This window comes from Erythrolamprus reginae, chromosome Z (genome assembly GCF_031021105.1).
Source record: "Erythrolamprus reginae isolate rEryReg1 chromosome Z, rEryReg1.hap1, whole genome shotgun sequence".
NCBI classification, from domain to species: domain Eukaryota; kingdom Metazoa; phylum Chordata; class Lepidosauria; order Squamata; family Dipsadidae; genus Erythrolamprus; species Erythrolamprus reginae.
The window spans coordinates 118,611,656-119,765,088 of record NC_091963.1 but is presented as its reverse complement, the minus strand read 5'-3'; the positions used below and the strand labels follow the sequence as shown (position 1 = coordinate 119,765,088).

Below are 1,153,433 nucleotides of genomic sequence, written 5' to 3'. Positions count from 1 at the left end.
AATGTGTATAATTTTAGATAATACAAATGCAGTTTATATACAAGATAATGTATATTTTTGTATGCCTGTGTGTAATATGTATGTACATATCACACACAGGCATATATACATAGAATTAAATAGTATATTTTGGATGTTCAGTAATAATAAATAGGGAAATTATATCTAGGCCATTGATGTCAAGTTGGCCGCCTTTAAGCCAGTCACATGACCTTTAGGCCACCACCCCCAGTCAAATGATCATCAAGCCACTCCTACCTTGTCACATGGCTGGCTAGCCACACCCATAAAATAAGCCATGTCCACAGTGTGGTAGTAAAACAATTTGCAGCCCTCACTGCACTGGATGACATAGTGACTAGTGAGAGCTTATATAGGAGGAAAAGCAGACTCTCCAGCTAGGAGAAAGCACTGTTCTTAATTAGATAATGGCCTAGATATTCATATATATAGAACAGTTATTCTATTCTTATGAACCAATGTATTTCAAAATGCAATCTGTAACTAATATATGATTTCTTGAATTTCTCAAACCTTACAAAATTTACTGCATATTTCTGTTAATTGTATATCATAATATTAGGTGCTATTTCTATCTAATTTTATTGCTGTTATTCGTGTGCTTTACACCATACTCTAAATAAATAGAAGGGGGCATATGAAGGAAAGATATGGAGGAAGGGTACAGGGATATAAAATGTGAAGTTGTCGTCTGTGACTGGATGTTTAAAGCCCCGCCATTTTTTGCATGAACAGTCTTCAGTCCTGCAGTCCAATCACAATACTGATACCTGCCTTCCTAGTGAATACTCTGGTATGGAGTATCCTAGAAAAGGGCATTCCTAGGCCTAGAACGGTGATGGCCATACTTTTTTTGGTTGTATGCCAAAAAGGTGTGAGCACACCCATAATGTAATGCCCTGTCCCCATGCACATGTGCACAATCCCCATACACATTCCCCACGCATGCATGTAGACCTCACTGAAACCTCTGGACTTCAGGTAGCCCATTGGGCCATTTTTTGCCATCCACAGACTCTGGAGGCTTTTCCAAAGCTTGTGGAGGGCATAGGCAGCCTCTTCCCACCCACTGGAAGGCCGCAAATCAGCTGGCCAGCGCACAAATACACACTGGAACTGTGGCATGGATACCATAGGTTTGCCATCATGGGCCTAGAATATTTTGCAGCACAAAACTGCACACCACACAATCTATCCAGCATGCTGAACTGTATTTTATTCATTCCTAAAATATTTGCATTAATTCCTAAAATTATTTTCTAAACAAATCCATTGAGATTGGCATACAGTATATCTCTGGATGTAATTAAATGGCAACCGAAGATTGGACTAGAACCCTCTTCTTGAAGATTTGAGGTAAGCAGTGTCTGCTCAACTTGCTGGTAAAGTCGCTTCTTGTCTCCCTATAGCTCAGAGCACCCACCAAATCAGATTTAGCAAAATGTGTTGTTAACTGGTGTGCAAAGGTCTAGTTTGGGTTTATATTTTAAACAACCTGACAAAGAGCTGATCCCAAACCCTCTGGTTGGATCTAAAATATCATTAACAGAGCATTGGCCTTAAAATAATCCAGAACAGCAGTTGTTTAAAATATCCTGCTGCGATGTGTCTCATTGCCTCCCCCATTCTATTCTTACATTGTCCAAATTTGCACAGTGTTCTTGACTTCACTACCAAGATATTCATGAAAGTTGAATCACTAGTGAAGCAAATAGGCTGGGTTCTTCCAAAGTGCTAAGTAATGTAAAATTAAACAAAGATTAATGCTAATGAAGCTTAGCATGTTTTGCAAATTCAGTTGCACCATTTTTTATTGACTTGGTTTAACCATGTGGTTTGAAGTCAACCTCAATGATGTTCTTGTTTGAAGTCAGATATTATACTTCAAATGGCCATGGAAACTGGAATTCATTCCTTTGATCCCTGAGAATCAAGGGATCTGGGGCCAAAGATACTCTGAAGAATATATTGGCTAGGTTCATACGATATGAGCAGGACCCAAGACTACAGGTTCTCCAAGGAAGGTCCAGCAGGCATCTTTTTAATCCTTTTAGCTGACACAAAGAAAGCTATCATCCACATATGCCCATTTCCTGGATTTCTTCCACTTTCTAAAAGAGGAGAAAGTAATTGGGGGTTTCACCATTCCAAGAGAAAGGAAATCCTACCTTTTATTTCTGCCCTTTTTTCCAACCTTCCATGTACAACCAACAGAGGATTGAAAAAACTAAGGGCACAAAGATAGGGATTCTTAGAGACAGACCTCATTTTTATAGGGCCACTTTGTGATCATGTAATTCATATAATTCAGGATAGTCAATTGCAGAAATTTACATTGACCATTAGGAGGTACCAAGAGACTGGTTTTACTCTTTAAACATGAATGAAATTAATCATGGGATACCTCTTTGGTAGTAAAACTGAAGATATCATGTAAGATATATACTCCATAAAAACAAATAAATGCCTCCACACTTTCCAGAGATTCGTGTAAGTCATGTAATGCTCCATGCATGGGAACATGAAAGAAAAAGAATATTTATATCTCTCTTCTCTGAAAGCTGAAAGGGAAGAACATCAATCAGCTCTTTCCGTAGTCTAAAAAGACCTACACTTACTGCTGCCCTTACTTAATAACTGCAAGCCACATTTAGAAAATAGGTAATCCAGTGTTGTTTTCTCTTCCATCCATCAGAAAAACAATCACTGGTGACTCTAATTTGGCATAGGGCAGGGTTGAAGTAGGTAGAGTGGAGGAGGGGCATAGGTTGCCTAATTCAGGGCAAGAACTAAAAGTTAGTGCAGGGTGAAGACAGAGGGGGCTCTTGCCCCTGACCTTCTTGCTCAAAGCAACATTTCTGCACCTCTACATTTGTCATTCCAACTGTTTAGACAGAGTATAATAAGTAGAGTGCTCTTCTAAAAGAGTGCTAAACCCAAATTCAAAAATAGCATAGCTGATGGCTTAAGGGCACAAAAGAGAGTGCAGGTTAAAGTGGGAGGGATGATTGATAATAAACAAGTTCCATTTCAGGCTATGTTTCAAAGAGCTGGTAGTTCTGGCAGAAAGTTAACCAAGAATCCAATTCTGATTTTAGGGCTCGAAGCATCCAGATTATGTAGCCAGGGCCCATCAAATTAATTTATAATTTATTTTGTGCACCTACCACGGATATTTTATGATATGGTTACTGTCTTTGTTGTGAACTGCTGAGGGTTCTGTGGGCACAATTTGAACGAAAATGTATGCCAGCGTTGATTTTCAAAGTTGCACGATTGTGATTGGCTCCCGCATAATAAGAGTCATCACCATGACATGTAGCATTTCTAAAGCCCCCACAAATTAGGCAAAATGACACCTGTCCCCCCACTAACAGCAGCAACGTGAGTAATCATGGGGTACTGTATAAGGAGCCATGGGAACTGCAGCTGTGTGAGACTGGCCCTGGGAGTGTGGATATGTCAGGGTGATAAGGATAGCATTCTCGTGCTCCAAAATAACAAAAATAGTAAAAACAAAAATTAAAAATGGGGGAGAGAGGGGGACAAAAGCCCTATTGCCAATAGAAGCAGCAGAAAACCTGTGATGTACAATAATATGACATATACCTGGAACTAATTGGTTCTCTGTCTTTTATTACTAGCCTGGGTAAGACCTGAAAGCCCCAATCACTTGGGCAAATGCCTTTGTAAAAACCAGGTGTATCTCTTTCCAACATACCAAGCCTAAATGTCCCTAGAGCAGTGTTTCCCAACCTTGGCAACTTGAAGATATTTGGACTTCAACTCCCAGAATTCCCCTGCCAGCGAATGCTGGCTGAGGAATTCTGGGAGTTGAAGTCCAGATATCTTCAAGTTGCCAAGGTTGGGAAACGCAGCCCTAGAGAACAAAACCCAGAAGCAGACTGGATGGGCAGGTTGGCAATAGCCTGAAGTATTCAATAGATTCTAATCCCTCACTGCACTAGCATCAAGATGGACAGGATGGCATGCCAGATTGTAACCATTGTGGTTAAGGCATTGGACTCAAGACCCAGTTTCTAGTCCTTTCTCAGCCATGGAAGTCTTTTATAGAGCCTCGGTGGCTCAGTGGTTAGAGTACAGTAGTGCAAACTACTTCTGCTGATCACTGGCTGCCCGCAGTTTGGCAGATCAAATCTCAGTATGCTCAAGGTTGACTCAGCCTTCCATCCTTCCAAAGTTGGTAAATGAGGACCCAGATTGTTGGGGGCAATATGCAATCTGTAAACCACTTAGAGAGGGCTATAAAGCACTGTGAAGTGGTATATAAGTCTAAATGCTATTTCTATTATAAAAGTAAGCAGATAACCAGCCACGAGATTTTGCCCTGGAGACAATTTGACATAATTCACCAACTATTCAGATGCATCATAATTTATTAGATTTGTATTCTGCCCCTCTCATAGTTAGGGTAAGGCCAGCCTGGCATTTATTGGCTACTTTAAGTTGGTTTAGGCACACTTCCTCCTTCTAATCGCAAGACATATTTTTCTTGGGCAATTATCCTTTGGCAATGGAGTCTCTGAGCTATCTCTGGATTTGACAATTAGAGAATTTGACAATTAGGCCTCTGCTGAAGTGGTAGATGATTTGATCTCTGTTATTTTAGAGCATACCATGTTTGGGCTGCTTTTAAAGAGGGGTTACTACTGTTCTAAAGTAACTCTGTAAACCATTTAGAGAGGACTGTAAAGCATTGTAAAATGGTATATAGGTCTAAGTGCTATGGCTATTACTAATCTAATTATCTTTAAATGCATCCACACAAAATATTCCTTAACAAATCAAACAAGATTTCTGAGATGGCTAAATCCAATAATCTAGAGATCTGTGAAAACTTGTGTTCCTAGCTCTTTCCCCACTTCACATTAAAATATCCCCACTTCACATTAGGTGATTAGGAGCATTTGGTAGGATATAAGGGAAACAAAGCTAAAAAAATGCACAAATCATTATTTTTAACATGACAGCACCATAGCTGTGGAAAGACAAGAATCACAAGCTTTGGAGTTCACAAGATTTTTATCTATATGATTTTCTGATGGAAAGTGGACTGGAGTGAGCAGGAGTGGGCCATGGTGTGTTTCTTACTGTAACTTTTACTGTACTTGGGAAACAGCTTTGCAGCTTTCTAGAGCAATCAAGTATCCAAAGGCCTTGGTCTGAGAATTGTTCAAAATTAGTTCCTGAAGAGCAATATGAAAATGGGTAGTTCTAAACACAGTGACATTTGACAATTCCACCCACCAACAATATAACATGTCCCATGCTACATCCTATCCCCGAGTTAAGAGTTCACTTTGGCCAAAAAGATTCTTAGAGAAAGGAAGAGGATTCATGAAAGTAAAATTAATTGCACAATCTTTCAGTACATTCTGTCCCAGGAAGTTTCACAGAGGCAAAACATTGATTTCACGTGGAATAGATGATCAACAGGTTAGAGACAGAGGTGGGTTCCTCCAAGTTCATCCAAACTGATAGTGATGCGCTGATGACATCATGATGATGTCACAAAACCGGATTGGTCAATGTTGGTCCATGGGTGCCACCATCTTTTTTTTTTTAATTATTTTTTCTTCTGAACATGCACAGAAGCCGAGTTTCATTTTGATTTCAGCTTTTTTTTTGTCATCTTGTTTTCAGCTTTTTTAAAATTACTTTTTGGGATTTTTTAGCACTACGCTTGCATGCAGCATGGGAGGAAGCGAACTGGCAGTGAGGTAAGTTAGAATCCACCCTGGTTAGAGGTAACTCTCCAAGTCATTCTACTGACATTTGCTTTATTCAAAGGAATATTGCTTTTGCAACTAATTAATATTTCAATTCTATTTTGTTTAAGCTTCTCATAAAGCCATGGACCCCACAAAATTGCCTTCTCCAACTACAGGTTTATGAGGCTCATGGTATTTCTTTTCTTTGCTGCTGGCTCCTACTCTTCCTGAGCATTACTATTCAACTATTCAACTCTTCATGGAAAATAACCTGGCTTTAGATAATATTGGGTCAAAGGCAAAATAAAATTTGTGTAGACACCATTCAAAATGCCTTTGAGCAAAAGAGAGCTATTTGTAATTCAAAACAGCCTTGGAATTTTTCTGGACCCTCCATCATCCAATAATGATGTGTGAACAAGCAACATAGCCAACTATGCAATAGTTGCCCAGTTAGTCCTCCAAGGAAATGAGATATGAGACAGTGGTGGAGAGCAGGAAAAGTTCAAAACATTCTCTACAGAACTTTCTGCCAAGGTCTAGCAGCACAGAACGTGTCTTCCAAAGATGACTGACTACAAAGCATAAACCATGCCCCTTCCAAAGAGCTAGCAAATGAGAAAGGGAGCATCTAATGAAGAGTTACCAATATTCCCATAGCATAAAAACACATAGAAGGCAGGGAGGCTTTGTACTCCCCAAAATAGCAGACCTTGGAGCTATCATTGAATTAGTGATGACTGGGCTATGTTGTATGAATTGAAACACAGAATTGGCTAGTAACCTCATGCTTGTACCCACTGTTGTTTCAAGGGATCAGGTAAGAGAACAATCAAAATTGAGGCAACAAAATGAGAAGAGCAAAGCTTCTTCCATAGGGCTTTGGATGGGTTTCTGAAGATGCAGATATTATGGTTGTCCTTTTCCTCTTCATTTCTTCTCTAGTCTCAACTCTTTGGCTTTAATTTCTGCATGTTATATTCCGGATCATGCTAATTAGAACAGGCAGAGGAATGAGGAGAGAATTGAATTTTCAAGAGAAGCTTTCGTTGTTCCTTCATCCTATTATGTGAGATAATGTCAAATAACAGATCTCTGGGTTAAACTTTTTTTTAATGTATTGGCATGGCAGGCTGGCTAATAAACTGAACTATAAACTCTATGGATTTGAATTTCGCTTCTGTCATTGTCTTCCCAGGTGTCTTTATTAGACTATTTCTGAGTCTCAGACTCCCACTTACAATATGGCGGGCTAATAATGATGATTGACCTTTCAAAGTTTGTTGTAAGAAATACAGTGAGAATCTGAGAAAGTAAGATTATGCATATAGAGTGGTCCCTTGACTTTCGCAGGTCCGACTTTCGCGGAAGGGCTATACCACGGGTTTTCTAAAAATATTAATGGAAAAAAATACTCCACAGTTTTTTTTGTACACCATGGGTTTTTCCCACGGCTGCCCAATGTACTGTGCGTTTTAACTCTCTCTCCCCCCCAACCATCCTGCTTCTTTAGATAAAAGCTCCGCTTCCGCCCCAGCCTCCTGATCTTTCCCCTTTAATTCTCGGAGTGTTGGTATGCTCCACTTGAAACCGAGCCTTGCAGGTGGACAAGACCACCCTAACTCACCTGAGGGGGGAGGAACTGAGGGCATTGTTGGGTCAGGGGGGCCGCACGCTAATCACAGGGATGGCTTGCGGTGGGCCCATCACAACCCTCTGGTAGCCTCTGCCCGCAGCTCAGTGTCACCTCAAGCACCAAAGGGTGTGGCTGCCTCTTTTTCCACCGCCGTCGCTTACTGCCTCCCGCCACTGCGCCTCTTCTCCCCCACCCACCTAAGCCATCCCCCTTAGTGGTAGGGTCCGACCTCTTGGCTAACCAGCCTGGAATCCTGGCTTTGAGTCCTGGCCTGCATCCCTCTTGAGCTTCCCCTTCCCCTGCCCTGACCCTGAGCAACTGGTGCTTCCACCACAGCCATGGGAGACCTTGGCAGTGAGCTCAGCAAAGCCCCCTAACTTGCCGCCCCATTGCCCCTGCGAGTTCTGGGGGTAATTAAAAACCAGGGAATGGAGGAGGGACGGGGGAGGAAGGAAGGAAAGAAAGACGGGAGCATCTCCACTTTGCGGAAATTTGACTTTTGCGGGCGGTCTTGGAACATATCCCCCGTGAAAGTGAAAGGAATACTGTAGATAGATAGATAGAGAGAGAGAGAGAGAGAGAGAGAGTATTGTCTGTATTGAATTGGTTGTTTCTGAATTAATCTAACAATATTGTAGCCTTTTCTGGATCTGTAGAAAGGCTTTTGGAGCCAATCCTCTTGCCAGTTTGAATCAATTGGATTTAATGGTTTTATATATCCAACCTGAACCAATATGGAAATTTGATTCAATCATTCAGGTTGGACCTAACCTTATCCATACATACTTAGCTAAAAAGCCATAAACTTTCCCAGTACAAAATTGAAGACTAAAATTACATTTCTAATTGTGAGAATATATATAATGGACACATCAGAAATGTTGTTAAGGGAGATTAGTTTGCTCACCAAATGGAGGTCAATGCCCATCAAAAAAACCATGATGCAAATAAGTTGAATACTATTACTAGTGGCTGCAGGTCTATATTGCCTTTTCCATTAATGAAGATTCTTTAAATAAAGTGATGGCAGTGATGCCGAGTGAAAACATAAATTGGTAGCAAAACTTTCATTGGTTCCTATGAACACTACTACCTATCTTTGTCCTGAACAAGTGCCAACTATTGTTAACAAAACTGGCATTGTTAGTCCATCAGGCGAATTAGGTTGGATTGACTATCAAGAATAGGAACATTACACTGGCACATTTGTCATTCTCTCTTAAAAGAATATAAACCAACACAAAGTTCATTTCTTAGATTATAAGGGGGGGGGGGTTGAGAGAGAGAGAGCTTAAACTAGATTTAAACTAAGTAACTGCAACAAAAACCATGTGAGACACTGGAAGGAGATCTCCAGATCCAGGCATCCACAAGCATAAGAGCAAATGGAAAGAGGAGAAGCATTTCTAAGAGGAGTGATGGTTTGGCAGATAATTTTCAGGCTGAAACTATTCAAAGTATTCCTTTCCTCCCCCTTGCCTGCTGACTTCCTATTTTCTAGGCCATTTGGACAAATCAGGTTAAATTGTACCTGATTTCATAAATATGTGTGCTGTGAAAAATGTTAATCACAGAAACCCACAAACTACAGTCACACTCTCAAAAATAAGCCTTTGGCACTTCAATTTCAGTGGCAAGCAGCCAGAATTTGCTTGCAAATGTTCTGCCCATCTCAAATGGTTAAAAATGCAGGTGGCCGTAGAAGATGAAGCCCTCTTGTCATCCTTCAAAGTATATATGCATTAAGTGGGGGACATGCTTTGTGCTTGATTGAATGCACCGCAAAATTGAAGAACCTGCCATCTGCTTTGGACTCTTGTATGCTAATAACCATAGCTGGGGTTTTTTTTAAGAGAAGGGGGTTAAAATTTACAGTTGCTGGAAAGATGGCCATTATTTGCAATGCTTAAATTCATTTGCAAAGCTTTACTGTAATTCATCTTTCCGTGACTAAATTATTTGGGGGAATATGTATCAAAGAATATATTTGCTTCCTCACTGTATTAAACTAAAGTTTATCTTGTCTAACCCTGACAACAAGGAATTCTGTCCCCAGTTCCTAGGAATGAATCCACCACTTCTAAACTTAAGCCTCAGATACAACATTCCAAATCATAATTCATTCTAAAATAAGGTAAATCGGGTGATAATAGATTCCATATGATTCCTGAAAACCCATTTTTCTGAGTTTGTGCAATACTTACCAACTTCCAAAGTGGGGGAAGGGGCAATGTTAAAAGCAGGTTTGTGTTTCTGTCAAACACCTTCTTTTCCCACCTGTTTCATGGCATCACAAACTTACTCCAAAGAGGTGCAGCCTGTGGCACATTGCTACTTCTGTCACAATAATGGAAATAGTGCGGTCCCTGGATGCTGCTGACAAGATCTTGAAGGGTATATTAATGGGGGGGGGAAGGCTGGGTTCACATAGTACATTACTCCACCAACAAAAATCTGATAAAGGTTAATCCTGCACTTAACATTGTGTTAAGTGGAGAGAGGTAGAAAGCAAGCGTCAGAAGGCAAATACTGGATACACCCACGGAGCAAGAGATTGATTTAGTCACACTAACTTCTTTCCGCTCTCAGGGAGAGGGCTTTAACACTTAGCACACACACGAAACCCAAAAACGTTAACCTCAGATTGTCTATACTCAACCTCTTCCTGTTTCTAAGAGGTCTCTGTAAGGGGTGTGCATAAACTCATCGCTGTGCCTACTATCCTATTGTCCTTATTTATCAAAACGTTTTTACTTATCTTCTGTTTATACAAACCACTATAATCCTCTACATGTTTGACAAACAGATAAATAAAATAAGTAAATATGAATGCAGACTAAGCATAGCTCAGGTTATGCTGGAAACACAACATCAGTGTTATCCCCTTTTCTTTTTAAACAAGACTGCTGAGCATCTGATTACCGTCAATCAAACAGGAAATCAATAGATGAAGTCCTTCCCCCATATACATACACACTGCATCTATAAAATTCCCAAGACCTGCTATTTTGCTTCAACTCTCAAAGCTACATCTATCTATCAAAAGACTGAGGTGACCAGGCAATCAAAACCTCACCCCTTTTTATGTGCACCAATGCATACAGCTCACATTGTTTTTTAAAAAAGAACAGAACTGCTGTTGTCTGATTAATCCCTTCATATCAATGCTGTTGCCCACCCTACTCCAGATGCTACTATCCCACTGGCAAGCAGGCGGGTCTAGCAGCTACTTAGAAGTGTGACATGGGGGAGATGACCTTGGCATGGACATAGCGTCAAATGATGCTGAGATGGTAAGTCCAGTAAAATTGCAAATTTTATGAGGATAATTTTTCCAAGTCTGATTTTTAAAGTGGGTTATATGGCAGATGTGCCAGAAGATATTTGATAAATGGAAGTCCACCCCCACCCCAGCCCCACTCTTAGATTTCTGAGTTGGTAGCTGCAACAACTGCCCACACATTTACAAGGTTCATTTTCAAATTTCAACTGCTACTGTCAGTGCAAGACAATTTAGGTTGTGACAATGGGGGAGGAAAGAATTTGATATTATTAAAAAATATCCCTTTGAATCTGTTGTTCAGAAGCAAATTTTTGTGAGGGTATATATTACTGAGAATCCCATACTTTCTGGGAATGTCTAGAGAAAAAAAGTAATTATCTTTTTTTATTATTAATTTTTATTTACAAATATACAAAACATAAAAAGAATAATCAAAACAGATAACAGTTAAATCTTAGTATAGTTTAATATATAACAGTTTATAAACATATAGATTTATAGAGAGGGGGGTAGAAGAGGGATAAAGAATAAATAGGGAAAGAGTGAGAAAGGAGGAGGGGAAAGATAGGAAGACAAAGGAAAGAAAAAAGAGAAAGAAAGTAAAGGGGTGGCCGAGTGTACGGTGAAGCTGTGTTGAAAACGAGAACTAATTTCTAATTTGTTAGCTCATTACCTTGGTTCGGATTGGTCGTATAGATAGGTAAATGCAAGCGTTGAGTTAATCAAAGTATAGAGATTTTTAAAAATAGAAGTAAATATTCTATCTTTCTATATCTGAGATCTCTAATTACTATTAAAGGAATAGAAAGGAACTATATACTGGATTTGTGTCTGGTCAAATTTATATCAATCATTTCAATATTACAACATAATATTCTCTCTTTTTTTTTAGCCACCTGTAGAAGGGATTCCAACAATTATTAAATGAGGACACAGTTTCATTTCTGACTAGCATGGTTAATTTAGTCATCTCTGCACAATATTTAATTTTTTAAATTATTGCGTCTTTAGGAGGTATGTCTTCGTTTTTCCACCACTGTGCAAATGTTAATCTGGCTGCTGTAGTTAGATGGATGATTAGGTGTACAGTATTTGGGTTTTAGGCAGGTTTTGTCTAAGAATGCCCAGAAGGAAGCATTCCGGAGTTTTTTCTGTTTTCAAACTTAGTATTTCATCAATCCAGAGTCCAATTATATTCCAATAATTCTGTGCTTTTTTTTTTTAAAGCACAGAAAAAAAGTAATTATCTAATGCCAACCTAGCATGTGGCATTTCCAGACAATCACTTGAACCCAAGTCTTTGGCTGCAGCTCGGAAAGTGCCTGCTTAGTTCATTTTGATTTTTACACAAATTAACTGTAAAGGCCACTCAGCTGTCCAGTAATTGACAATTTTTTTGTAGCATCTGTTAGCTTCATATTCTGCTTTCCAAAGTGTTAGCAATTTCCCCACAGCTTGGTTTCATCCATGAATTTGATGATCCCTTCAAACCCCTCAACTAAATCATTTATGATGATGTTGAAGAGCACTGGACTCAAGACTGAATTTTGAGATAGCCCACTGCATGCTTCCCTCCGTGTAAATGTAGTTCTATTGAAGAGCACATGGTAACTGAGGTTAGTCAGCCAACTGCAAATCCATCTGGTGGCGGTACTAGCTATCTCACACTGCTATGTGTTGCAAGTCTTAATTCATTCTGAATCTTAGCCTTCTTGACTCCATCGTTGCAGATTGGACTATTTGCTGGTATTCTAATCTAGTCCATTTTTTTTATACCTGTCCTTTGTTCAGTGGTGAAATCCAAAAAACTTTATTACCCGTTCTCTGGTGGGTGTGGTGTGGCATGGTTTGGTGGGCGTGGCAGGGGAAGGATACTGCAAATTCTCCATTCCTTCCCCAATCCAGGGGAAAGATATTGCAAAATCCCATTCCCTTCTCCACTCCAGGGGAAGGATATTGCAAAATTTCCATTCTCGCCCCACTCTAGGGCCAGCCAGAGTTGTATTTGCTGGTATTTTTCGGAATATAAGATGCACCTTTTCTCCCCTAAAACAGGCTTAAGATCCAGGTGCATCTTATATTCTGAATGTAGCTTTTTTCGAAGTTTTTCCCTCCCAGCCCTGACTAGGTGCTAACAACCTGTCTTGCAGGTTCCTTCATTGTTATTCGCGCCAAGCTGCCTTTTTTAGGGTGACTTGCTCCCTCCTTCAGGTAGCTCAGGGCAGATGCTGAGCACAGGAATTTGCACAGATTCTGTTGGATAAAGTCGCTCAGTTTCAGATGGACCTGATTGGGCAATGCAGGCAGAAATGAGTGGGAAGAGTTTGAGCCTGTGACTCCTGAGGAAGTGGACAAGGCTATGGGAAGTCTCTTCTCTTCGAGGCTGATTCCAGGTTTTGGTTAATGTCTCCTTGAGAGAGGGGTTTGTCCCACAACCAGTGAAGGTGGTGGTTGTGAGGCCCCTCCTCAAGAAGCCTTCCCTGGAGCCAGCAGAACTAAAGAACTTTCATCCAGTCTCCAACCTTCCCTTTGTGTGAAAGCTTGTAGAAAAAGTAGTGATGCTCCAGCTCCTATGGTTGTTGGAAGAAATGGATTATCTAGAACATTTCCAATCTGGTTTTAGGCCTGGCTACAGCACGGAAACTGCTTTGATCTCTCTGATGGATGATCTCTGGCGAGCCTGAGATAGGGGTCATTCCTCTATCTTGGTGCTACTTGACCTCTCAGCTGCTTTTGATACCATTGACCATGGTATCTTTCTTCACCGACTAAGGGAGCTAAAATTGGGAGGGACTATATTACCATGGTTTTCCTCCCATCTCTCGTGTCAATCACAGTCAGTATTGGTGGGAGGACAGAGGTCAACCCCTAGACCCTTCGTCTTCAGGGTGCCTCAAGGCTCGGTCCTCTCTACCCTACTATTTAACATCTACATGAAACCACTGGGTGAGATCATCCAATGACATGGGCTGTGGTTTCAGCAATATGCTGATGACACCCAGCTATATATCTCCATCCCATATCAATTCAGTGTAGCAGGGGATGTGATGTGCCAGTGCCTGGATGAGGTGAGGGTCCGGATGGGAGTCAACAGGCTCAAACATAACCTTGACAAGACTGAGTGGCTATGGATATTGCCTTTGAAGGACTGTGTCGACTCGGGAGGCGCAAGGCATTAACTTCTCAAAATGGGTTTGCAATTTGGGGGTCCTCCTAAATTCACAGCTAAGATTGAATCAATACCTGACAGCTATAGTAGAGGTACCTTGGCACAGGTTCAACTAGTACACCAATTGCAATCCTACTTGGATTGAGAGGCTCTTCTCATGGTCACTCATGCTCTTATGACCTCACTGCTTGATTATTGTAATGCGCTCTACATAAGGCTACCCTTGAAGAGTGTTTGAAGACTACAGCTGATCCAGAATGGAGCTGCACAAGCTGTGGTGGGTGCACCCAGATACACCCATACTTCACCAATCCTTCGCGAACTGCACTGGCTGTTGATTGGTCTCTGGTGTTGATTATTACCTTTAAAGGTGTTCAAGGTGTGGACTATTACCTTTAAAACCATACATGGCTCAGAGCCAGGGTATCTTTGAGTCTACCTTCTACCATATACCTCCTAGTCACCAGTTAGATCCCATATGGTGGGTCTTCTTTGGGTTCTGCCAGTTAAACAGTGTTGGCTGGCGGGTCCACTGGGGAAAGCCTTTTTTGCAGTTGCCCCGACTCTCTGGAATCAGCTACCTCTGGAGATCCACACTGCCTCCAACTTATTGGCATTCTTGAAAGCCATAAAGACCTGGCTTTTCTGACAGGCCTGGAACCATTAACCTCAGGGGTACTACTAGCGAGATCAGCCCACGAATGTATGGATCGGTATAATTATTTTAAATTGTACTATTTTTATATTGATCCATATTTATTTTGCTGTGAGCCGCCCTGAGTCCCTAGGTAGTTGGGCAGCATAGAAACAAACAAACAAATAAATAAACAAACAAATAAATATACCTCTCTGAAAACATCTTTGATCTTTGCCTCTGGGAGATAACATATCTACCTCAATATGTTATCCGGCCTGCAAATTGCTGATTCTGTTCCTCTGAGAAGTAAGTCACCAATAACCACCACAGGCCTATTTCTCTTTGGGGAATCCAGCAGAATCTTCTCTGTGACCGTCTGAGCTACCTTTTTTCCCTATCACTGGAACACCTGATGAAAACCTTCCTTCAGAATTCTCCATGGCTGGCTGGGGAATTCTGAAAATTGAAGCCCACACATCCTAAAGCTGCCAAGGTTGAGAAATACTGGGCTATAAAATTGGTCTGCCTTTTATAGACCAGTGTCATATACAATCACTTAAAATTAAAATCCCTTGGGGTGTTTGGGTGTTAGTTTACATACAGTTAGAGGAAAACAACATATCAAACCTATTATCAAAACAAGAGTTAGATGGAATTTAGGCTTATCTCCCAAAAGAGGGAGTGCACAGCCTATCACGTATAGCTCAAGTGGGAGAAACAGGTGCAAGAACTGGAATTGTAATTTCAACAGAAATACGACTCATATCTGAATCACCAGTTTCTAGAGGTTTTTTCATGACTTCTTTGCTTTTGTACAAGAAAGATTCTTAAAAGGCCTTAGGGTCTTCTATGCCCATTATAATGGGTTCCAGTGTAACTTTAAAGCCAACAGTAAGCTAAATGGCTGAGGTTGGTAGTATTTTAGTATATTAAAAGTAACCCAGATCAGGAAAAGGTGATGGTTTGTAAGCTAATATCCTAACCATTCCAATACTTCTTCAAACCTACCTTCAAGGTCTTTCTTGCAAGGTCTGCAGATTTTCCTGAACTTAATCATTTCCTCTTGGTTATTACCTGATTGATCCCACCTGCAGACATTGCTGTTTCAAAGGACATCCTGTCTTTCTCAGTTGGGGAAGCAGGTTGTCCTTCTCGGTTATTCTGATCTGACAGCTAATCACCCTTTGTTATTCACCAAATTTATGCATTATAGAAATTGCAGTTTGGCCAGCATTCACATCCAGCTGTCAATTCTTATTTCTAGAAGGTGCAAGACTTAGAAGGGGAGTATAGGAATATAAGAAGATCCAATTCATAGAACACATTAAATAATGATGCGATTTTTTTTCAGCTTTGACATAAAGTGTATTGTATGAACCTAGGCATTTGTGATTAACGGCTTCATAGATGTTTTATGACTCTAGCTGAAGTTGCTTAACAATTGTGCCATGACTACAGAAACCATATCTTAGTGTAGGGGTGTCAAATTCGATTTCATTGAGAATCACATCAGGGTTGCTTGATGTCACTAGTGTCAGGGATCCTATGGAGGCCCAAGCACTCTGCCAGCAAAAACAGGCTCCTGAACTCCATTTCCAGCTGTAATGTCCTCCTGGAACCTTCTGCCAGCAAAAATGGACCTTGGGAGGCCTCCTGAGTTCTATTTTCACTGGCAGAGGCACCACAGGCCAACTCTTCTCTGTTTCCAGGGTGGCACCACAGACCAGATTCAAGCACCCCATGAGCCGGATTCAGCCCACGGGCCTCGAGTTTGACACCTATCTTAGTGTCTTGTGTAAACCCAATCAAATCTACTATTTGATCACTTTAAAATACTTCTAATCCAATATCCTGTTTTGAGTTGCAGCCGTCCAAAAGCAGTACCTCCAGAAAATCCGCAAGAAGGTAATAATTCTTGCAACTGATCCCATTCTGCCCCCACACTTGCATTCCCGTTTAGCCCTTATAATTGCAATATTGGTTTATCTTCCAATAATTTGTGGCACCACCACCAGATTGATTGATTGATTGATTGATTGATTGATTGATTGATTGATTGATTGATTGATTGATTGATTTATTTATTTATTTATTTATTTATTTATTTATTTATTTATTTATTTATTTTTTTATTTATTTATTTATTTATTTATTTATTTATTTATTTATTTATTTATTTATTTATTTCTTAGATTTGTTTGCCGCCCCTCTCCGAAGACTCGGGGCGGCTCACAACATGTAGGAACAAATCATAAGCAATCAGACAAATTTAAAATATTTAACTATTTAAAAACCCCGTATGCTAACAGACACACACACAGACATACCATGCATAAATTAAACGTGCCCAGGGGGAGATGTTTCAGTTCCCCCATGCCTGACGGCAAAGGTGGGTTTTAAGGAGTTTACGGATGGCAGGAAGAGTAGGGGCAGTTCTAATCTCCGGGGGGAGTTGGTTCCAGAGGGCCGGTGCCGCCACAGAGAAGGCTCTTCCCCTGGGGCCCGCCAACCGACATTGTTTAGTTGACGGGACCCGGAGAAGGCCCACTCTGTGGGACCTAATCGGTCGCTGGGATTCGTGCGGCAGGAGGCGGTCTCGGAGATATTCTGGTCCGATGGTAGCAAATCCCTTACATTTTTATGTGAAGAGTATTTCCATTCACCACCCTTGACTGTTTGGAAATCAATTTCTTTTACAGATAAAACTGGAGCCTGATATTTTTTTTACATATTAACGCATTTTGCCTAAAGCTTATGCTTTTCCTTCATCTTGCACATTCTATGTAAGGATGTTAAATCTGTGAAAGGGATGTAATTAAATGACTTGAGGTCTGGACAGTACAAAAAAAAGGTATGAGTTTCTGAAAAAGTGGCATTGAGTAAATTTTATTAAGACCATGTTATTTGCATTGACCTGTTTAACATACTGTTGACTGAGTCAATAACTGATAGGAATGTCTAACAAATCCTAAACTTTATTATATACAGACTTGCATGTGTGGGTGTGTTTTGGATTTATTAAATCAGCTATAGGATTTCGAATTGGGCAAATAAAATAAATGTCTTCCATTTGTCTGCTTGCTTTTTAGGGTCATTTTAGGGTCACTAGATCTTTAAACAAGTAGTCATATGAACCTTCTAGGAAGTACTGCAGTTTTGAAGGGGTTTTTTTTAAGAGAAGGCAAATACAAGTTGAACATCCTTCATAGAATCACTCACCTCACCATGGAACTGCCAAAAGCACAACATCTAAAGTACAAGAACATTTTATTAAAGAAAAGACACCAGATCAAAATATCCCTTCAAGAAAGGGATATTTCCTTTTCCAGCTCCTAGATGAAATAACAAAGCGAAAAGTTCTTCAAAATGAAGAGATCACTGTTGCCTGTAACAATTACAGTGATCCCTCGAGTATCGTGAGGGTTACGTTCCGAGACCCCTCGCGATACTCGATTTTTCACGATATAGTGGTGCGGAAGTAAAAACACCATCTGCGCATGCGCACCACTTTTCCATGGTGTTTTTACTTCCGCTACATACAGCTCGCCGCCCGCCTGCCCGCCGCTTGTCCGCCACCTGCCCGCCCGCCGCTTGTCCGCCGCCCGCCCGCCCACCACTTGTCCGCCCGCTGCTTGTCCGCTGCCTGCCCGCCCGCCGCTTGTCCGCCCGCCACTTGTCCGCCCGCCGCTTGTCCGCCGCCCACCCGCCCGCCGCTACTGCCTCTCTCACCGCCGAGTCCTCCTGCACCAGCGCTGGCGGCCACCGTTCCCCGTAAGCACCCGCCCGCCCGCCACTCGCCCCGCTCGCCCGCTCACTCGCCGCTACCGCCCCTCTCACCACCGAGTCCAGCGCTGGCGGCCACCATCCCCCGTAGGCACCCGCCCGCCCACCGCCCCCCTGAAAGAGATGAGAGAGGGAGGAAGAGAGTGTGAGAGAGGAAGAAAGAGAGAGAGAAGAGTGGAAGGAAGAGGGAGAGAAATGATAGAAAAAAAGACGTCATCGGGTGAGAAAAACCATGGTTCAGTATAGCAAAAAAAACGGGGAGTATTTTTAATTTATTATTTTTTGAAAAATCGCGATATAGCGTTTCGCGAAGATCGAGATCGCGAAAATCGAGGGATCACTGTATCTCCAAGCCATCAAGCAACAATCCTGAATTTACTAATCCCCATACAGCATCTTATTACAATTTACAGAACAATCTCAGGTAATTCAGGAACAGTATTCCTAATTTGCAAAATAAAGGAGCTAAGGGACTAAAAATGCACCCTATGTTTAAAGACATTTTAGGAGGTTTGAACATTTCAGACAGGAATGTTTCAGATTTAGTTTTTGCAGAGACCCAATTTGAGGGTTTAGCAATTTGGGGAGAAAGTCACTTGAAAGTTTGAGGGAAAGGTCGTTTTTGAGATTGTTCTCTTGTTGTCAAAAGAAACTCAAAATGGAGCTGACATAAGGGATGCTACTGGCATCCCCAGAGGTCTATTGAGTGGTTTTGTCCATTGCAAATGTAAGTTAGAGAAGAGAGGAATTAGAGGTTTGCACCTAGACAGGCCGAGAAGACTAGTGATTGGCATATAGTACAGATAGTCCTCATTTAGAGACCACAATGATGAGCAGTAACTCATTAAGTCAACTGGATTACTAAATAAAACTGCAACTTGCTTATGATCTTTGATTCTTGACAAATGTATCTTTTCCTTTTATGTACACTGAGAGCATATGCACCAAGACAGATTCCTTGTGTGTCCAATCACATTTGGCCAATAGAATTCTATTCTATTCTATTCTATCTTACTTCAGCTTTCCTTTGCTTCACAGACCTACAATGGTGATCATAAATGCAAAGATTTGTCCTGAAGTTACTTTTTCATCACTGTAGTGACTGCAGCTGGTTGCTAAACAAAGTCATTAAGCAAGAACTGGGCCCCATAAGATTCAATCTAGTGGCATCATCAGGCGAAGGTAATCCACATGGCACACAGCTTGTTCTTTAAAACTTTAATGCTTTGAACAGAGATCCTGTCTACACTGCCTGAGCTTGAAAATTATTTTAAAAGTTAAGATAAAGAGATAAAGCAGATATATCAATGTCATTGCTTGCAAAGGCATTGCAAGAGAAGGTGTTTAAAAAGAGTTGAGGTGAAAAATCAAGAAAAGATCCAGATATGAGTAGGGCAGTGTTTTTCAACCAGTGTGCCGTGGCACACTAGTGTGTCGTGAGACATGGTCAGGTGTGCCGCGAAGCTCAGAGAGAGAAAGAAAGCAAGAGAGAAAGAAAGAGAAAGAAATCAAGAGAGAGAGAGAAAGAAAGCAAAAGAGAGAAAGAGCGAGCGAGAGAGAAAGAGAACAAGAGAGAGAGAAAGAGAACAAGAGAAAGAAAGCAAGAGAGAGAAAGGGAGAGAAAGAGAGGGAGAAAGAGAGGGAGGGAAGGAGAGAGAGAGAAAGACATAGAGGGAGGTAGGGAGGGAGAGAAAAAGAGAGCAAAAAAGAGAGGAAGGAAGGAAGAGAAAGAAAGAGGGATGGAGAGAGAGAAAGAAAGAGGAAGGAAGGGAGATAAAGTGGGAGAGAGAAATAGAGCGAAAGGGAGGAAGAGAGAGAATTTTTTTGTCCAAACTTTTTTAGCCCCCCCCCCCCCGCCCCGCCCCACTCAATGTGCCCCAGGGTTTCGTAAATGTAAAAAATGTGCCGCGGCTCAAAAAAGGTTGAAAATCACTGGAGTAGGGGAAGGAGAAGCATCGCCATCAATACCGGTAATAGCAAAGGGGTATATACCTGGGGCATATCCCTAATGCCTTCACCTTAGTTTCTTCTAAGAAGGATGCCCCTCCCCAACTTTCCTCTCTAGAGAAACACAAATGCTGCAGAGGGTTGGATCAGTGGGGCAAAGTGGGGGGAACGCCTCTCTGTCTTTACACTGCATTTCTCATCTCTCACAGATAATAGATTTCAATGGGAGACAAGGAGGGCACAGGGGTGACAGGCCATCGATAGGGGTCAGAGAGAGAAGATGAATCCAGCCCCAGGAATCAATTTCCTATCTCACTTTCTCGTCAGCACTAATTTTGCCTGATGTGCAGCGGTATCTTTGAGGAGGGAAAGTGGGGAGGGGATGCTACCTTTTATTATGGATAAGTTACAAAGGCGGCATCAGCATTTGGCAATGTCATTCCTTTCTTCCCTAGGAAGGTTCCCGGTCATGCCATTTTCAAAGAAAGCCAGCCCTCTTGGCTCTTACCCCAAGATGGGAGGAAGCAGTTAAAAACAGGTACATGAAATCCATATGTAAAATATCAAGCTACTAGCAATTCATTAGACATCACTGTTCTATTATATTAATTTAAAGAATGCAAAAAATCATGGCTCCTCCTACGCATGTCTGAGGTCCCCTCCTTTCCAATAAAAACCATGCCATACTGTTATGTGTGCTTGTAAATAAAGAAATTGTTTAATTTTAAAAAACTGTATCATACTTTCTTCTAATTATACCATCAAAGCAAGACTTGGGGCAAATGTCCAGGATCTCACACAATGCTCACCTGCCCCTATTATCTAAGAGGACACCCCCACCCAGTGAAGGGCTATCAAAATTTTTACTACCACACTGTTGGCGTGGCTTATGCAGGACGCCCTGCATTTTCTTTCAACATCTTTCAGTGCAAATTGGGTGCTCTGGGGTGGAGCTCCATTTTCACTACCCCACTGCGTTCCCCCTGTCTGGGCAATAGCCCACCCCCTGCCCCCACCCCAATTCCTGTCTATGCCATTATTCTTTTTGACCTCCACCACATCACTCTACGCCATCCATGGGAAGCCTCTTGCCACTCCGAGAATCCATACTCTTACTGTGCAATCACTCCACACCTCTGCAAGGATTTAGATGGTTTTTCACTTGGAATCATTCCAGGTTTTCTCCCTGTTGTATCTTCTTTTCCTTCACAAATAATCCATAAGGAGAGAAAGATAAATTGTTCTATAATGCTTCCTTATTGTTAATTTTTGGAGCTCTCTATCTACAAGCACATAGAAGATTTTTCTTTTTTAAAAAACTTATACTGCTGTCTCCTGATCCTAGGCTGTGGTGCATGGCTAGTGATTCTATTAAATCAGAGATAAGAAAAGTTGAATCTGCCAGATTTTGCCTCTGTCAAGGAATATGGAAATCATATAGTGGTCAGAATTCTGACTTTTACCCAAGAAAGGCAAGAATTACTCTTAATATCCATCTCCTAAATCAATTTGATATCCTTTTACAATACTTTACAAGTATTTTCATTTTGTCCGGATTTACACACCAAGAACCCTGGATTCTAATTCTCTCTTCTTCAGATGTCCAAAAGTTCCTTTTTTATATATGTCTGCTTTTGAATCTCAGCCATGTCCACATAAGATGCTAAACAATGTGTTCCCAACATGCTAAGCCAAAGTTAACAAAGCACATTTAAGCAAAGCAAGTTTAACTAGTGAATGAAAATGGCATGTGCTATATTTGTGTTTGGAGTGTTCATTTTAGCATAGTGTGGGAAACAGATCATCGCCTAAACCAGTGATTTTCAACCTTTTTTGAGCCGCGGCACATTTTTTATATTTAAAAAACCATGGGGCACCTTGGGGGGGGGGGGGCGGCTAAAAAAGATTTGGACAAAAAAAATGTCTCCCTCACTTTCGCTCTATTTCTCCCCCTTTCTCTCCCTCTTTTTTTCTCTCTCCATCCCTCTTTCTCTCTTCCTTCTTTCCTCTTTTTTGCTCTCTTTCTCTCTCCCTACTTACCTCTGTCTTTCTCTCCCACCTTCCCTCCCTTTCTTTCTCTCTCTTGCTTTCTTTCTCTCTCTCTTGCTTGCTTTCTCTTGCTTGCTTTCTCTCTTGTTTTCTTTCTCTCTCTTTCTCTTTCTTTCTTTCTCTCTCTGAGCTTCGCGGCACACCTGACCATGTCTCGCGGCACACTAGTGTGCCACGGCACACTGGTTGAAAAACACTGGCCTAAACCATATGTATTTCAATTGTTCTCTCTTAACATGCAAAGGGAACACAGCAATTTTCTTTATAAATTTGGTTTATGTATTGTGTGAACATAGTCAGTCTGGCTGCTTGATTTTAGCTTAGTGCATTGTATCATTCTTTGACCTTCAAAGCCTCTCTTTTAATTCTAGACGTTTAAGGGAATGAAGCAAACACATTCATTTTCATGACGGGGGACTCTTCCCCTTTAAAACACACACACACACACACACACACACACCAGATGTCCCGGGATTTGTTCTTTCATAACAAGCACACTGGAAAAACTCTCAAAGTCCTTGTCCAGATTTTATCTTCCTTCTCCCATCCACTTTGATTAGTCCATGCTCTCTTTTCAAAGGAGTCTTGATCATCCCATTCATCCTCTTCAGATACACGTAAACACGCACACACACACACACACTTCCATCCTCATCTGCAATCCTGCCTCCCTCTCTCAATGTCAGTGGCTGGAGGCAACCAACGGCTGCTGGCTGGGCTGGGCTGGGCCAGGCAAGCACAGATGTGAGGTGCATGGAAATGAACTGATGCAAAGGAGGAGCCCACCGCAGAGGTCTGCCCAGTTCCCTCCAGCTGAACAGAGTGAAAGAGAGAGAGAGAGACTAGAAGGAAGCAGGAGGAGGGAGGGAGGAAAGGGGCTGTCGCTGCCAGCTAGGAAATGGTCTTCCCTAGTGATGATATTCTCCCCACAATAAGGGAAAGAGGAGGAGAAATTGAGAAACGTTGACGAGGGACTGCCCTTCTCCCCTACCATATGGGAACACCAGGAAAAGGACACCCGTAGCAATAGAATCCCAGGAGTGTGTTTGTGTGTTTGTGTGTGTAGAGGGAGGGAGGGATGGAGAGAGAGGGGAGAAATATGACTGGCTTTGAGGGGAGGAGAATTTTGCAAAGAGTGTGATCAGCTTTTTTTTTCTTTCATTGTTCAGATATTTTAATACTCACCTGCTCCAAAATCTCTGGTCGGAGAACTAATTCCTCCTCATCCTGATTTGGATTTTTTGCCTGTGTGTCTTTGCCTAAATTTCCCATTACTTTTAATATCACAGTAAAGGGTGTATTCTTTTGCAAGCTCCCTTCAAAAGCACCTTTTAATGACATATACACAGCCTGGAGGATTGTAGCTACCTGTTTCCTAAAGGGTTTCCCTACTCTTCAAAAGCACCACATCACTTAAGCCATTTTCCCCCAACCTTGAAGTCTCTCACACACACACATACAGTCCCTAGACAAGTGTCCCAAATTTGTGCCACCAAAATCCAATATCAATTGCAATATTTTAGCAGTGTCTTCATTTTTTAAAACAAATAATCAGTAACATAGATGTTCTAAATATGCAGTATATTTAAATTTATGAAGGAAAAAAGTTAAAATGCAGAACAAATTCTACCCTTCTCTTTGTGTGTGTGTGTGTGTGTACTGTATTTTTCGGAGTAAAAAAGGGTTGAAATGTTGATGCGTCTTATATATCAAATACAGCCATCTTGGCTGTCCTGGAGCCCCCCCCCCCCCATGTCCCATTTTTGGACAGAAGGTCTGGGAAGCCTACAGAAAGTTCCTAAGTGCTGAAGGATGGTGAATATGGCCCAGGGGTTTTTTTTTGGGGGGGGGGAGGGAAATAGGTGAAAAGTAGCCTGTTTTTCACAAAAATGAGGGCATTTTTGCCATTCCCTAGCACCTAGGAGTTCTTTACAGGCTACCCAGACCATTCCCCCCCTCCTTTTTTTAAAAAGTGAAAAACGGCCCATTTCTTTACAAAAATTGGGTGTTTTTGCCTTCTAATAACCCCATCTAGCATGATTGGAGGAGGAATTCTAGGAGTTGAAGTCCACTAGTTTTAAAGCTGTCAAATTTGAAGACCTCTGGGTTAGAGAACATAAGAACATAAGAAGAGTCATGATGGCCAAAGCCCATCGAGTCCAGCATTCTGTGTCACACAGTGCCCCAACAATTGTCCATGGGGATCTTGAGCAGAAAGAGAAGGTAAGAACCTCCCTTTCCCCTGACCCCCAACAAATAGTACTAGAGACTAGAGGTGCAAGGGTATTCAAACTTGGCAAGTTTAAGACTGATGGACATCAACTCCCATTCCTGAGCTAGCGTGACTGGAGGAGGAATTCTGGGAGTTGAAGTCCACAAGTCTTAAACCTGTCAAGTTTGAAGTTTGTAAAATATACATGTTTGTAAAAAATATTCTGCTACACTGGTATTTTATTAAATGATATATTATTACACCATTTGGTTCAGAATACTTTTTTCTTTGATTTCCACTTCTAAAATCTATGCGCATCTTATACTCCGGTGCATCTTATAGTCTGAAAAATACGGTATACAGTGTGTGTGTTTGTGTGTGTGTGTGTGTGCTTGCTCACATCTGCAACAGATGTGCAGGCTGAGCGGTGTGCTGGTGTTGTGGCCACAAGACAATTTTTTGTGTTGGAGGGCCCTGAGGTAAGCCAATGCAGGGCAAGTGGGGCAGCTCCACCATCTTCTGCCGCACAGCTTCCTACACCACCATGAACAAGTCGAAGTGGGCCTCCCATACATGGAAAAAATAAGAAACCCCCTAGTGCTTATTTTGGGGGGCCAAAGAAAATAAGACCCCATCTTGTCTTGGGTGGTTATCCTTGCCATTGGGTAGGGTATATTTATCTGTGTAATTCTTTTGTGTTAACTCAGATAAGTCACTGTTTTGACTAAACCAAGAAAATCAGTTAATTCAATAACATGATTAAATTATTGTATAAACCTAGATAGTATTTGTCCAAACAAGCTCATGATCTGATGCCAGATAAGGCATCTCTTTTCCACAAGACAATTAATCATTGTACTTCCAAAATCATATAATCAAGGATGGCAGGATCCATGTTAATGCCTCGGTGGTACAGTGGTTGGAATCAGTGAAGGGCTATCAAAAATTTTACTACCACATTTTACCAAATTTTACGCCCTGCATTTTCTTTCAACGTCTTTCATTGCAAATTGGGTGCTCTGGGGTGGAGCTCCCTTTTTGCTACCCCACTGCATTCCCCCCCCCAATCCGGGCAGCAGTCCACCCCTGGTTAGAGTGTAATACAGTGTCCCCTCGATTTCCGCTGGGGATGCATTCCGAGACCGCCCGCGAAAGTCGAATTTCCGCGAAGTAGAGATGCAGAAGTAAATACACCATTTATGGCTATGGACAGTATCACAAGCCATCCCTTAACACTTTAAACCCCTAAATTACCATTTCCCATTCCCTTAACAACCATTTACTCACCATTATTACTGGTACTCACCATTGAATAAGACACTTAGTGATACTGATATTTATAAACATAATTATTTATTAACAATAATTATTTTTTTGTTATTTATTTGCAAAAATTATTAGTTTGGTGATGACATATGATGTCATTGGGTGGGAAAAACCGTGGTATAGGGGGGAAAAACGTGAAGTATTTTTTAATTAATATTTTTTTTAAAACCGTGGTATAGGCTATTGGCGAAGTTCGAACCCGCGAAAATCGAGGGAACACTGTACTGCAAACCACTTCTGCTGCTACACTGACTGCCAGCAGGCTGGCAGATCAATCCTCAGTAGGCTCAAGGTTGACTCTGCCTTCCATCCTTCCAAGGTCGGTAAAATGAGGAGCCAGATTGTTGGGGGCAATAGGCTTACTCTCTGTAAACCACTTAAAGAGGGCTGTAAAGCACTGGGGAATGGTAGATAAGTCTAAATGCTATTGCTAAGTTTCATCAGCTACATTTGTAGTCTTCCAGATGTTGCAAAGAGGTCACATTTCCCCACTTTTCTCTTCTTACTTTGCTTCCTATGCATGTTCCTCAAAATCCACAGGGCAGAATTGGGGTTAATGCCATTGTGGACAAGTTCAGGAGAAGAGATGTTACCACTTCCCACTCATTTTCTGCCTGTTTTTCACCTCTTCATGTGGCTGCAAGGGATTAAAATTAACACAGCCATAGACACCTCAATGGCCCTCATTTTTCACACCACTAATCTAAGACTTCTTGGATAACCCTCATTTTTCACACAACTAATCTAAAACTTCTTGATCTCAGAAGAGACAAAATTTAATTAACCGCACAATCTGTAGTGTTTACAGAACATGGCTGATTTGGGGAGATAGTTTAACCCTGTGCAAGGAGGGGTCGGTTAAGAGCCAAGTCTTCAAAGTTAACTAGGGCACTTTGGAATTCACCCAATCAATCCCTCCTCTAAACTGAGCAAGCATATTGGGGAACAGAGCTCCTGAATGTCCAATTGGTGAGTTACAGCTACAACTGAAATGGCCTTTACTATTTAGTCATTTTAATAATTAAGGAGTCAGAATGCAAACCATGACACCAACTTACTAATAACAGAATCAGATTACATCTGGATGGTGGCTTCCCCCAACACTCTTCCCTACCCCACCTCTCTCTCTCTCACACACACACACTCCACAATGGTGCCAATGAATCCCTATTATGTTGCTTTAAGTCAGTGCAAACTACAAAAGGATACCTACCTTTGTGACCTTTGGAGAACATGAGATGGAACTGCAGTAAAACAAGTGTCATAAATGTCGTGAGCATTTTAGATATCCACACCTTAAAACTCTCCCTTCGTGCATAAATTGTAATGTTGCCCAATCATGGAATGTTCTTCCTGTGATACCACACAACCCTCGCTTCAGTTCTTAGATCAACAAAAGTTGTTTTTAATTATTGTGTTGAAGATTAATGAAAAAAATGCATCTTTATTTTCACCTCTGTGAATGTTCCTGTTAAAATTTCATATCTGTTCTGAGCAAGTATTAGAAAGATAAGAACCTGCATTCATTTGCACTTGGTCATCCTGAAAAAAAACAACAACAAGACTAATGCTGTGTTTTGTTTTAATGTGAAAGGGGTCTTGTTAAATTCTGTTACAGATATTAAAAGTGCGTATGCAAGCTGACGATTTCTAAACTGCTCACCTTTGTTTCCAAAGCTGAGCTGCCCAGGTGTTAAACATCCTGCAAAATTATAAGCTACATTTATCATTGTCTAGTTAGGGTAAGATTTGACCTCTATCAGTCATTTGCTCCCTGCATCTATGCTTGATTTGTCTAAATCTGTTATGAAGTCAACTAGGCCAGTGAGGAGGAACACAACTACAGCTCTCAACTCAACCATATGCCTCCTGTTGTCTCATTTTCTTACCTTTTCTAGCCAGCATTCTGCTGCCAAAATCATTCTGTTCTATTGACATCTGGATTCCCGGTTTACTGCTTTCAAATTTTTACAGCTGTTTTCCCAGCTAATCAAGGGGGCACCAAATAGCTTGCGGAAACTGCATAGGTTTATTTTCCAATTTACAATGGTACCTCTACTTGCGAATTTAATTCTACCAGTGACCAGGTTCTTAAGTAGAAAAGTTTGTAAGAAGCAATTTTTCCCATAGGAATCAATGCAAAAGCAAATAATGCGTGCAATTAGGGAAACCACAGGAAGGTGGAGGTCCTGTTTCCTCCCAGGAGATTCCTAGAGAGGCCCCATTTAGGCTTCTCTCTACCATTTCCGGTTACAGTTTTGGAGGCTCGGGTTTGTAAGTAGAAAAATGGTTCTTGAGAAGAGGCAAAAAATCTTGAAGACCCGGTTCTTATTTAGAAAAGTTTGTAAGTAGAGGAGTTCTTAGGTAGAGGTGCCACTGTATCCTGTATTTCAATGTATTCAAATCTATGGGGGGGGGTTTCCTTCACTTCCACCTGCCACATGCAGTCATCTGAAGAACATTCAATTCTTTTGCTACCATTGTAGAATGTCTTGTATTCACATCATCTGCTGTTTTAGGCATTTTCTTTCTAGACCTATGCCAGTTGAGTAGGATTTTTTTTTTATTTCTTGTCCAGTATTATAGTTTTCCATGCAGTAATAATAAGAATAGCTCTGACCCTGGACTTATAATGTATGATTAATGTTTTTGGATTCAAACTTTACTCAAAGCCACATTTGCAACAAAGACATTTCTTTCATCAAACTGTGGTATCCATTTGGATTTAGATTTACATGCTGGGTGCTATTATTTCAAATTTTTCTCATGTATAGTTTTAGTTTATAAATATGTATAACCTGCCCTTCCTTGAGAAATCAGGTCAGCTTCTAACAATTAAGATGTTTTGAGGATTTTTGAAAGAATAATAATGAAGAAGCACTAATGGAAAACAATAAATAATATGTAGGGGGGGAACAATATGAATTGATTTATCATGTATAACTCCAGGGAAAAATTAAAACCTTGTTTAAATAGACATGAACGAAGCAGCTATCTAGCTGCAAGCAAAGATAAGTTGTAAAAAACTTCATCACGAAGTTTAATAAAACTAGAGCCACCATTGAAAAGATCCTGATTTACTTGTGTGTGTGTGTGCGTGTGTGCGTGTGTGCGTGTGCATATATTGTTGCAATTTCAATTCCTGTTTTGTATAAAATTTTAAGTCAAAATTTAGTTTAATTTTGCTTTAGTACATTTTATGATTTTTGGTTATTCGGTAAATTAATTAACCCATAGCTTAGCTCAATGAGCAAACCCAATCTGAACATACTGAAAACCCAGGAAAGATACTGTCTCAATGACTCCATTTCTACTGTATTTTGTTCTAAGATAGAAATCCTGACTTTAAACTATAAACTGTGTTACCTTTACTTAATTATGAAAGTACAGTTTATGTGTTACCTACCCATAAGTGCAGCCTGCCTCTTAGCCACATAGTAAAGTAAACAAACACCCTCAGTTAGTGAATCTGGAAATACAGTAGTACCTCTAATTTAGAACTTAATTTGTTCCATGACCAGATTCTTAAGTAGAAAGGTTTGTAAGTAGAAGCAATTTTTCCCATAGGAATCAATGTAAAAGCAAATAGTGGGCTGCCAGAGTCCTGGCAGCCCTTGGAGAGGGGCGGCATACAATCTAATAAATATTATTATTATTATTATTATTATTATTATTATTATTATTATTATTATTATTATTATTATTATTATGTCAGTACAACACAGCAAACGAGATCACTATGCTGGATTTCGTATTTCATCACCAATCGGGCACTTCCCAAGCACCTAGGACTGCGTGATGTAGCGGTGAATTATGTATGCTGATCCCAGTAAAGCTTTTGCAATTGACAGATGGAGATTTTGTCAATTCCAATGGTTTTCAAATGTCCACTGAGATCCTTTGGTACTGCCCGGACATTTGAAAACCATTGGAATTATTATTATTATTATTATTATTATTATTATTATTATTATCATTATCATTATCATTATCATTATCATTATCATTATCATTATCATTATCATTATTATTATTATTATTATTATTATTATGCATGCAAACCCATTAGGAAAGAAATAAAAGCTCAGAATTTGGGTGGGAGGAGGAGGAGAAGAATAGGAGGAGGACAGTCGCTGCTGAAGGAAGAAGGTGAGGTGAAGGAAATTTTAAAAATCCAAAACTTTAAGGCTTAAAAAAGGGGGGGGGGACTCTGAGGCGGCAAGGAGGAGCATATGCCGCCCATACACCCGGAGCGAGGCTGCCTCCCATATAATGTGCCAGAGAGAGAAACCCAGACGGGCGAGAGGGGAGAACCTCCTGTTTCTTTGACTGAAAGGCGGTGGCTGCTGCTGCTGCTTCCTCTTCCTTGCCATGCTGAAGGGCTCCCCTCTCCTTTCGCTCGCTCACTTTGTAGCCGCCGCCTTTCCTTTGCTGTGGTGACTCCTCAGTTTGGCTGAAGCTGAGTTGACCTGGCCGGGGTGAAGCGCCCACTTTTGCCTTTGCCCAGACGCTCTGGGATGCAACCTCGCACCGGGTGTTGGGAGGCAGCGCGAGGGAGTCACCACAGCGAAGTGGTTTATTCTCTCTACCAGCACCCAGAGAAAGGAAAACGCTCCACTCGCTCTGGGCTGCCCAGAGTGAAGGGAGTGTTTCTTTTATCTGGGCACTGGCAGAGGTATATTTCCTCTCCAAGCGCCCAGAGAAAGGAAAATGCTTTGTTCGTTCTGGACTGCCAAAGCCTCCTTAAGCGCCACGGAAAGGCTCCTCTGGCAGCCCAGAAAAGCCCGAGATGGCCAGGATTAAAGGGGAAATGGCAGGAAACTGTACAGGCCTGTGTGACGCTCTCATATTTCCTGAGAAATTTTTCCGGGCTCAGGTTCTTAAGTAGAAGATGGTTCTTTAGAAGAGGCAAAATAATCTTGAACACCCGGTTCTTATCTAGAAAAGTTCAGGTAGAGGCATTCTTAGGTTGAGGTACCACTGTAGTTTATAATTTTCAAAGAAAGCCTTGAACTTCTTAAGGTGCAATATACCTTAACCCTGGGTTTAAATACTAGGATAAACCATTAGCACTTGATTTGTTTCCCTGGTCAGGCAATGATTTATATGGATGGTGGCATATGAAACCAGGTGTTCTGGTTTAGAGTGACATGTAATTGCAGTCACTTTTAAATGGAAGTTTCAGGAGACTGGAAAGAGGGAAAATGCAGCTTTTTTCCCTTTCTCTCTCCCACTTTCTTAAAATTATCTGTCGATTGTAAAATATAGCTTAAATAAGCTCAGGTGCAGGTCTATCTGCCAGTCTGAAAATAGTTCCACGCAGAAAAATTCTTCTGACTTTTTCTTTCAAGGATTTCTCAACTAATTTGATGAGAGGGCATTTCTTTCTGAAGCTTAGTTTGAAAAAGAATATTGGAGTGAAATTGCTGTGGTTAGTGTATTATTGTGTTATTTTAAAGGATTCCAGGTGTGGGTATGCAAATATATTCATTCCTTATATAACCATCTTCCTAGTACAGTGATACCTTGTCTTACAAACTTAATTGGTTCCGGGACGAGGTTCTTAAGATGAAACATTTGTAAGACAAAACAATCTTTCCCATAGCAATCAATGGAAAAGCGATTAATGCATACAAGCCCAAAATTCACCCCTTTTGCCAGTTGAAGTGCCCATTGTTGTGCTGCTGGGATTCCCCTAAGGTTCCCCTCCATAGGAAACCCCACCTCCGGACTTCTGTGTTTTCTGCAGGGGAATCCCAGCATGGGAATCCCAGCATCGCAAAAACGAGCGCTTCGCTGGCAACGGAAGTCCGGAGGTGGGGTTTCCCAGCGAAGGGAGCCTCAGTGAAATCACAGCATCGCAAAAACACTGAAGTCCTTGAAACCCCATCTCCGGACCTCTGTGTTTTTGCGATGCTGCGATTTCTCTGAGGCTCCCCTCGCTGGGAAACCCCACCTCCGGACTTCCATTGCCAGCGAAGCGCCCGTTTTTGCACTGCTGGGATTCCCCTGCTGGGATTCCCCTGCAGCATCACAAAAACACGGAAGTCCAGAGGTGGAGTTTCTCATGGAGGGGAGCCTCAGGGGAACCCCAGCAGCACAAAAACAGGTGCTTCGCTGGCAATGGAAGTCCAGAGGCGGGGCATCCCAGCAGCGGTGGTGGGTTTCTAAGGTGAAAATAGTTTGTAAGAACAGGCAAAAAAATCTTAAACCCCGGGTTTGTATCTCAAAAAGTTTGTATGACGAGGCGTTTGTAAGACGAGGTATCACTGTATATGCAACTTCCTTGACTTCTGATATAGTATTTCAATTCAATCCCAAAATAAAACATCTCATGCTAGATTTCCTCCCACAGCCTTTTTCAGATTGAAAATATTGAAAAGTTAAGGAAGATTCGGAGTGGTGGAAAGATGTAGAAAATAACAGCAACCACAGTGACAGCTTTCCACTAGGTTTTTTTTTTCAAGCAGTGCAAAGAGAATATCTCATCCTGCAAAGGTCTGTAATATTACAAAGCAAATTTCAGCACAGCGCTATCTCAAATTGAATACTTTGTGCTTACATATAGAATGTGAATTGGGTTGTGCAAAATTGGGAAGGGGAAATCTACTGTTTATTCCACGTTCCCTTCTAAAATTATTTCTATGTAGGGTGTGGAGCTGTTTGATAGCTGGAAGCTATCTTTGCAGGAAGGATACAGGAAGCTGCAGTGGATGGAGACCTGATCCAAAGGATGGCATAAAAAAAATCCTCAAATAGTGATCATTTGCAGTTACAACAATGATGACCATCACAGATCTATAAAGCAAAGGAAAGCTGAAGAAAGATTATAAGAACAGTTGCAGTTTACTTAGCAACCACGCAGCTTAACACCTGAATTGCTCTGCCAATTGCTGCCACTAAACAAGGACTGCCTGTACAAAAAAAAGTCATTACTTTGGAACCTAGAACCTTCTTTAGGATGTGCTGGAGCATAGATGGAAAAATTGTAGATACTGAAAAAAAGTATAGCTGCCATTCTTTTCCTATCATATAAAATTATCCATTCAACATAAAGGGATGTGCATTTTAACTTCACGGTCTGTATGTATCCTACTGAACCCTACTCACTCAATGTTATTATAAAATACGGGGGACCACGCAGTCCCATTTTTCACCTCTCCATTGGGAATGGGACAACTCACCACATGGACAATTCCATGCAGGATAACTCAACATGATAAATGTTAAGTACCACTTTTTCTTTGCGATCACTTCCATTTTTGTCAATGGAAACGATGTAAAAGAAACAGAAGTAGATAACATTTATCACATTGACTTATCCCTCATGGAATGCCATGGCAAACTGGCATTACAAGATGGCCAAGGTGGACTGGCCAAGGTGAATTGGCAGTGGTAAATTGGCCACAATAACATGACTATGTTGAATGGCTACAACGATTGGCAAGTTGTCCTAGTCCTATATTCTATATTTACACTAAAGCATCTCTCCCTGATTTTTCATAAACTATGGGAAACAGCTTGCAGGACATTTATTTGTATTTTAGTTCCTAATCTCTGTGAAATAAATGCTTCTTTCCAGGAAAATACAATATGGATCTAATAATGCAGTAAGAAGTCAAAATGTTATATAGGAAATTATTTCATTAGATACCATAAAATAAAATAATCTCCATTCAAAATCTAGCAAAATGGTTTTGTCAACAAGGACAAATTGGGGGAAGGACAAGTGCAGTAAACACATTTATTTACAAATTGATTGGTGTAGGGCATTCCATGTTCATTGAACATAAATACCTTTTATTTTTTTCAACTAATCATCCGTTTTGATGAATATTTTTGATTGCTTAAAATTGGTCCCGTTTGTTGATTTCTATTACTTGTTTTCTTTCTCATTTGCCCTTATTGGTGCTCTTCCTGTCTAAACATATAAAGTGCCCTGATTGTCTAATTGTACAAATAGATTTTGACTGTACAGTGGTACCTCAAGATACGAACCCCTCGTCTTACGAACAACTCGTGATACGAACCCAGGGTTCAGAAAAATTTTGCCTCTTCTTACAAACTTTTTTCGAGTTACGAACCGGCGTTTGGAGACTGCTGGGAAGCCGCGCGGCTGTTTTAAAAGGTGACAGCCGGGCGGCGGGGCTTCCCAGAAGCCTCCCGAACGCCGGTTCGTAACTCGAACAAAGTTCGTAAGAAGAGGCAAAATTTTGCTGAACCCCGGGTTCGGTTCAGGAGGTTACTGGGAAGCCCCCCAGGCCAGCTGCGACCTTTTAAAACACCCACGCCGCTTCGCAGCTGTCTCCCGAAGCCGAACGCGGAAGTTCGGCTTAGCGTTTGGCTTCAGGAGACAGCTGGGAAGCGGCGCGGGTGTTTTAAAAGGTCGCAGCCGGCCTGGGGGGCTTGCCAGCACCCCCCGAACCCCGAACCCGTGTTCAGGGGGATGCTGGGAAGCCCCCCAGGCCGGCTGTCACCTTTTAAAACAGCCGTGCGGCTTCCCAGCAGTCGCCGAAAGCCGGTTTTTTGCGGGGGGGTTTTTGGTTGCACGAATTAATTGACTTTACATTGTTTCCTATGGGAAACAATGTTTCGTCTTACGAACCTTTCGTCTTACGAACCTCCTCCTTGCACCAATTAAGTTCGTATCATGAGGTATTACTGTATATGGCTTTTTTAATGATTGACAGTTACTATGAAACAATCCCATCAGATGTAGCAAGATATCCATCCTATTCACTCTATGATCTCTGATTGGATAGGATGTCCAATATCTAAGTCAGCAAATCGGGAGGGAGGTGGGCATAGAATGAAACCATTGGGGGGAGGAGAAGATGGATAAATATTTTCATATTATCCATATTTGCTTTCCAGAATAGATGTCTACTCTGTCAAAGCATCAGTTTGATCATAACAATCAAGGATAGGGGTAAGATCAGAAAGCCACTGGACTGCTCTAATTTCCACTTTTGGAACTCCCTTCCAACTCTGAAAATGGACCAAAAATGTGTCTGAAAAAATTTAGCCATCAATCAAATATATAAAACAAACCAAAATCCAGGTCAAAAATGCTCAGTCCCATCACTTTCACAGATATTATCATAAACAAAAGACTGTTGATAGGGTTACAGGTCAGGAAATATAATTGTAACTCATGATCTAATAGAAATTGCCCACTTTTGCCATAAAACGACTAACAGCTAATTGACAGCCTCTAGACAGCCACAGAGATAGAGGGATAGGGATACGGATGGATGTGGAGGTGTGGATAGAGGGGGTGATGGAGATAGATGGATGGATGGATGGATGGATGGATGGATGGATGGGTGGGTGGGTGGATGAGCCCAGGGGAAGAGCCTTCTCTGTGGGGGCTTCAGCCCTCTGGAACCAACTCCCCTCCGGAGATTAGAATTGCCCCCAACCTCCCTGTCTTTCGTAAACTACTCAAGACTCATTTATACCGCCAGGCATGGGGGAGTTGAGATATTCCTTCCCCCTGGGCCATTACAAGTTATGCATGGTATGTTTGTGTGTATGTTTGGTTTTTATAAATAAGGGTTTTTAGCTGTTTTATTATTGGATTGTCACATGCTGTTTTTATCATTGTTGTTAGCCGCCCCGAGTCTACAGAGAGAGGTGGCACACAAATCCAATTAATAATAATAATAATAATAATTATTATTATTATTATTATTATTATTATTATTATTATGATATTACCTCTTTTATTGCCTATCAACTTCTTCATTTTATAACAATTTGCTAATACAAAATAGAGAGACATAGATTTTTTAAAAATGTAATCATATCATGGCAAGCTTTGATTTATATTTTCTCAAGTTTCTGTTTACATCTTGTATCTTGTATTTTAATTATTTGTCTAATAATCTGAACTTCAGTTTCCTTTTAGCTGATTGCTTTGCTTGGTTGGAAGTTTCATTACCCCTGTAGTTATATAGATTGCATATGGGCACAATTTCAACATTCTACTAGATAGGCATGATCGGCACTTTTGTTTTTACAGAAAGAAAATAAGACTGCAAATGATTAGCCCATGTCAAGGCAAAACCTTCATGTATCCATTTCGCCCCAGAATAAATCCCAAACTCACATCATGGAATGGCACAAGGGAAACATGAGTCAGGTGTTGCAACATCTGAAATCTCAAGCTGGCCAAGCAAAGGATGAAAAGGAAAGAATTTTAAGAGTCAAACCAGCAGCAAAATTCTTAAGGAATTTTAAGAGACAGAAGTGACATATTGGAAAATTGTCTCTTAATCTTCTAATTCTAGCTTTAATTTGAGCAATGAAGCAAATAAAATATTTGCATAAGTTTTGAAGCTATAAAAACCTATAAAATTATTTAACAGTGAGAGTTAGTGGGAGTTTGTGTGTTCCGAATAAACAGTAAGTTTCTCAGAATATGCTTTTTTTTCCCCTTGGCAAGCTTTGGGATTTCCATGCTCTCTTCCATGTTTCCCAGTCTAAAAATGAAGCTAACTTGCTACCCACTGCACTACGTGCTAGAGAGGAAGGGAAACAAATGTGGGTCAAACCTGCAGGTTATATTTCCAGTAGCTTTAGGTTACAACCTTCTGGAGAAATTCCACATCATCCCCATTTTTCTGAACTTTTCCCTACTCTCCCATTCTTTATATTGCTTGCCAAAATCCATCTATCAGAATAAACTGTTCTGCCCACATCATATCAATGCGCTCCACTGAAGTTACATGCAGAGGAGTACCATAAAGAATTTTGAGCGAAGAATCTCATGCTGTTTTCAAATCCCAGTCAAGATTTTTCTAGCATAATTTTCCACTGCTTTTTTTCCAGGACAGAACAGCTAATTTTTTTTAAAGCTTTTTTTTCTTATAGAACGTATCAGAGAAACTTCCTGTACGTGTGTGTAGGTGCATATGTGAGATCATATAAGGGTTTGGGGTGGTGGTGTTGCAATATATATCAGCGGTAAAATATGCTTACCTTCCCTACTGCTTCGGAGGCAAGCACATGCCATCATCACACACACTTTTTCACCTTCTGCACATGCATAGGAGGCTTTGCGCATGTGCAGGTTAAAAACAAAATGGTGACATCTGGGTGGGTGGGCAGAGTCTCATGCTTCCAGTCAGCGAAGCAGTGGAAGTGATGTGCCGGTGCCTGGAGGCTGTTAGGGCCTGGATGGGTGTCAACAAACTCAAACTCAACCCAGATAAGACGGAGTGGCTGTGGGTCTTGCCTCCCAAGGACAATTCCATCTGTCCGTCCATTACCCTAATCACCTCGAGGTTCGATTACTGCACCGCTCTCTACATGGGGCTACCTCTGAAAAGTGTTCGGAAACTTCAGATCATGCAGAACGCGGCCACAAGAGCCATCGTGGGGCTTCTTAGATTTGCCTTCGTTTCTGCAACACTCCGTGGCCTGCATTGGCTACCGATCAGTTTCCGGTCACAATTCAAACTGTTGGTTATGACCTTTAAAGCCCTGCATGGCATTGGACCAGAGGACCTCCGGAACTGCCTGCTATCGCATGAATCCCAGCGACCGATAAGGTCCCACAGATTTGGCCTTCTCCAGGTCCCATCGACCAAACAATGTCGTTTGGCGGGCCCCAGGGGAAGAACCTTCTCTGTGGCAGCCCCGCCCCTCTGGAATCAACTCCCCCCGGAGATTAGAACTGCCCCCACACTCCTTGTCTTTCGTAAATTACTCAAGACCCATCTATACCTCCAGGCATTGGGGAGTTGAGACACCTTTTCCCCAGGCTTTTTTATATTTATGTTTGGGTATGTATATGTTGTTTGCTTTTTAAAATATGATAGGGTTTTATGTGCTTTTTAATACTAGATTTGTTTTCACTGGAATATTGTTTTTATTATTGTTGTGAGCCGCCCCAAGTCTTCGGAGAAGGGCGGCATACAAATCTAATAAATTGAATTGAATTGAATTGAATTCCGCCCCTACCAGTTCTCCAAACCACCAGTGGCCACTGCTACCTGCACGCACAAGCCAGGTTGAACCCATAGCATTTCACCTTGACATATATGTTCTCCTTGCAGTCACAAGGGGATTATAATTCAAATTTTTCAGAATATTTCCATATCCTTCATGGCAATATACCCCAACCATTTTGTTTTTAAATTTCCACTTCCTACAAAGAGCATTAGCAATGTAAAAGGGAAAGCAACTTTTTATCCTTGCATCTACTGATTCAATTTGTCCCCTCCTTCTGCCAAACCACCCGTTCTGCCCACTACTTAAAGAGTTGTGGGCAGAACTGTATCAGTGCCCACCTCCCTCCCTCCCTCTCTTTCTTGCCAAATTGCTGCCTGTAATTAATACTCTCAAATTCTTAACCTGGCAGTGCAACATATCAGCGGGTGTGGAAATTGCTCACTGATAGAACTGACTTCTTTAATCAAAGAAAAGTCTCTAAGTTTATTGCTGATTGGAAAGCCCTTACAGATTTTTTTTCCATAAAAGAGAAAAAAATGAATTTATGATTAATGGTTTAGATGAATAGACGGGATAGATTATAGAAAGAAGAGAGTTATGTTATAACCATGGACTAAGAAATAAGTCTATAATTATAACTGCTGTTAAGAAGATTGGAAGGTACTTCTTTGTATCATTTTTTCTATTTTACTTTGATTTTTTTTCTTTCTTACACTTTTTCTATTTGATTGTTTTTGCTTTTTCTCACTTTATATTAGTTTCTCTAGGAAAGAAAAGGAAACTTGTATCTTCTTTTGTAAACAAATGTTTTATTTTTTTGAAGGTGCTTGAGCTCAGCTAAGAATCACACATATATATTCAGGAATTTCTTTTTCTTATTTATTCATAACCAATCATGTGTATTTAAAGAGACACCCAAGGATCTATCCAGGTACTAGAGATCCATCATGTATACCCCTGGTTCCCAATGGGGGCCTATGCCCCACAGGGGGGCAATTTCATTTTTATTGGGGGCAACTGCAACCTTTTTAAACCTAGTTAATGGCCTGTTAGACTTCCTCTGTGTAAGTAGTTCACTTTTTGAACAATAAGAATTATATGTTATGGGTGGGGAGGCCTCAGGATTTTAGAGATGCTTAGGTGGGGCAGGGCCAAAAAAAGATTAGAAACTGATCTACAACCATGACAGCCATTTGCAGACTGGGCTGCCAACAATCTCCTGGTGTGGGTGGGAGTAAAATTGCATCTCATTATTTGGAGTTGGAATCCTTTCTCAGTACAAATTCATACCCAGATTCTGTGAAAATTCATACCCAGGCCTGGTTTGCTAACCAGTAACACCAGCAAAAGAAAATAGTTGATAAGAAATCATGCACTGTTTGCAGGCTTTTCAGAAACACCTGCCTCTACATAGTAGGAAACAAATCAGAAAATAATGGATACAGATGTCCTACTAACCTAGTGATGGACACCTACTTTTCCTGGCCAGCTGCAGACCAATGTTCCAATGGAAAAGTAGTAACAGAAAGGAAAGGCCCGAGGTTTTTTTCTACCTATTCTCAGGTATAAGAGGTAGATTTTAAATGTGGCAATGAAACAACAAATCTTTCGGAAACAAACTAACCACATTTCCATGCTTTAAAAAGAAAGCCAGGTCCTTCAATAACAACATGGTGCATAATGGTATGATTTGGGGACCATTCCAGGAATGGGGAGCAGAAGTTAGGAAAATCAAAAAATCTTTGACACCCCAAATAGACTTTTGTTGACAAATTTCAGAAGCACTGTCTGAGGATGCTAAGGAATATAAATGAAATGTTTCATGTCTACATGTATTCTATTGTTATGGGTGACTCACCCTATAATGCCCCATTCAAGATAATCTCTAATGGAGTTACAGTTCTCAGTAACATGACAATCAAAGGTTGTTAGTAGTGCTGGGCAAACCCAACAAAGTTCAGGTTCGGTGAACTCACCCAAACTTTGCCGTGAAGTTTGGGTGAGTTCGCCAAACCCGAACTTTTGCTTGCGGCAAGCTGCTGCGGCGTCCTTTTTTGTAAAAATAAACAAGGAGGTGGGGAATTCCCCACCTCCTTTTGCTTCCTTTTATTTTTACAGAAAAGGATGCCGCAGTGGTGCTGCAAGCAAAAGGAGGTGGGAAATCCCACGAAGGGATTCCGGGGGCGGGGCTTTGACGTCACGGAGACTCCTTCCTCCACGTTTCGGCCAGTCAGGAAGTAGTCTCTGTGATGTCAAAGCCCCGCCCCTGGAATCCCTTTGTTGGATTTCCCACCTCCTTTTGCTTGCAGCACCGCAAGCAAAAGGAGGTGGGAAATCCCACGATGGGATTCCCCACTCTCCTCCTGGGCGGCGGCATTTCGTGGTGTTCTGCCAAACCTGAACCCGAACTTTAACCAAACTTTTTAAAAAGTTTGGGTTCGGGTTCGGCATGCCGAACACTGCAAAGTTCAGCACGAACCCGAACTTTGCAGGTTCGGTTTGCCCAACACTAGTTGTTAGCTATTTTAACAAAATAGATCCCCAGGTTTCAGGTGCACTATGGCTTTGAAGAAACAAAGACTATGGAGAAACAGTTGATAGGAAATCATGCCTTGTTTTGGGGCTTCTCAGCAGCATCTGCCAGACAGGGTGGGGAAAACAAAAGAACAGGATAGGCTGGATTTAACCTAGTCAATGACATTTTTCACATAGGAGCAGAACATTCAAAGTTGCAGGCTGTGCATAGCATGGACAAATCTGACTTTTACCAGAAGTATGAAAAAGGGCCAATTGCTTTGCTTGTAAAGAAAAAAAAATTAACTATTTATTTGTTTGTTTGATGTCTATGCTACCCTTCTCAACGACCTCAGGCCAGCGTACAACATAATAAATGCAGTTCAAATGTGTAGAAATCTAATATTAAAATACTAAAATAACTAAAAAGTTCTAAAAAACCCATTTATTCTAACACAACCATCCACATTCATCCCAACTGGATCAAGCCACTCATAACACTAACCGGCTTTAGGTCTCAGCACTCATGCCCACCCACCATGCCCACCAGCAGAGATCAGTCTTCAAGGCTTTGCGAAAAGTCAGGAGGGAGGGTTCAGTACGTATCTCCAGAGGGAGTTCTTTCAAAGGCCCAGGCTGCCACAGAGAAGGCTCTTCCCCTAGGTCCCGTCAGACGACATTGCTGGCCGATGGGACCTGGAGAAGGCCGACTCTGTGGGACCTAACTGACCACTGGGATACATGAGGCAGAAGACGGTCCCGTAGGTAATCTGGTCCTAAGCCATATAGGGCTTTACAGGTCATAACCAACACTTTAAATTGTGCCCGGAGACCAATCGGCAACCAATGCAGTTCACGGAATAATGTTGAAATATGGGCAAATCTTGGAAGACCCACAATAGCTCACATTGCTGCATTTTGCACTATTTGAACACTCTTCAAAGGTAGCCCCATGTAGAAAATCCCAGAATTAATCACAGGTCTTTTTTTAAAAAAAGCATTATATAGCAAGAGAGGGGAAAGCATCTGTATTCTTGCAAGACAATTGTACTTAATAGACCTAGATTCATGGTTACATTCACACAACACACTGACCTAGCCTATTTTCTGGCTTCAGACCCTACACTGAATCATAAATTAATTGCAGAGATCAAGTTTGCACAACACCCTAAACACGTCTCTCAGAATCAAACAAGGTTAACAATAATGTAGCGTATTTTGCAAATGCATTTCTTACTCATCTGATATAGCTAAGCACGCTTGGTGAGCAGAACTATTGTAGAATATTATGGCTGTTTTGTGATCTGAGTCTGCATCTCAACAATGCTAGTCTATCATGCAGACTACTGTACCACTCTTGAGACTGCTGACTGATGGGTCTTAATTGTCTTATACTATAGAGCCTTTTCCATAAAGTAACAAATGCAAAAAGAACTTTTTGCCTTAGGCCAGTTATCTGGCACTATCAAATTTATATGAACAAATTTGAAATAATGCTATGCTAGTCTGAGCTAAAAACGTCTCCATTCACTTTTTAGTTCCCGCTAATTCAGCATCTCTCTTCTCTTTTAATCTCCCCAAAATATCTCTAGAGAATAAACAACACCTCACTATTAAATGATATAGGATGGGGAATTTTTATTTAGAATTCCATTTTCCTTTTTATTTATTTCTCACTCATACACTCACAGATACTGTAGACCAGCCAATCACTACAGCTGGTCCTGGATTTACAACCAGTCACTTAGCAATTGTCAAAATTACAACAGATTTCCCTGGGTACTTACGACTCAGTTGCGAAGTGTTCATGGCTGCACCCTTGGTCACATGACTGCATTTCAGGCACTCGGTAACTGGCTTGCATTTAGAGCCACTTGCAGTGTTTTTGGCTTATGTCTTAGCAATAGCACTTACCGTGTTTCCTCAAAAATACGACCTATCCCGAAAATAAGCCCAAGTCTGTCTTTATGTGTGCGCCTATTATAAGTCCTCCCCTAAAAATAAGATCTAGTGAACAGGAGTGGGCATGGCCAAAATAGGAGGTGGCGAGCACTCGCAGGCCGACAATGTCTGGCAGCACCTGCAGCCCGTGCAGCATAGATGAGCTGAATACCTGTGGAAGCAGCAGACAGAGGCAGAGATCTGAGGGAAGGCAATCCAGACACACCACATGGGACATGGGAAATCCCATAGTGGGCTACAGCAGTAGTTGGCTGCAGGAGGCTCATTTTTGCACAGCGAAACTAGCGGCAGACAGTGGCAGAGGTGCAGGGGGGAGGCAAGTGATCTGGATACCTATTGCTCCCAACAATCTGGGTCCTCATTTTACCCACCTCAGAACAATGGAAGGCTGAGTCAACTTCGAGCGGGTGAGAATTGAACCGCCAAACTCTGGCAGCAAGCAACCAGCAGAGGTAGCCTGCAGTACTGCATTCTAACCACTATACCACCACCACAGCTATTAATAATAATAATGTTTTACAATGTTTTTGCCAAAAACTGATACTGACTTCTGGTTTTCAGAAAAAAAGTCCATAAAGTAAAATTACTAATATACGACAAAATCAATTCACTTTTAATGACTATTGCATTCACTTAACAAGTGAAAATCAGTCAGGTGGGTGATCCTTTTTATGATCATCATAACTTACCATCATAATCAGCAGCCTCTATTAAGTTGAGGACCATAGTCCATGGATGTGACCCATTCTTACTGCATTGTTTGGGTTTTGCTTCATTTTTGTTAACTCAATTTTCTCCTGCCCCAATATTTGTTATCCTGAAGTTTTTTCCACTTGTCCATAAGAAACAGAACTCAACTCTAAATGAGAACATTATTGTCCTAACTCAAGGGTTCTGAATATTACAGAGTAACAAGAGAAAGCACTCAGGAAGAGCACTACACAATTGCCTTGTTAATAAAAGTATTCATTCCTTGTTAATAAAAAATGGGGGAGCAAAAGCTATCTCCAAGACTTTTCATGATCTCCCTATGCCAAAAATTGCACCAACAATTACTCAGGTTCAATTAAATTCAATTAAAAATATTTACTTAAAGGACACTGGGTCTGGGCTGCAGAAATCCAGTTAGCCACAAGGAGTTAAAGTTTTCTGGATCACATAATTGCCATCTGCTGGTCTTCTGGATTACTGTGGCCCAGAACTGGTTGTTTTTTGTTGTTTTTTTGTATTGAGCATCCATGAACACCATTCAGCCACATTCAAAAATGTTTGTACCTTAAAAGCAGCTGTTCAAGAATTAACATTATTTTAAGTCCTGTGCACGTGGTCAGAAAAGATCATTTCTTTTTAGGAACAGAGTGGAAAATGTCAGGATAATGAAATAGGATCAATGATAATAATTTGCTTCTCTCTTAAATTTTGCTGAAATGTAATGGATATTAATGTGATTCTGCAGCTATTTTGAAGGACAACTCATTTCCGGACACTTGGGAGATCTTTTGCTAAAATTACTTGGTAGTTCACCAATCACCTTTGGTTTAATGCATTCTGAGGAATCCTGGAAATTCAATATATTTCTGTAAGGAATAAATGTATTCCAATGGCCCTGATGCTACCTTCTTTTCTTTCTTTCTTTTTCTTTAGGTTGCCTCTCTGAAGTACTTATAGGCACATACATAAATCAATGCCTCCCAAATGGTATAAAATTAGCCCCTTAGGAAAGTCAAGAGAACTGATTGATTCCCAAATAACAGATCCAATTTATATTGTGCATGAACTGTGATCAAAAGAAAAAGTTAGTCCACAGCTTTGTTCTTTCAGAGGAAAGAAAAAGTCACCTAAGTTTTCTTATAAATTGCCACTTATAATTCCTTACCTGACAGTCTTGGCGTTTTGTGTAATATCAGCTATAAGTCAGTAATACTGAGAATAAATGTTTCAAATATCTAGCCGAAGTTGAGGAAAATAAGAGAAAATAAAACTGAGATCCAAGAAAAAATGGTGTCGTTTTAATTGATTACAAAGTGATTTCTGTAGATACAATACTTACAATGACCTAGTCAGGAAACAACAGTCTCCCAATTATATGTTGCCTTGTTTGGAGTCTGACTTGGTATTTAAGGAAGATAGCTAGACATACAAATGAGAGTTTTCAGATCTGACAGTCGTCTACTACTAGTTAGCGAAAAGCAAAAATAAAATTCCATTTTTCTTGATCAAGTTCTCATTCTATTTAATAAAAGATAACTTCTACAACTAGTCCTCAATTTAAAACCACGATTGGGATTAGAATTTTCATTGTTAAGGAAGGCAATTGTTAAATGAATTGCACCCAATTTTATGACCTTTTTTGATAAGTAAATTTACTACAGTTGGTAAGTTGATTGCAGCTTCCTCCATTGATTTTGCATGTCGGAAGCCACTGAGGAAGATCACAAATGATGATCACACAATCTTTGGGTTCTGCAACTCTCCTAAATACAAGCCAGCCGCCGAGCACCCAAATTTTGATCACATGACAGTGGGGATGCTAAAACGTTGTAAGTGTGAAGACAAGTAGTAAGTCACTTTTTGCAGAGTCATTATAACTTTGAATGAATGCTAAACAAATAGTTGCAAATCAAGGACTAAGTCTATCAGTACTTATAAAAAATTAAAATTAGAAAAAATTCTCATTGACAATTTTTGGTGCTTACTAGATGGCTGAATGTCTTAATATCCTTTTTTAGTTATATAATCCTATACCCTCTTTGGCTTCCAGTACTTGCTGCCAGTTGCTCCAGTTGCTGCCAAGGAAGACTTGAGAATCTTTCTTAATCAACTCACCTGATAAATGTCTTCTTAATGCATATCTCCTAAAACGTTATGTGTAAGAGCTTAGCTAAACATGTAAAATGATTACTGCTAGAAGACTGCATTTTCCTAGACTGGCAATATCCTAACTGGGCATAGAATTATAAATTTATGCTGAATTCAAAATATAATTATTGTATTCACATAACTTGAATGCCCAACAAAGAATCATATTATGGTTAAATATGAGAATATGGTTTCCAGAACAAATTGAGCCACGAACTATTTAAACCCCACGTTAGCTTACTTTATAATGTGAACCTATCCATGTAGTTGGTGATTTAATCCACTGAGTGTAATCTACTATTCCATGTAGAAAGGCAGATAGACACTTTCATCCGCTACAAGATGATTCAAATGCCACACCGTCCTTTATAACATATTTATTGTAGTTTCCTTCCCTGCACTTAATACAGTATGAGGCAATTTCTTCCAGATCAACCAGATATATAATGAAAAAGATAGAGATTATTTATGGAGAAGAAGGAGAATCAAAATTCTCTCCTCCCTTGTCCCTAAAATTGAGCCAGCTGCCACTGGTACCTTGCAGAAGCATTGAGTTACATTTCCCATCATATGCAGAGGATAATGGGATTGAAGCCCAACACTCTGGGTGACCCATGTTAGAAAATACATTTTTGACTCTGCTGTAGTGACTAATATATACTGTCTTGTATCTTATTGGCAAAATGTTGAGAAATGGAGCGAAAGGAAGAAGCAGCAACCAAGGAAACATCTACTTTGGGTTCTCACTCTTTTCTTTTTATCCCTATTCTTCTATCTCCCATTGCCATGGCAACTGTTTCTAGCACATGCTCTTGGCCACTTTTTCTAGTAGCTGTAGCAATGTAGAGTTTTATATTTTATACATATCATATGCAGAGGTCAAGCAAACACGCTTTAAAAAATGCCCCAAATTTATGTATACAGGCCAAAGCCTTCACGGTTAACAGTTTGACTGTTTGCAATGCTAATTAATCCCGAAAGCATCACCAGGCCTCTATCTGGGCCTCCCCTGACATTAAGCAGCAAAACAGGCCTCCACCTCAGCCCCCCTCCATTCCCCTTTGAGCCACAGCAGCACTCACGGTTGTAAATGTGTGCCACAGAGAGATGTTCACACACCCACTGCATGCTCCATACTAAATGGCTACACAATATTCCATTTTCATAAAGTATCATAATCTATACATTCTGGAATACATCTCCCTTTCCTTCATAGGATTGTTGAGCCTCTGGGAGGTGGGGGGAGAAACAAACCCTAACTTTGGATAATCCAGCAGAACCCATCCTCACCCCCCAAAATAAACATGCAAGAAAGACAAAAGTAACTCTTGGTTGGGCCAGAATAGCCCAGTCCAGTGCTTCTTTCCCAAAGGCGTTGGACCACATCCCCCTTTATCTTTAGCCAGTTTGTCCATGGATGCTGGGAGCTGTTATTCAATTCACTGACTAATTTCTAATAAATATGCTAAATCTAAGCTAACAAGATAAAATGGCTTGGTCCACATTACGTGCTGCACCCAAACAAACACACCACACCATGGCTTGCTGGAAGGGGCTCATGCATATATCATGCCCAGACAATCATTGGCTTTCCACAATACAATACAGTGAAGCCAGCTAGCCAACTCAATTGTAGCTTACACTACAATTGTGGAGAATGAATCCCGCATAAGATGCCAATATTGGAAAATAGCCTAAATTTATCAGTAGTCTGTTCCTAAATAACCGCCTCCTTCTTTTATCAGTAGTTCAATTCTGTTATCTCCTTTTTCATCACTCTATGTAAAAAAAACCCCTTCACCCTGTTCCACTGCAAAACAATTGCCTTTAAGTAGCGTGTAGCCCTTAATTCTTGAATATCGTCCCCATCTTTCACTTCCACATAACTTCTATGAGCATGGACCCCCTACAGGAAACTAATATGAATAGAAAGGCATGGTGGAGCATCTTTGAATCAGAATCCTATGGATTCTGATTCAAAGATGCTCCACCTTGGCTTTCTATTCATATTGATTTCTTGTAGAGGGTCCATGCTCTTCCTCAAGTGGTATCCCACAAAAGTGTCCCAAGCATTACAATTTCCTAGCCAAGTAGTGACCAAGCCCAATCCTGCTTAGTTTCAGCCAAGGATCAGCATTTGCACCTTCACCTTATTATTCTCATTAAGTTCTTCTTTTGTGTCTGAGGTTCTGCTGCTGCTTATGGCAGCCACACAAAGCAGATGCAAGAGGAGCAATCACTCATCATTCATATATACAAGTTTGTGTTATTAACATTGAGAAACTGACTAAAAAGAAAAAGAAGCCTGCAGATCAGCCTTCTTCGTTTTTAAGAAGAGATTGAACAACCATTGCCTGAAATGTACAGGGTTTCCTTCTTGAGCAGGAGATTGGACTAGAAGACCTCCAAAGTCCTGTCCAACTATGTTATTCTGGCTATTCTTCTGGGCTGTAACTCCAAGAATTCTCAACAACTACCATATTAAATTGAGATTGTGGGGGGTTCTCATATCTAGAGGGCAGCTGGCTTGGGAAAACATTCTTCAGATGAATATTTTTCTACAGGGCCTCCCGGAGAGTTCAGAAAGATCCTTCTGTAAATCCCATAAATCTTCGGACCATATTTATTTTTAAGTCCCACCATTCTTCCCAACCCAAACATATCTTTCAATCTTTGCAAGTTAAGGAAGTCACATATGCACATGAGCTGCATTCACACATTACACACTTGAATAATGTCACATTCATTTTTATGTTTGTTGATTTTGTGGCTTAGATTGTTGTTTGAATCTAACATGTTTGGTTATTGTACTTTACAGTTCAACAAGTTGCACAATTTGAAAAATGGCTGAATTTAGTAAACCCTGGTTAAGGATTAGAAGTTTCTGGCATAAATTTACCAGTGCAATGTAGCCATTCCCTTCAAATCCATTATAGAAATATCCCACCAAAAATCTTTCCAAGAATGTTTCTCAACCTTGCCAATTTGAAGATGCTGGCTGGGGAATTCTGGGATTTGATATCTATTCATCTTCAAATTATCAAATTTGAGAAACTCTAGAGTTGGGAAACTCTAAAGTAGATTAATGTGATAACATAAATCTGATTAACTTTTAAGTTATCCCAACTCTCTTTGGATTTTTTTAAAACTGTAAAACATTAGCATGGCTACCACTGCACTTCACCTAACCTCTCAAATGGTATCAAATGATACCTTGAAAAGGTGCCAAGATTGCAAATCATAGTTTTCACAGCCATGCTAGTAGTTTTGTGTACTCAGATTAGCCTTTAGCTATACTGACTTTCTGGGAGTTGCAACCCAAACACAAAGAAAACTTCATTTCATGTAAATGTGCAATCATTTCAAATTGTAGGTGTAGGCTTGCATAATTTAATGCCTCTCCATTTAAGACCCTGTATCCAAAAAAGAACATATTATGGTGAAAAGTTGTGGTTAACTTTCTCTGTTACACAGAAATTGAACTTGCACAATACATTTGATCCAATCAAATAAAATGTTATCTTTGATTCTTGTTAATCTCGATCAGTTACCTAATATGTTGGTGGCTTTGCATAGAAAAATCCAGTTTCTTTGATGGAATGTATGTTATATTGTATTGTGTGAAGCCAGAAATGGGTTAGTTCAGTAATCAGGTTAAGCATGTGCAGGTTAATGTAGCCTGCTTGCTTGCATGGAAGAACATTCAGTCATCTGTTTTCCCATCTGCAGTATTAAGCAATAGGATCCAGGCACTGCTTTAGCCCTTCATCAGCTGTGAATTAGGCCCTATGAAATTTCATGTTAATTACCCATAATGCACAATGATTAGAAAAATTAAAATAATTACAAGGAAAGGGTAAAATGAAGAAAGTGTGGGAGAAAAACCAACAGACAAGGACTCAGAGTTAGATAGACAAACAACCAGTATATAACAATGAATGGAGTTTTGGCATTACTTTTTTTTTAAAAAAAAATCTGGTAAATATTCCAAGGCAGCTAGCAAAATTTGAAAATTGGGAATTTTTAATGGCTAGTGTATGAAAAATGGGAGATGGCTAAATTAAAAATAGCTGCTTTTATGACCTCTATTTTTCAAATTACTGGGATACGATAAAATGCCAATCAAGTGTAAACAGGACGAGTCTTGAAGCCTTGAAGTAGTCAAATCCAAATAGTGGAAGTGAGCTATTAAAGGCATTGAATTTTAGATCTGGAGAAGGGTGAAAATTGGCAATATCAATATTTAGATGAGGGGGGAAATGGGGTTCAGGGTAAATGGAGAAAAAGAAAATTCCAAAATTCAAAGAGGATTAAGAGACTTTAGCTCATGGAAGATGAGTCAGATGAACATTTATGATAGTTTCATATCCCAACTTAGTATCCTCTCTCATCATCTTATAATCTTACTAATTGGGAGGGATCAGAATTGTTTATATGGGGGATATCATCCAAATTCCACAATGCAGGTAGGGAGGGTGGGATAGATACTTCCCTGAACTTACTTTTTGGTATATTTATTCACGGGACCTAACAATCTCGGGAATGTCATTGGGATCCAAGCAGAAGTTTCTTACTCCTGGAGTGAGATTTAGACCCATTGGCAGACAGGCAATAAGGGAAGGCTTGTAGTAAGACAGGAAGCAGCCAGCCCAGAGATGCTTGCTGGAACCAGGCCTAGATAGGGATATATGGGGCTCCTCAACAGGCATTCTCCTCCCATTGAGGGGGTGTGGTATCAGACCTGAGTATTAAGCACAGCTTGATGGGAAAGCAACGTGTGTTGCTATGGGAGCCAGCAATGAAGGGGAGGGGGCTGAGCTAGTAGAGAGCTCTGTAGAGGACATAGTGGCCGAATTCTGGCTAGGAAGATTTTTGGGGTGGGGTAAATTAAGTGGAAAATAGTGGATTGGGAATATTTGCCTGCAGCATCAGGAAGGACAGAAGGGGGTTGGGTTGCCAAGTATGGGGGGAGGGGGGAGAAGGAGGTAGAAGAGCAGCATCTTTCAGCCACTGAGCAGGGTATAGATGGTGCAGTTTCCATAGCAACTTCCATCCATCATCCTACTTCTCCATTCCTATTAATTCCAGCTTGCCCTATTCCCCCCTCCAAAAAAAACCACTGTCCCAGTCTAACCTTTTCAACTCCCTACTTCACCCGTATTCTTTCATGGTAAGGCATCCATCCTGCTGCATATACCGTCTCCCATCCTTTTGCTGGGCTGGATCATGACCCTTTCCACCCTCCAACCCCCCCCCCGACCAAAAAAAAATATCCCACCCCAACCATCTAACCTCACCCTTTCGTCCCCACACTCACCAAAGTGGGGGGGCGTCGCGGAGACAGCATCCCCTGCTCCCCCTCTTTTCCTGATAAGGTTGGCGAAGACCGCTGTACCCTCCTCCGCGTGCCCAGCTGGGGGGCAGAGAGGGGCGAGGCTGCGGGCTCTCCCGGTCCCCTTAATGCTTGGGCTCCATAGAGATCCCGGAGCAGACCCAACTGGAGCCTCGCCAAAGCCCTCAGGAGTGGGCGATGGAGAAGGAGGGAAGCAAGCGAAGTGGAGACCTGGAAGAACCCACTGGTCCTGGCGGCTCCGACCCGACCCGGCTGCCAAGGAAGAAGCCGACACAAGCAGGCAACCAACCAACGACGTCGGGAGCGCTGCAGCAAAAGCGCTCCTGCGAGCAGCAGAGACGGGAGTGGAATACTAATAGTGGAGGGGGGGCGGGGGGAGGAAGCGGGGAGGGGGAGGAGAGGGGAGGAGGGCAGAGCGGGCGGGGCGACAGCGGCTGAGCCAAGGAAGAGAGCGAGGCATCCAGAGCGAGATAGCGCTCCCCGAAGGGGAAATGGGCGCAAAGGGGAGCTGGGGAGACGAGATGGCATTTGGGGAAGATTTCTGGGTGGTCCGGAAGGGGGGGGGAGGCTGGTAAGTGCTCGTGAGAAGCTAGAAGCCGGGTTCCTCCTTCCTGATTGGTTTTACTCCCCAAAAGAGAGAGCTTGTTAGCTTCTTCATTGGAGAAAATGGTAAAAATCTCTGGAGTCCTTCCAACCGAGATTATGGGGACCAGGTCTCTTCATGTCAGCCACCCTCTGCAAATGCAGATTGAAACGGTGAATTTACTGCTGGCACCTTTTGGGCTAGGATGGCCTCTCCAAAAAAGGGGGGGCTTCCTTGTCAAGAGCTCTTAGCTCTCATCTCTTTCACTTCCCCAGAGATTAACTGGATAATAATCTGTAACTAAGTAAGAATATAGTAGAATCAAAACCCAGAGAAAGGACTCTCGGGGTTTTGTAGGGTCTGCCCATTGTTTGACCTTAGAAGCTTCCCTGAAAATCAAAACTGAAGTGAGAACTAAAGAAGCTTCTTGGATGAAAAGGGAAACATTTTCAGGGGGGAGGGTGAATTTAAAAGAGAGAAAAAGCCAAGAAAACCTAGTTGCCTTTTGCAAAGTACCTTTGAGACTACCATGACATGGATGATGGAGAACCGCCGTAGACCTTCAATGAAAATGTATGATAGGTTAGAAAGAAATACGTGATATTGATGAATATCTGTATCTCAGGTGTAAGATGAGCCTAGGGATCCCTTCTCCGGGCTTGTGGATCGTTTTCCAAACATGTTATCCAGCCTGGTAACGAAACATTTGGAAACCAACCCACAAGCTCCGAGAATGAACCTCTGCCCTCATCTGGAAAGAAGTGCTGCTTTCTAAAGCTTTCATCATAGTGTAGGTTTGCCATCACCATCCTCACAACCACTGTTATTCCCTGTATCAAATAAGTGTTTCTCATGAGTTGTTGCTGCTGTAAAAAAAACTTGAAGATAATAGCTTTACATTTTATATTATATGCTTTACAAATCAATTAAATCAAATCAGAGAATTCCACCATCACAAAAAGAACTTCCTGGAGAATTTCACCACCCCTTTGCAATTAGGTTATATTGTTATGAAGCTTCTTCCTTCTATAATCAGAATGATTAAGGTTCTCCATTAAACCTATTCCAAAGAGTTTTCTTTGGAAACAACAAAGTGCTGAAAGAGAAAGGATCTGCTGTGAGAAGAACAAGGCTTGTTTGTAATGAAAAAACAGGAAGATGGCACAGAAAAGACTATGAAGATATCATAAAGCAGCCGAAGCTACTACCTCCGATGTAGCAACAGCCAATGCCAGTGCTCGCTTTGTTGCTGAAAGGTTTTGGAAAAACAAAGAAAAAAAACTGAAATAAATTGTTCTGACAAAGTTGGCTCAAGGCTGAATCACAATATATCTGTCAAGACAGCAGTCTTGTACTGTACCAACTTATTTGTGAGTGAATCAGTGGGAATTCAATGGCCATGTTCACGCTACACACTTGACCATTCACTTGCTCCCTGGCTAAATTTGTACCATTGTGTGTAGCAGGATAAGATCACTTTTGTGAAGACACCATGCCCTGACAGCTCCCAACCCCAAAAAGCTAACATTAGCACCACTGTAGAGGGAATTGGAGGTGGGGAAGGGATTGCTTCCTGCTGATTTTTGTCCCTTGTCCAACCTTCATGTGGCCAGGAGATGGGGGAGAAAATGGGAGTAAAAGTGAAATATATACTGATGCCTAAAGAAGCTGTTTGGAAATACTGAGCAATGAAGTCCATAGTTCTCGTGTTTTTTCAAAGACTGTTATAGAATATATCTCTGAGGCTCTTATCATTAGTTTTATTCAGTGGTTTCATTAAAGGTGAAAAGCCCCTATGCTGAAGAGACCACCAGGTCATGACCCCTTGTCAGAACAATGTGGTCAATCCTAACCTTTCCAGAATATTTGTATGTTTAATTATTAAAATTTTCTACCCCACAATAGAGTGGTCTTTGTAAATGGTAACCCCAACCTTAATAATATCAAACCTCTGCCTGTTTTGATTGTGAAAATCTGTTTGATTTCCCCTCCCCCAGGGGTTTTTATATCTATTCCTTAAATTAGTATAGTAAGCAGCTCCTATTTTTGTATGTTTCTGAAATAAAGTGATCCCGTGTGTGTGTGTGTGTGTGTGTGTGTAAGAATGTGTGTGTGTGAAAGAGAGAGGGGGGAAGGAGAGAGAGAAAGAGATTTGCTTTCCAGCGTAGGAGAATTTAAGTCCTTTTAATATTATTAAGTGTTTTAAGCAAAGAGATGCTGAGATCTGGAGATATTCATCCCTATTATTCTGGGCATGTGCAGAGTGTATTCTGCAAGATAAATGCTTATCACAGTCCCCAGTTTTATGTCCAAGTGCATCTGTTGCAGAAGAACGAGTCCTTTTTTTCAAAAAGCACAGAGGGCAATGTATTTGAGGCTAAATAGTGCCTGGAACCATCTAAGTAAAGAAAAGGGGAAAAGCAGCACTGCCATTGCAAAACTGCAATTGCTGATTCTATAACCCTGAAAGTGGTAACAAAATAATAATATGTTTTTGATTGTAAAGTTTTAATGAATCCCTCCACTTTTCTTTTCCCTGAAACTCTGAGATCTCAACATGTTTATATGATGCTATTTTTGAAAGCAGTCACCATATGCAGTGATGGACTGCCAGTTGCCAACACTCATGGTGCACTTTTTGTGCGGTCACATGCATTGGCGCGTGCGTAGCAATTAAAATCTCACGTGAACGTTGCTTTTTGCACAAATCTTGCTCGCGCGAGGACGCTCACGTGAGATTTCAGCAATTTTTAATGCTTTTTTGCTTCCGCACATGTATAGAAGCAAAAAAGTAGCGATTTCCACCCACATCTCACTTGCTTGAGGATGCTCGTGTACCCAAGATTTGGGTGATTTCCCCCTATTTCTTTGTTTCCACGCATGCGCAGAAGCAAAAAATGGCAGATATCACCAGTATCTCACTGGTTGCACATGTGCACAGCTCCAGATGTACTGGAGCTGCACACTTGGGTTCACCAGACCTACCAGAGCTGCGTACCTGGGCACACCAGCTGCTTCCCACCACTGATCATATGAATCCTGCATCATCTGACAGGATATCTAAAAAACAAATCAACAGTGACACCAAACCAGGCCTTATTAAAAATGGTTGCCTCAGACTTGAAGCCCCTTAAACCAGACTTGAGTTCTCGGAGAGGGGCGGCATACAAATCTAATTAATATTATTATTATTATTATTATTATTATTATTATTATTATTATTATGTCAATACAACACAGCAAACGAGATCACTATGCTGGATTTTGTATTTCATCACCAGTCGGGCACTTCCCAAGCACCTAAGACTGCGTGATGTAGCAGCGAATTATGTTTGCCGATCCCAGTAAAGCGGCCGTTTGCAATTGACAGATGGAGATTTTGACAATTCCGATGGTTTTCAAATGTCCGCTGAGATCCTTTGGCACTGCGCCCAGCATGCCAAGTACCACTGGGACCACTTTCACTGGCTTATGCCAGAGTCGTTGCAGCTCAATTTTTAGATCTTCGTATTTCACTAATTTCTCTAGCTCCTTCTCCTCAATTCTGCTGTCCCCTGGGACTGCGATGTCAATGATCCATACTTTCTTTTTCTCCACAATCAGGATGTCTGGTGTATTATGCTTCAAAATTCGGTCAGTCTGAAGTCAGAAGTCCCACAGTAGTCTTGCTTGCTCATTTTCGACCACTTTTTCGGGCTTATGATCTCACCAGTTCTTTGCCACTGGTAGATGGTAGTTCTGGCACAAGTTCCAGTGGATCATCTGTGCCACAGCATCGTGTTTATGCTTGTAGTCAGTCTGTGCAATCCTTTTGCAGCAGCTGAGTATGTGATCGATTGTTTCATCTGTTTCTTTACAGAGTCTGCACTTTGGATCGTCTGTTGATTTTTCAATTCTGGCTTTGACAGCATTTGTTCTAATGGCCTATTCTTGTGCCGCCAGTATTAGTCCTTCTGTCTCCTTTTTGAGTGTTCCACTTGTAAGCCATGTATTATTATTATTATTATTATTATTATTATTATTATTATTATTATTATTTCATCCCCATATTTTTCTCTGATACTTAATCAATCATATTCTCCGGGGAATTGAAATATACGTTGAAATGATTATCTTCATATATCACTCAGGGGAAGCTGCTGATTCATGTTTAATAATGTCAGAAATTGGGGACAAAGTGCTCCTGATCTGAAAAGGCTGGCATGCCAGACTATTAGAGGTAGGCTTCACTTAACGACTTCGCTTTTGAAGTTACGACCATGCTTAAAAAGTAATTTTAGACTAGACCTCACATTTATAATTGCTGCAGTCATATGACCATATGATTGACATTTGTGTGCTTTGCCACTTAATGACCACACCAGGATCATATGCTCACGTGGCTGCAGTTGCGTTTCGCCGAGGTGCTAAAAGTTTAGGGTCAGAGCAATTAGTTCAGAGCAACACAAACATTATGCAAGACATTATGCAGGTATCATCAAGAGGTGTCTCAGTATAGATTTCTACTTTTATTTAGCCATTGAACTATCTCCCAGCAGATATGAACTTTTTGAACATCAGCTACTATTAATGTAAGCAATTTTTATCATTACAATTTAAGAAGTAGATTTGTTAGAGGTAAAATAGTATTTGATTTTTTCCCCTTTAACTGAATGAAACATTAGATTCACAATATTTGAGAGTCTGTGAATTATTTTAATGGAAATCATTATTTTAATGGAAATAGTCAGCTAAAGTTCAAAATCCTTTCAAGCTTTCCTGCATAAGCGTGTCCTCTGATATTATTTCTCTTTTCTATATCGTTAAAATGGGAGTGAGAGCCAGTTTGGTTTAGTGGTTAAAATTATAGGCTAGAAATCTGATAACTGAGTTTTAATCCCACTTTAGCCATGAAAGTTGGGTGGGTGACTTTGAACCAGTTCTCCATCAGTCCACAACATCAGGCTTAAACCACAAGATGGTGGGTGAAATCCTGTTGATTGTAGCAGATCAACATTTGATTGTTCTTTAAAAGCAAGTCCTGCACCTGCATAAAAACTCTAGGGAAGGAGTCTAATGAAAAGTTTGCTGCCTACTTATGCTTAATGGAATTAGATTGTTACACAAAACCCCCAGTCTTTCATATCCTACTGTGTGATCAAAGCCCAAGTTTCATGGCTAAAACAAAATTATCTGCTGACTAAAATGTCTACTGGATTATCCCCTCAGAGGTATCTTAGGCAGCAGTAAGTACTTTCTGGAACAAGCGTACAGATGCTGTATATTGTGAATTTTCCTGAGGTTCTACCAATTTCAGCCCATTTTCCAAGTTCTACCCAAAAGGGCTTTTAGATGCTCCATGTAAAAAAACTGAAAAGGTAAAGTAGGAAATTTCCTTAGGTTTCCTCATGTAAAGGAGACTATCATAATAAACAGAGATCACAAACAATCCTTTTATACAAACTGAAGCAGGGAATCCCAATGATTCCCTGCCTCAATCAATGATCCTATAATCATTGTTTGAGGAAGACCTGAAAAGAATAGAATGGAATGAATGAGCTGGAAGGGACCTTGGAGTCTTTTGGTCCATCCCTCTCCTTAAGATCTGTAGGTCAGTGGTTCAAATCTTATCACTGGCTCAAGGTTGACTCAGCATTGTGGGGGCAATATGCTGGCTCTGTTAAAAAGTGCTATTGCTAATATGTAGTGATGGGCAAAGTTTGGCCGAACCTGAACCCGAACCCGAACGGTCCGTGGCACCAAAGCTCCGCCCCCAGAATCCCATCGTTTTTTATTTTAACAGATTTTTAATTTTTATTTATTTTTATTTTTACGAAAAAGGACGCCGCAGCGGTGCCGCAAGCAATGGGAGGTCCTTTGAAAGAGTTGGGGAATCCCTCCCACAAAGAGATTCTGGGGGCAGAGCTTTGACATCACGTATACCGGCAGGTTGCTAAGGAAGCCAAGGTGATCACTTCCTGGATTTCATGGAATCCAAGAAATGATCGTCTTGGCATCCTTAGCAACCTGCCAATATACGTGACGTCAAAGCTCCGCCACCAGAATCTCTTTGTGGGATTCCCCAGCTCCTTTTGTGCCTCCGTCCCAGCCTCCCGACCAGTCAACAGCTCATTGGAGTTCGCCTTCCTCCGCCACCATCAGTGCCCGGCTCCTCCCCCTCTTCTCAGCAGAGGACAGCCGGGCAGTGGCTTTCGCGAGGTTCGGCACGAATGCCGAACCAAAGCATGAATTTTTTAAAAAATTCAGGTTCGGGTCCGGCATGCCAAACACCACAAAATTCAGTACAGACCCGAATTGTGCGGGTTCGGTTCACCCAACATTACTAATATATTGTAAGCCGCCCTGAGTCTAAGGAGAAGGGCAGCATAAAAATTGAATGAATGAATGAATGAATGAATAAATGAATGAATGAATGAATGAATGAATGAATTGCGCAATTTGCACGAAACAGCTCTGTTGCTGTTTTTTCTGGTCCGTGCGTGGTGCCTTTTTAAAAAACCTATTTTTGCTTCTGCGCATTCAAAATCTTGCAAGAAGATGTGCGCACAAACTTCCGAAACATTGCAATGTGCGTGTACAGCACCAGTATGGTCAAAAGAGGAACCTACCTCTGAGGAACACCTATACTATTTCAGGTGTGACTGTCTAGTCTCTTCTTTAAAACCTCCAGTGATGGCACCCATGATTTCTGAAGGCAATCTATTCCACTGGTTAATTGTTCGCACGGTTAGAAAGTTTCTCCTTAATGACAGATTGCTTATCTCTTTAATTAGTTTCCAACCATTGTTTCTTGTCCTGCCCTCTGATGCTTTGGAGATTAATTTGACCCCCTGTTTTTGGTAGCAGCCCATCCAGTACTAGATTACTGCTATCATGTCATCCCTAATTCTTCTCTCTTTTTTAGACTAGCCCAACCCAAATCATGGGGTCATTCTTCATATGTTTTAGTCTCCAGACATTTGATCATCTTAGTTGTTCTTGCCTGATTTTTTTTCCCCAAAGTCTCAACATCTCTTTTGTAGTATGATGACTAAAATTGGTGGCAGTATTCCAGATGTGGTCTTCCTAGGGTTTTATAAAGCGGTGCTAATACAATAATAAAGGATACAAATATGGGATCAATAAATTCATCATTACTGTGATGCGAATGTAATTTGCTATGGAACACTATTTGAGCTTTACATTTACATCATATCCACATACATTGGGATGCATAATATGATACATAATCTTTGGGATTATGTTTCTGAGTTACACTGGAGCAAATGATTTTGTACTACTCAGGTAAGATATGGATGAATTGAACCACCCACATCCTCTTTACTTAGGCAATAAGTATTGACTATTGCATACACTGATGCATTCCTGAATCATAGTGAAAATGTATTTCAGAACAATGTGGAGGTGTTTTGGAATATTAATTTACAGTTACGGATCATTGCTGTTAAGAATATAGAAGACAATGGCCATCGGAAGTTAAACATAATGCTAGTCAGGTGATGTCTTCAAGGGAAAAAAAGTTAGCATGTGATAGATCTCAACAATCAGGATGAATTTCAGTATTTTGTAGGTGTCTGTTATATATGCAGGATTGCAGGATTGTATTTATGAAACAAGAGCCACACACTTCTACTCCAGAGGGAGTATTTCCATAGACATAAAAATTAATCTTTTACAAGTAACGCTTTAAATGTAAATGGAGAAGACTAGGTAGAGCCTGAAGATGGAGTCAAGAGAGGAATTAACCTGAAGTCATTATGTTCCCACAAGTGATCCCCTCCCCTTTAATTCAGTACTACTTATTCTTATCTAGCACAATTTAGTGCTGACAGTTAGTTTACTAGATTCTTATGTACAGTGGAACCTCGACATACGAGCAGCTCTACTTACGAGCTACTCGAGATAAGAGCTGGGAGGGGAGCGACATTTTTGTTCGCCTCCCGAGCTCACATTCGGGATACGAGCACCAAGGAGCTGTCTCCTGAAGCCGAACGCTAACTTCCGCGTTCGGCTTCAGGAGACAGCTGCAAAGCGGCGCGGGTGTTTTAAAACATTGCAAGCCCCCGAGCCCCCCAGGCCGGCTGCGACGTTTTAAAACACCCGCGCCGCTTCGCAGCTGTCTCCTGAAGCCGAATGCTAACTTCCGCGTTCGGCGGCAGCGGGGGTTTTTTTTTGTTGCACGGATTAATTGACTTTACATTGTTTCCTATGGGAAACAATGTTTCGTCATACGAGCGTTCCGACTTACGAGCCTCCTTCCGGAACCAATTAGTCATTTAAACTGAATGATTTATTTTTTTAATACTATTCCAACATACTATTTCAAAATAATGTTGGCAGCTGTGAATGACAGAATTGTCATCACTCTTTCCTTTACCGTTAATCTCATGTTATTTTTAAATTGTCTCTTAAGCAAAAAGATATTTTAATCTGAACATATAAATTCATTTAGGAACTTTTTTGTCTCTCTGCCATTATTAAAGCATATACTATATTTTTCACAGTATAAGACGCACCCTTTTCCCTTCTAAAAGAGGTGAAAATTTGGATGTGTCTTATACTCAGAATGAAGCTTGTTGTAAGTTTTTTGTTTTGCTAGCTAAGCAATCTTTCCTTTCATTGCTGCTCCCTCCAACAATCAGCTGAGCCTTTTTTCAGCCCTAATGAGATGTTAACAGTGAAGCAATCTTCCCTGCTTTGCTAGCAAGCAATATTCAACCTTTTTTTCAGCCCTAATGAGGTGCTAACGAATGAAGCAAATGTCTGTGCTTTGCTACTGAAGCAATCATCCTTTTGCCTGATTTTCTCATAGTTTCTCTCTGGAGAGAGAGAAGTGAACTGTTTTAGAAACTGTTTTTTTATCCCCAACCAGGGGATAAAAAACAAGCATGTGGGTTCAAAACCAGCAAAGGAATGTGCTGAAGCTGACCAGACTAAAGGCTAGCCAGACAGATTATTTTTCCCTGTTTTCCTCCCCCAAAACTAAGGAGCATCTTATACCCCAATGCATCTTATACTCCGACAGATATGGTATTTTATAGTCAGTGTTCAGTAAAGAGATGGGTCTGTAATTTTTATCTACATTAAATCTGATTTTTTTTTTCTGAGAATCAAAGTAATATTTGCTTCTATCCACAGATTTGGCACCTTTCCATCAATCAATGCTTCATTATAAACTTCCAACATTGATGAGCCTTAAGTATCTTGCAAACCTTTGTAAAAATCTGCCAGTGGCCCATCTGGTCCTGGTGTTTTGTTGTTCTTTTGTCTCTTGATCACTTCTGATAATTCCATCATTGATATATATTCATTTAACATAGCTTTTTTTAACTTTTTCTAGTACTTTAGGCAATTCCGCTTTAAAAAAAAAATATTTTAATTGGTTTTTTCAAATATAAACATACACACACACACACACACACACACACACGACGTAAAACAGGTGTTTTGTGATTCGTGCCCACCACCAGACAAACATTCACACCTCACTACCAAATCGGGGGTGTTTCTTGTATAAACCATTTTAACCCAAGAGCGAAGTATCTATTTACATATTATAAAGTGATTCCAATTTGTTTCTTGTAGCTTGGTCTCGGATTCTACTCGCCATATATCATCTTACCTTGTCCCATCGTCCCATCAGTTGTTGCAAATCAGTTTCATTAACCAAAATTCATCCTTTTATCCATAATCTCAAATTGAATGTGATCCACCCAAATTGAATGTGATCCAATCAAATTGAATGTGATCCACTCAAATTGAATGTGATCCACTGCAATTCCGCTTTTTCCAAATATTCTTTAATTTTCTTTTCTGAAATTTTTCTTTCTCTTATAGCTTTCCATAATCTTGAATTATTTTTGTTTATCCTCATTTTGATAGTATAGAGTTTCTTTCTCATCTACCAACCTATGTCTCAATGTCTTTTCTTTCTCTCTTTTTGATATGTGTGCAGACCATCTTCTTGGCCTATTTGAAAAAAAAAGAGTTATGTTTAGCATTTTCAGGAAACAGGACCTTTTTAGGGAAGGAGGAAGTATGTGTGTGCGTGTGTGATTGGTGGATGGGAAAGCAAATTTTGTAGTTGGGGTTTTTTAAAATTCTGTGAACATCCCAAAAGCAAACCTCAATATTTTTCCTTTCTAAATTGTGAAGTTGTCAAGTGTGACTAGGAATAAGGATGTCCAATTATTCGCCGTGAGAGGCAGCACGTCCTCACAGATCCTCTTTTTGGATTTGAAAAACCTTGGAGTTCCCTACAGAAAGGTGCTCATACTCTGTAAGGGGAATAGAATCCTTCCCAGATGTTTTTTTAGAGTAGAGTAGAGTAGAGTAGAATATTGTGCAGAAATGTCAAAATTAACTATGGAAATTTAAAACATTGATGAATCGGATTTCTACAAAGCTTTGGTACCATTGGCTAAATCAAAGGAAATACCTGAATATTATTTAAAAAAAGACAACTAAACAACTACATTTCCCATTGTCAACTCAAGATGAAATGAAAATAACCTTCACTTTTAATCATATTAGCTATCGAACAAGACATCCTGAAGACATTTTTTTTCAAACTGAATAAAGTAATCCCCAAAGCACTGTTTACTTACACAAACCTACAATAACCATTAAAAATTATACCTCTACATTCAACTTGAATAACAACACTATATGAATAATCAACATTGAGGGGCAATCTATAACCATTATAGAAATTGATACTATAGGTCGCTTTCAATCGAAATGCCAACTAGATAGTTGACATAACTGTTTTCTGTAATCTTTCTTAATCTTTTCTTTTCATTTACTCTTTGATTCTATTCTTATCTTTATTTTCTCTTTTTTTGTTTAACTTTCATTATTGAGATACTTTTTAATGATATTCTCTTTTTAATATATATATTTAATAAAGATTATTTTAGAATAGAATAGAATAGAATAGAATTTTATTGGCCAAGTGTGATTGGAAATACATATGCATATGCTCCCAGTGTACATAAAAGAAAAGAAACGTTTGTCAAGAATCACAAGGTACAACACTTAATGATAGTCTGGATACAAATAAGCAATCAAATCATATTAGGAACCAGTCAATATAAATTGTAAGGATACAAGCCATACAGTCATTTGTGTGAGGAGATGGGTAATGGGAATGATGAGAAGATTAATTGAACTTCAGACTTAGTAAATGTTGTGATTCCGTCTGAGGCTCCTCAGGGAACGGCTGAACCTCTGCCGGCTCCATGCTCAGAGGGGGAGGATGAGGAACAGGAGGAGGAGGAGGAGGCCCAGGCAGACGGGGAGGAGGAATATCAGGCCGAGGGAGAGGGAGAACAGCCTGAGTTCCCCGGGGTGGAGCTCTCCCCAGCAAGCAGCCTGGAGTCCTTAGATGAAAATGCACAAGCCATCATCGATCTCAGGCAGAGAAGAGCAGCACAACGAAGGGGACAATTAGCCAGGTATTTCCAGCCCTAAATAGGCAACAGCTGGGTTTGGGTGTGGTTCTCCCCAGAAAGGCTGAAAAGGCAGACCCACCCTTCCTGTATTGTGGAGTATTATCTTTGGGAGTCCTGGGACCTGGCTGTGATCTTTGGCGTCTCTGATTCTGGCTTGTGGCCTTGAAGGCTGAAACCTTGGGGGGAAAGGCGTGGGTCTTATTCTCTACAGTGGTGTGTGTGCCAGCAAGAAGTCTGCTGTATTGTCTGGCTGTCAGGACTCTGCTGTGAAGCCTCATAGCCTGCCTGTTGGGAAGAACAGGTTTTTCTCTGTGTTTATTTTTCAAACTATAAAGTGCCTTTGCTTTTACCAGCGTGTCTGGCTGTTTTTTCCAGTTGGTGTTGAAGTCTGGGGGCACCCAGACAGAACAGTAAATAGTTTGACAGTGTTGTGGGAATTATTTGTTTAGCAGAGTGATAGCATTCCAGAAAGAACTGTTCTTGTGTCTAGTTGTCTTGGTGTGCAGTGCCCTATAGCAGTGATGGCGAACCTATGGCACGGGTGCCACAGGTGGCACTTGGAGATATATTTGCTGGCACATGAGCTGTTACCCTAGCTCAGCTCTAATGTGCATGTGCATGGCGGCCAGCTGATTTTCGGGTTGCCTGAAGGCTCTGGGAGGGCATTTTTGGCTTCCATAGAGTCTCCAGGGGGATGGGAAAGGGCATTTTTGCCTCTGGAACCTGGAGAGGGTGAAAAACAGCCTACCAGGACCACCAGTATTTGGGAAATGGGCTGTATCAGGCCTCCAGAGGGCCTCTGGGGAGGGGAGGCCAGGGGTCATTTTCACCATCTTCAGACATTAAATTATGGGTGTGGGCATCAGACATGCACAATAGCACATGCACATGTGCTTTAGGCACCCTAGGAAAAGAAAGTTCGCCATCACTGCTCTATTTTGAAGGTAGGAGTTGAAACAGTTTGTGTCTAGAATGTGAGGTATCTGTAAATATTTTCAGAACCATCTTTTTGACTCGGGCAATATATAGATCTCAATGGAAGGGAGGTTGGCAGCAATTTTTTTTTCTGCAGTTCTGATTATCCTCTTCTTCTTCTTCTTCTCCTCTTCTTCTTCTCCTCCTCCTCCTCTTCTTCTTCTTCTCTTCTTCTTCTTCTTCTTCTTCTCTCTTCTTCTTCTTCTTCTTCTCTTCTTCTCTTCTTCTTCTTCTTCTCCTCCTCCTCCTCCTCCTCCTCCCCCCCCTCCTCCTCCTCCTCCTCCTCCTCCTCCTCCTCCTCCTCCTCCTCTTCTTCTTCTTCTTCTTCTTCTTCTTCTTCTTCTTCTTCTTCTCTCCCCTATGTAACCATGTGGTTTGTTTGTTAAGATTTGTGCCTTCCCTAATTTAACTGAGATTTATGGCGGGAACGGCTTGTGTGTGTGTAAACCTCAGAGACCTGTTATTCCCTTTGTCCCTGTTTTTGTGTATGTGTATGTCTAAGTCCTTGTGCCCCCTTGAGGTAATTACAAACTGTTAGATGTCTCTGATCCCAAGAGATATGAATTTTAAATTGCTAGAAAAGAGTTAAAAGCAATGAAAAGAAAAGAAAATGTCTTCGCCCAGTTCAGTCTGGCCAGCTAGACCGGGTGAGGAACAGAGTTCAATTTTCTTTCCTTTCTGTACATTACAGAAAAGCCCAAGTTTAAGAGGGAATGTTTTAAGTTAATTTACAGGAAAATCTCATTCTTACATTTACTGTATATAAATGCAGGTTTTTTTAATATTGCTCTTTTGTGATGTTTAAGGGATGCCAATTTTCTACTGAGATGGAAATATATGTCCATCTTTTTCCTGAGGCGTGGGAATCCATTTTTCTTCTGTGTTGTTTGTTTTCCTCAAACCCTACCTGCAAGCCAGGGGACAGGTTCCTCCTGCTGCTGTTACCAGTGCACTGCCTGCGCAGCTTCAGGTGTCTTCTGTATGCGTGCATGCATCAGTGAGATTTTGCCTCTGTGCAGGAAGCAAAATCTCACGAGGGGATGGGCATGCGCGAGATAGATTTTGGTGGTTTTTTCCTTCCGTGCATGCACAGAAGCAAAAAGTCATCGAGATCTTGCACACACTTCCCCTTGCGAGATTTTGCTTTCTGCACATGCGCAGAAGCAAAATCTCACTGGGACATATGCACGTGCATGGAAGATATCAGAAGCTATGTGCATAGCTCGATTTTTGCTACTGGTGCAGTGTCCCTTACCATTCCAGTAGCAACCCAATAATGCTGCAAGCTATCTCACCACCACCACCACCCAAAAAACTCTATCCTTTTACAATGTCTTTTCTATGGGGAATGTTCTCATGTCTTTCACCCCTGCATAAATGACTCTACAATGTTCTTTCTGTGCCAAATCAGGAAGCTCAAACTGCCCAAAGAGCTGCTGATACAGTTCTACAGAAGAATCATTGAGTCTGTCATCTGCACCTCTATAACTGTCTGGTTTGGTGCTGCAACCCATCAGGACCGACACAGACTTCAGAGGACAATCAGAACTGCAGAAAAAACAATTGCTGCTAACCTGCCTTCCATTGAGGACCTGTATACTGCACGAGTCAAAAAGAGGGCGGTGAAAATATTTACTGACCCCTCGCATCCTGGACACAAACTGTTTCAACTCCTACCTTCAAAATGTCGCTACAGAGCACAGCACACCAAGACAACTAGACACATGGAGTTTTTTCCCGAATGCCATCACTCTGCTAAACAAATAATTCCCTCAACACTGTCAAATTATTTACTAAGTCTGCACTACTATTACTATTAGTTTTTCCCATCATTCCTATCACCATTGCCTCCCACTTATGACTGTATGATTGCAACTTGTTGCTTGTATCCTTAAGATTTTTATTAATATTAATTGTTTCCTCGTTGCTTATTTGACCCCTATGACAATCATTAAGTGTTGTACCTCATGGTTCTTGACAAATTATCTTTTCTTTCATGTACCCTGAGAGCATATGCAACAAAGACAAATTCCTTTAGTGTGTAATCACACTTGGCCAATAAAGAATTGTATTCTATTCTATTCTATATGTTGAACTGGTGATCTCATGAGTAGAACTCCCAGGATTTATTGCGTGTAATTTTGAAAAAAAAAAGAGAGAAAGAAGCCTGGATTGCACACTGGTTAATGTCAATATGGACTCACAAATCTTGGATGCACTAAAGTAAGAGTTAGGGCAGGTTTAAGAACCATCCGTTGGAAATGGACAGCCTGTAAGCTAAAGGAAAGCCATGGCCATGGGGCTGGGGGGTGGGGGGGTGGGACTTGTGCTTGCTTGAAACCTGTGTGGAAGCTCATAGAAACTGATATCAAACATCTGAAAATAATTGGCATGGGAAACTGGATACCATAAATTTCTTTCCAGAACTTTTGCCCTGGCTGCTAGACCTTCAAGGTTGAAAGTTCTCTTTTTGGGAGCCACTGAAAGAATCCTTCTGCTGTCTCTATCAATGCCTTCCCTTTGCATCAGAAAATTAAAAGCACCAATCAAGTCTCCCTGACTTGATCAATTTTAATCTTTTGTCCAAACATGTGTGTCACATTCGCATGTTTTTGAAAAAAAAAGAGAGGGATTGTAGGAAATTAGCACCCACCCCTCTCCTAGAAAAATGAAATATTCTAGGAAATATTAAAAAGACAGAATTATTATGTAGGATATCCCTGGCTGAGAAATGGAGACACATGCTTTTAGGCAGGAAAAATAGTCACTCCTAGTATTCCCCACTTGTTTTGTCAATGTGCCATCAAGGAATGGCCCAGCTCACTCATCCCCCATCTATTTTTGTTAATATCCTGAAACTGTGTATTCTACATAACAAAGACCTACCCCTTCAGGAAGACCCATCTAATAAACAGAAACTCAGCAATGGCATCAGGGAAGATTACTTTTTTGGCCTACACCCACCACCCACCACCACCAATTTTTGGTCTAGCAGGCTTAAGGAGGGGAGTTATGAAGATCAGCTGTGCAACATGCAATCATTGTAACTTTTTTTTTTACTTTTTAAAATATTTTTTACTCCCGTTTTGAGCCAACTGGTAACATTTCACCCCGATATGAAACCTTATTATAAGATAAACATTGATATGTCCAGGGGCAGATTGCTCTTACCTGCCACTACCAGTGCTCTGCACATGCAGCATGTACAGGAAGCAAAAATACACTAAAATCACATGTGTGCAAGATTTTGGCAATTTTTTGCTTCCATGCATGTGCAGAAGCAAAAAAATTGCTGAAACCTCATGTGTGCGAGTGTCCCTTTATGAGATTTCGCTTCTGCGCATGCGCACAAAGCAAAAATTTCAAAAAATTAAAGTAAAAAGATGGTGCCACCCGAAGTACTGGCACTGGTACAATCACGTGCAAATTGCATAATCTGGCAGCCACTATCGGGGCGCAGTCACCTATCACACTGGTGGCAACCCATCCCTGGATATGTCACATGTAAAACATGCAAGCAACATTATAAAAATATTGAAATCATGGAAGGATATTTATGTTTTTAGAAACCACCAGAAAAAAATATGTGTAAGAAACATTGCTAATAACTTAATGGTCTCAAGAAATAGTGAGGAAAGTGTCCACCTACCAAATGATGAGTGTGCCAGGGACTTTCCGAAGATAAAGGATGACAGTACCATAACGGGATGGGAATAACAGTATGATGTAAAAATATTTACAAATCCAAAGTTTACAGGATCTGCTTTCATTCAGCACAGTTTATTTTTATTTTATTTTATTTTATTATTTATTTATTTATTTATTTATTTATTTATTTATTTATTTATTTATTTATTTATTTATTTATTTTGTCCAATACAAATTGAAAGTTAAAGAGAATAAAAACATGTAGTAGTAAATATCAGGGAAGGGATAGAAGAAGAGATATGAGAATAGAATACACCAATGAAGAGTAGAGGAAGGGATATATGGATGGGAGAAAAGATATATAAAATATAGGAGAGACAATTGGACAGGGGACGGAAGGCACACTAGTGCACTTATGCTCACCCCTTACTGACCTCTAAGGAATCTGGAGTGGTCAACCGTGGAAAGTCTAAGGGAAAAATGTTGGGGGTTGGGGGTTGACACCACGGAGTCTGGTAATAAGTTCCACGCTTCAACAACTCGATTGCTAAAGTCATATTTTTTACAGTGAAGTTTGGAGTGGTTGATATTAAGTTTGAACCTGTTGCATGCTCTTGTGTAATTGCGGTTGAAGCTGAAGTAGTCATTGACAGGTAGGATGTTGCAGCATATATGGGCAATACTTAGATCATGTTTAAGGCGTCATAGTTCTAAGCTTTCTAGACCCAGGATTGTAAGTCTAGTTTCGTAGGGTATTCTGTTTCGAGTGGTGGCGTGAAGAGCTCTTCTGGTGAAGTATCGTTGGACATTTTCTAGAGTATTGATGTCCGAAATTCGGTGTGGGTTCCAGACAGTTACAGGAGATAATGCTGGATATCTCGTGCTGAGATATGTGATGCATGAAAGGTCCAATTTTCATGCTAGGTAGAACTTTAGGATTTGATTTATTGACAACCTTTTTTTTTATGCCGTAATTTAAACAGACTGTCCTACAGCTTTGGGTTTTCAGGAAATTGAAGGGTGTTTCCTACTTTCTCAATAGAGGCCAATCAAAATTACGAAGGACCAATCTTTGACATTATGATGCCTGGGTGTCTTGAAGTGGCAGTCTGCTAAATTAGGATACCATTTAAACTGAAAGGAGCCTTAGCTCATGTTGCACACAAGACATAAGTATTGAGGGGGGCTTGTATATGCTTTAGGAAGCAGGTAATGTAAATGACAAAGCGTGAATTTCTCATGGGGATGTTGTTGTGGAGTTTGAAATGCATTGTATTGAGCCCTTTCAGTGTATTACACTGGTATCTATCTGCATGGCCTAGTTCCATTTCATGTATCTGAGAAAAAAATACAATTGCATTAGCACCTTTAGATGGCTACCACTGAACCGAGAAAAGGTATTCTGCAGCATCTATGCCATAGTTGACGTATACGATGCACAGTGAGAATGTGAATATTCAGCATGGCCTGCGGGGCAGTACAAAGCGAAGAGGAGCTCTCCCTCCCTCCCTCTCCCCACAGCCTTTGAATATAATGGTTTTTCTGTTGTGGATGCCCTATCTGCTTCTGTGCAAAGGGTTTAGGAAATCCTCATTTAATGATTGCCTCATTTAATGATTGTTAAATAGGGTGAATGGAAGAGGCAGACAGAAGTGGCTTCAAAACAACAGCTCTTTATTTGGCAACTATTTACAGTCCAGCAAAAGCTCAGACTGACAGCCGTCCCTTTTATAGGGAGCTGGCAGATCAGCAGTCAGTATATTCCCTCCAGAATGGAGGACCTGACTGAAGCCTATGTGCTTGTTTGTTTGTTTGTTTGATTGTTTGTTTGATTGTTTTGTCCAATACACAATGAGGCTTTTAGTGGGTATATATCTATATACACATAGTAAAATACATGATGAAGGTTATAGAGGAGATACTCATAGTAAAATATGTCTATGAAAGAATAGAAAATAAGATATAGTAATAGAACATATCAATGAAAGAATAGAAGAAGAGATATAGGAATAGAAGAAAGGTATAGGAGATATAGGAGAGCAATAGGACAGGGGACGGAAGGCACTCTAGTGCACTTGTACTCGCCCCTTACTGACCTCTTAGGAATCTGGATAGGTCAACTGTGGATAATCTAAGAGTAAAGTGTTAGGGGTTTGGGGATGACACTATGGAGTCCGGTAATGAGTTCCATGCTTCAACAACTCGGTTACTTCCGTCTGAGAATGTAACACCCTCCCCACTTAGTTGGACTAACCCCACTTAGTCACACAGATAGGCAGAGCGTTTAATTGGTTTTTCAGACCTGGGCAGCTCAATTGGAGCTGGGTGAGCGGTCAAGTCAAATGAGCTTCTGTTGCTCCAACCAATGGAAGCTTCTGGATTTCAGTCCAGGGCATGGCTGGAGTTTTGAGGACGCGTTCGCTCAGAGCGGGAACTCCAATTTCATTCAATTTGGACCCAAACATCCGCTTAAACCCCAGAGGCCTCCTCTCACCCTCCAACTTAAAATACTTAAGGAATTGGACAATCTAATTGGCTAAGAGATCCAAGAGCAGTGATGGCGAACCTATGGCACAGGTGCCACAGGTGTCACACGGATCCATATCTGCCCACATATGAGCCGTTGCCCTATTTCAGCTCCAGCGTGCCTGTGCACACTGGACAGCTGATTTCTGGTTTGCACAGAGGCTCTGGGAAGGCATTTTCAGCTTCCAGAGGGCCTCTGGGGGATGGCGAAGGGCGTTTTTGCCCTATCCAGGCTCTTGGGGCCTGCAGAGAGTGAAAAACGGATCTATCAGGCCCACCAGAAGTTGGGAAACAGGCTGTTTCTGTCCTCCAGAGGGCCTCCGGTGGGGCAGGGGAGACAATTTTTGCCCTCCCCAGACATTAAATTATGGATGTGGGCACGTGCGCAGGTGTAGTAGTGTGTGTGCATGCGGTTTTGGCACCCAAGGGAAAAAAGGTTTGGCATCACTATCCTAGAGCCTGTCGACCATGCAGGCTGGGAAACCCTATAGTGGCATTTACAATTATCACTCATCTCACAGCCACATTTTTGCCATTTGTTTGTGTGTCACAACTGGCTTCCAACAAACAGAGTTAATGGAGAACATGGAAGTAAAATTACAAATCATGGTGACATGATGTTTCACTTAATGACAGGAAAAGTATTACAGAATGCAAAAAACGAAAGCTATGTTATGAGTAGTGATGGGCGAACCCAACGGTGTTCGGGTTCGGCAAGTTCGGATGAACTTTACGCAAAATTCGGCCAAACTGGAACCGAACCCGAACTTGAACTCGAACGGGAAATCCCTCCCACGAAGAGATTCCGGGGGCGGACCTTTGATGTCACCGGCAGGTTGCTAAGGACACCAAGGTGATCACTTCCTGGATTCCATGGAATCCAGGAAGTGATCACCTTGGCGTCCTTAGCAACCTGCCGGGTGACGTCAAAGCTCCGCCCCCAGAATCTCTTTGTGGAGGGATTCCCCAGCTCCTTCAAAGGGAGGTCTTCACGTAAAAATAAACATTGTTATTTTTACAAAAAAGGACACCGCAGCGGCGCTGCAAGCAAAGGGCTGTCCTTTCACGTAAAAATAAACATGTTTAGGGTTCGTGTTCGGCATACCGAACACCGCAAAATTCGGTACGGACCCGAATTGTGCGGGTTCAGTTCGCCAATCACTAGTTATGAGCATATTGAAATGAATTCAGCTAACCTGCTAAATTCTTTTAAAACTTTATATGAGGAAGATTTGGGCTTACCTACTACCAACCTCACTTATCATATTGATAGGTACAAAATCCGAAGAATAATTAAAATATCCATTCAATTCTTCAGCATGATGATAGTACTTTATTGTGGTTTGAAAACTGTTAGAAATATATATTTTTTATATAGCATCTGTCAACTAGATGCTCTCTTCTACAGTAAACAGCAAGCTTTCCCATGAAGGCTTGCTGGATTTAATTACTGTATTTTTGTTCAAATTTATACTAAAGTGTTTTCATCAAAAGTAAATATGGTAAAAATAAAAAGTAAAAATACTCTTATCCGTTTTAAAACTTTCTTTAAAATTTTTTGATAAGCTTTTTGCAAAAAAAACCATTGAACTTTTAAATCAAAGATCCCCTTTATTGCTTTTTTGTAATCCCCAAATAAACTTTGATTTACCATAAGGAATCTTATATTTGTCATTAAAATATTTTTATATATCTGTAAATTAATTACTTCCCAAAGTTATTAAGAAATGGGAAGAGACATACTGCAGTTAGGACTGTAGTTGGAATCCTGGAACTTTTACTAGCTGAACTTTTAAGATGACTACAAAACTGTAATTTCTGCAGTTTCTTCACAGAAGCTGTTGTCGGGGTTATAATGAGTTATCTCCCAATCTCCCTTTGATCCAGGGAATTTACATTTGCCACAACTCACCTTCTAGCCAAAGTTCTCGGCTACAGCTTGCCCATGGTTTTGCCATAGGAAGCCAGAAAACACAGACTATTTTGGATGACATAAAGAGAAAAGAAAATTAAATAAATTCCGGATAAAATAAATATTTGTCAAAAATTAAGATTTAACAGTGATAAGAATCTATGTTAACACTAAGAGAAATTAAAAATGAATTACCGGTATATAAAGCAAAAAAATGGGAGATTGCAAATAAACAAAACAGGTTAACATAAATTATGAAAAGAAAAAGAAAAAAAATTATGTTGGAATTACAAAATAGATACATTATTACCATAATAGACAATATGGGCATAAAAAAAGCATTCTATCAATATTATTTACATATGTATAAATGAAGAGAAATCTCTCTAGAGAAAATAGATTTTCTGAAATGCAGAGAAGGCAGCTGACAATCTGAACAAGCTTTTTCATTCAAGGTTTTGGAAGATATGGATTTTGGAGTGCATTTTATATACTGGGCAAATTGATTTTACACTTTATAGAAAGAACAAATAATTGTTAAAGATGATCTAACAAAACTCTGTGAGATTAAAAAAAGGAACAAGACAGATTTCTACTGCTTCCTCTGTAATTTTGGTTCTTGAAATACTGAATCTATATATATAAAAGCCAAATACCACTCACTTATCATGAAGTGTCCAGAACTGTAAAACCTACAAAGTTGAAACCTGGCGTGTATATACCTTTTGGCTTCTAGGTGCTTGCCAAGAAAAAAAATTCAAAATGACCCTCATATCATTAGTATTTCTTATACAATATTACATACTCTGATGCTAAACAATTAGACGTTCTACTCCCCCTCCCCACCTGATAAAAACTGTTGCAACTGCCAGTTACCTTATGTTAATATGCTCTGATGCTACCCCTTCACTAAACTGGATGTAGACATGGCCAGCATGTGAATCATCCGGCCTGCAGGCTACAAGTTTAGACATTCTACTCCCCTCTCCACACCTGAAAAAAACTCTGTTCCAACTACCAGTTTGCCTTATATTAACATGCTCTGATGCTAAGGAATTATACAGTCTACACAAATTGTCAAGCTTTAAGTGTCAATGTATCAAGCCCAATCATAACTATTCATTAATTTTCAAGCTTCAACTGTCAATTTATCAACACTGATCACATAGTTTCATAGTGAAGCATGGGTATCCAGCTACTAGTATAGATATAACACAAGATGAGAGATGTAAGACAAGAAGAGTAGGAGTAAAGATTAAAATAGAAACTTGTAAGCTAAGGACTTTTGCAGATGATTTGGCATTGGTTCTGGAAGATCCTTCAAGGTATTAAAATTGAAATAATATCATGAAATAATATTATCCATAGGCAAATTAAAAGTTAGCAGGTTTCATGATTAATAAATAGAAACTGAAGACATTAACAAAATATGAAAATAGAAGCTTAACAGAATTGATTAATAAAGCAGATTTTGAGAAGAAGGCAGAATATTTGGATATTATTATAACAAATATGAATTGTATATTATTTCCAAAATGTGCAATTTTTACTTTAATTATTTTCTCTGCTGAATGGATCATTCATTTTCAAGAAAAAAAACTAATGATGTATTACTAACAAATAGTGATCATGGTGGTACTATGTTGTCTCAAAATATTTACAATTGTTGGCAACTTTTATATATAAACATGCTTAATAAATTTCCATACATTAAGTTTATGGAAGCTGTCCCATCTGCTTTTGAAGATAATGTGTTCTTTTCACCAAATAAAATTAATTTAGCAATAATAAATGATCTACCAGTAACTAAATTTAGAATTAATACATTCTATCTTCGGTCTGTAAAACTAAGATAGAGAAGATAGACAATCCATGTATTGCAGACATATGAGCATTACAGTATTCTCTTTTCTCTTTTTCCAAAACCTTTCAGTCATTGTCTATCCCAAGTATCTAGTTTATTCCTCTGACACTGTGACTAGATATAGATTGTCACATTAGCTTAGCAGATCTAGTCTTCTAAGACACAGTAGTTCAAGTTTCTCAAGATGCTGCCCACAAATCTATGGTTATCTTTTGGGAGACTTGGCAGTTGCAACTCCCCAAAGCCTATAGGCAGCTCTACTCCCTGTTTCTCCTATTGGCTGACTATTTGCACTGGGGGGAAAAAAGTTGAATAGAAAATAAAACATTTAGCCACCTAACACTCCTTTTGCCATGATATTAAGAATGGTATACAGCAACTGGGGGTTGTCAAAGGTGCTATAAAGGCCAGACCAAAATAGAGGAAATTTATCTTATGCAGTGCTAATAATGACCTGGTAGGAGCAAAAGCAGAAATAGCCCAGAATATTTTAAAAATCTTCTTCTGAACAATTCCAGACTTTGAAGCAAAGCATTGCTACCGGTAAAAAGTTGAAAAAAAGAAAACTAACTTTTTAAAAAAAGAAGATAATTAAATGGTCAAAAGGCTTTATCAGACCCTAACTAGATGATGATATTCTAATGCTGACAAGTCCATTTGCTGCACAGATTTGTGCATTTTGTTGAGAGCATTCATCTGATACCACATTGTCAGAGATTTTAAAAAATTGAACTGTGCAACATCTGCTATTGAAAGTATGGCTGCTAACAGGTCAGAGGTTCTTAAAAGAGCAGATTTGTTTGGGGAAGAAAAAGAAAAAAAAAGCTCTGCAATTCTACAATTCCTAAGAGTAACTAGATAAAACAAATATGAAAAGGATAAATTAAATATCTTTTATCACTTAAAAGTGGTATCTTCAACTAGCATCATCACTGCTACAACATTACCACTAAACATCAATCCAAGAGTTCCTAATTGTCATAAGCACACATTACAGGAGAAATGTCAGATATTTGTGGGACAAAATTAAAAAACAACATAGCATTTTAGCTTGAGACTATCACAACACTAAGATTTGGACTTGGTGAATATTTAAATGTGGCATATCATGATTCCTTTGCTGAGAAGAGAGAACCTAAAAGTTGTAATGAATTTATGAATGCCCATAAATGAAATTAAAGCTCCAAAGACCAACCAAATTGTGTCTGTAACTCTTACAGCTGATGCCATGTTTGGACCATTTAATTACATATCTTTCTAATCTAAACCCATAAGCTTGTCAAGTTTGATGACTGGCCCAAAACCCAAGTATTTTTATTTGGCAATAAGACATACATTGATAGGTTATCTGAGTTTACAGTCATTCATGTAGAGTAGTAATACTTTTTATATACTTCCTTATTATTTAGTCATGGTTCCAATAAAGGAGACTATGTATAGCTCAGAGTTGAAATTACGGGGTCATTAGTGTTCTCTGACTTAGTTTTCTTGCAGTTATTTCATTGCTCAAACTAGACATCATTATGAGTGGTAGTCAAGAATGAAAACATCTACAACGAAACAATCAAGCTCAGAGAGCTTTAATGACCCCTCTTAGTCATGCTTATCTTCATAGTACAACTTCAAGTATCTCTTGATAAGGCATCTTGATTAGATAGATCCTGCAGAAAAAAATACCACTTCAGTTCTGGCCATAAGCCTTCTTATGGTTGCCATTGGTGAAATGGCTTCACAATCTGTTGTTCTAAAATAGTGTTTCCCGACCTTGGCCACATTAGGATGTTGGGACTTCAAATCCCAGAATTCCCCAGACAGCACAATGGCTAGGGAATTCTGAGAATTGAAACCCAGAGATCCTAAAATTGACAGTCTAATAAATAAATCCTTTGCTATGTTTCCAGGAAACACATTGCTTTCAAAAAGTCATTCAATAGAATTGTCCATATCTTGGAGTATATTTGCATTTGAGGATGTACATTTGCAGCTAAATCAACATTTTTTAAAGAGATTAACTTCTTGGAACATATAGAACAAATTGGAATTCTAAAGAACAAGAAGAGCTGCAGCATGTCCATGTCCTGGTATAATCAAAACATATATTCCTTGTTTGACTGATTTCAATTTGGTTTTTAAAGATAATTTTTTTTTTAAAGACTGTATTTGGGGAGAGGTTGTGCAAACCTAATCTTAGCTCAGAGATTGCCATTTCTAAGCAGGAAATAATGCTCAGAGACCCTTGATAAAAGCTCAAGAAAGCAATACAGAGTGCAGCCACGATGGATCTCCTCTTGATTCATTAATAGCAATCTGACTTACATATCTTCACCCAACACTTGTACTGCCTGTATGCATTTTTGTTACAAAAGGCCTTGCTCATAATTAAGCTGAATGGGCCTTGCTGGGATATGTTTGCTATCACAGTTCAGGGCTCAAAAATTAACACTGAAGTGCTTGAAATTGGAAAGGTTTTTCCCCATAATTGTCACTAATGGCTGCATTGTCCATAAATTTAGGCAACTGATCCAGAAATAGGTTTTCTTCATTGTACTCAAAACTGACTGCTGGAATACTATTGTTGTGGTTAGCTCTGGCCCTGCTCCTGCCCCAAGGACTGTGGATGTGGGGGAGACATCCACATGCTGCAGGCCTGTTTTGCCCCCTGGTGGACTCTGCTGATGAAGGCTCCTCTGACCAAGAAGACATGAGTGACAGGGAGGAGGAGAGTGTAGCAGACAGCTCAGAAGGAGATCAATTATCTAGCTCCTCCTTGGATTCAGAACAAGAGTTAATGATACAGCCATGCATGCGGAGAGCGATGCATAGGCAACAACAACTGAGAGATTATTATCAAACAAAAGGAGGCCACCTGTGGTTGGGTAGGGCTGTGGTAATTAGTGAAGCTGCTATAAATAGCAGCCTGTGGGTTTGGCCATTGTGGAGGATTATCTGATCGTGGTGTTTCGTGACTGCTTTACTGACTTCGACTTTTTGTGTGCTGATTTTTCCCCACTTTGAAACTAAACCAGAGCAAAGTGTGTTTCACTTTGTGAAAGAAGAAGGACTGTGAATTGCCTCACAGCTGCAAGCTAAGTATCACAGAACTGATAAGGGACTTGTACAAATTACCAGTTTGTTTGGAGACGAGTGCTCTTTGCTATACCAAAAGAGGGCTTAGTTTAAGTGAATTTTCATTATAAAGAACATTGTTTTGAATTTTCAAATGTGTGTGTGTCTGAAATTTGTACCTGTGAATTTTTGGGAGGATTCTACCAGAGAGCCCGACAGAACAACTATAGACTAGTGTTCTGCGGAGAGGGGCGGCATACAAATCCAATAAATAAATAAATAAATAAATAAACTTCCACAAATTTAAGGTGGGAAAATTTCAACTCCCAGAATTCCTCCAACCAGGATGCTGACTTGGGTAATCCTGGGTGTTGATGTCTGCCCAGCGTCTCAACTGCAGGAGTTGAGAAACATAGCTGTAGATCTTCTCTGTAACACTGGAAAAGGGAGGCTTTGAATGTCAAGAAAGGTTTTATGTGGCCCAAGTGTACCAACGGTAGTTCTTTCGTATATTTTACAAAATGACAACTTACTAATAGCTGAAGTTCTCACTGCTTTCCTTTATGATACAAAATTCATTTTTGCTTGTATGACTTTAATTTTCACATGGAGCTTTTTAATCAGCAGCTTGTCTTGAAAATATGGATTGCAGTGCAATGGCTCTAGTAGATCCTATTTACATCTACCAGCTTTAGCTATAGTCTTGCTATAGTCTTAAAAGTGGGGTTGCCAGCCATCATCTACAAAATATATTCCCTGTGCGGAGACCCATCTTTAGAAAACTGTAAATTCTAAAAAACTGCATTACCCCCAAAATTGAGAAATGGTTCAGTCATAGCCCGATAAGAATGTTAAGGAGGAGGTTGTGTGATGAGGCAGTCCACCACCAAAATGTCCAACAGATTAAATTCCATTGAATAGTTGACCAATACTGCCCTTGAATCTTGTTCTTGGCAGTTCTGTGTTAGCAAAAACTTCAGAAGAGAAGGATTTAGGGGTAGTGATTTCCAACAGTCTCAAAATGGGTGAACAGTGCAGTCAGACGGTAGGGAAAGCAAGTAGGATGCTTGGCTGCATAGCTAGAGGTATAACAAGCAGGAAGAGGGAGATTATGATCCCGCTATATAGAGCGCTGGTGAGACCACATTTGGAATACTGTGTTCAGTTCTGGAGACCTCACCTACAAAAAGATATTGACAAAATTGACGGGCTACAAGAATGGTGGAAGGCCTTAAGCATAAAACGTATCAGGAAAGACTTAATGAACTCAATCTGTATAGTCTGGAGGACAGAAGGAAAAGAGGGGACATGATCGAAACATTTAAATATGTTAAAGAGTTAAATAAGGTCCAGGGAGGGAAGTGTTTTTAATAGGAAAGTGAACACAAGAACAAGGGGACACAATCTGAAATTACTTGGGGGAAAGATCAAAAGCAACATGAGAAAATATTATTTTACTGAAAGAGTAGTAGATCCTTGGAACAAACCTCCAACAGATGTGGTAGATAAATCCACAGTAACTGAATTTAAACATGATTGGGATAAACATATATCCATCCTAAGATAAAATACAGAAAATAGTATAAGGGCAGACTAGATGGACCATGAGGTCTTTTTCTGCCGTTGGTCTTCTATGTCTATGTCAATATTTGTACTATCAGCCTTTACAATCTTGTAATCAAAATATAATAAGGAATTGTTTAAATCCAGTGGTGGGCTGCTAGGGATTCAGAAAAACTTCTAGCTAAGATTCAGTGCAGTTCAAAGAACCCCCAAATTCCACGCCTGGCTTGCTCCACCCACCACACACCTCTCCTTCCAGGAATCTCCATGCAGCCCATTTTTAATGCAGGTAAGTGCAGGCTTAAGGAGGGCAAAAAATGAGCCTACCAGAAGTTTGGGGAGGCTGGAAACAGGCCTGTTTCCAGCCTCCAGAGGGCCTCCAGAGCCTTGGGAGGCCATTTTCTCCCTCCCAGAGGCTCAAGAAAATCCTTCTGAGCCCAGGAAGGGCAAAAACGCATCCTCTCCCTGGCATGGTATAGGAGGCTGACTAGGCCACGCCCACCATGGCCATGCCCACCCAGCAACCGGGCATTGGTAAAAATTTTGAAGCCCAGCTCTGTTTAAATCCATGTAATGTTTGCGTTGGGATGTGATGAAAATTCCAGATTGCTTTGGACAATAATCAGACAAGGTAGGAATTTCAAGATATACTATTTCCATGTTTATTTATTTGACTGCTGACTGAAAAAGATCCCTTTCGGATTCTTTAAATGCCTCCTAGATACAAACCATTATATTTAATTATGTCCTGCTTACCATAGATTCCTCTTCCAACATCCCTTTTTTTGTATTTAGGTTTCTTTTATAACCCTCCTCTCTTAAACTGGGCCTAACAAAACACATGCCTAACACTTCCTGCCTATGGTCGTTCCCAAGTTTCTCTGCACATCTTCAACTACCCAGGACGCGAAGTACCAGGGTACATTCATGGCTGCAGACTTCTCAAGCAGTTAATGATTTCTAGGCCTTTCCTCAGAGAAGTGGCTGCTTTTCTAAAAACTCCACAGAACAATCCTTTTAAGTCTGCCCTGTACAGGTTGGAGGTTCCTCCAAAACTCTTGAGACTATTACCATTTGGGCCCTTGCAGCCATTATCAGCTATTACCAGCTTGTACCAGCACGAAATGTTGAAAGCTCCCATGCTCTTGGATTATAACCATCGTTCACTTTACTGTGGCCTAAAGTACTTAACAACCACCTTTCTGTGATAACAAAAACCATATGTTTCTATTTTGATTGGTTCTGAATTCAGCAGTAATGATATCAATATAATGTTTGCTCCCTGAAATATAATTGATCACATCATACATTATATAATAAAATAGCTGTTCTGTCCTCATACAGATACACAAAATAGTAATAGTACAATAAAACTCCCACATGACGTCCTGCTATATTGCTTTGAACATATTAGTTTTTTCTAGTTTTTAAATTCTACTAGTTTTTTCTCATCATTCTTATCTTTTTCCTCCCACTTAGGACTGCATGACTGTAAATTGTTGCTTGTATCCTAAGGTTTTTATTAATATTGATTGTTTCTTTATTGCTTATTTGACCCCTATGACAATCATTAAGTGTTGTACCACATGATTCTTGACAAATGTATATTTTTATGTACACTGAGAGCATATGCACCAAGACAAATTCCTTGTTTGTCCAAGCACACTTGGCCAATAAAGAATTCTATATAATATGCCCAAGAGTGATAGGGTTCCTATGGGAGTCGTCAGGTAAGCAGAATCGGTAGTAAAATTTTGGTCAAGTACGCAGAACCAGTAGAAAAATCATGATTTTTTTTCTTTTTTTCTCTTCTGGGCTCTGGGTATGTTTTTCCTATCCCAGTAAATGAGATTGAATATGTATAATTTTAGAAGAGCTGTGTGTGTGTGTGTGTGTGTGTGCGTGCGTGCGTACACATACACATACAGTTTATATAGTAGATAATGTAGATTTTTGTGTATAATATGTATATACACATATGGCATATATACATAGAATTAAATAGTATATTTTGAATGTTCAATAACAGTAAATAGATAGGGAAATTGTATCTCTTTGAAGCGAGGAGAGGCCAGGCAACCTAACCCTAACCAAACCCTTTACGTGAGTGACGTCAAGTTGGCCATTTTTAAGCCAGTCACATAACTTTAAGTCACCACCTCCAGTCACATGATTGTCAAACCACTCCCACCTGGTCACATGGCAGCAAGCCACATCCACAAAATAAGCCACACCCACAATGTGGTAGTAAAAAGTTTTGCAGCCCTTCACTGAAGCACAGGAGTATCAACTGCAAATAACAATATTTTGCTATGGTATCTGGGGAAGAGTCTTAGAGAGGTGCATTGGCCTGGAGGTGGAGCTCTCTCCTCATAATCAGGAGGCTGTGAGTTCGATCCTAGGCAGATATTTCTTTCTTCGGGCACAATGATTATATTCCCGATGAACAAAACTGCATTGGTGACAGGAAGGCATTCAGCCAATAAACACTCTGCTAGCTCCATTCTGTTGCCCAGACTTTACCCTGCAAAGGATTATGGGGTTGTTTAAAAAAGAAAAAGATGAGTCTTAATATATAACAAATTCTTCATTCCCCCCACCCCCACCCCTCCCTTAAGTCAGCGTTGACTCCTAGCACCCGCCCTGGCCTCTTATTAGAATGGAATGTAGTTCAGTTGATTTAAGATTTCTGAATCTCTGAATCAAAGGACAGAATTACATGAGGAGCACTGTTACTATTTACTGTAATATATTGTAAGGCTACTGGTGTTTTCCAATAGCTCAGTGGCATAGTGGTGGCATAATAACCAACCCCAAATAAAAGTTCCAATGCATCTTTTTCCCCCTTATTAACAATTTCAAATCGTACATCTGAAATTACTATTCTAAATGTATGGATATTATAACTCAACAACCCCTACTTTCCATGACACTGGAACATCCAGCAATCTTGTTAAATAGTGAAAGTAGAACTTGTATTTTTTGGAGAAAGCATCTACAGATGCATCCATGCTAGGGTAATGCAAAATCCTGGCATATTAAAGGTGTTATATCCCTGTCACCTAAAGTCCAATTACTAAACTTCTCTGGACTGCCAACACAATTGACTAAAATTTGTCGGTATTTCCCTAATCTCCTTTTTTTTTTAGCATTTTTTAAAAAATTGTATGCAGGCACTACTGCTCAGAGGGCACCTTTTGCATTGTAGTTCTCTGAGATAAAATGGGTCTTTTACATCCATCATATACACCTTTAATACAATTCATCCAGTCCCTATGCCCAATTTTTTAATGATGGATATTCCATCCATTTAGGGTGTAAATCCATCCATCCATCCATCCATGTAGGATGTAAATCTATGTCTGTCTGTCTGTGCCTATCTGTCTCTCTCTCTATTTATCTACCTACCTACCTGAATATATGAATACATACGAATACATGCATACATAGATATATATATGGAGAGAGGGAGGGAGAATGTGTGTGAGAGAGGGGGGAGGGGGGAGAGAGAGAGAGAGAGAGATCACTGATAAAATGAACTTTTTTATGACTATTTTTTTAAGAAAATATATAAATAACCATGTAATCAATCTATTATTACTAGTCTATACTGGGCATTACTATTTTTATTTGCATAGGAATTGACCCCTGCAGGCTTATGAAAAGTGTAAGTCCTAAAAGACAGGTGCTAACCTCTTTCCTGAATAGCTTGCAATTATGGTCCATGCAATCTTGAAATAGGGAAAGCACAGCCCAAAGCTCTTTACATTATCAGTCATTATTTATTCATTTGTATGTCTTTCCCTAACTCTCTGAAACTATTGAGATTCTAGGCAGCTTATGGAATTTTTTTTAAAGATAAAAATAAATGATTAAATACTGTCAAAATACAGAACTAAAAATATAAAATTAAGAAGTGGCATTACTTAGACACAGAATTGCTTTAGTAAGAGATGTATTCCATATAAATTGAAATAATCAGACGTCAGTCAATCCCCAAAAGTCTTCTAGACATTTTCACCAGCTTCTGGTAAGGGTTGTATATGCTTCAAGGAAGCTATTCCAGAGGAGGGGGTCTTCAACAGAGAATGTTCTTCATCAAATCCTTTTGGCCTGTACGTCTTGCAAGGTGTATCAGGCACTTCATAGTTGTCCAGGAAGGGTGGTCAAAAATTATCTGAGAAAGATAGTCTCAAAATCATCCAGCCCCTTAGCCATATAAGGACTTCAGAGGTAGCTTTTGAATTGCACTGGTAATAAACTGGTAAACTCTGCAGCACATATGTTGCTATATTCTGGACTAACTGAAGTTTGTGGATATCTTCAAGAGAAGTCCAATATAAAATGAGTTTCAGTAATTTAATCAAGAAAACACAAGTGTATTGAGACTATAGTTTACTCCAAGGTCCGCAATTCAGGCAGGAAAATGGAGACAGTTGATTGGTTAAGCCATCTGACAGCTCCCTATAAAAGAGAGAGCTGTCAGCCTGGGTAGTTGTTGGATTTTAGTCATTGCTACAATAAAGAGCTGTTGTTCAAAGTCTGTCTCAAGCCTCTTCAGTCCCAGGATTCAACAATTAGTGACAAAGGTGAGTACAAGTGCACTAGAGTGCCTTCCGTCCCCTGTCCTATTGCTCTCCTATATCTCCTATACCTCCTTTCTTCTATTCCTATATCTCTTCTTCTATTCTTTCATTGATTTGTTCTATTACTATACCTTCTTTTCTATTATTTCTTAGATATATTTTACTATGAGTATTTCCTCTATAACCTTCATCATGTATTTTACTATGTGTATATAGATATACTGTATACCCACTAAAACCCTCATTGTGTATTGGACAAAATAAATAAACAAACAAACAAATAAAATATTGAAAGATATTCTGCGAAAAGACCTGAAAGAGACACTGAAGATGCAGCCTGGCGGAAAAAGAGACCGGCAACCATTTTGCACAGCAAAATTCACACCTCATTAATTCAAGATGTCAGCGCTCCACCCACCAACACCTTTCAACCCAGACAAGAAGAATTTGAGATCCTACATGATCCAGTTCTGCTGCTTCCTAGAGGCCAGTGACCTTCAAGGACTGGCTGACAACAGGAAAAGAACACTGTTCCTCTGTCACTGCAGCATGAGGTTTTTGACACGGCTAAGTCCCTAGCAAAGCCGACACCTGTAGAGATGGTTCCATGGCTGACATTGTAGAACATGCTCCAAACACACTATGCTCCTATGTCATCAAAGGGGGTCAGACAGCATGAATTCCAACAATGGCTACAACAGGATAGCAAGTATAATGAAAGGCATGACACTATGACTTTCAAGACCCTGATGATATACTGTTAGACCAGCTAATATGCAGGGTGAAGGACATTTGATTGCAGAGGAGATTACCACCCAATTTCACATTACAAATGGCATTGGATGAAGTGAGAGCCACAGAATCCTCTAACAAAGCTGCAGAGTTACTTCACCATTGAAATACTCAGACACCCTAGAAACAGATGACAGCGGTCCATGAAAACCAATGCTGTGATGATCTGGAGAACAATGAGAAAGAGGAAGTCTACCGAACAGAGTGGTAATGAGGGGCTGAAGCACAAAAGACAAGGCCATGCTACAGCTGTGGGGGTCAATACCTACGGGCCACCTGCAACTTCAGAGATCACTGTAGGAAGATGAGACATCTGTCACCACTGTAGGAAGATGAGACATATCCCCAAGATCTGCTGCACCAATTTCCACCCCACCCCCCAGCAAACAGCCCACCAGAGACTAACCAAACCAGAATAGAAGAGACTGAATAACAAGATACACGTGACTGTGTTCCTAGAAGGGACTCCCTATGAAATGGAGATTGACATGGGCTCATTCATTTTAATAATGTCCTGGACTGCTATAAAACAGGCCATACCAGGATTCCCACAAAAGCAACTCAAAACTCAAAGCCTCAAGATCAGCAACTACCAGAGAAATTAAATCCCTGTCCTGGGCTGGGAGAACTTCTATGTGCATTTTAGTCAATTTGAGAGGAACCTGCCATTGATAGTCATCCGAAACAGTCTTCCCAGCCAACCAGTCATTGCCCCATAGTTAGGTATGGTGGTCAAATATGGACAAACAAATAGAGGAATGGGTGGCTGACTGCACACCTTGCCAGGAATCTAGACTCACACTCCTCAAAATCCTGGTACAGGAGTGGGAAAGACCAAGAGCACCCTGGGTGAGAATACATATCGACTTTGCAGGACCATTCCATGGGCAAACATTCATGGTCATGGTTGAGGCCTACTCCAAATGATTGGAGATTATACTAATGGTATCAACCATTGCCGACTCCATGATCTGGACATTCCAGAGACTCTTTGCCACCCATGGGTTGCCAAATGTATTAGTCTCAGACAATGGGCCACAGTTCACAGCCATCCAATTCAAGGGGTTCTTAGCAGAATTGGACACCCAACATACATTGACTACTCCTTTCCACCCAGGTAGTAATGGACAAGTTGAATGCATTATCAGAACAGCCAAAGAGGCAGTAGGGCACTTAGGGCCCAGTGACTGGCAAGCAAAAGTAGATAAATCCCAACATATCACCCCCAGTACAGCCACCGGTAGAAGTCCAGCCAAGCTATTGATGACAGCTCCGTTCAGTGCTAGGCAAGCTACACCCAAGCTTTCCAACCAACAGGAATAACCCTGTACCAAAAAAAACAGGGCATTCAAAATAAATGACCAGGTATTCTCAAGGAACTTTGCTGAGGGGTCCCTATGGTTACCTAGGAAAATAATAGAGATTACCAGTCCCAACTCCTATGCAGTAGTTTTAGAGGATGGGAGAAAATGGTGACAGCACATAGATCAACTGCACAGCCACAATGCTCAAACACAGATTACCAAAATCTTCTTAATGATAATTTCCCTAGAGTTGATGGGAACCCAGGGGTGACGAAACACCTACCTGATGACATGACTTTGAACCGGTTCCAGTAGAATCCACGATTCTGTCTGAGAGCTTCCAGGAGGTTCCATGGGCAGAGCCAGAGTCAACAGGCAACAGACCCAACCTCCCTGTCCAACTGTCCCATGCAGGTCTACTAGGGTTCCTAAATGCCCCATCTACTTGTGGAATTATGTATGCTAATGATTGGACTAAACCAAGATGGGAGGGTGTTAAGTATTGAGCTGCACCAAAGCGGTCTGGGCTGTGATCTTTTTCCCCTTGCAAAGCCCTCACTCCACCCAGAGCTGAGATGAACATTCATTGTGCGGCAATAATAACCATGTAACTCTCCCTCGGCTTTACAATATTTTTAAATCCCCACCTCCCATCCTCCTCCTCCTCCTGCTCAGAAAGCGGCAGGGAGACCAGCACAGGCAGGAGTTGCAGGAGGCCCTTTTCCTCCTCCCTCTTTTCTCAACAGCTGATTGGCACTCATTCACCTAGCTACCCAGCCTGAAGCAACCCAGGAAGGAGAGTAGGGGAAACACGAAGCAAATTGTCACCCCAGCGAGCAACACTGGTGAGGTTGTAAGTCGAGGACTTAACAGTTCACTTGAACGATGATGATTGTTCAAGCCCACTCACCTGATCACATAGCTGGCAAGCCACTCCTACCCAGTCACATGACCATCAAGCCGCACCCAGAAAATAAACCACACCCACAGTGTGGCAGTAAAGATTTTGGCAGCCCATTACTGGACTCAACCATAATGGCTATGGGTAATGTTTGATTTCTTGTCACTCGCAATCATGTCCCCAGACCCACCCACTCCAAAAAAGACTGGAGCTACACTGCCAGCCTTCAACTCCTAACACTCATAATTGATCCACAGAATCAAAAGTTGCTGAAAGATGTGCCACTTCCATTAAAATGATCCATTTAATTTCTGTTCTGTGCCTACATCTTTATCCAGACTGCCTGATATCTAAATATCTTATACAGTGATACCTCGCCTTACAAATGCCTCGTCATACAAACTTTTCGAGATACAAACCCGGGGTTTAAGATTTTTTTGCCTCTTCTTACAAACTATTTTCACCTTACAAACCCATCACCGCCACTGGGATGGCCCACCTCCGGACTTCCGTTGCCAGCGAAGCACCCGTTTTTGTGCTGCTGGGATTCCCCTGAGGCTCCCCTCCATGGGAAACCCCACCTCCGGATTTCCGTTGCCAGTGAAGCACTCATTTTTGCGATGCTGGAATTCCCCTGCTGGATTCCCCTGCAGCATCGTAAAAACACAGAAGTCCGGAGGTGGCGTTTCCCATGGAGGGGAGCCTCAGGGGAATCCCAGAAGCGCAAAAACAGGCGCTTCGGCTGGCAAAAGGGGTGTATTTTGGGCTTGCATGCATTAATTGCTTTTCCATTGATTCCTATGGGAAACACTGTTTCGTCTTACAAACTTTTCACCTTAAGAACCTCATCCCAAAACCAATTAAGTTTGTAAGACAAGGTATCACTGTATTCTCTTAAGCGCTCTGCAACTGCTGTTCAACTTTTTCAGTAATTTCCCCCAAAAGGGAAGGTTATGTGTATGTGTGTGTGTATGAATGCTCTTTAGCATTTATCATGTTCCAACATCTTGACAGACCTCATAGAAATGATCATATGTCAAATAATGTTATTGATACACAGTCCAGTGAAACAATTTTGTGCCATTTGACATAAGCCCCTCATCACCTTCAGATGCAGAAATGTCATGACATTTTATGATATGTACTACTTTCTGGCTGGCTGTACCTCATGACTCACAACCCGGTCACAAGCAATCCAAGCCTTTCAATACTTAATACTTGGATTTTCTTAACTTCAGATTTTTGTGCAGACATTTCACATTGCAACCAGCCAAGAAAATTAGAAATAAGGACTGCCTTGCATGTTTTGTGTCTGTATAACATGTTTGTTTAAGGCTTAAGGAGAGAGAGAAAGAAAGCAAAAGAGAGAGGGACAGAGAGAGAGAAAAAAAGGGAGAGATAGAGAGATAGAGAGGGAGAGGGAGAGATAGAGTGAGTGAGAGAGAGGAAGAAATCAAGAGAGAGAAAGAAAGAAAGAAAGAAAGAAAGAAAGAAAGAAAGAGAAAGAGGGACAGAGAAAGAAAGCAAGAGAGAAAGAGAAAGGGAGAGGGAGAGATAGAAAGAGAATGAGTGAGAGAGAAAGAAAACAAGAGAGAGAAAGAGGGACAGAGAGAAAGAGAGAGAAAGAAATGAATAGAGAGGGGGAGAGAAAAGAAGAGGGAGATATACAAAGAAAGTGAGAGAGAGAGAGAGAAAGAAAGTGAGAGAGTGAGTGAGAGAGAGGGGGGAAAGGAGAGGAAGGAAGAGAGAGAGAAAGGAAGAGAAAACTCGGCAAGGAGTTGGGGACTTTCTCCACTTCACCTCCTCCTCCTCCCTCAAGGCGGCGGCATTAAGAAAACCACAGGGTTTTTTTAATAGTCTGGCCCTCCAACAGTCTGAGGGACAGTGAACTGGCCCCCTGTGTAAAAATTTTGGGGACCCCTGGTTTAAGCAATAGCTTCTAAAATCCCTGCAAGAAATATAGGCTTTCAAAAGCAGAAAAGTTTGATATGGTTAAAAATTAGGATTACTAAAAATGAGAATGGGTAATAGACACTATTAATAATTAACTTTAGGTTTAGCAAATCTCTTGACAAAATGGGGTTGATTGACATGCCATTTCCATTACAACAGTACATTTCCATGTCTATCAGGGACAGATAACTCTTTTCTGTTTGTGGGCCATACTTTTTAAGTAGCTTCCCTTTCAGCAGCCAGGAACAACAAAATAACTGTGGGAAATAAGCCAACATTTTCAATTTTTTAATAATACAAGAGCATTATTACATTTAAGAGGCTTAACAAATCAATTTCCTTTCTTTTCTGGATGAAAAATGGCATTTCCATAACTGAGAATTTTGTCATCAAATTACAATGGAGCAGTCTGAGAGATTTCTGAGGTTAGAATTAGGTGTCTTGTCATACTAAATTCTTTGTGTGCCCCTTATACACACAGTTGATTATTTGATTCCGTATAATCTTGATCGAGTATTATTTTTAGAAATAGAGGCCACCAAATTAAAATCAGATTTTTTTTGCTGGAATAAAGAATAATTAGAAAAGAATTGTGGAAGATTATTTTTGTACATGGTAACTGTAATAGAAACATAGAAGACTGACGGCAGAAAAAGACCTCATGGTCCATCTAGTCTGCCCTTATACTATTTCCTGTATTTTATCTTAGGACGGATATATGTTCATCCCAGGCATGTTTAAATTCAGTTACTGTGGATTTACCAACCACGTCTGCTGGAGGTTTGTTCCAAGCATCTATTACTCTTTCAGTAAAATAATATTTTCTCATGTTGCTTTTGATCTTACGATTTTTATTTATTTATTTATTTATTTAGTCCAATACACAATGGCATATTGAAGAGAATAGACATGTAGTAATATATATAAAGAAAAGGATAGAAGAAAATATATAAAAATAGAGGAGAAGATATATGAAAGGAAGAAAAGATATATGATATACGAGATAAAGGAGAGACAATTGGACAGGGGACGAAAGGCACACTAGTGCACTTATGTACGCCCCTTTCCCCCAACTAACATCAGATTGTGTCCCCTTATACTTGTGTTCACTTTCCTATTAAAAACACTTCCTTCCTGAACCTTATTTAACCCTTTAACATATTTAAATGTTTTGATCATGTCCTCCTTTTCCTTCTGTCCTCCAGACTATACAGATTGAGTTCATTAAGTCTTTCCTGATATGTTTTATGCTTAAGACCTTCCACCATTCTTGTAGCCCGTCTTTGGACCTGTTCAATTTTGTCAATATCTTTTTGTAGGTGAGGTCTCCAGAACTGAACATGTGGTCTCACCAGTGCTCTCCCTCTTCCTGTTTGTTATACCTCTAGCTATGCAGCCAAGCATCGTACTTGCTTTTCCTACCACCTGACCATACTTCTCACCAATTTTGAGACTGTTAGATATCACTACCCCTAAATCCTTCTCTTCTGAAGTTTTTGCTAACACAGAACTGCCAATACAATACTCAGATTGAGGATTCCTTTTCCCCAAATGCATTATTTTACATTTGGAAACATTAAACTGCAGTTTCCATTGCTTTGACCATTTATCTAGTAAAGCTAAATCATATCTAGTAATGAAATCATTATATGCAAAAAGGTGGAAAAACTCTAAAATACTTACATGGAGGAATGGTTGGTAAAGATGATATAATTTGTAGACAAGGCAAAATTGACTTGTTTAGTTAAGAAAAAGACATAACTATCGGTACATCTGAAAGCCCAGCCCTTTATCGATTTTTTGTTGTTGTTGAAAATGGAAAAAATGAACTTGTGATTTATGGATTTGATTATTAGAAAGAGCAGAATATGAAAAATATGATGCCACAATTGTTTCACAAATTGTTTAAACTCCTACCCTCAGAACAATGCTATAGAGCACTGCACAGCAAGACAACTAGATACAAGAACAGTTTTTTCCCTGAACACCATCTAAACAAATAATTTTCTCAACACTGTCAAACTATTCCCTAAGGCTGCATTACTATTACTATTAGACTTCTCATCATTAGACTCTATGACTGTAACTTGTTGCTTGTATCCTTACGATATATATTAACATTGGTTGTTTCCTAGTTGCTTATTTGTACACTTAATGACAATCATTAAGTGTTCCACCTCATGATTCTTGACAAAAGTATCTTTTCTTTAATGTACACTAAGAGCGTGTGGACAAATCACACTTGGCCAATAAAGAATTCTATCCTGTCCTATTCTACAATGCAACCTTAGAAAGAGAGGATAAAATATAAATGCAAATATAATGAAGATTTGAAGCTGCTTCATCTTTTTTCTTCTTTTCTTTTGTTTTCTGTCTCCTTTATTTTTTTATCACTTTTCTTTACTTAATTGTATTGTGAAAAATTCATTTAGTACACATTCATTTAAAAGGGAAGCTACTTTATTCTGAGTCAGATCATTGGTGCATCTAAGCCTATATGTACTTAACTTTCTCCTTATATTTCAAGAACAGTGTTCTTCTCTGCTCTGTTGCTTGTGGTGGTGGGGAATGAGAAACTATTGTGGAATATGCAATTTGTTAAATAGCAATGCGATGAAGTAGGAAGAGAAAGAATCTAGAACGATGTTTTTCAATTTGGCAATTTTAAGATGGATGAACTTCAACTCCCAGAATTCCCAGCCACCATGAAATTCACCCATCTTAAAGTTGCCAAGGTTGAGACACACACTCATCTAGAGAGTATGGAAGTGGCAGGGCAAGAAAGAAAGCACAAGACAGAGATGAAGCAGGTAGAGGTAGGTATTTATACAGAAGGCAGCTTGCCCGGAGTATTTATGACCATCCACAGCTGTATGTCACTTTTGAAAAATAACAGCGACAAGCAAGAAATGAAATCACAGGGCTGCAGTTCAGTCCCTCTTTCTTACTGATTCAGTTACCTTTTCTTTTAAAAGTAGTTTTTCATTGGAAGAGGAAGATGTTTTTGGCATCAAAATCAGCATTACACTCGCAATTCTTCCACCATGCAAACATATATTTTCTTATGACACATATACTGCATAAAACGCATTTAACTTGGTTAGAGGATAACGTAATACTGTATCTGTCTAAGCAAAATGCATTGAATCATAAACTAATGTGCTGAGCTCACTGAGCATGCTAATGCACGTATAAACATAGTATTCAAGGTTAAAACTAGGTTAACATGTTGCATGCATATGGCTAAGAGCCTTCGACTCATCTGGTTAAATATGTTGTGCAAATGCAACTATGGGCTGGACTTATAGAATATTTTTAACCAGTCACTCCCAATCCAGTACAACAGTATGAAATTACTGGATATTAATTGATTATGGACTACCATTGTAAAGAGTAAAGAGACCTGCTCACTTCTACCAGTCCAATCTTCTGTGAACCCTAATGTCATATTATGGCATGGCTTCATTATACCAAAGGCCTTAATTCCATTCGTCATATGGGCAACAGTAGACATGGCTTGGAAGGGGAACTATGTTGTGGTTTTAGTTGTGAATTTTGCATTGTTCCAATTTGCACTTTCTTCTTTCCCATTTTCTTGGAAGATAACTAGTGGGAGTTTGACCACTGCCCCAAAGGCAAATTTTGGGGATCATTTCACACAAAATCTGAGGATAATATTTGATTCTCAACTGCTTTGTCCACTTTGGAATTATAATTCTCCTTTTTTACTCCACTTCTGATTGGGGTAATAATTCCTAAAAGTAAGTTTCTTTAACTTACTTGGTTAACCCAGCTTTAATCTCATACTGGTCTGATCCAGGCTCACTCAGACTTCTTAGCTTATATCGCATCAAAAACTATGTCTTTTCCAGTTGAATTGGTGTGGTTTAAATTCCAGCCTCTGGTTCTTTGCTTACAGCTGTTGGTATTATAAGCAGACATGAATGAAAAAATGTGAGGATCATCAATTTAGAGCTTTTGAGTTCTAGGAACATGAAGTAGGAGCCAACCTTTTCAGAAATGTAATGACAAAGCAGAGACTATAACCAAAGGCAGACTTTTATTATATTTTAGAGTCTTAAGATCTTTTAAGACATCTGTAGATAGCAAGGAAAATATACCTCCATATTCCCTATTTGTTTATACTTACAGATGGCCACTGCAGGGGCTTCATATTGCCTGCCAACCAATCACAGAGTGTCTTTCTCCAGGAGTCAGAATAAAACTACCACGGGAATTGATCAAGGTCTATCACAGCTTCTGGTGATATTAAAAAGCATCTATTTTGAATTAAATTCTGTCCCACACTCTTAAGACCCCATTAGAATGTAATATAAAAGACACAATGAAGGAAACAGTGAAGAACTTCATTCTGTACCCTTACCAATCATGGAACTCACTGAATAACCCTTGGCAATCAACGTTTCTTGGTTCAATGTACATGATGAGATTGTTTTGAATCAAAAATGAAAGGCGTGTACTTTCTCATATGCTCTATCTTAAATGCTCAAAAAGAAAAGGAACTATACAACAACAATAATAATAATAAATAAAAATGTCTCATGACATCTCAGTTAAGGCACTGCCTAATTAAATCCTATTCTATGGCCTCAAGGCTGCCTTTGACCTTTGAATGCTAAGCACTAAATTTTGGGATCACCCTCCTCTGGCAGTTCTCGAGATAAGCACCTTTATATTCCATCTGTAAAGCTGGAATTCACACAAAATAAGGTGTGAGAATAATTCCCGCTACTTATGTACAGCATAAATTAACACTGATACTAAGGGCAAATATAAATGGGTCAAAAATTCAAGAAGTCAAAGATTTCCAATGCACAGCCAACACAGAAAGCTACAAATGAGTCCACAAGGAGAAGGGCAGTCTATAAGTCCAATAAATACATAGACATATACATAGAGTATATACTTTTCTGTATCTCCAGCTTATTAATTATCTTTATTATCATTAATTGAGGGGCTCTGAAAAATTGTGGAGGAGGAGATGAAGTCAAGGTGGCCTTCACATGGGGAAAATGCTGCGTTTCCCATAACAAAATGTTAGCAAAATGCTGTGAAAGATGAGTCAGTGTTGTACTATGCTTCCTGGCTGTGAAATTAGCAGGAGGTTTAGAAAATGATGTGGTATCAGATACATCCAGTACTCTAGATACCACTGGATGGTAATAATTGGTCTTCGAAAAGCAGATGCAGAGCACCATGATGGCTTGGAGATGTGCATTTCAAAGAATAAGTTATGTGACTCTTTCAGGGGCTGGTAATTTGGAAAGCAGTGATGGGCTACCAAAATTTTACTACCACACTGTGGGCATGGCCTAGGAAAGATACCCTGCATTTTCTTTCAACATCTTTCAGTGCAAATTGGATGCTCTGGGGTGGAGCTCCATTTTCGCTACCCTACTGCATTCCCCCATCGTCTGGGCAGTAGCCCACCCCTGAAAGCACCCATTACTCAGTGATAATAAAAAGCTGCTGCATGCAGAAGAATATAAATTCCTTGCACATTTTCAAACAGTGATAGGAAAAACGCTGTCTTCTCCAAATCCTGGAGGCCTATTGTCAGTCAATATAGTCCAGAATCTGTAGCAAGGTGTGATCCACGAGATACTATTGAACTACAACTCTTCACATCCTACACTAATGACCATTTTGTCAAGGGCTGCTGGCAAGTGAAGGACACATCTTTCCTCTGAAGGTAGAACTGGGTGAATCAATGTCCTGAGCATAAGCTGTCTTACTTGGCTGCTTGGAAGCAAGCCAAGTTGTACTAGTTTACTAGTGAAGAACATTTCTTACAAAAACTGCAGGTTTCCTCTTCAAGCAGAACTGGAAACGGACGTGCTAAAATCCTGAAAAATGACTGCTATAAATAGTGTCGTGAAAGTTGTCAAGTTAATCCAGATATCTTCCAACAAGCTCACAATTAAATTAGTTTCAGAGTATCCATGGCCCTTTAGTGTGAAAATGTGAGTGTTCTATTTAATTGTACTGTATATCGTGCCTGACATTTCAGTTCCATTCTTTTAAGATTTGGCATTGCAAGTCTCCATAACAAAAGGCAGAAATTAAATAGGATGGATAGTTGAATGCACGGATGGGTAGAGGGATAGTGATAAGTATGGTCCTAGCCTAAAAATCTGTTCCATTGATTAGCCAGACTTATTCTATGCACTCCTTTCTTGCACTCTTAACATGTTTGCTTCATTGGTATATTTAATCCATTTCAAAGAAGCACAATTCCTTTACTGTCATTTTCAATTCCTATTATTTCCTATGTCTTTTTATATTTCCAGTGCTTATTTTTGTCACTTTTTGATCCTGGTCTTCACTACCTCATTAAATGTCAGGATAAGGCGTAGATATAAGCAAGTATGCACATCACATTCCCCAACCTGTAGCCCACCAAATAGTTGTACTAAAGGATGTATAAAGCTGTATTAAGGGGCGTGCATGAGTGCACCTTTGTGCCTACCGTTCCTGTCCTAATGTCTTTTTATCTTTTCTATCTCTACTTTGTACTTATATTATGTTAAACATACTACAATACAATACTATATTTGTATGACAAACAAACAAACAAAAACAAACAAACAAAAACAAACAAACAAATAAATAAATCCCTACATGGCATGGGACCAGATTACTTACGTGAGCGCCTTCTGCCACAAGAATCCTAGCACCTGGCTAGGTCCCACAGAGTTGGCCTTCTCCAGGTCCTGTCAACTAGACAATGTCACTTGGCAGGCCCTGGGGAAGAGCCCTCTCTATGGGGGGCCCGATCCTCTAGAATCAGCTGCCCCCAGAGATTTTTACTTGTAAGGAGTTCCTCCTTGCCTTTCATAAGAATTTGAAAACGTATTTATGCCGCCAGGGTTGGTATCACTAGACCCCAGCCTCTGGCCAGTGGATGTGTAGGATGTTGTAAAGTGTATTTGAATGTTTGATTTTTAAATGTTTAGCTTTTTTAGAATATTTTAAATTTATTATTATGTTAACTGGATTTAGAAGTGCTTTATATACTGTGTTTTTTACTTAAATGTTGTGAGCCACCCCGAGTCCACAGAGAGGGATGGCATATAAGTCCAATAAATAGATAAATAAATAAAATTCCCAATCACTATGGCCACAATAATAACAACACAACAACTGTCTGAAAGACCGCTATGTGAGTTCTGAATCCATGACTCTGTTTGAGAACCTTGCAAAAGGCAAGGTGTTATCGCCTTCTATAACCAACATTGCTGTCATTGTGTATGCAGTTCTTTGCATATGGGTTCTACCTAGACCTTTGGCAAAAATACAAAGAAGGACATGCAATCAAGGGAAGCAACAGCAATTTCATCTCCTCGTGCTGTGCACCTATTTTTCATAAATTCATGGGACATGAATTCTTAAGGAGGGAAGAGTAGTTCAAAGGTGAGATTCCAAGTAAAGTCTGCACATGCCTAATGGAATCATTTGAGTGAGGAAGACCCATGATCCAACTGGGCCACAATCATGAAACTAAGCACAATTTGGTATATTCCTGTAAAAAGCTATGGAATTTGCATCTTGGTTTATATAGTGGCAGAGAGAGGCAAAGTGGAAAGGAGAGAATACAATAGACATCTCATGTGCATTTACCAGTACTTATGAGGAACCTGCCTTTTAATACAACTCAGATTTCAGCCTTCCATCGTAAACTGAATTGAACCAAGGAAACTAGTACATAAGAGTCCAGAAATTTCTCATCAGGAAAAACTGAAAATCTGTCTCAGAATAAATCCACTGACTTTTGTGTATCAAATGCAAATCCCTGTTATGAGTCCTATACAGGGTGCGTTCTAAAAGTAATGCAATTTTTTTTAAAAAAAGTAACTTATTGCACAGATTTGCAGAAACACTTAAAATTTTTCAAAGTACTCTCCTTGGGCCTCTACACATTTTTTCCAGCGACTCTGCCATAACCGGTACGTGCCCTGGAAGGTGTCTTCGAAGACCTCTCACAAGGTCTTTGTCACAGCTGATTGGATCTCTTCTATGGACAAAAAACGGGTTCCTTTCAGAGCTGCCTTAATCTGAGGGAACAAAAAGAAGTCTGCTGGGGTGACGTCAGGAATATAGGGGCGGTGGGGCAGCGTTGGCACCTGGTGTTTGGCGAGGAACTCGCAGACTTATAGTGCGTTGTGGCAAGGCGCGTTATCGTGATGGAGTTGCCAGATAGTGGAGATATCTTTTCTTGTCCTGATGACCCTTTTTCGGAGTCTTTCCAGCACATCCATGTAGTAGGCAGCGTTAACTTTCTGTCCTTGAGGAACAAGCTCCTTATGGACCACTCCTTTACTGTTGAAAAGGACAATGAGCATTGTTTTCACTTTTGATGTGCTCATTCTTGCCTTTTTGGGCTTGGGGGACTGGTCGGTGTGCCACTCAGAGCTTTGGCGTTTTGTTTCTGGGTCATATTCAAAAACCCAGGTTTCATCACCAGTGATGACGTTGCCCAAATAATCAGGTTCAATTTCTATACGTTGCAAAAGTTCACTTGAAGTTTCTGATTCCTTTTTTTTTTTGGTGACATCGTCGGCGCACAGAGGTTTACAATAACTGACATCCTGACGCTTCCACAGCTTGGAGAGCACTGAGACCGGTTTTGCGGCAAAGCTTAGCGCCCCCCCCCCCAACTACTCCAAATGCTTCGGTCCCATTCCGAGTCTCCAACCATGATCGAAACATTTAAATATGTTAAAGGGTTAAATAGGGTTCAGGAGGGAAGTGTTTTTAATAGGAAAGTGAACACAAGAACAAGGGGACACAATCTGAAGTTAGTTGGGGGAAAGATCAAAGGCAACATGAGAAAATATTATTTTACTGAAAGAGTAGTAGATCCTTGGAACAAACTTCCAGCAGACGTGGTTGGTAAATCCATAGTAACCGAATTTAAACATGCCTGGGATAAACATATATCCATTGTAAGATAAAATACAGGAAATAGTATAAGGGCAGACTAGATGGACCATGAGGTCTTTTTCTGCCGTCAGTCTTCTATGTTTCTATGTTTCTATAGCAGTGGCACGGGAAATTCAATTGCATTACTTTTGGAACGCACCCTGTATATAATAAAACCAAAGTTCACCTCTTGCCCAAACTAAGCAATGAATAATTAGGCAGAGTACGTGGTTGTCATCTATCTCTTGCTTTGGTGACAGGCAGATGTGATACCAGACTGTTGCCTCTTCACCATGTAAGATTCTTTACAACAAAAGTCCATATGCATTATCATTATTTTTGGGCCCCATTGTCATTCAGAAGCAAAAGACAACATGCATTGACTTCATCTGGTCCAGCATAACATTAACAAATTTGATTCATGGACTTATATTTATAAAAAAAAACAGTACTTCTTTGTGATTTAGGATTGTCTTTTGTGGTTTAAGAATCCTTTCCTTCTGGTTGAACTCTCATGCATTTTTTCTAATTATACCTACCTAGATCTGAGCAGCAACCTTCCGCCTCCTTATTGGAGTCGCTACACAATGCAGCTGAGTCCAACGATTTTAAAATCCACTGAACAATTCAGCCGTTTTGCCAACTGCAGGGACCAACTGACTTGACTCTGTTCTCTTGTTCTTTTACATTAAAACTGCCCACTTTGAAGCTCAGATATCCAATTATGGAAAATGCTTTATGTTAACATAGCTTCCTTCTAAACTAATGTATTATTATCGTCAAATTCTCTTAATGTAGCACTAGAAATTGGCCATTGTAGCCAAGTATTAGAGAGGGGGAAAAGGGAAAGTTCAGAAATGGTGCTGAGAGGTACAATGCATCACACACATGTTGGCAAATTGGTTAAAAAGGATAGTCTAAGAATTGTTCAGTTATCAAGAGAACCAACTTGGCTGAAGGAGAGTTTGCATGGTTCTTCGGCCTGTCTTTGCAAAGTAGGAAAAATGCCTGAGTAAATGCCTCCTTTCTTTAAAAAATGTTTCGAATGTTTCCATTCTGAACCTTAAAGAGGTATTTTTTGTTGGCCCGTTGTTTCTACAAAGCATCTCCTACCACCGTGATGGTGAACCTTTTTGGTTCACATGCTAAATGCGGGTAAGTGCTCAGAAAAAGTTAATGTATTGTCTGGGATACTTACTCTAGTTACAAATCTGATCTGAACTCATATTTATTTTATCTGCTTATCACTGTCCTAATTAGGTTCTTCCTCTTGTTCTCAAGGTAGTTTTTTCTGTCCATTAAATCTGCCCAAATTTAAAAGGAATTTCCAGATCAAATGTTTATCATTATAAAATTATCTTAATGATAGTTTCCTGTATTCATATATGCTTATTTTGGCCTTGCTTTAAAGTTTGAGTTCTGCAGAAAATTAGTCACCATTTTCTTTTCTGAAATCTGCTCTGAGGATAATTACTGAGAATGGGTCAAACAAGCAAATAAGTGAGCAAACATTGTTCATGGCCCTACATTATCTTTTTTTTTTTGTAGTACAGAATTTCCCACATGCAAAACTGAGTAGCTGCTGAGGTTTTTTTGTTTTACTACAATATTTCTTAATCTTCAGTGAAATAGGAGGAGCAGGTCAAAGATCTTTATGAACTGCATTTGTATTATCTATAAATGATGGTTTTGTGCTAAAATTAGAGCAGTTTGGGAAGACCTAGTAAAGGTAATCAAAGAGCCACTAAGATATTTAATTTCCCCAGACCCTTGAATGATTCTATTAGGGTAGTTAAAAGGCAAAGTGAAAAGACAGGGCATAAAATTAATTTCAAACCCACTGGCAGTAGCTTAAATTCATACCACTCATGTGGGAAAGATCAGAATTGTTATCAACTGATAAATAGCTTGGAATCATAACGTTAACATTGTCATGGCTCATGAATTGGGAAGATGAATATTTTCTAGAGAAATGATCGTGTTTTGGGTTTAGAATCATGAAGCATAAACAAAATGTAAATTTCAATATTGTTAGGGCAAGGTGATAGTTAATTTGGAATGACAAACATTTTCATAGTTTGCTTATGAATATCCAGATAATGTTTCCAATAGTTTTCATGTACAGTATTTGGAGCTACAGTAAATGGCTTTAGCCTCTGAAAAAGAAAACCACCCACCCACCACACACTACTTCTCTAGGGCCAGCATCACATTCTGTTGCCCTTTCAAAATGGGATTTAAAGAAAAGGACAACCCTTGATGCATAAGCATTGCCTGCTGCAGGTGACCCATCCAGGATTTTATCATTAGAAATATTTATTTTTATAACATTTCAGAAGATTCAAAGTAGTTTATATTAAGACTCATATCATTTTCTGCATGTTTTATTTATTTATTTATTATTTATTTATTTATTTATTTATCTATTTATCTATTTATCTATTTATCTATTTATCTATTTATCTATTTATCTATTTATCTATTTATCTATTTATCTATTTATCTATTTATCTATTTATCTATTTATCTATTTATCTATTTATCTATTTATCTATTTATCTATTTATTTATTTTATCCAATACATAATACATATTGAAGAGAATAGATATGTAATAATATAAATAAAGAAAAGAATAAAAGAAAAGATATAAAAGTATAGGTGAACATATTTGAAAGGAAGAAAATATAAATGAGATAAGGAGAGATAATTGGACAGGGGACAGAAGGCACACTGGTGCACTTATGCACGCTCTTTACTGACGTCTAAGGAACCTGGAGAGGTCAATCATTGCATGTTGCAGATAAAGAATCAAGAGATAATGGCCATTTGGTGAGTATGTGGCAAAAGCAAATTTCCAAGTAAGGTCCCTCCTAACATAATGCTTGGGTTATATTAGAAACTGCTTTGCATGTAAGACATAAGGGTAACCCTTGTCATCACATATAACACCTCTGCAAAACTATAAGCTCATGTGATTATGTAAAGAATGAAATAGTTACTTAGGCACCAGTCACACAGGTTAAGTACTGTATATGCAACTTGTGTGCCCAGATTGCATATATCAGCTTAGTCACACTGGAGGTACACATGTATTGTATTGTAACACAGCTGGCTGGGAATGCTGTTCCAGAACAGCCTCATGCAGAAAAGATGTGTCATCTTTAGTGGCTGCATGCACTCTATCATCTCAATAACATTACACATCATTCTTTTTACATATCATAATATAAGCACAATGGCTCAGTGGGTAAGACACCAGACTTTCTAGCTGGAAAGTTGATAACTCGGGTTCAAAATGTGAATGCTGCACAGCAGGGTGAGCTCCTGTTCCTTATCCCAGCTCCGTCCCACCTAGCAGTTCAAAAGTATACAAATACAAGTAGATAGATACAAGTAGTCCTCAAACTACGATCACAATTGAGCCCAAAATTTCTATTGTTAAGTGAAACATTTGTTAAGTGAGTTTTGCCCAGTCTTACAACTTTTCTTGGCACAGATGTTAAGTGAATCAATGCAATTGATAAGTTAACAACCTGGTCGTTAAATTAATCTGGTTTTCCCATTGACTTTGCTTGTCAAAACGGTGCAACGGTAATCACATAACTTTTGAACACAGCAATGGTCATAAGTTCAAACCAGTTGCCAAGCATCTTGAATTCTGATCACATGATCATGAGGATACTATAAAGGTTGTAACTATGAAAAATGGTCATAAGACACTTTTTTTCAGGGGCATTGTAACTTTGAACGATCACTAAATGAACTATTGTAAGTCCAGGACCACTTCAGTGGGAAGGAAGCATTTCATATGCCTCAGCACATAATAATGCTGACCAGATGACGACAGAAGCTTTTTCTGCACAAAGTTGGTCCCTCAGTTAAGAAACAGACATTGCCCCCTAGAGTTGGACATATCTGGAGAGGAGAAAACTTTACCTTATAATAAAGGTTGTTAAAGTCTAGAGAAGTTTGCTCCAAGCTACGTTGGGCCAAACCTGAAATGCTAAACAGGGTTTTATATCTGAACTGGACAATATCCAGAGGTTCAAGATAGACTGGTACTTAAGTTAACATCCTGGAAGAAGATGTAATAAACTATTTCCAAAAATTACATGGACATGAAATCACAAGGAGCCAATAGATAGATAGATAGATAGATAGATAGATAGATAGATAGATAGATAGATAGATAGATAGATAGATAGATAGATAGATAGATTGATTGATTACATGGATGGATGGATGGATGGATGGATGGATGGATGGATGGATGGATGGATGGGTAGGTAGGTAGGTAGGTAGGTAGATAGATAGATAGATAGATAGATAGATAGATAGATAGATAGATAGATAGATAGATAGATAGATAGATAGATAGATAGATAGATAGATAGAGGGACAGGTTTTATATTTATGTACAATAGTGTGCCATTTCATGGTGCATGCTCCCATCCAGTCACTTGAGGCAAAAAAAACCTTATTTGATTCCTACACTTAATAATTCTGCACAAAATTATAGATATCATATATATGTGATAAAGAATATAGGATAAAGGCTGGTTATTACATATAACACACACACACACACACACACACACACGCACACACACACACACGGTATATCCAAATATGGGAGGGAGCATACTGCTTCCTTTTTGCCTCTCAGCCCCTCCAGGGGACATATCCAAGGCTGTTAAATTCTTATAGCCAGCAAACTATATTCTATATGTGTAACATGTTTTTGAAAGAGGCAAAAAGGAAGCAGTATCTCCCTCCCTTATTTGGGTATACCAGGGTGATCTGATAGAAAAAAACAGGTACAGGTACAAGCTGAGAGGAGGAGAGCCTGTGGTCTAGAGGTTAAAGCTACTGCCTTACAGGCAGATTCCTCGGGTTCAAATCCCGGTAAAGGTATGGCTAGCTGATGAGAGCAAAATAGCTTGAAATAGATCTATACTGGTCTCTTGCCTTTTTCATTATCAACCAACCATACCCTTACTGCGATTTGAACCTGCAGCCTCTGCCTTGTAAGGCAGTGACCTTAGCCTCTAGATTACAGGCTCTCCTTCTTATCAGCTTGTACAATAGGGCTATATGTGATTTTTTGTCATCACCCTGGTTTACCAAATATGGGAGGAGCATACAGCTTCCTTTTTCCCTCTCAGTATGGCTGCTGATGAAGGCAACTAAGCTCGAAATAGATCTATACTCGTCTTTTTATTATCTGCAAAAATATCTTATACTTTTAGATTATAGTTGTTGGCTATAAAAAGTTTATCTGCCTTGGAATGGGGCCCCTGGTGGGACTGGGAGACCAAAAGGAAGTTGTATGGTCCTCTCATATTTGGGTATCAAGGTGACTCAACCAAAAACTACAGAGAGAGAGAGAGAGAGAGAGAGAGAGAGAGAGTTTTACTTATATGTAATAACCAACCTTTACACTCCAAGATATTCCCCATTGTCGTGTCCAGAGGACAGTAAGCCTTGTATCCCCCCCCCTATTCCTTGGGCGGGAAAATACTGTAATGTGATTGGTTGGCTGAGCCTGGCAGCCTGGTATATATATAGCTGCCAGGCACGGCCATGTTGTCTTTGGTTTAAGTTCTGTAACCGTTATTCAATGTTAATAAAAGAACCGTTACTCACCATAAGAGTGCAGTCCTTCTTCCAGCAAGGATTCAACACCCATCAAACTCAGTTTACTCTGCTCTTCTTGTAAAGACAGGCATTTCCAAAGAAAGCAGTGAACTGTAGATACCCATCATTTCCATTTTCTAAGAATAACTCTGCAGTCCTTATGAGGCCGGAGGCATTCTTGATACAGTAAAGACTGGCAATAGCTTCTTGTCCTAAAAATTGATCCTTTTTTAAAATAAATCACAGAGTGTATGTGACACCAAGAGAAATAGGGGTCATTAGGAATATACCATAGATGCCCATGGCTTTATTGTTGGACTCAGAATGATAGCTAGAAAAAGAGGGATTGATCAAGGTTGGTAAAAGACCTGGATTCAAAAGTATTACCTTCATCATCATCGTCAACAACAACCAACCATAGCTGAAAAGAAAAACACAGGCTAGAATGATTGCATGAATGAAGTGAATCACCCTGAGATCAACACATTATTGAACTATGATGACCCTTAGCTTAATCTGTTTTTCTGAATGGAGAAATATAGTAGGGTAAGCATTTAGTACTTGAACTACCGGAGAAGTTAAATGGCTGCTGTTGCAACCTGAACTTCTACAAGATGAAGAGTAAATAAGAAGTTTGGAAAATGACCAGATTACTCAGACCACATTACTTATGGGACCTCCTTCTGCCGCTTGAATCCCAGCATCCGGTTAGGTCCCACAGAGTTGGCCTTCTCTGGGTCCTGTCAACTAGACAATGTCTTTTGGCAGTGCCCAGGAGAAGGGCCTTCTCTGTGGGGACCCCAGCCCTCTGGAATCAGCTCCCCCTGGAGATTCATATTGCCCCCACCCTCCTTGCCTTGCGTAAGAACCTGAGAACTTATTTATGCAGTCAGGCTTGGGGGCATCAGATCCCAGCCTTTGGCCATTGAATGTTTAGTATGTTACGGTTGTAATTGTATGAATGATTTTAATGTTTAGCCTTTTTATAGTGTTTTAACTGTTTATATTAATTGAATCTAGTTGTATTATTGTATACTGTTTGGTTGTTGATATGTTGTGAGCCGCCCCGAGTCTACAGAGATAGGTGGCATACAAGTTTAATTAATAAATAAAATCCAAAGGGATCTTGGAAGATCTAAGGAAAAGAAAGAATTAGGCAAATGAAGTCACTATCTAGGAGTGTCTCTAAGTAAGGAATTGATCTCCCCTGATCTTGGCACATACTTTCCAAAACAACTTAATATGCTGTTGCATCCTTACTGGCTGAATGGTGTCCATGTTCCCAACCACAGCAACATTTCAAGTGGTCATGACCATAGCCAACACAAAGAACTTCTCAGGGACAATGGCAGGTTATGGGGCAGGTTGATTAGAACCAATTCCAGAGGATGCACTTGGCAGAAATGTTCTCAAGGAGAACAAGCCCTTCCCTTACTATCAGGTCTGTTGTTCCAGAGTGGGAGCTGGCCAGATTGTCAAATTGCCTCATTTTGCATCCTTTCACGGGCTTCATCTATTTCTCAAACTTGGCTACTTTAAGATGCATGGCTGGGGAATTCTGGGAGTTGAAGTCCACATATTTTAAAGCTGCCAAAGCATGACCTAGCAGATTGGGGAACAAAGTATTGGCAGCCTGAAAACAAATCTTTCCATGCTCCAACATTTCGAAATCTCAAAAAGAAAATACTTGCCCTCTGGCACAGTTATCTACAAACATTTAACCTTCCAGGGTTATTTGGAAAAACAGAGATTAGCCGTTTTCTAACAATCAGCAGAAATCTTAACTTTGCTGACAAGACAAAATTGCCTAGGTGGAGACTGCAGGTGGCTGATCAGGGTAACAGAGCCATTTTCTGAAACTGGGTAGGGCTACACTCACAGAAGTAGGAATGTGAAGTGAGGGGCTAAAGGTGTAGAAGGTGCTGCTCCACTTGGAGCTACATGAATATTAAATATTTCCTTAATTGCACATTGAGTCTACTCGATGTAGTGGTCAAGTCACCAAATTAGAACCTAGGAGACTGAGTTCTAATTCTGCTTTAGGTACAAGATCAAATGGGTGCTCTTGGGCCAGTCACTCTTTCTCAGTCCTAGGCAATGGCAAAGCACTTCCAAAATCTTATCATGAAAGCTAGAGAGATCTATCTAAGCAGTCACCAGGAATCAAAAACTGATTCAGTCATCAAACCCCACAGTCCCCACCAGCACCACTACAAATTTAAATATTTCACCATCTGCAGGCAGTGTTCACTTAACAACTGATTTTCTTATGACTTACGATCTGATTTAGAAATTCTGACAACCTTACAAAACCTTCTGGCCATGTGATCATATTTTTGAATCTTGGCAAGTGGCCCACTTTTATAACCATTTACCACATTATCCTAATTTTTTGATATTTTTTGCCATCTTTTAGCATTTATTTCTGGTTCCCAACAATCCCTCCCATTGGATAAAATTGATTTACTTAACAACAACAAAGAGCCGAGGTGGCACAGTGGGTAGAGTGCAGCACTGCAGGCCACTAAAGCTGACTGCTAGATCTGCAGGTCAGCGGTTCAAATCTCATCACCAGCTCAAGATTGACTATGCCTTCCATCCTTCCGAGGTGGGTAAAATGAGGACCCAGATTATTGGGGGCAATATGCTGGCTCTGTTAAAAAGTGCTATTGCTAACATCTTGTAAGCCACACTAAGTCTAAGGAGAAGAGTGGCATAAAAAAATAAAATAAAATAAATAAACTGCCCCAATAAAAGTTGTAAAATGGAGTGCCATATGGTAAACCATTTAATGGCCGCAAGAATTTATGAGCATAAACTGGGCTCGATTGCAATCATACACTGAGGACTACCTGTGGACAAACAGCAACAATAAAAAAATTCACCTGAATGCAGTGGGAAGCTAACGTCTCCAAAAAAGAGTTGAGCCAAGCATTTTTCCACCTGGGCTGCTTTTCCCCCTGAAGAGGATTTTTAACACAGGTGATTCATGCTGCAAGAGTGAATTTAGAAGTCCACTTGGTTGCCCTGTTCAGCTAGTGAGGCTCTGGGCAAACTGTTTGCAGTAACTCATTCTTATTTTTTTAATATGCATTTAACTGTACAGGGCAGCTCTCTTTAGGTTGTTTAAAACTAGCATAGCCAACCACTCCTGTCAGGGCACAGGAGATCTTAAATCAGCCCATGCTGTTCCAGAACACCAGGAAGAAAAATCCCTCGGTCCCTCAGCAATAAAAATTCTGTTTTTACAAGATGTAAAAATACATCTTTAACAGCTAACGCTATGCTTCCCTCTTCAGGACACCCCAAATCTGCAGCCCAAAGCTGTGAATTTATTCAGCCCAGTTTAAAATAGAGCAGGCATGGCTCTTATATAAATAATTATGGTTGGAAAGAAAGAGTCCTGCTGGATCAGTTTCCTGACGTCTATTACCCCCGGAGGCAGAGTAACGACGCTGAGACATGTTGTGGATTAAATACGGGTCATTTATTGAATTAACACAAATTTAAATAAATTTAAATACGTCAATTTAAATATTTAAATTCAGAACAAACTAAGGACCTGCAGAGGCCAAACTAACGGGGCGGAAATTCCTACCAGAAAATTCCTTGGCAACATTGGGCAAAATCTCCTGCTGAACCAGGTGAAGGTAACCACCTTCACCTGGATCCAAGCCACGCCCCTTCGCGTGTGGGAGGAGTTCACCCTCCAATCCCCGTAGGAAATTGGATCCGGTGATTCCCATGGACATCCTCTCTCCAATCCCCGACGTTGCTCCAACCTCTAGTTCCTGGAGAGAGGCAGTCCATCACCCTTTGAAGGATGCCCAAAGGAGCATGCGCAGTAGCTTCTAAATGCCCATTTCCACCCCTAACCTGCCAAACCCCAATGACCAGAGGGAGGCCTATACCGATATCCAAGTGCGCCGCACCCCCTAACCAATCCAGTCCGCGCCGTCAGTGTGGAATAGGCGAAAAAACGGCCGCCTCTAAAGGGGAGGCTGCAAAAAATTCCTATTCGGCCCAGAGGCGACCTCCTCAGGACACACTGTTGATAGCGGAGGGTGGGCGGGTGTTCGCTTTCAGGAAGGCCGAGGGGGAGGGGGAGGTCCTGCCTGAATCGCCCTTAAATAGGGTGGCTCAGGACCTCCCCCAACCAACAGGCAGCGCGCTACCTTGGCGCGCTGCCAAAAGCCAAACTTCCAGGTTCCAAAGGAACCCGGAAGTCCAGAGCTCGAAGGAGCTGCCGGCAGCGGTTTTTAAGCAGTTGGCCGTGCATTTCTAGGGGTCTCTTTCTGACTGGCCAATCAACTGCTCAAGAAGGCCAACTGGCTTCCCAACAGGAAAGCAGGATAGGAAAGCAGCAGTGATGGGCTCCTACGGGTACGGTCAGGTATGCAGAACCGGTAGAAAAAAATTGATTCCCCCCTCCCCTTTCTGGGCTCTGGGTATGTTTTTCCTATCCTAGTAAATGAGGTTGAATGTGTATAATTTTTAAAGAGCTGTGCATGCATGTGTGTACATACACTTTATATAGTAGATAATATATATATTTTGTGTGCCTGTGGGTAACATGTAGGTACACATATGGCTTATATACATAGAATTAAATAGTATATTTTGGATGTTCAGTAATAGTAAGGGAAATTATATCTCTTTAAGGCAAGGAGAGGCCAGGTACCCTAACCCAAACCCTTGATGTGAGTGACATCAGGTTGGCCACTTTTTAGCCAGTCACATGACCAATAAGTCACACTCCAGTCACATGATCATCAAGCCACTGCCACCTGGTCACGTGGCTGGCAAGCCACACCCACAAAATAAGCCACACCCACAGTGTGGTAGTCAAAAATTCATGAAGGCAGATAAATTAGATGGGCAACTTGCTTTTTCTTCATGGATTGCAGTCAGGTACAAGCAGCAACTCCCTATTCTGACTTTTATTGCTCCACAGGGACACCTCCAAGTGGGGGGGGGTCTTCATTACACCTAAAAATAGGACAAGGTTTGAACTATGCAATTATAGATGCCATTCTGATTTTGTTTGTGTACACCCCATTTGTGTACACACCATGTGAAATATATAAAAGGTCCATTTTAATCTGATATTTAGCAAACAATATTTATTCATTCATTCATTCAATTCCTATCCCATCTTTACATAATACTCCTTCTATTTTTTCCCCAACAACCATGTGAAGCGGATTAGGCTGAGAGAGCATATCTCATCCAAAATTACCCAGGTGTTTCTCATGACTCAGGGGAACTAAAAATCACAGTCTTCCACATTCTATTCTGGCATAGTAGCTACTACACCAAGCTTGTTTCAGATATCTTTGCATTCTCACAAATAGAAAAATGAAAAATATCCCTGTTTCACTGGTGTCATGCTTCAACTAGAGGGTTTTTTTTTTCCAATCAACAAAAATTGCCGCAATGTTAACATAGTAAAAATGTGCATTATTGCACAACAATATTGGAGCTACTTGTGTCAGATTATGGCTTTCGGACAGGTTATTTGATGGACTGCCTCCCTCCGATTACAGCTTCTCAGCCATCAGAGCAGAAAAGTAGAGCATGTGGCAAATTCCAAGTAGCAAGGAAGTACATCTGGTTGGAACCACAAAAGGGCCTTCTCTGTGGTTGCACCTTCCCTTTGGAATATTATTCCTCCAAAAATAAGATTGGCCTACCCACTTTATTATTTTTCATCAAGGCCTTAAAGACATAGTTTTGTCAGTGGGCTTGGGGACCTCTTTTAGAGCCAATGAAGTAGCTTGTATGATTCTGTTGTCACTGCCACAGGTGTTTGGGATTAAATTTTGGGTGTGGTTAAATTGGGAAGTTATATACATTTGTTAAACAAACAAATAAATACTATATAAATCATTTGCATGATTTCACCTATTTTATCTGGTGAATATCCACCCCCTTACTTGACTATAACTCAGGGGTGGGCTACTGCCCGGACGGAGGGGAATGCAGTGGGATATCGAAAATGGAGCTCCACCCTAGAGCACCCAATTTGCACTGAAAGATGTTGAAGGAAAATGCAGGGCGTCCTGAATAAGCCACGCCCACAGTGTGGTAGTAAAAATTTGGTAGCACTTCTCTGCTATAACTATAAATTTCAAGATGGACCAATGAATTTATTTTATCTTTATCTTTTTGGAAGCCACAGAAGTCATTGGCCATTACCACATCTTGTTTTATGAAATCCCACAGGTGAATTATGTACTGTGTGCAGCAATGCTCTCCTTTGTGCTTTCTCAGTCTTCTTTCAATCAGTTCCATTGGATCCCCTAGTCCTTGTGGTTTCAAAGTTAGAGAAACGTTTGTCTACTGTTGTCATGCCACATAGGTATTTTATATGCCTTGATCTTCTCTTGATCTTGTAGCATTAGAGGTATTCCCAATGAGTTTTGTGAATTTACACAAAGCTGTGGCATCATTACTCAGGATAAAAATAATAGGCTCTTGCTCCTTATTTACCCATCACCAGTGATAAAATCTCCTGTCCAAAATGTTTTTGCCAATGGCAGATAAATTTGCTCAGGCAGGTTCTGGAAATTTATTAACCCACAGCTCAGTTACATGAATATTGCAGCAAAATAAATTGATGTATTTGATGTGATTACAGCATTGCTACTCTACATGTATTCATCGTGGAAGCTCAAAATAGGCTGGCAAAATTTACTAGAAGACAAAATCTTTCTATTGCACAAAAAAGGATAATTCTATCAGATCTGTATCTCATATCTAGATATAATCATCAGGACTTTCCCATAATTTGGAATTCCCATAGTTAGGAAGAATGTAGCAAGTACAGTAATTGTCTCAAATGAAATCAATGATAAAACTATATTGATTAGACTCCATGATCAAGCTTTTTATAAGAAAATAATTCAAGTTTATGTTCCAACTATTGTTGCATGGGGAAGTTGATGACTTCTATGATTCAGTTCAATTCAAAATCAACAGAACATGCAGACAAATGACAGGAAATGGAATATCAAATTTGGAAACATAAAAGAGAGCATGCAGTTGGATGGTTTAGGAAACCAAAATGGAATAGGAGACTGATTTATCCATTTCTGCCATTCCAATGGTTCCTTCATAGTTAACACTATCTTCACACAACAATGCTTCCATACATGGACATCACCAAAAGGAATATATAATATTAATTGACTATACTAGTTGGGGCGAACCTTTCTTCTCCTAGGGTAGCACGAGCACGGGCGCTATCACATGCATGTGCGTGCCCACACATTCAATATCCCCTATGCCCCATGCCCCCTATGCATGCAAACATGCCCCCCCCGGTTCCCAACATCGAGTGGTCCTGTTAGACCAGTTTTACACCGTCCCCAGGCTCCAGAGGCATTCTTGGAGCCTACCGTGTTTCCCCGATAGTAAGACACCCCCGATTGTAAGACATATGGGGGGTTTCAGGGGGGTCGGCTAATATAAGCCATACCCCGAAAGTAAGACATATGTCTTACTTTCGGGGAAACACGGGGGTAAAGCTTCGGCTCGTTAGAGGGAGCTGTCAGCCGGAGACGGCGGGGCTTGCTGCAGCGAGCGACCTAGTTAGCCGCAGGGAAAGCACCCGAGTTAGCCGCTTCCACGGGGCTTTTGAGGGAAATAACAGTCCCTCCTGGGGGAAGCGCTTCCTTCCCATTGGCGCTCTCTTCAGATCCTCCTCCCCTCGCTCTGGGTGAGCAGTGCGGCGTGGCGGTGGTGATGGAGGAGGAGGAAGAGGAGGAGAACGAGGGCTAAAAAAGAGAAGTGCCAGAAGCTCAAACGCGGCCGGGGGGGCTCGCAGCCCCCCTTCAGAAACGGGAGTCTCTCGTCCACCCCCCGCCCACCTCCCTCCGATATTTTTGGGCTCACGGCAGCGGGAGAAGCTCGGACCGAGGAGAAGCCCCCGGTTCCCGTGCCCCGTTTGGCCATGCCGAACTGTAAAAATAATAATAATAATAATGGAGCAGGGAGCAAAATCCCGGCCGGAGCGTTGCAGCAGCTTCCTTTCGTTCAGCGATGGTCTCGGCCGCAGCTTCGGCGCCTCTGCAAAGATCCTGCACCCGCCGGGTGGGGGGGGAGGTGGGAAAAAAAGCGCCGCAGCGATAGCTCTTGGGGGGGGGAGATGCTTCGAAGCGGGGGGTTGGTGTCAGTCTGGGGAGGCGACTGGCGGTGAACGGGAGAACCCGGCGCTGCTGCTGCTTTGAAGCCGCTCACGGGCAAAGAGCGAACGAGAAACTTTCCCTTGATCTTTTTTCCCAGCGACGCGATCTGGAGGAGGAGAGATCCTGCACCCGCCGGGTGGGGGGGGAGGTGGGTGCAGGATCTCTCCTCCTCCAGATCGCGTCGCTGGGAAAAAAGATCCAGGGAAAGTTTCTCGTTCGCTCTTTGCCCGTGAGCAGCTCCAAAGCAGCAGCAGCGCCGGCTTCTCCCGTTCGCCACCGGTCACCTCCCCAGACTGACACCAACCCCCCGCTTCGAAGCGTCTCCCCCCCCAAGCGCTATCGCTGCGGCGCTTTTTTTCCCACCTCCCCCCCCACCCGGCGGGTGCAGGATCTCTCCTCCTCCAGATCGCGTCGCTGGGAAAAAAGATCTGGGGAAAGTTTCTCATTCGCTCTTTGCCCGCGAGTGGCTCCGAAGCAGCAGCAGCGCCGGCTTCTCCCGTTCGCCGCCGTTCGCCTCCCCGTTCGCCTCCAATATAACACATACCCCGAAAGTAAGACATAGTGGGGCTTTTGGGGGTAAAAAGATAGTAAGACACTGCCTTACTATCGGGGAAACACGGTAGGAAGAGCAAAATGTCCTCTCCTGCCATCTGGAGGCCCTCCGGAGGCTGAAAAAGACCTCCCAGAGCATCCAATTATCTGTAAATCAGATGGCTGGTACACACATGTATATTGGAGCTGAGCAAGGGCAAAGGCTTGTGTGCTGGCAGATATGGCTCTGTGTGCCACCTGTGGCACGCGTGCCACAGGTTCGCCATCATGAGACTATACCATTGCTAAAATGAGTCAGGGAACCTCATAGTTCCAAAGACATGGTCAGGTTCTTTCTATGGAACAGATCACAGGTTGCTTAGGTGCAAGCTCCAAGTTAAGCTAAAGTGGGGGGAAAGGCAACCAGTTTCCCTAATAAGAGCCAACATTTTTAGGAGAACCATCAAGAATCATTTCAAAGCACTGAACTTTATTGATAAACAACCAGAGGAGGGGAGAGGGGGACCTTAAAAGGTAGCTAAGAATGAATGTAAAAAGAGAGTGATATAGATGAAGAAAACAAAGAAAGCAAACTTAATGTCAGAGCTAACGGTGGAAATTGCCAAGAAAAGAGATGCCAAAGCCAAAGAAGGCAACCATCTCAGCAAGGAACTTAACACAGAGTTTCAGAGAGCTGTTAGAAGAGATAAGAAGCAGTATTACAACAACTTTTGTGAAAACATTGAAGATAGAAACAAACATGAAGAAGCATGGAAACTCTTTCAAAAGATCTCTGAACTGAGAAGGAAGTTACAGCTTTGAACTGGTGCCAATGAACAGATAGTGGCCAACTCAAAGGAGATGAAAGGATGAAAGAACAAATAAACTGAAACTCTATGCAGTACAGATGTCAACTTCCAAGATATGTTAAAAGATATTCCTTACGTAAAAGAATTTCTAATACTAGAAGATGAAGTTAACTCAGCAGTCCAGTCATCGCCAATTTTTTCTTTTTCATAGGGATTGTGTTGTTTTGGGCATCTATGATTGTATTTCTTAGGGGCTCCCAAACTTCCTGTGTGGATTTACCCATTCTTCTAGGGTATCTTTCCCAGATTATCAGATTCCCAGATTGTCTCTGAGTTTATTGAAGTCCGCTTTTCTGAAGTCTGTTGGATCCAGCAGTTAGTGATTGCAATATATATATATTCATTCATTCATTCATTCATTCATTCATTCATTCATTCATTTATTTATTTGATTTTTATTCCGCCCTTCTCCTTAGACTCAGGGCGGCTTACAACATGTTAGCAATAGCACTTTTTAACAGAGCCAGCATATTGCCCCCACAATCCGGATGGAAGGCTGAGTCAACCTTGAGCCGGTGATGAGATTTGAACTGCTGACCTTCAGATCTACAGTCAGCTTCAGTGGCCTGCAGTCTACCTGCTGCGCCACCCCGGCTCATATTGTATTTTAGGATGACGTAGTCACTTTCACCCAATGTCCTTTGTACTTCAATTCCATATATCATTTCTTCCCTGCTTGTGAGTATTAGATCTAGTGTTGCAGTCCCTCTGGTTCATGTTTCCACTTTTTGGGCCAGAAAGTGAGACTGGTTAGGAATCTATTAGACTTTCTGCTTGGTGCTGAGTTGGTTTTCCAATTGATGTTGGGGTAGTTAAAGTCCCCCATTATTATTGTGTGGTGCTGTTTGCATATTTCTGTTAGTTGGCTTGTAAAGAGATTGTTCATTGTTTCAGTTTGGTTTGGTGGTCTGTAGTATACTCCTATTGTAATGTTGTACTTTTTTTCTTTTATGTTAACCCATATGTTTGTAGGGGGTTATCTTCTTTGGTTGGATGTAGCTCTTTGACAGTGTAGTGGTCTTTTATGTACAGTGCAACTCAATCTCCTTTCTTGTGTGACCTATTTTTCTTGAAAAGTTTGTATCCCTTTATCTGTGTGTTCCAGTCATGTGTTTCGTCCCACCAGGTTTCTGTTATTCCAATTAGATCATATTCACCCTCATGCATTAGTATTTCCAGTTCGTCCTGTTTGTTTCCCAGGCTTTGTGCATTTGGGTATAGGCATTTTAGTCATTTGTGTCTGATTCTGGGTGGACATTTTTTATCCTCTAATAGAGTTGGAGGCTTGACTTGTTCCCCTTCCTTATTTTGTTCATTATTCAGTCTCTTAGTTTGGTCACCCACTCCTCTCAGTCCTAGTTTAAAACCTCCTGATAAGTTGGGCTAGTCGATTTCCAAGGAGGTTCTTCCCAGCTCTAGTGAGATTACCCCATTGCTAGAAGTCCTCCTTGGAGATATTGTAGGCCATGATCAAGGAAACCAAAGTTATTTTGATGCCACAATCTCCTTAGCCAATAGTTTATTTGTGAGATTTTGTGTTCTCTGGCTGGATTTTGTGTTCTCTGGAAAAATAGGGCACACAACAGAAGAAAAATCAATCATGGTTGTAACTGAGCTATGCCAAAAAAATCGGAGAAATGACACAATGGCCAACTGATTGGAAAAGGTCAAACTACATTCCATTACCAAAGGAAAGGAGGCTTAACAGAGTGTGCAAATAACAATATCCTTAATTTCATATGTTAGCAAAATAATGCTTAGGATCATCTAATACCGATTAGAACTCTTCATGGAAAAAGAGATGCCAGATGTTCAAGCTAGCTTTAGAAAAAAGCCATGAGACAGTATTGCTGATGTATGCTGGATAATTGAAAAAAAGAAAAGAAATACCAAAAAAGAAGTCAGTATTCATTGATTATGGAAAATCCTTTGAATAGGACAATCATGCTAAGCTGTGGAGAGTGCTCAAAAAAATAAAAATCTCAGACTATTTCATTGTCTTCACAAGGAACTTATATACAGGTCAGGAAGCCACAGTGGCTAGAGAGAACATGATAAAATAGGCTGGTTTCAGGTTGGTAAAGAAGTGTGACAAGACTGCATACTGTTGGAACCGGAAGTCGACTGGCTGGAATGAAGAGGCAGGAGGCAGCTTTGCATAAAAATAGCTGTTTATTCAAAGCAATTCAGCTCAAACATACAACAACAGAAATGGAGCTGACAGCTTCCCTATTTAGAGGGAGGCTGCCAGGGGAAGAACCAATTAGAACTGTCCAAATCTCCCACGCGCTGGCTGTTTAAGTTCAACCAATTGGGTAGCAGCCAGCGTGGTTGTAAGTCAAGGATACTCTCCACTTGTTTATTCAAGCTACAATATATGCAGAATATTTATTAAGGGAAGTTGATTTGGAAGAAGATGAGCATGCTTTTAAAACTGGAGGAAGAAGCTTCAATAACTTGCGCTAGACTGGTGGCACTTGCCTGATAGTCAAAAATGCAAAGGATCCACTAGTTCTGGTAGTGGATGTTTCACCAACACTCCGCAGTCTGCATTGGTTGCCGATCAATTTCCGGTCACAATTCAAAGTGTTGGTTATGACCTTTAAAGCCCTTCATGGCATTGGACCAGAATATCTCCGAGACCGCCTTCTGCCGCACGAATCCCAGCGACCAATTAGGTCCCACAGAGTGGGCCTTCTCCGGGTCCCGTCAACTAAACAATGTCGGTTGGCGGACCCCAGGGGAAGAGCCTTCTATGTGGCGGCCCCGACTCTCTGGAACCAACTCCCCCCAGAGATTAGAACTGCTCCTACTCTCCTTGCCTTTCGTAAGCTCCTTAAAACCCACCTTTGTCGTCAGGCATGGGGGAACTGAGACATCTTCCCCAGGCATATACAATTTATGCATGGTATGTTTGTTTGTATGTATGTTTGCTTAGTAAATGGGGTTTTTTAAATATTTTAAACTATAATTTAGATTTGTCATGAATTGTTTTATTTTGTTGTGAGCCGCCCCGAGTCTGTGGAGAGGGGCGGCATACAAATCTAAATAAATAAATAAATGAATGAATGAATAAATGAATGAATGAATGAATGAATGAATGAATGAATGAATAAATAAATAAATAAATAAATAAATAAATAAATAAATAAATAAATAAATAAATAAATAAATAAAGGGGTGTCAAACTCAAGGCATGGGGGCTGGACCAGGCCTACGGGGTGCTTAGATCTGGCCTGCAGTGCCACCCTGGAAACAATGAAGGACTGTCCCACAGTGCCTCTGCCAGTGAAAACAGAGCTTGGAAGGGCCGCAGGCAGCTCTCCCATGTGCCGTTTTCACTGGCAGATAGTTGCAGGAGGCCATCACAATCAAAAATGCAGTTCAGGAGGCCATTTTTGCTGCAGCATGCTCAGGCCACAACAGGCACTCCTGACACAAGAGACATCGAGCTGGCCCCACACACTCTAGCCACCCCGGTCCCCCAAGGTCAAAAACAACCCTCATGTGGCCCTCAATGTAATCGAGTTTGATACCCTTGCTTTAGTCCTAAAATTATTATTTTAAGCTGCCCATGCTGCCCATAGTCCAATTGGAGGTGGGCGGCATATAAATTTCACAAATAAATAAATAAAATAAATAAAAGTCAAAGTGAAAAAAATGGACTAAAACTAAATGTAAAGAAAATAGAAAGAGGATTAATGATAAAAGGTAGAACAGCCAGCTTTAGAACTGAGGATAAAAAAACATTAAATTTGTGGCTGTCTTAAAGGAACAAGCAGTCAAGAAACACACCACAGACTCGCATTCAGTAGGGTAACTATAAAGGCCTTGGAAAAGATATTCAAATGCTGTGATGTTTCTATACCTGTCCAGGTATGAAAAAGATATCAAAGTAATTTCCACATTATATCCCTGTGGCCATCATGCCAGTAACACAGTCTTTAGATTTGTTTTGTTGTTCTTTGAGTGACACAGTTCTTTGTGGAGCAGAAACTGTAAGACAGGAATTCTTAGCCTGCACCCAGCAAAAATTAATTCAGATGCTGTTTGTTCTAGGTTGCCCAAATAGATGCAAGCCTGCACAAAGCCAGGCCCAACTGAGCTTCTTCTTCCACACATAGCAGTCTTCAGATACTCAAGGGGCTATGACAAAGAGGAGGGGGTCACACACCACACTAGGAGCAATGGATAGACCAAGGAGAGATTCAGCCTGAAAATAAGGAAGAACATTCTGACGGTGAGAGTGATAAACCAGTGGAACAGCTTTCCAGTAGAGGTTGTGAACACCCCAATACTCAACATTTTCAAAAAGAGATTGTCTGGGGTGGCGTAGGTCTCCTGCTCAAGCAGGGGGTTGGACGATGACCTGCAAGGTCCCTTCTAACTCTAATAATAAACAAACAAATAAATAAATAAACAAACAAACAAGCAAGCAACCCTTGCAGTGCATTTATTTACACTTGATTTCAAATTTCTGGTGGGTGTCCTATGAGCCAGACAGGGACAATTAAAGGGCTGGATATGGCCTAGGGGCCATAAAATGCCCAGGTCTGATCTTTGTTGTCACTAGGAGTCATAAATTATTATTATTATTATTATTTATTAGATTTGTATGCCGCCCCTCTCCAAAGACTCGGGGCGGCTTACAACAATAATAAAAACAATATTCTAGCGAAAACAAATCTAATATTAAAAAAGCATATAAAAACCCTATCATACCCCTCAGAGAAGGTTTGCAACTTGGGCGTCCTCCTCAATCCACAGCTTACATTAGAGAAACATCTTTCAGCTGTGGCGAGGGGGACATTCGCCCAGGTTCGCCTTGTGCACCAGTTGTGACCCTACTTGGACCGGGAGTCACTGCTCACGGTCACTCATGCCCTCATCACCTCGAGGCTCGACTACTGTAACGCTCTCTACATGGGACTACCTTTGAAAAATGTTTGGAAACTTCAGATCGTGCAGAATGCAGCTGCGAGAGCAATCATGGGCTTTCCCAAATATGCCCATGTTACACCAACACTCTGCAGTCTGCATTGGTTGCCGATCAGTTTCCGGTAACAATTCAAAATGTTGGTTATGACCTATAAAGCCCTTCATGGCACCGGACCAGATTACCTCAGGGACCGCCTTCTGCTGCACGAATCCCAGCAACCACTTAGGTCCCACAGAGTGGATCTTCTCCGGGTCCCATCAACTAAGCCAGCGTTTCCCAACCGGTGTGCCGCGGCACACTAGTGTGCCGCGAGACACAGCCAGGTGTGCCGCGGAGCTCCTAGGGAAGCTCCAGCTGGGCGGGGCGCTGCCGGTGCTGGGGCGGGCTTTCCCAAAAAGGACGGAGAATGCCCTCTCTCGCAGCCCCCTGGCTGGGAGCGCTTTCGCTGCAAGAGAGGGCTCTCTCCGTCCGTTTCGGGAATGCCCCCCCCTCTCTCGCGTGCGCCGCTCCCGTTTTCTCTCAGCCCTCACTGGCTTCGCTTCTCAATCCCTCCCTCCTTCCGTCTTTCCTTCCCCTCAGCCGTTCTGTCTGGGGGTCTCCCGCTCTTCCCTTCCCCACCTCCCAGGCTTCGCCTTCATCACCCCCACCCCCCACCCCCTTTTTGGTTGGCAAGGAGTCCTTTGCCGCATCCTGCAGTTCGCACTCGGCTCGAGGCCGCTTTCCCTGGCTGTGCTCTTTCTTTCTCTCTCTCTCTCTCCCGTGAGCCGGGGGAAGGAAAAAACAAACAAACAAAAACTTCTTGCAACAGGCCCGCGCGCGCGCTCATGCCCACGCTCGTCCCTTCAGCAGCGAGGGAGGGAAGTCAGAGGGCGAGGCAGCGAGCGAGCACTCTTGTCCTCAGTGCCCTCTGCAGCCTGCCTTCCTTCTTTTTTGCCGTCGCTGAGGGATGGAGAGAAGGATAGAAAGGAAAGAGGGAGATATAGAAAGGAAAGAGGGAGGGAGGAAAGAGGGAGGGAGAGATAGAAAGGAAAGAGGGAGGGAGAGATACAATGGAAAGAGGGAGGGAGGAAAGAGGGAGGGAGAAATAGAGTGAAATGGAGGAAGAGATATTTTTTTTGTCCAAACTTTTCTTTAGCCCCCCCGTGCGCCCCCCCCCCCCCGTCCCCCCGTTCAGGGTTCCCCAGGATTTTGAAAATATGAATAATGTGCCGTGGCTCAAAAAAGGTTGGGAAACACTGAACTAAGCAATGTGGCCTGGCGGGACCCAGGGGAAGAGCCTTCTCTGTGGCGGCCCCGGCCCTCTGGAACCAACTCCCCCCAGAGATTAGAACTACCCCCACCCTCCTTGCCTTTCGTAAACAACTTAAAAACCACCTCTGCCGCCAGGTATGGGGGAATTGAGATCCTCTTTCCCCCTAGGCCTTTACAATTCTATGCATGGTATGTATGTATGTATGTTTGGTTTTTATATTAATGGATTTTTAATAATTTCTAATACCAAATTACTATTGTACACTGTTTTATTGTCGCTGTTAGCTGCCCCGAGTCTCTGGAGAGGGGCGGCATAAAAATTGAATAAATAAATAAATAAATAAATAAATAAATAAATAAATAAATAAATAAATAAATAAATAAATAAATAAATAAATAAATATTTAAAAAGCAAACAACACATACATACCCAAACATAAATATAAAAAAGCCTGGGGGAAAGGTGTCTCAACTCCCCCATGCCTGGCAGTATAGATGGGTCTTGAGTAATTTATGAAAGACAAGGAGGGTGGGGGCAGTTCTAATCTCCGGGGGGAGTTGATTCCAGAGGGCCGGGGCTGCCACAGAGAAGGCTCTTCCCCTGGGGCCCGCCAAATGACATTGTTTAGTCGACGGGACCCAGAGCGGGCCAACTCTGTGGGACCTTACCGGTCGCTGGGATTCGTGCGGTCGCAGGCGGTTCCGGAGGTACTCTAGTCCAATGCCATGTAGGGCTTTAAAGGTCATAACCAACACTTTGAATTGTGACCGGAAACTGATCGGCAGCCAATGCATGCCACGGAGTGTTGTAGAAACGTGGGTGAATCTAGGAAGCCCCACAATGGCTCTCGCGGCCGCGTTCTGCATGATCTGAAGTTTCCGAACACTTTTCAGAGGTAGCCCCATGTAGAGAGCGTTGCATTAATCGAACCTCAAGGTGATAAGGGCATGAGCGACTGTGAGCAATGATTCCCTGTCCAAATAGGGCCACAACTGGTGCACCAGGCGAACCTGATGTGATGATATCAATTTTTCCCACTTTTTTAATGTCTAAGAAACAGAATTTGGGATTTTCAGTGAGCAGAGAACTAATTCCACATATCAAATCAGCAGGGAAATGAATTACTCCAAAAGTTGTATAAATGCAAGTGTCCCAATTCATAATTCTCTCCTATCCCGGTATTCAGACAGAATTAGTATGTTGGATTAAATGTATAAGGACAGAGGACCCTGAGCCCGGACCCTTGTGTTTTCTAACATATATTAAATGTCAAAAAATTTTGGGGGGGAATCCAAAGCAGTCAAGCTGGTAAAAAATATTTTTTTAAACGGTTCTGATTCTTAGTGAAGTCATTCATCAGAAATGCAAGAATTATTGTTTATTGATACAAACACTATAATATATGGATGGTGGCTGTGATGATGATGATCATCATCATCACTATCATCATCATCATCATAGCACCCTTGTTGGTCAAGTGATTTGTTTATTCATTTGATTTGATTTATGGCTTGTCTTTTGTTGCTAAACCTCTCCCTAGTGGCATACAAAAGCAAAATTAAAGAAAACAATAAGGGATCATAAAATCAATAACAAACAATAGATAAAGCCACAAGAGGGGGAAGAAATGAACAGCAATTAAAGCCATTTCTGACATAGAAGATGTAAAAACCTGGGAAATTAAAACTGTCTTTGTTTAGCTTTGAAAAAGATATCCAAGTAATTTCCACAGCAAATCTCCCTGAGGCCATCATGTCATTAACACAATCTTTGGATTTGTTTTGTTGTCCTTTGAGTTACACAGAGTTCTTTCTTGTGCAGAAACAGTAAGCGTGAAATTCTCAGCTTGCACAGGGCAAAAGCTAGTTACATATGCTATTTGTTCTAGGTTGCCCAAATATATAGCTAGCTAGAGGTATAACAAGCAGGAAGAGGGAGATTGTGATCCCCTTATATAGAGCGCTGGTGAGACCACATTTGGAATACTGTGTTCAGTTCTGGAGACCTCACCTACAAAAAGATATTGACAAAATTGAACGGGTCCAAAGACGGGCTACAAGAATGGTGGAAGGTCTTAAGCATAAAACATATCAGGAAAGACTTAATGAACTCAATCTGTATAGTCTGGAGGACAGAAGGAAAAGGGGGGACATGATCGAAACATTTAAATATGTTAAAGGGTTAAATAAGGTTCAGGAGGGAAGTGTTTTTAATAGGAAAGTGAACACAAGAACAAGGGAACACAATCTGAAGTTAGTTGGGGGAAAGATCGAAAGCAATGTGAGAAAATATTATTTCACTGAAAGAGTAGTAGATCCTTGGAACAAACTTCCAGCAGACGTGGTTGGTAAATCCACAGTAACTGAATTTAAACATGCCTGGGATAAACATAGATCCATCCTAAGATAAAACACAGGAAATAGTATAAGGGCAGACTAGATGGACCATGAGGTCTTTTTCTGCCGTCAGTCTTCTATGTTTCTATGTTTCTATATGCAAGTCTGCACACACACCTACACACCTACACACACACACACATTTTTTGAATCCATAAATTGCCCAGAGTCAGATATGGTTATGGATTGCTCTAATAAACAAAGAACACAGATTTTCCTCTTCATGCCCCTAAGTCTTCTGAGGCCAGATCAATAGGGAGATTCTTATTTTAATCCAGATTTACTTATTTTTTTAATTAAAAAAATACCATTGAGATCTATTTAGTGCTGAAAGGTCCCTGTGGCAAGAAGAATTATGACAGTGAGATTTGGCAAGAAACCCAATAGAGCGTTTGAGATAATATGTCAATGAAGAAAATGTAATATAAGAAATACATTTCTAGGGGCATTTGCAATACTCTTGACTAGTTTTCAAATCGGTTGGACTTTGACTCTCATAATTCTTTACAATCATAGCCTTAGAAGCCTGGATATAATAGAGTTCCTTAAACATTTCAAGTATGCAACAGCGTAAAATGATAAATGAATCTGTGCAACTCCCCCTGGGTTAGGCTAGAAATAAATATACCATTTATTTTAATAATTAAATTGCAATGTTTATATCAAATAAAGCAATGGCCAGAGTTTTCAAACTAAAGTTGATACAAAGTCTAAACTTCAATAATGCAAAGACATACAGAAATTACAAGGAGTTATTACTATTTGGCTATGGGAGGAGATATGCTAGGGAGATAAGGTTTCCTATAAAAGCCAAACCAAGCCATTGATCTCAACCATTAGTGCTTAAGATCAATGATTGATAATAATAATAATTGTTTATTAATAAAGGAGAGTATTTGTAGCTCAGGTTTGACATGAGGGGTCCTTGGTGATCTCTGAGCTTGCTTGTTTTCTTAGAGACATTTCATTATCCAAACTAGATAATATCATCAAGGCTAATGCTAGTGACTACACTGATTATGTTAGCTAGTTTGGGTAATAAAATATCTGCAAGAAAACAAGCAAGCTCAAAGACCACCAAGGACATCTCAGTAATTGTGTGTGATCACTAAGTAACACTTTGCAGAAATCAGATTTTTTTTTCCAATTCAATTACATTATAGAGGTAGGGTTTGATTAAAACAGATTTCAAGAACTTTACCAGCAATTTAGACACAACGATCAATTTAAAACAATACATTTAAACACTGAACTCAACTGAATACTCAGTAATGCCCAATAATACTCAGTAACACTCAACTGAAAGGAGAAGCTGAAAGGGATGTATCAAAATCTTCAAGAGGTTTTGCGATTGTAGCTCTACCCTTTTCAATCTTTCTGCAAGATTGCAATTGCCATTTTGCAAAATTCCATCTGCACACACTGAAGATTTATTTTTATTTTTTATTTATTTATTTGTCAAACTAGTATAGTATTATAGTACATATTAACATGACATAACATAACATAAGTAGAACGTATTAATAGAAAGGATAATAAGACAGTAGGACAGGGACATTAGGCACAAATGTGCACTTATGCATGCCCCTTACAGACCTCTTAGAAAAGGGGAGAGGTCAATTGTAGATAATGTAAGGTTGAAGATTTTGGGGTTGGGGGAAGCAACATCAGAGTCAGGTAATGAGTTCCAGGCGGTGACCAATCTATTGCTGAAATCGTATTTTCTGCAGTCAGGTTTGGAGCGATTTACATTCAGTTTATATCTATTACGTGCTCTTGTGTTGTTGTTGTTAAAGGTGAAGTAGTCACTGACAGGGAGTACATTATGATATATGATTTTATGAACAACAGTTAAATCAGTTCGGAGACGACGTAGTGGTAAATTTTCTACATTTAGTATTTGAAGTCTGGAGGAGTAGGGTAATTTGTTACACGAGGAGGAGTGAAGGACTCTTCTTGTGAAGTATTTCTGGACTCCTTTGATTGTATTAATATCTGATATGTTTTTCGTTATGTTTAAAGCACCTTTTTAAAAGGAGGGGTTGCAATTAACCCCCTAAGTTTTATGAAATCCCTAATGTGACAACTGTTTGAGAAGTCTGGAAATATGGTGATGAAATCCAACACCAATATGGAGTATTGAAAGGGGAACCTATTACCATATATGGTGAACCTGTCCAGTGATTCAAAAATTATGGTATAAAATTTGAACATGGCTAGAAGAAATAACTAAACAAAAAAATTAAAAAGAAAACCAGAAGCATGTCTCCTAGGGATACTAGATCAAAACATAGGAAAGCAATATTATTACATTATACTACACAGTCTCACAGCAGTAAGAATCACCTAACACAATACTGGAAACAAGAAGGATACTAAATGAAAATGTTATAATGTCACCACAGTTTGAGAAGCCTGGAAATATTGTGATGAAATCCAACATCCAAACATTTTGGGATGTGCTGAATTAGATAAATTGATGTTAGAATTGAAAGAGAAAGATTTGGAATATTACAAAACTTGGAACTTATTGTATGAGTAGCTTGACAGAAGTAAATAAAACAATATACCAATTATTAGGATATTGTTATTAAGATAAATATTTTATTATATCAATATTTAGAAATATATGTTAAGCAACGGTGTTACAATTAATATCGTTAAAGGTGTACCGATGATAGTAGAAATACATAGTAGATACAATGATAGTAGAAATAGGTAAAAACAGTATAGATGTAAAATATTCATCGATATAAGTGCCACAAAATAACCCTAGAGTTATAAATGTTGTATGTATGTTTTGTTTTTGGTTTGTATTATACATTGTTTTGTTTGTTTCATGTTTTTTAAAGTTTATAAACATTTTTTTTTAAAAAAGGAAAGTGGAACCCCAACTCTATTGTATACAAAACACCAGGCTAGCTTTGAAGATTGAGCTAAGTAATGGTTATCTGAATAGTGCATAGTCAATAAGCTAAAATGGTTACAATCACACAGCATGTTATGCTATAAACAATTATGCATAAAATAATCTTAAATAGCAGAGATTACATTCCTTATTTGGCAAACCATATCAAACCACATTATGAAGCAAAGCAAGAGTTAGTGTCTTGCTTGCAAATATTGCAGTGTGTTTAATTAAATTGTATTAGTAAAAAGACATAAAAGAATGGATATTATATTCAATAGTTTACTGGTCCAGCCACACCCCTTCCACTGAAACAAAGAGGATGCATAGCACTGAAATTGTGATGGAATTCTATTTTTGTTTTGAATATATTAAGCAAAAATTAATTCCATAGAGTTATTCTAGTGCTGGGAAAAGTAGAATGAATGAGAAGATCAGCAGCAAAATGGAGGGACTTAGTTACAATGGTGATGAATGCTTCATTTGAAAACCTGAAAGAAAAGAGACATGGAGAAAATCTATTAGTGTCTAAAAGTCAACACAAACTTGATAATAGCACATAATCAGTCAGGCAGTCAGTTAATTATACCTTTTTATAAGCAGGAAGGTGATGGGATTTGTGCCCCCCACCCTTTTGGTCAGTGATACAAACTTGTATGAATTTGTTGTTTTGAATCCAGCTTAACTCCTGAGTGGTGATTTTATAGCTATGGTTCACATAATTTTCTCAGCAACAGTGCCAAAGTAATTTGCCACTACCTTCTTCTCAAATGTTTTTCCACTTCCCAAGTTAACCTGCAGTCTGATGTTTCCTGGAGAACTCCTAACCATGTACTAACTAGGTTTGACCTAGCTACATTTCCAAGGGCGGACAAGATCAGCCAATAGCTGCCACTTGCCGAGGCTCTGAAATATCCATGCATGCATTTTGTATAGGGCAATGCAAAATGTTTCTCAAGCAAAACACAAAAAACCCACCTTCAATCATTTTTCTTCCTCCAGTCTTTCACTTTGCAACACATGAATAAAGAAAAGGTTCATACTATTTTCTTTGTTCTCTGGAGTGTAACAGGGCAACAAATTGACCCTCAGTGAGGGGAAATCACAATTTCTCTCTTCAATATGCTTCCCCTTTCTTTCCTGCTTCATAGATCTCATTCCTTAACCTTTGTAAAATGGAGAGGTGGTAAATGCATTTTGATTTCCAAACCAACACAAATATCCTACATCTGCAAAATCTGTCTCTTTGGGGCACACCTTGAGAATCTTTTAAGCCATGGTAACTGTTCTGTCTGGGTTCCCCCAGACCTCAACACCAACTGGAAAAAACAGCCAGACACTCTGGTAAAAGCAAAAGTACTTTATAGCTGGAAAAAATAAACACAGAGGAAAACCTGTTCTTCTCAACAGACAGGCTATAATACTTTACAGCAGAGTCCTGATGTCCAGACAATACAGCAAGCTTCTTGCTGGCACACCCACCCCAAAGTTTCAGTAGTCAAAGGCACAAACCAGGATTCCAAGACGCCAAAGTTCACAGCCAGGTCCCAAGACTCTCAAAGATAAAACTCCACAAGCCAGGAAGGGTGGGTCTGCCTTTTAGCCTTTCCAAAGAGCACCACACCCAAACCCAGCTGTTGCCTCTTTAATGCTGAAAGTACCTAGCCAATTGGTCCCTTCGCTGTGTAGCTCTTCTCTGTCGCAGATCAATTATGGCTTGTGCATTTTCCTCTAAGGAATCCAGGCTGCTTGCTGGGGAGAGCTCCCTCTGGGGGGACCCTGGCTGTCCTCCCTCTTCTTCAGCCTGGGATTCCTCCTCCTCGTCTGCCTGCACCTCCTGTTCCTCATCCTCTCCCTCTGAGCTGGAAACCGACAGAAGATCAGCAGTTCCCTGAGGGGCCTCAGACGGAACCACAACAGTAACCTTGCACTGTCTCCATAATAGCCAGACACCAAGTTTGTTAATTAATCTCCAACTTAACCCTGCTGTTCTGTTCGAAAAAAGTTCCTAATGTTATGTTCCCGGGTCACCCTGACCCGGACCGAAAACTCTTCATTTGCAGTGCTTATGTTTGGTCTTTTTGAAAGCTTTTTTCACCTGGAAACATGTTTGAACATTTCTGCACACAATGGAATGAAAATTGAACTGAAAAAATTAATCCTTATTGGTTTATTTTGCACATAAATGTGCCTCCCCCCCCCGTTTTTGTGAAAGTTTTTTCAATTTATGGATAGTTTTGCTTGCAAAATCCATTCTATTTTACTAAAGTTGGTGTGGGATTGGTAGCTTGAACATTTCTGCACACAATGATATGAAAATTGAACTGAGAAAATTAATCCTTATTGGTTTATTTTGCACATAAATGTGCCTCCCCCCCCGTTTCTGTGACATAGTCTTCACTTTATGGATAGTTTTGCTAGCAGAATACATTCAATTTTGCTAAAGTTGGTGTGGGATTTGTAGCTTGAACATTTCTGAACATAATGATATGAAAATTGAAGTGGAAAAATTGATGCATATTGGTTTATTTTGCATATAAAGTTATTTCAATTTATATAAAATTTATGCTGTTAATTTCAAATTTACATACTTTTTTTTAGTAAAATGGATTTCTTTCATAAAATTAGTTATCTGGCTACAATGTGGTTGATTTTCAAAAGGATATTCCAAATATTTCTAGACAAATATGTATGAACAGTGACAATAATGGCACACAGCAAGGCCGGGAGGGGGTGTCCCTTTTGTGGCAAAAATAAACCAATAAGAACCATTTTTTTCAGTTCATTTATATTTTTCTTATATTCAGAAATGTTCAATTTAGTATATCAAACCTTTTGGGGGAAAATTCCTTAGGGATTTGTAGCCTTAAAAAATAGAAATTGACACGAAATTCAGAAAGGATGGGGGGAGGGGCTTTTTGATCAAAATAAAAATATAAGTCTCAATTTTTCCAGTTCAATTTTCATATCATTATGTTCATAAATGTTCAAACTAGTTTTCCAGTTGAAAAAGTTTTCAAAAATACCAAATTCAAGTACCTAAAAAAAATCATTTTGGTCCGGGTCTATATGACCCGAACAGACTAAACGTGACTTTTTTTTTGCCCAGAAAAGAAAATTTTTCCCCACCCCCACAAATATTTTTTTGATGATCAGCATTGTTAAATTGAGTAAATGAATGCCTAAGATATTAAAAATATTTTGGATTTGAAGCCTGCGTAAATATAAAGTGAAAATGGTTGCAAGCAGCCGAGGGGGGGAGGGAGGCCTTATTTCTGATGTTAAAAAACCAGTAAGAATCATTTTTTTCAGTTCCTTTATATTTTTCTTATATTCAGAAATGTTCAAGGTACCATTCCCACACCAACTCCAGTAAAATAGACTGCATTTTGCAAGCAAAACTATCCATAAATTGAAAAAACTTTCACAAAAACGGGGGGGAGGCACATTTATGGGCAAAATAAACCAATAAGGATTAATTTTTTCAGTTCAATTTTCATTCCATTGTGTGAAGAAATGTTCAGACTACTTTCCAAGTGAAAAAAGCTTTCAAAAAGACCAAACATAAGCACTGCAAATGAAGAGTTTTCGGTCCGGGTCAGGGTGACCCGGGAACATAACATTAGGGAGGTTTTTTTTTCAGCAAGAAAGAAACCTCCCACCCCCCCAAAAAAATTCTCATAGAGAGAACCCCTGAAATGATGAAAAGTCATGAAATTTCAAGTTTCAGATATGCAGGGAAAATTTTTTACAGGGTCTCAAACCTTGATTTCGGGTCTCACAGACCCGAACAGAACAGCTTAAACAGTACAAAACAAACAGGTAGAAGTGGTGGCTTCTCTTTTTCAGGGGATACGCACCATCACTCAGAACGTTCCCTTCATCATCAGGGAGGCTCCCAGGCCAAGATAGTTGCTCACACCTGGCCTAGAAGATAACATGCTGCAGGACTATGTTAGGACCCCTGCATATAAAGCTATGAAACTTTAAAAATTCAAGTCAACCCTCTATAACACATCACAAATGTAATATGTTTTAGAAAGCCTGTATGACTAGTGACTCACCAACCAAAAATATACTTCCAAATCTGGGTGGCAACTCTTCAGAACTGTTGGCTCATTGCCTGTCTGAAATGGTACAGTACAAGCAGATGCTTGCCAAGATTGTGACAGACCATCGTATGCAGAAAATGGGCTGTATTCATCTTGGTAGATCAGAAGTGCACTTTATTTATTTATAACATTCAAAAGCTGCCATTAACTTTTAAAGTTCAAGGTAGCATACATATTTAAATATATGGGGGGAAATCTAAGTAATCTAACCATTGCAGCAAATGAAAAACTAGAGTGTCCTTTGCTTGCTCTTTTCCATAGACAAATTGCTAGAGCATTGGTGGCATGAAACAGGCATGACTGACCTGAAAGGATGCCCATCCATGCATATAAAGACTGATGGAACTAAACAACTGGCATTCACAATGGATAGTTTCCATAAAGAACCACAAAATATCAATAGCAGCTTAGACTCTGTAAATCTAAAAATGGCTTGCTTTATTTATTTGTTTGTTTGTTTGTTTGTTTGTTTGTTTGTTTGTTTGTTTGTTTGTTTGTTTGGCTTTATATGCCGCCCCTCTCCGAGGACTCGGGGCAGCTCACAGCATGTATAGAAAAACAGGAAACAATAATAACAATCCAATTATATCATAAAAACAATTAAAATTCTAATTAAAAACTATCAATATCATTCATTCAATAGTCAAACTAAACATTCATCAGTCAGGGGGGAAGGTCTAAGGAACCCCAGGCCTGGTGGCAAAGATGAGTTTTTAAACTTTTTCGGAAGGCAAGGAGGGTGGGGGCAGTATGAATCTCTGGAGGGAGCTGATTCCAGAGGGCCAGGGCCCCCACAGAGAAGGCTCTTCCCCTAGGTCCCGCCAGCCGACATTGTTTGGTCGACGGGACCCTAAGGAGACCAACTCTTGGGGACCTTACCGGTGGCTGGGATTCGTGCGGCAGAAGGCGGTCTTGGAGATAATCTGGTCCTATGCCATGTAGGGCTTTATAGGTTATAACCAACACTTTGAATTGTGTCTGAAAACAAATTGGTAGCCAATGCAGTCCGCAGAGTGATGGTGAGATATGGGCATTTCTTGGAAGGCCCAAGACTGCTTGCGTGGCTGCATTTTGGACGAGCTGAAGTTTCCAAACACTCTTCAAGGGTAGCCCCATGTAGAGAGCATTGCAGTAGTTGAACCTCGAGGTGATAAGGACATGAGTGACCGTGAGCAGTGACTCCAAGTTCAGATAGAGTCGCAACTGGTGCACCAGGTGGACCCGGCCAAACGTCCCCCTCGCCACAGCCGAAATATGATGTTCTAATGTCAGCTGTGGATCGAGGAGGATGCCCAAGTTGTGGACCCTCTCTGAGGGGGTCAATAATTCCCCCCGGGTGATGGATGGACAGATGGAAGTGTCCTTGGGAGGAAGTACCCACAGCCACTCCGTTTTGTCTGGATTGAGTCTGAGCCTGTTGGCACCCCTCCAGATCCAAGCTTTGGAGTTGGGATGGTGGCATGCAGAGATTATTCTGTCCAAAGATGAAAGAATACCAAATCAGTTTATTTGATCAAGGTTAAAACAACAGGTTATTATTTAAGAGGATATTTAATAGTTTTCTGATTTCTGGAACATGATGGTTATTTCTGGTAATGCTTAATTGTTTTTTTTTTTAATTGGGACTGGACTGGAAAAAGGGAAATGGAAGACAGAGAGAAAGAGGTCTGTTTAAAAGCAAGCACAAATATAAGTATAAAAGGAAAGATTCAAACTGGAAGTAATATATAAAGCATTTTCAATACTTATATTGTTTGTTTTTATAATCTTTACCAGACATTCGCTAATAGAATAGAATAGAATAGAATAGAATAGTATAGAATAGAATTTTTATTGGCCAAGTGTGATTGGACACACAAGGAATTTGTCTTGGTGCATATGCTCTCAGCGTACATAAAATAAAATATACATATGTCAAGAATCATGTGGTACAACACTTAATGATTGTCATAGGGGTCAAATAAGTAATGAAGAAGCAATATTAATAAAAATCTTAGGATATAAGCAACAAGTTACAGTCATACAGTCAACATGGGAGGAAATGGGTGAAAGGAACGATGAGAAAAACTAGTAGAATAGAAGTGCAGATTTAGTAGAAAGTCTGACAGTGTTGAGGGAATTATTTGTTTAGTAGAGTGATGGCGTTTGGAAAAAACTGTTCTTGTGTCTAGTTGTCTTGGTGTGCAGTGCTCTGTAGCGACGTTTTGGGGGCAGGAGTTGAAACTGTTTGTGTCTAGGATGTGAGGGGTTAATTAATATCTATATGGAAAGATGAGGCTTTAGATACATGCCATAGGGCAGTGATGGTGTACCTTTTTTGATTTGGGTGCCAAAGAGTGTGCGTGCATGGGATATCGTGCACATGTGTGCCCACATCCATAATGCAATGCCCCCGTGCATGCACACAAACACCATGCTGCTCCCACACATGAGGACAACCCTCCTGCACTGCCTTCCCGCACATATGCACAAGCGTTGCTGAAGCCGGCAAATTTCCGGTATGCCCGTTGGGCTGTTTTTCACTCTCCTCAAGGTTCAGGAAAGCCTCTTGAAGCCTTCTCTTTAGACTCAGGGCGGCTTACAACATGTTAGCAATAGCACTTTTTAACAAAGCGGGTATATTGCCCCCACAATCCGGGTCCTCATTTTACCCACCTCGGAAGGATGGAAGGCTGAGTCAACCTTGACCCAGTGATGAGATTTGAACCACTGACCTTCAGATCTACAGTCAGCTTCAGTGGCCTGCAGTACAGCACTCTACCTGCTGTGCCACCCCGGCTCATCCCAAAAGGTGATGCACACTAGCACTATCACCAATGTCTTGCTAAATTGTATCAGGGATTCTTTTTCCAAGATAAGGTCCTTTACAACTTGAAATGCCCTGTCTTACTCCAGACCCCAAAACCATGTAGATAGCATGGTAGCTTTATTTTTCAGGAAAATACTGAAGTTTAGCAGTCCTAAAAAGGTTTGCAACATAGATTTTTGGTGGACACTGGAGTCTCTGTAATGGCCTAAGTTTGTCCTTAATGGGGTGCAGTCCAGATCCATCTATCTAATACCCCAAGAATTCTACCTCAGGAACTCCTATCTGACACTTGCTCACTTTAGCTCGCAGCGCTGCAGCTCGGAAACATGTTAGCACTTCTCACAGTCTCTCCCTTAGCTGGGTGACATCCTTTGCCGTTATTAATATGTCATCAAAATATGGGACGACACCTGGCAATTTATTTAACACCTGTTCCATTATTTCTTGGAAGATCCATGGGGCCATGCTCATGCCAAATTGTAACCTATTACATTTAAAACCCTGTGGTGGGTAACTATCGTTTGGGCCTCTGCAGTCTCACAATCGACAGGAAGTTGCTGATATGCCTGCACAAGGTCTAATTTTGCAAAAATGGCACCCGGGCCTAGCATGTATAATAGATGTTGGACTATAGATACCGGGTATGCTGTAAGGCCTTGTTCAATCTGCATTTATAGTCAATACATAAGCACATAGATCCATTGCTCTTTAATATTGGCACTATTGGGGTTTCTCATTTTACATGATCGATGGTTCTAAGACTCCCTGAACTGGATTTTATTTTATTTTATTTTGTTTTGTTTTTTAATTAGATATCTATGCTGCTCTATTTCTCAGACTCAGGGCGTCTCACAACAAAAGTGAATACATATCATTATTAGCTAATTCTTTGTCAATCAATGGCTTAAGTGCAAAGGGGGCTCTACAGGGCCTTAGCCTTATTGGCTGTATGCTGGGGTCTAAATTAAAGGAAACAGGGGTGCCCACATACTTGCCCAGTGCTGAATCGAAGGTATCCTGGAACTCCTGTAGCAGGTCATCACAGCTGCCCATAACCATCGCATTAATTGTCTTCTCATCTTGAGTCACCTTCATTCGGAGAGTTCTGAAACAATCTTGACCCAATAGACTTGGAATGTGGTCATGGGCAAATGTCAGCAGCAGGTTTGCTTTTGGGTCATCGTATTTTATGATCACCCTTTTGATTCTCAACCCTGGGATTCAGTTTCCTTGGCAGTCTGAGATCCTCACGAGTTGAGTTCTTAGTTGGCTCAGGGTGAAGTTAAGCATGGCCAGCTTGAGTTCCCCAGGACACAATTGTTATCGATAAGCCCATTTCTATCTGCATCTCATAGGGGGAACCTTCCACTAACATAGTAATGCAGATCGGTGCGCTGCTCAGACCCCTCACTTGGTTCACCCTAATGTAATTTACCCCTGGTTGTGGAATGTAGCTGCTGGCTCATCAGTTTGGACCTCTCTCATCCCTCCTTGGCTCAATCCGATAGTAGTTTCATCCAGAACCTCTGGACAGGAAACATGGTGCCTTGCAAACTCTCACTATGTGTCCAAATTTCCCACATCTGTGGCAAACAGCCTCATGGAACTGGCAATTTGCTGCGGGGGGGTGTTGCCCCCCCACAACTAAAACAAGAAACAAGGCCCTTGTTTCCGTGCCACTCTTCTAATATGGCAAACCTCTTTGTCGTCTTCTTCACATTTGGGTTTTCAGCAGCAACGTCCATTTCTTGAATCTCGCAAACTTCAGCACCCCCTTTAATTGGAGTGCTCCTTCAGCGCAGCACTTCAGCAGCCTTATTTAGATGTCTCAGCTGCCCTCTTGAAGCCTGGGGAGAGGAAAAATCTTTGCCAGACCCAGGCAATAGTTTGTATATACTGTGAGGGAATATACAATGTCGTTTGGTGGGCCCCAGGGGAAGAGCCTTCTCTGTGGCAGCCCCGGCCCTCTGGAATCAACTCCTCCCAGAGATTAGAACGGCCCCCACCCTCCTTGTCTTTCGCAAATTACTCAAGACCCACCTTTGTCGCCAGGCATGGGGGAGTTAAGATATTCCTTTCCCTAGGCCATTACAAGTTATGCATGGTATGTTTGTGTGTATGTTTGGTTTTTTATAATAAGGGTTTTTAGTTGTTTTATTAAATTGGATTGTTACATGTTGTTTTCACCATTGTTGTTAGCCACCCCAAGTCTGTGGAGAGGGGTGGCATACAAATCCAATAAATAATAATGATGATGATGATGATGATGATGATGATGATGATGATGATGTCCAAGTGCCGCCTCTATATTGGTTGAGGCAGGCAGGATTCCCTTGGGTACCATTTGTTGGGGGTCAGGGGAAAGGGTGGGTCTTGCCTTCTCTTTCAGCTCAAGTTCCTATGTACAATTGGTGGGCCACTGTGTGACACGGAATGCTGGACTTGATGGGCTTTGGCCTGATTCAGCATGGCTCTTCTTATGTTCTTATGATTGATAGGAAGAAGAACAACCAGGAAGGGTGATTTTTGTTCATGGTGGCTTTTAGGCATTTGCACCAGTCACACCTCAGGTCCCCGAAGGCCTTGTGAAATCCTTGGACCCTATACTGCCCTTCTATGATGTTCTAGGACACAGAGCACTGATGCAGCTTACATTAAAAAAGCGGCTGATTGTCACGTAGGAATCTCCGTTTAGGCTCTCTAGTGCTCGTTTGATGTCATGGACTATTGAAAAACATAACATCCCAGGAGAGGGGGGCTGGGCTGGGCCCCAAAAAGCTGATAATTGGAACAGCAGCTGTGATCCAAGCAAAAAGGATGAGGGTGGAGGGAAAGAGCCTTACACAATTTACCTCAGGATTGAAAGAGTTTTATTAGCAATCATCAAGGGAAACGGGAACCAATACTTAATTTAAAGGACATTTTTTTCGTGGAAGGAAGAGGCAGGTGTATCCAGAAACTCCATTGCCTAACTGATCTTCTGCAAGAGAGATCTGCCACAGCAATCTATTTATGTAAAAAAAATTAATATTTTGCCATATCAGGAGGGAAAAAGCAATCTAATGCAACAAGAGGCAGGGAAAGCACAGGAAGTTCTATAGAGAAAATGTGACATTTTCTATGCTGTTGATTCTCATTGGTGCATAGCTACAGCAGCCTCGATCTCATGAAGATGAGACATGCTAGAATCCAGTTGCAACTTCTTTGGAACACTTCTCCTTCCTGGATCTGAAATGGCAAAATTCATCTGCCATTTGCATTGTCAAGGATTCCTTCAGGGTTTAACAGCAGCAGCAGCTGCTGCTGCTGCTGCTCCTCCCCTGCGGTTTTCCAGTTGCTCAGTGAGGGAGTAGCACCCTCTGCTGGAGATCAGTTGCAACGCAGGGAAAATTAACAATCCTAAATCAGCATTAAATAGGCTTTTAAAATGGCACTCCATGTAACCATAACGTCACAAGTATCACGTTAATTTAATTCCAAGTAGAGCTAAGGACCCTTCTATAGGCAATACGGTTAATTTCTGTTGCCTAGACCAATGATTTTCAAACCTGGCAATTTGAAAAGGTGCAGAATTCAACTCCCAAGATTCTTCAGCCAATATGATGTGAAATGGGTAAGGTTAACTGTGCAAAAACAAGGTGAGGTGTGAATGTTTGGAATACAGCTGGATGTAGATTTCCCATCCTGCAGCTAAAATAAATCATAAGGACAGAAAATGAGGGTTAGGATAAGTGAAAAATAAAAGTAGCATGAACACAAAGGCAATCTCAGCTATTTATGGTTGAGGATGGGAACAAAGGGAATCATAAGACAGAACCCAGATGGAAAATGTAGCTCTTAAAGTGGGAAGAAAGGAGAGAGAGGCGTTGGCGTATTCCATTATTGATATTAAGATGGGAAAAGCTATCTCAGTTTGAGCCAGGTCTGCCAGTCACCTAAAAATAATCAGAAATGCTGTAGCATTTTAAGCTAAACATATTTTATTGTAAAATTAGGATCAAAGCTGCTTTCCCACAGGAAAAACATGTTTTCAAAATTCAGGTAGTCCTCAACTTTACAACAATTCAAGTTCAAAGTTACAAAGGCACTGGAAAAAGTGACTTATGATCTTTTTTCACACTTACAGCTGTTGCAATGTCCCCATGGTAGTGTGATCAAAATATGGATGCTTGGAAATGACTCTTATTTATGATGGTTAATGGGGAAGCCAGATTCACTTAACAACCATTATTATTATTTATTACATTTGTATGCTACCCCGAGTCTTTAGAGATGGGCAGCATACAAGTCTAATAAACAAACAAATAAACAAACAAACAAACAAATAAATAAATAAACAAACAAACAAGTGAGTAAGTAAGTAAGTAACAATATAAATATAAATATAAATATAAATATAAATATAAATATAAATATAAATATAAATATAAATATAAATATAAATATAAATATAAATATAAATATAAATATAAATATAAATATAAATATAAATATAAATATAAATATAAATATTATAAATATTATAAATATTATAAATATTATAAATATTATAAATATTATAAATATTATAAATATTATAAATATTATAAATATTATAAATATTATAAATATTATAAAAATAATAACTGTGATACTTATCAAAGAACTGCAGGGATTTGTTTAACAACTGTGGCAAGAAAGATTAAAAAATGGAGCAAAATTCATTTAATAAATGTCTCACTTAGCAACAAAAAATTTGGCTCCATAAGTCAAGGACTATGTATAATCAGGGGTGGGCTACTGCCTGGACAAGGGGGAATGCAGTGGGGTAGTTAAAATGGAGCTCCACCCCAGAGCACCCAATTTGCAATGAAAGACGTTGAAAGAAAACGCAGGGCGTCCTGCATAAGCCACATCCACAGTGTGGTAATAAAATTTTGGTAGCCCTTCACTGCGAATAATGTAGCTCCCCCTCTATCATTATCATTATCCAGCACAGTGTTTCTTAGCCCTGACCATTTTAACATATGTGGTCTATAACCCCAATTGGCTGGGGAATTCTGGGAGTTGAAGTCCAGACATCTCAAAATGGCTAAGTTTGACAAACACGTATCTAGCCACCAACTCTATTGAATCCATATCTGTATACACCACTATGACTGTAGCATCCAGCAGTGTAATTAGAGAGGACTTCAAGCCGTTCACAGCTGCAGTAAATTTGTAATATTGACTTAAATCACATAACAGTTCAATGGGGAAGTCTGGCATCCGAGCTCATGATACAATATTCAGGAAATAAGAAAGATTTTTTTAAAAAAAAAAAAACAGTACATGCAGAAAAAAGTAAGAGAAAATATAATATTGAACTTCAAATATAGGCAGTTTTTATTTTTATAAAAAGGATAATAATTTGGATGGAAGCAGAGATAAACAGGTGGGGCCCAGCTAAGTTACAGCAGTTAGCTGATTTTGGCTGAGTTTATAAAAATAAGCAGGTCTAAGCATAATTGATACTAGATGGAACAGTATTAGCCTTCCCAGGTAAACAGAGAAACACAACCAGGTGAACTAATTCTGCTTTATTATAAGGCTACAAAGTCTTGCAAGTCTAAAGCAGTGTTTTTCAACCAGTGTGCCGTGGCACACTAGTGTGCCACGAGACATGGTCAGGTGTGCCGCGAAGCTCAGCAAGAGAGAGAAAGAAAGCAAGAGAGAGAGAGAGAAAGAGAGGCAGGGAAGGAGGGAGAGATAGAAAGAGAGCAAAAAAGAGAGGAAGGAAGGAAGGAAGAGAGAAAGAAAGAGGGATGGAGAGAGAGAGAGGAAGGAAGAGAAAGAGGGAGAGAAATAGAGCGAAAGGGAGGAAGAGAGAGAGAGAATTTTTTTGTCCAAACTTTTTTAGCCCACCCTCCCCCTTGCTCAATGTGCCCCATAATTTTGTATATGTAAAAAATGTGCCGCAGCTCAAAAAAGGTTGAAAATCACTGGTCTAAAGTATAAATTTCCTGCCATCTTTTAAAATAATCTGATAAGTAATGGAATGTTATTTCTAAGTTTCTATCTTAAGCAACTGCAGGCTTCTCCCACCTTTTATCTGACTATTTCTAGGCATCATCTCTTCTCCCCTATCTCCCAAAGATGTTTCCACATACCTTTATAAAGACCATCAGTAAATTTATTTATTTATTCATTTATTCAATTTTTTAATGCCGCCCTTCTCCTTAGACTCAGGGCGGCTTACAACATGTTAGCAATAGCACTTTTTAACAAAGTCAGCCTATTGCTCCACAATCTGGGTCCTCATTTTACCCACCTCGGAAGGATGGAAGGCTGAGTCAACCTTGAGCCGGTGATGAGATTTGAACCGTTGACCTACAGATCTACAGTCAGCTTCAGTGGCCTGCAGTACAGCACTCTACCTGCTGCGCCACCCCGGCTCTAAATCCCGGGGATAAGGTGGTAAAATAGGTGGCAAAAAACCATCACAGAAGAAATTAGTGATAAATCACTTGCATTATTGCCTATTAAACTACATTACCAACAGTCACTAGAGTACATTTCAATCTGAGGGAATTTTTAACATTAAACATCAAAGAATCACCAGAAGTTTCAGATGGACAGTTCCTGCAATCCCTTATTATTATCCCTGCTCATTTGGGCTGATGGTAGTTGGGTGGGGGGGCACTCTGAAGTGCTCAAGATTGCCTATTTGGATTACAGTAAAGCTTAAAGTGAAGTGTTTCTTACAGGGTTTTCTGTAGTGAAATTAATTATAGGCTGCTCTGTAAACAAAATTGTGCATTCTCTTCCACTCTTCCAAACATTGCTTTCTTAAGACTGTACTCCACATCATGTAACTATTTGTGATCATAGATTTATTGGGACAACAATTATAATCATTCTCAATTTACTTTGGCAAAAGACTGGGATTTACAGCTTATCTGCAACACACTAGGCTGGAGAAAATGAAGGAAAGAAATTTTTATTTTTTATTTTATTTATTTGTCAAACAAGTATAGGACGGTAGCAGTTTGTAAAAACATAACTTAAGTAAAAAGTAACGATAAAAGAGGACTATTAGGAGAGGGGCAGTAGGCACAGTGGTAGGCTTATGCAAGCCCCTTACAGACGTCTTAGAAACGGGGAGAGGTTGACTGTACACAACAATCTAAGGTTGAAAATTTTAGGGTTGGGGAAGAAACAACAGAGACGGGTAGTGCATTCCAGGCATTAATCACTTTATTGCTGAAGTCATATTTTCTGCAGTTGAGTTTAGAGTGGTTTACACTTAGTTTGAATCTATTATCTGATTGTGTGTTGTTGCGATTGAAGGTGAAGTAGTCATTAACAGGAAGGACATTTTGGTATATGATTTTATGAACTACATTTAGATCAGACTGGAGGCAACATAGTTGTAAATGGTCTAATCCCAGTATTTCAAGCCTGGTGGAATAAAGTATTTTGATGCAAGCAGAGGAATGAAGGACTCCTTTAACTTCAAATGAATATTACGGTAAGTAAAATTGATTTGCATCCTAGAAAGGCAATTCTGCTTGATTTTTAAGCCACAAGTTTGGATTGTCTAGTGCAGTGTTTCCCAACCTTGGCAACTTGAAGATATCTGGACTTCAACTCCCAGAATTCCCCAGCCAACCGCATCTCAGATTAAAATTAACAAATTACAGGGAACCAAATTATGATGTTCTGTCATCTCACCACAACCAATTTCGTTTTTCTCATCAATCCAAATAAATGTTATTTATAATATAACTTTTATTTATATTTTATTATGAATAATTTTATTTTTCATTTATTTTGTGTATGTACTAAAAAAAGAAAAAATAAATATATTTTGATTGTTATTAAAATACATCCATTTTTTGTCGAGGGGTACTAAGCATTACGAAAATTATAGAAAAGGGACACATATGTCAAATGTTTGGGAAACACTGCAATGTACTGTATTTGAAAAAAAATCTAATGGACGATGACCACTAGATGGCAGGAAAGGATATGAGTTTTGTGCACCTCTGCTGTGACCATTCAGACCATAGACTAACATGATAGCAGGGCCTCAAAGATATCCAAGAAAGATGTGTTCCATTGAGCTAAAGACTGTTACTGGATCCTCGGGGGTGGGGGGGAGGCATACAAATCCAATAAATAAATGAATAAATAAATAATTAGCATGGTTAAGCACTTAACAGGCAGAGGCTCTTTTGGATGTTAGTCAAAAGTGTTTCGACTCCTTTCAAAACCCAGAGAATGAAACAACGATAGTTTGTGTCGATGGATAGTCTCAGTCACCCAGGTTGTGGCTGTGCCAAATATGTTTTTTTTAAGGCAACTGGACTTTTTTTTTCATTGCAAGCATTTTGCTTTTCATCCTAGAAGCTGAAGAAGCTGAGAAATGAAATGTCATCAAAGAAAATATAAGAACATAAGAAGAGCCATGCTAAATCAGGCCAAAGCCCATCAAGTCCAGCATTCTGTGTCACACAGTGGCCCACCAATTGTACATGGGAATCTTGAGCAGAAAGAGAAGGCAAGACCCTCCCTTTCCCCTGACCCCCAACAAATGGTACCCAAGGGAATCCTGCCTGCCTCAACCAATATAGAGGCGGCACTTGGACATCATCATCATTATTGTTATTTATTGGATTTGTATGCCACCCCTCTCCGCAGACTCGGGGCGGCTAACAACAATGGTAAAAACAACATGTAACAATCCAATTTAATAAAACAACTAAAAACCCTTAAGTCCATGGGAATGGGAATCTTGAGCAGAAAGAGAAGGCAAGACCCTCCCTTTCCCTTGAACCCCAACAAATGGTACCCAAGGGAATCCTGCCTGCCTCAACCAAAATAGAGGCGGCACATGGACATCCATTTCAATAACCATGGATACACTTAGCATCCATGAATCTGTCTAATCCTGCCTTGAAACTATCAAGGCTGACAGCTGTCACGACCTCTTCTGGAAGTGAATTCCATAAACCAATGACCTTCTGGGTGAAGAAATATTTCCCTTTATTTTTCCTTGCTTTCTTACCTATGAGCTTTAGGGAGTGCTCCCTCATCCTAGCATTGTGTGATAAAGAAAAGATTTTTTCTCTATCTACCTTTTCTATCCCATGCATGATTTTATACACTTCGACCAAGTGTCCCCTTAAACGCCGTCTTTCAAGGCTTAAGAGACCAAGGCGTTGCAACCTGGTTTCCTAAGGGAGGTATTCCATTTCCTTTTTTGCACCTTTTCCAGTTCCATTATATCCTTCTTGAGATGAAGTGACCAGAACTGTATCCAAGTACGGTCTCACCATCGATTTATACAGAGACAATACAATACTTACTGACTTATTTTCAATTCCATTCCTAATCATGCCAAATATGGAATCTGCTTTTTTTACTGCTGCTGTGACACTGGGTTGACATCTTCATTGAGCTGTCCACCACAATCCCAAGATCCCTTTCTTGGGTTGTCTCAGAAAGCTTGGTCCCCCCATCAATTGGTAGGTATAACTTTATGCATAACTTTGCACTTGTTTAGGTTAAAATGCATTTTCCACCTTGTTGCCCACTCACTCAATTTTGAGAGACCCTTCTGGAGCTCCCGACAATCAGTTTCACTTTTCACTAGCCACTAGTGTCATCAGCAAACTTTTCTACCTCACTATTTACTTCTACATACAGACCATTAATGAATAAATTAAAAAGTAAAGGTCCCCAAACTGAGCCTTAGGATACACCCCTTCTCACTTCTTTCCATCCAGAGAATTGTCCATTTATTGTCATCCTTTGCTTCCTACAATTTAGCCAGTTACCAATCCAGAACAAGACCTCTCCTCTAATTCCATTGGTTAAAGAGCTTTTTTAGGAGCCTTTGGCGAAGGACTTTGTCAAAAGCCTTTTGAAAGTCAAGATATACAATATCAACTGGATCCCCTTTATCTATGTGTTTATTTACACCCTCGAAGAATTCTAACAAATTAGTAAGACATGATTTGCCTTTGCAGAAACCATGTTGATTTTCTTTCAGCAATGCCTGTTTTTCTATGTGCCCAGTAATTTTATCTTTAATAATGGTTTCCATCACTGTGCCTGGAACTGAAGTTAAACTGACTGGTCTATAATTTCCTGGATCACTTCTGGATCCTTTCTTGAAGATCGGGGTTACATTTGCCTCCCTCCAATCCTCAGGAACAGTGCCTTATCTTAGAGAAAGATTATATATTTTAACTAGAAGTTCAGCAATTTTACACTTGAGTTCCTTGAGAACTCTAGGGTAGATGCCATCTGGACCCAGCGATATGTTGACATTTAGTTTAGAAAGGCATGCAAGAACATCTTCCTTGTTTATCTCTATCTGGTTTAATTCTTCTAATTCCCTCCCTGAGAAAACTAATTCAATGGCAGGCAAATGCTCTCTATCCTCCTCAGTGAAAACGGAGGCAAAGAAGTCATTTAGCCTCTCAGCAATCTCCTTGTCTTCTCTGATTATCCCCTTCTGACCATTGTCATCGAGTGGCCCAACTATTTTTCTGGTTGGGTTCCTGCTTCTGATGTACAGTACTTAAAAAAAGTTTTGTTATTATTTTTAATATTCTTTGCTATATGCTCCTCAAAATCTCTCTTGGCTTTCCGGACTTTCGCCTAGCATTTGGTCTGCCAGAGTTTGTGATCCTTCCTGTTCTCCTCAGAAAAAAATCAGAAAGTCCAATTGTCTCTTCAAAAGCACCTTTGGGACAATGTTTATATGCAAAACATATGCGTAATTCCAGTATAATGGATATGGAAAGATTAATTTACTGTTAGATATCAACAGTAAGTCAGAACAAAACCATGGAAAATAGTTATTTGCCAGTATTTTTTTTCTACAACATAAAATAAAAACAATACATAATTACAAACAGTAAAACAATGTTTATAATAAAACATATTTTTTTCTTTTTCTGTTAATCATTCAATGGAGGCTCTTGTCTCTCTTCCCTTAAGAAAACATTCTAAAGAACTTATACAACATTATCAATTCATAAATCTCTAAATAAAAATCTGTTCTCCACCTTACACTAAAAGATTACATTACATCAATATAAACAGTGTCAAACTCTCTTTTATACAAATCTTAATTCAAACTTTCATTTCTCCATTAAACTAATGAATCCATTATCAACTTATCATATAATTAATAGAGGCTCTATATATATCTAGGGTAGAGAGAGAGAAAATCTCACAATACATAATATAAACTATGGAATAAAATTCTATATGTTTAGATTATTATCAATAACTAAATTTTGTGTTGTATAGTGCCACCACCAATTCTTATGTTTGCCATCTGGCTAACAATATTTTACCTATGGAAAATAGTTAAGTGGAGAATTTGAGGATGGATTAGTCACAATGATATATTCATCCTTCAACTCCAGAGACAACATGTAACTGAATTCAGAGAGCTGGGGAGCAATTGCAGTGGAAGAAAGCTATATCTTCATGCAGCTTCTCAGCAGTATCTAATAGGCTTCCAAGGGACCTTCAGTCGGATCCAGTAAGACTCTCCTTCCTATTGTCATTATGTGCAGTCCCACCAATGAGCCATAAATGTATTTAAATGGGTCTGTGCAAATAAGAAAGAGTATCTGAATGGGTAGAAGGAGAGCGAGTGGGGAAAGAAAAACCAAGGGAAGAGGAAGAATGAGGGTGAAGGTTTGTCCTCTGAGCTTGTAGCTTGCTTTCCAAATGTTTCATTACCAGGCTAGGTAACATCTTCAGCAGAAAGAGGAAAAAAACAGCACCTCAACTTCTCAACTTATCCACGGTTGACCTATCCAGATTCCTAAGAGGTCAGTAAGGGGCGAGTACAAGTGCACTAGAGTGCCTTCCGTCCTCTGTCCTATTGCTCTCCTATATCTCCTATAGCTTTCTTCTATTCCTATATCTCTTCTTCTATTCTTTCATTGATATGTTCTATTCCTATATCTTCTCTTCTATTCTTTCTTAGATATATTTTACTATGAGTATCTCCTCTATAACCTTCATCATGTATTTTACTAAAACCCTCATTGTGTATTGGACAAAATCAATCAATCAATCAATAAATAAGTTTGTAGCTTGCTTTCCAAATGTTTCATTACCAGGTTAGGTAACATCTTCTGCGGAAAGAGGAAAAAAACAGCAGCTCAACTTCTCCAAACTGATGCTTTACAGACATGTAGGACCAACTATCATAATCCCTACCCTTGGTGGACAAATTTATTTGGCTGAGTTATAAATAGTCAGTACAGTGGTACCTCGAGATACGAGTTTAATTCGTTCCGGACCTGGGCTCTTAAGTCGAGCAGCTCTTATCTCGAACGACTTTTCCCCATAGGAATTAATGTAAATAATTTTAATTGGTTCCAGCCCTCAAAAAACTCACAAAGTTAGTCTAAATTATGCAGAAAGACATGTTTTTAATGAAGAAATGTACATGTACATATAAATGAATAATGAAGTTTCTTTCACTTAACTTGTAAACTTTCTTAAACTTTTAAATTTACATATGTTCAACTTCTCTGCCACCCAATCCTGTAGGACAGAGGTCCCCAACCCTTTTTGCACCAGGGACCAGCTTTAAGCGATCAAGAGAGGAATGGGTGAATGAATGGACGGAGGGTGGGAAGGAAGGAAGGAAAGAGGGAAGGGACAGGAACAGAGGAAGGAAGGAAGGAAACTTATGAAAGGGGAGAGTAAGAGAGGAATGAGTGAAGGGAGGGAGGGAGGGAAGAAGGTGGGAAGGAGAAAGAAAAGAAGAAATAAAGGAAGGGAAGGTAAAAGAGAGAAAGAAAAAGAGCAAGAAAGAAAGCTGCAAGCACCCCCCCGAGCCCCCCAGGCCGGCTGCAACCTTTTAAAACACGCGCGCCGCTTCGCAGCTGTCTCCTGAAGCCGAACGCGGAAGTTAGCGTTTGGCTTCAGGAGACAGCTCCTTGGCGCTTGTATCTCGAATTTGGGCTTGTAAGTAGAACAAAAATATCTCTCCCCTCCCAGCTCTTATCTCGAGTTGCTCTTAAGTAGAGCAGCTCTTATGTCGGGGTTCCACTGTACTTCTGTCTATATAGTACAACCTACTGTATATCAAATTGGAAGAAAGCTGAATAGACAATACATATTATGGCTGATTCTTATTCAAATAGTCTTGAAAAGTTGCTTGGTTAAGATTAATTAAACTTTCTGCTGCCTGTTATTTCTGATATGGATATTTTCATGAATGGCTACAGTTCTTCCCCTGCCAGCTTTATAAAGAGTTCCCACCAGCAGCGTGTCCATTATGGGTTAATTATTGCTGCTGCCATGCCCTTAAATAGAAGAGTTTCCAAACCAGGAAACGGGGGCTTTCCTTAATTTACAGGGAATCAGGGAAAGTTCAGTCTCACTGACTAATGATTAGCTTATCTCACCTTTGCTCCATAAAAGACAACATTTAGCAGCCTCAGCGGGTGAAGGAATGCTATTCCTTAGAGGTGCGAAGAAATAAACCAAGGAAAGACTGAAGAAAGTACAAAAACGGCAGCAAAAAAAAAATCACAATAATAGAAATAGACTAAATTATTTCCCAGCAGATTGATCTATGGAAGTATTTCTCCAACCCTAAGATGTATGGACATAGCTAACTAGGGAAATCTGGGAGTTGAAGTGTATGCATCTTAAAGTTCCCAAGTTAGAGAAACACTGTCAATAATAATAATAATAATAATAATAATAATAATAATAATAATATTTAGATTTGTGATTTTTATGCCGCCCCTCTCCGAGGATTCGAAGCGGCTCACAACAGCAACAAAATAAAATATGATACAAATCCAATATTAAAACTAATTTAAAACCCATTATTACTAAAATAATATTCAATTCTACAATCCAAATGTTAGAGTCAGAAAGACTGGGGGGGGGGAAAGGGTTAGTCCCCCCCAAGCCTGGCGGTATAGATGGGCCTTTAACATCTTGCGGAAGGCAAGGAGGGTGGGGGCAATTCGAATCTCTGGGGGGGGGGAGTTGATTCCAGACTATAGCAAACTACTCCAGCTGAAGAGATTTAAGTCACTTCCATTTGCAGGAATTATGCCACTTTGAGATCTGTACAATTTCCATGTGTCCTCACTCTGCTGTAGTGCTCCCATGAGGTTTGGGAAACTCAGGAGCACCAAAGGAAATGTTGCAAAGACAATTTTGCAGTGTCCCATCTGAAGTTGCAGTGTAGACAGTTTATTGTTTGTTTGTTTTGTTTGTTTGTTTTTATCTATATCAATTTTCCTGTTCCTATGTATTCTCTTTAAAGTCACTTCTATGCAGTGTGGTTGGTTCGTTTTTCTTCTTTTTGTCTATCCAAATATACCATTTATCCCATACTTTATAGTAGTCTACCAGCCATGATATTCTCTTCTCTTATAACAGTCTGCTGGATAGCCATCACTGCATTTGAGTTCTTGAGTTTCACTTGAGTTTCATAGTTCAACTAGTTGTGCCATATGTCAAGGAAGAAAAGGTGAAGTCACCTGCCTCCATCCCTCCAGAGGGTTTGTGGTTGGCCAAGACATATCACGGAAGGTGTCTTGAGAATTTCTGGGTCAACAATTAGGTTGTACAGTTCTAGGGTGCAAAAACAGAAAGGCCTTTAGAGCATGGAGAGCCATATAGGTACAGTGGTATCTCTACTTATGAACTTAATTCATTCCGTGACCAGGTTCTTAAGTAGAAAAGTTTGTAAGAAGAAGCAATTTTTCCCATAGGAATCAATGTAAAAGCAAATAATGCGTGCAATTGGGGAGGCCCTGTTTCCTCCCAGGAGATTCCTAGAGAGGCCCCATGGAGGCTTCTCCCCACCTCTTCCAGTCCTGTTTCCTCCCAGGAGATTCCTAGAGAGGCCCCACGGAGGCTTCTCCCTGCCTTTTCTGGTTACAGTTTTGGAGGCTCATGTTTGTAAGTGGAAAATGGTTCTTGAGAAGAGGCAAAAAAATCTTGAACACCCGGTTCTTATCTAGAAAAGTTCACAAGTAGAGGCTTTCTTAGTACGTACCACTGTAGTTCCTGTCCATATCAGCATCCTTTGTACACTTGGAGGTATTAGCATACACTCAAACGCTCACACAGGATGTACACAGAAAAAAGGCCCATCACTTCTTACTTTGTATGGAAAGAGTGAGCATCTGATCCCTTTTACAGTGTCACGTTGCTGACAAACTTTTACGATGCCTCACAAGTGACAAATGATTGAATTAATAATATATATACAAACTCTGGAGGCTGTAGCTTTTGAGTCACACTTAGGCGAAGTACAACTTGGGACAAGGACAGGATGAGTAGAAGTAAACATTTTTAGAGTGTGTTAATTATCATAATTACACAGTAGAGGAGATGGTGGCCTTTCACCATTCGCTGTTCTCCAAAATGTGGAAGGTAATTTTCAATACAAAGTGTTCTAGCTGAATTGCAAGCCCTTAAAAATCTTGCCTTTTAAACCAAGTGTTTCCTGTTTCCCAGTAAAATGAATTATAAAGTAATACTACCATCTAAAGCAGAATTCTCCGAATTGGTTAATATTCCGCCTCCCCCCCCCCAATGGCTAATGGACTATCCAATGAGTTGACAAATGTCTAAGAGCCAATAGGTAATTGCTAAATAATGGAAGGTTGAACGAGGTAAATTAATTTGGGGGGGGGGGTTTGTCTCCACAGAACTCCATGCCAGTCCTTAGTCCTGAAGTTGAGATGGCTAGCAACAAGGGAATAACAATGTCCAGGGTTGATAGCTGCCAGCAAGAGTATCCTTGAATTGTCTCCATTGCTGTTGTTGTTTGTAATGGTATTGATTAAAGCACTATTTATTATTTTCATATAATAAATGTTTAGGGCCATTGAGCAGATCCAGCCAGGATCATCTTTCATTTTAACCTACTAATGCTTTAATAGCTACATAATGATTTTTGGTTGAAGATACGATGACCAGATTACCTAAGGGAATGTCTTCTGCCTCATGTACCCCAGAGGCCGGTTAGGTCCCACAGAGTCGGTCTTATCCAGATCCTGTCGGCCAGACAATGCCATCTGGAGGGACCTGGGGAAGAGCCTTCTCCATGGAGGCCCCGGCCCTCTGGAAGGAACTCCCTCCAGAAATACATACCGCCCCCTCCCCTCCTGGCCTTTTGCAAAGTTTTGAAGACCCATCTTTGCCAGCAGGCATGGGGGCCATAAATATCAAGATCAATTCCAGCCATAGCCATAAGTAATTGATTAGGTGAACATGGATGCTTGTGTTGGGATGAATGTGCTTTTTTTTTAAAAAAAGTTTTTTTCATCGAAATTTTTATATTAGATTCCTATACATGTATATTATACTGTATTTGTTATGTTGTATGCCACCCTGAATCATCTGAGAAGGGCGGCATAGAAATCTAATAGATCGATGAATGGATGGATTGATGGATGGAGGGAGGGAGGGAGGGAGGGAGGGAGGGAGGGAGGGAGGGATAGATAGATAGATAGATAGATAGATAGATAGATAGATAGATAGATAGATAGATAGATAGATAGATAGATAGATAGATAAATAGATAGATAGATAGATAGAAAGATAGATTCATAGATTCATAGATTCATAGATTCATAGATAGATAATAAACGAACAAACAAACTCCTATTCTGATGGACATGTTCTTGACTTGGGAGAATAGGGAAAAGGAAAAACAAGAAATATTACAGAATCAATTGCTAGCTCACAGCAATTCTTCCAAAACAGTTAAACAACAAAAAATGATGAACTTTTCCTATAAAAGGAAACAGTAAGCAAGTTGGGTTTCTGACTTCTACTTATATCCATAGCTTTTTCCCTTTGTGTTGTTCCTAATCTAAAGCAACCTTTACTAACACTCCACAACTCTGAGTCTCCAGAGAGGGGTGGCATACAAATCTAATAAATTAAATTAAATTAAATTAAATTTGGAGGAAGGGTAAACTCATATAGTGTAGTACCTAAGAAACACAGATCTTGTCCACACAACCCCTTGTCCCTTGCTCCAAGGCCACCCATTTAATGTTTATTGAAGACACGTCCTTCCAGAGTGTAGGAAGCTGATCTGGAAGGACATGTGTTTTCCATGGGAAAATAGAAAAATGCTTCCCATGCAAATATTCTGAGTCTTGGGGTAGAGGGGTTTTTGGAGGTTGAAACATGCTCCCATTGGATTGCTACAAGGAGACCATCTGCCTGCACTGCTCTGGGCCTCCATGGACATTTCTGGTTTGACTGCAGAACCTCATCCAAAAAAACTTTTATCTTTTGCTGTGAGGTCATTATTCCTATTAAGAAACTGTGGTGAACAGATTGAAGCAGTAAGCACAAGCAGAGGCTGAAAGACAGAGGGCTGATTGTCTAACTCTTTTATAGCTGTAATTAGGAAACAACGCCTAATTAGCATCCAATTAGAACAACCACATGGACTGGGAAGGAGCAGAGAAAGGAAAATGCCTATGGCAGTCAGGCCATGTGAGCTGGCAGATGGATCCAAAAGGCATGGATTCTCTACCGTTTTGGGGTCCCCTTCCATCTCCCTCTGCCTGGATCCCACTTCCTCATGTGCTGGGGGCATCTCCACCATCTGCAAAAACTAACTACTATAGGGAAGCACGTCCCCTGGCCATAGTTCTAAGCTGAGCAGTGAGCAATGGCTCACTTAAAAATCATCATCAACTCAGAGTTTTTCAAACCTGCCCAGAAGCCAAGAGGGAAAGAGTGAGAGGGAAAGAGTGCCGCCCAGTCCCGAAGGGACTGCCGCTCAGACACTATACTTTTCCGCCCACCCACCCCCCAAAAATTAGAGGGAACACTGCCCCTGGCCTTATTCCGGGTATACCGTTTGTTTGTTTGTTTGTTTGTTTGTTTGTCGCAGAAAAAACAATTACTGCTAACCTGCCTTCCATTGAGGACCTGTATACTGCACGAGACAAAAAGAGGGCAGTGAAAATATTTACGGACCCCTCGCATCCCAGACATAAGCTGTTTCAACTCCTACCCTCAAAACGCCACTACAGAGCACTGCAAGACAACTAGACATAAGAACAGTTTTTCCCCAATGCCATCACTCTGCTAGACAAACAATTCCCTCAACACAGTCAAACTATTTACTAAGTTGTTGTATCATCTGCAAACTTCAGTAGTTTAACAAACGATCCATCTGTTAAACTACTGAAGTTTGCAAATGATACAACAGTGATCGGACTCATTCGAGATGATGATGAATCTGTATACAGACAGGAAGTTGAACAACTATCCTTGTGGTGTGACCAGAACAATCTAGAACTGAACATACTCAAAACCGTAGAAATGGTGATAAACTTTAGGAGAAACCCTTCCACCCTTCCACCTCTCACAATACTAGACAACACCGTATCAACAATAGAGGCCTTCAAATTTCTAGGTTCTATCATATCTCAAGACCTAAAATGGTCAACTAACATCAAAAACATCATCAAAAAAGCACAACAAAGAACGTTCTTTCTGCACCAGCTCAGGAAACTCAAACTGCCCAAGGAGCTGCTGATACAGTTCTACAGAAGAATCATTGAATCTGTCATCTGCACCTCTATAACTGTCTGGTTTGGTGCTGCAACTCAACAAGACCAACACAGACTTCAGAGGATAATCAGAACTGCAGAAAAAACAATTGCTGCTATCCTGCCTTCTATTGAGGACCTGTATACTGCACTAGTCAAAAAGAGGGCGCGGAAAATATTTACTGACCCCTCGCATCCTGGACACAAACTGTTTCAACTCCTACCCTCAAAACGTCACTACAGAGCACTGCACACCAAAACAACTAGACACAAGAACAGTTTTTTCCTGAACGCCATCACTCTACTAAACAAATAATTCCCTCAACACTGTTAGACATTTTACTAAATCTGCACTTCTATTCTACTAGTTTTTCTCATCATTCCTATTATCTTTTCCTCCCACTTAGGACTGTATGACCGTAACTTGTTGCTTGTATCCTAAGATTTTTATTAATATTGATTGTTTCTTCATTGCTTATTTGACCCCTATGACAATCATTAAGTGTTGTACCACATGATTTTTGATAAATGTATCTTTTTCTTTTATGTACGTTGAGAGCATATTTATTTATTCATATTTATTTATATGCACCAAGACAAATTCCTTGTATGTCCAATCACACTTGGGCAATAAAATTCTATTCTATTCTATTCTATTCTAAGTCTGCACTACTATTACTACTAGTTTTTTCTCATCATTCCTATCACTCATTTCCTCCCACTTATGACTGTATGACTGTAACTTGTTGCTTGTATCCTTAAGATTATAATTAATATTGATTGTGTCCTCATTGCTTATTTGGCCCCTATGACAATCATTAAATGTTGTAGCTCATGATTCTTGACAAATGTATATTTTCTTTTATGTGCATTGAGAGCATATGCACCAAAGACAAATTCCTTGTGTGTCCAATCACACTTGGCCAATAAAGAATTCTATTCTATAAAGAACACTATTCTCTTCTATTCTATTCTATTGTCTGTTTATTTATTCATTTTGTCAAGTACATATTGGGGAGTAAATTTCACAATGATTTTGGAGGATGGGAGAAAACAGGCTGTGTGGATGACCTCTGAATCACAACACCAGAGCTTTTAGAAAGTGTAAAGGAAAGGGGCGGCATACAAATCTAATAAATTATTATTATTATTATTATTATTATTATTATTATTATTATTATTATTATTATTATTATTATCTGTAAGGTGATTTAGTCCAACTCTATGTGGAACATTTATACTTTTTCCAGAGAAATGTCTGGCAAATGTCTATTGTAATACATCCCACCTAAAAACAGAGTTTTCCGGCATTGAATTCCACAGTTGAAAAATTTCACTGCAAACAAGCTCCTCAAAGGGCATAGAATGAAATCTTCCTCTCTACAATGTTCATCTGTAACTCCAGCCATAGATATTAGGACTGTAAAAATCTGACCCAACATCATCAGCAGACTCTAAGCATATTGCCGTGAGGAGTAAGAATGCCGTATGAATCCCAGAGACTGGTTAGGTCCCACAGACTCGGCCTAGGGGAAGAGCCTTCTCTGTGGGGGGGCCGACCCTCTGGAATCAGCTCCCCCCCCCAGAGATTTGCACTGTCACACCCTCCTCACCTTCCGTAAGAATCTTAACTCACTTGTACCACCAGGATTGAGGCGATTAGACCTTAGCTCTTGGCCAACAAATGTTATGTATGGTTGTTGTTTGAATGGGTATGATTGATTTTTAATATAATTAGGATTTTAGAGTAGTTTAGTTAGTTTTAATTAATTGGATTTAACCTGCTGCATTTTATTGTTTCTTTCATATGTTGTAAGCCACCCTGAGTCCTCAGAGAGGGCCAGCATATAAATCCAATAAATAAATAAAATAAGAATACTATATACTGAATATAACCAGCATATTCAATACCAAGACCTCGTCCCCATTTCTGAGATCAAAGGTTTCTTATCCATTGGTGATCCTACCATTATATCTTTATAAGATCCGGCCAGAAATGAATAATATTTATATTTATTTTATTTATTTCATTTATTTTATTTATTTTATAATAAATAAACGCCATCACTCTACTAAAAAAATAACACTGTCAACTAAGTCTGTATTTCTATTTTTATTAGTTTTTTTTCCTCATCATTCCTATCATCCTTTTCCTCCCACTTAGTGCAGCACATTTTTGAGCGAACCGGCAGTAACAGAATCCAGAACCCACTTCTGCCTCCCACCTCTGGAAGTAGCAAGTTTGAAACTACAGTGATCCCTCGATTATCGCGGGGGTTACGTTCCAAGACCTCCCGCGATAATCGATTTTCCGCGATATAGCGGCACGGAAGTAAAAACACCATCTGCGCATGCGCGCCCTTTTTCCATGGCCGCGCAAGGGCTTGCAGGTGGAGGCTGGGAGCGACGAAAGTGCAGAAGCCGACAAAGATTGCTTTGAATGTCGGCTGCCCCCGCCCCACCAGCACCCGCCCACCGTTCGCCCGCCCACCTGCCGTTCGCCTTGCCGCTCGCCCGTTCGCCCACCCGCCCGCCCGGCCGCTCGCTCGCCGCTCGCCCGTTTGCCCGCCCACCCACCCGCCCAGCCGCTCACTCGCCGCTCGCCCGCCCGCTCACTCGCTGCTCGCCCGGCCGCTCAGCTGCCGTTCGCCCGGCCGCTCGCTCGCCGCTCGAGAGCAAGAGGGGGAGAGATGGAGAAAGAGAGAGAAGGAAAGAAAGAGATGAGAGAGGGAGGAAGAGAGTGTGAGAGAGGAAGAAGCAAGATAGAGAAAGAGAGAGAGAAAGAAAGATGAGAAAGGAAGGAAGAGAGTGAGAGAGAGGAAGAAAGAGAGAGAGAGAAGAGTGGAAGGAAGAGAGAGAGAAATGATAGAAAAAAGGGGAGAAAAAAAGAGAAATGAGAAAATGATTGAAGCAGAGAATGACAGAAAAGAAAGAGAAAGAGACAGAGAAGTGACTCTTGGTGATGACGTATGACATCATCGGGTGGGAAAAACCGTGGTATAGCAAAAAAACCGTGGAGTATTTTTTAATTAATATTTTTTGAAAAACCGTGGTATAGCGTTTCGCGAAGTTTGAAGCCGCGAAAATCGAGGGATCACTGTATATACATAGCACAGAGCAGTGTTTCCCACCTTGGCAACTTGAAGATATTTGGACTTCAACTCCCAGAATTCCCCAGCCAGCGGATGCTGGCTGGGGAATTCTGGGAGTTGAAGTCCAAATATCTTCAAGTTGCCAAGGCTGGGAAACACTGGCATAGAGAGTAATATTACCATAGTTCTCTTCCCCAGATTAGGTTGATTCTGTCCTTCCTAGCTTTTTGAAAAAAAGCTGTTCTCCAAAGTGAAGGAAATAAATAAATAAATAAATAAATAAATAAATAAATAAATAAATAAATAATTTCCTTATAAACAGTGATGGGCAACCAACATTTTTACTAGCACACTGTGGATGTGGCTTATGTATTTTGTTTCAACATCTTTCAGTGCAAATTGGGTGTCCTGGGGTGGAGCTCCTATTTTTGCTACCGGAACTGCGTTCCTGGCCGTTCCCGTAGGAGCCCATCACTGCTTACAAATATAATAACAAGCATGGTGGCAAAATCAGACCTTGACTCAGAAATGTCCGAACCAACAACATTCTAACTAATTTGCATCTCATAAAAAGATATTTAAAGATCTGGTTTCTGACAGATAAGCACAACTCAAAATGCACTCAAAATCCAAATTGCCAAGCTCACAGCTCAAACAATAGCCTAACTACCAACCTGAGCACATTTAAACACATTTCATAGTAGCTATTCTCAGCTGCCATTCTTTTCCATTTTTTGTTGTGAATTGTCATTTTTATGATTACAGTGGTCCCTCAATTTTCGTGGGTTCGAACTTCGCGAAACGGCTATACCACGGTTTTTCAAAAATATTAATTAAAGAAATGCTTCACTGTTTTTTCCCTATACCACGGTTTTTCCTGCCCGATGACGTCATACGTCATCACCAAACTTTCGTCCACCTTTAATAAATATTTTTTTAAATAAACTTTAATAAATAAACATGGTGAGTAATAATCTAAATGGTTGCTAAGGGAATGAGAAATTGCAGTTTAGGGGTTTAAAGTGTTAAGGGAAGGCTTGTGATACTGTTCATAGCCAAAAATAGTGTATTTACTTCCACATCCCTACTTCGCGGAAATTCGACTTTCGCAGGCGGTCTCGGAACACATCCCCCGCGAAAATCGAGGGAACACTGTATACCGATGGTTTTTACCTCTATTTGCCCTCCAATTCACTTGGGCAAGATGGGCAGATTTCTAAATTGGATAAATAAAATGTCAAGCAGCTCCAGTGATAAACTAGGCATCTCAGTGGCCAAATCCAAAGGCAGAGACGCTGAAGGAGAGATTGCTGGATTGTAAAATAGCAAGAAGCATAGAAAGAAATTCGGCACAAGTTGTCCTAGTTTAGGAATAACAATTGGGATTGGCAATTCGATGATTAAACAAATCAGCCATTAAATCAGCCAGCAAGTGTGTTTATGACCTCACTTCAGTTTTCCTTTGCTTTGTAGATCTGAAAAAGTCATAATGCAAGGATTAGTCACAATGTTACTTTTTCATCACCATAAAAATTTTGAGCAGTCTCCAAATAAGGACTATAGTATGTATAAAACAAAACTATTTAAATTAGTATATACTAGTAATAAGATAATAGAAAGAATAAACTTAGGTTTATCAAAATAGATGGTTTAGGAGCATAGTGGAATCAACTCCCTCTGGAATCAACTCCCCCCGGAGATTAGAACTGCCCCCATCCTCCTTGTCTTTTGTAAATTACTCATGACCCATCTATACCGCCAGGCATGGGGGAGTTGAGACACCTTTCCCCCAGGCTTTTTTATATGTATGTTTGGATATGTATGTGTTGTTTGCTTTTTAAATATGATAGGGTTTTTTATGTGCTTTTTAATATTAGATTTGTTTTTGCTAGAATATTGTTTTTATTGTTGTTGTGAGCCGCCCCGAGTCTTCGGAGAGGGGCAGCATACAAATCTAATAAATTGAATTGAATTGAATAGTGATCAGGCTAATATTTGCTATTTGCTTCTGATTTGATATACTGCTAGAAATCATTTATTGGGAATTTGGCTTTAATTATTGGCTTCTGTTTATATTATTATATACTGTCAGAAATTAATTGTTAAGAACTAATTAGCTTAGTAAATTGTAACCTTATTCCCACAGCCGACTTACCGGCCGGTGGGGTTTGCGGCGATCGGCGGTGAAGGAGGCCGCCATGTTGGGGGGCGGAGTCACGGCACCCACGTTGGGGTGCTGTGACCACGTGGTGCGGTGCGTGGGCACCGATTGGCCGGGCGAGCAAGGCAGCCCTATAAAAGGGGGCTGCCTCGTGGCGCAGCAGTCTCGCCCGGAGCATCGTGAGGCGAGGCTGCTGCTGCCAGAGTCGTCCCGGATTGCTGCGTCACAGGCCCGAAGGCCTGTTGAGCAGCCGATCGTCGCCGGAGCGTCGGCCTTGAAGTCAGAAGAGCCGCGAGCGGCGGCTGGAGCCTTAGTTCGCTTCGGCGACACCCCCCCACAGGGTTTGGAGGCGCATTTGATCACTGTTGCATGGCGGGGGGTGGACGGAGTCGCTCGGGGGCACGGCGGCGGGCCTCGGGGGGGCAGGCCGGAGGGCCGGGGGGCCCCCCCATTGAGCCACGCCGCACTGGGAGGAAGCGGGCCCCCAAGCGGAATTGGGGTGACGCCCCGGGGGCTCGGCAGTCAGGGAGGCCGGTGGAGGAAGGCAGCCCCAGCGGGGAGGTGAGCCCCCGGGGGCGCGCAGTGGGCCGTAGGGGGGCCTCCTCAGCGGCGAGGGGTCGACGCCAGGGCCGGGCCCTGCCGGTGGCAGCGCCGGGGGGAGCGGGCGAGGCCACTGGGGCAGAGGAGGTGACTCTCAGTGGGTCTGAAACTGGTCTATCTGGGGCTGAGGCCCCTGCTGCAGGGCATGCCAGGAGGGGGCAGAGGGATGGGGATTCCCTTTCGGTTTCCTCACATCTACTGTCTTCCTTGCTTGAAAAACTTGATGAAAGGCCAAGGAAGCGGGGCAGGTCACGGCGGGGCCGTGCCACGGGCGTGGACAATACAGAGGGGTCTCGGAGCTCGTCGGGGTCTGCGGACAGCCCGCGGAGGGCGCGTGGTACTCGGCGCGCGAAGCAGCGCAGCAGGCGGCGGAAGGCCAGGAGAACAGTGTCCGGCTCCGAGGATGCAGACGACGACTCTTCTCACTGGGGTGAGTGCCCTGTGCCTAGGCACCGGTGGCCCCTCCCAAGAGGGCCTCGCGGCAGGCTACGGGCTACAAAACGCACGACACAGGGGGGTCAGAGGACCTGGCGCTCCCGCACAGCTGCTCAAGTTTGGAGGAGGGGGCGTAGAAGGGCAGCGGCCGGGAGGCACAAAAGGAAGAGGGATACCTCGAGGGATAGCTCAGGGTCAACCACCTCGGGGTCCACCAGTACCTCTTTTGACAGTGATAATCCTTTCGCGCCGGGCCTACCGGACACTCCGCTTAGTATGCACATGTCCCAGTCCCTCAAGCGTAAAATTTGGCGGGGCGCTTATGTGGACATGTTTCAGATTTTGCTACCTGAGAAGTCTAAGAAGGAGAAGGATAAAGAGGGTAAGAAGGCGTCGGATGACCCGAAAGGCACCAAAATGGACAAGGGAATTCTGTCGTGGGCGTATGCATTTTTGGCCTACCACTCTGTGGTGGTGGAAGATGATGTCCATAAGACACATGAGCTCATCTTGTACATGAACATGATTCTGAGAGCGTATCAGGAGTTTGGGGGGGAGGCTTGGAAGCGTTATGACGAGGACTTCCGCAGGTTCGCCGCCCACAATAGACACTGGCCTTGGGATATGAGGCATAATGATTTGTGGCTTCAGGCCACGCAGCAAGCGTCGACTCCGGCCAGTGGGCGAACGCCCACAGGTCATCTGCTATTGACAACGGGCAAGGAGGCTACTCTTCCCTGCCCGGCGGTGGGGACGGGGACCCCGGCCTCCGGCCAGCGCAGCACGACTGGGTCGTCCTTTCGAGGCCAGCCGTACTGTTACGAGTACGGCGCCAGGGGGGCCTGTTCCAGGTCATATTGTCGTTTTCGCCACGCCTGCGCCTTGTGTAGTGGTAGGCACCCGACCTCCGCTTGTTACAGGGGACGGGGAGGGGCCAGCTCCAAGGACGCCGGGACCCCCGCCAAACCCCAACCTGGGGGAGCTCAAGGTAAGGGGCCCAACCCCCGTTAGATTGGACAGGTTGCAGCATTGGCTCACCGGCTACCGCCCCAAGAAGGGTGCTGATTTTCTGCTCGCGGGGTTCTCCGCGGGCTTCAGGATCCCGTACGGGGGGCCGCGTAGGGCCTGCATGGCGGACAATTTGAGGTCGGTGGCAGGTATGGGCCACGTAGTGCGGGACAAAATTATGAAGGAGGTGCGCGAGGGCCGGGTTTTGGGCCCCTTTGCGGAGCCCCCCCTGCCCTTCCTGCAGGTGTCCCCACTCGGGGTGGTGCCCAAGAGGGCCGCGGGAGAGTTCAGGCTCATACATCACCTGTCGTTCCCCCCTGGTGAATCGGTGAACGATCACATTCCCGAGGAGCTCTGCTCGGTGCGCTACACACCATTCGAGACGGCTGTCGCGATGGTCCGGGCGTGCGGAGTGGGGGCGCTGATGGGGAAGTGTGATATCAAATCAGCCTTTCGGCTTTTGCCCATTCACCCGGGGGATTTCGACCTGTTGGGTTTTCAGTTCGAGGGCGGGTTCTTTGTTGATAGGGCCCTGCCAATGGGTTGTTCTGTATCCTGCTCGCTGTTTGAGAAGTTTAGTTCATTTTTGGAGTGGGCACATGTTAAAAGTACGGGCATTGCGTCTGTCGTGCATTATTTGGATGATTTTCTCTTCGCGGGGCCGGCGGGCTCCGACGATTGTCAGCAGGGAATGATGGGTTTCCAGGCTTTATGCTTGGATTTGGGCGTACCTTTGGCTCACGAAAAGACCGAGGGGCCTTCGACTAGACTGACATTTTTAGGCATCGAGGTGGACTCCGTTGCACAAACGTGTAGGCTACCCGATGACAAACTGACTAGACTCAAGGAAGCGGTGAGGGTTGCCCGAGCCGCAAAGAAGGTGACTCTTAGACAGGTTCAGGAGCTGGCTGGCCTGTTGAATTTTGCTTGTCGTGTGATTGCGCCGGGTAGGGCCTTTATGTTTAGACTGTATAGGGCAACGGTTGGTGTGACAAAACCGCACCACAGGATCAGGTTATCGAAGAGCGTTAGGGAGGACCTCGTGGTGTGGCAAGGGTTTCTGGACGGGTACAACGGTGTGTCATTGTGGAGACAGGATATGCTGCTGAAAGCGGACTTTCAAGTGAAGTCCGATGCGGCGGGCACGACCGGTTTTGGTGTGGTGTGGCAGGACAAATGGTTTCGTGCTGACTGGCCGCAAGAGTGGCGCAGTGAAGCCATCTGTCGGGATTTGACGTTTTTGGAGCTATTCCCAATTGTTGTGGCCATCGAGCTGTGGGCCACCAGTTTTGCCGGTAAGACAGTCCACTTCTGGTGTGACAATATGGCGGTAGTACACATAGTGAATACACTCTCCTCTAGGAACGAGCGGGTTATGGGTTTGGTCCGGCATATGGTAGCGAGATGTCTTGCCAATAATATGCTTTTCCGGGCCCATCATGTTCCAGGGGTAAGAAACGGGGTGGCTGATGCACTGTCAAGGGGGCAGTTGGCTAGGTTCCGGCTGCTTGCCCCACAGGCCGAGGAGCACCCGGAAGCAGCCCCACAGCATCTGTGGCTGATTGGAGGGCCGACGTAAGCAAGGCCATGGATTTGTCCATAGCCCCCAGCACCAGGAGAGCATACCAGCGGGCAGGTAGGGAATTTTGGGCTTTTCGTCATGATAGGAGATACGATCAGCTTTGGCCTGCCCCGGTCGAACACCTGCTCGAATTTTGCGCGCTTAACCGCCGCCGTGGGTTGTCCGCCCGGACCATTAGGGGCAAGCTGGCAGGCTTGGCCTTCGTAGCCAAGTCTCGTGGTTTTTTGGACACCACAGGGGATTTCAGGATTAGGAAGACATTGGAGGGGTGGATTAGGGAGAAAGGTCAGGCCCAGGGTGACAGCAGGCGTCCCCTAAAGCTCGCCCACTTGATGGGGCTTTACGAGCTGTGGGGTCGGCTCTGCCGCTCTGAGTATGAGGCATCACTGTACCACGCGGTTGCGGTGACCTTGTTTTTCGGGGCTTTTCGGGTTAGCGAGGTTCTAGCAGCTTCCCGAGCCGATAGCTCCGGCCAGGCATTCACCACAAGGGATATCAAGTTAGGTCGTAGCTCGGTGTCCTTGAGGCTTAGACGGTCCAAGACCGACCAGAGGGGTAGAGGTGTGACGGTCCAACTTTCCCGGGCTAACAACCGGCGGGTGTGCCTGGTGGCGGCTCTGATGGCGTATTGGGCCCATAGGGGTGAAGAGCCGGGTTTTTTGTTTTGTCATGTGTCCGGTGAACCCCTTACCAGGTACCAATTCTGGGCTGTCACGTCCAAGGCGCTGGCAAGGCTGGGCTTGGATCCCAGACGTTACGGGACTCACTCATTCAGAATAGGTGCAGCGTCGTTGGCAGCAGTCGAAGGTTTCAGCAGGCTGGATATAAAGACAGTGGGCCGCTGGAGATCTGGGGCCTTCCGGACGTACATCCGCCCCTAGGTGAGTGGGGCGGGGCGGGGGGTTGTGCTGGGCCGCCAGTCTGATGCTGCTCTGCTTCCTCCCTTTCTCTAGCACGACTACTTGACTGGCGCCGCAGAATCCTGATATGTGGCCACAGCATGGTGTACTGGGCCGAGCAGAGGGCCCGTGAGACGACGCCCGGCACGCAGTTGGAGATGGATCGAGCGGTTGTTCAGTGGCTGGGCCGTCGAGGCCTACGTTGGCGTGAGGTTCTTCCCCTGTTGTTCAACAGTGGGAAGGTGCAAGGGGTGCCGGGCTGTTTGGTTTTGCACGTTGGTGGGAACGATCTGGGAGCGATGACAGGTGTAGAGCTGCTGTGGCACATTTGGGAGAGTTTGCAAGTGATCTGGGAGCGGTGGCCAGATACGTGTGTGTGGTGGTCCAACATCCTGCCTAGGAGGAGTTGGCGGCAGGCTAGAAGCCCTATCGCAGTGGATAAGGCTAGGAAGAGGGTAAACAGAGCGGTTAAGAAGTGGGTGATTCAGGCTGGGGGTGGAGTGATAGACCATCCAGACATCAGGGCATCCCTCATAGACTTGTATAGACAGGACGGTGTACACTTGACCGATAGTGGGAACGATAAATTTATAGCCGACCTGCAGAGGTGCCTGCACATATATGTGCAGGGGGGGGAGCAGGGGGAATAAATTAAAATTTCACCCCCTGCTGTGGCCGATAGCGGGCGGAAAATAAACTAAATAGCAACTGGTGAGCTCCTTTAGGGGCACCTCTACTGAGGTGAGGGGCGAGCTCCTTCTCGGATTACAGGGCTCGACCGGCCTGGGTTCGGGGAGTGAGTCGCTCCTGTGGCTTGCTTGCTGGAGTTTAACATAGACCAGTAGCGAGCCATCCCACACGCCAGGGGTGGCGTAGTAAGGGTGCAGGGGGTAGGTGTAGTTTACCATGACCCGCACCCAGTTTCAAGGAGTTTTCGCCCGAGGGTTGCTCTGTCTGAATTGGCTTACGTTATTCCGCCCCCATTTGATTTTGCACCCTGCAGGTCATGTGGGGTTAATGGTTTAAATAAGTTAATAAGTTAAGAAGTTAAGTTGTTTGAATAAAAAGTGACCCCGTTATACCCACACCTTGTGTCCGACTATTACTCCGCCTGCGCCGCAAACACTGGTTGGCATTAGTGCAAAGTTTGTTACTTTGCTTCTGTGTCTTGCTTCTATTGTTGGCTTCAAAGCTAGGCACATCCTTGAAAATATAGATGAAACTATATATAGATTTAGATTAGATATCAGAAAAAAATCTTTCTAACAGTAAGGGTGATAAACCAGTGGAACAGTTTGCCACAGGAGGTGATGGGCTCACCTTCACTGGAGGTCTTCAAATAGAGACAGGATTAAGCAGGGGGTTGGACCTGATGACCCCACAGATACCTTCCAACTCTATGATTTTATGATTCTATAAACTGTTACCCAGGAATATCAGGCCCCATAGATAAAGGAACCAGAATAGGGAGTTTTCCTGCTTCATAAATTATGAATCCTGAAAGCATTTTGCTGGAATGCTCCATAGATAAGGTGGACAGAAACAGGAGTCTGAACAAAGAATGCTTTAAAGATCACAGTGGTAATGAACCTTTGTCTCTGATTGGATAAACTTTGTTTCTAACAGTTGAAAATGTACAAGGGTCGCCCACAAAGTAATGCACCACATTTTTTTTCTCAACCTACAACAATGGTACAAATGCAAAACTTTAGATATGCATTACATGTACAGTATTTGAATTTTCAGGAGTGCGTGCGTAAATTTTGTGTTTCTTCAGGCACATATTTATTTGTTTGTTTGTTTGTTTGTTTGTTTGTTTATTTATTTAGTCCAATACACAATGAGGGTTTTAGTGGGTATATATCTATATACACATAGTAAAATACATGATGAAGGTTATAGAGGAGATACTCATAGTAAAATATATCTAAGAAATAATAGAAAAGAAGATATAGTAATAGAACATATCAATGAAAGAATAGAAGAAGAGATATAGGAATAGAAGAAAGGTATAGGAGATATCGGAGAGCAATAGGACATGGGACGGAAGGCACTCTAGTGCACTTGTACTCACCCCTTACTGACCTCTTAGGAATCTGGATAGGTCAACCATAGATAATCTAAGGGTAAAGTGTTGGGAGTTTGGGGATGACACTATGGAGTCCGGTAATGAGTTCCACGCTTCGACAACTCGGTTACTGAAGTCATATTTTTTACAGTCAAGTTTGGAGTGGTTAATATTAAGTTTAAATCTGTTGTGTGCTCTTATGTTGTTGTGGTTGAAGCTGAAGTAGTCACCGATAGGCAGGACGTTGCAGCATATGATCTTGTGGGCAATACTTAGATGTTGTTTAAGGCGTCTTAGTTCTAAAGTTTCTAGGCCCAGGATTGAAAGTCTAGTCTCACATAGCGTAGCAGTGTTTTGAAATGGCATCTGTAAGTGACGTATGTTACAAGTAGCGTGTCGTCATTGAATTTCTCACTGCGGAGAAAGAAACTGTTGGGAACATTCACAAATGTTTGTGTACAGTTTATGGAGAATCTGCAATTGACAGAGGGTGAAGCCATTAGAGGTGATTCTCAGAGTGCAGAAATGGCTTCGTGACCAGAACAAGGAGTGGTACCGACAGGGCATACACACCCTTGTGCCTTGCTGGAGGAAGGCCATAGAACGGGATGAGATTATGTGGGAAAATAGGGAGTGTAGAAACATCCTTCTTTCTTGTATGTAAGTTTCATTATATTCAATAAATAATTGTGGAAAAAAGAAAATGTGATGCATTACTTTCTGGGCGACCCTCGTATATAATACTCTGAGCCACTCTCACAGGGCTGTGGCTCAGCTGTGAAATCTACTTACCTTCCCTGCCAGTTCAGAAGTGTGTGGTTTGTGCGCACACCACCATTGCACACGCTTTACAACCTTCTGTGCATGTGCAGAGGCTTTTAAAAAAGAATATGGCAACGTCCAGGCAGGTGGGTGGAGTCTCATGCTGCTGCCACTACCAGTTCTCCAAACCACCAGAGGGCGCTGTTACAAGTACACCCAAACCGGGCTGAACCAGTATCATTTCACCTCTGGTGTGGCTATTCCTTAAATGCATTTTGTCTGTATGTTTTGGATATAGTTTTGCCACCCAGCTTTTGCTTTGCCCATAAATAAAAGCTGATATTCTTTGCAAGCCTCGTCTTTCTTTTTGGCATCTTTTTGGCATCTCAAGGGAAATCTCTGGGACCTTACAATAAAAAAAGCAGTAGGAGTATAGTACAAGAATAAATAGGAAGAATAAGATATAAGAAGAATAAATCAAAGAGAATGGGGCTAGATGAGAATTGTTGTAATGTGTGTAGAAATGATAATCAGATAAGCCATGGAAATAACAAGATGATAGGGATTTTTTTTATATTGTACCTCTTTTTTTAAAATAACAACGGTACTTTTCACAATGGAAGTTGGCATGTGTGGATCCTGCTTGGGCTTGCTCCACCTCTCCTCTCTCAAAAAGCAGGATGAAAGAAACCAAATGTTGGTTCTCTTAAGACCAAATTTGCTGCTTCCTACTCACCTTTCTGAATCGCTGCTGAAAGTTGTTGTTTTGATGGGCTTGTCTTCTGTTTTAGGCAAGGGGAGTGGTTCTCTCGTCTGGCTTTGCTAATTTCCCCTTTCAAGCAGACACAAGCCACTAAGGAAACTATCTACTCCTCCAGCACTGAAATAGAAATGGGAAAGGTCTGCCTGACCACATGGCATTTGGGTACCAGTCAAAATGATGTGAAACCAAGAAATTTATAAGAAATCAGGACCCTTTGGAACCAACTCCCCCCAGATATCAGAGTTGCCCCCACCCTCCTAGCCTTTCGTAAGCTCCTTAAAACCCACCTCTGTCGTCAGGCATGGGGGAATTGACATGTTCCTTCCCCCTAGGCTTATAAAATTTATGCATGGTACGCTAGTGTGTATGATTGGTTTTAATTTGTGGTGTTTTTTTAAAGTAATTTAAATATTGGATTTGTCGTACATTGTATTGCTATTGCTGTGAGCCGCCCCGAGTCTGCGGAGAGGGGCGGCATACAAATCTGATTAAACTTGAAACTTGAAACTTGAAACAGAACAGGGAGAGGGAGAGGGAGGGAGGGGGAGAGAGAGCGAGAGAGAGAAATAATTTTTATTTCAGCTACCTGACAAACTGGTGATCAACCCACTACATAATAATGGGCTGCTGACCCCCTGAGGGGGGATGCAATGGGTAGTAAGTTTATGCACTATTTATTGAATACTTAATAGGTTTTTTATTGCCCTTCCTTCTCTAGTACTTTAGTATGATCCTTAATTACTTTTAAAATAGGAAATAATTAAATAGTATGTTTTTACTCATAAACACTTTAATTATTTTAATCATTATCTAGAACTGAACTTTTATAGCAATTAAAGAACGTTGAGCTACTTGCCTAATCTGTTATCATATTGTGGATTCAGTACAAAACCTTAAAATGTTACTGTGCTCATCAACAAATAATATTGTCTATCATTTGTCCTTTTTACGGCTATTCAAATAATGTGACTTAATCAACTGAAAAAGAATCCAAGCACCTATTTGAAAAATTTTCTTGATCACTAAGTCACTCCCACCCAGTCACATGACCTTTAAGCCATTCTGGCCACATGACCTTTAAGCCACTCCCACTTGGTCACATAGCCAGCACGCCATTCCTACCCAGTCACATGACACTTAATTCACACCCACAAAATAAGCTACTCCCACAGTGTGGCAGTAAAACCTTTGGCATTCATTGCTTCATTGTCACTACCATTCTTTTTTTCCCTGGAAGCATGGCATGGTTTGAAATGGACAAATAAAGATAACTGCAGTAAACAAAACAAAAATTGCCAATGGGTTGTGGTTAGAAGCTGGCTAGTAATTATAATGGAGAGAGTGATCACTTGCTTCCTAATATTCTAAAGCTATTCAATCATGGCTACTTTGAGATGTATAGATTTTAACTCCCAGAGTTCCTCAACCAAAAATGAAAAACACTATTCTGAACATATGCCTGATTTCATCTTCAAGGTAATAGTATTTAAATCTATCTAGTTTATGACCTAAGGATAAGATATGGCAGTATCATGAAGCTAAGAAGAGTCAGTGTTAAAAACAATTGGGGATCAGGCCTTAGAAGCACTATATAAATATTAAGTATTACTTTCTTTCTGGCAATGCACAAAACCTGGCTCACCTAAAGCAAGCAAATCACTTTGAAGATGCAACATAAATGTACTAGTGTGGAAAGAACTGGACAGCATGCATGGAGCTTCCAGCAAGGCACCGGCTTTTTGTCAGCAGCCCTGAGCAACAGTAGAATCACAACATACATACCTTGGACCTACAATGCTACATTCCCAGGACAATGCAAAATTAGAAAGGGTGACACCTTTTTACATAGGATGTTAGAATATTTTTGGTAATATGAGCACATCCATGTGACCTTGTCATGAGTTACGGGATCGCTATGGAAGCTACACTATTTATTTATTTATTCAATTTTTATGCCGCCCTTCTCCTTAGACTCAGGGCAGCTTACAGCATGTTAGCAATAGCACTTTGTTTTAAACAAAGTGAGCATATTGCCTCTAACAATTGGGGTGCTCATTTTACTCACCTCGGAAGGATGGAAGGCTGAGTCAACCTTGAGCCGGTGATGAGATTTGAACTGCTGACCTGCAGATCTACAGTCGGCTTTAGTGGCCTGCAGTACTGCACTCTACCTGCTGTGCCACCTCGGCTCTATATAGTCAATGAACAGGAATAATTTGGTTTACTCACCAGTTCCTCTTTGATTACTCACTCTGTCAACTCAGCTTGGTGTTAATTGTCTTATAAGGCCACTCACACATATGTAGGGGACCAAATCTTTGCCATTACACCTGCCAATTTTGGTTCAAGATTGTCCTACCTCAGATCCCTTTCAAACCCTAATTGCATTGATGAGTTTTTTAAAAAGTCAAGAGTGGAAAGATTTATTTAGTGTTTTCCCAAGTTTTACATGTAGTTCATCTTTGAGGCCACCAGAGGCTGCTCTAAGATTATTTTAGGGCCTCTAAAAATGCATTATGGTCTGAGGTGGTCTAGGAAATAAAGATCAGTCAACACAGGATCTATGGTTTGCAGTGCTCCTCTCAACCACTGTCACCCTCACTCCTCCAACCTCAGCAAATAAATTTATATTTTAAAAACAATCTTGTGCATAGGAAATCTTCAATTTGTACTGCAAACAGTTGGATCTAAAGAAAATAGTGAAAGTAGAACATGGGCAGCATTTGATAGTTGCGTGTGGTTCAATTGTTCATTATGAACAGATATTCCCAATAAATTGCTCTTCCTCTTCGCCTCATTTAAAAAGTGTGACTTTGAAGTATGGCTAGCCAGCATGGCTTCAGGGAGGAAAAGAAACACTGCTAAAGGATAACTTTCCTGATTGCCCTAAACTTGTCTTCTGACAGCCTCACTGATCCTGATGGTGCACTGGTTAAAGTGCAGTACTGCAAGCTGTTTCTGCTGACTGCTGGTTGTAGTTCACCAGTTCAAATCTCAACAGGTTCAAGGTTGACTCAGCTTTCCATCCTTCCAAAGTGGGTAAAATGAGGACCCAGATCATTGGGAGCGATATGCTGACTGTATAAAACTGCTTAGAGAGGGATGTAAAGCACTGTGAAGTGGTATGTAAGTCTAAATGATATTGCTATTGCTAAGTGGCTAAGCTTCTCTCTCATATCAAAGGATGCAGTAAGTAAAAACCAGTGCCTTAATCACATGCAATCAAACAAGCTGTTATGTCTCATTCTAAGTGCGATAATCAAGGTAAAACAAACAGAAAAGTCATGTCTCCATCTTTGGGACCTAAGAAGCTACTTTGATTGTGCAGTCCAGGTTAAACTTCTCCAATCTCTGAGGAACTCCATAAAGTACTGTAAAATTGTGTTGAAGTGATATAAAGTAATCATCTTTGCCACCAGTTGGCATCGCGACACTGCACGTGTATCCCTTCACGCAATTCTGTTTCTTCGCATGCTCAGCAGCTTTAATAAGCTTGAAACACAGCTGAGGAGCTGATCAGCTGTGCTTTGGGAGAAGGAATAAAGGTACGTATAAACATGGGGCTGGGCGGGTGGCCCCTTTTTCAAGCAACAGCAAAAGGAAAAAAAACTTCCAAATGGTAAAAAAATTGAGAAAAAAAATCCCCCCAAAAGATGCTGGTGCCCACAGAACGGCACCAACCAACTTGGATCCACCAGCAGGTCCAGTCCGAACCAGGAGAAACCCACCTGATGTCCATACTACATTAGTTAACTTACAACTTTTTCCAAAGAGTCCTAGAGAATGCATGATGTTACAAACAATTTGTTCCATCAGTAGTGGGTTGCTTCCCGTTCGGCCAGGTTCTGCGAACCAGTAGAGGCAGCGGCAGGAGGCTCCACCCAACTGCCTAGAATGCTTCTGTGCATGCGCAGAGGTGTCACATGAATGCACAGACGCGAACCTGTAGTAATGGATTTTAGAACCCCCTACTGATTCCCCTTCATTTATATCTACAGAGAAATAAATAAAAACAAATAAAGAAACACTGCAAACAATTAAGGATTCTGTAATTATTCCATAAAAAAGAAATGATATATAAATGATGTTCTATTTGATGCTAAGCTATAACTTAATATATTTCAAGATGTGGGATGCTGGCAATTGTAGTTGCCTCTTATTGGTCTCATTTTGTCCATTCCCACAGATAAGATGAAATACTCTTCATATACTATTCATCTTGAGGACTCCTTTGCAAACTAGAATCTTACTTATCTGAGTATGAAAATGCTAGCAGTAATATCTGCTGGCAACAATACTACTCAATTTTTAAACTACTGTTCTTAAGCCGTGCTCACTACACATGAGGAAATGCTAATGCTAACTCCAGTCTGGAAAACTAACCAAAATCCTTGGATTTGGAGATCAATTGCTGTTAAAAAATTAAGATGTATGAGAGACCATCTTCTATTTGCCAATAGATGACCAAATTGCTAGCTCATTAAATAATAAGCTTTTCTTTTAAAATATCAGAATGTATCCTTAAATTTACCATTTTAGCTGAATACATAAGAAAGTAAGTATTATTGGGAACAGATAAGTGATTTAAATCAGATAATTTTTAAAGCAAAAGTTCAACTGAAACCAGAAGCTTTTGTTTTAGGTTTGATGGAAAGCAGCTGTTTAAAATGAAAATAAATTATCTTGTTTTCTTATATGTGACTGGAGCAAGACTATGGTATGCATGGGAGGATCTACAGATTCCTACAATGGAAGAATGGATGGTGAAATAAAATGAAACTGTCTGGGATGGCAAAATTAACTACTTTGATTTTTAGAAAGACTGTGTCTAACTTTGTTTCTACATAGGGACCAGTTTTGATTATTATTATTATTATTATTATTATTTTGCTTGAACTGAAAAAAACAAATTAAAATTTAATTTTGAGATTGACAATCAGAATTGATTATGATTATAAAAACAGTGCATTTTATTGAATTTTGGAACCAAAGGTTAATGTATTTTTTATTTTCCTTTTCAATTCTATTTTTCTCTTGTTTTTACTTTTTAGCTTTGGTAGAAATGTATATGTTCTGTCCCAACGTCGAGCTCCCAAAATAAGATGCACATCACCGGATGTAGTACTTAAAAGTTGTACTGCTAACAAAAGTCTTAGCAGTTTGAGTCTTTAAATCTAACAAAGACTTCACCACACTGATTATAATATCTTAGAAGCTTGCCAGAGGCTCAAGAATAAGTAAACACAACAGTAATTACTAGATTGTAGCAAAGTTCTGTATCATAGACTTACAGAGTTTGGCTGAGGACATGGCCCAGTAACCACCAGTACTACTCATGAGGAAGCCTCCTCCTGAGTAACCACTCTTGCCTCCTATAGGCCCTGCAAATCCTACCATCAAAAAGAGGCTACTCTTCTCCTGAGTCATTCATCTCAGGAGGTGCAGAAAACCTTACTTGCTCTCCAGCCTCTGAAACCACATCTGGGGGTGCTCCCGTGACTGATTTGGCCTGATGACAATGATTGCAAGAAGTCAGATATGTGTGAACGTCATACTGAAGGCGAGGCCACCAAAATGTCCAGGAGACCAAGTGCAGGATTTTAAAGAGTCTTAGGTGTCCTGCCATCATGATATTCAAGATCAACTCTCGAAGCGACCCGCCTGGAATGTAGAGCTTGTTCCTGAAATGGAGCAGATCTTCAGAATGAGTCCAGAGGGCTCTGGTCCTACCACCCATTTCTGCTGCTCTGCAAACCTGTCCTACTGCTGCGCCTCCTGAATTCATCCTCGAAGATCTAGGGGAGTCTGGACAGCCAACAACTCTATGGGGAGAATGGTTCAAGATGGCAGTGGTTCCACAATGCGGGTGTATTCAGGCTTTCCCAGCCACTTGGGATATATGTGATCCAGAAATGGAATTGGGTGAAGAAAAAAGACCAGTGGATCTGGCTCTGATTCAACTTTCTCGACATTTGCAAGAATTCCAGGTTTTTATGGTTGGTGTTAATTTGGTGTCGAGCCCCTTCCAAATGATGCCTCCATGTCTCAAAAGCAATTTTTATGGCTAACAGTTCATTTTCCCAAATAGTGTAATTTTGTTTTGATGGTTTGAGTCTGCAAGAATAATATGTGCATGGGGACAACAGACCACCATCCTCTCGAGTCTGCAGCAACACTGCTCCAATTTATTTATTTATTTATTTGTTTGTTTGTTTGTTTGCTTGCTTGTTTGCTTGTTTGCTTGTTTGCTTGTTTGCTTGCTTGCTTGCTTGCTTGCTTGCTTGCTTGCTTGCTTGCTTGCTTGCTTGCTTGCTTGCTTGCTTGCTTGCTTGCTTGCTTGCTTGCTTGTTCGTTCGTTCCTTCATTCAATTAGACTCAAGGCAACATGTTAGCAATAGCACTTTTTAACAGTCAGCATATTGCCCCCACAATCCAGGTCCTCATTTTGCCCACCTCGAAAGGATGGAAGGCTGAGTCAACCTTCAGCCGGTGATAAGATTTTAACTGCTGACCTACAGATCTAAAGTCAGCTTCAGTGGCCTGCAGTGCAGCACTCTACCACCTGCCCCACACATGGCGAAATCCAAGGCGTCCACCTCCACCATGGTTGGGATCCAGGTACTTGAGTATGGGCTCCTGCATGAAGGCCTCCTGTAAGGGCCAGAACACCTGCTCTTCTGGATTGCCCCACTGGAATACAACTTATTCTTGAAGTAGCTGGATAAGGGGCATGGTCGGGGTGGCAAATCCTGGGATAAATGCCCAATAATAATTTACAAATCCTAGGAAATGCTGGATGTCTTTGACTCTGCAAGAGGGCTGCCATGTTCTCAGAGCCTCAGCCTTGCCAGGATCCATTGCTATGCCTTGTGGAGAAATGCGGTGACCCAGAACCTCGATGGTAGTCTGATAGAATTGACATCTTTCCAACCTGCATAGAGGTGGTGCTCTCACCGTCGCTGCAATACTTGATGGAGATGTTGGTTGTGGCACTTCCAGGAGGGGGAGTAAATTAAGATGTCATACAGATAAACAATAACACACTGCTCCAACAGATCACTGAAGATGTCATAGAAACATAGAAACATAGAAGATTGACGGCAGAAAAAGACCTCATGGTCCATCTAGTCTGCCCTTATACTATTTCCTGTATTTTATCTTAGGATGGATATATGTTTATCCCAGACATGTTTACATTCAGTTACTGTGGATTTACCAACCACTTCTGCTGGAAGTTTGTTCCAAGCATCTACTACTCTTTCAGTAAAATAATATTTTCTCACGTTGCATCTGATCTTTCCCTCAACTAACCTCATATTGTGTCCCCTTGTTCTTGTGTTCACTTTCCTATTAAAAACACTTCCCTCCTGAACTTCATTTAACCCTTTAACATATTTAAATGTTTCTATCATGTCCTCCCTTTGTCTTCTGTCCTCCAGACTATACAATGTCATTCATAAAATGCTGGAACACCACCGGAGCGCTGGTTAACCCAAACGGCATGCCGGTATATTTGAAATAGCCATATTGCGTACCAAACACCGTCTTCCATTCATTCCCCTCACGTATTTACACCAAATTTTAAACACCTTGCAGATCCAGTTGGTGAAGATGGTCGCTGACCAAAGCCTCTCCATCAGTTTGAATGGGCCACAACAGTATATTTCTACAAACATATATACACAGATATATGGATGTCTACACTTTATCTACAGTACTATAAGAAAAATTTTGGTAGGAGAGAATGAAAACATAGCAATAATTATTTTACAGGATACAACTCTTCTTTAACATTATCATAGCCTCTCATAGAATATAGGCATAGTCATTTGATTATTAAGACATGTAAACCATATATAGCTACATTAAATATGAAATATATATCAAGGTCTTAATGCCTGCATGCTGTCCCTAACACATAATGTCAATCATTATCTAATGTCATGTAATAATGGTAATGTGTAATATATGTTGCATATATTGTCTACGAGTCTACGGAGAGGGGCGGCATACAAATTTAATAAATAAATAAATAAATTGTGGGGAATGGAATTATATGACAAATGAAACATCTGTGCTCTTTCAAAGGCAACTAAAAAGGCAGAAAGATTCGCTAAGGAAAAATTCAGTTTATACAGCATGTGGAGAACAATGGCTCCAAAGAAAATACAACAAGGCATCAAAGATAAGGTTTTCACAACAAAAGATTGTTCCCAAAACAACAGATTGTTCCCGTGTGATTTGAATTGTTTAATGTCATTCTGGTGGAAATATACTAGGAGGTCTACAAAAAGTGCCAAGATGGATTTGGCCAAAATTTGAGTCAAGCTTATTGGAAAATATAAAAATATATGAAAACTGTAACCTCTTGCACCATCATGTAGAACAATATTCATGCACAATTCATGAATGAAATCAAACAGTGGGGGTATAAAGCTGCATTTGTTCCTATCTAGGAGCACAGGTGGTACTAAAGCTGCTTTATAGCTTTTAGTGTGACATTGACATTTCCTTGCAAGGAACCAATATTATGCAGAATAGTGAATGGCATACAACATGTAAAAACCAGTGTAAAAACAATCTGGATCAAGATGGTATCGAGTGACTCAACAGCAATGGCAAATATCCATCTGGTTCAGTTCCAAACCAGGAGAAAGACACTGGAAACATGGAGACTGATTGGAAAGATGATTTAATTATGAAGCGGAATCACGTGGAGTTGAAACTGGGTGGATTTTATACCCTCTCTTGGACTTTGCACCTGACCACCCTAGGCCATTACAAGTTATGTATGGTGTGTTTGTGTGTATGTTTGGTTTTTATAATAAGGGTTTTTAGTTGTTTTATTAAATTGGATTGTTACATGTTGTTTTTTATCATTGTTGTTAGCCGCCCCGAGTCTGCGGAGACGGGCGGCATACAAATCCAATAAATAAATAAATAAAAAACATGTATTCTATTGGCTGTGGTCAGACTCCCATAGGACCATATATGGATTATGTAGGGGTCATAGCTGGCTCTATAGGTTGTCTGAGCTCCCAGATTTGGTTGAAGTATGAACTCCTGATGAAGAGAAAGAGTGCCGGGCAATTCCTATTGTGACTGAGGCAGTGATGGGCTCCTACGGGTGCGGTCAGATACGCAGAGCCAGTAGAAAAAATTTGGTCAGGTACCCAGAACTGATAGAAAAATTTTGAATTCTTTTCCCCCTTCTGGGATATGTTTTTCCTATCGCAGTAAATGAGGCTGAATGTGTATAATTTTAGTAGAGCTGTACATGCATGTGTGTGTGTACATACACATACAGTTTATATAGTAGATAATGGATATTTTTGTGTGCCTGTGTGTAATATGTATGTACACATATGACATATATACTTAGAATTAAAGAGTATATTTTGGATGTTCAGTAATAGTAAATAGATAGGGAAATTGTATCTCTTTGAGATGAGGAGAGGCCAGGCCTAACCCTAACTCAAACCCTTGACATGAGTGACGTCATGTTTTCCACCTTTAAGCCAGTCACATGACTTTTAAGCCGCCCTCAGTCACATGTTCATCAAGCTGCTACCACCTGATCACATGGCCTGAAAGCCACACCCACAAAATAAGCCACGCCCACCGTGTGGTAGTAAAACTTTTTTCAGCCCTTCACTGGGCTGAGGGATTTGCCCTGTGTAGGATCTTGAGTGATGGTTAATCCTACCATTCTACCTAATTCTGCCTTTGTTCAAAATATCCTGTCTTGAATGGATTACCAAATCTGCATCTCCAAAAACTGGCCTCAGCCTTTTCTGGGGCTATTAAAAAAGTCTGTTTTCTATCTTTAAAAAAACACAGGTTTCTCCATTTCTCACCCAGGAAAGTATAATATTCTGCCTTTTTAAACATTTCTCAAAACATTTCATTCTTCTAGGAGAGAGGTGGGTGATAACTTTCTAGGCAGACATGGAGCATGAGAGGAGGGTGCTTGAGTTGTGGGTATCCCGTGGACAAAGCTTTGCAACTGAAAGACCTTTCTGCTGAAATGTAGGATTTTCAGCCCCCGTGTGGAAAGACTTGCTTTCCTTATATTTATTTATTTTTTATTTATTCATTTGTGCAATACACAAATACATAGGAAGAAAAATAGACATGTGATAATATAAAAGAGGGTGAAAGTGAACTTAGAGGAGAGGATATATGAAAGGAAGAGAATATATATGATAGGTGAAAGAAAGGAAAGACAATTGGACAGGGGGCGAAAGGCACACCAGTGCACTTATGTACGCCCCTTACTGGCCTCTTAGGAACCTGGAGAGGTCAATCGTGGAGAGTCTAAGGGAGAAGTGTTGGGGGTTAGGGGTTGACACAATTGAGTCCAGTAATGAGTTCCACGCTTCGATAACTCGATTGTTGAAATCATATCTTTTACAGTCAACTTTGGAGCGGTTCGTATTAAGTTTGAATCTGTTGCATGCTCTTGTGTTGTTGCGGTTGAAGCTGAAGTAGTCATTGACCGGTAGGACGTTGCAGCATATGATCTTGTGGGCAATACTCAAATCGTGTTTTAGGCGCTGTAGTTCTAGGCTTTCTAGACCCAGGATTGTTAGTCTATTTTCGTAGGATATTCTGTTTCGAGTGGAGGAGTGAAGGGCTCTTCTGGTGAAATATCTTTGGACATTTTCAAGGGTGTTGATGTCTGAGATGTGGTATGGGTTCCAGACAGATGAGCAATAGTCTAGCATGGGTCTGGCAAAAGTTTTGTAGGCTCTTGTGAGTAGTGTGAGATTGCCTGAGCAGAAGCTGCGTAGGATCAGGTTAACAACTCTAGAAGCTTTTTTGGCGATATTGTTGCAGTATTGAAATGCAATCTAAATTGCTACAACTTATACCCATTCTTTCTACTACTAGCTTCAGTAGCCGTGTGAAGAAATCATGTCTAACCTCCCTATAGTTTCCATTTATCTACCTGAACATGGCTAAAGTGTCCTCCCTCAGTATTTTCTTATATATAAGTTCTTATATACCTTGTCCTCATGAGGCATATCCTCAAGTCTTTATATCAACTTTGTTGACTTCCTCTGAGACTTGTGCAACCTGTCAGTATCTTGGAAATGAGAGGCCCAGCAAGGTTTTTTTTTAAAGAAAATCTAGAGTCTATCTTGCAAAGCAAATACTGTTCTCAATGTCTCACTAACTGTGAAGTACAAGCAGGGTGCTGACATACATTCAGGATATAGATGGCAGAACCTCATTCCTACAAATTTAATTGACCTCAGTTAAGAATCCATCCTTGGCCACCTTTAGTAAGATCTGAACTATGAATATCCAATTTCAAATTATCACTCGTCAAATTGCTATAGAAAGCCACTATAGTCTAATAGAGCTTCACAAATTAGTGTGAACTTACAATTATTTTATTATGGATTTTCCAGCCTGCTCCTCTTCAAAGAGATGTGATTCTCCTTTCCATTACTTATGGGATAAGTTACAGTCAGAGTTAATGATGGAATATCCACCTCATAAAAGCACCACAGCAGAATGAGATTTGAACCCCATTTATGTCCTTTATTTTATTTATTTGTTTGTTTGTTTTGTAGAGTACACATTGGAGCTACAGTATGTAAAGATTTAATAATATTCATATATATGATACTAGTAAGAAGAAAATAAAAATAAAAAATAAGAAGAAACATTAGATGTAATAATATTCATATGCATGGTACTAGTAAAAAATAAAAGAAACATTAGGACAGGGGACTGAAGGCACGCTGATGCAGTTATGCACGCCCCTTACTAACCTCTTAGGAATTGGGAGAGGTCAACAGTGGATAGTTTAAGGGTAAAGTTTTGGGGGTTAGGAGATGATACTACAGAGTCAGGTAGTGAATTCCATGCATCAACTACTAAAATCATATTTCCTGCAGTCACGTTTGGAGCGATTTACATTAAGTTTGTATCTGTTATGTGTTTGTGTGTTGTTATGGTTGAAGTTGAAGTAGTCATTGATAGGAAGGATGCTATAGCATATGATTTTATGGGCTATGATTAAATCGTGTTTAAAGCGACATAGTTCTAAGCTTTCTAAACCTAGGACACTTCGTAGGGTATTCTGTTGGGAGTGAGGGTAGGGTATTTTGTTTCGAGTGGAGGAGTGAAGGGCTCTTCTGATAAAGTATCTCTGGATATTTTCTAGAGTGTTTATGTCTGAAATGTGGTGTGGGTTCCAGACTGATAAGCTGTATTCAAGGATTGGTCTGGTGAAAGTTTTATATGCTCTGGTTAGTAGTGTAAGATTGCCGGAGCCGAAGCAGCGTAGGATTAAGTTAACAACTCTTAAAGCTTTTTTTTTTGGGGGGGGGGGATGTTGTTGCAGTGGGCTTTGACACTTAGATCATTTGATATGAGTATTCCAAGGTCTTTTACAGAATGAGGGTTGTCTGTATGGTCTTGTTTATTTATCTTGTATTATGATTCTTTTCACCAATGTGTAGGACAGAGCATTTGTTTGTTGAGATTTGGAGTTGCCAGATGTTTGACCATTCAGACACACAGTCAAGGTCTTTCGGGAGAGTAGCTGTTCCAATTTGGCCAGAGATATAAAAGAGGGTGGGGGCTCCTACATATTTATTTGAAATGTTCCATCCGATGGAATTTTCTCTTCTGCACAGCCATTAATAGTTCAGAACAGTAGTGGGTTGTAAATTCCATCGCTACTGGTTTGTTCATGCACGAACAAACCCGTAGCAATGGAATTTAGAACCCACTACAGAAGAGAAAATTCCATCAGATGGAACATTTCAAATAAAGGTGTAGGAGCCCCCACCCTCTTTTATATCTCTGGCTTCTGTGCATGTGCAGAAGCGTCCCAGGTGGATGGGCGGAGCCTCCCACCACTGCTATTGATTCACCCAACCAGGCCAAACCAGGAGCAATTCAATGCTTCCCATATTGTCGGTATGAGTGGTCATCCTAAACTGGATACACTGAGCAATACCTTTATTTGGCCAAACAAAATAATTGCAAACTTCCAAGAATTTGTCATTTAGGAAAATGCTTACAAATCTGGGAAATTGGGAAAGGAAAAGAGGCAACTGATGTTATAAGTCAAGTTTTCAACTGGTTAATTTCTTAGATGGAATTTTGTCAATATCTTTTTGACCTCACCTACAAAAAGATATTGACAAAATTGAACGGGTCCAAAGACGGGCTACAAGAATGGTGGAAGGTCTTAAGCATAAAACGTATCAGGAAAGACTTAATGAACTCAATCTGTATAGTCTGGAGGACAGAAGGAAAAGGGGGGACATGATCGAAACATTTAAATATATTAAAGGGTTAAATAAGGTTCAGGAGGGAAGTGTTTTTAATAGGAAAGTGAACACAAGAACAAGGGGACACAATCTGAAGTTAGTTGGGGGAAAGATCAAAAGCAACATGAGAAAATATTATTTTACTGAAAGAGTAGTAGATCCTTGGAACAAACTTCCAGCAGACGTGGTAGATAAATCCACAGTAACTGAATTTAAACATGCCTGGGATAAACATATATCCATCCTAAGATAAAATACAGAAAATAGTATAAGGGCAGACTAGATGGACCATGAGGTCTTTTTCTGCCGTCAGACTTCTATGTTTCTATGTTTCTATGAATGACTGAATGTCAACAGATGTACAGTTACAGTGATATTTCGCGGTATTAATTAATGAGGAAATAATAGGTTGCAATAATATGTCTTCCAAAAGTTGGTGAGAAGAAAGTCTTGAAAATATGTGAACCTAGGCCTCTATTAAATGAATCCTTAGGTTTCTGGTCTAAAGACAGAGGAAGTAACGAAGATTTCTGATGCAGAGTAACCAAAGAACTTTGGCTAGAAGACCTTCCGCAGCTCTATTCAAAGTGAACTTAGAAAAGGCCTGCCCAGGTCAGCCTACAGAGACAGGAGCAGCCTCTTTGATGGTACGCAGAGTATTTTTAGCTCTCTGTGCCCCCCAGCCAATGGAAGCAGGGGCTGGGATTCTTTATTTTTAGCTCCCACGTGTGGTTCCACTCTCTGCCTCCAGCTCTCATTGCATCAAAGATACATATTGGTCACGTTTTTTGGCTGCTAAAAGTGTGCCTGGCTCTCCATTCTCACACATCCATCTATCATTGCTGTTCATATATCTCACCGGTCACCCTTTTTTTCCCTTCAACATTGTTAGCCTTAACCTCAGTACAGTACTATGTTATAGGGCATGGACATTTCTCAGCCATTCAGTGGGATGTGGGGTTTGAATAAAACCCAAACTTTCCTTCTTTTCCAATCTTCAGTTTTATATCTGACATCTGTTCAAATCCCTACTTAGGATCATGTATCAGTTTATCCTCACTGTTCCTGTAGGTGTGTGGGTATAACAGGGGTAGGGAGGAAGTGAATAAATCCCCAAATAAATGAATGGAAAACATGATGCAGAGAGAAATAGGAGTGAATGGGGTGAAAGCATGAATGAATTGAAGCATGAATCGTTTGAATGAGCAGATGCATAGGGGGTAGGCTAGTTGCTGTTTTTAGAAAAGCAGAAATGTGATGAATACACATTTATAAAAAGAAATCTGAGGAAATGTCTTTTTTTCTTTGTTTTTTGTAATAAAAATTGAAGGGACATAATTTTAATGGTAGATGTTTCAGTAGAAACAGTGAGGATTTCAAGCATCTTTGAAATGAAGAGAAAAGGATAGAGAAGACAAGGAGCAATATCATCGTTCATCATCAAATGATTTATAGCATCTTCTAGTGTTACTGAATCCTCTGTGTGACAATACAAAGCCTATCTTCATGCCTTTTATATTGGCACAGCAATGACTGGATAATATTAACAGGCTATAAATCATCACCAAAGAAAGGGGTTTTCATGAGAAAAATGGCTTCAAAAAGAAAATGTGATCATTGTACTGAAGTTGACTGACTCTCACATGTTTCTTGGTATCTGATTTGCATTTGCAAAAAACCCATAATATTTTCTCATACTATGTTAGACAGGGAGATCATTCTGTTTTGAGTATTCTATGCCTCCAAACCAAAAGATCAGTTCTGATATTGCAAGATGACACAAATATCCTGTATGTTCCACTTAATTGATGGAATTTCTATCCAAATGACTTTATTTATAGCAATAACATCTGTAGGAATTGATATATAGCTTTGGCCTGATACTATTCACATTCAGTAATCCTCTCTAATTTATTTATTTATTTATTCATTCATTCATTCATTCATTGGATTTGCATGACACCCCTCTCCGGGGACTCAGGGTGGCTCACAACATATATATAAAAACATAGTATAACATCTGCTCCAATTAACATAATTAAAAATCTTTAAAAATCCTAAAACACTTTAAAACATTCATTATCATTCACTCGATAAGTCACACTAAAAACACTCGTTGGTCAGGGGGAGAGATCTAATGACCCCCCAGGCCTGGCAACAAAGATGAGTTTTTAAATTTTTTCAGAAGGCAAGGAGGGTGGGGGCAGTGCGAATCTCCGGGGGGAGCTGATTCCAGAGGGCCGGGGCCCCCACAGAGAAGGCTCTAATGGTGGAAAGGAACACTTAAAAGGCAAGATGGCAGCTGCATCCAGATGATGATGATGATGATGATCTTATTCATTCAATCGTGCCCTACTCTGGGTGATTCTTTGGGCCAGGTCTCCACATCTTCTGACCTTGCACTACTTCTTTAAGTTTCTCTATTCTGTGGTTGGTGTCATCTTGGATAGTGTTCAGCCTTCATCTTTGATAATCTGGTTTCGTTTTACCACTAAAGCTTCCACATATAACTGCTTTCTCCTGACATTTCCCCTGCATGACACATTCTCATGATCAACCCATTTCCTAATATGACTTGTATATAACAACCATAAAAAGGAGTAGCACTTTGACTGTATAGTCACAGATGCTATCTTGGCTTTTTTTTTGGCCCTCCTGTTTGTCTCTTTTGCCAAGGATGGGCAAAGCTATATAGAGATACATTCTGTTTGTTTACTTTTGGAGATGAGCAAGGTTATCTGATTCTCAGAAGTATACTGCTGGAATTAATAGAATTCAGAGGTGGATTTAAGAGATGAATTCCCTCCTCTTTCAGTACCACACCAAACTGAGTCCAAAACAAAAAAAAACCAGTTCTCAGGCTTAGTATTATTTTATGAGTACTATCAACAGGCAAAGTTCTCTGATCACTAAGGCTAAGATGTAGCAACAATTTTTAGGATAATAAAGCAGTGGCGCTGACTCTAAATTGCCTAAATTTGCTTGCTAGTTTGAATTCAATATTTTCATTATAGAAAAACATGTCTCTGACTGTCCTATTGGTTTTTATATATGGAGTGTTTGGAAGCACTGCAAAAGTGATGGCTGATGGGTCTTAAAGTTCTAATTAAAAATAAACAGATATAACCAGCCAAAAATTATGAGGCACTTTCAATCCTCTACCCTTCATTTGTTTGTGATTTGCCTGCCCTCTGAATTATAGTTGTCAAAGATGACAATTGCTAAGTGAACAGGTGTCTCTGCTTCTTGCACTACGGAGTCAGAGAGACCCAATTCACACCTCCCGTCTCTTCTTTCTCGTTATTATGTTTCCTGTGCATTCATTCTCCCACCTTCAAAGCCAAAGCTGCCACCTCTTCAGTCTTTCGGTCCTAAGCAAAGTTAATTGCTGCATCTAACTGAAGGCTGACATTTGGAGACGACTGCAGCAAGGTAAGAAGGAGGGGAGAGGAACTAAACATCAGTGACCACTTGGTGAATGGAAATTTCCCAGAAAGGAATAAAGGCTACATCTCTGCCGCAAATATAAATCAGTCTAAGGTCAGCTTCTGCCCTGTAGCAGGTTTTACAAGAATTTCTAAACTTAGTGATGGGACATCTTCTTAACATTCAGAAGGTCCAAGCTTCAATTCCTGGCAATCTCAACCAAGGTCTGGGAATAAAGTATAAAGAAAGCAATCAGTAAAAGAAAGAAAAGCTCTTAAGGCAGAATGAAGGCCAAATGTGGCATCTCGGCTTTATTGGGGTCTGATTAACAGAGATTGGCCTTTGGGAATCAATTTACAGTGCATTCAGGTGACCTAAATGTAACGTAGCTTCAATAGTGTCTTTAAAAGCTATAGATTAGCTTTCCAGAATTTCACTGGCAGGGAAACAGAGCATAATGGTGAGCACCATTAGAAATATGATGGAATCTGATTGTTGAGTGCCTGATTCACAATACATGCGTAGCTATACATTCAAAGATTAGTGATCTGATGCAATTTGTTCTCAATGTCAAACTGGGACTAATGGTTCTAATGCAGGCATAAGTACTTTCTGACTGAAGACCAGATCAGATCAGATCTCTTTAGAGTTTTCTGTATCTCAAATTGGGAAAAAAAGAAAGAGAATTCAGAAAGAGGCTGAGAAGGTCCTCACTCATTTGGACTCAGGCCCTACCACTTTAATTCTACATACAATTTAATCCCCAAAATATTACCCCGAGTAGGCCGTGACAAAACAGTGCATTGGTAACTAAGTGATGGGCAACATGACATATTCCTTCTCTCTGGTCAGCCTGTCAATCCTCTTATCTCCTTACCATGATATATTTTTCTGATGTTTTTTGGAAGAAACATAGGAATTTAATTGTGCCATTAAATCAAAGTATAGTGGCATATCTTACAGACCAAGATTACACAACATGTTGGGTTAAAGTATAATTGGTTCAATAGGTTATCCAAATTCAGCCTTTACATTTACCTTATTCTACATTGTGTCATGGGAAGCAAAGAGATTGGATTAATTGAGTAAATCCTGTTTACTGTATTCTAAAAACAGAGACATAATATGTGGGATACATGATAGTCTCTGAGCTTGGCTGTTTTTCTGTAGACAATCAAGCAGAAAGCACCAAACTTCATCACTGACTACATTTATTCTCTTCTATTGGTATTTGGAACATAGTTGTAATATATGTGCTTTGGTGGACTAATAAAATACTTTGAATTTTGTGACACAGTTTCAGAGCTGGAGTATTAATCAGGAAGGAAGGAAGGAAGGAAGGAAGGAAGGAAGGAAGGAAAGAAGGAAGGAAGGAAGGAAGGAAATTCCCACTGCTCTTTTACTTTGTGAACTTGTTTTTGTTCAGTTGTCTTTTTATATCTACATACTTTATATCTTTTTATATACTTTTATATCTACATACTCCCAAGGACAATTCCATCTGTCCGTCCATTACCCTAGGGGGAGAATCACTGGCCCCCTCAGAGAAGGTTCGCAACTTGGGCAGCCTCCTCGACCCACAGCTCACATTAGAGAAACATCTTTCAGCTGTGGCGAGGGGGGCGTTTGCCCAGGTTCGCCTTGTGCACCAGTTGCGACCCTACTTGGACTGGGAGTCACTGCTCACAGTCACTCATGCCCTCATCACCTCGAAACTCGACTACTGTAACGCTCTCTACGTGGGGCTACCTTTGAAAAATGTTCGGAAACTTCAGATCGTGCAGAATGCAGCTGCGAGAGCAATCATGGGCTTTCCCAAATATGCCCATGTTACACCAACACTCCGCAGTCTGCATTGGTTGCCGATCAGTTTACGATCACAATTCAAAGTGTTGGTTATGACCTATAAAGCCCTTCATGGCACCGGACCAGATTATCTCAGGGACTGCATTCTGCTGCACGAATCCCAGCGACCAGTTAGGTCCCACAGAGTGGATCTTCTCCGGGTCCCGTCAACTAAAGAATGTCGCTTGGCAGGACCCAGGGGAAGAGCCTTCTCTGTGGCGGCCCCGGCCCTCTGGAACCAACTCCCCCCCCAAAGATTAGAATTGCCCCCACCCTCCTTGCCTTTCGTAAGCTGCTTAAAACCCACCTCTGCCGTCAGGCATGGGGGAGTTGAGACCCTCTTCCCCCTAGGCCTTTACAATTCTATGCATGGTATGTATGTATGTATGTTTGGTTTTTTATATTAATGGGTTTTTAATTGTTTCTAACATCAGACTACTATTGTACACTGCTTTATTGTTGCTGTTAGCCACCCAGAGTCTCCGGAGAGGGGCGGCATACAAATCCAATAAATAAATAAATACTTTGCTGTATCATACACATAGATAGTACAGTTTATGTGTAAGAGTCCATTAATTACGTACTTCTCTTACTTGATTTAAATCCCACATTTTCTTCAGGAGATTAAGGATTAGTAGACAACATATTGCTACCCAAATTTTCCTCAGAAGAACTTCTGTGAGGTAGGCTGACTGAGATCTAGCACATTAGATCTCTATGGCTGGAAATGGATTTGAACCTCACTCTCCTGGCCCTGTTTGTGGTTTTTAATATGTTTATTTATTTGAGAAATGAGTTTTTTATTTGTTTGTAGAATAGCTTATTCTGTGAATCCAGCTTCAGCTTATTGAATCAGTGATGGTTACCTATAGCTTAATGTATTGTATGATCACTATGAGTTAATAGACCATGAAAACTGAACTATGGACTATATAGAAAGCATTGGATGAATCCAGGATTTTAGTACAACCATGACTGGACAGCATCATATTCTCCCAAATAATTCTCAACAAAGTCGTTCAAGTGGTTTTTTTTTAAAGAACTCTCCCTAACTTTTTGTTATCTTTTTTTCACACAAATTCACTTTTAAGGAGAATGAGGATGTTTGAACAATGTTATGCTCCCTTTCCATCCCTTTTTCCTGCAGTGTAATGACCTTTCTGAAACTGAGCATGGCTCACCAGGAAGTTCAACTTTCAGGCATCCAGTAGATTTGATCACTTCTTTCATCACTGAAGCAAGAGCTTCCCAATCACAATACAGTGTCCCGGAATCAGGCTTTTCTCTATCAATATTAAATTGAATCAGTCCAAACACAGGCAAGAATAGTAGGTTGTCAAGGAAATTCCAAGTGATATCCAGAGAGTTGTTTAAAGACTGTTTTGACTCTTATGTCTTGGGTGTGTGGTTTTTTTTAATTGCTCTGATTAATTATTATAAATGATTCAAAAATATGTCCATGAAAGATTGGACAAGAATAGATGTTCAGTTGAGGGAGAGAAATAAAGGTTTGTGTGTACAGGAAACCACAAAACACATCGCAGACTTGTCCAAAGATTTCCTCTCGTAATTTTTTCCATTAGGGAAGACTTTTTTCCTATACAGTGGCCTTGCTGATGATGACATGCAAAAAATGTGCAAGGCACAACATGCTTTGGAATATTATTGCCAAGCTAAGTGTCCACACTTAGCTTGGCTGAGTGTCCACACTAGTCCTGTGATTAGACAGAGGAAACCATTGTCTAAGAGGTTGGACAACATGAAAGGGCAGAAATTATTCATTAATTGATATGTTCTTTTTACACTTTTGTTTTCAAGAAAAAGAGATTATAAGAGTTTTTATTTCACATATTTGTGTGAGTAGAGAGATAACACTGCTAACTTGATTTGGCATGTGTAAAAAGTAACTCCTTGGTAAGAAAATTATCTTGGCCTAACCTTGAGAGTAGGGAAGCATTGATGAAAGAGGATAAAAGGAGAGATACAAATTCACAGAAAGCTTACTATACTATGGAACTGTTACAATAGCCCATATAAAGCACGTGAGACTCTCACCTCTTCTTCAAGAATGAGACATTGCAACTGTTTTGAAAGCTGGTTTGGATGATATTTTTATAACTGATAAAGAGGTATGAGCACTTCTGGTTGACCATTCCTCAAAAATTTGGGGTGACATCTGCCAGATATCAGTGTCAAAAATAGAACTAGACTAGGACATTTTGCTTCTTGACACATAAAAACCCTAACATTACAACTCTTCCTAGTCCAAGAATAAAACACTATTTGATTAGCTCTTGTATCTTTCTCATACAGTAGCACTTATAATGGTGCATGTATTTACCACTACAACTGAAAAGCACCAACTTAGCTTAGAGGGATATAGCAAGGCCCTTGACATATCTCTCTCTCCTCCCATTCTTATGAAACTGCTTCATTTTTCTCAATAGTTGAGTCTGTCTGGGCTAAATACCTGAAACCTGCTTCTTGGGTATCATATATATAAATAAAGTGTTGATCCCTAAGAGGACTAGCTATTTGGTAACCTGACCAAGTAAAATTTATAGGGATACCTCTCCACATAATAAATAGTACTGTATATTGCAAATATGGGTGATTTTGCAGTAAGACTTATTTGGATACACCAGGAACTAACTTTTTAATGGCTTGAGTTGATAATTTTATTGTGAATTATTCACCACCTCAACACAGTAATTATTTATGTATGACTCCATTTATTACGTGTAAATAATGAGTTTTCATGTAAAACAAAGATGTTACTAGTAAAAGCTATTCTAAAACCAATTTTCTGCAATGTTTTTCATGATCTTCTTCCCATGGCAAAACATGTTATATTTCAAGGACAAAAGCAATTTGGGTTTATACTTTCAATTTAGTAAAAACCAATATGATGTAAGATTGAAGTGATGAACTAGGGTTAGAAAAACTCGAATAAAGATCCAGCTCAGCCTTTAAATTCTTGGTGGCCTTTAGTAAATTGTTAAGTCTAATTAACTAAAAAAAAGTTTATAAGGAACAAATTATAATGTCCAGTATTTCAATCTTCTGGGAGGAAAGATCAGACCAATGGTTGTGTATAAATACATTTTAAAAAATAAGACAGCATTGAGCAAATTGTTAAAAATATTCTGAATTTATTAGAAAAAATGCTATTGAATAAGAACAGTTCCTTTAAAAACAGCACATTTAAAAAAATAAATTCATTATTCTTAATACAAACTAATATACGTAACAGTGAATAAAAGGCACCATCCTTAAAGAACATGGCACTTTACAAAGTTACGCATTATTTTAGAAGTTAAATATTCCACTCATGTTTTGAATTTAAATATGGAAGTGGAGAAAAGTTTTTTTGAATTTCAAATACACCAATTAGTTTTGAGAGGTTATGTCTATGAATATGTTGACATTTGTGAGGAATAAGTTCAAGGAAGTAAATTTTGAAGTTTGCACAGTTGGAAAGATAAACACTTTTTATGACTCAAGCTATTTAAAAACAGCTTTTAGAGCTTATTGATATTCTACGAATGATGAAAGAAAATTCCAGTTGATCTAAAAAGAATGTTCTTTTTTCTTCTTGAAGATATTGAATAAATTAATCATTTACATGTGCATAATCAGTTACATCTCACATATTTGATTTCAAATGTACTCACATTAAGAACCATTCCACTGAAATAAATATGAGTTATCATTGCTAACTTAAATCTCATTGATTTCATTTGGCTGATTCTAAGATGGTCTCTAATCAAGGTATTCAACCTATGAGTTTTCATACCTAAGACATATCTAGAAATCAATTATCAACCTGGGAAAACAATATTTACAGTACTAATCTTAGGTTGTTGCTTTCTATTACAACAGCTTATTCTATATATCAGTGTATTTCTAATCTTGTGAACTTTATAGAATAGAACAGAATTCTTTATTGGCCAAGTGTGATTGGACACACAAGGAATTTGTCATTGATGCATATGCTCTCATTGAATATAAAAGAAAAGATACATTTGTCAAGAATCATGAGAGACAACACTTAATGATTGTCATAGGGTAAAAATAAGCAATCAGGAAACAATCAATATTAATATAAATCATATATTAGCAATGTTACAATCATATATTCATAAGTGAGAAGAGACGGGTAATAAGAATGATGAGAAGACTAATAGTAATTGTAATGCAGTCTTAGGGAATATTTTGACAGTGTTGAGGGAATTATTTGTTTAGCCGAGTAATGCTGTTTGGGGAAAAATTGTTCCTTTTACAAAAATATTTTTATTGATTTTTTTTACAATATAAACACACACACAACATAAAACAAGTGTTTTGTGAATTGTGCACACCACCAGACAAACATTCATACCCCACCACCAAATCAGGGGCGTTTCTTGTATAAACCATTTTAACCCAAGAGCAAAGTATCTATTTACATATTATAAAGTGATTCCAATTTGTTTCTTGTAGCTTGGTCTCGGATTCTACTCGCCATATATCATCTTACCTTGTCCCATTGTCCCATCAGTTGTCGCAAGTCAGTTTCATTAACCGAATTCATCCTTTTATCCATTATCTCAAATTGAATATGGTCCACCATGTACCAGTACCAATTTTGTATTGTCCATTTTGTCACATCCTTCCAACCCAAACCCTATTTGGACCGGGAGTCACTGCTCACAGTCACTCATGCCCTTATCACCTCAAGGTTGGACTACTGTAATGCTGTCTACATGGGGCTACCTTTGAAGAGTATTTGGAAACATCAGATCGTGCAGAATGCAGCTGCGAGAGCAATTATGGGCTTTCCCAAATATGCCCATATTACTCCAACACTCCGCAGTCTGCATTGGTTGCTGATCAGTTTCTGGTAACAATTCAAAGTGTTGGTCATCACCTATAAAGCCCTTCATGGCACCGGACCGGGATACCTGCGAGACCGCCTTCTGCCGCAGGGATCCCAGTGACTAGTTAGGTCCCACAGAGTTGGTCTTCTCCGGGTCCCGTCGACTAAACCAGTGATTTTCAACCTTTTTTGAGTCACGGCAGATTTTTTACATTTACAAAACCCTGGGGCACACTGAGCGGGGGAGGGGCGGCTAAAAAAAGTTTGGACAAAAAAATTCTCTCTCTCTCTTCCTCCCTTTCGCTCTATTTCTCTCTCCCTCCCTCCTTCTCTCCCTTCCTCTTTCTTTCTCTCTCTCAATCCCTCTTTCTCTTCCTTCCCTCCTCTCTTTTTTGCTCTCTTTCTCTCTCCCTCCCTACCTCCCTCTATCTTTCTCTCTCTCTCTCCTTCCCTCCCTCTCTTTCTCTCTCTCTCTTGCTCTCTCTCTCTTTCTCTCTCTTTCTTTCTTTTTCTTGTTCTCTTTCTCTCTTGCTTTCTTTCTCTCTCTTGTTCTCTTTCTCTCTCGTTGCTCTTTCTCTCTTGCTTTCTTTCTCTCTCTCTCTCTCTCTTGCTTTCTTTCTCTCTTTCTTTCTCTCTCTGAGCTTCGTGGCACACCTGACCATGTCTCGTGGCACAATAGTGTGCCGCGGCACACTGGTTGAAAAACACTGGACTAAACAATGCCGTCTGGTGGGACCCAGGGGAAGAGCCTTCTCTATGGCGACTCTGACCCTCTGGAATCAGCTCCCTCCAGAGATTAGGACTGCCCCCACCCTTCCTGCCTTTCGTAAACTCCTCAAAACCCACCTCTGTCATCAAGTGTGGGGGAACTGAGACATCTCCCCCTGCCTATGTAGTATTTGTGTATGATAGGATTGTATGTATGTTTTTATATATTGGGCTTCCTTGTTTTTAGACTTTTAAATGTATTATTGCTATTTTTAGATTTTAATTATTAGATTTGTCATCATGTACTGTTTTTATCACTGTTGTGAGCCGCCTCAAGTCTCCCGAGAGGGGCGGCATACAAGTCTAATAAATCATAATCATAAATCATATTACCGCCTGAGTGCTTTCTATCACTGCTTGTTTTATTTCTCTAAATTCTTCCATCACATTGCTTTTAACTAATACTGCCATTTCCTTAGTAATTATCCATCATATATTTAACATCCTATTAATATCCTCTTGCACTTTTGGCAAACTGTTCTTGTGTCTAGTTGTCTTGGTGTGCAGTGCTCAATAGAGTAGTTTTGAGGGTAGGAGTTGAAACAATTTATTTCCAGGATGCAAGGAGTCAGTAAATATTTTCACAGCCTCTTTTTGATTTGTACAGTATATAGGTCCTCAGTGGAAGGCGGTTTGGCAGTAATTGTTTTTTCTGCAGTTCTGATTATCCTCTGAAGTGTGAACAAATGTGTGAACTAATGTGAATTAATGTATGATGTAATGATAATTTATGATAATGTATGATGTATGAACCAATTCCCAGCATTCACCAGCCAACCAAATGGCTGGAGAATTCAGACAGTTGAAGTCCACACACCTTAAAATTCACAAGGCTTGTATACAATGATATATATTAACAGCAAATTAATTTTCCACTTGTGGACTTTTCAAGAAGTCAAAACAACACTAGTCATACACAAGCAAGTGGCATAATGTTTTTGAGGAATCCCAAAGCTTGCAGAAATGCAAAGAATCTGAGAGGCAAAAACTAAGCAAGTAAAAATGGCCAAAGCAGCCTCACCAAGATACCAAGCAGCCTCCATGGTGTTAGAATACTAAGTGACTTTTAGGGAAGGAAATTGAAAATTATAAAGGTGGAACGAATGGGACATGGTATAATGGAAAAACTGCCAAAATTCTAAGCCGCTATCTCCTGGCATACTGCAATGGATTTCACTGCTCAAAAAAATAAAGGGAACACTTGAACAACAGAATGTAACTCCAAGTATTCAATGAGAATATTTCATTCATTCAGATCTAAGATGTGTTATTTGAGTGTTCCTTTTATTCCTTTGAGCAGTATATTTTAGGACCATTGTGTAATTCCATAACCCAGGTGTTAGATGAACATCTTCTGAAGTCAACTGGGTCTACTCATGCAAAAGATATGGTGGTGAATCATCTCATTTGATCATAAACCTTCTAGCCAAATAGCTTTCAGTTTTGTATTTGAAGTTCATAGTGGTTGCTGGATTTGTAGAATACAATGAATTTACATCTCAATTCAGTTGCTTGGAAGTCCAGATAACATATGAAGTAACTCTATAACATACTAAGGTTAAAACTAAATTTTCTGCAAATACTTTTGTTAGATCTTAGATAATATTGTTAAACCCATTATATATGTGATTGTACCCCTCATGTGATCTGAATATGGTATTTTTGTTTATTTTGTGAACATAATATACTTATGGCCATCACATGGTGAGAGTAAGTAAGATAGTAAGATAGGTAAGTACCTAAAAGGGGGGAAATTTTCCAATCAGGGAGATAACAGAACAAAGATTAAGAAATAATATGCATTAATATTCATATTATTTCATACAATCACAAAATCCCTATTCAAGTCATTCATATTTACATATTGATATTCTTTATTTTACTAATCTTTATATATCTTTTGTAATCTTTTTATTTCTATTTCTTAACTTAATCCATCTGTGCCATTTTGCCCATATTTCATGATACTCAGAATCTTTTTGGCCCCTTATTTCCATCGTCAGTTTGTCCATTTCAGAACAATTATATATTTTATTAATTACTGCATTTTCTGAGGGGTTTTCTGTATTTTTCCAATATCGGGTGAAGGTAATTCTGGCTGCAGTTGTAATATGTAATATTAGATATTTTTCAGCTTTACTATATTGCTTTTTTATTATTCCCAATAAGAACAATTCCAGTAAGAATTCTTTGTTTCTATTATCTCTTGTAACCATTTGTGGATTTTCATCCAGAATTTTTTCATCTCAGACCACAACCCCCACATATGGAAGAAAAATATGTATGTTATTATAGGACTTAATGAAATATCTGATGTAGCAATGCAGAAATACTGAAAGTTTGCTGATATTATAATTTTGTTGTTGTTTTTGTTTAATGTTTAATATGCATGACCAGAAGAACCATATCAGACTATCATTTCAACTGTATGTTGTAATTCAAATATTGCTTTTCACCAATCTCAGCCATACTGAATTATGAAGTAACTCTATAACATGCTAAGGTTAAAACTAAGTTTTCTGCAAATACTGTTGTTAGATCTTAGATAATATTGTTAAACCCATTATATATGTGATTGTACCCCTCATGTGATCTGAATATGGTATTATTGCTTATTTTGTTTTATTATAATTTTGTTGTTTTTGTTTAATGTTTAATATGCATGACCAGAAGAACCATATCAGACTATCATTTCAACTGTATGTTGTAATTCAAATATTGCTTTTCACCAATCTCAGCCAGAACAGCCAACAGCCACAGAAAAAGATATTCTTGAACAACAACATTTAGGTAACTCTCTAGGAAATACTACTTATAAAAGTATCCCAGTTCTAAAAGGGCCCAATCATCAGTGGAATAGTATACCAGATCCATCAAAACTCCAAACGGGGGTAGGGGGAACCTGGGCTGCATTTTCCCTGTCGGAAACCTTTCAGGTTAAATGGGACTAAGGGTCCTACAGCTACCATGCTAGTTAAATATTTTGGGCATTACAGCTTTAAGGCACAGGGAACTCCAGATGGTAAGCAGAAATAATCAACTTTAAGGGGCGTACATAAGCGCACTAGAGTGCCTTCCATCCCCTGTCCTATAGTCTTTCCTATATCTCGTATTTCTTCTCTACTATAACCTCTATAACCTTCATTGTGTATTATTGTGTATTGGACAAAATAAATAAAAAAAACCCTAGTTGATTAAACTGGTTGTGTTGGTTTTAGGTGCCATCTTTTCCAGTAGATAGCATGGATCTTCCTCTCAGCGATGTTCATGAGACTGAGGACTACGAGTGCCAACTTGAGGAGAGGCAGGCTGATTGTATATCAATCGGAGTTGATCCATCCGTACAGAAGAGATATAAGGATTTTTAGACTCATACGATTTGGGATTTGGTCGTGTCCATTCATGGCTCCCTTTTGGTTTCAAGCTACAATGCAAGATAACATAGCTGGGCAAAGGGCAATAGCAGCTAAAAATAATAATAATAATAATAATAATAATAATAATAATAATAATAATAATAATAATTATTATTATTATTATTATTATTATTATTATTATTATTATTATTTAGATTTGTATGCCGCCCTTCTCCGCAGATGTAAATGTGATCTTGAACTGTATCCCTAAACTATAGAATTTGACAGTTCATGATGGAATTTGGTTTTACCATGCCCAGGCAGCCGCAAAGATATTTTTATTATTTAACTCTCAGATTTATATTCTTCTATAATCCTAAATAGAGTCTCAGCAGTTTACAATAACTACAAAAGATAGTAATTCCAAAGAACCCATAAAATAAATGATGATGATGACGACGACGACAACAACAACAACCATAACAACAACAACAACAACAATGGTATCTGACAGCATGCCAAAAATATGTGTATGGAAAAGCACTGTTCTCAGCTTTTTCAAGAAGGCAGGTATTGTTGGGGACAAATAAATATTCAGTGGAAGGCCATTCCAGAGATCCAACCCAAAATGCTCTCAAAACTGGGGAATAAAGAAATTGATACTCCTGAAATTAAGTAATAGTTAGAACATATGTATTTTTTACTCCAAATCAATGTCTGAAAAATCTTTATTTTAAAAATGAAAAAAATGAAGCAACATGTTTCCATGTGATCAAGATTTAACGTTAAGTTTAAAGATTGAAAAGAAAGAAAGAGATAGCGATAGCGATAGCGATAGAGATATAGAGATAGATAGATAGATAGAGAGAGATAGAGAGATAGAGAGATAGAGATAGAGATAGAGATAGAGAGATATATAAAGATCAGCAGTGAAATTTACTTTCCTTCCCTACCAGTTCAGAAATACACACCTTTTCACTCTCTAAGCATGTGCAGAAGGCTTTGAGCATGCACGGAGGGTTATAAACAAGAAAATGGCGATGTCCGGGCAGGTGGGCAGAGCCTCACATTGCCGCTGCTATCGATTCTCTGAACCACCACTGGCAGCCACTACCGGTACACTCAAACCGGACCAAACCGATAGTATTTTGCCTCTGATATGGATCGTATTTACTTTTCCTATTTTCATTTTTTCCCCTTTTATCTTAACCACTGTATGTAGTTTGTGAGATACTGTTAATCACACTTCATTTTTTTAAAAAACAACAACCCAGAATTGACTTTGTACTGCAAAAGCTGTGTATATTTTAGTCTCCTGGAATAAGATGTCCACCCTGGATGGTACAGTATGAATGTTTTAGAAATATTAAGCTGATATTAGGGAATATAATAGACCATATGCAGACTTATAGAAAAATATTTATTTTATTTATTAATTAGATTTCTATGCCGTCCTCGAAACAACTCAAGGCAGCATACAACATTATTTTTTTTTAAAATATTTTTTTTCCTCTCCATTTACAATACAATTAAAAATACCAATAACATCAAGTTGCTTTACATTGAGTCAATTTTACCAATTATGGTATGCGCAAACCAATACTGCCTCCTTAACTTTTAACATCCGGATAAAAAATAGCTGCTTAATTTCTTATGTTGTACAAAAATGCTATTAGCTAAAACCTCCTTTAGGCTGTTCTATGTTTTAAGTATCTCAAGCTGATTAGGCTGTAAAGTTTCAAGTTTCTTCATATCTCTTCTATATCAATTTTCACGTATGCTCAAAATCCTTTTTAGGTGATAATCGCCCATTAATAAGAAACCTTTAGGGGGGAAAAAAGACGCCAAGAAACTTCCAGTGACCAATTCAAGGGGGGGGGAACCAAAAAACAAACAAATAAATAAATAGCCGCCCCGAGTCTACGGAGAGGGGCGACATACAAATCCAATAAAATCCAATTCTCTCCTAATAGTACCCAATTAGCCAAATTGCAAAATTACAAAACCTAATTAATAATTCCTTTATAAAAGAATTAAAAACAGATAAAAAAAATCTAACAAAGAGAAAACAATGTTTAAAAATAAAAAATAAAATAAGAAGAAGAAAAGGTTCATAAAGAGAAGAAATTAAAAAAGAGGGGGGGAGGAATAAAAAGAAGAGGGAAGATACACACCAAAAAAAAGAAAATAAAGAAAGAAAAAGAGGAAAAAATAAAAGGCAGCATACAACAATTATAAATACAGCAATATACATGAGAAATCAAATTATTTAAAAACATATACAAAATTAGTAAAAATCTAAAAAGCCTTTATACAATCATCCACATTCATTCAATTTGGTCATTCATGTCGGTCAGGGACAATCTTGTAACTCATGATCCCCATGCCCGCCAGCAGAGGTAGGTCTTCAAAGATTTACGAAAGACCAGGAGGGAGGGGGCGGGATATATCTCCGGAGGGATAGGCTTCTAGTCCAGGTAAATGTATAGATTTTTAAATATCTAGCTAGAGTTGGTATTTTACTTTTTCATATGACAAATTATATGTTAAGGTAAATTTATTTATTTTATTTATTTATTGGATTTGTATGCCGCCCCTCTCCAGAGACTCGGGGCTGCTAACAGCGACAATAAAACAGTGTACAATAGTAATTTGGTATTGATGATTAAAAATCAATTAATATAAAAACCAAACATACATACAAACATACCATGCATAAATTGTAAAGGCCTAGGGGGAAAGAGGATCTCAATTCCCCCATGCCTGGCGGCAGAGGTGGGTTTTAAATTGTTTACGAAAGGCAAGGAGGGTGGGGGCAGTTCTAATTTCTGGGGGGAGTTGGTTCCAGAGGGCTGGGGCCGCCACAGAGAAGGCTCTTCCCCTGGGTCCCGCCAGGCGACATTGCTTAGTTGACGGGACCCGGAGAAGATCCACTCTGTGGGACCTAACTGGTTGCTGGGATTCATGCAGCAGAAGGCGGTCCCTGGGATAATCTGGTCCGGTGCCATGAAGGGCTTTATAGGTCATAACCAACACTTTGAATTGTGACCGGAATATGTATATGTATAATTTCCATACAAAAATCCCAAAATGATTAAAAGAAAACAAAGGAACATGTGGAAAGCGGAAAAAAATGAAGCTGTTGCATAAGACAAGTTTGTCTTTGCTGTAAAGTGATCCAGGCATGGATTATACCCCTGCTATGATTTTCCTTCTTCTCTCTGACCTTTTCTATATTTTGGTCCGATTCAAAGTTCTTTTTAAAAAAAACCAGAAAAGCTGACCTATTTTGCATCCTTCAGCTGGCTTAATTAAAACATTGGCTTCATATGGATTTTGAATTATTTTTATGCTTTGCTTTAAAATATATATGAAATATTTTATTGCTGTGTCTTTTGAAGATAAGGACTGGACAGATGTAATCTTCCCGCTCTCCAGATGGGATATATCTACACTTCCGTCCCTTGAGTCATTTTCCCCAAACACCGAAGAAGGATTATGGAGAATTGCCTTTCTCCACAGAAGCAACCCTACTGGGTGAGATGAGTTGGGTTGAGTGAAACTGACTGGTCTGAATGATGTAGCTAAAAGTAAACTTCAAGCCTGAGCCTTTCTGGGTCTTAATTCAACACTTTCTTACCTATAGATACCAGTTTAACTCGACTACTAAACTTATCCATTTTCTGGATGGGTATAATACTGTATATCGAACTGCCCTAAGTGTTCTAAATCTAAATTTGAACCAAAAAGTAAAACACAAAAATATTTAAAAAGAAAGGAAAAGAGAAACTTAAACCTAACATAAATCTAGCGTAGTATGTTGTATAAATAAAATTACATTAAATTTAAAAATATCGAGGGTTTTAACTGATCTAACTTAAAAGGACAAAAACTATCTCATTTTTTATGTATATAACTGCCTAGAGGAAAACAAACAGATCCTTGAAGGTAAGCAGTTCAATAGAAATAAATGCATACAAAGATGAACTTCCGCACTGAAGAATTGCTTCTACATGGAGAGACTGAACAACTATATTGTGGAACTGCTCCAATTTTGGATTTCATTGACCAAGCAGAGAATAGCTGGTCCAGCATGGATCCGCTTCAATTTAGAATTATAAACTACTGCGGAGCTGAAGAGATCCTAGTACTTTGCTTTTCCTACACCTTGTTAATTATACAATTGGTTTGGTGGCTCTTTCATTTATTTGCAAAAACATGGAAGCGTCTGATCAAACATCACCTAACCAGATGCATCTGACCAACGGATTTGGAGATCCCACTTTCCTCTTCCGCTTGATCCTACAGTAGAATCTGTTGATCTTCAGAGAGGTAAGGCTGTGGAAAGCTCGAAAAGTGTGTCCATATTGTTAAAGAAGATTTCAAAAGCAATATTTAACGACAGGATATTTTAAATCATTATTACTTCCTAATTTGTCTTATCAAAAATCACATTTATGCAGGTCACGTAATAGACAGAGGCACACAACAGCTACCGGTACAAAGTGACAGTGTCTCCATGTCCATGTGCGTTAATACTGAGATTGAAGTCTAATGCATTCAAATCCACATTCCAGAATAAGATATGAGCATACTGAGATTAACAGACTAAAAAGTCAATAAGACTCAGCTTCATCATTTACCAAACATATTCAAGCAATATATGTCGTCATGATGTTCTATGCAAAATTCTTCTGTGTATGAAGGATTGTGAAATTTATCAACAAAATAAGCACATATAAATTCTGAATTATGTCATTTGCCCCAAAATTATTATCTATTGTATCTTTTCCATTGCCCTACCTGTTATTTTCACAGAAGCCTAGAATAAAAATGCATTAGGCTGAAAAACAGTGAGTACAGGAAGAATTTCAGTAAAAAACTTTTCAATCTTTTTCTAGTATTCAAATTATAATACAATAATATTATATAATACAATGGATCTGGCAACATCCCACAATCTGAAAGTTATTGGTTTAGCAAGCATGTGAACCACTTGGTTGCTTAAGCCTTATCCAACATGTCTTGCCTCCAGATGTGTTGAACTTCAACTTCCCGAAAGGCCAAGCAAGCTGGAAGTTCTGGGAGTTGAAATTCAACAATCTGGAGGGCACCAGGTTGCAGAAGGCTGATTTGATGTTAACCAAGCTAAACCTAGCCCAAGTAGCCACTGAAAATTAAAAGCACTAGTCAGCCCATTTTGTCCAGGGCTCAGTGGTTGGGAAGGAGTGAGGTGGAAACTGATACAAAACTGCCAAAGGGAAGGGAGAATGAGAGATCAGGACATTCCTTCATGAGTAAAAGGCTCCTGGAAGTTAAGTGGAACAATTTAGCACTATAATACAGCCCAGGGAATGAAGAGGGAGCTATTGAAGAAAGTCACTTGATCCATTTTCCAAAGTGTATCATGTAATCCAAAGCAGAGCTGTTCCTTCCTGGTGACATCAATCAGCCTCACATAAGCAATCAACTGAAGATGGGGAGAATTATTCCTGCATTCAGTCTTATGCTGCTTCTGTCACACTTTCCCTGGACGAGGGTCTATGTGCCACCTGGACATTCTCACCTCCTGAAGTGGCATGAAGCCAGTCACAAAGCCATCAGCTTCAACTTGCAGGTACCCCTGGGTGTGATTCCAACGATGCCATTGTACAACCCCAGATGCTTTTTGGGGTAAGGGCTTTCTGATACGGGATTGGATAGACCCAGAAAGCCCAGACCGCAAAAAGACCCAGAGAAGACCTGTCACTGTTTCTTCTTGCCTTAGTAAAGGGGTAAAGCTGCAGCTTCAGTTCCATGCCATCCCAGGATATATGGAACTTGGGATTCTTGAAATGCCACTCTTCCTTTGCTATTTGTTGATTGCACTTAGAAGCAGCCCTACTTGGCCTCCATCCGATAACAATTGCTATCACTACCAGTCAGCGAGGCTTCATCAATTGAAGGTGAGAGATGTTAGGTAGGTAAAAAGTTATGGAGAGGCTGCATTAGGACTAAGAAATTTCTAGTGGGTCATCTATACCTTATCATCTCACTTGTAGTCCGTTTCCTCCAGTTTCAGCTCTGGCTTGCGGGCATCAAGGTTCTTTTTCTGTGGATTTCTTATTCTCTCTTCAATGGCTGGAAGTTTCATCACTCCTGAAAGCAAGATTCTCCAATTTTTTCCTTTCTGAGATATGCCCCTTTTATCCTTCTGGGAAGCTCCCTGTTTCCACCACCCACGCACTCAGCCACCATATATCTGTAGGCAGGGGAATCTCTCATCACCAAACAACTCTCTCTCTCTCTCTCTCCCTCTCCATCTCCCTCTCCCCCTCTCTTTCTCTCTCCCTCTCTCCCACCCTCTACCTCCCACCCCCTCCCTCCCTCCTTCTATCCATCCACCACTGTCTCCTCCACCTCACAAAAAATACTTCCCAGCCCTTGTCTTCCCAACTGCACCACACACATAAACACAAACAAGTACACAAATGATTACCTCCACCACAATGCAAAAACCTCTGCAGAATTCCAGAACCAAGGCCTTTCCAAAAGGTTCAGGTTAATTCCTTCCCAAATGTCTGAAATTTTGAGATACCTTCCTAGCTCTTTTTCCTTACAATGGAAGATGAAAAGGCTGCTTGGATCAATGATCACTCCCCACATCCTAGTCACTGTTCTTATATACTATAAAAGGAATCTTAGGCAGGTTAGCTAAAGACCTAGTAATAACAGTCATGCAAATATTGATGACTATTAAGTTCAGGATTTGTTTGCTATTATCATGTTTTGTCAGACCAATCCATTAGATATGGTATTACGGATTCAGTATGTTATCTGAACCCAGATACAGGTTAATTCATTAGCCATGTTAAACGTTTTGTGTGAACAATACATGCTAGTAGGGAGTGTGCTAAGGAAACTACAGTATTCTCCATGTTCCATAGATATCCATATCTAATGCCTTTGGTTATATTCATACTTTTCAGACTGATGAAACTCTCTGCTGAATGGTAGTAGATGTGCATGTATGTTTTAAACATGCACAGGAAGAAACCACATACCCATAAATGCACAATGTTTATCTTTTACATGCCTAGGCATCCCTAAGTATATGCTGATATGTACGCACACATACACAACATTTTTACCTTAGATGTACATCCCAATTTAAATCTCCACTATCTGAACATAGTATTCTCATCCTCCAAATGCCCAAGTACACCTTTTTTTCATGTACATACCAGCTAAAGCACATATCTAATTTGGCGCACAAAATGTAGACATACATATCTAAACCTTCTTCAGGAACCACCAAAATCACAAACAGTTTTATTGACTCACAAGTCTTTCTAAGAGCTTCATGCCTACATGTTTTTGCAGAACAGGCTGCGCTCAAGTAGCAGCATGTGTAAAATCTGCACATATACTACTGCCACATACATATACTAGGAAACCATAACCAATGGTGTCTTTTCAGCTTCTATGCCCACAGCGCACACAAATAACTGCAGTGAAGTCCTAACAAGAGTCATGATTAGGCACAATGATCTGTGGTTTGCATTCTTTCCTAGCATATTTTACAAAGCAAAAATATTTCATGTCTGAAACTGACCTGCAGAGAATGTTACAGATCAGGCATGGTGCAATCTGTTCTGCACAAGCACATTTAGTCAGTTAACAGAACACCAAAAGCCTTACACAATTTTTCACACCCCTGCCCTTCCCTTGCCACCAGCATACAACCCCAAAAGTAAGGGGGAAATGTATACTAATTCAATAAGGGATCGAGCCCTCTACTCCATAATATACAGATGGAAATAACAGCTACATATACATCCCTAAAACGAAGGTCTGAAAAGGCATAAATGGGTAACTGTGGAGTGGGGCTTAATAACCATATTTAGAGGGAAATAACTGCACAGAAATAACTATAATCAGTCACATCATACCCACCCACCCTTTCCAGAAAAAGCCAGCTCTTCTGTCTCTCTATATTCAAACCAAAACAACTTGATTGTCTCTGGCACATCATTTTATTTTTTTCCCCTTCTCAACCCCCTTTTTCTGAATAAGTCATGTGAACATGAAAGCACACATACATGCACACATATGCACACAAGCACACACGGAGAGGGATTTATACAAGTCTTAGCCCCAGTTAGATCTATTCATGGAACTCTAATTGTCCATATCAAATCGTTATTGCCCAGCCCACTTAAGAGTGTCCTCTGGGTATTTCCAGAGTCCTAATCCATTCCCATACCGCATGTCCTTATTCTTCTTCATCTACCAGGGTCCCTTTCTCCGATAACTTTGCCTAGAGACCTTTAGAAGGGTATTAAAGAGATCTTTGAAAGCTGCATTTCCATTTCTTTCTTCCTATCTCTTCCCGTTGGAGAGACGCTCACCTTCTCCAAAAGGGCACCTCAGAGGGTTAGGCGCGCAGGAACTGTCATTTGGAGTGGTGGAGAGAAAAGGAGGGGATCCGTCCAGGCACGGAGCTGCAGAGATTGCCGAGTCCCGCCCGAGACTCCGGCAGGCGAGTCACGAATCGGGGAAGGGAACTCCGGGCCCAAGCGTGACGCATCTGCCAGGCAGTCACGAAGCAGCGCTGATTGGGGAGGGAAGCGGGCGGGGGTGGGGCGCAAGGCGCAGACAGGCGATAGAGAAGGAAGGGCGGGCTGGTGGTGCGAAGAGGAACGGTGTCTTAGGTACGATCGCTACCATGGACAGCTCCCTAGTAGAAGGCTACTTCAGCACTCAGGACAGCTACTTAGGTAACAAAATGCTGGACAAAGTCGAGGGATCAACCCAATTAGTCTCCTTTAACTGGAGGAAATTGCGGGGGGGGCGGGCATCAAAGGCAACTTAAAAAATAATTAAATTGTTAACATGACGTTAGGATAATGTATGTATCAATTGACAACTGGTGGGTATATGAGCATCCTAACCTAGTTTTCTAAAAATGTTTTCTGTAAATCAGTTAGTATCATCGAAGGGAGGAAGAGAGGGAGGCTGCTTTCCAGATAGATAGATAGATAGATAGATAGATAGATAGATAGATAGATAGATAGATAGATAGATAGATGATACACAGATAGACAGACAGACGATAGATAGATAGTTTCTTTCTACTCTCTTTTGAATTTATTTTAAATCCTGTTTTCAATTGAATTTACACAACACAATAAATTATAAACAAAGAATAACAAAAAAAAGTCAGTATCCAAATATGCCCAAGCAAGTAAACAACATAATGTCTTAACCTGATGCCTCTTTCACACAATAGGACCACCAGATGTCCATCCCAATTTTAGCCTTAACTAGCTGGCTTTGAAAACCTAGCTTGTTGTCAGTGATTACAACTGAAAACATCCTTTTATTTCTAAAGATAAGACAAATTCCTCAGGTATATATGGGGGAGACATATATACTTCGATGTTGTTCAGTCATTTCTTGGGAAATAAACTACGCAGTACTCATGCTTACATATCAGATAATGTGTTCACTTTAATTGAGCAAGTCTGTACATGCTTATTCAAAAATATGTTGCAGAGTTCAACTGAAATTAGTCCCAAGTAATAAGAAATAATGTTTGAAAAGTTAAAATCTAAGTTATTTAAATATTGGTTTTTAGAAAATATAACAGCTATTTTGGCATGTCTGTTTGCCGAATTTATGAGAAGACACAAGGAAGTCATTCATGGGCAGTGATATTTTTATCAATAATTAAGAGCAATCAAAACTCAGTGAAAGTTTTGGAAATTTGGAAAACTATATTTCAAAATAAAAGTACTTGACCGTGCTGCTTTTGTTCTTAATACAATCATTGTAATAATAATAATTCACCAACGTTTAAACAAATATTTCATGACTTAATTTTTTCCATGTTTATTTTCAGTTCAAGAAATATGAAGCAATATTCCCATAAGTAATTGGAATGAGAAAGACTATCTAGACATATTAACACTATTGCAGAAGACAAGGCAAGAAACAAAAGGTTAAAAACACAGGAAATCAGGTTTGGGTTGATAACTGATCCTAAAGGTCAGAGCTACTCAAAAATAGATTGCCTCAGGAGGTGATGGATTCTCCATTGCTGGGAAGTGTTTAATGAATGGTTGTCAGGCTTCACCTTTATTCAGCACTAAGCCATTTAAGAAAGCTCATTAAAAATAATGAAAAAAGAATAATCACTTTCATTGAGGAAAAGTGTTAAGTCACAACCAAGAAGTTTATCATATTTGGCTTTTGTTCTTTACACCTTTTGTAACACAATATTTGTCCTCTAATTTCCAGTAGGTAGGCTCCTCTCCATCTGAGTGTTTGTTATCATCAAATTTGCTTTCATGTGGATTCTCATTGACACTGACTCATTCTCACACTGACCATAGGTTGGGAAAGCTGTAACAGTGAAAGTTGGACTAGATAATCTCTAAGATCCCTTCCAATGCTTCCATTTGATAATTCTATGAGTAAAATAGGGAAAGGTCTGTTAGGAATCTGTCCATAGTGGTTCAGTTGGCAATATATAAACCAACAATATGTATTATAACTGAGCTATGTCTATTTGCTGAGGTCTTGCAAACTGCCACAAGAGGGAAATAAAGTTCACAGTTTATTTCTCTGAGTCACTGTCTTTGTTTCTTTTTGTCTAAGCTACTCACTGTTAATGGCTACTCACTGATAGGTTAGCACTGCAATCTCTCTGTATTACAGTCATGTATTATAGCTAAAATGTGTTTAGGCTTGACATTTGTTTACTGATTATGACAAATTTCAACTGGGAAGAAAGACTATGTACTTAATAATATTTGGATTATTATTCTGACTATTATGTGTATGATTTTGGACTATTTATAGGAACATGCTATTTCTCAAAATAAACTTTAATTCAAGTTAGTATATCTGTGCATTGCTGAGTAGTTATTCACAACTAATATCAATATGAACATTTCTCTGTGTGCACAACCTTGGTAAACAAGGATTACTCTGCTCATACATTAACAAATGTATGATTTAGTAGATCTTCTGTTGCTAAGAAAGCATAACTGGGACAATTAGATGGCACAAAGAGAGTCATAAAGCTGCCTTATATTGAGCTATGCTATTAATTCATCAAGTCCCAAGATGCTCAAACTGGTGCATGCAGATGCCAGTGCGCTATGGTGCTGGCCAGGTCTCCTGCTTCACTGTATCTTTGATATTTTTAAAATACTGCTTTTATTTTCTAGTCCTGCCTGAGGCATGATAATCTTGGGCCAGTCACTCTTAGCCCTAAGAAGGAGGCCATGGCCAGTCTGAACTCTTGCCAAGGAAACTTCAGGGACTTGTTCAGGTAGTCAAAACAGGAGTCAATCCTGACTTTGATGATGCATGCACAGAAACATACATACAATTATTAAATGTAGCTTTTTTTTTAAATTATTATTATTATTATTATTATTATTAAAAATAATAATAATAATAATAATAATGCATTATTATTATTATTATTATTATTATTATTATTAATTAGATTTGTATGCCGAAGACTCGGGGTGGCTCACAACAACATAAACAGTGTACAAATCCAATTATTTAAAAATACAGTTTAAAACCCGTATAATAAAATAATTACACAATCCAATCAAACCATACACCAACCTTGACAATTGGGGGGGGGGGTTAATTTCCCCAAGCCTGGCGACAAAGATGAGTTTTTAATAACTTACGAAAGGCGAGGAGGGTGGGGGCAGTCCTAATCTCTGGGGGGAGTTGATTCCAGAGAGCCGGGACCACCACAGAGAAGGCTCTTCCCCTGGGGCCCGCCAGATGACATTGTTTAGTTGACGGGACCTGGAGAAGGCCAACTCTGTGGGAGCTAATCGGTCGCTGGGATTCGTGCAGCAGAAGGCGGTCTCGGAGATATTCTGGTCCGATGCCATGCAGGGCTTTATAGGTCATAACCAACTCTTTGAATAGTGACGAGAAATTGATCGGCAGCCAGTGCAGGCCGTGGAGTGTTGATGAGACATGGGCATATCTAGGTAGGTCATAGATCATAACCAACACTTTGAATAGTGACGAGAAATTGATCGGCAGCCAGTGCAGGCCGTGGAATGTTGATGAGACATGGGCATATCTAGGTAGGCCCACGATTGGTCTCGTGGCCGCATTCTGCACGATCTGAAGTTTCCGAACACTCCTCAAAGGTAGCCCCATTTATTTATTTATTTATTAGATTTGTATGCTGCCCCTCTCTGCAGACTCGGGGCGGCTCACAACAAAAACAAAAAACAATGTATCACAAATCTAATATTAAAAAGTCTCTAAAAACCCCTTACTTAAAAAAACAAGACACACACACAAATATACCATTCATAAATTATATAGGCCAGGGGGAGATGTCTCAGTTCCCCCATGCCTGACCGCAGAGATGGGTTTTAAGAAGTTTGCAAAAGGCAAGGAGGGTGGCCCACCAGAGATCATTCATCAGCGTGACCAAAGCTGTAGCCTGAATCCTGACTGTTGAGATTAATTAAGATTAAAGTATGGTAATTCCAAAATCATCATTCCTTGAGGGAGGGGTGTGTCCCACAACCATTAAAGGTAGTGGTTGTGAGGCCCCCTTCTCAAGAAGCCTTCCCTGGATCCAGCAAAGCTAAAGAATTTCATCCAGTCTCCAATCTCCCCTTTGTAGGAAAGATTGTGGTGGTGTTCCAGCTCCTACAATTGTTGGATGAAACGGATTATCTAGACCCTTTTCAATTGAGTTTCAGGCCTGGCTACAGCATGGAAACTGCTAGGGATCATGTTACTTTTGATACCCTCAACCATATTATCCTTCTCCACTGACTAAGGCACCTGGGATTGGGAGGCATCATATTAAGGTGGTTCTCCTATCTCTCTGGTCAATTGCAGTTAGTGTTGGTGGAAGGTCAATCCCTAAACCCCTTGTTTGTGGGATGCTGCAGGGCTTGGTCCTCTCTCCCCTACTATTTAATACCTACATGAAACCACTGGGTGAGATCATCCAGTGACATGGGATGAGGTTTCAGTAATATGCTGATGACACCCAGCTATATATCTCCACCCCATGCCAGTTCAGTGAAGCAGTGGATGTGATATGCCAGTGCCTTGATGAGATGATCTGGATGGGAGTCAACAGGCTCAAACCTAACTCTGACAAGACCAATGGCTATGGATATTGCCTCCAAAGGACTATGTCGACTGTCATTACTTGATTCTGGGGGGGAGAGACATTAACCCCCTCAGAACGGGTTCACAATTTGGGTATCCTATATAAAGCCCTTCATGGCATCGGACCAGAATATCTCTGGGACCGTCTTCTACCACACGAATCCCAGCAACCAGTTAGGTCCCACAGAGTTGGCCTTCTCCGGGTCCCGTCGACTAAACAATGTTGTTTGGTGGGACCCAGGGGAAGAGCCTTCTCTGTGGCAGCCCTGACCCTCTGGAACCAACTCCCCCCAGATATCAGAGTTGCCCCCACCATCCTTGCCTTTCGTAAGCTCCTTAAAACCCACCTCTGTCGTCAGGCATGGGGGAATTGAGATATTCCCTTCCCCCCAGGCTTATAAAATTTATGCATGGTATGTCTGTATGTATGATTGGTTTCTTAAATTGGGGTTCTTTACATTACTTTTAATATCAGATTTGTTCATTTTGTCTTTTTACTGTTGTTAGCTGCCCCGAGTCGACGGAGAGGGGCGGCATACAAATCTAATAAATAAATAAATAAAATAAAATAAATTCTCCTAGACTCACAGCTAAGACTAGATCAACACCTGACAGCTGTAGAGGGACCTTTGCATAGGTTTGACTAGTGCACCAATTGCAACCCTACTTGAATTGAAAGGCTCTTCTCACGGTCACTCATTATCACCTCATGCTTGGATTACTGCAATGTGCTCTACATCAGAGGTCCCCAACCTTTTTTGCACCAGGGACCGGCTTTAAGCTAGACCAGTTTTCCACGGCCCGGTGGGGGGGGGGGGCTTTGGTCAAATGGGGGTGGGGTTATGGAGGGGTGGAGCTTAGTGACGCAGCCCTCCACACTTCTCCACAGGACGGGGAGAATCAGGAGGCTCCTTTGGCAGCTGGGGGCTGCCTGGCTTTGTGATTTTGGCTGGGGGGGGGAGTTAGGAAGGTCCTACTTCTCCCCCCCCCCAGCCAAAAACTCAAAGCCTATCTGCTGGATACGGGCGATGAGTGGGACAGAGCGGCGCGGAAACCTCTTGCAGCAGCTGCCACAGCCACCGGCTTCGGCGCCGCTCGTCCCGCTCATCGCCCTTATCCAGCAGATAGGCTTTGAGTTTTTGGCTGGGGGGGGAGAAGTAGGACCTTCCTAAGTCCTCCCCCAGCCAAAAACTCAAAGCCTATCTGCTGGATACGGGCGATGAGTGGGACAGAGCGGCGCGGAAGCCTCTTGCAGCAGCTGCCACAGCCACCGGCTTCGGCGCCGCTCGTCCCGCTCATCGCCCGTATCCAGCAGATAGGCTTTGAGTTTTTGGCTGGGGGGGGAGAAGTAGGACCTTTCTAAGTCCCCCCCCAGCCAAAAACTCAAAGCCTATCTGCTGGATACGGGCGATGAGTGGGACAGAGTGGCGCGGAAGCCTCTTGCAGCAGCTGCCACAGCCACCGGCTTCGGCGCCGCTCGTCCCGCTCATCGCCCGTATCCAGCAGATAGGCTTTGAGTTTTTGGCTGGGGGGGGGGAGAAGTAGGACCTTCCTAACTCCCCCCCAGCCAAAACCACAAAGCCAGGCAGCCCCCAGCCGCCAAAGGAGCCTCCTGATTCTCCCCGCCCTGCCCGACGCCCCACCCTGTCCTGCATAATGTCCTCTGCCGGGAGGGCAGCGGCGCCGCGGACCGGCTGGAAAACCCCAACGGCCCGGGCCCGGTCCGTGGACCGGCGGTTGGGGACCTCTGCTCTACATGGAGCTACTCCTGAAGAGTGTTCAGAGACTACAGCTGGTCCAGAATGCAGCTGTGCAACCTGTTGTGGGTGCACCCAGATACACCCACACTACACTAATTCTACATGAGCTTCACTGGCTTTCTATTGGTCTCCAGTCACAATTCAAGATGTTGGTTATTATCTTTAAAGCTCAGGGCCAGAGTACCTTCGAGCCACTGGTAAGAGCCCACAAAGTTGGTCTTCTTAGGGTCAGTGAAACAGTCTCAGCTGCTGGGTTTGTGGGGTAGAGCCTTCTCTGTGGTTGCTCTGACTCTCTGGATTAATTACCTCCTGAGATCTACACTGCCCCTTCCCTTATTGGCCTTCCTGAAAGCCATAAAGACCTGGCTTTTCCAACAGGCCTGGGGCCACTGACATCAGGGGGATGATTAGGGATGATTAGTCAACCCATGAATGGATGAGTGACTGTAATTATTTTAAATTGAAATGTTTTATATTGTTCTATACTTGTTTTATTGTGAGTCACCCTGAGTCCATAGGGAGTTGGGCAACATAGAAATTAATTTAATTGATTGGTTTGATTGATTGATTGATTGATTCATTCATTCATTCATTCATTCACTCATTCATTCATTTAAGTCAATGAGACATGATTCACATGCTGCCAGTTTCTCTTTTCACTTTTACCACCAGGCAGAAGACATTGAAATATAGCCAGCTGGACAAATAGGTTTAAAACAACTTCTACCCATGGACTGACCCAAGGTCACTCACTTGACTTCATGCCTAAGACAAAACTAAAACTCTTAATCTCATTTCTAACATGGCACCTTAATCATTCACCAAATCTTATACTGTTTAACTATGATATATTAAATGTAGCGATTGGCTGGGTTCACCAAAAACACTAAAATATTAATAGAAATCATAATGTCTTAACCATGATGTTAATACCAATCTACCTTTTTTTTATTTATCATAGGCTACATTCTCTCAATTTTCTTAATTAGGGTTAACAATTGTTTGTTGAATTCAGCCAGTTAAATGACTCACTGCGCCAGAAAAAGAAACTAAATATTAAAATTTAACTAATTTACTAATCTGTGAAAACATATATCTAAGTTTGGAGGAGGAATTATCCAGTATATACTTATGTTAACCTGTGAATTATGTACAAGAAACCATCTCAGGACTGAAATTTTCAGAAGCAGGCATAATGTTACTGTGGGGATAAATCATACAATTCTGTTTCAGGTATCCTGCAGAAATACAGCTCGACTGCATAAATCAGAAATAATGTTGTGGAAACAACCATTTCCCAAAGTTCTTCCCACAGGCCAAAAGTTTCATCAGAAAAAGAACAGAAAGAGTCCATCTGAGATCCTAATAAAATATCTAGGAGGATTGCCTAGAGAAATGGGATCAAAACAAAATTCAATCATTTAAGATACCAGTCTGAGATGGAAACTGCGAGAATATCCACACCCTTTTCACTTGACTTGCTTGCAAATGAGCTCCCTCCCCTTCCCCCTCTCTCTCCCTCCCTCCCCCCTTATTAAAATGTGAGTCGGGTGCTGCTGCTGAGAGCCAGTTGCTATAAATAGCTCAGCTGCTCCACACGATCCCTTTTGCACCAGGCTGCAGAGAACTATATATAGCACTTGGCAACTCAAGGAGCTTCCCATCACCCTCCCCAGCATGGCCAGAGATCATTGCTCTTCTTGCTTCACCAGGGTGATGCATCTGGTCCCCTCCAACAAAGACCAAGAGTCTCCCAAGAATAACAAGAGAGACATTCATTGTGTGATAGCTATCATGAAAGAACCTTTTGCCAGCTCCTTTACCTGGATGGCACTTTATGTGCAGTGATTAATGAATGAAGAGCTCATTCAGTTCAACATTGCCTGATGCTTAATCCAATCATGAATTGGCCCTTCAGACTCAGGATTATCAACAAAGATGGGCAGCAATTTTCCAGGAATTTTCCTAATCCTACTTTGCAGGCCAGATCCGCTGTCTTCACACAAGCTACAATTTCTATTCCATTTTACTGCATATGCCTGTAATCTTTGGCAACAGCAGGATGTACAAGAAAGAACCCCAAGCAACAAAATGGGCATTAGGAAGGAACCAAAAGGGCTTGAGATACAGTAGCTGTTTTATTATCAAGGCAGAATCATCAGAACATAACAGCAGTGTGCTATGAATGAATGCAGTAGTAAGAGCTGAGTGCTGATATAGGAAGGTGATGGCAAACCTTTTTTTCCCCCTCGGTGCCAAAAGTGTGTGTGCGTCTGCTAGCGCAAATGCATGGGTACCCACACCCCTCCCACCCACCCACTCCCAAGGCCCTCTGGAGGCCTGAAATAGCCCATTTCTCAAACTCTGATGGGCCCAGTAGGCCTGTTTTTTGCCCTCCCCAGGCTCCAGATGCAAAAATGTCCTCCCGGAGCCTCCGGGTGAGCCGAAAATCAGCTGGCCGGGATGCACATGCACATTGGAGCTGAGCTAGGATACCGACTTGTGTGCCAGCAGATATGACTCCACGTGCCACCTAAGGCACCCGTGCCATAGGTTCGCAAGCACTGATATATGACAAGCCATGCACTTAATCTCTATTCTAGTTCTCACCACTTGAATGTCTTTATTTTTTATTTATTTCTTTTGTAAAGTACATATTGGTGGCATACAAAGATATAACAATATTTATATACATCATACTAGTAAAAGAGAAGCATTAGGACAGGGACCAGAAGGCATTCTGGTGCACTTATGCACGCCCCTTACTGACCTCTTAAGAATTAGGAGAGGTCAACAGTGGATAGTCTAAGGGTAAAGTTTTGGGAGTTAGGTTATGATACTACAGAGTCAGGTAGTGAGTTCCATGCATCAACTCCTCAGTTACTAAAGTCGTATTTCCTGCAGTCATGTTTAGAGCGGTTTACTTTGAGTTTGTATCTGTTGTGTGTGTGTTGTTGTGGTTGAAGCTGAAGTAGTTGTGGACAGGAAGGATGTTGTAGCGGATGATTTTATAGGCTATGCTTAGGTGGTGTTTAAGGTGATGTGGTTCTAAACTTTCTAAACCTAGGATTGTAAGTCTAGTTGCATAGGGCATTCTGTTGCGAGTGAAGGGCTCTTCTATAAAGTATCTCTGGTCATTTCCTAGATGCCTCCCTTAAACAACCACTGTGAGCCTTGCTGAATTCACACAACACATTTCTCACATCAGGTTGAAGAATTTGCAGTTGCATTTCCATAGCATGCAAAGCTTGGGCAGTGTTTAACATTATTAAGTTTGTTGCACTAATCCATCTCCTTTGATTCATTTATGATTCCAGGCATTGTGTAAAACTCAGAAAAATGCTTAATTCAATAGCCAACTCAAGTATGTGGTATGAATTCACTTAGAAAGTAACAATGCAATAAGCAAATATTAAACATTGGGCTTGTATTAAGATTTTATTGAAGGTTTTAAGTAGGAGTTCAATAATTATTATCACATTTCTGGTATAGATGAGGAAGAAATATTTTAGCAATTAACTGTAAGGTCCATTTTAGGATAAGAAAAGAACATGGGGTAGGGCCAATCATCCATCTCAGCCTAGTCTAGACTATTTCTTATTTTAGCCCAGAACAAATAATTAAGCAATGCCAGCATTGTCTATTATGAACTCATAAACCATTTCTTGAAGTATTTCAAGCTTCATTTATATGACCTACTATAAATATCTCCTCCCATTTTAGATAGTCAGAACAGAAGCACAATCTTGTTAAACCTGGGAGTCCTGGGGGTAATTTTTTGGGGGGTAAGTATACCTTCAGCCAATTAAATTTATAAAATAAATGTTTTTTTTAATTTAATATTTGTATTGATTTTTTAAAAATATAAAATACACACACAACATAAAACAGGTGCTCTGTGAGTAGTGCCCACCACCAGACAAGCATTCACACCCCACCACCAAATCGGGGGTGTTTCTTGTATATAACATTTTAACTCAAGAGCAAAATATCTGTTTACATATTATAGAGTGATTCCAATTTATTCCTTGTAGTTTGGTCTCGGATTCTACTCGCCATATATCATCTTACTTTGTCCCATCAGTTGTTGCAAGTCAGTTTCATTAACCGAATTCATCCTTTTATCCATAATCTCAAATTGAATATGGTCCACCATGTACTGGTACCAATTTTGCATTGTCCATTTTGTCACAACCCAAGACTATTACCACCCTGAGTGCTTTCTATCACTGCTTGTTTTATTTCTCTAAATTCTCCCATCACATTGCTTTTAACTAATACTGCCATTTCCTTAGTAATTATCTATTGTATATTTAATATCCTATTAATATCCTCTTGCACTTTTTGCCAAAAGTTCTGCACTACCGGGCATTCCCAAAGCATGTGCATAAATACTCCTTTATCTTGGCACCCATGCCAATAAATACCTTTAACATTCTGCTGAAAATATGCAAGTTGAACGGGCGTGTACTCCCACTTATGTAATATTTTCCTTCTCATTTCCCTAACCCTTGTATTCTTAGTTTTCCTTATATTCTCCACTATAATTTTCATCTCTTGCACATCTACTTGTATTTCACTTTGCCACCATTTAGTCAATCCTTGGATCACATCCCCGTCTGACTGCCCTAACATCTTACATATATTACTTGCTTGCACCTTGGTACCCTCACTTTTTTCTTTTATTGTTTTCTCTAACTCTATCTCCTCTCTAAATAGTGCTTCTTTATTCTCTCTTTCATTGAAATATTTACATATTGCATTTATTTGTAGCCATCTTCCCTTACCCTACCACCATTCTATACAATTTCTACTTGGCCTCCCATCCTTCTCATATAACTGTTCTATCTTAGTTATCCCTCTTCCCTTCAACTCTCCTATAACCCAATTTAGATTTGTTTCATTATCTTTATTTATTACATATAACGATAACAATTTTGATTTATATAATCCTGTTTTCCCCTGCCATTTTTTCCAGATTTCCATAGTCCCTTTCATGGGACCTATTAATTTATCTAGATCTCTCCTATTCCACCTTATAAAAATTAATTCTCTATTCTTCATCCCATTTATCTCTTTTTCCAATTTCACCCATCTATTTTCAAATAATTGCAACTCCATTAATCTTTCAATTTGAAATGCTTCTCTATACAACTCCAAACAGGAAATTCCTCATCCACCCTCTTTTTCATTAACTATTAACCACTTTTTCCTTACGCTCAGTCTCTTATCTTCTTCAACCCAATAATTAAGTTTAATGCTAATAAACTCCCTGGCAATAGCTGAAACATAATAATGAAACATCATTTTGGGAACCATCATCATTTTTCATGCTCTTATTTAAGCCATTCTCCTTAGCTTTTTCTCTTTCCAGTTCCTCATCTGTTTCAACATTTTTCTCCATATTTGTCTATAATTTCTCAATAACCAAATTTCCAAGTATTTAATTTTCTTTAGTCCTAACTTCAACCCTGATTCTTTCCTAATTTCTATCTGCTCTCTCAGACCTGTATTTAAACACATAATCTCTGATTTTTCCATATTGACCGATAATCCCAATTCCTGTTTAAACTCTTGCAAAATATTTCTTATACCTTTAATCATCTCCATCGGGGTCTGGGTCAGTATAATTGCATCATCTGCAAATAGATTTAATTTCATTTCTAATTCCTCTATTTTATATCCTTGTCTTATCTTATTATCTTATCTTATCTTATTAGCTAATGTCTCTATTGCTATTACAAATAACATTGGAGATAAAGGGCATCCCTGCTTGGTACCATTTTGAATTTTAATTCTCTGCATTCTTTTTCCGTTCACCCTTATATATGCTTCATTCCCTTTATAAATCTCTTTTATAATTCCACAAAATCTGCCCCCCCATATTTAATTCCTTACATAATTTATATAAATAGCTATGGTTAACTTTATCAAAAGCTTTATAGACATCTAATTTCAAAATTCCCAATTTCCTTTTAGTAACAGTAGCATGGTGCATCACATTTATTACATTTCTAATTGGTTCGCTTATCTTCCTGCCCTTCACAAACCCATATTGATCCTCTTCAATTATTTTTGGTAAGATATTTTCGAGTCTATTTGCCAATATCTTCATAAATATTTTATAATCTTGATTTGCCAAACTAATAGGATGGTAGGACCCAGGCTCTCTTAAATCTCGATCGATCTTTGGGATGGTAACAATAACAGAAATCTTTCATGTCTGCGGGATATCATGAGTTAACAATATATTATTAAACTTGACTAAACAAAGCAGATTTCATCTTGTCCCCAACGTTCTGTGGGACACAGGAATTAATCCTAGTGGTTTCACCTTTAATCAACTATGACAAATGGACATTACTCATCTTCCTTCTTTGGCTCCCTGGAAGTACATTCACTTATATATTGACACTTATTCAGGAGCACTTTGGGCCACACCTCAATGAAGGGAAACAGTTAATCGTGTTAATTCTCATCTTATTTTTGTCCATCACAGCCTTGAGCAAGCCCTTTAAAAATTGATAACTGGTCATCCTATTCTTCTTCAGTCTTTTTGTGCTTTTGTACAACCTGGAATATTGTTCTTAGTCAGGTCTCTCCTATAATTCCATGGGTCAAGACTTAGTGGAGCATGCTAGTAGGTCCTTCAAGGACTGCCTCCACAAACAAATAAAAAAGAGAACTCTCAAGTAACTAATTTGTTGTGGGTGACACAACAGGTTAAAAAAAGATTATTTGCCTTAAATCAAATGAATGTTTTCATTCAAAATTTGACCACTTATGACAGACACTTTCAAAAGAAATCAAGCTTTCCTCCCCCTCCACCCTTTTGGCACCCAAGATTGCCAGATAAAATATGGTTGCATCTGGTCCCTCTGATAATGTGGGGATGAGGATATGGTGCTGTGCTTGCTCCTACAGGACCTTTGTAGATTCCAGCATGTTGCATATGCCCATCCGAGGATGTCGTGGCATCGGTCCCTGGACCCAGTCCCAGAAATGGCAAAGGTGACTCTCCAGATGGCACAGCAACCAATTCGATCCCATCATGCCAATCGTCCAGTGACATGGGGAGATTTGAAGAACTTGACTGCTAAAGCTCAGGCAGTATTGCAGCAGCAGCAAACAGAACAAAACCCTGAGGACATATGCACTGCCATTTTTGCAACTTTAACTGCAAATTCCTTAGCCTTCATTTGTTTGTGTTTGATTGCCAATAGCTGCCCTTTGGCAACAGCATCTGTCATCCCACCCAAACATTCATGTGAACAACAAATGAAGCAAAACCTACAGGTGCAACTAACTAACTTCACACAAAATGATGTATTTCGCTTATCTGAAGTATATAATAAGAGCAGAGGGTGTGCAGCAGGTAGAGTGCTGTACTGCAGGCCACTGAAACTGACTGTAGATCTGTAGGTCAGCGATTCAAATCTCATCACCGGCTCAAGGTTGACTCAGCCTTCCATCCTTCCAAGGTGGGTAAAATGAGGACCCGTATTGTGGGGGCAATATGCTGGCTCTGTTAAAAGGTGCTATTGCTAACATGTTGTAAGCTGCCCTGAGCCTAAGGAGAAGGGCAGCATAAAAATCAAAGATAGATAGATAGATAGATAGATAGATAGATAGATAGATAGATAGATAGATAGATAGATAGATAGATAGATAGATATGGAAAATCTTTTTTCTACATGTAGAGTCCCTGTTTGCACCCCTTGTGCAGTAACTTAATACTTCACTGGCTTGGGTGCATTTGGGAATTTTATTTATGGGAGTATATCTAATTGGGGGTTTGCTGCTTATTATTTACTCCCTGATGCAATTGCTTTGTATACCCTGGTGGTAGCAATCCCTGCAAATATAACCTGTGCAAAAGTACTTCATTGTACATCTTCAAATAAAACAACCTCACTGCCTTCGCATTAACTCACCTAATTTTGTTCAAGGAGATTTCCTTTAATTTTATCCATGTTTGGCTACTGCAAGGATGGGTTTTTTACATGTGGTCAAGAAACTTTTAGGGTAATTATATTCCTGCTAATATTAGTGGCACGTGGTGTTGCCTCAGCCACCTGATTCTTGTTTTGTTTTCTAAACTACAAATTCACTTGAGCTATTCTCGGTATGGGGTCACCCTAGATAGCACTTGTGACTACAAAACAGCATTATTTAATAAAGCAGAATATGTAGCTCTGGCTGTGTCTTTAGTGGGTGTGCCAGCACTTGCTGCTCGTGCTCACCTTAACATTAACACTGTTGCATGTAATTTAGCAAAAAACAATTAATGATAGTTCTTCAGCTATTTCAGCAATTAACCATTAGCTATAAGATTTGAGAAAGGCTATTTTACAAAATCATGCTGCTATTCATTATTTGCTTTTGCATCAACATTTATGTGAAAGTTTTGGTGGAATGTGTTGCTTCATCTTTCAGATGAGTCACAAACTATCCAGCACTAGCTCAATATTTTAAATAATTTGGCCTCTGATTTGAAAATTGATACTTTGGGATCTTGGTGGGAAAGCTTTTGCACTTGTTTACCCACAGGCTTATTGGGATGTGTCCTATTATTTTTTTGTCATTATCTGTGTTATTTTGATTGGTGGGTGCTGCTTTGTTTAGTATCTTCCTTCCTTCACAGATTTCCCCCCAAGCCCCTTACCACATTGCTTCAGGATCAGATTTGTGCCCTGTATAAGCAATTGCAGGATATTCTTCTCCTGATTATCAACCCCTCTTATGACAATGTATTGTCAAACAAAATGAGAAAAGAGTGAAATGTAGAGCTGGAGGCCACGTGGAGGTTGTGTGCAGCAAACTGCCTACCTCTAATGGGCCTTCCGTGTCTACATGATCTCACGCAGTTCACATAGCCAGGATGATTTAGGACATTATCCCTGAGTGGTACGCAATCTCATCTAGGTTGTATCAACAGATGTTCTTAAGGATTTACAGGGAGAATTCACCAATAAAATGTTGTTACTTTCTTTTATTTTTTGCTGCTTTGAAAACTGAATAAAAAGCAATAAACACTGTGAAAGCAGTCAGACATAGCATCCTTTAATGCCTTGTCTCTAACCCCATCAATCTAGGACCAAGAGACAGTGACTGGCTCAAGATCAGCCAGCTAACTCAATGCTTAAGATAGGACCAGAACTCATGGTCTCTCTGTTTCTAGCCTGACATACTGGGTTTAAGTATCTATGACCACTTCATGTCAGCCAAAACATCTGGTTGCATACTGATGCAATAGGTTGGGTCAAATCAGATTGCATGTTCCCTTTTATTATTATTATTATTATTATTATTATTATTATTATTATTATTATTTATTGGATTTGTATGCCGCCCCTCTCCGCAGACTCGGGATGGCTAACAACAGCAACAAAAACAACATGTAAATCCAATCCTAAAAATATCTTTAAACCCACCCCTTATTTGTAAAACCAAACATACATACAAACAAGCATACCATGCATAAATTGTAAAGGCTTAGGGGGAAGGAATATCTCAGTTCCCCCATGCCTGACGGCAGAGATGGGTTTTTAGGAGCTTACGAAAGGCGAGGAGGGTGGGGGCAATTCTAATCTCTGGGGGGAGTTGGTTCCAGAGGATCAGGGCTGCCACAGAGAAGGCTCTTCCCCTGGGCCCCGCCAAATGACATAGTTTTGTTGACGGGACCCGGAGAAGGCCCACTCTATGGGACCTAACCGGTCGCTGGGATTTGTGCGGCAGAAGGCAGTCTTGTAGATACCCTGGTCCGGTGCCATGGAGGGCTTTATAAGTGATGATCAACACTTTGAATTGTGACCGGAAATTGATCGGCAACCAATGCAGACTGTGGAGTGTTGGTGTTACATGGGCATTTTTGGGAAAGCCCATGATTGCTCTTGCAGCTGCATTCTGCACGATCTGAGGTTTCCAAACACTTTTCAAAGGTAGCCCCATGTTGAGAGCATTACAGTAGTCGAACCTCGAGGTGATGAGGGCATGAGTGACTGTGAGCGAACCTGGGCAAACGTCCCCCTCGCCACAGCTGAAAGATGTTTCTCTAATGTGAGCTGTGGATTGAGGACGCCGCCCAAGTTGCAGACCCTCTCTGAGGGGGTCAATAATCCCCCTCCCCAGGGTGATGGACGGACAGATGGAATTGTCCTTGGGAGGCAAAACCCACAGCCACTCTGTCTTATCAGGGTTGAGTTTGAGTCTGTTGACACCCATCCAGGCCCCAACAGCCTCCAGACACCGGCACATCACTTCCACTGCTTCATTGACTGGACATGGGGTGGAGATGTACAACTGGGTATCATCAGCGTACTGCATGTTCTTCAGCTTTAAAAACTTTCCGTAAAGAAAATTAACATCAGCAGAAGGCATTCTCTTCAATTACCACATTTTTAACAATGTTAATGTTTTGTATTTTCATTGGTGTGGCAACTGTGGTTTGCAACATGGATGTGTAAATAATATCTGTTGGATACTGCTGGCCTAATGATTGTAGCGCAATCCTACCAACTTGTGGCAATAAATTCTACAAGCCATGGATCTGACATATAATTCCCATGTGAAGATAACACTTGTTGGTTTGATAGGTTTCGATCCTACCATTTTTCCAAGAGCTTAAGGCACTTCACATTGTTCTCCACTTGTATCTATTTGACAATAAGCCCATAAGATAGATGTGGCTAAAAGAGAGTGACAGGTTCATGTTTCCTTGTGTGACAGGGAAGTGAACTCAGTCTACATCAAAATTACTGCACCATACAAGCTCATTAGGGATATGCAAAAGTAGGTAATTTTGAGAACAGAATATTTTGGGAACCTCTCTTGGATGACACTGCTCCACCAAACTGCCCTCAAAATGGCATAATCCAGAAAAAGAATCAGATATTCTGGAACATTCCAGAATTCTTCAGAACAGTTCACTTCGAGATCAACATGTGCTGTATATTCTTAATTGTACACTTTTTACTAGTGGCTTGACCATCTCTTTATTAAAAGATTTCTGAAATGGAGACAACTGGTTTTAATAGCTATTGTTATTGACAGCTTTCATTTTAGGATGAAAAAAGCTCTGCTGTCTCACACAAAAGTCTATCTAATCCAGTATCTTGTTTCCACAGAGGATGAGCAGAAGCTTCCAGAAAGGTCAAAGGTGAGGCATGATGATATTGTCACACAGCATGGAATCGGTATTCTAAGACAGTATCTCTTGCACTTACCCAATCAACATTTGGAAATATATTAAACTATTAATTCCTTAGCTGATTGTCTTTAACGGACAGAGATGTTATGAGCACCAGTTGGTTGGATTTGGTCATGATCCACTAACTGGATATAGTTGAAAGTCACTTTTCATTCTAAGTAATCAGAATTCGGAACCAAAAAGCAACATGCTTTGCTTCAGTGTTTTTTATTTGTCCTCTGTAGCTCACCCAGCATGTGTTAATGATTTTTTGCACATGGTCACTTTTCTTAAAGAAAGGGAGAAGGGATTTAAAAAAAAGTGGAACAGTTTTGCCACTTGGTGGAAGAAAGGTAAACTGCATTCCCAACAATTGAACACAGTATTCACATTGAAGAATGGTGTGAGTGTATATGCATGCATGTATGTATGCATGCACGCATGTTTATAGAAGAGAAGTCGATATACATTCAAAATAGAGATAATGGAGTCCCTAATCTTTTGAGCAAGTTGGTGGACATAACCAATTACAAGCCACTCACTTTGCAAGACCATAAATGGTTAAGTATGTTCTTTAACACCTAATTATTTTCCAGAATGTTTCTATCTCCCCCCCTTTTTTTTGAGGCAGATGAACATGCTGCAATCCAAAGTCCTGACAAAGTAATCCAAAATATATTTATATTTTAAGATTGTATTTTATAGAGCCTTCGTTAGAGTTTTTATCTTAAAAATAATATTGTAAGAGCAATACTTTGACGAAGCTCGATATAGGCTAATAACTTCATTCTGAGGTTTAGAGCATAGTGGACCTTTAGTAGAACAACATCAATTATGAACAGAAAAGGATGTTGATACTGGGAAAGCTTTGGGAAACCAAGAATTGTAGAACTGTCAAAATGTAAATATAAAAATTAAAAAAGGATACATTTTCACCTGGGGTTTTTTTTCTTGCTAAGCAGAAACACCACGTGTATTAGTCTCCTCCAGTTACAAGTACAGAAAAAATATGTGTGAAATACTTTGAATGCTCTAAGGTAGTGATGGCGCATCTATGGCATGGGTGCCACAGGTGGCACGTGGAGCCATATCTGCTGGCACACAAGCCATTGCCCTAGCTCAGCTCCAATGTGCATGCACATGCTGGCCAGTTGATTTTTGGCTCAAACTGAAACTATGGGAGGCCATTTCTGGCTTAAGAGGGCCTCCAGGGGAATGGGGGGGGGGCATTTTTGCCTTCTCCATGCTCCAGGGAAGCCTCCAGATCCTGGGGAGGGCAAAAAATGGGTCTACTGGTCCCAGCGGAAGTTGGGAAATGGGCCTACCAGGCCCACCAGAAGTTGGGAAATGGGCCATTTCTGGCCTCCAGAGATCCTCCGGGGGGGGGGGGGAGACCATTTTAATCCTCCCCAGCCATTGAATTGTGGATGTGGGCACTTGTGCATGTGTGATTGCACACACGCATGCACTTTTGGCACCCATGGGAAAAAAGGTTCACCATCACTGCTCTAAGGCAATGATGATGAACCTATATCCGAGGGCACGCGAGGCATTGCCCTAGGTCAGCTCCAGAGCACATGCACACACTGGCCAGCTGACCTTTGTCCACCTTTTTGGCCCTCTTCACTCTCTGCAGGTTTCAGGAAAGCCTCCTGAACCCTATGGGTCGCAAAAAATGGCCCAATGGGCCAACCAGAGGTTTGGAAATGAACTTCCGATTTGTCCGTTGGGCTGTTTTCTGCTGTCCCCATAATTCAGGAGGCTTTCTTGAATCCTGCAGAGAGTGAAAAACAGCCCAACAGGCTACCAGAAGTCCAGAGGCTTCAGTGAGGCCTATGCGCATGTGCAGGAAAGGCAGTGCGGAGGTGTTGTGTGAATGCACGAGGGCTACAGATATGCGTGGAAGGAAGGCATTGCATTAAGGATGTGGGCATATGTGGGCATCATCTTGTGTGTGCATGCACCCTTTTGGCACCCAAACCAAAAAAGATTCACTATCATTGCTCTAAGGATAAAGCAAGAAAAAAACCTGTCTACTGAATGATTTAATGGATTTGTTTAAAAAACGTGTTAAATCTTCAATATATTCACTATATCTTTGAAAGTAAAAACAAAAAGGAGCGCATCAAGTTGAAGGTAGCTTCCCAGCTTCTTTGAGTGTCATGGTTATGTGACGACCTCAACTCCTGTACTCTAGTTTGGACCCTGAAAAAAAAAAGTTTTAAAAAGTTCAGTCTGCTTCTTCTGTTTTAAACTCTTACAAACTCTATAGACTTTAAAAAAATGTTTTTTTCTTTTACAAATAGTTATTTTCTATTTATATTTACCAATTTAATCTAAAATCTCCTAACATCTCCAGGGCACTTTATGGTATCCAACTGAGAATACTAGTTGCAAGCAGAAATCAGTGATCAAACAGTTAGAATCAAACAGAGCAATCCCATCTTCCCCAATTGCAATCAGCAGGAATCAAAATGCTGCATTCAGAGTCAATTTTGAAGCAATGTAAAGGGAAACCCAGCAGCAGATGTTCACCTATTCCTTGCATGATGAAGCAAGGCAAAATGGAGCTTAAAGTAACAGTGAGGACAAGCAAGCAAAGGAGTAAGAGGTGGGGAAAGCACTGGATCTCTTGCCTTCCTTATCTCTTCCTTTCCTTAACTGATTAGCTCCAACTTCTTTTCTATATACTTGATTTCAGTACTAGAAAATAACTGTCCTGAATAAATAAACAATAAAATATTGGCTAAGTGGCCCTGATGAGGGAAGGAAGGAGGGAAGGAAAGAAAAAAGAAAGAAAAAAGAAAAAAGAAAGAAAAAAGAAAAAAGAAAAAAAGAAGGGAGGGACGGAGAGAGAGAGAGAAGGAAGGAAGCGCCACAAACTCTGGCACTAGACTAGACGTGACTTCAGAAGACACTTTTGTTATCAGGAATATCCTTCTGGCTTCAGTTCCAAGTGGAGGGGGAAAGATACTGGATTCATGGAAGTTGCTTGGAAAGAAGGTTTAATGGAAGACAGGAGCACATGGCATGAGCTCCTGAAGAGAAGAGGTGGGTCACATGTTTCCAGATGTAGGGTGAAGAAAAAAGGGCCGAGCTGCTGACAGTCCTCTGATTTTATGCCCTCTTGGACTTCACCTTGAAAGTTTCCTATTCCTGTGAAAGAAATGTATCCCATTGGCTGCCAGACTCCCAGAGGATGGGGGGGGGCAACTCTTTAGGATGTCTTAAGTCCAGGTTTGCTTGAGTGCTGGTAATTTTCGAGAGGAAAAAGGGGGACATGATCGAAACATTTAAATATGTCAAAGGGTTAAATAAGGTCCAGGAGGGAAGTGTTTTTAATAGGAAAGTGAACACAAGAACAAGGGGACACAATCTGAAGTTAGTTGGGGGAAAGATCAAAAGCAACATGAGAAAATATTATTTTACTGAAAGAGTAGTAGATGCTTGGAACAAACTTCCAGCAGACGTGGTTGGTAAATCCACAGTAACTGAATTTAAACATTCCTGGGATAAACATATATCCATCCTAAGATAAAATACAAAAAATAGTATAAGGGCAGACTAGATGGACCATGAGGTCTTTTTCTGCCATCAGTCTTCTATGTTTCTATGCCACGTGGTAGACGGCTAATCTTATCATGTCCTAAGGGTGAAAGTCTTAATTCCTGGATCTGAAAGCGGGGTAGGGAGCTGCAGAGAGCTGCTTTGTATTGTTTCTCCTTTCTCCTTGTTTCTCCTTTCCTCATCGAGGGAAACATATTCTTCCTTTTCAATATTTCCTAGGATATTTCATTTTTCTAGGAGAAGGATGGGTGCTAACTTTCTTAAAACAGCACAGCAGTTTAGGGCTGGAAGACATCTCGGACATCATCTAGTCCAGCCCCCTGCTACAGCAGGAAACCTACATTGTCTGGATTATATTGCCAGGAAGGAGAAAGAGTTTACTAGGATGCCATGCAGAGGAAGTCAGAAATAGTCCTTGACTTATGACCACAATTGAGCTCAAAATTTTGGTTGCTAAGCAAGAGCTGTTATGCCTTCTGTAAACCGTTTCTGAAACAAACACTGATTGGCTAAGACGCGGTAAGTCGAATAGACTTGCCGCAAAAATTCAACAGACTGTCAAAGTGTTTCCCGCTTTACCAAAGAGTATAAATAGCCGGGGTTTCAAACCACTGTCTCTGTTGGAGACTGAGAGTTGAGCTGAACACTTCTACTTATCACTGCTACTAAAAGAGCTGATTATTAGCCCGTGGTCTTCAGTCTCCTGATTTAACAGTGGCGACGAGGGTGCCCGACCTACGCGTTCCCACCTGCCCGACCTATGCGTTCCCCTACAAGTGCCGGCTTTCTTCAACCCCAATCAAGACACCTGGACGACCTATATGTCCAAATTCAGAATATTTCTTTGAGCAAACAACCTCCAAGACGCTTCCGATGACAGGAAGCGTGCTATCTTCTTGAACTACTGCGGCCCCGCGATCTACAGCCTCTCAACCATGCTGGTCGAGCCTAACACCGTGAAGACTGTCGCCTGGGCAGCACTTCAAGAGAAGCTAGCTACCCATTTCCAGCCCATCACTCCAGCCCGCGTCAGCCGAAACCCATTCGCATAAATGCGGCAGGCTGACGGGGAATCCTTCAACGACTTCGCAAACCGACTCCATGCCATCCTGTCAAAATGCAAGAGTTGATACCTATCACTTCTACCTATCACTGCTAATAAAAGAGCTGATTATTAGCCCGTGGTCTCCAGTCTCCTGATTTAACAAGAGCATTAAGTAAGTTTCACCACATATGTCAATCCATTACATATCCTGGCTCTAGCAGTCATTTGCAAACTAGGGAAGTACATCTGAAGGCATGTATAATGTTCCAATGTACAGAAGAAGCAGTTTTCAGTACTTGAAAAGTTGTCACAGAAAAGAGGGGGTCAACCTATTCTTCAAATCAGGGGTCTCCAACTTTAGCAATTTCAACTTCCAGAATTCCTCAGCCAGCAAATTCTGAGAGTTGAAGTCCACAATTGATTGCACAATTGCAGAAAAAAACAACTGATAACAACTTCCTTCCATTGAGGACCTGTATACTGCACAAGTCAAAAAGAGGGCTTGCGAAAATATTTACAGACACCTCACATTCTGGACACAAACTGCTCAACTTCCACCCAGTGCTATAGACAAAAGAGCAGTGAATGTCAGTCCAAATGCCATCACTCTGCTAAATAAATAATTCCCTCAACCCTGTCAAACTATTTACTAAATCTGCACTACTATTAATCTTCTCATCGTTCCATCACCCATCTCCTCCCACAATTTACACTTTATACTGACTGGTTCCTAATATGACGTGATTGCTTATTTGTAACTGAACTATCATTACGTGTTGTACCTTATGGTTCTTGATGAATGTATCTTTTCTTTTATCTACCGTGCGAGCCTATGCACCAAGATAATTTCCTTGTGCACTTGGGCAACAAAAAAAATCTTATACTTGTTCTGTCTGGGTGCCCCCAGACTTCAACACCAACTGAAAAAAGCAGCCAGACACGCTGGTAAAAGCAAAGGCACTTTATAGTTTGAAAAACAAACACAGAGAAAAACCTGTTCTTCCACACAGGCAGGCTATGAGGCTTCACAGCAGAGTCAGGACGGCCAGACAATACAGCAGACTTCTTGCTGGCACACACACCACTGTAGAGAATAAGACCCACGCCTTCCCCCCCCAAGGTTTCAGCCTTCAAGGCCACAAGCCAGAATCAGAGACGCCAAAGATCACAGCCAGGTCCCAGGACTCCCAAAGATAATACTCCACAATACAGGAAGGGTGGGTCTGCCTTTTCAGCCTTTCTGGGGAGAACCACACCCAAACCCAGCTGTTGCCTATTTAGGGCTGGAAATACCTGGCTAATTGTCCCCTTCGTTGTGCTGCTCTTCTCTGCCTGAGATCGATGATGGCTTGTGCATTTTCATCTAAGGACTTCAGGCTGCTTGCTGGGGAGAGCTCCACCCCGGGGGACTCAGGCTGTTCTCCCTCTCCCTCGGCCTGATATTCCTCCTCCCCGTCTGCCTGGGCCTCCTCCTCCTCCTCCTGGTCCTCATCCTCCCCCTCTGAGCATGGAGCCGGCAGAGGGTCAGCCGTTCTCTGAGGAGCCTCAGACTGAATCACAACAATACTATGCTATCTCTAATTCTAATTCTATTCTCTTGCTTTCTGCCTCATAGATTCCCTCTTCTGTGCTATTTCCCCATCACTACCAATATGGTGTTACTGCACCTTCTGAAGCCTTCATTTCCAAAGGTAATCCCCAGTTAGTGATTGTTCAGTTATGACAACACTGAAAAACAAGATGTACAACTGGACATCTATGGCTATTACTACAACTAGACTCACAGTCTAGTTATCCAGATTCAGGTATTTTGCAACTGGTGGATAGTGTCACATGGTCATGAGTGCCATCTTTATGCTTCATAATAGGCTTCTGACAGAGCCCAATGGTGAAGTCAGTAGTAAAATTGCAAGTCACGATCATGTGATGTCTTGCTTAAAGCCTGTGGATTATTGGCTTAGTGACCACAGAAGAAGTGGTAGTAAGTCCGATGCAGTCGCATGATGTTTCCCTTAACAACCACATTGCTTAGTGATGGATTTTGTAGTCTCAACCACAATTAAATGAAGACAGGTATAGCAAAGTAGTTTGGCTTTCCATCTCATATCATCTGAGCTAATCAGGGATTTTGTTTTTACCTGCGAAGCAGACAAGCGGACTTTTGTTAGCTGAGGGCCATGTCACCAAATGCACAACATTTTTTTTGCAATACTTCTATTGATCAGCCTGAGTTGATTAGTATATTGTGTAAACGTAGCAAAACCTTTGCTAAATTTGTTCTCTCTAGCCAAGCCCCTCAGATGCTACTATGAAATTATCTTCTACAATAGCAACCCAGCTCGGCTGACACATCTTTAAAAACACACGTGCTTTTGCTGTTGCTTTCTTTATTTTTATTATTATTTTATTATTATTATTCTTTCTGTATACTGCACGAGTCAAAAAGAGGGCGGGGAAAATATTTACTGACCCCTCACATCCTGGACACAAATTGTTTCAACTCCTACCCTCAAAACGTCGCTACAGAGCACTGCACACCAAGACAACTAGACACAAGAACAGTTTTTTTCTGAACGCCATCACTCTACTAAACAAATAATTCCCTCAACACTGTCAGACTTTCTACTAAATCTGCACTTCTATTCTACTAGTTTTTCTCATCATTCCTATCCTCCCATGTTGACTGTATGACTGTAACTTGTTGCTTATATCCTAAGATTTTTTATTAATATTGCTTCTTCATTGCTTATTTGACCCCTATGACAATCATTGTCGTACCACATGATTCTTGACAAATGTATATTTTATTTTATGTACGCTGAGAGCATATGCACCAAGACAAATTCCTTGTGTGTCCAATCACACTTGGCCAATAAAATTCTATTCTATTGTATTAACATTCCTGTGATTTCAGGACTGTCCTTCCAAATTTAACCGGCTTTGATCTGATTAGCTTCGGAACCTAAACACCGTCGGCCCAGTAGCGCCCCCTATTGGTTACAAATCCTATTGCCCTGCAAGGCACAAAGCCCCGCCCTTTAAAGACTCTTGTCTCCCATTGGTCCCAACGTTTCTATATGCTTCTTCAAGTGCTCCACCTTATTTCAATTCAGTGAATCCATTGGATGCAACTCAAATAACCCGCCTTGCCAGGGCCGATCTTATTATCGAAAAAGTACCTTAATGGCTGAGAAAGAAAAAAAAAGCTCCCGTGGAGACTCTCATTGGATACACCCGCCCCCAAGCGAGTTTTCATTGGCGAGGCCAAACTGTCACAGAAAGGAAAGTTGGTGGCACCCTTGCTAGCAACGGTGGGCTGACGATGCTGACCCGGTGCCGCACGGCGGGCAGCTCGGCTGTCTCGAATGGGGAGGGAGGGAGGAGAGCGGCGCGTGAGGGTCGCCTGCCTTCCCTCCCTCCCTCCGTCTCCCTCTGAGTGCGCGTGCGCGTCCCCTGCCCACCGGTACGTCGCGATCCTTTCCGCCGGGAGGAGCTGCCGCAGCGGCATCGATCCAACTCGGCTCAGACTGGGCAAGCAGAGTCCTATGTCGCAATTCTTTGGAGGGGGTTTCCTTTCAGCTTCTGGCAGGGCAGCGAGGAGGGCTATTGCGGGTGGGAGAGGGTCAGCAAAAGCTGCCCGCCTTGGGGTGAGGGGACCCCCTTATTTTGCTTGCTTTGACTGCTGCACGTAGTAGAGCAACTGTCTACAGTTCTTGTGCATATGGAGTACGAAGCCAATTCATCCCGTGGCTACCATGAGCAGCCGCAGGAGTGATGAGACATCTGAGGACAGCAGTTTGGGGGATAAGACACTAAAATTTTGCATGCTGGGGAGTGGGGCACGGGAAGAGGAAGGGGTAGCGTTTGAAAAGAGGTCAGCGTTAAATGGCAGAGGAGATATGGGACTGTGCCCATTGATCTCAGCAGGTCCCTGGCAATTGTCAACCTAAGTATTTTTTTAGATTTTTTTTAAAAAGCAAAGTCCAGTTGCCTCGTGAGAGTAAGAAAAAGCACCTCTGGGGTATTCTTTGATAAGTAATTAAGCTTTCTCTGGGGGGGAAATGAATTACCGATATAATTTGGAGAGTCGGTTTGTAAAAAGTAGAGAAGGGAGTGAGATGTTGCTATTTGGGTTTATGATCTAATATGGTGGGTTTGTATCTGGTTGGAGGGATGCAGGAGACTTTGAAAAGTAGAAAAGTTAGAGGTTAGAATATGATGTTGGGGTTGTGGGTGGCTTAGCTGGCATTGTCATTATGCTGGCTGAGGATAATGGGTAAATGCATTTGGGGAATTTCAGGGTTGGATAGAATGGGTTAAGAAGGGAAGGATTAACAATGATAGTGGCTGTGCCAAAGAAAGGGAGCAGGAAGGAGGAAAGGTAGGATAAGCATCGTTTTAGAGGGAGGGGAGAATTGTAGTTCCATGAAAATGGAAAGCTGATAGATAGAGATTGGATTGGGTCTAATATTACTTTTAGGGGGAGAACAAGCTGTGTTTGTGCCATGAAAAAGGTGTTTCCATATATCTTTGCATGATGTAGGAATGCAGTAAGGATGCCTCAGTGTTTTGTTCAAGACATTGCACTATAAAGTAAGGGGGGGAAATAGGAAAAATATATCTCGTTATTTTGCAGATTCCCCAATCCTTCACACCATGCAAGTGGCTGAGGATGCCTGCACCCATTTGGAGGATGAACTGCTCTGTGAGTTGCATGTAACATTATTCTCAGCACTTTCAGAGTATCCGCAGCAAATTTCCACAGTATTTACTAAAGTGGTGCATTTATTCACCAGTGTCTCAGTGACTGAATAACAGGCTGTTTCCCACAAATTCCCATATTGTATGGAGGGAGGGAATGAAAAGAAGAACAACTAAGTTTTGAAAATTTAAACCTCTGGCTTATGATAATCTGAGTTTAGGTGAATGGTTGGTTTGCACACTTGGTAATTCTGATTCTGCATACTTGGGCTGTGTAGAAAAAACGCTACAAAATTGGTGTGAATATACAGTAGTCCCTCACCTATCGCTGGTGTTACGTTCCAGACCCGGCCGCGATAGGTGAAATCCGCGATGGGGAATTTATCGACTGATAGTACTTATTTAAGTATTTATATTGTAATTGTTTGGTAAGTTTTCATTGTTTTAAGTGTTTATAAACCCTTCCCACACAGTATTTATTTTAAATACAGTATTTAAATACAGTATTTACAATTTTATATATATTTTTTTTGAAAAACCTGCCGATCGAGTTCGGCGGGCTGTTTAAATCTGCCGATCGACTTCCTCAGAAACCCGCGAATGATTTTTCTCATTAATATTTCTTGAAAACCTGCGATGAAGTGAAGCCGCAGTAGGTGAAGCGCGGTATAGCGAGGGACTACTGTAGTACCACTCTGCTCCTGTTAAAGTAGCATGACATTTTGGCAAGTTTGAAAACAAAATGCAGCTTTATTAACAGCACATTAACAAATTAACTGACTCTTTGAAAAAATTATTTTTTTCAGACTTGGGTTAGAATACTGAAAAAGAAAGTTCATTTTAAAAGCAGGCATCGTATGAACAAAAAGTTCACAAACAATTACAGATGGTTGTTTGTCCTGCATAAGAAAAAGAGGGTAACAGTGCTCCCCCACCTCAATGCATAGAATGTACAAAAGATACAGGAGCTGTTGTCTGTCTTTTTCTATCCTTTAAATATGCCAAGGATTCTGAGAATCACATATGGAGACGGTTCACAGGTGAACCTCATGTGTTAAAACTATAATTCTGAGAATTATAGTTTTAACATAGAAGGCTCACAGGTGAAGAATGTCAGTAAAAAATGAAGGAATGGGGCATAATAAGTTTAGGACAACCTTCCAGCATCATCTTATATGGTTATAAGCAGGAAGCTATCCCTACCCAGCCTCAAGTTGGTTCACAAGAATAAGGTTGGTTTAGGCCATTTTCTTTTCCAGGTCTTCTCTAAAATCAAGTGACTTGACAGACATGACAGGATCCTCTTGAAATCTTGTGAAAATTGTCCTTCCTTCCTTCCTTCCTTCCTTCCTTCCTTCCTTCCTTCCTTCCTTCCTTCCTTCCTTCCTTCCTTCCTTCCTTCCTTCCTAAATCAGGCATAGCCTTTCCTGCCTGGCACTGTTGTTTAAATTAATAATTTAAAGGTGGTAAGGAACCTATCAGCAAATGTGGGGTACACATTTCAAAAATTTGAAATGGTCAGCCAAAAGTTGTAATGAACAAAACAGCAATGAAATTAAGTTTTTCCTATGCTAAATTTAGAAGAAGATTTCCTCAAATTATACTGTATGATGTACGGTCTTCGCTATTTTTGAACTTGTCCCAGCACACAGAATTCCCTCAAGACCCAATTTTTAAATTTATATTTTTTCCCCTTGCAGTCTGTGAAGATTGTCGTCTTTATTTCCGCGATTCCTGCCCACAACATGGACCACCCACCTTTGTGTCTGACACACCTGTTCCAGAAAGAGCTCCATCACGGGCACTGCTGTCCCTGCCTGAGGGACTTCTGGTCAAGGAGCGTCCCCAAGGAGGCTTTGGAGTGTGGAGTGCACTCCCGGCCCTCCCTCGTGGATGCATCTTTGGGCCCTATGAGGGGGAAGTGGTCCAAGAACATCGTGACTGCACCCGTTATTCTTGGGCGGTAAGGCACACCCAAATACACAAAAACCAACCAGTCCACCACATTACATAACTCTTGGTGTCTGTGTTAGCTAATCACAGATTTCAGCTGAATTTTTTTTCTTCTTGATTTTGGAATTGTTGAGTATTGAAAGAGATTTGCCTGTTTTTTCTTATGTGTGTTTGTCTCAGTACAGTTAGCCCTCAACTTATAGTGCTGAGCTACTATTTGATGTTTGTTTGTTTATTTGGGTTTCTATGCCGCCCAACTCCTGAGGGGCGGATCATAACCAGAAAATAACACATACAGTGTTAAACAATTAAACACATACAATGTTAAACAGTTAAACACATACAATGTTAAACAGTTTAAAACAATTTAAAGCCAACAATTAAAAATAATTAAAACAGTTTAAAAACCTCTGCGGAGAGGGGTGGCATACAAATCTAATAAATAATAATAATAATAATAATAATAATAATAATAATAATAATAATAATAATAATGCATGTCATTAATGGCCAGATCCCGATGGTATACCATATGATCAACGGCCCCAGGCCTGCCAGAAAAGCCAGGTCTTTCCGGCTTTCTGGAAGGCCAATAGGGTAGAGATAGTCCGGATCCCAGGAGGTAGCTGGTTCTAAAGAGTCAGAGCAGCCACAGAGAAGGCCCTCCCCCACCGGCCTCCTAAACAATGTTTAGCTGACGGGACCCAGAGAAGACCAACCGTGTGGGCCCTTATTGCTCACTGGGAATTATGTGGTAGAAAGCTAGGTGGTAGATATTACAAAGGACACCTCCTCTCCCCCAAGTGTACTTACTGCCTAGTTCCAGTGGTTGCCCCTATGATCAAATGAACACATTTCAGGCACAGTTATGACCGTTTGCTGCACTTTTAGTCACACGACCCTCATTTATAATGTTTTTGCCAAATCCTAGCATTTACTTCTGGTCTTCCGCAAAAGCACAATAGCTTTGCTTAATGACTGTGGCATTCATTAACATCTGTAGATTCACCTAAGGGCCAAAGTGTGTTACTTAACAACTACCAGAAAAAATGTAATATTGAGTTAGTCACATGATGACGTGCTTTAAAGTAGCTTTCGTGACTTCGGCCTGTAATGGACAGGCTCCAACATGGTTATAAATCAAGGACTACCTGTGTAAAAAAAGTGGGAAATTATTATTATTATTATTATTATTATTATTATTATTATTATTATTATTATTATTATTATTATTATTTATTATTAGATTTGTATGCCGCCCCTCTCCGCAGACGCAGGGTGGCTCACAGCAATGATAAAAACAATACACAGTAACAAATCTAATATTAAAGTTTAAAATAACAATTTTACATTAAAAAGCCTAAAAACCCCAGTATATAAAAAAGCATACACACAAACATATCATACATACAGCTACATAGGCAAGGGGGGATGTCTCAGTTCCCCCATGCCTGACGGCAGTGGTGGGTTTTAAGAAGTTTACGAAAGACAAGAAGGGTGGGGGCAGTCCTGATCCCTGGGGGGAGCTGGTTCCAGAAGGTCGGGGCCGCCACAGAGAAGGCTCTTCCCCTGGGTCCCGCCAGATGACATTGTTTAGTCGACGGGACCCGGAGAAGGCCAACTCTGTGGGACCTAACCAGCCTCTGGGATTCGTGCGGCAGAAGGCGGTCTCTCAGGTATCCTGGTCCGGTGCCATGAAGGGCTTTATAGGTCATAACCAACACTGAATTGTGACCGGAAACTGATCGGCAACCAATGCAGACTGCGGAGATGGCGTTTTCTTGAGAAGGACTTTATAGTATTGTGCAGCTTCTCTGCCTTGTTCACAGAATAATTCCAGGAGCTTCAGGTATCACAGATGTCAATTTTATTTATGCTTACCTCATCCCTTTTTAGATCTAGTTTTGCCTCAGCAAAACCTTGTGATAATGTTTCGCCTCCAGAGTGATCTGGTAGAAATTTGTAAATCCTTGCATTTGAAAAAAATGTCTTCTTGGAAAAATTGTGATTTTTATAAATGCCTAGAAGTAAAAAAAATAGTAGTATTGGAAGTGGAAAGTAATATTGCCATTCTGACTATAGGTCAGTGATGGCGAACTTTTTTTCCCTCGGATGCTGAAAGAGCATGGCCGTGCACTATTGTACATGCGTGAGTGCCTACACCCATAATTCAATGCCTGGGGATGGCAAAAACAGCTTCCCCTGTCCCCCAGAGGCCCAATGGAGGCCAGGAACAGGCTGTTTTCCCAACTTCTGATGGGCCAGTAGCAATGTCCCCTCTAATTTTTTTCCGTTGTGGGCGGAAAAGTATAGTGTCTGAGCGGCAGTCCCCTTGGGACTGGGCGGCATAGAACTATAAATAAATAAATAAACAAACAAACAAACAAATAAAGTCTGGGCATGCGCTATCACGCATGCCTGAGTTCTGACATCCATAATTCGCTCCCCGTCCTTCCTCTCTCTTTCTGTCTCCTCCTTCCTCTCTCATCTCTTTCCTTCCTCACTCTTTCTGTCTATCCTTTCTATCTCTCACCCCTTCTCCCTCCTTCATTCCCTTTCTCTCCCTCCCTTTCTCTCTCTTTCCTTTCTCTCCCTCTTTCTATCCTTTCTATCTCTCCCTCTTTCTTTTTCTCCCTCCTTCATATCTTCTTTCTCTCCCCCCCTCTTTCCTTTCTCCCCCTCCCTTTCTCTTCCTTTTTCTCTATCCTTTCTACCTCTTACTCTTTCTTTCTTCCTCTCCCTCCTTCATTCAATTTTCTCTCCCTCCCTTTCTCTATCTTTCCTTTCTCTCCCTCCCTCGTTCTCCCCTGGGGCTGCCTGTGCCTGCCCTGCACCACCCAACACGGACGGACAGCCTCCGGTCGTCGGTTCGTCGCCCCCCCCCCCCCCCCCCACGGAGGGAGATCGGGCTGGCGAGGGCGGTGGATCCATGTCCCCAGCCATCGGAGGGAGATCGGGCTGGCGGGGGCGGCAAATCCACCTCCCCAGCTGGGTGGAGGGAGATCGGGCTGGCGAGGGCGGTGGATCCATGTCCCCAGCCATCGGAGGGAGATCGGGCTGGCGGGGGCGGCAAATCCACCTCCCCAGCTGGGTGGAGGGAGATCGGGCTGGCGAGGGCGGTGGATCTGCGTTCCCAGCCGGCGGAAGGAGATCGGGCTGGCGGGGGCGGCGAATCCACCTCCCCAGCCACGCCGAGGGAGATCGGGCTGGCGAGGGCTGTGAATCCACCTCCCCAGCCGCGCAGAGGGAGATTGGGCTGGCGAGGGCGGGATCCACCTCCCCAGCCGCGCGGAGGGAGATCGGGCTGGCAGGGGCGGCAAATCCACCTCCCCAGCCGCGCGGAGGGGGATCGGGCGGGCGGGTGGGGGGCAGCGGCGAGTAGCCAGGGGCTCTAGGGGGCTGGAGGCGCGTGGGGGATGGGGGTGGCCGCGGCTCCGTGCGCACCCCTGGAAAAGGCTGTGCGCGGGGGCGTTTTGGGGTGCACTGGCGCAGGCGTGCGCAGCCTACAGGGAACGGTGGCCAGTAGGCTTGTGATTTGCCTTCCCCAAGCTCCAAAGACTTCCTGGGAGCTGGGGGGGGGTAAAAATGCCCTCCCCCATCCTTCCGGAGGCTCTCTGGAAGCCAAAAACATCCTCCCAGAGCCTTTGTGTGAGCCAAAAATTAGCTGGCCAGCACACACATGCATGTTGGAGCTGAGCTAGGGCAATGGCTCGCGTGCCAGCATAAATGACTCCACATGCCACCTGTGGCACCCCTGCCATAGATGCACCATCACTGCTATAGGTGCATGGAAGCTGTCACTAATTTGGCTCTACCTCCCTTTCCCAATTTACCCCCTAGCCTTATTTCCTGCAGTAGATGGTCTAACGTCAGTTTTCCACAACCTTAATTGAGATATTGGAATGGAAAACAAGAGTTTTGAAACTTATTTATTTATTAGAATTTGTCGAGCAAAAACTAAAACAAGAAAAGAATAAAAATACAATGACAGGGACAATGGGCATGTTATTGCTCTTATGCACACCCCCTATACTAACCACTTAAGTATAATGTAAAGTCCACCTAAGTCAATATGTGAACTGTGAAAATTTGTAGTCAAACCAATTGAATCAGGTAAAGCATTCCAGACTTTGACAATTACAAAAATTATATTTTTTACACTCAAGTCTAGAACGATTTACATTAAGTTTAAAAGCGGTTGCTAGTGCATGTATACAAAAGGTCATTTACAGGTAAAGTATTACAATGTATAATTCTGTATGCAATACCTAGGCCTGACCGCAAGCAACTCAGTTCTAAGTTGTCCAAACAGATAATTTGGAACCTAGTAGCATTGTGTACAGCAGAGTGCATCAATTTTGTCTTGAAATACTTCTGAACCAAATTGTACTGATGTCAGTTATATGGTGGGCATTCTAAACAGCTGAACAATACTCTAAGACTGGTCTAGCATAACTTTTTAAAGATCTAATTAGCAATACAATGTTTCTAGAAACAAAACTGCAAAATTAAATTTACAACTGTTAATGCTTTTTTAACAACGCTGTTACAGTGAACTTTGGAGCATAGATAATCAGAGATAAGTATACCTAGATCCTTGACAAACATATTGCCAACAAAAGTTGGTTTGTAACAGGAAATATATGTTAACAGGGGTTAGCATATATTTCCAGAATCCTCTCTCAAATCCAAATTTGGTCAAGAAAACACAATGAATGGGATAATGTACAAACTGAAGATAATGTGTGTGGTTACATAGATTGTTCTTAAGGACATGTATTAAAGTTGAGATGTCTTCAATGAGAACACTTTGTAACCTGTCCTAAATTGTAGTTGATCAGTTCTTAAGTGTAATCTAGTATATTATCCACTATAAAAGAGATCCAGTGTGGCATCAAAGCTATTGTTGGCCTAAAAATCCAGGTTCAAATTTCTATACATAGGAAAGTTTGATCCTGAGCCAGACCTAATCACTTCAATAAGTTTTTATAGATTTTTAAGTGGTGGATAACATAGTTGAATCCACCATAAGCAATATTTGGTCAAAGTATGGAATAAAGATATAAGAGTTTATCTTTTCTCCAAATTAATTTTAGATCCAGAGATGTGGGGTTCCAATTGCCATCCACAGGCAAATAGCCAGTGTGCTTGGAGATAATCAGGTTGAGAAAAGATCTCCCACCGGCACTTTTTATTGGTCTCTTATTCTGAATTGACATTCCTTCTCCACTCCCAAGATTCAGTTCACACAACCCTGCCAAGAATCTGTAGTTTTTAGTCAAAATTCCAAACTACCTACAAGGAATTGTTGCAGACTTTCAGCAAAAAATAACTTGTTTGTCTCAGCAGAAAAGGGTAGAGAGAGAAATAGGTGTTCCAAAGACAGATGTACAAAAAGATGTCAGGGAGGAAAATGCTATGTTTTACTTGGGGTATTTTTATTGCTACCTTTGGTCATGTCCTTTGCATGCATAGAATCCCTATCAAATTATTCCTGCAGAGCGGGTAGAAAATCCATTACTGTGATACATGAAAAATGTTACTGCATTTTTTAGCTTGTTTTCTTTTCAGCAGTGATCAATCAGTTTGTGCAGGGAATAAGCAGACCTAATTGTTCGTTCTTTTGTTATAGAAAGGGAACATTTGGGTACAAAGGGTGGACTTTCCATCCTCGCTGACATCAAAACTATGCAACTTTCTTTAGGTCAAGAACCACATCACCCTTGAATGGTGTGGTTAGAATCAAAATTGCAAAAGGGACGGGCCACATAGAACTGTTTTAAAATAGATGAGAGATTTTTTAAAAAAATGAAAGCTTTTTTTAATTTTTATTTATTTATATTCCACCTCTTTTATTTTTACTAATAAAGATGGCAAACATACCCAACATATCTTCCTGATCTTATTTTCTCCACAATGGCAACCCTGTGAGGCAAGATGGACTAAGAGAGAGGGAGGGGGAGAGAGACTGACCCTGCTGGCTTTTGTGGCTAAAATAGGTCTTGAACTCACAGACTCTTGCTTTCTAGTGCCTTAACCATAGCTAGTTAAAATTAGTTACCATATTTTTTGGAGTATAAGACACTACGGACTATAAAACGCACCTACCTCTTGGGGGGAGGAAAACAAGAAAAAAAATGCCTTTGCGTCCCAGCAATTTACCTCCTTGCAGCAAACAGAAAACAGCCCTTTTCAGCTTCAGCACAGCCTGACTCGCACAAGCTGTTAATTGTCAGTTGGGTCGACCTCCCGATGATCAGCCGTTTCAGGCTGGAAGAAATGCCATAGACAATTACTTCCTCTGCATGCTCAAATGCATATATACTGAATGTTGCTGAAGCCCCATCCACCTGCCAGCTCCCACCCTTTGGCTGTTTTTTGGCCTCTATGTGTTGTGTTTTCACCCTCCGTACACTCCATTTTAGACCTGTTCCAGGCTGCAACAATTGCCACAGCACATTGCCACCGATCGCCACCTCCATACATCACATTTTCACCCTAGAACTACCTGAAAATGCAACACGCGGAGCCAAAAATGGGACATGTGAAGGACAAAAATAGGACACACAGAGGCCGAAGATGCAAAGTGCGGACACAGCAATCAGCAGTGCTGTACTATGGTGATCCCCATAGCCTGGAACAGGTCTAAAAGGGAGCATGTGGAGATTGAAAACGTGACATGCGACGGTCAAAAATGCGATGTGCGTAGGCCAAAAAGTTGACCCACTGTGGCAGTGATGGGCTCTAGCAATCCCCACAGTCTGGAACAGCTGATTGGTAGTATTCCGGGAGGCCAATCCATCATCAACGTGCTGAAGCTGGCCAGCCTGTTTGTTGCAAGGACACTAGCCAGATGAATACTGATGGATGCTGGTAGGCAGAGGCAGACTTTTTTTTCCTTGTTTTCTTCCCCCCCAAAAAGGGTACCATATTTTTGGAGTATAAGACACACCACAGTATAAGACACACCTTTGTTTTTGGGGAGGAAAACAAGGGAAACAAATCTGCAGCTACCTCACAGCAATTTGCCTCACAGCAAATAGCAAACAGTATACAGATAATATACACTGTTTGCTGTGTATTTCTGTGATGGTATGCCTGGCCCATAGAAATGGTAAAGAATTGGAGAAATGTAGATTATGGCAGTATATTAATGCCAAAAAGTTTCTTAAATGTAGTCTCACTAACTCCTCCCAATTTTTTAAATAGATCTACTCCAAACACAACTAAATCAGGGTTTAACTCAGCTGCCTTAATACTAAAACAGGACATTTCAGTCTATGCTTGTATAGATGCTGTTAAAATTTCTGGAAGTATACATTATTGTCTGCTATTTAAAAGAAGATACAAAAGCACAGGGCCTTTTCATGTATTTTAAAAAGCTTCCTCATTTTGTTAAGTTGAATAGAACGATAATAAAACAATCTTTAAAAAAATAAGTCTAATAATTTTAACTAATTATTGACTTACCTCCTTGCAACCAGTTTCAGCAATCTGATTAGCACAAGCAAATAAATTTCTACCTCTGTCTCCCTGCAATTTGCCTCCTTGCAGTTTTAGTTTCACTTTCAATTTAGCATGTGGCCTGCCAGCCTGCAGCCTCATTTGAGTGTTGGGCAGCTGATAATCAGTTGCTTCGCTTAACAGACTCTGTTGTGTTTGCTGCAAGGAGATAAATTGCTGGGAGGCAGAGACCAAAGGCTGGGGTTCGCTGGTTGGGGCCACATTTGGTGTATAAGATGCACCCACGTTTTCACCCTCTGTGGGTTGTAAAAAGATGCATATTATACTCCAAAAAATACAGTAGGTGCATCTTATAGTCCAAAGCATCTTATCCTTCTAAAAATATGGCAGTTCTTGCATTTAAAAACATGCATACATCTTTTCATAATGATCCATTTCCATTCACATAGCCAAAGTGCCTGATTTAAAATAATATGTGAAGAAAACCTCTACTACTTTTCTCATATAGTATTTATATCACCACATAGTTATAAACACAGTTTGGGACAGGGTAGAACTAGACATCTTAGAGGCTTGGTGGTGGTGAGTAGCAGATTCTAAGAGAGGATAAAGATCACATTTGACTTCCTGTTGAGGTGTATAAAGTCCTTACACTATATACACAGAATTATTCCAGCTCCTTTTTGGTCTGCTCACAGCATATCCCAACCCCCCCAAACTCCAAAAACGTTAATTTTAGACTGTCCGCAGTTGACCTAATCTGGGATTCCCAATCCAAAACACATATCTTTTCCCTTATATCACATTGCCACATTAAGTTTTGTGTTTTCAGAGAAGGCCCTCCTTTCTTCTCCCCCCTCTTCTAATTTTAAAAGGTAGAATTCAAGAGAAAGAGGAGAGTTCCAAGGATGTTTTTATAAGACGAAATTCAGGCAAACAAATGATTTACCATTTAAACTAAATATTAGGAAACCCTGCTGCCATGCTATCTTGCAATTGCCTTTTGAAGGGGAATCTTGAATCTGCAGGATCTTAAGAGCTGTGCTGCCATTAGCAGACGCACACCCTTTCCCCTAAAATATTGAAAGTGTTCATGACAACTCAGAAGGATGAGATAGGGTGGATGCTGACAAGTGCCAGCAATCTCATGTTCCCAGATAGAAAACAATGGACTCTGATCACTCGTGATTTGTGGCATTCCACTCAAAGAAATACAGCTGTGAAAGATCCAGTGATTGCCAGTAACAAATGCAAACTCAATTCCCCCAATAAGCTGAGTGAGTAGACAAAAGCTGATAATGAAACCAGGGGAAGGCTGAGACTCTGCTGGGTTCCAGTAATTGGTAGAGGATCATTTACAAAGGGTACGTGTTGCAATTGATTATCAATCACAAGAACAAAATGGTTTCTTCCTCCCTTCCTCAAATTCAATACTGAGAGTCTCTCATCTGTGCTAGATGTTCACTTGTATCTGCATACGCTGTGAGGACTGGAGTTTGATAAACAATATTTGCAAGCTGCCATTTCAGATCTATTTTTGCCTCCCTTGGCCACTGCTCTTTGTTGATGAACCTTGCTGTTATAGTAAGTAACACTAATACAGTATATAGTTCCTCCCAGCAGTCTGATTTCCCTATCTCTGCCTTAAGATAGATGGAGTTTTTCACATCCACTGCAGATGGCACTCTTTACCTCATGAGCCCTTTTTTAAAAATCTTGGCTGTAGGTTATCTACAACCAGCTTAAAATCCCAAACAAATTCTAAGATAAAGGTGGGGTTGATTGGATCTTTCTATTCCTTCCATTCTCTATGCAGGTTCAGAACAATGGCTCCTATTTTTTCATTGATGCTTCTGATGATTCCAAATCCAACTGGATGAGGTGAGCATCTAATGAGAGAAATCCAGTAGAATCCTGAAAGATTTATTTGTTTATTTTATTTATTATTTTATTTATTTATTTTGTCCAATACACAATGAGGGTTTTAGTGGGTATATATATATATATATATATATATATATATATATATATATATATATATATATATATATATACATACACATAGTAAAATACATTATGAAGGTTGTAGAGGAGATACTCATAGTAAAATATATCTGAAAGAATAGAAAAGAAGATACAGTAATAGAACATATCAATGAAAGAATAGAAGAAGAGATATAGGAATAGAAGAAAGGAATAGGAGATATAGGAGAGCAATAGGACAGGGGATGGAAGGCACTCTAGTGCACTTGTACTCGCTCCTTACTGACTTATTAGGAATCTGGATAGGTCAACCGTAGATAATCTAAGGGTTTGGGGAGTCTGCGGAGAGGGGCGGCATACAAATCTGATTAATAAATAAATGACACTATGGAGTCCGGTAATGAGTTCCACGCTTTGACAACTCGGTTACTGAAGTCATATTTTTTACAGTCAAGTTTGGCGCAGTTAATACTAAGTTTAAATTAAGATGACCACTATCTCAATTGTTATGACATCTGCAGAAATCAGGATCCATGGAACTACCGGCCCTATGAGATAGCAGCACAGGGAGAAAGCAAATGAGTGCCAAATTGTCTGAAGATATTGCCTATGATCTCACTTGTATCTTGTGAGATGTAGTACTATGAGAGGACATAGAGGGAAGAATAGGGATAAATGGGATTTTAGGTTTTTTTTTTAAAGATAGACATGCAAATGCTTAACTCTCATTTTGTTATACCATATTTTTATGGCACAATCGTGACAATAAAACCACATATTTGCCTCATTCTTGTGGCTTTAATCCAAACACTACTCCATTTGTTCCTTGGGAATTCCAAATGAGCCTAACCCCTTTTTTTTAAAAAAAAAGGAAGTTGCTTCCTTCGTCATAGGAGAGTCCTTAGATCCACCATGCCTGTAGTTCCTGGAGACATAATCTGCAATTACTGCTAGTATAAAAACCAAGAAGTTAAATATGTTTCCTCCCCCAACTCTAGTGACTCATCATCCCTCTTCTCCATGTAGATATGTGGCATGTGCCTCCACTGAGGAGGAGCAGAACCTAACTGTATTCCAATACCGAGGTTACATTTACTACCGGGTCTGCCAAATTATACCTGCTGATACAGAGCTGCTGGTCTGGATCGGAGAGGAATACGCTCGCACTCTAGGACTGCGTTTGGGTAAGTGAAAGAGGAGAGGGGAAGAGGGCTAATGGCAAGTCCCTGTGCTTCGCTCAGTCTTAGCAGCCATATGTTTTTCTAAAAGAATCTGCCACCTGGGTTAAGCCGCTGTGGCCTTGAGCATACCATATCTTCTACATCCCCGAAGCAAAGCTCAGCATTAAAACAAAGGCTACTGTTATATTTAAAATTAAATGTAGCTAATTTGATTGTTTTCCAGATTAGTACAGTGGTACCTCTATTTACGAACTTAATTCGTTCTTAAGGTTCTTAAGTAGAAAAGTTTGTAAGAAGAAACAATTTTTCGCATAGAAATCAATGTAAAGGCAAATAATGCGTGTGATTGGGGAAACCACAGGGAGGGTGGAGGCCCTGTTTCCTCCCAGGAGATTCCCAGAGAGGCCCCATGGAGGCTTCTCCCCGCCTTTTCCGGCCCTGTTTCCTCCCAGGAGATTCCTAGAGAGGCCCCACGGAGGCTTCTCCCTGCCTTTTCCGGTTACAGTTTTGGAGGCTCGGGTTTGTAAGTGGAAAATGGTTAGGCAAAAAAATCTTAAACACCCAGTTCTTATCTAGAAAAATTCATAAGTTCAGGCATTTGTAGGCACAGGCATTCGTAAGTACAGTGATACATCGTCTTACGAATCCTTCGTCACATGAACTTTTCGAGATACAAACCCAGAGTTTAAGATTTTTTTGCCTCTTCTTCCAAACTATTTTTACCTTACGATTTGCGATGCTGCGATTTCGCTGAGGCTTCCCTCGCTGGGAAACCCCACCCCCGGACTTCCAGCGAAGCGCCCGTTTTTGTGATGCTGGGATTCCCCTGCTGGGATTCCCCTGCAGCATCGCATCACAAAAACGCAGAAGTTCAGAGGTCGGGTTTCCCATGGAGGGGAGCCTCAGGGGAATCCCACCAGCGTTAAAACGGACACTTTGGCTGGCAAAAGGGGTGAATTTTGGGCTTGCACGCATTAATAGCTTTTCCATTGATTCCTATGGGAAATATTGTTTCGTCTTACGAAATTTTCACCTTACGAACCTCGTCCTGGAACCAATTAAGTTCGTAAGACAAGGTATCACTGTATAGGCATTTGTACCTGATAACTTTCCCTATTAAAAGTCGCAATTTGGGCATCATTTTTTCCCCGTCCTTGTAGGCAGCAAATTAAGATGTGTGGAGTTCACTTCCCAGGACTCCCCATACTGCCTGGCAAACTCAATTTCAGGTTGTCAATTTGAGATACTGGTTACATCGTCTCAGCTAAGACCAGTTAGTTAAAGTAGAATATTTTTTGTGTGCATCAATAGGAGCAGGATTAAAATATGGGACCTGACCAGGCCCAAACTCTCACAAAATTGTGATTTTTCAAGAATAAAAATTAAGCATATTTAGACACTCACAAAGTGAAAGAAACATACAAGGTAGCGTTTTGATTTTTTCTTAATATTAACCATAGCATCATATTATAGCCTAGTTCACCCTGAGTAAGGAACAATATAGGGTTTCATTCTTCATCCTATGACTAGAAAAAATGAGTGGTCAGGTCTTAAATTTCCAAGTGAATGCAATGTGGGCCATGGCAGTCCCAGCATGGTAAGGGGAGTAAAGGAGAACAGTCAATATTTTCCTGTTTTTATTAATACACATGTGCACACATATTCAAACAACAAAAGAAACGAAAAGTAAAACCAAATAAGGAAACTCATCTAGCTGTCTTGCCAGTTTGATCCAGTGGATAAGGTACCAGGCTAGAAATCAAAAGACTGTGAGTTTTAGTCCTTTCTTAGGCATGAAAGCCAGCTGGTTGTCTTTGGGCCTGTCACAGTTTCCCTCAATCCACAACATCAGGCTTGGGCAACAGATTTGTTGGTCAATTCAAAGATTGACACACTAACTTTGCACTAACACTAACTTTGCACTAACAAGAAAGAAAGCGTATAATGGCCCAATTGACCCCACTGGTGGTAGCTGTCAGCACTTGGGGCTATGATTCCTAAGATGGCAAATGATTCCAGCAGATCCCAGGAGCAACGTCAGAGCTCTCTCTCTGTCCAGAAGAATCCAATGCTAGTGGCAACTAAGATATTGCACGGAAACCTCAAATTCCCATAGGGGATCTGAGATTAAGAAAGACATCTATACCACCCATAAAGTTGAGAAGCGAGATTTCTGTCTGGCTTTCTATGTATCTATATCTAGCTATCACACTAGCTATATACATGTACATACATACATATATATACATACATGTGGTACCTCGTCTTACGAACTTAATTCGTTCCATGATGAGGTTCATAAGTAGAAAAGTTTGTCAGATGAAACAATATTTCCCATAGGAATCAATGTAAAAGCAAATAATGCATGCAAACCCATTAAGAAAATCCAAACTTTAAGACTTTAAAAAAAGTGGCAGGTGGACAAAGTGAAGGCTTAAAGATTGGAGAAGGACAGCGAGGAATGGAGGTCCTAATGAAGGCTAATGCCGCCCCAAATTGCTCCAAAAATCACTTCCTACGCCACCCCAAATCTCTCCCAAAATCACCCCTCCAAAAGCTTCTACGTTGCCCCAAATCACTCCAAAAATCACCTCTCCAAAACCTTCCTACGTTGCCCCAGAACACTTCAAAAATCACCCCTCCAAAAGCTTCTACATTGCCCCAAATCACTCCTAAAGTCGCCCCTCCAGCCGCTTCCTATGCCACCCCCAAATCGAAGTCCTAACGAAGGCAAATGGAGTGAAGAAAGGCAGCAAGGAGAAACGAGGCATTTTGAAAGGAGAGGTGATTTTGGAAGACTTTGGAAGCGATTTGGGATGGCATAGGAAGCTTTTGGGGCAGCAATTTTGAAGGCAATTTGGAGTGGCATAGGGTGCATCTGGAGGGGTGATTTTGGGAGCAATTTGGAGCGGTGTAAGAAGCTTTTGGAGGGTGATTTTGGGAGCAATTTGGAGCGGTGTAGGAAGCTTTTGGGGGAGCAATTTTGGAGGCGATTTGGGGCAGTGTAGGAAGCTTTTGGGGGAGTGATTTTGGGAGCAATTTGGAGCGGCGTAAGAAGCTTTTGGAGGGGTGATTTTAGCAGCGAGATGGGGCAAAGGAAGCTGTAGGTTAGGGGGGATTTTGGCAGCAGGATGAGGCGGCTGCGGGGAGCAGAGAAAGTGGAGGGCTAGAGGGGAAAGTGGCAGGGAAATGGGACAGCTCCACCGTTCCCCCCCTCAGGACTGCAGGTGCAAGCAAAAGGAGGCAGGGGTGGCAAGCAAATGGGAAATCCCGGCGGTGATAGTCACAAGGCAGGGGAATCCCTTCGGCAGTAAGAGAGTGCACATGCAGTAAGACAGCCCATGCACCCGGGCTCAGGTTCGTAATGTGAAAATGGTTCTTAAGAAGAGGCAAACAAATCTTAAACAGTGGGTTTGTATCTCGAAAAGTTCGTATGAAGAGGCGTTTGTAAGACGACGTATCACTGTATTTGTTTTCATAGATTTTCACAGGTATAAACCCAAATATGCCAAGACCTACATACATAGATCCACTACTGCTACATGTCAAGTATTGGCATATTTATTTGTTTGTTTGTTTGTTTGTTTGTTTATTTACTTACTTACTTACTTACTTACTTACTTACTTACTTACTTACTTACTTACTTACTTACTTACTTACTTACTTACTTATTTATTATTTATTATTTATTTTTTATTCATTCATTCATTCATTCATTCAATTTTTATGCCGCCCTTCTCCTTAGACTCAGGGCGGCTTACAACATGTTAGCAATAGCACTTTTTAACAGAGCCAGCATATTGCACCCACAATCTGGGTCCTCATTTTACCCACCTCGGAAGGATGGAAGGATGAGTCAACCTTGAGCTGGTGATGAGATTTGAACCGCTGACCTACAGATCTACAGTCAGCTTTAGTGGCCTGCAGTACAGCACTCTACCTGCTCCGCCACCCCAGCTCCTTTGTCAATTTACCACTATTAAATTAATGATACCTCCTATTAGAGATTGGTAATCATCAGAGCTATTTGGTCTTAGGATTTCTTTTGTGCCCTTGGACTGTGTAAAGCCTCCCAGGGATCAGAGGCCCTAGGCTACTTGTTTTCATCCATTTATGATTTTCCTAGGAAAATAATATTGCAGTGGATTTCTGTTGCTTTCTGCAGTGAATTGTCTTGGCAATAGAAAAAAGAAGCACCATGAACTTCTCAACGATGTAATATTTTTTTCTCTATTTCTCTATTAATAATTGTGTTCAAATATATCCAATGTCCCCACAGTTCAGCTGAGAGTATTAATATAAAAGTGGACAAACTCTTCTTAACTTGCAAGGCTGAGGCTTCTGAAAAAGATTTTGTTCCTTCCTTGCTGCTTATTATGGAAGAGAGAGAAAAATAAGTTGTTAAGAAATAATGACCTTGTTCACATGACATGAATGATCCAATTATTTATTCTCCAAGTTAAGTGATTCACCTTTGTGTTATCCGTACTCACAATCCTTAATTATTCAAATAGTGATTTAACAGCCTCTTTTTAGTCTTCTCAGATGCCAAAAAGGAGCTAAGCGAATTGTCGTTTTTCTCTCCCTGTAATTTTTTTTTCCCTCTTTGAGGATAAAACAGTATAGCTGGATTGGACCAGGGCAGTAAAAGTTATATTCTCAACCATTTCTGTCCCTTTTTTATGTGCAGTATCCTGGTTATTATGGCCATTATATTTATGCCATTATATATAAAGGATCTCTCTAGGCTTTTACGTGGAAGTATATTTCAGATGTTAGGAGAGTTACTTCTGTAGTAAATAGTTCTATTATTATTATTATTATTATTATTATTATTATTATTATTTATTGGATTTGTATGCCGCTAACAACAATGATAAAAACAGCATGTAACAATCCAATACTAAAACAACTAAAAACCCTTATTATAAAACCAAACATACCATGCATAAATTGTAATGGACTAGGGGAAAGGAATATCTCAACTCCCTCATGCCTGGCGGTATAAGTGAGTCTTGAGTAGTTTACGAAAGACAGGGAGGGTGGGGGCAGTTCTAATCTCCGGGGGGGAGTTGATTCCAGAGGGCCGGGGCCGCCACAGAGAATGCTCTTCCCTTGGGGTCCGCCAAACGACATTGTTTAGTTGCCGGGACCCGGAGAAGGCCAACTCTGTGGGACCTTATCAATCGCTGGGATTCGTGCGGTAGCAGGCGGTTCCGGAGGTAATCTGGTCCAAATAACACACATGAAGTTTGGGTTAGCTCCAAACAATGCCAACTCTGTATCAATTAATACCGTTTTTAAAAAAAAAAAAAAAAAGGTTTGCACCCTGTTATCCAAACAGAGCTATTGAGTCTCACCATGTGACCTCGAAAATATATCTTGAAAAAATGCAACCCTCCCTTAGAAGAAGTTTGCATCCTCCTGGTTTAACAAGCTTACTAGGAGACCTACTTATCCGTGGTTTGTTTCTCAATCTTAGTACCATTAATATACATGGACTTCAACTTCCAGAGTTTTCCCATCCCCTTGCTGAGTTTAAGAAACACTGTTTTACTCAATTAAATTGTCTGAATTTCAGGATAGGTAGATTGATTTTGGCTAATGGCACCACCAAACAAAAATGTAACCAATTTTAAAACAAAATACAGGCTAATGGAAGCTTTGCTGCTTTACTTCTTTCCTTTTCAGCCTTTTTGGCATCAGGGACTGGTTTCGTGGAAGCCAGTTTTTTCACAAACGGGGATGGAGGCAATGGTTTTGGTATCACTTGCTTGCCTGCTGCTCACCTCCATTTGGCCAGTACTGGTCCGTGGCCTGGCAGTTTAGGATTCCTGCTATAAAGCAAGATGAAGATTTTTTTTTTTCTTTTGGGGTTCACATTCTACTAGGCTAAGTATCTGGAGACCTCACCTACAAAAGGATATTGATAAAATTGAACAGGTCCAAAGACAGGCTACAAGAATGGTGGAGGGTCTTAAGCATAAAACGTATCAGGAAAGACTTAATGAACTCAATCTGTATAGTCTGGAGGACAGAAGGAAAAGGGGGGACATGACTGAAACATTTAAATATGTTAAAGGGTTAAATAAGTTTCAAGAGGGAAGTGTTTTTAATAGGAAAGTGAACACAAAAACAAGGGGACACAATCTGAGGTTAGTTGGGAGAAAGATCAGAAGCAACATGAGTAAATATTATTTTACTGAAAGAGTAGTAGATCCTTGGAACAAACTTCCGGCAGACGTGGTTGGTAAATCCACGGTAACTGAATTTAAACATGCCTGGGATAAACATATATCCATCCTAAAATAAAATACAGGAAATAGTATAAGGGCAGACTAGATGGACCATAAGGTCTTTTTCTGCCGTTAATCTTCTATGTTTCTATGTTTCTATCTGCTGTGTTTATAGGCAGTGAACATTACACAGTATCACATAGTGTTGCTAGACACCCCCCAAAAACACCTCCTTTTTCAGTTTTTTAAAGTTGATATTACAGAATCCCATAAGAAAGCAGAGCTCTTTGCATGATTTGGCTGTCATGAGTTTTCAGTCATTTTTACATTTGTATTTATTTTGCATTAATTTGGGAAGTCAGTCTGGGCTTTCTAATGGTGTTGTAGGCATAGGGTACTTGTAGTCACCAGCTCATGTCAGTGACAATTCCCATTGGTAATTAATCTAGTTATGGCTAAGGTCAGAACCAATCACTGGTGGGTTCATCCATCCTCCTCCCCACCCCCTCTCTGTCTTTTCCCCTCTCCTCACAACTTGATTAACGGCCACCCCAAAACCAAGAAGAACATGTCATTCTTTCAGTGGAGTTCTTTATTATTTCATACCTGCAGACAAAATCTTGCCAGATTGAGCTCTCTACATATATCATATACTACAGGGGTATACTACAGGCGGGGCCCAGGGGAAGAGCCTTCTCTGTGGCTGCCCCGACCCTCTGGAACCAACTCCCCCCAGAGATTAGAATTGCTCCCACCCTCCTTGCCTTCCGTAAGCTTCTTAAAACCCACCTCTGCCGCCAGGCATGGGGCAATTGAGATACTCTTTCCCCCTAGGCCTTTACAATTTTATGCATGGTATGTCTGTATGTATGTTTGGTTTTACAATAGGGGTTTTTAACTGTTTGTATTGGATTGTCATATGCTGTTTACTACTGTTGTTAGCCGCCCCGAGTCTATGGAGAGGGGCGGCATACAAATCCCATCCAATCAAATTCAAGGCCCATAGGCCTGATTTGGCCCACGGAGGCTTTGATCTGGTCCGTGGGGCTGCCCTGGAAACAGCGAAGGACTGGCCTACGGTGCCTCTACCAGCGAAACATGCCCCTCTCCTCCCAAGCTGCGTTTTCACTGGCAAAGGCATCAGGAAGCCATTGCAGATGAAAACGGGGTCCGGAGGGGGGGTGCACAGCCCTGCTGAACTCCGTTTTCAGTGGCAGAAGACAACAGGAGGCAATCGCAGCGGAAAATGTAACTTGGAAGCCTGTTTTTGCTGACAGAGTGCTTGGGCCATCACAGGCACCTCCAACATGAGTGATGTCAAGCTGGCCACACCCACCCTGGCCACGCCACCCTGGCTACACCCACCCTGGCCACACCCACCACGGCCACACCCACCCCGGCCCCCGAGAACAAGCTACGGTCAATGAAATTGAGTTCGATTCATCTAATATACTCTGTGAACTACTTGGGGGCGGGGTGTTGCCTTCACCTTCTTTTTCTCACACAAATTCTTCAGACTGAGTTGCCTCTTATTCTTTTTTTAAAAAAAACATTTATTATAATGCCCTTTTAACAAAGGGCATAGCAGCATGTTAGCAATAGCACTTTTTAACAAAGCCAGCATATTGCCCCCACAATCCGGGTCCTCATTTTACCCACCTTGAAAGGATGGAAGGCTGAATCAACCTTGAGCCTGTGACAAGATTTGAACCACTGACCTGCAGATTTATCAGTCAGCTTTAGTGGCCTGCAGTACTGCACTCTACCCACTGCGCCACCTTGGCTCCTTCCTCTGTAATGCACTCCCTCCTCCAATGTTTCCTCTAATTTTTTTTTTCAGTGTGGGAGGAAAAGTATAGTGTCTGAGCGACACTTTTTCATGCCTGAGCACAGATGTCACCCAAGACAACTTGTTGCATAATTATTTGGGACTCGGTGCTGGGGCAGAATTAGGTCCCTTTCCCACTATGCTATTCTGTTATTTTATATTTCAATTAATATCATTATCCTCTTATAAATCCAGATAGGCTGTCATGCCTATTCCTCCTTCTTATACATTCTTCTTAAAAGAAACAAAAAACCCTTATACAACTTTTTCCTAATTAATAGGCAGGGAAAACTTGTTTTTTATTAAAAGAAATTAATAATAAAACAAAACCAAAATCTATTACTATTAAAACTAAAACAACAAGCAAAACCAAAAACACAACTATTAATAAATCCATGCTTTAAAATCTTCATTTTTAAAATATTTATGAATAGAATAGAATAGAATTTTTATTGGCCAAGTGTGATTGGACACACAAGGAATTTGTCTTGGTGCATAGGCTCTCAGCATAAATAAAATAAAATATACATTTGTCAAGAATCATGTGGTACAACACTTAACGATTTAAATATTTATCATAGTATTATAGTATCATAGTATTATAGTAATCTAATAATATTATGAAAATCTATCTGAACACCAATGCATCAATTAATATATTTCCATGTTTACTTTTCTATCATTTCATTCAATATTTCCAAGCTCAATTAATTTTCAGGCACTTAGCATTTACTGTTATTAACTTTCATCAATCGTCTACATTTCCAAGTATATTTTAAATTCATAATGCAAAGTCATAAAATCATACAGTACATATCATAAATCCCTTACTTATCATATGTATCTTCAATTAATTTTACCTATGTAATTCGATATAGTTCTAAAATTCTAATCCAATTTTATGAAATAATACATCCTAATATTAAACAACACATAAAATATCTTTTGCCATCATTCCATAGTCGATCCATATTTAATAATCAATCATCCCTCCTCAAATTTCTACCACTGTCTCATTTCTGGGTACCTCTCCTGTCTCTCCCCCTTTTCTCTCTCATTTGTTTCTCATTTCTCCCTCTTTCTCCCTTTTTTTCTCATTCCTTCTCCTTCTCACTTCTCTCTTTTTCCATCCCTGTCTCCTCCCCACCTTGTGTGTGTATGAACTCTCTTAAACCATTTCCAAAACCAGGTGAGGGCTGGGTTTTTTTCTCTCTTATTATTTGGGTGCTTTTTACCATATGCTTTAAATCAAGAGTCACTTCCCTCTCTCTTTTGTTTCTCTCTCTTTCTTCTCATTCTCTGCCTCAATCATTTTTTCATTTCTCTTTTTTCTCCCCTTTTTGCTCTTATTTCTCTCTCTCTCTCTCTCTCTTCCTTTCTCTCCTTTTCTCTCTCTTGCTTTCTTTCTCTCTCTCTCTTGCTATCTCTCTTTCTCACCCCTCTTGCTCTTTCTCACTCTCTCTTTTTCTCACTCTTTCTCTCTCCCTCTTTCTTTCTCTCTCACTCTCTGTTGCTCTCTCTCTTGCTTTCTCTTGCTTTCTCTCTCTTTCTCTTGTTCTCTCTCTCTCTTCCTTCTCTCTCTCTCTCTCCATTGGTGGCGGGCACCTGCGCTGCCTCTCTGCTTCCAAGGAGGCGCCGACCCAGAGGCAAAAGCAGAGCACACTCAATCGCTCCATTGGCAGCACCGGGGCGAACGCCAGGCCAGGATGAAGCCATCTCTCTTCGCCGGGCAAAGCAAGGAGGAAAATTCAGCCTTTGAAAATTGTTGTGGGAGGAGGTTGGCCACTAGAAATTGGGAAACAGGCTGTTTCCAGCCTCCAGGGGGCAGGAGAAGCTGTTTTTTGCCCTCCCCAGGCAATTATGGGTGTGGGCACTCACACAGGCACAACAGTCCATGCCCATGCTCTTTCAGCACCCGAGGGAAAAAAGGTTCGCCAACACTGGTATATGCCTATCAGAATGTGCTACTTTTTAACGCTAAGGAAAAGAAACCTCCCTTCAAATAAAAGGAACAGGAGTCTTGTCCCCGTGATCTAATTTCTCCCATTTCCCCCCACAGGTGAGCATTTCAAATATGAATTCGGCGAGAAAGAATTACTGATGAAACTCTTCCAACAGCTGCACGTCAAGACTCAGTCGCCACCTCCAGCTCCCCACACTCCTTCTTCTCGAGCCGAGCATCTGTGCGGAGATGCCGCTGCCTCGTCTTTCCTATCTCTCCACAAGCCAGGCCTTCCTGTAGGAGGGAGCACACTCCCCCTGCTGGGAGGGACACAGAATCTGGTGGGTTTGGGTCGGGCTCAAAGCCGCTACTGGACTTTCTTTGGCTTCCAGGGGGATGTCTGTGGGCGCATCCTCGACAAGAGCAAGATCATCTGCAAGCTTTGTGGAGTCCGGCTGAGCTACAGCGGGAACACCACCAACTTACGCCAACATCTCGTCTACAAGCATCGGTGTGAGTACAACCAGCTCGTTGGGACGCAGGTTGCCACGCTCGCCAAAGGAATGGCTGGTCCAGGCGAGTTTGGGACTCCTCGGCTTCCAGCCCCTGGCCGGACGACACGAGCAGTGGCTGACTTTATCGTGTTGGACCTGATGCCGGTGGAGGTGGTAGAAGGTGAAGGGTTTGGGCAGATGCTAGCAGTTCTGGACCCCAACTACAAGCCGCCTGAAGCTGCTGCCCTTGCCCACACCGTGCTGAAGCACATGTATACCCAGGTGAAAGGGAAAATCTGGGAACTGGTCCGGGCTCTGCCTCAGTGTTCCATTAGTCTGGATGTATGGCACCACAGCAGCACTCTGACCTACCTCACACTCACCGTGCATTATGTGGACGACTGCTTTGAACCCCGGGCCAGGGTCCTCTCGAGCCGCCCTATTCCCGAGAACCCCAGCACCGAAAGCCTGGTGGAGGCTCTGACTGAGGCCACCAAAGAGTGGGGGGTACACGAGAGCACTTTGTACACTGTGGGAGGCCTTGGCTCCGCCACCCAGCAAGCAGCGGCAGCGCTGGGGTGGACGGCCCTGCCTTGCGTTGGGCAGGCCTTGCGGGCAGCGATGGAAGCAGTGGTAGGCCAGCCAGTGGCCCACAGTGCCCTGGAGCGCCTCCGTCGCTTGGCTTCTTGGGCCCTGACCGGTCGTAATGAAAAGCTATGGTTCCAGGAGCCCCTCTTGCAAGCCCACCTCAGTCGCTTCCTGAGAGATGGGAGCAGGTGGCACAGCGTCTACAGCATTCTACAGGATCTGCTAGAGTATAGCAAGTCTCTGTCTGGGCTCGGCCCTGACGGGGAGGCCGTCCTGCACCCACAGGACTGGGCTGCCCTTCAGGACGTAGCCCAAGTTCTCAAGCCCATGGCAATCGCTACCTCGACCTTTACCAAAGATCCCTTTTCCAGTCTCGCCCTAGTCAAGCCCGTGTTAACTAGCCTCCTCTACAAGCACTTAGTAGCCAGTGAGTGGGACTCTGCTTTGGCCCTTGAAGCCAAAGCAGCAGCTCGGAAAGAACTGAACCACCATTTCTCCAGCCCCAAAGTTAACCAGGCCCTCAACCTGGCCTGCGCTTTGGACCCCCGCTTTCACGGCCTGGACTTCTTGAGCCATTCTGACCGGGTGGAGACGTTGCACTTGCTCAAGTCCGAAGTGTCCCACTTGGCTGAGGCCCCTGCCTTCTTAGCCTCCAGCCTGCCCGACGTAGCTTCCTCACCGCCCCCTTCCAAGCTGCCAAAGCAAGAGGCGGGCATTGAGTTCCTGCTGGGAGATCTTTGCAGCCTGCGAGGTGGCCCAGGCATCGGCTCTGCCCATCAGCAAGCCGAGCAGGAGACAGCCAGCTTCCAGACCAGCAAAGCATCTGCCCTGGCTCAGGAACCCCTGCAGTGGTGGAAGATCCACCACACCCAGTATCCGTTACTAGCCCAGGCAGCCCGCAAGATCCTAGGAGTGCCTGCCACCTCAGTGCCTGCTAGCTGGCTCTTCAGCAGCACTGGCGATGCCATCCACAGTAAGCGCCAAGCCCTGACACCAGAGCACGTCGATATGCTTGTATTCCTCCATGGCAACCGTGCGATGCTCTATTAGAGTACACAAAGAAAGCAGGCTTGGGCGAGCCTCTGTCTGCAGGATCCTAGAGCATTCCACCACAAGAGACAGAAATGGGGGGAAAGTCCCTGCGTCCTGTATCCAGAGGTGGGCTGCTAACGTGTGCTCACCCCCGTGAATCCGAGTACTAGCGGAGTCCAGCGCAATTCTGCTACTGCAGCTGTGCAGGTAGCAGAATCACACGCGGAGACGCAAATGCACCCGTGTTTCATGCGCAGAAGCAAAAAAAACGCACCAAAACACAGGCGCACCTGCGTTTCTGTTCGATTCTGCTACCTGCACAGCTGCAGTAGCAGAATTGCGCTGGATTCCGCTAGCACTCAGAGCCACGGGGGGCGAGCACACGTCGCCGTTCCACCTTAGCAGCCCACCTTTGCCTGTATCTGCTTAGCTGGCCAAAAGGTCCAGAGGACGACTACGGTTTGTGTGTTTTGGAGAAAAGGGGAATAAGAACAAACCATTTGGGTGTTTTTGTAGGGGAGGGGGAGGGAAAGTCCATGAGCCAAACTAGGGCAGGCCTCCTCGAATTGCATCATGCAGGAATCGAAATGCAATTTCCCCTCTACTCCCACCAGCTGATTGGGAGCTATGAAAATATTAGTTCAATGAAGTTGGAGAGCAGTGGCTAAGAAGGCTGATCTGGAATAAAAGAAACAGCTGTGGCTTTCAGTAGGCTTTGTTTGAAGGGGGGGGGGGAGGGAGGGAGGCCGAATTAGATCATGTTGAATCTTCCAGAGAAGTAGGAGGGCTGATGTGCTGGAATATTCCATAAATGTGAGGGAAATGGATGTTTTTGAGAGTGTGTAGCTGTGTATTCTACACTGTGGACTTAGCCTGTCACAGAAGAGATACCACAGAGGGCGGGGACAAGCCATGTATGGGTCATAAGGAGAGATCGTTTGAGGACAGAAATTATGTATTAAGAGTAATTGGGGACATAAAAAGAGAAATAGGAGTGGACTAGTCCATGCCTACCATAGAGAGACAGATTTGTAACAGGGGAAAAGATTGGGGGGGGGGAGGCATAAACTGGTGTAGGGAGCTGAAAATAATAACAGCAGTAGTTCAGGGAAATAGAAGGAAAGCATGGATTATTTCTAGAAGTTTGGATTGTGTAATTCAGACACAGACCGAGCAGGCATGGGGGTCGGTGTCAAGGTGTTTTTGCTTTGCAAAACCAAGCCTTTTCTCTTATTAATTTATGGAATGATGATGGACAGCATAATTGATGGTACTGAGATATATTGCTTGCACTATGAATTCTATTAATATATGTAGCATTACTTTTTCTCCTCCCCCATCCCCCAAAATCAAGATAACAGAGCCAAAAGAAGAAAGGAATGCCGGGAAAATACTATGATTCCACTGGCCTTCGTTCCATTTGGGGGGAACATTTGACTTTTAAACCAAAGGAAGTATTAACCATTTCTCTATTTTATTTATTGATAACCCGCCTTTATTATTTTTATTAAATAATGCAAGGTGGCAAATACATCTAACTTTGTTTTCCAACAATCTGTGAGATAAATTGGGCTGAGAGAGTGATTGTCCCATTGTCCCAGTATCACACTGCTGGCTTTTATGGCTAAAACAGGACTAAAATCAGAGATGATATTCAGCCGGTTTAGACCAACACAGGCGAACTGGTAGTGGCCATTTTGACCAGTTCAGAGAAACATTGAAACATAGAAGATTGATGGCAAAAAAAGACCTCATGATCCATCTAGTCTGCCCTTATACTATTTCCTGTATTTTATCTTAGGGTGGATACATGTTTATCCCAGGTATGTTTAAATTCAGTTACTGTAGATTTAGCAACCACGTCTGCTGGAAGTTTGTTCCAAGCATCTACTATTTCAGTAAAATAATATTTTCTCACATTACTTCTAATCTTTTTCACAACTAACCTCAGATTGTGCCCCCTTGTTCTTGTGTTCACTTTCCTATTAAAAACACTTCTCTGCTGAACCTTATTTAACCCAGCAAATGCCACCTTTGATTGGTCTTGCCCAGAGAAGGCCTGCCATCTTTAGCGCTAGTGGTGCGTCCTCTGAGGCCACGCTCGGCGGCGTAAGATTTGGCTGCTGCACATGTGCAGCAAGCGAAATCTTGTGTGACGACACGAGATTTCGGTGGTTTTGGGTGATATTTTTGCTTCCGCTCATGTGCAAAAGCAAAAAAAATTGGCGAAAATCACCGAAATCTCGCTCACACAAGCGTCTTCACATAAGATTTCGCTTGCTGTGCACGCGCAGCAGCCAAATCTCATGTGGGGACACATGTGCATGCACTGGAGGCGTTCAGCCGTCCACACCTCTCCAAAATCACTGCCGGAATGTAGCCGGTTACCGTTCCGGTAGCAGACCTTCACTGGTCCTGCCACTGTTGTTCCCTGTCCTATTTCCCCTTTTTATTTTTTTTTACCTCAGCTGATTCGCGTGGCAGAGTGGATTGTCGCGACTCAGCTGAGCTAAACAATAGCTCAGGCCACAGCACTGACACTGAGAACGGTATTTTGGTGCTGCTAGGCAAACCAGTAGCTAAATTATGTGAATCCCACCTCTGGCTAGAGTCTCCCACTTTCTAGCTTGGTGCCTTAACCACTAGAGCAGTGATGGCAAACCTTTTTTTCCTCAGGTGCCAAAAGAGCTTGGGCGTGCACTATCTTGCATCCGCGAGTGCCCATATCCATAATTCAATGCCTGGGGAGGGCGAAAACAGCTTCCCTCACTCCCCGGAGACACTCTGGATTCTGGGAACAGCCTGTTTCCCAACTTCTGGTGGGCCCAGTAGGCTCATGTTTCAGCCCCCCAGGATCCAAAGGCTTCTGTGGGTAAAAACGTCCTCCCCCATCCCTCTGGAGGCTCTCGGAAGCCAAAAATGCCCTCCCAAAGCCTCTGAGCCCAAAATCAGCTGGCCGGCATCCAAATGCACGTTGGAGCTGAGTTAGGGCAACAGCTCGCGTGCCCGCAGATGTGAATCCGCGTGTCATCTGTGGCACTTGTGCCATAAGTTTACCATCACTGCACTAGACCTTTCATTGCCTCTTGATGATGCCTTTCCCCATTTAATGCCTTCCTTATTCTTCCTATGTCATACCCCCTCCCGTTTGCACACATTAAAAAGCTCACGTTATTACATGAAAGAGGAACATCCTGAGACAGGTTTATACAGGCAGGAATCCTTCCTCCTCTCCACTTTAAAACAAGTTTAATATGTTTTATTTTGGGGTGGTGGTGATTAATAATTCAAGGAGCAACAAGAAAATAAAAGACATTTTATTTTTAAAAAGATGGGTGTTTCTTGTACTAAGGTGGGGAGGGGGAAGCTGAAGAAACTTTTCTCCAGATTGTAATAGGAATGATGATTCTTTAAGGGGCCAACACCCAAGGAGGCAGCAGAGCTAAAAACTATAGAAAACACCCCCTCTGGCCTTGTTTAATGTGAATAAGACGTTACCCTCTGGTTTTATAATCCAGCTCTGTTGGCTTTAGTTGCTGGTCTCGTCCAACATTTCTTCAAATTGGCTAAGAATAAAAGAAATTATGGAGCTGCCTCATAGCAGTTCCAAAAATAGCCTGTCTGCAGATCACATCTGGTGAATTGTTCAGGGCTATCCCTTTATGAATCGGAGTGTTTAGTAGCCATTGTTTTTTTTTTATTAGTGCCAAAAGGGAAGTCAAGCTTCCCAATAGAGGCCAATGCCACAAGAGAGCTGATGCTTAAACCAGGACAAATACAATTCCTAAAGCTCCAGGGGTGATACACAAAGCTTTTTACAAGTGGCGGAATGACATCTCTTAGTGTGTCCCATTATTGCCATGCTCATGCTGGGAGTTGTAGTTTGGTAGCATCTGGTGGGTGATATGGAGCCCACCAACTGTTGGACATCATCCTTCTTCATATGACCCTGGTTTGATACAGTTAATAGAATATGGTCCTCAGCAGGTGACAGTAGCTAACCAACCTTGTCTGATTTAGAAAGCTAAGTGGTGCTGGCTGTACTTGATACTCAGAGGGATGTCATTTACAAAGTCAAGGGCTGTTGAATGATAGGTAGTTAAAAAAAATATCCCAGTAGTAGACAGCAGCAAACAATGGAGGGGGGTAGGAATGGGAAGCATCAGCTAACATTAATGCATCCAAGTAAGTTATCAAGACTATAAGAGTTTGCTTATAGTCCTGGAATATTGCATTAAATAGAAACAAGTTATCTGTTACTCATCCTGCTTTCAGAAAGCTGTGAATCCTTTTCTGCATCCTTTTTGGTCTTTATGAGAAACATAGAATCAGTCATAACCTCTTTTAGTTTGTAGCACTTTTGAAAAGGAAATTGATTTAGTCATCACGTTAATATGACCATGGCATATAGTTGGGTTGGCAGTGTTAACATTCAAGGGTAGGGTAATGATAGATCAGACTGAATCATACAAATGAATGTTCCTAGCTCGCTCTCACTTCCTCCTTGGTTTAAAGCAGTGCTCCTCAATTATTTTCTGTTACGCCCTCCCCCAGGAAGAAGTAAACCCCAACTGCTGGGACGATTGTTTGCAATATTCAGCACATTTTTGCTGAAAAAGCTCAAGCGGCTTATCAGTGTGATTGGGGTGTAATGTGTTTAAGTGATGCCTTAATTTATGTGCTTCATGCTGTTCGCTGACAACATTTTTAGACCCAGTAAACATACCGGTCTTTCCTCGTCTCTCACTATATTCACAATGAAACCAAGTGCTATGTATGCTTCCTCCTCCTATTTCCTCATCTTGCTCTGTACTATGTGCTATTGTTCGGTGCAAAAAACCCTTACTCCCTGTGGCAAAAACCCCCCACATTCCCCGGGGTCACAAACATACACGGGCATTGCTCCACACACACACCCAAAGGGGGCACTTTTTTGGGAAGCACTGGTTTAAAGAGAGAGTTTAGGGCAATTTCGTAGTTGATGGTTGCGTGGTATTTTGTACCCCACATTTTGTTTTGTGCCTCAAAAGGCCAGAACACCAGGGATGATTTTCAGAAGTTGTAGTTGGAAGAAACTTTTCCAAAAGAATGGCATGCAGTTCAGCAGGGTCAGTTGACTCATCCAAATCATATAGCCGTGGCACTCGGAGCCATATCGGAGGCACATGAGACCTTGCCCTCTGTCAGCTCCAGCACACGCATGCATGTGTTGGCGAACTGATTTTCAACCTTGGGAAAGACCATTTCCCTGAAGTCCTGGAGTACAAAAACACCCCAACAAACGGAAAACTGGAAATTTGGAAAACGCACTTCTGGTTTGCCCGTTGTGCTGCTTTTTGCACACTGGGGCTTCAGGAAGCTTCCCGGAACCCTCCGGAGTGCAAAAAACAGCACAATGGGCAGTTTTCCAAACTTCTGGTTTGCCCGTTTTTTCATGTTCTAGGCTTCAGTGAGCCTGTGCACATAAGCAGTTACGCGTGCAGGGATGTAGGAGATAAACTTTCCAAAAGGGACATTTTCTTCCAATGGGGTAGGTTCCTCCAAGTTTGGTCCAGATCACCTGGACCAGTGGTGACCTGCTGGTGACATCACAATGGCATTACGCATCCGGTTTGGTTGGTTCTGGTCTGCCATCTTTTGGGGGGATTTGTTTTCCAATTTTTTTACTGTTTGAAAGTTTTTTCCTCTGCTGCTGCTTGAAAAAGGGCCCTCCCGCCTGCCCCAGGGTTTATATTGACTTTTATTACTTCACCTGAAGCACAGCTGATCAGCTTCTCACTTGTGTTTCGGGCTGATTATAGCTACTGAACATGCGCGAAAGCAGAATTGTACGAGGGGACACATGCCTGCACACATGTGAAACATCGCAATGCGAACCAGTAGCAAAGGTAAGTGGAACCCACCCCTGCTTCCAATGCTAACACTATGTTCCTGGGTAAGGACAAAGGGCTAAAACTTCAGAAGGCAATGATCCCAACTAAATTTCGAGTTCCGCCATCCATCAAAATATCCAATGAGGAGTGTTTTCTGTTATCTCCATGTTGTTGGTGAACACAGTATTGTAAAGAGTGGATTTTCATTGCAGATGTAGAATCTAGACTTTTTTCCTGGCTTTGGCATGTAATGAATACTCAACTGTTACTGCAGATTTACTATGCACTAAAAAGAAGAAGCAAGAGGCACTTTATGTATCTTTTCCATTTGCTTAGGGCTAAATAAGTGATTCCCACCATCACCACCAGGAGCCCAGCATTTTAAAAAATTGTACAGTGGTACCTCATCATACGAACTTAATTGGTTCCAGGAGGAGGTTCGTAAGGTGAAAAGTTCATAAGATGAAACAATGTTTCCCATAGGAATCAATGTAAAAGCAAATAATGTGTGCAAATCCTTCAGGAAAATCCCAAACTTTAGAAGGGAGGTGAACAGAGGGCAGGGAGGAGCAGCTAAAGGGGGCAGGTGGAAGAAGCAAGGCTAGGCTAAAGGGTGAGTGGGAAGGAAGAAAGGCAAGGGGGGCGCCCCTCCCTTTTCTTTTTTCAAAAGACAGTTTCAGTGCCTTTGCAAGCATGCAAAATCTTTACTCCTCCAAGCTGCCCCTCCCTTTTCTTTCTTAAAAAGACACCGTTTTAGTGCTTTTGCAAGCATGCAAAATCTTTACTCCTCCAAGCTGTCCCTCCCTTTTCTTTCTTAAAAAGACACCGTTTCAGTGCTTTTGCAAGCATGCAAAATCTTTACTCCTCCAAGCTGCCCCTCCCTTTTCTTTCTTCAAACAAGGGGGGGAAAAGAAACCCCTTCATCCCAGCAGCAGCTGCTTGGGTTCGTAAGGTGAAAATAGTTCAGAAGAAGAGGCAAAAAAATCTTAAACACCGGGTTCGTATCTTGAAAAGTTCGTTAGAAGAGGCGTTCGTAAGATGAGGTACCACTGTATTTTGTGGCCTGCGGGGTGGAGGGGTTGCCGGTGATTTAGGAGTGTCACCAAAGAAATATGGGCTCCAAGTGTCCTTTTAAATTGTTTTCAAGAGACTTCCAAAGCAAAACATGGGTTAACCCTTTCAGACACTGAACATGTTACCTACTTTAATAAAAGAATTTTTTTAAATCCAATTTTCTCTCCAGACTGTAGGATAGAACTGCTTTCTGAATGAAATGCTGCTTGTTTGGAACTGAAACTTGACCAGTACAAAAATTAATCCTGACAAAAATACCAGGAAACTACAATTCCTTACATTTGAATAGAATTAAGTTGGAGGGTATGGCAGGTGGAAAAGGAAAAGGAAATAGATCCATGTATAAAATTGGGGAGGGGCAGAATGTCCAGAACTTTTTTTTTTTTTTTTTTTTCAAATCTTTTTATTAATTTTCTTTAAAATGACAAACAAACTTACAAACATTTAACATACATTGTAGGGATGTATCATCCCTGCTCTTCTCAAAAGTATAATTGCAGATACAGAAAAAGGAATACACAATTGAATATCTAATTCAATGCTACTAATACAAAAAATATCTAGTAAAAAAAAAATTAACTGTCATATAAAAGTTTCTAATTAATTTCAAGTCAAAAAATCTTTAGAAAAAACAAATTTCTATTCTATCTATGTAAACTAAATCTAAGATAAATCTTAATAAGAAAAGATCATCTAAAATATCTATACTTGTTACTACTCTTCTTTCTTTATTTTTTTATTCTTATCTATCCATTCATAAACATTGTTCCATGTTGCGTAAAATTTGGTTTCTTCCTGTTCATTCAAGCGTCTTGTCATCATGTCCATTTCCGCGCAGTCTAATATTTTTGCAATAACTCCCTCTTCTTTGGGGATATCTTCCCCTTTCCAATTTTGCGCGTATATAATCCTTGCCGCTGTAAAAATATGTATAATCAAGTACAAAATTTCTTTTTTATAATTTTGGTTAGTAATTCCTAGCAAACAAAACTCCGGGGTGAAATCTATTTTCTGCTTTGTAATTTCTTTTGTCATTTTTTCTATCATTTTCCAATACATTTTAGCTTTATTACATGTCCACCATTGATGATAATAGGATCCTATTTCTTTCTTACATTTCCAGCACAAAGGTGATGTCTTTGGGAACATTTTTGCTAATCTACTTGGTGGGAGATGCCATCTATAAAACATTTTTATTTGGTTCTCTTTCAAAGAAACTGATTTAGTCATTCTCCAATTGCACATCCAAACTTTCTCCCATGTATCTAAATCAATTTCTTTACCTATGTTTCTACACCAATGTATCATACTATCTTTTAATGTTAATTCAATATTCTTGTGGGTAATCAAATATTTATATATTTTTCCAATTACTCTGTTGTGGTTTTTAGTGATTAACTCACTTAACAGGTTTTTACTTTTGTTAAATATATAGAGTGTACTATCTTTCTGGTATCTGGATCTAATCTGTGCGTAATGCCACCAATCAATTTGTATCCCTTCATCTTGTAGTTTAATTCTAGATTTTAATTTCATTTGATTGTCTAACAAATCTTTATATCTTATATTTCTTGAGTCATTAATAGAATTTGGATGTATTATTGCGTCCAAGGGGGTAACCCAATCTGGAATTGTTAAAAAGTGGTTTTTCTTTATGTCTTTCCAGACATCAAATAAATATTTTCTCAGCGTGTGTCTTTTAAAGTAAGAATGGTTTTTATCTTTATCGTACCACACAAAAGCATGCCAACCAAGCATGAGGTCATGTCCTTCTAATATTGATGTTCTCATGTCCTCTAAAGTTATCCAGTTTTTAATCCATGTTAAGGCGGCTGCCTGATAATATAGTTTCCAATTTGGGAGCGCAAAACCCCCCCTCTCTTTTATGTCTTCTAACATATTTATCTTAATTCTTGCCTTTTTCCCTTGCCATAGAAATTTTTTAACCACATTTGTTAAGTTTTTAAAAAAGTTAGCCCCTGGATTGATTGGGATCACTTGAAATAAAAATAATACCTTAGGTAAGATATTCATCTTAATCGTAGCAATTCTTCCCAAAAATGATATTTTTAGATTGTTCCATATTTCTAGATCCTTTTTAATTTCATTAATTAATTTTATATAATTATCATTTTTTAATGTTATTGTTTTGGCTGTTAGCCATATTCCCAAATATTTTACTTTTTTAACTATTTGCATTCCAGTAATACATTCTAAATTGCTTTCTTGTATTTTACTCATGTTTTTAGTTATAATTTTTGTTTTATTTTTATTTATTTTCAAACCTGCCACCTTGCCATATTGTTCTATTGTTTGGATTAATCTTGGTGCTGTGACTAACGGATCTTCCATTATAAAAGTCAAATCATCTGCAAAGGCCTGGACTTTGTATATCTCTTTTCTAACTGTTAAACCTTTTATCTTTGGATCTGATCTTATTTTTATTAAGAGTGCTTCTAAAGTCATAATGAAAAGAAGAGGTGATATGGGACATCCTTGCCGCACTCCTTTATTAATTTTAAACGCTTCTAATTGTTCATTGTTTAATATAATTTTTGTCGTTTGTTCTGAATAAATAGCGTCTATTAAATTAACAAATTTGGGGCCGAATCTCATTTTATTTAATTGCATCTTTATAAATGTCCAATTCACGTTATCAAAAGCTTTTTGCGCGTCTAAGAACATTAAAGATAATGTTTTATCTGGATGTTGCTCATAATACTCTAATACATTAATGATTGTTCTAAGATTATTTTTAATTTGTCTACCTGGAAGGAAACCATTTTGGTCTGAGTGAATTTTGCTGTTTATCACATTTTTCAATCTATCTGCGTATATTGCTATAAAAATTTTATAATCTACATTCAATAAAGATATTGGTCTATAGTTTTTAATTTTTTCTTTTGGTGTATCTGGTTTATGAATTAAAGTTATCAAAGATTCCGACCATGATTTAGGAATTTTACCATCTACTCTACATTCATTAAAAATTTGGAGCATATTATTTCTTAATACTTCATTTTCTATTTTATACCACTCTGCCGGGATAGCGTCCGGTCCCGAGGCTTTGTTGTTTTTCTGCTTTTTAATAACTATAAGGAGTTCTTCCATCGTTATTGGACTCTCCATCTTTTCTTGTTGCTCTTCTGTTATTTGTGGTAACTCTGCACTCTCTAGGTATTTAAATACGGCTTCTTCTTCAATATTATCATCTTTATACAATTCTTTAAAAAGGTTTTGAACTATATTTGCTTTTCCCTCTGGGTCATATTTTATTATTCCATCTTTATCTTCTAATTTTCTAATTAATTTAGATTGTCTCTGCTTTCTCAGTTTGTATGCTAACCATCTACCTGATTTATTGGCATGCTCAAAATACTGTTGCTTAGCTTTCTTTATTTTTTCCAATAGTTGATTTTGTTCTTGTAATCTAATTTTGTGTTTAATTAAATTTATTTTTTCCCCCAAATCTTTATTTTTCACATTTTGTTGTGATAGAAACTCTAGTTGTTTTAATTCATTTATTAATTGTTCATATTTTCTTTTTCTTTCTTTATTATATTTTGCAGTATAGGATATTGTTAATCCTCTTATGTATGCTTTGGTTGCATCCCACAAGTTCTGAGGGGTGGTGTCTGTATTTTTATTAATTTCAAAAAATATTTTTAATTCCTTTTCCATCCATTCTTTATATTCTTTCTCTTTCAAAATATTTCTATTCATTTGCCAATTGCGATGTTTTTTAATATTTCTCATATAGACTATAACTGGATTATGATCTGCCCAAGTATTAACATCTATTTCTACGTCTTGTATGTACTCTGCTGTTGTTTTGGGAGCCCACACCATATCTATTCTAGTCCAAATTTTGTGGGGGTTTGAGTAAAAAGTATATTGCCTGCTATGAGGATGCCTTTCCCTCCATATATCATTCAATAGCAATTCTGCTTTCATTTTTTGGAAAGTTGAGGGCAGTAAATTCTTTTTTTTCTTTTTACAACTTTTCTTCACCCCCGAATGGTCTAATTGTCTATTTGTTATGGCATTAAAATCTCCAATAATTAACATATTTTCCAAATTTAATTCTAAAATTTTTTGATGTAATTTTTCATAAAATGCAATTTGGTCATCATTTGGGGCATATATAGAAACAATAGCAGAACTTTTACCTGTCACTGCAGAGTGCACCCATAGGCTAGCAGTGAAAGGGCACCAATGCAACCAAAATCATCAAGGACTGAGCATTGAAAGGGGGTACAACACTAGAGGCGATATTCACAGATGTAATACATGCGCCTATCACAGTCATTGTCCCACCATTTTCCATCATCCGAGCTGAGGGAGACACAATTCTCACGGGTACCACCATTGGGCTGAGTCACCAGATGGTCTCGGTACCAATTAAAGACAGAGACGCGTTGGCCATTCTCAAAAAGCCACAACCCTTCAGAACGCCGGTCATGGATGCCCACCCAGGATGGCCAGTTGTAGGGCTGGAAAGCGTCATAAAGGTAGCGGCGCAGAACAGTCAACTCAGTATCATCCACTGGCATGGCTAATTGCCCTCCTCTGGCTTCACAAAGTTTTTGGGCTGCATCGTAGACCTCAAAGTGCTTGAAGATTAGGAAGCATTTGGTTTGAGTGCGCCGGCCCCGCAAGCAACCTGAGTTGGGCAAAGATAAGTGATTAGTATTAATAGCAATAACACTTTTCATAGTGCTTTGCAGCACTCTCTAGTCATAGAATCTGCTCATTGCCCCCAACAATCTGGGTCCTGATTTTACAGACATCAGAAGAATGAAAGACTGAGTCAACTTTGAGCCAGTCAGGATCAAACTCCTGGTAGTGTGCAGAGTTAGCCTGCAGTACTATATTCTAACCACTGTGCCACCATGGCTCTTGGTGGTTTTTTATGCCATCACTAGCTACAGAATGCCTGGAGATATATAGAATACCAAGAGTCAGATCCCTGCCCTATGAATTTTATAAACGTTTGTGGGAAAATGTATAAACAATTATTAATGTATTTGCTAGGTTTATTTCTTCGTAAGGCTTTCCTTTTATCCAAAGAGCAGCAAGCCTGTGAAATAGGCTTGGGCAAAAGGGGTGATCAAGCCCATGTCATCCAGTGACTCTGTGGCTGAACCTAAACCTGTTTTTCTACAATCAATGCTAGTCCAATATTTCACAACTGCATTACAGTACAGTGAACAGAGCAGCAGGGGAATGGCCTTGAAAACTGGATTCTTAGTTCTCAACTCATGCGCCTATTACAGCCAACCCTTTGAATAACCTTTCTTTCCTTTGATCTTTTTTGTGTCAGCAGAGATCAGCAAATCCTGAGTGATATGTTACAACTGATTCTTTCAAGTAGGATGTCTGCTTTATGTAAAATAAAATGATGAGTTTTCCCTTTTGGAGGGATTTGGTAATGGAAACCAGTTCTCAGGGTGACCTCCAATTTCCAAAGATTCTGGACAGTGTCCTCCATTCCTTGTAGGTTGGAGATCAAAGACATTTACAATTTCCAAAGATCCTGGACACTGTCCTCCATTCCTTGTAGGTTGGAGATCAAAGGCACTTAATTCTTCTGGAGATCTAAGCTCAGCTTGACCATCTTTGTTCCTGGGATTAATTTCATGCAAACCGCTAGTGCAATTTTCCTCCATTCTGGGCTTTTAAGTGTTGTGCTGTAACACAGATCCTATAGAACAGCGTTTTTCAGTCTCAGCAACATTACAATGAGTGGACCTCAATTCCCAGAATTCCCCAGCTAAGATGCTGGATGGAGTTCTGGGAATTGAAATTCACATTTCTGAAATTCAGAAACATTACGGTAGAATTGGGAGTGGGGGGAGAAAGACTGAATCCATTTTCCATCCTCACCATCAATGCGTCCAAGCTCTTTCTGATTGCGTGTGGCAACTTCGTTCAGAGACTCAAGTGACTCACTCGCCTGAGCCAGGCCCCCCTTCAATTCAGCCAGACCTTGGGAGAACTGTGACACTCGGACATCCATGTGATAGAATTGCACGTTGAGACGGTGGACCGCTGCCTCGAGACTGCTCAGTCGTGATACTATTTGTGCACCAGGAGAAAGAATGAAAAAGAGAAGAAAGCAATTATCATTTTTAAGGATTTGAAAATCAGTAGATATTGGAGTCACCTCAACTAGGGAAGAGAATACATCAGGAATGAATCAGAATACAGTAGTACCTCTAGATACGAGCTGCTCTACATGTGAGTATTTCAAGATACGAGCCACGAGGGGAGAGACATTTCTGTTCTAGTCCTGAGCTCAAATTCGGGATACGAGCCGAGCGTCCACTAGGTGGCACAAGAATCCTTGCTTTTGGTTATCTCGGAGGGGAAAAACAACGTCTAAAGTAATTTGTTCCAGATACGAGTTGCCTCGACATACAAGCTCCCTTCTGGAACGAATTATGCTCGTATCTAGGGGCACTACTGTACAGAAATAAGGGAGGGACACTAAAGAAAAATGGAAATTTGGATTGGATCTCCTTAAAGAATTTTAGGATCAGATGAGAAACGTTTATGCACTGGATTAAATCCCAGGCCATATCCACTTTTCCAATTCTTTAAAAGCCAAGTAGGTATTTATTAAGGAGAGGGAGAATCACTCTCTGAAGCCAACCAACTAATTTTGCTGGTAGTCTATTTTTCCAGATAACATTGGGCAAAGTGTCTACAATCACCAGCACTAATAAGGCTGAATAGTCTGTAAGGAAGCTTTAATCAGCATGATTGAAATTTCTGCAAAAATATACATAATCAGAAAACCCAATTGCAATGCAACATATTCTACTAAAACAGTCGTTCCTGTAAACTTTAACTGGATGAAATGGTGCATCGTAGGTCAAGACCCTTTTGAATTAAAGTAGTACAAATGGACTAATGCACAAAATGCATCTAAAATCTAAGATGCAAGACTCCTATAAAATTAAAATTTGAAAAAAATTATAAAACATGACATAAAATTGTCATAAAGACACAGTAAAAATATGATGATTACTATTTTATTATTATTTATTAGATTTGTATGCCACCCTTCTCCGAAGACTCGGTGCGGTGATTAAACATTTCCTGTGATAAACTGCATATATACTACACAGTTCACTATAATATCAGCTTCTTTCAAGGCAGATATATCTACAAATGTGTCTGAATTTTTAAGAAATTTTCTAGTACATTACAAGCTGCCATTGTTGAAGACATTGAGGAGTCTTGTAAGAAAGGATCTCTGAAATGATGAGTCAAGAGGTCACGGGTTGTCTAATACAGCATAAACAGAGGGGGAGGACTTCACAATAAGAGAAAGTGGCATAAAAGAAACCTAGTTACAAGGAGTACATTAGCAACTCTCTAATAATTTGTGGCATGTGAATTTACATTTTAGCCTGCCTGGGCAAATGCCCCCCTCTCTAACAATTCCTGCCTCCATTGTAAAATCATCACATGACAAGATTATCAAGCTACAGATACCACAGACACATCCATCTTGTTCTTTTGGCAATGATGCCAAAGCAGTTTGGTATTACCTTCCTCCAGGATACAGGTAGGCCATGACTTACAACTTGGGCATCCTCGATCCACAGCTGACATTGGACCATCATCTTTCGGCTGTGGCAAGGGGGGCGTTTGCCCAGGTTCGCTTGGTCCATCGGTTGCGGCCCTATCTGGACATGGAGTCTCTGCTCACAGTCACTCATGCCCCTATCACCTTGAGGTTCGACTACTGCAATGTTCTCTACATGGGGCTACTTCTGAAGAAACTACAAATTGTAGTTGGGAAAGTATTGTGCAGAATGCAGCCACATGAGCAGTCATGGGCCTCCCAAGGTATGCCCATGTTTCTTCAGCACTCCACAGACTGCATTGGCTGCCAATCAGTTTCCGGACTCAATTCAAAGTGTTGGTTATGACCTAAAAAGCCATACATGGCATGTGACCAGGTTACTTATGGGATCATCTCCTGCTGCATGAATCCCAGCGACCTGTTAGGTCCCACAGAGTCGGCCTTCTCCAGGTCCCATCAACTAGACAATATCACTTGGTGGGACCTAGTGGAAGAGCCTTCTCTGTGGGAGCCCCAGCCCTCTGGAATCAGCTTCCCTCAGAGATTCGTGTTTCCCCCAACCTCCTCGCCTTCTGTAAGAGTCTAAAGACTCATTTATGCCGCCAGGCTTGGGGTCATTAGATTCTACCCTCTGGACAAAGAATGTATACTTGGTTTATTTGAATGGATGTGTGTTAACAAGTTTTTTAGTTTTTTAAATGTAATTCTTAATTAATTATATCTCAATGTCTAATGTTTTTTCATGTGATCCTGGAATGCTGCAACCAGTCATAAAGCTGGCCTGCCAGATGTGGTCATGTGACCACAGGGGCAGCACATCCAGTTACATTGACTGGGTTTATGTATAGATTATAAAGCACCCATTTTGTGGTCATTGTAACTTTGAATGGGCGGGATTGGGCAGCATAGAAGTCAAATTGAATGAATGAGTGAGTGAGTGAGTGAGTGAGTGAGTGAATGAATGAATGAATGATCAATAAGCAAGAACCACCTGTATCTTTTTGACTTCTTACCTATTTCTGGTGATCTCTCATCCAAATACTAATCGTATCCATGTTTAACTTTTTAGAGAGTCAGTTGAATGCTGCCATGTAGCTGGACTAACTCCTTATTTTTTAAAAAAATGCAACTTCACTTGCCCAATGACATATTTGTGGTCCAATGTGGGTGGGCAACTACCCAGAAGCTTCTATGCTACATTTGTTCAGTCTAATGACAAAGTGTAACTCTTATCTCAAAAATTATGGCATCCCCTGATACGTAATCTACTCCTATATAAATTATATGTGAAAACTGTCTGTACTAATTTGAGTCAAGTTCCTTTAACAGAAATTGGTCTGCTAAGAAGGTATGGTCCATTTTTCACAAAACCGGTGAAAAGTATCCCCTAACTGAGTTATAGATCATGCTGTGGTCAAATTGTCATTACAGACAACCCAATTCCAGGTGAGCAGGCAGGCAGGGAGATGCATTAGCTAATGGAGGATCCTATTTGATATTTGTAACTATGTGTAATAGGTGGGCAAGAGAAAACCAGCTATAGGACATCCAAAATATGTGATGAGTCCTAGATGCTCTGGGGATTTTACCATGAATGTATTAGATAGTTAATAGGAATAGAAAAAGAAAGGGGTAGTTGAATACCAAGGGCAGGAGTATGGGGGAGGGTCAGTAAAAATTTAAAAAAGGATTTTCATCCAATCAAATCCTTCCCTTTATTCTCCGATATCTTCAGGAATACAGAAAGGGAGGAAAGGGTTAAACTATCTCTCCAGGATCAATAAGTTGCTCCCTCCCCACTACATTTTATGTTTTTATAAACATGCATATTAGATGCAGGATTCCTTTAGTGCCGGAAAATAATTAACCTTTATCTTAAGGAAGGAATAAAGAGCCACAGAATGTTATCTTTGAATCTTTCCATCTCCTCAACATACATCAATCTGAAATGTGAAAGGTTCAATTCTCAGACAATTTTGTTAAAATGCTTCACTAACTATTGTAATTGGCTTGAAATCAAATCAGGATGAGGACAGATGTGGCACCCTAACTAGCTTAATTTACCAATTGCTTTTGCAGGAACCCGCAGCATGCAAATGAACTCTCTCGCTATGGCAGCTCTCAGATTACAGGAGAAAGGATCACTACCTCCTTACCTTTTGGGACTATGCATTTTAAACAGGAGCAAGAGGAGTGAAATATAGCTAGAAACTGGGATCGCTTGCCAATTTCATTAAGAATCTCCTTTTTCTCCCAGTAATTTAAGCACTAGTGCAAAACGCAAGGTAACTCTGTCCTACACATTGGAAAAAGAATCAGAACACCAAATACAAGCTGAACAAACAAGACCTAACAGACAACCCTTATTCCGTAAAAGACCTTGGAATACTCATATCAAATGATCTAAGTGCCAAAGCCCACTGCAATTACATCACCAAAAAGGCTTCAAGAGTTGTTAACCTAAACCTACGTAGCTTCTGCTCCGGTAATCTCATACTACAAAATAGAGCATACAAAACTTTCACCAGACCAATCCTTGAATACAGCTCATCTGTCGAACCCACACCATATTTCGGACATAAACACTCTAGAAAATGCCCAGAGATAAAGTGGTACCTCTACTTACGAACTTAATTTGTTCCATGATCAGGTTCTTATGTAGAAAAATTTGTAAGAAGAAGCAATTTTTTCCATAGGAATCAATGTAAAAGCAAATAATGTGTGCGATTGGGGAAACCACAGGGAGGGTGGAGGCCCTGTTTCCTCCCAGGAGATTCCTAGAGAGGCCCCATGGAGGCTTCTCGCTGCCTTTTCTGACCCTGTTTCCTCCCAGTAGATTCCTAGAGAGGCCCCACGGAGGCTTCTCGCTGCCTTTTCTGGTTACAGTTTTGGAAGCTCCTGTTTGTAAGTGGAAAAGATTCTTGAGAAGAGGCAAAAAAATCTTGAACACATGGTTCTTATCTAGAAAAGTTCGTAAGTAGAGTTACCACTGTACTTTACTAGAAGAATCTTCCACTCCTCCACTCGCAACAGAATACCCTATGCAACTAGATTTACAATCCTAGGTTTAGAAAGCTTAGAACTACATTGCCTTAAACACGACTTAAGCATAGCCCATAAAATCATCTGCTACGATGTCCTTCCTGTCAATGACTACTTCAGCTTCAACCACAACAACACAAGAGCACACAACAGCTACAAACTTAAAGTAAACCGCTCCAAACTCAACTGCAGGAAATACGACTTTAGTAACCGAGTAGTTAATGCATGGAACTCACTATCTGACTCTCTAGTATCATCACCTAACCCCCAAAGCTTTACCCTTTGACAATCCACTGTTGACTTATCTCGATTCCTAAGAAGTCAGTAAGGGGGCAGAGTGCCTTCTGTCCCCTGTCCTAATATTTCTCTCTTATTACTACCAATACCATGTGTATAAACATTGTAATATCTTTGTATTCTACCAATATGTTTGTTTGTTTGTATGTACGTACATATATACGTACATACATACATACATACATACATATTTGTTTAAGGACCATTGAAAGTTACAACAGCAGGGGATGGGAAAAAAAATCTTATCACAGCGGAAGATTGCCGCTTCCCAGGGTCATTTGATCTTCCCCTTCATGACCTTTTCAAACAACTTCCAACAAGCAAAGTCACTGGGATGAGCCAGATTCTCTTAATGACCATATTATTCACTTAATAACTGCTGAAATTTATTCATGACAAAAAACGTTTTCAAAATTGGGCATGATTCACTTAACTGCCTTGCTTAGCAATGAAAATTCTGGTCCCAATTATGAGGTTAAGTCAATAACTGCTTACATGCCCCAAGCCCCCATGCCCCGTAAACAATTGATTATATAAATGGTGGGGTCCTTACTGCTCTTTGAGTGCTTTTGTTTTCTTGCAGGTAAACTAGATAACATCATCAGAGCTAGTATGGAGTGAGTTTACTCTCGTTTTATATACTACTGGTTTATTCTGGCCCTGGGCTCAGGCTGCTGCTACTCAATGCCAGGTCAGTGGTAAATAAAGCTCTCCTCATCCGGGATTTGATCCTGGAGGAGGAGGCCAACCTGGCATGTGTTACTGAAACCTGGCTGGACCCAGAGGGAGGAGTTCCTCTCTCTGAAATCTGCCCAGCTGGGTTTCAGGTATGGCATCAGCCTCGACCCCAAGGAAGTGGGGGAGGGGTGGCTATTATAGCCAGGGAGAGCCTTTGCCTGCGTAGACTCATTGCTCCAGAGATTGCAGGTTGTGAGTCCCTCTGGTGAAGTTGGACTTAGGGGTTCAGGTGGGCTTTTTGCTCACGTACCCGCCTCCCAGCTATGTGTCAATAGCCCTACCTGTGCTGCTCAAGGAGGTAGCCAGGCTGGCGGTAGGGTTCCCCAGAATTATTGTCTTGGGGGACTTTAACCTACCGTCGCTCGGTGAAACCTCTGGGCTATCATAGGAGTTCATGACCACCATGACAGCCATGGACCTGATTCAAGTAGTACAGGGTCCGACTCATGAGGGGGGGCATGCACCTGATATGGTATTCCTCTCTGAGCAACTGAGTAATGGTCTGAGACTAAGGGGCTTAGAAGTGTTGCCTTTGTCATGGTCAGACCATTTTCTGCTGTGGCTTGACTTTCTGGCTCCAATCCTCCCCCGCAGAGAACCACCGACTGTATGGTTCCGCTCCAGATGCCTGATGGACCCAGAGGGCTTTCAAAGGGTGCTTGTGGTTATTCCAGATGTACTCGTCCACAGTCCGGCAGAGTCTCTTACTGTAGCCTGGAATAAGGCTGCAGCGGAGGCTCTTGACCGGATTGCGCCGTTGTGACCTTTCCATGGCATTAGACCCTGTAGAGCTCCATGGTTCATTGAGGAGCTCCGGGAGTTGAAACGCCAGAAGAGACGTCTAGAGAAGCGATGGAGGAAGAGTAAGTCCGAATCCGATCGAACACTTGTAAGAGCTCATATTAAAACTTACAAAGTGGCGCTCAAGGTGGAAAGATGCGTATATCATGCCGCCTTGATTGCATCAGTGGAATCTCACCGGGCCGCTCTGTTTAGGGTGACCCGCTCCCTTCTTAACCATGGTGAGTTAGGGAGCCCTTGCAGAGTAGTGCTGAGGATTTTAACACATTTTTTGCTGATAAAGTCGCGTGGATCCGACAGGACCTCAACTCCGATTGGATAACAGAGTTGACTGACAACGAGTCAGTTGAGGTGACTGGGTCCCGTACTTGTCCATCTGTCTGGGAAGAGTTTGATCTGATGACACCTGATTAAGTGGACAAGGCCATTGGAGCTGAGTTCCGCCACCTGCTTACTGGATCCGTGTCTCTCCTGGTTGGTTTCGGCCAGCAGGGAGGTGACATGGAGCTGGGTCCAGGAGATTGTCAACGCTTCTTTGGGGAGGGGATCCTTTCCAGCTCTTTATAAGGAGGCACTTGTGCACCCCCTCCTCAAGAAGCCTTCCCTGGACCAGCCATTCTTAACAACTATCATCCTGTCTCCAACCTTCCCTTTATGGGGAAGGTTGTTGAGAAGGTGGTGGAGCTCCAGCTCCAACAGTCCTTGGAAGAAGCCGATTATCTAGGCCCTCAGCAGTCAGGATTCAGACCCAGCTACAGCACGGAAACTGCTTTGGTTGTGTTGATGTATGATCTCTGGTGGGCCCGGGACAGGGGTTTATCCTCTGTCCTGGTGCTTCTCGGCCTCTCAGCGGCTTTTGATACCATCGACCATGGAATCCTTCTGCGCCAGCTGGAGGGGTTGGGAGTGGGAGGCATGGTTCTTCAGTGGTTCTCCTACCTCTGTGGTCGGTGTTAGTGGGGGATCAGAGGTCGACCTCTAGGTTTCATGCCCTCATCACCTCGAGGCCCTCATCACCTCAAGGCTCGACTACTGTAATGCTCTCTACATGGGGCTACCTTTGAACAGTGTTTGGAAACTTCAGATCGTGCAAAATGCAGCTGCGAGAGCAATCATGGGCTTCCCTAATTATGCCCATGTTAAACCAACACTCTGCAGTCTGCATTGGTTGCCGATCAGTTTCCGGTCACAATTCAAAGTGTTGGTTATGACCTATAAAGCCCTTCATGGCATTGGACCAGAATATCTCTGGAACCACCTTCTGCCGCACGAATCCCAGTGACCAGTTAGGTCCCACAGAGTTGGCCTTCTCCGGGTTCCATCGACTAAACAATGCCATTTGGCGGGACCCAGGGGAAGAGCCTTCTCTGTGGCGGCCCCAACCCTCTGGAACCAGCTCCCCCCAGAGATTAGAATTGCCCCCACCCTCCTTGCCTTTCGCAAGCTCCTGAAAACCCACCTATGCCATCAGGCATGGGAGAATTGAGACATCTCCCCCGGGCCAATACAGTTTATGCATGGTATGTTTGTGTGTATGTTTTGCTTTTTAATGAGGGGTTTTTAGTGACTTTTACTTATTAGATTTGTTATACATTGTTTTATTATTGTTGTGAGCCGCCCCGAGTCTACAGAGAGGGGCGGCATACAAATCTAATAAATAATAGTAATAATTCTCTGAGTATATGTGGAAGTGGTCTTGGCCCCATTCCTTGATTAGGTTGTTGTTTACTGTTAGCTTGTTTGTCTGAGTATTTATTCTATAAACTACTATACATTAAATGTTCAAATTGTTTGCATTAAAAAAACATCCTTAAATATTTGATGTTCAACTTTTGAACATTTCAAAGAATGGTAAACTTTTCCCTGTTTTTTAAATCATAAAACATTTTGATTGGGCTATGCCTTGGCTTGTGCTACACCCTGTATTATTTAGACCAGTGTTGGAATATTAGTGCAATTATATCTCATATTTTACTGTGAAAATTTTGAGCGATATAACAGCAAAGAAAGTGATTATTCAGATGAATCTTTGTATATACACACACACACACACACAAAAACCACTCACACAATTATGCCTGATTTAAGCCTCACAACAGACTGAATCCTGAATGTGTACATTTGGGGATAATGGCCACACTTGATCCAGGATCCACTAGTAATAAGTAGACAGTATTAAATTGATAAACTAAACAAGAGCAAGCTAAAATCTACATTTCATTAATTGAATAAAATTAAAGTCTTACTTCATTTATCCATTTTGTTTTAAATGAAAATAATGGTTTGCCGAACATTTCTGAAAGGAAAGGAAATGATCACATATTTCAAAGGTCTCATCCTTACACTAAATCATAATTTGATTTGCTTGGTTTTAGGCTTAGTACGTTCATGTCAGCCGGGTGTGGTATCTTTAGTAAACCAAATAAACTCTGTCTGGTTGTGAAATGTGAAGTTAGTCCTAAGTTTTGTTAATGCTAAGGTCATAGCTACAGTTTTACTAGAATACATCTCAAGGTTCTGCACTTGATCTTTGTCTCTTCTCTAACATACAGTAACTGACACACAAACAAAACAAAACAAAACTCTAAAGTAGGGTTGGTATCAGGCAGAATAATATCTAAATTTCCCTTCATCCATGAAAGCCAATACAAAAATTTGCAATATTCATTCTCTTTCTGCCTAACCTATTTCAATGGATTTCTGTAAGAATAACATGGACCAGATAATGGGAGCCAGGACAATAGGAATCATACACATTATCTTGAGATTTAAATGAAATAAAGCAATGATACTAGCCTGCCAGGCGGAGATGTGATTAGAATTATTGAGCTAATATTGGTGAAATACTTGCAAGACTCCAATGTCCTAATTATGTGCTGGGTTCACAATCAATTATTTGTATTTTTAAAAATACAATTGACAATTCAACACAAAGGTGTGTTCATGAGGTTTCTACCCACCATGAATGAAGGCTGAACAAAAACTCACATTGTTTTAATAGAAGGCAATCTCAGAAGTCTGGGCAGAAAAGCCCCCCCCCCCCGAGACAATGCCTTTTCTTTGATCATTATATTCCTACAATAACTTTCATTTCCGCCATTAAGTAAAGCATTCAGAGTTAAAATTTGCTTCATATACAGCTAAGCATATTTTGTGTGTGTGTGTGTGTGTTCCCCTTATGTACATGTTATGCTGGAAAATGTTCCCTGGATAGGAAATTTATAGAAGCCAGTTTTTTTTAAAAAAAGAATCTACCATGAGTACAGTGGTACCTCGAGATACGAGTTTAATTCGTTCCGGACCTGGGCTCTTAAGTCGAGCAGCTCTTATCTCGAACGACTTTTCCCCATAGGAATTAATGTAAATAATTTTAATTGGTTCCAGCCCTCAAAAAACTCACAAAGTTAGTCTAAATTATGCAGAAAGACATGTTTTTAATGAAGAAATGTACATGTACATATAAATGAATAATGAAGTTTCTTTCACTTAACTTGTAAACTTTCTTAAACTTTTAAATTTACATATGTTCAACTTCTCTGCCACCCAATCCTGTAGGACAGAGGTCCCCAACCCTTTTTGCACCAGGGACCGGCTTTAAGCGATCAAGAGAGGAATGGGTGAATGAATGGACGGAGGGTGGGAAGGAAGGAAGGAAAGAGGGAAGGGACAGGAACAGAGGAAGGAAGCAAGGAAACTTATGAAAGGGGAGAGTAAGAGAGGAATGAGTGAAGGGAGGGAGGGAGGGAAGAAGGTGGGAAGGAGAAAGAAAAGAAGAAATAGAGGAAGGGAAGGTAAAAGAGAGAAAGAAAAAGAGCAAGAAAGAAAGCAAGAAAGAAAGAAAGAAAGAAAGAAAGAAAGAAAGGGGGAAGGGACAGGAACAGAGGAAGGAAGCAAGGAAACTTATGAAAGGGGAGAGTAAGAGAGGAATGAGTGAAGGGAGGGAAGAAGGTGGGAAGGAGAAAGAAAAGAAGAAATAGAGGAAGGGAAGGTAAAAGAGAGAAAGAAAAAGAGCAAGAAAGAAAGCTGCAAGCACCCCCCGAGCCCCCCAGGCCGGCTGCAACCTTTTAAAACACGCGCGCCGCTTCGCAGCTGTCTCCTGAAGCCGAACGCGGAAGTTAGCGTTTGGCTTCAGGAGACAGCTCCTTGGCGCTTGTATCTCGAATTTGGGCTTGTAAGTAGAACAAAAATATCTCTCCCCTCCCAGCTCTTATCTCGAGTTGCTCTTAAGTAGAGCAGCTCTTATGTCGGGGTTCCACTGTAATAATCTTTCCTTTCTTTTTAAAAAAGGAAATGAAAAAGTAGCTGTCTCCATACTCTTTTCATATATACTGCATGCTTCTTTTTTTAAAAACTAGAGGCTGAATTAAATCCAACACAACAATGAATGTTATTTTTTTTTCTGACAGTGCACATGTGGGGCACGTTGTTAGGGTTACCAGACCTGAACCATCAAAAATTGGACAATCGCAAGGTGGCAGAAATGAGGTACTGAAAACAAACTTCCTTATTTCCATTTAATGGAATTTTTGGTAGCTCAGATTTGATAGCTCGTGTTTTGTATGTTTGTGTGCATTGTACAGGGGAAAGGCATAGCATGAGCTGAAATGTTGAAAAAGAAGAGCTTAACCCCTTTAGCCCTCTTTGTACCGCAATTCATCTCTATATTACTTTCCACACACATGGATAGGCATGAAGAAAGCAGCTGCTGATGACAACTTTAAACACAAATGATTTTTTAAAAGACCTTTATCTCTCTTTGTCCCTGGTGAACAGCTATGAGCACAGCGAGAAAGAAAGAAATTCGCTCATAACTCACGCCTCTGATACCTTTCATCTACTGAGACAAAACAACACATAACCTATTCTTAAGGGCAGGCAGTTGCTAAAATACAATTTAAGAAACTATAGCCATGCCTATATGCAGTTCTTGACCTGGCTCTTTCAGCCTGTAGATACCATATCCAGCTGTATCATATGATTTCAATTTTTTTACAGTTCTAAGGCAGCAAACCCACGAAACTGATATATAACCTTAAAATGGGCTTATTATTATTATTATTATTATTATTATTATTAATTGTTATTATTATTGTTATTATTGTTGTTGTTATTATTATTATTATTATTATTATTATTATTATTATTATTATTATGTCAGTACAACACAGCAAACGAGATCACTGTTGGATTTCGTATTTCATCACCAGTCGGGTGCTTCCCAAGCACCTAGGACTGCGTGATGTAGCGGCGAATTATGTTTGTCGATCCCAGTAAAGCGGCCTTTTGCAATTGACAGATGGAGATTTTGTCAATTCTGATGGTTTTCAAATGTCCGCCGAGATCCTTTGGTACTGCGCCCAACGTGCCAAGTACCACTGGGGCCACTTTCACTGGCTTATGCCAGAGTTGTTGCAGCTCGATTTTTAGATCTTCGTATTTCACTAATTTCTCTAGCTGCTTCTCCTCAATTCTGCTGTCTCCTGGGATTGCGATGTCGATGATCCATACTTTCTTTTTCTCCACAATCAGGATGTCTGGTGTGTTAGCCTTCAGAATTCGGTCAGTCTGAAGTCGGAAGTCCCACAATAGTTTTGCTTGTTCACAGTAGTTTTGCTTGTTGACCCCACCAGTTCTTTGCCATTGGTAAATGGTAGTTCCAGCACAAGTTCCAGTGGATCATCTTTTTTTTTAATTATTATTATTATTATTATTATTATTATTATTATTATTATTATTGAAAAACCAATCCCACTCAGGAACCATGAGAATTGCCTGCTTCTGCTGTGCTCCATGGTCTATTTTGTGGTTCTGCTCTACCTGTTGCCCCTACCCAGCAGTTAAACTCACACTTAACACAAAAATAGCAAAATCAGCCTTAAAATGTCTCATTTCTGGGATAAGGAAAGCTGCAACTTATCTGAATACTAAAATCAGGCTTTTTTTATGAAAGGCAAGATAGAGATAGGATTCAAAAAGATCTAGACAAGTTTGAACAATGGACTGAAACTAACAGAATGGTATTTAACAGAGAGAAATGCAAGGTCCTACATCTGGGCAAAAATAATGAAAACAGCACATATAAAATGGGAGGAATATGTCTGAGCAGCAGCACAGGTGAGAAGGACCTGGGTGTATTGGTAAATTAATTCAATTAATTCAATGGGGTGAAGCAGCTGCAAAAAAGGCATCACAATCCTGGGATGTATCAAGAGGAGCATAGAATCTCGCTCACATGAAGTAATTATTCCTCTCTACAGAACGACCACACTTGGAATACTGTGTTCAGTTCTGGAGGGCCCAATTTAAAAAGGACATTGATAAACTAGAGCAAGTTCAAAGGAGAGTTACAAGGATGGTGAGTGGTCTGGAAACCATGTCCTACGAGGAACGGTTAAAGGATCTAGGGATGTTTAGTCTGCAAAGGAGAAGACTTGATAGCTGTCTACAAATATCTGAAGAGCTGTCACAGAGCAGAGGGATTAGCATTGTTCTCATTAGCACATGGAAGGACTAGAAACAATGGAATGAAACTGCAAGGGAGCATATTTATATTAGATATCAGAAATAAACTGGTGGAACAGTTTGCCACAGGAGGTGGTGAGCTCGCCTTCATTGGAGGTCTTCAAACAGAGACTGGACAATCATCTTTCTGGGATGGATTAGTAAAACCTGCATTGAGCAAGAGGTTGGACCCAATGACCTGGAGATCCCTTCCAACTCTATGATTCTATGAAGAAAACAATCATTACATTTCAGCAGGAAAGAGAGACCTCAATGTATATTTCTTCTGGTGAAAGTTTTAGCTGGAAAATGGAAGTTTGACGGGCAAATTGATCTCCAAGTGCAATTCAAGGTGTTGGTTATTACCTATAAAGCCCTACATGGGGCTTTATCACTTATGGGGCTGCCTTCTGCCTCACACATCCCAGCAACCAATCAGATCCCACAGAATCGTCCCCCTAGATCCCCTCAGCCAAACAATGCCGGCTGGAAGGACCTTCTCTGTGGTGGGTCCAGCACTCTTCTGAAGATTCGTACCACCCCCCACTCTCCTGGCCTTCCGAAAGGCCCTAAAAACACAGTTATGCCAGCAGACCTGGGAATATGGTTGAGCATTGGCATCTTGCTCCAGGCTGACTGTTGTATGATTGTGAGGTGAATGTTTTGGCGTTTAACTTTTTGTATTCCATTTTATTGTTATTAGCCACCCTGAGCCCACAAGGAGATGGACGGCATATAAATGTATGTATGTATGTATATATGTATGTATGTATGTATGTATGTATGTATGTAAACAAACAGACAAACAAACCCTCCTTTTGGCATCAAATGCTTTTCTCTACTATTTTTTCCCCAAAATGCCCATGTAACACCAACACTCCGCGGTCTGCATTGGTTGCCGATCAGTTTCCGATCACAATTCAAAGTGTTGGTCATCACCTATAAAGCCCTTCATGGCACCGGACCAGGGTATCTACGAGACCACCTTCTGCCGCATGAATCCCAGTGACCGGTTAGGTCCCACAGAGTGGGCCTTCTTCGGGGCCTGTCAACAAAACAATGTCGTTTGGCAGGGCCCAGGAAAAAAGCCTTCTCTGTGGCGGCCCTGGCCCTCTGGAACCAACTCCCCCCGGAGATTAGAATTGCCCCCACCCTCCTTGCCTTTTGTAAGCTCCTTAAAACCCACCTCTGCCGTCAGGCATGGGGGAACTGAGATATTCTTTCCCCCTAGGCCTTTACAATTTATGCATGCTATGTTTGTAGGGATGTTTGGTTTTACAATAAGGGTTTTTTAGTTGTTTTAGTATTGGATTTATATGATGTTTTTTATTACTGTTGTTAGCTGCCCCGAGTCTACGGAGAGGGGCAGGCATACAAATTCAATAGATAGATAGATAGATAGATAGATAGATAGATAGATAGATAGATAGATAGATAGATAGATAGATAGATAGATAAAATCCTCTGGAGACTATACTGTAAACATATGTTTTAAGAGTTTGGAACAAGTGATGGAAAAGGGGTTCAGGGAGAAGATGGGAGCTTGGCATAGGGAAAAAGTTAAGCCCCTGCTGTCTTCCGATCTTCTCCAGTGACATTCTATGCTGACAGAAACAGCCTTCTGGGTTTTGCCTTCTAATATGTGCGCCTAACGTGGAGAGTTCTGTCTTTTGAACATGTACCTTGTCAAATCACTTGCACTTTTAGCCTATGATGTCTGAAATCAGGCACAGCTGGGAGATCAGGCTGTATTAAGCCACAAGCCAGTCTAGGGTTGTGGGGCTTGTAGAATCCCTCAGGGTGTGAGTAGCATTCAAACACAGTAAAACATCTGAACTACAAAAACAGAAACTTAGCAAATGCCTGTGATTTAGATAAAGTGCATCGCTTTATGTTGCAGGCTGAATTCACACAGCAGGCAGACATTAAAGACATCTAGAACTGCTATGGATCAGAGAGTGGATGGCATCTGTGTGAGCTGTTCATCTATTGAGCAAGAGAGCCTCAGTCCTCCTTTTGCTGAAGTGAGCACCCAGATATATCTCTTCTGCAGGCCCATTTACAAGCACAGGAACTTGCACTTTTATTCTGTCACTCTTGCATTATTTCACAGATGTTTGGGAGTCAGAAGGGGACTTTGAGTATATTCGGTCCAACCTTGGTTCAAGACCATGATCTTGTGTCTGCAGCATCAGAAAAAGATGGTTACTTTGCCTCAACCAATTACTCAATTTAACTCAGTTCAGCCCAGCTCAACCCACTGAAGGGCTGCAAAAATATTTTACTACCACACTGTAGGTGTGACTTATTTTGTGGGCGTGGCTTGCCAGCTATGTAACCAGGTGGGAGTGGTTTGATGGTCATATGATCAGGGGCAGCTTAAAGGTCATGTGACTGGCTTAAAGGTGGCCAACTTGACATCACTCACGTTAAGGATTGGGGTTAGGGTGCCTGGCTTCTTTTCACCTCAAAGAGATACCCTTTCCCTATCTATTTACTATTACTGAACATCCAAAATATACTATTTAATTCTATATATATATATATATATGCCATATGTGTACATACATATTACACACAGGCACACAAAAATATACATTATCTTCTATATAAACAGTATGTGTATGTACACACAGAGAGAGAGAGAGAGCTCTTCTAAAACTATACACATTCAACCTCATTTTCTACAATAGGAAAAATATATTCAGCGCCCAGAATGGAAAAAAAGAAAAAAATTCAAACTTTTTCTACCGGTTCTGCATACCTGATCAATCCTGTAGGGGCCCATCACTGGCTCAAATTCTTTCCTTAGCTTAGCCATGGAGACTCAATACCTACTTATGAATTGCTTCAAGCAGCACTTATTATTAAGGAAGGTTTTTCTGGATCTTAATTGAAAGTTGCTTTTTTTAATTTACCATGTCTACCATTAGTTTTTGTCCTACCTTCTAGAGCAGTTTCTCAAGCTGTGCAGCTTTAAGCCGTGTGGCTTAAAACTCAACTCCCAGAATACCATAGCCACTATTTCTTGCTGGCTACGGGAATTCTGGAAGTTGAAGCCCACAGAATTTAAAGTTGTTAAACTTAAAAAATGCTGCTCTGGGTGTAATACATCTCTCTCATCTTCCACAGAACAATCATTAGGACAGTTGAAGACTGCTGTCATGTAGTCTCTTAATTTTGACTCTTAATTGTCTTTTGTCCAGGATAAGCATGCCCTTTTTTCACGATCCTTTATATAAACATGCTTCATGACAACTATTCTGTCCACATTACAAAAAGAATCCACAGTACAATGATATTGTACATGGGGCTCTACATGGGGCTACCTTTGAAAAGTGTTCGGAAACTTCAGATCGTGCAAAATGCAGCTGCGAGAGCAGTCATGGGCCTACCTAGGTATGCCCATGTTTCACCATCACTCCGCAGTCTGCATTGGTTGCCGATCAATTTCCAGTCACAATTCAAAGTGTTGGTTATGACCTTTAAAGCCCTCCATGGCATCGGACCAGAATATCTCCGAGACCGCCTCCTGCCGCACGAATCCCAGCGACCGATTAGGTCCCACAGAGTGGGCCTTCTCCGGGTCCCGTCAACTAAACAATGTCGGTTGGCGGGCCCCAGGGGAAGAGCCTTCTCTGTGGCGGCCCCGGCCCTCTGGAACCAACTCCCCCCGGAGATTAGAACTGCCCCTACTCTTCCTGCCTTCCGTAAACTCCTTAAAACCCACCTTTGCCGTCAGGCATGGGGGAACTGAAACATCTCCCCCTGGGCACGTTTAATTTATGCATGGTATGTCTGTGTGTGTGACTGTTAGCATATGGGGTTTTTTAAATATTTAAATATTTTAAATTTGTCTGATTGCTTATGATTTGTTTTTACATGTTGTGAGCCGCCCCGAGTCTTCGGAGAGGGGCGGCATACAAATCTAAGTAATAAATAAATAAATAAATAAATATTATACTGTTTTAAGAAAATATTTCCTCCTTAGTACTTGTATTGTGTATCAACGTGGTACTTGCAATGTTTGCTTTGTGTAGCAATATAGCAACACAGCTGTGCATAATTGCCCTTAAAATAAGGTCTTTTAATCTTTCTCAATGTATATATTCTGTAAACAGGTCTAGTTTTATTAATAATCATATGGAAGTGGGGGTGGGGGTTCCCTGTCTTGATAAGGTTGCATTTTATCTATGCAGCTTCTAATCTTCTCTACTACTTTCTGTTGATTTTCAGCCAATTTATTGAAGTTCAGGAAAAATTCTGAAATGGCAAAATAACTACATAGTTTCTTTGCAGGTGTGGTTTGTGGTATGTAAGACATACATTTTATTTTGAAAGAAATGCTTGTGTATAACTGAGACAAATTTTCCAGTGTGTTTAAAGAAAGTAAAATGAAATGGCAATAGTATCCTGGAAGCTGAGCAATGCTGTTCTGTGCTCCATTGGTTGGTAACATGTATTTAAAATCAACAACCCAACAGACCGGGACAGATAGACAGACGTCCAGTTGCTGGAATTTTTTTTACAGGAATCTGAAATGGCAATATGACCTTCTGTTTCTCCTGCCTCCTAGCATGTGTCCCCTAACAAGAATGAAGTACACTCAACCTTCAAGTGTCTCTCAGGAGTTACAGCCATTGCCATGCTATATATTGATGTATGCTGCTTGATTGCATTAAAAATACAGAAGATGCTGTGTTGTACTTCTTCTACACGCTGCCAACCAAGTTGCAATTGCATTTCTAAAAAAAGAAACACCAGCATGGCAGTATATCTGAAACAAAAGGGGTTCAATGCACACACTGTTCAAATGGTGAGGACAAAAGACAATTTAATACTATCACGCACCTGTCTTTCTCATTAATCCTCACAGGCGTTTTAGCTGGTTCTTTGAAACAAGCAAATCTTATTCCTAGAGAGATAGCAAAACTGTTGACTGCTATTGTGAATTTGAACCTAGAGAGGTGGCAGGCTCATTTGAGAGTAAACGGCACAAAGCTCAGGTTTTTTTTTTTAATAAAGTGGAAGGAGGAATGATGGTAGGTTTACTGTTGCTTCCAAAGCAAAACCAAGAAATCGGGATCTATCCAATCCCTGGTTTGAGCAAAATGTTATTGGCACTTATGCCTGAAAACAAGGAAGGAACCAGAAAGTGGTGGCTTTAAAAGATATCAATCCATCATTTGGAGACATAAGACAAATGCAATGATAAGCTTGAGAAAGTGGATGTGTTTAGTTACTCATAATAGCTACTAAGGGATGGCACAGTAGCAGTTCTCACATCAGTTCATGGTTCAGCTGAGATGCAAAACCGGCTCTCTTTGGAATAAATCCAGTGATTCTGCAGAGGATGCTTAAATAAATAATGCTGTACAATCTCCTATTTAATAAAAAGGAAAAAAGCTGGTGTTGGAGTTACGTAATTATAGAACTGCATTTCCCAACATGATGCTATCCAGATGTTTCAGGTAGGAGGATAACTGCTATACTTCCATCCTGCCTATTGTAGTCTTGCCAAGGATGAGAGGAGCCATTATAGTCAATGTTTGCACCAATCAGGAATGAGATTGTTCGGAAGACCCGTCAGAATTTGCCTTTGCACCAACCTGACAACTTTGGTATGTTTCCATGACACCAACTCTCTTTGGCAGCCAGGCTGGTTTTCTTTTCATCCAACTATGGTGCATTTCAAACCACAAAATATTTTTTTTAAGATTGGCAATGTTGGAGCTCTGCAGGGCTTGGGAGTGAGCCATCTTCTGATTTACAACAACTGTGGCCTGATCTCACCTGCCACCTCCAATCTTGAGCCTCGCCAATACAGAAGTCTACAACTTCTTGTTACCTCAAGGGCTGTGCTAGGCACTCTAATAACCAAACTCCAAGAGTAGATGTGGCCAGGTTCTCTTTTGGGAGTCAGATTTCAGAACTTTTTAAAACAGAAATGGGTATCTTAACAATCACTAAGGCGCAAGCAAGCAATAAATATAAGATGTTAGTGAAGTCAGACGGGGATGTAATCCAAGGATTGACTAAATGGTGGCAAAATGAGATACAAGTAGAAGTGCAAGAGATGGAAAATACAGTAGAGAATATAAGGAAAATCAAGAATACAAGAATTAGGGAAATGAGAAGGAAAATATTACATAAGTAGTATTACACACCCGTTCAACTTGCACACTTTCAGCAGAACGTTAAAGGTATCTGTTGGCATGGGTGCCAAGATAAAGGAGTGTTTATGCATATGCTCTGGGGATGCCCAGTGGTGCAGAACTTTTGGCAAAAACTGCAAGAGGATATTAATAGGATATTAAATATAAGATGGACGATTACTAAGGAAATGGCAGTATTAGTAAAAAGTAGTGACATGGGAGAATACGGAGAAATAAAGCAAGCAGCGATAGAAAGCGCTCAGGCGGTAATAGTCTTGGGGTGGAAAGACGCGACAAAATGGACAATGCAAAATTGGTATAGGTATATGGTGGACCACATTCAATTCGAGATAATGGATAAAAGGATGAATTCGATTAATGAAACTGATTTGCAACAGTTGATGGGGTGATGGGACAAGGTAAGACGATATATGGCGAGTAGGATCCGAGACCAAGCTATAAGAAACAAGTTGGAATCACTTTATAATATGTAAAGAAATATTTCACTCTTGGGTTTAAATGATTTATGCAAGAAATACCCCCAACTGGTGGTGAGGTATGATTGATTGTCTGGTGGTGGGATCACTGAGCACATGTTATATGTTATATGTTGTGTGTGTGTTTTATATTATAAAAATCAATAAAAATATTAATAAAAAAGTTATCTTAACTATCACAACATTTGAAGAAGAGATTCTATAGAACTGGTAGTAACTTGGTAGCCTGGGTTGCTGGAACCAGCAGGGACCCAGACTTGCCACGTCCCTGAGCTGGTTCTCCCAGCAGTGCCATAGGCGCCGCCATCTTGCTTTTTAAAACTACTATACACGCCAGCATGAAGCATGTACATGGCATGCAACACATCTGCACAGCACATCCCTGAGCGAATTGGTAGCAGGAGAATCCAGAACCCACCCCTGATTTGAAGAATACATTTGCCCCATAGATTTCTCAGACCCCAAAAGGTGCAATAAATAAGGTGCAGGTATTTAGACTTACCTGTTCTGAATGGGTTTTGGGTGCCATAAGAGGGATGATGATAGCCCAGGAGCATTCATTAGAGAATTGGACAAAAAGATCAAATGTGAAGTTAAAGAAGGGGTGGGACTTCAATCATACAGTTGCTGCTGCTGTCTTGACCTTTTTTTTGCCTGCCTTCTGCAGACAATAGTGAGCCATCTGCAGTTTCTTGGTCGTACTTTTTCATTTTGTTCCGATAAAAACAGACATTTGCAGTATTAACAAGTCCAGTCTTCAATCTTTCAGCCAGGTTTACAAGCCCTGCATAAAATGCTCAGTATAGAAACAATGGTTATCAAACCATTGACTCATCCTATTTCCCATCTCTGGGATCCAATGAATCATTCTGCAATCCAAATGACCATATACTACAAGTCAGTGATGGAGAACCCTTTTTTTTTTTTGCATGCACAGGTGCCCACACCCATAATTCAATGCCTGGCGAGGGCGAAAACAGCTTTCCCCACCTCCTGGAGGCCCTATGGAGGCCGGAAATGCCTGTTTCCCAAATTCTGGTGGGCTCATGTTTCACCCTCCCCAGGCTCCAAATGCTTCCCTGGAGCTAGAGGAGGGTAAAACGCCCTCCCCTATCCCCAGAGGCCTTCTGGAAGCCAAAAACACCCTCCCAGAGCCTCTATGTGAGCCAAAAATCAACTGGCAAGCACACACATGCACGTTGGAGTTGAGCTAGGGCAGTGGCTCACGTGCCAGCAGATATGGCTCCGCATGTCACCTGTGACACCCATGCCATAGGTTTACCATCGCTGCTACAGGCTTTATAGTAAAACCCATACCCATGGCTACAACCACTCAGAAAAGCATTTGGTTGCAAAATATGCAACCTGCAATGGTAATGGTTTCTGGCAATAACCTATAGGCGAGAAGAATGACTTCTTGATATTCAGGCAGCTCTCCTCTTATACCAATTAAGATGTTCTTTTCTTTTTTTTAAAAAAAAATATGGTAGTTCCCTTCCCTCCCCCAATTCCTTGATTTCCTTGAATTGAATTCCTTTCAGGACTAAGGAGAAATTACTGCACTAGCATCTGTATTAACTCAGGAGGCACAGCAATGTCAAATCACAATTTTTGCATTCTCTAATTGGCTGATTAGCAAGGACCCTGATTGGTTCGTGGTGATCTCTGCTTTTCTCAATGTTCCATGTTGACTCTGAAGAGGTGAAACTTTGCTGAATTATACAGGTAGTCCTCAATTTTACAACCACTGGTAATTACAATGGCACATTTGTAGCATCCTCCCTTGTCATTCCAGTACATGACAAAAAATATGGGTGCTTGAAAACTGGCATGTATTTATTATATTTGCAACATCCTGGGCTCATGTGTTCACCATTTGAGACTTTTCCAACTGGCTTCCGATAAACAAACTCAAGAGAGGAAGCCGGATTTTGGTTACTCGTTGTGTGGCAATAATGGCAGTGATTCACTTAATAACCTTGCAAAATGGGTTTGACCTACTTAACTGTTATCTTATTTAGCAATAGAAATTCTAGATCTAATTGTGGTCATAAGTCTAGGACAACTTGAATACAAAGCCTACAAATTATAGTGAATGGTATTTGTGACTCTGTATTGCAATGGTACAGCGTACAGGCCTCATTATTGGCATTATCTTCAAGTCCTTCCTCATTTTCTATTTCGTTGATAATCAAGATTCTATAAGCCCTGAGCATGGGTCAACCAAGCTATCTTGAGACCTGTGTTTTTGGATAATTTTCCACCTCAAAATTCCCTGTAATTTTTCAAATCTCAGAGTACCCCAAAGGTACTAATAATGCTCTCTTGTTTGTGAATGGGTCCTGATTTGGTTGCCTGGCAACAACCCCCTCTGCCTCACATGTAAAATACAGGAAATCATTCTGCTCTTAAATATGGAAGTTCCATTTCAGTGCCCTAATGCTCAGGACTTACTATATTCCATTAACATCCGCCATCATCTTTTAAAAGCAGGAGATAAACCTGTTCTGTCCTCTGGGACAAAGTAACTAAGGATTCCCTTTGAAAGAAAGGATGTCTTGGACATGAGAGATGGCCTCTCTGCTGAGCATTACTCACACATATAAGTGAAGCTATCCTCTTCCTCAGATGGAGCTGTTGTAGATGCCAACCATGGCTGGGTGGGCTGCAGAACCTGTTCTTCAAGTTCTTCCTTCTTGGTCTCTTCATCCAGCTTCTCCTTGCCATCTGGTTCCTTTACTTCTGTCAACACCACCTCATGGGCATCCTCTTGGTCAGTCATTTCAGACAACTCCAAGACTTCTTGCAAATGCTTAAGAAAGAAGATCCACAAAACCAGTTACAGAAATCCAGTAAGGGAACATGGTAAAGCTGGTTGCTGGGATGGCACAAGGTTAAGATGGCTGTCTCTCAACTTGTGTGTTCTGTTTTATTCCAAAACACACACACACACACATATCGTTCTTTCCCTCCCATTTTCTTCCTCCCCCTATCCCCCCCCCCCATCTTTTTGCTCTCTCTCTCCCAAATAGTCATGGGAGGTGGGCGGAACAGAACATAAGGAAAAAAAACTCCAGGAAAAGATCCAGAGTTTTTTCTTCCTTTTTTAAAAAAACAATATTTTTTATTTCTCTTGGGTCACTGCTCAGGCTTAGTGGGAGGGAGGGGGAAGAGGAGAGGAGAGAAGTGGTGAGGAGGTGGAGATGAGAGGAGAGAAGTGGTGAGGAGGGGGAGAGGAAGGAAAAGGAAAGTAAAGAAGAAGGAAAGGAGAAGGGAAAGAGGAAAGGGAAAGAAGAGAGGAGAGGAGAAAGGAAGAGAAGGGAAAGGAGAAGGAGAAGGAAGAGAAGGGAAGGGAAGAAGAAGGAAAGGAAAGGAATCTCCACTTTGGGGAGGGAATCTTCATATCACTCAGAGTTACAAGCTCTAACATGAAACCTATACTTCCATATCTTAATGCAAAAGTCTAACTTATAATATTTGCAGTTGATAAACATACGGCCATTCTTCTATTGATTGATTCAGTTTTTTAGCCCTGAAGTTCTATTTTAAAAGAAGACAGGCTGGCACCAGGGTGCATATGTGAATTCACATTCAATATTCGTTGCTATTTTGCAATTAACATTCTTCTGTTACCATAGCTCTGATCGTACTGTTTGCTTTGCACAATTTGGTTTTTAAAAAATAAAAATAAAAAACTCTTTGCTGTAGGTTATTTTTTTTTCATAACTAACTAAATCATATTTCTGCACAATGAAAGACCCATTGATGTTAAGAAAAAAATGGGTCATACCTACACCCAGGGGAAACTAAACTTATTAATTGCCATCAGGCCATATGCTAATACAGTGATACCTCTACTTACGAACTTAATTTGTTCCGTGACCAGGTTCTTAAATAGAAAACTTTGTAAAAAGAAGCAATTTTTCCCATAGGAATCAATGTAAAAGCAAATAATGCGTGCGATTGGGGAAAACACAGGGAGGTCCTGTTTCCTCCCAGGAGATTCCTAGAGAGGCCCCATGGAGGTTTCTCCCCACCTTTTCTGGTCCTGTTTACTCCCACGAGATTCCTAGAGAGGCCCCACAGAGGCTTCTCCCTGCCTTTTCTGGTTACAGTTTTGGAGGCTCGTGTTTGTAAGTGAAAAATGGTTCTTGAGAAGAGGCAAAAAAATCTTGAACACCCAGGTCTTATCTAGAAAAGTTCATAAATAGAGGTGTTCCTAGGTAGAGGTACCACTGTATATTTAAGTCTGAAATGGGGATAGCATCATCAGTTAGATTCCTTCACCTCTCCTAGATAACAACTGCTTAAAATAGCAATAGCACTTAGACTTATATACCGCTTCACAGTGCTTTACAGCCCTCTAAGCTTTGAGTCGACCTTGAGCTTCGTGAGATTTGAACTGGTGAACTAAAGCCAGCAGTCGGCAGAAGCAGCTTGCAATACTGCCCTCTAACCACTGCACCACCAAGGCTCATAAAACCATTTACCTTTTCCAGTGAGGCCTATATCTAGGGCAGTTTTTCTCAACCTGGACAACTTTAAGAACAAATGCTGTGTGAGGAATTTTGAGTTGAAGTCCACACATCTTAAAGGTTCAAAGTTGAGAAGTTCTGATCTCAGTGACAAAGAATCTTTTTGGCTTGGTGTGTCAAAATTTTGAAAAAATGCTTCACATGACTCTAACAATTTATAACAATATATATTTATTCATAATTCAGCACACTTCTTGTTCATCAAACACAAAAGATGATTTCACTTGATCATTGATTATGCACTCATTTTGGAGCATGAAATTTCTGGTATCCTCTGCCTTGGCCTTGAAAATGAGCTTTTGCTGTGCAAAACAACAGTCTCACAAAGCAGTGGGGAAATGGCTGAACTGTGCAGCTTCCATGTTCCTATCACATTTTGCAAGTTGCTCTCTCTTTCAATCACAGTTCTGAAATCAATAGAACATGTGCTAATATGGATGGTAAAAATCCATTCTAAGCTTCAATTGCAGGGTCGCATATTCCTTGCATTTGCTTCTTTCCGTTTCTTTGATGACTCAAACAGGGAAAACAGTTTCTTGTCGGGTGTTGGTGAACGCTAGCATGTAACCCATAACATTGTGGCATGCCACTTTCGGCATGCATTTCACACAACTGACATCACTGATCTTGAAGATCAGAGGGGGAAGGCTCTGTTTTTCTTCTTTGTATTCTTTCCACTGTTTCAGAGCTCTTAGTCTTTCCAATTCACTCCTTGTTCAACTATATTTACAGATTGATTTTGTGAAATTCAAAAAAAACACTTCTTTTTGCAGTCCTTTAAAAAGTTTGTTTATTTATTTATTTATTTATTTTATTTATCCAATACACAATAAGGTAAATATCTATATACACATAGTAAAGTACATGATGAAGGTTATAGAGGAGATACTCACAGTAAAATATATCTAAGAAATAACAGAAAAGAAGGTATAGTAATAGAACGTATCAATGAAAGAATAGAAGAAGAGATATAGGAATAGAAGAAAGGTATAGGAGATATAGGAGAGCAATAGGACAGGGGACGGAAGGCACGCTAGTGCACTTGTACTCGCCCCTTACTGACCTCTTAGGAATCTGGATAGGTCAACCATAGATAATCTAAGGGTAAAGTGTTGGGGGTTTGGGGATAAAAGTCTAGTCTCATAGGGTATTCTATTTCGAGTGGAGGAGTGAAGGGCTCTTCTGGTGAAGTATCTTTGGACATTTTCAAGGGTGTTGATGTCTGAGATGTGATATGGGTTCCAAACAGATGAGCTGTATTCGAGGATGGGTGTGGCATCCTCGAATACCATTCTTTTCAGTAGCTGTAGACAATACTAATTCAAATTATTGGTAGTGTGGGATTATGAGGGGCACATGACTTGGATTTTGTAACTTGTTAATTAACATAGTTACTTTGTATTTTATTTTAACTTATTTCTCTCTTTTATGGGGATTTACCAAACCACTATAGATTGGAACATAAGAAAACTTTCTATCCTATCCTGTATGGATTGACTAATAGATTAATTGATTAAATGATCAATCCTTGTAACATTCCTAAACTGAAAAGAGTGGATAGATATAATTTGAAACTGAAAAGAAGAATGGATAGATATTTCCGGAGAGAAATTATAGAGAGGTTATTTTATTTATTTATTATTTATTTATTATTTGGATTTGTATCCCGCCCCTCTCCGAAGACTCGGGGTTACTTTTATCCTGGCCAATAAACTTTCCTCTTTCATATTCTTTGTTGTCTTATCTATAAAAAGGAATGTAAAATGGGTCTTCCTTTTCATAGGGAGATCCCACTTTATCAGGGTACCCTAATAAACTGCTTTTAAATTATCTTCCAATTTGGTTGCTTATTGGGAAAATAAAGGTAGGCCAAATCTACTAGATATTAGATATCAACTAGATATTAATTAGGTATGCATTTTTAATCAATTGTTTCACATATATGTGTATGCATTTTTGTAAAAAAAAATTCCACAAAAAAATTAATGTGCTCCATTCTCTCTCTCTCTCTCTCTCTCTCTCTTTTTTTTTGCAGCGATGGCATCTGCAATCTTGACCTTTTTTAATCAATAAATGTCAACATGAGAATACTGTATAACTATCTGATTGAAGCCTGGCCCATTATCTAAGCCAGTTTAAAAGGCTTGGCTTTGATTTGACACTCAGAAGTGGAGTTGTTTTTTTAGTTGCTGCTTCCCAACTGAGTCCAGGATGTAGCTGCTTCCTGATGTGGGATAAGTTTTTGAATTAGTACCATCCATTCTTGAGGGTGGAGGTAACCCTCCTTCCCTTTTACCTAAAATCTAGGTAAAGCAGAACAGGAAATGCCCCTCCTTTTGTGGTTGTTATTTATAAGTAGTTTTGGCGTATGTGGTGCTACTATAAACCCAATGCTAGCATAACAATTAATAAATAGAAACATAGAAACATAGAAGACTGACGGCAGAAAAAGACCTCATGGTCCATCTAGTCTGCCCTTATACTATTTCCTGTATTTTATCTTACAATGGATATATGTTTATCCCAGGCATGTTTAAATTCGGTTACTGTGGATTTACCAACCACGTCTGCTGGAAGTTTGTTCCAAGGATCTACTACTCTTTCAGTAAAATAATATTTTCTCATGTTGCTTTTGATCTTTCCCCCAACTAACTTCAGATTGTGTCCCCTTGTTCTTGTGTTCACTTTCCTATTAAAAACACTTCCCTCCTGAACCCTATTTAACCCTTTAACATATTTAAATGTTTCGATCATGTCCCCCCTTTTCCTTCTGTCCTCCAGACTATACAGATTGAGTTCATTAATTCTTTTTTGATAAGTTTTATGCTTAAGACCTTCCACCATTCTTGTAGCCCATCTTTGGACCCGTTCAATTTTGTCAATATCTTTTTGTAGGTGAGGTCTCCAGAACTGAACACAGTACTCCAACCACACTGCTCACCCATTTTGAGACTGTCAAATGCATTTTATTTTAGTAAACACGACAAAATAGACAGTTGGGGAATTAGATAGCTGAACCAAATTATACCAGACTGCATACAAGTGCCAGAAATTAATCAAGCTAACAGACAAACTTAGAAACAGGGATAACCATGAGAATGAAGACAAGTCTACAGAGCAGAATCAAACAGAACTAAAAACAAAGAAATAATACCGGGTGCTTTTTCTTATATTTTTCCTGCCAATTCTGCACTTTTCATTCTAGCACTTTCAGAACTTGAGGACCAGGAAAAACCTGCTGCTTCAGCCCTTCCTACTACTCTCAGGAATCTACTGCCAATTTTGAGTGGAAAAAGAAACTACTACCTGCCTCCTCTAGCCTAGAAAGGGACAGTAGCTTTTGCAGAAATATTAGTTTTCTAGAAAGAAAAATATTGTTTATTTAGTTTTGCAACATGAGTCTCAGGAGAAGGGTGGCCTAGAAATCAAATAAACAAATAATAGATAGATAGATAGATAGATAGATAGATAGATAGATAGATAGATAGATAGATAGATAGATAGTTAGATAGATAGAAGATAGATAGATAGATAGATAGATAGATAGATAGATAGATAGATAGATAGATAGATAGATAGATAGATAAGGTAGGTAGGTAGATATAGATATAGATATAGATATAGATATAGATATAGATATAGATAGATAGATAGATAGATAGATAGATAGATAGATAGATAGATAGACAGACAGACAGACAGACAGACAGACAGACAGACAGACAGACAGACAGACAGACAGACAGACAGATCAGTGTTTCCCAACCTTGACAACTTGAAGATATTTGGACTTCAACTCCCAGAAGTCCCCAGCCAGCAAATGGGAGTTGAATTCTGGGAGTTGAAGTCCATATATTCTTCAAGTTGCCAAGGTTGGGAAACACTGAGATAGATAGATAGATAGATAGATAGATAGATAGATAGATAGATAGATAGATAGATAGATAGATAGATAGATGAAGGCCACTATCAGTATTATCACCTCCATCCACTATCAATAATTCTAATTAAACTTGACAACTTTAAGATATGTAAACTTTAATTCCCATGCTAGCTGGGAATTCTGCAAGCTGAAGTCCAGTGTTTCTTAAAATTGTTAATTTTAGAAAACACTGCATTACATTATTTAACTTCTCTCTATGCATTTCTATTATTGATTCACGTAGAAGCATAGACCTGCATTATTTACGAATTTTAAAATGTGGTTAGAAACCACACGCAATTTTCCAGTTTTTGCTTTGCTAGGCAGGGACCAAAACAGAAAGCTCATGATTATGGTCCTTTTACTTTTTATATTGTGAGTTGTGGAGACACGGAGTACTATGATTTAGAAACTTAATAGGAACATATATCGTAAGTTTAAAAACCACTCAGTTGAAAATTCTAGGTATTTAAACAGTTGTATTTTTTCTGTAATGAAACAGTAAGCACAGCATCTAGAAAAGAATTGCAAAAGATTGCAAAAGAAAAATTAAGATTATTTAAGCAGGTTCAAAGATCCAGAATTTATTTTCACTTTCAGCCAGAGAATGGAAGGAACGTTATGTTACCTATTCAGTTAGCAATCAAGACATGATCTTGTTTATATTAAAATACCTTTCTGAAAAGAAAAGGGATGAAAATGCCCTTGCTGTGGACCAGAGGTTTTCAAACTTGGATACAAGTCATGTCTACACTGTCATGTCTACAGCAGAGGTCTTCAAAACCTGGCAACTTTAAGACTTGTGGGCTTCAATTTCCAGAATTTTCCAGTCAGTTTAGCTGACTGGAGAATTATGGGAGTTGAAATCCACAAGTCTTAAAGTTGCCAGGTTTTGAAGACCTCTGCTGTAGACATGACAGTCTAGTAGTCTAGAAGTAGACAGTCTAGCAGTCTAGTAATAATGCACTTGGGGAAAAGGAATCCTCAATCTGAGTATTGTATCGGCAGTTCTGTGTTACCAAATACTTCAGAAGAAAAGGATTTAGGGGTAGTGATTTCTGACAGTCTCAAAATGGGTGAACAGTGCAGTCAGGTGGTAGGGAAAGCAAGTAGGATGCTTGGCTGCATAGCTAGAGGTATAACAAGCAGGAAGAGGGAGATTATGATCCCGCTATATAGAATGCTGGTGAGACCACATTTGGAATACTGTGTTCAGTTCTGGAGACCTCACCTACAAAAAGATATTGACAAAATTGAACGGGTCCAAAGACGGGCTACAAGAATGGTGGAAGGTCTTAAGCATAAAACGTATCAGAAAAGACTTAATGAACTCAATCTGTATAGTCTGGAGGACAGAAGGAAAAGGGGGGACATGATCGAAACATTTAAATATATTAAAGGGTTAAATAAGGTCCAGGAGGGAAGTGTTTTTAATAGGAAAGTGAACACAAGGACAAGGGGACACAATCTGAAGTTAGTTGGGGGAAAGATCAAAAGCAACATGAGAAAATATTATTTTACTGAAAGAGTAGTAGATCCTTGGAACAAACTTCCAGCAGACATGGTAGATAAATCCACAGTAACTGAATTTAAACATGCCTGGGATAAACATATATCCATCCTAAGATAAAATACAGAAAATAGTATAAGGGCAGACTAGATGGACCATGAGGTCTTTTTCTGCCGTCAGACTTCTATGTTTCTATGTTTCTATGTAGGCAAACAAACTGAGTCCTGCTATTTGGGGAGGGGAGGGGTAGGGGGGAGGGAGACAGAGAGAAAAAAAATTTACACTTACACCTGCATATATTTATATATTCATACTTCCCTGCATACATACACTTATCCATACTAGACAACCTATGATTTGTTGGTCATGCTTTGAGCAAAAGGTCTTGCAGTCTGATGCAACCAGAATGAGCATAAAAGTTATCTGATCTGTATTGCTATTAATTTTATTTAAAAATTAACCGGGATTTCAAAATTGTCATGGCATAATAAACGAGTCAGTTGAGATGAAAGGGGCCCATCCTAGTCCATCTGTATGGGAGGAGTTTGACCTGGTAGCACCTGAAGAAGTGGACAAGGCCATGGGAGATGTGAGTTCCACCACATGTTTATTGGACCTGTATCCCACCTGGCTGGTTTCAGCCAGCAGGGAGGTGACATGGAGCTCGGTCCAGGAGATTACCAACACTTTGTTGAGGGAGGGGTCCTTTCCAGCTCTCTACAAGGAGGCATTCGTGTGCCCCATCCTCAAGAAGCCTTCCCTGGATCCAGCTGTATTTAACAACTATTGTCCTGTCTCCAATCTTTCCTTTATGGGGAAGGTTGTTGAGAAGGTGGTGTTGCTCCAGTTCCAACGGTCCTTGGATGAAGCCGATTACCGAGATCCTCAACAGTCAAGATTCAGGCCCGGCTACAGCATGGAAATGGCTTTGGTCGCGCTGATGGATGACCTCTGGTGGACCCAGGATAGGGGTTTATCCTCTATTCTGGTGCTCCTTGACCTATCAGCGGCTTTCAATACCATTGACCATGGTATCCTTCTGCACCAACTGGAGGGGTTGGGAGTGGGAGGCACCCTCTTATGGTGGTTCTCCTCCTACCTCTCCGATCGGTCGCAGACAGTATTAGTGGGGGGGGGGTCAGAGGTCGACTCCTAGGTCCGTCCCTTGTGGAGTTCCTCAAGGGTTGGTCCTATCCCCCCTGTTGTTTAATATCTACATGAAACCACTGGGTAAGATCATCCGAGGGCATGGAGTGAGTTGTCATCAGTATGCTGATAATACTCAGCTATACATCTCCGCCCCGTGTCCACTCAGTGAAGCAGTGGAAGTAATGTGCTGGTGTCTGGAGCCTGTTAGGGTCTGGATGGGTACTAACAGGCTCAGATTCAACCCAAACAAAGCAGAGTGGCTGTGGGTTCTACCTCCCAAGGACACCTCCATCTGTTCATCCATTACTTTGGGGGATAATTTTTGACCCCCTCAGAGAGGGTCCACAACTTGGGCATCCTCCTCGATCCACAGCTGACATTGGGCCATCATTTTTCAGCTGTGGCAAGGGGGGCATTTTCCAGGTTCACCTGGTGCACCAGTTGCGGCCCTATCTGGACAGGCAGTCTCTGCTCACAGTCACTCATGCCCTTATCACCTTGAGGTTCAACTACTGCAATGCTCTATATATGGGGCTACCTTTGAAGAGTGTTCGGAAACTTCAGATCGTGCAAAATGCAGCTGTGCAAGCAGTCATGGGCCTCCCAAGGTATGCCCAGGTTTCTTCAGCACTCCGCCAACTGCATTGGCTGCCAATTGGTTTCTGGATGTGGCATTGGACCAGATTATTTACAGGACCGCCTTCTGCCGCATGAATCCCAGCATCCCGTCAGGTCCCACAGAGTTGGCCTTCTCCGGGTCCTGTCAACTAGAGAATGTCGCTTGGTGGGGCCTAGGGGAAGAGCCTTCTCTGTGGGGGCGCAGCCCTCTGGAATCAGCTCCCCCCAGAAATTCGTACAGCCCCCACCCTCCTCACCTTCTGAATCTGAAAACCTATTTATGCCACTAGACTTGGGGTCACTAGACCCTAGCCTCTGGCCAATGAATGTGTGGTATGTCTGTGGTTTAAATCTGGAAGAATGGTTTTTAATGTTTTAGCTTTTTTAGAATTGTTCTTTTTTTAGATTAGTCATTTATATTAATTGGATCAGATATGTTATTTTATAGTGTTTTTTATTCATGTGTTGTAAGCCGCCCCCGAGTCCACAGAGAGGGGAGGCATACAAGTCCAATAAATAAATGAATAAATAATGCTAAAGTAGAAACAGCTTCTAACTTCCTCCTGGTTTCATCATTGACTTTGCTTGTGAGAAGCTGACAATGAGTGTTGGAAATCACAATTTCTTGACTGTGAGCATGCTGAAACATCAAAAGTTTTGCAAATACAAGCGCTGTTGATATTATGCAGACTTCCCTGTTCCCTGGAAGTAATAAGTTCCAGATTTATTATGCATTCTTTAACTTAGCAGAGTTGAGAAAACTTCATTCAAAAATAGATCTGCAATGATGCATCTTGCTACTGGTTGTGCAAAAACAATGACAACAACAACAACATTCAAAACAATGATTATTGGCTAGATATAGCCAACCCCAGGCAGAAAACATACCTTATAATTCAACCTTCAGAACAATAATTGTGATGTGAGTTGAACTGAGAGAGAGCAACCAGCTCAATGTCACTCAGCTGATTTTCATACCTAAGTTAGACCTCCTTGATAGTTGATTGATAGTCTTATGGTTTCTAGGCCAGCCAACACGTTCAAAAGTTGTTGAACTGAGCAGTCTGAACTCAAGTTCTAAGTTTCTTCCCAAATTTTTTGCAAAAGTATGTAAGGCATGGAAATTTTATTGAGTTCTAATTTGGTATAACGATTAAAAGCACCAAACTAGAAACAGATAGACTGGGTTCTAGTCCCATTTTAAGCATGAAGCCAGCTGGATAACCTTGAGCCAGTCTCTCATTTCTAGAAAGGAGACAATTTGTGCAGGCAGTCAACAGCAGTCAATATGGACTGAAGGTGCATGTACCCACGCATCCCACACATACACATATATAAAGCACTGTGATATAAAGAATTGTAATAGAACAATACTAACAAAGAAGAACTAAGATATAATTAAACGAATTGTAATGTGCGATTTCATGATGCAATGTAAGTGAATATATAACCTGACCAGTAATGGGCAGCCAATATTTTTACTGCCACAAGGTAGGTGTGGCTTATTTTGTGGGTGTGGCTTAATGGTCATGTGACTGGGTAGGAGTGGCTTGCCAGTCGTGAGACCAGGTGGAGTGGCTTGAACGATCATCATCATTCAAGTGAACTATTTAGTCCTCGACTTACAACATTACCAGTGTCGCTTGCTGGGGTGACAATTTGCTTCGCGTTTCCTGTGCGTTCCTTCCTGGGTCAACCACCTGCCCGCCTCAGGCTGGGTAGCTAGGCGAACGGGTCCTGCCAGAAGCATAAATGCTACCAGCGCCGCTTCCAGCCACTCCTTCTGCTTGCACCTCAGGTGGGAGGTGGCCACATGAGGCTGGGCAGGAGAGAGGGAAGCTTGTCCGAGGCCAGAAAGGAGGAAAGGGGGAAAAAGCAAGGAGCGTAGATGCAGCAGCAGCAGCAGCAGCAGGGAAAGAAAGGACAGCTGAGCCAAGACCAGTAATCTAGGAAGTGACAGCCGCCAATCAGCTGGAGCTGCACACACATCTTCATTTCTGCTGGTGGAACTGCGTTCCACCCCGTCCTGCCTGCTGCCCACCCCTGAACCTGACCATGGGTGGGTTCTGCTTATCTTTGCCATCGGTTTGCATCGTGACATTTCGCACTCACACATCCCGTCATGCAATTTGGCTTCTGCACATGCTCAGTAGTAGGATTCAGCCCAAAACACAGCTGAGGAGCTGATCAGCTGTGCTTCGAGCAAAGAAATAAAGGTCAGTATTAACCCGGGGGCAGGCATGAAGGCTCTTTTCCAAGCAGCGGAAGAGGAGAAGCCATCCAAACAGAGAAAAATCCGCTAAAGTTTTCAAAAAAAGATGGCGCCATGGACCAGCACCAACTTTGATATCACCAGTGGGTTCTTACTGGTTCGGATGAATCTGGTCCAAACCAGGAGAAAACAACCCTTGTACCTGACACATATATTGCCACCACATTGCCACAAATGCAAACATACCTATTAGAAAACAAGCAAATCCTTTTGGTTTGTTAAGAATGATGAAAATCCTTCTTACAGAGCTATATGATGGATAACAAGATGGGAAAAAAGGCTAACCATATTCCTAAACTACTTGAGAGGAGAACCTAGGTTACTATTGTTAGAAACATGCCATAGTCTTTTCAATCCCTGTCCACTGCTGATCCCACAAAGTTTCTTCTTCTTCCTTGTTGCCGTAGTTACTGTATATCCACCCTCACCCAAAATATAGTCAGTGGTACTATTGGCAATATTTTTATTTCTGTGTCTTATATGCAGTGTAGAAAATACAGTGAAGTTCCTGTTTAAACATGTGATCTAAGGGAAGAGATAAAAGGTTGTGTTTGTGGGTCTATGTATTACAGATAGCAAAAAGAATAGAATTGTATCCACTGTCTACAAAAATGTTAGGAGCCACCATAATAAACACTGGTTTTAAATTTAGCTTTTGTTTATTCAGATTTCATACAAAAATCTTTGGGCTATAACTTTGCAGCTGAGCACATTATTAGCATGTAAAAAAACCAGATTTTTTAAAAAAACTGATGTTCTGTTAACATATATGAAAGAAGAATCAAAACCATAGTTTAGCTTCAGGTTTTGGATAATGGGACCCTCAAAGCAGTTCACGTGGAGCCTCCCACACCCAATCAGATTTCTAAGAGCTTTGATAACTTGGCTAATGTACCTGGCCAGCATACCTGGCTTTGATAAAGACAGCAACAATGCTACATTTTTCCAGGCATGAGCCAGCATTTTAATTCTTTGCATTGTTCTTAATAAAATATGACATTTTCCTGTGATTTACCTATGGTTAAGTGAGCTCTCTAAATCTGAGTACCATCATTTCTGGTTTAAAGTGACCAAAATTTAAGGCCAATATCTAGTCATGATCTCGTTAGCATTTGCCAAAAACGATGGCACCTCTCACTTGAGATAATTACAGGAGAGCTGTAATATGTGGCTATGCAGCTACAAAAATGTTACATTAATGTGCATTTGTATGGAAAATGCTTTAGAAATATACAACACTGAAAAGCATGTGCCATCTCTTTTCATGGGCTCTGGTTTTAATTTCCTTCCAAAATAAAATTCTTTGTATGAGAGGGAGGGAGGGAGAGAGGGGAGGTTGGCTAGGTTCCTCTGTTTGCAGCCCAAGCACCTACGCTCCTTGTCTGCCAATATTCTCTGCCCTCTAAATGTACAGAGATTATGACTCAAAGAAAGGCTAGAAGTGGTGCTTGCAGAGATACTTGCAGAGGTGGGTTCCACTTTCCGTCCCCGCCAGTTTGCATTGCGAACAAATTCCCCTTCTTGCATGCTCTCTCTCACCTGTGTGTCCCTCCCCAGGAATGAACCTTTGTGCCTGCGCATAGGGGTTCTTTGCAATCTGTGGTGACCGGAGCAGTGTTGGGTTCCTGGGGCGACAGTGGGGGAGACAGTGTCCCGGTAGGAAAAATGGAGCTGCGCACACAGCTCCGCATCCCTGATGCATGCGTGTGTCACCTGCGCAAGATTTGCCTTCTGCGTATGCACAGAAAGCCAATTCTCATGTGCGGACGCATGAGAGATTTTGCCATTTTTTGTTGGGGGGTGGGTTTGCTTCCACAAAGCAAAACAACACTGAAAATTGGCAAAATCACTCACTCACAAGTGTCCTTGCATGAAATTTGGCTTCCTGCGCATGTGCAGAGGCCAAATCTCATGCAGGTGCACAGGCGCACAGATCGGGGATATAAAGCTTAAGACCAGACTTAGGACCAGATTGCCTTCGGGACCGTCTTCTTCTGCCTCATGTATCCCAGCGGCCAGTTAGGTCCCACGGAGTCGGCCTTCTCCAGGTCCCTTTGGCCAGACAATGTCGCCCAGCGGGATCTAGGGGAAGAGCCTTCTCTGTGGCAGCCCCAGCCCTCTGCAACGAACTCCCTCCAGGATACAGAGATCCTGGTCTTTTGTAAAGCTTTGAAGACCTACCTCTGCCGGCGGGCATGAGGGCCATGAGCGATGAGATTGTCTTTGGCCGATATTATGAATGATTGAATTGGATGAATGTGTATGCCTGTATATGGGGTTTTTAACACTTTTACCTATTTGTATCAGTCTTTTAAAGTAAATTAGATTTCTTTTATATATTGTTTCATTTATAATATTGCACGCCGCCCTGAGTCGCTGTGAGAAAGGCGGCATAGAAATAAGTGAGTAAGTAAGTAAGTAAGTAAGTAAGTAAGGAAGGAAGGAAGGAAGGAAGGAAGGAAGGAAGGAAGGAAGGAAGGAAGGAAGGAAATAAATAAATAAATAAATAAATAAATAAATAAATAAATAAATAAATAAATAAATAAATAAATACTAAGCAAGCAAGCAAGCAAGCAAATAATGCTGTGGGTGCAATTGCATCAGTAGCAGTGGCGACGGGGAGCCAGAGGTCTTGTTCAAGAGCATGAAGTGCTGGTCATTGCTGCTGGTTTGGCTAGCAGCTCTGAATTTCCCGCTACTGGTTCTAAAGAACCAGTCTCAACCAGCAGCAACCCACCATTGGGCACTTGTCAAATTGCTTGGCCAGAACTTAAGTCTGAAAGAGGGGATTCGTTAGCAACCATTCCACAAACGTGAGAAAGGAAACAAAAAAGCTGCTCATTCCAATTTTTTCTGACAAGGAAAAGAGTTGGAAAAAGTGTAAATTGCAAGAGCCAGATAGCCAGGATGCCTGTTGCCAGATTTTGTAGTAAAGTACAACTTGCCAGGAGGGAAATTCTGTTACATAAAGTGGCCGCATGAATTTCGTAAGACCATTGTCAAGCAAAGATGAAGGAGGTCTTTAGGTCAGAGCCACCCAAGTTTATTTTAGGATTGTTGGGTTCTACTTTCCTTGCCACTCTAGTTTCAGTGCAGAATCTTCTGGGATGGCTTAATGGCTTCTAAATCAGTGTTCCCCAACCTTGGAAAATTCAAGACTTCTGGACTTCACCTCCCAGAATTCCTCAGCCAGATGAGGAATTCTGGGAATTGAAGTCCACAAGTCTTAAAGTTGCCAAGATTGGATATTCCTATTCTAAATAATGCCTTTTCTTTTTCTGTGACACTTATTTATTTACTTACTTACTTACTTACTTACTTACTTATTTATAAATGTTATTAAATATTTTCTTCAAAAGATTTTTTACAATCGACTTTTTTACAATCTTTCCATATCAATTTACATCCATTATACGTCCATTTGTCCCTCTTTTTCAATTATCAATTAGTTATACATGTAAATCCATCCTTATCTGTATTTCTATTTTATTGCACAATGAAATAGTTTCATTTCTTATATGTTGATACCATTTCTCCCAATTCTTTGCTCCTTTCTTACTTCTGTGACACCTATTTAAGCTACTTACAAAACAACTCGAGATTCACTGTTTCTAGCAAGCAAAGAAGCATCTTTGATCAATATTGTGAAGGGTTTATAAAGCCCTGATAAGGCCACACTTGGAATACCGCATTCAGTTTAGTTGCCACGATGCAAAAAGGATATTGAGACTCTAGAAAAAGTGCAGAGAAGAAGAACAAAGATGATTAGGGGATTGGAGGCTAAAACATATGAAGAACAGTTGCAGGAACTGGGCATGGCTAGTTTAATGAAAAGAAGGGCCAGGGGAGACATGATAGCAGTGTTCCAATATCTCAGGGGTTGTCACAAAGAAGAGGGAATCAACCGATTCTCCAAAGCACCTGAGGGTGGAACAAGAAGCAATGGGTGGAAACTAAACAAGGAGAGAAGCAACTTAGAACTAAGGAGGAATTTCCTGACAATCAGAACAGTTGATCAGTGGAACAGCTTGCCTCCAGAAGTTGTGAATGATCCAAGTTTTTAAGCAGATGTTGGATAACCATCTGTCTGAAGTAGTGTAGGGTTTCCTGCCTAAGCAAGAGGTTGGACTAGAAGACCTCCAAGGTCCTTTCCAACTCTGTTGTTGTTGCTATTGCTGTTGCTGTTGTTGTTGTTGTTATTATTATTATTAGTAGTAGTAGTAGTAGTAGTAGTAGTAGTAGTAGTAGTAGTAGTAGTAATAGTAGTAGTATTGGCCCAAGAAGCTTCCCAGGGGTGGGTTCTAACTTGCCTTGCCACCAATTTGCTTCCTCCCACACTGCGTGGCTGCACGTGCATTGCATGCCACACAACCACATGGGCGCGCATGCATGCGCAGTGCTGAAAATTCACAATTTTTAAAGCCAAAAACAAGATGAGGGTGCATGTACAGTGCTAAAAACTCAGCTTCTACCCATGCGCAGACCAAAAAAAATCAGCAAAAATTTCCCTCCCAAATTATTTTTTAATTTTTAATGTACACCCACAGACCGGCACCAACAGAACCAGCTCCATTACATCACCAGTTTGCTACCGGTTCTATAGAACCAGTGAAAATTCAGAGGAATCGACCTCTGGGTGAGCAGTGTGGTCGGGCAGTAGGAAAAGGGAGATTGTGATCCCGCTATATAGAGCGCTGGTGAGACCACATTTGGAATACTGTGTTCAGTTCTGGAGACCTCACCTACAAAAAGATATTGACAAAATTGAACGGGTCCAAAGACGGGCTACAAGAATGGTGGAAGGTCTTAAGCATAAAACGTATCAGGAAAGACTTAATGAACTCAATCTGTATAGTCTGGAGGACAGAAGGAAAAGGGGGGACATGATCGAAACATTTAAATATGTTAAAGGGTTAAGTAAGGTTCAGGAGGGAAGTGTTTTTAATAGGAAAGTGAACACAAGAACAAGGGGACACAATCTGAAGTTAGTTGGGGGAAAGATCAAAAGCAACGTGAGAAAATATTATTTCACTGAAAGAGTAGTAGATCCTTGGAACAAACTTCCAGCAGACGTGGTTGGTAAAATTCAGTAACCGAATTTAAACATGCCTGGGATAAACATATATCCATTGTAAGATAAAATACAGAAAATAGTATAAGGGCAGACTAGATGGACCATGAGGTCTTTTTCTGCCGTCAGTCTTCTATGTTTCTAAAGCTGCCTATTTATTAACTCAACAGCCCCGCTGAGGCCAGAGATCCCAGGGTAAAGACAATGCTTTTCTCACCTTGAGCATCAGAGCTTTTCGTTCTTCTTCAGAGCTGAGTTCATCTCCTTGTCCCTGAGCGGCACCCAATAGTGTCCCCAGAAGGAGCAGCTGCATCAGGGCCCAAAACTCCATGGTGTTTCCTTCTCTGCACGGATCTGCCCAAACGATGGAAGAGGACTCCAATTCTCTTGAATTTGCACAGATATGAGGAAAGAATGAGCCTTCCCTTTTTTTAAATCCTGGAATTTGCTGCTGTCGGCCCACTCAGGCGTTGGGGCAGAAATGAGGAGGGAGGAACAAAGCTTTAGCCATCCAAAAGCTGGAATGTCTAATCTGATCCAGATGTGGGAATATGAAGCCAAAACCTCACCCACACTGAACCTCAGCTCAGAACTGCCTGCGGGTTGTCACCTGGCCAGTTTAAACTTACATTTTTCCTTTTCATGGAATATAACTTTATGGTGGTTACTATGGCGACAATCAGAGGTGAGCTTCAAAAATTTTAGCAAGGGGTTCTCTGTCCAGTTGCTGGATGGGCTTGGCCATGGAGGGTGGGGCCTAGTCGACTTCCTGTACCATAGCAGGGCAGGGATTTTTGCCCTCCCCGGGCTCTGGAGGGCGAAAATGGCTTCCTCAGTCTCCGGAGGCCCTCTGGAACCTGGAAACGGGCCTGTTTCAGGCCTTCCCCAACTTCCAGTAGGCCTGTTTTTTGCCCTCCCTGACAGGCAGAGGTTGCTGCTCCCGCAGCTCAAAGTGTGCTGCATGCGCAGCTAGGCATCTCTGGCATGCATGCGTGGACATCCAAGCAGGACTCACTTCTCACAGTCACTTGTGCCCTCATCACCTCGAGGTTCGAATACTGTAATGCTCTCTACATGGGGCTACCTTTGAACAGTGTTCGGAAACTTCAGATCGTGCAGAATGCAGCTGCGAAAGCAATCACGGGCTTCCCTAGGTATACCCATGTCACACCAACACTCCACAGTCTGCATTGGTTGCCGATCAGTTTCCGGTCACAATTCAAAGTGTTGTTTATGACCTATAAAGCCCTTCATGGCACTGGACCAGGATATCTGCGAGATCGCCTTCTGCCGCGCGAATCCCAGCGGATGGTTAGGTCCCACAGAGTTGGCCTTCTCCGGGTCCCATCGACCAAACAATGTCATCTGGCGGGACCCAGGGGAAGAGCCTTCTCTGTGGCTGCCCTGACCCTCAGAGATCAGGACTGCCCCCACCCTCCTTGCCTTTCGTAAACTTCTTAAAACCCACCTCTGCTGTCAGGCATGGGGGAACTGAGACATCCCCCCTTGCCTATGTAGCTGTATGTATGATATGTTTGTGTGTATGCTTTTTTATATACTGGGGGTTTTAGGCTTTTTAATGTAAAATTGTTATTTTAAACTTTAATATTAAATTTGTTACTGTATATTGTTTTTATCACTGCTGTGAGCGGCCCCGAGTCTGCGGAGAGGGGCAGCATACAAATCTAATAAATAATCATTATAATTATAAAAAATCTCATGAGAAGATGTGCATGTGATTTCACTGATTTTTTTTGCTTTCACATATGCTCAGAAGCAAAATAATCACCAAAATCTCTCTCTCGTGCATGTCCTTTCACAAGATTTTGCTTCCTGCACATGCACAGAAACAAAATCTTACTCAGACATTTGTGTACACATGCCGGAGATGCGGAGATGTGCGTGCAGCTCCCTTCTCTGTGGTGGCCCCAGCCCTCTGGAATCAACTCCCCCCAGGGATTAGGACTGCCCCCACCCTCCTTGCCTTTCGAAAGCTCCTGAAGATCCACCTATGTCACCAGGCATGGGGAAACTGATATACCCCTTCACTACTATGGTTTTTTATGTATGGTCTGTTAGGTTGTGTAATTGTTTTCTTTGTATAACAAGGGTTTTAAATTGTTTTTTAACATTAGATTTGTACATGGTGTATTGTTGTTGTGAGAGGGGCGGCATACAAATCTAATAAATTATTCTTATTCTTATTCTTATTCTTATTCTTATTCTTATTCTTATTCTTATTCTTATTCTTATTCTTATTCTTATTCTTATTCTTATTCTTATTCTTATTCTTATTCTTATTCTTATTCTTATTCTTATTCTTATTCTTATTCTTATTCTTATTCTTATTCTTATTCTTATTCTTATTATTATTATTATTATTATTATTATTATTATTATTATTATTTTACTACTGGTGCTCAGTGTGACCCGTACCAGATAGGAATCTGATACTGTTCCCTATTTGTATGCACCCTGCACTTACCTGCATCCAAAATCGGCTCACAGAGACTTCTGGGAGAGGTGGGTAGGACAGGGCCAGCCAGGTGTGGCATTTGGGGGTTTTCCAAATTGCACAGAATCTTAGCTAGAGGTTCTCCCCAGCAGTCGCCCCCTGGTGATAATAATGATGGCATCTAGGATTCAAGGAGAGTTAATCTCTAGGATGTAAAAGCATGTACATTTGTACATATTTACACATGAAATAATTTTTGTTTGTTTGTTTGTTTGTTTGGTTGGTTGGTTGGTTGGTTGGTTGGTTGGTTGGTTGGTTGGCTGGCTGGCTGGCTGGCTGGCTGGCTGGCTGGCTGGCTGGCTGGCTGGCTGGCTGGCTGGCTGGCTGGCTGGCTGGCTGGCTGGCTGGCTGGCTGGCTGGTTGGTTGGTTGGTTTATTTGCCGCCCCTCTCCAAAGACTCGGGGCGAATTACAACAAATTAAAACAATACAACATCATAATCCAATTAATATTAAAAACAGTTGATCTAAAACCCCAGCAATATTAAAATCAGTCATTACCATTCACACAACAAACATACACTACATTCCTTTGGCCAGAGGGCTAGGATCTAATGGTCCCAAGCCTGGCGGCATAAATGAGTCTTGAGAGTCTTGTGGAAAGCAAGGATGGCGGCGATGTGGATCTCCGGGAGGAGCTAATTCCAGAGGGCCAGGGCCCCCACAGAGAAGGCTCTTCCCCTAGGCCCCGCCAAGCGACATTGTCTAGTAGATGGGACTTGGAGAAGGCCAACTCCGTGGGACCTCACTGGTCGCTGGGACTCATATATGATGTAATGTAAATAGTCAGTTAGAAGATGCTGCATCTAATTCAAGAAAGACAGTTCATTTTTACCTTAACTTGTAAAGGAGCAGTGCAAGTTGAAGTACTGAAAAACTTATCATGGCAAGCCACCCAAAAAGGCATTTGTAGGTTCCTGCTGCAAAGGAGAATACAAATACAAAATGGGCAGACTTGACCTTCCAATAATAAATGGTCATGCTGTGTGTGGTTCTTTCAAAATATATTACAAATGTAAGTGCTTTTGTATATGGTGTTTCTTTGCAACTAGTTGGTGGAAAATGGATACTGGGCAAGGTAGACTGAAGGAGCCAATGTACATTATGTTTTCTTTTAATCCCATCATTATAGGAAATTTTGGTTAAGTATATATTAGTCCCCATGCCCTTATATTAATTATATGCTGGGTCTTTTTCTAGGCTTATTATTACCTATTTTCCTGCTATTTCTTGCAGTTTTCATGTGCTACTATGTTTTAGCAAGCCAAACACCTTTAAATATGTAAAATTATTTTTGTAACATTTTTCTCCACCTTCATCATTTTGTTCCATTTCCTCTCATTTCAGGAAGGTGGTAATTGGTCAGGTGTTTTCTTGTGATTGTGGGTACTTAACCTTAGTTGCACAATTGTAAATAACAACCCTTTAAAACCTGCATATAATCATCCATCCATCCTTCCACTGATTCTTATAGAACTATTCATTAATTTGTTAAGATTTCTTTTTTCCCCAAAAACTCAAGGAAGTATTATAAGTAGTGCTCATTTAGCAACCTTTTTGCATTTATAGTGGTGATGAAAAAAATAACTTTCAAGCCATCAATCTTTGCAACCTTTGCAAGTCTATAAATTAAAAGAAAGTTCTAAATAAGATCATAAGCACAGCTGTGTTTTCATTTAGTGACCATTTTATTTATTTATTTATTTATTTATTTTATTTATTTTATTATTTTATTTTTTTAATTTATCTATCTATCTATCTATCTATCTATCTATCTATCTATCTATCTATTTATTTATTTATTTATTTATTTATTTATTTATTTATTTATTTATTTATTTATTTATTTATTTGATTTTATGCCGCCCTTCTCCTTAGACTCAGTGCGGCTTACAACATGTTAGCAATAGCACTTTTTTAACAGAGCTTTTAACACTTTTTTATTTATGACCAAGTTTCCAGTTTCAAATGTGATCACAAAATGACCACAATGCAGGTATTCTCATAGAGATGGGGAGTTAAGTGATGAAGCGTGCTAGTAATATTGCAACAAAACTCTTCCCTTACATATATGCAAATTTATTGCCAAGCAAATATGAAAATGTGACGCTTTCATTGTGACATCTTAATGCACATTTCTCCATCATCATGGAGATAGTTCTGGGTTACCATAGGTATGTTGTCTATGGGATAAACATGTTTTAAGAATAGAGGTGTGAAATTATGTATTTATTTGATTGATTGATTGATTGATTGATTGAGTGAGTGATTGATTGAGTGATTAAGTAATGGGTTGATCAATCGATCAAAGTCCTCTCTGAGGACTCAGGGCAGTTTACAGCATATAAAGAAAACAATATGATACAACGTCGTAAATCCAATTAAACTAAAATCCCCAATTGTTAAAAAGTCAAGCATTCTCACTTAGGGTAGCGCAGCAGGTAGAGTGCTGTACTGCAGGCCACTGAAGCTGACTGTAGATCTGTAGGTCAACAGTTCAAATCTCATCACCGGCTCAAGGTTGACTCAGCCTTCCATCCTTCCGAGGTGGGTAAAGTGAGGACCTGGACTGTGGGGGCAATATGCTGGCTCTGTTAAAAAGTGCTGTTGCTAACATGTTGTAAGCTGCCCTGAGTCTAAGGAGAAGGGTGGCATAAAAATTGAATAAATAAAAATAAATAAATAAATAAAACCACAAACATACATAACATTCATCGATCGGGGGGGGGGGGGGGCTAGAGTCTAATAACCCCAAGTCTGGAGGCATAGAAGAGTCTTCAGGCTCTTGCGGAAGGCGAGGAGGGTGGGGGCACTTTGGATCTCTGTGGGGAGCTGATTTCAGAGGGCCAGTGCCCCCACAGAGCAGGCTCTTCCCCTAGACCCTGCCAAATGACATTGCCTAGTTGACAAGACCTGGAGAAGGCTGACTCTGTAGGACTTAACCTGTCGCTGGACTCATGTGACAGAAGGTGGTCCCATAAGTAATATGGTCCAATGCCATGTAAGGCTTTATAACCAATACTTTGAATTGAGTCTGGCAACCAATTGGCAACCAATGCAGTCCGCGGAGTGCTGGAGAGACATGGGCATGCCTAGGGAAGCCCATGACTGCTCACGTGGCTGCATTTTGCAAGATTTGTAGTTTGTGAACATTCTTCAAAGATAGCCCCATTGCTGTAGTTGAATCTCAAGGTGATAAGGGCATGGGTGACTGTGAGTAAAGACTCCCTGTCTAAATAGGGCCGCAACTGATGCACGCAGGCAAACCTGGGCAAAAGTCTCCCTCACCACAGCTGAAATATGATGTTCCAATGTCAGCTGTGAGTCAAGGAGGACGCCCAAATTGCAGACCCTCTCTGAGCGGTCAAAGGTTCCCCCTCAAAGGGATGGATGGATGGAAGTGTCCTTGGGAGGAAGGACCCACAGCCACTCTGTCTTCTCAGGGTTGAGTTTGAGCCTGTTAACACCCATTCAAACCCTAACAGCCTCCAGACACTGGCACATTACTTACACTGTTTCACTGAGTGGACATTCTGAGTGTCAACAGTGATTTCATGTAGATATTAAACAGCAGGGGAGAGAGGACTGATCCCTGAGGAATCCCATAAAAGAGGGACCTAGGAGTCAACATCTAACCCTCTGCTAACACCAACTGTGACCGACCAGAGAGGTTGGAGGTGAACCAGCATAAAACGATGCCTCCCACTCCTAGCTCCTCCAGCCAGCACAGAAGGATAGCATGGTAGATAGTATCAAAAACCACTGAGAGATCAAGAAGCACTAGGATAGAGGATAAACCCCTATCTTGGCCCACCAGAGATCACCCGTCCGCATGACTAAAGCAGTTTCCATGCTGTAGCCGGGCCTGAATCTTGACTGTTTAGGGCCCAGATAATTCGCTCCATCTAAGGACCGTTGGAGCTGGAGCGATACCACCTTCTCAACAACCTTCCCTATAAAGGGGATGTGGGAGACAGGACAATAGTTGTTAAATACAGCTGAATCCAGGGATGGCTTCTTGAGGAGGGGGTGCACAATTGTCTCCTTGTAGGGAGCTGGAAAGGACTCCTCCCTCAAGGAAGCATTGACAATCTCCTGGACCCAGCTCCATATCACATCCCTGCTGTCCGAAACCAGTAGGGAGGCACATGGGTCCAAAAACAGGTGGCAGAGCTCACAGTTCCCATAGTTCACAGTTCCCACTTCATCAGGTGTCAAACTCCTCCCACACAACAGGACTAAGATGAGCCCCTGTCACCTCGACTGACTCATTGTCAGCCAACACTGCATTCCAGTTGGAGTCAAGGTCCATTCGGATCTGAGCGATTTTATTTGTGAAAATCTCCTTAAAATCCTCTGTCCTGCCCTGCAAGGGTTTGTCCAAAAAAAAACCCTGATTAAGGATTGATTGAGTCACCCTAAACTAGGTGGCTGGACAAGATTCCGCAGATGTAATCAGGGCGACATGATATGCGCATCTGGTCACCCTGAGTGTCACTTTGTAAGACTTAATAAAAGCACTTACAAGTATTTGTTCAGATTGAGACTTACTTTTCCTCCAACGCTTCTCTAGACATCTCTTCTGGCATTTCATCCCCCAGAGTTCCTCAGTGAACCAAGGAGATCTCCAGGGTTTACTGCCACAGAGAGGTCGCAAAGGCGCAATCTGATCTAAAGCCCTTATCACTGTCATATTCCAAGTAGCTGCAAGGAACTCCACCAAACTGTGTAAAGCGAATCCGGTAAAACCCCAAGTGCCCTCTGAAAGCCCTCATTTGTCGATCAGGCACCCAGGGCGGAACCACTTAATCAGTTCTACCTCCCTGTGGGGGAGAATTGGGGCCTTAAAGTCAAGCTGTAGCAGAAAATGATCTAACCATGACAAAGGCAAAATATCTAAGCCCCTTAATTTCAGATCATCACTCAACTTCTCTGAGAGGAATACCATGTCTCATGAGTCGGACCCTGAATTACTTGAGTCAGGTCCATGGTTGCCATGATGTCCATGGACTCCTGTGCCAATCCAGAGGATTCGCCGAGCGACAGTAGGTTTAAGTCCCCCAAGACAAATAAGTCTGGGGAATTCCACCACCAGCCTGGCTACCTCCTTAAGTTGTGCAGGCAGGGCTGTTGATACACAGATGGAAGGCAGGTACATAAGTAACAAGCCTACCTGAACCAGTGTTCCCTCTAATTTTTTGGGGGGTGGGCAGAAAAGTATAGTGTCTGAGCGGCAGTCCCTTTGGGACTGGGCAGCACAGAAATAATAAATAAATAAATAAATAAACAAACAAACAAACAAACAAATAAATAAATAAACAAACAAACAAAAAACCCACCCTGTTTTGCCTCAGAGAATTTCAAAATAAAATACTGTACTGTGTGTCTATAACAGTGAGCTCATAATAGGGCAACTCTATCAATATCAAAATGCCACTTAAATAGTTGAGCTAGTTTCAAACTAGATTTTGATTTTTTTTTCTCTCTTCCTTACTCCCATTCTTTTTCTTTCTCTTTTTCTTCCTCTCTTTTTTCTATCTCTTCCTCTCTCTCTCCTTCTCTCTCACTCTTTCCCTCTCGGCTTCTGGGCAGGTTTGGAAAACTCTGAGTTGATGATGATTTTTAAGTGAGCGATTGCTCACTGCTCAGCTTAGAAGGAACTATGACCTGAACCCCTAGATCCAACTTCACAAAGAGGGACTCACAACCCACAATCTCAGGAGAAGTGAGCCTGCACAGGCTGAAAGTCTTCTTGGCTATAATAGCCACTCTCCCCCCCCCCCCTTCCCTGGGGTCATGGCTGGTGCCAGACCTGAAATCTGGCTGGACATATTTCAGAGAGGAACTCCTCCCTCTGGGCCCAGCCAGGTCTCAGTCACACATGCCAGGTTGGCTTCCTCCTCCAGGAGCAAATCCTGGATGAGGGGAGCTTTATTTACAACCGACCTGACATTAAGCAGCAACAGCCTGAGCCCAGGGTCTGGATTTCGCCTGTCCCCAGTACCGTGGGTTGAGCTCATGAGACTGGAACAAGGGATTGCTTTCAAGCAGTGAGCTCTTGTTCCCTGCAAGCAGCCTATCCCTTGTCTCCCTCCTTTTCTGTCTCTCCCCAGCAAAAAGTGAAGAATGGAACAGAACAGAATAGAATAGAATAGAATTTTATTGGCCAAGTGTGATTGGACACACAAGGAATTTGTCTTGGTGCATAAAATAAAATATACATTTGTCAAGAATCATGTGGTACGACACTTAATGATTGTCATAGGAGTCAAATAAGCAATGAAGAAGCAATATTAATAAAAATCTTAGGATATAAGCAACAAGTTACAGTCATACAGTCAACATGGGAGGAAATGGGTGAAAGGAATGATGAGAAAAACTAGTAGAATAGAAGTGCAGATTTAGTAGAAAGTCGGACAGTGTTGAGGGAATGGAAGGAAAGGACACAGTAATAGTGTCTAACTCTCAGCATCCTCAATTCTAATACACAATGTTGGTCTGTTGTATTCTGGGTGTTGCCGTCTCAAACATCCGTTGTTGCCTCCGCCAGCCACTCACCAGTTAAGTCAGCCCTGGACCCTACTCCTATCACATAGCGCCATGGTTTCCAGATCCTTCACCTCCAACCTCATCTGCGCTCCCCAATGATTTTAATAGTCTCGCCATTGCCTCGCCACCCCCCACCAGCCACTCTCACCCACTGGTTTCTCACAGGCAGCTTCAGCAACAGCAAGTAGGAGCATAGTCTGGTCACCTACGAACTTTTCGGCACTCTCTACTCTCTCCACTTACTCTTCTTTGCCCGCAGTTCTCTCACAGCTTTTTTTTAAAAAGTCTCTCTGCTCACCTCCTCTCCTCTCTTACACTGCTACTCCTCCGCTGCTCCACTGCCCCTGTTCCTCTGCTGTCTCCCAGCCGCTCTCACCCCTTACAGACAATTTCGGCAGCTTTGGCAATGTGCAGGGGACAGCCTGGTCACCTATAGTCTTCTTCAACATTCAGCCCTCCCGGCTTCTTCATTCACGCTCTCTCCTCGCCTCTGTTGTTCCTTATCATGCAGCCACCATTTTTCACTCTTTTGGGGCTGCAACATCTGTAGAAAGCAGGCTGCCATTCTGTTCTTGAAAGGACTATGGCTCGGCCAACTCCAGGTTCAGTTCCCCTAAGAACAGAGTGTACCCCTAGTGTGGTAAAGAATGTGGCAAGACGGCTTGCCAAGATCTTATCTGGTGTTTCTGCCATCGTCCACGGGAGCACTCACTCCTCATCTCCTTCCTCAATGCTCACCGGAACCGAAATTACCTTTGTGTCTTCCTGTTTCTTCAGCAATTTCAACAGTGCATTGCCAACCTCTTGGCATGAGTGAGTTTCCATGGTAAATACAAGTAATAAAGCACATGTGATCTTCCAAAATCTGTCTTCTTGTCCTATGCATTGGCCTAAGACATTTACTCAAATTAAAAATTCAATAAATATTGTGATGAATTCATTATATCTGATCAAAAAGCAGCAGTTATTCCTAAAAAAAAAAAAATATCACCCCAGAGATGCTTCAGAAACAAAAAAAATCCCCCCAAAACCCAAGATTATCTGTCTTCGCAAGGTGTCTCTCATTTTCAGCTGAAGAATATTTCATTCCATTTGTGGCTATTGGAAATAATATACCACCAGTTAACAGTTACAGTAACTCTCAATATATTTGAGTTTCTTCTCTGCCAGAATGGCTGCTTCCATCAGTGAAATGAATGGAAAAAAGGAAGGCAGCTGCTAACAAACTCTGTCAACCTGGGTTTCAGTCTCCATGAGATTAGATTAGATTAGATTAGATTTATTGGATTTATATGCCGCCCCTCTCCGCAAACTCGGGGCGGCTCACAACAACAATAAAACAGTACATAATAACAAATCCAATGCCCACCAATCTAATTACAGTTTAAAATTAATAAATTTATAAAACAATCCCAATGTATATAAAAACAGACACACAGTCAATCACTCAATGGCAGAACAACATGGGCAAGGGGGAGATGTTTAGTTCCCCCATGCCTGACGGCAGAGGTGGGTCTTAAGGAGTTTACGAAAGGCAGGGAGGGTGGGGGCAATCCTAATCTCAGGGGGGAGCTGGTTCCAGAGGGTCGGGGCCCCCACAGAGAAGGCTCTTCCCCTGGGTCCCGCCAGACGGCATTGTTTGGTCGACGGGACCCGGAGAAGGCCGACTCTGTGGGACCTAACCGGTCGCTGGGATTCGTGCGGCAGGAGGCGGTCCCGAAGATATTCTGGTCCGGTGCCATGAAGGGCTTTATAGGACAGACTTTGGCACTGTAATTTTAATGGCTGAGAGCTACTTTAGAAGTCGATTTTGGCACAAAAGTTAGGCTAATATAATTAACAATATATCAAATGTCTATACCAAGGGGGTCTCCAACCTTGGCAACCTTAAGACTTGTGGTCTTCAACTCCCAGAGCTTCCCAGCCATCCAAAATATGTCTGCATATCATATCCCTGCAATATTTGCCTATAATGCCACTCTGTAACATATTTGTATATGATTCAGTGAGCTCTGTATATAGATAGATTTCTGTATCTCTCTCTTTAGAACTGAGCAGATAGTAGATTGGGATTCAGGATCAAGTTCTGGATGAGTCACAGCCAATTACTAAGGATCTTCCAATTGTTTAACCATAGCAACACTTTCCTCTAAGGAAATTAGGTTAGTGAAATAGAGAAAGCTAGTGAAAATAATAATGGACTCTGTTTAAAAGAGCTTTCCTAGTATTGAAAATATATATTTGCTCTGAACCAAAGTATAAACATGGCCCAGAAACCTCATTCTCTGCCACATCCTCAAAATGTTGTTTTCATCTCATCCCCAGCCTGTAACTGAGTAAGTTTAAAGTGCTCCTGAGCAGTTCGAAGGAGGGCTGTTCACCTTCTCCCTGTTCAATTTTAGTCCCGGTGATGATCTCGCACTCTTCACTAATCATTTGCTTGCTGGTGGATTAGGAATTTCAAGTTGCTGCAGATCCATCTCATTGATAAATGCTCTCTAGGTCTATTTTAACTTGATCTATAGAAGACATTGGATCCTGGCTTGTTCAGAGGCTTTTGTCTACATAAGACTTGATGAGTCTTATGCTTTTTACAGCATTTGCCAAGTCTCATATGTCATTCAGTTGCTAAATAGTGTCTAACTCATCACGATTCCATGGACCACAACTTGCCATTTTCTCTACTATCTCCTAGAGTTTGCCCATATTTATGTTCGTTGCATCAATGATGCTATCTAACTATCTCATCATCTACCAACCCTCTCTCCTCTTGCCTTCAATCTTTCTCAACCTCAGTGGGTTTTTTCCTAGCGAGTTTTCTCTTCTCTTTAAGTGGCCAAAGTACTTGAGTTTTATTTTCAGCTAATCTTTTGTGGCTCCTTAGAAATGAAAGAATATCAATCTACTGAAGAATACCAATCCCATTTGGTCCAGAAAGTACGTTTAACTGGAAAACATGCTGGGTTCTGCCTGCTTTGTGTTGGTAGTTCTGCTATCATTGTATCGACTATATGATTTCCATTACAAGGTTTTTCCTTGTAATGGAGGACTAAACAAAAACACTACAAGTGGTTTATTTTATTTATTTATTATTTATTTATTTATTAGATTTGTATGCTGCCCCTCTCCATAGACTCGGGGCTGCTATACTGGAGAATGCTTCCAGGATTAACCTTATTCAACTGCAGTTTCCATGGCTGTTTAGGCAATATTTCACCATTACTTATGGACCCACTGATAGGGTGTGTGTATCAATAGAGGCGAGGTGGCGCAGTGGGTAGAGTGTGGTACTGCAGGCCACTAAAGCTGACTGCTAGATCTGCAGGTCAGCAGTTCAAATCTCATCACCAGCTCAAGGTTGACTCAGCCTTCCATCCTTCCAAGGTGGATAAAATGAGGACTCGGATTGTGGGGGCAATATGCTGGCTCTGTTAAGAAGTGCTACTGCTAACATTTTATAAGCCGCCCTGAGTCTAAGGAGAAGGGCGGCATAAACAAATCAATCAATCAATCAATCAACCTAGCAGCTGCATTGTTCCAGTGGCCTAGCCTGGTATATATGTTCTTCTTGGCCATTCCTTCCTTATTTTTCCATGCTGTCAATCATGAGCTCAGAGGTGGATGCCTTGATAGTCCATGGTCTTAGTAACCTTTTAGAGGAATCTAAACCAATGACCACATACAGCGCAATAAACAGGTAACAGGAATAGAGAAAGTGAGCAGGTGCAATGGAAGATTTCTTTCATTCCATGGCCCATCTCACTCTTAACCCTTGCCCTCAATACCTGTTATTGGTCAGCCATTCCTAAATACAAATTGATTGATTGATTGTCCTTAAGGACTCTGTGCGGCTTTCAAATTTAGTGTTGGGGTTGTTTAGAAGAATGCTTCATTATTTACTATTTGTTAAATATGGATTCAATTCCATTCAATTTATTAGATTTGTATGCCTCCCCTCTCCGAAGACTCGGGGCGGCTCACAACAATAATAAAAACAATATTCCAGCTAAAACAAATCTAATATTAAAAAGCACATAAAACCCTATCATATTTTTAAAAAAGCAAACAACATATACATACCCAAACATAAATATTTAAAAAAAACCTGGGGGAAAGGTGTCTCAACTCCCCCATGCCTGGCGGTATAGATGGGTCTTGAGTAATTTATGAAAGACAAGGAGTGTGGGGGCAGTTCTAATCTCTGGGGGGGAGTTGCCGCAGAGAAGGCTCTTCTCCTGGGGCCCGCCAAATGACATTGTTTGGTCAACGGGACCCGGAGAAGGCCAACTCTGTGGGACCTTATCGGTTGCTGGGATTCGTGCGGTAGCAGGCGGTCCCGGAGGTACTATGGTCCAATGCTGTCCATCTCGCCTATAAGGTGATTATGGACGGCTTACAGATTATAAAAAATAGAAAGTAGTTCTTACCTCCAATTCAGTTTTCCACAGGAATAGAGCCACAGCAGAAAAGGCTTATCCAACATCTGCTTAAAAACTTCCAGTGTTGGGGCATTCACAACTTATGGAGGCAAACTGTTCCACTGATCAACCGTTCTGAACTGTCAGGTAATTTCTCCTTAGTGCTAAGCTAATTCTCTCCTTGTTTAGTTTCCACCCATTGCTTCTTATCCTACCCTCTAGTGCTTTGGAGAATAGGTTGACTCCTTCTTCTTTGTAGCAACTCTTGAGATACTGGAAGACTGCTCTCATGTCTCCCCTGGTCCTTCTTTTCATTAAACTAGCCATGCCCAGTTCCTGCAACCGTTCTTCATATGTTTTAGCCTCCAGTCCCCTAATCATCTTTGTTGCTCTTCTCTGCACTTTTTCTAAAGTCTCAATATCCTTTTTGCATCGTGACGACCAAAACTGAATGCAGTATTCCACGTGTGGCCTTACCAAGGCCTTATAAAATGGTATTAACACTTCACGTGATCTTGATTCTGTCCCTCTGTTAAAGCAGCCAAGACCTGTGTTGGCTTTTTTTGCAACTACTGCACATTGCTGGCTCATATTTAAATGGTTGTCCACTTGGACTCCAAGATTAAGGTGACCGGATTTTTACATTGGTAAAGCTGGAAACCATTGATGGGGGCAGGGGAGAAGGAAGCTTCCTCCTCCCAGCGCCCCGAGAAAGGAAGCACTTTGTTCACTCTGAGCCTGACTTAATCCTTCAAATATTAATTGTTTCTGTTTTCTCAGAGGTAGATTTTACTCTCTCCAGCAAGGCTTCCTTTTGGGAAAGGGACATAGACACAGCAGGTTGCTTCTTATTCAGAATCCGAGTTACACTTTCAGGCTGTTTTTATCTTTATCTTCCCAAGGTTCAACCCATTGCATTTGCCACAACCCAATCAAGGCCAGCAAAGCCCACATCCCTCCGTTTCTTCAGTGAAACCCTGAAACTTCGCCAGGCCTTTCCGACCGAGGACCACATCCCCGAGAGCTCTTAGCTGGTCTGCTCTCGCGGGTAGCCGTGGGGGGGCTCTGCAAATGCGCTGACATCCCACTTTTCTGTAAAAGTGGGATGTTGCACGTGGCCTGCAAAACTTACTATTTGCCCTGCTTTCTTCTGCAATAATCGCTCCACGCAGCCATCGTGTTGGCTTCACGATGGTCTTTCAAAAAATCCCCACTTCGTACTTTCTATTTTTTGCTTGAAAAAACTCCCGTCGCTTTTGATCCTTAAGGGACGAAATAGGCTGTTCATGAGTGATAAAAAGCACCTTTGGGACATGTCAAATACCGTGCCCGCATTCCTTTCTCTGGGCAATGGGAAAAGCTTCAGGCTCCCAGCACCCAGAGAAAGGAAGTACTTTATTTACTCCGGGCAGTCCAGAGAAAGGAAAATCAGGATTTTTTGAAACCACGCGGGACAAATACATACAGGTATATGAGAGGTTGTCACAGAGAGGAGGGGGGTCACTCTATTCTCCAGAGCACCAGAGGCCCAGACGAGGAACAACAGCTGGAAGCTGACCAAGAAGAAATTCAACCTGAAAATAAGGAAGAACTTCCTGACGGTCAGAGTGATCAACCAGTGCAACAGCCTGCCTGCGGAGGTTGTGAACTCCCCAACTCTGGACACTTTCAAGAGGAGATTGGACTGTCATTTGGCTGGGGTGCTATAGGATTTCTTGATGACCTGCATGGTCCCTTTCAACTCTAACGATAGATAGATAGATAGATAGATAGATAGATAGATAGATAGATAGATAGATAGATAGATAGATAGATAGATAGATAGATAGATAGATAGATACATAGATACATAGATAGATAGATAGATAGATAGATAGATACATAGATACATAGATACATAGATAGATAAGATTAGATTAGATTAGATTAGATTGATGGATGGATGGAAGGAAGGAAGGAAGGAAAGAAAGAAAGAAAGAAAGAAAGAAAGAAAGAAAGAAAGAAAGAAAGAAAGAAAGAAAAAATCGGGACTGTCCCACCCAAAGCAGGACGTCTGGTCACCTTATCCAAGATCCCTCTCGCAGTTACTACTGTTGAGCAATGTGGCACCCTAGGGCAGTGATGGTGAAACTTTTTTTGCTCAGATGCCAAAAGGGAAGGTGAACATGCAATAGCATGTGCGCATGTGCCCACATCCATAATGCAATGCCCTCCTCTGTGCATGTGTGCACAACCCATCCTCTTCCCCCCATACATGCGCACAGCCCTCACTGAAGCCTCTGGACTTTTGGTAGGGATGTTGAGCCATTTTTCGCCCTTCCCAAGCTTTAAGGAGGCTTTCCTGAAGCCTGGAGAGGGTGAAAACAGCCCAATAGACCTACCAGAAGTTTGTTTCTGAACTTCCGGTAGGCCCATTAGGTCTGTTTTTCACCATCCACAGGCTCCAAAGGTTTTCCCGAAGCCTGGATACGGCAAAAATGGCCTTGTGTGCCACCTGGAAGGCTGAAAATCAGCTGGCCAGCGCATACATGCACACTGGAGCTGACATAGAGCAATTCATCATGTGCCCTCAAATATGGCTCTGCATGCCACCTGTGGCACATTATGGCTCTAGGGGCTCCCAGAACTATGAGCCTTGCTGCATCGGCCATAGGCTATGAATACACTCAAAGAGGTGTTGCAGTAATCCAACTAAGAGATGATTAGGACATGAGTGACCTTGAACAAGGCTTCATTATCCAGATGTGTGTGTGTCTGAGCATCTGTGTCTATGTGTCTGTATCGTGTCTACCTATAGTAGTTATTTGTAGAAATAGTTTACCTGATAGTAACAGGTGCAGAAGAAAGAATGCAAAGAATATCAATTCATCTCCTTCCTGTATACTCTGCTTGCCATCTATTGGTCAGACTGCTTGACAGAAAGCTAAAAACTTGCCCTTCTAACATCTGTTGAAACTTGTTCCAGACTGTATTTGGAAGACAATTTGTTCTTGTTTCCCCACTGATGCTGGGTGGGAGGGAAAATAAAGCTGGGGGAATCCACCAATCCCTTTCCTTGACTTGGACTGCAGTAAGTAAACTGGAACAGCATCATTTATCAGCTTCATTACTGTGGCATATTTGGGAGGAACATAATTTATGCTGGCAGTTCAAGGTGGTGGATAGTACTTTAAGCTTGTCTATGAGGCTGAGGTTTGAGCATTCCTCTTCCCATTTACTGAATTATTATTAAGCACTTGTTTCCAAACAACAGACTTTAGGCAAAAATGAAGGAAAATCACTCAAATTAAAATTAATTCATCCCATCATACTCATCATTGTACATGGCTTTCAATTATATCTCAGGAGCATCTATGCTTTTGGACATATCACTGCTTCTACATACTGAATCATGCATAGAAAACGAACTTACAATGTTTCAGCAGGTATAAACAGAGAGAACTTCAAGGACTATAGAAAGATAATTCAGTACTCCATGCAACCTTAGGGCCATAATCTCCCCACCCCGCCAGGAAACAATAAAGTATTGCTATATATTTTGTAACAGACTAAGATGTATATTAAAAAGGCACACATTGTTTTGCTTAAAAGAAAACAATTTTAAACATTTCTATGTTTAGGGTAGGACAACCTACATTTCATAACCATGGTAATTAATTGTTATTAATGGTGATAATGTATATATTCATGCTTACATGTGGCACTATTGTGGATATATGGGCAGTAGACTGGGATCTACAGCTAACTGTTCTGCATGATTCCCAGCAGATCGCCACAGGTTTTATTCCTTGCTGTTCAACAATTATAAGAAATATTTATTTATTTATTCATTCATTCATTCATTTATTTATTTATTTATTTATTTATTTATTGTTAGAGTTGAAAGGGACCATGAAGGCCATCAAGTTCAACCCCCTGCCTAAGCAGGAACCCTATAGCACACCAGTCAAGTAGCAGTTCAATCTTCTCTTAAAAATGTCCAGAGTGTTGGAGTTCACAATGTCCGCTGGTAGGTTGTTCCATTGGTTGATCGCCCTGACCGTCAGGATGTTCCTCCTTATCTCCATGTTGAATCTCTCCTTGATCAGCTTCCTCGTCCGTCCGGCCCTCTGATGCCCTGGAGAATAAAGTGATCCCCTCCTCTCTGTGACATCCCCTCATATACTTGTAGATTGCTATCATGTCCGCTCTGGCCCTCCTTTTCTCTAGGCTATCTATGCCCAGTTCCCTCAGTCTCTCTTCGTAAGTCTTGGTTTCCAGTCCCTTAATCATCTTGGTTGCACTTTTTTGCACCTTCTCCAGAGTTTCAATGTCTCTTTTGAAGTGTGGTGACCAGAACTGAATACAGTACTCCAGGTGTGGTCAGACCAGGGCGTAGTAGAGTGGTATTAAGACTTCCCTGGTCTTGGAGTGTATTCCCCTGTTGATGCAGCTTAGGATTATGTTGGCTTTTTTAGCTGCTGCTGCACATTGTTGGCTCATGTTTAGTTGATTATCCACCAAGACTCCGAGGTCTCTTTCGCAGTTGCTACTGCTAAGAGGGGTTTCTCCCAGGTTGTATGTGTGTCCAGGGTTTTTTCTGCCTAGTTGAAGGACTTTGCTCTTGTCGATGTTAAACATCATTTTGTTGGTATGGGCCCACTGTGTTAGTCTGTCTAGGTCTTTCTGTAATTTTCTCAATTTATTAGAGCAGCTTTCCTTGGGAGTCATTTAGCGCAGGGGTCTCCAACCTTGAGAACTTTGAGACTTATGGACTTCAAAACTTTGCTGGCTGAGGAACTCTGGAAGTTGAAGTTCACGTCTTAAAGTTGCCAGGGTTGAAGACCCCACATTTAGCAGTTGTTGACTCAACAACTCTGTTTGATGAATCCAGTCAGATGTATCATATCTGGTTTGGTTTGGACTTCTACAGGCAGGCCATTCTAAGACAGTTCACTGGCTCCAGAAAACAACTAGATCTATTCTTAGACCCGCAGGTTGTATTGCGTTTTATTCTGTGTGATGCCAAGCTTCAACATTATTGAACTTCAGAGTTCTAAGAATATATTTCATAAATTTGATGTCTGTCCACATCCACTATATGTCATCATCTAAAAATAATTAGAACTGTCTGGCAAAGAAAGGCAAAGTTCCTGAGTTGCACTGGGTGAGAAAGGTTGGTCAGAAACTAGCAGATAAACTAAATGAGTTTATTCCAAAGTACAGTGGTACCTCTACTTAAAAACGCCTCTACTTAAGAACTTTTCTAGATAAGAACCAGGTGTTCAAGATTTTTTGCCTCTTCTTAAGAACCATTTTCTACTTAAGAACCCGAGCTCGGAAAAATTTCCCAGGAAATTTGACAGCGGCACAAAGGCCTGGCCAGTTTCCTGGCATTACCCCTTTAATCCTGGCCATCTCAGGCTTTTCTGGGCTGCCAGAGGAGCCTTTCGGTGGCGCTTAAGGAGGCTTTGTCAGCCCAGAGCGAACAAAGCATTTTGTTTCCTCCTGGCGCGTCTGGGCACAGAAAGGCAAAAGGGGGCACTTCGCCCCGGCCGAATCAACTCAGCTTCAGCCACACCGAGGAGTCACCACAGTGAAGGAAAAGCGCTGGCTACAAAGCGAGTGAGTGAGAGAAGAAGAGAGCCCTTCAGAATGGGAAGGATGTGGAAGCAGATAGCAACAACAGCAGCAGCAGCAGCTTTTTGGTCAAAGGAGCGGGAGGTTTTCTCTCTGACACAGTGCATGGGAGGCAGCCTCGTGGCAGGTATATGGAAGGCGCGTGCTCCTCCTTGTCGTCTCAGAGTCCCTCTTTTTTTTAAGCCTTAAAGTTTTGGATTTTTTTGATTTCCTTCACCTCATCTTCTTCCTTTGGCAGCGACTGTCCACCTCCTCTTCTTCCTCCTTCTCCCACCCAAATTTGGAGTTTTTATTTCTTTCCTAATGAGTTTGCATGCATTACTTGCTTTTACATTGATTCCTATGGGAAAAATTGCTTCTAGTTTCAAACCTTTCTACTTAAGAACCTGGTCACGGAACGAATTGAGTTCTTAAGTAGAGGTACCGCTGTAGATAGTTGGGGTTCACAGTAAACCAGCTCTCGAAAATAATAAGAAATATTTCTAAAACCTTTTGAATTCATTGAGGAATATTTTATGCTGCCTTTCTTACATTACAAGTCTTTAGACTTTACCAAATGGCATTTATTTCAATTAAAATCTGAAATAATGAGATGTCTATATCATTTAAACGCACAAAATTGCACATTTCAAAACTAGGATTTTACAAAACTCCTTGTCCTTATTCCAGGAGTAATAGTATGCAACAGTATATTGTAGAATCTCCAAAATAACCAATTGGACCAGACAAAACTCAATGTGTATACACATGCATCCACAAGTAATGATTCATACGGACATAATGATAACTCTTATTGGTTCCAGACATATCCCATTACATGTTCCATTCTTCCCTGAATTTTCATGTATCCAAGCATTCAAATTACAAGACATGGCATTTATCTAATTACATTTACAGCAAACGCCAGCACTTCTGCTGTAGGAACGGGAATGCAGTCATATACCGATTGAACTATAACTTTCAACATCTTTAGATGTTGGCCATTCTGCATAAGCCTTTCTAAGCTATAGTACACCAACATCTGAAGGGTCAAACTTCTTTCTTTAGCCAGATTGTTCCCTCTACTCAATCCCTTTTGTGGTATCTGTCCTATGACAAGGAAAAGGAGAAAAGGAAGCAGGTAATGTTTTTCCTGAACGCATATGATTTTTAAAAGGATTGTAAACTACAGCAAGGATTTTTTAAAAACTGGACATTTAATAGCTTTAATAAGCTATTATTAAATGTAGAGTAGGAATAGTACATTTATACTATTTATATATACTGTACTATATATATTATATAGTACATTTATACTATTTACAGTACATGTGAGTCAAAATGAATGGTATAATAATACTATATATATTCAATAGGATAGTAGTATAAATAGGTATGTTTTAAATAGTGTATCTAACTAGGAAAGACCAATCAGGTGCTAGAACCTGGTAGATCTTGGCTGAGCCGCCAAAAGAAATACAGGAAATATCAAACTTGAAGAAGTTGAAACACAGTTCAGAAGATATCTATGGCTTATTTTCTGTCAATCTCTCATTAACAGACTATAACTACAGGGTTGCCATTTCCTTTTCATGCGGGAGATTATGTTGACATGTTGGGATATAAAAATTGATTTTTAAAATTTTATTTTAAGCAGCTTCAAACAGGGACTGAGACATGCTTTCCCCTCCCAAGGATTAACGTACTATTTTCATTTTTTGTTAAATTCTGATTGCCTAAAAATGGGGGTGGATCACACCTGGAGTCTTATGAGCCAAGGGTTCTCCCTTTCTGATCTTACATCAAATTATATTTATCCAGTCAGTGCAATATATAATTATGTATTTACCATGTTCTTTAAAAAATCCATTGTTGCTATACGATATATAAAAATATATCTATCTCTATTACATTTTCATTGCTTTAACAATATCAGAATTAAAATCAAATCAGTTACATTAGAACACATACAGTGTAGAAATAAGTAATTCAATAAAAAAAATATCTCTGTGGAAAGATATGTGCAGTGGGGAGTGTCTATAGATCTCCTGAAATTCTACAAATACAGTGGTACCTTAAGATACGAACCCCTCGTCTTACGAACAACTCGTGATACGAACCCGGGGTTCAGAAAAATTTTGCCTCTTCTTACGAACTTTTTTCGAGTTACGAACCTGCGTTCGGAGACTGCTGGGAAGCCCCGCGGCTGTTTTAAAAGGTAACAGCTGGGCGGCGGGGCTTCCCAGAAGCCTCCCGAACGCCGAGGCAAAATTTTGCTGAACCCCAGGTTCGGTTCGGGAGGTTGCTGGGAAGCCCCCCAGGCAGACTGCGACCTTTTAAAACACCCGCGCCGCTTCGCAGCTGTCTCCCGGAGCCGAACAGCAAAGCCTGAAGCTGAACAGCAAAGCCGAACTTCCGCATTCGGCTCCAGGAGACACATGGGAAGCGGCGCGGGTGTTTTAAAAGGTCGCAGCTGGCCTGGGGGGCTTGCCAGCAACCCCCGCACCCCGAACCCGGGTGTGGGGGGGTGCTGGCAAGCCCCCCAGGCCGGCTGCGACCTTTTAAAACACCCACGCTCTTCCCTCACCCCCGCCCCCGCAAGGCATCGCAGCGACAAGCGGGTTTTTCCGACGCGGGTCTTATGCGCCCGAGCCGGGTTTCCCCCCACATCCGGGCCCACGCACCTGTTCCAGCGGGCTATTTTCCGCCGGTAGTAACGCAGCGCCTCCTGCCCGTTGAGCAGCTTCTCGGCCGGTCTCTCGGGGGTGCTGTAGAGCGGGTGCGCGAATAGCCTCCTCAGCTTGGAGTGGGGGGGCCTGGCTGCTCAGGTTGGCGGGTGGCCGAGTCCGGAGCTTTGGACCGGCGGCGACGGCGGCTTCTTCGGCGGGGCAGGAGCAGCGGGGCTCAGCCGTCTCCGTGGCCGGACCGAGGCGCCGCCTCATTTGGGGCCAGAGGTGGAAGTAGAAATCGGCGCTGAGCAGCGCCCCGAGAAGCAGCAGAATGAGCAGCCGGTCGCGCCGGGTCCCCAGCATGGTCAGCGCCGGCGGCTGGGCGAGAAGCAGGCCGGGCGCGAAGGCAGCGGCGCACGGGCGATGCCGGGCCGTGGGTGGGAAAGGAAGGCGAGCCACGCGTCTGTTTGGCCGCGAGAGCCCGGGCGAGTCCCGGCAGGGCCTCTGCCTCGCTGCCGCCGCAGGAGCAGGTGGGGGAAGCCGAGGCAAGGGAAGCAGCAGGCAGCGCCCCGCTTGTGGCCGAGAGGCGACCGGCTGCATCTTTGCCCGGTGGCCTCTCCCGAGTAGGCAGACCGTGCCGCCTCTGGAAGGATGGACGCGTTGGGCGTTTGTTTGCATCACGTGATTGACCGGGTGAAATAAAAGATCTAAAAATCCCTTGTCTCCCCAACCCGGATTTTTAGATCTTTTATTTCACCCGGTCAATCACGAGATGCAAACAAACGCCCAACGTGTCCGAAAGCCAGAGATTTTGGCTAGAGGTCTCTCCGACGAGCTCCGGTTCTCGTCGGAGAGACCTCTAGCCAAAGTCTCTGGCTTTCGGACACGTTGGGCGCTTGTTTGCATCTCGTGATTGACCGGGTGAAATAAAAGATCTAAAAATCCCTTGTCTCCCCAACCCGGATTTTTAGATCTTTTATTTCACCCGGTCAATCACGAGATGCAAACAAACGCCCAATGTGTCCGAAAGCCAGAGACTTTGGCTAGAGGTCTCTCCGACGAGCTCCGGTTCTCGTCGGAGAGACCGCTTGCCAAAGTCTCTGGCTTTCGGACACGTTGGGCATTTGTTTGCATCTCGTGATTGACCGGGTGAAATAAAAGATCTAAAAATCCCTTGTCTCCCCAACCCGGATTGAATATGGGTTGGGGAGACAAGGGATTTTTAGATCTTTTATTTCACCCGGTCGATCACGAGATGCAAACAAACGCCCAACGTGTCCGAAAGCCAGAGACTTTGGCTAGAGGTCTCTCCGACGAGCTCCGGTTCTCGTCGGAGAGACTGCTTGCCAAAGTCTCTGGCTTTCGGACACGTTGGGCGTTTGTTTGCATCTCGTGATCGACCGGGTGAAATAAAAGATCTAAAAATCCCTTGTCTCCCCAACCCGGATTGAATATGGGTTGGGGAGACAAGGGATTTTTAGATCTTTTATTTCACCCGGTCAATCGAGATGCAAACAAACGCCCAACGTGTCCGAAAGCCAGAGACTTTGGCAAGCGGTCTCTCCGACGAGAACCGGAGCTCGTCGGAGAGACCTCTAGCCAAAGTCTCTGGCTTTCGGACACGTTAGGCGTTTGTTTGCATCTCGTGATTGACCGGGTGAAATAAAAGATCTAAAAATCCGGGTTGGGGAGACAAGGGGTTTTTAGATCTTTTATTTCACCCGGTCAATCACGTGATGCAAACAAACGCCCAACGCGTCCATCCTTCCAGAGGCGGCACGGTCTGCCTACTCGGGAGAGGCCACCGGGCAAAGATGCAGCCGGTCGCCTCTCGGCCACAAGCGGGGCGCTGCCTGCTGCTTCCCTTGCCTCGGCTTCCCCCACCTGCTCCTGCGGCGGCAGCGGGGCAGAGGCCCTGCCGGGACTCGCCCGGGCTCTCGCAGCCAAACAGGCGCGTGGCTCGCCTTCCTTTCCCACCCACGGCCCGGCATCGCCCGTGCGCCGCTGCCTTCACGCCCGGCCTGCTTCTCGCCCAGCCGCCGGCGCTGACCATGCTGGGGACCCGGCGCGACCGGCTGCTCATTCTGCTGCTTCTCGGGGCGCTGCTCAGCGCCGATTTCTACTTCCACCTCTGGCCCCAAATGAGGCGGCGCCTCGGTCCGGCCACGGAGACGGCTGAGCCCCGCTGCTCCTGCCCCGCCGAAGAAGCCGCCGTCGCCGCCGGTCCAAAGCTCCGGACTCGGCCACCCGCCAACCTGAGCAGCCAGGCCCCCCCACTCCAAGCTGAGGAGGCTATTCGCGCACCCGCTCTACAGCACCCCCGAGAGGCCGGCCGAGAAGCTGCTCAACGGGCAGGAGGCGCTGCGTTACTACCGGCGGAAAATAGCCCGCTGGAACAGGTGCGTGGGCCCGGACGTGGGGGGAAACGCGGCTCGGGCGCATAAGACCCGCGTTGGAAAAACCTGCTTGTCGCTGCGATACCTTGCGGGGGCGGGGGTGAGGGAAGAGCGTGGGTGTTTTAAAAGGTCGCAGCCGGCCTGGGGGGCTTGCCAGCACCCCCCCGCACCCCGAACCCGGGTGCGGGGGGTGCTGGCAAGCCCCCCAGGCCGGCTGCGACCTTTTAAAACAGCCGGAAAGCCGTTTTTTGGGGGGGGGGGGTTTGGTTGCACGGATTAATTGACTTTACATTGTTTCCTATGGGAAACAATGTTTCGTCTTACGAACCTTTCATCTTACGAACCTCCTCCTTGCACCAATTAAGTTCGTATCATGAGGTACAGTGGTACCTCGAGATACGAGTTTAATTCGTTCCGGACCTGGGCTCTTAAGTCGAGCAGCTCTTATCTCGAACGACTTTTCCCCATAGGAATTAATGTAAATAATTTTAATTGGTTCCAGCCCTCAAAAAACTCACAAAGTTAGTCTAAATTATGCAGAAAGACATGTTTTTAATTAAGAAATGTACATGTACATATAAATGAATAATGAAGTTTCTTTCACTTAACTTGTAAACTTTCTTAAACTTTTAAATTTACATATGTTCAACTTCTCTGCCACCCAATCCTGTAGGACAGAGGTCCCCAACCCTTTTTGCACCAGGGACCGGCTTTAAGCGATCAAGAGAGGAATGGGTGAATGAATGGACGGAGGGTGGGAAGGAAGGAAGGAAAGAGGGAAGGGACAGGAACAGAGGAAGGAAGCAAGGAAACTTATGAAAGGGGAGAGTAAGAGAGGAATGAGTGAAGGGAGGGAGGGAGGGAAGAAGGTGGGAAGGAGAAAGAAAAGAAGAAATAGAGGAAGGGAAGGTAAAAGAGAGAAAGAAAAAGAGCAAGAAAGAAAGCAAGAAAGCAAGAAAGCAAGAAAGAAAGAAAGAAAGGGGGAAGGGACAGGAACAGAGGAAGGAAGCAAGGAAACTTATGAAAGGGGAGAGTAAGAGAGGAATGAGTGAAGGGAGGGAGGGAGGGAGGGAAGAAGGTGGGAAGGAGAAAGAAAAGAAGAAATAGAGGAAGGGAAGGTAAAAGAGAGAAAGAAAAAGAGCAAGAAAGAAAGCTGCAAGCACCCCCCCGAGCCCCCCAGGCCGGCTGCAACCTTTTAAAACACGCGCGCCGCTTCGCAGCTGTCTCCTGAAGCCGAACGCGGAAGTTAGCGTTTGGCTTCAGGAGACAGCTCCTTGGCGCTTGTATCTCGAATTTGGGCTTGTAAGTAGAACAAAAATATCTCTCCCCTCCCAGCTCTTATCTCAAGTTGCTCTTAAGTAGAGCAGCTCTTATGTCGGGGTTCCACTGTATTACTGTATTAGGCAATCATGCCAGGCAGATAGACATGCATAGCAGTATCAGTTAACCAAAGGTTGATAGTGTGGTGTCACATATATTTAATTCTTCTTACTTCTTTGACTCACCCAGATCGCACTTGTTTTCCAAATTTTTAGGGTAAATACTGAGCATTGTGAATGGACAAGCTACAGCCTATTGTTGGTACATGAATTTAGGTTACACAATTTGCCATATGGTGATGCATTGAGTTGTATTAGGCAAGTCCACACTTTTTGGATTATAACTGTGAATTATGGTTTAGGATACAGGAATGACTTGGCAGCCAGGAGCTGCATTCCAATAGTTAGAGACAAAATAAGTACATAGCTTAAAATTCAGTAGCTGCTATTTCAAAGTTTGCTGTCTTAGTCTTACTAGAGTCTGTGCATCACAAAAATATTACTAGACTCTACAGATCACAGATAGTCCAGCCTGTCTTAATATGTTGTGTCAACCATGTGGTTTATTCAAACAGCATGATTAAAACATGATTCCACACAATAAATAAAGCTGTTGTACAAGTTCTCTTCTAAATATTATTGATTGGTGAAATCAGGGATAAAGAATGAAGTGAAACATATACAGGTAGTCCTTGATTTACAACAGTTCATTCAATGATCATTCAAAGTTAAAAATGGCATTGAAAAAAGTGACTTAAGATGATTTTTTTCACACTTAACGACCATTACAGCAGTGCTTCTCAATTATTTTATGTTCCCCCCACATCCAGGAAGAAGTTAACATTTTACGCACTGCCCCAACTATCCCCAGGATATTGTTTGCAATATTCTGCACTTTTTCACTGAAAAAACTCAAGCAGCTTATCAGCATGATTGGGGTGTAATGTGTTTATTTGGCTTCATGTTGTCCGCTGCCAACATTTTTAGACACAGTAAACATACCGGTCTTTCCTCGTCTCCCACCGTAGTTACAGAGAAGCCAAGCGCTACATACGCTTCATCATATCTCCTCATCTTATCTTTCGGGAGACTTACATTTGTCTCATGATCTCCGTCTCTCTCTCCTCCTTTCTTTTCATCCCGGTTAAATATTTTTCCATGGTGTCTCTTAAGGGTTTGTTATATGCACTTCATATCTCCTGCTCTGTGCTGTGTGCTGTTGTTCAGTACAAAAAACTCCTATCCCCTGCAGCAAAAAAAAGCATGTTCCCCAGGGTCCTTCGCCCCCCCCCATCACTCCACCCCACCTTAGGGGGCCCACCCCACTATTTGAGAAACACTGTGTTACAGCATCCCAGTGTCATGTGATCAAAATTCAGATACTACTTGGCAACTGAATCGTATTTAGTGATGGATGCAGCATCATGTGAAACACCATTTCTGACAGGTCAACAGGGAAGCCATGTTCACTTAACAACTTTGGCAAAAAGGGTCGTAAAATGAGGCAACATTCTCTTAATAGTTGTCCCGTTTATCAGCATAACTTTTGGGTTCAATTGTGGTGATAAGTGAAGGTCTATTGCAATTCTTTTTCCCCCTCATACAGATTTTTATCCCAGGTGCCACAATTTAACCCCAACCAAGAGGCCAGTACAGATGTACCAGGATAAAGTATCATTTATGGGTGCACAATATAAGTTAAGACTGAGCGCTCAGTGTGAGTGCTGCAACCAAACATCTAAAGTACTAACATGAGTGAGTTTTTAAATGGGAGATATAACACATGGAATTGAGGGGGGAGGGGAAATACTAGCCTACTGTACAAGAGAAGAGAGCCGATCCTCTTGGAAATCTCTCCCTATGCAAACTGATGAAGTTGGATTGCTGCTGCTACTGGAGATAAGAGAAAATTCCTTTGGGTGGATTTTTTTTTTTTTTTTTTTTTTTGGGAAACCGCCGTGTCAAGAATCTGAAGAGAGCGCAAAACGGCCAGAGGCGTAAACGAAGTTGATCGTTCTCGAGGGCGCAAAGGAAAGGGGACAGTGAAGAAGGGCAACGGCCGGGCTTCAAAAGAAGGGGAGGGGAGAAGCGAAGAGCTAAGGTAGAGCAAGAAAAGGGGCCGGTCGCTCGGTCGCAGCGCAGGAGGAGATGGGAGGGGGGGTTGAGGCGGGGTCCGGGCAGGTGTCCGAACCATGAGTGGGCCTTCCTCCACCCACCCCACCCACCCTCGGATCCATGTGACGCTATGAATGAGTCTGGGCAGGGGGCTGGGCGAAGCGCTGCATTCCTGAACAGCAGAAAGCGAGCGAGTGAGCAGGAGGGGGCGCGGCGGGGCGGGCGGGCGAGCGAGCGATTGAGCGGAGAAGCTTCTTCCCGGGCTAGGAGGGGAGGCGGGCTTGGAGGGAGGGAGGGAGCGGCTGGCAGCATCGCAGCCCTAGGAGACTGAGCTGCTCGTCCACGGCTAAGGGGCGCCGCCATGGAAGCCTGACGCGCGCCCCCTCCTCCTCCTTTAGCGTGGCTGCGCCTCCGCCCCTTCTTTCCCAGAGGAAGCCACTGGACCTCCGCTCCCTCCCCGCCCACCTGCCTCCGTACAGGACCGCCGCAAGGACACCATCGGGCGAAGAGAGAAGGGGGGGGGTGGAATAAAGGGCGGGGGGGGGACCAGCCGGTGGGTCCCCCCCGGAGAAGAACATGTGCTGAGCGGCTTCTTTTCGTGGCAGGTAATGGGAGCGCTTAGGGCCAGGGAGGCGCGGGGCTTGCTCTGGGAGGTGCATGCGGAGGCTGGGTGGAGGAGTCGGTTTTTCCTGCGGAGGTGCCCAAAATGTCAGCAAACCCTAGTGGTTGGAAGAGGAGCTCGGAGTTCCCACGACGGAAACATGCCGCCTGATCGTGACTCGGGCAGGGAAGGTGCGGTCGTGGCTGGAGGTGACACCGGAGCCACCGCGTGGGCCACCGCCGTGGCCCCTGCCACGCCCCCTTCCTAGCAAGGTGGGGGCTCCCGTGGTGAACTTTTACAGCGGGAAACCTTCTACGGGATCCCGGTAAAGGAGAAAAGGGGGGTTTGCCTAAATGACAGCGGCACGAAGGGTTTTTTTTTTTTTTACAACCTTACTTTTGCAATGGGGTCGCCAAAGGGTAAGGTTGTTGGAGCTTCCTGCATATCGGGGTATGTAGTGGACGTGTTCTCCATATGTGTAATGTTTGCACAGGCATGTGGAAATGCACAGGTGCACGTGCGCAGGCTGGGCTTTGGAGCCTCAGTGTGTGAGCATGCACACATTTTGGTGTGTCCGTAGTAATGTGCTTGAGACCCGACACTGAGAAAGGACACCTGAAGAAGAGATTTTGCGATGTGCATGCATCCTGGTTTGTGTGTGTGTCTATATTTCTGTATATCATTCTGGGTATCATTATGTGAGCTCTCCTCCATAGAAGCTTTAATCAGTAAGTGTGACAGTGCCTGCCTCCTTTTTGCCTGATGTGTGCAAATGGCTTTTCCTGCACCACCCATGTATGTGTCCAGATACCTTTTTTTTTTAGCACTCGTGCATGCATGTTTTGCAGACTTTCAATGATCCAATTTTTGTGGGGCTATTTTTCTCTCTCTGCCTTACGCACTGGAGGTTGTGAATAGACCCAGAGGCGGTAAGAGTTTTGTAGGCTAAACTGATTTGCATGAAGGGGTGGCAGCAGTTGAAATGTATTTGAATACCACCTTAATGTGCATATGAATAAATGAGTTTGTAAAACTGCGAGTCCACATATTTATATCCTTACAGATGGAGCTATACTTTTCTGTATCTCAATGTGTGCATTTCTAATTTCACTGTGCAAGGGCACACACTTGTATCCTAGTAATCTCAGTTTTCATACAAAATAGGAATGCAGGTTCCTAGTCCTCTGGGTAATAAAGCAGAATATGTGTCAATCTTCAGATGTATAGTTGGGTCTTCAGTCGCTTCTGTGCCCCTTATTTATTATTTCCTCTGATTTGTCCCCCTTCATATTTCTGCCCTTCTTTCACCTCTTTTAATTATCCTTTTAAAATACACAAATCAATCAGTTTTTCTTAAAAAAATAATTATTTCAGAAGCAGCAGATATAGTAACAGAGAAGGTGTTATATTTCTGTCTTTCTATCCTGCCTATGGCATTACGAATTGGAATCGCCCATTTGTGTGTGTGTGTGTGTGTGTGTGTGTGTGCTGGCATAGCTTTTGCACAAGCCCAAATTTGCAGTATGCCTGCCTATTGCTGAATGGGTGTAGTCTTGAGGTCCGCCATCCCCTTCACCTACATATGAGCAGTGACTGTCATAAGCTCTTTGAGAGCAAGCACTCATTTGATTCTCAGAGCCACTTGCCCCATCTGGCTAAGCTCTCATTTGCTGCAAAGCTCATGCAAGCTAGCATTGCCTCCCTCTGGCTTCTTGGGTGCAAGAGCACATGTTGTGTGTGCACATGTCTGCGTGCATACAGAATTTCCATAGTGCACTTGCTTGGTCTTTAATGAGTACAAGGTTCCGTACAATAGCATCCCCATGATGGATCGTTGTACAAATATAGCTTGTACTACATTTATTTGTAGAGTTTGCCTGTGTATCGTGCACCATGGTTCCAGGCATAGTAGAAAACTCTTAGCTGGATTTTTTTTCTCTCATTCTGTTGCTTCTGATACACTTGCTCATTTCCAATGTCTATAAATCTAAGAGCTTAGGTCCCATAGAATGCCAGGCATTGTTACATATAATAGAGGTGCAGTGCAGAATATAAGCCTAAGAGGACCACAGCAATGATTGTATGGTGGGGAGAGGGATGAAGGGAGAGGGAGGGGGGACACAGGGAGGGAGAGAGAAAGAGGGAGGGGGGAGAGAGAGATGCATGTTATATCTTGGTATATATGCATGCACTTGCATGGAGATAAAATTCTCTTTTAAATTGCACAATTATGTAAGCCTTTTCACAATTTGTAACATTTAACAACCCAAACCTTTGTTCATTGATCCAGGAATAAATCTGGTGGTTTTTAATGGACTTTTGTCCTTATGGAAAGTAAATATAAAAGAAATGTTTGACTGCAAACCTGTGCCAATGTTCTTTGGCAATGTGGCTCCCTAAACAAAATGGGATTCAATAGGCTTGACTCTTGGTCTGCCTTTCTCAGCATCCATTGTGAACAGGATTATTATAGCTTAAGCTAGTCCACTTGCTTTGGCTGCTGATGGAGCTTGGTTGGATTCCTGGCATCTGAAGGTACACCAGAAAAATGTTCCCCTGCCATTAACCTTGAAGGGTTTTCTCCCAATTAATGAAAGCAACATTGGGAAAGATGGGTTAATGCTCTTAATCCATAGAAAACAGCTCCATTAACCTTAGTAGGGCTTCATGGTGAGCAAACCAGCTTGTAATTGCATTGACAAACTTCAAAGATCTTTTTCTCATAACAGCTCAGCTTCTTTGAAATTGGTTAAGATGGCTTTATGTTGCTCTCTTGGGCCATTGCAGAGAATATATCTGCTTTCATGTATAATCCCATGTGATTCTTGAAAAGACATAGATTTCAAAAATACTTGCAGGATTAAGCATACAAACATGCCCTGACATATATGGCATGTCTCTTTTGCAGGTATCTCTGCAAATTACATCTCTTATTTAAGAATCAATTATCTATAGTTTCCTCTGAGATACTTGTAAGAGGCTCATGTACTTTTAACTCTTTGCTGGACTTGACCTGCTGCCACAGTACTGTGAAAGCTCTTTATCTTCAGGTCCATGCCAAGATATTACAACAACATTGAGATAACTTTACAATTTGCTAATTGACCTGGACCATGTGGGTGCGTAACTTTATGTAGTAGAGCAACTTCCTAAGCATATCCCTCTCCAGATGTGATCGTACTTCCACTCTTAAAATTCCAATCTCACATAATTGTGGTGATTGGGAATTGCAGGTTGTTGCACAGGTACTCATCAATTTTGCATCACATATAAGCCCAAAATTTGTGTTGCTAAATGAGTTTTGCTGCATTTTGCACAATTGTCAACTGAATCACTGCAGTTGTTCAATTAGTAACATGGTTGTTAAGTGAGTCTGGCTTCCCCATTGACTTTACTTATTAGAAGGTCACAAAAGGTCATCAGATGATCCCAACACGCTGCATCATAAATATGAGGCAGTTGCCAAGTGTCTGATGCACTGGTTGAGTGAAAATGAACTATTGTAAGTCGAAGACTACCTGGATATCTAGAGCAGTGTTTCCCAACCTTGGCAACTTGAAGATATTTGGACTTCAACTCCCAGAATTCCCCAGCCAGCATTTGCTGGCTGGGGAATTCTGGGAGTTGAAGTCCAAATATCTTCAAGTTGCCAAGATTGGGAAACACTGATCTAGAGTTTCCTATGGGGATGGCTGTTCTAAATGATCATTTCAGTGGAAATACCCTTTTGGCAAGATATTTTTCTTTATGCAGAAAATGGTTTAGCCTCCAGGGGAACCCATAGGTGTCCTCGGATTTCTTTCTTAAGTTACATATAAATTGCATAGCTATACTGGCAAGAGAATATGATTTGTTTCATTTGAGAATTCTACAAATGGATGGATATGTGGCAGGATTAGCTGTAGAATATAGAGATTCGAGGGGGGCATTATTGATGTTTTCTTATTTATTACCCTAACAATCATGAGAAAGTAAATGATACAGTTCAGCAAGCTTGTTTCCCAAAGCCACATATTCCATCAAAACTTTTAGTTAGGCCTTTAGGACAAAAAAAAAAATACACACCTATAATAATTATCAAAACTGAAGAGCAGGCATAAAATACAATAAAATTACATGCACATAAATTAATTTAATAGCAGTGCTACAGATAATGGTTGAAATCACCCAGATTTGTAAAAGTCTTCAACAGTAGGTTGGACGGTTAGAACCAATAGTGACACCATGTTGGGTAGCATGGAAAGACATATCAGTCAGACAGAAGAAGTGACTGATAAACATCTCGTTCTCTTCCATGGCAGTTCTTTAAAATGGAATAATGGTGTTTCTTAGATTCCCTGTGAAGTGAGCAACATTTGACTTAGGGACTCCATAGAGCAATGATGGCGAACCTATGGCACAGGTTCCATAGGTGGCATGCGGAGTCATATCTGCTGGCACACAAGCCACTGCCCTAGCTCAACTCTAATGTTCATGTGTGTGCTGGACAGCTGATTTTTGGCTTGCACAGAGGCTCTGGGAGGGCGTTTTTAGCTTCCAGGGAGCCTCCAGGGGAATGGGGGTGGGGGTTTATCCTCCCCTGGCTCCAGGAAAGCCTTTGGAGCCTGGGGAGGGCAAAACATGGGCCAACTGGACCTACCAGAAATTGGGAAACCGGGCGTTTCTGGCCTCCAGACGGCCTCCGGGGGGCAGGGAAAGATGTTTTCTCGCTCCCCAAGCATTGAATTATGGGTTTGGGCACTCGCACATGCACAACAACGTGCGCGCACACTCTTTTGGCCCCCAAGGAAAAAAAGGTTCGCCATCACTGCCATAGAGCTATCTGCACATGGATACAAATGCTGCTTAAGTGGAATGTTTTTACATCACCCTCACAAGACTGCAGAGGGTGGTCCGTTCTACCTGGCCAAGGTGAAGGGCAGAAGCCACATGCTCAGAAAGCACAATCAGAGATTTACATATACGCATTATAAGAAGAAAAGCCACAAGTGGAAGAGACCCAAGCTTTCCTCTTCCCCCATCCCAATTTCCCCGTGTATGTATCTTCCAGACCAGTTCTTCTACATTGGGCGTGTGGAAAGGATGCAGCACCCCTATTTGTTTTGGATCCATTCTGTGTAATATTGATGTTGCCTGGAAAATACAGGATTGCGAACCACACAGTTGCCTTGTAACACACTGTTTTGTCCTATTTTTATTTAATTGATAAGGGAACTAGGACTTAGAGAAACAAGGAGAGTGACTCACCCAAGGCTCACCCAAATAGATCTGACTGGTAAAAACAGCCCATGTTCTTGTAAGAGAAGGTTCTTTCTAAGGACTAAACTTGGAAGGTTTGTCTTGAGTTGACCAGGCTGCTTCATAGGATGATATTTCACGTGAACCAGTATGTGCCTAGATGATTGCATAAGAGAAAAGCGAGGAAAAGACAGACAGGCATAAGTAAAAGGATAAATACACCATTACAACATAGCAAAGGATAAAAGTATTTATGCTCCAAGGAGATGAAAGTCCCCTGGGTTAGATATGTATCTTAAGAAGAATTGCCCTCACTTGCCCCTTTTTCTCACATATTGCACGTGACACCAACGGGGGAGGGGGTGGAGTGGGGAGTGAAAAAGCCTGAGAAAGCAACGTACACATTGAAGCACGCATGAAGCTTTGAAAGAAATCTGGGCTTTTATTCCCAAAATAGCTGACTGCTGCAGTCTATATAGATAACATTCTCTCCTCATGCACCAGATTTTTGTTTGTGTGTTTGCTATGCAAAGGCGTACACTGGTGCATGGATGTAACCTATCTGCAAAGAATATCCCACAAGCAAGGATTTTTGGCAGTGGCGATGGAAGAGGAGGCAGCATTTGTATTATAATAAGATGAAAGAAAATGACAAGATTTCCTCTCTCCCTTTATCTTTTCAGTCATCCTCGGCTTTGTCTTCATTAGCTTCCAAGTCTTTGTTTGCCAGGTCTATTCATCTGCCCTCTCTTTTTTTAAATACTCCTTGGATGGAGCTCCTTGTTGAGCAGTGCGTCTTCTCCTTTCCCAAATGCCCCTTGTGCCAGCATAGATGGAGTCTTTGTAAAAGAAGGCCATCCTTTTTCTATCTCACCATTCTCAGGCTGGCTATGCTCCAAACAGCGCGTGCGCTGCCTCTCGCATCCCCCCCCCCCCAGCTGGGCTTGGCTATTCTTAGCTCCCAAGTCTTTGATTCATGCTTCTGAGAGTATTTCATTTGGGTGTGCAGAGAGAACAGCTACTGCGGTGTGTGAGGCAGTGGAGTGGGGTGGGGTGGAGGAAAGGGCTGCACATGCCCAGCTCAGTGCATGCAATAATGTCTGTCTGTGCAGACTTGCAAATGCAAACCTATGAGGCTGTAAATGAGCATACATGCAGGCATGCTTAAGATAAAACATACCTTCAGGTGAAGTATATTTCTGCTTTGTATTCCTTTTGTTTCTCTTGCCTTATTTGGTGTGCAAACTTGCTTGGGCCTAATGCATGGCATGCATAATGACAGAAATATACTTTTATGCCCCAGTATAGAATGAAAAGGTATAATTGTTGAAAAACTATTTACGTATGCATATTTCTTTCAGGGGCAATGGGGGATTTATGACACTAGAGTCACTTGAATTATTGGTGCACTGCAACCAACATGTGAATAAGAGTCATTAGTTTAGAGCTGGTCTGCACCTATCTATTTGGGAATATGCATAACATATGAACACAAAAATTAAAAACAAAACAACACCATAACTAATATAAAGAGCTTTTGCATCTGCTCTTTCCAGCATGCCAGAATTCATGTGACTGCTATAAATAGAGAGAAATTAGTTCTATTTGCATTTGAACACAGATTTTTCCTATGATGTCAAATCATTTATATGAAACACATTTTACCTTCAAAACGCAAGAATTTTCGAAAAGTTTTATTATTGTAAAGTATCTATTAAACACTTAGAGCAAATACAAATATCTGAGAATAGTATAAGGAAGACAGTCAGTTAGGGACAGTTATTTAGAAAAAATGCACAGATAGAAATTCACAAAAAAGTATGTACAGTTTTTTGGGAATTAAATATACAAGTAATGTAGTAACATTAAAGATACATCAAATTTTAGAAAAAGAACAAGATTTCCCTGTTTCTCAGTAATAGCACAGTTTTAGCAGGTTCCTACCAAAAATAAACAATCTCATTTTGCGAGAGAGTTAAATGATTGAGGAAGGGAGAAAATGAAAACGTCCACTTTTGCTTTGGAGGAAATTGAAAAAAGGGGTTCCAATAGTAGGTCATGCTAAGACCCTAAAATTTGCCTGGATATGCCACATGGTACTGTGCTGGGCTTGTGCTGTACATACTGTATATTTTTTAGCTAAAATTAAGAAAAAAAACCCCCAAAGAATTCCATGGAGAATGTAGAATTGTGTAAGAATGCATAAATTTCACTTATGTGAATGTGTACATGTTCAAAAATATATGATCACATATCGCTGAAAAGCAAGTTACCCAAATACAAATTGAGAAGTAAGTCTTGGTGTAAATAAAAAATACAGACATCTCACTCCTATTGGAAAGACCTTGATTAGGAAGTCCATCTGTTCACTAACTCAGGCCAAAGATAGTTTGGCCCTAATCCTTGTCATGGTTTTACTCTTTTTTAAATGGTATCGGATTGGTAGCTCCTCAAATACAGAACTGTCTAATCCAGTGATAGCGAACCTATGGCACGGGTGCCACAGGTGGCACGCGGAGCCATATCTGCTGGCACGTAAGCTGTTACCCTAGTTCAGTTCTAATGTGCATGGGCATGCCAGCTACTGATTTTTGACTTGCCCAGAGGCTCTCAGAGGGCATTTTAAGCTTCTGGAAGGTCTCCGGAGGGATGGGGGAGGGCATTTTTGCCTCTGGAGCCTGGGGAGGGTGAAAAACAGGCCTATTAGACCCACCAGAGTTTGGGAAATGGGCTGTTTCAGGCCTCCAGAAAGCCTGCAAGGGGGGGGGGGCATGGGAGGCCATTTTTGCCATCCCTAGGCATTGAAATATTGGTGTGGGCACTCACGCATGCACAATAGCACATACATTTTTATTTTTTTATTTATTCGGTTTTTATGCCGCCCTTCTCCTTAGACTCAGGGCGGCTTACAACATGTTAGCAATAGCACTTTTTAACAGAGCGGCTTACAACATGTTAGCAATAGCACTTTTTAACAGAGCCAGCATATTGCCCCCACAATCCGGATCCTCATTTTATCCACCTCGGAAGGATGGAAGGCTGAGTCAACCTTGAGCTGTTGATGAGATTTGAACCGCTGACCTATAGATCTACAGTCAGCTTCAGCGGCCTGCAGTACAGCGCTTTCAGCGGCCTGCAGTACAGCGCTTTCAGCGGCCTGCAGTACAGCGCTTTCAGCGGCCTGCAGTACAGCGCTTTCAGCAGCCGTGGAAAAAAAGGTTCGCCATCACTGGCCTAACTTATCAAATAGAATAAAGCTGAATAACAGCTATTCCTTGACTTATGACTACAAATGGCCAAAATACAGATAATCCTTGACTTATGATTGCAACAAGTCCAACATTTCTGTTACTAAGTGAGACAGTCGTTAAGTGAACTTTGCCCCATTTGATTACCTTCCTTGCCACATTTGTTAAGTAAATCATTAGTTGTTATGTTAGTGGCATGGTTATTAAGTGAATCTGGCTTCCCCACTGATTTTGCTGGACTCTATAACTGTTATTTATACCATTTTCAGTGCAATGTATGATCGCTAAATGAGCAGTTGTAAGTCAAAGACTCTCGACATCTTTCCGATCATCCTGTGAGAGATTACTGGGATTACTAAGCAGCCTTTAAAAAGAAACGCTGTGCATTAACACCTTGAGGGCTACACCCTTGAAATAGAAAATTATAAATTGAATGCATGAAAATTTACAGAGAACATTGACTGCTACTTACTACCTGTCTGTATTTTACCTACATACAGGACTATCAAAGCTCCTCCCCTCACTGTATCCCTAAGAGACATTGACTGACTGAACTTCACTCAGCACATGGCCTTCTTGTTTTACTAAGGGTTCGGTATCCTAATCTAGATTTGCACTGTCATTGTGAGAAGGTTTTCAGTATGAGTAAGTCACACATGTGGAGAGAAAAAAACACACCTCTATTCTTGAGGGTGGCCTGATGAACATAATAGGCTAGCCCATAATGTGATCTGTTTAATTTCGGCTTAGTCATTATGTCTCCTAAATCATAATTTATGACTCTCTGCTATGAAATTCCAGTTTATTTGGGCTTCATTCACCAAACATGGGGGGATGTAACTCTACTTTGAAGGAATTTATAAAACCATTGGGAAATGGGAGATATTAGCTTTGGTCTATCTGGCAAAAAAAAAGTTCACAGCTGCTCTAGGAAATCCATTTGTCTAAGTTATTTTACAGCAGCGGTCCCCAAACTACGGCCCGCGGGCCACATTCGGCCCACTGAGGCCATTTATCCGGCCCGCCAGTGAGTGACAAGAGCACAGGGAAAAGAGAGAGAGAATGAAAGAAAAGGGAAAGAGAGGGAGGGAATGAGAAGTGGAGAGGAATGAAGGAGGGAAGGAAAGAAGGAAAGAAGGAAGGAAGGAGAAATGGAGGGAACAAGGAAGAAAGGAAGGAAGGAAGGAAGAATGAAATGAATGGAGGGACAGAGGAAGGAAGGACTGTTTGGGGGGGGATAATTTTTTTAAATTTTTCTCTCAACATACATTCAAACAACACAGTGTACCATCTAATTTTCCATGAATAAAATGCGGTATTTTGTTAGTAACTAATATCAATCATCAAAAAAGTTGCAAAAGGGTTTTTTTCTACTTTTGTCATCCAGTTACATTCATTTTCTTTTAATTAAATTCCCTCCTTAATGTTCCTTCAAAAAGTGCAACACCAGTTATATTTCCAACTTATTAACCATTATGCCAAAGTGCTTCCTTCTTTCTTTATACATTTTTCATAAGCCAAGAAAACCTTGTATAGCCAATAAGATGTTAACAAAAGAAAATTAAAAACAAAACATAAACATATATGAATTTCAGATCTTCTCCCCCCTCTAAATAGTACGTTCCCATTTTGTTTTTTACTTTAAAACAAGGTATGTGCAGTGTGCATAGGGATTTGTTCATAGTTTTTTTATATAGTCCGGCCCTCCAACTGTCCGAGGGACAGTGAACTGGCCCCCTGTGTAAAAAGTTTGGGGACCCCTGTTTTACAGCCTGTAGAACCAGACTGTAAAAATCAAAACAGCCACTAGATGGGAGCAAAGAATTACCGTTATCTGTACCTTTTCCTGCTGCCTATCAATGGTATGGATTTTTATGGACTAGGTAGCAGAGGAAATGGATTTTTGTATCCCGAGTTGTAGTACAGGGAAATGATCGAAAAGGGAGGCTTTCTAGTTCCATCCATAGTGGGGCTGGTTCTAATTGGGAGACTGATTTTTTTTGGGGGGGGAGTATAAAAAGAAAAGAAACATTAGCATCTGCTGGGTGGATATCAGAATGGACTGTTATCCATTTGATCAGACATCTGCAGCTGGAGGATGGGATTTAGCAGTTATCCAAAGAAACCAGTGGCTGTCCAAAGTCAGACTATTGTCCAGGTCCTAATCAGGAACGTTCTTTATAAATCCGTTTGCAGAAAATGGGAACTCAGCTTCTTCCAGCCATTTCAAAAGTACTGTACTTTCTTAAGAAACCTTCCCTGTGGTAGTTTGGGCAGTGTAGGAGTGTTTGCATATGATGCACATGCGTTAACATTAAGTACAAATGTGTGGAGGGAGGAAGATGACTTGGATTTGGTTATTGCCGGATGTACAGGCTTTATAACATGTGACAATTTTCTGTGTCATGTACCATCCACCCAGCCATTCTAGGCTTATTAAATATGAATCTATTTTTCAAGCAAGTAGTTAGGACTAATTCTTTCACCATTTCAAATTTCAATCATGGTTGATGGCAGAGCTCCATATCTTACCATTGGATAAGGAACAGATTTAGCTCTTCAAGGGGAATGTCCAATCTGTATTTGCTCATTCCTGGAATACGTTTACTATTAAGCTTCATTTTGATGAGGGGTTTACCATGCATTTATTGGCTGTACCACTTGTCCATCAGATTTGTTTGGAAGCATTACATGGAATGGAGTAGAATAGAATAGAATAGAATAAAATTTGTTATTGGCCAAGTGTGATTGGACACAAAGGAATTTGTCTTTGGTGCATAAGCTCTCATTGTACATTAGAGAAAATATATGTTTCTCAAGAATCATAAGGTACAACCAGGGTGGGCTACTGCCCGGACAGGGGTGGGTGTAGAACACAGTAGAGTAGCGAAAATGGAGCTCCACCCCAGAGCACCCAATTTACACTGAAAAATGTTGAAAGAAAATGCAGGGCGTCCTGCATAGACCTGTACAGTGTGGTCATAAAAATTTTGGTAGCCCTTCACTGGGTACAACACTTAATGTTTGTCATAGGGGTCAAATAAGCAATGAGGAAACAATCAATATCAATAAAAATCTTAAGGATACAAGCAACAAGTTACAGTCATACAGTCATAAGTGGGAAGAAATGGGTGATAGGAATGATGAGAAAAATTAGTAGTAATAGTAGTGAAGACTTGGTAAATAGTTTGACAGTGTTAAGAGAATTATTTGTTTAGCAGAGTGATGGCATTCGGGCAAAAACTGTTCTTGTGTCTAGTTGTCTTGCTGTGCAGTGCTCCATAGGGATGTTTTGAGGGTAGGAGTTGAAACAGTTTATGTCCAGTATGCGAGGGCTCATTTCTGCCACCTAAGCAAGTTGAGCATAGTGCTTTCATTAAAACCAAATTTGGGGATATTGTCCCTGTCTGAGAGATATTCAGAAAGTGTATCACAGCTGAGCAAAAGAACAGGGGCTTCCATTTAAAATATGCATGATTATAGCCATGGGATTATAGGTCATCTTCGGGTTACAATGGAAATTGGGGCTAGAATTTCTGTTGCTAAACAATGTGGCTGTTTAAGCTTAATATTGTGTGATTGCATTGGTTAGAGATGGCAGTTCTGGTTGCTCTTATAATCCCAGGACTGTGTGGTTCATTAAGCCAGGACCTTGCATGACATGACATGACATGGGGAGAGGCAGGAGTAGCAGGCAAGCGGGCTGGCACGTGAGATCAACATGAGGACAGGTGCTAGAGGTATCGCAGACGGATGAGAGTTACAGACGGAAACTACACAAAGTGAGTGGAAAGACCTGGCAAGCTGGCACATGCTAGAGTCCAGGCAGATACTGCAAGCGGGCGTGAGTGGGCGAAAAAACGGCAGCAGCAGGAACAACTTGCGACCTCCTGCTGGCTTCCCCATTGACTTTGCTTGCGGAGAGTCAGCGGGGGAAGATTGCAAACGACTATCGTAACTGCAGGACACTGCAACTGTTGTATTTGAGAGCTGGTTGCCAAGCACCCGAACTATGATCTTATGATTCTGTGATGGCTGCAATGTCTATGCTAAGTCCCCTTCCTTAAGCACCATCGTAACTTTGAACAGTCACTGAACAATGGTCATAACCTGAGGACTGCTTGGAACTGATTTAAGAAACTAGGAATAAGTTACAGATTGGAACACTTCTCATCCTGCCTTGCATTGTTTGAGCAAACCATACATCCAATCTAACTGAACCATGGTTTGACTTCATATTAAACCTAATTACAATACTATCTCAAACAATAGCCACTATCTGTGGATTTGATAATCCTTCTGAGGTCTCCTGAGCACACCTACAAACCTAATTATTCTAGATTATGCCATCCCTGATTATATTGGCCACAAAGAGATTAAACATGTATTCAAGATATAGGAGCTGTGGGAAACAGTTAACCCAAATGTTTGTGTTTTTTTAAAAACTGAGCTGCTCCGAGTAAACAAACTGAGCTGCTCCTAAGAGGTCAGTAAGGGGCGAGTACAAGTGCACTAGAGTGCCTTCTGTCCCCTGTCTTACTGCTCTCCTATATCTCCTTTACCTTTCTTCTATTCCTATATCTCTTCTTCTATTCTTTCATTGGTATGTTCTATTACTATACCTTCTTTTCTATTCTTTCTTAGATATATTTTGCTATGAGTATCTCCTCTATAATCTTCATCATGTATTTTACTGTGTGTGTGTGTGTGTGTGTGTGTGTGTTTATATATATACACATACATACATACATACATATACACACACACACACACACACACTAAAACTCTAATTGTGTATTGGACTAAATAAATAACTAAATAAATAAACATGAAACAACAAAGACATTCATGATACGTCCTATGGCTTAGCATTTGCTGAGAAAGTGCAGCATTTGTTCTTGAAATACCAAGAAGGGACAATTTTTGAGAAATACACAAAGGTTTTAATAGATGTTCTAAAACAGGCTTAACATAATATAGGAGAAAACACCTCCAGCCTATGCGTAATATAGTTCAGTGCATTTTACATCCTTGCTCCATTCATTGTAGATTTTAGCGTCCCTAAAGTGCAGAGTGTGATCTTATTCCCCAAATGTTAGTGTGAGCACATGGATAGAGACTGACCCACTGTGAATTTGACAGACCCTGTTTGGCTTTGTTCAGATAAGAGACGGGGAATGTGTACTGTCAAACAGAATGCGGAAGATATGAATAACCCAATGCAGCACAGAATATGTATAATCTGTTTATTGAATTAACCCACACTCTATGTTTGCAATAATAATTGAACTATTAAACATAGTACAGGTAGTCCTTTTCTTATGACCACAATTGAGGCTAGAATTTATGTTGCTAAGTGAGAAATTTGTTAAGTGAGTTTTGCCCCCATTTTACAATTTTGCTTGCCACGTGAATCACTGCAATTCTTAAATTAGTAACACCTTTGTTAAGTGAAATCTGGCTTCCCATTGAATTTGCTTGTCAAAAGATCCCAAAAGATGATTGTGTGACTCTGTCATAAATATGAACTGGTTGTCAAGCATCCAAATAAAAATCACATGGCCATGGGTATGCTGCCAAGGTTATAAATGTGAAAAATGGTCATAACTCACTTTTTTCATTGTCCTTGTAACTTTGAATGGTCACTAAATGAAGTGTTGTAAGTTTAAGACTACCTGAAATCAAAGGAGGTGGCTGTACCCAGCGTATTAAGCTAGGCTTGAGAAACTGGCAGCCCGTCGTCTGGATAAGGCCCGTGCAGGCAGGGGAACGCCTAATTGGGTTCGCCTCCGTGGCTCTGGAGGTACCATGTGTTCGAGCAGAATTGTGCTTCTGTGCCCGTGCAGGTAGCAAAATCGAGCACGGAGACGCAGGTTTGCCTGTGTTCTGGTGAGTTTTTTTGCTTCCACGCATGCAAGAAACCTTGCCGAAACATGGGCACACCTGCGTCTCCATGCGCTATTTTGCTACCTGCGCCGGCACAGAAGCACAATTCTGACCGAAAGCATGGTACCTCCAGAGCCACCAAGGCAAGCCCAATTAGATGTTCCGGCTAGCAACCCACCCCTGCGTGCAGGCTACTCCCACCCTGGCTGTGCAAAAGCAAAAAACATCCTGATATATCCCGGTACGGGTTTGACAACCCTGTAATAAGCTATAGCCAAGAAATCAAGCTTGAAAAAAAGTCAGTGTTTTTCAAACTGGACAACTTTAAAATTTAGACAGGTTTAAGAATGCTACTTGTCTAAATTCTGGGAGTTGAAGTCAATTCATCTTAAAGTTGTCCAGTTTGAAAAACAGTCTTCTGTGGACACAACTGGTGGCTCTTCCCTTCACCTAGTTAAGCATAATTTTGTGAACTCGGTTTCTACTTAAATTATTTATTGGATTTCTATGCCGCCCCTCTCCAATGCGTCTCCCAGAGAGACAATTACAATAACACTATTGGCCTACTTCACAGGGTTGGTATATCTATTTCTGGTGTAATATATAGAATGCTGGTGAGACCACATTTGGAATACTGTGTTCAGTTCTGGAGACCTCACCTACAAAAAGATATTGACAAAATTGAACGGGTCCAAAGATGGGCTACAAGAATGGTGGAAGGTCTTAAGCATAAAACGTATCAGGAAAGACTTCATGAACTCAATCTGTATAGTCTGGAGGACAGAAGGAAAAGGGGGGACATGATCGAAACATTTAAATATATTAAAGGGTTAAATAAGGTTCAGGAGGGAAGTGTTTTTAATAGGAAAGTGAACACAAGAACAAGGGGACACAATCTGAAGTTAGTTGGGGGAAAGATCAAAAGCAACATGAGAAAATATTATTTTACTGAAAGAGTAGTAGATCCTTGGAACAAACTTCCAGCAGACGTGGTAGATAAATCCACAGTAACTGAATTTAAACATGCCTGGGATAAACATATATCCATCCTAAGATAAAATACAGAAAATAGTATAAGGGCAGACTAGATGGACCATGAGGTCTTTTTCTGCCGTCAGACTTCTATGTTTCTATGTAATCTTAAAAGCTTCTGAGTAGTAAATGGCACATAATAACACAGTCACTCTTTAGGAGAGCATTCTGTATTGGGATTGGCCAATTTTTTTCTTTGCAGTTTCCACACACATCTTTACAAACACTTGCCTGCCCAACCTTCTTTTTCCCAACTATTTAATCATTCCATTACAAATCCAGATGGGCGGTGGGGAGCGTTTGATGTCTGATTTGGAACCCATAATGCAAGCAGAGCAAAATTATGTCAGGAAAGCCAATAAATGTCTATTGAATTGTTTGGCACCCTGCTTCGAAAGCAACATTTTAATTTTCTGAGTGAACAATACAGAGCTTGAATAGCTTCAAGAGTTGGCATGAGATCTTTTACTCAGTTTTCTTATATTCTAGAAAGCAGAGAAACCAAAGCTTCTGGATATAGCATTATGGCTATGGGGACTATGTATTTATTTTTAGGATAGGAGTACCACATGTGGCCTGCAAACCTGTGGATGACCATTAGATGACAGCCAAGAGATATAGAAAACACTCTTTGCTGCTATCTAGTGGTTCTCCAAAGTTTTGCAGCCCAGATACAGAAGCTCGGAGTTGCTTAGAGCAGTGTTTCCCAACCTTGGCAACTTGCAGATATTTGGACTTCAACTCCCACAATTCCCCAGCCAGTGAATGCTGGCTGGCGAATTCTGGGAGTTGAAGTCCAGATATCTTCAAGTTGCCAAGGTTGGGAAACACTGGCTTAGAGCCTAGAGGTGGAGCTCTAGCCTCACACTTAGGAAGCTATGTGTTCAATCCTAGGTAGGGGCAGGTATTTCTCTCTCTGGGCACACTGTGAAGATATCTACTGAAAAAAACTCCGCATTGATGACAGGAAGGATATCCAGCTCCACCCCATAAAGGATTATGGGGTCATTAGAAGGAGGAGGAGAAAAAGGAGGAGGAGAAGGAGGAGAAGAAGAAGAGAAGAAAATAAGATATAGAATTTCAGAGATGGGCTAAAATTGGATTGAGCACTAATCACTTTAGATCAAGATTATCTACTTTTAAAGCCAATTTATGGTTGAGGGGTGGGTTTCAGGATATTCAGTTCTAGAGAATCTGTAGGGGAAATTTTGAGTAGTTCACAGAACTGGTAAATACCACCTTTGACTGGTCCCACCCCCATCTATTCTCTGCCTCCCGAGTCCCAGCTGATCTGGAGGAAATGTAGATTTTGCAAAAACCTTTCCCTGGAGTGGGGTGGGAATGGAGATTTTATAGTATCCTTCCCCTGCCACGCCCGCCACGCCACACACAGAGAACCTGTAGTTAAAAAATTTGAATTTCACCACTGGTATGGACCACTTTTATATTATATTACAATAACTATATTATTGGTATAACAAAATTACTGCCACTGAAAAGTACTATTTTATACGGAATCCTACAGGGCTATTAGCAATAGCTGACTTATATACCGCTTTTCAGCCCTCTCTAAGCGGTTTACAGAGTCAGCATATTGCCCCCAACAATTTGGGTCCTCATTTTACCAACCTTGGAAAGCTGAGTCAACCTTGAGCTGGTGAGAATCGAACTGCCAAACTTCTGGCAGCCGGTAGTCAGCAGGATTAGGCTGCAGTACTGCATTCTAAAAGGCAAGCCCATCTCAGGGAAACCCACCCCACAAATAATGAAAATAAAAGGCAAATAACTTGAATGAAAGCAAAAACAATTCCCCAATTTTAATCCTTGTTTCAGGACCACATCTCTCAAGGTTGCTGTTGGGCTGTTATGGCTGTTGGACATAACATTTGTGAAATGTATTTATTTAACAAAACTCAAAACTTACCTCATCCCCAAGATTCCAAGCAATTTCTCTAGATACAGGTAGTCCTCAATTTACAACCGTTCATTTAGCGACTGCTCAAAATTACAGCTGAATTGAAAAAGGTGAGTCGTGACCAGCCCTTGTACTTAGGATCTCCACATTACATGATTAACATCTGTAATCTTTCCAGCCAGCTTCCAAAAAGAAAAAGTCAATGGGGGAAGCTTAATTAGCTTAACAACTGCATAATTCACTTAACTGCAGTGATTCACTTAACAGCCAAGACAAAAAGGTGGTAAAATCAAACGTGATTCACTTAACAACTGCCTTTCTTAGCAACGAAACCTCTGATCCCAGTTGTGGCCGTAACTGGAGAACCACAATAATACAACAGAAATATAACAACCTTAAAGACAGAACACAGTGAAATTCTCTAAAGAAAATCTCTGCTGCCGTTTTATGTTTTTTTTTAAATCCAAAGCTTGTGTAACTTTATCAAATGATCCAGTATTAATATTCATCCAGTGAGACATGGCCAAAATAGAGTGGATTGAAAAAACATGCTAAACCTCAACAAAGTAGTCATGGTGAATAATTAGTCAAATTTCATATGCTGTGCAAATGCAGTTTCTAGGTGTTTTAATCAAACTGGATTATTATTATTATTATTATTATTATTATTATTATTATTATTATTATTATTACTACTACTACTACTACTACTACTATTACTACTACTTAGATTTGTATGCCGCCCCTCTCCATAGAGTCGGGGCGGCTCACAACAATAACAAAGACAATGTAAGAACAAATCTAATAATTTAAAAAACATTAAAAAACCCATTATTGAAAGCAAACATACATACAAACATACCATGTATAAACTGTATAGGCCCGGGGGAAATGTCTCAGTTCCCCCATGCCTGACGGCAGAGATGGGTCTTAAGAACTTTACGAAAGGCGAGGAGGGTGGAGGCAGTTCTAATCTCCGGGGGGAGCTGGTTCCAGAGGGTCGGGGCTGCCACAGAGAAGGCTCTTCTCCTGTGTCCCGCCAAACGACATTGTTTAGTCGACAGGATCCGGAGAAGGCCAACTCTGTGGGACCTAACCGGTCGCTGGGATTCGTGCGGTAGAAGGCGGTCCCGGAGATATTCTGGTCCTCCCCAGTAATATAAATGTTACAGTCACCTCAACTGACTCAGTTGTTTGTCTGTCAAGATCAGACACCTAACACCTACCTACAGTGTCTTTCAATCTCTCTCACTTAACCAGCACACAGTAAATCAGAGAGATCAACTTTCACTTCCTTACTGCTGTTTTTTTTCAAATCACTTCCTTGCTCTCAGCTGCCTCCTTCAGCATCTTCATTTTTCCATCTAGTCACCTGCATCCAAACCAGCCCAACTTGTATTTGGAAGACCCACCTGTTCCTACAGATTCACAGGGCATGCTGATTTGCTCACCCACACACACCCAAACATATAGCTCTTCTGACACCACAATGGGGGGAAATCAGTGGTTAGCCTGAATCATTTCTAAACATCTCAAGCTTTCAGAATGATGCCGTCACTGATTTAAAGGGACAAGCAATCTGTGGTATCTCACCAAACTTAAATGTACTTTTTTAATTGATTGAAATACATGAGAATGGACATGGAAGTCCATGAGATTTCTGCAATTCTCTGATATTTAGCAAAAGACGTTAATGCTATGTAACTGCAGAACTTCCTCACTTTAGTGCCCACAAACAATTGGTTTCCCCTGGGCAGAAGAAAAAAATTGTCTTTCAGATGCTGTCCAGATAAGCAATTGCGCCTACTGTTGGCGGCTTTTAATACCGAAGCCAGGGAACCACTGTATGTAGTTTTATCTTCTAAACATTTATTCCTACTATTTCTTCCACATTAAATGCTTTAAATGATATACTTATTGGATATACAGTGGTACCTCATCATACAAACTTAATTGGTTCCAGGAGGAGGTTCGTAAGGTGAAAAGTTTGTAAGATGAAGCAATGTTTCCTATAGGAATCAATGAAAAAGCAAATAATGCCTGCAAATCCTTCAGGAAAATCCCAAACTTTAGAAGGGAGGCGAACAGAGGGAAGGGAGGAGCAGCTAAAGGGGGCGGGTGGAAGAAGCAAGGCTAGGCTAAAGGGTGAGTGGGAAGGAAGAAAGGCAAGGGGGGCGCCCCTACCTTTTCTTTCTTAAAAAGACACCATTTCAGTGCCTTTGCAAGCATGCAAAATCTTTACTCCTCCAAGCTGCCCCTCCCTTTTCTTTCTTAAAAAGACACCGTTTCAGTGCCTTTGCAAGCATGCAAAATCTTTACTCCTCCAAGCTGCCCCTCCCTTTTCTTTCTTCAAAAAAGGGGGGGGAAAGAAACCCCTTCATCCCAGCAGCAGCTGCTTGGGTTCGTAAGGTGAAAATAGTTCGGAAGGAGAGGCAAAAAAATCTTAAACACCGGGTTCGTATCTTGAAAAGTTCATTAGAAGAGGCGTTCGTAAGATGAGGTACCACTATATACCGTATTTTTCAGAGTATAAGACACACCTTTTTGCCCCTTAAAAGAGGGTGGAAATGTTGGTGCATCTTATACACCGAATACAGCCATTTATCTGGGAAGCCATGTAGGAACTCCTGAGTGTTGGGGGATGGCAAATATGGCCCATTGTGGGGGAGAAACGGGTGAAATACAGCCCATTTTTTATAAAAATGGGGGCATTTTTGCCATCCCCATCACCCAGGAATTCTCTACAACAGTGTTTCCCAACCTTGGCAACTTGAAGCTATTTGGACTTCAACTCCCAGAATTCCCCAGCCAGAGAATGCTGGCTGGGGAATTCTGGGAGTTGAAGTCCAGATAGTTTCAAGTTGCCAAGGTTGGGAAACACTGCTCTACAAGATATCCAGAGCTTCTCCTCACCTCATCTTTGTGAAAAAACGGGTGGAAAATGGCCCGTTTTTCACAAAAATTGGGTTATTTTTTTTGCCTTCTCATTACCACGTCTAGCATGACTGGAGGAGGAATTCTGGGAGTTGGAGTCCACTAGTCTTCAAGCTGTCAAGTTTGAAGACCCCCGGGTATTCAAACTTGGCAGGTTTAAAACTTATGGACTCCCATTCCTGAGCTAGCAGTCATGCTAGCTCAGGAATGGGAGTTGAAGTCCACAAATCTTAAAGTTTGTAAAAAGTGCACATGGTTGTAAAAAGTACATGTATACATGTTTGTAAAAAGTATTATACTATAGCAATTGATCGATAAAAATATAGAGTTTTGTCTATCTGAAGATTGCTGCTTATCTTTTTTATAAAATGCTTCCCCCCCCCTTTAATTTATTGGTGAATTTTATTTTTGTCTCTGCTTTTTCTGTAAAATGGTTGTTCGTTGAAAGTATGATATGTCAAATTTCTATATTTTAAGAAGAAAATCATTGAATGGGAAAAAAAATTTCCTATCCTTCCTCTTGCAGCCACAGTAGCCTCAATTATTTATTTATTTATTTATTTATTTATTTATTTATTTATTTATTTATTTATTTATTTATTTATTTATTTATTTATTTATCAGATTTGTATGCCGCCCCTCTCCACAGACTCGGGGCGGCTAACAGCAATAATAATACAATGTAAACAAATCTAATATTTAAGTTAATTTAAAACCCCAATTTAGAAACCAATCATACATACTAACATACCATGAATACATTTTATAAGCGTAGGGGGAGAGAAAGGGGAGATGATCCCCTGAATTCATTTCTCAATGTGATTTTTGGAACCAATGTCTTACTTTCTGCTCACAATTTCATTTTTGTCTTATTTTCTACTTAGATTCTATTTTTTAGTACCTCCTGACTCTCCCACTAAAACGGAAGAACAAAACTTGTAAGTTTCTGCAGGATTGTCACATTTAGAATTTAGCTTGTGCGTTGAACATTTTCTTTAGGGACTGACCTCATGAGATTCAGTTCCTAGCAAGCAATGTCAAGATATAAAACGTAATAAAATAAATGGACAGCGTTACCTTTCCTTGAGCAAAAGTATAAATCCCAAGTTGCCTCGATTTCTTTGTCCTTGGGGCCCTCTTGTGCTCAGAGAGCACATAGCTGAATAACCATAGTTGAAGATGCTCAAATCTCAGCTGCTAACATTCAGATGGTCGCTAAATTGACAGTTCCTAAAACCTTTGGCTACAATACTATTTAATGATTGGCCCAATTTTCACACCCAGATATGGAAGCTCTAGTCTAGAGTGGAGACATAACACGAAACTGTGAAAGAGAAATGGGATGTTTCGATCTCCTTGAAGCCATGCTGAGAAGAAGAGCGCAGTCTAGTCCTAACAAAGAAGGACCAGAGAGATACGATAATTATCTTCCAGTACTTTAGGGGCTGTCACAGAGAAGAGGAGGTTGACCTATTCTCCAACTCACCAGAGGGCAGGACAAAAAGTAACAGATGATTGATCATTAAAGAAAGATCTAACCTAGAACGAAGGGAAATTTTTTTCTGACAGCAGGAACAATTAATCAGTGGAGTCGTCAAACTCTGCAGGATCGAGACTGACAGGCATGGAAAAGAGTTCATGCTTGAATTTCAGCACTGCCCTTACCATCTTACAGGAACCTATTTATAGAGGTTGTTCTTAGGACACCCAGGTAATTTAGTTGACTGGCCAAACTGTGACTAAACAGTTAATTAGGGGTAGGTGTACCACAGCCATAATGATGATGTTATCCACTCAGTGGAGTCTGACTTGTGGCGATTGTATGGGTCATGTCTCTCCACATCTTCCAATCTTGCGCTATTTCTTTTGAGCTTTTCTCCATCGTGGATGGAGCCATCATTCAGGATAGGTTGTCCTTGAACACTCAGAATGATGACTGAGTCTGTTACTTTTTGCTGGATCCGCTCTTTGACTCGGCCCTCAGTCTGGATAGATGTAGCTATCCAACTTCCTTCCTGAATGCTGGTTATTGTTTGGATTTCCTTGCTTGACTTTGAACTGTTTTTGACTGTGAGTGATTTTTCTTTGTTATATGAGATGCTGGGGCTTTTCCATCACCTACCTTGCCGCTGATGGGATGGATGGTCCATTCCCACCAATTTTGGCTAATTCCGAGGCACCGGAGTAGATGCTGGAGCTCTTGCTCATGCAGCCCTGACATTGTTTGGCCTGGCACCATTTTCCAGTATCAGTTGCCTAGAGGCGCTGGAGTCTCGGCTTGCACAACCTCAATTACCTGGCCCAGGAGCAGGGGAGTTTTGCTTTATGTCTCTGGACAGTTTCAAGTGCCTTGATCGCAAATGGCTTGCCCTGATTGGCACTGGCAGCTTTTGGCTCCTCTACAGCCCGCCATTTCTGCCTCACTCAATAGCGGTGGCCATTTTGAACTCCTTTGCATAAAGCATAGTTGTAGTGGCCATTTTGGGTCCTCCTTTCGCCTGAGAATATTGTGGTGGCCATTTTGGTTCCTCTTCTCATCTGAGCACTGTTACAGTGGCCATTTTGGGTCCATTCGGAGGCATTTGTTTTCAACACCACCAGAGAAATCCCTCTGACAAATCTGCGAGCAAGTGGCGGCACACAACCAACTGCCCCATCCCATAGGAGGATCCCCCCACTACTTCCAGCCATCTAGGGGAGTCCTCCTCACAAAAAATCCACAATTCCAAGGCCACAGAGAGGGTGGAGCATTGCTGGGACAAGGTCCTGAAGAAGCTTTGCAACAGGACTACACACAAGGCTTCCCTCTAGGGGCCCTGGAGCTCACCAGGTAGCCTATTGTACATCATCAGACCTTCTATCTCTGGACAATCCACTCTATATTTGGGCTCTATAGTACCTTGGGGGTCAGCTGGCCTCTTCAGGCTCTCCATTCCTTCAAACCTGGAGGCTTCTCTTGATCCCAGGGTCTATTATTATTATTATTATTATTATTATTATTATTATTATTATTATGTCAGTACAACACAGCAAACGAGATCACTATGCTGGATTTCGTATTTCATCACCAGTCGGGCACTTCTCAAGCACCTAGGACTGCGTGATGTAGCGACGAATTATGTTTGCCGATCCCAGTAAAGCGGCCTTTTGCAATTGACAGATGGAGATTTTGTCAATTCCGATGGTTTTCAAATGTCCGCTGAGATCCTTTGGTACTGCGCCCAGCGTGCCAAGTACCACTGGGACCACTTTCACTGGCTTATGCCAGAGTCGTTGCAGCTAGATTTTTAGATCTTCGTATTTCGTATTATTATTATTATTATTATTATTATTATTATTATTATTATTATTATTATTATTATTATTATTATTATTGTATGCCGCCCCTCTCCGAAGACTCAGCACAGCCTTAGTCAGGTCCAGGGAGGCCAGGAATCGCCCTGTCTTACACACTCCAGGATAGACTGCAAGGAGTGCATCTTGAACCATCTATATTTAATATATCAAGTCAGACGCTTGAGGTCTAGAATTGCCCTCCATCCCCCCCAAGGCTTTGGGGACTACAAAGAGTACTGAATAGTAGCCCTGTCCTGCTGATCCAGAGGGACATGCTGGACGGCACAGGTGTTCAACAGGTGCTAGACTTCTGATTGTCACAACAGACAAAAGCCTGTCCAGCTGGGGTGCCCATTCGCAAGGACAGATTGTTCAGGGCTGCTATTCGTAGCTGGAGTCCACATCCTCAGTCAACTGGCTAGAGCTTTGGAGAATCATTTTGGCCCTTAAGCACTTCAAGAGGCTGTTAAGGTGTCATGTCCTAGTCCTCACGGACAATACCACCACCAAAATCCATGTCAATTGGCAGGGCGGTACCTGCTCATGGACTCTGATGCAAGAAGTGCTCAAACTGGGGCTGTGAGCAGAGGGCCACCTTCTCTCCCTTTCAGCAGACCATATCTCTGGGGTTTCCAATACCCAAGCAATTGGCTTAATCGGACAAGGTGGACCAGGCAGAGTGGTGCCTACACCTGTCCCTCTTTTGCGACATCACAAGCTGCTTCAGCCTACCACAGGTCGACTTGTTCACGACCTCAGAGAATTCCCATCTCCCAAGATTCTTCTCTTGGTTTCGAGCCAAGGGAGTTCGTTCGAGGGTTGAACGCCCTCCAGGGACAGTGGCTGTTGGGCCTTCTCTATGTATCCCCTCCCCCTTGCCGATCCTACATCCCCCCTTGCCGATCCTGCCTCATATGATACAGAAGCTGTTGGAGCAGCTAGCAGAGGTAATCCTGGTAGCATCTCATTGGCCATGGAGGCATGAGCAGAGCTGAAGGTCCTGTCTGTGTCTCCACAATGGCGGATACCAGTGAACGAGTTGTTATTCAGTCAGGGAGCATTGGTACACCCAGATACCCAGTGGTACCAACTGACCACTGGTGTTTGAATGGCACACTATGAGGTGGCAGGACTACAACCCCAATGTTATTCTCATCATCCAGGTGTCTCCTCAGCCCTCCACAGAGAAGATCTATGCTGCGACATAGAAACATAGAAGACTGACGGCAGAAAAAAACCTCATGGTCCATCTAGTCTGCCCTTATACTATTTCCTGTATTTTATCTTAGGATGGATATATGTTTATCCCAGGCATGTTTAAATTCAGTTACTGTGGATTTACCAACCACGTCTGCTGGAAGTTTGTTCCAAGGATCTACTACTCTTTCAGTAAAATAATATTTTCTCATGTTGCTTTTGATCTTTCCCCCAACTAACTTCAGTTTGTGTCCCCTTGTTCTTGTGTTCACTTTCCTATTAAAAACACTTCCCTCCTGAACCTTATTTAACCCTTTAACATATTTAAATATTTTGATCATGTCCCCCCTTTTCCTTCTGTCCTCCAGACTATACAGATTGAGTTCATTAAGTCTTTCCTGATATGTTTTATGCTTAAGACCTTCCACCATTCTTGTAGCCCATCTTTGGACCCATTCAATTTTGTCAATATCTTGGAAGGACATGGAAATCCTTCTGCTCCTGGCAAGCATCAGAGGGTTTTTCGCCCATGAACATTCCTTTTTCAAAGGTGCTGAAATTCCTTCAGCGAGGAATGGTCATGAGTCTCTCCCCTTACAGTCTGGTGGTGGCCCTATCCTCTGTTCTCTCCTGTGACCAGGTGGACTCTCTGGCACAATTTCCCATGGTACGTTGATTTTTGCGGAGTATGTGTGTCTTCCAACTTTTGCTCTCAGGTTATTCACCACTATCCAATCTGGGACCTTCCCAAGGAATTGCAGTCTCTGACAGAGCCTCCTTGTGAGTTGCTTGGTTGACTGCTCTCCAGTATCTCTCCTACAAGGTTGCCTTTCTAGTGGCTATCACGTCAGCTCGCACAGTCTCCGAGCCTTTTGTGTTTTCCATCCATAAGGACTTTTGTATCCTTCATTTGGACCGTGTTGTTCTCAGGTTTGATCCTTCATTCATTCCAAAGATTAATTCCACCTTTCATAGGGCAGGAACTGTTCCAATTTTTGCTCAAACCCGTCTCATGCATTTGAGAGACTTTGTCATATGCTGGACACCTGTAGAACTCTAGGCATATATATTGATAGGACACGCCATTTCCACAAGACTGAGATGCTTCTGGTGGCCTCCTTACCTCATTCATCAGGTCAGAAGGTGTCCACAATTATTGGCAGTTGGATTTTCAGGATTATTGCTAAGGCATACAACATCTCTGCTCTGCCCACTCCATGCATAGCACAGTAACATCAGCAGCTGGGTAACCCAGCGCTGCTGGTGGTAGTTTGTCAAGCAGTGATATGGATTTCTCCTTCTCAGTTCATCTGCCTCTACAAGATCAGCAAAGTTTGCATTGATGGACGTGACCATTGGCCGTAGGATCCTACAAAGGGTCCACAAAGAGTCACACTGAATCAGACCTGGTCTTGGCCCAACCTGGAGACTTTTGGGATTTGGTAGGTCCCATCCTGAATGATGGCTCCACCCACAATGAAGAAGAGGTGTTGGTCTTACCTGATACGCCTCTTCTAATCCGGTGGAGCCATTATTCAGTCTCACCCTTGACGGGTCCGTTCCTATATATTCCCCATTTTCTTGAACTGGTGTTATTGACATGTGGTTGTTTCAATTTCCTGGAACTGACGTTTTGCTTGCCGGCATCTGGCCCTTTTGGCAGTTTTAGGAAGGGAAGACTGTTGTTAGCCACGTCCAGTCTGTTTCTTCGGTTTGGTCGAAGCTGGATCCTAGCAGGGCAGATCCAGCCAAAAAGTAACAGACTCGGCCCACAACTCCTAATGGCTCCACCTGATGAAAAGAGGCATATCAGGTAAGACCAATACCCCTTCTATACTGGAGCTGGTAGGGCAGCAGTGGGAGAAAAAGAGAAACAAAAACGGAGAAAAGGGAGCGAAATTGGCAGAGAGAGAGAGAGAGAGAGAGAGAGAGAGAGAGAGAGAGAAAGGAAATGCTGCAGATTCTATCCAGTTCTAGCTTCACTCATCATCAGATCAGTTTTAATGAACCATCTGTGATATACAGTACATAGGAGGGAGGCAATTCTATAGAGGAAGTGGGCTCATCTGGTTTATTCAAGAATATTGTTATTCTGGTTAACCAGTTAGAGGCAAAACAGTATCTATAACCAATTTGGAACTGTAATGTTTTAGGAGCACAACATGTTCTTAAGCCGACAGCCCTTGTTTTTCAGGTTAGACAAAATTGAAAACTTTCGTCTTAGTAGATCATCCTAGACAAAAAGAAGTTGGTAATATGTATCCCTTATACTTATGCTAGCCTGGCCTGATTTCTAGATTTAGGTAGAATTTTCAAGGGATCATTTCAAATTTCAGTAAGGAACCAAAAGGGTTTTTAGTAAGAAGCCACATTTATATCAAAGCCCCATTATTGGATATATGAGTCTTTCTACACACACATACACACACCCTTGTCCCAACACAGCAATACCATCCTCTTGTTTGCTTCATATATTATAATGGGCTATATTTTGTTTAGTTTAGCAAGTTTTCATATACAGTGGTACCTCGAGATACGAGTTTAATTCGTTCCGGACCTGGGCTCTTAAGTCGAGCAGCTCTTATCTCGAACGACTTTTCCCCATAGGAATTAATGTAAATAATTTTAATTGGTTCCAGCCCTCAAAAAACTCACAAAGTTAGTCTAAATTATGCAGAAAGACATGTTTTTAATGAAGAAATGTACATGTACATATAAATGAATAATGAAGTTTCTTTCACTTAACTTGTAAACTTTCTTAAACTTTTAAATTTACATATGTTCAACTTCTCTGCCACCCAATCCTGTAGGACAGAGGTCCCCAACCCTTTTTGCACCAGGGACCGGCTTTAAGCGATCAAGAGAGGAATGGGTGAATGAATGGACGGAGGGTGGGAAGGAAGGAAGGAAAGAGGGAAGGGACAGGAACAGAGGAAGGAAGCAAGGAAACTTATGAAAGGGGAGAGTAAGAGAGGAATGAGTGAAGGGAGGGAGGGAGGGAAGAAGGTGGGAAGGAGAAAGAAAAGAAGAAATAGAGGAAGGGAAGGTAAAAGAGAGAAAGAAAAAGAGCAAGAAAGCAAGCAAGCAAGCAAGCAAGCAAGCAAGCAAGAAGGAAAGAAAGAAAGAAAGAAAGAAAGAAAGAAAGAAAGAAAGAAAGAAAGAAAGGGGGAAGGGACAGGAACAGAGGAAGGAAGCAAGGAAACTTATGAAAGGGGAGAGTAAGAGAGGAATGAGTGAAGGTAGGGAGGGAGGGAAGAAGGTGGGAAGGAGAAAGAAAAGAAGAAATAGAGGAATGGAAGGTAAAAGAGAGAAAGAAAAAGAGCAAGAAAGAAAGCTGCAAGCACCCCCCCGAGCCCCCCAGGCCGGCTGCAACCTTTTAAAACACGCGCGCCGCTTCGCAGCTGTCTCCTGAAGCCGAACGCGGAAGTTAGCGTTTGGCTTCAGGAGACAGCTCCTTGGCGCTTGTATCTCGAATTTGGGCTTGTAAGTAGAACAAAAATATCTCTCCCCTCCCAGCTCTTATCTCGAGTTGCTCTTAAGTAGAGCAGCTCTTATGTCGGGGTTCCACTGTATTCACTATTGCCTAGATAGGTCTGCTCTTAAAGCTTTGAATGTCAGTCCTTTTGAGACTCCCTAAAAGGCAATAGAGCGGCTAGATTTGCTCAGTTGTTTCTGAAAGAGAATTGAGAAAATTAAGCTTCAGTTTTATGCCTCTTTCCGTGTTCATCTTAACACTGTTTCTTTTCCTGTCTGACTATTCATCTCCTTCTCCCACATACTCGCTCTGCTCTTATTACCCCCTGCTTATTCTCCATTTCTGCCTTCTCAGCAGTGAAGGGCTGCAAAAAAAATTTACTAACACACTGTGGACGTGGCTTATTTTGTGGGTGTGGCTTGCCAGCCATGTGACCAGGTGGGAGTGGCTGGATGATCATGTGACCGGAGGTGGCTTAAAGGTCATGTGACTGGCTTAAAGGTGACCCACTTGATATCACTCACGTCAAGGATTTGGGTTAGAGTGCCTGGCCTCTCCTCATCTCAAAGAGATACAATTTCCCTATCTATTTACTATTATTGAACATCCAAAATATACTATTTAATTCTATGTATATATGCCATATGTGTACATATTACACACAGGCACACAAAAATATACATTATCTACTATATAAACTGTATGTATATCTACACACATGCACACACGCACAGCTCTTCTAAAATTATACACATTCACCCTAATTTACTGCAATAGGAAAAATATAGCCAGAGCCCAGAAGGGAAAAAAAGAAAAAAAATCAAACTTTTTTTACTGGTTCTGCATACCTGACCATACCCATAGGAGCCTATCACTGCTTCTTACCCTCTCTTTATGTCTATAGATTTAGTCCACCCCCTTCCCCTTCCTATATACAGGCATTGCTCTTACCCAAATTCCCTTCACTGCCTATCTACTCTTGATCATAGAGTTTTCTGGGTAATATATTCAGCCCAGTCTTGTAATTTTTGTGAAGATTGCATTTCAGTGTTGGCTTCTCAAGAAAAAAAAAAGTAGGACGTGAGTGCAAAATAAATCCCCTTCCCTGAACATTTCATGATGCAATCACCATTCTAGGGCATTTTCTGCTTAGAAAGGTCAAATGTGGTAAACCTGTTCTATGACCTCTGCTTTTATTTATATTTATTTAATGGTTAAAGAAAGCATACCTTACAACAATATATAGATCCATTATTTTGTGTGTGTGTTTTGGATCTGCAGTTACTGCCAATATCCCTGATTTCTGTTAGCCTTGAGAATTAATGTTAGTCTGTCTGGAAAGTGTCAATAAATGGCCCAAGATTTAGCCCAAGCAGAATCTGCATATAGTAATTTCACAACATCCCTACCACTGAAAGTTACACCATATTTCTGATAGAGCTCTAATACATGCAACTTCGATAGGAATAGAGTCACCCCATAAAATTAAGTCACCAACAAAACCTTTGCACTCTGTACTACAATATCCAATAATTGAGTACCGTATACCATTACGGCATTAAAAAAACAACTCTAGGAAAATATTGTTTTTTAGAAGACATGTTATTTTGGAAAGCAGAGATTTTATCTCTTAAATAGCAAAGTGTGATTTAAGGACACAAGGGTAAAATCTCTCCTATACTGCCCAGTTTTTGATTGGCTTCAATAAATCCTGCAAGCAGCCTAGATAAAGATAGATAAAAGGAAATAAATGCTCATAGAAATCATAATGCTTTGTTTTAGCCTAAGGATTTTCGCTTATGATAATGGAATTACAGATTAGGTCAAAAAAATCATCTGCATTTCTACACACTGAGAGAACAGATTCATGCACTATGCTAAATCATAATCCCATGTTAATTAAAGCCCAATATTAAAGTACTAAAATATGAAAGAGAAACAATACTTGAAATAATGTACTAATATAATATGCAATATCTGAAATAATATAATAAACGTTTCAGACTTTGAGGTCTGTTCATTTAAACAAAAAAAACAACAACCCATCAGAATCCATGTTAAAAAAGCAAAGTTTTAATGATTTATTTATTTGTTTGTTTGTTTGTTTGTTTATTTATTTATTTATTTTATATGCCGCTCACTCCAAAACAGATTTTGAGTGGCTAACAACAGTTATAAATACAATACAAGTAAAAAGAGCAATTAAAAATCGATATAATCTACAATATCATAAAAACTACAATATCATTTAAAAAAAACATGAGTACTAACCGTCAAACCTAATTCCAAGCCTGCCAGAAAAGCCAGGTTTTGATGACTTTCTGGAAGACCGTTAGGGAGGAAATAATGCAAATCTCTGGGGCAGTTGATTCCATAGGGTCGGAGCCACCACAGGTCCCGTGAAGTGACATTGTTTGGCGGATGGGACCTGGAGAAGGCCAACTCTTTGGGCCCTTGCAGGCCGCAGCGAGTTATGAAGGAGGAGGCGGTCCCGTAAGTAATCTGGCCCTGAGCCATTTAAGCCTTTAAAGGTAATAACCAACACCTTGAATTATATAGAAATACCTTGCTCAAGTAAACATTTTTGTCCTGAACAGTTCGTGCTCTTCTATCAGGATCTCACAGAAGTTTAAGTTCTTCAGAGCAGATTTGGAAAAACACTGCACTGTATTCATTGGTTCCATAGGGTACTAATAATGGCTGCAGTATGAGAACCGATTGGGCCAAAGAGTTTTTGCTCAGTTGAGTCATGAGTATTTTCCATTCGCATGTAAATCATGGTTTACAAGCATTCTCTACATGTGAAGATTGCATGCCACAGAATGGGCTAAACTGATGTAAGAGAGCCAGGAGTAAAATACCTTGTGGGAATAAAGTAACTTGTCATATAAATAGGACAATACCGAGAGATGGATGATGGAAAGGAATTACTATCTTTGCATGTTATTATTATTATTATTATTATTATCATTATTATTAATTAAATTTGTATGCCGACCCTCTCCGGAGACTTGGAGCGGCTCATAACGAAACACAATTCAAATCCAATAGTTAAAAACAATTTAAAACCCTTAATATAAAAAAGTCATACATCTCAGACAAACCATACATAAAACGGAAATGGCCCAGGGGATTTTAAGGAGTTTGTAAAAGGCAAGGACTGTGGGGGCAGTCCTGATCTCCGGGCGGAGTTGATTCCAGAGGGTTGGGGCCACCACAGAGAAGGCTCTTCCCCTGGGACCCGCCAGACGACATTGTTTCGTCGATGGGATCCGGAGAAGGCCAACTCTGTGGGACCTAATCGGTCGCTGGGATTCGTGCGGCAGAAGGCGGTCCCGGAGATATTCTGGTCCAATGCCATGAAGGGCTTTATAGGTCATAACCAATACTTTGAATTGTGACCAAAAACTGATCGGCAACCAATGCAGACTGCGGAGTGTTGGTGTGACATGGCCATATCTGGGAAAGCCCATGATTGCTCTCGCAGCTGCATTCTGCACGAACTGAAGTTTCTGAACACTCCTCAAAGGTAGCCACATGTAGAGAGCATTACAGTAGTCAAACCTCGAGGTGATGAGGGCATGAGTGACTGTGAGCAGTGACTCCCAGTCCAAGTAGGGCCGCAACTGGTGCACCAGGCAAACCTGGACAAACACTTCCCTCGCCACAGCCGAAAGATGGTCCTCTAATGTAAGCTGTGGATTGAGGAGGACGCCCAAGTTGCGGACTCTCTCTGAGGGGGTCAATAATCCCCCCCAGGGTAATAGACGGACAGATGGAATTGTCCTTGGGGGGCAAAACCCACAGCCACTCCGTCTTATCAGGGTTGAGTTTGAGTCTGTTGACAGCCATCCAGATCCTAACAGCTTCCAGGCACCCGCACATCACTTCCACTGCTTTGTTGACTGAATATGGGGTGGAGTTGTACATCTGGGTATCATCAGCATCTCCCGAAAATATTGCTTAAACCACTCATTGTTCAGTGATTTCTTTAAAAAATGCACTCTTCTATAAGTCAGTGGAATTTTTCATAAGAAAAATGGCATTCCGGAAAGAGAAACTTGTTTCTCTTTAATATTTTAGTACCTGTCTATTACTAACCTCGAACATGAGACAGAATTTGATTCAGAGTGCATTTTGGCAGGAACTTATGAATTTAGCTGTTCCCAAATAAATATGCAACGAGGAGCGCAATTCTTCCTCAGTAATTTCACTTCTCATTCACTGATTGCACTTCTGAGATTTTTGTGATGCAGTTCATTAAATAAGAGGTATACAAAAAGGAAAACAGTAAGAAAACATTTTCCTATATTGTTTTTGCAGGTGCAGGATCTGGTTTACAGATCATGGAACGCATTTCAGTAAAACAATAAGAAAAAGTGCAGAAAAGTATTTTCTAGTAGAAATGTGTTGTGTTAAAAAAAAAATTGGCTTGCAGAGATATGCTAAGCAAAATTGTAATTAAAATCTAAAAATGCTGATATTCAAAAAAAAACCATGGATAAAAAATTCCACAGATAGCTTGGACCTAAGCTGTTTCCATAAGCAATTCTTTGTAGGGATAGAAGTATAAAAATACAGATTTAAATGATTGTCCTAAGATGCATTCATAAAGCGCTCTTTAAGTTGCAGCTTTTTATCCGTGGTTTATTGACTGAGGAATGGTTTTCATAAATGCTGAACTACAATAGCGGGGCTGACAAGACACCATGTGTTCTTACACACAGATTTGCAACCTTCTAAGTAATCATCAATACATTTCAGAAGAGCAGAAAGTGATATGTTGTACAGTACACACAAATTGGTAATGTTATTAGAAATTCTGCTCTGCCTGGATGTACCAATAGAAGGCTAATCCAAGCAAATTTACATTGAGTTCTAATACAACTATGATTTTGCCTGCTGCCTAGAATAACTGACAGCCAAGCCAGGATTTTCTGTAGATTGGTGGTGTTTTAAATAGCTGGCACCAACCCAAATTAAATGTAAAAAAAGAAAAAAAGTGAAAAGAAGGTCTCAAAAATAAAATAAAAGGTTGGTGGCATTGTGCCTAAGAAAGTTGTGAGTTCTATTGTTGTTTTGTTTTATAAATTTGACAATTTAGTAATAATACGTGGTATCTTTTTTGCCCAACCCTAACACAATGGAATCAGTTTTATTAAGGGGTAATACTGTATCTCCATGCAATTTGACAACTCTTACACTAAACCAGAAATAAATCTCATAAGAGCATACTTTGTGAATTCATTTTAGGATTCTATTTTTCTTTGTATTTATCTGTTAACCGGTGACTGGTATGAACTGACCAGTTTAATGGGGGTTGAAAGCCAGATAAATATCAGAATGGGCAAAATCTAACTAAGCATGATGTTAAATGCTCCTTTTATAATGCATGGCTCTTTAAATACACATAGCTCTCTCGCTCTCTGTGTGTGTGTGTGTGTGTGTGTGTGTTTCATCACGTGCTAAAGCTTTCTATGGTTACTGCATGCAGAGAGAGAAGTACTTTAAGTCTTCTTTTTTGTTATTTTTTTGTGTAATATGATAGCTATTCGGATCTTTCTCTACTATCATACTGTGACTGTTCACAGCTAAAATGACAGCTTCTGCCAAAAAGTATCTTCTTGCAATATGGCCCTTGTTCAGTGAAAGCATATTAAAAAAGAAATTCTAAAATGTCTTCTAAAAATGTATTTATTTATACATTCATTCAATTTATATGAATGTGGAAGCCATGGATACATTTTTCCTTTTCTTCAGTGGAAAGGCAACAGTACAGTTCCTTTCCTTGGGCTAGATAATCGCTTAACTTCTTCCCAAGAGAGTCTGATATTTATGCGCATTTTTGTTCCGTATCTACCAGTAACAGAACAAATTTGAGACTTTCTCCACCTCAACGTTTTTCAATATCAGCCACCTTAGAATATGTGGACTTCAATTCTGATAATTCTCCATCTAGTGCTAGTTGGGGAATTCTGGGTGTTGCACTCTACATATCTGATAGAATAGAATAGATAATAGAATTCTTTATTGACCAAGTGTGATTGGACACACAAGGAATTTGTCATTGGTGCATATGCTCTCAGTGTGTTAGGACTCTGTCCATAACTGTTGGGTTGGTAATATATTGGCTGGAGGTGTTGCAGACTGCCACAAGAGGGAACTAGAGTTTATAGCTTATTTCTCTGAGTAACCCTCTCTGTCTCTTTGTCTGGCTACTCACTGTTTATGGCTACTCATTGTTAGGTTTGCTCTGCATTTTCTCTGCAATCTCTCTGTATTGTAGTTATGTATTACATCTTAAATGTGGTTAAATATTTGTTTGCTGATTATGATAAAGACAACTGGTAAGAAAGACTATGTACTTGGTAATACTGACTATTGTGTGTATGACTTTAGAGTAGACTATTTATCTGAATATGTTATTTCTCAAAGTAAACTTTAATTCAAGTTAGTATATCTGTGTGTGGCTGAGTAGTTATTCACAACTAATCTCAATCTAGACATTTCTATGTGTGCACAACCTTGGTAAACAAGGATTACTCTGCTCATACATTAACACAGTGTACATAAAAGAAAAGATAGATTTGTCAAAAATCATGAGGTACAACACTTAATGATTCTCGTTGGGTACAAATAAGCAATCAGGAAACAATCAATATTAATATAAACCATAAGGATACAAGCAACAAATTACAGTCATACAGTCATGTGGGAGGAGATGGGTGGTAGGAACGAAGAGAAGACTAATAGTAGTAGTAATGCAGCTTTAGTGAATAGTTTGAGGGTGGTAGAGGAATTATTTCTTTGGCAGAGTGATGGCGTTCAGGGAAAAACTGTTCTTGTGTCTAGTTGTCTTGGTGTGCAGTGCTGTATAGAGTCATTTTGAGGGTAGGAGTTGAAACAATTTTGAGGATATGAGGGGTCAGTAAGTATTTTCCTGGCCCTCTTTTTGACTCGTGCAGTATACAGGTCCTCAATGGAAGGCAGGTAATTGTTTTTTCTGCAGTTCTGATTCTCCTCTGAAGTCTGTGCCTGTCTTGTTGGGTTGCAGAACCAAAAAGTGACATGTTGAGAAACACTGACCTACATGTGCTATTAAAATACATTGTTTACTATTCTTGTGCTGATATCATGTGTCATCACTATTACTAATACTCAAAAGCTTTTATGACATTAAAGCTACCAGCAACAGTGTGTAAAGTATAGGAAACACTGGACACTATGTTTCTATGTTTCTATGACTTACATTGTTGAATCATCTGTTTTTGTCCACTTGGCTTCATGGAGAGGGTTTTTTTCCTTTGACCATCAGTTCTCTTTGTTATTATCTTTGTTCTTTCTTGATGTGTTGTATTCAATCATGGCAATCTCTGGTGTCTCAGAAAAAAAACCTAGTAATCTATGAGTCTCTAATATCTTGGTCAAGAGGGCATGATCTGGTATGCAATATCAAACAAGGAACGCTTTCCTGGGAAATACAGATATCAAAATTGACTTATTCTAACTCAGATTTACTTGCCCATTTAGTCTCAAATTTTCCTTTACAATTGACAACACTTCTCCATCGTCTTAAGCAAGTTGGCTGGAAATACTTGAAATTGGAACTTTCTCAAACTGTATGTTCATCCTTTGAGCTATGTTTCCCTCCACCTCATAGAGTATTTGTCTGTCTGAAATTAAAGGAGTGACAACATAGGGCAAATCATCTCCTTTTGGGCTAATTAATAGCCTTTCGGGCTAGTATCAAAAGTAGGGCAGTCATTCCAGGTCCTGTTACACTTTCTGGGACATTACGTGCTGCTTGCTTCCAGATTACATGGGCCTTGGGGCCAGCTGGAACTGGGACATAGAGCATGAAAAAGTCAGAGAAGGAGAGTGGGATGGAGGTGGGAGAGATGAGAGGGAAACTGATTGGCATGTGACTGGGGTGAGCTTGGAATGGGGCTTTTATACCTGCCACCTTTATGGGAGAGCAGAGGAGAGGAAAAAGTTGAAGGACATAGAACAAAACAGAGGCACAATAACAACAAAAGGAAGTAACCTAAAAGACAAAAGGGAATGGAAGGGCAGAATGATTTGTTTCCAAAGTATAAATAGAAAAATAACTAAATCTGAGATGTGCTAGACTGACAAATGAGATTTTATATATGTTTTTCAGAATGATGTTTATAGCGCTATGTGTCTAAACAAGTTTTCTATAAACTGCTTGGAAAGCATCCTTGAATACATGCAAACTGCTTTTTGTTTCTCCTATATGGTTGTGTGAATCCATTACCGTGAGACCAGGTGGCTGATAGTCATACCTTGCACAGTGTGAAAGGCTCATTATATGCACACATATGTTGACAGCTTGCTATATTGAAGTAGCAGTTGCTACCATCCCCTCGAGACTTTTCCTGTGTTCAGCACATCATGTTTGTCAGCCTTCTCCCAGTCATGTTCTTCTTAGTTCGCTGAATTTGATGGGCGTTGTAGTATGTTATACCTGGAAAGCACCAGACTGTGAAAAGCTGATTTAGTTACTAGGCATTATCTCAATTAATGAAGAAGCTAAGTTTACTGATCTCGGATTCTTTTTCTCTCATTGTTGCATATTTGTAAAAATTAGAAATTCCCATTCCCTGGTACTCATCAGAGAAAAGACAGTCATAATCTAGGAAACTCCTTAAGGAGGAAACCCAATCTGCCTCCTACACAGAGTAAGATGTGGGTGGGTGACACAATTAGCATTCACCCCAAGCCAGCAAAACAGCATGGGTGACCTTGCTGTGCCTTTATTTTTAAATCGACATAATCTTTAGTATTTGTGCTTATTTATGGAAGCATAAAGGATGACTTTGTACTAGACTTGTCCAAGATTTTATTTGGGTGTGAATGGGTGTTTTGATGTGGGACTATTTGATTTAAATGCCTTATTAGTATTGCAGTCTGTGAAGATGTCACAAGTAAATGCAAACAGGTGTATTTTAGAAGAATGCATCGTTTAGGTCTTGGATAGGGAGGCTATCATTGCATATGTTCTTAGGTCCCACCTGCTGTTCGTAATATATCCCTTGTCGCTCTCCTCCATGGAAAAATCTTTGTATCTTTCTTCTCTCCTAATTTTTGCAGTGCAGCCAGTGATGGTGCCCAGCACCTCTGACGATGCCCCAGAGCCCCGAATCAAGCGCGGAGGAGGAGGAGCACTTCTCCCAGTGCCCCGAGGGGGAGTCGGGCTCGGACAGCTCCCACGAGGGGCCCAGCCCCCCCGCCAGTCCTGCTAACCCTGCCCACAATCGCTCCATGTCAGTACCTGAGGACGCTCACTTCAGTATGATGGTCTTCCGAATTGGTATTCCTGATTTGCACCAGACGGTAAGGAACCATAGGGAGAGGAGGGAGGGTAGGGCGAAAGCTGAAACACTGTAGGAGGCACCCTGAGCTTTGAAGGTGTGGTGGAAATTTTTATTTGTTGCTTTTCCCCCAGTAATTTATGACCTTTTGATCATTTTAATCTGTCTCACAACTAAACAAGATCAAGCACAATGGGTATTTGGGTCGGAACTATGAAAGTAGGGGATAGATACCAAGCTGTAGATTAAATTGCGGATATTTTTTTTTAAAAAGGAAGAAGGCAATTGCAAGCCACTTGAATCAAACCTATTTCAAATTATATGTAGTTTTTCTACTTCTTAAGCCACTTGGAATATTACAACCATTTATTATCTTCATGTCATTTAGAGGCACTCTTTGGAATATAAAAGTAACAGGTCCCTGACCCAAAGGTTTTGCTATTCACAGGGGAGTGTAAGTGGAAGGAGGACTCTATTTTTGTTTCAGATTACCGAAACTAATTTTTATTCCAGTACTCATGATGTTACGCAATTGTGCCGTTTTTTACGGAATTATTCCTTGAATCAAATGCATCCCTTTTAAATCAGGACGTCTTGCTCACTATATTTCTTCGTCTTTCAGAGTGCTGCTGCACACAGCATGAGCTTATTAAGGGCGGGTAAAATCTGCTGTAGGTTTGGGGGCAGGAATGTGTGTAGCATCAGGTGACCTTGTCTTTAAATCATTGTTTCTGCTATAGGGAAGGGTGGCACGAGAAATATGGACCGACAAAAGAAGATTAAACTTCCATTTTTAGTCCCTCACCAAGTCCACTGCTGTCCTTTGAGAAGTAATTAATGCAGAACTGAGTTCACCCTGAGCTCAGCAATAAAACGAACATATTACTTTTTTGCTTCATTAGCAATAAAACAAGGACACTGCTACAACTGCTTGTACTTTCATCCAACAGTCCTTTGATATGGAGAGACAACTGCAGACCTAGGCAAAGCATGCTTCCCTTTTCCTCCTCTTCCCTTCCAGTTTTTTTTTTTGCACAACTGCCCTTAGCATCTCTGAGCATCTGAGAAATGCTTTGCCTTCATTATGTGCAACTGCATGTGTTGATATGAGCTGCTGTGAAATTCTCCATAGAAATCCATATATACATCCTAGATCAGTGATGGCGAACCTTTATTCCCTTGGGTGCTGAAAGAGCTTGCGCGCACGTTATCATGTATGCGTGAGTACCCCCCATAATTCAATGCCTCGGGAGAGTGAAAACAGCTTCCCCCATCCCCCCGGAGGCCCTCTGGAGGCCAGAAACAGCCTGTTTCCCAACTTCTCGTGGGCCCAGTAGGCTCATGTTTTCAGCTTCCCCAGACTCCAAAGGCTTTCCTGGAGCTGGGAGATTGTAAAAACACCCTCCTCCATCCCCCTGGAGGCTCTCTGGAAGCCAAAAACGCCCTCCCAGAACCTCTGTGCAAGCCAAAAAACAGCTGGCTGGCACACATATGCAAGTTGGAGCTGAGTTAGGGCAATGGCTGGCATGCCAGTAGATATGGCTCTGCGTGCCATCTGTGGCACCCGTGCCATAGGTTTGTCATCACTGTCCTAGATTATCCCATCTTCTTCTATGAGATTGTAAACTGGTGGTACAAATCCCAAGAAAAGCTAGCTGAGTGAAATTAGTGGAAAAAAATTATAATAGGAGACAATTAGATCCTGATGATCATTTCCTCTTTTTTCAAGTACAGTATGGGGTTTTTTTTTAGAATTTAAAAATATAATTATACACTAGAGATTTTTTACCCAGTATATGGCTTTCTGCATATGTTTGATTTGAATTCCAGAAATTGTAAATTACTGTAGTCAGAATTAGGAGTTTATGTTGGAGAAGACTTTATAAGAACCTCTGATGTTCATTACTTTCAGAAGGAATTTATTCAGGGTGTCCAGCAAACCTGGAAAACAGGGAAATCAGGGAATAATCAGGGAAATCGGCGGTTCAGGAAATATCAGGGAATTATCAGGGAATTTGTGGGGAAAAAAGAACAAATCAGGGAAAAAACCAAATTGTATTAAAATGTTTAAAAGTCAGGGAAAAATCATGCAAAAAAAGAAAACCCCAGATCGCGCTGCCTAGCAGTGTCAAGCAAAAATTACCCTAACTGTGGCAACAACTTGCTTCCTCGGCTACTGATATTTGCTTAGCTGTTTGGTATGACATCATCTGCGACTGCGCCTTAACTAGATCACAAGTTACAGGGAAATGTCAGGGAAATATCAGGAAATTTCAAAATGCTTTCCCCCTGGACTCCCTGTTTATTGTAATGAGTTGATCACATAATCTTTAGATAACCTTATGTCTGTCTCTATTATATTGCAGTCCATTTTCTCAGTCTATCTTCTCGTTCAGCCAAATTTACTATCAATTCTAACCTCTCTATGTCCTCAATCTCAGTGTAAAGATCCATATGCATTGGGTCTTGAATCTAAACTAAGACTCAATCCCAAAAGGTATAATGCCAAAATTAAGATAATGAGAAATAAGAACTGCCTAAGCACATAGAAACATAGAAACATAGAAGTCTGACGGCAGAAAAAGACCTCATGGTCCATCTAGTCTGCCCTTATACTATTTTCTGTATTTTATCTTAGGATGGATATATGTTTATCCCAGGCATGTTTAAATTCAGTTACTGTGGATTTATCTACCACGTCTGCTGGAAGTTTGTTCCAAGGATCTACTACTCTTTCAGTAAAATAATATTTTCTCATGTTGCTTTTGATCTTTCCCCCAACTAACTTCAGATTGTGTCCCCTTGTTCTTGTGTTCACTTTCCTATTAAAAACACTTCCCTCCTGAACCTTATTTAACCCTTTAATATATTTAAATGTTTCGATCATGTCCCCCCTTTTCCTTCTGTCCTCCAGACTATACAGATTGAGTTCATTAAGTCTTTCCTGATACGTTTTATGCTTAAGACCTTCCACCATTCTTGTAGCCCGTCTTTGGACCCGTTCAATTTTGTCAATATCTTTTTGTAGGTGAGGTCTCCAGAACTGAACACAGTATTCCAAATGGGGTCTCACCAGCATTCTATATAGCGGGATCACAATCTCCCTCTTCCTGCTTGTTATACCTCTAGCTATGCAGCCAAGCATCCTACTTGCTTTCCCTACCGCCTGACTGCACTGCTCACCCATTTTGAGACTGTCAGAAATCACTACCCCTAAATCCTTTTCTTCTGAAGTATTTGCTAACACAGAACTGCCAATACAATACTCAGATTGAGGATTCCTTTTGATGCCTTTCTGACCATAGAGTAAACTTAGTAAATTTTCTCTTGTAATTGAAGTTGGAAGATTATCTTTGCAAATATAACCCAGAGAGTATTACCTGGACTTCTCTTTTGGAAAAAAGCACAAGAAACACATGGCTGGACAGCTATTTTGGATAGAGAACTTGGACGGCTATCAGGATGCTAATTATCCAGCAGACCTTAGCACATTCGCTTTTCTTCATAAACATAATTGAGTTTTAAGAGCTGCTATTTTTATTTCCTGCAACACCACTTTGAGATGTTTGGAAAAGTTATAAGATAGCTATCATCCCCAGTCATTCACAGCTGCTGCTAGCCACCATAATTGGAGACCCAACATCGAAGAGGGTCCATCTAGTTACTAGTAGATACACATGAAACCAGGGGAGAAAGTTATACACCACTGCTATTTATCAAACATGCCATATAAACTTAGTAATTAAAGACTGTCATTTTCCTCAGCACACCAAGAACATACAGGTTGGTTTCAGAGAGTACAGAATCTATCAACCATTGTACAAGTGGAAGATTTGTGACTTCTATTCTGTAATTTATTAATAGCTGTGTAAAGTAATCTATGTTCTCTTTCATTTAACCCAATTAATTTCTTTGTTCTTTAACACTGTGTTCTAAATAGACTTCAATAGTTTGCACATGCAGGGTGCTTACCTATTCTAGTATATAGCTCTGTGTGTGTGTGTGTGTGTGTGTGTGTGTGTGTGTGTGTGTGTGTGTAAGTAAAATATAAGCACCTCCATCAGGTTGTGGCCACAAAGAAATGCCAAGTACATTGGTCAGTATCACTTTGGAGAAGACAGACCCACTGGTTATATTCTCTCTACCCATCCAGAAATGTTTAGTGTCTCTTTAAACCCATGCCCTGCCAATGTTCAATTTGGGCCCCACTTCTATTCATGGGGCAACCATGGAAACCGTTGCTAGAGATCACAAATTGTCGTGGCCATGGAAACAAGGATAGAGTTGCCAGCGTGTGTCTTGCTGATTGTCCTTTCTTACCTTCCCCTGCTCCCCAGTTCTGACCCTGGATGTCTGAAGACTGAGAGAAAGAGATGTAAATTGCAAGGAAAGTTGGAAAGAGAAACCCCATCTTGATACTATGGTGCATCAAGAAATCAGCAGAAAGGATAAAATGCATAAGGAGCAAAAGGAGCAAAAGGCAGGAATGTCCAGGCCTGTTTCGTTCAAGTATATATTTTTGCCAAAATCCTGTAATTCATAATACATACCAGGTTTTCCCAATCAGGCACCTTCTGGATGTACAAAGCCATCAAAAGATCAATCGTCCACAGGCAGATCTTTGCTGAGATCTGTTTGTCATCCAAACATAAGGAAAGCGCCATTTTTGAGGAAGATTGTGTAGGACTGCAATATAGCAGCTAAGTTTTGTACCTGAAGTAAGGGATGCATTCATAAGAGTTCCCTTATTTTTCCTGCCATAATTAAATTAGAAAGCATCCATAAAAGGGGGGGAACGTGTGGGGGTGTTGGGGTGGCACAAGTGATGGGAGCAGTATTGTACCACCACGGCGGTGCTCCAAGACACTGCATGTATGTACAAAAGGTGGGGACCTTGTGGGGATGGCTCACTCATTTGACAGAAGGACTGAATTCTTCAGACTTCCCTGCTTTATTCATTCAATTTTTATGACTGCCCGTCTTATCTAAGTGACTCTCGGCAGCCCCTAGCACGAGGGTATCAAACTCAGTTTCATTGCGGGCCACATCAGGGTTGTGTTTGACCTCAGGGAGGACGTGGGGGTGGCTGGGGGTGGGCATGGCCAGCCCGACGTCATTAGTTGAAGCTCCGTTTTCGGCTACGACAGCCTCCTGCAACCCTCTGCCAGAAAAAATGGAGGTCAGGGTATCTGCATGTGCCCTGCCCAGGCTCCATTTTTGCCCACAATAGCCTCTTGCAGCTCTCTGCCAGTGAAAACGTCAGAAACACCATGGGCCAGTCATTTGTTGTTTCCAGGGTGGCCCTGCAAGGTAGATCTAAGGACCGGCCTGTGGGGCCTCTGCCAGCAAAAACGGAGCATGGGAAAGCAGCACAGTGGCCCTTTTCACTGGCAGAGGACTGCAGGAGGCCATTGCAGCAGAAAATGGAGCCCAGGGAGGGGCACACGGGGCCTCCCGAACTCAATTTCTCCCCTCATTTCCGCCTGGACCACCACAAGTGCCTCTGACACAAGTGATGTTGAGCTGGCCATGCCCACCATGGTCACACCCACCTGGACACACCCACTGCCTCTCCCAAGGTCAAACAAAACCCTGATGTGGCCCTCAGTGAAATTGAGTTTGATACCCATGCACTAGGTGATACTCTTTCATAAATGGGACCTGCAACATGCCTCTCTTGCCAGTTATGATGGGCAGTGTTCCCTCTAATTTTTTGGGGGGTGGTGGAAAAGTATAGTGTCTGAGCGGCAGTCCTTTCGGGACTGGGTGGCACAGAAATAATAAATAAATAAGCAAACAAACAAACAAACAAATAAAAAACCCACCCTGTTTTGCCTCAGAGAATTTCAAAATAAAATACTGTACTGTGTGTCTATAACAGTGAGCTCATAATAGGGCAACTCTATCAATATCAAAATGCCACTTAAATAGTTGAGCTAGTTTCAAACTAGATTTTGGTTTTCTTTCTCTCTTCCTTACTCCCATTCTTTTTCTTTCTCTTTTCCTTCCTCTCTTTTTTCTATCTGTTTCTCTCTCTTCCTCTCTCTCTCCTTCCCTCTCACTCTTTCCCTCTCGGCTTCTGGGCAGGTTTGGAAAACTCTGAGTTGATGATGATTTTTAAGTGAGCGATTGCTCACTGCTCAGCTTAGAGGGAACTATGATGATGGGATAAGTAGATCCAACATTGTTTCCCTTACATAGCATACTGCTACTATCACATTTTCGCATCTCCTATGAGCAATAAACAAATGATGGATCACATAGGAAACATTAACACAGATACAACAGATCTGTGAGAGGAAATTATGGAAAAATATGAACAGAATCTTGGTGCCCAAAATGAATTGAAAGGCCTTGCAATTGCTCATATTTTGATTTAAGCAACATTAAAACATCTATTTAAAGACACAGTTACTATTTTCATTATATCTAAAGTCTAAAATTCCACTGTTTGCAGCATCCTTTCTTTATACATTGGGGTACAACTTCCATGAAAAGGAATACATCTGAAGGAAATCCAGTATGTGTGTGTGTGTGAGAGAGAGAGAGAGAGAGAGAGAGAGAGAGAGAGAGAGAGAGAGATTTAGTCAAGTCACACTGGTATATGGGAGGAACATACAGCTTCCTTTAAAAAAAACATATTAGCAAAATATGTCTCACACACACACACACACTCGTGATCGCAATTTTGGAGCGAGCCGCATATAAATACAATACAATAAAATAAATAAAATATTTATTTCTGAACAAATGCTGTCATTTATTTCTGAATACAGCGATCCCCCGAGTTTCGCGATCTCGATCTTTGCGAAACGCTATATCGCAATTTTTCCACCCAATGACGTCACTCCCTTCCTTTCTCATCTTTCTTTCTCTCTCTCTTTCTCTATCTTGCTTCTTCCTCTCTCACACTCTCTTCCTCCCTCTCTCATCTCTTTCTTTCCTTCTCTCTCTTTCTCTATCTCTCCTCCTCTTGCTCTCGAGCGGCGGGCGGCACCCAGGGAAGGTTCCTTCGGCCGCCCACCAGCTGATCTGCTCGGCAGCGCAGTAGCAGCGAGGAGCCGAAGATGGGGTTTCCCCTTTGCGTGGGCAACGGGGAAACCCCATCTTCGGCTCCTCGCTGCTACTGTGCTGCCGAGCAGATCAGCTGGTGGGCAGCCGAAGGAATCTTCCCTGGGTCTTCAACTCCCAGAGCGGCGGACAAGCGGCGGCCGGACAAGCGGCCGGACAAGCGGAAAAGCGGTAGACAAGCGGGCAGGCAGGCGGCTCCTCAGCTGCTGGGTCTTCCCAGGTGCGGAAGTAAAAACACCATCTGCGCATGCGCGGCCATGGAAAAAGGGGCGCGCATGCGCAGATGGTGTTTTTACTTCCGCACCACTACATCGCGAAAAATCGATTATCGTGAGGGGTCTTGGAACAGAACCCTCGCGATAATCGGGGGATCACTGTAAACACTTTCAATAGTACCACCTCTGCACTACTACTCACTCAGCGTTAAACAGTATATTAAAAATAAAATAAAATGATAGCTTGAGCTGCCATAGGTTTTAGAAGGTCTGTAAAAGTTGGGCTTCTTGGGAAAGTCAGTAACTGTCTTACTTGAACTTGAGTTTCAGTGAAGAATGCAAATTCCTCTGTTTCATTTGTGGACATATGGGGAAAAGTTTAGATTCTGCAAAATGGCCAAACCAAAGGTTGAATTCAAAGGCAGTAGAGTAACTGAAGAGTGCTAGTATTAAAATAACATTGCATTAAAACGTATTTAATGCACCTAAATAAATATAAATGTAAGCTACTTTTAAGCCACAGCTCACATTTTCTATCACAATACAGTATTCCCAGACTCCTTATTGGAACATTTCTGGCTATAGACAGAGGCATGCCAAGATTAAGATCTCTCTTACCTGGTGCTCTTCTCATTAAAAATGGCTTAATTGAATCCAGAAATTCTTTGTATCAATGAGACTGTGTTGCCTCCCCAACCTCCCTCTGATATTAAAGTAAGTTTTCTCCAGGTTGAGATGGATTCCTAGTAATTTCATGAACGCATCGATAGCTTTCTTGGCAAGAATATAGAAGTGTTTTGCCACCACTGTCTTCCAAGAGTCTAGCCTTTAATGTTGATATTGCCTAGAGGTCTTCCATCTAACAAACCGCTAAGGCTGTTTGTGCTTTAGGCTGAGTTTCAGAAAGGTGCTTCAAAGTGTTCAGGAACACAAGCTGTTTTAAGCAGCTGGGTTTTTTCCCTAGATTGTGTGCAGCAGATGGGTTCTATTTTTATGCTCCTGCATGCTCCAAAATGCCTTTTTGAAATCATACCCAAAACTCTCCATGGCCCTACTAACTAGATTGACCCATCTTAGCTATTTCAGATTAACCAAGGTTTGCTATCACAGAAAAAACAACAGCATATGCAAAGCTAAAAAGCATTATTATAGAACACAGAGTGCGCCCTTGGGGAAGAATCGTGCTATTATTTGGGGCCAATTTGATGGGATTGTTTTGCTTTCTATCCACACCCTTCTCTTGCATGGCCTGTTTCTGCTTTAGAAATGCCTACGTTTCAACCCTGATGCAGCCATTTGGGTGGCAAAACAACAAATTCTCTGCACCCTCAACGAAAGCCTCAAGGATGTTCTAAATTATGGACTCTTCCAGCCAGCCACCAATGGCCGGGATGCGAAATTCCTAGATGAAGAGCGACTCTTGCGCGAGTACCCACAGAGTTTTGAAAAGGGGGTACCCTATCTTGAGGTAAGGTTGCTACTTATCTAATGGCACTCTTGGGTCAGAGAGGGATGAGCATTATGGGAGAACACTGCTAGTTTATTTTTATTTTATTTTTAAACACCAAATAACAGTATGTGCATACAGTTGTCCACTATTTGCAAAAACTCCAATTAGGAATTTAGGGAAGACTACTTAAATCATCACTAATTTGAGAAGCATTTCTAATCTAATGGTTCCTAGGCAAGGTGATATTTTTGGCTCTGGTTTCCTTCCTCTCAAGGCTTTTATCACTTTTGACTCACCTTTGTTTCCTATTATTTCTACTACTACTACTACTAGGAGCAAACCTACTATTTTTTCTTCTTCACCTTGTTGCTTGCTAGTCAATAATTGCATATAAAATAAAAGTACTGTGCTGTCCAGCCAACTTGATTTTAAAGCACCAAATATTTCCTTTCCTAGTGAACTGAACCAATGTGACTGAAGCCAATGTGGGACAAGTCACTGTGTTCCACTGTTCCTGCTGCCTATGCATCTCCAAGATAATGGGTAGTTGGTCCTGTTTGCTTTTATGTAAGGGAATTAATGTATTATGCTTTTAAATGGAGCATAGCAGAACCTCTAACAGCTACCTAACTCATATCTTTCTTTTGTGGAAGGCCTATCCTGGAGGCCAAACTCATTTTTTGCTCATCATTAGAGGTTTCTTTATTCACCAATTCTTGGGGAGAGTGATAAATTGGCCAAAACCACAGACTAAGAACTTTCGAGCCTGGGGAAATGTTTTTAGTAGCCATGGCCATTATGTCAATAAAATAAATGATGGTTAATAGTTGTGGCAACAATATGTTACTCTCATCAAAATGGACAGGACTTGTATTTTCTGGGACTTAGTGTGTGTGTTTGGGGGAAGGGATATTTGAGAAGAATTTATCTATATAATCTAAATAAAGAACTATACTTTTTCCATTTTTACCAAAAATTGATGTGAAAATAATTGCTGAAATTTGGTATGATTTGCAGACGCCACAAATTTACACTTTGGCTATAGTGCAAATTTCAATTTATCCATTCTTTTCATAAGGACATAAATACAGAGAGACTTACTTTAAGGAATGCCTTGTTTAGTACATGTTTCCAGTTATGGTGGTGATGAAAAAGTCCTCACATTTACAACCTTCACAAATGTGTGGCAAAGAAAAGCTGAAGCAAAATTGTAAAAGGGTGATGTTTCATTTAGGGATCACTTCACCAATGTTGTAACTTCAAATGGTCATAAAATGCACTGCTGTAAATTGAGGACTATCTGTATGTGCAAATTTTCTCTTGCTCATCAGTTGCTTTACAAGCCTAATGTCAGTCACTTGTTTTATATATATATAAATTACAGTAACTAAAACATAATGCTGTTAAACATTTATCTATATCCTTTGGATTCATAATAGGAATAGAGTTTTCTCAAGATTAAAGAATGCATTAAATATATCTAAGTTTTGTTAGACTTCTAAGATTATGTGTCCATTTTCCTAACAATCCTTGGGTCCACAAAGAAACTGATCCTACAATGTGGGTTTTGAAAAATTATGGAATTATAGGGGAATGATGAAAGTTGGATGTGTTTCTTTCCAGAACTGTAACTGCCTTCTATTAAGCTACAGTGAAATACAGCCTATAACAGTTTGAATCTAGAAGTTAGTCATGCTTAAGTCCAGTTAAAACCTTCAATGAGATTGAAGGGCTGGTAATAATCAGATTAACGGTAAGGAAGCCTTGCCCGTAAACTTGCAATATGATTAATCAGATGCATGAAGTGCAGGAAAGTGGGAAGGATAAGGTAAGGCAACAGAGGAAAAATGATAAATTAGCTAACGTCTGGAAATGCAGATTTGTCTTGAGTCATTTCTTGAAGAGTGGGAGGTACTGAATCATATGAATATTCAAAGATGATGCATTTCTTTCAGATCTATGGAAATTAAAGCTGTAATGCTCGGAGGATGTGAAACTGGACATTCTTTTTCCTATCCTGTAAAAAATATGACTTTAACAATCGAGTTGTCGAAGCGTGGAACTCATTACCAGACTCAATAGTGTCAACCCCTAACCCCCAACATTTCTCCCTTAGACTATCCACAATTGACCTCTCCAGGTTGCTAAGAGGTCAGTAAGGGGCGTACATAAGTGCACTAGTGTGCCTTTCGTCCCCTGTCCAATTGTCTTTCCTTTATCTCATATATCATATATATTTTCTTCCTTTCATATATCTTCTCCTCTATTTTATATTTTTCTTTATATATATTACCTCATTATTATTATTATTATTATTATTATTATTATTATTATTATTTATTGGATTTGTATGCCGCCCCTCTCCGTAGACTCGGGGCAGCTAACAACAGTGATAAAAAACAGCATGTAACAATCCAATATTAAAACAACTAAAAAAACCCTTATTATAAAACCAAACATACATACAAACATACCATGCATAAATTGTAAAGACCTAGGGGGAAAGAGTATCTCAGTTCCTCCATGCCTGACAGCAAAGATGGGTTTTAAGAAGCTTATGAAAGGCGAGGAGGGTGGGGAGTTGGTTCCAGAGGGCCAGGGCCACCACAGAGAAGGCTCTTTCCCTGGTCCTGCCAAATGACATTGTTTAGTTGACGGGACCCGGAGAAGGCCCACTCTGTGGGACCTAACTGGTCACTGGGATTCGTGCAGCAGAAGGCGGTCCCGGAGATAATCTGGTCCGGTGCCATGAAGGGCTTTATAGGTCATAACCAACACTTTGAATTGTGACTGGAAACTGATCGGCAACCAATGCAGACTGCAGAGTGTTGGTGTAAATGGACATATTTGGGAAAGCCCATGGTTGCTCTCGCAGCTGCATTCTGCACGATCTGAAGTTTCCGAACGCTTTTCAAAGGTAGCCCCATGTAGAGAGCATTACAGTAGTCGAACCTCGAAGTGATGAGGGCATGAGTGACTGTGAGCAGCGATTCCCAATCCAAATAGGGCCACAACTGATGCACCAGCCGAACCTGGGCAAACGCCCCCCTCGCCACAGCTGAAAGATGTTTCTCTAATGTGAGCTGTGGATTGAGGAGGACTCCCAAGTTGCGGACCCTCTCTGAGGGGGTCAGTGATTCCCCCTCCCCCAGAGTAATGGATGGACAGATGGAATTGTCCTTGGGAGGCAAAACCCACAGCCACTCCGTCTTATCAATGTCTATTCTCCTCTATATGTATTGTGTATTGGACAAATAAACAAATAAAATAAAAAATAAATATCCATAGGCACTCACGGAAATGTGTGCATAAATGCTAAAAGCCCATATAGTGTTCTGAATTCAGTATTTCTCACACATTTCATCCTGCAGCATTCAGCAACATGCAGTCATTAATTTTGTTTAAGTTTTAACTAAATCACAGGGGTGCAGTGCAACTTGCATCAGATTAGTACGACGTTCCTTTTGTCATTTGCCCACTCTTGACCTTCCCTGCAGATGCCTCTTTCTGGTGGGTAAACCCCATAACTGAAAAAATAATTTTATTGGATGGGAGGTTATCACTGATGGCTAAAGGGATGAAATAGATTGAAAAAGCTTAAGGAATCAATAACAAAAACTATTCAATTTCTTCCCTCCCCGCCAATCCCAAAAGCAGGCTAGTTCTGGGATTAATGTGGTAGAGGTAATTTAGGGGACTGCAAAACATGTACCGGAAGTTATATGCAACCTACAAGTAGTGCAACTATGAACTAAAAGAACCAAGAATGGCTTCAGATTTAGGTAGAGCTATGAATGAAGAGTCCTCTGCACTATTTCATATTGTCAAGAAATACTGGAGGGATCTGTAGCCAATAGCTCAAACCTGCTGGATCCAACTGTGCCTTTGATTTTTTTGCCTCAGGGTAGTACTAATTATTGGGTATCACTGACAATTAGAAAATGGACCTGATGATTTGATGCCAATTAAGTGTGTCACTCCAAGAAAATTAATGTATGGAGGGAGAGCGTCAGGGTAGGGAAGAAGAGTGGCAACTGCCCAAGTCAAACAGATGCTTACGGGGATTCTGGAAATGTTTAGGCAACGACTGTGATTACACACCTGTAAACAATGCATCAAGCTTTTTGCATCTGCTGTCTTGTAAAAAAAGTGATGCTGTAGGGTGCCAAAGAGGGAATCCATTATTTGTTTTAAATTTGCAGAATTATGCCATTCAGTTGAATTAGATACTAGAATTAGATACTAGCCTTCAAACAAGCCCTGAATGGGTAGCATCTGTGTGGGAGAAAGAAACCGTCACTTTATTTATGTTTATTTATGTTCATTCATGTTTTTCCTGAGGCTCCAAATGTATGTGCTATATACAGCTGCAGTCAATGCCCCACTTCCCCATTCTCTGTTATTGCCATCTTTTTTTTGCAGTTCCGCTACAAGACACGAGTATACAAGCAAACCAACCTTGATGAGAAGCAGCTAGCAAAACTCCACACGAAGGTGAGAAAAGAGAGAAAATAATTTTCTAAAGCTCTATGGAAAGAATAAAAAATTCAGTCTGTGGAAAGAATCTAAACTGGCTGTGAAAATCCCAATTTTTTGTATTATCATCCAATATACAGAGTTGACCTGCCGTTTTAGGTCCCTATCATGTAAATAAGACAAAGTATAAGAGCTCCACTACTCCTTTTAATCTTCCCTATTCCTTTTAAGAGGTACTAACCTCCTAGCAGACTAATCAGAATAAAAGATCAGGCTGGTTGCTTGGTCACCTTATTGACATGCTTGCATTAATAAGACTTAAAAAAAAGAAGAAAACCAGCTGGCAGATGTTCTAAGATGCACCATCTTAGAACATTCCAAAATAAAGGAGTTAAACCTTAAACCATAGTTACAATTGAGAAAATGTGACTATCCTAGACCAGGCCAAGTCCAAAAATGGCAGGAAATCAATAGACCTATAGACATTAACAACATCTATAGACAATGCGAAATAGGCAATCAGCTGGTCCAAAAGAGAACAAAAATGTTACCTAGTTAGTTTAATGAAAGGTCTGCAAAATAACAAGCAAACTCAGAGAGCACCAGGGACAGCTCAACCTTTAGTAATTTTAAGGCAAATTTTAATACGTTAGTAAGTAAATTTTGGAGGCAAATGAATAAACACATAATTAGTGTAAAAGGTAAAATGAAGACAATAATTGAAGACAATTGCTGTAACATGGGTGGGTGGGTGAGTTCTTTGTTTGAACTAAAATTCATTCAGCATCAAGAAGTTATGAATGGCTTGAGATTTTGGTCAAGCTCAGGTTTAGTCCTCTTTTAAACCTACACTGCACTTTTTCTATCCCATCTCTTCCTCAATCCTCCTTGGTTACCCTTGACAAATCTTTCCCCAGACGGGTTTGAAGAAGTTCCTGGAATATGTACAACATGGAGCAGCTGAAAAAGTGGCACGGCTCTTGGACAAAGGGCTGGATCCAAACTATCATGATTCTGATACTGGTGGTAAGTGCCATCTGGGAGACACAAAGAGGGAGGGAAGAATAACTTTGGATGCCCACTACACAACATATGTAATATGTTGTAATAGTAATAATGCAAGGTTTTCTCCGCAGAAACACCTTTGACATTGGCTGCCCAATTAGATGGGACCATTGACGTGATCCGGCTACTGTGCCTTGGCGGTGCCCACATAGATTTCCGGGCAAGAGATGGAGCCACAGCACTTCACAGAGCTGTCTGTTCTCACCACTATTCGGCCCTCATGGTAAAGTCAGATGCTAGCTTGTGCTTGGAGATTATGATAGATAGATAGATAGATAGATAGATAGATAGATAGATAGATAGATAGATAGATAGATAGATAGATAGATAGATAGATAGCACACATATACACACACATATGGCAAGGGTGAAAGGAGCACATAGAGATCCAAACCAGCCTTCTGACTTCTGGCATAGTTGACTAATAGTGTACATTTTATTAGATAGATAGATAGATAGATAGATAGATAGATAGATAGATAGATAGATAGATAGATAGCACACATATACACACACATATGGCAAGGGTGAAAGGAGCACATAGAGATCCAAACCAGCCTTCTGCCTTCTGGCATAGTTGACTAATAGTGTACATTTTATTAGATAGATAGATAGATAGATAGATAGATAGATAGATAGATAGATAGATAGATAGATAGATAGATAGCCCACATATACACACACATATGGCAAGGTTGAAAGGAGCACATAAAGTTCCAAACCAGCCTTTTTCTGCCTATTGACATTTTATAATCTCTATCCCTATCTATCTAATCTAATCTGTCTGTCTGTCTGTCTGTCTGTCTATCTAATCTATCTATCTATCTATCTATCTATCTATCTATCTATCTATCTATCTATCTATCCATCATTCTTTTTATCTACCTACCTACTTACCTACCAATTTCTCTATGATAACACCCAAAATAAAGATAAAAAACAAATATTAATCATCCAGGGTAATGGGATCTTCTAATACAGAGAAGGGGTGTGTAATTTTTTCATCAATACATTCATAGAACATATTTGGCAAGAATTTCAGAATGCCTGAGATAATATTCAAGAAGTTCTGGGTTTAATATACTTGGGGAAGAGGAAACTATGTATTGCAATTTTGGAGAAATGATAGAGAAGCCTATAGCTGAGATAATAACTCATTTTTCAAAAGGCACCCTAGGAAGCAAACTTTTGATTACATCCAGGTGTCCTTCACAAAAGAAAAAAGAGTTAATAGAATTACAGAGTTGAAAGGGGTGTTGGAGGTCTTCTAGTTCACATACACAAGCACACACCCCTGCTCAAACAGGAAATATTGTACCATTTCGGATAAACTGTTGTCCAATCTTTTCTTAATGTTGAAGCACCCAGAATTTCTGAAGGCATCTGAAATAACAGATTTTAAAAATAAAAGTAAGAGAAACATGGCTGGGTCTATTTGTTACCACTAATGTTACTTGATGCCTCCAAAATTACCATAGAGCAAGTTTGATTTCACTAGGATAGGGAGTAATGTTGGACTTATGCTGCCATTGCTCAGCTATATTTTTCTCTCTGGCTTATACAGGCGCTCTTGGACCTGGGTGGCTCCCCCAATTATAAGGACCGTCGTGGGCTGACCCCACTCTACCATACAGCTATGGTTGGTGGTGACCCACACTGCTGTGAACTTCTGCTGTATAATCGAGCCTACATTGGCACCACTGATGAGAATGGCTGGCAAGAAATACACCAGGTGAGGTCCTTCATACCAGTCAAAATCCGTCCATCCCAAATCTCTATGCGTGGTGACTCAATTGTGTGGGCAAGGGAACTAGCCACCCATCTTATGCCATTTCCTGCTAGGGTTGTCTTGAAGTCTAAAGATTGAGGGGGGTGGCTGTGACTTGCACCTATCCATCTAGCCCTACCCTCCATTCCTGACCTCTGCTTCTCCACGTACCAGGCCTGCCAACATGGAAACTCCCAGCATTTGGAACACCTGCTCTTTTACGGTGCTGAGCCAGGTGCACAGAACGCGTCCGGGAATACAGCATTGCACATCTGTGCACTCTACAACAAGGTAAGAATGATTAATTTTTACACTCCAACATTAATCAATAAAGTGATTTAAAGCATCTGGAAGTCTGGACTCCTGCTGAGGACTCCTGTTGTAGAGCGTAAGGATGATGATCTTGACAGTGATATATGATAGAACCATTATCTAGGCAAAAATGGCTAAAGCAATGTTCTGGAGATAATATTGACAAGTAGGTCGTCCTAATGTCAGTGTCTCCAATGTTATTGTCTCCCTAATTCAGAGGGTATAAGAAATGGGAAAGGAAAAATAGAAGTAAATTTGCAAGATTCTGCTGTTCTCGATACAAGTATTTTTAGCCTTCGTATATTTCCCAGTGTTTCTAGTGGTACTGATACCCGCATCGTTCATTACCCTAGGTATATATTTGCACTTCACTTTGCCAATTTAATTCCTTATATCTAAACTAATAATGGGTTTAATATTTCAGTTGGTTTAAATATATATATGCTCTGTCACCAAATTGCAAAAATGTGGCTGTGAATAGTACCCTGTTTTCCCCAAAATAAGACATCCCCTGATAATAAGGCCAATCGGGCTTTTGTGTGCATGGCAATAAGGCCAAGCGCTTATTTCAGGCTTCAACAAAAAGTAAAACAGGGTCTTATTTTCAGGGAAACATGGTAGATAAATTCACTCATGCCCTTATCACCATGGGGTTCGACTACTGCAATGCTCTCTACATGGGACTACCTTTGAAGAGTATTCTGAAACTGCAAATCATGGAAAATGCATTAAAAAATAAAAATAAATAAAAAAGGCACCATATATAACTCTTCCCTGGTACAAGCTGATATGGGAGGAGAACCTGTGGTTTAGAGGTTCAAATCCCAGTAAGGGTATGGCTAGCTGATGAGAGCTAAATAGCTTGAAATCAACCTATACCTGTCTCCCTTCATTTTCATTATCAGCAGAAATATGTTACACACAGAGAGACACACACACACACATTTCCCCAATTGTACAACTTATTTATTATTTATTTATTAATTGAATTTATATGCCGCCCCTCTCCAAAGACTCGGAGCGGCTTACAACATATCAAAAGGCAAAATACAATATAAATATCTAAAATCCAATTAATTTAACTAATTGCTATAAAAATCCTAATAACATTTAAAAATCACTCATTCCCATTCGAGCCACAGACATACCCACACTTCCCCGAACCCTCCAGAGTGCAAAAAGCAGCACAACAGCAAACCGGAAGTGCATTTTTCCGAACTTCCGGTTTGTCTGTAGGGGGATTTATTTTGCCTTTCCCAAGGTCGAAAATCAACATGCGCTGGAGCTGAAACATGGCAAAGTCTCTCGTGCCCTCCGATAGGGCTCTCTGTGTGCCAACTGTGGCACATGTGTCAGAGATTCGCCATCATGGTGCTAGGAAAATCTCCTACATCCTGCCCCAAATAAACAGAATACTAGAGTTAGAAGGGACATTGGAGATCTTCTAGTCCAAAACCCTGCTTACGCTTTAGCTAGTAAATCATTTCACACAAATGGTTATCTAATTGTCTGAGACAATTTTATCTCATGGAAGATTAAAACTATTGTGAAGTTGAAACCCTTTATTTTGTTTAAAATTTGAAAGGCTAGGTGACCACCTGTATCAAATAGATAGCTTATTTTTACTATGGATCCAGCCTACATTTTATCTCGGGTAGAAGGCTAGCTGTCGTTGTCCTCAAACCCCCATAAATTTCTAGATTCACTTAGTCTATTGCCATGATGGTGAACCTATGGCACGCATGCATCAGCTGGGACGCATAGCCATATCAGAGACCATGCGAGAGGTTGCATATGCACACTGGCCAGCTGATTTTTGGCCTTAGGAAAGGCCATTTCATCCTCCGGACACTTCATTGAAGGTTGCCCGAAGCCCCAGAATGCAAAAAAAAAAACAACGCCCAGTGAACAAACCGGAAGTTTGGAAAACGCACTTCCGGTTTGCCCATTGTGCTGTTTTTATCCTCTGGAGGGCTTAAAGAACCTTCCTGAAGCCCCAGAGTGCAGAAAACAGCCCAACAGGCAAACCGGAAGTGAATTTTCCAAACTTGTGGTTTGTCTGTTGGACTGTTTTTTGCACTCTGGAGAGTTCAGGGAAGCTCTCTGAAGCCCTGGAGTGCAAAAAACAGTGCAAAGGCAAACTAGAAGTGTGCTTTCTGAACTTCTGGTTTGCCTGTTGGGCTGTTCTTTGCAGTCTAGGGCTTCAGGAAGCTTCTCTGAACCCTCCAGAGTGCAAAAAACCCAGCACAATAGGCAAACCGGAGGTGTATTTTCCAAACTTTTAGCTTTCTCATTTGTCTATTTTTTCACATCCCAGGCTTCAGTGAGGCCTGTGCACATGCACAGGGGTGGGGGCTGTGCACATGTGTAAGGGCAGCACATGGCTGATGCACATGCATGTGGAGGACAGGGGTGTGGACATGTGCACGCATGTTAGCCTTCCCACACATCCCTTTTGGTATGCGAACCAAAAAAAGGTTCGCCATCGCTGGTCCATTGTCTTTGGAATTATACAAAAGGTGACCAGAACTATTTTGCAAGAAACTAGCATTCCTGTAGCCCATCTTTTTTGCAAATAACTCTTCATATATTGTGAAGTGCAACCAACTAAATTAGATTGACTTTATTACCGTTATTTGAAAATCTGTTTCTCCTCCTCCTCTCCTCCCTCCTCTCATTTGCTTCCTTTTCCTTCCAAATAAATGTGCTAAACTGGAGGTTTTTATATGTCAGACAGTATAGAATTAAGCCACCCTTTCATTCTAGGCATAGTTTATAAAGAATGGTTATAATATATGTCCTCTTATAGTTAGGTATTATCATTTGTATCAGGGCAGCATTTCACATAGCACATAGTTATAAAAATAACAATACAGGAACTTTCATGATAGATGTTGATATCATTAGCAGTGCAGTTCATGGCATACCATTTTCTTTATTCCAAAGTTTTAGAAATATTTTAATTAGTTAATTTATCAGACAGATGGCAGAAACTATGTGAATTTCTTTTCTAGCCACCAGCATCTTCCATTCATCATCTAAAGCCATGATGGCAAACCTATGGCACGTGTGCCACAGGTGGCACACGGAGCCATATCTGCCAGCACGCGAGCCATTGCCCGAGCTCAGCTACAGCGCGTATGTGCGTGCTGGCCAGCTGATTTTCGGCTCATGCGGAGGCTCTGGGAGGGAGTTTTTTTTTGCCTCCGGAGGGCTTCCAAGGGGGGCATGGAAGTTATTTTTGCCCTCCTCAGGTTCTAGGGAAACCTCTGGAGCCTGGGGAGGGTTAAAAAACAGGCCTACCGGGGGAGCAGGGAAGAGGGGTGGTTGTCCACACATGCGCAGCAAGTGGGGCAGCCCCAGGGGGTTCATGCATACATGTGCAAGGGTGTGGGGCATGTGGGGAAATTGAATAATGAGCGTGTGCATGTATGCACATGCTTTCGGCATCCAAGGGGGAAAATGTTCGCCATCACTAATCTAAAGCAAGAGTCACCAACCCGCAGCTCCAGAGCCACGTGTCTCTTTGGCCCTCTGCTGTGGTTCCCTGGTGGCTGATCCCACAACTGGCCAGCCTCTCCTCTCCCAGTCTTTCCTCACCTGGCCTGAGAAGGTAAAGATGACAGCGGGGAAGGGAGGCTCCCTCCGTATTCCACAGTGGGAGCGAAGCACCCCTGTACTTGTGTGACAACAGCATTCTGCTTTCGTTGTGGTACGTTTGTGCTCAAGGTAGCCCTCGCCTACCGCTGCTTTGGGCTCAGAGCTTCCTCTATGGCCTGCCCACTGCTCTCGTAGCAGCTTGCACAGCACAGTGAAATTTAGTTCTTTTTACATTGGGGGAGATGGGGTCCTCTCTTCTTCCTGGAGCCAATTACAACACAGAACCACAATGCAACCCTGCCTCATTTGCCCCTGGCAATAGCAGCAGCATCAGAGAGACAAAGAGAAATAAGAGACAGAGAGTGAGAGTGAGAGATAGAAACACAGAGCAAGACAGGGGGGGGGGAGGCTGAATAGGCATGGCTGGGGGGATCGTGACTGGGGGGGAATAAATGACATCGGGTTAGGCACACCCAGGCAATCACACTGGTTGTTAAATTATTGGATTCCCGATGTTCCTTTTTTTTCTGTGCAAAATGGGTCCAAATGACTCTTTGAATGTTTAAGGTTGTAGGCCACTGATCTAAAGAACATGATTTATCTGGGCCTAGGTTAGAAATCTCAATTTGCTTTCTTTGGGATTTTTTGCTGTTAGATGGAAAAGTATATTAATTTATCTATCTATCTATCTATCTATCCGTCTATCTATCTATCTATCTATCTATCTATCTATCTATCTATCTATCTATCTTCCATTTAGTTGTATCCAATTCTCAGAGTTTGTTTGGACAATCCCTATAGTTTATTGGCAAGGAGATGGTCATTGCCTCTTTCGTAGGCTAAGTGGAACTAACTGGTCTAAGTTGGCTTTGTGGCTAAGGCAGGATAGAACTCACAGTGTTCTGGTTTCTAGTCCAGTGCCTTAGCAATAATACACAATGAGGGTTTTAGTGGGTATACACATGGTAAAATACATAATGAAGGTTATAGAGGATATACTCATAGTAATATATATATAAGAAAGAATAGAAGAGAAGATATAGGAATAAAACATATCAATGAAAGAATAGAAGAAGATATATATATGTGATACATACATATATATATCTTCTTCTATTCTCTTCTTCTATTCTATACATATATATATACATGTATATCTCTTCTTCTATTCTTTCATTGATATGTTTTATTCCTATATCTTCTCTTCTCTTCTTTCTTAGATATATTTTACTATGAGTATATTCTCTATAACCTTCATTATGTATTTTACCATGTGCATACCCACTAAAACCCTCATTGTGTATTGGAGAAAATTAATCAATCAATAAAATAAATAAAAATAAATAAATCATTTGATAGTGCTTTTGCAGCCCTCTCTAAGCAGTTTACAAAGTCAGCATTTTGCCCCCAACAATCGGGGTCCTCATTTTATCCACCTCGGAAGACTGAGTCAACCTTAACCTCACTCAGCCTTAACCACTACACCGAATAGATCCCATTTTAAATGTGTACAAACCCCAAATTTGCAAAACATCTTCAAATATTAAAAAGTCATGCCAGTAAAGCCAAGAATCTATTCCTGTAGAAATGGTTTATTCTGGAATTTGATAACATGAGAAATTTCCTTTAACTAAACAGGAAAGAGCGATTTACAATTATGTTTTAGGGCTGTGTTTCTCAATTTGGCAACGTTAAGATATGAGAAACTTTAAGATATGTGGTATGCTTGCTGGGGGATGCTGGGAGTTGAAGTCCACTAATGTTAAAACTGCCAAGTTGAGAAGCACTATTTAGAGCAGGCCTCTCAAACTAGCGGGCTGCATACATCACACACAGGCCACACACCACCCTGGTTCTGCAAATGTAAAAAACAGTGAGATATTTCACAATCCGGCCTATGGCATGGTTGAGTTTGACACCCCTGGTTTAGAGGAACATAAAAAAGAGGATTCTGCCCTACTCCACTTCCTATATTTCATTACAATTTGTGAAGGTGAGGATATTGAAAGCAACTTGAAGATCACCAGGTCAATTTGGAAGCATTCCAGTAATATTAGTATTAATACTGCATTCCACCCAAATGAAGCTTTTCTTTCCAGATTTCAGCTTTGAAAAATACTGATCTGCCCAGAATTGTAATCCGGGAGAGCTGTTCACAAGGACTGTCAAATAAGTTAATAAGAAAGCCACAATTATAAGAAGAAAATCATGCCTATTTTTTGTATGTGCACAGCCACCATTTTGCTTGTTTACATTGTGTTTATTTATTTATTTAATAAATAAATCTATAGTTGCCCAGCTCACACACAGGTGATTTTCAGTGTCTTTCAAAATCTTGCACATCTTGATCAAATATCATCTTAATGCTCAAGTCATATTGTGCCCTATATATATAATGAGAGATTCTCATATATTGCAGGGGTTGAAGGTGTGTAATAGGGAAGAGGGGTAGAAAAGAATAATTTGATCTGTTTGGATTTACCATTGTTAAAAGGGGCAAAATCATCAATCTACTTCATTTACGCTCAGCTTCTCATTTGGCCAGCCTCATTTTAAATTTTAATTTCCATTAAATGGGGACTAATTCATACAAGCATTGGAACCCAACTCCCTCCTGAGTTTTTTCTTGAATAACTTTGGACCCACATGGACTAAGAGACATTTTTAGGAAGTAAAATATAGGGTCTGACCAGAAATCAGTGCCTTCAGCTTCCTAACTGTTATTTTCTGTGAACTGAATCTACTGTGATGAGCTATGCACCACTCCCCATGGCAACCATTTTGTGACGGGTGATTCCTCCTCATGGCAGCCATTTATTTTTCTCAAAATACCAAATGCGGCCCCAAAAATTCAAACTTCAAAATTTGTTCTGAGAAAAATGGTGTGGTATGATGTATATAATGTATGGTATAGGGTGGGATGGGGTGGGGATGTGTGGTATGGTATGGTTTAATATAGTATAGTATAGTGTAGTGCAGGGGTAAGCAAAGTTCACTCTTCTATGATGTGTGGACTTCAACTCCCAGAATTCCTGAGCTAGCATCATTGCCTCAGGAATTCTGGGGGTTGAAGTCCACAAGTCATAGGAGAGCCAACTTTGCCTATCCCTGGTATAGTGCATAGTATAATATAGTGTTATATTAAAATATATTATACAGTATATACGTATAGTGAAACATAATATACATATAATATATCAGTGATGGCGAACCTTTTTTCCCTCAGGTGCCAAAAGTGCGTGTGCACACACTATTGCACTTGTGTGAGTACCGACACCCTAACCCAGTGTCTGGGGAGAGTAAAAGTGGCTTCGCTTGCCCCTCCTGAAGCCCATTGGAGGCTGGAAAGGGCTCATTTCCTGACTTCCAGTGGGCCCAGTAGCCCCATTTTTCACTCTCTCCATGCTCCAGGGGCTTCCCTAGAGCATAGGGAGAGTGAAAATGCCGTTCCTCCCACTGGAGGCCCTGTAGAAGCTGAAGACACTTTCCCAGGGCCTCTATATGAGCTGAAAATCAGCTGACCAGAGTGTACATGCGTGCTGGAACTAAGCTAGTGCAATGGGCAAATACGGCTCCAAATGCCATTTGTGCATGAGTGCCATAAGTTCGCCATCATTGTAATATACATTTAAGAAGTACAGGCTTAATCTGCACTGAAATATTTTAAAACACCCAAAGTCAGCCCCATTTCTAAAAAATCCATTCATAATACAGTGTTCCCTCAATTTCCGCGGGGGATGCATTCCGAGACCGCCCGCGAAAGTCGAATTTCCACGAAGTAGAGATGCGGAAGTAAATACACCATTTTTGGCTATGGACAGTATCACAAGCCATCCCTTAACACTTTAAACCCCTAAATTACTATTTCTCATTCCCTTAATAACCATTTACTCACCATTATTACTGGAACTCACCATTGAATAGTGATCCTGATATTTATAAACATAATTATTTGTTAACAATATTTTTTTTTTGTTATTTATTTGCAAAAATTATTAGTTTGGCAATGACGTATGACATCATCGGATGGAAAAAAACCATGGCATAGGAAAAAACCCGTAAAGTATTTTTTAATTAATACTTTTTTGAAAAACTGTGGTATAGGCTATTTGCGAAGTTCGAACCCGTGAAAATCAAGGGAACACTGTACTCTCCCCTCTGTCCACTGAAATTGCTAATCATGGAAGCTGTCTCTTATGTATTTCTTCTTGGGCTCTCTTCCTCTCTCTTCTCCCCTCTCTATTTCCCAGGAAAGCTGTGCCCGAATCCTGTTATACCGAGGAGCTAACAAAGAGATCAAGAACAACCATGGTCAAACTGCCTTCCAGGTGTGCAGTGAGCTGAGTCCAAGAGAGAATTAAGAGCAGAGCATGTTGGCAGTTTGATCCCAGGCATCATAGGGCAGAGCCCCTGACCTTCCCTCTTTTCTAGTGCTTCTGCATTAGAGCCTCTAAATGTGGGTGTTTGTAGATTTAATTTGATACTTTAGGAAAAGGAGTAATTGTGTCATGACTCCTATGTCTCAATTTTGCAGACATCACAGTACAATTTTTGGTTCATATTTTTTTCTCGAGGAAATTGGTACATTTGTAACATATATCTTGCCAATTTCTATAAATTCTTGATCTTGGCACTAAACTCCCCAAGTTGTCACTAGTACTGCAGTCCCAGGGTATCGTCACCTATATGACATAGGAGATAATTGGGAGGAGGGAGTAGAGCCCTATCCTCTCCTTGTCTCAAATCTTCAAAACTGAGAACGACTCATGTCCCCCTAGCATTGGCTCAACATCGGACTCAGATGATATTGGAATAAAATAAGGTATTGAAGACATCAGAAGGTAGATTCTGCATATAGTCTTTCCTTGTAAGCATGGATGTTGATTTTGCCAGCCTTTGCCAATCTGGTATTAGTCAGATGTGTTGAAGCAGAATGGTCATCTTTCCCAGCTTGAATTAAAGATCACTTTTGAGAAATACCCAGTTTCTTAGGGATTTCTCAGTACCTATTTCTCATACAGGTAGTCCTTGAGTTACATTCTTTCAACAACCATTCAAAGTTATTCCAGCACTGAACAAAGGGACTTTATGGCTGGTCCCTGAATTTACGTACACACACCCTCGAGTCACGTGATCAAAATTCAGATGCTTGATAGTCTGCTCACACTTATGATCATAGTTGGGCTTCAATTCTCCCTGTCCACTTATCTCTTCCCCCATCTATGCCATTTGGGCTCCCTGCACTCTAGAACCCTGTTGCCCTAGCTGCCCTTTGCCATCTTCTTGCTCCCAGTGCTGAGTGAGCATGCCCAGCCTGTGCTCTTCACAAGGCAGCTGCTGGTTACATGAGGCTTTCTCCCCAAGATCAGATACAGATGCTTCCTCGTGAGACCTGGAAAACGTGGCTGCATGTGGCCAGCAGCTGCCAGGTATAGATTCAAAACCTTTTCCACACCTCATCTGCAGTGGGAATAAGAAGACAGAGAAGGTTAGCCGGCATCTCAAAATGAAGAGCAACAAGGGTCTCTGGCCTGGGGTGGCTGGGTCTTCCTGGCATATCTATGGCTTTGCACCATATTGCTGGAGCTTTCTGGGCTGCTTTGTTTTTGGCTGGCTTCCCAGGCCGCGGCTGTTGGAGCTTCCCAGGCTACTGCGGACTTGCACAGGGCTTTTGGAGCTTCTCAGGGCACAGTGGCTTTGCATCTCACTGCTTGGGGTGGCTGAGACTTCAAGAGGCGGATGTGGCTTTGCATTGTGCTCAGGTTTCTTGTAATCCTACAGTCACAACACACCAAGAAGCCCCAAGGTAGAGTGCAGGGTGGCCAAAAGAAGCAGGGGTGAGGGGAAGATAGGAAGATGGGGGGAGTTGGAGGCAGTCCCTTATCTTACCAAATGTTGAGTTGGTTGGAACCAAACTCAAAATGGCTTAGATTGGGGAGTGTCCTTGTCTAATGGGCAATGGAATTTGCTTAATGACAGCAACAGGGGATGTTGGGATTGCTGTTGCTAAACAAGATGGTCACCTGACTTTACAAGCATATTCCGGTTCAATTGTGGTTACAAATCAAGGACTATCTGTATGTAGAGATAAGACAGCAGCATTTTCAGGCCACTTTTCATACCTGGGCAAGAATATTGAAATCTAACAAGATTTCAGGAGATTTAAAAATTGTACTGTTTGTGGAGGGAGGTTGGTAGTCATCTTGGCACTTCAAGTTCCACATTACCAATAAATATAAAAAGAGGTAGAGCAAGAAAGATTATGTTGACACGGTTACATTTTCTTTCTATCTTAGGTTGCAGTCATTGCAGGAAATTTTGAGTTGGGGGAGCTGATCAAAAGCCATCGAGATTCAGATGTAGGTAAGTTTGATTTAAGGAAAGGAGACTGATGCTAACACTCTACAAAAGTACAGGTAGTCTTGTTTAGCAACTTATGAGAGTGATGAAAAAGTAATTTGACAGAATCCTCACATCCAGTCTCTGAAAGTTGTAGTGAGATCGTAAATGCAGTTGTGGTTTCACTTAGTGATTGCTTCGCCTAACAACTGAGTTGCTGGTTCCAATTGTGGTTGCTAAACAAGAATTACCTGCTTTTTGTACATATCACAGCTATTGATCCATCACATCTCCAAACTTACATATACAAATAAAAACCCTGAACATGTAGTTCTCCAGAGAAGCTGAGGATTACTAGCGAACATTTCAGAATTTAGACAAAACTAATAATTTCCAAATTCTTTGTGGATAGATATGGGGAAAGTCACCCTGAGAACTGAAACAATTTAAACGTAGCTTAAAGCATTTTGTACCAGTGATGTTTAGCTTGCTTTTTGCTTTTTTTCCTGTAAAAATTATTGTCTCATTCCAAATGGCAATGTTTGGATTATTTTTGTTAATAAAGTAGGCAAGAAACACAATAAATAAACACAATTAAAAAGCTCTTATGAATACAATGGAATATGGATTGTACCATTCCTTTCTTTTGCTGCCTTATCTCTAGGGAGACGAGAATAATAAGAAATGTGATGGCTGCAGCCAGGAATTTCACTTATTACCGGGGTTTTGTATTGCTGGGGTTTTAGTATGTGACTTAGCTCTTCTTGCTGACAGGAATTTGACATGTTTTGGACTCTGTGACAGAAAGTCTGCTTTTATTTCAGAAGGTGCATTGTTTCAGTCCAAAGCTCTTTCTTCCTAGTTGCTGCACTGTTGTTCCTGACATTTTTTCCTCAAGCAAATAATTCAAAGTGTCTTTGAGCGTTTTTTCCCTAGCTTCTTGTAGAACCAAGGTTCAGCACCCTGGCGACCCGAACTGTCAACATGCAACATCAGAGCCAATTAGCATTAATTCTTCTCTGCTTTGGGTCCCTTTAAGAGGATTCTACACCCTATTCAAACATTTACCAGATCCATAACCTCCAGTCAACTCCTCCTGCTGGAATTTAACCAGTTCCTCCTCCTGTGACTGGCAACACTATGCAAGCAGTACATCACACATTTATTTATTTTTGTATTTATTTATTTATTTATTTGATTTTTATGCCGCCCTTCTCCTTAGACTCAGAGCGGCTTACAACATGATAGCAATAGCACTTTTTAACAGAGCCAGCATATTGCCCCCACAATCCGGGTCCTCATTTTACCCACCTCGGAAGGAGGGAAGGCTGAGTTAACCTTGAGCCGGTGATGAGATTTGAACTGCTGACCTGCAGATCTACAGTCAGCTTTAGTGGCCTGCAGTACTGCACTCTACCTGCTATGCCACCTTGGCTCCTTTACCCTTGGCTTGTCTTCCTTTTACATTCTTTAAGTTTCCCACTTTCAGCACTTTCATATTTGTAAGTCAGGCGCTACCTTTATAATAGCAATGCCACTTAGACTTAAATACCACTTCACAGTACTTTACATCCCTCTCTAAGTAGTTTACCGCATCAGCATATTGCCCTCAACAATCTGGATCCTCATTTTACCCACCTCAGAAGGAAGGAAGGCTGAGTCAACCTTGAGCCTGGTGATATTTGAACTGCTGAACTGCAGCTAGCAGTCTGCTGAAGTCGCCTGCAGTACTGCATTCTAACCACTGTACACTCTTCTCTAATGCCCCCTTCTTTCTTCTCTCAGCAAAGCCAAGAACCAGAAGTATCTAAGGATTCAAATTGAACCAATGGGTATCATATATCTTCATCAGCAGGTAGGCAAGGATCAGGGTAGGCAGTTTAGCCTGAGCTATGAAAACAGAAATCTTTTCAAGCCCTGCTTTGATTCCTCAGATTCAAAGGAGGATTTTTCTGCATATTTTAAAGTACAATATCATCATTCTCCATCATCTACACTCCCTGTTTTTCCTGTTTAACTTTTTACTAACATTACTGTACATTTTAGTCCCGTTCCAGGAGACTCCCCAATATGCCAGCCGGCGCCGGGATGGTCCTCAGAACCTTACAGTGCCACATACTTTGCTGCGAGCCAACAGTGATACCAGCATGAACCTCCCAGACTGGATGCTTTATGCCCAGCCATCTATCCCACCTGCCACAGTAGCAGTCCAGGGCCAGAAGATCACCACAGGAACACTGCGCAGCTCCAGCAGTCCCCGTGGTGCTCGCAGTCGCTCGCCATCACGGGGACGCCACACAGATGAGGCCAAAAAACAGCGCGGTCGACCCAGGTAAGACTGGAGGTCCATTTTGGAAGCTTCAGATATGATCTGATAGGTCTGGTAGAAGAAGAGAAGGATTAAACATTAGATCACCCACTCACCATGGGCTTATCATCTTAAGTGGTACTTGCCTCTAAGAGAGAGCGATTGGGAGTGGGAAATTCATGGAGCATAAGCCATTGTTTCTCAGCCTCATCTTTTGCTGCAAACCTTCCCCCCCACCAAAAAAAAAATGTCCTAAAAAATCATACCAATTATATTCAGATTTGCCCTTATTCTCAAATACCAATGATAACCTTCCAATACCTATTGTGCTGAATGAGGGACCCAAACAATAAAAATAAAGCTAAATTCTAGCCTAACTTCCTGGGATTTCACTGCCTCAAAAGTGCAACATCCCCCCCCCCAATAAAAATTAAAACAAAATACAAATCTCAAACTTCTAAATAAGATAGCTTTTAAAAAGTGTATTCTCTTTCTGTAAAACATTTGCTTATCCCTGTTTCATGTAATTATTTACTTCAAAATGTGTTAAGCTGTTTCATTTCTTCCTGCTTATTTTGCTAATGAAAGACTGATTTTTTTTCCTGAACCATTTCCACAGTGGTAATGCCAGCTCTTAGGATATTTGGGGGGGAGAAGGGGAGGGAACTGGGTTCCAAACCAAAATGTTCCACCTAAACACCCTGAGAAGCATAAATTGTTAATACTGATGTGGCAAATGGAAGAAATTATTAAGTAAAAGGGAACCTGTATACAGTATTCAACTTAAAGTTGCTTAATTGAATTGAAATGAAATAAAATGAGAATTCTTTTTAGTTCTGGGTCCAGCTACATTTTTCATAGGTTCTTTCCATCTAGTTTTTAGAGTGAGGACCCAGCACATGACTTTAAGACTTGGTCTGAAGAAAGTTAAATGCACAAATATTGGAATCTAAAGATTCTCTAAGATGAAGTGTGACCAAAAAAACTCTGCTGCTTTGGAAAAGTTGTGATGTAATTTATTTTTTTTACTGTTCTCAGAGGTTGTGTTGCAAGAGAAAAATTAAAGAATTATCATAGAGCCAAGATCCTGAATTCTTAATAGAGAGAGCATCTTGAGCTAAAACTTATTTATATTTGTTACTAATTTATTTGATTATTTCAGTTGCCTTTGAATATTAATTTTTGGGATAATTTGAGATGCCATGGAAAATTTCCCATGAACTGATTACAATAGTTTCTTAATAGAGGATTTTGAAACTTCACTTTGTCTTTTTTATCATTATTGTTTTTTCTATAAAATGTTTTGTCATTAATATAATATATAGTTGATAGATTAGTAATTTAAAAATATATTTAGTAATTTAAAAATATTTTGCCCTGTTTTGTAAAGAATAGGAAATTAATATTGCAATGATGTGATAATATGTATATAGTCTAGTTTAGTTCTTGCATTTTCTTTTATCTTGCATTTTAATATCTTCCTTGCTGTTGCGTGTTTTTTTTAAAATCTTTTGTAGTTTTATATTTATTTTTTTTAATAAAATAAAAAAAAATACAAAAAAAATTCTAGGCCATGTAACCATCAAGGACTACTTGTATATAGCTCACCAGATGTTGCTGAACTATATTTCTAACATCTTTCACTACTTCCTAAGTTGACTAAGTCTACTAGGAGTTGTAGTGCAGCAACATTTCAAGGAACTTAGGTGCAGAACACACCCTGGTGATACAGTGATTAGAATACAGTATTGCAGGCAAACCCTGCCTTCTGCCTGGAGCTCGATCCTGGTGAAACTCAAGGTTGGCTCAGCCTTTCATCCTTTCAAGGTTAGTAAAATGAGGACCCAGAATGTTGGGGAAAATATGCTAACATTAAGAACTGCCCAGAAAGTGCTGTAAAACACTGTGGGTGCTATCTAAGTATATGTATTATTGCTATTCTTCATCAATAGAAAAATGCACCTATCTGAGGGGCAGAACATCATCATCATCATTTACAAAAAAAACCTAAGGGTTCATTGTCCTGCTGCAACCACCACCTTGTCTTTTTGACAGTAGATGTGGAAAGAGACCATAATCCCAATTCTGGTACTCAAAATGCACTTATTTTAGACTAAGGGAAAGATGAAAATTGCATCCTTTTTCATTTAACATGTAATTTTTCATCTATTAGAACTATTAGGAAAAAGAACAGAATAAAATAAGCCAGAAAATATAGTTTCTCTGTAAAAGTGAAAAGGAGTCCAAAGTAATTCATTATATTATACAGTAATTGTTTTTATATTGGCTTCTTTTTCCCTCCATCTCCTGGCAGTTCCAGTGGCTACCAGAAAGAATCTGCTGGAAGCAATACACTGAGTAGTCGAGGTGTGAAACGGAAACTTTATTCGGCTGTGCCTGGCCGCACATTCATGGCTGTGAAACCCTACCAGGCCCAGAGTGAGGGTGAGCTCTCCATCAGCAAGGGCGAGAAGATCAAGGGTATGTTGATCTTTGTGCACACCCTTGGATTGTCCAGGGATTCTTCATGAGTCTACAGTATTGTTCAGCTTCTTTGGAGAAATCATTCGGCTTAGCACAGAGGTTCTCAAACTCTGTTGTAGTGAGCCTTCTTGAACTGAAGGAGTAAGAAACCTGGTCCTCTCCAAGAAAGATCCTTTTTAAAAAAATTAGGAGACCTGATTCTTGAGAATCACCTGATGGGTGATGTCTGGGCAAGATTCCTGTGTCCAGGACACTTTGACTTGACCTCTCAAAATCTCCTTCACTTTTTTTAAAGTGCGGAGAAGGGCAGCAGGAAAGAATATTTAATCCATTCCTTTCAGTTGTTTTGAATCCTTCAAACCTTATTGATTTTCACCATCTAGAAATGTTCTGCCAAGGGAAATAGGTCAGGTGACTTAATGGAGATAAAAGTGAGGACATTCAAAAAACAAGTTGCTCCACATTTGATAAACATGCATACAATTCATCCCACCCATGTAAGGAAAACTATACCTAATCCTTTACAGAACATGGAAACAAAGAGTGATACACACACACACAAATGGAGGTGGGATTGAGGGGAGGAAGGACTTTAGACCTCTCTAAATTGGGTGGGGGGTTGCCTCCTACTTCATGCTTTGAGAACCTTGTGTTTGGCTCAGCTTAAAAGCCAGGCTATTTGTGAGGCTTGGCTTGTGTTTGTGTACATGGTTCCTTGTTGGTGTCTACAATGTCTTGGTGTGTATCAGCCAGCTACATGTGAGTGGTTCATGGCTTTTTTCTTTGTGTGTATCTGTGTCTAGAGAATAGTAGCAGGATTAGAATTTTGTAAAATGAGGAAGTGTTTGATATAGAAAAAAAGGATAATCTGCATTATTCTAATGAAATATGAGAAGTTGTGTTATCCAAACTCATATTATTTGTCCTCTTAACCCAGAACTTTCTAACCTAATTGAAAATAGATCTCTAGAGTCTTAGACCAGAGGGTTTTTGCATAATCTTGATCACTTAGATAGTGATGCAAAAATTGAATCTTGAGGTTTTGGCTGGTAAAATAATTTCATGGTTCTTTTTAGCCTTTAACATTGAAAGTAAAAATTAAAAGGCAGCCTTTTCACTTGCAGAGACTGATGTTCAATGAAAGGTATTCTTAAATATGGCATAATGAACCCCAATTCTGATATACTGATTCTTTGAATACTGCCTCTAAAGTATGTAGCAACTTCACTTTATATCTTTTCTTTTTTTAAAAAATATCTATATATTGCTTATCATATTTGTTGCACTTCTCATGCCTAGTGCTACCCCATCCCCCGAAAAATCATGCTCCATTTTTATTTGTGTTCCAGTTGAATATCTATGCTCATTGAATATCTCTTTTTTCATTTTAAGATTGTGGCTTTTGCAGTGAAGTCCAGTAAATCTGAGGTTCCAATTAAAAAAATATAAGCCAGAAATCTACTGCTCTAAATCAGGAATGGAACACTAAAAAATATAAGCCAGAAATCTACTGCTCTAGATCAGGAATGGAAGACTTGCTTTCTATGAATGATTGCGTTTCTTCAGATACAAAAGCTGACATGATAGTAACGATGAGGATCAAACCCAAAATAGATATTACAGAAACTAAATTTATTTATCTTTCTCAGCTCCTTTCTTTTTCCTGCTCTTTGCTTAGTAAGCTGCCAGATTGCCTTTACAAATATTCAGCTTCTTCTCTTGTTTAGCTAAGAGCCATTTGGTGCTCTTTGCTCGTCCCTAAATTGATGGTTATGCAGATAATCTATGAAATTACTGGAGCAGCGGGATACCACACGTCCTAAAATAAGAGGCCTGATTTCAGGTTTTCGTGTACACTAGAATAAATAGAGTTATGATCAGATGCGAAGACCAAAGGCTTCCTGCAGGTGTAATATACAGAAGGAGGAATCTTAACAGGTATAGTTTTGTGTCATGAGATGTTCTTTTCTTTGTTGCCTGATTTATTTCCAATTGAGGGAAATGTAAACAAAGATTTAGAATCATACAATTATGGCAGTGACCATATACGAGTGAGTTTAATACCAGAAGGCTTTAGTTGCAATTAACCCTTTCCTCATTCTTCCCTCCCGCGAGTGCAAACTATTGCAAGTCCCCTATGCTATTTTGTAGAATAAAATTAAAAATGCAAGGGGAAGATGATGGATGTCTACAATATCTGAAAAAGCAAATAGGAGAAAGAGCCACAATGCTATCCTCTTCCCACCACTCAGCCATACCTGCTGAGTTCATCAGTCATTTCCTTTTCTTGGCAAATGGAGCTAATGGGTCGTTGACCCACTAAAGGTTTGATTTTCTATGTTATGGAGGGAGACTGCATCCTTATATCAAGAGGCAAGTAAGATTCAACACAGTTGAATTGTTGTTCAACAAAGAGTGCTGGAATATGAAAACCTCTGGGAAATCTCAAAGCAAGATTTTAGTATAGGCTTCAAAAATAATCCGTGCTTAACAAAAAATAAAAAAGCAGCAAATTAAATTCAGTTGGTTATTCTGCACATAATCTTCTAGGGAAATCTAAGCCAAAAGACTGTGGCTCATCTAAGGATGATAGATGTTGCCAGGTGTAGATTTGGGCTAGGCTCTTGCACCAAACTGACTACAGGGAAATGACAAAACCGCTGGCCTACCCTCATACAATCCCTAGTTTCTTTATGCCCCTAACAATGCCTATCTCCTTTGCAGTGCTGAGTGTTGGGGAAGGCGGCTTCTGGGAGGGACAGGTAAAGGGTCGTGTAGGCTGGTTCCCCTCAGACTGCGTGGAGGAAGTGCCCAACAAGTCCCAGGAAGGGAAGCAAGGTAGGTATTCCAGATGATGCCTTTATTTATTTGTTACAGGTTCTTTTATGCAGCTTCAGTCACCTGACTCTTAAGTCAGAAGATAGAAATATGTTGCGTCTACATGATCAGAATTTACTAATATGTCAGAAACAAAACCAATCAGCAATTAAAGTATTACATAATGTCATACCAGTATACAATATAAGGCAACAAAGACTCATCACAAACTCAGGTGGTTTTATCTGCTCTCACCTCATTCCCTGGTGGGGGAAAAAACTCTTTAAAAAAACTGAATATTAAAATTGGAGGTTTAGTTCTCATGTCTGATGGGAGGATGTTCTACAGGAACGGACCTTCCACAGAGAATGCCTGCCTCTGAATCCCATACACTCTGCAAGGAATGATGACTCTCAACAATCTTTCTGTACAGGCATTGTTTGAATGGGCAGGTTCTGCCTGGAGTATGTGATTTCAGTAAAGATCAAGCTATGTAGTATTTTGGAGGTGATCACCAGCAGCCTGAACTATTCCTTTGTTTGTATACTGTTCTCTCTCTCTCTCATGCTCCTTCTCTCTCTCTCTCCCTCTCCCTCTCCCTCCCTCACTCTCTCTCTCACACACACGCACACAGACACACACACACAGACACACACACACACACATAGAACCATGGCAATTCACTTTCTGCTGTTTCTGAATTCTTCAATGAATGAAAATATGTTTCCCTTTCATGAAATGGAATAAATCTTTGTTCCATCCAAAAACATTATTATGCTAAATAGTTTCCTATCATTCCAATGACACTTTTTTGGCATTTTTACTAGACATAATGACAAGTTCACATTATTCAAGAGGGAACCTTTGTATAGTCGGAAGAATATACCACCCATGTACCAAGGGCAGCTAGCAACAGAATAGGGAAAATCTCATAGTTTGTAAACGTATAAGAAGCTTTTAAGAAAGAAAAATCTAAGAAAAAGTGAATTAACAAGTCTGGTGGGCACTGACTATTGATTTTAATAATTTAAAGTTGTGGAATGGAGTAACTTAGAAAAGAACATAATAGCCTCTTGGAACTTTCACTTTTTATTTGTACAAAAGGCCATTTTGCCAGTACTGCTCCATTTCTTACCTATGACAGGGAGACACACTTTCATCATTTTGAGAAAGCAGATTAGCACAATTCCTAGAAATTGCTTCGATTATGATTAGGTTTAATACTCATAGAAAAGGGAGCCTTTTCTCTCCCACTCCTCCCCCCCTCCCCACGCTCATTGCCACTCTGGAACTGCCATATTTTTTGGATTATAAAATTGTAAAGTGTATAAGGCACACCAAGATTTCAAAGAGGTAAATAGGAAAAAAACTATCCTCCCCAGCCCCCAGGAGCACTCTATACCTCGCTTTTCACAAACATGGACCCATTTTTCACCCGTTTTTGTGAAAAACAGGGCACATAGAGAGTTTGGGAAGCCTGCAGACTGGGGAAAGGCAAAAACGCTAGCCCCCAGGAACATTCTGCAGACCTTCCAAACCCTTGGTGCAACCCATTTTTGTGAAAAACGGGCCCATTTTTTGCAAAAATGGGACATGGGGTGGGGCTTCGGAAGGCCAAAAATGGCTGTACTTGGTGTATAAGATGCACCAACTTTCCTACCCACTTTTAGGGGGGAGGGTGTGTCTTATACACTCTGAAAAATATATATTTTGCCACCCCCCTCTGTAAATATTTTTGTGATGAATATTACATCAGAACATAGCCTGGAAATTTCAAACTGTGTTCCTCACAACTCCACATTTCTATGAGAATTTGAGGGTTGTCGCAAAGACTTTTTTTTTTAAAGGTTTGCTCAATTATGTTTATTTTCTTTGGCTCTTGATCAGAGATTCTGGGATTGGTTTTGTTTTGGTTTTTTTCCAGTAGATTCCATCTCAAGGAGAAAATGAAAATGCCTGACATAGCTTACTTCTTTGGCAGTGGTAGGGGAAAATGGGCATCTATTACATAACGGGTTTATACCTTTGAAAATATAACACATCAAAACGGAGCTGCATTTCATGGAAGTATTATGTTAGGAAAGTGTCTCAGAATATTTCAATTTTGGGGGTGGGGGAGAAAAAGAAATGGGGGGAAGAGAAATGGCAAAACAGCCTTTATTGCAAGGTATTACATTAGTATTTTTCAACCCTGGCAGTTATGGATCCGTGGACTTCAGCTCCCAGAATTCTCCAGGCTGCATAGTAGGGCCTCTTTTTGTTAATTTAATTCTTTCTCTCCTCCCCTCCACCCGTTACCTTAAATTAGCATTAACACTAATACCCAATCAAAAATAATATTTAATTCCCTCCAAAGCCTTCAGAATTTATGATGTTACATGTCTTTCTGATACCTGAAAAGCATACGGGTACATTATAATATGCTGAAATACACATGTGCAAAATGTAGTTTGGCTCAGATCTATTTATCTTTCCACTATAGATTCGCTTTCAAAATGCTGGGTTTTGTTTAAAAATAAATAAATAAATAAATAAAAGGAGTTATTTGACATGAGCAGTTCCTAACAGAACGGAAACTGATTCCTTTTTTTCCATAATAGCAGCTTGGTGAAAAGAAAGAAGACAGGAACAAAAATTGGTTTCAATTGGACATCTTTTGTGGTGTTGCATTCTGCTTGAAGAATGCTGCCCTACTTATTGTAGTACAAAGTAGTATTGTTTCTGTCAGTCAGATGCACCCAAACATTTTACGAATATAAGAACACATACAACCACATCAGCTTCCAATACATAACACTTCATACTACCAAAATATTTCTTCAGTTTTGTTTTTAAATCTAATAAAAAATAATTTACTATTTTTTATTATTTTACTATTTTACTATATAGTTGTTGTTCCCCATTCATAAAATTTCATTGTAATCCAGACAATGGTAATTTTATTAGTGAATTTTCACAGCCTGGATCTGCTGATAATACTTAAAACCACAAAAAAGGTGTTATACTAAATACACAGTATTTGTCCAATATGTGATTACACTTAACACTTGAGCTACACCAGCTGCAGTGTGTGAAATGACAGCCTATACACAGATTGTGCCTTAAGGTTCACTATAGAAAGGATGCCGTTTCATAGCTGGATAATTTCAGACATGCATATGAAGCATTACTAATAGTAGCAGGGGGGAGTGATTTATATAAACTTCTATTTGATAAGTTGAGAAATTGTGACCCTTCCAGTGTCATGAACCATAATTTTCAGCAGACCAGCAAGACGCTATTGGTGATGGAAACTTCTATATAAAAATATCTGGAAAGTTATAGGCTTACCGTTCTTGCCCTATTTTGAGATGTGCTCATTCAATGACTAGTTAAAGGATCAAGAAACTGAAGGCAAGAGGAGAATTAGGGACCTCAAAGTTCTGCATGATCACTTTTTATAGATCTTTGTGGCCATCTCTGGATGTGTTGGGATTTCAATCCTTGGTCAACAGGGACTATGATTATGCTACTTAGGAATTTCTTGTCCCAATTTAGCACTAGTTAACGTCAGCCCAATTATTCTCTAAGACCATTTGAATTCACAGAGTAATTGTTGTGAGGAAAATAAAAGGGGGAAAAAGAATTAGGTATGTTTACTACCTCGAGATATTTATAAAAAATAAAATAAAGCTGGAATTTTTTAAAAAGTATTTTAAAAGGGGGATCAGGGAAGGCTAACTTAAAACCAGAAGAGTAGTTTTCTACATATAATTAAACACATTGTCTTGAGTAATTTAAAGAGATTTCTCTTTAAATTTATAGCCATTATCTCAACAGGTGCATAAATAAATCAATGTCAATCAATCAGTGTCTCTTTTTGTCCTCCTTTTGGAGTTTTATTCTTGCTGGTGTTAGGTTCTTTCCTTTTCTTTGGTGGATTAAAAACACAGGGAATATGTTCTTCCATATTTTAGACCCGAACACACTTTCTTATCATAAATAATAGCTGTTAGTGAGAACTCTGAAAAGAATAGACAAGAGTCAAAGTCCAGAATTGTTAGAATAGAATAGAATAGAATAGAATATAGAATACAATAGAATATAGAATAGAATAGAATTTTATTGGCCAAGTGTGATTGGACACACAAGGAATTTGTCTTGGTGCATATGCTCTCAACGTACATCAAAGAAAAATATACGTTTGTCAAAAATCATGTGGTACAACACCATAGCATGCAGGGTTTTGGTGTAAAGGGGTGTAGGAATTAAATTATATTAAGTGTATTGGAAGTTATATAATGATTTTCCTATGTTTTCTACTTTAGCAGGAAACTGCAAATTAGCAATGCAATGGGAGAGGGTTTAGAAAGCCCAAGAAAAGAACTTTGGCTTAAATTCAAGTATGCATTATCATTAATACTAATCATCCATGATGTCTTACAAAATATAGATGTGTGCTGGTAACTAATACTGTATAACTATTAGGGAGAAAATGCAGCAGCTTACAGGAAAGTTGGAAAGTATGCATTTGATTTCCTTTTGTTCCTTTTCTTTAACATGACCTTTTTCCATGGACATCTTTTTTCACTATGCCACTATTAGCTGCCCTAAATCTGTGCTGCCTGTGAGCAGCTACTGGAGGAAAAGTGTCCTGAACCCAGAGAAAATGCTACTTTGGTTTTTTATGCCCCTCTGCTCTAATCCCACTCCTCTCCACTTTGCTTTTCAGAGAGCCGCAGCGATAAAGCCAAACGACTCTTCAGACATTACACAGTTGGTTCCTATGACAGCTTTGATGCCCCTAGGTGAGTGAATGATCCACAAAAGTTAGACCATCTGGGGTGGTATGCAAAGTACAAATGTGTGGATATGCAGCTGATAATTCAGGAAAAAAATGGTAAATGTTAATTGTGACACCTTCCCCAACTTGATGTTTTGGAACTATAACTTTCAGAATGCTCGCTGACAAATTCTAGATATTTGCACTTCCAACATCTCTAAAGAGAACCACGTTGAAGAAGGCTAGCATGGCATATCATAAAGGTCACTATTTTCTTATGATACCATTATACACATATCCAGACCCCATTAGTTCTTTTGTATTGAACTTCAGACTCCTTTTAATATATATGGTTAAAAAAAATAAAGGGAACACTCAAATAACACATCCTAGATCTAAATGAATGAAATATTCTCTTTGAATACTTGGAGTTATATTCTGTTGTTTAAGTGTTCCATTTATTTTTTTGAGCAGTGTATTTTTCCTGCTATGGTGTCGTCTAAATATGTAGGACTTCAGTTCCCATTATCCAATGCATTTTAAAGCTATTGTGTGATTTTTATTCTGGAGGTCTTTGCAGGGGTGTCAAACTTGATTTCTTTGAGGGCTGTGTTTGACCTCAGAGGGCCAGGGTGGGTGTGGCCAGGATAGACACAGTCAGCTCAAAGTCACTCGTGTTGGTGGTGCCTGTAGTGGCCCAAGCACTCTGCCAATGAAAACAGGTTCTCAAGCTTTGTTTCCAGCTTCGACGGACTCCTGCAACCCTCTGCCAGTGAAAACCGAGCTCTATGCACGGCCCTTACAATGGCCTACTGCAACCCTCCTGAGCTCCGTTTTCCTGCAGAGGCACTGTGGGCCAGTCATTTGCTGTTTTCAGGGCATCCCCACAGGCCAGATCTAAGCAGCTGTGAGCCAGATCTGGGCCCCAGCCCTTAAGTTTGACACCCCTGGTGTAGTAGGTTCAGGAATTACTATTTGTTTGTATATTTTAGTAATTCAGTAAATCTGAAACAGCCACAGGTTGAATCGGGATATTCCATGGAGTTGATACACTTCTATACAATGTTCAAGAAAGTTTGTAAGCCTACACCTATTTCCTTGTCAGAATGCCCCCACTGAGCAAAGCAGGACTGTGCTTAATACCTTTGCGTAGGATTTCTCTGGCAGGATGATTTATGCTTGAAAAATAACCCTATAATAAGGATTTAGAGAAACTGGTCACTTACTTGTAGTCCTGGAGAATGTAGTTTGGTCACTCCTGTGAGTCATCTCATGTGATCTGTTTGCATGAGTAATAGAGTGATGTATCTAGTTTGCTCTGGTAGTGTGAATTGTGTGAACATGGGAAGGGGGTCGGAAAGGAAATATATATTGCGAAATAGGACTGCACAGTATGGTTCAGATCCTTTCTAATCTGGTGATTATGGTATATTAAATCTTCAAAAGTATCGTAAATTTAATTATGAATAATATTTTAAAAAGTAGAAACATGTATCTCTTTCAAAGCCTAAATACTAGTGAGTTAACTATTACTGTGAAATGGCAGTCTCGGGCTAGTGTCTTAAACATAATGAATTTAACATAGAAACATAGAAGATTGACGGCAGAAAAAGACCTCATGGTCCATCTCGTCTAACATTGGTCTAATGTTCGGAGCTCACCCTATCATATGAGTTAAAGCCTATAGAATTGTAAGGCTTTTTTTTTTTGGTTTCCTGAGAAAGGTTATTTTTCTTTCAGCTCCCTTTCCTTAAAACATCTTACGCTATAATGAAGAATAACTAAAAATAAGTAACATTTCTGAACAATGATCATGGTCCAGTTTCCATTTCCTCTTTCTCCTAAACTGATCAAAGCAACAGAGCTCTTCACAAATAGATATTCACTTTTTTACCCTCCCCAAAACCCTATGAAATAAGTTAGAATGCAAGTAAATGCATTCAAGACTAGCTATTGCTAACACAGTGTTTCACTGAAAATAACACCTTGTCTTATATTTTTTTTGAACCCTGAAATAAGTACTTGGCTTATTATTGCCATGCATTCAAAATCCCGATTGGGATTAGTATCAGGGGAAAATGGGGTAGTAGAAATCTTATTGCTAACTTCACTAGTTTTTCGGTAGCTTCTCAAAGGATTAGATGGCAGTTGATGGGGTAATTAAAAGATTACTTAAAATATGGGAATCACAGCACAAGTTACACTGTGCTGTGTGAATGTATAAAGTGATGCAGTATATAGGTGATATTTGTTTTTGTTTTTTTTAAAAGCATCCAGCTTTGAATTGCATATTCATAGTTATTATCTTGAGTTTTTTCTATCTCTTCCTGCTTAAATTTTGCCAGGTCCAAAATTGCTACTCAAATGTATTTGCGAGAGTTACAGGTATCATTGTCTTGTATTAACCATTTCCTTTTTTGTTTTTGGCCCATCTATTAATTTATGACCACAGCTAATAATAATTCAGACAAAGTTTTGGTAATAGCAGTGGAAAATTATTCTCCTTCCCCATCTGTAGTTTCAGAAAATGCAAAAGGAACACTTTCTTTGCTTCAAAAGAAGACTAACAAAATAGTATCTGCTCTGTTTTCACTTACATATGGAGGAGGCAGCCAATTTTTTAATTTCTGTTATTGGACTAATTACAAGAGCGCCCACTACTTCCAGATTGAGTTCTATGAATCGTTGACACAGCATTTGTAGTTTACAAAGTGCTTTATTATTTTGTACCTTGATTAGTCTCACGAGAAGCTTCTGGCTCAGCATTTGAGTGTGAGCCTCCCCACTCCATCTTCAGCATCCTGCAAGCCTGCGTGTTGGGTTTGGTAGTTGTTCTGCCACTCTATGGCTAGGCTTTTAATATTTCCCAGGTGGACCGCTCACCTTAGAAAAAGGGGCAAAAAAAATTAGGAGGGAAGAGGATTCCTATTAATAATTTTATATATTGTGGGGGGAAAACCTGCTCACTTCAACCCTAAGGGCTACTAACTAAACTCATCTTCCATTGTGAAACAATCCAAAAATCATAGATACCTTCCATAAAAATTCTTCATTGATCTGTTCCTAATCCAGATATTCATGGATTTCTGATTTCATCATTCGGGAATCTGTTGCTTTCCCAAACAGCCCCAGAGGTTTGCCTGCTCACTTGCCTAAGCAAAGACAGTGTCATTTTGTTTCCAGGTGTTTAAAAAATTCTGGCTTTAGATTCTTTCCCCTTTTCAAATGCCAAAGAACCAAAAACACAGACCCAGCATCAATATTTCTGCGCTAATCTCTCCCGTCTAAACTGCTGACTCGGCAGCTCTTTATTTCAAATTTCCCAGGAACAATGCTATATCAGGTGTTTTAGGGCACCCAGGGATGCTTAAAATGTTGACCCAGTAAATCAGATGCTGTTACTAAGTTAAATTCATAGCTGGGATGTTAGCAGAAAGCACTTTGGGGTGGACCCTCTCTGACCCATAAAAGACTATGCTCTTTTCATCTGCCCTATACCAGTGTCCTTGACACCAACCAACAAACCCAATTCAATTAATTAATTAAGAAAGGAAGAAATAGCTTCCCCTCATGTCTTTCAAATGTGCTGGCATTATAACTTTCAGTATACCCAACACATATGAAGGGTACTAGATTTGAACAACACTCAGGAAAGTGATTCTGCATACCTGCAAGCTGGATTCATACAACTTATTCCACCATGTTCAACAATGCTGTTGCTGTTGTAGAGGGATAGGATCAGTGATGGGCATCCTCAGATAATGGCAAAGTTTTGAGAATTCTGGATAATGACTGATTTTCTTCCTGCCTCCCATGCAGCAATCTAAATTCCTTACAGCACCCCAATTCTTCCCTGCAGGGAGGCGGAACGGACTAGGTGGTTCCGCCCCAGACGCCTGATGGACCCAGAGGGCTTTCAAAGGGCGCTTGGGGTTATTCCAGATGCACTTGTCCACAGTTCGGCAGAGTCTCTCGCAGTAGCCTGGAATAAGGCTGCAGCGGAGGCTCTTGACCGGATTGCGCCATTGTGACCTCTCTGTGGCACTAGAGTCGACCCCGGAGAGCTCCTTGGTTTACCGAGGAGCTCCGGGAGTTGAAACGCCAGAACAGACGTCTAGAGAAGCGATGGAGGAAGAGTAAGTCCAAATCCAATCGAACACCTTTAAGAGCTCATATTAAGACTTACAAAGTGGCTCTCAAGGTGGCAAGATGCGCGTATCATGCCACCTTGATTGCATCAGCGGAATCTCGCCCGGCCGCTCTGTTTAGGGTGACCTGCTCCCTTCTTAACCATAGGGGAGTAGGGGAGCCCTTGCAGGGCAGTGCCGAGGATTTTAACACATTTTTCGCTGATAAAGTCGCTCGGATCCGGGCGGACCTCGACTCCGATTGGATAACAGAGTCGACTGACAATGAGTCAGTCGAGGTGACTGGGGCCTGTACTTGTCCATCTGTCTGGGAAGAGTGTGATCTGGTGACACCTGATGAAGTGGACAAGGACATTGGAGCTGTGACTTCCATCACCTGTTTACTGGATCCATGTCCCTCCTGGCTGGTTTCGGCCAGCAGGGAGGTGACACGGAGCTGGATCCAGGAGATTGTCAATGCTTCTTTGGGGAGGGGGTCCTTCCCGGCTCCCTACAAGGAGGCACTTGTGTACACCCTCCTCAAGAAGCCTTCCCTGGACCCAGCCATTCTCAACATCTATCAGTCCAGTCTTCAACCTTCCCTTTATGGGGAAGGTTGTTGAGAAGGTGGTGGCACTCCAGCTCCAGCGGTCCTTGGAAGAAGCTGATTATCTAGTCCCTCAACAGTCGGGTTTCAGGCCCTGCTACAGCACGGAAACTGCTTTGGTCACAACAATGGATGATCTCCAGCGGACCCGGGACAGGGGTTTATCCTCTGTCCTGGAGCTTCTTGACCTCTCAGCGGCTTTCAATACCATCGACCATGGTATCCTTCTGCACCGGCTGGAGGGGTTGGGAGTGGGAGGCACTATTCTTCAGTGGTTCTCCTCCTACATCTCTGGTCAGTTGCAGTCGGTGTTAGTCGGGGGTCAGAGGTCACCCTCTAGGTTTCTCCCTTGTGGGGTGCCACAGTGGTCGGTCCTCTCCCCCCTGCTATTTAATATCTACATGAAACCGCTGGGTGAGATCATCCAGGGGCATGGGGTGAGGTATCATCAGTAGGCTGATGATACCCAGTTGTACATCTCCAGCCCATGTCCAGTCAGCGAAGCAGTAGAAGTGATGTGCCGGTGCCTGGAGGCTGTTAGGGTCTGGATGGGTGTCAACAGACTCAAACTCAACCCTGATAAGATGGAGTGGCTGTGGGTTTTGCCTCCCAAGGACAATTCCATCTGTCCATCCGTAACCCTGGGGGGGGAATTATTGATCCCCTCAGAGAGGGTCCGCAACTTGAGCGTCCTCCTCGAGCCACAGCTTACATTAGAAAACCATCTTTCCGCTGTGGCAAGGAGGGCGTTGCCCAGGTTCGCCTGGTGCACCAGTTGCGGCCCTAACTGGACCGGGAGTCACTGCTTACAGTCAGTCATGCCCTCATCACCTTGAGGTTCGACTACTGTAATGCTTTCTACATGGGGCTACCTTTGAAGAGTGTTCGTAAACTTCAGATCATGCAGAATGCAGCTGCGAGAGCAATCATGGGCTTCCCTAGGTATGCGCATGTTACACCAACACTCCACAGTCTGCATTGGTTGCCAATCAGTTTCCAGTCACAATTCAAAGTGTTGGTTATGACCTATAAAGCCCTTCATGGCATCGGACCAGAATATCTCCGGGACCGCCTTCTGCTGCACAAATCCCAGTGACCGGTTAGGTCCCAAAGAGTTGGCCTTCTTCGGGTCCCGTCGACCAAACAATGTCGTCTGGTGGGACCCAGGGGAAGAGCCTTCTCTGTGGCAGCCCTGACCCTCTGGAATTAACTCTCCCCAGAGATCAGGATTGCCCCCACCCTCCTTGCCTTTCGTAAACTCCTTAAAACCCACCTCTGTCATCAGGCATGGGGAAATTGATTCCCCTGGGCCGTTTCGGTTTTATGTATGGTTTGTATGAGATGTATGGTTGTTTTTTATACTAAGGGTTTTAAATTGTTTTAATCATTGGATTTGTAATGTTTTGTGTTGTGAGCCTTCGGAGAAGGGCGACATACAAATCTAATAAATAATAATAAAATAATAATAATTGGTTAAAATTGGCGCCACTTCATTAGAGCAGCAGTCTCCAACCAGTGGTCCGTGGACCACTGAATGCCTTGAGAAAATTTTGATGGTCTGCAGAAAAATTATTTGCATTTTTTATATTGCACTAAATCAGGGGTCCTCAGACTACAGCCCCTGGGCTGGATACTTGCAATGAATGTTTATGTTGCTGCAGAGTCTGCCCCATTGGGGTCTTTTTGCACAGAGGGGGGCAGAAATTATGACTTGGTGTCTGTTTCAGCCTCCTGGTGTGGGACTTTGGGTGAAGGCTGGGGGGAAGTGCTGCTATTGGCCAAGAGCCAGAGGGCCTTGTTCCAGTGGGACTGCTTCATGGCCTGGAACTGGCTGACCACCTCAGCCCACTAAGCCTGCAGGTGCCGGTACCTAACCTTGCACTTCTGCAGGTCTTCCCTTTGCTTGGAAAGCCTATGCTTGTAGTCTTCAATAAGATGATTCTGTTGAATCTCCTTCTTGGTCAGATCCAATTTGAACTGAGCCAGCTGTTTGGCCAACTCTCATGGTGGTTGCTTAGCTCCAGCAACTGCTTCCTATTATGACCCTAAGGAGCCCTAGTGGGTAGGCAAGGAGTGGAGTGAAGGGGAGAGTAGAGGCTGGCAAGGTGTCCCTTGATGTGAGTGACATTGATTTGACCACGCCCACCCAGTCCCATGACCATCTAGCTATGCTCATCCAGCTGGTCATTAGGCAGATTATATTAGTGATCCGTGGGATTTAAAATTATGAATTTTGTGGTCGTTGAGATCCAAAAGTTTGGTGACTCCTGCATTAGAAAACATAGACTATTTACGGGACTGCCTCCTCCCTCATACTTCATTGCGGCCAGTAAGGGCCCACAGAGTCGGCCTTCTCCAGGTCCTGTCTGCCAAACAATGTCAGTTGGTGGGACCTCAGGGAAGAGCCTTCTCTGTGGCCACTCCGACCCTATGGAATCAACTGCCCCCAGAGATTTGCATTATCTCCTCCCTACCGTAAAACTGTTAAAACCTGGCTTTTCCGGCAGGCCTGGAATTAAGACTGATTGTTGCAAGTATGGTTTTATAATAAATAATAATAATAATAATAATGATAATAATAATAATAATTTATTAGATTTGTATGCCGCCCCTCTCCGAAGACTCAGGGCGGCTCACAACAAAACGTGTGATTTTAGTGATGTTTTTAAATTGTTTTTTTACTTAGATTGTTTTTATACCTGTTGTTATCCATTCAGAGTCCATTTGGAGTGAGCAGCATATAAATTAATTAAATAAATAAACAAATGAACAAACAAACAAATAAATAAGGCAGTACTGAACACAAAAGGCTCCTTTAAACTTGAAACTGCTTCCACAGTGGAGCAAATGATGCTAATTTTATTGTCCCTCTTACTTGAAAAGATTGTTGTAGATTGTTTTCAACTAACCTAAACTAAAAGTCCTGTAGAAACGCTCCAATCTAAGTTTATAGACTTTACGCCAGCCCACAAATGATAAGAATCAAGCAGTAGAGCCAGAACCTCCAAAGGTTGAAGTGACCCAAATCCAAATCTGTATTTATCTGACAAACTTTAACTGGTTTAACTGGCCACACAGCTTTTCACAAGGAATCTTATATTTTACATGGGCAAGGATGCATCTTGGGCAGGTATGGGGAGAAAAATGAGAATTTGAGCTAAGGAAACAAATAATTAAAAAAAGGCTTCATGTTGTTTTCCCCTAATAACAATCCTCCGAGAAGTATTATAACTTTTTGTATAAAGTATTGTTTGTCTTCAAATACACTGAGGCATCTACCTAAGATTTAATGCTCATTTTTAAAAGTCATGCAAGCTATATTAGAAACAGGATCAAGATATTTACCTATTTAAATTAAATTACCATAGTATCTTAGGGAAGATTGCCATTTTATATTCTTCCCTTATTCTATTGTCCTACATGCTAACCAGAGGAAGACAAATTATTTAATTCTGTTGGTAATACAGCACTGATCTGCAGTAAATCAACAAGGATTTGTGATTCCCAAACATGATGAATAACTGTAGGTGTGTGTGTATATAATGGGATATACAGTATTTATCTATATGTACATACACATATGCAAGCATATTCATGGATAAACACTGGTCAAAAGCCATATTCCAACTTGATAAATTAATATTAATTTGGTTAGTAATTGATTAGAATTGTGTATAAGACAATCTCTCACTGCCGTTAATAGACTTATCTCCACCTCCCCCCAAATCCATGGCCTTAATTTTTCTAGTCTGCTAGTTTTTAGTTAAAAACTAAAGAGTGCCTCATTTCTCCAAATACAAAACAATTATTCCCACTTCAGAGATAACTGAATAGGAGAAACCCTGTCTTCCTTTTATTTACTGTAATTTATTTACCATGTAATTTATATGTCACTTTAACCCAAATAAGATTTGAAACAGCCGAGTGATTAAATATTTTGGGTAAATACAGTAATTAAAACAAATGTAAAATTTCTCCCAATTCCCCACATCTGTCTGTCTGTCTCGAGAAATTCTGCCCACCCAGCACTAATTCTCTTCTTAGCAGCCTTCAGCCCCCCCAAAAGGTTCCCATCTCTACCCCATATTTCATACTTGACTAGGAAACTCTGGTGCTAATGCCCATCTAGCCTATTGTCACTCGTATCTTCCTTTGTGACCACATGCTGTTAGAAAGATGTTCTGGTGCCGTTTTCTATCACCAGCATCTCTTCCCCCCCCCCCCTTTTAACAGCCCTTGATTCCCAACTGTGACTCTGTTTCAATTCACAGTCTTCCACAGTTCAGTTTGGACTCCACCACTACACTCCCACCCTTCCTGTCCTGCTGGGTCCTTCTGTTCTGCTCTTGCTCCCTAGTGAACTCAGTTATTCCGAGCCTCTAAGTCTCTGATGCTCCAATTTGGCTGTGCTGCAATTCTCTCCTTTTGGCAAATGTCCTTGAGCTCTGCAAGCAGGAAGTATGTCCCAGACTCAGCTGGCTTTCAATCTGAAAGCAGGATCACTTCAGCCAGAGCTCTCAGTTGCGATGCTTCAGGGTCTGCATATCCTATGCAACCACACCCCTCCAGCTTTTCAACACAGGGCTTGCATGATTGCTGCCTGGAGGGTTACCTACCAGGGCCAAGTAATCCCAGAACTTTCCAAGGCAGCAGCAACCTTTGCTCTCAGCCAAACATTGAAGATGGAACATACCAGGGGGCCAGCAGCCACTTGAGCCATTTGGGCAGCACCATGAGGCCAGAGGATCCTGGGTGAGTGGGCAGGGTTTGAAGCCAGTGGGGAGGGGAAAATGCAAGAGTATGGGGTGGGGAGGGAGAGAGGTCTACAATAAGTGCTTTGGAGAAGGGGCAAAGTAGCGGGAGACATTTCCCCTTTCAACAGTATTGACTAATTTTTCTTAAGTGTTCTTATCTTATACTGTAAACAGTATGAACAAAATTGGAAGGAAAGGCGGGTGGAGGGAGGACTTGCATGTAAGGGAAGAGGATAGTACAGTAATCTGGAAATGAGAAGAGTTGAAACTAAAAAATGTAATAAGGGCAAATTAGGAAATCAGGAAAGTTGCTTGTGTGTGGGAAAGAGGAAAAGGTGAGAATGAACATTTTTTGACAGCTTGTGCATCTTATATTAGTAAGGACTGTGCATTAATTCTTCACAATGCAAGAGAGATTACTGAGCATTATGCCAGTATGATGAATGCAAATACAATGCATTTTTTGTTTTGTCCCATGCATCAGTTCAATTGCTATGTCAGATGCAGGTATCAATTCACTTTTATTAATTAGATTATTTGTCTAGCATATATTCTAACAGTCGAGGGTGATATATAGCTGGCAACTCCTCCAGTTTTCACACAACAGTAGCCCAGTAAAGCAATCTGAGAGATGGTGACTGACCCAGGGTCACCTCAGGAGCATCTGAGGTTGAGAGTAGACTTGAACCTTTGTCCCTTCTTACTCCAGCATTTTAATCAGTATACACATTTGCTTTCATTTGTTCTCTTCCTGAAATGTTTCTAGCTGTTTTTTTTTTTGTGAATCACACTTGCTGCTGTTTAGAGATAAGCCCTGGCTTTGTGAGGATAAACATTTACCTGAAATGCTGCAGAGGAAAAACATTTGGGATGGTGTACTAGCAGAAAATTGTCCAGAGAAGAATGTATTAAGCCAATGCTGGCTCTATTATTAGGCACAACAAGCTCTCTTTCTCAAGTTCTGTTATTTCTTAATTATTAGAGCTTCGTTATCTACATTTGTATGAAATGTGAAGTTTTTGCGTAGCCTGAATGATAATTATCATTGTTAATAAACATATCATAGTTCTTTTGATGAGTTCACTTTGTCTATATATCGTATGTATCCCCATACACACAATATATAGACAAAGATTGTACATAAGATTATGTACACATTACTGTATGTAAATGTTATATACATTTCATTGCTCATCCATGGACATTCATGCTTGCAGTATTGTAGAAATGATAAGGTATATTTCCTCATTGATTTATAAAAAATGTACATTGTTCCTTTCTCCAAGCAAATGCATTGTTAGCTTTAGCTCTCCGAACCCTTTTCTGGTGAAAGCTGTTTTAATTTATCAGATCTGCAGCTGCTTCTAAAACATCTGTATAAAGCATTTTAGAGAGGTTTTATTTCAAATGCTTGCATTTAGGACTAGGGTATCTGAATTATCTTTTCTATTCTGTCTCCAAGAATGTAGTATATTTTGAAGGCATCTTCTCTCATTTGGTTCTGTAACCACAAATCAAGAACTAGATTATTCTTTGGTAGCCTTACAAGGAAGTTTGTTTTAAGTCATCAGCTCGCCAATCACTTAATGTTTTCCTCATCTCAGCCGATATACTTTCTGGTAGGTTAGCATTCTATGACTTTGCCAAAATGTCATTCCTTAAAAAAATCCAAAAACATCCTTGCATCAAGATTTCCAGAAAAAAATCCATTCAGATGAGGAAAAATTCTCTTAGGAATCTGGTTGTTTATATGTATGAATAATGTGCATAGATATATATTTAGCCCCAAAGTAGAAATTGAACGTGGTTCCAACGGAAGGAGAAGTGCTAAAGAAGATTCTCGATTGTGCAGAAATGAATAGATTGACAATGAAGATTAAAGATAAAAAAGATTCTGAATATTATAAAATACGGATGAAATTTTGTGTGGTTAGATAAGAAATTTAATTAGAAAAGAGATTGAACAAAGATTAAAAAGAAAAGGGGGGATCAGAAGTATTATGATTAACCCAGGTTACGAGAATATTAGGGAGGCAGCACTGATAAAGGTCCAAGATTAATTCTAATGTTAGATTGAAAATAATAACATGAGCTTTGGCAAAACTGTAAGAATGCAGAAAGAAACTGCCAGTCTGTTTCAATAACCAACTATTAGGATTAGAGACATTTCACTCAGGGAAGGGTAAAGAAATAAGATGAAATAGGAAGGTAGGAGATAGAGGGTGGAGAAGGGGGAGAGAAAGAAACTAGATGGGATAGGAAAAGAGGGAAGGAAAGGAGGGTTGAGTGAAAAGATAAAGGAAGTTCAGACTGGCAGACACTGATAAGAAATGATTTAGACTGAACTCAAAGCAAGGTATTTTGTGTGATTTTTTTTACTACGCTTTGTTTATGGTGATATAAACATTTGATGTATGGAGGGGGGGAAATTAAAAACTTTATGGGAAGACATCTTTACAGGAGTAAGAATTACATGTTTTGGGTATGTGAAATTGTGTCTGAAGATTGTTCTCTGAGAAGAAGAGTAATGTAAGATAAAGGAAAGTAAGATTTTTACTAATAGGAATGGTTCATAAACCCTACCAACTTCAGGATAGTTTACTCCCAAATATATCTCCACAGAACTATAACTCAGGATAACAATTTAATGTGCCTTTCTGTTTGAAGATAAATCTCATTCCAGAAACCTGCTATCAACTTCTGAAATCAAACATTTAGAGCTAGGCTATAGCACTATGTAGGCAATATAACTATAAAACCCGTTGCTCAAAAATAAGGCCAGTGTCATTCCTGACCTATGTGCCATGATCTTTGCAGAAAGCGTCTACCACAGAATCTGTCAAGATATAAGAAGTGCAACAAGATTCCCTAGATCAGTGATTTTCAACCTTTTTTGAGCCGCAGCACATTTTTTACATTTACGAAACCCGGGGGCATATTGAGGGGGGGGGGAAAAGCTAAAAAACGTTTGGACAAAAAAATTCTTTTTCTCTCTTCCTCCCCTTCGCTCTATTTCTTTCTCCCTCCATCTTTCTCTCCCTTCCTTCCTCTTTCTCTCTCTCTCCATCCCTCTTTCTTTCTCTCCCTTCCTTCCTCTCTTTTTTGCTCTCTTTCTCTCCCTCCCTACGTCCCTCTATGTCTTTCTCTCTCCTTCCCTCCCTCTCTCTCTTTCTCTTTCTCTCTCTCTCTCTCTCTTTCTCTTCTTTCTGTCTCTCTTGCTTTCTTTCTCTCTTGTTCTTTCTCTCTCTCGCTCTTTCTCTCTCTTGCTTTCTTTTTCTTTCTCTCTTGCTTTCTCTCTCTCTTGCTTTCTTTCTCTCTTGCTTTCTCTCTCTCTTGCTTTCTTTCTCTCTTGCTTTCTCTCTCTCTTGCTTTCTTTCTCTCTTGCTTTCTTTCTCTCTTGCTTTCTTTCTCTCTGAGCTTCGCGGCACACCTGACCATGTCTCACGGCACACTAGTGTGCCACGGCACACTGGTTGAAAAACACTGCCCTAGATAATGCTAAGCTATTATCAGACCTTATTCTGAAAATAGTAAAGTAGAATAAGACCGTTCACAAGCTGGCCTTTATTGCATTCAGTGGAGATTTTTGATACTAACTCCCTTAGCTCCAAGAAAAGCTAGACTTTTATCACTCTGCCTCATTAACAAAATTTTATAAGGTGTCTGGGTGACAGCACTTTCATTTATAACCTTCTTTGATTTTTCTCTTACCAGGAAAGGGAAAAAAACCCATTAAGAAGGAAAAGATGAAATACATTCACAATGTCTTTCAGTCAGTAGTACAAGATGCTAGCTATCCATCTGGATGGATCTGCTGCCAGAATTGGCACAGTTGCTTCGCAGGAAAGAGCCTTGACTGCTAGACTAGATTTAGGTCTCTCAACAGAAGTCAGACAACCACAGTTCCTGAGATGGTTGTTCATAAAAAGAGCCTTTAAAACTAAAACTCTCTCCCTGTGTGATGTAAAATTCCTAGAGCTGGAGGGATGGTTTATTTTCCCACAGAATTTAGGCAGAACCTCAACAGGGGGTTGCATTTGACCTTACTCGGTTCAGATGCTTGGCAAGGTCAAGGTTGGGGAGTCTTTGGTTGAATGATTACTGTATAGGCATGCAGGCTGGAAAATGGAGGTGGTTGTTACCAATTGAATGACCCAAAGGAGATACATTAAAAGACTCTTGAACTTTTTCTTTGCAGGGAGCAGCTTTGTGGGAGGCATATGATTGGTTGATCTCTGGTTTTGTGATGAATTAAGGCAGAAAAGGGTAGATTAGTATTCTGGCTGTGCAAACTGCCCAATAGATGCTTCTGAGAAATCCACAGCAGGGCAGTTAGTTGCAAGCATAGCCGGAGCAGTTTTTTTCAGCCAGATGTTGCCCTCACTGATTGAACAAAATGGGGAGAGTATAGTTCAGCATGTCTAGGACCCAGGATAAGTTATTTTATTGCATGAGTAGCAGATACAGAAAATACAGTACGTATATCTATCAATTCTGTGCCACCTGAATTTCTTCATTTGTCTGTCCTATTCCACCTTTGTAATGAAATATTATCAAAACGACTAGGAAACAAAACTTATTTTATTTTAGGAACATTTACCTAGCTTAGTGTAAACCTGAATGTAGGAAAGGAGACTGCATTTATTTGTCTTTTTCTAACCTATGGCAAAGGTGAATGACTTATGGTGGAAATCAATTCTTGCCTGCAAGTTACACAGTAGTGTGGAACAAGAGTTGGGGGCTGTGCACACGCGACTCTTCCGAAAGAAGCGCTCTGCTCGTGCTCCGAGGAACTCACACCCTCTTTCTCACAGCCGAGCTGAGCTGGCTGGCCTGCCCGCCCGCTTCCTGCAGTGCCGTGGCGTCGCCGGGTGCTCCTTGTGCGCAAGGGGTTAAGCAAGCGTGCCGGCTAGTCGGCGTGCGCTCTCCCGCTCGCTCCGGTGGCGGCGTTGGAGTAGGTTTCTGCTGCCAACGAACAAGGCCGGCCGGTTGGCCTGCCTGTCCCCCTACTCTTCTCCGTCGTCGCCGCCTCGTCCTCTTCCCCGCGGTGCCATGATGTGAGTATGGTGCAGCCCTCCCGCCGCCGCTGCTACTGCTGCTATTGCGCCCCCCGCCCGCCTCCCCATTCCACCGCGCGCCCCTAGAATGTGGCTGGGCCCCACGGCGGCGGCGGCAGCGGCTGGGAGCCTGGGATCGCGGCGGCAGCAGCAGAGCCATGGCCCGCTACGACGGCGGCGGGAACCAGCAGCAACAGCCGGCCCTCTCGTCGAGTTGGCCGGCCTTGGGGCCCCGGCGCCGGAGCGTCTGGTACATCTACAGGTACGGTGGGAGATGGAGGAGCACGCCGATCGGCAAGCATCCGGCCGTGGGGGCCCGGCTCGCGCGGCTGCTGCGGCGGCGAATGCTCGGTCTCCCCTCCCCAAGCCAGTTGTCATTCACGCTTCGCGGGCCCCTCGCCTGCGCCCCATTCATCCCTTCGCCTCGCGCCCGCCCTCCGCAGCCCATTCACCGCCCGCGCGCCCGCCATTCATGCAGCCATTCAGTCAACCATCCAGCGCAGCTGCCGGCTCGGCTCCCAGCTCGCGCCCTCCACGCAGAGCACTCCCCCCCCCCCTTCCCCAACCTACTCTATGCATCCGGCCATTCAACCTGCGCGTGCCCGCCCGGATGGATGGATGGATAGCGAGTGGGATACGCGGGGTGGGGGTGCAGGAGAGATGCTGGCGGTGTGTGATGGGTTGAAGGTGCTTGCCAGAGATGTTAGGTATGTGAGCGCGCGTTCATATTGTGGTTGGGGGATGGGGTGGGGGTGGGTATTAATATGCCTCTTCTGGAAAGGAGTCCGTGTGTTCTGGGTGTGCGTCAGTAAGGATGCTTGCATGTACAGATGCAGCTCTGCATATGGATCAGGATTGTTGGGTGTTTTCGGAGCCTTAGAATTTTTGCCTCTGTAGAGGAGGTTTGAAAATGTATGGGAATGGCTGGCATGGTGTCTATATGGAGGTGTGCTTTTTGCATGAAGACTTAGAAAGGCGGAAAGCAATCTAATAATCGATTCTGGGTGTTTGCTGTGGTGTGGCCATGCATCCATATATGCCTGTGAAGGCTTTGTGTGTGTGTGTGTATGAACATCTGTGGGTGTGTATCTGCAGCTGGGCATGTATGGGTGCCATTCGCTGTATGCAGGTTTGCTGTTGATTAATGCTGTTGTCTAAACTATTTAATATTCTGAGACTATTGTGAACAAGAAATGAAAATATGCCTGTACCTATCTGATATTCATGCATTACATCCTCTCTGCATACTCTCTGTATTGTTTTAACCTTTGTAGTGGGACATAAAAGCTTGAACAGCAAGTCTGTAAAGCATGATATGCTCAATGCTATAAATGTATTAAAATATGTTTTTTATTGTGCATATGTGTGCATAAAGGCAGCACGTTTCCATAAACTTTCTATATCATCATGCAAGATATCATGTTTCTGTGTGCTTATATACAGTTCTATGTGTATGTTCTCATCTATGTCTGTGGGCATCTGAAGATGTGCTTAGTGATTGTGTTTGTGTGTGTGTGTGTGTAACATATTTTTGCTGATAATGAAATTATATACAGTACACAGATATATATATATTTGGACGATACCTTTCTGGTACTTTGTTGTATTCAATCAGATGTCATGTGCTGATTCTTGCATGTATATTTTAAATGTGAATTTCTTTCCCCTAACCCCCACATAACTTAATATGCAACTTTATGCAGGCCTGCATTGACATTTGAATATGACACAATCCATACATGCTCAGATTTATAGTACATTAATGTTATCTTTGAATACATAAACCAACCTCTTCACATTTTTCATCTAATGATGGAAGATAGCACTTTTCCATTTTAATTAGAAGGTCGAGATTCCAGATCCTTTTACACTTAGACTGCATTGTTGAAGACTGCAGCGGCAGGAAGCTCATCTGGTTGTATCCTAGATTGGACCCTTGAGAATGGAGAGTTTCTAAGGCCTTGTTCAACAAGGATTCACTGCATATGACTCCATCAGAAATGGAAAGCTAGCCTATCAGTTGCAGTTTGCGGTGCTACATCAGGATACTGAGGTGATGTGTCTAAATACATGCGGCCTGGAGGACTTTTTAATGAAAACTCACCAACCTATTTGCAAAACTTCTCTAGTTCCATGATACACCCCCTTCAAACCATGATTCTCCAGAGGTTGCCGAGGTTGAAGAAGTTGCTGACTTTAGATCCCATCAACTTTGAGCTATCAGACCTGCAGTGAGGATACAGTGAATTATGATTCAGAGACACCAGAAAGTCCTAAAATTCCCCATTACAAAATTGATTGTGGTGCAAAAGGGAAAAAAAACTTGCCTTGGTACTCATGTTCCATGTATATCACCAGAATTTCATAGTCGCTTGCTTTTTCCTCCTGTTTTTATAGAAGCCATCACTGTAAGAAAGATCCAAAGGATTTCCCAGAGATATCTCATGGAAACCCATAAAGAAGTAGAGATTGGAATTATTGTTTGTTTCTTGTTAAATTTCGGAAATTCTTGGGGCATGTTAAGCATTAGTTGATATTGGGTGAGGTTTTAAGACACTTGACAAATCACATGTTTGTTCACTTCTGAACATAGTAGTTATGCTGTTGTGTATGTCGCTTTATTTATTTATTTATTTAACCAAATGTATAGTCCACCCTTCTCTAGTGGACTCACTGGATAATATATTAGTTTTCTTCAACCTGATACCATTGAAAACTCTAGGAGTTATAATCTGGAGATTTCTGGAGATGCCAGATTGGGAGAGTTAAGAGTTGTTCCGTTCACTACAACTAATCATGCTCTCTGTCCAGGAAATCTCATTTCTTTGCAACAGTTCCTGCCTATGTGAGACAGTGTTAGGCCCTTTATAGAAATATCTCTGTAAGTGAAATATATCTGAGAAGGAGGACATATGTGCATATCTGCATAAATTAGGAAGTCTGCATCCTTCCATTTCTTATTCACTTCATATACTAGCTTTTTGAATCTGTTGTTTGCCCCAATACTATGTTTTGATGCAGATTCAAGAAAATATTTATAAGATGACTGCAAACTTGTTATCTACTAAGCAAATATAGTCTGGTGGGTATGGATTTGTTATGCATAACGTTGAGAAATTATGTTTAATTGACCCTAACTCCCCTTTATAGACCAGAATAATTAGTCCTTCAGTATAGGATCTTAAGAGAGTTATTGACCAATCTAAGTCTTAAGACCATCATTTAAGTTTAATACAACTTACTGTATAAGTAATAGGTATTAAAGAGATTTAGTAAAATTCCCTATTGATACACACAATCAAAATGCATCAGTAGAGCAAAAGAAGCTTTTCATAAGAGTAATTTTTTAAGAAATCAGGGGTTTGGTGATTTAAATCTGGTGTTGATTATCTTCTCCTGAGATTTAATTCAGTTGCTACTTAGTCTTTTCTAACTTTCAACACATGTACATATTTCATTCATTCTTTAACTACTTACTACTTGGCAGCTTGAAGTTCCTTCTTACTTTTCAAGTTAATCCTATTTATTCACAATTTGGGGTTTTTTTTAGATTTCTGTCATCTTTGTCTTGCCTGTTCTAGAATCTATACAATTTCTTACCTTCCATGCTTGTATTACATTTAAGTTGTTTCAGAAATCATGTATAGGTATCCTAAAGTTATGACCACAATTGAGGCTAAAATTTCTGTGAAAACATTTGTTAAGTGAATTTTGCCCCACTTTATGACTTTTCTTCAGTTTTAAGTGAATCCGGCTTACCCATTGACTTCGTTAGTCTGAAGGTTGTCCATTTAAATATGAGCCAACAGTGTGCAGCAGCTGTCAAAAAAGCCAACACAGTTCTAGGCTGCATTAACAGAGGGATAGAATAAAAGATCACGTGAAGTGTTAATACCACTTTATAAGGCCTTAGTAAGGCCACACTTGGAATACTGCATTCAGTTTTGGTTGCCACAATGCAAAAAAGAATATTGAGACTCTAGAAAAAGTGCACAGAAGAACAACAAAGATGATTAGGGGACTGGAGGCTAAAACATATGAAGAACGGTTGCAGGAACTGGGCATGGCTAGTTTAATGAAAAGTAGGACCAGGGGAGACATGAGAGCAGTCTTCCAGTATTTCAGGGTTGCCACAAAGAAGGAGTCAATCTATTCTCCAAAGCACCTGAGGGTAGAACAAGAAGCAATGGGTGGAAATTAAACAAGGAGAGAAGTAACTTAGAACTAAGGAGGAATTTCCTGACAGTCAGAACGGTTGATCAGTGGAACAGCTTGCCTCCAGAAGTTGTGAATGCTCCAACACTGGAGGTTTTTAAGCAGATGTTGGATAACCATCTGTCAGAAGTAGTGTAGGGCTTCCTGCCTAAGCAGTGGGTTGGACTAGAAGACCTCCAAGGTCCCTTCCAACTCTGTTGTTGTTGTTGTTGTTGTGTAGCAAAAGGTGATCACATGACTGTAGGATATTACAACCATTATAAATATGATTTGTTTGCTAGGTGTCTGGATTTTGATCATGTGACCGGATGTACAATGGTCACAAGTGAAAAATGGTGACAAGTCACTTTTTTTAGTGCCATTGCAATTTTAAATGGTCACTAAGTGAACTCTTGTAAGTTGACAACCACCTGCACAGAGTGAATTCATTTAGATTATTATATTATTAACAGTTTATGAATATCTGATTTTTAAATTTTTAATAATTTGAAAAAATAATGCATTAATTATACAAATAAATATGAGCAGAAATAAGTATAGCATGGGTAATTCACAAGCCTACTAGCTGTTATAGCCTGCAAAATTGTTGATGTTATTCTTTTGGATAACATCAGGTAGGCCGAAGAAGAAGAAGGAAGAAGCAAAAGCAAAAATACTAAAAAGTTATTTTATATGGATTGTAGATTTTGTATAGTTTAGTGGGTGACATTCTGGTACAACATAGGGGTTTTCAGACATAGTTGTTTATAAAAAAACAATGTAGCATATATAAGATGACTAGCAGCTGGAATTCACGCTAGCAAAGGGAAACTTTATGGACCTGGAACGAAATCTGATGCCTTGAAAAAACTTGCAGTGCTGATCGTTGCCACTCCAATTGTAGAATGGCACTTAAACAACTAGTGCCCCTGGATTCCGGTCAATCTGTTCTATGCTGAAAACTATTTGTCTGTTCTTTGAGAGAATACCAACTTTGATCACACAGTGAGGCAACTAAGTACCATGCTTTTTTTTCTGTGCTGTGGATTTCATCAGTGACTTAAAGCTTTTTTTTTTTTTGCTGTACTTTATGCTTTTACATGGAGTGATGCACATTATATTTGAAAGTTTGGAGCCCTGTAAAAGAGTAGGGGATGTGCACTGTTCGTAAAAGCTATATCTGCAACCAGAGCAAGTGGCTGTCTGAACTGATTGCATTGCTTTTGCATAATTGAGAGTAGGAGATGTAAAGGGAAGTGCAATACCAAAAATATACACTACTATATTCTGTGTTTTACAATTGTTTCCTGGAGCAGCAAACTAGATTTCCTGTATTCAGCGACATCACATTATAAATGCATTATATTACAATTTTTATATTAGACACCCTACTTACTTTAGTAGTAAAGTCTTATGCAATATATAATATATTTGAAGTAAGATTGTGGTTACTTGTTATGTATGTATTACTAAAGCTATATGTTATACACCTTGCACAGTATTTCTCAAGTAGGCAGTAAGCAGACACTCCTGTATGATGATAGCTGTTTTTGCAATGAGGGTATAATGCTTGCATCTTGTTTTGGGGAGACTCTTTAAGACTTCCAGTGTTTCCTCCCTGGGTAATGAGCAAGTAGAGTATTTTTACTTGCAGTGTGGGGCTTAATGCAGCCAAAATTCTTACCGTGTCTTTGGAATTCTGGCCAAAGCAATGCTGTCTTCATTGGCTCTGGCCCACAGATGCTATTGTTACAGAGAGCAGGCGGCTGCTATGTTTGCACTGTCAGGGCTTAGTATAGGGAAGAGGAAGAAGAGAGATTTAGAGCCTGCAAGCTGTGCAGACCTGGTACACCAAAAATTACCTGCACAAATGATGCTATCTATGTTGGCAACCTGTGAGTGACACAGGACCCATATATTATATTATTCTGATTCTTTGTACGCTGGGAAAGTCTGAATTGAGAATTCCCTTTATGTGACTCCTAACCTGTCATATCATTTCTTTCTTTCACAGTGATTACATCATTAAAGAGAAGACAGTGCTGCTTCAGAAGAAGGACAACGAAGGATTTGGCTTTGTGCTAAGAGGGGCGAAGGGTGAGAGGGGGGCTTAAGGTCATCCTTGGTAACTAGGGTTGTCCCTAGCTGTTTTGACTGATCATGCAGAGGGACATGTTTCCACAGCTGTTCCCCACCAACCTAAAAGCTTAACAGCAATTTTGTATGTCTCTAGGTAGAGCCGATAAAGAATAAATAGTTCCCATTGGAACCATGTCCTTTCCCCCTAGATGTTGTGGAGCTATCAGCAGATGCGTCTGGATCAACAGAAATGGGTGCAAAATGTGACTGCATGGTTTTCTAACAAAGGTGTCCAAATTGGTGGTTGGCTAGAACCTTTCCTTTTCTCCCAGATAACATGTGGAGTTCCATGTTGGATACTCAAAATGAGGGGACAAAGGTTTTGTGCATGTGCTCTGAGGCAGTAGAAACAGATTTGTATGCTTGACACAAATTTGATTCCATTTCCTAGAAGGTTGGTATGACAGAATTCCAAAGCCAGATTCCAAAACTATGCACTTTCTATTGGCTGTACGTTTTCCCAGCTTCCCAAGGACTCATTTCCAGATGCAGCCTTTCACACCTCTCTCTCTTTACAGCGCAGACCCCAATTGAGGAGTTCACTCCCACACCTGCTTTTCCTGCTCTACAGTACCTGGAATCAGTGGATGAAGGAGGTGTGGCGTGGCGAGCTGGTCTCCGCATGGGTGATTTTCTCATTGAGGTAATGGCTTGGCACAATGCTGATACTCCTCTTTGGACTTCTTTGTACAAAATTTTAGTATTACAGTGTTCCCTCGATTTCCGCGGGGGATACGTTCTGAGACCGCCTGCGAAAGTCGAATTTCCGCAAAGTAGAGATGCGAAAGTAAATATACCATTTTTGGCTATGGACAGTATCACAAACCATCCCTTAACACTTTAACCCCCTAAATTACCATTTCCCATTCCCTTAACAACCATTTACTCACCATTATTACTGGTACTCACCATTGAATAAGACACTTAGTGATCCTGATATTTATAAACATAATTATTTATTAACAATAAAAAAAATTGTTATTTACAGTATTTGCAAAAATTATTAGTTTGCCGATGACATATGACGTCATTGGGTGGGAAAAACCGTGGTATAGGGAAGAAAGCCGCAAAGTGTTTTTTAATTAATATTTTTTGAAAAACCGTGGTATAGGCTATTCGCGAAGTTTGAACCCGCGAAAATCGAGGGAACACTGTATTAGAAAATAAACTATGGATTTTCAGTAAGATAATGTCAGAATGTGGTTGCTGTTTGATATAAAGTATCATACAGTTTTATTCTCTGTGATGGAGTGGATGTGAATTTTAAAAAAAACCCGCAGAAAGGTTTGTTCTGGTTAAGCTTACAAAGCATTTGGAATTGTCCCAGAATTTGGAAGAGACAACAAAATGTGGATCTCATAACAAAAGATAATTCCCCAAACAACAGATGGTTCTCATATGAAATGGATGAGGAAGTAACACACTGGGAGAAAATATGCCCATGTCACACCAACACTCCGCAGTCTGCATTGGTTGCTGATCAGTTTCCGGTCACAATTCAAAGTGTTGGTTATGACCTATAAAGCCCTTCATGGCATCGGACCAGATTACCTCAGGGACCGCCTTCTGCCGCACGAATCCCAGTGGCCAGTTAGGTCCCACAGAGTGGGTCTTCCCCGGGTCCCGTCAACTAAGCAATGCCGCTTGGCGGGACCCAGGAGAAGAGCCTTCTCTGTGGCGGCCCTGGCCCTCTGGAACCAACTCCCCCCAGAGATTAGAATTGCCCCCAGCCTCCTTGCCTTTCGAAAGCTACTTAAAACCCACCTCTGCCGCCAGGCATGGGGGAATTAAGACTTTTTTCTCTCCCTAGGCCGTTACAACTGTATACATGGTATGTTTGTATGTATGTTTGGTTTTTATATATTAAGGAGTTTTAATTTGCTTTTAGTATTGGATTTTATTGTATATTTTCATGATTGTTGTTAGCCACCCCGAGTTTTCGGAGATGGGCGGCATATAAATGCAATAAAACTAAACTAAACTAATATTTGAGAAAAGATGAGATTGGCTAAGTTTTGATGGTTTGGTCAAGTACTGTTGAAAGGTATAACTGATCAAATAATATTTGAAGGTGTGGGAAATGTAATCATTTGGAGCATCACAAGGTGTCCATAGAGAGGGGCGGCATACAAATCCAATAAATAAATAAAATAAAATAAAGGCAGGAGATACCACACGGGAATCCTACCTCAATTTCTCTCAAATTCGCACCTGACTACTTTGCATAGCTGTGTAAACGTATAGCAAATGAAGTTACACACACACATTTGTTTCTTTGTGACTAAATATAGACATGCTGACTGGGGAATTCTGGGAGCTGAAATCCTTGTATCTTAGAGTTCCTAAGGTTAAGAAAAGCTGCTCTATATAAAAAAGAATAATGCAGGTGCTTTCCAGCTTTTAGTACAATAGTGTTATATGTATTGACACAAATATGTGGACATATATCATTGCTTATTTGATCAGCTGTATCAGATCCCAAATTTTAAAAAGAATCCCGCCACTCTTTGGTTACTATTTCCCTGGTGTGGTTTCTGTTTACCTCCCTGAAAGTATACAATTGGCAATAGCTACTAGTGAGGTGCCTTTTGTGTAGGGTTATAATGCTTCATAAGGGATATGAATTAATCTATGGATTCTGAAAATTCATGTTTTTCATTACGTCCTTTCTACACACTCATGCATGATCCTCTCACCAACAAGAATTGATATAAAGAAAACGAATGTTGGATCAGACATAGAATTTCATTCTATCTACTTCCAGACCTTTATTTTCTCACAATGTAAAGCCATTTATCCTTCTTCCATTAGGAGGCAGTGCTAGCAATAGACTACCCTGTAATGTGGAAGTTTCGAAAGGATAAATAACATCTTTTGATGGATTTTCCTTTGGTGAATCAGCCTTATTTAACATAACCTAAACCAAAAGTAACTGCTGGTGGTTTTGTTAAATTAATCCTTTCAATTAATTGCACATTGGGTGAAGAGGTTGCACAGAATAATTCACTTTGTTCTGTGCAGAGTCATTAGAATACATGGCAAGGAACTAGTAAGTGCAAAGAGAAATGAGATAACAAAGGCTCATGATTCAAAAATGACAATATTGAGGTATTCCCTGCCATCCCCAAAACTCCACACCCACATGGATAATGTCAGTTTTTGTTTCAGGTAAATGGACAAAATGTGGTAAAAGTTGGTCACAGGCAAGTTGTCAATATGATTCGACAAGGGGGCAACAACTTGATGGTGAAAGTTGTCATGGTAACACGGAATCCTGAGATGGAGGAGGCCATGAGGAAGAAAGGTACCATTCTGAGATTATCCTTGTTGTCTTCGGGAAAAGTGACTTAATAGGTGTGTGTTATCCGGGGGGGGGGGGGGAGGTTGGATTTGGAAGCAGGGGAGAGAGCTGCTACGCATGCAGAAAGGATTAACTATGACATCTTGCAATATAGTCTTAATTGGGAAAAAATTCTTAGCTGGAAGAGCCAATGGAAATAGTAGAGTAGCCTAGAGTAGGCCACAGCAAGAGAGGTGGCAAATAAATTTAATCAATAAATAACAAGTAGGGGGTGGGTTATTTGTTTATTTATTTATTTATTTATTTATTTTATTTATTTATTGGACTTTTATGCTACCTCTCTCCGAGGACTCGGGGTGGCTCACAACATACAACTATTTATATGGCAAATTCCTATATATGTTTGAGATTTTCTACATAGTCAATGGGCTTAAGCAGTAAGGATGTTTTTCTGTTAATATTTACTACCTCAAGCATTAAAGTTAATGGTTTTACTGGGAGGGTGTTAATATGTCTTCAGAAAGGGATAGACAGTACGCAGGGATGGGGATCCTGTGGATTTTTACTACAATACCTTTATCCTTTATTATTGACCCATGTGGTTGAAGCTGCTTTAAATTCAACTTCAGTCCCAACTGAAAGGCCATTGGTTAATTCATTGAATCTGCTTTAGAACTTTTAGAGGCTTTTAAGTAGTGCACTGCTCCAGGATATTGTAGACATTTAACTCTTTAGTGCCTTTACTCCTTAGCCATGAAAGCCAGCATGGTGATCTTGCGCAAATCACTTTTTCTCATCCCAATTCACCTAACACAGTTTTTGTTGTGGGGAAAACAGGAAAAGGAAGATAAGTCGGATATGTTCATCATCTTGAGTTATTTGTAAAAATAATAAAGGCAGGATACAAATAAATAAAAAAAAACATTTCTTTAGAAGCAAGAAGCTACATCTTTAAATGGATAAGAAGCACTGCCTTACTGCTATTCCAGGAATTAATATTCCTGTTTTGATTTTACGCTGCCTTTCTTCCTGGATTATAGTTTGCTAGCAGGTAGTATCTGCATTCTTTGAGAGATGAGTAGACTGCATTACCTTTAAGAAGAATGCTGAGGTAAAAACATGGATTCATATTCACACAACAAAGTAAATCAAGTATATGCATTCACACCACATGCAAAACTTTTTTGCTCTAATGACTAAGCCATGTCGTGTGAATTAAGACCCTTTGGTGGTTTAAATATATTGTGTAAACTCCCCAAATAAATGTATTCAAGAACCAGTTTAAGCAAGCTTTATGAACTGAGTCAAGAATTCTTTTCAACGGAGGCAAGTGATTTGGAGGGGAGGGGGAATTAGTGGTGGGAGTTGGAATAAGTTTGGATCATCGGGCAAAATCCCAGACCTACTGCTTTGTTTTGTTACTTTAGCTGCACCACAGCAGACAAGACGATTGCCCCCTCCAGCCATCTCCTTGCGTTCCAAATCTATGACATCGGAGTTGGAGGAAATGGGTAAGGATGCCAGTGAATTGTCATTTTCTGTACCAAAAGTATGGGGTGGGAGGTGATTGTCTTCTAGTGTTTTCAGTCCCAAATTGATGATACATATATGCCCATTATGGGAGGGGAAGGTGCATCATATTGGAAATACTGTACAATATAATCTGTGAACTTGTATTCCATATCTACAGTATATCTTTACTCAGACATTCAGTGCCACCTCCCTTGGGAAAATGCCCATATTTTTCTTGAGCCCTTTCACTACAGGTTAAGTACAGATTAACCTTGCAAAACTGGCCAGAATAATGGAGCAAATAGTCGTTCTTCCTTTTCATTATCAGCAAAAATATGTTACATATACAGTGCATACACACACACAGAGAGAGAGAGAGAGAGAAATTAGCAAGGTAGGGGACCTAGGGAAGATTCACAGTGGGCTTTCTACTGAGTTTTGGTGGGCATTGAATCACAACATTTTATATTCAAATTCTAGGAGAAATTTAGCATGGTTCAAAAGTTCATGGGTGTTGTTTCTATACATGCTGTTGCCACCTAAACATTTTTCATAGAGAACAGATGCCTCAGAGCATTCAAGAGGACAGGTGTGGTAACCTGAAAATGTTCATAGGAATTAAGTCTGTTAAGATAACAAAAAGTATAGAATAAAAGTAATTGGACAAATCAATAAACAAGCCAATCTAGGCCTCTAGGAAAACCTTCTTTGTCATTTGGGGAATATATTATACCATAATATCGTTTTGAGAAGATTCACACAATTTCTTTCATACTATAGTTTTTTAATATATAAATCTCACTTAGAGTCCTGCAGGGACTGTTTGAAGGCTCTCCTGTGTAAGTGTTTAGCCAGCTTTTTCCCACATGCTGGACAGGCATTCAACCATTATCTGCAGTAGGAGTTTGTTTTGACACATTTAAAGTTATTAGGTGCGGAAGGGAAATTGTGAGGGCAGAGAGAGAAAGAGATGAAAACTGAGATTTCTTTCTTAAAAACATGTAGACTATCCTGGTAGATCTTCCACACAGAGGGTCATGCTGTGAGCAGAACAGGAGCAGTATTTTTTGCTTCTCTTTTATCACCTTCGTCTTTTTTTTTTGTTCATTCACTGCTGCCTGGAACTTCCAAAATCTTGGTCTGTCTGTCACAGTGGAGAAAGGTGAGCTCCTGCCCCCTTTCCCTCCAAAATTTTGCTGCAGTCATAGCAGGGATATTAAGTGGACTATACATGTACATATTACATACCTAGTAACATACTTAGGCCTGTCACTTTTGAAACATTATTATCTTTCCGTTTAATCACATCTTGGTTCACCCATTGCCATCATTAATGTTTTTGGCTTGGGAAAAAGAAACAGTCAGAAGATAGCCCGCAGGAAGTTTGTAGTGAGGACATCTAAAAGTGGTAGAGAAACATTACAAACAAATCAAAACATATGTCTAGGTAGACAGTCTAATACATTTACAATTATATAAAGGTTTTACCTTTTATTCCTTATTTGGTAGACTGTAGAAGCTTTTATTTTTTCCAACTTCCTCTCCTCAAGTGGCTAAGAATGTTTCTTTTTCTGTACTTGGTTTTATTTTTAATTAAAACTAGACTTCTGACTACAATCCTGAATAGCAGGAATCCTAACCTCCTTCCTCATCAGCAGACCCACTTAAAACTTTAGTTCCATCTCTCCCCCACATATTCTTCCTGCTGTCAGGAAATTTCTGTCAATACTATCAAAATGTAATGGAGCTTTCAGACCTCCTTCCCAGTTATCTGGCCTGCCCAAGTGAAGGTGCTAATTTTTTTCCCCTCTTGCTATCTCCCTCCTGACATTCAGTTTCCCCTTGGAAGAAGAAAACAGGTGAGTGTCATACATTCCCCACCCCTCCACACACACACCCTGCCTCTCTCTCATTAACTCCTACACCCAACCCTGCTCTGTACACTTCCCTTGCCCCATGCTCTTATCCATTGCCGCCACCCACTTCCATGCACTCAACTCCAGAAGCCAGTTTTCTGTGACACGTCATCACCAGTCTGCATCTCGCACTCCCACTATCCTTCCCTCCTGTCGTCTCTACAGATTACGAGCCAGCGATGGGCACTGATAAGAAGCGGACTGTCTATCAGATGGCTTTGAGTGAGTCGCAAACATACCTGACCACAGTAACCTGTCAATGGAAAGGGAGGGGGAAGGGATATCTCTAGTGCTCTTCTTGGGGAACTCTTCTTTAGAATCTGGGGTGGTGCTCAAAAAAACCTTCATACAATCTGTTTACTGATATTAGATGTACATGCCACTTTAGTATTTGGTAACCATTCATATTCAGTTATAGTATTGCAGCCCAAGCAAAACATGAGCCATCCCTGTGTTGGTGCCTTGCAGTGTCACAAGGGCCAAAATACCACCCTAAATCTAAAAAGATTTTGTATGAGATTTTTCAAGATTAAGCTGTCTTGTAAGCGTTTAGCAGTTTTTATTTTTTAAATAATTCATTTTCAAAGTCAGTCCCTTGTAGTGCTGTCATTGGCACCATCTGTCTGTTAAGGTACAATAAACACACTTCAAGGCATTATAGGTCAGATGGTAGATCGAAGATGCCTGCGTGGAACAAACAATTTGATGTCACAATTGCCTCTTTTGTGGTTAAAGAAGAGAATCCATAAGGACTGAAATATCTGTATGTCTTCTTCCCCAGCACAGCTTTCATCCAGATCTCTGGAGAACAGAAAACAGTTAATTCCTCTCCCCTTCCTTCAATGATCCTTATTATTGTCTTGCTGGGAGAGCTTTACTGTTCTCTTTGCAGCTATCTCAAGTACAGTTGGAATGGTCATTAACATCTGTTTCGGTTATCCTTGCTCAAGGGAAGAAAAGAGACACTAGTTCCTAGTGATATCAATTCCATGCACGCATGTATAATCCACTGCCCTCTCTCTGATACTGCAAGTAGTCTTCTGGCTGGGGGGAAAAAGAAGAAGATTAAGATGATGTGGCGGGTTCATGTGTTGTAGTAAGCCATTGTCTGTTAAATAATGAATCTAAGGCTACATCTAAGCTATGAATCAAGGCTACATTTGGCTTTGGAGTAGATTGCCTAAGAGTTAACATGCCGAAAAAGCAGGTCAATTCAGGACATAGCTTAAGTTTGATTTATTACTAGCTTAGATGTTCATATGGACTGTAATAATGGTAGAGAGCGTACACCCTTCGGTTCAATCCATGGAGTTAAGAACTGTTTGGAGCTCTTATTTCCCAGGGATTGCAGTATTACATTTTCTATACAAAAGTGCAGCCCAAAATATCTGAACTCCAATGGCAACACCTACACCACCGCTGCAAGCAGTCCCCTGCATTGCTTGCCATTTCCCAAGAACAACTTTGAAAAATAACAATGGGGACCAAGCAGGGAGCTTTCCATGATATGGCAACACTACAAGCGCATTTGAGAACTGTAGGTAAAAATGCATATTTTTTTTCAAAGATTCCCAGAGAGGACTCCAGTGGGGGTGGGGGTGTTGGTGTTAAAAAATACCACAATTACAAAGCAGGCTGACAGGAAATGTGTTGATCACTGGAGCTTTCTAGAACACAGTATTTTATATATCAGGCACAATTCTTTCTTGTGTAACCACTTTCAATTTGGAAGCCTTATTTAGCAAGATGTTACAATGATTTGGCCATGTTTTTTTAATCAGATATGTCAATTGTATCCATGTAATATCTGTCATCTTGTACTAGGAATATTTATGATCTATTTTTAACTATTCATTTGGATTACAAACTAGATTTCTAATACTGTAATCCTTTTTATTTATACCAGGGATGGGTGGCATGTTGGAGGCCATACCATTTTCCCATTAACATTTCAGGAACCAAAAAAGGTGAATGAGTCTGGGGCACCTCTTCCCCCAACATCTTCTACCTTAAATGTCCTTGAGAGTTCTCTTTCATTCTTGTACATCCATTCTGTTGTATGCTTTTGTACATACAATGTGGGATTGCTGAAGAGAACAGAAAGCTTTTAACCTTATCCTCCAGCTTCCTTCCTTCACTTCCCAACTGTAGGATCACCATGTTCTCTACTGCTAATAGCTGTTAGGAAACAGCTATTTTTTCTGCAAGTATTCAGAGCTGAATGCAAAGAGTCTTCTTCTATGAATCCTTGAAGGCCCCAGGAAGCTGTGATTTGTTCCTCTGGTACCTACCTGACAGCTATCATTTGGTTAGCAAAGGAATATAAGTAGAGCTCCATAGTTAGGAGCCACTCATAGCCCTAATTTTACTAAACAGTTGAGACAAACAGTACTGTTTGTTTGGCCCCTATTATAAATTTAGCCAGATTTTTTTTAACTTATTCAGATCTTGAATATGTACTTTTTCGTTCAACATTTAAAATACATCAATAGGAACTGGGGGGGGGAGGGTGTTTCTAATAATTATAAATAATAACAGATCACATGTGAGTGAAGTCTGTTTACTTCAGCATAGATTTAGATTTTTAGATAGAGAAAAGGAACTAAAGTTCTATAGATTCTGTTAAGTAACAGTTTTTAAAAGGAGGAATGATGAATGCCACTTTTATGATGACTTTTATCTTTTTCCCCTCTTTTCTTTTTTACAGATAAATTGGATGAGATTTTGGCAGCAGCTCAACAGACAATAAGTGTTGGGGATGGGTGTGGAAGTGGAGGGCTTCCTTCCTTGGTGAAAACACGGGGCACTACGAAGAATTATTTCTCCTCTGAGGTAAGATGGACACTCAAGCGCTACACTGGAGGATACTGGAGTTTCACTAGGCCGTGAGGAGTTTTCTATTAGAAGGTTGGGGTGGAAATGGTTATGCACATTTTGAAAATGGTTCAGAGGGTTGCTTTATATTTAAGCAGCACATCTTTAATATAATTTAATGCAGCAGACTCTTAGTAGCTGAAAAAAACTATGCATGCTTAAAAAAATAGGAGCAAGTTATTTGTACATGTGAAGGCCAAAACAATCCTGAATCACATTTCAAACATTTAATTATCTGCTGCCTGTCTTACTCAAGAACATGAAGAAGATGAGATTTCATGTTGTGTGTGTTGTTTTTTTATTGCTTTGAAATTCTGCTACGAGTGACAGAAATAGAGTTAAGACATATCACTTTTAATGCAGTTGCTAATATTTTTCTTTACTTCAGAACAAAGGTTTCTTCAGAGCAAAGTTCAAATCAAAAACTTTTGATTTTTTTTAAAAATACATTTTTAATATAACATAGACAACAGCCCTGTGAGATTTGAGACGACTATCAGTTTGTTCCTTAGGCATTTTTTTCTCCAATACTCACATTTTTATTTGGCAGCACTGCCATCTACTACTTCCTGTTCTGCTGCTGCCGCAGCATAAACCATCTACCATGGCTTGTCCCCTCTTTATTCTCCTTTTGTCAATACCTTGATTAAAAATCAGGAGCAGAAGCATATACCATGTTAAAAATATATCTTCAAATTATAAGCTCCAGGCACTGAACCATCAAGTAATATCTCTTGAGGGCACTCAACCAAAGGAGGTGTTGTTTGACAACAGGGCAGGGCAGTGATTTTTCAAGTTGCCTTCCTAGGTATGTACCCATAAAGATTAGTTCAGCTTGCTGACCCTTATTTTGAGAAGTTCTTTCTTTAATTTTTTTTCTTTCTTTAAAGAAAAACATTTCTTTAAAATGTTTTGCTGTTGCAGTTTTTTCAAGAAACACCTCTACTTTCTGAGCATTGAGATTTATATGTATATGCCTAAGTACATAGATATGCATAAATTGACATTATGTGGCAAATCAGTCAGTTCTTAATAACCATAGAGATAGTTTTTTTCTCCATAGCAGTGTGCCTTCAATCTGGTTTTTTATGTCTTGCAAAAATGCATCCATTTCCACTGCCATTATTCCATTCACCTTGCTGCTGACCAGTGTTCTCTCTAAATTTTTTTGGGGGTGAGTGGAAAAGTATAGTGTCTGAGCGGCAGTCCCTTCGGGACTGGGCGGCACAGAAATAATAATAAAATTTCCCTCTCGGCTTCTGGGCAGGTTTGGAAAACTCTGAGTTGATGATGATTTTTAAGTGAGCGATTGCTCACTGCTCAGCTTAGAGGGAACTATGCTGCTGACTATGTACTTTTTCTCTTTCTTTTCACCTTTCCCAGCATTAGAACCTTCTCCGGGGAACTAAAACTTTACATAATATGTTTGAAATAGAATGACTTGAGCCTGACCGTTTGTACCTCGAGTGAGAATACTGGGTTGATTTGCTTGATGATCTGTTTGTCTTAACTTCTTGGCAGTCCTTCGTGTTCTCTCCAGTAGCAAATTTCAAAAAAGTCTGTATTCTTTCTGTCCTCTTTCTTCAAAGGCCAATTTTTGCATCCATAGAGTATCATAGGAAATATCATGGCTTGCATCATTCTGATCTTGGCACAAGTGTAGATACTTCAAATCATTTAAATATATTTTCTTATATACATGTAGGACTAAATAAATAATTCCTCAAACTAAATGCACCTGGCAACCTGATAAAGCTTTGTGGATACATGCCTAATGAGCAACAGAAAGTCTGCCCATTGCCATCCACTGTCATTATTGTTTGAATGCCTTGGAAGCAACATGTGATTAGTTGCTGCTATTTAATACTTACTGTACATTTTGAGGAATTCTTTATTTGCAAATGCTATGATGTCATTGGGTATCTGAAAAGGTATTTAGGATCTATGCTGGGTTGAAGAAACCTTGGCTGGACTCCATTGAACATACAGTTTGTATTTCTAACATGGATTACTTCAGACGTTAAATTGACTATAATTGGAAAGGTACGTGAGAAATTGGTGTTAGAGAGAGCCAGAGATAATGTGCATGTAAGTCCATGTTGTACAATATCTGCAAGAACGAAGGGGGGAAGCATTGAAAGGATAGGGTTCATTGCTTTTAATTGTTCAAGTCCAAAATCTTGTTCATCTGAAAGTATTTCAACTTGGGGCTTCTGTTAGTTGTTCAGATTATGCCAAAAAAGTATCAAAATTCCATTTAATTTTTTTAAAGAGATTGTTTGGTACAGAAGGTAATGCAGGTGTATTCATGAGGAAATTGGGAGATCTAGTTCAATTCTCCAAATTAGAATATCTTTTATATTGAAGATTGACTATTTAGCAACAGACACAGAAAGAGGGAATGGAGAGAGGGAATGAGATAGAGAGTTTGAATTCAGTCACTGTTAGCCTGTTGAACTATCTTTGTTGTAGAGAATCTGAGTTCAGATCTCTATTCTATCATAAAATGCATTTGGTAACGACTGACCTCTGTTACTCATATTCTCTTGGTCAAATCTACTTCAACAACCTGCTATAAAAATAAGAGAACAATATATAAAGCTCCTGACATCTTGGAAAAGATGTTATAAATATGTAAATAAACTGTTCATGCTAATAAGCAATGCCAATAAAGTAAGAATCATTGACATATGATTTGAAATCATTTCTTGCAATTATTTTATATTGGGGATGTATAAGAAAACATTGCACTACATTAATTCTCCTAATGACAGCATTCTGAAGATTTTAGCCATTATTTCCACATCCAGGGAGGGGGCAAGGATTATGTCTGCAACATTGCCCAACTAAATTCATTACTAGTAAAAGAAAGTATGAGCGTGGTGTATCCTAATTCCCATAAATATTTTATCATTTCATCTTACCAGTTCTTGGTTTTCTTTTCTCTTGGTTTTTTTCCCTTTTCTTTTCTTTCAGCCCAGTTTTGAACAACACCGTCTTGGTCAGGCCAGTTATGAGCGTCCATCATACTTACCAAGTAGTCATCCCCCTGGCATGATGCTTCGCCAGAAATCTATTGGTGAGATTGGGTTTAGGAACTACATTTGAGCCTGGAAAAAATTTTTAAGAAGATCTCTAAGTCTTTTTACTTGTCCAAGACACCTTGGTCTTTCTCCCTTTCTTATTTGTCTGCATTAACAGTATTTCATCTGCTGCCAATTTCCTGGAACTTCCTATTCGGGTAGCGGTTGGTGGGGTGAAATTTAGTAGCCAGAGTCCTCTCAGTATGGAGGACAGATGCCTGATATTCTTCCCTTTGTAATGAGTGGGTTTATTTGTACTGAGCTATGTGCTTATTAGGCTTTGCAGGAACCCAGAACTCAGGAAATTAGTCTCTTCCTAAAGGTTTGGTGTCCATGGAGCCCTCTCAGACAGAAGCTAGACCATATGACATTGGTTTTGATAATGAAGGAAATCTGGTCACTGGCCTTGCAGGAACTGGGCTTTCTAGCTCAGTAGTTCCAACTTTGTTAAATCAGTAGTCATTTTCTTCAGAAACACTGATATCACCACAGAAGAGGAGAAAGGGAGATTTTTTTTGTATGAGCCTACGAATTCATGCACAGGTGTACATAGATAATGTATATGTGTAAGTTGTGCATATGTTGGACAGAAACTCATCAACCATTTCCCATCTGTAGCCATAGTGAACCAAAAAATATGCTGCTATTTCCAAGCCAATGAAGCATAACCTTTTATCCACGAAACAGAAATTTTCACAGAATAGTCTAACAACTTGAAGCATTTATCATATGGTGGGTTGTTGTGAAAATCCCTTTTATGGCTTGGGGACAATAACAGTAAAAGAAAACCTCCATATGAGATTAGGTTATAGTAAATATGAAATATGGCAACATGAAATCCAAATAAATAAGGAAGAGCTGAGAAGGGAGGGAAGAAATAATATCTGCTAGCTGGAATCAGTGATGCTAACCTTCCTTCCATCCACAGGAGCAGCTGAGGATGAAAAGCCCTACCTTTCTCCCCCTGTTATGAAATTCAGCCGCAGCCTTTCGGTCCCCGGTTCTGAAGATATTCCCCCACCTCCGACCACCTCCCCTCCTGACCCACCGTACAGCAGTACGTCACCCTCTGCATCTGGCCGAGTTACTCCCTCAGCCCGTTCAACCTTCAATCCCAGCACGGAGGCCAAGCTGTATTCCACTTCTCTTCATCAGGATCCACCCTACGAGCCACCTTCTCGTGTCCGTGACAAAATGTCTCTTTACCGCCAAGAGTCGGAGCAAGGAGCTGAAGGGTCCACAGCACGTGGATGGAGAGGCCACACCCCTGACCTGCGATACTATAATTTGCCCCCTCGGGCAACCAGCACCGCCATGTACGTTCCCACCAAGCCCATGCGCCGCAAAGGTCCATTGGTCAAGCAGACCAAAGTGGAAGACGAACAGCGCCAGCAGCAGGGTGCCCCCTCTTCCCAGATGCAAGCATCGTCTTTGCCATCTCAGTCATCCACACAGTCTGAGAAAAGCTCCATCCCAATACCCACCATCATAATTAAAGCCCCTTCAACCAGCAGCAGTGGGCGTAGTAGCCAGGGAAGCAGCATGGAAGCAGAGACCCAACCAGAGCCTGTGGTGCCTGTCCCATCACTCCAGTTGCACAACAGCATGGATTTCACCAGTCAGTTTGGGGCTGCCCTCGTTGGGGCAGCCCGGCGAGACCGTGAATGGTACAGCGAGGCGCGTCGCAAGTCTGCACTCTTTCTCTCCACTGAGCAGCCAGATGACGAGTCCCAGCAGATGCCGGTTCCCCGTCTCCGCCATTCCAAATCCATTGACGAAGGTATGTTTTCCAGTGAGCCATACATTCAGCTAAACATGGCTTCTGGCTTTAGTGGTAGCAGTGGTGGTGGGAGCAGCCCTAGTTATCTTCAATCTCGCAGCGGTAAAACATATGGAGCCAGCACTACCAGTGCCTTCACTTCTGTGTGTTCAAGTTTCTTGCCACAACTCCAGTCCCATTCAACTCCTCTCATTCACCCACTGACTGGCAAGATTTTAGACCCTGGATCCCCCTTGGGGCTTGCATTAGTCGCACGTGAGCGGGCTTTAAAGGAGTCCCAGTCTCAGCAAGAGAGCCGAGAAGAGAGGCACTCACGCCCATCTTCTCCCCGGTTTGGGGAGACTCCAAAAACTCCCGAGTCTCCCGGCAGTTCCATCCTGCGCCTTTGGGAGACATCAGAGCAGCAGACTCACCACCAACTGTCTGCATCATCCCGGAAGGAGCAGGAAGGCCACCAGCCCGAGCATCAGCTGCCTCCCATCTCAGCTAGAGCAACTCCATGGGAAAAGCGGCCCGAAGAAGGAGAGAAGCTGGAGCTCCATGTGCGTTTTGTAGAGAACTGTCGCCCAACGGAGGAGGAGGAAGAGGAGGAGGAGGAGAGCAGCCAGGAGAGTGGGAAAGCCGAAGTGGCTGCTCCCCCAATGGAGCGAGCAGCAGCAGAAGAAAATGGACTCCCGCTGTTGGTGCTGCCCCCGCCTGCCCCTTCCATTGACGTGGATGATGAATTCGTTTTCTCAGAGCCACTTCCTCCACCCATTGAGTTCTCCAATAGCTTTGATAAACCTGAATCTCCACCCAAAGCTGCTAGTGAATTGCCCCCAGCAGTAGCTCCTCCGGCCGCTCCACCTGCGCCTGCCACCTTAGATTCTACGGCATCCAGCCTGACCTCCTATGACAGTGAGGTGGCCACCTTGACCCAAGCCGGTACAGCAGAAACCAAGGAATCTCCTCACGTCAACTTTTCTTCTGTTGTCTCATCCATTGCCATCCCAGCGGCAGAAGCACCTGAAGCTGTAACTGATTCAGGAATCGAGGAGGTGGACAGTCGAAGTAGCAGTGATCATCACTTAGAGACTATCAGCAGCGTCTCAACGCTGTCCAGCATGTCTGGGGAGGGTACAGAACTCTTGGACACTTACATCACCTACTTGGACGGCCAGGCTTTTGGGGGGAGCAGCACTGGTGGCGCTGGAGTAGGAGGTGGCAGTGGTGGTGGTGGCAGCATAGACAAGAGTCCGTTGCAGACCAAACTGCGCTCCCGGCCATTTCCAGGCCGCTTGCCAGTGGCTACCCCTACCAGCTCCACCATCTCAGTTTCAGCCTGTACTGAGAACATGTTTGCCCTCACACCTGCTCCTCCATACCACCAGCAACCAGCAGCTGTTGAGCCTGGCAAAGAACTGCCTCAGAAATCTCCACTGCCGTGGGAAGAATCTAAGGCATCGGCCATGTCCACCGTGAAAGCTAGCATCATTAGTGAGCTGAGCACCAAGCTGCAGCAGATGGGCGGGGTGTCGTGGTCGCGGCCACCTGATGCTGTGGCTCCCTTTGGTTCCGAGAGACCCAGCTCCCTGCAGAGGCAAAGGTATTAGTCGACTGGAGCAGGAGGAGGAGGAGGAGGAACAGGAAGCTGGAAGCCAACCCCGTGCATGCTGCATCTCGTGTTTCAGTTGGGTTTGTCTCCTTTTCTCATTCTCCCGTCAGTGCTTGCTTAATTATGATTTTTCTTGTTTTCTGTTTGCTTTTTTTTTTTTTACTACCATTACATCATTTGATACGCTGGCAGCACAAGGCAAGGTTGTGCCACACACAAAGCAATTCATCATGTCCAAATAGCAGTGCATACTTAACAGTACCTTGTACATATGTTTGCTGTACAACTCTGGCTTACAACTTTGTGCACATGCTGAACAATTTGTGCATTCCTCTGTTTGCTCTTATGCACAGGCAGTATTGATTTCGAGTTCACATGGCCATTCTGTGCACAATCAAGTATTCATGTCCAAAATGGCTTGATTACAAATGCATGCATGTATTTATAAAGTCTCCCTCTATGTATGTGTTCACAGCTTTTTTTATTGAAATATATCATTTATTGTCTGCACATGGACATATTTAGGCAAGGGTGTCTTCTGACTGACGATAATCAAAGATTCTACCCAAATGTTAGGTTTTGGAATTTGCAATGTGCTAACTTTACAGATAATGAAGACACAAATTCTATGGCATACCCTTAAAAAAATCTCTAGTTATGTGGAATAAAATAAACCCTCTTGATATGAACAGATGTTCCAGGAATCTTGCAGTTAAGTAGAAATTATTTTTGTATGTGTATAGCTTTTTAAAAGTACTATCAATTCCAAGGCTTAGTCATTTACATTAGTGAAAGGAAGAAATTTATTATGCCTGGTACCGGTAGTCCTTGACTTATTTGTACAGTAATTGAGCCTGGAATTACAATCAAATAATGCCAGTGGTTAAGCTGATAATCACTTGATCAACCTGATTCTATGATTATTTTTTTACAGCAATCATTAAACAAATGTGATTGTTCACCATGGGCATTTTTTGTCAGAAGTAAATACTGAATTGTGGCAAATAAATAAATAAATCATAAAAGACAGTCATATGACCATTAGATGCTACAGACAGCTGTAAATGCAGGCCATTTATCAAGTCCCCAAAATGTGATGGTGTGTCTGCAGAAAAGTGGATGGTGGACATCAGAACTTAGCACTGGGTTGTAATACTTTTTTTTCGGAGGGGGAAGCTGTCATAATTTCAAACAATTGCTAAGTGGGGACAACCTGTAACTCCTTTGGAAGATTTCTTATGAAAGTCATTTTGTACCGAAGATATAAATGGAAAATAATTATAATTATAATAATTTATTAGATTTGTATGCCACCCCTCTCCAAAGACTTTGGGATTTTCATATTAAAGGCAGCTCCTCGTGCCACCATAACCTTGTGATAATATGCAAAGTCTTTTTTCCAAATTCCTGGTTTCTTGAAAGATTGGCCAGATATGCCAGAATTTGCAGCTTTTTGAGCACCAAAACTGAAAGTAATCCCTTGTCTCACAAGTCACCTCTCTGTTTTCTGCATATATCTAACTTAGACAACATATTGCAATTCTAATCAATTTTATTTATAGCTGCATTAGTTGTAGCGGAACAGAAAATATGTGAGCTGTGTGCTACAAACAAATATTTGCATGCATGTGTTACTAGTGGCAAAGTTTCCCACTTAGATGTGAAAGTCTGTATCAGAAGATGATTTCCAGTGTAGTGGTTTTCACATTAGGAAGGAATATTAACTTGTAAAAACAGATATTTATTTAGTTCATCTAGTGGAATGGAGTTCAATTAAGTTGGGAAGTTTAAGTTTAACTCCCAAAATTCTGGAAGTCCACCTAGACTAAAGTTGTCAAGATTGGAAAATGCTGTTAGATAGGATATGAGGATACTATCTCTCCCCACTTCCATTCCCCAGTAATTGATATTTAGTGCTTGTTTAGCCAGTGTGACCCCTAGTCTTTTCTAACCTTACATTTTTGGGATTTGCCCAATGCCTTTTAAGGCAGTTCAAATAGATACCTTTTGCTCTAGCGGAATTTTACAAGTCTGCCAAACTCCATTCCATCACATATGCCTGCTGAATCCTTATGCGCTTGCCATGAAGCTTGCATTGCAAAGGATTAGACCACGTTCTAAACTTGTACTTCCATCAATTCAAGGTCTGAATTGGGCCAAGCATTGCCATCATACCCAACTCAGTGTTTCATGCAAGATATTTTACTTTCGCCTTTTTCTTTACTTGAACTACTCAATCAGCCCAATAATCCACAGCGAAGGGTGGAGGAGAAGAGAGATACTTCTGTAGTCTCAGTCAGCCTAACAGTTGGGGGAGCCAAAGTATTGTGCATAAATACAAAAGGAAAGGTTCTTAACCAAATCAAATTGATTTTAGGGGGATTTTTTTTAAAAAAATCAACTCTCTTTCTGAACTGAAACTAAAGCTTAGGGAAAGACAAATAAGATGCAAGCCAGCATAATAGATGTTTCAGTTGAAGGATTCCTAGGAAGAAAGGTGGGGCCCAGCCTGGTGGTACCTGATATTACCTCCCATTTCCAAGGAAGGATGATAACTGTTGTTATCCTCGACTGGTAAGAAATAGCAGGCTTTTGTTCTTCACTGCACAGCCTCAGAATTATAAATCCTAATGCATTTTGAAAAGTCAAGTTCTTGACCTTTTTGGTTTTTTTAGAAAAGGAATGAAGAGATCCAGTAACCAATTTTTCTATATAGACATTTGCTGATTATGGGCTTATCCTTAAATCTTTGTTGTTTGGTATCATGGAATTTCCCATCGCTAATTAATCTATTTTATTTATTTAAAGTAGATGCTGTTATGCTGTAGGCCAGTGTTTCTCCACTATGGCAGCTTTCAGATAAACTCCCAGGATTCCCTGGTAAATGCTGGCTGGAGAATTCTGAGAGTTGGAAGTCTACATATCGGAAAGCTGCCATTGTTGAAAAACCACTGCATGCATCCATACACCTATCAACACACATGGTTGATGTGGACACTGGGGATCTGTAGTATTTCTCATTTCCATTCAACACAATTATATCATAAAATCTCATTTGCTCCATTATTTCATTCATCCACAATCACATCAATGGTGGGAAAATACAATGGAATCCATCCAGTGCCATACTATTTCCTATATCACAGTTGAGGCATGCTTGGCATGAGTGTCTTGCCTCAGGCAATTCCTTTTCCATTGTACTTGTATTCTTTTAGTCCATCAATGACTATAAAGCACTTATTCCAGTAATTATATGATCATGTTACATTTTCATTGCGGCAGTGCTCTGTACCTGCCATTGATTCCAAATGTTTCCAAAGATTTCTCCCAAGTTTAATAACAAGGAAGGGTTTCTTCATAATGGCACCTTTCTGTTGTGCTGGAATTTGATTCCTAGAATCCCTAAACAGTTGACTTAAATTTCTTCAGTAGTAATTCCCACATCAGAACTGAGTGCCCTATCTTTCAGATAATATTTTTAAAAGAGCAATATTAATGGATCTATTACTGTTATTGAATATTAATGCGTTTATACATTATGTCTACTATAACCTGAAGTCTACCTTGGATAAATATGTTAGTTAAAGATCATAGAAGTATGTTAATTGGAAAATCCTGCTAGACTCAGGATTCCTAGTCTCTCCCAACAGGGAACATGGTAGATGATAACCATTTCACCTTCCTTGTCTTCTTTCCCTGCAGGCTCCCAGATGAGACATCCCCATCACTGATTCCCTCCAAGCCTGTAAGCAGCCTTTTCCACAACTGGCCTAAGTCCCCCCAGGGCAAGCATCCCAAAAGTGTGGACTTTGACATCCGTCCTGCCCTGCGGCGGGCCCCAAGTCCAGCTGCCCTGCCCAGTGAGCACAAGATTAGCCCCACCCCAAGGCCTTCCTCTCTTCCCATCCTGCCTTCTGTGCCCATCTATACTGGCGTCTTTGACCTCCGTGGTTCACCCACTTCTGGGGGTGAGCATCCCTTCCCTAGCTTCCCTTCAGGCAGCCGTTCTCTGTCCCCAACCCATTTCCTGCCTCCAGCCACGGACAAGCCGTTTGGCTCCAAGCCTTTGCCTTTCTGGACTAAATACGATGTGGCTGACTGGCTGGAGTACCTGAAGCTGGGGGAACACCGCGATCGATTCCTGGACAACGAAATTGATGGATCTCATCTGCCTTCCCTCACTAAGGAAGATTTCATTGACCTGGGCGTGACGCGAGTTGGGCATCGCATGAACATCGCCCGTGCTCTCAAGTTCTTTCTGGAGAGGTGATGGGGGAAATTGCCCTGCCCCGGGGTGCCTCTTGCCTGAATGTACAATGGACCTCCACCATGGGGAGAACAAAGAGGTGGAGGGATTGCAGCTACGGGGCCGGGCACAGGGAAAGCGGTGAAGAGAGACCCTGTGGGGGTGAGGGTAGAGTGGGGGATCTTGGAGAAGCTCACCAAAGCCTGCCTGGGCACCCTCATGGGTGTGCACTTTTCTCTGTTGCGTTGCCATGTAGCAATTTATCCATTTCATATATCCAGCCCAACAGCACTGATATGAGTGTATGAACCCTTAACCTGTGTATCATCACCTCCCCCAGGTGTGTATGTGTTTGTTTATCATTGTACACATACACTTGCTCTTCATTCTCCATCAGCATAGCCGCCGGCTTTGCCACAATCGGATGGCTGGTACTAACCATCCAGTAGTGCAACAGCTTCTACCTGCGCCCATCCTCATCCTTTCCGTTCTTGCTGATGGCCCTTAACGTAGCAACTGCTATTTGCACATCAATTCATTCAGCCATGTAACAGCTTGCTCTGTACATCTCCACAATTACCAGGATTGTTAAGTACTCTGCCGTTAAAAGGGGGGAGGGGAGGCCTACGAGAGAATGAAATTTGCATATATTTCCTTACTTTGCCAAACATTCTCTGGGGAGGACTTCAGATCATTCAAGTGCCATACTTACTTGGTAGGAAGATTGGGTTCCTCCTTCTGATAATTACCCGTGAATTGGAATGGGCTCTTCATATTAGCTAAAAAGAATTTCTAGAAATAGCTACTGAAAAGCATGGGTGCCTTGGAAGATAAGCCATCACTTGTGTTCATCGGGTGAGCTTCAACCTTATTAGTGATGCCTAATTTGGGCTTTTCTCTCTTTCCATCTCTGTTCAGTTATTGCCTTATTTCCATTTGTTCCTACTTTTCATTCTTTTTCTTGTTTAGTTATCTGTTCCTCTTTTGCCTTCTCCCAAGTATATTTTTATCCTCTTCTATGTTACTGTTATTTTTGTTTGGGCTGTTTCTGCTGGAAGAAGGAAAGAGAATCTGTGTTGCTGTGTGAAAATAGTTGGTTTATGCAAATTGAATGTAAGTTAAGAGGTGGTGTTGTGTCCTATGTTGGTCATTTTGGGGGGGTGGCTTCTGTAGATATTTATATAACCTCCACCTTCATGCCTGCATATGCAGATTTGTCATATGGAAGCATTTATTGATGGATAGGGAGAACAGCCTAGATTGACAAGAAGGGGAAGGTGGGCATTGCACAGGGTTTTCTCTCCCTTCCCCTCCCCTACCTGTCTACCTAGCTACCTTTTGTCCAGAAAGGATGTCTTAAATTTAATATCTTCTTTTTTGATAAATAGTATAATTATTAACTGCTGGAAACCTGCTTTCTGAATTTTCAGGGAAAATAGAGAAGGGATGCAGGATTATAGGCCTTAATAGTAACACCTGGCTAATTTTGGAGTAGGGAGATAACCCACATATCAAGGTAGTAGGCTACACTGGGACATCACCCATCCCAGAAGAAAGCAATTTCACAATGTTACTGTTGCCAAGAAAATGGCATAGACCAGTGATGGTGAACCTATGGCACGGGTGCTACAGGTGGCATGCGGAGCCATATCTGCTAGCACACAGGCCATTACCCTAGCTCAGCTCCAACGTGCATGTATGTGCCGGCCAGCTGATTTTTGGCTTGCACAGAGGCTCTGGGAGGGCGTTTTTGGCTTTCAGAGAGCCTCCGGGGAGATGGGGAAAGGCGTTTTTACCTTCCCCGGGCTCCAGGGAAGCCTTTGGGGCCTGGGGAGGGTGAATCACAAGCCTACTGGGCCCACCAGAAGTTGGGAAATAGACCGTTTCTGGCCTCCAGGGTGCCTTCGGGGGATGGGGGAAGTTGTTTTCGCCCTCTCCAGGCATTGAATTATGGTGTGGGCACTCATGCATGCACACACTCTTTCAGCACCTGAGGAAAAAATAGTTCACCATCACTGGCATAGACAATGTCCAAGAAGTCACCAAGAATCAAGCTTGACTTAAAAATAGATGATAAACTTGTTTAAAGTGGGCTCACTGCTGTGACTCTAATCCAGGCCTGTCAAATATCTGGCCCCACAGGCTACCCCCACCACTGCTCCTCAAAGGCAAAAAACATAATGATACATGCTATCAGGGTTTGACACGCCTGCATCTGATCCATGGCATGTCTTGCACTCCAGGGCCACACAGTTCTGACTCCCATTGCATATGACCTTTTTAGGAAGACAGGAAACATGTTTGATAGTACTAAACCCAGGCATAACAATATAGCTGTTACCTGCTAGACATACAGAGTCTATAAATCAAAGCTATCACCATGCTGACGAAAGTGGGTTTGTCCTTTTTGAGAGGCTGTGCCCTAGATCAGTACTGGAGAAATTCTGTAAACTAGGATTGCTTAGTATTGCAGGGACTAATGCCAGCATTATTGTGAAGGAAGGATCAGAGCAACACTAGTGCATGGGGTAGGCCCTATGATCCACCTGTCCCAAGTAATTTCAGTAGGGTAAGAAAAGCAGTCAGGAAACTGGACATGTTAATATTCCACAAACAGGGCCATTTGCAAAACACTTCAAATGGGTTCAGTGGTTCTTTGTATTCTGACCCTGTTGGGAAGAGATTGAATGTGCTGATCCTGTGAAAAGGCTTGTGGGTAAAAGCTACAGAAAAGGAAACTGCACATTGCGCTGCTAATATGGCCAAAACCTTGTGAAATTACTTTTTTGCTATAATGATTCTGATTAGACAACCAACTTAAGGAATGGATTGTGCATAGCTTAATCCTATAATTGGGCCAAAGAAGGTGGGCTGGTTCCCATAAAATGTTGTGCATTTAAATGACCTACATGTAGGCCCAGCTATGTTTCAGGTGAAGGACAGTATCCTAGATCTTCGCTACAGTATAAAAATGGGATATAGTCTGCCTTTTGAACCATTCTTGATATTTGGTGTGGTGGTGACTATTCAGCGGCGCTGGCTTGCCTACAATAATTTCAGATGCTACCAGTCACTTCTTGTTAATTTGATTAATACTTTTCACAAAGACCAATTAAATCTCAAATCTTTATCCTTGGGAAATTTGATTGTATTTGATGCTTTTTGTGTTGTAGGGCTTATTAATGGACAAATCTAGGACACTCAGTGCATAATATTGAACTAAATGAATGGATCTTCCCAGCCCCATCTCTTTCTATCACAGAGTACACACAATCCTGGCCATAGCAATGTGCAAATACTGTTCCTTCATATATCTTGTGGTTTGGTCCATGCATGTTGTAATTCCACGCTCTTGTGCTCCTGCTCCAACTCCTTGCATTCTCAGGTTCAGCAGCAGGCTTCATATTACTTTCATTTCAGAACCGCTTCCATTTGCACATGACTCATGTTTCTCTACTTCCAAATACGGAGATGTGCATTTGACTATTTTCCCCAACAAGGTTTGAAGGGGAAGGTCTCTTATGCTCTTCTACCTATGGAGTATCTGTGGCAACATTCTAGCTCCAGATTGTAGCAAAGAAAAGAAGCTGGAAAGGGACAGAATGTAGGATAGGGGTAAATTCTCCCACTCTGGTCTCCTTCCGTATTATCATGTTTTTCCTACTACTAGCCCAAACGTGGAGTGGGAGGGTGGTGGGGATCTTAGATATTGACCACATGTGCTGTGGTGGGAATATCCTTTTCCCCCTCCCATATGCTGAGCTGCCAAAGAAAAAGACTCCAATGTGTGGGGGGAGGGGAGCTGCTCCATAATTGTCCCCCCCCCCTTCCCTCCATACACAGAGAGCCAATGCCAGGACCCAGCAATGGGCAGCTTTTTTGAAATATATGGTTCAGATAAAGGGTGTTCTTGCTCCTGCTCTTTGCTGGGATCCTCAGTAGGTTGCTTAGTGGGAGCAGGTGTACCTCTTCACTTGCTTTATCTTCCCAATCTTTATACCAGATATTGTGAGCTATGGAGAAGTCTGCAGGACTCATTCCATGGCTGTAGGCCTTGTGGCGGCCCCATTTCAGCACTTCACTAATGCTGTGACTCTACCACTCGCTGCCACCACTACCACTCTGTCACATCGGGGGCCTGTAGCTGGCCTATTCTTGCTCCTCAAAAACTATTTTTGTGTCAGACAGCAAAGTCCTCTTTCCACAGTCATTAAGAACATGGCGTAGCCACGCCCTATTTGTGTAACGTGGATCTTGACACATACATACCCATTTACATCATGTTGGGTAACTTGCATTTGTGACACCTGTTGAGACCAGCAGCGTACCCTTTTCTGTTCATGATCACACAACCCAGGCATGCAAAAAAAAATTATACATATATATATATAAATAAAGAAATATATATATATATGTATATATATATCAACTGGTGGTAGGCCCCCTCTGCAAATAAACTTTTACGTGGGCAGCCAGGATATTCACCAAACCTTTAAAAAGTTTCAGCTTTGCTTTTATTAAACAAGGGGAACTTGTGGTCCTTGTTGGAAAGTGCAGGGCAAGGATGATGCTTAAGAGGTGTGGCCAAGGTTGCAAGTGCTTGTATCTCCAGGAGGAAGCGCCTGTTTTCAGCAAGCACTCTTGCCCTGTGCCTAGCTTGGGGAAAATACAGGATCACGAAATCTATATGAGCAATTTTTTTTCTGAGATACTGTGTGGCTCCCTGCGGCCTAAAAGAGAAGGAGGCTGGGCCTGGTTTCTGAAAGCCTCAAATGTATGGAGAGGGGTAGTGGAAATTTCTAGAAAGACTAGAAATCGCCAATAGGAATAGCTAGACCGTGGAATGAGGTAGGTAGGAAGGAGCCAGCCGCCATGTTGATATGAAAGAAGGTGAAAGGGTTGGAACTCATACCGACAAAGTAATGGCAAAGATATGTAACAAGATGTTGGTGATGTTGGCCTGGTCTGCAGGATATTTTGAGTGGAGGCATCAACCAATTTGCATGGCTGGGTTAACCCTTACGATGCCAGGGCACTGCCCTGTAGCTCTTTGTGCCTCCTCAGGATGCCTCTTGCCACATCACTGTCCCACCCACATGCACCTGTGGGTCACCCTTTTGCTGCCACATTTTGAACATGCCATGTGGCTATTTCTATTGTGCCTCCAAAAGCCACAGCTCCATACCTTGTGGCGTCATCGCTTGGGTCCAGGCATTTGGTTGCCTGCCCCCTCCACAGCCCAGCAGCCACTGATGCTACACTTTAGTGCCACGTGGTGATAGCTCCCTCTTCCCTCCCCCACTGTGTGGCTAATGACGTGCTGCCGGCATTGCACCTTTATGCGGCCATCTTTTCTTCTTACTCTTCTCAAAAAGTTAAGGGCTCTTGTCTTGTCGGACTGGTCGCACCGGCCCTTCTCATCCACAGGCCCCAGTGAGGGAGCAAAATGAAACAAACTTTAGAATGTCTTCCATAAATGATGCTATTGAGAGACAGGAAAGCACTGGTCTCTTCAACTTCAGGCGAGGAGTTTATGCTGCGTTTTCTCAGCTTCTTGCATGGACAGCCCTCGTGGGCTCACAGTCCAGCTCTCTGAAAGAGAGTTAGACTTTGGAAGGGGTGGAATTGTAGGAGAGTGGTTTGGGGACAAGGTCCTTGGGTTTTCTAAGAATGGGAAAGGGGTGAGGAATCTGAGGAAAGGTCAAACTTCTCAGATCCTTGGAAAAGAGCTGGTAACGAAATGCGGAGCAGGTGGTTTGGTAGGAAAACGAACACTGGGTGATGTGGGGGAATAGATGTCTAGTGTACAAGAATTCTAAAGATGGGGTGAAGCTAGAGAAAGGCATCTACTCTGGAGTATTTGAATGGGCTAAACTTGGGATCAGAGGACTTCGGTTGTAGAAAGGATGAAGTAGCCAGCCTTGTCTTCTTGGAAAATGAGGAATTTTCTGCGTTGCCTAAAAAGAAGCAGAAAGAATTTCAGGCCCAGCTTATTTGTGATGCAGGGGCATCTTTGGCTAAAGTCTTAAGGTTGACTACAGTTTCCAGGTTGTTTTTTTAATTTCTCTGGAATCACTGGAGCTTCATAAAAGATGCCGCTCATCTCACTTACAGAGACAATAGTTTAAAACATGAAGTATTCCTGAAAGTGGGAGGTGGGGTTCTTTTAGGGGGCATAGATCAAGCTTTCTCAGATTTTGAAAAGTCTGGCTACTTCATTAAGACAATACTAGTCAAGATTCTAGTCCTCATATGAATACCAAGTGATGCCTCACACCTTTGAAAAACTTCGTTGAGGGACTGCCTAGGAATTTTTGTATTTCCTCCAAATGTGACTTGGATTTGGCTGTGGGGGTGTGTGGGGGCAGCAGGACGTCTGGTTCTCTGAGATGGAGTGAAGAAGGGGCTGTTGGACTGATCCTAGAAGCATTGAGAACTACAGCATTGAGTCCTTTTGCCTTAATGTATTGAAATGAAGTATGTGATGTTGACTTTGTGATTCAGGGATCCATTCCCTGGGATGATTATTGGGAATGGGGGTGGGGGTGGGAGTGGTGGTAATGCCTGCATTTGACAGGGTTGTGTTTTGAATTTTATTGTGATTGCTGGGTGGAGACAGAGGCTGTGGAGAAGAGAGTCGGTATGTTCCCCTCCATCTCCTAATCTTCTCCTGTAAATCTCCAAGGTGATCATTCTGTCCTCCCCAAAACCAACACCTGGCCCTGTAGCATCCAGGTGCAATGTATAATAGGATTACACCAACATACTATCCATCTCTACACACATGCAAATATATATATATATATATTATATATACATAGCACATCTTCATTTTTTGTTATTGCTGGAGAGAGGCCACATATTCCAGAGTCAATTATTCAACTTCAGCTTACAAGAATGTTGGTAAGAACCAATTTTGGCTCCTGAGTGCAGAGGGGTGGCTTCCAATCCTACTAGGATTCCACTGCATGCTTGAGATTCCTGCTGGGCTCTACTTTACAAAGTTCAGCTCGGTTCCCAAGTCTGGAGAAGTGGTTGTGAGGGGGAGAGGGGGCACCCATGGCCAACACCTATTCTAAAGGTTCCTCATCTCCATTGAACCTGTTCACCTCTCTTCCGATGCTGGGAGGATGAATTCCTGTCCTGCTAGATGCTTCTCTTGAGTCCTCCATCACGGCCGTCTTAGATTCATACTCCTAGAATCTAGCTTGGGTTGACATTTGATGTTTGTTTTGACTTAATTCCACCTACCCTGGGAAAATGGCATTTTGTGCCATCCTCATTCTATCTCCAGATGTCTTTTGAACCCAGGATTCCTAGACTTTCTTCCTCTTTGGTACCTTCCTACCCCCAAAGGAACTGTACCTCATGTTATGGGCAGAATCTTTTGAAATGAATGTATTTAATCCTGTTCTGCCTAAGATTACCTTATGGCATTCAGGCAGATCTGCCTCACATGTTCTATATCTGTCTGTCTATCTCTCTCACACACACACGCACACACTTCCTATACACCTTCCTCTACCAAATCCGTTATCCTGGGCTGGAGGTCTTGACTCTGCCTTCAATGCCTGTGCAGAGCAACTAATGTAATTTACTGGTTTTATTTACAAATATAAACTTTATGGGATACAGAGGTTCTCTGTAGGTGTGTTTGCATCCATTAATGTGTGTTTTGAGGCAAGACCCTTGGCTCTAACCAAGGATTTGCAACGTTCTTCACTATCGATACTTGGAACAGTAACACAGAAAACCAGGCAGAGATAAAAAGCAATGCCCTGAGTTGGGAATTTGGGGAGACAATGGCAGAGTTTTGCCAATTGGTTCTCCTGGTAGTTTGGTTACAGCTTCTGAATGCTGCAGTGAAGAAGAGGAACAGTGGGGGTGGTTCTGCTCACCCTTTGAATGTATTTTAGTGCTGGCAACTCATTCACCACTTTAGTTCAGTAGCAGCACTAATACCGGACTTGAAAGCAAAACTCACAAAGCCACATTGTAAACTTTCTCAAAACCTAAGTATCTTGGTAGAATTCCTCTTGTTCAAAGATGGGTCTTCTCTCACTCGTGGAAAAAAAGAAGTAGAGGACTTTCTCTCTAAAAAAAGTAGAGTTATTCTCTTTAATCTTGCAGGCCTGTTTGCAGAGGAGTAAAAAGAAAAGTCAAAATGGTAGCCATAATCATGTGATCAATGCCCTGACCTTTTTAAACACATCTGTTAAAAAAGTGGGAGGGGTTCTGATTGCATGGATAGAGTCACTATTTTGATTTTTTTTAAAAAAATAAATAAAGTAATACCACCCCATCCATGAGTGGAGGAGAAGGGGATAGCAGAGGCAGACCAGGTCCCTGGGGATAAGCAAATGGTTTGCTGTATGTTGAGCTTTCATACTACATTCTCTTTAGTAATTCCCAGTGTCTGCTTGCCCTGATGTTTGACTCTGGTTTCTGGCTTGCAGTCATAATTTTCCCTCCATGCTCCAACTTTTCTGAGTTTGGGATCACTACAGACCATTGCAGAAAATAGGAAAAAGCAGCTTATAGTTTTTTGCCATTGATAAAGTCAGTGTAGGGGGAAAGCAACCAGTGGCCAATTTGGTCAGGCTGTTTTTAAATATGAACCCACTTCTAAATCTTTGATGTCCTGGATTATTTGCAGCAGATTTACAAGAAATTCTGGCTTAGAATAGTTAAATCAGACCAAGCAGAGCGGGAGTGGTGTGGTCTCTCCGCCACCCCAATTAAGCAGTTCTGCTTGCAATTGAGATGAAGCTTTCAATCTTTCTAGCTTATCCAGTGAAGTTAATTGGTTCTGTTGCCATGCCAGTGTTTTACACCAAGTTACTGAACCTCTGGGCTGTGCTAGGAACAAATAAGCTCTTTTGCCAGAAACCTGGCTATGCTTGATTTAGGGAGCTCATAAGATGTCCTCCCAGTGGCCTGCTAAGGCACCAGGCAGCAGATATGATCAGATCATTACTCAAAGAACACTTGTTAAGGAACTCACCAATTAGATTGCAGAGCTTAGTGTTCCTTCCCCCAATGCTTTATGGGATAGTCCACTTCTATCAAAGGCTCTATTGATCCTTGCCAGATTTTGCCGTTCAAAGTCTCCACCATCCTCATTAGTAATATCCCTTATCAACACTGGAAGTCATTAGATGTGCAGGTAGTCCTTGACTTACAACCACAATTGAGCTCAAAATTTCCATTGCTAACCGAGATAGTTGTTAAGTTACTTTTGCCCCATTTTATGACCTTTCTTGCCATAGTTGTTAAAGAGAATCCCTGCAATTGGTAAGTAGAAGTGCAGTTGTTAAGTGAATCTGACTTCCCTATTGACTTTGCTTTTAAAAGGTTGCAAAAAGTGATCTAATGAGTCCTGAATACTGCAACCCTTATAAATACATGCCGGGATCCCAGGGTCCAATTTTGATCACATAATCATGGGGATGCTACAGCAGTTGTAATGTGTGAAAAACCCATTTTTTTCAGTGCCACTGCAACTTTGGACACTGAACAAATGTTTGTAAGTCGAAGACTACCTGTAGTAACCTGTTCACATTAAACATTAGGAACTGTCTAGTGTTCTGAATGAGAATTACTGAAATACAATATAGACTGAATTTGAATACAGAAGAAAAGATTGGGTGGAACAGTGAATGAAATATCTTTTATAACAAATCCCATGCAGATAATATCACTGCAGAAGAGTTCATGGCTGGGGATTACTGTTCTTCAGACTCAGAAATTTAGCCCAGGAGCAAGAAGACAACCCACAAGAATCACCTAGCTTGGTAAGATGGACAACATGCCTACAATAGGTGAGCTAGTAGTTCCAAGCAGTGTGGCCCTGTGGTAATTTTGGTATGATCCTTGGACTATTTTGGCCTAATACAGAGCTAGTAAAGTAGGGCATTTGGAAAAATCCCAAGAGCAGTAAAAGTATCCCACTGTCCTGGTACACTAATTACTTGACTACTGTACTTTGGGGGTGCTATTTCCCATTGCCAATATAGGCTTGGAGGCACCCAGAGAGGACACTCCATTTCCATTGTCCAGTTCTAGGTTAGAAGCTGCCATTCCCTACAGCTGACCCCCTTTCAATCAATCAGAGCATAACTATTCTGATATAGAAGGAACATGTAATCATGACTCCAGTGGGAAAGCATTATTTTTAATAATAACATTTTGGAAGAAGAAACAGCAGAACACAGCGCCAAACATTTCAGCTCTGTCTGATTTCCCCAGTTACAACTGTAGAAGGTATAAATGGGTTGGACTATTGCTCCCATAGCCATTAATTATACTACGCTCAATGTAGCTCTGGGAACTCCGAAGCAGGTGAACATCAAGGTTGAGGTTGTTGGCTCCATTGCCGATCGCAAGGGTGGGGGGCATTCAGAATATAGCAGATGCCAGAGGCCAATACAACATCCATACCATTATTGACTATAGTTTATTATAGTATTTTAAATTTATTATACATAGTACACAGTTGTACAGTTAAGACACTTGTGTTGTAATTTTTACTTTAAAATGTAATTTATTTCTGAAACCAAATGGTGCTTATTCTGAAGTAAGATATATGATTGCCTAAAGCAATCTACTATTAACATTATAATTACATTTGTGTCTAAAATTATTTAGCTGCCTGTGTTGCAGCCATGAACTTCTTGCCCAGTAACAGCTGAATCATACAACTGGATAAGGAGAGTTGGGGGGAGGGGAGCAGACGTGACTTGGGGAAGCTATATGCAAATTGTAAATCAGAACATTCAGCAATATAACTTTCTATTAAGATTCTAAAATTAAAGGTCCTCTGATAAATTTCAGATGTTAACATTTACTCAGAATAGGTCAGGCACCAGGGGGTGGATGGGAGGGAGAAAACATAACCTGTTTCAATTTTTCCAGCAATTTGCATGCATGAAAGGATTGGGTGGTTTTTTAAAAAAATTAAAAATAAATAAAAACTATATCAAACAAGCAGAAATGAAGCAATGATGTTTCAATCTATACAAATTCGCCATAACAAAAGAAAGTGGACTAAAGCAAACTTGGCAACAATTGGGAATTTAAACTGCGAGAAATAAATTACGTTGCAAGAAATCAATGTATGGTCTTTCTAGAGCAGTATTTCTTAACCTTGATAACTCTTAAGATACATGGACTTACAATTCCCAGCTGAAATCCACATGTCCTTAAATTGGCAAGGTTGAGAAACATTGTCCTAGACTTTTCTGCTTTTCATACAGTTAGAAGGACTGTCTTGTTTCTCAGTTTCATTGGAAAATAGTAACAGATTTTGGAAAATAAATCTGACAAACTTCACCCACAAAGGTGTGACAGTTCTTCCAAGGTTGCATACTTTGGAGATAGGCAAAGCCGAAAATATGTACTTCAGAGGTCCTCTAGGGGGCCCCCTCTTTTCAAATGTGTGATTAGAAAAGCCCAAGAATAAAAGCCAGGAATGTAAGCTTTCAGGGGAAACATTCTCCTAATTTAAGAAAAAGGGGGGGGGGGGGGAATTAGATAGATCCACAAGCAGGACATCATCATGTTTTGCTTGGCTTTGGATTCATATCCTTTATGGAGGATGTCAGATGCCATCCAAGTGACTGGCTTCCCAGGAGTCACTGAGTGTGTCCAGCAGACGCTGGCGGGCTAAGGACCTTCGAAGGTGCATGCGATAGTCCTCCATCACCAGGTTATCCCAGCGTCGCAGCACAAAATGGTTTCCATCCAAGGTTAATCCGCAACATAACAGCTGATTCCGAGTTCGGAAATCTGATACTGTGATCAGCCACCTGTATAGGAAGACAAGAAAAAGAAGATGGTTTCATCAAACTCCATTATGATGGAGAAGTTTCCTCTGCTCCTTCCCCAAGACCTCATGGTTCAATAGGTTCAGAATAATCCCTTTAAAATTTCAGAATGACCCCTTTGACAAGATCAGTGCAATAGGCAAAAATGGCAGGAGTCAGTGGCATAGATGACACAGAGACAAACAATGGAGTGTGTCTACAGCAGATTTTGCTTTTCTCAGAAAAAGAGTTGAACAAAATCCCCAAATTATTGAAGGCTAACTTCCCCAGTTAAGCAAAAGCATTTAGATTTCTCATTTCATAAACTCAGTATGCTTCTGGGTTGAATATTCAGCTTTTATAGTGCACAATTTTACATCCCATCCCAAGGGCTGCCTTTTGGAGCGAAAGGCTGTATGTCCAGGAGGCCTCCTGTGTCCTTTGCCTAGATTATAAATTTTCTTTTTTATGGCAGGGCTGCATAATTTACACTGACCTACCCATAGCTGCCATTCAACTGGCATGTTTAATGCAACAGAAAAGTGAAACTCTTAAATACATCAAGAAAAATGGTAACTGGCCTGGCCTGGCCCAGATTATGCATTATTCATCTGCTAGATCAGTATTTTAAAAACTTGGTAACATTATGGCATGTGGCTTTATCTCTCAGAAATCCCCAGTGGCTCGAGAATTCTGGGAGTTGAAGTCCATACTTCTTAAAGCTGTGAAGTTTGCAGAATGCTGAGCTAAATTGTGTCCTGAACTTTCCTGCCTTTAATTGAATGCATAATTGTAAGGAGCATAAATGAACTCATCAAGATTTATCCAACTAAAGTAACTTCTCAAGAACCCAACACTGGGTTAGTATAACATACATTTAGTTTTGTTACTCACTTAACTTGTTTTTCCAATTTACACAATATATTGGATTATAGATTAATCAGACAATACTGGTTCATATAATGCAGTATTTTTTTTTTAAAAAAAATTAAAGTTAAGCAAGCTTATTATGTTTTTTTAATGCATTCACCAAAGCTTTGCTGGTCTGCCCAGAAATGTTGTGCAAACACAGCTAAAACGGGGCCCTAAACAGTGTGTCTCATACGAGTCAGGAGAAGAAGGGAGATCAAATGATAGATTCCATGTTTTATGCAGTTAGCTGTTTAGAGTCACTAGACCAGTGGTTCTCAACCTGGGGGTCAGGACCCCTTTGGGGGTCGAACAACTATTTCATAGTGGTTGCCTAAGACCATGAAAAAAGACAAATTTCCCATTGTGTTAGGAACTAAAGCTTCTATTCTGGCACCTTGGAACATATTTTTACAATCCGACCAATCAGGCATTTACAGTGGGGTGTCCCTCTGACTTTCTGCCAATCATCTTAGAGATCTGTTGGGAGAATTGGTGCTAGACTTATGGTTGGGGGTCACCATAACATGAGGTATTAAGGGGTTGCGGCATTAGAAAGATTGAGGACCACTGCACTAGAGATGGACGACCATATGATAGATAGGTAGACAGACAGACACTGATTGACTGATTAGATAGATAATAGATTAGATTAGATTAGATTGAAGAGAGAGGGAAAAAGAGGGAGGGGGAGAGAATTATGGGAGTTGAAGTCTATACATCTTAAAGTTATCAAAGATAAGAAACACTGATTAGCCTGCTGGTCAGTGAAGGAAACTACATATTGTCTCAGCCAAATGTTTTTTTAATGATCTCATGAGACAAGCAAGTCAAGTAAAGCTGAATGGCCAAACAGATTTCCCTTAGTCCAGAGGATTGGGGGATAGAGTAGTTGAATATCTATACCAACCTGTTCTTCCGCCCAGCAGTTCCACAGATTACGTTGATGTTTTCAAATTGGATGCTGTGTAGTAGACCTGCTTCAAAGGCATTGGGAATGACAGCTTCTATGGCTGCTAGGATATCAGCATGCTTCATTTCCTTTTCAGGCTAAAAGTCAGAAGGGATGCTCAACCATTGAAGCCCATCACCTCTCCCTCTTCCAACACCCGCTAAGAACCTTTTAAGTTGTTATGTCTTGTGTGTTATAGTTCTACCCTATCTTTATTATTGGACTTCTGATTTTCTGCTATTCCCACATTTTCCCTTCCTAACATCTTATAAGGTAGGTTAAGCTGAGAGACTGGAATCACTCAAGATCACAGAGTCAGAATCATAGTTAGCATTTTTCACTTATGTGAAACTAATACCACTCTCAGGATTCCCAGAAAACATGGCTAACTGCTTTATCATCCTCTATGTTTCATACTACAGATAGTCCTTGACTTACAACCATTCATTTAACAATGTTTAGAAGTTACAACAGCCTCAAAAAAAAAAATTACAACTCATCCTCAAAGTTATGACTGTCACACAATTTCCACTATCAAGTAATCACAATTGCGTGCTTGGCAGCTGGCTTGTATGTATGACTGGGTAGCATCTTGCGATCATATGATCATGATTTATGGATCTAAATCAATTGGGGAAGTCAGAGTTACTTAGCAACTATGGTAAAACTGGTTATAAAATTGGTCACATGATGACAAGTTTTACAAACTGATTTATGATTCGATGGTGGGACAGAAACAGCATTGGTCACACTTAGCGGGATAGAAGGATACTGCAACTATCCTTGCTCTTCTTGATCTCTCAGCAGCCTTCAAGATCATTGACCATGGTACCCTTTTGTGCCAGCTGCTGGGTTTGAGGCTGGGTGACACAGTTTTGTGCTGCTTTGGCTCCCTTCTTTAAGGTTGGTCCTAATCAGTGTTGCTAGGAAGTGAGGTTCAGCCCACAATCACTCCTCTGCTGTACCATAGGGCTCTACACTCTCTCTACTCCTTTTTAACATCTCTATGAAATGCCGGTTGAGATCATTTGCCAACAGGTTAAGGTATCATCAATATACTAATGATTCTCAAATTTATATATTTACCCCTGGTGATCCAAGTGATACCATTGCAATTTCTGGAAGCTGTGGGGGACTGGGTGGGGAACAACAGATTACTTTGGGTGCATAGAGCTTTAAGATACGGAGCTTTACCCAACTTAATTCTGGATGGGGTTGCACGACTCCAGACAGACCCAGTTCACAACTTGATGGTTCTGGTCAGCTCGAAGAGCACTTGGAAGTCACGGCTAGGACAGCCTTTTCACAACTTTGTTTGTTGCACCAGTTGTGGCCTTTCTTGGATCAGGAATCCCTGAGCTCAATCAGTCAAGCCATCCATCTCATGTCTGGATTACTGCAATACACTCTATATGGGACTATTCTTGAGGAATATTTGGAACCTTCAATTAGTGCAGTGTGGCAGCATAATCAGTTCCTGGGTTCCCTAAGATGACCTATATTATAATTGCTCTGCAAACTGTACTGGCTGCCAGTCTCCTTCCAGATGCAATTCAAAGTGTTGGTTATTATCTTTAAAGCCCTGTATGGCATGGGTCTAGGTTAGTTGAGGAACTGTTTCACCCACTGGGACTGGTTTGCTCCACCTGCGTCAGCAGAGGAGGCATGTTGCAGGCTCCATTGCTCAAGGAATTCCAGCTGGTGGGGTGCAGAGAAAGGGCCTTTCTTTGTCATGGTTTCTACCCTGTGGAACATCTTACTCCCTGAGGTGAGATTGGCTCCCACCCTTCTGTACATCTGCAAGAGCCTGAGGACCTGGTTATGCCAGATGGCCTGGGGCCCTAATGGGGAAACATCACATGGAGGTGATTGTTGAATTAAGAGCAAATCCCACCTCCCACAGCTCCGCCATGCATCCTATTCTCTTCTCATTGTCTTTTATCAATATCTTGATTGGAATATCTATTTTTATTCTTCTAAATATATTTATTTGTTAGATTTTTAATATTTGAATGCTGGAAGCCACCCAGAGTTGTTTGCTATGAAATGGGCAATGAATAAATACAATAAATAAATAAATGAAAAATGGAAACAATAAATAAAAATGATGGAAACTGGAAATGTAAGTGGAGGACTACCTGTATGTTTGAATATGGAAATTTCACTAATTTCTTCATTGGGTTGTTCAGGCTTATTCCCACAAATCAGTCTACTTTCTCCTCTCCATCCTATCTCCTTTTTCTTTTCTAAGCCAGCCAAGCTCTCAACCAACATCATAATGAATATATGAAATTGAACTGTGGTGGTACACTGGATAGAATGCCGTATTGCAGGCTCACCCCCCAAAGTCAGGAGTTCAATCCTGACTGATTCATGGTTGACTCAGCCTTACATTCTTCCAAGGTCAGTAAAATTGTTATTTTGATTTTTAGGAGCAATATGCTGACATTTTTAAGCCATTTAGAAAGTGCTGTACCACTCTGGAATGGTATAAAAATGTTACTACTGCTGCCATTTTTATTTTTTATTTACATCATCATCATCATTATTTTATTATTTATTTGAAAAAAATTCCAAAGTTAAGGCTAAATTGCCCATGAGTGCATTATGGACAGCTAATAAACTCCATTCACTCTGAATAATTAAATTTTCTGGGTGAACAATTCAGGATATCCACAAGTGTTGTCCTTTCTAAAATATTTTCATTAGTACAGCTAAGCCATAGCATATTTTTGCCCAGATATATTGTCACTTAAAATGCCACAGTTTCTAATGTACCTTCAGACACTATTGACTGTGACATTATGGTTGCTGTGATCACAATTATACTTTCACAAATGCATGTTATAGATGTGAATAATTAAGTATACAAGTGAATGGGGGGGGGGATTGATCATTTGTATACAAGTGAATTAAGTATACAAGTGAATGGGGGGGATTGATCATTTTTTAAATTACAGCATTTCTAGATGGGCCTGTGTGTTGCTCTCAGGCCTCACACACTTCTGTGCACAACAATGAGATCTGTCTGGGATTTCTCTTATTTAAAAAAAAAACAAATTAATCTGCTCTAACCCAGCACACAAAAGATGAATTTATCTAACTTCTCTTTGGGACATGGGGAAAAAAAATAAATAGCAACTGTTTTTCTCTCTGAGAGCTTAGCTCTTTTCAGACATCTTAAAAGGGCCCTGAAACTCTTTCTCCCAGTGAAGTTAGACTAACCGGATTTTCCAAACAAAGGCAAAGGGGTCGGGCAGCAGGCGGCCGAGGAAACTTGCGGATGCAAGGCATTTCCATGTCCAAGGCTTCATATTCGGCAATGATCTTCTTCAGATACTGACGCCTAAGTGGAAACAAAGAAAGGTGAAGGCCATGCCCAGCCTCCATTAATAGGACAGAGTGTTAGGCCTCGGAGTCGTCTGTTTTGATCTGGCCTCTCTCATCAGAAGCTGAGAAAGTACTTTCTGGCAAAGCAGAAGGACTCGTTCCTATGTCAGAGGCAGTTTGGCATAGAATTTCAGCTCTTATTCTCATTGGTCTGCTTGTGCTCTTTTCAGAGGCCTCCAGTTGGCCATTGCCGCTAACAGACGTTGATCTAGATAGGCCTTTACTTGCCCCACCAGACTTCCTAAATCTAGGGAAATGGACAATATTATAGTGAACCAGTATGGGTATTGTTATTTTTTTCATGCTCACCTGGTATAGCCTCTGTTTTGACCAAGAGGCATTTTGGAAATACAAAATGGCCCCCCACTTCCAGAACAGAACTATAAGGCCTCCATATAGGAAAGCTACTTCTCCTTCCCAAAGGTGATCTTCAGAAAAGGGAACTGAGATCGGATTGGAAGGTGTGGGGTGGAAACCCAAGACTGTAAAGTCCAGTGGGATGGGAAATAGGGCGTGGGGGGCCTCAGAAGGGGGAGGGGGAACTTCAGAAGTCAGCAACAGGTCACTTGTGAAGAGATACTGCCATGCTGGATTGGACTTGGGCCTGCAACAGGCCTCCCAAGGCACTCAAGTCCATGTTCCGCTTAACAACTGCAACTGGGAGAGAAGTACAGTGTTCCCTCGATTTTCGCGGGTTTGAAATTCGCGAAAAGTCTATACCACGGTTTTTCAAAAATATTAATTAAAAAATACTTTGCAGTTTTTTTCCCTATACCACGGTTTTTCCCACCCAATGACGTCATATGACAATGGCAAACTTTGGTCTGCATTTAATAAATATTTTTTTAAATAAACTTTAATAAATAAACATGGTGAGTAATAATCTGAATGGTTGCTAAGGGAATGGGAAATTGCAATTTAGGGGTTTAAAATGTTAAGGGAAGGCTTGTGATACTGTTCATAGCCAAAAATAGTGTATTTACTTCCGCATCTCTACTTCGCAAAAATTCAACTTTCGCGGGAGGTCTCAGAACGCATCCCCCACGAAAAGCGAGGGAACACTGTAATTGTAATTGTTAAGCGAGGCAATCACATGAGTGCTTCATTTAAAAAACTGCCACTACTTATGACTGGGGCAGGCTTTATTACTGTCATACATTAATTACCTGTATTTAATCATTTTCTCTTCCGTCCCATTAAATATTTCAGGATTTAGTGTCAATTTTCAAAGAGACTCCCTCTCCATACTTGGGAGGAAATATGAGATCCTACTCTAATATCTTAGTATCGCTACTAATATCCTGTCATACTGAGACATTGCTCTCTTGATAATGCCGCTGCTCAGGAAATTGCATTATATTTTACAGACTAATGATAAATCTTCAGGGGCTTTGAAGGACTGCAGCAGGATAAAGAATGTACCCTTCGTAGGAGAAGGAACAAGGGATACGGTGCTGCAATTCAGCCTCTGCCTCTAATAATCTTTTTCTCCCTAATGTTGACTCCTTATCATTTCAAAGTCCTACTCACGAAGTTTTTCGAGGAGGTGGGCAAGGTTGCTCCAATTCAAGAAAAAGGGAAGATAGCCCTTCACTCTCAGGTTCTGGAACTGAAAGCAAAATGGTTAGTTAATGTCTACACTGTAATACATAGTTCTTCCATGTAAAAAATCAAAACATGAAAAGAATCTCCTGAACCCAATCAAAAGCTCTCCATGACCAGCATGGGTTTTTTTTTCATATTGATGAACCATCTGCCTGGGAAATACAGAAGATAAAGACCATTTATGAGTTATTTTGGTTTGCACTTTCATTTTACACGCACACACAAAAAATGGTGGACCATTATATTTTTTGTGGTAAGTAGAAGTAGAATTCACAATATGTATTACCTAAGTTCCTGAACAAAGAAAGTGGGACATAATTCTAATAAATAAAACAACATGCTACAGTATTTCTGGATGGAACTATCTAAACAGTTGCACAAATATTACTGTAAGCAGTGGTTCTTTCTAATGTTGTGATCAGTGTTCCCTCTAATTTTTTGGGGGGGTGGGTGGAAAAGTATAGTGTCTGAGCGGCAGTCCCTTTGGGACTGGGCGGCACAGAAATAATAAATAAATAAACAAACAAACAAACAAATAAAAAACCCACCCTGTTTTGCCTCAGAGAATTTCAAAATAAAATACTGTACTGTGTGTCTATAACAGTGAGCTCATAATAGGGCAACTCTATCAATATCAAAATGCCACTTAAATAGTTGAGCTAGTTTCAAACTAGACTTTGATTTTCTTTCTCTCTTCCTTACTCCCATTCTTTTTCTTTTTCTTCCTCTCTTTTTTCTATCTGTTTCTCTCTCTTCCTCTCTCTCTCCTTCCCTCTCACTCTTTCCCTCTCGGCTTCTGGGCAGGTTTGGAAAACTCTGAGTTGATGATGATTTTTAAGTGAGCGATTGCTCACTGCTCAGCTTAGAGGGAACTATGGTTGTGATCCCTTAATACAGTTCGTGTTGTGGTGACCCCCAACCAAATGTCTAGTGCCAATTCTCCCAACAGAGTTTTAAGCTGATGGGTAGGAAGGTCAGAGGGACACCCCTACCGTAAATGCCTGATTGGATTGTAAAAATATGTTCCAAGGCACCAGAATAGAAGCTTTAATTCCTAACACCTTTGGAAATTTGTCTTTTCCCATGGTCTCAGGCGACCCCTGTGAAACGGTCATTCGACCCCTAAAGGGGTCCCAACTCCCAGGTTGAGAACCACTGCTGTAAAGGGTCTGAATTTCAATCAAAGTTTTGTCTCTTTTGTGAGACTTCTAGCTTAGCTGACCTGATAAAAAAATCGCACTAAAGTCATAAACCTCAGATCTTGAGCCATAAGGGTAGGATTCATCTAACATGCTAAGCCAAATCACATTCAGGTTTGGCAACATGTACAAACCCCACATAACAGTATATTCTACTTGCTCATATTTAACTGGTTATAGGGTGGGGTAGAAAAATCCAGGCAGTTGTAGGATTAGGGAGAGTTTCATCTAGTTTTTCATAACCCTGAGTTGACTAGGCCAGCTGATTATTTTATTTATTTATTTATTTATTTATTTATTTATTTATATCCTACCTTTATTATTTTTTAATAAATCACTCAAGGCAGAAAAAAATATAATACTACTACTTCCTCATATTTCCCCCCACAACATCAACCTTGTGAGAGAATTTGGAGTGAGAGAGAGTGACTGACCCAAGTCATCCAGACAGCTTTCATCTGTAAGACAGGACTAGAAATGACAGTCTTCTGGTTTCTAGCTTGGTATCTTAAATCACTAGACCAAACTAGCTCTTGGGTAGAGTTTGGGATTAATCCTTTCATCTGAATCCCAGCACAGATATGAAGTCCTTAGCAAACCTACAAAAACAGGCTTGTCTTAGGAACTCAATCCCTTTATTTAATATTTCACTCCTTTTCTTCCCAAATGATAGTAAGCCTATCCCAGCTCCATCTGCGTCAATCAGAGTCAGGTAGATTTTAAATTAAAAAAACTGATTTGAAAAATAAATATATAGGAAGCGACAGCTACACAGCTGCCCTGCAGGGTCTGGCAACCTAGAGTTTAGAAAGTGGATTCCTTTTCTCCCTGGTGGGAATCTGTCATGTTACGCCCCTGGTATACAGGGATAAATATTTTCTGTGGGCACTATGCTACAACATAGAGTTGGAAGGGTACTCAGAAGTGTCAAGCTGAATCCTCAATTCTGTATCTTGTCTTCAATATTTAATAATCTACAACTACAGCAATCCTCACAGGCAGACTCTGTATAAGTAATTCCAATAAGAAATAGCCTACCGCTTCTGTGACCAATTTGATTTGTTATGAATCTTACTTCGAAGACTTATTTCATAATAAATAACTTTCCCTGTAATTTCTACCCCTTTGGATTTGCTCCAGTGCCCTAGAGCAACAGAGAATTCATCTTTTCCATCACAGAAGTAGGGTCAACTCCATTTTCTACACAGAAGCCCTTCTAATCATATCTGTTTTCTCCCTTTAATGCAAAGCTGAATAACCTGCCACTTTTTAACAGTTCCAGTACCCTTTCTAACAAACTGCTGAACATTAGGCAAATGAAAAGTATAGTTAATTGGAAATAATATAAGTCTTAGGGGGGCAACACAAGCTCCTTTTTTAAAAAAAATCCAGACCTTTGGAAAAAAGAGGGGAAATCTAAGTGAATCCAGGTGGGTCGTGTTTTCTTCCATGGGCATCGGAACTTGATCCACTATGGATTTTGCTATGTGCCAATATATTCTGCATGGTTGTGACCACCAAGTGTTAGCCATTTAACCATCAGCACATTCTTTCCAGTGCTACTGGAAGTTCAACCTGTTCTGTCCAACACTACAATAGGTGTGTACAAAAGGCTGCAGTTTTAACCATTTTGAATGCAAAACAGCTACACCTATACTATATACTTAGGTTGGTTATTAAATCTGTCCATTTTAAAAGTTACATAACATGCACTAACCACATGATCTTGCAGCTAATTAAAAATTTAAAGCACAATTGGAGCTGCTGGTCAACGGAATCTGGCCAAGCAGAGTGTGGCAGATAAACAGATAAATTAAGTCAGCCTGACATCTGTCCCTCAGTTTCCAAGCACATTTAGCATACTTTCCATAATTCCAAATAAATGGCTGCAATATTCTTAGTTGCTAAATGAAACCATTGGGGGGATACAGTTTATGAATCATTCACAGGAAAAGTAAGTAGTAAAAATCAACTATAATTACACTTCACATTTTGCATGAATATATCTATTAGGTCACAGTCCTGGTTTAAATGAATGATACAGTATTAGCATAGACAATGAGTTGATGTCTATCATGATGGAAGCATGATTAAACTGAGTCTAAATAAACTAACAACATGTGCATTGGTTTACTTATTTGGTGCAATCCCTTGCGAGTTCCTCATGGGTTATCAAACTTTAAAGACCAATGGCAGGGTTGTCCTCAAGTCACATAAAAAGTAGTATTGCTTCCACTGCACCATTACAGACACATATAGACTGTTTATACACCTTGTGGAACTTTCTGACCCATAGAAAAGTAATAGAAGAACATTTGGAGTCCAACATACCAAGGTATGAATTTAGAACCACATTTGGCCATCATTACAGAATCAGGTAACTTTGCATTTTATCCATAGTCTTAGCAATAGCACCATGAAGCATCAGCTTGATCTGTCTCCTGATTTCTTGGTTAGGCCTTAGTTCCCTACTTCCAAGCCATGGCTTACCTCCTCCTAATTCTTTGATTGCCTTTCTCCCATTCTAGCTTTAAGGTGGAATAGATCATTATGTTATTAGCTGGCCTAGCACAATAAAAGATGGAGATGGAAGTGAGGAGGGGCAGGCCACCTGCAGTTCCTTCCACATCCTCAAGAGTCGAAGAGGTACTCACCACATTCTCCTTGGCTGCTAGAACGGGATTGACATCTGGGTCCTTCATTCTCTTCTTCCTGCATTCTTGAGTAGAAAAAAACAGTGAAACTGAACCTCGACTTCTGGCTACTCCCTTCCTCTTACAACATGATGCATTATTGCCTGATCCAAACTTCAGATATCTCCCCCAAAGTAGGAAGACCCAGAGGAATAACACTTTTCAGATTCTCTCAGAAGTAAAACTGCTCATTTGTTCTAACAAATTGTATTTTTTTCATCACAGTAATAGTTATTCATGAACTTCCCTGCCAAAAGATGTGAGCTGTTGTGCAACTTAGATGACCTTCAAGGATCATTAGACAAATTCAGGAAGAAGATGATGATTGCTGGCTACCAGACCTGATAGAAATATTGCATTTTCATGATCAAAGGACTCTAAATAAAGTTGTTATCAAACAATAGCAGGAGGATGTTGGTACCCTCAATATCTTGTGAGTTTCCCATGGAATTTGGTTAGTCCTTTTGAAACAGGATTACTAGACTAGGTAGGATCTTTCCATGTTCTTCATATTCCTTGAGGTGGGAATTTTCCTCGATTACCACCGAAAAAGGAAGATAAAAGGCTATTATCTAGAGTCATCTTTGAAAATCATCTTAGTTGCAGATCAGCCCCACATCAGTTGGCAGGGAAGGCCCATGAATCAACTGTCATATGAAATGAATACATGCCGCCATATATTATACTTGGGAGGAAAATATTTCCCCCTTGTTTTTTTTCCCTTCAAGATCTGGATCCAAAGTCATCGCACTGTGCATACAATGTAGGGACTTGCAAGGTGTTGTGGTTAGCTCTGGCCCAGCTCCTGCCCCAAGGAATGTGCAGGTGGATGTGGGGGAGACATCCACATGCTGCAGGCCTGTTTTGCTCCCAGTGGAATCTGCCGATGAAGTCTCCTCTGACCAAGGAGGCCTGAGTGACAGGGAGGAGGAGAGTTTGGCAGACAGCCCAGGAGGAGATCAATCATCTGTATCATCTCTGGATTCAGAACAAGAATTAATTTACACATCCACGCATGTGTAGAGTGATGCATAGGAAGCAACAACTAAAGGATTATTACAAGAGAAAATGAAGCCACCTGTGGTTGGGTGAGGCTGCTGTAATTAGTGCTGCTGCTATAAATAGCAGCGTATGGGTTTGGCCGTTGTGGAGAATTATCTGATCGTTGTGTTTCATGAATGTCTTGCTGACTCCGGCCTTTATTTGTTGACTCTTCACCACTTTGAAACCAAAGCAGAGCAAAGCGTGTTTCACTTCGTGGAAGAAGAAGGGCTGTGACTTTCTTCACAGCTGCAAGCTAAGTACTTACGAACTGATAAGGGACTTGTACAAACTACCAGGTTGTTTTGGGACGAGTGCTCTTTGCAATACAAAAAGAGTGCTTAGTTTATTTTGAATTTTGTGATAAAGAACATTGTTTTGAATTTTCAAAAGTGTGTGTGTCTGAAATTTGTACCTTTGAATTTTGGGGAGGCTCCTACCAGAGAGTCCGGCAGAACACAAGGGGACAGCTTTGATTCACATAATTAATACTTCCAATATTACAATTATAAGAACTGATTGTCTAGAAAAGCCATTTAGGGCATAAAAAGAAAACAGATGCACCAAATATTCTTTATTCCAGACACATTTCCAGTTGACTGGAAAGAGGGGGGGGGGAGACATTTTTTCAGCAGGAATAATGTTGAACATGACATACTATTTCTATTCATTCCCAAAACAAATGAAGAAAGTATTTGGAAAGACTTCATAGTTGCAGTTAACCAGCACAGTCACTTTCATCCCCTTGCCTCTTAATTGAAAATATATTTCTAATCTGAACCTTCCACTGAGAAGAGCAATCACACTACAGTGTTGGGCACATGATTTGCACACAGATGGTGCCAGATTCAATCCCTGACAGCCTCAGTTAAAGTAACTTTGGAAAGCAGATTGTTGAGAAGAATATCAGTCCCTGCCTGATAAGCCAGAAATCCATTCTGAGCCAGTCTGAGTGTCTCGGCAGGCAGACACTTGCTCTTTTGCTCCTGTTCTTTATTCTTGGCACTGGCTCTCTTTCACTTTATTTCTCTCTTCCTCCCATAGCGTTTTTTCTCTCCTTTCTCTCCCCTGACTCTCAGCAGACAGAAACCGTGGCATTGCTGTCTTTTTCTGTAATTTTTGCTTGCATGTGTTACAAATACGTTTTATATCTTTGTGTTTCCAGAGAGACTGAGCTGAGCAAAAGGACACGCATGTTGATTTCTATAAAAACATACTATATGTAGAATAAAGGATTTGGACCCTTTAAATTAAGGCAGTGCGTCTCAATTAGTTGCTGTTACGCCCCTCCTAGGAAGAAGTACATATTCCGCACGCCCTCCCAACTCTCCGATCTGAGCCCCAATGGAATTTTAATGTTAATAATAATGTTAATAATTATTATTTTTCTAATTAATTAATTAATTCATTCATTCATTCATTCATTTGATTTGTATGCTCTCCTTCTCCGAGGACTCGGGGCAGCTCACAGTACATAATATAACAGTACAACGGCAAATCTAATTAAATTTAAAATTACAATCTAAAAATCCAATATTTAAAAACAATCATACCAGTTCAATCATACAACATATATCTCATTTCTTTGGCCAGGGGGCTGAGACCTAATTGCCTTATTATAAGCTGTAAGCAAACTTTTGGCAGGGAAAGGCTGCTCTACCCACTTACCTGGGAGTAAATCACACTGAACTCAGTGGAACCTATTTTCAGTTGGACAGGCATAGGCTACCGTGGTTAGGGCCCTCTTTTTGACATGGGGCCAGGCCAGATTAATCAAGCTGGTGTTTTGGGGTCACCAGCCTGGCCCATAATGTTGCTCCTGCCGGGGAGTCACAGCGAATGGTTGGAGGAGGCTTTAGGGTGCCATTTGAAGCTTTTGCCCAGCTGCAGAGGATGCTCCTCCTTGTCCAGCAGCAGGTTTGCCATTCTGTTCATGGCTACCATGGCCCGTGCCGAAAACAACAAGAACCCATACAGTTGCCCTGGCCCGCCTGGTTGCCTTCTCTTCCAGAGTCAAAGCAGCATGCAACTGGGAAAACACTCCCCATCCAGGGAAATCGATCGAGAGGGACCACTCATGTTTCCTGGGGTCATACATGCCTCCCTGGGATTGTTCCACACACCCACAGGAGGGTGTGGCCCACTATCACCTGGACTGAGGGGAGCTGAGGGGAACTGAGAGGAGTAGTAACAGCTGTATTCACGCTACTAGGGGCTTCATTCCGGGCGGTTGTAGAGGATTTAGGTGATTTAGAAGTAAAACGCAGTGAGAAGATCAGCTGTAAGGTGGAAGATAGCGACTGTTTTTACGAGCCGCCCCCGCTGTCGCCTTTGCCTCTGCCTCTGTCTTAAGAGATTGCCTGGACTGAGGGGAACTGAGAGACCGGTACTGAACCACTGAGCAAATATTGGAGTTAATATCTAGGGTTTCAGGTGGGCTTGTTGCTCATGTATCTGCCTCCCAGCTGTGTGTCAACAGCCCTGCCTGTGCTACTCAAGGAGGTAGCCGGGCTGGCGATGGGGTTCCCCAGATTTATCATCTTGGGGGACTTTAACCTACTGTCGCTCAGTGAAACCTCAGGGTTAGCACAGGAGTTCATGGCCACCATGACAGCCATGGACCTGACTCAAGTAGTACAGGGTCCGACTAATGAGGGGGGGCACGCACCCAACATGGTATTCCTCTCTGAGCTATTGAGTGATGGTCTGAGACTAAGGGGTTTAGAAGTGTTGCCTTTCTCATGGTCAGTCCATTTTCTACTTCGGCTCGACTTCCTGGCTCCAATCCTTCCCCACAGGGAAGCAGAACTAACTAGGTGGTTCTGAACGCCTGATGGACCCAGAGGACTTTCAAAGGGCGCTTGGGGTTATTCCAGATGCACTTGCCCGCAGAGGAGGGCTTGGCACACAGCCCAGGCAGTCAATCTCCCTTATCTTCCCTTGATTCAGATGATGACATTTTGGACCCACGCAAGCGCAGAATTATTCGTAGAAGAGACCAAGTAAGAACATATTACAGGAAATAAGTGAGGCCATGTGGGTTTGGCCATTGTGGAAGAATATCTGATCAGAGTTCGTCAGAGTTCGTCAGGAATCCTGTGTCTTCTGGACTTTGTTGCTTTTTCACGCCTTGGAAAACAAAGCAGAGCAACGTGTGTGTGTGTCTCACTTCGTTGGAAGAAGAAGGGGTGCGAAGTTTCTTCACAGTTGCTAGCTAAGTACTAAATGACTGCTTAAGGGTAATTGTACAGACTACGCGATTGTTTTGGGACGAGTGCTCTTTGCCATACAAAAAGAGTGCTTTGTTTATTTTGCATTTTGTGATAAAGAACATTGTTTTGAATTTTCAAACATGTGTGTGTCTGAAATTTGTATTTTCAGGAGGCTCCTATCAGAGAGCCCAGCAGAACAAGGCGTCTAGAGAAGCGATGAAGGAAGAGTAAGTCCGAATCTGATCGAACACTTGTAAGAGCTCATATTCAAACTTACAAAGTGGTGCTCAAGGCGGCAAGATGCGCGTATCATGCTGCCTTGATTGCATCAGCGGAATCTTGCCCGGCTACTCTGTTTAGGGTGACCCACTCCCTTCTTAACAGGGGGGAGTTTGGAAGCCCTTGCAGAGTAGTGCTGAGGATTTTAACACATTTTTCGCTGATAAAGTCGCTCGGATCTGAGTGGATCTTGACTCCAATTGGATAACAGAGTCGACTGATAACAAGTCAGTCGAGGTGACTGGGGCTCTTACTTGTCCATCTGTCTGGGAAGAGTTTTATGTGGTGACACCTGATGAAGTGGACAAGGCCATTGGAGCTGTGAGTTCCGCCACCTGCTTACTGGATCTGTGTCCCTCCTGGCTGGTCTCAGCCAGCAGGTAAGTGACACGGAGCTGGGTCCAGGAGATTGTCAAAGTTTCTTTGGGAAGGGGATCCTTTCCGGCTCCCTACAAAGAGGCACTTGTGCACCCCCTCCTCAAGAAGCCTTCCCTGGACCCAGCCATTCTTAACAACTATCATCCAGTCTCCAACCTTCCCTTTGTTGAGAAGGTGGTGGCGCTCCAGCTCCAACGGTCCTTGGAAAAAGCCGATTATCTAGGCCCTCAGCAGTCAGGATTCAGGCCCGGCTACAGCACGGAAACTGCTTTGGTCGCATTGATGGATGATCTCTGGTGGGACCGGGACAGGGGTTTATCCTCTGTCCTGATGCTTCTTGACCTCACAGTTGCTTTCAATACCATTGACCATGGTATCCTTCTGTGCCGGCTGGAAGTGGGAGGCACTGTCCTTCAGTGGTTCTCCTTCTACCTCTCCGATCGGTCGCAGTGAGGGGTCAGAGGTCGACCTCTAGGTTGCTCTCTTGTGGGGTGCCTCAGGGGTTGATCCTCTTCCCCCTGCTATTTAATATCTACATGAAACTGCTGGGCAAGATCATCCAAGGGCATGGGGTGAGGTATCATCAGTATGCTGATGATACCCAGTTGTACATCTTCACCCCATGTCCAGTCAACGAAGCAGTGGAAGTGATGTGCTGGTGCATGGAGGCTGTTGGGGTCTGGATGGGTGTCAACAGACTCAAATTCAACCCTCATAAGACCTCAGATCTTACCTCAGACTGGTTTCAGGAGATTCAACTTCCCAGGAAGCTAACTGTGGACATTCAAATCCCAGGATTCCAGAATTCTGAACCCCTTTCTTGGGAGGGGAAGTTCCATTTTGCTGGACCTTGGTGGCCATGACTCCTCCTTTATAAAAGATGGTCCTCCAGGGTGTAAATTACAGTTGTATCACACCTGCCATGCTGTCAAGTACTAATGGCACACATTATATAATTTTACATCATTTACATAATGATGTCATGATACCTGTGACATTTGTTATGCACACTTGACAAATGGGTGAAGAGTGCATGGCACCACATAGCTTGTCTTGGAAACAAGGTCAAAGCTAGTTAATATTTCAATGAGAGATTTTCAAGAAATCCTACAGTTCTAGGAAAGTTGAAAATGCATTCTAAAAAAAGAGTGGTCAACCACATCTATCTGACCATCAAGAAAATTATATGTAAGTATCCATGAATTCAGCAAGAACTCATTGGAAAAAGACCTTAGAAGGAAGATAATGTTTGTGATCTACCAATAGGTAAGCACAAATCAACAGACTAAATAGACCACAGATTGTTTCCCATAATTTTCAACATCAGTGTTGTGATTCAGCCTGCGGCTCCTCAGGGACCGGCTGGATCTCTGCCGGATCCATGCCCAGAGGAGGAGGACAGTGAACAGGAGGGGGAGGACCAGGCAGATGGGGGAGAGGAACGTCAGGAAGAGGAGGAGGGAGAGCAGCCTGAGACCCCCCGGGGGGGGCTCTCCCCAGCTAGTAGCCTAGATTCATTGGATGAAGACGCACAGGCTATAATAGACATGAGGCAGCGACGTGCAGCTCAAAGACAGGGCCAATTAGAAAGGTATTTCCATCCCTGAATTGGCAACAGCTGGGTTTGGGTGTGGTTCTCCTCAGCAGGGTTGAAAAGGCAGGCCCGCCCTTACAGTCTTGTGGAGAGTTATCAACTAGGAGTCCTGTGACCTTGCTTCGATTCTCGGCGTCTCTGATCTTGGCTTGTGGCCTAGAAGTCTGGAAGACTTGGGGGAGGCGTGGGTTTTATTATCTTCAGCGTTGTTTTTGGCAGCAAAAATCCTGTTTTATTGCCTGGCCTTCGTGAACCCTCTGTGAAGCTTCATAGTGTTCCTGTCTGTAAGAACAGTTTTTGTTACCTGTGTTTGCTTTGAATTATATAAACTGCCTTTGCTTTTTATCAGTGTGTCTGGTTACTCTTTTTGGTTGGTGTTGGCGTCTGGGGGGGACCCAGACAGAACAAGTGTAAGACATCTTATGTGCCTCTTTTGACCAGACTAGCGTGAAAACACTACATTGCTACACAATGAAGTGTGTTGTCCAAAAGTGGTTTAACACAATTTATAAATAATTAGCATATATGTGAAAATAGCTTAATAATTTTCAAATTACTTGCTATAAATTTTAAATCAGATAGAGATTAAGATTTTGTTCAGAACTGGACAGCCAAATTCAACCTCATTTTCCTCCACAAAAACATGCACAGAATAATTCATGTTTACATCCAATGCATGGAAGAAATAAAGCTATAGGGACATTTTGAGCTTCTGGTGGAAAGAAGGGATATAAAGGTAGCACATAAAAATATTATTTGATTTGCCGTCACTGTTTATGGTTGCATAAATCACCATCCCATTCATTTTGAAAACATTCATGAAGATCAAATAAATTCCAAGCAGCACCACAGCCAAGACAATAACTGCTCCCCTGCCCCACTATGAACTAAGACTGCAGATGTTTTAATTAAGTTGGCAAAAAAAAAAAAGCTCTGGCTTAGCAACATCTTTCATTGCTGAGTTATTAAATAAATAGAGATTCATTTGGAGATCGCTTTAACATTTGTGACTGGGTTTGCCAATGATTCTCACTTATCTGAGCCCAAATAATTAGAAGTGCCAAGACCTGCTAAAAATGACCACATCAAAAAGGCATTAAACATTACAGATTTCAAAATGGCACTTAGAAAAACTCATTAATTAAACTGAGATGGAAGTGACAATCTCCTGTTATTGTTTTTGTTACTGCTGTGAAAGTTGCTGGGGACCACAGTATGAAGATATTATAAGGAAATATTTTCTCTGTTCCTCCTGCAAGTAGTGATAAATGCATAAACTATTTGGGCGAATGGAGTATTTATTCAGGCCTAACCGATTGGTATGCTTTAAATGTTGACTAAAAGTGTTAATCTGCATCTGAAATTTCAAGTTACAATACAGGCTTAAATTGTGAATAACAGCCTTTGAAGCCTACAGAATCAGAAGAAGCTATACAGGGCAGATTGACTATCCCTGATTTAAAATAAAAGTTATTGATAATTTATACCACCCCAAAATATAAGGATCAAAATGCCAAGCAACCAACTGAAATGAGTCCTTCAAAATGGCTACTGAATTTCACTCAGGTGTCTGGGAAACAGAATGATTACCTGGGTGAAACACCAGCAGCCTATCAATCAAACCCAGGCTGCCATAAGTAGTGAGTCCATCCTAAATATATTTGCTCTGACATAAACTCTATTGATCTTGGAATAAACTTTCGGTCAAGGATATCTCAGATTGCAGGCTCGTTTCCATTTCCTGTCAGTGATTCAGTTATTAGATCTTCAAGGAAACAGAACAGGCTCTTTGTATGGTCTCACTTCTGGTTTCACCTTTAACTAATCAAGCATTCTGTTTTGGAATGGGAATTCGGTATAAACCGATTATGGCCAACCTTTTTTGGTTTGCGTGCCAAAAGGGTGTGTGAGAGTGTGCTAGCATGCGTGCAAATGCCCACACCCTTTTCCTATCCCATGTATGTGCACACACACCCAAAAGCTGCCCCATGCGTGAGCACCATCCCCCCCCGGTCTCTCCACATGTGCACAAGCCCCACTGAAGCCTGGGATGTGAAAATACAGTGCTCCCTCAATTTTCGCGGGGGATGCGTTCCGAGACCGCCCGCAAAAGTCGAATTTCCGCGAAGTAGCGATGCGGAAGTAAATACAGTGATCCCTCGAGTATTGCGAGGGTTACGTTCCAAGACCCCTCGCGATACTCGATTTTTCGCAATATAGTGATACGGAAGTAAAAACACCATCTGCGCATGCGCGCCCCTTTTTCCATGGCCGCGCATGCGCAGATGGTGTTTTTACTTCCGCACCTGGGAAGACCCAGGGAAGGTTCCTTCCACCGCCCAGCAGCTGATCTGCTTGGCAGCGCCGCAGCAGCGAGGAGCCGAAGATCGGGGTTTCCCCGCCGCCCACACAAAGGGGAAACCCCGATCTTTGGCTCTTCGCTGCTGCAGCGCCCGCCACTTGTCCGCCCGCCGCTTGTCCACCCGCCGCTTGTCCACCCGCCGCTTGTCCACCCGCCGCTTGTCCGCCCACCGCTTGTCCGCCGCTTGTCCGCCCGCCGCTTGTCTGCCGCCTGCCTGCCCGCCTGCCCGCCGCTTGTCCGCCTGCCACTTGTCCGCCGCTTGTCCGCCCGCCGCTTGTCCACCGCCTGCCTGCCCGCCTGCCCGCCACTTGTCCGCCCGCCGCTTGTCCGCCCGCTGCTTGTCCGCCGCCTGCCTGCCCGCCTGCCCGCCGCTTGTCCGCCCGCCGCTTGTCCACCGCCTGCCTGCCCGCCCGCCCACCGCTTGTCCGCCCGCCGCTTCTCCGCCGCCTGCCTGCCTGCCCGCCGCTCGGTGCACGAGAGAGGGAAAGTGAGAAAAAGAGGGAGAGCAAGAGGGGGAGAAATAGAGAAAGAGAGAGAAGGAAAGAAAGAAAGAGATGAGAAAGGAAGGAAGAGAGTGAGAGAGAGGAAGAAAGAGAGAGAGAGAAGAGTGGAGTATTTTTTAATTAATATTTTCTGAAAAATCGCGATATAGCGTTTCGCGAAGATCAAGATCGCGAAAATCGAGGGATCACTGTACACCATTTTTGGTTATGGACAGTATCACAAGCCTTCCCATAACACTTTAAACCCCTAAATTACCATTTCCCATTCCCTTAACAACCATTTACTCACCATTATTACTGGTACTCACCACTGAATAAGACACTTAGTGATCCTGATATTTATAAACATAATTATTTATTAACAATAATTATTTTTTTTGTTATTTATTTGCAAAAATTATTAGTTTGGCGATGATATATGACGTCATTGGGTGGGAAAAACCTTGGTATAGGAAAAAAACCACCAAGTATTTTTTTAATTAATATTTTTTGAAAAACCATGGTATAGACTATTCGCAAAGTTCGAACCCGCAAAAATCGAGGGAACACTGTACAGCCAAATGGGCAAACTGGAAGTTCTAAAAAACAGACTTCCAATTTGACCATTGTGGTTGTTGTTGTTGTAATAATAATAATAATGATGATGATGATGATGATGATGATTATTATTATTATTATTATTATTATAATTAGATTTGTATGCTGCCCCTCTCCGCTTTTTGCACTCCAGAGTGTTCAGGGAAGCTTCCTGAAGCCCCAGAGTGCCAAAAACAGCCGAAAGGGAAAACTGGAAGTGCATTTTCCAAACTTCCAGTTTGTCCATTGGGTGTTTTTTTTTAAACCCCAAAGCTTCAGGGAAGCTCCCCTGAATCATAAAGAAGGCGAAAAAGCCTTTCCCACGATTGAAAATTAGCTGGCCAGCATACGCATGTGCGCTGAAGCTGACACAGCCTTCCGATAGGGTGCCATGTGCCACTTATAACAGGCGTACCATAGGTTCACCATCAGCTTAAAACCATTTGTTTCCTCAGCTTAAAACCATTTGTTTCCTCAGCTTAAAACCATTTGTTTGCTAAACATTCAAAGTTACATTGGCACTGAAAAAATGGCATATGAATGGTCCTCACATTTATCACTGTTGCAAACCTCTTCCTGAAGACCACTTGATCAAAATTTGGGCCCTTGACAACCTGCATATATTTACAATTACAGCATCTCAGGGACATGTAATTTTCATGTGCAATCTTCTCACCCAACTTTTAACAAACAAAGTCAACAGAAGCCAAATTAACTTAACAACCACATGATTCACTTAATAATTGTGATGATTAGCTTAACAACCTTGAGAAAATAGTCATTAAATCAGGCACAATTCACTTATCAACTATCTTCTTGTGTAATGGAAATTCTGTTTCCATTTATGTTGTAAATTGAGGATTATCTAATAATAGTCTAGGTAAAAGCTTGATTTGAACATCTGGCACCAGTAGGAGGATACCACAACATGCAAATTGTAGGAACTACTAAGTAGAAACAGAATGAAAGGATTCTGGATCTATTCAGCACTTGACTTTTATAGCCTGATGTAATAGTTCTGCTGAAGGTATATCAAATAAATGGACTAGAATCAGGCAGGACAGACAGCTCCTGGGCCATAACAGCCTTCACATTTGTTTGCACCTGCAAATGGAATGGGATCAACATGCTCAATCTAAGAGTCAAAATGTTTTAAGCATTGCAGAGCAGATTTCCAGCAATTTTCAAACCTGAAAACTCCAAAGTTGCCCCTAGCAAGAAAAGCTTGATAAATGGGTGAAAAATTTGTCCCCTATTTCAACAATATAATTGCATCAATAGTCATATGCATTTTAACGTTGATTTTTTTTTTTAGTTTAATTCAAAAGAGTGCAGCTGCTAGCCAGAAATAGCTTTTCCCTTATGGTACAAAGCAACCAGTTATAGCTCATTAAGTATTTTTATTAATTCATATGTAGGGTTTAAAAATCATGCCTTGACCCTGTTGTTATTCATCTCTAGCATCTGATATTTGAAAATGAGTTGCTGCACAGAGCAAACCTATTCTCTCAGCCAATCTATCTTCTTTTAGGATACTACTCCATACCATTCCTTCTCTCAACAAATAGCATGTAATAACCAGAGAACATATTTATTTCCCCCTGGGCTATTTTCAAGCTTTTCCTATTTTTCAAGCTTCTTCACACACAAATCCAGTATTTTTTTTCCCTGAAAAATTTAAGATGGATATATAACGATTGACACCTGAGAGTTTACTTTCACTATTGCAGAAGTGGAAGGTCTATTAAGCGAGCTTATCTAATGGACTGATCCATTTCTCCATAAATCCTTTTGAAAATCCATCAAAGCAAATGACTTCCTTCACATCTCATCCCAGTTTATCCCCTGTGGGAAACGTCGAACTAAGTCGATCTTGGATGTTTACGATAGTTGGCTTCTTTAGCAAGTATTATGAGACAGGAATATGAGAAGATGTTCTCTCTCTGATGTTTGGGCGGGAACTAACTAGAGTTTTTGCTATTTCCTCAAGTTCAGGGGAAAGTATTTAGGAATTTAGCCTTGAGATATAACTGTACATTGGAATACAAGAATACTGATAGGGAATATGGTAGCAAAAAGATCCCATTTCAGCCAGGGAGATCTGAGTTGAAGAAAATATTTTTCTGGATGGATGAGATATATCACACCACACTCCCTTCCATAAAACTGTTTCTTTCATTCTCCAGAAAGCAATATTTTGTTTGTTGGAGAAGCATTATTTCCTGTAACTGAATGCTTTTCCTGCTGCCAAATTTTGTCTCTTACCCCTCTGCTTCTGAGCCAACTCACATATCCAGCCTGAGCTACTCTGGATTTCTAGAGCTGTACAGTAGATCATAGGAGATTGAAATCAATGGTGCACCGTGTCTTCTTCTTGTCTGGCTACAGCTCAGCTTGCCTGGTATAATAAGTGGTAGCTTTGCCGCAATGCAAGAGTAACTTGAAGCATTCTCAGAATGATAATGATGTGTGACTAAACCACTCCCCTGTCTCTTGCCATTTATTATCAGGTTAGATCAAGAGCCAACTTTAATAAATAAGTAACTTTAAATGGTTTTGTGGGACCACATCATAGAGTTAGTGTCTCAATCTTTTGCAGGAAAGACCTCTAAGAGTTTTTCTTAGGACATCTGAGAAAACTAATGAATCCGCTTTGCATTCCATTTCTGAGTACACTTGCTCATGATTACCTGGCTGCCAGGTTTACAGAATATCCTACCCCTGAACAAATAAATCATATTACAGATTAACAAGATGGCCTGGTTCCTATCATATGCAAGATAAACAAGTGGCAATATAACATTTCCTCAACAAAGACCTCCTGATCAATCTGCTTTGCAGATTGCTTCTGCCTCAATGTTCAGTAATCCCAGACTGAGTTAGTGATACAAAACATGTATTACATCTTGCAACTTTAAAGCATGTGTATTTCAACTCCCAAGATTCCCCAGCCAGCAAGAGGGAATTAAGCTTGGCAACTTTAAGATGTATGGCCTTCTGGGAGTTGAAGTTCACACATCTTGAAATTGCTAAATTTAGAACTGCTGCTCTACAGCCTCAATTCATTCCAGCTGTCACTGGGGCAGCTTTTATGGCAAAAAATAATTCTTTAGGCCAGTGGTCTCCAACCTTGGCAACTTTACGACTTGTGGACTTCAACTCCCAGAATTCCTCTGCCAGCACTGGCTGCTCTAGACCAGTGTTTCCCAACCTTGGCAACTTGAAGATATTTGGACTTCAACTCCCAGAATTCCCCAGCCAGCATTTGCTGGCTGGGGAATTCTGGGAGTTGAAGTCCAAATACCTTCAAGTTGCCATGGTTGGGAAACACTGCTCTAGACCTAGGACAGGAAGTCAGGAACAATTAAAAGTTACCATTGTCCTCTTCCACTACCCATCTCTCACCTAGAGGGAGAGCAAATGTTTCTATCTCAGTCACTTCTAGTCCAAAACCATTCACCAAAATCTACTTAGTCATTTCTCTTCCACAACCAATATCTTCGATGCAGTAGATTGAAATCATTGCCAATGGCATGTTCTCCCTTTTTTATGAGTTCTACTTTCACATCTAGGAGACAAGATTGTTCCAGCCCAGAGCAATGGGCTCTATGATAACTGCACAAAAACCGTGATTGCCTTTTTGCAATCACCATCTTGCCTTTTTTTTGAAGGATGTCCTGTTGGGGAGAAAACTGCTTTATACAATTAATGCATGCTTTGTTTATGAAGTCCTGAATTTTTTGTGCAGTTCGGAAATTATCTAATAGTAAAATCTGCATTCCTAACAATGCTTGGTGGAATAGCATATGGCAGAGTCGAGTTTTCATCACCTGAGATTTTCTTTAAATGGGATTGAAGAAAAGCTCATTTTTAGAAACCAAGGTTCATTTCATTCTTGGTTACTTGAAGTCAAAAGGTAGATTTAACACTGCCATCACCTCCGACTTCTCATATGTACAGAGAATGTCATTGTATGCATAGTTCCCTCTAAGCTGAGCAGTGAGCAATCGCTCACTTAAAAATCATCATCAACTCAGAGTTTTCCAAACCTGCCCAGAAGCCGAGAGGGAAAGAGTGAGAGGGAAGGAGAGAGAGAGGAAGAGAGAGAAACAGATAGAAAAAAGAGAGGAAGGAAAAGAGAAAGAAAATCAAAATCTAGTTTGAAACTAGCTCAGCTATTTAAGTGCCATTTTGATATTGATAGAGTTGCCCTATTATGAGCTCACTGTTATAGACACACAGTACAGTATTTTATTTTGAAATTCTCTGAGGCAAAACAGGGTGGGTTTTTTATTTGTTGTTTGTTTGTTTGTTTGTTTGTTTGTTTGTTTATTATTTCTGTGCCGCCCAGTCCCAAAGGGACTGCCGCTCAGACACTATACTTTTCTGCCCACCCCCCCAAAAAATTAGAGGGAACACTGATTGTATGTGGACAAAAAATAGGAACTGATGTCCTAATATTGCTTCATTCATTGCCCCTAACCTTTCTCCTCATGATTTATTTATTATTTATTAATCGGATTTACACACCGCCCCTCTTCGAAGACTTGGGGTGACTTACAACAACTAAAAACATCAGGATACAGTAGCTAAATCCAATTGGTTAAAAACTAAACAATCTAAAATCTCCAGGTATACTAAAAATCAGTCATACCCATTCAAACAACAACCATACAAAAACATTCGTCAGCCAGGGGACTGAGGTCTAATCACCCTAAGCCCGGCGGCATAAGTGAGTCTTAAGCAGCGGTGGGCTACGAGCCTGAACGCTAAACTGCGCTCGCCACTGTGGCTTGTAAGTTGTTGCAGGACCAGTGCAATTTTGCTGCTGTGCCTGTGGAGGTAGCAAAATTGCACCCATGTTTCGACGAGGTTTTACCTGTGGCTCCGTGCGCAATTTTCTTACCTCCACAGGTGCAGCAGCAAAATCACGCTGGTCACACAAGAACGTACGAGCCACGGCGGCGAGTGCAATTTGACGTTCTGGATTGTAGCTCACCGCTGGTCTTAAGACTCTTGCGAAAGGCGAGGAGGTTGGGGGCGGTGCAAATCTCTGAGCTGATGCCCAGTTAAGGGTGCACTTGAACATTGTTATACCAAAACTAAGGTGTTGTCACAACCCAAATATTTGTGGGAAGAACTATCCCTCTGGTTTCATTGCAAGCTGGGAGGAAGACACTGGAAACATGAAGGCTGGTTGAAAAGGTGGTTTATTGATGAAGCAGAACCACATGGGTTTGTGGCTCTGGGCAGCTGACCAAATGGAGTTGAGAGTGGGTGGTTTTTATATCTGCTTTGGGCTTTGTATGTGAGCTTCCTATTCCTGTGCAAGAACATGTCCTTTAATATTCTATTGGCTGCTGTCAGATTCCTGGGGTTATGTAAGGGTCATAGCTGGCTCTATGAGCAAAAGAGGAAATGCAAACCCTTGTCTGAGCTAGTTTGTCAACCTTTTATCTGAGTTTCTGTCTTGACCCAAACTTAATGGATTACCAAATCTGCATTTCTAAAAACTGGCCTCCTTAGTTTCTGCTTGGGTCAGGGAAACTGGGACTGGTTTCTGAATAGGCTGGCCCTATCTTTATTAGTGGGCACAACATTTCTGCTGGAGGCCATTTAGAAAGACCAAGATAGAATACTATATTATAATACATGGAACAGATTTTATCAATGGCTGGAAACGGAGGCTGGGAGTCAGAACACGAAACAATTAGGCTAAGCAGACCTGAAATGAGATACTACATATGCATTAGAATCTATACATTGGTCAAAAATAACTTAGCACCGTAAGTAATATATATGTCATTTGTCTCTCACTTTGGTTTGTATGGCGGATGAAATGCCAAGATGGTCACACTATGGTTTAATGATACTTTTATGTAATGTACATATATGCATAGATAGCCTTATATACTGTAGATAAAAAGATCAGTCTGTTTCCGCCTTTAGAAAAAACATGTTTCTCCACTAGGAAAATATAATATTCTGCCTTTTTAATATTTCCCAAAATATTTGGGTGGGTGGGTGCTGACTTTGCGCACAATTAAGCTTGCATCCCACATGTATCTTTTCATGGTCCTTTTCCTCTACCAGACAGATGAACATGCTTCTGAAAGTTCTGAGAAGTATCACGTAACTATGATGATAGATCATATGATTTCCAGAGACTCTAGTATTATAGAATAAGTACTAGCCAAGGAGTACCTTACTAACCTTAGCTAGACCTGGCAAGTGTCTCCTTGGTATCAGGTAAGGAAGAATGTATATGTTTCCATGGAAACTAAGTAGACTGGTTGGTTACAGCTAAGAGCTGGCTTTAATGATGGTTTGCAAATCATTATAATAAAAGGCTGAAGCCCAAGTGCTGAATCAGGAAGAACTAGAAACTGGGTCTTTGATTCTGAAGAACTCATTACATCTTTGAGGTGTTCTCTGTTCCCATGGAGAAGTGGGAGCTGGGGGTTTTCATTTATTTTATTTATTTATTTATTAGATTTGTATGCCACCCCTTTCCATAGACTCAGGGCGGTTAACAACATTAATAAACAGATTGTAGCAAATCTAATGTTTAAAATAATTTTTAAAAAACCCTTATTAAAACCAACATACACACAAACATACCATGCATAAATTGTATAGGCCTAGGGGGGAAAGGGTAGTTCAGTTCCCCCAAGCCTGACGACAGAGGTGGGTTTTGAGGAGCTTACGAAAGGCAAGGAGAGTGGGGGCAATTCTGATCTCTGGGGGGAGCTGGTTCCAGAGGGTTGGGCCCACCACAGAGAAGGCTTTTCCCCCGGGTCCCGCCAGATGATATTGTTTAGTTGACGGGACCCGAAGAAGACCAACTCTGTGGGACCTAACCGGTTGCTGGGATTCGTGCGGCAGAAGGCGGACCCGGATGTACTCTGGCCCGATGCCATGAAGGGCTTTATATGTCATAACCAACACTTTGAATTGTGACCGGAAACTGATCGGCAACCAATGCAGACTGCGGAGTGTTGGAGTAACATGGGCACACTTAGAGAAGCCCATGATTGCTCTCGCAGCTGCATTCTGCACGATCTGAAGTTTCCGAACACTTTTCAAAGGTAGCTCCATGTAGAGAGCATTACAATAGTCGAACCTCGAGGTGATGAGGGCATGAATGACTGTGAGCAGTGACTCCCGGTCCAGATAGGGCCGCAACTGGTGCACCAGGCGAACCTGGGCAAACGCCCCCCTCGCCAGAGCTGAAAGATGTTTCTCCAATGTGAGCTGTGGATCGAGGAGGACGCCCAAGTTGCAAGTTTTGATTTATTGTTGAAACAGTCATGTCAAAGTTCCATTCCTCTTAACCTATGTCATCATTTATAAAATGTATATGTGAACAAAACACATTGTGAAATGCAGAAAGCCGGACTGCAAGGGATAATCAAACCCATCTAAGTGCTGCAGGGTTGGAAAGTTTTCATGCTCAGAGAACTGTGAAAAGGACATGCAGATGAAATTGCCTTCTAGTTTGATACAGTCTTCTACTTCTAATCCATGAGGGAAACTATGGAGTTTCCCTCCATAGTCAACTTTGTCATTACCCAACTTTCTTTGGCTGCAAAGCAAATCCTCTGATCTCAGTTATGCCTTAAGCGTTGTTTACTGTCTGGGCTGACTGTCTAAGGAAAAGCTTCCTTCTCCATTGCAAATGGGAGACCTACATATTGAGAGCCACTTTTCCTTTTTTTTTTCTGTTTTCCATCCAAAGAGCTACCCAAAGTGGAGGGGAAGTGGCTGATTGGCTGGCCTGTTGCCATGGTTATGGTTGCTGTGGAAATAAGGGCCCTACTCCTGCCCTTCTGTCTTAATTCTGAATTCTTTCAAGCAAGGACTTGGTCTCCCAAGGGTGGGAGAGGGGCAAATGAGAGATTGGGAAAGAAAGCACTTCCTGTTCCTAATGGTGCCCTGGATCATTAGAAGAGTAAAAAATAATCCAAAATTCCTAAATTTTCTTTCCAGAAAGGCAGGGAAACCTGGGACACAAAACTAGATAAGTGGATTGGAGGATGGGGGAAGGCAGACTCATGATGAAAATCATAAGAAAGAGAGACAGTTTGGTCTAGTGGTTAAAGCACCAAGCTAGAAACCAGGAAAGGATGGCTTGTAGTCTGCCTTAGGCATGAAAGCTGACTGGGTGACTTTGGGCCAGTCAATTTCAGCCCAACTCATCTCACAAGGTTCTTGTTGTGGAGAAAACAGAAGGAGATAGAAGTATATTTGCTGTGTTGATTTGTTTATAATGATAAATGGGATATAAACAGGTGAAATTCAAAGTTTTTTTCCTTACCAGTTCTGGTAAGGAGAAGGATACTGCAAAATCTCCATTCCCATCCTACTCTGGAGCCAGCCAGAAGTGGTATTCAAAATTTCCACTACTGGTTCTCCAGAACCTGCCAGAACCTGATGAATTTCATCTCTGGATATAAATAAATTAAAAAAAGAATTCCTACAGTGGGATGGGTATTCAGGATATAGCCCCCATATTCTACTTATATAGCTCTCAACAAAATTAAAAATTGCCAAGCCTCAACAGCATTACTTCCCAATTGAACGGGACGTGGGTTTATTTTTCTGTCCAATTCCAACCTTTCCTCAACAGTTAAAGCAGGGATGGGGAGAACCTTTCCGAAAACAACCAGTTTGGTTCAACTGTCCTCTTGTGCCTCTCCTGGATTTCCCCTTCATGCCCTGAATAATTGCCCTTTCTGATGGCAGCCTCACCCTTCGGGCCTGATTGTCAGTCTGGATTAGCCTATTACGTACTGATGCCATGTCAGACCGCAACATGTCAGCAACAGGAATGACAGAGAAGTGCCTCTAGGAAAAAAAACCCCTCTCCTCTTGTGCTTCTATTAAAAAAACTACAACTAAACATTTGGAAGGAAGCATCCACATGCTCTTAGATAGATAGAATTCTTTATTGGCCAAGTATGATTGGACACACAAGGAATTTGTGTTGGTGCATATGCTCTCAGTGTACATAATAGAAAAGATACATTTGTCAAGAATCATGAGGTACGGCACTTTGTGGACTGAATCATCTGTACCCAGTTTGCATATTAAAATGGGTTGTCTTTGCTATAAACGCAGGGAAGTGAGCTCCATGTCCTTCAGGAATTATAACCCTTTGCATTTGAATGCATTTTGGAAGGCTCAAAGCATTTTACTGAGTTCTGCAGAAATTCTCAAACTTTTCTGATACCATTATCCCCAAATGATAAGTACATTTGGTGGCCCCCATTCATATATAAAACTAAATAAATAATGGAGTCATAAATAATGGAATGGCTATGTTCAGCAAATGTTTTGATAGATAACTATACTTGTGGGTTTAGCCATCTTTCAGTGCTTGCTGGGGGTCTTTGCGTGATGACATTTCCTGAAAGCTTGGCTAAACAAATTTGTGACAATTTTTGACAATTCCCATTTTGTTGTGCATGTATATACATAAAGCAGAAATATACAATAGCCAAACATCTTTTGGGATTTGCTTATCAATTTGCACTATCAACACTTAATTCGCTGCTCATTTTATCATGTGTAGGTTTAAATTTCCCTTAATGGGGCTTTGATTACCATTTTGCATGGGTGAACCAGTTATTACTTTATCCAGGTAAAGCAGGAAGCAAGTAGCCATAACTTCTGACAGCTCTTCAGTTTTGCATAGACAGCCTTGTACCAGTTTCTCTAAATCATTTTTAAACATGATGTTTAAGATTAAAGGTCAATCCATCTTATTTTGCTTAACCAGTGACTGTAAATAAACAATTTGGCATTGAAATCGTTGACATTTAACAATGATGCCAAAAGCTTTGAGACCCAGGAAAAAGTATCTGACTTCCTTGTCATCTTGGCCCCATCTCCTTTCTCTCTCTGAGTTTCTTGATGATATTTGTTGGTAGCAATTGCAACATCTGGTCCACACAAGAAATTTGCTGTTCGTTATGCTGTAGAACAAAGGTCTCCAAACTTGGCAATTTAAAGACGTATGGACTTCAACTGCCAGAATTCTCCAGCCAGCTTGGAGTTGAAGTCCACAAGTCTTAAAGTTGCCAAGTTTGGGGGGCCCTGCTGTAGAAGGTTCTTTACATCAGTGTGTACACTAGCATGATGACTGGGAATTCTGGGTATTGAAGTCCACACCTCTTAAGAGTGGCCAAGGGGAGCTAGAGGTCCTACAGTAGCAGTTTAGCCCCTGGATAAAATTACTCTGACATCAGCAGTATCTCCAGGGATGTTTCTGGTCAAGTAAAAGACCAGCCTTTGCACATTTTTACTATATCTGCCAAAGGCTCACTAGTAGACATAGTGTTCATCGTCTCCTGGGCTCTGGAAGAAATAGCACTGACAGAATTGACTTTGGGCATTACTGTATTTCCTATTTTGTCTGGACATGCTGAATTTTCCAGGCAAAGCTGGAATAAGTTTTGCCAATGCTCCAGCTCTGAATGCACAAGCTCCAAAACAGGCAAAGATGTTTACAACTCCCCAGGGGCATGACCCAGTTTGAGAGGCTTTGCTATAAAGTAGCTCAGACCATTATCAGTTCTTCCATACTACAGATGGTATAATGAGGCCAAGAGAGAATGGCTAGTCTATCACTGGCCAGAAAAAGCCTAGCAGGAGTTAAGGAATTATTGGTTGTAGCCTAGGCTCTTTGTTACTATTGTATAATTGGTTTGGAGTATAAATATTTCCATGCATTCCTATAAGCCAACAGTTTCCAAATTTGTGTCTTTGTTAGTGTTATGATTGTGAAAGTTAGCAGTTTTGCGAATTGTAGTTCTAGAAGAATCCCATCCCATTCATCTAGGCCCAGGGCTGTCAAACTCCGGTCCTGCTGGAAATCCTGAGATGCTATGTGACGCTGATGTGAGTATACGAGTTTGACACCCTTGAACTAGGAAAAGGTATTGTTGAAGTCACATCTTTACTCAGCTAAGAAACTCACAAGGGGCCCTTTCAGCAGTGACTCATTGGGTTCGCCCAACACTTTTAACCATGTTTTGCTTTAACCAGGTTTATTGAATACTGCAAATTTATTTACTAAATTTACATATTATGTTCAACCACATATCGTGTTTTACAAATTATGATAACTGATTATATTGGATAAATGTAAAGCAAAAGATATCAAGCCAGTATAATAAATTATAAAGTCAGGAACATTGCATAATGCAATGTGCAAAATCAGCCAATAAGTGTTTTCTTTTTTCTTTTTTTTAAATAAATATGTTTATTGGTTATATACATTAAAAATGGTACAGAAAAATAAAGGGAATATAAATAATGTACATTCTAGCAATTATAGTTTACTTATATAGCATGTGTGATTGGGGAAGGAGAGGGAAAGAAAGGGAAAGGGATTTAGAAAGAAGGGAAAGAAATACAAGAGGAGGACAAATAGAAAAATAAAGCAAGGAAAGAGTAGTAAGAAGAGTGGGGGGGGCCAGCGTTAGAGCTGGGGCTTTTATGTTTTGCGGCCTATAGTTTAAGCATATAGGTGGTATAGATTTTCCTGAAGTTTTATCCATATGTATTTGACGTAGTTGCTAGTGCCATCATTTATCAGCGATTTATAAATTTATTCATTCAGTTTCTTTGTAGTTCAAAATTTGTGTTGATCGATGTTTACATTTTATTGTTTCAATTTGGTATTATGATTCATGTCGTTATTTACTGGTTTTACATGTTGTTTTAGTTGGACATTTTTCTTGATGTATAATTTTTAAGTAATTTCTTTTTTTTAACCAATGGTACCATTTGTCCCATGCTTTATAGAAATCTGTCTCATCCTTGTTTTGCAGTTCCATTGTTAGCTTGGACATTTCTGCACATTCCATTATTTTAATCAAAAGAGATAAAACGGTTGGGTTTTTTTCCTGTTTCCAGTATTGTGCGTATAGAATCCTTGCGGCTGTAATAATGTGAATTATAATATATCTGTTTTTTTAATTAAAGTTTTGTCTTATGATTCCTAATAAAAATAGTTTGGGTTTTGCATGGATGGTCTGTGAGGTGATTTGTTCTAGTATAATTTTGATTTTATACCAATATTTTTGGGTGGTTTCACATGTCCACCAGATGTGGTAATATGTACCAATAGGTGTTTTCATTAACCAGTGCTTTGATAAAATAGCCATAACAAGGCTCTTGAGGTGTGAGATGCTAGGTGTGTGATATTTTAGATTAAAAATGATGGCTTTTAAGCAGGCGTTTGCTATTGTTGTCCCTTGCATTTTCAAAATCACACACTCTCTCTCTGACACACACACACACACACACACACACACACGTATACAAAGTAGTTTGCCTATGGGGATGTAACTGATCACAGTGCCGCCTTTCCCAGCCACCCTGCTTTCTTTTAATTGCTGTCCTCTGGGTGTCATAAAGCACAGGGCTTTGGGAAATGGTGAAATAAAAGTAAGACCTTATGCTGTAAATCAGCAGAAAGCTCAAGGGCAGTTGCTGTACTCAGCAAATCACACGAAAAGGGACAGCAAAATGGGCATCAGGAGAAATATCTCTGATGAGGCCCAACATGCTGACAAATGATGGAACGCATGTCTGCGTCTTTAAAGTTGCCTCCACCTCAAAACTCTGTTGTGTTGTATATACTGAAAAGACCGCAAAAGTTGGGATTGCTGCAGGTTCTATCAGCTAAGAGTCATTAGCTGGCAGCAGTGGTGGGTTCCTACCAGTGCGCTAGGCAATTCAGTTCCCTTAGCAACTGCCCGATTGTGCAATTTGTGCGTGACTGCTCTGGTGCCGGACTGTAGGGCGGCGCCATCTTTTTTTCCTGAATTTTTGGGCTTTTTTGCTTCCTAGGCATGCACATATAGCCACATGGGATAAGTTCTACAACTGGATCAACGCAAGGGAGAGAGATATGGAAAGAAATAAAAATAAAATAAAATAAAATAAAATAAAAAACAAAAACAAAGAACGGAATAGAGACGTTCATTTAACAATTGCAACACTTTATTTATTCGCTGACTCCTTCTCAGAGACTAAAATCAATTATAAATATAACAATTATAATACCAAACACAACATTTAGAAAAGGAAATCTGAGATTAACAATTAAGCAAACGTAAAGAGATAAGATTTCGCTGATGCAAAAACCGTGAAAATAAAACAAAATATAGCTGCAGACTGGCAGCGGGGGGGCGGGAGGGGGGAAAAGGGCTGTTTGACGTTATTGTTGAATGTGGCATGTTCAATTTTACTGAAAACGTTGATCAGATGCTCATGACACGAACACCCTGTCTTGTCAAGACTGTTCTGTACTGTCTTTTATATTTGTATATATTCAATAAATATTTTTTTTTAAAAAAAGAAGCAAAATCTCATAAGGGAATGGTCATACGCATGAGATTTTGGCAATTTTTTGCTTCCGTGCATGCGCAAAAGCAAAAAATTCCCAAAATCACATGAGATTTTGGTGCGTTTTTGTTTCCTGTGCATCTGCGGAAGTAAAATCACAGGAGGGATGTGCGTGCGCCCAAATCAGAAGGATGTGCATGCAGCACACTGGTATGCGGGTAAATGCAACCCGCCACTTGACTGGCAGGAAGCAGAAGACATGCCTTCTCTATCACAGCCCCTGTCGTCTAGAATATTCTCCCTTCAGATAAGCCCAAACCTGTCGGCCATTAGTAAGGCTGTGAAGACTTGGTTGTATGTCTGGGCCTGAGGCTCTATGTATGTTAAGTGCTTCTTTTTCTGGCTTTATGGGCATTCATGGTAACAGCTTTACTTGGTGCCATATACAGTGGTACCTCATGATACAAACTTAATTGGTTCCAGGAGGAGGTTCGTAAGGTGAAAAGTTCGTAAGATGAAACAATGTTTCCCATAGGAATCAATGTAAAAGCAAATAATGCCTGCAAATCCTTCAGGAAAATCCCAAACTTTAGAAGGGAGGCGAACAGAGGGCAGGGAGGAACAGCTAAAGGGGGCAGGTGGAAGAAGCAAGGCTAGGCTAAAGAGTGAGTGGGAAGGAAGAAAGGCAAGGGGGGCGCCCCTCCCTTTTCTTTCTTCAAAAGACACTCTTTCACTGCCTCTGCAAGCACGCTGTTCTCTGCAAAGTCTTTCCCCCTCCAAGCCGCCCCTCCCTTTTCTTTCTTCAAAAGACACCCTTTCAGTGCCTGTGCAAGCACGCTGTTCTCCTACTTTTTAAAATGCAAACTCTTTCCCCCTCCAAGCCGCCCCTCCCTTTTCTTTCTTCAAAAAGGGGGGGGGAAAGAAACCCCTTCATCCCAGCAGCAGCAGCTTGGGTTCGTAAGGTGAAAATAGTTTGGAAGAAGAGGCAAAAAAATCTTAAACACCGGGTTCGTATCTCAAAAAGTTTGTTAGAAGAGGCGTTCGTAAGATGAGGTACCACTGTATATTTATTCTTTACTCTTTAAATTGTTTTAATAATTTTAATTGTTTTATGTCTTGTTCAAGAGACCAACCAACAACTGAAATCAACTATTTTTTCTAACCTACGTGGGATTCTACAAATGAACCCCACCTCCAAAGTGTGGTAGTGTTAGGGATAAGGGACAGGATTTCTTTTTGTTGATAATTTATTTAAAAGGCTAATTCTCGCCCAAATGAACACAGGACATAGATCAGGATCCAAGAAAAAGAGAGGCTGGAGCTGCAGTTCGATACACCGAATGTCTGTCTATTCTCAGTTTTATGGAATATGGAAGCAGGAAAGAAGAAAGAACTAAAGAGGGCAACAAAGTATGATGGCAATGAATGCAAAATAAGAAATGTGTAAAACAAGCATAGGCTCTGGTGTCTGAGTTCATTAAAAAAAAGAATGCTTCTTTCAAAACTGGCCTTGAGTATCAAGTATATATTTAATAATCATTTTCTCTATGACAACAGCATGCCTGAAAACTATAGAGAAGTTTGATTAAAATGTGGTTGCAAAGACTGTATGCAAAGCCATAAAGGGATTTGCCTGGTTTTTAACCTATTGTGCAATTCGATCCACTAGTAATGCAGGGTCTATACAGCTTTTTATGATATGCATGTCAGAGTTCCAAATAGATCCAAAACTATATCAGAGTTTGAGGCAAAGTATACCTCAAAGTTCCAATTTATTGGCAGAACCATTTTGGCACATCTGGGAGGGACCCGAATCTGAAGGTCCCAGGGTTTCTCCATTCAGCTGAAAGTTCAAGCCCTTGTGCCCACACCCCCAAATCCATCACATTGACCAATCTTCAACTACCAACTTGGCAGAATCCATCTATTTCTTTCCATGCAGGTGCAGGAGTATGAAGACAAAGGACAACCTTGACTATCTAGAAATAATTTATTATACAGACAGCCCTTATGCAATTCCTCCTCCCAAATTCCCACAATAAAAATATATTTATTTGTTTGTTTGTTTGTTTGTTTGTTTGTTTATCTATCTATCTATCTATCTATCTATCTATCTATCTATCTATCTATCTATTTATTGGATTTGTATGCCGCCCCTCTCCGCAGACTCGGGGCAGCTAACAACAGTAATAAAACAGTGTATAATAGATTGACTACAGGTATATGAATATTCACATGACTGCGTATACACTTACCTATGATCGTGAAGCATTCTGTACCAGGTTCAGGTATGTGAATTAATAACATGCTCTTCTGAATTGAGATATTTTTACTGCATCATTGGAAATAGTGGTTAACGTTACAAGTACTAAAGAAGTATACATTTTCTGAAAGTTTTGAAATAATACAATTTATTAAATGACATTGTAGTCCAGTGGTATATAGGATAATCAAATAATAAACAGTTTAAATGTTTAGTATTGCAGCACAAAGAAAAGTTGAGGTTGGCTGCAAGGCAATCAAATAAGCAGCATTTAATCAATAGTGAATTTAATTATCTAATTCAAGGAGAAAAAGTCAAGGAGTATAGAGAATAATGCATTCAACTCAATAAGATAAAGATGAAGCAAAATTTTTCAAAAAGCCTTCCATTTTACACAGGGTTCAGCTACAGGAGATGAGAGTAATATAGAGACTTTTACCGAAAAACAGTCACAATTCCCTGCCTTACATTGAGGCAGAGAAATTTACACGAGGTAGCATTCACACAGGCTCACACATGTACAAAAGGATAACACATAATATAGATACTTCTTTACTTGGAAATGGTGATTAAAACAGAGAATATAAGGGATCCCTATAAATTGCTGCTTTTCTGGTATAGATAGTAGTCAACTTACAACCACAATTGGAACTGAAACTTCTGTCACTAAACGTTGCAGCCATTAAGTGAGTAGACCCCGGTTTTATTATGTTTTTGGCTGGGTCTGTCCACCATAGATCTCCTAGAATGGAAAACCAGATAATTTAGATTCTAGAAGATGACGAGTATTGGAAAGTATGTTGCTCTTTTGTCAGATTCTGAATCAAGCTGGTCAGACCAAGCTGGCTGGTCCCTCCAATTTGTGTGTGGGGGGGGTCCCTACTCAGTGGGGTAGAGCTGGGGACCCAGAAATATTGTTTTCAAAATCCAAATAGCCAAATGGAACCCATATTGGAAGGTTTAAGTTAAAATCCTACAAGTGCCCAAACTTTAATTACATGCCTATGAATCTAGTTTGTGTCCAACGCATGTCAATCACCTCTATAGGGTTTGGTTCCAATAATAATAATAATTATTATTAATAATGTATTAGATTTGTGTGCCGCCCCTCTCCGAGACTTGGGGCGGCTCACAACCACAATAACAATACATCACAAATCTAATAGTTAAAACTAAAATTAAAAGCCCACTATCATTAAAAAACAATTGATACTACACAATCATCATCAGGGTGCGTTCAACTTAGCTTGCTGCCGGTTTGCTTCCTCCTGTGCCTTGTGGTCACACGTGCCTGGTGGGTGCATGCGCAATACAAAACAATCCCTGGGGGAAAAAACATGCTGAAAACAAATTGGTGACCTCATGAACAGTGCTGTAAACTTAGCTTCTGCACATGCGCAGAATAAAAAATAAAAATTTAGGGAAAAAATCAGATTTTTTTTAAAAAAAGATGGCGAGGCCCATGTGCAGAAGCTAAGTTTTCAGCACTGTTCATGCGGCCACCAGTTAATTAGTTGATTAGTTGATTAGTTGATTAGTTGATTAGTTGATTAGTTGATTAGTTGATTAGTTGATTAGTTGATTAGTTGATTAGTTGATTAGTTAATTAGTTAATTAGTTAATTAGTTAATTAGTTAATTAGTTAATTAGTTAATTAGTTAATTAGTTAATTAGTTAATTAGTTAATTAGTTAATTAGTTAATTAGTTAATTAGTTAATTAGTTAATTAGTTAATTAGTTAATTAGTTAATTAGTTAATTAGTTAATTAGTTAATTTAATTTATATGCCGCCCAACTCCCAAAGGACTTATTAGATTGGAAAAATCAGGGCCAAGCAGGTGGGTTCTTCTGGGCTCGGACCGGTTAGCGCGAACTGGTAGCAGCCCACTTGTGATGTCACGATGATGTCATCGAAGCGGATTAACTAACTAACTAACTAATGAACAAACAAACATAATACCACAGTGATTTCTTCCACCTGTTCAGTTTCATATTACCTACAAATCTACTTCCCAAAGCTTTCAGTAATGAAAGCATTGGACCTGCCACTGAAAAAAGGCAAGAGGACCTACATTTAATCATCACCAGATTCAGTTGCTATTGGGGACAGCACTCCACTACAGTCAAATTTGCGGGCTATAGACCTTATGGTAATCTCTGCCATTTAGAAAGTCTCATGATGAAGAGACTTCAATTTACCAGAAGAATATTTTTGGAAAGACAAAGAGTCTTTGTGTACTTCCAGCTCTTGACTGGGAAAAAAAAAGCACATCATCTTTTCATTGCCCCCCAAAAAAAGCACATAGGGCTCCACAAATGTCACATGGATTAGATGAGCCAACAATGCCTCTCACAGGAGGAGAGATCTATTCACCTAGAGGCTCTGCAGGAGTCGGGAAGATTACACAGAAATCAGGCCTTCCACAGAACAATTGCAGGTTCTGATTCTTTTCTTCAAATAAGGCCTAAGTAATCCAATGTGCTCAAATGCTTCTAATCTCCAAAGCCTGTTTCGCTTGGGCCTCTCAGTCGCTGGAGAGCCAGTCGCAAAAGAAGCACGAGGCTCCGCCCAGATGCCATTTGGGTTCTTTTACCCTCTGCGTATGCACATAACACTTTGGACATGCACGGAGGGTAAAAGAACTCAAACAGTGGAATCTGGGCAAGTGGGCGGAGCCTCGTGCTTCCTTTGTGACTAGCTCTGCGTTGACTGACAGGCATGAAAAAAACGGGAGCATTTCACCCTGGCTTCCTCTCTTTCTGAAAGTTTCCAGGATAGTTTTATTACTCAGGACTCAGAAATTATTAGGAAATAAATATATTTCTTCAGATGTAAGTTTCTGTAAGTGGGAGTGTAATAGACTTCATGAGGGGATACCATTTCCTCTCGGTTTCATTTCATTTCTCCAAATCCTTCATTGCAGCAGTGATTTTCAACCTTTTTTGAGCCGCGGCACATTTTTTACATTTACAAAATCCTGGGGCACACCACCAACCAAAATGACACAAAATGACACTCTAAGACACTCTCCTCTCTTTTTCCATCCCTGTCTCCCCCATTGTGTGTGAGTGTGTGTGTGTATATACACACTCTTGAACCGTTTCCAAAATTAAGTGAGGGCTGACGGGTTTTTCTCTCTTATTCTTTGGGTGCATTTTTATCATATGCTTTAAATCAAGAGTCACTTCTCTCTCTCTTTTGTTTCTCTCTCTTTCCTCTCATTCTCTGCCTCAATCATTTTCTCATTTCTCTTTTTTCCTCCCTTTTTTGCTCGTTTCTCTTGCTCTTTCCCCCTTCCTCTCATTTTCTCTTTCTCTCTCTCTGTCTCTCTTGCCTTCTTTCTCTCTCACTCTTGCTTTCTTTCTCGCTCTCTCTTTCTCTCAGCAAAAAGTTGCGAGATTGGAACCTGAGCTTCCTTCTACGCGACACGCCTGACCATGTCTCGCGGCACACTAGTGTGCCTCGGCACACTGGTTGAAAAACACTGCATTAGAGGATGGACTCAACAATCCTTTCCCTTTGCTATGTGGGCTGGTTGAGAAAACAGAGATCAAACCTATGTAGTCACCTGAAATAAAACATACTAGATCCAGCTTAGTCTACACCAGTGACGGCAAACCTTTTTTTTGCTTGGGTGCCAAAGGGGCACACACATGTGTGATAGCATGCGTGCAAGAGACCACACCCATAATGCAATGCCCTTCCCCCCCAGATGCTTCACTCCCTCCATGCAGGCATGCAGACTTCACTATAGCCTCTTGACTTTTGTTCGGCCATTTTTGCCCTCCTCAGGCTTCAGGAAAGCCTTGGGAGCCTGTGGATAGCACAAAATGGGCTCAACAGTCCAACCGGAAGTTTATTTCCAAACTTCCGGCTGGGGTGTTAGGCCATTTTTCACCATCCACAGGCTTTAGGTGGCTTTCCTGAAGCCTGAGGAGGGCAAAACGGCCTCTGGAGGGTGCTCCAGAATGTCAAAAATGAGCTGGCCAAGGGCAGGGGTAGGTAAAGTTGGCTCTTCTATGTGGACTTCAATATCCAGAATTCCTGAGCTAGCATGATAGCCTGAGGAATTCTGGGAGTTGAAGTCCACAAGTCATAGAAGAGCCAACTTTGCCTCCCCCTGGCCTAGGGCAACACCTTGCGGGTGGTTTCCAATGCACCATTAAACTGCAGCATGTGGTGTCAGCACAGATAGTTCTCCTTAGTGTATGAGACACACACGCACACACACACAAACACCAATTAAAACTGTTGCAGTAATTCTGGCCAATCTATTACAGGGAGTGTTTATCTTTCAGCAGTGAGAGGAAGGTGGAAAATCAAATGCCATACTGAGCATTTAATTCAGATCCACAAAGATCCCAACATTCTTTTTTTCAGGAATTGTCTAGCATAGTGATGGCAAGCCCCTTTTTTCACTCGTGTACTAAAAGCACGTGCCTGCACACTATCACACATGTGGGAGCGCCCACACCCATAATTCAATGCCTGGAGAGGGAGAAAATGGCCTCCCCCACTCCCGCAAAGGCCATTTGTAGGCCGGAAGTGGCCCATTTCCTGACTTCTGGTGGGCCTGGTAGGCCCATCTTTTGCGCTCTCCAGCCTCCAGAAGCTTCTCCTACCCACACCCAGAGGCCCTCTGGAAACCTAAAATGCCCTCCCAGAGCCTCTGCATGAGCTGAAAATCAGCTGGCTGGCATACACATGTGTGCTGGAGCTGAGCTGGAACAACAGCTTGCATGCCAGTAGATATGGCTCTGTGTGCCACCTGTGGCACGCGTCCATCACTGGTCTAGTATTACTTGACAGACAAGTGCATACATACAATTTCTTGAAACTTCAAGTTTTAAACACCTCAATGAACAAAATATTACCGTTAAGCAGAACCACAGTATTCTGTAGTGATTCACAATTTAATTATTTATGCAGTACAATAAGGATTTTTAAATGTAAATTTTTAAAAAAATAAATGAAGTATTTTAATTTGGTCAAGGGATTTACCAGCTTCTTGTAACCAGCTTCTCTTGCTATTTATTTGGATTTCCTACTAAGGTTAGCTTTAGAAGACATGATTAGATTGACACAATGGCAAGTTATAAACTACAGTTTACAAATTACAGTGGTTAGTGTCAGAGCCAAGGAAACAGTATTATAGGTAGTAATGTGTATGAGTTCAATACATATAAGCATAGGGTGTGTTTCTTTTTGACTATAAAGAGGCAACAATGGTGAAATGTCACAGACTTCACCTCTTACGTATACAGTGATCCCTCGAGTATCGCGAGGGTTCCGTTCCAAGACCCCTCGCGATAATCGATTTTTCGTGATGTAGCGGTGCGGAAGTAACAACACCATCTGCGCATGCGTGCCCTTTTTCCATGGCCGCGCATGCGCAGATGGTGGGGTTTGCGTGGGCGGCGGGGAAGACCCAGGGAAGGTTTCTTCGGCCGCCCAGCAGCTGATCTGCTCGGCAGCGCGGGAGCAGCGAGGAGCCGAAGATTGGGGTTTCCCAGCCGCCCACGCAAAGGGGAAACCCCGATCTTCGGCTCCTCGCTGCTGCCCGCCCGCTGCTCGCCCGCCCCGCCCGCCGCTCGAGAGCAAGAGGGGGAGAGATAGAGAAAGAGAGAGAAGGAAAGAAAGAGATGAGAGAGGGAGGAAGAGAGTGTGAGAGAGGAAGAAGCAAGATAGGAAAAACCGCGGTGTAGAAAAAAAACCGCGCACGTATTTTTAATTTATTATTTTTTGAAAAATCGCGATATAGCGTTTCGCGAAAATCGAGGGATCACTGTACTCTGCTGATTTCTGTGTTGCAATAGTTAAGCCATCGCTAGATGGCAGCAAAGAGACACAGAAACCCAATTGCATATCTCAGTGGTTCTCAATCTTTCTAATGTCATCACCCCTTAATACAGTTCCTCATGTTGTGATGACCCCCAACCATAAGTCTAGCACCAATTCTCTCAACAGAGCTTTAAGTTGATTGGCAAGAAGGTCAGAGGGACACCCCCACTGTAAATATCTGATTGGTCAGATTGTAAAAATATGTTCCAAGGTGCCGGAATAGAAGCTTTAGTTCCTAACACCATGGGAAATTTGCCTTTTCCCATGGTCTTAGGCGACCCCTGTGAAATGGCTGTTTGACCCCCCAAAGGAGTCTTGGACCCCAGGTTGAGAACAACTGGCAAATCTAGTAGTGGCCCAAAATTTTGAAGTTCAGATATGGCAATTCTTCCTCTGACCCAAGATGTATTAAAAAAAATCCAGACAACCTGGATATGGCAACAAAAAGATACAGTTGTGTGTCTTTTATTGCCACTTGAATTTTTGCACCCTAGATCTAGTATCCTAGAAAATTAGAATTTTTGTGCAAAAGGTAGCTTCAATAGACAGAATAACTGCAGAACCAGAATCCCGACCACATAACTAAATACATTTCACATGATTTAATTCTAATAAAAATAAATGACACTTAATAACATTTTTTTTTTAAAAAAGCAGCAACTGGGTGTTAAGCATCTCATTATAATTGGTCGGAATGCTAAATGAAGTTTTTATTACCTAGTTTCAGTTGTTAAGTCATTGATAAGCCATAATATGATTTATTTAGTTTGACTTAGCTGTTAAATCATCCACTATCATTTGTAAGTCATGGAGAATAGATGAGTACATGTGATCATCCCATTTTTTATTTTATTTTAAGGAGGCAGCAAGGGGGGGGGGGGAAGGAAACTGAATTTCAAAAGAGTAAGCTATGCCTCGTATAATGAATGAGAAACATCAATATAACGTGTATTTTCTGTTGAAAAGCAGAGCATACTATACTGTATTTCATTTGTAACCATGCTGCCACACTTGACACATTCCCCCAAAGCCTAGTCCTATTGATTTTTATGGCAGTAAGTTTTAAGAAAACAGGTTTAGAATCTTGATGCCTATTTTACAGTTCCAATTTATGATTCTGTATAATTATTATGATTTGGGTTCAGACGGCACAGCTTCTTTAAGAAATCATAGAGATCTACCAATTGGCAGAGCCAGTTCTTTTCAGACAATGCTAACCATTCCCATTTTTGGCATTATTAAACCACCACTCCCACTTGCCCAGTTAGGGGGAGCACTGGCAGGGGATTATGGGAAGTATTTACCCCTCTAGATGACGCCAAGTTGAGGAAGGCTGAGCTCGGTCTGACAAACTGAAACCTATATGGTTTCCCACCCACCATCCCCTGATAGCAGAAAGAGGCAAGCTGCTGGGCTGCTAAAAGGCTGCCGTTGGGGCATCGGGAAAGGGGTGCCTAGGGGCAAGGAAAGAGATCCCTTCTTCCCCAGGCCGAGGGGGCGGAAGATGCTGCACGTCCTCTTTGATTTGCTGGCCGTGGGTGTGTGCTTTAAAGGGCAACGTCCAAGCAGAAGGAAGGTTGGGAGGGTTGTCATCTTGCTAGATCCTGCCCATGAAAAAGGACGCCGCCTTCTAAACCAAGTTCCAAAGTTCGCCACCGCGTTGCCTATCTGAATACATCGCGACAACACTGCACCCTTCTGGCTCCCATCCTTCCGCTTGAGAGCCTCCCAGAATAGCCTTGGGCGAACGAGAGGCGCCCTTCTCCCGCCCCCCAACCTGAAAGCCACGAAACTGCACGGGAGCCGCTGGGTGTGCCGGTGCATGCATCCTTTATCCCTCTGCACACAGATTGTGCAGGGACCACATACTCTGCTGCCAGTGCCGCCGCCGCCGCCGCCTTACTGCTTTGCCTGGCTCTCCCCCACCCACCCCACTTCTCCCTCCGCCAACCCTCGCGGTGCCGCCCCCCGACCCACCGCATCTAGTCCGGCGAAGGGGCTGCCGCAGCTCCCTCGCTCGCGTTTTCCACCGCCCCCCTTCGCCCCTCCTCCATCCCTTCTTTCTGCGAGCGCCCTCTAGTGGCCTGACTTCAGCTCCCAGGACCAGCTTCCGTGGCCAGCCGGCAAGGGAGGCAACAGTCGCGGAGTGCAACCAGCCGGTTGTCCTTCGCCCAGAGTCGGCTTCTCCGGCGTTCCCTCTTCTGCAGGTAAGGAACAGGCAATATGGGCAGAGAGGAGAGCGGCTGCTGCTGCTGCGCCTTTCGACTGAGTAGGGAGGCTGCTGCTGCTGCTGCTGCTGGATGTGATCTGAGCTGGAGGGGGAAAGGGAGGAAAAGTGGGGGCTCGGTTGCATATGGGTGAAGGCGGGGTGACGGAGGGTCTTCTCCGCCATGGAGAGAAAGGGGGAGGGGGGAAAGGTGCAGGAGGGGAGAAGTGAAACGGGTTCTGTGGCTGGAAAGAGAAGATCCTCGTGGGGGAGGGAGGGAGGGAGGAAAGGGAGATGGAGTTGGTGAAAGGGGGCTGTCATGGCATGCAGGTAGGACCTGGGAAGGAGGAGCTGAGGCATGCAATGAGGTGCAGCTGGAAAATCGGGGTGGAGGTCGGGATCCAGGCCCGGGAGGCAGGCACCGGTGGGGCCCTAGTTAGGAACCCAGAGTGAGGTGGGAAAAAACGAAAAGGGAAGGTCCCCGGGATAGAGAAGCAAAAGAAATCAAGGCGGAACAGAGAGATCGAAGACACGCATGGGATGCAGTAGAGGGAAGGGAACAAGTTTTGGGGGGCAGCAGGTGTTTCAATTTGCATTTTGGAAGGGGAGGGTCACGCACAGCAGCTGCATCCATTCAGAGACTGGGCCCCTCCTGCTGGCAAGAAAGAAGGGGCCAGGTATGGGGGCAGCAGGTTTTTGACTCTATGGGGTTCCCTCATCCACACACCCTTGCCTGGCGGAGGGTGTAATTAGGAGGCGGCTGGCAGGGCTCAGCACGTCAGGGCGCAGACAATGGGCCAGCCTCCCGGGGCGGCTGTTGTGCCAACACGCTGCTAATGTGATTAGGGGCACATCTCGCAGCCAGCACCAGCCTCTTGTGTGCCAGTGAGCGTGCAAGAGGAGGGGAGGCAACAGCTTGGAAAGAGAGATGGCGGGGAGGGGAGCAACGCCAGAGAAGGCCGTGCCTCCTTTGGCAAACGGAAGCCTTGAAGACTTTGGAAAGAATGAGGTATCTTCCAAGGGGAATGAGTGAACCCTGAAGGGAAAGAGCATGCGGTGTGTGCGCAGACTTGCTGATATGCCTCAGCATGGCATGGGCAGATGGGCTGATTCCGTAGCGGGCGTAGAACAATACAGTACATATTAATGTACTATGTTTACCAGGAGATCACATTTCCTTCTGACATTGGGCATGAAACCTGTCTATCAACAGCCTTTGCAGTGGAAGGTTTGTAACACCATTGTGTTTCACATTTGGTTTGTGTACACATTAAAAGTGCAAGTGTGATAGAACAGCTGTTTGTCTGCGTGAAATAAATAGAATTCTAGTAACAGCCTTTGTGCTTGTATGTGTGTGAGGGTTACAGTGCCTCCTCAGCTCAGCTCTGTACCACCTCAGCTAAAAGATACGCAAAAATTAAATGTATGCAGATAGGTGAGTTCATTCCAGGTATTGTGTATTAGGGTAGCCGTGACAAAAATAAAGTTTATTCCATAATATTTTTTTATTCAACTTTAGTGAAAACAATGGACTGCAAATATGATAGTGATGCACCTGCAGAACATAATTTATTATGCATTCCCCATGCTGAGGAAATATAAGTTTCTTCACCAAAGAATATCCTGTTAGAAGTTTATCACATATTAATATAATATTATTACCATTATGTGTGGCTCACTATCCTTTTTAGGCTGGAGTGCAAATATTTCTCCCCTCTTTTTCAATTATGATTATTCTTGGAGACTGCCTCGTTAAGTCTCTACAGTTTTCTTAGCCAGATGTTCAGAAATGGTTTGTCATTGTCTCCTTCCTGGAGCTGAGAGAAAGTGACTGGCCTAAGGGGATCCAGATGACTTCCTATGAAAGGTGGGTCTGGAACTCAGGCTGTCCCGATTTTTAGCATGCCTTAGCCACTAAACTGAGTTAGCTCTCTCAGACTATGCAAATATATCTGTATACATGTGTGTGGATCGGTTGCGTGATATGCCTGCCTGAAGAAAACAAAGCATGACTTCCACTAATGCTTCCTGTGTAGAAGAGGATCAGGCCTAACTTGGTATAGATATTTTTGTTTGCTTCCCTCTTAAAAAACAATGCTTTTTAAATAAGTCAAGAAATGTTTTTCAATCAAAGAAACCTGTAATTTTCTCTTCCCCCTAATTTAATTTTTAATCTTAGCCACTTTAAGGGAGATTTCTGCCAGGTCCAACCCCAGCGATGACACTTTGAAGTCCAGTCAGATCCAATCCTGTACTTGCCTACACTTAATAGACAAAATCTTGGCAAACTAAAGGTGTAGCCTTCTAACCTACTAGATCTATCATGAGACATTGTAAAGCAGTGGTCCCCAGCCTTTCCAGCTCCACAGACCAGGGGCAGCGATGTGTGTCTGTGTTTCGCATGTGCAACATAATCCTGAACATGATCAAATGAACCTTCAGATACTTGCCCACTGATTGCGTGGCCGAGTTACCAAAGGGCCGTGGCTCAGAAGTTTAGGACTCCTTTTCTAGAGCCCTCATCCTATTTGGGACTGTGCAGTCTCTTAATTTAGGCCTCTCCCTGGAAGAGCATTGTGTTTGTGTTGTAAAAATTTACCTGTTGGTCCTGCAAGTGCAGATTCCCTAACACTTTCTACAGTTTGGCCTCTGCAGCTATTGAACTATCTATCTATCTATCTATCTATCTATCTATCTATCTATCTATCTATCTATCTATCTATCTATCCATCCATCCATCCATCCATCCATCCATCCATCCATCCATCCATCTATCTAGTCAAGCATATATAAGTACAGAAAAAGTATAAACATGATTGTGAATACATCAGATGTTTACAAATACATGGGGACATTAGGACGCGGATGTTAGGCATGTTGGTGCACTTATGCACGCCCCTTACAGACCTCTTAGGAATGGGTTGAGGTCAACGGGAGGCAGATTAAGGTTAAAGTTTTGAGGGTTGGAGGAGGAAACTATAGAGTCCAGTAGTGCATTCCAGGTGTTGACCATTCTGTTGCTGAAGTCGTATTTTCTGCAATCGAAATTTGGAGTGGTTACTACTATTATCCTCATCCCATGTGCCTTGCTGATCAAGAGATGATAGCATTATTAATTTCTCCCATCTTTAAACATTGAACATTTGCTTTATCTATTAAATCTTACTTCCACTATCCTTTCTTTCCAAAAATACTGGCTCCAAATCTACCCACGTCTGAAAATATTTAGTGTCTTAAAAATCTGCCCCCCTCTCTCGTTTCCCCTGCAATTTTTGTTAAATGATTTGAATGGGCACTCTGCAGAAATTAGAAGGAAGGTTACAGTAGTCCCATCCCTTATCTCAAACTCTCCCTAAGTTTCAATATGGTCTACTGATTAAGGCCACAGCCTAGCAAAGGCTGTGAGTTCAAGTCTTGCTTTAGTCATGAAAGTCACCTGGGTGATTTTGGTCAGTAACTCTATCTCAGCCAAACCCACTTCACAGTTGTTGTGGAGAAAATAGGAAGAAGTGTTGGATATATTCGCTACTTTATTTATAAAAATAAATAATAAAGGTGAGATATGAAGAAATACAATAAAAACAAAAAAGCCAATTAATTTTTTTTTTAAAAACCCTTCCTTTAGGGTTATAGAAAAACTTTGCAGGATGGAGATAGTATTCCTCATATTGGCAGGAACAAGACATCTTATCGACCCGACATGGCTGTGGATGCAACAGGGCTGGGTCGTGTTACTTTCAGATGGCAGCGCAGAAAGACAGGCAGGCAACTGCAAGTTGGGAGCGGAAAAGGTGGGAATTCCTAGTTACCTGAGTGGGATTGGGACCCTGTGAGTAATTTATGGATTTATCAAACAGATTTATATGACTGCCTTTCTATCCAAAGGAACTATGGGTAATGAACAAGAATAAAAACACAATTATTTTTTAAAAAAATAAAGCTATTTTTTTACCTATCAGTTGGATATAAAGGTCAAAAGGAAAGAAGGAAGGAAGGAAGGAAAGAAGGAAAGAAAGAAAGACAGACAGACAAAGAAAGAAGGAAGGAAGGAAAGAAAGAAAGACAGACAGACAGACAGACAGACAGAAAGAAAGAAAGAAAGAAAGAAAGAAAAAGAAAGAGAAAGAAAGAAAGAAGAGCCCTAGTATGGCCTGATACAACTCATATTTGTAAATCAACTACACAATGCCAGCTAATTTCTGTATCTGACGTTTTTGGCCTTGAGGAGTGCAATATCCAGTTCAGTCGCTATGGTGTATGGAATTTTAGCTACTCTGTTAAGACGGAATGTTGCCCGGGTTATATAACCATCATGGAGGTAATGTACACTTTGTACCCCAATGAGATGTGACTTATGCACTGGAACAAGCTATAATACATATAGTTCAAGAATGTCTCCTCAAGAAATTTCAAGGTACCTAGAACGTTCTCCTTGCAGCCACCACCGGAAGGGCTCAGGTGGTTAGCTTCTTTAGATAACAAATGATAACCTTGCAATTGTATACAATTGCAATGTTATCATTTGCAATTGTATGGCTCCATGTTATGGCGATTTCATTATGGTTTTATCTTAATTTAATATTTTATCTCCTGTATTGTCTACATATTATTTGTGTGTGTGTGTGTGTGTGTGTGTGTGTGTGTGTGTTTGCTGATGGTTTATTTAAATAGTAATATATAAAATAAATAAACAAATAAATGAATGATTGAATAAATAAACAAACAAATACACAACCAAGCCAGCTCTGTCAACATTTTGGGCCTGGAGGGAGGATGCTGCAGAGTTATAGTGAGGGCTGCTCAATTATGAAATTGCTGATACTACAAGAACAGCCAACAGGGCAGATGGTAACACTGAACTAGATGTTGATCAACTTATGTCTGACAGAAATTTGTAAAAAGAGGAGAGTGCATATTACATGCTGCAAAATTTGGCAACGGGGAGGGTCCCCATCTTGCTGAATGAGGCTCTACATATCTGCTTGAATTACACCTTTAATGAAAAGGATGATGGGCCCCTGACACCTCGGCATATGATTTTAGGTCTACATCAAGCTGCTTGGTGTATGCCCAAAACCTTTTCTCTGTGTGTGTGTCTGGCATAAATTCTGGTCTCAGTTGTTGACAGTTGATACTGTTTTTTGCTGCTACTTTCAAATTAAAAACAAAGTGCATCATAAATTTCAAAATATATTTTAGTTAATTGTTTAATTACCACCCCCACCCCGAAGCAAGACCCTTACAAAAATCCTTTGTGTTGCTAACCTATTCAATTCTACCACCACCCGTTCCCTAATGGGCAAATCTTAGCCACTCAAAGGTTCCCTAGTCTTGATCTATAATAGTGAAGCCTGGTTGCCTGAGTCCACAATGGAGAGTACTGCTCATTAAAGATTAGAAATAGTGGTTGATTAATATCTAGGCAATCAAACCGGTCAGTCCTAGAGGAGATCAACCCTGACTGCTCTTTAGAAGGCCAGATCCTGAAGATGAAACTGAAATATTTTGGCCACCTAATGAGAAGGAAGGGCTCATTGGAGAAGAGCCTAATGCTGGGAACGATTGAGGGCAAAAGAAGAAGGGATGATGGAGGATGAAGTGGCTGGATGGAGTCACTGAAGCAGTCAGCAGGAGCTTAAATGGACTTAAATGGTAGGTGGCAGGGGACAGGAAGGCCTGGAAGAACGTTGTTCATGGGGTCACAATGGGTCAGACATGACTTTACCTTTAAACTCTCCGCTGTTGACCTCACCTGATTCCTAAGAGGTCAGTAAGGGGCGTGCATAAGTGCACCAGCGTGCCTACCGTCCCCTGTCCTAATGTTCCCTCTTGTTACTACCAATCTTATGTATATAAGCTATGTTATATCTACGTCAGGGCTTCTCAACCTTTCTAAGGCCGCAATCCCTTAATATAGTTCCTCGTGTTGTGGTGATCCCCAACCATAGGTCTAGTACCAATTGTCTCAACAGAGCTTTAAGCTGATTGGCAGGAAGCTCAGAGGGACACCTCCACTGTAAACACCTGATTGGTCGGATTATAAAAATACGTTCTAAGGCACCAGAATAGAAGCTTTAGTTCCTAATATAATGGGAAATTTGTCTTTTTCCATGGTCTTAGGTGACCCCTGTGAAATGGTCATTCGACCCCCAAAGGGGTCCCGACCCCCAGGTTGAGAACCACTGATCTATGTATACTACTAATACGTACTTGACTAATTAAACAAACAAACAAACAACAAACAAACTGACAACAAAAACAACATCTAGGCTTAAGATTCAGCCATAGTATTTGGGTGGCACACATAGTTATAAAAGGTAGCCATCCTATTCCCCAACCAGGGAAAGTAGGAGTGAAATGGAAGGTCGGAGCTCTTCTTTCTACCCCCTACCTTTCTGCAATGCATATTTTACATGATGGGTCAGCAGGAAGAGAACAGAAGCGCTTTTTAGATTAGCCTTCCCCAACCAAATGTTTTCCTGTATTTCCTGTATATGTGTTGATTTGTAAGTCCCATCGTTCAGGCACAGATCATGCTGGCTGAAGAAGATGAGATGAGACAATTTATGTGAAGGTTTCCCTGGGTGTGCGGTTGCCTTCGGTCAGCAATTTAGTCTAGATTTCCTGTGTGCGCTTTCAGATGTAGAACCTGCTTTATCAAATGTACTAATGGATTAATGAGATTCTCATGACAGACAGGTAGAGAACAAGACCAATGTGATGTAATTTCTGTATGAATTCCTCTTGTCTGATTCCATTTGTGTTTCCTAAACTATGGTTTGGTGCCTGACTTTGCATTGTAGAAAGATAAAAATTGTCCCTACTAGGGCTCTTCTTTCTTTCTTTCTTTCTTTCTTTCTTTCTTTCTTTCTTTCCTTCCTTCCTTCCTTCTTTCTGTCTGTCTGTCTTTCTGTCTGTCTGTCTTTCTTTCTTTCTTTCCTTTTGACCTTTATATCCAACTGGTAGGTATCCACATGGCTAGGAGTTGAATTACAAAAGAAGTGGTGACATAATCTAGGGATTCACTCAATATAAAGAACATGAGGACCTTCAAATGCATCAAGGACTGGTTCCACTTATCTTATTGAACACCCACAATCAAAAAGAAGTAACCAGGATGACAGTTTGCCCCAAAGTGTTAAGTACCTTAGATACAATACAATACAGAATAGTATAGAAGTACAGAATAAATGGGCTAAGTGGGACACAACTCAACAGGCAAGTGGGATAAATTGAACAATGGTCCATAGAAAAGGAAGAAGGCAGACCAGTCAGTCTCCACTGAATGTCCCAAGACAAAGGATAGGGTAGTGTTTCTGTAGATACCTATTGTAATTGGAAGAGCTTCTGAAAGTTTTAGATTTAGGAGCAAAAATATAATGAAATAATGTTTTACAATGAGTTCTAAGTATTTATTGGAGGGGAAGATTGCTCCAAGTGACAAATACTGCTTCTGTGTCATACACTCATTAAGTTACAGTTCCAGCAGGAAAAATATGGTAAATGGCACGATTGCAATTTTTACATCCTGAAAGCTTACTGTAGTATAATGTTTGGCAAAACCTCTAACTCCTTCAGTGAAAAGGTGAGTTTTTTGTTTCTATCTTGATGAGAGTCAGGTCCTTTGATATGGGGGGGGGGGGGATTTAAGATTTTAAAAAAGAAAACAATTGGATTCTTGATTATCTAACTTCATTTATTTGAGGATCACATTTAGCTTTGTGAACTTCAACAAGGGGTAAGTACTTGCTGAAAACCGAGTGAAGATATTTCATGGCAGGATATATAGCTGGCCACCAGATTTGATGGCTATAAAAGAAAGGCAGGAAAATCCATGGGGGATCCACTCTTGCTTTAATCCTGCAGCTGGATAAAATTATCATTTGTAAAGGACATATATCTTAGTACACCAATTGCTAAGAACTCTCTCTCGAGACATCTGGTTGCTTACTTGCAGAGAAAATTTGAGAAGTTGGACTAATTTTGGTTTGCTCCAGCAAAACATCTCTTGTGTGAGAAGACATAAATGTTCTGGATTATAATATACAGCATTATGATTTGGGGAGAAAAATAAGAGACGAAAAAGAAGCAAAATGATGTTATCCCATTAATAAGCAGAATTCCTGGCTTCTTTTTGGTAGAACCCCAATGGATAGGATAAGATAGGATAGACTAGACTAGACTAGAATACACTAGACTAGACTAGACTAGACTAGAATAGAATAGAATAGAATAGAATAGAATAGACTTCTTTATTGGCCAAGTGTGATTGGACACACAAGGAATTTGTCTTGGTGCATATGCTCTCAGTGTACATAAAAGAAAATATAGATTTGTCAAGAATCTTGTGATACAACACTTAATGATTGTCATAGAGGTCAAATAAGCAATGAAGCAATATTAATAAAAATAAGCAATGAAGCAATATTAATAAAAATAAGCAACGAAGCAATATTAATAAAAATCTTAGGACACAAGCAACAAGTTACAGTCATACAGTCCTAAGTGGGAGGTGTGAGTCATGCTCTCCCCCTCCCCAGCATGGAGGGCCAAATGGCCATGATGGTCAATGCAGCAGCAGTATATGGATGCCCAGTTTCATTTTCAGTTGTTGCCTTGTGAAAACTACAAAGCCAGAGACTTGTTTTTTCTTATGCGTAGTGCCTACAACCAGTGTTCCCTCTAATTTTTTGGGGGGGTGGGCGGAAAAGTATAGTGTCTGAGCGGCAGTCCCTTCGGGACTGGGCGGCACAGAAATAATAAATGAATAAATGAATGAATGAATGAATGAATAAACAAACAAACAAAGAAATAAAAAACCCACCCTGTTTTGCCTCAGAGAATTTCAAAATAAAATACTGTACTGTGTGAATATAACAGTGAGCTCATAATAGGGCAACTCTATCAATATCAAAATGCCACTTAAATAGTTGAGCTAGTTTCAAACTAGATTTTGATTTTCTTTCTCTCTTCCTTACTCCCATTCTTTTTCTTTCTCTTTTCCTTCCTCTCTTTTTTCTATCTGTTTCTCTCTCTTCCTCTCTTCCTCTCTCTCTCCTTCCCTCTCACTCTTTCCCTCTCGGCTTCTGGGCAGGTTTGGAAAACTCTGAGTTGATGATGATTTTTAAGTGAGCAATTGCTCACTGCTCAGCTTAGAGGGAACTATGCCTACAACTAGGCTGTTGTTCAGTACACATCAAGTCATGTTAGTTATAACTTTTTCTTCATTCTATATTTGCAGTGTTGGAGAATGTGCTCTTGTCATATAGAAAGTGGAAACCATCTTCATATTGTTTCAGGTTTTTCACATCCTCCTCTGCTTTTCTTTCTTCCTTCTGGCCTGGGGTTCCATTGGGGTGGAGGTCTTTCCCCCCCTCCCCCAATGTGCTTCTCATCTGCATAGGGGTAGCACTAATAGCTCAGATCCCCCTTCCTGGAGGTTCCCTTCAAAATCCCTTTTCTCTTGTTCCTCCTCCTCATCTCCCTTACACAGCACAGTGACTCATTCCATGCGGGGGTGACAAGTGGCAAGTGATTGAAGAGGCGGTATTGACATGATGCATGAGCCAGAGAACTGAAATCTCCCTTCCAATGACACAGATAAGTGCATCCTGCACATGCACACTTGGCTTAACGGCAGGGCTTCCTTTTTCATGTATAATAGTCAACTGGGCAGCCTCATCCAGAAGGACAGAGGACATTCCACAGGTGTCACCAAAGGCAATGGTATGGTAGCTAATGCATTTGCAGCATATCCCATCTTAGCTGCACCTAAGCAGGGAGGGAGGGGGAGAAGAGGCTTCTCTAAGAACAATGTGTGTTTCACTCTTAATGCAAAAGTGTGTTGCTCCAACTCTAAAACTGTGATCGTGAAAGTTTGCTGAGCCAAGGTCAAAAAGAAACAAAATGAAAATGTTGTTTAGAAACTGAGCATTAAGTGTTTGTGGCAGTTGCTCAGGCTTGTTAAGGAAGCTTTTTGCTAAGGTAATTCAAAGATAAGAGGAGCAGCACATAGCTGTACCCTGCCTATTTGTACTTTATGGTGCACTTAAGATACTTTGCAAAGCAATGGGCATGTCAAGAAACAAAGACGTAAGAAAATAGGCAACAAGTTGACAAACTGAGCTAACAATTACAGGAGATGAATAAGAGAAAATGAGCATGAACCACCCAACGGTGTGTGAATTCATACTCAGCTACCACTGAAAACATACCAGTCTGCTAGATACCCTGACCTGGAAAATCATTCTCTGATAGATTGTCTGAATTCTGCAACATGTATACATACCAGTTGCTGCTCTGTGACTGTGTTTTGTCAAGTACTGCATGCTTAGGATAGTGCCATTCTTCCTAATGTAAATGCTATTATTTGAATTATTCAGCAGGCAGACATAAATTAGATGCAATTACCAAGACATTGTGGGTAGTCATTGACTTACAACAGTTCATTTGGTTCAATTCAGTAATATCAGCATTGAAAAAGGTGGCTGATGACCATTTTTCCACACAACCTTTGCAGGATGCCCCCCTGATCACGTGATCAAAATTCACACGCTTGGCAACTGATGCGTACTTACAACCGTTGCTGTGTCCTAAGGTCATATGATCAACTTTTCCACTCTTGACAAGGAAAGTCGATGGGAATGTTAAATTCACTTAAAAATCATGTTATTAACTTATCAACTGTGATAAGTCACTTAACACGTCTGGCAAGAAAGGGCGTAAAAAGGGAAAAACTCATTTAACAAGAAAAATATGGGGTTCAGTTGTGGTTTAAGTATACCTGTATAATGTATCCATGAAATTGCAATGGTACCTCTACTTAAGAATTTAATTCGTTCTGTGACCAGGTTCTTAAGTAGAAAAGTTTGTAAGTAGAAGCAATTTTTCCCATAGGAATCAATGTAAAAGCAAATAATGCGTGCAAACCCATTAGGAAAGAAATAAAAGCTTGGAATTTGGGTGGGAGGAGGAGGCGGAAGAAGAGGAGGAGGAGGACTGTTTCTGCCAAAGGAAGAAGGTGAGGTGAGGGGAATCAAAAAAATCCAAAACTTTAAGGTTTCAAAAAAAAAAGAAGAGGGACGGTGAGGAGGAGTATGTGTCTCCCATACACCCAGCAGGAGGCTGCCTCCCATACACTGCACCAGAGAGAGAAACCCAGGTGGATGAGAGGGGGGAACCTCCCACTCCTTTAACTGAAAGGTGACTGCTGCTGCTGCTGCTGCTGCTGCTGCTGCCTGCTTCCTCTTCCTTCCCATGCTGAAGAGCTCCCCTCTCCTCTCGCTCGCTTGCTTTGTAGCCAGTGCCTTTCCTTCACTGTGGTGACTCCTCGGTTTGGCTGAAGCCGAGTTGATCCGGCCTGGGCGAAACGCCATCTTTTGCCTTTCCACACCCAGACACTCCAGGAGGCAACCTCGCACCAGGTGTATGGGAAGCAGCGCGAGGGAGTCACCACAGCGAAGTGGTTTATTCCCTCTAGGTTTAGGTTAGGTTGATTGGATTTATATGCCGCCCCTCTCCGCAAACTCGGGGCGGCTCACAACAATAATAAAAAACAGTACAGTACACAATACCAAATCCAATGCCCACCCATCCAGTTCCAATTTAAATTAATAATCTCATAAAAAACAGTATATATAAAAAACAGGCACACAGTCAATCAATCAACAAAACAACATGGGCAAGGGGGAGGTGTTTTAGTTCCCCCATGCTTGACGGCAAAGGTGGGTCTTAAGGAGTTTACGAAAGGCAGGGAGGGTGGGGGCAATCCTAATCTCAGGGGGGAGCTGGTTCCAGAGGGTCGGGGCCCCCACAGAGAAGGCTCTTCCCCTGGGTCCCGCCAGACGACATTGTTTAGTCGACGGGACCCGGAGAAGGCCTAACCGGTCGCTGGGATTCGTGCGGCAGGAGGCGGTCCCGAAGATATTCTGGTCCGGTGCCATGAAGGGCTTTATAGGTCATAACCAACACTTTGAATTGTGACCGGAAACTGATCGGCAGCCAATGCAGACTGCGGAGTGTTGGAGTGATATGGGCATACTTGGAGAAGCCCATAATTGCTCTCGCAGCTGCATTCTGCACGATCTGAAGTTTCCGAACACTTTTCAAAGGTAGCCCCATGTAGAGAGCGTTACAGTAGTCGAGCCTCGAGGTGATGAGGGCATGAGTGACTGTGAGCAATGACTCCCGGTCCTGTGAGCAATGACTCTCCAAGAAAGGAACATGCTTCGTTTGCTTTCGACTGCCAAAGCCTCCTTAAGCGCCACTGAAAGGCTCCTCTGGCAGCCCCGAAAAGCCCGAGATGGCCGGGATTAAAGGGGGAATGGTAGGAAACTGGCTGGGCCTTTGTGCCGCTCTCAAATTTCCTGGGAAATTTTTCTGGGCTCGGGTTCTTAAGTAGAAAATGGTTCTCAAGAAGAGGCAAAAAAATCTTGAACACCCGGTTCTTATCTAGAAAAGTTCTTAATTAGAGACGTTCTTAGGTAGAGGTACCACTGTAGTTCATATTTTCATGAACAAAATGGTGTGGTGTTGGAGAGGGTGTCCATCGGTCGCTGTCATGGATGTGATGGATATGAAAGAAACCTGTTTTTAAATTCTCAGTTAGCTTTAAGTTTTTGGCCTCACTTCTTGTACCCTTGAAATGGCAATACTGATTATTTTATTGAGTATAGCTGATAACAACAAAGCAAATCTTGTAGGGAGAAAACTAATACATCAGGTATTAAAAGCAATTTCAAAAGAATGATTATAATAAAAGAGAACATCATGATCCAAATGCCAAAATTGTGCAATAAAAAACAGAGTGAATATGGAAGTTTGCCAACAAGAACAGCTTTTATTATTCTGTCTATCTACCTTTGAAATTATCTTGCATCATTGAAAGAGGCAAATTCCAGGAAAATAGGTACATGACTGTTTTTGGTATAAAGAAGGAGATAGTTAAGTAAATACATTCTGTTCTCAGCAGAAACTATTGCTTTTTCGTTTCAAATGATGTTTATGTCATAACCTTTTATTGTTCTGTTTGGTGAAGGTATATCTCTAGAAAGAAGGATATCAGTCTATTGAATAAAGCAACTCTGGAATTGAATAGGATTGCATTCTAATCATAACCACATTGTGTGTTAACAAATGGCTTATTTGATGCTTCTATTTGCCACCCATGTAAGTGTGTGCTTCAATGAAGTTACAATCTTTCACATAAGCTGCCACAATGTGTTGCTTCTCTGATATGATGCTGAACTTATCCTTATGTGTAAAACTGTACATAGTGCTACTTCATAATTTAGAATTATTCAAATGCATTTGCTTTAAGAAGTTACAAGTTTCCTTTCAATAGGCATTTATCGTTTGGTCAGAAGGTGAAATATAAAAAGGATTAAGAGTATTTATGATTTTCAAGTAAAGAGTAGTAAGAAAAGTGTGGGGGGGTCAGCGTTAGGGCTGGGGCTTCTCTGTTTTGCGGCCTGTGGTTTAAGCATATAGGTGGTATAGATTTTCCTGAAGTTTTATCCATATGTATTTGATGTACAGTAGTTGCTAGTGCCATCATTTATCAGTGATTTATAAATTTATTCATTCAGATTCTTTGTAGTTCAAAATTTGTGTCGATCGATGTTTACATTTTATCATTTCAATTTGGTATTATGATTCATGTTGTTGTTTACTGATTTTACACGTTGTTTTAGTTGGACATTTTTCTTGATGTATAATTTTTAAGTAATTTCTTTTTTTTAACCAATGGTACCATTTGTCCCATGCTTTATAGAAATCTGTCTCATCCTTGTTTTGCAGTTCCATTGTTAGCTTGGACATTTCTGCACATTCCATTATTTTAATCAAAAGAGATAAAACGTTTGGGTTTTTTTCCTGTTTCCAGTATTGTGCGTATAAAATCCTTGCGGCTGTAATAATGTGAATTATAATATATCTGTTTTCTTTATTAAAATTTTGTCCTATGATTCCTAATAAAAATAGTTCGGGTTTTGCATGGATGGTCTGGGAGGTGATTTGTTCTAGTATAATTTTGATTTTATACCAATATTTTTGGGTGGTTTCACATGTCCACTAGATGTGGTAATATGTACCTGGTTTTTCCCTGCACTTCCAACATAGTGATCGGTAGGAAATGGGGATTTTGCAGTATCCTTCCCCTGCCACACCCAGCAAACCATGCCCACAGAACCAGTAGTTAAAAAATTTGAAATCCACCACTGGTTATTAGCTGAAGAAGTGTTATCACTCCCATATTTAACCAATGCTGCTGTATGTTAAGCAAACAGCTACCATGGTCCAAATTCCTTTGATATATTCTTATTTAAAGCTCAATAAAATTGGCACATAAACAGAAGAGTTTGCAACAGGATGAAGTTGAGCCCCATGAGTGTAACTTTGGTGCAAGAGAATAGGCCAAGGGACTAAGACTGGTACACCAACAATTACACTCCCAAAAATTCATGGAAACAGACCAAATTAAATGTAATTTAAATTAACTTGAATATTATTTTAGTACAAGTGCACCGAGATGTCTCTATTCTGTTACATTAAATACTGTGGATGATCAACAACTTTCAGATAGATTGTGGTTACCTCAAAGCCTTGGTAGACCATATGCAACCTTCAGCTGCGAGTTAGATGCATCTGCTTTCACTCATGCATGTAATGCTGTTGGCCAACTAATAGGCTATTTGGAGAGCACACAGGCTGAACTCATCTTCTGTTGCATTCAGGAAACATTGCTGAGAAAGAGGCAATTAGAATAAGAGCAAGATTGAATAAAAGGAACAAAAAAAAATAGCCAACGTACATATAACTAGTGAATCTTTTCTGTTTTGTGTGGCTGATTTGGAACTGAGAGAAATTTACGCTTGATTTTAAGGTCCACAAGTGAGTCATGCAACAAAATATTGTCTATGACTATGTCCTTTCTAAGAGGCCTGCTGAAGGTCTTTTTGAGAAAGCTGGTTGTTCTCTTCTTCCATATAACCTCTTTATGTTTCATTGATTTTATTGTAATTTCTTTGTTTTGATTATAGTGAGCTACCCAGACTAATTGAGAGTTTGAAAGCATGCAAGTTTAATAAAGTATTATGGTTGGTTGTGTAGACAGACAGCTATTTGAACTAGACTTAGCTTTCTCCGTATTCCTCTTTCAGCAAGTATATAATATATTACTAAACAATCAAGTCTCAAGTTGGGCAATTTCAGGGGTAGGTTCCTTCCAGTTGGGACTGGATCACCCAAACCGGTAGTTACCTCCTGGTGACTTCACAATGGGGTTACGGATCCAGTTCAGTTGTTGCTGGTCCTTGGGCACAACCACCTCTCTCTTTTTTTGGAATTTTTTCCATTTTTTTTATTGTTTGGACATTTTTTCCTCTGCTGCTGATTGAAAAAGGGCCATCCCGTATGCTCCAGGGTTAATACTGATCTTTACCCCTTTGCCCAAAGCACAGCTGATCCGCTCCGCAGCTGTGTTTCGGGCTGATTATAGCTACTGAGCATGTGTGAAAGCAGAAGTGCATGAGGATACACGCACATTTTTGTGAGGGATGTGTATGCATGTATGTGATGCTACTTCTGATTACAGATATCCACAAATATAAAGTTATCGTGTTTGAATTCTATTATTATTCTGCTGTGACAAATATAAGGTCATGCAACATCATATTGAAGACAAACTGGCCTTTCTATGCCAGTATTGCATATATTTTTGATAGAAACTAAACCATGTTATACCTATCAGTAAATGTCCATAAATGAACCATTGCTTTTTACTCAATGCGATGTGACAATTTTATTCTGAAATGTCACAGATAGGATAGCTATTAGAGCTATCCAACAATTCATGCATCAAATTGATACAAAATATTCAAGAACTATAGTAACAAATGTAACACACTAAAAGCTTTTAAATTATAGCTTACCTGTGTTGCTAAGCTTTAGAATATTTCTAAAACTTCTCTCAGCTTGCGTTAAAGTGCAAAACCGGGATTGAGACTGATATTTAAATTGCAGTTTTTCAATCATGGGTGATGGCTTTCTCTCCGGTCAGTAGTATAAGTGAGGGATGACTGAAGGTTAGTTACATTTACTTCTTTTTAACTTACGTATTGTAGTGTTTTAATCTTTGTTAATATTTTATTCTAGTAAGCTGCCCTGAGTCCATTAGAAAAAAGGCAGCCTATAAATTAAATTAAATTACATTAAATTGTCACAATGAGAAAGGTTCACAAAATCTCTGGACACTGTATTGAATGAACAATTAGGACTGCAATAGACCCATCTAGGAGGCTGAGAACTGGGAGTTTTGAAAATGTGACCTACTTTTTTATTTTTAAGATGATAATCAAGGCCTTTCAGGATGTAACCTGGAGTTGGATCCCTGCTTGTCTTCTGAATGCAGATATTTTTTATCTTTGAAACTTTTTTGTCTAAGTCTGAGAAAAAGGGATTGTTTTCTGAGTGGGAACTTGGACCAACTTTTATGTTACATATATAAACACTTGCATATATCAAGTTTCTCCCAGTTCTTGGGCCCTGGTGGTGATTTCACAATAACATTATCAAATTAGATCGGTCAGTACCAGTTTGTGGGTGCCACCATCTTTTTTAAAAAAAATTATCTATCTATATCTATCTATCTATCTATCTATCTATCTATCTATCTATCTATCTATCTATCCATCCCTTCTGAGCATGCACAGAAGGTGAGTTTCAGCACTGTGCATGTGGTCGCCATCTTATTTTGGGGAATTTTCCCCAGATTTTTTTGTGACTGCACATGAAATGAGCATGCACCCATGCAGCACCTCCATGTGACATGGGAGGGAGTGAACAGGCAGTGAGGTAAGTTGGAACCTTCCCCTGTCATGTATCTATACGCAGACACATGCACATGTGTGTATATATATATATACACACACAAACATGGAGGGAGGGAAAGGGAGAGAAGATAAGCTTTTTAAGGGTCTAGTTCAGGGATAGGCAGCTATGACCCCTTTACAATCTGCTGTCTCAGGAATTCTGGGGGTGGAAGTCCACAAGGGGTTATAGTTGCCCATCCTTGGTCTCTCTCTCTCTCTCTTTTTAATTGTAGACTGATAACTTGTTGGTATTCCACTATTCTCTTAACATGCAACTACTGATGCCAAGTTTTTATTGTTTCTACTTTGTATTTTTATAAATTATAATTTCATGGATGATTGTTTATTTCCTGTCTACCTTTCTTCAGAGGCAGAATATTTTTTAGCTAAGAGAAAAGCTTTGAGAAAAAACATATTGGGTTGTAGAATCTTCCTTGGAGTGGAACCTTTGCAACCTCAAATGGGAGATCATTTCTCATGATCCTCCAATCATCAAGGCTGATAAAGAGGATGGGAATCAATTCCAGACACCTGGAGAATATTTGCTGCAAGTGATACATTCTGTCCAGGAGCAAAAAGAGCATTTACTGAGCAGTAATTGCTGTACAACTTCCCATGGCCTTCTTAGTTCCCTTGAGATCACTGATTAAGCCCTTTTGGGATGGGGATGTTGGCCTCCAAAGGCCTTTAGTCTAATCAGCAGGGCTTTTATCAAATAGTCTATTAATCCAACCCCACCAGAGAATTCAATTCCTTTTATGTGAAATTTGCCGGCCCATTTACTTTCTTCTTCAAATGACCGTAGTGTCATCCAGATCTGGGGCGGATCTTTCTTTTCAAAGAGCCATGGAAGAGCTCCAGCTGAAAGCTGCATCATTTCGTTCTTTAGTTCACGAATCAATGTGCTGTCCTTCGGCATCAGCTCTCAGGATAGCCTAAAGTGGGAACGCACAAAACTGACATCGCAGGTTGGGTGCGTGGAATTTGTCCCAAGCAGTACATCTGTGGGACAAGAGGAAAGCAGATTAGTTAAAAATCACAGTTTTCTTAAAGCCCTCCTTTTTATATAAGTTCCATTCCCTTTTATTTTAGCCAAGGTGAAATTATTATATTTAATTTTTTTACTTGTTGAAAATCTGCAGCAGCTGAGAAAGGGATAGTGCGCAAAACCCAAAACTTTGAAGGACCTGTGGCTTAAAAATAGGAGGTGAAGTGTCCTTGTTTGTTGGCATTTTGCTGCAGGGTGAAAAGGGGGCACTGAAATTGGGGGGGGGCACTGAGATTACCATCACCTGTGTTCTGTCCAGCTCTCTGGTAGAATCCTCCCCAAAAATTCACAGATAGAATTTCAGACACACACACGTTTGAAAATTCAAAACAATGTTCTTTATACCGAAAATGCAAATAAACAGAGCACTCTTTTTGTATAACAAAGAGCACTTGTCTCCAAACAAATTGGTAATTTGTACAAGTCCCTTATCAGTTCTGTGATAATTAGCTTGCAGCTGTGAGGCAATTCACAGTCCTTCTTCTTTCACAAAGTGAAACACACTTTGCTCTGGTTTAGTTTCAAAGCGGGGAAAAATCAGCACACAAAGATCAAAATCAGCAAAGCAGTCATGAAACACAACGATCAGATAATCCTTCACAATGGCCAAACCCACAGGCTGCTATTTATAGCAGCCTCACTAATTACCACAGCCCCACCCAACCACAGGTGGCCTCATTTTCTTTGGTAATAATCTCTCAGTTGTTGCTGCCTATGAATCACTCTCCTCATGCGTGGCTGTATCATTAACTCTTGTTCTGAATCCAAGGAGGAGCTAGATAATTGATCTCCTTCTGAGCTGTCTGCTACACTCTCCTCCTCCCTGTCACTCATGTCTTCTTGGTCAGAGGAGCCTTCATCAGCAGATTCCACCGGGGGCAAAACAGGCCTGCAGCATGTGGATGTCTCCCCCACATCCACAGTCCTTGGGGCAGGAGCAGGGCCAGAGCTAACCACAACAATCTGCATATTGCGAGAGTGCTGCCTTCGCTCTTTGAAGCAGCCTAAGAACCTCTTGGCCATGACTCTGCCTGCCTTTTGAAAGGTGTTAAGGCAATATTGCTGAACCTCAGCGACTTTAATATGTCTGAATTTAACTCCCAGAACTCCCAGTCCTGTTCATGACTCTTGCAGCAGTTGCATAATCACAATATCACAATTTGGGTGCTTGGCAACTCTCATGTATTTACAGTGGTTGTAGCATCCTGGGGTTACATCATTTCTATTGGCAATCTTCCCAGCTGCTTTCCGACATGCAAAGCCAATGAGGAAGTTAGATTTGTTTAATGATCCCATGATTCATTTAACAAACTGCAGTGATTCACGTAAAAACCATGCAAATGGTTGTAAAACAGGCGCAACTCACTTAACAAATGGAAATTCTGGCGTCAATTGTGGTTGTAAATTGAGTATAAATGTGCAAATCATTAAAATTCTATTGGCTTCAACTTGTTAAAATAGTTTTAGCATTCAGTTTCCCCCCCTTAAAATATGTCTAATTTGATGTAGAAAATTTTATGCCTTGTTACACTTTATAAGTTTCTAATATTTTCTTCTAAGAAGTATAAATTTTAATCAGACTTACCTTACATATTGGTTTTATTTTGATCATGTGAATTTTCCATTAAAAATTCTCATTAAAAACTTTTAAAATAACATTTATCCCATGTAAATTCTCTTTTTAAATATAACTGAGGTTGCCTGTATACAACTTGTTTTAGGCACATCTTTGTGGATTTTTTATGGGGATGAGAATAAAAGTCAGCAAATTTGGTTTATTTGATTCTAACCTTTAAGCCAATGTAAAATGAGGACAGAATACTAAAATTCACCTTCAACAATATTCATGATTTTTTTAAAAAATACTTAACACTTTTACTATTCCAGTTTGTCTAGAATTTGTTTGTTTATTTGTTGATTGATTGATTGATTGATTGATTGTTGAAAGGGACCCTGCAGGTCATCAAGTCCAACTCCCTGCTCAAGCAGGAAACCCTGTATCTCCCCAGCCAGGTGGCAGTCCAATCTCCTATTGAAAATGTCCAGAGTTGGGGCATTCACAACCTCCACTGGCAGGCCATTCCACTGGTTGATCACTCTGACGATCAGGAAGTTCTTATTTCCAGGTTGAATCGCTCCTTGGTCAGCTTCTATCCGTTGTTCCTCGTCTGGCCCTATGATTTTAAATCTTAAATCTTATTTTAAATCTTATTTAAGGAATCCTTTTTCCTATACCCCTTTTAACCATCATTTCCTAAGCATTACCTTGCAAAATTTAATAGTAACATTTCTGGCTCTGTTTTTCCAGAGTGAGTTCTGTAGGTGCTTCTCTGTCACTTCTTCACAACAGCCATATGAGGCAATGGCTATTTTGCCACAAATAGCCAAGTAAGAATTTGCACCCAGATCTAATTTGTCTATAGTGTAGAACATCCCACAGCCCTTCCCTAGACAACTGTCTTGCCTACAACCAATGGGTGTAGCTTATGAGGCAGGAGACACGTTCAACAAATCTCAACATGCTTTCTTTATAAAAATGTGCATTTTGATCCACACAAGCCTGTCAGAATTCATTTTCTCCTATCAGATGCTTTATGAAGTAGATTTAGTGCTCTTCTGCATGACCTATTAATTCTGGGCAGGCAGCATTTTTGTGATTTCAAAAAGAGGGCTAGAAAGATAAAGGCATTGATATGCTTTGGCATTTACCAGTGTGATATATTTGTGACAATCTAGCTAGGTTTTCCTATACCCCTTTTCCTATACCGACCTATATCGCCAGGCATGGGGGAACTAAGACATCTCCCCCAGGCTTTCTTATATTTTATGTTTGGTATGTATGTGTTGTATGGTTTTTTTAACAGTTGGGGTTTTTAATATAATTCTTATTATTAGATTTGTTCCATTGTTTATACCGTTTTTATTGTTGTTGTGAGCTGCCCTGAGTCTTCGAAGAGGGGCGGCATACAAATCTAATAAAATAAATTTAAAAAATAAATAGGTTTAGCGGGGATCATAGGATGCTGCTTTTAAGCTTACGATACTTGGTTGGGCACACACATTTGCAAAGCCATAATGAAGTTGTTAGTTGTTATTTGTTGTTATTTGTTTGTTTGTTTGTTTGTTTGTTTGTTCGTTCGTTCGTTCGTTCGTTCGTTCGTTCGTTCGTTCGTTCGTTCGTTCATTCATTCATTCATTTATTAGATTTGTATGCCGCCCCTCTTCACAGACTCCATATACTAGACTAGTACTCCGAGTCTACGGAGAGGGGCGGCATAAAAATCTAATAAATAATAATAATAATAATCTGCCAAACTTAACATTGTTTACTCTAGTTGGCAGTTGCTCTTGATAGGTTCATGCAGAGGACTTTCCAATCACGAGTATTATTCTACCAATTGGTACCTTCCAGCAGTGTTAGCCAAATTATTTCTCATAATTTTGCTGGTTTTGCTGACTGGGGGAAAAAAGGGAGCAGATTGTCCAAGATCAAACCCCAGATACTCAAGGAAAATTGATATAGCAAGTAAAAGAAATTCAGTTCCAGTGAATGATGACCATTCCTCTGTAATGTATTTGCCATCACAAGGGATCTGCGAAGGTTTGCAGAAATTTTATGGTTTAAATCTTGAGTTAAATCTTGGGGGTCCATGCCCATAGTCCCTGGACACAAAAGGTGTTTAAAGGTGAATAAAAGGTTGGAGAACCACTGGTTTAACGCTGTGAAAACAGCAGATACTCAATTTGCTAATATGCACCTACACTTACTAAAGCACTAGGAGTGTGTAAATTAGGCCACATAGGTTCTGTATTCCCCAAAGCAGGCAAGCATACATATTTGATGAGACTTTATTTGAATTTATATCTGCACAAGTACAATGTGACATCCTGGAATCACACATGAGTTTTCTTGGCTTTATCAATTGGTAGAGACAGCTGTCTGATTCACATACACGTTTCTGCATTTTCTACCCTTCTGTTAAGCATTGTTCCTGAGCAGATGAACTCTTGTATGATTTGTATGATTTAGCCCTTGGACTGACAGCTATCCAATATGATTACAGCAATGCCTTTTTCAACCTAGCCTGAGCATATGCAATACAGTGTAATAGTTAAGCAACTGGAGTGGTACTAGAGAAGCTCAGGTTCTCATCCACCTTCAACTACAAAAGCTTCCACTCATCCTCACCGAGTTTTTATTGTGGACATAAGAAGAGGGAGAAGTGTTGTTTATGCTTCTTTAAGCTAGGACATGCATCAAACAAATAACTAAACCTTTTGCACTTTTCTGGCATATGGAGAATGACGATTGATGAATGGAGATTTAGTTTAGCAAGTAAACAAAAGGTGTAAATCTAAACTTTTTTCCAGAATACTGAATCTGCAAGTAAAGAATAATAAATACAGTACAGTGATACCTTGTCTTACAAACTTAATTGGTTCCGGGATGAGGTTCTTAAGGTGAAAGGTTTGTAAGACGAAATAATGTTTCCCATAGGAATCAATGGAAAAGCAATTAATGCATGCAAACCCAAAATTCTTCCCTTTTGCCAGCCAAAGCATCCGTTTTTGCGCTGCTGGGATTCCCCTGAGGCTCCCCTCCATAGGAAAACCCCACCTCCGGACTTCTGTGTTTTTGCGATGCTGCAGGGGAATCCCAGCAGGGAAATCTCAGCATCGCAAAAATGAGCGCTTCGCTGGCAACGGAAGTCTGGAGGTAGGGTTTCCCAGCGAAGGGAGCATCAATGAAATTACAGCATCGCAACCCCACCTCCGTACCTCTGTGTTTTTGCGATGCTGCAATTTCACTGAAGCTCCCCTTGCTGGGAAACCCCACCTCCGGACTTCCGTTGCCAGCGAAGCGCCCGTTTTTGCACTGCTGGGATTCCCCTGCAGCTTCACAAAAACACGGAAGTCCAGAGGTGGGGTTTCCCAAAGAGGGGAGCCTCAGGGGAATCCCAGCAGCGCACAAACGGGTGCTTCACTGGCAACAGAAGTCCAGAGGCGGGGCATCCCAGCGGTGGAGGTGGGTTTGTAAGGTGAAAATAGTTTGTAAGAAGAGGCAAAAAAACCTTAAACCCCGGGTTTGTATCTCGAAAAGTTTGTATGATAAAGCGTTTGTAAGATGAGGTATCACTGGACTTGGGATGTCCTAAAGAGCTGGTGAAACATGGGTAAGTTTAGATAGTGGCAATGTTATATTACTAGCCAGAGTGGGGGGGGGGGGGGGGGTAGGCAGTTTGTAATTATTGTAATAAAAATAATTATGTAAAGGTTAGGCTGCTCTGCCAATTAATTAGCTATTACTGTATATGAGGTCAGATGCTATGATAACCGTGACATGATTTTGCTGGCCAAAGAAAGTCTCTTGTAACTAGTATTTCATTTCCCATGGTTCTTCTACCAGATATTTCTCACATTTATTAAAGTAGTATTTAGCTGTTGTTGGAAGAAATGTCCATGTGGGTTCAGTTCCAAGTGGGAAGACAGACAATGGAAACATTTTGAGAGCCGAGATGGCACAGTGCTTAGAGTGCCGCTCTGCAGACTACTTTAGCTAACTCCTAGCTGTAGTTCAGCAGTTCAAATCTCACTACCGACTCAGGGTTAACCCAGCCATCCATTTTTAAGGGGCATGCAAAAGTGCACCAGAGTGCTTTCCATCCCCTGTCCTAATGTTTCTCTTTTACTAGTATCATGTGTATAAATATTATCTTTGTATATCACCTATACATACTTGACAAGACAAACAAACAAACAAATAAATAACATGATGGCTGCTTGGAAAGGTGGTTTTATGGTGGACAAGCACAGGACCACATGGTTTTGTAGTCCTGGGCAAAAAGAAGCAAATGGATGTGTGTGAGAGAGATTTATACCCTGTATTGGGCTTTGAATTTGATTGATTGGTATTTTGATTGGTTGTCAGACTCCCATGGGGCCATGCAGGGGTAACTTTGTTGGTTGTCTTTTGAGTCTCAGGCTTGGTTGAACCTTCCTGAGTGATAATGTAATCTCCCCAGGTGCTATGTGGTGAGTTCTGTTGCTAGATAGATAGAAGGCTAATCCTACTTTTGTTGGATCTTAATAATAATAATAATAATAATAATAATAATAATAACAACAACAACAACAACAACAACAACAACAACAACAACAGTTGGGAGGGACCTTGGAGGTCTTCTAGTCCAACCCCCTGCTTAGGCAGGAAACCGCCTCCTGCCGCACGAATCCCAGCGACCGGTTAGGTCCCACAGAGTTGGCCTTCTCCGGGTCCCGTCGACTAAACAATGTTGTCTGGCGGGACCCAGGGGAAGAGCCTTCCCTGTGGGGGCCCCGACCCTCTGGAACTAGCTCCCCCCTGAGATTAGGATTGCCCCCACCCTCCCTGCCTTTCGTAAACTCCTTAAGACCCACCTTTGCGGTCAGGCATGGGGGAACTAAAACACCTCCCCCTTGCCCATGTTGTTTTGTTGATTGATTGACTGTGTGCCTGTTTTTTATATATACTGTTTTTTATGAGATTATTAATTTAAATTGGAACTGGATGGGTGGGCATTGGATTTGGTATTGTGTACTGTACTGTTTTTTATTATTGTTGTGAGCCGCCCCGAGTTTGCGGAGAGGGGCGGCATATAAATCCAATAAACCTAACCTAACTAACCCTACACTACTTCCGACAAATAGTTATCCAACATATTCTTTAAAAATTCCAGTGTTAAAAATTCCAACTTCTGCAGGAAAGCTATTCCACTGACTACTTGTTCTGTCAGGAAATTTCTCCTTAGTTCTAAGTTGCTTCTCTCCTTGTTCTGCTTCCACCCATTGCTTCTTGTTCTACCCTCAGGTGCTTTGGAGAATAGATTGACTCCTTCTTGGGTGAGGGCATTTGCTTATGAATAGACCTAGCTAACTCTTTATCTCTTAAGTGCTGACATCTGCTGTGGGTTATTAAGGAGGGAGGGGACTATTAAGGGCGAATCTGCTTCTTGCCTAAAAACATGTTTCTCCATTTCTCATCCAGGGAAATATAACATTCTGCCTTTTTAAAATATTTCCTAGAATATTTCATTCTTTTAGGAGAGGGGTGGGTGTTAACTTCCAACACTGTAATGAAGAGGGGAGCGGCATACAAATATAATTAATAATGATAATATTATTGTTGTTGTTGTTGTTGTTGGTTATAACTCAGACAAACTATCAGAGAAGTCACAAGCATGATAACATTGAGAAATTGATCATTGTGGACAGCCTATCTCAAGATTATTTTTTTTAATGAGGATGAAATACTGGTTCACTAGATCAGGAGCATCCTAGTTTGTTTCTTTTAATGAGTGGATAACAAATGAAATGACATTTAGGCACCGTGGATTATCTCCATATCAGAATGTGATAATATAATACTTGAATGTTTATTTCTTTAGGTGACAATGATGTAAAAATGAACAGAGTTTGTTTACTTTAGATGGACAGTATGATATAGATTAGAACAATGGCAATCAGGCATAAAAGATACGATTGGTGTGTATTGGGGGGGAGGGAGAGGGAGGGAGCGAGAGTGGCGGGGAGTTACACTACTCATCCCTTAATACTTGTTATTCTGAGCAGGAACACTGGTAACTCCAGCAAAGATGCAGCAATAACAGATGGAAGAGGCTGCAGCAGAATTCAAAGGAGGGGAGAACGGAGGAACTAAAGGTCTTCTCTCTTCCCCTTTGGATGACTTGCTATTCTGTTGGGGAACAGGAGAATCCTATTATTAGCCAGTCTTCAGCTGACTCCTGCCTTCCTAGAAGAAACTTGAGGAAAGAGAAAAATTATATCTGTCATATCCTCTATGTCTCTAATTTTGTCTGATGCAAAATTAATTAATTAATTAGAATTAAATTCCAAGTGCTTTTCTTCTCTGGTCTGAAATACCTGTACACGGAGTGTTTTGATGGCTATTCTATTTGGGGGAAAGTTTATTTATTTATTTATTTATTGGATTTGTATGCCGCCCCTCTCCAGAGACTCGGGGCGGTTAACAGCGACAATAAAACAGTGTACAATAGTAATTTGGTACTGATGATTAAAAATCAATTAATATAAAAACCAAACATACATACATACCATGCATAGAATTGTAAAGGCCTAGTTCAAGTGATTGCCCCAGAATGGGGGGCGGGGGAGTTGATGGAGAGTTACATCTCTCCTCAAATTATCATACCCAGAATAATTAATGTTTTTTCTTTCTATAGCCTAATCTATTAAAATATGTATTGGTTGTAGAGAATCCAAGAATTCTAGCGATAGGTTCCTGTAGGAAGCCTTTGGGTTTACAGAAGAATCTGAATTACAACCCCAAACAGTCTCCGGCTGATTTCTAGGCCTCTATATTTTCACCAAGGCTATTTGGTTGTTACTATTTGTCTGTTCATCTTGCCTCATTGTAAGACAAGTAGTAGAAATTATAAGCTCTGACCTCTCGATCAGTGTTTCCCAACCTTGGCAACGTGAAGATATTTGGACTTCAACTCCCAGAATTCCCCAGCCAGCGAATGCTGGCTGGGGAATTCTGGGAGTTGAAGTCCAGATATCTCCAAATTGCCAAGGTTGGGAAACACTGCTCAAGATGACATGTGGCTCCTGAATAATTTTGGGGTGATTGGCCCAAGAATTGCTCAGACACTACCTAATAAAGTTGCAGGGAATTCACAGGAAACAAAATGTAAACCTAGAAACAGACCTGAGGTAAAAATAATAATTAGCCATCCCTGCCACCACTTAGAAACTCCCAGCCCATGGGCAGGATGCGTCATGTGTGGCCACGCCCACATCTGGTTTAGCGAAGGGGGGGTCCCGATAAGTCATGTGATGATGCCATGATCGTGTGAGTTTGATACCCTGACTTAGAAAATTCTTGGAGGTACCCCCCTTTTTATAGAACATTTCACCTTTGGTATCTTATCCTCGATGCTTTTAAGAAACAAGTTAAATTCATACTATTTTAGCAGGCTTCTGGCTCTAGTCTTTTTTTGGGGGGGGATGACCAGCATAATTAGTTGGGTGCTAATTGTTTTAATTGGGGAAGGATTGTATTTTGACTAATATACACTGCCCAGAGTCAGCATGGATGGGAGTGGATTATAATGGTTACTAAATAATACCACACTTGGTCTAATATAGAAACTTTACGTGATGTTATTGACCCCCGTAAAAACCATATTTGCCTTCTTTTGGCAAAGATGAATAATCCAGAGTCCCCAGTAATGCTTCTGTGAACTGCAGAGCAAACCCAAAATAAGTAAGGAGAAAATATTCTTCCAGTTGATAGAATTTTGTGACGCTTTGAGGGCATAATAATTTTATTTTAAGTGCAATATGGCTCAGAGTTTAGATTTATATACCTTGTCCCCTCTGTTGGAATTACAGACTGGCTGAACCAGGACGATGAGAAATAGCAGAAGCAGAACAGGAGTCCATATCTGACACTTTTTAATAAAAATTCATGCAGCTGGCCACCTAACTGAAGAGACTGGCTATAGCTGGGATCTAACTCGTAGGCAATCAATTTCATGGAGGATTTAGAAAGTAATGAAGAACCTCCCAGAATTCTGTTGGAGATCTGGCACCTCGTTTAGACATTATAAAGCCTGCCAGACATACTGAAACCTTCTCATAATCACATTTGATCTCAGCAACTGATTCCACCCAGCATCTTACGGAGGGCACAGTTGTCCACCACCACCACAACAACAAATTGCAACTTGTGGACCTAGCAGTGCCCTGCATGGCAGATCCAGTGTCCTACTTCCAGCTTGCAGCCTCTCACATATGGACTCAGTTCACCAGAAACTTTGGATTGCTTTATTGCTCCTCCACTGCTTGGCACTGACTGGGTCAGTTGGCATCCTGGATCCAGCAATACAGAAGCAACTTGACAGCCATCAACTGAGCCAGTTTATTCACCAGGTGAGATTTTGAACAGAGGGCAGATACTAATGTCAATGTGTTTACAAAATAGTTGACACTGTTTCTTATTACTAATTGTAAAGAAGTCTGGACAAAGTTGTTTATTATAGTTCTAGAAATCAAGGGAGAATTTGGGATGGGGGAGATTTGGCTTATCAATATCTGTACAGTATTTAGGTATACCCTGTTTCCCCGAAAATAAGTTGCCCCGAAAAGTAAGACATAGGAGATGTTTCGTTTCACAGCATTCCTGAACAGAACATATATAACACTGCTGGCCATAATTTGCATCCCAAAACGCTGCATCAATCAGATTTAAAACACATCCAACACGCACCCAACATGCGGTTGTGTGTTGGATGCGCTTTTGCTGCAACAGGATACAGGATACAATTCGTTGAAAAAAAACAAGACATCCCCTGAAAATAAGAGGTAGCACAAATTAATATAAGACGCTGCCTTATTTTCGGGGAAACACGGTACAGCTAATACAGTTAATACAGCTAATTCTGGAGTTAAGGTGCAAAAATTCTCCTTATTTAATCCACTCTAATTAATTATTTTATCACAAAAGAACTATACATAGTATTCAGTGATAGGATGGTGGTTAAATATTATTAACAATCTTAATGACATTATTATTAGTATTATTGAACCAACATCCCTTTGTTTATTGATTTTTATACTTTTTAAATCCATGGGTCATTTGTGGTTGCTCTTTTATTATTTCCAGTCTGCACCATTGTTCTTATCATTATAAAAAAAGAAACAAAAGAATAAAAATAGATGCATTGTAGAATAAAATGCTGAAAAAGGCTTTATTCCTAAAATTAGAACTGTCAGGATTGAACAATAAGAATTGGAATATATGGAGCAGCTCCCAAACCTATAACCTTTATCTTTTATAGCAATTTTGAACAATCCCCTCTCTGCATTTGAGTTATTGTATGTAGGGCAGCTGCCAGCACCGTTGTCCTCTGGGCCCAATCAAGGAGAGACAGTATGAGTAATGGGGGGAGAAAGAGAGGTCAGCGTGTCTATGTTTCCCTATCAATCACCACACCTTCTCTTTCAAAACGCTCAGGGTCCTGCATTTTAAAAACCTTGCCATGTAGGTTTTAGCCTAGCTCCTTATTTGGCTGAGAAATTCCTTGAAGCTAAATGACCAGTTCCTGCAAGCTCCTTCAGAAAATACTCAACCTCTCTCCAGACACATACAAATCTTGTACAATTTAGAGCAATGTTCTCATTGCTTGTGACATTGATATACATTTGGAATTCAGCTCATAATATTCTAGCTAAGAATGAGAGTTATTTATTTGTTTCCATGTTTCCTCCAACCGTTCAAAACAGGCTTGTTCTGGGATAAGCAAGGCTGAGAGTGGTTTGGCCCGAAGTCACCCATTAATTTTTGTTGACCGAGCCTGCATTTATACTTGGCTCACCCTATCCTGATCCAAACCCTTAGCCACTGAGGTCTAGAACAGGTGGAAGGCTCTGGTAAGCAGACAGGCTGCCTGACTAATGGATTTTTATGGCATAAATGTTCATGGACTCAGGAGCCCTTTTCATCACAGTAATGCTAGTAGTCTTCTGAAAAGCTACCGCAGCGTATTAGCTGCCATGGGTTAATAAATCCCCCTTTCCAAACAGTTTCTGTATCAAGCCCTGTATAGAGAATGCTAATTAGATAGCTTGGCTGCATAGCTAGAGGTATAACAAGCAGGAAGAGGGAGATAATGATCCCCTTAGATAGAGCGCTGGTGAGACCACATTTGGAATACTGTGTTCAGTTCTGGAGACCTCACCTACAAAAAGATATTGACAAAATTGAACGGGTCCAAAGATGGGCTACAAGAATGGTGGAAGGTCTTAAGCATAAAACGTATCAGGAAAGACTTAATGAACTCAATCCGTATAGTCTGGAGGACTTAATGAACTCAATCCGTATAGTCTGGAGGACAGAAGGAAAAGGGGGGACATGATCGAAACATTTAAATATGTTAAAGGGTTAAATAAGGTTCAGGAGGGAAGTGTTTTTAATAGGAAAGTGAACACAAGAACAAGGGGACACAATCTGAAGTTAGTTGGGGGAGAGATAAAAAGCAACATGAGAAAATAATATTTTACTGAAAGAGTAGTAGATCCTTGGAACAAACTTCCAGCAGACGTGGTTGGTAAACTCACAGTAACTGAATTTAAACATGCCTGGGATAAACATATATCCATTGTAAGATAAAATACAGGAAATAGTATAAGGGCAGACTAGATGGACCATGAGGTCCTTTTCTGCCGCCAGTCTTCTATGTTTCTATGTTTCTCATAATGTATAACATAAACCATGTTTGATAGATCGCAATAGATAGATATGCCTAACGGACAAAACAAATCTCATTATGGAATATATGAATCCTTCCTTACCTAGTTACTGGTTTGCTTCCTCCCGCGTCATGTGAAAATGCGCCCTTTGCATGCACAGTGCCAAAAACTAAGCTTATGTACATGTGCAGAAGCAAAAAACAGCACCTGTGCATACACAGAAGCTAAAAACAAGTTAGAATCTACTCCTGGGCAGGATTCATATATACCATAAAGAGATTTGTTTAGTCTGTTAAGCATATCTATCTATTGCGATCTATCAAAGATGGTTTATATTATACTTTATGAGAAGCTATCTAAATAGCATTCTCTATACAGGGCTTGATACAGAAAGATGGAGGCACCTATGGCGCTGTCATTGGAACCTGTTCATGGGTATGGCCAACTGGCAATTGCTCCCGGTTTGGTGAGTGTGGGGAAATTCCCGCTATCAAACTGGTCCAGACCAGGAGCAATCTATTTCTGATCCTACCCCTCTTTTACATTGGTTCGTACAAGTAGGAAGAGTAAGAAGATCCCCATTTATCATCTTTCCTGTACACTTGTTGGCCACATGTGCTGGTATACAAACTGGCCATGAATCACTAATGCACCAAACATATGACAGCCAAGGTCATCAGGCACATTGACGTTGTAGATTGAGGCCATGCACAATCCCTTGCCTATTCCCATTTGGGAGGACATTTATTTAACAATTCAAGTTCCGTGGCTAACAAGAGGCTGAGATAACGGGTAATATAGGATGGATTCAGTCTGAGAATTGAAGCTGCATTTAGGAAATTTATCTTCCTGGTATTCATGGCTGCTATTTCTTGGTGAAATGTATTCTTTCTTTGTGTGAGACAATGAATTTGAGCTGATGCGTTGCTACCCATGTTTCTAGCTCCTTTAGAGCATATCTGAAACCGAGCTTAGCAACAGATGTTACATCTTTCAATAAGGGTAATTTTTAAGGAGAGAGTATCCACAGCAAATTGGTATCTACCTCTGTTAATTTCCCTCCTATTGGAATTACAGTGTTCCCTCGCTTTTCGCGGGGGATGCGTTCCGAGACCGCCCGCGAAAATTGAATTTCCGCAAAGTAGAGATGTGGAAGTAAATACACTATTTTTGGCTATGAACAGTATCACAAGCCTTCCCTTAAGACTTTAAATCCCTAAATTGCAATTTTCCATTCCCTTAGCAACCATTCAGATTATTACTCACTATGTTTATTTATTAAAGTTTATTAAAAAAATATTTATTAAAGGAAGACGAAAGTTTGGTGATGACATATGACATCATCGGGTGGGAAAAACCATGGTATAGGGAAAAAACCCGTGAAGTATTTTTTAATTAATATTTTTGAAAAACCGTGGTAACAGACTTTTCGCGAAGTTCGAACCCGCGAAAATCGAGGGAACACTGTATTTGCATTTTATAAATGTCTGTGGCTTTACTAGTAATTTTGAAGTAATGTCTTGATACTGACATTCTCCAGGCTTATTTTATGATGTGGTGCTTGGGACTGGTCATCAGCCAAGGCTGATGTCTTGTGGTTTTAAATTTATTCAAAGTCCTTCCTTCCTTGGAATGCATCAACACATGTTTATTGCCTCCAGTGATATTAGTTGGGCATTGTTTCACCAGGGCTTTACTACATTTTATTTCCAGTTGTAGGAAGCCACCACTGATGCACCTGGTGTCCCTCTTCCTCATGCTCACATTCTCACATTCTGTCCCCAAAGCTCCACCACTTATGTGCTTCCTCTCCGCCCTTGCCTGCCTGTTCCACCATCCAAGAACCACATCTGGAATGTTAGGCTGAAAGACCATCACAGACCTAAGCATACTGAGAGTCTCTTTTTAGCCAGTTAAATCCGGATTTGCACTTTGGTCTGCCTCTGATCAGCCAAGCTAAGGTAACTCCCGGGTAATTTTTTTGGGGGGGAGACATAATGCAATAGCATTTGACACAGTGCCACTGTATTTCTCCTTGCATTTAGTGGTGGCTAGTTGAGATGCTGCCCTTGCCTGAATTTATAGATAAGACATAGGTTGGTGTTCACCCAAAGTTACATAAAGACATACCAAGCCTGCTTTGTAATTTTCATGCATTTTGCACATGCTACCCACTTTAGCCTCTGGCAATATTACCGTATTTTTTGGAGTATAAGATGCATCTTAGTTTTGGGGGAGGAAAATAGGGAAAAGAATCTGCATACCAGGTATTCATCTGGCTAGTGCCCTTAGTCTGGTCAGCTTCAGCACATTATTTTATCCCCTGGTTAAGGCTTTAAAAAAATCTTATTCAGAAAGAGTAACAATGAAAGAGCTTGCAAGCCAGTAAGAGCTGGGAAAATCATTAGCATTTGGTTAGGGCCTGGGAAAAAAACATTTGGAGCAGGTAGAGTAATGAAAAGAAACCTGCAAAGACTTCTGGCTTGGAAAACATTCTTCGTAAAGAATAATCATGAAAGAGTTTGCAAGCCGGTAAAAGCTGGGAACATTGCTAGCACCTGGTTAGGGCTGGAAAGAAACATTCGGAGGAAGAAGAACAATTTTAAAAAACCTACAAAGACAGGGTTTGGAAAATATTCTTGACAGAGAGTAACAATGAAAGAGCTTGCAAGTGGGTAAGAGCTGGGAACATCATTAGCACTTGGTTAGAAACATTTGTAACAAGTTAGAGCAATGAAAAAACCCTGCAAAGACGTAGAGCTTGGAAAACATTCTTCCCAGAGAGAAACAATGAAAGAGCCTGCAAGGTAAGAGCTGCGAAGATCATTAGCACCTAGTTAGGGCTGGGGGGGGAAAGCTTCGTAAAAAGCTACATTCAAAGTATAAGACGCACCTGAATTTTCAGCCTCTTTTAGGGAGGAAAAAGGTGTGTCTTATACTCCGAAAAATATGGCAATCAGTTTCAACTGATGTAAAATAAATATGAAAATGGCTTATTTGTTAAGGTATGCCAGGTCCTTGTCTATAGACAATGTCCACACATTGTTTCTCCAGAGTTCTGATACTAGATATATTTTGCTTCCCCTCTTGTTTCTCCAATTACCCCAGAGTAGAGAGGGTTAGAGAATATGGAGGGTAGGTTTGGTTGTTGTTGTTTTACTTCTGGGTGAACTGTTTGTTTCAGCTTTAACATCACTAGATAAAATAAATGCAGAAAAAAAGAAAATCTAAGTAGCACCCAGGCATTTTTGAGCCCCTCAAATAAAGGAGGCACTTATGCAATTTTTTTTTAAAAGTACAAGGTTGCCACATTTGATCATGTAATTCAACACAGCCTCCTCTGCCTGTCAATGACTCACCTGGTCATTGAAGAGAGCAGGGACTGAATCTAAATTCTTTGGCATGTAGTGTAAGGACACCCCATAGTTCAGCCAGCAATAACAATCAGCAGGGAACTTATTGCTAGGACAATCTGCATTGCTGATTTCACCATGGCTCAAGATCATATATAATGACATTTTTAACATGCAGTACAATGTCTACAATGTCTACTTGCTGTTTAGGCATCATGTCAGGAGATTATGATGAGGATAGGCATCGCAAGGCAATGGAGCTCCTTCATGTGCTGTGTTCCAACACATGTGCTGCCCAGGAACGTGAAAAATGTCAGGAACTGACAGGGCATGTGGGTCCCATCAATACAGGTGAGAATCTTGATCTATAATATCCATAAGAGAGATCAGAATAGAATGATGAAAAGTTACGATCTAGTTTGTAAGTCTTGTTGGTATGTTGCTGGACTATGTTATAAATTCTTATTTTATATGAACAAATAATTAAAATATGTCTATATGTTGTTTTATAGCTCATGTGACAGAAAGACATTGAAATCTTGAACTACTTTTGTATTATATAAAAATCAGGCTTCTAGTCCTTATCACACTTTCCAGAATGAAAATCCTGAATGCTCTCTGGAGTTTTCTTGGAAAATGCTGTGAATCAAGCAGGTTAAATATTGTGCGGTGGAAAATACATTCAAATGGAAGAACCATTACATAATTTGATTACATATATATTTATTGCGATTGTTATGGTATTTATTGAGAAGTCTATGTATGTGTCTGTGCAATTGGGTTTTAAATGGTCTTTAAATAGGATTTAGTAGAAAATGGTTTTTCTATTCTTCTTGACTCTATCTGTGAAAATGCATTAAAGACTATCAGAGATTTTTCTTAGGTACCAACAACACTAGAAACTTGAGTATAAATAATGAAAATATATATAGTAGCAAGTTAAAAGGAATAAATGTGCATTTATTGAATGTAGATGGCAAGTATATTTTGGTGTGAAATTACAATACTGTATGATTATGCTTTCATTTAGTACTACTGATACAAAAGGACTGTAGAATGTATGGGAGTGGGAGTTATTTAGACTTATTTCCCTTCAGTATAATATTTTTTTACAGTCCAACAGTTAATTAAAACTGGATTTGTAATTAATGTCCAATTAAATATTTCTGGAACCAAAAACGAATACCAATGGACGCCTCTTCCAGTGCTTGGCAGACCATAACATAATCAGGTTGGGGCTACTTCTGCTACTAAGAGGACTGAATTGGGACTCAAGGGCAGTTTGATGGAACTACTCCAGGAAGAGCTACGCTGTTCTGTGTTCTGCCTGCTGACAATTGGTGCTACTAGACCAGGGTACTGGGTCCTCTGCAACATCCATTAAATGAGGACAGTTCGACTAGCCAAGATTACAGATGGCCATAGAAAACAGCTTATCCCTGATTTTTCATTATGATATTTGCCTCTCCACTTTTCTCCTCTAGAGATCCTGGTTAGTCTTTTGTCTGTGATTGTGACTTTCTGTGGGATTGTGCTGCTGGGCGTCTCCCTTTTCGTCTCTTGGAAACTATGTTGGATCCCCTGGCGGGACAAAGGATCCTCATCACAAACCCAACGCAAGGAGCATCCCCTCCACGCTCATCTCCACCACTCGCCTTTTGGAGATCTCCTGGCTGAGCGGGTGGAACTGGGTCCTGAAATGCCTGAGAGATCTTACCTCGATATGGATTCCTATCCTGAGGCCAACCTGAAGGTTAGCCAAACCTCTCCTGACCTCCCCGTGGAAAGTCAGACTGGCACCAAGGAAGGCAGCATTCCCAATGCTCACTCCCACCAGCAAGTAGCAAGCTTGGCACCCACCCCCAGGTGAGTTGTGAGGAGGGAAGGATGCAGAGGGAAAGCCCAAGTATTAAAGCCCAATGAATGTGTCCATTAAGGGCGCTCAACTATTATTATTTGTTTGTTTGTTTGTTTGTTTGTTTATTTATTTATTTATTTATTTATTTAGATTTGTATGCCGCCCCTCTCCGCAGACTCGGGGCGGCTCACAATAAAGTGAAAAACAATTTATAACAAATCTAAATTTCTACTAAAAACATTTTAAAAACCCCATTTTCTAAACACAATACACACATACCATTCATAAATTGTATATGCCCGGGGGAGATGTCTCAGTTCCCCCATGCCTGATGACACAGGTGGGTCTTAAGGAGCTTACGAAAGGCAAGGAGAGTAGGGGCAGTTCTAATCTCCGGGGGGAGTTGGTTCCAGAGGGTCGGGGCCGCCACAGAGAAGGCTCTTCCCCTGGGGCCCGCCAACCGACATTGTTTAGTTGACAGGACCCGGAGAAGGCCCACTCTGTGGGACCTAATTGGTCGCTGGGATTTGTGCGGCAGAAGGCGATCCCTGAGATATTCTGGCCCGGTGCCATGAAGGGCTTTATAGGTCATAACCAACACTTTGAATTGTGACCGGAAACTGATCGGCAGCCAATGCAGACTGCGGAGTGTTGGAGAAACATGGGCATATTTAGGGAAGCCCATGATTGCTCTCGCAGCTGCATTCTGCACGATCTGAAGTTTCCGAACACTTTTCAAAGGTAGCCCCATATAGAGAGCATTACAGTAGTCGAGCCTCGAGGTGATGAGGGCATGAGTGACTGTGAGTAGTGACTCCCGGTCCAAATAGGGTCGCAACTGGTGCACCAGGCGAACCTGGGCGAACGCCCCCCTCGCCACAGCTGAAAGGTGTTTCTCTAATGTGAGCTGTGGATTGAGGAGGACGCCCAAGTTGCGAACCCTCTCTGAGGGGGTCAATGATTCTCCCCCCAGGGTAATGGACGGTCAGATGGAATTGTCCTTGGGAGGCAAGACCCACAGCCACTCCGTCTTGTCTGGGTTGAGTTTGAGTCCATTAGGAGAAGAGCGTCATGTTAATTTAAATAAACAAATTTAAATAAATAAAGTTAACTCTGTGCAGTTGAAGTTTATACAGAGGACGTACATTCAATACCATCTATCTAACATTAATAATTGGAGTCTGAATATTCTTGTTTTTCTTTCCTTGCCCCAATTTTTTTCTTTTATAACATATCTTTTATAATTATAACCATCAGAGCACAAACTGCCTGACCAGTAAGGTAAGAGCCTTTCAGTCAATATCTCTTAGCCCAGAATCCTGTTCTGTAAATCAAATATCAAGAAATAACTCCCAAAGATGCAGAAGACAATGAAAATAATGAAAATTGCCAGATGATAGCCTTAGTCTCCTGACTGCAACACTGACATCATGAGACCCACACATAAATACATAATTGATTAGTTGGTTCCAGTCTTTCTCAACTTGTACAGTTTCAAGATACCTGGACTCCAATTCCCCCAACATGTATGCTTTTATTTACTGGGGTTTCTCTTTTAGATTTTTTATATGTATAATTGCTATTTTAGATTTTAATTATTAGATTTGTCATTATGTATTGTTTTTATCACTGTTCTGAGTCGCCCCGAGTCTATGGAGAGGGGCGGCATACAAATCTAATTATTATTATTAATAATAATAATAATAATGATGATGATGATGATGATGATGATGATGATGATGATAACCACCTGGTTGGCGATTTCTTGGAGTTGAACTCTAGGCATCTTAAAGTTGCCAAGGTGGTGAAACACTGTATTATATAATATTATGAAACACAGTGCTGCTTCCAAGGTTTTGGGTTGACTCTAACAGATGCAGCCCTTTAAAAGAATACATTTTGGCTTCAGAATATAACCATAGACATACTATATGGATAAGTAGGCTGTTCACTTATTCATTGCATTCAGCTTCCAAGATGTTTAAGGTCAGAGGTTTGTAGTAGGTCTTTGGAAAAAGAAAAAGCAACATAGGAGGCACACAGCTGTAATATAACAATGCTTCTGGTTCTCAAACAAAGGAAGAACTGATTATCTGCCAACTAGATTATCAGTTCTCTTCAGTTGAATCTCCAGCTTATCACAGTTCATGGAGCTTTCTCCACGTGTCTCCTGTTTCTTGTCCATAGTAAAAAGTTAGTACTAATTAAAGATCTCACATTGAAACAGTTATAGGCACATTGAAGCAAATTATTAAATCAAGCGCATATCCAATTTTGGTTCTAAAGAATAAAAGTGCACCTGCTATCTTTTTGGAAGGCATGTTACAGCAGGTGCCATCAAGCTTTTGTATGCTTTTTTCAAGACTTCATCTGTAAAATCTGTAAATCACCTGCATCTTTTAGTACACTTTTTATATACAATAGATCCAGATTTAGCTATACTAAGAACTTACTGTCTGAATGCCATGGCGCTTAATGTCAGCTGTGGATAATGTAAATTTCGGTGATTTTAATGAATTAACTAACTTTGATTCAAATTTTAAGTTAATTTAAGTCCATCTGTAGACAAAAGATATTTGCTACCCTTCTGAAAATTTAAAGCCAGGGTGTTGGAAGATGTAATTCTATCCTGGACAGAGGAGTATTGATTTGTAGGGTGAATTTAATGGACATGTGGTTATTTCTGACTGTGTTTTTTTGGTTAATGTTCCCTCCAGGTACAACACACTGCCACGTCCTGTGACCCAGCAATTGAGCAGCCCAGACACTGGAGTCCATGGTGGAGTAGAAGACAAGGTAGAACAAGTGACCAGCATTGGACAGATAAAACCTGAACTGTATAAACAGCGTTCAGGTGAGGCAGACTCCAAGAAAGGGGAGGCTCCAAGCTGTGGACAGTTGAGCTTTGCCCTCCGCTATGCCTATGGCACGGAGCAGCTGGTGGTCAGGATACTCCGAGCTTTGGACCTACCTGCCAAAGATGCGAATGGTTTCTCTGACCCCTATGTGAAAATGTACCTTCTGCCTGACCGTAAAAAGAAATTCCAGACAAAGGTGCATCGCAAAACCCTCAATCCTATTTTCAACGAGACCTTTAATTTCAACGTCCCCTTTGCTGAACTGCCCTCGCGCAAGCTTCATTTTAGTGTCTATGATTTTGACCGCTTCTCCCGTCATGATCTGATTGGCCAAGTCGTCCTGGACAACCTGCTGGAGATTGCTGAGCGGGACAACGATGCTCCTCTCTGGCGGGACATCATGGAAGCCAGTTCGGTAAGTGGACCTGTTACAGGTAGTCCTTGTCTTACAACCATTCATTTGGCCAACAATTGAAGTTACAATGGCACTGAAAACAGTGACTTACAACCGGAGAGGGGTGGCGTATAAGTCCAATAAATAAATAAATGAACAAATTCCTTATGATTGCCACAACATCCATATGATTATGTGATCCAAATTCAGGTCTCCATGGGATTATGTTGGTTGCAGTGTCCTGGGGTCAGTTGTCTTTTAACATGCAAAGTTAATGGGGGGAAAATCCAGATTTGCTTAACAACTTCATGATTCATTTAACAACTGCAGTGATTTGCTGCCAGATTTTTTACTACCACACTGTGGGCGTGGCTAATGCATTTTGTTTCAACATATTTTAGTGCAAATTGGGTGTTTTGGGGTGGAGCTCCATTTTCACCACCCCACTGTGTTCCCCTCCATCTGGGCAGTAGCCCACCCCTGATTATCTACTATATAAAGTGTATGTACACACACGCATGCACAGCTCTTCTAAAATTATATACACTCAACTTCATTTACTGTGATAGGAAAAACATGGCCAGAGCCCAGAAGGGGGGGGGGGGGAATCAAAATTTTGCTACCGGTACTGTGTACCTGATCAAAATTTTGCTATCGGTACTGCATACCTGACCGTTCCCGTAGGAGCCCACCACTGAACAACTGGGATGATTACTTAACAACCATGGCAACAAAGGTAATAAAAATCAGATGTAACTCTCTTACGTAGCAACAGAAAGTCCCGTCGACTAAACAATGTCGTTTGGCGGGTCCCAGGGGAAGAGCCTTCTCTGTGGCGGCCCCGACACTCTGGAACCAGCTCCCCCCTGAGATTAGAACTGCCCCCACCCTCCTTGCCTTCCGCAAACTCCTTAAAACCCACCTCTGCCGTCAGGCATGGGGGAACTGAAATATCTTCCCCAGGCCTATACTGTTTATGTATGGTATGTTGTGTGCATGGGTTCTTTTGAACTATGGGTTTTTAGCTTTCTAATTATTGAATTTGTATTATATATTGTTTTCTGTTACTGTTGTGAGCCGCCCCGAGTCTGCGGAGAGGGGCGGCATACAAATTTAATAAATAAATAAAATAAATAAAATAGTCACAGTTAAGGTTGCAAGCTGAGGACTTCCTATGTTTGATTATGTGAGCAGTGAAGTCCCCATGAATGATGCATTCCAGGCTTTTGAGTTAAAAAGGTAAACTCTAACCACTAATGCAAATGACTCCAGGGATTAAATTTGTTGTAATTGAATTAGTCACACAATTCAGCAGTCTCATTTGGTTAATCAAGCTGTTCAATACTTGAATGCGGCATTTTAGCTTGGTGCACCTCATCAATTCAGTCAATCAATGCAGCTGCATTGCTCAGCTATTGTATATTCATGAATCAATAACAATAGTTGCCTCAAAAGGAGGGGGAAAGTTTTTTTATAAACATTTCCACACTATGAAAGTCAATTTTGTTCTTTGATTGAGTAGAGCCCAGATAAATACACAGTAGCACAGCTGTGCTCTATTCCTCAATATCCCTCCTGAACACCATTCAGTTTGTGGTGGTCCCACTGGAGTGAAGATGAAATGAGGAAGTGGCGTTGCACCAGAGGTGGTATTCAGCTGGTCCAGATTGGTTTGCCAAACCAGTAGCAGAAATTTTAACTGGTTCGCAAACCGGCAAGAAGGATACAGAACAACTAGAACTCGGACCACACGTTTCCTGAATAGTTTTTATCCCAGAGCTATACTCACACTTAACAACGAACTAAAGGGTCACCATCAGTGCAATATTACTCGGTCTGTCATGTAGATGGTTGAGTGGTTCAGGGTGGGGAATTTTGTAGTGGGTGGGACTTTTTATTCTATTTTTAATTCTATTTTTAATTCTATTTTTAAATTTACCTATTCTGTTTTTATGTATGGTGGGACTGGTCTCTGGGTGTCACATGACTTTCGTTGCCAATGACAATTTGTTGCTTTGACAATGACAATAAATTTATTATTATTATTATTAAATACCACCTCTGACTGGCCACGGCCTCACCCGCCCAGTTGGCGCTCTCCTCCACCCACTGCTCTGCTTGGCCCGCCACTCATCCTATGCACTTGCCGCTTGCCTGCCCACCCATGTGGTATATATTTTGCCTTCGCTATGTGGCCTAGTTAATCGCCTCACTTGCTCTGCTCACCAACAGTAAGCATGACACCCACTCGTTTACCTCAGGTGGGTCGGGGAAAATGCTGTTCCCCATCTCTGGCCTTGCCCCACCTGGAGCCTTTGCCAGCTTGCCATTCATCTCAGATAGGTTGGGGAACGCGATATTCTCAGGCTTCGGCCTTGTCCCACCTGGAGCCTCTGCCCACTCGCCATTTGCCTCAGCGAGGTCACAGAAGGTGCCATTCCCCAGTTCCGGCCTTGTTCTGCCTGGAGCCTCCGCCCTCTTTTTCAGTGCAAGAAGCATCTAGCCATCGCTGCTGGCTTGGCTTGGCTGGCAAAGAGGAATTGGCTGCAGGCTTCTTCCGCTGAAAACTACGAAAAACTACAGGCTGAAAAAAAGCTTGAAGAAGTCCCTGGTTGGGACGTGAAGATAATTTCAATCGCTTCTAACTTTTAGGATGATAAGCAGGCAGGGGTGAGGTCTTCTCTACTTATTTAAAAAAGCAATTGCTGGCTAAATTCACAGCAAATGGTAATCCCCCCAAGAGGATATTCCTTTTTTAGCTCAACTACTGCTAGGTTGAAATTATATTTTTCATCATTGTTAGGTTAAAGCGAATGCTAAGCCAAGCTTAACATTTAAAAAGTTTATTTTTTTTCTAGCACCCAGTTTACAACTTTTTAATTAGTTTCTAATTTTTACATAACTCAAAGATATGAAGCAAATGACCAGGCGTTATTCTGACCAGCTAAAGTTTTTAATTGAGCAGAGCACAATTCTAAGGGGTATACAAACTACCTAAACCTCCGTGTTGGCCTGGCTATACCTACCTGAACACTTCCACCTGGCTACAGTGAGTCATCCCATTACTTGCATATTTACAGAAGAGATTTCCTATTAGTTAAACACAAAGTTTGGTTTTTACTCCTGAAAATGTCCCAAGGACGTTTTCAGTGCCCATGGAGATATTACTTACTCCCGAGAAAGCACAGGGGATATTTTGAAGCTAAGAAATGTGTTAGAAAGGATTCTTAATTATTCTTCCATAAATATTGTGTTATGAACAAGATCAGGAGAGCAATATAACCTGCTGGATATGGCTTAGAATGTGCTTTCACTGTGAAACTCAAACACAGTAGAAATTTGGTATAACTGCAGCCTTATCGCTGTTGCTAGGCACATAGAAGTAGCACTCATAAGATGTGCAAGAATTGTTTCTTCTTTAATACATTGCTAATTAAGACGAGCTTTCACGATTCATGCCGTTCACTCTTGGCCTCTTCACTGCCAGCTCTGTAGATAATACAAGATTCAGAAAGGCTCTCTGCCCAATCCCCTTGCTTTTTGCTTGCAAAAAAAAAAAGATATTAATAATAATAATGGTGGAAATGCACTCACGTATCTCTTCTGTGCTCTGGCCTCAAAATGTCCTGCTTCCAAAATGTAAGTGCAGGGAGGTTGTAAAATGTTTTGGATACTTAAAAATGTGCAGTGCCTGAAGAATGGATGATATAAAAGGATTTGTGTGGGCAGGGGGTGAAAAATGGGAAATGTCATGAACAAGGGAGAAGTTGGTAAAACCAAAAGAGAAAATGGGAGTGGGTGGTTTCAGTAGGTTTCTTACAGACATTCACCTATTGGGTTCTCCCTCCTCCCATTCTTCCCCCCTCCCTATTCCTTCCCCTTCAGCTCTCTCAAAGAACAACTCCTCTCTGCTTTTCTTCTTCTCCCTCTCTGTGCATATTTTTAGCTAGGCTCTTATTCATCAAGCTGGTGGCTAATTAGGGCAGTCAGGTGTGCAGCAGCCATTCCTCCCAATCCTATAAGGAAAATGGCCTTTCTTCACAACTTCAGATTTCTGCTTTCCTATCATGCCCAACAATTGTCGTGATAGCCATCTTTTTTTAGCTGCCTTCTTCTATCTTTCTGTCTTTCTCCAAAAGCCTGAAATATCTTCCTGGTTGAATGTTGAAATTGAACGGGTCCAAAGACGGGCTACAAGAATGGTGGAAGGTCTTAAGCATAAAACGTATCAGGAAAGACTTAATGAACTCAATCTGTATAGTCTGGAGGACAGAAGGAAAAGGGGAAACATGATGGAAACATTTAAATATGTCAAAGGGTTAAATAAGGTTCAGGAGGGAAGTGTTTTTAATAGGAAAGTGAACACAAGAATAAGGGGACACAATCTGAGGTTAGTTGGGGGGAAAATCAAAAGCAACATGAGAAAATATTATTTTACTGAAAGAGTAGTAGATCCTTGGAACAAACTTCCAGCAGACGTGGTTGGTAAATCCACAGTAACTGAATTTAAACATGCCTGGGATAAATATATATCCATCCTAAGATAAAATACAGGAAATAGTATAAGGGCAGACTAGATGGATCATGAGGTCTTTTTCCGCTGACACTCTTCTATGTTTCTATGTTGTTCTTACTAATTGTGTGATTCCCCCCCCTCTGAGCTTTAGCAAATCAGCTAGTTGCAGAGAACATACTCTAGACCTTAGACAACTAAAGGAGGAGAGCAATCTTCAGCTTCTGGTTGAAGATCAAAAGATGGTTGTTAGACTTGTTCAATAGGGTCAGAATGCAAATTTTGGCCCAACGTATCTGGGTGGGTGGCAGACTAAAGAAGGCTGTCTTAACATCCAATCTTGTTGAAGGTTCCTAGGATTCTCATTTGTCAATTTTGTCAAATTAGTGAGCATTGGGAAATGGAATTATGTTGCACCAGGGTATCTGTAGAAAACACACCATTATATTTGTTCTTTCATACAGTATGATTTCCAGTGTGGTTTGTTTTCTTCCTGCAAATCAGAACACCCGATGTGTTTAGTAACATGTGTGGCATAATCTGTTTCTTAGGGACTCTTTCCCACCTACCAAATCTTTTGAATCCCCCCTGTGCCTTCCAGAGGCTCCTTCTTGTGTACAAGTGATGGTGTTTTATTTACATATGCAACAGTACTTCCAAATACAGTGGAACCTCAGTTAGTAAATGCCTGGGTTGGTGAACAATTCAGTTAATGACCAAAAATTTTGCTAAAATTTCGGATTGTGAACTGCTGACGTCACTCCCACATGCCCCTGCATCTCAAACCAAGCATCATTCGCACTCGAGACACAGTTATGTTCAGTCGGTCGTTATCTTTATCATGCAGCTTCCTTCTTTTTTAGTGATTGTAGTGCTTTATTTTAATAATATAGCCTTTTATTCTATAGAAAAGAATTTGGCTGAGGAAATGTCTTCAGAGTGGGAGGAGGAAGGGAAGGAAGAATTCTCAAGTTCAGTGATTAAAGAAATGTCTGCAGAGTGGGGGGAACTGCAATTGTTTGTAGAAAAATCTTTCCCTAACAGTGCGGTAGGCAACAGGAGCCTAAACATGTTCAATGATAATGTGGTGTCGTATTACCATAAAGTGTTACAAAAAAGGCAGAAGCAACAGATCCTGGACACAGTTTTTTCCTTCAATCTCAAAGCGACAGAGAAGGAAAGTCACCCCCGAATTCACAATGCCAGTTGTTTATTTATTTATTTTATTTATTTATTTATTTTGTCCAATACACAATGAGGGGTTTAGTGGGTATATATCTATATACGCATAGTAAAATACATGATGAAGGTTATAGAGGAGATACTCATAGTAAAATATATCTAAGAAATAATAGAAAAGACGGTATAGTAATAGAATATATCAATGAAAGAATAGAAGAAGAGATATAGGAATAGAAGAAAGGCATAGGAGATATAGGAGAGCAATAGGACAGGGTATGGAAGGCACTCTAGTGCACTTGTACTTGCCCCTTACTGACCTCTTAGGAATCTGGATCGGTCAACCGTAGATAATCTAAGGGTAAAGTGTTGGGGGTTTGGGGATGACACTATGGAGTCCGGTAATGAGTTCCACGCTTCGACAACTCGGTTACTGAAGTCATATTTTTTACAGTCAAGTTTGGAGCAGTTAATACTAAGTTTAAATCTGTTGTGTGCTCTTGTGTTGTTGTGGTTGAAGCTGAAGTAGTCGCCAACAGGCAGGACGTTGCAGCATATGATCTTGTGGGCAATACTTAGATCTTGTTTAAGGCGTCTTAGTTCAAAACTTTCTAGGCCCAGGATTGTAAGTCTAGTCTCGTAGGGTATTCTATTTCGAGTGGAGGAGTGAAGGGCTCTTCTGGTGAAGTATCTTTGGACATTTTCAAGGGTGCTAATGTCTGAGATGGAGGGGGATTCCCCCTCCAAGCAGTAAATCCACCCCTTCCACCCCACCCCTCCATCCACTCCCACCATCACATCGCAGTCCAAAAGATAAGTTTTCTTACATTCAGATAAATGCTTTCTTATGTTTAAATGCTTTCTTTAATGTTTTTATGTTTATTTAACTCTTTATGTTCTGTATTATAACTGTTCTTATTAAAAGAAACCTACCTATATAACCTGTATCACTTATATTAGCAAGTCAACAGGGGCTGGGAACCAATTATTTATTTTTTTCTTTATTTCTTATGGGGAAAATTATTTCAGATAGTGAACATTTTGGATTGAAACCAGCTTTCTAGAACGGATTGTGTTCACTAACCGAGGTTCCACTGTATTGCAGTTAGGGAATATTATTTATTTTTATTTATTTATTCATTTGTCCAATACACGATACATATGGAAGAGAATAGACATGAAGTAATATATATAAAGATAATATGTAAAAATAGAGGAGAAGATATATGAAAGGAAGAAAATATATAGGATATATGAGATAAAGGGAAGACAATTGGACAGGGGACGAAAGGCACACTAGTGCACTTATGTACGCCCCTTACTGACCTCTTAGGAACCTGGAGAAGTCAATCGTGGATAGTCTAAGGGAGAAATGTTGGGGGTTAGGGGTTGACACTATTGAGTCCGGTAATGAGTTCCATGCTTCGACAACTCGATTGTTAAAGTCATATTTTTTACAGGCAAGTTTGGAGCGGTTAATATTAAGTTTGAATCTGTTGCGTGCTCTTGTGTTGTTGCAGTTGAAGCTGAAGTAGTCATTGACCGGTAGGACATTGCAGCATATGTCACTGTATTTAAGCTTTCCAGGAATTGGGTGTTTTTAGAAGCTGGATATGAACTGATATATAATAAACTTCACACTCCCAACCCCAATGTTTGTATCTCTAATGCTATAAGTGCAGAGCTTGAGGCTATAGGGCCATAGGCTACCCAGAAATTTGATTCATTAGAGCATATCAGTGATATTTAACTGAGAAGTTTATTCAGTTTATTAAATGTGCCTTGTCTATTGTGAAAGTTAGGCAGGGTAATAGCAGGAAGAAGCAGTGAAAGCATTTATAAACTATGCTTTAGGAATTTTTTTCTGCTCTGCTCAAGACATTGTTACTAATGCAGTGCAGACAATGTTGGACATATCACAGTTTATTCAGCTTCTTAAGAACTTTATTTTATTTTTATTTTTTATTTTATATTTTTGTCAATCAAGTATAGGATAGTAGTTTATATAAACATAGCATAGATAATAATTATTTTTAAAAAGACAATAGGACAGGGATGGTAGGCACAATGGTGCACTTATGCACGCCCTTTACAGACCTCTTAGAAAAAGGGAGAGGTCAACTGTAGACAATCTAAGGTTGAAGATTTTGGGGTTGGGGAAAGAAACCACAGTCAGGTAGTGAATTCCAGGCGTTGATCACTCTGTTGCTGAAGTCGTATTTTCTGCAGTCTAGTTTGGAACGATTTACATTTAGTTTGAATCTGTTACGTGCTTGTGTGTTGTTGTGGTTGAAGGCGAAGTAGTCATTAACAGGAAGGACATTTTGGTATATGATTTTGTGAACTATGGTTAGATCCGTTCGGAGGTGACATAGTTGTAAATTGTTTAATTTCAGAATTTCAAGTCTGGTGGAGTAAGGCGGAAGGAGGAGTGAAGTACTCTTCTGGTGAAATATTTCTGGACACTCTCAATTGTATTGTCTAATATGCAATACGGGTTCCATACAGGTGAGCTGTATCCAAGAATTGGTCTGACAAATGTTTTGTGAGCTCTGGTTGGCAGATCAATGTTAGCAGAGAAGAAGCTGTGTAAGATTAGATTGACAACTCTTAATGCTTTTTTGGCAATGTTGTTACAGTTGGCTTTAGGACTTAGGTCATTGGATATGAGTACTCCAAGATCTTTGACAGAGTGAGGGTCATCTACATGTTCATTACCTCCAAGTATATATTTGATATTCTGATTCTTTTTACCAATGTATAGGACAGAGCATTTACTAGTTGAGGTTTGAAGTTGCCAGTTGTTAAACCATTCTGCTACATGATCAAGGTCATTTTGAAGGGTAGCAGCATTGTTGATGGTATTAAATAGTTTAACATCGTCAACAAAGAGGACTCAGTTGCTCATAATATGGTCACAAAGATCGTTCATATAGAGTATGAAGAATGTGGGTCTTAAGACACTGCCTTGAGGGACATCACTGATGAAGAGAGCAAGACTACATATGGCACTTCCTATTTTAACTACTTGTTGTCTGTTTGACAGGAATGTTGCTATCCAATCATGTAATGGTCCAGAGATGCCATAGGATTTAAGCAGTGAAGGGGTACCAAAAGTTTAACTACCACACTGTGGGTGTGGCTTATGCAGGGTGCCCTGCATTTTCTTGCAAAATCTTTCACTGCAAATTGGGTGCTCTGGGGTGAAGCTCTATTTTTGCTACCCCACTGCGTTCCGCCCTGTCTGGGAAGCAGCCCAGCCCTGGATTTAAGTTTCAGAAGAAGTTTATTGTGAACTACTGAATTAAAGGCTTTACAAAAGTTTATGTAGATTGCATCTATTGTTTTACCCTGATCAAGTTGAGTGGTCCATATGTTTTTGCAGTGTAGGAGTTGCAGATTACAGGATATTTTTTTTCTGAAGCCAAATTGTTTGTTTGAAAGTAGGCTATTGGGTTCAAGGTGGAGTGTGATGGATTGGTTTATGATTGATTCCATAACTTTGCAAGTGACACAACCCAGAGAGATTGGTCTGTAATTTTCAACGTTGCTTGGATCTCCTTTTTTGAAGCCATCTTCTCCCCACCCCATCCCAAGGATTTTTAAGATGCAAGTGTTACGGCACAACAGTATTATGATATCTATGCCTCCCTTAAGTGAGTTGGATGAAAGAGCCTTAGTTCACTGACAGAGTACTTGATTTGCATACAAAAAAAATATTGATCTTTGTCAATTCCTAGTTAGGCTGGGAAAGATGAAGTCCTCCCTGAAGCCTCTGGAGAGCTGTTGCTTGTCAGTGTAAAGGAAAAATGTAAAATCTGTGCCTTCCCTTTTGATTATTGTTCACCCCAATCAGCAAGCTAATATAGTCAGAGGTCTGCAGTATTTATAGAGCTGCCATCCTTGTAATAAATATAGTATTATGCAGACAATTCTTCCCATGATGGAAGATTGACTTGTCTCAAGCACCTTTCTATAAGAATAATGCAACTTGCCAGTTTTGTCAAATTAGTGAGCAAAACCTGAGTCACTTTGAACAGCTATTGGTGGATCTTCTTTGCTCTTCTGGGCTTTGCATTTAATGTGTTTCCTAGAATTATGAATTATGGCTGATCTGATGCAGTGCATCTGTGCTTCTTGGGAGCCCCTAGACTGCCTGTCAGGAATGGAATAGTGAAAGAAAGAAACTATATTTATCTATTTCCTGACTCTCCACCCACCTGCTGCCCTTCATATGTTAGCCTGCAATTCCTTTACTTGATAATCGTATCACATAACCACCCCCTCTTGGCAATCCTCTGCTGGTAAGCATTTCCATGAACATATATAAATGTATATTTTATGGAAATTATACATCTCTTTCTAGTCTTGCTCAGGTTTATCTTTGGTTATCTTTGGAATACAGTTCCTGAATCCCCATCCCCTAAACCAGCGTTTTTCAAACAGTGTGCCGCGAGACATGGTCAGGTGTGCCGCGAAGCTCAGAAAGAAAGAGAGAGAGAGAAAGAAAGAGAGAGAAAGAAAACAATAGAGAGAGAGAAAGAAAGCAAGAGAGAGAGAGAAAGAAAGGCAGGGAAGGAGGGAGAGATAGAGCAAAAAAGAGAGGAAGGAAGGAAGAGAGAAAGAAAGAGGGATGGAGAGAGAGAGGAAGGAAGAGAGAGAAGGAGGGAGAGAAATAGAGCGAAAGGGAGGAAGAGAGAGAGATAATTTTTTTGTCCAAACTTTTTTTAGCCCCCCACTCCCCCCCCCCGCTCAATGTGCCCCATGATTTTGTATATGTAAAAAATGTGCCGCAGCTCAAAAAAGGTTGAAAATCACTGCCCTAAACTGAGAGATGGCAACAAGTACTGAAACACTATGTCATATTAGTTCAGGGTTAGGCAAAGTTGGCTCTTCTATGACATGTGGACTTCAACTCCCAGAATTCCTGAGTTAGCACGATTGGCTCAGGAATTCTGGGAGTTGAAGTCCACATGTCATAGAAGAGCCAACTTTGCCTACCCCTGTATTAGTTCATTACTTGAGCAGTGAATTCACAGGCTCACACATCAAAAGGCAGCTTGCAATGCCTCTTCTTCAGCGAAAGGAATGATGGAGCGACCATTGAGAAAACAGGGGGGGTTAAAAGTAGAAGGTGTTCACTTGGATTCCCCATATAAATCTACAAAAGAAACAAGGCAATTGCATAATCAGTATTTTCTGGAAGCACCTTAAGTCATGACTTGCATAAATGGAATAAATCATGGATGAATCATCAAAAGCTTTTTATATTAATCATGTCAGCTCACTTTCATACATCTAAATTTGTCAGATCCGGAGGGCTGCTGTAGGTATGGACAATGGTATATTACTGTCACAAGAGTGGAAGGGAGTAACGTTTTCAGGAAGAGGCCAGAGATTGTATAAAATTGATGTGTGCATCCGGTGGCTTAAATACCTGATTATTATCGAAGCTCAGTCAACTATCTAACAGGAAATCACATTGTAAAGCTATCTACAGCTTCTGCAGCCATAATTTTAGCACATTGTCTGAATCAAATCATCACTCTAAATGTTTATGTAGGCCAGTTGTTTAAGCCTAGCATAATAGGCAAATATAAGGATTTTATGCTTTGTTAATTTGGGATTTGGTTTAGTTTACCTAATCCTTCGCAGCTTCTTCTCTGGTAGTTTTGAACTGCTAACAAGAGCTTACAAAACATTTGTCAGACCAATCAGCTGTGGGTTCCATACAGCTCTCCTGTATGGAACCCACATTGCATATCTGACATCAACACAATTGAGAAAGTCCAGAAATATTTCACAAGAAGAGTCCTTCACTCCTCTTCTCACAACAAAATACCTTACTCCGCCAGACTTGGTTTAGACAACTTACAACTCCGTCGTCTCCGTTCTGACAACTATAGTTCATAAAATCATATACCAAAATGTCCTACCTGTTAATGACTACTTCACCTTCAACCGCAACAACACATGAGCACGAAATCGATTTAAACTAAATGTCAAACGCTCCAAACTTGACTGCAAAAAATACAACTTCACCAACAGAGTAATCATTGCCTGGAATGCACTACCTTATTCTGTGGTTTCTACTCCTAACCCCAAAACCTTTAGCCTTAGACTATCTACAATTGACCTCTCCCCCTTTCTAAGAGGTCTGTAAGGGGTGTGCATAAGCGCACCATTGTGCCTACCGTCCCTGTCCTATTGTCTTCTTTTGTTACTTTTTATCATTAGTTATCTAATGTTTTATTTGTACAAATTACCACCCAATAATTGTTTGACAAAATAAATAAATAAATAAAAATAAATAATTATAATAATTTATAATAATTTATTAGATTTGTATGCTGCCCCTCTCCGAAGACTCAGAAGGGCAGTGATGGCTAATTTTTTGCCATAGTGTGTCAAAAGTGTGGGGAGTGTGGGGGATATGCAATGCAATGCACCCATAATGTAATGCCCGCATGTGTCCTGCCCTCTGTGTGCAACTCCCCCCTCGTGCTTATCTCACCACTTTACACATGCATGCATGATCCCATTACTCCCCACACATGCATTGCAACCCCCTGAGCTCCACCCGCCCACTCAAAAGCATGTGTGATTCCTGCTGTGCATGCTGCTATGCCCCCACCACCCATTTTGGCAAACCTTCCAAGACCAAACATGGGCTGTGGGGGGAACCCGGAAGAGTGTCAATGAAGTGCCCCCTCAGCCACCACCAAGAACAAGCCAGCGCAGGCCCCCCCCCCCACTCCTTCTCCCAAGGGAGCATACCCACTTCCTGGCCAACACATCTCTTACAGATGTTCCTTTGGTGTGGACTCCACTCCTCCAGTAGCGCTGCTTGTTCTTGGTAGCTGGCAAGGAGGAGGAATTTCTCCTCCAGAATCCCGGGCACAAGCAGCAGGGTGGGAACCAGTGCACAGCTCCAGGAGAGCAGCAGGGGCAAGATTGTTTGTTCTCAGTGGCTGGAAGGGGGGGATTTCTCACTTGTGCCTGGGAAGCTGGAGGAGAAATTCCCCTCCCACTTCCAGCCACTGAGAACAAGGCCTGCCCCTGCTGCTCTCGTGGGCCCTTCCCACGACTGCTTTGCCCGGAATTCTGGAGGGGAAATCCCCCTCCTTTCAGCCACCAAGAACAAGCAGTGCTACTTGCTGCTTCTCTTCTGGTGTACCTGAGCTGGCCAGGTGCGGTGGATCGCAGATGCGTATTGCTGTGGGTTGGGGCTGTGCAAGAAGCCCACTCGGGTGGGGAGGAAGGGAAGCCCTAGTAGGCCTGTCTTGGATGACAGCTCCGTGGCTCCCTTAGGAAGAGGCAGCCGGGATCCTGTCTCCGCATCTTTGGGCATGCAAGGTGTTCTTTGCATGCATGTACGGCAGGTACCAGGAAAATGGCCACCAGAAACAGGAAGATCTTACCAGAGTGCATCGGGTGACTGCTCTTTCGGTTTCTGGCGTTCCCGCATGCATAAAAACGAGCTGGCTAATGTGCCGGAACCCAGAAGAACAACAGGCAACAGCTCTGCCTGTCCAGAGAAATGGCTCTGTGTGCCACTTCCGGCACGTGTGCCATAGGTTCGCCATCACAGATATAGGGGGAGGGGCCTAATGGGTTGACAGTCTTCTCCATGACTCAGGTGTCCAAATAGAAAGTCAAAACCCCACCATTCAAATTTGAGCCTCAGCGCACATGCTTTTATCTGGCTTCAATCTGTGACTTTTTACCTGTTTTTAGAGAAAGGCTGCTGTTTTTTCATTGTTTCCTTTATATCCAGGCCTTTAAGCCAGCCATGGTCCATCACACTTGCCCCTCCTGCTATTAGCCTGCTATTCCTCTGTAGTTTGACCTGGATACCCTTTGGACTCTGATGGGTTTAGCAGTGCTGCTGAGGAAAAGGAAGAGGAAGAAAGAAATGGAGAGAGATTAATTCATATTGATGAGGCTGCAAATGGGACTGAGCTGGTAAAAGATCATAAAATATTGAGAAGGAAGCAATGCCCTAGTAGATCATTGGGAGGAGGAGGGCTAAAATTCCTTTGCCTTCCCTGTTTATTCTAAGCTTTCATTATGGGTATCCTTTTTGAGCTTTCATTATAGGTTCTGGGCTGAAATTCCAGGGATTTGTCCATAATATGACCCTGGAAAACCCAACTAGTAGTCTCCTTGTCCCATAGTTTTATTTTGGAATTGGTTGGTTCTTTTATGTCAAAGCTGCTTGGTCTAACACCAGTAGAAGGAATACTACAGGTACATCTTGATATCCATATGGGAAGTAGTTTAATTTGCTGAGGTGGCGCAGTGGGTAGAGTGAAGTACTGCAGGCCACTAAAGCTGATTGCTGACGGCGGTTCAAATCTCACCACCGGCTCAAGGTTGACTCAGCCTTCCATCCTTCCGAGGTGGGTAAAATGTGGACCCAGATTGTGGGGGCAATAGGCTGGCTCTGTTAAAAAGTGCTGTTGCTAACATGTAAACTGCCCTGAGTCTAAGGAGAAGGGCGGCATTAAAAAATCAAAAAAATAAATAAAATAATAAAATAAAATAAAATAAAATAAAATAAAATAATAAAATAAAATAAAATAAAATAAAATAAAATAAAATAAAATAAAATAAATTTCCAACTGTGGATGATAATTGGCATTCAGCATCAAGCACTGTGACATAATACTTTCCATCTATACAGATTATAGTTTTGATTAAGATGTCCCTTTTAAAAAATCCTTGCTCTTGCTGGAATGGTAAAATCCCATTACTGTATTGTGGTTTATTCTTCCTCAAGGTAGACTGTACCACCTCTAATTTCAAATATTTTCCTCCTCTCTCCATGCACTAAACCATACTTTTTCCTCCCTACCTTCTTCCTCCAGGGGCCAAGAAAGATGCTTAGACAGTATGTATACCTTTTCTTTCAAAGTTTAATCATTTTTTTCTTTTGTTTTGTGGCTATATTGATTCTTTTTCTTCCTGATGTTCTATGTGTTTATTGTTCTAAAGCAACCCACCTTGAGAAGGATTGAAAGGCAATGTATCAATATTTTAAAAAGATAATTCTGTCTGTATTATTTATTAAGTTATCTGTAGATCGGCTCTATAAGTGGACCCAGGTTGCCATGCTTAATGGGAGAGCACAAGAAACAATGTGGATCTCCTCCAATCAAGAGTCTGATATATGCTTTGAATTCTTTGGTGCCCCAGAACTCTTACCTAAAATGGAACTTGAAATCAAAACATCTGGAGAACACTTAGGGGCAGGCTGTAACTAATTTGGGGGGAAGATCAAAGCCTTGAATGGAGACATTGAAATCTACAGTTCATTGTCTCCAGCTGCACTCCTTTATGCTGCAATCTTTCAGTTGTTCCAAATGCCAGGTTCTTTCTGATGTAATCTATTGCCAATTATTGCATGGACTATATACCAGAAGGGGCTGAACCCAATCCCTCTTCTGTCCTCTCTTACATACACATTCACACACTATCCTTTCTCTCAAGAAGTAGGCTTTGGACAGGCCAGCAGAATACAAACAGTAGCTCTTATTAGAGGCCTGAATTGTTCCCTGCCAAGGATGTTTCAGATTAAGCAAAGGGCTACAGATGAGCCACTTATTGTGGTGTCTGGTGTCAACAGACTTGAGTTCAATGAATCAATAGCCTGATTCATAATAAGACAACTTCCTATATTTTGTTCTGTCGGGCTCTCTGGTAGAATCCTCCCAAAAATTCACAGGTACAAATTTCAGACACACACACGTTTGAAAATTCAAAACAATGTTCTTTATAATGAAAATTCACTTAAACTAAGCCCTCTTTTGGTATAGCAAAGAGCACTCGTCTCCAAACAACCTGGTAATTTATACAAGTCCCTTATCAGTCCTGTGATACTTAGATTGCAGCTGTGAGGCAATTCAAAGTCCTTCTTTCACAAAGTGAAACACACTTTGCTCTGGTTTAGTTTCAAAGCAGGGAAAAATCAGCACACAAAAAGTCAAAGCCAGTAAAGCAGTCATGAAACACAACAAACGATCAGATAATCCTCCACAATGGCCAAACCCACAGGCTGCTATTTATAGCAGCCTCACTAATTACCACAGCCCCACTCAACCACAGTTGGCCTCATTTTCTTTGATAATAATCTCTCAGTTGTTGTTGCCTATGCATCGCTCTCCGCATGCGTGGCTGTATCATTAACTCTTGTTCTGAATCCAAGGAGGAGCTAGATAATTGATCTCCTTCTGAGCTGGCTGCCACACTCTCCTCCTCCCTGTCACTCATGTCTTCTTGGTCAGAGGAGCCTTCATCAGCAGATTCCACCGGGGGCAAAACAGGCCTGCAGCATGTGGATGTCTCCCCCACATCCACAGTCCTTGGGGCAGGAGCTGGGCCAGAGCTAACCACAACATATTTCCTCCTTTTGCAGAAGATCTATCTTATTACAATCTTTGGGGGCTTTCTCAACTAAGTCTGCTCTTCACGTTAGATGTTATTGAGGAAAGTTGTAGAGTTAATGTTCTGCCGGGCTTCTCGGCATGAGCCCTCAATTAAGTTCAAAGGTAGGAATTCAGACACACACAGTTGTAAGTCAATAACACTGTTTTTTTATCGAAAGTAAAAGAGGAGCCAAGCACACTTTTAGTCTGGCAAAATGCTCACCTTCAATGCAACCGCCTTGAATGCTGTAAAGAACAATAAATAAACACAAAGCAGATAACAAGCAGCTGTGAAGACGTCACAGCCACTCTCCTTCAAAAGTTCTCAAAGTCACAAACGTGACTATGATTTAGTTCAAAAGTCCTGGAAACAGTTCAAAGAGAGTCCTTGTAGAATCCTGATACAAAATACACCTCCTCTTTTACTGAACGGATAAACTTCCACACCCAGAGGCCAGAATGCTGACTATTTAACAGCAACCCCAATTAGTCTAATTACACCCATCCATGGGTGATCTGCCTTATTTCCAGTAGTATTTACGCAGTTGCTTTTCCTAGACATTGCCCTGCGTCTGCACACATCAATGAATGTCTCTCCTTCCGAATCCAGTGATGATAACGATGATGAATCACTCACGGGGCGACTACCTAATGGGCTGTCTGCCATTATCCCCTCTGAGGATCCCATTTCACTTTCACTATCTGCTTCAGACACTTCGCTGCCAGAAGCAGTCGGCAGTAAAACTGGCCTCTGACACTGGGAGGATTCACCCACATCCACCCCACAGTCCTTGGGGCAGGAGCTGGGCCCAGAGCCAACCACAACAGTTAATATTTAAGAACGAGGGATGTGGATCTATTTAAGTCAGTGTGCTTTGCATAGCACAATGTGCGCTCTTTCTTCAGACCATAATGCACATTCTTCTCTGAAACCCTAGAAATATAATCTTCATGTAGCTGCAGCTGAACAAGACAAACAGGTCAGGATCATTTAAAATGTATTAAGATTACAGCAAGGAAGGGGAGACTGTTTTGACACTCAGCACACCCACCAGACAGTCATTTTATTAAGTGTCCACAATGTGCTCCCTAAAGTCTAAACATGTCTATAAATCAGAAATAGCAGGGATAGTTAACCCCATTTGAGCCTAGGTTAAAAGTCTTCTTTCTGATCAGCCTGGAGGCCTCAGGAGATGTGCCTGATGGCATTGAGACACCATTGGAAAGGACAGGGCCAAATGTTCAGAATGTCTTTTATTAATTCGGGTAGGATTGCAGATTATAAAGTATTATTCCGGTATCCATCATACATGAACCTTACTAAGATAACTTCTTCAGCACCCCAAATATATAGACAAACCTGTGCACTGGTAATCTAACTTTTGTTATATCCATTTTTATATGTAATGGTTATTTCCCCAATGTTGATGATCATTAGAATGCTTTTAAGTAAACATTTTCTTCTTACTAATACAAATAGCAACTTCGGTTATGAAATTCCAACTTTGGTGGGGAGGGGGAAATCAAAATTGTTTTGAGATGTTCATAACCTTCTTACCAGCAGCAATCTTGTTTAGCAAAAGTTCAAAGCTACAAACATTAATAATAATAGCAACAATAATTTAAAAAGCAACTTTGCAACTAATACTCACATTTACAACCAAGACAGTATTCTGCAGTTAGTTGGTTACTTTTTGCAAGTTCCATAACCAAATACCAACAAGCAGAATTAATGAAGAATGTGGAAGAGAAATGGAAGTCAGTTACATGATGTCCTGCTTAACAGTACCACTGAGTATTTAAAAGAAAATGGTTCCAAATGGTGACCCAAATGAAGTGAAGGCTGAGGACAATTCCTGGGAATATTTTGGCAGGGGTAAAATGTTCTTAAATCAGTCCGCCAGCCAAAAATGCTCATTTCCAGGAGCTTTGCAGAAGAACTCTTGTCACAGATCTCAAAATAGAAATATGTAATTTGGTGCTGGCCAGATGTTTAGGACTAAAATTTCCAAAATTTGTGCAAGAATGCCTAATATGAAGGGTCACATAAGATATATTCAAAATACCAAAAATATGTAGAGAGAAAGAAAGATGATTTTAACAGACAGGGGCCAGATCTGTTGCCAAAAAATAAAGGGAAATCATGGTTTAAACAGGCAGGAGGAATACACAAGCTGCTCAATTCACATGAATATAAGAGGAGGTTGGGGAATAAAGCACAATCGAGCGTGCGAAATTCTGTTATTATAAAGTAACCTACCTGTTTATTGATCTGGTCTACATTGTGGGGTTGACAAGATAAAGGCAAAGAGGAGGGAGGCACATTCAAAGTTGTAAGATTCTGTTATTGTAACCCTATAAAAAAGCAGTTTTAATGTTCACGACTTTGTGCTCAAGTTTGATCTACCTTGAAAACTGACATCAATCTTGCAGCTCTCCCCACCATCACCACTTCCCTGTCTTTATTCTAAAGATAACTAGGTAGGGTCATTGGGGGTCATTGTTCTTTTAAATTTAATTCTTGATTTGGGCTGAGATTTCTCTTCCTTGACCATTGCCTTGGCTGTGCCTTTTTCTCTACTTCTTCTTCAAGGTTTTTTAAACTTTTAATATTTTAATTAATTGGATTATGTATTGGATTGTTTTTTCACTTGTTGTGTTGTCTTCGGAGAGGGGCGGCATACAAATCCAAATAATAAATAAATAATAAATAAATAAAGGTTATTCTTACAGTCCATTACACCTACCCTAATATCAGACACCTGATGCAGCTGCTGTCAGAATTGAAAATAATACAATACATTGTATTGTTAGAATGAAGCAGATCAGTAGTCTCTTTTCTAACACATATATAAACATGTGTGGGTATGCATGAAGTGGGCATCCTGGGGCTACCAGGAGAGTGTTCGGAAATTACAAATTGTGCAAAATGCAGCTGTGCGAGCGGTCATGGGTCTTCCTAGACATGTCCAAGGTTCTCCAACGCTCTGCGGACTGCATTGGCCGACGATTGGTTTCTGGAGTATTGGTTATGACCTACAAAGCCTTACATGGCATCGGACCAGACTGCTTGCGGGACTGCATCCTGCTGCATGAATCCCAGCGGCCGATTAGGTCTCACAGAGTTGGCCTTCTCAACTAGACAATGTCATTTGTTGGGACCTGGGGGAAGAGCCTTCTCTGCGGGGGCTCCATCCCTCTGGAATCATCTCCCACCCAAACATTCGTATGCACACACCCTCCTCACCTTCCATAAGAGTCTAAAGACTCACCTATGCCGCCAGGCTTGGGGCCATTATACTCTAGCACCCTGGCCGACAAAATGACATGTATGTGATTGCTGAGTGGGTATGATTTATTTTTAATAGTGGGGATTTTAATTTAGATTAATGGGGCCACATTAATTAGATTTGTATTTGTATCGTATTGTTCTTTTATATGTTGTGAGCCGCCCCGATTCCTCGGAGAGGGGCGGCATATAAATCCAATTAATAAATTTAATAATAAAATTAATCTATTTCAGCCCGCTTCCCAATGTGAGATCCGTAATGCAAGATGTGGTCCAGGCACAGCTGGCAGGAGGCTGTCCATCCTCTTAATTCAATAATTTCAGTGAAGGTTTTCTTTTAACTAAGGTCCTGAAATCATTCAATTTCTTTTCCTATCTTTTCAATAGGAAAAAGCAGACCTTGGAGAATTGAATTTTTCCCTTTGTTACCTGCCCACCGCTGGTCGTCTCACCGTGACCATCATTAAGGCTACCAACCTCAAAGCCATGGACCTGACTGGATTTTCTGGTGAGCAGATCTGGCAAAGTTTGGGTTATGACCAGTAGTTTCTGAAGCAAAATAGCTGGAAGTGGAACTGTGACTTTGGCTTACAAGGAGGCTGTTTAGAGAAAAAGGACAGTGAAATGAAGAAAAAAAAAGCTAAATATCAGAATTCAACTGTTGGAGGACTGTCAGCTAGGAGAAAACAGAAGAAAAATTAGAATTAATAAAACAATCTGACCCCAAATTTTATTTATTTATTTTATTTATTTATTTATTTTGTCCAATACATAATACACATTGAAGAGAAAGATATGTAATAATATAAGTAAAGAAAAGAATAGAAGATAAGATATAAAAGTATAGGTGAACATATTTCAAAGGAAGAAAAGATAAATGAGATAAGGAGAGACAATTGGACAGGGGACGGAAGGCACACTGGTGCACTTAAAAGTAGTAAAAAAAGAAAAAGAAACCTACAGAAATTGACCTCTCCCAGCTCTTTCCTCTGTTTTGTATGCTAGGTTGGACTGTGCAAAAAAAGGAACTTTGGAGACATGGAAGAGTCTGCTCTGGGATTTTTATATGAAACAATTTGCACAATGAATCAGCTTTTTATGTTTTATGTTTTTGGTTTTGAAAAATGAGACAACATTTAAGTGGGGGAGCTTTAAGAGATGAATCTCCTAACCAGGGAGAAAGAGTTTAAGTTTTTCTTACCTCTACTATAGTCTGCCTGACTTCCCCTGCTTCGAACCATGTTAAAAGCACTTTTAACATGAGATGTCTCTGGGTGTCTCTTCTCTTGCTAAAAGAAATTCATGAACAGAGTGTGTTTCTAAAATGTGCTACCCACCTGAAGCTACTTTTTTTTTGCACTTAGGCCTGGATCATTTTTTATTTTTTTTTGAGATTTTGGTAAATTGGAATCCTTGGTAAATTGGAATAAAAGGTGGAGTTTCTGGGTGTCTGTTAAGTTGTTTGTTTGTTTAGTTTAGATAAGTATAAACAGATGTGCATAAAAAATGAGTATGAATAACGGGAACTAGGACAGGGGCTATAGGCATGCTGGTGCATTTGCACCCCCCTTAAAGACGTTTTAGGAATGGGGTGAGTCCGTGGTAAGACAGTTTTAGGTTAAAGTTTGGGGTTTGAGAATGTAACAATAGCATCAGGCAATGTATTCCAGGCATTGACCACACTGTCAGCTCTTTACTACTGGTGCATGCGTGCGGGTAGGTGGGACCTCCCTCCACTGATGTTATCAGTTCTTAGAACCAGGAGCAACTCACCACTGGTGAAACCATAGGCAGGGTAGTTCTAGATTGTCCAGGTCCAAAATTTCAAGCCTATTGACATAAGGTATTCTATTGTGAGTAGAGTAGTGGACTATTCTTCTCATGAAATATCTCTGGACTCACTCAATTGTATTAATGTCCGTTATACAGTGTGGATTCTGGGCAGATGAGCTGTATTCAAGAATTGGTCTGGCAAAGGTTTTGTATGCCCTGGTTTTTAGTATAATAGTAGTATAAGTCTTCAAAGTATAAGTCTAGTATAATAGTAGTATAAGTCTTCGGGGAGGGGTGGCATACAAATCTAATAAACTATAAACTATTATCGGAGAAGAAGCTTCGTAAAATGAGGTTAACAATTTAATTGCCTTTTTGGCGATGCTGTTAACAGTGAGCTCTGGCGCTTAGGTCTTTTGAAATGAGTATTTTTAGGCCCTTGACAGTGAGGGTTGCCTGCGAGGTCGTATCCACCCAGCTTGTATTTGGTGTTCTGATTTTTAAACTTTACAGAAGCCTAGGATTTAATAAAGAGGGGATTCAAATGTAGGTAAGAATTTAAGGTCAGTCAGAAGTAAGAACATTGCCCTGGGGGGGGGGGGGACTGGCAATCCAATTCCATGCAGATCTTTGGACTGTATCTCCTAAAGCCTGATGTTTGCCATGCTGTGTTGTGGTCTGCCAGCGACCTGCGCAGCTAGCATCAGATTGGACAGCGAGGAGGCTGGTGTTGTGGCCAGCGGCCTATTGGCAGCAGAATCAGACAGGGAAGGAACCTCAACCAGGCCTGGAATCTGGAGAAGGCTCAGTGCCATAGTCAGGGATTCAGCCAAGGCCTCCAGAACCTCCAGAGGCTGACATGAGCGAGAAAGAAGAATAGGTGGAGCCTGTTCTCAATGAGGGCATGCACAGAGCTGCCAAAAGGAAAGAATAGTTCCAGAGGAAAATGACTACTCAGGAGTAAGACTTGGGGATAATTGGACTCTTAAGCTATTTAAGAGAAGAACGCTGATGAGTAAATTGCAAGAAGCAACTTCATTTATTTACAGATCTTGTGTTTGCAACTCAAGCCTCCATTTTCTCTGTACTGAAGCAGTGGGTCCAGCAGTCACGTGGGTTGCTCGCTGTCCAATCTGCAGAGGACCAAGCCCAGTCTTTAAAAAGCCTGCTGGATCCGCCCTTTCCCCAGAATTCGCTCGGTCCTGCGATCCAGCAGGACATGTGGTGGCTCGCTCCTCTCCTAAACACCTTCCCTTTGTTCCTTCTGCATCAGATAAGTAAAATTTTCAATTGCCTTTTTAGTTTAAGCTTGCCTGGTTTTTGCGCCAGCCTTACTGGGCTCGGCGCCAAGGGAGAAGCTGCGGCGCGGCTATTGCTGCTTTCTCCAAAGCGCGCTGCTTGCGCTGCTGCTGGATAGTATTTTTCTTTAACAAATCTAATCGGCCAGGAGGTTTATTGGCAAGCTAAGGAATTGTAAAAAAGGGGCTTTTATCCTCCGGCGGAGTGGGACTGTTATTGTCCCCCAGACTTTAGCCTTCCCTCTGCTTTGCAAAAACGTCAGAGCAGTTTATTTTGGCGCAAAGGTCCTCAGCGCCCAGTAATTCCGGCACTTGTGGATCGCCCACGTGCATCCTGCCTGGCGCCATTAAGTCCGCCGCTTGGCCCTGGCGTAAGCTGTGAGATACTTAGGCCTTTTCTCCCTGGCTAGGCCTCCAAACCAGTGTGCCTGGTTTATTTGTTAAGGTTAGTGAGGCCTGCCCCTCTGTACTCACTGGCATGAACTGTGGTACCGGCCAGATTGACTTTGAGTTGCAGACGCTCCTGGACCTAGGAGCAGGGCCCCCTTCCTCTTGGGAATGTTGCCCTTTACAGCTTCTCCCATCTATTCTTGGCTCAAGTCTTGTACCTGTAATTTGTTCAGGCCATGACTTCGTTTCCCAAGAGAGGCACTTCTTCTAAAGGTCCCAGTTAGGCCTACTGGCGATGAAATTGAAAATATCCCCCAGGTCTCTTCCTTCTCTTCCTCCGGAGCCCCTTTAATGGCTAGATCCACCAGGGCTGAGAAGGGACCAAGCTCTACAAAGCATGCATGAGAAATCGGCTAAACGTTTAAAAGTACAGGCCCAAGTGCGCGTTAGCCCGGACCCTCCAGAGGCTTCTAAACTGCCTCCCTCTGGTGTCCCTGTGCTTTCTCTGGATGAGCCAAACCTAAACAGACCCCAACGTAATCTATGGGGCTTAGGTCCAGAGGAGCCAGATATTATGATGGAAGATCACTCCGAGCCAGACCCAACCCAGGCCTTCAGGGCATCTCCCTCTTTACTGGTTACCATTACTAACCTTCCTCCAGAGCTTCAATCTATGTATTCTGCCTTATCTCAAGCCATTGATGCCAAGCTCTCGGCTATCAATGTGCCTTCTCTCTCTTGTCCCCCTCCACGTGCCCCTAGGCCCGTGAGTTCTTTCTCATCCTACAGAATTCCAGTGCATGAAGACTCGGATTCCGCTCAGGATGAGAATGAGGATATGGATGTAGACAGGGATGACTCATTCCAATGCCTGTCAGAGGATGAGAAATCACAAATCAAGATCTCAACTCCTGCGGCAATATTTCCAGCCCAACTCTTCAAATCTCTTCTATTCAAGGCAAGAGTGACCACAGGCTTGGCTGGTCAAGATAAACAATCTGCTCCTTCCACAGATCCTCCTGAGAAAAATCTGCAATACTTCATGGAGAAACAGGAAGACAATGAGGTCATACCCATGCCCAAATTGTTCAAGGATGCTCTGCTCAAGCAGTGGGACCACCCGGCCTTTGGCTTCAATCCCACAACCAAGGACAAGAAGTTATATAAGCTTTCTCCATCTTATGAAGATCTTCTTGTCTGTCCCAAAGCTGATGAACCGGTAAAGACTCTATACTCTGCGGCTGTTATGCCTGGTGAAGCAGAGGAGGTGTTAAAAGACAAGCGCGCCACGCCCATCCATATTTTATGCTATTTGGATGACATATTAATTCACGATTCCTCTAAAGAGGACACCTGCTCAGACCTCAATATTGCCATGTCTATCCTACAGGATCATGGTTTTTCCATTAACTTCAAAAAAAGTCAACTCCATCCGTCTACTTCCATTCAACATCTGGGGGCCATCATAAATTCCGATCTCTCTCAGGTTTTTCTCTCTACTGAGAGAAAGATCAGTATTAAGGAGCTTATCTCCCAGATAAGATCTCAGAGAAGGACTACCATCATCATCCTGTCTTCCCTACTGGGAAAGATAGTGTCCTGCATTGGTATCATCCCTTGGGCCTGCCTTCACGCCAGGGATCTCCAATGGCTTCTGTTACTGTTCCAGAGATCGGGGAACAGCAACTTGGCACGCCTCATCGTCGTTCCGACCACAGTCTTAAGATCCCTTACGTGGTGGACCTCTCCCGCTCCGGACAAGGGATCCCCCTTCAGGTGTCCAGATCAATTTACCATTACCACTGATGCCAGCTTAACGGGCTGGGGAGCCCATGCTCAGGGCTTGATAGCCCAAGGCATGTGGTCAGCGGAGGAAGCTTCCAGACCTATCAATTGGCTGGAATTGAGAGCAGTGTCATTGGCCCTCAAACCACACATCATCAATCAACATGTCCTGATTCTCACGGACAATATAGCTAGAAAGAGTCATATTTGCAGACAAGGGGGCACCAGGTCCAAGATGAGAGAAGCCCTGAAACTGGGTCTCTGGGCAGAGAGACAACTACAGTCCTTATGGGCCGACCACATATCTGGAGTTCTCAATGTGCAGGTGGATTGGCTTTCCCGGTCGACTCTGGATCCAGGAGAGTGGAGCCTTCATCCGGCTCTCTTCCAGCAAACCTGCCTCAGATTCGGTCACCCATCGCTAGATCTATTTGCGACCGTGACCAACGCTCAACTCCCTCGATTCTATTCCAGGTTTCCATCCCCGGGAGCGGAGGCGACAAATGCACTCAGAATTCCTTGGCCTTGAAGGCTGCTTTACGCCTTCCCTCCAATTCCAATTCTCCCAGACATGATCCACAAGATCATCCTCAAGAAGACCCAGGTGATTCTGATAGCCCCTCACTGGCCACGCCGGCCCTGGTTCGTGGACCTACATCATCTGTCCATCCAGGACCCCTGGCGACTCCCCGTTTTGGAGGATATATTGCAACAGGGGGCCTCTCAACATCCAGATCTGGAGTGGTTCCACCTCACCACTTGGCTATTATCCAGCACGACCTAGATCTGCAAGGCTATGACCTGGACACTATAGAAATAATCCTGAAAGCCAGAAGACCTTCCACCAACAGGATTTACGACCACACCTGGTCCAGGTTTCACCAATGGTGCTCACAGGAGGATCTATCCCCCCTGTGCATTCCCATTCACAGGACCGTTGCCTTCCTCATGAAAGGGTTCCATCAAGACCTCTCATCCAGCACCATTCAACGTCATCTAGCTGCTTTATCTTCGGTCCTAGCAGGGCCTCGCAGACAACCACTCCGTTCTTTCCCAGAAATTCAAGAATTCCTAAGAGGTATTTTGAACCTCAGGCCTTCCAAGGTCCACAGATACCCGTCCTGGGACTTACCACGGGTTCTCCATTCCCTCATTCAGGCACCATACGAACCCCTAAGGTCAGCATCCTTCAGGTACCTATCTTACAAGGTGGCATTCCTGGTGGCGATAACATCTGCCCAACGCATCTCAGAATTGGCAGCCCTATCCATTCGGCAGGACCTATGCCAGTTCCATACGGACAAAGTAGTCCTGCGCCTGGACCCCACCTTTCTACCCAAGGTCAGTTCCATGTTCCACAGATCCCAGGACATTGTGTTGCCTTCCTTTTGTTTCAATCAGAACCATCATCTTGCGGTCAGATGGCACACCTTAGATCTCACCAGAACACTGAGAATCTATATCCAACGGACGAAACCCATTCAGAGGCCAGAAGCCCTATTCGTGGCCTACCATCCCAGATCCCTGGGATCCAAGGTATCCTCAACTGTAATAGGCCGTTGGCTCCAAGGGACTATCTCAAAGGCTTATGAGTCAGCTTCCCTCAGCATACCCAGAGGTATCACAGCACATTCCACAAGAAGTGCAGCCGCATCTGCCACATGGGCAACTCAAGCTCCATTGGAAGAAGTCTGCAAAGCAGCCACTTGGGCTTCTCCAAACTCTTTCATAAGGCATTACAAAATTGACTCTTATGCTTCAGCGGATGCTGCCATCAGCAGAGTCCTCCAATCCGTTATCTCTCACGATAGCGAACTAATCCCTCCCTAGGGACTCATCTATTGGGTATGTCCCACGTGACTGCTAGACCGGCTCTCTCAGTATGGAGAATAGGCGTTGATCGTTTACCTGAATGTCTCTTCTCATATGCTGAGCGAGTACACCAGTCACTTCCCTCCCTTTCTCTATTCTAACTGTGGTTATATCCTTTAACCTGTTTTTTTTTCCTATCATGAGAGTTGAGCATTATTTGAGCCACCACACTTGAGCCTAAGTCTACGGATTTGTGAATTCTGGGGAAGGGTTGGATCCAGCAGGCTTTTTAAAGACTGGGCTCAGTCCTCTGCAGATTGGACAGCGAGCAACCCACATGACTGCTGTACCCGCTCAGCGTCTGAGAAGAGGCGCTCAAGTAAGCAATCAACGCCTATTTTGTTCCTGTTTGAACTTGGCAAAGTTTCCTGCAAACTGTTCCTTGGCAGTTTGCCAAGAAGGAGCAAGATGTATATGTGTTGTCTGCTTTTAGTCAGACTTGTTTGATTTAGCTTGGACTTATGTGGACTGCTAATGACAATAATTAAGGGCTGTTGAAAAAAAAAGACTTGCTTTACTTTATTTGGATTTAGGAAGACTGCTCATCTAAACAATTATCAGCTGTTAACCGTAAAAAGAGATTTCTGAGATGTTGTTTGTGCTAGTTGATTTTATCAGGAAGCCTAGGTCAGAACATGCTGCTTAGGGTAGTTGATATCTCTAGAGAGCCATGAGGTTCCTTATCCCTGCCATCAGCAAAGAAGGCAGCATGTAGAATTAGGGCAGAGAAAGCAGCAAAGGGGGGAAGGAAGGAACCAAGAAGGAAAAAAGATGAGAGTAAAATGGGTCCTTCCTGTTATGCTTCATTGCTATTACAAGGACATAGTTCAGCTTCAAATGAGCAAATCTGTCAATTTTTGTTTTATTCAGCATCTCTTTTTTACTATATTAATTATGTCCGGCCTGTTTTCCCAGCAGTTTGTAAGTGCTGTTGTTTATTTCTCCTAATAAATATCTGATTTTAGTAGAATGTTTTTGCATATACTGGTAGGGGTTTTTTAATAGGCTTTTCCTAATACTGTATATGCTTTTTTCTATGCACATTGTTCCTTAAGCTGTGCCTTTTGCACATTTTTTTAAAAGTTGTAATTTGCATTCTCTGTGAGCTGGGGTTTATTTTTGGTTTGCTTGTACGTTTGGGAAAGATGAACTCAATCACTTTGCATAAACATTCAGACAGAATGGATTTTTCTACTGCCTCTAGTTAGGGATATACTTCTCGGTGACAGTTGTCACGTTTATGATTTGGAGGATGCATCTTAACAGAAAATGCCAAATCAGGTTTGATAAATTGATCCTTGGTACTTATGAGGACAATCAGAGCTGAATCCTCTACGGAAGGGGGGTGGATGGGATGAGAAGGACTTGTAGTTATAAATCAGTGGGAATTTCTCAATGCAAGCCTGGCTTTTATGGATGTTGGAAGTGGAAAATTAAAGAGCAGATTCTGCTCCATAGTGGGAAACTTCCTATGTAATCTGGAATTGCAGGCTAGGTTTGATAGGCACAGCTCCATTTATATCTATGATATAGCTTCTACCACAGAAAACAGCCTGGTTTATGTGACAGGTCTATTGTGGGGGCAGGGAAAAGCCTGAAATATTTTGCTATCTGGTATTTTGCTGATTACATGGAAAGTTTGTGAAATAGTAGGTCATTAGGGAAAAAGGGGGTTATATATAGCCCAGCCTATTCCCTATAATAATGCTCCGTTTCTGCTTGTGGAAATTGCATCATAAAAAAATTGATTCTGAATTGTGATTCGCATTCTTGCAAGTTCTGCCATGCCGTTCTCCTGCGGTTTTGGATCTTATGATACTTTGAGGTTGACAGCATCTGTCCTCACTAAGCACTTACAGACAATTCCCACAACCATAAAAACCTCATTCAGATGCCATTGGAAAAAAAATCCCTGCAAGTGCTCAATCAGGAAATCTCAACTCCTTGAAGTCAAAGGAATAGAAATTCCAGTACTGTAATCAGAAATGAGATGGGACAAAATGTTAACCGCAGAGGGGCTATAGGTGATGGTTCTTGATATGAATCTGGCTTGGCCTCTTTCAGTGTTCCCTCTAATTTTTTTTTGGGGGGGGGGGGCGGAAAAGTATAGTGTCTGAGAGGCAGTCCCTTCGGGACTGGGTGGCACAGAAATAATAAATAAACAAACAAACAAATAAAAAACCCACCCTGTTTCGCCTCAGAGAATTTCAAAATAAAATACTGTACTGTGTGTCTATAACAGTGAGCTCATAATAGGGCAACTCTATCAATATCAAAATGCCACTTAAATAGTTGAGCTAGTTTCAAACTAGATTTTGATTTTCTTTCTCTCTTCCTTACTCCCATTCTTTTTCTTTCTCTTTTCCTTCCTCTCTTTTTTCTATCTGTTTCTCTCTCTTCCTCTCTCTCTCCTTCCCTCTCACTCTTTCCCTCTCGGCTTCTGGGCAGGTTTGGAAAACTCTGAGTTGATGATGATTTTTAAGTGAGCGATTGCTCACTGCTCAGCTTAGAGGGAACTATGGCTATAGGTGATGGTTCTTGATATGAATCTGGCTTGGCCTCTTTCCCCTGTATGAACTGCACCGCTTTTCTCTACCCTTTGCCTGCATCTTTTCAGATCCCTACGTTAAAGCTTCCCTCATGTGTGAAGGAAGGCGCTTGAAGAAGCGTAAGACTTCCATCAAGAAAAACACCTTGAACCCCAGTTACAATGAGGCTCTGGTCTTTGACATTCCCCAGGACAGCATGGAGCATGTCAGCATTACCTTGGCAGTCATGGATTATGATTGGTAAGATATATCATATCCACCCAAATTCCGGTGAGTTAAAATGATGCTGCATGTTTTAAAGGGTTTCCCAGGGACTTTAGTGCTGGCTGGGCCTTTAGATGTCTTCCCTTCTTTGGAGAGGAATCATATCTGTCAGTGATGGCACAACACTTTGTTTGATTGTACTTTCAGTGAAAGAATTCTGTCTTTAAGACTGCAGAATTTGGGGCACAACATGTAAGATGGAGACAAAGAGTGCGATGTCTTGGGGAGAGATATTGGCAACTCTTGCCAGCTATAGATGCTGTTGCACAATTTCATAGGATGGCTTGAATTTATCCCCTCTCCTCCCCCCACCCATCCACCCACCCAATCATTAAAACCTTGTGACAACACACAAAATAACATGGAAATGTCAAGGCATTCGGGTTATTTGATTTGGTACAGCTTGTTAAATCAGATGCTGTGTTGCTAGTTCACAAGTTGGTGATGAGTAGTGCAAAAAAACCCAAAATTACCTCTGGAATTATATTGAAAACTACTAGAGAACCACAACAGCTTGGCAGGAGTTCATTTTACTTTTTCTAACAAAGATGGAGGGGGTGTAACTTAAGATTGCTCCATAAGCTCTAACAAATAGAGAGTTATGCACTGAGGACAATCCTGGATTATCATTTTTGCCCAATTTGGGCATCCTTCAATTATATGGCTTTAAATCCTGAACATGACCTCATTTCCATAATTATGCTGGCCCTGAAAATCAGGAAATTTATATTCTCACCTCTCGAAGGTGACAAGGAAATCAGCTATTGTCTGGCTGTTTTTATGAATAAATGTGGCATGGTCAGCTTTCCTTAAGTTGTGGGGTTTTTTTCAACAGTGGAAGTTTTTAAGAAGAGATTGGACAACCGTTTGTCTGAAATGGTATAGAGCAGTAAAGGGCATGCACATGCGATAGCATGCATGTTCAATGCCCTCCCTTCTGTACATGCATGTACAAACCCCCCATGCTGCTCTCCTGTGCTTGCATGCAGGGCTCACTGAAGCCTCTGGAGCCTGCAAATGGCAAAAAACAGACCCAACATGCCCACCAGCTGATTTGACCTTCTGGAGGGCAGCGGAGGTCGTTTTTGCCTTCCCCAGACTTCAGGAAAGTCTCCTGAAGCCTGAGGAGGATGGAAAAAATGGCATTATTATTATTATTATTATTATTATTATTATTATTATTATTATTATTAATTAGATTTGTATGCCGCCATACAAATGATCCAATAGCTCACAAGTGTGTTAGCACCTATCATGCCTTTCGCTGATACCAAAAAACTAATCAGACCTCATTAATGTTTGAATGGGAGATCTGCAGAAAATCTAGGGCCATAGGCTAGATTAGACATGTTGCAGAAATCAAGAATAAGCAGTGAAAGTTTTTTTGTTTGTGGCATCATAGACAATGAACTTAACGTAAAGGAGTTTTTAATTTTTTTATATACAATCAATCAATCAATCAATTGAATGGATGGATGGATGAATGAATGAATGAATGAATGAATGAAGCTGACATTTTCCTCCAGCTCAGTAAGAGGTTGCTTCTGAAATAAATCTCTTCATCCACAGCATTGGGCATAATGAAGTCATTGGCATGTGTCGAGTGGGCAATGATGCCGATGCACCCGGGAGAGATCATTGGGCTGAGATGCTGGCAAATCCACGTAAGCCCATTGAACATTGGCACCAGCTAGTAGAGGTGAGTGTGATATTGTGAGAATACCAGGTCTGATGTGTGTCCAACCCATTGCTTCACTGGAAACTAAAAACTAAACTTAAATGCCAGATCAGGAGGAAACGGGCAGTGAACTACACATTCTGCAACTTCTCTGTTAAGCACAAAGCTATTCTAACCTGTGCCTTGGGCACAGGATAGAGCAGTGTTTCTCAACGTTGACCAACTTGTGGAGTTCAACTCCCAGAATTCCCCAGTCATTCATTTTAAGTTGCTATAGATGAGAAGCACTGGGATGGAAAGACAAAGAGAAAAAATGGGTAGCCTATGAAATGGCAGGACAGAATGAAAAGCATGCTTTTCTCTGTTAAGTATAACACCATTCCACTCATATCTTGCTTAATTTCCCACCCACTATTGTCATTTAGCGCTTTCCTGGATTCCTTCCAAACGTATGTGGCCCTTGAAACAATAAAAGCTGCCCTTTGCTATAAATAAGAATGCAATAAATTGCTCAGTCTATTCCTTTTACGACCTGTCTTTCACTCAGCTTTTATGGTAATGATGCAGCTCTAGACTGTTGACTAAAATTGTTGTGCCTCTTATGTATTCTGGTATTGCAGCTGTACAGTACCGTTCCAAGAACTTAGTAGTGCATCCTGAATACAAAGCATGGATCCTGAAGAATGCTGGAAGACTCACTGACACAATGGAATAACATTCCAGAATAACTGAGAAACAACGGGCTAAAAGTTTGGGGAAACTGTCAGGGTTATATAATGTCATAAATTGGGACCTGGATCTTTTTTGAGGGAAGACATAGGTGGGAGGGATGGGGGCCAAGTTTGGACCATCTCTTCAAACCTGAGTCCGTAAGTCAGGATGCTCTGGCAGTGGCTGGAGAGTCTGAGAGCTTCACATTTGTCCCTCTATCTTTTTCTCTTTGCTGCCTCTGATTTTTCAGGAGAAGACGTTGAACAGCTATATCAACAAGAATCCTCCAGCTCGAGATAAACCTAGCATCATAGTAGAAAGCGTTCATTCAGACTAAAGCAACCACCAGCAGCCCTTTGCCACCAAGGACTGTAAGTGTCTTTAGGGAGATAGGAATGGGAAGAAAAATGACATATACCTTCTTAAATTTGGTAGACCTACCCTACTTCTCCATGTGTGCCCCAGTTACTATATTGCTCTTTTATAAAATTAATGCCAGATAATTCACAAAGTAGATGCTACATGGGGTTTCCAGGACATGACCTTATATTGGGGGCACCTCGCCAGTAAGTATTGGATCCCTTATTGTAAGCCGATAAGGCAGTGCAAAACAAGTACTAAATTACACACACACACACACACACTACTTTTAGACTGGCTACAACACCACTTTGCAGGTCTGGTTGTGCTTTCCCTCCTCCCTCTTTTATATTCATGTGAATTAGGGGAGTGTCTGCCTGAGACATTTTCATAATCACCATCCCCCCCACAGTCATTTGGATTCAAGTAATGTTTCCCTCTTTATTGCTTTGGTAATGAATCTTCTCTTTCCCCATCAGAGTCATGATGTGTATTCTCTACTTACAATCATCAACTTGAAACACAAAGAAGGGCCTCCAAAATTAATCAGTGTGCTTGAGTCCTACTAATGGGAGGAGATGTTCCTAAGATATTATGGGCCCAGCCTATTTATAGATAAGCACCGTAATTTGAATTGGATCTGGAAATGAACTCTCAGTTAGTGGTACTGTTGTTAAACATTGATGTCACCCAACCAATCAATTCAGCAAGCCTCATTTAATAGCTACCAGTAAATGGAGTTATTCAAACGTGGTTTTTTTTTAAAAAAAGCATAGACATGCAGTGGATTAATACATATGGGGGCTACTATTCACATGAGGTTGCCATTATTAGCCAAAAAAAGCAACACACCCCCTCCTGCTAAACTAGGTTGCAGTGAATATATAAAATGTTCCATTTCTGGCTCCCAAAAAAAATATTCCACAACTCTATGTGCTCTATAGAGCAGTGATTTTCAACCTTTTTTTGAGCCACGGCACATTTTTTACATTTACAAAATCCTGGGGCACACCACCAACCAAAATGACACTCTAACACAGTACATGTTATACATATAGTTTATAATATAGTATCACCCTCTGTGGGGACCTCTTATAAAAAGGTCAAATATCTATATACACCATCATGATAGACATAACCAGCTGAGGCTGAGGCTTCATCTAGTGGTGGCAACATTTACCTCCAGTCCTGACCAGGATTAGAAATCGGGACCATGGGGAGGAGTAGCAGCTTCAACTACTCACCACGGCCACACAATGACGTGCGCGGCAGCCCGAGCGGGGATCTTCCTGGGTGTAGATGAGAGGCGGCCTGCTATTGGTTCATTACTAGTGGTTGGGATGAATCCTAGAAGGTGATTGGTCAGTGAGCGTTCCCTGTGCCTCCACTCTTCCTGTCACTGATAGCTGGAAGGATTATGAGGGGAATGTTTATGTTCGGATGGAGGTGGCTGGCAGTGTGCCAGATAAATGGCTTCCATGGGCCGTATCCGGCACGCGGTACATAGTTTGGGGACCCATGTTTAATTTCCCCACGGCACACCTGACCATGTCTCACGGCACACTAATGTGCCGTGGCACACTGGTTGAAAAACACTGCTATAGAGTAACATGGCTGAGTTATTCTGAACCTTATCTCCAGATTATAGAAGTGGTGTAAATAACAAGAAATTCCCAGAGCCTAAACTCTCTGTTAGAGACCTTCTAAATTCTTGGGACAATTCCAGGATTAATCCCCCAACTCATTTTGGACCAAGTCAGTAATTTCTAGTCATATAAAAGTTGGTTTTGAAAGAAGTGATTGATGGCCTTCCTTCTTTTTTTCTTTCAGGGTTCCAGCAATGTGCTCTCAGAACTTTCTGGAGTGTTTCCTCAGATCCATCTGAGAGGAAGTGCCAATAGGAGATCATCTGAGGGAAGGACTGCAAGTTCCTGCTTCCCTCAATCCCCATCTTCCCCAGAAAGTTTGCTGCCTGATGCATTTTTCTTTTCAAAAGCCATAAGGGCAGCCATCAAAGAGCATTTCTATTGTGGGAGGGATATACTGTATCCGGAATTTTTTTAAAAAAAGACCCTTCCCCCCTAGCTTATCTAAATGGGGGTGGGATCTTTTTTGATATGCATGCTATTGGAGTCTTTGTTATGGAAAGAGTCAAAATGGTAAACTAGAAATTTGTTTTTCAAAATTGCTCATTGGACAGGAATTAAAGAGGTTCCCCTTCCCCGTGGAGCTATTTAGTAGAGTTCTTCAGACTGTTAAACTTAACAGTCTTTATTCAGGAGGCATAATAAGGGACAGGCATGGCAGGCCACCATTCTTCCTTCTACACCCTATCCTGTGTACGGGCTTCAAATCTTCTCACGGCTGTGACTTTAGAGCCAGGTGACTGTTAACCCTTCCTCTCTTTCTTGTTTTCTTTTCACAACAGATCTTTTGAAGGCATGAAGGAATGTCTTTGTGGGTGCCTGGTCTAATAGGGGTGGGGGCAGAATTTCTGCCATAGTACCAGAAAGCATGCAGCACCCATTACCTCAGTCTTCATGAACCTCCAGCCCAAGAATAGGAGGGAGGGAGAAGAAAATTGGCATTCTTTCCTCATCATCCAACCTTGATAGACAACTGTGTAAGTGACCCAGGACGACTCCCTGTGGACATCCCTGCCAATTTGCCCTGCTATGCCTTCTGCATCAAGGACCGCCATCTTGCTACAGATTAACATCAAGCTTGTGACATCAAAGTGGCTCCATAATGGACTAAATTAAGGCCTGCTTTCTAACCTGGAATTAGATTGGGGCTCAGCTTAACTCCAAATATCACAGCCAGTTCTGGACTCTTTCATACGTATGTGTAAATGTTTGGGGTGAGATAATAAGTGTGACTCCTTTCCTCATTACGTTTGCTGCTTCTGGCTTTTTGCATGGTCACCCTCCACTCGGTTTGAGTGTGTGAGTGCTTCCCAGATTTAAACTAGGACAGCCTCTTGGTCAGAGAATCAAGGCGTCCTTGGTCTCGCCACTCAAATCTCCACTGTGTTACTTCCTTATGTGCCCCCCACCCCATTTGTTTTTAAGTTTGGAATGTCTTTCTTTTTCTTCTCCCCCTATGGTGCATCCATTTGTCATTTTGTCTTGGTCTCTGAAGCTCAGTCCTGTTAATGGTTGTTTTTTTTTGTTCTAATTGTGTGAAATAAAGGGAGGGGGGAGGGATAAAACAGGAGAAATAGCCCCGCTTCCTAAACTTCTGTCACCCTTTTTTTTTTCTTTTTTTCTTTTGGAAAAGCCATATACTCTCCCAATTGCTTAGCTATAAATTTCTGGCATTAACGGGAGAGGGAGGGGGCCAGAAGGTGATCTCGCGTCACAATAGTTTGGAACTTGAAGTTGCTGCTAAAACCGTGACATCAATAAAACTGGAAGGAAAAAACAAGGAAAAAGTATCTCTGGAATTCAAGACTCTTTTGAACGAAGGTGGAATATAGCAGTGGAGATAAATGAAGGAATTGAACCTGTATTCAGCATTCTGTCAATATATTCTGATAAAGCACAGATGTTTACGCTCTTATTTCATCAGGAACAAGAGAAACTCTTTAGCTGGAGAGATTTGTATGACCTTCTTTCCAGAGTAGGGCAACTTTATGTACCTCAACCACACAATGCCAGAAAAAGTGAAGCAAACTCATACATTCTACTGCTCCCGGCAGCCAAGAATCAAGCTTTTTTTGTTATTATAGTTGTCTATCCCACCACTCCTCTTTCACATTAAAATAGCACATACAGGTCATCCTTGACTGATAACTGTAATTGAGCCCGCATCATTTCTGTTGCCAAGCAAGACACTTAAGTGAGTTTTGACCCATTTTATGATCTTTCTTGCCACAATAGAAACAGAAGTCTGACGGCAGAAAAAGACCTCCTGGTCCATCTAGTCTGCCCTTATACTATTTTCTGTATTTTATCTTAGGATGGATATATGTTTATCCCAGGCATGTTTAAATTCAGTTACTGTGGATTTATCTACCACGTCTGCTGGAAGTTTGTTCCAAGGATCTACTACTCTTTCAGTAAAATAATATTTTATCATGTTGCTTTTGATCTTTCCCCCAACTAACTTCTAACAATTGTTAAGTGAATCACTGCGGTTCTTAAGCTAGTGATTGTTAAGTGGATCTGGCTTGCCCATTGACTTTGTGTGTCAGAAGATTGCAAAAGGTGGACACATAAGCCTGGGATACTGCAACTGTCATAAATACGAACCAGTTGCCAAGCATTTGAATTTTTATCATATGATCATGGGGTTGCTGCCCTAGTCCTAAGTGTGAAAAACAGTCATAAGCCACTTTCTGTGCCATGGTAACTTTGAGCATTCACTAAATGAATTAAGTAAGTTGAGGACCACTTTTATTTGAGAGCAGAGCAAGGTCACATTCTTAAATCTTTTATGAAAGGTACACGAAGAAAGTGACTTCCCTGAAGATACCCAGTAAGCTCCTGAAGTGGACTAAAGATTGGGACCCATATTTCCATCTATCTTATCCCATAATTACCGTCAATTGGCATAACAAGGCAGAAAAGATGGGTTACCTAATATTTTATACTAGAGATTCTACTTGGGTTGTCCATATGGATTAGCACGGCTTTCCCATTCCCTCGCCTTGACAAATAGAGACCATCAAAAGTCTGCATGCCACTTTGCTTTGGAGTACTCTAGATTCATAGTGTATTTGTGTCTTATACAAGAATACAGGCTCAAGGGACAAAAACTTTAAACAAATGGTAGGTCAGTAACCGCAGGAATAAAAATATCTGTAGAGCCTCAGAGAATTTGGGACAGCTGACTCACTTCTAAATATTCCAGAACCACTTTTACTTGAATCCTGTGTCAAAAATTTCCTTTGATCCAATCAGCGAGAAGGATCCTAATTTATCTCCTTCCTGTCATGCTATGTTTCCATATCAGGAGGATGTTATAAAAATTATATTAAAGATGTTTGCTTGAGTACAGCATTTTCCCTGGAGATGTATGCCTATAAACAAGAGCACAAATATCAATATAGTAGAATGATGATTCAAGTCTACAGGCACTCTTCCTCCTCAGTACAATTCCAGGTCTAAACAAAACAACTTTAAGCAGAGCCAGGATGGGTATACCAACTGGGACTAGGTTCAAGAGCACCAAAGCCAGTGTTTCTTAAGGCTGCTTGAAGAGCATGTCCAGAATGTAACATTGAGAATAGTTTGGAAATGGTAACTTTTGCTTGATTTAAAAAAGTACCTGGGCCTCAAATGAACAAAAAAAGTGGTGTGTGGTTGTTACATAAGGGGTTATCTGGGCAGTGCTTCATTTGGGTCTTAGAATTGTTAGGTACAGGTCCCAATGCCAAACCAACCAAATGAGTAGAAATGGCTGTGCTAAAACTGGTTATTTTTTTAACTGCCATAGCATTAATACATTCACCCTTTAGCTGGTTCTACTTATGCTTCATTGGATTTCTTTCTCCTGATTTTCATTATTTTAGCCATTATTCAAAACTTCTTCAATAGGACAGCTCAGCATTCTAAAGCAAGTATTTGGATTTTAACCATATAGTCACAAGGACCACATTTTGCAATTTCTTTTTTCATTGCGAGTAGGAACTCTCGAGTTGATTTGAGTTTGTATGTGTTTGCTTTCTCGGCTGTTCATACTATTGTCAGGAGTCTTTCCAACACCCAACTTCAGAAAGGCCGATACGCTATCCTTACTGTTTTGTATTCCAAAATGCATCACCTATCTTGTTACAGTGGAGGCATCATAATCACACTGCCACTCTCAATATAATTATGCATTTAAATATGTTAAAGGGTTAAATAAGGTCCAGGAGGGAAGTGTTTTTAATAGGAAAGTGAACACAAGAACAAGGGGACACAATCTGAAGTTAGTTGGGGGAAAGATCAAAAGCAACATGAGAAAATATTATTTTACTGAAAGAGTAGTAGATCCTTGGAACAAACTTCCAGCAGACGTGGTAGACAAATCCACAGCAACTGAATTTAAACATGCCTGGGATAAACATATATCCATCCTAAGATAAAATACAGAAAATAGTATAAGGGCAGACTAGATGGACCATGTGGTCTTTTTCTGCCGTCAGACTTCTATGTTTCTATGCACCTAAATTTGACACTTTAGCTACAAATTCAACTGGGGAGAGAGCTACCTCCCTCTGCATTGTCATTTATTAAGTATGTTTATTTGTGGAAGAAAATATCCTATTTCTAATTGCTCTGCCAGGGAATAAGAGGTAAATAGTTTTTCATGCAGAACATGACACATTGCCAAAACAGGAATTATATATGGCTCATCATGCAATTGATCCACAGCCAGAGTTACAGAATCTTCTATCATTCCACATTGCCATGCTTGGCTGTGCTCCACTGAATTGACAATGGAAGCTAAGGCTAAAATTGAGGACCTTCTCTTCAATGAGAATAGATTGCTTAGCTGTAATGCTGATGACACCTTGGACATAGTTCAAAAGTTTTGAAAAAGTTTCAACAGGAAGCAAATTCTTTGTCCTATTCACATCTCAACCAAATGACGCCAGCGTTTCAAATCAAAACAGCACACTATACTATATGAATGGCCTATGGCTCTGCTTAGACTATACATAGCCACTTTGATTTGATGCTCCCCATATATTTCAAAGTACAAGGACTTTGAAATCCTAATTGGTCATTTCACAATTGTACAGAATCTCAACTCTTCCGACTGCCCCAAGCCAGTCCCAAGAACTCCAGAGGATGATGGTGTTGAGTTCAATCTTTTATGGTCAGACCAGAATAAAAAACCATTAAAATGAGACATAATAGTGTATTACAATTAATGGTAATATAATTGATGGGTGAACAAAGAGTCCCTGATTTTATGAACAGTAGAGCAGATTTTAGATAAGTTCAAAGAAATTGTATCTCATAGTACTGAAGGGAGATCAGAATTTCCTGAATATTTTGTCAGGAAAGGAGTTACGAGTGTGAATCCTTACACAGGATGTGAGCTGTGGTTTCCATGGAACTTTGTCCTGATCACCTGATGCTGATGAGCTAGGTCTTTCATTAGCTGGGTCGTTATCAGAGGTAAGAAAAGCTAAGGAAAATAAAGGAGTGTTGCAAAGAACATATTTATGAAAGAGCCAAGTCATGTTTATCTCATTGAAATAGAGCATGTCTTTACAAAAATCTCTTTAACCAAATGGTTCCTTTTTTCCAATGTAGACCCTAACCTATTTGAATCAAGACACTGTATTGCCTATCTATTTTCTCAGCCCATCAACACCACCAGAAACATCACTTCCTTCTTTAGATATCCATCATGCTCTTGCTTGAACTTTTAAACTCCATTTCACCAAGACCAACATTTATTCCAGGCCTTCCCAAAATAATTTTTCCTCTCAGCATTTCTGCAAATGGATATTGACAACAATTCAATTTTGATATGAATTGGTTGAATAGCCATCCTCTCTTCCACTCTATACTCAGTGCACAAAAGGAACAGTGACATCAGCAGTCTTTATCAGAGGCATTCCCCTGGTGTGTCCACACCAGAGCTGTGCTGGGCACACCTCTCCATTTTCATCTAGCACTATAAATTTAGTCTTTACTCCCAGAAAGATGCAAGCTTGAACTTCTTTTTAGGCAGGTTATTTATACTAAGGCATATCAACTGGTTAATTCTCTAACTGCAGCTGTTTTAAGTGACCACCTGCTGATTCAACTTATCTTCTAATCCTCCTTGGCCTCAGATGAGTCGCCTGGAGAAGGGTGTCATAGAAATCTAATAAATAAATAAATCCTTGGCAGTTGAAGCTGCTTGATAAGCTATGAACGGGAAAATCTGTAAATTCTGGAATATTTCAAATGTACTTATATAACTTATATGTGAATTTCAGGTTCTTGCATAGCATTTTGGATTTCCCCCTCCCCCCCTTTCTTTTCCTATTTTATCATTTTTCACTGTAGACAATCCAAGCAACAGGATAGAGTCTTATTTTATTCCCGTTATGCAATTAGGGAAGTATCTAACATGGAATCATTCTCACTGAAAGTCAGCAAGCAATGCACAGGTTGTTAACTGCAGAATAGAATAGAATTCTTTATTGGCCAAGTGTGATTGGACACACAAGGAATTTGTCTTAAGTGCATATGCTCTCAGTGTACATAAAAAAATATATACATTTGTCAAGAATCATGAGGTGCAACACTTTATAAATTTTTTAACTATGTAAACTGTGTTTGCACAGCCTGCAAGGCTTATAATTGACAGCCATGCGGGCACACATTTAAATTTTAGCATTTAAATCTCTCAGAAAATCCTCACGTAATTTACTGGGACATCCCAAGCCACAATTCTGAATCCATGCAATTCCCATCTTCTCCTAGTCCCAATTAAGAAGAAAGTGTTCTACTTTAATTTTACCATATCATCAAGCATATCTGAAGCTAGCATCATAATTACTAGCCTGATCTTCCTCCAGAAGCCAGAGCCTTACAACACATTCTAGAATTAACCTCTACATTCTGTTCCTTTGTGGTTTCTGTGGATACAACTATAAGTAACTACACTGAACCAGGTTGGGTCATAAGGACGAAGTGTTTCACTCGTGTTCTGTGAATACTGATCAGGATTACCATTGTGACAGATTTATAAAGCCAGATTCATACAGCCAGGTTGCATCAGGTAAGTAAAACCTACCTACCTAAAGGTTATCTTAAGTGCAAGAACTGCTGAGAACCAGGAACAGCATGATGCTTTCAGTATTCAAATTTAGCCCATCACCCAGGAGCTGTCCAACAAAATGTGGAAATTATTTGCCCCACTGTCTCAACATGCCCTTCCCTTGCAATTATTGGATAATGTTAAGGATGGCTAAATTTTCTTCTACTGAATTTAATTGCAAGAAATCCCTGTCCAATGTTATGGCTATCTTGGCTGTCATAGCCACTTCTTAAAAGCTTTTTCATAGATGTTTGCTACTCCTAGAAGGAACCAGAGCACGAAATGGTCCAATGAGATCTTTGTTATTATCGCCCATTCTTCTACAGATTTATCAAGGCCTGAGAAAGCGTGGGAGGGGAGGGGGGGGGTGGACCAAACGTCACTGACAAGGCAATCAACTACCTGTCCCAATGAAACGTATTTCTCAATCATGCTATCCCACCAAGCTCTGCCTTAAACTCTATGTTTACTGGGCTTTTGTGAAGTTGTTTTGTAACTTGGGGCAAGCAGTTAGGTACGTAGGCATCTGCATAGCTGGACTATAGATGTGCATGGAATCAAATTTCATAACTGCTCTGACATCCATAAGGGGGAATGTCTTGTAGAGATCAAAACAGTAAGTCACAAGAGGCAAGGATTCATGAAGTCATCAGAATAAACCTCAACAGCCACTAGTCAAAAACGGGCTGATTGGAATAGACAGGACAGTGTAACACCTGTGACCACACAGTCAGACCCTAGTCGGGCGGAAAGTGAACCAAGTCCCCAAAGACTGTAAAATGGGTGCAACTCTAATTTGGGCTTATTATACTAGATTTTGAGAATGATGGTTCCAAAGGGGTTCAGGACCATAATCCAAAACACACTTCTCTCCAAACCTTCCCCCAATCCACTGGGCCTCACCTACTGAAGGGATTACAAATCGGGCACACACAGCCCACACATTTTCCACCTTTGTCCTCTGTGCTCTCCAAACCAGGAAGTCAGCAATGGGCATTCTCCCCTTGATTACCAGCCACCTAATCAATGCCCAGCTCTAACCAATCAATCAACCAACCAACCAACCAGACATGTAAGATAAGATGGGTGGAAAAGAAACTCAAGCTCAAAAATCATTATTTCCTTAGCCTATATGAAATGTTTACATTTATCTTTATACCATATTCCACAGAAAGTAAAAGTTAGATGACACCTTCTTAGAACAATGTGCAAATGGGATGGAGGGGACTGAAGGGAGGGGGAGGAAGGGGAGGGAGGTTTTCCAGCTTCCATATACATTGTCATTAACTTCTGTGGCACAGCAATAGCATTAGTAAGAAAGAAAAAGAGCCTCCTGAACTGTTGTGAAGCTGCTCTTGTCTCTGTCCGCATGGAGCTAGGCAGCTTAATTGATTCTCTCTTATTTCATTCTATCAATGTAATATATCGATCCTTGCTCATTTCTCCAAGCACACCATTCACATCATCTGTTTTTTAGCTTAGAAATCCTCAATGCTTTCAACCTCTTCCGAGTCAGAAACAGTCAAAGAATATTTAAAGAAGAAAATTCTTAGTCTTCATGTTTGGGGAAGAAGACTTTGCATTTTTTTTAAACAAGGGATTTGATTATGTGGCTGTACATAATTTCCAATCCTGAAAATTTGAAACTACTTTATGGCAGTAATATACCCTTTGGAATCAGTAGAGATATTTACTACTTAACTATAATCATATAGGAAGGAAACCACCCTGGATTGATGCATTCCCTCCCACCTGTCACAGAAGCATAAAAAATATTAGCAGCCCTTTCGTTCTATAACCCAAAACTGGCCTTGCTCCCACAAATCAAAGAGAGTCCCATTATTTCTTTCCAATAATATTTATTTGCCTTGTTCCCTTTATCGCCCCCCTCCCCCAGCACTGCCTCCATTACCCCCTCCTTGCCCCCCTGCATCAGGAGCTCCAGACATCATAAGGAAAAGCACGATAGGAATAATGTACATCCACTGTAGGAGAGAAAGAAATATATACATGTTATATTAAATATATATATTATATTAAAAACATATGGATTTGTTATGCGTAACAATCCATCTCATTCTTTTCCATCTTGGAAGTGATCACGGCTTCTCACAATACACAATATTCCCCATTAACGGTACTTTCCAGGTTCTATTTTTACTTTCATGCCACTTTCAAATCCCAAACACAAGACACCCTTCACCAGATTTACAGCTGAGCATATCGGTGTGCAGCCAATGAGGAAAAAGTGTCTTTGTCTACTATAAAGGAGAAAGGACCTGCCACCAAAAAAGGGTGTCTCAATTGTGTCGGATCAGGAAATAAAGATCCAGAGAGTAGCAAACTGAAAATTAAGAATAATGACCTGAAAGGCAGCCTGCTTATTTTGGATGTTCTCAGCTAATTAGCAGCAGAAGAGGTCGAACCCAAGTTAACACAGAGCAAGCCATCACTAAAGTAATTTCATGAAAGCCAGCTATTGAGCAACATAATTTTGGGGGTTGCGGTTCTTCTCAGAATGCATTGATTTTAAAAAAAAAGAATGGGGGGAAATATAAATGCTACCCTCTGGACCAGCGAACACAAAGGTAGCACCTGAGTGAGGCTGCAGTCATCTTACACACACACACACACACACACTCCCCTCCCAAGTATCAAGGTTGGCTCCAAAAGAAGTGTAGCCTTTTTTTCCTCCAAGGTGACCCAGGGACACACTGAAAGAGTTCAAGCTAAATGGAGTCAAGCAAAGAAGACAGAAGTGAGTTCAGCCAGGTGCAGGATTACTTTTGCTCAGAGTCGTCGTCTCAACCTCCTAGGGAATGTTGCAAGGATGGTCACTGGGAGAAGCATAATTGTACCCAGAATGAAATTCCACTGCAGGGATTGGGGATAAGAAGTATCAGAGCAGGAAGCAGTCATTTCTCAGCAACAGTTGCCTGGCTAGATCCAGAAATGAGACAGCAGGCAGGCTGAGGAGCTGAGAACATTGCGCTACAAGGGTGGAAAAAAGTACGGAGCCTGCTCTTTCTATTCCCCCGTTCCCCCGCCCCCCCCAAGTACAACACTTACATATTTCGCAAAGAAGGACTTCTGCTCCTGGGGATTTTTGGCTTTCTGAGCCTGCTCTTGTTCCAAGCGTTCAATAAAAGCTGCTGTTTCAGGGCTGGCACGGAAAAAAAAAATTAGTAACATAGAAACATAGAAGTCTGACGGCAGAAAAAGACCTCATGGTCCATCTAGTCTGCCCTTATACTATTTTCTGTATTTTATCTTAGGATGGATATATGTTTATCCCAGGCATGTTTAAATTCAGTTACTGTGGATTTATCTACCACGTCTGCTGGAAGTTTGTTCCAAGGATCTACTACTCTTTCAGTAAAATAATATTTTCTCATGTTGCTTTTGATCTTTCCCCCAACTAACTTCAGATTGTGTCCCCTTGTTCTTGTGTTCACTTTCCTATTAAAAACACTTCCCTCCTGAACCTTATTTAACCCTTTAATATATTTAAATGTTTCGATCATGTCCCCCCTTTTCCTTCTGTCCTCCAGACTATACAGATTGAGTTCATTAAGTCTTTCCTGATACGTTTTATGCTTCAGACCTTCCACCATTCTTGTAGCCCGTCTTTGGACCCGTTCAATTTTGTCAATATCTTTTTGTAGGTGAGGTCTCCAGAACTGAACACAGTATTCCAAATGTGGTCTCACCAGCATTCTATATAGCGGGATCATAATCTCCCTCTTCCTGCTTGTTATACCTCTAGCTATGCAGCCAAGCATCCTACTTGCTTTCCCTACCGCCTGACTGCACTGTTCACCCATTTTGAGACTGTCAGAAATCATTACCCCTAAATCCTTTTCTTTTGAAGTATTTGCTAACACAGAACTGCCAATACAATACTCAGACTGAGGATTCCTTTTCCCCAAGTGCATTATTTTACATTTGGAAACATTAAACTGCAGTTTCCATTGCTTTGACCATTTATCTAGTAAAGCTAAATCATTTACCATAAATCAGTACTCACAGAGGCTGCAGAAGCCCAGATAGGTATTAAAAAGGTAAAAGGGATGTTTGGGCTCCAATGTATTTCAGGAGTGTTTCCCTTGTGAAAAACATTAACATACCCTACCCCAAGTGTTTGCCTTTCATTAGAACTACTCCATGAAATAATACCTTGCTTCCAAAGTAAGCTATATTGAAATTCACTGGATCCATCTTAATAAAATTCCACATTTTGGAATAGGTTTGAAATTCTGTTCCCTTCTTTCCCCTTAACTGGAGGTATGATTCTGTCCTTTCTTTTTCCGGCTCTCAAAATTTCTACCCAGTCTTCAAAAAAAGGCGGACTGGCACATATCTCTAATGTTCTGTACAAAGCTACATCTGTATAGAAATAGACAAATTTAAGAGACTCCAATGAAACCTGTCCTTCCAATTTGCATGTTTAAAATCAGAGACATGTCTCTAAATTCACATTTCTCTGAAAATAAGTCACCTAGAAATCTTTCTGTACAGATGACACTCCTGCCTTTAACCAAGCTCCTGCACCCCATTGTGATGAAGAAGACGGGTCACTTTCCTTATATTCCAATTAAGGAATCCTGCTCTTAACTCTGCTCCCCAAAAATCTTCCATAAGCGAACTTTAGATTCCTTATACTAGGTACCCTGGTTATTCAACCTTCTTGTTAGACACCATTTCCTCCATCTTTCAAATTCTTAAAAGTGTATCTAAAACTGAATGAAGGAAACCAAGTCAAACTTCCTATATCCCAAGGGAGCAATCATGAGCCTTTGGGAAATCCAAACAGATCATACCTTGTCTCAAACAAAAGCTATCCATCCATCCATCTCTATTCGATTTTTATGTCGCCCTTCTTAGACTCAGGGCGGCTTACAACATGTTAGCAATAGCACTTTTTAACAGAGCCAGCATATTGCCCCCACAATTCGGATCCTCATTTTACCCACCTCGGAAGGATGGAAGGCTGAGTCAACCTTGAGCCGGTGATGAGATTTGAACCGCTAACCTACAGATAGCTTCAGTGGCCTGCAGTACAGCACTCTACCTGCTGCGCCACCCTGGCTCTATCTATCTATCTATCTATCTATCTATCTATCTATCTATCTATCTATCTACCTACCTACCTACCTACCTACCAACCAACCAACCAACCAACCAACCATTGGATTTCTATGCCGCTCCTCTCTGAAAACTTGGGACGGCTTACAACATATAATAAAAAACCAATAAAATACAATGGTAAATCCAATTTATTTATTTATTTATTTAATTGTTGTATGCAGCCCTTCTCCGAGGACTTGGGGCGGCTCACAGCATATATAGTAGACATAGCAATACAATAAATCAAATTAATTAGCTAAATATCTAACCTGTAATCCCTAATATTTTAAAAATCAATCATACACACTCAGACCTCAGCCACTCATGACATTCTTCAGCCAGGAGACCTAAGATCTAATTGCCCCAAGCCTGGTGACACAAATGATCCTTAAGACACTTACGGAAGGCGAGGAGGGTGGGGGCAGTGCATATCTCTGGGGGAAGCTGATTCCAGAGGGCCGGCCCCCCACAAAGAAAGCTCTTCCCCTAGGCCTCACCAAGCGACACTGTCTGGTTGATGGGACTTGGATGAGGCCAAGACTGTGGGACTTAAACCAGTCGCTGAGATTCATACAGCAGACAGCGGTCCCGCAAGTTTAGTAACATATCTCCATTCCAAAATCCTTGGTGGGTCCGTTCATGATTAAAAGCCACACTTGTGTTTTATACATTTGCCCAATCTCATTTTAATGTAGCTGCTGTTAACACATCTTGCAGCAGTGAGTCCACAGATCAGCAGAGGCCCTGCATGTAATTATTAATACTCACACGGCTGCTGGGATGGGCTGCTGGAGGACAATGGTAGTATTGAAGAGTTCCAGATCCACATCTTCCACTTCAGCTCCGTGGCAAGAGCTGGGAACAGTGACAGCAGAGAGGCCAATTATGTTGCCAGCAATGTCTGTGTGCACTATCAGCCTATCTGACAGATGAGACTCGACCAGTGAACACTGCGAGGAAAGGAAGACACATCAATATTATCTCTCTGCCTGTCTTGGCATTTCCAACTCAATGCACATGAGCTGGTGTGCAAAATAACATCCTGTCAAGGAGCAAGGAAGTTACTATTGAATGAAAGGGGCCACAAGCACTTCAGGGGTGACTCTCCCTTGAATTTGGCCTTCCTACATTCCACCTCAGCCTGTGTTTCAGTAACAGCACATGACACCTCCAGCAAAAAAAAAATCTCAGACCGCAACTTCTCAGGAAAAGATATTAATCTCAGTGCTGAGATTAATGCAGTGCTGCTTTCCTGCTCAGGAGGCAACAGTATTGGACCAGGCAGAGAGATATTTCAAAAGAATGCAATGCAATGTTTATTCTTACATTTATCTCTTGATATTCCTTTAAGGCAGCGGTTCTCAACCTTTCTAATGTCGTGATCCCTTAATACAGTTCCTCATGTTGTGGTGACCCCCAACCATAAGTCTAGTGCCAATTTTCCCAACAGAGCTTTAAGCTGATTGACAGGAAGGTCAGAGGGACATCCCTACTATAAATGCCTGATTGGTCGGATTGTAAAAATATGTTCCGAGCTTTAGTTCCTAATACCATGGGAAATTTGTCTTTTCCCATGGTCTTAGGTGACCCCTGCAAAATGGTCCCAACCCCCAGGTTGAGAACCACTGCTTCAAGCAAAGCTGGTAATTTCCTAAGCTTTTCTGCAAACCTGTAGACTGCACAGCCAAAATGTTCGTTTCATCTATTTTTTTTTTGTATTTGTGGGAAAAAAGACTTTCTAAAACACCAATTCTCACACTAAATGGTCAAACATTTATCTTTGGCCATTCTTGTGATATCACTGCATTACTGCTAATCTCTCCTATGGCCCTCAAAGTTGGATTTTCTTTATGAAAAGTGCACCCTCAGGCTGCAAAAAAGTACACAAGATATGAGAAAGACACAGTGACTAGCTCAGAACCTGTCACAATCAAGGCAATGGAATACCATTTCTGCATTGTTGCCAAGTAATGATGTATGATTTTGCCAACGTATCCCAGAAATTAAGCTAAAGTTAATTGGGAGGGGGTTATTCTATTATCTCTTCCCTGAATAATCTCAGAACAGCCTCATCAGAATTAGGAAGATGATCTCCTGATTAATATGGGATGTGCCACAAGAGACTACCTACTGTATTTAAGGCTGGGGTGGGTGAGTGAACTCCATGAACTGAAGCCCATATTTCTTCACTTACCCCTCAACAAACCAATTTCCCTCTTCCTACCATCTGGATATTTTACTAAAGAGGCAAGATCTGCACAAAAGAGTGTACAGGAGTCAAATTTTTTTTAGCTGCTTTCAGTCTTGGCATATTCTATGATGGAGCACTTCCCATACCTCTTCTCTAGGCAAATGTGCCACAGCAGGCGTCTACAACAGGAGTCTCCAACCTTTGGGGCCTCAAGGACCACCAAATTCATAATTTCAAATCGCATGGACCCTAATTCATAATTTTAAATCGCACAGATCACTAATATGGATTTTTTTTAAAGATAAATACCATCTAGAGCCTCTCAGAAAGAGAGATATAGGCCCCCAAAGCAATTGACCCCCCCCCCGGCAGCCGTTCAGCTGAGCACGAGTTCTTGCTCTTATCTTCCTTTTTGAACTCATGTGGCTTGTATCGCTATACTCAAGGTGAAGGTTGCACCCGGCCTTAAGAGTGGGGGCTGGGGTGTGGGCAGGGTGATGTTAGGCAGTGCAGCTTTGTGTTCCCGTGGACAGACTGGATTAATTGCTTTCGGCCATATTGGGCGCAGGGACTAAGATTTCTCCATGGATTACCAAAATTTTCTCCTAGACCACGTTGGTAACCTGTGTGCTATAGAGTAGAAACATAGAAACATAGAAGACTGACGGCAGAAAAAGACCTCATGGTCCATCTAGTCTGCCCTTATACTATTTCTTGTGTTTTATCTTAGGATGTGTTCTGTCTGGGTGCCCCCAGACTTCAACACCAACTGGAAAAAGCAGCCAGACACGCTGGTAAAAGCAAAGGCACTTTATAGTTTGAAAAATAAACACAGAGAAAAACCTGTTCTTCCCAACAGGCAGGCTATGAGGCTTCACAGCAAAGTCCTGACGGCCAGACAATACAGCAGACTTCTTGCTGGCACACACACCACTGTAGAGAATAAGCCCCCACACCTTTTCCCCCAAGGTTTCAGCCTTCAAGGCCACAAGCCAGAATCAGAGACGCCAAAGATCACAGCCAGGTCCCAGGACTCCCAAAGATAATACTCCACAAGACAGGAAAGGTGGGTCTGCCTTTTCAGCCTTTCTGGGGAGAACCACACCCAAACCCAGCTGTTACCTATTTAGGACTGGAAGTACCTGGCTAATTGTCCCCTTCGTTGTTCTGCTCTTCTCTGCCTGTGATCGATGATGGCTTGAGCATTTTCATCTAAGGACTCCAGGCTGCTTGCTGGGGAGAGCTCCACCCCGGGGGACTCTGGCTGTTCTCCCTCTCCCTCGGCCTGATATTCCTCCTCCCCTTCTGCCTGGGCCTCCTCCTCCTCCTCCTGTTCCTCCTCCTCCCCCTCTGAGCAGGGAGCCGGCAGAGGTTCAGACGTTCCCTGAGGAGCCTCAGACGGAATCACAACAGGATGGATATATGTTTATCCCAGGCATGTTTAAATTCAGTTACTGTGGATTTACCAACCACGTCTGCTGGAAGTTTGTTCCAAGGATCTACTACTCTTTCAGTGAAATAATATTTTCTCACGTTGCTTTACAAGAATTCAACAGCAGTGAAGACACTTACCGCCCTAACGAAAGTGGTGACATATTCAACAGCATTCCCTTCAATGCTCCCCAGAGGTTGTCGTGGGATTCTTAAGCGGTACAGTCCACCCCGTGTAGCTACCTCCTGAGTTTGTGAAACAAATGGATAATCATTGAAAGGAGAAACTCACCACCTCATCCTATTTGAAGGAGATAAAAATTACACTCTAGTGATCTCAAAATGAGTATTTATTGTAGTAGTTTTGCTTCTGTTGAGAGCCAAATAATTCTAATTTTTAAAAACTTCACAAGTTGCCAAATATCTATGCTTCAAAGACTAGTTATGATAGAAAACACCCAAGCATCCACAGCATTGTGAATGGAATGCATGGAGCTTGAAAGTTAAATTTATTTTTATATTCTTTAAAAATGGGAGAGATCTCGTGCAAAATCACTGATAAGATTTTTGGGATTTAAATTTTCTAAAACTATTTTTTATTCCTAGAATCCATAAAATTGGAGGGGGCGTGATGATCTGCCTCTGCGAGATAGTGTTCTTTGTGCTCCTGTGGGGGAAACCTGAATCTCCACAGTTCTGGGGTGCTGATTCTTTTTGAATCAGCCCAGATCCTCCCTGAAGGGGAGGTGAAGAAGAGGACTTGGCGGACAATCTATTTTGGGGTCTGCATACCCGAACGAAAGCCTGCCTGAAACCTCCACCGGTGGCAGTGTGAAGCAGTTTCAGTTGCATTAGCCAGGGTGACTATGTTACAGAAAGAGATGAACTGAAAGCTGGAAGCCATGTGGAAAGAAAAGAACTGTAAGTTTTTGTGCTGGAGGGTGCAAAGAAAGAGAGCATAGAAACATAGAAGTCTGACGGCAGAAAAATCCATCTAGTCTGCCCTTATACTATTTTCTGTATTTTATCTTAGGATGGATATATGTTTATCCCAGGCATGTTTAAATTCAGTTACTGTGGATTTATCTACCACGTCTGCTGGAAGTTTGTTCCAAGGATCTACTACTCTTTCAGTAAAATAATATTTTCTCATGTTGCTTTTGATCTTTCCCCCAACTAACTTCAGATTGTGTCCCCTTGTTCTTGTGTTCACTTTCCTATTAAAAACACTTCCCTCCTGGACCTTATTTAACCCTTTAATATATTTAAATGTTTCGATCATGTCCCCCCTTTTCCTTCTGTCCTCCAGACTATACAGATTGAGTTCATGAAGTCTTTCCTGATACGTTTTATGCTTAAGACCTTCCACCATTCTTGTAGCCCGTCTTTGGACCCGTTCAATTTTGTCAATATCTTTTTGTAGGTGAGGTCTCCAGAGCTGAACACAGTATTCCAAATGTGGTCTCACCAGCATTCTATATAGCGGGATCATAATCTCCCTCTTCCTGCTTGTTATACCTCTAGCTATGCAGCCAAGCATCCTACTTGCTTTCCCTACCGCCTGACTGCACTGTTCACCCATTTTGAGACTGTCAGAAATCACTACCCCTAAATCCTTTTCTTCTGAAGTATTTGCTAACAGAGAACTGCCAATACAATACTCAGATTGAGGATTCCTTTTCCCCAAGTACATTATTTTACATTTGGAAACATCAAACTGCAGTTTCCATTGCTTTGACCATTTATCTAGTAAAGCTAAATCATTTACTATATTACAGACGCCTCCAGGAATATCAACCCTATTCCTGGAGGCGTCTGTAATATGGTAAAGCATTTGAAATATGGTGAGCTATTTTGCTGGAGGGAAATACCATTTTTGGATTTATCTTCTAAAGATAAAGGGGGGGGGGGAAGCCACTAATCAACAACCAAAATGTTCAATTGTTATTGAAATGACTTTGAAAGTTACAGCTAAAACCCAAGTTGATGCAATGTTTCTTTTTTTTTTTTGGGGGGGGGGGGGGGGGGGGGGACCGGGACTTACAACTTGGATTTAAAAAGAACTAAACTTAAGCTAAAAACTTTTCTTTCTGCTTTTAAAACAAAATTAAAAGGAATTTGGTATTCAACTTCTGTTGCCATCCTCTGGTTGAGGCTTTGTTTTGGGGAACTTTTAATTGAGTTTTGTTTAGCTGTGGACTCTCTGACCAACTGTGACCATGGAGGAAGAAACAAGCTAGAGTATTGATAGGCAATAGGTGATAAGGAAGAAATGTAAAAAAACATTCTGAATGCTGAATATGAACGTTGAATGAACTCTGGAAAAAAAACAGACAAAGCTACTACATACTACATACTGATTCCTGTAGAGGAATTGATGGGAGTGATGTAATAGGCTGTTGAAATGTTTTATTATTTAGACAACTAAAAAAGCTTCTACAGTGATTGAAGAGATGGAAAGGCAGGAGACAAGGGATTTGTTCAATGATCTTTGCAGAAGTATTAAAGAATGTACATTTTCAATAAGGGATTTTCCTGAATCTACAATTGGAATTATTGGAAAATTACAAGAAGATGTAGACTTAAAGGAAAATTTCAGTGATGGTGGCAACAAAATACAGATCTGGAGAAGTAAACACTACAGAATCTGACCAACAGATGCTGGAAACTGCAGGAACAAATGGAGATAGAAATAATGTTAGAACTGGAATTGGACAGTTTACTATGAATCATGTGGATTGTTTAGTCTTAATTAATAATACAGTAGAAGAAATTGAGAGGGAAAAAATAATAAAGAAAGCTAAAAATGGTTTGGTTAATGAATAGGCTAATGGCCATATCTCACAATATGAATATATTGATATTAATACTAGCACTGATAAAAAGAGAGAGAAAGTGTGAGCAAACACAGGATTTGGCAGGCTAAAAAAGAAATTAAAAGTAAAATGGAAATTAAAAAGACAAAAAAATGGATGATTAAGATTTGTAAAGATGGGTTACTTAAAGAGGAGAAGAGGAAAGAAGAAGAGAAAGAGAATAAAAAGGCTGTGCAAAAAGACAAGCAAGTTTTTAATTTTGAACAGAAAGTGTTTGATCTTAAGGGGATCAGTAGTTTGAAAGGGATGATTAGTTTTGTGTTTTTTCTTTTGATGGCAAAATTTCTTCTTTAGAAATAGCTTGAATTGATTTTTAGTATTAGTAGTGGTATTAAATTTGGTTAATTTACAAATTGATGTACAAGTATTAAAATGAAATTTACTAATGAGACATAAAATTATACATTGCTAATCATTAATAATGGTTACAAGACATTGGTCTTCTCTTTTCTTTTTTGTTATTGTGCATTTATTATATATACAGGGAAATTTAAATTGTTAAGGCTGCAGCGGAGGCTCTTGACCGAATTGCGCCACTGCGACCTCTCTGTGGCACTAGACCCCGTAGAGCTCCATGGTTCAACGAGGAGCTCCGGGAGTTGAAACGCCAGAAGAGACGTCTAGAGAAGCAATGGAGGAAGAGTAAGTCCGAATCCGACCGAACACTTGTAAGAGCTTTTATTAAGACTTACAAAGTGACGCTCAAGGCGGCAAGATGCGCGTACCATGCCGCCTTGATTGCATCAGCGGAATCCCGCCCGGCTGCCCTGTTTAGGGTGACCCGCTCCCTTCTAAATCAGGGGGGAGTTGGGGAACCCTTGCAGGGCAGTGCTGAGGAATTTAACTCGTTTTTCGCTGATAAAGTCGCTCGGATCCGAGCGGAACTCGACTCCAATTGCATAGCAGTATCGGCTGACAATGAGTCAGTCGAGGTGACTGGGGCTAAACGTCTTTGTCCATCTGTCTGGGAGGAGTTTGACTTGGTGACACCTGATGAAGTGGACAAGGCCATTGGAGCTGTGAGTTCTGCCACCTGCTTACTGGATCCGTGTCCCTCTTGGTTGGTTTCGGCCAGCCGAGAGGTGACACGGAGCTGGGTCCAGGAGATTGTCACCGCCTCCTTGGGGAGGGGGTCCTTCCCGGCTCCTTATAAGGAGGCACTTGTGCGCCCCCTCCTCAAGAAGCCTTCCCTGGACCCAGCCGTGCTTAATAACTACCGTCCAGTCTCCAACCTTCCCTTTATGGGGAAGGTTGTTGAGAAGGTGGTGGCGCTCCAACTCCAGCGGTCCTTGGAAGAAGCCGATTATCTAGGGCCTCAACAGTCGGGTTTCAGGCCCGGTTACAGCACGGAAACTGCTTTGGTCGCGTTGATGGATGATCTCTGGCGGGCCCGGGACAGGGGCTTGTCCTCTGTCCTGGTGCTTCTTGACCTCTCAGCGGCTTTCGATACCATGGGGTGAGGTATCATCAATATGTGGATGATACCCAGTTGTACATCTCCACCCCATGTCCAGTCAGCGAAGCAGTGGAAGTGATGTGCCGGTGCCTGGAGGCTGTTGGGGACTGGATGGGTGTCAACAAACTCAAACTCAATCCAGACAAGACGGAGTGGCTGTGGGTGTTGCCTCCCAAGGACAATTCCATCTGTCCGTCCATTACCCAGGGGTGGGGGGGGAAACTACTGACCCCCTCAGAGAGGGTGCGCAACTTGGGCGTCCTCCTCGACCCACAGCTGACATTGGAACATCATCTTTCGGCTGTGGCAAGGAGGGCGTTTGCCCAGGTTCGCCTGGTGCACCAGTTGGGGCCCTATTTGGACAGGGAGTCATTGCTCACAGTCACTCATGCCCTTATCACCTCGAGGTTCGATTACTGCAATGCTCTCTACATGGGGCTACCTCTGAAAAGTGTTCGGAAACTTCAGATTGTGCAGAACGCAGCCGCGAGAGCCATCGTGGGGCTTCCTAGATTCGCCCACGTTTCTACAACACTCCGTGGCCTGCATTGGCTGCCGATCAGTTTCCGGTCACAATTCAAAGTGTTGGTCATGACCTTTAAAGCCCTACATGGCATTGGACCAGAATACCTCTGGAACCGCCTACTACCGCACGAATCCCAGTGGCCGATAAGGTCCCACAGAGTTGGCCTTCTCCGGGTCCCGTCGACTAAACAATGTCGTCTGGCGGGCCCCAAGGGAAGAGCCTTCTCTGTGGCGGCCCCGGCCCTCTGGAATCAACTCCCCCCGGAGATTAGAACTGCTCCCACCCTCCTTGTCTTCCGTAAACTACTTAAGACCCATCTATACTGCCAGGCATGGGGGATTTGAGACACCTTTCCCCCAGGCTTATTATAATTTATGTTTGGTATGTATGTGCTGTTTGGTTTTTTAAATTGATAGGGTTTTTAGTTTTTTCTTAATATTAGATTTGTGCCTGTACAATACTGTATTGTTTTATCGCTTGTTGTGAGCCGCCCCGAGTCTTCGGAGAGGGGCGGCATACAAATCTAATAAATTATTATTATTATTATTATATTATTAATGGATTGAGTGTAAATTGAGAGTGGTCTAAACAGAAATTTAAAACTATGGAAAAATGTTTTATTAAAAGGAAGGGAAAGGTCTGATGAGTTGATGATATGAATTAATGATTACCTGGTTGAATATTAAGTCTGGAGTTAAATTTAAAATCTGGAATTAGTAAATATATACTGCTTTACAAAGGAGTTGGAAAAGTTTCAATTTGTTTATTTTTATTTGTTATTTTTAGTTTTAATAATAAAAGTCATATAAGGGTTTTTAGCTTTTTTTAAAAAAATGTATAAAGAGAAGAGGCACATGGCTTAACATTTGAGGTGTTAAGAGACATTGTTTATATTAGAGAAAGGAATAGCATGGAAATATAATTAGAAGATGACTGGTTTATCTGGATGACAAAATTAGAAACTTGGCAGTGAAAAAGAAGTGATTAATACTGAATTTAAGCTGATGAATTAAGAATATTTTTTAAGATACAGTATTTAAAAACAGATGGTATATTGTGCTGTATGGATGTATGTGGAGAGGGAAAAAAATTACCCATAAAGTTTATCAACTCCTAAGCTTACGTCATGTAAAAATGGGTTGGCTAAGAAAACCTATTTGCCTAAGGTCCCTTAGCTTTCCATGTAAGAAAGCAATCAAGTACAAAATTCCTATATACAGCTCCAAGTATATCAAATAAACTTCTTTTTTTCTTTCAGAAACAAGTTATTTCCCTTCCAAAGTACCCACATTCTAAAATGTTTCTCCCTAAAAAAAAGTAAAGCAAAGCTGTTCTTCCTTGGCTTCACCACTCACCCTAAGTGTGTTGCGTTCATCTTCAGTTAACTGCTTCTGGCTCAGGGAGAGACTAGGCTCAGAACCCACATTCCACAGAATTGTACCCCGCTTTTTGAAATGAATGCTGTCATCTGAAGGAGAAAGAAACACAAATTAATATCAGGAGTCTTACTATTATTCCTCTTCAATAAATAACCTTTAGCCACTTGCAATATACAGAAGCAAGTGTCTTTCCAAAGTCCTCCCCTATTTTTTTTTAGACTGCTGCCAGTGCAATTCTGTTTAGCCCATGCTGAATGCATTAATACAATAAGGACAGAAGTGAGCATCTCATGGGCCCCACCCTGTCCAAAGCTGTTTGTGGCATGTTTTTTGCTGCCTATCAATAACAACACATTAAGTTCAATTTCAACATGAACTTGCACATGAATGTATAGATTTTTTAAAATATCTAAGCCATCCATTTGCTCTTTAAAGCCATTATAAGAAGGAAACTTCAGGATCTATTTCCCAAATTTCACAAGATTTTACCATGTGTCTTAATCCTTCCCAAGGTAAACAATGACAAACCTCAGTTCAGGAGTAATTTGAAAGTAGTAAACCAGGACTAGGAGAAAAGCTTATTACCCAAAGATTGTCTATCTTTACGTACTTGCAATGGAGAACTCAAAGTTCCCACAGTATCTTAACATATGTATTTGTAGGCATAAAGGCCCTATGAAAAGTAGAAACAAGTGTGACTATGAAAGGGGCCAAATTATTGCTACAATATGGTGACATTGTCCAATGCAAGCTTGCCCATGCTCACCATATACACTCACCCAACTCAAATGAATGTTCCAGCTGCAGATGGAATCCACAAGTTTCAGAATCTCGAGTTTCACCAGACTGAAAGCAACAGAACTTGATCATGAATGTTGCAAAACTCCTATAATTCGTTCCAAGCCTGTGACCCAAATTCTGCCCTGTGTGTGTTAATGTTACATCCCACATAATAGCAAAAATTTCCTGCCCATAACTTAAAACAGTATTTTGAGTGGTTTTGGTGATTGCACTGGCACCACCTGTAAAAAGAGGCCACAGATTTACAGCATTAAATGTGACCAACAAAACCACGATTCATTCCAGTCTATGATATTTATTATGAAATAAGCTTTCATGCCTACAATCTATATAATCAAATAAGATATTTTAAACTAGCCATACACAAAATCAGAAATAACTCAAATTCACTGAATTTTTTCATAAGATATTATCCAACATTTTGAGAAGCTCCTTTCAGTTATCCAAACCTGTGACATTGTTGCAAGAATACAAGGAAATACAGTAATGTCTTTCTAGGAGGGACATAGTTCTTTAAGCAGATAAGAAAGTTCCCAATGCAACTGGTGAATTAGCTCCAGTTGGAAATCCTGGAGAGTTGTTTCAGGTTATTGAATATGACTCTGAGCTATATATTATGTACCATCAAAAAAAAATTTATCCTTAGAAACCACATAGATATTCTCTATAATAGGGGTTTCTAATAATAGGGGTATGTCCCAGTCCATTTAATGAAGCTGCATGCTAGGAGATTCAAAACAGGCATCCACTCGGTACAGAGTTAAACTCTGGGACTCACTGCCACAAGGTGCAAAGCGAGCCACCAGCTGAAAGAGTGCTGCTAGAGAAAATATTTTTTAATTAATTCTTAAAGACATCTATGAAGATAGAAGTTTGGCGTTTGGTCCGATCTCGCACAGGTTCTAAGTCCTGGATATAAAAGAGCTTGTCTTTCGACACCCAAAGTCAGCTCTGCACTCACAAATGTTACCCTGAGACTTACCTTGACAACTGCCTCTCCCCGGCAGGCTGCAGTGGCCCGGACAAGAACATGAGGCGAGGGAAAAAGAAGTAGGGCGAGGACAAGCAGGAGGGAGACGAAGACCGGTCGCTCGGCAGCCGCCATAGTTCCTTCCATGGGTCACGTGATCCGAAGAAGTGTGGAGGGGAGAACAGGCAGAGCAACTGCAAAGCACTCTGGGGCCGAAGTACCGCGTTCAAAAAGGCGAGCGAGAGCCAATCAGCGGCGCTTTGCGGCTTAGCGCCTCTCTTAAGTACTCGCTCGCTCTCCGCTCGCGCTGCAGGTGGCGGCTGCTTGTCTCGCAGCTGCAAGCGCTGAGGTGATGACGTAGCAACAGCCTTCTGGAGTGATGGGGAAGAAATTGCACCAGAAAGCAACTGTGCCGAATGAATTTCCTGGCCCCTCATCCTTTAATCTCTTGCACAACGGTCGACCCATTGTCTCCTCTATTTTGGGCGGCGATGAAAGGATAAAATAATAGCCTGCCGTTTTTTTCTAGATCCAAGTCAGAAACAGGCTCTCTTGGAATTGTATGACTGTCATCCTTAGCATAGTGAATGCTAAAACTCGTTCAAAAGGAAGTAGACTATAATGGATACCCCCAAGTAGAGCATCCGCTGTATCAAAAGGTGGGGACGGGGCGAACTAGAGTCTCCTGCTGCGCTCCCTTAGTTAGCAAACCGAATAACCATCAAAATACAAGCTGTACTGTTGGCAATCCTGTGCGTTTGCAAGAAAAAAACAGCACTTTATCCCATTTTTCATCCCAAGCAATGGTGGCAGCTGCTCTTTGGTTTAATGTATAATTACAAAACTGAGTGATTTATGTTGAGATTTTGGAGATTGGTTGAAAGTTTTCAGTGTCGGTTTAGCAAGAATCCAAAGTTTTAACTTGCTATTGTAGAAAGTCAGCACCCTCTCCCCAGAAGAATGAAATATTTGGGGAGACTATTTTAAAAGGCAGAAAAGGCGTGTTTTCCGTCCCCTGTTCTAATGTCTTTCTCTCTCACTAGTAAGTGTATAAACATTGTTATATCTTTGTATACTACCAATACATACTTGACAAAATAAATAAATAAAATATTTTCCTAGATGACAAATGAAGAAACATGTTTTTTAAAGACAGAAAACAGACTCAGTCTGTCTTAATAGCCCCCAGCACATATTTTCTGCCCAATAAGAAAACAGGGCCAGCCTATTCAGAAACCAACCCCCATTTCCCTCCTTGAAGCAGAAACTGAAGTTGCCAGCTTTTAGAAATGCAGATTTGGTAATCCATTCAGAAATCAGAAACTCAGATAAGCAGGAAACAAAAGGTTGACAAAACCTTCAACCTTACATTATCTACAATTAGACCTACCCTCCCTGTCCTAATGACTTTTTGTCTTTTCTATCTCTATACTTATGTTAAACATACTACAATACTATATTTGTATGACAAATAAATAAAAATAAGCACCTAGGACAATGATAGAGAATGTTTTTTGGTTCACATGCCAAGAGGGTGTGTGTGTGTGTTAGCATTGCTGCACCCGCCCACACCTCTTTTTCCTCCCCACACTCCCCCCACGCGCTGCCCCACGCATGGAACAGGAATCACTGAAGAATGTGGAATGTGAAAAAATGGCCAAACAGGCAAACCAGAAGTTTGGAATAATGGACTTCAGATTTGCCCGTTGTGCTGTTTTTTGCACTTCGGGACTTCCCTGAACCCTCGGAAGTGCAAAATACAGCACAATGGGCAAACGGGGGAGAATCTAATATCCCCAAGCTGGGATGCATAGTTGAGTCTTTAGACTCTTAAAAAAGGCAAGGGTGGGGGCAGTACGAATCTCCAGGGGGAGCTGATTCCAGAGGGCTGGGGCCCCACGTAGAAGGCTCTTCCCCTAGGTGCCACCAAACGACATTGTCTAGTTGACGGGGCCTGGAGAAGGCCAACTCTGTGGGACTTAACCTGTTGCTGGGATTCATGCGGCAGGAGGCAGTCCCATAAGTAATCTGGTCCCATGCCATGTAGAGCTTTATAGGTCATAACCAACACTTTGAATTGAATCCAGAAACCATTTGGCAACCAGTGCAGACTGGAGTTTTGAAGAAATGTGGACATGTCTGGGCAGTCCTGTTACTGCTCGTGCGGCTACGTTCTGCACAATTTGTAGTTTCTGAACATTCTTCAAAGGTAGGCCCATGTAGAGAGCATTGCAGTAGTCGAACCTCAAAGTGATACGGGCATGAGGGACTGTGAGTAGAGACTCCCTGTCTAGATTAGAATACAGTGTTGCAGGCTAATTCCACTAACAGTTAAACACAATTTAAATTATCACAATCTATGAATTTAATCTCTTTGTCTATCTAAGCTTCAGATAGACTTCTTGTTGCCCTTGGCCTAATTTAAAAATAGTTATATAAGAGATCTCTTATATAAGATCTCTTTTAAGTTCTATCTCTTAATTATTACTTAAGGAGGAAAAAGAATAATAATTTAAAAAGGTAACTTGTGTGCCCACTCACTGCTTGCTTTAGCTCCCTTACCATCATGCCTCCAACAGATGATCCGTAATAGAATGTGGCATTTATACAAAACAGTTGCCAGTTACAATTGAGTCCAATCTTTCCAAGAACGACTGACAATTGCTCTTTTCAGCAATTGGAGGGAACCTAACAATTACTTGTTGTCACAGCTAGCTTTTAAACAGAAGATGGTGGGAATTACTCTGAAATGTTTCTAAATGCAAACATGCTTTTTTCAGGACCAGATTTTTTTTTAAAAATGAGATATGTACTTTAGGTGTTGAATAGTGGGAGAAGCAGAGACCAGAAATGGGAGTCTGTGCTATTGTCCTTGAGTGGGCAGACTCCTATGGAGACATAATTTAAGAATTACCTGTAAATTTTATTTGTTAACCCAAATAGTTACTATACAGGAAAAAGGATAATCATGTTATTCATGAGAGCTAATGGCGCAGTTGTTAGAGTGCAGCACTGCAAGCTATTTCATCTGACTGCTAGCTGCAGTTTGGCAGTTCAAATTTTATCAGCTCAAGGTTGACTCAGCCTTCCATCCTTCCAAGGTGGATAAAATTAGGATTCAGATATGCTGACTTTGTAAACCACTTCGAGAGAGCCATAAAAGCACTATGAAGCAGTATATAAGTCTAAGTGCTATTGCTATTTCAAAGAGCAAAAGAATAGAATAGAATAGAATTTTATTGGCCAAGTGTGATTGGACACACAAGGAATTTGTCTTGGTGCATATGCTCTCAGCGTACATAAAAGAAAAAGATACATTTGTCAAGAATCATGTGGTACAACACTTTATGATTGCCATAGGGGTCAAATAAGCAATGAAGAAACAATCAATATTAATAAAAATCTTAGGATACAAGCAACAAGTTACAGTCATATAGTCCTAAGTGGGAGGAAAAGGATGAGAGGAATGATGAGAAAAACTAGTAGAATAGAAGTGCAGATTTAGTAAAAAGTATGACAGTGTTGAGGGATTTGTTTGTTTGTTCATTCGTTTGATTGTTTGATTGATTGATTGATTGATTTTTATGCCACCCTTCTCCTTAGACTCAGGGCGGCTTACAACATGTTAGCAATAGCACTTTTTAACAGAGGCAGCATATTGCCCCCACGATCCGGGTCCTCATTTTACCCACCTCGGAAGGATGGAAGGCTGAGTCAACCTTGAACCGGTGATGAGATTTGAACCGCTGACCTACAGATCTACAGTCAGCTTCGCTGGCCTGCAATACAGCACTCTATCTGCTGCACCACTCCGGCTCATATTTGTTTAGTAGAGTGAAAATATCTTAGACCAGACCTGGCTTTCCTACCTGCTTTCCTTTCGTTTATTTAAATAGAAATTTGCAGTCATTTCAAATCTTTCCCTTAAATTTTCTCTTCCTGTTTTCCCCACAGGGCCTCCACCACTGTAGTCCGGATCCTTCTGTATCCTCTGGATATCTATGTTTTGAAATGGGAGACCTGCGGAGGTGCCTGGACACCGGGGAATATGGAGCACTGAAAGATTGTTTCTTGTACGAAAGCAATTTTTTACAAGTAAGCAGAGTGGGAAGGAAATTAGGAAAATATCCACCAGTACAGTGTTCCCTCGATTTTCGCGGGTTCAAACTTCGCGAAAAGTCTATACCACGGTTTTTCAAAAATATTAATTAAAAAATACTTTGTGGTTTTTTCCCCTATACCACGGTTTTTCCCGCCCAATGATGTCATATGTCATCACCAAACTTTCGTCTACCTTTAATAATTTTTTAAAAAAATAAACTTTAATAAATAAACATGGTGAGTAATAATCTAAATGGTTGCTAAGGGAATGGTAAATTGTAATTTAGGGGTTTAAAGTGTTAAGGGAAGGCTTGTGATACTGTTCATAGCCAAAAATAGTGTATTTACTTCCGCATCTCTACTTCGCGGAAATTCGACTTTCGCGGGTGGTCTCGGAACGCATCCCCCGCGAAAATTGAGGGAACACTGTATTTACTTCTGAAAATCTGAACCCTAAGGCCTCCTCCGATGCTCTTGTGAAATTAATACGGGCAAGTACAATCTTTTCTGTGGATACTGGTATCCTTGATATTGTTTACTTGGTGCCCTCTTCATATTCTTTTCAGCACCCTGTACAGGCTACCTTAATTTACATTCATTCAACCCTTCTGTCATGCCTCCTCTGGAGTCATAGATCCAGAAGACAACACTAATAATAATATAATAATAATAATAATAATAATAATAATAATAATAATAATGATGATGTATTAGATTTGTATGCCACCCCTCTCCGAAGACTCGGAGCGGCTCACAACAATTATAACAATGTGACAAATCCAATATTTAAAATACATCTAAAACCCATCATTAAAACCATGCAACACAATCAAACGGTACATAAACTATATGAGCCCGGGGATGTCTCAGCTACCCCACGCCTGGCGACATAGGTGGCTCTTCAATAACTTACAAAAGGCAAGGAGGGTGGGTTAAATAGTAGCATTAGATTGGTAACACATACCTAGATTAAAGAGTTTTTACATAGAAATGATATGAACACAATAATTTTAGAAAAAACCCAATTGGGCTTTTGAGCACCTGGCAATAAGGCCCAGGGCTTATTTCGGAGTTCAAAAAAATATAAGACAGGGTCTTATTTTCAGGGAAACACAGTAGCGGGGTGGCTTCCGCTTTTCTTCACCATCGGTTTGCTTCCTGATGCGCTGTGCGGGCATGTTTAATGGTGCATGTGCATGCGCACGCACACACACACATATGCTGTGCTAAAAACCCAGCTTCTGCAAATGTGTAAAAGCAAAAACAGCTTCTGCGCATACAAAGAAGCAAAAAACAAGATGACCTCACCTATGGCTCCGCTGAGAGAGCTGGTTTGAGGGTGTGGTGGCCTGAGTCACTGCTGCTTCTTGCGACTGAGGCCACCAATTTATTACCGGTTCTATAGAATTGGTTTGAACTGACAGGAACTCACATCTGCACAGTAGATACCAGGAAGGGAAAAGACTTGAGAATCCTTTCATCTGAGCGCAACTCCTAGGTGATCAGCAAGGAGAGCATTGATGTAAATGAAGCACTTCTTCTTTTGCCTCAGTCCCTCATGGCAGATTGGCTGGTAAACACTGGCCTGTCCTTCACTTTATTGGCTGGCACGGGCACAGGCTACCGACAGGGAGTTCAAAGACAGTGGACAGTAAGCAAGTAGGGATCACTGCCATTACCCTATGCAACTCTTTGCCACCAATGGCAAGCTGACAGACTTTGTCTTGAGCTATAACAGGACTAGGAATGCAGCTATCTCTCAGCTGGATGCAAAGCCAAGTCATGTTTTCTTCTTAAGCAGGAAGGATCTATAACACCTGGCAGAGAGTATCTGCTGCCTTAATATTCTCTCCTGCTATATGTATTAGTAAGATGTGATGGAGATCTGCATGTGGATTGTGGGAGATACGTTTGAGATATCTAGTCTATATCAAAAATTCTGAAATTCTCCACCAGTTAGAAGCAGTGAGCCGGGGTGGCGAAGCTGGTAGAGTGCTGTACTGCAGGCCACTGAAGCTGACTGTAGATCTGAAGGTCAGCAGTTCAAATCTCATCACCGGATGGAAGGCTGACTCAGCCTTCCATCCTTCAGGGTGGGTAAAATGAGGACCCAGATTGTGGGAGCAATATGCTACCTCTGTTAAAAAAGTGCTATTGCTAACATGTTGTAAGCCGCCCTGAGTCTAAGGACAAGGGCGGCATAAAAATCAATCAATCAATCAATCAATCAATCAATCAATCAATCAATCAAACAAATAAATAAATAAATACAGAAACTGAAAAGAAGCCCATTAGTTCTATTGGTTAAATGTTAGATCACTGAATGACTTGAAGCCAGTTTTTTTCAGAGTTAGAGTTGTAATTGTATGGATATTATTTTTTCTACAACTTCTAGGTCTACTTGCAAAAAGGTGGGTTATTAATGTAATTGATTGATGTATTTAGCCTAATCAGAATAAATGCCAAATCTGATCCAAACTAAATCTGACCAAATTTATACCCGTTTCAGCTAATTAAACAAACATATCCTTTGTACTGCATAGGGAAGACTGCCACTGATTTTTAGAACCAAAATTATTTTTTTTGCACCTATCACGAATCTACAAATGGTCTGTGAAGAAAAATATTTGAGAATTTCTATTGAATAAAGATGCTGAGCCAAGCTTGACTTCTGCTGAATTCATGGACAAGTTTTGACAACAATACAGGAAACAATGGTTGTCATTGCCTTGGATGACCATGTCATAAATTCTCAGTAGATGAATTGAGTTCATTCCTAAAATTACCATTGCTTGATTTCATTGCTTGAAAACCTTCAGCTGTCCAGACATTACTCATCTATAACTTGAAATATCTGTACTCAGTGAAGCCAATAAAAAGAAATACTGGGAATTATAGTTCTGCAATATCTGGAAGAGTAGAGTATCTCTATCCCTGATTAAATCTTTATTTAACAGTTTTTAAAACTTACCAAATTTCCAATGACTTGGCTAAAGAGATACCCTTTTTCTAACTCTGCCTTGTTTTGTGCAGATTTCTGTTCTGTAGTTAATTGAGCTTATTGTTTATTAATGTATCCCAGTTGGGTTTGTGCAGAGCCATAGACTACTTATCAATATTTTGATTTTAGTTTAACAGTTGTTATATGAGGACTATTTCAAAGATTTCTCTTGTAATAGTGTAAAAGTATGAATGTTTTCCTTCCAGGTTACCAAGACAGGAGAGATTGCCACCAGAGTCACCGTGGGCATTGCTGCCAGTAGCCCATGTCTAGAGATGCCTGATCTTATGCTGCTGGCACGGCCAGTCCCCTGCCTAACAGAACGGTATGAATGTCAGTGTTCTGAGGCACTGCCTTTCCCAGATGAGGAGCTGCAGCTGTTTGCGTGAGTGCCTTTCACCGTACCACCATTGTACAGGGATATACCCCAAAGCCTTGTCTGTAGTTCACCTCAAGACTTGCATCAGATGCTAAATTTTAATGTGATAGAAGGGGGGAAAGAATGAAATATATTGGAAGCCTTATGTTAAATTGGGATTGAATTGAAGAGGCAGGACTCCAGCATAGTGACTTCAGCTCTTTATTAGTGAGATCAGAATACAGTGGTACCTCGACATACGAGTTTAATTCGTGCCAGAGCCGACCTCGTATGTCGATCAATTTTGTATCTCGAACCAATGCATTTAGATTTGGCTTTTCGCCCGGAGATAACTGGAAAAAAATGGAATTCTTGCGCCACCTAGTGGACGCTCGTCTCGTATCCCGAATTTAAGCTCGTATGTAGAACAGAAATTTTGCTTGCCTCTCTGCTCGTAACTTGGAATACTCGCATGTGGAGCAGCTAGTATCTAGAGGTACTACTGTATTACAGAATTGGTAAAACATCTCTGCCGGTTGGCTGACAGCTTCCTCTTCGTCAGCATTTTATTTTTCCACTGCTTGAATGGACCAATGAGCAGTGGGTATGTTAATTCCCTATTTGATCTCCGACTGGAGTGAACCCTCTTGTTTCTATTTACATATTTAACACTCCTTTTCTCTAGAACAGTACAGTACTACCAATCAGCTAAGGCTCAGATCACAAAGTCATGCAGGTGGGTGGGGCATTTGTGGATGTGCCCAGACCTGCGCAGCTCAGTCATATCAGTGGCAGTGGTCTGTGCAGTCAGAAGTGCTGTCACTCCAGTGTCAGTGAATGGAATCGCCTGAAACTTCTTCTGGGTGTGGCTGACTCTTCCAAAGCTCTTCATTGGACTCATGGGCCTTCAGGTGTCTGTGCACGTGCTCTATTCAGTTTTGAGAGAATGGACCATGGTTTGTTATGAGGTAGGTATCAGGGTTCCAAATAGTATCCAAAATTAAATCAGAGTTGGGGGTAAAGTATTCCTCAAAGTTCCAATTTATTAACAGAGCCATGTTGGCACATCTGGGAGAAACCCAAATTTGAAGTCCCAGGGTTTCTCCACCCAGTTGAAAGTTCAAGCCCTTTCCCCCACACCCCCAAGTCCGTCATATTAACCAATCTTCTTCCGCAACTTAGCAGCAACTCCCATCTCCTTCCATGCAGGTGTTGAAGTGTGGAGACAAAAGATGACCTTTGCCATCTAGAAGGAATGTGTAATGGCTACAAACATACATCCCAAATCCCACAGCTGAGAGTACATATGAAAATAACATCACGTGTGGCAAGTCAAAGACCCCAACTAAAATGGCTTTGGCCTGATAGTGGATCAATTTCTATGACTGTTTTGGATGCTGTTTGGGGCAGAGTTCTCCCTAGCTCCATAATGTTTTGGAAGTTGTTTGGGGCAGAATATCTTCTGATTTCTCAATCCAACCCCAATTTGATCTATATGCCTCTTCCAAATCTTTCCATCCTCTAATTGTACTTGATAGGACCAAGGACCAGTGATGGCAATTACTTTAGCCTAGACCCAGAATGGGTCACCTACATAGTTCTGGGCATAGACCAGATCCCCTGTGTAAATTCTCGTAACTGACTGGATGAATTGAGGGGTGCCACAGCATTGTCATTTGGGTATAGCCTATCTAGTTGTGACCTTAGTTTGCAATCCATTAATAATTCTGCTGGGTTCCAGTTTGTGGTTGCGCTAAAGGTTATGTGCTGTGCTTTATTTTGGTTTGCCAGTTCTGGGGCCCACTCTTGCTCATGTTTCTTTAGTAGACCTCACCATATATTCTACTTGACCATTACTGGCTAGATGAAAAGGCATTATTAGAGCATGTCGGATTCCCTGCTCTGCTAAAATTGATTCAAATTGTTTTGCTGTGAATTGTGCCCCGTTGTCAGATACCAAGACGTCTGGTAGCACATTGGTAGCAAAAATTCTCTTTGGCACCCTGATGGTTGCCTCAGTCATCATGGTTATCATTATGATTATCTCGAGTTATTTGAATATGCATCCAGTATAATTAAAAATAACCTTGGACCACTCCTGCACAATCAATGTGTATTTATTTATTTATTTATTAGATTTGTATGCCGCCCTCTCTGTAGACTCGACCATGGCTCTTTCAGTTTCTCCCATTCCCTTGTTGGTGCCCTGAGTTATGTTGGTCTAGATTCCTGACATGGTGTACATATTACAACCCATTCTGTTAATGTCCCTATCCATGTTTGACCACCAAACATAGCTCCTAGCCATTGCCATTCTGACAGTTCCAGGATGCCTCAATGTTTTGAGCTGACAAATCATATTGTTTTGTTGGAAATGGTTTGAATTCCTCCCCCATTCCCCCTCCCCCCAGCCACCCTGTCCCCACCTAGCTCAAAACTTTAGCCAAAGTTTTGTGTTTTGCCATCTGTTCTGCTATCTGTTGTGAGCCGCCCCGAGTTTGCGGAGAGGGGCGGCATATAAATCCAATAAACCTTACCTAACCTAACCCATCTTGGTCACTGTGATTAGGCTGGTTGCAAAGTCTTCAATTAGCAGGGCGGTTGTAACGGGGGTCTAGTCTTCAATGAAGTCTAGGTCAGGGCACTGACTGAGGGCATCCACATGACTTATGTCTTTGCCCAGCCGGTGTATTAGTCTATAGCTATATGCTGCCAAGAAAATTATCCATCTAGTCATTCTAGAGTACATCATGGATGGTTTGGGGTGGTCCCCTGCAATAATGCCTAGAAGTGGCTTGTGATCAGTAATGAGTTCAAAATCCCTTCCGTATAGGTATTTATGGAAATGCTTGACCCCTGCTACAGCAGCCAATGCTTCCTTATCCAGTTGGCCATATTTCCACAGTTAATAGCATTTTAGAGTAAAAAGCAATTGGAGCCTCAGTCCATTCAACAGCTGATGGTTGAGGACAGCTCCAACCCCAAAGGGGGAAGAATCTCACTATATTGGATAAGGATGCTTTTGATGACTATAGAGTCTTAACAATGGACAAGGCTATGGCTTCCTTTTGTCCCCATGTCCAACTTGCCTTCTTGCCTAGCAGTCGGTGTAAATGTTCAACAATGCTTGCCTTCTGTGGCAGAAAAATACTATAAAAGTTTAAGAGGCCAAAAAAAAGTCTAAAGTTCTGTCTGATTCTTGAGTGAAGAGACTTCCTTGATGGCTTTCTCTTTGCTTAGGGTTGGGTGAATCTCTGAACCATCAATTAAAAACTCCAGAAGTTCAATTTATTGTACTGCTATTTTGCATTTCTCTTTTTTAACTTGGTCCAGCTTCTTGGAACTACTTTAAGGTTTCTCTTAGCTGATGGGTTAGTTCTTCTTTGTTGTTGCTGGACATGAGGACATTATCAAAGTATGGCACTACTCTTTGAATGCCTTATAAGTGGTGCTACATCACTTTGGAAAAATCCTGGAGCCACACTCACCCCAAATTGTAATTGGTGGCATTTAAATGCTGCTTGGTATGTAACAATAGCCTGTGCTTCTGCAGCGGGGTCATACTTAGTTTTTATAATGTTTTAAGTTAATTTTTTATATTAATTGGATATTGTTTTATGGACATGCCGTGAGCCGCCTCGAGTCCACAGAGAGGAGTGGTATAAAAATCCAATTTATAAATAATAAATACAATAAATTCACCATCAATTGCTGATAGGCATGTGCTAAATCAAGTTTTGCAAATATTTTGCCTTTGCTTAGTGAATGCAGAAGTGCTAAATGACTGGTACTGGATAGGTACCCTTTTGAAATTTATGGTACATTTATAGTCTGTGCAGATGCTGATTGACACCTCTGGTTTAATTGGGGTGACTATTGGGGGTCTTCCACTCATTCCAGAATCCCTTAGACAAATAGTTTGTCTAATTGACTATTTTGAGCTGGAGATCAAAGGATACCCTCCTTGCTTTCATTCGGATGGGGGCTACATTGGGGTCTAGATTGAAAGAAATGGGTTTCCCCATGTTCTTGCCCAATCTTTCTTAAACCCCTTTTGCAAATTCCTTCATCAGGTCCTCAATGCTGTTATCTTGGACTATGTGGATGACCATTACTCATAAGCCCAGGGGTCTGAGCCATTCTACCTCTAGCAGACTGGGTCACTTGCTACCCACAACTGTCATATTCAATGGTCCGCTAAACTTTTTAAATTTTACTTGGACTAACGCTCTTCCAAGAACAGGAATTTGGTTTCCTTGGAAGTCATTTAATATAATTCCATGTGGCTTTTGATGTTTCGTCTCAATTTTTGGGATTAGTTCTTTAATTATCTACTGAACACGATGGTGAAAACCGATCCTGTGTTCAATTCCATGTTACATGGAGATTCCTCAATGTAGATCATAACATGAAATTTTTCTGCATCACCTGCATCAGAATGCCTCATGGTTGTCTGATAGATTTCCCTTGTTTCTGAGTATTGACCCTCTCTTCACTTATTCCTCCGGGATACTATTGTGGAATAAATGGCTTTATTGGGGAAACTAGCTGTCTCTGGCAGAAGGAACTTGGCTGGGTTGCTCTACAAGCCTCTATTATATGTCCCTTCCATTGACATCGCTATTATATGGCACCTTTAAACTTATATGTGATCTGGTATGATTTCCAGCACATCAGGAAATTTTAAATCCTGCTTCTTAATGTCCTACCTTCCTTTCAGAATTTATGCAGTGAATTTCATCTTTTCTTTTGGTGGTTTCTTTGGATTCTGTATTATCTTGCTGTCCAGCATCTACTCCTCACATGAGATGGACATTGCTTGATTTTCTGATAGTTGCTGTGGATTTATCAGAGGATTCGACAGCCTAGACCTTGTCTAGGATGGTTTCAAATGTGATGCCCCTTTCTGCCAGCAGTGGTTTTTGTAAGGTTAAGTCCCTCAGACTATCTCGTATCATTTCTTCTAGGTTGATGAATACACATTCGGATGTGATTGCCCTCAGATTTGCAACAAAATCATTAATTGACTCATCCTCATGTTGGCATCTGCAATAAAATTCGTATATGCTAGTGAGTGACAATGCTGAGGGTGCATAATTATCCTTTAATATGTTCTGAAACATTGTCCACACTACGGTTTCTACATTGGTTAGTGCTGCTAAAGATTTAGCCATTTATTTACAATAACTTAGGGAAAAGGCCCTTTTCCTAGCATCTGATATATCTTGAAGTTTCACCTCCATATACATTCAAAATTGGCCAATATATGAAGACCATTCTTCGGCATTAGGGTTGAAGGGACCTGGTGTGGCATGTGTGGTCATCTTGTAATGGCCGATGCAGGTAGCTGTTGCTATGAAGATAGCTGCTGATGCATGCGGATGGATGCTCAGTCCTTTGTTTAGTCCTTTGTTCTCTTCTAAGATCCCATCTTCATCACCAGTGTTAGGTTGGAGTTGAGTTGAAGAGGCAGGACTCCAGCATAGCGACTTCAGCTCTTTATTAGCAAAATCATCATAAGACAGGATTGGTAAAAAATATCTGCTGAATGGCCAACAGTGCTCTCTTTTAAAGGGGTCTATCAGGCAACCCAGCTACTGACAGTGCTTTATTTTCTCACCGCTTGACTGAACGAATGAGCAGCGGGTATATTCATTCCAGGACTGGGCTACCAACATTTTTACTACCACACTATGGGTGTGGCTTATGCATTTTGTTTCAACATCTTTCAGTGCAAATTGGGTGCTCTGGGGTGGAGCTTCAAATTTTGCTACCGGAATTGCGTTCCTGACCATTCCCATAGGAGCCCATCACTGATTCATTCCCTGTTTGATGTCAGACTGGAGTGAACCCTCTTGTTCTCTATTTACATATTCAACACCTTATATTACCTCACTTTAGTTTTTAAATAGTTAACCTTAAATTACATTTTGCCATGGTCATGCTCTACTTCCTCTATGCTACATGTCATTTTGAAGATTAACCCTGGAAATTCAGCCTCTGAGTGATTAACACACACTAAGAGCATGAACAGAAACTTCAGTCCAGAAAAATGTCTGTGCCTCTGGTTTTAAACAGGAGTATTGGGGAAAGGGATTGTTTTAAATGTCCAAGATGGCAGTTTTGATTCTGCTGTTGCAGTCAGCATCCTGGTTTTTTTTAAACCCTCCCATGGACAGTTCTGGCTTTCTCTTTCCAGTTTCCTCCCATTCATGTACATCTTCCATCCCCTCTTTCCCCAGGCTTCTGCCCCTGAAGTTCGTCCGTCTCTATGTCCATGATGAGTCAAGGTTCCAGCTCAAAGTCCGCTTGGCTAATGGCCGCACTTTTTATCTGCAGCTTCTAGCACACCCGCTCAAGCAGGATGAGATATTTGGGCACTGGATACGGCTGCTATACCGCTTGCGCTTTTTCCGCAGTGATGCCCCCCTTGCTTATGAAAAGCAGAATACACAGCATCGCCAAAGAAATACTTTTATTTAGGTGAGTTTCAGATCCTTTCTCCATCCCCTGTCCCACTATAGGATTCTCTGTTCATTCCTCCAGTTGCCCAGATCTCCATGAAGGGGACTGATTCTTGGGAATCGATAGGGATTCAGGGCCTGATATTCAGAACTGGAGAAACAGCAAAAGCTTTATTGGAGAAGCAATGAGAGCCCAAGGCCTGCTGGAAAAAGCAGTTGGCAAAGCTGGTTCTGAAACTACTAGGTAATTGAGTTACGCTAGAAAGATGCTAAGAACATTTGGGGTCATTTTGACATTGTGGATGACTGTTTTTTGGGTCAATGTCTAGTGTGCCTTTGCCTGTCTGTCCCTATCTGTCTTTTTTCTTTTTTCCCCCCTTTTTTTGCTGCAGAAGGAAAAGGAGCAATTTTTCCTCATAAAGAAGAAGCAGCTGCTCAGGGAAACCAAGGATTTCTCTATCCCCATACTCACACACACACTAATACAAAGTAAGGTTCTCCTCCCAGGACAAGCTCACCAGTGTTGGATACTCTCCTCTCCATATGAAGTTACTGCAAATTTCCTCACCCACTTACCCCCATCAATAAATGAATGGATAAAACTGCTTTGTACATAGCAGATAATTGTAATATCTGATAATGTAGCTGATAATAGCTGATTATCATAGTTGATAATCAGATCAGACCTACCATCCTCTAAACATGACCATCTCTTCCTCCACTGTCTTTCACCCCATTTTAGATGTTGCTGACTTCCAACAGGAAGAGGGATCCAGATTAGTCAATCAATTCACTTTATTGACACAGGAACTGACTGAACAAACAGACAGATTAGGAGAAGATTAGCCGGATTGTAATTCTGCTCCAAATATGATATGTGTGGCTTCTGTAATAAGGTTGCTGGTAAAAGAAGAGAGACTGGTCTTGATGCACTTCTGCTCAGCCTCTGCACGGTAGGAAAGGATACTGGAGCAAAAATGAGGTGATTACATGCTGAGGAAAAAGCAGAGCAAGAATCACTGTTTGTGGAAATTGGGGATAAATAGATCATTTGACTTCCCCCTCAAGGCCCTCTTCCATGCTCCTCAGTCTTCCCAATATTTCAGGGCTCCTAGATAATTCAGGTATACCAGAGTTCTGCAGGAATACAAACAGTGATCTAAAGAATCATCTGTATAGAACCTTATATAATTTCATAAACACCAAACTTAAAGGTTTGAAAACTATCCCATCCCTAAAAGGGCCTAACGGGGAAGACTATTACAATGAAGCTGTTAAGCCCAACCTTTTTCAATATGTTCTTCATATTATTCTTCGTCTACAGCAGTGTTTTTCAACCGGTGTGCCGCGGCACACTAGTGTGCCGCGAGACATGGTCAGGTGTGCCGCGAGGCGGTTCGCCCCCCCCCCCCGCTATTGCCCCCCCCGCCGCCGCCGCCACTATTGGCACCCTCCCACGGGAGGCCGGCAAAGGTTGCTTTGAAAGTCGGCCCCCTCGCGCCCATGGCTTCTCGTCGCTTCCCCAAAGCACCGTCGCTTCCCCGAAAGCGCGCTCCTCATCTCCCTGCCAGCCCGCGGGTGGGGGTGGGGCAGGGAGGCGCCGGCAGCAGAAGGGAAGGGAGCCGCGGCCGCCCCTGCCTCCCCACGGTGCCTCCGGCCCCCTCGGCCTTTCGGCGCTGCCCCCCCGCCCGCCCCCCTCTCCTCCTCCGCTGTCTCCTGCCTTTCGGCGTGGCTCCTCCCGCACCCGGAACGCAGGAGACAAAAAATGGCCCAACTCTCGTTCTCTCTCCGTTCTCAGTGGAGGCCAGCGAAGGTAATATTCAATGTCGGGAGCGCGCGGGCGGTTGCGCGCGCTCCCTACCCCCTTGCTAGCCGCTCGGAATATTCCAAATAATAAAAACCTTCGCCGGTGAAGGCTTTTCTTATTTTGAATATTCCGAGCGGCTAGCAGGGGGGTAGGGAGCACGCGCAACCACCCGCGCGCTCCCGACATTGAATATCACCTTCGCTGGCCTCCGCTGAGAAGAACGGAGAGAGAACGAGAGTGAGTGACAGCAACAGACAGCAAGATAGAGAGAAAGTGAGAAAGAGAGAGAGAGAAAGGGGGAGAGAAAGAAATAGCAAGAGAGAGAACAAGAGAGAGAAAGAGTGTGAGAAAGAAAACAAGAGAGAGAGAGAAAGCAAGAGAGAGAGAGAAAACAAGAGAGAAAGTGAGAAAAAGAGAGAAAGAGGGAGGGAGAGAGAAAGAGAGAGAGAGAAAGAACAAGAGAGAGAGAAAGAAAATAAGAGAGAACAAGAGAGAGAGAGAGAGAGAAAATAAGAGAAAAAGAGATAGCAAGAGAGAGAGAAAGCAAGAGAGACAGATAGGGAGAGGAAAGGAGAGAGAGAAATGAGAACAAAAAGGGGAGAAAAAAGGAGAAATGATTGAGGCAGAGAATGAGAGGAGAGAGAAACAAAAGAGAGAGAGAGGGGTGATTCTTGAAGCATATGGTAAAAAGCACCCAAATAATAAGAAATGCCCCCCAGCCCACACCTCTTTTTGAAAAGAATAAAAGAGAAAAAACCCCAGCCCTCAACTGGTTTTGGAAATGGTTCCAGTGTGTATACACACACACACATAAGGGGGGGAGAGAGACAGGGATGGAAAAAGAGGAGAAGTGAGAGGGAAAAGGAATGAGGGAAAAAGGGAGGAAGAGAGAGAAATGACAAACATGAGAGAGAAAAGGGGGAAAGACAGGAGAAGTACCCAGAAATGAGATATAAATTTGAGTAGGGATGATTGATGATTGACTGTATTTATAAGGGGATGTTACATGGGATTGTATATACGAGGGGGTTATGTATGTATGTATGTATGTATGTATGTATGTATGTATGTATGTATTTATTTATTTATTTATTTATTTGTTTGTTTATTTATTTATTTAATTTGTGTCATTTTGGTTGGTGGTGTGCCCCAGGATTTTGTAAATGTAAAAAATGTGCCGCGGCTCAAAAAAGGTTGAAAATCACTGGTCTACAGCAATGGTTACTGCCCCACATTTCCTAGTCGTACCATAACTAATTGTAACTATTTACTACATGTTGATTTAATAGTAGATAACATTAAAATGGCACTATGTAACCTAAAGCCACCTCTATCTATTGACTCTGATGGATTATGAGCCTACTTCTTTAAAAAATGTGCCATGTCATAGCTGAACCTCTATGCACTATCTATGAGGTATCTTTCAGACCCAACTCATTGCCTGACCTACCGTCATTACCACAGTCACACATATCTTTAAAAAGGGGAGATCCAAGTCTAGTAGAAAATTACAAACCAATCTCATTGTATTATGTCACATGTAAAGTCATGGAATCAATTAGAAACCATTCCATCCCTTTCACTTAGAGACAAACAACCTGCTTTCTAACAAGCAGTTTGGTTTCAGGAAAAAAATGGTCCTGTAATCTGCAACTCTACACTGCAGAAACATTTGGACCACACATCTTGACCAGGGTAAAGGAATAGATGCAATTTACATAGACTTCTGCAAAGTCTTTGATTTAGTAGTACATGATAAACTACTGTTAAAACTATGTTCTTACGGCATTTCCGGATCCCTGCACAAATGGATAGCCACGTTCCTATCAGACAGGCAACAAGAAGTCAAATTGGGGGGTGGGGATGCCATCAAATCCAGCACCAGTTAATAGCGGTGTCCCCCAAGGCAGCATTGTAGGACCCACACTCTTTCTGCTTTACATCAACAACCTATGAGATCATATTAAAAGCAGCTATATCCTCTTTGCTGATGATGTAAAATTATTTAACACTACTGACAATGTTGCTGCTCTTCAAAGAGACCTTGCCCATGTGTCAGAATGATCATGCATTTGGCAACTTCAAATCTCAACTAATAAATGCTCTGTTCTATACCTTGGCAACAAGAATCTATGAAGAACAGTAAATACAAATTGATTGAAATGACCTCGTAGACCCTCACTCTGTCAAGGACTTAGGAGTGCTCATTTCAAATTATGTAAGCCTCAAAACTGACTGTAACAACATTGCCAAGAAGGCATTAAGAATTGTTAACCTAATTTTGCCAAGCTTCTTATCTGGTAACATTGTATTGCTAACTAGGCTAACAAAGCCTTTGCCAGACCAATTCTCAAATACAACTTATCTGCCTGGAATCTGCACTGTATATAGGACATTAATACAATTGAGCAGGTCCAGAGATATTTGACCAAAAAAATACTCTTATATTCACAGTAGAATCCCTTATATCACCAGGCTTGAAATTTTGGGCTTGAACAATCTGGAAATGATATGATCTAAGCATAGTACACAAAATTGTCTGCTAAACGTCTTACCTGCAAACAATTTCTTCAGCTTCAACCTCAATAATACGCAGGCAAACAATTGATACAAACTCAAGGTAAAATGCTTCAAACTCAATTGCAGAAAATTCAACTTCAGCAACAGAATGGTCAATGCCTGGAATGTTCTACCCGACTCCGTTGATACATTCTTCAACATTAAACTACCTTAGACCGTAACCATTCTTAAGAGGTCTGTAAAGGGGGCGTGCATAAACACACCAGCATGCCCACTGTCCCTGGCATCCTGTCCCCATTTATTTGTATTCGTTTCATTAATGTCCTTGTTCATATTTATACTTGCTAACTTGTACATGTTTGACAAACAAATAAATAAATAAATCTGAAGTCATCAAATTTTGTGCTAAAATAACAGTAATGGATTCAGGCTTTATTTTACCATATAAATGGTTGGAGGATACAGAAGATGCTATAAACTTGAGAGTAGGGAATGGACTGATGTTAGAGACTCATCAAGATTCTTTGGCTCACCAGAATTTAAACCAGTTTTTAGGATTTACATGGCACACCTGAGTAAGACAGGCTGAATTTGCCTATATTCATGGTGTAAAACCTATGTAAGCACCACTCTTTTAAAAAAGATGTAGTCCTAATTGGTAGGTTATTTTCTAGCACAGTGATTTTCAACCTTTTTTGAGCCGCGGCACATTTTTTACATTTACGAAACCCTGGGGCACATTGAGTGGGGCGGGGGGGGGGGGGGCTAAAAAAAGTTTGGACAAAAAATTATCTCTCTTCCTCCCTTTCGCTCTATTTCTCTCTCCCACTTTCTCTCCCTTCCTCTTTCTTTCTCTCTCTCCATCTCTTTCTTTCTCTTCCTTCCTCTCTTTTTTGCTCTCTTTCTCTCTCCCTCCCTACCTCCCTCTATGTCTTTCTCTCTCTCCTTCCCTCCCTCTCTTTCTCTCTCTTTCTTTCTCTCCCTTTCTCTCTCTCTTGCTTTCTTTCTCTTGTTCTTCCTCTCTCTTGCTTTCTTTCTCTCTCTCTTGTTCTCTTTATCTCTCTCACTCTTTCTCTCTCTTGCCTTCTTTCTCTCTCTCTCTTGCTTTCTTCCTCTTTCTTTCTCTCTCTCCATCTCTTTCTTTCTCTTCCTTCCTCTCTTTTTTGCTCTCTTTCTCTCTCCCTCCCTACCTCCCTCTATGTCTTTCTCTCTCTCCTTCCCTCCCTCTCTTTCTCTCTCTTTCTTTCTCTCCCTTTCTCTCTCTCTTTCTTTCTCTCCCTTTCTCTCTCTCTTTCTTTCTTTCTCTTGTTCTTTCTCTCTCTTGCTTTCTTTCTCTCTCTCTTGTTCTCTTTATCTCTCTCACTCTTTCTCTCTCTTGCCTTCTTTCTCTCTCTCTCTTGCTTTCTTTCTCTTTCTTTCTCTCTCTCTTGCTTTCTCTCTCTCTCGGAGCTTCGCGGCACACCTGACCATGTCTCACGGCACACTGGTTGAAAAACACTGTTCTAGTACACTCAAGTCACTTTTCTTTCTACAGGAATACACAAATGCATTGTTGTCCTCTAGTTCTCAAACCTTGACTTATTCCTTCTGTAGATATACTGAAAAATGTAACATGTTACTCACCATTTGCCTGAATTGACAACTGTGTCAACAAGGTTACTGGGGTGCTGTTAGGAAGGGAAGAAGGAGATAAAAAGAAAGAAACAAGAATGAATGAGCTTAGGAGCTTTGCTTAGTTTCATGAAAAGGTGAGCAAAGCTGCTTTCCCCTTTTCACTCATTTGAACAACAAATTTCACATCCTGAGTTGGGGTTTGAGGACTTTCCCTGCCTCTGCTGCTGTTTGTGTACCATCTTCCATTGATTGCATGATGTTAATTTACAAATGAATGCTAATAAGTTGCAAGTGCCTAGAATCTCAAGTTCCCCCTTACTGTTTGAAAATAGTCTGCCTGCAATTTAACTTGACTCATGAGTGACAGAAGAACATAGAATCATAGCACTATAAAGATGCCTGTTAGAATATCAAATTCAGCCTTTCAGAAATGTAAATTAAAGCATCTCAGACTAATAACTATTAATCTTCTACTTGAACTCAGCTGGTCAAAGGGGACTAATTCTCTAAGTGATCAGTTTCTGTATCCAGCTGCCCCTCTTGGAAATCTTTTTCTAACATTCAATCAGTATTTAGTTTGTTGTAACTGAAATTTCTGTAGTTTCTTGCCAGTAGTATACTTTCCTAGTTACAACCTCTGGATTTTCTTTCAATTTTCTAAGAGTCTCTTGCTTTGAAAGGTCTCCCTTAAAAGTATTATGTAGACTTAGCCCTGCCCAATTTATGAACACAGTCAGAATAAGTCAGCTGCTGCCATCTGCTGTTTTTCTTCCTTTCTCATTTCAGCAGCAGACGTACCTTGTGCTCTATCTAGCAAGCGCCTCTTGTGTTTGGAGGCATTGGTTTCAATTTATTTTCAATTCATTTTTTGTATTAAACTACCAAGATAGTCTGAATGCCACACCTTTCAGAGATGCCATACCAGCATAGAACTCCCACTGGGTTCATTACTACACAACACTTAAGGCACTGTTGGGCTTTGAAACACACACACAGGCCAAAGTAGGCCTTTTGGGCTTCTCAAAGCATTTGCTAATACTGTAATTTCAATAATCAATCGATTAGCAGCCTTTAGAAGAAATGTAAACTGCCAGGCAAATGAACACAAATACATAGGAACAAATGCACAAGCAAGTGAGGATAACAGGCCAATAATCTACCCACTCCTGTTTCTTATGAAAGGAGAGAAGAAGATTTGTTTGAAACATGGTAAGTGGGATGAGAAAACTACAGTTAGTCCTGAAGTTACAGCAGTTCACTTAGTGACCGTTCAAAGTTACTATTTTTCACAGTTGTGACCTTTGAAATACCCCCAATATTATGTGATCAAAATTCAGATGCTTGGCAATGGTTCATACTTATGACTGTTGCTGTGTCCCAAGGTCATGTCATCATCATTTGTAACATGACAAAGTCAATGGAGAAGCAAGATTCAGTTAACAACCAGATTACTAACTATCAACCAATTATACTTTTTTAAAATAAATTTTATTAATTTAATTTAATTATTTTTTATAATTTTATTTTATTTTATTTATTATATTGATTTATTGTTTTATTATTTTCTGTTTAATTTTATTATTTATTTATATTTAATTTTATAATTCATTTTATATTAATAATTTAATTTAATTAATTTACTTTTGAAAATTAGTAATTATCTATTAATTACATGACAAACTACTTACAAAACTCAAATCTTATGGCTTTTTTGGACTCCAACTTAAATGGATAGCTGCCTTCTTGTCAAACAGGCAACAAGTGGTCAAAATAGGAAGCACTCTTTCAAATCCTGTACCTGTTAACAATGCTGTTTCCCAAGACAGCGTTTTAAGACCAACACTCTTTATATTTTACACAAATGACCTTTACGATTGTAGTAAAAGCAACTACAATCTGCTACCCATTGGAGTCTTATTGGAGTTGGATGGCAGATAAATCTGAATGAATGAATGAATGAATGAATGAATGAATGAATGAATGAATGAATGAATGAATGAATGATACATTCTCTTTGCTGATGATGTAAAACTATTCAACACCACCAACAATGCTACCATCCTTCAAAATTACCTTGACTGTCAGATTGGTCAAACAAGTGGCAAATCTCAACCAACTAATCCTCAGTCTTATACATTAGCAACAAAAATCAGAAAATAAAATACAAGCTAGATGGACATGATCTTGTAGACCTACACTCTGTCAAAGACCTTGCAGTACTCATTTCTAAAGATCTAATTGCCAGAACCTACTATAACATTGCCAAGAAAACAATAAGAGTTGTTAACTTAATCTTGCATAGCTTATTTTCCTGGTAATATTGTACTACTAACCAGAGCATACAAAATATTTGCTAGACCAATTCTCAAATACAGCTTATCTGTTTGGAAACTGCACTACATGTAACATATTAATACAATTGAGAGAGTACAGAGATATTTCACGAGAAGAATCCTCAGTTCCTCTACCTGCAATAAAACACCTTTTACCACCAGACTTCAAATTTTGGCTTAGACAACTTAGAACTTCGCCACCTTTGGTCCGACATAAGTTGTACATAAAATTATCTGCTATTATGTCCTACCTGTCAATAACTACTTCAGCTTCAACCACAACAATGCACGAGCAAACAACATATACAAACTTAAGGTAAACTTCTCCAAACTCAATTGCAGAAAATATGACTTCAGCAACAGAGTGATTCAATGCCTGGAATGTACTACCTGACTCTGTGGTTTCTTCCCCAAACCCCCAAAACTTTAACCTTAATCTGTATATTGTTCACCTCACGCCATTCCTATGAGGTAAGGGGTATGCATAAGAACACCAATGTGCCTACTGTCCGTGTCGTAATTTCCCTTTTTTTATTCGTATCCTTTTCATGTATTCAAAATCATGTTTATACTTTTATCTATTATCTTATATATTCTTGACAAAATAAGTAAATAAAAAATAAATAAAATAAACTGCAGTGATTCACTTAACAACCATGACAAAGAAAGTTGTAAAATAGGGCAAAATTCACATAACAAATGTCTCACTCAACAACAGAAATGCTGAAGACTACCTGTATATTTGGTTACGGACCACTTTGAAATTCTGTACTTCGCAAGGATGGGTTCCTCCCTGTCCGGGCCAGTTCACTGGAACTGGAAGCAACCCGCAGGTGATGTCATGATGACGTCACCAAACCAGATCGGTCGGTGCTGGTCCATGGGTGCTACATCTTCCTTTTTTTATTTTTTTAGAGGTTTTGGAGGGGTTTTTTTGAATTTTTTAATATACAGTGGTACCTCGGTTCTCAAATGCCTTGGTTGTCGTACATTCGGATATCAAACAAAATTTTCAGCAAAAAGTTCCTTCGGCATCCAAACAAAAATTCGGATACCGAACAGCCACAGAAAATTTTGTTAATTATTCGAAATGTTACCAGTGGGGGCGGTTGCAATACCGGCAGCTTCAGGGGGGCTCCTTTCCTCAGTGCTTCGTCTTCTACCTGTAGGCAGCTGCACCAACTTTCTCCTTCCCGGTGGTGGCAACGGCGGCGGCTTCCCTTCGAGAGCAACAGCGCCGGGAACGTCACATAATGAAGGGAAGCTGCTGGAGCGGCGGCAACTGCTGAGATGGCTCCGGTGGCTTCCCTTCATCACGTGACGTTCCCAGCGCTGTTGCTACTCGAAGGGAAGCCACCGCCGTTGCCGCCGCCAGGAAAGAGAAAGTTGGTGCAGCTGCCTACAGGTAGAAGACGAAGCACTGAGGAAAGGAGCCCCCCGAAGCTGCAGGTATTGCAGCTGCCCCCACCCTTCCTGCAGCTTGGAGCGCTTAGACTATAGCACTCCTCAGATTTTTTATCCCATAGGAAATAAAGAAAATAGATTTAACCGAGGTACCACTGTATATATTTTCCTTTTGAGCAGGTGCAGAAGCTGAGTTCTACCACTGTGCATGCAGTTGCCATCTTTTTTTCAGCTTTCTTATTTATTTATTTATTCATTTCATTCATTCATTCATTCATTTGGATTTTTTGTTACTGTGCCCATGGGATGTGCCCACGAGGCACACCAATGCAGTATGCCCACACAACGCAGGAGGGAGCGAACCGACAGCGAGTTAAGTTGGAACCCACTCCTGGTACTCAGCTATTAATTAAATCTTGGTGGAACGATGACTGAGTGAATAAATTGTCTTAGTTTTAGGTTTTCAAGTGTGCAGATAACATCACGCTTAATGTGCTTTCAGTCTATGGGAGAAAGAACAAAAGTTTTTAAAATCATTGGGAATAACTGTCAATGGAGAAGATAGTAGGATGATAGCTTAAATATGAATGCTCGTGGTTTTTGCAGTCTCAACTGAGCTGAAGAAATCACCCTCTTTGTGGCTGTGGTTTAATATTATATGGTTTAGTTTTAAAATGGGGTGTACGGGGTGCTCAGGAAGGGGTAGCACCTCTGGTGTAGGGGCATGCTGTGTCCTTTTACAATAGCTCATTTAGGGCAGCTTTTAGGGCAGCTTGTTCACCTTTGGTCCCCACCTGTCACTCAGCTCTCACCTGTGGCTCCTAATAGCTGTAGTATGTGCAGTGGCCACCCCAGGCAACAGCTTCGACAGGCTGGCCAAACTAGTCTGAGAGTAGCCGATGCGTCTACTTGAACTTTGCCAAGATAGGGACATGTCTATCCCGAGTATGTAAAGATAGATTTCAGTAGACTGAGCTGATGAAACCTATTCGAATATGTCAACAGTCATGAAGGCAGTCTCTGCAAGCGACGTGGTATGCTAAGAGCACAGCAAGACACGAAAGATGCCCTGGTCAATCATTAGGATAAGGAAAACTGACTGCAAATCTCCACTGTCTTGTAACTATATCCATCAGTGGAAAAGGCTTCAGGGGTAAACCTTGAGGCAAAATCCAGAGCCGGAGTCCCGGAAGCACGTTCTGATATCTCCTGTGACGTAGCTGGAAACAATCATAGTGGCCATTGGATTATTTCAGAGACATGGAGAGGGAGGAATCTGCTGCTTGTAGATATCTTCCACACTAACCTACCCAGACTTCCTGCTCTGTGGAGTCCAGAGCATGATACCATGGTCTTTCGAGACCAAAAGATGCAATGAAAGTTTTGAAATAATAGAATATGGATTTACACAGGCACAATGTGTGGTGTAAATGATGTTTTCCTTCAGAAATCCATTTTGCCCAATTCCTTTTACAACAGATCTTGCCATCTTTGGCACTTTTCCTGGCTGCCAAATGACTCCAATGTTTCATTTTTAGGATACAAACATTCCTGCTACTTGTGCAGCATAAGCAGAATCTCAAGAATTTTAATCAACATTGTGAGCAGGGGAAGCATTGTGCAATTAACTAGATTCAATCTGAACTGAAACATCTCCCCCTTGCCCATGTTGTTTTGGTGTTTGATTGATTGTGTGCTTGTTCTTTATATATACAGTATTGGGGTTGTTTTATGAATTTCTTAACTTAAAATTGTAATTGGATTGGTGGGTATTGGATTTGTCACTATGTACTGTTTTTGCCATTGTTGTGAGCCGCCCTGAGTCTGCGGAGAGGGGCGGCATATAAATCCAATAAATCTAATCTAATCTAATCTAATTGTGAAATTGCCTAAAGAAGGAACCAAAAGGGAGGTAAAGATATCTCTGATTTCTTCTTCCCTCAGTAGACTGGTAATCAAAAAGGGATTTCTATCGCTTTTTCTCCTTATTGCATCAAATGTGCACAAAAAGCAAATGATTAACTCTTTGCACGTTTACAAATTAAAAACAGGACTAAAATTAAGAGTATGTCAGCAAACGTGTTACTGATTACTAAAAATGTCTCTTTGATCTCTCAGTTATGAGGTATCTCCAATAACCAGATGGTCAAACCAGGAAGTACAGTGATCCCCCAGTTATTGCGTCCCCGACCATTGCGAACAGGGTAATTCGCGATTTTTCAACCCGGAAGTCAAAACACCATCTACGCATGCGTGCCCTTTTTTCTATGGGCACGCATGCGTAGATGGCACCCGGCAGATCAGCTGCTGGGCGGCTTCCCCCTCTTGCTGGCGGGAGGGCGAGCAGCGGGCATCAGCAAGGAGTTTCCCCACCGCCCACGCAAACTCCTCGCTGCCGCCCGCCGTTCGCCCGCCCACACCGTTCATTCTCGCCGCTTTGGAGCTGAGTCCTGAAGCGAATTCGCTTCAGGACTCAGCTCCAAAGCGGCGAGAGCGAGCGCGGACAAGCCGTTCGCTGGCGCTAGCTCTCGCCTGCCTGCCCACTAGCGAGGAGCTGCCTGCCTGCCCGCTAGCGAGGAGCCGAAGATTGGGGGCAGCGCGGCTGTTTTAAAACGTCCCCGCCGACATGGGGGGCTCGCTAGCACACCCCCAAACCCGGGTTCGGGGTTCGGGGGGGTGCTAGCGAGTCCCCCATGTCGGCGGGGACGTTTTAAAACACCCGCGCGACTTTCCAATGAGTCCCGAAGACAACGCGTTTGTCTTCGGGACTCATTGGAAAGTCGCGCGGGGTGTTTTAAAACGTCCCCGCCGACATGGGGGGCTCGCTAGCACACCCCCAAACCTGGGTTGGGGGTTTGGGGGGGTGCTAGCGAGCCCCCCATGTCGGCGGGGACGTTTTAAAACACATGCGCCGCTTTCAAATGAGTCCCAAAGACAAACGTCAAACTTCCCCGTTTGTCTTCGGGACTCATTGGAAAGCGGCGCGTGTGTTTTAAAACATCCCCGCTGACATGGGGGGCTCGCTAGCACCCCCCCAAACCTGGGTTGGGGGTTCGGGGGGGTGCTAGCGAGCCCCCCATGTCGGCGGGGACGTTTTAAAACACATGCGCCGCCCCCAATCTTCGGCTCCTCGCTAGCGCTGCGGAAGTAAAAACACCATCTGCACATGCGCAGATGGTGTTTTTACTTCCGCAGCGCTACTTCGCGAAATCCCGCTCGTTGCGGGGGGTCCTGGAACGGAACCCTCGCAACGAGCAGGGGATCACTGTATTGCATTCTTATTTAAGTCAGATCTACTTGGGCGAAACATGCCTTCAAGTGAAGCCACCATCATGCCTCACAAATGCAGGGGGTACTAATGTAGCTCTTGCCCAAATTGTTGACTCCTTGGCCCTATCGGTGGTGCATTGTGTTCCCAGAGGATCCTTTTAAAAGATATAAATAAGTGCACAAGGGAGAATATGAGGGAAAGATTCTTCCTTATCTAAAGATTCAAGTGTGAACTGGGGTAATTCTCTCCCTGAGCATGTCTGAAGTTTTAATAATGAATTATTAATCAGCTTCTGTTCTGCGCTTAGCAGCAAGAGCTGGCTATAATGTATTTCCTTGCATTATTTATTTCCTTTCCTTTTTGGTTAAAGAGCTACTTTGCTGTAAAAGAAAAACGAGAAACAAAGTAAACCTGTAATTAACACACATACACATACCAGGAAAGAAACTGATTCAAAAGTCTGTCCATGACTAATGCCCATAAGCCTTGAATGGGAAGCAAAAGCCACAGAAGCAACAGACAATTGCCTTAATTAATGGTCCAATCATCTGTAAAAGATGTAATAATGCTCTACTTGTTAACGCTAAACAAAGCTGGGACTGGTGCATGCAACAAAAGCTTTTTCTTGTTAAAAAAAAACAGGTACAAAGAAATGCCAGGAAACAATTAAAAAATCTAGAAATGTGATAAGAAGGGTGACATGCTCAATAAAAACGAGTTAGCAAAGGGTGGCAATTCTAGAGAATGGTTCATGTGTGAGCACAATATTGGGAAAAGTTAGAGGCTTAGCTGCAGCTGGTGCTGATGCATTTTCAGGCCATGCCATTTTCATTCCAAATCACCTTTAACTTCCAGCCTGCACTCCATTATGGCCTCGCCCAGTTCATTGATGGCCTTGCAGGAGTAAGTGGCACTGTCGAAAGGACTTGGTTTACGGATATTAAGGGTCAACACTCCTTGGTTGTTTTTCTGCAGAAATTTGGGGTCCCCACTGAGATCCACTTTGTTCTTCATCCAGATTATTTTGGGCTGGGAATACAAACAAGTGGGATAAATGGAAAAAACAATCTAAGTCAAATACCTTCACCATCACACTCTATTTTAACCCCTGGCCATACATTGTATCATAAAATTTTATAATTCCAGAATAAACTATTTTGATTTGAAAACTCTATAAAAGTCAAATTAATGTTATGTGTACATTCTAGCAATGTTCTAAAAGCTGTATTTTGGCTGTCCTTCCAGTACTCCAAATCCAGAACCATTCATATTACATTTTAATTAGGAGACAACACATCCCATCAAAAGAAGACCCAAGGCAGAAGAAATAATATACAGAGGTACCTCTACTTAAGAACTTAATTCGTTCCGTGACCAGGTTCTTAAGTAGAAAACTTTGTAAGTAGAAGAACTTTTTCCCATAGGAATCAATGTAAAAGCAAATAATGTGTGCAAACCTATTAGGAAAGAAATAAAAGCTTGGAATTCGGGTGGGGGGAGGAGGAAGAAGAAGAGGAGGAGGACTGTTACTGCAGAAGGAAGAAGGGGAGGGGAGAGGAATCAAAAAAATACAAAACTTTAAGTCTTAAAACAAAAGAGGGACTCGGAGGTGGCGAGGAGGAACACGTGTCTCCCATACACCCAGCACGAGGCTGCCTCCCATACACTGCGCCAGAGAGAGAAACCTGGGCGGGTGAGAGGCGGGAACCTCCCGCTCCTTTGACCGAAAGGTGACTGCTGCTGCTACCTGCTTCCATCACAGTGAAGTGGTTTATTCCCTCTCCAAGCGCCCAGAGAAAGGAAAATGCTCCGTTCACTCTGGATTGCCAAAGTCTCCTTAAGCACCACTGAAAGGCTCCTTTGGCAGCCCAGAAAAGCCCGAGATGTCCAGGATTAAAGGGGGAATGGCAGGAAACTGGCCGGACCTTCGTGCCGCTCTCAAATTTCCTGGGAAATTTTTCTGGGCTCGGGTTCTTCAGTAGAAAATGGTTCTTAAGAAGAGGCAAAAAAATCTTGAACACCCAGTTCTTATCTAGAAAAGTTCTTAAGAAGAGGCGTTCTTAGGTAGAGGTACCACTGTATTCTGAATATTAAAGAATCTATTGCCACTGCACGAGTCAAAAAGAGGGCGGGTAAAATATTTACTGACCCCTCACATCCTGGACACAAATTGTTTCAACTCCTACCCTCAAAACGTCGCTACAGAGTACTGCACACCAAGACAACTAGACACAAGAACAGTTTTTTCCCGAACGCCATCACTCTACTAAACAAATAATTCCCTCAAAACTGTCAGACTTTCTACTAAATCTGCACTTCTATTCTACTAGTTTTTCTCATCATTCCTATCACCCATTTCCTCCCATGTTGACTGTATGACTGTAACTTGTTGCGTATATCCTAAGATTTTTATTAATATTGCTTCTTCATTGCTTATTTGACCCCTATGACAATCATTAAGTGTTGTATCACATGATTCTTGACAAATGTATATTTTATTTTATGAACGTTGAGAGCATATGCACCAAGACAAATTCCTTGTGTGTCCAATCACACTTGGCCAATAAAAATTCTATTCTATTCTATTCTATTCTATTCTATTCTATTCTTTATAATTAGATTGGACAAATTCACAAAGTATAAATCCACAGACACCAGTTAACACATGACCAGTATGCATTGAAATGGCTTCCCTGGAATCATTTGACTGGTCAGTTTGAAAAGAATACTTAAAGAATATAAGCCTTTGATCTAATGCAGCAGGTTACTAGATTTTCACAGAAACTGTTTCCAGCTGTTTCCTTCTACCTCCTCTTTATCCTTCTTCCTTCCCTTTTCTTCATTAATTATTTGTCCTTTTCCTCAGGCATCTATAGCCAACTTGCCAAGCATAAATATAAGATGGGAATTACACAGCAAACATACATTCATGGCAAGAAGGCTGGAGAGAAAGACACTATGGGTTCTCTCGCAAAATGGCCTGAATTTCTTTTTCTCAGCCTGGTTCATTTAGTTGACAGTCTAGCTGAGGAAAAAATTGGTTGCAAGTAGAAAAGGAAGAACTTTGCTGGGGAGAAGTAGCAAGCAAGGGAAGGCTTCAATAACCCCCACCCTCCAAATCTCCCTAAATACACTTGAATCAGGTGTAATATTTTCTCATTATTTATAAGTTAATTTTATCTTTAAAATTATCTGATAAAGTAGAAACCATTATCTTTCCACACATCTGCTCTTTCCTATTTTCTTGCACCATTCAGTTGACTCAGATGGTTTCTTCCAATAACTGGATGTCTCCTATTTATCTGGTACATACTTTGGGATGTCCCCTCACTGCGCAGTTCAGGGCAGTGGTATAGCCAGCCACTACTGTTCGGTCTATCAGTGGAGTGATGAAGATGGGGGCCATGCTGAAATCGTGTTCCTTATAGTTGTACTTTTTACTGATCAGGCCTAGAAGAATAAAAAGCCAAGATAATCATCAGTGGATTCAACCTCCAAACTTATCCTCAAATTTCCTCACAGTATTTATTTATTTATTGGATTTGTATTCCGCCCCTCTCCGTAGACTCGGGGCAGCTAACAACAGTAATAAAAAACATCATATAAATCCAATACTAAGCAACTAAAAAACCCTTATTGTAAAAACAAACATCCCTACAAACAAACATATCATGCATAAATTGTAAAGGCCAAGGGGGAAAGAATATCTCAGTTCCCCCATGCCTGATGGCAGAGGTGAGTTTTAAGGAGCTTACGAAAGGCAAGGAGGGTGGGGGCAATTCTAATCTCCGGGGGAAGTTGGTTCCAGAGGGCCGGGGCTGCCACAGAGAAGGCTTTTCCCCTGGGCCCCACCAAATGACATTGTTTTGTTGACGGGACCCGGAGAAGGCCCACTCTGTGGGACTTAACTGGTCACTGGGATTCATGCGGCAGAAGGCGGTCTCGTAGATACCCTGGTCCGGTGCCATGAAGGGCTTTTTAGGTGAAGACCAACACTTTGAATTGTGCCCAGAAACTGATCGGCAACCAATGCAGACTGCGGAGTGTTGGTGTTACATGGGCATATTTGGGAAAGGCCATGATAGCTCTCGCAGCTGCATTCTGCACGATCTGAAGTATCCCATTGAATGGTATTGGACTTGATCAGATGCATATAAGAACCATTCCCGGATCAATTTTGCTGATTTTGTTCTTTACATAAGCCTATTTTAGCAGTGACATGTGATTTTTTTTTTTTTAATGCATAAATATTCCTGTAACTGACATCTTAAAGTACATATTAGTATTTCATCCTCAGGATGAATTTTTTTGCCAAGTGTGCTATAATTTTTAAAAAATATGTTTCCCTGACCCAAGAATATTTACCTAATTTGCAAATATGCAGGCTGGTAGAAAGAAAATTAATTTATTATCTGTTCCGTGGGTCAATTTCTCAAGCATTCTCAAGAGGTTCTAGAAAACCCAGGATTTTTAAATCATACCTCCTTTGAATTACCATTTAATAATAATAATAATAATAATAATAATAATAATAATAATAATAATAATTTATTGGATTTGTATGCCGCCCCTCTCCACAGACTCGGGGCAGCTAACAACAATAATAAACACAACATGTACAATCCAATAATAAAAACAACTAAAAACCCCTATTATAAAACCAAACATACACACAAACATACCATGCATAACTTGTAATGGCCTAGGGGGAAGGAATATCTCAACTCCCCCATGCCTGGCGGTATAAATGAGTCTTGAGTAGTTTATGAAAGACAGGGAGGGTGGGGGTAGTTCTAATCTCTGGGGGGAGTTGGTTCCAGAGGGCTGGGGCCACCACAGAGAAGGCTCTTCCCTTGGGGCCCACCAAAAAACATTGTTTAGTCGACGGGACCAAGAGAAGGCCAACTCTGTGGGACCTTATCGGTCGCTGGGATTCGTGCGGTAGCAGGAGGTTCCGGAGGTAATCTGGTCCATTGCCATGTAGGGCTTTAAAGGTCATAACCAACACTTTACCTTCTTCCTCTCTTATACAAGCATCCCCTTTTCTCAAAGTTGGCACTCCATCCCCCTGCACTCATGCTCTTACCACCCTTTGACAGCTGAGCCCATTAATAACTGATACAAACATGTAGGAAGATTTTCTGTGAAGACATTTTCTAACAGTAGTGATGGAATTTGCAGGCAGATGGGTCCCCATTGACAGAAACTTTCAGCTTGCCCTACTCCTTGGCTTTCTCCCATCCCCTTGAGGGTTAGGGTTGTGTGATGCCACTCCTTTTCCACAAACTACTTATGCTAAGTGAAGGGCAACTTTGTAGCTTAACTTTCACAGTGGCTGATTCATGATCTCTTTTTAAATCAAGCACAAATCAAGCACAGAATGAGTAAAGGTGGCAGGTGGACTGCTGGTTCAATGCCATTTTTCCATGCCCCTGTTTATCAACGGAAGGAACACCTGGTCAGCATATCCCGAGACGGTAGAGTGTTGTGATAGACATCATGGATTTATAAAAATTGGGTTTTTACGTCTCTGGGGTGCAAAAATAATGACTGTGTAAAAGTTAACTAAATAAATCAATGTTTGAAAGAGAGGATATATCTGCTCTTCCTGAATTTGGGATAAACGTTGAGTCCTCTCTGCCAATTACTTTGGCCTCGTTATTTTTTCAAGCCATCTAGGTATATAAACTCAAACTCAACCCAGACAAGACGGAGTGGCTGTGGGTGTTGCCTCCCAAGGACAATTCCATCTGTCCGTCCATTACCCTGGGGGGAGAATCACTGCCCCCCTCAGAGAAGGTTCGCAACTTGGGCGTCCTCCTCGATCCACAGCTCACATTAGAGAAACATCTTTCAACTGTGGCGAGGGGGGCGTTCGCCCAGGTTCGCCTTGTGCACCAGTTGCGACCCTACTTGGACCGGGAGTCACTGCTCACAGTCACTCATGCCCTCATCACCTCGAAGCTCGACTACTGTAACGCTCTCTACATGGGGCTACCTTTGAAAAATGTTCGGAAACTTCAGATCGTGCAGAATGCAGCTGCGAGAGCAATCATGGGCTTTCCCAAATATGCCTATGTTACACCAACAGTCCGCAGTCTGCATTGGTTGCCGATCAGTTTCCGATCACAATTCAAAGTGTTGGTTATAACCTATAAAGCCCTTCATGGCACTGGACCAGATTATTTCAGGGACTGCGTTCTGCTGCACGAATCCCAGCGACCAGTTAGGTCCCACAGAGTGGATCTTCTTCGGGTCCCGTCAACTAAACAATGTCGCTTGGTGGTACCCAGGGGAAGAGCCTTCTCTGTGGCGGCCCCGGCCCTCTGGAACCAAGTCCCCCCAAAGATTAGAATTGCCCCCACCCTCCTTGCCTTTCGCAAGCTACTTAAAACCCACCTCTGCCGTCAGGCATGGGGGAATTGAGATCCTCTTTCCCTCTAGGCCTTTACAATTCTATGCATGGTATGTATGTATGTATGTTTGGTTTTTATATTAATGGGTTTTAATCGTTTTTTAATATTAGATTACTATTGTACACTGTTTTATTGTTGCTGTGAGCCGCTCCGAGTCCCCAGAGAGGGGCGGCATACAAATCCAATCAATCAATCAATCAATCAATCAATCAATCAATCAATCAATCAATAAATAAATAAATAAATAAATAAATAAATAAATAAATAAATAAATAAATAAATAAATAAATAAATAAATAAATAAATAAATACATACATACATACATAAATAAATAAATAAATAAATAAATAAATAAATAAATAAATAAATAAATAAATAAATAAATAAATAAATAAATGAGCTTACCAGTTTTCTGGATGTTTGCAGTGTTTTTGGAGACCCCAGGTTGCTCACTGAGTCCACAGATATTCTCACTGTAGACCCGGAAGTAATATTCATTGCCCATGATGAGATCAGACACGGTGCAACGGGTAAGGCGGTTGTGTTCATATACAGTGAACCATTCCTGAGGATAAGATCAGGAACAGACAGAAAAAGGATGACAGGGAGATAAGGAATGAGATAAGTTTGGAGCTAAACATAGAAATGTCTTATTGATCACTGCATTTAGACTAGTGAAGATTTTAAACAGATATCATACATTTGCTACTGATGACCAAATCCCAACTGGCAGGTTTTGACATGATGCTATACAACAATGTCCTGTCTAGAGAGGAGGAGAAGGAGGATGATACCCAGATCTTCCACAGCAGAAATTACAGGATAACCCTCAAATCCAGCAGCATGGGTGTATCATATTTTGAATGAGACATTAAATATCCATTTAAATTGAGAGCATAATTGAGTTATGCACAGGAATACAAACTAACAGAGCATCTTGGCCTACACCACTGATGGCGAACCTACGGCACGGGTACCACAGGTGGCACGCGGAGCCATATATGCTGGCACACGGGCCGTTGCCCTAGTTCAGCTCAAACGTACATGAGTGTGCAAGCCAGCTGATTTTTGGCTGGCACAGAGGCTCTGCGAAAGCATTTTTGGCTTCCAGAGAGACTGGGGGAATGTGGGAGGGCATTTTTACCCTTCCCCGGCTCCAGAGAAGTCTTTGGAACCTCGGCAGGGTAAAACATGAGCCTACTGGGTCCACCAGAAGTTGGGAAACAGGCCGTTTCAGCCTCCAGAGGCCCTCCAAGAGGCAGGGGAAGCTGTTTTTGCCCTCCCCAGGTGAGGTTTCTAAGGGTTAGGGGTATCGGTTTGTAAATAGGTTGATTTGAATTTATTTTGGTTTTGGTCACTATTTGGCAGAAACGGGGCGGAAAAGGGTGTCAGTTGCAACTGTGTGTTCTCCCTTGGGCATCTTTTAAAAGGTGATGGGTTCCTTCTTCACACAACTCATGCTTCCTCCCCGGATGGAGTGGTGGGAGGGAGGAACGCTTGGGGCTCATCCACGTCATTTCCATTTCTGGGTCATGGGGCTGAGCCCTCCCACACGCTGGGCGTGGCTTTAGGTTTGGGTGAAGACGTGTCACGCTTCACTCTTACCAAGCAAGGAGTTCGCCCATTAGTTGCCCAGGTATGTTATGTCAGGTATTCCGCCCCATTTAGTTTCTTCTGCAGGTCTCTTTCTGTAATTCAATAAAGTGACCCGTTTTCATCCAGCTCGTGTCCGAGTATTATTCCCCGTCCAATGCAAAGGTTCACCATCACTGGCCTACACCATCAAAAGCTGTCCTACGCAACAACATACATATAAGGTTAATGGACAGGGAAAGAGGTACTTCTCAAACAGACCACCCAATTTTTTTTTCATCTGCCCTAACACATCTAATTTTTTCTCCTGAAAGCAAAATGAATAGAATGACAACTGTATCTGATGTTTCCTTATTCAAAAAAGGAAGGTTCCAAAAGCGAATCTCTTTTTCTGTCCATAGATTATCCCAGCAGAGAAATTTATTGTATCATATCCCCTTACTCAGAATCCTTGTTGGGATCCATAACACAGTGCCTAAAATAAATCAATGGCACGAGTTGATACACCATGTCTGAAAAGGACACTCTTTCTTAAGATATCATTCTGGGCAGAAAGCAGCAATTACTCTAAATCCCCAAAGCACATAATTTAGATCTTTGGATGCTGTTCACACAGCGTTCTTGGAATTACTGCTTGATCGTTTAGCTGTAACTGAACTGAATTTTGACAGAGAATTATTTTGGTAAGTGGAACTCCTGCAGTGGTAGTAGCTATGTACTTTCTCTGATAATCTCAGCAATAAGCCTGCTGCGTGCAAACTACATATGCTTAAATGAATGTTAACCGAGGATGTGCTAAGAATCTATCTATCTATAGATGCCTCTCTTTTATAATGTGTTCAGGTGACCAGTTGAGGTGTATGCATATGAGAGAGATTGTGAGTTTGAAATGATCAACAGTCTGGATAGCTCTTGTCTTCTATTCATTCTATTTATACCATTTTTGATAGTAAGGAGCTTAAAGGAAATTCTCCACTGAAGCTGTTAATTTATGGGTAGAAACATATGGACTCTGTTTCAAGTCCCAAAAGTCTTTAAAAACCAAACATTGCACTTTGATTTGGATCTGGAAAAGACCAGTAGTCAGTGTACCTGGCTAAGCATACACACAATACGATTGTTAACACCCAAATCCATTCTAATTACATCCTGCAAGAAATTTATTGCTTCCTTATGTGCCATCATGTCAACCACATAGCTAACACTTTTTCAATAAGGGCCAGAAAAGCTCAACATGTCCATAAATTAGCAAAGGGAGCTATAAAGAAAATTGACATTACCATGGTTTTCTTGTCAGCTTTTTGGATGGAGTAGCCAGTGATCTCTGAGTTCCCATCATCCTTGGGAGGCTCCCATTCTACTAAGGCATTGAAGCCCCATACCTCCTTCACCAGAACATTGTGTGCTGGGCCTGGTTTTTCTGCAGAGGGAGAGATAGACAAAGAGACACATTATAGAAACAGAAGAGCCCAGGCATAAGGCTATTTAGTACATTCAAAATTACAAAATGAACACAATAGGACTGAAAGAATTGATGGGGTGGGGGTAGTAAAGGGAATATCTTCATTTTTAAAGTACAGTACAGTGAACCCTCGAGTTTCGCGTCCTCAAGGATCGCGAAAGGGCTATTTCGCTAGTTTTCAACCCGGAAGTAAACTCCACCATCTGCGCATGCGTGCCCTTCCACGCATGCGTAGATGGTGGAGTTTCCCCGCCGGGCAGAGGCTTCCCTGGGTCTTCCCCCTCTTGCCCCGGTAAGACCCCAGCGGCGGTGGGCTGGAGCGCGAGCTTGGGGCAGCCTAGCTCCGCTTCCCAGCTGGGAAGCGGAGCCGGCAACAGCGTGGGCGGGCGGGCGGCGCGCGCGAGCTTGGGGCAGCCTAGGCTCCGCTTCCCAGCTGGGAAGCGGAGCCGGCAACAGCGTGGGCGGGCGGGCGGCGCGCGCGAGCTTGGGGCAGCCTAGCTCCGCTTCCCAGCTGGGAAGCGGAGCCGGCAACAGCGTGGGCGGGCGGGCGGCGCGCGCGAGCTTGGGGCAGCCTAGCTCCGCTTCCCAGCTGGGAAGCGGAGCCGGCAACAGCGTGGGCGGGCGGGCGGCGCGCGCGCGCTTGGGGCAGCCTAGCTTCGCTTCCCAGCTGGGGAGCAGCCCCAGCAACGCGCGCGCGCTTGGGGCAGCCTAGCTTCCCTTCCCAGCTGGGAAGCGGAGCCGGCAACGCGCGCGCGCTTGGGGAAACCCCAGATCCGCTCCCCAGCTGGGGAGCAGCCCCAGCAACGCGCGCGCGCTTGGGGCAGCCTAGCTTCGCTTCCCAGCTGGGAAGCGGAGCCGGCAACGCGCGCGCGCTTGGGGAAATCCCAGATCCGCTCCCCAGCTGGGGAGCAGCCCCAGCAACGCGCGCGCGCTTGGGGCAGCCTAGCTTCGCTTCCCAGCTGGGAAGCGGAGCCGGCAACGCGCGCGCGCTTGGGGAAACCCCAGATCCGCTCCCCAGCTGGGAAGCGGCCCCAGCAACTCGCGCACGCTTGGGGAAACCCCAGATCCGCTCCCCAGCTGGGGAGCGGCCCCAGCAACGCGCGCGCGCTCCCCAGCAACGCGCTGCGGCGGTGGAAGTAAAAACACCATCTGCACATGCGCAGATGGTGTTTTTACTTCCGCACCGCTACTTCGCGAAAAATCGATCATCGCTTGGGGTCCTGGAACGGAACCCTCGCGATGATCGAGGGTTCACTGTATATCATTTAGATAGCTTTTAAAAGTCTTATAGCAATTTACATTTCTAATTGTGCATTAGAGTGTATTAGTCCTTTGAAATTTATTTGCTATTCACCCATATACATTTTGGTTTTGCAGGGGAATCTCTGTATGTCCTGTTTTAAATGAAGTCGGCACCATATCTGCCTGCCTGCCTGCCTGCCTGCCTGCCTGTTTCTCCTCTTTTTTTGTCTTCTCCCTCACTCCCACCCCTTTCAAACCAAGCAGGCTGCTAGGAGGATCAGAAGATCAAGACCCATCTATACCGCCAGGCATGGGGGAGTTGAGACGCCTTTCCCCCAGGCTTTTTTATATTTATGTTTGGGTAAGTATATGTTGTTTGCTTTTTAAAATATGATAGGGTTTTATGTGCTTTTTAATATTAGATTTGTTTTTCGCTGGAATATTGTTTTTGTTATTGTTGCGAGCCGCCCCGAGTCTTCGGAGAGGGGCGGCATACAAATCTAATAAATTGAATTGAATTGAATCATTTGCAGAGCTTCACCATTAGGTTGAGGGAGACCCTCCCTGCTCTGTAATGCCTGCACTGTCTGCTAGGCTGTGCCAGTCAATAGTTTAAGAAGTCAAAATCGATGAGGAAAAGCTATTCCTTCGCTCTGTACAAATGCAAGCCAAAGTAGAGCCTGTTACAGCCAGCAGGGATGGAGAGCCGCCATAAGGACCGTACCATCTCACATCTATTCTTTGTCCAAAGGACACTCCAGAAAAATCAGTGGGGCGACCCTACATTTATTTCCCTTCAAATCTTCCATGAGGCAAAAGGGGATTTGGATGGTGAGGGAGGGAGGGAGGGAGGTTCTCTGGACTGTACTGGAAGGAATGACATTTGATTTAACTCACGAAGAATGCTTAAATATAGAGCTAAGGAATATGATCTCAGCCTCTTGCAAGGGGGCAGGAAGAGAGCTGGTAAGGGAAGGTGACAGACAGGGGGAAGCATTCAGCAAAGGAAAAAACATCCAGGGGATAGTAAGTAGGTACACTGGAGAGATGTGATATGCCTCCAGATGAGATGAAGAAACCCAAAGGTCAGAGAAATCGGGACTGCTCTGCACCTCTTACATGTCCCCCACCCCTCAATGCTTACTGAACAAAGCCGTGTAATGCTTTCTGTCTCTTGCAGACCTGAGAGCGCCAAGCATCTGGGTTTCCCGCAGAGGCAAGGAAACTAATGGAGTGGCTATGGATTAAGTCTATTAAGTCTATGCTATTAAGTCTTATTAACAGTTTAGCAGCTGCAGTGAAAAGAAAAGAAAGGAAGGGAAGGGAAGGAGAAAAGAGTCTTCTCTCCTAGACTGCCAAACCGTTTCTGAGTCCCCAATTCTTTGGAAGGTAGAAGGTTCTAAATGAACATTCCCAACAGCAATTCTCTTTGTACTGTGGTTATCCTCCGTGAACTGTATGCTCAAGAGCAACCACGGCAATAAGAAGGTCCAAGTGCATGCTATAATATACATAAATTAAAATTGGATAAAAACCGGATCTTTGAGATCCAATAAAGGGTTTATTTAATGACCTGGAAAGAATTGTATTTGTAATGATTTGTACTTTAAAAAAAGAAGAACCTCTGTAATCCTTTGCAGAGCCCCTGCTTTTCCTACTGGTGGTCTCAGTTTCCACCTACTGGCATTTCCTATTAAAAGATTAAGTAGCAGGTAATGGCAAAGACATTTTCCTGCCAGAGGTCTTGAAAACTTCTATTGGTCTGAGTGGACTACCCCCAGCCAAAATAGAAGGCAGGTTCATATATCCCGTGTCTGCATAAACTCTCCCTGTGCTTCGGAGAGAAAGATACACATTAGAAAGCGGAGATAATTTTACCTGCAAGGGGACAGGTGGTTTGTGTAAGACTGGTTCAAGGCTCAAATTACAAGATAGTAAGAAGAAGCTGGAACTCTAAGTTTAGCTTTCGTTAGTGAATGTCTTTAAACAGCTATTAAAGGAGCTTGCACTGCTTGTGGGTTTTAATAAGGCAGTCTGCTTATCACCTCCCCATAATTCATGCAGCTCACCAAAAGAGACCACTCATTGAATTTCCTGGCACCCTCCCCAAAGTTTCCTTGGCCGACTCATTTTCAGTAAGCTGTTTCCCCAGCATACTGAAGCCCTCAAGTCATTGATGTAAGTGGCATATACCTGTTGTTCTCATAGTACCCAGTGAAAGAGAATGCAGGTATTAATTGTATGGTGAGAGAACAGATGGAAATGGTTTACATAGGGATAAGAAGGCCACATAGGCATTATAAATACTAGATGTTCGATGGGGCTGGATGTGAAAAATAATTAGCATTAAAGAAATTAAAGTTTGCACAAAAATGTTTAAGACAGTGATGGCGAACCTATGGCACGGGTGCCACAGGTGGCACACGGAGCCCTATCTGCTGGCACATGAGCCATTGCCCTAGTTCAGCTCTAACATGCACGGGTGTGCCAGCCAGCTGATTTTTGGCTTGTACAGAGGCTCTCGGAGGGCGTTTTGGGCTTCCAGGGATCCTCTGGGGGGATGGGGAAGGGCATTTTTACCCTCCCCTATCTCCAGGGAATCCTTTGGAGTCTGGGGAGGGCGAAACGCAAGCCTACTGGGCCCCCCAGAAGTTGGGAAACAGGCCTTTTCTGGCTTCTAGAGGGCCTCCGGTGGGCAGGGGAAGTTGTTTTCACCCACCCCAAGCATTGAATTATGGGTGTGGGCATATGCTCTTTCAGCACCCGAGGAAAAAAAGGTTCACCATCACTGGTTTAGGCAAACAGGTTCTACTGAAACTATGATTCATATAAATATCTCAGTAATGAACATTTGAGACTGTCCATCTGTGCACACACTTTGTCTTCTGACCCAAACAGCAAACAACTCCCTCCCTCCCCTTTTCTTTTTTCTTTTATCTCTTTCTCTTTCTTTCTTTCTTTCTTTCTTTCTTTCCCTTTCTTTATCTTCCTTCCTTCTTGTCTTCCTTTTTTCTGTTAGTCTGCAGTTTTGTCTATGAAAAGCAAAGTGGTCCTTACCTACAACACGGATCTTGATATCAGCTTTGTCTTCCATGCTCTCAATCTGAACTGAGAGGGTGTAGATGCCTGAATGATGTCGCTCAGCCTTGCGAATGAAGAGGATGGTATCAAAATCAGAGTCACGGATGTGGATCTCCTTGGGATCGAGAGGATGCCCATCTTTTGACCAGGTGACCTTAGGACGAGGTTTACCCTGGAGTGGATAAAACGTTTAGCATCAGCACCGAGGTCTTCCACTTAGCAGAACTCATTTCATTTTCCAAGGGAATGTCAATGACCCCCAGAAATAACAAATTAGAGTTTGTACAACATTCAGAGAGATTTGCTGACTCAAAATCAGTAATAATAAGGTGGAATTAGTGTCCAAAGTGGATGAGATTTGCATTGCAACTTGGCGTAGTTTTTTCTGCTTTGCTATATTATTCACCGGTGTATTGTGTTTTTTTTTTTTAAACAAATGTACTACAAAATGCCAAAGAAGCCATCTGAAGAGTTAAAGGATGGTTACAGCCATGTAATTTAGAATGAAGGTTATATATTCCTCATTACAGTAACCAAATAATACTTAGTTATAATGGAGATTGTGTCTTAGTGAATCAGAGTCTCCCTGATATTTTCTAATGGGGGCCAATGGTTGAGAATGTTAGCAAACACCTCTAGATATTGTTAAAGGGAGAGGTTGGTGAAAAACTCTACAGCTTTTTCAAGAAGAGAAAGAGAGTTGAGAAGAGAATTAGAAATTTGAGAATGTTACCCAACTTTTTTATTTTTTTTGCTATTATTCAGAATTTTACATCTACGTTCCTCCAAGAGTGCCATGCCTAGAGAAGGACTCCCTACAAATCTTTCTGAGTATAAAGTGAAAATGGGAGGTTCAGTTCAGGAATATTTCCCAATAGAGGCAGTGCTGAGTTGACAGAGGTAGACACTAAAAAATGAAATTCTGGAAAGTAGAATATTGATGGAGGAGAGAGTAGGACTGGCAACTGAAAATGGCGTTAAACATTGTTAGCTATTGAACCTCTTTTAGAAAAGAAGAATGTTGGTGGGTTATCCCAAGATGGATTTAAAAATAGTGATGTATTCAGGTTTGTTTAATCAAGAGAATCTTGAACAGTGTCATCTGCAAAGTCTGCAGAGTATCCAATATGGTATCAGAACCTTTTTAGTACAATACCAACATCTAAAAGTAGTAGGGACTGACTAAGATGACATGCTGATCAGATTTTAACACGCACATATGCACACACACATGCATACACAGTCATACACACACACAGAGAGGACACTGCTGAATCTGAGGTGTGCTGAAGAAAGATTGAGAAGCAGGGAGGAAGACTATGTTCTACCAGCAAATACTGCATATGCAATAGCCAACTTTATTTATTTTATTTATTTATTTATTTATTTTGTCCAATACACAATGAGGGTTTTAGTGGGTATATATCTATATACACATAGTAAAATACATGATGAAGGTTATAGAGGAGATACTCATAGTAAAATATATCTAAGAAATAATAGAAGAGAAGATATAGGAATAGAACATATCAATGAAAGAATAGAAGAAGAGATATAGGAATAGAAGAAAGGTATAGGAGATATAGGTGAGCAATAGGACAGGGGACGGAAGGCACACTAGTGCACTTGTACTCGCCCCTTAGTGACCTCTTAGGAATCTGGATAGGTCAACCGTAAATAATCTAAGGGTAAAGTGTTGGGGGTTTGGGGATGACCCTAGGGAGTCCGGTAATGAGTTCCACGCTTCGACAACTCGGGTACTGAAGTCATATTTTTTACAGTCAAGTTTGGAGCGGTTAATATTAAGTTTAAATCTGTTGTGTGCTCTTGTGTTGTTGTGGTTGAAGCTGAAGTAGTCGCCGAGAGGCAGGACGTTGCAGCATATGATCTTGTGGGCAATACTTAGATCTTGTTTAAGGTGTCTTAGTTCTAAACTTTCTAGGCCCAGGATTAAAAGTCTAGTCTCATAAGGTATTCTGTTTCGGGTGGAGGAGTGAAGGGCTCTTCTGGTAAAGTATCTTTGGACATTTTCAAGGGTGTTAATGTCTGAGATGCGATATGGGTTCCGAACAGATGAGCTGTATTCGAGGATGGGTCTGGCAAAAGTTTTGTAAGCTCTGGTAAGTAGTGTGAGATTGCCAGAGCAGAAGCTACGTAGGATTAGGTTTACAACTCTTGAAGCCTTCTTGGCTATATTGTTGCAGTGGGCTTTGGCACTTAAATCTTTTGTTATTAGTATACCAAGGTCTTTAACCGAGTGGTGGGGATTATCTGTGATAATTTGATTATTCAGTTCGTATTTGGAGTTCAGATTCTTCTTCCCAATGTGTAGGACAGAGCATTTGCTAGTTGAGATTTGGAGTTGCCAACTTGAGAGACAGATTACTGGCCAAGACTTTTTTAAGGCTCTACATAAACACAGTTAGAACCTTTATATATAAAGCAATATGTGTGGACAATACACCAACATTATGGACTGCACAGCATGCCGTTTGAGATTGAATTAATAAAGCGGCAGTTGAGGGGGAAAACTGTGAGCTTTTTCCATTTGAAATCCCATCAAGACTCCATTCCTTCCCTGTTAACTATCAGCCTGAGAAAGCAGGAGTGATCAGGTTTGGCTTCTGGGCATAATGATTAAACTTGATAACACTTGCTAAGGAATGTTACTGAATCAGATGTAGATACTATTTGACTTAAGAGGAGGGGGGAAACATTGTAAAGAATGTGTTAATCCATGTTTCACACCAAATGCAGAGACCTCATAAAAAGTCTGGGAAACTGAGTACTGTCTCTCCTTTCTTAACCAGTTGCCTACCTGGAATGGGATTACCATGTTGATTTGCTCTCCAACTTTCTTGATGTATGTCTGTCGGAGATGGCGAGGGAGACGGATCTTGGGTTGTTCTATATGAAGGCAAAAGAAAGTACATAGGGGAAAGAACTAAAAAAAACCAACCATGTTGAAAGACACTGGATGGGAAGATGGGGGGGAAATGGCACCTTAGGGAATGTGTGGAGTCATATTCACACTTTATGAAATACTAGTATAGAGCCAGAAGTATGAATGGAATTCTGGCAACCCAGAATCATCCAGATAAGGAACTAAATAATGCCCAAAATCATCATGCCCAACTTTTTTCCCATCATGGCTGTGCTTGTTAAAAGAGATAGAAACATAGAAACATAGAAAACTGACAGCAGAAAAAGACGTCATGATCCATCTAGTCTGCCCTTATACTATTTTCTGTATTTTATCTTAGGATGGATATATGTTTATCCCAGGCATGTTTAAATTCAGTTACTGTGGATTTACCAACCACGTCTGCTGGAAGTTTGTTCCAAGGATCTACTACTCTTTCAGTAAAATAACATTTTCTCATGTTGCTTTTGATCTTTCCCCCAACTAACTTCAGATTGTGTCCCCTTGTTCTTGTGTTCACTTTCCTATTAAAAACACTTCCCTCCTGGACCTTATTTAACCCTTTGACATATTTAAATGTTTCGATCATGTCCTCCCTTTTCCTTCTGTCCTCCAGACTATACAGATTGAGTTCATTAAGTCTTTCCTGATACGTTTTATGCTTAAGACCTTCCACCATTTTTGTAGCCCGTCTTTGCACCCGTTCAATTTTGTCAATATCTTTTTGTAGGTGAGGTCTCCAGAACTGAACACAGTATGCATCTATCTAGAGTACCAGACAGAAACATTCTGCTACTATGGGTAATGACTTTATAGCAAGCTTATGAAGGTAGGGCTAGAAAAGAGCTATTGAGTACCTTGGAGTGCTTTTTTTCGCTATATTTGTAAGAACAGGATAGAAAATCCCTATTATCAATTCCAAAATGAGAACAACTAAGATGATTTATGCAATTCCAAAACTATTAATATTTTTTTAAAAAACAATATCACTCAGGGGCTAAACTAGTTGGAAATACCTGGATGCAATTAATCTGCATAAAGCCTTTTTAAAAAATAGGAAAAACTGGCTTTTAATCAAGATAGGAATGTACCTTTTACTTGCAAATTTTAGGAGTAATATCATGTGTAACACTCTCAAACTGATTTAAGATCATAATGGACAACCATTTTGAAGAACCTGATGTGTATTGGGTCACCGCATTGCACTACTGGACCTTGTCTTTACTTATAAGAAAACAAGCTACTGCATGTTTATGGTTAAAATGTCCAAATGCTCAAAGTAACTCACCAACAATCTCACGAATGGTGATGGGCTGTGATAAAGTGGCTGGTGGACTCATGCCTGCAATATTTATTGCAATGACCCGAAAGAAAAGCTTCTCGCCTGTTGGAAGGTCTTTTGCAGTAAAGCCACAGCGTTCTACAAGCTCTGTATTACAAGGTATCCATTCATCGGCTGGGAAAGAGGGTGAAGTATTAGATTAGGAGATAAAGAATATATGGAAGGTCAGAAGCCTTTTCCCCCCCTGAAGTGTTTAGGCCAGTGGTATGTCTGGGAGGGGTATTCCCCATGGAGTTTCCATGCATGCTGTTATAGATACAGTATTCAGGGGACAGCAAACAGAAGAAAATAAATGCCGAATATTCTGCTCAAGTTTGATCTGGTCCTTGATTTGCAATTGGCACTGTTGGATGCTGCTTCAGGGCTGGGTCAGCCTACATCAGCCTTGCAAGGCAGGCCAGAAAGGAAGCACAGCCAGATGAGCTAATTCCATTTTATTGTAAAGTTGCATTAAGATAACCTTGCAAATCATTTCTTCCCCTGCCCTCTTTATAGCCAAAGAAACTAGGAAGGATCCTTTCTGTGATGTTGCCCACACCCACATTATCCTTAGGACTAAGCTGCCTTTTATCTGAATGTTCCCTTGGCTGTGTCCAGTAATGGGCAGCCAAAATTTTTACTGCCACACTGTAGGTGTGGATTAATGGTCATGTGACCAGATGGGACTGGCTTGAATGATCATAATCGTTCAAGTAAACTGTTCAGTCCTCGACTTACAACCTTACCAGTGTCGCTCACTGCAGTGACAATTTGCTTCGCGTTTCCCGCGCTCTCCTTTGGTGCCCCCCCCCCGCCTCAGGGCGGACAGGTGCTGCCAGAAGTATAAATGTTGCTGGCACCGCTTCCACCCATGCCGTCTGCTTGCACCTCAGGCGGGAGGTGGTCACGTGAGGCTGGAGGGGAGCCGGGCAGGAGAAAGGGAAGCTCGTCCAAGGCCAGGAAGGAGGAAAGAGGAAAAAAGCAAGGAGTGCAGACACAGCAGCAGAGAAAAAAAGGAGAGCCAAGCCAAGACCAGTAATCCAGGAAGCGACAGCTGCCGATCAGCTGGAGCTGTGCGTGCATCTTCATTTCCGCCGGTGGGAATATGTCCCCCCCCCCCATCCTGCCTGCTGCCCACCCCTGGCTGTGTCTCTTCTCCCTAACTTCCAAAGTCATTCCCACTACCAAAGGGAGAAGCTAATCTGGCTTCCACCGCTCTGGAGAACTCCTTCAATTAATTGCTTAAACCAGAGAGCTGAAAAAAGGTATACAAACTCAGATCTTTTTTTACTGCTAGAGAAACTCACATCCTTCCTTGCAGTACTCAATGAGGTAGCCATCAATGCCTCCTGCACCGATTCGGTCTGGAGCACGCCATTTCAGGGTGGCTGTCGTATCTGTTACATCCTCCACAGTGAGATGAAGGGGCTCGCTGGTGGGAGCTGAAGAATTGAATGGGGAGCGATATTAGTAAAATAATAACAGTAGAGATACAACTATACACACATTATCATCATTTATTGGTGCCTAATGAATGGTAATGAAGCAACAATCTGCACATACTTTTGCCAGTTTTTTGCCTTTTTTCTAGGGTTGTTCTTTTCTTGGGACCTTAGACAGCAAAATGTTTTTAAAAGCGAAGCAAAAATATTGTTCTATATTCATGCACATCTCTTAATCTGCTTATTTTAACCCACTTGTCCCTAATGACTGCCTGTTTTGCAGATGATTCTATAATATAAGCAATTTGTTGTTTATTTATCTATTAAATTTATATGCCGCCCATTTCACTGTGGGCATATTTCTTGATCTCTACATATATACTGCCGAATTCAGAAAAATACAAATAATAATTATAACAGCTTTTCAATTTGGATATATGTTCTCAGAAAATGGTTATAGCTAATGGTTATTCAGAATGCGTTTTCATGGAAACGTATTACGTTACTAGGAAAATGCAAACTGAATTAATCTTCCCCATATCCAGAATCACAAACTCCAACAGAAACCTCGTGCTGTTGACTTGGAATTCTCAACTCTTCTTTATGATTAGTTCTTTGGCTTCTTTGGCTGTTAAGTCTAGCTCAATAGGGAAAGGACAAGTCCACCTGTTTCAGTGTCTCATCTGCCCCTGCCTCGCCTTTGCCAGTATTTCATCCCAAGCCAGCCCTTGTACTCACCAATAGGCATGAAAGGTTTGGTATTCTGACTGGGTTGAGAGATTCCAATGGCATTGACTGCGAAGACCCGCATCTCATAGAGACACCCTTCAATCATTTTGGTGGACTCATAAGTCAGCTCAGTGAATACTTCAAAATTCAGTTTCATCCAGCGCATGCTACCCTTCTTCTTGCGCTCCATCAGGTAACCTGGTGTCCAAAAAATGGGGAGGGGGGAAATGATGTATAGTGAAATATAATTCTATAATCAGCATTATCAAATCAATGGTTTTAGGATGGAGAGGTGGAGAGAGAGAATACATATGCACACCTATATCTATCTATATCTATATTTATCTATATCTGTCTGTCTGTCTATCTACAGTAAAAGTGAAAATCACTTATACATTAATCACGAAATCTCCAGAATCGTAAAGTCTACAAACTTGAAATTTACCACATATGTTTCTCTTGCCTTCTAGGTGCTCACTAAGAAATATTTTTTGAAAAAGGCCCTCGGAGGATGAATATTTCTTATATTATTATTAACAAGCTCTGATGCTAAGGAGTTCTACTCTCCCCTCCCCACCTGAAAAGAAATCTGATCCAAATGCAAAACACCAGCAGAGGAGTTTTAGTTTCTCTTTTGCTTTCACAACAGCAAGCAGCTTTACTACAGAACAATTGAACTAAGCCACACACAGACTCCTTTTCTCCTCCTTGCACACACAGCAGCATATAATGTTTGAGTTTCCAAATATCCCTCAACTCTTTCATTCACCCAACACACTAACAGGAAGTACTTACCAGTAATAGGCATACCACCATCATACTTGGGTGCTTCCCAAACCAAAATGGCCCAATCCTCTCCTACAGAAGTGACACGCACAGCTTCAGGAGGATCAGGAACATCTGCCAAAGACAAGGAACAAAAATGTTCTACTGTGTTTTCCCAAAAAAATATGACCTACCCCCAAAGCAAATCCTAGCTTGACTTTTTACACATGAACTCAATATAAGCTCTACCACTCAAAATAAACTCTAAGACCCCACACATAGGTAAAAATTAAGCTATGATGGGGATAGGGGAGTGGACTTGCCCTACTTACCAGGCCTTGAAAACCCCGACATTTGCCTTGCCAGTCCACTTCTGCAGCCATTTGCCACCACTTGTGTAGCAATCCAGAGCCCATTTCCTGGCTACAGAGGCCTTTCATGAAGGCCTCTGACAGTGAACCAGAGGGCGGGAGTGATGCACGCAAGCGGCAACAAGAAGTGGGCCGGCAGTGTGCTTTTGCTGGGCAGGGCTGGTCAGCGTCACCACCACGAAGTGTGTCAGTGGAAGACACACAGATCCCAAAACTAAGACCTGGTGCCTTTTTTGGTGGCAAAAAATATAAGACTGGGTCTTATTTTCGGGAAAACATGGGTAAGTAAAGAAAGGCTGGGCAGAAAGAGGGACCATTACATTCCCACTGACCTATAACTCACCCACAACTTTGATGTTGAGAAAGGCAATGTCTTCACCCACTGGATTGGTCACCTTGATAGTATACGTGTCTTCATCGGAGCGCTCAGCACTTTCTATCACAAAACTGCTCAGCTCTTTGCGCTCTTCTATACGGACCCGCCCTTCTTTTTCTGAAAAAACCTGAGGGATGATGGAGGAGATCAGAAACAATCATAGGCAGGGGTGGGCAGCAAGGAGGACAGGATGGAACACAGTTCCACTAGCAGAAATGAAGATGCATGCACAGCTGCAGCTGATCGATGGCTGTCACTTCCTGATTACTGGTGTTGGCTTGGCTCTCCTTTTTTTCCCTGCTGCTTCTGCTGCGTCTGCACTCCTTGCTTTTTTCCTCTTTCCTCCTTCCTGGCCTCGGACAAGCTTCCCTCTCTCCTGCCCAGCTCCCCTCCAGCCTCACGTGGCCACCTCCTGCCTGAGGTGCAAGCAGAAGGCGTGGGTGGAAGTGGCGCTGGCAGCATTTATGCTTCTGGCAGCACCCGTTCACCTAGCTACCCAGCCTGAGGTGGGGGTGGGTGACCCAGGAAGGAGAATGTGGGAAACACAAAGCAAATTGTCAGCCCAGAGAGGGACACTGGTAAGGTTCTAAGTCGAGGACTTAACAGTTCACTTGAACAATGATGATTGTTCAAGCCACTCCCACCTTATCACATGGCCGGCAAGCCACTCCTACCCACTCACATGACCATTAAGCCACACCCACAAAATAAGCCACACCCACAGTGTGGCTGCCCATTACTGATCATAGGGATCTAGAAATGGGCAAACTGGAAGAAAAATATATGAAGAAGCTCAGATTTCCAAGATCACTAGAATGTTCAGCATTTCAGAAAGATGGACCGTTGCTTTAAAAACCAAAACAAATCTCAAGGCCTCTAACTATAGGCTAAGCAGTTTTAAACAGTGTGGACCTGGAGCATTACAAAATTATTGGCTTAACACATCATCTTTGTTCACCAGGAGCACACCAGTAGCAGTGGGAACTCAAAACCCTTCACTGATTACATTATATACACACATTCAAACCTGGAACAGGGAGGGATGCACAGAGAGCAAAATATCATGAGAGGATGCACGAACTTGTGAGATTTTGGCGGTTTTTTGCTCATGCAAGGATGCTCACATGCGCAGGTTTTTGCTGATTTTTGGTGGGTTTTTTGGTCCACGCATGCACGGAAGCCAAAAACCCCATCAAAAATGGGTGAAACCTTGCGCATGTGAGCATCCTTGTACGAGATTTTGCTTCCTGCGCATGCGCAGAAGCCAAATCTCACACAGAGCTCCGTGCACAGCTCCGTTTCGCTACCAGTGCTAGGGCATCAACCACACCATACTGTTAGGAACCCAATACTGAATGTAATACATATACATATACATATACATATACATATACATATACATATACATATACACATACACATACACATACACATACACATACACATACATTATACATATATATATACATATACATATACATATACATATACATATACAGTGTTCCCTCAATTTTCATGGGTTAGAACTTCGCAAATAGTCTATACCACGGTTTTTCAAAAAAATTAATTAAAAAATACTTCATGGTTTTTTTTCTATACCACGGTTTTTCCCGCCCGATGACATCATACGTCATCGCCAAACTAATAATTTTTGCAAATAAATAACAAAAAAAATAATTATTGTTAATAAATATTTATGTTTATAAATATCAGGATCACTAAGTGTCTTATTCAATGGTGAGTACCAGTAATAGTGGTGAGTAAATGGTTGTTAAGGGAATGGGAAATGGTAATTTAGGGGTTTAAAGTGTTAAGGGATGGCCAAAAATGGTGTATTTACTTCCGCATCTCTACTTCGCGGAAATTCAACTTTCGCGGGGGGTCTCGGAATGCATCCCCTGTGAAAATTGAGGGAATACTGTGCATATACATATACATATACATATACATATACATATACATATACATATACATATACATATACATATACATATACATATACATATACACATACACATACACATACACATACACATACACATACATATACAGTATATATACATATAATATACATATATACACATAATTCAAGGTATTGCTGATTTGACAGTCAAGGCCACCGAACAAGTAGTCTTCAAGTGTGAAGAATTTAGTAGGTAGGTAGGTAGGTAGGTAGGTAGGTATATCCCAGTGAGGGTATGGCTAGCTGATGAGAAGAAACAACCTCAAAATAGATCTATACTAGTCTCCCTTCGTTTTCAATTCAACAAAAATAAGTTACACATACAGAATATAGTTTGTCTGCTATGAAAAAATAACTGCCTTGAATATGGCCCTGGGTTGGGCCGAGAGGCATAAGGAAGCATTAGGCTACTCCCATATTTGGGTATGCCAGGGTGATTCGACAGAAAAAACATATAACACTTCCCTGGTACAAAGCTGAAAGGATGAGATCCTTTGGCTGGTTCAAATCCCAGTGAGGGTATGGCTAGCTGGTGAGGGGAAACAACCTCGAAATAGATCTATGTTAGTCTCCCTTTATTTTCAATTCAGCAAAAATATGTTACACACACACATAAAAATAAATAAATCCGGGTAAGGCTATGGCTAGCTGATGAGAGCTAAATAGCTTGAAATAGATCTATACTAGGCTCCCTTCATTTTCATTATCAGCAAAAATATGTCACACACCCATACACATACACACACACACAAATACACACACACCATAAGAAAAAAGAAACTTTTAAAATAATTCAAAGCTTTAAAAACATTTCATAGAACAATCAGCTGAATCCTAATTATTAGCATTAATTGAATCTGACTTAGGAAGTGGTGATTCTCACATAAAGGACGCTGTCATCAGAAATATTATTTTACTGACAACTTAATTGCACGTACAGCACTTTAAGAAAATGAGCATTTTTTAGTATTAAGGTTGACTTACCAGAGATGTTTTAAGAAATACAAGTAATAAAATCTCTTAAACAATAGTAAGTAATGTCACTTTAGTCCTTTTCAGTTTAATTAGGATTGTGAAAAGCACTAATGAAGTACTTTGTAACACATGGAAACATGAAGAAATCACTTCCCTATGAATCAGTACAAGAATAGCATCATTTGACCGTGTGTGTGTGTGTGTGTGTGTGTGTGTGTGTGTGTGTTTGTATTTCCAAGGCCGCTTCCAGTTGTCTCCAACTGCAGGCATAGACAACCCAAAGAACCTTCCAAAACAACCTCACATTGTTCTAGTTTTGCTCTACAATTATGACTCCTTTCCATTTAAACTTATGGCACGGCCTTATTAAATTAAGATTTAATTGGATACATGATTTTCCATTGTGAAATTATGGTTGAAGACCTGGGATGGGCAAAACAGGTGCCACCTTGAGCATTTTAATTTGCTAAGTGTGATGTGATCATGGACCTGCTATTTCCATCAGTATCCCCCCAGATTCCCACATTTGGAAGAAGTTAATTTTGAGCAAGGGGCAGTGTTACAAATCACTCAGCATTCTTTGCTTTAGCCTCCCTGATTTTGAAATGGAAGCTTTAAAATGTTTTACTTGGACCCAACAAATACTTACTTGATTACCCTTTATCCAAGTTGCTGTTGGTGCAGGTTCTCCAGTGATGTTCACGTCGAGCCTTAATTTGTTCCCAGCAACAACGACAATAGTGTTTTCATTTGTTTTTCCTGATCCACAATCTAAATGGATCTTGGGGGGTTCTGGGAAAACCAGAAGGGACAGTGAAACAATTTCTCCTCCACAATAGTAATGCATTACCCAATATTTTCAGGAACGATACCAACAGCTATTAACAGCTCTTCAGAGAGCAAACATGGGGGGGCTGATTTGATTTATTTCTTTTTTAATTGGAGCCCCTTTCCTGGGGGTTGTCATTTATAATCTTTCTCTTGACAATTAGTTGCCTGCCTATGATCTCACACAGAAATGGCATTTTATGGAGAGCTGCTTGTCATGCTGGAGCATTGCTTAATTTGTGTCAACAGCTCATAGCCAAAAAAAGAAAAACTATTGCTTAATGAAGATAATGGTTTTCATTCCATGAATAGGAACTGCACACATTATCTATCAAAAGAGAAGAGCCTTGCAACCTTTGAAGAAATGTATTTAATCCAGCATCCTTAGGCCATTTGGATGCCTCTGAAAGGGCCACAAAGAATATAGTTCCCATCTCCTGTATAGGAGAGGGTCAGTTGTCATCACAAATGCAGGTAGACCTCAACTTACAACAGTTCATTTAGTGACTGGTCAAAGTTACAATGACACTGAAAAATCCGACAATCCTATTTTACAACCTTTTGCAGCACCCACATGGTCACGTGATCAAAATTCAATTGTTTGGCAACTGGTTCATATTTATGACTCTTGCTGTATCCAAGCACCTTTTGCGACATTCTGACAAGCAAAGTCAGTGAGGAAGCCAAGTTCACTTAGCAACCAGGTTACTAATTTATCAGTTGCAGTGATTCACTTAGCAAAGTTGTAAAATGGGGCAAAACTTAACAAATGTCTCATTTAACAACAGAAATTTTGTTACTCAATTATAGTTGTAAGTTGAGGACTACCTGTAATTACAGATAAGTCTTCTTCTCACCTAACCCATGCAAGCTGGCTACTGTCCCTCCATCCTATAGCAATGAAAGTCAAAATATGCAAGTAGTCCTCAACTGACAACCATTTGTTTAGTGGCTATTCAAAGTTATGATGGCGCTGAAAAAGGTGACTTATGACCGGTCCTCACATGTATAACTGTTGCAGTGTCCCCATGGACATGGTAAAAAATCAGGTGCTTGGAAACCAACATATATTTATGATGGTTGCAAGATCCTGGGATCGTGTGATCCCCATTTGCAACTTTCCCAGCTGCCTTCTGACAAGCAAATTCAGTAGGTAACCATGTGATTTGCTTAACAACCATGTCAGAAAGATAATTGAACCAGTCACTAATATGATTAGAAGTCAAGGTCTGCATGTAACTGTTTGTTACATGATGAAATATTTTATTCTGACTGCCCTGAAGCTTCCACCATTCAGCTTCATGAGATCATGTTCTCTATCATTCAGGATGGGATGTCCTCTATTCTTTCCTTTTCTTTGCTGGCTCCACCCTCTTGGGACCCAGTTTTGACTCAGTCCTCGATATCATTGCTCCCTTCCTGAATCTTGGCTTAACCAATGGACTCCTGAATTTATGAGTATAGCATTAGCTTAACATCTTGGGTCCTTTTTATTTTTATTTTTTTCCCTGAAGCTTCCACCATTCAGCTTCATGAGATCATGTTATCACTGGGTTTCTTTTATTTTCTAAATTAAAACGCCCCAGATGTTGTAACCTATCCAAATATGGGGAATGCCTTAACCCCATGAACACTGTGACTCACTTCCACCTGTTCAGGTGAGATACTTTGGCTTAGCAAAAATTTTAGGCTGCGTTCCTCTGGCATGCAGCCACCAAATGCCATATGACATCTCTGCTTCTGTTAGCATTATTTGATTCTTTTGTGTAGGGAAATAAAAAGGAAGAGAGCTCTTCACTTCACCCATTCAAATAGTTGTCAACAACCCTGAATTTTGCTGTCTTGAAAAGAATTCTGAGGTTCCTTTCCTAGCCAACATTCTTCAAAGACTGAAAGATTTCACTCACCTTGCTTGGGGACATATTCAATCTTGATCTCTAGAAAGGAAAAGAAACAGAAGAAAAAACCACAGTGAAACCTTTGGGCAAAATTTGAAGTTATAAATTTAAATTGTTACTTTTTGTGCCACTATACAATTAGGGTGTTGTGTCATTCCCCAAAATAGTGTCCCCTGTGAAGTAAGAGGACTATAAACTTCCTTACAAACTGAAGTCAATCATATCCAAAAAATTACATCCACAAGCAAGTCAAAGAATAGGCTTTTTTAGTTAGCATAAAAGTTTTAATCTGAATTCTTTTTTTAAAGCTCCTGAAGTCCCACCCACCCACAAAAAATTAACAGCAATGGGCATAACTTTGCTTTTCTTTTTAATTGAAAAATGAAGCGGGTACTATAATTTAAAAGTCAAAAGGAATAAAAATCCTAGAAAACTTAACTCCATACATTTGAGTGACTTCACAATTTAACTGTCAGTGGTTCTCGCTACAACAATGGCAACAGAAATTAAAAAAAATAATTTCTTATATGCAAAAATGTGGTCTCCTCCTAATTTAGACTAATGAGTTTTGGTGCATTTTCTACAAACATGGAATAAAATTTGCTGCAGGATTTTAGCTACGGTTCTTTAATTCATTTCCCTTTACAATATTCACACACTTTGTCATTAGTTACTTTGGAAAAATCCCTGTTGACAAGATTGGGAGGGTGGGGTTCTGTTTTTTTAGCCCCTGATAAATTTGTGGCCCAGGTCATTTCTTTAGGCTCATAGCAATTCAGTTTGGCAAACTGAGCAGCAATCCTTGCAATCCAAAATGAGAAACAAACAAATATATTTGCATAGAGAAGAATCTTTCCAAGAATTTCATGCAATGCACTAATGCATCCCATTGGCCAAATATGTGGTGGAAGTAATTTAGAAAATATGAAATTTATGTTTTAGTGTATTTCTGGATGAATACCATAAATACACACTATTCAGCCACTCTTTTACACATGAATTATAACTGTGATGATCATGAGTATCTCAAGGGTTTTGCACTTAGTGGAGAATCTTGAGCTTCCTACACAAGTCCCTCCCTGAACTGACCTAAGAAGTTGAGCTTAGCAGAAAGTGAAAGAGCATATCCATCAGGGACGAAGGTGTAATCTCCCTCATCTTCAGGTCTCACATCATCAATGACCAGCTTGTGGACCCTGCACAATAAAATTGAAATTATGAAGAAAGAATCAGAATGGATGGATCATCATCATCTAATTTGCACGGTTGGAGTTCTAATTCAGATAATCTCTGACATATGGCCCAGCACTTTGATTCTCCCTCATCACAAAATAGATCATTTGTGGTCTATTTCTCATCCAAATGAACAAATTGGCTGTTTAGAGGTGAAATAGCATATACAGTATTGCATCAAACTGTTGTTTTTCGTGCAGCATTCAAACTCTAGTCTCCACCCCAAAGCAAACAACACTGAAATAATCATCAGAAATGATGTTTTGTGAAACCTCAGTTTGTTGAGTGTAATGTATTTAGCACTTAAAATTATAAAAAAAATTATAAGAAACCAGTGTGTATCAAACTGTATGAACACATTTGCATTAAAAAATAAATAAATCAGGGACCACACCCTTAAAATAAATATTGGTTTTGTCTTTATTGTCTTGTTTATTCTCCCCTTCCTTCAGAAATTAGAGCACCCAAGTTGTTGATAGTGGTATATAAAACTATTCCATAAATGGATGGATGGGTGGGTGGATGGATGGATGTAATAGTGAAGTTTGTTGGATAGAAAAATGATATTTTGCCCAAGTCTGCACTGTGAAATTTATACTCAAACAAAAATCTTTTTAATAACTTTATACTTGTTTTAAGTGCCTCCAATTGTATTATAATGTTTATATGGTTCTTATGTTTTAAATATGCACCACCCAGAGCCCCTTTGTAAGGTGAGATGGTCTATCTCCAAATTTGATAAGTACATATAGATCAAAGGCAAATATTGCATTATTAGAAAGATTAAAAAACGATCCTAGTTATTCAAAGGATTGAAAATCTGGCTGCACTTTCCATCCATGCAATCCATGAACCTATAGACTTTGTATGGACAAATGAATTAGAGAGCTCATTTCCATTTAACATGGCAGGGTATAAAATAATGCCAGTTATATAAGTGTATTAAAATGAATATCTTGAATAAAATTTACTTTAAATAAGGATATATACTGTAAAACTGTAACTGTTAATTATTATAACAATATATTATACTTGGGGGGGGGGGTGTTCCCCTATTTTATGTGTTGAATTTTATTTTCTTGAGAGTGGATGTATTTGCACCATAATTTTCTTTTTCTGTGACTAGTTAATGTTTTTTTTTTTAAAAAAAAATCCACTCTGTCTACGTTCTACAGTTTTCTCCAAATGCTCACCTGCCCTTATGAGTCATTGTGATGCGTTTACTGGGCCGGATCTCAACTCCATTCTTGTACCATTTGCCAGTCACTTTCTCATCAGACACTTCACATTTGAAGACTGCTTGTTCAGTAGCCTTGACTGTCAGATCAGCAATACCTTGAATTACCTCGAGCGGCTTGTCTGGATGGTAAGATTTAAAAACATAAATTTCACTGGGAAAAACCTCCAAATTCCCTTTCCATTGATGGAATGTATTGGCCCGTACAGACCTTCAACAGCAAGATATGCCTCTGATTGGCCCCCATTGGTTACAATCTGGTAGCGCCCAGCATCTTCTTTGCTAGCCTCATTGATGATGAGCATGTGCTTTTTGCCATCCTTTCTGATGCGGTACTTGAAGGTGTCTTCACGAGTCAACTCCACACCATCCTTTGACCTGGAGATGAAGAGAGGGAAGAGGGGAAAAGATGGAGAAAAGACATGACTGGAGAGACATAGCAATGTATATGATGCAAGTAAAACAAAAGGAAAGGCAAGAGTCTTGCCAGCATCATAACGGGCATAAAATGTAACTTTTCCAAAATATTAGCCATATTTTCAAGCAATCTTATTACATTTCCTAAGATTGTTCTTTTTATGATTCTATATCTCCAGGCAACATTTCCTTTTCTAACTTTATATTACCTACAAATGTGTCATTATTATTCTTGCTTCCTAAATTTAAATCATACAATTTTATAACATTTGAAAAGAGCAGGCATTTTAATTTTTTATCATATTCTTCTTCTTCTGTTATTGTTTTTTGCTTAATTTAAAAAAGAAAGATGAAAACAAATCAACATGAAACATGAGTTGGTAAGTTGAAGATATAACTCGGTAGTCAATACCAGAGTCTGGGATTATTTAGAACAGTGTTTCCCAACCTTGGCAACTTGAAGATATTTGGACTTCAACTCCCAGAATTCCCCAGCCAGCGTATGCGCTGGCTGGGGAATTATGGGAGTTGAAGTCCAGATATCTTCAAGTTGCCAAGGTTGGGAAACACTGATTTAGAAGACAGCTGATTGGCTAGAAATTTTTTTAAAAAGAGAGAACGAAAAAAATTGAAAAGGTTGAATTGGGAACTTACCACATTACCTGGGCTCCTTCCTCAGATACATCTACTTCCAACACTACCTTGTCTCCCACATATACTTGCTGGTCATCCAGACCACTCATGATCAGCACAGGTGGCTCTAGGTACATAAGGAGGGAATGTATAATGGGGATATTGCTCACACATGGCTACGCCTTTCAACTTTATTCTGCAAATCATCACCGTCTTTGTCATTTTGTTTGTTCGTTTAATTGGATTTATATGCCACCTTCTCTGAGGACATTTTATTTATTATTTATTTATTAGATTTCTATGCCGTTCTTCTCAAGGCGACTCAGGGCGGCATACAACATTAAATACAACAATATACAGTGATACCTCGTCTTACGAAGCCCTCTTCATACGAACTTTTCATGATACGAACCCAGTGTTTAAGATTTTTTTGCCTCTTATTCCGAACTATTTTCACCTTACGAACCCGAGCAGCCGCCGGGATTTCCCGGAGGCTCCTCGATTCCCTTCATTTTTGCTTTGAATCCCAGTGACAAACTCCCCCCTTCCAAACTGCATAGGGAAAAGACTCATGGAGCTCAAGAGAGGAGAAAGGTGTGGGAGAAATGAGCAGAACGGGGTGGGCAAAAGCGGGAGGGACCCATGGAGCTCAAGAGGAGAAAGGTGTGAGGAAAATGAACAGGGCAGGGTGGGCAAAAATGGGAGAGACTCATGGAGCTCAAGAGGAGAAAGGTGTGGGGAAAATGAGCAGGACAGGGTGGGCAAAAACGGGAGGGACTCATGGAGCTCAAGAGGAGAAAGGTGTGGGGAAAATGAGCAGGACAGGGTGGGCAAAAACGGGAGGGACTCATGGAGCTCAAGAGAGGAGAAAGGTGTGGGAAAGATGAGCAGGACAGGGTGGGCAAAAACGGGAGGGACTCATGGAGCTCAAGAGAGGAGAAAGGTGTGGGAAAGATGAGTAGGACAGGGTGGGCAAAAATGGGAGGGACTCATGGAGCTCAAGAGGAGAAAGGTGTGGGGAAAATGAGCAGGACAGGGTGGGCAAAAACGGGAGGGACTCATGGAGCTCAAGAGAGGAGAAAGGTGTGGGAAAGATGAGCAGGACAGGGTGGGCAAAAACGGGAGGGACTCATGGAGCTCAAGAGAGGAGAAAGGTGTGGGAAAGATGAGTAGGACAGGGTGGGCAAAAATGGGAGGGACTCATGGAGCTCAAGAGAGGAGAAAGGTGTGGGGAAAATGAGCAGGACAGGGTGGGCAAAAACGGGAGGGACCCATGGAGCTGAAGAGAGGAGAAAGGTGTGCGGAAAATGAGCAGAATGGGGTGGGCAAAAACAGGAGGGAAAGACCCATGGAGCTCAAGAGAGGCTCTTTTTGCCTTGCTTCGTTGGGACCGCTACCTCTTGCCACCTCTCGCTGTCCCTCCCCCCACTCCGTTTGCCTCAGCTTAGTCTGCCCCCCCCCGCTTTTTTTTTTAAGCCTTAATGTTTTGGATTTTCCTAATGGGCTTGCATGCATTATTGGCTTTTTCATTGATTCCTATGGGAAACATTGTTTCATCTTACAAACGTTTCACCTTATGAACCTCCTCCCGGAACCAATTAAGTTCGTAAGACGAGGTATTACTGTATAAGAAATCTAAATAACTCTAAAAATTATATCAATTCACTAAAAACAAAGACCCAATGTACAATCACACACATTCCTCCAATCCAGTCATATCTAGTATCTGCTGGAGACAGTCTCATCACTCACGGCCCCCATGCCTGCCGGCAGAGGTAGGTTTTTAAAGCTTTACAAAAGACCAGGAGAGAGGGGGCAATACGTATCTCCAGAGGAAGTTCACTCCAGAGGGCCGGGGCCGCCACAGAGAAGTCTCTTCCCCTAGGCCCCGCCTGTCAACGTTGTCTGGCTGGCAGGACCTGGAGAAGACCGACTTTGTGAGACCTAACTGGCCGCTGGGATACATGAGGCGGAAGACCATCCCCAAAATAATCTCGTCCTAAGCTATGTAGGGCCATGTCCAATTATATTATATTTGCATGCATCTTCCATCCTCACCTTTTACAAAGACCTCTGTGAAGGATTTCTCATCTCCAGACACACATTCGTAGGCTGCATCATCCGCCAGTGTTGTCTTGGTGATTGTCAGGATACGTTTCTTACCCACGTTTTCAAAGATGTACCTATCCACAAGAAAGAAAGGGGAAAAAACATTCACCTACCCAGAGGGAACCATAACATTCTTTCCCTTATCTCCCAATATATTTTTCTCATTTTCTAGCCACTTGAATAACCAGCATCCTGGCTTTACCACCTCTTTGCTTACAGACTTACTTGCCACTGGGCTTGATCACTTGCCCATTTTTCATCCATTTGAGAGGTAAGTCAGGGTCACTCAACTCCACCCACATCTTGATCTTATGGCCTTTGTCAACTTGATAGGCTGGGTCCAGTTTTTTAATGAAGGCTACACAAAAAGAAGATTGAGAATAGACACCCTTTTGTGCTCTTGGCTAAGTGAAGGCTAATGAGACAATATATAATAATAATAATAATAATAATAATAATAATAATAATAATAATGTCCAAAGATACTTCACCAGAAGAGCCCTTCACTCCTCCACTCGAAATAGAATACCCTACGAGACTAGACTTTTAATCCTGGGCCTAGAAAGTTTAGAACTAAGACGCCTTAAACAAGATCTAAGTATTGCCCACAAGATCATATGCTGCAACGTCCTGCCTGTTGGCGACTACTTCAGCTTCAACCACAACAACACAAGAGCACACAACAGATTTAAACTTAATATTAACTGCTCTAAACCTGACTGTAAAAAATATGACTTCGGTAACCGAGTTGTGGAAGCGTGGAACTCATTACCGGACTCCATAGTGTCATCCCCAAACCCCCAACACTTTACCCTTAGATTATCTACGGTTGACCTATCCAGATTCCTAAGAGGTCAGTAAGGGGTGAGTACAAGTGCACTAGAGTGCCTTCCGTCCCCTGTCCTATTGCTCGCCTCTATCTCCTATACCTTTCTTCTATTCCTATATCTCTTCTTCTATTCTTTCATTGATATGTTCTATTACTATATCTTCTTTTCTATTATTTCTTAGATATATTTTACTATGAGTATCTCCTCTATAACCTTCATCATGTATTTTACTATGTGTATATAGATATATACCCACTAAAACCCTCATTGTGTATTGGAATAAATAAATAAATAAATAAGTAAGTAAGCAAGTAAGTAAGTAAGTAAGTAAGTAAGTAAGTAAGTAAATACATACATACATACATACATACATACATACATACATACATACATACATAAACAAACAAACAAACAAACAAACAAACAAACAAAAGCATGTATATTTGATCCCAAAATGCTGAACCATACCACATAACTACTGGCATTAAACATAAGTTATATTTCAGTCTCCCCCAGTCTACTCCCTTCTGATACCTGCACTTTTCTTGATCTCCACCTTGGCTTTCTTGAGCCTTTTCAACATGCCACGCAGATCAGTGATGCCGTACTCAAAGGCAATTCGCTCATACTCGCTTTTCTTGGTCACACCCTTAAGCAGCTCCCAGATCTCTGGTGGAATCCCCAAATCATCGTCATCGTCCTTCTTTTTCTTCTTTTTCTTCTCTTCTTCCTGCACTTGTACTTCTCTACAAAGAGGAAGAGGAAGCTTTCGAGCCTGTCCTTTGGAACAGCTGTCCCCAACTTTTGCAGCTTGGAAGCCTGGCTTGGGGGGTGGGGAGGTGAGAGGGGAACTGGGCTGTACAAATTGAGCTGCACGTGTGTGCTGGTCTGCCCCTTATGTGAGTTGAGCTGTGCACGTATGCGTCAGCACACAACCTAATTGTGAATAAGCTATATCCTTGTAGTAGGCCATGGCCTAGAGATTGGGGACTAAAGCAGCCAATTCTCCCAAATTTCTCCAAAATAAAACTTATCTTAAATTTGACCATCAAGAAGCTGAAAAGAAATTATATAAAAAATGTAACCTTTGTTACATAACCTTTATTATCATATCTTCAGGAAATCTAAGACCATCCATTTTAAAGAAAAATTGCTTGACAAAAAAATGCAAGGGGTTGGGGGCAATATACCATATACCTAAATATACCTTCTGCCGCACGAATCCCAGCGACCGGTGAGGTCCCACAGAGTTGGCCTCCTTAGGGTCCCATCGATCAAACGATGTCGGTTGGCGGGACCTAGGGGTAGAGCCTTCTCTGTGGGAGCCCCAGCTCTCTGGAATCAACTCCCCCCCCAGAGATTCGCACTGCCCCCTCCCTCCTTGCCTTCCGAAAGTGCTTAAAAACTCATATTTGCCGCCAGGCTTGGGACTTTTAGATCTTCCCCTGACCACTGAATGCCTTAAGTGCACTAGAGTGATATTAAGTGCACTGCTGAATGTTTGGTTAATAAGTTAATTGTTTGATTAATTTTTTTCTTTTAATTGTTTTTAAATTGTAGTATTAATTGAATTACATTATTGTTCTGTTTTATATATGCTGTGAGCTGCCCCGAGTCCTCGGAGAGGGGTGGCATACAAATCCAATTAAATAAATAAAAATAAATAAATAGGTATTTTTCTGCCTAATGCTGGCTTGGAAATTCTGAGAGTTGAAGTCTATACCTTAAAATTGCCAAAGTTGAAAAATATTACCCTAGAGTCTGATTGTCCCTGCTGGTTATCTATTTTCAGGCAAAGAGGAGATTACTGTTAAGCCTCCCATCATTACTAATATATTTACTTACTGTACCTTTTCTTAAGCAAGCCAGTGAAATCCAGCTCTCCAGAAGTATCACTTTTGGTTTCTCCACTGAAAGGAAAAGAACAGGGAACTTTTCATTCCAAAGTACCAGGCATTGCAATTTTTAACTTTTTGCTTCCTCTCATCTTCTGATTTTTGCAATATCTGAAGAAGAGTTCTGGAGATAACTACAGATGAGAGGCCAGGCGAAATAACGCCTGGACGAAAATTGCCAATGGCGGGAAGCAACTCGGCTCCCCCCATCAGCTGTGGGGCGTTCCCCGCGTTAGCGCGGGAACGCCCCAGAGCAATCAGCGGCCGCTCGGGCATTCTGGGAAAGCCGAGGGGGCGGGGCGTGTGCCCTTTATCAGGGTTTGCTTGCCCCCCCCGGCTTCTCTTGCCCCCCGAGCTCGCCGCAGAACGGACATCGCCTCCTTCGTTGGATCGCCGCTCCTTCTTCATTGCCGGCAGCGCGCAGGATGGCGCCTACAGGAACTTCGAAGATTCCCTTTTTCCCGTCCGGTTTGCTTGCTTGGGGAAAGGGGGAGGTGGTCAGATGGCTAGCGTGGGCCGACGGCCCCAACACCCCCTCCCCAACCTTCTGTTTGTAGCAGCGGGGCACGCAGGGGCTTTTTACCGGCTTGCCTGTTGGGAGCGCGGCTTCAGGGACTGTGGGTCCGCCCGGGCAGGTTAGCAAGGGCTCTGACGGCCCAGCTGGCAACGCGCCAGAGCGTTTCGGTGCCAGGCAACTAAGGCGAGCGCTGAGGAGCGAGCAGCGGCAACGGGGAGGCCTTTTTTCCCCCTTCCCCCACGTGGTTTGTGTTCCGCGTGCAGGGCGGCGCTGGGGGGGAGGGGCTGCCGCGTTGGGAGGCTGCCGTGAAGTAAGACTTTAAATTTATAATTATACTGTATTAGCAGCATTTTGGAAACTTTCAAAGCTATCACCTCATGTTAAGTTGCAACTTACCTAGAAGAATGATTTCCCAAGTATGCAAATGAGCTGTTACATTCAGTAAATAAGTTGTCAGATATATTAAAGTAGGTAAATGTTATCATGATGGGGAAACTGGCACGTGCGCCATAGGTGACACTCAGAGCCATATCTGAAGGCACATGAGGCATTTAATACATGTAACTTTTTCAAGGCTTAAATAAAGATTCAGGAGGGAAGCATTTTAATAGGAAAGTGAACTGAGGTTGGTTGAAGGAAAGATCGGAAGCAATGTGAGAAAATATTATTTTACTGAAAGAATAGTAGATGCTTGGAACAAACTTCCAAGTGATATTTAATTCCAGATATAGAAGTAAATGAGTCAAGCTCTTACACATCGGAAAAGTTACCCAGCGCCAGAAAAGTAACAGAAGGTAGCAACATATATGTGTGCACCATAATTGGTATGTTGCAGACATGGCTGGTAAATCCATAGTAACTGAATTTAAAGATGCCTGGGATAAACATATATCCATCCTAAATGCCTTAATTTATTTAAGTTGGTTTACTTGATTTGATTGAGCATAAAATGGTGGAATTGAAATGTTTCAATCTTGTAAAGTTAAGTACATGTATACTTGAATTGCTTAAAAAAGAAAAATAATGGACAAATTAAAATGATTTAATTTATTTAAGCAGGTAAACTTGAATTGATTGAGCATAGAAGGAATGAATCAAATGACTTAATTTATTTAAGTCAGTATACTTGAGTGATTGAGCATAAACTGAACGTATCAGACAATTTAATTTATTTAAACTGGTACACTTGAAGTGGTTTAGCATAAACTGATTTGTAAAAACAATTTAATTTATTAAGTCAGTATAGTGAAATTGATTGAGCTTGAATCAAATTATTAAAATTTAATCGATTTAAGTCAGTAGATTTTGATTGAGCATAAAATGAATGAATCAAAATGATCTAATTTAATTTAAGCTAGTATACTTGAATTGATCCTAAGTGGAATGAATTAAAAAGAGTTAAGTTATTGAAATGATTATATTTGAATTAGTTGAACATAAAGTGATCAATATATATATATATAGATATGTATATATATATAGGATTTAGGTTATTAAGTCAGTACATGGGAATGGATTGTGCTTAATGAATTATCAAAATGATTTAATTTATTAAGTTAATATATTTGAATTGAGTGCGCTTAAAATGAATTAATGTGCAATTAAACTAATTTACTGGGGGGACACAACACATGGGTTGTGATATGACAGCGGGGCTGGTGGGGCAAATCCCCCCTCCTCTGCGCACCCCACCAATTCCACAGGGCACTGTGAGCATTCCTTTAAGGCAATTTTTAGCGACAAATAAGGCCCCCTTTAGGCCAAACAAGCCACTAGGTTTTGAGCACTGGTTAGAACAAGATTTATAATTGAGCCACAATGTGGTGGACATAGAAATGGTAGCGGGAGTAAAACTTTCATATTCGGAAATGCTTTTCAGCAACCCGGTCTCACTACCATTTGTTAACAGTTTTTTCATACCCAGTGGATAATGGTGCCCTATTATGGCATTTTTTCTCACAAGAGGGACAATATCAATCAGGGATAGTAGCCATGAAACCAGGTTAGGGGTTTTGAGCAACTGGGTCTATGGAAAGACTGCCTTGTCAATGAAAAATGGCTTTTAGTGATCAAAAGACGGTAGCTTTACTATAGACCTTTGCCCCTTTTGTTCATCATAGCTTCAGGGAACTTAGCTGGCTTCTGACAGCAACTTTGCAGTTAAAACCTTGGCTTCTGCTCATAAGCGGGTTTAGCAGAAACACTACAACAAATGACGAAGGCTTTCTGCTACTTGGGAGACTGTTAATCTTTATTACACTTTTATCAAACATATATCCCTGCACTCCATTTGGAACAACGCTGCTGAATATAAAAGGGTTTGTTTCTTCCTATGTAAGGATCTCCTACCGAGAGCACTGTGCAGAAATATATCTTGGCCTTTCTTTGAAGCACGGTGGAATGGGGACCTAAGAAGCTGTTTGGCAGACAGGTCTGGCATATGTTTCTTTATCACATTGAAAATAGCAATTAGGTTATTGGGCGGTAAGTAAACATAGCCTCACGCTTCGCCCTTACCCTCAATTTTAAATAAATAAATAAATAATTGCTCTCACGCTTTAAGAAGGGTGACAGTGTTAATATAAACTGTTATGGCAGGTGAAACATGTTCTACACCTTACATAGAAAAATTTGTTTATTAAAGCTTTTGTTGAGAATATATACATGTTATCAGGCCGGAGGTTTACTTTTGTATGTTTTCCTCTTCACTTTCAAGTTGGCTTAATGGCAATCCTCCTGGTCAAATATGCCCTGAGGAATTATCTTTGTTAATTTTATGGCCATACTTAACTAGTGATGTACTGCACTAAAGGAGTACTTGGTAACAGGGTTTTTTATGTGCTTGCTCCTGGGTATTTATTATTGTTATTATTATTATTATTATTATCATGATGTGCCAGGTCCTGGAGCAGTTGCGCATGGAAGGCATTATGTCTCCCTGAATGGTGCTACTAATATTCTGAATTTTGCCACATTTCCAAATGTGAAGTTATTGTACTGGAGGCTACAACAGTACGGGTGCAGTTGGTAGCAAGCCCCCCTTTTCTGGACAAGCAAAACTGAAAGATACTATTAATACCATAACTACAGCCTGCAGATCCCCATGTCATTACCATGCTGAAGGTTGGAAATCTCCCAAATTCTGGCTAATCCTCTCATGAGTAAGACAATGAGGAACCGGATTGAGGGGGCAATAGCCTGGCTCTGTTTAAAAGTGCTATTGCTAACATGTTGTAAGCCACCATGAGTATAAGGAGAAGGGCGGCATAAAAATCGAATAAATAAATAAATAAATTAGTCGGCTTATCTCAGCCCCTTTAGTTTTTCATAAGAAATGGTATAGTCACTTACCGGAATGGGGGGCTTGCAAGAACACTAAGCAAGTTGATTTTAAGCTTAATATAAGTATTAAGCATTATATTAATTGTTTTTAATGAATAATTCAGAAAATGCTATTATCATAAACAATATTGAAGTCGTGGTGCCAGGATGGTACCATTAATATTATGGTTATATTGATTAAGTCATGTTGGTAAAGCTAATCCATGCGCTAACGGTAAAGAAAGCATTGGCATGGGCCTTTGCTTATCTTCATAAATTTCTTGCAATTATTTTACTCCCTGGGTTAGCAAGCAAGGCCACGGAACATATTGGCTAATCCCCCTGGCATTTTAATGCTGGAGGAAGAGTATTATGATTTCCTGAGAGGAATACAGGAACATGGGACTGCGACTATGGTGTACAGCTGGCCCATCAGTGGAGTGAAGCGAGCCAGCAACAGGAGGCCCAGTCTGTTAACAGGGAGTATGTGTGCATGGGCAGGCGGTTGGCAGCCACATGGCATAGGCTGGGGCGCAGGGTACCCAGAATTGGGGGACGGCGCCATCGCTCAAGCAAAGGAATGCAGGTTGGACCACATGGTTACATGCCATCATGTAGGGGCAACAGGTAGGCTTAGCTCTCCTAACAAAAGACCTCGGCGTCAAACTATTTGAGGATAGGGGGAATGACCAAGAGATGGTCCAAGGAAAGGACTCAGATTGGGGAGAAATTAGTAAGCTGCTATACATTGCCCAGTTTCAGGGGCAACGGGCATTGGATGAGACCCAGATCCTCACCCAACGAGGCGAGGCTGTTTCACACGACAGCCATAAAAATGGCCTTTGGGACATGGTAGGTCTGCAAGGTGCTGTCATGATCTCATAGTAGTGGATCATGCAAGGTTCCCTGTGCCAGCAAACTGATGTTAAATAGCGGCTGCGGCAGCCGCGTTGGTTACACATGGTGGCTGACCAATAACACAGATGGTGGATTGATCACTGGCCTGGTATATCAAACAAGGATATATGCCGGGGTATGATGGACTCAGTGCAAGTAAAGCGATGAAGCCAGGGAAGGGTGCCTTTTAAAATAACAGTTAGGGGCCGTTACAGGAGGATCGGCAAGATATCGGGTGGTATTCCCTCAACAATACTGAATGCAGGTTTCAACAAGTTCTCAGCAAAGTAATGAATCCGGTGGCAGATGGAAGTCAGTGGCTTTCATAAAGTAGATTCAGAGCACCTGAGTACAAACACTCTTGGGATCGGGTGGCTAACACTGTCTTTGTATCCTTATCGTTTCTCTAGGTCCTGGCCCTGCTCCACTTTGTTACGTGCGAAGTGCGAAGGAGCTGCCCTTCCGTTGCCCACAGTAGTGAACGGCAGCCACAGCGTGGCTTGGTGGCTGAACATTGAGCTGCAACATTATCTTCAGGAATGTGGAGGTTGCTGAGTCGCTGGGGCTTCAGCGGAAAGGCTTGAGCTCGGAGGTCTTCGTTTGAGACGGGTCTTTTCCGTTGTGAAAAGTCGGGAGCAGTGATGGGCCGGACCCAGATTGTTGGTGTTGCACACGGGTGGCAACGACCTGGTGGTGGTGAAGGACTTGGCCCAGTGGCGTCAAGTCGTGGCAGTCCCCCGGGGCTTGCAGAGCATATGGAACAGATTGTTGGTCTTGCACACGGGTGGCAACGACCTGGTGTCGGTGAAGGACTTGGCCCAGTGGCGTCAAGTCGTGGCAGTCCCCCGGGGCTTGCAGAGCATATGGAACAGATTGTTGGTCTTGCACACGGGTGGCAACGACCTGGTGTCGGTGAAGGACTTGGCACAGTGATGTCATGTCATGGTGAACCACCGGTCGTACGGGGCCTACGGCCGTGGTGTGTGGTTCTGGTGTATGGTTCTGATACCCCCACATGGAGGGGATGCGGAGTTGCCGTCACACCAACAGCTGTTGACGGGACCAGGTTATGGGTTAACATGGCAGGGGGAGGCAAAGTGATCAGACACACGGGCATGTGTTTTTAAACCCCCCCTAGCTGTCACTGGGTCAATTTAGGAAGATGTCAGGAGTGGCAATTTTTACACAGACCTGCAGTGGTGCCTGCGTGAGCTGGGGCAGGCTTAGGCGGGGAGCAGGGGGCCAAGATAGAGATCTGACCCCCTGCTGTGGCAGAAACGGGGCGGAAAGGGTATCAGTAGCAACTGTGTGTTCTCCTTTGGGCATCTTTTGTAAGATGATTGGCACCCCCATTGCACAACTCATGCTTCCTCCACGGACAGAGAGGTGTAAAGGGGGTGCCCTTGGGGCTCACCTACGTCATTTCCGGTTCCGGGTCATGCAAGGCGAGCCCTCCCACATGCTGGGCGTGGCTTACTGGTCGGGAGTAGGCGGAGCATGCCTCACCCTGACCAGGCATGGAGTAACGCCCATTTGAGTTGCCCAAGTATGTTGTGTTCAGGAAACTCCGCCCCATTTAGCGACCCCTGCAGGTCTTTCTGTTAATATTTAATAAAGTGACCCATTTTACCCAGCTTGGTGTCCGAGTGTTCATTTCCCGTCCAAGGCAAATGAGAGGCCAGGCGAAATAACGCCTGGACGAAAATTGCCAATGGCGGGAAGCAACTCGGCTCCCCCCATCAGCTGTGGGGCGTTCCCCGCGTTAGCGCGGGAACGCCCCAGAGCAATCAGCGGCCGCTCGGGCATTCTGGGAAAGCCGAGGGGGCGGGGCGTGTGCCCTTTATCAGGGTTTGCTTGCCCCCCCCGGCTTCTCTTGCCCCCCGAGCTCGCCGCAGAACGGACACCCACCCACCCTCCGCTCAATCCAGGATGTTTTTTTATAGGTCGCCTGGTAGGGGCCGAGTAGGAATTTTTGCAATCTTTGGGCATTTGCTACGGATTGTTTTTCGCCTACTCCATCCTGGACGAGGGTAAGGATTTGTGGTTATGGGGTGCATCTGTATGTAAATAGGTTCTGATTCAGCAATTTGATGTTTATATTCTTGGTCACTATATGGCAGAAACGGGGCGGAAAGGGTATCAGTAGCAACTGTGTGTTCTCCTTTGGGCATCTTTTGTAAGATGATTGGCACCCCCATTGCACAACTCATGCTTCCTCCACGGACAGAGAGGTGTAAAGGGGGTGCCCTTGGGGCTCACCTACGTCATTTCCGGTTCCGGGTCATGCAAGGCGAGCCCTCCCACATGCTGGGCGTGGCTTACTGGTCGGGAGTAGGCGGAGCATGCCTCACCCTGACCAGGCATGGAGTAACGCCCATTTGAGTTGCCCAAGTATGTTGTGTTCAGGAAACTCCGCCCCATTTAGCGACCCCTGCAGGTCTTTCTGTTAATATTTAATAAAGTGACCCATTTTACCCAGCTTGGTGTCCGAGTGTTCATTTCCCGTCCAAGGCAATAAACTTGCACATTCTTTTGTCTCATTGTGATTTGATTTTGGAATTGTTTTCATGATCGCTGCCTGCCATCATCACCCCCGTATTTGTCAGGTTTAGCTGTAGAGCTGCGGAGACGGGACTATGCAAGCTGTAGTTTCACAGAACCAGAATAATTAAATGGAGGTGGGTTTTTCCAAGTAAGGGATTCGCCTGTGCTGAAACCATGGGTACTTACGAACGTTTGAATGTTTCTAAAATATTGCCACTTTCTTCTGTTCTTGGTGCTAGAGGAGAAGATAACAATGCTTTAATTATTTTATATTTATGCTTTTATTCTACTGTAAGCTGCAGAGTCTGTCTGGATAGATAGATGGGCAGCATATACATTTAATAAATAAATAAATACAAATAAACAAAGATTTAAAGGAATAAGGGAGTTAATGGAGATAGATATGGGAAAACAACTTATTAGGAAAGAAATTATGAAGGAAATAATTGTTGTCTAAAATAAAGACATATTTTTGCTAAGAATAACCGTGCATAGTAATATTAGCTAAGGATTAATAACCAAGCAAACATATGTCATCCAGAGAGATAAGTAAAGGAATGATAAAATATCATTTAGGACTAAAATTCCAGACGGGGTAACAGTCACCCCCAAAAAATCACCATTATTAATATTAATCTGGTAAATTAATCTTGACCAGTATAAAAACTATTTGGTGGAATATAGACTCCAAAGGACATTCGATGTGAATGAAGGCAATTAGGCTGAATTTGTACAACATAGGACTTGACTAAATTTCTTTTAGTTAGTCTGTGGCTCAGTAAAATCTATGGAGATTCTCAGTCATCCACATCATGATTGTCTCAAAAATGCTTTCTTTCAAATATCCATAGACATTTAGCTATGTACTTTGGGATGAACACCCTTAAAATGGTGTAGGGGTGACCCTATGAATCTCCACAGATACTCACCAAACCACAGACTACTTAACTGAACTTTAGCCAAAACCATGTTGTATAAATTCTACCTAATTTTTTTACATTAGAAAGAGGGCTAATGAATATTTGAATTATTCTCCACCATTCAGTCAGAACTGAATAAGTTTCTTGGATGAGAAGTGCCTTCTAGCAAAGCTAGAATGTCCAGTTTCTTTTGAAAGAAAAGCCACTTACTGACTTAAAGAATTGTATGAACATCATTTATCTCTGTGAGCAAAGAACATTATACAAACTTTGTAGGATTTTTCTTTGATTTAGATCTGGAGATTAGCAAACAGCGTGAACATAGTAGTACCTTCTGCATCAATGTTGAAGACACAGCTGTCAAAAAAGTCCTTGGCTGTCACCTCAATGCGATAGTCACCTCGGTCTCCAATTACTACTTTCTCAATTTTCAGCTCATAGGAGTAAATCTTTGAGAATAAACAAAACATAAGCACAACGTTTATTAGTAGCTATTTTTATTTCCACTATATGACTGACATGTAATAATTCTGAACTAGAAACCAGCATCTCTCTATTCTCTGTATTCTGTTGGTGTTAATGGGAGTTAAGGAGATTCAATAGGATGTGAAAAGTGTAGTTCAAAGAGAAAGACAACATTAGCATAAAATGAACTACTGGAATTAAGATATCCAATTTTGCAATTCTCCAACCGATCTTTATTTATTGTTTTCCAAATCAGGCTTTGTTCAGTAAAAAAAATAATAAAAGGGGGGGGTCAATAGGTAGTAAAGAAATTGGGGGGGAGCAAGATTTACAACAGACACAAAAGTATTAAGATATTATCAATATGTTACCCCAATTTTTCCCCTTCATTGTGCTTGTTCCTGTTAGTTTGGCAAATATTTGAGTTTAGATGTTTACCAAAACTGGTCTGCTTTAAGTGTCTTTAAGCAGTTAAATCTCAAAATGTTTAAATCAGCTTAGAATGTTTGAAATTAAGGATATTTTCAGATATGTTTAGATTTCTGCTTCACCCATTTTAGAAGTCTCAAGATATTCCCAAGAGTTTAAGAAACTGTTTCTGAAGAGCTGATTACTCTTTAATTCAACTTATACATATGTGTGTGAATACTTTTATATTGTCACAAGTGTCAGCCAGCAAATTTCTCCAACAGTTTATTATTTATTTATTTATTTTATTTATTTATTTTGTCCAATACACAATGAGGGTTTTAGTGGGTATATATCTATATACACATAGTAAAATGCATGATGAAGGTTATAGAGGATATACTCATAGTAAAATATATCTAAGAAATAATAGAAAAGAAGGTATAGTAATAGAACATATCAATGAAAGAATAGAAGAAGAGATAGGAATAGAAGAAAGGTATAGGAGATATAGGAGAGCAATAGGACAGGGGACAGAAGGCACTCTAGTGCACTTGTACTCGCCCCTTACTGACCTCTTAGGAATCTGGATAGATCAACCGTAAATAATATAAGGGTAAAGTGTTGGGGGTTTGGGGATGACACTATGGAGTCCGGTAATGAGTTCCATGCTTCGACAACTCGGTTACTGAAGTCATATTTTTTACAGTCAAGTCACCCAGAAGTGTTGTGTATGGCAAGTTTCTCCAATCCGATTTTCCCTCCCTCCTCATAGCTTGTTTTTAAAAGCAGCAGAGTAGCGTTTTTCTTAGCGTGAATTAGGGAAATAAGAAAGCAAATGCTGGAAGGGAGGAAAGCCTCTTTCCCCAAATGGAGCTGGGGGGGAAAGCCTTCTTCCAGCAAATGAAGCTGGGAGGCAGTGAAAGCCTTGCATGGCCAAACAACGCTGGGATGGAATCTCCAGAGATCTGGGGAGGCACAAGTGGCAAAAAGTGAGGAAAACGCCTGATCTTGTCTGGCACAAAAATTAGCTGGCTGGTGGGAGGCACTGGAATATGCACAGTGGAGCTGAGCTGGTCAACGGCTCGCATCCTTGCAAAGAGAGCTCCGCATGACAATTTTGGCACGCTTGCCATAGGTTCGCCATCACGATTCTACAAGTTCTTCAAAATGTACCAAAGGTGGTTTTTGACTTATGACTGCAATTGGAATCAGAATTTCCATCGCTCAGTCAGATAATTATTAAGTGACTCATGCCCTGTTTTTTCAAAGTTATTAAGTGAATCACTACAATTGTTAAATGAATCATGTGGTCATGTCAACCTGGCTTCCATCATTGACTTTGCTTGTCAGACACTGACTGGGAAGGTCACAAATGTTGACCGCAGGATGCTGAAATACTTGTAAATCCAATTAATCCAATTAATAAATAAAATAAATAAATATCTGCCAGCTCTCAAGGAAGCAACGTTTTGATTATATGTCTGTGATGACATCATTAAGTGTTATGACCAGTTGTAACCCCCTTTTTAAAGCATCTTTGTAACACTGAATAATCACTAAACAAATGACTGTAAGATGTGGACTTATATAAAATATCAAACTGAAAAGTGATGAGTTTGGGAAAAGGACACATATTTATGAGCCAAATCAGGCTTAGCCTTGGAATTGTGCTTTGGCAGAATTCTCTACTGCTATTGAAAAACATATTTCACGGTATCCTTTTGAAATAAGTCATGGTAGTTAGAGCAGTGTTTTTCAACCAGTGTGCCGCGGCACACTAGTGTGCCGTGAGACATGGTCAGGTTTGCCGCGAAGCTCAGAGAGAGAAAGAAAACAAGAGAGAGAGAGAGAGAGAAAGAAAGAAAGAAAGAAAGAAAGAGAGAGAGAGAGAAAGAAAACAAGAGAGAAAGAAAGAAAGAGAGAGAGAGAGAAAGCAAGAGAAAGCGAGAAAGCAAGAGAGAGAGAGAGAAAGAAAGAAAGCAAGAGAGAGAAAAAGAAAATGAGAGAGAGAAAGAAAGCAAGAGAGAGAGCAAGAAAGCAAGAGAGAGAGAGAAAGAGAGAGAGAGTAAGAAAGAAAGAGAGAAGGAGAACAAGAGAGAGAAAGAAAGCAAGGGAGAGAGCAAGAGAGAGAGAGAGAGAAAGAGAGAGAGAGAGAGGGAGGGGAGGTGGGAGAGAGAAAGACATAGAGGGAGGGAGGGAGCGAGGGAGAAAGAGAGCAAAAAAGAGAGGAAGGAAGGAAGGAAGAGAGAAAGAGGGATGGAGAGAGAAAAAAAGAAGGGAGAGAAAGAAGGAGGGAGAGAGAAATAGAGCGAAAGGGAGGAAGAGAGAAATATTTTTGTCCAAACTTTTTTTAGCCGCCCCCCCCCTCAATGTGCCCCAGGGTTTTGTAAATGTAAAAAATGTGCCGTGACTCAAAAAAGGTTGAAAATCACTGAGTTAGAGTACAGTACTTTTAACAGTGCAATATTCTGTATTTTGAGAGGACAGACATCTGTATCTCTTCTAGCCTCCTTTTCTACAAGGGCTCACATTTTTCGCCTTGTCAAAGTCTTCTTTGAACTGGAACCGTAGTCCGCTCTTAATGCCCAACTCCAGCCACTTCCCCTTGAACCACTTGATGGAAGGTTTGCAGGGGAGCTTAGCCCCATTCAACTGTACACAGACAGACACATCACTGCCTATAGAAAGGAGACATCGGAGTCAGAATACTTGTTTCTCTATCTAAATAGGCACTTTGTTATCCTATTAATCGAACTCAAGGCAATTAAACTTCTAGGAAAAGATGGACTTTCTCTGAAACCCCCAAGGAAATGAAATTACAGGTATTCTAAATGTGCTGGACTACAAATCCTAGCATTCTTAGACTACACATCTATTAGTTGTGGTGGCTGAGGATGGTGAGGTTTCAGGTCAACCTTGCTGAGGGTTTTGTTAGCAGTGAAGGGCTACCAAAAATTTTACTACCACACTGTGGACGTGGCTTATGCAGGACGCCTCGCATTTTCTTTCAACATCTTTCAGTGCAAACTGGGTGCTCTGGGGTGGAGCTCTATTTTCACTACCCTACTGCGTTCCCCCCACCCAGCTCGGGGAGTAGCCCACCCCTGGTAGTTAGCTTCAGGGAGATGTTCTGGTTCAGTGATGGCAAACCTTTTAGGCACCGAGTGCCCAAAGCGCATGCAGTTCATGTGAGCCCACTACTCGTCCCATGCATGCACAGCAGAGACCTAAAGACCCGCTGGCTGGTGGGAGGCATGTGAGAGGAGGGAGGGGAGGGGAGGAGAGGAGAGGAAAGGAGAGGAGAGGAGAGGAGAGGAGGACTGGAGAGGAGAAGAAAGGAGAGGAGAGGACTGGAGAGGAGAGGAGAGGAGAGGAGGACTGGAGAGGAGAAGAAAGGAGAGGAGAGGACTGGAGAGGAGAGGAAAGGAAAGGAGAGGAGGGAAGGACTGGAGAGGAGAAGAAAGGAGAGGAGAGGACTGGAGAGGAGAGGAGAGGAGGGGAGGACTGGAGAGGAGAAGAAAGGAGAGGAGAGGACTGGAGAGGAGAGGAGAGGAGGGGAGGACTGGAGAGGAGAAGAAAGGAGAGGAGAGGACTGGAGAGGAGAGGAGAGTAGGACTGGAGAGGAGAAGAAAGGAGAGGAGAGGACTGGAGAGGAGAGGAGAGGAAAGGAGAGGAGGGAAGGACTGGAGAGGAGAAGAAAGGAGAGGAGAGGAAAGGAGAGGAGAGGAGGACTGGAGAGGAGAAGAAAGGAGAGGAGAGGAGAGGAGAGGAGGACTGGAGAGGAGAAGAAAGGAGAGGAGAGGAGGGAAGGACTGGAGAGGAGAAGAAAGGAGAGGAGAGGACTGGAGAGGAGAGGAGGGGAGGACTGGAGAGGAGAAGAAAGGAGAGGAGAGGACTGGAGAGGAGAGGAGCGGAGAGGAGGACTGGAGAGGAGAAGAAAGGAGAGGAGAAGACTGGAGAGGAGAGGAGGGGAGGACTGGAGAGGAGAAGAAAGGAGAGGAGAGGACTGGAGAGGAGAGGAGAGGAAAGGAGAGGAGAGGAGGGAAGGACTGGAGAGGAGAAGAAAGGAGAGGAGAGGAGAGGGGAGGGGATCTTTAAGTAAAATATGATGCACAACAAAATGATAAGATTTTTTAAAGTTCATGTAAATATCACTAGAATTTAGAATATGCATGGATCTTCTGCATTTCTACTTTGCTATTTACCGCAATGTATTAGCACATTTTCTGGCTTCTTGATGAAGACTCCTTCTGATTCTGTAGAGGGATCCCCTTTCTCTTCCACTGGGGAAGAAAAGAGTAAAGTGATGAATAAAGAACAAAAAGTGCATGGGGTGATTGGAAGTTCTAGGTCTAGGATATATAGCAAAGCAGGAGAAAGTATTATCATTGCATTTAAGTTCTACGGAGGAAGGACAGGTTATCAAGAGCATCATTTAAGAGAGTCCTCTATAAAAAGTATTCCATGTCCTGCTTATAGTTGATATGATTTTCTCTCCAAAATATTTTACTTCAAAATTAGGGGTGGGTGAGGGAGCCAAGTTTATTATAGATAAGATTTGATAAAAATAGAGCTAACACCAGAATGTTAAGCATCAGAGATTCTTTGATTTCAATATGTAGTTTGAATTATGGAATCTTTCTGGACCAGCTCAAGGTATAGAAAGTAGGAGGCATGATATCGTGGTGGTTCTTTTCCTTTCTCCAAGTCCTGGTGGTAGCAAAGAAGACATCGAAGTGTGTGGGCCTATTCTACAAGACTTCAATCTCTCTCCACTTATATTTGACCTTTTGGATGAAGTAATCCAAAAACATGAACTATATGACTCTACTATGAATCAGCAAATGATATCATTGAAGTCCCTAGTATCTCCAGGCTTGTGAAGACCTGGATGGAGAAGAATTAACTTTGGTCAACTCTGCCAAAGCAAATAGCTGTGGATTCTGAAACCTCTGAATCAATGTATTTTTTTATCTTTAGTTCTGAATGGAGTAGCACTTGCAGTAATTCATCCCCTAATACAGTGATGGCACGGGTGCCACTGGTGGCACGTGGAGCCATATCTGCTGGCACATGAGCTGTTGCTCTGGCTCAGCTCCATCATGCATGTGTGTGCCGGCCAGCTGATTTTTGGCTTACACAGAGGCTCTGGAGGGCATTTTTGGCTTCCAGAGAGCCTCCAGGAATATGGGAGAGGGCGTTTTTACCCTCCCCCAGCTCCAAGGAAGTTTTTTGGAGCCTGGGGAGGGAGAAACATGAGCCTACTGGGCTCATCTACTTGGGTGCTGAAAGAGCATGGGTGCACACTATAGCATATACCCTAGTGCCCACACCCATAATCCAATGCCTGGGGAGGATGAAAACATTTTCCCCCACCCTGCAGAGACCCTCTGGAGGGCAGGGGAAACTGTTTTTGCCCTCCCCAGGCATTGGATTATGGGTGTGGGTACTAGGGCATATGCCATAATGCACGCCCATGCTCTTTTGGCACCCAAGGGAAAAAAGATTCGCCCCCACTGCCCTAGTATAATGGTATGTAGGAAAGAATGGGTGAAGAGACATTGCCAAGGGAACAGGGAACAGCATAATAATAGGTACAGTAGATAGTAGGTAAAATAAGAAACTAATTAAAAGCAAAATTAGAAGCAAAATAAGAGATATGGGGAATGCATACTATTAGACTTGCTGGATTGATATCAACCTTGCAAAATAGACTAGGTACAAATCACAACCAGATGAGTTAATTCTGCTTTATCGTAAAGCTACATTGACAGTCTTGCATGTCAGAGATGGGTTCTAATTTATCTCACCGGCAGTTTGCTTCCTCCTGCACCCCTGCATGCGCAGTGCTAAAAACAAGCTCCTGCACATGCGCAGAAGCCAAAACCAAGATGGTGATGCCCACAGACCGGCAATGAAAGAACTGGCTCCATGACATCATTCCCGGTTTACTAATAGTTCTAAAGAAGCAGTTAGAACCTTCATGGCATTGGACCAGAATATCTCCGGAACCACCTTCTACCGCACGAATCCCAGCGGCCGATAAGGTCCCACAGAGTTGGCCTTCTCCGGGTCCCATCAACCAAACAATGTCGTTTGGCGGACCCCAGGGGAAGAGCCTTCTCTGTGGTTGCCCCGGCCCTCTGGAATCAACTCCCCCCAAAGATTAGAACAGCCCCCACCCTCCTTGTCTTTCGCAAGTTACTCAAGACCCACTATATCACCAGGCATGGGGCACTAAGACATCTCCCCCAGGCTTTCTTATATTTTATGTTTGGTATGTATGTGTTGTATGGTTTTTAACAGTTGGGGTTTTTTATATAATTTTTATTATTAGATTTGTTCCATTGTTATACAGTGGTCCCCCGAGTTTTGCGATCCCGATCTTCGCTAAACGCTATTTCGCAATTTTTCCACCCGGAAGTAAAAACACCATCTGCGCATGCGCGCCCCTTTTTTCTATGGCCACGCATGCGTAGATGGTGGAGTTTGCGTTCCCCCGGCAGATCAGCTGCTGGGCGGCTTCCCTGGGTATTCCCCCTCTTGCTGGCGGGAGGGCGAGTGGCGGGCATCAGCGAGGAGCCGGGGTTTCCCCTTTGCGTGGGCGGCCGGTAAGACCCCAGCGCCGCTTCCCAGCTGAGTCCCGAAGCCAAACACGGAAGTTCGCCTTTGCCTTCTGGCTTCAGGACTCAGCTGGGAAGCGGCGCGAGCGAACGTCGTGGGCGGGCGAAGGGCGGGTGAGCGGCGGGCGCGCGGGCAGGCAGGCGGCGGACAAGCGGCGGGCGGACAAGCGGCGGGCGGACAAGCGGCGGGCGTGGCAGTAGCGAGGAGTTTGCGTGGGCGGCGGGGAAACCCCAATCTTCGGCTCCTCGCTGCTGCGGCGGAAGTAAAAACACCATCTGCGCATGCGCAGATGGTGTTTTTACTTCCGCACCGCTACTTCGCGAAGAATCGATTGTCGCGAGGGGTCCTGGAATGGAACCCTCGCGATAATCGGGGGACCACTGTACTGTTTTTATTACTGTCGTGAGCCGCCCTGAGTCTTCAGAGAGGGGCGGCATACAAATCTAATAAATTATTATTAATTATTATTATTATTATAGAACCAGTAGGAACCCATCTCTGTTGCATGTCTAAAAATACAATTCTCCCCACATCTATCTAGAAACCAAGGAGCCTTCCAAGCTCTTTCACCCTTTTTCTAGCTATTGACAATGCTGTCTCTTCTTTGACCATTCCCTTGGCAGCGTCTCTTGAAGGTAACTTGAAGATTTCCAACATGCCTGTGTACTTAGTTATCTTCCAGTTGATTACTATTATTATTATCCGCCCCGAGTCTGCAGAGAGGGGCGGCATACAAATCTGATAAATAAATAATAAATAAATAAATAAATAAATATTATTATTATTATTATTAATTAGATTTGTATGCCGCCCCTCTCCGAAGACTCGGGGTGGCTCACAACAATAGTAAAAAACAATGTCAAAGAATAAATCTAATATTAAAAAGAAACACCTATAAAACCCCTCATTTAAAACCAAACAACACATACATACCAATCATAAAATATAAAAGCCTAGGGAGGTGTCTCAATTCCCCCATGCCTGGCGATATAGGTGGGTCTTGAGTTATTTACGAAAGACAAGGAGGGTGGGAGCAGTTCTGATCTCCGGGGGGAGTTGACTCCAGAAGGCCGGGGCCGCCACAGAGAAGGCTCTTCCCCTGGGGCCCACCAAACAACATTGTTTTGTCGACGGGACCTGGAGAAGGCCAACTCTGTGGGATCTAATCGGCTGCTGGGATTCGTGTGGTAGCAGGCGGTACCGGACTCTGGTCCACTGCCATGTAGGGCTTTAAAGGTCATAACCAACACTTTGGATTGTGACCGGAAATTGATCGGTAGCCAGTGCAGGCCACAGAGTGTTCTAAAAACGTGGGCAAATCTAGAAAGCCCCACGATGGCTCTCACGGCTGCATTCTGCACGATCTGAAGTACTATAGACCATTCTATAATATATTCTCCTTGAACAGCATGTGGAAACTGAATGCGTTTTTAAAATTTATGTGGGCATTTTTGGAACTTCACAATGTGCCCATATAACAGTCCTTCTATGTGAGATGTATAATCTTCCAATGAGCTTCTGAGTGCAATTCTCAATGTTTGTTTTTACCCATAAAGTCCTGCATAGCTCAAAACTAGATTATAGTATTTGTAGGACTGCCTAATGTCCAATAGTTTCTGCTTGGGTCGAGTGACCAAGAAATGATAGGTTTGGGCATTTATTTATTATTTATTAATTAGATTTCTATGCCGCCCTATTCCTTAAACTCACGGTAGCTCACAACAAAATAATATATAACGTGTAGAAATCTAAATTTAAAAACATACTAAAACCCCAATTTCTTTAAAAAAAAACCAGTCACTCATATACAAGCAATCAGACACCCATTCATTCATCAGTTGGGGTTATATATTGCTCTTAGCAGCCCCAAGTCAGTCAGAAAAATATGGGTCTTTAGACTTTTGCAGAAGGCAGGGAGAGTGGGGGTAGTGCAAATATCTGGAGGGAGTTGGTTCCAAAGGACTAGGGCCACTACAGAGAAGGCTCTTCCCCTAGGCAACATTGTCTAGCTGACGGGACCTGGAAACTCTGTGGGACCTGACTGGCCACTGAGACACATGAGGCAGAAGACGGCCCTGTAAGTAATCTGGTCCAATGCCATGTAGGACTTTATAGATCATAACCAAGACTTCCAAAATGCCTTCATAAACCAATCAGCAACCAATGCAGCTCTCGAAGTGCTGGAGAAACATGGCCGTATCTCAGGAAGCCCATAACTGCTCGGACAGCTGCATTTTGCACCATCTGAAGTTTCTGAATGTTCTTCAAAGGTAGCATTGCAGTAGTTGAACCTCGAGGTAATTAGGGTGTGAGTGACTGTGAGAAGAAACTCCTGGTCTAAATGGGGACGCAATTGATGTACCAGGCAAACCTGGGCAAATATCCCTCTCGCATGGTCCAGCTCTCTCTATTAAGCAGTGTCATCATATTTTCTCTGTCCCAGCACCTGCTCTGAGGAACAACATTCATCCATTTGTCCTTTTCACTGTTTGCAAAGCATCAGAGAATTGGATATTTGAACCAGGATGCTAAGAGAGTCCTGCTAGATTATTTCTTTTGCTATTTATCTAGGAAGAAATTTTCTTACCTCCTGGAGCCTGCTCTGCTGGAGCCTCAGCTAGAAAAAATAAAAAAGGGAGGAAATATTAGGTGTTTAATTACAACCAAAGAATAATGTGTTATTTCCCACACAATCCTAAGTACAGATAGTTATTGACTTACAACTGCTCATTAAAAAATGGTTCAAAGTTATAACAGCCTTGGAAAAAATGGCTTAAGACAGGTTTGCGACCTGTCCACAATGCTTTGATCATCACACCACTCCTGCAGTCATGTGACTACAATTTAGGCTCTTGGGTTCACATTTGCAACTATTGCAGTATTTTGTGATCTCAGAGTCCTTTTCAAACAAACGTCAGGCATGGGGGAATTAAGTCATCTCCCCCATGCCTATATAGTTTATGCATGGTATGTTTGTGTGTATGTCATGCTTTTTAAATAAGGGGCTTTTAGTTACTTTTAAATATTAGATTTGTTGTACAGTACATTGTTTTATTATTGCTGTGAGCCGCCCTGCGTCTATGGAGAGGGGGGGGCATACAAATCAAATAAATAAATTATTATTAATAATAATAATAATAATAATAATAATAATAATAATAATAACAGTAATAAACAGCAAAATCAGTTAGGGCAATGTTTCCCAACCTTAGCAACTTGAAGATATTTGGACTTCAACTTCCAGAATTCCCCAGCCAGCGTATGTGCTGGCTGGAGAATTCTGGGAGTTGAAGTCCAGATATCTTCAAGGTGCCAAGGTTGGGAAACACTGAGTTAGGGGATCCTAATATGTGATTTACAGGGATTTGCTTAATTATTGGCTTAATGACTGCAATAAAATGTGTTGTAAAATTGAGTTCAATCATATGGTGAATTTCCTGCAAGAACGAGAATGGCATTGCTTAGTGACTGAATTGTGGTTTTAAATTGAGGACTAACTCTATAAATTCTTGTTGCAACAAAGTTTTTCTCAGTAAATATATCAGGTCTGGATATTTAACTTTTACTCATTCTAAATGCATATAGAATATAGCTTACAAAAAAAATCAAGTGAAGCCTTGTCATAACAAAACAACAGCAGGATGTTATGTGTGAATGAAAGAGAATGCTTATCACAGTGATGGCAAATCTTTTCTTTTAATTTATTTATTTGATTTGATTTTTATGCCGCCCTTCTCCTTAGACTCAGGGCAGCTAACAATGTATTAGCAATAGCACTTTTTAACAGAGCCAGCCTATTGACCCCACAATCCAGGTCCTCATTTTATCCACCTTGGAAGGATGGAAGGCTGAGTCAACCTTGAGTCGGTGATGAGATTTGAACCATCTGACCTACAGATCTACAGTCAGCTTCAGTGGCCTGCAGTACAGCACTCTATCTGCTGCGCCACCCTGGCTCTTTTTCCTCAGGGTGTCGAAAGCACATACCTGTGCACTATTGCGCAGGATGCTTGCCCACACCTATAATTCAATGCCCCCCATGTGCCCCATCTCTGCACATGTGGGCCTCCCCACATGCTGCTTCACCCCACTTGCATGACATAAACAGCCACCCCATTTCCCAACTTCTTTTGGGCCCGGCAGGTCCATTTTTCACCCTCCCCAGGCTCCAGAGGCTTCCCTACAGTCTGGGGAGGGTGAAAACGACCTTCCCTACCTCCCTGGAGGCCTTCCAGAGGCTAGAACAACCTGTTTCCTGACTTCCAGTAGGCCCGGTTGGGCCAGTTTTCACCCTCCCCAGGCTCCCAGAGGCTTTCTTGGAGCCTGCGGAGGGCAAAAACACCTTCCCCTGCACCTCAAGAGGCCTGCCAGAGACTGAAAATGCCCTCCCAGAGCCTCTACACAAGCCAAAAATCAGCTTGCTAGTGCTTACATGCGCACTAGAACTGAACTAGGGCAATGGCTTGCATTTGGCAGATATGGCTCTGCGTGCCACCTGTGGCACATGTGCCATAGGTTCACCATCAGGGACCTATAACAAAAAAAAATGTTTGCAAGGATTAGGACTTTTAAGTGCAACTTTTCTTTACTAAGTTTGAATGTGGCAACTAAGTAATTTCCTGCTAAGTGAATAATGTTTCGACTGAGTAATGTTTATATACTCATCCCCATTCTTTGTTCCTATGCTATAGCAGCAAAAAAGGGTCAGTTAAAAAAATACTGTCCAGTCAGTTGAAACAAGACAGTTTCTCAAACCATGCCACAGCTACTAATAGTATCATCTCCAGAAGAAATAATGCATGGTTCAATGCAATACTTCAGTGTTCTGCTGTGCTATGATTAGAATATCTCCAGGACCGCCTTCTGCCGCACGAATCCCAGCGACCGGTTAGGTCCCACAGAGTTGGCCTTCTCCGGGTCCCGTCGACTAAACAATGTCGTCTGGCGGGACCCAGGGGAAGAGCCTTCTCTGTGGTGGCTCTGACCCTCTGGAACCAGCTCCCCCCAGAGATTAGGATTGCCCCCAACCTCCTTGCCTTTCGGAAACTCCTTAAAACCCACCTCTGCCGTCAGGCATGGGGGAATTGAAACAACTCCCCCTTGCCCATGTAGTTTTTGTATATGATTCGATTGTGTGCTTGTTTTTTTATATACTGTATTGGGGTTCTTTTGGTTTTTTTAACCTAAAAGTGTAATTTAGATTGCAAAATATTAGATTTGTTACTATGTTCTGTTTACCATTGTTGTGAGCCGCCCCGAGTTTACGGAGAGGGGCAGCATATAAATCCAATAAATCTAATCTAATCTAATCTAAAGCTGAAGGAAAATCTCTAAAGGGGTGTAGTGGTGGTGATTTTTCTGCCAGAATCTAGAATCCCTAAAACGAACTTGAATATTTTGCTAAGACGATGACAAGGAATTGAAACTTGGGGCAGCTTAGCCTCACCTTGAAAATCTGAGGTTTAAAACTACTTTCTGCGACTAGACGTTTGAAACACGTTTATTGTACGTAGAGTGTGATTTTTGGCTTTTATGTTTTATTAGGCAGAAATGTCCTTTTCAATTAGGTTCCAATGCCATACCGAATCCCACAAAGGAAAGATATCAAAGGCAGTAAAGGAGTAATTTTCCCCCCTCTGGACCAATAAATATATCATCTTACTTGTTTGTCATTCCTTTAATTAAAATGGTCTGTCAGGGATCAGCAGACTATGAGATGGGAGCCAATTTTTCTAGGTCAACATGCCAGCATGTGCAACATTAATGCAGAAGTCGGCAAGCAGCAGGTCTCTGCTTAAATTTTACATTGTGAGCAGAGATGGCTTGTTAATGGAATAGTCAGGTGCTATGCTCCGGTAGCAATTTTTGGGATGCGCACACAGCTGTGTGGCCCAGATGCGTGCGTGCCTATCCCCACATGTGATTTGGCTTCTATGCAGGTGCAGCCAGCGGAATCTTGTGTGAAGACGCTCACACAAGCAAGATCAGTTTCCGCCGATCAGTTTCCGGTCACAATCCAAAGTGTTGGTTATGACCTATAAAGCCCTACATGGCATCGGACCAGAATACCTTCAGGTCTGCTTTCTGCCGCATGAATCCCAGCACCCGATTAGGTCCTACAGAGTTGGCCTTCTCCAGGTTCCATTGACAAAATAATGTCATCTAGCGGGACCCAGGGGAAGAGCCTTCTCTGTGGCGGCCCGGCCCTCTGGAATCAACTCCCCCTGGAGATTAGGACTACCCCCACCCTCCTTGCCTTTCGCAAACTCTTGAAAACCCATCTATGTCGCCAGGTATGGGGAAATTGATAAGTACCCCTCTGCTGTTCTGTTTTATGCATGATTTGTTTGGGTTGTATGATTGTTTTTTAATAAGGGTTTTAAAATTGTTTTTAATATTGGTTTTGTATTTTGCATTGCTTGTTGTGAACTGCTCCAAGTCCACGGAGAGGGGCGGCATACAAATCTAATAAATTATTATTATTAATTATTATTATTTCAGTGGTTTTCAGCGAGTTTTTGCTTCTGCGCATGCCTCACGCGAGATTTTGCTTGCCGCACATGCACAGACGCCAAACCTCATGCTGATGGAAACATGTGTCCCTGCCAGATGTGCATGCCCTCGCGACAGCCTCTGAGGGCGTAGCACCGAAGATGGCAGTCCTTTGCTGATTACGAGGTATGCAAAAATTCTCCCCATACCCCCTTTACTGTTCCTTCAACTGTGAGAATGCAGGGCCAAATTCAAGGCCAAATAAGGTTCTAAGTTAATTTGGGTATGAGTATGAGTATGAATATGAATAAAGTTAATTTGTTTTTATTTATTTATTTTTCATATTTCTCAACTGTCGATCTTCCTTTTAGAGAGACTCTGGGTGGTGTATAATTAATAATAATATAGGGGATTAATTGATTTGAATATATCAACTGAAATTGAATACATCAACTGAAACTTAGTTAAATATTCTATTTGATTTGATGTTAAGATTTACCTATAATAATTGCCTTAGGTCATAAGTAACATAACAGTTGATATAGATATACATTCCTTCCTTTGTTTTTCTTTCTCTCTTTCTTTTATGTACTTTCTTTTTTTTTCTTTTTAGTTTGAGATCAATAGACCGAGTGATTATAAGACTAAAACTAAATATTGTATGAATTGAAGTGTTGTAGGGTTAATAGTGTCGAAATAATTATAACATTAAGTTCTCTTTTCTCATCTAATAATACTGTATGAAAGTGTGGAGTAACTTCTTTAGGATGGTAAATATGTCGCAAACTTATACAAAATCCCTTGAGAAACAAGTGCCAACTACACCGCTTGCAATTGGACCCAAACTACTGACAGAAATGACAACAATAGAGAAACAAGAACAAGGCCCATCTCTTCAATCTATTCAGAGTTCTCTGGACTTAATACAAGAATTCATGAAACAGACCCAAGAAACAATGTTTAAAACACAAGAAACCATGATCCAAAACCAAGATCAAACAAGTATAATTTAAATAATTTAATACATTAAATTAAGCATTAAAACATTAAAATCAAAGACACACAAACAAACAAACACACACACACAGAGAGAGAGAGAGACAGAGACAGAGAGAGAGAGAGAGAGAGAGAGAGAGAGAGAGAGAGAGAGAGAGAGAGCTTTCCTGAGCCTTTTCACTGAATGGACATAGAGTGGCATATATATTATTTCTAGGGAATCAAAATGCATGACTCAAACAAAGTGGAAATATTATGCCTGTATTTTTCTGTTATAATTGACATGCAAGAAGTTAAGAGAAAATTATTAAAAGCAGCATAATTAGTCCTAAATATTTTCTGGTTATGGTCCAGTTGTTCACTAAATTTCATGGCATCCAGACAAGCGGTCCTCTCATCTTCCTCCACCCAGCCAGACTCATATTTTGACATGGTTTCTTATCAGAGAACGTTTTCTTCCACAGAAAAAGACAGAATAACTGTATAATGTATGTTGGCTGATAGCGGTAGGAGCACCCTTTGACTCTGGTATTCATCCTGACTCTGCCTTGGATGGATTATTTTTAATTATTTCTTTTCAACAGGGACATTATCATACCATTAAGTATTATTGGGAAGAACAACTGCCCTAAGCACCATTTGTAGAGGGGCATCAAAGGCTAGTACAATATATGCAACGACCAAATGGATTAAATTCTTTTTATTCAGTTAGCAAATAATCTCAACGTCTTTGACTTTGGGGCTCCTCCACAAATGGAGGTTTATTGGGATACTGACTTCAAAGGATGATGGGAAAACATTCTCAGATGAATATTCTGCCCTTGGCCTTTCAAGAGTCTTGAAAAGGCTTTGCATACCATTTTATTTCCATTCCCTTGATGAGGCTATTCATAATCACCAGGGAACAGAAAGGCAAACAATATGTTCTCTACACCCCTTCATTCTTCCAATCTAAAAAAAAAAGAGTGATTGACTTCTAGATTCTTTATGTATGATCAAGTTGAAATATGGCTCATGGTCTTACTTTTAGGCTCTTCTTTTTTCACATCCTTTGGTTCTGCTTTCTTCACTTCTTTCTTCTTTGCTGCTGTAGAGGAATGAAAAGACAGCAGATCAGGAAGAGTGGACACAACAAGGCAACCCATGTCCTCCAATCACATGCAACTGCGCCAAGTGACTATGTAATCTTCAGAAGCCACTATGTTCCTGTGATCATGCTCAAAATTTGTGTCTGAAATTTGTATCCTTGAATTTTCGGGAGGCTCCTACCAGGGAGCCCGGCAGAACACTACTATAGTTAGTTTTTTTACTGTATTTAGTGAATGAGACTAGATTTACTCCTGTAAACCTATGCTTTTTCACTTAGTTAAAATAATGAACTTTATTATTTTTTAATTTATTTTTGTGGATTTGTACCCCCAAAGGTAGATATTTCTCTGGAAGCTTGGGGAAAGGGATTATTTAGAGATCTTCCTGAATTTTATGCCAATAGCAACCATGTGAAGTCAAAAGAGAGAAAAAGCTTGGCCCAAGATCACTTAGTATGACTTTTAAGGGCTGAGAGATGTAATGTTGCATTTTTCTGGTCTTATTCCAACATCATAATCCTTACATTAGTATTAATATTTAATCAAAGTCTGCTTTTCTTGGGGCCCAATAACTTATCAGAATGTTACTCTGGATCATATGGCCCTTTGGGAGAAACTGTATTTATCTGAATATTTTAAAAGGTAGACAAGCATAATGGAAGGCAATATTATTAGCCATCTCCATTGATAATTATGAAAATCTTAATGCAATACAGCTGGTGTAACCAAGTGGAGAAAAATTGGATTAGAACAAAAAAAAACCCTATCATCCTGTGCATTCAAGCATACTCCATCTCTGTGATAATCAGCCTCTTTATTGCTAATCTAACCTTGAATTGGGCAACACGAGGACCTATTCCTACTGCTAATTTTCCATCTATCCTTGAGCCAGTAGAAAAGTGTTTTATTTTATTTTTATGCATTAGATTTTTATCCTTCCTTTATATCATTATGACATTAGCTGTTCCCACTGTTGATCCCTATTCTGCCTCTAATGCTTTAACTGCATTAACTGTAATTGCAGTGATCTGGGTTCTTTCCACTGTAAGCAGAGAATTTCTTAATGCTGTTTGAGGCTGTCCTTGTTAGTATAAGACTGAAATAATTTCTTAACAAGGACTGCAGCTAAAGACAATTTAAGAGTTTTCACTCATAGCCTGGGGACAAATGAAGGCTATGTTATGGAAATGTGCTGTTTTTTTTAATGTTATTGAGGCTTGTTTGTGCCATGGTTACCTGTAAATGGAGAAAGGCTCAAAGACAAATGTGAATTCAGAAAGGATGGAACCTTAGAACAGTACAAACATTTTAGCTGCCAATAATAGTACAACACACTGAGTAAAGCATGTTTAGATGAATTCAACAATTAAATTTAATAGCATGCCACAGTACAGTTGCCTTTTATTCTTTTATCTCAGCTGGCGTTTGATTAATCCTTCTTAAGGGAAATGTGCCTTTCTTTCTTCCACTCATAAGAATTGCTTTTGGCTAGATTATTTCTTTATTTCTGATTCTTTGATGTCTAAAATTAAAGCATATAACATTATAATTTCAAATCATGCTGTTCTGAAGCTTATTACGTTATCTAGAGCAGTGATTTTCAACCTTTTTTGAGCCGCGGCACATTTTTTACATTTACATTTGCATTTACATTTGGTGGGGCACACCACCAACCAAAATGACACAAAATGATGCCCTAAGACACTCTCCTCTCTTTTTCCATCCCTGTCTCCTCCCCACTCTTGTGTGTGTGTGCGCGTGTGTGTGTGTGTATACTCTTGAACCATTTCCAAAAACAGGTGAGGGCTGGGGGGGTTTTCTCTCTTATTCTTTGGGTGCTTTTTAATCATATGCTTTAAATCAAGAGTCACTTCTCTCTCTCTTTTGTTTCTCTCTCCTCTCATTCTCTGCCTCAATCATTTTCTCATTTCTCTTTTTTCCTCCTTTTTCCCTCCTTTTTTGCTCATTTCTCTCTCTCTTTCCTTTCATCTCCTTTTCTCTCTCTCTCTTGCTTTCTTTCTCTCTCTTTCTCTCTCTCTCTCTCTTTCTGTCTCACTCTTGCTTTCTCTCTCTTTCTCTCTTTTCTTTCTCTCTTTTGCTTTCTCTCTCTTACTCTCTTTTTCTCTCTCTCTCTTTCTCTCTCTCTCTTGCTTTCTTTCTCTCTCTCTCTCACTCTCACTCTCTCTCTCAGCAAAAAGTTGCGAGACCGGAACCTGAGCTTCCTTCTTCGCGGCACACCTGACCATGTCTCGCGGCACACTGGTTGAAAAACACTGGCCTAGGGAAAAATTACAAATACTCTTTAAGTGGTTTCTTTGCTGCAAAGATTTCTCAAGCAAATGGAACAGAAAATGGCAGATACTTTTCTAAAAAAGAGACTTTCCCTCATTATTGTCTTTGAAATTGGATACTACCATGGGAGCCCATCGGGGAGGAGTCAAAAACTCAAGCGAGTTGTTAGATTCACATAACGAAAGGCGGTCCGAGTCACAGTAACTTGGAAAGGGCTTTATTGTGTCTCAACTGTAGTGAATGCAGAATGTCAGCTGTCTCCAAGCAAGTCGCTTTTAAGGACTTGCCTTGAAGGCAGCCAGCTTCTGAGAGCCATTCAAAACTCCTGCCTGTGGCTGACCAATCAGTGGGCAATATGCAAATTTCAGAACGTACCACTGAACACAACCCTTGTAGTTGTGATTATGCAAATAAACCACTTGGCATTTATCTCTCCTTACTTTCAGTCCTTTCTCTTAGAATCTTTTTAAAACTTCTTGTAGCCTCTCCATAAGTTGTTTTTTCAATGTCCCTGATATTAGGACATTGTCGAAATATGGCACAACCTCCAGAATACTATAAAGTAGCCGTTCCATCATACTTTGGAACAGCCCCAGTGCCATGCTCACCCCAAATTGCAGTCTAGTGCATCATGTGAGTTACAATGGTTTGAGCTTCTCCAGTCCTTTCGGCCACAGGCAGCTGCTGATATGCCTGGGTTAAATCAAATTTAACAAATATGTTTCCTTGTCCCAATGAGTGCAGTAAGTGTTGCACAACTTGTACTGGATAGGCATTGGGTTAGAGAGCTTTATTGATTGTGGCCCAGTAGTCAGCACATATTCTCACAGACCCATCTGGTTTCATGGGTGTAACAATGTGGGTCTCCCATGTTGCATGGTCTACTGGCTCTTGAATCCCTGGTGCCACTAGTTTAACTAGTTGTGCATCTACCTTGGGAAGAAGAGGCCGGGGAACCCCATGTGGTTTTAATTCAGGCCTAAGTTAAAGAATATAGACTTCCAGTTTCTAGGAAAAAATGTCATTGAAAGTCCATGTCAGGTTGCCCCAAAGTCATCTGTGAGATGGTAGTCGAATCATCTTAATTCCTAGGGGTTTCCTTTAAAGTCTTTGAATCACACCAGTATTTCTGTAGTTCCTAATATCAGAATTCGATTCCCTTGGAAATTCCTTATTCTGCTGGGCTTTAACTGCTGTCTTGTGGTGTCTGGCATAATTTGTTTAATTTTAATCCATTATATTACAGTATATGTGGAGCTGGTGTCCACCTCCATCCTTTCTCATCCTCATTTGTAACGGAGTGTCTAACTGTATGCTAACTCACTCTTCTGCTGAATTGGTTCCCTTCTTCTCCCTGTCTGCCTCTCTGTGCCCTAATCTATTTTTAGTTTGGTGCCAATTCTCCATGCTTAGTCTAGGCTGGACTGGGGTATTCTGATAGAATGTAGGTTGGCCCACTCTGCATGCTTCAGCGATGGCAGACCATGTCCCTGAAATTGCAGCTGGCTCTAGAGCAGTAAAGGGCAGCCATTTGCAGCCCTACTGGAACACTCCGTTGGAGGGGAGAGTGTGCATGCTTTGAAAGTTTCCTCTTTGAAAGTCTATATTAAGATGGCTGCTGGTGCCATGAGATGCCTTTTGTTCCTTATTTCCTTTGTCACCACTGTTAGATTCACATAACAAAAGGTGATTGGAGTCACAGTAACTAGGAAAAGGCTTTATTGTATCTCAGCTGTAGCGAATTGCAGAATTGCAGAATACCAGCCAGCTCCAAGTAAACCGCTTTTAAGGACTCGCCGGCTTCAAAACTTGACAGCCATTCGAAACTCCTGCTCACGGCCCACCAATCAGTGAGTGATATGCAAATTTTGGAACCACCATATGCAACACTAGGAGTTGTAATTATGCAAACAAACTGCAGCTTCTTTTTTTACACACATCAAGAAATATATTTAAAAACAGTCTGGGATTTTAACTGCACTGTTAAACCTATCACTTGTCTTTTGATATTGCTAAAATATTTATTCAAACCATTTACTTTGTTTGTTTGTTTGTTTGTTTGTTTGTTTGTTTGTTTGTTTGTTTGCTTGCTTGTTTGTTTGTTTGTAAAATTTATTGACCACCCATCTTACCATAGGATAACTCTGGACAGCTTACACTTACACATATAAGCTAAAACATAAAAAGTTTAAATCAAACACTAAAACCAAGGACATATAGGGAGAGTGAGGGCGGAAGTGGGTGTGTGGGGATTTCTTATTACATGATCAACCACCTCAATCGTGATGCTCCCCCACTAGGGTCCCAATCAACTGGTAAAATCATGTCTTTAGGCCCTTATGAAAAGATACGATGGTTGGGGCCAACCTCACATGGGGAGGGGATAAGATGCTCCAGAGTGCAGGGGCAACAGCAGAGAAGGCCCTCCATATGGACCTTACCAAGCAAAATAATCAGACTGACATTTTAAACAAAAATTGATTAACAGAGGGTACAATATTTCATTGCTCGTCGATTATCTTTTTTAGTCTATAAAAAAATTTGCAAGATTTCTCTCCCTTTTCCTAAAATCATTGCTTTGTTCAAGATAGTAAATTTCTGTCAGGGAAATATAAAACTTGTTAAGTTTGGGGTTAGATTTACATCCTTCAAGAGATAGCTGGGATGGAAAAAAAACAGTAAAAATTACTTTATGTCCTTTAAAAATATAAATTTAACCCAGTAGCTCTCAGCCTTTTCTTCATCATAGACTCCTATGAAATTTCCTTTTGTGGCACAATGGAGGTGGTGGATCATGTAATAATCACAATATTTATCAGAGGTTCAAGCTATTAATTTGACCTCTTTTGCTTAAAAAATGTCACTAAACTAAAAAGGATACTGCTTCTGATAGTTTTCCAGATGAAGTGATATTAAAAGTATATTGGGTTTGACCTCTTTATGTTCAAGATGTATACTGAAGCATTTTTGAATAAACTCCTGAACTATTTCTAAAGAGGCAACAATTCCAGGTTTTTCTAAATCAGTAACTTATATTACTGAGAAATGTATATGCTGAGATTTTAAGTTATTTTGTTCCTTAAAAGAAAGAATAGAATGGAATATAATTCTTTATTGGTCAAGTGTGATTGGACACATTTGGTGCATATGCTCTCAGTGTACATAAAAACAAGATACATTGATCAAGAATCATAAGGTACAGCACTAAATCAGTAACTTATATTACTGAGAAATGTATATGCTGAGATTTTAAGTTATTTTGTTCCTTAAAAGAAAGAATAGAATAGAATTCTTTATTGGTCAAGTGTGATTGGACACATTTTGTGCATATGCTCTCAGTGTACATAAAAACAAGATACATTGATCAAGAATCATAAGGTACAGCACTAAATCAGTAACTTATATTACTGAGAAATGTATATGCTGAGATTTAAAGTTATTTTGTTCCTTAAAAGAGAGAATAGAATAGAATAGAATAGAATTCTTTATTGGTCAAGTGTGATTGGACACATTTGGTGCATATGCTCTCAGATACATTGATCAAGAATCATAAGGTACAGCACTTAACGATAGATATAGGGTACAAATAAGAAATCAGGAAACAATATCAATATAAATCGTAAGGATACAAGCAACAAAGTTATAGTCATGCAGTCATAAGTGAAAGGAGATGAGAGATTGGAACGATGAGAAGTGAATAGTTTTGAGGGAATAGTATTGAGGGAATTATTTGTTTAGCAGAGTGATGGCATTCAAGAAAAAAACCCATTCTTGTGTCTAGTTATCTTGTTGTGCAGTACTCTATAGCATCGTTTTGAGGGTAGGAAGATAGGATACCTTTCTAACGATAATGTTCCAGATCAGGCTCCATTTATGGAGGACTGTCAAGCTTCAGGCCATATCAGATTTTTATTGTTCTTACTTTAATTCAAAATAAATAAGATCGTAACTTCTAAAAGTGCTCAGAAAACTTTTGTTATATTCATATGCAGCTATTGCAGTCAGTTTGACTAATTTTGGTTTCAGTAAAGTTTTCTATTTGGAGTTGATATATTTATTCAATGTCCAAATCATGGAAGATTTACTAACAGTATATCCTTGCTGTAGTTAAATTTCTGTTGAGGAACATCTCGTGGTTGCCCTTCTTTCCTTTTAATTTAGCTTAGGACTACTTGCTATTCATTCAAGTCCACCCATCTAGCAGCTTTCATCCCCATAAAAGATCCAGTAACTTTAAAGGCAAATTCTTCCAGCCCCTGTTGGTCAATGTGATACCAGAATTCTGAATATATAAGTGAAATCACAATAGGCTGAATAGAGTATAAAATGTTTATTCCACATTGATATTTTATATATTTTAGACTAGATTTTTTTTTCTTCCTAATCTCAACCTCATTATTTAGGAATTTGAGGTTCTTTCTAGCTATCCTGTGTACTGAAGAAAACCAGACTAGATGTGATTGGCTCCTGATAATAAAATATAATGGTTGCATTGCAATTGTTGTCCATGACATTGAAGCAGTGCTTCTCAAATAGTGGTGTGGGCCCCCCTGGAGGGGCGCGGAGCCATGCCAGAGGTGTGTGTGTGACCCTGGGGAATGTACCTTTTTTGCCACAGGGAATAAGGTTTTTTTGCACCAAATAATACCACACAGCACAGAGCAGGAGATATGAAGTGCAGGTAACAAACCCTTAAGAGACACCATGGAAAAATATTTAACATGGATGAAAAGAAAAGAGGAGAGAGTCGGAGATAATGAGACAAATCTAAGTCTCCCGAAAGCTAAGACAAGGAAATATGATGAAGCGTATGTAGCACTTGACTTCACTGTGACTACGTTAGGAGACAAGGAAAGACTGGTATGTTTACTGTGTCTAAAATGTTGGCAACGGACAGCATGAAGCCAAATAAATTAAGGAGTCACTTAAACACCCCAATCACACTGATAAGCCGCTTGAGTTTTTAAAGCAAAAACGTTCTGAATATTGTAAACAATCGTCCAACAGAGCGTTGGGGGGGGTGCGTGAAATGTTTACTTCTTCCTGGGGGTGCGTAACAGAAAATAATTGAGAAGCACAGCATTAAAGGAAGAAAGCCACCAACATTTGTGTATGATGATTTTAAAAATTGAAGTCTACTAGCATTTTTCCAACTAATCTTTTTTTAAGGCACAATCTTTCACAAGTTGTATCTCACTTCATGAACGCCTGTGACACTCCATAATAGATCTCAAAATGATTATTTAAGAAAAAGAAAACATTAACAGTACTGTACTACTGAATGAAAAAATGTATGAGAAGGTTTCAGGAATCTTAGAAAATGCCTGCAGGGTAATTTTAATATAGTACCATGGGCTTTTAATACAGTACTATGATTAATTCATAGTTTATTGGTAATTTTCCATGAAACCTATGTTATTAACTCATATTGCCCTTGCTCTCTCCCCAACTTTTCCCCTTCATTTTACCCCAATTTATATTCAGTCTAGCTAGACTACACGTGACAAATTGAGCTGAAATTCAAGAAACCTTATTCTCTTTAATTAAAATCATTAGTTGGAAAACATGCTGGCAGAGTTTATTCTCTATTTATCTTGATATAAGAATACTGGGGAGCCCCTCTCAATTGATATATTTTCATTTATCTTCTGTTTTGATACAAATAAAAAAAATAGACAAATTATCTAGAATTCTCTTGAGTATTTGGATCACTAATGGATTTAGCATTGAATTTGTGATGTTTGCTATATGTTTATTTCATTGCATATTTACATATATGCAATATGCAATATATGCATATTTACATAGACTGTATAGTCCTTTGGCAAACTTTTACTTTCATAAATTACAATTCTGTAAGAGAGAGACCTGAAACTTTCCACACTTACAAGTTTATAACTGGGCATCTATCTATCCTATCTTTGGTTACGGACTGGAGTAAGCAACTTTAGAGTTTGGCTCTTCCCTAGACTCAGTTTGAGATTATCTGACACCACTGAAACCCTGGCAGGTATTGTGCAGGTATCAATTTCAACACCTATACTTAATACTGCAAGACATATATAAAAATATTAGCGCTCAGCTTTGACCCATTTAGCTATGAGAAGGCTACATTATAAGCATAGTTTTAAAATAGTTTACAAATCTATTTTTTTGATGAATTGGGCCACTCATTTTGTTATTATTTTTAATCAACCCAGCCCTGAATAAGTTGTTTTTAAAAATTTCATAGAATTTAATGTGTTTGAGTTAAATCTCAGAATGCTTCTTAGTCAAAGTTGACTCTGTTCACCTGGAATTGGACAACTCTTTAGAAGTGGAACAGCATAAAAATCAAAGCACTAAAATAAGCTGATTAAAACCATCAAAAACCAATAAGACTTTGACCTTGACTCTAGTGTGGGTAAATTTGAATAACAGGAGGTGCTGGTTATTATAATTTTATATTTGTCCTTAGTTTGTTATTTGTAGTTTACTCTGCTTTTTTGAAACCTGCCACAAACTCAATTACTCATTGCAATTCACAAATAAATGAAATTTTGAAATAGTGCTTTTTCAACAAAGGGAGCAAAAAAACACAAGGTCCTTAATCAATACAGACAACTACTTTGGAGTTCTGTTTTCAACATTATTTATAGACCTTTTCTCCAATTTTTATTGCCTTAATTATTAATTTTGTGGTTGTGTGCATCTTTTAATGCATTGGTGCTTTTCAATACATATGGATAATAGAATGAAACAGACAATATGCAAAGTTTAAATTCTTTACGCATTCCTGCTTCAAAGGAGTGAATAGAAGCATTAGTATTCCTCACATAACCTATAGCAAATCTATCTTCCTTCCCCTCCTATTGTGCAGCTGAATACTAAGCAAGATTTTAAATGGAGCAAAACACAAATGCTAAAAAGTGTTTTAAGCAGGTCTGGATATTGCAAGTTGGGTTTTATTTTTTAACAAAGTATGAGGAGTGCTACAACGCACAAAACCTTAAACTTGATTTAATCTGATACAACTATTGTATTCATATTATTGTAATGAAAATATCTTATAGATGCTAAAATATAAACAAAATAAAAATAATTTTTTTGTGGAGTCAATTCCTGGAGACTTGTAGACAAGTCCATATAGTTTTCATGGCAACTCTACAAAAATAGTTTTCCATTGTCTTCTTCTCTACTGAAATTCACTTTTAGCCTGGTCTCACATCATGTGCATATTGACATGAATCACACAGGCAACAGTATTTAGGATGATCAAAAGTCAGGTTTTGATCTTGCACCTAAATAGTTCCCCACACTAAGAAGTCCCAGATATGTAAATGCTCTCAAATGCCAAATGTCTCTTGCCTATTTTATCCACAGCATCCCATGCTCTTCGTGCTAAGGACCTCCCTTCCAAATGATCACATTTGGAAAAATCCTCTTTACTCTCAAAAATCCATATCTCAATTGTCCCTTACAAATGTGATCATATTTGTAGGACAACAGGCTTTGAATGATAATGGGATGATCCTAGGGGAGTTGGTCATTTTGGTAGCAAGGCAGAAGAAGTGAAACCATTCTTGTCTGGGCTTAAATGTCCCACATTTAATACCAGGCAAGAATGGTTATAACCAGCGGTGGGCTACTAGCCAAAATGCTAAATTGTTCTCGCTGCTGCGGCTCGTAAGTGCTTGCAGGGCCAGCGCGATTTTGCTTCTGCACCTGTGGAGTTAGCAAAATCGCGCCCGTGTTTCGGCATGCGCGGAAGCAAAACAAACTCACCGAAACATGGGCACCCCTGCGGCTTCGTGCGCAATTTTGCTACCTCCACAGGTGCAGAAGCAAAATCGCGCTGGCCCCACAAGCACTTACGAGCCACGGCGGCGAGCGCAATTTAGTGTTCCAGCTAATAGCCCACCGCTGGTTATAACCAAGAACCACCTGGAACACATTTTTAACTTATTTGTTTATTCAATTTATATGGCCATCCATTTTATAGAACTGATCCATGATGAACAATCATTAAATCAGTTATAACCAATGATTGAACAAAAGCTGTTATTCCAACTCCAAGTGGCTACAAGCAAAAGAATACAAACAAATCAGTGCAAATCAGAGTAATTATAAAACTTTGTTTGCCTATTCCTTACAAATAAAGATAAATAAGGCAATGGGTCCAGATGGCATCCACCCCAGAGTTCTTAAAGAACTCAGATCTGTCATTGCTATCCCCCTGACTGATTTGTTTAACCAATCCTTGTTAACAGGAGATGTTCCTGAGGATTGGAGAATGGCAAGTGTTGTGCCTATCCACAAGAAGGGCAGTAGAGAAGAAGCTGGTAACTACAGGCCAGTTAGCTTGACATCAGTTGTCGTTAAAATGATGGAGACTCTACTGAAAAAGAGGATAAATCAGCACCTAAAAAACAATAAATTATTGGACCCAAATCAGCATGGCTTTACTGAAGGCAAATCATGTCAGACTAATCTCATTGATTTCTTTGACTATGTCACAAAGGTGTTGGATGAAGGTGGTGCCGTGGATATTGCCTACCTGGACTTCAGCAAAGCCTTTGATACGGTTCCACATAAAGAGCTGATAGATAAATTAGTGAAGATTGGACTTAATCCCTGGATAGTTCAATGGATTTGCAGCTGGCTGAAGCATAGACACCAGAGGGTTGTTGTGAATGGTGAGTATTCTGAGCAGAGTCAGGTTACAAGCGGTGTGCCACAAGGGTCTGTTCTGGGTCCTATTCTTTTTAATATGTTTGTGAGTGACATAGGGGAAGGTCTGGTAGGGAAGGTTTGCCTATTTGCCGATGACTCTAAAGTGTGCAATAGGGTTGATATTCCTGGAGGCGTCGGCAATATGGTAAATGATTTAGCTTTACTAGATAAATGGTCAAAGCAATGGAAACTGCAGTTTAATGTTTCCAAATGTAAAATAATGCACTTGGGGAAAAGGAATCCTCAATCTGACTATTGTATTGGCAGTTCTGTGTTAGCAAATACTTCAAAAGAAAAGGATTTAGGCGTAGTGATTTCTGACAGTCTCAAAATGGGTGAACAGTGCAGTCAGGCAGTAGGGAAAGCAAGTAGGATGCTTGGCTGCATAGCTAGAGGTATAACAAGCAGGAAGAGGGAGATTATGATCCCGCTATATAGAATGCTGGTGAGACCACATTTGGAATACTGTGTTCAGTTCTGGAGACCTCATCTACAAAAAGATATTGACAAAATTGAACGGGTCCAAAGACGGGCTACAAGAATGGTGGAAGGTCTTAAGTATAAAGCGTATCAGGAAAGACTTAATGAACTCAATCTGTATAGTCTGGAGGACAGAAGGAAAAGGGGGGACATGATCGAAACATTTAAATATATTAAAGGGTTAAATAAGGTCCAGGAGGGAAGTGTTTTTAATAGGAAAGTGAACACAAGAACAAGGGGACACAATCTGAGGTTAGTTGGGGGAAAGATCAAAAGCAACATGAGAAAATATTATTTTACTGAAAGAGTAGTAGATCCTTGGAACAAACTTCCAGCAGACGTGGTAGATAAATCCACAGTAACTGAATTTAAACATGCCTGGGATAAACATATATCCATCCTAAGATAAAATACAGAAAATAGTATAAGGGCAGACTAGATGGACCATGGGGTCTTTTTCTGCCGTCAGACTTCTATGTTTCTATGTTTCTAAATTAAAATGTGATTCCTAAGATAAAAATAGCTTAAGGTATGTTAGCCATATTTGTGGCCAAACCAGGAGCGAGATGCTCCCGGTTTCCTTGTGCCTATCAGTCATCGGAGAGCCGGTTGCGAAGGGAGCACGAGGCTCCGCCCACCCACCCAGATGTCGCCATTTGGGGGTTTTTTTACCCTCTGCGCATGCACAGAATGCTTTGAGCATGCGCAGAGGGTAAAAGAACCCAAACGCCTGCAACCGGGTGGGTGGGTGGAGCTTCATGTACGAGAACTTTCATTTATGAGAAGCTGAGAAATCGGGAGGCATAGATTACAAAAAAGAAGTCTGGATGAGGAAAAGGGGAAACAGAAGACTTACCGAGATTTAGGACAATTCATCACAGCCGTCTCACTCTAACTGACTCAACCCAGCCAACTTGCTTCAGCCAATTCACCATGGGGAAGCGGGACAATTCAATGTGGGATAAATCAAGAGAGGGACAAGAGAATTACAAGGGGTCTTGTCTTGCTTCAGGATTGAACCTTCCCAAGTTAAAAGTCCTCAAGGCTGGGCTGAACTAAAGCATGGAGTCACCCATCTCGCTTGTCTTGAATTATCCTGCATTGAATTGCTCCATGGCGAGGTGTCCCGTGGTGAGCTGGCTGCCAAAAGCTGTCCCACGGAGAGTTGCCCATGTTCAGCCATGGCAAGGTGGCACACATACATTTTGTTTTAACTTTATTGAGGAAACAAAGCATTGAAATAACACCTAATTGCATAATAAATTATTTCCTAGGTGGGATCCTTTAAGAAATTTTGAGCTGAAAATCTCACCATTTCAATGGTAACCCTGTTGGATCTAATGGGAGAAATAGTCTAAAACATGTGAATCGGTCTACATTGTTTTAATGTCAATCAAAAACATTTAAAAGCATTGCTTTTCTAATTAGTATAAAGTAACTTTCTACATATCAAAAATTACTATTCAGTCTCCTACTGATCTTAATGCAAAGTTATTCATTTTCCATGTGCTATATTTATTTAAAATAACTCTGTTCAAAATCAATCTCTTAAGAAAATAAAAGGTGTTGAGCAATTTGCCAGTTGGAATAAAAAAGATCAACAGCCAATATGATATGACCGCCTTCTGCCGCACGAATCCCGGTGACCAGTTAGGTCCCACAGAGTTGGCCTTCTCCGGGTCCTGTCGACTAAACAATGTCGTTTGGCGGGACCCAGGGGAAGAGCCTTCTCTGTGGCGGCTCCGACCCTCTGGAACCAGCTCCCCCTGGAGATTAGAACTGCCCCCACCCTCCTTGCCTTTTGGAAACTGCTTAAAACCCACCTCTGCCATCAGGAATGGGGGAATTGAGACATCTCCCCCGGGCCTATACAGTTTATGCATGGTATGTTTGTGTGTATGTTTGCTTTTAACAAGGGGTTTTTAGTGTTTTTTAAATTATTAGATTTGTTGTACATTGTTTTATTGTTGCTGTGAGCCGCCCTGAGTCTGCGGAGAGGGGCGGCATACAAATCTAAATAATAATAATAATAATAATAATAATAATAATAATAATAATAATAATAATAATAAAGCAATCATCTCCCTCCACCCCATACAAATGAGTCCATAACTATGATAGCTGCAATTACAAAGACCAGACATAAGTAAAAATTACTTTAAAATATGATAATTGTTAATTTTATTAATACTAATATTTTAATAGGATTTTGAAAAGAAGCAACTGGCTGACACCACCTGGAAAGAGTCATTTATAATGTTGTGCAGTTTAATTTATTGATTGAGTGAGTGACTGATTCATCAAGCATACTATGATTTATCTAACAAGGCAGCAACCCTTTCAATGGGACATTATTTATCTGATTTCCTCTGCTGAATTTACTTACTAAATATATTACAATCCATACAGAGGAAGTACAACCTGGAGATTACATAAACTTCTAGGAGTTTATGAACATATATTGCAGTCCATTTTGGATCATTTTGTTTTACAATATTGGTTTCTTAATTGCTCAGCAAAGAATTAATCTCTTAATCCAAAAGATTCCCCATGTGCTTTTCTGGTGCATGGACAAAGTGCAGATCCTTAAGCAATTGCAAGCAATCTCAACAGATGGGGATTGGAAGATGAAGACCACTCAGAGAAGTTTAAGCCCGAGCCCTCTCATTTTAGAAAGCACAGTCTCTTGCATGACTCTGGGTCCAATCTATTTCCTTTTAAGCACTACATCTGCCTCCCAATAAAGCTACCACCAGGATGCAGTCCTTTCTCACAGCCTGCCGGTCTGACCCCTAATATAGCCCGGTGTCGAGTGCTGAGCCATCACCCAAAGTGATCACTGATAACACAGCAGGAGCAATGCCCCGCCCCCTCCACCCCCATCCCACCGGAAGGCTGGTCCAGCTGTCGCATGGGCTTTGCCAGGACCTGCCTCATCAGCTCTGACAGAGATGCTTTGCATAATTCAGGAGCCTGATGAGAGACTTGAAACTCACTTAGAAGTCCCTGGGAGCAAGTTTCTCCTCTCTCTGTACCTATCTACTCATTAAACCTGTTTCTTTCTTGATTTCAATTTACAGTGTTCCCTCAATTTTCGCAGGGGATGCGTTCCGAGACCGCCCACAAAAGTTGAATTTCCGCAAAGTAGAGATGCGGAAGTAAATACACTATTTTTGGCTATGAACAGTATCACAAGCCTTCCCTTAATGCTTTAAACCCGTAAACTGCAATTTCTCATTCCCTTAGCAACCATTTAGATTATTACTCACCATGTTTATTTATTAAAGTTTATTTAAAAAATATTTATTAAAGGAAAGTTTGGCAATGACATATGACATCATCGGGTGGGGGAAAACGTGATATAGGGGGGGGAAACGGAATTATTTTTTAATTAATATTTTTGAAAAACCGTGGGACAGTGTTCCCTCGATTTTCACGGGGGTTGCGTTCCAAGACCGCCTGCGAAAGTTGAATTTCCGCGAAGTAGAGATGCGGAAGTACTGTAAATACACCATTTTTGGCTATGAACAGTATCACAAGCCTTCCCTTAACACTTTAAACCCCTAAATTACAATTTCCCATTCCCTTAGCAACCATTTAGATTATTACTCACCATGTTTATTTATTAAAGTTTATTTTAAAAAATATTTATTAAAGGAATGTTTGGCGATGACATATGACGTCATCGGGCGGGGAAAAACGTGATATGGGGGGAAAACCCACGAAGTATTTTTTAATTAATATTTTTGAAAAAACGTGGTATAGACTTTTTGCAAAGTTCAAACCCGTGAAAATCGAGGGAACACTGTACTGCCCTGAATGCCTCTGAGACATTATACTCTGAGAAGGGAATTATTTGATCCCCATTTGTTTTGGCCAGAGAAACTAAAACTTAACACATTCTATAGTTTTTCCCTGTGAACAGGTTTATTATTTTTATTTATTTATTATTTGGATTTGTATGCCGCCCCTCTCCGAAAACTCGGGGCGGCTCACAACAAGTGAAAAGACAATCCAATACATAATCCAATTAATTAAAATATTATAAATTTAAGAAAAACCCCTATACTAACATACACACACACAAGCATACCATATATAAATTCAACGTGCCCAGGGGAAGATGTTTAGTTTCCCCATGCCTGACGGCAAAGGTGGGTTTTGAGGAGTTTACGGAAGGCAGGAAGAGTAGGGGCAGTTCTGATCTCCGGGGGGAGTTGGTTCCAGAGAGCTGGTGCCGCCACAGAGAAGGCTCTCCCCCTGGGGCCCGCCAACCGACATTGTTTAGTTGACGGGACCCGGAGGAGGCCCACTCTGTTGGACCTAATCGGTCGCTGGGATTCGTGCGGCAGAAGGCGGTCTCGGAGATATTCTGGTCCAGTGCCATGAAGGGCTTTAAAGGTCATAACCAACACTTTGAATTGTGACCAGAAACTGATCGGCAGCCAATGCAGACTGCGGAGTGATGGTGAAACATGGGCATACCTGGGTAAGCCCATGACTGCTCTCGCAGCTGCATTCTGCACGATCTGAAGTTTCCGAACACTTTTCAAAGGTAACCCCATGTAGAGAGCATTACAGTAGTCGAACCTCGAGGTGATGAGGGCATGAGTGACTGTGAGCAATGAGTCCCGGTCCAGGTAGGGCCGCAACTGGTGCACCAGGCGAACCTGGGCAAACGCCCCCCTCGCCACAGCTGAAAGATGGTTCTCTAATGTGAGCTGTGGATCAACGAGGACGCCCAAGTTGTCAGTAATTCCCCCCCCAGGGTAATGGACGGACAGATGGGATTGTCCTTGGGAGGCAAAACCCACAGCCACTCCGTCTTATCCGGGTTGAGCTTGAGTCTGTTGACACCCATCCAGGCCCCAACAGCCTCCAGGCACCGGCACATCACTTCCACCGCTTCGTTGACTGGGCATGGGGTGGAGATGTAAAGCTGGGTATCATCGGCATATTGATGATACCTCACCCCATGTCCTTGGATGATCTCACCCAGCGGTTTCATGTAGATGTTAAATAGCAAGGGGGAGAGGACCGACCCCTGAGGTACCCCACAAGGGAGAGACCTCGGAGTCGACCTCTGACCCCCCACTAACACCGACTGCGACCGGCCAGAGAGGTAGGAGGAGAACCACTGAAGCACAGTGCCTCCCACCCCAACCCCTCCAACCGGTGCAGAAGGATACCATGGTCGATGGTATCGAAAGCCGCTGAGAGATCGAGGAGCACCAGGACAGAGGATAAACCCCTGTCCCGGGCCCACCAGAGATCATCCATCAATGCGACCAAAGCGGTTTCCGTGCTGTAACCGGGCCTGAAGCCCGACTGCTGGGGACCTAGATAATCGGCTTCTTCCAAGGACCGCTGGAGCTGGAGTGCCACCACCTTCTCGACAACCTTCCCCATGAAAGGAAGGTTGGAGACTGGACGATAGTTGTTGAGTACGGCTGGGTCCAGGGAAGGCTTCTTGAGGAGGGGGCGCACAAGCGCTTCTTTATAGAGTGGTGGAAAAACTCCCCTCCCCAAGGAAGCGTTGGTAATCTCCTGGGCCCAGCTCCGTGTCACCTCCCTGCTGGCCGAGACCAACCAGGAGGGACATAGATCCAGTAGACAGGTGGCAGAACTCACAGCTCCAATGGCCTTGTCCACTTCATCAGGTGTCACCAGATCAAACTCTCCCCAGACAGGTGGACAAGTACGTGCCCCAGTCACCTCGACTGACTCATTGTCAGTCGACTCTGTTTTACAATTGGAGTCGAGGTCGGCCCGGATCTGAGCGACTTTATCAGCGAAAAACGTGTTGCCGCCTTGAGCGCTACTTTGTAAGTCTTAATGAAGGCTCTTACAAGTGTTCAATCAGATTCAGACCTGCTCTTCCTCCATCGCTTCTCTAGACGTCTCTTTTGGCGTTTCAACTCCCGGAGCTCCTCGTTGAACCATGGGGCTCTACGGGGTCTAGCGCCACGGAGAGGTCGCAAAGGCGCAATCCGGTCGAGAGCCTCCGCAGCAGCCGTATTCCAGGCCTCCGCAAGAGACTCCGCCGAACTGTGGATGAGTGCCTCTGGAATAACCCCAAGCGCCGTCTGAAAGCCCTCTGGGTCCATCAGGCGTCTGGGGCGGAACATCTTCATTGGTTCCGCCTCCCTGCGGGGAAGGATTGGAGCCAGGAAGTCAAGCCGTAGTAGAAAATGGTCTGACCATGACAAAGGCACTGCTTCTAAGCCCCTTAGTCTCAGACCATTACTCAATTGCTCGGAAAGGAATACCATGTCAGGTGCGTGCCCCCCCTCATTCCCCCCCTCATGAGTCAGACCCCGTACTACTTGAGTCAGGTCCATGGCTGTCATGGTGGCCATGAACTCCTGTGCCAACCCAGAGGTTTCGCCGAGTGACGGCAGGTTGAAGTCCCCCAAGACAATAAGCCTGGGGAACTCCACCGCCAACCCGGCTACTTCCTCGAGTAGCACAGGCAGGGCTTTTGACACGCAGCTGGGAGGCAGGTACGTGAGAAATAAGCCCACCTGAACCCCTAAGTCCAACTTCATCAAGAGTGACTCGCAACCCGCAATTTCCGGAGCAATGAGTCCACGTAGGCAAAGGCTCTCCCTGGCTATAATAGCCACTCCTCCCCCCCCCTTCCCTGGGGTCGAGGTTGGTGCCATATCTGAAACCCAGCTGGGCAAATTTCAGAGAGAGGAACACCTCCCTCTGGGCCCAGCCAGGTTTCAGTAATACATGCCAGGTCGGCCTCCTCATCCAGGATCAGATCCCGGATGAGGAGAGCTTTATTGACCACCGGGGCTATTTATTGACCACTGGGGCTATTTCAGCTGATTTTCTGTAACCAAATCACAGGGGTCCCATTTGATAAAGATAATATTCTTGTCTTGTCCTAAAGGACTGTCTAATTCAACTCTTGTTTAAAAATATTTTTAAAAATTAAGAAGGGAGGGCCATCGGGCCCAGAGTTGCCTATCAACAGTTTAGCATCTGGTCACTGCCTCATACCATTCATGCCTTTATTTATTTAAATACATTTCAATTACAGTACTTATGTCGTACACGTACATCTCTGCTTATAGAATAGCAGAGCTGCCTTTTATGCAACTCTGTAACCTATTTGGTGGCAGGGACCATGCTAATGGACAGCTCTCAAGGAATCACTGCTCTCAAAACTCTATAAGAATAATGGAAAATATTTTCCATAATGCCATGTGTCTGAATGGTACCTTTGTGAGTACCTGTGTGAGAATTTGGAAGAGAAAGAAGTGCTTCCAGGGAATGCTGCATCTATGAAGAACATATTCAGTTGGCATGTTCTATGGGAAAGAGAAGCTTATTATCAGTCCAGCCAAAAAATTCATATACCTGGTACTTATATGTACTCCAGCCTGACCGTTTTACTTTTAGCTATGCAAAATGATGATGATGTAATTTTAAACATTATTATTAATAATAATAATAATTTATTGGATTTGTATGCCGCCCCTCTCCGTAGACTCGGGGCGGCTAACAACAATGATAAAAACAGTATGTGACAATCCAATAATAAAACAACTAAAAACCCTTATTATAAAACCAAACATATACACAAACATACCATGCATAACTTGTAATGGCCTAGGGGGAAGGAATATCTCAACTCCCCCATGCCTGGCGGTATAAATGAGTCTTGAGTAGTTTACGAAAGACAGGGAGGGTGGGGACAATTCTAATCTCCGGGGGGAGTTGGTTCCAGAGGGCCGGGGCCGCCACAGAGAAGGCTCTTCCCCTGGGGCCCGCCAAACAACATTGTTTAGTCAACGGGACCCGGAGAAAGCCAACTCTGTGGGACCTTATCGGTTGCTGGGATTTGTGCGGTAGCAGGCGGTTTGATTGCAGGGAAAATAAAACCATTCTGATTTTTATTTTTTTTAATGGACTTGAATACTCCACAGGTCAGTTATGCTCAAAAGGTAAGAAGGACTGGTTAGTACTTAGATGGAAAATTATATTTTAAAAAAAGACTTTAACCTAAATAGAATAAGAAGTCAAAAAATGACCCAGAGAAGACAATGACATCAAGAAAGTTTGCAAGGATGTGAGAGTTAAATCACATGTCTTTTATTTAATGGGACTGGTTCCCTTGTGTTAGCTGTGAGTGGGTAAGCAAAATTCAGAAATGTTACAGTAGAACAAAACCATTTGCATTTTGATAGAGGGCCGGGAACGTATGATTAGAGAACATTGATTGGTTGGTTGGCTTTTTAACAGTTTCTAGAGAGGAAGAAGGACATTCTTTAAGTCATGATGTCTAACTGTAAGTTCTCCTAATTTAATCATTTGCTTCTTAATATAAAGATCTGTGTCCCTCAGTCCAATTCAGAAGGCTCCCCTAAACTAAAGTGACCAGACCTCCCGCTTTCAGCGGGCAGTCACGTTTTTTGATCATTTGTCCCACGTCCTGCTCTGTTTGAAAAATGTCCCGCTTTTTTTTTCTCCCAACCAGCCCCCTTGGGAAGAGGCTGGAGGGAGCGGATTCGGGGTTCTCCACTGCTGCCGTGCCCTCCCTGCCCCTAACCCAGCTTGGCTGGAGGTCTCTTCGGGGAGGAAGAGGTCTCTGTGTGTGAGGAAGAAAGAAGCAAGAGGGCCCACCGAGGTAAAGGGATGCCGTGGCGGGGGTGGATGAGGCGTGCACTTGCTGAGGGGAGACGGTGGCACTAGGCAAAGCTTCCCTTGCCTCGGCGCTTCTGGAGGCAGCGGCCATCTGGGTGCTTCTCTCCAGGCTGTGCATAGTCCGTCCAGGAGAAAGAGGAGGGAGGGGAGAAGAGGAAGGAAGACTGAGGAAGAAAGAGTGAGTGGGAGGGAAGGAGGGAGAGAGAGAGAGAGAAAGAAAAATAGAGAGGAAGAAAGAGAGAGAAAACAGAGAGAGGGAGAGAAAGAAAGAGGGGGGTGAGGGAGAGAAATGGAGAGAAAAGGAGGGAGGAAGAGAGAAAGAGAGAAAAAAAGAAAGGAAGGAAGGAAGAGAGAGGGGGGAGGGAAGGAGGGATAGAGAAAAAGATAGAGGGAGGAAGAAAGAGAAAGAAGGGAGGGCAAAAGAGAAAGAGAGAGAAAGGGAGGGAGGAAGAGAGAGAGAGAAGAAAGAGAACTTTTTTGGCAATTTTTTTGCCAAACACCCCCCCCCCCCCAATGGTGCCCCTCTCTACCAATGCTAAAATCTGGTCACTTTACCCTAAACATATCTGAAAACAGGAATGGAGAGTAATATTTATGGCAGTGTTTCTGCATCTTAACAAGTTTAAAATGTATGGACTTCAACTGGTTGGCTGAGGAATTCTGGGAATCCACACATCTTAAAGTTTCTCAACATCTGCCCATTAATTAGAAAGAAAAAACCCATCAATCTGATGTTAATTTCATCCCTTCATTTGCAATTAGAAGCCTCAGCAGATATAAAATGAGGCTCATGCACCTTGGAGGAACCTCAAAAAGATTCATACTGATAAAAAAAATTGTAATTGTTTATATTTATGTCTTTGCTTTACAAAGAATATATATAAATTTATTTTAAAAATATAATTCAATTTACATACTTTTCACATGCGTGTGAAAGACTCCCTAGTAGTACCATTTCTACAGCAAACATTAAATGACCCAGTTGAAGGGCAAAATTGAGTTTGAACAATAAATCAATCTAAAGGCAAACTTCCTGAAATAAAGGGCTGTTCTTTATAATACAGGACATATGATCACTGTACCTATATTTCTTTCGCCTCTTCCCATTAGTGCTTATCTGACCTCTTGTGAGCTCCATCTCACTTTGCCATTTGGGGGACCTTCTGCCCTATTAGGGGCACAAAAGGAGTAGGGTTTTCTGCCCAAGAAAGCAGGCATGGCCAAGGTTATAATTAGCCCGCCTGGCTTTAGGCTGCTTTCGCTCAGCCCCTAAAGTAATTCAACCCACAGGCTGAATCCCTTGGCATCAGCACTCTGGTCAAGCTAGGCCTCTCAGTTTACTTTACTTGCTTCTTACCAAGGAGTTCACTTTCACCATTGCAAAATCCAGGCATGATTGCTTCAAACCCAGAAATGCAAATTATCCACTATGCAAGGTTTAAAGGGGAAGGATGCCTCTCCAAATGTAATGATAAACTCCGGCAACAAGTAATAAATTCAATAAAAATATACAAATAACTAAAAATATGCAGTGGTTCTCTGAATTTTCTAAGCATTTACATCTCAGTGCATATTCTGTCCTTACACAGACACCCAACAATCCATTGATCTGAGATGAAAGATGCAGATCATACACCCTTAGATTCATTTTCCTAGAATCTGAGTCTAATGCATGTTTCAAATATATATTACATATATTCAGTGTGCACAGCAGTGGGCTACTAGCCGGAATGCTAAATCGCGCTCGCTGCCGCAGCTCGTAAGTGCTTGCAAGGCCACCACGATTTTGTTTCTGCACATGTGGAGGTAGCAAAATTGCACATAGAGCTGCAGGTGTGCCCGTGTTTCAGTGACTTTTTTTGCTTCCGCGCATGCCAAAACACGGTGCACCTGTGGCTCCGTGCACGATTTTGCTACCTCCACAGGTGCAGAAGTAAAATTGCACTGGTCCCACAAGCACTTATGAGTCGCGGTGGCAAGCGCAATTTAGCGTTCCGGCTAGTAGCCTACCGCTGAGTGTGCACTAGTCCTTACATGCATCTTACAATATAGATATTTCAATATGTTTCATTATTAACAACATTGGTCCTAAGCAACATCATTATGTGAATTATCACAGAATACTTATCATAATACTCTCAAAGAAATGAAATCAAAAAGTAGGCTTTCCTGTGTTTTAAACATAAAACTCAAAGCTAGAAGTTTGTATGCCTCATGCTTAAAAATCTCATGATGACATATAATTCAGCTAAGAGGTAGACTGGAATGCCATAGATTCTGATGTGCAAATAATCCAGTTCTTATTACCTTTTAACTCAGAATTGGATTTTGATTCAAACACTTTATACGGTCTCTGTTCCAATAATTATATGAACTAAAATTGGGCATCTACTCCAGCAGATGTCTAAATCACATCAGTCATATAAACACCATTCTTCACACTGTTCCAGTTTGTGTTACACAATTAATATGCAGTTACCAACTTGATTTTCTCTCCATATTAAGAATAGGATTATCAAATGTTCCAAGCACACTGGCATCAGCCTACACATCAATAGAGAATTACAGTTGGGTTTAGCAAAACATTTATTACTTTATTGTAAATAGAAATGGGAAAATAGAATGGGAATATATATAAATGTATGTAAGTGTAAAGCTCAAATATATTTCCAATTTAGTTTTCCCCAAATAGAATGGGAGCGCTACAATGAACAGGTGTTGCAGAATTTAAAATTTTAACACACCAAGTGGGAGATAGTAGGGAAAGCATCTCTGCCATTGCAAAAACTCACTCCCTGTCCATATTGAATACAAGGAATAGTATAACCGGGGATGAAATTCAGTTGCTTCTATCGGACTTGTGGGAGCCAATAGGACCAACTTTGCAAAGCTCTGCCCAATCATATGGACTTCATGACGTGCAACAATTTTCATGCTCTGCTCATGAGTGGAAGGCTTTGCAAATGCACAGTTAATGGTGTGTGAAAGCAAAGAAAGCAAGGGTATGGTGTGCACATATTTGCAAACCTGTAGGGAAGGTAAGTGAATTTTACCTCTGAGTATAACCAAGTGTTAAGGTTCTATATAACACTGTTCAACAAATAGACACAAAATATAGACAGGATTCCTACCTTAATAACTTTGCTTTATCAACATTGCTTAACTATGATTCATTTATTACTCTTGGAGTAATTGAATAAACCACAATATATGGGGTTCCCAGAATATATTGCAATGAGGATAATTAAGCTATCATAGGTGGCTTCACATAATTACCTAAGCTGCCACAAAAGAAGGTGGTAATAGTTAGTGAAGGGCGAACCGAACTCGCACAATTTGGGTCCATACTGAATTTTGCGGTGTTCGGTATACTGAACACGAATCTGAAATTTTTTGAAACTTCGAGCAAAGTTCGGGATCGTGTTCAGCGTTCGGTCACCTCGGCTGGCCAGGAAGTGACATCTCCGTGACGTCAAAGCCCCGCCCCCGGAATCCCATCATGGGGAGGCTGGGGGAGTGGGGGCAGGGGATTCCCCTCTGCCTGCCACCGCCCCCCTCCCCTTTGACGTCAGAAGGAGGATGGGCGCGCGGGGTGTGTGGGAGCGTTTCTTCATTGGGAAAGTAAGACGGTGGCAAGTTTCTCGGTGAGGTGGTCCCTGCCGAGAAACTTGTCACCGTCTTACTTTCCCAACAGAGAAATGTTCCCCACACACACCGCGCGCGCCCATCCTCCTTCCGATGTCAAAGGGGAGAGGGGCGGTGGCAGGCAGAGGGGAATCCCCCACCCCCACTCCCCCAGCCTCCGCACCGAAAGCCAGGAAGTGATGTCTCCATGACGTCAAAGCCCCGGCGGGGACCACCTCGTAAAAATGAACATGAACACCGCAGCAACGCTGCAAGCAAAGGGCAGTCCTTTCACGTAAAAATAAAAATCTTTATTTTTACGTAAAAGAACCTCCCTTTGCTTGCAGCGCCACTGTGTCATCCTTTTTCATAAAAATAAAAATTAAAAAAAATTTAAAAATCTGTAAAATTAAAAAACAATGGGATTCCGGGGGCAGAACTTTGACGTCATGCAGCGTTCGGAGTTTGAGTTTGGGTTTGGTTCAGGATCAGCCAAATTTTGCGTAAAGTTCGTCCGAACTTGCCGAACCCGAACACCGTTGGGTTCGCCCATCACTAGTAATAGTTTAACAAGATGTGTGGAACAAGTTATTAAATGCATTCCAGTTTAATCCAAAACTCTTTATTCATATTTAGTGAATACACACATAGATTACAGGCATAGTTTACATTTAGTTATTTATTAATTAGAGTTGAAAGGGACCTTGCAGCTCATCTAGTTCAACCCCCTGCTCAAGTTGGAATCCTACATCCCCCCAGTCAGATGGCAGCCCAATCTCCTCTTGAATGTGTCGAATGTTGGAGTGTCCACAACCTCTGCTGGCATTGGTTGATCTCCCTCATCGTCAGAAAGTTTTTCCTTATTTCCAGGTTTACTCTCTCCTTGGTCAGTTTCCATCCATTGCTCCTGGTCTGGCCTGCTGATGGCCTGCAAAATAGTGTGATTCCCTCCTCTCTGTGGCAACCCCTCAAATACCTATACAGTATACTGCTATTGTGTCCAGCCTGGCCCTCTTTTTTGCTAGAATATCCATGCCCAGTTCCAGTGACCTCTCCCTATATGTCTTGATTGCTAGTCCCTTTACCATTTTGGTTGCTTTCTTCTGTACCCTTTCCAGAATTTCTATGTCTCTTTTATAATGAGGTGACCAGAATTGAATGCAGTACTCCTGGTGTGACCTGACTAGGACATTATATAGAGGCGTTAGTACTTCCCTGGTCTTGGAGTGTATCCCTCTGTTGATGCAGCTTAAGATTGTATTGGCTTTTTTAGCCGCCGCTATACATTGCTGGCTCATATTTATTATTATTATTATTATTATTATTATTATTATTATTATTATTATTATTATTTAGATTTGTATTTGGTTATCCACCAACACTACGAGTTATCTTTCACAGTGACTACTGCTGAGTGCGGTTCTTCCCAGTTTGTATGAGTGTCTTGGGTTTTTCTTCTCTAGGTGTAGGACTTTGCTTTTCTTGACATTGAACATCATTTTGTTAATTCAGGCCCACAGTGTTAATCTATTGAGATCTTTCTGTATTTTGAGCCTATCTTCTGGGGTGTTGGCTACCCCCACCAGCTTGGTGCCATCTGCAAATTTGATTAGTTCCCCCTCTGTTCCCTTGTCTAGGTCATTAATGAAAATGTTGAAGAGCACTGGGCCCAGGACTGAACAATACCTTTGTTCAGGTATTGAACAATGCCTATCTCCTTCCATGTGGACTTGGAGCCGTTGAGACAACTCATTGAGGTGGTTGGTCAGCCAACTGTTTATCCATCCACATGTCTTGTAATCTACCCCGTTTTTTTTCTAATTTGTGGAGTAGAATATTGTGATCTACTTTATCAAAACCTTTAGTGAAGTCCAAGTATATTAGGTCTATTGTGTTGCATTGGTCTATTGATTTGGTTATGGTGTTGAAAAATGATATGAGATTGGTTTGGCATTATTTGTTGCTGACAAATTCATGTTGGCTGTTGGTTATTATCTTGTTTGTTTCTAGTAGTGGCAAAGCTGATTGATTTTTGAATATTTTTTCCAGTATTTTTCCAGGTATAGAAGTCAGACTGATTGGTCTGTAGATGCATGGATCTATATTTTCGTTCCTTTTTTATGAATGGGGACTACATTGGCTCATTTCCAATCTTCTAGTAGTTCTCCCATGTTCCAGGATTTTTGGTAGATAAGGAGTAGTGGTTCCCATGAGAGAGTCTGCCAGTTCTTTTAGGACTCTGGTGTGTAGTCCATCTGGTCTTGGCGATTTGTACTCATTGAATTCCCACAAGTGGTCCCTTAATATGTTTTTATTTATGTTGTTTGGTCCCAAAGCTGTTATTTGCAGCTATGTTGCAGGTTAGTTGGTTGATGGTTTCTTTTTGTATAAAAACTGATGCGAAATAGGCATTGAACAACTGTGCATTATCTGTTGTCTGTGATTTCTTTACCACTTTCACTATTTAGTGTAGCGACCATTTCCTTGATTTTATTTTTGTTGTTTATGTGCTGAAGGAACTTCTTTGTTGTCATTGACTTTCATTGCAAGGTATTGTTCATGTTGGGCCTTTTCTGTTCTTATTTTTTGTTTGCAAATTTTAGCTGTTTTTTGAACGTCTGCCTTAGTTATGTGTCCTTCTTTCCATTTTTTGTATTTCACTTTTTTTTTCATTTAGCTTGTCAGTGAGATCTTTGTTTAGCCATGCTGGTTTCTTTTTAGTTTTCCCGTTTTCCTTTTTCACAGGGATTGTGTTGTTTTGGGCTTATATGATTGTGTTTTTTAGGGCCTCCCAAGCTTCCTGTGTGGATTTACTCTTTAGGACTTCCTTCCAGGGGATCTTTTCCAGATTGTCTCTGAGTTTATTGAAGTCCACTTTCTGAAGTCTGGGACTTTTATTAGGTCCAGCAGTTAGTGATTGCATTTTAGGATGACGTGATCACTCTCTCCCAACATCCCTTCTATTTCAATTCCCTCTATCATTTCTTCCCTGTTTGTAAGTATTAGGTCTAATGTTGCAGTCCCTTTAGTTCCTGCTTCCACTTTTTAGGCTACAAAATTATCTGCAAGGCTGGTTAAGAATCTATTTGACTTTTCACTTGGTGCTGAATTGGTTTTCCAATTGATGTCATGGTAGTTAAAGTCCCCAATTATATTTACATAAGGTCATACCTCAGGAGTATCCACAGTGGAGTCAGAGAAGGTCAAGTTGGCAGACATGATCATATAATTGCAGCCTATCATCTTTTATTTTATTTTTTAATTTTTTTTGTCAAGTACATATTTGATAAGATACATAAGTATAATATTATTTGAATACATAAGTTGGGTACAAATAAAAAGACATTTGGACGGGGCGGTAGGCATGTTGGTGTTCTTATGCATGCCCCTTACTGACTCTTAGGAAGGAGGTGAGGTCAACAGTAGACAGCCTAAGGGTAAAGTTTTGGGATTTGGGGGATGAAACCACAGTCAGGTAGTGAGTTCCAGGCATTAACCACTGTTGCTGAAGTCGTATAATCTGCAATCGAGTTTGGAGCAGCCTACATGGCATCGGGCCAAATTACTTGTGGGACCGCCTTCTGTCGTATGAATCTCAGTGACCGGTTAGGTCCCACAGAGTTGACCTTCTCTAGGTCTTGTCAACCAGACAATGTTGCTTGGCGGGACCCAGGGGAAGAGCCTTCTCTGTGGGGGGGGCAGCCCTTTGGAATCACCTCCTCCCAGAGATTCACACTGCCCCCACCCTCTTTGCCTTTCGCAAGAGTCTTAAGACCTAGGTTACCGGGCTTGGGGCAATTAGGTCTTGGCCCCTAGCCAATAAATGTAATACATGGCTGTGATCTGAATTTGTATGATTGATTTTTAATATATTGGGATTTTAGGTTATGTAGTTTCAATTAATTAGATTTGTCTTTGTATTTATTGTTTTATATTACATGCCGTAAGCCGCCCGAGTCTTCGGAGAGGGGTGGCATACAAATCTAATAAATGAATGAATGAATGAATGAATAAATGAATGAATGAATAAATGTTTGTATGTTTCTGCTGGTGTATTATTGTGGTTGAAGCTGAAGTAGTCGTTGACAGATAGGACATTGTAGCAGATAATTTTGTGAACTAGGCTTAGGTCATGTCAAAAGCAACATAGTTCTAATTTTTCTAAGCCCAGAATTTTAAGTCTGGTGACGTAAGGTATTCTGTTGCCAGCAGAGGAGTGAAGGACTCTTCTCGTAAAATATCTCTGGACACATTTGATTGTATTAATGTCTAATATGTGGGTTCTAAACAGATGAGCTGTATTCGAGAATTGGTCTAACAAATGTTTTGTATGCTCTGGATAGTAGTGTAATAATACCGGAGAAGAAGCTACGAAAGATTAGGTTTACAACTCTTACTGCCTCTTTGTGATGTTGTTACAGTGGGCTTTGGCATGTTTTTTTATATATGTGCTATTTATTTCAAAATGGAGAAGGATAATTGTATATAAGGATACCCACATATAACGCTGAGCGCAATCTATTGTGAAGTAGCAGATATGTTGTCCAACTGCAACTAGACAATGAAATTATCAATTCCTCCATCAATTAGGATTCAGGAGACTCCCTGCAAGCTTTTTGTTATCTATAAATAGACCTATTAATTGTCAATTTCACAAAGTAGCAGAAAAAAAGAATATGAAGAAGACATCATCTTAATGTGTTCTACTGGTAGTCAAAGGGAAATTGTTCATTTGCTGGAATTTCTGAACCTCCTCCTCCATTCTTCTTAACAGATGTTGCTGAAAAGACTTGGTGAGAATCTCACTTGGATAAATGAATGTTTGAGTTTTAGACAGATGCTGGCAAAGACTTAAGTGAACCAACTTTCATGCACAATGGCAGATATAAACCCTTTGTGATGCACAAAACTTTGCAAACATGATGGTTTTATATCAGCCATTTTTTAAAAGCACGTCTATCTCAGTATACATATTATTACAATCAGCATTCCTAAAATAGATAAATCTGTGTGCAAAATAAATGTCAATGCTACACTGACTGCAGCATTAATACATTTCAGCACGTGATGTGGAGACGATCCAAAATATTTGGACTATCAAAGTCTAAATAAATTGAGTTAAATAATTAGCTCTGAAATTGGGATTGAAACTGATATCGTGGCAAGACAAAAAGTCTGGTTGGAGTGTCTGGCATGACAATAGGAGACCCAAGTCTATGCTCCTTTCATGTAGTTCTTAAGTGGCCTCAGAAAAAATATCTATGAGCCTAATATTGTTTCCAAAACTCTACCAGATAAACAGTATGCAATAAACTGCACAAGTATACATTTACCCAGGGCATAAATTCCATGAAAAATAAACATAATTTAGGAAAATACACTAACAAGGTAATCACATGGATGCCCATTTAGAAATAAATCCACTGAGTTAATGGGATTTTCTTCTAGTAATTAAATTCAGGATTATAGCTAAAAAATAATAATCAGTTAATAATTTCCAGAAACAGCTTTTGAGCAGTGTATATATCTGGGGCAATTACTGGGAATGAGTAAGAGAGACAAGAGAAATGAGAAAGATCAAAGGTGTGAATAGTTTTGCTTTAAATTTCCATTCAGCTCATCTTTAAAAATAGGAAATCTTCAAAATAACCTACAGATAGGTTTCTATGCTACACTGTGGAGACAGTTCGTCTTCTTTCAAGCTGCTTATTTTTAACAAAATCTCTGTCTATTTTATAGCCCTGGACTTTTCTGGTAATCTCTCATCTAAGTACTAATCAGATCCAACCATACTTAGCTCTTTTTGAGATCAGCCAATTGACAGATGTATATTTAGAAATAGTTGCTACCACCTTAATAATAAAGTGCCAACTCTTGAAGGACAACTTCAAGGCCCTGTTTTTCCTCTATCAGTCTTCATCAAGAACTTGAACTAGACAGTCCTTCAAACAGAAGCCTATGGAGCAGGAATAGCCAGTACAACTTCCTTGATGTGCTGAGTTTGACTTTTTTTCAGAAGATTGAGCAAAAATTATTTAGTTTGAGGGTAGGGAGGAAGATTACCTACTTATGCTAGGTAGTAAATTTATCATCCCGCACCATTCAATATCCTGTACCAAATCTGTACTCACAAGGCATCTTTGGTTCAAATCAATCTTTCAAACCCATTTACTATGTTCATTTTCTCTCTAAAATGGGTTTCCTCTGCATTTCATATTCGTATTTTTACCAACATATTTATCCATCACTTTTTGTTACAAAAAGCAATTCCTTTGATAGGATATACAGGACTTCATCATCAGACAAAAAGTTTTTTTCTCTGACAAGTTGTCCCCAAAACAGGAAAAAATGTGTGTTCTAAGTTTAGTATTTGTGTTGTACCTTACAGCAATATGTGTTCTTCCTCTGCTGGCTATTAGTTACGGTTATAAATTCACCCTCAGTCCTTGTGGGTCCATTACTGAACTATGATCTAAACGTATGACTGAAATTCCTAGCTCAAAGTTCATAATTTTAGCCTGTTGTTCCAACTCCAAATTTTTCATCCCTCAACAAGCTACTTAGGACTCATTTTCCTTTGCAGATACTTGAGGGTTTAGTCAAAGTTGCTAGAACGTAAGTGGATGTCTGATGATAGACATAAACCCTCACAAACATAAAAACATGTGTACCCTCCTACACTAGTCGTCCTCCTATCTCAAATCAGCTGACCGTACTCCCATCTCTCCATAGCAACACAATGCATCCTCTCTGTAGACACACACTTCTCACCTTCTTATTTCTTTATGCTGGGTTGATGACACCTGTTAGGTGACAGTGATCTGCAATGCATCCAAGAACTTGGCAGTAAGATATGGAAAAAAAATTGGCTCATCTCCTTTCTTGGCATCACAAACTGGTACCATATTTCCACAGTCTCAACTACATCAGGTTCTTTGCACTAATTTCCTCTACTCCCCAGACTTTCTTTGATATGCCACTTCCCCTAGCAGAAGTTACAAGATTAAAAACGCTCTAAACATCTCCTGAATTCCAGCTCCAATTGGAGGTAAAATGGTTGAGAGATCCGGGTGGCGGAAGAAGGGAGGCAGAGGCAGCCGCAAAAGGTAACCTACTGCCACATGTTGGTTCCTAAGCTCCTTAACCTGGCCTGATGCCCAGTGGAGCCGATTATTATTAGGATGGAAATACTTAATGGTCAGTCCATTTGGCTTCTTCCAAAGGATCATTATGTGCTGCTTCCAAAGCAAATATAGAGGTTTAACTTCAGTTAAATCAATTTGAGTTTAGAATTTTGTTTTGTGCTAGGGGCCTCACATGGCTATTTCTACACCACATCTCAAAGTTAATTACCACCATTATTCAGTCTTCGGAGAGGGGCAGCATACAAATCTAATAAACTATAACTAATAAACTAAACTATTTATCAGCCAAAGAGCCGGTGGAAAAGGAAAGAAACTTTCCTACAAATACAGTGGTACCTCTACTTACGAACTTAATTCGTTCCATGACCAGGTTCTTAAGTAGAAAAGTCTGAAAGAAGAAGGATTTTTTCCCATAGGAATCAATGTAAAAGCAAATAATGTGTGCGATTGGGAAAACCACAGGGATGGTGGAGGCCCTGTTTCCTCCCAGGAGATTCCTAGAGAGGCCCCACGGAGGATTCTCCCCACCTTTTCCGGCTCTTTTTTCTCCCAGGAGATTCCTAGAGAGGCCCCACTGAGGCTCCTCCCTGCCTTTTCCAGTTACAGTTAAAGACCCTTGAGTTTGTAAGTGGAAAATGGTTCTTGAGAAGAGACCAAAAAACTTGAACACCCAGTTCTTATCTAGAAAAGTTTGTAAGTAGAGGCGTTCTTAGGTAGAGGTACCACTGTATTGCTAAAATTTTGTTCTCCAGAGTTCTGGCAGTTATCCTCTCTGGAGAGTTCCAGACTGGAGAACTCTGTGTTCTTGAAGAAAGAAAAGAAAGATAAGAGTACCAGATCCCATCCATGGGCCTTTATTATTTTATTTATTTATTAGATTTGTATGCCGCCCCTCTCCATAGACTCGGGGCGGCTAACAACAATAATGAAACAACATATAACAAATCTAATATTTAAAATAATTAAAAGACCCTTATTAAAAACCGAACATACACACAAACATACCATGCATAAATTGTATAGGCCTAGGGGGAAGGAATATCTCAATTCCCCCATGCCTAACGACAGAGGTGGGTTTTAAGGAGCTTACGAAAGGCGAGGAGGGTGGGGGCAATTCTGATCTCTGGGGGGGCTGGTTCTAGAGGGCCGGGGCCACCATAGAGAAGGCTCTTCCCCTGGGTCCCGCCAAATGACATTGTTTAGTTGACGGGACCCGGAGAAGGCCAACTCGGTGGGACCTAACTGGTCTCTGGGATTCATGCGGCAGAAGGCAGTCCTGGAGATATTCTTGTCCGATGCCATGAAGGGCTTTATAGGTCATAACCAACACTTTGAATTGTGACTGGAAACTGATTGGCAACCAATGCAGACTGCGGAGTGTTGGTGTAACATGGGCATATTTAGGGAAGCCCATGATTGCTCTCGCAGCTGCATTCTGCACGATCTGAAGTTTCCAAACACTTTTCAAAGGTAGCCCCATGTAGAGAGCGTTACAGTAGTCGAGCCTCAAGATGATGAGGGCATGAGTGAAGACTGGATAAATTTTGATATATTAAGCAACCAGAGAACAAGAGGAGACTTGTGCATTACACAAAATCTTTGCTGCAAGATGTTTCAAGTATGAAACATAGCTGATGTTACAACATACATTTCCTCAATTTGGCAACACTGTGCTGAAAAACAGATATAAGACCTCTGCTTATGACTAGTTGCTTAAAGGACTGTTGAAAGTTATGATGAATTTCCCAGAATTACTTACAATCTCTTTTCAAATTATGGTGTCCTCATACAACACTTGGCAATCGGCTCAACTTTATGGTCCTTTGCAGTATCCTGTGAGCAGAGGACCAGGATTTGCAACTTTCATGCCAATTTCCATCATCTTTTTTGGTTCTGACAAAACGCCAATCAGGAAAAATGGATTTGAACAATGGCCCTGGTGTTCTCTTAATAACTGTCATATTCACTTAATAACTCTAATGTTTGCTACATAATAAATAAATTTTAAAAATAAATAAATAAATAAATAAATAATGGAGGAAAAAATAGACATAATTTTAAATGTGATGCCTCCACTTAGGACCACAACAACCTATAACTTTAATTATGGACTTTATTACAGTTGTAAGTTGCGGACCACCTGTACTGATATGTTCACAACCAAACTAGATCCAGGTCTAGGTCTCCAGGTCCCATCAACTACTAGACAATGTCACTAGGAGGGGCCTAGGAGAAGAGCCTTCTCTGTGGGGGCTCCGGCTCTCTGGAATCAGCTCCCCCAAAGATTCGTACTACCCTCACCCTTCTCGCCTTCCACAAGAGTCTGAAGACTCTTCTATGCCACCAGGCTTGGGACTATTAGTCTCTGGCCCACTGGCTGATGAATGCTATTTATGTTTGTTATCTGAGTGGGACTGCCTGACTTTTAATGTAACTTGGAGATTTTAGATTAGATTAGTTAATTGAAATCAATTGGATTTAGAACACTTGTACTGTATTGTTTTTCTCTTTTATATGCTGTAAGCTGCCCCGGGTCCTCGGAGAGAGGCGTGACATAAATCCAATAAATAAATAAATAAATTGGGGCCTAGATTTACGATAGTTCATTTAGTGACTATACAAAGGCAATGAAAAAGTGACTCATGACCATCTTTCAGAATTACAACCTTTGCAACATTCCCATGATCACAAGATCAAATTTCACATGTTTGGCAAATGATTTATACTTAAGACTGTTGATGTGTCCCAAGGTCATGTGATCACTTTTTGCAATCTTTTGACAAGCAAATCCAATGGGGAAGCCAGATTCACCTAACAAACGTGTTACTGGCTTAAAAATTGCAGTGATTCACTGCATAACAAATGTGGCAAGAAAGTCTGCAAAATGGGGTAAAACTCAACAATTGTCTCACTTTAGCAACAGAAATTTTGGGCTCAATTGTAGTCTTAACTCGAGGACTACCTGTACTTTATTTGATTGCTTACCCCGACCCCCACTTTACTCAACTGCTGTATGAAGTAGTCATTTAACTCGCCATAAATAGAAAAGATGGTATTGACTAATGTGTAAAATTGAATTGTACAGCTGGTGGTGGTAGTCAGTCCAATTTAATTCTGTCCTCGTGGCAAGTTTTTTCCTTAATCTCAGAATATTTAAAATGAACAAAGAAAATATTCCAGTGGGTTGGATTGCAGGAATTCCACTTTTTACCACCAAAGTACTAGGGTTTTTTTGCCTTAGCAACTTATCTAAGCATAGAAACCTTTGGTTCACTTGGGCAATACACAGTACAATCTCTATCCTTTTATAATACAATTTGTTCAAATCATTTTTTATTTTTTTTGCCACGATTTTAATTGTGTTATTATTGCAACCACTATAGTTACCATAATCACCTCTAAATATACAAAAATCACTCTTTTTAATATTTTGGCTCAATATTCCTTTGATCTAAGCATGAATTCCATTGTTTACCTACAAAAAGAATGATAAAGGATTTTGAAACTGGATGCCTATACTGTATATGACCTGTGTTTGTAATAATGTCTTTTATTGTGTAAGTGCTTTGTTACAGTCACCCCCAATTGTTTTTGTGAATGTTTTTAAAAAGGTATACATATGTTCAGTGTACCCAGTTACAGATTTTAAAACAAACCAACTTAAAACCATAGAAAGATTTTCCACTTGCAATGTGTCAGTGCTGGACTGTAATTTATGACATGTGCTTATGTTATAAAAACCAAGTCTATTTATCCCACTACTGTAATTTTATGCATTGGTATACAGCATTTGAGTATGCTATGCAGCAGATATTAGACTACATTTATTTACACAAAGCCACAGTTCTATTTGGAGAAATAGCTTGCCAAATATACTGCTGTTTCCAGAAATTAGAAGCTCTCCACTGCAAATTCTACTCAATTTTTTTTTATGAGAAGAGACTTTGCTTTGCATATTTAAACCCTTAAATTAAAATTTTCCTGCAGTTGACTTTCATAGTAAGCACAGTGTCAGCCAATTAATGACATCTAGCAATTTTGCTGCTTCATTCACAACTAATAAATCATCTCTGATATCTGTATACAGCTATTAGAAAGGATTAACTAGCTGTGGAAGGGATAAGTATATACATCCAGGCAAATAAGTATAAGTTATTTTAAATGATGTAGCCATCTGGTGACAAGATGAGACAGCAAAGGGAAAGCAACCTAATCTTATTCATTTTGCAGATGATTCAAGGTGTGGCTGTATAACTATTTACCTATCATTCAAGATTATCATATTTCCATCAATATTTTTATTTTCTAAAAAAAAAAAGTCTAGGAGAAAAAGAAGAAGAAAATGAAGGAAGCAAAGAACTTTTAAAGTAGTGTGGGAGTGAGAAACTGGGTGCTTCAGATATTTTTAATCTTCAGTTCCTCTCATACCCAGCAGGGGTCAGTGTTGATGATGCAAACTGGAATCCTACAGTTGGAACATTAAAAACTCTCTCTATTCTTATCCTAAATTGCACTAAATTCTAATTCAGCTTTCACCAACTGCCCTCCATACTGGCAAAAAAATATTGGGAACCGTACTCATTCAACCCATTGTTGGAAATGATTATTGTACAACTGTATTTGGCCGAAAAAATCTACATCAACAAATGTCCTCTGTTATCAGGAGTTTTCATTAAATGGTTCTGAAGAGAGAGAAAGAGAGGGAGAGAGAGAAAAGAAGGAGAAGGAGGAGGAGAAGAAGAAGAGGAAGAAGGAGGAGGAGGAGGAGGAGGAGGAAGAAGAAGAAGAGGAAGAAGAATAAGAGGAGAAAGAGGAGGAAGAAGGAGCAGGAGGAAGAAGAGGAAGAAGAGGAAGAAGAAGAAGAAGAAGAAGAAGAAGAAGAAGAAGAAGAAGAAGAAGAAGAAGAAGAAGAAGAAGGGAGAGAGAGAGGGAGGGAGGATATGCACATGGACAAAAGTTTAAGGTAAATTTATCATATTGTGCTGTTTATTTCTTTTAATGTCTTGTGTAAAACCAGCAAATATAGTTTATGTCGCACTGTGCAATATATGAACCAAATAAACTACACTTTGTGCAGTGTGTTAATTCAGTCCAAATGTCATGTATATGCAACACAAAACAAAGACGAAATGGTAGGTAACAAATAAATGCAATTAGATACATTTAGTAAACATTTTTACTAAATTTTGAGAATGAGGGTTCACAGTTGCTAGTAATTAAAGATGGAAATTCTCCCTGATATGGAAAAAAAAAGACTACTGAACTGAGACAGGGACGCTGTAGAAATTGTGACGTGTATACTTGGTTAAATGATTACTGATATTCTGTCGTCCAGGTCAGAGTGGTCCCAAAGGTGTTTTTTCAAGAGGCAACTGGACGTTCTGGTTTTTCTTTGAAGACACTTTACTTCTCATCCAAAAAGGAACAGAAACAGCTTCTTGGAATTAAAGCAAAACATATTCAGAGGAAAAACAAGAAAGTCCAGTTGCTTCATGAAAAAGCACCTTGTGTACTCGGTTAGTGTTTTTACATTACTCTGCTAAGAAAGCCCAAATTGGCACCTGAGTTTCAACCTGCCATTTTATTCCCATAAAAACAGTGCGGGGTAGCTTAGACTGAGAGAAACTGAATCCAGTTAACCCCTAAATCAGTTTAATCTCCATAGCTGGGCCCATGGTCTCTCTTTACATCTCTCCAAAAAGAGCGTCTGCCTGAAATAAATGGTCCGTTGATTTTATTTTCTCCTTGCTTTCTGTTATTTTAAAACATGCTTGTCTGTGAACATGACAGACTATAATGGAATATCATATATTATAGAATATAATGAAATCTATATAATCATCGAAAATAACATTCATTACATCGGGGAGTTTTAAGCCTACTTTTTCACCCTCGTGCTCAGCACTCAACCAATGCTCTCAAACCATTATATTCTTATGCCCCCCAGTTTCCCCTTCACTTCTTACAATTTATCCACTTGGGTGATGGGCCTAAATTATTATCTCCTACCACTTCCTGTGGCACATAGGAGCAAAATCTGCCTGAATCTCCTTGTTAGATTTCAGAGCCCCCTTCACTGCCACCTTAGCAACCATTACAACACAAGCAAAGCACCAATCAATGGCAAATTCCTATCCATCAATTAGCAAAATTCAAAGGCAGAATGATGGGGAGACCAGGGGCCAAATACACCATTTGCATTCAAAACAGAGCAACCTGGACTGGGTACAAGCCCCTCTCAGTTATTATTAACCCTCCCTAGCTCAATAATCCTTAAAAGAAAAGGAAAGGAAAGGAGAGGGGTTGTTATCTTTTGTGTCCAGATGGGTTTGATGATAATTAGCTCCCTTACCAGGTTTTGCAGGCTCAGGCATGGTTCAAACCACAGGACAGATAACTGCTGGGTCTGTTGGAGGTTAGGTTTTCCCTGGAGAATGCACTCAGGCTAGTGGCTTTAAAGACCCAGCAAAGGGGACACAGAAGGTGTCACCTGACCCCCAGGGCCTGTTGCCAAATTCCAGAGCTGTGGCATAAACATCTTCAAATCCCCTGCTTGGCTTCACCAAAAGAGAGAGAGAAGGGGGGGAGGAAGGGAGGGAGGGAGAAGAAAGAAGAGAGAGAATGAAAAGGAGTCCATATATAGGAAACAGAGGAAAGAGAAATGTACAGCTAGGAAAAGGTTCATATTTGAGAAAAGAGGGCCCAATTAACACGGCAGCATCTCCGTTAAAATACACATTATGAAAGATGTTGGAATCATGAAGACAACAATTCCTAGGCCAAATTCATGAATTTGGATGGTTTCAAAAATAAATATCCTGTCTTTCTATCAGCTACAGGATGGGTGGGAGAGCAGGGGGGGCACTAGGGGGCACATTTTGAAATCAGTGAACTGTAGCATTCATTAAAAAGAAAGATGTTCTACACCTTAAAATAAATAAGTGAACAAGGAGACTATCACTGGCAGAGATTATAAAAAGGCTTTATTTTTATGACATAAAAGTAAATCTCCCCAAACTGGAAATATTTCTGTTCCTCAACACTTGAAAGTGGTGTGTGTGTGTGTGTGTGTGTGTGTGTGTGTGTGTGTTTAACTAAATTCTTTTATTTTATACCTGAGTGAAAATGCAGGCAGTTATCTATCATGACTCCGTTAAAATTTGATAAATCTATCTAAGATCTGGTAAAATTGTTTCAGGGACTGGAGCTAAAAGTTATTTAATAGTTATAATTATACACTTTTTAAAAACCCGATCTGGTCTTATATTATCTTCCTTTTCAGTGCAGCGATTCCTGGATTCCCATTAACCTGTTCAAGCTAGGAAGGGGAAGGATCTGCCACATAAATCAGTATAGACTATCGTTCCACCTTGCTTAAAATGTTCCAGTCCAGTCTCCCATTCCCTGACTTAGTACTTTCCAAATACGTTGACATTAGATCTTCTAGGTTTCCTAGTTAGTAGGTTAACTATGTCATCATCTAGCTTGGATTTGGGGGACTGAAACCAAAAGCTCGAATCAGCAGGATGAACAAGACTATTCCTGACATGGAAGGGGACTAGTCAGTGATGGAATATATGTTACCCTCTATTGTGGTTAGCTCTGGCCCAGCTTCTGCCCCAAGGACTGTGGATGTGGGGGAGACATCCACATGCTGCAGGCCTGTTTTGCCTCCGGTGGAATCTGATGATGAAGGCTCCTCTGACCAAGAAGACATGAGTGACAGGGAGGAGGAGAGTGTGGCAGACAGCTCAGAAGGAGATCAATTATCTAGCTCCTCCTTGGATTCAGAACAAGAGTTAATGATACAGCCATGCATGCGGAGAGCGATGCATAGGCAACAACAACTGAGAGATTATTATCAAAGAAAATGAGGCCACCGGTGGTTGGGTGGGGCTGTGGTGATTAGTGAGGCTGCTATAAATAGCAGCCTGTGGGTTTGGCCATTGTGGAGGATTATCTGATCCTTGTGTTTCATGACTGCTTTACTGACTTTGACTTTTTGTATGTTGATTTTTCCCCGCTTTGAAACTAAACCAGAGCAAAGTGTGTTTCACTTTGTGAAGGACTGTGAATTGCCTCACAGCTGCAAGCTAAGTATCACAGAACTGATAAGGGACTTGTACAAATTACCAGTTTGTTTGGAGACGAGTGCTCTTTGCTATAACAAAAGAGGGCTTAGTTTAAGTGAATTTTCATTATAAAGAACATTGTTTTGAATTTTCAAACGTGTGTGTGTCTGAAATTTGTACCTGTGAATTTTTGGGAGGAGTCTACCAGAGAGCCCGACAGAACACCATCAGAGTGGGAAATTTGAAATAGTTATACTGCTGTCATGTCTAGCCCAAATTCCTGAGAAATTAATAGTGGGATTCAATGAAGGGCTGCAAAACATGTTACTACCACACCGTAGACGTGGCTTATTTTGTGGGGGTGGCTTGCCAACCATGTGACCAGGTGGGATTGGCTTGACAAACATGTGACCAGGGATGGCTTAAAGGTCATGTGACTGGCTTAAAGATGGCCAACTTGACGTCACTCATGTTAAGGGTTTGGATTAGGATGCCTGGCCTCTCCTCGCCTCAAACAGATACAATTTACTATAACTCAACATCCAAAATATACTATTTAATTCTATGTATATATGCCATATGTGTACATACATATTGCACACAGGCACCCAAAAATATACATTATCTACTATATAAACTGTATGTGTATGTACACACACACACACACCTCTTCCAAAATTATATACATTCAACCTCCTTTATTGTGATAGGAAAAGCATACCCAGAGCCCAGAAGGGGGGGGGGGGGGAAGCAATTTTTTTCCTACTAGTTCTGCATACCTTACCAATATTTTTTTTACTGGTTCTGCATACCTAACCGTACCCATAAGAGACCATCACTGGGAAGATTCTAAAAAAATACTGAAGACCATTTCTGATTGCCCAAAGCCCAGGGAACTGGTGCCTATCTTTTTGCAAAAACACTAAAGCATTACTGGCAATCACAGCACATAGCATACCATCATCATCATCATCATCATCATCATTATTATTATTATTATTATTTAACAAGCCACGTTGGGGATAGTGAAGAGAGGACCCTGCACTTGCAGGAAAAACATTAGGAAGAAGAAAATGCAACACAATCAACAAATTGATAGAGTATTAATTTGTGATTCGGACATGATGCCAAATCTGAAAATCAGAATAGGTAAACCATAATATACATGAATGTATCACATAAATACAATTTAGACTGCCAAAGCAGACATGCTAAGGGAAAAAAACAATTACAGTTAAGGCAAGGGTCTAGCACTGTTTTTGTGAAAATGTAAAACTTAAATAAAATAAATGGAGGTTATATTTGGATTGAAGGCTTCCTGGTTTTGCAGATGGGGTGGGGTGGGGCAAGAGACAGGACTCTTTATTGATCAAAGCAGGGCTGCAAAGATAGAGGGCAGGTGTGAAGTATCCTGCCAGAATCCTTGCCTTTGAAAAAAAAGGGAGACTGACTGACTGAAGACTGATTGAAAATTGGTGCCTCTTTTCAGCCTTCCTGAAAGGCATTTAAACTCTAGACTTCCCAGAAGATCCTGTCTCCTTAGGCATTAGTGCCCCTATGTGGCCTTAGGAGGAAAACATCACTTTGGGATCATCAGTGAGTAGAATTCATCAGACAAATGTGCAAAGCAAGCTCTATAGCTCCTGTAATAACTTTTTTTTTCATTTCATTTCTCTTTTCCTGTCTTGCAAGTGCTCAAGTAGCATGGATGGGGTTCCATTATCCTATTTTTCCCCAACCAGAGCCTTGTGGGTAGATTGCATTGTGAGAAAGCGACTGGCACAAAGTTATCAGGAAGCCCCTATGGGCTGGGGGATGGAGTAGAATCTGGTGTTTCCAGATCCAGAAATTTGCCCACTACATCCTAGAGCAGTATTTCTCAAGAAATACATTTTGAGAAACACTGCCTTACAAACTGTCAATATGTTAATCCAAGTGAATATGCTTCAACTGATACCATTGATAAGGAGATAATACACTGTTCAATTTTGCATTTGGAAAAAAGTAAAAATAAAATGATAAAATATTGCTATTATATCCAGATAAAGACAAGAGGTCAGTATTGATACAAAAGTAATCAAAATTTTCTGCCATCTCATGGTTGCTAAGGTTGTTTTTCAATTTAAATATTAAGCTTCTTTTCTAAAGCAAGCCGATCATAAGTTTAGAATATAGAAAAGAATAGAATAGAATAGAATCCTTTATTGGCCAAGTGTGATTGGACACACGAGGAATCTGTCTTGGTGCATATGCTCTCAGTGTACATAAAAGAAAAAGATATATTTGTCAAGAATCAAATTTGAGAGTTGACGCTGATTAAATTTAAGAGCAGCAGAGTTAATTCAATTCATTCATCACAGTAAGGTGTAATTTATTTATTTTGATCAATGAATCATAGTTGCCAGAAACATACCATGGAGGTGTTGAAAGAAAAATCCTGTCTGGTTTCAAACAGGGAGTAAGGCACTGGAAATAAAATGGAGGCTGATTGGAAAGGACTGTGTTTATTGAAGAGCAGAACCAACAACAGCATGTAGTTCTGGGACAGCTGACAAATTGGTTTGATGAGTACATGGATTCTTATAGGGTTCTTCTGAGATGCTGCAGGGGGTTATGCAATCTAGTGTCTTTTGCTATTCTAATGGTGGTGGGTTAATCCTAACATGTCCTAAAGGTCATGTCCTGTACTTAGAATTTAGGGATGTAAATTCTTAATCCAATCATCTGGACCTGAGGGTGTTTTGTTTGTGAATAGGTTGGCCTGGATTTCTTAATATGCACAAAATATCCATCTCTAAAGACTCCAGGTATCTGCCAGAGGCTATTGTGGCTGCTTTCTGCCTTTCTTAAGATTTTTTTTCTTCATTTCTCCTTTGGGAAAATATAATATTTTGCCTCTTTTAATATTCCCAAAAATATTTCATTGGAGGGGGAGAGACTTCCTACACAGGCTTTATCAACTCCAGTGGCTGAATACCAGTGAAGGGCTACCAAATTTTTTACTACCACAATGTAGGCGTGGCTTATGCAGGACGCCCAGCATTTTCTTTCAACATCTTTCAGTGCAAATTGGGTGCTCTGGGGTGGAGCTCCATTTTTGCTACCCCACTGCATCCCCCTCCTTCGGGCAGTAGCCCACCCCTGCTGGATACATTCCTTCTGAATTCTAAATTAAAAAGGCAAGGTAGGATGTGAGAACCAAGCAGGGGTGGGCTACTGCCCGGACCGGGGGGGGGGGGACGATGACAATGGGGTAGCAAAAATGGAGCTCCACCCCAGAGCATTCAATTTGCACTGAAAGATGTTGAAAGAAAATGCAGGGCATCCTGAATAAGCCGTGCCCACAGTCATAGTTCCCTGTAAGCTGAGCAGTGAGCAATCGCTCACTTAAAAATCATCATCAACTCAGAGTTTTCCAAACCTGCCCAGAAGCCGAGAGGGAAAGAGTGAGAGGGAAGGAGAGAGAGAGGAAGAGAGGAAGAGAGAGAGAAACAGATAGAAAAAAGAGAGGAAGGAAAAGAGAAAGAAAAAGAAAAAGAATGGGAGTAAGGAAGAAAGAAAGAAAATCAAAATCTAGTTTGAAACTAGCTCAACTATTTAAGTGGCATTTTGATATTGATAGAGTTGCCCTATTATGAGCTCACTGTTATAGACACACAGTACAGTATTTTATTTTGAAATTCTCTGAGACAAAACAGGGTGGGTTATTTGTTTGTTTGTTTGTTTGTTTGTTTGTTTGTTTGTTTGTTTGTTTGTTTGTTATTTCTGTGCCGCCCAGTCCTGAAGGGACTGCCGCTCAGACACTATACTTTTCCGCCCACCCCCCAAAAAAATTAGAGGGAACACTGCCCACAGTGTGATAGTAAACATTTCAGTAGCCCTTCACTGGAACCAAGCAAAATCCAAACAGATCCACTATAATATGAAGCCTTTCACTGATTGTTTCTAAATGTAAAGAAACCTAACTTCAGAAGGAGAGCCCATGTGATGTAGTAGTTAAGGCACTAGACTAGAAGAAGGCAGATCATGAGTTCTACCTCTCACTTTAGGCATGAAGCCAGCTGGATGGATGATCTTGGCCCATATACAGGAAGGAGGGGCAAAAGAGAGATCAGCAGCTGCAAAACAAAAAAAAATTGATAATAGTCTTTCATTCCTAAGAAGGCGGCAAAGGCAAATCACTTTTAAAATCTTATCAAGAAAACTTCAGGGACTTACCTGGGAGTTACTAGGAGTCAAGACTGACTCAAAAGAATAATGAATAAAAGAGTCTCTACTAGGAGCCCAATTAGCAGTAATTGCAGATTTGTCCGCCCTTCCCCCAGCAAGGTAGCGCCTGGTTTGCCTCACCCTCACAGTTATGTGCTTCTCTATTCAATGAAACAGAAGAAATGCAGCTCATCCTCTTACCAAACAAGGATCCCAGAGTTTTGTTTCTGAGTAAATATCCATATGCCAATCCATAACCATATAATGCCAGTTTAACTGTGCTGTGTTTGAGGTTATCCATAGCCCATGGCCTAGTTATTTAAGGAACCTCCTGTTTCCCATGCTTGGGTGATCTGGCAGGGTGAGCACTTTCTGGATTCCTTCAGTTAAATAATGCCATCTATAGCAGGGGTGGGCAATTTATTTTGCCATAGGGCCGCATGAGAAATTGGGATGGTTTTAGAGGGCTGGACTAATATAATTAACTCAGTTCTATCCAATACTATATATTATTGGGTAGAACTGAGTTAATTATATTATAATTATAAATTATAATTATATTATATATTATATATATAATTATATATTATATTTTGAACACCCACTTCTTATCTAGTTGGACCGACCTCCGTGGGCCAGACACAGACAGCAGGCGGGCCGCATCCGGCCCTCGGGCCGCATCTTGCCCAGGTCTAATCTATAAGGAACACCATGCGTAGCAGTGTCAACCCTTTGAGAGAATCCAGACAGGAAAAGAAAACCATGGGTACTGACAATAAGTGATGGGCTCCTATGGGTACGGTCAGGTACGCAGAACCGGTAGAAAAGTTTTGGTCAGGTGTGCAGAACTGGTAGAAAAGGTTTGATTTTTTCTCTCTTTTTTTTACCTCCTGGGCTCTGGGTATGTTTTTCCTATAGCAGTAAATGAGGTTGAAGCCCAATTTTTTGATCACCTGGTTGGCAAGCCCAATTTTTTGCAACCCTTCACTGCCCTGCTCCCACTTCTCCTTTCTCCTGGTGGACCTGATAGGCCTTTTTGCTCTTTGGGTGAAAAACAGCCCAAACAGAGGTTTACTTGTGTACTCACCTCCAGCCTCCTTTTCACAGTCAGAGGTGTTCAGTAACCTCTAAGGCTTTGGACAGTTGTAGTCAGGCCTGCCATACCTGGGCCCATTTCCTCTGCGTCTCATTTCTTCTGCAGCCAGCAAGGCTTTTCTGAAGGCCTTTGCAGTCTATTACAGAGCTCCAGATTGATCCGGAGCTCTGTTATCAGCTAGAGAGGCCTTCAGGAAAGCCTTACAGGATGCAGAAGAAATGGGCCTACGTGTGGCAGGCCTGGTTGAAACTACAGTATGTAAGTAAGTAAGTACGACAGCTCCACAGCTGCAATGAGGTGGGGGGGGGGGGAGCATGGCGGTTGTGGGCGGCATACAAATCTAAATAATAATAATAATAATAATAATAATAATAATAATAATAATAATAATAATAATAATGCATGGGGGGGAGGCTATTGCTCACGCACGCACCCTTTTAGCACTAGAGCCAAAAAAGGTTCGCCATCACTGCTCTAGAACAGTGTTTCCCAACCTTGGCAACTTAAAGATATCTGGCTGGGGAATTCTGGGAGTTGAAGTCCAGATATCTTCAAGTTGCCAAGCTTGGGAAACACTGCTCTAGAGTATCAAATTTATCTTTCATTTTAATAACTACATTCTAATACATATATAGTATCTCTCTCCATTTCCACATAACCTGATTCTATCATATTCTAACTTCCAACCATTGATAGAATGTATCCCATATAGCAGGGATGGCGAACCTGGGGCACGGGTGCCAAAAGTGGTATGCTGAGCCATATCTGGTGGCACATGAGCCATTGCCCTAGCTCAGCTCCAATGTGAATGTGTGCCAGCCAGCTGATTTTTGGCTATCAGAGAGCCTCCGGGGGGATGGGGGAGGGCATTTTTAACCACCACCACCACCCGGCTCCAGGGAAGCCTTTGGAGCCTGAGGAGGGCAAAACATGAACCTACCAGGTCCATCAGAAGTTGGGAAATAGGCCATTTCCAGCCTCCAGGGGGCCTCCAGGTGTGGGGGAAGCTGTTTTGGCCTCCCCAGGCATTGAATTATGGGTGTGGGCACTCGCACATGCATGATAGCGCACACACACACACTCTTTTGGCACCCGAGGAAAAAAAGGTTCACCATCAGTGCTATATAGCATAGAATTATGTATCCCCTTTAATGTTAGTCTGTCTATTTCTGCACAGACCAGTATCTTCCTTATTGCCTCTTCGCTCTTCCACTGCTGCGCCTATACAATTCTTGCCGCGGACAAGATGAGTAATAGGTATTAACAGATTAACAGAGCTGGAAGGGACCTTGCAGGTCATCTAGTCCAAACCCCTGCCCAAGCAGGAGATCCTACATTTGCCTCTACCTAGGATTGAACTCACAATCTCTTGATTGTGAGGCAAGAGCTCCACCTCTAGGCCACAGCAGCTGGGTCAAATGGTATATTATCCCTTTATTATAATTGTCTGATATGCTTAATAGGAATAATTCTGGCTTAAATTCTCTATGTTGTCTAGTCATTCTTTCTAACCACAAATGAATTTGTATCCAAATGCCATTATATAGGTCCACTACATGTGGTATGCGACTTTTAAAAAACGGGACACCTGGTCACCTTGCTTTAAAGCCCCTGAGGTTGAGGGAAAAGAGGGAGTGAGGGAACGTGAGAAACTCCAAGTGATTTACCCTTTCTCCCCCCACTCCTCAAAGATGCCCCTCACCCGCCTGTCCTTCCTGTTCATCCTCCCGCCTCCTCAAAGAAGATGCCCCTCAGGAGCTGAGCGTGCCAGCAGCACAGCTGCCCGAAGACCTGCCCGCCTGCCTCAGTGCTGCCGCCACCATCCTGGGAAAGCCAGAGGAGTGAATGGCGGCATCATTGAAGGGTGAGCTGGCACTCTGTATGGGTGACTCATTGGTCTGGGCAGTGGGCATAGTGGGCTTTCCTGAGTTCCTGGTGGACGCACAGTGCGCGCTTCCACGAGTTCCTGGCTGGCCGAGACAGGCGGGCAAGCAGCCTCTTCTTTGTGGCAGCGCTGAGGCGGGTGGGCAGGTCTTGGAGCTGCGCCGCCAGCATGCTCCACAGGATCCTGATCCACTTCCACCCGCGGGAGCAAGAAGGGGATGGTGATGGTCTTCCTGTGAGAGGCGCCTCCCCCTCCTGCAATAAAGCCCTGAGCCCACCCCCCAAAAGATGCCCCTCACCCACCTGGGCCTCTTTGTGGGTATCGCTGAAGCCACCACCCTCCTCAGCAAGCGGCCGTGCACCGTCCAGGCTAGGAGGAACCACACCCCTGCCTGCGGACGCTGTCCTAAAGGTATATTTACACACACACACACATATACACACACACACACACAGTCGTCCGTCATCGTCATCGTCCCCCACCCACACAATGGTGTCCCGCTTTAGCTAAATTATAATCTGGTCACTTTAGGGAAGAGCCTCCTCCGTGGCAGCTCCACCCCATTGGAATTAATTTCCTCTGGAGATTCACACCATCCCCACCCTCCTGGCCTTTCCTAAGGTTTTAAAGACTCACTTTTGCCGGCAGGCCTGGGGCCGTTGAGTGCTGACATTCTCCTCTGGTTGATGACATGAATGTATGAATGTGATAGGATGAATGTTGATGCCTGGTTTTAATCATCTTGGGGGTTTTAGTATTAGATTTTATGTTTGGGTTTTTTACATGTCGCATTTTGTATTTATCCCTGTTTTGTAAGCTGCCCTGAGTCTACGGAGACGGGTAGCATAGAAACCCAAATAAACAATTATGTTAAATAACTATAAAAATGTAAAATGGCTATTGTTGAAACTAAATATAAAAATATACATACAAAGTAAAAAGGCTTTTCATAAAGCCGAATGAAATCGATGGTATCGAGCGTTGTAAAATAATATTTAAGATACGAGAAATAGCTGTCAAGATAGACAGCAGGGGGCGTGTGTTATAGTTTCTATTTTCTCTTTATTTGTTCTCTATTTTTGTTTGTTTAAGATATTTGCTGGATTTAAGACAATGTACAATACAAAATAAATGTAAAGAAGCATGAAACAGATTTTAAACATTTTGTGTCATCTTTTTAAAATGTATATATTTCCAATAAAACTTTTTTCAAATTTTTTTTAAAAAATGAAATACAAACAAACAAACAAGCAAACAAATAAATAAATATATGCCAAATGTCCTGTTTTGTTCTAACCCCTTTTAATGCACTGTGATGCGCATAAACTAGAAATTACATTATTCCTGCCACCACCCTGATTAGTTTTTTCCCCCTCCTCATATACCCAGATGCCCCAGTCTGACCATTCATTCATGCTCTTCCTTGTCTGGCTGAGATAAGGTGATATGGAGAAAGGCTACTTCAAAGTGCAAAGCGCTTCACCCACCAGTATCGTTCCTCCCAATGTTTGAATGACTATAAAACAATTCAGCGGTAACTAAATTCACTGTTCTTGTAAACATTTATTTGCAATTTCCAAAATATGTACAAAAGATATCCATTTGAAAAATAATCAGATTTTAAACAAAAACTTCTCACTCTGTAGTATTAAATAAACATTTGAAAATATTACACACTCAAGTCCTGGGCCAGAGGTTTGAATTCCCCCCACCCCAATCCATTACTGTCACACCCCATCAATACTCAATTATTTGTAGATCTACAATATACCGCCCTCCTGAAAGCTCCCTCATGTTTATCCTGAGTGTTGGTAGATCCAAGCCCTATGGGCCTCATCTTGTGTTTCCTCCAGTTACAAAAGGCCAGCCCACAAAACTGGGGTTGCACAACATGACTAGCTGTAACTCAACAAACCACAGTGATTTGGTTACACAACCAGTTCTAGTTAAAACAGCAAACTGTGGCTAAACAAAAGATGACTTATCAAAAGAGGTGAATCTGTCTTGGCTCCTAAGGGGAGAGACCAGTAGAAAGTCTCACCAACATGAACAATCTGCTTCCTTCCCCCCATGATGCTCAAATGATGCTAATTCAGGCCCATTTCCACATTTCTGCTGTTTTCATTTTCCAGCTATCTGTAAGTGATTGCTTCTACCAATAAAGGAACCAGAAATAAAGATAGCTGCCCTGATCCAAAATTTGCTGCCCTAGAGCAATAATTTTCAACCTTGGCTATTTTAAGGTGCATGGACTTCAACACTCAGAAAGAAATAACTTCCTCCAAGCAACAAATATCCCTTTACTGTATTTCCAGTACAGAGGGGAAAACTGGCAACCCATAAATTATGATTTTTATTTTTACTGAAAGAAGAAAGTGAAAGAAATAAAAGGGGGGGATACAAAGTTATCAAAGTCAATATTCAAATGTTGTTTGGGTTATGACCACTGATTCACAGAACATTGAAACTTGGGACAGCACTGAACAACTTAGAGCGGGTTCTCGGAGCTCCAGCCATCACAGTATCCTCAGTCATGTGATCATGATTTCCAAAGTTCTCTACCGACTACTTACAAATAAATTCAGTAATGAAGCTGGCAGGAAGCCAGAAGTTGTGGTCACATGAGGTTCTTGCTCAACAACCCACATGGCCGTGGCTGAAGAATAGAAACCGCTTTATTTAACAATAGCAACTCCGGATCTAACTGTTGTCCTAAGCCCAGGACTACTTACACCAGGGATGAATGGGAAATTACGTAATTAGCTGAGTCCTCCAACACCATCAACATTGCAAAAATATAAAAATTTGAAGTCGTTTTCAAACTGCTCCAATCCTTGTGTAAAACTTCCATAGAGGATCATACAGGGTTGGGCTGCTATCCGGAACACTAAATTGGGTTCGTCGCTGCAGCTCATGCGTGCTTGTGGGGCCAGCACGATTTTGCTTCTGTGCCTGTAGAGATAGCAAAATCGCGCACGGAGCCGCAAGTGCGCCCATGTTTCGGTTAGGTTTTTTTGCTTCCGCGCGTGCCGAAACACGGGCACAACTGCGGTTCCGTGCGCAATTTTGCTATCTCCATAGGTGCAGAAGAAAAATAGCGCTGGTCCCGCAAGCACTCACAAGCCACGGCGGCAAGCCCAATTTAGCATTCTGGCTAGAGCCCACCCCTGGGATTATATCCCTCCAGAGAATTCATATAAATCCCAAATTGCATATCTGCCTCTAGTTTGCTTCCAGAGTATTTGTTGGCTCTAAGTATAAGAGAGGAGTACTTTTTCAGACCAGCACTCTCCTTACCAATTGCTGGTTTCTTAATTCTTTCCAACAGAATATTTGGAAGAAATTACTTTAAGAAATGGTCTAGGTGTTTTAAAGGACTCTAACCAATTGTCTCTCCAGATTATTCTCTGAAAACTGAACAGAACCAAATTTGGTATGAGGAAGGAAGCTGGCCAAAAAAATAAAAAATAAAAAATGGGTTGAATCTGAGCAGCAACTGAGACAGTGTCTGATTTGTCCACTCTTACTTCCTAATCATATGATTGGAGTAGTTATTAAGAGATTGGAAAGAGTTCCAGAACAATGCTCAACACAATTTTCCTACTTGCTCCAAAGGCCATTCAGGTTGATGAAACAGTAAGGCATGTAATGGCAAGAAAATAAGGAAAGCTTTGGATCAAGCCCTTTGCAATTCTAGGGAGACACAACAAATATCTTAGGAAGGGGCAATAAATCCATTAAGGCCATACTCAAAAATAATTTAGCAGCTCTATTGCTGTCTCATCTCTTTTTCATTCCACCAAGGGTCCCCAAAAGATTTGATAGGAGCTCTAGTTCTCAAACCATCCAGGAAAGATCTATCCAGGAATCCCAGCCTTGTGTATTTTAGCTGAACTTCATCTTCTCATCCCAAAAAGTAAACTTCCCAAGCCCCGGTGCATAAACCTTCCCTTAAAGTGCACAACCCACCCCCACCTCCACCTAATAAAGGCCCTCATTGCCTTCATATCCACCCTTCTTGCTTAGTGCAAAGCATCTGGCAGGTTCTGTAATACAGCCGTGATGGCAAATGCCCAAATAAGAGTTCTCAAGAAAGCCAACAACGAAAGCATTTCATTGGAGGCTATTCTGGCCCAGGGGTGCCGAGGGCTTTAGGAAGAAGGGGATGGGCTCAGCAGCGAGATACCAAACTGGTACGTGAGCTTCTTCTTCACTTTGCGGATCTCGCCTGTTTTGCCATAGTTGCGCAGAGCTCGGGCCATTTTTTGGTAGGTCATTTTCTTGCGGTTGCCTTTCTGCTGGCCCCAGCGGTGTGCCAGAAGCTCCTTGTGCTTTGAGGAGAACTGAAAGATGCCTGCATCGCGCTGTACCCACCACACACATTCTTTCATGTCGCCACCTTCAAGGAGCTCCAGCAAAAATTGGTAGAGGCGGAGTTTCCGGCGAGAGCCTGAAGAAGAGATCAAAAGTTTGGGATGGACAGATGTGTCAGATGCCCCCAACCATTCACCCGCCATCTGCTCTTCAGGGGAAGGGACTCCCCACCAAGGAGGAAAGGAACTAGATGATGACTGCAGCCTCTCTTGGGCTTTCCAGCATGTCACGTGGGACTAAACATCTCTGAGATAAATTTAATATTTGCCTGCATGAATCTCTGATGGCAAATTAAAGTACAGTGGTACCTCTACTTACAAACTTAATTCGTTCCATGACCAGATTCTTAAGTAGCAAAGTTTGTAAGAAGCAGCAATTTTTCCCATAGGAATCAATGTAAAAGCAAATAATGTGCACAATTGGGGAAACCACAGGGAGGGTGAAGGCCCTGTTTCCTCCCAGGAGATTCCTATAGAGGCCCCACGGAGGCTTCTCCCCGCCTTTTCCGGCCCTGTTTCCTCCTAGGAGATACCTAGATGCTCCACGGAGGCTTCTCCCTGCCCTTTCCTGTTACAGTTTCGGAGGCTTGGGTTTTTAAGTGGAAAATGGTTCTTAAGAAGAGGCAAAAAATCACCCAGTTCTTATGTAGAAAAGTTCATAAGTAAGTAGAGGTGCCACTGTAAAATCTCTTTCTGGATTAACCCCAAGAGTTGGGACACCATGGGAAGGGGGCTTCTTGTGGAGGATGGGGAAAGATCACAATCCTGACATTTCACCATTCATTTCTAAGAGAATTCTCTCAAGCAATGGAGATTCACACTGATGCTTGTTTTGTTATCCAGATGAACACTGCTCTTAACTGTCATCATTTGTTCAGAAAATGGGAATTGGAAATAGAAAGTGTCCCAGCATCATATCACCGGCTTTCTTCCACTCAAATAATGCAAAGCAACTTTAGCTTGTTTTATAGGCTTTCTTTCATGAATAAAAAACTATTTGCATAATATTAATATGGAACTTAATTTTCCCAAATAGCACCTGTGACATCATGCTCGCTCCATAGCATAATAATATAATAATGATGGCTAAAGAATCCTCACTATTAACTCTACCATCATAACAAGGAGAGCCACCTGTTTCAGAACGAACATAGAACTGATTCTAAGGTTGGGTTGGGGTTGGGTGAGAGTGTTAAGAAAGGAATCCCTACATATATGTACATCTAAGACAGGAAAAACAAGAATTAATAAAGATATTTTGTGAAATCATAACCAACATCCTTGAGATGGGTTGAACTTACAGGTTATTAATATCATATCCTGGTAAAGGAAGTCCTTATTTAGCAACCATAATTGGAATTGTCAACTCAGTCAGAAAGCAAAGTGATTTGCTAAGTGAAACTGGGATTATACTTACAATCTCTTTGCTTTAGGGATTTATGACAGTCATAAATGCAAGGACTGGTCATAAGATTACTTTTTTTATCACCATCTCAACAGCAAACAGTCACTAAATGAGACAGTTGCCAAAGATTAAAAGATAAACCAAGCTCAATTGTCCCACAGGAGCACTGCTAAGAAAACAGCATGTCTACAATTAAGATGAAATGAGCTTGGAGATTTTCACACAACCAGGTCATATTTGTCTGAAAGGTGCTTTTTCAAAAGGCAACGGGCCTTTGTTTTTCCTTGAAGATGTTTTGTTTCTCATCAAGGAATAAGAAAGTCCAGTTGCTTTTTGAAAAAGCACTTTGGGGACAACCATGACCTGGATGACTGAATATTTACTGAATAGACACCAAACTCAATTCCTGTTAATGGTAGACATGCCACTTTCTTCGCATGCTCCAGTATGTGCCTGAAATGCTTTTCAATTTCTCAATATAGGCACACTTTCTAGTATACTTTCTGAAATTTAGCGAGCACTATGGACCCTATGTGTTAGGAAAGAAAGAAGTGCAATCTAAGACACCTACCAAATGTCAGTCTGTAGATAACACATGTATCTGGGGATCAAATGTCTAAATTATCTGTTGTGGATTGACTTTTTAGTGATTGTTTGTGCTTGCAACATACTTTATTAGCTTGCACATCAATACTGTGGGCCCTCTATCATCTTCAGAGGCTTTATCTACTTAGGATTTCTCAGTACCTGAGAGTTCATTAATTGAGATAGACATGATAATAGGTCAGCCAATAGGGACTCTTTGGTGACCCTGGTGGTTTGGAGACTAGGCATGGCTTAGGTTCACTGATCTGTATATATGAGTGCCTCTGTGTTATATTATATATTATATATGAGCCGAGGTGCCACAGTGGGTAGAGGCAGTGCAGGCCACTAAAGCTGACTGCTAGATCTGCAGGTTCGCAGTTCAAATCTCATCACCGGCTCAAGGTTGACTCAGCCTTCCATCTTTCTGAGGTGGGTAAAATGAGGACCCGGATTTTGGGGGCAATATGCTGGCTCTGTTAACAAGTGCTATTGCTAACATGTTGTAAGCCGCATTAATTAAGGCATTAAAAAAATCAAATGTATGTATGTATGAATGAATGAATGAATGAATGAATGAATGAATGAATGAATGAATAAATGAGTGAGTGAATGAATGAATAAATAAATAAATATTGCTTCTTTGATTATTGATTCTGTACATCTGGATTCTGAGTTCTGGTTCTGGCTTCTGCTGTATGGTATTGTATATAAAGAGGTTTCTTACATAAATGAATCCTGCTGAATTGTTTACTTGTGTGCTGGTTGGATTGCTTCAAATTCTAATAGATTCTTACTCTCCACTCACCAGGATCAAACCTATACAAGTGAGTATCATCCAAATCACTCTCAGAAGATACTTCCAGATTCCGGCCATCCTTGTGAAACTCTCCCTCTTCTGACAATGGGCTACATATTTCCCTTGGAGCAGAATACTGTTCATATGGCAGATAGATCTGTAGAGATCAAACGACAATTTAATGGAATGAAACACTTAAATAACAGCTCCCAGTCTCAAGAGTAATAATCAAACTGAATTACAATAGATTATTACAAAAGTTAAAGGGCTCTCCAGTTGGTCTATTCCTCTTATGTGAAAGATAGATTTATAACCTGAACCTCTTAATGTCACATAGCAGGGCAGAAAAATACTTTTGGAGGAAATAGGTTATTTTTCTCACACTTCCTGCCCAAAAGATAATCTCTAAAATCATGTGCACTGCCAAAAATACTTCTTTTTAGGCTGGTTCAATCTTAAATTAGAATATACTGCCATATTTTGTTGAGCACATTTCCTTACAGCTTTCTAAAGTCCAAAGATCACGCCATGCAGAAAGCTTTATCTCCTATATATATATTTATCTTATATCATTTATACCCCGCCTCAAATATGAATGATATCAAATCAATCCATCAGTGAAATGAAGTAAGATGACGAAGTGAAATGAAATGTCAGGAGAGAAAATAGTGAAAGTCCTTCAATTTGATGAGGGCAGTGGTGTTGAGATGTCAATCTCTGAAGGCCGTTCTGGTTTATTAAAAATGTAGTTCCTTCCCATAGTCTATTTGACTAATGACTGACAAAGGGAAAACTGCAAAATACAGATCACAATGTAAATAATGCTCCTACTTCATTCCCCAATCTAGAACAGGTAAATTCCAACAATATTCTTTTATAAACTGACCCCATTTTCTTAACTGAAAACTCAAGGGTTAGGGATTTCATCTCCCTTGCATAACCAACCGGTACAGCTAGTCTTCAATTTACAACCACAGTGGTACTTCTCCTTAAGAACTTAATTCGTTCCATGACCAGGTTCTTAAGTAGAAAAGTTTGTAAGTAGAAACAATTTTTCCCATAGGAATCAATGTAAAAGCAAATACAGTGATCCCTCGATTTTCGCGATCTCGTTCTTCGCGAAACGCTATATCGCGATTTTTCCCACCCGATGACGTCACTCTCTTCCTTCCTTTCTCATCTTTCTTTCTCTCTCTCTTTCTCTATCTTGCTTCTTCCTCTCTCACACTCTCTTCCTCCCTCTCTCATCTCTTTCTTTCCTTCTCTCTCTTTCTCTATCTCTCCCCATCTTGCTGGCGGGCGGCGGGCGGTGGGCGAGTGGGGGCATCAGCGAGGAAGACCCAGGGAAGGTTCCTTCGGCCACCCAGCAGCTGATCTGCTCGGCAGCGCAGTAGCAGCGAGGAGCCGAATCGGGGTTTCCCCTTTGCGTGGGCGGCGGGGAAACCCCGATCTTTGTCTGCTCGCTGCTGCTGCGGCCGCCCAGCAGCTGATCTGCTCGGCAGCGCGGTAGCAGCGAGGAGCCGAATCGGGGTTTCCCCTTTGCGTGGGCGGCGGGGAAACCCCGATCTTCGTCTGCTCGCTGCTGCTGCGCTACCGAGCAGATCAGCTGCTGGGCGGCCGAAGGAACCTTCCCTGGGTCTTCCCCGCCGCCCACGCAAACTCCACCATCTGCGCATGCGCAGCCATGGAAAAAAGGGCGTGCATGCGCAGATGGTGTTATTACTTCCGCAACCCTACATCACGAAAAATCGATTATCGCGAGGGGTCTTGGAACGGAAACCTCGCGATAATCGAGGGATCGCTGTAATGCGTGCAAACCCATTAGGAAAGAAATAAAAGCTTGGAATTTGGGTGGGAGCAGGAGGAGGAAGAAGAAGAGAAGGAGGACAGTCACTGCCTAGAGCGAAGGGAGTGTTTCTTTTCTCTGAGTGCTGGCCCCTCCAAGCACCCAGAGAAAGGAAAATGCTTAGTTCGCTCTGGACTGCCAAAGCCTCCTTAAGTGCCACTGAAAGGCTCCTCTGGCAGCCCAGAAAAGCCCGAGATGGCCGGGATTAAAGGGGGAATGGCAGGAAACTGGCCGGGCCTTCTCTCCGCTCTCAAATTTCCTGGGAAATTTTTCTGGGCTCAGGTTCTTAAGTAGAAAATGGTTCTTAAGAAGAGGCAAAAAAAATCTTGAACACCCGGCTCTTATCTAGAAAAGTTCTTAAGTAGAGGCGTTCTTAGGTAGAGGTACCACTGTATTTGTTTAGAGACCCTCAATGTTACAATGGCACTGAAAAAAATGACTTATGACCAGCTCTCACATTGATGACCATTGTAGCTTCCCCACGATCAAGTGATCAAAATTGAGGTGCTTAGTAGCTGTCATGTATTTATGACAGTTGCAGCATCCTGGAGTTGCACGATCTCAATTTACCTGCCAGCTTCTCTCCAGCAAAGTTGGGGAAGTTGGATTCACTAAATGACGGCATGATTATCTTAACAATGATAGTGAGCAAACTCCTACAGCGCGGAGTGTAGCAAAATTGTAGAAAAAAAATTGTAAATAAAGTGTGACTCATTGATCAGCTGCTTTAGTTAGCAATTGAAATTTAGGTCCTACTGTGGTCATAAGTCATTATCAAAAGCCATGCTGGCTACGTATCTGGAAATAGTCCTATAGGGGAGGATCATAGTCTTCCCAGGAAGATCTAAGGGGCCCAAGTTCCTTCTCCCTTCCTAGACCCCAAGTTTCCACCCATTACCTCAGTGTTGTATTCATCCTTGAATACCATAGTTGAATTCTGGGCAGGCATCATTCCCTCGTGGTTGTAGATTGGTTCCAGAGAAAGTTGCGCCTGGGGGTAAGTACCAGGTGGGTAGGACACTTGGACATTCTGCAGCTGAGCCAGGTTTCCTATCTCGAAGGGTTCGTATCCAGGTTCTTGCATCTCTAGCCAGTTCATACAAGACTCTGAAAGGCAAGATCCTAGGTCAAAAGGAGGGATCCAAGAGACCTAGAGAAGCTCAAGAGCATCCAATGAAAAAAGTCATCCAAAATTTGTTTGTTTGTTTACTTACTTACTTACTTATTTACTTACTTACTTACTTACTTACTTACTTACTTACTTACTTACTTACTTACTTACTTACTTACTTACTTACTTATTTATTGGATTTGTATGCCGCCCCTCTCCGTGGACTCGGGGCGGCTAACAACAGTGATAAAAACAGAATGTAAAAATCCAATACTAAAACAGCTAAAAACCCTTGTTATAAAACCAATCATACAAACAAACATATCATGCATAAATTGCAGAAGCCTAGGGGGGAAAGAATATCTTAGTTCCCCCATGCCTGGCGGCAGAGGTGGGTTTTGAGGAGCTTACGAAAGGCAAGGAGGGTGGGGGCTGTTCTAATCTCTGGGGGAAGTTGGTTCCAGAGGGCCGGGACCGCCACAGAGAAGGCTCTTCCCCTGGGCCCCGCCAAACGACATTGTTTTGTTTAAAGGGACCCGGAGAAGGCCCACTCTGTGGGACCAAACTGGTCGCTGGGATTCGTGGGGCAGAAGGAGGTCCCTGAGATAATCTGGCCCGGTGCCATGAAGGGCTTTATAGGTCCTAACCAACACTTTGAATTGTGACCGGAAACTGATCGGCAATCAATGCAGACTGCGGAGTGTTGGTGTGACATGGGCATATTTAGGGAAGCCCATGATTGCTCTCGCAGCTGCATTCTGCACAATCTGAAGTTTCCGAACACTTTTAAAAGGTAGCCCCATGTAGAGAGCATTACAGTAGTCAAGCCTCGAGGTGATGAGCACAAACTTCAAGTTAGTAAGTGTTTTGACCCTGCATTTCAAGATCTACCAGCCAGAGAGGAAGATGAAGTATAATGAAAAGGAGTGGATATTACCACTTTATTTCCACCATATACTGGAATAATCACTGGATCCAGCCTTTCATGCTTTTAGAAGAGGTTCTTTCTATGGATACTTAGTTCAGGTTGAGCAGAGTTCCCATTTAACAAAGTTTAGCTTCTGTTCAGCATTTAATTATTTATTTGTTTTTTTATTATATATGTTTGTTTTTGTATTATATATGAAAGTGAACACAAGAACAAGGGGGCACAATCTGAGGTTAATTGGGGGAAAGATCAGAAGCAACATGAGAAAATATTATTTTACTGAAAGAGTAGTAGATGCTTGGAACAAATTTCCAGCAGACGTGGTTGGTAAATCCACAGGAACTGAATTTAAACATGCCTGGGATAAACATATATCCATCGTAAGATAAAATACAGGAAATAGTATAAGGGCAGACTAGATGTACCATGAGGTCTTTTTCTGCTGTCAATCTTCTATATTTCTATGTTTCTAAACCAGGTGACATAGGACAGCATACCAAAACCAATATATATGTAGTCACTAAATGTAACCAGACCTGCTGTTATGGCCATTTTTACTGTGGTCATTAGGAGAATCAAGCATAAGTCAAGGACTATCTGCAATAGCCGGTCTGTTCATTATCAGCTACTTACAAATGATCTGAAAACAGGCAGAAGAGAAAAAGAAAGACAGCAAGTCTACTCTCCACTTGAGAACTACTAAATGATATGAAGGCAGTCATTGTCTCTGACTATTCTAGAAGCTTTAGGGAGAAAAGGGAAATCAATAGCTCTGTATGCATTGCCATTAATTCCTGGAGCAAAATGGAGACAAACCTAACAAACTTCCAGCAGACGTGGTTGATAAATCCACAGCAACTGAATTTAAACATGCCTGGAATAAACATATATCCGTCCTAAGATAAAATACAGGAAACAGAATAAGGGCAGACTAGATGGACCATGAGGTCTTTTTCTGCCATCAGTCTTCTATGTTTCTATGTTTCTATGGAGAACAGAAGGGAAAAGGGGGGACATGATTGAAGCATTTAAATAGGTTAAAGGGTTAAATAAGGTTCAGGAGGGAAGTGTTTTTAATAGGAAAGTGAACTCAAGAACAAGGGGGCACAATATGAGGTGAGTTGGGGAAAAGATCAAAAGCAACATGAGAAAATATTATTTTACTGTAAGAGAAGTAGATGCTTGGAACAAACTTCCAGCAGACATGGTTGGTAAATCCACAGTAACTGAATTTAAACATGCCTGGGATAAACATAGATCCATCCTAAGATAAAATACAGGAAATAGTATAAGGGCAGACTAGATGGACCATGAGGTCTTTTTCTGCCATCAGTCTTCTATGTTTCTATGGAGGACAGAAGGGAAAGGGGGGGGGACATGATTGAAGCATTTAAATAGGTTAAAGGGTTAAATAAGGTTCAGGAGGGAAGTGTTTTTAATAGGAAAGTGAACCCAAGAACAAGGGGGCACAATATGAGGTGAGTTGGGGGAAAGATCAAAAGCAACATGAGAAAATATTATTTTACTGTAAGAGAAGTAGATGCTTGGAACAAATTTCCAGCAGACGTGGTTGGTAAATCCACAGTAACTGAATTTAAACATGCCTGGGATAAACATAGATCCATCCTAAGATAAAATACAGGAAATAGTATAAGGGCAGACTAGATGGACCATGAGGTCTTTTTCTGCCGTCAATCTTCTATGTTTCTATGTTTCTAACCTTGAATTAATAAAGAAACACAAAGGAATATCACATCTTTGTCTTGACTTACTTTCCACAGAGGACTAAGAGAAGAGAAGGCTCTTTCCAAACAATGCAAGTAGTAAGTCCCAAAAAAACAGCAGTAAAAAAGCTGCATCCCTAGTTTACCATTCTACCCATTTGGTTTGCTCAGGTGCAAGGGGTGGATGATGCTCAGAGCTGACTACAAAGAGCTCACTGTGTGCTGGGCGGCTGTAAAGTAGGGTCTGTGCAAACATCTGCCACCATGAATTTGCCTAGGAATACCATGCATACTTGCAGTCTTGCTTCTTCCCGCCAGGGAGCAAAATCTGCTAAGGCAGTAATTTATTTATTTATTGGATTTGTATGCCGCCCTGGCATGTAAATCCAATACTAAAACAACTAAAAAAAAACTTATTTTAAAACCAATCATACCTACAAACAAACATACCATGCATAAATTGTAAAGGCCTAGGGGGAAAGAGTATCTCAGTTCCCCCATGCCTGACGGCAGAGGTGGGTTTTAAGGAGCTTACGAAAGGTGACGAGGGTGGGGGCAATTCTAATCTCCAGGGGGAGTTGGTTCCATAGGGCCGGGGCTGCCACAGAGAAGGCTCTTCCCCTGGGCCCCGCCAAACGACATTGTTTAGTTGACGGGACCCGGAGAAGGCCCACTCTGTGGGACCTAACTGGTCGCTGGGATTCATGCAGCAGAAGGCGGTCCCTGGGATAATCTGGTCCGGTGCCATGGAGGGCTTTATAGGTCATAACCAACACTTTGAATTGTGACCGGAAACTGATCGGCAACCAATGCAGACTGCGGAGTGTTGGTGTTATATGGGCATTTTTGGGAAAGCCCATGACTGCTCTCGCAGCTGCATTCTGCACGATCTGAAGTTTCCGAACACTTTTCAAAGGTAGCCCCATGTAGAGAGCGTTACAGTAGTTGAGCCTCGAGGTGATGAGGGCATGAGTGACTGTGAGCAGTGACTCCCGGTCCAAATAGGTCCGCAACTGGTGCACCAGGCGAACCTGGGCAAATGACCCCCTCGCCACAGCCGAAAGATGTTTCTCTTTGGGGTTACTGAACAGCTCACAAGGTGGGTTTTTAAAAATCTGTTTCATACAGCAAAATGAAGAACATGCTCAACTCTTATATATCATAGCAAAATCAGTTTTCAAAGTATGAATCTCTAATCAGACTAACTAGTAGCATATATTTTCAAACAAGTAGTATCTTTAGATATTGAGGCAAGGGGCACAGAAGCATATGTGTGTGTGTGGACACACAAACACATATATATGCACATACATAGATACACTAAAGGGGTAATTCCTTCCTTCAACTGATAAGCACTGAACATCTTCAGTGGGCACAGTATACCTGAAATAATAGTTGTAATAGGTGGAAATGCATACAAAGCATTTCAAAAGAGGCTTTCTGGCTGATTCGGTAGGACATCAAATAAGAATATTTTTCAGTACAATGTTTTGTTGCAAATTCTACCTGGGACTTTGAAACTCTTCTATCAGACAAATTTCAATACTTGATTTCCCTTTGACTTTCTGCTAATATAATTCTTGTGTTGTTTGTTATTGATTATAACTTCCAATGGAAAATATGGTGCGTGTTTAAAATAAGCTCATGCACTTAACATCTTTCAAGCTACATAAGAAGTGTGGTTTTGTTGAACCTGCTAAAAGAACGGCAAAGTAGAAACAGTAAGGAAGATGTCATTCATCAGAAACATTATTTGCTAGCACATTGACCTATTACATGCAGTACATATTCACAGAATGAATATCCACTTTTACAATTCACATTTGCCAGCAAGGAAGTACATGTATTACCTATTGAAGAAAGAAGAGTTATTTCCCCATTCTAATAAAGATGGGAAAGAGCCCTCCCAACAGTTGCAACGACTGCAGCCAATGAGGATAAAAGCAGCCTTTCAGTAAAATGGGAAGACCAAATATTTTGGACTTTTATGTTAAACTGAAAGCAGCTTCCTGCTCTGGTCCTGGAAGATTGTCTATCGTTGCTTCCACAAGGCTATGCCTGCTGGGTGAACTCAGCAAAATAGTCATTTGTTCAGCCACTCAGTAGCCTCAATCAAGATATGTAAAGGCAGTTTTCAGTTGACATTGAATCCTCGTGTCAATGTGTAATATTATCATGCTGTTTTTTCAGCAACAATACAGAAATGGCCACTACTTACTCAGTCCACAATGCAAATAAGGTCGTCTAAGTGCTCCCTTGCCCTGAGATTAACAATAGTTCCGTTGTTATTGAGGAGTAGTAATACTGTAGTTACATTAATATTAGATTGCTAGATTTGGTATACAGAGAATATACCAGCTACTCCTGCCTCCTGTGTTTCCACAACCTCAATGCCACCCATTTATGCCGAAGGGAGACCTGGAACTTAGTCTCCAAGTTCCTAGGCCAGCTTCTTCACCACTACACCAAATTGGCAATGCCAAGCAATGGTTAAAGTGTTGAATTTGAACAGCGAGACCCAGGTAAATATCCACTTGACTGGGGAGTTCACTACTGAAACGTGAATCAGCCATTCCCTTTCAGTTCATTCTACTTCACAGGGGTGTTGTTGTAGGGATAAAATGGGGCTTCTAAGTATAGCTCTCAAAAAACAAATCACAAATTTACAGGCCCAGTATTTAGCAAGTCGTTCAGGTCCTGAGTACTACTTATGACAAGAGGCTACCATAAGACTGATTTCTCACAATGCCTACGCCAGTAATGGTGAACCTTTTTTTCCTCGGGTGCCAAAAGAGCATGGGCCTGTGCTATCGTGCATGCGTGAGTGCCCACACCCATAATTCAATGGTTGGGGAGTGTGAAAACAGCTTCCCCCACCTCTCAGAGGCCCTCTGGAGGCCGGAAATGGCCTGTTTCCCAACTTCTGGTAGGCCCAGTAGACTTGTGTTTCGCCCTCCCCAGGTACCAAAGGCTTCCCTGGAGCTGGAGGAGGGTAAAAACACCTTCCCCCATCCCTCCAGAGGCTCTCTGGAAGCCAAAAAAAACCCCTTCCAGAGCCTCTGTGCAAGCCAAAAATCAGCTGGCCGGCACACACATGCATGTTGGAGCTGAGCTAGGGCAACAGCTCATGTGCCAGCAGATATGGCTCCGTGTGCCACCTGTGGCACCCATGCCATAAGTTCGCCATCACTGGCCTAGGCGCTTCACACCTTCGTGAAACTAGCAAACGCCCAAATATGAGATTGCATATATTTTGGCAGATTCCCATGAATGTCAACCATGCAGAAATGTCCCAGAAGTCAGGTGGCGGTTAGTTACATGACTAAATCTAAATTGCGTAAGAGAGCAGAGCAGAAGGGAGGAAGAAAGGAGAACAAAGATCAGCAGCTGTGAAAGAGAAAAATGAGTGATAAAGAATTGCTTTTGGAGCTTTTCAAAGCTGGGCAAAAGTATCCTATATAAATCAGCAAGTCAGAGAGTGATAAGCCATATTTATTTGTGAGGATAACTGAGATGCTTATGGTTGGTTTTTATGGCAGCTTATTTCAAATTTTGCAATGGAAACTGCAGTTTAATGTTTCCAAATGTAAAATAATGCACTTGGGGAAAAGGAATCCTCAATCTGAGTATTGTATTGGCAGTTCTGTGTTAGCAAAACCTTCAGAAGAAAAGGATTTAGGGGTAGTGATTTCTGACAGTCTCAAAATGGGTGAGCAGTGTAGTTGGGCGGTAGGAAAAGCAAGTAGGATGCTTGGCTGCATAGTTAGAGGTATAACAAGCAGGAAGAGGAAGATTATGATCCCGCTATATAGAGCACTGGTGAGACCACATTTGGAACACTGTGTTCAGTTCTGGAGACCTCACCTACAAAAAGATATTGACAAAATTGAACGGGTCCAAAGACGGGCTACAAGAATGGTGGAAGGCCTTAAGCATAAAACGTATCAGGAAAGACTTAATGAACTCAATCTGTATAGTCTGGAGGACAGAAGGAAAAGGGGGGACATGATCGAAACATTTAAATATGTCAAAGGGTTAAGTAAGGTTCAGGAGGGAAGTGTTTTTAATAGGAAAGTGAACACAAGAACAAGGGGACACAATCTGAAGTTAGTTGGGGTAAAGGTCAAAAGCAACATGAGAAAATATTATTTTACTGAAAGAGTAGTAGATCCTTGGAACAAACTTCCAGCAGACGTGGTTAGTAAATCCACTGAATTTAAACATGCCTGGGATAAACATATATCCATCCTAAGATAAAATACAAAAAATAGTATAAGGGCAGACTAAATGTTTCATGAGGTCTTTTTCTGCCATCAGTCTTCTATGTTTCTATGTTTCTTTTTCTTCTTTTTAAAATGATGGGGGTTCTCCTCTATCAAGGCTTTTAACATATTGGCTTTCTTTACAATTCTGTGTTGCACTGTAAAATACTGAACCACTAATCTTACCTGGGGAGCTCTCCGGATCTCCAAGGCAGGGTGCAAAGGTGGGTTCTTGCTTATAACAGTCCAAATCACTGATAAATCCACTGGGGAACTGAGAAACATAGTGAGGTTGTCAGTATAAGATAAACTCCTGAAACGTTTCCCAAGATGCATTAGGAAGGCAAAAGACCCTGCCTTGTCAATCCATTCAATCCTTGCTTCAAGACTGATATTTTCCCCACCATGAACTCTGCAGTCATGACTTCTGCCAACATCCCATTACACATATGTGGAGGGGGTGAGAGATGTGCATGATAATGTCATCACATAAGCCATATGACATATTTGTATCCGTTGCCATCATGTCAATAGACGGAATGCCGTTGTGTGATAACATCATAACAGACATGTCCTCAGTTGATATAACTGGTTTTTATTGAGGCCCTCTCTTAAAAGCCAATTTCTTTAGGCTATTCTTTGGCCATTGGTGTGTGTGAGAGAGAGGGGGAGGAGGGACAGGGAGAGGGAGAATTCAAGATGATAGCTATAATGCAATTGGTTGTCATTTTGGCTTTTTTAAAAAGCTCTTCTCCCTTGTAAATACTCCTGCTGTTGTTGTTTTTAATTTGTTTTGTCAAGTACAGTATGTATTGGTAATATACATAGATATAACATTAATATAACATATAAGATTGGTACTGATAAGAGGGAACATTAGAACAGGGACGGTAGGCATGCTGGTGCACTAATGCAGTGATTTTCAACCTTTTTTGAGCCGCGGCACATTTTTTACATTTACAAAACCATGGGGCACATTGAGGGGGGGGTGCTAAAAAAAGTTTGGACAAAAAAATTCTCTCTTCCTCCCTTTCGCTCTACAGTATTTCTCTCTCCCTCTTTCTCTCCCTCTTTTTTTTCTCTCTCTCTCTCTCCATCCCTCTTTCTCTCTTCCTTCTTTCCTCTTTTTTGCTCTCTTTCTCTCTCCCTCCCTACTTCCCTCTATGTCTTTCTCTCTCCCACCTTCCCTCCCTCTCTTTCTCTCTCTCTTTCTTTCTTTCTCTCTCTTTCTCTCTCTCTCTTGCTCTCTCTCCTGCTTTCTTTCTCTCTTGTTCTCTTTCTCTCTTTCTCTCTTTCTTTCTTTCTCTTGCTTGTTTTCTCTCTCTCTCTTTATCTTGTTTTCTTTCTCTCTCTGAGCTTCACGGCACACCTGACCATGTTTTTCCCCCGGCACACTGGTTGAAAAACACTGCACTAATGCATGACCTTTATGGAAAGTTTCCCACCCACAACTCTGGGTTGAGGAAGCCATGTTTAAGCAACCACGGTTTTAGTATGATGTGTGAATCTAATCTGACTCTTTTTCTTCTTGTACTTGCCATTCCCACTCTCCCTGACAAGTGAAAATACCATTTTATTTTCTGTCTCTGGCAACCTCTTTCTCCCTTTCCAATAGGTTAGCAGAAAAAAAAATACAACGAATCCTGCCTGACCAGAGATTTAAACCTCCTAAAATTAGGTCAGAGGTCTCACATTTCTCAACAATATTCAGAATTGAAGAATTTAAAATGGCACGCTTACCATATAGCCATATTGGGCTCCCTCAGGCCTGTCAAGAGAGAAAGAAAATTGGTAAGCAGGTATGCAGGTTACTGTACTAAGAAAATTGGTAAGCAGGTATACAGGTATACTGTACTAAGCTCATTTCTCTCAACGTGTGTTCCCATGATATTACCAAGAACATTAACATTAAAACAGCCAGCACTGAAAACGTAGGCACAGACTGACAGGAACTTCCTGCTGTATATTATGCTTAGTTGTAGTTTGGGTAGATAACATAAGGTTTTCCTCCACAGATCACACAAATCTAAACATAGCCATGCTTATTCAGAAGCAAGCTTGTTCAATCAACTAAAAGTGGAAATTAATCAGTTAAGATTTATTTGGCTAGGAGAATATTTTATAAATCTATCTAACAACTTTCATTATCCCTATTTCAGCTGCAGGGGATTAATTTTGAAACTGCAATTTTATACACATTGATAGGAGATTACAATTCTCCAAGTTCTCGGAGAGGGGCAGCATACAAATCTAATAAATTATTATTATTATTATTATTATTATTATTATTATTATTATTATTATTATTATTAATTGAATAGACAAATATACTGTATGACAGTCCTATAATTAGCCTAGGAGTCTTTCCTTAGTAATATATAGTGTCGCTAAAATAGGGATTGTGATTTATGCTGTCTCTTCTCACTGTTTTGTGTACCACCAAACACTCAGCCCTGGCTGCCTTTCATTGTTGCCACAACATCCTGATGATTAAAACCAACAGGGTTGTCTTTGGTTTTCACCTGTTGCCTACATGGATGGTCAAGAGAAAGCTTGGAGCACATCAAACAGAAACTACATTGGATAGTAAGGAAAGTCATGACAATACTATTTCAGATATACAGTACATTATTTCACCATAACAAGGAGTAATGTCTGGTAAGGTTCCCTAATGAAAAAAAAGTTATGTGTTTTATATATACAGCGTTCCCTCGATTTTCACGGGTTCGAACTTCGCGAATAGCCTATACCACGGTTTTTCAAAAAATATTAATGAAAAAATACTTTGCGGGTTTTTTTCTATACCAGGTTTTTCCCACCCGATGACATCATACACCATCGCCAAACTAATAATTTTTGCAAATAAATAACAAAAAATAATTATTGTTAATAAATAATTATGTTTATAAATATCAGAATCACTAAGTGACTTATTCAATGGTGAGTACCAGTAATAATGGTGAGTAAATGGTTGTTAAGGGAATGGGAAATGGTAATTTAGGGGATGGCTTGTGATACTGTTCATAACCAAAAATTGTGTATTTAGTTCTGCATCTCTACTTTGCGGAAATTTGACTTTCGCGGGCAGTCTCGGAACACATCCCCCGCGAAAATCGAGGGAACACTGTACGTACTTATAGCAACATTCGGTTCAAGTGAAAATACACTCTATTGGCTATTCGCTTGCAAATGCTTCATTACTTGACTAATTCAAACTTTTATTTTCAGTGCAAACCTGTGTACAGTGAGATTGGCTGAGACTCTGTTAGCCATTAGTGCAAGTGAGCATGGTGTCTGTTTCCTGACAATTACTTGCCTTGCTACTATTGGTGGGAGTTGCGGATTTCTCCTTGGTTGTTCTTTGACTAGGGTATTATTTTCTGCTTGATTATTAGTCTAATGTTAATCAACGGGAACAAAACCTAAATGATATAATTATACAGAGAGACACATATTTAACCACTTCAAAATAGAGGACGCTGTAAAAAAGCTAAGGGGAGAGGGAGTTTAGGACAGATCCTCTGCAGCAACCAATATCCAAATAAGAAAGGATTAACGAACAAGTAAGCAGAAAATAATACCAATATCAAAGAACTCACAAATTACTTTATATCAGTGTTTTTCAACCAGTGTGCCGTGGCACACTAGTGTGCCGCGAGACATGGTCAGGTGTGCCAGGAAGCTCAGCAAGAGAGAGAGAGAAAGAAAGCAAGAGAGAGAGAGAGAGAAAGAGAGAGAGAGAGAGAAAGAGAGAGAGAAAGAGAGGCAGGGAAGGAGGGAGAGATAGAAAGAGCAAAAAAGAGAGGAAGGAAGAGAGAAAGAAAGAGGGATGGAGATTGAGAGGAAGGAAGGAAGGAAGAGAAAGAGGAAGAGAAATAGAGTGAAAGGGAGGAAGAGAGAGAGAGTGAGAATTTTTTTGTCCAAACTTTTTTTAGCCCCCCCACTCTCCCCCTCTGCTCAATGTGCCCCATGATTTTGTATATGTAAAAAATGTGCCGCAGCTCAAAAAAGGTTGAAAATCACTGCTTTATATAACCAGAAAGCAAATGCCATATTCACTACCACTGATGATGTTTATCTAGGCCAGTGTTTCCCAACCTTGGCAACTTGAAGATATCTGGACTTCAACTCCCAGAATTCCTGGCTGGGGAATTCTGGGAGTTGAAGTCCAGATATCTTCAAGTTGCCAAGGCTGGGAAACACTGATCTAGGCAGGTAATGAAAGTAAGATACAGTATACATATACAGATTCCACATACATGTCCTCCAGTGGGAACAAAACTGAACACTTTACAGCATAAACTTAAAGAATTTTAATTCAGAATATAATTGGAAGGCAATTGTTCAGAGAATCTATTTTTCTCCCCTTTCTCCATCACTTTAGTTTATTGCAAACAATATAACCTCTTCTATTCAAACCTCAGTGTACTCTAATCACTAGACAGAGTGTCCTTACCAACTGAAATTAATTACCATTTAACTCCCTCTTTAGCCATGTAACCTAATCTTTGAATCAATTTTCCTAAAATTAAGGGTCCTTCAGATTGATTTAACTTTAGGTTTCATAATTCACAGTTAGGGTGGGGATGCTATAGTTTAGATGCTGGGGTTGTTGCAAGCCATCTTAAAGAGCCCCACAGCGGAATGGGCAGCAAACAAATTTAACAACTAAAATGAGATATAAAAGATTGTAATGGTTTCCAAAATGAGCTCTGCCCTGCAACCTTTTCTGACAAACACATCTGGGAGGCCTGAGAGAGAGAAAGGCTGATAACCCTTCCAGAGCTGAGGGTGAATTTGGTTGTGGTCCCAAAAGCCCTACGGGAGGAATCAAGAGATATTGTTCCCTATCTCGGGAATAAGATGCCTTGTTTGAATCTGGGTGAGTAATAATTCATTAGGAGTTATAGCAGGCACACATAAGGAAGGATGTGTAGCCATTTCTGCATTGTACCAATGATAGAAATACAATATGATAAATACATTGGCATAGCAAAGCATTGTTACATACTACTACAATGCTAGCTAGAAATAATGGAAATTGGAGTTAAAATGACTGAAAGTGAGGAGGGGGAGGGGGGATGATGGCTCCTACCAAAATAGCATGACCCATTCACTTACTATGACATTATGGTTCTGCCCCTGATACTATAGAAAAATAAAAGAGAAAGGGTGAGTCCTAAGGCTGAACATAAATCACCTACGGTAGTAGTACCTTCAAACAGGAAGCAGCTTTTTCCATTAAGGAGAGATGTAGGAGAAAGAAAAACCAAGTTTCCCCTAAGTTGCTCCTTTAGATGTTTTACTGCAGCAACCCCAACCACATTCAGTTATGCTGGCTTTGCTTTTAATCTTCTAGTTGGGGAAGGCTTCATTGTAGATAAGGAATGTGTGGGGAGCGGGCTTCCAGTTGTTGTGCAATACAACAATCTTTGCTCTACATTGCACACTTACTGTAGGGAAGGTAGTGGCAGAAGCTATCTCACCATTCACTAGAGCTGGTTAGCTATCGCAGACATCCAATTTGGGATGTTGAGAGAGGACTGTTATTAATTCCTCCACTTACCCTGGCTGTGATTATACGGCCATGAATTGAGGAGGGGTAACTAGTCAGCTTTCCTGCTGAAGCAATTTTATTATTACTATTATTTTTAAAATGTGTTGTACACTACAAAACCAAATTTCCCCAGGATGGCTTCAAGTAGGCTAATGTCACACATGGTTCTAGGCAACAAAAGATCATAATTAATATTAATGTTAAAAGAATCATGGCAGCAGCCCAAGATTCAACAAAATGGCCCAGTTCTCGGTAGAAATGGGCAAAGCTCAGCTTTTTTTGAGTAGAACTACTAGGCAAAGGAACTGCGCATTGTCTCATTGTTACACTCTTGTGCTGGGGAAATATTCAAATCTAATTTTCCAAACCTTCACTAGCCACAATATTTGCATAACAGACAACAGGAAAGGAAGAAAAGTGAGAGGGAGAAAGGGATGGGGCATACAGAACTTCTGATCAGATACAGAGTAAAAGATTGCAGCTGGGCTGCTAATTTGGAAAATAGCTGGCACAGCATGAAGTTATCTCTAAACTTAAAACTGTTAGACATTTTTTGCAAAACAATTGTATGAGTAAATTTTCTAAAGGGCTGCAATGGGAGAAATAGCAGCCTAGATATTCCTATACAAATAAGACAGGCATAAAAAGGCAAAGTCAAAAAAAAATCCACTTAGGGTATTTGGCATACACTGAAGGGAGATGGGACGCTAAATTGCAGTGGCCTTTAATTACTGGTAAGAGGAATTAGTATTGAGAGCCAAGTACATAAAGAAATGAAGGACAAAACAAAAATGTCTAAAAATGAAAGCTACTCCTGTTGATTATATGAAGATGGCGATTTGGGAGTGATTTCCCTGGGATTTCTTGTGATTTTTTACATCCCAGTATAGCTCTTGGTTTGCAAGCAGTTTCCCATCTAACTACTAAACAGTTACAATCATGTTTAGATCTTTTCTTTTTCTAGAGCTAAAATCAAGAAGGATCTGCCTAAATTCTAATCTTAGGTCAACCATAGGGCTGAACAAGTAATCTATGGGCAAATCACTTTCTCAGCATGTCCTTCTTTACAGGGTTGTTGTGAAAAGAGAAAGAAAACGATGGACAGTGCTGAGATAACATTTTATGTAAAAATGGGGTTGAGTGTAATAACTTAAATCAGATCTGCCACATAATTGCCAATAATTAGATTTTAACTAGCTCTTTAATTTCATTTATGACTTTTGACATTGTTTTATAATATATTAAACACATGTTGCTCCCTCAATTTTAACATGCATGCATGCATACATTTTGTTTTCTAGCAAGAAAACAGCTTCCCAATTTTGAGTTTTTGCCCCCAACACTAGTGGACAAACTTTATGTGGCTGAGGGTCACCCTTTATATTGGAGACTAAGGGTTATAAGGCTTTGGTGAAGTTACTAACTGTACAATAGGCTTCTTTTAAAGTCCCATATTTTAATTTCAATCTGTATAACGTTCTTTCCAGCGACACAGATCCAAAGGGAGTTCCGGGAGTCCCAAAAAGGGATGTTGGGGATTGATGTGACTTATAAACCACAAGTTGGCTACCTCTGCCGATGGGCATCTGTCTTTCCCAGGGTGTTTCGCAAGCGTTGCGGGGCAGAACCCTCGGAGTTCTACAGACGCCCATTTCTAGCACCTCGGCGCAGGTCCACCGAAAAGGGCTGGCAGGCGCCAGAGCCGGTCAAGCGGAAAACTAGCACGTTTCTCCGGCCGGTAAGAAAGATGCGCGATTCAGGAAAGCGCCACTGTCCGTTCTTACGCGCGGACCCCAGACACGAGGATCCGCTCTGCCGGGTTGAAATGCCACTACGCTACGCTTCTTTGAGCAAACTAACATATCAAATCCACGGCTCCCGCCAGGGTCCGCTTCTGCCCTCTATCCCTCCGCTCGCACCCGGCCCAGTTCCCCTCACACTCACTGCGCGTAATCCAAATCTAGCATCCTGGAGGGGCGACGACGGGAAGCGAGTGCCAGTCCGCTAGCCCGCCGAGGCTTTTTCAAGTGCTACCGACTAGCCTTCTCCAATAGTGCCGCCAGCAATTTCGCAGGCAGGGGGCCATTTATATAGCCTTGTGATTCGCGAGTCAAAAGGGGAGTGACCTCAGACAAAATTCCCCCAAATAGGTGGGGCTGCCCTACGGCGCTCCTTGCGCAATAAACTCCTACAGCGCGGAGTATTGGGAGGGGGGTAGTTGTGGGAATTGCATCGTGGATCTCACACCACTTCAATTAATGTACACAGGTCCGGGGAGGGAGATGCCTGAGCCGGTGGGAGCTTCTCGTTCTAGCCATGCTAAGTAATTCAAAATACTTTTATTAGACTTGCTAAACTTTTGTAATCATTGTAAATGGTTTGGGGAAAAGAAAAAAATGCACACAAATAGATGAAGGTTAGGAGAAATGAGACTACATTCACACACACTCCAGTTCAGAAATTCTCCCCCCCCCCAATAGGGCACGAAGTTTTGAAAAGTTTCGAGGGGTGGGATGGTGATAATCTAATAAAAATAAATAAATAAATATTCAAGAGCCAAATTTGATTAATTGTCTTTATAAAGAAAGGCTGCCAAAAAAGAGAGTACCCCCTAGCACTTTAAAAATTAAACACTTGTAGTACCAGAATTATAGCATTAGCAGATTCACAGTTTATTTCATTACATAGACCTTGAATTGTCAGCTTTGCAAGGTAAAGGATTGAATTAGACCATTGGAAAAGTAAATCAAAACAAAAAACATAGAGATGCATTTAAATATAATTGCCACATTGCACTCCACCATTGATATATTTATTATTTCTATCATTAGTTTTATATCCCAGCTTTGTTTTACATATCTCAAGGCACTGTGTAAATGCTCCCACCCTCTAATTTGCCCATGACAAAAAGCTTGTGAGGTGTGTTGAGCTGAAAGAGAATGATTGGCCCCAAATGATTCAGTCATTATTTAAGGGACTTAAGGGAGGCTAGAACTCAAGAGCCTCCCAGTTTTTAGTTCAGCAGATCAAATATTATATACGGAACTTATCAAAGACACAATATTCACACCCAAAATATAAGCTTTGCTGATTTGAGCACTGAGGACTTCCAATATAAAAAAAATATGAAAAGGAACAAAAAGGTGCTGCTTTTTGTCCATTTCTGTCCATTTTGTAGAACCTTGGACTGCTGCCATGATTTGCTCTTGTATTGTTTCTGAACAAAATCTAACTTCTGATCAGAGCAGGATTTTTTCAGGTAAGTCTCTTTCTTGTCAAAAACATTATGTTCCTAGCAGCTACCAAAAGTAATATAAGATTAGAGGAATCCAACTTCACCTCCATCATATTTCAACTACCAGAATTCTCTGGCCAGCCATATTTAAAGGTGGCTGGTGAATTCTGGAAGTTGAAGTTTACACAACTTAAAGTTGCCAAAGTTTGGCAACATTGTTCTAAGGTTATCAAAGCAATGCACAATATTCTTTCAGCCCTGTGAAATAGTCTAAGAGGCAGAGAATTATTTGAGGCCAATCCACTGAAGCTCTATGCTGGCCTGACGGTGAGTGGTGTAATTTATAGAAAATACTATTGCCCCTTTGAAGAATAGACAGTTAAATATATTAACAATTATTGCAATTTCAATTTCTTTTCAATTCATTTCAATTTCTTTTCCATTTCAGAAAGGCCTGAGAGGTTGATGTTTCATAATTTCAGTTTAGAATTTAGTAGGATAGTGACAAGAAACTTTTTATTTGGGGTGACACTATTGTACTACCTTCACAAATTCTTTTGTCTTCTGTTTTCATGAGCTGATTAGATCTTCCCTGCTTTTCTGCTTTTCATTATCTCTCACTTAAAAAGCAAATATTTTAAAACAATTGAATAGATCTTCTCTTGGCTGTTTCAGGCAATTGTTCCATACTAGGCTGTCTCTTAACAGAATGTTACAATTGCTGTTACAGTTAAATTAATTTTTTACTGATAGATAACTATTGATTAACCAAAAAGATTTTTAAAATATAGTTCTGGAATACAATAATAATATCAATATAACTAATAAACATTTAGTCCATAATAAGCCATAATTAATAAAGAAACAAGTATAGATAATAGACATTGCAACAGATGCAAAATGAAAAGAACATTAAGAAAGAACTAGAAAAAAAATAAGGCAATAATAAAACCTTCAATACAGATCAAGCAATTGATTTGGAAAAATGGAAAAATGTCAGAGTAGTGCTCATAAAGATTGGTAAACAGTCCAGTACTAAAAGATCTGGAAGAGCACTTGGGTACAATAATCTTATCAATAATCTTATCAAGTACCAAAAAAATTCATTATTCGGAACAGTTTATATACAGTATTACAATGGTATCTTTAACTACCATAGATCCTTGGGAATGACTCAATAGCCCAATCTATCAAATCCAATCAGTATTAGTTGGTAAACTATGTAAACAACAGCATTTAAGTTATTTTGCAGTTTGTGTTTTCTTTCTTTTTTTAATTGGAATTTATTTGTTCTCCTTTTACCATTTGATATTATTATTCAGCAGCTAAAAATACTGTATTAGCTTTGTCTGGCAAAAAAGTAAAATAAAAAATCAGCATCAGTTAAGTTTGTTTTACAGATAAAGTGTTAGTTTTAAAAAGGTGCTGAATAAGCCAAGCCTACACGAAATCTTTGCATGTAATCAAACTGTATTGGAGAAAAATGAGGAATTAAACTCACTTGCCATTTCTCCCTAGTGTCACCATACCAGTTTTCAGATACTGGAAAAGAAAAATTAGAGAGCTGCTTAACATTGAAAAAGAAGCAGTCTGAATTATGAATTATATATTTTACTTTTTTATTATTCTATAAGCCACTCACTCTGTAACAATGGGATGGGAGTCATATAAATTAAATAAAAAAATGACTAGACAAGAAATCATTTACTTTAGCAAACCTGTAATTCTTAAAGAAAGATCACTGAGAAGAGCTTGATTCCCAGCAATTTACATAGGTTTGGCCATGTTGTCTTCATTGAAACAAGTGATTAGACATTGCTTTCTTCCAAAACTTCTCTCCTAGTTTATTATTTTGGGATTTCCCAGATGCTAACCATATTCCTTGGCATTTTTAAGATAAGCTATGATTGACTGTGTGTTTACACCAATAAGAGCACACAGAGTTGGCCTCCTCCAGGTCCTGTTGACTAAGCAATGCAGGTTGGCAGGACTGCGGGGGAGGGCCTTCTCTGTCGCCGCCCCGGCTCTATGGAACCAACTTCCCCCCTTGTCAGTATTGCTCCCACCCTACTGGTCTTCCATAAGGCCAGGAAGACCTGGCTTTGCCAGCAGACCTGGGGGGCCATGAACTAACAACTATCATGGCCAAACTGTATGAATGGCTTGCATTCATGTTGTTTTGATTGTTTAACTATGGGTTTTTAATCAGGATTTTATAGTTTTAAATTATATATCCAACTTCTTTTTTATTGTTTTTGTATTTATATTGTTATTGTAAGCCGCCCTGATGGATTGGGCGGCATAGAAATCAGATTAAACAAACAAACAAACAAACTACCAATCTCTTATTTCTTAAGATGTTCCATCTCTCCCCTCCCCCCAGTTTCTCAGCAATTGCTGAGGGACCACTGCATCCAGAGATCAGTACATCAAGATTGTTACAGGGACTCATGCCTTCCCACATATCAGCTTCAAGAGGGGAGCTCACATGGACAACCAATCATAACTTGTGAAAGAATCAGAAAGGCCTTTTATCTCTTTAGACACCTTTCTCTGCTATCTGGACTGCCTTGCCTCTGCCATCCGGATTGCGGGAGGCCTCTCTTACTCAACAAAGGAATAGAAAGAGAGACATCCATCCAACCCACCCCCATCCTTTGCTCTCTTGCTTTCTCTCCTCCCTCTCCTTATATCCAAGGGCCTAAAGCTGCCATCTGCAACTTCTAGTTTAGGAGAGAGGCACGTGGCAGTAGAGTGTAGCTAACACTGTATCTTGGAGGCACATTTAAGAAGGAAAAGGATTTAAGCTGCACAACCAGAGAGCATCAAGGAACCCAATTCTTATCTAGAGTAATTATAGTAGCATCTTTTAACAATACAAAGTCCCATGCGGCAATTTTAAATCTTGGATTTAGATTGATCCATACTAGTGGCCAATAATTGATTTCATCCTTCTGTAGTAATGATGTGCGTTTTAACTTCTTTTACATGGTCTGATTGCATTGGCTCACATTTTACTGTCTCTTAAATCACAACCCCAACAATTCCAGGAATAAAGGGGAATTTGTTTTATGATTTGGCAAGAAGCAATGGGATATTGTAGGATATGCAGTATATTTAAAGGAAAGGTAATAAATTGAGGATATTGTGGCTTGAAATGCCTCTTGAAAAGATGGGGAGGAGGAAATGTAGCTCATGCAGGGGGCATTGGCTCCATCAGTTGCTACTACTCTATCAGTTGCTACTCTGAAGATAATTTGCAGACCTCATCTGGGCCGTGAGATTCTGGTTTTTACCCAATTTCACAAGAATCATGTGATATTATAACCTTTTTAGATGACCTTAGGTAAACTAGCCAAACTGCACAAGATTGTTATGTAAATGCAGAGGAAGTTCATATAAAACATGAAAAATAATTAAGTAACATTTGGGAAAATACAATAAAATTGAGAACATATGAGTTAGAGCAGTGATTTTCAACCTTTTTTGAGTTGCGGCACATTTTTTACATATACAAAATCATGGGGCACATTGAGTGGGGGGGAGTGGGGGGGCTAAAAAAAGTTTGGACAAAAACATTCTCTCTCTCTCTCTCTTCCTCCCTTTCGCTCTATTTCTGTCCCTTTCTCTCCTTTCCTTCTTTCCTCTCTCCATCCCTTTCTTTCTCTTCCTTCCTCTTTTTGCTTTCTATGTCTCCCTCCTTCCCTGCCTATCTTTCTCTCTCTTGCTTTCTTTCCCTCTCTTTCTTTCTCTCTCCCTTGCTTTCTTTCTCTCTCCCTTGCTTTCTCTCTTTCTCTTTTGCTTTCTTTCTCTCTCTCTTGCTTGCTTTCTCTCTCTTTCTTTCTCTCTTGCTTTCTTTCTCCATATCTCTCTTTCTTCATTTATTTCTCTCTCTCTCTCTCTCTCTCTTGCTGAGCTTCGCGGCACACCTGACCATGTCTCGCGGCACACTTGACACTGGTTGAAAAACACTGAGTTAGAGCAATCAACATCAGAAGATGTTATAGCTTAGCCAAGAGCAGCCAACATCAGATGTTATAGCTTAGCAAGAAAACACACACTTTTCCTGAAGGTGGCTTGCCCTAGATATTTTGCCTTGGAATCTAGTGGCATGTGGCCCTACACACATATGGCTTATGGAAGTGGCTGCCCTTTTCTGATTATTTTGGAAAGGCTCAGCAATGATAGTTTGATCCAGTGACGCCTGGATGAAGTTAAACAAAAATGAAATCCAGAAAAGAGTGAGATGCGGTTTGATAGATGCCTGATCATTTCATTCCAATACCCTTGTATGAGAATTCTTTTGAGATGAAGCATTTTTCAACATACTATTATAGGACTAGAAGCAACCATATAAGTGGCAGTGGACAATCCTATTTATACGCTAAGGTTATACTACATACATTGTTCTCTAACTTCAATAAACAAAACAGAGATGCTGGCCGCATAGCATGCAATGTCTAAATCAACCTTATTGTTGTTTAACTTGATGTCTTGTCCATCCAGCATCGTAATCCTGATGATCTTTCCCAGAGTTTCCAAAACCATGTAATTGCTTGTCCCAGTTTCATCTTTGTCTTGGGTAGATGAGCCCAACCACTGAGTGCCAGAGTGAAGCACCCAGAAAAAAAATGGCTTCCTTCAATGAAATATTGCTAATTAAGCCAAGCAGAGAACATATTGATGGAATGGACCTCATATTATTGTTTATTCTATTTTTGTCACTCAATAATAGATTGGGTACAACACACACAGGAAAATTGTAATCCTCATTGACAAAGTGTTGCAAAAAAAAACCATGCTTGGTATACAGTTGCAACTTTATAAAATCATGTTGTACATGAAAAACAGCCTTAGACCTGAATGCTGATATGACTGTTGAGAAATCCGGATTTACTTAGCACAGCTATGGATTTGCATACAGCAGCTATACTTTTGTTGTATGACCATAACATTGATTTTAATCCTACCCAGTACTGAAATATAGTAATTGCAAAATACTGGGACAAAGTATAGCTAAGAACTATCCGCACCATTTGCTTCCAAAACCTCTACAAATTTTCAATCCATTTTTAGGACTTTAAAATACAATTTGATTCCGAATTGCCTCCTCTTTGGCATTGCTATCCAATCCACACTCAATGTTCTTGTACGTTGTTAAGTGATTTATTATTCCACTATCTTATTTTATTTTTGTACTTGTTTTAGTATTTTATGATTGGTTACATGATTTCAATCGTTGCTGTAGTTTGCTGCCCAGAATTACATTGTGCTTAGTAATAAAACCAATCAATCAAGCTATACTTAAAACCATTGTGCCTGAAAATGTTATCTTCTTAGATATACTGTATCTACTAAGCTTTTTGAAGAATATTTTAATATCATTTTGGAGGGTTTCAGTTTTTATATTTATTTCATTTATTCAGATGTACATGGTTCCCATAATTTCTCATAGCACCAGCCCATCATCTGCCTCCAGATAATTACTGAGATGGAATTTGAACCCATATCCATCTAACATTCTTTTATAACTATTTAACTGATTATAGTTGCATTATTTTGGTCCGAGTTTGTTGACACCTATCTGGTCAGGGATTCCAGCTGGGTAAGAGGTATTAAATGAACGGTGATCAGAAGTAATTTATGATTTTCTTTATCTTGTATTGTGAATACATGAATTGGTGGTAGATAATGAGTTACTGGGATATAGAGCATGACAAAGTCAACAAATGGAGTTAAAGGGATAATCAGGCATCACAGAATCTAGCACCTATATTGACTAAAATGTGATCTAGAAAACAGATTTAGATTTTTTTTAAAAAAAACTTTTTTTCTAATTACACTTTATCTCAGAAGGAGAAATTTATCTGAAAGAAAATTATATTTCAAAATTTGAGTCAGGTAATGATTCAACAATATCAAACTGAAAAAAATTAAAAAGCATTTTAACCTGCTAACCATTCTTCTACCGTACTATTTTGCATAAAATGGATGACAAACGGAATTGGGTAGTCAGATCCCAACGATTGATTCAATAGATTGTGTGAATAGGCCATGACATTAAGACATTTACGAAACTGACAATTAAATGTTTGAACTGTTTACTTTAGCTGCCTAGTAAACAACCTTAAATAAGGGACTCCTGAGTATAATGGCCCGTATAGTCATCTGGAACCATGAAATAATTTTTCTACAAAATTTAAAGCTATGTGACTTCCAATAATATGCAATAAAAAGAGCTAATTTTTATTTGTGGAAATTAATATTACAAATACACAACTCTAAAAAGAAGTTTTTCGGAGCAAAGCTATATTTCTCCTGCAATAAAAAGTTTGTGTCCTTCCCAATTCTGGCAATGGGGCCTATAATGCAGAACAATGCCAATGCCAGTCATTTTCCCCTGAGTTTCTTAAATACGACTGCGCCTTGATTCTAGATATATATGGTTCCTGCGAGATGAGAATGAGCAATCACCAGGTAGGGGGGCCAAAACGGGAAATCAGCAATTCTTGATCATCAAGATCCTTCTGAACCTTTTTCCGCATGTAAAAGATGGGGCAGTCACGACTAAATGAAAGAAGGAAAAAAGATCCAGAAATTAGAGCAATTAAGAGCTGGCATTTTTTATGAGAAAAGCAATTTTTTTTGTCAATGACATCCAGAAATTTAGAATAGAACAGAACAGAATAGAATTCTTTATTGGCAAAGTGTGATTGGACAGACAAGCAATTTGTCTTTGGTGCATATGGTCCCAGTGTACATAAAAGAAAAAGGGTGGGGGTGGGCGAGGGACAAAAGATAATTCCTCTGCAGGAAAAGAATAGAACCTTTATGTTTTGGCTTCCCTCTCTCTTGATAAATCAACTTTCTCCTTTTACCAAGAACATCCAGAATTCTTATTCAGCACAGCCAAAAGCTTGGCTGGGAATTCTAAGTCTCAACACCTATGAAGAGCTCCCAGATGGCTGGGATGGGAGGAAGGCTTTAGATGCAATGAGAATGAAACAGGATAGTTTGTATCAGTATTTCCTAAAGGTTTCACTCTCAGGACCCTTTTCCATTTTCAAAAATTACTAGACAATCTGTGATCCACTGAGATATTTCAAAGACTTTTCTCACTAAGACAGAGATAGAACGACTAAGGGCAACATCTCCCTCCCCACCCCCCAAAAAATACCCCAGTGAGAACAGCAGAAACATCTGACTTCCTGCTAACTTGACCAGGGCTGACTGCCCTCAGCAGTCAATTGTGGGGGCCAGTCTACTTGGTCTCCAGAGAATTTGGGTGGGACCCGTGTACTGAATATGCAGGTAGAAGGGTGACAGCACTTAAATGATCACAAATTTGCCAAATTTCAATCACATGGGAATAATAGGTCCTGGATTTTGGTGTACTCTATAAGTTAGCCCTTTTGAGATACTTTAGTTCAGAAATTGTTGCTATGCAATGCACTGTTTCAACCAGTTAAAACAGTGTTTCCCAGCCTTGGCAACTTGAAGATATTTGGACTTCAACTCCCAGAATTCCCCAGCCAGCGCTGGCTGGGGAATTCTGGGAGTTGAAGTCCAAATATCTTCAAGTTGCCAAGGCTGGGAAAAACTGAGTTAAAAGTAACTGGTAAGTTAAAACGATGAGAGACAGGGCTGCAAAAGCAGAAAGGACTTCTAAAGAATTTTTGTTTATGAGTTATATGTATTGATATTTACCAAATTAAAATTGATGTATTTATAGTTTATCGAATCATGTAAAAATAACAGTATTAAAACCATTAGATATTAACACACATATTTTTCATTTTTAAATATTATAATTTTCAACAAATAAAAAATAATAAGAGTGGCATTTTTAAATTTCTGCAAACATCCTCAAGATCTGGCAAATAGTCTTGATTTTGCAAATCGCGAAGGAAATCTTTAGGAATTCCCAGGGATCCCTCAACCATACTTTAAGCAGCATTGGTCTATATCAGTGAACCTATGGCGCGGGTGCCACAGGTGGCATGTGGAGCCTATCTGCTGGCACGCGAGCTGTTGCCATAGCTAAGCTCAAACATGCATGTGTGTGCCGGCAAGCTGATTTTTGGCTCACACAGAGGCTCTGGAAGGGTATTTTTGGCTTCCAGAGAGCCTCCGGGGGGATAGGGGAGGGCGTTTTTACCCTCTTCTGGTTTAGGGAAGCCTTTGGAGCCTGGGGAGGGTGAAATACGAGCCTACTGCACCCATCAGAAGTTGGGAAACAGGCCATTTTTGGCCTCCAGAGGGCATCCAGGGGGTGGGGGAAGCTGTTTTGGCCCTCTCCAGGCATTGAATTATGGGTTTGGGCACTCAGGCATGTGCGATAGCACAAGCACACGACGCTCTTTCGGCACCCAAGGAAAAAAAGGTTCACCATCACTGGTCTATACCATCATTTCAGACAGAAGCTAGAAGATTCTGGTTCTAAAATTAACCCTTCATAGAAATGCTTCTTACAAATTATGACTGTAAAGCAACAACAAAGAACAGTGTGGACTGAGTTTAGCACAGAATAAATTCAAACAGGATAATTTATAGTATAGCATATTGTGGGAAACTCTGACACGCTTTGCCACTAAGACCATTACATTAAATCATAATATGGTTTATTTGTTGGAATGTTACTGGCTACCATAATGATTTAATTCATTTAGGATATCATGCACAATTTAAATCTAGCCCAATGAGAAAATTAACACCATTTTTGGGGGGGCGGGGAGGAGTATGGTGCTTGTTTTCTATCTACACACAATAATTTGTTTTTTTTAATGTAAAGGAAAATTTAAATGATTACTCCTTATTGCAGTTAGAAACCCATCTATCCCATCAAGACTCTATCCCCCAAGTTCTTAAATTCTAGCAGCCAGGCTTTGCTTGTCCCGATGCCTCATGTTAAATTAATCTCTCTTGCACTCTTCTCTAAATCCAGACAACCCAGCTAACACATGCCGACTACCACAACATGAGCCTCTATCTTTTCCCTCCCAATCCCTTTGCCAGCTGGCAGGTGCTATATTTATAAAGGCAATAAATGGCTTCAGGTATACCCCCGCCCCCTACCTCTGCGTGGGAGCCATCTGTTTGCTGATCCCTAACCAGCTTGATAAGCAGTTGTAAACACTTGGGGGGGTGGCATAAAGCCATATTTTATCCCAATGTCCCGTGGGAACATACGAGAGCCTGTGCTGCCATAAGTGGGTGCGGTGGGTGATCATTCCTCACCTGGTACACAGTACATCTTCATGCAAGCTCCCTTGGCAACGCTGACATTGTGTCCATAAATGAGAGAACTTTTCTTCCAAACAGCTTAGATGGGATACCTATGGGGAGAAAGAAAGATGGGGAAGGAAGAACCACAAGACAGAGCAGCAAGACGTTCTGCCTTGGATGTGACCCAGCATTTAGTAGGATTTGCAAAGTCTGAAACTACTTTGAACATGTTATACTGTTGGGATCCTCAAAGTGGATTTGTAAGGCAGTACATTACTACATCCATGTTGTAATGAGGAGCCCAGAAAAAGGTCCAGTTCACACTTCTGCTAAGCCATAAGATTGGCCCGTACTTTCCACCATGTACAAATCTGGCTGTGGTAGCCTGTTCAAGAAACCCACTTCAAAAAATTAACATGTTGTGAATTTTTAAGAAGGGGAGGAGGAGACCCCATAGATATGGGGGAAAATATGACAAGGGGAACAACCATCTTTTTAAAGGCAGATATCTACCTAATTTTTCAGACTATAAAATGCATTATCCCCTCTCCAAAAGAGGAAGGAAATGTCTGCGCATCTCAGAGGGAATGTTGCTGAAGCCCCACCCACCCACCAGCTTCTACCCTTCAGCCTCTGCCTCTCAGCAATTTGCCTCCTTGCAGCGAAAAAGCAAGGTCAGCTTCACCACAGACTGATTTAGCATGAGCAGATGATTGGAGCAGCTGATTAGTTGGATTGGCCTTCCGGAATACCGACGTTCAGCTCTTCCAGGCTGTGGGGATGGCTGCCCCGCCATTGCTGCCGCCTATTATCACCTCCACACGCCCCATTTTCAGCCTCCATGTGCCCCATTTTTGGCCCGTACCTCGTGGTGGGGATTCCTTCTGCTGCCTATTGCCACCAAACAATGGTGATGATCAGTGGCAGCAGTAATCCCAAATGCCTGGAATAAGCCAACAAAAGAGGAAGCATTGAGATCGAAAATGGGATGCATGGAGGTGGTGATGGATGGTGGCAATCCCCCCACAGCCTGGAACAGCTGATGGGCAGTACTCCGGGAGGCCGATCCAACCGCCAAATAGCTGCTAAATAAGGCTATGCTGAAGCTGACCAGTCTGTTTGCTGCAAGAAGGCAAATTGCTGGGACGCAGAGGCAGATTTTTTTTCTTATTTTCCTCCGCTAATCCTATAATCTAGAGTGGCTTACAGTCCAAAAAATACAGTATTTATAACAATTTTCTGATCACAATGGGCCATACAGCCCGTCGGCAGTCAGGATTCGGACCCGGCTACAGCATGGAAACTGCTTTGGTCAAGCTGATGGATGATCTCTGGCGGGCCCGGGACAGGGGTTTATCCTCTGTCCTGGTGCTTCTTGACCTCTCAGTGGCTTTCGATACCATCAATCATGGTATCTTCTGCACCGACTGGAGGGGCTGGGAGTGGGAGGCACCGTTTTACGGTGGTTCTCCTCCTACCTCTCTGGTCGGTCGCAGTCAGTGTTAGCAGGGGGGCAGAGATCGACTCCTAGGTCGCTACCTTGTGGGGTTCCTCAGGGGTCGGTTCTCTCCCCTCTGCTGTTTAATATCTACATGAAACCGCTGGGTAAGATCATCCAAGGGCATGGGGTGAGTTACCAACAGTACAGTGGTGACACTCAGCTGTACATCACCACCCCATGTCCACTCAGCGAAGCACTGGAAGTAATGTGCTGGTGTCTGGAGGCTGTTAGGGTCTGGATGAGTGCCAACAGGCTCAGACTCAATCCAGACAAGATGGAGGGCTGTGGGTACTGCCTCCCAAGAACATGTCCATCTGTCCGTCCATCACCCTGAAGGGGGAACTATTGACCTCCTCAGAGAGGGTTCGCAACTTGGGCGTCCTCGATCCACAGCTAACTCTGGAACACCATCTTTCGGCTGTGGTGAGGGGGGCATTTGCCCGGGTTCGCCTGGTGCACCAGTTGCGGCTCTACTTGGACAGGGAGTCTTTGCTCATGGTCACTCATGCCCTTATCACCTCAAGGTTCGACTACTGCAATGCTCTCTATATGGTGCTACCTTTGAAGAGTGTTTGGAAACTTCAACTTGCCCAAAATGCAGCCGCACAAGCACTATTTATTTATTTATTTATTTATTTATTTATTTATTTATTTATTTATTTATTTATTTATTTATTTATTTATTTATTTATTTATTATTTGGATTTGTATGCCGCCCCTCTCCGAAGACTCGGGGCGGCTCACAACAAGTGAAACAAATCATAAAATAATGCAATTAATTAAAAGAATTAGAATTCCAAGAAATGCCCACATCTCACCATTGCTCCGTGGACTGCATTGGCTACCGATCTGTTTCCAGACACAATTCAAAGTGTTGGTTATGACCTATAAAGCCCTACATGGCATAGGATCAGACTACCTCCGAGACCGCCTTCTGCCGCACAAATCCCAGCGACCGGTGAGGCCCCACAGAGTTGGTCTCCTTAGGGTCCCATCAACCAAACAATGTCAGCTGGCGGGACCTAGGGGAAGAGCCTTCTCGGGGGGGGGGGGGGGCCCTCTGGAATCAGCTCTCTCTGGAGATTTGCACTTCCCCCACCCTCCTCGCCTTCCGGAAGAGTTTAACAACTCATCTTTGCCACCAGGCCTGGGGTTCCTTAGATCTTCCCCCCTGACCAATGAATGCTTTAGTTTGATTGTGGAATGAATGATATTGATGGGGTTTTTTGATTAGAATTTTAAAGATTGTTTTTTTAATGTATTGATAAGATTGCTATTATTGTTTCTTGTTTTTTTGTACATGTGAGCCGCCCTAAGTCCTCGGAGAGGGGCGGTATACAAATCCAATGAAATAAATAAAATAAAAAAATACAGAACTGTTCTTATCCCAAAATGGCATCTCCATTTTGACTTTTTCCCCCAGGTTAGGTTGTGGTAGTCAAGATAGAGATGTTTAAGTTAAAAGGCAGCAAGATTCAAAAAAGAAGCCAGAGGTTACATCTGGCTCTACAAGTTCACCCCTAACCTAGGACAGGACTTCTTATATTAGGGATTTTATGATTTCTGAGTTAAGACTTTTAGTCCTTGTGCTTTTACTAGAATACAGTGGTACCTCTACTTAAGAACTTAATTCATTCTGTGACCAGGTTCTTAAGTAGAAACGTTTGTAAGTAGAAGCAATTTTTCCCATAGGAATCATTGTAAAAGCAAATAATGTGTGCAAACTCATTAGGAAAGAAATAAAAGCTTGGAATTTGAGTGGGAGGATGAGGAAGAAGAGGACGACAGTCACTGCCAAAGGAAGAAGGTGAGGTGAGAGGAATAAAAAAAATCGAAAACTTTAAGACTTAAAAAAAAAGACGGACTCTGAGGCAGCGAGGAGGAGCATGCGCCTCCCATACACCCGGCACAAGGCTGCTTTCCATACACTGTGCCAGAGAGAGAGAAACACAGGCGGGCGAGAGGGGGAACGCCACTGAAAGGCTCCTCTGGCAGCCCAGAAAAGCCCAAGATGGCTGGGATTAAAGGGGGAATGGTAGGAAACTGGCCAGGTTCATGCCACTCTCAAATTTCCTGGGAAATTTTTCCAGGCTCAGGTTCTTAAGAAGAGGCAAAAAAATCTTGAACACCTGGTTTTTATCTACAAAAGTCCTTAAGCAGAGGCGTTCTTAAGTAGAGATATCACTGTACAGTGGAACCCCGACATAAGAGCTGCTCTACTTAAGAGCAACTCGAGATAAGAGCTGGGAGGGGAGAGATATTTTTGTTCTACTTACAAGCCCAAATTCGAGATACAAGCGCCAAGGAGCTGTCTCCTGAAGCCAAACGCTAACTTCCACGTTCGGCTTCAGGAGACAGCTGCGAAGCGGCGCGCGTGTTTTAAAAGGTTGCAGACGGCCTGGGGGGCTCGGGGGGTGCTTGCAGCTTTCTTTCTTGCTCTTTTTCTTTCTCTCTTTTACCTTCCCTTCCTCTATTTCTTCTTTTCTTTCTCCTTCCCACCTTCTTCCCTCCCTCCCTCCTTTCACTCATTCCTCTCTTACTCTCCCCTTTCATAAGTTTCCTTGCTTCCTTCCTCTGTTCCTGTCCCTTCCCCCTTTCTTTCTTTCTTTCTTTCTTTCTTTCTTTCTTGCTCTTTTTCTTTCTCTCTTTTACCTTCCCTTCCTCTATTTCTTTTCTTTCTCCTTCCCACCTTCTTCCCTCCCTCCCTTCACTCATTCCTCTCTTACTCTCCCCTTTCATAAGTTTCCTTGCTTCCTTCCTCTGTTCCTGTCCCTTCCCTCTTTCCTTCCTTCCTTCCCACCCTCCGTCCATTCATTCACCCATTCCTCTCTTGATCGCTTAAAGCCGGTCCCTGGGTGCAAAAAGGGTTGGGGACCTCTGTCCTACAGGATTGGGTGGCAGAGAAGTTGAACATATGTAAATTTAAAAGTTTAAGAAAGTTTACAAGTTAAGTGAAAGAAACTTCATTATTCATTTATATGTACATGTACATTTCTTCATTAAAAACATGTCTTTCTGCATAATTTAGACTAACTTTGTAAGTTTTTTGAGGGCTGGAACCAATTAAAATTATTTACATTAATTCCTATGGGGAAAAGTCGTTCGAGATAAGAGCTGCTCGACTTAAGAGCCCAGGTCCGGAACGAATTAAACTCGTATCTCGAGGTACCACTGTATTCTCTTTCAAACAGCCCCCAGTTCCCAAGTGGTTAATCTTAAGATAATTCCTCCCACCACCTCCCAATGAAATCAAGTATTTTTAATTTGCAAACTCAACATTTTTTTCATTTGACATTTCTCCTTTTTCAGGAAACAGGCCTATCAGTCCTTAGGAGTGGATTATAAACCAGCTAAAGCTGCCTGATCATGAATTTATTTACCTCCTTCTGGTAAAGTTCAGATTGATGAGCCAGGCAGAACTTGCACACAGCACCTGTTGAAGAGTAAAATATTTTTATTTATTTTATTTATTTATTTTATTTATTTTAATTGGATTTGTATGCCGCTCCTCTCCGATATACAAATCCATATCCACCCATCCTATTCTGCATACAAAAGGATATCCACCCATCCTATTATGCCACATGGAGTAATATTCTCAAACCCCTTCTGACGGAATGCACAGAGAAATAACAAGCTACATTTTATTTGCAACAATGGGTTGGATGAATTTTACTTCAGCATCTCTGCCTCTAGGGAAGAATTTACAGAAAGTCCTATTATCTCAGAATATTTTGGTGTACAGTGATCCCCCGTTTATTGCGTCCCCAACCATTGCGAACAGGGTACTTCGCTATTTTTCAACCCGGAAGTCAAAATACCATCTACGCATGCGTGCCCGTAGCACGCATGCGTAGATGGCAACCGGCTTCCCTGGGTCTTCCCCCTCTTGCTGGCGTCAGCGAGGAGTTTCCCCACCGCCCACGCAAACTCCTCGCTGCCGCCCGCCCTTCGCCCGCCCACGCGGTTCATTCTCGCCGCTTTTGACCTGAGTCCGGAAGAGAATTCGCTCCCGGACTCAGCTCAAAAGCGCCGAGAGCCAGCGCTAGCGAACGGCTCCTCCGCGCTGGCTATCGGCGCTTTTGAGCTGAGTCCGGGAGCGAATTCGCTCCCGGACTCAGCTCAAAAGCGCCGAGAGCCAGCGCTAGCGAACGGCTCCTCCGCGCTGGCTATCGGCGCTTTCGAGCTGAGTCCGGGAGCGAATTCTCTTCCGGACTCAGCTCAAAAGCGCCGAGAGCCAGCGCTAGCGAACGGCTCCTCCGCACTGGCTATCGGCGCTTTCGAGCTGAGTCCGGGAGCGAATTCTCTTCCGGACTCAGCTCAAAAGCGCCGATAGCCAGCGCGGAGGAGCCGTTCGCTAGCGCTGGCTCTCGGCGCTTTTGAGCTGAGTCCGGAAGAGAATTCGCTCCCGGACTCAGCTCGAAAGCGCCAATAGCCAGCGCGGAGGAGCCGTTCGCTAGCGCTGGCTCTCGGCGCTTTTGAGCTGAGTCCGGAAGAGAATTCGCTCCCGGACTCAGCTCGAAAGCGCCGAGAGCCAGCGCGGAGGAGCCGAAGATTGGGGGCGGCGTGGCTATTTAAAAATGTCGCCGCCGGCATGGGGGGCTTGCCAGCACCCCCCGGACCCCCAACCCGGGTTTGGGGGGCTGCTAGGAAGCCCCCCATGCCGGCGGCAAACAGCCGCGCCGCCCCCAATCTTCGGTTCCTCGCTAGCGCTGTGGGAGTAAAAACACCATCTGCACATGCGCAGATGGTGTTTTTACTTCCGCAGCGCTACTTCGCGAAAACCCGCTCGTTGCGGGGGGTCCTGGAACGTAACCCTCGCAACGAGCGGGGGATCACTGTAATTTGAGCCTTGGCTGAAGTCTCTTAAGCCACTAGCTTCACTAATCTTTCAGTTTGTTGTTGTTTTGCACCTGCCCTTTGATTAACTGCGGTCTAGTTTACAAGATAATGTGACCACAAAAAGAAACCACTACTGAAAACTTGAGATATTCCCTTTTGAAGTGTTTAAGAAATCTTCTTTTAACTTCCCCAGATAATTCAATTTGTTTACAAATTTTCTCTCTCTACTGAATGCAAAATATACAGGTTGCCAGAAACCATTTTCACAGCCCCAAGAACCACCCTATCACAAACAGGTAGACTTTTTAAAAAAACCAGTTCTTTGCATTGCTTTTGGATTTTGTAGAATGTTTAAGGATGTAACATGGATACACTAAGTCTTGCATAAATGAAAAATACTAGTTTCATTCAGAAATGTGTTCCCAAAATAAGTCCTGAAACTTTTGGACTGCATCCTTTAACACATGACGTGCATCCTTTAACACATGCAAAGCTTCCTGCAGCCCTTCAACCAGAGGAAGTTGCACATGTCTGTGTTAAACCATATTCCAGAAATCAATCTCCTCTCAAAGAAGCCAGGAATCCTGGCAATAGGCTTTGCTGGCTATTCGCTTTATATTCATCCAAGGCAAATGCCAACATCTGAACATTCATCTCTTTTCCTACAATATGCACTTTTCTCCCTCCTATAAATTTCGAGGAGACCAAAGAGAAAGAAAGTACTGGGGCAACAGCAGAGGTCACAAACTGTGAAGTGTGCTGATCTATTGCAAGAGTTTTCCTGCTGGTAACAGAGGCGCAGCTTCTGTACTCTGTGGCAAGTTCCGGCAATAGGAACTTGCGACATGACTGTTGGTTAGACGTGAGGGATGGGGGAAGGGGAAAAAATTAATGGACTCTGAGAAGACATGTGGGCAGAGGCAGGATCTCACCATGGTGGTTGAGCACAGCCCGGCAACCAATGCAGGTGCTTCGTTTAGTCGCAAAAGCCATGAGTCCTCCAACTTTGGCTGTCAATACTGTTTTGCAGCGAGTATGTTCTCCTTCTGCAAGAGAAAGATATGAAGGATCATACACACACTATAGCCCAGATCTTTATGCATGGTAGAGAAAATATTGCTGATTTCACCTGCTCAGTCAGTCATGTTTTAATTTATTTATCAAGAAAATGTATATCACCATCCAACTCATACTCAGTGATTCTAGGCATTTAGAAAAATAAGCAAGCTCCTAAAAACCCACCTATGTCACCAGGCATGGGGAAGTTGACATGCCCCTTAGCTACTACGATTGATGTATGGTTTGCTTGGATTGTATGATTAATTTTTTATAAGGGTTTTATTCTGTTTTTAATATTGGATTTATACATTGTGTATTATGTTGTGAGCCACCTTGAGTCTTCGGAGAGGGGCGGCATACAAATCTAATAAATAATAATAATTATTATTATTATCATCATCATCATCATCATCATCATCATCATCATCATCATCATCATCATTATTATTATTATTAAAGGCACAGTACAAAAATATTCTTGCTGTTGTGAAAAAAGCAAGAGAGCCAGTCTGGTCTATTGATTAAGACAGCAGACTATAAAGCAGGAGACATGAATTCTAGATCTGCGAAAACTGGCTGGCATTAGACTCAACTCCCTCAGCCCACCTCACAGGGTTATAATTGTGGAGAAAATAGGATGAAGGAGTATTACATACATTCATTGCCTTGAGTTGTTTATAAAAATAATGAAGGTGGGGTAAAAATAAATACATGAATCCGAATTTCACCTGCCCAAGGAGGCCTATAGCTTTCTTGGTAGCAATCTCAGGTGCTTTTAATTTGCAGGCTTCCCAGTCTGAAGCCCTCAATTAGCTACCCAATAAGCAGGTGCTCCCCAAGACCATTTAGTATATCTCTGCTCCTTCTCATTCATTATCTCAATTGAAAAATTGAGTCTAGAGTGAAGGTCCCTACCAAGCCTGTTATTCTAAGTCAAAATTAAGGTCCCTCAACACTGTCAGACTTTCTACTAAATCTGCACTTCTATTCTACTAGTTTTTCTCATCATTCCTATCACCCATTTCCTCCCATGTTGACTGTATGACTGTAACTTGTTGCTTATATCCTAAGATTTTTATTAATATTGCTTCTTAATTGCTTATTTGACCCCTATGACAATCATTAAGTGTTGTACCATATGATTCTTGACAAATGTATATTTTATTTTATGTACGCTGAGAGCATATGCACCAAGACAAATTCCTTGTGTGTCCAATCACACTTGGCCAATAAAAATTCTATTCTATTCTATTCCATTTTGATTTTTTGTTGAAGGTCAAAGATCACACTTACTCAGTAAAATATTCTGAGCTTTGCCCTCTCCCAAGATAGGCTCAAAGATACGCAAGAGGGGCTTAGCTAGTTGTTGTTCAAGATAGTACTGGGTGTCAATGGGCAAGTTGTTCTCCAGCACATAGATGGGATCCTAAAATAAGAAAGAATAAGTAAGAAGCATTGCTAGGGTCCAAGACAGGAACTAGATTGTCAGGGTACCTAAGAACAAAGCTACTTTATCCCTTTACTGAAGGCTGAAAGCCACTTAATAGACTACTGATCCAAGTGCACATGCATTCTGATAATATAGGGACGAAATATTTACTCCTTGGCTATACAAAACATTGCTCATCACAACAACAAACTTATTAGCCTTGTCTTCCAAGTATAACTCCTTACTCCCTATCATCATCCTTCTTCCATACTTACTTCAGATTTCATGTATGCTGCAACACCCTTGGCTGCGCTGATAATAACGTAAGGAACTCGATCACCCAAGTTGGGAGCACTGCCAGGATCTCGCCGACGCATCCTAAAGGAAAAGGTGATAGGAGGGCTGCATAGGTCAAAATGAATGATTGCATAAATGGAGGATGGAGGCAGACTGGAACTGAGTAATTTCAGAAAGTTAAGAAGACTACAAATCAACCCAGGATGGACTGAGGGAAAGAGTAGCTCTGGAGAATTAGAAGTTTCAGACATGGTAGATGGAAAGTTTCGAAATACGATCCAAGTGGAATATTTTCCTTGAGCATAGAGATATCTGAGAAGGAATCAAAAGGGACTGGAGGGATGGAGAATGGCACAGAAAATACACAGCAGAAAGTATAATTAGTGTTAGGTCCCCTCCACAAATGTGGCTTCAACAGAACACTTTCACCTTCTAAACGTTCGTTTATCAAGAGTCAGTGGAGCAGCCAAAAGGCCCCTGTTACCTCCCAGGTGTCTCTGGTTGGCGGATGACATGGCTTCAGCCAAGACAGGAAGCCCAGAGCCAAGAGGTGGGTGTCACAGAAGTTCCACTTGCAGCTGCACTCACCACGACTATTTCTGCCTTTCCCCTCAGTCATGCCTTGTTGGCCACCCCACACCCACACACCTTTTTCCGCTGCCCTGAGGACAGGCAGAGTGGGTATCACTTAGAGTAGCAAGACTAGGTGGGGGGGGGGAGATGAGGCCGTTCCAAACCTTCAATGCTGCATGACAATTTCCTTATCAAATCCCAAGAGAGGGGCCAGACATAGTTGAGAGAACATGTGCTTTGTATTTGCAAAATGTGCCAGGTTCAATCCTTGCCATACTGCAGAGGTAGTAATAAGAACTTGGAAATGTGTTTTTAGATTAGACTAGGTAAATTAGACTAGGAGAGGGCTAATGGACTGGATCAATAGAAGTTTAACAGATTTAATCGACCTCCTCCAAATCTGGATACCAAGTGTCTTCAAGTTACAGGACACTTGTTATATTCTTAAACAAGAAAAAGTGAATTAAAGCATTCTCTTTCGGTTTCAGCTTACCTCTCGGCCAATTCCACATGAGCCTGGCGTCCTGCATATTCATCTGCAGTGCGTGTCAATTCCTTGGTGATCACCAACTGTGAAATGTCAACTCTGTTACACAACAGGTCCGAAATCACTTCCTTGGCATGGGTGACAGCCCCAGAAGGGTCCCTGAAAAGTACAGTGTGTGTGACAATTAGGAATCTCCTCTTGAATAGGACACCAGTTCTTAGCTTTAGAAACTAGAGAAAAGCTGGAGTGGGAGTGGGGATAAAAAGTCTCATACCAAAGGGGTAATGTGTCATTTTAGGAGCTAATGTAGTCTACAGCTCAGAATGTTACAATGAACTGGGGAAACCCCGCTTCAAATTGTTCCACTCAAGTGCAAAATTCATTTGGATCAGTTATTGTCTCTCAGCCCATCCTACCACAGGGAGCTGCTGTGAGACAAAAAAGGAAGGGGAATGGAGGACACAGACTAAAATTCTCACATTGTCCACCCCAAAACTAGAACTGCTTAGAAATATTGCAATTAAAAATATAGAAGTTAAAAATATTTGCTCATACTGTTCCTCTACACCAGGGGTCCCCAAACATTTTACACAGGGGGCCAGTTCACTGTCCCTCGGACTGTTGGGAGGGCCGGACTATAAAAAAACCTGTGAACAGATTCCTATGCACACTGCACATACCTTATTTCTTTCTCTCTCCCCCTCTCTTGCTCTCTCTCTTGCTTTCTTTCTGTCTCTTGCTCTGTCTTTCTCACTCTCTCTCTTGCTATCTCTCTTCCTCCCTCCCTTTCTCCCCCTTCCTTCCTTCCCTCCCTCCTTCCTTCCTCTCCACTTCTTTCCCTCGCTCTTTTCCCCTTCTTTCCCTTTTCTTTCTTTCTCTCCACTTCTCTCTCTCTCTCTTTTCCCTCTTTCACTCTCCTTCTTCTCTCCCCGCGGAGGACTCACCCGACAAGCCTCCACCCTCCGATCCCGGACTCCCATTCAATCCCCATTCAGAAAATGGGAGCTAGCAACTCAAAGAGGAGGAGGAGGCAAGTGTGTGTGTGTATGTGTGTGTGTTGTGCCCAGCTCGGCTTTCGGCAAGCCTTACTTTACCTCGGGTGAGATGAGATTGAGGGGGACGTTCTCACTGCTTTTCCAGTGCAGCCTTTTAAAAGACTCTCGGGCCAGATAAATGGCCTCAGTGGGCCGCATGTGGCCCACGGGCCGTAGTTTGGGGACCGCTGCTCTACACATTCCTGCTACTCGGATGCTCATCAGACACAAGTAGTCCTGCTAAAAAGGCCTTTGGTCTTATCTGATACGCCCTTTCTTGTAAGGTGGAGTTAACCTCCAAGAATGGGATGACACCGTCCTTTAGCCAACAAGGACTGAGTCCGACAATTAATATATGTTTGTCCTCCTGCCTCTATTCCCTCTCTTTTGATGAAGGACACTGGGCAGACATGCATGTAGCATGTAGCTCCCAAAGTCACACAAGATAGGAAATAACAAGACAATGTCCCGAATGCCAGACCAGACTAATTTTGGGTGGGGTTGGAGCTTAGCTCCACCCTTACGAGAACGGCGTATCAGGTAAGGCCAACACCCATTCTCCATAGTGGGTGGAGCTAACCTCCAAGAATGGGACATGCCAAAGTCTGTTTGTTGGGAGAGATAAATCTGGCTGGCTTCTATAGTCTGAGGCACACTTTTTGCAAAATCCTGCATCAAAATGCAGTCTTCGCTGATGCGAAAATGTCAATTTTATACTGATGGATAAGGGGAATCGGTGAGGCCCAAGCGGCCACCCAGAAGACCTCCCTGATGGATCACGCCACAATCATAGCCACACTACGGGTTGATTGCCAGGCCAGCCTGGGAGGTCGCAGCAAGAACTGTAGATCACAGGCCTTTGCAATTATAGTATGCAGCCAGTGCCCCACTCTTGTCCCAAGGAAGTGGAGTGAAAAGACACAAACAACACCTTAGTCCTGTGCAAGGTAGAGGTGTTCTTGAGGTATATTTTCAGCACCCACCTAACATCAGAGATCCCCCCTTGACTGACAAAGCGGCAAGTTCAGAGATCCTCCAAACGGAGGCGATGTCGATGAGGAATGCCACCTTAAAAGTCAGGTGAAATGAAATGGTCCTTAAAGGCCTTTTTAGGTGACCCGTCAATAATAGGAGGACTGTTGAGAGATCCCATGTGGGGTAATGGTGGTTGATGGGAGGACACATGTTCCTGGCCTCTTTCAGGAACTTGTGCAACAGGGAATGTTGAGTTAAAGAGACTAGGGAGCCAGAGGACAACATGGAAGAGAGTGTCGCCACCTGACATCTGAGAGTGTTGTGGGAAAGATCTTTGTCAAGGACACACTGCAAAAATTTGAGCACGTTGATGATGGTCAAGTCAACAGGGAAATACCCCATCTGAGAGCATCAAAAGTATAAAATTTCCACGTGGCCAAGCAGATTCTTTCAGTAGACGACTTCTTGGAGGCCTGGAGAGTGCGAAGAATGCCATCTGGAACACTGTCTTAGAGTGCACCGTTCAAGCACCATGCGGACAGAAGGTACCACCCTGGATCTGGGTGGACCAACGATTCCTGGCTGAGCAGTAACTCTGTCGGCAGGATTCTCCAAAGCTGGCAGACGAACGTGGATTTCAAGTCCGCAAACAAAGCTCCCCTGGGCCAGTGTGGGGTGAGCAGGATTACCTCACCCTTCTCCTCCAGTATGCGCCGGATGACTTTGGGCAGAAAGGGCTGAGGAAGAAAGGCATACAGCAGGCCAACTGGCCAAGCGCAAAGAAGAGCATCTGTGCCCTCTGCACCCTGGGTCTGATACAGTGCAAAAAACAGGGGCAGCTTGGCATTGGCGACAAAGTGGCCCATCACTGGCCAGAGGAACTGGGTCACGAGGGACGGATAGAGTCCTCACTCCATCTGGCCAATGGTGGTGCGGCTGAGCCAATCGGCCGTTACACTGGTGGCCCCAGATATTTACTGTACTGAGAAAGAGAGAAGGTGACACTCTGCCCAAAGACCCTGGGTCCTGGCCTTGGTGTGCCCAAGGAGTAATATGAATGGCTGAAATCATTTTCCACTGGAGGGAGTAAGGCAGCTTCAGGGGGGCCCTGGGCTGGCTCATGACCTGTTTGGGCAAGGTTAAAGAGGTCAGCCTGACGTTCCTGAGAGAGGTAGACACAATGGCACTCAAATGGGCCAGTGGGTGGTAAGGGACAGATGACTCTTGTCCAAATTTATCGAGAACTTGTGGTGTCTGAGGGTGTTAATGGTTACCTGGACATCCTAGACTGCCTGGTGCCTGGACAAGAATTGTATGAGTATGTCATCCAGGTAACATTGGACATGCACAAGTATCGATGTCAGATGCACAGCTAGTGCTGCCAAGACCTTGGTGAAGACCCTTGATGCTGAGGAGAGGCCAAATGGGAGGGCCCTATACTCATAGTGGAACCGTCATAACAAAATCTCAAGTATTTTTGGTGGGAAGACTGAATTGGTATATGGAGATACGCCTCAGTGAGGTCAATCGAAGTGAGGAGGTACCCTCTCCGTATGCCACTCAACATGGACTGAAGCATGTGCATGTTCAATCACTTGTAGATGATATAGCGATTCAAACGTTTCAAGTCGAGAATAGCTGTCTATCCACCCAAGGATTTGGGGACCACAAACAAGTTGGAATAGAACCCGTGCCCTATCTGGCCTCAGACACCCACTGGATGGCCTGAATGTCCAGCAGGTGCTGTACGGAAGCAGTTATGAGGAACTGCCTGTTGGGGTTGGATGACTTAGGACATCGAATGAAAAAGCTCGGAAGAGAACGGGTGGAAAGGAATTATAGGGAAAGCCCAGATGACACGGTTTCCCTAACCCATTTGTCTGACATCATCTCCTCCCACCAGGTAGTGAAGACGAACAGGCAGCCTCCAATAGGAGAGTCCTGCAAGGAATTATTTTGCTTGACAGAAGGGGCGACCCCCTGCCCATCAAAAGAATCGCTTGTAGTTTGCCGCTGCTGGCCCTATCTGGGGCCTGTCTTTGTCTGGAACCGTTCTGCCCCTGAAACCTGTTGAAACACTGACCCCTGATCAGTGGCCCAAAAGGTATGTTGAGGAAAGTGGGAGGAGTCAAAGGAGTCCTTATGAGAGTAGGTAGGGAGGATTTTCCACTTATCGCAGAAATCTATAACGATAGAGTCCAAGACCTCCCCAAACAGCTGCTGGCCTTGACCTCCCCAAACAGATGCCAGGCACCACTTATGGTGAGTGTCTGATTGTCAACCGTGCAGCCAGTGCATCCGTCTTGCTACTGCTGAAGCCTGCATGAACCGGGCTGCAAGGCATGCTGGCTGAGGATGGTATCGGAGGTGAATTGGACTGCAGACAACAATTTACTCAGGTGAGCACTTACATCAGAGACGGGGAGGCGCTCCTGCAATTGCCGAAGCCATCTCAATAACGTATGCATAAAGGAGGTGGTAGTGGACGCCCAGATCACCCAGGAAGGTGCCTGGTGGGCTTTTTGGAGCTTCTGCTCCGGCCTCTGATCTTCCGGCTGCAACAGCTCCTGAGTCGTCTGGCATGTGGCTAGATGCATATAATACTGACACTGGAGCATCCACAGGAGGCCATTGCAGGAACTTTGCCAACACTGGGGCCACATTAAAATGATTGTCCAGACTGTTAGGTAAGGGTCCCAAGGCAAGAGAGAGCCATTGACATTTGATGGCCTCCGTAAAGAGTGGAGGGGCCAGGATCACCTCTGCTTCTGATGCAGTCTCCTTGAACAGGGGATCCTTGAGAGAGGAGTCATCAGAAATCACTGATGTAGAGGCTGCCTGGTTGGCCACATTCTTCACTTTGAACAAGAGTGACTTGAATAATCTGGGGTGAAAAAGACTGGATGAGGTGGGAGGGTCAGGAAGAGTTGGAAACCCCAACAGGCAACAGTGGGGACTTCATCATGGCCCAAGTCTCTTGAAGTTTATTTCTTGCCCAGACAATGCCTGGATAGCTTGTCTGCTTCAGCCATAGCGACCTGATGGGGTAGAGCAGGGACTGAACCCAATCTGGGCAAAAAGGCTGCAGCAAGATGTTTTTACTATTCAGCCCTGGCCCTTGATTGAGGATAGAGAGGCAATCTCACTATTCACCCCGACTGCCCTTCTGCAGTTGCCTACATCAAACAAAAGTGGTCACCCTTGAAATGGCTGCAGCCGCCCCTTATTGTGCTGTAAAATGGCCACCGCCCTTCCATGTGGCTTCAAAATGGCCGCGACTCTTCTTTGACCCTTCAAAATGGCCAACTCTCTTTGTGGCCTCAAAATGGACACCATCCCTCTTAATGGCCGCAAGATGGCCATCGCAGCTCTAATCGGGTGTTGGAAAGTGTGGGAATACCAGACAGACGATTGGGGCTGACAGAGATAAGTGGATGGGCACCCCGAAGTCAAGGAGGTATGCAGCAATCAGGCAGCCACAAAATGATTAGCTCCAGCGGCAAGGCAGTTCAGAGCAAGAAATCGCAGATATTAAACTTCAGCGATTGGCACACCAAATGAGCAAGGAGCTACATCGGTATGATGAATTCAGGCCATCGCTGACAGAGGGAGGTTGAGCCGCTTGTACCTGTGTAAAGAAGTCAAACCCGTGCAACTGTGCAAGCAGGGCAACTGTGCAAGCGTACAAGCTCCAATGCTGCTGTTGAAGTGCCCCTGTCACATCTGGGTCCTGGCTGGCCGATTGGCTTGATTGGAAACCAAGAAAATGGCCAGGTCAACCGCAAAAAGTAGGGAAGGACATTCCCCCACCCCCACGTCTCATAATTTCTGATCCTAGCAATCCGGTAGTATTAGTCAGCTGGGAGAACTCACATATTCCAGAAGAGTGGTTGGAGATAGGCCTTGAATAATGGGAGCAGTGAATTAACACACGTCCTGTTCAAAGAGGGGGAATAGAGGCAGGAGGACAAACATATATTAATTGTCAGATTCAGTCCTCATTGGCTGAAAGGATGGTGTCTTCCCATTCTTGGAATGGAATTGGGGATAAAAAGTCTTATACCAAAGGGACCATACAGTGGTACCTCTACCTACAAACGTCTCTATTTACAAACATTTCTAGATAAGAACCGGGTGTTCAAGATTATTTTGCCTCTTCTCAAGAATCATTTTCCACTTACAAACCCGAGCCTCTGAAACTGTGACCGGAAAAGGTAGGGAGAAGCCTCTGTGGGGCCTCTCTAGGAATCTCCTGGGAGGAAACAGGGCCGGAAAAGGCGGGGAGAAGCCTCTGTGGGGCCTTTCTGGAAATCTCCTGGGAGGAAACAGGGCCAGAAAAAGCGGGGAGAAGCCTCCGTGGGGCCTCTCTAGAATTTCCTTGGAGGAATCAGGGCCTCCACCCTCCCTGTGGTTTCCCCAATCGCATGCATTATTTGCTTTTACATTGATCTCTATGGGGAAAATTACTTCTTCTTACAAACTTTTCTATTAAGAACCTGGTCATGGAACGAATTAAGTTCGTAAGTAGAGGTACAACTGTATGTCATTTTAGGAGCGAATGTATCTGTTGCTCAAAAAGTTGCAATGAATAGGGGAAACCCGCTTCAATTGTTTCACTCAACTGCAACATTCATTGTATGATTTGGGTCAGTTATTCTCTCTCAGCCCATCCTACCACAAGGAGCTGCTGCGAGGACAAAAAAGGACTGGGAATGGAGGACAAAGACTGAAATTCCCATATTGCTCACCCCAAAGTACATAAAAGTCAGAAATATTGCAATTAAAAATATAGTTTAGAAATTACAAATATTTGCTCATACTGTCTCTCTACACATTCCTGCTGCTCAGGTGCTCATCAGACACAATATGTCCTGCTAAAATTTACAGACCTATCTATGAGCAGCTTCTGCAGACAGGTGTTGATAAGGTTTGCCACCAGGGGGCAGTTGTCTCGACGCACAGTCTCAATGCCCTTGCAGTCCATCTTGTCATGCATGTCAGAGTTGGATGAAAAGTACAGGCCAGCATAGCGCTTCTTATTGATCAGAAGATATGGAAAATACACCTGGTAGAGAAAACATCATGTCTTTATAGAATTCCCCAAACCAGATTCCATTGCAGAAGATTTACCCAACTGTTTAATTTGAATAGGATTTCAAGAACTGAAGAAATAATTGTCAGGTTTGAGTAGAAATACTCCACTTCGTTTATGGAGATGGCACCTAGCGTAAAAGACTGGAAGAATGAAAATCAATGACAAGTTATCAAGAGTGACTACAGAAATCATAGAGGAATTAGACTTGTCAAGTAGGTTCGGGAAGATATTTGGTAATATTCCGAGTGAAAGGGCATAAGAAGTGACGAACCAAAATTTAGGAAATGCAATAAGGCTTGTCAAAGGGTACATAGATCCCACTTTGCTTTGAGAAATATATTTAAGCAAACAGGACGGGTATATTCACCAATGGATGGTCAAGGAAGAATAATTACCATGAATCAGTGATGGGTTGCTATCAGCTTACCCCAGTTCGGGCAAACCAGTAGTAGTGCTGGCGGAAGGCTACGCCCGCCCACCCACCCAAGCATCATTATGGACGATCTACGCATCCATGTACACATCTCCAAACTGATAGCAAAAGTAACTGAAACCCATTACTGCAATGAATATATGGATACTTCCATAGAAGTATCTCTTGTATGTTGCACAAGTCAAAGGAAGGCTGAGAAGATATCTGCAGATCCCTCATATCCTGAACTGCTTCAACTCCTTCCCTCAGGGCAGTGCTATAGGGCCTCGCAGCCAAGGTAACTAGATTTGTGCCATCTCTGCTGAAAATCTAATTCTCACAGTTCTGTCTAATGTCTAGGTATATAGCCTGGCTGTAGTATTATTATTTATCCTTCTTATTCTATATTGTATATTATTTTTATTATTCTCTCTATTGCTTTGAATGTACATTGAGTGCTTCTATAATAGAAACAAATTCATTGTGTGTCTAATATTCTCTGTAAACTATTCAGTTTAATTCAATAAAATTTAACATAGCAATTGTTCTTCTCAATGGAAGACTTTGAAACAGAGATAAGATTTTTAGCTGAAAATGACCATTCAGCTGAAGTCTAATAGTTTGAAGGCCACTAGCATTGTTAGAAATGTTTTCTTTCCAGACATGAAACAAAAGTTTTCAGAGAGGGGCGGCATATAAATCCAATAAATGAAATATAAATCCAATAAATGAAAAAATGTGCAAATTAACTATATTCTCACAATTAAAATATTCACTAAAGAGTTCAATATTGGTAATTTTGATTAAAGCTTCTGAATATTTATTGTCATTCTACATCTTCTTAGTATCACTATGTTCCATCTTCACTATCTGCCTCTTACAAAAAAAATACTCTGCTGGGTTGCGGTCCCCTAGCCAACCTTGGCAGAGCTCAAAAAGTTAAGCAGGATCAAATGATAATCTACCAAGAAATTCCAGGACTTTCTGGGTTGGAAAATTGGAGGGTGGGGGAAATGTTCTGGATGAGGGGAATGACCAAGAAAATTAGAGAGACATATGAAGTTGTCTGGAAATGATTCAATAACAAGAGTTTATCTTTATATAATAATATCCTATGGATGGAAGTTTCCCTGAACAGATATTCTTTAGAGGTGTAAGAAATATAACTCCAGAAGTGTGCCTTGGACACACCTGAAAGGACCACACTAGAAAACAACTTGGCAATCTTGTTCAAACATACTTCAATATCATCAAAGATACCTTTTCAAACTCCAATTTGATGGGTGGAATGAAATGGCCAGAGACCCAGGCTGCTGCTTCCCTGCCTATTTCCATGGATTCAGCAACTGACTCCACACCCAGACGGCACATCACTGAATCTGTGTCTCCATATATAACCTTCAAGGAAAGAATGAAATATTTAAGAACTCTTGTCCTTCTTAATCTCGGAGCATTTCAGTCACACCAAAAAGCTACTAGATTCCTTTGTCATGAGACACAACATATCACTACTCTTCTTTTTGTCAGTTCTGCCTCTCCCCCATTCCCTATAGTTACAAGGTACAATTCCCTCCAATGCTTAACCCCAATCCTTGAAGTCATTGGAAATATGATCACATTCTAAAAGTCCTTTGAAGTAGCCCAGGCAAGACGCATAAGCCATGAATATCGAAAATATCTTTATTTTAAGGTTACAGTGACAGAATCATGTAATTCAGAAAACATTTCTCCCAGCCTTTACTTTTACTTGCCAGTAAACTAGGGAGGGTCCCTTCTGAAATGCTTCCCACGCCCCCATTGTCTTTGTGGGCTAAGATACCTTTTGCATAACGGATGTCTAGTCTGTGGCTCTTTTTCCTGTCACTCAAAGACATTCCCACATACCATTACATGTTGCCAAAGAAATGTGTAAAGAATATGTTGAGAACAAGATCCCAATATATGACAAGGCAGGTTTTATGTTAACCAATATTGGAATATAGCAAATGCTTTCTCCTCTAAGCCAAGCATGGGCAACTTTAGCTCTAGATCCAGAAGTGGACCTGAATTTCATATGACCTTTGCTTAATTTCAAATATTTCAAATTCATTTCTGTGCAAACAAGTATTTCAGACTTCTGCCAACACCTAGTGACTCCTCCCCCGGATGCCTTCAGCTTGATAGAAAGTGTTAACAATTTTAAAGAAAAGACCAGATATCCAATTTTAGTTCTGGCATGGCAACCATTGACATATACAACCCAACTGAACTATTTCTCAACTGGGAAAAAAAGCTGTGTGCTGCTAGTTTAGAAAGTAAGTTGCCTTATCAGTTTTCCTATCCATCTACTACCATATTGAAATACATGTTTGCCCTTCTTTTGCTCACCTTTGCATCAGCCTTATATCCATTGGCAATGGTGAACTTGGATTCTACCAGTTGCTTTGTTTTCTCAATCATCTGACGTCCAAATCCAGTCACACTCTGCAAAGGAATAGTTAGCAATCGTTATTTTTGTCTTTTGGGAGACAAACAAAAATATTTAGTTGAAATAACTTTAAATTTTAATGTTCCCATTCAATTAACAGTTTTTATCAATCTCTGTTACCGTCTCTCTCAAAAACTGTATCTGATGTTAGCATCTTTGCCAAACATTAAGAACTTAAGGCTTCCTTAATTTGCTGGAATAAATAATTGGTGTTTGAAAAAAAAGATTGTCTACTTTCTCTATTAAGGTTATATTTTTAATAAACACCATTTCTGATACAAACTGTATTCATCTGTAATAGACAATACCAAGTAAAATTCCCAAAGAAATCCAGAACACCAGAACTTTTTAGCAATACATACCCAGGCAAGGATATTTACTATACACAATTTGTGTAAGTGGAAAAAAGCATCAATGATTATTTCTAACTAACAACTAGAAAGCATTTCAGTTTATCAAAACTACAGCATCTGGTTTACAAAATATGCTTTCATTTTTCCTTTTAATTAAATCAGAAGGTGGAAGATATTTTTGCAACAGGGAGGCAATTTTTGACTCTGACCCAGTATGTTGGTTCTTATCACTTCCTCTAATAGGAAATCTAGTTGGTGAGCAGCAGCTGGGCTGTTAATATTATCTTGTTTAGAGGAATTCCAGTGCTTGCAAAAGGACTTTAAAAGAATCTAAACTGAGTAAAAACTGAGCAATCAGAAGCACTCTGGGAAAAAATGCCAATACTTCAAGAATTGCATTAATTAGTAGATTCTTTAAAGCAGTGGCATATTTTCTGCATTTAAACTCATTTGGAAATCAGGCAGAACCAAGCTTCCATTAGACAAGAGCAGAGAGGTGCTGTGCTTGCATTTAGTATAAAGCACTTCCTCTGAATCATTTTACATATATGCTCCTCCCTAACAGTCAAGTGCTTTTTTAAAAAAACTGCTACAATTTTAAAAGTACATATATCTTATAAACACCATATTCAATAATATTCAAAACCCAATAAATCAGAGAATTAAAACTAATCTTTAGTACTCTTACAATGTTTCTAGAAAATAGTGAACCCTGAAATTCGATCTCTTGATATTAAATCCCCCACCCACTTTGAAAGCCTGCTTAGTTTCCAAGCAAATATCTGCTGGTTATCTAACCAAACTTGTAGAATTGTAGCTAGAACAATCAAGATGCAAAAGCTGAACATTTTGTTTTTGGGCATAGATAACCCGGCACCTTTGGCTTTCCTACTAGGTCATGGGCTTCCCCTTGCCTATCTTTTCAGAGAAAGCATATCTATCTGCCAGAGTTTTTGTTTAGTTGTCATAGTTAATTGTCACCATACAAATCATCTTCAACATCACTTCAACCCTTTCAAATACAGGAATCCGTTTTTAATGACAGCTATAGAAATGTGCAATCAGTTTTAATGACAACTAAAGTAATGGGGAATCAGTTTTAGTGACAACTAATAGCAAATATCTTATTGAAACATGGATATGTCCTATAAAGACATGCAACTGCCCCAATAGGGGACACATAAGAATGACTTCCAGCATTCAGAAACAGATCCTGTCTTTGAGAGAGAGCAGGCTTACCTGTGATATTTCGAGGCAAGGTAGTTTGCCTACTTGGGCCCCAGTGAATCCATAAACAGAATTGGCGCTGACCTTGAGAGCCAACTGCCGTCCATCCAGTACCTGTCGCTTAAATGGGTCAGTTTCCTGCTTTAATTCTAGCTTGGCCCTGAGCCAAAGAGGGAACAGAATGAGGTAAAACCACCAGTCCTTTACCAGCTCAGTATGTGTTCAGAAATATCTATGGATTCAGACTCCTGCCAATAATTGTGTTCATATAAAACATATTGTAATCCAAGCCAATAAATGCCCACTATGACCAGAATAGCTATCCAGTGCTTTAGGTAATGTCCCATCTCACTTACTGACCTAATTCATGATATTTTCTTAATTGGAGACAGCAAGACTGAAGTAGAGTTCAAATATTCAATTTCTGTTCCTATATTCTACATGCTAAATTATGACCTATATTCCCACATTCCTCCCTTTTCACCTCTTACGAGCAGCCAGCAAGTTTTCCAAAATCTCAGGAAGAAGACCTTTACGAACAGATGACTTCACAAAATGGTCCCCTGTAGGGGTACGAATGAACTGCTCTGGAGAAATCCTAGTAAAACAGGAAACAATTGATCAGGTCATAAATAATCTAGAAGTCCAGACTGTTAAACATTACCATCTCAGTTTAAATTATATCTTGCCTCAATAATATACCACAGCCATCTCCCCTCCTTTCCTAATATTTGAAGATTTTCTGCTTCCAATCCCTTAAGTTCACCTACAATAAAAATATTATTGGAGAACATCTGGGGCATCTGGATTTTGATTTGCAAATAAGGAGGCTTACAACCAATCAGCTATGTTTGGGGGGAAATCATTGTGCCAAGCAACATGGAGCATCAAGAAGCCATTCTTGTCCCTCCAACTCCAGAAAATGTAGACTAGTATATTTTATTATTTATGATTTCCTCCCACTCAATTCTCCAGGTAACTGAGTAAGAGGTTATCAATCCTTCTTCACTCACCCATAGCGTTCAACTGCCCCCTGTTGTAAAAGAGTAGTATAGCACAGATTGTGAGCCATCATGATTGAAGGGTACAATGAGGAGAAGTCCAAGGTTGCAATTGGCACATCATAATAGCTAAAACAGAAATACTTTATTTAAATGTGTATACCCCACTTCACATATAAAGAGAAAAGGAGTTAATTAATTATCTGTCTATTTGTCTAATCTTATCTACTTTCTCTCTCTCATCTCCTCCTCCTGCACCACCACCACCTCTCCAAAGGCATTCTCCAAAGATCTTAGAACTACAGGTCCCAGAAATCTCAGCAAATATGCCTTTAATTGCAGTCCCAATGCATCTTCCAAGTTAAATAGGACTGAGTAAGACAAAATGCTATTCTGTCCCTCCAGAAAATTATTTGGCATCTGGCATTCAAGTCAATTTTATGAGATCTCCTTCTCAAATTAGAGTCTATTTCTCCATTGCCCAAAGCTGAAATAGCCTGGGACACAACTCATTATTCCTCACCACAGTCCTCTTTTCTACTTCCACTCTATATTTCTGAAGCCAAGATTTATATATGGAAGAAAGGCTCAGTAACTAGATTCATATATAATGTTGTTATGACTTGCTTCAACATGGCCTGAACTAATTTACATATATTTTCAGAGCACCATGTTCATGCATCTCACAAGCAAAAAGAGCCATCCTTTAGGACAATACATGAAGTTTGCTTATTTATTTCTGCAACACCTCCCAACCAGAGTACACAACACACATACATACATTACTTCCCACCCTCACATCCATTAATGTAAGAAAATTCTCATAGATTTACAAAACTTACCCTTTCAGAGGTTCAATGACAGTTGCACCTGCATAGTCCTCCCCACCTTCTGTCTTCACCACTGGCATCACCAAATTCTGCTTCATAGCCTTTGAACAGAGAAAAATATCAGCTCTGCAGCAACTCTTATAATTCTGCTGTTAGGTGGGACTTCTTCCATTAAATCCTATCTTAAGTCTACTGGCCATGTTTCTTTTGTATCCATTATATTTTCAATACACCTGGCAAAAAAATAAGTTTGATTCCCTAAACCCACTCAGTAAGAATAAGTTGGGGAGGAGTAAACCTTTAACTATAAAAACAGTCCCATTTCCTTACAGTCTTATAACTTACTACACATTTAATTTACTGATGAATTGTGATTTATACACTATACTGTTTCTTGTTTTTTTTTAATATTGTCAGTTTCTATATATTCAGAGTAATATTCCTTGTGTTGTTAGAGATAGCAGTGAAGAAATAAAATGCAGCATAGCACTCAAAGTTTTTTTAAAAAACCAGCTTACAATCCAAACCTACATCCAAAGAGTTACAATTGCCAGATTCACAAATTAAACCATGATGTTTTAATTATGCTTTGTTGAACCACCTATGGTTAGCTTGCCTCATGGAATATTCTAAGCCTAAATGGTAATAGCTTGAGTAAAATGGCTGGATTCAAGTATCATCATAAACTTAAACTGAACAAATCACATCAATTCTAAACCCAAAATGCAATGAATGATAATTGAAAAGGAACTGAATAGATGAGACATTTTGTAGAAGTTTTATCTAAAGTCACTGAGTATTTGTTCATGACTACATGACTGATAAGAAAACCAACATGGTGGTTCATATGATGATAAGAGGATCCAGGTTTGGGTCTTCAATCAGTCACACTACTCACTAGCAAATTATCCATTAGCCCATCCCTTTTAAAAGAACAGTTGTTTGGATTAGAGGTAAGATAGTGGGAGAATATATGCTACCATGAGTTCTCTGGAGTAAGGGTGAGATAAAATAGTAATTAATAATAGTAGTAAAGTAATAAAAATTGGACCATATATCAATATTGCAATTGCGCTTTTAATTCTTCAATTGTCAATTCAATTTTATAAGGCCCTTCTTAGGAGGAAATATTATTTTACAACAGTTCTATGTGTACAAAACTAAATAATATAAACTTGCTACTGCATAAATATTGGGCTAACTGTAAGGTAACTTAGGACTCTCGCCATCTCCATGTAATTAGTGTACACATCGAGCTTTCTCAAAACTCACAATAGCAAATAATCATTTTTGAGGCAATGGACAAGCTACATTCTATACTTCTTTCACACACTGCATAGTAAATATCTCAGGATTTGAGCTTCTGATCTCCCCACCTCACCCTGCCTGCTCATGATCTCCTGGCCTTGTTGGCAAAAGATCAGTTTCTCTTTACCTGCCGCAGAAGTTGGGACACCACTTTGATTTGTTGCCCACGGGCTAGGAGATAGCTAAGAGGTACCCCAGTGACTCTTGCCATCTCCATGTAATTGATGACACACATGAGCTTCTCCAAAAGCCGCAGTGGCAGATAGGCATCCTTGAGGCAGTATACAGCCAGTCGCCGACGTGATTGATCTGAACCATTCTGCAAGGGGAAGTCAAAGGTGGTCAGAAGGAAGACAAGGAGATATCATTTAAGCTCTGGACAAATAAATACAAAAGTGATTAAACTCATCCAGTTGGTTTCTGTCTGTGTGTGTGTGTGTGTGTGTGTGTGTGTGTGTCTTAGGGAAACAGGAAAACTCCATGCAGCAATGGAAGCAATGTTCATGTAGTATTCTCCAAGCAATGGAAGCAAAATGTTAGAGACAGCAAGTTGGCATAGGAATGGAGAAGGATGGTATAGTCCACTGACTGTTGGTTTTATAGGCCGGCTGAGAGCCCAGGGACACTCATTCCCACACTTTTCAGACATAAAAGAAATAACTTTTTGATAGTTTCTTTAGCTGCTCAATAGTTCACCTCAAGCACAGCTGGTTGAAGTTCAATTCAACTCTAACTTCTTCATTCATTGTTAATTTTTAATATAGATATTTAAATCAAACATAGATTTTAGGACTGGATTATAGAGGAGAGTGGAAAAAGAATCAATTTATGAAAAAAAGTAAATGAGGTTTAAATAAATATGTTCTTTACTCTGGACATATGCACTTCCCCTTTGACTGACATCCACTTTTCACCTTGTTACATACACTTGCAGCCTTAATAAAAAATATATATAAGAACCTTGACCCCAAAAAAAATTGAGCACCCTCATTCTATGGCAGGTATGAGGAACTATTGATCTGTCAGGCTGGCAACCTGCCACCCCTACCCTGAATGGGCTTTCACCTCACATTTCATCTGTGTCACATCACGTTTTTCCTTCTCAAAGAGAAAAGGCAAAGGAGAGGCAAGACTAGCAGGATAACTGAGGACCATCTCATGCCTATCTTGATCAGGCACTGCCCAAAATATGTCATACTCCTTGAGAGGAGACATCAGCTATGTGCATCATTTAATCTACAGTGGTACCTTGGTTCTCGACCACAATTCGTTCCAGAAATGAGGTCGAGAACCGATTTGGTCGAGTACCGAATTAATTTATCCCATAGGAAATAATGGAAATGAGTTTAATTGGTTTCCAGCCCCTATTTCCTTTATTTCCTATGGGATAAAGATCTGAGGTCTAAGCACTCCAAGCTGTAGGAAGCTGCAATACCGGCAGTTTTTTGGGGGGCCTCCTTTCCTCAGTGGTTCGTCTTCTTCCCTTTAAGCAGCTACACCAACTTTCTCCTTCCCAGAGACGGCGGCGGCGGCTTTCCTTCGAGCAGCAGCAGTGCCGGGAACGTCACATGAGAAAGGGAAGCCACTGACGTTCCCGGAACTGCTGCTGCTCGAAGGAAAGCCGCTGCTGCCATCGGGAAGGAGAAAGTTGGTGTAGCTGCTTAAAGGGAACAAGACGAACCATTGAGGAAAGGAGCCCCCCCGAAACTGCCAGCATTGCAGCCGCCCCCACCCTTCCTACAGCTTGGAGAGCTTAGACTAGAGACTGGGAGGCTGTTTAGTGGGCAGCCAGGATGGGCGTGTCGGATTCCGACTCCCATTCCGTCTCACCCCGTCCCCTCAAATCTTGTAGCATTTCGGATAATAAACAAAATTTTCTGTGGCTGTTTGGTATCCGAATTTTTGTTCAGATACCGAAGCAAATTTTTGCCGAAAATTTTGTTTGGTATCCGAAATGTACGAGAACCAAAGCGTTCAAGTACCGAGGTACCACTGTATTTTCTTTTACGTTCCCTGGTTAAGAACGGCACAAAATAGTTGCTAGGCTTTTCTAATTCATCTGACACAGATCCTCTCCATTGATGAAAGCCTTGTGCTGGCCTTCAAGAGCAAGGATAACTTGTGCTCCCTCTATTACAGAGAAATTAAGAATGACAGTCTATTAAATCCTGACACTTGATATACCAGTAATTTAGTTCATATAATACACTGACTTTTTCATCTCAGATCCACAAGATTTAAAGAACATGGCCAAGTCAGATAACTGTTTTGTACTGTGACCATTAGTGTTGGGCGAATCCAAAGAAGTTTGGGTTCGGCCAAACTTGGCGGCACAGTTCGGGTAAGTTCGCCGAACCCGAACCCCAACACTTCTGGCCCTGCCCTCCCGTCTTCCGCCAAAGTAGCCCGCGGCCGCCTGTCTCATTTTATTTTTTACGGAAAAGGCTCAGATGCTGCAGCCGCGCCTTTTCCATAAGAAATAAAAGGAGACAGGTGGCCGCGGGCTGCCCTGGGCAATGGGCACAACGGGGGGAGAGTTGCGCCGCCTCCGAGCCCAAAACTTCCCCACCTCGGAAATGGCGCTGCAAGCAAAAAGAGGCAGGGAATCCCATTTGCTTGCTGCCCAGGCTGGGATTCCGGGGGTGGGGCTTTGACGTCACAGAGACTCCTTCCTGGCCCGTGGCTTTATTTCCTTCGGCCCTGGCCAGGAAGGAGTCTCCGTGACGTCAAAGCCCTGCCCCCGGAATCCCATCCTGGGTGGCAAGCAAATGGAATTCCCCGCCTCCTTTTGCTTGCAGCGCCATTCCCGAAACGGGGAAATTTTAGGCTAGGAGGTAGCGCGGCTTTTCCCCCGTTGTGCCCATTGCGCAGGGCAGCCTTAGCTCACCCCGGCGCTCTTTGGAAAGGGGAGGGCGGCGGCGGAAGGCAGAGGGGAATCCCCCCCACTCTCCCAGCCTCCGCACCGCCACCCGGCTGTCATCTTCTGAGAAGAGGAGTAGCTCCTCGCCGGGAAAAGGGGGAGGAGAAAGGCAGGCAGGACCCATCAGCTTGCTTGGCGACGTGGCCGATTCCAATGGGAGGAGGAGGAGACGCTGCTCTGGCTTCGGTTCCTGCCTGCCTTTCTCCTCCCACTTTCCCTGGCCAGGAGTGATGGAGGAAGGCACGCAGGTGAAAAAAGGGGGGGGAGTGATGCCCGTTGCCTGCCAGCCTTCCTTCCCTGCGTGGTCTCTCTCCCACACACACACCTGCACACAAACACACATGCACCCTCTCTCACACACAACTTTCTCTCTTCCTCTCTCACACACACACACACACTTTCACACACATATTTACACAACACTCTCTCACACACACTCTTTCTCTCTCTCTCACACACACACACCCCTTTGAAAGCCACCAGCTGGAAACCACCACTCCCGTCTGTGGGAAATCCACGCCTCCCCTCCCTTGTTGTACTCCAATGATCCGGATTTCCTCCACCTTTTTAAAGCCCTCCTCCTCCCGTCTCCCGCCTCCCTCCCAGCCTAGCAACCGGCCAACAGCTCCCTGGTGTTCGCCTTCTTCCGCCGTGACCGGCGACCGGCTCCTCCTCCTTTTCGCAGAAGATGACAACCGGGCAGTGGCACGGAGGCTGGGAGAGTGGGGGGGGGGGAATTCCCCTCTGCCTGCCACCGCCCCTCTCCCTTTTCCAAAGAGCGCTGGGGTGGACTTCAACTCCCAGAGTTCCTCAGCTAGCCAACCTCACTTTAAAACTTTGTGGACTTCAACTCCCAGAGTTCCTCAGCCAGCTTCCCTGAGTCAGAGCCCTCGCTACCTCCACCTCCCGCCCACCGCGGTGTTGAAGCGAACACCAAACCTGAACACAGACTTTTTTAAAAGTCCAGGTTCCGGTTCGGTATGCCGAACACCGCAAAGTTCTGCACGGACCCGAATTATGCAAGTTCAGTTGCCCAACACTAGTGACCATGTCTTTTATTTTATTTTATTTTATTTTATTATCTGAGATATGAGGGATTACTGCCAAACATTAAGGGGGTTTTCCTAGTTATCTCTTCACCTGAAAAGTTTATGGCTATTTAATAGTTCATTTTATTTGTTTTTCTCTGGAATTATTATCTTGTAAAAGCATATTATATAAGTTCTAAAGGGAAAAAACCCTTTCAGAAAGGAGTAAGGAAGCAAAGAATATGTATAAGAATTAACCATATCCAAAAGAAAGAAAGAAGGAAGGAAGGAAAGAAAGAAAGAAGGAAAGAAGGAAAGAAGGAAGGAAGCAAAGAAAGAAAGAAAGAAAGAAAGAAAGAAAGAAAGAAAGAAAGAAAGAAAGAAAGAAAGAAAGAAAGAAGAGGGCTTTCTAAATAAATGACATGCCAAAAATCAAGAGGATGACAAAATCAAGAGGGGAAGACATATGCTATGTAATGTTTAGGTAGTCCTTTCTAGTAACCACTAGAAGAGCATTCACTTTGTTTGCCATGTAAGGCACCAAATGTAAGGGAGTCAAAGAGTCAGGGTGGTCTAAGAAGTGATAGAAAAACATAGGCACAGAAACAAAAAGGAAGAGAGGTACAGATGCAAGCGGAGGATTGTTCTGCTTCCATACAGTTTTAAATGAGTCCTGCAAAACCCAACATTTGGTTCCCTTGTTCTTACAGGAAGGAATATAAACTGCTAAAAAGGGATGACATTTATGACTTCAAAATGTACACTATTTTAAATAAGGAAGGCTGAGAAAAAGTGTGAGGGGAACACACCAACACTTAAAGAGAAATATCTTTAAACAGTTACTACCTAAGGGGGACAGGCTTTAAGGACAGAGAAGAGACGTACTAGAGGCATAGCAAATTTGACAGAGAGATCTGACAGATGGATTTGATTTCTCATTTCTATTGTACAATGTATCACAGATGACTTGATAGTCACTAAATCAATCATCTGACAAATAGAAGCCAAGGGGATAACATAACCAGTAACAACTACAAAAGGGTGTTCATACCAGGGGGGGAAATTACTATTTGTTACCTGAAGATCTGTAATAATAGAATGCTGGACATCTTCCTTCTGTTCCTGCAGGAAGTGATAGCTGACAGCATTCAAGGTGTAAGAGCGTAATTTGTAATCCCTCAATAGAACCTAAAGGTAGAGGAAAAGCTAAATTATGAGACTGCATGTCCCACAGGCAAAATACTAGACCTTGTATCTAAGAGCCTCCAGCTGCCACTGACTCTCAGCTTCAATTTTGCATCAGTAAAATGGAACTATGGGGAGGGGGCCCTTTTTTTGTTACCTGAAGTAGATCAAATTGGGCTCTGCCTTCCATGTTAATTACTTTATTCTCCCGCCGTCCCATCTGCTTAGACTGGAAGGAAGACTCACGGATGACAGACTTGCGGGAAAGAATACGGCCCAGGAAGGGAAATGGGATGACCTGGGGATGAAGAAAAACAAGCTTTGAGGCGTGAATAAAGTGTATGGGCAGGGCAAATGAATTTATAGGTAAAATTACAGTATGGCATTTATTGATTAGTTTGTTTGGCATGGTAAAATATGGGGGGAAATGATTCCTGGTTCAATTCTTTAGATTGATGAAATATTTTAATACAAATCATTTGAACAAAAGAAAAAGTACTACTAGAAGGAAACACGCTGGTTACCTTGAGAGTCTGGGCTCTGGTGATGAGATAAGGAAGGTCAAAATTCTGGATGTTATAGCCAGTGATGATGTCGGGATCTACAGTTCGTATAAATTCTGCCCACGTCTGGAAAAACATTTATTAATTTTTAGGCCTTTTAGGCCAAAGGACATATTTGGATCATGAAGCATGAGAGATGCTGTTAGAAAACAATTGCTACAGGTAGCTTACCTATTCAAAAAGAGCATGACTAGTTACAAAACATCCATGCATCAAAAGTCAAATGGGTAACCTGCAATCTACTTTTCCGCAGCAGTGACTCAAAGGAGTGCTCTCCAACATCTCAGCTTACCTTTATCTTTTCTTCAAAACACACTGGATCCTTCCTAACAAAGCACTGAGCTGCAACCAATCCCTATTTTAATTTTTTACAATGCTTAATGAGTCTATATGGACCTCTTGTGCATCCACTTAAATAAAGTTGAAACTAGAAGCAGATGCTTTGATTTGAAGTCATTATAAAAATCTGAAACAACTGAAGTCACTTACAAAAACATCAGCCCATTTGGGCCAGAATTATTTATTGTTCTCAGCTCTACAAGAGTTTAAGGCAAAGATCTTACATGGTCCTACTATGTAAATTCAGGAGAAATACAATTATTCCATCATCCCTTGCCAAATATGTAAGTGCTTAAATCAGAATGGAAAGACTTTATGCTTATGAAAGTAACTACACATTCAGAAATGACAATTGCATTAAATAAAATTTCTTGTATCTTAAAACCAATAGCTTTTAAAGTCTTTCTTTTCATGATACTATGTTTGCTGACATTCAACCTTGGATATTTGCATTTTTCCCAATACAACAAGCCTCATTTTAATTGACTAGTTAGAGGGAGGGACTGAAATTCATATACAAATGTCCATTCAGTTGGACTTGCAATGTACATACTTACTTATGCAAATAAAATTTCACTTAATGCAGAACAATTATCCATTATATATGAAATCCATTGTTCCAAGATATAGTATTAAGGTTTCATGTACTATGATGAATAAAGAAACTAATCCCAGATCAAACTAGAAAAGAGAGGAATGAACAGGTAGCAATTTCATAACTTATTCTGGTGTTTTTCTTCCATGTCTTGGGTATTATTTTCCTTTTATATCAGCTTTAATGTATTTCATATTTTTCACATCTGGAATAACTAATCCTACTTCTTTCATATCTGGCACATAAGAACTGGTCAATGATTTAAGAGCTGACTAGCTGATACAATGATGCACTGATGGGAATGAGTCAGCAAGGTTTTTAGCTGCTATCCCTTTAGGAGTCTATATAATAAGAAGGCCCTATTAGGGCATCTCTCTCTCACCCTGTATTCTTTCCTGCTGTAATTTATTGATTGTTTGACTTCTGCCTATAGAATATGTATGTACAGTATATATCAGTGATGGCAAACCTTTTTTTCCTCGGGTGCCGAAAGAGCGTGCTTGCATACTATCGCATATGCACAAGTGCCCACACAGATACTTCAATGCCTGGGGAGGGCGAACACAGCTTCCCATGCCCCTGGAGGCCTGAAATGGCCTGTTTCCCAACTTCTGGTAGGCCCAGTAGGCTTGGGTTTCACTCTTCTCAGGCTCCAAGGGCTGCTCTGGAGCCGAAGGTGGGCAAAAACTCCCTCCCCATCCCTCCAGAGGCTCTCTGGAAGCCAAAAACGCCTTCCCAGAGCCTCTGTTTGAGCCAAAAATCAGCTGGCCAGCACACACATGCCCGTTGGAACTGAGCTAGGGCAATGGCTCACGTGTCAGAAGATATGGCTCCACGTGCCACCTGTGACACCCATGCCATAGGTTCGCCATCACTGGTATATATTCTTTTGTAGATGAAATCACTATTTATTACAAACATGTTTGTTGTTATTGTTCCTGGGTTGTCTTGCATAGTAAACCTGTGAGCACTCTGACAGAACTATCTTGTCTTACCCATTAGACCACATATATGCATCACTTATCATCACTTACACAGTTCACACTGAAACTTGGTGCAGCATTCCATCATATTATCTACAGTGATGCCTAAAGGTTTGTGGGAATTTTTCAATTTTCAGTATTTGTACATAAATATGATCTAAAATGGAATATATTATCCTCACACAAATCCTAAAATTATACATTCCATATTAAGCATACCAGGCCGGCTGTGGGATACTATGAACTGAAGCCCATATACTTGAAGCTGTCAAGTATGTGAAAACATTGCTCACCATACAGTATTCCACAGGCCCAAGATAATGTAAGCATTACCTTGAGAAGTTCAGCCTCCTTTGAAAAGCAAAGCACTTGAGAGCCCACAATGGGGGCACAGTTTTGTAGTGTGAAGACATTACGCACAAAAGGGTCCTTTTCACCCTGTCGTAGAACCATATTAGCAATTTGGATTACTGGGTCCTTCTCAGGTTCAGGAAAAATGCCTGAGACAAAACACGAAAAAGGATGAGGTTTACAAGAGACCATTAGCATAAGAACTGTCTCAACTTTCCACTCTCAAAAGCATCTATTATTGAATCTGAACTATAAGCAATTTATTGTTATGGGGAGCCTCAGAGCCCACATTCCAAGCTTTTAGAACTATGGATCTGTTTCCAACCCATTCTTTTAATTTGCAGAGCAGAACTTGCATCTAACAAAATAATGACTAATTGGTCATTCTAACTTGTAATCAATAAAGCATTGCACAATTAAATCACACACACGCTTTATTTATCCAAAGGATTTGTTTGGCTCATATAGCTAACACAACCTTGTGTGTGTGCTATATGAGCCTTCTGCTCTGTGTAAGATGGCAACAATCTCTACTTCTAAGCTTAAACTGATATACTGTATTTAATTACCAGTTGAATGTTTCACCCGACATTTCCCTCATCATTTCCCTCCTTATAAAAATGATAGCAATTCTTATATAACTTATATGTGGAATTACCTAAGGGGAGTCTGAATGATTAGTCTCCCCACTTCTATTTTATTATGTCACATTCTGCCCTGTTCAAATCTTCCCTTAATACCTTTACGTCCAGCACATTCAATATCAAAACTGAGGACACGCAAGGGAGCTATACATTGCCATTCTCCCTCAGGTGGATGGCTAATGAAATCCATCCAAGCCACATCAGCTTCCAACTGGCACAGTGACACCTAAAACAGGAGAAAAAGCAAAGCCAGTAATCCAGCTGTTCCTGTAAAAGGTCTTCAGTCCTAGTATGTTCCCAACCTAAGATTGATATAAAATCACTTTAGCCAGTTCTTCCAATGCACTCATTTCTTACAAAAGAGATACAGCCTATATACTCTATACAATATAGTCACCATTAAATATAATAAATGAGAAGAACTGGATTCAAATGTGTACTATGTAATGAAGCTTTTGATCATTCTGGACTAGTAATTTACTTTTTAGCTTCTTCTATTTCAGACAGTATTGTTAGGACATAATGGGAATGAGGGTTAGAAGAAATCATAAAGTTGGAAAGGGTCGTTTACTCTTTCTTTACAAAGCTATATTTCTAGTCCTCTGATTTTATTGTTGTTTCTGGACATGATCTGGCTTTTCTAAGTCTTCCCACCAACCCCACCTTGCGTGGATTCTCCTTATCAGATTCTGCAGCAGACTCTTCTTGTCGCAGGCGGTATTTGCCAGCAAGCAATTCAATCCAGTTACAGCCAACAATATCCCGGTCTACCATGAACCTACGTTTGGAGACAGAGATGAGGAGAGATATTTGATCCTCATCAACAAATGGAGCGAAGAAGCATTATGGCTTCTTCCCTCCATTTTGAGATTAAAATAGTAACTCTCAATGCAGTTCAAATAGATTACCACAGGGATTCCCTCACTGTAAAATGGCTTACTAAATTACAGGCATATGCTCCAATGACTGTATTTTATTCATTTATCTTGTTTTTTTAATGTCTGTTATGTTTTTTTTAATGTCTCAATATATTACAAAACAGTCTAGGACAGGGGTCAGGAACCTTTTTGGCTAAGAGAGCCGTAAACGCCACATATTTTGAAATATAATTCCGCGAGAGCCGTACGTATCTCCCTTTCTCTCTTTCTTTCTTTCTCTCTCTCTTTCTCTCCCCCTCTCTTTGTCTCTTTCTATCTCTTTCTCTCCCTCCCTCTATCTTTCTCTTTTTATCTCTCTCTTTCTCTTTCTCTCTCTCTCTTTCTCCCCCTTCTCTCTGAAGTGGGGAGGGCCGGGTTGGCACCAAGGGAGCTCGAGACGGGGTGCAAAAGCAAACTACTCTGCTGGCCCAGGCCCACATCGGAAGGAAGGAAGGAAGGAATGGTAAAAGGGGCGATCAAGAGAGGAATGGGTGAATGAATGGATGGAGGGTGGGAAGGAAGGAAAGAGGGAAGGGACAGGAACAGAGGAAGGGTGCAAAGAAAGCAAGGAAAGGTGTGAAAGGGGAGAGTAAGAGAAGAAGGAGTGAAAGAAGGGAATGAGGGAGGAAACAAGGGAGGAAGGAGAAGGAAAGCAAGAAATGGAGGGAAGGAAGGAAGGAAAGAAAGAAAGAAAGAAAGAAAGAAAGGGGGAAGGGACAGGAACAGAGGAAGGAAGCAAGGAAACTTATGAAAGGGGAGAGTAAGAGAGGAAGGACTGAAGGAAGGGAGGGAGGGAAGAAGGTAGGAAGGAGAAAGAAAAGAAGAAATAGAGGAAGGGAAGGTAAAAGAGAGAAAGAAAAAGAGCAAGAAAGAAAGCAAGAAAGAGAGAAAGAAAGAATGAAAGAGAAATAAAAATAGAGAGGGGGAATGAAAGAAATGGAAGGAGGGAAGGAAGGAGAGAAAGAAAGAGAAAGAAAGAAAGCAAGAGAAAGAAAAAAGAATGAAAGAGCAAGAGAGAAAGAGAGAAAGAGAAAGAGAGAAAGAAAGAAAGGCAACTTCAAAGAAAGGCTCACTGAGCATCTCTCACTCTCTCTCTCTTTCTATCCCTCTTTCTTTCTCTCTCTTCCTTTCTATCTCTCCTCTTCCTTTCTCTCTCCTCTCTCTCTCCCTCTCTTTCTACCCTCCTTTCTCTTCCTTCCTTCTCTCCCTCCCTCCCCTCCCTCCCTCCTTCCTTCCTCTCCATTTCTCTTTCCCTCCCTCTCTTTCCCTTTTCTTTCTTTTGGTCCACTTCTCTCTCTCTCCGCTTCTCCACTTGCCTCCCCCTCGCGCCTCGCCCTTCCCACCCGGCCACCCGCGCGCGCTTACCAGCAGCAGGAATTCAAGTAAGCCCAAAAGAAGCCATTGGCTCCGGGCGGCGTTCATGGCCCCCCCGAACCCCCAGCCCAGCTGGAGCTCCCTCTCGCCGCCGCCATCTCCCTGCGACTGCCTGCGGCCGCTGCAGCCCCCCCTCCCACCGGGCCACAAAGGACATTTGCCGCCGACGCCAGTGAAGCTTCAGCTGGGCGGGGCGCTGCCGGTACTTCCCTCCTGGGGCTCCCGCTCGCAGCTGTCCCCCGGCTTCTGCTCGATGCCGCGGTTTTCGGCGCTGTCCTGCTGTGCCCCAAAGACGGAAGGCGGGAAAAAGGCGAGAAGAATGGAGCTCTCCTTCTTCCTGCCTTCCGTCTTTGGGGCCCAGCAGGACAGCGCCGAAAACCGTGGCATCGAGCAGGAGCCAGGGGACAGCTGCGAGCGGGAGCTCAGTGCTAGGAGCCCTGTCTGCGAGCCAGATACGGCCATCAAAAGAGCCATATCTGGCTCGCGAGCCATAGGTTCCCGACCCCTGGTCTAGGATGACCTTCCACAACCTGGTGACCCATCTATACCGCCAGGCATGGGGGATTTGAGACACCTTTCCCCCAGGCTTATTATAATTTATGTTTGGTATGTATGTGCTGTTTGTTTTTTTAAATTGATAGGGTTTTTAGTTTTTTCTTAATATTAGATTTGTGCCTGTACAATATTGTTTTATTGCTTGTTGTGAGCCGCCCCGAGTCTTCGGAGAGGGGCGGCATACAAATCTAATAAATTATTATTATTATTATTATTATTCAAATGCACTGGCTAAAAATTATGGTAATTTAAGATCAAGTCATTTGAAAGTCACCAGGGGAAATTAAGGGTAGAGGTAACATTTCAAAATACATTTAATTGTACTTATAGCCCATTTCCAATTATTGCATTGTAGAATCCTGATTAGTAATTTCTGGTAAAAAATAATAATAATAATTCATAAACGTGTGAAATCACATGAGTACTGAAGTCTCATTCTCGTGTCATTTTTTAGATCTCCTGTGAAAACCATATACTACTGTAACTCCAAGCAATTTTGAGGACTAGATATTCTATCCTACTGAAGTGTCATAATCTAGTACAATAGACTGAGAATCCTAGCAAGGTTCTCCCTTTTATCTTCAAGTAAAATACATGACACCTATGGTTCTGAAAGATTTCTTGAAATTAAAAACAATGCCTGGTAAAGGAAATCAACTGCATCAATAGTTAAGTCTCACCTGATTTCAAAATCAATATTAGCTTCAAAGGCTTGAAAATTGTGTGTTCCAAGTGTTCCACACCGCAGCCCTTGTTCCAGCAATCTCTTGGCAGGAGCAATTAACCGAGGCAGTGCCATTGTAATTTTCAGGAAGGATAAGAGATGTGGTCCATGGAAACCATACATGTCTAAAATAAGTAAAGTGTTGAAACATTTTAAAAATAAAGCACTATCATTCCCAACACCTCAAATCCCCATCTCTGATCCAATTAATTTATATAAAGGACTTTCATTAATGTCTTTCATATTTGCTCATTGTTCCTTCTCTTTGCCTCTTGAAAGTTTCCATGTATTAAAAATGGTTAAGCTGCCCAAGTAATGTTCAGAAAAGTTAAACATAACTTTTGTAAAATTTTCATATTTAGTGCTTGGAGGCAAAGCTATCTACAGAAGAAAGATTAGAATGGAATGTTAATTTGGAATTGTCCATTGTGTTTATGATATATTATTCAAACACATTCATTCTAATCTATAATGTACAACCAACTACAACAGCTTTGGGGAACAGCAGTGAAAACAACATCACTGCGAAAACACAATAACAATACTGTGTTACTATAACTAAGTTGTAGTTTTAAGGCCCAAGTACTCCATATCTAGATTTAATCCAACTCCTTGTTATCTAAAACAGGATGGCAATACACCCACTCTTTACAAATGCTCACTCTGTTTTTTGCAGATCTCCACTGCCAGAACAACTTGGTTCAAACCATCCTTGTTGGACCGCATGTCCCGGATCACAGCTGCATTCAGTTCCCGTTGAAATTCAGCCAGATTCTCTGCTTGGAATACTAAAGAAAAACAAAGGGAAATAAATTTTATTTTAAGAATCAAGTTCAAAACAGACTTTTCATTACCCATAAATTTTTACTCACCAGGTGGGGCAGGTACATAAAAATAAGGTGCAAAACCATGGATATGACAGCAGACACTGTTGCCAGCTGCAGTGACACCAAACATTCGCAGGATAGGTACAGAACCTTGGATACAACCAGAGAATCCAGGGATGTGAGAGCCTGATTAAGGAATAGAATGAGAACATATTAATTAGTGAAAAAGAGTGTTGTATGATTGTCCAATAAAGAATTCCAAAGTATCCTCACATTATTTAGCATCTAGGTAAAATAAACATGCCTTCACCTTCAGGTTTCCATCAACTACATTTCATATTTAAATTCTAAGAATTCTATTTAAAATTATTATTTTCTGGATTTTTTATACCATAGATATGATCTGACAATCATTCTCTTCCTTTTCAAAAAAATATAAAGACATTTAGGAAAAATGTGTATATATAGTATATACCATTGAAAAGAAAAGTAGGACTTTTCTCTCAAACAATTTTTATTTTCAATAGGGTAAATATGTTACGTTTACTGAAGATACAAAGGAATGGATGAGTTTTTAAATTTAATTCATCTTTTGTAGGGGAAAATTTTCCAAATTTCACTTATCTTTCATATACATACTAAAAACACATTCCTATATATCCTGGATTATTTGCTATGATACCTTCTTACATCAATCAAAAGTAAAACAAAAGTGGGATTAAAACCTCTACGGGGAATTCCATTCCTTGCCCATTTTTTCTGAAGAGAAGAATTAGTAACTTTGTGCATCTGTTCTAGCTGTCAAAACCCCCAGAAATGATAGCAGTTTTAGACTTCCCCTCAGTAGCAGAGAGTTATTGTTTAGCAAGGAATAAGAATATTTAGTTCTGCAAAAGATTTTCTAGGAAAAAGAATAAAACTAATCGATCTGTCATTCAACCCCTTAAAATTATTTATCAGTAACTCAAACCTGTTTGTACACTTACCCACATAATAGTCTAGTTCCACTTGCTGGAAACACAGGCCTTCCTCTTTGGGATTTATTTTGGGAGGCAGAGGCCTCTGCCACTTGGGGTTGTGTACTGATGAGAAGAGGTTGCCTGAAAGAAGGAAAACATTCACCAATCCTGTTTCACCAATTCCATATTTTGAACAATTAAATATTTCTTGCACTCATCCCCACAGTTAAATGATCAAACTTCAGGTACTTAGCAATTAGTATGTATTTATGATGGTTGCAGCAGGCTGGGTACTAGAACTGTTATTTGCAACATTTTAGGGAGCTTCTGATAAATCAATGAGGGAAGCCAGATTCCTTTAACAACCATACCATTCACTTAACAGCTATAGTGAATAATTTAACCACCATGTTAAAAAGTTATAAAATGGGACACAACTCACTTAACAACTGTCTTGTTTAACAATGGAAATTTGGAGTTCAGTTGTGGTTGTATAAGGACTACTTGTAACAATGTTTAAAACATTGAAACAGTATATTAAAATAAATTCTGTAACAGTTTAACAGAAATGAAAAGCTTAATTTTAACATGGATCATAACCACCAGGGACACTATCATCTACATATCATCCTTTGGCAGTTGCCCTTATTGTTCTGGCATTTGTTCTGCCTCAGAAAATCTCCCAATTTGCAACTCTGTAACTCACCAAGGGGAATGGTATCAGATGACAACTGTGCATCTTTCGTTTCTAGAGCCACCTCAGCTTCCACCTCATCCAGAAAAGCCAGCTCTTCTTCAAATTGTGAAGGACCATCTTCATCCCAATCTCCTCGTGGCCTTTTTGGTTGTGATGGGGTAAAGCTCCCAGTACTAATTCTTCTCACAGAAACCTTCTTATTTTCCATCTTGACTTCCCTAAAAACTGAGGATACCCCATGTCAGCTTCATCAAAAGTATGCTGTTTCCAAAAAGCAGAATCATCTATTCCAACTAAAAATTCTGATATTTCAGAAATCCCATAAATATAGGAAAATTACTTTTTCTATAGAGTCTGGTCTCTCAGGTATCCAGAATCAAGAATTATATGACCTTCTCTTACCAAATTAAGGGCAGTTTAACACTCTCATTTGCTTAAAATTTATTCACTTAAAATCAAGTCCCATTTGCTTGAGAATTGTTACTGTGTCCTTTCAATTTTTGCCTGGGATGAATAAAACAAGAGAATGAATTTTAAACACCAAAATACAACAGGTAAGGAAAGGGAAACACCAGGCCTCAGAACCACATCTTCAACTTTTTATTTCAAAATATACAGTTGCTTGAAGACCATTGAAGTCTGTGTGTATGTTTGTGTGTGTGTATGTGATATTTGTAAAGAACATGATTTCATTTTATACACATACACACACATAATGAAATCATGTTCCTTATAAATATCACTTTACTGAATCAGATCAATGATTCATTAAAATCAGTGGTTTCCAAAAAACACAAAACGGAAGTAGCATTATGGGCGATATTATTATCCATTGTATTCTACCAGTTTCTCCCTTTTAAATGCCATTTAATTGGTGCTGGAGGAACCACACTTTTGAAAAGTTGAATTTTCTCAAGTTTCCTCCAGCTATATTGGATTACTACTTCCGGCTACTTCAACCACCAAAGTTAAAGAGCTTAAAGCCCACACATCTGGAAAGCACTAAGCGGGGAAGGCAACCTCAGAATAACAAGCGCTGTTAGAAAGTTTGATTCTTTGTATACACTTTCCCTCTGCATTTAGTTTATCTATATCGTTGCTTCAGACCCTTAAACAGCCCATGCATCCTCCGCGCGTGTGGACCATGATGGTTGGGGACGATGGATGTTACAGTTCAAAATTGTTATAAACCCTCAACCTCCTGCTCCCCGGAACCCCAAACAGATGTCAGGCAATTTTTTTTCCCCGGAGAGGTCGGCCACTTTCCAAGCGTCCCCCTCGGATGCAGAAAACACTGATTCTCCGTGTAAATTACCTCTCTTGGAACCCTCACGTCACCTCACCGCTCAGCGATTCTCCCGCCAACAAGTTGTGGGGAGGAGCCTCCCTTGTTGCCATGCCAACCCTTGCCCCGTTTGCTATCCCCCGCTACCGATTACGTTTTGCCTTTCGTCAGTCATTACGCGTGCGCCTTACTCTTTTGTACGGACGCGACCTCCATATTTAGACCAGCAAAGATGACGTAATTCCAGACCGTCTACTTTACTCGTGCTTCGTATTTGGGCAGGGAATGGCAAGAGCGGGAAGGCATACGGAAATTGCAAATGGCCCATGCGCATGCGCATACATAATAGCAGCTTGCGCTTTCTCAATAGAATAATAACAGACAGCAGAGAAAGGAATTAAGAGTTTACCTTCATGTACCCGAGATTCCATAAGAGTGGTTCTTTGGGTCCTTCGAGAAGCAATACAGAACACTGAGTTAACTTTACATTTCATGAAAGAAGGACATAATCACACTCATTTTACAGTGATGTCGTAATACATACGTCCTTATTTTGATGATTTATGGAAGCTGCTGTGTGCAATCACAGCTTGTTTAGTTTTTAGAAAAATAGAAGACTGACGGCAGAAAAAGACCTCATGGTCCATCTAGTCTGCCCTTATACTATTTCCTGTATTTTATCTTACAATGGATATATGTTTATCCCAGGCATGTTTAAATTCAGTTACTGTGGATTTACCAACCACGTCTGCTGGAAGTTTGTTCCAAGGATCTACTACTCTTTCAGTAAAATAATATTTTCTCATGTTGCCTTTGATCATTCCCCCAACTAACTTCAGATTGTGTCCCCTTGTTCTTGTGTTCACTTTCCTATTAAAAACACTTCCCTCCTGAACCTTATTTAACCCTTTAACATATTTAAATGTTTCGATCATATCCCCCCTTTTCCTTCTGTCCTCCAGACTATACAGATTGAGTTCATTAAGTCTTTCCTGATACGTTTTATGCTTAAGATCTTCCACCATTCTTGTAGCCCGTCTTTGGACCCGTTCAATTTTGTCAATATCTTTTTGTAGGTGAGGTCTCCAGAACTGAACACAGTACTCCAAATGTGGTCTCACCAGCGCTCTATATAAGGGGATCACAATCTCCCTCTTCCTGCTTGTTATACCTCTAGCTATGCAGCCAAGCATCCTACTTGCTTTTCCTAACCCCCCCCCCCCCACCACCACACTGCTCACCCATTTTGAGAAATCAGACTATCAGAAATTTTCCATTCTTTTTTATTTTATTTATTTTTGTCAAGCATATATGAGATTACTTTAAAACTATTAAAGTTTTGAGTACCTGTGAACATTAGTACAGGGATGGCAGGCGCTTTTAGAATAATTGTACTCATTCGTATATTTATATTGCCCATTCAATCATCAAACATTATTTGCATGTGGCTATGTTTAAACAATGTTCTTTTTGTATTGCTTACTGAATTTAGTGTTTGATCCAAATTGATTTTACCCTCTTCCATTCATTCTTGGCCCTTTATCTTGTTTTACCATGTACCCTTATCCCTGTTGCATTCAATATTTTTATTTTTTTGTTTCTCTTGAGATACCCACATTTCCATAGAATACAGTGAAATGATCAAAATTGAGACCAAAATGTGTGCTGTTAATTAGATTTTTGTTATGCGTGTTTTGCCCCATTTTACAATCTTTCTTGGCACAGTTAAGTACATCATTGTAGTGATGATCTCTATGGCAAAATTCATGTCTCTCCAAAGTACCATGCTAGAAAATAGTGATAAAATCAAAAGCAAATCTTAAGTAATTTTCCTGGGATCAAGTGGCTATAACAGCTTTGGCTTTAGTTCCAAAGAACTGCTTACTAAATTTATTACTGCTTACTATACTTATTAAAACAATCAAATGTAATAGTCTGCTGTTGGCATTGCATAGGTTCCAGCCACACAAAATTAAACTGGAATTAAGACTTGGAACGATGACATTTTTATTAAAGGTGCAAATATATAATTACATAGCATGTTACAATTCAGAGAAAAAAGTTTCATTTGATACCAAAGAGCTGTCAGATTATTTAGACTTTACCAAATCAAATGCAGAAATGTTGATTGATTGATTGATTGATTGATTGATTGATTGATTGATTGTTAGAGTTGAAAGGAACCATGCAGGTCATCAAGTCCAACCCTCTGCCTGAGCAGGAAATCCTATAGCACCCCGCCCAAATGGCAGTCCAATCTTCTCTTTAAAGTGTCCAGAGTTTATTTATTTATTTATTTTGTCCAATACACAATGAGGGTTTTAGTGTGTATATATCTATATACACATAATAAAGTACATGATGAAGGTTATAGAGGAGATACTCATAGTGAAATATATCTAACAAATAATAGAAAAGAAGATATAGTAAAAGAACATATCAATGAAAGAGTAGAAGAAAAGATATAGGAATAGAAGAAAGGTATAGGACATATAGGAGAACAATAGGACAGGGGACGGAAGGCACTCTAGTGCACTTGTACTCGCCCCTTACTGACCTCTTAGGAATCTGGATAGGTCAACTGTAGATAATCTAAGGGCAAAGTGTTGGGGGTTTGGGGGTGACACTATGGAGTCCGGTAATGAGTTCCACGCTTCGACAGCTCGGTTACTGAAGTCATATTTTTTACAGTCAAGTTTGGAGCGGTTAATATTAAGTTTAAATCTGTTGTGTGCTCTTGTGTTGTTGTGGTTGAAGCTGAAGTACTCACCGACAGGCAGGACGTTGCAGCATATGATGTTGTGGGCAATACTTAGATTTTGTTTAAGGCGTCTTAGTTCTAAACTTTCTAGGCCCAGGATTGAAAGTCTAGTCTCGTAGGGTATTCTATTTCGAGTGGTGGAGTGAAGGGCCCTTCTGGTGAAGTATCTTTGGACATTTTCAAGGGTGTTAATGTCTGAGATGCGATATGGGTTCCAAACAGATGAGCTGTATTCGAGGATGGGTCTGGCAAAAGTTTTGTAAGTTCTGGTAAGTAGTGGGAGATTGCCAGAGCAGAAGCTACATATACCAAACATAAAATATAAAAGCCTGGGGGAAGGTGTCTCAACTCCTCCATGCCTGGCGATAAAGGTGGGTCTTGAGTAGTTTGCCAAAGACAGGAGGGTGGGGGCAGTTCTAATCTCCAGGGGGAGTTGATCCAAGAGGGCAAGGGCCGCCACAGAGAAGGCTCTTCCCCTGGGGCCCGCCAAACGACATAGTTTAGTCAACGGGACCCGGAGAAGGCCAACTCTGTGGGACCTTATCAGTCGCTGGGATTCGTGCGGTAGCAGGCAATTATGGAGGTAATCTGGTCCAATGCCATGTAGGGCTTTAAAGGTCATAACCAACACTTTGAATTGTGACCGGAAACTGATCGGCAGCCAATGTAGGCCATGGAATGTTATAGAAACGTGGGCGAATCTAGGAAGCCCCACAATGGCTCTCGCGGCTGCGTTCTGCACGATCTGAAGTTTCCGAACACTTTTCAAAGTTGCAGTAATCGAACCTCGAGGTGATGATAGCAGTATACAGGTATATGAGGGACTGCCACAGTGAGGAGGGGGTCACTCTATTCTCCAGGGCACCAGAGGGCCGGACGAGGAACAATGGCTGGAAGCTGGCCAAGGAGAGATTCAACCTGGAAATAAGGAAGAACTTCCTGATGGTCAGAGCAATCAACCAGTTTAACAGCCTGCCTGCAGAGGTTGTGAACTCCCCAATCCACCCCCATCCACCCCTGTCCCAGTTAAAAGCGGTGTTCCCCAAGGTAGTGTATTGGGACCAACGCTCTTCATTCTCTACATCAATGACCTTTGCGATTAGATCACAAGCAACTGTGTCCTCTTTGCCGACGATGTAAAACTCTTCAACACCACCGATAACACAACTACTCTCCAAAAAGACCTTGACGCTGTTTCTGAGTGGTCTAACACATGGCAACTCCAAATCTCAACTAGCAAATGCTCTGTTCTACACATTGGGAAGAAGAATCTGAACTCCAAATACGAACTGAATAATCAAATTATCACAGATAATCCCCACTCGGTTAAAGACCTTGGTATACTAATAACAAAAGATTTAAGTGCCAAAGCCCACTGCAACAATATAGCCAAGAAGGCTACAAGAGTTGTAAACCTAATCCTACGTAGCTTCTGCTCTGGCGATCTCACACTACTTACCAGAGCTTACAAAACTTTTTCCAGACCCATCCTCGAATACAGCTCATCTGTTTGGAACCCATATCGCATCTCAGACATTAACACCCTTGAAAATGTCCAAAGATACTTCACCAGAAGAGCCCTTCACTCCACCACTTGAAATAGAATACCCTACGAGACTAGACTTTCAATCCTGGGCCTAGAAAGTTTAGAACTAAGATGCCTTAAACAAGATCTAAGTATTGCCCACAAGATCATATGCTGCAATGTCCTGCCTGTCGGCAACTACTTCAGCGTCAACCACAACAACACAAGAGCACACAACAGATTCAAACTTAATATTAATCGCTCCAAACTTGACTGTAAAAAATATGACTTCAGTAACCGAGTTGTCGAAGCGTGGAACTCATTACCGGACTCCATAGTGTCATCCCCAAACCCCCAACACTTTACCCTTAGATCATCTACGGTTGACCTATCCAGATTCCTAAGAGGTCAGTAAGGGGCAAGTACAAGTGCACTAGAGTGCCTTCCGTCCCCTGTCCTATTGCTCTCCTATATCTCCTATACCTTTCTTCTATTCCTATATCTCTTCTTCTATTCTTTCATTGATATGTTCTATTACTATACCTTCTTTTCTATTATTTCTTAGATATATTTTAATATGAGTATCTCCTCTATAACCTTCATCATGTATTTTACTATGTGTATATAGATATATACCCACTAAAACCCTCATTGTGTATTTGACAAAATAAATAAATAAATAAAAAGCAGTTTAGGCAAGAAGGTTACTACGCAGCTCGAAGGTCATTATAGTAGCAACAATTCCAGCTGATCCCATTAGTCCCATATCAGAAAAAGAGTTTCATAGCTAGAGATGCAGGAGGCAAGGCCCTTAAAGGTGGAATTTCTCTAATGACCACCATGATCCTGGCTGGTACCTAACTCTAAACCTGGCTGGACACATCTCTTAAAAGTGAATCCCCATTCAGTGACAGCCAGGCCTCGTTGATGTATGCCAGATCAACATGTTCCTTCTCAGTAAGATCTTGGATGACTGGAGCTTTGTTAACCAACCAAGCATTCAGTAGCAGGATCTGAAGCTCCAGGCCTCCAAGGGAATCCTGTCCAGTGATTGAGCATTAACTAAGGGAACCCAAATCTGCAGATACTAAACATTGGGGACTCTTCCCCTCTAACGGCCTTCCTTCCTGTTCCCATAGAGTCAGGCATGGGGGAACTAAGACATCTCCCCCTGGGCATGTTTAAATTGTGTATGGTATGCTTGTGAGTGTGTATGTACTATATGGGGTTTCTTTTTAAATCTTAAATGTTTTAAATGTATTCAGATTATTTATGATTTGTTTTTCTCTGCTGTGAGCCGCCCCGAGTCCTCGGAGAGGGGCGGCATACAAATCTAAATAATAAATAAATAAATAAATAAATAAATAAATAAATAAATAAATAAATAAATAAATAAATAAATAAATAAATAAATAAATAAATAAATAAATAAATAAATAAATAAATAAATAAATAAATAAATAAATAAATAAATAAATAAATAAACAAACAAACAAACAAACAAACAAACAAACAAACAAACAAATAAATAAATAAATAAATAAATAAATAAATAAATAAATAAATAAATAAATAAATAAATAAATAAATAAATAGAGTCCCATGCCCATCACTATACTGATGCAATGTCCCACCCTATGGCTACCTATATTCCCTTCTAGCTCGTCACCCTGTAGAACCCTACCCCAATCATTCACATGCATCTACTGAGCCTTTCTAGGGAGGATAGGAGCTGGAGGAAGCCCCCATGGTACAATAGCTCAAGCTCTGCACCCAGGGCTGCCCCTGTTCCATTCACACATTAACAATCACAATCACAAATTCTTGGAAAACTCTTCATAATCTACTTAAGTTTAGGAAGCATCCTACATGGGTTCCCATTTTCCCCAAAACTCTGTAAAGTGGATTAGGAACTAATCTAGGCAATCAATTCCATCCTCAACCATGGAAGTTCCCTGTCTTAAAATACCTTTGGGCCAGTTACATCCTAATCAAGAAGGTGAAATTGGCCCAACGCTATTTTAAGCCAGGGAACTTCCATGTGGCAGAGAGAACAGTCTTTGGAGCTCTAGGATAGCCCACACTACAACTCTGCTTTGCAAACTTCACCGGATATTGGTCTGCTTCAGAGTATAGTTCAACATGTTGGTTATGATCTTTAAAGCCTTTAATGGCTTTGGTCCAGGCTACCTGGCGAACTGCCTCTTCCCACTAGGACAGGGGTAGGCAAAGTTGGCTTTTCTATCACTTGTGGACTTCAACTTCCAGAATTCCTGAGCCAATCATGCTAGATCAGGAATTCTGGGAGTTGAAGTCCACATGTCATAGAAGAGCCAACTTTGCTTGTCCCTGCACTAGGACAAGCCCGTCCTACTTGTCCCGATAGAGAAGGTCTACTTTGGTCAAGGAAGTCTAACTACTGGAATCCAGAAAAAGAGCCGCTGCTGCAACACCTACTCTTTGGAACATCTTACCCTCTAAAGTAATATCCTCCATCCATTTTTCCAAAAGACCTGGCTCTGACACTTGACTTATGGAATTCCTTTCTTTGTTTACCCTTTCATTGTTTTTATTAGCTGCCCAGAGTCCTTTGGGAGTTGGGTGACATAAAAATCCAAATGAATGAATGAATGAATAATAATACTAATAATAATAATAATAATAATAATAATAATAATAATAATAATAATTGAATGAAATACATATATATATATACATACATACATACATACATACATACATACATACATACATACATACATACATACATACATACATTCCATACTGGAAATAGTTGCTGGATTGATGGCAAACTACCCCATTCCCTTCCACCCTGTGCTGTGCTCTCCATTCATTCATCTTTTTAATGTATGTTCATTGTATTCTTTTTCCACCATTTATTTTATCGTTCCATTATTTTACTTTAGTTCTGTCTACACACCTTTGATTTTCTTTCATTTTATTATTGTAAGCTGCCCAGAGTAGCCCTATGGCAAGAAAGCTGACAAATAAATTTAACCAACCAACCAACAAATAAAATAATTAATACATTTATAAATTTGATAGACTAATTATCTAATTTCAGTACTCCTTTATGACAGCTTTTTGAAAAGGGGGCAAAGTTGACGTCATTGGGCACTTGCCAAAGCCTGTATCTTGCTTTCCCCAGTCTTTGGATATTCTTCTTATTGATCCGTGTAACTTGGCCCCTGTCTTTCCTTTTGGAGAGTAGTTGTTTCAGTTATTGAGGAGAAAAGGTGAGAAGAGATATGTCGCAACTCATATCATCCCACTTAAGATCTCCAGAACCCACATGAAATAAGGCAATCTGAATATTAGGCAGTACTCAAATGACATCGCAAATCACAAAGCTTTAATTCATAAATAAACTAATAATAGTAGTAGTAATAATAATAATAATAATAATAATAATAATAATAATAATAATAATAATGGGAATCAGCTCCCTCCAGAGATTAGAACTGCCCCCACCCTCCTTGCCTTTCTTAAACTCCTTAAAACCCACCTCTGTTGTCAGGCGTGGGGGAACTGAAACATCTCCCCCTGCCTATGTAGTTTTTTATGTATGATATAATTGTATGTATGTTTTTTTAATATATTGGGGTTTCTTGCTTTTTAGCCTTTTTAAATGTATTACAGTGTTCCCTCGATTTTCGCGGGTTCGAACTTCGCGGAACGTCTATACCACGGTTTTTCAAAAATATTAATTAAAAAATACTTTGTGGTTTTTTCCCCTATACCACGGTTTTTCCCACCCGATGACGTCATATGTCATTGCCAAACTTTTGTCTGCCTTTAAAAAACATTTTTTTAATAAACTTTAATAAATAAACATGGTGAGTAATAATCTAAATGATTGCTAAGGGAATGGGAAATTGTAATTTAGGGGTTTAAAGTGTTAAGGGAAGGCTTGGGATACTGTTCATAGCCAAAAATAGTGTATTTACTTCCGCATCTCTACTTCGCGGAAATTCGACTTTCGCGGGCGGTCTCGGAACGCATCCCCCGCGGAAATCGAGGGAACACTGTATTGTTATTTAAGACTCTAATTATTAGATTTGTTATTATATATTGTTTTTATCATTGCTGTAAGCCGCCCCGAGTCTACGGAGAGGGGAGGCATACAAATCTAATAAATAATAATAATTATTATTATTATTATTATTGTTGTTGTTGTTGTTGTTGTTGTTATTATTATTATTATTGATTAGATTTGTATGCCGCCCCTCTCTGAAGACTCGGGGCAGCTCACAACAATAATAAAACAATATTACAATGAAACAAATCTAATATTAAAAACATCTAAAACCCCATCATTTAAAACCATGCAGCACACGCATACCAAACATAAAGTATAAAAGCCTGGGGGAGGTGTCTCAGTTCCCCCATGCCAAATGGGAAGTAAGTTCTGGGAAAAGTATAGTGTCAGCTCTCTTACTTGCGATATGGAATTTTGTGTTTTAGATGTGTATAATCTGAGTGAATTTCTGTAAAGACAATGGTAAGCAATTCACTGTTTCTTATGTAAACTCCTAGATTGTGAAAAGGCTTCCTTCTTATTTCCCCTTCACACACTTCCTTTTTTCTCCTCTTCAGGATTGTATATGTCCAGGCTTATGCAAAAAACATAGGACGTAATCATTGTGCTTAACTGGAAGATAAACTGGATCATGTTCCGAAATAACTCTTGAAGGTTGTGGATTCAAATTTTTTAATAGTTTTGTTTTGCAGGTCATGCTAAACCCTAACATCATTTCATTCTTTTGATTTAGTATATTGTATTTGCCCAGTCAATTATCATTTATCTAAAAAATCTTAAGAAACCCCAGGCTTAGTACAGTATCTGAATCCAGTTGTCATGTGAAGTTTTTAACATGTTAGAATTTGTTCTGGAGATGAGAATTTTTCAATGCTCAGTCATTAAGCATACTAAAAGAATGGATTGTTCCTTCTTGCAATCTCATATATTTTGACTTTTCTTTCTATAATTCATGCTCAAACTTGTTTTTCAAGAATAAATCCCACTGCATTTAATTCAAATAATTCTGTGTTTCCTGTATCAAACTTAACTGCTGCTCTCCATATAAAGTTTAGAAGATAGTCTTTATCATTGCATTTCCTCAAGTGCCAAAAGGTTACATGTGCGTGATAGCATGCGCATGTGCCCACACCTATAAGTCAATGCCTCAAGAAACACCCCACTGCCCTGTGAATGCACGCAAAATCCCCCTCCTCCGTTTCCTGACTTACAGTGGGCCTGGTAGGCCTGTTTTTCACCTATTCAGACTCCAGAGGCTTTCTTGGAGACTCCACCCTATCCTCAGAGCCCTTTTGGAGGCCGAAAATATCCTCCCAGAGCCTCCGTGCAAGTTGAAAATCTGCTGGCCAGTGCACACGTGCGCACTGGAGCTGAGCTACGACAGTGGCCCACGTGCCACTTGTGGCATGCGTGTCATAGGTTCGCCATCATGGTATTATGTGTTGCTCTTTTCGTAAGCCATCCCAAATCACCAGAATGCAAAAGAAAACCCCTATAAATGTGATTAGGAAAACTGAAACAGAGGGCTATAAACATTGGATTTAAAGGATGTGGGAGTTTTGAATTCAAATCCAGATCCAGTTCTGGATTTGACGTTGGGAAGAACTTCATTAACTTCTACCATAGTCTTGAAAAACTGAAGGTTGTTGTGACCCTTCCTATAATTTTAGTGGAAAATTAACACTACACATTTATTGAGGGAAAATATTACTTTCCTAGAATAATATCATACATTTGGCAGTTTTCCACAAACATTTAACAGATGTGATAGCCCTTGGAGAGGGGCGGCATACAAATCCAAATAATAATAATATTATTATTATTATTATTATTATTATTATTATTATTATTATTATTCACCTTGTCAGAAATTAAGTCATTATGACAACAAAGGGAGTTAGCAGATAACAGCAATATCTAAACATCAAATACTTTCCATATTTTGCTGGTCTACTCTTACGGTATACAGTAGTTCTTTTTGGAAAGCACTTTCCAAATACTACCTTTGCTCAAGTGGTTTTAAAAGTTGTTGGATAAATTAATAGATCAGTTTTATCAGTTTACTCTTAGCAATTATCAAAATGGTCACTCCAAGTGGAGAAGTAGGGGAACAGTTGTGCAGAAAAGTTATTGTTTGATAATTTATGGGACTACTGAAAGGGTTTAATAGACCTTTTGTGTAGGAAATAAAAAGATACTGATTTAGATGGGTTGCTCAATTATTACAGAATTTTTAATTTTTCACACAAAAGGGTATAACAATATGTCACAGGCATCTATCAGATAACGTCAGTATGTTATTACCAGAAATGTATAGAAAATCATTTTCATCCCTCTCTAGGCTTGTTTGAATGTCCTGACAATTTCAAATTGATTACTCTTTCTAGGTTTCCCCTTTGTTCTCATTTCTTTCCTTTCTCCCTTTTTAGAAGCAGCATGGCTATCTTTTCAAACACCCAAGAATATGCTTTGTGCAAAAAAAAAAAAAAATCACAAAAAACTGTGTGTGTGTGTGTGCACACGTGCGCGCGTTGTGGTTGCTACGCACTATAGCAAAGCACTTGATTAAATCATGATGTCACTAAAGGCTTTAATGCACCTAATTCACTTGAGTAAACACCTTCAAAATTAAACTGGATCCAAATTTAAAACAAATGCAAAATTTAAGCAGGCCCCTTGGGAAAGCATGAATGAATTATTTTATAGTTTGTCCTTCAAGTGATCAGAGTGAAATAAAAAATAAATAACAAAACCAAGCCTTTACCTTACTCTATTGCAGGTTTTTATTAATGAATCGCATAAAAATGAAGAGGTGTTTGAGTCAGTTGGTCACCTGACGACAATCCATGTAGGACATGTTCCATTCCTGCTCTGGTCCCATTTAGCTTTTGTTAACCAGCATTGACCAGGTCTTCCACCAACGATAGCACATTATGAACTACCCTGTTTCCCTGAAAATAAGTCACCCCTGAAAGTAAGACATAGGTTTCGTAGAATTGCCTAATACAAGGCATCCCCTGAAAGTAAGACCTGGGAGACGTTTCGTTTCACAGCATTCCCAAACAGAACGTACATAACACTGCTGTCCATAAATAGCATCCCAAAACGCTGCATCAATCACATTTAAAACATATCCAACAAGGTAGTAGTACATAATGGTACAGTGGCAGTAAGAAATTCTTGACAGGATCCACAGTTTGTCTGGTTATGCTGGTTTGTGATGACAACTACTGTACAGTATATAATAAATGTTCATATTTTTTTTGTTCAGCAATAAATGTGAATTCTTCTTCATTGAAAAAAAAATAAGACATCCACTGAAAATAAGGCGTAGCAAAAATTAATATAAGACACTGTCTTATTTTTGGGGAAACAGGGTAACTGATTGGCAGAATAGCTATCCCTGCGTCTAATTATTGCTGCGTTCTTGTTGCATATTTATTTATTTCCTTACTCGATTCATTTATAATAATAGCAATGGTACCAATAATTTGAAAATGTTCAATAATGTAAGAAGAATGTTATTTGTTCAAACAATCAAGATTTCTCATTGTCAGGATTGGAAATGTTGGTACTTGGGCCATTGATTGTCATTCTTTTCCAATCCCAGGTTGCAGATTAGGACAGTGAATTATACTTCCAAGTCTAACTCCCTAGGGGAAAAGGGAAATATTCTTCAGATAGATATCCAACTATGCATTCTTCAGATATCTCAGGGTTCCATTTCCATCATCCCCAGCATTAGCATGACTAGCAGCTAGAGTCACTAAAGCCCATGGGAGCCTCAAAATAGCGAGTCTTGGGAACACCCGTGTTTTGGTCTTCATAGTATCATAGCAGCTGGTTACAATAGATCACCTAATCTTTATAGAAACACCCCCCTTTAAAAAAAAAAAAAAGAACAGAAATGGCAATATTGAGATCACAAAAGATTGGTTTGTTATTGAAAGATTGAAATGTGTTCAGAGAATAAAAAGTCCCTTAGGCTTGTATTTCTCAACAATCTTCCTTTTGTTTGTTTGGCATTTCGCCCTTCAATCACCTACACACTTTCATCACACTTGACCTGTTATCAAGCCTCTAAGAGATCCTAATCTATTGTGCTCTTTTATAGTTAAAATCCCTTTGTACTGTACTTCCTTGAGCCCACAGTATGAACAGATCCCGGCTATTACATTATGTTTCTCTTATTTTGTAGTGTATTGGCAAAAGATCTAAGCCAGGGCTGCCAAATTCCGGGCCCAGGGGCCAAATACATCATACGCTGGCCATGCCCACGCCCACACTTGGTTTAGTGAAGGGGGGGAAAGTCCCAGTCGGTCATGTCCCAGTCATGTCATGTCCCAGTCGGTCCACGACAAACTACTCCTAAAACTCAAATCCTATGGCATCTCAGGACTCCTCCACAACTGGATTACTGCATTCCTGTCAAACAGGCAACAAACTGTCAAAATTGGTAGCGCCATCTCCACCTCCGTCCCTGTCATAAGCGGCGTTCCCCAGGGAAGCATACTAGGTCCTACTCTCTTCATTCTCTACATCAATGACCTCTGTGACCATATCGAAAGCAACTGTGTTCTTTTTGCCGACGATGTGAAACTTTTCAACACCACTGACAACACACTCACTCTCCAAAAAGACCTGGACTTTGTCTCAGACTGGTTTAACACCTGGCAACTTCAAATATCAACCAACAAATGCTCTACCCTCCACATCGGCAAGAAGAATCCAAACCGCACATATGAACTGAATAAACAATCTCTCACTGCTAACCCACACTCAGTAAAAGACCTTGGAATACTAATATCGAATGACCTAAGTGCTAAAGCCCACTGCAACAATATCGCCAAAAAAGCTTCTAGAGTTGTTAACCTGATCCTACGCAGCTTCTGCTCAGGCAATCTCACACTACTCACAAGAGCCTACAAAACTTTTGCCAGACCCATCCTAGACTACTGCTCATCTGTCTGGAACCCATACCACATCTCAGACATCAACACCCTTGAAAATGTCCAAAGATACTTCACCAGAAGAGCCCTTCACTCCTCCACTCGAAACAGAATATCCTACGAAAATAGACTAATAATCCTGGGCCTAGAAAGCCTAGAACTACGGCGCCTAAAACACGATTTGAATATTGCCCACAAGATCATATGCTGCAACGTCCTACCAGTCAATGACTACTTCAGCTTCAACCGCAACAACACAAGAGCACGCAACAGATTCAAACTTAATACGAACCACTCCAAACTTGACTGTAAAAAATATGATTTCAACAATCGAGTTATCAAAGCGTGGAACTCATTGCCGGACTCAATTGTGTCAACACCTAACCCCCAACATTTCTCCCTTAGACTCTCCACGATTGACCTCTCCAGGTTCCTAAGAGGCCAGTAAGGGGCATACATAAGTGCACTAGTGTGCCTTCCGTCCCCTGTCCAATTGTCTTTCCTGTCTCTCACTTATCATATATATTTTCTTTCTTTCATATATCCTCTCCTCTAAGTTCACTTTACCCTTATATATATTACTACATGTCTATTTTTCTTCCTATGTATTTGTGTATTGGACAAATGAATAAATAAACAATAAATAAATAAAAAAAAAATGTGACAACGCCATGATGGCCTGAGTTTGAAAACCTCTGATGTTCACTTTACCCTTATATATATTACTACATGTCTATTTTTCTTCCTATGTATTTGTGTATTGGACAAATGAATAAATAAACAATAAATAAATAAATAAAAATAAAAATGTGACAATGCCATGATGGCCTGAGTTTGAAAACCTCTGATGTAAACCAATTGGATTACAAATATAAGTAAAGTAGCCATTGGATAATTTTAGAAGGCCAGTATTAGAAATGACTTTTTCCCATATGTGTCTGTTGAAAATTTTTGCTCTGATTTAGGGGAGGCCCTTTTATGTTTATATGCAGGGTAAGATATATTTCTTAAGATCTGAGACTTAATTAGGAATGAACAGCAGGAAAGAGCTAAAATAGAAGTTTAAAATATAAATATGTAAATAGAAATGTACAATATAAATACTTTTGTAAATAAAATTAAGTATAATGTGATTAAGTTTTTAAAATGTGACAAAGGTCATAGGAAACATAGGCAACAATATAACAGTGCAGAATTATTTATTGTACTACTATTTCTTTAAAAAAGAATAGAAAATTGATAATTTCTATTTTTTTTAAAAAGAAAGGAACAGTATATTTCTGCATGTAGCTTGATTCTTCCCACTTGCTTCTTTTTGTTAAAGCAGTACATAAACAAGCTTTAATCCTACTGTGGTTTGTTTAATATGGCATGGAAATATCCTGAAGGACAAAGATATTTACCATGTTTGGATTCTTAACCTTGGGCTCCAGCTCCTGGTTCATTGCAAAAGAAGGATGTCCCTAGAATAGTATTTAGCAGTACTGATGTCTTCTGGATGTGATATGTTACATGGTGTCTGAAAATTGGAAATTGAGCAAGTCATACACCAATCAATAGATTTGGAGCTATCCATTCAACTGAAACCCAGCACCTCCAGCTTCTAATTTGGATCTCATTACAATACATTAAATCCAATTCCTGTGTCACCAAATTCAGGGAGCCTCAGTGGTTTCTAATGATGAGATCTATTGCCCCTTTTGGAGTTTAGGAATTTCAACATGGCCATTGGCACTGACTTTGTTCAAGGCCATGTAATGGATTCAAATAATGGTTTGGAAAGTCCCTGTTTTTAGAGCTGGACAAGGAAGAGGGATGGATGTGGGGGATCCCCTACTTGAGAAAGTACAGCACGTAGGAAAGTGAGAGGATTAACAGACTAAAAAAAATGAATTAATAGGCATTGGCACTATAAACCCTAAGATGAAAGACAAGATCTTACAGGATAATGTCACATAATGCAATGGGGGCTTATTGCTTTGAGGAAGAATCAAAGTGGTCCTAGAAGTCAGTGCTTTCCCAGACTTGTTTGCCAGATGGCGGGGATGATGGAAATTAAAATGTTACCTGGTTGCCTAGAAAAGCACTGATGGGAGAACTCTGGGAGTTGAGATCCACACTTCTAAAAGTTCTCAAGGTTGAGGAATACTGGTTAGAACTATTTACCGGTATTTATTTATTTTATTTATTCATTTGTCCAATATGCAAATACATAGGAAGAAAAATAGACTTGTGATAATATAAAAGAGGGTGAAAGTGAACTTAGAGAAGAGGATATATGAAAGGAAGGGAATATATAAGATAGGTGAAGGAAAGGAAAGATAATTGGACACAGGACGAAAGGCACTCCAGTGCACTTATTTACGCCCTTTACTGGCCTCTTAGGAACCTGGAGAGGTCAATCGTGGAGAGTCTAAGGGAGAAGTGTTGGGGGTTAGGGTTTGACACAATTGAGTCCGGTAATGAGTTCCACGCTTCGATAACTCGATTGTTGAAATCATATTTTTTACAATCAAGTTTGGCGCGGTTCGTATTAAGTTTGAATCTGTTGCGTACTCTTGTGTTATTGCGGTTGAAGCTGAAGTAGTCATTGACTGGTAGGACGTTGCAGCATATGATCTTGTGGGTAATACTCAAATCGTGTTTTAGGCGCCGTAGTTCTAGGCTTTCAAGGCCCAGGATTGTTAGTCTATTTTCGTAGGATATTCTGTTTCTGATATACCCTAATTTGTATTTCTTGCTCCATGTTTCTTGTGGAATTAAGCCCTATTCAAAGGCAAATATCCGTTCATGGTATATAAGCCATAATTGAATAGGTTCATACCTTGTGCTATGCTGAAATAAATTACTTTATGGCCTATTGCAATATACTGTATAAATTAAACTTTTCCTCTTTTTGCCAGGAAAGAATCGGCAGTTTTACCATCTGAGAAGATAAAGAGCTTCTCACATACCACAAACCACAAAAGACTTCAAGTGGTCATTGATATTAAAAGGGGCAAAACAGCATGTTAAGAACTGGGGTATGTAAACTTTTGATCAGGGTCATTTGAGTAGTTTCTATTGTCATTACGATTGAAAATGGGTAAATGTAGTTGATTGATATACACATGGCTTCAGCTAAACACTAACCATGAGTGACAGAAAGGTTTTTGTGTTACCATTCATATTCTTTGAAAAATGGCCAGGAAATCATAAATTCTGCCAGAGTATGCAAACTTATGAGCACAGCTTAATGATCGAAGTGTATAAAATCATGCATGGGATAGAAAAGGTGGATAGAGAAAAATTCTTTTCTTTATCACACAATACTAGGACAAGGGGGCACTCCCTAAAGCTCATAGGTAAGAAAGTGAGGACAAATCAAGGGAAATATTTCTTCACCCAGAGAGATGTTGATTTATGGAATTCACTTCCAGAAGAGGTCATGACAGCTGTCAGCTTTGATAGCTTCAAGGCAGGATTAGATAGATTCATGGATGCCAAGTGTAAAGGTGGTTATTGAAACGGATGACCACGTGCCACCTCTATGTTGGTTGAGGCAGGCAGGATTCCCTTGAGTACCATTTGTTGGGGGTCAGGGGAAAGGGTGGGTCTTGCCTTCTCTTTCTGCTCAAGATTCCCATGGACAATTGGTGGGCCACTGTGTGACACAGAATGCTGGACTTGATGGGCTTTGGCCTGATTCAGAATGGCTCTTCTTATGTTCTTATGTCTGTATCTTTTAATAATTACCCAAATGGAATTAAAAGGAGATATTGTGGTTATGGGTGATTTCAACTTGCTTGACATTGACTGGAATATCCCTAGTGCCCTTACATGCAAAAGTAAGAATATAGTAGAGGCCCTTATAGGAGCAGTTCTGGCACAGCTGGTTTTCCCTCAGTTGCCGAAAGAATGTGTGTGCATGCTATCATGTATGCACAAGTGACCACACCCATAATTCAATGCCTGGGGAGGGCGAAAACAGCTTCCCCTCTGGAGGCTGGAAATAGCCTGTTTCCCAACTTCTGGTGGGCCCAATAGGCGCGTGTTTCACCCTCCCCAGGCTCCAAAAGCTTTCCTGGAGCTGGGAGATTGTAAAAACACCCTCCCTCATTGCCCCGGAGGCTCTCTGGAAGCCAAAAATGCCCTCCCAGAGCCTCTGTGAGAGCCAAAAATCAGCTGGCCAGCACACACATGCATATTGGAGCAGAAATGGCTCCACGTGCCACCTGTGGCACCCGTACCATAGGTTCACCATCACTGCCCCAGTGTATAATATTTGTAAGTGGCTGTGACAAAATGATAGAACAATACAGGTAGTCCTCAGCATAAGTCATTAACTGACCTTTTAAAAATCATCCTGAAAAAGATTATGACAATTTTTCTTGTGACCAACATCTCAATCGTCATGAGATTAAAAATTAGAACAAATGGCAACTGGCATGTATTTATGATGAATACAATGACCCGGAATCATATGATTAAATTCATGCCATGATGTGATCCATGATTTGATCATGGCGTGATCTAAAACAGATAATGCCAGACAAATCTTACTGCATTTTTTGACAAAGTGACAAAATTAGTGGACCAGAGAAATGCTGTGGGTATAATTTACTTGGATTTAGTAAGTACAGTAAATAGTAGGTATTTGATAAAATAGACCACAATCTACTACTTTATAAAATAGTAAAATATGAGTTACACAGTAGCATCACCAGATGGATTCATAACTCTCTGACAAACTGCACTCAGTGTATAGTCCTTAATGGAACTGAATCTACCTGGAGGAATGAATGCAGTGGGTGCCCCAAAGCTTCGTCTTAGACCCAGTATCAATGATTTAAATGAGGGCATAGATGGGGAATTCATCAAATATGCAGATGACACCAAATTGGCAGGATAGGTTTAGGATACAGAAGGTTCTTGACAGACTTGAACAATGGCCCTAGCTAAAAAAACGGAAAAATTGTTTTTTTGCCTACTCCACACTGGTAGTTGAGGAGGGGATGGTTAGGGGGTGTCTAGCAGATTTTTTTTACATAGGATTAAGTCAATTTGGCTAAAATTTGGACAAGGTTATTCTGCGCTCGTATCCCTTCGGTCACAAGGAAAGGCGGTAAGGGCGGAAAATGGGGAAGACAGCAACTGCATGATCTCCTTTGCGCACCTGTTGGAAGGTGATGGGCCACTCTTCGCTATGATTACAAGGCTGGGCCGGCCCAGGTTATGGAGGCAAGATGCCCTTGGGGCTCACCCACCGCATGCCCAGAAGCCACAACCTGGGTGGGTGAGCCTTCCCACATGCATGGGCGTGGCAGAGAGCAAGGGAAAGTCAAGTTAAAGGTCAAGGGGACTCTTCCCTTGCTCTGCAAGGACCCTTCGCCCAATAGTTGCCCAGGAATTTTTGGAACTAATGTTCCACCCCCTTTTGTTTACCTCTGCAGGTCCAGTTGGAATTAATAAGGTGACTCATCAATCGCAGTTCTGTGTCCGTGTGCTTACTCCACATCCGCCACAACCTTCTGCCAAGCAAAGTCAATAGGGAATCCAGATCCACTTAACAACAGTGTTACTAATTTAAAAACTACAGTGAGTCACTTAACAACTGCAGCAAGAATTTTTTTGCCTCTCCTTAAGAACCCAAGCCCAGAAAAATTTCCTAGGAAATTTGAGAGCGGCATGAAGGCCTGGCCAGTTTCCTGCCATTCCCCCTTTAATCCCAGCCATTTTGGGGCTTTTCTGGGCTGCCAGAGGAGCCTTTTGGTGGTGCTTACGGAGGCTTTGGCAGTCCAGAGCGAACAAAGCATTTTCCTTTCTCTGGGCGCTTGGAGAGGGAATAAACCTCTGCCAGCGCTCAGAGAAAATAAACCCTCCCTTCACTCTGGGCAGCAACTGTCCTCCTCCTCTTCTTCCTCCTCCCCTTCCCACCAAAATTCTGAGCTTTTATTTATTTTCTAATGCACTATTTTGCTTTTACATTGATTCCTATGGGAATAATTGTTTCTACTTACCAAGTTTTCTACTTAAAAACTGATCACAGAACAAATTAAGGTCTTAAGTAGAAGTACCACTGTACTTAGCAACTGTCTTGCTTAGTAACAGACATTTTGGTCATAAGTTGAGAGCTATCTCTAAAAATCTCACCAGAAAAATATTCCAAGTTAAACATGAACAGATTTGCAAATAGTAGAAGAAGAAAATTCTTGACGGTGTGTTTGTTTCTTGTGGTTGTAAGGGAAAGTAGTAACAAAATTTGGTTACAGTTTATAACCAAATTTAATAATTAGATTATCAATTTTAATTAATTGGATTTAGGATGTATATTGTTTCCTATATGTTGTAACCCACCCCGAGTGTTCGGAGAGGGGTGGCATATAAATCCAATAAATAAATAAGTAAGTAATTAAGTAAGAAGGTAAGTAAGTAAGTAAACAAACAAACAAAATATTTACAGACAAAATGTTCAATAATTTTCATTTTATTTCTTTCTCCACAATCTTTGGAACAATTGCAGCTTTCTGCTTGCCATTTATGTACTTCTGGTAAGTTCAGTTGACTATGTAGCCAATATGGACTTTCCCCCACAGGATTTCTATCACTCCATTTTTCCTAATCAAACAAGTGCTTAAAAAAAATCAGATCTCATCTGCTGACAAATTTCTACCTATTTTGCCAGCTCTTGGATCATGTCACACACATTTTCCTCCAGGTAGAGATTCATTGGTTGGTTTTTATTTCTCCTTATTTTTTTTTATTCATAGCATCAACTTCTATAAACTGTCTAACCTAAAGCAAAATTATTTTTATTAATCCAGGAATAAGAACTTGGAGACTATGAAACCTGTTTAAATTTTCACAAGATTTCTGGAATCTTACTAACTGAAGCCAAGTGCAAAAATAGTGAAATGGGGGGCATTGGTTCAAAGACGAAAGTACTAAATCATCGTCCAAATTTCATTTTTCAATACTGTATTAGAGGGGCTCATATACAAATACTGTACACCAAATACACTTTCTTTTTTAATTCCCATTTCTTTTTTTTAAAAAAACAGAATGACTGCTAAAATTAGCAAAGTCAAAACCTCTTGCTGCTTACTACAAAGTTGACCTAGTTGACCTAGTTAATTTTAAACTATAGTTTCAAATCCACTTCTTTTCATCCCTTCTATCTAACAAACAGGAATTTGGCAATGTCTCCCACTGTGAATATTAAATTGGTGCAACGAAACATAATTTAAGAGAAAGGCACACTTGTGCTCTAATTTAATTCAAGCATTGTCTAAAACAAGGTTGTATAAGAAGATTCTCTTCACAATACCCAACAGATTCCTTATCTTAACTGAATTATAATTAAGGAGCTGACACTATAATGCAAAGCACTAATGTTTAGCAGGAATCATTTTCAGTTAAAATAATAACTGTAAGACTCATATACTCCCCAAATAAATTCTAAGTAAATAAAAACGGCATATGACTCATTTGAAAAAGTAAATTTCCAGGCCCAATAGAAAGGGCTGATTATCCTCTATAAAAGCTATGTACTGTCTTATTAAGCAGGATAGAAAGATCCTGCTGTGGGCCGTTTCCTATAAACAAAGAGGAGCATTTTTCAAGATGTAGCCCTAGATTGTGGAATACATTGCTAGTGAAGGTATACTTGGCCCACTCCTCTTAATGTTTTGGAAAGCATGATAATCCCTCCCCTACCTTTTTTTTCCCTGGTAGATTTTTGATCTGGAATGAGGAACTGTAGGCAACCATCCAAGATCATGGATGGTATTATTTTATTGTGGATTGAGAACTAAACAGCGTCCATTCAATTTTATATTCTTCCCAAAGTGTAGATTGGGATAATATGCCAATATGTGAAGTAAATACACAAACAAATGGGGTAATGAGAACTGTGAAAGCTTTTTCATTTTTCAGAAAACCTCTGAAATCTACTGGCTGAACCAAAATAAAGGATATCCATAGAAGAGGACATAGACTATGTGGCACTGAGTTGAACTGTGGTGTCCTTGGTTATTTCCTTGCAGACCTTTCATTACCTGATAAAGTAATATTATCAATGCTGATGAATATGGGGTCAGCCTAGAAAACCCATCACAGACAATAGAACTGTTGCTTTTGCCATACCATTTTCTCCATTCTTTACACACACACCTGGGTTACAATCTTACTTTATCCTATCTTTCCACATCTGATAATTAAAGTTTACAGAGACGCATGTTACAATAAATCTAATAAATAAATAAGTCCTAACGATATCAGGTTTTCTTAGTTAACATAACAATGTTAGAATGATTGGCTTATCAACTGTTGCTGTCTTGAATGACCATTTTGTAGAGATAATTCAGGTTTACTGAAAATGGTCACCGATGCTACTTCAGGTCTGCAGTTTATTCCACCCCAGCCCCCAGCCCCCCTTCTGCCTATTTGCTTTTTGGGGTGGGAGGAATACAGTTGTACTTCGTTCTCAAATGAGTCATTTATTTATTTAAGCAAATTTACGGAAAAGTACAGCCTGACAGTAAAAAAAAAAAGACAAATCGTGATTGTACAATGAAACAAACCCAACTCTTGATACGTTATGGTGATTAAAATAAACTAAATGTTTATTTAGTTTAAAAAGCTAGTTGATGAGATAGGAGAGAGGTTATGGAAGAAAAGACAAGACCAATGTGGTAACTTTTGGTATTAGTGTTAATCATTTTTATCCTTAAACTTGTCATTGAAACCGGATCATCTGGAAATCTAGTTTTTCATCTCATTTTTAAAATAGTGATTTTCTTTTCCATAAAAGGTTCCCACAAATTGATTAGTTTGAAAGTTTTTACCACCACAGCAAGAAGATAAATAAGAAAATGGAAGTGGGTAAGGGGTATTTTCAGGCAAGGTTTAAATAATAGTTAATATGACAACCAGTTTAATTTGGTGGTTAAGGCACCAGGCTAGAAACCAAGAGGCTATGAATTCTGATTTAGACCTAAAAAGAAGCCGAGCAACTTTGGGCCAATCATTCTCTCTCAGCCAACCCTACCTTATGAGGTTGTTGTTGTGAGGAAATTAGGAGAAGGAAGTAATATGGTGTGTGTTCCATTGCCTTGAGTTATTTGTAAAAACTATTAAAGGTAGGAAGTAAATAAATACAATCTATGCTGTAGCAGAAATCTATCTATCTGCTTTCTTTGAAATCAGTATGAGATAATTCAGTCAATTCCTATTGTAATTATAAGCCTTGTTTGAACTCAAACTGAGGATGTATTTTCAAGGAAACCAAGAGATTACTTGGAATCATCTCAAAAACATTTTACCTTATCCAATCTAATAGCTGTCACCAAAATCACACTTTTTATCATCAAGTTTCCTGATACAAGACCAGTGGCCAAAATATTTTTTCAAGATTTTGGAAAGCCTAGAAATAGCATATTAATTTGAATGTTTTAAATTAATATGTCAATGTATTTTATTTACTTCATTGCAAATATTTGGAGAAATTTTGGAAAAAACGATTAAGTAATGGGTTGGCAAGCACTTAGAAAGGAACAGGATGAGGCTAAGAGGCAGCATAGATTTTTTTTAAAATAGATCATGGCAACAATATTTTTATCTAGTTAGTTTTTGAAAAAGTGACTAGATCAGTAAATCAAAGGAATGGTATAAATATTACACACTTAGACTTCAGCAGGGTTAACAATAATGTTGACCGCATTTCCTTCTTGATACAATAAAATGATTTGGGAAAGATGGTTCCATTGCCAGATAAATTCATAGTTGGTTGAACAATCTTTCCCAATAAACAAATATATATCTACATAAAGGAAGGTATGTGGTGCAGGGGTGAAATTCAACACTTTTCCCTACCAGTTCCATGGTTATGGCTTGGTGGGTGTGTCAGGGGAAGGCTACTGCAAAATCTCCATTCCCACACCCACTCTGGAGCCAGCCAGAGGTGGTATTTGCCAGTTCTCCGAACTACTCAAAAGTCCTGCTACCGGTTCTCCAGAACCTGTCAAAATCTGCTGAATTTCACCCCTGATGTGGTGGGGTTACCAGGGTTCTGTCTTGGATTCAGGGCTCTTCAGTGTTTTCATATATGATCTAGACCAGTGTTTCCCAACCAATGTGCCGCAGCACACTAGTGTGCCGTGAGACATAGTCAGGTGTGCCGCGAAGAAGGAAGCTCAGCTTCTGGTCTCGCAACTTTTTGCTGAGAGTGTGAAGAGCAAAAAGTTGTGAGACCGGAAGCTGAGCTTCCTTCTTTGCGCCTTCCAAGTTTTCCGGCAGCTGCAGCGCCCTGCCTGGCTGGAACTTCCCTGGCGGCGGCAGCAGGTGAGCTTTGGGGCCCAGTGGGAGGGTGGCGGCAGCAGTGGCACTGGGCAGTAGCCGCTGGGCGGCGGCAGGGTGGTCGGCTGCGAGCCAGAACTCCAGGACAGAGGCACCGACGGTGGCGGCTGAACATGTTGCTGTACGAAACAAAGAGGGATGGAGAGAGAGAGGGAAAGAGGAAGGAAGAGAGAGAGAGAGAAATAGAGTGAAAGGGAGGAAAAGACTTTTTTTGTCCAAACTTTTTTAAGCTCCGCCAACCCCACGCTCAATGTTCCCCAGGATTTTGTAAATGTGAATAATGTGCCGCGGCTCACAAAAGTTTGGGAAACACTGATCTAGACAAGAGTATAGAGGGGTGTTTGTCAAATTTGCAAATGACACTAAATAGCAGGGGATGGGGATTGTTAACACTTCAAAAGACAGGTCTAGTTTTCAAAATCCTATGTTATGGAAGGGAAAGTGTGCAAATAATGTCTACAAAGAGGGCGAGAGAGGCTTGGAGGCTATGAAGAATGGTGAAAAGAATTGGCTGTTGTTTGGAAGGAAGAAAAATAAAAATTAATTAAGGGGGTGCTTGATAGCAGTTTTTCAATACATGAAGGACTTTGACAGGAAAGAGGATGTGGATTTATCCAGGATAGTGCCCAAGGATTGATCAAGAAACAATGCATGGAAGATAAACCAAGGGAAATTGAAACCCGAAATAGGGAAGAATTTTGTAACTGTGAAGTCTGTTAAGTGATAGAACCACCTGCCTCCTGGAGTTGTGGGTTTTTCAACACTAGACATTTTCAAGCAAAGGATTGGCAGCAATTTGTTTAAGATGTCTGAGTATTCCTGCTCTGGGCAAAGACTTGGACTTCCTTACAATCTTTGGATTCTTGTTCTGTTACAAGTATAATGGTTCAGTAAATAGAAATATAGAATATTTTTTTTGAAATCTATTTTAATGTATTAGTTTGATTGTCTCAGATGAAAAGTATTGATCTGATTATTTTGAACACTGAACTTCACTTTGGATAGGAATTCCTCTCTTGAAATGAATGTGGCCCCAAGCCTGCTGGTTTTTAAGGGGGGCAATTTACTTTTTAATTGATTCTTCTTCTTCTTCTTCTTCTTCTTCTTCTTCTTCTTCTTCTTCTTCTTCTTCTTCTTCTTCTTCTTCTTCTTCTTCTTCTTCTTCTTCTTCTTCCATAGAAACATAGAAGACTGATGGCAGAAAAAGACCTCATGGTCCATCTAGTCTGCCCTTATACTATTTCCTGTATTTTATCTTAGGATGGATATATGTTTATCCCAGGCATGTTTAAATTCAGTTCCTGTGGATTTACTAACCACGTCTGCTGGAAGTTTGTTCCAAGGATCTACTACTCTTTCTCAGTGAAATAATGTTTTCTCACGTTGCTTTTGATATTTCCCTCAACTAACTTCAGATTGTGTCCCCTTGTTCTTGTGTTCACTTTCCTATTAAAAACACTTCCTTCCTGAACCTTATTTAACTCTTTAACATATTTAAATGTTTCGATCATGTCCCCCCCTTTTCCTTCTGTCCTCCAGACTATACAGATTGAGTTCATTAAGTCTTTCCCGATAGGTTTTATACTTAAGACCTTCCACCATTCTTGTAGCCCGTCTTTGGACCCGTTCAATTTTGTCAATATCTTTTTGTAGGTGAGGTCTCCAGAACTGAACACAGTATTCCAAATGTGGTCTCACCAGTGCTCTAAATAAGGGGATCATAATCTCTCTCTTCCTGCTTGTTATACCTCTAGCTATGCAGCCAAGCATTCTACTTGCTTTTCCTACTGCCCGACCACACTGCTCACCCATTTTGAGACTGTCAGAAATCACTACCCTTAAATCCTTCTCTTCTGAAGTTTTTGCTAACACAGAACTGCCAATGCAATACTCAGATTGAGGATTCCTTTTCCCCAAGTGCATTATTTTACATTTGGAAACATTAAACTGCAGTTTCCATTGCTTTGACCATTTATCTAGTAAAGCTAAATCATTTACCATATTAGACTCCTCCAGGAATATCAACCCTATTGCACACTTTAGAGTCATCGGCAAATAGGCAAACCTTCCCTACCAAACCTTCACCTATGTCACTCACAAACATATTAAAAAGAATAGGACCCAGAACAGACCCTTGTGGCACACCGCTTGTAACCTGTCTCTGCTCAGAATACTCGCCATTAACCATAACTCTCTGATGTCTATGCTTCAGCCAGCTTGAAATCCACTGAACTATCCAGGGATTAAGTCCAATCTTCACTAATTTATCTATCAGCTCTTTATGTGGAACCGTATCAAAGGCTTTGCTGAAGTCCAGGTAGGCAATATCCACGGCACCACCTTGATCCAACACCTTTGTGACATAGTCAAAGAAATCAATGAGATTAGTCTGACATGATTTGCCTTCAGTAAAGCCATGCTGATTTGGGTCCAATAAGTTATTGTTTTTTAGGTGCTGATTTATCCTCCTTTTGAGTAGAGTCTCCATCATTTTCACTATAACTATAACTATAACATTATTATTATTATTATTATTATTATTATTATTATTATTATTATTAATAATAATATTTGTATGCCACCCCTCTCTGCAGACTCTTTGGAAGTCGACCAGAATTATTGGCAAGGGGTCAGGCTCAGAAATTAATTACATAAACAAATAAGCAAACTTGCACCATTAAAAGAGTCCTGACCACCTTTAAAAGAGTCCTGACCGCGGAATAATCTCCTGCTATGATGTAGAGAAAAACTTTTGCTGTTTTTAAAAATATTTTTCCAAGAAGAAAACATTAATAGGGATATGGCGACATCGCTGGAAGGGGTGGAGGCATATACAGACCCACTTTTGCTAAGTGGTTCTGGAGATATATCCTACCTGTTACAGTACTCATTTTGAAAGAAATCAGCCCAGTGTCTCTTGGTGATTTGCTACTGAATTTCAGCAGCAGGAAGAAATGTGGCAGGCCCTGGAGGTTGCAGAAAAAAATGATAGTAATCCCACGTGGGCCCTGGTGACAGTTGATTGCTCAACTTGGTCTAAAAGATTAAAGGCAAACTACAAACATTTTCAGTATTTATTAAGGAATATATCTATATTCTAAATAGCCATATTCCTTCTTTTGATAGCCTATTCCATGGGTCCCGATATGCTTAACCTGGCTAACAGATTAGGAAGTTTTGCACAATTCAGAGTAATATATTTAGCACTAGCCAAGCTTTATAATGTTTGGGGTGCGGCAATGAAAGCAAGTAGAACTTTAACTGACCTGGTTAAGTGCCCACTGGGTTACCAACTCTCATGACTTGCAACTATAATGGGCAGGAGGCATTACAGTCATAGGTGGAGGATTACCTGTATAGTTAGCCCAGAAAAAAATTGATTAACTTTATGCAAAATGGTATTTATTTGCATAAAAGCCTTGAACTAGAGTTTCCCTATTTCAAATTCTGGGGTATTTCTTTTCCATTTATATTGGCAAGGCAAATATATTACATTGTGCTAATAAACTGCCTCTGCATTTCATTGCAAAGCTGAGGGGGAAACCCAATGACTACAGAATATAATTGAAAATGTAGAGCAGTTAGAAGCTATGGGTTTTGCATGACCTCTAGTGGACAGTTTTAAAGTCTGGAGGAAATCCCCATTTTCCTGACAAGGCAGGGGTTTCCCTGATTGCAAATGGGAAGTTCCAGCCCGGCAGATTTAAAGGCAACATTGGGAATATAATATTCTGGACCACTTTACCTGGTGTCCTCCATAGGTCTTAAACCCAAACTGATAATTATTTATCTGATTAGATTTATGAGGCCACTTGAATACAATATGCACTTTAAAAAGAAGGGAAAACAATGTAAAGCAGAAGAGCCTTCAAAACAGATGGGCAAAGCTACCAAATAAGCTCCACAAGGCCTAGGACAAGGGTAGGCAAAGTTGGCTCTTCTCTGACGTGGACTTCAACTCCCAGAATTCCTGAGCTAGCATGATTGGCTCAGGAATTCTGGGAGTTGAAGTCCACAAGTCATAGAAGAGTCAACTTTGCCTATCCCTGGCCTAGAACAGCCTATTTTTGAATACCATCAAGGTGACAACCACATAGAATTTGGGGGTAGAAGGGATACTATTTCATAGCACAGGAATCATGACTGCTTCTGGATAAATTGATTGTTTGACAGGACCTAAAACACATTGAGTTTCATAAATTGTGCCTAGCTCCAAGGACATTTCAATAAATAACCAATTTTGTAACCATTTTTTTTCAGAAACTAGTTTAGAATCTCCTGCATGTACTCCGCTCTCCTTTCCAAGAACCAGAAAATTATGTAGAACTGCCCCTTCTTTCATCCTATCATCACAATGACCTGGTTGTAGACTTGGCTGAATCATCGCATCTAACTCAAAACCATGTAATTAAATTCTATTAATTCGAATTTAAGCCTCTGTAACCCATAATGTCCAAGAAATATTGATATGCCAATCATACCTTGGGCCACAATTTGAAATAACACAGAGATCTTGAAGAATGCTAGTTCTCAGCTACCCTTAGATTACAAAACTTGAACTTCACATGTGGCATTAAGTATATAATATAAAATGACTACTTTTGGCAAAGGTATGTGTTGTAGACTCAACCTGATAGATGTAATAAACCACTGTCAATAACAAGGATAGACAATTGTATTTTAACTGGGGACTGAATTTTTTTCTTCTGTAGTCCCCACTTAGCAACTACAATTGGGACTAGCAACATGATCGTTAAGTCCCTTAGTGACGGATCTTGAACGAAGCATATGAACTTACTTCCCCTTAGTCGTTAAGGGATGTAGTCGTTAAGTGATGAAGTGTCTTACAATTTTATTTCCACCTTTCATACTATACAATATTAATTGCTTATCACAAGTGAAAAGTGCTCAATGGTTGCACATGAATAGCAATCATATGCAGGATACTGCAACTGTTATTAAATGTGAGGATTGATCCCAAAAGGTTGGGTTTTTTTTAGCATTATAACTTTGAATAGTTGTTGCATGAGGCACTCAATAAGAGTGGAAACCCATGTTTGTTTTTTGCCTTACAGGGTAGCAAAGAGTATGCAGGACAAAACTGAAGGATTAAGGCATGCTTCATGAGTTCGCATTATCTTAAATTTATATTAAAAAAATTACTCACGTAATTAAAATCGTAATTTCGCTGCCACTGGAATGTTTCAGTGACTTACTCTTGCTTTAGCGCCCAGCATGTGATACAGTATCAGCTATGGTGGGGTGCACAGACACACTCTTTATAAGTGATAAGTGGACTCAGTCAAGTATGCTTAATAACTCTGCTTCCTTTCCCTTCAGACAGGATCCTGGGTCCCCCACCCCATCCCTTCCCCAATTAACTACAAGGGAACATTTCCCACACAAGGGTATCAGGAAACCAATGAAATGCTTCATTTTCACGACCAGTTTATTTCTTTTGGGTATTTGCCCCATACACCAGGTACTACATATGGCAACTCCCTCTTATTTTCACTGTAAAACTCTTCCCTCCCTAAGGAGAAACCGTTCTCTGTTGTCTTGCCATGGTTGTTAAGTGAATCACTGCAGTTAGGTTAATGACGGAGGGCCCAGCTGTTTGCTGTTCGGGAAAATGAGGGAGTGAGATCTTTGGAGGAAAAAAAAGTTTTTGTTTTTCAACTTCTCCCTCTTCCCACTCAAGAAGGAAGGTGGGACCGATCACCGCTTCCCCCTCCGCCGAGTCTGAAGCAATGGAAGAAAGACGAGGACTGTTTTGGGAAGGAGGAGGAATCAAAAGTGCTTAGTAGCTCACGACTCAATTCTTTTGGCAGGGTCCCAGTCCAGCCATTGTAAGGCTTACGCTGAATCCAAAGACTCGCTATGGGGAAGCATGTCTGCTGGTGCTGCTGGGAGAGGTTCTGCCTCTTCCCCAGAAAGGTCTATTCGTGGACGTCCCAGATCTCAGACAGAAGTGGCGGAAGCTTCTTATCTTGAAGGCGCAAAGCAAAGACCTGCTCTGAGTGCACGCTGCTCAACGTCCGCAGGCTCACCAGCTTCATCAGCATGCGGGGGAACATCAGGTGGTCCTGCGGAAGGAAAGGGAGGCCAAAAGAGGTCGGGTGAAGGGCGTGGCGCCTTGAGTCAGAAGAATCTCGTTTGAGATTCCAAGTGGTTCAGAGCACTCAAAGGCCTGCCTTTAAATGTGAAGTGTCTGAGAAGAATACAAACTGATTAAATACCCAGCAAACTAACATAGAAACTAGTGATGGCAAATCTTTTTTTAGTTCACGTGCCAAAATTGTGTGTGTGTGTGTGTGTGTGCGTGTGTGTGTGCTAGCAAGCGGGCACGTGCCCACACTCAAGTAACAAGTGAATTTGTGATAGGAATGAGTGGTAAATTGGGATACAATTCACTTAACAAGTGAATTTTGCTTAGCAATGGAAATTTTGAGCTGAATTTTGGTCGTAAGTTGAGGACTACCTGTACCTGTAAGTTGAAAGAGGGTTTTTTAAAAAAAAATTAATCCTACCCAACTCTCTGAAAATAGTATGTATGTTTGACTATGGCCTATGAAAGATACATAATTTGCTAAGATACAACGAGAAGGAAAAAGGGAACCAGAATAATTGGTAAAAGGGAAGGAAGGAACCATTGGCCTACTCAGGCTCTTAACACAGTATCTAGTGAAAGCAGGACAGAATTGCACAATCCAAAAATGTTTCAGGAAGAACCCTTGTCTCCACACCCTACCATTCCCAGTCTAGCCATAGGAAACTGTTAGTAGGACCAGAGGCGATACTTCTAAAGTTTTCTATCTTTGGGGTTGCAGGATGGTGACATCCCTGGATAAATCAAGAAAACCATTTTTTCCATTTGGTAAGAGTGGGGGTTGAAGAGGTTTCAGTTTCAGAGCTGAAATAAATCTGTCGGAGACTTACCACACTTACTTTTCATTTTAAATTGGAAGCAAACCATGCCAATAATTCAGGCACTTTGCCACTGACATTTGCAATGTTGGGAAATTCTTGGCAAAAAAGAACTTCAAGGTTGGAAAAGGGCCTTATTCCACCTTTAAACCCAGGATGTTCAATACATTTTGTGTTATGCTTTAAATAGTAGTGGGTCTAGTGTAGTGTGCTACACAGTTTCAGCCAACTTTGAAGGAACGGTTGTGGTTCTTGAACTCTTAATATTAAAGGCTAATCTGAAGCAAACTTCCTTTGGATTCACAAAATTTATCCTCATAGTTTTGTGTCTTCAGCTGGATTGTTCCACTCTGCAATTCCTACTGGAACAGAAAACTCTCCCTTGCAGACAAAGAATTAGCACTTGCTCTGCCAAATCAATTAAAGTGAAAAGAAAAATGCCTATACAATACAGTAGTACCTCTAGATACGAGTTTAATTCGTTCCAGAACGGAGCTCGTATGTCGAACAACTCATATCTGGAACAAATGGCTTTAGACAACTCATATCTGGAACAAATGGTTTTTCCCCTCCGAGATAACCAGAAGCAAGGATTCTTGCGCCACCTAGTGGACACTCGGCTCGTATCCCGAATTTGAGCTCGGGTCTCGAAAAGAAATTTCTCTCCTCTCGTAACTTGAAATACTCGCATGTGGAGCAGCTCGTATCTAGAGGTACTACTGTACAGCCTTCTAAACACTGAATTCCTATCATTTGTGCCCAGCATAAAAATAATTAGTGGAGATGAGAGGTGTAGTACAGTGTACGGAGCAGGCTACTAATTTCCCAATCCCATCCTAGAATTTGCTAGGGACACCCAAATTTATGTTGCCTTAAGCCAGCTGTAGTCTTTGCAATCTAATAAAATGTGCTAAATCATGAGTTTTGCCTTGTGGTCATTCCTCAGACCAGGAGGAATGTTATTTTTTTTTAAATCAATTTTCCTCCACCCAATGATGATAATCTATCCCCTTTGCTCTATTGTTTTTCTCCCTCGGCATTCATCGCTGCTCCTCTGCCCCAATTCAGATACCTGTGGGCGATTGAGGTGGATGTAAGAACTGAGGGCCTCAATGTAGGGTTGCTGCAATGACTCTACCAGGCCATGGTCCTGCACATTCGGCCTGTCAGCAGAGAAGATGTTGATCGCAATGAGGAGGGCGTATTCGGCATCATCCAGCTGCAGCTGTCGCATGGCCCGGGAAAACTCAAATATGGGGTTGATGAATTCGACCTGAAGACCTTGTTTTGGGGGTGAGGGGATTGGAGAGGGAGAAAAACAAAACATTACGGAATGACTGATGTCATCTAACTTGCCATGTTCAGACCTCCAAGTGTATTTCTTGTTTGTTTTAGAGTTCTATCTTACCTCACTTTAGCTATTTTGCATTGCTCAAGCTTACGAGTGCTTCAAAGTATAAGTGTATAAAATAAATTAATAGTTTGGGCTGTAGATATAGACCTAAAGATTGGAAAGACCCGCCCAGAAGATGGCAATAGCAAACTATCCATAAAACAAGAAGCTAATTCATTATAAAGATAACTATCTTTTAAAAACAGAAAACAACATTGTACATTCATTAGAAAGTGATATAGGTTGAGCATGGTTAGTGGCACAAAATAATCTGAAAACCTGGCAGGCAAAATGCCTATCAGAATTTTTTTTAAAAGCCAGGCAGAAACAAGTGTTTTCTCCCTAACTAACCTGTCTTCACTAGCAGTAGGGTAGTTTTCTTTAGCTGAATTTAGGAAGCTGCTAGGTTAATAATAAATAATCTAGGTTGGAGGAATTCAAATATCAGCATTTTGAACTAGGCTTAAAAATTAATATACAGTACAACTAAGGCAACAAATGTTTACTATAAAGTAACTCTGACTATAGGCAAAAAGAAAATCTGTGAAGAACAAACACTTTTAAGTTTTTTAAGTACAAGTTCTTCCAAGCTTTCTTCCTACAGAAGAAAACATTATATAATGTGACACATAAACAACTATTTTTTAACAGAGGAAGGAAGATGGAAACTAAACTAGAGAGCCTGAACCAACACACTCTTTTTACTGCACAATAAGGATCCCAGAATCAAGACCAGATATGCAGAAGATACAAAGGACAATCAAGTCTCGCCGCATAGGTTCACCTCTGCAAAAGGATGATTAGAAACAAATGCTAACTCTCGTTAAATGTGACATCTCAGTGGTCTTTATGACACCCTTTTCATTTGAGATGTGAAACAAGGAATTGGGAGAAATCACTCAGAAATACATCACTGGTCCACCCAGATTAATCACTTGGGAAATATATTAGTATCCAGAATAGGATAGAATAGAACAGAATAGAATAGGATAGGACAGGATAGGATAGGACAGGATAGGACAGGATAGGACAGGAATAGAATAGAATTCTTTATTGGCCGAGTGTGATTGGTAACACAAGGAATTTGTCTCTGGTGCATATACTCTCAGTGTATATAAAATAAAAGATACATTTATCAAGAATCATAGAAACATAGAAGTCTGACGGCAGAAAAAGACCTCATGGTCCATCTAGTCTGCCCTTATACTATTTTCTGTATTTTATCTTAGGATGGATCTATGTTTATCCCAGGCATGTTTAAATTCAGTTACTGTGGATTTATCTACCACATCTGCTGGAAGTTTGTTCCAAGGATCTACTACTCTTTCAGTAAAATAATATTTTCTCATGTTGCTTTTGATCTTTCCCCCAACTAACTTCAGATTGTGTCCCCTTGTTCTTGTGTTCACTTTCCTATTAAAAACACTTCCCTCCTGGACCTTATTTAACCCTTTAATATATTTAAATGTTTCGATCATGTCCCCCCTTTTCCTTCTGTCCTCCAGACTATACAGATTGAGTTCATTAAGTCTTTCCTGATACGTTTTATGCTTAAGACCTTCCACCATTCTTGTAGCCCGTCTTTGGACCCGTTCAATTTTGTCAATATCTTTTTGTAGGTGAGGTCTCCAGAACTGAACACAGTATTCCAAATGTGGTCTCACCAGCATTCTATATAGTGGGATCATAATCTCCCTCTTCCTGCTTGTTATACCTCTAGCTATGCAGCCAAGCATCCTACTTGCTTTCCCTACCGCCTGACTGCACTGTTCACCCATTTTGAGACTGTCAGAAATCACTACCCCTAAATCCTTTTCTTTTGAAGTATTTGCCAACACTGAACTGCCAATACAATACTCAGATTGAGGATTCCTTTTCCCCAAGTGCATTATTTTACATTTGGAAACATTATTTTACATTTGGAAATCATGAGGTACAAAACTTAATGATTGTCATAGGGTACAAATACATGATATATATTTTTGAATATATTTCTGGGTAAGACATTTTATTTATTTAAACTTTACTCTAAACTAATTTTATTTAAAGTTCTGGGTAATTTCTTCATTTTGTATCTAATGGGAGTCATAATGTGCCAAGAATCCAAATGCCAGAAAAGTAACCGCGAAGATTTTGCTTTCAGTGTATATAAGGGAATAGGGTCTCTTCTTTAAGCAGAGATAAAACCATCTAGGACAATTTAATAAAACCTCTCTTTGTGAAATTTTATCAAATGAAATTTATGTGTGAAGAATGACTATTTATACCCTCAAAGGGACCTTCCCAAATCTGATTCTCTTTATATGTGTTTATATCAAAATTCCCATCACTCCCAGCCAGCTGATTCTTCTTGGGTGAGCCAGGAATTTTTTCGGAGTAACCTCTACTATTTCATGCATACCTGCTTCCCCGCCCCCTGCTCTCTCTCTGCAGATTTCTTCCCTACACTATTCCATCATGATTAACTTTTCACTTTTCACTCACCTGCCCGGTGAAAGTCATCCTTGCTGTATGTAAAATCTTTAAGAAATGTAATGCACTGAGTCTCATGATTATAGCGCCGGGCTGTCTCTAGTAACATGATCTAAGAAGATAAGCAAGTGTCAAAGAACAGCTATTGCCCTTCTTTAAAAAAACTAACATTTGTGGTATATGTTTAGGTAGGTAACGGTTTATACCACACATTTATTAATTCTCTGGAAAGCTAAGTTCTCCTTCCTTTTCTCTGCTTAAAAAAAATTGCATCCTTTCCCATTCTGAGGCCTAAAAAAGCAGAAGCAACACACAATGCAGTACACATTGCAATATAATAAAAGCAGTGTAACAGCAAGTATCATAAATAAATACCCACTCAGTATTCATAAAAAACGCTTTAAACTACAGCCTAATTCTCACAGACAACAACCTTTGTACCTGGACTATAAAACTTCAGAGCCACGTTTTAAAATTCTATTTGAAAAACTCTGAATAGAGAAATTATTGCTATTTTGCTTTAGGGTCAGGCGGTAATGATTTTTGTGAGCATGTCTGTGTAATTTGGTTTGGTGCATCATATATTGTTAATAATAGGATTGTTTATAGTAAAGGAATTCATTTGCCCAGCTGATCTAATATTGTGTCCATCAATGTTACTCGCCATCTTGAAGATGCGTGAACTTCAACTCTCAAAATGGCTGACTGGGGAATTCTGGGAATTGAAGTCCACACATCTTCAAGCTGTCAAGGTTGAAAACGCTAGTCTGTATCAATGGCAGCTGAATGCAAAAATTCTTTTGATGGAAAATCTTTTTCATCATTTGCTATCTGATCCTCTTTTGTTGGAAATATTACTGATTAATCTTGTTTGTGCAAAATATACACTATGCCAGTTTTCACTGAGTTATTACTACAGGGTGTAGAGTCTTTAACTACAGAAACATTTCCAGGTCAACAGCCCTAGGCAGCATAAGATTTTTAGCTCTTACAACTATAGAAGCAAGAGAAAGATCCTTGCTCACCTCAATGGTAGAAGCCTTCAGCAGTGCAATTTGGTCTTCCCGCGAGAGCTGCAGGAAGCCGGGTACTTGCTTGGCAAAGTCCACAATCTCTTGCACTGAAATGATGGCTAATTCTGTAAAATGGGCAAAGCGCTGCTGGCGTGCCTCCCGACTGTTGGGGTCGCTGCTCATTGGCCAGGGCTGGGAAGTAATGGGAAAAATAAGAGATAAGGGAGGAAATAAAAAGGGAATGAAGTTTGCCTAGTACACACAATGGCTTATCCAGAATAACAAAATTGGAAGGGACCTTGGTAGTCTTCTAATCCGAGGACCTTATACCAGTGATTTGGTTCACATGCGAAAAGGGTGTGGGTGCATTTGCTAGTACGCGCGCATGTGCCCACACCCATTCCCTCCCCTCATTTATGTGCACCCTCGCGCTGCCCATAGGCCTCACTGCCCCCCACACATGCACCCAGGCCTCACGAAAAAAGGGAAAAACAAGCCATACCGGCAAACTGGAAGTTTGGGAATACGGACTCCTGGTTTGCCCATTGGGCTGTTTTTTACACTCCGGGGCTTCAGGAAACTGAAGACCCCAATGGGTAAACTGGAAGTCTGTTTTTCCAAACTTCCTGTTTGCCCGTTAGGCAGTTTTTTGCACTCTGGGGATTTAGGGAGGCCTCCGGAAGGCAAAAAGGCCTTCCCCAAGGCCGAAAATCAGCTGACTAGCGCATACATGCTGACATAGGGCAACACCTCATGTGCCTTCCGATTTGGCTTTGTGTGCTGCTTGTGGTACTTGTGCCATAGGTTCGCCATCACGGCCCTACAACAGTGTTTCCCAACCTTGGCAACTTGAAGATATTTGGACTTTAACTCCCAGAATTCCCCAGCCAGCAACACTACCCTATACTATTTCAGACAAATGGTTGTCTAATCTCTTTTTATAACCATGGAAATCACAGTGTAACTTACCCAGAAACTATTAGGATAGGAAAGCTGCTCTAGAAAGCCATTAAGACTATTGCCTGCCTTTCCCATAGGCCCCAGCCTTAGAACTAGTCAGGACTTGAAATCAATTTAGGGCTCTCTCTCTCACACACAAAGACGTACCGTGACTTTGGGCTGATCGCTAAAACTCCTCTTGTTGCACTGCTGTTGGGCCGCCACCAACTGTTGGATCATGCCCTCCTGCTGTGGGGTAAGAGGAACTGGCTCAGGTTGAGATAAAGCAGGATCACAGAGCAACGGAGGTACTCGAAGTACTTCGCCTCCATCTTTCTCCCCAGCTGGAACCCCATCAGCCTCGTGCTTAGAGGTCTTCTTCTTGCGGATTTGTTCTTCTGAAAGAACACCTGGAGACAGAGAGGGAGGCTGGCATGAAAACTTCAGCAGGGAATTCCAGATGCACTTAGCATTCTGATGAACCATCTTTCTCCACTGTGGGATGCACTGCCCAGGAAATTTTCTGCCTCATTATTGTTTTCCCTCAGAGTGCAATCCAATTCGTCCTATTGACTCAAAGCTTTGCACTTTCAGCATTTTTTTTCCGTTTTGATGTTTGTAACTTGAGGGTTTCTTGCTGATAAGGCTCATTCGGCCTATCAAATATGGGCCTACTTCAACTCCCATCATTTCTCACTATTGGCTATTTTGGCTTAGTCTTTGGCGCCATCTGGTGGGCCCACAGATTCCTCATTCCTGCATCAATGTTTCTCAACTGGAGCAACTTTTGAGGTATGTAGATTTTAATTCCCAGAGTTCCCTAGCTGGGTTAGTTGGCGAATTCTTGAGGAGTTGAAGTCCGCACATCTTAAAGTTGCTCTGGTTGAGAAACTAGAGTCCTAGAGGAAGGGTAGGTAAAGTTGGCTCTTCTATAACATGTGGACTTCAACTCCCAGAATTCCTGAGCTTGCAAGTTATAGAAGAGCCAACTTTGCCTACCCCTGTCCTAGAGCACTCAATCTTTAAAACTTTAAAACTGCAAATTGTGCAAAACACAGCCGCATGAGCTATAGTGGAGCTACCAAGATCTGCCCACATTTCAACATCACTCTGTGAGCTGCATTGGTTGCCAATTGGTCTCCGGACGCAATTCAAAGTGCTGGTTATGACCTATAAAGCCCTACATGGCTTAGGACCAGATTACCTCCAGGACCGCTTTCTGCTGCATGAGTCCCAGTGACCGGTTAGGTCCCACAGAGTCAGCTTTCTCCAGGTCCTGTCAGTCAGACAATGTCGGCTGGCAGAGCCTAGGGAAAGAGCCTTCTCTGTGGAGGCCCCGGCTCTCTGGAACGAACTCTCTCCGGAGATACATACCTCCCCCTCCCCCCTGGTCTTTCGTAAAGCTCTTAGGACCTACCTCTGCCAGCGGGCATGGGAGCCATGAGTGATGACATTGTCTCCAGCCGATACTATGTATTATTGAATTGGATGAATGTGCATGACTGTGTATGGAATTTTTAATACTTTTTAGTAATTTGAATAATTCTTTTATAGTATTTTTAGATTTCTTTACATATTGTTGCATTCATAATGTTCTCACCTCGAGAAGGACAGCATAGAAATCAAATAGATAGATAGATAGATAGATAGATAGATAGATAGATAGATAGATAGATAGATAGAACGTCAATGAAGCATTTAGAATTCTGGGAGCAAATAGGGAAAACATTTCCTTCCTACTTTCTATTTCCAACCTTTTTATTCCATTAGGATGATCCTTGCTAGTCTGCTGCTTCTGTTCCTCCCCCCCCAGACAGATCAATCCCTTCCAAGCTGAAACCACCATTTGTTTTTTAAAGAATTGTCCCCCTATAGGACCACAGGACCCAGCAGGACCCACTCTTGGAAATCATGATGATGAAAGCAATGGCTTTGCTCTGCACCAGGACAGTTCCCATTCTTAGCTAGGCCCTGAATAAGTAACCTTGACTGGTTGTCGTGGCTAAGGTCCCATGACTCACATTCTTCCCGCATCCCTGCTTGTCGGCATTTTTTCAGCCGGCATTCCTGGCACTTCCGCCGCATGTACATGTCCATGTGACACTGCCCATTGCCCTTGCAGGTATACTGAGCCCCTTTGATGAGGCTACGCCGGAAGAAGCCCTTACAACCCTCACAACTCAGGACGTTGTAGTGGAAACCCGAGGCCTTGTCTCCGCACACGCTGCAGACTTCGTCCCCCAGCATCTTGGGGGCAGGGCCTTTTTTGCGTTTACGGGCTGGCTCCTCAGCTGCAGAGGAAGAGAGAGAAAACCAAAAATAATTACTGTGAGAAGAGAAACAGGGGACTCCTCCCCACTTAATTGGCGTTAATTTCGATGTTTTTAAAGCACTCCTATGCCTAGATATTGCACAAAGTGTGCATTTGGTTTATACTTATCCCCTCTATCATCTTCAGAGGCAATCATTTGGCAACATTAAAAAAAAAAAGATAAGCAACCCGGAGTCATAATTGAACATATAAGACTGATAACAGTAGAGATTGCATTTTATTGTGGTTAGTGTTAAGCAGAGTTTCTCAAACTCAGCAACTTTAAGATGTGTGGACTTCAACTCCCAGAATTCCCTATTCAGCGTAGTTCCTGCTATATCCGATTAGGCAGGCAAACTTAACCCTGCTGTTCTGTTCGAAAACACACCCTAATGTTATGTTCCCGGGTCTATTTGACCCGGACCACAAATTGTTCATTTTAGGTACTTATATTTGGTCTTTTTGAAAGCTTTTTTTTTACTTGGAAGCAAGTTTGAACATTTCTGCACACATTGAAATGAAAAAAAGTAATGCTTATTGGTTTATTTTGCTGATAAAATGCGCCCCCCCCCCCTGTTTTTGTGAAATGTTTTTCAATTTATGGATAGGTTTGCTTGCAAAATGCGTTCTATTTTACTAAAGTTGGTATGGGATTGGTAGCTTGAACATTTCTGAACATAATGATATGAAAATTGAACTGGAAAAATTGATGCATATTTATTTATTTTGCACATAAAAGTCTCCCCCCCCATGTTCAATTATTTCAATTTATGTAAAAATTATGCTGTTAATTTCAAACTTACATACTTGTTTTTAGTAAAATGGATTTCTTTCATAAAAGTAGTTGTCTGGCTATCATGTGCTTGCTTTTAAAAAGGATATTCCAAATATTTCTAACCAAATATATATAAAAAGTGAAAATAATGGCACACAGCAAGGCTGATGGGTGTGTGTGTGACCCTTTTGTCACCAAAATAAACAAATAAGAATCATTTTTTTCAGTTCATTTCTACTTTTCTTATGATCAGGAATGTTCAATTTAGAATATCAAAACTTTTGGAGGGAAATTCCTTAGAGATTTGTAGCCTAAACCTGACACGAAATTCTGAAAAAATGGGGGTGGGGCTTTTTGATCAAAATAAAAATATATGCATCAATTTATTTCACTTCAATTTTCATATCATTACGTTCATAAATGTTCAAACTAGTTTCCCAGTGAAAAAAGTTTTTCAAAAAGACCAAATTCAAATACCTAAAAAAAATTCTTTTTGGTCCGGGTTGTATACGACCAGAAACAGACTCGACGTGATTTTTTTTTTTTGCCCAGAAAAAAATTAGCCCCCACCCCAAAAATATTTTATGATGATCAGCAATGTTAAATTGAGTAAATGAATGCCTAAGATATTAAAAATATTTCTGATTTGGAGCCTAAAATTCTTTTTAAAGTGAAAATTGTTGCAAGCAGCCCGGGGGGGGGGGGTTATTTCTGATTTTAAAAAACCAATAAGCATCATTTCTTTCAGTTCATTTATATTTTTCTTATATTCAGAAATGTTCAAACTACCAATCCCACACCACCTTTGTAAAATTGAACCCATTTTGCAAGCTAAACTATAAATTGAAAAAAAGTTCACAAATAAAGGGGGGGCTGCCTTTTATGATCAAAATAAAGCAATATGCATACTTTTTTTCAGTTCAATTTTCATATCATTGTGTGCAGAAATGTTCAGACTACTTTCCAAGTGAAAAAGGCTTTCAAATTGACCCCACATAAGCTCTTCAAATGAAGAATTTTCGGTCAGGGTCAGGGCAACCCGGAAACAGACCTTTAGGGACTTTTTTTTTTTTCAGCAAGAAAGAACACCCCCTCCCCCAAAAAAATTTCTCATAGAGAGAACCCCTGAAATGATGCAAAGTCATGAAATTGCAAGTTTCAGATATGCAGGGAAATTTTTTTACAGGATCTCAAACTTTGATTTCAGGTCTCACAGGCCTGAACAGAACAGCATAATCACTCTAAGTCCTCCTTTTCAAGTGGTAGCTGGCTACAAAGTCAGACTATTCGTGAAAACAGAAGCTTTTTCTCTCGATCCATTTATTTACTGTAATCGCTTGGTAACACAATCTTTGAAAACACAACAATCTTTGAAAACACAACAATCTTTGAAAACACTTGTTTGGTTCTAGGCTTTTATATCATGTTGAAAGTGTTTCGATGGTATTTAGTGGTTTGTGGCTTCCATATTCCTGTGAAAATATGTGGTTATTATCTGTTTCTTTCAGTTCCCGAAAGTCTTGAGTGCAATCTTTGTAGCCGCTACATATGTTGCTATATATGAATTATAACTTTTAATGAGGATATAATGGGCAAGTTAAAAATTATAGTAACTGAAATAATTAAATGACCAATTTAATTAAGTATTAATCAAATTTCATTTTTGACAAAACCAATTATTTTTGAGAATGATGCTTCAACAAGAAAAGAGTTTGTTCTTTTGTACCACCCATACCAGTATAATTACTTAGTCATTTTCACTTGATGGAGGAATAGTCATTAGGACAGGCTGCATAAGTACATTATCCCTAAAATAAAATAAAATTCACTGCAGTCTGGCTTATTATTTCATACAAACTAGTCATTTTCTTCAAATTTCCATACTGAAAAGCAACATACAAACATTTAAAACATAAAACATGGACTTTTGCTCAGAATCCTTACTATACCTGTACAGAAAGTCCTTGATTTATGGCTGGTTAGTTGGGAACAGACCTACATCCCCCCCCACTGCCGTCACATGACTGTATTTCAGACATTTACAGCTGTTTACAGTGTCTTGTATTATGCGACCACATTTTATGTTTTTGCCAAAAATTCTCATTTAATCCCAGTTTTCAACAAAACCGGGTCCACGGTGAACCACTGCTTCGGATTAATGACTATGGCAGTTACTTTAAGGGTCGCTGCAAAACAGGTTGTAAAAATCAGGTCGGTCATGTGGGCAACCTGATTTATAGCCATCACAAGTTAAAACTGTGATGGGCATGCTTATTACAATCGTACTTCAGGGCTATCCATAATAGTGATTTCCTCAATAATATTCCCCTAATACACTTCAGATTGCTGAATCGGTTATTCTGCTCACCAATGCTTTGCGTAGAACTTTCGCCATCGTCTGTGCAAATTACTTCAATTTTCACTGTATTCCGAGACTCTGTCTTTGCCACTGACCATTCGTTTTTGATCTGTGAATTGGGCTCCCCACAATCTGTTTCTTTGAAGGAGAAGAAGGTGGAAGAAGGAAGAAGAAAGAAGAAGGTGGAGGTGGAGGAAAAAGGAAAGGAGGTGGAAAGAAGAAGAAGAAGAAGAAGAAGAAGAAGAAGAAGAAGAAGAAGAAGAAGAAGAAGAAGAAGGAAGAAAAAGATTATTATTATTATTATTATTATTATTATTATTATTATTATTATTATTATTAAACTTTAAAAAGTTTAAGCAATGATTCTATTAAGCTTACCTTGTGGGTTTCATTAAGCTTACCTTGTGATAGCTGAGGTTCATTGGTGCCTATTTTGGCCATCTCAGGGCATGGGCCACAGCAGCATTATATAGTTAGGCTTGAAATCAGACAACAAAACAGTCTCTTGGAGTTCAGCTTCTTCAGTCCTCTTTCATTTCTTCAGGAAAGACAAAAGTCCTACCATTCTCCATCTTGTCTTGGTAGAAATACTTTACCTCAAAAGTTGTGCTCTCCTGCCTGATAGGAAAAAGAGTCCATATGCGCCCACGTGCGCTCTCAACCAATTCTGCAAACAACATAGGGAAACTGTTGTTTTGTGGATCAAAAATAGCTACTTTCTGAAACAGATAAGTCAGAATTACTAAGGACAGATCATCAAGCTCTTATCTATGATGGCTCCATGGAATATCCATATTTGGAAAAGCACATCCGCGGATTCTAGATGCTGGCAGCAATAGCATAAATAAGTTGTTTCTTCATACTCTACTTGTGATGAGGCCCTTTTAGAAATACATCACTAGATTGCCTTTATCTTAATTGAGCACAAGTTTACTTCTACAACAATGATTAGGAAACTGTGTACGTTCAACTAAATTTCAAAGACCTCAGCAAGTAAGCAAATCATAAGCAAGGAATGCTTCCCTTTCCCACAATAGGAAACAAATGATAATAGAGATGGGGGAGGCGGACAGGGATGGTGAGTGTCAAACAGAAAAAGGGGAGAGAGGAAAAAAACTTCCACCCGCATGTAACTCTTACTAAGGTGAATAAAGTGCATAAAATATAACTATTAATAGACTTTTCCCCACAAATACAGTGTTCCCTCGATTTTCGCAGGTTCGAACTTCGCGAAAAGTCTATACCACGGTTTTTCAAAAATATTAATTAAAAAATACTTCGCGGGTTTTTCCCCTATACCACGCGTTTTCCCACCCGATGGCGTCATGTGTCATTGCCAAACTTTCATCTGCCTTTAATAAATATTTTTTTTAATAAACTTTAATAAATAGACATGGCGAGTAATAATCTAAATGGTTTCTAAGGGAATGGGAAATTGCAATTTAGGGGTTTAAAGTGCTAAGGGAAGGCTGGTGACACTGTCCATAGCCAAAAATAGTGTATTTACTTCCGCATCTCTACTTTGCGGAAATTCGACTTTCGCGGGCGGTCTTGGAACGCATCCCCCGCAGAAATCGAGGGAATACTGTACACCAAAGTGAAAAAATTCCCTATCCTCATACTATATCCGTGACGACAAACCTATGGCACGCTGAATCATTTCTCTGGGCACACAAAACCGTCGCCCTTTGCTCTTTCAGGTTCCAGTGCGCTGGCCAGCTGGTTTTCATGCGCATCAGAAACCAGAACAGCAGCCAACCATTGCGCATGCATGGTCCAGGAAGATGGTCTTCCTGTTTCCATTGTGTGCATGCGCACTGGCCAGCCGGTCTGGTCTCTGGCACTCATGCGTGTGCCAAAAGATGTGGAGAGAGGATCCTGGTGGTCTCTTCCTAAAGGAGCAGAGCAAGATAATCCGGGCTTCCCTCCCTCCCTACCAGCTTCTTGTGCACCCCAGGTGGTCCAAAGTAGACAAGCAGCCTGTGATTGCAGGGTGGTGGTGGGGGCTGCCTGCGCAGATAACCCTATGTCTGCCATCGAAGTGAGGCCGAGGTGCCCCTTTGTTGTCTCTACCAGCTGCGTGAGTCCCTTGGGCCATAGTTCCCTCTAAGATGAGCAGTGAGCAATCGCTCACTTAAAAATCATCATCAACTCAGAGTTTTCCAAACCTGCCCAGAAGCCGAGAGGGAAAGAGTGAGAGGGAAGGAGAGAGAGAGAGAGGAAGAGAGAGAAACAGATAGAAAAAAGAGAGGAAGGAAAAGATAAAGAAAAAGAATGGGAGTAAGGAAGAGAGAAAGAAAATCAAAATCTAGTTTGAAACTAGCTCAACTATTTAAGTGGCATTTTGATATTGATAGAGTTGCCCTATTATGAGCTCACTGTTATAGACACACAGTACAGTATTTTATTTTGAAATTCTCTGAGGCAAAACAGGGTGGGTTATTTATTTATTTATTTATTTGTTTGTTTGTTTGTTCGTTCATTCATTCATTTATTTAATATTTCTGTGCTGCCCAGTCCCGAAGGGACTGCCGCTCAGACACTATACTTTTCCGCCCACCCCCCCAAAAAATTAGAGGGAACACTGCCTTGGGCTGCGGGTCCCCTGGGCCAATGTTTCCCAACCTTGGCAAGTTGAAGATATCTGGACTTCAACTCCCAGAATTCCCCAGCCGAATTTTGGGAGTTGAAGTCCGAATATCTTCAACTTGCCAAGGTTGGGAAACACTGCCCTGGGCTTCCTGTCTCCGGCATTCCTTCTGTGCAGCCCTACCAACCGCCCAGCCAGCAAATGCTGCCCGACGCACCTGAGCCAGCCTGTCGCTCTTGCCCTTCTCCCTTCAGCTACTGCTGCTCTTCTGGAGCGGTGGCGGGGGGAGAGTGTCTGCTGCTGGCAGAGGAACAGCAGCTCCAAGCGGGGCAACATTTGCTGGCTGGGCAGCCAGTGCCACTACGCAGGAGGAACACTGGAGACAGGCTGCCCAGGAGATCTGTGCAGCTGGTGGCATGGGCAGAGGTGTATCTCGGCCCCACTTTGATGGCAGGCACAGGGTCATCTGCGCAGGCAGCCCTCACTGGCTTCTGGTCAGCCAAAGCCCCGTCAGCTGCACCTGGTTGGACTGTGGCTCCCAGCGGGGAGGACTCCAGGCAAGGCCACCTATTCAGCGGTTCTCCAGCCATTGCTGGTTCGCCAGCTATTGAGAAAGCCTATATAATGGCTTTTGAGGTGGCAGGGCCGAGAGGGCTGACACTGGCTGAAGAATGGCTGCTCCTTTGTCCCACCAGGGAACAGACCGGTAGAGCAGTAAAAGGAACACCTGCCCTCTTGGAAAAGGGGGGGGGGGGCACATTCACAGTAAGGGGTTGCATGTGCGCATGAGCAGTGCATGGGGGGTCATGTGTGCATATGCAAATGGGGGCACCCACTGTATTATGTATGCCGGCACATGTGAGCCCAACAACGCTCTCGCGCTTGGACTTTTGGCACGCAATGCCAAAAAGGTTTGCCATCACTGTCTTATATCAATAGTTCCTCAAATCTTTCATTTTTGCACCTTGCACTATTTGTACCATGTCAAAGCCCCAAACCCCCACCCCCATTTCATCATTTATCCACAGGCAAAAGCTGTTTCTTTCCTTTACCTGACCTTCTTTTCCAAAACTGTTACTCACCCACATTTGCTCTACATCAAACATTCCATGAGAAATTTATCCAAGATGGGGAAATTGTCTTTAAATCCTCTCATCTTTCCCGCCCGCCCCCCAATATGGAAAGATATTCAGCTAATATACAACCACATAGCAGGGTTTATGGCGGGGGCACAGCAGCAGTTATTAGGAACCAAATTACTGTCTGAAGGTAAAATGTAGCCTGAAAGAAGAAAGAGAAAGAAGATATCAGCAAATCCCCTTATTGTAGACCATAATATATGATTATGTGAAGGGCATAAGGCAGTGTGACTCACTAATACTTAGTTTTCAGCATGTTGGTAAGGGTTTCCTCTTATATGTTTAGCAGTATTAAAATAAAAAGTGAGTAATCTGTGGCTCAGAGCCACATACAGAACTTAGAATACTTGGGGGGGGGCTGTTTGGGGGGTGTTGGCAACCTGATTTCAATTATATTATTGAATTATATTTTCTTGCTCTTTTCTCATATGAGAAACTCATAAAAATTATTACTGAAGTCTAAAAGAAGTTAAACAACATTTTTGGACAGCTAAAAACAACAACAATCCTCTCACTCCAAAGTCCTCCCTGCAAAAAGCCAGGAAAAGATTTCAGGGATAACTTAGGTATTCAGAATTCTGGCTAGCTATGACAAAACCCCCATAAAAAATCCATGTACATCTATAGTATCTATTGTATTCTTTTGTTACCCTATCTTTGCAACAAACACTAATGTAATACCTCAATAATAATGTAATACCTCAAACAAATCAATCTTTAAAAAAAAAAAAAACGAATCAGAATTCCTGTTACAAATGCTTTTTTAAAAACTGAACGTTTCAGGCATTCCTTCTCCAAAGGCAATTTTAAACACAGATATTCATAGTGCTGACGTCCAGAATTATTATCTTAACATACAATCTGAATGAAGGCTGATGTAAAAGTTGTAAAACTTTCAAAAGAGAGGTGAAATTAAAACCGGAGCCCTCAGGATTTTTTAACTCTATTTTTAAAGAGTTTTTTCTTCAGCAAATAACTTCTCAAAGCAAACTCCTGGGAAGGCCTGGCATTCCTCCAAGCTAACGATCTACCCCTTATTGGAAACTGACGTCTCCTCCCACTGGCTAGTTGCACTCCTATAGCAAACGGTTTGAAAGCGTTGGTTTCACACCTCTTCCCCTCTATCCTGATCCCCTCCTTTAAAAAGCAGGGCCAGGATTTATTTCACTTTCCCAAGTTCTCTGCCTACCGCCCGCTCAACGAGTCGGAGGAGTAATCTGGGGATCCTCCCTGCTCAAAAGCCCCAAACACCGCTCCAGCCTCACTCAGAAAACCTTCCTTGACCCCGTATAGGATTTACCCCCGAGGAGACCAATACGGGACGAAGGAGTTAACGGGATGCAAGCAGCTGAGATCCGCCTGGACAGAGCGGAGGGAGGGGGGAGGGAGGGAGTGCAGCTTTACTTTCCAGATTTGCCCGATAGGCTGCGATTTATGGAATCGGGAGTCCAGCCACTACAATTCCCATCCTGCGCTAGGTGGATAACCACGCAATCTCGCTCTCCCGCGTACGATACTTGGAGACCACTCTTTACCTTCTGCTCTCTCGGGGAGTCCCACCACTTGCCCTAAACCAGTGAAAACGCTTCTTTCGCATACAGAAGCGAGGCGCTTCCGGGAACCCTGGGCGGACGTCACTTCCTTTCCAACGTGGGGGGAAACCACCCCTTCCAAGAGGAAGGCGCGTTCGTCCTCTTCGTCGGGTCTGCGTTTTCCAGCGGAACTGCCAGCTGTATTCGCGGGGGTTGCACAATACCGAGCGGGGGTGGAACCGGGAAGGAGATGATGAGCTCTTTGTGCTTCCAGAAAAAGAAGGAGGGGGGCGGCGGCGGAGAGAAGAGGAGTTGTGCAACTCAGGCTCCATTTAAGCCACATCACAAGATGCTGATTTCGCAGCCTCGTTTATATCCACTTTGCTGGGTGGCAAGTGCGTGGATTTGATATGCGATTCTTTAAAATAGAATAGAATTCTTTATTGGCCAAGTGTAATTGGACACACAAGAGATTTGTCTTTGGTGCAGATGCTCTCAATGTACATAAAAGAAAATGTACATTTGTCAAGAATCATGAAGTACAATACTTAATGATTGTCATAGGGGGTCAAATAAGCAATCGGGCAACAACTTCAATGGTTGATGGTTCATTCTTCAGCCACGGGAATCAAGGGTGGTTTTTTTGGCAGTCTCTAGATTGCTTTTCACAACTTCTTTAGGCAAGAATAGTGCTGTGCTATTTATGTATTTGTTTGTTTGTTTGTTTGATTTATATGCTGCCCCTCTCCAAGGACTCAGAGTGACTTACGACATATAAAAAGAATACAATACAGATACCTAAATCCAATTAATTTACATTAACTATCTAAAAACCCCAATTACATTAAAAGTCAATCATTCACATTCAAACAAAAGACATACATTGTATTTGTCAGCCAGGGGGCTAGGGTCTAATTGCCCCAAACCTGCTGGCATAAATGAGTCTTCAAACTCTTACGGAGTCTGCTAACATCTTGTAAAGAAAAGCTATAAAATATTATAAAATATATTATAAAATATTTTATAGATAGCATTTACCACCTGCTAGGTTAGCTAAAATAATCAAAAATGTCTAGTAAATGTTGGAAATGTAACAAAAAATCTGGCACATATTATAATCTGGTGGATTTGAGCTAAAGCAAAAAAAATGTGGACCCAAATACACATGTGGCTAGAAAAGATGTCAGGAACACATGTAGATTTTAAACCTGAACTTTTAAAATGAGAAAACTTAGATAAATACTTATATTTAATATTGCATGTATTAGCAGCAGCAAGGATTGTATTTGGGCAGCACTGGAAAAATGAAGAAATATCACTAGATGAAGAGATAAGTAAGAAGTTATTGGACCATGCAGAAATTGACAGACTTATTGAAGATTAAACAGAAAGAAGATAAAGAATACTGTACTACCAAATGTGGGATTTATCTTATCAATGGATGGGAAAAATGGGTAAAGATTGGGAATATAATTTGTATTGTTAAGAAAACAAAACAACCTAGGCAATACAATATTTATTAAGCACTAATTAAATGTAATAATAGAAAATTAATAAAATTTTATTTAAAAAAGGAAAATGCCATTAATTAAAGTTTTGTCTTCCTAAGAAGCAACCCTTGGATGTTCTATGGAATCCAAACACTCTGAAACCAAGTCAGATTGAATTTTTCAATTTATTTTATTCTCATGAGTTATACAGTTATGCAATTAGTTACAAATTTTATTTGTTCTTAAATCAGAATCACATCAAACAACACCAGTCACAGATATCCACATAATTTGATACATATACTGTATAGTGAGTCTGGAATGGTGAGATCAGTCCTGCAATGGCAATCTTGTTATAGTACACTATCTTAACTGCTGGCAGATAATTTGTATGTTCATCTGAATGCGCAGGGAACATGCAAATAAAAGAAAGAAAGTTCCTTTGTCTCAAATTAGAATGAAATTTACAGTTTAACAAAATATGTTCAATAGATAAGATTTCACTTGTCCCAGATGGGCATAAGCTTTGTAATAAGGATGTTTTATTAAATATGCATTTGCTGTCCCCCAAACTGGGCTCTTCCTTAGGGCTATCCTTAATATTTTGGGGGGAAAACAAGGTCTGCCGGAAAATGGCTCTGCATCATGTGGAAGTGTAGACAAATCTAGATATTTTTGTATGCATGTTATCTCTTACAGATCTATTTCAGAGCCTTGACTACAGTTTTCGTTTATTTCCTATATTAGAATGGCATGAAACTTCCTTCAGTTTGCTGCACTCATGGGCCATATTTTTTGTTTCTGACCTTTTTGCTTTAATTTTTCTGAGTATTTCCTGAAGTACTGGACACAATACTCACTGTAGGATTCAACTTGCATCATTAGCCTCTACAAAAATGTATGTCCTCCTGTTAATCAAAATTTGCTCTATCCATATTTTATTGAGTGACAACTAATCATATTGTCATGGCAAGATATTTTGTCAAAAACATTCTAGTAATCCAAGAATACAATGTCAGCAGGTTAATTCCCTTGCTGATTCCTTCCAAGATCTGTATTTTTATATACCAAATTTACCTCTATTGAAGTTGCATGTAATTACCAATATTCCCTTCCACTTGTCCATTGTTTTCGCTAAACATCATGGTACATCATATCATCTCAAAGTTGCTGTAGTATCACACTGCTCAGATAATATTCATTACTTTCTCTGTCATATTGAATATGAAGTATTAAAAATAAAAAGATACATTATTTACAGTTCTGAAATCTTGTGGCATCTTATCTCACAATATCTATCTATCTATCTCTATCTATCTATCTATCTATCTATATACTGTATATATATATATATTTGTTTTCGTAAATTTTCACGGGTATATGTATGTAGATTGTTCTGAGTTCGGGTTTTGCCCTGTGTAATATTACACAGGGCAAAACCCGAACTCAGAACAATCTACACACACACACACACATATATATACATACATACATACATACATACATACATACATACATACATATATATATATATACATATATATATATATACAGTATACACACTGTACCTGCTATCTTGTACATGTTTTGACAAATAAATAAATAAAAATAAAATAAACCCAAAATGTGTTTTTCATAGGGCTATGCTGTTCAGTCCTAACATCATTCAGAAAAGCATAATCCATCTTTTTTAAAAATGATGTTCTATATAGGATAAATACATGTATTTATTCTTCCCATCCCATTTGAAAACAGTCTGATGAGTGAGGGAGCTGTAAGATGTTTGTGTCTTCCATGATCCAGTGTCCCTCAGCTAGGGCAGCTTCAAAATGTACTTCAACTCCCAAATTTGAAATCTGCACATCTTCAGATTGCCAAGATTGAGAAATACTGCAATAAAATCATTACAGTGGTGGTTTAAAAAACAGCTAGATTCAAAATAAATCTTAGCTGAGCATGAAATTCCCTGGATTGCCCTGTTGGTCAGATAGTATGCCCTATCTCAAATGCATCTCATAACAACAACAACAAAGTATTTTAAGATGTCTAAATTACCCTTCAATTACCCATTCTAGATACCTACTTCCAAACTCAATTAACAGATGTTATTTATTTATTTATTTATTTGTTGGTTGGTTGGTTGGTTGGTTGATTGATTTGGATTTGTATGCCGCCCCTCTCCGAGGACTCGGGGTGGCTCTCAACATATATAAAGAGATGTTGCATTTAATCAGCAGGACCCTTCTGATTAACATCTTCAAAACAATGTGTTTATCTTCCTGATGGTGATTTGTAAATTTTTTTAAAAAAAATCTCTTGATTGCTTTAATCCAAACAATGTATTCTACCCGATTCCAGTTTTGACCATTACAATAGCGATTTAGTTCCTAAGGGGCAATCAGTGACTGACGTGGGGTGGGGGGTAATCCCCGGAATACAGAGCACATAGTTGGCATGCATCCTCGGCTGCAGCCGTGCACGAAGGTTGCAGACCCCAGGATCTCAATCTATCTTCTTTTCACGGAACACCGAGGAATGAAAGTTTGAGGAAACTGCAACATAGCCGCCAACGATGTGCGCTTGCGCAGCCCGGTAGGGCAAACTTGAAGAGGAACTTTTCAGAAGGAGCCGGAGAACATTTCGGGCTGAGTAAATAGAATTTTTTTCTGCGCTAGTGGTTGTGGGTTAAATCCTGGGGAAGAGTGATGGCTTAGGGATCACAATCCATCTTGAAACGGAGTTCTTTATCCCAAAATAAGGTGGTGAGGGGCAAAAGGTGGGATAAGAGATTCGAGCCGAGAGAAGCAATGAATGAGCCGTGGGAGAAGAAGCTAGAAAAATGCAGGTTTCACCCTGTCTGTTCTTCCCTAGAAATCATTTCTGTTTGCCTCTTTCCATAAAGGTTGGGTTTAAAGTTGAATTTCAATTTTAGGCTGAAACTGAGTTGAGGATCTGAAAGTTAATCGAAAGATCTGATAAGGAAACACCAGTTCCGGGTATTGTAAGTGTGATGTATTGCTGCGGTTTTGAGAGAGTAGGAATTATGATTCCAGGATTGATTTGTAAGGAGGTTTCAAGAAACAGATGAAAGAGGCAGAAAAAGAGATTGTACTGGCTAGAGTAGTGTTTCTCAACCTTAGGAATTTTAAGATACAGGGATTTGTACGGACTGTTTGATATTAACTCTTAATATCAAATTAAGATATCAAATTAATATCATAATTTCAAATTAAATGCTCAAGCAGGGGGTTGAAGTAGACGCCCTACAAGGTCCCTTCAAGCTCTACTATATGTATAATTTAATTATAAATTATAAATTTCTTAATTTTCAAATTCAGCAAAAACATGGTACATACATACATACATACAAACATATATGTGTGTGTGTGTGTGTGTATGTATGTACCATGTTTGTACTCTAGTACTTTTAAAAATGTAATTATAGCTGATGAGGCCAGAACAAGGTCTAGGCATATTTGGGGGTTTTACCATGTAAGTTTGCCGTTTAAGTTTTAGAGGTTCCTGGTGACGTTTTGACAAGGCCCCACTCATTATCTTCAGGCTGGTGCTTTTGTCTTTGTATCTTGCAAATTCAGGAGGGAAAAGGAATGTGGTCATGGTATGTTAAGAATTGCCCAAAAAAGAAAACAGATACAGGGCATGATGAAAAAACGCAGCCAACAGAATAAAAAACTAATATAGTATTTTCTATGGGTTTGTTTTCCTTTCCCTTTCAAAGGTGATGGTAGTTGGAAGAAGAAAGGCCTCTTCCCTGCTTTGAAATACCAGCCCAACCTTGTGCAGTTCCAAGCTCATGGCTGGAAGTCCAGTGCCCCCTAGGAGGAAGGTGGTTGAGGAGACACGGCTGGTGTTGGAAGCATTCTTGCAAGGAGCATTAAACAGCGGAGAGGATGGGGCCCCAGGTCATGTGGGTCGTGGCTACCATGACCCCCAAAGTTACATGTCCAGGTAATAGCTTTTATAGTTGAAGAATTGACTTATCTGCAAAGAAAGGAAATAAAAGAACAGTATTTCCCAAACTTGTCAACCTGACGATGTGTGGACTTCAACTCAGAATTCTGAGAAAGCCTATATAATGTCCAGCTGCTAAGGTTGAGAAACACTGAAATAGTGGGATTTGAGCAGAAATCTAATAACCTAAAGATGGCAAGGGTATTGAAAGTTGAATTCTAGTCTTGGAGGTTCATCTTTTGGTCTAACAGAAAGGTTTTTGATTTTAATTAGAAATATGATAACTGAGAGACAAGAAGCTTTAATAATTTGACCAGAAGTGCTGCTTTTCTGGGGGGGAGGGGGACACTTTTTCTAGCATCACAGACAGAAAGGGGCGGCATACAAATCCAATAAATAATAAATAAAATAGCAATTTGAGACTCATTTTACCCACCTCTCACAATACTAGTCAACACAGTATCAATAGTAGAGACCATAGTTCCCTCTAAGCTGAGCAGTGAGCAATCGCTCACTTAAAAATCATCATCAACTCAGAGTTTTCCAAACCTGCCCAGAAGCCGAGAGGGAAAGAGTGAGAGGGAAGGAGAGAGAGAGGAAGAGAGGAAGAGAGAGAAACAGATAGAAAAAAGAGAGGAAGGAAAAGAGAAAGAAAAAGAATGGGAGTAAGGAAGAGAGAAAGAAAATCAAAATCTAGTTTGAAACTAGCTCAACTATTTAAGTGGCATTTTGATATTGATAGAGTTGCCCTATTATGAGCTCACTGTTATAGACACACAGTACAGTATTTTATTTTGAAATTCTCTGAGGCAAAACAGGGTGGGTTTTTTATTTGTTTGTTTGTTTATTTATTTATTTATTTATTATTTCTGTGCCGCCCAGTCCCGAAGGGACGTCCGCTCAGACACTATACTTTTCTGCCCCCCCCCCAAAAAAAATTAGAGGGAACACTGGTAGAGACCTTCAAATTTCTATATTCTATCATATCTCAAGACCTAAAATGAACACCTAACATCAAAAATGTCATCCAAAAAGCACAGCGCAGAATGTTCTTTATGCATCACCTTAGAAAGCTCAAACTGCCCAAGGAGCTGCTGATACAGTTCTACAGAAGAATAATTGAGTCTGTCATCTGCACCTCTACAACTGTTTTGCAACCCAACTAGGCAGACACAGACTTCAGAGGATAATTAGAACTGCAGGAAAAACAATTACTACCAACCTGCCTTCTGTTGAGGACCTGTATGCTGCACAAATCAAAAAGAGGGCTGTGAAAATATTTAACAAAACCTTCACATCCCGGACATAAATTGTTTCGGCTCCTATCCTCAAAATGATGCCTTAGAACACTGCACACCAGAACAACTAGATACAAACAAATGATTCCCTCAACACTGTCAAATTATTCACTAAGGCTATTATGGTACTATTACTATTAGTCTTCTCATCATTCCTATCCCCCATCTCCTCCCATATATTGATATCGTTTCCTAGAATGATTTAATTGCTTATTTTTACCCTATGATTATCATCGTGTTATACCTTATGATTCTTGATTAGTGTATCTTTTCTTTTTATGTACACTTCCTTATGAGACCATACACACCAAAGACAAATTCCTTGTGTATCCAATCACACTTGGCCAATAAATAATTCTATTCTCTCCAGAACACTATTACAGCATCTATCTCTTTAATCCATCCTTTTAATATTGTATGGCTAAAGTTTTTTTCCTTGCATCAAATATTTATTACCCTTTCTGGCTTCGTTTTAAACAATAATTTCCCCAATCTTTTACTATATGTGTTGTTTTGGTGCTCTTCACAAACAATTTTATTACTTTCAGTTTGATGAGGCTTTGTTGCTCTGAGATATAGAATAAGTGAAGAAATACGTGCAAATTTTTTAAATGACAAAAAAATGAATGAAGGAGAATGAGGAGTAGAACAACAGACCACAGTTCCCATTTTCAGCGTGCTTTCTTCTGTCTACAGGTCCCCTGTGGAACATTTTCCAGAGTGTCCTGCCTGTAGCCCTGCCCATGAAGAAAATAACTCTGTGGAAGGGAAAAAGCATGGTTTCCGCACCAGCATTAAGCACCTTTTGCAGAAGCGGTCTAATGCTCGAGGCCCCTCGGACAATCTGCTCTCCACTGGAGACTCTTTAAAGAAATCTAAGTCAGCCTCTGAAGGGGCCCATCGCAAGCGCCCCTTCTCCTTCAAGGGCCTCCTGAAGAAGAAGACTGCTTCGGCAGAGATAACTGACTCCAATGCTCTCCCCAGGCGTCCTGACACTTTACCTCTTGTCACCTGCTATTGCAAAAAGCAGGCAGCTGAACCGGAAGAAGACCAGGCAATAGGCAGTATGAAGCTTTTGTTCTCCTTGTTTCTTTATTATGATGTTCAAGTATGGATGGGAATACTGTATTTTCCTGAAAATAAGACTGGGTCTTATTTTCTTTTGACCCCCTTCCCCCAACAAAATGGCTAGGGCTTCTTCTCAGGGAGCCTAATTACTGAGCCTAATTACTGACTTACCTCACAGCGATGGCATGGACAAACTGCCCAGCAGTCTCTCCCGGCCTCCGATTCGCCTCAGAGCTTTCTAGAAAGTACTCTGCAGGTGAGAAATAGGCTCCAGATTGATGTGCACAGCACTCCCTGGTTCTGTTTTGCCTTCAGAGGCCTTCTGGAAAGCTCTCTGCAGCTGATAACTGAGCTCTGGATCGATCTGGAGTTCTGTTATTGGTGACAGAGGGCTTTCCAGAAGGCTTTGACATCAAAATGGAGGCCAGGGGTGACACGTGTGTCAATCCGGATCTCGTTTCTTGGTTGCAGAGAGCTTTCTGGAAGGCCTCTGATGGCGAAACTGAGGCCAGGGGCGACACAAGTGAGTGGCGACAAGTGGCTACAAAAGAAGTGGGCCTGAAAGGTGAGACAGATGTTGGGGTGTGTGAGGCCTAGTAAGCAGGACAGCTCCACCCTCCCTCCCACCCTAGCTTAATTTTTACATGCGAGTCTTGCCCTGCAACCTGGAATGGCTTAATTAGGGCTTAATTTGGGGGTAGAGTGTGTATTGGCCCCACATGTAAAAATCAACCTAGGACTTACTTTTGGGGTTTTCAAAAAACATGGTATATCAGGAAAGCTCCCTGGAGCACTGGAGTACAAAAATAGCACAACAGCCAAACCGGAAGTGCATTTTCCGAACGTCTGGTTTGGCTGTTTTTTCATTGTCCAAGGCCTCAGTGAGGCCTGTGCACATGTGCAGGATTGTGCGCATGTCTAGGGGCAGCGCAGATGTGTGTGCGTGCATGGGAGGAAGGGAAGGAGTGTGGGCACCTGCCTGCATGCTAGCACACCCACATATCTTCTTTTAGCATGCGAACCAAAAAAGGTTAGCCATCACTGGTACTACTCTATATCAGGAATTTAATGCTCTATATCAGGAATTTAATTCTTATGATATTGTAACAAGTAAATTCAAATTGATTGAAACACTTTGCCTCTGTAGCACCAAATAGGGCATCATCTTCAATATACTGTATTTGTTATGGCATTTGTTTAGTCACATCTCTCATTGTCACTTGCATTTGGTTTTCTTCCAATTCTTTATTTTCTTCCAAATCTCTTGCTTTCTAAACAGAATTCAAAACCTCTGATATTTAAAAGTAAAAATGACTTCTTCCAAATTAACCCCTCTAAATGGAATTTTCTGGTTGAGTTCGTCCGAAAAAAATATTTCTTTCTCTTACACAATTCTAATAATAATTGGAATGACTTAAAGTACAATTATTTCTGTATTATCAATTTTCAATCCATGGTTAAAATGCTGCTACAAAACTGGATCTCTAGTACAGAAGAACACTATTTCCCAAGTATTACCTAGTTATTTTGCAGATAAAGTTACCATGACCTTAGCAGATGGCAACGCTTTGCTGGTTTGTGCTTAGTTCTTGATAATAGCCTATCAGGACATTTCAAGTAAAATGGGAAGTAAAGCAATGGCAAAACACTTCCATATTGCTCTATCAAAACTATTTAGACTTTCAGGTATTGCTAGGAATTGGACTTGATTTGATGGAATCTATACTTTTATCGTATTAGTACAGTACTGTATTTATCTTTTAGTATTTTGCTGTTCACTTGCTTATGTAACCACCTTGATATAGGATTTGATTTCGGATTTGATATAGGATTTGACTTCTATGATTTGGGGTGTGTTTTGGTGAACCTTGCTTTAATAAGTTTCCATTCTTTTTTCCAGATGGAAAAGCTGAGGATACTGAGTTTTATACTTTGGTGGCTCAGAAAATAGATTACTTTGTGAAAAACCAACAACGGATCAGCCCTATAGCTGCAAAAGGCTCAGTTTCTCCCAAAGATCCAAACATTACAATTTCCACAGACACAATATCTGACAAATCAGGTACTACATTTATTTTCTTATGTGTTTAAGTTGCCCTATCCAAAAACTCTGGGTTTATAACAGTATATCTCAATGTTTTTTGTACTCCCTGTTTCAAAATTCCAGCCAACTTTTGGCCAGTACATGTGGAAAGCACCAGATTAGAGAAGTATGTTTTGGAGGAAGTACTTATCAAATCATATGGAAAAATAGATAACTCCGAATTCAAAACAATCTTTCCATCTAAAAAAATAAAGTTTAGATGAAACAATTCATCTCCTTTTACAGCAGTCTTTCAAATTTAAATATATTCCTCCATTTTAAATTACGGTATTTAATTCAATTTATCTAAATTATTTTGGGGGAAAACTAAGAATAGGCAGTTTCAGGACAATAGGAATCAAATGATGACAAGAACATCTTTATATCATCACAAAGTACTATGAATATTTCCTTCAGATCTTAAGTTGCATCTGACAAATTCTAATATTTATGTAGTGACTGCACAACACACACACTGTCATTTTGACATCTTTGTGACTTAAAACTGATGAGTGTTCTTTCAGAGAAATACTGTTTATATTTTGGAATGACAATAATATGTTTCACTCAGTGTCCTTGGAAAAAGTGCCAGAACAATTGGATGAGAAACAGAAAGAACAAATCCTTCAGAAGTTGGTGGCCCTTCTGGAAGAGCAGGCCACTGTCTTCAATAAAAAGGTACACATCAACAAAGAATTATTCTATAAAGTATTTTTTAAATAATCAGTTTTTAAAAAAATATAAAAGATATACATCTTTTACGGACAAAGTATTGTCCAGATCCTTTCCCTTATATCATTTCTTATAGTCAACAACATTTTTTCCAATTTCAGCCATATTATTCTTTTCCCATAGTTCTTTATACTTATTAATGTTTTTCTTATATATGCTTATTATGTCATATCACTATGCGCCCTTAATTTCTAATTTTTATATAAAACTCAGTTATTTACTGAGCTATTTATTTCCATTTCCCCAAATGCCTCCATTTCTTTAACCATCCAAATTTACCTCTTAAATTAATTTTATAATCAAACACCAATCTTAATTTCAGTTCCAGTTTCATCTACTGAAGTATCCTATCATCTATAACCCTGATGGTGAACCTATGGCACGTGTGCCACAAAGGCACGCAGAGCCATATCAGTGAGCACGTGAACTCAGGTCCATGTGTGTGCCAGCTGACTGATTTTGGGGTCTTTTTTGAAAGCCTTTCCTCTTTTTCCCCTTTACTCTTTCCATAACACTGTAAATCTCAGTGAAATTATCTAACTGATTTTCATTTCTATCTTTTTGCTCTTTCACAAATTCCTCTTCTATCTCCTGTTCCGTGTGCTTCATTGGTTTTTCTGGCTCTATAATATCTTTTAATGTTATATGCATACTTTTTAACATCCCAAGCTGCTCTGTATATACCCAACACTCCAATTTCAATTTATCAATTTTGCTTTTATATTCAGTTGTAATTTCCAGTCCTAATTTAAGTCAAAACCAATCTTCCAAAGCCTAAGAAAAACAAATCCAAAAAATAAAACGGAACTGACACTACTTAAAAATTCTCACAATAGTCAACTTTTCTTTCAAGATCAACCTTTGTCTATATTATGTTTCCCGTATCTTCCTCTAAATATTGTACTCACTTTCCTCCAGTAAATGGCTCTCTCAGTTTTCTTTTCAAAAATACCAAAAGGTTTTAAATCCATTCAAAGGGGAGGGGGAGTACTTCTTCAAATCTTTTCCCTTTTATTCTTTCAGACTTCCCTGATTCCATTTTTAATTGACAAAAAAAATTATTGGGCTTTCACTATTTTGCTCCACTTTCCTCTTCTTTCCAAATCTCCAGCAGCTGCTGATTTGATTTTTAAAAGTTGTTTAAATTTTTATTATTATTTATTAATTGGACTTCTATGCTGCCCAATCCCATGGGACTTAGGGCAGCTTACAACATTATAAAAATACAATACAATACAATAAAAGAAGAAGTCAATATTAATACTAAGCACATTAAAATCAATCAACCAAACATAGATACCTATCCAATTAATGCAGTTTGGCTATGTCAGATAGTAGTATTCACAGGCCCCAGGCCTGCTGGTAAAGTCAGGTCTTTACTGCCCTTTGAAAGACCAGTAGGGTGAGAGCAGTACGGACATTGGGAGGGGGAGTTGGTTCCATAGAGCCGGGGCAACCACAGAGAAGGCCCTCCCCCGCAGCCCTGCCAACCTGCATTGCTTAGTCGACAGGACCTGGAGAACGCCAAGGTATGTGTAAATTTCTTTTGCTCATAAACTGGCCAATTTCTCTCTGGCTCCAACACCTTCATTCAGACACTGCTCCTGCTCAAAGTCTTAGTCTGGTTGCCCCAGCTCCAGAACGGTCAGTGAAAGATGCCCCCCCCCCCATCAGTTTGAAGACCTTGTTTCTGATCTGCCAAGGAGCTTTCTTTGTTTCCTGCGATCTCAGAAACACCTCTTCTTATTCACCATCCCTTCAGGATGGCTCTGGTCTGAAGACCCCCCCAACAGCTGGGTTTTCGCAAAGCACGTTGGAGCTTGGTTATTTTCCCAGCCAGTCTCACTGCGACACTTTTGGTTTTTTTCATAAATTTAAAGCTGGGTGTTTTGTGGCTGCTGTATGTAATTTTACACTATGAGTTGCTTTGGAAAATATATTCCTCCTTTTTTTCTGAGTATGTTTGGTAAATCTTGGATTTTTCCCAATTCTTCAAATGAGTCCCTATCTTTTTGACTGCATTTATTTTTATTACAGTATTTGTTTATAAAATTTATAGTCTGCCCATTTTACCTCAAAGTAATTAGGCAGCTTTTTGGAACGTAAGGTTCCATTCTCATCATTTGTTTTGTGCTTTGTTAACAAGTACAGTATATATAAACTTGCACAGATGAATCTACCCATTTGTTTTTCTCTGTTTTGTGATTCATGTTGTTATGTTTCAGAGTGAGAAGGAAGCAGAATGCAGCATCTGTCTGCAACTCATTGGAGCCATTGTAGAAACAGATACCGAGAATTTATTGAGTCTTAGACCTCATACATTTATACATGTTTGTTTAGCAGAGTGATGGCATTGGGGGGAAAACTGTCCTTGTGTCTAGTTGTCTTGGTGTGCACTGCTCTATAGTGACATTTTGAGGGTAGGAGTTGAAATAGTTTATGTCCAGGATGCGAGGGGTCAGTAAATATTTTCACAGCCCTCTTTTTGACTCCTGCAGTATACAGGTCCTCAATGGAAGGCAGGTTGGCCGCAATTGTTTTTTCTGCTGTTCTGATTATCCTCTGATAGCTAGCATTTTTTTAAATCAAATCTATAAAGTGTTTGGATTGGCCTCCTGGAATACCTCTGATCAGCTGTTCTAGGTGGTGGTGATCACTGCTTGGTGGCGAACAGCAGCGACAAGAGGTGGTGGCAATTCCCGCCACCTACAATAGCTAATCGGCAGTATTCCGAGAGGCTGATCTAACCACCAATTAGCTGTTCAACAATGAAGGCTCCAGTATTCCCTGGTGGCAGCAGCAGCTCAGCTCAATGCTGGTGCAATAGAGAGTGGAGCAAGATGCTAGCCAGTGGATGTTGGGAAGCGCCTGTTTTTGCGCTGCTGGGATTCCCCTGAGGCTCCCCTCCATGGGAAAGCACACCTCCGGACTTCCATGTTTTTGTGATGCTGCAGGGGAATCCCAGCAGTGCAAAAATGGGTGCTTCACTGGCAACTGAAGTCCGGAGGTGGGGTTTCCAGCGAGGGGAGTCTCAGTGAAATTGCAGCATCACAAAAACACGGAAGTCCTTGAAACCCCACCTCTGGACTTCCGTGTTTTTGTGATGCTGTGATTTCGCTGAGGCTCCCCTCGCTGGGAAGCCCCACCTACGGACCTCCATTGCCAGCGAAACGCCCGTTTTTGCGCTGCTGGGATTCCCCTGCAGCATTGCAAAAATGGAAGTCCGGAGGTGGGGTTTCCATGAAGGGGAGCCTCGTGAATCCCAGCAGCACAAAAACGGGTGCTTTGCTGACAACAGAAGTCCGGAGGCGGGGCATCCCAGTGGCAGCGGCTTGGGTTTGTAAGGTGAAAATAGTGTGTAAGAAGAGGCAAAAAAATCTGAAACCACGGGTTTGTATCTCGAAGTTTGTATGTGTTCTGTCGGGCTCTCTGGTAGACTCCTCCCAAAAATTCACAGGTACAAATTTCAGACATGCACACGTTTGAAAATTCAAAACAATGTTTTTTATAATGAAAATTCACTTAAACTAAGCCCTCTTTTGGTATAGCAAAGAGCACTCTTCTCCAAACAAACTGGTAATTTGTACAAGTCCCTTATCGGTTCTGTGATTCTTAGCTTGCAGCTGTGAGGCAATTTATAGTCCTTCTTCTTTCACAAAGTGAAACACACTTTGCTCTGGTTTAGTTTCAAAGCAGTGAAAAAATCAGCACACAAAAGGTCAAAGTCAGTAAAGCAGTCACGAAACACAATGATCAGATAATCCTCCACAATGGCCAAACCCACAGGATGCTCTTTATAGCAGCCTCACTAATTACCACAGCCCCACCCAACCACAGGTGGCCTCATTTTCTTTGATAGTAATCTCTCAGTTGTTGTTGCCTATGCATCGCTCTCCGCATGCGTGGCTGTATCATTAACTCTTGTTCTGAATCCAAGGAGGAGCTAGATAATTGATCTCCTTCTGAGCTGTCTGCCACACTCTCCTCCTCCCTGTCACTCATGTCTTCTTGATCAGAGGAGCCTTCATAATCAGATTCCACCGGAGGCAAAACAGGCCTGCAGCATGTGAATGTCTCCCCCACATCCACAGTCCTTGGGGCAGGAGCTGGGCCAGAGCTAACCACAACAGTATGACGAGGGGTTTGTAAGACGAGGTATCACTGTATTTGCTTTTACATTGATTCCTATGGGAAAAATTGCTTCTTCTTAAGAATGTTTCTGCTTAAGAACCTGGTCACAGAAGGAATTAAGTTCTTATATAGAAGTACCACTGTATTTCATCTTTGATGCAACGGCATTTCATATATTTGAATGCTCCTATTAGGTTTCCAACTCAGATGTTCCTTCTCTGGGGCACAATGAATCATCTCTGTTTAATTGCAGTTGTCCCTTAAAAAGCTTTCTTTAACCTTTAAATTCTTACCATTCATGCCATTTTCTTTCATTGGCAGGTTGAAGCTGATCCATTGCTACGCAACACACTCTTCCGCCTCTCCTACCGCAGCTTTACTCACCTGGCTGAAGCTTTCACGTCGCGTACCCCACCTGGGGTCTCTAGCCCTCAGCTAGCCAAGCTAGCCCTTACCATGGAACTCACAAGGAAAGTGGCTGGCATCAACAGCCATGCAGTACATACCCTCATGGGCTACAGTTTGCAGTATATGGATATGTTCATACCTTGGTTGCAGCAGCAAGGTGGCTGGGTATGTAAAGAAACATGCATTTCCTTGGGTTTTCATCTGGGCCAGATTACATAAAAAGGGCCCCCAAAAATGAAAGAGAGAAAAAAAAATCCTGATTATACAATTAAGATAATTTGAGATTCTGACTAAATACTTTTGAGGGAAACCGCCTGTAAATTGCCTACTTTTAAGGGTTACAAAATTGGAATAAGACACCCTATTTGAATATATTGTCTAAATGCTGCAACTAATAGCTCAGACTATAAGTATCTGTAATATATGTATAGTACATGATTTTACTTATTTATTTATTTTATTGGATTTGTATGCCGCCCCTCTCCGTGAACTCAAGGCGGCTAACAACAGTGGTAAAAACAACATGTGACAATCCAATACTAAAAACAGCTAAAAACCCTTGTTATAAAACCAATCATACATACAAACATACCATGCATAAATTGTAGAAGCCTAGGGGGAAAGAATATCTCAGTTCCCCCATGCCTGACGGCAGAAGTGGGTTTTAAGGAGCTTACGAAAGGCAAGGAGGGTGGGGGCTATTCTAATCTCTGGGGGGAGTTGGTTCCAGAGGGCCGGGGCCGCCACAGAGAAGGCTCTTCCCCTGGGTCCCGCCAAATGGCATTGTTTAGTTGACGGGATCCGGAGAAGGCCCACTCTGTGGGACCTAACTGGTCGCTGGGATTCGTGCGGCAGAAGGCGGTCCCGGAGATTTTGTGTTCTCTGTCCCTGCATTACCAAGTACAATTGTGTTGCATGTTAGCAGCTGACAATTTATTTTTTCCTATAAAAAAACAAAAGGTTCATTATTATAAATTACTACATTGATATTTTCTTGTGGTCAAGGAACTGCATTTTAATATTTTTGGTATCCCAATGGAATAATAGTGATATTATAGTTTTGCTGCAAATATACTGGGCCATTTTTTTTTTGTCTTCTAAAACCAGTCTTTCCCACACTATATGTCACAATTTTGTCAGTGGTCAAAGTTGAAGGATGACACAATGGAAAAGGGAGGGAGGAAGAGAAAGGGAGAGAGAAAGAGAAGGAAGGAAAGGAAAAGAGAAAAAAGGAAGAAGGTTTAACATTGAAGTGAAAATGGCTGTTCTTTCCTTTTTTTCTTAATAGGAGAACATTGTAACCCAGGAGGAGATATTTGACTTGCAACTTGACTGAACAAATGTCCGTGCATCAGTGGCAATACTCTTATGATGAATCTGGTTTGCAGAAGACTGACTGCTGGTTAGAGCTGCTAGCATCCAAAGATCTTTGTTTCTTTCCACCTAAGCTAAATCCAAAGGAACATTTTTAGTAGCCATCACTAGAGTTAATTTTGAGATATTAAGAATTAGCAGAAGCCAACTCTAATGCTATGTTTGGAGTGAATTGCAAAATTTGACCACACTATGCCAAATTTTGTTGTCAAGTATTCCGGGAGAAGTATGAAGTAGTTACTCCCTCATAAACCTTCCAGTTGTTAAAATATTTCTGAAAGGCTGTTCTTCAGAGATGCCTGCCATCAGAGGCAAGAAAAGTGATGCCCTTGGTGAACAGCCTGCGTTCTTCCAAGTAAATCTCGGTATAAGTCTACTGAGGAAGGCTTGACTTTTTCCCCCCATCCAAGATGAACTTTTTTCCCCTCAGATTTTATACTTGAGATTAAATAGATACACTCAAATTTTATTTTGTCCCTATTTTGAGATGGATGGTTGGACATGTTTAGATGTCCCTTTGCCTTATTCTGAATTTTTTGTTGAAGTGCTCTGAGAAATTTTGGGATTTTAGATCAAGAAAAAGAATTCCTATGCAAAACTGACTTGAAGGATACTCATTAATTTCAGTGGGACTAAGTTCTGTGTAAATAGGGAGAGAAAAGAAACGTAATATCAAACTCAGGGATATGGGAACGTGTTTGTTTAATGGCAATAGCTTCCCTGAAGCACTGTGATATTTTTTAAAAATAAAAATTTAAAAAATTCTTAAGTTTTGATGTCAAATACTTTTCTTAGCATCTGTCACTTTTTCAGGGGCAAGCCTATTCTAATTTGATGAAACATAACCAACTCTCCTTTGGCTGTGCTAAGGTGGAACTGAAGTTTGGAAGTCCAGATCCCATTCCAAGCCGGGAATAAAATGGAGGCTAATTGAAAAGGTTATTTTTATTGGCGAACAGAAGCAATACCCACAACATGTAATTCTGGGTCAGCTTACAAAATGGAGCTGAGAGTGGGTGGGTTTTCATATGTTATTTGAGCTTCCTGTTCCTCTGTGAAAACATGTCCTTTAATATTCTAATGGCTATTGTCAGATTCCTGGCTGACAAGAGCCTGGGCTCGCTCTATAGGTAGAACGGGAAATGCAAATCCTAGGTTAGTGATGGCGAACCTTTTTTTCCTTGGGTGCCGAGTGTGGGTGGGTGCTATCGTGCACGTGCGTGTGCCCACACCCATAATTCAATGCCTGGGGAGGGCGAAAACAGCTTCTCCCACACCTCAGAGGCTCTCTGCAGGCTGGAAACGGCCTGTTTCCCAACTTCTGGTAGGCTAAGTAGGCTCATGTTTCACCCTCCCCAGGCTCCAAAGGCTTCCCTGGAGCTGGGAGAGGGTAAAAACGCCCTCCCCCACATCCCCCCAGAGGCTCTCTGGAACCAAAACTGCCCTCCCAGAGCCTCTGTGTGAGCCAAAAATCAGTTGGCCAGCACAAACATGCACGTTGGAGCTGAGCTAGGGCAACAGCTCCCGTGCCAGCAGATATGGCTCCGCGTGTCACCTGTGGCACCCATGCCATCACTCCTAGGTGTCTGTTTGAGTTAGATCTTATCGATCTTGTTGCTTATCTGGACTTTCTGACTGGCCCAGTCTTTTTGAATGGATAGTCAAATCTGTATTTCTAAAGCTGGCCTGAGTTGTCTTTGCGGCAGGGAAACTGGTGCTGATTTTTGCCTCAAGATAGATTTTTTAAAAAGATTTCTCCTTTAGGGAAAATATTCTAACCTGATTTTTTAATATTCCCCAAAATATTTCATTTTCTAGGAGGATGGGTGGATGCTGATTTTCTACAGTCCAAGGATAGGTTTAGTGCACCATATTGCAGCAGAAAAAGTTAAACTGATCTATCTAATGATTGCTCCATTTCTCAACTGATCCAAAATGAAATACGGATCAGTTTGTTTAATTAATTAATTACTTAATTAATTTGTCAAACATGTATAGGATAGTAGTAGTTTGTATAAACATAAGTAAAAGAGGATAGTAGGACAAGGGATGTTGGGCACAGTGGTACACTACAGAGGAATCATTGAGTCTGTCACCTGCACCTCTATAATTGTCTGGTTTGGTTCTGTAACCCAACAAGGTTGACATAGATTTCAGAGGATAATCAGAACTGCAGAAAAAGTAATTGCTGCCAACTGGCCTTCCATTGAGGATCTGTATTAGTGCATGAGTCAAAGAGGGCTCTGAAAATATTTACTGACCCTTGCATCCTGGACAAAAACTATTTCAACTCCTACCCTCAAAACGTCACTAAAGAGCACTGCACACCAAGACAACTAGACAAAGAACACTTGGCCAATAAAGAATTCTATTATGCACGCCCCTTACAGACCTCTTAGAAACGGGGAGAGGTCGACTGTAGACAATCTAAGGTTAAAGTTTTTGGGGTTTGGGGAAGAAAACATAGAATCAGGCAGTACTTTCCAGGCATTGATTACTCTCTCGAAGTCCTATTTTCTGCAAAAGAGTCTAGAGCGGTTTAAATTTAGTACAAGCAGATCGCAGACTCGCTTAAAGCAACACGACTGAAACTGGCTCCGAGGTCGAGAAGGAAGCGGGCTGAACTCAACTTTGCCGGCCAAAAGGACCAATGAACGCGTTTCTGCGCATGTATCATAGAGAAGTGAGCTAGAGCGGTCGGGGAGGATTCACATGGAAAGAACACAGTGATCATAAAAGCTCGATTACAAATTCACCCGGGACACTTCCTGTTTCCGGCTTTTGCTCCAGTCGTGCAGCGGCTTGGAGAAGGCGGAGCGGGCTAGACCTTAGAAACGGCGCGAGAGGAGGAGGGTTGCAGGAATAAACAGCATGGCAACGGCCGCGGTGAGCAACAGCCTCGTTTTCGTTCTAACCCTCTCCCCCCATCTCACGAGTCCCCTCTCATGGCGGGGCGAGGCCGTAGTAACCCCCGGGTGGGATGCATTCGTGCTCTTCCTCCCGATTCGCTCCCTTATAGAAAATGCGTGCTTCAGATGCTTTGGGTTACAGCTCGCATCATCCTCCGCCAGTCCGCGTGACAAAAGTGGGAATAGTAGTTCGGCTCTTTGGGATGTGACTGCATTTTGGGCGACTGGGGTATATTTTCCATATCGTGTAAATTGCATTTGTGTATAACTTTTTAACTCCCGAGAAGCATTTGCCTAGTTATGTTTCACCACTTGCCAGTTTGTCTTTTAAACTTTGTTAACTAAGATGGGATTCCTGCAATATTTAAAGCAATATTTATATATCTTACACTAAAGCAAGTTTAATGTAAAGAATGACATTAAACTGCCATGATTGTTTGCTCTGGCTGTCATGTTCACAAAGTCTTCAGTTTGTGTCCTTTCATTCAGTGACCATTTAAAGTTATGGTTGTGCTGAATTTTTAAAAAAATGTAGATCAGTTCTCAAAGTTTTCCTATGGTCATGTGATCACAGTCCAAGCACCTGTGTGGTCATCTTATGGCAGGAACTTTGCAGGGATCTGCGGTTATGTGATCACCATTTGCTATCTACCTGTCAGTTTCCCCACAAATAAACTCAATAGGAAAGCCGGCAGGAAAGGTCGGAAACAATAAAACAATGTACTGTACAACAATCTAATAATTTAAAAACACTAAAAACCCCATTATTAAAAGCAAACATGCACACAACCACACCATGCATAAACTGTATAGGCCCCGGGGGAGATGTCACAAATCCCCCATGCCTGACGGCAGAGATGGGTTTTAAGGAGTTTGCGAAAGGCAAGGAGGGTGGGGGCAGTTCTAATCTCCCGGGGGGAGGAGCTGTTCTTTTACAACTCAAACAGAACCTCTGGTGGTCCTCCCCTGCCTCTTGTAATTTGTGTGCAATCTGTGCTTGCCCTTTCTCAGCCTCCCAGCTCACATTCTTTACCTGCAACTCATACCTTTTTCTGCTTAGTGATTTTGTGTATCTTGGAGCTAGAAAGTATCAATGCAGTCACATGACATATACAATCATTGCTTGGCAACAGCAATTCCAATCCCAATTACCATCATAACCCAAGGACTACCTATATGTGCATTCACACAACTGCAACATTTATACAAAGGAATGCTGTAATTCATATAGTTACTGTATTGTATTTTTCAATTTTCCAGTCTGACCTTATTCACAGTACAATACTGCTTCAACTTGTCTTTTCTGTCTCTTTGCTCATCTTTCTTTTTTTCCTTCTTTCTATATTCCAATTACATTTTATTTTGTTCCATCCGTTCTGTTTCATTCCACATATATATATATTGATTATTTCATCAACTGCTTGATTGGGAGTCATGTTGGGTATTTTCCAACAACGTGATCTAATTATACAATATTTTGTGTTTGGAGTGATGAGATGACAAGATAATTCATATTTGTTATCTCAGTAGCTCAGTGTCTATAAAGATTGTCAGTCATTGTCAGTCAGTCATGTAAGCTTTTTTAGCTCTGACTGGATGATGGGGAATGGACACATTTATACTCCTTGCAAACAGCTGGTCATTTGCATTCTAGAAAACACCTTTGGGAGTTTATAGCTCATTCTGTGTTTGGATGCCATACAGTTACAGTATATATATATCACTTTATATGAGCTGTTTCCAAATGACAGATCCGTTTTGAAAGAGATAGAAAGAGCGATCCATTTTTCATCTATTTAACTGAAAAATTCAGACCAAACTGTTACTTATTGGAGATTTAGGACAGAAAAGTTTTGATATCTGAGTAACCTCATCATCATCTCTCTTCTCAGGCTACAAAAGTTCCTGAAATTCGCGATGTTACCCGGATTGAGCGTATTGGTATGTTTTCATTGCTGCCTTTTCCTAGAAACATTTCCAGTTTTATTCCTTTGGGGTAGTTTATTATTAAATCAAATAATGCTGACTCTAAGGACAGATTCTTTTATTTGTGATTTCCAAAAAAATGGACAAGTTATTTCCTTTATTTTGAGTAAGGAAAAGGAAACATTTTAGATAGATCTATAAATAAACTTAACTTATTAACTTCAGATGTCACCTTCCTCCATTTTTTAAAAGATTTTAAAAAAAATCTTACAAAATTCTCTCCACCTACTTACTTGAGGTTGCCTCATCAAGTTTGCATCATTACCTGTGGAAATTGCCCTTCCATTAAAAAATATTAAATAAAGCCTCCAGAAAATTGTCTGCTTCCAATATAGAGTGTCACCATGTTTTCAAATAATCTTTTTCTTTTATGTTCACAGGAGCCCATTCCCACATTCGAGGACTTGGCTTGGATGATACCTTAGAACCCAGACAGGTACTTGAGAAAATAATTTTCAAAAATGTTTTGGATTGATTGAAATTGGGAGAAGAAGAAGTTTGTTCAAGTGAGAGAGTAGAATAATTGGTGTAATAATTGAGTGAAATTTGGTGTTTAAATTTAAACTGCAAGAGAAGAAAAAATATTCATTAGCCAAATTATTCAATTAATTAGCTTTATCTGCTGATGTGTTTTTCAAACAAATGAATTTCATTATAAATAAATTCTCTTAACTTTTAAAGAATAGAAATATATCGAACATATATAAATGTTTATTCAGTTAAGAAAAAAACCATGTAAGTTATTTAGATAATTGTATTATACATATCCCATGACTGGCAGAGGGTGGTGGAGCTTGGTGTTATAACTTCAAATCTGAGTTGTAATTATCTTTTAGGAGGCCAGTCATAACTTCAAATGGTCACTGAGTAACCGATTTAAGGCAAAACTATTAATATGCACACACATACACACACACACACACACACAAGAGAGGTGTGGGTTTTTTGGTTATCAAAATAAAGACTGGTCAGCTCTAGATTAGATTTTTTGTGGTCGTTTTTATATACAAGTATAACATAAGTGAACTCACTACAATTTACTATTTGAATGTTTTCCAGGAAATTATTCATCAAAACTATTTCCTACGGTCATAAAAAATGAGTAGGACAGATAAAATCTGATTATAATTTTGCAATCTAAAATGCAGTCAATATAAGGTTAAATCTATAAACCTTTACATGCAGTATTTGAATAGAGTTAAACTGCATTTAGGAGAGATTAATAGGTTAAATGTGGGAATGCAGATATGAGAAATATGCTCTGTGAGGATTGAAACAAAGGAAAAGAAATATCTCCACTTATCAATTTTCCTCCCTTTTTCCTCCTCCCTGTTAGGTATCCCAGGGCATGGTAGGACAATTGGCTGCTCGTCGAGCTGCTGGGGTGATTTTGGAGATGATAAAAGAAGGCAAAATTGCTGGTCGAGCTGTCTTGATTGCCGGCCAGCCAGGGACAGGGAAAACGGCCATTGCCATGGGTAAGGGGAAATTCTAGAAGCCAGCAATGAGTTGCTGATATCTAATGGATCTATCAACATGAAGATTCCTCATTCTGAATCTGGCTGCATACTTTTTGTATAGTAACCATGCCCTTGTCTCTCCTCCAGGCATGTCCCAGGCACTGGGTCTTGACACTCCTTTTACAGCGATATCTGGAAGTGAAATCTTCTCTTTGGAGATGAGCAAAACTGAGGCACTAACTCAGGCCTTTCGACGTTCCATTGGTGTCCGCATCAAGTAAGTTTCCATGAATTAGTGTTGTCTGAGGACTGCTTAGGTCTACTGTTCCAATAGAAAGGACATTTCTCAAGGCCAGACAGTTAAACAATATGAGGAAGTCAACAGCAAGACTTCTTATATCTATGAAACACTTATACACTGATTTTAGCTTGTTAGCTGCAATTTTTTTTTTGTTCAATGACATTTTGGCAATTTCTTTGCAGTTACTCTGAATTAACTTGTAACTAGAATTATAGCTTTAGCTGTTTAAAAGGGCATAGAAATTTAATTAATAAATAAAATAAATAAGTAAGTAAGTAATAAAAAGGTTTCTTAACTGACTTTGAAATTATATTTCTACTTTTTATGCAACAGAAATGTAACGAGACCAATCTACCATATGTCCTCCTTCTTTATCCAATGACCATTTTAATGCTCTTTTTACAGGGAAGAAACAGAGATAATTGAAGGTGAAGTTGTGGAGATTCAAATAGATCGCCCAGCAACTGGATCTGTGAGTTGATGCTAGAATAGAACAATATGGGGGAAATGAAGTTGACTGTCTGCAATTGCCCAGTACTGGTTAAACTGTCCATAGAAGCATCATTGTTAAGGTCATGATCACTGAAAAATGTTGATTGCTCTCTTTGTGTTTCAGGGTGCTAAAGTTGGAAAGTTGACCTTGAAAACTACAGAGATGGAGACAATTTATGATTTGGGCACCAAGATGATAGAGTCACTGACCAAGGAGAAAGTGCAAGCTGGGTGAGTCCTGGGCAAAGAAAGGGAAAGAGTTGCGAAAGACAGCAACGGACACAGATGAAATGCAAGGGCTTGTACTAGATAGGCAGTGGCAAAGACTTGAAATGTTTGATTTGTCTGGTTTCTAGAGAGTTACTTTGTGAAAATCACTCAGTGAATTCCATAGTCAAGTACAGACTTGAATGTCAGTCTTTCTGCCCCGGTGCTTTTAACTCTTTGACGTCCGGTTCTCCAGCAGATATTGGGACGACTTATCAGTGCTATCATTGTGGTTAATGGAGATCATACAATGAGAAGCATGCATGTATTAAAGAAAAAGGATAACAGATAGAGAACAGAAAATAAGTTCATCCTTTAAAAAAAAATTCATTCTTTCAGTTCTGAGTAGAAAAGAGAAATTAGTTAGTACAGTGATCCCCCGGGGTATCGCGACCCCGATCATTGCGAACGGGCTAAATCGCGATTTTTAAACCCGGAAGTCAAAACACCATCTGCGCATGCGCACCCTTTTTTTATGGCCACGCATGCGTAGATGGCGCCGGGCAGATCAGCTGCTGGGCGGCTTCCCTGGGTCTTCCCCCTCTTGCTGGCGGGAGGGCGAAGCCCCCCCCAGCACCCGCTCGCCCGCCCTTCGCCCGGCCACCCGCCGTTCGCCCGCCCCGCCGTTCGCCCGGCTCGCCCGCCGTTCGCCCCGGGTTGGGGGGCTCGGGGGTTGCTGGAAAGCCCCCCCAGGCCGGCTCCGATCTTTTAAAACAGGCGCGCGGCTTCTACGCTGACTCCTGGCGAACTTCCCCGCTTTAGGAGTCAGCGGAGAAGCCCGCGCGCCTGTTTTAAAAGATCGGGAGCCGGCCTGGGGGGGGTTTTCCAGCAACCCCCGAGCCCGGGTTGGGGGGCTCGGGGGTTGCTGGAAAGCCCCCCCAGGCCGGCTCCGATCTTTTAAAACAGGCGCGTTGCTTCTCCGCTGACTCCTGGCAAACTTCTTCGCTTTAGGAGTCAGCGGAGAAGCCGCGCGCCTGTTTTAAAAGATCGGAGCCGGCCTGGGGGGGGCTTTCCAGCAACCCCCGAGCCCGGGTTGGGGGCTCGGGGGTTGCTAGAAAGCCCCCCCAGGTCGGCTCCGATCTTTTAAAACAGGCGCGCGGCTTCTCCGCTGACTCCTGGCGAACTTCCCCGCTTTAGGAGTCAGCGGAGAAGCCGCGCGCCTGTTTTAAAAGATCGCCAGCACCCCCCCCGGACCCCCAACCCGGGTTTGGGGGGCTGCTAGGAAGCCCCCCATTGCCGGCGGCGACGTTTTAAAACAGCCGCGCGGCTTCGCAACTGAGTCCCGAAGACAAACGTCAAAGGCGAACTTCCGCGTTTGTCTTCGGGACTCATTGGGAAGCCGCGCGGCTGTTTTAAAACGTCGCCGCCGGCATAGGGGGCTTCCTAGCAGCCCCCCAAACCCGGGTTGGGGATCCGGGGGGGGTGCTGGCAAGCCCCCCATGCCGGCGGCGACGTTTTAAAACAGCCGTGCCGCTTCCCAATGAGTCCCGAAGACAAACGCGGAAGTTCGCCTTTGATGTTTGTCTTCGGGACTCAGTTGCGAAGCCCGCGCGGCTGTTTTAAAACGTCGCCGCCGGCATGGGGGGGCTTCCTAGCAGCCCCCCAAACCCGGGTTGGGGGTCCGGGGGGGTGCTGGCAAGCCCCCCATGGCGCGGCGGCGACGTTTTAAAACAGCCGCGCCGCTTCCCAGCTGAGTCCCCTTCCCAGGAACCCCAATCTTCGGCTCCTCGCTAGCGCTGCGGAAGTAAAAACACCATCTGCGCATGCCCAGATTGTGTTTTTACTTCCGCAGCGCTACTTCACGAAAACCCGATCATTGCTAGGGGGTCCTGGAACGGAACCCTCGCAATGATCGGGGGATCACTGTACTTCTGATGTCATGGGAGACACTGAGTTTCTTCATGAGATGTCTTTCATTCAATGTTGAGTGGCAGGCCCAATCCAAAGTTACCTCTGTCTGTTTCTACAGGGATGTCATTACTATAGACAAGGCCACAGGAAAGATTACCAAACTAGGACGTTCCTTCACACGGGCCCGGGATTATGATGCAATGGGCTCTCAGGTATTGCCAGGGGGAAGAACGTAATTTTATGGGAGGCTACAAAGAGACTTAAGGTTTATTGTGGGGAGTGGGAGGCAGGGATTGTGATTTGAGATGGGTAGCTTTTACAGGCACTATAGACTGGCCAAGATGTGGAGGCTTTGCGTTGAAAGCAGAAGGTCTCCAATTTAGGCCCTGATAAAGAATCCTGGGAAGCAGGAACCAGAAAGGCAGTATCCTAGTTCCAGGAGAGTAGATAATGTTGGGTTTAGCTGGATGTTATGACAGTTTTATAAGTACAGTGATCCCTCGATTTTCGCGGGTTCAAACTTCGCGAAACGGCTATACCACGGTTTTTCAAAAAATATTAATTAAAAAATACTCCGTGGTTTTTTTCTATACCACGGTTTTTCCCACCCGATGACGTCATACGTCATCACCAAGAGTCACTTCTCTCTCTCTTTCTCTTTCTTTCCTGTCATTCTCTGCTTCAATCATTTTCTCATTTCTCTTTTTTCTCCCTTTTTCTATCATTTTTCTCTCTTTCTCTACCTTCCACTCTCCCCCCCTCTTGCTCTCTCTCTCTCTTTCTCCCTCTCCCTCTCTGTGAGAACGCCTGCCCCCACCTCTCCTGCAGCCCCCTCGCTGATAGCTGGGACGAAAGTGCTCTCAGCTAAGGGACTGTAAGAGGGGCGAGGCAGGCATTCTCAAAGCGCTCAGAGCGGCTACCGGCCGAATGAGGAGGATGAGAAGCCGTAGCCGCCAGCGCTGCTGCAGGAGGACCCGTGTCCGAAGAAAGCCGGTGAGAGAGGTGGATCGGGCGGGCGGGCGGGCGGTAGCGGCGAGGGGGGCCGGAGGCGCTGGGGGGGGGGCGGGAGCAGCCGACATTCAAAGCAATCTTTGCTGGCCTCCGCACTTTCGTCGCTCCCTGCCCTAATTTCAAGCCCGGCTCCTTGCGCTGCCTTGAAAAAGGGTGCGTGGGGGTAGTTTTTGGCTGTCCATAGCAAAAAGTGGTGTTTTTACTTCCGCACCGGTACTTTGCGGAAAGTCGACTTTCGCGGGAGGTCTTGGAACGTAACCCCCGCGAAAATCGAGGGAACACTGTATCCATTTTCTAGAAACTTTCTGCCTGAGCTCAGAATTACAGGGATGGGGTGGGAAGCAATAAATTAGTGAGGATTCAAGTTTAACTTCATTTGTCTTATTTAGACAAAGTTTGTGCAGTGCCCTGATGGAGAACTGCAAAAGCGAAAGGAAGTCGTGCATACAGTCTCGCTACATGAAATTGATGTCATCAATAGCCGAACCCAAGGATTTCTGGCGCTCTTTTCTGGTAGGAAAATGGAGTGGGAGAAAATGGAGACTATCAGACTCTGGTGTTTGGTATTTTCAGTCAAGGAAGGGGTCGTGGTTATTACATTAGATTCAAGATGCTATTTTTTTAAAAAAATATAATTTATTAATTTAATGAAAGAGGAAGGGGAAAGGGGGGAGTATAAAATCAAAAGGAGGGGAGAGGAGGGGAAAGGAAAATACAGGAACACAAGGACAAGGGGACACAATCTGAAGTTAGTTGGGGGAAAGATCAAAAGCAACATGAGAAAATATTATTTTACTGAAAGAAGTAGTAGTTCCTTGGAACAAACTTCCAGCAGACGTGGTAGATAAATCCACAGTAACTGAATTTAAACATGCCTGGGATAAACATATATCCATCCTAAGATAAAATACAGAAAATAGTATAAGGGCAGACTAGATGGACCATGAGGTTTTTTTCTGCCGTCAGACTTCTATGTTTCTATGTTTCTATTTATATTGGTTTTGAGAATAAGAATTGCAAAAAATTACAAAGATCCGTTATATTCCTTAACATATATATATACATTATTATACAACGATTCACATTATTACATTAGTTCTATTCATGTTTCGATCTTAGTTTACATTGCAATGAGCATCTTTATTATCTATACCTTATGTTGCTTGGTAAGTCTATTCGAAACATTTAAATATAAGATGCTAAGATACCATAAGATAGGGGCATCTCGTAATTCTTATAATTCTTCTAACCTTAATCCTGCGGAACATTTATTATTTTAAAAAATGTAAAAATTATGTTTTTGGCACTTTATATGCAGTGGACACCTAAGGATTGTGATATTACAGTAAGTGATAGATTACTCCGATACAATGGTATTTTACTGTATATTTTAGCAAGTATTGAAATTTTATCTGATAGATAGATATATGGGAAATGCATAATCTTCACCATTTACTTTTTTTCTTTTATTTATTTGCCCAAAAATACTTTGGGTAGTATTTTCAGAAATTATAATCATTGATTATAACTTACTAACTAAGAAAATATCTACCAATCCATAAAACAAAATGACTTTTTGAAACGACTGGGGGGGAGGGATAATTTTGCATTTCTAAAATAATTGCTTTTTAACATTAATATCTTTTTAACATATTAATAATGTTAATACATTTTAGTAACAAAAGAAGTAACAACAAAGGACAAATGATTCTTCTATATCAGTGATAGCGAAACTTTTTTGATTCACATGTCAAGAGTGTGTGTGTGTGTGCGTATATGCACATACTAGCGCATGCTTACATGCATGCCCTCCCCCACCGCGTGCACGTACACACCACTGTCTCTTGCACAGGCCTCACAACAGACTCCTGAAGCCAGCGGATGGTGAAAAATGGGCCCACAGACCAAATAGAATTTCAGAAACAACTTCTGTTTGGCCCATTGAAACGTTTTTTTCGCCATCCCCAGGCTTCAGGAGGCTTCCGTGAAGCCTGGGGAGAATGAAAACGGCCAAAAAGAAGGCCGAAAATGAACTGGCCAGCGCATACATGTGCATTGGAGCTGACATAGACCTCACGTGCCCTCTGATATGGCTCCGTGTGCCACCTCACCATCATAGTTCTATATTCTCTCCACTCTTAAATTAACATAGAGAGTTGATAAGTATGGTGATTCATGTTTCCTCTCATTTCTGATCCTATATTTCCAGGTGACACAGGAGAAATAAAGTCAGAGGTACGGGAGCAGATCAACGCAAAGGTAGCAGAATGGCGAGAAGAAGGCAAAGCTGAGGTGATCCCTGGGGTGAGTTATGCTCTATAGAATGCAGATTTTAATCTCCTGGGCATCTCCTACATTGTGTGGTCCTTACCAGCCATTTATTCTGGAACCAAATTAATGATGCTGCTGAAAAAAATAAATTTACAGCCAATTTTGAGCACTTCTGACTTTATAGTATCCCTCAGTCACTTGACCATTACTACAGTCAGTGTGCCTGATGCTTTACCTGTGGGTAACCTGTAGAGCAGAGAGAGTGGAAAAGAAGGGATTTAAAGAGAATAAGCCATTTATTCTTGCACACATTAAAAATAGTGCAATTGCACCAGCAGCAAGTAAGAGAGAAGGAAAGATTACCTACAGAAATCACTTGCTCCTCATTTGCTCCACAGAACAAAAAGATTGGAGAGGGAGGAATTTCAAGAGACTAAGTTGTTTTCACAATAAGAAAAATAATAATTCTCCCTTGAGCAGTTAGAAGGTCATAGGAGTGGTTATAGGCAAAAGTGAAAGGGGCAAATTTGGATGCCCTTGTGTCTTTCAGCCAGAAAGCACAGTGATGGTCATGTAATTTCCCACTTAGTAACTGCTTAATTTAGAAACATAGAAGACTGACAGCAGAAAAAGACCTCATGGTCCATCTAGTCTGCCCTTATACTATTTTCTGTATTCTATCTTAGGATGGATATATGTTTATCCCAGGCATGTTTAAATTAAGTTACTGTGGATTTATCCACCACGTCTGCTGGAAGTTTGTTCCAAGGATCTACTACTCTTTCAGTAAAATAATATTTTCTCATGTTGCTTTTGATCTTTCCCCCAACTAACTTCAGATTGTGTCCCCTTGTTCTTTTGTTCACTTTACTATTAAAAACACTTCCTTCCTGGACCTTAATTAACCCTTTAACATATTTAAATGTTTCAATCATGTCATGCATTATTTTACATTTGGAAACATTAAACTGCAGTTTCATTGCTTTGACCATTTATCTAGTAAAGCTAAATCATTTACCATATTACAGACGCCTCCAGGAATATCAACCCTATTGCATACTTTAGAGCAGGGGTCTCCAACCGCCGGTCCGCGGACCGGCACCGGGCCGCTGGGGGTTTTCAGCCGGTCCGCGGCGCCAGGGCCCCCTCGGCCTTTCCGCGCTGCCCACCGCCCGCCCGATTTGCCCCCTCTGCTCCTCTGCCACCTCCTGCCTTTCACCGCAGCTCCTCCCGCACCCGGAACGCACGCCCTGCCCGCCTCACATTTGCCGAGAGGACTTTCGCCCCGGGCTCTCAGCAAGGGGGCTGCATGAGAGGCGGGGGCCGGCGGAAGGTGATATTCAATGTCGGGGGCGCACGGGCGGTCTTGCGCGCGCTCCCTATCTCCCTGCTAGCCCACTCGGAATACTGTATTCAAAATAAGAAAAGCCTTCGCCGGCAAAGGCTTTTCTTATTTTGAATACGTATTCCGAGTGGGCTAGCAGGGAGATAGGGAGCGCGCGCAAGACCGCCCGTGCGCCCCCGACATTGAATATCACCTTCCGCCGGCCCCGCCTCTCATGCAAACCCCCTTGCTGAGAGCCCGGGGCGAAAGTCCTCTCGGCAAATGTGAGGCGGGCAGGGCGTGCGCGCGTCACCGCTGAGAAGAACGGAGAGAGAACGAGAGTGAGTGAAAGCAACAGACAGCAAGATAGAGAGAAAGTGAGAAAGAGAGAGTGAGAGAAAGGGGGGGAGAGAAAGAGATAGCAAGAGAGAGAGAACAAGAGAGAGAAAGAGCGTGAGAAACAAAACAAGAGAGAAAGAGAGAGAGAGAGAAAGCAAAAGAGACAGAAAGAAAACAAGAGAGAGAAAGTGAGAAGAAGAGAGAGAAAGAGGGGGAGAGAGAGAGAAAGAGAGAGGGGGGGAGAGAGAGAAAGAGAGGGAGAAAGAGAGGGAAAGGGGGGAGAGATAGCAAGAGAGGGAGAGAGAAAGAGAGAGGGAAAGGGGGGGAGAGAGGGGGGAGAGAAAGAGGAGATAAAGGAAGAGGAGAGAGAGAAAGGAAGAGAAAGAAAGAAAGAGGGATAGAAAGAGAGAGAGAGTGAGAGATGCTCAGTGAGCCTTTCTTTGAAGTTGCCTTTCTTTCTTTCTTTCTTTCTTTCTTTCTTTCTTTCTTGCTCTTTTTCTTTCTCTCTTTTACCTTTCCTTCCTCTATTTCTTTTCTTTCTCCTTCCTACCTTCTTCCCTCCCTCCCTCCAGTCCTTCCTCTCTTACTCTCCCCTTTCATAAGTTTCCTTGCTTCCTTCCTCTGTTCCTGTCCCTTCCCTCTTTCCTTCTTTCTTCCTTCCTTCCTTCCTTTCCTCCCTTCCTTTCCTCCCTCCATTTCTTGCTTTCCTTTTCCTTCCTCCCTTCTTTCCTCCCTCATTCCCTTCTTTCACTCCTTCCTCTCTTACTCTCCCCTTTCACACCTTTCTTTGCTTCTTTGCACCCTTCTTCTGTTCCTGTACCTTCCCTCTTTCCTTCCTTCCTTCCCACCCTCCGTCCATTCATTCACCCATTCCTCTCTTGATCGCCCCTTTTACGGCGCCGCTGACAGCTAGCTCCCCCCCCCCCCACCGGGCCATGGAAAACTGGTCTAGTTGAAAGCCGGTCCCTGGTGCAAAAAAGGTTGGGGACCTCTGCTTTAGAGTCATCGGCAAATAGGCAAACATTCCCTACCAAACCTTCCCCTATGTCACTCACAAACATATTAAAAACATATTAAAAAGAATAGGACCCAGGACAGACCCTTGTGGCACACCGCTTGTAACCTGTCTCTGCTCAGAATACTCGCCATTAACAATAACTCTCTGATGTCTATGCTTCAGCCAGATGCAAAACCATTCAGGGATTAAGTCCAATCTTCACTAATTTATCTATCAGCTAAGTAAAGTGTTAAGAAGAAAAGTTAAAAGTTAAGAAGATTAAGTGAGGACTACTCGTATTTTATCTCTGATTTAAAAGTTCTGGAAGGGTAAACCTTCTCCCATGTAATATTTCCTCTCTCCCTCTTCTATAGGTTCTCTTCATTGATGAAGTCCATATGCTGGATATTGAGTGTTTCTCCTTCCTTAACCGAGCTCTGGAGAGTGACATGGCACCTGTCCTCATCATGGCCACCAATCGTGGCATAACCAGGTTGGCATCAGGTGTTTCAGTGTGTAGCTAAAATATTTCATTATGGACATATGCATTAAAAGCCAGCTTCTACAGTACCCAGAGTCTATGAACTCTAGGCAGTAGTCCTCTTCTTTGCCCCGCATAATTGATTGTCTTTCTCATGAGGTTGATAGGCTCATTAGGACTCTGAAATTATAGTAATGCCTATTTCCATGATGGTGAACCTATGACATGCATGCCACAGGTGGCATGCAGCACCCTCTATATGGGCACACAAGCTATCGCCCCAGTTCAGTGTGTGTGCATGTCTCCCGCCAGTCAGAAGTGGGACATGTGCAGGGGGGCGGTGCACATGTGAGGGGTGCGCACATATTTCATTTTGGGGGTTTAGGTGCACATGTGCGAATGCACTTTAGGCACTCAGTCCGCAAAGTCATCATTGATCTATATGGATCTTTACTTTCTTTCACTGAGAAGACAATGAGATATTGATAAACAAGGATGCAGTTGAAAGAAATATTATACGTGATCCTACTGCATTGTTGAGTGGAGAGCTGTTATAAAGTACAGTGGTACCTCATCTTACGAACGCCTCTTCTAATGAACTTTTCAAGATACGAACCCGGTGTTTAAGATTTTTTTGCCTCTTCTTCCGAACCATTTTTACCTTACGAACCCAAGCCGCTGCTGCTGGGATGAAGGGGTTTCTTTTTTTCCCCTTTTTTGAAGAAAGAAAAGGGAGGGGCGGCTTGGAGGGGAAAAGACTGCATTAACAAAAGTAGAACAGCGTGCTTGCAGGCGCTGAAAGGGTGTCTTTTGAAGAAAGAAAAGGGAGGGGCGGCTTGGAGGAGGAAAGACTGCAGAGAACAGCCACAGAAAGAAAAGGGAGGGGCGCCCCCCTTGCCTTCCTTCCTTCCCACTCACCCTTTAGCCTAGCCTTGCTTCTTCCACCCGCCCCCTTTAGCTGCTCCTCCCTGCCCTCTGTTCGCCTCCCTTCTAAAGTTTGGGATTTTCCTGAAGGATTTGCACGCATTATTTGCTTTTACATTGATTCCTATGAGAAACATTGTTTCGTCTTACGAACTTTTCACCTTACGAACCTCCTCCTGGAACCAATTAAATTCGTATCATGAGGTACCACTGTATTAGATATGGTGGATGTTTTTAGTAAAGTCATCTAAGATTGTATAAAAACTATTCTTTTCAAGTAGTGACTTTTAATGGGATAATAATCAAACAAAAGTGAATGTGATAACAAATGCTGAAGATGTACTTATATTCATTAAAGGTGCAGGAGGAAAATGTGTTGTCCAAGGGTGAGCTCCTAGCATTAGATCTACCTGCTATCCTTCCTACTGCCTTGTTAGTCCTGTGGTCCCCCTCATCAACTCTTTTCCTTGCAATGCAGGATTCGTGGCACCAACTATCAAAGCCCCCATGGCATTCCTATTGACCTGCTGGATCGTATGCTGATTATTTCAACCTCTCCATACAGTGATAAGGAAACCAAGCAAATATTAAAAATCCGGTGAGGAGAACATCAGCTTCTGCCCTGATACATATTGCCTGTATCACAAGAGATCCCTTCCGAACTACAATAATAGTTTATTTTTCTACTTGGGATGAGGAATTGTTATGCTGATCATCATTTTTTTAGGTGTGAAGAGGAAGATGTCGAGATGAATGAAGATGCCTACATAGTACTAACCCGCATTGGTTTGGAGACCTCCTTGCGGTACGCCATCCAGCTCATCACAGCAGCCAACTTGGTGTGTCGCAAAAGAAAGGTAAGTTCAGACGTGGTATGGTATAACAGTGTCTTCTGGACAATGGTTTCTGACAATGGACCGTACAACTGCTCAAGGTCTTTAGATTGCTAAGAAAATTCTACTGTTCTTCTCAACCTCATCTGCAATAAAAATAAATAAATAAATAGATCAGGAAGAGTTTCAAATTTTTTTGCTCCCGGTTCGGTGGCTGTGGATGGGTGGGCATATGACTGAGTGGGCATGGCCAACGTGACATCACTCATGCCCACGCCCAGTCATATGACATCCCGCCCTAGTCACGCCCACAGGAAAAGATAAGAACGTTTTTGGAATTTCTACCTATCTACCCCCACCCTCTTTTCTCCTGTCACCCCCCTGTTTCCCCTCCTTTAGCAGCCCCGGCTCCTCTTCCCCTCCCACCATCGCCTCTTTGTTCATCTGTTTACTTTCTGCAGTGGCTGGTCCAGAATCTGGAAGGTAAGCTGGCTGGGGGTTTTGGCGGCTTCCGGCCAGCTGTTATAACTGCAAGTACAGCGATACCTTGTCTTACAAACTTAATTGGTTCCGGGACGAGGTTCTTAAGGTGAAAAGTTTGTAAGACGAAACAATGTTTCCCATAGGAATCAATGGAAAAGCGATTAATGCGTGCAAGCCCAAAATTCACCCCTTTTGCCAGCCGAAGCGCCCGTTTTTGCGCTGCTGGGATTTCCCTGAGGCTCCCCTCCATGGGAAACCCCACCTCTGGACTTCTGTGTTTTTGCGATGCTGCAGGGGAATCCCAGCATCGCAAAAACGAGTGCTTCGCTGGCAACGGAAGTCCGGAGGTGGGGTTTCCCAGCGAAGGGATCATCAGTGAAATTGCAGCATCACAGAAACACCAAAGTCCTCGAAACCCCACCTCCAGACATCTGTGTTTTTGCACTGCTGGGATTCTCCTGAGGCTCCCCTCACTGGGAAGCCCCACCTCCGGACTTCCATTGCCAGCGAAGCGCCCGTTTTTGCATTGCTTGGATTCCCCTGCAGCATCACAAAAACACGGAAGTCCGGAGGTGGGGTTTCCCAGCAGCAGCGGTGGGTTTGTAAGGTGAAAATAGTTTGTAAGATGAGGCAAAAAAATCTTAAACTCCGGGTTTGTATCTCGAAAAGTTTGTATGACGAGGCGTTTGTAAGATGAGGTATCACTGTACTGGAGGTCACGGAAAAAGCTGCTGCTGTGCCATCGCCATGTTCTTTGTTCATGCACATCTCATTGGGCTTGTAAGGCAATGGGATGCGCATGCACAAAGAACATGGTGGTGATGAACATGGGCGGGGCAAGCGACCGGGGGGACCGATTTGGAGTCATGGCCAGCCGGCTATTGATACCGGTTCAGTGACCTCGGACAAATGTCTGCTAATGATTTGCACAAATCGGCATGAACTAGCTGAATACCACCTCTGATCAGGAACTATTGAAAGTTATTTCACTGTTTATGGACAGCTTTAAAAATTTCCCATACATTGGTGAGATTAAAAGTTTGTTAATAAAAGCTTTTTATTCATTTTTTAAAAAGTTTATTAATAATAACTGAAAGTCATAAAACAAAGACAAGTTGAAAATTTGGAATGCAGTTATAATTTTGAAGTTTTGATGGCTGTATACTGAATCCCAAAAACTCTTTCTGGCTTCTTCCTTTTATCCAGAGATTCAGACATGTAGAAGAGAATTTGCATTGCTTGCTTCTTGAACCAAAATCAGCAGTTTTCCACATATTTTTTTATATTTCTAACAAACTGAAAATCTTACCTGAATAAACTAGGTTAGAATGCCAAAAGAATCAGTGTGGGAAATGTTTGTGATATCTTCTTGATTGCAATGGCTCCTGAAGTCTAGATTCTCATGAATTTTATAATTTCCCAACAAAGTTGACAAATCCATCCACGTTGGTTATCCCCATGTTGGTAACTGTCTTACACCTTATTTTTCTTGGCTGATTTGTGCAAGTTGCAGATTCTCCTTACTCAACATAAATACTGTACGTGACTATCCATCATCATTAACCTATGACAATTATTCCATATCTTCACAATAATTACGGTATACCTATGATGGAGAGTGCGATCACGAGCAGAACAGTTTAACTACATTAATGGGGATCCTTTTCACGGGTTGCTACCTGTGTGCTAAGAATACTTTTTCCTTTCATGTCCTCAGGGAACAGAAGTTCAGGTTGATGACATCAAGCGTGTATACTCCCTGTTCCTGGATGAGTCACGCTCCACTCAATACATGAAAGAATATCAAGATGCTTTTATGTTTAATGAACTCAGTGAGTAAAAGTATGAGCAAAAAAATATTTATTTATTTATTTATTGGATTTGTATGCCGCCCCTCTCCGGAATACCAAAATCATCTTCCCTTATAGCAGCCTTTTTTCCTAATGGCAACATTTATAGTTTGTGCTGTAATGCTTGAGGTTTTTTTTTTTAAAAAGCAACGTGCTAAATGAACTATCAAAAGTAAATTATGGTAATTTGTTATATTTATTTATTTATTTAATTTATTTATTTATTGGATTTGTATGCCGCCCCTCTCCGTAGACTCGGGGCGGCTAACAACAGTGATAAAAACAGCATGTGACAATCCAATATTAAAACAGCTAAAAACCCTTGTTATAAAACCAATCATACATGCAGACATACCATGCATAAATTGTAGAAGCCTAGGGGGAAAGAATATCTCAGTTCCCCCATGCTTGACGGCAGAGGTGGGTTTTAAGGAGCTTACGAAAGGCAAGGAGGGTGGGGGCTATTCTAATCTCTGCCGGGAGTTGGTTCCAGAGGATTGGGGCCGCCACAGAGAAGGCTCTTCCTCTGGGTCCCGCCAAACGACAGTTTAGTTGACGGGACCCGGAGAAGGCCCACTCTGTGGGACCTAACTGGTCGCTGGGATTCGTGCGGCAGAAGGTGGTCCCGGAGATAATCTGGCCCGGTGCCATGAAGGGCTTTATAGGTCATAACCAACACTTTGAATTGTGACCGGAAACTGATCGGCAACCAATGCAGACTGCGGAGTGTTGGTGTGACATGGGCATATTTAGGGAAGCCCATGATTGCTTTCGCAGCTGCATTCTGCACGATCTGAAATTTCCGAACACTTTTCAAAGGTAGCCCCATGTAGAGAGCATTACAGTAGTCGAGCCTTGAGGTGACGAGCCTTGAGGTGATGAGTGACTGTGAGCAGTGACCCCCGATCCAGATAGGGCCGCAACTGGTGCACCAGGCGAACCTGGGTAAACGCCCCCCTCGCCACAGCTGAAAGGTGTTTCTCTAATGTGAGCTGTGGATCAAGGAGGACGCCCAAGTTGCAGACCCTCTCTGAGGGGGTTAGTAATCCCCCCCCCCCCACAGGGTACTGGATGGACAGATGGAACTGTCCTTGGGAGGCAAAAGCCACAGCCACTCTGTCTTTTCAGGGTTGAGTTTGAGTCTGTTGACACCCATCCAGACCCCAACAGCCTCCAGGCACCGGCACATCACTTCCACTGCTTCACTGACTGGACAAGGGTGGAGATGTAAAGCTGGGTATCATCTGCATATTAATGATATCTCACCCCATGCCCTTGAATGATCTCACTCATTCTATTGAAATTAAACCTTAATTTATTTGCAATTGATTTGTAAACATGCATACAAATTAATTGCAAACAACTGAGCTTTCTAACTCCAGCCAGGCCACCAAAGGTTAGGACTTCACATCCTGTGTTTGTTGTTCTTTTACAGTAATGTGGATGATTGAAGATGTACCAAGCTTTTCCATAGCAAAGGACCATCCTGTTATAGTTTGTCTGCCAGAAAGTATGAAAGCTGCTAAACAGAATATGAAATAGGATTATAGAATAAAATAATACAAGATGTAGATTGACAAATATGGGCACTTTTTATTCTAGTGCTGTTTACTTGGCCATTGGTCTTGACTGCTGGAGGCTTCCTAATATAGAAACATAGAAGACTGACGGCAGAAAAAGACCTCATGGTCCATCTAGTCTGCCCTTATACTATTTCCTGTATTTTATCTTACAATGGATATATGTTTATCCCAGGCATGTTTAAATTCGGTTACTGTGGATTTACCAACCACATCTGCTGGAAGTTTGTTCCAAGGATCTACTGCTCTTTCAGTAAAATAATATTTTCTCATATTGCCTTTGATCTTTCCCCCAACTAACTTCAGATTGTGTCCCCTTGTTCTTGTGTTCACTTTCCTATTAAAAACACTTCCCTCCTGAACCCTACTTAACCCTTTAACATATTTAAATGTTTCGATCATGTCCCCCCTTTTCCTTCTGTCTTCCAGACTATACAGATTGAGTTCATTAAGTCTTTCCTGATACGTTTTATACTTAAGACCTTCCACCATTCTTGTAGCCCGTCTTTGGACCCGTTCAATTTTGTCAATATCTTTTTGTAGGCGAGGTCTCCAGAACTGAACACAGTACTCCAAATGTGGTCTCACCAGCGCTCTATATAAGGGGATCACAATCTCCCTCTTCCTGCTTGTTATACCTCTAGCTATGCAGCCAAGCATCCTACTTGCTTTTCCTACCGCCCGACCACACTGCTCACCCATTTTGAGACTGTCAGAAATCACTACCCCTAAATCCTTCTCTTCTGAAGTTTTTGCTAACACAGAACTGCCAATGCAATACTCAGATTGAGGATTCCTTTTCCCCAAGTGCATTATTTTACATTTGGAAACAGTAAACTGCAGTTTCCATTGCTTTGACCATTTATCTAGTAAAGCTAAATCATTTACCATATTACAGACCCCTCCAGGAATATCAACCCTATTGCACACTTTAGAGTCATTGGCAAATAGGCAAACCTTCCCTACCAGACCTTCCCCTATGTCACTCACAAACATATTAAAAAGAATAGGACCCAGAACAGACCCTTGTGGCACACCGCTTGTAACCTGTCTCTGCTCAGAATACTTGCCATTAACAATAACTCTCTGATGTCTATGCTTCAGCCAGCTTGAAATCCACTGAACTATCCAGGGATTAAGTCCAATCTTCACTAATTTATCTATCAGCTCTTTATGTGGAACCGTATCAAAGGCTTTGCTGAAGTCCAGATAGGCAATATCCACGGCACCACCTTGATCCAACACCTTTGTGACATAGTCAAAGAAATCAATGAGATTAGTCTGACATGATTTGCCTTCAGTAAAGCCATGCTGATTTGGGTCCAATAAGTTATTGTTTTTAGGTGCTGATTTATCCTCTTTTTGAGTAGAGTCTCCATCATTTTAACTACAACTGATGTCAAGCTAACTGGCCTGTAGTTACCAGCTTCTTCTCTACTGCCCTTCTTGTGGATAGGCACAACACTGGCCATTCTCCAATCCTCAGGAACATCTCCTGTTAACAGGGATAGGTTAAACAAATCAGTCAGGGGGGTAACAATGACAGATCTGAGTTCTTTAAGAACTCTGGGGTGGATGCCATCTGGACCCATGCCTTATTTATCTTTAATCGTTCAAGTTGTTCTAAGACATCGGCTTCTAAGATACAATTATTTTGTAAAAATAATTCTGTGATTATGTGGGAACTTCATAGAGTTGAAACAAGTCCCCTTAAACATCTTTATTTGTTTAGGATGATCTCACGCTCGTCCCCCAAATCTTCTTAACAGAATTTCTACATCATGTTTTATTTTTATTTTTCAGAAGGAGACTCTATGGATACATCATGATGACATTTAAGTACCCAAAGCAGACGGGAGTGTGGATTATTCCTTTAGAGTCCGTAAGGAGTTGGGCAGCCTGCAAATCGCAAAAAATAAAATAATAAAAAATAAAAAAATAATAAATGTTATTACTTTTTATACAAATAAAATTGAATTTACTGAATTTCTGGTTGCTTTGAATTGGGAAACAAAAATCACATATTTAGTGTTAATAACTGCTTCCTACATGCCTTTACTGTGCTGTAATTGATATCCATTATAGCATTGCTTATTGATATGTAAATATTTATTTATTTATTTATTTATTTATTTATTTATTGGATTTGTATGCCGCCCCTCTCCAGAGACTCGGGGCGGCTAACAGCAACAATAAAGCAGTGTACAATAGTAGTCTCATGTTAGAAACAATTAAAAACCCATTAATATAAAAAAACCAAACATACATACATACATACCATGCATAGAATTGTAAAGGCCTAGGGGGGAAGAGGGTCTCAATTCCCCCATGCCTGACAGCAGAGGTGGGTTTTAAGCAGCTTATGAAAGGCAAGGAGGGTGGGGGTGCTTTCCTCAAACAGAATTAAGTCTATTAAATTCTACAAGCTTTTTCTTCCTGTGATACAACATTTTGACTCATAAAAGGATTATTATGTACAACGAGGAAGCAATTATTTTGCTGATATTATCATTTCCTCTTCTTCTTTTCCCCAAACTATAGCCCATATTGTTTAGGTAGAGAGATTTACAAGAAAAGACAAAAGCAGTTTGATTTGCAAAATTTTATTTCAGGTATCTTCTGGAAAAAAGTCATTATAGGAATGTCTTTGTCTCCTTTTAAAGTTTCAATCAATTACAAAGTGTGACCAACAGAAAGAACTTAGGTATAAGTGTGCCTTCTCTCCGAAAAACAAAACAATACAACAACCGTGTTCAATATTATGTAGCTGACTCATCCTTCTGAAAACTGCCGGTAAAGTGATTCCAATTTGGAGTCTGTAAACTGAGGCACAAAATTAATCTTGAGAATTTCAGAGAAGCCCTCCTCGAGGGATGGTTCCACATACTTACTCCTGTCAAAAAGAAAAATAATAATTAAGTAGTCCCCCGGGTTGAGAATATTTGCAGAGCTCTGTTTAATCATAATGTTGGATTTTTGCAAGAATGAAAAGTGCCTAAAAAAACTGCCTGAGGAAATTGAAAAGTTGATAATGACAACCTTATGACCTATTGGGTCGTTCTTTGTTCCAGACGTAATATTGGCTTAATTGTAATATCCCTCCCCCCCCTTCACAGGAGGCCCAATCAAATCTCTTCCTTGTCTGCCCCTGCAGGTGGCAAATGAAACAAAGGAAGCCATAAACTCTGAGGAAAACGGCACCCCATTCCAGTGTGTCCCAAAGGGCCCCTCCTTCCAGGGAGCAAGAGGCTTACTCTTACAGTTAACATTTCCCTGAAAATAAGACGGGGTCTTATTTTCTTTTGACCCCCCCTCCAAATATGACCGTGGCCTTATTATCAAGGGATGGGTGGCGAGATGCACATCTTACTGGAGCCTGGCAGCTCTGTTGCATCTCTCAGCCGGTCTGTAGAGAGAATCACCTTGCACAGTGAAGAAAAACTTTACAAGTGTGAGGAATTAACAACTACTCACACTCGCGAGATGTTAGAAACATAGAAGAAACAGAAGTCTGACGGCAGAAAAAGACCTCCTGGTCCATCTAGTCTGCCCTTATACTATTTTCTGTATTTTATCTTAGGATGGATATATGTTTATCCCAGGCATGTTTAAATTCAGTTACTGTGGATTTATCTACAACGTCTGCTGGAAGTTTGTTCCAAGGATCTACTACTCTTTCAGTAAAATAATATTTTCTCATGTTGCTTTTGATCTTTCCCCCAACTAACTTCAGATTGTGTCCCCTTGTTCTTGTGTTCACTTTCCTTTTAAAAACACTTCCCTCCTGGACCTTGTTTAACCCTTTAATATATTTAAATGTTTCGATCATGTCCCCCCTTTTCCTTCTGTCCTCCAGACTATACAGATTGAGTTCATTAAGTCTTTCCTGATACGTTTTATGCTTAAGACCTTCCACCATTCTTGTAGCCCGTCTTTGGACCCGTTCAATTTTGTCAATATCTTTTTGTAGGTGAGGTCTCCAGAACTGAACACAGTATTCCAAATGTGGTCTCACCAGCATGTTTTTCTTTACTGTGTTTCCCCATACAGACCAGCCAAGAAAAGTGATGGAGTTGCCAGACTGATAAGTGCACGTCTCGAAGTGGGGTGCAATTTGGGGGTGGCAGGAGGGGCGGGGCATGGGGTGGGCACTAGAAGGGCACTGTCCCAAAGCTTCTCCGCTGCTTAATTTGGGGTGGACGGTGCCTGGCAGGCCCAGGTGCAGTGGACGGGCGGGTGAGGAGTAGTGGGGATTTGGGTAGCATTTACGTAGCTGGGATGCCTGCGGAAGGGCTACGAGGGAGCCCATTTCTCACATTGGCTATGCAGGGGTTGGGCCTCGGCACCAACCTGAGTAGGCACTGAGCTGGTTGCCTTCCCTCTACGTGTCACACATGTGTTTTCATCACATGTGTGACACGTAGAGAAACAGAGGAAACTCAAATACAGTGGTACCTCATCTTACGAATGTCTCTTCTAACGAACTTTTCAAGATACGAACCCGGTGTTTAAGATTTTTTTGCCTCTTCTTCCGAACTATTTTCACCTTACGAACCCAAGCCGCTGCTGCTGGGATGAAGGGGTTTCTTTTTTCCCCCTTTTTTGAAGAAAGAAAAGGGAGGGGCGGCTTGGAGGGGGAAAGACTTTGCAGAGAACAGCGTGCTTGCAGAGGCACTGAAAGAGTGTCTTGAAGAAAGAAAAGGGAGGGGCGCCCCCCTTGCCTTTCTTCCTTCCCACTCACCCTTTAGCCTAGCCTTGCTTCTTCCACCCGCCCCCTTTAGCTGCTCCTCCCTGCCCTCTTTTCTCCTCCCTTCTAAAGTTTGGTATTTTCCTGAAGGATTTGCACGCATTATTTGCTTTTACATTGATTGCTATGGGAAACATTGTTTCGTCTTATGAACTTTTCACCTTACGAACCTCCTCCTGGAACCAATTAAGTTCGTATCATGAGGTACCACTGTAATTCTTGTTAATCCCCTCTGTCATTTCTCTCATTCTTTCTTTCACTCAGACATTTGATTGCTTGAAAGGGACAGGCTGCACTTTGCTTCGATCACAAGCACACACTTCCCACAATTGCCTTTCTTTTCTCAACCACCAGCAGCAGCCGGATAGGGAGAGCGGTGATTCTGACAGGCCACAGGGCTTTCTGTCTCATTGTAGCAGGAGCTTAACCAACACCCGCAGAACGCAAACTGGTGGTCACTTGCTCCATAGTCATAGTGAGCTGCGGAACAGGATTCCTCGGCGTAAGATTGCCTATCGCTGTGGGCAGAGCGGGGATTAGCAAAAGTGTGCTGGAAATGTCTGGGCACCCGGAGAGAGAGATCATTCCTGGCCCTCACTCGATCAGCGGGCCCTGGTTAAGGGGCTCAGCAGCCTTGAGGTGACCAGGAAAGGGAAGGGCTGCCTCCTGTACTGGCCATGCCAACCCCTTAACTAAGGCTTATTTTTGGGAGAGAGCATATGTTTATGCCGACCCCCAAAATCAGGCTTGGCCTTATTTTCAGGACATGTCGTATTTTCGAGGAAATACGGTAGTGCTCCTAAGGCAATTCTTCTCCTATCCCTAGCAAATCCTATCTCTTCAACAAACACTGAAATTGTCCCCTTGTCTTTCGCCACCAGCCATCATTGTTAAAAGGACTGTAATTTTCAGACTCAGTTGCAAAGCAGCCAATAGCTGATTGGCCATAGAGACCAGAGGGACACAGGAAAAAGGGTTGGGGGTATATTTCTCCCATCTTTCCTTGCACCACTCAACCTGTAGGTTCGTGTAACTATATTTGGAAGGCATAGCACTGATTCCAACTTCCCCAAATTTCATTATCACTGAGGATCATGGAGTCTGGCATTCTGTATTTTGGCCCATTAGAATTACCTTAGTTCAGGGGTGTCAAACTGGATTCCTTTGAGGGCCAGATCAGCACTGTAGTTCTCCACAGGCTGCGGGAGATAACTCTTGCAGCACCCTGCCAGCCAAAACGGGCACATGGGGCCTGTGTTTGGGTGCCAGACCCCATTTTCAGCCTGGATGGCCTCCTGTAATACTTGCCATCCAAATGGAATGTAGGGAGCTGTGCATACCCCCCCTGCACCTTGGAATTTGGCCTCCAGCAGGCCCCTTGCTTGAGGCCAGGGAGGCCAAAAATGTGCTCAGGGGGACCACGCATAGTCCCATGACCTGTTTTTCTCTGCAGAGGCACCGCAAGCCAGTACTTTGATATTTCTAGGGATTATTATTATTATCAGGATTAGTCTTATTTGATAGGAAACAGAGTAATTCTTCTAAATCTCCAACAAAAGTAACTTAATTACTCGGGGAAGAATAGATGTCCAGGAAGGAATAATTTTTCTTTCCTGTTCCTCCTCTTAAGATTTTCAGAAACTTACTTATAGGTATTCAATATAATGTTGTTGACGGGTACATGTTCTTTCTCTGTCATCTCTCGGAACTAAAAAGGAAAAAGAGGGTTCAAGTCAGCAGGAGATAGAAATTGGGGAAAATAAATTGGATAATACGTAACTTAATACAGTACAGGGAGTCATTAACTTGCGACCATAAGTAAGCCCAAGTTTTCTGTTGTTAAGTGAGAATTTTTTTTAATGAATTTTGCCCCATTTTACAACCTAAGTTATTAAGTAGATCACCACAGTTTAGTTAGTAACTTAGCAAATAGCATGGAAAAAGGGGATGGAATGTTGAGAGAGCTAATTTGCATACTGGCATGTGGTCAGTTTTGGCAGTTGGAAGATAGAATTCTGGGGATTCCTATGCTGACTGTTGGTGAATCTGCATCATAGAGAGCAGATGTAGAGAGAAATATAGTTATACTGTCAAGTTGTTTATTTGTGTAAATATGAAACCAGTTCAATGAGAAAAGAAGAAATAAAAGCATAAGTTTTATATTGGAGTCACTGTATTTGTACTCCAATATACACTGAAGCACGGTTCTGCTATGAAGAGTCTCTGCTGTATGAAGTGAAGAACATCATTTGAAAAACATAAATAACATAGAAATCCAACAGTAACAAGGTTGTTAAGGGAATCTGACTTTCCCATTGACTTTGCTTGTCAGATTTTAAAACGTGAACACGTAACTCCAGGATACCTTCTTCAAATCTGAACACTGACAAATTTCTACTCTCTACTTACAGATCATCTATTTCTGAAATGGCACAATTTATACATAGCTTGCTACTGCCCTGTGCCAATGTTTCCAGAATTTAGATACCTAGTTGGATTATAAGAGGAGGAAGGAGGAAAGTTTGCAAGTCCTCAAAAGGGGAGTAGGAATGAGGACTGAGGTCAAAGAAATTTGCTTTCCCAAGTGAAGAAGGTATCTGTCATCTGCACCTCTATAACTGTCTGGTTTGGTGCTGCAACCCAACAGGACCGACACAGACTTCAGAGGATAATCAGAACTGCAGAAAAAACAATTGCTGCTAACCTGCCTTCCATTGAGGACCTGTATACTGCACGAGTCAAAAAGAGGGCGGGGAAAATATTTACTGACCCCTCACATCCTGGACACAAATTGTTTCAACTCCTACCCTCAAAACGTCGCTACAGAGCACTGCACACCAAGACAACACAAGAACAGTTTTTTTTCCGAACGCCATCACTCTACTAAACAAATAATTCCCTCAACACTGTCAGACTTTCTACTAAATCTGCACTTCTATTCTACTAGTTTTTCTCATCATTCTTTTCACCCATTTCCTCCCATGTTGACTGTATGACTGTAACTTGTTGCTTATATCCTAAGATTTTTATTAATATTGCTTCTTCATTGCTTATTTGACCCCTATGACAATCATTAAGTGTTGTACCACAAGATTCTTGACAAATGTATATTTTATTTTATGTACGCTGAGAGCATATGCACCAAGACAAATTCCTTGTGTGTCCAATCACACTTGGCCAATAAAAATTCTATTCTATTCTATCATGGCATAAAGCAGTGTTCCTTAGTCTCAACAACTTTAAAATGTGTGGGCTTTTTGAAATTCTGCCTTTATTATTTTCACAATTAAAGATGAATTGTGAAAGATGGTGAACATGCCTAATACGTCTTCCTATTTCCCCTTTTAAAAACAACTGTGTGGCAAGTTGAACTCAGACAGAATAACTGGCCCCAAATCACGCAACTGTCTTTTCTATTTAAAGGAGGTCTAGAACTTGCAGTTTGCTGTTTTCTGGTGGTGCCTCAACCACTAGGCTGAACTGATTCACCGGGAGTTGAAGTCCACCCATCTTAAAACCGCTGAGATGGAGAAGCAGTGATCGAAAGTACTTACTCTGTTGTTATGCTTGGCTTGTTCCAGTGAGGCAGTAAAAAGAAAGCAGCGGCAGGGAACACTGGCCTTCTTAGCACATTCAGTGTACCTAGATAAGGGAGCAGCGTTTTAATTTCTCAATTTATCTGATTATTTCCCATCTTTGGGTTTTCATCTACTAAACTTAAGGGAGAAGCCTTACCTGCGTCTTGATTCTGGTTCTGGGTTGGTATTATCCACTACTACGCACTTTCCTGCTTGCAGTGATGTTTCACACAATGCTGCACATTTCTTCCATGAACCAAGGGTGTCCTGGAGGGGAGAAAGGCAGGATATAAAGGAAGGAAGGTAGCAATAAAGCTCAGTGAGAAGGGTTTTAATCTCTCATTGCTTACCTGGTTGACATATGCATATCCAACTGAGACTAAGTGTTTCTTCAAAAAAGTTGATTTCCCAGCTGCAGTGGGGGGGAAAAGATGGAAGTAGTATGAACAGTGGATACATTTCTTTAAAATAGCATCCATTTTCCTTGCAACATTCACAACTAGTAGTCAAAAGTCATAATAAAAATTCCCTCATTTCACAATACAGTGGTACCTCATCTTACGAACGCCTCTTCTAACGAACTTTTCGAGATACAAACCCGGTGTTTAAGATTTTTTTGCCTCTTCTTCCGAACTATTTTCACCTTACGAACCCAAGCCGCTGCTGCTGGGATGAAGGGGTTTCTTTTCCCCCCCTTTTTTGAAGAAAGAAAAGGGAGGGGCGGCTTGGAGGGGGAAAGACTTTGCATTTTAAAAAGTAGAACAGCGTGCTTGCACAGGCACTGAAAAGGTGTCTTTTGAAGAAAGAAAAGGGAGGGGCGCCCCCCTTGCCTTTCTTCCTTCCCACTCACCCTTTAGCCTAGCCTTGCTTCTTCCACCCGCCCCCTTTAGCTGCTCCTCCCTGCCCTCTGTTCGCCTCCCTTCTAAAGTTTGGGATTTTCCTGAAGGATTTGCAGGCATTATTTGCTTTTACATTGATTCCTATGGGAAACATTGTTTCGTCTTATGAACTTTTCACCTTACGAACCTCCTCCTGGACCAATTAAGTTCATATCATGAGGTACCACTGTACTTGGACAGACTTAACCGGAGTTTCAACTGGGAAACTGGTCACATTCAACCAAGCCATATAAAAAAACTAAACAATTCCAAGAAGCCTGGCACTCTGACAAGTTGAACACTAATAGACATCAACACCATCAATATATGATGAAAAAGAGACAACAAGCCAAAAGGGGAAACCAAAAGACCAGAACACCTCCACACCCAGTTTACCAGGTTCTGACAAGTTCTGGAAAACTGGTAAAGGAAATTTTGAGTTGCTCGGGAACCGGCAAATACCACCTCTGGCTGGTCCCTGAGTGGGGTAGGAATGGGGATTTTGCTGTACCACAGAATCAGTAGGGAAATCTTTTGAATTTCACCACTGCTCCACAACAGCAATCAACACCCATATGAGCCACAATTAATATCAAGATTAATATCTGCCCCAAAATCAAGAAGAAAACAATATCCCAATCAAGAAACTGCCTAACAGTATACAGCCCAACCAATCATCAAGACAACTCCCACTCTAATATTAACAGGACAAACCACTAGAATGTAAAATGAGAGCAAAGCCCACTTTGTATTAATACTGACAATGTTACTTATCTCAGTATTAATACAAAGTGGGCTTATCTCAGGTAATTATCTCAGGTAATGTGGACTTATCTCAGGTAATGTGGACTTATCTCAGGTAATGTGCCAAAAAGCCACAGAGAGCACAAAGGACCCTTCACTTCAACCCTGAGCTACAAATATTCTCTTATCTGGTAGGAATGTGTGACATTCCAGATTGACACTGGAAAACAGAATTCAGGTTGAATGTGGGACTCATCATAGAACTTCTTAAACTAAATATGATTTTTCCTGGAAGTTGCCAATAGTATGCATCTCAGGAGCACTGCTTAATCTTCATTTCTAGACGCCAAGACTGAAAAGGAAATGTGCTTTTCAGAATACAGTGTTCCCTCGATTTTCGCGGGTTCGAACTTCGCGGAAAGTCTATACCACGGGTTTTCAAAAGTATTAATTAAAAAATACTTTGCGGGTTTTTTTCCTTATACCATGGTTTTTCCCACCCAATGATGTCATATGTCATCGCCAAACTTTCGTCTGCCTTTAACAAATATTTTTTAAATAAACTTTAATAAATACATATGGTGAGTAATAATCTGAATGGTTGCTAAGGGAATGGAAAATTGCAATTTAGGGGTTTAATGTGTTAAGGGAAGGTTTGTGATACTGTTCATAGCCAAAAATAGTGTATTTACTTCCGCATCTCTACTTCGCGAAAATTCAACTTTTGCGGGCAGTCTTGGAACGCATCCCCCACGAAAAGTGAGGGAACACTGTATTCTTCTACAACACAAACTTCTTCTGATTATCTCATTTTCTTGACTAATGAAAAAAGCTTGACAAGGTTTCTTTACATAACACATTAACCCTTGAATAAATGAACTATGGTTTATTGAATTAACTAAATTCCAGACTTCACGGTGCACTCTATACTAATCAACCACTTATTAGACAAATATATGCAACTGGCAATAATACTTAGAGTTATATACCGCTTCACAGTGCTTTACAGCACTCTCTAAGCAGTGTACCGAATCCGCAATATTGCCCCCAAATAATCTGGGTCCTCATTTTAGTGGACCTCAGAATAATGAAAAGCTGAGTTAATCTTGAGCTGTTGAGAATCAAAGAGCAGTTGGCAGTCAGCAGAATTAGCCTGAAGTACTGAACTCTAAACACTTGTGCCACCATGGCTCATCAAATGTTTGCGAGTGAAACTAGTTCTGGGCTCACTACTCAAACCATATGGAAATCTCCTGGCAGATGATAAGACCAAAGATTTAGGGAAGTTCTGACCTTGAAGACTTCATGTATTGCATTATTACTGTTCTCCCATTAACCTAAATATTGGAAGATTTATGAATGCGAGGTTGCAAAAATCATCACTCACCAGCAGGGAAGCCAACAGCTACAACCAACTCTGAGGAGGATGAGGTCAAGGAAGCATTGGGTGGATCATACAGTTGAGCTTTAGGGTCCAATGCTCGCTAAATTAGGGATTAAAGAGAAAAGTAATGTTTTAATACAAGAATACAAACTTGAACCCTGGATGTGCTCTGCAAATCTTGAGTGCGCCTGATTTTTTTTACCTGTTCTCCTAGTTTTGCAGCGTGTTAGATCTTACTAGGCCCAGTATTATTAATGTGAAAAATCACACATTTTTCAAGAAGCAGAGTGGGAATGTAACCAGAAAGTAAATGAATATAGCTTAAAATAACAGCTAGTTTGTAAAACAGAACAACATTTGTACTTGTTATTTCAATAACTCATTATTTTAACCAGGTGCAGTTTCTAGAGGATATCAGAGTATAGTGACAAAAAACTATACAGGTTTGGATCCAGTCAATATTTTAATTATTTTCAATCTCTCGCTCAACACGTATAAAGACAATGGCAACTGTTTTTTGTCAAGAAAACCGCTTGGTGATTTCAAAATATGATCACCAGCTCAGCTTGAGCTCGGAGAACTCTACCTTTCAGAGTTTATTTTAAGAAAGGAGTTTGATTTCCATATGAGGAACAAAAACAGGAATTGGGAAAATTGAAAGTGAATCCAGTACATTCTACTCTGCCATACAGGTGGAGACAGAGCTTAGCTGGGTTCCTCTGCGTGAATATCCCATTAATGAAGATTTATTTCTTGTTGGGAATAACAGATGAGGCAGATAGACTGCTTTGAATTGTCACAAGTGACCTACAACTCTATATAAATAGATGTTTCACAGTCACCTGAATTAAGGGGCAGGCAGCAAATAAATTTAATGACAGACAGATGATAGATACATACATACAAATATTTATTGTTCTTTCATAAAAAGTAAAATAGAAGACAGAAAAACAAACAAAATAAAAACATACATTCAACACCAATAACAAAGAAAAAATAATACACAAAAGAGTAAAAAAGTGATCAAATAAATGTAACATTAACATGTAGAATCCACTCAGGCTAAGTGCTGAAAAAAAATCAGTAAATTTTCCTCCCCTTTTTCTTTCTTTCTATCTATCTATCTATCTATCTATCTATCTATCTATCTATCTATCTATCTATATCAGCAAAACATATATATTTATGAAATCTACAGAAACATATATATGTACGAAATCTACAAAGACGCACACATATGTATATAAGAATGGATTTTGAAATTGACTGAATTAGCAGAGATGGCAAAATTAACTGTTTTGATTAGAGATAATGGGCCAGACAGTTTTATAAGTTTTATAAGAGACCGGAAACTGTGCAGTTTTATGTGTTAAATACAACGGATAGTCAACAGATGGATTTGAAGATAAGTGTAATATTTAGCTTTACCTGTTGACTGTTTTTTCCAGATTAGATGAAATAGCAGCCAACACGTTAAGCGAAACATTACACTAATCTTCTTCAAATCCATGGGTTAACCATCCATTGTTGTATTTAGCATGTAAAAAGGCTGCAAACAGTTTCCAGTCTCTTATAAAGCTGTCTAGTAGTCCATTATGTCTAACCAAGGCAGTTAATTTCACCATTGTCTGCCAATTCAGTAAATTCCAAAATCCATTCTTCACCAGTCGGCATCCCTTTCTCTTTCCAGTGTTTGGAAAGTACAATCCTCACAATGGTCACTAGATGAACAAATAGCACCCCATATTATTTTAGTTTTTATGATAAAATTATAAATAATATAAAAATATATTGATAAAAATAAATAAATGCTGGAAGAGAAGCTTTTTTTAAAAAAAAAAAGAGACAGAAATGACTCACAGGATCAAAGTCAGGGAGTGCAAATGGTGCCTGTTTCCAACCCAGGAAATATTCTTCAGGTGTTTGGAAGGGAAGTCCAGCATTCAAAGCAAACTGTGTGAACAAACAGGATGGCTTTTAATATGGAGGAATCAGATCAAAATATTTTTCTGGCCTCCTAAAGATACGTGTGCTCAAATCTATCCAGTTAACTTATATTTCTGTTCATTTTGCATCAATTGTTCCTAAGTTTGCTGAATCTGGGACCAAAACTGAGATAATGCATATAACTTTTCACCTTTACAGATTTCACTACTGATACATTTTCTTTCTTGTTTACAAACTAAGAGATAGTACTTTGTTTTGGAATAGGAATGCACGAATCCCAGCGACCAGTTAGGTCCCACAGAGTGGGTCTTCTCCGGGTCCTGTCAACCAAACAATGTCGCTTGGCGGGACCCAGAGGAAGAGCCTTCTCTGTGGCGGCCCCGACCCTCTGGAACCAACTCCCCCCCAGAGATTAGAATTGCCCCCACCCTCCTTGCCTTTCGTAAGCTGCTTAAAACCCACCTCTACCGCCAGGCATGGGGGAATTGAGATACACTTTCCCCCTAGGCCTTTACAATTTTATGCATGGTATGCTTGTATGTATGATTGGTTTTTATATAATGGGTTTTTAACTGTTTTTAGTATTGGATTTTGTTAAATACTGTTTTACTGCTGTTGTTAGCCGCCCCGACTCTGCGGAGAGGGGCGGCATACAAATCCAATAAATAAATAAATTAAATAAATAAATAAAGATAGGGATAGGAATAGCATAGCATAAGCATAGCATAGCATAGCATAGCGAAGTTCAGTGAGGTTGAATGCAAGGGGCTACCTCCTCACTGTGCCACAAACTACGCCATCAAACTAATAACAGGGGTGAAAGGTATTCAATGACGCCAAATGATATGGCGGAGTTAAGGAGACATATTGGCTAGAGATTTTATTCAGCCAAGTAAGTCTTGTCTCGCAGTGCCTGTACTATTTAGGGAGAAAAAGGATCTATGTGTTGACCTCCAAAGCCTGAATGGCATTTGTGTGGAACATCTCTGCACTGCCCGAGATGAAAGACATGTTAGCAACCCTGACAAAGGACTGGTTTTTCACCATGCCTGATTTACAGGAGGCATATTATCGCGTCCAAATCTGACCGGTGATGAGTGGAAGACCACGTTCAACTGCCCATTAGGGGGCTACCTATTTCAAGTGATGCTGTTCGGGTTGCAAGGGTCTCAGCTGTGTTCATGCAGCTCATCAACAAGATGCTGCATGAACACCTGTATCAGGGGAGTCCTTGTTTACCTGAACGACATCCTGATTTACACCACCACTATGGCTGAACACGCCCAGTTAATGAGGCAGGTGCTCCAGAAGCTCTTGGCGGCTAAGTTGTATATGAAGCTTTCCAAATACTTTATTTATTTATTTATTTGTTTGTTTGTTTGTTTGTTTGTTTGATTTTTATGCCGCCCTTCTCCTTAGACTCAGGATGGCTTACAACATGTTAGCAATAGCACTTTTTAACAGAGCCAGCATATTGCCCCCACAATCTGGGTCCTCATTTTACCCACCTCGGAAGGATGGAAGGCTGAGTCAACCTTGAGCCGGTGATGAGATTTGAACTGCTGACCTACAGTCAGCTTCCGTGGCCTGCAGTACAGCACTCTACCTGCTGCACCACCCCGCTCAGTTACGGGATGGAGATGGATCCACGCAAGGTCCAGAAGATATTGGAGTGTGGTACCCTGCTGTATCATCTCAGATAGAGAAGATCAATTAATTGCTAAATTTTGGCATGACTTTGTCTGGTTAATCAGCTCTATCCAGGGCCTGAGCTCTGCATTCCACCCCACCACCAACAGGGCCAGCAAAAGAGCCAACGCCATGGTTGAACACTATCTGAGATACCATTTCATGTACCAGCAGAGGATTGGGAAAACCTCCTTCCCTTTGTGGAGGTGACATAACAATAGATCCATGGTCCGAAGCATCCTGGGTGCTAGAATGGGACATAAACACTGATTATCTGATGTGATGGTTTCACAGACAGTATCCGAGTAAGCCGGTGTGTGTGTGTGTGTATAAGTTGGCCAAATGTCTTACGACAACTAACACATCTATGTTGTATCTTCCAGGCGGACCCCTGGTAGAGGGGAACCACCTATCAAGTCCAGTGAGTGGGCTCACCATACCTGGGGGGGGGGTAACACAGCGAGGGCAACAGCAGCCAACGGCGTGGCAGCGGGTGCAAGGTTTCAGCATCCACAGAATCACCACGGATGAGCCTGGGTCATGACACATTCCTTCTGCACCTCTCAGTTGGTTCCCCATGTCTGCATCGCTGCTGCCTCACAGCTGATGAAGCTGGCGCGAAGTCAAGCAGCTCCTTACAAATGGAGCTGCTCCAACCAGCAATGGCCCTGCACATCGACAGGGAAGCTGCGATGGACATTTGACTTCCGGAGCCTAGTCTGCAGAGCCAGATATTGGCTGCTGGTTGTGTGTGGTTGCTAGATAATAGAGAGGGCGGAATGCGCAATTGAAAAACAGCACTGGAAGGCAGTGCTGCTCCCGGCATTGACTTTACATGGACTTTACAGATGCCATCTCACCGTGTTCTGAGGCTAGCCGCCCTGTTAATCGGAATTAAATTTGCAGTTTTGCTGCAGTTGTGGTTGACTTCATTTCTTTCCTGCTGGACTTGCCCTGACAGGCTGAGAATAGCATAGCATAACATAGCACCGCATATGGAAGGTACCTTGGAAGTCTTCTAGTCCAACCCCGTGCTAAAGCAGGACCATTACAGATAAGTGAGTGTCTAGTCCAGTGATGGCAAACCTTTTTTCCCATGGGCGCCGGAAGTGAGTGCATGCGGTCTATTGCGCATACGCAAGTGCCTACACCTATAATACAATGCTCAGGGAAGGTGAAAACGGCTTCCCCCTCCCCCTGGAGGCCAGAGATGGCCTGATTCCGAACTTCTGGTAGGCCAGTTTTTCACCCTCCCCAGGCTCTAGAGCAGAGGTCTTCAAACTTGGCAACTTTAAGACTTGTGGACTTCAACTCCCAGAATTCTACAGCCAGCTAAGCAGGCTGAGGAATTCTGGGAGTTGAAGTCCACAAGTCTTTAAATGGCCAAGTTTGGGGACCTGTGCTCTAGAGGCTTCCCTAGAGCCTGGAGAGGGCAAAAATGCCTGCTGCCATTCCTCTGGAAGCCCTCTGCAAGCTGAAAATGCCTTCCCATAGCCTCTGTGTGAGCCAAAAATCATACTGTATATGAAATACTAATGATCTCATAGTCGTTTCAAAAAACCCTTTCTTAGCAAACACCTAGCAGCCAAGAGGAATGTACGTGCCAGATTTCAAGTTTGTAGGCTTTACGGTTCTGGAAATTTTGTGATGATGCCTGAGTGGTGTTTCGCCTTTATATAGAGAGATTCTGGCTCACTTTTCCTATTTATTTATAGATATTTTAGATATTTAAAGAGGGGAAAATAAAATGAGGGAAGTAAAAATATCTCCCCTAATTTTGTAAGAAAATTATTAAAATGAACCTAACATGGTTAGAAAAAAATAGGCTACCAATTTTTGAAATATTTTTTAAATGTTGGGTTTATTTTACCTCAGGGGAGAGAAAAATAAATTCATAGACTCTGAATCAGACCGAAAGCTGCAAGGCAAACCCAATGTCACACAGAATACTGCACACATAGTGCTTGTGTCAAACTATCATATCATAGACAACTAAAAACTAAAGAGACCTATCAATCATCCGGAAAACTGGATTAAAGACAAAAGAAACAGCAAGGGTTATGGATGTTTTCTCTCTTACCAGACGGTCACTGCAAGAAAAATCTTTCTTCTTTTGTCCAGGGGCCCAGTTTGCTGGACGTCCAGCAGCATCTACGAAACAGAAGGAAGATATAAACACATCCATTGCCATGAGATGGGAAACTGATCACTAGGATATCAGTAATATGTTTAAAAACTGGGCTTTGACTTAGAAAGCATCACTGGCCAGGATAAGTAGATTCTGGGAGTGAGTCAAATCTACTCTCTAATGTCATATATAATAGTCTTCCTAGTGGCAGAACTCATCCTGGTGGCACATGCTTAGAATGTAGTACTACCGGCTAACTCTGCTCGCAGCCAGAAGTTCGATCCTGACGTGCACAAGGTTGACTCAGGCTTCCATTCTTCTTAGATCAGAAAAATGATGACTCAGATTATTGGGGGCAATAAACCATCCAGAGAGTGCTGTAAAGCACAATAGGGTGGTTTATAAGTCTATTGCTATTACTTCCTTTGTGCTTGACTCACCTCCTACATAGACACTTTCTTGCAAAGACACTTCTAAGCCACCATTTGCCTTGAAGAAAGGGAAGAGAGAGAGAGAGAAAGGGAAAATCCAGACATGGAACAGCAGACTATGATTTTGCTCCTTCCCAGCCCTTTTCATTCGGACACCCTCTTTTGTACCTTTTTGCACAGATAATCCCACATGCCAAGGACAGGTTTGCGGTAGATTCCTGAATTGGTTGCCACAAAGACCTGCAGAGAAAGGGAGGTAATAAAAGTGAGCCAGGGTCTGGATCCCATCCTTCCCTCAGAAACTGATTCTTACTTTTAGTAATTACTATCTAGGTCCCGGCCCATGACCTGAGTTGAATCTTATAATAATTATTCATTAATTATAATTATATAATTAATTATTTCATAATCACTAGTCTGCTACCAATTAATGGATTCCACTCAATTCCTCACAGGTGACATAAGTGAATGAAGAGATGGAACATTTCTGCAACCTTTGAAGAGACAGAGCAGAGAGCCATTCATTTTAACTAAGGGTCAATGGCTATCATTATTTTCTTTTCTTTCTTTCTTTTTCTTTCTTTCCTTCCTTCTTTCCTCTCTTTCCCCTTTTTCTTTCTTTCTTTCATTTATGCAACCAAAATAAAGGCTGTAGAATAGAATAGAATAGAATAGAATTTTTATTGGCCAAGTGTGATTGGACACACAAGGAATTTGTCTTGGTGCATATGCTCTCAGCGTACATAAAATAAAATATACATTTGTCAAGAATCATGTGATACAACACTTAATGATTGTCATAGGGGTCAAATAAGCAATGAAGAAGCAATATTAATAAAAATCTTAGTTTTTAGAGCAGTGGTTCTCAACCTTTCTAATGTTGCAACCCCTTAATACAGTTCCTCATGTTGTGGTGACCCCCAACCAAAAGTCTAGTGCCAATTCTCCCAACAGAGCTTTAAGCTGATTGGCAGGAAGGTCAGAGGGACACCCCCACTGTAAACACCTGATTGGTCACATTGTAAAAATATGTTCCAAGGTGCCAGAATAGAAGCTTTAGTTCCTAACACCATGGGAAATGTGTCCTTTCCCATGGTCTCAGACGACCCCTGTGAAACGGTCATTTGACTCCCAAAGGGGTTCTGACACCAGGTTATGAACCACTGCATAGAGGAACTTAGCTTGGAGAGATAAGAAACCTTCCCCAACTTGCCAAAAGCATTTCTACATAAAAACCTACATTCTACTTGAAAATATTTGTGGTATAGTTTTCCTTTAAATCCTAATGGATCCACAAGACAACTTAATAACAAAATAAAAACTATATTATTAAAAATAATGACAGCGGTATGAATAACATGCAAAATAAAACATACCAAAATTAGTTACAGAGTAATGGTTACAGTACTTATTACTTTAAATTTTCTCTGAAATAGAGTTCCCTAAAGTTCCATGCTAAATATTAAAATGATGGGAGTTGCAAATTCAACCCATCTAAAAAGGACAGTAAATGAAACAATATAATGGAAATATTATAATTCGCTGCTTGAATTCCTAATTAGAACAAAGCAAACCTTTCTTCCTAGAAATTGGTACAATTTAGGTGCTACAAGCTAGAAATACTTGAGGCATTTTACACATTCTCTTAATGCTCTTCCATCTTTGACTTTTGGGTCCAAATCTTTAATGAAACCATATTTTCTCTTTCCCATTTTTGTTATTCTATGTGTGATGATATGCAACATAATAGTTATTTAACTGCTCTTAGCTCTCTAAATTGGTCATGACGAGATGAGCAGCCACATAAATGGAAAATGAAAAAGAAATCATGAGAGTAACTGGATTTTGCCATAGGCATTCGGAAACACCCCTTTCAATCTGCATTCTTTGCCGAGCAACCTGGGCGAGATTGCTGTCTCTCCTCTTCACTCACCTGCAACGAAACACCCAATCGCTCAATCACAGCTTCTACTTTAGCTTTGAAAATTTCAGGCCTGAGACGCCCACGGCCAATGCCCAGTTGATTAGTAAAGATCACAAGCTGCCAATGAGACGGGAAGACGAGAGATTACTTACAGTAAAAAGGGGGTGACTCGGAAAATGGATGTGAGACAAGGAGGATCATACCCTGTATCCTTCACTCTGCAGCTGCTTCAGCTTGTGGGGTACTTCAGGGTACAGGATCCTGAAAATAGGGAAAACGTTAAAGCTGTCTACATGCTCGTGCTATTATCATCGCTAAAAACATGTAATCCTTAATGCAGAAATGGCACTCCAAATTCACCTCTAGTCCTTTATTCTGCAAAAGTGCTAAGTAATTCTTAAAGTACAGTAGTACCTCTAGATACCAGCTGCTCTACATGCGAGCATTTCAAGATACGAGCTAGGAGGGGAGAGACATTTCTGTTCTACTTCCGAGCTGAAATTCGGGATATGAGCCGAGCGTCCACGAGGTGGCGCAAGAATCCTTGCTTTTGGTTATCTCAGAGGGGAAAAACAACTTGTTCCAGATACGAGTGCCTCGAGATACAAGCTCCCTTATGGAACGAATTATGCTCGTATCTAGGGGTACTACTGTATTTGATCTTTTCCTGAAGGAAGCATAACTAATCCCCATTCTTCTTTTTTCCATTTTTAAAAATATTCCATCTGACTTAAAGGAACTCCAGGTAATGTAATTCCCTTCTTCCTCCATTTACATCGATGAAAATCCTGGCATGTTAGGTCAGGGCTAGAGAACGAGGTAGGCTTAAGTCTCCTGATGGCATCAAAACTGTAATGCTCTCTACATGGGGCTACCTTTGAAAAATGTTCGGAAACTTCAGATTGTGCAGAATGCAGCTGCAAGAGCAATCATGGGCTTCCCTAGGTATGCCCATGTTACACCAACACTCCGCAGTCTGCATTGGTTGCCGATCAGTTTCCAGTAACAATTCAAAGTGTTGGTTATGACCTATAAAACCCTTCATGGCACTGGACCAGATTACCTCAGGGACCGCCTTCTGCTGCACGAATCCCACCGACCAGTTAGGTCCCACAGAGTGGATCTTCTCCGGGTCCCGTCAACTAAGCAATGTCGCCTGGCAGGACCAAGGGGAAGAGCCTTCTCTGTGGCGGCCCCAGCCCCCTGGAACCAACTCCCCCCAGATTAGAACTGCCCCCACCCTCCTTGCCTTTCGTAAACAACTTAAAACCCACCTCTGCCGCCAGGCATGGGGGAATTGAGATCCTCTTTCCCCCTAGGCCTTTACAATTCTATGCATGGTATGTATATATGTATGTTTGGTTTTTATATTAATGGATTTTTAATCATTTCTAATACCAAATTACTATTGTACACTGTTTTATTGTCGCTGTTAGCCGCCCCGAGTATCCGGAGAGGGGCGGCATACAAATCAAATCAAATCAAATCGAATCGAATCAAATAAAAAAATAAAATAAAATAAAACAAATAAATAAATAAATAAAAATAAAAAAATAAAAAAATAAATAAAACTAGCTGGGGACATGCCATTTTTTTCTGGCAGAAGGTTGCTGACTTCAATGCCTGATGTCCTTTAACATTTAAATTACCAATTATCAAGACAATCAAACTAAAGTATTAAAATGCAAAACAAATGCAAATTAATACTTTGTTTCCAAAAAAGATTACTCAATTAACAACACGGATGAAGAATCAGGATTTCTTTTACAACAGCTTTCCCAAAATAATTTTATTTTGTAGTTAAAAATTCTGAAAGGAATCAGTATGGAGAACAGGGACTTACACCCTCTTTTCCCTTCCCTTGCTTGCTCCAAGGAGTTAAAGATATGGCAGCCTGCTGCCTTTCTTCCTTAGGCATCATCTGCATAATTCCTTATTTTTCGGAGTATAAGACACTCCAGCATATAAGATGCACCTAGCTTTTCAGGAAGAAAACAAGAAAAAAAAACCTCTGCCTCTGCCTCCCAGCAATTTGCCTCCTTGCAGCAAACAGTGCAGATGATATACACTGCACGTGTGCCTGACCCATTGAAATAGCAAAGAATTGGAGAAATGTACATTATGGCAGTATATTAATGCCAGAAAGTTTTCTTAAATGTAGTCACACCAACTCCTCCCAATTATTTAAATAGATATACACTAAACATGACTAAGTGAGGGTTTAACTCAGCTTATTTTAATACTACAACAGGACACAGTTGTACTTCAGATTATACTCGTACAGATGCTGTTAAAATTGAGGCAGCTTTCTGGAAGTATATGTTATTCTCTCCCATTTAAAAGAAGATACAATAGCATTGGGTTTGTTTGTTTGTTTATTTATTTGATTTGTATGCCCGGGGCGGCTCACAGCAACAGAACAATACAAATCCAATAGTTAAAAACAATTTAAAATAATATAATTAATAATATAATTTAATATAAAAACAATCATACATCTCATACAAACCATACATAAAGCGGGAATGGCCCAGGGGAATCAATTTCCCCATGCCTGACGGCAGAGGTGGATTTTAAGCATTTATTTAAAAAGATCAAGCATTTATTGAAAAAGCTTCTTCATTTTGTTAAATTGTCTAGAACAATAATAAAGCAGTCTTTAAAAAATGCCTAAGGATTTGAATGTTCTTTAGGCATTTAATATTATTGACTTACCTCCTTGCAGCAAACAGCCAGTTTTAGTTTCAGTGAGGCTGATTAGTACAAGAAACTAATAGTTTCAGGCTGCAGAAAATGCTATAGCCTATTCGTGCCTGCAGCCTGGTGGTCAGGAGGCTGGCAATCCCTTGCTTGTGCTAATCAGAGTATGCACTGTTTGCTGCAAGGAGGCAAATTGCTGGAAGGCAGAGGCCAAAGGGTAGGGGTGCATGGGTGGGGCTACATTCTGTGTACAGTGGTACCTCTACTTACAAACTTAATTCGTTCCGTGACCAGGTTCTTAAGTAGAAAAGTTTGTAAGAAGAAGCAATTTTCCCCAAAGGAATCAATGTAAAAGCAAATAATGCATGTGATTGGGGAAACCACAGGGAGGGTGGAGGCCGTTTCCTCCCAGGAGATTCCTAGAGAGGCCCCACAGAGGCTTCTCCCTGCCCTTTCCAGTTACAGTTTTGGAGGCTTGGATTTGTAAGTGGAAAATGGTTCTTGAGAAGAGGCCAAAAAAAATATTGAACACCCGGTTCTTATATAGAAAAGTTTGTAAGTAGAGGCGTTCTTAGGTAGAGGTACCACTGTATAAGATGCAGCCAAATTTTCACCCTCTTGAGGAGGCAGGGGAGTGCATCTTATACTCCGAAAAATACAGTACTTTTGCAACGTTAGTTGAGAAAGATTCCACAGGTGTCAAACAAAATAGATTTTCAAATCTAGCATTCACTTTCTCCAGCTAAGAAAGAACTTCCACACCAACTAACTGGTTGTCTATAAATCTGCTCTTCCTGCTACATCCCTTAGCTCTGTGCTTACCTCCAGTCATCAGGACTTATAGGAAACACTTTTCCAGATTGTGTTGTAATAAGGGTTCCATCCAGATCAAACCCTGCCACCTGGGTGAAAAAGCACCAAAAAAGCCTCACATCCACACTCACTAACCACCCATAGTTAACACTACTTGCCTTATTTTTCATTCATATATTACTCCATTAATTTTTATCTCATCTTTCATTTAAGAGCCCATGGCAGTATATATATAATATAATGTGTTCTTTTCTTCCATTTTTTACATAACTCTTATTGAGAAAGGTTGGGCTGAGAAAGAGACTGGCGCAAAGTCACCCAGTGAGCTTTCATGTACGAATAAACAAGAATACCAATCCAGTACTTTAACCAGTATGTCGTACTTTTGCAGATAAAAAGCAAAATGTCCAGATTTTACAAAATCAGAACATTGTTTGACAGTCCTGGTGATTATGAGATCATTGGAATATATTCCTTTAACAAGAAGAATCATCCAAATACACAAGTTCCCTGGATTGCTTGGAATTATGACACCATAGTAATAATTAAAATTGGAGTTGCCTCCAATAGAAATAATGTGTGTGTGTGTGCATGCATGTAAGCATGCATGCATTTAATTGAGACATACTGGATAAAAGGCACTTTTCCAAAAGTGATATTTTTAAAAAAAACTCAATGGAACTTGCACCTAAATATTTTATGGGGTCCTTGGTTCTTGCTGAGCTTAGTCATTTTTTTCTATACATTTCATTACCCAATAAGGTAACAATGTTAGCAAGAATCCCAAAGTTCAGCCTTGAACTGCAAATATTTTTGCCTACTGATAAATACTTTGTTTACTTTGTGCAATAATCTGTTCATCATTACTCTGCATTTGTAAATAAAGAACAAAGAATAAAATAAATTGTTTTACTCTGTTGTTAGAGACATATACTCGATTTGTGTAGTTATGGACCAGTTACACAAAACTTCACCTTATATTTCAAAGAACTGGACAGAATGCAGAAATAGCATTATTTTTTCTTGAGCAACGTTTGAATAAGTATTATTTCTGAAGCTACATTTCAAAGCAACAGGCAAGGAGACTTACTTTAGTACTTGACACTATTCCCTTTTTGGTGAAAATCAGCAGCTTGCCGTGGTCTTCCCAGGAATCACAGGGCTGGGGGGCCAGTTTTGAAAGAGGCTTTGGAGAAGAGTGTGCCTGTGCTGCCGTCTCTTGCAACTGCCTCAGTTTCTCACTTATAAATGAGTCATCATCATCCTCTTCTTCAGAAGGACCAGAAACCTTGAGACGTTTGGCTGCATGGGCCTTGCCATCTTCTTCTGTCTTCTGCTGAATCTGCTTGCTGCAGAAGAATTCCAGTGGGTTCTTTTTTGCAGAGTTGTCATCTTGCTCAAAGTGGATGTAATAAGGATACTGTCTGTTTACTAGGCACAGAGTCTCTCCTTCTTGGAGTGTTGTGCTGTCTCCACAACTCAGGTGTATCTCTTCCACAGAGGTGGGATTTATACCTCGCTGCCAACACATAATAATAGGAGAATGTCATGTATGGTCATCTGGCTCTTATATTTTATACCCAGGGAATGGGTGGTTAATTTTGAAATTGCCTCTGCAATTAATTTAATCATGGCATATGGTTAAAAAGTTCCCTTTGGGAAGGAAGGCAGCTGACATTGCAGCAAAATGGTGCGGATGAGCGATACCTCTGCAAAGTCCCGCCGATTTCTTCAAGTCTGGAGGCTCTAAGGGGTCAAACGTCACCCTGTAGGGGTGACGAAGAGAGAGGATGCTTTGGTGATCTCAAGGAGAGTGCAGTCTCCTCGTTTGACCCAAAGAAAGCCCCTTGAACCGGCAGAAGAAGGACACCCATTATAGCTGTCTAGAAGCCGTGACAGATGAAACGGAAGAGAAGAAAGGAAAGATCTTGTAACAGTGTGCTTGGTCTGGATAAGAACTTTCCAACCTTTCCCATGGAATTTTCTGTAAAACATCCTCCTTTTGAAAGTGGGACTCAATGGAGATACGGTAAATAGCAGCGGCTAAAATCTGAAGCTGCTGTCAGTTTTGAAAAATAAAAGTAATCGACAGAAGTAATCTTAAAGATAAAGAATAGGCTGGTTTAGATAGTTTTAGCAACCTAAATCATTTCAAAATTCTAGAAAATCTTTTTATTACCATTTTGAGTTGAAGGACTTTTGAAAATTATTGGAAAATAGTTTTGGAGACATTTTATTTTCAGAAAAAGAGAAGAAGAAAAAAGTAACCAATAGTTGTCAATTTAGAGCTGAAAAAAGTGAGAGGTGAATTAGCTGGAATACACAAAATAATCCCTACAAACTGATTATATTTGGTGCTTGGAGACAGACTGAAAACATCCAATTTTCAGAACCCTGAGGATTTATAAACATGTGTGAGAATGTGACTAAGCTTGGAGTTTTGAAACATGATAAGAGATTATTTAATGGAATGATTGTGTGAACTGTTCCAATATTGGCTATCTTGGTGTGTTGAATCATTGGGATAGTGGGACTTACATTGAATAAATCATTACATTTATTAAAATAAGGCAAAATGGGGCAGGAGAAAAAGTGTATTATTAAAAGAATTACTATTGATGCTCCTAGGTACACAGGAAATAATGATAAGGAACCATAGAGATTAAGGAATTGGTGCATGACATAGTTGTGAGACCAGAAATTCATAAGCAAATGACACTGAACAATGATCTGGAAACACAGGAAATAGAAGAGGAAACAGAAACAATAGAGGAAAAGACAGTGGAGGAAAGATGAAAAATGATACTAAAAGAGTAAAGAGTAAATGATGAAATAAAAAAGGTAAATTACATTTCAAGAGATCAAAAAATAATAGAGGATATACAGAAAGACATCCCTGAAGTAAGGAAAATATTATTGAAAGGTGTACTGAAGGCTCAAAAGAGTGAACAAGCAGCAGAAATAGAATAAATTCTTAGATCAAATACGAACGAGACAAGAAGATACTATAAGAATCCAAGAGAGGACTATTGGAGATGTGCCAAGAAGTCAGTAAGAGTGGAGATACAAAAGCAGGCAAGAGGTGAGGGATAAACATAGAATATACTTTATAAAGGAGTTGCTCTATTAAGTAGAAAGATAGAAACTAGAAATGGGGAAAATATTATTTGTCTAATTTGGAAATTACTTTATTAATGATTAGAAAATAGATGTAGCAGTTAGAAATGCACATATGTAAACAAAGATGAAGTAATTTGTATAATTGAATAATGAGCACTGAATAATCAAGACAAGTAAACCTTATGATTATTTGGATAATGGTTATTAATGTGATCTCTATATGATGCCTATGTTTGATATTATCAATCGAGTATAGAGTAACTGAACAAAGGGTTTAATTAAATAATGCAATTTTTTTTAATGTTAAGTGAAGACGGTGGCAATGGCTGAGAACAATAATTGTGTGAATAAGATGTACTACCTGTAGATAAAAGAGATTGTACACAGACTGTACACTATTATTGTGAATATACAACCCAAGAAAGCTGTATTTCTATTACTACGACAAAAACAACAATAATTATGCTCCCTTTGGAATCAAACAGGATACTTCAAAGTTTTCCCAAACTCACCTGTGTGACTCGAACTGACCGGTAGGCATAATTTGCCAGCAACTCCACTATGAGAACAGAAAAAGAGAAGATGGAGTTAATTTTCAGAGTTCTGCAAGAAATGTTTCAACTAATCTTACACTTAGCTGGACCAAGATTATTTTATGAATGAAAGTGAACATACATGTCCCAGGATAAAATTGCAGGGCCCAAACTGGGTCAGTCACCAGAACTAGTGATTTCCGAACTGTTGGTTCATGCTGGAGTCAATCTTCAGGGAACTTCTTTTCAGCAAAGTGTGTGCTGTTCTCTGTGTGATATTTACAGTTCGTGTTTTTATGTGGCTTTTTAGATGTTGATTGGGATGTGTTAATGGCTGTTGTTTGCTTGTGCTGCCCAGCCCTCGCCTTCTAAGAACTTAATAGACCTGTTTCCCAGTGAATCACTTCACTGGCTGTTTTTGTGCCTGTTCGTCCAACAATCTTAGTAACTGCAAAATTGAATGTGTGTCCATGTACAAGACTGGACTCTGTAAAATACTTTTCAAAATTGCTGTTTAATGTATAAAGCAATTTAGGAAGAAAATATATATGCATAAGTCAACACCAAAAAACCTGGAATGATAGTTAGAAAAAAGGAATGGTGAGTAAGTTGGGGAAGAATGGAGGGGAGAGAAACAGACGAAATTAAAGAGAAATGTGGAGAATAAAGGAAGGGAATAAGAGCAAAACAAATGTTATTTGCCTTACCAGTATTTATTCAAATCTTTGGAATCCTTAGTAACCCTTACCTCAGTTTTACCTCTATCTTCTCATTCTCTTCAACAAAAAATATCAATTAATTCATATTGATGAAATTTGTATTGCATTTGAAAATATATACCAAAATAAGAAAAAAATAGAGCATAAAAATATTAAAGCTTTTGGATTTCTAGAAGGTAAAACATAGGGGAAAGATAGTGTTTTTGTAACAGCACAGAGAATTGAATCTGAACTAAATTTCAACATACCTCATATGATTTACACAGAATACCAATTCCTTTCCAATTATAATATTGCACAGGGAGAATTCAAAACATGGTACATAACTTCAGCTACACCAAATGTTACGACAAGCCAGTGAATTAACTGGAGAAGAAAACTTCTATAAACACCACACACTTTGTGTGCCCACAAAGCATACACTCTACTAGAGAGACGTTCCTTGAAGAAAGATTCCAGTATGTGTCCAAAGGGTTAGAAGACCCTTGGGATTTGGTGATTCACCCAGATTGGATCCTGCAATATTATCCTGGGACACATCTATTTGCCTTCATTTGTAAGGAAAAAATTGTTCCCGGAGGCAATTTTCTAGTACAGTGATACCTCATCTTACAAACTTAATTGGTTCCAGGACGAGGTTCTTAAGGTGAAAAGTTTGTAAGACGAAACAATGTTTCCCATAGGAATCAATGGAAAAGTGATTAATGCGTGGAAGCCCAAAGCCATCCAAAGCGCCTGTTTTTGCGCTGCTGGGATTCCCCTGTGGCTCCCCTCCATGGGAAACCCCACCTCCGACTTCTGTGTTTTTGCGATGCAGCAGGGGAAACCCAGCAGGGGAACCCCAGCATCACAAAAATGGGCACTTTGCTGGGAATGGAAGTCCGGAAGTGGGGTTTCCCAGCGAAGGGAGCATCAGTGAAATCGCAGCATCGTAAAAACTTGTTTAAACGAGTGCTTTGCTGGCAACGGAAGTGCGGAGGTGGGGCATCCCAGCGGCGGCAGTGGGTTTGTAAGGTGAAAATAGTTTGTAAGAAGAGACGAAAAAATCTTAAACCCTGGGTTTGTATCTCAAAAAGTTTGTATGATGAGGCGTTTGTAAGACGAGGTATCACTGTACTAATAATGATACCTTTTCAAAGACAAGAAAACCTACAGACCTTGAGTTCGGGAACATTTCCTATCAGTGATAAGGGTTTCTGGACCCCTGCCTAGAACTACAGTCACACCATCAGGCAGAAGAACTGGATCATGTCGCTTATCTTGACTGATGAGAAAGCACTGCATACTGGGGAGCATCCTGAAAAAAATGAGAGCAACCTAGTGCCATGCTTACCTTTCCATGATATAGCAAATCCCACTGAAAGCATGCAAGAAATACATCCTGTACTAAGAACATATGTTGAACTTTGAACATTTTAACCCTGCTGTGCTGTAGTTTGAGACCCTGTAAAAATTTTCCCTACATATCTGAAACTTGAAATTTCATGACTTTTCATCATTTCAGGGGTTCTCTCTATGATAATTTTTTTTTTGGGGGGAGGGGGAGGTTCTTGCTGAAAAAAAAAGTCACACTTGTACTGTTCCCGAGTCACCCTGACCTGGACCGAAAATTCTTCATTTGAAGTGCTTATGTTTGGTCAATTTGAAAAACCTTTTCACTTGGAAAGTAGTCTGAACATTTCTGCACACAATGATATGAAAATTGAACTGAAAAAAATTATGCATATTGCTTTATTTTGATTATAAAAGGCAGACACCCCCCTTTATTTGTGAACTTTTTTTCAATTTATAGTTTAGCTTGCAAAATGTGTTCAATTTTACTAAAGTTGGTGTGGGATTGGTAGTTTGAACATTTCTGAACGTAAGAAAAATATAAATGAACGGAAAAAAATGATGCTTATTGGTTTTTTAAAATCAGAAATAAGGCCTCCCCCTCCCCCAGCTGCTTGCAACCATTTTCACTTTATATTTTTTTAGGATCCAAATCCGAAATATTTTTAATATCTTAGGCATTCATTTACTCAATTTAATATTGCTGATCATCAAAAAACTATTTTTGGGGTGTGGCTAATTTTTTTCTGGGCAAAAAAAAAATCACGTGGAGTCTGTTTCTGGTCGTATACGACCTGGACCAAAAAGAATTTTTTTAGGTACTTGAATTTGGTCTTTTTGAAAACTTTTTCCACTGGGAAACTAGTTTGAACATTTATGAATGTAATGATATGAAAATTGAACTGAAAAAATTGAGGCTTATATTTTTATTTTGATCAAAAAGTGCCTCCCCCCATTTTTTCTGAATTTCATGTCAATTTATATTTTTTTAGGCTACAAATCTGTAAGGAATTTCCCCCCAAAAGTTTTGATATACTAAATTGAACATTCTTGATCATAAGAAAAATAGAAATGAACTGGAAAAAAATATTCTTATTTGTTTATTTTGGCCACAAAAGGGCCACGCACCCCTCGGCCTTGCTGTGTGCCATTATTTTCACTTTTTATATATATCTGGCTAGAAATATTTGGAATATCCTTTTGAAAAGCAAGCACATGATAGCCAGACAACTACTTTTATGAAAGAAATCCATTTTACTAAAAACAAGTATGTAAGTTTGAAATCAACAGCGTAATTTTTATATAAATTGGAATAATTGAACACGGGGGGGGGGACTTTTATGTGCAAAATAAACAAATATGCATCAATTTTCCAGTTCAATTTTCATATCATTATGTTCAGAAATGTTCAAGCTACCAATCCCACACCAGGTTTAGTAAAATAGAACACATTTTGCAAGCAAAACTATCCATAAATTGAAAATATTTTCACAAAAACGGGGGGGTGCGCATTTTATCAGCAAAATAAAGCAATAAGCATTAATTTTTTTCCTTTCCATTTTCATTTCAATGTGTGCAGAAATGTTCAAACTTGTTTCCAAGTGAAAAAAGCTTTCAAAAAGACCAAATATAAGTACCTAGAATGATCAATTTGCGGTCTAGGTCAAATAAACTTGGGAACATAACATTTGTTTTTCATAACACTTGTAGTGTTCGGGTCTATTTGACCCGAAACAAACAAAAAATTATTTTAGGTACTTGAATTTGGTCTTTTTGATAACTTTTCTCACTGGGAAACAAGTTTGAACATTTCTGAACATAATGATATCAAAATTGAACTGAAAAAACTGATGCTGAAAAAATTAAAACAGTGGGGGGTGGTGACTTTTATGTGCAAAATAAACTAATATGCACCAATTTTTCTAGTTCAATTTTCATATCATCATGTTCAGAAATGTTCAAGCTACCAATCCCACACCAGGTGTAGTAAAATAGAACACATTTTGCAAGCAAAACTATCCATAAATTGAAAAATATTTCACAAAACGGGGGGGGGGGGCATTTTATCAGCAAAATAAACCAATAAGCATTACTTTTTTCATTTTAGGTACTTGAATTTGGTCTTTTTGAAAACCTTTCTCACTGGTACACATAACATTAGGGAGTTTTATCGAATAGCACAGCAGGTGCTTTGAACTTTGGGAGCAGGTTGAGAAGAAAAAACTAAATTAGAAAGTATTGTTCAATACTTTTCAAACTTGGCTACTTGAAGATGTATGGACTACAACTCCCAGAATTCCATAGCCATCATGGTTGTCTGGATCATTCTGGGGTTTCAAATCTCACATCTTCATGCTACCAAAGTTAAGAAACATTGCTATAAATGAACTAGAGAAACAAAAAAAAGTGATAGGCCAAATTTGTATTTATTAGATTTGTATGCCGCCCCTCTCCGTAGATTGATATAAATCCTTACAACAAACATTCATTATTACAAATGAAATGTTTAAATTATCTGAATATCTAATTAGTGTTTCTTAAACTCTTTGCATTTAGGATTTCTTCCTACTTTTACTAAAACTTTTGTTTGTATATTTATCAATATTTATCCTATTAACAATTAAAATCATTGCATTTTTTGCAGGGCATTTATTGAATCATGTAAAATAACATTAAACTCATGGGACATTAACTTAAAAGTATTTTTCACAAACCCCCCCCCCCCCCCCCACGTATTTAAGAAAGAAAGAAAGAAAGAAAGAAAGAAAGAAAGAAAGAAAGAAAGAAAGAAAGAAAGAAAGATTTCACAGATTTCACAATCCCTAAAGAGTCTTGGCAAAGCCCAGGAGTCTTCACATCACATTTAAAAAGTACAGTTCTAAATTATCTAAAACTCTGGGTAGCAGCCAAGCAAAGACTGGAAAAGAGAGGAAATAATTCAACAATTTAAACTGGGATTACATGAGTTTATAAGTTTAGAAAGATATATTTTTGACAGGATTTCAGGTTCTGTCGCCCACGTGAAGTGGGAAGCAAAAGTTCCACCTTACCAAGACTCCTAACTAGTAAATGGGACCATAAAAATCTTATTTTGCATCCGCAGAAACATGAAGCTGAGACGTTATTCAAGAGTATGAAGTCCGAAAGGCGGAACAACACCTTCCACTGATACGAGTAGGAAGTGAACTCCATCCGCCCTCGGACCATTCAGTTTAAGTAGCTTTTTATCCAAAAAATTACTCTCTCTATAGAGGTAGGAAACTACAGAAAGGCTTTCTGAAAGGCTTTCTATCTTCACCGGGAGGAGAAAACGAAAACCATCTAATTTTCACGTCCCAAGGAATCATAAAGCTGGGGGGAAAGTAATTTCTCCCGCTTTTAGAGGGAGATTTCCATTAGGCTCTAAAGCTGCAGCCCCGCACACTTTTGCCCAAGACAAAGCCACACTAAACGGGCACATGCACACACCCTTTCAGAATCCAACCCTTCCTGATTCATTCTGCGTAGGGAGAATCTGTCCATCTTGTCTGTCTGTCTGTCCATCCATCCACCCACCCACCCACCCATCAATCTCTGCAGGGAACGATTCTTGGTCATTAGAATTTTCGGTTCCCCCTCGCTCCCCCCACCCCGGACGCACAAGCACAGGTGTGGGAAAGCAAGAGTTTTCATGCAGTTGTTTTGATCAGATCACGAATACAGATTGCAGGGAAAAGATTAAAACTCCTTTATTCTCCCGTGTCCTTGCTGCCATCAACCCTGCAGCCCCCGCCCTCCTCCGCCATCAACATCCCCCAACCTGGTGCTATTTATGTATCTATTTATGTATCCATCCATCCATCCATCCAATTAACAGTTCCCATCACTGGTGGGGAGGTCTGGTGTTGTCCGCCAACGCATCTGGAGGCGGGAAGGACACCAAGTGGAGGAGGGCATCACACCCAGCCACGCTGGAGGAGGAAAAGTCACTGATTATTCGATTGTGCTCAGAACGATATTAGTTAGAAATTGATTATAAGGGTAGGTCGTCATTGAGAAAATCTATCTATGGAATTGCTAGGAATAAAAACACGATTTCATGGCATGTAATCGTTTTGTTTTTTTAAACTACCCATCGAGTAGAGACAAATCACCTTCCCCAAACACACCTTAGGCTGCGGCAAAGGTCGGTCTAATCAAATGGTTTTCTCGGCGGCCCATCCAGCCCAAATTCGGTTCGGAGCGATCCGTAGAAGCAACAGCTTCATGCTCCGCGGACTGGTTGGCTGCAGACTAGCCGACTTTGCATTTTAAGTGAAGCACGGTCACAATTTGGACGAAGCCGGAAATAGTATACGACTCTCTATTCCTATCTCTTCAGTAGCTCGGTGCTTGAGTAAGTCCCCTTCCGAGGGTGCACGAGAAGGACTGGAAATGAGTTCCGGCAACTTTGGTTCCCTTTCAAGTTGTTCCCTGGGAATGAAGGGGCGCCTATGGTAAAAGGATATATGTAATTTACCAGAAATGACCTTGGTTACTCCTAAAGACTAGCCGGTAAAATAGTCTGTAATTTTTAAAAAGCTTGATGCTGTTACAAACAAAAAGGAACATGGGTGGGGGTGGAACAGGAGGAACTACCTTTTTAAAGTGAGAATTGGCATATATGACCATGTCAGTCTGGAATATTAATACTGTATATACTATATAGCATTTGTTAAAAAAATGAACAGAGAACTTCCATTTTATTCATATGAAATGCACCTATTTGTTAAATTGTAACAAAATTATTAAAGCTAGTGTAATTATTACAAAACAATTGAAGCTTATTTGATGGTGACTTGCTGATGTTGTTGGGAAAGTCAGTCCCATATTCCAGAACTGTAGCTGTAGTCCCTCCCTTCCCTTCCTTTCCTCTTCTCTCCTTTCGTTTCTTCTTCCTGGACTGGATTAATTGCTCTCAGCCAAGATTTCTCCACTGACCACCTAAATTTTTTCGTGGACCACCAGTGGCCACAAATAAGGCAATGGGTCCAGATGGCATCCACCCCAGAGTTCTTAAAGAACTCAGATATGTGATTGCTACCCCCTTGACTGATTTGTTTAACCAATCCCTGTTAACACGAGATGTTCCTAATGATTGGAGAATGGCCAGTGTTGTGCCTATCCACAAGAAGAGCAGTAGAGAAGAAGCTTCTAACTACAGGCCAGTTAACTTGACATCAGTTATACTTAAAATGATGGAGACTCTACTCAAAAAGAGGATAAATCAGCACCTAAAAACCAATAACTTATTGGATCCAAACCAGCATGGCTTTACTGAGGGCAAATCATGTCAGACTAATCTCACTGATTTCTTTGATTAAGGGGCGTACATAAGTGCACTGGTGTGCCTTTCGTCCCCTGTCCAATTGTCTTTCCTTTCTTTCACCTATCTTATATATTCTCTTCCTTTCATAGATCCTCTCCTCTACGTTCACTTTCACCCTCATTTATATTACCACATGTCTATTTTTCTTCCTATGTATTTGTGTATTGGACAAATGAATAAATAAAATAAAAATAAAAATGTCACAAAGGTGTTGGATGAAGGTGGTGCCATGGATATTGCCTATCTGGACTTCAGGAAAGCCTTTGATACGTTTCCACATAAAGAGCTGATAGATAAAAGATTGGACTTAATCCCTGGATAGTTCAGTAGATTTGCAGTTGGCTGAAGTGTAGATATCAGAGGGTTATTGTTAATGGCGAGTATTCTGAGCAGAACCTGGTTACAAGCAGTGTGCCACAAGGGTCTGTTCTGGGTCCTATTCTTTTTAATATCTTTGTGAGTGACATAAAGGAAGGTTTGGTAGGGAAGGTTTGCCTATTTGCCGATTACTCTAAAGTGTGCAATAGGGTTGATATTCCTGGAGGCGTCTGTAATATGGTAAATGATTTAGCTTTACTAGATAAATGGTCAAAGCAATGGAAACTGCAGTTTAATGTTTCCAAATGTAAAATAATGCACTTGGGCAAAAAGAATCCTCAATCTGAGTATTGTATTGGCAGTTCTGTGCTAGCAAAAACTTCAGAAGAGAAGGATTTAGGGGTAGTGATTTCTGACAGTCTCAAAATGGGTGAACAGTGCAGTCAGGCGGTAAAGAAAGCAAGTAGAATGCTTGGCTGCATAGCTAGTGGTATAATCAGCAGGAAGAGGGAGATTGTGATCCCGCTGTATAGAGCGCTGGTGAGACCACATTTGGAATACTGTGTTCAGTTCTGGAGACCTCACCTACAAAAAGATATTGATAAAATTGAACAGGTCCAAAGATGGGCTACAAAATGTTGTTAGGTCTTAAGCATAAAACTTAGCAGGAAAGACTTAATGAACTCAATCTGTATAGTCTGGAGGACAGAAGGGAAAGGGGGGGGACATGATCGAAACATTTAAATATGTGAAAGGGTTAAATAAGGTTCAGGAGAGAAGTGTTTTTTAATAGGAAAGTGAACGCAAGAACAAGGGGGCACAATCTGTGGTTAGTTGGGGGAAAGATTAGAAATAATGTGAGAAAATATTTTACTGAAAGAGTAGTAGATGCTTGGAACAAACTTCCAGCAGACATGGTTGGTAAATCCACAGTAACTGAATTTAAACATGCCCGGGATAAACATATATCAATCCTAAGATAAAATACAAGAAATAGTATAAGGGCAGACCAGATGGACCATGAGGTCTTTTTCTGCCGTCAATCTTCTATGTTTCTATGCCTTTCCTTCTGCCCCTTTTTGGGGATATGTGGTTAGATTCCATGTTAAAGTCACTCTAAAACTGAAACAGTTTACTTTGTGGAGGGGATTCTATAAGGATGATGATCAGGAATTATTGTACAAAATAAAGTGGAACAACATCTGATGACCTCCTTTTTTTTAATTGTGGATAATTAAATCCACAATAAAAAAAACATCCTCACTCATTGCATTATGGTGTGGTGTGCTGGCTTGACAGCCGTGGATAGAAAAACATTACAGAGGGTGTTGAGCACAACATAAAACACCATGGGCTGCCCCTTCATCTCACTAGGCGATATCGCTAGGGTTCACTGCTTTAGAAAAGTGAGGAAAATCCTCAAAAACAACTCATATCCTGGTCAGCTCTTCTTTATTCTCCAACCATTGGAAAGAAGATATAGAAGTCACACAAACAGGCTGAAGAACAGTTTTTATTCATCGGGTGTCAGACTCCTGAATGAAAGATAACTACAACAATATAGTACGGTTGACTTGCAGGGCTGGCACAATGTGCAATAATCAATAAGGGATAGGTATTTTCTGTCTTTCACTGTATTGTTTTGGGGTTGGTGAAGAGTGGCTCAGCCAATCTCATAGCAAACATGTTTAACTCTGACAATAAAGGTTTGAATTGAATTTGAAGGTTTCTAGATTTTTAAAAAATATCTTAGCTTTCCATGAAATGCATTTAATTAAATACAGTATATTATAAAATACCACACAATTAACAGCACTAATTTCCTTTTGTTCATTATCATTCCAGACATATGCATTCTAACATTTCTATTATGTACTTCCAGCAATGTTAGAAGAAGTAATATTTAACCATAAAAGTGACATTTATAAAGAAAATTGAATTGGTATAAATGACTTGATTTGTAAATACCCTTTCAGTAACCATTTGGTTAACAAACCAATTCACAGTTTAAAAAGCCTAAAAAGACTGAAGGCTAATCTTGAAAACTAAATGCTATAATTGTTCTCTGGACAAACTTGATCTTCTAGCAATATAATACCATTCTGCAATTATCTGTAACTGATCATAACTACTGTTTTTGCCCTACCCCCTGCTAATCTCCAGAGTCCTGGGAAGACATCTATGATTAAAAACAAAGCTGAGAATCAATATTCCATTAAGAGAGCAGCAGATTTTTTGACCTCAGGTCAGGGTATATCAAATATGATGGAGAGCTAGGATTCTCTTTGAAAGGATTGACTGCTGGGTTTAAGAAACAAACTTAAAAACAGCTGTTGAAATGGGCAAGAAGTGGCAGGGTTCAAAATTATGGTCCTCATAAAGCTGCTTCTAACATAGCCAGGAGGAACTATATGACCTCAGACAATGAATATTGATTCCTCAATGAAATTAATCATATTTGAAACAATTTTAACTCGTTAATGGTGTAGAAGAAAGACTGTCTGATTCTCAATAACTCCTTTCTTCACCTAACGTGGCCTAGCCATGGCTATGTTTAGTTTTCTGTCTGAAAGATGTAAACCTATAAACCTATAAAAAGTACAATTTGTTTTACTGACCAGACATCACCTATGTTGAAATTACCAAAAGGGAAATTCAGGCTAAATACTGAGGATTGATGCCTTTTGTCTGTTTGCAAAAAGAAAAGTTTCCTCCCAGGCATATAAAGGATCTTTCTTTTGTCATGTGAAAGTTGAAATTGATAATATTACAGTATTTGTATTTCCCAGAACTTAGTGGGTTAAGTCTTGGGTGATCTAACTTTTTTTTAACCCTAGAATCCTAATCATCTAGTAGGTATAACTTTAAAGTGTAAGCTAACCAAGTTTTCTTCTCCAGCAAAATAAAAAAATAATTACATGATTAAGTAGCTTGTCTTTTTGGCTTGCAAGAGTCAACTATGCGGTGTGGGTGAATCTTAGCCATTATAACTGGTAGATGTATCATCAGTTAGAAAAAAAATCTAGTTTCTATTCATTGTTATACAGTATTAGAAAATGGTATCACACATGACTTCACTTACTCTTTTTTGTACAGTACTAAGGGCATGGCTTAAGTTTAAGTTTAAGTTTAATCAGATTTGTATGCCGCTCCTCTCCGCAGACTCGGGGCGGCTCACAGCAATAACAATACAATGTAAAACAAATCTAATATTTAAGTTAATTTAAAAAACACCACAAATTAAAACCAATCATACACACTAGCGTACCATGCATAAATTTTATAAGCCTAGGGGGAGGGAACATGTCAATTCCCCCATGCCTGACGACAGAGGTGGGTTTTAAGGAGCTTACGAAAGGCTAGGAGGGTGGGGGCAACTCTGATATCTGGGGGGAGTTGGTTCCAAAGGGTCGAGGCCGCCACAGAGAAGGCTCTTCCCCTGGGTCCCGCCAAACGACATTGTTTAGTTGACGGGACCCGGAGAAGGCCAACTCTGTGGGACCTAACTGGTCGCTGGGATTCGTGCGGCAGAAGGCGGCCCCGGAGATATTCTGGTCCAGTGCCATGAAGGGCTTTATAGGTCATAACCAACACTTTGAATTGTGACCGGAAACTGATCGGCAACCAATGCAGAAAAAAAAGAAAAGAAAAGCTAGTCTCATCAGGTTTGCATCATATTATTTTTCTGAACTTTGAAAAGCTCAATGTAATTGTGGCTTAGCCATCAAAAGATTGTCCATCTCAATATTTACACAAATATATTATTGTTTTAGTAATAGCATTTAGACTTATATACACTCCATATCACAGCACTCTCTGAGTGGTTTACAACATTCCGAGTCTTCATTTTACTGACTGCAAATTAAATTAGCAGCTGATTCAGTCATCAATACAAGCATAGGACAGGGTTGTGTGGTCTATTGTTTTTTGCGTGTCTGGTATATTAATTTTTAAATTATCCACATTTCATTTTCATTGAAATGCTGTGAGGTAGATAATTCATATTTCCAGTGAAGTGAACTAAAGTCAGACGTAGGGTGTTTGTAACTGAACTGAAATCCACTTGGATTCTCTCAATTATTTCCTGCTGAAGCCTACATTTTAATTCTCTTGAGGGCATCAAGTGTTGAGACGCTTTTGGTTTTTTGTAAACAGCAGCAGCTGATCTTCACTGTCTTTTTTCCTGTGCCGTGGGAAAATTCAATCTGTAAGGAAAGAAATCAACATCAAATGTGAACTCCTGCCTTATTGTTACATCCAAATAATCCACCAGGGGGCAGTGAGTCTCATTAGTCTAACCCAGGGATAGGCAAAGTAGGCTCTTCTATGACTTGTGGACTTCAGCTCCCAGAATTTCTGAGCCAATCATGCTAGCTCAGGAATTCTGGGAGTTGGAGTCCACATGTCATAGAAGAGCCTACTTTGCCTATCCCTGGTCTAACCAAGTTATAGATGAGATTAATTGTACAGGTAGTCCTCGACTTGCACAGTTCATTTAATAACCGATTAAAATTACAGTGGCCTTAAAAAAGTGATTTACTGTATGACCATTTTTCACAAGACCGTTGCAGCATCCCTATGGTCACATGATCAAAGTTGATTTATTTATTTATTTATTGGATTTGTATGCCACCCCTCTCCGTAGACTCGGGGCGGCTAACAACAATGATAAAAAACAACATGTAACAATCCAATTAATAAAACAACTAAAAACCCTTATTATAAAACCAAACATACACACAAACATACCATGCATAACTTGTAATGGCCTAGGGGGAAGGAATATCTTAACTCCCCCATACCTGGCGACATAAGTGAGTCTTGAGTAGTTTACGAAAGACAGGGAGGGTGGGGGCAGTTCTAATCTCCGGGGGGAGTTGGTTCCAGAGGGCCGGGGCCGCCACAGAGAAGGCTCTTCCCCTGGGGCCCGCCAAATGACATTGTTTAGTCGACGGGACCCGGCGAAGGCCAACTCTGTGGGACCTTATCGGTCGCTTTGCAACCTTCTGACAGGCAAAGTCAACGAGGAAGCCAAATTCATTTAATAACAATGTTACTTACTTAACAGCGGCAGTGATTAACTTAACAACTATAGCAAAGAAGGACATAAAACAGGGTAAATTCACTTAATAACTGTCTCACTTAGCAATAGAAATTTGGGGCTCAATTGTGATCATAAGTCAAGGACTACCTGTATTCTGTTGGAGAGTGCTTCTTCCAAAATAAGTGGGATTTTTCCCAGCAGAAGAATAAGTCATTTGATTTTTTTCCCCCTTTCGACACTTGGAAACTAGTCTGATTGTTAGCAATCCCTTCCAACCCCCTCCAACTGATGCTACTTGGGGTTTACCAAAAAGAACTTGTGTGATTAATAAAGAGAACTTAGAACCAGGAAGATTTGGGGTGCCATGGCATCTAATTATCGTTCCCTTCAGGAATTTTAATAATCTAGCTATAATTTGACACATTCCTATAATGGAACTCAAATTGTCCAGTGATCCTAGAAAGTCTAGTTAATCAAGAGTGCATGCCATCTCCATCCCTACAGCGGTTGACATATTCCTTTTCACCACAACTTACACCCATGTTTGTTTTGCAAAGAAGACCTAGTGCAGATGCAATTAACTTAAAAAGGGAGATAATTTTCTTGAACCTATATTTCAAGCTCTACTGAACATAATATTAAGAATGTGAATTGTGATAGTATAGAAATCAAGCAAATAAATAATATCAATTGAATGTACAATTACAGTACAGCTTTTTTAATGTATAATTGGTTTTTTTTTTAATAGTAACTCTTTTGGTGCTGAAGAGCAGCTTGAAGTAAAACTCTCTAAATTATAGTTTATAGTTTAGTTTATTATTAGATTTGTATGCCGCCCCTCTCCGAAGACTCGGGGCGGCTCACAGCAAAACAGTAATACAATATATTACAAATCTAATAATAATAAAAAATTAAATCCATTTAAAAGGCATTAATAACATAATAAAACCCCTAACTATGCAGCCATACACATTCAACCTAGTCATAATAAAAAAGGGGAAAGATGGTAATTATCCCCAAGCCTGGTGACAAAGGTGAGTCTTCAGCATTTTACGGAAGGCGAGGAGGGTGGGGGCTATTCGAATCTCTGGAGGGAGTTGATTCCAGAGGGCCGGGGCCGCCACAGAGAAGGCTCTTCCCCTGGGTCCCACCAGCTGACATTGTTTGGTCGACGGGACCCGGAGAAGGCCAACTCTGTGGGACCTAATGTAGCATGCCATTTTCCAGATTGTTTTTCCATCGCTCTTTTCTTGCAATACCTGTGAAAGAAAGCTACTTCATAAGAGGAGTTCTAATCACTCTGTATTCACAGTGAGACTGTGGCAAAACCCATTGTGGTTCTTTAACACTGTCAGAATTCATAGGATTAATTCTGGCATAAAGAGCCCATAAAGAAGTTGTGTAGGAAGGGGGGGGGGGGCGAAAGAAGTTGTAAATCATGCAAATCTATAGCTATTGTGACACAACTTTCCTAAGAAGGCCGATAATAAGATAGAAGTTGGGATACTAATAAATATAATTACATCAGTGAAGGTACTGGAACAATTTAGCCTAACCTAACAAAATAAAATAAGGTGCTCTATTCTTTCCTGCCTATTTTGTTGGTCTCAGTATGATGGAATTTTGGTATAATACTCAGCTCTGGATTTCACCACCCTTAACCAATCAGGAAGCTTTCCAGATGAATGTATGTATGTATGTATGTATGTATGTATGTATGTATGTATGTATGTATGTATTTATTTATTTATTTATTGATTGATTGATTGATTGATTGATTGATTGATTGATTGATTGATTGATTGATTGATTGATTGATTGATTGGATCTGTATGCTGCCCCTCTCCAAAGACTCGGGGCGGCTAACAACAATAATAACACAGCATATAATAATAATCCAATACTAAAAACAATTAAAAACCCATTATAATAAAAACCAAACAGACATATTTATTGAACTCAACATATTTTGCATAATAGAATAGAATAGAATTCTCTATTGGCCAAGTGTGATTGGACACGCAAGGAATTTGAAAGGGGTTTATTTAACTTGAAAATAAATTTAACTTGAGATGGGTGTGAAAACTAGCATCTTGGCTTCTCATTTCCTTCCAAGAGATTCTGTTGCATGGCAGCCTCATCAAATCTAGAGAAGCCTTGGATCATTTTCCTCCAATCTTTTGCCCTCTAGATAGAAATATGAAAAAGAACTAAGTATCCACGTGCCCATGAAGATTTTCTTCAGCAATTTGTGTGGTTTTGTTTCCATTCATGGAAAACTTTGCATGCAGATATACACACTGAGACTTCTACATAGAGCAATGTTATTCTTTACCTCCGAATAATGCTTATATTTCCATTAAATATACATATCCTTAGGTATTTCTGACTTTTTCTGTCTTACCTTTTTTCTGAATAGGTGGCGCTTTTTTCCCTTTTGCTATGTCACTCTGGGCCAAGATATCTACCATCCAAGATAGGGCACTGGTACAGTACTCCATCTAATGGGAGTAAATGAAAGGGAGGTAGTGTTTTTGGAGGTTTATGGGAGACAGTTGTCATATTATGCCATATTGTCAGTTCCCTGTTGCTGGCTTGACATATCAGTGTGTCTTTTTAAAAGATAAAAAATTGTTAAAACCAGTTGTGATTTCTTTAGATATATTTAATCCATTTAGTAAAAAAAAATAATGCAATTTTAGTTTTAGAGAAGAAATCTGTGATTGGTGAACTACAACATCCAACAGTTCTGGTTGGTATGGGTGCTGGAGAGGAAACATCAACAGCATGTTGAAGGTCAAAGGTTTCTCCATCCCTGAATTTTCTCTCTTGATATGACAGGCTTTTTTTCATCTACTCCTGCTACTTTTCACCTTTGCTACTACAGTGGTACCTCATCTTACGAACGCCTCTTCTAACTAACTTTTCAAGATACGAACCCGGTGTTTAAGATTTTTTTGCCTCTTCTTCCGAACTATTTTCACTTTACGAACCCAAGCCGCTGCTGCCGAGATGAAGGGGTTTTATTTCCCCCCCTTTTTTGAAGAAAGAAAAGGGAGGGGGCGGCTTGGAGGGGGAAAGGCTTTGCATTAACAAAAGTAGGAGAACAGCATGCTTGCAGGCACTGAAAGGGTGTCTTTTGAAGAAAGAAAAGGGAGGGGCGGCTTGGAGGGGGAAAGACTTTGCAAAGAACAGCGTGCTTGCAGAGGCACTGAAAGAGTGTCTTTTGAAGAAAGAAAAAGGAGGGGCGGCTTGGAGGGGAAAAGACTTTGCATTAACAAACGTAGGAGAACAGTGTGCTTGCAGGCAGTGAAAGGGTGTCTTTTGAAGAAAGAAAAGGGAGGGGTGGCTTGGAGGGGGAAAGACTTTGCATTAACAAACGTAGGAGAACAGCGTGCTTGCAGGCAGTGAAAGGGTGTCTTTTGAAGAAAGAAAAGGGATGGGTGGCTTGGAGGGGGAAAGACTTTGCATTAACAAACGTAGGAGAACAGCGTGCTTGCAGGCAGTGAAAGGGTGTCTTTTGAAGAAAGAAAAGGGAGGGGCGGCTTGGAGGGGGAAAGACTTTGCAGAGAACAGCCACAGGCACTGAAAGAGTGTCTTTTGAAGAAAGAAAAGGGAGGGGTGCCCCCCTTGCCTTTCTTCCTTCCCACTCACCCTTTAGCCTAGCCTTGCTTCTTCCACCTGCCCCCTTTAGCTGCTCCTCCCAGCCCTCTGTTCGCCTCCCTTCTAAAGTTTGGGATTTTCCTGAAGGATTTGCACGCATTATTTGCTTTTACATTGATTCCTATGGGAAACATTGTTTCGTCTTACGAACTTTTCACCTTACGAACCTCCTCCTGGAACCAATTAAGTTCGTATCATGAGGTACCACTGTACTTGTAAAGCCTTCATCCTATTAGTTCCCAAAGGGTTCTATTTTCCTCCCATTTCCCATTTCAAGGAATCCATTACTGTTCCTATACCTGTATCTCAAGGGTCTTCAGACGTCGCTCTGATTCTTTGATATCAGAAAGCTGCTTTAAAACCTGGTCAACTCTGCAGAAATAGAGATGTGAGGCAGTTACAAAGAAAGGAAACATTCAGCTTTCTTTCTTCCTCTATAGAGGCAAGAGGCAATCTTTTATCCTCTCTGATGGTTCCCTACATTTGATTCCAAAGCTCTCATTTCCCCCACACAAGGATGCCTTCAATAAGCTTTGGAAAACCTGCTCTAATACAGAAACCTGCTCTAAGGCAGAAATGTTGGGTTTTAGGAGTTTGTAGACAGCTGGGGTCTTCAAACCTGGCAACTTTAAGACTTGTGGACTTCAACTCCCAGAATTCTCCAGCCAGCTATGGAGACATTTTTAGAAGAAAGGGTGAACACTTTTCAAAACATATCTCAGTATTGAGTAAAGAAATTGGTTTATGTGTGCATCAATGTTAATAGTTCATACTTAGAAACACTGAAATGAATAGTCAATGTGAATCTTGTGGCTTATAGTGGGTCTTCCTAAATATGGGAATTTCCATAACATATATGGAACATATATCTCATATATCATATATATTCTCTCCTTATCTATCTATCTATCTATCTATCTATCTATCTATCTATCTATCTATCTATCTATCTATCTATCTATCTATCTATCTATCTATCTATATCTATATCTACATCTACATCTATATATCTCTATCTATCTATCTATCTATCTATCTATCTATCTATATATATATATAATATATATATATATATATATATATATATATAATATATATTCTCTCCTTATCTCTTATATCATATACAGTATATTCTCTCCCTCCCATCTACTTCCCTTCTTTTTACTTTCTATCATTATATATATTACTTAATGTCTATTCTCTTCCATATGTATTGTATATTGGACAAAGAATAAATAAATAAATAAAATAAATAATAAGGTGAAGAAAGTGCTCTTACTTAACAGAAGAATGCACCACTCAAAGAGTCTGCAAAGCGACAGCCCCCATTCCTGCATGCGCGCGCGCACACACACACACAAACACACGATACTTGCAACAACTCTGTGATCTTTCTGAATGAAGCCTAAGGCACTTCCCAGAAGAGCTGGACTGCGTTTTATTTTTATGGTGCTATTGTTAATTTTAGGAATGGCTAATCAATAAACAGGGAAGATTCTCTAGCTGCAGCATGCAAAGAACAAAGACCAGCATGCAAAGTTTTTGTTCTCATTTCCTGAGCAATATCTCTGGAAAAAGCTACCGAAAATGTCTAAAATAAATCAGGTTTAGGAAATCCGTCTATAATATGTTTTTTTCCCCCTGTGCCAATTAAAGATGGGTATGAAATTTGATCTCAAATTTCAGCTTAAACTGACTTGATCTGCACATTCTGATCAAACATTATAAATGCACTTCTGTTTTGGATTTTGCATTTCTTTGCATTCGATGAAATATTCATGATTCAATACATTTTAAAATGCACATTTTGAAATTAAGTGATTAAATTAGATTTTATGAAAATTTTAAAATACCTATTTTAATGCAATTTTCATGAACGCTTTAAAAATTCCTTTAAAAAGTCATTAATTGTTATTATTATTATTAACAGTAACAATAATAATAAATTAAAAACGTAATTAATAGAAAACTGATTCAAATTGGATTTAAACGGATCAGTCCTTCCCTAATCTCAACTTCCTCCTTTCTCTTTATTGTCTTCTATTCCCCATTCTTACTTTTGGGAAGTTCTCCGCAGTCGCTCAGTATCACTGTCACGTTTCTGTCGAGCCTGGGCTACTAAGTAGTTTTCTTTCTGTACCGATTCCCACGTCAGTAGTCGCCTATTTTGGATCTCCGAGAGTTCTAGCACTGTCCAAAAATAGATTAATTATCGGTTCACAAAATGACAATGATTCAGAAGTCAGCTTAGTAAACAGCTACCTCCAAGTCTTTCAAATTATTTATGAAATGAAATTGGATGCTCTGGTGTGGAGCTCCATTTTTGCTACTCCACTGTGTTCCCCCCATTCGGGCAGTAGCCCACGCATGGTTCCATATCTCTCTCATCTCAATAAGTCAGTTAGGTCCCACAGAGTTGGCCTTCTCCGGGTCCCGTCAACTAAACAATGTCATTTGGCGGGGCCCAGGGGAAGAGCCTTCTCTGTGGCAGCCCCGGCCCTCTGGAACCAACTCCCCCCAGAGATTAGAATAGCCCCCACCTTCCTTGCCTTTCGTAAGCTCCTTAAAACCCACCTCTGCCGTCAGGCATGGGGGAATTGAGATATTCTTTCCTCCTAGGCCTCTACAATTTATGCATGGTATGTTTGTATGTATGATTGGTTTTATAATAAGGGTTTTTAGCTGTTTTAGTATTGGATTGTCACATGCTGTTTTTACCACTGTTGTTAGCCGCCCCGAGTCCACGGAGAGGGGCAGCATACATATCCAATAGATAGATAGATAGATAGATAGATAGATAGATAGATAGATAGATAGATAGATAGATAGATAAGTCTTATTAATGATTCTCACAGAGGGAGAATCTTACTTGGAAGAAGTAGAAAACCTGGGAAGCAGCCACACATCTGACAACAGATTAAATCAACAGAGATCAACTGTGTGGGAAGGGACCTTGCAGGTCATCTAGTCCAACCCCCTGCTCATCTGCCTCTACCTAGGATTGAACTCATAACCTCCTGGTTGTGTGGCAAGAGCTCCACCTCTAGGGCACAGCAGCTTTCATTTGATGTCGAACGAAGGAGATAATGATTGATAATGACATCGAGTTATCCTCTTTGATATTCACAAAGAGCTGATGTAGAACTGTGATTTCAGCGTTTTGTTTGGACTGTGGAGGCCCAGTTCCTTCAATCAGAAAATTTACTACGTAGCGCTAAACTAGTTACTTGCTCCTCATCTGTAAATCTATTTTGCGGAGACGAACATAGGAAAATATAATTTATGCCACCTTGAGCTTTCAGTTGAATGGCAAAATATAAAAACAACGAATGAATGAATGACCTCGAACAACTTTCCCATATCTTATGTTATCTAGATGGATTAACACTGCAGGAGGTCCAGCATTCCTAGGCAGTGTTGTGATTCAGCCTGAGGCTCCTCAGGGACCGGCTGGAGCTCTGCCGGATCCATGCCCAGAGGAGGAGGACAGTGAACAGGAGGGGGAGGACCAGGCAGATGGGGGAGAGGAACGTCAGGAAGAGGAGGAGGGAGAGCAGCCTGAGACCCCCCGGGGGGGCTCTCCCCAGCTAGTAGCCTGGATTCATTGGATGAAGATGCACAGGCTATAATAGACATGAGGCAGCGACGTACAGCTCAAAGATGGGGCCAATTAGAAAGGTATTTCCATCCCTGAAGTGGCAACAGCTGGGTTTGGGTGTGGTTCTTTTCAGCAGGGTTGAAAAGGCAGGCCCGCCCTTACAGTCTTGTGGAGAGTTATCAACTGGGAGTCCTGTGACCTTGCTTCGATTCTTGGCGTCTCTGATCTTGGCTTGTGGCCTAGAAGTCTGGAAGACTTGGGGGAGGCGTGGGTTTTATTATCTCCAGCGTTGTTTTTGCCAGCAAGAATCCTGTTTTATTGCCTGGCCTTCGTGAAACCTCTGTGAAGCTTCATAGTGTTCCTGTCTGTAAGAACAGTTTTTGTTACCTGTGTTTGCTTTCAATTATATAAACTGCCTTTGCTTTTTACCAGTGTGTCTGACTACTCTTTTTGGTTGGTGTTGGCGTCTGGGGGGACCCAGACAGAACAGGCAGGTTATCTCTTATCTAGCTCAAAATTGCCTATAGCACTCACAGAAGTCATGTCTCTTTGTTGACTGCACCTTGCTGATATGACGCTTGAACAAAAGATGTAGGTGGCTGATCAGGATGAAGGGTGGAGCCAATGCAGGCCGGCTATGATACTCCAGGATAAGGTTGTAACGCTGTGATTTCCAGTAGATATCACTGTTGCCTTGCACTTTGGAGAATGTGTAGCTATTAGAAGGGGAAACAATACGTTAGTACCACCTTTCTTGCAATTGGAGGAGTCAATTTCAAACTGAATGGCTTATCCCTATCCACAATCATAGATGGCATATGGATGGAAAAGAAACATGAGCCTACGTAGGCTTCTTTCTACATTACCTTTTCTACATGAAAATGTCAACAAAAGAATTGGGGAACATTAACCAGAGGTGGGCATCAGGCAGGAGCGGGTGGAACACAGTTCCACCGGTGGAAATGAAGATGTGTGCGCAGCTCCAACTGATCGGTGGCTGTCATTTCCTGGATTACTGGTCTCGGCTCGGCTCTCCTTTTTTTCTCTGCTGCTGCTGTTTCATCTGAACTCCTTGCTTTTTTCCTTCTTCCTCCTTCCTGGCCTCGGACAAGCTTCCCTCTCTCCTGCCTGGCTTCCCTCTAGCCTCATGCGGCTGCAAGCAGAAGGCGTAGGTGGAAGCGGCCCTGGCAGAATTTATGCTTCTGGCAGCACCCGTTCGCCTAGCTACCCAGCCTGAGGTGAGGAAGGGCGACCCAGGAAGGAGAGCACGGGAAACGCGAGGCAAATTGTCACCCCAGTGAGCGACACTGGTAAGGTTGTAAGTCAAGGACTTAACAGTTCACTTGAACGATGGTGATCGTTCAAGCCACTCCCACCTGGTCACATGACCCATAAGCCATACCCACAGTGTGGCAGTAAAAATTTTGGCTGCCCGTTACTGATTCTAACTATCTGTCTGCCTGTCTTTGTCTGTCTGTCTATCTGTCTGTTTGTTTATTCAGTTTTTTTAATGTCGCCCTTCTCCTTAGACTCAGGGCGGCTTACAACATGTTAGCAATAGCACTTGTTAACAGAGCCAGCCTATTGCCCCCACAATCCGGGCCCTCGTTTTACCCACCTCGGAAGGATGGAAGGCTGAGTCAACCTTGAGCCGGTGATGAGATTTGAACCGCTGACCCACAGCTCTACAGTCAGCTTTAGTGGCTTTCAGTACAGCACTCTACCCACTGCACCACCTCGGCTCATTAGTCAGAACAATTAAAGGGTGGGTGTCAGGTTCCAGAATGTCGGCTCCGGATTTGGAGGTATGCGAAGCTAACAGTGGGCTAAAGAAAATGTAGAGGTGCAGACCTCCTGTTCTTTCATCCATGGGCGTCACTTTTGCTTAGCAGTCAATATTTTTCAGCTTTCCCCTGAACTTGAACCATGGAAAAGATTGTAAAAATATTGTGAATGTATTTTCACAGATATATGACACTGCCTCGTGTGAAGTATGATAATATAATTAGTTCAACTGAACTTATTCTTCAAATATTTTTGTTGAAATCTGAACTTGAAATGGCTAAAATAGATACAATCTAAATTACTTTTGGAAAAAAAATATAACGACCTTATTCAACTAGGTTTGGACTATAACCTTATTCCATTTTTTTAAAAAATATTATTTTTTAAATGGAGCTTTGTATCAATCTTTTCTTTATTTTGTTTTATCCTTGGTAGAATTGAGGTAGTGGTACCTGAACATTGCAATCAGCAAGTTGAGAAGTAGAATATTGGCTACCAACAGGAAGATCACAAGTAGAATGAGCACCAGCCAGTTAGCATAAGTATTGGTGCAAGGGTTCGCGTCCTCCATCAAGATGGCTAAAGGGTCATACGTGCAATTTGAGGCTGCAATCTGGGCAGCTAAAAAAGAATATCAAAGGGGAAAAAAATGAGATGAAAGTCATAGATTGAAGAAGGTTTTATTACTACCTTTCCAAAAGAAAGAGTACACAGAATTCTCGCATAGGATTGTCTTAGCCCTGCGTAGTTTCGTGTTTAATTTCCTTTCTCCAGATTTGGTTTCCTTCAGATATTTGGGTTAACAGATTATTGCACGAATCCCAGCAACCAGTTAGGTCCCACAGAGTGGGCCTTCTCCGGGTCCCGTCAACTAAACAATGTTGTTTGGTGGGGCCCAGGGGAAGAGCCTTCTCTGTGGCGGCCCCGGCTCTCTGGAACCAATTCCCCCCCGAGATTAGAATTGCCCCCACCCTCCTCGCCTTTCGTAAGCTCCTTAAAACCCACCTCTGCCGTCAGGCATGGGGGAACTGAGATACTCTTTCCCCCTAGGCCTTTACAATTTATGCATGGTATGTTTGTTTGTAGGTATGATTGGTTTTAAAATAAGGTTTTTGTTGTTGTTGTAGTATTGGATTTACATGCTGTTTTTATTATTGTTGTTAGCCGCCCCGAGTCTACAGAGAGGGGCGGCATACAAATCCAATAAATAAATAAATAAAGTATTGGGTTCACAGTTCTCATCAGTCCTGGACATTGGCTATATTGGTTGGGACTGATGGAAGTTGCGGCCCAAAAAGGTTTAAAGAGGCTGTTATGTTTCTAATTATTTCCTTTTTTCCTCCACATGTTTTTACAGCTCTAAATTTACAAAGACTTCTAGATTGCCATAGCCAATAGCTGTTATCCAATCTCATTTTAAGGGGATCTAAATAATTGGTCAATGTTTCATAGTTAAATAATTCATAATGCATGATACAAAAAACTGTTTCTTTATACCCCTTCAAAAGTCTCCTCTTAATTTTATTGTTTCCATCTTTTTAAAAAAATTAAAACTTTCAATATTGTAAGTGGTGCTTTTTATATTTTCCATTCTAGACTATCTCTGTCATATATTTGGGAACTAATATATGTTCGCCTGGTGCACCAGTTGCGGCCCTATCTGGACCGGGACTCATTGCTCACAGTCACTCATGCCCTCATCACCTCGAGGTTCGACTACTGTAATGCTCTCTACATGGGGCTACCTTTGAAAAGTGTTCGGAAACTTCAGATCGTGCAGAATGCAGCTGCGAGAGCAGTCATGGGCTTACCCAGGTATGCCCATGTTTCACCATCACTCCGCAGTCTGCATTGGCTGCCGATCAGTTTCCGGTCACAATTCAAAGTGTTGGTTATGACCTTTAAAGCCCTTCATGGCACTGGACCAGAATATCTCCGAGACCGCCTTCTGCCGCACGAATCCCAGCGACCGATTCGGTCCCACAGAGTGGGCCTCCTCCGGGTCCCGTCAACTAAACAATGCCGGTTGGCGGGCCCCAGGGGGAGAGCCTTCTCTGTGGCGGCACCGGCCCTCTGGAACCAACTCCCCCCGGAGATCAGAACTGCCCCTACTCTTCCTGCCTTCCGTAAACTCCTCAAAACCCACCTTTGCCGTCAGGCATGGGGAAACTAAACATCTCCCCTGGGCACGTTGAAGTTATATATGGTATGCCTGTATGTGTGTATGTTAGTATAGGGGATTTTCTTAAACTCATAATATTTTAATTAATTGGATTGTATTGGATTGTTTTTCACTTGTTGTGAGCCGCCCCGAGTCTTCGGAGAGGGGCGGCATACAAATCCAAATAATAAATAAATAAATAATAAATAAATAAACTAGCATAACCGGACACTCTATGCAGGGGAGGGAACAGTCCAGTGGTACATTGCTTCTGGTTTGGCCTGGTTATGAGAATCAGTAGTGCCGGTGGTGGGAGGCTCCGCCCACTCACCCAGGGTGCTCCGCCCACCTGCCTGTTACACTTCTGTGCCTGCGCAGAAGTGTCACGCATGTGTGCAAATATGTGCACAAACCAAAAGTAACAGGTTTTAGAACCCACTACTGGAGCAAACTGTGAGATGGAAAGATGTATCTTTTTTCTGCATTGAGCACAGAAATCAAATGAGTCTTTGTAAATAAATAAGAAATAAAGAAGATATTTAACAATCCTCAGCAGACAATTGCCTATTTGGTACTCTATCCATAAATCTGCACTACTCTTCCTTGGGTTTCATCAGGCCAAACTGGATGAGAATCAGAAAAGTCAGCAAAATACACACCATCAATTTCACTGAGTGGGATCTGTCCAAAGATTTGCAAGTAGGGTCTGTAGAAAACCCGTCGAAATATCCAAGGGATTCTTCGATCGTGGGGGAGAAGCATACCCTCTGTCGTGACCCCATAGGCTACCAGCCATACCCCAAGGAAGAAGAGAAAGAAAAATACGTCCTTCATCTAGGAAGAGTAGAAGGAGAGAACAAAGGAGATTATGCCACCCATCTCCCCTAGAGACAATTTTAGGTTACTTCCAATCAAATAAAAGCAACAAGATAAAACATTAAAACAGGCATATCCAAGTTGTAGCATGACAAAATCATAAATTTTTAACATTATTATGTGATTTCTAATCATATTTACTATGTTATTGTTGTTAAATTTATTCATTAATTCATTAATTAATTCATTCATTCGATTTTTATGCCGCCCTTCTCCTTAGACTCAGGGCGGCTTACAACATGTTAGCAATAGCACTTTTTAACAGAGCTAGGCTATTGCCCCCACAATCCGGGTCCTCATTTTACCCACCTCGGAAGGATGGAAGGCTGAGTCAACCTTGAGCCGGTGATGAGATTTGAACCGCTGACCTTCAGATCTACAGTCAGCTTCAGTGGCCTGCAGTACAGCACTCTACCTGCTGTGCCACCCGGGCTCTTTTATTTGCTGCCTATTTTACCATGGACTATTCTAGGCAGATCACAACCATAAAAAACCCCCCAAGAAATAAAAAAAGAAATTTAAACAATGCAAAAATAAAATAATAGATCAATAAAAAATAAAAATTATATATTTTGCGTGCAGCCTAAGCCTCTTCACTCAACGTGGCTTAGGCAAGCCAAACGTTTGGACGTGCATGCATTAAAACATGAAAATAAATAAATGTTAACATTGACTTAAAAATTAACAAAGGTGGCCTGGAAGAGAGCAAGATGCATGAGGGAAGGAGGTGGGTCTTCTTATCTGTCTGTTAATCACCTCCATTGTGAATGCTTCCCAGAGCCAGGTTTTCAGGCCTTTTTGGAAAGCCAATATGCTGAGGGCAGATCCTATTGAAGGGTGGAGGAGGACATGATGTTTCAGAAGGCAGAAATTATGCCAAGGTAGATCCTTCTGGACCCAGCCATCCAGAATTCCTTGACAGCCCACAACCTGCCCCTTCTGTCAGCATAAGTGGGCCAATTAATTGCCACGTTGAAAGACAATTTGCTCTCCTGTGTTAAATCCAATAGCCTCTGCATCATCTCTATTTCATTTGCACTTGGCTTAGATTTCGTTGGACAGTGTCCATTCATTCTTAAGCTAAACAAGCAACCCTCCAGCCCCTTCAACAATCCTCTTTCTGCGTATTATTCCATGTGCATCAAAAAATGCACCTTCTCACCATCCTGCCAACGATAATCATCTTGGGCCCCAACTGTTTATTGACTGCAAAGATGTGGATGAGACGAAGGGTGAAGATCATGAAATCCAGGCACAGGATGGTGCGTCCTGTTTCATAGGACGAAGGAAACAGCCTGCGATGTAGACAGTGGAATAAAGAGAAAAGAAAGATCACCGATTCTAAACTGTACAAGCCATTCCTTTTTAACTCCAGCGGTATTGGTCGCTAACCTCACCAGCTCATTCAAAAACTTCAGAGTAAATGATACAATACAGAAGAGCTCTTACCTGCACACTAGCCCTACCATGAAGAGTAGCAGGGCCGTGATATCAAACTGGTTCCATGTGTCCAGGAAGTACCGTCGTACTCTCTGCAACAAAGGGCGGGAGCCCATAAAACATCCTTGGCGCACCTCTTCACAGACTAACGTGAAGACCCAAATATACAGAGCTATCTCAGTGCCAGATGGACCTTTGGGAGGCGGAGGGTCAAAATCCAGCAGCAGAACGTAGGAGAAGAGCAAGAGCAAGAGCAAGTACATCACCACATTGCCCAGGAATGCTGTCACAGGGGCTACCCAGAACTGATGCCACCGTCGTAACCAGAGTTGTCGAACAGAAAGAGGGGAGGGAGGTCCCAAACTTCTGAGTCAAGATATGAAGAGAGAGAAATGTTTGAGTTCCACCGATAAATTGACTCTATTAACTAATTAATTAACCTATCTCATCTTTGACCATTCTAAATGGAAATAATATCGACCTACAAAACAATTCCAAAACCGACTAGCATAAAATTTAATTTGAGAACGATTTTTATATCATATTTCTCTTTATTCGTCTTTAAACCTAATAGAAATACTTACTCCCACCATAACATTCTAATACAACTACTTACTAATTCCTATAGCAAATTTCTATACTTTCTTACATAACTATATATTTACTATACCTTACATATACACCCGCTATCTTATTACCATACTATGTCGTATCACCTGAAAACGTCTGCGTCACACGCAGATTTACCTCTCCCACCATTCCTTACCCGCTTCTTTTCTACTTAAATCTCAACTTTCCCTAATTACTTCGTTTGACTATTAAAACTTCCTCCGTCTTTAATTATATTTTCATTTTCTGTTTTTCTTTTTTGATAAGTCACTCTTATTTACCTCTTATTAACTAATATATATATATGTACTTGAATCTAAATATCACGAATTATACAGTATATAGAACATTAAGATATATACGTTAATGACAGTGACAACTTATATTTGTATAGTTTAAGAAATATAACATTGAGATGTAAATGTTTATGTATTACTATGCAACAATTTTATTATGCTCCTATATCCTTTTGATTTTGTACCCCCCCTTCCTTCTTATCCTTTTCCTTTTTGTTATCTTTTATAATTTAATAAATAAATTTTATTAAAAAAATAAAAATAATAATTCATTAATTCATTAAATAAAATATACTGCTCAAAAAAAAATTAAAGGGAACACTCAAATAATACACCCTAGATCTGAATGAATGAAATATTCTCATTGAATACTTTATTCTGTACAAGGTTGAATGTGCACAACAGCATGTGAAATTGATTGCCAATCAGTGTTACTTCCTAAGTGGACAGTTTCATTTCACAGAAGTTTGAATTACTTGGAGTTATATCATGTTGTTTAAGTGTCCCCCCCCCTTTTTTTTTTGAGCAGTGTATATTGGCATATGAATTTATGAGCAACTTCAAAATGTCTCTTCTGAAAAGAGGCAATTTAAATAAATAAGTGCTTAAAAATAATAATCTTTAAGCTTCCACCAATTCCTAGGCAGTGGGGAATGCTAGAAGCTCTAGTTCAGCTAAATTTCGAGGACTACAGTTTCCATTCCTTGGTTTTTACATTACTTTTTGACAAAAGAGGGGAAAACCTAGAATACAACAGATTTAAACTTAATATTAACCGCTACAAACTTGACTGTAAAAAATATGACTTCAGTAACCGAGTTGTCGAAGCGTGGAACTCATTACCGGACTCCATAGTGTCATCCCCAAACCCCCAACACTTTACCCTTAGATTATCTACGGTTGACCTATCCAGATTCCTAAGAGGTCAGTAAGGGGCGAGTACAAGTCCACTAGAGTGTCTTCCGTCCCCTGTCCTATTGCTCTCCTATATCTCCTATACCCTTCCTCTATTCCTATATCTCTTCTTCTGTTCTTTCATTGATATGTTCTATTACTATACCTTCTTTTCTATTATTTCTTAGATATATTTTACTATGAGTATCTCCTCTATAACGTTCATCATGTATTTTACTATGTGTATATAGATATATACCCACTAAAACCCTCATTGTGTATTGGACAAAATAAATAAATAAATAAATATTCTGAAGAGATCCAGGCCACCCATCAGTTCCACTGCATCAACACTCTTCATTTATGATAGCCCATACTTCCATCCTCCCACAGGCCCATGTTCCCAAGATCATGACCATTCCCTTACTCAGACAACATGTCTCCGATGGTACTTTTCACATCTGTATCAAGACTGTCCATTTCAAACTGTTCCAAGGAATCCAGCCGCAGATCATCATCCATGCTCCTATTAAAGATCACATTACAGATCAGAATGACCACCTGACCACATTTTAAATGCTTATCCTAAAATTTACCCATGCAATTTAATGATAGAAATTAAATTTACTGCTAGAAATTCCAGGGACACTGACTTAAAATTTTAATGCATTTGTTCCACTTGTTCTGGTAGGTGGATTAATTGTCCTCTGGCAGGTCAATTGCAGGTTTTGAAATGTCTGCTCAAAAGAGAATGGTTACCTTGAAGCTAAGGAAAATATATTTATTCACGCTCTTGTTAATAGAAAGAAACACTCAGTACTTTTGATATTCAGGAATTGCAGTTACTAAATACAGTGTTCCCTCAATTTTTGCGGGGAATGCGTTCCGAGACCACCCGCGAAAGTTGAATTTCCACAAAGTAGAGATGCGGAAGTAAATACACCATTTTTGGCTATGGACAGTATCACAAGCCTTCCCTTAACATTTTAAACCCCTAAATCAGTGTTTTTCAACCAGTGTGCCGTGGCACACTAGTGTGCCACGAGACATGGTCAGGTGTGCCACGAAGCTCAGAGAGAGAAAGAAAGCAAGAGAGAGAGAAAGAAAGAGAAAGAAAGAAAGCAAGAGAGAGAAAGAGCGAGTGAGCGAGAAAGAGAACAAGAGAGAGAGAGAGAAAGCAAGAGAGAGAGAGAAAGAGAACAAGAGAAAGAAAGCAAGAGAGAGAGAGAGAAAGAGAGGGAGGGAAGGAGAGAGAGAGAAAGACATAGAGGGAGGTAAGGAGGGAGAGAAAGAGAGCAAAAAAGAGAGGAAGGAAGGAAGAGAAAGAAAGAGGGATGGAGAGAGAGAAGGAAAGAGGAAGGAAGGGGGAGAGAGAGAATTTTTTTGTCCAAACTTTTTTTAGCCCCCCCCCCCCCCCCGCCTCGCTCAATGTGCCCCAGGGTTTTGTAAATGTAAAAAATGTGTCGCGGCTCAAAAAAGGTTGAAAATCACTGCCCTAAATTACCATTTCCCATTCCCTTAACAACCATTTACTCACCATTATTACTGGTATTCATCATTGAATAAGACACTTAGTGATCCTGCTATTTATAAACATAATTATTTATTAATAATAATTTTTTTTTTGTTATTTATTTGCAAAATTTATTAGTTTGGCGATGACATATGACATCATTGGGTGGGAAAAACCGTGGTATAGGAAAAAAAACGTGAAGTATTTTTTAATTAATATTTTTTGAAAAACCGTGGTATAGGCTATTCGTGAAGTTCGAACCCGCGAAAATTGAGGGAACATTGTAACTACAATAACTACACTGTAGGCTATCAGCAATGCACAGCTCCCTTCTCTCTGCCACAATATTAAGTGTAAATCAAACTATACCCAGTAGCACTCACCTGTATTTAATGAGGTTAGTGAAGATGAGAGGGGGACAAAAAAATGTGAGAAGTAACTTCCATACAGAGGTACTTCGATCCATTTCTCCCCACCAGTTCTGGGTAAGCAGGGACTATTAGAAAAACACAAGAGAAAGTCAGCACTTAAAAATACAGAGATGAGCCATGATGCCAGCTAGCACGTATGTAATTCAATAATTAACTCAAGAAGGTGCTTATTAATATTTGTACTAGTTGGTTTCTCCCACAGTCAAGGCTTGTCAATTGAGAGAAAGGCAAGGTCAATAAAACTGAAAAAGAGGTGTTTTGTATGCCTGTTATAGTATTTTGAATAAGGGCCTTCAAAGTAGTGCAGTGGTCTACTATGCTTTGTCCTCTTGAAAATTCTGCTTGACCTGAAGAAACAGTTTTATTTCTCCTTCCTAATTTCCTGTTTTAGAAAATGTCTAACATAGAGCTTAGAAGAAATGTACAGCAGATTAATTGGGTGGTATATAGTAGGTTCCTGTTAGATGCCCTTTTAAAAGATTGGGTATGTTATGCCTTGTTTCCAGTTGGGAGATTCAAGACGTATTATCTATTTCTTAGAAGGGTCTAAGTCAGGATCGGGATCCTCCAGGAATCATTTGTCTTCTCTGTCACTAGAAGAATCCTCCTCCCAAGGAGTTTTTTCAAGGTTGAAATTAGCAGCGGAAACTCAGATTTTGAGACACCACCTGGCCATCTGGAAATAAGCTTAATTCGGAGGAGACAGTTGCTAGCTCAGTATGTGGGTAGCTATAAATGGAGGAAAAATATTTGTCCAACTTTGGACTAGATAGCTACATGAACATGGTGCTGTGTGTAGAAGTATCATTGGCCCCAATTTCCAAAATTTCCTCTCATTTTTAAGCTAAGGCCAAGTTCTCTCTACTGACCCTATGGTATGCTTTTATAATTTTATTATTTAATGCTTTGTTGCTATGTTATTCTATTTTATGATGTTCTATATTATATGACCTCTGGTTACTATGATTTTATTTGCTTACATTCCATAATCCTTACATTCCATTATCCTCCAACATTATTAGCACTCCACGTAGTGCTTAACAATATTTGTGCCCTGCAGTTTATAAATCTAAGCATCCAAATCTAAGGACACCCAACTCATAGTCATAAGTGCGAAGTAGGTCGATCCTAAGGCTGCAGCTTCTTCAAACAGCTGGTAGAATAAATCCAGGATTCACAGTATTGCAGAACTGGAAAAACCTCTCAACAGTGATTTAGTTTATTGCTACAACATAGTCAAATATTATAGCATACATAATACTGTAACTACCCCATCCAATTTTGATTTAAAAACCTCTGATGGGAAAAAAACCTCTTCATTGCCTGAGGTAGCTTGTTTTACGTGTGCCACCAGATTATTTTAATGTTCAACTGTTATCTTTTTTCCATATTGTGAAATTGCTGGAATTGTTTTCTTCATATGTTGCCTGAATGGCCATCATCCTGTACGCCAATGGTCCCCAAATTTTCAGTCCATTGCCCCTTGGTGCTACAAACTCATCCGCAGTGTCCCCACCCTCTTCAGGTGGGCATGGCTTGGTGGTTGGGTGACCAGATGGGTGTGGCCAACTTCTAAAATGTGGTGAAACTCACTTAACAACGCTCTCGCTTAGCAACCAAAGTTTTGGGCTCAGTTGTGGTCATAAGTCTTTCTTTCTTTCTTTCTTTCTTTCTGTCTTCCTTCCTTCCTTCCTTTCTTTCTTTCTTTCCTTCCTTCCTTCCTTCCTTTTTTCTTTTTCTGTCTTCCTTTCTACAATCTTTCTTTTTTTCTTCCTTTCTCCCTGCCTTTCCTACTGACCCAATGTGTTTTTCTGCCTTTCATGGTGTCTTTTAGCACCCATCCTGCCACCCCCTTTTCATTTAGCGCCCCCCTAAGTCATCCCATCTCTCCCTAGGGAGCGGTACTGCCCACTTTTGGAACCACTGTCATACGTGATATTCCTTCAAATATTTGAGAACAATCCTGCCAGGCTCCAAACATCTATCTATATTCTAGCCTAATTTTAATTAAAATCTATTTCTCAGGCATTGATTTTATCCTCTTTGCTGCCTTCATCTGGGCCAGCGGTAGGCAAAGTTGGCTCTTCTATGACTTGTGGACTTCAACACCCAGAATTCCTGAACCAATCATGCTGGCTCAGGAATTCTGGGAGTTGGAGTCCACATATCATAGAAGAGCCAACTTTGCCTACCCCTGATCTGGCCAATCCAAGTCTCAAATACATATTTATTTATTTATTAGATTTGTACGCCGCAATTTTCCCTTAATGACTGCCCTGTTTAGTGACTTTTTTGTTATGAGAGTGCTGAAAAAGTAATTTTGTGACCAATTTTTTAATTTATAGCCACCTCTTTGTCCCTGCAATGACATGATCAAGATTTGGACACTTTGCAATCAGTACGTGTTTATGACCATCACATTGACCCATGGTTACGTTATTGTCATTTGCTTACAGCTGGTTTCCAACAAGCAGAGTCAACAGAGAAGCGGAGAGTAAACATGTCAATCATATGATGTCTCACTTAAACAACCCATGGTGACTCATAATGACCACGGTAGAACTGTAAGTTTGTTATAGTCACATGGTATCTCATTTACAAACTTGTCACTTAGCAATGAAGTGGCCAGGCCCAATTGCGGTTATTATGTATTATGTAAGGAAAGCTACAGTGCCTTCGCTCCTGTAATTGCTAGCCTGAAGTTTTAAGTTGTATAATATTTTGCTTGGTTTTCTAAAGAGATTACTTCCCTAGTCTTATATATCATTTTTATTCCATGAAAGCTCCATCCCAATTTCTAATGAACACAATTATGTGAACACAATTGTGTTCTAATGAACACAATTATCCTACTATTATGCTATTTGGGATAGGAACCAGAGGTGGGTCCCTACGTGTGCGCCACTCCACTGGTGGCTCGCCGATTGTGCAAAATGACCTCTTTATACCGCCAGGCTTGGGGCCATGAGAGCCTAGCCCTCTGACCAATGAATGTTTTAGTATGTTTTGTTGAATGAATGATGATGAATGCTTTTAAATTATATTGGAGGTTTTTTAAAGTCTTTTAAATCATATTAATTAGATTTTTTTAGATGTATTGCTATGTTTTTTTGATATGCGGTGAGCCGCCCCGAGTCCTCGGAGAAGGGCGGCATACAAATCAAATCAAAGCAAATCAAATCAAATGAATGAATGAATGAATAAATAAATAAATAAATAAATAAATTTGGGCACGATGGCTCAGGTGCCATCTTTGCCAGTCTGTGCATGGCGCCATCTTTTCCCCTAATTTTCAGCATGTTTCTTGCTCTTTGAGCATGCACAGAAGGAAAATAATCCCTCTGCACATGCATGAAAGCAAGCGTAGCACATGCGCATGAAACATTGCAATGAGCATGCAATGCAGCAGTAGGAAGGTAAGAGGAACCCACCCCTAATAGGAACCTATGATCCTCTGCAAGCCTTTTGCACCATTAATTATTCACCAATGTCTGAAGGGTCATAATTCCCTTCTGAACACACTCTTTAAGAGGTCCAAAGGGACATAACGCATATTCATCCTTAAATACCAAGCACATTCAGAACCTACAGTAGCTCAGTGAATCTCTGCGTGGCCATACCTGCACACCATCCTGTGCAAAAAAGAGGCGGGCATCAGCCTGGTGAGCCAGATGGAGGATAGTGGCTCCACCCCAGAGGTGGGAACAGCACACCAGTAGCTTGTAGGCCCGTGGCTCACTATTACGGTAGCATTCACTGAATACTCCTGGAATTGTAGAATTAAGAGGGAGGAGAGAGATATTTAAGCATAAAACAGTAAAGGAATTAAAAACATTTGCACATTTCACAACTCTCCTTAATTTAAGGAACCACTATGCAGCAAGATTAATATTATGGTAATACCAAATCATCAGCCTGCCAAGACTTAACAATTCATGTCCACATTAACTGCCAATAATTCTGAGCTATCTTTGGATCTTTCCGATTTTTATACTGATATTCATTTGTTAAAATCTATACTTTTGCTATTTAGAGCTCAGAGAGAAGATCAAAAACAGAGGTTATTCCTAAATATGTCAATAATCGATTGTCCTTTGTACTTACTAAAATGTTCTGTATGCTAACAACAACTGTTTGAGTTTTCCAGTTCATAAAAATGATATAAAATCATAGTTTCACAATACTCCAACACACATATTTCTATATATTTGCCAACATTTGCTCGCAACCAGCTGAGAAACTTAGAAATGAAGGCAATGAAAATATAATTATAAAAATAACAAATATTCCTGGATGTGGCAGCTCCATGATAATGTAGTAATTCTCTTAAACTCAAAAACTACTGTCAAGTAGACAATTTGACACCAAAGTTTCATTCAAAAATCTGTACGAGTAACTTTTCATTAAAGTTTTCCCAAGTACGGTAACTACAAACATGATATCAAAACCTTCACATACATGTCCTTTCAAGTGGTGAAATAAGCAAATAAATCAGTTATAAAAATGCTACACTTTCTCTCCTTTCTGAAAAAATGAATTGCTAAAGCTAAGTCAGGATGTGGAAGGTTATGGTAAGAAATTGCTCCTATGGAAAACATGCATTTGTTAGGGTGCCTATACTGTATATTGCAAAAGGTTTTTGGTTTTTTTTTACAGTAAACATGATAGGGGGCCAAGAAACACTGGATTTGAGATGGAGCAGCTTGGACATTTTTCTACCAGTCAGAAAATAGGGACTTCGATTGGTGGACTAGAAAAGAAGCTTGTAGTGTGAAAACTACTTCTCACTATTTCCAAAATTTATCCATTTACATCACTTTTACAAATTGGTGGAAACTATCAATGCAAAATTTAATCATTGGAAACTAGCCAGTAAATCTATATTTGAATAATAAGGCATTTAAAATCAATTTCAACTACGGTAAATGCCTATCACTGAGTTTCTCCATAAAGTCTTTCATTTCATGAGCATTACAACCTATTCTTTTCTCCTTCTCTTTCCTCTTCCTATATTCCCCTGTATGAAGAATGGCATGTTGTATTATGCCAATAATCCCTTCCACTGACACAGATTCCATCCTATTATGCCTTTTGGGTGGTCTGGAAATCAGTTCTCATACTATCCATGCCTGTTGTTACAATAGGAGGGGTGGGCTCTAACTTGCCTTTCTACCAGTGTGCTTCCTCCTTTGCTGCAAGACCGCATGTGCGTGTGCAGTGCCCCCCCCAAAAAATCCCCCCCAAAAGTCAAAACCAAAACGATGCATGCGCATTGCCAGAAATTTGGCTTCTGTGCATACGCAAAAGAAAAAAAATGGGGAAAATTTCAAAGTAAGTAAATAAAGATGGAGGCGTCCATGAACCGGCACCGACAGAACCGGTTCTGTGATGTCATCGTGACATCACCAGCGGCTTGCTACCGCTTCGCGTGAAACAGTCTTAACCAGGAGTAAGCTACCTCTGACAATAGCTCAGTATATCTAGACGGTTGTTCCAAACTAGCGTTTGTCAAACTCAGAAATTTTAAGGTATGTGGAATTCAGCTGAATGTTCGAAGTTTAAATCCAAACACCTTATTTTATTTATTTATTTATTTATTTGTTTGTTTGTTTTGTCAAGTACATATTGGAGATATGTAAATATATTATTATTATTATTATTATTATTATTATTATTATTATTTATTAGATTTGTATGCCGCCCCTCTCCGTAGACTCGGTGTGGCATACAAATCTTATAAATAATAATAATATATAATAATATTCATATACATGGTACTAGTAACAAGAAAAAAAATAAGAAGAAACATTAGAAATAATAATATTCATATGCTTGGTACTAGTAAAAAATAAAAGAAACATTAGGACAGGGGAGGGAAGACACCCTGGTGCACTTATGCACACACCTTACTGACCTCTTAGGAATCAGGTGAGGTCAACACTGGATAGTCTAAGGGTAAAGCTACTAAACTTCAGTTATATCGAAAATCAGCCCCTTTCTCTTAAGCAGTCATTTCTCCTGTCACCCCGCCTTTCCCCATCACTCACCTATGGCCAGGTTTTCAAAGTGCATTGCTAAATCCTTCATGGCTGCCACTTCCTCTGTCTCTGTCTCCAGATGTGAAAGTTCCCGCAGTATTTTTGCTGCTGCCAATGCCCCAGCCACTGCATCAGGTGCCTGCAGTTGAAAGAAAAAGACAATTACTGGAGATGTTGGAAGATTTGCATGCATTTGTAACCCATTGGTGTGATATCACCTTTGATACAAAACAAATGGCACATGTTCCAACATATCTTCTTGCCATATATTTATTTTTCTAACTATGTTTACAGAAAATATTTTGGGCAGTTGTGACATCCCTGCACTGTGTAACACTGTTATTTTCAAAGCTATGGTGCATGTAAAATATTTTTTAGAAGAAATGCACAGTAACTACCTGTAGAAACAAAAATAAGCAAGTAAAAATATAATCTACACTGTGAAGCTGACCAAGTTTTCAGAAATTGAGTAATATTAGGTTTCATTTAATGATGACTAAAGAATTATCAAAGTAGCAAAGAAACAGTTGGAGAGACTTGTCCCCAATCTTTTCTTTCTTTGGGAACTTTTATGTCTGTAAAATAAACTGCAATAAATGCTGAGAAAAAAAATGATTATTTGAGTTTGTCTATACTGTGGTGCCTTTACCTACAAACGCCTCTACTTATGACCTTTTCTAGATAAGAACCAAGTATTCAAGATTTTTTTGTCTCTTCTCAAGAACCATTTTTTACATACAAACTTGAGGCTCTGAAACTAACTGGAAAAGGCAGGGAAAGCCTCTGTGGGGCCTCTCTAGGAATATCCTGGGAGGAAACAGGGCCGGAAAAGGCAGGGAAAGCCTCTGTGGGGCCTCTCTAGGAATATCCTGGGAGGAAACAGGGCCGGAAAAGGCAGGGAAAGCCTCTGTGGGGCCTCTCTAGGAATATCCTGGGAGGAAACAGGGCCGGAAAAGGCAGGGAGAAGCCTCTGTGGGGCCTCTCTAGGAATATCCTGGGAGGAAACAGGGCCGGAAAAGGCAGGGAAAGCCTCTGTGGGGCCTCTCTAGGAATATCCTGGGAGGAAACAGGGCCGGAAAAGGCAGGGAGAAGCCTCTGTGGGGCCTCTCTAGGAATATCCTGGGTAGAAACAGGGCCTCCACCTTCCCTGTGGTTTCCCCAGTTGCACACATTATTTGCTTTTACATTGATTCCTATGGGAAAAATTGCTTCTTCTTTCAAACTTTTCTACTTAAGAACCTGGTCACGGAACGAATTAAGTCCGTAAATAGAGGTACCATGTAATTGCAGACAGGAAACAGGATAAAAATAAAGAGCCAAATACACCTGCAACAGAACTATCCCACTGCTGTTATTATTAGTCACCAAATCATATTCTTCTTTTAGCATTTTCTATTCTTTTGACAATTACAAGGTGTTTTTGTTTTATTTGCACTTGCTTATTGAGCAGCAACTTCGCTTTGGTAAAATATCACTACTGCAAAACCTCGTACATCCTTCTCTGCAACATTTCTGTTGCACAGCATAGACATAGAAGCATAGACAATATTGACATAGAAAATAATTCCTTGACTTTCATTCTAAGCATCGTCTTCTGCTTTCTCCCCATCCCATCCACTCTGCTCCCAAGACAGCAATTAGATGAGATCCACAGAGTCATAATTAAAGCAGACACATTTTTAAAGTTAAGAGCAGCCCAATTAATTCACTAGTGAACAGGCTTTTTTTCTCTTTTCCTCTGTACCGTTCCAGGGTTTGATTTACTCCTCCACCCTCTGACTACTACTTGATGATGGAACTACATGAACTCTTTTTAAAAAGAGAGAGAGGGAAAAAGGAAGGGATGGAGGAAGATAATTAGGGATGTTTTCCTGAATTGGTTTCACTCATCTACACATCAGTGTCATGCTAATTTGAATCTGACAATAAAAGAAATTTGGCAAAAAATATTCTGGAGCTGTACAGTAGGGAGTTTCCCACTATTGGAAATATCTACTTGTTTTGAGGCTTCTGGATTCAACTCTCTCCCTTCTGTTGCCAAAATGTCTCATCACTAGCCATTACTATCCATTTCCAGTCATTTATTCCCATACATTGTTATTCCACCAGCACTATGACAATTGTTGGTTGGCTTGTTTCTTGGCTTTTGTTTACCGCAAAAAGCAAATATAACATGAGATGAATGACTGCCATCCCTATTTCCTTCTCGTAACATCATCCACATGTATCATTAACCAATTTGGGACAATTTAAAATGGATGTCCCAATGACATTGATGTTGTCTCATCCCTAGTCCACAAAAGAAGCAGCTTAAAGTTGTCTTAAAGTTACAGAAATAGCCAAAATTGTGGAAACCTCTTGGGAAAAGTATATAGTGTTTTTGAATAAACATCACTTTTTTAAATAGTACCATAAACTTTTATATCAATGGAAATATAATTTAATCAAAAATGTAATGAGTCCTCGGAGAGGGTTGGCACATAAATCCAATCAATCAATCAATAAACAATAACAACAAACAAACAACAACAACAACAACTTTTATGAAGGAGAAATTGGAGAGACCAGATACTTAGCTTTCATGGTAGATTCTGCCCCTAAAGCTTGCCTTATGTCTTTCAAAATGCTTATGAAGTCTTTATATATGCATATATAAATGTGTAGGTTCTTAATATACATGGGTTTAGTGTCTATGGAGATTCTCAATCATCCTGATCATGATTGTCCCAAATATGTTTTCCCAAAAGGCAACTTGACTGGACTTTCTTGATTTTCCTTGAAAATGTTTCAGTTCTCCTTTAAGAAGCTTCAGAATTAAAAATGTCCAGTTGCTTTTTAGAAAGCCATGTTTGGGATATGGATTTTGTGGGGGGGTTTTGAAGGAGCACTAGACCTGTGTCCAGTAGTCTGCATTGCACAAGAAAGCCAATTTAAATTGAAGTATGAGCTGAGTTCTGCTAGCTACGTGCTATTGCCACCAGCAAGCAAGTTCAATGGATTTTTATTACGGTACAGACCAGCAAACCAGTAAGGGAGTAAACAGATTTTCTTCTGCTTCTGCTGACAAAGGATTTCATGCAGTCAAGTATTCATTATTTTTATTACTTTAGGAAAGGATAGTCCTGTTATTTTACCTACTCTATGGCTGCTTTTGGTGTTATCATTTGCTGTTGCAATGCATTGCCATTTCTTCACAACACTAATTAAGAAAAGGGCATGTTTGATATTGATTGGCCCTTTTGCTTTACTCTTACCAAGCTCATAAATCACAAGTGCAGAACACACTTATGATGAGGAAAAGAACATTACCAGATAGATGATAAGATTAGATTAGATTAGATTAGATGTATTGGATTTATATGCCGCCCCTCTCCTCAAACTCGGGGCGGCTCACAACAAGTAAAAACAATACATAATAACAAATCCAATACCCACCAATCCAATTACAATGTTAAGCTAAAAAATTCATAAAAAACAACCCCAGAATATTAAAAAAACAAGCACACAATCAATCTAACACCAAAACAACATGGGCAAGGGGGAGATGTTTCAGTTCCCCCATGCCTGACGGCAGAGGTGGGTTTTAAGGAGTTTCCGAAAGGCAAGGAGGATGGGGGCAATCCTAATCTCAGGGGGGAGTTGGTTCCAGAGGGTTGGAGCCGCCACAGAGAAGGCTCTTCCCCTGGGTCCCGCCAGACGACATTGTTTAGTCGACGGGACCCGGAGAAGGCCAACTCTGTGGGACCGAACTGGTCGCTGGGATTCGTGTGGCAGAAGGCGGTCCCGGAGATATTCTGGTAAGAGCTTCCTGTTGTTTCATCCCTTGCTCTTTCTCCATATATATGCAACCTGCCAGATAGTTTTCTATTTAAATATGAGTTTAGCGCTCTTTTAAAATAGCGCTAAACTTTTGAAATGGATATGATGACAAGGCGGTTGAAGGGACAAGAGGAAACTGAATATTATAAAATTTGGGCCAAGCTCTATGACTGGTTGAATAGAAGAATATCTAAATAATTGAATATATTAGTCTAAGGAGAAGGGCGGCATAAAAATCAAATAAATAAATAAAATAAATATTATATAGTTATATGTGGCTAAAATATGTAAATAATAAGAAAATATAAGTATACACTTTTTTTTCTTTCTTTTCCTGTATGATTTGATTTGCATAGGTTTTCCTCTGGAGACTTCTGACAAGAACGGAGCAGCAATAGCTCCTACTTTTGTTGTACGTTTTTTAAAAAAAAGTATGTTAATGTTTTGCTTTGTTTTGAAAAAAAATAAAAAAATAAAAAAATAAAATAGTGCTAAACTCATATTCAGAAATAGGCTGATTGACAAGTTACAGGCATGGAGGGCAGTGGTGGGTTCCTCTTACCTTCCTACCAGTGCACTGCATCCACATCACAATGTCTCATGCACGCATGTCTACTAGCATGATTGTTCTTCTGCACATGCTCAGAGAGTAGAAAAATCATCAAAAATTAGGGGGAAAAGGATGCATGCACAGACTGGCAAAGACAGCACCTGAGCAGTCACACCCAAATTGTGCAATCGGTGGGCCACTACTAGACTGGCGCACTGGATCATACCAGTAGGAACCTATCTCTGATGGGGAGCCCATAATGTCTGTTAATTAGGCAATTTGAGAGTTGACCAAGCATGACATCCACAGTATAAGAGCTAAGGTGGCGCAGTGGGTAGAGTGCAGTACTGCAGGCCACTAAAGCTGACTGCTAGATCTGCAGAACAGCAGTTCAAATCTCATCACCGGCTCAAAGTTGACTCAGCCTTCCATACGAAGTGGGTAAAATGAGGACCCGGATTGTGGGGGCAATATGCTGGCTCTGTTAAAAAGTGCTATTGCTAACATGTTGTAAGCCGCCCTGAGTCTAAGGAGAAGAGCAGCATTAAAAAAAATCAAATAAATAATAAAATCTGTCTACATTCCTAATCTCACCCTGCTTTCTATTAAAGAAAGCTCACCAATTATTTTGCTTAACTTCTTTTGAATTTAAATTGGAGGGAAAGCACTGATGTGATTACTTAGACAAGTAATCAAATTCTTGATGGTTCAGCAAGCCATCGAGTTTCAATCAGGTTCTGTGGCGACAGAGGAATTCATAAGTTATATCACCCTTTCTATGCATTTGCGACATGTTTCTACAATATTCTGTAAGAGACATTGCCAAATATTATTGCTAGACTCATATCAAAATACAGACCATTTCCCAGAAGTAAATTGCCATCTCTTTTCGATTCAGCAACACTGCCCAGATAAACAGATCAGTCCATGGGTTTGGTGACAGCTCATTTTGGTATGTGGAATCTCCATTTGGTAATAATCCTTTTTTCTAGGCAGAGAAAACATCTTGATCATCATGAGAAATAAAATATTCACAGACACGCATTCTTGTCTTGGATCGATTTCATACCTTAATCAAAATTCATTATCAATATTGAAACAAAAACTTAACCCACACTTTACCCTTGGCAACATTAGACTTTTTTTTTTTTTGGTAAATATAATAGGTTTCAAACCAGGGATGGGTTCTAACTTATCTCACTGCAAATTTTCTTCCTCACAAAATCTGATATTAAGAATTTGTTTCAGCCACAGGAAACATTATGAATTGTACAGCCTTGAAGTTCTAGTTTTACTAAAGATAAGATTATAAAATAGATCTATTTTTCATTTTTAAAAATCAATACAGTGTTCCCTCGATTTTCGCGGGTTCAAACTTTGCGGAAAGTCTATACCACGGTTTTTCAAAAATATGAATTAAAAAATACTTTGTGGTTTTTCCCTATACCACGGTTTTCCCTGCCCAATGATGTCATATGTCATCGCCAAACTTTCGTCCACCTTTAATAAATATTTTTTTTAATAAAATTTAATAAATAAACATGGTGAGTAATAATCTAAATGGTTGCTAAGGGAATGGGAAATTGTAATTTAGGGGTTTAAAGTGTTAAGGGAAGGCTTGTGATACTCTTTATAGCCAAAAATAGTGTATTTACTTCCGCATCACTACTTCGCGGAAATTAGACTTTCGCGGGCAGTCTCAGAACACAATCCCCGTGAAAATTGAGGGAGCACTGTAATTATTTTAGTAAATGTTGTGCCCAGTCCGTATCCTACTCAGCTGATCACGGATTCTGAGGATTGACAGACGGGTGTGTTTTGTATACTAGGCCAGGGGTAGGCAAAGTTTGCTCTTCTATGACATGTGGACTTCAACTCCCAGAATTCCTGAGCTATCATGATTGGCTCAGGAATTCTGGGAGTTGAAGTCCACATGTCATAGAAGAGCCAACTTTGCCTACCCCTGTCCTAGGCCAATTTATTTGGCACTCAAGTACACTTCCTCAGATAGCAAGGAAGTCAGAGAGGATGTGGAGTCTGTGGCACCTCCAGAGGTGCCCATGAGTGACTCAGGAGTAGAGGAAGAACCTCTTCTCAATGCAAGAGTGTGCAGCAGTATTAGCAGGCAGAAATGGCTGAACAGGAAAAGAGCTATGTGTGAATAGCTCTATAGAACAATTAGCCACGCCTTCTGGCTATACAAGGTTTAGTCTTCTGATGAATGAATGCGGAAGTCAACTGTATAATCTGAATGATGGAATGATTGGAGTTGGATATGGAACTGTTAGAAGGAACTTCTTATAGAGATAAGAAGTTCCTTCTAATAAACTGCTTGCCAATTCCAGTGAGTCAGTGCAAAAATGCTAGCTATGGGATCAAAGAAGAAATAGTTATGCATTTGATATCTGTTCCTGGATTATAATCAGTGGACACAGAAAAGACATTACTTGCTGGTCGCTGCATTTTGAAAACTTTTCTGCTTTATCAAATATTAGAATTATCTGTTTAAAACTTGCAAACTTCGGATGTGTGTGTGGACTTATTTCTTGAAGGGCTCTTTGTGGGGTCAGAACAGTAAGTACTTGGAATAATAATGTAGCATCGTAAGTGATTTTTGAAACAACGCATGTATTTTAAAGTTCAAAGTGTTAAATGCCTCTCCAGTGCAGCCAGGATAAGCCAGCTCTTTTGGGAGCATTTTCATCCTTTTGCTGATAGAAAGAATGTTGTAGGGAGGAAACGGAAAAGATTTCTTCAAATTTGACTCTCGGGGAGCCACAAAGGCTTCTTTTCCCATTTTTTGAATTTATTTTATTTAAAATTCTGCCTTCTTTTAAAGAAAAGTAGGCTTAAAGCGGCAGCCATAAGAGAGCCATATTTATTTGGTTTAGCTCCCATTTTTCCCTCAGAGAGTCAAGCTGAGAAATGAGCAGGATGTTAACTCCACACATATTATCCTCACAACAACAAACCTGTGAGATAAGCTGGACTGAGAGAGACAACTGGTGAATTGCCACATACCTCCCAGAGACCAATAAGAGCGCATAGAGTTGGCCTCCTCCGGGTCCTATTAACGAAGCAACGCAGGTTGGCAGGACCACAGGGGAAGGCCTTCTCTGTGGCTGCCCCGACTCTATGGAACCAACTACCCACTGATATCCATACTGCTCCCACCCTACTGGCCTTCCATAAGACTTGGCTTTGCTGGCAGGCCTGGGGAGGCATGAACTAACAACTGACAGGGCCGCACTGTATGAATGGTATGTATATATGGATTATGACTGTTTTATAATTAATGGGTTTCTTTTAATACAGAGTTTTATAGTTTTTGATTATATTCAACTTCTTTTTATTGTTCTGTATCTATTTCTCTTTCTTTTTATATTATTATTGTAAGCCACCCTGAGTCCTTCTGGATCGGGCAGCATAGAAGTTGAATAAATAAATAAATTGCTGGTTGAACAGAGTCCTGGACTCTCTGTTTTCAGTCCAATATCTTAACAGCTAGATTGCCTTGGCATTCATGCTTCCCATATCTCAAAGCAACCTACTTGTCTCCATGCACTCCCTGCCCAATGGAATGTACACAGAATATTACCACTTACCCCTATCCCTCTGTGGCCAGTAGGGTATAGTCCTGCATAAAAAGGAACGCAGATATCCCCTAGCAGCTGGCACAGAACAAAAGACACCTGAGATAAATGGCAATCGGGCAAAGATCGTTCCAGCAGAAAGTCTTCAGGAGGAGTGGGTGGCTCAGAGTCTGCCTTTTGGCATCGCTCCAAAAGCTGGTGCAGCAGTGAGACCTTGGGGGACCCAGCGTACAACTGTTCCAGCTTTCCCCATGTCAGGAACTGTCCTACATCCAAGCCATTCTCCACAAAGAGGCGCACTAAGTCAGTTCGATTACCTAGCAGTGCGTCACGCATTGGGTTCGCCAGCAGGCTGGGCTGCAAGAAATGATAGAGAATAAAATGTTTATGTTTCAAGAGAGTAGATGCTTGCAACCACTTGGAGATCAAAGTGGGCACTCCATTAGCTAAAGTGTGATAAGAACAACTTGTAGGGTTATGAGTAGAACAAGTTATTCTTCCATGAATCCATGACTGCTCTCTTCCCACAGAGACGGTCTTTTCACATGGCACTTAATAGGCTTTTCCTTCAACTGTGCTGGAAGACATTATTTTGTCTCCAGGACTGAGATAAATTCAGCTAGTTCTGTTTCCGGGTACCATTCTGTCCTTCACCTTAGACGGTAACATTTGTTGATGCAGCCATGATGACCCTTGGCAACTTGTCCTTCTCAAAGTCAGTAAGACTTTTGACGAAACAAGCAACACACTTTAATCATCCTGAAAGGGTATTCTGCCTCTCAAATAAAGGTTTCGCCTTGTATGGCTATTCTCTTCATACTCTGCTTCTTCCCAGATAATTTGTGGCTAGTTTTCAATTCATCTCCTTCTTCCTTCTTACTTAATATAGCCCAGTGATGGTGAACCTATGGTATGGGTGCCACAGGTGGCACGCAGAGCCATATCTGCTGGCACGTGAGCTGGTTTTCCTGGATCAGCTCCAACGTGCATGTGTGTGCTGGCCAGCTGATTTTTGGCTTGCACAGAGGCTCTGGGAGGGTGTTTTTTGGCTACCAAAGAGCCTCCAGGGGAGTGGGGAGGGCGTTTTCACCCTTCCCCAGCTCCAGGGAAGCCTTTGGAGCCTGGGAGGAGCAAAACAGGAGCCTACTGGGCCCACCAGAAGTAGAGAAACAGGCTGTTTCCAGCCTCCAGAGGGCCTCCAGAGTGGGGGAAGTGGCTTTCGCTTTCGGCAGGCATTGAATTGTGGATATGGGCACTCGCGCATGCACAATAGTACACGCGCACACTCTTTTGGCACCAGAGGGGAAAAAAGGTTCGCCATCACTGATATAGTCTCATCACCCCAGCATAGGTTTGAGAAGGAATCTAAGAATCCCTACATAAAATGGGCAGAGACTTCCAAATGCAGCAGCAACAGTGGCTTTCCAAACCTCAGGATTTATTGAAGCATTAGGTTTGAAATCTAAAATAATTGAATGGCGTCACTGTACTTTTTTAAAAAGTTCCTGCAAATATGGATATTGTGAGAGAAGAACCATGCCAGTCTCTACTATAATAGCCCCAAATCAGTAGGAGCCTATTAGTACTTTTCCAGAGTGATAGATTTTATAAACAGGCACATACTTTTTGTGAGCTGTGTACCACCAGCTGATGAAAACTTTTGTCTTTTTTTAAAAAAAAAATTGGGAATCTAAGAATGTGCTATCAGTATTATCTTGATTTTCTGAAAGTACAATTCTTTATAAGCACTGAAAAATATGTCTGAGCAGGTCTGGTATACATTGGCATGACCTATGCACATTTCCAGCTAATCTCCCACAATCAAATGATTGATTCATTATTCATTCATTTGATTTTTTATGCCACCCTTCTCCTTAGATTCAGGGCGGCTTACAACATGTTAGCAATAGCATCTTTTACCAGAGTCAGTATATTTCCCCCACCATCCAGGTCCAGCCAGTGATGAGATTTGAACCGCTGACCTGCAGTTCTACAGTCAGCTTTAGTGGCCTGCAGTACTGCACTCTACCTGTTGCGCCACCTCGGCTCTATATGCATCTGCTCAACCCATATGCTACTTTGAAGTTATGAAAGCCAGAGTCTACTAAAGGGAAAACATAGGAAAGGCTCTTTATATACCCCCAAACCATTTAATTCAAGGCTATTTTTCTCTATTCTGTGTTTCTCCCATACTTTTTATTTGGTATGTTCTAGTAAAGGATTAAAAGCTAATACAAGTGTCTCAGCCCACCTCCCAGAGAATGTCTCCACGGAACAATTCTGTGCTTGCAATGTCCACTCGATTCCAGGCTACCGCCAGACGTAGCTCATCCAGATAACAGGTGGCCTTGCTTGACCGCTTGCATGCTGCCAGGAGGAGAGAAAAGAAGTATAGCCATCATTGTTCACAGTTTTGTTATAATTTAAATGTCATTTGTTTTTCGATGAAACAGTTACTACACTTTTAAGTCCATTTTTTGGAATGTTTATAGGTAGTAACATTTTACAATGTTTAGTGATGGAGTTTTCCAGGGGTAATTATGACCTGGTTCTGAAATTCCAACAGCCACTCACCCATAGTCACATGGCCACATTTGGGATACTCAACAAACTGGCCTGCATTTGTGGTTGTTTGCAGCACACCATAGTCACATGATAGCATGTTATGTTCTTATCAAAAACTGGTAGCTACTTGTTTTCAATGGAACTGGTCCTTACTGAACAACTGGTTTGCTTAGTAACCACTGCATTTGCTTATCAGTTGCCACCAAAAAGTTGTAAAATCAGGTGGTCAATTATGACCACAATGAGGAGGCTTCCTCAGAACGCATAAGTTGAGGATTATCTATATCTCCAGTTCCGATCTTCAGAGATAGGAACAGGTGCTTGTCTCTGATATAATCTATGCATGACATCATCTCCAAGATTATTGCTCCAAATCTCCCACTGTCAAAGGTGTGTCATAACATAGTCACTGTCTAGTCACTTAGGAATGTCTACTCATTCTGTTGAAATCATAATAGGATGTTACACCAGATTGATTTCAATGGGTTCGTATGATGCTTTCTCGTCAATTAATCTCAAATAAAGGAGGGGCTTCATGAGTGGGAATATTCTAAGTCAGCCATAAAGATATTTGCATATTTAAGAAGCCATGCTTATTCATGGCTGTGCCTCTGATTTGCAAATAGCAATAACATTTAGACCTACACTGCTCAAAAAAATAAAGGGAACACTTAAGCAACACAATATAACTCCAAGTAAATCAAACTTCTGTGAAATTAAACAGCCCAGACAGAAAGCAACACTGATTGACAATCAATTTCACATGCTATTATGCACATTCAACTTTGTACAGAACAATGTATTCAAGGAGAATATTTCATTCATTCAGATCTAGGATGTGTTATTTGAATGTTCCCTTTATTTTTTTGAGCAGTATATATCCACAGTGTACTTCACAGTGCTTTACAGCCCTCTCTAAGGGGTTTACAAAGTCAGCATATTGCCCCCAACACTCTGGGTCCTCATTTTACCCACCCCAGAAGATGGAAGGCTGAGTCGACCTTGAGCATATTGAGATTCGAACTGCCAAATTGCAGTCAGCAGTCACTCAGGGGAAGTAACCTGCAGTAATATATTCTAACCACCGCACCACCACAGCTCTTAATAAATAACAAAGATATGTTATTGCCGAAGTGGCAATACAGGGTAGATAAAAATGGAGTTGTCAGGGAGATTTCTTATGGAGTTCAATCATCTTAGGATGTTTGTGATATTTCTTATATAGTTGGGGACAGCAATTGTGGGGACTGGAATATTAGTGAATCCAGCAGACACCCTTTGGGGGTCAGGCTCCGCTAAAAAACTCTCATGTCTAAATATTCTATATAAGGGGTTTTTTGGGGGGGGGGATTGCTTTTGTGCATGCACAGAAGCTGAGTCTTCAGTACTGTGCATGTGCACATCACAGCTTGCACATATGCATATGATGTGGTCATGCTCGGAAGGAACTGCCAGTAATGTAATTTAGAACCCACCCCTGGTTAAGCTAACACATTATAGAAACCCACACTTCAATAAAATCTAGTCTTCTATGAATTCAGATATTCAGTGAGATCCTAGCCCTAGGTCTACTGAAACCTTTTAGGGTCTGGCAATGTAAGGGTTTTTTTTTCTCTTTTCAATTTTATCAGTGTTAATATTGATTGTTTCTTCATTGCTTATTTGACCCCTATGACAATCATTAAGTGTTATACGTCATGATTCTTGACAAATGCATCCAATCACACTTGGCCAATAAAGAATTCTATTCTGTTCTATTCTATTCTATTCTATTCTACTCTACTCTACTCTACTCTACTCTACTCTACTCTACTCTACTCTATTCTATTTTATTCATCTAAAAGTGTCCACAACACTGTATGAGACTGCATATTTGTATCTATTGCTATTATGCAAAAAAAACCCAGCCTACTTTTGATTTATGGATGTATGTGCTGAACTAATTACCTTTCACTAGAGCTTTAAGCAGGACAGTCTCAAACTCTTCCAAACCTTCTTGATCTGAATAGACAGTCACCAATTCCCTCAGATTCCCAATGCTTTCCACCTGACAAGAAGGCATGTAGACAAGTCATATACTTATCTCAAAAAAATAATACAGAGAGAGACAGACAGACAGACAGACAGACAGACAGACAGACAGACAGACAGACAGACAGAGACAGACAGACAGACAGACAGACAGAGACACACACAGAGAGATTTCTCCAGGACAAAAATCTTTTGGATTTTTGAGTTCTGAAATGTAATCTAGAACAGGAGGAAATATGAATATATTTCTAAGTGATATTAAAAGAAAGGAGAGATGGAAAGATATTACATACTAGGTCTTACCTGCTCAACCAACTCCTCCAAGTCCTTGTCTGGGAATTTCCCCTGCATTTTCTTCATTGCCAGAGTTTTTAGGGACTCTCCGGGTTGTGTCTCTTCCAACAATTCAGCCAAGCAGTCTGCTGCTCCCCCAGATCCAGCTAAGAGGAGGCAGGGAATGGAGGCATGTACAGCCTCTGATACACGCTTAGGAAATGAACACGGTAGAAGCAACCGGTATGAGTAACATGACTTCAGAATGAGCTATGTGCTGATAGACTAGAGCAGGGGTAGACAAAGTTAGCTCTTCTATAACATGTGGACTTCAACTCCCAGAATTCCTGAGCTAGCATGATTGGCTTAGGAATTCTGGGAATTGAAGTCCACAAGTCACAGAAGAGCCAACTTTGCCTACCCCTGGACTAGAGTGGTGTTTAGCCTGGATTAAGAGCTGTCTCTTTAAAAGATTGCATTACGCGGAATGTAGTTAGTGATTGCACTCTGGGCAGTATAGTCCATGACATGTGACCACATCTGTGTGTTCTTATTGGCCATTGAGCTATACTTCTGCTGCTGGGCAATTATGCCATGCAGACCAGCAGTTATTTTAACAAAAGACCATGCAGCAGCCAGAAACATAGAAACATAGAAGACTGACGGCAGAAAAAGACCTCATGATCCATCTAGTCTGCCCTTATACTATTTTTTGTATTTTATCTTAGGATGGATATATGTTTATCCCAGGCATGTTTAAATTCAGTTACTGTGGATTTACCAACCACGTCTGCTGGAAGTTTGTTCCAAGGATCTACTACTCTTTCAGTAAAATAATATTTTCTCATGTTGCTTTTGATCTTTCCCCCAACTAACTTCAGATTGTGTCCCCTTGTTCTTGTGTTCACTTTCCTATTAAAAACACTTCCCTCCTGTACCTTATTTAACCCTTTAACATATTTAAATGTTTCGATCATGTCCCCCCTTTTCCTTCTTTCCTCCAGACTATACAGATTGAGTTCATGAAGTCTTTCCTGATACGTTTTATGCTTAAGACCTTCCACCATTCTTGTAGCCCGTCTTTGGACCCGTTCAATTTTGTCAATATCTTTTTGTAGGTGAGGTCTCCAGAACTGAACACAGTATTCCAAATGTGGTCTCACCAGCGCTCTATATAGCGGGATCACAATCTCCCTCTTCCTGCTTGTTATACCTCTAGCTATGCAGCCAAGCATCCTACTTACTTTTCCTACCGCCCAACCACACTGCTCACCCAAGAAGATGGGGAAAAATGAATATCTTTTCACCTCTATGTAATGGGACAGATTATCAATATATACTCTGACAAATTTCATCTCAACTATAAATCTATGATATGAAAATACCAGACAATAAATGTAATCTACATGATTTCCCCCTTTGCGTGGTGTTTTGATTTGTCTGAGAAAAGCATTCCTATGCTTGGACCAGAGCAAGCTACAAAGACAGCCTCCCTCAATCTTGTGTGCCACCATATCTCATCATCACTAACCAACTTCATCCATCCCCAACCATTCCTCAGTACCATTCCTCTTTGACTTCTGAATTTTAATTTGTTCAGGTCTGATCAGGTTCACTGCTGTTCTTAACTCCCATGATCTCACATCTTTAAATATCTCCTCTCAATTTTATCTTTAAGAATGTAAAACCCCTCACACCTTCTTCAAGGATGATTGCTATCTCACATTTCATGTCCCTTCTCCCCATCTGTTAGTTTGTTCCCAGAATGTCTTGTCTGTATTCTATTATCAGATCTTTCCTTCCTCTTTTTTTTTTGAGCACAAATGAATTGCATCAGAGATTTTACACATTTTCCCAATATTATATATTTGTGCATCAGAAGACCAAAGTCTCCATCTTGGTCTCTTCATTTCTTCTGTGTTCCTTCTTTGTCTTCCTACGTCCACAGCAGATTTAGGTAATGGCAATTTTGGACTTAATAATCTTATTATTGTTTCTCCTCAAATTAAATTTGTTCTCTTTCCCAAGGTTTTTATGGAGCACGCTTTCATTGGAAAAAAGGGTTACATTCACATCCAAATGTATTAACTTAACCATGTTATCCTTGGAGTGGAACTATGGCTCACTTCCCTAATGGTGAAATTATTTCTGTTCCCGGACATTTCGTCTTCTTTCACAACACCTCAATTCCTTACCTTGAATATGGCTGAATCCCCACTGATGAGCAGCAGCAACACAGGAATCTCAATGCTCCCTTCACCTATAGTGTGGAGGAATGGCAAAATAGAGAAAAATTATTTAAGGGAACAGTGGCCAAACAAGTAAAATGATGTTGGAAGACCAAATGCAAACATTTTTTTTGTTACCACTTGGGCAAGAAAATAAGGTCAATATAACGATTTCCTCAAACTAAATTGAGTTTGAGCTAAATTGATGAATGACATAGATACATCATATTGTTTTCTTGGCCTTAGTATGAAGGTAATTTGTCACTACTTTCTACTGGGGTGCTTTTTTCCCTACTTTTTCAGTTTCACCTACAACAAAGGCATTTTCTAGACTTTCTTGTGTAAGTAGTGGCACAATGGTTCATCTCTTAGACCAGTGTTTCCCAACCTTGGCAACTTGAAGATATTTGGACTTCAACTCCCAGAATTCCCCAGCCAGCATTCGCAAGCGAATGCTGGCTAGGGAATTCTGGGAGTTGAAGTCCAAATATCTTCAAGTTGCCAAGGTTAGGAAACACTGTCTTAGACTGTGTGATGGCTCAGGAGGTTAAAAAACTGGGCTTGTCAACTAGAAAGCTTACAGCCCAAGTTCAAGACCCAAGCATGGAGGAACAAAGTGAGCGCCCATTTTCACCTAGCTCCTTCCCACCTAGCAGTTCAAAAACATGCAAATGCAAGTAAATAAATAGGTACTTGGGGAGAAACAACTCTCCAAGATGTCACACTGGCCACAGAAACATTTTTGGATTGTCCTGGCTCAATGGCCTCGAAACAAAGATGAACATGGAGCCCTATAATCAGCACCAAGTAGCAGAGTAAAATCTGCAGGGACTCCTTTCCTTTCCTCGTGTAAGTATTATCCCAGTTCAAACCTGCCTAGCTTTTTAAGCTCAGCGCCAGAGGAAAAGACATTTGTATTACAATCCTGGGTCTAGAAAGCCTAGAACTACGACGCCTTAGACATGATCTAAGTATTGCCCACAAGATCATATGCTGCAACGTCCTGCCTGTCAATGACATTTTTCCCTTAGACTATCCACGATTGACCTCACCAGGTTCCTTAGAGGTCAGTAAGGGGCGAGTATAAGTGCACTAGTGTGCCTTCCGTCCCCTGTCCAATTGTCTCTCCTATATTTTACATATCTTTTCTTCCATTCATATATCCTTTTCTCTACTCTTCATTGACGTATTCTATTCTCATATCTTTTCTTCTGTCCTTTCCCTGATACAGTGATACCTTGTCTTACAAACTTAATTGGTTCCGGGACGAGGTTCTTAAGGTGAAAAGTTTGTAAGACGAAACAATGTTTCCCATAGGAATCAATGGAAAAATGATTAATGTGTGCAAGCCCAAAATCCATCCCTTTTGCCAGCCGAAGTGCCTGTTTTTGCGCTGCTGGGATTCCTCTGAGGCTTCCCTCCATGGGAAACCCCACCTCTAGACTTCTGTGTTTTTGTGATGCTGCAGGGGAATCCCAGCATCGCAAAAATGAGCGCTTTGCTGGCAACGGAATTCTGGAGGTGGGGTTTCCCAGCGAAGGGAGCCTCAGTGAAATCGCAGCATCGCAAAAATACTGAAGTCCTCGAAACCCCACCTCCAGACCTCTGTGTTTTTGCGATGCTGCGATTTCACTGAGGCTCTCCCCACTGGGAAACCCCACCTCCAGATTTCCACTGCCAGCGAAGCACCCGTTTTTGCGCTGCTGGGATCCCCCTGCAGCATCACAAAAACACGGAAGTCCGGAGGTGGGGTTTCCCATGGAGGGGAGCCTCATGGGAATCCCAGCAGCAAAAAAGGGGGGTTCGCTGGCAACGGAAGTCCGGAGGCGGGGCATCCCAGTGGTGGCAGTGGGTTTGTAAGGTGAAAATAGTTTGTAAGAAGAGGCAAAAAAATCTTAAACCCCGGGTTTGTATCTCGAAAAGTTTGTATGACAAGGCGTTTGTAAGACGAGGAAGCACTGTATTTACTATTACATGTTTTATTCTCTTTAACTTTCAATTTGTATTGGAATAAATAAATAAATAAATATTTTTAAAAATTAATCTGGGACATAAAAGTAGAGGAGAGCAATTCATATAATTCTGAGTAAATATGGATTAACCAGCATAGCTCTCTGGTTGTGGTCTGGCTTGGGAGTAATTAGCAGAATTAATATTGAGATGCAAAGTGTCTGTAATGAGGCTTGCCAGAACATTGTATTTCTTAAAGAATTGGAGGAAAGGCTATCCTCCGATGGAAAGGAGAGATAAACTATTGTGGTAGACACAGTGGAGTCAGCAAGGGTTTTATAGCCAGAGACTTACAAAACAGTTGTCTAAAGTCCCTAGGGAGTTGGGCGGCATACAAATTGAATTAAATAAATAAAATGAATAGCAGGAAGGGTTTCTTCTCATAAAGTACAGTTGCAAAAATGAAGGAAATAGAACCAGAGAGAGTATAAAACCCAGAGCTTATTCTGCATCCTAAGAAAGCTAACATTTGGCCACATTTAACAGAATTAGAAGGGGCCTTGCAGGCCATCTAGTCCAACCCCCTACTCAAGCAGGAAACCCTACATCTGCCTCTACCTAGGATTGAACTCACAACCTCCTGATTGTGAGGCAAGAGCCCCACCTCTAGGCCACAGCATCTGAGGGGTGTAGAACAGAACACAGACATTTGGTGACTTCCAAATACAGTGGTACCTCATGATACGAACCCCTCGTCTTACAAACAACCCGAGATAGGAACCCAGGGTTCAGAATTGTTTTGCCTCTTGTTACGAACTTTTTTCTTCTTAAGAACCCGCCGCCGCCGCTGAGAAGCCCCGCCGCCCAGCTGTTGCTTTTTGAAACAGCTGGGGGGCTTCTCAGCGTCCTCCTGAACCCGAACGCCAAACCCGAACTTCCAGGTTCAGCGTTCGGGAGGCCGCCGAAAAGCCCCCCGACTGTTTTAAAAGGTGACAGCTGGGCGGTGGGGCTTCTCGGCGGCCTCCCGAACCCGAACTTTTGCCGAACTTCCGGGTTCGGGGTTTGGGAGGCCGCCGAGAAGGCCCCCCCCCCGGCTGTTTCAAAAGGTGACAACGGGGCGGCTGTGTTTTTTTGCTGTTTTTTTCCCCTGTTGCACGGATTAATTGACTTTACATTGTTTCCTATGGGAAACAATGTTTCGTCTTACGAATGTTTCATCTTACGAACCTCCCCCGGGAACCAATTAGGTTCGTAAGACAAGGTATTACTGTATATTAAATTGCAGTTTGTATGTTCTTTATATTTAGCTATTTAAGAAAATATAGAAGCTGAAGTCTGACACATCTGGAGATAACAAAATACTATTAGTCTATTGCAGGGAGCACGATGAAGAGGGTAACTTCTTGTTCCACGTTTTATGTTCTTGTCTACATAAGAAATTGCTCACCGCCAGCTCCCACTTTCTGCTGGGCAATGTAGCGTTCCAAACGGGCTCGGAAGGCGGCTTCTCCACCTGCTCTGCCCAGTGTACCATTGTCCACCAAGAAGAAGGTAGAATGGTTGGCATCCAGAGGGCTGAAAGGACTCGCAGGGTTTGTCCTGGAGTAACGTGCTGGGAAGGATCCCTTTAGGATAAGAAAAGAAGCAGATGAATCAAACGAGGTAAAGACAGGCATTAAGTGGAAATCTGGGAGGTATAGAACATACAGGGCAAGGGAAAAGAAATGGGTGAAGCCAGCACTGTAAAAATTAACTGAATTTAATCAAATTATTTAAATACAGTTGAAGTAGCTTACTCTTCATGCATCGTTTATAATGCAGTTAAAGTAGCTTACTCTTTATGTATTATATTAGATTTATTAGATTTGTATGCCGCCCCTCTCCGAAGACTCATGTATTGTTTTCCAATTTTTAATATTAAACATAGAAACATAGAAGACTGACGGCAGAAAAAGACCTCATGGTCCATCTAGTCTGCCCTTATACTATTTCCTATATTTTATCTTACAATGGATATATGTTTATCCCAGGCATGTTTAAATTCAGTTACTGTGGGTTTACCAGCCACGTCTGCTGGAAGTTTGTTCCAAGGATCTACTACTCTTTCAGTAAAATAATATTTTCTCATGTTGCTTTTTATCTTTTCCCCAACTAACTTCAGATTGTGTCCCCTTGTTCTTGTGTTCACTTTCCTATTAAAAACACTTCCTTCCTGAACCTTATTTAACCCTTTGACATATTTAAATGTTTCGATCATGTCCCCCCTTTTCCTTCTGTCCTCCAGACTATACAGATTGAGTTCATTAGGTCTCAATCTGTATAGTTATATTAAACCTGGGTGGGGGCTCTTATGGACCATATCAATAGGTTCATTTGGTCTTAGGACCTCGCCAGAGGTGGGATTCAGCAGGTTCTGTCTGACTAGTTCTGGAAAACCAGCAGTGGAAATTTTGAGTAGTTTGGAGAATCGGTGAATATTAGCCCTGCCACCATCTATTATCTCCCTCCCATATCCTACCTGATTGGAAATGGGGATTTTGCAGTAATATTTCCCTGGAGTGGGGAAGGATTGGAGATTTTACAGTATTTTTCTCCTGCTATGCCCACCAGCAACCGATTAGGTCCCACAGAGTTGGCCTTCTCCGGGTCCCGTCGACGAAACAATGTCTAGGGGAAGAGCCTTCTCTGTGGCAGCCCCGACCCTCTGGAACCAACTCCCTCCGGAGATCAGAACTGCCTTTCGCAAACTTCTAAAAACCCATCTCTGCTGTCAGGCATGGGGAAATTGATTCCCCCAGGCCATTTCATTTTATGTATGGCTTGTTTGGGATGCATGACTGTTTTTATAATAAGGGTTTTAAACTGTCCTTTTTTAACCATTAGATTTGAACTATGTATTGTTGTAAGCCGCTCCGAGTCTCCGGAGAGGGGCAGCATACAAATCTAATAAATAATAATAATAATAATTTAAAAAATTGGAATCCCACCACTGGACCCCACCCACTTCAACCTGTAACTGTGTTAAACTTCTCCGCCTAAACTCATTTTTGATTGAATATTTTTATTAATTTTTATAATATCAATAACAAAAGAGCATACACACAACATATAATATGTGCTCAGGGTTTAAGTGCCCACCACCAGACAACATTCATACCCCTCCACCAAAATGGGGGCATATTTTTTATATACCACTTTAACTCAAGAGTAGTGATGGGCGAACTCAACAGTGTTTGGGTTCGGCAAGTTTGGCTGAATTTTACGCAAAATTCGGCTGAACCCAAACTCGAACCCGAACGGGGAATCCCTCCCATGAAGAGATTCCAGGGGCGGAGCTTTTATGTCACTGGCAGGTTGCTAAGGACGCCACAGTGATTACTTCCTGGAATCCATGGAATCCAGGAAGTGATCACCTTGGCATCCTTAGCAACCTTCCGGTGACGTCAAAGCTCCGAACGCTGAACGCAACCCCGAACTTTGCCCGAACTTTGGAAAAATTTCAGGTTCATGTTCAGCATATCGAACACTGCAAAATTCGGTATGGACCCGAATTGTGCGGGTTCGGTTTGCCCATCACTACTCAAGAGCAATACTGTATATCTATTTACATATTGTAAAGTGATTCTAATTTATTATTTAAATTCCAGCCTAAATTCATTATCTCTCTTGGCATTGCCCTTCTCCAGGCCTCCTACCTTGGGGTTGACAAGACAATGGTGCTGCTCAACGATCCCCCATGGAGCAATGCCCATTGCTACAACATGAGTGCTGCGGTTGGTGCTGGCCATAGTGTGGTCTCTCACCGCTTCCCCCACATACCGACCCACACCAACTTGGAGACCACTTGTCATAATCCATGCACCTGCGTAGGAGCAATAAATATAGTAAGAACTATAGATAGAACTGGGATATTTATGGTATCTCAATGTTTGGGAAATTATATGAACATTGAAGTTAAACAAATAAAAGTATTATTCCAGTTTTTTAAATGATCACAAGACAGTTTAAGAAATCATGATAAAAAAACACGACCAGACTTTTGTGAAATCCTAAACCAAGCTTTCACAATTATACCTGAACATTTTCCTTATTATTATTATCACCCAGCTAGATCTGTTACAAGAGCTCACATGATTGAGAAATGCCTATGTATTGCCATTAAACAAACTGCAACCTTAGTACATGTTACAATATAAACTCTTATCTCAAAAAGGTACCCATTAAAAGATCAATCAGGTTAGAACCAGTCTTTTCAGTGGTTCACCCATCCATAGATTCAGTACCATCTTTTCAAACATGATTGTTATTACACAACCAGAAACGCCCCTACTATGCATATAACATCAGCATATACATATTTTAAAAAGGCACCCTTAAGGAAGGGATAATTTTTCTATGCAAGTGTGCTCCTGTTGAATAATTACACTATCTCTCCACACCTCTCTTTACTCATGCAATAGGTTGTATCACAAAAGTCTTGGTCAAATATACACAACTTGCCAAGCAAGGAACAAAGGTTTCAGTAATTTTCCTGCATATCTTGTTAGTAGAAGGAGAGACATTAAGCAGACACAATTCACCACTCAGCAAACTGAAAGCTCTATTGACATTTTTCTTTCTTTATCTCCATTTATACAGTCTTCAAAATTTTAATTCTTTTATTAATTCAATGTAAGAAAGCTATCCACATCACTCTAATTAATTATTAAAATATCAGCTAATTTTATTTGTGTTAGTGTAGCACCTTTTTGCATATATTCTTATAGCCTTTCATTTTTAAAATCACTTTCAAATCAGTTTCAATCTTGTCCAGTGAATCGTTTTCTTCTTCCTTAATATCTTTTAAAGATAATGGTGACTTTCTTAAAATCATCTTCAGTGTTCAAAGTATCCTTTATTTTGTTCAAAATATCCAGTATTTTGTTTCATTTTTGCCTTAGTAAATCAAACTTAATTGTATTTAATTGTAATTGTTTGGTAAGTTTTCATTGTTTTAAGTGTTTATAAACCCTTCCCACACAGTATTTATTTTAGATACAGTATTTAAATACAGTATTTACAATTTTAGATTTTTTTTTTTAAACCTGCCGATCGAGTTTGGCGGGCTGTTTAAATCTGCCGATCGGCTTCCTCAGAAACCCGCAATGAAGTGAAGCCGCAGTAGGTGAAGCGCGGTATAGCGAGGGACTACTGTAACAGCAATTTCCCACAGGAAAGATTCTTATAAGTAATTTCAAAATCTTATTTTTAGGCCACCTGGATCCTTACTGCATGGTCAACATTCTAATCACTCTTTGTGTCTAAAACAAGATTTTAAACCCTTAAATATGTTTTTTTGCTTTAAAAAAATGAAGAAAATTCATCGAATGCTATAAAGCCTATATTTCTGAAGGTTTCTAATAACTGCAAAGCCTTAAAAACTATGCTGTAGAACAAAACAAGTCAGGTTTCCTGAAAATACATCACTATAAAACATGTTAAATATTCCTATTATTTTTATATTCAAGAAACCTAAACTAAGAAACATGTTTACAGTACTTAGGTTTATCTAGTTGCTATGTAATAAGGACATGTATCTTTCAATAACTTTCATGAAAGCCTTTCCCTAACAGTTCCAATAGCAAAGATATGCTAGCGTACCCGATCGTCCAGTCATGGACTGCTGCCCACACGGGGGAGGGGGAACGACACGCAGTGGGGGTAGCAAAAATGGAGCTTACATATAGTAGATAATGTATATTTTGAGTGCCTATGTATAATATGTATGTAGACATGTGGCATATTTACATATAGGATTAAATAGTGTATTTTGGATGTTCAGTACAGTAGTACCCCTAGATACGAGTATAATTCGTTCCAGAAGGGAGCTTGTATGTCGAGCAACTCATATCTGGAACAAATGGCTTTAGACTTTATTTTTCCCCTCCGAGATAACCAAAAGCAAGGATTCTTGCGCCACCTAGTGGACACTCGGCTCGTATCCTGAATTTGAGCTCGGGTCTGGAACAGAAATTTCTCTCCCCTCGTGGCTCGTATCTTGGAATACTTGCATGTGGAGCAGCTCGTATCTAGAGGTACTACTGTAATTGTAAATATCTTGTATCTCTGTGAGGTGAGGTCAGGCACCCTAACCCAAACCCTTGACATGAGTGATGTCAATTTGGCCACCTTTAAGCCAATCACATGACCTTTAAGCCACCCCCCAGTCACATGATCATCAAACCACTCCCACCTGGTCACATGGCCGGCAAGCCACTCCTACCCAGTCATATGATTGACAAGCCACTCCCACCTGGTCACATGGCTCTCAGGCCACACCCACAAAATAAGCCATAGCCATAGTGTGATAGTAAAAAATTTTGTGGCCTTTCACTGCAATTGTCATTATTCAAATGTATCCCACATCAAACTAGCTGTGGCTTCCCAGCCCTTCCTTCAAAAGCTTCAGCCCCGTGTTCTGCAGTGATGTTTTAAAATGGTTAGGAAAATTAAAGCAAACTGCAAGGAGAGATTACCTGTGCTCTGAGCGGCTTTAACCAGCCCCTTTCTCAGCACATCTTTGAGCCAGGCCTTAACGGGCCCCTCACCTTCGCCTCCCACCACCGACACCACCAAGTTGGGGTGTGGGATATTCCAGTGATGGGTTACTAAAGCATAGGCATTTGCAGGATCAGATGAGTCAGAGAGGCGAATGAACTGCAAGGGAGAAAAAAGGATTAGACCAAAGAGACTACCAACCCTGAATAGTTTTATCTAGAGCAGGGGTCCCCAAACCTTTTACAGAGGGGGCCAGTTCACTGTCCCTCGGACTGTTGGAGGGCCGGACTATAAAAAAAAAAACTACGAACAATTCCCTATGCACACTGCACATACCTTATTTTAAAGTAAAAACAAAATGGGAACATACTATTTAGAGCAGCAGTCCCCAAACTACAGCCTGGGGGCCACATGCGGCCCTGTGAGGTCATTTATCCGGCCCGCGGGTGATGAAACAAACTCCTAGAGCTGGCGCCATTTCTCCCGCCCAACAGCTGATCTGCTGTCGGCCGGGAGAAAGCCCCGTGGGCTCTGAGCCCCACCCAGCTTCTCCGGCTGTGTCTGGGGACCACGCCCCACCCACTCCTACTGATATTCTTCCCGCCACCAGGAAGCAACTCCCCCCCAGGAAACAAGAGGCAGTGGTTGGATGGCCTTGCCATCTGTTCGCAGAAGCAGCGCCCTGGGGTAAGAGTGGTGTAGACTTGTGCTTACACCAGAGCTGTCACCTCACCTTCTCTCCACCTTTCCCATAAGTTGACTTGTGGGGAGTCTCATTTTTTCAGCAGAGAGAGAGACGCACCCCCTCAAGTTCATGGCCGGGCACAGAAGTTTTGTGAGAGAGAGGGAAAAGAGAGAGAGCAAAAAAAAAGGGAAAGAGGGTGAAGGAAATAGAAGTGCAGAGGAATGAAGGAGGGAGGGAGGGAAGGAAGGAAGGAAGGATGAAATGAATGGAGGGACAGAGGAAGGAAGGACTGTTTTGGGGGGGTAATTTTTTAAAAATTTTCTCTTAGCATACATTCAAACAACACAGTGTACCATCTAATTTTCAATGAAAAAAATGCGGTATTAGTAACTAATATCAATCATCAAAAAAGTTTTTTTTCTAATTTTGTCATCCAGTTACATTCATTTTCTTTTAATTAAATTCCCTCCTTAATGTTCCTTCAAAAGTACACCAATTATATTTCTAACTTATTACCCATTATGCCAAAGTGCTTCCTTCTTTCTTTATACATTTTTCTATAAGCCAAGAAAACCTTTTATAGCCAATCAGATATTAACAAAATAAAATTAAAAACAAAACATAAACATTTATGAATTTCAGACTTCTTCCCTCCCTCTAAATAGTATGTTCCCATTTTGTTTTTACTTTAAGATATGTGCAGTGTGCATAGGGAATTGTTCATAGTTTTTTTTTATAGTCTGGCCCTCCAACAGTCCGAGGGACAGTGAACTGGCCCCCTCTGTAAAAAGTTTGGGGACCTCTGATTTAGAGGGAGGGAAGAAGTCTAAAATTCATAAATGTTTATGTTTTGTTTTTAATTTTCTTTTGTTAACATCTGATTGGCTATAAAAGGTTTTCTTGGCTTATAGAAAAATGTATAAAGAAAGAAGGAAGCACTTTGGCATAATGGGTAATAAGTTAGAAATATAATTGGTGTACTTTTGAAGGAACATTAAGGAGGGAATTTAATTTAAAAAAATGAATGTAACTGGATGACAAAATTAGAAAAAAAACTTTTTTGATGATTGATATTAGTTACTAATACCGCATTTTTTTCATTGAAAATTAGATGGTACACTGTGTTGTTTGAATGTATGCTAAGAGAAAATTTAAATTACCTCCCCCAAAACAGCCCTTCCTTCCTCTGTCCCTCCATTCATTTCATCCTTCCTTCCTTCCTTCCTTCCTTCCCTCCCTCCCTCCCTCCTTCATTCCTCTCCACTTCTATTTCCCTCACCCTCTTTCCATTTTTTCTCTCTCTCTCTCTCTTTTCCCTCTCTCTCACAAAACTTCTTACCCCAGGGCGCTGCTTCTGCGCACAGGCGGCAATGCCATCCAACCGCTGCCTCTTGTTTCCTGTGGGGGGGGGAGTTGCTTCCTGTTTCTTCCTGGTGGCGGGAAGAATATCGGTAGGAGTGGGCGGGGTGTGGTCCCCAGACACAGCTGGAGAAGCTGGGCAGGGCTCAGAGCCCACGGGGGTTTCTCCCGGCCGACAGCAGATCAGCTGTTGGGCGGGAGAAATGGCGCCGGCTCTAGGAGTTTGTTTCATCACCCGCGGGCCGGATAAATGACCTCAAAGGGCCGCATGTGGCCCCTGGGCTGTAGTTTGAGGACCACTGGCTTAGCTCTTGTCTTATCACAAGCTCACCTTGCTCGGTCTACGGCCAGTGCCTAGAAATTCCACCTCCCCATATGCATCAGTTGGCTTCTCTGTGGTATGTTGCGCTGAGTCCCATTTGCTGACAATGGCTGCTCCAAAAGCATCTTCTATGGCTACTGAAGTGTGGTTTTTGCGAGGGCTGCCACACTGGCAGAGATTGGAGGCACTGTGAAAAGGAATGATGGTTGAAGAGCGTCAGAACAATACCTGCACCTATAACTCTGAGATCCAGTATAAAAATAGATGGCTTAGAAATACAGACCACCATTCCACAACAACAAATGGACAACCCTACACCTCAAACCAAGAATAGGAAAGCGTGCCCCTTACTTCCTCTAACCACCCCAAAACCAATTCTCAACACAAGACCAATCTCAAATGTAAACTATTAAATGCTAGAAGTTTAGTCAACAAGATATCTGAATTCCTCCTTCTACTTGACACCTCCAATTTTGATATAATTTTTATATGCGAAACATGGCTAAATGCTTCCTACCCAGACTCCATTATCACATCAAAAAACTACCATGTTTTCCGATCAGACCGTGAATCCCGCAGAGGAGGCGGAGTAGCTATATTTTACAAAAAATTGCTGAACCTAAAAATCCTTAAAGTTGCACAAGATTTATTGGTACCTGAAACTATTGTCTGTGATTTATCCCTAAATACCACAATTCGCTTCTTACTCTGCTACAGAGCCCCGGACTACGACATCGAACATGCTAACAAATTATCCACATTACTAACGTGGGCAACCAACTGCCCATACCCCATTATCTTCCTCGGAGACCTCAACCTACCACACATCAACTGGTCCTTAAATGAATGCAGCACGGAACCCATCCATTCTACTATATATAATACCGTCACCCAACTGGGACTTGACCAACTAGTAACTAAAAATACCAGACTTGATAACTGTCTGGATCTCATCTTCTGTAACAGCAAAAGTACAATATATGGCTTACAAATAACAGAACCATTTTCCAACAGCGACCACAGCTTGATAAACTTCAGTCTCAACTTAAGCCACATTATGAACCACCAAAATAATACAACACCAAAATTCAATTTCAAAAAAGCGAACTACGAACTCATTGAAGCCCACCTCTCAACATTAAACTGGAAAACTCTATTCTCTGAATGCTACACTACTGATGACCTCTACAACACATTCCTACTCGAAATGAAAATTATCATCAGACTTCATGTACCTCTAACATGTACCATAAACAAAAAAAATAACCTCCCCATCTCAATAAGAAAATTACAAACAAGAAAAAAATCTCTCTGGAGGAAAAACAAAAAAGGACAAGTTTCCAACTTCAAAAGCCGATATAAAAGCATTTGCAATCAAATAAAAGCAGAATGCCTTAACTACTACAGCAAACAAGAGGAAAACCTCCTACGCACCAAATCTAATAGAGCTTTCTACAACTTTGACAACAATAAACTCAAAGACTCTAGACCAATCCCACCTCTCAAAGGACCCAACAACAAAGAATACCACGATGATTCATCCAAAGCCAACCTCTTCAACTCTTTCTTTGGCTCCGTCTTTGTTAACAGCAATGGCTCATCCCCCAATTTCATCAATCGCACCTCAAACTCCCTCAATGATTTAACCCAAGTAGACTTCACTGAAGACCAAGTTGAAAAAGCATTACGTGACCTTAAACCTTCTCTATCAGTTGGACCAGATGGTCTATGTGCATACTTTCTAAAAAAGCTCTCTTCTGCCATAGCTGAACCACTAAGCATAATTTTTGAAAAATCCTTCAGAACCAGCACACTTCCTAAGCTATGGTCGAAAGCAATGGTCATCCCCATCTTCAAAAAAGGAGACCCCTCTCTTGTAGATAACTACAGACCAATTTCACTATGCTGCGTCCCATGCAAAGTCATGGAATCAATTATAAACAAATCAATTACTCTCCATTTAGAAACTAATAATTTGCTCTCTAATAAACAATTTGGTTTCAGAAAAAAACTATCCTGCAACCTGCAGCTCCTTCACTGCAAAAATATATGGACAACTCATCTAGATCAAGGGAAATCTACAGATGCAATTTATATTGACTTCTGCAAAGCCTTTGATTCAGTGGTCCATGACAAACTACTCCTAAAACTCAAATCCTATGGCATCTCAGGATCCCTCCACAGCTGGATTACAGCATTCCTATCAAACAGACAACAAGTAGTCAAAATAGGAAGCACCATATCCACCCCCGTCCCAGTTAAAAGCGGTGTTCCCCAAGGTAGTGTACTGGGACCAACGCTCTTCATTCTCTACATCAATGACCTTTGCAATTACATCACAAGCAACTGTGTCCTCTTTGCCGATGATGTAAAACTCTTCAACACCACTGATAACACAACTACTCTCCAAAAAGACCTTGACGCTGTTTCTGAGTGGTCTAACACATGGCAACTCCAAATCTCAACTAGCAAATGCTCTGTCCTACACATTGGGAAGAAGAATCTGAACTCCAAATACGAACTGAATAATCAAATTATCACAGATAATCCCCACTCGGTTAAAGACCTTGGTATACTAATAACAAAAGATTTAAGTGCCAAAGCCCACTGCAACAATATAGCCAAGAAGGCTTCAAGAGTTGTAAACCTAATCCTACGTAGCTTCTGCTCTGGCAATCTCACACTACTTACCAGAGCTTACAAAACTTTTGCCAGACCCATCCTCGAATACAGCTCATCTGTTCGGAACCCATATCGCATCTCAGACATTAACACCCTTGAAAATGTCCAAAGATACTTCACCAGAAGAGCCCTTCACTCCTCCACTCGAAATAGAATACCCTATGAGACTAGACTTTCAATCCTGGGCCTAGAAAGCTTAGAACTAAGACGCCTTAAACAAGATTTAAGTATTGCCCACAAGATCATATGCTGCAACGTCCTGCCTGTCGGCGACTACTTCAGCTTCAACCACAACAACACAAGAGCACACAACAGATTTAAACTTAATATTAACCGCTCCAAACTTGACAGTAAAAAATATGACTTCAGTAACCGAGTTGTCGAAGCGTGGAACTCATTACCGGACTCCATAGTGTCATCCCCAAACCCCCAACACTTTACCCTTAGATTATCTACGGTTGACCTATCCAGATTCCTAAGAGGTCAGTAAGGGGCAAGTACAAGTGCACTAGAGTGCCTTCCGTCCCCTGTCCTATTGCTCTCCTATATCTCCTATATACCTTTCCTCTATTCCTATATCTCTTCTTCTATTCTTTCATTGATATATTCTATTCCTATATCTTCTTTTCTATTATTTCTTAGATATATTTTACTATGAGTATCTCCTCTATAACCTTTAAAGCCCTTCATGGCATCGGACCAGAATATCTCAGAGACCGCCTTCTGCCGCACGAATCCCAGTGACCGATTAGGTCCCACAGAGTGGGCCTCCTCCGGGTCCCGTCAACTAAACAATATCGGTTGGTGGGCCCCAGGGAGAGAGCCTTCTCTGTGGCGGCACCGACTCTCTGGAACCAACTCCCCCCGGAGATCAGAACTGCCCCTACTCTTCCTGCCTTCCGCAAACTCTTCAAAACCCACCTTTGCCGTCAGGCATGGGGAAACTAAACATCTCCCCCTGGGCAAGTTGAATTTATATATGGTATGCTTGTGTGTATGTATTTTAGTATATGGGGTTTTTTAAATTTTTCAATATTTTAATTAATTGGATTATGTATTGGATTGCTTTTCACCTGTTGTGAGCCGCCCCGAGTCTTCGGAGAGGGGCGGCATACAAATCCAAATAATAAATAAATAAACAAATAAACCTTCATCATGTATTTTACTATGTGTATATTGATATATACCCACTAAAACCCTCATTGTGTATTGGACTTTTATATCCTTTCTTTATATATAATAACTCATGTCTATCCTCTTCAATATGTATTGTGCATTGGACAAAATAAATAAATAAATTTTTTTTAATGCTCAGTGGAGTGAGGGGTGTTTTTTTTTTGCTTGGCAAGCTTTTAGAGCTTGTTTGCCATTTCCTCCTTCTTAAGGTTAAGAGAAGATGATTAGCTCAAGCTTATTCAGCTTGCTTTGGGCCAAATATAGGACTAAAACTCATGATCTCCCAATTTCTAGCCTATTATCTTAACTACTATTACAAACTGGCTTTCCAGTTTGTTCAGTAAGTCAGTAATGTTCAGATATGTTCAGATATGGGTAACTCTTAGCAATAGTAGTATAGTTCCATGCATCAACTGAGTAGTTAATGCATGGAATTCACTACCAGACTCTGTAGTATCATCACCTAATCCCCAAAACTAAGACTTGGAGTATCCACTGTTGACCTCTCCCAATTCCTAAGAGGTCAGTAAGGGATATGCATAAGTGCACCAATGTGCCTTCCATCCCCTGTCCTAATGTTTCTCTTTTTACTAGCATCACGTATATAAATATTATTATATCTCTGTATACCACCAATATGTACTTGACAAAACAAAACAAAAAGTTAAAAAGAAGAAGAAATAAATAGTCGGGGGATATATATAAGGGAAAAATCCTGGAACAAATGCACTCATTAATCAATCTGCATTAAATCAGTTATTTTGCACTCGGCATAGTGTATTCAACTTTGAGTGTGGCCTGAAGAAGGATATGGGACAAACTGAAGGCTCTGTAGATGCTTGGGTCTAGTTCCTTTCATCTCTAACTACTGGCCAAATGGCTGACACTGAAGGAACTTGGAGTCAACAATTTGTGAAAGTGAACAAATCCCTCATTCTTGATATATGCAAACTGAAAGAGATTCAGAAAGGACAAAGAATTTGAGGAAATTGGAAATAGAAACAGAAACATAGAAGTCTGTCGGCAGAAAAAGACCTCATGGTCCATCTAGTCTGCCCTTATACTATTTTCTGTATTTTATCTTAGGATGGATATATGTTTATCCCAGGCATGTTTAAATTCAGTTACTGTGGATTTATCTACCACGTCTGCTGGAAGTTTGTTCCAAGGATCTACTACTCTTTCAGTAAAATAATATTTTCTCATGTTGCTTTTGATCTTTCCCCCAACTAACTTCAGATTGTGTCCCCTTGTTCTTGTGTTCACTTTCCTATTAAAAACACTTCTCTCCTGGACCTTATTTAACCCTTTAATATATCTAAATGTTTCCATCATGTCCCCCCTTTTCCTTCTCTCCTCCAGACTATGCAGATTGAGTTCATTAAGTCTTTCCTGATACGTTTTATGCTTAAGACCTTCCACAAATTTGAAGGAACAATATATGCATAACTTTAGAAAATGAAGACTCATGGTAGCCATGTTCAAAAAGTAATATTTGGTACATGAACAATTTAAAAAATGACAAAATATGCAAAATACATACTTAGGGAACTTTGCAATGTAGTGTTTATGGGATAGGATAATTGTTGCCAAATACAAATACTTCCGAACGTTATTACAACTTCTAGCATCTTTCAGAGGTGTTCATGCATTTTAAAATTTAAAATGAGCCACTCTGAGTATATGGAGAGAGGCAAGATACAAATCTAATAAAATTATTATTATTATTATTATTATTATTATTATTATTATTATTATTATTATTATTTCAGCAACTTCAAAAAGAGAAGGGATAGAGTTACAGGAATAGAACAAGGACAGAGTCATGGATGAAGAAACAAAAAAAGTACTAGGAATTGACGCCATGGAAGAGTGGAAGTGGGTAGGAGAGAGAGAGAGAGAGAGATAGAAAGAGCAAAGCAGAATCTATGCGGAAGGCTGGTTCGAAATAGAATTTTATTATCAAAAGACAAGATGACAAGATGCCACTCCACATACCCATTTAAAAATTGATGGAGTTGTTTTTTGTATCAACAAAAATAATTCTCCGGTTCGTCTGACTAAAGTTGATTGTTTGGGACAGTGTTTCCCAACCTTGGCAACTTGGAGATATTTGGACTTCAACTCCCAGAATTCCCCAGCCAGCATTCGCTGGCTGGGGGATTCTGGGAGTTGAGGTCCAAATATCTTCAAGTTGCCAAGGTTGGGAAACACTGGTTTGGGAAGCCAATATAAAGATTCAGGCCACTCAGAACTCTGTTTTCCAAAATAGAGGGATGCCCAGGATAGAGATTGTTAGACAGCTAACATTCTCTCACAAGCCACTAGCCAGATCCTGAGGCGATGCTTTAGTTTCAAAGATGACTAAGCCAATGGTGAGGAAGAGGAAATTACTGGAATAAATCATGGCACGGAGGATAACCTGCATACTTTTGAGCCATATGCTCTACCCAGATTTTAGCAGTGCTGAAATGTAAAATATGGTTAGCATGGTTCTCACATGGGGACCAGAGTACAGATTTAAGAGAAAAAGTAGAAATGCTAAACTGTAAATGAACCTCAGAGGGAGTTAGAAGTGCCTGCTTACATATATACACTGCTAAAAAAAAAAAAAGGGAACACTTAAAAAACAGAATATAACTTCAAGAATATAAATAAAACTTCCGTGAAATCAAACTGTCCACTTAGGAAGCAACACTGATTGACAGTCAATTTCACATGCTGTTGGGCAAATGAAACATTCAATGAAAATATTTTTTTTATTTATTTATTTATTTATTTATTTATTCTTTGTCCAATATACAATACATATGGAAGAGAATAGACATTAAGTAATATATATAACGATAGAAAGTAAAAAGAAGAGAAGTAGATGGGAGGGAGAGAATATATATGATATAAGAGATAAGGAGAGAATATATATGATATATACTGTATATAATATATATAGATATAGATATAGATAAGGAGAGAATATATATGATAAATGAGATAAGGAAAGACAATTGGACAGGGGACGATAGGCACATCATTTCATTCATTCAGATCTAGGATGTGTTATTTGAGCGTTCCCTTTATTTTTTTTTTTGAGCAGTTATAGTTCAAAGAGCAGAGAAAAATCAGTTACTCACCCTGTGTCATTAGGTTGCTCGATGAAAGTCGTGCAGACTTTCTTCCGGAAATATTTGGGAATCCATGCCTGGAAATAAATCACAATTACTATCGGCATCTTCCAGAGGTTTAGGTCCCCTGTCCTGTTTCTCTCTTACTAGTACCATGCATATAAACATTGCTATATGTTACCAAAATACATATTTTACAAAACAAAATAAGTAAATAAACCCAATCCACAGCAAACATCTGACTGAAGACTCAGTACCTGATCTTTCTGCTCGGAAGTGGCCATGGAGCAGAGCAATCAGTCAGGATCACAGACTGCTTGGAGCAAAAGTCCCAAACCACAGTGCCTACTGTCTAATCTATTGTGTATGAGAGAGAGAACAAGCAGGAAGAACAGTTTCAAAACCCAGCCTCTTGGCAGCAGTACCGCACCCTATGCAGGAACTTGTTGAACTGGATAAACACCACCCAGTGGGTAGAATAAAGTTCCCCAAGACCTGGGTTTACAACAGTTATCTGCCTGGCAGTATTTGTATTATTGGTGGGTCTGTGTGTTTATCAGGGTTGTGCACTAAGATTTTATTTATTTATTCATTTGTCCAACACACAAATACATAGGAAGAAAAATAGACACGTAGTAATATATATATAAAAGGGTAAAGTGAACTTAGAGGAGAGGATATATGAAAGAAAGAAAATATATATGATAAGTGAGAGAAAGGAAAGACAATTGGACAGGGGATGAAAGGCACACCAGTGCACTTATGTACGCCACATAGGATGCTCCACACTGAAATCTACTCTAGAGTCCTCTCAGTGTTACCCAGTACATGCCTTCACTCTGAAATCTTCAGTTTTCATATTCATAATAGGAGAAGGAAAGGAGTGTTAGGTTTACTCACTGCCTTGAGTTATTTATAAAAATAACAAGGGTGGGATTTAAAAAAATATTTTAAAAATTTTAATCAGCTTCTTTATATACAGGCAACAGATGTGCTTGAAAGTCTGGAAATGTTTTTTTTTCTCCCTGCATTTAAAACAATCAAATCCTGTAATTTGCTTTAATTGGACATGGAATGTTGAGCTATTAATGGGTGGAGAACAAAGGTGAGTTACCCTAGTTCATTTTGGAGGTTTTCTCTCTTTTTGTTGTCATTTCTAATCCCTCTGAGGGTGAAAGACATTTGCAGCCTATCACATTGATATTGCAAATGGAAAAAGACGACAGTAAAAGCTCTATATCAAGGGTTGGGCTTTATTTATTTATTTAATCAATTGACGATTACTCTAGGGCAGTATTTCTCAGCCTGGCAATTGTATAAGGTGTGGACTTCCCAAGCCAGCCTATTTCTATTTAATTCTTTCTTTCTTTTGTCCTTCCCTCCCTTTCTTCTTTCTTTTTCTGTTCTTATCCTCTTTCTCTTTTTCCCCTCTCCTCTTCTTTCATCTTTCTTCTTTCTTTTCTCTACTCAAGCTCTGACCTTATACACCCATGCCTATTTAAATTAATAGATCAGTATAGGAGGTAAGGATGAACATGTACAATGAAAATAAATTGAAGAAACTGATGGATCGATGGGACATGGTGAGAGGTTATATGACAAGTAGTATTTGTGATCTAGCCATAAAGAATAAATTAGAATCACTCTTTGATATGTAAATAAAATGCAGATCCAGGCTTAGAAGAATGTTAAAGATGTTTGTACAGACCCTCCAATTGGTGGTGGGGTATGTATGTTGTTAGGTGGTGGGTGCACCTTCACAGGGCACTGTTTTATGTTGTATGATGTGCAGTCTTATTAATTTATTACCATTATATAAATTCTGTAGAAGTAAAACACAGTTCCCCATAATTTTGAAAGCTGTAAAAGGGTGCCCAATTCACTTTGATTTTTGATGGATTCCCTTCACAACATCAACTGGGAAATTCTAAGTTTATCTCCTTCAAATTCTGTAGTTTTAAACCTTGAAGTGGGAATTCTTCAAATACACAACTCAAAAACGACTACTTGATATCTCCAAGAAGATTATCCACCTTCTAATATTAACCTGCATATTTGACAAGGATTATTGTATTAGCAGCTTCCTCAGGATAAGCTGATACCCCATTCTCCACTCCATTTTAAAAAAGTATGTAGGATGAAGGGTCAACAACAGAGGTGACGTTTTGATGATGATAATGTTCGTCCATCGTGTCCGAAGAGGACCTTGACATCTAATGGGTTGTGGGCTGTTTGCAATATGCTGGCAGGTGGCTGGTAAGACCTTTACAGGCACAAGATGTTCTGCCACATGTTTAGCAGACAATGTGGGGGCACCATTGTCACAGCATTTGCAGCTCTTGTTTTGTGGAGTGCTCGCTTCTCTTCTGCTATGATTGTTCTTCTGTCCCCAGATGTCTGGCCGCCTTGGTGGATCAGCATGCGCCACGTTGATCAATCTTGCGTGATAAGATCGATCAACAAACATTTAGGAAAATATATGAACACTATAGAGAGGAAATGCATTCAATAAACTTTCCTGTCCTATAAAAATTATTGGTTATTAAATGTTATTACTTATTAATTAATTAATGTTATTAATTAAAGTCAGGACAAATGCATACCAACATCTGGAAGGATGTTCCCCATAATACAGGATTGAATTCCTACTTAACTTTATTCATCTCACCTTTGAATGTTCTGATCAGGCTTGGGGTTTGTTTGTTTGTTTCTCTCTCTCTCTCTCTCTCATTCTCTCTCCCTCTCTTTCGTTCTTTCTTTCTGACAAGTTATGGAAAACATGCAAAATTGTTTCCAAACCAGCTGAAACAGGTTAGGAAAAGGAATATCTTAAGCAAAGTGTTAAGCCCAACTTACTCATCTTTGAATGATTCAGATACAGATACATTTAAATATGCGGGAAAAGAAATAGATGTTATCTATCTATATACTACTATAATTCCTGCAATCTTTAACTGAGTGAAACAATGGATCATAAGCCAATAAGTCTGCTCTTGACCATGGACACTGATTTGGTAACTTTAGGTGACCAAATCTCAACTCTCCCTCCTCCCTCCCCCTCTGTCCCTCCCTCCCCCTCCCCTCTCTCTGTCTCTCTCATCCTTCTCTCCCTCCATCCAGGGGTGAAATCCAGCAGGTTCTGACAGGTTCTGGAGAATATAGTTCTCAGAATATTTCATTTTTCTAGTAGAGGGATGGATGCTGACTTTCTACACAGTCATAAACGTGAAACACCTAAATCTCAATCATATGACTGCAGGGCTCTTGAAATGGTCATAAATGCAACTACCGATAAAGTTATTTTTTTCAACCCAGTCATAACTTCAAATGATCACTAAGTCATTAAGTAAGCGCTACCTGTATATATACATGAACATATAATTAAAGGACTATCCTTATGTGGGCTGTAAGAATCTAGTGATCGCTAGATGGCAGCAAAGAGTTATAAGAGATTCCGATTCTCAGCTCTCTAGTAGTGATGGGCGAACCCAACGGAGTTTGGGTTTGGCGAGTTCAGCCGAACTGCGCCGTGAAGTTTGGGTGAGTTTGACGGACCCCACCCGAACTTCGAATTCTTTTGGGAATGCAGAAAAAATGCTTGAAAAAATGCAACACTGGTGACATTCTTTGTGGCACATGTGGCGTGATTGATCCCTGGCCACGGTGGGCAGTAGTACCAGCAGACTGAGCGCTGACGGTTTGCACCCTTCTCCCTCTTCTGCTGGCTGCCTGGGACTGTGGGACCACCACAGCCTCTTCCTTATCTGAACTCTGCTGGCCTTCGATCCACATGGGATCTAGCACCTCGTCATCCCCCTGGCATCTTTTTCCACTCCTCCCCGCTAGCCTCCCTCTCAGCCTCAACATTGCAGTATGCTGCAGGAGCGGGGATCTGGGTCTCATCATCATCCCTCATGGTCTTCCCTGATGATATGAGGCGCAGATGTTACACTGCCCCTGCAGCACCAGCTCCATCACTGCCACCACCACCAGCACCAGCATGGCCACGTCCCTTTCTTGTGGCTTTCTTCATGATTGAAGCCCTGCAGTGACACTGGCACAAGGAACAGAAGAAGGTGCAGCGTTCAGGTGGACCTAGAATTAGAAAAATAAATGCCCTGTAAAAATTAAATGCCCAGACAGCAGTAGAGCCTTTGTATTAGGCAGAAAAACATTAAAATCACAGATACAGGAAGTGGCCCCGTGTTTGACCCAAAATTACAGAGAGCACTAGAGGCTTTAGATTAGATAGAAGAAGGAGATGCAGAGATAGTAATTGACCCTTGTTTTACTCAAAAATAAATTGACAGAGAGCTCTAGAGGCTTTTTTTACATAGAAAAAGGAAATGCAGAGAAAGTGGCCTTGCAGTTGACCCCAAATTAAATTTAGAGAGAGCACTAGAGGCTTTAGATTAGATAGAAACAGGAAATGCAGAGGAAGAAATTGACAGAAAGTGGCCCTGTGGTTGGACCCATTATTTGGACCCATTAAAATATTATTTTACTGAAAGAGTAGTAGATCCTTGGAACAAACTTCCAGCAGACGTGGTAGATAAATCCACAGTAACTGAATTTAAACATGCCTGGGATAAACATATATCCATCCTAAGAAAATAGTATAAGGGCAGACTAGATGGACCATGAGGTCTTTTTCTGCCGTCAGACTTCTATGTTTCTATGTTTCTATGACCCCAAATGACATTTGCCAGAGAGCTCTATGTGACTTTAATTTAGATTGCTGTGTCCCCGGAGAGGGGTGGCATACAAGTCCAAATAAAAAATTAATTAATTAATTAATTAATTAATTAATAGAGAGGAAAAGGAAATGCACAGAAAGCAAGTTATTGATGTATCCCTTCTACATTAACAGAATTCTGCACGAACCAGAACTATGCAAGTAAGGACAGGAACTTTGGTCTTCCTCACTCAGGAAACAGTTTATTGCTTGGGTCTTGGCAAGGAGGCTTTCCCACCAGGACAAGAAGGACACTAGGCCACACTGGAACTCTTTTGGACAGGAACTTTGGTCTTCCTCACTCAGGAAACAGTTTGTTGCTTGGGTCCTGGCAGGGAAGCTTTCCCACCAGGACAAAGTAGACAGCTGGCCACACTGGAACTCTTTTATACAGGAACAGCAGCTTGGTCAGCAAACTTTTTTTGGGGTGTGTGTTACTGAGTGGCAGTCTTGCAGCCCACAAAATCAAATTAAATAAAATGAAATCAAATTTTAAAACTTTAAAAGTGAAGTATAACAGAGAGCAACTCCCCCCCCACCTGCCCACGGTGCGAGATTTGGTACGAACCCGAATTTTGCGAGTTCAGTTCGCCCAACACTACTCTCAATAAGTGTGAAACCATTTGCCAAACCTCTTTTGAGGGAGGTATGATGGGGCAAAGGCAGGGGAGGCCTGCTGCCCGAACAGGGGCGAGGACGCAGTGGGGTAGTGAAAATGGACCTCCACCTCAGAGCACCCAATTTGCACCAAAAGATGTTGAAAGAAAATGCATAAGCCACGCCCACAGTGTTGGAGTAAAAATTTGGGTAACCCTTCACTGGGCAAAGGCAGCATTTTTCTTCCTTAAAGCTTATACTTTCCTATTTTATTTTATTTTTTATTTTTAAATTTGTGTGCTTGGGATAAAGCTACAGTATTTACAAGTTTTTTTGCCTCAGAATCGAGCTGCTGATTTGTTTTTTTTACCCTTAGCATTATTTAACCATTTTTTTTAACCATTTGCCAAAGATGGGGGAAAGCTTTGAGGGTTGGAAAAATAGAAATAAACAGACTGTTTGCTTCTAAAATAACACCTACCATTCTAATTTGAGCAATTCTTCTGTTAAAACTGTTTTTAATCAGTCTGATAAATCATTGCATATTTTCTTTCCCTCACCAAACTTTATGGATTAATATTTTTGAAATATGGCAGCACAGAAAGCCATGTGTAGTCTAGCAGAGGGCTAGTCTGTTTATCAGAGAACATATTTCTCTTGTGAAACATCCCAAGGGGAATTATTACTGGATAATCACTATGCTCTACTCCTGAAATATTATCACCAGCGAAGGCCAGACTCAGCAGATGTAAGATATGTGGACTTCAACTCCCAGAATTCCCAGCCACCCATTGTGGGAGTTAACTCTGCACATTATACATTTTGCTGAGTCTGAGAAACACTGGGATAATGAGGCACAATGATCTTTCTTTTGTAGCTGTCCCCATTTCCCCAATAATTATTCCATTCTTCTATGTTTCTATTCTATGTCTTATTATTGTTAAAGTGGGAAGACTAGAATAGCTCCTCAATTCATTTTGATTGTCAACACTGGGAAAAATTTGCCTTAGAGCATTCCTAAGATTTTGTTTCATTTTAGGCAGACAGTGTGAGTCCACCTTTAAATCAGGAGTGTTGGTCAGGCTACAAAAAAAGAATTTGTGTGTGCGCAATATTGGAAAGATAAGAAAACTCCTCCAGAAAATGTATGACTGGACAAAATATATAGGTGTGCCAAAATGGACATATTGACCATCGAACTCAAGGGACAAAAGAACTTGGAATACCACAAAGTGTGGACCAAATGGTACGAATGGACTAAGAAACAATAAGAAAGACTGCGAGACAATGTGAGACGAAGACGATGATATGAGACACCATAAACACACAAAATATTGCATATTAACAAATAATAACAATGTATGAAAAGGGGTGGGGATCTGTATTAAAATATGATGCTTAAAGATTAATAATAATAATAATAATAATAATAATAATAATAATAATAATAATAATTGCATGGCCAGTTCTTGGAGAAGATTGAAGGCAAAGTGGATAAAGAAAAGACCTGGTCATGGCTTACAAGTGGAATACTCAAAAAGGAGACAAAAGAACTAATTCTGGCTGCATAAGAACAGGCCATTAGAACAAATGCTGTCAAAGCCAGAATTGAAAAATCAACAGACGATCCAAAGTGCAGACTCTGTAAAGAAACAGATGAAACAATCGATCACATACTCAGCTGCTGCAAAAAGATTGCACAGACTGACTACAAGCATAGACATGATGCTGTGGCACAGATGATCCACTGGAACATGTGCCAAAACTATCATCTACCAGTGGCAAAGAACTGGTGGGATCATAAGCCCGAAAAAGTGGTTGAATATGATCAAGCACAACTACTGTGGGACTTGACTGACCGAATTTTGAAACATAACACACCAGACACCCTGATTTTGGAGAAAAAGAAAGTATGGATCATCGACATTGCAATCCCAGGAGACAGCAGAATTGAGGAGAAGCAGCGAGAGAAATTAGTGAAATACGAAGATCTAAAAATCGAGCTGCAACGACTCTGGCATAAGCCAGTGAAAGTGGTCCCAGTGGTACTTGGCATGCTGGGCGCAGTGCCAAAGAATCTCAGCGGACATTTGAAAACCATCGGAATTGACAAAATCTCCGTCAATTGCAAAAGGCCGCTTTACTGGGATCGGCATACATAATTTGCCGCTACATCATGCAGTCCTAGGTGCTTGGGAAGCGCCCGACTGGTGATGAAATTCAAAATCCAGCATAATGATATCGTTTGCTGTGTTGTAGTGACATAATAATAATAATAATAATAATAATAATAATAATAATAATAATAATAACAACGAATTTTGTTCTATTGCGAAGAATACTTGGAGATGCCCATATCTCTAAAAGAAGACTTTTGACTCAGTTCTGCACATCTCTAATTAGAAGCCAATATAATTGGTCTTGATCAGTGATGGGCAGCAGCTGGTGTAGCCAGATGTGGGGCTCCATAGGTCTCATGCACCCAGGTACACAGCTCAGGTAGATCTGGAGCTGTGAATGGGCACAACTGGCCAGATATTGGTAATTTTCCCTGCATGCGCGGAAGCAAAGAAATAGGGGGAAATCACCCAAATCTCACGTGCACGAACATCTCTGCATGAGTGAGATTTGGGCAAAAATGCTGCTTTTTCCCCACATGCACAGAAGCAAAAAAAAGCAGCGATTTTTGCCCAAATCTCCCTCGTGGGAGGACGCTCATGTGAGATGTTGGTTGCTGCAAATGCACAGCAGCCAAATAAGCAGCTGTGTGAGTGCATGCGTTGGATGGAGCGCACCATGAGCACCAGCACTGGTGGCCCATCAGTAGTCTTGATGGTATCTATTTCAAATTAAGCACGAGTACAGCTTTCACTCAGCTCCAGCATTTCTTTGTTGCTTATATCAGGGGTCTTCAATCTTGGCAACTTTAAGACTTGTGGACTTCAACTTCCAGGGCTCCTCAGCCACAAAGCTAGCTGAAGAACTCTGGGAGTTGAAGTCCACGAGTCTTAAACCTCAGCTTTAATGACATCGCAGGAAATTATTATGGTTTGAGAAGATATGAAAGGTGTACAAAAGTAATACTTCCAAGCATACCAACTGCATGCCCCTGCCATCCGATACTGCAAGTAACTCCAAGTGGCGACTATCTTCTGTTGCAAATTCTCATTGGAAGAAGCATTCTCCCAAGAAATAAGGCACAACTTCAATTCACAAAATTCTTTAGGATAAGATTTGCAGCCACATTGTAACCTTTTGCCCTGACAATTTTGTCAAGAGAAACTCTCGAGCTGAAGTTTCACAAGAAGAATGCTAAACATGCTACCTGGACAGAAAGTAATTCATTTCAAGTCCAAGGAATCTGCCCTTAAAAGGTGGCTACAAATGGGTGTACAGGCTAGAAATATTTATAGGAAAGGGGATCTTTATGGAGGCGTAGTATATGAGTGTCATATATGATATTTAATAGAATAGAATAGAATTCTTTATTGGCCAAGTGTGATTGCACACACAAGGAATTTGTCTTTGGTGCATATGCTCTCAGTGTACATAAAAGAAAAAATATATATTTGTCAAGAATCATGATATACAGTACAACACTTAATGATTGTCATTGTCAGGATGAGCCGGGGTGGCGAAGCAGGTAGAGTGCTGTACTGCAGGCCACTGAAGCTGACTGTAGATCTGTAGGTCAGCGGTTCAAATCTCATCATCGGCTGAAGGTTGACTCAGCCTTCCATCCTTCTGAGGTGGGTAAAATGAGGACCCGGATTGTGGGGGCAATATGCTGGCTCTGTTAAAAAAGTGCTATTGCTAACATGTTGTAAGCCACCCTGAGTCTAAGAAGAAAGACGGCATAAAAACTGAATACATAATAAAATAATAAAAAATAATGAAATAATGAAATAATGAAATAATGAAATAATGAAATAATGAAATAATGAAATAATGAAATAATGAAATAATGAAATAATGAAATAATGAAATAATGAAATAATGAAATAATGAAATAATGAAATAATGAAATAATAAAATAATAAAATAATAAAATAATAAAATAATAAAATAAATAGGGGTCAAGTAGGGGGCAATGAGGAAACAATCATTATTAATAAAAATCTTAAGGATACAAGCAACAAGTTACAATCATATAGTCATAAGTGGAGGAAAAGGGTGATAGGAATGATGGGAAAAAACTAGTAGTAAAAGTAGTGCAGACTTAGTAAATAGTTTGACAGTAGTGAGGAAATTATTTGTTTAGCAGAGTGATGGTCTTTCGGGGAAAAAACCATCCTTGTGTCTAGTTATCTTGGTGTGTGCAGTGCTCTGTAGCAACGTCTTGAGGGTAGGAGTTGGAACAGTTTATGTCCAGGATGCGAGGGATCTGTAAATATTTTAACTGCCCTCTGACATCTGAAGAGTAGCAGATTGTGGAAAAGAGCACACTATTCATCAGGTCCTGTTGCATGAATTTTAGTTTGTGCTTTGTGTTGATATTTGGATATAGCATCTAGACTTGAGAAGCTTAAGCCTAAAGAACATTACATTTAAATCTTTCCTGGAGTCTGGTGGTGTTCAAGAGTCTGATTGGCTCAACACAATCTGTTATGGGCTCTTCTTCCACTGTTGCACAGAGAACAGAACACCAGGATCAGTGGTAGTGTGGCAGAGCTGCACAGGTATTTATAGACATCAGCCAGCACTTTGGATTCGGTTTCAGCTCCCAGGACCCATCAGCACATTCCTGAAGCTGCTGAGAATGCTTGTCCCTTCCAGGTCACTCTCTCCCTCTTTAAATACCCTGGACCATCTCATTAACTTCTGACCACATGATTCCTGTCAACCTCACACTCCAAATCTTTTTACGCCATACCCCTGTCTTTCCCTTATTCATGTACTTCACTATTTTGATACTCACAAACATGCCTTTCAGTCTGCCTAGCCTTGCACATCACCCAACACCAATAAGCCAAAGAAGGAAATGTTGACAGTGTATCTATGTTGTTTTATTTTAATGCAAGCTTAAGTAAAGTCATCATGTTCCAGCATTTCAATGAAAATAATTACACATATACACAACAACACTTGCAGCAAGTGTCTTGTTATTGCTATTCTTTCATCATCTTCTCCAGCTCAATTTCTAGAGTGTTTGATTTAATGAAATCTCGCTATCAGCTCTAAATCTACAATGTCTTTTTCTCCTTTCAAGGATAGATTCCCTTTGTCTAAATCCCAGACAGTCAAAGAAACCAGGATTCTGCTAGATTACACACTTTCTCAGTCTGATACCCACCTAGGAGCTGTAGCTCATATCTATCACTGGACTAAAACTTGCTGGCTTCTACTTTGAGGGACTAATGTGCAGTTGCTCTGAGCAGCTAATAATAGCATGGTGGTATGGCAGAGAGTTTAGTTCCCTGTTGCTTCCCAGCTCATTCCAGCCCAGTGTTGTCATATAAGGGCATGGCAGGAAGCCCATGGCTTGATTTTCTCATCTATCCCAGAGGCCGGGCTAGGCAGCCATTGGCTGTGAGCTGAAGGGCTAATCTAGGCCAGCTGCAAACGTCACTCACATAAGCCCTAACTGGAAACAGTATTCTACCCCTGAGTTCTCCTTGCGTGCTGTCTGCTTTTCCTGGTTGCCTGTCTTTGGGACCTCCACTAAGAATTCTGGGTGCAAGCAGCAGGGTTCTTACCATGGCTTCTTGGAAAGTCTACATGCTTGGCCTTCTTCTGGTCCTCCTCTGTTCATTCCAGCTTCCTAGAACGCAAGGTCAACAACAACAACAACACAGCGATGTAGAACACCATGGAAATGAACAGCATCATCCCAAAGAGCATCATCACGATGCACACCATGATCGACATACAGAAGGCGATGGTGATGAGGAGGGTGGCCATGCTCACCATCATGCTGCTCAGGATAAGGATGATGGACATTACCAAGGAAGTCATCATTCTCAACATGAAGATGATGAGAACAAAGAGGAACATCACCAGCCTCGTAGTGATGATCACCACGTTGACGATCACCATCATGGTGTTAGTGATGGTGATGATGATGACAGCCGTGACAAGCATCATCATGATAAACACCATGGAAGTCATCAACATGATGATGATGGTGATGGTGATGATCAGGGACATCATGGAGACCACCATCACCACAGTGACAAAGAGAAGCATCAACCTCAAGAAGATGACGATGATGATGATGATGATGACGACGATGATGATGATGAACACCAGCACCATCAGCATCATCAAAGGCATGATGATGATGATGATGACGATGATGATGATGATGATGATGAAAACCAGCACCATCAGCATCATCAAAGGCATGATGATGATGATGATGACGACGATGATGATGAACAACAGCACCACCAGCATCATCAAAGGCATCATGATGATGATGACGACGACGATGATGATGAACAACAGCACCCCCAGCATCATCAAAGGCATCATGATGATGATGATGATGACGATGATGATGATGATGAACAACAGCATCACCAGCATCATCAAAGGCATCATGATGATGATGATGATGATGACGATGATGATAAAGATGATGATGATGATGATGATAAAGATGATGATGACAGTGATGAAGATGATGATGATGATGATGATGATGACAATGATAAAGATGAAGATGATGACAGTCGGTCACATCATGATCATCACGGCCATCATCAACACCATAAAGATGATGACAATGATGACAATAATGATAATGAACATCAACACAGCCATCATAGACATCATGGAGATCATGATCATGGTGATGATGATGATGATGATGACGACGATGACAATGAAGACCATGATGTTCATCATCATCAACACCATCACCGAAAGCATGCTGACGATGATGATAAGCATCACCATCACAAAGAAGAAGATGATGATGATGAAGAAGAAGAAGAGGACGAAAGCAATGCTAGTGATGAAGATGAGGATGATGAAGATACAGCTCACAAATCACATCATCAAAGTAGCCATCATCACCACCGGAAATATGATGATAAAGAAGAAGGGTCTGATGAAGTACCTTCTAGGGAAAAAGATGAGCATAAGCATGAACAACACAGGCAAAAGCATCACAAACATGAAAAAGCCAAAAAGCACCATAGAGAGGAAGAAGGTGAGAAACGTGTGAATATTGTGGGGAAGTATATGATTGATGGGGAAAATCTTGTCCAACCTGCTAAGCCATCATAGAAAAATAAAATTGTTATCTACATCTGGAGAACAGCTGGTTGGGAGGGGATGTGTTGGGAAAAGCCGATATTATGAGGAAAGCCAGCAATACATGATTCAGTTGCCATCATAGCCTCCTTTCTCAGAGAACCTGAAAATTTTGTTCCAATCAAAACAATTTCCAATACCTTATTCCAGCTTTTCCCCACTTGTCAGCCCAAGAGCATAGGACTACAGCTCCCATAATAGAATTACAGAATAACAAAGTTGGGAAAAGACCTTGGCGGTCTTCTAGTCCAATCCCCTGCTTAAGCAGGATACCGTATACCATTCCAGATAAGTGTGGCTGTCTAGTATCTTTTTATAAGTCTCTAGTGATGGAACACCCCGATTTCAGAAGACAACTCATTTCACTGGTTAACTGTTCTCACCATTAGAAAATTTCTCCTTAATTCTAAGTTGCTTCTCTCCTTGATTAATTTTCCATCCATTGTTTTTTCTGGTACTTTGGAAGGTGGGTTGACCCCATCTTCTTTGTTGCAGCCCCTTAAATATTGGAGCACTGCTATCATTGCTATTGTTGTAGCAATTGTAAACATGCTGTAATTGTATTATAATTGAGTTATAGCATGGAATTATAGCACTGCTATATCTGTAAATAATAGAAATTAAATCTACTGCAGACCTCTGGTAAGGTAAGATATATAATCTAATGCTTTTATTCTTGGCTTTCCGCCTCTTTTCAGATCAAATGAAGTTTATACTTTCTTTAGAAAATTCAAAAATCCAACCATCCCTTGTGGGCCCCATTTCCTACTCTGTTTATAGTCACCCTCTAGAATTAGCCTACATTAAAAAAAAATTAAATAATCAGAGAACAACCATAATGTAGCTGTCTCTGTATCTCTTTTCATTTGAAGATGAGGATGAGGATGAAGAGGAAGAGGAAGAAGGTGAAGACAATGAGTATGAAGCAGGTTCTGTTTGCCACTACTGTGCCTTCTGCAAGGTAATGCAGGAAAACCTTTGCATGTCATTTTGATAGTTTATTATTCCCAGTTAGGAACTTACTACAGGTTGCTGACCTGCAGTGCCCTCACTAATATGGCCCATGGTGAGAGCTGGTAAAAATTCTCATTCAGCAAATTCTGAAGGATCACTGGTTCTTTATTCTTATTCTAATCCCAAAGTGATACGACTTTTCATTCACATTAAACTAATTTGGGAATATTATATAACACACACTTCACAAGGATGCCTTTTGTGCCTCTATCATTCCACCAATGCACCAATGCTCGCATATCTTCTTCCTTTCTCTCCTTATTTCTGGTTAAGGCTTTGCTGTGAAATTCAACTTCATTTGCTTCTTATCAACAAAGAAGGTCTACTCCTCATCTAAACATTCTGGTTCAGAGATAGTTATAGAAATAGATTCACAAGAAGAGTCCCTCCACTCCTCTACTTGCAACAGAATACCTTATTCCACCAGACTTGAAATTTTGGGCTTAGATAGCTTAGAGCTAGCTTACTTACTTACTTACTTACTTACTTACTTACTTACTTACTTACTTACTTACTTACTTACTTACTTACTTACTTACTTACTTACTTACTTACCGTACGTACTTATTTATTTATTATTATTATTATTATTATTATTATTTAGATTTGTATGCCGCCCCTCTCCATAGACTCGGGGCGGCTCACAGCAAATGTTGCCTTTGATCTGATCCAAATGTTGTTCATAAAATAATCTTCCACAATGTCCTACCTGTCAAGGAATACTTCAGCTTCAACCAGAACAATACACCAACACATAATAGATTCAAACTCAATGTAAACTGCTCCACACTCAACTACAGAAAATACGACTTCAACAAAGTGATCGATGCCTGGAATGCACTACTAGGTGACTCTCTGGTTTCTTCCCCAAATCCCCAAAACTTTATAACCTTAGATTGTCTATTGTCGACCTCATTCAATTCCTAAGAGGTCTGTAAGAGCCGTGCATAAGCACAACATTGTGCCTACCGTCCAGTGAAGGGCTACCAAAAAATTTACTACCACACTGTGGGCGTGGCTTATGCAGGATGCCTTCCATTTTCTTTCATCTTTCAATGCAAATTTGGTGCTCTGGGGTAGAGCTCCCTTTTTGCTTCCCCACTGCGTTCTCCCCCCTGTCCAGGAGCTTTGACGTCATGAAGACGTCCTTCCTGGAGTCCACGTTTCGGCCGGCCAGGAAGGACATCTCCGTGATGTCAAAGTTCCGCCCATGGAATTCCCTATTGGGATTCCCCACCTCTGTTTGAGCCTCCCGACTGGCCGATAGCTCCATGGCTCTTTTGCAAAGCTGACAGCTGGGCGGCGCAGCTTCTCGGTGTCCTCCCGAACCCAAACGCCGAACCCAAACTTTTGCAAAACTTCTGGGTTCGGCGTTTGGGAGAACGCCGAGAAGCCCCCTGGCTGTTTCAAAAGGCGACAGCTGGGCGGTAGCCTCCCGAACGCTGAACCCGGAAGTTCGGCAAAAGTTCAGGTTCGGTGTTTGGGAGGATACCGAGAAGCCCCCCTGCTGTTTCAAAAGGTGACAGCCGGGCGGCGGCACCCAGCAGAGCACCATTTTGCGGGGGGGGGGGGGGGTTGTTTCTTGCACGCATTAATTGATTTTACATTGTTTCCTATGGGAAACATTGGTTCATCTTACAAACTTTTCACCTTATGAACCTCCTCTGGGAACCAATTAAGTTCGTAAGACGAGGTATTACTGTATCTATTTTGCTTTTGTTTATGTTTATACCATACCTATTATCTTGTACATGTTTTGACAATAAATAAACCAACCAACTGACCAACCGACCGACAGACAAGACAGATAGACAAGACAGACAGAGAGACAGACAGTCTTATATGTCAGTGTATACAGATAATTATTTGTGATAATTCATCAAGCACAGATTTACCGTCCATATTTCCTAAGATTATTAAATTGTTGCAACCCCAGCAAATTAGGTTGTTTCTTTTTCCTCACTCTTAGTTTCAGATTTATTCTAGAAAGCTACTGAAAATCTTTGGTATATATTGATACTATTTAAAAGTGTAATAAATAGCACCACCAGGAAAAGAACAGTAAAGAAATTTGAAAAATACATTAGTTCAAGATTGTTTTATTCAAATTATGTATTAATTTTTCACTTACATTATTTATTAACAGATTACATGTGAGTATATGTGTATGGATATAAATATATTAATTACGTAAAGAGATGGAGAGAGAGATGGCAGATGATAGATACAGTAGAGAAATAGAGACAAACAGGCAAAAACCTGGGGCTATATATCGGCCTGGACTTGATGAAGAAGAGATTATTCAGCATGTATGTGCCTGAGCAGGTCAGCACCTGTTTAAATCAGATGTGAGACCAAGAAAAAATGCAGCTTCCTTAAGGTATTGTGAACAGGTGCAACTTGATCATTGCAGTCTCTTAATGTATACCTGCAATTTGGATAGATCTGCTGAATATGGCTTTTAAAGATATTTCTCTCTCTCTCTTTTAGTATACATGTGTGCTAAAGCACTAGCATATCCAAATTTAGAGTATTTATTTGTAGGTGTGTCTGTACATACAGTATGTACAAATATACAATATTATAATAGTAAACTGCTGGTCCTAAGCACTGCCACTGCTTATATGTCTGAAGTTCAAATAGTACATCAATAAGTGCCTATTCTGAAACCTAAACTTTTCTATTATTATAGTTATATTATTGATTTCCTATACTTTGTTTTTGTGTTATTTACTGTAAGCTGCTCAGAATCTTGGCAAATGAAGCAGTACATAAGCTGAAATAATAAATGCCTCAATGCTTTTGCCCCCCTATGCAGGAGTATCATATGCAGGCACCAAGAGGAAGGGTTCAATCTATTTTCCAAAGCACCAGAAGGCAAGATAAAAAGCGATAGATGGAAATTATTATTTTTTTTAAAAAAAAGCAACCTAGAACAAAGGAGAAATTTCTTGACATTAAGAGCAATCGAACAATAGAATGGCTTGCCTTCAGAAGTTGTGGTTGCTTCAGCACTGGAGGCCTTGAAGAAGAGACTGCACAGCTATTTGTCTACAATGGTGATGGCGAACCTTTTTCCCCTCAGGTGTCAAAAGAGTATATGCGTGCACTGTCACGTATGCGTGAGTGCCCACACCCATAATTCAATGCTTGGGGAGGGCGAAAACAGTTTTCCCCACCCCCTTGGAAGCCCTTTGGAGCCGGAAACGGCCTGTTTCCCAACTTCTGGTGGGCCTAGTAGGCTTGTGTTTTGCCCAAAGGCCTCCCTGGAACCAGGGGAAGGTTAAAACACACTCCCCATCCCTCTGGAGGCTCCCTGGAAGCCAAAAACACCCTCCCAGAGCCGTTGTGTGAGCCAAAAATTGGCTGGCTGGCACACACATGCACGTTGTAGCTGAGCTAGGGCAATGGCTCACGTGCCAGGAGATATGACTCCGCATGCCACCTGTGGCACCCGTGCCATAGGTTCGCCATCACTTGCATAGGTTACCTGCTTAAATACAGGGTTGAATTAGAAAAACTCCAAGGTCACTTTGAACTCTGTTATTCTGTTATTTTGAGCATTGCTCCAGTCATTTTCTTTTCAATTCAACTTTCAGGATGAAGGGATGTGGGTTATCTATAATCCTTGTTAAATTTGGGGTAACCCTTGCAAGCATTTCAACATTTCATTTCCTTCCCCCAGCTAAGCATCCCACTACCTCTTTTCTTCCTCCCCTTTTTTCTTTTTTACTCAGTACTGTGCGGAGTGTGACAAGTGCCCTTGCAAAGATGGGGACAGCAGTGACCACTGTACGAGCTGCCAGGTTGGTATTTCAGTTTCTCTGCCTCCATCCTCTCTTCGTTTTTTTCTCCTGTAAGTATGGCTTCATGAATGTTCAGTAATCTTATCACACTTGTGTTCTTTTCCTCACACAGTATTGTCATTTCTGCTACATGTGTCCTGTGTGTGAAACAGCCTGTGCACCAGGTGAGCAGTAGGTCATTTATTTAGTTAGCTAGTTTAATGGACAGGATTTCAAATCCAGTCAGGTTGTAAAGTAAATCTGAGTTCTGAGTTCAAATCTTGATTGGTTCAATTGAATTTTCTCAAATCATTGAGAGAGGGGAAAAAACAGAAGAGAACCCTTCCTATCCCAGACATCTCCATAATTGAATTCACATACTGTATCACACTAAGCCATATATTTTATTTAGCCTAGCATCTTTTATGATTGCAGCCACTGCAGTTTTTAAATAATGGCTAACATGCAATGAGTTAGCCATCATTTATGCAATTCATTTATTCAATTGTGGTTTATTATACGAACTACAGTAAGGCTTGGTGTGATGAATGTATGAATGATTTTTGGAGACAAAATGATGCAAATTAACAACCAATATCCTTATCATCCTGATCTTGTTTTAGAAACATGAACCTCTGATTTGTTCTATTTTATGCAGGAAGCATCGTAGATGAATTATCTGGAGCCTTATTTCAGTAAGTGAAAACAACATCCTTCCATAGTAGCACAAAGACCTTTTTTTCTGATCTGATTTTGCAGTTTCGGTTATAGCTGATTTTTAACAAACTTCCCATTTACAATGTGGGTCAATCTCGAGTATGATAACTAATGTTCCTTTACCTGAGTGTTGCTTTGGTGATTTATAGGAGGAGGAACAGGATGCAAATTTGAAAAGTCATTGCTACATTATGTTAAAATCACGTAAAATTATAGTAAGAACAGTGCCGTGGGAAATTACCACCATCAAGAACAAAATAATCTTCTTTCCTTTTGCAGGACAATCGCTACCATATTTGAGCAGCAGGAACACTGAGGCGCCCTCTGCTGGATAAGCCAACAAGGGGAGATGGTGACACCTTGACTTATAGAGCCAAACTGTAAACAAGGGCAAATATATGGCTTTTGTTTTCAGCAATGTTTTCCTCTTCCTCATTTTTGTCCTTTGGGGGAAGGGGGCAAAAAGGGGTTTTCTCTCTTTCTTCAGAAGGCAGCAAAGCTGCTTAGCGTTCATATCAACGGGGCAAAAAAAGGAGAGATGTAACAAAGCCATCTACATCTCTCCTTTGCTGCTAAAAATCTACCTTTTGAAATTGCTTTTGATATAATAATAATAATAATAATAATAATAATAATAATAATAATAATAACAACAACAACAACAACAATAATTTCCTACTGGGATGAAGATTTATAGAACTATTGTCTTGCTGAGCATTTGGGTTTTTATTTGGGCCAGGAGATTGTCCTGCAAGCCTGGGCATGTTAAATAATCAAATTTTAAACAAGACATTTCACCTTGAATTAAGGAATACGTATTGTCTATTGCAGTAATGGTGAACCTATGGCACGCATTCCACATGTGACACACGGACCCATATTTGAGGGCACTGATTGCTCTATGTCATGCGCATGCTGGACAGATGAGTTTTGGCCTTCCTTTCAGCCATTTTCACTCTCCCCGGGCTTTAGGAAGCTTGGGGCCGGTGAAAAAAAGCTCAATAGGCCTATTGGAAGCTTCAGTAAGGTCTGTGCACATGTGCAGAGGGCGAATACTGGGGGGACGGGGGACGGACGGACACAAGAATGTTGCTCGCATATGCAGGGGGAAGGGCATTACATTATGGATGTAGGCACACGTGCACACACGATAACGCACACATGCACCCTTTTGTCACCTGAGCCAAAAGGGTTTGCCACCATCCATTGTATTTCCTTGGCTGCCAAATGTTTAATATGCAGCTTACCTCTGAGCAATATGTCCAGTAATGGGCTGCTGCCCCCATGGAAGTGGATGCAGTGGGGGTAGTAAGTTTATGCACTATTTATTGAATACTAAATAGTTTTTTTTTAATTGTCCTTCCTTTTCTAATTGATCCTCCATTACTTTCAAAATAGGAAATAATTAAATAGTATGTTTTTGCCCATAAACACTTTAATCATTATCTAGAACTTTTATAGCAATTCAAGAAAATTGAGCTACTTGCCTAATCTGTTATCATACTGAACCTTGTGGGTTCGGCACAAAACCTTAAAATGTTACTGTGCTCCTCAACAAATAATGCTGTCTATCTTTTGTCCTTTTTGTGGCTGTTCAAATAATGTGACTTAATCAACTGAAAAAGAGTCCAAGCACCTATGTGAAAACCTATCTTGGTCGTTAAGCCACTCCCACCCAGTCACATGACCTTTAAGCCACCCCCAGTCACATATAAAATAAGCCATGCCAATGGTGTTGCAGTAAAAGGTTTGGCAGCCCATTACTGAATAGGTAAACTACTTATGCTCCGTTACCTCTAGATTTGTTGGCGTGCAAGTTCAATGTCAGCTGCACGAGGAATCAAACCTGCTACCTCTGGAAAATATCAGATAGAGAAGGGGTCTCCAACTTTGGCAACTTTAAGACTGGTGGACTTCCAGACTTCCTCAGCCAGCAAAGCAAAGCTGGCTGAGGAATTCTGGGAGTTGAAGTCCACCATTATTAAAGTTGCCAAGGTTGGAGATCCCTGAGATAGAGGAATGAGACAGAATAGGAGATGATTCGTGCTACTGTGAATTGGCATCAATGTTTGTTTCTGAATTGTGATTTGGTTCGGTGAAAAATACCCCATCCTGCACTCTAATGAAACTTGGATCTACAGTATTTGAATTAAATCACGTCATTATTTTTACAATATTTACTTAGCCTGTTATTCTGCCCATAGAGTCCTCAGTGTCTGATCTGTGATAATTGAGATAGGAACACTTGAAGTAGCCTTCATAAACAATTATAGGACTACCTAAGCCAACTTTCTACTCTGCACAACCATTTTAATATTTTATTTATTATTTATTATTTTACAACAGTTTGTTTGCTACTTAATACTACTTAATACTTTAAGTACCTTGCTTAAAACTCCATCCTATTAATCTCTCCTTTCCTAACTCTTTATAGTCTATCAGTTCTTTGGAAAACTACTGTTTTCATGGCTTACTCATAGAATAACAAAAGGCAAAACTGAGAACATAAAACAGTATTGATATAATATGATTTCTGCCCTTTGCCCAAGAAACTCTGAACATTTGTGGATTTTATGAAGATACCAAAGAATCTGACACAGGCAACTCTTTCCTCATATAGCAGCTTTCATAATCTGGGATCTTTCCAATATACTGGCACTATGACACCAGCTAGATAATCTTTTCTGGAATGTTACTGCAGCTAAACTGGTTATAGTACTTTCAGGAACTAGGTTTCTAGTACTACCACTTTCAAGATATCAGGTCCATTTCCCATTGCATAACTGTGCAAAGAAAATACAGGACTTGGAAAAGATGTTTCTGTTTAAGCCCCCATTAACATTCTGTACTTCAGGCAAAGTCATGCATAATACACATGCTGACCCAGAAGTAACCTTCCCCCCCACCCCCTGTAGGCAGAGCCATAGGCCATATACCCTATTCTACAAAAAAATAAAATAAAGTATTTTATGCAATCTTCTTAACCAGGTGCTAAGAAATGAATTACTTTACCACACCCCATTATATTCAATTTTTGCTTATATATTAGCTAGCATCCCTCACTTGACAAATAGTACAAGTGTTCTATTGCATCCTTTTCCGTCTTCCTGCTTCATACCATTTTTCTGCATCTGATGTCTGTCCCATTGCATTGAATCACCTGAAGCCAAAATTGGATACATTAAACCAAACAGGGAAATCCAGCTGAAGACCGGATTCCACAGACTTGGAGTGAGGATAAATCGCAAACAGAACTTGGCTGGGGGTAATTAATGGTTTGTCTCACTTGTTCAGAATGTAGATTTTTGAACAAGGTCAGAACGCAAGAAAGAGTTTGGTCAGAGCAGGGGTATTCATGCTTCAAGAAGTAAACAGTGTGAGCAGAATCTGAAAACGAATGTGCTCGATCAGGGGTCTCCAACTTTGGCAACTTTAAGACTTGTGGACATCAGCTCCCAAAATTCCTCAATCAGCTTTTTTGCTTTGCTGACTGAGGAATTCTGGGAGTTGGAGTCCACAAGTCTTAAAGTTGCCAAGGTTGGAGACCCTTGTGCTAGACAGACTCCAGACTCAAATCTGAGCATATTTGTCACCTCATATTTTGAGGCTCTCCTACTTTGGTTCAAATAAAGTAATTTTCTCTCTCCACTCCAGTGATGGATGCTCTTCTCCAGATTTTTTAAAATCTAATTTCTATCCTTCCCTTTGTCCAGTTTTATTGAACAATAAACTTTAAAACTTACTTCTAAATTTGCTTCATGTTTTCTCCATAGCCTTCACTTGGATGAAGTGGCCTTAAGGGATTTGGTCATCCAAGGAGATCAACATTTTAGGGAATTGTGAAAGGGATATATATTATTTCCTTATTAAATGGATATCTTTGGGACGCCATGAAGAATAGGGCAATGTCTTGTTTCTGTGTCTTTTGTCCTTTATTAGTTCTTCCTTGGATACTTTTGTAATGCATAAGGAAAAGAAAGCTACCCCTTATTCTTTAAAATTCTGTTAAGAGTGGTACCTTTTTAGTGAGTAAATATGTTTTTAAAATAAATCTGCTTCCAATGTGGGTTTCTGAAGTTAGTACACTAAGTTGACACTGGATGAGGACTTCTATATCTAGGCAGATCCTGACAACCATTTGATGGCAGCAAAAGGATACTGCACACTCTTCATTTTGCAGCCTATATCTAATATATCTACAATATAGATGATATACCAAGTTACCAGAATACACAATCTGGGCACTGATGTAGGCCTATGATCTGATGGGAGCAACTGTAGATGTACCAATAGGAAAGCTAACACAAGGCCCATCCTTATTATGAAAAGAGCAATGTGTTTATAGAGAGTTGTAGAGACCATGAGGGGAGTTGTTTATGGGCAGGAAGGGGCTTAAACATACTAGTGTCCAGTGATAATAGAACCCAAGTTTGTGTTTTCTTGGACATCTCTTTCCCCCCCTCTAATATAAGAGGAAGTAGTTGTCACTGAAGAGATGAAGAAAGCAATGGGTTGAGTCTTGGACATCAAGAGAGGCTTTGGATAAAAGGCTTTTGACCTCTATGTATTCTGTTTTCAAAGAGTTCAATGGACACACAAAGTATTAACAGATGCCAGGAGGAAAAAATTAAAACCCAAACCGAAATCCAAACCACCTTATTGTTCCAACTATGTTAATTTGGAGAGGTAGATTATTAGGGCATTTCTAGATGGATGTCTTCACAAGAAATCCAATGGCCTTGTGGAACCATGCATCCTGGTAAAAAGGGGGAAAAACTGGGAGTTTTAGAGGTAGAGGAATAATTATCTGAACAACATGTAAAGTTCATTAGCATTAGGTGATTGCTTAAGAAAAAGTCAAGGCATTTGCTTAAGAATTGCTTAGTTTGCAAAGATTCTAAATTCCACATTCTGGGTGCTCCTGTGCTTACTTACCCACTTGTTCAATGGATTTCAATTTTAATAGACTTTGGATTTAATGGACAAGGCCTTCTGAATGAGAGATGTGGTACTGAAGCACCACTGAGGCAGGTAAAGAAAGGATTTCCTAGGAAAATCAGGTGAGCAGACAGAATGCATTTAGACATTAGTGGTGGAAGGTAGGATAAGAGATGGAAAAACAAAACTAGGGAAGTATTAAAAGTAGAAGGGTCAATTGGGGATGGGAGCTCTTGAAATATGCCATGTGGAGAGTTGTTGACAGGAAAGAGGTGGGCAACACACACTCTTTTATTGCTACAATATTCCTGTAAGTTTGTTTGGGTTGAAATGGCAAGTAGCCCCAAGCCACCCAGTGAACTCAATTGCCAGGTAGGAACCTGATCCTTGGTGCTCTTGGTCCTTTTGTATCAATAGTGAGATAACATCAGAGAAAGCACCGTATTACCAGTAGAGTGGTTACAGGCCAGGTAGAAACGCTAACGCTAGCAAGGTACGACAAGATTCTACAGAGCAGGATGTAGTTCTGTCCTTCTCTTCAAAGACCAAGAATTAAAGGGCAAGAAGTCTGTTATCAAATAAAAATTAAAGGAAAAAGCTCTAAGATTTAAATTCTGGCACTATTATGTACTGCAGCCTGCATTTCTGCATTTGTGGTAGTTCTTCCAATTATTAGTTTCTTGTACAGTATCTACAATAAAAGCAATATATGTATCTATAAGCCTTATCCTCCCCACTGCTATGTTAACTCTTAAGTGCTGGTTGTATTGAAAGTAGTTTACAGCAGTGTTTCCCAACCTTGGCAACTTGGAGATATCTGGACTTCAACTCCCAGAATTCCTGGCTGGGGAATTCTGGGAGTTGAAGTCCAAATATCTTCAAGTTGCCAAGGTTGGGAAACACTGGTTTACAGTATTGTAGTGCCACAGGCGAGGCTCAGGGTGCAGGATCTGAAGACAAGCAGTGCTGGGCTGAGCAAGAGGGCATTGTAATCTTACTCCAACCTCTTGTTCTGTTAGAACGGTGGGCTCTTAAGGACTAGAGTAGAGTAGAAGCAAAGAATGTCAGGAACTGCCTCACAGAAAGCAGACAGATTATCCTTTTGCCGATTCTGTACCTTGCTCATAAAGAAAAATCTGCAGATCCTAGGAATCATTTTCAAATGTTTTTTTCTTTTTTTCTTTAAAAAACATTTCTTAGCTCACTCCCCTTATAACCCTCCCTCTCTGCCTTCCCTGGAAGCAAACGGGAACGAAGGGGACTAGAAGAATATAGCTCCTCCAGTACCTCAGCTTCCTGCTTACCCCTCACAATCTCCCTGACAGATTTGATTTCCAAGATTGTATTATTTTCCCCCTCCCCTCCCCATTTTTTTCATGCAAAACTACCCCTTTGCGTTGCCCCTTACACCCATATATTCTCCCTGGAAGGAACAACTGAAATAAAGATGTTTTTAAAAAAGGTGAAATATATAAACATCAAATAAAAATTATTGGCGTGCAGGGCAAAGGGGTAGCAGGACACATTATTAAATTAACAGAGAACCTGTAATGGCGGTCGTAAAAGAAATTCAATTTACACGAGATTCCACAGCACAGATATACACAGAAAATACAACTCTTATATTACAATAGTCTTGGAGGAAGGGAGATCTGTGTGCCATATCAATAAAGTCCAGAGTCCTATATCTCCAGTGACCATCACAGGCTGAGGTCTACTCTTTCCAGTTTGAGCATCTCGGACTTGGATTCCCCACTCTCTGCTCTCGTGAAAAAAAAAGTAAGGAAAAAAAATTGATGCTCCATCGCACCAGATGGACCACCTATCTACCGGGACTGCTTCATAACAGCACCAAGAGAGTTTGGGTGACAATTTCTAGTCCCCCTTCCTCCTCCTCAGGCATTCTCTCATTTGGAGGAATAGGGGGCTGCAAGGGCAAGAGGAAAAGAAGAGAAAGGGGGGACTCTCCTTATTTGTTGACTTGTACTGAGAAGCAGCTGCTTCTGGACAGAAAAACCTCTATATGGTCAAGGCATCCAAAATTTGAAGCTCTGTGTATCAGGTCTAGGGGGCAACTTGCTCTTTGGGGTGGGTGTGAGCAGAAGCAGGTACCCTGGCTTTGTTCCTCCGGGCTTCAATGCTCTCCCTTTGTTGAGAAGAAGGATGGGAAGGGACCGGGAGAGGGGGGGGGGCAAAGGAAAGAACTGGCCTTTGAACAAGCATCTCTTTTTTTTGTCATCAGGAGGTGACACGGGACCCCTTCATAGCAGCAATGTAAAGGAAAGGAAAGGAAAAGTGCTGGCGGAACATTTAGCACCTATGGCAGGGCAGGGCAGGGAAACTGGCCAAGATGGGCTGCTTGGTCCAATATGTGGCACATGGCAACAGGGAATAAGAGGCACCCCCTCACTTCTCTTCCCCCTGTTCCACCAGAAAGATCTGGTGGCATAGCAGTGGGGAAAAGATGCGTGGGCGACCACATTTTCTCATTCACATTCTTAGGTCCCTGCCTGGAACAAACAACAACAATAAATAGAGGCCGAGGTGGAAGGCCGTTTCCCTCTGCTGCTCTGGGAAAGGAGGGCCCTCCTTGGCTTGAGTCCCTTGAGTTCATCATTGACCATCGGCCACTGCTGCTGCTAGGAAGAGGGCAGTGGGGAGGAACACAGTTGTTTGGTTGACTGGCTGGTTGGTTGGTTGGTTGGTTGGTTGGTCTGTCCAACATCTCCCACAAGCATCCACGTTTTCTCTTGGCAACAGTGGCAGCAGCGGCAATGGTGCTAGTAGCAGCAGCAGCTCTTCATGCCCTCGTGTGAGCACATGACGGAGAAGGAGAGGCAGCAGCAGCAGCAGCAGCAGAGGGTCTTCCTGCCCAAGGCAGGGAGGTTGAGACATAACTGGGACAGCAGCTTTCAAGAGAAAGAGAAAGAAGAGTGAGGAAAGACAAATGTATCCCAGGCCACTTTAACAGTTCTGAAAAGATGCTTCTTTCATTTTTAATCCTAATTTCCCCCACGTCACACATGTGACTCCATACCAGTGTTTCTCAACCTCAACAATTTTAAGCCGTGTGGTTTTCAAACTCCTAGAATTCCCTATACAGAATGTTAGGGAAGGAGACTAAGGGTAAGCCAAAGACAATCCTGGGATGTCCTGAGTTAAGGTTGCGTCGGCATTACTCAGTGCCAAAATTATATTAGTCCTCTTTATATATTAGATTTTAGTTGGGAAAACAAAAGCAAAAATTAAAAATAAATCCTACCCCATCCTCCGATTCATTTTGCAGAAAACTTTCTTCCCCTTTTATTTTCCTATTTATACTAGGGCATAACATAGATAGCTAAGTTACACTGTTACATTAATACATATTGAATGTTTAGCCTGGCTACTAAATTAATTCATTTTCTGGATTTTCATCCAGAACCATCAACTAACCGTGTTGGAGTCATAAAATGGTATAAGCCTGTGAATGCGAACCTATGGTGTGCATGCCAAAGGTGGCACTCAGAGCCCTATCTGTGGGCACAGGAGCCATTGCCCTAGCTCAGCTCCAGCATGGATGTGCGTGCCAACCAGCTGATTTTCGTCTGGCTCCGCCCACATTACTCCTCCCCTCCCAGGAGTCTCCACACGGCCCCTTCTGGATGCTAGGTAAGTACAGCGCTTGTGTGGAGGCTCTGGGAGGCAGAGGAAGCTGTTTTTTGCCCTCCCCAGGCTCTAAGAAAGCCTTTGCTGCCTCAGGTGGGTGAAAAATGGGTCTACTGGAATTCTGGAAATGAGCCGTTTCCGGCCTCTGGAGGCTTCAGGGAGACCTGAAGTGTGTGTGCATGGGCATGCATGCAGGGCAGGGCAGCACAGGGGGTCATGGTACACTCATAAGGGGTGGGGCATGGGGGGAATTGAATTATGGGTCTGGGCACACACGCACACACTTTTAGCACCTCTGAGGGGAATAAAGTTCACCATCACTGGTGTAAGCCGTACAGAAACACACTAACCAAATTTAGCATGCTGTGCTTGATTGAACTACTGTGTGAACACAGATGGTGAGTTACATGCTCACATCCTGTACATGAATGTTGCTTTCAAAAAAAGAAAACCACATTTGGACAATACCATTATGGGGACCAATCAAAATGCTCTGAAAAAGTTTGTAACTTTTCAGTTCCTTAAGCAAAAAGTTACAAAAAATATTGGATGGGGGAAAATCCAAAGGTCCAAAAAAGCTAACAATTTTTTTCAGCTTTTGAGACCGAAATATTTTTGCCCAGATTCCTTCTAGGTTGTTTTATCTATATGTTGTTCAACTGTTGTTGTTATTTTTTTAAAAAGAAAGATCAGAATCCAAACTATGCTAATCCATCCTTTGTACAGTGGAACCTCGACATACGAGCAGCTCTACTTACGAGCTACTCGAGATAAGAGCTGGGAGGGGAGCGACATTTTTGTTCGCCTCCCGAGCTCACATTCGGGATACGAGCGCCAAGGAGCTGTCTCCTGAAGCCGAACACTAACTTCCGCTTTCGGCTTCAGGAGACAGCTCCTTGGCGCTCGTATCCCGCGTGTTTTAAAAGGTTGCAGCCGGCCTGGGGGGCTGGGGGGGGGCTGGCAAGCCCCCCAGGCCGGCTGCAACCTTTTAAAACACGCGCGCCGCTTCGCAGCTCTCTGCTGAATTCGGAACGCTAACTTCCGCGTTCGGATTCAGCAGACAGCTGCGAAGCAGCGCGCGTGTTTTAAAACGTCAGAGCCGGCCTGGGGGGCTCGGGGGCTTCCCCTCGAGCCCCCCAGGCCGGCTCTGACGTTTTAAAACACGCGCACCGCTTTGCAGCTGTCTTCTGAAACCAAACGCGGAAGTTATCGTTCCGGCTTCAGAAGACAGCTGCGAAGTGGCGCGCGTGTTTTAAAACGTCAGAGCCGGCCTGGGGGGCTCGGGGGCTTCCCCCCGAGCCCCCCAGGCCGGCTCTGACGTTTTAAAACACGCGCACCGCTTTGCAGCTGTCTCTGAACGCTAACTTCCGCGTTCGGCGGCAGCGGGTTTTTTTGTTGTTGCACGGATTAATTGACTTTACATTGTTTCCTATGGGAAACAATGTTTCGTCATACGAGCGTTCTGACTTACGAGCCTCCTTCCGGAACCAATTAGTCTCGTAAGTCGGGGTTCTACTGTATATAATTACACCATATAGATGTATTTTGCATTATATGTTTATAGTGTGTCCTGTGTCCCATTATGCAGTAGCCTACCTCCTCCATCTTGGCATTAACAGGAATACGTTCTCACTGACATACTGTCTGTCCGTTGGCTACCTAATGAGTTCCCTGGGGAGAAAAAAAAAACAGAGGAAGGAATTCATAAATATATCCACCAGAGCTTTAAAAATACATCTTGACCAAAGGTGTCCTGAACTTTTAGCCCATGTGTGGACCAAAGGAACAATATACATGTTTTCTTTTCCTAACCCATAGATCAGGGGTCTCCAACCTTGGCAATTTTAAGGCTTGTGGACTTCACAGTGGACTTCTTCACTTTGCTGGCTGAGGAATTCTGGGAGATGAAGTCCACAAGTCTTAAAGTTGCCTAGATTGGAGACTCCTGTCATAGATAACAGGTACTGGCCATTATTGTTGACAATTCTCATATTTTCTCATTGTTCTGTTTTAGGAAATATGCAGATATTGAAATACAAGGGCTAATGCTGCTTTTTAAACATTGGCTCCTCTCTGTAAACATAATAGAAAAAAGCAGCTCCACCTATTTGATGTCATTGTTCAAGCAACTGAGATTGGTAGGCTCTCCAGGAAGATGAATTGCTTTTTTCAACAACTAAAAGGTTGTTCACTTTATCCTAACTGTTTTATGCTTCAAAAGATCCATAAGGGTTCTTGTGGTCTTGACCAGGCGAGGGTTCCTACCTTTTGCCGCTACCGGAAAGCTCCTGAAGACCGGTGCGGGCGGGCACATCCTTGTGCAAGATTTGGCTTCTGTGCATGTGCCAGAAGCCAAATCTTGTGTGACGACGCACACATGCTATTTCAGCAATTTTCCTGAAACATGCACAAAAGCAAAAAACCACAAATAATGGGCAAAATCCCACACATGAGAGCATCCTCACATGAGATTTCACTTCTGGCGCATGCCCAGAAGCCAAATTCATGTGGGCAAGTATCAGGTGCATGGAGATGCATGCGCATCTCTATTTCCGCTACTGAGCCCCAATCCCAGCCCGGTGCAACCCCTACTGGTCTTGACACCATAATGCAGTACAGACAAACGCCCTTTTCACAACAAAATCGAAGAATATGCAGACTTTTAGACTGTTACTGAATCAGAATTCCCAGCATCCATTACCAATGGCTGCTACACTAACGAAAGCTATTGTGTGTAGTAGTACAGAGAAACACAGATTTCCTATTAGAGTTGGATGCAAAAAGCAAAACCAGAAGCACACACAGGTAACTGATTCAGCTGGATTCATTAACTTCTGTATAAACATAGTAACAGATGAATTTACAATACCATTAGCAGAGTTCTTCTTCAATGTAGTTATAAGTAAACTCAAGCAGGAGAATTAGTTTTATTTCAGCAGCAGACAAGCACAGAGTGCACAAGAGAGCAGAATGGATTGAGCCATGACCCGCCTTAAGCTTAAATTATCAGTTTCGATTCTCTGCACAGACTCAGAAATGGTTAACTCCCATTGGCTGACTTAGTTGCTATTCATTGGCTGACCTTGTTACCGTTGGCTCTCCCAGTTCATGAAATCTTAACATTTCCCACCACTCAGATTAATTTGCTATGATAATGATAAGAAATATATGTAGTTGAACTTTTTTTCCTGATCACAGCAAGAATTCTTTATGCATAATAATTGAAGGATAAATCAACTCCCATGATAGAGGAATGGATGGAAAATGTAATGGAGCTAGCAAAGATGACAAAATCAACTGTTTTTAATAAGATAAAATAATATATTCAATTTTGTTTCTACTAGGAAACTGGTTCTAGACTTGGTGGTTGAGGTAGAAAAAAATAAAATCTTCACTTTGGTTTTTGCTGATTAAACTGTTGTTATAGAAAAGGCTTTCTTGTTAAGTTACTAAATTAAAAATTTGAGGCTATTCTTTTCCTTTTCCCATTCTCCATTTTCCTATTACTTTTATTTTCACCAATATTTTATAATCTCAATTAAAAATGAGTAAGTTCCAGAAAAAGAGAACACTCTATTCCTTATTAGCTTGGGGATAGAGAGGGGGGGGGGGATAACATACTTTCCTGTCAGCAGGAAGTTTCTAATTTTATATTTTATTCTTTTATTATTTTTTATAAGCAGCTTCACCAGATGGCAGCACTTAACTGTTGTCTGGATTTGAAAGCTAAGCAGGGCCGGGCCTGTTCAATATTGGATAATCCATAGAGCTGTAAACTAAATTAAAAAGTTGAAAAAAATTCCTGGGATAAAAAGCAAATAAACTATTTCTATATAATTATTACAAATTTATATAAATGTGTCCACTAAGCTTGATGTTAAGGAGACTTTATGTTTGTATTGGATAAGTTGCCTAAAGAATATTTTGATAATTAAATGGAAGTTAAAGAAATATGATTCCCCCACATGGCCCCCCATTGTGTGCTCCAGTTCAGAATGCAGGCCTAGATAGCCTAAGAGTTGTGCCTATATACCCTCTGGCTGCATCTTACGAAGTTGCACCCCGGGTGAGGTAATGGAGGCCACGGAGGCTGTGCGGAAATTGGCCGGCAACATCTCGGCTGAGTCAGGGCTGACACCACGGAGGTCTTTCTCCCGGAACATCTTCCGCCAAGATGGGGAACGACTGAAGGTCTTGGCACTATCCTGGAGACAAAAGTGCAACAAATATAGGCAAATAGCAGAGCATGAGGATGTCTCTCAAGGTTAGAGACTGTGGTGAAAGGAGAACTCACCTCATCCAGTCGCCGGTCTGTTCCCATGGTGATAAGGTTCCCAAATTCTTTTTCTAAAATCTGCCGAGCCTAGGTGGTTTTTTTTTTAAAAAAAAAAATAGATTATTTTAGTCTTCTTTGCATTCCGTTGTTGTTCTGTAAAGCACAGTGTTCCCTTCGGCTCTCCACTATTTTCATTTTTCCAAAAATATTAAGGAATGGAGAAAAACGGCCTTGGGGTGCAATTGCTAGACAGTATGATGCGACTTAGGCATACGCATTGGCAACATGATGCCCACGGTTCCCAGGCAATTCCAATTAAACAAATATCAAAATAATTGGAAGTGTGTACCTGCTCCCCCAACTGACCAATCACAAAATCTCATAAGATGTCAATCAACAATTCAGAAAGAAAAAATTTAGGGGGATTTTAAGTTTATGACTGAGGTCAAAGAGGCCAACTTCTCCATACTAAAAGCATTAAAATCTAGAAGGTTATTGCTACATTGAAAAAGGCTGTACATTCCCTTCTTCTTCTCATGGAAGCATTAGGCACAGCTCATGGCTTCTTGATTCTCTTCCCTCCCCTATCCAGCATTCCTATGCTTACTCCTAACCTGTGTGTTTTGGGTTGGGATCTGCAGCAGCAGGGCCAAGTCATTGCAATCAAAGGTGTCGTCCAGGGCCAGGAGGGCTCCGTGTACCCCGCTTTCAACTAAGTTGTTGGCAAACTCTTTCAGCCCAATCATTTGCACCCAGCACATCACACGCTCGTTGGACCACACCATCACATCTGGAAAGGGATGGGGAAGGGAAGAGACAAGCTTAGCACCAAATTCAATCCTATGATCCACCCATTCTAGCTATTTCATTGCCTTCCCTTGTTTACTTTCCCCAATTCAGATTTGTAGGTGCTGCTCAATGGCAACCTTTGCTCTTATCTTTTCTCATCTATATCTACCTTTATTTTGGTTCTGACTCTCCTCTCGTCTTCTTTCCAGTTCCTTTCGGTCATAGTTAAGACGTTTCAGGCACATGATTCCATAATGAAGGCTCACCCTTGGAAGATATACCATAGATTACACCAAAGAAATGGCAAATGGCGCATTCTGGATCATCTACTAAGTTCACAAGGGCTGGTGGAGTTGCAGCAGTAGTACTAATTAATGCTCGGTGGCTTGATCCATGGAGTTGGAATTCCCATTCAATTTTCTAAAAAGAGGCATCGACTTGGGGGAAGGGAGTCAAATGATGAAACGTGTGTTGCAACATTGCGACGCAAACTCTACCCCTTCTGTACATGCACTGTGATATTGCACACATGTATATAAGAGGTGGAGCTTGCATTGTAATGCCACTCTGCACATTTTGATGAAAACTCCACATTCAGCAGACACTTCTTTGAGCACTGGATAGAAATCGAAACGCCTTCCCTCATCTCCAGCATTGATTGGAAGTGCAGCAGGGGAGGACTATGGGACAAAATCCAGGCCTCCACTGAACAGAAAGACCACAAAATAGAGCAAGTTGACATACTGTATTCTATAGCAATCAATTATATATATAAATATATATATATAATTTATATTTCTATCTAAAGAGTGTTCCTGGAAAGATCATTATATCCATTGTCTACTGTAAATTTCTTAACTGCACCATTAAAAATGATGTTGCTAAAAAAACCAAAACAGGCTCGCAGCAATGCCCAACAGGATGATGATGATGATGGATCCAGGTTAAGTAACAGAGGGAGTCCTGGTAAATTTTCAGTTCCCATGTTGTTCATACCGGGTTTTTCTTTGAAGATTTCAATTCTAAGCGTTGAGGTTTATGGCTAAGAAGAGTAGGTGATATTCAAGGCAATTTCTCCCAGAATCTTTTGTAAGTGGATGAACATTAATAAATAATGTTACATTTGATTGAAATTAAAGATTTTGCACAGACATATATGGATGCATGACTCACAAAAACAGTGCTGTAAGTTATGTCAGCAACATGAATCTATTCCTTCACATGGAAGGCCCAAGTCATTTGCTCTTCTCACCTATGGAAGCTGTCCACCATCTTGAGCTGGCCCCGTAGTTCCTTCTTGTTGAGGTGGTCCAACATCCGGGCATCAACTAGAGACTCCATGAAGTAACTGCGATATTGAGGCAAGCCCAGGCTGGGTAGCCAATCATTTCCCACCCATTCATGGTTCATATCTCCATATGCCAGGATCTGAAGAAGTAAAAAACAGACACTCTGAAGGACTATATTTGTATCATAAACCTAATCCAATCACTGAATTAGCTTATTTTGGGGGGATTCACAATACATAAACCAGCAAGGAACAGGCCAAAGTATACAGTAACCAAGCTTAGTGTGTTGTTTAAATGCATCTGACCTAGTAAAGCATCTTGGTTTAACAAAACATCTGAGTGGAAACATCACTTTCCTTCCATATACTGAACATCTGCACTGTAGGTTTTTTTCCATTTTCTTGCTCTTGCAATATTTGAGCATCTGCTATAAATCCATACCCATTCATTTGCAATATTTGCTTCAGATACTTTCAGTAACTAACCTGATATTACTCAAATATATTTCTGCAAACTTGAGGCAAGACAATATTTTATAGGACCGTTATGAGGAGAAATGGAGAAGACTTTGGACTGGATGTATATTTATGGCTGTCTTCCTTTACTGTGTGAACTTGTCTGTGTTTTCTGTTATGCTGAAGACATTTTCACATTATGGCAGCCTTTCTAGATGACACATGACAATTCTTTCTCTCTGCCATGGGAAATAAGGAAGGGTAACTGGGAAGACTGTTCCAAGTTTTCTGTTATTAGAAGTTGTCCATCATAGAATCTTTCCTTGATGGCATTTCAAATGCAATATACCTTCCAAAACCAGGTTGTTTTTCTTTATTCTTTTTGTATTCCAGATGCTGAGTTAAAATTATTCCATTTCATCAACATTTTAGCTGTTAGCTGTTGCCTGATGCTTGTTTTAAAATATATTTGGGAAATTGGAGGATTATTTTTAAATTCAGTACCCTTCACTGTGGATGTAAGAAATCCTAAAATGTTGCTCCAGATGGTATTGACGCAAACGGACTGACTCAGCGGCAGGCTTCAGATACTGTGCTCTATCAAATGTTACTTGATTTTGTGCCATCTAAACCCAGTTATTAGGGCTTGGAAACTATCCTAGTTTAATACATTGAAAAAAATTAGGAATTGTTGTTTATCCAACAAATCACAGTTAAAATTATGTTTTATTTAAAATCCTAATGGAGGGAGTCCTAGAGTGTTAAATGTTTTGGGATTTTCTAAACAAAGCAGACATCTTAAATACAAGCAGAAAAAAGCAACTTAGTTGAGAGAACAAGTTTCCAGTCAGGGTCCAGTACTGAATTATTTTCTAATCTGGGATCTTATATGAAATCCCCTTTTTCATGGAGCTCTAATATTTCTTCTTAGTCTGAAATCTTGCTATGGGAAGCAGTTGCCTCTAGATGGGGTCACAAGCTGTGAAAGCTGTAATAACAGAAGCACAGAGGTAGGAGACCAGTGAATTCAACCCTTTGCTCAGAAGACAAGTGTAAGGTAAAAGCATCACAAAGACTTAGCTTTAACCTTAGCCTGTGACAAAGTCTTGCCTTAGCCTACGCAAATATCTATCCAGGTAAGGGAGATCAGTAGTTCTCTAAATAACAGGATCCATTATTTATGCAGCTGTTCTAAGACAAGATTCTTCCTCACAACTGGCTACGAGAAGATACAGAAATAGGGGATAGACCATAATAAGTGTAAAGCAGGACAAAAAAGGGAAGTAAACAAAAAGATTTATATAATTGTTTTTCTCTTCCAACATTGCCACAATTTCTGATGAAATATCAGATGTGTCGGAGTAAATCTATTTAAACAAATGTTTATAAAGAATTTCTTCAAATAACCAATACACCAAATACATCTATTAGAGCTAAAAGGATAATTTTACTGAATTTAAGTTATGAATTTCAGCTCTGATTTAAGAAGCATGTTTTTGATACATGCATTTTCCCTTCACTTTTATTCATTTAGCTACATATAACATTTTGATTATATTGTCCATTCACTTAATGAAGTACAAGTGCTTTTAGCATCAGCCCTGCTCTCTACCATAAAAGGAAATACATAGAAAAACACATGCAGATTAAGAGAGTCAGCATACGAATCCCGCCCATACCTGCTCCCAGCTGATTTCCTTTGTCTCCTGTACAGTGATTAAATGGAAAGCAAGAAGGAAAGTAGAAAGGAATCATTAAGACAATCTTGAGATGTACTTTTTTTTTCTACAAACACACATCACAGTAGCTCAAAGCTAATGGAAATGGTCTTAAATAAATCTACACATGCAATAAAAAGAGATGGGTGAGCGGTAGGGATCCCATTACATTAACCAATGAACCCAACTGTTGTCATGCAAATATTTTTTTTAAAAATGAGAGTCTTAAAAATAACCAAAACCTAACATCACAGAGAGAGAATTGAACTACACTGGTTTTTCCTATTCTCTTCCAATAAAAAGGTCTCTTACAGTGTGAGCCAGTATAACTGTCTCCATTGATTCATTTTGCTGCATCTGGAAATCTGGTCTCCAAACAAAATCATTTGCAGAGTCCCCAAGGAAATTAGGATTAAAGGAGCCAATCACATAAGCTTAAGAAAGAGTGACTACTCTACTCTGCTCTATAAATTACTTACGCTGCTATTCTTGTTTTTAGGTAATAGACCAAGCGCATCATTTCAGGTGGTTTCACTCAATAATAGGTTGTTTGTTTGTCTGTTTTTAAATTTGGCAACTGTACAAATCCCACGGTCCCACTGCAGATTTGAAGGAATTCCCATGGGGACACAGAATGATAGATTAGCTCAGTGTTTCTCAACCTCAGCAACTTTAAAAATATGTGAACTTCAATTCCCAGAATTCCCCAGCCAGCATGAAATTGAAGTTCACAGATCTAAAGTTGCTGAGATTGAAAAGCATTGTATTGGTTTAAGATATGGCACTAGTCAGAAAAGGCTGGCCTTCATTAAAATTAAAGTTTATTTCTAGTCCTTCCAAAATAATAGGAAACTTGAATGCTTTCATTGTGTTTTCCCTAAGCAAAGGAAGAAAACTGTAAACTTTGATAGGAAAACTACTGACAAGATGCATGCATAGATAGTGCCATCCAATCTTCTAATCATGCATACATGACACAGATGAAACTGTAATATAAGATCCTGGAAACAGCCACAACATGGAGCCTAAGAAGAAAGGCAGCTGATTTGAGGGACAGAACTCATAGCAAAGACTCAAGACTCAAAGACTTACTGGCTTTGTTGTGGCTGTAAGAGATTCCATCTCTTCATGTGTCATCCATACATTTCCAGTAGACTAGCAAAAATAGTAAAGGTGGGAAAAAAGAGGAGAGGAAGGAAGCAGTTGTGAACTTTAACATGTAGAGAAAGCTGTCAGATTCCCTGCTAGTCAAGAGAAGGCCCAACAAAGGGCAGTGTATAAAGAGCCCATCACTTACTGTACGTGAAGTAGCAGGGGCTGAAGGACTGGTCAAGGAAACCATCTCCTGAATGGCAAGACGCAACTTAAGCCGGTGCAAAGGATTACTGATGCCAATTTCTCGCTGGATTTCTGTGTCAGACAGGTTGGCCATAATGGCGCCACTCTTGACATTGGCACGGCAAGCAGCGACGTACCAGGCTGGCATGCCTACCCACAGCTGCCAGATTAAATGAGAAGAGAAGAGAGGAGAGGTTAAGTAAATACTTATGCAGCTCAGAAGGAAATCAATCCCCAACTCATGGGTCTCATTTGGCCCTGGGGGAATTTCCATGCAATTGTTGGTTATTGGATAAGCAAATGTTGCCCTTTAATCCACTGTTAACAGGTGGGATTTAATGTTCGTTGCCTCTGCTGGGAAGAAGTTCACACAGCTCCATGCAATCTTTAATCACAATGAGATACTGCATGTAATAAAAAAGCAATCTTTTTCTCCTAAACTCAAGGCTGCTTCAAAAAGTATTTGAAAAAAAAATGCAGCATAAAAAAACCTGTACTCTATTAAAGCAACCATTAACGTTTTTAGGCTCAAGTGGAAGCATGAAAAAACACAGACTGCTTTAATGAATAGAAAGAAGAAGAAGGCAAAATTCTAAGAAACTCATTCATTGAATTTCAATCCAATCCAAATCTGTATGAGTCTTTCTCATTTGTTTGTTTATTTGTTTATTGATTGATTGATTGATTGTGCTTATATGCTGCCCAACTCCCGAAGGATTCTGGGCAGCTTCTAACAAGCAAAACAATTCTTAAAATGACATAAAAACATTAATTGAACAATTCTTAAAAACAAGATGAAAAAATGTTTATTCAAACCCTAATGAAACCCACACACTCATCATTCATCATTTATGGCTGGAAGAGCCAAGTCTTTACAGTTTTGCTGGTAAGGTAGGGAGGACACGAATTTCTGAAGGAAGCTGATTCCATAGCGCCGGAGCCACCAGAGAGAAGGCTCTTCCCCGGGGGTCCGCCAGTCAACATTGTTTGGCTGATGAGACCAAGAAAAGGCCGACTCTGTGGGTTTTCAGCTGTGGATCTAGGACGACACCCAGATGGCAGGCCCGATCTGAGGGGGTTACTGTTCTGCCCACAGGACCAGAGATAGATTGTTGGTATGGTCCTTTGGAGGCATTACCCACAGCCATTCGGTCTAGTCAGGGTTGAGCTTAAGCCTGTTAACTTCCATCGAGGCACTGCACATCACGTCCACCACTTCAATGAATTGGGTTGTTTCTTTACAAACAGTGGGAAGGTTCTATGCTGACATAAGGTGCAGTTTTAGATTTTGTGCAATAAAAATTGCTCATTCATGCATGATGTCACAAAAAATTCTTAAGGGTTTTTTTTTAATGGAAAGCACAACCAGTTCTATATGGCTTGTGCCAGGGACACAGCTAAATTAATATGAGATGCATCTTCGATTATTCATTGAACATGTCATATAAACTAGGGGGCTCTAATGGCTTCCCCTGCTATTAAACCACAGCTAAAAGTCAAGATTTGATCTTGGCTTTGAATTCTTGGCTTATTTTGCATAATGAGATTGGGAAACCTCATTTATATATTATGCTACACAAACCATAAAAGGAGTTCTGTTATTTGCTCATGGTACAGAGTTAGTGTGATTGTGATGCAAGTAACCATCTTCCTAGAACCTGACTTTTCAGACATGCTGTTTACCTCCAGCCATGAGACAACAGTAGGTCCATCCCAGGCAGCAAAAGGTAACCCTTGTCGACAAGCTTCTTCCAACAGCTCATGCCTAGGCACAGAAAATATAGAAACAGAGAGAATTGGGGGGAAAGCCATAACTTCTGAAAAACTCAAGATCATTTTTTTCCCTTCTGATCCTCAATTTTCCTATGCCTGTACTGACAAAAAGACATATAACTGGAGGATTCAGAAGACAGTAAATGCCAGTAATGGAATGAATGAAGAGACTAAAGGACTCTATTAGACCTTCCTACAGAGAAGTGATATAGAGATTCATAATGATCTCTTACACAGCTTGGATGCAACTCAACGTAAGATGTGGAAACAACATACAGAATCACTAAGTTTCAGCAAATCCAACTGGGTTGGAGGCTTGGAACCTATTCAGGAAATTGAGTAGAACGAGACAACCTGCACAACAATCAATGTAATATAATGTAATGTAATGTAATGCCTGACTTAGTAACCTCTCAAGTCATATCTCTTTCCAAAGCAGCAAAGGTGAAAGGACACTCTACTCTCATCAAAAAGCATTTTCAGCTTTTCAGCGGTTGGACTGAACATATTCTAAATACTCTTGTCCCTTCTCTAGAAAAGAAATTGAAACTGCCATTGATAGCCAGTAACACCGTAAATCACCAGGCTTTGATGGCATTCATCCAGAATTCGTAATAGTGTCAGGAGGTGCACATGGAATTGGATTGGTAAATTCTCCTCAGATGTAGTTTTCAAGTATTTGCCTGCCAGCAGAGTTCAAAAAAACCTAAAATAATATCACTTCTAAAACATGACAAACCACAAGGGAGAGTTCTAAGTTACCGCCCAATTGTCCTTTTGAGCTTCTGTTATAAACTTCTGGAAATATTAAACAGGATAGTCCTCTAACAGATGAACATCTGCCCATGCAGCAAGCTGGCTACCAACAAAACCAGAGCTGTGTGGATCAGCTGCTAAGTTTAACAAGCTATATTGAAGCAGGACTTCAATGAGGCCTAAAAACCACATCACTTTGAAGAACGAATTGTGCGGCATATGATCCAGTGTAATGGGTCATATGTTATATTGAGTGTGCCATAGTCTCTCTCAACTAATTAATAACCTCTGAGTGATATGTCCTTTCAGATAATAATGGGGGACAATGTAAGTAAGGTAAGATGAAGCAATAGTCTCCCACCAGGCTCTGTAATGGCACCTACACTGTTCAATTTGTATATATGTAGTTTTATGTATGGTATGTTTGTGTGTATGCTTTTTAAATAATGGAGCTTTTAGACTTTTAATGTTAGATTTGTTATTTTAGACTTTTAACATTAGATTTGTTATTGTATATTGTTTTATCGCTGCTGTGAGCCGCCCCGAGTCTGCGGAGAGGGGCGGCATACAAATCTAATTATTATTATTATTATTATTATTATTATTATTATTATTATTAATAATAATAATAATAGGCAGTGCCAATGGATCTCAGCAGACATTTGAAAACCATTGGAATTGACAAAATCTCCATCTGTCAATTGCAAAAGGCCCCTTTACTGGGATCGGCAAACATAATTCGCCGCTACATCACACAGTCCTAGGTGCTTGGGAAGCGCCCGACTGGTGATGAAATACGAAATCCAGCATAGTGATGTCGTTTGCTGTGTTGTATTGACATCATCACCATCATCATAATAGATATGCCAGTGACAAAGGGGGGGGGGGAGACACATATTTGGATATGCTGATTATTTGCTCGTAGTAGTACAAGAAAAACACATGGCAGATAACCTTCTGTCCAAAGATTTTAAGATTTGGGGAAAAATTATTCACTGACTGTAGGCTTACTCCTAGCACAGCAAAAGAGTAACCACGTGCTTCATTCTTAACAAATTACCATATGAAAGCCCATAAGGTCTACTTAAAGAGCAGCATATTCCCCTATAACTGACATCCAAAGACTCTTGGAATAACATTGGACAGGATTCTCTCCTTTAAGATATATCCAGAGAATATGGTGGCAAAAATCAATACGAGGAACAATGTACTTCAGAAATTATGCAGAACTAAATGGGGAGCTTCAGCTGCCACTCTCAGGTCATTGGCGCTAGGGCTGGTCTACTCCATAGCAGAATACTGTACCCCTTTAACAGCTGCTACACTAGTAAGTTGGATGCCAGACTCAAAGACACCATGAGGATTATAAGTGGATGTATTAAAACCTCTGAGCCATATAGCACTGCCAGCTTCATGAAGGCAAGATGCACTTATGAGAGAATACAGAAAAATTATGAACCACTCACTCCCACCTGGTGCATGCTGACCTTCCTCATTTATCAGCAGGAAGACTCAAATCCAGGAAGCCCAACGGGCACTTCTACAACATCTACAATTCCACAATTTTAACACTGATTCTCCCAAAGATGCTTTTTCAAGACTTTCTGGTTTTTCTTTGAAGACATTTTGCTTCTCATCCAAGAAGCTTCTTTAGCTCTGAAGATATGATATGAAGTATTTAACACTGATTACCAATAGAAAGCCACATGGGTTCCTGAATGTCTGAACATAAGGGGACGTATAAACCATTCCACAAAAAAGCTGCCAGCTTTGAAACTACCAAAATGCCAGCAATTGACAATCCTGAATAGGATTTGTACCTCACAGGGCATTTGCCAGGATCTATTATATAAATGGGGCATAGTATCCTTCCCTCAGTGTGATTGTGAACAGCTATAGGCTGAGAGCATAGACTGGTGTTATATCTGATCCCCCCCCCCCATATAAACAATGCTGCACTTCAATGGTTAAGTGGCCTAGGCATTGGTATTTGAATATAGGTATTTTTAAGACTTACGCTTTATTGTGATTTATGAATCTAGATGAATATTGCAAGGCCATGTATGATATGCCATGTGCTAAATAAATAGTTTAAACTAACCAGTTTAACATTCAATATTATAATTCTACATGTTATTCCCCATTTTGCAAAGGCAAGTGTGGGGCTGCTCAAAGTGCAGTATTGCTTGCTCCGGGTACCACCCAGTAATTTCACAAGCCAAGCTAGTTTTGGAGTCTTGCAGGTTAATCTCTATCAGTCCTTCTCTTCCCCCCTGTTCTTACTTCTTTTTGTTCCTACGATCCTTGTCCACAGGTCCTGAGAGTTTGGAAAGGCCCAGGGGGTCTGCAGGTGACATCTCATCAGATGGAGTCCCAGCTGTCAAGAAAATGGGCAGTTAAACAGGGAGAAACAGAAATACATTATGGCCGCCACTGGCTGTCTTAATTTTTAAGAGAGAACTCCTATGCGGCTACTTCTCCATGAGGTGAAAATCACAGACTGGAGAGAGCAGAGACTAATCTTTGGGCAGCATCTATGTTGCTCATTCCAGCGCAACCAAAAGTTAAAAGGATTGAGGGTGGGGGTCTCAAGAAAGGCAAGAGGTTATTTTTTCCTCTAATTGTTATAGAGTGTTTTTGACAAGAGACAGAAAAGCCAAGTTATGTGTAGTCTTTCTGAACCTGATGTGCTCCAGATGTGCTGGATTATAATTCCAAACAGAGGCCCTGGTCGCAAGGCTATAGATATAGAATTACATTTACAGGGAAGGAGTGGGGCTTGTTTTAGTGGTAGAAAAAAAGATCAAACTGATTCTGTGGGTGGGGAAAGCATACCAAGTGAGGGGGACTCACGGCCCAACTGCCCCATCCTCCCTTTCTCTTTCTTGCCAAAGAGACGCCCAATGGAAGATTTGATGCTTTTCTTCTTGGTGGACTTGTGAAGGGAATCCTGACTGCTATTCGTGCCATCTGCCCCCAGACTGTGACAAAGGAAAGAATCAGAGTTAGAAATACTATACATATGGCATATAAAAAAGGACAGCAATAAATTGTCCCAATTTTAAAATTCTTTCCTGGATTGGATTGGCATAACATACTAATCTAAGACAAAACAGGTAGGTTAGTGCGCTTGGAGACTCAGCTAAGCATATAAGGTGACACCAGAACCATGTTTATTTGGGCATAGTATGGTATATAAACTAAAGTCTGTATATAAGTGTCTTGAGTGAACTCGGACCTTAGAAGTTCTGCTTTGTCATTGTACTCCACACTTTGTTTACTCAAAACTGCACTTTATAGTCTCTTTTTTTCTCTAGCAACTAATTCTTTATTCAAAACAGATCTCTTCCTGAAGCTCTTAGCACAATTACAGCCATATTACATTGTCAGAAGCAGCTGGCTGGTATCTAGTATTAGAATTTGGGAAGGTATCCAGTAGGTCAGCAAGGATTTCAAATACCAAATTTGGAAAAAATAAAAACCATTTGTTTGGCAGATGAAACCAAGAAAAATAGATACATGGCAATTCATGTATGAAGGTATGTTCAGTTATTTCTTCATTCATTTCATGTATAGTTTTTATAGATTCAATTCAAAGGTTCTGTACAGAATTCAGAATAATATAAGTAGGCAATGAAAAAAAAACCAGAATAGATTTTCATGTGGAATGTTGCCTGCATGGCTACCTACTTTGTCACAACCCTTCTTGTTGTACTTGCTTTATATAAAGAGAGCTTTTCCTGAGTCTCCTGTCCTGGGGTCTACAATAAGATGCCTGGAAGAACCTGGCTAGAAATAGTGATCCAACAAGCCCTATTCATAAGATGCCAGGAGGAACAAAGCTGCTGGAAACAGCTGACCACCAGCAGCAGCAATGATGACTGACTAGGTGCCGGTGGAGTAGGGGAACAACTGTTTGTCTGAGGTCTTGAGGTTTGCGACCCCTGAGGAACCTTGCTACCAGGCCCAGCTGATGAGCCACTAGGAAATGCCAAGGAGTATCAGAGCCATCAGAAACAGCTGAGTGATGGTGGTGGGAATCAGCTGGATGGCAGCATAGCATGGAAACAACTTGACAGTCTGAGGCCCAAGATCAGTTGGGGGAATGAACTGAATTACTGACCACCCAGAGGAAGACCTAGGTAACTGATCCCTGCAAGAATTCATTGGACAGATGAGCAGCAGCAGGGAATTCCGTGACTTGGCATACGTAAGCAAGGAGCAAAGCTGATGGTGGATTGCTTGCAGATCAGCTGAGTAGTCTTCTGGGGAAGCATGTGAGGGTCAGCTCAAAGAGCAGTAAAGTGGCCAGCCTGATATACAGCCAAGAGGCTATTCCAAGAGCGATTGGGGCCCAAGGGATAACTAGGCAGCAACAAGAAACTGCTGCACTGCTGTAAGCACTTGGGAAAGCAGCTGAACAAATGACTTTGGGCCAGTATCAGACCACAAAAGCCCAGTTGATGGATGGACCCACACCAAGCCTCCATTAAGGACTGTCACCAGAGCTCTCCTACAGATTGGATGGGAGTGCGGATTCTATGCCCCTGGCAGGAAGCAGGGCAGTCTATGAGGCCGCTCCAGTGTGTTAATGGCGGGTCTTCTTCTCAAGGGAGAGGGACATAGTGGAAGCCCAAGAGTTGGTGTTGCTGCATGTCTGGTTAGTTGCATGCAGAGTCACTCTTTTCCTGAGTGAGAGTCAGGAAAAGAGAGGTAGTGAGTCTAGTGCCCCTCCCACTGGTCAGTGAGAATGTCCAAAGAGGAGGATAGAGTTTGATGAGGGTGATTGATAGTTGGGTCTCCATTGGGCTGAGTGAGAACTGAAGCATTATGGGACCCACCACTGTCCTCAGGCTGACTCTGACTATTTGCGTTTATATGTGGGCAGCCAGGCACGGAAACTGGAAGACCAGAGATAGGGCAAGCAGAAGAGCATGCAGTCGTGGGACAAGTTAGTGCCCTGAAAGCCCTTTTAATTAATTTCTAATATTCCTTGCCTCTTTTAAATTTTATATACTATTTTATGCTTTTAATATTTTATTCTACACTGACCACTGTGAAGGAGATGGGCAGTTCTTTAGTGCCCCTCCCACTGTAATAAATAAATAAATAAATAAATTACTATAAGGTTGATTCTAACCTAGCATTATTTCTGTTCATGGTAAGTCTGCTGTGCCACAACACTATATTTTTATGTATTTATTTGTGTTTTGCCTTTACTACGTTTACAAATAAATCATGATGGAGAACACATCCAATGAACCTTTATTTTGGTTGAGCTGTACAGTTCAAATAAACCAACAGTTCAGAGCCTGGAATTTGGAATTTAACACTTGTTCTAAGATAATTAAACCCAACTAGATGAAATTAAAATAAATCCATTTGTCCAGGTTGTGAAACTCAGCTGTGGGTTTCTTTGAGGCAGAATACCCAAATTTCTGGCCTGTTTGTTCCTTTCTGCCACATCCTTAAAACTTAAAATGGCAGCCCGAACCCTGAATGCTTTACCTCAGTTCTCCCATTCCATACCACAAGGCCTACTAGGGGTTTTGATATTACCTGGTTCTCAGGTCCCTGCCATCTTCCAGTGCTCCAGCCTGTAGAGCTAATGCTTGAGTCATACGTTCAAGACGCATTGTACGGGGGGTTGCGGGGGTTGGGGGTTCGCATAATGCTAAGGCCTTCTCCTCAGAGTTTCGCATCTCTTCCTTGGCAACATGGTTCTGCTAGGAGGAGAATATGGTACAAAAAACAATCCATTTGTCAGATGGGAAGGAAGATGCTGCTCTCTGGGAGCTTCTCAAATTGCATAGGAGTGAAGGTTACAAATCCTTGGGACTGAAATTGTGCAACATAGTACCTCATTTTTAAAATGCCTTGTAAGTTGTGGCAATACTGCAGGTGGCTTTGATTCCTTGTTTAACAACCTCAACAAGAATTTGAGAGTATTGCTCTAAAATTGGTTGCTGCTGATGTTTATGAGAAAATCAGGATATACCGCCAGAAAACCAGAAAATTAATTCTGCAATTGGATCCTTTTATAGATTAATCATGTGTTGAGGGGAACCTTATTCCTCATTTCTATGTCCTGCATAAAACCCTTACTAATTTAGATTGAATGTAATCAACCCTGGGCTACATTCAATCTAACAGTAATTTAGCTCAACTCACTGTTCATAAATTAGGTATCTCTTTTATATACACCTCTCTTTGATGACTGATTATTGCAATAAGAATGACAATATGCTCTAAACACACACGCACCACAAGTAACTCAAAAGTTAAAAAATATTTTGTTTTAAACAAGTGGCATTTGCCCACAAGAGGGGAAGGCTGAACAAAGCAGCCAATGTCCCATCTAATCCCTACTGTTTCTAATAATGGCCATTCCAGATGTCAGGTAAATTTTTATCAATGCCTTCAAAACCAGTATCTGGACCCTTGAAAATCGGGATTTATTTCCTAGCATCTGTAGCTAAATGGTAGGATGGGGAAAAATCTGTGCACCATTGAAGAACTGGGACTACACTGCATAATCCCAAATGGAGAACCTGTGACTTGAAAACCACGTGCAGCCCTTGAAAACAAAATATGTGCATTCTGGAAGTAGAGAGAGTCCTGGCCAGTTTTTTAGTGGAGAGTAGATGAATAAGATAAAAGGAGCCACCAGAAGTAAACTGGCATTTTCTTTTACTATTGGTAGCACTATCAATAGCACTTAGACATATATACTGTTTTGCAGTGCTTTTACAGCTCTGTCTAAGCGGTTTACAGAGTCAGCATATGCTCCCAACAATTTGAATCATTTTACCCAATTCAAAAGGGTAGAAGGCTGAGTCAACATTGAGCCAGGTGAGATTTGAAGTGTCAAATTGGAGGCAGCCAGCACTGCACTCCAACCACTGCGCCACTGTGGCTCACTGTAATAAACATTTTGGCTCCATCAGAAGATAATCAACCAAGTACGGGGGAATAGATCACTACCTTTTTGCTCTTACATATCTAGGTTAGTTTGGGAAGAGGAATAGGGATGTGAAGTGGGTAAAATATTTTATATGTGAGCAAGAGGAAGGGTGTGCTTGCATTATTGCTCCCCTTCTCCCTTTTTCTGCATAACAACAATCCTGCGAGACTGAGAAATAGGGACTTGGGACTCCACAGCTGAAGATGGAACCTAGGTTTTTACAGTCCTAGTTGAACCTCTTAGCCACTACATCTTTTGGTGATTAACATAAATGTTTCTGCAATGAAACAATGAATGCTGCTACGTGCAGCCATCTCCTGCCCAGATCCATTTACAACGTACCATTTTTTCTCCATCACGAGCAGGACTGTGGGGTGCCAAGCGAGGTGTAGAATGGCCACTGCTGGGGGGAGAAGGGCTGGCAAGAGTTGAACTGGTAACAGAGGGAGGAATGGAAGTGCCTGAGCGGTAGCGCCCCAAGGATCCATCCAGACTGGCACTGGTTACTCGGCTCTCAATTTCCTCTGCTCGCTGTTCGGTGGATTCTTTCTCCTCTTGGATCAGTCTTGTATAGCCACCAAAGAAAAAATATGGCAAGTTGTGGGTTATCAGCGTAATATGTTTTACTTTCTCTTCTATAAATTATACATGCAAGCATGAAATTAAATGGAATAACTGTGCTTCCTTTAGTCCATAATCCACTGGTTATTTTCCCTTGAGATGTAGAGCAATATATAAAATAATTGTAAATAATAATTGTAGGTAAAATTTGTAATAACATAAGATATCTTAAAATTGCTAAAGTTGAAAAAAACTTTCATATCTTATATACAGTATATAAGGGGTATTGCTTTTGATATTCCTCTAGCACAGGCCGGATGCATCACATGGTGGTCACACTAACACCTGGTTTAGCGAAGGGGGGGAAATCTTGATACATCACGTGAAGCCACCGGGATGACATGAGTTTGACACCCCTGCTCTAGCACAATCAATATAGGGATAGATGGAAAGAGACACTCCATTATATAGAAGCAAAAAAAATTGGCCTATTCAGGGACTAAATCTGAACTCTCTAGATATGTTTCTGATATATAAATTTCCTACACTGGGAATTGGGATATGTGCTGAAAACACAGAGCATTGTACTTAGGAAAAGCCTTAAGACTCTGAAATAGTTTCAGGAGAAAACGTAAGACACAAAAACACCAGGGGTAGGCAAGCAAGAGTGTAGAGAATTATAATTCAGGAAAAATGAATTATATCCATTTTATGAACAAGCTATTACGTCTGGCCAGGACAACTCACTTGATCTCTTTGTTAATGGCTTCCAGCTGCTCTTGTAGCATGATGGCTAAGGTCTGTACATCAGCCTGTCCGCTGGGAGACAGGAGATCAGCTGAGCTGAAGAGCGGATCACGTTCATCCTCATCTGAACCATCCAGCCCACCCTCAAAGGAGCCTCCAGCTGCTTGCTGAGCCCTCTCCCACTCCTAAATTGGGGAGGAAAGTCCTGTCAGGAAAGAAAACAGATAGTAAGAGAAAGCCTAACCCCACCTTTCTTGGTTAGTTAATAGAAAGCAGGACCACAAGAGAATACCATAAGAACCAAGATGCTCACTGGATCATAAGATTGCACTGAAGTCTCCCATCCCACCCAAAATTAAAAACCACAGTCATGAGATTACATGTACAATTCCATCTAAACTGCTTTCAGAACATGATCTTGAACCATGACTTGTTTCATATTATCCCATTTTCTGTACTACAGCAATACAGAGGAATGATTTTGACTTTACTTATCACACATTTTCATGGACTTGAAAAATGCTATTATAGCTGTGCATGCCATCTTCTTTCATTTTCTTATTTCCCTATAGGGCTTCTCTTAATCTTTCTCAAAATTTGGTGACCAGAACTGCATGCAGTATTCCAGACTGGATTTGACTGATGCACATTGCAATAAGGCTATTATTAGTGCCTCTGATTTAAAATGTAAACTTTATTAATGCAGTCTAAAATTGTGCTTATCTTTTTTTGGCAGTTGTGTCACAATGCTGACTCATGTTCAACTCGTGGTCACTTACAATTCTAAGAAGGTCTTCACTTGTACATTTCATTCCTATTTCTATTTCTTGTGCTTTTGGTTGCTTTCCCCAAAGGGTAGAATTTTACATTTGTCTCTCCTCTTCTCTCATCTCCTCCCCTCCCCTCTCCCCCCTGCCTCTCTTCTCCCTTTTATTTTATTTTCCAGTCCATTTTTCTAACATACAAATAAAATTTTGAATTCAGCTTCTGTTTTCTAACTTATATCCTATTTTACATCCTTTTGTATCATCTGCCAATTACGATGCATGATTCTAGTACAAAAGCTTATGAAATTTAGCAACGTCCACATGAGTTTAGACACTTTGGAGAAAAATCTCAAAAAGACAGGTATCGGGTGCTTGAAAAGGTTGACAAGTCCTGTTATACAGATATGAAAAACACCAATAAAAGCTACCCAGCTTCAGTAGATAGCAACATACCCATAAGACAGCGACTCAAAACTTTTTGAGCACATGTTCCTGGGGATAGGTTTTCTCATGGACCAGAGAGGATATAGTTTCACTTGCTGCCTATATCTGATGGATAGGGCTTTGCTTTTTTGCGCAGCCCAGTTTCTGGTATGCCATGGCCTGGTTCACAAACTGGGGGTTGGCAACCCCTGCCATAAGAGACATGATTGGCCTCTTCCCAATTGCCAGTATTGTTTTGCTACCCATTCCTCTAAAGTGATATCAGAAGATACTTACCAATTTATGTCCAGTGGCAGATGGAGTACCAAAAAAAACAAAAGAAACAAAATAACAATGAGTATAGTAAAAATGAAAAGCAAAACATTACAATTATTGCTATGCTCTTTGCACGTTGTCCTATAAAAGCAACATTGATATACTTAGATTTGGTACTATCTTCTCTAGCTGTGCTACCTGTTCAATGAAATCAGAATCATTTCCTCTGGAATCTATGGCTACTTCTAAACAACAGATCCTATCACTGAACCATGGAAAGAAAGCTCAGTAATTCCAAAATATTCTTTCTTCATTTACCCCTTCTGTTTAAAATATTTCCCTACATCATCAGTGCTCCATAAATCATCTGTTATTGGCATTTAGATATTCTCTACTTAGACAAGCAATATTTATCAATATCCTACACATACCGGTATATGGCTTGATATTCTACAGGAAAATATATAATATTTGTATAATTATGGTTTATGGGAGATTAGATACCCATTTATGTTTCAATTTAACTACACTCCCTATGGAAAAAAATAAATATTTAATTCCAGGGTATGATATCCAACACATCAATACAGCTAATATTCCCAAACTATGCAGTAGACTGCCTGATTGATTCCTAACTGAAAAGAGCATCTGGGAACCCCTGAATACTTTTTTTACCTCCATGATGGAACAAGAGCTATATTCAGTGTTCCAAAAATATAAGGAATCTTTATGTATCTAAAATGCAGAAAAGACATGCAAATTCCTGAGGTGCCTCCAATAAGAGCCCTTTCTTATTCTTCATCCAGCATCTTTCCATATTCTATTGCAAGAGTGTACTTGACTTAGACATTAGTTGTACAAATCTCAATGAAACCAATAACAAAATAATTACCTCTCAAGTCCCACTGATTTCATTGGGCATTAAATGCAACTGACACAATAAATATAAGAAAGGAGGGTTGAGGCAGATTTAATTCCCAGCCTTGCTGAACCATTCCTTTTGTCATTTCAATGCTTTCCAGATGCTACTGGGGGCTTATAAGGTTTTATTGCAACACATCTAAAGGGGATATCTGTTTTAGAGTCATGAACTGGCAGAAGGCAATGCGTAGTATTTGCTTAAAAAGTTGGATTGTTAAAAATGAAGAATGACTCTGGCCAAGAGTTGTAGGGAAGAGAGTTGTTGAGAGTTGTCTTTTAGACTGCAATAAAATATGTTCTCTGACATATGGATTCTGCTGCAGTGTGAGCCATAATTGTCAACTATCCGTTTCCACATTTACAGCAAGAGGACGATCTGGTAAATCTAGAACCTTAAATGTTTCATTTGCAACTTATGCATTTTCAGGGATGGCACAGAAACATCCTTTGCCAATCACCTTTAGGTTACAGGCCAAATAATATGTTTCTTCTCAATTCCCACTTTGAATGGATAATGAAGACCAGAATATATTATGTCCAAGTCTTAGAGAAAACAATTACTTCATTTGCAATAGTGGCAAATATCTTTTGCTGGGGTGGAGGATGAGTTTCTCTGAGCTTGTGGGCTGATTTCCGAATGTTTTGTTACCAGGCTAGGTAAGATTCCTTAAACTCCACTGGAGATGTTACATACCCTGGAACAAAATGTTCAGAAACCAACCCACAAATTACTTCATTTTATTAGGAACTTTGATATGGGATCTAATGAGCATTGCTTCTGCTTGCTTCAATGATGATGTTTGTCCATCGTGTTCGAAGAGGACCTTGACATCTAATGGGTTGTGGGCTGTATGTGATGTGTTCACTGGTGGCTGATAAGGCTTATACGGGCACAAAATGTTCTGCCACATGTTGGCAGACATGTGTGGCACTATTGTCACAGCATTTGAAGCTCTGGCTTTGTGGAGTGCTCGCTTCTCTTCTGCTATGAATGTTTCTTTGTCCTCAGATGTTTGGCAGCCTTAGTAGATCAGCATGCACCATGTTGGTCGATCTTGTGCCAGGGTTTCCAAAGAGGTGTTGTTGATATCAAGGGACTTGAAGGAGGCTTTCAACATGTCTTTGCATTGCTTCCTTTGTCCTTCATGCAATCGCTTTCCTTTAGACAACTCACCATAGAGGATGCAATGGTCTGGCATCCTAGCAACATGACCTGCTCAGCGTGTCTGGCCTTTCATCAACAGGGTGGGAATTGATGGCAGTTCTGCTCTGGAGGGGACCTCAGTGTCAGGTATCTTATCCTGCCACCAGATCCTCAGAACTATACAGAGGCAGGTCATGTGGAAGTGGTTGAATTCCCTGGCATGTCTCCTGTATACAGTCCAAATCTCACTGGCATAGACTTTGAGTTTTGTAGCGAGGCTTATTCTATGTTAGTTCCACATGATGGCCATTAGTCTGCCAAATGCAGAGCTTGCCATGGCGATTATGCAGTTGACCTCAATGTCAATTGTCATTGCATAGGAGATGGTGCTGTAAATTGGTCCACTGCTTGTAGCTTTTGTCCCTTTAATGTGATGGTGGGCTCTTGGTACATGGCTGATGTATCACTTAAGTCTTCTTCATGTTGATAAGGAGACCAAAGTTGTTGCATGCTGTTGCAAAATTATCTACACTGGTTCACACTTCAGTGTACAGATTAGCTAACATCCATACTTAGAAAAATCATCAGACAAAATTCATTTGATAGTTAGAAATAAGCTTTTTAGTGAACATTTACACTTATAGCAGTTCATTTAGTGACCATTTGAAGTTACAACAGCACTGAAAAAAGTGACTTATGACAATTTTACACACAACTGTTACATTGTCCACATGCTCACATGATCAAAATTCAGACACTTGGCAACTGACTAATATTTATGACTGTTACTGTGTTCTGGATCATATGATCACATTTTGTGACCTTTTGACAAGTAAGGTCAATGGGGAAGCCAGATTCACTTAACAACCATGTTAACTGCATGATTTACATAACAACTATGGAGGAAAAGTCATAAAATGGGGCAAAATTCACTTAAGTGACTCACTTAGGAACAGAAATTTGGGCTAAACTATGGTAGTAAGCTGAGGATTACCTACATTAAATTAACCAGATATGTTGAAATAACTATCCTCAAGTTTTCCAGCAAATGCAGTGGCTGGAAATTTATATAAAATAATATCTTCACTTTTGGAGGAATTCAGGCTAGGGAAGGCTGCTCTGAGCAAACACGTAACATCTCACTAATACCATTTCAAAACTCCCTGATGATCCCTTTCATTTGGGTTCATCTTTTTTCATAAACTTATCAATTTGTCAGCAGACAACCCATACCTTGGTAGCCTCATCCTTGACAGTCCAGCGCCCCTTCTTTGATCGTCTTGCCACACCAGCACTGCTGAAATGGTCCACGTGGGCCCCTACCGGCAGCGTGGGTGCTTGGAAGTAACGCAACTCCAACACGCTACCTGGCAGAGACCTCCGTGGAACAGGGAAAAAGAACTGTGAGCAAGAATAATCAGGGAGGAAAAAGAAAAGATCTATTCCATTCAGGTTCTAGAGCTACCCTTTTAATCAAAACTTCAGCCCTTTTTCTATACATGGTTCCACTAGCAAAGACTATTCCCATCCTTCAAGAAGTCTGAAATGTAATCATGGCACAGAAGACCAACTATGTTTATGAGAGAAAGTGTAAAGGAGAAATCCAAACATATGACAAAAGGCATGTTCTAGATATGGAATACTTTTTCTAGCTTTAATTAATAACAATATTTTAAAAATTGGCTGGATTTTCAAAACTAAAGATTAGTTTAGAATAGGCTGAGAATTAGTGGTTCAGCATGTTACGGGCACCCAGCCATTATTTAGCAGGATTTGAGAAATTGGATATTGAGAATGAGCATTGCTTAGTTTCTGAAAGCATGAAGCCTCCTTACCGAGAATAGGTAGAGACTGGGCGTCCACGTAATTGGTCAATCTCCATTTGCATCCTCTCAATCTCAGCCAATAGTTGCTCCTGCAGGACATGGTCAAGGGAGGAGATCAGTTCTGGAGAGCAACCTAGCTGATCTTCCATCATGCCCTTTAAATAACTTGAAAACTTTCCTCATTATTAACCCAACCCCAAACTCCAATTGTAGACTTAGAGATTCCCAGCACACACACCACACACAACTTCAATTCTTAGTTGCCATTTGCCTCACCTTGTTTGCCAATAGCTCATCCTGTACTTTCTTCATGTTGGCAATTTCCTCACTTAGCGTATTCTTAAGGGGAATAAAATGAGAGAAACAGAAGAATTTAATCAGAATAAACACATAGTAAATTTTCTTACATGAAACTCAACATACCTTTCTCTCTATGGGTGCAATATATTTCCTTTACTCATCAAGAGAAAACCAACTTGTGTTAGATCAGGCTATGAAATGAAGGATAATTTCAGATTTTTTTCTACCAAAATTGGAGCTTTTGCTTTATGACCATTTCTGCCTCTTCTTCTGTCACAAATACCCATCCAATAATCAAATCCCACCTAAGATTAGAATTCTCAACTGACAATCAATGGTCTCTAACTGCCTCAATTGCTGGTTCTCAAAACATTAGACTTCTGGGGCTGTTTTATTTTAGAACTTGAATGGTCAGTTTCTTTAGCAGCCAGAATAATGGCTATCATCTTTAGGACTAAACAAAACAATCCATAATGGCCGCTGAGATTTTGTTTTATTTTTAACAACAGTTACTATGCGTTTACCCATAATACCTAAGATCCAAAACATCCAGTACATTTTATTTTAGAAAAATAAAGATTGTGATTACTAATTTGTGTTTCAAGGTATGATATTCCTGATCTCTAGCAATTCCTTCAGTTGGATTCTCATTCAGCTGATTCACAGATACAGGATAGCAAATCTAATTCAAGCCCCAGCAACATGTACCTTCTCCTCCAGTGCCCCCATTCTTTCTTTCAGATGCAACTGGAGACGTTCATTGGATTCAGACAGTAGCTTATCTACTGTTTCTGAGAGGCGCTTGTTATGTTCATCATTCATTTTCTCCCTTTGGCGTGCCTATTTTTCCAAGAGAGAGAGAGCAAAAGTAAAACGATTGTCTGGAAGTCATTCCTCCATTCTACTATCTTACCCTCTTGTCCATTATTCTAGTTTCATAACACTTAGAATCCCCTTTTTTCCACATACATTTCAGTTAGTGTATTTTTAATGCTCCCCATGCACATGAATAGAAGATTGGAAGCTGTCTTGCACCAAGAAAGTCCATTTGTCAATCTAGCATATTATTGTCAATATTGACTTGGCATAGAAGTCGAATCAAATAATAAATGAATAAACAGTTCTCCAGGATTTGTAGAAATCTCCATTCTTTTCAATCAGACATGAGATTAAATGGGAATATTTTTCATGCAAGACATGTACATGTGCACAGAACCATAGCTCATCAGCAATAGTCTGGCGCTTCTTGTACCCATCTAATTTTATCTGTTTTTTTTATTCATGCCCTCACCCGCTGGAGCTCCTGATTCTTTTCTTCCAGTTGGGCTTCAAGTTGACGCAAACGCTCTTCAAAATTGCCGTGCCTCTCCTCTGCCTAGATAAGGAAGTGAATGAGAGAATTAAGTCATATTTTGTTTTAGAACTCAAAATCCTCCCACCTCCCCAATTTTCACTTCTCCTCCAACACCAGCAATCAGTCTTCCATTGGTTGACCTTACAACCTACACCTCATGATAGCATATTAAATTTCTTCCCTATTTTGCACACAGTACCTTGTTAAGGGCAGCTACTCGCTGTGCCAACTGGGCCTCTATCTCAGGTAAAGTCTCAGCCTTCTGAAGTGTCTGCTGAAGTTTCTGCTTGGCATCTTCCAGCCAGTCTTGTAGCTGCCTATTTTTTTCTTCGCTCTATACAGATAAATAAATACTTTTAAGGGGTTGTCAAGAAACAAACCCTGCATGGTGAATCGTCATACCTGAGTATTACCCACTAGCAGTATGCATGGAGAACCAGGGAGGAAAATGGGTAATTACCAATTGCAGGATATGCACATTAAGGTCAACCAGACATTAACAAGGAGATACTGGAGCCAATAATAGTAATAAATAGAATGACAAAAAAGTAAAAGTAGGCACTCACTTGTCTATAGAGAGATTCCTTACTGGCCAACTCATTTTCTAGTTTGTCATTGACATCATGAAGGGATGTTGCCTCCCGCTGAGCACTTAAGTAACGTTTTTCTAAAGTGGTAATTCGTTCCTCCATGTCTTCTCGTTGAGCTAATGCCTGTTTCCCATGCCACATGAGAGAAGGAAAGGATAAGAGTCTTGGTGACACAATGGTTAAAATGCAGCATTGCAGGCTAATTCTGCTGACTGCCAATTGCCAGGAGCTCGGCAGTTCAATTCTCATCAGCTCAAGGTTGACTCAGTCTTCTATTCTTCCAAGGTCAGTGAAATGAGGATTATATGGAGTATTTTTTTTATTGCAGACCTATCTACCTAGTGCCCTCTTGATAGGTTTAGATTGCAATTCCCAAAGATTTTACTCTTTCATCATATTAACTGGGAAGATGCACTTTCAGGATACCCAAAAGAGGTCAGATGAAACACTTGATCTAGATAAGAGGTAACCTGCCATAAAGTACAATGGAATACCAATTATTTTTTACCTCCTTGAGATCTCTTTGTAGCTTGGCATTAATTTCTTCAGACTTAATAACATCTCGTTGGGCTGTGGCTAACTCTTCTTCCAGCTCTGCCATCTGCCGACAGAGCATGGTAAGTCTTTCTTTCAACTGGGATAGTTCTCCTCTCTGGCGCTCCAAAACCTCTTCTAGCTCAGATTCCCGACCCCCACGTCCCAAATCAAGTGCCCCAGATCCATTGGCCTAAAGAATAAAGAAAGTAAAAAGAGATTCATGCATTATGAGTTAATCCTGATTGATGTAAACATTCAATTTCCTTCCTCCCCCAATCTTCACGTTCAGTGCATAAGTGAGGTCTATAAATTACGTATAATGATCATGCTCTGTATGCAAAAATATAATAATGATCCTAGCTTAAATCAGTGACATTTCTGGGGAGGCAGAGGTAATTTTTAAAAAAAATCTCATTTATATGATTAGATTAGAGTCTTCGGAGAGAGGCAGCATACAAATCTAATAAATTATTATTATTATTATTATTATTATTATTATTATTATTATTATTATTATATTTGTATTGGCAGAACCAACACTTCCACCTTATCTACACACAGTCTGACTCACATGTTAAACTAACATTTTATAATCTCCTTTTGACTTTCCCACATGAAGCACACTAACATAAAGCTAGGGGTAATTTCCAGTCTTTTTGCAATTCCAGAAACCCTAATGTTTAGTGAAACATTAGTGAAACATGTTGTTAGGAGGAAGCAAGGCTGCCTAAAGAACAAGAAGGAACTTAAATAGAAAAATGTCCAGAGCAATTAGGCATATTCAAAAGACAAAATATCTCACAATTGCCATATAAGAGGTTTTCATAACCCAATAAAAATTTAAAATGTCTCCATAGAAGAGCACAATGAATATGTGTGTTTGATCTAACCAACTTTTTAAAGTATTGCTCTATACTTTAAAAAAATAATAGAGTTGGCAAAGGCCTTTGGCAGTCTTCTAATCTGACCTTTGCTCAGGCAGGAAGTCCTAAACCATTTCAGTAGAAAGTCCTATAATGCCATTTCACTATTTTTTCAACTATCCTTCTCTGCTTTCCCTCAAATTTTCCTTCCAGATCTGCTTACACATAGTTGGCCATCTCCTTCTTTGCTGGAATCATCTAAGCCAGATCGGCGTCGGGCAAGCTGCTCTCGAAGAGAAAGAGACTGCAGATTGGAAAGAGGCAATTAAATTTTAAAAAGTGAGATATGTAGAATTGCATAAAATTAATTTTAATGAATAAGAAATAGATACAGGACAGCCCTTTCAGCAGCAGCGAAGATTCTTTTAGTATGGAGAATATATTGCCAACATTACATACTTATTACTACGGTACTTGTATGTTCCAGCAAAAAATGCTGTGTCCACACTGTTTCATTACCATGAATTTTCATCTAGATTCTCTGACAACATTCATCCATAGGACTAGAGATGGGGTCCTACCAATAAACCCTGATGCAGTAGTCCGGTGGTGGCCCGCCAATTGCGCAATTTGTGCACGATAGCTCCACTATCTTTCCCAGTCCATGTGCAGCGCAATTTTTTTTTACTAATTTGCACATGCACAGAAACAAAAACTGTGAGAGGGTGCATGCACATGACTGATTTTCAGCAATTTTTTTGCGTGCACATGCAAACACACAAAATGTTGCGATGTCGTCGGAATCTTCGGAGAAGGGTGACATACAAATCTAATTAATAAATAAATAAAGATGTGTGGGCAGCGCACCGGTATGGACAGCAGGAATCCATCACTGCAAAGGACCATGTCAAGATTTTATGTAACCATGATCTGTTCAAAGTTAATATGGTCAGTTCCCAGATTGTAATAAACTAGTGCCTTCTGGCACCCATGATATAACTATCAGGCGTTGTAATAGTACCATAACCCAATGCCCTATGAAATCATCCTGAAATTTAGAGTATAATTATTTTAAAATAACTCCCAGAGAGGGTCTACAAGAATATCAATTTCAATATGTAGTGGAAATCAAAAGCCCCTAAGAGTTCAAGCAGGATCAGTGAAAGTGCATTCCTTCTGTCTTTTTTCTATAAGGGATTATCTCCCTATCTATCTCAAAACTGAAGAACTGAACTGAAAAAGGCCAAGACAATTGGTGTCCTCCAAAAATATCTGCAGCTGCACAAATTCCAACCTCTCAAGCATCTTGCTCAAAAAGGCTATTTGTGACTGAACAGTTGTTACCTAAAATATGAATATCTAAAGAAAGTGGATTCTTCTGGAATGGACAGATGACTGCCTCCAACAGCCAGATATTGCAAATGCAAGGTCTTTTACGGTCAGTGGCAACATTCACACAAAAATGCATTCACTCACCACTTCAGTTCTTCCAAATAAGCCAAGATAATCAATGATCAAGAGCTCATTTAGAAAACTAAACAGTGATATGTCTTGTTATTGTTCCTAAATCTCAAATTCCATGTGAATGTTATATTTTCAAGAAAAGAACATACAACAGAAAGCATTACAAAATGTGACCTTATTCACCAGATGATGATGTGGCCATGACAAAGGATAATTATAACATACAGTATAAAACATTATTCTTGAGAAGGGGTCACACAACCACTTCCTTTAACCATTGCGGAAAGGACCCCTCACTCAAGGATGCATTAACTAATGCCTGGAGCCAGCCTCATGTTACCTACCCACCCCGTCGTCTGCTGGCCGAAAACAGCCAGGAGAGACATGGGTCCAACTGACAAGTGGAGGAACTCATCGCTCCTACATTTTCCATTTCCTCCGGAATCACAGATTCAAATTTATCCCACACAATGGGATTAAGACCTAACTCTATCATCACAGTCAAAATTGCCCGATCAGAGTCCAGGTCCATCCGAAACCGAACGACTTTATCCGACAGAAACTGCACAAATTACTCAGCTCTATCCTGCAATGCTCCTCCATTCTCTCTACATTAAAGAGGGAATGAGTCACCCTAAAAAGGGCGTCTGGACATGAATCTGCAGATGCAATAAATGCAGAAAAATGTGAGCATTTTGCCATCCCTATCACCACTAAATAAGTCCTAATAAAGGCTCCAAGAAGTGTTTGATCAGATTTGGAGGTACTGGTCCTCCAGTGTCCCTCTAGATGTCTCTTCTGGCACTTCATCTCCTGGAGCTCCTTCGTAAACCAGAGAGCTCTCCTGGATCTACCACTGCGGAGAGGTTGCAAAGGCATAATCCAGTCCAGTGTCCCAGATGCCGCCTTATTCCAGGCAGCCACTAGAGACTCAGCAGCTTGTGGACAAGGGAGTCAGGTATCTCCCCAACCTCCTTCTGGAAGCCTTTAGGATCCATTAGGCATCTGGGGCAGAACCACTTAATCAGCTACAATGGCTGTGACGGCTCTGATTGGCTGTGATGACCTCCTGCAACCCTCTGCCAGTGAAAATGGAGCTTGGGAGTACAGCTTACAGCCCTTGCGAGTTCTGTTTTCGGTTGCGATGGCCTCCTACAAACCTCTGCAAGTGAGGTTTTGCTGGCAGAGGACCACAGGCTGGTCCTTTACTGTTTCCAGGATAGCCCCGTGGGCCAGATGAAAGCACTGTGTGGGGTGGATCCAGAACTTAAGTAACACCACTGGTTTAGTGCAAGAAACGAACTGTCCTCTAAAGTCTATAGCAGTGATGGCAAACCTATGGCACGGGTGCCACAGGTAGCACACAGAGCCATATCTGCTGGCACACAAGCCATTGCCCTAGCTCAGCTCCAATGTGCATGTGTGCAGGCCAGCTGATTTTTGGCTCACAGAGGGTCTGGGAGGGAATTTTTGGCTTCCAGAGGGCCTTCAGGGTGATGGGGGAGGGAATTTTTGGAGCCTGGGGAGGGCCTGGGGAGGGCCAAACACAAGCCTACTGGAGCCTGGGGAGGGCCAAACACAAGCCTACTGAGCCCACCAAAAGTCGGGAAACAGGTCATTTCCAACCTCCAAGGGACCACCAGGGCATGGGGGAAGCTGTTTTCGCCCTCCCCAGGCATTGAATTATGGGTGTGGGCACTCGTGCATATGCGATAGCGCCTGCCCTCACTCTTTCAGCACCCGAGGAAAAAAACGTTCGCCAAGTTCAAAGAGTGAACACCTGGGCCTGAGTATTAAATTTGGACCCCTGGAAAAACAATGCAAATATTAAATAACTTGTTTTCAATTAATAAACCTTGGGCAATAGCCCAACTTACATTTATGTCCTATCTTGACTTCCACTATATTCACAATAAAATCTCCAAAGACACAATTCTCTTGTGAAATCACTGATTTCTCACATGCAATCACTGATATGCAAAGACTCCCCAGATTACATTTGTATGATAAAGTATTTCTGAAGTACTCTTTAGATGCCCATAATATCCCTGAAGATAAGAAACAAGATCTCTTTCTTACCTCTTGATTAGATATTTCCAGCTCCTCCTCTAATACTGCAACACGTTCTAATGCTACTCGCAACCGTTCTCGAACCTGCAATGAATCAGAAATAGTTACAATTAGTGAAGTAATAAAGGAATAGCTGGACTTCCAGGTGAGAAAATGGTGAACTAGATATCTCTGAAGCACCAGAGATGCCACTGTGGTGATGACTTATGGACAACCTCTCCGAACAAGGAAAGTACAAGAAATTATCCTCCTGAGCCATATAGCTGCTTTCACAAAATAAAAGACAGCATTCATCCTGCAGGTTTGTGCCCTGAGAGACAAAGAAAGCCACTAAACTCTGGTGAAGCCTTTTTAAGGGTTTATCTAACCTCACTTTGGATTTATAATGATTTCATAGTTAAAAGAGCTCTTCCCCCCAAAAAAGTTTGAAAAGCTATATGGTGAATATGACATAACCTAACTATACTTCATCCCAAAAAAGAATTAATGAACAGTTTGAACAGTTTAGAGTATAACAAATAAAATAAAATAAAATAAAATAAATAAAAATATAAATTAAGGAAGTTTTAGCAATACCACTAGCACTTAGATTTACAGTGGTTTATAGCCCTCTACAGGAATTTACAGAGTCCCCCAACAATCTGGGTCCTCATTTTACCAATTTTAACATGACTGTCAAATAAATCTGGCTTCCCAAATGACTTTGTCAGAAGTTCGCAAAAGGTTATTACATGACTCCAGGACACTAAAACTTTCATAAATATGAGTTAGTTATCAAATGTCCAAATTTGGATCATATGACTATGGTAATGCTGCAACTTATAAGTGTGAAACATTTTCATTTTCATTTCTTTTTCAGTGATATTGTAACTCTGAATGGTCACTAAATGAATGATTGTAAGTCAAGAACTACCTGTATTAGGACTTTTGCTATTTCTTTTCAGATACTGAGTACCCAAAAAACATTTTTGTGAGAACATGAGTTGTTTAATCTATTAGGAAAGAGATCACTGGTGGAAAGTTGAAAGTAGGATCAAAGAAACATGAGGTTTCATGAGTACAGAAATGGGCACTAGTGGTGACTAAAATTCCAAGCAGAAAAAATAAAAAGTAAAATTTACAAAATGATAAAGGTAAGACATTTGAGACATTTCAAGTGATCTTTGACGAGCGGCAAAAATACCTAAACTGACAGCACTATTTTCTGCATTTGTAAATGCAATTTTTGAAGAAGTTTCTAAAGAAAAGATGGGAAGGAGAAGTAGATGGAAGAATTTATAGATAGATAGAATGAAGAGGCGAAAAAAATTATTCTGATGTAGAAATATTGGAAAATTTTGAAAAAGGAATACAAAACAGATGATCACATTGGAATTAAAAATTATAAATTGAAAAAGGACTTTTCAAGGACTTATTGCTGGATTTAAAAAAAGATTTCTAAAGCATTGAAGAGGAAGAAAAGCTTGAATGGAAATTTAATCCCACAATAGCAACTTGATGAATTAAAGATTAAGATTGTTAGAACAGACTATAAAGTTGACTTGATCAAAGTTAAAATGAAAATTATTTCTATAAAACTCTGGAAACTCTGTATGGATTTTTATCAACATTTAGATAAAAACTATAATGATTTTTAGATGTGTGAATGGGTAAGGTATGATTTGGAAAGAAGGGAATTATGTATGTAACCTCGTAGGAGGTGGAGAAATATTAACTTGCTTGTACTTGTTGCAAGGAAGACTGGGAATCACTTCTTTCCATATTTTTTTCTATCTCTTTTCTTTCCTCTACTATTTTTCTTATTTTTTTTCACATTTTGAATTTACATTTCTTTCTGATTTCAGTTGAAATTATCCTTCAATACTGTAAAAAATTTTAATAAACATTTTTTTAAAAAAAAGAAATAATAGTTATGCCTTTCTGCCCTATGCTTCATTCATTGTCTCTGCCTCGTGCCTCTGCTTGAATCTTCAGCCAATTCAGTTTTGCATCTTGAGAACAATTCAAAATAATTAATCCCCTATGTGCTGCTTCACATAGTGAAGACTTCTAACATGAATTTTAGCCAGAAACACTCTCACTAATAATGAAGGAAATGTTCAGGACAGTACATGTAAAGCTCTCGTGTCTTTAAAAGCCAAGCATTCCCAGTTCTCCCAGTCAATAATTTTTTCACCTTTTCATCCAGAGCTTTGTGATGTTCAAAGAGTGACTTGAGAGCCTTCAGCACCTCCACCTCACTGGAGACTCCAGCTGGGGACTGAGCTTGACGTTTCACTACAGTCATGCGAAGGGAACGCTCGTGTCGTGATACTAGGCATTCTAGATGTTCCAACAGGAGCTAAGGAGAAGCAGACAGGAATAAGATGAAAGACTGAGGAAGATACAATTCTATCACAGTGGATTCAGACTCAGAGTCAGAGGAGGGAACCCACAACAAGCAGTCAGCTCCAGAGCCAGCTCCCAAAGTGCTGATAGAAAGGAGCAGGCAGCTCCATTTCGACAAAAACAATCAGATTGCTGTTTGGGAAGGCAAAGGAGGTAGGCCAATCAGCCAACAAACTGCCATTGCATCTGATGATGAGGGTACAGAATTACTGTCCCTACCCAAAAAAGACCTTGGCAGGCTGCAAATAGAGAAAAGCAAAAGTGTGCTGCAAGATTGTTCACACAGAAAGAGTCTCAACTTTAACCGGATTGCTTCTACTACTGTAAAAGCCCAAGTTTTCCACTGACAACTATTACCCATTAACTCCCACTCTGTGCGCCTTGACTCACGAACTTCCCAATCCTGGCATTGAACCTGGCCAGCTGACAAATCGGCTACAAGCTCTGACCTCAGATTCCACTTGACTATTCTCCTGCCTGCCACATTCATTTACATCTCTTGAAAGCTTTTGATTTGGAACTCTTGCTAAACTTGGAGAAGAACTTGTCTCTATAGTACAAGCACATGTTTGCAAGTCTCATTTAATAAAGAACAAAATTATCCCTTCATATAATTGTATCCTGGGATAGGACAGTCATTGCCATCATCTTCAGACTTGCAGGACTCTGCACAAATGTTAATTTATTTTTCAATCTTCCCTCTTTTCAAATATCCATTTCCATAAGTAGATAATGATGGCGTTTTCAAACAGCAAGGACAGAAAGGCAGTTTTGCTTTCAGATTCTGATGGGGAGGAAGTAGCTTTTGGAAGGAGAAGGAGTAATTTCTACTCTGATAGGAGACTAAGAATGGGGAGCAAACAAGAAGACAATTTCTTAATGAAAATTAAAGTAACAGACAAATTTAATGAACAATTAATAAGTAAAATAAATAATAAACATTACTAATTGCAAAATCTCCTTTTACATGTACACATAGCTGCATGAAAATTAATTTAGCATTTTACCAGTGCATTTGCACAATTATATATAATGAAATAACATAATGAGAAGGGAAATTTGACCGTGTACAAGGCTTTAGTCCAGTTATTTAGAGTGATGTTCAGGATCATATACTATCAATAACGTAGAACACCAAAGTAATCTAACAAAATACATGGAATATGTAAACCATCCATTTTGAGGAAAAGTGTTTTATATCAATAAATATATTAGTTATAAGCCAGGGTGGGTTCTAACTTATTTTGCTGATGGTTCACTTCCTCCTATCCTGCGCAACTATGCGCGTGTATACTTAATGCCAAAAAATATGAAAAAAATAAATATATTGTTTTAAAAAGCTGAAAACAAGATTGTGACCACATTCATAGTGCTGGAAACTTGGCTCCTGCACATGCTCAGAAGAAAAATAAATAAAACTAAAATGATAACAAAAAATAACTTTAAAAAGAAGCCAAAACCAAGATGGCAACTGCAAGCACAGTACTGGAAATGCAGCTTCTGGAAATGCCTAGAAGAAAAAATAAATTCAAAAAAATATTTTACATTTTTTTTAAAAAAAAAAAGATGGCAGCGCTCAAGGACCAGCACTGACCGAATCAGTTCTGCGATGTCATTGGGATGTCACCAGCGGGTCACTAGTACTACCAGTTCAGGCAAACCGGTCTGAAGTGGGAGGAACTCACTTGTAGTTATATGAAAGTAGTAGGCTGAATTTGGGCAAAGCCAGGGATGGGCTACTGCCTAGATGGGGGGGGGGGGGGACACAGTGAGGAAGCAAAAATGGAGCTCCACCCCAGAGCACCCAATTTGAATTGCAAGATGTTGAAAGCAAATGCAGGGTGTCTTGCATAAGCCACGCCCACAGTGTGGTAGCCCTTCCCTGGAAAAGCTATCATTTAATATCATTGGCTAACTAACTGCACTCAACGTGCAGTGCTCAATGGAACTACATCTACATGGAGGGATGTATGCAGTGGAATAGCCCAAGGCTCTGTTTTAGGCCCAGTACTTTTCAACATCTTCATCAATTACTTGGATGAGGGGATAGATGGGAAACTTATTAAATTTGCAGATGATATCAAACTGGTAGAAATAGCCAACACTCCAGAAGATAGGCGCAAAATACAGAAGGATCTTGACAAAACGTGAACAATGGGCACTATCTAACAAAATGAAATTCAATGGTGAAAAAAGTAAGTTTCTACATTTAGGCAAAAAACCCAAAATGCACAGGTACAGAATATGTGGTACATTGCTCATCAGTACTAACTGTGAGCGGGATCTTGGAGTTCTAGTGGAGTTCTAATTTAAATATGAGCCAGCAGTGTGCAGCAGCTGCCAAAAAAGCCAACACAGTTCTAGGTGCATTAACAGAGGGATAGAATCAAGATCACGTGAAGTGTTAATAACACTTTATAAGGCCTTGGTAAGGCCACACTTGGAATACTGCGTTCAGTTTTGGTTGCCACAATGCAAAAAGGATATTGAGATTCTAGAAAAAATGCAGAGAAGAGCAACAAACATGATTAGGGGATTGGAGGCTAAAACATACGAAGAACAGTTGCAGGAACTGGGCATGGCTAGTTTAATGAAAAGAAGGACCAGGGGAGACATGATAGCAATCTTCCATTATCTCAGGGGTTGCCACAAAGAAGGAGTCAACCTATTCTCCAAAGCACCTGAGGGCAATGGGTGGAAACTAAACAAGGAGAGAAGTAACTTAGAACTAAGGAGAAATTTCCTGACAGTCAGAACAGTTGATCAGTGGAACAGCTTGCCTCTAGAAGTTTTGAATGCTCCAACACTGGAAGTTTTTAAGCAGATGTTGGATAACCATCTGTCTGAAGTAGTGTAGGGTTTCCTGCCTAAGCAGGGGGTTGGACTAGAAGACCTCCAAGGTCCCTTCCAACTCTGTTGTTGTTGCTGTTGTTGTTATTTTTATTAATATTATTAATATTACCAATTAATATACTAGAATCTGGAAAATTCCAGAGTACAAAATAAAATTGGAAAAACATCATTTTGCATTCCTTGTGGATCTTACCCTTGTGTTGTTCCGTTCTGCCTTTAGTTCTGAGATTTCCTCCTCACGCTCTGACAGTTGTTCCCTACATAAATTCAACTCCTTAGTAAGTGCTGCAAATTCCTAGTAGAAAAAACAAATCGTTGTGGTAAAGAGAAGCATGGAAAGGGAGACAGAGACTCTCATGTCATGCATTGATTGTACATGTTATAGTATATTGATCTCCTTGAATAAATCCCTGGAACATAGAGAAAATATCCCATTTTTTATTTTTCTGGCCTATTCTATAATACAATTTTCTGGCAGCTTTGGAACTCTTGAATGTCTTTCTCTGGAAGTGCACACAGCTCTGGAACTCAGCTTAAGCAACTTGGCCTTGATTATAAATTTAGAGTTTAACCAGAACATACAAATAGGGCCAGTAAGTAAGTCAAAGATTTGAAGTGGGTACAAAGAATAAAAAAGCAAAATGTCCCATAATGCAGAATTATATAACAATGAAGAAAGGTTTAAACAAAGATACATAGGAATCTAATGATCACATTCACAGGTAGTATTCAATTTACAACCAGAACTGTGACTTTTTTTTTTTTGCTTGCCATAGTTGTTCTATGAATCACTGCAGTTATTGAATCATGTGGTTTATAAAATGAATCTGGCTTCTTCCATTTACTTTGCTTGTCAGAAGTCATCTGAAGTCATAAACTGTGATCATGTGACGCTTGGATCCAGATTGTTTGCCAAGCGTCTGAATTTTGATCACCTGATTACAAGGGTGCTTCAACAATTGTCAGTAAGAGGATCAGTTGTAAGTTACTTTTTTCAGTGATGTTGTAGTCACTAAACAAATTATTGTAATTGAAAGATTACCTATATAGCAGTCCAAGGAAATGGGTTGTATATCTAACATTAGATGTTTGAATGGAATGAATAAAGGTGTTTGTTTTGTTTTGAAATTCTGGGATCTATACAAAATTATGTTTAACAATATCCTGCATACCAACAGTTGAGTTTTCTAATTGAATTTTCATTTGGGTCAGTACTTCCTTCAGCCACTAGATAGAAACAGACAGGCATATAGACCAAGTTTGCTAATTTAAAGGAAAGGTTCATGCTTTGATTAGGGAAAGTAGCCTACTCTTTCTAAAGCAGTGAGGTCAACTTTTAAAGATCCACCCCAGTCTAATATAGTACATAGAAAAAGTGGGATCAATAATGTCCTAAAAACTATTGGCAGGATTCACACACTCAAGTAAACAATAATTGTTTTTAAACAATATTTTGTTTATTGTGTAAACCACCATTCACTGTCTCATGCATGGTGTTATAACAAAACTATATTTTGCCAGATAAAGTAACTGAGTTCAAAGATATGTCCAACCATTTTTCATGGGTTAAGCATAATGTGTGAATCCATCTATTAAAGCAACACAGGCAAAAAAAAATGAGAGAAAAGTCAGATTGGAGTATCAACATGTATGTTTTTTTCATTAAGTACTACTGTAAAAAACCAAAATTTTGCCTTCTTTATTTTCATATAAGGTTAAACTACTATGCTTATAGCATAATGACTGATACCTGTATTATACATATTTTTCCAAGCAATGGCCAAAATCTAAGTAGTGTTTAGTTCTAGAAAGATAGATTCAAGACAACAATGGTGAGAGAAAAGATTAAGTAGAGTTACCCTTAAGTCATTGCTTAGTCTCTTTAAAAGTCAGATCTAATCATGGTTTTCTGCTTGATCTGTTCTGGGCTATTATGTAATGAAGGTACAGTAAAATAGAACACTGTCTTTAGTTTCTTTTCTTTCTCAACTAGAAATAATGGCTGTAGTTCAGTGTACTTAGAGGGCACTGGGTTGAAAAAGTTAGTTATTTCAAATTAATGTATTATTATAGTGCTTTAGAAGTTCCAGCAGAATCATCAAACCAAAATGTTAGTCTATTTCCCAAAGAAAAGCATGCTGGCATTGTAGTTAGGTTGCTAAATGTAACAGAATCATTTTTACACGTTGCTGAAGAAAATTATTGGTACTAATACAGAAAACAATATCCCCAGAATGTTTCTATTAACATTTTTGGCAATTACTTGTTTGCAGTGCTAAAATACGATTGTTTATAATGGTGTGCTTTAAAACAGAATTTGTTCCACTTCATGAAGAGTCCAATGTCTCTCCTGCCCCTTATGCCTTTGGATACATTTGACAAATGTCATTTACAGAGTATGTACTCTGTACATATTTAGCACATTACATTACTGATGTATTCATTTGCACATCCTTTCTTCATAGAGATCACTTGTTCTTTTACAAAACATGCTTGCAACTGTTTCATTCATATATTGACCATTTAAAGTTACAGCTGCTTTGAAAAAGGTGACTTAAAACCAGCCTTCATACTTACAATCACCAGCATTCCTACAGTCACAGGATGAAAATTTGGATGTTTGGCAATCAGCATGAATTTATAACGTTGCATCCCAGACTCATGTGATCATCATTTGCTGATTTTCTCAGCCAGCTTTCAAAAAGCAGAGTCAGGTGTGGAATTTGGATTAGCCTAATGGCCACATGATTCACTTAGCAACTATAATGATTCACTTAACAGTTGTGAAAAGAAAGGCTATAACATCAGGTGCAACTCATTTAGCATCCACCTTGCTTAGCAACAGAAATTCTGATCAATTTTGATCACAATTCAAAAACTGCCATGTAGATATCCTCAGGGGCTTGCACTAATGTGCAGTGTTGTTCTTCAGAAACTTCTCTTTTAAGAAGAAATTCCCCAGAGTTAGTAAAAAAATATCAAGATGGCAGGTGCAATTGTGTGAATGAAGCTCCACTCTGTTGATCATGGAGCTACTATCTTGACTTTTTTTAATCCTTCCTTGCAGATATCCCTATTAGACTGTCACATATTTAATACACTGCTGTTAATATGATGAAGTAATTCAACAATACTGACACACTATAAGAGCTAAACCTACTGAGTCTAAATCACTGGTTGTTCTTTCTTTTGTTCAGCTGTGAATTCATATTAATCTGTTTGATTTGAAGATAGCCAGAGTTTGCTTATTATGTAATTCAAATGTCACTCTGATTTAAACTTATGAATGGAATAAAGAAAGCACGTTCAAACAATATGTTTGTAATTTGTTCCATACTGATTTATATACAATTCATATATCCAACAATTCTAGTTTAGTATCCCTTCTTATCATGGCCTGCCTGTTTACTCCTCACATATTAATTGATTCTGCATTTGTCTGTGACATTTAATGTTTATTATGGCTGAATTTCACTCACGTTATTACCAATCCATTTCTCCACTGCAAAGAGATTATTTTGCATTATTTTTTTATTTCCTTTCCCTATTTAGTTTGACATGCTTGATTTAGCATCACACAGAACCTTTCATGTGGAAGGATGCAAAGAGAGTGGTAAGAAACAAAGTGCAGTTAACCTGCTATTATTAATATTAAATTATTTCTTTTGTATAAATGATGGGCATTATCAGGTTTATTGTTTTTATTATTTTAGTGCCTATATCTATATCAAGATATGTGCATTCTATATATTAGAACTACTTTAAGCCAATTTAATACTGTTTAAATGCAATACAACATGAATTTAAATAAAATGCATGAAATTTTCTCCATATTTTTTTTATTTTAACCTTACTGGACATCTGAAATCCTTTAACCACTTTGATACCTTCTGAAAATATATTGATTCAAAAGCTGATTAAATATTAAAACTATTTTATTTTTACTATATAAAAATGAAACATTGCATTTTGTAGTGAAGGCAACAGCCTAAGACAGTTACAATGAAATGCTTTGCTTTATTTTTTTTTATGTGTAAAAAACTGCTATCCAAACAAGTCAAATCCAGCAAATGTGAGGAACATACTATAGTGTGCTTTAAATTATGCTTTTGATAATTATTCCAATGTTTTAAAACTCAGAAATAAGAATCTTAAATCCTACAGCCAGATTTTCTTCTTTACATTATTTTTCCTTAGCAAAAGCTTCTAAAGTCTCTTCCATATCCAGAATGTTTGGATTTAATTTGGAGCAAGGCATGTGGTGGTGATGGGAAATTGAGGAGGGGGTGGGGGTGCTCAGCCTGACATCCTCAAAATTCCAGTCAAGCCACTCATTTCCATCTTAGATGTTGGGGACCACATGTAAAATGGCAGCTTTGTAGATTTTCAGAAGCTTTATGGCTAATAGTCAAATATAGTTTAGTTTAGTTTAGTTTAGTTTAGTTTAGTTTAGTTTAGTTTAGTTTAGTTTAATCAGATTTGTATGCCGCCCCTCTCCGCAGACTCGGGGCGGCTCACAGCAATAACAATACAATGTAAAACAAATCTAATATTTAAGTTAATTTAAAAAACACCATAAATTAAAACCAATCATACATACTAGCGTACCATGCATAAATTTTATAAGCCTAGGGGGAGGGAACATGTCAATTCCCCCATGCCTGACGACAGAGGTGGGTTTTAAGGAGCTTACGAAAGGCTAGGAGGGTGGGGGCAACTCTGATATCTGGGGGGAGTTGGTTCCAAAGGGTCGGGGCCACCACAGAGAATGCTCTTCCCCTGGGTCCCGCCAAACGATATTGTTTAGTTGACGGGGCCCGGAGAAGGCCAACTCTGTGGGACCTAACTGGTCGCTGGGATTTGTGCGGCAGAAGGCGGTCCCGGAGATATTCTGGTCCAGTGCCATGAAGGGCTTTATAGGTCATAACCAACACTTTGAATTGTGACCGGAAACTGATTGACAACCAATGCAGACTGCGGAGTGTTGGTGTGACATGGGCATATATCACTATATTATGTGGTAATAGTAGGCAGTCAGGTATCATCCATATATTTTATATGCTAATTCTCACAATTCTTTTGACTGATTGAGGACAGCTAAAATACAGGCAGCCTGTTATTATGCTACAGTTGCAAAAATAAAAAATAAAATACGTATATATTCTAAACTAATAATGATTTCCTAACTTCCAATATTTTTTTCTTCTCAATTGCACAAGAAACAAAAAAGGAACATAAAATAGCAAAATATTGTTCCTTACACAAAATACACATGGCAATGTGTACTCACTTTTACAAGATCTTAACAAAGTCATGCTTTTTAAAACTATGTAAATGATTTAATATTTATTAAAAATGGCAGCAGTCCTACAGCAGGTAATAGTGACTTGACAATTACAAAATGCTGTGTTGTGACGATAAATATCTCCTTGCCTCTTATAATATATTTTTGAAAAGAAATATGAATAGTCACATTAAAATTGGGTAGCCTTAAATTAGCACTTGCATCATATATACAAATATTAAATCTGCAGGATATTTAGAGAATCATTGTTTGAATAATAATTTGTGCCCAAATGATGAATTTACATTTTCTAAACTCCTAGACTTGAGAACAAAATGTAGGAGCAAAAGTATGTCAGAACTACCAGTGGCATAGTCTTAGCTGTGTATCCCGATTATTACATTTCTTTGCATGCAGATCCCTCCTCAAATGTAGAACTAAAGGGGAATCAGGCAACATTCAAGTTTAATAAATTAAATTATCCAGAATATTTGTGTTTCCACTTTTCAAATCCTATCAGACCAATTCCATTTCATCTGCATACACTTTTATTTCTCAGTATTATGTAAATAAAAGTTATTATCAAAGCCGACCCATTATTGTCGACCTCGTGAGGTAAACCAGATAGGAATTATATTCAAGATAATTCTATTTTATTGTAAAGCAAGAATAAAAGCATATCTCTATCCTGCCATCTCCTTTATAGCCTCTTGATCTTGATCCAGTTTCACACATATCATCAACATTTACAGGTAGTGCTCGACTTACAATTGGGACCAGAATTTCGTTACTAAGCAATGTGATTGTAAATTACCTAGTCACATGACAGTAATGCTTATCTATGGCAAATTAGGCATTTCCTGTTGCCAACCGTAATCCCAAGGCCCACAGGACATTAAGCAGCAAGAGGCAAGAATGAGAGGTGAGGGAAGTGAAGAAAATGAGAGGTGAGGGAAGCCTGGGCTGGCCCATACAGGGTGCTATGGTTTAATGGAAGCCCAGGAAAGCTAGATAAAGTATATGCGGAGGCTCAGGGGTTTCTTGGTATGCTTTGGTTTTGGGGTTACAAGCTTTTTGTAACTCTAATGTCACATTGCACTACAAAGCTTCTTTGTACTATGAGGAAAGGCTAGAGTTGCAGCACACCAGGAAGGCCTTTTGCACCACATGAAGCCCAGTTCAATCCTGGCCCAGCAGTGTGGCAGAAAAATCACTGAGCCTTAGGAAGCGAGCCCAGCCCAGTCCCAACCATCGTGGGCCTTATTTCCATTCAGTGTGAGGCCACTGCTGACCTGTATTCTGCTATTCCAGCTCATTTTTGTGATTTTCTTTTTGCTGCTGAGGCAAGCTCGCCATAGTCCTTCATGAGGTAGCTGGCTGTCACGTGAAACCACCTTTCCCTGATCTTACAAGGAAACTGCCATGTGTGATCTTGGGAAAACAGCTAGTGTGGTCAGGAGCAGGCCTGGTATCTTTGGTCAGCAGCAAAAGCAAGAAGCTGAAGGTCAGGTAGCACAGGCAGATGAGGAGAACTAAAGGCCTCTGTGGTTATAACTGCAGGCAGGTTGTCAAATAACTTCAGTTATTTACTAGCTGTAAGTTCTTCCATTCAGTGCCATTGTAACTTCAGTCACTGAATAAGTGGTTGTTAACTTGAGGATTAACCATATTCAAGATCTATCATTCTCCATCTCCATTTGGTAGATATGTCCAGAAGATATAAATCCACCATGAATTATAGTAATCATAGATATTCCTATTTCACTATAAGCCAATTAAAAATACCCATTATATAATGCAGGGGGCCATAAGTGGGGAACTACTTTCTGTCAGAAATGTGCCAGTTTCTTTGCTGTTGGTTTCAAGCAGACTTACCAGATATTCAGCAGAAGGAGAACATATTCTATTTTTTTTGTCCTTAGATCCACTGTCCCACAGCCACAGCATTAAAATCAATTGTCAAGCTTTTTGAATTTCTTTGGGGGTGGTTTTCTTCTGAAAAGGATGCTGTTTCTAAGTAGTCATTCAATTTTTTAATACTACGGCTCTGTAAATTGTCTGTTTCCATCGTACATCGATAGACTGACTGCCTAGATTTACATTATTTATTTCCTAATTCCAGAAATTGGCTTCAATCCAACCCTTTCAAATCTATGATCACTATAGTCTGTAGATCACGTGCCTTGCCATACATTTCTATGATGAAGTTTGGAAAGTGCATCATTGTCAATTCTATATTAATACAGAATCAGTAACATAGAAAGATCTTGAAAATAAATAAAGATTTGTTGGAAAATTGTGACTAAAAAACTAGTCTTTTTGATGCTGGAAAAAGTAATATGCTATAAGTACATTTTTCCACAGTGTTTCATGGTAATTTTTGTTTCTAAAGAAAAATTATTAATACTGTATCTCATCTTACTCCCACCTTTAACCTCTTGTCCCATTGTCTTGTTTTTTTTCCTTTGCAAGTATCTGGCACCCTAGTTTCAAAGTATAATATCATAGTACTGTACTCTTATTTTGTGAAGCATTTTCTGAATTTTATTGCTTTGAAACTGTTTGCTGTTACAGTTCCTTTGTTTCCTTCTAAAATCATTTCATGTATTAGAGCTCTGTCTAATTGCTAGGAACTGCACTGTAGATCCTTAATAGGAAAAGAAGATCAAAAGAAAAGAAGATATGAAAAAGAAGTTATCAATACATGCATTACTTTAAAAGGAAAAGGCTGTTATATAGTTTACTTGCTCAACCCAACATATGCCCACATGTGGCATCAGGCCAATGGGATATTTTCAAAAATTAAATATTCTTAAATTTGCTTTAGCAAAAATACAGTATGAATATACAGTATATTAAGCCCAAGGAGATTTGCACTTTTGTAGCTTTGAACTCCTCTGGTAGAACAAAGAAATCACTGTAATTCAAAACATTTATTTAATCTTTCTTACCACTTATGATTGGAGCCCCCAAATAAACAAAAAGAATCCCACTTCTCAAACCACAGTATTCTTTTCAATCTCTTTCACTCTGAACTCCAGGAAATTGTCATTAGCTACTTTTACAATGAGCTGTAGTTTAGTAGTGGTAGTGGTTAAGGTATTAGATTAGAAACTGGGAGACTATGAATGCTATTCCTGTCTTGGGCACAAAATCTGCTAGGAGACTTTGAGCCAGTCACTCTCAGCCTGGGTAGAAGGCAATGGCAACCCACTTCTGAAAAACTTTCCCAAGAAAACTACTGGGATTTATTCAGTCAGTTTCTGAGAACAAGTCACAACTTAAAAAAAAGGAAAATAAAATCCTTATAGTGGCTTTTCAAATCTAAATTATACAAATCATTCAGATCTGCTGATCTTCGTGTGTCAGGGAAGAGAATAGTGACACATTGCTTTCCTCTTTTCCTGTTCAACAAGATCATTCTCTGTCCTTCACAGAAATCAAGAGAGGCACTGGAAGAGAATGTTCATTACCCCACTTCCTCTAACCATATCTAAGTAATATATTTTCATTGGGGTTTTTTTCATTGAAATCAATGACAAAATAACCTGTAAGTATTGGAAATTCCAATGTGCAGAAATAATTCTTGGAATTTACATTTCAACTGATTCATTTCTCTGCCTCAAATGAAAAGTTCTGGCCTCCAATTTCATCTTTGATTTATCTGATTTTTCCAAATAATGAACCATATTTTAGAGGGAGTTCCCTCTGAGTAATTGTCTTGAGCAATTTTATCTCCCTCCTAAGACTTCTGAGCCAATGCAGTAAACTGCCATAATTGCCTTCTCTTAGGAATGTGAAAAATATAGGGTTCTTTTTCTCCTCTCTCCTCCATCACCAAGCAAGCTTGTTACTCATCTTGGAAGGCCATTATGATCCACTATCTAATGCGAAAGACAGGAAGGGCAAACATAATTGTCATTGTTTTTCTGATTATACTAATGGCTCATTATTATTATTATTATTATTGTTGTTGTTGCTTTGTTGTTGTTATTCAGAAATTTCTATCAGTCCTCTTGGAGCCCTATCCAGTAAAAAGCAGGATAAAATATTTAAAATTAATAACTGAATGAATTATTTAATGCAAGCACCCAATTACATCTTGCCAAAGCTATAAAAGAACCTCAGAAACTGTGAACATTCAGCCCACCCACTGGATGCCAGTTTTTCCAGCCAGCAAAGATTTTGATACTCCTACTCAATTCCCCCAAGATAGCCTTGTAACCGTCCAGCTTATATTCTCACATCCCCATTCCTGACCTGTGGGAGGGCAATGTTGAGTTGACGCTGAAGTGACTCCTTCTCATGACCCAATTCACGCAGGCGGAGTTGGGAGGTTGCCAAACTTTCCTGGGTGTCACGCAAAGTCTCCAGTAGCCTTTCTCGTTCATTCAACATGTTGACCATGAGTTGTTCAAAATTGGCATCGTCGGCCCCATAGGCTGAACCACGGCGGTTGTCCTCATTAATGGTTGGCATCACTTCGCACATCATCATGCCAAGTAAAGTGGGGAGGGATGCCCTGGGGGCTCCTCTAGTAGGAACAGAAGAGTACCCCTAGATTCTGAAAATATAAAAAAATATAAAATATCACCTGGGAAAATGAGAATCTGTAGAAAAAGAGACAAACCAGATTGTTCATTTCAAATAGCCACTAATGGAATAATAGTTTAAGATAAGAATATTTATTTTGCACAATGAGAATCCCAAGTTTAATTGCATGCTATTTGATTAAAAGCATTGACTGAATAGAAATTAATGGAAGAAGCCATTCCTTAAAACCATGGGCTATTATCGCTATTTGGGACAATTACATTGACTAAGCTGAACTACAAGAACTGTAAGTGGACTTCTCCAAGTAGTATAATCTACAATTTCCAGCATTCCTCACTGTTGGTCAAGCTAATGAGAACCGCAGGAAGTTAAAACTGAACAAAATCAAACAAGCCATATGATTTCCTCCCTGGTTTACACCAAGAACTTCTCAGCACCTCTTGAACGGAAGATTCAATTATTTTCCCAAATAATTCACTGTTAACATGAGAATTGTCTTGGATTTGCTGACAATATGATAGTAAAGGCAGCTGGGCCTTTCTGTCCAATTTGTATTTAGAGGATATGGCTTAAATTCAATTTCTTGACGGTATTAGAATACGTCTTAATTGATGCAGGAAGCAGAATCCCAAAGTAGTAAGTAGACACTCAGAGGATATATTAGGGAATAGGAAGAAGGGTTAAGGACCCCCCCCCATCCCCCCAAAAAGAAAGGCTTGAAGCCTGTTGCCAAAACCCACCATAGCTTCAAGCATTTGACGTGGCAAGATAAATTGAACTCAGACAGCTATAAATTCTAGTTTAGAAGTATAGCTGGTGAGGCGGGGGATGGAAAAGCAGCTTACAGCCACGGGGTCTGGAATCAGCAGACAAGACAACACACATATTTTTGCTAATTTATTACAAATGGGAATAATGGGATCAGTGATGTTACTACAGTCAGTGTTGCACTTTTGTCACTACCTCCCAAGTGAAAATATCTGTTTCTCTTCAACACTGAACTGCTAATGGAGAACAAGAATGGAAGGATAAAAGAGCTTGAAATAACTGACTTTGTGGGCTGATAGAGAGAGGCAGAAAATCACGTGGCAGGCATGAAGTTCAGCCAGTTGGGGAACTAGAGATGCCAGAAACCAGTCCAGCCTCACCCTTGTCTTGATTTCCAACCCCATTTCAGGACATGTCAATCTCTAGACTCTGTGCAGATGGCTTTGAAGAGCAACTCTTATCACTACTAACTATTGGCTATAATATCTAGGAGAAGATTGATTTTGTAATCTAAAATAGATTGGAGAAGTGTCCTAGAGCCAATTCAGTCTCAATTTTGGGTGCCAAAATTATCCAATTACCAGGAGTTATACAGCCACTCCTTCACTTCTAGAAGTACATAGCCTAGTATCTATATATCTCTAAATTCATATCCTAGTTCAGCAAAATAAGGTTAAAACAAACAAACCAAACCCTCCGTCCCTGTCTAAACTGCTGGATTGCTTAAGATTCATATAGCTCTTTTTTAATATTCAAAACATGATGTATATTTTATAATAGTAATAATTATGCCTTTCTATAAGATAGAAGTTTGGAAAGGCAAATAAGATGGTCAAAGAACTGAATTTTTTTGTTTAGCAAAGTACATACAGTAGTTGTAAATTTTGTACTGAGTGATAAATATTGTGTAAGATGCATACTTATTATCCACCAAACTGGTTTATTCTGTACTTAATCTTAAATTTATTCTAATATACTAGATTCTGCAAAACATTGCAACAAGCACTCAACATTATTTGGATTGGAGGACTGATACCTTTTAGCTACTGTGTTTCCCCGAAAGTAAGACAGTGTCTTACTTTCTTTTTACCCCCAAAAGCCCCACTACGTCTTACTTTCGGGGTATGTCTTACATTGGAAAGGAGGCGGGCAAAAGAGGGCGCAGCTCCGGCCGCTCGCCTCGGAGCCGGTCGGCCTCGCTGGCCGCTTGCAGCCGAGCCTCGGCAGGGGAAGAGGCGGTGGCGCCGCGGCGAGGCGAAGGCGAGGGGCGCGCGGGGAGCTGCCGGAAAGGAGGCGGGCGAAGGAGGGTGCAGCTCCGGCCGCTCGCCTCGGAGCCGGTCGGCCTCGCTGGCCGCTTGCAGCCGAGCCTCGGCAGGGGAAGAGGCGGTGACGCCGTGGCGAGGCGAAGGCGAGGGGCGCGCGGGGAGCTGCCGGAAAGGAGGCGGGCGAAGGAGGGCGCAGCTCCGGCCGCTCGCCTCGGAGCCGGTCGGCCTCGCTGGCCGCTTGCAGCCGAGCCTCGGCAGGGGAAGAGGTGGTGGCGCCGCGGCGAGGCGAAGGCGAGGGGCGCGCGGGGAGCTTGGAAGCGACGTCATCGGATTTCCCCCCCGGCAATACCCCCGTGTTTCCCCGAAAGTAAGACATATGTCTTACTTTCGGGGTACGGCTTATATTAGCCGACCCCCCTGAAACCCCCGATACGTCTTACAATCGGGGGTGTCTTACTATCGCGGAAACACGGTAGTAAGAAAGGATCAGAAATATGTCTTCTTTTTTATAAAATTCAGCTAGGTTTTCAAGTGGGTTGCTATTATTTGCTTATGTGCTAAAAAACGTAATCTCATTTGTTTTCTATTGAGTTTTTACCATTTTACATGTTATTATGTATTTATTTAAAATATTTACTCCCTATCAAATTTCTAGGCTTTGTATATTTAAAATTTAAAAATCAAAATGCAACATGTTACAAATAGAACAATAAAAAATTCAATTATGCCTCATAAGCTCTCAAATGCTAAGGTGAACAAATATGTTAGCCAGAGGTGAAATTCAGTAGGATCTGACAGGTTCTGCAGAACCGGTAGTGTATTTTTGATTAATCTGGAAAACTAGCAAATACCACCTCTGGTTGGCCCCAGAGTGGGGTAGGAATGGAGATTTTGCAATATTCTTCCCCCATGAGTGGGAATGGAAATTTTTCAGTATCCTTCTCCTGCTATGCCCACAGAACTGGCAGGAATTTTTTTTGAATTTCATCTCTGACTGAAACTAAAATTGTATCAACTATTGTAGAAAGTAAAGATATAAATGGCTGTGTTCAGACAACTCATAGAACCATAAACTCATTGATCACATTCTAATCAATCATGCACAGAAAATTCAACCCATCTAATTAATTTATGACTCTATGTACCATGTAAATTCAAACTTATCAAAATCTGATAAATCATAGAAAAGTTAATTGTGGGTAGTATCTATTGTGTGAATTATTTACCTATAAGTAAATACAGTGGTCCCCCGATTATCGCGAGGGTTCCGTTCCAAGACCCCTCGCGATAATCGTAACCTCGCGATGTGGCGGCACGGAAGTAAAAACACCATCTGCGCATGCGCAGATGGTGTTTTTACTTCCGCCGCAGCAGCGAGGAGCCGAAGATTGGGGTTTCCCCGCCGCTTGTCTTGTCCGCCTGCCGCTTGTCCGCCGCCTGCCTGCCCGCGCGCCCGCCGCTCGCCCGCCTTTCGCCCGCCCGCCTTTCGCCCGCCCGTTCGCTCGCGCCGCTTCCCAGCTGAGTCCTGAAGCCAGAAGGCAAAGGCGAACTTCCGCGTTTGGCTTCGGGACTCAGCTGGGAAGCGGCGCTGGGGTCTTACTGGCCGCCCATGCAAAGGGGAAACCCCGGCTCCTCGCTGATGCCCACCGCTCGCCCTCCCGCCAGCAAGAGGGGGAAGACCCAGGGAAGCGCCCAGCAGCTGATCTGCCCGGGGAACGCAAACTCCACCATCTACGCATGCGTGGCCATAGAAAAAAGGGGCGCGCATGCGCAGATGGTGTTTTTACTTCCGGGTGGAAAAATCGCGATATAGCGATTAGCAATGATCGAGAGCGCGAAACTGGGGGGAAAACTGTAATAGAAACAAGGAATGTGGAAAAAGAATTGAAAATTATAAGGATCTCCATGTGGTCTCTGATGCAATATTTTTATTACAAACAGAATAGAGACCTATGAGGATATAGGGAAGTTTCTAGGAACAGTGTAGCATATTGTTGATTCAAAGGTTTGTATAATTTAATCCTGTGCCAATTATTTGCGTAGAAAGCTGTCATTCCTGTTCTGTGTGTTAGTACTAGCACATAGATCAAATATGCACAGAAGGTAGAACAGGATTTACTGGTAGGTCTTTGGATGATATGCAGTAGATCAGCAAAGTTTTTGACTTATCAGCAGTGTAACAAAAGCAAGTAAAATGGAAAATTAAACAACACACACTGAAATCTGCAAAGTGTAGTTTTATGTTAATCCGATATTGCTAAAGATACTAAAAGTACTACTTAGTTATTTTTGGAATTCTGGTAAAGATTAGGGGAGTCTTGTGTTCAAATCCCCTGGTCTATATAATTTATATGTAGTTTCTATTCACATACAAAAGTAGTACAAGTAATCCTTGACTTACAGCTATAATTGAGCATGGAATTATGATTGTAAATTGCGGCAGTAATTAAGCAGGTCATCATTTTTATGGTGGTTATTAAGCAAACACTGAAATAGTTAAACAAATTATTTTATTCAATATGAGTTTTTTGCTGGAAACTGGAAGCAATGTAAAACAGCAAAAAGCAGCTAAAATCATGATTATGTGGTGGCCTATATATGAGCCAATTGCCAAGCACTCAAAAAATACAACTCTGATTGGGGGGGGGGGGGCAGTGTACGGTTCTCAAAATTTCAGAACTATCTTTTGGGAACCCATTAAAAGTTTGAATTGTTACTACTTGAGTAGTTGCTAAGCAAGAACTAACTGTAAATCTCACAATGTCTTCTATTTTCCTCCTGCAATCTAATTTTTAGTCAGTCTTTAATCAATGGATTTTTATAATAAAATGTACAGGTCAAAAAGAAGTTATTAAAGCGTAAAATACATCTAATTATAATAATTATATCAACAAATAATCCAACACAATTTTCATATACACATGCACCCCTGATGGCTTCCAAAAGTTGATTGGCCAATTTGGGGTCTGGAATCTATCTATCTATCTATCTATCTATCTATCTATCTATCTATCTATCTATCTATCTATCTATCTATCTATCTATCTATCTAGCTAGCTAGCTAGCTAGCTAGCTAATTTTAATGCCACCCTTTTCTTTAGACTCAGGGCAGCTTACAACATGTTAGCAATAGCACTTTTTAACAGAGCCAGCATTTTGCCCCCACAAAAGGAAGGAGACACATTATAAAATAGAACAAACTATTCAATTACGAACATTTCATAAATGCAATCTAAAAAGAATTATTACAATTTAAATAAACATACAAGGCATCTTGACACCATGGGAAAAAGAAAATCAGTTGAGTAAAGTATCCAATGCTAGTAATGGCAGCTTCAAGGCTTTTATTTTCATACAAATCTTTCCATGCGCAACCAGGTTGGGACCAACAATTCTTGAAAAAGTAACTGTCTTCTATGAATTATGATATATGGCCTCTTGTTATCAGTATCTTCCTTTTCCTTTTATTTATGAGATCATTGGCACTCTGGTTAGGGAACCTAATTCATTGGAAGGAAGTATGGCACTTTTTCTAAAAGATAGCTATCTCTGTTGATGCTGAATTGAGTTTTTGTCTTACAGTTACAAATTACAATACCTCTCATTTTGTCTGTTCACATATTTTCTCCAGCCCAATTGCTACAATATTCCTCCTTCTTCACCTTCTGCTAAGCTAAGTTCTAGGCCTGGAACGGCTCCATATTCAGGCCCTTCCCCAAACCTGTGTCTTCCACAAAACATACCCAAACTAATACATCTTCATAGTTTTTCCTTTTGTTTTCTTTGCTTCCATGAAAATCTTTTGACTCAAATATTACTTCAGCTGGACCAGCTAGGTAATTTCAGGCCAAGCCCCACAGCCTTAGTTAGACAGAAAGGCATGAGTGTGCTGCATAATAGGATATATTTTTGCGATCTTTATTGCAAAGACATAAGAGTATGCATACACATAAATGCTGACCTCAAGCAGAATATTTTTCTAGAATAATGGCGATAAAAATGTTAAGCGTCTGTTTCCAGAAGGAATAAAGTGGATTCCGTCTGAATTCACTGAACAGGTTAAACCCTTATCATTGTAGGAAGGACATGATAAAGCAGAATGGGGAGTCAGGTAGCTAATGGGGACAGGGGCTCTGGGAAATAAGAGAAGGACACAGCTGTAAATATAAAGCTTTATACGTATACAAAGAGCTGTAGATATAAACTATAGTGCAATAAACAGAGCAAGGATGACTCTGAGGAATAGTAGGTTCATTTATTCCTCCCGCCTTCAGTCACAGATTCGATGGGGTCATATAGCACATTAAAACCAGGTTAACAAAACATAACTGTTGTGTGTTTTATAAGCTTTCAGAATCCAAATACTATGGCTGAATGGATGGCCTGGTTCCCACAGCATGCTGAATCATAAACTATGGTACTCAATGTTAGCTTAGACTAGTATATTGTGCAAGGCCAGCTTTAGGATTTTAAGTGAACCGAAAAACACCAGCTCCATATAAAATTAAAGAATCCTTCTACACCTCCATTATTATTCAATTTTAATTTAAATTTGATTGAATACACGCACTATATATTGCAAGCAAGATATTCACAATCAACCCTTGATCTAAAGACTTTTTAAAAATAAATCACAGAAATCTATTTCAGGTGAGATAAATTGGTCTGCCTCTCTCCAAAGCCACAACTTCTCTCCAGCTGGCCAAAGGAGTTATAAGATTTAGCTCCTGATACTAATCCTGCCCATCAAACAAATTTCAGCATTTTTATTTGGGATCCAACCTTCTTTTGGTGCTTTGCACGTTGCTGGAGATATTTGGTTTCCTTGAAATAACAAGATTCTATTTTATGATCTTTCAAACCTGCCTGGAAAAAAAATACAGGCAGAACTCAAAGGGGAATGTATTTGTTTTAGTAAAGGATACTTCAGCTACTCAAGGCCAGTCTCTACTATAAATCATAACTACTGAAGCTGAGCTCAGAAGAAACCAAGAACAAACCTCATCAAAAGAGAAGGGGAAAGCAGTACAAATCAAAAGTGAGTGTCATTGGCTGTACTTCACCACAAACCAATGAAAGTGCTCACCAAAGAAAGTTGGGGAAACTGAAGCTTTACAGTACTTGGCATAAAAATGCTCATTGCATAGTCCCCCTTCTCCCCCAACATTAAGAACCCATGAAGCAATTGTAGCAATCTACAAGTGAGACACATCAATTGAGACAATGAATTATTGAGCCGGCATGGCGCAGCAGTAGAGTGCTGTACTGCAGGCCACTGAAGCTGACTGTAGATCTGTAGGTCAGCAGTTCAAATCTCATCACTGGCTCAAGGTTGACTCAGCCTTCCATCCTTCCGAGGTGGGTAAAAGGAGGACCTGGATTGTGGGGGCAATATGCTGGCTCTGTTAAAAAGTGCTATTGCTAACATGTTGTAAGCCGCCCCGAGTCTAAGGAGAATGGCGGCATAAAAATAATAAATAAATAAATAAATTGCCTACTTCAAATAATCAAGCAGGTGAAATTACACTGCCCGTTAGGACATATCACAGGGACATTCTATATTCATTTGGCATACAAGAAGAAAGAAAGAAAGAAAGAAAGAAAGAAAGAAAGAAAGAAAGAAAGAAAGAAAGAAAGAAAGAAAGTGTTTGTGTGGGGATGTGTAATAGGGCAAAATAGATAATAAAACAGAAGCAGCTTTGTCTAGTGGTTAAAGCTCCAGGTTAGAACCAAGAGACTCTGAGATCTAATCCCACTTTAGACACGAAAGCCAACCAGATGAGAAAGTCATTGCAACTCACTTGACAGGATAGTTGTTGTGGGGAAAATAGAAGAAAGAGGTATTAGGAATGTTCACTGCTTTGAGTTATTTATAAAAATAATAAAGGTGGACTTTCTATAGAAGAGAATATTTGTAGCTCAGGGTTGAATTGTGAATCGTCGATGCTCTCTAAGCTCAGTTGGCAAGCTCAAAGACGACCAACGACTCCACAATAGGAATGTATGCACAAAACTGTGGCAATTGCAGCCAATGAAGAAGGCCTTTGCAAGATGATTCACATAGCCTCCCTTATTCAGAATTGCAAACAAGAATAAGCAAAAGAGGCTTACAAAAGCTCTGAAAGCCAAATTATTATCAATAGTAAATTTATGCTGGTATGTCAATACATTGAAAAACTTAGAATTATACTTGAAATATGAAAGAGGACATTCGAGTAACATCTCACTCTTTTTTTATTTCAGAATCAACAATTTTTTAATTCTGGGGACTTTATGAGAAAGTGAAGATTCAAGAAATAGAGAGAACACGACTTATCTAATAAAATTATTCTTGCACAGCATTCATTCACTGAGTACAGTGATCCCCCGAGTTTCGCGCTCTCGATCATTGCTAATCGCTATATCGCGATTTTTCCACCCGGAAGTAAAAACACCATCTGCGCATGCGCGCCCCTTTTTTCTATGGCCACGCATGCGTAGATGGTGGAGTTTGCGTTCCCGGGCAGATCAGCTGCTGGGCGGCTTCCCTGGGTCTTCCCCCTCTTGCTGGCGGGAGGGCGAGCGGCGGGCATCAGCGAGGAGCCGGGGTTTCCCCTTTGCGTGGGCGGCCAGTAAGACCCCAGCGCCGCTTCCCAGCTGAGTCCCGAAGCCAAACGCGGAAGTTCACCTTTGCCGTCTGGCTTCAGGACTCAGCTGCTGCAAGCGAGCAGCCGGGCGGGCGGGCGAACGGGCAAGCGGCAAGCGATCTTGGGGTTTCCCCGTTGCCCAGGCAAAGGGGAAACCCCAAGATCGCTTGCCGCTTGCTCATTTGCCCGCCCGCCCGGCTGCTCGCTTGCAGCGCCGCAGCAGCGAGGAGCCGGGCGGGCGGGCGAACGGGCAAGCGGCAAGCGATCTTGGGGTTTCCCCGTTGCCTGGGCAACGGGGAAACCCCATCTTCGGCTCCTCGCTGCTGCCGCGCTGCGGAGCAGATCAGCTGTTGGGCGGCCGAAGGGGTCTTCCCCGCCGCCCACACGCAAACTCCACCATCTGCGCATGTGCGGCCATGGAAAACAGGACGCGCATGCGCAGATGGTGTTTTTACTTCCGTGCCGCTACATCGCGAGTTTACGATTATCGCAAGGGGTCTTGGAACGGAACCCTCGCAATAATCGGGGGATCACTGTAACTGCATCTTCTTGTTTGTCAACCCACCCTGACAAAATCTAGACACTTTCCCTATGGAATTATAAGGGCGAAAGATGGTAATTTAATATAAAAGCAAAATAATGTAAGTTTATTGTGAGTGAAAAACTTCAATATAATTGAAACCTAATATATCATCATAGTCATTTACCCTACAAAGACACTGTTAGGATTGGGATAGTAATGGAGGTGCTCCATTTTTATGCAATAATGCCAACTTCCATTTGCCTTCATCAGAACATCTTTGCTGTCAGGTATAGACTGGATTCATAGCCATATGTGGCAGAATAAGGATAACGCCTGTGAAACCCAGGAACAGTCTTCATATTGATTTGTGATTTGGGGAAGCATGTCCTGGGCCATGTCCATGAAATCAGGGGTCATTGTAGGGGTATAAAAATGGAAGAATCCAAGTTGCTCCAGCCAAGAGCACATTTTAGTTCAATACTGTGTGCGACCCCCGGGCTAAGCTAGTGCACTGGATAAGATCAGAAGTAGGACTTCTTCTTTTTGGTTGGTCTCTGACAGCTCTTCTTAAAAACACTAGTATATGTCTCTGATGCTTTAAGAAGTGGTATAACAGTCCTGAAGATTACTAGTTGTGTTAATCTCCTCCTTGATATTGTCAAATCTCCTTTAGAATCCATAGCCATAGAGGATGGCAATGAACTTCATAGCTTAACTACAGTTTGGGCAAAGAAGTAAAACATGAAAATTATTTTATGTAGTTCTATGTGATTCTAGACAAATGCAAGAGATGTTTTGATTTTATTACTAATTGTTCAGAATCAAATATCATTCAATTACATGAACCCGGACATATTAATAAGATGCATGTCACACCTAATGTGGACATACATCTGTAAACATGTATATTCCAGAATAAATATGCACAGGAAAGAGCTTTGAACTCCTAATATTGATTGTATTTTAAAAATATTTTCCAATACCTCTGCTCAAACATGTTATAACAGAGGTCTACCCCTACCGTATCATCTCCAACATTTTGATAATTAAATATATACATTTCATTGTTTGTAAGCATATAAAGGAATACAGTGATCCCTCAATCTTCGCGATCTCGATCTTCGCGAAACGCTACACCACGGTTTTTCAAAAAATAATAAATTAAAATACGTCCGCGTTTTTTTTGCTATACCGCGGTTTTTCCCACCTGATGACGTCACTCTCTTCCTTTCTCATCTTTCTTTCTCTCTCTCTTTCTCTATCTTGCTTCTTCCTCTCTCACACTCTCTTCCTCCCTCTCTCATCTCTTTCTTTCCTTCTCTCTCTTTCTCTATCTCTCCCCCTCTTGCTCTCGAGCGGCGGGCGGGCGAGCGGCGGGCGGGCAGCAGCGAGGAGCCAAAGATCGGGGTTTCCCCTTTGCGTGGGCGACGGGGAAGACCCAGGGAAGGTTTCTTTGGCCGCCCAGCAGCTGATTTGCTCGGCAGCGCGGCAGCAGCGAGGAGCCGAAGATCGGGGTTTCCCCTTTGCGTGGGCGGCGGGGAAGACCCAGGGAAGGTTTCTTCGGCCGCCCAGCAGCTGATCTGCTCGGCAGCGCTGCTGCAGGAGGACCCGTGTCCGAAAGCCGGTGAGAGGGGTGGATCGGGCAGGCGGGCGAGTGGCGAGCGAGCGGTAGCGGCGAGGGCGCCGGACGCGCTGGGGGGGGGCGGGGGCAGCCGACATTCAAAGCAATCTTTGTCGGCTTCCGCACTTTCATCGCTCCCCGGCTCCACCATCTGCGCATGCGCGGCCATGGAAAAAAGGGCGCGCATGCGCAGATGGTGTTTTTACTTCCGCACCACTATACTGCGGAAAATCGATTATCGCGAGAGGTCTTGGAACGTAACCCTCGCGATAATCGAGGGATCACTGTAATTCTTCTGTTCAGAGATACACATTCAAACGATATTATTGTGTTACTGGTCACTGTTGTACATAAGTTTGAATCTGTGTCAGTATGTGTGTATTCTGAACACAAAATTAAAAAAATGCCCTCCCTGCAACTATAATTCATATAAAAATTTCTATGGGAAGAGCTGAAAAACTCCCTGGAAATATTTATTAACAACCTGAATGTACACAGTTGCCAAAAAGACCTGGTACATGAAGTTTGCTTATGAATCTGTCTGCAAGTGTGTAAACTACATAGTATCTTCATTTAGGTCTTATGAGTTTATCAAAAATAATTATGGAAGGCTGCCAAATCTTTGCCTGCAAAAATAGGAAGAAAACATCAAATCCAAAACTCATTCAATAGGCATACATTGAGGATAGAAAATGTACCTCCCTGAGACTACAAGAGGTAACATTCAAACTTTTAACTTCATATAAAGAATTTTATGCTTTGGACAGGAGATTGTAATCTATTGGCTGCTATTAGATATTTTAAGTTTTAATACAGAGCCCATAATATTTTATGTTATCAAAGCATAATACATATTCTTTTTTCTATATATTATGGTACATCATAGTTTGATATATAACAAGAGGGAGTCTTAGTAGAAGCAGCTGATCCAACAACCACATTGTCTAGTTTGTGGATGCAAGAAAGGGTTTTCCAGGCAGACATCTGGAAAATGGGAATGACATCTGAAGATAATTCAGTGCAGATGTTTAAGAGATGAAAACATGAATAGGCAAAATGAATGAATGAATGAATGAATGAATGAATGACCAAAATATTTATCTGATAAAGAGCCAAATGAAGGGGAAAATGAATTAGTGAGTGGATGTTGAGCTGGAAGCAGAGTCTTTTTTTAAAGAAGAAATTGGATGGAAGTATGGATGTGGAATCAAAAATTGAGTTATATTCATACATCATACTACATTATAATTAACCATGGTTTATTATATAAGTAATTATTGACTTATATAACACACACCAAGCAACACAGCAAGTCATAAACATATAACACACCAAGCAACTCAGCGTCATAAACATGGCTTAGAAATTGCAATGTTTGCATTCATCCAACAGACTAAGGTCAACCAAGCAAATCACATAATTGCTTAATGTGGTGTACATATCCTGCCATGGAAGCAGGAGCAGTGATGGAAAACCTTTTCAGCAATGAGTGCCAAAAAGGCAGTGTGCATGAATGCTCGTCTGGCCAGAAGAGGAACTGCCCTGGGGGCAGGCACACACCAGGAAATGAACTTCCTGTTTCCGATGTGTACATTCACACCGGCCAGCTAGTCTTCCAGTTACTGGCATGCATGATGATCAGCTGGCCAGAATGCATGCCATGCCAGAAAATGGAAGACCAGCTTTTCCAGTTTCTGGCACTGCCACATGCATGAAGGCCAGGTAATTGTTGCACACATGCATGCCACAAACCCAGGAGATGAACAGGTGATGTTGCATGTGCCAGGCATCATGGTTCCATGTGCCACTTTGGGCAGACATGCCATAGGTTCGCCATCACGGATCTAGAGCTACATATCTTGAATGGATGTAATGTTAGGGATCAAATAGTACTGGTAATTGTGAAGCCCTTGGAAAAAAAGTTGCTGAAATAGACAGGACCATCATGAAAACCTGGGACTTGAAATTATTTATTTTATTTATTTTAATTGGATTTATATACCACCCCTCTCCATCTTACACATTATATGTGTAAGATGGGGTAATCTGAAATAGACTGCAGACCCTTTGGCAAAGTCATAAATGTGGGTGTTGCATTTCAAGACAAATGGAGGTAGGAAAGTTAAGGAGATGTTGGTTAAAGTGGGAAACAAAATATAAGCAGTGGATAAGTATGAGGTTGAAACTTGGGTATACCTTTCAGTCTGGGAGGCTTGGCGGTCCAGATAAGATGACATCAGAAAAGGGGAGTGCTATTGGGAAATGCAGTTGCGGGGTAGAAACCAGAAGTTCTCTACAGAGATAGGTAAGAGCTTAGGGGTTGATAGCTGAGCAGAACATAGGCAAAGCCGATGAGAAGATGGTGAACCGCTACTGAAAAAGCCTTCTTTTCTCATGGACTGGAGACTACTACTTTACAGGTAGCTCTAAGGGAATGTGGAAAGTGAGAGGCCGCTGTGAAAGCCAGTGGACTTTTGCTGAGCTAATGACACGAGGCAAATGAGTGGGATGTATAGCACTATGGATGGCGATTTAAAGGGCTGCCAGCAGCAGAAGCCCCCTCCCATAGAGGGCCTCGTGGAACTGCTCCTGTTGGGCTCCTGAATCCAACCTGGTCAGCATCCGTTTTAGGAACTAGAGGGCCTGAGTAGACAGGTGAAGATGAAAATGAGGTTGAGTTGGGGGCTAGGGTTTTAGAAGCTTCCAGGAGAAAAGATGTTGGGAGCTGCTTGTGGGGGGGGGGGGTGCCCAGAAAACGATAGGAGGGGTAACAGACAACGTGGCCGGGAGAGGGCAGGTTAAGCAAAAGAGAATAAACAAGAAGCAATCTCATGGGAATGGGCTCATAAGCTTTGGTGGTTGATTGGATAGAAAAATGGAGATGCCCCGAGCCTGCTGGAGAATCCGGATGGCTGGAGGTGGGGGTGGAGAAGAGAGACAGACTATGGATGCTCCGGTTTACGGGGTCTCCTCTGTATATTGGGAGCCTTTCTGATGCTCAGTGCGGAGTGCGTGGGAAAGACGCAGGTGCTCTAGGTGCAAAGCAAGACGGGTGAGAGTGAAGCGGCGCGGGTGGAGAGCAATGGAAGCCGTCGGCAGCCCAGGGATGCGGAAACCAGTGAGACATTGAGGCAAACGGGCTAAGGGAGGGGGAGGGAAGCAGAGATGCGGAGCCGGACGATTTCGGATAGCGCTGCTGCGAAAGGGAGAAGGTTTCAGCGGCAGGCAGGGAACAGCCGGTAGTAGAGGAGGTGAGGCATCCTAAGAAAGGGCAGAGAGGACAGAAGCAGTGGGGCGCAGCGCAGGTTTCCAGGGACGAGATGGGTAGCTCCCAAGCCCGGTTCTTACCTGCCTTTGCAGCAGGCGGGGGAGGCGGCGCTGCTTCTGCTGGTGATGGTGCTGATTCAAGAGGGATGCAGGAGACAGCCGGCGGGAGGGGGCTGATGCTTAGCCCCCTCTCCCGGCTTTCAGGGATGGATCCCGTCCCCCCGGGAGACTCCACTCCCCAGCTCCGGCATCCCTCCCTCCCGGCCGGCCGGTCGGCCACCGCCTGGCGCCCCCCTCTAACCCGCCCAAGCAGATCCAGAGAGCAAAAGGAGGAGACAATCCCGCCCCTTTGCCCAATGCAAAGCTACGGCGCCCCTGCCCCTTTAAGAAAGTCCTGACTGACGTGTACTCTGCCCAACCAGCTACCCGCATACTTTAGGGGAGACCCTGAGTTACGGCCCACTCGTGGAGATGGGAGGGGAAGCCATACTCCGAGTGGCAAGGAGGCCAAACCAATGGATGGAGGAGCTAGTGGGAGGGAGGGGAACACCAGAAACCAATTGGGGAAGCCTGAGGGCGGGGCTGACTTTTAGGGTGATGTCATTCAGTGGTTCTTCAGGAAAAAAAAGGGGGGGAGAAGAAAAATCAGATGCATCGCAGGTAAAACCGGTGAGGGAAGTAACCAAAAAAAAAAAAAAAAGCAAGCAGTCTTTTGGTCCTGGCCCAAGCAAACATCCTAGCGCTTGTTAAGTAATCGAAGGGAACCCGGTCGTGAGATAAAAGAAAGAGACGTCGACTAGTGTACAAAATGCACCAAATACTTCAATTGGCATAAAAAAATACAATTCAGGAAGGGTCTGGCTACTTGCATTACCTGGAAGAACACCTGAACCTGTGAAAATGCAGCGGTTTGGAGAAAGCATCAAGCACATTACTTTATCCTGAAGATGCACAACTCCACCCTAAAAAGAGGATCGTTTCATGCATGTATTATGAAGAGGGAAGCAGCAATCGAGGAAATGCACCAGTCCATGCGACATCAAGAGAAATTAATCAAGCCGCCCACTATGAAAGAAAATGATGCATCAGTCTGTTTAACCGAGTGGAAGTCCTATACATATATCTCAGAGAAGAAGAGGATTCTCTGAGAAAAGCATGGGTGGTTGGATGGAGAGAAGAGAACATGTTTCTTCATCTTCTGGAAGAAAATTTATGCAGGAAAATATAGCAGTCTTCTCAAGAACAAAACATGAACCTATTGCCCTGGAAGGGAAGGTTCTTTGCTGGCATTGTGGATGAAATGTGCTAGCTTAGGGGAACCAGCCCAGAAATGGAAATATGTCAAGAGATGCTGTAGGGGAAAGTGCAAAAATCAATGCATGAACCCAAAGAACTGCAAATCAATGCAACACAGAAGACAATTCAGGGATGGAGAGGCAGCACATGCATCATTAAAGTCCTTTCCAGATGGTGAGGTGGAGGGGAATAACACATTTTATTTTTGGTGCTATATAACTGCTAGCGCTGAATCAACAGCAGTAGAGCACACTACGTTCTCCCCACATAAAATGCTCTGAAAGACCAGAGAGGTTAATTTTCCTGACATTTTCTTTAAAAATGGGACAAATGTGCACTTCCTTCCTTCATTAAACATTTTTAAAGAGACAATGAATACAAAACAGGCAACAAATGACAGGACAATGCTGCAAAAGAACAGGTGTATTATGTTTAATTTTGTCTTTAAAGGTTTGGTATGTACTCAACTTTTTAAAATGTAATTGATTAGTTAAAATTCAGTGGTGGGTGGCTACAAGTCAATTGGGTACAATACTTATGCAGCCACAGACCTTGGTGGCATTGGAAGACAGCATGAGGATGCAGTAGTGGGTTTTTAGGGTTGGTGCTACATAGTTCCCCTTTAATAATGAGTTACACTTTTAATAGAGTCTGCAAAAATACTAAGGTTGTAACTACCCAAGTTATGTTAACACATGCAAGGAAAAACAATATGATAAACAAAGCATGCCAGCAAACCTCAGTAAATATTAATTAAAAAACAAATGTATTAAACAGCAAAGTTCAAAAGAATAATTCTATATAGAAAGATAAACCTAGGAAAGAACAGAAAACCTCATTTACAGTATGTGGCCACAAACAGTGACATAGCAATAAAATAAAATACACCTTTCCCTAAAATTTCAATTACAGGTACATGATTGAATTGGGGACATGATCGAAACATTTAAATATGTTAAAGGGTTAAATAAGGTTCAGGACGGAAGTGTTTTTAATAGGAAAGTGAACACAAGAACAAGGGGACACAATCTGAAGTTAGTTGGGGGAAAGATCAAAAGCAACATGAGAAAATATTATTTCACTGAAAGAGTAGTAGATCCTTGGAACAAACTTCCAGCAGACGTGGTTGGTAAATCCACAGTAACTGAATTTAAACATGCTAGGGATAAACATATATCCATTGTAAGATAAAATACAGGAAATAGTACAGTGGAACCCCGACATAAGAGCTGCTCTACTTAAGAGCAACTCGAGATAAGAGCTGGGAGGGGAGAGATATTTTTGTTCTACTTACAAGCCCAAATTCGAGATACAAGCGCCAAGGAGCTGTCTCCTGAAGCCAAACGCTAACTTCCGCGTTCGGCTTCAGGAGACAGCTGCGAAGCGGCGCGCGTGTTTTAAAAGGTTGCAGCCGGCCTGGGGGGCTCGGGGGGGGGGGTGCTTGCAGCTTTCTTTCTTGCTCTTTTTCTTTCTCTCTTTTACCTGCCCTTCCTCTATTTCTTCTTTTTTCTCCTTCCCACCTTCTTCCCTCCCTCCCTCCTTTCACTCATTCCTCTCTTACTCTCCCCTTTCATAAGTTTCCTTGCTTCCTTCCTCTGTTCCTGTCCCTTCCCCCTTTCTTTCTTTCTTTCTTGCTCTTTTTCTTTCTCTCTTTTACCTTCCCTTCCTCTATTTCTTCTTTTCTTTCTCCTTCCCACCTTCTTCCCTCCCTCCCTCCCTTCACTCATTCCTCTCTTACTCTCCCCTTTCATAAGTTTCCTTGCTTCCTTCCTCTGTTCCTGTCCCTTCCCTCTTTCCTTCCTTCCTTCCCACCCTCCGTCCATTCATTCACCCATTCCTCTCTTGATCGCTTAAAGCCGGTCCCTGGTGCAAAAAGGGTTGGGGACCTCTGTCCTACAGCAGAGGTCCCCAACCTTTTTTGCACCAGGGACCAGCTTTCAGCTAGACCAGTTTTCCATGGCCCGGTGGGGGGGGGGGAGCTAGCTGTCAGCGGCGCCGTAAAAGGGGCGATCAAGAGAGGAATGGGTGAATGAATGGACGGAGGGTGGGAAGGAAGGAAGGAAAGAGGGAAGGTACAGGAACAGAAGAAGGGTGCAAAGAAGCAAAGAAAGGTGTGAAAGGGGAGAGTAAGAGAGGAAGGAGTGAAAGAAGGGAATGAGGGAGGAAAGAAGGGAGGAAGGAAAAGGAAAGCAAGAAATGGAGGGAGGAAAGGAAGGGAGGAAAGGAAGGAAGGAAGGAAGGAAGAAGGAAAGAGGGAAGGGACAGGAACAGAGGAAGGAAGCAAGGAAACTTATGAAAGGGGAGAGTAAGAGAGGAAGGACTGGAGGGAGGGAGGGAAGAAGGTAGGAAGGAGAAAGAAAAGAAATAGAGGAAGGAAAGGTAAAAGAGAGAAAGAAAAAGAGCAAGAAAGAAAGAGAAAGAAAGAAAGAAAGAAAGAAAGGCAACTTCAAAGAAAGGCTCACTGAGCATCTCTCACTCTCTCTCTCTTTCTATCCCTCTTTCTTTCTTTCTCTTCCTTTCTCTCTCTCCTCTTCCTTTATCTCCTCTTTCTCTCCCCCCTCTCTCCCCCTTTCCCTCTCTCTTTCTCTCTCCCTCTCTTGCTATCTCTCCCCCCTTTCCCTCTCTTTCTCCCTCTCTTTCTCTCTCTCCCCCCTCTCTCTTTCTCTCTCTCTCCCCCTCTTTCTCTCTCTTCTTCTCACTTTCTCTCTCTTGTTTTCTTTCTGTCTCTTTTGCTTTCTCTCTCTCTCACTCTTTCTCTCTTGTTTTGTTTCTCACGCTCTTTCTCTCTCTTGTTCTCTCTCTCTTGCTATCTCTTTCTCTCCCCCCCTTTCTCTCACTCTCTCTTTCTCACTTTCTCTCTATCTTGCTGTCTGTTGCTTTCACTCACTCTCGTTCTCTCTCCGTTCTTCTCAGCGGTGACGCGCGCACGCCCTGCCCGCCTCACATTTGCCGAGAGGACTTTCGCCCCGGGCTCTCAGCAAGGGGGTTTGCATGAGAGGCGGGGCCGGCGGAAGGTGATATTCAATGTCGGGGGCGCACGGGCGGTTTTGCGCGCGCTCCCTATCTCCCTGCTAGCCCACTCGGAATACGTATTCAAAATAAGAAAAGCCTTTGCCGGCGAAGGCTTTTCTTATTTTGAATACAGTATTCCGAGTGGGCTAGCAGGGAGATAGTGAGCGCGCGCAAAACCGCCCGTGCGCCCCCGACATTGAATATCACCTTCCGCCGGCCCCGCCTCTCATGCAGCCCCCTTGCTGAGAGCCCGGGGCGAAAGTCCTCTCGGCAAATGTGAGGCGGGCAGGGCGTGCGTTCCGGGTGCGGGAGGAGCTGCGGTGAAAGGCAGGAGGTGGCAGAGGAGCAGAGGGGGCAAATCGGGCGGGCGGTGGGCAGCGCGGAAAGGCCGAGGGGGCCCTGGCGCCGCGGACCGGCTGAAAACCCCCAACGGCCCGGTCCCGGTCCGCGGACCGGCGGTTGGAGACCCCTGTCCTACAGGATTGGGTGGCAGAGAAGTTGAACATATGTAAATTTAAAAGTTTAAGAAAGTTTACAAGTTAAGTGAAAGAAACTTCATTATTCATTTATATGTACATGTACATTTCTTCATTAAAAACATGTCTTTCTGCATAATTTAGACTAACTTTGTGAGTTTTTTGAGGGCTGGAACCAATTAAAATTATTTACATTAATTCCTATGGGGAAAAGTCGTTCGAGATAAGAGCTGCTCGACTTAAGAGCCCAGGTCCGGAACGAATTAAACTCGTATCTCGAGGTACCACTGTATAAGGGCAGACTAGATGGACCATGAGGTCTTTTTCTGCCATCAGTCTTCTATGTTTCTATGTTTCTAAAACACATACATTAATGCCATATATTGTGCAAGTGGTCGACAAATAATCTGTATCCATCTACTTATACAATCAACAATAACAAAATATTCTGGAGACTATATACGTGCACCTTGGATTCATGCATTTATAAAATTCCCAGAGGGCTAAGGAGATAGGCAGTGCATAAATGTTGAAAGCTATTCTTTAGAATCCATCTACTGAAATCTGGATCCTGTCTCCTATTATTATGAGGAGATAAGAAACATTTGTAAACAATTAGGTAACAATGTACCATATATATTTATCAAACATGTATTGGCTGGTTTCATAACAAAGGAGCATTCATTGATTTCCAGTGTGATGGGAATGTGTCCACCATAAAGTGTTCATCAATCAAGCTAGAATTCCCTCTAGAGGCCTCTTGACCTCTCTCGTAGTTTCTTGACTTCTTTTAACTTTTGTCCCCGCAAGTTTGTCCAGCCTTTTCCCTCACCTATAAAAGAAAAGAAGGAAAATTTTGGATGGAAATGCAGTTTTTCTCCTACTGCACACAGGAAAGAGCAAAAGATTATCATCTTCACCTAGTGGTCCTAGTCCATCAATGTGGCTGAAAACAGACAAGTTATATAAGAAGTTTGCCAGGAGGGGAGAGAGGGCCACATTTTTTAAAAATGTGTATAAATTAAGCTAAAATGTACTGCCTCTATAAAAGGAAGTCTAATTAATTAATAGCACATTGCTGATAAGTTAACATAAGCATCTTTCCAAAACTGAACCAAGCCAAGGAAGAGGGGCCTTTGGGCATCCGGATAGAGTTAATTCTGGAAGTTTATACAGTATATCCCATATGTTGTGTGTCAGAACAACTTGTGTTCCTTATTGTTAGTGGGAAGCAAGCAACAACGCATCGGCTTGCAAGTTAGTTGGTACTGCTTGAAATAAATCAAGTTTTGATTATATTTGTGGCAATAATGGCCAGAATGGGCTTAAAGTACCTATAGTAAATAACTATCTATGTGCATATATAGAATATCACTGAAACTGAATACGTTTTATATGTTGTTTAAGTTTTATGTTCATTTGTCTGTCTGTCTTGTATTTTTTCTTTTCTTTTTTCTTTGTATGTTCTGTTTGTTTAAATTATTTTTCTTTTCTTTCTATTTTTATATGTAGAACCTTAATTAAGTAGTTGAGGATTCATCCCATGTTTTATCCCTGCCCACTGCAGAGGCAGCCTTCAGTGTATTCCGCATTTTTCGGAGTATAAGACGCACCCTTTTCCTCCCTTCACAATTTTCTCTAAGTTATCACTTTGTAATAAATAATTATATAACTTAGTTATATATTTTTCATCTGGCCCGGTGGGAATCTTGTCTAGGGGAATTCAGTGTTGACTCTATGCCTACATCTTTTATATCTTTTTTTGTATCTGGTACAAATTTGGTTGTAGGTCCACCACTCCCTCTTAGAATGTTGATTGCAGACAGGGGATGCTGCTGATGTGGCTCTGGGTATAGGATCTGCTCAGCTTTATTGACCATCTTAACCTGCTTCAGGCATGCCTGTTTTCACTTTTTATTTAAAAAAATTGATTAAACTTCAAAAATATTGCCACTGATTTTCTTTTAGAAAAACACAACTAAATATAACAACTGCTGTTTTATGCTACTATTGTATGAGAGAACTGTATAAGTTAAAAAAGAAATCTAACCTATCACTGAAAAGCTATATAACAAAAGGAGAAAGTTAAAAAATTCTTGCATTAAACTAAGAAACAAAAATATTGTATAACAAATGCTATAGACAGACAAACATAGACACAAACATTTCTATGTTGTGTTGTCCATGGCCAGTAGTGTTGTATGCTTAGTAATATTTATCAAATATTTTATTCTGCAGAATCCTGGGTCCAAATGATGGTCTATCAGTCATGCTGTTTTATTTTTTAAGAATACATCTCTATAGCACTTTTCCAGACAAGTACCAGATTCATGTTTAGCAATAGTGCAAATGATTGGTGCTCATGGAACATTTCCATAGCAATGACCTGTCACTTAGGGCAGCAGGTAGAGTGCTGTACTGCAGGCCACTGAAGCTGACTTGTAGATCTGAAGGTCAGCGGTTCAAATCTCATCACCGGCTCAAGGTTGACTCAGCCTTCCATCCTTCCGAGGTGGGTAAAATGAGGACCCGGATTGTGGGGGCAATAGGCTCGCTCTGTTAGAAAGTGCTATTGCTAACATGTTATAAGCCGCCCTGAGTCTAAGGAGAAGGGCGGCATAAAAATCGAATGAATGAATGAATGAACTTGAAAGTGATAAAATCCTTCAACTGATGCACACTCTCTTAAACCATCTTCTGTTAAAAGTTGCAAGGACATCATAAGTGGCAAACCTTATTGAGGCACCATATTTTATGGGACATTTTTCTTCTATGTCAAATCTTGAAGAACCCTCAAAGAAAAATTAAGCCTACTCTGTTTTGCCAGTGAAAGATAATTGGGATATGTTGTTATAGAAATAATGTAGATTATTGTTAATTTTAGAATAAGAGATTGATATCTTTTTACATATATTTGTACTGATGAGAATTCAACACCCCTCTCTACCAAGATACGTCACTGATCAATTGAGGTTTGTCTAGCTAACATTGCTCAAGTAGGCAGACCATCAGGTAACTCACTCTGACCTGCGCAGTTCATTTGCTGTACCAATGATGGTCAGATCACAGTTGTACCTGTTGCTGATCCTTGGCTATCCAATAGGCCTTTCTGGGAGTGGCCATTTCTTCTGGAGCTGGTTCATCAATGATTGCTCGCTGGATTTCCAGTTCTTCAGGTGAGTGTAAGGGATTGTGGGGCATTTATTCTGTTCAAAAGGGACATTTTTAAAACTTGTTTCTGGTTGCTGGTGCACTGATGTACCTATTCAGCTCTGGAGTTGGTCAGTGTGCTTCTCCATAATCGATTGTCCTCCAACTCCACTCTATACAAGCAGTGGCCTGTCATGCCCAGTGTAGTTATGGCCATACACCAGGTCTCTTACATTGAAAGGTCAGAGCTGGCTGGTGGAATCGGTGGGTGTTTCTGGAGTGTAACTAGGATGTAGCCTGTATAGTTTTGTTCTGAGTCTGCAACCCACAAATAGTTCAGATGGGCTTCTATTGGTGGTGGCGCTAAGGATTACATGTTGGATAATTGAATTTATAGATTCACGTTTGCCAGTCCCCTTGGCTCATTCAAGATAGTTAATTGCACCATTCTTTCCACCTGTCCATTACTAGTGGGGTGAAATGGTGCAGTCAGGGCATGGTGGATTTCTTGTTCTGCTAATAATAGTTTGAATTGGTTGGCCATGAACAGAGGGCTGTTGTCAGAGACTAGAATGTTTGGTAGGCTGGGCATGGCAAATAGTTTTCTTAGCACTTTGATGAGAGCCTCCACTATTGTGGAGGTCATCAGAACTATTTCTAACTGTTTTGACTACATGTTGACTATTACCAGAAATGTTTGCCCATGGAACGGTCCACCAGAATCTATCTGCACACTTCACCAGGGGGCACTTGATGTTTTGCACTCATACACTGGAGTGGAGGGGGTGCTGGTCTGGACTCCTGGCATTATGCACAACTGGCTAGCTATTTGATAATATTCTAGTCCATGTTTGGCCACCAAACGTAGCTTCTGGCCAATGCTTTCATTTTTACTATACCCAGATGGTCTACATGTAGGACTTCTAAAATTGCTCTCCTTAGCTTAGTGGGCATTATTACTCGGTCCCCTCACAATCGATAACCCTTTTGACCTCACAATAGAGAATCCTTCATGCTGCTGAGTGTAATATGGCTGAAAGTCTGTGCCAACCGATCCCTTGGCTACCCCTTCCAAACCTACCCAAGCACTTGTGCCAAAGGTGTGTCATTGGCTAAATGTCTATGCTATGTCAGATGGTGTTGTGATTCAGCCTGCGGCTCCTCAGGGACCGGCTGGATCTCTGCCAGATCCATGCCCAGAGGAGGAGGACAGTGAACAGGAGGGGGAGGACTAGGCAGACAGAGGAGAGGAAGTCAGGAAGAGGAGGAGGGAGAGCAGCCTGAGACCCCTGGGGGGGGGGCTCTCACCAGCTAGTAGCCTGGATTCATTGGATGAAGACACACAGGCTATAATAGACATGAGGCAGTGACGAGCAGCTCAAAGACGGGGCCAATTAGAAAGATATTTCCATCCCTGAATTGGCAACAGCTGGGTTTGGGTGTGGTTCTCCTCAGCAGGGTTGAAAAGGCAGGCCCGCCCTTACAGTCTTGTGGAGAGTTATCAACTAGGAGTCCTGTGACCTTGCTTCGATTCTCGGCGTCTCTGATCTTGGCTTGTGGCCTAGAAGTCTGGAAGACTTGGGGGAGGCATGGGTTTTATTATCTCCAGCGTTATTTTTGCCAGCAAGAATCCTGTTTTATTGCCTGGCCTTCGTGAAACCTCTGTGAAGCTTCATAGTGTTCCTGTCTGTAAGAACAGTTTTTGTTACCTGTGTTTGCTTTGAATTATATAAACTGCCTTTGCTTTTTACCAGTGTGTCTGGATACTCTTTTTGGTTGGTGTTGGCGTCTGGGGGGACCCAGACAGAACAGATGGTAAATATACCTGGAAAAGTGTTTAGTAGAATTCTGCCTTAAAGAATACTGGAAATAACTATGAGCAAAGTTTGCAAAGTCCCAGGCAAGAACTGCAATACATTTTTTCTCTTTAGCAAATATGTTTTGAGAAAAAGAAAGGAGTGTGTGTGATATATATATGATGAAGAAAATGGAGCAATTAGAAATTATGCATATATGGCAGAAAGAATCCTTGGAATAATTATATTAATTTGTACATCTTGATTTCCTAAAGATAGAGGAATAGATGGCGAGATTTTAAGACACACAAATGCTTGTGGAAAGGTAATGAGTAGTATGTAGTATGTTACTTGTAAGAGAAGGGTTGCAAAAGAGTCCGCTTCTCCTTATTTTTTTAACCAAGGATGCCAGTTGAGTATGACCAGTATGCAAAATGAGTAGTATGAAATAAATGTATTGAGCTGGTTTGGTAATATGGAAAGAAAGAATGATTCAACTGCAAAAAATGTATACAAATGAAAAGTGAATGAGTCCAGAGTGTGGCTGAGTAGAATTGATAACATCCTCAAGAAAATAAAGATGAAATTTTTAAGGAAGAGTGTATGAAACTATGCATAAATGTGAAAGAAGCAAGAGTGATTTTCAAGAATAGAAAAATAAAAGAGATATAGAGATTTTAAAAAATATTTGTCTTTAATTTCTTTCACTTGCTATTTCTTTTCTGTACTCCATATAACTTGCTTTGCTGAAATGTGAATATTATCATGCGTTGTATGTACGCATAAATAATTACCGTACTTTATACTCTCACTATATTCCATTCTTCATACGGACTCTGAGCTGCTGGGAGTATGTTAATTAAAGAAGGAATCTTATAATCATCTTCTGCAACTTGAGCTATAGAGCTGAGCTGTAAAATCCTGACATCTTGAAATAAATTGTTCAAATCTGTGGAAAGTAAAACATATAAAGTATTACAATCATAGATAAAGAAAAGCTGCAAGAGATAGGCCTTTCCTCTTGCACTTGGTTTGTTTCTAGACAGTAAAAGAAATGCCATAACCAATTGTCTTTAAGACCCATGGACTCCAGCTCCCCCAATTCCTCATGTGGGAGTTTAGTGCCCCAATTGTTTCTACAGCGCAGAGCACTTGTCTGATTCCTTGTTTTGCTTTCTTGATTTGAAAGAATGAATGCTCCATTTTTAGTCTTCTATGCTTTATTGCTGAGAACATAATGAAAAGAAGAGAGAGATGACACTTTATGGCTATATATCTTGGACTATGCTAAAATAGGTCTTGATGGATAGTGTTTGATTCAGCTGGTTACAGGAACTCAACTGTTGTCTTAGTATCATCTAAGCCAGTGGTTTTCAACCTTTCTAATGCCCTGACCTCTTAATACAGTTCCTCATGTGTGGTGACCCCCAATCATAAATCTAGTGTCAATTCTCCCAACAGAGCTTTAAGCTGATTGGCAGGAAGGTCAGAGGGACACCCCCACTGTAATGAATTGGTTGGTGTTGTGATTCAGTCTGAGGCTCCTCAGGGAACGGCTGGAACTCTGCCGGCTCCATGCTCAGAGGGGGAGGACGAGGAACAGGAGGAGGAGGAGGACCAGGCAGACGGGGAAGAGGAATGTCAGGACGAGGAGGAGGGGGAACAGCCTGAGACCCCCGGGGGGGAGCTCTCCCCAGCAGGTAGCCTGGAGTCATTAGATGAGAACGCACAAGCCATCATAGATATGAGGCAGAGAAGGGTAGCACAAAGAAGGGGACAATTAGCCAGGTACTTCCATCCCTAATAGGCAACAGCTGGGTTTGGGTGTGGTTCTCCTCAGAAAGGTTGAAAAGGCAGGCCCGCCCTTCCTGTATTGTGGAGAGTTATCTTTTGGGAGTCCTGTGACCTTGCTTCGATCCTTGGCGTCTCTGATTCTGGCTTGTGGCCTCGAAGGCTGAAAACTTGGGGGAGGCGTGGGTTTTATTATCTACAGTGGTGTGTGTGCCAGCAAGAAGCCTGTTGTCTTGTCTGGCCGTCGTGACTCTTCTGTGAAGCTTCATAGCATTCCAGTTTGTAAGAACAGTTTTTGTTATCTGTGTTTGTTTTCAAAGATATAAAATGACTTTGCTTTTTACCAGCGTGTCTGGATACTTTTTTTTAGTTGGTGTTGGCATCTGGGGGAACCCAGACAGAACAGTTGGATTGTAAAAGTATATTCCAAGGCACCAGAATAGAAGCTTTAGTTCCTAACACCATGGGAAATTTGTGTTTTCCAATGGTTTTAGGTGACCCCTGTGAAACAGTTGTTTGACCCCCAAAGGGATCCCGACCCCCAGGTTGAGAACTAGTGATCTAAGCAATCAATTTAGCCTTCTGGCAAAAGTGATCTATCTCTCCCAAGCAGATAGCCTTCTATGTGGTGAATAAAGAGAAGGGAAACAAGCCATCAGGAGGGAAAAAAAGAAAGAAGGATGTGTGTCAAAGAGAGAAAAGTTGGCCATAACTCCTCTGAGGTTGACTTAGGCTGCTTCCTTCAGACCTGCTTTATTATGGCCTACAGTTTAATCTCCATAAAATGACTATGAATTTTGCCATCAACAAAACAGCCCATCCCCGACCCTTAGTCTAAACCAAATTTTATTCACTGGCAAACAAAATGCTTTTTCCTAGCACTACCTAGTCTGTTGTTGTTTCCCCCCCCTACTGAGTTAATTTTTGAGCAAAAAGTCTGCTGCATATGGTTGATACTCATGTAATTTTCTGGAGAAATCACAAGTGAAACATAAGAAATGTCTCTCCAAATGCATATCCTGTTTGCAGTTCAGTGCATATTCAAATATTCTCCCTGCATTATCACATTATAAAATACACCTTGCATGCTGAAGCTATAATATACTCTATTTTATCTCCGGTCTGTCCAGTTTGAGTGTGTCAGAACAGGAAGGGCCGGTCCAAAGGGCTAGGTTGACTTGCCAAGCTGCTTCCTCTAATTGAGAAAATGGCTGCTTGCAATGACTTCACCAGTTTTTTGTCTCAATCCTCAGTAAGGAAGCATATTCTGCTTCTTAGGTTTGTTCATAAGTACCAAGTAGGGAACATTAGGCTGATCTTATAATAGATAAAGCCATTGGTCCATTGGCAGTAAAGGATTATTCTAGCTTTTGCCTGGAGACATTAGAAATTACATCTGAATCCTTCTGCATGGAGAGATGCAACTTCTTTATCTGATCATTCCTGCCTCTCACTGAGGTTATCAGAAGACTGGAAATTCAATCCATTAAAATAAAACTGAAGGCAATGAGAATAAAAATTGGGGAGCAGGCATAGATCTGAAAGATGTTACAAGCGTCTCTGTCTCTCTCTTCTTCCAGAGTGAGGGGCATATAATAATGGATTTAAGGTAAAATAAGGCAGATTTCAATTTAATTTGGGGTTGGGGTGGAAGGGATTCTAGTAGGAAAAGCAGTTCAGTAATGGAGCTAATTACCTTGAGGTTCAAACGGACAGAGGTTGGACAGCTAATTGCATGGGATGCTGTGGTTGCCAGATTGGAGCAAGAGGCACCATTTGACAGTCTTATTAGCCCCTTCCAATTTCAACCTTCTGTTATTTTTCCAGAGACTTCGTACTAGATTCTATTTCTGTACATATCTGAATATTTTTTTAATATCCTTTTTATTCCACACCCAGTCTCCATAGTAGCAGTAGGTTAATTTTAGATAGTGCACACAACAATCATTCTACAACGTCAAAATCACTTTCCTGGATTATTGTTTCCTGTGATGATGGGGGAAATGGGAATTTTTCAAATCTTCACTCAAAAATCTTAGGGTAAAACTTTTATTTTTTAAAGGACAAAGCAGCATATTAGTCTGAAAGCAAATGCATGAATTTGGGCAAGGGTGAATAGAATAGAATAGAACAAAACAGAACAGAACAGAATAGAATATTTATTGTTTGTTAATTTAATTTATATGCCACCCAGCTCCCAGAGAAATCTGGGTGGCTTACAAGAAGAAAGAACATATAAAAAGAGACAATTTAAAAAACAATTTAAGACCCCTTAATAAATATCTTTTATGGGCAGATCTGGAAGATGTACCGTTTGGTCTTTAAGCCTTTCTGGAAGTCCAGTAGGGTAAGGGCAGTATGCATCTCAGGAGCCAGTGCTGCCACAGAGAAGGCCATCCTCTGCAGTCCTGCCGACTGACATTGCTTAGCCAATGGGACCTGGAGAAGGCTAACTTATTGGGGGCCCTTATTGATCGCTGGGAGCTGTGCGGCAGAAAGGCTTTATAGGTGATAACCAACACCTTGAATTGCATCCGGAGACTGATTGGAAGCCAGTGCACTTTGCGGAGAGTTGGTGTAATGTGGGTATACCTAGGTACACTCACAACAGCTCCCATAGCCTTATTCACTTTCTCAGGTCCCAGGATCAAACTCATCCTACACAATAGGATTAAGACCTACCGCTGTCATCTCAGTCTGAATTGGCCAATCAGAGTCCAGGTCCCTCTGAATCTGGGCAATTTTATCTGTTAGAAACTGAACAAATTCCTCAGCTCTCTGCTGCAGGAGCTCCTCTGTTCCTCCACATTGAGGAGGGAACTGGTCACTGTGAAAAGGGCGGCTGGGCATGAATCTGCAGATGCAATAAGTGTGGAAAAATGCAAACATTTTGCCGCCTATATCACCACTAGATAAGTCCTAATGAAGGTTCTTAACAGTTTTCGGTCAGATTCAGAGTTACTGGTTCTTCAGTGTCGCTCTAGACATCTCTTCTGGTGCTTCATCTCTCATAATTCCTCGGTGAACCAAGGAGCTCTTCAGGATCCACTACCATGGAGAGGTCGCAAAGGCGCAATCCGGTCCAGTGCCCCCAATGAAGCCCTGTTCCAGGCAGCCATCAAGGATTCAGCCAGATTGTGGGCAAGAGAGTCAGATATTTCTCCAAGCTCCCTCTGGAACCCTTCAAGGTCCATTAGGCACCTGGGGCAGCACCACTTAATTGGCTCCGCTTCCCTGTGATGGAGGATTGGTATCTGAAAGCCAAGCCTATGCCCCTTAGTACCGCATCACGACTCCACTGCCCCGAAACACTAAATAAAGTGTGCTTCCCCCCTCATGAGTTGGACCCTGAACTACCTGGGACAGGTCCATGGTTGCCATGGAAGCCATGAATTTCTGCACCACATTTGAGGGTTCACTGAGCGATGGCAAATTGAAGACCCCCAGAACCATAATCCTGGGGAACTCCACCGCTAGCCCAGCTACCTCCTCAAGCAGTGCAGGCAGCGCTGTTGCAATATAGTTGGGAGGAAGATATGTTAAAACAAATTCAACTGAACCCTTAAATTCAGTCTCAAAAGGAAAGGCTAATACCAATAACAACATCAGGAGCAGGGATCCTGCGAGGACGAAGAGTTCCAGACAAGAGTTCCAGAGAAAAAAGGTGCAAAAAAGGGCAACAAGAATGATCAAGGGAATAGAGCATCTCCCTTATGAAACTAGGTTGCAACTCCTTGGTCTCTTCAGCCTTGAAAGATGGCATTTAAGGGGTGACTTGATCGAAGTGTATAAAATCATGCATGGAATAAAAAAGGTGGATAGAGAAAAATTCTTTTCTCTATCACAATACTAGGACAAGGGGGCACTCCCTAAAGCTCATAGGTAAGAAAGTGAGGACAAATCAAGGGAAATATTTCTTCACCCAGAGGGTCGTTGGTTTATGGAATTCACTTCCAGAAGAGGTCGTGACAGCTGTCAAGTGTATCGGTGGTTATTGAAATGGATGTCCATGTGCCGCCTCTATGTTGGTTGAGGCAGGCAGGATTCCATTGTGTACCATTTGTTGGGGGTCAAGGGAAAGGGAGGGTCTTGCCTTCTCTTTCTGCTCAAGATCCCCATGGACAATTGGTGGACCACTGTGTGACACAGAATGCTGGACTCGATGGGCTTTGGCCTGATTCAGCAGGGCTCTTCTTATGTTCTTATGTTCTTATGTTCTTATGACAATGATTACCACTACTCTTCCCTGGTGTCATGGCTGATGCAGTACTTGAAACCCATCTGGACACATTTCTAAGAGAGGACCACCTTCCTCATGCCCCAGCCACATTTTGGTTATGCATGCCAAGTCATCTCCCTCCTCCAAGAATATATCTCAGACAAGGGGAGCCTTGTTGACAATAGACCTGGCATTAAGCAGTGATAGCCTGAGACCGGGTCCCTGACATCCCCTGTTGCCAGCTAGGCAGGGTGAGACCAATGAACCAGAATCCAAGGGGCCAGAACAAGTAATCACTCTTAACACGAGTCCTGGTTCCCCATAAACAACTACCCCAGCTCCCGCCATATCTGTCTCTCTCAGTCATGACTGTAAATGCTTCAGCTCCTCCCCCCAAGAGATCCCCCCCCCACCAGCTCCCCTCTTCTACGGCAGTCCATACATCTCACTCATACTAAGCCAGGGGTTGGGATCAGTCCCCCCCCCCCGCTCCTGTTTACACACTCAGTAGAGGGAGGGGCTCCAACTCTCTCCCCTGGCTTTCTCATTCTCCCAAATTCAGTCGTTCACCCATTCTTTCCACCACACCACTTCCATATACTCAAGCACTCCCTTCACAAGCTAAAACATTAATATAAAAAGAAACCACAATAAAATTAATACAGTCATACAAAAACCGTATGTAACAACACCCCAGACCAGCCAGGGAATAGAATAGATTGTGCTGGGCTGGGCTGGGCTGGGCTGGGCTGGGCTGGGCTGGGCTGGGCTGGGCTGGGCTGGGCTGGGCTGGGCTGGGCTGGGCCGGGCCAGGCTGGGCTGGAATAGAATAGCAGAGTTGGAAGGGACCTTGGAGGTGTACAAGTTCAACCCCCTGCTTGGGCAAAAAACTTTACACCACTTCAGACAAATCGTTATCCAACATCTTCTTAAAAATGTCCAGTATTGGAGCATTTACAACTTCTGGTAGCAAGCTGTCCCACTGATTAATTGTTCTAACTGTCAGGAATTTTCTCCTTAGTTCTAAATTGCTTCTCTTCTTGTTTAGTTTCCACCCATTGCTTTTTGTCCTGCCCCCAGGTGCTTTGGAGAATAGTTTGACCCCCTCTTCTTTGTGGTAACTGCTGTTATTGGAACACTGCTATCATGTCTCCCTTTTCTTTTCATTAAACTAGATATACCCAATTCTAGCAACCATTCTTTATGTTTTAGACTCCAGCCCCTAATTATCTTTGTTGCTCTTCTCTGGACTCTTTCTCGAGCCTCAACATCTTTTTTACATCATGGCAACCAAAGTTCTTAGAGAGTGGTGTTCCTTTCTTCATCTGAGGTAACTATTTGCAATCGTGACAGTTTTGTTAGTGGAGTTGATTTGTTTTTAGCTTGCAAAGACTGCAGAGGAGCAAGAAAAGAAGAGCAACATAGAGAGGACAATTTAGAAATTGGCCCTTCTTTCATCTGCAATATAATTGAATTGCACTATTACATTGCTTTTCTTTAAGGTTGTTTCTGACCTGTTCAATAAAAATGGTAAATACAAATAAGGAATTGTGATTAAATGTTAGTTACCAAGGAGAATGACAGACTGATGGAATTGAACTTTTGTGTTTTTACATTTGCTTGTGCATTTTTAATAATTCTCTGCTGTGGTTTACAGAAACAAACAAACAAACAAACAGGCTCACAAATTTGTATTTGTTCTAATATTGTGCAGTATTTATTTTGATTGTTTGATTGAAGTAAGAATTTAGAAGTGTCATAACAATTGAACCAAAATTATATAGATAAGATTGGTTTGTACAAGATTAAGGGGGTAAGAATTATACAAACTTCAGTAAGATGTCTTCAATATTAATCTTAGGATAAATACAGAATATTAAAAACTGGAGGAGGAATTTCCTAGTCCCATTTATTAATGAATTTATTTAATGCAAAAAATTTTGAAACATTTTGGAATATTTCTTCGGAGATTTCTTACCACCTGGTCTCAGTTGCTATTTAAGACTTACCAACAGGCTCTTATTCTGTCTCTTGATTGTTTATGTCTGACATTATTTCCATTATTCTCACTGATTATCTACAATCTCTCTCACACAGAAATAGGAGTATAAACTGACATATAAATGAGTAGCGATTAAGCAAAGATGATGCCAAGTCAGGTCAAATCCTCTCATTGCCATCAAAATTGTGGTCATTGTCACTATCATAGTCCTCTTCGTCCTCAGGAACCTCAGTCCTCCAGACAATCTGTCAATGGGTGTGATGGAGTCCACTGGTTCTTCGGATGTTAGTTGCAGAGGTATTGGATGATTCGGCAGCTCTGGCTTCCCTCCAAATGAGTAATTTCTTTGGAAGTTGAGGTTCCTCATGCCTAAGATGATCTTGTCTTTCATCATTTCCTCTAGGTTAACGAACTCTCACTTGGATGCAAGATTCCAGAACTTGGCCACAAAATAATTGTTGTCAATTATTACCTTCTTGTTGTCACCTATGGTAGAACTCATTTCTGATTATTATCAGGGGATCAGAAGAGGTGTGGTGCTGTTTGCAATGTAGACCACAAAATAGACTCTATATCTGCTGGTGCCAGCAGAGTTTATGCTATCTTATATATCTGTGGACCGCAATAGGTTAGGAAGAGAGCCTTCTTCCTGTTGTCAGGTAAACCCTGGAAATTGTTTGCCTCCAGGAACATTTGGAACCGAGACATGTAGGTTTGCCATTCTTCTGTCTTCAGATCAAAGAAGGCTGGAGCTGGAGACTGTTGGTGTGCCATCCTTTGGTTTGGCCAGAGCAGATTGGATTATGCTTTTAAAGATGGCTGTGGATGCCACAAGGTGCCTTTGTCCTGTTGTCTTCTTCCACTACCTTCATTGCCAGTGTTACATTTGCGCAGGAGTGAAGAGTCGAGACATAGGACAGTTCAGCTCCTTTTATTGAAATCAGCTCGAACTGACAAAGGACTGCCGGCAAACTGCAGGAAAGTGGCTTTTAAGGGCTACCCTGAAACCGGCAGGCCAGTGACAGCAGTTTATTTCTGCCGCTGCTACATCAGCTAGTCAGCAGCGGTTATGCAAATTTACACATAGAGTAAGATCTAATTGATCAAAAATGATGTGGGCTCCTTAAACCAGAATCTCTGATGAAGTAGTTGGCTGGAGGAAGAGGCATTTCCACTCTTTCATCTTGAAGTTACCTAAGAAGTTTGATGTGAACAACATCAGATAGTGAGATAAAGAAAACGCATCATTGTGTTTGGAAGCATTGTGGATGGACAAAGGGATAAACTTACTTTAATTTCTCAATTATGAAATATAATTTTAATTGACTTTTAACAATGTCGATCCCAAAATGTTAAAGCTTGCAAAGGTTAAAACTAAGCAAAGCAATCTACCCACATTTGAACTGATCATATAACAAATTATATTCCAAACAAATTTTGTTGACAAAGCATAAGATAATAGGATTACTGCATTTTTTTTTTTGCCTGCTTATTTATTTATTTATTTGTTTGTTTGTTTGTTTTATTTTATTTGTCATACAAATATAGTATTGTATTGTAGTATGTTTAACATAATATAAGTATAAAGTAGCAATAGAAAATATAAAAAGACATTAGGACAGGAAAGGTAGGCACAAATGTGCACATGTACGCCCCTTATGGACCTCTTAGAAAAGGGGAGAGGTCTATTGTAGATAATGTAAGGATGAAGATTTGGGGATTGGGGGAAGAAACAACAGAGTCCGGTAGTGAATTCCAGGCGTTGACCACTCTATTGCTGAAATTGTATTTTCTGCAGTCTAGTTTGGAGCGATTTACATTTAGTTTGTATCTATTGCATGCTTCTGTGTTGTTGTTGTTGTTAAAGGTGAAGTAGTCGCCAACAGGGAGTACATTGTGATGTATGATTTTATGAACAACAGTTAAATCAGTTCGGAGGCGTCATAGCTGTAAATTTTCTAAACATAGTAATTGAAGTCTGGAGGAGTAAGGTAATTTGTTGCGTGAGGAGGAGTGGAGGATTCTTCTTGTGAAGTATTTCTGGACTCCTTCAATTGTCTGTTATGCGGTGAGGATTCCATACAGGTGAGCTGTATTCAAGAATTGGTCTAACAAATGTTTTGTATGCTCTGGTTAGTAGATCGGTGCTTTTAGAGAAGAAGCTGCGTAGAATTAAGTTTGTGACTCTTAGTGCTTTTTTGGCAATACTGTTGCAGTGGGCTCTGGCACTTAGGTCATTGGAAATGACTACTCCAAGGTCTTTGACTGAGTGAGGGTCTTCTGCAAGTTCAGTTCGTCCAAGTGTGTATTTAGTATTCGGATTCTTTTTAACAATAACAAATAACCATTTTGTTGCATGGAAAAAGAGTAACAGAATGTGCCAATTTCAAACACTTTGTTCAGCTATGAACTAAATCTGCCCCTGGTGAATTCAGTTCCTTTAAGAAAGTTTTCTATTCCCAATAGTACCTCATTTATGCTCTTCCATCAATGCCCAAAAGAGATCCAAGAAGTTCTTAGCAAAAAACCCCAAACCATTAGATGGGACATCAAAATGCCTTCAGGATTTCACATACTTTTAAAAGAATTTCAGAACTGAACTCTAAATTTCAGATCTTGGGAAAACTGCATTTTGAAAAATAATGAAGAGCCTTTAGAGTTCAATTGTGTGTGAGTGCATACACATACACATGTTTCTGCATATATTTGTCAGGATTAGATACATAGCAGATTAACAGAGTTGGAAGGAATTTGGTCTTCTAATCCAACTCCCTCCTCTAGCAGGAGATCCTGTTCCATTTCATGCCTGTCTAGTCTCTTCTTTAAAGCCTCGAGTGATAGAACACCCACAACTTTTGAAGGCAAGTGATTCCATTGGTTAATTGTTCTGCCAGGAAACTTCTTAGTTCTAGGTTGGCCCTCTCCTTGATAAGTTTCCATCCATTATTTCTTATTTTGCTTCTGGTGCTTTGGAAAATACATTGCCCCCCCTCTTCTTTGTGGCAGCCCCTCAGATATTGAAACACTGCTACCATGCCACTCCGGTTTTTCTTTTCATTACATTTACCCAATTCCTAATTCCTTCAACTGTTCATCATATGTTTTAGCCTCCAGCCCTCAATCATCTTTGTTGTTCTTCCCTTTCCAGAGTCTAAACATCTTTTTCATATTGTGGCAACCAAGTGTGGTCTTACCAATGCATTATAAAATGGTAATAACATTTCATATGATCTTGTGTCTATCCCTCTATTAATGTGGCCTAGGATTGCACATATTTACTATAAGTGACTGTTCACTAGAACTCCAAGATCTGTCTCACTGTTACTGCTATCACCTAATTTGTATATGTATATTTGATTTCTTGCCTATTTTTTTTTCTATACTGAATTTCATTTTATTATATAGGGCCCAGTGTTCAAATCTGTTGAGATCCATCTGGGTCTTGAATCTTAACAATATGGGGTGTTAGCTATTTCTATCAGCTTGGTGACATCCACAAATTTGATGAGTTCCCCTTCTATTCTCAACCCTTCTATTCCATTTTCTATATAGAACATTCTATTACATACATTGAATACAGCTATTCTATTCTATTCTACTCTACTCTACTCTACTCTATTCTACTCTACTTACTTTACTCTACTTTACTCTACATATATCTAATAGACCATATTGTATTTGTGGTGTAAATAAGGTTTAAGGCATTGGATGACTGAAACAGGAATGGGCTGCCTTTGCATTTGGAAGGAATGCCACCAAATAATTGTAGGGTTAAGGGCTTAAGGCTAATAAAAAAACCCATCAGATTGGTGAACAAATCATGTCATGTAGTTGAGAAAACTACAAGTCTCTATCCATAAAATCACCAGTATTTCAGCTGTACCTAAAGAAGATTTTAATATATTTTTCTTCTTCTATTAAAAAAAAAATCTCAGAGGACCAGGTGGTGTTCTAACTTTTTACAACTTTATCACAGTTTCTTGCAAGTACAGATATTCTTAACTTACAACCATTCATGTAACGACTGTTCAAAGTTACAATAGAAACACAGAAGATTGACGGCAGAAAAAAGACCTCATGGTCCATCTAGTCTACCCTTATCTTATTTCCTGTATTTTATCTTAGGATGGATATATGTTTATCAGCCTATCCAGAATGGCACTGAAAAATTACCTATAATTGTCATAGCAACCCCATGATCCTACCATCAAAACTGGGCAAGATTCATTTAACCATTGCCTTGCTCAACAACAATTTCGGTCCAATATAATTGGAAGTCAAGAATTACTTGGATTTAATCCAAATAAACAAACAAACAAACAAACAAATATCAGAATTCCATTTAGTATAGAACTTTTACACAATTGTAATCTCTTTTCCTTATTAATGAATTAATCTTTGGAATTGATATGGCTACCATATCAATTTAATAAACAGATAAATCCCCATCCACATTATCCCTGCCAAACCCAAGCAAAACCAGGCCAGAGCAGAATTTTACTTCTCCTGTTGTGTTCTTTGGTCTAGGAAGTCCATGAGATTCCTGCATTCTGATTCATACAAAACCTATTTTTTTTTAAAAGTTGCTGTGATACCAATAAGCTTATAAAAAGGTGGCATCCTAAAGCTGTGATACAGAGGAGCAGAAACTCAATGGAGCCCAGCAAAAATTCAAAAGCCATTCTGTAAGATCCCCAAGAATGAGGCAAGGCTCCTCCCTTCTCACCATCCCTACTAATGGAGAAGTCTATAAAGGGCAACCCAACTGGTTCAACCAACTTGGGAAGGACAGAAGAGGTGACTCATGCAGCTGCTGGGCAGGGAGCAGTCTTCATTCTGGTTTGGATTCCCCCCCCCCTCTGATGCAAGATGAGATTTCAATATCTAGGTGGCAAACCCAGGGCAGAGCAGAATTTTACTTCTGCTGCGTTCTTTGGTCTAGGAAGTAAGTGAGGTTTAGAATAGGAATGAAAGCAAGGGGTGTGGTACTGGACATCCAAAAGCCTATGTTGTCATTTTCAAGTGATGCAGCTTCCACCAAACCAGATCAGACTTGTTGTGTTGCCATGATCTTTCTTGGGGTGGGAGTGGTGCAGATGAAAGCAAGAAAATTTACAGAATGTGGGAGGGGAGGGTGTTGCAGTTAAACAGCTTATTCAGAACCTGAAGTCTATCAAAGTAAATGGCCAATGTTCTTTTTGATGCTTCCTGCCATAATGCACTAAATCCTGGTGGTCTCCCATAGTGCATCAGGGGTAAGTTCCTATCAGTGTGGTCTGGTGCGGTAGTGGCCTGGCAATGATGCAATTTTGGCGTGATGGCTTCGTTACTGTCTGTGCCTGTCAATGCACCCTGCCATATTATTATTTTTTTTGGTAATTTTTGGCGCTTTTTTTGGCTCTCTGAGCATGTGTGGAAGTAAAATAGTCCCTCTGAGCATGCATAGAAGTGAAATCACGTTGTGATACACACTGCTAGGAAAAGGTAAAAGGAACCCACCTCTATACTGCATCCATCTGTTTCTTAAGCCAATTTCAGAAATCCCCATGCGGATTGCAATGAGGGGGCAGTGGGGTTGGACCAATGATGGGCTACCAAAATTTTTACTACCACGCTGTGGGCATGGCTTATGCATTTTGTTTCAACCTCTTTCAGTGCAAATTGAGTGCTCTGGGGTGGAGCTCCATTTTCACTATCCCATTGCGTTCCCTTCATCCAGGCAGTAGCCCATCCCTGGGTTGGACCCAACCTGATTTAAAACCACCACAAGACCTGATTGGTCATTCCCCTGCTTTTTTCCCATTCCTTCTCTGCAGGGAAATCAATCCTGGTTTGTTTGGTCCTATATGGAGAAGTTACCAGAGCCTGTTGTTTTCTTTTTAGATATTTATTTCCTCCTCCATGCCTTTTTTTTTTTTTTTTGCTTTTCCAGATCTTTATAAAAACTTCTTTACACCTCTTTCCCACGTATTTTGTTGGAATCTATAACAACCCCCCTCCCTTCCATTATGGTACCATGGTATTATTGCTATGATAACTAAAGCAGTAGGGACAGGTTGTTCTTTCACTTTGGTAGGTCCATGGAAAATGTGTAAAAAGGAAGAACTGATAGGTCAGCTTAATAAAAATAGAGTAGAAATGTTCCCAAGATATTAACAAATATAAAATAAAGGCAAAAAAGAAAGCAAGGGAAAGAGGCTTCACTAAACCTGAACAGAAATGGAACCAGTGCTTACAGATAAGGACTGAGAGGGCTCAGGATAAGACTCAATGGGTCATTGTTAGATTAATTATAAGGTATTATTCAAAACAAAACATGAGACTGTTGCCCAGAAGAGAACATATAACCAGATTGCCCAGCCAAAACAAGGAAGGAAGCAGGCCAAACCATGGAGATAATCAAAACTATGTTGTTATTCTAGAATTGAACAAAGAATTGAACAAGGTATGTTAAAGGACTTAAGATAGCTCAGGTGGGAAAACAGTTGTTACCATTATCAGATATGGAAAATATAGGAGTAGGGAGCATTTGCAATGAACTGGGAGTGGGAAGAAGATAGTACAGGTAGTCCTCAACTTTATTATTAATTAATTAATTAATTGGACTTCTAGGCCGCCCTTCTCTGTAGATTCAGGGCGGCTTACAAAACAAGAATAAATACAGATTAAACACATCTAATCTAATCTAAGCAACCCCACTTATTTTTAAAAATTAATCCACCATTCACAAACATACATATGGCTGGAGCAGGATGCTAATGCTCAGTAGTCCCAAGCCTGCCAGAACTGGTGAGTTTTTAAAACCTTATGAAAGGCCAGGAGTGGTACGAATCTCTGGGGGGAATTGATTCCAAAGGGCTGGAGCTGCCACAGAGAAGGCTCTAGTCTATCCCTAGGTCCTGCCAGGTGGCATTGCTTAGCTGATGGGACCTGGAAAAGGCCAACTCTGTGGGACCTGACCGGTCACTGGGATTCATGAGGTAGAAGATGGCCCCTAAGTAACCTGGTCCTAAGCCATGTAGGGCTTTATAGATCATGACCAATACTTTAATAGGAGACCAATAGGTAGCCAATGCTACAATGGTTCTTGGATGAAGCCAATTATTATTATCATTATGAAGCTGATTATTATGACCATAATAGAGCCCAAAATTTATGTTGTTAAGTAAGAACATTGTGAAGGGAATTTTGCCCCCATTTTACAGCTTTTCTTGCCACATTTGTTAAGTGAATCATTGCAGTTGTTAAATTTGTAACATGGTTGTTAAGTGAATCCGGTTTCCTCATTGACCTTCTTAGAAGGTTGCAAAAGGGGATCAATGACCCCAGGACACTGCAACCATCATAAATGTGAGTCAGTTGTCAAGCATCCAAATGTAAATCACATGATCCTGGGGATCTGCAATGGCTATAAAGTGTGAAAAATGGTCATGAGTCATTTTTTCCAGTGGCGTTGTAACTTTGAATGGTCACTGTTATAAGATGAGGAATATCTGTATCTGTTTCCATTAAGTAGTAGTTGCCAGCTAAAGAGAAGACGGTGAGTTGCTGAACAAATTCATTTAATAACAACCAACTGAACTGACAAACACAACTTGACATCTCTTTTAAGCCTGACACTCTGAGGTAACTACCAATCAGGACATCCCTTGCTTCCCGCTCTGGCTCCGCCCAATCAGAGGCCAGTAGGGACGTAACAGTTTCTGCACTCAAGAACTGAGGAGTTACCCATGCTGACAATGGGTCAAATAGAAAATGTGAATTGGCCTTTAAAGACCAGTAAGTAAATTGAGAAAAGAGGGCTATTAAAGTCAAGTATCTCAGTTTTTCTGAAAGTTTGAGCTTTTCTGCAGAAAATCTTATGTAAAATGAAAGTCCCATTATACAATCAAAAACATGGTAGGCTATGTTGGTTAGACGTGATACCAGGGCTCATTTAACATTTCTATAGATGGTGATGGTGAACCTGTGGCACAGGTGCCACAAGTGGCACGTGGAGCCATATCGGCGGGCACACAAACTCAGGTCCAGTGTATATGCACGCACAAGCCAATTGATTTTCAGGCCTTCTGGGAGTCAGGAAATAGCATGTTTTCAGCCTCTGGAGAGGGTGAGGAAGGCCTGTTTTTTTCCTCCCCAAGTTCCAGAGCCTTTCTAGGACACTGAGGGGGTGAAAACAGCTCCCCCACCCCAGAGGTCATCCGGAGGCTGGAAACATTCTGTTCTGGTTGAAGTGGAAGTTCTGGGGTTTTTTTGCTCTCCAAGACTTTAGAACTTTTCTAGGAGCCCAGGGAGGACAAAAACAGCCTTCCCCACCCTGCCAGAGGCCTTCCATAGGCTAGAAATGGCCCATTTGCCAACTTGAAGAAAGGCTCTGAAAACTGGTGGAGCAAAAAAAACCCCCTACAACTTCTGGTTCAACCAGAACTTGGCAAATGGGCTGTTTCTGGCCTCCAGGGAGCCTCGGGGTGGGGGTGGGAAGGTCGTTTTCACTCTCCCCAAGCTCCTAGAAGGGGTCTGAAGCCTGGGCAGAGCAAAAAACGGGCATGCCATCACATGCCATGAGTGCGTGTGTGTGTGTGTGTTATACCTGCACGCACAGCCCCCCCGCATGGAATTATGGGCATGAGCACACATACATATGACCTCCACGCAACTCTCCTTTTTAGCACATGAGCCAAAAATAGTTCACTATCACTGCTATAGAGCAAGGAGTAGGAAGTTTGGGAGGGGGTTTCAACATACATCTGGAGGGTTCCAATTTGGAGAAGATGCTCATTGTAGAGATGTCTGCAAGCATTTTTGCAACCAGGCCCAGGTGATCCAAAAGGCTAGGCTAAACTGGAATTCTGAAGACAGCCATTGCTTTAACATATGGGTGAATCAAATTATTGGTTAATATCTATGTATTTGGGCATACCGTAGTATGCGAACAATTTTTATTACTTTGAATTTAAATTTAGCGTTAGTATATATTGTTAGCCAATCTGTGCGAAATATACAATTTGCAGTTCTTTTAGAGGCACAGAAATAGGAGTTCTGATCAGTGCGCAGGAGAGCTCAGAGCTATGAGAGCTCGTTGCCAAATTATTTTCCACTGATATTTTGCCTTTTAGGAGTACCTGCTAACCTCTGCTTCTGCTACTTGTGCCATGATCATAAATCAACTAGACAGGCATAAACCTCTGGTCTTCTCTCTCCCATCCAAAAGAAAATCAGCCTATTATTGTTGCTTCTGAAATTTCTTATTGCTCAAGAAAATGAGAAGCACCACATAAACATCAATTGAAGGATTAATGGCCTATAAAAGGGGGCCTTTAAGAACGTGGCACCTTCTCTGTGGTAGCTACTTGAGCCCTTAATCCTTTCAGACTTGGATGGAAATGAATTGTTTCTTTTCCTGTTTTGGAGGATTGCTTCTGTTTTATTAGATGCTTTTATCTTAATTTTTAAAGTAGCCCCAGTTATTTGCTTAACTGATTTTATCATCTGGGCATATTTATAGGATTTTCTTTTGTCCTCATTATTGCTTCATGCTTAATGTTCTTTTGAAGGGATATTTTTTTAAAATTATCTAACAGATGTAGCATATATAAAATAGATGGTAAGTAGGGAGAAAAATGCACACAGTTATTTTTTTTCTTATGTTAAAATGCATTGTGTTGTTTATATCCAGCGGTTTGAGCTGTTTTCATGATGAAATTTCATATCTGGATTGAATTGTTCACACTGGATTGGTTTCTGGCAGAAATGATGGGGCAAAATTTTATAAAGACTTCTTGTTGCTGGGCAAACGCTAACATTAGATCATCCCGACAGGGACATATACCATTGAAAACTTCCACGGCATGCATAAAACATTATTTATTTATTGCCCTTCTATCTTGCTTTCCTCTGAGAATTCAATGTGGTATACCTGGGGGGCTTCCTCTCATTTTATTTCTTCAAGAATCCTGTGAAGTGGGCTAGGTTGTGATGTCTCTGTGAAGAGCTTTAGGCCAAAGTCACTCAGGTGAATTCAAACCGGTGTGTGTGTGTGTGTGTGTGTGTCAGTTTTAACATCTTAACCATTATGTTATCTATGTAGGCATATATGCACGCACACAATCACAAGCCAGTGTGAGGCAAACATTTGTATTGACATAAATATATCATAGAAAGCCCATTCAATGGCATTGAAATTTGGGACAGTGTTTCTCAAACAGCAACCCAGACTGTAGTGGTCCTTGAAAAAATTACTGATCCCTAGGAAAAAATAGTTATTAAAAACTGTCTGACTACATTGCAGCAGCCATGATCTCACCAGAGCTTTAAATGGATGAAAAATGGGGTATCCTTCGAAACTCACAACCAAAGCATTCATGATCAGGCAAGCTATGCTTAAAAACGCTAACACAAGCAAAGACCATCTGATATTTTCCAGTTGATCATATTTGTAGTTTTTGGTGGGAGGAAAAGGCGCTGAAAACAATTCCCCGGCTATTTAATGTCTTAACATATCCAGATTTAGAAGCAATTCTGTGAATACAGGATGCATTTACTCAACGCTAATTTTATTATATATATTTTTCTCAATTAACTTAAGGGCTTGAATTCATAACATAAAGGAAAGGTCGCTTGATCTGTCAATCCCAGATGATTGATAATGCACAAAGAACACAGCAGCCTATGAAATTCAAATATTAAGGAGCCAAACAGGACTTTCTTTTCAGGTGAGTTTTCATAGCAGTTCCCATTTTGGTGTTCTGGCCTTTTGTGTTTTCCCCCTTAAAGTTAAGCTAATGGCAGAGCAACCCAACCAACAGCCAGTGGGCTAAAACCAGTGAAGGGCTACCAAAATTTTTACTAGTACACTGTGGGCGTGGCTTATACATTTTCTTTCAACATCTATCAGTGCAAATTGGGTGCTCTAGGGTGGAGCTCCATTTTCACTACCCCACTGCGCCCCCCCTCCCCGGTCTGGGCAGTAGCCTACCCCTGGATAAAACCAAGTGGATTTCAATAGCAAGATAAAGTCAGGGAAACTTGTTGTAATACAGTGTTCCCTCGATTTTCGCGGGTTCGAACTTCGCGAAAAGTCTATACCACGGGTTTTCAAAAATATTCATTAAAAAATACTTTGCGGGTTTTTTCCCTATGCCACGTTTTTTCCCGCCTGATGATGTCATATGTCATCGCCAAACTTTCATCCGACTTTAATAAATATTTTTTTAATAAACTTTAATAAATAAACATGGTGAGTAATGATCTAAATGGTTGCTAAGGGAGGGGGAAATTGCACTTTCGGGGTTTAAAGTGTGAAGGGAAGGCTTGTGATACTGTTCATAGCCAAAAATAGTGTATTTACTTCCGCATCTCTACTTCGCGGAAATTCGACTTTCGCGGGCACTCTTGGAACGCATCCCCCGCGAAAATCGAGGGAACACTGTATACTGTTTTAGAAAGTGAGATCTGGACTGGGTAGACATGTTCTGTAAATGTGCATTTAAGTGATAGCCTCACTGTGAGAACAGTTATTGTTGAGCTGAAGGTGTCTGAAACCAGCCTATTCAAAAAATAGTGAATGTTCGCCCTTTCTCCTAAATCTCTGAGTTTACTATACATAATAATGATTTTAAATTCTTAATGAACCTTTGGTGCTCATGGTGAGAACACACGTCTCCCTGACACATCAAGCCAGTTGCAGAAAGGAATTGCCACTTACTCTCTTCCTGACAAAGAATAATGGTATATGGATTTATCTGGAGTAAAGTACGGTAAGTGGAAAACAACAGGGACACAAGCCACTGCTATCACGTCTCCAAATGCAGTCCTCTCAAAGTAATACAACTAGCAAAATAAGTCACTCACTTCTGACCTTACTTCTAGGAACATCACCATGTGTCACACCTATGTCATGCTCCCATAGAGACAGAATTTCATTTTCTTATATTTTATTTTCATTTTTTTCTCTTTACTTGCCTTCCTATTGTAGGATTGACCAGCCTGTAATATATCACAAGAGTATATTTCTGTGAAAATGACGATAATTTTATCTCGCTTTGACCAGACAAAACCTTGGACAAGCTTGCTTCTCAAGCATTGGTACATACATATGTATCATAATTCTCTAGTAGGCGTGCCAACATTTGCCTCCACAATATTTTCGACATGAGGAGAAAAGATGCCAGAAATATTGCTATTCTCCATTTCAAGCCAGATCTCTAAAATACCATGCTTCATTTACTAATGTATTTACACACACACATATTTAATTTGTTGCGGTTTCATAAAGATCTCTGGCACTTCTTCACTCTGAGAATGATAAAAGACCATCTAGGAGTATCAGGTGATCCTTATGGTCAGGTAGTAATGTGTTCCAAACAAATAATTTCCTTGCCCTTTTTTATTTAATATACAGTATGTATGTCAGGGACAATGACAATGAGATTATTACTTACAAGCAGCTGAATGGTGAGGTTGTTGACAAGTACCAGTGTCAACAACAATGTGAAGAAGAGCTCTCCCCAAATAGGACAGGACAAAGGAAGATTTAAAGACAAGCCATATAATGATATAACAAATACAAGCATGAGATCTTGAAAGAAAGTATATCTAAAGATCCTCTTTGCATTCAGAACCCTTCTTACGGATGCTTATTATACTAACATAGGGCAGACTATAATAATTAAACATCAGCCGTAGCCTAATTCTGGGTGAGGTTTTAAATAATCAAGTGCTCATGAAACCTTGTCAGGGCTAAACTAATTAAGTGCATCTTTGGATAAAACAAGGATTTTAAAAGCACAAATAACATCAATTGGTAGACAAATAATTAGCAAGAACAGAGTGTTAGTGCCTCCCCACTAAAAATAACAATAATAACAATAATAACAATAACAACAACAACAATAATAAAGCTATTATTTGATTGGAATGGTAAAAAAAAAAGCATACTCTTGGTATTCCTAACCAATGCACTTTTACTAGTGGAGGTTTCATTAGAATAGCCCCGGAGAGGAAAGGGTTAAATAATGAGGTACATAGTATTAATGTCCAGGAGTCCTCTACATTTCCTGAGATTTAATTGCCTACCAAAGATATAATATGATAACAGATAGTTTTACAAGTTCAAAACTTCTAAATAGCAAGCTTTCAAGTGATTGCTTAAGTTCTTAGCCAATACACTGAAAACTATGCCTACTTCTTCTGATCATAATGCTGCTTATGAACCATATCTTCAACAGGGCAGGCAAAAACAACACAACTAACACCAGCAAGCAGAAACCATTGCATGCAGAGTAAGGATCTAAAGGATTTCTATCAGAAATATCTCCCCCTTGCATCAATTCGTTTTTGGTGATGTCAGTCCTTCTTTCATACATTGTTTTGAAATTCCAAAATTAGATCCAACAACATTTTTTTTCTCATGGGGCTTTTGAAGAATGCAAACAGATTTATTGGAATATAGTTTCAACTTCCTCCAAAGTTTTATTAGCATTCCTCTAGAATTAAATATAAGGTTATGTTTGAACTTTATCCTAGGATGCTGTAACAAAGTCACAAAGACACCATGGAATATTTAATTTTTAAGGAAAACACAGTGATATCTGACATCTGTGGGACAGCATGCAAACTATTAGTTTATTGTAGTTCACAGTTTTGGCCTCGGAAACTTATGAAGAGATTACAAAGCCACAAAGGATGTCATAAACTAATAAAGTTTGGGGCCCTCTGTTCTATATTGCATTTTGAGTTAAAAAGCTGCCAAACTAGGTACTGGGTAAGGACTCTTTTTAGTTATTTTCCATGGTTGATAAGAATGTAACATAAGACTTTACAGTAAGGTGGAGAAAAATATTTTTTATTTAGAGATTTAATAATTGAAAATGTATAAACTTTATAGATTTTTTAGATGAGAAAAGAGTACGAGCCTCCATTCAATGATTAATAAGAAACAGAAAAGTTTTATATATGTTTGATTATAAGCATTGTTGCAATGTTTATAATTATGTATTGTTTTATTATATGGTGAAGAAAATTTTTAAAAATCTATATTCTTCTGAAAAAAATGGGCATATCTTAGACAAAAGATGTGAGAAAATGCATAAAAGTCTGTGAATACCCAACCAAGATTTGGCAGCAAAATAAGTAGGTGTTGTAACAGCAGTACAGGTATGCCTCAACTTACAACCAAAATTTGGGACCAGACTCGTTAAGCAAAGGTTACATTGTTAAGTGACCCAGATCCAATTTTATGACCTTTCCCCCCATGGTAGTTAAGCAAATCATTGCAGGTGTTGGGTGAAATAATGCGACTGTTAAGCAAATCTGCTCTCCTTCCCTTTGTCTTTGCTTATTGGAAGCTGACATGAAAGGCCACAAATGCTAATCATGACCTGGGACATTGCAACCATTATAAATACTGTACATGCTAGTTACCAAGCACCAAATTCTGATCACCTGCATATAGAAAAGCTGCAACAGTCATAGTCACAAGGGCCAATCATAAGTCACTTTTTTCAGTACAGCTGTAACTTTGAGCTAATGTTTCCCCAATGGCAATATATGGCTGGCAAAACTGGACCACAAGAAAGGCTGAATGCCAAATAATTGTGGTCTTTGAACTATGGAAAAGACTCTGGCGAGTCACTTGGACTGCTAGGCAATCAACCCTGACTGCTCTTCAGAAGGTCAGATCCTAAAGAGGAAACTCAAATACTTTGGCCACCTAATGAGAAGGAAGGACTCCTTGGAGAAGAGCCTAATGCTGGGAAAGATTGCAGGCAAAAGAAGAAGGGAACAACACAGAATGAGATGCTGGATGGAGTCACTGAAGCTTAAATGGACTCCAGAGGATAGTAGAGGACAGGAAGACCTGGAGGAAAGTTGTCCACGGGGTCACGATGGATAAGACACGACTTCACAACTGACAACAACTTTAAACTATTGGTAAACAAATGATTTAAGCTGAGAACTATCTGCACTGGCCTCAGGGATTTTATAAGTGAAAATGCAATGAAAATCATGAAAACCAGAGTGAATCAGTGGTCTTGGTCATGCCAATACACTGACTCTGCTTCAGCCCTTCCCTATTGCATTCCATGACCATTTAAAGGCTTTGAATCTTGATCAATTTCTTGCCAACTCCCAGCAATAGCTATCTCAGCCTAAAATTCTTTGGTTATGTTGGTACACCTGCTTCACCAGGTGAGTTAAAGATCTACCAGTTGCATTTACACATTAGTGTTCCTCTTGGTTAGGTTTTCAGGGCTTAATTTATTGGCTTGGTGTATGATAGTGCAAGCAGAGACAGTGGATTAGTACAAGAACTGGATTGTGTGTGTTGTGGAATGCAGTCTAGCTTGCTGAATGAAACTAGAAGGGTGGTTTTTAGTTCATCACTGTAAAAATATCCCCCCCTGCTGGTAGACAGACAAAAACCACCCCATTCCCTCCTACACTATTTCCCCCTTGCTCCAGGCTTCGCTGCTCTGCCATGAAAAAGGAAGAGAGGCAGAAAATCTCCAAAGCTCTACCTGATAGAAAAGCTTTCTGCAAGCACCTTGTTCATGCTGCTGGTGGGAAGAATGTTCCATTCCCTTGGCCAACAACTGAGGAGGTAGAAAGGAGGGAAGACACAGGAAGAGAAAAAACTGGAAGCAGTGAAAAGTGAGGTGACACAAAGGGATTAAAAAAAAAAAAGAGAGATTACCACTTACATCTTGCTTGTGGTTTCCAAGAAATTTGCTTCCAAGTACATACCAGATTAGAATAATATTTTGCCTAGGGAATTCTGGGAGTTGGCATCCACACATCTTCAACCTACCATGGACACAGTTCCCTCTAAGCTGAGCAGTGAGCAATCGCTCACTTAAAAATCATCATCAACTCAGAGTTTTCCAAACCTGCCCAGAAGCCGAGAGGGAAAGAGTGAGAGGGAAGGAGAGAGAGAGGAAGAGAGAGAAACAGATAGAAAAAAGAGAGGAAGGAAAAGAGAAAGAAAAAGAATGGGAGTAAAGAAGAGAGAAAGAAAATCAAAATCTAGTTTGAAACTAGCTCAACTATTTAAGTGGCATTTTGATATTGATAGAGTTGCCCTATTATGAGCTCACTGTTATAGACACACAGTACAGTATTTTATTTTGAAATTCTCTGATGCAAAACAGGGTGGGTTTTTTATTTATTTGTTTGTTTGTTTGTTTACTTACTTACTTATTTATTATTTCTGTGCCGCCCAGTCCCAAAGGGACTGCCGCTCAGACACTATACTTTTCCGCCCCCCCCCCCCAAAAAAAAATTAGAGGGAACACTGACCATGGATGAGAAACGCTGCAGGAAACAGCTGATTAAAAAAAGCATACTATAGATCAGGGATCCCCAAATCTGGCAACTTTAAGACTTGTGGAACTTCAACTCTCAGCTGTGCTGGGTTGGAGAATTTTGGGAGTTGAAGTTCACAAGTCTTAAAGTTGCAAAGTTTGAAGACCTCTGCCATAGATTCTGCTCTGAATTCACTGGGGGAGTGGGAACTTCTCTGCTTTTTTAATACCATAATGGAATCCAATTCATTTATACATATATCTATAGTATCTTGAACCTCAGAAATACTCTGCAATTTCTTCCTTCATGGAATTTTTACTCCAACTCTTTTAGATCTTGGGCAATTGTATTCTTATTTTACAGACTAGGAGACTGAGGGACATTCAAGTAAGCTGAAACGGGTGTTTCCAATATATGTCTCCTGTAAATGCTGTGTCATGTTCTGATGCGGACTAAAGAAAATAATTTTGATAAACTATGATATCATCTTAATGATCTCAGATTATCTTCTCCCTCCCAAATTGTTGCTATTGTTACTATCAGCCTCTCCCAATCAGTGCACCAAACATACAACATGTTTGTTATTTTTACCGCACAATAACCCTGGGGTGGAAATAAGACTGGAAGAACAATATGGACACCTAACAATGTTATCAATACAGAATACGTCTCATGTTTTACATTACATCTAATTAGGGCTGCTTATTTGACATAAAACCTCTCCTATGCCAAAAGTACAGCAACAAAGTTGGGAATGGGGGGAGGGGATTGGATAAATGGAGTTTTTTTGCCTACAGTGAAAGCTCCTCTAAAGTTTTCTCATGGAAGAGTATATTTTTCTTTTGTAGCTCTATATATCAGAAGTTTGAATAATTCTCTTTTTAGTTTTGTAGCTATTGTCTGCAGCTTCACAAAAGATAAGGTATTGCACAAACATATAGAATTGTTTACACTGAACATATTTTTAAATGAATGTAAAGAATAAATACTGTACACTGAAGCCCACTCCCAACTCAGGGAAGGGGACTAGATAAATATGTCTCCGCTATACAGATAAAACCATTCCAAAGGATAGGGTGTATGGATCAGGTTCATCAGCTGCCCAATTAACTCTTGTGCAAATTTATCCCCGGGACTCCAAGGATCTGTAGGAGTGAAAGAGAAAAAAAAAAACCAAGTTTGTGACAGCAACATGGTATGCATCCTATGTATAGTGAAGGAAGAACCAATATTAAGTGCTCCCTATTCTCATAGCATATACATTTGATGGACTCAAACATCTGGTCTTCCATATACCTAGTCCAGCCCTTTCAGTTCTGCAGCAATGACAAAGTAGTACAGTGGTACCTCTACCCAAGAACGCCTCTACTTACGAACTTTTCTAGATAAGAACCGGGTGTTCAATATTTTTTTGCCTCTTCTCAAGAATCATTTTCCACTTACAAACCCGAGCCTCCGAAACTGTAACTGGAAAAGGCAGGGAGAAGCCTCTGTGGGGCTTATCTAGGAGTCTTCTGGGAGGAAACAGGGCCGGGAAAGGTGGGGAGAAGCCTCTGTGGGGCATCTCTAGGAATCTGCTTGGAGGGAACAGGGCATCCACCCTCCCTGTATTTTCCCCAATTGTACACATTATTTGCTTTTACATTGATTCCTATGGGAAAAATTGCTTCTTCTTACAAACTTTTCTACTTAAGAACCTGGTCACAGAATGAATTAAGTTCATAAGTAGAGTTACCACTGTACTTGGAAGTATCAGGTTCTGGCTTCAGAAGCTTCTAAGCAGAAAGACATCTGAAATTTAAAGACTGAGTAAAAAAATTTAGATTTTCACAAGAATATCTAATAGTCAGAATATATGAAAACCCAGGTTTCAGATTTATTGAAACTTGAAGTTAAATCTGTTTGCTGTGCCTTAAATCAGTATTTCTCCTACTCAACAAATGTTAAGATAGGTACACTTCAATTCCCAGAATTCTCCACCCAACAGGCTAGCTAGGGAATTTGAGGAATTGAAGTCCACACCCCTTAAATTTCAAAGAAACACTAATTTAAGTGATTACAGCATTTGGATTGCAAAGAGTCCCTAGCTAAATGCTTGGCTGATAATTCCACTGCCAAAGTTGGCAATAGTGTGTAAGGTTTGTTTTAAAAAAATCAAGATATGAAAAGAAGGAATAACTTAAATTCAGACGCTGGCTTGGAGCAAATAGGCTCCATTCCCATCTTCTATTAAAATCCCAACCTGAATCGGGGCTCCAATCGAATTAATTGGAAAGAGGAAATGTGCTCCCAAATAGCCATCTCTGTATCAGGAAGAACCTCTGAAAAAGTGTTCAGCATTTCAGCTTGATTTCAGTCCCAGCTATTGAGCGATTGCATGGATGACGCTTGTGAATAATCTCTGGTGAGACCAGGACAAATGTAGTGCAACCATCCTGGCTCTCTTTGACCTCTCAGCAGCCTTCAATACCATCGACCAGAATGTCCTGTGGGCCTGCTACGTAACTTAGGATTTGACAACATAGTTTTGTGCTGATTGAGCTCCTTTCTCCAAGGTTGGTCTCAATCAGTATTGATAGGGGGCAATCTAGCTTCAACCTCGCTTATGTCTTGCCACGGGGCTCAGTACTTACTGCACTTATTTTTGACATCTACACAAAGCCACTGGTTGAGATCCTTCATCAGCATGGATTGAAATATCAATATGCTGATGATATTCAACTTTACATATTCACCTGGTAACCTGGTGATGATGGAAGTTGTACGGCATGGGTGTCAAACTCGATTTCATTGAGGGCTGCATCATTGTTGTGTTGGATCTTGGTGGGGGAGGCAGTGCGGGTATGGCCAACTCGACATCATTCGTATCAGCAAGGACTCTGCCAGAGAAAATGGGAGCTTAAAGCTCCATTTCCCGCAGCCACAGCCTCCTGCAATCCTCTTCCAATGAAAACAGAGCTCAGGAGGGCCACATGTGGAGCTCCATTTTCATTGGCAGAGGCACCACGGGCCAGTCCTTCATTGTTTCCAGGATGGACCCACAGCTCAAACTAAGTCTATCGAGTCTCCGGAGAGAGGCGGCATACAAATCAAATAAATCTAATCTAATCTAAGCATCTGGCCCATGGGCCCTTGAGTTTGACATCCCTGCTCTACGGTGCTTGGAAGCTGTAGGGGCCTGGATGGGGGACATGTTGTGACTGAACCATGGCAAGATGGTGGATTTGGGTGCATAGAGTTTCCAGATATAGGTCTTTGGCATCTTTAGTTCTGGACGGGGTTGCAGTACCCCATTCAGCCCCAGTTTGCAACCCTAAAGCAGTTAGGAGTTCTCCTGAACTAGCAACTTCTGCTTGAAGATCAGATGACGGTTCTGCTTAGAAGAGCCTTTGCACAGCTTCGACCAGTGCACCAACTGTGATCTTTCCTGGATCTGGACTCCCTGCACTTGGTCACTCAAGCTCATGTCATCTCTCATCTGGATTAATGCAATTAACTTTAAGTCAGGGAACTTTTGAAATGCATTTGGAAGCTTCAATTGATGTAAGGTGCAGCATCATAAGGAGTCTTTGGCCATGTTACCCCACTGCTTCATATGTGTAGTTCAAGTTATGGTTATGACCTCTAAAGCCCTCCATGGCATAAGTCCTAATGAGCTGTCTTGTCCCTCTAAGACAAGCCCACCCTACTCATACTGGCAGGGGCAGCCTATTGAGGATCCTGTCAGTCAAGAAACTCTCTCTGATGGAATCCATCAAAGAGCCTTCTCTATTATAATGCTGAGCCTACAGAACTTCCTGCCCCCACCTCAAGGTTTGCCCTTACACTCCTATCCTGCCGGAAATTTGAAGAGTTGGCTCTACTAGTTGGCCTGGGGACGAAATAGGGGAGTAAAATATAGGAAGTGGCTGCTGAACTAACTTGCTGACACCACCTCTGCACTTCCTGCTCCCCCCTCTACTCATCTTTTAAATTCCATGTTATTGTTCTTCCACTATTTACTCCTTTGCTATTGTCATTTTTAAAATCATTTTTCCATTTTATTGTTGTAAGGTGTCCGTAGTAGGCCTATGGAGAGATAGGTGGCAAATAGAATGAAAGAAAGAATGAAGGAATAAATGAAGGAATCAAATCAATGAATCAATCAATGAACTTTTTTCTTCGATTTGCCAATGAACTTAAAACCATCTTCCTGAACTATTTCACTAAAGGATGCATTACAAATATCACTCTCTTTTGAATATGTTTTAAATACTAAATCATCCATTCCATAATATTTCTGCCTTAGAAGACACCACGATCCTCTGAGGCAGTGGTCCCCAGTCCCTGGGCTGTAGACCGATACCAGTCCATGGCCTGTTAGGAACCATGCCACAGAAGCGGCGAGTGAGCGAAGCTTCATCTGTGCATGAACAGGATGTATGTTGTATGTGAAACCCTACAGCCCAGTTTGTAGAAGACAGTTTTTCTTCCAAAACTGGTCTTTAGTGCCAGAAAGGTTGGGATTGCTGCTGTAAGGTACAAGCAGAAGCTGGCATTTAAAGCCACCAACTCCTTCTCTTGCCTCGGAAACAAAAGCTGGCAATCTCCTGGGTGCCTGTAACTCTCAATACCCATTTCAGAGCCCACTCTTACGAGTAACTGTTGTGCTGCTGCCGGCGCCGTGCTGTCCTCATCTTCTCAAAGCGTGCCTCCATCTCTTCAAGTACTTTGGGTGTGTAGCGCACCACCAGCTTCACCGTGCCTTGTGCTGCTTTCAGAAGTTCCACTGCCCGCTCGTGTTGCTCACCCTCCACGCTCTTCAGGATGGGAGACAAAAAGGTCATTGGAAGGGGTGAGGGGCTGAGAAGGGCTGTTCCTCTTACAATCCTTCCCACAGAAAAAGACAACTCTTGTCCCATCCTCTTTCTACTTTAAATTACAAATTTATGAAAGTGGAACTTCAGACAAAAATGCTACAGGGGGACAAGGGTGGATATTCAAATTTCAAGGCAATAATACCTTGAAGAGATCATTCAAACCATCCCCCCCCCCCATATTTGGTTTGTATTTCTTTAGCAATGAGCCTTGTCACTGAGCTGGGATTTATGAGGGAATAACTTATAGTATATAATATATATACAGTGGTACCTCATCTTATGAACACCTCTTCTAACGAACTTTTCAAGATACGAACCCGGTGTTTAAGATTTTTTTGCCTCTTCTTCCGAACCATTTTCACCTTACGGAACCCAATCAGCTGCTGCTGGGATGAAGGGGTTTCTTTCCCCCCGCCTTTTTTTGAAGAAATAAAAGGGAGGAGGAAAGATTTTGCAGAGAACAACGTGCTTGCAAAAGCACTGAAACGGTGTCTTTTGAAGAAAGAAAAGGGAGGGGCAGCTTGGAGGAGTAAAGATTTTGCATGCTTGCAAAGGCACTGAAACGGTGTCTTTTGAAGAAAGAAAAGGGAGGGGCAGCTTGGAGGAGTAAAGATTTTGCATGCTTGCAAAGGCACTGAAACGGTGTCTTTTGAAGAAAGAAAAGGGAGGGGCAGCTTGGAGGAGTAAAGATTTTGCATGCTTGCAAAAGCACTGAAACGGTGTCTTTTGAAGAAAGAAAAGGGAGGGGCAGCTTGGAGGAGTAAAGATTTTGCATGCTTGCAAAGGCACTGAAACGGTGTCTTTTTAAGAAAGAAAAGGGAGGGTCGCCCCCCTTGCCTTTCTTCCTTCCCACTCACCCTTTAGCCTAGCCTTGCTTCTTCCACCCGCCCCCTTTAGCTGCTCCTCCCTGCCCTCTGTTCGCCTCCCTTCTAAAGTTTGGGATTTTCCTGAAGGATTTGCACGCATTATTTGCTTTTACATTGATTCCTATGGGAAACATTGTTTCATCTTACGAACCTCCTCCTGGAACCAATTAAGTTCGTATGATGAGGTACCACTGTACTATATAGTATATAATATATAATAACTTATAGTAGAGTCCCTTTTTCACAAAATGATGTTTCTGGGCCTCTATTCCAATGAATGCATTCTATTCAGAGTATGCATTATTTTGTTTTGGCTTCATAAAGATGTGCAGTTAATGTATAGCTGCTTCTACAAATGGATGCCCTCTGGATATATTGGGACTGTAGTTCAGAGAATTTTTATTTTTATTTATTTATTTTATTTGGCAAGTACGTATTGGTGGTATACAAAGATAGAATATTTATATACAAGATACTAGTAAAAGAGAAACATTAGGACAGGGGACAGAAGGCATTCTGTTGCATTTATGTACACCCCTTACTGACCTCTTGGGAATTGGGAGAGGTCAACAGTGGATAATCTAAGGGTAAAGTTTTGGGGGCCAGGTGATGATACTACAGAGTCTGATAGTGAGTTCTGTGCATCAACTACTCGGTTACTAAAGTCGTATTTCCTGCAGTCGAGTTTAGAGCGGTTTACCTTAAGTTTGTATCTGTTGTGTACTCATGTGTTGTTGTGGTTGAAGCTGAAATACTTGTTGACAGGAAGGACTTATCTTAGGTTTAAGAGAATGCCAGTTTAAGGGAGGACAGAACAGAGGATTATCTTGGTTATCACATATCCTGTAATACAGACGGATGTCTTACATCAGAGGTCTTCAAGCTTGGCAACCTTAAGACTCCTGAATTTCAACTCCCAGAAAGCTGGCTGGAGAATTCTGGAAGTTGAAGCCCACAAGTGTTAAGGTTGCCAAGTTTGGGGACTCCTGTCTAACATAATCAGAATGAGGATTTATTTCATGTCATAAATTATTTTCCTCATGCATAAATTGCTATAAGCCTTAATAATTGCTAAAAATATCGTAACTTTTAAAAGTTATTTATCCAAAATGGAGGTTCTGCTCAGTCAAATGCTCTCAAATCCTTAACCAGCCTACCTATTGTTGTGGTTAGCTCTGGCCCAACTCCTGCCCCAAGGAATGTGCAGGTGGATGTGGGGGAGACATCCACATGCCGCAGGCCTGTTTTGCTCCCGATGGAATCTGCTGATGAAGCCTCCTCTGACCAAGGAAGCATGAGTGACAGGGAAGAAGGGAGTTTGGCAGACAGCCCAGGAGGAGATCAACCATCTGTATCATCCTTGGATTCTGAACAAGAATTAATGACACATCCACACAAGCGTAGAGTGATGCATAGGAGACAACAACTGAAGGATTATTACAAGAGAAAATGAAGCCACCTGTGGTTGGGTAGGGCTCCAGTAATTAGGGCTGCTGCTATAAATAGCAGCGTGTGGGTTTGGCCGTTGTGAAAGAGTATCTGATCACAGTTCTTCAGGAATCATGTGTTGCTGTTTTCTGGACTTTGTTGATTTTTCACGCCTTTGAAACCAAAGCAGAGCAACGTGTGTGTGTGTGTGTGTGTGTCTCACTTCGTTGGAAGAAGAAGGGGCGTGAAGTTTCTTCACAGCTGCTAGCTAAGTACTTAATGACTGCTTGAGGGAAATTGTACAGACTACCCGGTTGTTTTGGGAGGAGTGCTCTTCCCAATATAAAAAGAGTGCTTAGTTTATTTTGAATTTTGTGATAAAGAACATTGTTTTGAATTTTTAAATGTGTGTGTGTCTGGAATTTGTACCCTTGAATTTTCGGGAGGCTCCTACCAGAGAGCCCGGCAGAACACCTATTAAACCCCAAGCCTAACGTAGGCAGAGGATACTTTTGAGCACTTTTCAGCACTACTAAGCCTCAGCAAATCCCAATACCCAGTGCCTCTTCTTAGTATTTTTTCCAACATTCTAAGGGTGAAGAGAAGCTGGATCTGGAAGAGTTGCCTTTCTGTTTGCTCAATGAAGCATTATGCCAAAGTATTATGTGAAATTAAAATAGCAGCTTATCGTTTTCCACAGTGGCCTGGGGCAATTCTGAAAGAATGGTAGGAAATTAAAATTTCCATATTCCCAGGCCACCCCATTCCAGAAAAGACTGGCAGAAGGTACACACCTCTCTATTTGTCAGGTACAGGAACCAGAAATGAGGCAGAGGTATGTTTATTGCTAGTTCATCCACTGACAGGAATGTTGCCAAACTAAGGCACGCACTTTAGATATTACATGTGATCGTTTAGGGACGAACACCCATCAGACTCTCATTTTATTTTATATTTATTTGATTTCTATGCCGCCCTTCTCTTGAGACTCAGGGCGGCTTAAAACATGTTAGAAATCATACATAAAACTGTATACTAAAAAACCCACAATTAAAACTAAACAAACAGATCCACACATCACACATCCAACATTCATTCATTGGGTGGGGCAAAATGTCAGGTTTCAATGGCCCCAAGCCTGCCGGCAGAGGTGGGTCTTTAAAGCTTTGCGGAAGGCAGGAAGAGTGGGGGCAGTATGAATCCCTGGGAGGATTCATTCCAAAGGGCTGGGGCAGCCACAGAGAAGTCTCTTCCCCTAGGCCACGCCAGATGACATTGTCTGGCTAACGGGATCTGGAGAAGACCAATTCTGTGGGCCCTGACTGGTCGTTGGGATGGATGAGTCTCTATATCAGTAGTTCCTGCTCTACATAAGTAATTCAAGGCTAACCAATCTTTTCTGTCTTCCCACTCAACTCTGCAACAGATTCTATCTCACTATTTGCTGAAAGACAAGTTGTCTGCCTAACACACTTGTTCTTCACAATTCGCTAGAATAAGGAAGATGTCAATCAGTGCCCCAAAATACCATGCACAACTTAGCATCTTTGCACTACACAATACCTTGCATTAACATTCCAGTCATACAATACCTACCACACCATTGACAGACAGCAGTTGATCTCCACGCTTCAGCCCACCATGGCGATCAGCAACACCTCCTGGGATGATGCGAGAAATATAGATGGGGGAGTTCTGCTCCTTTCCCCCCATGATGTTGAAGCCTAGGCCCTCATCTGTTTTTGGCAGCTCCACCACCCGGGGGTGTGCATGGCCCTCACTAGCTGCAAAGGCCGCCACTGTTGCCTGCATACACAAAGGAAAGATCAGGAGACTCAAGTCAACAATCACAACATACCAAATAGTGCAAATTTTAAAGATATTTAAATTCTGATACTGTAAATGAATTTCTGGGTAGAAATTGTATTTGAAGTTGTTTTTATGTCCTGTTATCACAATTTGGCACGTGGCTTTGTAGCACAACTGTTAGTGTAAGTTGAGCATCCAATGACAAGTATTGTAGAACTAATAAATCTAAAATGTGGCCATTCCTGTTTTAGGTTAGATATCCAGCCCTATTCATTTTTCAGTCTATGTTGAAATTACATAGTTTCCTTCAATTCTATATTTCCAATAGCTCCTTTTGTACTTAATCCAAATTGGATGAATTAAAATTGTTCTACACATGTTGGTTTTGCAAATGTGTTTAAAAACAAAAAAGGAGCTTAAATTCTGAAAAGGAAATCAAACAGGGGAAGTTGTTGCTAGTTTGGCCCACATGTGCAGAAGCGTCGCGCATGTGTGAACCGATAGCAACGGGTTTCAGAATTCACTACTGAAATCAATACCATGTAGCAACTATATGAGTTTCTTCCACACATGCAACAAGTGTAAATTTCCAACCTCATTTTCTTCTTCCTCCCAATCCCCTTTGTTTCAAATATAGAAGTATGGTAGGAGGAAGAGTGAAGGTAGCAACTGCAATCACACAATCAAAGCTCTGCCTCCTTTTAAATGTGTGTCGCAAGTGCAATATGTTTTAAAAAGCAGTGAGGTTTTAATTGCATGGTTGCTACTACCATATCTGCTTTATTTTATTTATTGGGAGAACCAGAAAGCAGGGAGGAGGAGGACCAGGAAGCAAGGAAGGAGAAGAAAAACACAAAGAAAAAAAATGAGACTATATAAATTACAAGCATTAGGTCAGTGATTTTCAACCTTTTTTGAGCCGCGGCACATTTTTTACATTTACAAAACCCTGGGGCACATTGAGCAGGGAGGGGGCGGCGGCTAAAAAAAGTTTGGACAAAAAAATCCTCTCTCTCTCTCTTCCTCCCCTTCATTCTATTTCTTTCTCCCTCCCTCTTTCTCTCCCTTCCTTCCTCTTTCTTTCTCTCTCTCTCCATCCCTCTTTCTTTCTCTTCCTTCCTTCCTCTCTTTTTTGCTCTCTTTCTCCCTCCCTCCCTCCCTCTATGTCTTTCTCTCTCTCTCCTTCCCTCCCTCTCTCTCTCTCTCTCTCTCTTTCTCTTGTTTTCTCTCTCTCTCTTGTTCTCTTTCTAGCTCTCTCGCGCTCTTTCTCTCTTGCTTTCTTTCTCTCTCTCTCTTGCTTTCTTTCTCTCTTGCTTTCTCTCTCTCTTGCTTTCTTTCTCTCTTTTTTTCTCTCTCATGCTTTTTTTCTCTCTGAGCTTCGCGGCACACCTGACCATGTCTCGCGGCACACTAGTGTGCCCCGGCACACTGGTTGAAAAACACTGCATTAGGTAATAGTTTATCAAACTTTAGGAAAAAGGCAAAACATTCCTCTGTATATTTATTGTAACATTACAAAAGTCAATATGATGTATAATCATGTATCAATTTGCTATTTTAAGAACTTTTATTTCTCATCCTGCAGTCATTGCTCAGTCATATCCTTTAATATGGAATCTTGCAGATACTTATTTTAGAATTATTTTTATTGATTTTTATGTAGCCTCAGAGAACATCTTTGCTAGAAGAGCAGGGGAGCCTATAAATAAATCAGTATAATGGGGATATTTTGTATCCATTTTGAGTTCAGAAGTTTTCAGAAATGTGAGTGTTTCCCATATTCTCTATTTTTTTCTTTAGTCACACTGAACGGTAGGATGAGTTATTACCAATGACCTACTTTTATGATACTCAAAGACATACATAGGTAGCCATCATTTTATTTTGTTCACCATGCTCTTGCAATGTTTAAAATACTTGTTTAAAAAATTGCTTAAGCACATTTCATTCTAACAAATCCCAAAATATTTGACCAAACATGAATAAATATTAATTATGTTGAACACAATGAAGTAATGATTAGAAAACCCAAAGGGAAAAAATAACACTAATAAAAAGCAGGCACAACATTGCTTGCATTCCAAATGCCTTAAAAATTAAGTCATGAGCAGGTATCTTACACAAAGGTATTAATGCCAGATGCATTTCCTTTTGGGAAGAAAATGTAAAGTTATGGCATGATCACTGCCTACCCACAACCACTAGGTGTAGGCACATAACACATGTCTGAAATCATATCTCAGGTTGTGCTGCAGCTGTGGAGGGTAGACACAAACTTCCAGCAGACGTGGTAGATAAATCCACAGTAACTGAATTTAAACATGCCTGGGATAAACACATATCCATCCTAAGATAAAATACAGAAAATAGTGTAAGGGCAGACTAGATGGACCAGGAGGTCTTTTTCTGTCGTCAGACTTCTATGTTTCTATGACACATATTACTGACTGCCCCCATATGTCTCAAAACACGTTTGTGCATTCAAATCCAATTCATTACACAACCCTAGTAGAATCCTAAAAAGGAAGTTAGTGGATGGGGTATGTGGAGAGCCCTGGATTGCTTACCATTCTGAAAAATCAAAAGTTATTAGGGTAAGAGGAGATGCAGATTCGAAGGAGAAAATATGATTTGGAAAGCACATGGATGTGCTTATAGCACTTGTCAGTAAGAACTTTAAAGAGTTGTTGTTTTTTCTAGATTTGCAGAGGGCAAGACACAGATATAGACTTCTACAGTGCTATCAGTAGTAGCACCATAACGAGCTTGTTAAATTACCTTAGCAGTAGCATGTGCCCGGATCTCAGCACTTCCTGAGATATCCAAAGTGTCATACAGCTGCTCATAAACCTGTCCAGAAATACAAGAAAAGATAAAGAGGTTGCTTTCCAATGGCAAGACTGCAAAATTCAAGATCCAGGTTAGGTGCAATTGGTAATAAAAGGAAAAGGGAGACTAAAGGAATCAGAAAACCAGAAATAACTATCAGACAGAAAAATAAGAGGTTAGGTGAAATTCTTGGAGAGAATCTGATGCAGAGTAAAAGGTTGAAATGGTGGTAGGGAGTGGATTGAACGGAGAATCCTATCATGATATGCATTACACCAACTGTGCAATTACCAGAAATTACATGTTAGGAATTGCGACTGGGTGCTGGGAAAGGAGGAGAGGATCTTCAGAACAAATGCTGTGTGTTTTTTAATGTAGCCATTTATAGCCAGACAAATTAGATATATTCTGCCTCTTAACATGAGCCTGGTTCATATGCAATAAGATAAAGATTAAATTCCAATCATCTTTTAGCAGAACCTAAGCACAGGCAGAAACCAGTCAGTACTGTATTTATAGTAAACCTATTTTGCAAAACTGGCACTCTAACCATCATCTTTAACTCCACCTCCCCTGCATCTTTCTAAAGCAGCTCATCCCTAAAGTGGGGGGGGGGGGAAGGTTAAACAGGAACAGAAATATGGAAGATGTGGAAGATAGGAGAAGGAAGGAAGGGCAACTTAAATAAAACTTCTGTCTCACCTCCCGTATGGCACAGCAGAATTTGCTCTGTAGCACCCTCTGAAGGGCTTGCAGTTTCTGGGGGGGCACCTCCCCACTGCGTTGCAGCCGCTCCAGCAATTCGACCGCTCGAGCCACATCTACAAAAATAAAATAATAAAAGAAACAGAGAACCGGGAGTCTTGGAGGGCATTTGGCACCGAACTGAAGGCTAGCGGAGGAAGAGCGTAAACTAGCTACGGCCGTTCTGGGGCGCTGCTTCTTCTAACTACCTAGGGAAAGGCGAGAGACGGAGAGAACCTGGCTCGGGTCCTTCTCGACCGGGGCCCTGGCCAGCAGCAGTTTCCACCATATTCTAGCAGGAAGCACCGCATGTCCTCGCCTTCCCATCCCTGCTCCTCTGCCGCCGAACCCACGGCGACTCTTATGTCACCAGCCCTCCCCAGAAGTCTGCAGATACTCCGCGCTCTCTCCCTCTCTCGCCAGTCGGGGCTGCTAGAGTCCAGATCACATCTCCTCCTTTGCTCCAGGAGCTGCCCTGCCATTTCTCTTCGGTTCAGCCAGGCACATTCGATGCGAACCTCCTCCGTTCCGAGGCAAAGCCGTCTCCATCCTTACCTCTCTCCAGCCCTAGAGGCTCCGCCAGTGCTGCCATCTTCACGTCCGAGAACCCCACCGCCGCCTCGCACGTCAAAGCGGAAGGGTGGGAAGTGCGTGTAGGGTTTTGCAAGCCGGCACGCAGCCCTGCCTCCGGGCTACTGATGCGCGTGTCTGCCCGGACACGTGTTTTGAGGACCCTGCTCCCCGGGCGCTACTGAGGTCAGAGAAGGCGCCCCTTCTGTTACGCAGAAAGGCGCTACGAACTCTGATAACCGGTAGCTGGAAGTTCAACGCTCATAGATATTAAGCCTCCTCCATAATTTGGCTTAGAGCCGACAGTGCATAAGCAGCAGGTGCCGAATTTTCCCTTAAACGTAAAATGGATTCCCGCCGAACGTGCCTGGAATCGCTGGATGAACCTTTACATAAGCAAAATACACCCATCGTGCCTGCCTTCCCTACATCAAAGCAGCCAAGCCTCACCTTATTTCGCAGGCATAGCAGCCAGTTAAACTCATTTTTGTACTCAGGAAGAATTTGCAAGATCTTGTAATTTTTTAATTTTAATTCAGACGTTTAAGGGCTTTTGGAAGCTCATTTCCAACAACTGCTATCCAAATGAATATCAGAGGAATCTGCTGTGACTTGTAAGCAAATGCTTCCATTGTTTGTGATTTAATTATGCAACAGTACACTGTTTTGCAAAACTATCTCAGTAAAGAATAGCACTTAGCCAAGCTTGGCTTTTGACAGTGAAGCAGGATCCAGCTCAATTAGACTACACTGGGAAATTTAAAATAATAAAGTACAAAGATTTAAGGAAGCAATGGAAAACCACTTCTTGTAGTCATCCCAGAAGAAACTGAACATGTTCTCAATTCACCAGGAGTCAAGTTCTATTTGAAGAAGACTATTATCGTTAATAGAACATTACCAGCATGTAGCAGATTATAGTTTATAATCACGTAAAAATGCCTTTGCGTATCATACAAAAGTATGCATGGCCAAACAAATGATAAAATATTCATGTAGTGGTGTGATGGAGGACACATAATTGGATTCAATTCTCCAAGAAGTCAGTAGCTTTAATTTTTTTTTAAAAAAATCTAACCTATTATGAAAAAGTTCAGGTCAAACCAATAGATGATCTTCCCATCAGTTCCTAAATACATTTCTCTTAACATGCAGTTCTGTTCTCATTTTTTCCCTTTTAGGCCCAAATACAATTGCTACATTTTGTTTGCTATATTTGCTTGCAAGAATTTGCCCATCGTTTAAATCACATTGTAGTGATTGTTTTGTGAAATCAGCATAGACTCCTTTTCAATATTGGGTGAAGCATAAGTGGAAGCAGAGAAGTTGAGGGCTTGGAAGCATAACATCAGTTGAGCATCATTATACTCTTGCCTTCAATTTAAAAAAATTGCTTGTGGTTTTCTATTGTAGTCAAGCCTGCCAATTTTGCAGGCAATTTGCCATCAATTAAAACTTACATTTTAGTTTTTTATTACCAATATAGATTCATGGAAAGTTATGAGTTTCATGAGCTAATATATAAAAAAAAACATTGTCAAAAGAGCTATGTATTTTTGCTCACATACTCCCAGGAGTCAATACTGACTCAAAGGCATTTTACTGTATATTCACAGTGTCCAGGGGAAAAGCATTTTGAAATTCCTTGATATTTCCCAGACATTTCCCTGTAACTTGCGATCTAGTTTAGGCGCAGTCGTAGATAATATCATATCAAACAGCTAAGCTCTGGAGAAATATCGGTAGCTGAGGCAGCAAGTTGTTGTCAAAATTATGCTCATGTTTGCTTGACTCTGCCAGGCAGCCTGATCCGGTTTTTTTTTTTACATGATTTCCCATCTTTTAAACATTTTAATTGTTTTTTCCTGATTTATTCAGTTTTTGTCACAAATTCCTTGATAATTCCCTGATATTTCCCAAACAGCAGATTTCCTTGATAATTCTCTGATTTCCTTGTTTTCCAGGTTTGCTGGACACCCTGATTCAACATGGTGTTTATTTGCAGTTTTGTTTCCAGTAGAATCTTCAGGCTCTGGGACTTCAACCATGTGATTGAAAATAGAGACAACGCAAAACTTACATGCCAAAAGCATAGAGGACCACGCCCAGTAATTAAAAATAAGTACTTAGTATGCTAATTTCTTGTGCATCCCTTTCCTAAATATGTAGATTGATGAAGGTAAAATAGGTTTTTAAATTGCAGAATTAGATAGAATAAGCTCTAAAAATGCATTTACATTGCGAGGTGCAATCTTCCGATTATATTGCTCACCTTGAAATTATCCTCTTCTGTTTTTTGTATAAATGTAATTTCAACATAAAATTCCCTTTAATGTCATTTCCCACATCAGTTAAATGCAAATAAACCAGGCTAATCTCAGTGGATCTTGTTTGAAGTTTGTTAAAAATGCAAAGTCCTTCTCTATTGATAAAAGAATGAAGACTTGAATTCTATTTATAGTACTTTTTGCTTCCAGTTATTAACGGCACACAACTGGACTTTTTCATTGCTTTTTAATACTTTTCTACTTGCTGCTTCCTGCTCCAGTCTCCCTTTCTCCCAAACCACAAGTAAATCCCTGGATCAATGATTGTATCAGTGTTTCCAGTGCAGTTGGTATGTAACCAAATACCTCTAACAAATCTCCCACTTACTACCCTGTTTCCCCGATAGTAAGACACCCCCGATTGTAAGACGTATCGGGGGTTTCAGGGGGGTCGGCTAATATAAGCCGTACCCCGAAAGTAAGACATATGTCTTACTTTCGGGGAAACACGGGGGTATTGCCGCCTCCCTCTCATCTAGCTGGACCTGGAGAGCGAGAAGGCGGCGAGGGCGAGGAAGGCGCTTGGGAGCGGCGGGGAAAGCAGCGGGGGCCGCCTCCCTTCCTCCCCAGCTGGCAGCGCACTCCGGGCCTCGCCGGCTGGCCGGCTCCCTCCCCATCTGTCTATGTCTTTTTCTGACTCCAGCGCGCACCGTTTTTTCCAATATAAGACATACCCCAAAAGTAAGACATAGTGGGGCTTTTGGGGATAAAAAGAAACACGGGGAAACACGGGGAAACACGGTAGTAATCGAGAATCAGCAAAGGATCTCTATTATCTCAAAATCATATACATTGCACATGGAGAAGGAAACTTTTTAAACACTTTATTCTTGTCAAAACAAAAATATCCAAATACACAAGGGATTGGTGGAAAGTTACATGTTAAGAAGAAATGGAATGGGACAAACAGACCTGAAAACACTTACCCTTCTAAGCAAAACCAGTTAAAATCAATTACCTTAACTGGTTGACAGGGCCTCATTGGCTAGCAGCCTGGGAAGCAGAGCCTCACCTGGCTGGACGAGTCTTTATTCATCACTCCATTGGGGGCTCCATTATGTATCCATTTTCAGTAGATATGTAAGCATCAGCTGATTGTATGGATTCTTGGTCCAGGAACATATCCTGACTGGTTTCCTCCAATGCTCCTCCCATCCCATTATCCTGTCCCCTCTCCTCCCGTTTTTCCCCACCCCGCTCAGCCCTCTCACGCTTGTGTTCACGATCACGGTCTCTGTCTCGATCCCTGTCACGGCGGCGCTCTCTGTCTCGATCCCTGTCTCTGTCTTTGTCACGATGACCACGCCGACGGTCCCGCTCTCTTTCCCTATCCCTATCCCTCTCTCTAACTTTCTCTTCCCCCCCTTCAGGCTTTGCCTCTACCCCATCTACACCTATCTCGCCCAGAGCAGCCTCATCAGGCTGGGCCTCTGCCACTTCTGGCACTTCCTCTTTCTTTTCTCTGTCCCTCTCCCGATCTCGCTTGCGATCTCTAGAACGACTTCTACGTTTGCGTTCCCGGTCTTTATCCTTGCTTCGTTCCCGGCTGCGTTTCCGCTCTTCTTTCTCTCGGCTCCGTGTTCGCCTCCTGCGTTCCCGGGATCTGCTGCGACGGCGTTCCCGCTCCTTGTCCCGGTCTCGGCTGCGGTCTCGGCGATCACGCTCACGTTCACGTTCCCTATCCCTGAGAGATCCAAGGTAAAATAAGCATCAACCAAGTGTAATGAAAAAGCTATCTGGCTGACCACACAATATCAGCAATTGGTGGGATTAGAATGCAATTTCCTGTTTTCTAACCTGGTACCCTTAACCACTACACCAAACAGACTGTTTATTCAGAAGGAAATATAGTTAACACTCTTAAGATCAGGAATGATGGCAGAAACACCATCCTATTTTATCTCAATACATTCTGGCTTACCGTTCATCATATCGAGAAGTGTCATCTCGACCTGAATGTCTTATATTTACATCAGCACCTCCCCGTCGAGTACCACCGAGACCGCCACCTACATATGAAAAAAAAATTTCCAATTATACTCTTTCTGGAAGCTGACCCCATTAAAATTTGATAGAATTAATAGAAAACATATTCTCAGTTTATAATTTAATGTAGACATTTAGTGAAAACAGTCTTATCAGAAATTCAAATTTAACATATTCAAAACATCTAATTATATATGAGCCGGGGTGGCGCAGCAGGTAGAGTGCTGTACTGCAGGCCACTGAAGCTGACTGTAGATCTGTAGGTCAGTGGTTCAAATCTCATCACTGGCTCAAGGTTGACTCAGCCTTCCATCCTTCCGAGGTGGGTAAAATGAGGACCCAAATTGTGGGGCAATAGGCTGGCTCTGTTAAAAAGTGCTATTGCTAACTTGTTGTAAGCCGCCCTGAGTCTAAGAAGGCCAGCATAAAAATTGAATAAATCAAATCGAATATATACAATAAAATAATTCATCTTAAAAGCAGGAGAAAAAGTTAAAAATTCTGTTTAATGCAGAAGAATCAAGAGGAAAATATTTTGTTAATCATGATTAACATTTAATGCTAATCCATAATGAAATTTGGTGCCAGCCAATCATAGCTTAGAGTAAGTAAAACCCAGAGTTTTACAATTTATTCAACAAAGCACAGTCCAAATTATGGCTTACTGTTGTCTGAATGCATCACAAAGCACCTTAATATGTATAGCTTAACAAAAGCCAATTTAGAGTACATCATTCACTTGGGTTGAATCTGCTGATAATATTATGCAAGTTTTCTTTTTAGAAAAAAATACTAATTTCCTTGCCTTTCATTGTACTTAGCTTTATTTACCATTTTCTAGACTTGCTCCATTTTTAGTAAATATGAAGAACTTAATGTGGGAGGTTGAACTACACACACTACTCCAGTACATTATTTAGAATTTAAAAAAAGATGGCATTTGGAACTTATTAGAGTGTATGTCTTTGGTGTAATGCTTTTCCAGACACTTACCAAGTCTACGTGGGCGCCATCCCTTCACCGTCCGTCCTCGCTCTACATCCACCAGCACTCGCCTGCCATCAATTTTTTTTCCATCGGCGTGCTTGTATGCCGCTGCAATAGATTAGGAGTAATATCCAGGGGAAAGGGAAGTGCAAATGGAATTGCCATTATCTACAATGCACATAAACAAGCCCACCCTCCCCCAAAACTAATCATATGAAAAGGATTTGGAGAGGCAGCTCCTATAGTTCCAATGATTTCTTGGATAAGGGATTGCTCCACACCTGATTTGTGAAATTTTGCCTAAAGTTTTTAGGACACCTAAACAGAGTGCTTGCCGGGGGGGAAAATCTACATTCTGCAGAATAATGGAAGCAGCAAGCATATCTTAAGAGTAAACAGGTATAAATCAACAGCTATAAATCTTTCAGATTGTGGAGGAAGCCCAATTCCATCCCATTATGCAACCCCTCACCCCAAACTCTACAGCTGCAAAAAAAGGACATGTTATTGAGCAGTCAAGACATTCATATTACATTCATCATTTGCCCAGAGGGAAAAAGTCTGGGTAAAAACAATTCCTTCATTCAACCCTTCCAGCTCACTTTACGGTGGGCCAGGATCTACTGTTCTTTTAATAGCATCCCCAACCAGCCAGTCCCAAAAAACCTAGGCCAAATAACTCACTCAAAGCGAGAACTTCTGTGGTTAAACTAAACAACAGCTTAAGGAAAAGGAGAAGTGAAAAGGGAAATAGGTTTTTCTTCTATGTTACAGAGGTAGTGGAAGGTTTGACTAGGAAAAAAAATATGCACCAAAGAATTAGAATAAGAATCCTCTACAGGAACTGGCTGGTACCCTCCCTTAAGAGATCCAACCCACTTTATCCTTCTATACCACCCCCTTTATCCTTCTATATCATCCAGTTGCAAATCTCTAGGTTATTTTTAGGGAAGGGAAATATTCTGAAGCAACTTGCTAAAGGAAGGGTAGGGCGAGTACAGCTAATATGTAATAAGGAAATAAAAGCATTTACCTGGAGAAACTACTTACAAAACCATTGCAACTTTAAACTCCTCAAACTCACTGTATCGGGCTGCTAGCGCTGGGGCCCGAGGCGCAGCTCCCCCCTTCCCGGGCGCCCCCGGCTGGGGCGGTATTTTTGGCTTTGCATTTTAGCTGCTGAGCCGACCTTCCCTGCCTTACCTGTCTCAGCAGCAGAAGTCGGACACTCGGATCCCCACCCCTGCCAGCCCCTGCCCAATTCCCCCATTGTCAATCCATTTCCCCAAGCTAGATAAAATCTTTTAAGGCACATTTCATCCTTTAGGGGTCCTCACAAGCCTTGGGAGTCTCACCCTACAGCTCCAAACCTACAGAAGCCATTTATCTGTGGCAATGAATTGTAAGTATGACAGAAGCCACACAATTAAATGCTAAATAAAGTTAAATATCCAACCTAGACATTTCAGAAATATTTCCTTTTAAGGGAAAAATAGCTTTCAACTTCAGATAATTAAGAAAATGTACCAACGTTTGGCTACCAAACTACTTGTAGCCTTGAGAAATAACTATAGTGATTCTTTTTTGGGGGGTGGGGGGTATTTATCAAAATGTAATGGTTTAATTAAAATGTCTGAGACTTAAAAGAAAGTGGTGTTTGTATAAAATTGCAAGGAAAGTATTTGTGATTGGATTTTTAAAAATCACAATTTTTTAAAAAGTAAGTGTTCACATAGAAATAATACAGAAATGCTCTTCCCCATTTCCTCTCGGGGGATGGCAATTCTCAAAGAAATGAATTCTAGCGGTCAGAAAAATATTACTTCAGAAAAAATTTAAAAAACTAAGTTTTGGGACAAGGCTTTATGAAAATAAATACTAATTCTAACATTTTACCCCGAGAACATTTTCACCTTGTCTAGGTTTACTAAGACAAGCTTTGATGAGAGATCTATTTCCAAACAATTTGCCATCCTCCCTCCGCCATTAAAAAAAATGGAATTTTGAAATATGGAACTTGACTCAATTGTCATCACCAAACTGTTTCCCATAATTAAGAGGTCATTCTGCATTTTGAAGACACTCATCAGGCTGAGAATCAGTCAGTCAAGTTTGATGTTGGACACGATGACACACCATTATCTGTTACAAGCAAAGTTAAATTCATGGCTCCTCTCCAGATAAGGTGAGGAGCCAACATTGGACCATCACTAATTCACCACCATTTTATCGTAGAAAGCAGACGAAGCTGGGCCTTTTCCAATGAAGAGGTCAGTCCGAGGCAAGAAGAATTGCAGCATGCTTACCTGAAACCACCCTCTGTACTGAATCTTACCTTCTAGAACATTTTACATAAAGCAGAACAGGCCTATCATAAAAATCTCCTTTGATTTTTTTCAGAGCTTCATAGACTCCTCTGATTTTTTCAGAGCTTTATAGGGATATGAACAATACTAAGTGGAATGAATGAGGGCAACTAATGAGGAACTATTCTCTGATTTACATATAATTAGGCCTGAAAAGTTATTTTCAAAGCCTTTACATTCTAATAATGGCAGTAAATTTATAATTCTAAACTTCTGAATACCAAATTGGAACTTCAAATTATTGCTTTATTTGAGAGATCAGCTACCTGGCTCTCAAAAGATGAGATGAAACATTTAATACAGAAATCCCATCAGCAAAAGAGAAATTCCTGTAATTCTTCCAATTTCCATATTTGATTTCCACTACTTTCATGTGTTTTACACCATAATGAAAACAAATAAATATGCAGGATGTACATGGTCTTTTTAGGGAGATTGTTACATGACAATTTACATATTTTTTCAGAATTACTACAGCTGATTATCTTGTCTGAATAAAGAAAACTATAGAATTGAAAGGTTCCATGAGGACTTAATTTTTAGATAGTCCCTCAAGGGACCAATGTAAAACTGACCACACCATATGATTCATAGCTCAATATTGAAATCACAAATAGCTGGGGGAGAGGGTTGCCTGTGGGGGATTTGAGAATAAAACCTATAATTTTTTCCTGGATTCAGGGGCCAGAAACTAATTTTCATAAAGTTGGGACTGTTTATCTTAACAACTCGTGGTTGAGTTAAGATATGATTAATACAAACTAAGAGGAAGAATATTTGTCCATCTTTAGAGTTCACCATTTTGTTTTATTTTTGCTTTAGTCAGTCTTTCCAAATAGTTCCCAACAATAGGGACTAGAAAAATTCCCAAAGAGAATACTCTGGGAATAATAAGAATTGTAATCTTATATATTCAGAAGACTTAAAGCTGGGAAAGGCATTTCTAGATAGTTTTGATTTGGAAAAGTTAAGCTGATAATGGCCCCATTTAATTCCTACATTTTAAAATCCCAATTCCAGTGACTGAGTATAATATATCTGAGGATACCCATACAACTATAAATTCAGGGAGGCCAAATAAGTCCTGAATATTAGCCATGAGCTTTCTTAACATTCCTAGCTGTAGCCTCCTTCAAGCAGAATGAAAAGCTCTGAATGCTACACAATTAAAAGAGCTAAGCTAAAGAAGCTAGACAGAAAAAAAGATACAAGAAAAAACAGCAAGAAATGTGTGTTGTGTCTGAAATGCCCTCTCTACCATTATCCAGGAACCCAGCAACAGTGATATAGTTGCCTGCTTTCATGTGGAAACCCTTATTTAAGGGAACAAGGAGTTAGAATCTCTGTTGAGGCAGACATCCCAACCATGTCCCACTTAAAGGTTCATTATGGCCTTGACAAGCCATACCAGGGGATAGCTAAACAAAATCCACTTACTTAGCTTTGTGCCCCAAGTTAGACTGAAGTACAATTGCCCATTAATTTACTAACTAAAAGCGTAACTCAAATATCCTCAGCATTGCTTCAAATCAGCTGAAAATTTAGGACACATGCAAAAATATGAACTCCCTCATAAGAAACACATATTAGCTGATCTGTGTATTTTACGATTTTTTGAGTTTATCTATCCCAGGTTTAAACAAAAATAGACTGTATCTACTCTAAAATATCTGCATAGAGAGGTAATGGATTTTCTAAATACAGAATTCAAAGCATAAAATATGCAACTAGATAATATCTTCTAATCTCATCTGCAAATAGTCTAGTAACCAAAAAGAATATTTTCATTATCTAAATGCATCTTTAACTCAAAAAGAGATTCTAGAAACACGTTCACTTAAGCTAGATATATAGTGTACAAATAAATACTCATAGGTGACTGCCAACTTCCATTTAAATTAATCTCTGCATTAGAAACTCAGCTACCATAAGCCATTCCTCCCAGACAATTAGTGTTTCTACAAGAATAGTAAAATTAACAGCATGATACACAAACTCCACAGTTTGCCTTGTTTTTAAAATGACAGCATTGAAGATTTTTGTTTTGTGCAAGATGATGACAAAAGATTTATGTTAACCAAGAAAGCACTATAGAAATTGTGCAAATGCTGCTATTTATTTCTATAAAGATACACCCTCAATGTCTTTGAATGACCAGGTACTACTGTCACATATTTTATGTGCTTTGGAGTAATTAGCAACATTTTAGTTTTGTCTGTGTTTTTCCAAGGAACACTAACACAGTCTAACTATTTATTTTGTGGACCTTACATTAGAACTTTGGATGGCACAGCAAACTATGTATTTACCTATTTTAACATGGACACAATCCAATTAGAATTTGTGACTAAGAAGAAATATTTATTTTGGATTAGGCAATATGAAATATATGTTAACCTACCAGTTTCATATGTCACACACACAAAAAAGGCATTTTGATTCCTTCGAAACAAATTCTGCCTATTTCTCTCCCCAATCCAAAGTCCATAGATTATAAAGACTATAAAATGTCACATGTGTGACTTAAGGAGGGAGGATTCACTCAGGATATTTGAGTTATGCTAGAAATGGCTGGCATTTTGTCCCCTCCCTCTCCTTTTAATCCAGGCTGAACAATGTATAACTAACATTAGACCCTGAGGAACCTATTTCTTTTTCTCTTTCTATTCAACAAGAAAGTTGTACAGAAATCAAGAGAGAAATAGATTCCTTCCTTCCCCCCACCCCCCATCTCAACCATATTATCTAGCATCTGCCTTTGACCTGGCTTGTGTATAGAAGTGTGTTGGGTACTGAGGTTCTTACCAATTATACAAACCCTTATACCAACCATACAATGAGATGTTGTAAAGGGGAAGCATAAGGATCAGCTGCAAGCCAGCAGTGGCAATAGCCATCAGAAAGGTGGCTGCAGTGACAATAAGAACACAGAATTAATACAACCCGCTCACAACAGCCTCTCAACAAAAGCATCTTTTCAAAACACAACTTCAGGTCAAAGTTACGCTTGCTTCAGAAGAAGAACTTCTTCATAGCATTTATTCTCCCTCTTTAAAAATTAAAAAAAAAACATAAAAAGAATGGGCAACAGTTCAAAATGCAGGGACAACTTTTCCTGGGAGCCATAATGCAAGCGGTAACTCTAGATTGTCCCAGAAGATGTTGACTAGACTAGTTGCCCACCCTTAGTTTACAGGGATCCATCCCAAATACATAAGAATTTAGAAGATAAGGAGAGGAACTGTTGCCTGTTACTTTAGCACACATATTAAATTTGCGGCACCCCAGCTACGTTAATTTGATTTTTCCAAAATTAGATAAGGAATGAAAGGGATGCTCCTAAGAGAAATGTTACCTACAACAAGAGAGATCTAATACAGTATCATCCAAATATTATGAAATCTGTTGAGAAGGGAATAAAAGCTTCCTTCCTTCCTTTTAGATTACTTTATTGATCTGATCATAAAGATCCCTTGAAATACTACCTGAATGACATTAACGGAACTTGGGTGCTCGCCAACCAAACTAGGTTCCCCCACTTTGTACTTACCTGTTGGGGGAAACCCAGGCCCTCAAATAGCTCAAGGGCTTAAAATAGTTAACAATGTTAAAAAAAAGCCACCACATGCTTTTATAATAATTTCGTTTAAAATATGCATATAGAAAAGGTTGAAATCATCCCATAAAAGGACTTACAGTGCATGTCACGTTCATGTTCGTATTCAATGAAGGCGTAGCCACGTGGCTTGCCGGAATGCTTATTGTATACCATGTAGATCTAGAAAGGAATAATTAAGCATACATATAAGCTCAATGAAGACCATATGACAGCTGTCTTTCTTTCAACTTGAAAGTCATACAGTGATCCCTCGATTTTCGCGATCTCGTTCTTCGCGAAACGCTATACTGTATCGCGATTTTTCCCACCCGATGACGTCACTCCCTTCCTTCCTTTCTCATCTTTCTTTCTCTCTCTCTTTCTCTATCTTGCTTCTTCCTCTCTCACACTCTCTTTCTCCCTCTCTCATCTCTTTCTTTCCTTCTCTCTCTTTCTCTATCTCTCCCCCTCTTGCTGGCGGGCGGGCGCATCAGCGAGGAAGACCCAGGGAAGGTTCCTTCGGCCGCCCAGCAGCTGATCTGCTCGGCAGCGCAGCGAGGAGCCGAATCGGGGTTTCCCCTTTGCGTGGGCGGCGGGGAAACCCCGATCTTCGTCTGCTCGCTGCTGCTGCGCTGCCGAGCAGATCAGCTGCTGGGCGGCCGCAGCAGCAGCGAGCAGACGAAGATCGGGGTTTCCCCGCCGCCTACACAAAGGGGAAACCCCGATCTTCGTCTGCTCGCTGCTGCTGCGCTGCCGAGCAGATCAGCTGCTGGGCGGCCGAAGGAACCTTCCCTGGGTCTTCCCCGCCGCCCACGCAAACTCCGCCATCTGCGCATGCGCAGCCATGAAAAAAGGGCGCGCATGCACAGATGGTGTTTTTACTTCCGCAACCCTACATCGCGAAAAATCGATTATCGCGAGGGGTCTTGGAACGGAACCCTCGCGATAATCGAGGGATCACTGTATTAGATTTTAAGTGGTTACTGATAATTTTACCAATTTTACCAACATCTTATACATCTGTTATTTACATTTTGAGTTTGCAACTTTTAGATTTTTAAGGACACAAAAATATACAATATCCGCTTACACTTCTGAAATTCCTTTATGTCTTTATATAAAAACTGCCATACAAAAAGAAAACACAAATTCCTTCCCTTAAAAGAGCAAAAACAGGAACATTAGATGGTAAACAGGAATATCATCTTAACGTAGACTATGAGTACAAAAGATGCTCAGAACACAGGACCCCCTCTTTTTTAAATTATTGTGAAGATATGTGTCTTCCAGATATCTAATCTAAATTACCGGTACTCACTCTTTTGTCATAATTTTTTTATTTTTTCTCCAACACAAAGTTAAAAAACAATACATAATTTCCAACACAAAATCCAGTTTATTGTCAAACATATGCAATTTTTTTTCTTTTTACTTTCTAATCATTCAATTGAAGCTCTTATATCTCTTTCTTTCACAAAGTAACTGTAAAAACATATATCTTATATATTCAAAACCTATTAAATTATTTTCTCTATCTAATTAAAACAGTACAATAACCTTTACATTAATAGCTGGTCGTCAAATTCACTTATTTGAATCTCACAAATCTGTTAAGCTCATTATTCCAAAAAGCCATTTTCTTATAATCTTTTAAGGCAAGTAAATTACATAAAAAATAATTCTTCATATTGCAGCAAAAAGAACTAATAAACCATAATTCTATATATCTAATAAAATAGTTATTCCAAAAAATATTATTGGAATAATTTAGTCTAAACATATTCAAACTAAAAAAAAGTTACTTAGCTTTTTTTAGTTGTGATATTCAAATTTACTTTATATATAATTTATTTTATTATAAAATATAATTACTCACTCTTTTGATGGGCCCATAGACTTCAAACTCCCGCCTCAATTTGGACTCTGTTGTATCGTAATTCTGGAAAATAAGTAGGAAGGGTAGAGATAAAATTTATGGACAATCAAAGATACCTTTCTAGGATTATTAAAGAAGCTAACTAATTCATCTGGTACCTCACCAGCTATTGTCAGTTTATACAATAAACTGAATGCATGGCAAAGATCAGTATTATACTTTCTACCAGCTGGAATGGAAAGAAGCTCTCTTCATCCCAGAAATTACTTCCCCATCACTACCAAATTTTTTCATGGAAAATTGACAAATTTGGGAATGGAATTAGGGAAGTAGTAAGATTAACCCTATCCTGCCTTGACCAATTTAAACTGCATTGGTTTCCAAATAGTGACAAAACAACTGACCTTCCCCATTTCCTGGCAAGTTATCAACTAGATTGCATTGTATTGGGAGTAATATTTGGAGCTCCAAAAAATTACTAAGAGTGCAAGCAGAAAGTTGTTTATATGTATTGTAATCCATGCACTGTTAAAACAATAGGCAATAACTTACAACTCTGGCCACAAAAAGTGTCTTGAAGGCATCTCCTTGAGCATTGGGATCATTATGTGGATCCCCTAGATGAAAAAATAATGAATCAAATTAGAGAAGAAATGAGAAAAATATACTACTTATCTTTTTTTTCACAAGGGCCAGGCCTCATTTTAATTAAAGGGACTGCCATTAGCTTTAAGTTAATAGTAAAAAATATGTATCCTTTTCATAATTTTCTCCTGTGTTTCACTTACACATCTTCAATTCACTTTCAACCTCCTGCTGTCTGCGCTCAATCTTCTCTCGCCTCTGCAATGAAAGGGACCAAAAAAACATATGGAATACTTATCTTGTTTTTCAGTTCATTCTCATGAAAGATAACCGAATCCTTCAATGTTCAACTGTTCAACATCCTTCTACTTAATTCTATTTTTGGAACTTGGATCAGAGCAAATATTGATATATCTCACATCAATTGTATGCTGTACATACCTTCCGTTCCATCCGTTCCTCCCGTGTCTCTGCACGAGTTGGTGGGGGAGCATCGCGTGGGTCCTAAAAGAGAAGCACTTTTGTAGTAACTCTGAATATTTAATTAAAATACAAGATGTTGAGGAAGTAATTGCTACAGCAGTCATTCTAACCCCACAAGCATTAGCTGATATTTCAGTAACAGCAAGCCAAAGATAGTCAAGACCAGTATTAAGGGACTTACCTCAAACTCACAGATGTAGGGAGCAATACCGCTATACGGCTGATTATGATGTTTCTCATGGGGCAATTTTTCTAAAGGAGGCAGATAGGGTATAGGATCACGGGGCGCAAATAGTGCTAACAAATTTGGGGGCAGGAATTGCGTCATCTTGAAACACCTGTTATGTAAAAAGAAAAAAAATCAGTAAGTTTGAAAAAAATATATGACAGCAACTAATCTATGGACCAAGCCAACCCCCCCCCCCCCCACACACACACACAACCCTCCGGATTTTTTATATATTAAAGTATCTGCCTGCAACAATTTCCGGTCACAATTCAAAGTGTTGGTTATGACCTTTAAAGCCCTTCATGGCACTGGACCAGAATACCTCCGAGACCGCCTCCTGCCGCACGAATCCCAGTGACCGATTAGGTCCCACAGAGTGGGCCTTCTCCGGGTCCCGTCAACTGAACAATGTCGGTTGGCGGGCCCCAGAGGAAGAGCCTTCTCTGTGGCGGCCCCGACTCTCTGGAACCAACTCCCCCCGGAGATTAGAACTGCCCCTACTCTCCCTGCCTTCTGTAAAGTTCTTAAAACCCACCTTTGCCGTCAGGCATGGGGGAACTGAAACATCTCCCCCGGGCATCTACAATTTATGTATGGTATGTTTGTGTGTGTGCTTGTTAATATATTGGGGTTCTTTTTAAACTTTTTTAAATATTTAAATTTATTTGGATTTGTTACAATTTGTTTATGCCTTGTTGTGAGCCGCCCCGAGTCTGCGGAGAGGGGCGGCATACAAATCTAAATAATAATAATAATAACAACAACAACAACAACAACAACAGGGTAGTAACTTAGTTGACATATTTTGTAGCATATCTCCAGTTTGAACTTTGTTGCTACTCACGCAGTAGATACTGTAGTATCCAGAAAATTCTTTTTTTCAAGATGGCAAGTGGAAAATTATTCCCAATCTCTTTTTGTCCATTTCTCATCTAAGCATCTTTTAAATCCTCATCCCCCCACATATAAGTCTTATTATTCAAAAAGTGAGCTCTTGCTCATGTGGACGAAGCCTTAAAAGGCCGTTAACTTGGTTTAAACAAGGTTACAATTGCCTCTATTAAACCCACGTTGGGAACCAGGAATCTAATGTCCTATTTGGGATGAAAGAAATCCTAAGATGATGCAAACCAGACTGTCAGTTATAGCGCAGCTTTTTAAAAAGCCCCTCCTAGAAGTAGGAATTGGCACAAACCAAGCTCTGGTTCCGCCTCGTGGGCCGAACTCGTCTCTGCTTGAACGCTTTTCTCTCTCTCAACTCACGACCGACCCGCAGCGGTAACAAGGGACGGGAAAGGAGGGGGGAGGAGTGTCAAACCCGCGACATCTGCCGTTGCAAGAAGGCAACATGCGCAAGGAGCTTTGGAACTCAAGCAGCGCGCGAGCTTCCGATTATTGCGGCTGCTGCCGTTGTTATCCCAGCAGCCCCTTGGACCACTCGCTTGCCCTAAGGTGCGCGCGCAAGCACCTCGCGCCACCCTTCCCCCTTTAAACCCACCACCTCAGGCTCGCCTCACTCACTACTCCTCCTCTCTTCCCCTCCCCCACCCTCCGCAGGAGATGCTGCGCAGAATCACTGCCCCTCAGATCTCTCGCTGTCAGCAACAACACCCCCCCCCCCAAAAAAAACCGGTCTTATTCCCAAACAACCCCTCGTCTCCATTCCATATGAATGTGCCAGAAAATAGCCTTGTCCCAGTTCTCACGAAACAATACTCTAGACGCGGTTCCCGCACGCACTTTGGGTCTCACTAGCCGTCGTAAACCTCGCCGCTCAGCGTCCGCTGTTCGGCGCTTCCCGCCGCCTCAGGCTGGGCCTACTGGGCGCACACCCTGCGCATGCTTGGACCGAAGCCCCATCACCAACCTTGAAATCCGTACGCGTCGGTTCTTGATTCGTTGCCGTCACCTGATCAATCCGCGCAAGGACGGTGGGAAGAAAGTAGTCTTTCCCAGTACGCTATACAATATACTGTATTGCTCTATAGATGTAAACGTGTACGCCAGTCATTGGTGGTGAAGGGTTGATCCTAGCTGTCAGAATTGGGTGCTGATTTAGTAATGGCATCGGGAAATCTCGTGCGACTTTCCCGAGATCTGATTTGTAGCTTGTAAACAAATCAATAAAATCCATTTTAATTGATTATTATTGAGGCTTTTACAAAAAAATTACCCTAATCCAAGGGGAAAGCTAAATTGCTAAATTACCTTATTAACAGTGCTAACTAAAATGCTATACGAGTATGAATCTGCGTTACTATTTCTGTAATAATCAAGGAATGGGAAGCCTTCACTGATCCGATGTTCTCCCGAGATATTGATTCCAGGATATGCAGCCAGCTACGAAAGGTTGCCTTGGATTGTTCCACGTCAAGGTTCAGGTCTAAAGGCTTGCCAGTTTTTGCAATTATCTATTTACGAACATGTATACTGTATCTAGTTGGCTTATTCTTTGTTCCCCTGTGGCAGAGTGTGGAACAGCATTACTCCTGACTTCTCTAGTTTTGTGTGAATTAACTTGTGATTTAAGGAACTGAATTATGTGACTTATTCAGGGAGAAATCAGTATACTGTATAGTTAATGACAGCATTTGTTGCCTTGCACAAAGAAGAAATTGAATCAATTTTGCCTTGAATGGCAGGATTTGAGGGAGCGCTGAGGGGGGCAAATATCTGCCACTTTCCCATTAGATTACTGTAGTATGAGGAAGAAGCGGTTACCATGACAAGACAGTTTTATACAGTGATCCCTCGAGTTTCGCGTCCTCGAGCATCGCGAAAGGGCTATATCGCGAGTTTTCAACCCGGAAGTAAACTCCACCATCTGCGCATGCGTGCCCTTCCACGCATGCGTAGATGGTGGAGTTTCCCCGCCGGGCAGAGGCTTCCCTGGGTCTTCCCCCTCTTGCCCCGGTAAGACCCCAGCGGCGGCGCGAGCAACGGCGTGGGCTGGCGGGCGGCACGCGCGCGGGAAACCCCAGCTCCGCTTCCCAGCTGGGAAGCGGAGCCGGCAACAGCGTGGGCGGGCGGGCAGCGCGCGCGAGCTTGGGGACACCCCACCTCCGCTTCCCAGCTGGGAAGCGGAGCTGGGGTGTCCCCAAGCGCGCGCGCACCCCAGGCGCGAGCAACGGGGTGGGCGGGCGAAGGGCGGGCGGCAGTGGAAGTAAAAACACCATCTGCGCATGCGCAGATGGTGTTTTTACTTCCGCACCGCTACTTCGCTAAAAATCGATCATCGCGTGGGGTCCTGGAACGGAACCCTCGCGATGATCGAGGGATCACTGTATATCTATATCTATATATCTATATCTATATTTATTATTATTAATTTTTTAATTAGTTTTAATTACAATATAAGACTCACACAACATAAAACATGAATTGTGCCCACCACCAGACAAACATTCATATCCCACCACCAATCGGGGGTGTTTCTTATATAAACCATTTTAACCCAAGAGCAAAATATCTATCTATCTATCTATCTATCTATCTATCTATCTATCTATCTATCTATCTATCTATCTATCTATCTATCTATCTATCTATCTATCTATCTATTAGATTTGTATGCCTCCCCTCTCCGTAGACTCGGGGCGGCTCACAACAGTGATAAAGAACAATATGTATTGACAAATCTAATAATTTAAAATCTAAAATAGCAATTGTACATTTAAAAAATCTAAAAACAAGGAACCCCAATATAAAAAACATACATACAGTCATATCATGCACTAAAACTACATAGGCAGGGGGAAATGTCTCAGTTCCCCCACACTTGATGACAGAGGTGGGTTTTGAGGAGTTTACGAAAGGCAAGGAGGGTAGGGGCAGTTCTAATCTCTGGGGGGAGTTGGTTCCAGAGGGCCGGGGCCGCCACAGAGAAGGCTCTTCCCCTGGGTCCCACCAAGCGACATTGTTTAGTTGACGGGACCCGGAGAAGATCCACTCTGTGGGACCTAACTGGTCGCTGGGATTCGTGCAGCAGAAGGCGGTCCCTGAGATATTCCATTGGATCTCATCATACACCATCAAATGTTTCCTTTTCAATTTCAATAGAATATTCCAATCCCTACGCTTAGTTAATCTCAGCTGCTTTTGTATCAAATCTATTTCCCTTATCTTCCTTTCCCTTTCTCTACCCCACCTCTTTCTGATTTCTACTTCCATACATAAACATTGCCCCCTCATATAAGCCTTACATGCATCCCACACAATTGATTGTTTAATATCAATCTACCAAAAGGGGTGGCATACAAATCTAATAAATAAGTAAAAAAATAAATCACCCACATCATTAATTCTAAAATTCACATAACTCTGCAATTTATCTTTATCTTGTTCACTAGAAGTTACAACTGCATTATATCTCCAAATTCTTTGATTACATTCCTGACCTATTTCCAATTCTGCCAGTAGTGGGGCATGATCTGACAACCAAATATTTTTAATATCTACTTTTTAAACTTGAATATTGCCCACCCTGTTCATTAATATATAGTCAATGCAACTAAATGTATGATATCTTGCTGAATAGTAAGTGCCTCTATTTGGTATGTCTGCATGGAGATCCACCATATTAAGTCTATTTAAATGTAACATCCTACTATTTCCGATCCCATTTGTTAATTGCATATTGAAATCTCCTGCCAAAAACGTTGTGCCCTCCATAAAGTTATCCAACTTCCTCTTTGTATTTATTATAAATTGTTTTGGTTTTGTATTCGTGGCATAAATTGCTGCCAGTGTCAATTTCTTTTGATTAATTTTTCCTTTAACAAACAACCACCTCCCTTCGCTTTCTCCAAACTCAATACCCAGTTGGTTCAATAATGCCTTTCCCTCCTCCAATGATCATGCTCTAAATATCTTATTTTCCTGGAACACCAAAATGGCAGCTAGAAAACCCCAGGTAAACTATTTTCCCCTTTGATATAGACGGTTTGAAATTGGGCGTAAAGCAGCTCTCGCTCTCAAAGTTTCCCAGGAGAGATTTCCATCTTGATTAAGGCCGGTACAACTTTTCAAATACTTATAGATAATATCAGCTTTTTTCTCACTGGCAAAGGCCATAACAATGTCTCTTTGCCTCTCCCGGGTTCTACGTGGAACGCCCCAATGAACACGCAATATGTCATCACAAACAACCTGGGCACCCTGCACTTTCATCCAACCAAGAATTGCTTCAGCTAATTTCAAGCCTGGAGCAAAATCTGGCCTAAAACCACTGCTTATCTTCAAGAAAGATTTATGATGTTTTGAGGGAGAATTTCCCCTTTATTTAATTTATCACATCGGAACTCGCAGTGGGCGCATTTAGAAAAGTCTGTGACGCATGCGTAATTGCGAGTTTAGGGTTCTAACATTGGTTATAAACCCATTGTGGAATGCTAACAAGATCAGTTCTTTAAATATGTCAATTATACATTGTAGCCATCATGAAAACAACTACAACTCATCCACATCAGTTACATCTCTGTCCCCTTTACCTAGTTTAAATGCCTGTCCAAAAAAGTTCTGAACTCCTCACCGAGCACCTGGGTATCTCTGTATGATGGATGCAAACCATCCCTCTTAAACAACTCTCTATTAGACCATCTACTGACATCGTGACTTAAATAGCCAAAACCTTCAGCTTTACACCACTGCCTTAACCACACATCAAACTCTCTGATACAAGTTGTTTTATCCTCCTGGCCACAAACCGGTAACACCTCTGAGAAAGTCACTGAATTTTGCCCAGCTCCACACTTAGACATTGGAAATCTCTTTTTACTACATTAACATTTCTCTGGGACAAATCATTTGTGCCAAGATGCACCACCACATCAGCGTTATTACCTTTACTCACAGCCTTGACAATATTTATAATCCACCTCCTGTCCCTGCAGGCAGTGGCCCCTGGGAGACACCTCATCAGCTTCACCACATCCTGACTCTGTCCGAAATCAACACCTCTAACAGTCGAGTCACCCACAAGAAAATGTGTCCTCTTTTTATTTCTACTAACTGCACTTGATGGTTTGGTGACACTATGCACCTCACCTACAGCAACTTCCCCTTGGAACATCCCCTCATTCTCCGCCTGAGGGGCCTCACTAGTATCTACAACATCCTTACCATTTAAATCCGCAAGAACATTTCTGTCCCCGACCAATGAGGATAAATCAGTTTCTGGAAGCTTATGAAAAGGGAGCTGCAAATAAAATAGATGTAGTTGTTGATGGTAAGGGGCAAACTAATAATGAAAACAATGTTCTTCGGGTAATGTGCACGAATGCTCGAAGCTTGAGCAACAAGCTCTGTGAGTTAATGGCCATAATATCTAGAGATAATTTGGATCTGGTTGCCATAACTGAGATATGGTTTAAGGATTCTAATGAATGGGAAATATCCATACCAGGATATACGCTGTATAGGAAGGATAGAATAGAGAGAAGGGGAGGTGGAATAGCCATTTATGTTAAGGAAAGTCTAAAAACAACACTAATTCAAAATACATGTAAAGATCTGGAGACACTCTGAGTTTGCATACAAAATAAAGAAGGTTCTTTCATTAGAATTGGGGTGATCTATAGGCCTCCAGGGCAATCTGAGGAATATGACAACAAGATGGTAAGTGAAATTACCCAAATGGCAGTAAAGGGAGATATTGTGGTTATGGGTGATTTCAACATGCCTGATGTTGACTGGAATATCCCCAGTGCCCTTACATGCAAAAGTAAGAATATAGTAGAGGCCTTTACAGGAGCAGCTCTGGCACAGCTGGTTAAGACACTGACTAGAGGGGAGATTATTCTAGATTTAGTCTTTATGAATGGGAATTGGGTTTCAGAGGTTAAGGTGGGAGAAAATGTAGGTTGCAGTGACCATCTATGTTTGTGGTTTGATGTAAAAATTGATTGTGAGCAATCCTACACTACAACCAAAGTATTGGATTTCAGAGAAACACATTTTTGTGCAATGGGGGAATATTTAAATAATGAATTAAAGGGGAGGGATAAAATGGCAGGAGCGAGCACCCAGTGGACTGTATTAAAAAAGGCCATCTTAAAAGCCACTGGACTGTATGTAAGGCAAATAACTAAAGGTAAAAGGAAGAAGAAACCGCTATGGTTTAGCAATGATGTAAGGGCTATAGTCAATGAAAAAAGGCTGCCTATAGGAGGTATAAAGAGTTTGGAAGTATAGCTGATAGAGAGGTGTATAAAATGAGACAGAAGGAGGCGAAACAGATAATATATGCTGCTAAAGCCTCACAAGAGGAAGAAATTGCAAAATCTGTAAAGAAGGGGGATAAAACCTTCTTCAGATATATTAGTAAGAAGAAAAACTGCAGCATCACGAAGCTTAGTACTGGGAATAATACATGCATTGATGGGAATAAGGAGATCGCTGACCATTTCAATAGCTACTTCTGTTCAGTTTTCTCAAAAGACACCCTACAAAATAATACTATAGAGGGATATAGCATTGCTTCCAGCTGTACGGATTCAGCTCCAGTGATCTTAGAAGCTGATGTCTTAGAAGAACTTGAACGATTAAAGATAAATAAGGCAATGGGTCCAGATGGCATCCACCCCAGAGTTCTTAAAGAACTCAGATCTGTCATTGCTACCCCCCTGACTGATTTGTTTAACCAATCCCTGTTAACAGGAGATGTTCCTGAGGATTGGAGAATGGCCAGTGTTGTGCCTATCCACAAGAAGGGCAGTAGAGAAGAAGCTGGTAACTACAGGCCAGTTAGCTTGACATCAGTTATAGTTAAAATGATGGAGACTCTACTCAAAAAGAGGATAAATCAGCACCTAAAAAACAATAACTTATTGGACCCAAATCAGCATGGCTTTACTGAAGGCAAATCATGTCAGACGAATCTCATTGATTTCTTTGATTATGTCACAAAGGTGTTGGATCAAGGTGGTGCCGTGGATATTGCCTATCTGGACTTCAGCAAAGCCTTTGATACGGTTCCACATAAAGAGCTGACAGATAAATTAGTGAAGATTGGACTTAATCCCTGGATAGTTCAGTGGATTTCAAGCTGGCTGAAGCGTAGACATCAGAGAGTTATTGTTAATGGCGAGTATTCTGAGCAGAGACAGGTTACAAGCGGTGTGCCACAAGGGTCTGTTCTGGGTCCTATTCTTTTTAATATGTTTGTGAGTGACATAGGGGAAGGTTTGGTAGGGAAGGTTTGCCTATTTGCCGATGACTCTAAAGTGTGCAATAGGGTTGATATTCCTGGAGGGGTCTGTAATATGGTAAATGATTTAGCTTTACTAGATAAATGGTCAAAGCAATGGAAACTGCAGTTTAATGTTTCCAAATGTAAAATAATGCACTTGGGGAAAAGGAATCCTCAATCTGAGTATTGCATTGGCAGTTCTGTGTTAGCAAAAACTTCAGAAGAGAAGGATTTAGGGGTAGTGATTTCTGACAGTCTCAAAATGGGTGTGCAGTGTGGTCGGGCGGTAGGAAAAGCAAGTAGGATGCTTGGCTGCATAGCTAGAGGTATAACAAGCAGGAAGAGGGAGATTGTGATCCCGCTATATAGAGCGCTGGTGAGACCACATTTGGAATACTGTGTTCAGTTCTGGAGACCTCACTTACAAAAAGATATTGACAAAGTTGAACGGGTGCAAAGACGGACTACAAGAATGGTGGAAAGTCTTAAGCATAAAACATATCAGGAAAGACTTAATGAACTCAATCTGTATAGTCTGGAGGACAGAAGGAAAAGGGAGGACATGATCGAAACATTTAAATATGTCAAAGGGTTAAATAAGGTTCAGGAGGGAAGTGTTATTAATAGAAAAGTGAACACAAGAACAAGGGGACACAATCTGAAGTTAGTTGGGGGAAAGCTCAAAAGCAACATGAGAAAATATTATTTTACTGAAAGAGTAGTACGTAGATCCTTGGAACAAACTTCCAGCAGACGTGGTTGGTAAATCCACAGTAACTGAATTTAAACATGCCTGGGATAAACATATATCCATCCTAAGATAAAATACAGAAAATAGTATAAGGGCAGACTAGATGGACCATGAGGTCCAGTACAGAGACATATTACACCCAAACGGGGAACTCAAATCTAGACAAGAACTGGAAAGATTAAATCATAAAATGGATTGGTGGACATACGCCCAAATAGAATCCAGATTTAAAAAAGACAATCAAACACCCGGTATTCAAAAATCTATGAACCCATTAGATAAGATTCTGATAGGAAATGAAAACAAACAAATAAGCAGAATATACCAAATACTTTTAGAACAGGAAAGAATAAAAGATACGACCAAAACACCAATGATAGTGTGGGAAAAAAATCTGCAACACGCCATCCATATTGCCGACTGCGAAAGAACATGGACCACAATATCCAAAATAACCCTTTCGGCAGCATATAAGGAAAACTATTACAAATTATTCTACAGATGGTACCTCCCACCGGCGAGATTAGCAAAGATCCACCCAACGTTATCAGACTCATGTTGGAAGTGTAAAAAGGAAAGAGGTACGTTTTTCCATATGTGGTGGTCCTGCCCCATGATACAAAAAATTTGGACAATAACTCATACTTGGCTCACAGAGATCACGAAAGAGGAAATAGAACTCACACCGGAAGCTATGCTTTTAGGAGTTTGGAGAAAACATTATTCAAAACAAACAATGCTCCTCACAACACATATTAACACCGCCACGAGAATTGCGATAGCACAACTCTGGAAAAGTGATCAGATACCAACGGAAGATTTAATTATAGATAAGATATAAGCATGTGTAGAGATGGACGAATTCACGAACTCAATTAAGGGAAATAAATTAATAGAATCAAAAAGAACATGGCAAAAATGGCACGAATGGGTTCAAAAGAGAACATAAAAGCAACATAATATGAAACAACAGTACAATTGAAACGACCTACAGTTACCGTGTATAATTAATGAACGTAATAGATTTTAGAATTTAAAAATATAAAATACAATGTATATAATGAAAGAAAACCGGTCAAAACTTACTGTCAGAATGTTAACTGAGAATATGTATAATCTGTAATTCAAAATAATATGTGATGGGAATGACATAAGAAAAATTAATAAAGAGATTTAAAAAAAAAAAAATACAGAAAATAGTATAAGGACAGACTAGATGGATCATGAGGTCTTTTTCTGCCGTCAGTCTTCTAAGTTTCTATGTTTCTACAGATGGAATAATCTTCAGTGATCCATTCTGCCATTGCCCCTGCCCTTTGAAACTTTGTCCTCCAGACCTGTCCTCCTGGCCTTCAAGAATGTCTGAAGACTTGGTTCGATTGACATATTTGGGGCCCACAGGGGAGCATGCAGCTATGGGACTGATTAGCACTTTGAGTTCTTCCCCTTTTTTCATTTTTCATTTTACTCATTTTAATCTAATTTCATTTTTCATTTTAATTATCCTATTCTTAATTGTCTCCAAATATACATATGCATAGCTTTTATGTTTTTACTTGTATAAAACTCAGAGTTGCTCTGTGAGGGAGATGGACAATTACTAAACGTGATGTATAAACAAAACCACATGTACTTGTACATATTATATACTGTATTAGGTATATTAGGAAATGTTTTTTTTAAAGTGAATTGCCTGGCAATAGGTGGCACTATTGGTCAACTAGCAGAAAGAGATGTGTTTGGGAAGGTGTGTGTGAGGGACAATTACACTTGCTTTTCAGAGACTATTGAGATATAAAAATAATATTGAGATATTATTAATCTCTTAAAAACCCCTTTTACAAATTAAATACAGTTTTGGGTATGCAAAAATACTTCATAAATTGTCAAGTCATAACACAATTCCCTGATAATTAAATGTGCAACTTTAGTATGGAATGTTAAGAATTGAATTATTTTCACCTTACAAAAAAATCCAGGAATGAGACTTCCAGGTAAGGTACATATTTCTTTTTTTTTTGACATAATGACTGGGAATAATGGACATGTACTGGAAACATCCAGATAATTTTTAAATGGCAAGAATGAGAGTTTCTGTCTCTGCTATCATTTAAAGGTCATCCAGATTTTGCAGTGTAAATACAACAGCCTAGTTTGTAGTATAGTCATCCATAAGATACTAACCAGTGATGGGATTAAAAAAAAAACACCAACCGTTCTGTGGGCGTGGCTTGGTGGGCATGGGAGGGGAAGGATAGTGTAAAATCTCCATTCCCACCCACTCCAGGGGAAGGGGGCATACTGGGCAAACCAGAGGCCTGTTTTTCTGAACTTCCGGTTTGCCCACTAGGCCATTTTTCGCACTATGGGGCTTCAGGAAGCTTCCCTAAAGCCTCCAGAGTGCGAAAAACAGCATAATGGGCAAACAGGAAGTCTGTTTTTCTGAACTTCCAATTTGTCTATTGGCACACTGGCCTGTTGGGACATTTTTCGCATCCTCTGGCTTTAGGAAAGCTTCCCTGAAGCTTCTGGAGGGCGAAATGGTTTCCCCAAGGTGGAAAATCAGCTGGCCAACAGGCACATGTGCACTGGAACTGGCATAGGGCAAAGCCTCGCATGCCCTCCGATATGGCATGTGTGCCATAAGTTTGACATCGCTATTATAAGCTAATGTTTTGAGTGATGTATATTAAATTCTCTCTTTTGCCATCAAATATTTTCTTACAACTAGTGTTGGGCAAACTGAACCTGCATAGTTCGGGTCCGTGCCGAACTTTGCAGGGTTCGACATACAGAACCCAGACTTTTCCAGAAGTCCATGTTCAGGTTTGGCGTTTGCTCGAACACTGCGGTGGGCAGGAGAGGGAGGCGGGGAGGGGTCTGAGGCTCAAGCCGCTGATTCGGCTTGGGGGGGAGGCAAGAGGGGTGACTCCAGATCCAGAGCCTGACCTCCCCCCCAGTACTTTGCCTCCCACTGGGCCAGAGGGGTGGGGAGGCAGGTTCTGCTATCCAGGATCTGGCTGGCAGCTTCAAGTGGGCGGTGGGTGGGAGGGGGAGGCTCCCGGCCATTGTCCGTTTGAAGTTGCCCGCCAGGATCCTCAGAAGTCGGCTCAGCAGAACCTGCCTCTCGAGCCTTCTTCCCAGTGGAAGGCAAAGCGCTGGGGGGGAGGTGTCAGGCTCCATCAAGCGGGCAATGCCTGGGAGCCGCCGAAATGAGAGAGAACTAGGGGCAGGGCCATTGCTCGCTTGATGGAGCCTGACACCCCCCTTCTCCAGCGCTTTGCCTCCCGCTGGGCAAAAGGGCTCAGGAGGCAGGTTCTGCCGCAAGAACCTACGAGCCGTGATGGCGAGCACAATTTAACGTTCTGGCTCATAGCCCATTGCTGCCTCCCCCCCAGCGCTTCACCTCCTGCTGGGTCAGAGGTGTTTGGGTTTGGGTTCGGCAAACATATCCAAACTCCAATGGCAAATTTGTCCGAACCTGCCGAACCCGAACTTCGTCGGGTTCACCCAACATTACTTACAACTATTACTACTACAAACAGTAGTATTTAAAATAAAATAAAAATTCTGAAAAAGTAATTTGATACTTTCTTTTTTCCTTTTTTTAAAAATCTGATTTTATGGGTCAGATGTTCTTAATTTTAAGCTTCAGCATTGCAGATGCAGAAAGTGGCTCAATAAAATGTACGAGGTTTATCCAGAAAGTAAGGTTACAAGGCACGTAACTCTCGCGAATGTTCGCGGGGCAAGTTGGTGATGTGCCGGTGCCTGGAGGCTGTTGGGGCCTGGATGGGTGTCAACAGACTCAAGCTCAATCCGGATAAGACGGAGTGGCTGTGGGTTTTGCCTCCCAAGGACAATCCCATCTGTCCATCCATTACCCTGGGGGGGGAATTATTGACCCCCTCAGAGAGGGTCCGCAACTTGGGCGTCCTCCTCGATCCACAGCTCACATTAGAACAACATCTCTCAGCTGTGGCGAGGGGGGCGTTTGCCCAGGTTCGCCTGGTGCACCAGTTGCGGCCCTATCTGGACCGGGACTCATTGCTCACAGTCACTCATGCCCTCATCACCTCGAGGTTCGACTACTGTAATGCTCTCTACATGGGGCTACCTTTGAAAAGTGTTCGGAAAGTTCAGATCGTGCAAAATGCAGCTGCGAGAGCAGTCATGGGCTTACCCAGGTATGCCCATATTTCGTCATCACTCCGCAGTCTGCATTGGCTGCCGATCAGTTTCCGGTCACAATTCAAAGTGTTGGTTATGACCTTTAAAGCCCTTCATGGCATTGGACCAGAATATCTCCGAGACCGCCTCCTGCTGCACGAATCCCAGCGACCGATTAGGTCCCACAGAGTGGGCCTTCTCCGGGTCCCGTCAACTAAACAATGTCGGTTGGCGGGCCCCAGGGGAAGAGCCTTCTCTGTGGCGGCACCGGCCCTCTGGAACCAACTCCCCCTGGAGATTAGGACTGCCCCTACTCTTCCTGCCTTCCGTAAACTCCTTAAAACCCACCTCTGCCGTCAGGCATGGGGGAACTGAAACATCTCCCCCTGGGCATGTTTAATTTATGCATGGTATGTCTGTGTGTGCGTCTGTTAGCATATGGGGTTTTTTAAATATTTAAATATTTTTAAATTTGTCTGTTTACTTATGATTTGTTTCTACATGTTGTGAGCCGCCCCGAGTCTTCGGAGAGGGGCGGCATACAAATCTAAGTAATAAATAAATAAATAAAATTACTATTGTGTGGTGGGAAGCCAGCAGAAGAGAACGAACAGTGCCAGTTGTCAGTAGATCATCGATTGGCATTGTGGTGAAGGTTAAAGATGAGCATCCTCATTCCGTTTCCCTTCTAGTGCGAAGTGCACACTGTAACACGCTATCTGAATGCT

At 41.1% G+C, this 1,153,433-nt stretch overlaps 18 protein-coding genes across 54 annotated transcripts; 6 read left to right on the top strand and 12 right to left on the bottom strand.

Annotated features, from left to right (window-relative positions):
- The first annotated feature begins 223,678 nt into the window (after positions 1-223,678).
- On the top strand, positions 223,679-253,089 carry LOC139153297 (E3 SUMO-protein ligase ZBED1-like). The gene is given in 8 exon segments (XM_070727041.1): positions 223,679-223,771; positions 223,774-223,920; positions 223,922-224,003; positions 224,993-225,061; positions 226,758-227,020; positions 236,291-236,355; positions 237,484-237,641; positions 247,763-253,089. Coding segments are annotated over 8 exon segments (2,892 nt in total). The 3' UTR covers positions 249,778-253,089.
- Positions 253,090-260,968: 7,879 nt separating this feature from the next.
- Positions 260,969-301,818, bottom strand: CLEC11A (C-type lectin domain containing 11A). Its single transcript, XM_070728964.1, has 4 exons — positions 301,629-301,818; positions 284,933-285,146; positions 262,593-262,784; positions 260,969-261,369 (listed from the first exon to the last, which is right to left on the bottom strand). The coding sequence occupies exons 1-4, from the start codon at positions 301,740-301,742 to the stop codon at positions 260,969-260,971; spliced, it is 921 nt and encodes a 306-aa protein (XP_070585065.1). The 5' UTR covers positions 301,743-301,818.
- Positions 280,314-895,380, top strand: RUVBL2 (RuvB like AAA ATPase 2). 4 transcript variants are annotated; one of them, XM_070728959.1, is made up of 15 exons: positions 874,726-874,921; positions 876,837-876,885; positions 877,311-877,366; positions 878,267-878,408; positions 878,538-878,667; positions 879,097-879,163; positions 879,308-879,414; positions 881,420-881,513; positions 882,702-882,825; positions 884,522-884,616; positions 887,618-887,736; positions 889,127-889,246; positions 889,376-889,505; positions 891,682-891,796; positions 895,198-895,380. In XM_070728959.1, exons 1-15 carry the CDS (start codon positions 874,907-874,909, stop codon positions 895,221-895,223), a joined length of 1,389 nt encoding a protein of 462 aa, XP_070585060.1. In that variant the 5' UTR covers positions 874,726-874,906; the 3' UTR covers positions 895,224-895,380. The 4 variants fall into 4 exon arrangements, with proteins under 4 accessions (XP_070585064.1, XP_070585060.1, XP_070585062.1 ...); XM_070728961.1 differs by having other exon boundaries at positions 874,810-874,921; positions 895,201-895,380; XM_070728962.1 differs by having other exon boundaries at positions 874,810-874,921; positions 891,682-891,806.
- Positions 366,999-447,061, top strand: SHANK1 (SH3 and multiple ankyrin repeat domains 1). The gene is made up of 24 exons (XM_070729710.1): positions 366,999-367,208; positions 375,737-375,940; positions 380,345-380,416; positions 381,316-381,424; positions 381,535-381,686; positions 383,028-383,195; positions 383,406-383,522; positions 391,394-391,471; positions 393,440-393,506; positions 395,529-395,814; positions 398,105-398,271; positions 400,999-401,112; positions 405,803-405,878; positions 426,607-426,689; positions 427,250-427,374; positions 429,900-430,035; positions 431,460-431,543; positions 432,698-432,706; positions 433,380-433,403; positions 433,626-433,682; positions 436,168-436,292; positions 439,311-439,413; positions 440,346-442,782; positions 446,494-447,061. Exons 1-24 carry the CDS (start codon positions 366,999-367,001, stop codon positions 447,059-447,061), a joined length of 5,571 nt encoding a protein of 1,856 aa, XP_070585811.1.
- On the bottom strand, positions 458,570-475,360 carry CZH19orf81 (chromosome Z C19orf81 homolog). The gene is made up of 6 exons (XM_070727894.1): positions 475,233-475,360; positions 469,551-469,615; positions 465,623-465,701; positions 463,928-464,048; positions 460,661-460,800; positions 458,570-458,844 (listed from the first exon to the last, which is right to left on the bottom strand). Exons 1-6 carry the CDS (start codon positions 475,358-475,360, stop codon positions 458,637-458,639), a joined length of 741 nt encoding a protein of 246 aa, XP_070583995.1. The 3' UTR covers positions 458,570-458,636.
- SYT3 (synaptotagmin 3) lies at positions 503,104-577,432 on the top strand. Its single transcript, XM_070729817.1, has 11 exons — positions 503,104-503,205; positions 530,535-531,074; positions 535,181-535,354; positions 536,957-537,097; positions 538,231-538,612; positions 541,322-541,877; positions 561,652-561,772; positions 571,000-571,171; positions 572,765-572,894; positions 573,835-573,955; positions 575,775-577,432. The coding sequence occupies exons 4-10, from the start codon at positions 536,962-536,964 to the stop codon at positions 573,919-573,921; spliced, it is 1,584 nt and encodes a 527-aa protein (XP_070585918.1). The 5' UTR covers positions 503,104-503,205; positions 530,535-531,074; positions 535,181-535,354; positions 536,957-536,961; the 3' UTR covers positions 573,922-573,955; positions 575,775-577,432.
- Positions 584,538-599,709, bottom strand: EMC10 (ER membrane protein complex subunit 10). 2 transcript variants are annotated; one of them, XM_070729788.1, is made up of 8 exons: positions 599,465-599,709; positions 598,461-598,527; positions 597,658-597,770; positions 591,586-591,690; positions 588,591-588,772; positions 585,765-585,858; positions 585,480-585,569; positions 584,538-584,680 (listed from the first exon to the last, which is right to left on the bottom strand). In XM_070729788.1, exons 1-7 carry the CDS (start codon positions 599,597-599,599, stop codon positions 585,486-585,488), a joined length of 780 nt encoding a protein of 259 aa, XP_070585889.1. In that variant the 5' UTR covers positions 599,600-599,709; the 3' UTR covers positions 584,538-584,680; positions 585,480-585,485. The 2 variants fall into 2 exon arrangements, with proteins under 2 accessions (XP_070585889.1, XP_070585888.1); XM_070729787.1 differs by lacking the exon at positions 585,480-585,569 and having other exon boundaries at positions 599,465-599,684.
- On the top strand, positions 603,464-613,395 carry GARIN5A (golgi associated RAB2 interactor 5A). The gene is made up of 3 exons (XM_070726732.1): positions 603,464-603,547; positions 606,761-606,939; positions 613,155-613,395. Exons 1-3 carry the CDS (start codon positions 603,464-603,466, stop codon positions 613,393-613,395), a joined length of 504 nt encoding a protein of 167 aa, XP_070582833.1.
- MYBPC2 (myosin binding protein C2) lies at positions 614,154-730,693 on the bottom strand. 2 transcript variants are annotated; one of them, XM_070767283.1, is made up of 31 exons: positions 730,620-730,693; positions 729,361-729,441; positions 686,277-686,339; positions 680,352-680,381; positions 675,346-675,423; positions 673,670-673,818; positions 670,596-670,713; positions 669,531-669,579; positions 662,021-662,080; positions 660,705-660,916; positions 659,566-659,698; positions 659,290-659,414; positions 657,253-657,358; positions 656,393-656,559; positions 656,138-656,303; positions 654,801-654,907; positions 653,721-653,750; positions 651,635-651,777; positions 648,015-648,174; positions 647,331-647,435; positions 646,545-646,733; positions 645,672-645,806; positions 644,332-644,499; positions 642,939-643,027; positions 640,097-640,292; positions 635,616-635,755; positions 633,148-633,307; positions 629,639-629,775; positions 627,168-627,354; positions 619,327-619,370; positions 614,154-614,369 (listed from the first exon to the last, which is right to left on the bottom strand). In XM_070767283.1, exons 2-30 carry the CDS (start codon positions 729,374-729,376, stop codon positions 619,360-619,362), a joined length of 3,429 nt encoding a protein of 1,142 aa, XP_070623384.1. In that variant the 5' UTR covers positions 729,377-729,441; positions 730,620-730,693; the 3' UTR covers positions 614,154-614,369; positions 619,327-619,359. The 2 variants fall into 2 exon arrangements, with proteins under 2 accessions (XP_070623384.1, XP_070623383.1); XM_070767282.1 differs by lacking the exons at positions 614,154-614,369; positions 619,327-619,370 and having other exon boundaries at positions 627,154-627,354.
- SPIB (Spi-B transcription factor) lies at positions 734,060-757,164 on the bottom strand. Of its 2 annotated transcripts, none has more exons than XM_070729762.1 (6): positions 757,048-757,164; positions 751,287-751,314; positions 749,733-749,820; positions 742,420-742,628; positions 739,685-739,832; positions 734,060-736,963 (listed from the first exon to the last, which is right to left on the bottom strand). In XM_070729762.1, exons 1-6 carry the CDS (start codon positions 757,068-757,070, stop codon positions 736,665-736,667), a joined length of 795 nt encoding a protein of 264 aa, XP_070585863.1. In that variant the 5' UTR covers positions 757,071-757,164; the 3' UTR covers positions 734,060-736,664. The 2 variants fall into 2 exon arrangements, with proteins under 2 accessions (XP_070585863.1, XP_070585864.1); XM_070729763.1 differs by lacking the exon at positions 757,048-757,164 and adding an exon at positions 756,674-756,744.
- POLD1 (DNA polymerase delta 1, catalytic subunit) lies at positions 764,564-808,568 on the bottom strand. 2 transcript variants are annotated; one of them, XM_070766848.1, is made up of 28 exons: positions 808,430-808,568; positions 807,455-807,618; positions 807,124-807,339; positions 806,445-806,558; positions 805,504-805,644; positions 805,294-805,419; positions 804,588-804,756; positions 801,725-801,839; positions 801,158-801,287; positions 800,400-800,566; positions 798,111-798,215; positions 797,744-797,884; positions 797,479-797,589; positions 792,581-792,772; positions 791,158-791,246; positions 790,328-790,444; positions 789,799-789,912; positions 789,327-789,474; positions 787,635-787,730; positions 786,528-786,665; positions 784,650-784,825; positions 777,758-777,910; positions 776,670-776,772; positions 776,259-776,391; positions 774,839-774,952; positions 772,445-772,497; positions 767,576-767,673; positions 764,564-764,905 (listed from the first exon to the last, which is right to left on the bottom strand). In XM_070766848.1, exons 3-28 carry the CDS (start codon positions 807,320-807,322, stop codon positions 764,809-764,811), a joined length of 3,339 nt encoding a protein of 1,112 aa, XP_070622949.1. In that variant the 5' UTR covers positions 807,323-807,339; positions 807,455-807,618; positions 808,430-808,568; the 3' UTR covers positions 764,564-764,808. The 2 variants fall into 2 exon arrangements, with proteins under 2 accessions (XP_070622949.1, XP_070622947.1); XM_070766846.1 differs by lacking the exon at positions 807,455-807,618 and having other exon boundaries at positions 808,430-808,540.
- Positions 837,461-855,823, bottom strand: NR1H2 (nuclear receptor subfamily 1 group H member 2). Of its 4 annotated transcripts, none has more exons than XM_070729718.1 (10): positions 855,483-855,823; positions 853,891-854,089; positions 850,620-850,885; positions 850,228-850,356; positions 846,795-847,064; positions 844,942-845,183; positions 843,847-844,026; positions 842,834-842,933; positions 840,029-840,237; positions 837,461-838,115 (listed from the first exon to the last, which is right to left on the bottom strand). In XM_070729718.1, the coding sequence occupies exons 3-10, from the start codon at positions 850,657-850,659 to the stop codon at positions 837,969-837,971; spliced, it is 1,317 nt and encodes a 438-aa protein (XP_070585819.1). In that variant the 5' UTR covers positions 850,660-850,885; positions 853,891-854,089; positions 855,483-855,823; the 3' UTR covers positions 837,461-837,968. The 4 variants fall into 4 exon arrangements, with proteins under 4 accessions (XP_070585819.1, XP_070585823.1, XP_070585820.1 ...); XM_070729722.1 differs by having other exon boundaries at positions 850,228-850,350; positions 855,483-855,564; XM_070729719.1 differs by having other exon boundaries at positions 850,620-850,836; positions 855,483-855,564.
- On the top strand, positions 859,392-872,617 carry BCL2L12 (BCL2 like 12). 7 transcript variants are annotated; one of them, XR_011556926.1, is made up of 8 exons: positions 859,392-859,618; positions 860,709-860,938; positions 862,936-863,303; positions 865,208-865,369; positions 865,962-866,068; positions 870,575-870,826; positions 871,950-872,374; positions 872,489-872,617. XR_011556926.1 is itself a non-coding variant. In XM_070729276.1 (7 exons), exons 2-7 carry the CDS (start codon positions 860,784-860,786, stop codon positions 871,995-871,997), a joined length of 1,092 nt encoding a protein of 363 aa, XP_070585377.1. In that variant the 5' UTR covers positions 859,392-859,618; positions 860,709-860,783; the 3' UTR covers positions 871,998-872,617. The 7 variants fall into 7 exon arrangements, 5 of the variants coding, with proteins under 5 accessions (XP_070585377.1, XP_070585379.1, XP_070585378.1 ...); XR_011556927.1 differs by having other exon boundaries at positions 859,600-859,814; XM_070729276.1 differs by having other exon boundaries at positions 871,950-872,617.
- Positions 895,381-895,981: 601 nt separating the features above from the next.
- PNKP (polynucleotide kinase 3'-phosphatase) lies at positions 895,982-926,369 on the bottom strand. Of its 2 annotated transcripts, none has more exons than XM_070728957.1 (17): positions 926,210-926,369; positions 921,887-922,026; positions 919,990-920,036; positions 917,448-917,876; positions 916,367-916,446; positions 913,048-913,105; positions 912,854-912,961; positions 911,089-911,160; positions 910,930-910,978; positions 910,442-910,512; positions 906,586-906,678; positions 904,729-904,825; positions 902,070-902,131; positions 901,877-901,986; positions 901,696-901,783; positions 899,788-899,849; positions 895,982-896,287 (listed from the first exon to the last, which is right to left on the bottom strand). In XM_070728957.1, exons 2-17 carry the CDS (start codon positions 922,023-922,025, stop codon positions 896,167-896,169), a joined length of 1,686 nt encoding a protein of 561 aa, XP_070585058.1. In that variant the 5' UTR covers position 922,026; positions 926,210-926,369; the 3' UTR covers positions 895,982-896,166. The 2 variants fall into 2 exon arrangements, with proteins under 2 accessions (XP_070585058.1, XP_070585059.1); XM_070728958.1 differs by lacking the exon at positions 926,210-926,369 and adding an exon at positions 925,112-925,261.
- Positions 926,370-929,221: 2,852 nt separating this feature from the next.
- Positions 929,222-989,329, bottom strand: TRPM4 (transient receptor potential cation channel subfamily M member 4). Of its 2 annotated transcripts, none has more exons than XM_070730140.1 (25): positions 989,224-989,329; positions 988,976-989,043; positions 981,996-982,173; positions 979,599-979,779; positions 976,779-976,945; positions 974,531-974,708; positions 971,101-971,165; positions 968,936-969,118; positions 968,549-968,648; positions 966,288-966,403; positions 964,049-964,393; positions 961,303-961,431; positions 956,084-956,213; positions 953,657-953,802; positions 949,989-950,101; positions 948,520-948,618; positions 946,303-946,659; positions 946,016-946,148; positions 944,637-944,811; positions 942,269-942,437; positions 940,566-940,747; positions 938,491-938,623; positions 936,733-936,805; positions 935,175-935,271; positions 929,222-931,931 (listed from the first exon to the last, which is right to left on the bottom strand). In XM_070730140.1, exons 1-25 carry the CDS (start codon positions 989,248-989,250, stop codon positions 931,927-931,929), a joined length of 3,549 nt encoding a protein of 1,182 aa, XP_070586241.1. In that variant the 5' UTR covers positions 989,251-989,329; the 3' UTR covers positions 929,222-931,926. The 2 variants fall into 2 exon arrangements, with proteins under 2 accessions (XP_070586241.1, XP_070586242.1); XM_070730141.1 differs by having other exon boundaries at positions 946,303-946,656.
- Positions 989,330-1,013,537: 24,208 nt separating this feature from the next.
- PPFIA3 (PTPRF interacting protein alpha 3) lies at positions 1,013,538-1,063,946 on the bottom strand. Of its 17 annotated transcripts, XM_070729690.1 has the most exons (29): positions 1,063,647-1,063,946; positions 1,054,296-1,054,397; positions 1,051,038-1,051,202; positions 1,048,871-1,048,945; positions 1,045,551-1,045,631; positions 1,044,436-1,044,654; positions 1,043,904-1,044,050; positions 1,043,537-1,043,671; positions 1,043,275-1,043,358; positions 1,042,692-1,042,823; positions 1,041,960-1,042,022; positions 1,041,693-1,041,772; positions 1,041,091-1,041,235; positions 1,036,327-1,036,511; positions 1,035,361-1,035,583; positions 1,033,614-1,033,780; positions 1,030,890-1,031,035; positions 1,030,338-1,030,431; positions 1,027,209-1,027,290; positions 1,025,485-1,025,685; positions 1,025,280-1,025,342; positions 1,024,149-1,024,175; positions 1,021,978-1,022,153; positions 1,020,895-1,020,992; positions 1,020,551-1,020,726; positions 1,019,955-1,020,023; positions 1,019,694-1,019,865; positions 1,017,257-1,017,331; positions 1,013,538-1,014,921 (listed from the first exon to the last, which is right to left on the bottom strand). In XM_070729690.1, the coding sequence occupies exons 1-28, from the start codon at positions 1,063,881-1,063,883 to the stop codon at positions 1,017,273-1,017,275; spliced, it is 3,603 nt and encodes a 1,200-aa protein (XP_070585791.1). In that variant the 5' UTR covers positions 1,063,884-1,063,946; the 3' UTR covers positions 1,013,538-1,014,921; positions 1,017,257-1,017,272. The 17 variants fall into 17 exon arrangements, with proteins under 17 accessions (XP_070585791.1, XP_070585774.1, XP_070585777.1 ...); XM_070729673.1 differs by lacking the exon at positions 1,025,280-1,025,342; XM_070729676.1 differs by lacking the exon at positions 1,025,280-1,025,342 and having other exon boundaries at positions 1,019,712-1,019,865.
- Positions 1,063,947-1,113,099: 49,153 nt separating this feature from the next.
- On the bottom strand, positions 1,113,100-1,125,306 carry LIN7B (lin-7 homolog B, crumbs cell polarity complex component). The gene is made up of 6 exons (XM_070730000.1): positions 1,125,145-1,125,306; positions 1,124,548-1,124,666; positions 1,123,795-1,123,866; positions 1,120,804-1,121,013; positions 1,116,690-1,116,853; positions 1,113,100-1,113,199 (listed from the first exon to the last, which is right to left on the bottom strand). The coding sequence occupies exons 1-6, from the start codon at positions 1,125,179-1,125,181 to the stop codon at positions 1,113,178-1,113,180; spliced, it is 624 nt and encodes a 207-aa protein (XP_070586101.1). The 5' UTR covers positions 1,125,182-1,125,306; the 3' UTR covers positions 1,113,100-1,113,177.
- A 2,989-nt stretch (positions 1,125,307-1,128,295) lies between these two features.
- SNRNP70 (small nuclear ribonucleoprotein U1 subunit 70) lies at positions 1,128,296-1,141,930 on the bottom strand. Of its 3 annotated transcripts, none has more exons than XM_070729999.1 (10): positions 1,141,464-1,141,930; positions 1,139,549-1,139,705; positions 1,139,326-1,139,388; positions 1,139,088-1,139,142; positions 1,138,852-1,138,916; positions 1,138,300-1,138,362; positions 1,136,522-1,136,603; positions 1,130,466-1,130,567; positions 1,129,408-1,129,495; positions 1,128,296-1,129,170 (listed from the first exon to the last, which is right to left on the bottom strand). In XM_070729999.1, exons 2-10 carry the CDS (start codon positions 1,139,693-1,139,695, stop codon positions 1,128,522-1,128,524), a joined length of 1,314 nt encoding a protein of 437 aa, XP_070586100.1. In that variant the 5' UTR covers positions 1,139,696-1,139,705; positions 1,141,464-1,141,930; the 3' UTR covers positions 1,128,296-1,128,521. The 3 variants fall into 3 exon arrangements, with proteins under 3 accessions (XP_070586100.1, XP_070586098.1, XP_070586099.1); XM_070729997.1 differs by having other exon boundaries at positions 1,141,337-1,141,464; XM_070729998.1 differs by lacking the exon at positions 1,141,464-1,141,930 and adding an exon at positions 1,140,792-1,141,083.
- Positions 1,141,931-1,153,433: the final 11,503 nt, after the last annotated feature.

Excerpts from the sequence above, each read along its gene's own strand:
- CLEC11A (XM_070728964.1), bottom strand. The coding sequence starts at position 301,742 with ATGGAGTTTTGGGCCCTGATGCAGCTGCTCCTTCTGGGGACACTATTG. Across the intron at positions 285,147-301,628 it reads GAAAAGCTCTGATGCTCAAG|CATTTGCAAGAAGTCTTGGA; the intron begins GTGAGAAAAGCA and ends TTCTTTCTTAAG. Across the intron at positions 261,370-262,592 it reads AGAGCTTGGACGCATTGATG|GTTGCTTGCGGGGCCGGCGC; the intron begins GTGAGGATGGAA and ends TGCCCAACTCAG.
- SHANK1 (XM_070729710.1), top strand. The coding sequence starts at position 366,999 with ATGCCCCAGAGCCCCGAATCAAGCGCGGAGGAGGAGGAGCACTTCTCC. Across the intron at positions 367,209-375,736 it reads TTCCTGATTTGCACCAGACG|AAATGCCTACGTTTCAACCC; the intron begins GTAAGGAACCAT and ends TTTCTGCTTTAG. Across the intron at positions 393,507-395,528 it reads CCATCGAGATTCAGATGTAG|TCCCGTTCCAGGAGACTCCC; the intron begins GTAAGTTTGATT and ends TGTACATTTTAG.
- CZH19orf81 (XM_070727894.1), bottom strand. The coding sequence starts at position 475,360 with ATGGCCACCAAGGTCCAGCAAAATGGAACTTCCCCTCCCAAGAAAGGG. Across the intron at positions 465,702-469,550 it reads TAGCAGCCAAGGAGAATGTG|TTCCAGAACCTGAGAGTGAA; the intron begins GTGAGTACCTCT and ends TTTTGCTTTCAG. Across the intron at positions 460,801-463,927 it reads GCCTTTGTTTGGAAAATCCG|CCTGAAAAGGAAATGAAGCA; the intron begins GTTAGTCTAACT and ends TCTGACTTTTAG.
- SYT3 (XM_070729817.1), top strand. The coding sequence starts at position 536,962 with ATGTCAGGAGATTATGATGAGGATAGGCATCGCAAGGCAATGGAGCTC. Across the intron at positions 537,098-538,230 it reads TGTGGGTCCCATCAATACAG|AGATCCTGGTTAGTCTTTTG; the intron begins GTGAGAATCTTG and ends TTTCTCCTCTAG. Across the intron at positions 538,613-541,321 it reads AGCTTGGCACCCACCCCCAG|GTACAACACACTGCCACGTC; the intron begins GTGAGTTGTGAG and ends TGTTCCCTCCAG.
- EMC10 (XM_070729787.1), bottom strand. The coding sequence starts at position 599,599 with ATGGAAGGAACTATGGCGGCTGCCGAGCGACCGGTCTTCGTCTCCCTC. Across the intron at positions 588,773-591,585 it reads TCACCACTTTCGTTAGGGCG|TGTTCACTGGTCGAGTCTCA; the intron begins GTAAGTGTCTTC and ends CTTTCCTCGCAG. Across the intron at positions 584,681-585,764 it reads AGTCCTTCTTTGCGAAATAT|TGGATGTACATTATTCCTAT; the intron begins GTAAGTGTTGTA and ends TCTCTCCTACAG.
- GARIN5A (XM_070726732.1), top strand. The coding sequence starts at position 603,464 with ATGGGAGACCTGCGGAGGTGCCTGGACACCGGGGAATATGGAGCACTG. Across the intron at positions 603,548-606,760 it reads ACGAAAGCAATTTTTTACAA|GTTACCAAGACAGGAGAGAT; the intron begins GTAAGCAGAGTG and ends TTTTCCTTCCAG. Across the intron at positions 606,940-613,154 it reads GAGGAGCTGCAGCTGTTTGC|GCTTCTGCCCCTGAAGTTCG; the intron begins GTGAGTGCCTTT and ends CTCTTTCCCCAG.
- MYBPC2 (XM_070767282.1), bottom strand. Across the intron at positions 680,382-686,276 it reads GAAAAAAGAAGAGCCTAAAA|CTGAGGCTCCAGCAGAGCAG; the intron begins GTAAGACCATGA and ends TATTTTTTCTAG. Across the intron at positions 647,436-648,014 it reads TCTCAACATCAAAGTTGTGG|ATGTTCCTGATCCTCCTGAA; the intron begins GTGAGTTATAGG and ends TGTCTTTGGCAG.
- SPIB (XM_070729762.1), bottom strand. The coding sequence starts at position 757,070 with ATGCTAGATTTGGATTACGCGCA. Across the intron at positions 751,315-757,047 it reads CTAGATTTGGATTACGCGCA|GCCTGAGGGAGCCCAATATG; the intron begins GTGAGTGTGAGG and ends CTCTCTTGACAG. Across the intron at positions 736,964-739,684 it reads CTTGTATAGGTTTGATCCTG|GCTCTCGCCGGAAACTCCGC; the intron begins GTGAGTGGAGAG and ends TCTCTTCTTCAG.
- POLD1 (XM_070766848.1), bottom strand. The coding sequence starts at position 807,322 with ATGGAAAATAAGAAGGTTTCTGTGAGAAGAATTAGTACTGGGAGCTTT. Across the intron at positions 789,475-789,798 it reads TTGCTGGCTGCTCGTAAGAG|GGCCAAGCTAGAATTAAAGC; the intron begins GTGAAAAGGGAG and ends TCTTTGGCTCAG. Across the intron at positions 774,953-776,258 it reads AGCTCAGAATATTTTACTGA|AAGGAGAACATACTCGCTGC; the intron begins GTAAGTGTGATC and ends TTTCTCTTGCAG.
- NR1H2 (XM_070729718.1), bottom strand. The coding sequence starts at position 850,659 with ATGGCCAAAATAGGCACCAATGAACCTCAGCTATCACAAG. Across the intron at positions 845,184-846,794 it reads AGCAGGGATGCGGGAAGAAT|GTGTTCTTTCAGAAGAACAA; the intron begins GTGAGTCATGGG and ends CTCTGTCTCCAG. Across the intron at positions 840,238-842,833 it reads GGATGACTTTCACCGGGCAG|GTCTTCAGGTCGAATTCATC; the intron begins GTGAGTGAAAAG and ends CCCCAAAACAAG.
- BCL2L12 (XM_070729276.1), top strand. The coding sequence starts at position 860,784 with ATGGCTGGAAGTCCAGTGCCCCCTAGGAGGAAGGTGGTTGAGGAGACA. Across the intron at positions 863,304-865,207 it reads AGAAGACCAGGCAATAGGCA|ATGGAAAAGCTGAGGATACT; the intron begins GTATGAAGCTTT and ends TCTTTTTTCCAG. Across the intron at positions 865,370-865,961 it reads CACAATATCTGACAAATCAG|TGTCCTTGGAAAAAGTGCCA; the intron begins GTACTACATTTA and ends TGTTTCACTCAG.
- RUVBL2 (XM_070728959.1), top strand. Across the intron at positions 882,826-884,521 it reads ATTTCTGGCGCTCTTTTCTG|GTGACACAGGAGAAATAAAG; the intron begins GTAGGAAAATGG and ends CTATATTTCCAG. Across the intron at positions 884,617-887,617 it reads AAGCTGAGGTGATCCCTGGG|GTTCTCTTCATTGATGAAGT; the intron begins GTGAGTTATGCT and ends CCTCTTCTATAG.
- PNKP (XM_070728957.1), bottom strand. The coding sequence starts at position 922,025 with ATGCTCCCCAGTATGCAGTGCTTTCTCATCAGTCAAGATAAGCGACAT. Across the intron at positions 917,877-919,989 it reads GGTCAGTTCGAGTCACACAG|CGAGGTATAAATCCCACCTC; the intron begins GTGAGTTTGGGA and ends ATGTGTTGGCAG. Across the intron at positions 904,826-906,585 it reads CACTCCCTGACTTTGATCCT|CGAGCATTGGACCCTAAAGC; the intron begins GTGAGTCATTTC and ends TCCCTAATTTAG.
- TRPM4 (XM_070730140.1), bottom strand. The coding sequence starts at position 989,250 with ATGGCCACTTCCGAGCAGAAAGATCAG. Across the intron at positions 974,709-976,778 it reads ATTGTCTTGTCAACCCCAAG|GGATCCTTCCCAGCACGTTA; the intron begins GTAGGAGGCCTG and ends CTTATCCTAAAG. Across the intron at positions 961,432-964,048 it reads CTGGCCACAGAGGGATAGGG|AAAAAAGGATTATTACCAAA; the intron begins GTAAGTGGTAAT and ends TTCTCTGCCTAG.
- PPFIA3 (XM_070729690.1), bottom strand. The coding sequence starts at position 1,063,883 with ATGATGATGTGCGAAGTGATGCCAACCATTAATGAGGACAACCGCCGT. Across the intron at positions 1,027,291-1,030,337 it reads GATCGTAGGAACAAAAAGAA|GCATGAGCTGTTGGAAGAAG; the intron begins GTAAGAACAGGG and ends TTCTGTGCCTAG. Across the intron at positions 1,022,154-1,024,148 it reads AGGAAATCAGCTGGGAGCAG|ATCCTGGCATATGGAGATAT; the intron begins GTATGGGCGGGA and ends TTACTTCTTCAG.
- LIN7B (XM_070730000.1), bottom strand. The coding sequence starts at position 1,125,181 with ATGGCAGCACTGGCGGAGCCTCTAGGGCTGGAGAGAG. Across the intron at positions 1,123,867-1,124,547 it reads TCTGCTGTGCCATACGGGAG|GTTTATGAGCAGCTGTATGA; the intron begins GTGAGACAGAAG and ends ATTTCTGGACAG. Across the intron at positions 1,121,014-1,123,794 it reads GGGCACATGCTACTGCTAAG|GCAACAGTGGCGGCCTTTGC; the intron begins GTAATTTAACAA and ends TTGTGTATGCAG.
- SNRNP70 (XM_070729999.1), bottom strand. The coding sequence starts at position 1,139,695 with ATGACGCAATTCCTGCCCCCAAATTTGTTAGCACTATTTGCGCCCCGT. Across the intron at positions 1,139,143-1,139,325 it reads AGGAACGGATGGAACGGAAG|AGGCGAGAGAAGATTGAGCG; the intron begins GTATGTACAGCA and ends CTTTCATTGCAG. Across the intron at positions 1,138,917-1,139,087 it reads TGAAAGTGAATTGAAGATGT|GGGATCCACATAATGATCCC; the intron begins GTAAGTGAAACA and ends TTTTTCATCTAG.